This window comes from Pinus tabuliformis, chromosome 7 (genome assembly GCF_031772625.1).
Source record: "Pinus tabuliformis cultivar Carrire ecotype Pingquan chromosome 7, CPIR1, whole genome shotgun sequence".
NCBI classification, from domain to species: domain Eukaryota; kingdom Viridiplantae; phylum Streptophyta; class Pinopsida; order Pinales; family Pinaceae; genus Pinus; species Pinus tabuliformis.
The window spans coordinates 1,951,483,554-1,952,636,986 of NC_142293.1; positions in this window are offsets into that span (position 1 = coordinate 1,951,483,554).

Sequence of the window (1,153,433 nt, forward strand, 5' to 3'; positions counted from 1 at the left end):
CCTCCGTGACCCATCCTCAGTCACTCTTCTGGTGTGGCGACCTTGGCATGGAGCCCCACCAACCGGTCCTTCGCTTCCCAGAGGTCTGTGAAACACTGATCTGCAATCTGCTAGATCTGCTCCACTCTCTCGGTCGAGGTCTTGTTATCAGGGGCAAATCCATATCCTAAGGGATGCATTGCCTTCATTTGTGCGATATTTCCTTCAATGTCTATAGTTATGAGGAAGGCCTCATCAATCTAAGGTTGGACGTGCACTTTAAGGACCGCCTCTTTCTGCCCTTGCGACATCCGCCTGTTCCTTCAACGCCTTTTCCTGCTGGAGCTTCGCAAGATACTGGGTCAAGACAACTGTCTACACTATTCCACGCACACTATCATGCTACACCTAAAGCTCATGTGCCTCCATTTCTAGGTGTTGTATGTTGGGGTCCTCCTGTAAAGAAGTGAGGACCGCAATGGATTCCTCCAACATAGTGGTGCAGTTTTGTAATACCTTTCTTATTTCTTCCAGCCCTTTTTTAATAGCACCAGTGCACTGTTCCCTAAATTCCTGGGGTGTAGAGGACTGCGCCTTTAATCATAGTTCAACAATCTGAAGGTTGAGGTCTAGTTGTACCCTCATTTCTTTCCTCATTTGCCTTGCGGAATCCAATCACCAATCGGTGGATGTGTTCTGCTATTGGTAAATCAGCCAGGATGACCAATTCCAAGATGTTTCTACAAGCATTGTCTACCACCTGCTCTATTCCTTGAGTTTATGTAACTAGTTCATCATGCTACTGGCTGAGCTATTCCATATGGATATTTTGTTCGCTCAATACTTGTAGCACACAACCTTCTTTGGCATGGAGCTCGGTTGTGATCCCATCCTATAACTGGTACAGGGTTTCGTGCGGAAGGGCAGCGAAGTTTAAGCCTAGTCCCTTAATCCTGCCCACCATAGATCAGTCAACCTCGTTCTCTACTGCAAATGCACCCTCGGTGAACACAAAAGTGTTGGTCATTTGGCTGCACAGCATTTGTTCCACCTCTCATGTACCTGTTGCGACATATGGGGTCATCATACTTATTTGTGGGGTTTGCACCTATAGTCCCTGTAGCTGCATGCTTAGCACCCACAACACAGTTTTCTGCTCCGTCATCACCTCTTGGAGCGTGTCCTTAGTGACATCGTGAACTGTTTCGCCAATGTCAAAAATATCACCTTCTGTAAGTGTGATTGGGTCGATGGATGTCTTCAATGTCTTCACCTTCTTTCTGGGGACCGATTTCTCTAGGACACATGGCCATTTCAACTATTGCAAGGTGGTTTCTGGGTTAGCGCACTCTTTGGCTAGGTTTATGTCCTCAGCCCCTTGCCCTGTGGACATGTCATGGCCCTCCTTGGCCTCTTCTGTTGGAACTGTTGTTGTTTCTACTATTTGTGCTACTGCGACTCCATCAACTGGCTTCTGTTGTGCAGCTACCTTTGCTACTTCCTTTTCTTGGTGCCTCTTTTTGGCTAGTTGCGCGATGCGTAGCTTGGTGTCCTTCTTCCTTTGCTGAGTTGCGGCCCTTTCCATTCCTGCCAAGTTCAGGGCACGCCACTCTAGAGGCCATGTTTCCAACACCATGAAGATGGCGTCCTCAGTAGCAATGAATGCGAGCTTTTTCCATGCCTTTTTTGGATCCTTCCATGCCCGGACATAAATGTTGTGCATGCCTTCTTTGAACTATGGAAAGCTCTACAAAGTGGTGTACACTATGGGAGATAAGCATGGTCTTCTATTGATCCACATCTAGATGCTCACCTCCATAAGCACCCAAAAAAAGTTGGTGGCACAAATCCTCTTTTCATCCTTGGTGGCCCAGAGCGAAGCATACTTCGCGGCCTCAGGTATGTCTTAGTTGATATCCAGGAACTGGCTATCTTCCGGTAGTTCACCTGCTATCAACAAGATGGATAAGAGAAACCACGTGTAATGGAAGGTCTTACCCTACTCTTGGGCCTCCTTGCAGTTTGTCAAAAATTCCTCACAGAGGAACTTTGCCCAATTGAGTTGGACCCCCTCCACGAACTATTCAGCCAACACAACCACAGGCACTGGTACTTCATCGGCGCGACACTTCCACATTAATTTACCAGCTAGGAGCTAGGTGGCTACATGCACACCTTTTTCCTCGATACACTCAATTGCATAGCCTCGCTTCTTCTTTTTCAGCTTGTATTTAGTTTTCATGGCTTCTGTGAGAGCCAAATCACTGCTTTTCCCCGCCATCATCGCGGGGTCCTTTCCCTTACAAGGAAGTCAACAAATCTAGTGAATAAGCTTCACTGTGATGGGAATATTCTCCTCCAACCATAGATACCCATCATGCACTAGGCGCAGTAGCTACCTGATGACGAAAATGGGGATGGGTGCACGGTGAAAGTGGGGTATCCATCGTAGATGAATTAACTTGGCCTTCTCCACACTATGCAACCATATTCACCGCTCCAACGTGGTTACTTGTCCCTTCGAATTTTGCTTCATCAAGCTCTCCATCTCTAGGTGTAGGAACTTCTCGCTATCCACGAGGTCCCAATCTTTGAATTTCAAGGTAGGCACTCATCCTAGCAGTGGACCTTCAAAAGTAATTCCATTGGGAAGGAGCGGGGTCTGGAGCACACTCTTCGTGGCCTCCAGGTCTTTGGGCACCCTAACTTTCCCTTTCCATGGAGGGACATACGTGGGTAACTCCATTACAGAAGGCATTGGTGGGAAATCATCCTCCACGTCATCTTGTACATCTATTTAATCAATTAGAGTCTATAAAACCTCCTCCTCTTCATGCATTTCAATGGTGATGGCCTTGCCTTTTTCTTCCATTGATATCTTGTTGAACCATAGGTTTGTTGGGGACACGCGGACTGGTCCCATAGTTTGTTTATCTTTCTTCAGCCATGGCGTTCGTGGTGATTTTGGAACTTCTGGCGCAACTACTGCATCTCCAGGCTCCTCAGCAGTATCTTCGGAAAATTTCACACCTGGCATGGTGGTAGTCGTCATGTTTGCATGGGATAGGTTCTGTCACGTACTCAAAGGTGGTAAGATTGCTCAGCGCTCAATACTCTGTAACTGCTCAAATAAAAAACAACCAAGTGTTGTCTCGTGGTTAGTCCTTGGAGTTTTATAGCATCTTTGGAATTTGAATTTGACCGTTCCCCCCACTTCTGTGTCATTAAGGCATTCTTGGCGGCAGAACATCCCAAATATAGCCCTTAATTCGTGTCTTAATTTCCCACCGCCCACTCCCTTTTACCTTAAATTGGACATCTCGTCATGAACAGTGACGTCAACAATTACTTCCCAATTAACCGGCGTGGCAGCGCAGCCCCTCGTGTGCAGGCATGAACCTTGTACTAGGCTAATTCTGCGGGCACCTCCCTCATTGCGCAGTTCCCAAATAGACTCATTTAGAGTCTCGCGCTCTCTTTCAACTGTCTGGAGCACTGAGATAGTTCTACCTATGGCTAGTCAGGTGGTTGCACCATCTGTGCAAGAATCTAATTCGCCTTCCAGTCTAGTTCGTGGACACTCCTCAATTTCCCTCATGACGGCTGGCGTAGCACATTCTACCCCATGTGGTGCTCTCCCCTTGTTACTGTGTTTGGTAAGGTGCAGTCTCAACCATGGTAACAGAGTCATGAATTCTCGGCGACAATTGTCTAACACAATGGTATGATCATCTGTATATTGCCTTAACATCCTTGGTTTATGAACGAGACATGCTTGCATGACTCCTTTCTCTAGTATTTTGATCTCAGCATCCATCATCATTCTTTTCTTCCACAATCATACCTGATATTCTTTGAGTTCACAAAGTCTAAGGTTCCCTCGATGAATGGCCTCCTGAATCCTTATATGGTTATCCTCCCGTAGCTGTGTGATTTCTTCGTCCTGGTCATCACATGCTATCATCACTGCAACGGATATTACATGTAGATCCCTTTTGGTGTTCCCTTCAGAAAACTTGGGTTCTACTCTGTTTCGCGCTTTTGGAATCACTTCCCTGCTCAGTTTTTTGCATATGGTCCTATAGGCCCAACGAACCGCTAGCATGCGTAGGTCCCAGTCAGATCGTCTTGCCTGGTAAAACTTATTCATTTCTCTACGCACCCTATGGAATGCTTCATCGTGGAGAATTGGTAACACACATTTCCTTTCTTACTGTTGTGGTTTATTCTGATGCTCTAAGCTAGGGTTGGTGTTCTCTTGTGCAGACTGTACAGCATATGTCTATACCCATCAGGAAAGGTGGGCACGCATGTTATAGACATTTTTGTGCCTTACAGCATTGAGCATGAAATTTCCATAATCTAAGGGATCCAAAGAACCTAAACATGTTGTTCCTACCCCTAGAGGAACAAGGCTAACAAACCACAGCAATTCACAGAAGTTCTCCACCAGAAACTGCTCAAAAACAAGTCAATTCAGGATCATTTCAGTGGCTACACTAGCCGTTTGCGCTGAATTTCAAAGCCAACACTGGCTACCTGCGTTGAATGTCATTGGGAACACTGGCTACCTGCGCTGAACGAGAATGGACATGTGGCAAGCTCATTTCTTAAGGTGTCAAAACCCAGGAAGCTTCCAAAATGGCACTTGCCTCAGGGAATTCGACTGGTGATGAGTAAGAGGTTCCAAATCTCCAAGTGGAAGCAAGAACCTCCAAGTGGACTCAAGAATTGACAGAGGGAGAGGACACTAGTCAGATCTCAAGCTGACTCATCCTCTCTCCAAACATCTATATATGGATCTCTCCTACATGAGATCTGGAGGCTGGAATTTTGTTATTGCAAAGAATTGCTGTTGGTTTGAGATTGGAATCATTGGGTGCTTAATGCTTTGAAGGGGGTGAAGATAAGAATTCCATTTGCTGGGAAGGAGATGCTGGATTGGAGCCCTCTAGGTTGTATCTCTTCCTGAACCTTGTTATTCATCAATAAAGCTATCTTGGTTTCTCCTATATGCTGATGTATTTTTGATGTATGATTGCATTAGTATGTTTAGTTTATTTCTAATCCTGAACTAGTTATGAATATGAATCCATGTCTTGTATAGTGTTCTCTTCTTGTGATCTTGCAGAAACCTCTTGAAGCTGGGCGAGCGAGAAAGCAAGTAGCTGGGAACTCTCCAAGAGAAGAGAAGCTGGATCGAGGGACAAACGAAAGACACCAGTTATTTCATCTATCTCTCTCTTCATTCTTAATTCATAAAGGAAGAATACTAGAATAGTTGTCTCTGTTTGTTGCTAAGGCACTATCACACCTTAGGTGGATAGGATCGTCCTTCATAGGCATCTTTCCCCACAACAAATTGGAAACTCCACTGGGGAGACTTCTTTAGTCATTTTATTTGTGTTTCTATCATTGTTTATTTCATAGACTTGATAGCAACAATCGAACTGCATCTGCTTTTCCCGGATGCAAAGTAGACAGTTGCTGCTTTGATCCAATCACTGGACTTGTCTATTATCTGAACAATGGAATCACAAATGATTTGATGATCCTTTGTGATAGACCTTAGTACCCCCTCAAAGCATCCCTTTGATTGCACCTTGCTTGTTGCTTTTATTTGGCCTGAAACAATTGATTAAATAGCAATCTGTGACCCAGAACCTGTGAGAAACGAGAATTTCTCCTTCAGCGCAGACCCAGTGAAGGGATTCTGCATTTCAACGCAGGTCCCATGAAGGCTACCTGCGCTGAATGTCAAAACCCCTGTGTTGAGGTTGCGTTGAACCAGTTTGCCCTTGTGCAGCTGGGGTTCTTTGCTCTGTTTTGCCTTATTTTGATCTCTGATTTTTGCAGCCTGTAACCAGCATAGGTACTAGTCTGATAACTCCTTTTCTCTGCTTAGATTCCGCCTCCTTTTGTACAAAAAGACTGTGAGTGTTTTTATGTGTTTGTGGCGTCATTTACAGTTTTCCTTTGCATGAGTGAAATAGTCATCCTGTAGCCCTTGATTCAGATCTGTTGATTGTGATCTTAGAAGAGAGTTCATTGGCTGTTTGCAGATTGATTATACATTTACTCTTGCTTATTGGTTTGAGTTTGTCTCTTTTAAGTGTCGAAACAAGTCTTCATTTCGAAAATCGTTAAGTGTTGTAATCTCTTCTACCCTCTCTGATTTCGAAAAAGTAAACTTGTTTGTGTGTATCATTTAAAAGTGAATTCAAAGTTGTACAAAAAGCTTTCTTTGTAGGCATCAATACTAAGAAAGCAGAAAACAAACACCTGCATTGTGCATTTGCATTTTGATAGTTTGCATGTTTGATTTAGGAAAAGTGCATTAGAGTGTGTTGATTGCTCTTTGAGAAAAGATGGTGTCTTTCTTTTCCCTTAGTAGCTAGGATTTTCAATGTTGAAAAGATATAAAGCTTGCTTATCATCTTTAGACTGCATTTAGGAATTGTATCATACATCGCGTGGTGAACCTTGAAAGGCAAACTTCTAAAAAGATCAACCTAAAATAAATTGAATGAACTTAATAACGCTTTGCAACATAACGCACAACATAGAGGTCTAGACTAGAGACGTGTTCCGGCGTCGTTAAGCCTGGTGACTGTCGATCTCGTGGATGGTGGGTGATTCCTCCTGAGGGACGATAGCGCCAGTACAGATTGTGCTCCCACGTACCGTCACGTATATATTGGGAGACCCCTATAGGCATAAAACCTTTATCCTTAGGAAGCCGTGTCGGCCACCCTACTGATCGCAATGCACTGAACACAGCATTCAGGAAGATCGACCGCCCGTACCCTAAAAAGTATTCTGCAGTTTTGCGAAAAGTTTGGCACACCCTCTGCCTAGAACTCCAGAGCAGTTCCTTTTGGCCTTTTTCAGACTCTATAATAGAAAAAGTCCATCTGAGCATTTGTCACTTCGGGCTCGTTAAAACATCGAAGGAGACTAGAGTCATCTTTAGCTTTTCCTCGACTCTTTAAAAGTGAAAAAGCAAGTTGTGTCTAAAAGCGTCTAAAAAATTCATTTAATTCAGAAACACACTTTCCCCTTTTGTATTTTGGTTGATCGAGTAATCCGAAATCGTGGAAGAAAGTCAATTGAAACTCCGTCATTCGCGGAGGCTTACGAGTCAACCGTCTTTGTCTCCGGAATCGAAAATAGTACGGACAAAGCGAACTCGTTTAACCGGTTCGAAATCTCCTATCAAAGTTAGAACAAGTGTTCCAATAACATCTAAGATTCCGGTTACTCCAAACATTTCTGGAAACCCTGCCTCTATAGAGGAAGTTCAACAGCCACAGAGGGACAGTAACACTGATCCTTGTTTGGGAGAAAATACTTGCGTTACTGAACCAGTTCCATCTGTAACCGGTTCGAAGAGTCTTGCTCCTCAAACAACTGTCGCTGTCGATTCAACCCCTTCTTCGGCACCAGAAATATTTTATGGACCTGACGGTCTTCCTCTTCCACCTGGTTTGATTGCGATAGAGGAAATTGTAGAGGATCCGCAAGCAAGTACTCCAACCCATTTTGGAGTCGGGGTCACTCTATTTCCTTCATCAGAAGTTAGTCCACCACAAGTGGAAGTTCCTGTAGAATCGCTAGGCAATCTATTGGATAGACTCAAAATGTCTGAACAACCGTCAACATCTAGGACTATGTCGAATGACACAGCGATAGCAGAAGCCCCTGCCGTCACTCCGACAATGTTTTCCGGCATACCATCTGTCCCGACTAGCTCGCAACCGCTAGAAGGAGTCCACCAAGGGACTATTTCGACAGTGTGGTCTGTTCCAGTTTGTTCATCCGGAATAATATCTGGCAACTCTTATGTTGAGACTCGCCAGATTGATCCATTTGGAGGTCAATTTGGGCAATCGAGTCCCCAAGGACAAACAATCCCCTTGAGTTCCAGATTGCTACCGTATGGGGGGCAGTATGCCCTTTCATTACCCCCTCCGGGAGGGTATCCATACGGGGGTTCACAACAGTATTCGGGTTATACTGGAATTACATCAAGTGGTTGGGTACCTATGCTACCTCAACAACCAAGGGTTGTGTATTCTATGCAACAGTGTGTACCTATGTCGAACATCCCGACCACACCGACTATTGTAACAGTGTCACAAGTTCAAGTGATTCCTGTTGTATGTTAGCCTCAGATTTCTCAGGTTGTAATGCAACAATCCCTTGACCCTGGGACACAACCACAATCGCCAACTGGTGGGGCGACACAGGTCCAAATGGGTACAATTACCCCACACCTTGGTCCAACAGTTAGTATAGCACAACAGAACATGGCCTCACAACCATGGCTGGTGCAATACCAACAACCACAATTCCAGCAAGTGTACCAAGGTTCTGAGCAGCAGATCTTTGCGAACAGTGGACAACCGTATATTCAAAACGGTCAAAACCAACCGCTTTACAGTGGTCAAGTCCACCAACCGTATCAGTCATACCAACATCAATTACATTATGCTGGTATGCGAAGGCCCACTGCTCAGGCAATTCCATCGTACCCTGGGTATGCCTCACCTAACCTGAATCAACAGTTACCATTTGTGGCAACTTTAGAGTTACCCGATTTACACCGGTTAACCAACGATACGATTGCTTACACCCCTTGGTGGCCAGCGATTCCTCACAAACTTCCATCTGACATTCCTAAATTCAATGGAAATCCAGGTGAAGACCCATCGAATCACGGGATGACTTTTCATCTATGGTGTTCATCAAACACCTTAAATGATGATTCGATAAGGCTTCGCCTTTTCCAGAGGACGTTAACGGGTCCAGCGGCAAAATGGTATATTGAATTACCTAGAGCCTCGTTCGACAATTTCAGCGCCCTAGCCACGACTTTCTTAACACATTTTCAATTACCGATAAGGTATGAAACGGGAACGGAAATATTAACCAACTTCAAGCAGACAACTGCCACTCATATATCTGATCATATACATGAGTGGCGTCGTCGCCATAGGATGGTGAAAACATACGTTCCCGATCAGCTGTTAGCTGAATGGTTTATAAAGTCGTTACTTCCTGCTATAACAGAAGATGTGGCAAAGGGGGGAGTCGTAACAGAGGAGCAATTTATTGCTCGTGCACAATATCTAGACTTAGTTTATACTCAGTCTGGCATGCTCTATGACAAAATACCTGATGCCCCTAGGCCGGAATTCTCAATTCCTCCTCCTCCTAAATCAAATAGTGACTCTCATGCCGGCGATGGTGTGATTGGCACGGCAAACGCGAAATCGACAAAGGCTTCGTCTAAGAAAGCCCGTAAGAATTCAGATCAAAATGCAAAAGATGAAATTCTTGCTTCGGAAGTAAATGCCGTATCAGTAGATAAGAGCAAAGAAACCAAACAACCAGGAAGCAAGAAGAAGCAAAACAAAGAGAAGAAGAAGAAACAGGGTGAGTCATCCCCTGGAAAAACTTCTTCAAACCCTCCTGGGAAAGGGAAACAAAAAAGTCCGTGCATGATATGTGATGAGGATCATTGGACAGGCAATTGTCCATACAGAGCTGAGCTTAAAAGATTCTTTAAGAGTTCGCAAACCTCAGTAGTGTTAACTGATCCGTTCCCAAATCCAGGTCAAAATCTGGTTGATAGTGGAAATGCTTCCCCATCGCAAGTGCTTATGTTGTCGGTCTCAAAACAGCAGAATGATGCTTTGATTTCGACAAGGAACAAAGATTACGGGAATCCGCAACTGTCGAATGACAAAGGTAAAGATCAACCAAGTAGTTCGACAACAACTTCAACAGAAGTTGTACCGCCCATCATTCCTGAATTAACAATAAAACCGCCAAAGGGAGTAGTACACAAGTCGACTTTTAATCCTCGCGCCGGAGCGGCGCAGCATTATAACATAGTGGAAGATTTGGCCCAATCGCCATCCACTATGTCGACTCTTGAAGTACTACAAAATTGCCCATCCCGAAGGCAGGCTTTGTTATCGGCTATTGGTGGGGTTGATCCTAAGGATTCCAATCTTGTATCCTTCGATCACAAAGGGTACAATCCTCAGTTACCGGCTCAACTAGCTTTCCTTATTCAAGTGAAAGCCCTCAACAAAACTGTTCACAAAACAATTATTGATGAGGGGGCATCTACATGTATTATGTCGATGAGTTGCTGGAAAAATTTAGGATCTTCGACCTTGTCGCGATCTTCGACGACATTGAAAGCATTCCACGGAAGGACATATACCCCGTGCGGTATCCTTAATAACTTGAAAGTATAACTGGGAGGAAAAATAGTAGAAATAGATGTTGAAGTCATCGATGGGAACCTTGACTACAACATCCTACTAGGAAGACCGTGGATCTATGCCATGGCAGCTGTTGTGTCGACTTATTTTAGGAAGATCGCATTCCCTTTTCAAGGAGGGATTATGATCGTCGACCAATAAGACTTCCTCCCTAATGGTTCACAAGTTACAGGAAGCATTCCCATGATCCATGGAAGCAACCACTCGCTTCAAGACATCGGAGTAGGCCTACTGAAAGACCCCTAATTTATGGGAACTTTCGCACTTCCACCTCCATTCTATATAGGAGAAGTAGCATTGGTAATAGCCTGCAACATGATATCTTCCACGAAGATCTCAGAAGACGATATCAACATGGATCATGCAATGGTTTTGCCCCCAAGCCCTATAGAAATATTGTAGCAATCAATGTTTCGGGCATGGGAGGCGAACCCAAATCAACGCTCATCAAGCGTTTGGGTAGATAGGTCTAGAGAATATGGTACCCCGTTAGATCCTTGGTCAAAAGTACATGGGACTGACGAAGGAATCCTACAATCAATGTTGATTGAGGGGGCACCATGGAATGATTGCCACCATCGTTCCCTTCTTCCGGAATATGAAGAAGATACTCAGCATGACCTTTACCACCCTTTAGTTTTTGAATTCCTATAAAATACTGTAAATACGGTGGATTCCGAGCGAAACTTATCCAATATTGAAGAGACTATAGCCATAAATATCTCGACTAAGACAAATGTTGTAGAGAATATTTATGTCGGCAAAGGATGTTCTCCTTCAGAACTGGAAATATATAACGCTCTTTTTCGCAAGTTCAGAGATGTCTTTGCTTGGTCATATGATGAAATGCCAGGCATTGACTTGAGTATCGTTGAACATGAAATTAAGATGTATCCTGATGTCAAACCAGTAAGACAACGGTTTCGGCAGGTGCACCCCAAGAAAGCCACTGCCATTAAAGCAGAAGTTGAAAAGCTCCTCCATGCTGGTTTCATCTACCCAGTTCCTCTAACCGATTGGGTATCAAATATTGTCCCTGTTATGAAGAAACAAGGGACAATCAGAGTGTGTGTCGATTATAGGGATGTAAACCAAGCTTGTCCGAAGGACAACTACCCTACACCCTTCATCGACCAGATAATTGATGAATGCGCCGGATGTGAAATCTTTTCATTTATGGATGGATTTTCTGGGTATAATCAAATAAATATCCGCCCACAGGACCAGTCAAAGACTGCATTCATCTGTCCGTGGGGCACATTCGCTTATTGAAAATTACCCTTTGGTTTAAAGAACACAGGGGTGACGTTTCAGAGGGCAATGAATTATGTCTTCCATGACATCAAGAACATCATTCAACCTTATCTAGACGACCTTCCGGCTCATTCGTGAAAGCGGACTGATTATCCGCAGCATTTAAGAGCGATATTTCTACGTTGCCGACACTACAAGATAAGACTCAATCCGCACAAATGTGTGTTTTGCGTCGGTTCTGGTCGTTTACTTGGCTTTGTAGTCTCTAAGGATGGGATTCGGCTCGACCCTTGCAAGGTTCAGGCAATCATTAATTTGCCTCCACCTTCAAATTTGCTTCAGATTCAGAAACTCCAAGGAAAAGCAAACTTTTTGAGGAGGTTCATTCCAAATTACGCAGAAATTGCTAAAGGTTATACTCGTCTTTTGAAAAAGGATGTACCTTTCTTCTGGGATCAGGTGGCACAAGCTTCCTTTGATGCTCTGAAAGATTCTCTAGTAAAAGCATCATTAATGTATGCCCCGGACTATCAAAGAGATTTTAACCTGTATCTGGCTGCAGCGGATATGACCATTGCGATGGTTTTAGTTCAAGAAGTCGATGGAATTGAACATCCTATATATTATTTAAGTAAAAACTTGAATGATACAGAAAGCAAATATTCTTATGTTGAAAAGCTAGCACTCGCTGCTGTTCAAGCGATACAAAGATTTCGACATTATGTCCTCTTTCGGAAAAATACCATTCTATCAGATTGCAACCCCATGACTTATATATTGTCGCGACAGTTGCTGGGGGGCAAATATTCAAAATGGATAACGATACTTCAAGAGTTTGATCTGGAATTTGTAAAATCCAAATCAAAGAAAGCTTTAGTTTTCGCAGAATTATTGTGCGATCTCCCATCGTCGTCCAACGATGAAACATCAGAAGAGTCAATCGTGGACGAAAGTTTGTTTTTGATATCTGCAAGCAATGAGTGGTATGGGGATATAATAATTTATCTCCAAACCCAAAAATTCAGGCCTGACACCTCTCACTTAGAACAGAAACGTATACGATACCAAGCGAAAGACTACATGATCGTCGGTGATACGCTTTACCGTCGTGGTATTGATACAGTTCTGAGGAGGTGCCTCACCCATGAAGAGGCCGAAAAAGCCCTGAATGAGTGTCATTCAGGCGCGTGTGGGGGGCATCAATATGGATATGCTACAGCACAGAAAATCTTACGAGCAGGATACTTCTGGCCAACCATGTTCAAAGATTGCATAACTGCAGTCAAAAGTTGCCATGCTTGTCAAATTTTTGATAGCAAAACCAGAAGACCACCCGCACCTTTACAGCCAATAGTTGTTGTTGGGCCTTTCGCCAAATGGGGCATCGATTTCATGACATGTAACCCCACCTCGACCGGGGGGCATGGGTATATTATAGTCGTTGTTGACTATTTTACCAAATGGGCCGAGGCGATGCCTACATTAGATAACACTGGTGAAACAGCTGCCCTTTTCTTTTTCAATCATGTAGTCGCTAGGTTCGGCGTACCACAGGCTATAGTTACAGATCATGGATCACATTTTTGCAATCACATGATGGTTGAATTAGCTGCCAAGCTAGGGCTATCTCACGACAGCTCTACCTCGTATTATCCGCAAGCCAACGGACAAGTTGAAGCAATCAACAAGGTCCTGAAGCGTATGTTGCAAAGGATGATCAGGGTTAACAAAAGAAGGTGGCACCTAATCCTATACTCAGCATTGTGGGCTTACCGAACATCGGTAAAGAACGCGACCGGGTTCACACCTTTCCAACTGGTGTATGGCCTGGAAGCAGTCTTGCCAATCCAGTGTGAAATCTCGTCTCTTAAACTCGCAATTGATCTCCTCCCCGGAACTTCGCAAGAAGAGGCTCGTTTCTTGGAATTAATCCAAATGGATGAAACCTGTCGTGACGCCACTTTGGCTAACGAAGCCCATAAGAAACCAGTCAAGGCGTAGTTTGACAAAAATGTCAAACCCCGTGTCTTCTCAGAAGGTGACTTGGTCTTGCTTTATGACCAAGAATCCGATAAATTGGGAGCAGGTAAATTTAATTCTTTACGGATGGGCCCCTATATTGTTAAACGAGTGTTAGCAAAAGGAGCCTACAAGTTAATGGATTATGACGGAATTCCACTGGCGCAACCCCGTAATGGGTTGTACCTCAAGCGTTACTATGCTTAAATAGTAACCTGTATGCTTTTGTTGTGTTTTTTTTTCGCTAAAGTATTTGTTTGGTCGAGTAATCCACCTTTTTACATTTATTGCAGATGTCAAACCTTCTGGAGACATGTGTTGGATATGCCGATGGAGCGAGTCGTAGTTCACGGAACCTATCCTCCGCAGCCTGGGCCATTTTTGATCCAAGCGGCAAGTTAGTAAGTTTCAGAGGTGTATCTATTGGGAAATCAACAAATAACATCGCTGAGTATAGCGCGTTGATAGAACTACTCTCTGATGCCATCACCCATGGTATACACCGACTAATCGCCAGGCTAGACTCACAACTCGTAATACTACAACTCAATGGTATATATTCCGTTCGCAATCCAGCTATTTATCGCATGTTCCTAAGGGTTAATATTTTGGAAAGACAATTTGATTCAATTCAATACCAGCATATTTCCAAAAACTTAAACACATTAACCGACTCATTAGCAAACTATGTGTTAGATAGACATTTGCGACATTTATAAAAAGAGACACATCATCAATGTTGTACATATGGATCATATAACTCAACCAAAATAAACCCGAAAATCAAAATATATATATATATATATATAAGCAGTTTATTGTTTATACATAATGTTCTGTAACCAAGACAAAAATCGGTCATATGACCCAAAAACTCAAAAATGCTAGGGGGCACCCTGGCCTAGTGATGCTCATGATAGCACGTCACGGCTTGTGCAATCATGCGCAAGAGACGAGTCCATTGTCTAGGCACACCAATAGTATGTCGCTACAACTGTAAAGGTAACTCATCAATCCTCACATCGGGAATGCCGAGAGTAAGGCTCTCAACCTACTCCTGCACATCTGTAAGGGTCTCGGCCACATCAAGGTCGCGGAGGATAACCCTCCCAGCAGTCTCCCCTGCTGGGGCAGCGACTGGCGCTCTCGAGCGAACTGCTGGACGAACAAGACCAACATCTGCATGCACACATGAGTTTGATTAAAGTCTTGATAGAATAAAGCGCAAGGACATTATAAAAAAGAACAGTAAACAGTAATATGGTCAAAGATTTTACCAATAGCGCCCCATTGTTCACCATCCGGCAGTACCAAGTCCGGATCACCTCGGAAATCCTTACCAACATATGGATACTCAGAATAGACCATTTCCTAACATTTGAACCAACTGAAGAAGGTATCAGTGAAAGAAATCTGAGATTGACCAACATGCCTAGACATGTGGTCAACCCATCTCTGCATGCGTGGCTCGGTAGGACAAGGCAAGTTGAGTGCGATGTACTGATGTTGCATCAGTGGTATTTTCTCCAAGGCAAAGGCAGTCAGAATAGAACCAAATCCAAAGTTCTTCAGCTTCCCATCCTTTACCTTGTTCAACTGACTTTTCATCTGAAGAAGTACTGCATCACACCAGTTGAATATTTTCAGTTGGAGACACTCCAAGGCATGCTGCACATAAGATCTGTTGGCAACATGAAGAGATGCGCTACTGGCCATCCTACCAATAGTATACAGAATGGACCTGAGAGACCTGTTAGTAATCTCACGGATAACAACCTTGCCGTCTCTGCTCGGCTGGGATCCCTCCCTGCAATACTGGCGGACCTAATCTCTCACGGAGTCATTCCCTCGGACCGAACCTGACAAAGAAATGGGGGCACCCCGCCTCGACAAACCAGTCAAGAAGTAAATGTCAACCATGGTCAAAGGGATGGATTTGCTCCTGATGTGAAATAATTGGTTAATAGGATCCCAAGAATCAAGCATATACTGCAGTAAAGAGATCTGTGCTCTCATACTAGAGATACGGAAGAACTTCAGCAGGCCACAGTTCCGCGGCGCGTTCACCGTGACAGGGTCATGGAGGGCAATCATGTCCTCTTCTTCATGTTCTCGTTCTCGCCATGTAAGGGTCATTTTGCTCAAAAGTCCCTGCAAAACAAACAAGAGAAAGAGTAAGATCCTGGATTTGATGAGAAACTGGCAAAATTTCATCAAAAATTGTGCAACAAAACTGTTTTTCTATGCTCAACGCAATTGGCTAGTGTCCCACCTGCGTTGAAGGTCAAACTGCCTTCATGCAGCTTGACATTCAACGCAGGTTTCGAATGGACTGCCTGCGCTGATGGCGGAGCGCCCTAAAAAAACCCCAGGGGCTCATGGGAACAGGAAAACAGGCACAGAATGGAAAAAAGAAATGATGAAAAGAAAGAGCTAGAGTTTAGCTCCTACCTGGTCCAGACGGCACCAAAACTCGTCCGCAGAATCTCTCGGAATCAGCTGGTGAAAATCAAGGGGAAGAGGCACCTCCAAAGCTCCAACAAACCAAGTTCAAATGAAATGGTAAAATGAGAGGTAAAAACACCTTTTAATTGCTTTTTACGTAGTTCAAAGCGAAATATTAGGGTTCTAATCTCATTTTCATGCAAATGTTATTCATTTCTAACTAGTTTGATGCAGCAATTGAGGATACAGTACTATCTTTGAAAAGGGCAAAGCTAGTTATGGTAAAAGTAAAAAATTTGACCATATAATTTCGAGCAGTTTTAGCACAAATTTCATGCTCGTTAAAAAATAAATGCAAGATCCGAGCAGTTTTAGCACGTAGTTCATGCTCGTTAAAAAATAAAACGTAAGATCGAGCAAATGTTTCCACTCGCGTATAAGCTCGTTAAAAAATGAACTATCCCGGTAAATAACCACTGTGAATGTAATATCATCAGCCATTAAAGCCTTGGTCGTGTTTGCATCGTCACCTCCACTTTTCATTTGGCTGATCGTTCACCTCCATATGTTTGTTTACCCATTTTGAGGAACAGCTGCGAAGAGTGATTACACCTAGCCATCCTTGTGACACTGCCGTGATTGGAAAATTCCAACCTGTACCTGGAATCAGCTGCTAACCCTGTCTATCACTCGTTCCTCAAAATACGAGTCTTCTTTAAGCTCTTTTCAACTGACTCGTAAAATATGAAAAGATTGTCGAGTCCTTGGCCTTCCAGCTCGTTAAAGGGACAGGAAGAGCTATCCCTCCTCTAGATTTTAATATTTTTGGACCTGAGGGATTATTGCACAAAACGATCGAGCGCTTGTTTTATTCGGCTCGTTAAAGCTATCAAAAACTCATCCCTTCTGTATTGTTTTATACTTTTTCGGACTCAAGGGATTAGATGACGAAAAAGGAATTTTGGAGTTAACTTTATGTACCTTTTCAGACTCTCTAAAAATGAAAAGGACCGAGTTATCCTTGTCGTTAGACTCGTTAAAATCATTAAATAGCGACAAACTTGTCTTTAGATGAGAACGAGTTTCACTATCGCTAGGCTCGTTAAAACATAGCGATGGGCTTGCCCGGAGGGCAGGTTATAGAACAAGCATATGTTATCCTCCTCAAGCTTGACAAAAATAAAGAGGTACTGGTCAGCAATGACTCGGGAAAAATTGGGAGAAACTAAAGAAAAATTTGATGGTAGCAAGTCGCTCTTGAACATGACACTTTTCCTCCGTACCACAATCGGGTTGGGTTGTTTCATTCACCGGTCACATCCATGGTCTCGCCATACTATCCATATTTGGGGTAATGCTACCGATCCATCGTATCAGTGTCGCCATATGTTCAAGAGAAGTCGTTCAGAAAAGTCAACCGTGTCCCATCCACTGCCATACATTATCCTTCATCCTTTCATGACTGCCACCCTGAATCGTATGTCACAGATCGTTTTCACCTCCATTAAAATCATTAGCTCCGTTCTGTGTCACTGATGTGGGATTCATTAAGGCCCTCCTTTGACGGATCGCTTCTTGTCGACATCAGCTCATTATCCAAGAAGTTGATCTAGGAACAACCCCTTCAGTACTTTGAAGCTTGCATGCCTCAATGGCAAGTTTCTCACTTCCGGCGACAGGTATACATCAATGACCTTCGACGGAAAGATTTTGCGTGGCGTTCGACGCCAAGTCCTTTATTCACACCACGTGAATTGTACTGCAATACCTTGAGGGTCATTATCATTATCGGTGATTCCTCTCGCGCTTGTTAACAGTTTACATCATTGACCGGTAATCAAGCGATGTCTTTCCATGTTCGACTTCAGAACATTTCTCACATGGATCGACTTGTACTTAGAGTGAATATCAAACGAGTTTGAAGACCCCGGATCTAGTTTCATCCATCCGGGCTGCGATATATATTCAGGAAAGATAAAGACATTGACATGTACATCATTACAACAGATAATCATCCTACTCAAAGGATGATAATTTCATCAAAATTATCAGTCTACCATCAGACGATTGTTTGTTCTATGTACAGAAAAATGAATTTATAAAGCTGAGCATGGGAATGCCCGCCTCAGCTAGATCATGAAAGTAGTATGAAAAATAATGTATTGTATTGTATCTTATTACAGGTCTCCTCCCAGCATTGGATGAACTTCGGATCCCCCTGATAAAGCATTTCACCCGATAAACAGCCTCATACTTTAGGGGGAAACTTTTATAGAAATTTTTGTGCCTTACAACATTGAGCATGAAATGTCCATAATCTAAGGGATCTAAAGTCCCTAAACATGTTGTTCCTACCCCTAGAGGAACAAGGCTAACAAACCACAGCAATTCACAGAAGTTCTCCACCAGAAACTGCTCAAAAACAAGTCAATTCAGGATCATTTCAGTGGCTACACTAGCTGTTTGCGCTGAATGTCAAAGCCAACACTGGCTACCTGCGTTGAATGTCAAAGGGAACACTGGCTACCTGCGCTGAACAAGAATGGACATGTGGCAAGCTCATTTCTCAAGGTGTCAAAACCCAGGAAGCTTCCAAAATGACACTTGCCTCAGGGAATTCGACTGGTGATGAGTAAGAGGTTCCAAATCTCCAAGTGGAAGCAAGAACCTCCAAGTGGACTCAAGAACTGACAGAGGGAGAGGACACTAGTCAGATCTCAAGCTGACTCATCCTCTCTCCAAACATCTATATATGGATCTCTCCTCCATGAGATCTGGAGGCTGGAATTTTGTTATTGCAAAGAATTGTTGTTGGTTTGAGATTGGAATCATTGGGTGCTTAATGCTTTGAAGGGGGTGAAGATAGGAATTCCATTTGCTGGGAAGGAGATGCTGGATTAGAGCCCTCTAGGTTGTATCTCTTCCTGAACCTTGTTATTCATCAATAAAGCTATCTTGGTTTCTCCTATATGCTGATGTATTTTTGATGTATGATTGCATTAGTATGTTTAGTTTATTTCTAATCCTGAACTAGTTATGAATATGAATCCATGTCTTGTATAGTGTTCTCTTCTTGTGATCTTGCAGAAACCTCTTGAAGCTGGGCGAGCGAGAAAGCAAGTAGCTGGGAACTCTCCAAGAGAAGAGAAGCTGGATCGAGGGACAAACGGAAGACACCGGTTAGTCCATCTATCTCTCTCTTCATTCTTAATTCATAAAGGAAGAATACTAGAATAGCTGTCTCTGTTTGTTGCTAAGGCACTGTCACACCTTAGGTGGATAGGATCGTCCTGCATAGGCATTTTTCCCCACAACAATGCAAGTCATTCTGCCCCATGTGATTAGCTCTCATTCAAAGCTGGGGTTCTCCAAAACATAGGGTCATCATCCTTCTACATCTGTGCCAGTATTCAAAATTTCCTTGATGCGTATCCCACCATCGTGCGGGTGTTGCATGCAGTGCCCAATTCATCACATCAAGCTGCTGCTGCTCTGGTACTACACTTTTGAACTTTCTCAAAAATTCATCCACCTTTGACAATCCATCATATGTCGGCAACTCCCTTGCCTCTGTTGTTACGCAACATAATGACTTGATCATCATGTGGCAGTTCAGTGTTGTTACTTCATGTAGCTAATTCTACCATCGCTCTATCTATTCGTTAGAATCCGAAGTGCAGGAGCTTTCTCGCTCCCACGAAATCCTTCCATCTATCATTGGATTCACCCAATCCTCTCCTTATGTAGTTATCTTGTAGATACAGTCGAGATCTTCATCACTATCGTCATTGCACACCAATTCATTGTATCACGCTCCTTCGGCTATATCCAGTGGTACTACTACACATAGTGACTTTTTCTCAAAGATCATTTTGCGCTTCTTCAGGTTTATGACTCCATTCATATCGGTAGCCTAGTCTATTCCTAGTAGTGTGGGATAGGGATTATAGTTATCGACAATCTCTATCACTTCAAAATCCACCTGCACACTCGTGCCTTCAATATCGACTGTCACCCCTTGCAGTCTTCCCATGGGAAAAATATTCTATTGGTTTGCCATTCGTAACTAAATAGGGGACCACCATAACGTGGGTCTGCCAATGCATTCCAATGTTTGCTTTGGTAGTACATTCACTTTGGAACCTAGTGTTATAGACATATTTGGGCACTTCAACCCCAATCTCATATGTCGATAAACTAGGGCTCTTTAACCCCTAAAAGAGTTGTTTCATACCCTAAAAGAACATGGTCATCTGATTACATCATTCCCCAAAAGTTCCACCTGAAAAAAAAAATCCAGAACTTGCCTAAATTGAACCATAGTGACTACTACACTGGCCAAGTGTGATGCATACTGAGTGATACACTGCTCAAGTGCAATGCATGCTGTTTGGGCTTCTATAGGGTGCGATGAGCGAGGATGGACAAATGTCCGAGATAGTTTGCTAAGTGGATGCTCATAGAATATTCTAGAAAGTTCCACTTTGACTCTCGTCTCTCTGACTTCGCCCAAGGATGAGTAAGAGATATAAACTTCAGTTAACTCCCCTCTTGTGGAACCAAATGTAACAAGTGGAATGACACTAATCAAACCCCGGAGATGACTCACACCCTTGCACACATTTATAAATGGATCCCTCATCTAAGAGATCCAGATGCCGGAATATTGTGAACTGCGAGTAAGTGCTAATAGTTTGAGGAAAGAGCATTGTATTGTTGGTGTGATCTTGCTATTTCATGAGGTGAAGAGGGCTTGATGCTGGATCAGACAACTGGGTTATAATTCTCCCTTCTATGTAATAAAGTTCTTCGAGTTTTCTTCCATATAACTGTGAAATTGTGAATGTTATTATTTTTGAATGCCATTTTATGTTCATTATATTTATGATTCTGTAATGATTATGATATAATAGATCAAGATGCTTTGACGGTTCTTTGTTACTGTGTTTCTATAGGTACTCTCCAAGTGGGATAAGTATGGAGAGGAGTTGCAAGTTCTGTCAAGGGGGAGAGAGATCAAGCAAGGAGTTAAGTGGAAGATCAAGGTTGGTTCCTTTGTCTTTCTCTTATCTATTATACATAGAAGAAATCATGAATTTCTTTAAACTGTTGTTTTCTAGGATAGCTGCAAAACCTAGAGGGCTATTCGATCGAAAAGACACTAGTTTTCCCAGAAACAAATTGGTGACTCCACTGGGGACCGAATAGATGTTTTTTTTTGTTATTGTTTGTTTTATAAACTATAGAAGGAGCCTGAAGTTAGCCAGGTAGCATTCGAACTACTCTCGCTTTGCAATTGCATAGTAGATGAATACTACTTGAGTCAATCTCCAGTTTAGTTTATGAATTAAAAATTTAACTTACAAGCATTCTAGATGCCCTTTTGGTAGCTCAGTAGCCTCTTAAGACATTCCTCTGTAATTTTCTCTTTACTTTCCATCATAGCTCAGCTTAACTCATTGAAATTAGTTGCAAATTTGAGCCAAAACCCATTTCAGTTGCGCTCCCTGGCCCATCACATTGTCTGTCACTGTGAACTAGTATGAATCACACCTCCCAAGTCTGTAAAGTGTGATGCATCCCCATTTCTATGAAATCTAGGTGTGATGACTGATTGAACCTATTTCCATTCTTGAAATTTGGGGGTTTTGTCCTTGTTTTTCAGTTCTATTTAGTTGATTTGTTGCTTATGAACAGTGACTCCTTACTGAAGCCTCCTTGCATCACATAGATCAGCATCCATTGATTAGGATTCATAAAAAAAATTAATGTATTTTTCCATCATTTACAATCCTTTGTAGAAAAGTTGCTTAAATCGATTTGTCGTTTTGGTACAAAAGTGTTGTAACTATCATTTTGTGTCAAAAAGAGAAGTGTCGTTGAGTCTTCTTTCCCTGGATAGTCGATTGAACATTTTGTCATGTACTTGATTTGATTTGTTGATATTTGAAGCGTCGAAAGCATTTCCTATTCGAAATTGAAAAGTGTCGTTTAGTCTTCCTTTCTCTTTTGAAGAAGAAATTGTCGAAAATCTCGCTTTGAAAGAAATATTTCAGATCTTTGTTGCATTTATTTGACATTTTTCACATTAAAGAGAACGAAAACAAATACATGCATTTGCATTTGCATTTAGTTTGTGTGCGAAAAATGATTTAGGAAAATGCACTAGTGTGTGCTCTTTGTTTGAAATAAATTGTAATCTTCTTTCCCTAGTAGCTAGGATTTTCATTGCTAAAAATAAACAACGATTGTTTATCATTGTAGATTGCATTTTTAGGAATTTCAAATCAACATCACACGGTGAACCATTGAAAGGCAAAATTTAAACAAGATCAACTCTAAAATTAATTTCAATGAACTTAACAATGCTTTGGAACTTAACACAACATATCTAGAGGTCTAGGCTAGAGACGTGTTTTGTCATCGTAAAAACTAGTAACTATCGTTTTCATTGAAGCTTGGGTGATTCCTCCTCTTTGATACGACAAGTGCTAGCACAGACTTGTGCTCATCGTACAGCCGAGTATATATTGGGAGACCACAATAGGCTTATATCCTTTATCCATAGGAAGCCAAGTCTGCCGCCCTATCGATCGCAATGCACTGAACACACCATTCGGGAAGATTAACTGTTGTACATAAGTCCTTGGTAATTTTTATTTAATTTATCACCAAGGTGTATTTTGCAGTTTTGCGATTGGTTTGGTAATCCCTCTGTCTAGATTTCCAGAGTAGTCATTTTCGTTCCTTTTCGAATCTTTAAAAGAAAAGGTCCATCTGAGCACTTGTCACTTAAGGCTCATTAAAAATTGAAGGGGACTCAAGTCATATTTAGCTCTTTCTCAACTCTTAAAAAATCAAAAAGCAAAGTTGTGTCAAAGTGTCATTAAAATTTATTAATTCAGAATAACATTATCTTCCCCTTAATTTTGAGTTGATCAAGTAATCTGTAATCATGGAAGAAAGTCAATCAAAACCCCGTCGTTCGCGAAGACTAGTGAGTCAACCATATTTGACTTCGGAAATGAAGCCATTCCAGGAAAAACGATCTCATTTAACTAAGTCCAATTCGCCTGGTTTATTTGAAACTTTTAATTCAACATTGTCAGAGACTACAGTTACTCCGATCATTTCTGGTACATCTGCCTTTAGAGAAGAAGTTCTGCAGTTACAAGAGGACATTAGAACTGATCCTAGTGTGACAATAAACACTTCTATACCTGAAACAACTCCACCTAGAGTTGATCCAGAGACTGAAGTTCATTTACCTGAACATCTAGAAGTTGAGTTCTAGAATTCAGAAGGTGTCACCCCTCTAGTATTCGTCACTTCAGAAGCTATACCTTCTTTGGCTCTAGAAATATTTTACAGACCTGATGGTCTACCTCTTCCACCAGGACTGATTGCTATAAAGGAGATAGTAGAGGATCTTCCATCTAGTACCTCGTTACATTTTGGAAATGTGATTCATTTGTATCGTTCTACTCCTGAATTTGGTCCTTTTAATCATCCTTCATCGCAAGTTCCTGCCGAATCGCTAGGAAATCTTTTGGATAGACTAAACATGTTTGAACAGCCATCAACGTCTAGGACTGTGTCCTCTGATACAGCTACAGTAGAACTTCTTACTGCCATTCCTACAATTTTTTCTGGTATACCATCTGTCCCGGCTAGTTATCAATCACTAGCTGGAGTCCACTCAGGGGCTATTTCAATGACATGGTCTGTTCCTATTTGTTCATACAAAGTCCCATCTGGTATTTCTTATGTTGAAACTCAGCAAATTGATCCTACATGCCAATATCAATTTGGGCAGACCAGTCTTCAAAGACCGATATATCCTTTGAACACTGAACTTCTGCCATATGGAGGGCACTATGCTTTTTCATTGTTCCCTCCCGGGGAACAACCATATGAGAGTTTATAATAAAATTCAGGTCAAACCAGAATTACATCTAGTGGTTGGGTACCAATACTGCCATAGCAACCAAGGGTTGTATATTCAATGCAACTGATCCAACCTGTGTCGAATATTTCCACTACACCTGCTATTGTGACTGTGTCGCAAGTACAAGCACTGCCTATTGTGTCTCAACCTCAAGTCTCTCAGGTTGCAATACAACAGCCTCTTGTCTCTACGGCTCAATCACAACCTCAAGTTAGTAATTTCTTCCCTGGAATGAATTAGACTCATACGAGTATTATCACTCCACATCTTGGTCAATCTTCTAGTATTGGGCAATATAAAATGGTCCAACAACCATGGTTGGTGTAATACCAACAACCGCAATTCCAGCAAACCCAACCTCAATCTGGGCTTGGCCAATATCAAACCTACCAAGGACCTGAGCAACAAGGCTTTGTAGGTAATGGACAACCGCATTTTCAAAATGGTTATCAACAACCATACTGTATTGGTTATGTCCAACAACCTTATCAAACTTACCAACATCAGATACATTATGCTGGTATGGAAATACCTACTGCTCAGGTGATTCCATATTATCCTGGGTATGCTTCACCTAACCTTAATTAGCAGCTGCCTTTCATAGAAACTCTAGAATTACCAAATTTGAACCGGCTGACGAATGATCCAATTGAATACGCCCCTTGGTGGCTAGTGATTCCTCATAAACTTCCCTCTGATATTCCAAAATTCAATGGAAATCTAGGTGAAGATCCATCGAATCACGTAATGACTTTTCATTTATGGTGCTCATCTAATACCCTAAATGATGATTCAATTAGGCTTCACCTTTCTCATAGAATGCTCACTGGTCCGGTAGTGAAATGGTATATTGAATTTCCTAGAGCTTTGTTCGATAACTTTAGTGCCCTTGCCACCACTTTTCTAACCCACTTTCAGTTACCCATAAGGTACGAAATAGGAACAGAACTTCTTACGAATTTTAAACAGACCATGGCTACTCACATATCCAATCATATTCATGAGTGGTGATGTCATCTTCGAATGGTAAAAACGTATGTTCCTGATCAGCTTTTAGCTGAGTGGTTTATTATGTCCTTATTTCCATCTAATACTGAGGAAGTGGCAAAAGGAGGAGTTCTCACTGAAGAGCAAGTCATTTCTCATGCCCAATATTTAGACTTGATCTATACTTAGTCCAACACACTCTACGACAAAATTCCTGATGCTCCTAGACCAAAATTTTCCATTCCACCCCCTCCTAAATCAAACAGGGACTCTCATGTCGGTGATGGTGTGATTGGTGCCTCAAGCATGAAAACCATAAAGTCTTCATCTAGTAAAGCCCTTGCAGTTTCTAGTCAAAAAGAAAATGACAAACCTCTTGCCTCAGAGATTAATGCCATGTCATCTGACAAGGGAAAAAATCCAAAGCAACCAGGGGGCAAGAAGAAAGGGAAAACTAATAAGAAGAAATAGGAAGATTCAACTCCTGAAAAATATTCTGAGAATGCTACTGGACAAAAGAAACCTCGTGATCTATGTTACATATGCAATGAGGAGCATTGGACAAAAGACTGGCCACATCGAGTTGAGGTTACGAAATTTTTAAAAACTTCAAATACCTCAACGGTGTTGATTGATCCATTTCCGAACCTAGAAACTAATCTGGTTGCTATTGATAATGCTTCCACATCCCAAATGCTTATGCTATCCATCTCAAAACAACAAAATGATGCTTTGATATCGACAAGGAATAAAGACTATGGGAATCCATCGTCGTCAAACTACAGATAAACCTAGTAGTTTGAAAAAAACTTCGCCAGAAGTTGTTCCACCCATTATTCCTAAATTAACAATAAAGAAACCAAAGGGAGTTGTACATAAATCGACATTTAATCCTCGTGCTCGAGCTGCACAGAATTATAATATAGTGGAGGATCTGTCTCAATCGCCATCCGCTATGTCAACATTGAGGTGCTGCAGAATTGCCCCTCCCAAAAGCAAGCTTTGTTATCAGTAATAGGTGGGATTGATATAGCGGATTCCAATCTTGTGGCCTTTAATCATTATACACCTCAGTTACCGACCCAACTCACTTTCCTTATACAGGTGAAATCCCTCAATAAAATTGTTCATCGAACAATCGTTGATGAGGGGGCATCTACCTGTATTATGTCAATGAGTTGCTGGAAAAATTTAGGTTCACCACCTTGTCACGATCATCAATGACATTAAAAGAATTTGATGGAAGAACATACACACCACATGGGATTTTAAGTCACTTGCAAGTTGAACTGGGGGGCAAGACAGTAGAGATTGAAGTCGAGGTCATTGATGGAAACCTTGATTACAATATTTTACTGGGAAGGCCCTGGATTTATGCTATGGTTGTCGTTGTGTCTACATACTTTAGAAAGATTACATTTCCCTTCCAAGGTGGAATTACAATCATCGACCAACTGGCCTTTTTTCCCAATAGTTCACAAGCTACTAGAAGCATTCCATTGATCCATGGAAGTCATCAATCACTTCTAAATGTCAGAGTAGGTCTCCTAAAAGACCCTTTCTTAATGGGTAGTTTTGCCCTCCCGCCTCCACCTGGACTTGTGGAAGTGGCCACAGTGGAAACCTATCATATGATATCTTCTACATCCCTCGAAATTAGAAATAACTCTGAAAATTTTGATGGTGTGGATCACGATGAGGTGTTTCCACCAAGACCCATAGAATCTTTGTAGCAATCAATTTTATGGGCCTAGGCGGAAAACCTGAATCAGCACTCAACAAGTGTTTGGATAGATAGGTCTTTAGATTATCGTACCTCTTCTGATCCTTGGTCTTGTACACATTCTACAGACGAAGGAATCATCCATTCAATGATGATAGAAGAGACAACGTGGGAAGATTACCACCATCATTCCCACCTTCAAGATAACAATGAAGATTATTCAAGCGACCTTAATCATCCTTCAGTTTTTGATTTTTTATCAAATACTGTAAATGCAGTAGATTCTGAGCGAAATCTGTCCAATAATTAAGAAACTATCACCATTAATATCTCAACCAAACCTAATGTTGTAGAGAGTATTCACATTGGCAAATCTTGTTCTCCATCAGAACTGGAAATTTACTGGGCTCTCTTTCACGAATTTACAGATGTCTTTGCATGGTCATATGAGGAAATGCTAGGCATTGACTCGAGAATTGTTGAACATGAAATCAAGATGTATCCAGATGTCAAACCAGTACAACAACGGCTTCGACCTAAACATCTGAAGAAAGCCACTACCATTAAAGTAGAAGTTGAAAAACCTTTGCATGCTGGTTTCATTTACCCTATTCCTCTCACTGATTGGGTATTGAATATTGTTCCTGTAATGAAAAAACAAAGAACAATTAGAGTGTGCGTCGATTATAGGTATGTGAATCAAGCATGTCCAAAGGACAACTATTCTACACCCTTCATCGACCAGATAATTGATGAATGTTTCGGGTACAAAATCTTTTCATTCATGGATGGATTTTCCAGATAAAATCAAATCAATATCCACCCACAGGACTAGTCGAAGACTGCATTTATATGTTCGTGGGGCGCATTTGTGTATCGTAAATTACCTTTAGATTTGAAGAACGCAGGGGAAACTTTTCAAAGGGCAATGAATTATGCCTTCCATGACATCAAACACATTGTTCAACTGTATCTCAATGATCTTCCAGCTCATTCGCGAAAGTATACTGATCATCCACAGCATTTGGGAGCCATATTTCTATGTTGCTGACACTACAAAATATGAATCAATCAGCACAAGTGTGTGTTTTGTGTTGGTTCTGGTCAGCTACTTGGTTTCGTAGTTTCTAAGGATGGAATTCGACTCAACCCGTTTAAGGTTCAGGGAATCCTTGACATGCCTCCACCTTCAAATTTACTTCAGATTTAGAGACTCCAAGGCAAAGCTAGCTTTCTGAGGAGGTTCATTCCACATTATGCTGAAATCGCCAAAGGTTATATGCATCTTTTGAAAAAAGGAGTACCCTTCCACTGGTATCCGATTATGCAAGCTTCCTTTGATGCTGTTAGCTACCTATACCAATAGGTTTCATATTTCATGATTGGCTATGAAAAGGACCAAATATGCTCTGCTTTGATGATTCAAAGATCACATATTTCCGAGAGAATCCAATCTGTGCTTATAGCTTGGTGTGGACTCAAATTTTGATGGATGGTCCAACAGTCTAATCTGGACCATGTCATGTTTTAAATTTTCAGTTGTAGAATAGAGAAAGGAGTCTGTCCAAACTGTTTAATCTTGGCAGACAAGTAGTTTAGGTAGAGAGAAAAAAGGCTGCCAACAACTTAATCTAGGACCTTGGAAGAAATAAGGATAGAAGTAGATAGAAAAACAAAAGAAAATCCAAAGAAAAGAAAAGGAAAGTAAGGGTCTGCGAGTCCAAGTGCACCCTCCAAGAAGAAATAAAAAATGCTAGGCAAATAGATGGGTAGGCAGTTGGGTTGCAGAAGGGCCATTTCTTATCAGTTGTATGTGTGCTAACTTTGTTTACCAAAGCAAAATCAATGAATTGAGAAGGTGTCATTCTTCATCAAGTTGCAGCAAGAAGGAAGCATGTCTAACCTCCCTTCCTCCCCTCTCCGTTTCATTACTAATACTCCCTCATCAGCTGAGATTCATGGAAGAGATTATGGTTTCATGGTGGTTCTTAATCTTTTTAGAAGCCACATTTCTTGTCTAAACTCTTTTCATTTTGATCTACTCCCTAAACTAAGTAAGTTTCAAATAAACTTAGCGATTTCCCCCTCATTCACTCTTTCATCCATATTAACTCTAACTCTACTATGTAAATCCCCTAAGTTACCCTTCCCCTACTAGTATTAACACCATGGTGTATAAACCCCAAATTTTGTATAAATATCCCTCCCCTTGGCATTATAGCCATATGTCCTCTAAAAAGGAATCAAAATGACATCTGGTCACTTTGATGAACCTAAACCTTACCCCTCTCCCTTCTTTGAAGTCATTCCACTCATCAAACCATCATTTGCAAGGAAAAACGCTATAAAAACCCCTTCCTACCTCTAAACCCCTTTGAAATTATGAAAAAACCAAAAAAACCCACTTTTGCCGCTTAACCAAAGTTGGCGCATATATTTGATTTTTCGAAATATATTGAAAAACATTGAAAAATACCATATTTAAACCTTTCCCGCTGAGCACGTGTCCCAAAAGAAATATTTGATTATTCCTCCGCCCGTCCGTATCCACCGATCACATCGCCCTCCCGTCCACCGTCGGATCGGACCCGTGGGATCCGATGGCCCTCATTGATATCGGAGCGGCCCCCATGACAGACGATTAGCGCCTGAGAAAATGACGAAGGGATACGTCATTGCGCGGCCACGCGTCACCCTCTCGGGTCTCTCGGAGTAGCCTCTGACAAAACCAGGGCCGTATCCTAACCGCTCCGAGAAACCGTAACCTCTATGGCACTTAACCGTAACCGCTATGGCACTTACCGCCCGGTTCGCTGGTCCCACGTCAGACCCATGTCATCGCCACCCTGCCATCGCATCAGTACTCTTGTCCGCCCCTGTGCCAACATGTCTGCCACCGCATCATCCCCATGGACCAATAGTAGCTCGCCACCTCACCCGATGACGTCATGCGGACGTCATCCGAGCTTGACCCCACCCTATGACGTCATGCTAACGTCATCCGAGAAAAGGCGCCAAATTGCCAAAAGGGTCCATATTTTGGCCAAAAATCACGTTTTGCATACCTTTTGCTCATTCGCTATTGTTTCCGCTGCATGGTCTTTTACGTCCAAAACTGCGCCACCCCGCTGGAATCTACCTGAAGACCTCCAGAGCACCAATTCCGCCCACATTTACGACCACTGCTCGCTGTTTTCCAGGTATTTCTCATCATTTATCCTCCATACGCCTAAATTGTCTGCAAATTACTCAGAAGGCTCAAAGGACACTAAAACTCATCATTTCACCGCCAAATTCCCTCTGCAAAGCCTCTATTTCCAACTGCAAGCTCGAAGACCACCAGCTGAGCCTTGATTTCCCGAGTTCTTATCAAAAACTGTAAACTTCTCACGCAATCGTGAGACAGTTGGTCAATCCATTGAAAACCTGCCACAAAAGACAAAGTGAGACCAGACATTGGTCTTATTCATAATTCAAACAGTATTTCAATTGCTGTGTGCCCACTTCACCCTCTGGTCCCTGAAATTCACACTTTCATTGCAAGTAATCACTGCTGTGTTGTTCTCCCTACTTCAACCAGTTCACCTACAAGACAGAAGCTTAATAGACCATGGAAACTCCAATTGCACTGAACATCAAGCCTCTCAATGCCCCTCACAGGGAGTTAAAATGGAAAGCTCTGGGAGATATGGATTATCAAATGTTAGACTAGTTTCCATTAGGCTCAAAATATAATATTCAGATGCTAAATGAGTTGAAAGCCTAGCACCTTAGTGGAGCTGATATCCTAGGGATTTGGGATTCAAACTTGCCCATCTATAACCTTCCCCAGGTAAATCCTATGCCTGAATTTATCCACATATGCCAGGAGTGCTATGATCCATGCCAAAGAGCTGTCCTCGGCCCTACAGGCTCAATTCTGTTCCATATCACCCCAGAGAGCATAAATGAGATGCTGCATTTCCACACTGCAAAACCATTGACCCCCCTCTACATGCAGAACTTGATAAACAAGGGAAATAAGTTGTCAAATGACCGGATCATCAAAATCAACCAGCTGTTTGTACAATCAGGCTCTGAAACCATCAGAACTCCTCCTATTGGATATGCTTACTTAAATAAATTGGGCAGAATGCTAGTGGATTTGATCAGCTATGTCCTACGGTTCAAGGGAATGGAGGATGTGGATGAAATTATAATGGCAATGCTGTCTATATTCTCTCTTGGAAAGCCTCCAGCTGTACATTATGACTATGCCACATATATTGCAGATAGGATCCATGACCAGCTGATGAACCTGCAAAGGGAAAGACTGTTCAGATATACTTCCTACATTTATCATCTATTCTTGTTTAATCAACCAGGCAGCTTCCTCATTCCCCTGAAACAAGTTAATACCCAGGGGAATCCAAGGTCAGTTGTGTTTTGGACCTCTGTTTTTCATTGCACCTCTGTGTCACCATACACATACTGTGAGTTCATAGACTTATTCATACATCCAGCTATGACATTATTGTATGGTGTTCCTCCTCCAAGGCTAACTGATGACATGAGGAGAATTCTCCATCTAAACAAAACCTACAGCATTGGTAACTGGTACTTTTACCAAGACCACACAGTCATCATAATATATGGATGTGAGTTGAAGCCTTTTAGGCTGCCAAGGTATGTCCCCATGAGGCTTTTTGCCCTCGAATACTTCAGGCAATTTGGGAATGCCGACTACCTCCACTTCCAAAGTAAGAACAAGAAGGTACAGTTGAAGGTAAGGAGCCAGCTGGGCCCCTTCCTATATAACAAAAAAGAGGAGGGATGGAAAGAGGCAAACAGTATCCTAGAGGCCCTCAAACTGCAAACTAGCTTTGAGTGGATACCCTATGACCCCAATCATTTTGTTTCCCTCAGGAGGATAAGATACAAATTGGGTACCTATTCACATGTGAGGAAGCCTGATATTGAGCAGTATGCCAATGCATTGAGCTGGGAAGAGGGTACCCTAGAAGAAGAAATCACTAGTGAAGTGCTGCTAGAAAGAGAGGCCAGAAATATTCAAAAGGAAACTGACTTAGAAACTTGTGGACAGGTCCCCCTCTCATACAAAAGACAACTTGGAGCAGCTGCCTCATCCTCAACAACACATCAGCAATCTGCCATAAATACTCCACAGACAGCCAACAAAGGCAAAGAAAAGCAGGTGGAACAGCCACCTCCTATGACAGAAGAGCAAATGGAAACCCTAGTGTAGTAACAAGAAGAGATGCAGCAGCAGGGAGAAGGGTAGCAGTAAGAAGAACAACAACAACAGGAAGAACTAAGGCAGGAACAGCCTGTCCAGCAAGAGCAAACAGTGGAAGCCCCTAAATCCACTGAAAAAACTGTGCCTCCAAGGCAAGAAACTTCAGCTGAGGCATCAATCCTCCAAACTCCACAAAAGGAGGATACAAGCAGGAAAAGGGACAGAGAGACTCCCCTTACAACATCAGCATCTCATGGGGAGAAAAGACAGAGAATCAATCCCTTCTCAGAGGAAGAAATGCCAATAGGACAGTCTTTTGGTATGGTCCCACCCAGCAGGGAAGCATCAGCAAGTTCCTTTCAACAGGAACAGGATAGAGCAATGGGAGGTGAAGTGAGTTCCTCAAATCAGCAAAGAGAAGGTGGACCCAGCATTAAACAGCAGTTCATCGACATTAAGAGGAGGAATGAGCCCATCAAGATACAGCTGTATAACCATCTGTTAAACATGGCTCCCACCAATCAACAAAGACTCATGTCTGCATATGATGTGCAGGAAGGCAAAATGATCATGAGTCATTTTATGCCAACAGCAGTGCAGCCCCAATCTGCCTCTGACTACTTGAGGACTAATCTGGAAGTCCTTGCCAAGGATATCCACCCTATGGATAAGATAGAACTGCATAAGCAAACGGGTGAGATGGTCTATGCTTCCTTGGTAGACCAAACATTGGATAACTACAGGCTACAAAATAGCCTTAACAATACAGCCTCTTAGCTAGAGTTGGAGAGAGCATCATCCCAGGCAAAGGAAAACAGAATAAGGTCCTTAGAGGACATCATCATAGAGATGGGGCATGATCCCAAAGATATCAAGGGCATACAAGAGATATTAAAATTGAGGGATGCAGACATGGCAGCCTTGAGGAGAAAGATCAAACTCCCAGCCACAATTCACCCTCAAACAGATGATGTTGCCCAGCAAAGACATGATCAACAGGCCACAACCTTGTTGATATCTATGTATAAGCAGCTAATCCAAACTCAGGAAAAGCTGGGAGAATCGGAGGCTGCAAAAACAGCACTACAGGTAGCCTTAAAACAAAGAGAAGAAGGGCAGACCTCTCAGCCTCCTCCTCAAATCATAAACCTTGAGGAAGCTGCCCCAACTACTGTTCCTCGCCCCCAACAGACTGATCAAGCTGCACCACCTACTTCAGCACCTCCACCAACAGAGCAGGCCCCTAGCTTGGACATGCAAAAGCTAAAAAATGAGATTCAAGCCCTGGAAGCTCAAATGGCAGAGCTGAATGAGACCAGGGATAAATTGGCCAAGGTGAATGACAGATATGATAAATCCAAGCAAGCGGTGGCAGAGAAGGGCAGGGAGGTGAAAGCCCTCAAAGACAGGATTAAAGAGCTAGAAAATGAGCTCAAATTAGATAAAGTTATAGCTGGGCTTAAGGAAATGCTATGGGCCAACATTGGCCAGTCTATTACTGACCAATGGCAGTATATAGAGACAATCCATGAGCAGCTAGAGCTCATCCCAAAAGCACATGCTGAAATTCACAAATCAAGGGCTGCTCTAGGCAACATGCCTGAAGTTGCCACCAGGATGATCAATGTGCTGAATAATAGAACAAGTACTCAACTGGAAAACATGGGAATTCCCAATAGAACTGAGACCATTCAGTTGATCAAAAGGGTTCTCACATTGAGAAATTTGGTGCAGACATTGGAGAGAAGAACCCATGACATGCAGACTGAGGTGAAAAGGTTCATGGATAAATTCCTGGTGCTCCAAAACAGAGGACTCCCTAGATTACTGAACAGCGCAGGGAGACTGCTCATTCATGAGCAGTATGCCAAAAGAGTGAATGCATTTTCCACAAACGAAATCAATGAGAGGCCCAGCAACTCAGAAGAAACAGGGCCAGCTATAGGACAAACTATCTACAACAAGGTAGAAAGTCTATTTTTTATAATGAATGAGATCAATCACCTGTTTGAGGTGGCTCCCAATTTTTACAAGTATACAGAGGCAGAGGAGACTATGGATGCAATTCTCAGGCATCAACTCCCTACACAAGACTGGTGGACAAATACAATACAGAAAATTTTATAGACAGTGAGTCATTCACCAAATTTTGTTTTTAAAATATGAATTGTTATGTAAAGCACAGTTTAACAAAATCAGCATGCATTAAAGATTAGAGCTGAGCCAACTCAGCAGAAATTTCGGCCAATGAAGCAAAAGTAGGAAACCACAGGTGGCAGAGCCGAGAAAATACAGCGCAACAAACTTAAAGGCACATTTTCCAGCATTAAAGCAAAGCGGTTCAACCGACTCACTGACCTCCAAGGGTCAAAATATCCTCTGACAGACTTAAAGAGCAGTTATGCTGCATTCAAAGCTGTAATAACTTCTTTTCTACTTTTCTGTACGAAGTAATGAAGATATTTTCTCTCTCATATGACTCAATGCCTGAGATATTTTGTATAAGCATTCATATAAAGTCCCCTTCGCATGAGTTTGCAAGGGTTGTCGTTGATTTCTCCTGAAGAAGTTCTTATGCTGTAATCCTTTCAGAAGTTTAATAAAGAAAGTGATGGAATTTCTCGGATTTCTGAAGTGTTGAATGCGTTCTGGTGTCTGTTGAAAACTGTTGGATTCCTGTGTATTACACAATACAATAAGTCTCTGTAACTCTCTTTGTTATGTATTTTTGATTTGTTAAAATCCATATATGTTTCTAATTTCTGAATATTTAGCAACAAGGAAAAAGAATAACTTTCAGGATTTATTCAAGAAATACCCTGAGTTCAATCTCTGTTGTCAATGAATGTTTTCTTCAGCTGTAATCTTGATAAGTGTAATTCTTAATTGCTGCACTTTCAGACTACATCTTTCACAGTGACCTTTGTCTCAGGAATTCAATTTTGCTCCTGTGCAATGTGTTTCACTTTCACCTCACCAGTTTAATAGAGAATTCTTAATTGCTTTCTGTTGGCTGACATGCCTCACCATTCAAGTTAAATTTGTTTGTCTGAGATACACAATCGGCCCTGCAGTTTGAACACCACCAATCCTGCATTTCAAAGCATTTCACAACTCCAGACTCCATTGCCCAATGATATATTACTCTCTAAACACTACATCTTAAGCCCTGAAACAAATCCTTCAACCAAAACTTAAACCAAAACCTGAGCATAATACCTAGCCTAAAACACCATCATAATAGAGACAAACCATAAAGAGAGAGCCCTCTCTGATTACAGTTTGGCTAGAAGCTGTGATCCAAAGATTGGTTAGTGGTTACCCCGGCCGTATTCGCTTGGGAGTCATAGGGAACAACCTAGGTGCTAACATAATTGGCGACTCTGCTGGGGACTTCTTAGGATTTTCCAATTTCTATACATCCCTCAAAGCTTGAAATCAAGCCTGAAACAAGTCAGGAGGCCTTCAAAACTGTTTCTGTGTAACATTGACAGTTTTAGGGAAGAGCTCTTTCAGAGAATCTTCATCTCAGCTTTGAAGTATATATAGCCATTCCAAAATCTTTATCCAGTCCTTACAGATATAAAAATTTCCTACAAAATCCTAAAAAACAGTTAGAAGCTGGCTCCCAAGAAAAATCCACGGCATACTAGGGAAAATCCTGACCCTAATCCACCCATCATTGTTGATAATCCAAATACCATCCCTATAAACATCAGGAGGCAGCAAAGGCAGGAGCAGCCTGCTGATTTAACCTCGAACTTAGATCATCCCAGCCTCATCCCTACTCCATGCAAGGTCCTTTTCCGGTCTACACCTAGTTCCCCTAGTTCACCATCCACATCTCAAAGTCCTCCTCTCACATCTTCATCCACTGCACATATCCCCTTGACCAACACTCTAGGTTCACCCCTACTTGTTACCCCTGTGGTACCCACTGTTCCTATTATCCCAACTTCCCCTGTTAATCCTCTAAATCCTGTAAATATGGCTAACAGATATGCACCCTTGCAGATACCAGCTAATGCTGCAGCTCTACCCCAAGATTACCAAACCAAAATCTCATATTTTGACTCCAATGGCCCTCTGACAGCTGTCCAGCATGCTAAGAGGATGCAAGACCATTTTGAGACCTATGAAATAGATGATGACAGTGTCAGAATGAGGATGTTTGTTCAAAGCCTAACTGGGGATGTAAGAACTTGGTTTAGATCCCTGAACGCAAATTCTATTACAACTCTTGATGAACTGTATCAAGCCTTTACTAGTAGATGGGAGAAGAAGAAAGATCCTCTGCACATACTTGGGGAATATGACACCATCAAGAGAGGTCCCCAAGAGACTGTTTTGGAGTATTGTGCAAGATTTAACAATGTATATAACGCGATTCCACAAAATCTAAGACCTCCTCCTGATCTAGCCTTGTACAAATTCCCTGATGGTTTTGACCCTGACATGGCCTATCAGTTGAAGGAAAGAGATCCTCAATCCCTTGCAGAGGCCCAAAGGGTTGCTGTCACAGTGGAAGCCAACCTTATTGCCAAAAGGAACAGGGCAAGGTTGGAAAAGAGGACTGCTTTCAAAGAGGAACCCTCTGCCTTTGATCAAAAGCTAGATGCAATTCTCAATGGAATGAAAAGATTGGGTGATAGAGTGGAATTGGTTGAAAGAAAGTCATCATGGGAAGCACCACAAAATAACCCTCCTAGGAATCCAAATTTTAGGAGAACTCAAAACCCAAATGTCGGCAAGACTAGTGCTGACCAAGACATAAGACCCCCTTTCCAAGAAAATTATGCAGAAACTTCCACATCAATAGAGCCCAATGAAGACCCTGAGATTAATTTAATGGGTCTAGATGGTGAAAGTCAGGTTTTCTTAACACAAGAAGATCATGAGGATGATGAAACCAAACTGTTCCAAACTAAATCAGGTGAATCCTTTGACTTTAAGCAAGGCTATGACACTGCTGTTTATGAGGTCCATAAACAATACAAGCTAAGGAGCAGAACTGTGAATGTAAACCAGCCTGAAAAGATAAAGGACAATCAGCAGCCTGAAAGAGTCATAGTCACAGAGCCTAATGACAAAACAAATTCACCTGCAGAAGAAGTGATTATTGAAGAGATCACTGAACCACTGTCCTTAAAACAGCAGCCTATGGTCACTCCCCCTTCTCATCCTTATTCAACTATTTCTCCTCAAGAGATGAGTAAAAAGGATAAGTCCAAAAGTCAAGATAAAAATCAAGAAGAAGATTTAATGAACAAGGAAAGGACTGCCACCTATAACCCCAAGACCCAATCTGAAAAATCTTTTGATCTAGAAACTGAAATTGGCAAACTAAAAATAGCAATCCCGCTTTCAGAACTAGCCAAGCATGACATCTACAAACTACAAATTGAGAAGTCCTTGCAACTCACTAGCAACAAAGATGATGTCAATGTGCTGGATGACAACCCAGAACTCCTGTTTGGCCCAGAAGTGGATGGAAAAACGGTAGTAACAGGGGTATTACCTTTCTATGTCAGTTTACATATTCATGATAAAATATTACATAATGCAATGTTTGACTCAGGTGCCTCTCACAATCTCATGCCAAAAGCAGTCATGGAAAGATTGAATCTAGACATAACAAGACCATACAAGGACCTGTTTTCCTTTGACTCCAGCCAAGTCAAGTGTCTAGGTCTCATAAAAGATTTATGTGTATCTCTGGTCCAATACCCAAACAAGACAATCCTAATGGATGTGGTAGTTGCTGATATCCCACCTAAGTATGGGATGCTGTTATCAAGATCTTGGGGAGCTAAACTCCAAGGTTCCCTGCAATTAGACATGTCATATGCCACCATCTCTATTTTTGGGCAACCAAAAAGACTATACAAAGAAACACTCATGAAGTACATGGTCAGCAGTGAAGAAAAGCCTAAAAACTTTCCCATATATGCGGTCCACTCAGACATAGACTCATACATCCTCTTCAATAACACCACAACTCCCTTAAAAGGTAAGGTTGACACCAAGACACTCATACAAGAGGAAGACCCAAATGAAAGAATTATCACCTATGAGACAACAGTCAATCAAACACTAGATGTTGCTACTACCCTAGTTGTCAAGAAGATCCAATCAAATGATGAGAATGTCCTAGAAGACAAGCTAGAGGAAAAACCACAACTGCTACTCACATTCCCAGCCCATGAACAGATCATTAAATCTCCCCCACAACAAAATACTCTATGGTTCCTTGAATTTGATGGCTCAGTCAACAAATTAGGGGCAAGAGCTGGAGTTTGGGTACACAATAAAGAAAATAGTCATGCAGAAGGCAGAGCCTATAGACTGAATTTCAGATGTACTAACAACATGGCAGAATATGAAGCCCTTTTACTAGGCCTCAAGTTAGTAAAGTTCTTACAAGCTGCCAGGGTTTCAATCATGGGTGATTCAGATTTAGTTATCCAACAAGTGAAGGGAAATTTTGTCACCAATGACAAAAGACTAAGGACTTATAGGTCTGCTGTTGCTGAGGTACTAAACTTTTTCTCTGAATACCAAATCACTAAAATTCCTAGAACCCACAATCTACATGCTCATAGTTTAGCCACCTTTGCAAGTACCTGCAAACTGCCTTTTGAGCCCCATCATTGTTTTACAGCTGAGGTAAAACATAGACCCTCCATTCCAAACAATGTTAATGATTGGCAAGTATTTGAGGATGACAAGCAAATAAACCATTTTTTAACTCTGCAGCAAGAATTTGCAGGACTAAATATTGACACTGATACAGCAAGTCAATCACAAATACTTGAGACAGCAAGTCAATCACAAATACTGGATGGAGCAAGTCCACCACAAATACAGTTTCAACAGATTGGTCACCCAATATCACCCAGAACAGCAAAACAAATACTAAATCCAACTATTTTCAACATAGACAACATTCAACAAATTCAATCAAGCAATTGTGAGGAAGTGTCCAACGCTGAAACTGAAATCATAGAGCTGAAAGACAATTTTCTACCAACAGGCCTAACTCCCCTAGAAGACATCTTTGACTCAAATGATATTCCCAGAAAACCAAAAATGCAGCCCTTAAACGCAGCCATAGAAGAATGCAACATAGGTACAATTGACAAACCCAAAATAATTAAATTGTCTACTTCTTTACCTCCTGACCAAAAGCCTAAATACATTGACCTCTTTAAAGAGTTCCAGGATGTCTTTGCATGGAGTTATGAGGACCTAAAATCCTATGACACCTCTGTTATCCAGCATACAATCCCTCTCAAACCTGATCAAAAGCCCTTTAAACAAAAATTGAGGAGAATCAATCCTATGCTTCTCCCAGCAATGGAACAAGAGGTACAGAAAATGTTCAAGGCTGGCATCATAGCACCAATCAGATTCTCTGAATGGATCTCCAACTTAGTCCCTACAAGAAAGAAGACTGGGGAAATCAGGCTGTGTGTGGACCTAAGAAATCTGAACCAAGTATCCCTCAAAGACAACTATCCCTTACCCAAGATGGATCACATTCTCCAAAGAGTGGTAGGGGCCTCAAGGATCTCATTACTGGATGGATTTTCAGGCTTCAATCAAATCTTGGTGCACCCTGATGACCAAGACAAAACTGCATTTACAACCCCATGGGGAACTTTCAAATATGTAAAGATGCCTTTTGGATTGAAAAATGCAGCGGCAACTTTTCAAAGAGCCATGGATATTGCCTTTGCCAAGGAGATTCATGACTCTTTAGTCATTTACCTAGATGACCTTACACCTTTCTCAAAATCAGACCAAGAACATATAAAACATTTGAGACAGATCTTCCTAAAATGCAGAAAATATGGAATTTCCTTGAATCCCAAGAAATCCCTGTTTGGTTTAGAGGAAGGTAAGCTATTGGGCCACATCATTTCTAAAGATGGCATTAGAATTGACCCAGATAGGATACAGGCTATCCTACAAATGCCCCACCCAAGAAATGTCAAAGAGTTGCAAGGATTCTTGGGAAAAATCAATTTCTTGAGAAGGTTTATCCCAAACTTAGCAGAACTAATCAGATTATTAAATAACACGCTAAAGAAAGATTCAAAAGTCAAATGGACTGTTGAAGCCAATCAAGCCTTTGAAGGTATAAAATTGGCCCTTACCCAAACCCCAGTGTTGACCAATCCTCAGTTTGACAGAGAATTTATCATTTTCTCTTTTGCCTCCCAGCATACTATTGCTGCTGTTTTATTGCAAAAAGATGACCAAGGAAATGAGAAGCCAATTGCTTTCTTTAGCAAAGCTCTTAGAGATGCACCTTTAAAGTATCAAATCATGGAAAAGCAAGCTTATGCTTTAGTCAATGCCATTAAAGACTTTAGGATTTATATCCTTTATTCCCATGTTATAGCATACGTGCCAAGTCCTATTGTCAAAGACATTCTCACCCAAGAAAATTTAGAGGGCAGAAGAGGAAAGTGGATTGCCAAAATCTTGGAATTTGACATTGAGATAAAACCTACAAAACTAATAAAAGGGCAAGGTTTGGCCAAATTAATGACAGAAGCAAATTTCCAAGCCTTAGACATTAACCAGCTGGACAGTGAACAGGAGCTGGCGACTCCAAAGATCAATGTAGCCTTTGAACAATCCCCTTGGTACTCTGATATATGTTATGTATTGCAAAACCTATGTGCTCCTCCAGGATTGTCCAGAACTAAATGTAGGTTTTTAAAAATGAAAGCTTCTAAATTTTTTTTTATGGATGGAAATTTATTATGGAAAAACCATGAAGGAATATTGCTAAACTGCCTAATTGAGAATGAAACTGACAAAATCATAAAGGAATTTCATGCAGGTGACTGTGGTGGACACTTATACTGGAAGTCCACTGTGGATAAAATACTAAGGGCTGGGTACTACTGGCCCACCATGTTCTCAGATGTCAAGAAATTCACCACCTCATGTCACAAATGTCAAGTGTTTGAGGGAAAGAGACAGTTGCTGCCACTTCCCTTAAGGCCTATTGCAACAGAGAGACCTTTTCAACAATGGGGCTTGGATTTCATTGGGGAAATTCATCCCTCATCTTCAGGCCAACATAGATGGATATTAATAGCCACAGACTACTTCACCAAGTGGATTGAAGTTGTTCTATGCAGACAAGCAAATGATTCTACTATCATTCAGTTCTTGGAGAACAACATATTGGCTAGATTTGGCTGTCTTGACAAAATAATAACAAACAATGCTGCTGCTTTCAGATCCAAGAAAATGGTGAACTTCTGCCATAAATTTCACATCATCTTGGGCCATTCTACTGCATACTATCCCCAAGGTAATGGCCTTGCTGAGTCATCGAATAAAAGTCTGGTAAATATCATAAAAAAAGTACTAGAAGAGAACAAAAAGAATTGGCATAAGAAGCTTGTGAATGCCCTGTGGGCAGATAGACTAACAACCAAAAGATCAATTGGGACCAGCCCATATGAGTTGGTTTATGGATTAGAAGCCAAGTTTCCTTCATCACTAGGGGTGCCTGTAATGAAACTTCTTCAAGAAAGCCAAGCAGAACCAAATGATATGCAAAGAAGGATCAATCAAATAATCTGTTTACAGCAAACCGGGGACCAAGTTTTCAGCAGAGTCCAAGTTTTACAAGAGAAATTAAAGAAGGCCTTTGGCAGAAGGACCAAGGCAGAAGACTTCAACATTAGTGACAAAGTCCTCAAGTGGGATTCAAGAAGAGAGGATAAGGGAAAACATGGAAAATTTGATTCCCTTTGGAGAGGACCATTTGTTGTCCAAGCAGTGCAAGGAAACAATACCTATTTCCTTAAAAGTCTAACTGAAACTAACTTGGATGAAGGTCCTGTGAATGGTAGGATGCTGAAGCACTATTTTGACTACCACCCATAAGTAGAGCATGAGCTTCCATTGTACATACCCAAATGTATATATTACTTTTTGGTAACATGTAAATATGAAATTTCTCAAAGTTTTCTTAAAACTGCCAGCAAAGGGTAAATAGAATCAGAGGTCTACCAAGAAGAGAAGCACACAATTTTGGCATTTCAAAGCAACAAACTTCAAGATTGGCAAGAGCAGTCAAGGAGCAAGGCAATCTGACCTGCTGTTCTTGGTCTTTCAAATGAAACACCATCCCCATGTGGAGCCATTGTTAGCTACCTATACCAATAGGTTTCATATTTCATGATTGGCTATGAAAAGGACCAAATATGCTCTACTTTGATGATTCAAAGATCACATATTTCCGAGAGAATCCAATCTGTGCTTATAGCTTGGTGTGGACTCAAATTTTGATGGATGGTCCAACAGTCTAATCTGGACCATGTCATGTTTTAAATTTTCAGTTGTAGAATAGAGAAAGGAGTCTGTCCAAACTGTTTAATCTTGGCAGACAAGTAGTTTAGGTAGAGAGAAAAAAGGCTCCCAACAACTTAATCTAGGACCTTGGAAGAAATAAGGGTAGAAGTAGATAGAAAAACAAAAGAAAAGCCAAAGAAAAGAAAAGGCAAGTAAGGGTCTGCGAGTCCAAGTGCACCCTCCAAGAAGAAATAAAAAATGCTAGGCAAATAGATGGGTAGTCAGTTGGGTTGCAGAAGGGCCATTTCTTATCAGTTGTATGTGTGCTAACTTTGTTTACCAAATCAAAATCAATGAATTGAGAAGGTTTCATTCTTCATCAAGTTGCAGCAAGCAGGAAGCATGTCTAACCTCCCTTCCTCCCCTCTCCGTTTCATTACTAACAGTCCCTCATCAGCTGAGATTCATGGAAGAGATTATGGTTTCATGGTGGTTCTTAATCTTTTTAGAAGCCACATTTCTTGTCTAAACTCTTTTCATTTTGATCTACTCCCTAAACTAAGTAAGTTTCAAATAAACTTAGTGATTCCCCCTCATTCACTCTTTCATCCATATTAACTCTAACTCTACTATGCAAATCCCCTAAGTTACCCTTCCCCTACTAGTATTAACACCATGGTGTATAAACCCCAAATTTTGTATAAATATCCCTCCCCTTGGCATTATAGCCATATGTCCTCTAAAAAGGAATCAAAATGACATCTGGTCACTTTGATGAACCTAAACCTTACCCCTCTCCCTTCTTTGAAGTCATTCCACTCATCAAACCATCATTTGCAAGGAAAAACCCTATAAAAACCCCTTCCTACCCCTAAACCCCTTTGAAATTATGAAAAAACAAAAAAAACCCACTTTTGCCGCTTAACCAAAGTTGGCGCATATATTTGATTTTTCGAAATATATTGAAAAACATTGAAAAATACCATATTTAAACCTTTCCCGCTGAGCACGTGTCCCAAAAGAAATATTTGTTTATTCCTCCGCTCGTCCGTATCCACCGATCACATCACCCTCCGGTCCACCGTCGGATCGGACCCGTGGGATCTGACGGCCCTCATTGATATCGGAGCGGCCCCCATGACAGACGATTAGCGCCCAAGAAAATGACGAAGGGATACGTCATTGCGCGGCCACGCGTCACCCTCTCGGGTCTCTCGAAGCAGCCTCTGACAAAAAGAGGGCCGTATCCTAACCGCTCCGAGAAACCGTAACCTCTATGGCACTTAACCGTAACCGCTATGGCACTTACCGCCCGGTTCGCTGGTCCCACGTCAGACCCACGCCATCGCCACCCTGCCATCGCATCAGTACTCTTGTCTGCCCCTGTGCCAACGTGTCTGCCACCGCATCATCCCCATGGACCAATAGTAGCTCGCCACCTCACCCGATGACGTCATGCGGACGTCATCCGAGCTTGACCCCACCCTATGACATCATGCTGACGTCATCCGAGAAAAGGCGCCAAATTGCCAAAAGGGTCCATATTTTGGCCAAAAATCACGTTTTGCATACCTTTTGCTCATTCGCTATTGTTTCCGCTGCATGGTCTTTTACGTCCAAAACTGCGCCACCCCACTGGAATCGACCTGAAGACCTCCAGAGCACCAATTCTGCCCACATTTACGACCACTGCTCGCTGTTTGCCAGGTATTTCTCATCATTTATCCTCCATACGCCTAAATTGTCTGCAAATTACTCGAAGGCTCAAAGGACACTAAAACTCATCATTTCACTGGCAAATTCCCTCTGCAAAGCCTCTATTTCCAACTGCAAGCTCGAAAACCACCAGCTGAGCCTTGATTTCCCGAGTTCTTATCAAAAACTGTAAACTGCTCGCACAATCGTGAGACAGTTGGTCAATCCATTGAAAACCTGCCACAAAAGACAAAGTGAGACCAGACATTGGTCTTATTCATAATTCAAACAGTATTTCAATTGCTGTGTGCCCACTTCACCCTTTGGTCCCTAAAATTCACACTTTCATTGCAAGTAATCACCGCTGTGTTGTTCTGCCTACTTCAACCAGTTCACCTACAAGACAGAAGCTTAATAGACCATGGAAACTCCAATTGCACTGAACATCAAGCCTCTCAATGCCCCTCGCAGGGAGTTAGAATGAAAATCTCTGGGAGATATGGATTATCAAATGTTAGACTGGTTTCCATTAGGCTCAAAATATAATATTCAGATGCTAAATGAGTTGAAAGCCCAGCACCTTAGTGGAGCTGATATCCTAGGGATTTGGGATTCAAACTTGCCCATCTACAACCTTCCCCAGGTAAATCCTATGCCTGAATTGATCCACAGATGGCAGGAGTGCTATGATCCATGCCAAAGAGTTGTCCTCAGCCCTACAGGCTCAATTCTGTTCCATATCACCCCAGAGAGCATAAATGAGATGCTGCATTTCCACACTGCAAAACCATTGACCCCCCTCTACATGCAGAACTTGATAAACAAGGGAAATAAGTTGTCAAATGACCAGATCATCAAAATCAACCAGTTGTTTGTACAATCAGGCTCTGAAACCATCAGAACTCCTCCTATTGGATATGCTTACTTAAATGCATTGGGCAGAATGCTAGTGGATTTGATCAGCTATGTCCTAGGGTTCAAGGGAATGGAGGATGTGGATGAAATTATAATGGAAATGCTGTCTATATTCTCTCCTGGAAAGCCTCCAGCTGTACATTATGACTATGCCACATATATTGCAGATAGGATCCATGACCAGCTGATGAACCTGCAAAGGGAAAGACTGTTCAGATATACTTCCTACATTTATCCTCTATTCTTGTTTAATCAACCAGGCAGCTTCCTCATTCCCCTGAAACAAGTTAATACCCAGGGGAATCCAAGGTCAGTTGTGTTTTGGACCTCTGTTTTTCATTGCACCTCTGTGTCACCATACACATACTGTGAGTTCATAGACTTATTCATACATCCAGCTATGACATTATTGTATGGTGTTCCTCCTCCAAGGCTAACTGATGACATGAGGAGAATTATCCATCTAAACAAAACCTACAGCATTGGTAACTGGTACTTTTACCAAGACCACACAGTCATCAGAATATATGGATGTGAGTTGAAGCCTTTTAGGCTGCCAAGGTATGTCCCCATGAGGCTTTTTGCCCTCGAATACTTCAGGCAATTTGGGAATGCCGACTACCTCCACTTCCAAAGTAAGAACAAGAAGGCACAGTTGAATGTAAGGAGCCAGCTGGGCCCCTTCCTATATAACAAAAAAGAGGAGGGATGGAAAGAGGCAAACAGTATCCTAGAGGCCCTCAAACTGCAAACTAGCTTTGAGTGGATACCCTATGACCCCAATCATTTTGTTTCCCTCAGGAGGATAAGATACAAATTGGGTACCTATTCACATGTGAGGCAGCCTGAGATTGAGCAGTATGCCAATGCATTGAGCTGGGAAGAGGGTACCCTAGAAGAGGAAATCACTAGTGAAGAGCTGCTAGAAAGAGAGGCCAGAAATATTCAAAAGGAAACTGACTTAGAAACTTGTGGACAGGTCCCCCTCTCATACAAAAGACAACTTGGAGCAGCTGCCTCATCCTCAACAACACATCAGCAATCTGCCATAAATACTCCACAGACAGCCAACAAAGGCAAAGAAAAGCAGGTGGAACAGCCACCTCCTATGACAGAAGAGCAAATGGAAACCCTAGTGCAGCAACAAGAAGAGATGCAGTAGCAGGGAGAAGGGCAGCAACAAGAAGAACAGCAACAACAGGAAGAACTAAGGTAGGAACAGCCTGTCCAGCAAGAGCAAACAGTGGAAGCCCCTAAATCCACTGAACAAACTGTGCCTCCAAGGCAAGAAACTTCAGCTGAGGCATCAATCCTCCAAACTCCACAAAAGGAGGATACAAGCAGGAAAAGGGACAGAGAGACTCCCCTTACAACATCAACATCTCATGGGGAGAAAAGACAGAGAATCAATCCCTTCTTAGAGGAAGAAATGCCAATAGGACAGTCTTTTGGTATGGTCCCACCCAGCAGGGAAGCATCAGCAAGTTCCTTTCAATAGGAATAGGATAGAGCAATGGGAGGTGAAGTGAGTTCCTCAAATCAGCAAAGAGAAGGTGGACCCAGCATTAAACAGCAGTTCATCGACATTAAGAGGAGGAATGAGCCCATCAAGATACAGCTGTATAACCATCTGTTAAACATGGCTCCCACCAATCAACAAAGACTCATGTCTGCATATGATGTGCAGGAAGGCAAAATGATCATGAGTCATTTTATGCCAACAGCAGTGCAGCCCCAATCTGCCTCTAACTACTTGAGGACTAATCTGGAAGTCCTTGCCAAGGATATCCACCCTATGGATAAGATAGAACTGCATAAGCAAACGGGTGAGATGGTCTATGCTTCCTTGGCAGACCAAACATTGGATAACTACAGGCTACAAAATAGCCTTAACAATACAGCCTCTCAGCTAGAGTTGGAGAGAGCATCATCCCAGGCAAAGGACAACAGAATAAGGTCCTTAGAGGACATCATCATAGAGATGGGGCATGATCCCAAAGATATCAAGGGCATACAAGAGATATTAAAATTGAGGGATGCAGACATGGCAGCCTTGAGGAGAAAGATCAAACTCCCAGCCACAATTCACCCTCAAACAGATGATGTTTCCCAGCAAAGACATGATCAACAGGCCACAACCTTGTTGATATCTCTGTATAAGCAGCTAATCCAAACTCAGGAAAAGCTGGGAGAATCGAAGGCTGCAAAAACAGCACTACAGGCAGCCTTAAAACAAAGAGAAGAAGGGCAGACCTCTTAGCCTCCTCCTCAAATCATAAACCTTGAGGAAGCTGCCCCAACAACTGTTCCTCTCCCCCAACAGACTGATCAAGCTGCACCACCTACTTCAGCACCTCCACCAACAGAGCAGGCCCCTAGCTTGGACATGCAAAAGCTAAAAAATGAGATTCAAGCCCTGGAAGCTCAAATGGCAGAGCTGAATGAGACCAGGGATAAATTGGCCAAGGTGAATGACAGATATGATAAATCCAAGCAAGCGGTGGCAGAGAAGTGCAGGGAGGTGAAAGCCCTCAAAGACAGGATAAAAGAGCTAGAAAATGAGCTCAAATTAGATAAAGTTATAGCTGGGCTTAAGGCAATGCTATGGACCAACATTGGCCAGTCTATTACTGACCAATGGCAGTATATAGAGACAATCCATGAGCAGCTAGAGCTCATCCCAAAAGCACAAGCTGAAATTCACAAATCAAGGGCTGCTCTAGGCAACATGCCTGAAGTTGCCACCAGGATGATCAATGTGCTGAATAATAGAACAAGTACTCAACTGGCAAACATGGGAATTCCCAATAGAACTGAGACCATTCAGTTGATCAAAAGGGTTCTCACATTGAGAAATTTGGTGCAGACATTGGAGAGAAGAACCCAGGACATGCAGACCGAGGTGAAAAGGTTCATGGATAAATTCCTGGTGCTGCAAAACAGAGGACTCCCTAGCTTACTGAACAACGCAGGGAGACTGCTCATTCATGAGCAGTATGCCAAAAGAGTGAATGCATTTGCCACAAATGAAATCAATGAGAGGCCCAGCAACTCAGAAGAAACAGGGCCAGCTACAGGACAGACTATCTACAACAAGGTAGAAAGTCTATTTTTTATAATGAATGAGATCAATCACCTGTTTGAGGTGGCTCCCAATTTTTACAAGCATATAGAGGCAGAGGAGACTATGGATGCAATTCTCAGGCATCAACTCCCTACACAAGACTGGTGGACAAATACAATACAGAAAATTTTATAGACAGTGAGTCATTCACCAAATTTTGTTTTTAAAATATGAATTGTTATGTAAAGCACAGTTTAACAAAATCAGCATGCATTAAAGATTAGAGCTGAGCCAACTCAGCAGAAATTTCGGCCAACGCAGCAAAAGTAGCAAACCACAGGTGGCAGAGCCAAGAAAATACAGCGCAGCAAACTTAAAGGCACATTTTCCAGCATTAAAGCAAAGCGGTTCAACCGACTCACTAACCTCCAAGGGTCAAAATATCCGCTGACAGGCTTAAAGAGCAGTTATGCTGCATTCAAAGCTGTAATAACTTCTTTTCTACTTTTCTGTACGAAGTAATGAAGATATTTTCTCTCTCAGATGACTCAATGCCTGAGATATTTTGTATAAGCATTCCTTTAAAGTCCCCTTCGCATGAGTTTGCAAGGGTTGTTGTTGATTTCTCCTGAAGAAGTTCTTATGCTGTAATCCTTTCATAAGTTTAATAAAGAAAGTGATGGAATTTCTCAGATTTCTGAAGTGTTGAATGCGTTCTGGTGTATGTTGAAAACTGTTGGATTCCTGTGTATTACACAATACAATAAGTCTTTGTAACTCTCTTTGTTATGTATTTTTGATTTGTTAAAATCCATATATGTTTCTAATTTCTGAATATTTAGCAACAAGGAAAAAGAATAACTTTCAGGATTTATTCAAGAAATACCCTGAGTTCAATCTCTGTTGTCAATGAATGTTTTCTTTAGCTGTAATCTTGATAAGTGTAATTCTTAATTGCTGCACTTTCAGACTACATCTTTCACAGTGACCTTTGTCTCAGGAATTCAAGTTTGCTCCTGTGCAACGTGTTTCACTTTCACCTCACCAGTTTAATAGAGAATTCTTAATTGCTTTCTGTTGGCTGACATGCCTCACCATTCAAGTTAAATTTGTTTGTCTGAGATACACAATCGGCCCTGCAGTTTGAACACCACCAATCCTGCATTTCAAAGCATTTCACAACTCCAGACTCCATTGCCCAATGATATATTACTCTCTAAACACTACATCTTAAGCCCTGAAAGAAATCCTTCAACCAAAACATAAACCAAAACCTGAGCATAATACCTAGCCTAAAACACCATCATAACAGAGACAAACCATAAAGAGAGAGCCCTCTCTGATTACAGTTTGGCTAGAAACTGTGATCCAAAGATTGGTTAGTGGTTACCCCGGCCGTATTCCCTTGGGAGTCATAGGGAACAACCTGGGTGCTAACAGATGCTTTAAAAGATTCCTTGATAAAAGCATCATTAATGTAGCTCCTGACTATCAAAAATACTTTAACTTGTATCTCGCCGCTGTAGATATGACCATCGCCATAGTTTTAGTGCAAGAAGATAGTGGAATTCAACATCCAATATATTATTTAAGTCACAATCTTAATGATACATAAATCAAGTACTATTATGTTGAAAAGTTGGCTTTAGCAACCATTCAAGCAGTACAGAGATTTCAACACTACGTTCTCTTTCACAAAACTACCATTGTGTCAGATTGCAACCTTATGACCTACATTTTGTCACGTCAATTGCTGGGGGGAAAATATTCCAAATGGATAGCCATTTTGCAAGATTTTGATCTAGAATTCACCAAATCCAAATCAAATAAATCTATCGTCTTTGCAGAGTTACTTTGTGACCTTCCCTCGTCATCCAACGATTTAACATTGAAAGCATCAATCGTGGATGACACTCTGTTTCTGATATCGTCAAGCGATCCTTGGTATGGGGATATACTGGTCTATCTCCAAACCCAAACTTTTAGGCCTAACACCTCTCACTCTGAATAGCGACGTACTCAATACCAAGCTAAATACTACCTGATCATTGGTGATAAACTTTACCGTTGTGGTGTTGATATAGTTCTATGAAGGTGCCTAACACATGAGGAGGCCGAAAAATTTTCGAATGATTTTCATTTAGGTGCCTTTGGGGGGAATCTATCTGGTTACGCTACTCCACAAAATATCTTACAAGCAGGTTACTTTTGGCCGACCATATTCAGAGATTGCATAACTACAGTCAGAAGTTGCCATGCTTGTCAGATTTTTGATCGCAAAACCAGATTACCACTTGCACCACTGCATCCAATAGTTGTTGTTGTGCCATTCGCTAAATGGGGCATTGATTTCATGACATGTGACCCAACCTCGGTCCGGGGGCATGTGTATATTATAGTTGCTATCGACTATTTTACAAAATGGGCCGAGGCGATGCCTACATTAAACAACAATGGCAAAATGGCTGCTCTTTTATTTTTTAATCTTGTAGTTTCTAGATTTGGTATTCCACAGGCTATAGTCATAGATCATGGGTCACATTTTCGCAATCACATGATGATTTAATTGACTGCCAAATTAGGATTTTCCCACGAGATTTCTACTCCATATTATCCACAGGCTAACGGACAAGTTGAGGCAATCAACAAAGTCCTTAAGCGCATATTGCAGAGAATGATTAGAGTCCACAAATGGAATTGGCATTTAATCTTGTACTTAGATCTATGGGCATATAGGACTTCAGTGAGAAATACGACCAGATTTACACCTTTTCAGTTGGTGTATGGTCTGGAAGCTGTCTTACCAATTCAGTGTGAAATCTCGTCCCTCAAGCTTGCAAGTGATCTGCTTCTCAAAACTTCTGAAGAAGAGGCTCATTTCTTAGAACTAATCCACCTGGACGAAACCCATCATGATGATGCGTTGGCTAACGAAGCACATAAGAAACACACCAAGGCGTAATTTGACAAAAATGTCAAGCCTCATGTCTTCTTAGAAGGTGACCTAGTCTTGCTTTACGATTAGGACTCCGACAAATTAGGAGCGGGTAAATTTGAACCATTATGGATGGGCCCCTACATTGTTAAATGGGAATTGACAAAAGGATCCTACGAGATGGTCAATTATGATGGGATCCCACTGTCACAGCCTCGAAACAGGTTGTATCTTAAATGTTTCTATGCTTGATTAAGTGTGGTAAACTCATTGTGCATATGCTTTTATTGCATTTTTTGTGTTTTCTTTTAGAGTTGTCATTTTGGTTAGGTAATCCACTTTGCATTTTTTGAAGATGTCAAACTTTTTGGAAACATTTGTTGGGTATGCCGATGGAGCTAGTCGTAGTACGCAGAACCTATCTTTTGCAGCCTCGACCATTTTCGCTCCAAGAGGAGAGTTAGTGAGTTTCATGGGGATATGTATTGGCTGATCGACGAGCAACATCGCTAAGTATAGCGTGTTGATTTAACTTCTATCTGATGCCATTTCACAGGGCATATGTCGACTCATTTTCAGGCTAGATCCACAACTCGTCATTCTACATCTTACTAGCATTTATTCTGTTCAGAACCCAGCTATTTATCGCATGTTCTTAAGAGTCAGGATTTTGGAAAGACATTTTGATTCTATTTAATATCAACACATTTCTAGAAACTTAAACACATTGACTGATTCATTAGCAAACTATGTGTTATATAGACATTTGAAACATTTGTAAAGAAAGCATTTTACATCAACATTTGCATCAGGATTGCATAACTTAGCCAAAATAAAACTCTGAAAAATAAAAAATATATAGTTGTTTATAGTTTTTACAAAATGTTTTGTGTCCAAGACAAATTCGGTCATCTAACCAAGAAACTCAAAATGAATACAGAAAATCATCTTAGACTAATGATGTTGGTGATAACATGTCACCACCTGTGCGATCATGCGCAAGAGCCTGGTCCATCGACTCAACACACCAGTAGTATGGCGCTGTAACCTCAAAGGTAACTCATCAGTGTTGAAATCCTGGGTACCGAGAGTGAGGCCCTTGATCTAATCCTGCAACACTGCCAGGGTCTCCGATATTTCCAGATCCCGAAGGACGGCCCTCCCTATAGCCTCTCTTACTGGAGTGTCATCTACCACCCGTTGGTGTGCCACTGGTTGCACTGGTCCAATATCTGCACACACATATGAGTTTTATTAGTCTTGATAACATTAAAAACACAAAAAAAATTGTAAAACTGATAAATAAAGATGTGGTCAAATCATTTTACCTATAGCACTCCACTGTTCGCCAGCTGGTAATGCCAAATCTGGGTCGCCTTAGAAATCCATCTTGACATATGGATACTCCACAAATACCATATCCTGATGGTCAAACCACTCGAAAAAGGCATCAGAGAAGGAAATCTGTGACTGACCGGCATGTCTGGCCATAATATCAACCCATCTCTGCATCCGTGGTTCCCTCGGTGTTGGCAATCCCAGTGAAATGTTCTGAGGCTACATCAATGGAATCCTCTCTAAAGAAAAAGCAGTCAATGTGGAACCATATCCAAAATTCTTGGTTCTTCCATTATTTACTTTGGAGAGTTGCTCTTTTATGACAGGAAGTACCACCTCACACCAATTGAACACCTTCAGTACCAAGCATTCCAGGGCATGCTGCATGTAAGATCTATTTGCCAAATGTAAAGTTGCGCTGCTAGCCAATCTAGAAAAGGTAAATAAAATGGTCCTCAAGGGTCGATTAGTGACATCCCGGATATTTATCTTACCATCTCTACTAGGCTGAGATCCATCTCTACAGAACTGGTGAATATAGTCTTTCACATATTCACCTCCACAGGCGAATCCTGATAGTGAAAGAGGGGTCCCACACCTTGAGAAACCCATCAGAAAGTAAATGTCCTCGACTGTCAATGGAATAGATTTACCTCTGATCTAGAATACCTAGTCAATCGGATCCCAAGCATCGAGAAACTACTACAACAAAATGATCTATTGCCTCATGCTAGATATGCGGAAGAACTTCAGCAAGCCACAGTTTTGTAATGCAGCAACTGTGCCCTGGTCATGTAAAGCAATCATGTCCTCCTCTTCATGTTCTCATTCATGCCATGTACGACCATCTTAATCCAAAAAATATCTGAAATCAAGACAAAAGATGAGTTACGATCCAAATTTGAGCAAAAACATGCAAAAACTTAATGAAAAATCACTGTGTAAAGTTGCCTTTCTGCACCCATCACACCCTGCCTTTGAGCAAGGTGGGATGCATATTGACTGGACTGTTGGCAACTCAGAATGAATCGCACCTTTCGATACAGGCTAGGTGTGATGATTGGGGAATGAGATCTTTGAACCCCAGGGGCCCAGAAAAGTGGAAAAACTAGCTCAGAATCAAGAAAAGATGGAATGAAAATGAAGAGCTTAGGGTTAGCTCCTACCTGGTCCTGATGGTGCAGAGAATAGTCCACCAGATCTCCTGAAATCAACTGGTGAAATTTGAGGGGGAAAACCACTCCAGAGCTCCAAAATCCCAAATTTGAAATGAAATGATGAAAATGAAAGGTGAAACTACTTTTTGTATTTACTATTCACGTACTTCAAGTAAAATGTTAGTTTTAGTTCATTTTTCCTACATATATGTGTATTTCTAATCAATTTGATGGAGTGATTGAGCAGGTTAAACGACCGTCGAAAGAAACTCATGTGCTAAACAGTGAATTGAACATCTTTTACCACTTATTCAAGCATATCTTTCCATTTTAAGCTTGTAAAAAAATGAAACTCAAAACCGAGCATAGTTCCCCCCGCGGTTAAAGATCGTTAAAAAATGAACCCACCTCAAGTAAATACCCTTTGTAATTTCTGTTCTATCAGCCTTTTGAGCCTTGGTTGTGTACCTCCCATCACCTCCATTCTTTTGGCTGATCATACACTTCCACTTGGTTGTTTACCATTTTGAGGAACAAATGCGACGAGTGGTCTTGTTAGCCAACCTCTTCCCAGAAGTCACCCTTTTTGAGAAGTTCCAATATTACTCGAAACCAGTTTCTACCCTAAACACCACTCGTTCCTCAAAATCGAGTCTCCGTTAAACCCTTTTTAGACTCATTAAATATGAAAATATTGTCGAGCAATTGGCCTCTCCAGCTTGTTAAAGTGATTGGAAGTGCCATCCCTCCTGTATATTTTAATCTTTTTTCGACTTTAGGGATTGTCTCACAAAAAAGTTCAAGTTCTTGTATTCTTCGGCTCAATAAAGTGATCAAAAAGTCATCCCTTTTGTCTTATTTTAATCTTTTTCGGACCTAAGGGATCATTCTACGAAAAATAACCTTTGGAGTTTCCTTTTCGTCCCTTTTCAAAATCTCTAAACATGAAATGGAATGTGTTATCCTTGTCTTTAAACTCGTTAAAACAATAGCGACAAACTTGTCTGCCCAGAAAAGAATGAGTTTCACTGTCGCTAGTCTTGCTAAAACATAGCGACAAGTTTTCCCGAAGGGATAATTATAAAACAAGCATATGTTATCCTCCTCAAGCTTGAAAAATATAAAGAGGTACTGGTCAGTAATGACTGGGGAAAAAGGGAAGAAAAATTGAAAACTTTATGGCAGCAGGTCGCTCTTGAACATGACACTTTCACTCCATCACCATGATTGAGTCTGGTTGCGTTATTCCGTTCATCGATCACTTCACCATTGGTCTTTCACACCATCCATTTTTGGGGCTAATGCTACCAATCCATCTTAGTGTCATCGATATGTTCAAGAGAAGTCATTCAGTTGAGAATTCACCATCCAGTTAATGCCTCACCCATTGCAATACCTTCAACCTCCATTTTTCATGACCACTATTCCTAAACCTTATGTTGTCAGATCATTTTCACCTCCACAAAATCATTTGCCTTGTTTCATGTCGTAGATGTGGGCTACATCAAGGCCCTCCTATGATGAGTCACTTCTTGTCGATATCAGCTCATTATCCAAGAAGTTGACTTAGAAACAACCCTTTTAGTGCTTTGAAGCTTGCATGCCTCAATGGCAAGTTTCTCACTTTCGGCGACATGTTGACATCAATGGCAGTCAGCTGAAAGATTATGCATGGTGTTCGACATTGGATCATATATTCACACTACATGAATTGTACTGTAGTACCTTGAGGGTCATCATCACTATCGTTGATTCCTATCGCGTCTGTTAACAACTCACATTATTGGTTGGTAATCAGGCGATTTCGATCCATGTTCGACTTGAGAACATCTTTTCACATGGATCGACTTGTACATTGGGCGAAGATTGAATGAGTTTGAAGACCCCAGATCTAGTTTCATCCATATGGGATGCGATATATTCAGGGATATAAGAACATCAAACTTACAAAGATGTTGCACAGATGGTCATCCAAACCAAGGATGATGACTCCACATATGAAGAATCACTAGTCTGCATCTGCCAATGACTATCTGATCTATGTACATGAAATGAATTTATAAAGCTAAGCATGGGAATGCCTGCCTCAGCTAGATCATGAAAATTAGATTATAATGATGTATTGTATTATATCTCATATAGTTCATATTCCAGTTTTGAAACCTCGGATCCGCATGATAAAGCATTTCACCCGACATCTACGACTTCATGCTTTAAGGTGTAGGTTTTAACCCCATATAGAAATTACCTGCATACGAATTCTAAAACACATAAAATAAACAATGCGAGAGTATAACACATAAAACACATATACACAGAGATTTTCCCCTGGATCCCAAAACTAGGACTACTAGATTGATTTTTCATTATGCTCCTTTCAATGTTACAATACATATTTATACATGCCGAAGTATCCAATACCATGGACCAAAAACCATCGCGTCCAAAACCATGGACCGAAAACCATCGTTTCCAAAAACATGTGCTAAAATCATGCACAAAACCATAGGTGGGTCCGCCAAACCTAACATAGGGTCCAAAACCAAAATTTTCCGGGGCGCTGACCCGGACCCCATAAAGTGGGGTTACGGGTACACCTCAAACCCCCTCTTAACTACGTGGAAAGAATATAACACAACCCAACATTCTCCCACTTGTTGTTTTCTTTCCACAGGGGGCGACAAGAGAGCTTAGTCATTTTTCCAACCCTGAAATCCCCATTGTCTCTCTACACCAAGAGAACTTCTTAGAGCTCACAGATTTTTTCAATGCACTTGAATTATTCTTCAAAGTGTCCACCTTTACCAGCAACACCTTTTTGTCTTCTATCATATCCCTCACAAAGTGATACTGAACATCAATTTTCTTTGTCTTTGAATGATATGCAGGGTTGTTTGCCAAGAAAATTGCACTTTCGCTATCACAGTATATCCTTATAGCTTCCTGTACTAACCCCATACTTGAACACAATCTCTGCAACCAAACCACTTCCTTGCTTGCATGAGTGGCTGCCATGTATTCTGCCTCTGTAGTTGATAGTGCCACTGCAGATTGTTCCTTACTCATCCAACAGACTGCACCTCCAAATAGGTTAAACACATACCCACCTGTAGATCTTCTCTGATCCAGATCTCCAGCTCAGTCTACATCAACAAAGCCATGAATATCAAACACTCTATCCATTCCTGGTCTTCCTTAGTAGAACAAACCATAATTACTAGTGCCATGAAAATACCTGAAAACCCGCTTCACTGCTGTCCAATGCTCCTTTCCTGGTTTTGACATAAACTTGCTCAATACTCCCAGCACATGTGCAATGTCTAGTCTAGTACAGACCAATTCTTACATCAGGCTACCAAATGCACTTGCATATGGAACACAGGACATGTCCTCTTCCACTTCTTGTGTCTTAGGACACTGTTCAGCAGATAACCTCACACCTACAGGAATAGGAACCTTCACTGGTTTACTATCATGCATATTAAACCTCTGCAGTATTATCTCAACATACTTCCTCTAGTTTAACCAGAGCTTCCTCTTTTCCCAACCTCTTTTAATTTCCATGCCCAAAATATAGTTTGCAGCACCAAGATCTTTCATGTCGAATTTGGAGGACAATTGGGTCTTCAAATCATGAATAATTTCGTTGTCATTTCCAACTTGCAACATATCATCCACATACAAGCCCAGATAAATAACACGGTTACCATTTAATTTAAAATAAACACAATGATTTACTTTTCTTGTGGTGAAGCCAAGTCCCTGTATAAATGTATCAAATTTCTGATACCACATCCTTGGTGACTGTTTTAATCCATATAGAGACTTCTTTAACCTGCATACCAATTCTTTCTTAGCCTTCACCACAAATCCTTCAGGTTGCTGCATGTATATTTCCTCTTCCAAATCCCCATGAAGAAATGTTATCTTCACATCCATCTGTTCTACCTCAAAATCGAAAGCAGCAACAATATATAAAAGTAATCTAATAGAAGCTACCTTTGCAACAGGAGAAAAACTATCACCAAAATCAATTCTCAGCACCTGGGAATAACCTTTTGCTACCAATCGAGCTCTGTATTTCTCCATCTTTCCTTCTGCATTTGTCTTCTTCTTGAACACCCATTTGTTGCCTATGGGTTTCCTTCCAGCCGGCAACTCCACCAGATCCCAAACCTCATTTTTGTGCAAAGATGCCATTTCATCAACCATGGCCTCTTTACAGAGTTTTCCATCCTCTGAATCCACTACTTCCTTCACAGTTTGGGATCATCGTTAGTAACAAACAAAGAAAAATTTGAACAGAAAGTGGATGGACTATACCTTTTTGGCTACCTTCTTTCTCAAATTGATCTTCTCATAGCCAGAGTTTGTGGCTCTTCATCTTTTGATTCCTCCTCTGCTGTAGAGTCTGATTCTTCCTCCTTTAGCTCAAACTCTATATTCTTAGGTTCCTTTGGTTGGACTTCATGTTTAATAACATCTTTCACCTCTCTGAACACCACATCTCGACTGTACACAACCTTTCTTGTTACTAGGTTCCAAAGATTATAACCGTTTAAACCATCCTTATACCCAAATAAAGATGCACTTTTCAGATTTACTATCCAACTTGGTTCGTTTCTCCTTTGGAACATGTACATATGCATCACATCCAAATACCCTTAGATGTGAAAGAGAGGGTTTCTTACTAGTCCATACCTCTTGTGGAGTCTTATCCTCCAACGTTGATGAAGGTGACCTGTTGACCAGGTAACATGCAGTATCCACCGCCTCTGCCCAGAATTCCTGTCCTAACCTGGCACCACTGAGCATGCTTCTTGCCCTTTCCATCAATGTATTGTTCATTCTTTCTACAACTCCATTTTGCTGAGGTGTATATGGAGTAGTCTTCTGCCGTGATATACCACACTTCTTATAGAATTCTTCAAATTCCTTGCTGCAAAACTCTCCACCATTATCTGTCCTCAGCACCTTTATCTTCTTCTCTGTCTAATTTTGCACTAGAGCCTTAAATTCTTTAAACTTGTCAAAGAATTCAGATTTCTTCTTAAGGAAATATATGCATGTATTCCTTGAGAAGTCATCAATAAATGATACATTGTGCACAAACTTACCTAGTGATGGAACCTTAATGGGTCCAAACACATCACTGTGCACAAGCTCTAATATCTATTTCACCCTCTTACCACCAAAGGGGAAACTCACCTGATTCTGCTTCCCAGATACATAATTTTCACAAAAATCAAAATCTAGAGAGCTATTACTCATACCTCCTACCATACCTTTACCATGAAGTATTCGAAGGCACTTCTCTCCAATATGTCCAAGCCTTTGATGCCACAACATGGTCTTCTCTCCAAAGACCACTAGATTTTCTGCTCCACTTTTAGGAACCATAGAACTATTGCACCCGTCAATAATAGTGCTACCTTGCAGCTTGTACAGAGTTCTAATCAGAACTCCCCGCATCAATACCAGTGCTCCCTGAACCATTTTGCAGGTATCCTTCTCGAACACTGTTTTTACACCTGCATCATCCAACTTTCTTACAAAAATCAGATTTATGGCTAATGTAGGAATATGTAGAACACATGGAAGAATTCTAACCCTTCCAGCTTGCAACTTCAACTTTACTTTTTTGCGACCAATGATTCTAGCCTTCCTATCATCCCCCAAGAATAAATCACCACCATCATATTTCTCATACTCGCATAACCACTCTCTATGGGGAGTGAAGTGAAAGGATGCACCCGAGTCAATCAGCCATGCCTCATGATCTACATGTCTACATGAAGAAGCCAAGTACACATCCCCACCTTCATCTGAGGTGGTTTTTGCCTTTGCAAAAGGAGCCTCATCAAATCCCTTTCCTTTGTTAGGAGCTTTAGATTTACAGTCCCTTTTAAAGTGGCCTTTCTTTCCTCATTTCTAGCACACCACCTTTGCAGGTTTTCCTGGAGATTTAGATCTCCCACTCGATGACTTATTTTTGTTTTTGTTTTGGGACCGTCCTCATACAGACAAGGCATCACCATTCTGGCTCTCCATATTTTTTCGTCTCATCTCCTCCGTCAGCAAGGTTGAGACTATTTCATCAAACTGCAAGGTAGTTGCATTACTACCTATTGCAATAACCAGACTATCCCACGAATCTAGTAGAGAACACAACAAACTGATGCACTTATGTTCATCTGAAATTTTAATATCAAAAAATGCTAGCTGACTTACCACAGTATTAAATGTGTTCAGATGCTCTTTCACCGAGTCTCCATCTTTCATCCTCAGGTTATACAACTTTTTTCGTAGGAACAATTTATTCACTAGAGAATTAGATTGGTACAAAGTCCCTAACTTGTCGCACAAAGCCTTCGCCGTAGCTTCCCCGAATACATTCAACAATACTGAATCTGAGACACACAATCGTATTGTGCTCTTTGCCTTCCGATCCAACTTTCTCCATTCTTCATCGGACACTCCCATTGGTTTAGTACCTGGATCTACCATGATCCACTGATCTTTATCCACCAACAGATCCTCCATCTTGAGTTTCCGCAGCTCAAAACTCTGACCATTAAATTTCTCGATCTCTATCTTTCCATTGCTCGCCATCTTCTTTCACCACCAGAATCGATCTCGTAGATCTCCCACTGAATAGGGTCTACCACAGGCCTGAGTGAAACCCCTCAGCAACAAAGCCGTCCCCTTGTAGACAAATCTGCTCTAATACCAAATGTAGGTTTTAACCCCGTATAGAAATTACCCGCATACAAATTATAAAACACATAAAATAGACAATGCAAGAGCATAACACATAAAACACATATACATAGAGATTTTCCCTTGGATCCCAAAACTAGGACTACCAAATTCATTTTTCATTATGTTCGTTTCAATGTTAGAATACATATTTATACATGCCGAATCTTCCAATACCATGGACCGAAAACCTTCGCATCCAAAACCATGGAATGAAAACCATCGTGTCCAAAAACATGTGTGAAAATCATGCACAAAACCATAGGTGGGTCTGCCCAACCTAACATAGTGTCCAAAACCAAAATTTTCCAGGGCATTGCCCCGGACCCCATAAAGTGGGGTTACAGGTACACCTCAAACCCCCTGTTAACTACGTGGAAAGAATATAACACAACCCAACATAGGGGGCAACTATTATAGACATAGTTGGGCACTTCAACCCCAATCTTATATGTCAATAAACTAGGGCTCTTTAACCCATAAAAGAGTAGTTTCATACCCTAAAAGAACATGGTCATCTGATTACATCATTCCCCAAAAGTCCCACCTGAAAAACCGTCTAGAAATGGCCTAAACTGAACCATACATACTACTACACTGGCCAGGTGTGATGCATACTGAGTGATACACTATTCAAGTGCGATGTATACTATTTGGGCCTTCTATTTGGTGTGATGAGTGAGGATAGACAAATGTTTGGGACAATTTGTTAAGTGGATGCTCATAGAATCTTCTACAAACTTCCCCTCTGACACTTGCCTCTCTAAATTCACCCAAGGATGAGTAAGAGATCTAAAATTCAGTTATGTCCCCTCTTGTGGAACCAAATGTAACAAGTGGAATGACACTAATGAAACCCCAGAGATGTCTCACACCCTTGCACACATATATAAATGGATCCCTCATCTAAGAGATCCAGAGGCCAGAATATTGTGAATTGCAAGTAAGTGTTGATAGCTTGGGGAAAGAGCATTGTATTGTTGGCGTGATCTTGCTATTTCATGAGGTGAAGAGGGCTTGATGCTGGGAGGATGATGCTGGATTAGACAACTGGGTTGTAATTCTCCCTTCTATTTAATAAACTTCTTCGAGTTTTCTTCCATATAACTGTGCAATTGTGAATGTTATTATTTTTGAATGCCATTGTATGTTCATTATATTTCTGATTTCCTATTGATTATGATATAATATATCAAGATGCTTTGATGGTTCTTTGTTACTGTGTTTCTATAGGTACTCTCCGAGCGGGATAAGTACGAAGAGGAGTTGCAAGTTTTTTCAAGGGGGAGAGAGATCAAGAAAGGAGTTAAGTGGAAGATCCAGATTGATTCCTTTGTCTTTGTCTCATCTATTATACATAGAAAAATCACGAATTGCTTTAAACTATTGTCTTCTAGGATAGCTTCCAAACCTAGAGGGCTAGTCGATCGAAAAGACACTGGTTTTCCCAGAAACACCCAGGTCTAGTATTACCTAATCGATTTCGTACTCGCTTATTTGCACAATCAACCTCATCTCCCTTCCTGTACACAATGCATTCTTTCCCAGTTTTCCTACCATACGTGGTTCTCCTGACCCCTCGCACCTACTAATAAGTTCCTGTAACCCTTTGACTGCCTTGTTGTTGTGCAGTAGTTTCATGCATGTCTCTGAAAAGGTAGTGAGCATTGAAGGATCCATCTCTGGTTCTAGTTGATCCTTACTACCTGAAGTGTAGGCCTCTGTGTAGCTCTTCTTAGTTTCCATGAATTTCTCCTTCGCGCATTCTAAATCAAATTTAGGCTCCTTTGTAGGAGCCTTATAAACCCATACACTTTCTTCTAGCTGCTTCCCTTTATCATCTCCCATTGTCACACTGCACCTAAGCATCATGTTTACATTTGGGTCTTCGTTGCATGGTTCAGACCTCATCATCTGTAAATTCTGGGTCAGAGGGGGCTGGAGTACCCCCTTTTCATGCATCTTCACTATCAGTGAAGGACAATCTTCCACCACATGATCAAACTGATTACAGTACCAACATGATATCCTAGTTGGGTTCATACAATAGCAAGCATAATGCCCTGGCCCTCTGCAATTGTAACAGATTATTTTTCCATGACCCTTCCTGGTCCCATTCCACCTCGGCCCTAACCGTGCCGTTGAAACCCAGTTCACGCCATCCCTGCATTTGGTTCGAGGGCTCGCATTTCGGCCTACACCCTGTAGGCAAGAGTCCGATCCATCATTAGTTCATATCTTTGGCAAGTGCATTCGTCATGGGCTACCGACTTGCAAAAGTTCAAAACAACTGTTGGGACATCTATGTATACTTCTGCAATAGATGACAATTATTTGTTGTATGTTTTCTTTCTATCTGGCAGATTGTGCACCATAATACAAATGCCACACTCCGCCTCGCCTGTGCCCCCTGTCTTAATGGCATTGGCCCCCTCCTACCAAGTATTTCACGAACACTAGACAATGATATTTTTCATGGCCCTCACCTTTGCATTTTATGCACCATACCTCCTCACGTGCCTCTAACCAAGGTGCCCTATCCTATTACAAACTCTACATTGGTAGACATAGATTTTGTAGCTACAAGTGGATCTACTGGACTCCCAATCCAGGCTCTTGTATATGGGTCTCATGCAACCTCATTTCCATCTCCAACGCTTCAGCCTGGGTGGAAATTTTTTTCTGTGACAACGCCATCCTTAAGTGTGGTGTAAGTGAGGCCACAAACAATGTGTGATGTTGTGCATCCATTAACATCATATTGGCTTCACGGATCATACTTTTCATCCTTTGGTCTAGATCCAAGGGAGTCTCGCCTGGGAGCATCGTAATCTCTTTAAACCTGATGATTGATTGAGTTTCTAACTTTGGCCTACTAAATTTCCTGTTCAACACAGTATAGATCTCTGTAATTCCTACGTTCAGGTGTTCATTAGAATGCTTGACATACCATGTTAATGTGCAATCCTGTAGCGCACTCACCAGCGTAGCCTTTTTAATATTATCATCCACGACTCCTTGTGCTTCCCATACTGCTCTTACCACGAACTAAAATTGGTCTGGATCTTCATTCCCTACTCCTCTGAACACCGACAGTTCGATCGCAGTCGCCATAATGAACTCCAGACGTGGTGGAGGTGGAGTGGGTGGAGATGGAGGTGAGGGGGGTGAAGCAAGTGGTGGTATGGGTGGAGGTGGTAAACGTGGAATTCGCTGCCTTATCAAACTAATCGCACTTCTTGGAGAAACCTTCATAAGTTATTCCTCAATCTCCCTACTATAGGATAAAATGCACGGTGTATGGAGAATGAAGATACCCTCAAAGGTCTTCTCAAGACCTTTGGTAGACCATAAGATTATCTACCACTATCACAAAGTTACATGCATGTTCATAAACATTAACTAGTTATCAAAGAAAAATAGGAGGATTACCTCAAGCCTCTGTGTAGATTCGCTGGAGAGCACAATGCAACTAGGTGGAAGTCCTCCAAACCGGCTCCAGATCAAGTCCTGCACATAGAAGAGACAAGCGTAATCATAGCATACAACTCTAATAACTAATACATGAATATATAAAAGAACATCTAGTTACATATAACTAATCTACTCATGCTACAAGGTATTGGACAAACAAATAAATGAATGATATTACCAACACCATGGAGTAGAAAGGACAACTGCAGTCCTATATTAATATTGGAAGAGTGATTACAACCATCTATCGTATCTTCCTTCCCTTACCCCTCTAGCTTCTCTCTCTCTCTCTCTCCCTTCTTACCAACTTCTTAAGATTTGAGACAATGCTCAACAATCAAGTATTCTATCCTTTCAAATTCTCTGACCTCCATCACCATAGCCCTAGCTTTGCTTATGTAGCAATTGAGTTAGGGTTGCCAAGTTCGTCCTTGAGTTCCCTAAGGTAAAAGCAATGAAGTTGCCATGATTTCCAACTCTTTCCCATTTGCCTCCTTCATTAGGATTAGAAATCCTCCAAATAGGTCGAATTTGGATGTTTCCTTGCTTTTCTTGGGTTTTTTTAGGAACAAATATCTAGATATTTATGAGTCAATTCATTCCTTTGACCCTTAGAACTTCACTAGGATCCATTAACGTTGTTCCCGAACTAGCAACTTGAGTTAGTTGGGTCACTAACACACCCTTAGGCTTGCAGAGAATCTTTATAAAGTAGGTTGTCAATCCATATCCAACGTTAGTGTGGAAACAAGGCATGCGATCTTGGTCTTTGCTTCAGCTATCATGTCTTTCCCATCTGAGTTGATGAGGAGGTCAATTTTTTGTTTAGCAGATGCCCCCTAAAGTATGAGATTAGAGGCTGCGACGATGACCAAAATACTTTAATTTACTGTAATTTCCCTTCAAAAAAGAGAAAGAGGATCGGAGCTTCGGATGGTATGGGAAAATGTTGTGGCCAGCAACAACCCCCCTTCTTATTTAGTTTTCTCACTAATACTAAATAAGTGGGGACCCTTATCCATAAAATTCAAAAAAATAAATTAGGACTTGTATTTCCTTTTTGAATGAATCTTACTATCATAAACTTAGGAGAATACCCGAAAATCTAAGAAGACTTAAGTTTTATGATAAGTTCGAACAAAACCTTTTTCTCAATAAAAAGCATCGCATCATTTCACAAAAAGGTAATAGATGATTTCCTACAAACGGAATCCTAAGATTGTGAAATCGCGATGCGAAATCATGTGCTGAAGACATTCATCACATCGTTGTTTTAATGTGCTTCAAGTATCACTTAAAGTGAAATACCTCTAACCACCGATATGTAATGGCGTGTCTCGCAAATCGCATTTCGCAGAAAACATATGGTAAATGATCAACATACGTAATGGATCAGCAATATTGTGAAGCAAATTGCAAAATTGCCTTATCACAGATCTGTAGGGCTCATCATTTGAGAAAGCTCTTCCACAAATCGATGCCCAATTATGCGCATTAATATTAATTTAATGAGTTAGTTGGCAATCATTAATGAAATATGGTTTTGATCTGATCGAAGAGCCATTTCACGTACGGTGATATATTTTATATGATTTCTACATTTAAAGCTTTCTCGTCACCTTTTTCTTTTCATTACTCTTGCCTCATTTTCAAATTGCAGGAGAGAAAGTAGAGAGATATACATAACAATGTTCAAAATATTATGGGAAAGAAATGAAAGGCTCCAAGTTCTGAAGACAAAGAAATGATGCCCTTATACATGGACACCACTTATAATAGAGATGTTGACGTTACTACTTGGGAAGGTATGCACAGTCTACTCGAGGAAGAAAATCACAAAGTAATGGATGTCACAGCTACTACAGACTCACGCAGGTCATCTGAGGCGACAATTACAGAACTAGCATTTTTGTTCTTGCACCGGATAGTGGCAAGGCCCAATATTCTTCCATACACGGACATGGTCAAATGGGTACTAGATAGTGATGAGATAACAGACCAATAGTTTAAGACTCAGAGCTAAGAACTCATGGAATAATTCTTTCCACAAAATTTAAGGTTTACATCCTCTAACAAAAAGTGTGCAAAAGGCAAAAAATAGCTCTAGGGAAGCCCAGATCAAGAAACAGAGGTAGTTTCCAATGCGCGATTAGCACCAGGCAAAACCTCTTGAAAAGGAAGGCCTCAAATCACTTAGTCGCTTGTAAGCCCAGAAAATTGTAAGAAAAGGTGCTAAAAGTGAAAGTCAAAACCTGAGCTTTAAAAGCCAGTGGTATTTATCAAGGATATCTTAAAGTGGCATGTAAATTTCTACCAAATGTGCATCATCTACAGAAAAGCTGGAGACAAAAGGCTCAAGAAAGAGCAGAGTCCATCAAAAGGTTAACCAAGTTAAATTGGGATTCTTACTGGCAGTACTTGGTTAAAACACACAGTCAATGCATGACTCTCAAGTGTCTCACTAATTCTGCCGAGAAGATGGTGCCAACACTTGTCGATTTCCTTTTCGTAGCACAGTTAAAGTCGAAGGTTAGCCAGCCAAATCTCCTCAAGCTGATGCTGGATGCTTGCGACTACAAAGATTAGATACATATATAGTTAATTGCTAGTTTTACTTCTAGATTCAGTTTTAGTTTTAGTTTTGCTTTATTTTTGCCTCAAGTGAGGATGGTCATTTAAACCGCCTCCTATATTTTTGTAATAAACTATTTTGAGATTTAGCTAGTAGTATTTAAACCCTTCTCATGCATTTAGGGAAGGGTCCTGAAATGTATCAAAAACTTGTCCTCAGAACATGCACTTCTGCACCCTCCAAGGAGGTTTGGATGAATGAATGGAACAAGATTTATTGATATCTGTGTTTAATATTTGCTACTAAAATTGCACTTTTGTACTCTTAGTATATGTTTAATTAAGAAGAGATAAATCATTATTGCTGGAGGTCATGAGTAGAACTTGTTATAAATGGTACTTTTATCTCTTAACAATTTTTGCTTATGTGTTAAAGTGATATTCATGTTCAGTTATTTATGTATGAATGCTTGAATGCTTGAGTTATCATTTGGCACTTCTGTATGGTGATAGCCATTTATTTATGCTTAATATATGAGTGACTTATTATGCGATATGTTTTCATAATTGTTCGGCTAAATTCTTAGACGAAACAATTCATCTTTATTGAATTCTTTTCTTATAGCAATTCAATGGTCTTTATTACCAACTGCTGTAGGAGCTATTTTAGATCGCATAATTTAACAATTAAATCCCAGGCTAGTTTTAGAATTAGATATTTCTATTAATTAGAATACAATTGCATGTTGTTAAATTAGATTTAGAAAAAATGCATTTTACTTAGAATTTATTTTGAAGGAAATATCATTTCTCAACACACACACACATAGATTGGGAAACTGGTCCCATATCCCCAGTCGGACCCACTATACCAAATGGAAAAGGAGCTGCTAGCCAAGGTCCGGACCAGGTGGGTATCCCCCTTGTTGTAGACCTGATTTTCGGGGCTTCAACATATTTGGCACTAGAAGGAGGGCCCCGAACTATCAATGGCAACTAAATCTAAATCTAAATACCATTCTGAGAGTAAATCGCCCTCACCATTTTCCCCAACTTCTCAATCGCATTTACGATCTTCAAATCTTGAGCGAGAAGTCGATTAAACAACACCCACTGCCACAAACCTGAATATTTCAGTGAAATCTACTATTGAACCTGCTGAAGTTGAATCTTTGATCCATAAACATCAACAATTTTCTATATCTCCCCAAAAATCTGAAAAATCTCAAGGTAGTGTGACTTCGCAATATAACCCTTCTCATCCCCTTACCAAATTGCAGAGTGAAAAGTTTAGTATTGAACCAACTAAATTACCTCTACGTACAAGGAAGAGGCCAAGGAAATCACCTAAAGGGTCTGATAGAGAGACTCTTTCGTCATCGTCATCCATCTCAACCTGTCCACCGTGAAGTCAACCATCAACTCCTCCACTTCAAATTATTGTCCACCAGATCACTGGAACTTCAACATCTCCTTCTCAATCATTTGGAATTGTAATATCCCCATCTTCCCAACCGCAAGGATCATCTTCTTCACTTTCCTCTGTTAGTAGTTCAACGATGGCCCAAACTCCATGCAATAACCCAGGGGTAGTCTTAATGTTGTGCCCTTGAGTCAATTACCGACCCATCATGAAAAATGGCTACCTATGTTTAATCCTGAAGCAGGCATGCTAGTAGAAGAACACATAAACAACTTTATGATATCCATAAATCTCAATGGTGTTACTAATGAAGACACTGTCATTCATCTCTTTCCTTACACTTTGCAAGGAGCAGTAGGATCATGGTATTTCTCATTACCATCCGGATCTATCACTAGTTGGGATATTTTCCAACAACAATTCTTGACTAAGTTCAGTGATGATAGGTCTACTGAAACACTATTCAATGAACTCTCTAACATTAGGGCTGAATCAAGGGAACCTGTCAAAGATTTTAACTCGCATTTTAATAAACTTTTGAACAAAATTCCTACCACCTCCAAGCCTAGGAAAGAAGTTCGAATTGAATGGTACATATCTGCTCTACCATCAAACATAGCAATCTTTGTTGATAGAGCTAACAAAACAACTTTAGCTGACAATATGAAGGAAGCAATAGTGGTAGAGAAACGTATCATAAACTTAGAAAATAAAAACGTTGTTGATGAACGTAAATCTAAGAAGGTTACTTTTAAATAAGATCCAAAGAAAAAACAATCGAAAGACCCATTCGATTTAGAGGGATTGCAGAAAGTTTTGAAAACCATGTCTAACAAAATGGTTGACATTAAGAAACAAGTAGCAGAGACTTCTTCTAAAAAAACTTACAAGCCTTATAGAAGAAATGCTTCAATTGATTCAAATCCTCCCAATGCTATCACAAATGCTAAATTAGAAGAAGAAAAAGAGGAAATTTCCAACAAGGAGCCTACTGATGAAGAAGAAGTTGTAGAAATACAGGGAATATGGGATTTCATTCTTCCAGATGAAGAGGATCAAGAAGCATCACTAGTTAGTACTAGAAGTAGAAATTAGCTCGATCCTCCTCAACCTACTCCTGAGCCAAAGAGCACAAGCTCAATGTCTAAGGATAAAGTAGCAAGAAAGAAAATGTCACCTAAAGCGACTCAAACAAGCCCAGTCCAAATAGATTCACCACTACATCTAAAAAATTGATTGTTTCTGATGAGATGGAGTATAATATAGTAGAAGACATGAAGAATACTAGGGCTAACATTACCTTTTATGAATTGAGCAAGTTAAAACATCAACAAAAGCTACTTTTGCAATAGTTACACGCAATACCAGTTGCACCTTGGCCTGCCGCTATAATCTCGCAAGCTTCTCACAAGATGGGAAGACCTCCAAATACTGTGACTAGTAAAGTTGACCCAAATGATATCGCTCTAATTGGAGGAAGGTCAAGATCTCATACTCCTCCATTTCTTCTTACTTATGAAGTTTTCAACAAAAAATTGCATAATTGTTTAGTTGATTCAGGAGCTTCATCCAATATCTTACCTAAATCAATATGTGCAAAGCTAAACGTTCAACCTCAAAAATCTGCAGAACGCATAGTTCAGCTGGACCGATCACAAGTTAAAGTGATCGGTGAACTAAATCAGGTTACCATAAGGTTGTCCTCTAATCCAAAGGTATGTCAAGTTATTGATATTTTAGTTGCAGACATTGCAGAATTTTATGGCTTAATTCTTAGCAAGGATTGGTCTAAAAAGCTTCATGGATATTTTGCAACCGATTGGTCGCATATGTGGCTCCCTTACAATGGTAAACCAAATCAAATAAAGGTTGAGCGAGAAAGGCATCAAAAAAACATAGTAACAGAATTGGAAGGAGAAAATGACCCTGTAACATACAACAACAATATAATTGGCAACTATTCTGTTGACTCTTTCTTAGGAAATTTTAATGCTCAGACTTCGCCTTATTTAGAACATTTTGTTTTATCTCAAGTAGGGAATTTTTCTCAAACAGATAGTTCTAAATGTGTCAATTTCATAGATAATCCTGTAAATAAATCTTTATTTTGGAAGCTATTTTTGACGGTTCTAAGTCTAACGATGGAGAAAGAGCAGGATGCATATTAGTTAGTCCAGAGGGAAACAAAACTATGCAAAATTGTAGAGTCGAGTTTGATTGCACCAATAATACTGCAAAATACGAGGCTTTAATTGAAGAATTATACAAAGAAATCGGACTAGATAAGTATCTACAAGTTTTTGGAGATTCGGAAATTGTAATTAGATAGGTACGAAATACTATGCATTGTCTATCAGGTCATTTAAAGCATTATCAATCTTTAGTACAAGATCTGACTGAACATTTTATAGCATTCAATATTTCATCAATTCCCAGACTCCAAAATGCTAGTGTTGACCTCTTGGAAAACGTACCTTCCAAGCTCATTCCCTCAGAGGACTATAGCCCGAATAGATTCTCAATTGAATTGATTTTTAGACCCTCGATTCCTGATAACATTACCAATTGGAGAATTTTCAACGATGATCCTAATATTGTAATCTTCCTCACATCAGAGGGATGTTACAATAAGCAGATTGTAGATGAAGACCAACATGACAAATAGTTACAACAAGATAGCACTAATAATGCTATGCCAAATAAATAGTCAAATTGGAAGACTTATATGATTTGAAAGACCGATTCAAAAGTCTACCAATTCAAAACTTCAAACTTCAACTCTGAACTACGAATTAGTAAATCTAGGAACTGATACCAACCCACAGAATATCAATCTAGGTCTTGTCCTAGTCCCTGAAGAAAGATTAGCCTACGTTCATCTCTTGAAACAATACAAAGGTGTCTTTTCTTAGAACTATGATGAACTTAAGACTTACGACACTTCTATCATTCAACATACTATCCCAATGATAGACGATGAAAAACCTGTCCAACAAAATTTGAGAAAAATCCACCGTAATTTGGAAAATCAGATTAAGTATGAGCTCAATAAATTATTGAAATCCAAAATCATTTTTCCCATTCGACATTCTAAATGGGTTTCCAATATGGTTCTTGTTAGAAAGAAAAACAGAGACATTAGAATTTTCATTGACTTTCGAAATCTTAACAAATCCTGCCAAAAAGATAATTTTCCTTTGCCTTCCATGGAGTGAATATTACATGCAGTTGCAGGATCAGAAGTAATGTCCTTTTTGGATGGCTTCTCCAGCTACAACCAAGTTTTGGTCCACCGTGATGATCAATTAAAGACCACGTTCAGAACCAAATGGGGTACCTATGCATATCAAAAGATGCCTTTTTGTCTGATTAACGTTGGCGCCACATTTCAAAGGGCCATGGACATCACATTTAAGGGATTAGTAAGAAAATCAGTAGTAATCTACTTAGATGATATAACTGTATATTCCAAGAAATGAGGTAATCATCTCAGAGATTTGAAACAGATCTTCCAACATTGCCAAAGGTATGGAATTTCACTTAATCCAAAAAAGTCCTTTTTTGCATTAAGTGAAGGAAAAATTCTTGGATTTATAGTGTCAAAATGTCGAATCCATATTGATCACGACAGAATCAAGGAGATTTCCGAAATACCCTTGCCTCACAACAAGAAAGCTATGCAATCCTTCCCTGGCCAGATTAATTTTGTAAAGGGATTCGTTCTAGACTTTTCAAGGATCGTATCTCCCTTACAAGTAATGATTAAAAAGAATTCAATCTTTAAATGGGGCCAAGAAGAATATGAATCATTCAATTTGATTAAACAAGCGATTGTAAACACCCCATCTTTAGCCACTCCAAATTTCTCCAATCCTTTCATTTTGTATACATTTGTCTGTGATAGATCATACGCTGCGATACTCACTCAAGCAAATCAAGATAAGGCAGAAGCCCCAATTGCTTTTTTCAGTTCAAATCTACAAGGGGCCGAATTAAATTATTTTTATGTCGAGAAGAAAGCTTACACTATTTTCAAAGCAATCAAACATTTTAGACCCTTCTTACTTAAAACCCATACAAAAATCATTGTTCCATTTTCAGCGGTAAGAAATCTTTTAGTATAGAAAGATGTGGGTGAAAAGAGAGAAAATTGGGTTACTTATTTACAAGAATACGACGTTGAAATTAAACCAGAAAATATTTTAAAAGGTCAAGGCTTTTGTAAAATGTTGGCTAGAGCATCACTTATCTCCGAAATATCGTCTTCAGAAGTACAAATGTATGAGGTAAGCCTAAATGATATTGAATCATTATACGTTGATATAATATTTTATCTAAAGAACAGATATGCTCCTTCAAACCTAGATTATACAAAGAAAAGAGCTTCAAGGTTGAAGGCTAAGCAATATCAACTCGTAAACGATGTACTTTTTAGGATGAATTATGATTCTGTTCTCCTTCGATGTCTCGAGAAATATGAAGCTGAAAAGGTGTTGCAGGAATTCCATGATGGACCAATAGGTGGACATTATGCTGGAGATACTACAACACATAAAATCTTGCATGCAGGATACTATTGGCCTACACTATTCAAATATGCGCATAGCTATGTAAGGAAATGTCAAGTTTGTCAAACTGCTGCTGGGAGACAAAAGAAACCATCATTTCCTTTGCAACCAGTCAATATCGATCAACCTTTTGATCAATGGGGATTGGACATAATAGGTGATATCATTCCTCACTCTTCTAAACAACATAGGTATATCCTTACAGCTACAGATTATTTTACTAAATGGGTAGAAGTAGTTCCTGTCAAGACAGCCAATGCCGAACACATCATTGATTTCATATATCAGTACATAATCACTAGGTTTGGGTTACCCTATGCTTTAATGTTTGATAATGCATCATATTTTTCTGGCAATGCTATGATTGAATTTGCACTCAAAAGAGTTTTTAAGCTTAAATACACTGCCAACTATTACCCATAGGGGAATGGGTTAGCTGAATCAACAAATAAAAACTTAATTAGAATCATTAAGCGAACCATTGATCAAACTCATAAGAATTGGCACAAATCCTTGAAATATGCTCTATGGGCAGACCGAATGACGCAGAAAGCCTCCACTAGCACTTCTCCCTTTAATTTGGTTTATGGGAAAGAAGTGGTCCTTCCAACTCACCTAGCGATTCCCTCATTGGCCTTAGTTCAATTTGTTGACGAAACACCGACTTCTTCCTTACAACTAAGGCAACTGCAAATCCTTAAGCTAGAAGAGCAATGAGAATAGGCTAAAATAACTCATGCACAACACCAAGCATTAGTCAAAGCTTCTTTTGATTCAAACATGATATCTAGAAAGGAATTTTCAGATTGGAGACCTAGTTTTAAAATGGGATAAAGCTCACGAGGAAAAGGGCAAACATACGAATTCCAATGAATGTGGCTTGGCCCTTTCCAAATCGCAAAAATCATAGGTCCATCTACTTTTATCTTATAGGATTTAATAGGAAAAAGATAATCTTTACCTATTAACGGTCAAATCCTAAAAAAATACTTTCCATAGGAGATCATTCTTCTATTTTTGTAAAATTATCTTTTCCTTTATTTTGATAATAAAACCAGTTGTAAATGGTTACATTTGGAATTCACGAAAAAGACTAGAATTTCTTTTAAATCTTGTTTTTTCGCTTGTATAAATAGGAGTGATTTAGAAAATTGGACATTATTATTGAGAGATATAGTCAAAGGCTATAAGCTTGAAAATGATACTAGTTTCAACCTTGCAATTTTTGATAAAAAACGACCTTTAGTGGGAATTTGTTTTATATCAGTCAAATGAAAAGTATCAATAACAAAACAAAGAGTCTTTGAAGAAAAGCTCTTTCCAAAAGCTCTAACATTGTTGTCGAGAGCTATTCTTAAGGAAACAATGACTTCCTCCCCACCTAGGGAATTATGAGCTTCAAGGAATAATGCAGCGATACACTTTAACTTAAAGAATAAGAGGTCTCATCATGAGCGGACTTATCATGATCATAGATATTATAGCTTGCTGACTTTGCCAAAATTGCATATCCCAACAGGGCAATGACTCGAAATTATTGCAATCAAAAGACAAGGGGTCTCATCACGAGCCATCTTGGTTAGCAAAGTTATAAATCAAGTGAGTGGCACTATCATAATTTGGCTACCAAACCAAGGCATTGTTCTTTAAGGATTAAAATAAAATAAAAGTAATAAGTGTGGATATGGATTTCCCTTTGAAAATCGTATATTTCTCCAAGTAGGATACAGGATCATTGTTGGGTAACAGGTAACCCTGTCGAGGCTATAAATTCCTGCTGGCAGCAGAGGCTCTACCTATGACAAATGAGCATATTTAAAATTGATTTACAGAGAAGACTTTGTTTTTATCTTTATAAACCAAGTAGTGGCTGATGTAAATACAATGACTAGCTCTAGGAAGTAAATAACCAGAGTTAACATGGAAGAAACAAACTATCCTTAACAGCTGAAAGCATGATGTACTTTATCTTTCTATAATAAGTTTGATTCTCTAAAAAATATTCTATTTTGGAAGTCTAGAAAATTCAAAAGAAAAGCAGGGATAACTAGTTCTCCCAAGTGAATCGCCAGTTGTTGTGGCCAGCAACAACCCCCCTTCTTATTTAGTTTTCTCACTAATACTAAATAAGTGGGGACCCTTATCCATAAAATTCAAAAAAATAAATTAGGACTTGTATTTCCTTTCTGAATGAATCTTACTATCATAAACTTAGGAGAATACCCGAAAATCTAAGAAGACTTAAGTTTTATGATAAGTTCGAACAAAACCGTTTTCTCAATAAAAAGCATCTCATCGCATCACAAAAAAGTACTAGATTCTTTCCTACAAACCAAATCCTAAGATTTGGAAAACGCGATGCGAAATCATGCACTGAAGGCATTCATCGCATCGTAGTTTTAATGTGCTTCAAGTATCACTTAAAGCAAAATACTTCTAACCGCCGATATGTGATGGTGCAATTCACAAAAAACATATGGTAAATGATCGCCACACATAACAGATCAACGATATTGCGAAGCAAATCATAAAATCGCCTTATCGCAAATCTACAAGGCTTGTCGTTTGAAAAAGCTTTTCCGCAAACCGATGCCCAGTTATGCACGTTAATGTTAATTTAATGTGTTAGTTGGCAATCATTAAAGAAATATGGTTTTGATCTGATTGAAGAGCCATTTCACGTAAGATGATATATTTTATATTATTTCGGCATTTAAATCTTTCTCGTCACCTTCTTCTTATCATTACTTTTGCCTGATTTTCAAATTGCACAAGAAAAAGGCATAGAGGTATACATTGCAGTGTTCAGAATATTATGGGAAAGAAAGGAAAGGCTCCATGTTCTGAAGACAAAGAAACGACGCCCTTATAGACAGACACCACCTATAATAGAGATGTCGGCATTACTACTTGGGAAGGCATACACAGTCTACTCGAGGAGGAAAATCCCAAAGTAATGGAGGTCACAGCTACTGCGGACTCACGCGAGTCATCTAAGGCGTCAATTACAGAATTAGCATGTTCGTTCTTACACTGGATAGTGGCAAGGCCAAAGATTCTTCCATACACAGACATGGTCAAATGGGTACTGGATAGTGATGAGATAACAGACCGATAGTTTAAGACTCAGAGCTAAGAACTCATGGAATCATTCTTTCCACAAAATTTAAGGTTTACATCCTCTAACAAAAAGCTCACAAAAAGCGAAAAATAGAACCAAGGAAGCCTAGATCAAGAAACGGAGGCAGTTTCTGATGTGCGATTAGTGCCAGGAAAAACCTCTTGAAAAGGAAATCCTCAAATCACTCAATCGCCTGTAAGCCCGGAAAATTGTAAGAAAAGGTGCTAAAGGCGAAAGGCAAAACCCGAGATCTAAAAGCCAGTGGTATTTATCAGGGATATCTTCAAGTGGCATGTAAATTTCTACCAAATGCGTAGTATCTACACACAACATGGAGACAAAAGGCTCAAGAAAGAACAGAGTCCATCAAAAGTTTAACCAAGTTAAATTGGGATTCTTACTGGCAGTACTTGGTTAAACCACATAGTCAGTGCAAGACTCTCAAGTGTCTCACTAATTCTGCCAAGAAGAAAGATTAGCATACGTTCATCTCTTGAAAAAATACAAAAGTTTCTTTGCCTGGAAATATGATGAACTTACGACTTATGACACTTCTATCATTCAGCATACTGTCCCAATGATAGACGATGAAAAACCTGTCCAGCAAAAGCTAAGAAAAATCAACCCTAATTTGGAAAATTAGATTAATTCTGAGCTCAATAAATTCTTGAAAGCCAAAATCATTTTTCCCATTTGACATTCTAAATGGGTTTCCAATATGGTTCCTGTTAGAAAGAAAAATAGAGACATTAGAATTTGCATTGACTTTGGAAATATTAACAAAGCCTGCCAAAAATATAATTTTCCTTTGCCTCCCATGGAGCAAATATTACAAGTAGTTGTAGGATCAGAATTAATGTCCTTTTTGGATGGTTTCTCTGGCTACGACAAGTTTTGGCCCACCCTGATGATCAATTAAAGACCAAGTTCAGAACCAAATGGGGTACTTATGCATAGAAAAAGATGCCTTTTGGTCTGATTAACGTTGGCACCACATTTCAAAGGGCCATGGACATCACATTTAAGGGATTAGTAAACAAATCAATAGTAATCTACTTAGATGATATAACTATATATTCCAAGAAATGAGGTAATCATCTCAGAGATTTGAAACAGATCTTCCAACATTGCCAAAGGTATGGAATTTCACTTAATCCAAAAAAGTCCTTTTTTGCATTAAGTGAAGGAAAACTTCTTGGATTTATTGTGTCAAAATCTGGAATCCATATTGATCCCGACAGAATCAAGGAGATTTTTGAAATACCCTTGCCTCACAACAAGAAAGCTATGCAATCCTTCCTTGGCTAGATTAATTTTGTAAAGGGATTCGTTCCAGACTTTTAAAGGATCGTATCTCCCTTACAAGCAATGATTAAAAAGAATTCAATCTTTAAATGGGGCTAAGAAGAATATGAAGCATTCAATCTTATTAAACAAGTGGTTGTAAATGCCCCATCTTTAGTCACTCCAAATTTCTTCAATCCTTTCATTTTGTATACATTTACCTCTGATAGATCATACATTGTGATACTCACTCAAGCAAATCAGGATAAGGCAGAAGCCCCAATTGCCTTTTTCAGTTCAAATCTATAAGGGTCTGAATTAAATTATTCTGACATTGAGAAGCAAGCTTACACCGTTTTAAAAGCAATCAAACATTTCAGACCCTTCCTAATTAAAACCCATACAAAAATCATTGTGCCATTTTCAGCGGTAAGAAATCTTTTAGTATAGAAAGATGTGGGTGAAAAGAGAGCAAATTGGGTTACTACTTTACAAGAATACAACATTGAATTAATCCAACAAATATTGTAAAAGGTTAAGGCTTTTGTAAAATGCTGGTTGGAGCATCGCTTATTTCCGAAATATCGTCTTCAGAAGTACAAATGTATGAGGTAAGCCTAAACGATATTGAATCATTATATGCTGATATCATATTTTATCTAAAGAATGGATATGCTCCTTCAAACCTAGATTATACAAAGAAAAGAGCTTTAAGGTTGAAGGTTAAGCAATATCAACTCATAAACGATGTACTTTTTAGGATGAATTATGATTCTATTCTCCTTCGATGTCTCGAGAAATCTGAAGCTAAAAAGGTGTTGCAGGAACTCCATGATGGACCAGCAGGTGGACATTATGTTGGAGATACTACAGCACATAAAATCTTGCACGCAGGATACTATTGGCCTACACTATTCAATGATGCACATAGCTATGTAAGGAAATGTCAAGTTTGTCAAACTACTGCTGGGAGACAAAAGAAACCATCATTGCCTTTGCAACCAATCAATATCAATCAACCTTTTGATCAATGGGGATTGGACATAATAGGTGAGATCGTTCCTCACTCTTCTAAACAGCATAGGTATATCCTTATAGCTACAGATTATTTTACTAAATGGGTAGAAGCAGTTCCTCTTAAGACAGCCAGTGCCGAACGCATAATTGATTTCATAGATTAGTTCATAACCACCAGGTTTGGGATACCCTCCGCTTTAATGTTTGATAATGCCTCATATTTTTCTGGCAATGATATGATTGAATTTGCACTCAAAAGAGGTTTTAAGCTTAAATACTCTACCAACTATTACCCACAGGGGAATGGGTTAGTTGAATCAATAAATAAAAGCTCAATTAGAATCATTAAATGAACCATTGATCAAACTCATAAGAATTGGCACAAATCCTTAACATATGCTCTATGGGCAGACCGAATAACGCAGAAAGCCTCCATTGGAACTTTTCCCTTTAATTTTGTTTATGGGAAAGAAGTGGTCCTTCCAACTCATCTAGTGATTCTCTCGTTAGAATTAGTTCAATTTATTGACGAGACACCAACTTCTTCCTTACAAATAAGGTAGGTGCAAATCCTTAAGCTAGAAGAGCAACGAGAACAGGCTAAAATAACTCATGCGCATCACCAAGCATTAGTCAAAGCTTCTTTTGATTCAAACACGATATCCAAAAAGGACTTTTAGATTGGAGACCTAGTTTTAAAATGGGATAAAGCTCACAAGGAAAAGGGCAAACATATGAAATTTCAACGAATGTGGCTTGGCCCTTTCCAAATCGCAGAAATCATAGGTCCATCTACTTTTATGTTACAGGATTTAACAGGAAAAAGAGAATCATTACCCGTTAATGGTAAAATCCTCAAAAAATACTTTCGATAGGAGATCATTCTTCTATTTTTGTAAAATTAGCTTTTCCTTTATTTTGATAATAAAACCAGTTGTAAATGATTACATTGGGAATTAATGAACAAGACTAGAATTTCTTTTAAATCTTGTTTTTTCACTTGTATAAATAGGAGTGATTTAGAAAATTGGACATTATTATTGAAAGATGTAGTCAAAGGCTATAAGCTTGAAAATGATACTAGTTTCAACCTTGTAAATTTTGATAAAAAACAACCTTTAGTGGGAATTTGTTTTATATCAGTCAAATGAAAAGTATCAATAACAAAATGAAGATTCTCTATAAAAAATCTCTTTCCAAAAACTCTAACATTGTCGTCCAGAGCTATTCTTAAGGAAACAATGACTTCCTCCCCACCTAGGGAATTATGAGCTTCAAGGAATAATCCAACGATACACTTTAACTTAAAGAATAAGAGGTCTCATCACGAGCCGACTTATCATGATCATAGATATTATAGCTTGCTGACTTTGCCAAAACTACATATCACAACAGGGCAATGACTTGAGATTATTGCAATCAAAAGACAAGGGGTCTCATCACGAGCCATCTTGTTCAGCAAAGTTATAAATCAAGCGAGTGGCACTATCATAATATGGATACCAAACCAAGGCATTATTCTTTAAGGATTAAAAGAAAATAAAAGCAATAAGTGTGGATATGAATTTCCTTTTGAAAATCGTATATTTCTCCAAGTAGGATACAGGATCATTGGTGGGTAACAGGTAACCCTGTCGACGCTATAAACTCCCGCTAGCAGCAGAGGCTCTACCTACGACCAATGAGCATATTTAAAACTGATTTACAGAGAAGACTTTGTTTTTATCTTTATAAACCAAGTAGTAGCTGATGTAAATACAATGACTAGCTCTAGGAAGTAAATAACCAAGCTTAACATAGAAGAAACAAACTATCCTTAACAGCTGAAAGCATGATGTACTTTATCTTTCTATAATAAAGTTTGATTCTCTAAAAAACCTTCTATTTTGGAAGTTTGGAAAATTCAAAAGAAAAGCAGAGATAACTGGTTCGTCCAAGTGAAATGCCAATTGTTGTGGCCAGCAACAACCCCCCTTCTTATTTAGTTTTCTCACTAATACTAAATAAGTGGGGACCCTTATCCTTAAAATTAAAAAAAATAAATTAAGACTTGTATTTCCTTTTTGAATGAATCTTACTATCATAAACGTACGAGAATACCCGAAAATCTAAGAAGACTTAAGTTTTATGATAAGTTTGAACAAAACCATTTTCTCAATAAAAAGCGTAGCATTGCATCACAAAAAGATAATAGATGCTTTCCTACAAACCGAATCCTAAGATTGCGAAATCGTGATGCGAAATCATGCACTGAAGACATTCATCGCATCACAGTTTTAATGTGCTTCAAGTATAACTTATAGTGAAATACCTCTAACCATTGATATGCGATGGTGCATCTCGCAAATCACATTTCACAGAAAACATATGGTAAATGATCACCACATGTAATGAATCAGTGATATTGCGAAGCAAATCGCAAATCTGCAGGGCTCGTCGTTTGAAAAATATTTTCCAGAAACCGATGCCCAGTTATGTGTGTTAATGTTAATTTAATGAGTTAGTTGGAAATAATTAATGAAATATGGTTTTGATTTGATCAAAGAGCCATTTCACGTAAGGTGATATATTCTATATGATTTCGGCATTTAAAGCTTTCCCGTCACCTTTTTATTATCATTACTCTTGCCTCATTTGCAAATTGCAGGAGTGAAAAGCAGAGAGGTATACATAGCAGTGTTCAAAATATTATTGGAAAGAAAGGAAAGGCTCCAAGTTCTGATGACAAAGAAATGACGTCGTTATACACTGACACCACCTATAACAGAGATGTCAGCGTTACTACTTGGGAAGGCATGCACAGTCTACTCGAGGAAGAAAATCCCAGAGTAATGGAGGTCACAGCTACTGTAGACTCATGTGGTTCTTCTAAGGTGTCAATTATAGAAGAAGCATGTTCATTCTTACTCCGGATAGCAGCAAGGCCCAAGATTCTTCTAAGCCCGGATCAAGAAACGAAGGCAGTTTCCGATGCACGATTAGCGCCACGAAAATCCTCTTGAAAAGGAAAGCCTCAAATCACTCAATCGCCTGTAAGCTCGGACAATTGTAAGAGAAATTGCTAAAGGCGAAAGGCAAAACCCGAGCTCTAAAAACCAATGGTATTTATCAGGGATATCTTCAAGTGGCATGTAAATTTCTACCAAATGTGCAACATATATAGACAAGTTGGAGACAAAAGGCTCAAGAAAGAGCAGAGTCTATCAAAAGGTTAACCAAGTTAAATTGGGATTCTTATTGGCAATACTTCGTTAAACCACACAGTCAGTGCATGACTCTCAAGTGTCTCAATAATTCTGTCGAGAAGATGGTGCCAGCACTTGTCGATTCTGTTTTCGCAGGACAGTTAAAGTCAGAGGTCGGCTAGACAACTCTCCTCAAGCCGATGTTGGATGCCTGCGACTAGAAAGATCAGATACATAGATAGTTAGTTGCTAGTTTTACTTCTAGATTCAGTTTTAGTTTTAGTTTTGCTTTATTTTTTCCTGAAGTGAGGATAGTCATTTAAACCGCCTCCTAATAAACTATTTTTAGATTTAGCTAGTAGTATTTAAACCCTTCTCATGCATTTAGAGAAGGGTCCTGAAATTTATCAAAAACTTGTCCTCAGAACATGCACATCTACACCCTCCGAGGAGGTTTTGATGAATGAATGGAACAAGATTTATTGATATCTATGTTTAATGTATACTACTGAAATTGCACTTTTGTACTCTTATTAGATGTTGAATTAAGAAGAGATAAATCATTATTGCTAGAGCTCATGAGTAGAACTCATTATAACTACTTTTATCTCTTATTAGTTTCTACTTATGTGTTAAAGTGATATTCATGTTCAGTTATTTATGTACGAATGATTGAATGCTTGAGTTATCATTTGGCACTTCTGTACGGTGATAGCCATTATTTATGCTTAATATATGAGTGACTTATTATGCGATATGTTTTGATAACTGTTCGGCTAACTTCTTATACGAAACAGTTCATCTTTATTGAATTATTTTCTTATAGCAATTGAATGATCTTTATTACAAATTGCTGTAGAAACTATTTTAGATCGCATAATTGAAATATTAAATCCCGGGTTAGTTTTACAATTAGATATTTCTATTCATTATAATACAATTGCATGTTGTTAAATTAGATTTAGAATAAAAGCATTTTACTTAGAAGTTATTTTGAAGGAAATATCAATTCTCAACACACACACACATAGATTGGGAAACTGGTCCCATATCCCCAGTCGGACCCACTATACCAAATGGAAAAGGAGCTGGTAACCAAGGTCCGAACCGGGTGGGTATCCCCCTTGTTATAGACCCGATTTTTGGGGCTTTAACAGAAACCTGATACAACACATATATATAAAACTACTAAAATCATGTCGTGAGTCGGGCATTCCCCTGCTCAGTAGCTATGTCAAAGTGCCTTTCTCATATAAGAGATATGATGATGTTGGCCGCCGATAAGCACAATGGGGATTCGGTGTCATAATAGGATCATTCTGATGAGCTGTCTCCAAGAAACAATATACACAACTTGGGAGAGGAAACAAGGCTAATTGATGCAAGCCTCCACCCAAAGTCTTGATCTCCACTTCACCAAACATCATAGATCGATACATGTGAATATATGCGTTGATGTCGAACATGTAAAAAATCATCTGATTACCAGTCAATAATGGAGACTGTTAATAGATGTGAGGAAGGCCACCAATAATGGTGATGGTCTCCAACATGCACAGTACAAACTAACGAGTGTGAAAGATGTTTTGTCATCGAACACCCGTATAATCGCTTAACCCAGAGCCAATAATGAGAACCCCTGATCAGACACAAGGCATCCTGCCACGAATGTCTACAAGTACCAAGGCACTGAATGTGTTTTTGGGTTGTCTTCCTAGATAGATTGTTGAAGTCAATAGGAAGATACCTGTTGAAAGGTAGGAAATAATGTGTCCTACATCAATCGACACAAAACAAAACAAGAATGATTTTGTTTTTTGAGGAATCTTTGAGCATTAGGTCTAAAAAATAGAGGGCATGATGAAAGGATATGCTTGACGGGTTGATGGAGGAAACAAAAGGTTAAGCCTTGAACAATAGAAGGCATGAAAATGGTTTTAACCATGCAGCACTAGACTCGCGAACAACAAAGAGTGTTAGGATACAGAGACGTAAGAACATCAAGGTATTTAGGCTAAACTCATAGGATGGTAGGATTCATATTGAGAGGCCATCAAAAGGAAGGTTTATTTGAGGGAATGCCATGTTCAAGGGAACGACTGCTGCCAAACCATGCTTTCTAATACTGAATGCAGTTGTATTGTCTACTTTCCCCATCTGATTATTTTAGTGAGTCCAGACAGGTAAACTCATTGACCTTTTCATGTTTTAATAGTCTAAGAAGGACCGCAAAAAGAATGACTCTATACCCTATTTGATTAGTTTAATGAGTCCAAACAGGCAAACTTGTCGATATTTTCATGTTTTGAGAATCTGAAAAGGATCATAAAAAGAGCGACTCTATATCTTTTCTGTGTGGTTTAATGAGTCCAGACTAGATAACTCGGTGGTCTTTTCATATTTAGAGAGTCTGAAAAGATCGTAAAGAGCAACTCCATGGTGGTCCTTTTGTCATAGTTTTTAACAGGGTGCGACAAAAGGTTAATAGTATACCTAGATTGGTTACTTTTTTGTCACTTAATCTATTGAATTCGGATAAAGAGAAACCTATGTGCAATAGATGTCTACCTCAAATTGTTACGAGTACGAGGAGACGGACTAAACTCGTTTTTCATCATGAATTTTTAATGAGTCACGTGACGACAAATTCAATACCTTCATCAAATTTTAACGAGTCAAATGAAGAAATCTCAAGATAACTTTTTTAGTTTAGTGAGTGAGGAAAAATAGGTAAAAAAATTGCTCATTCCTCCTTCGTAGATTTAACGAGCCTGAAAGAGGGGAAAAAATCGGGGATTTTTCAATTTAAGAGTGAGAAATGGTCCCAAAGAAGCAAGTGCTTTGGTTGTTGCCGTATATTTTTAACAAGCTCGGGAACAAAAACTCAAGATTTTTCAGTTTAGCGAGCGAGAAAAGTACCTAAAAGAATGCTCAGGTCATCTTTATAAATGCTTAATGAGCCTAAAGACAAAACTCAGGATTTTTTTAGTTTTAGGAGCAAGAAAAAAGCACCTAAAAGGAATACTCTAATGGTCTTTTTCAATTTAATGATCTAGAAAAAGAGAAAAAAAGAGTTGCTCAGACCATCGTCATATATGTTTAATGAGCCCATTGATGAAAAACTCAGATATTTTTCCGTTGTTTGGAGCGAGAAAATATCCCATTAAAGAAAGTGCTCTTATCTTCTTTGTATTAGTTTAACGAGCCCAAAGAAGGAGACTAAAGGTTTTTCGAATTAACGAGCAAGAAAAATACCATTAAAAGAATGCTCGCTCTTCTTCATGGTAGTTTAACAAGCCCGAAGAAGGAGACTCGAGGATTTTTTGGATTAACGAGCAAGAAAAATACCCTAAAAGGTATGCTCGGTTTTGCTTGATCTCATGCTTGACAATAGAAGGGTCTATGCCATGCATTTCCTCATAAGACCAAGGAAAAACATCGGAGACATCCTTAAAAGGGTAGGTGAAGCTCGAAATTTCCTCAGGATCGCGATTGGTTCTAGTTTGGATATTTTCCACGATGCCTGTCTTGATAGAAATATTAATTCAATGAAATGTTATTTGAATGTCTATTGAGAATATTTGCAATGTTTTCGAATTATTGCTCATGTTTCCTTCCGCATCCAAAGTTTGGACAGTTGTATAGGGTGAGGAAATGATTTCATGTGTGTCAGGTGACAGGATTTGAAGAGGCATCATGTCTGAATCAGATATCAAAACACGATGATGCGAGTCCTCCCAAGGTTACTCTTCTAAACATGTGATCTCTCTGATAGCTTCGTCCATAGGCAGGACTTGATTGAGTGGATCAAAAGAAGGAGCGGTTATGGGAGGGGCAGTGGTATCATTGGCCGAAGCTAAAGTTACTGGAGGTTTGGATATAGATTGAATGGTTTGGTAGGCCAATTTAGCTGGTGACAATAGCATTTGTTCTCTGTATGTGTCAATGTCTGAAGGAGTTGGTAAGATCTATGGATCGGTCTGTTCATGAGGAATAGATGAAAGCATATTGACCATTTATGAAACCTTCGGTGGCTGAAGAGGGAAACAACCCATGAGGGAAGAAGTCTTCAGAATAATGGTACGGATATTGACGTAAGAGTCAAGTACACCACCCACTAAGGGTACAGAGCTGCTAGGTAATGGAGAGTAATCTAGGGTGCAAAAGGACAGCTGGTCCACTGTGACTATCTTTCCATCTAAGGGAAAGAGGATGATATGGAAAGTTGAAGACACAATGGCATTCATGGCATAAGTCCAAGTGTGACCCAAAAGCATATTATAGTTGAGTTTATGATCCACGACTTCAATAACTACCATTACTATTTTCCCACTCAAGGTGATGGGATAGCTAGCTAGGTAACCTTTTGGGATGAAAGTGTGGCAGTGGAAAGCTTTAAGGGAATTCGATAGTAGGGATAGGGCTGGAGACCCCAGGGTGAGCCAACATGAAGCCAACACGATGTAGGTAGAAGAACCTTCATCGATGACAGTTTTGTGTATACCTTTACCTTTCTAAAACAATTGCACTTTAAATTCAAGCTAGTGGGAAAGGGGAGGTTTACACTTTTCCATGTCGAAAACTGCAAGCATGGAATCCTGTGAGTCGATACCACCAATAGCCGAAAGCAAAGATTTCCTTTGTGCTGGACATGTTTTTAATACTTTGATCACTAACATAGCCGACTGCACTTGCGCCAAGTCTTCTACAATTCTGTAGCTTTGGGTGGCACGTGCAGATGTATTGTGCATTGTGCATCGAAGTGCCCCTTTGGGGGGACGAATTACAAGGTCAGAAACTGGCCTTTCGATATGCAAATCGTTGGGTGGAAATGGGTTTTGACTTGAGGAAGGTTCCTCTACATGAGCGATAGGAGCTCCATAACATTTGGCTCTAGTTTGTAGATATACCATTTCAAAGGTGTAAACAGTAGAAGATCCTTCACCAGCTAAAGAATGTTGTGAACCACCGTTGCCCCCTTGCGGGGGTTGGGGTTGGTTTGCAATAAGGTTTTGTTGCTACTGTGTAGGGAAAGGATTATTTAAGATAGCGGTGGTCCTACTAGTATCCTTTTGAGCAATGTATTATGTGCATTCCTGAAGACGCGGACAATGATAGGTCATGTGGTCTTCAGCACAGATTTTGCAAGGAAATATGGCGGGTTTATCCTTTCCATCATCAGGAGGTGTAGCGGCCTTCTATTTTTGGTTTTGCTACTTTTTTGACTACTCTTTAGAAGGAGCAGTCTTTTTCTTATTCTTCTTTTTCTTACCACTGGGATTTTGTGTAGACTACACAGTGTTTATCGTAGTGGTAGGAAGAGCAGTCGATTTCGTAGTAGTGGAAGCATTGGAGTTGTGAGGGGCATTGGGGATTATGTCATAAAGAGTGCCAGGTTGTGAATATATCATATCTAAGTGTTGGGCATGATGTATGGATTGGTCTTCTATGACCGCACCACCTAAGGAGACATCCTTAGCGATTTGGGGAAGTAGGGACTTGCAAAACCAGTCCGCTAAGAGATAGTCTGGGAGGGGAGCTTTAACTAACATCTGCGTACGTCTCCATTCATGTATATGATCAGAGATGTGGGTGGTGGTATCATGATGTAATGAGGTGAGGAGTTCCATCCCAATCTCATAGCAGATGGGTAGCTGGAAGTGCTTTAAGAATTCTATCGCTAGGGCATCAAAGGTATTTATTGACATGCGTGGTAACTCAATGTACCACTTAGCTACGTTTCCAATGAGGGTGTAGGGAAAAAGACATAAAGGAACACTATCATCCACCATGGAGTTAGAAACACTCCAAAGATGGTAGGTGGTGATATGAGTGCCTGGATCCTCCCCTTGTTTCCCATCAAACTTGGGGATGTCTGTTGGTATTTTATGCAGGATTGGTGGCCATTGTAAGTTATGATAGATGGGGTCATTTGTAAGTTTGTACAAGTCGAGTATATCCAACGTTGTCAAGAAAGGAAGAGAGTGTGGTGCCCCCTACTTGGACCAAGGAGATGATAATTGACTTGAGGAGGCTTGCGCTCCTCCCATCATTTGACTCCAAAATATTATACATGGGCTGGGTGGTATAGTAGTTTCCTTGAGGCATGGCATTGTAGTGTGGATTTCCATGGGGATTTTGATACTCGGGTATAGAATTATCCCCAGGATAAGTGGTGCCACCTTGACTCATCTGAACTTGTGAGTAGGGTGCCCCCATGGATTTTGTGGGACCTCCTTGAGGATTCCCACCCGTCACAGAACTAACCATTTGTCCTTGATTGACATAAGGAATTCTCATGTCAATTAGCGACTGACCATGCATGCCTGAGAACAGATGGGGAACTATTATGTTCCCTACTGGCATGTGCATATTGGGAATGCCCCTAGATATTTGAATCTAAGGAATTGAACTGTACAATGGCAACTGACCATATTGTTGGTGGATGGGAATCACGCCTATATTTCTATATTGAGCATTATAGGGAGTGCTATATGTAGCACTTGTCAAAGGTATGCAGTTTGAAACTAAAGGGGTGGAACCTGGCATCGGCTGGGTTCCACTAGTAGAGGGTGTCATGTGAGTGGTTGTACTTGGGACAAATGGGATAGCGAGGTTCGCCATTACCGGTGTTGTGGTGACTATTGATTGGGGAAGTGGTGGAGGACCAAAAGTGTCCCTAAAGTGCCATGACCCATTAGTCATCGACGGGATAGATGGAAATGTTCCAACTATCGAAGCAGGAAGTACAGGTACCATGGGAGAAAAGACTGGTTCCAACTGATTCATGAGTAGAGGGTTAAAGTGAGGAAGAAATCCTTCGGTGAAGAAATCCTCCCGCAAACTTGAATCATCGGTTGTCCAAATAGATTCTGTGTGAGATCTAGGATACTAATTCCTAGAAGTTGGGGAATCTGGTTCACTGGAACTCAGCGGATCTTCCACAATGAGTGGAGGAAGTCCTAGCAATCATCTAGATTGACGACGAGGGCTAGATGTAGCCATGGGGACTGTTAATTTTTATCAATAAATTTTATCGTGATATTTGTTAAAGTCTCAAATGATAACACTCAGGTACCTAAAAAAGTATAAAAAATACTCTAAGTTGATCAATCAGTAAACAGAGGGAAATGACCATGTTTAATAAGCACCAATCCTGAAGATAAAACCTAGTATCAAGAGAATAACAGAGAGGGTTGGCCAAATGTACAGTTACGATTACTCTTGAGCTTTTCCCAAACCTCAGATTGAGGGACCAAGTACTCTCGTGAAGATGAGCATCATCCCTAAAATTGAAGACAAAGTAGGTCCATATATGTTAGGTACCAAGGGAGCCTGCCCCAGTCACCTTGTGTAAGTCCCTAAAATCTTGGCCACTAAAGATACCTTAAATCATAGAAACTACACGGGGGGACATAGTCGGAGACAGTACGCTGTATGGGCAGGATACCTGAGTCCTTGACTCAGCTCCGAAATCCCCGAAGGGACCCCCGATACATAGAATAAAGAAAGGAGTTGCAAGAGAACGCGGGCTACCTTCACATACAGTGTGATGTTGTCTCGCAGCTTTGCTTTTACTAGAGTGGTCTTAGTAGTATGCGTGCAATAGGAATTTTTTCTCTTTTAATGACACTTGTCTGGGTTTTTGTTGGCATTATGGCAAAGGATTGGAGCTATGGCACAAGTGTTGTCCTTGATGGAAACTCTCTTTGGTGATAGGATCTCAATACAGGCTTTCAGAATGAAGAAAAAGACATATACGCAGGTTCACCTAGACGAAGTCGCGTATACATGTGGGTTAGACGTTACAAAGGCGCGTATGCGTATACATGCACTTTCACGCAAGGAAAAGCGCGTAGATGTTGGAGAATTTACTTTTGGTGCGTGGTAGTTAGTCCTTTCAACCTATGGTTTTGGACCATGGTATCTCGTCAGAAGTGTTGATCCCAAGTATTGGGTCCATGTTATTGTTTTATTATGGTTTTGGACCGTGGTATTGTGAAAGGCCTAAGACTATAAAAGGGGAAGGAGATCATTTGGCAAAGAATCATCTGAATTAATTGAACATCTAATACGTGCTAGATCTGAAATATTGGTGATTGGGGTTCTGGTGAAGATCTGGATCTGAATGAAGGAGGAACCTTAGCACAAAGAGAAAGATAAGTTTTATTGATGGGTCATAATCTTAAGGCTTGAATGATAGTATCTTTGTATGATTTTGATCTGTTATATGTGGCGCATGCTTGATCTATAAATCTGATACTCTGGGCTAATCAGTGTCTGAATTTTTGAAAGAGTGAATTATCCTTTATAGATCTATATGCAAGTTCAGTGAAGCGAAGGCGCGTATACATGTTGTTTTGGTAAGGGAAAGAGGCGTATACGTAGGTTGGCTTTGACACAGAAGCGTATACACGCAGGTTTCTGAATAGTGAAGTATGTTGGCATTATGATGCATATGTTGTACTTGATGGCAACACTCTCATAGAAGATCATCTCACTTATATACATTCAGATGAATCTACAGAAGAGATATCAGATGTGACATATTACAGGATAGCTCAAAGGAATCAAATGGCAAGCTCTTTGTAAGCAGAGGTTCAAATATTGTTGAAATTATGAAGGACGCAGGTACACCTTACAGAAAGTGCGTCCCCGCAGGTAATCCATGCAGAACCCGCGTCCAGGGACGCCGGCCAGCCGTTTAGGGGGTGCGTCCGCCCAGTGCACACATTTCAAGGCAGAGAAAAGCACGTGGGGGTTTCTTGCGTGGTATCTAGCCGACGGTTTTGTGTTTCTATGGTGTCGGCTCGTGGTATTGTTCCATGTTTTGGGGAGAAGCTTGCCTATATAAAGCAAAGGAGTTCATTTGGATTAAGCATCATCTTTGTTGAATATCTTTTGGTGAGATCTAGTCCAGATCTATGAAGGCGTATCTTCTAATGGACTATGATCGCTATGGCGCACGATCAGATCTGTAGATCTGACTGTTTGGGTTAGTCTTGAAGTCTTTATATATTTCATATCTAAAGAGACGCAGGTGCAGTAAGGGTTCAGGTGCGTCCGGGACGCAGGAGCGAACCGGTTCAGGTGCGTCCGGGACGCAGGAGCGAACCGGTTCAGGTGCGCCGGACGCAGGCGCAGAAGGGTTCAGGTGCGCCGAGACGCAGGCAGTTCAAAAGACTCAGAGCGAGGGACGCAAGCTAGCAGTTGAGCAGAGTGCGTCCGGGACGCGGGCTAGCAGTTGAACAGGGTGCGTCCAGGGACTCAGGCCAGCAGTTGAGCAGGGTGAGTCCGGGACTCAGGCTAGCAGTTGAGCAGGGTGAGTCCGGACTCAGGCTAGCAGTTGAGCAGGGTGCTTCCTTCTCTTAAAATCTTTGTTTATCATTGTTGCATCCTGGGTTTGGTCCTATTATTATTGATCTAGTTACTACAGTTGATTGGGTGTTTCAGAAGGTTGTTTGAGCTTCAATGTTGTTGTTGGGTCCAGTATGAAAATTGGATGAAATGTGGCCTTTCAAGATTATGAGTTGTGCCTCAATGTATCCAGTATGAAAATTGATGAAACGTGGTACTTAGAGGGAGAAGATTGTAGGCCGGCGCCTACGTACTAGTATCTAAGCTAGTACAAGAGCTAAAAGAAATCTTTGGAGCATTGTAGCAGGTAGTAGCCTGCGTACTAGTAAATGGATCGGCTAGTACAAGAGCAAAGGGGGTTGTAGCTCCCGTACTGGTATAAGGCTGCACCAGTACAAATATTGTAAAAGAATTTTCTTATTAAGAAGAAGATTGAGATGACTTGCAGCAGGTGGTTTTCTCCCGCATTGGGTTTCCACCTTATATCATTGTGTTCATATGTGTGCCTTATGTGTGATGATCTACTTTATGTTACTGCATCTGTTAACTGATAATATGGTTGATAATGTCCTAATGCACTCATTGAAGATCGATTAACTTAATCTTAAGAAGTTGTGGAAGTAGCATATATGAATCTGATTATGGAATTGAAAAAGTTTTATTAATGTGATAATACTGATTCACCCCCCCCCCTCTCAGTATTATTTCCAACAATTGGTATCAGAGCAGGTCCTTCAGAAAAGCTTGATCGCTTGAAGGAGATCCGTGGAACAATGGGAAAGAAGCTTAAGAAGAAAGCTCATAAGAAAAAGAAGTCATCTCAGAAGAACTATGATAGTGGAAGAATCGATTGGGGATTAGGCATAAGAAGCTCTTCAGATTCAGAATCAGATTCAGAATCAGTATCAGGTATGAATGTGTTATCCTCTGATGTTCCAGCTATATTTCCTTGTGAAAGAGATGAAAGTGATAGCGAAACTATTGAATTTGCTCTTATGGGTGAACAAGAAAGATATCAAATAGAGGCAGAATTTAAAAAGCTGACAGACAAAATTAGAGATCAACAAGATCTATTGAACAAAAGGGAATGTGATTTCAAAGAAGAAGCTACCAAACTAAGGGCCCAACTAGAAGAAGGAAACAAGGTAAGAAAGCTACTCAAGGACAAGGAAGACCAATGTCAAAAATTGCAGCATGAAGTAACATCATTAAGAAAAGAAGTCAACGAAAGAAGCACAACCATCAAGAAACTCAAAGATAGATCCAGCTACTATGAAAATCTTGAAGCTACAATCCTCTCACTAAAAGGAGATCTTGAAGAATCAAAGAAGCAGAATACAGATCTACTCCAAGCTATTGCAAAACAAGAAAACGAAGTCACCAGCTTAAAATCTCAACTAGAATGTGCCTTCCGAGTTCGTCAAATGCAGCAGGATCTATATGAAGAACAAGAAAAAGAGATTCTCAAACTAAGGGAACAAATGAAAGCTGAAGAAGTTTTGAAAAAGAAATCTCTTGAAAAGGAAGAACAGCTTCAGGTTGAGGTAGATATCTTGAAAGGAAAACTAGAGGAAAAGGATAAGCTTTTACGATTTCAAGATAGCTCTAAAGTACTGGATGATATTCTTAGTAGTCAAAGGTCCCCTACTATAAAGACTGGTCTTGGTTTCCATGAATCTGTTGAAGGTGAATCTAGTTCACAAGGTGAGGCAAGAAATTCTAAAGAGAAATCTAAAGTGATCAATGAAGGAATGAAAGATCAATCTCATCATCAACCAAGGAAAGAGATTCCTGAAAGAAAATTCTTTACCTCTTCTATGAATAATGTTGAATGTTATGTATGTCATAACCTTGGACATGTTGCAGCTAGATGTAGAAGAAGAAGGGCTCAAGATCATTATGCAGAAAGATCATCACATTCAAGGTATTTTTATGGATATTGCTTTGCTTGCAATACGTTTGGTCACAAAGCTGCTGATTGTTACAGGAGGAATATGAAACATGTGAGATGTTATGCATGTAACAAGCCTGGACATATAGCTAAGGAATGTAGGAACAAAGTGTGGGCACAATATCAAAAGGAGAAAATGTCATCATCATGCTTGAAGATATGGAGGAAAAAGGAAGTACAGTCAGAAAAGGAGGGCACAGCACAAGTTACAGACATACCAGAATCAGAGGGAGCTGAAAGTACAAGACGCAGTGTAGTAACAGGAGACCTACGTGGGGACGCAGGGCAGATTAAGCTCAAATGCATCCAGGATGCAGTTCAGTAACTGGAGATCTGCGTGGGGACGCAGAGCGACTGAGGATCAGGTGCGTCCCTGCAGCAAAAGGACGCGGCGCGATAGTGTTTTTGGGTGCGTCCCTGCAGCAACAGGACGCAGCGCAGCAGAAGATGAAGTGCGTACCTGTCTCAAAGCATTTATTGGCTGATTCTTCTTGATATGCATGATCAGATTTAACAGATGGCACTGGTTCAGGGGGAGCATATGTCCTGAATGCATTGTTGGCATTATGGTCCTTGGTGACAATGCTTATGATTCATCTTGCTATGGTTATGAGTTGATCACATGATCAGATTTATGGTTGATTCTCTAATGATGCTTGCATGGAGTCTTCATTTTCCTTGGCACATACATAGATGAGGTTGGCTGATTTCATGGATGATTATTCAAAGTCGCATTGTTGAAGACATGACGATGATGAGTCACTCATATGCAGCTGTTGACATGTGCATGATGCATGATTTCTTTCTTGGCACAAATGGATGAGGATTGTTGGCTAGATACAGGGATGATTATTCATACATATGTTGATTGATGTTGATACTCTCATTTGATGACTCTTGATTCATGTAGATCTGGATGGTTGTGAGTTGATGTTGACAGATACTATGGAGCAGATTATACAGTGTTGTTGATGATGTTTGTCATTTGAAAGGTCATAGCAAAACTCATGTTGTAATGGTCTATTGTAGTCATCTCTTCAGGTCATGTAATGGCCTTTGTCCCCCCCACTATGCATGGGATGAAGATGTAATGTATTTGGTTTTCATATTTCTGATGTATTCCCACTTGGTTGGATGGATGATCCTTATTGTGATGGGTGATGGATGTATGTATTGAGTCTTTTGGTGATAGGAAGGTCATTTATGATATATAGAGTCATGTTCTTCTTGTAGAACATCTTTTTGCAGACCTTGCTTATAGTCAGGGGGAGTTTGAGCATGAACAAGCACTATACAGCAGAGCAGACATCTCAGCTTGTTCTCAGAAAGACCATTATCAGATTGGAGCACCATGACATATACAAAGGGGGAGCTCATTCAGAGACTTCAGCAGATCTGGCTCATAGTCAAAGGGAGCATGTTCTTAGGGGGAGCATACCCCTTTGCCCTTGATGTCAAAGGGGGAGAGTGATTCGGTGTTGTTGCCATCAAGTCCAAAGGGGGAGATTGTTGGCATTATGATGCATATGTTGTACTTGATGGCAACACTCTCATAGAAGATCATCTCACTTATATACATTCAGATGAATCTACAGAAGAGATATCAGATGTGACATATTACAGGATAGCTCAAAGGAATCAAATGGCAAGCTCTTTGTAAGCAGAGGTTCAAATATTGTTGAAATTATGAAGGACGCAGGTACACCTTACAGAAAGTGCGTCCCCGCAGGTAATCCATGCAGAACCCGCGTCCAGGGACGCCGGCCAGCCGTTTAGGGGGTGCGTCCGCCCAGTGCACACATTTCAAGGCAGAGAAAAGCACGTGGGGGTTTCTTGCGTGGTATCTAGCTGACGGTTTTGTGTTTCTATGGTGTCGGCTCGTGGTATTGTTCCATGTTTTGGGGAGAAGCTTGCCTATATAAAGCAAAGGAGTTCATTTGGATTAAGCATCATCTTTGTTGAATATCTTTTGGTGAGATCTAGTCCAGATCTATGAAGGCGTATCTTCTAATGGACTATGATCGCTATGGCGCACGATCAGATCTGTAGATCTGACTATTTGGGTTAGTCTTGAAGTCTTTATATATTTCATATCTAAAGAGACGCAGGTGCAGTAAGGGTTCAGGTGCGTCCGGGACGCAGGAGCGAACCGGTTCAAGTGCGTCCGGGACGCAGGAGCGAACCGGTTCAGGTGCGCCGGACGCAGGCGCAGAAGGGTTCAGGTGCGCCGAGACGCAGGCAGTTCAAAAGACTCAGAGCGAGGGACGCAAGCTAGCAGTTGAGCAGAGTGCGTCCGGGACGCGGGCTAGCAGTTGAACAGGGTGCGTCCAGGGACTCAGGCCAGCAGTTGAGCAGGGTGAGTCCGGGACTCAGGCTAGCAGTTGAGCAGGGTGAGTCCGGACTCAGGCTAGCAGTTGAGCAGGGTGCTTCCTTCTCTTAAAATCTTTGTTTATCATTGTTGCATCCTGGGTTTGGTCCTATTATTATTGATCTAGTTACTACAGTTGATTGGGTGTTTCAGAAGGTTGTTTGAGCTTCAATGTTGTTGTTGGGTCCAGTATGAAAATTGGATGAAATGTGGCCTTTCAAGATTATGAGTTGTGCCTCAATGTATCCAGTATGAAAATTGATGAAACGTGGTACTTAGAGGGAGAAGATTGTAGGCCGGCGCCTACGTACTAGTATCTAAGCTAGTACAAGAGCTAAAAGAAATCTTTGGAGCATTGTAGCAGGTAGTAGCCTGCGTACTAGTAAATGGATCGGCTAGTACAAGAGCAAAGGGGGTTGTAGCTCCCGTACTGGTATAAGGCTGCACCAGTACAAATATTGTAAAAGAATTTTCTTATTAAGAAGAAGATTGAGATGACTTGCAGCAGGTGGTTTTCTCCCGCATTGGGTTTCCACCTTATATCATTGTGTTCATATGTGTGCCTTATGTGTGATGATCTACTTTATGTTACTGCATCTGTTAACTGATAATATGGTTGATAATGTCCTAATGCACTCATTGAAGATCGATTAACTTAATCTTAAGAAGTTGTGGAAGTAGCATATATGAATCTGATTATGGAATTGAAAAAGTTTTATTAATGTGATAATACTGATTCACCCCCCCCCCCCTCTCAGTATTATTTCCAACAAAGTAGCGTACATCTCTTAATTTATGTTCTAGCTGCTTCTGTTTATTGCTGCAGTGGTCAGGGTTCAGAATTGGTGTATGGTTATAGTTACTATGTTTTGGGTACAGCTATCAGAGAAGTGTTTATTTTGATTTAGTTTTGAGTGGTGAATAGGTGATTGGTTGATGCAGAAATTCTTGATATTTTATTGATGTGGATCCAGTCTGAAAATTTATGAAACGTGGTCCCTGGAAGAAAGAGAAGGTTGTAGCCTTCTGTAGGCCAGCACCTACACACTAGTATCTTGGCTAGTGCAAGAGCTAAGGGGGTTGTAGCTCCCTTCCAGGAGAAGCTGGAAAACGATAGAGGGTTGTAGCTCTCTGCAGTGTTGCAGCCTGCGTACTAGTAAAGGATTGCACCAGTACATTGTAAAAATAATTTTCTAATTAAAAGAAGATAGAGACGAATTGTAGCAGGTGGGTTTCACCCACATTGGGTTTCCACCTTATATCTTGTGTTCTTGTGTGTGATTCTCTTTTGTTCTGTTTCTGGTTACTGGTTATTTTATTCTGATACACAGATTAACAATCAACATCTGATAGATAAAGTAAATTATAAGTTTGCATTGTATACGTGGGTTTCCTTCTACATAGTTGTGTATGTACGCGGTTTTAATTAACTGAAGTAGCGTATATAATCTGGATTTGAAAGGGAATATTTGACTTGATAATACTAATTCACCCCCCCTCTCAGTATTATTTCCAACAATTGGTATCAGAGCAGGTCCTTCGGAAGAAGCCTGATCGCTTGAAGGAAGATCCATCATCATGAGCAACTACGAGAGAGAAGCATCTATCAGGCCACTGATTTTTTATGGGACAAACTTCGTATATTGGAAGGTAAGAGTTATTGTCTATCTTCAATCTCTTGGTACAGAAGTCTGGGATATCATAGATACAGGTTACACTTTTCCATCAGCAACTCCTACAGATCCTGCTGAGAAGAAGAAATATGAAACAAATGGAAAGGCTGTCAATACCCTATTAGGATGTCTATCTCAATCAGAATTTGTCAAGGTTATGCAGTATAAATATGCAAAGGAAATATGGGACAAGATTGTTCTGAGCTATGAAGGATATGAACAGGTAAAACGAGCAAAACTTCAAACTCTCAGAATTCAATATGAAAATCTTTGAATGCACAATGATGAAAGTGTGGCTAACTATTTCCTACGTGTAGATGAGATTGTTAATTGTATGGAAAATTTGGGTGAAGAAATAAAAGAGGTTGTTGTGGTTGAAAAGGTCCTAAGATCTTTGTCCCATAGGTTTGAATCTAAAGTTTCTGCAATAGAAGAAAAAGAGAATCTATGAAACCTTACCATGTCTCAGCTACACGGAATTCTGACTGCTTATGAAATGAGGAAAGGAGGACCATCAGATAGGAGAGAAGCTGCCTTCAAGGCTTCAGGCAAAGGAGATTACTATGAGTCAGGACACATGTCAAGAGGAGGAATCAAATTTTGTCAAGAACCTTCAACGGGGTGCTGGAAGATTCAGAGGTAAGTTACCTTTCAAATGCTTTGCTTGTGGAAGAGTCAGTCACTATGCTGCCAAATGTCATCATAAGGATAAGATTGACAAGGGGAAGGAACCTGTTAGATGGAACAAGAAACAAAATGCAAATAAGAAAATCTTTTACACTCATGAATATAGTGATGGACTTTCAAATAGTGATGAAGATGAATGAGGTAATAATTATGAACTTTTAATGGCTTTTGGAGATGATTATTACATGAATGCTATAGATGAAGAAGGTATTTATGAAGAGATTTCTAAACTCAAAGTTTGTTTAGAAGAGAAAAATGTGATTATTGATTCTCTGCAATGTCAACTAGCTAAAAGGGAAAAACATCATGAAAAATTGGAATGTGAAATTGTGGGACTTAGAAGAGAGATTGAGAAAACTAAAGCTCTTAATCTTAGATTTGTTAAAGGTTTTGAAATTCTAGATGAGATTATCAATGTGCAACATTCCCCACTAATCAAGACAGGTCTGGGATACAATGAAGAAGCATCTCAAGCACAGAAACCATCCACATCAAAATGTTATCTTGATGCAACAAGGAGGAATGAACGAAAGCCCAATGGAGATCACCAGGTAAAATAGGGACAATTTACATCCAGAATAAACAAAGACTACCAGGTAAATCAGGGGCAATCCATCTTAAGTATGAACACAAGCTAAAACCAGCCATAGGTAAAATCTTCTCAATTTGCCTCAAGAATGGATGACAATAGAAACTACAATCATTTGGGTGGTATATTTGATAATCACAGGAGTTTCTTCAATGGCCAATGTTTCTCTTTCCATGACTTTGGCCACAAAGCAACTCAATGTGTTGCCTATAAGACAATCATGACTAGAGAAGCTCAAAAACAAAGTAGTATGACTGGAATCACGAAAAGGACCTATAACAACTTTTCCACCCTTGAAAATGAAATTGAATGTTCTATTTGTAATAACTTCAGTCATGAAGATTCTAAATGTAGGAGTAGGTTTCAGAAGACAACTCAGAAGGAACAAACCTCAAGTGCCAGAACATGGAGAATGAGGGAACTGCAACCAGAAAGATGTGGTATAGCTTTATATGCAGAAGGACAGGAAAATCAATGGTACATCGATAGTGGATGTTTGAAGCATATGACAGGTGATAAAGAAAAACTTCAATCATATAGTCCTTTAGAAAAAGGAAATAAAGTTTCTTTTGGAAATGATACCCCTGCAGTCATAAAAGGAAAAGGCACTGTTCAGTTGAGAGAAAAAGTCAAAGCTGGAAATTTTTTGTATGTTGATGGCTTGAAGCATAAGCTACTGAGTGTCAGTTAGATGTGTGATCAAGCAACTGAGGTAATATTTCGATCAAATGGATGTAGTGTTCGTGATCTTGATACAGGAAAAACAGTGATCAAAGGCATAAGAACTCCAAATAATTTATACATATTTGAAGAAGGACAACAAAAATGTTATTTGAGCAAAAATGATGAACACTAGTTATGGCACCGGAGGTTGGGGCATCTAAGCCTTTCACAGATAAGGAAAGCATGCAAGTACCAGGCAATTCGTGGTCTTCTAGACATCAGAATTATAGACAATACAATATGCAAATCATGTCAGTTTGGTAAGCAAACCAGAACTAACTTCCCTGAGAAGGAAGGATCAGCTAGCAGGCCTCTTGAACTAGTCCATACAGATGTATGTGGTCCATCTAGGAAAAGGTCACCTTGAGGAGAAGAATACTTTATATTATTCATTGACGACTTCTCCAGAATGGTTTGGACAGGACTTATGAAGCACAAAGACGAAGCCTTCGAAAAATTCAAATCTTTGAAAGCCTTGGTTGAAAATGAATCAGATCACAAAATTAAATGCCTCAAGTCTGATAGAGGTGGGGAGTTTACCTCGAATGAATTTTTCGATTTTTGTGAAGAACATGGAATAAGAAGGGAATTATCTACAACTAGGACTCCTCAGCAAAATGGAGTAGTAGAAAGGATGAACAGAATAGTTCAACAAATGGCTCGTGCTATGCTCGATGAGTTTGGAACTCCCGCAAGCTTCTGGGGTGAAGCTGCATTTGCTGCGGTTGTTATTCTCAAAAAAACAAATGTCCAGGTGAACAACACTCAAACTCCTCATGAGCTCTTGTATGGTGAGACTCCTTCAGTAAAACATTTCAAAATATTTGGAAGAAAATGCTATATTAAGAATAATGATGAACATCTTGGCAAGTTTGAATCTAGAGCAGATGAAGGCATTCTCCTTGGTTATTCTCCTCACAGCAAAGCATGTAAGTGTTACAATAAAAGACTTGGAAGAATTGTTGACAGCATTGATGTAGTGGTTGATGAAGAAGGAAACATTCCTAGGAAAGTAAACTATGAAAATATCGAAGAGGATGAAGACCATCCTTCAAATCAAACTGATGATGAAGAAGAACCTCAAGAGGCACCAGAGGAACAGATAAGGATAGAAGAGAAGACTCCATCCAAATACGTTCAGAAGAATCATCCAGAATCTCAAATTTGGGGCAGAAAGAGGTAGGTATACAAACAAGAAGAGCAATTGCAGAAGCCTCAAGCTATTTTGAATTTCTCTCCTCCACTAAACCACAAAATGTAAAAGAGGCATGCAAATATGAATGCTGGGTCAAGGCAATGGATGAAGAACTTAAGCAGATCGAAAAGAAAAACACTTGGGAGTTGGTCCCTAAACCAAAGGATAAGAATGTCATAGGAACAAAATGGATCTTCAAGAACAAGTTGAATGAAAATGGGGAAGTGATTAGAAACAAGGCCAAACTTGTCTGTAAAGGGTATGCTCAACAAGAAGGAATAGACTTTGAAGAAAAGTTTTCTCCCATTGCTAGACTTGAGGCCATCAGAATGTTCCTTGCTCTCTCTAGCTTTCAAAAGTTCAAAGTATTTCAAATGGACGTGAAATCAACCATTTTGAATGGAGACTTAGAAGAAGAAGTGTACATTGAGAAACCAGATGGTTTCATTCTTGGGAATGGTCCAAATATTGTATGCAGATTAAAAAAGGCTCTCTATGGTCTTAAACAAGCTCCAAGGGCTTGGTACTATTGTTTGGACAAATATCTTCATCAACAAGGTTTTTCAAAAGGATCAGCAGATAGCAATCTTTATATAAAAATTGAAAATGACAAATTGCTAATAATTGTTGTGTGTGTAGATGATATTATCTTTGGCAGCAATGAAGAAGCTATGAGTCAAAGCTTTGCCTTGGTGATGCAGAAAGAATTCGAAATGTATTTGCTTGGAGAACTGACATATTTCTTGGATTGCAAATCCAACAAAATGAATGTGGTACCTTTTTGTCTCAAACCAAGTATCTCAAGCAGATCTTGAAGAAATATGGCATGGAAGATGCAAAACCAGTATGTACCCCCATGGCTACAGGATGCAGCCTCAGTGCAAATGATGAATCTGCAGCAGTGCATCAACCAATCTATAGATCCATGATTGGAAGTCTACTTTATTTAATAGGTACCCGTCCAGACATCATGCATGTAGTAGGAATAGTTGGAAGATTTCAAGCAAATCCTAAGGAAACTCATCTTCAGGCAGTCAAGAGAATCTTGAAGTACCTTCAAGGAACTCAAAACTATGGCTTATGGTATTCTAGAGATACAGATCTCACACTTCATGCTTATACAGATGCAGATTGGGCCGGAAGCGTTGATGACAGGAAGAGCACAAGTGGTGGTGCATTCTTTATGGGTTCTAGATTAGTATCTTGGTTCAGCAAGAAACAGAGTTCGATAGCTTTATCTACAGCTGAAGCGGAATATGTGGCTGCTGCATCTTGCTGCACTCAACTCCTTTAGATGATGCAGACCTTGCAGGATTTTCAAATCACTTGTACACCACCTATCTCCATCTTATGTGATAATACAAGTGCAATCAACATTTCAAAGAACCTGGTCATGCATTCAAAGACCAAGCACATACCGATCAAGCACCACTTTCTCCGGGAACAAGTGTTGAACAAAAGGTCAAATTGGAATATGTTCCTTGTAAGGAACAAGTTGCTGATATTCTCACCAAACCACTACCTAGGGAAACTTTTGAATACCTCAGACAGAAGTTGGGAGTAGTTGATGCATCATTTTGCTATTAAAACTTGTCTGTTTCAGAGAAAAATGGGTGTACACGAGTTGCCTGAGGAGGATCCACGTACATACGCTGGTTTGGGCAGAGACAGTTGCGTATATTTAGGCTTGATGGATATCAGTAGGGACAGGCGCTGGTTGAAGATATTCTGATATGGGTCTGATAGAGACCATCCGACACAGGTTCAGGGGGAGCAGATAAACTTCTAATGATGCATTGTTGGCATTATATTAGAAGCTTTTGGCTCTAGTACACAACTGTTGTTGGTTTCAGGTGGAACAAAGGCAGAGGGAGAACAGAAGGAAATCTTGGTTGCTGATCTGAATGGTGATTGATAGATGCTACTGCTATAAGTTATTGGTGACTTTCATAAGTCTTGCTCTAGATAATTCGTCTCTATGTCATGTATCTCTTTTATGGGGTCAAGGTCATGTAACGGCCTATTTTGGTTTCCCCACTATGCCTGGGATGAATATGTAATGTACTTGGTTGACATATGTAAATTTCTGATGTATCCCCACTTGGTTGGGTGGATGATCTCCACTTGGTTCGGTGATGGATGTATGCATTGAGTCTTTTGGTGATAGGAAGGTATTTTATGATGTATAAGTCATGGTTCTTCTTGAAGAACATCTTTTTGCAGATCTTACCTATAGTCAGGGGGATCATGGTTAGCACAGCAGGGAAAAAAATTCAGCATGTACTCAAGGGGATCAAAACCCTTTGCCCTTGATGACAAAGAGGGAGAATGACTTTGAGGATCTTGGGGTTGCCATCAAGTCCAAAGGGGGAGATTGTTGGCATTATGGCACAGGATTGGAGCTATGGCACAGGTGTTGTCCTTGATGGAAACTCTCTTTGGTGACAGGATCTCAGTACAGGCTTTCAGAATGAAGAAAAAGACATATACGTAGGTTCACCTAGACGAAGTCGTGTATACACGTGGGTTAGACGTTACAAAGGCGCGTATGCGTATACACGCACTTTCACGCAAGGAAAAGCGCGTATATGTTGGAGAATTTAGTTTTGGTGCGTGGTAGTTAGTCCTTGGTATTTGAACCTATGGTTTTGGACCATGGTATCTCGTCAGAAGTGTTGATCCCAAGTATTGGGTCCATGGTATTGTTTTATTATGGTTTTGGTCTGTGGTATTGTGAAAGGCCTAAGACTATAAAAGGGGAAGGAGATCATTTGGCAAAGAATCATATGAATTAATTGAACATCTAATAAGTGCTAGATCTAAAATATTGGTGATTGGGTTATGGTGCAGATCTGGATCTGAATGAAGGAGGAACGTTAGCGCAAAGAGAAAGATAAATTCTATTGATGGTTCATAATCTTAAGGCTTGAATGATCGTATCTTTGTATGATTTTGATCTGTTATATGTGGCGCATGCTTGATCTATAAATCTGATACTTTGGGCTAATCAGTGTCTGAATTTTTGAAAGAGTGAATTATCCTTTATAGCTCTATACGCAAGTTTACTGAAGCGAAGGCACGTATACACGCTATTTTGGTAAGGGAAAGAGGCATATATGCAGGTTGGCTTTGACACAGAAGCGTATACATGAAGTTTTCTGAACAGTGAAGTAGTGTACATCTCTTAATTTATGTTCTAGCTGCTTTTGTTTATTTTTGTAGTGGTCAGGGTTCAGAATTAGTGTATGGTTACAGTTACTATGTTCTGGGTACATTTTTCAGAGAAGTGTTTATTTTGATTCAGTTTTGAGTGGTGAATAGGTGATTGGTTGATGCATAAATTCTTGATATTTGATTGATGTGGATCCAATCTGAAAATTTATGAAACGTGGTCCCTGGAAGAAAGAGAAGGTTGTAGCCATCTGTAGGCTAGAACCTACGTACTAGTATCTTGGCTAGTGCAAGAGCTAAGGGGGTTGTAGCTCCCTTCCAGAAGAAGCTGGAAAACGAGAGAGGGTTGTAGCTCTCTGCAGGTTTCAGCCTACGTACTGGTAAAGGATTGCACCAGTACATTTTAAAAAGAAGTTTCTAATTAAAAGAAGATAGAGACGAATTGCAGCGGGTGGTTTTCACCCACATTAGGTTTCCACCTTATATCTTGTGCTCTTGTGTGTGATTGTCTTTTGTTTTGTTTCTGGTTACTGGTTATTTGATTATGATACACAGATTAACAATCAACATCTGATAGGTAAAGTAAATTATAAGTTTGCATTGTATACGCGGGTTTCCTTCTACATACTTGCGTATATACGTGGTATTAATTAACTGAAGTAGCGTATATAATCTGGATTTGAAAGGGAATATTTGACTTGATAATACTGATTCACCCCGCCCCCCCCTCTCAGTATTATTTCCAACGGTTTTCAATCTTGGCAGTTTACTCACTCTGCCTATCCCAAGATCCTAGCCTGAACTAATGTTTGTTTGTTCAATAAAGAGTTACTGATTGATTTTAGGTAAATTTTATGTGAAATTTTTTATTGTCTTTGGTAGGAGAGTGGACATAAGAAATGTGATGAGACTCTGATTCAATAAATCATGCACAAGACAATGCTTTAAAAAAATTTCAATTCGATGAAAACAAGTTGTATTCTACAGGTGAGAGTCTTTCACATATCCATATTCTTTCCATGCATCTTAGTCATTAAAAAAATGCATAACCAACGGAAATCTTTCCAATGTTTTCTTAACAACTACTTGAAACAAAAAATAAAGAAGCTTTTAACCAAGTAAACAGAAGAATGAATGAAAAATGTGGATCTTTCATTCATAAAAAATGCTTCTAAGAAAGAAAAACAAAACCTTTTTGTTATAGACATTTTTTGGCCCTACAACCCCAAGCATGAAATGTCCATAAACCAAGGGCTCCTAAGTCCCTAAAAGTGTTGTCCTAACCCCTAAAGGAACAAGGTCAACAAATTACAGCTTCTCCCAGAAGTTCTCCATGAAAAACTGCTCATAATTGGTCAAAACAGGATCATTTCAACTGCTCCACTGGCTAAGTGCGTTGCATCTCACCTAAATACATTGTGTGGGTGCGTTGCATTTCAAAAATCCCTTCTGTGGGGTGCGATGGGCGAGAAATGACAAATGGCAGTGTCATTCGGCGAGGTGGAGAGGCAATGGAAGCTTCCAGAATCTTCTCCTGTGACACTTGCCTCACTGAATTCGACCAAGGATGAGTAAGAGACCATCAATCTCCAAGTGGAAGCAAGAACTATCAGAAGGAAGACACTAATCAAATCTTGAGCTGATTCATCTCCATTACAAACATCTATATATGGATCCCTCATCCCAGAGATCCAAAGGCTAGAATTTTGCATATTGTAAGGAATTGCTGTTGGTTTCTTGAGACAAACATCAGATTGTTGGGTGATCTAAGCTTTGTTTGAGGTGAAGAGGGGCTTCTTTGCTGGGAGGTTGATGCTAGGTTAGAACAACTGGTTGTAACTCCTCTTGGCTCTTTTCTTGTTTATCAATAAAAGCTATTCAAGTTTTCCTCCATGCTTTTGTGTCATTGATGCTTGCTACATTTGTATGGTCAATTTACATCTGATCCTAGATTGTTTATGATTATAGATCCATGTCTTTGTATAGTGCTATGCTTCTGTGATCTTACAGGTACTTTGTGAAGCTGCGCGTGCAAGGGAGCAGGTAGCTGAAGACTATCAAAGAAGAGAGGGATCAAATCAGGAGATTAGCGCAAGACAGAGGTTGGTCTTTCTGTTCCTCTCTATCTATAATTCATAAAGGAAAAACGAAAGTAGCTTTTCTCTGTTTGATTCTAAGGCAGTTGTCACACCTTAGTGGGATAGAGCAGTTCTATATAAACACTTTTCCCTGTAACACTTTTTCCTAAAAATAAAAATAAAAATTGGACACCTATTTTGCTAGCAAAATGCAATAACAGATCTTCTTTCAGTCCATAAGAAGGCTTCCTATCCCTTTTGGCTTACAGACATAGCTAGAAATCAAGGTTTTGGGAGACTAACGCTCTATAGTAGTGGCCACAGAGAGTTAATAGGTCCACTAATGCTCCCTGCGAGCAGACATAGTGCTTTATAAAGCTCTGTGTAGTCTGCTAACTTGCATTAGTGTGGGAAATCAGTAAAAGATAGGGCTTTCTAGATCAGATTCAGAGATTAATACATATAGGCAAGATGCAGCAAGGATTTTGGTGGATCAACAAGGGAATGCAGAAGTATAGGGAGCTCTTAGAAGGAGGAGAGAACTGAGATCTGTCCCGATAAGCCAGGAACTAGATGTATAGTCCCCAGTGGAGTCGTTAATTCTGCTATAGGATAAAATGCACGGTGTATGGAGAATGAAGATACCCTCAAAGGTCTTCCCGGAACCTTCGACAGACTGTAATATTATCTGCAACCGTCACAAAGTTACATGTATGTTAATAAACATTAACTAACTATCAAAGAAAAATAGGAGGATTACCTCAAGCCTCCGTGTAGATTTTCTAGAGAGCACAATCTAGCTAGGTGGAAGTCCTCCGAGCCGGCTCTAGATCAAGTCTTGCACATAGAAGAGACAAGCATAATCACAACATACAACTCTGATAACTAATACATGAATATATAGAAGAACATCTAGTTACATATAACTAATCTACTCATGCTACAAGGTATTGGACAAACAAATGAATGAATGATAGTACCAACACCACGAAGTAGACAGTACAACTATAGTTCTATATTAATGTTGGAAGAGTGATTACAACCATCTATTGTATCAGCCTTCCCTTACACCTACAGCTTCTTTCTCTCTCCCTTCTTACCAACTTATTAATATTTGAGACAATGCTCAACAATCAAGTATGCTATCCTTTCAAATGTTGTGACCTCCATCACCATAGCCCTAGCTTTGCTTATGTAGCAATTGAGTTAGGGTTGCCAAGTTCCTCCCTGAGTTCCCTAGGGTAAACGAAATGAAGTTGCCATGCTTTTTAGCTCTTTCCCATTTTCCTCCTTCATTAGGACTAGAAATCCTCCAAATAGGTTGAATTTGGATGTTTCCTTACTTTTCTTGAGTGTTTTTAGGAACAAATATCTAGATATTTATGAGTCAATTTGTTCCTTTCACCCTTAGAACTTCACTAGGATCCACTAACGTTGTTCCTGAACTAGCAACTTGAGTTAGTTGGGTCACTAACACACCCTTAGGCTTGCAAAGAAGCTTTATAAAGTAGGTTGTCAGTGCATTACTAGCGTTAGTGTGGAAAGAAGGCATGTGATCTTGGTCTTTGCTTCAACTATCATGTCTTTCCCCTCTAAGTTGATTAGGACGTCAATTTATTGTATAACACTCCCATGATGGTGAAATTAAGGGACTATTTTCTAATTCTTCACTACTTCTGCTTCTGTAGATCCTTCCGCTCTGCATAGTCCCAACCATTAATTTATTCGCATAACCTTCTTTTCACACAATAACATCTTAATCCAAGTGTTTAAAGATTTAACGTACTTACCTCGTGGACCGTTGAGAAAACGTCGTTCTACCTCCCTGTAGCTGATGGTCGTGTCTACCATGAACTCAGTGATAAATCCTCCTATTATCTAGTCAAGCTAGTGGTCCACAGCTCACGTTATCATCTTATGATGTTTCTAGTCTATGCACTAGTTTTGGAGTCCACACTATTGGTTTGTCGAGCCTACACCTTCCTTGACTGTCTGTTAATTTTTCGATCCAAGCATACAACTCAGATGGAAAATATGCAAAGAAAATTTCATGTATTTCAGTGTACAAGTAGCGATCCAACCACTGTTCCTTAGATACTCGCGGCTTTCTGTTTTCCTGTGCCATGAACTCGTGAATCTTCTTGTCCAACCACTCTTCAATTTCTTTCTTTGTAGGGTTCTAGTGGCTTGAAATTAGACATCCTTTATGCAGATCCCGGTCTTGGCAATGGAACCATTTGTTGGCTTAGTGGGGCCTGACCCAGGTTTAGAGGTGATTTAGCCAAGCAAATCCTGGTACTACTAGCCCTTTTGGCAACGGTTCGTGGAGCGTGGACTAAGGTCTAACCTAAAGTAGTATGGGAGGGTACTAGAACCAAATTTCCGCACCCTAGGGATGTCTGATTGGCTTCTAACCTATTGCTACACGCATTTGTGATCCCTTTATGACCTGTGGTGCATATTCCATGCAGCCCTAGTCGCAGCGTATCCCGTATAATACCCAAGATCCTTGTTAATTAACTGATTACTTAACTTGTGTGTGTAAGATCTATGGTTATTATAGCATATGCGTCAATCATAACAGTGCGCGTAATACATAAACGTATACAATCATAAAGAAGATAATGCACAACAAATACACAGGAATATGAATCAACTTCTCATTTATTAATCTTCAATCTTGCTTACAAACTTGACACCACCCTACAAACTTAGCTGCAGAGCCTCTTCCTACTATTACAACCCAATACACTTAGAAATCTACTCTAAGATCGAACCATTCCTTCTCTATTCATCTATTCCTCACTTCTTTTCCTATCTTTACAACTTAGAGCCTCGCTCTATCTATACAATCCCATGGTCTGTGGACCATGGGTAGGCCGATTTTACACTATTTTACATTACAATTCTTAGGGCAGACAACCCTATGACTCGACTGTACACTTCGCGCCCGCAATTTGTGGAGTTTTACAACATTTCTGACCAAAACTTGGGCTTTGATCCCCAAAACCTATTGTGGGGGGATTCCATGCCCAACAGTTCTATTTCTAGAATCTTGCATTCACTGTTTGCATGCATGATCATTCATTCCTACTTACACTCAGTATTTCCATGCATTAGCATTCACATTTGCTTTCAGTTTCCTGTTGGCGGGTCTGGGAAACCCTGGCCTAAACTCTCCTTCACCAAGACAACATTGTGCAATCCTAAGAGGGAGGGCCCTACCTTCCTCCCAGAAAATTCACATTCTACTTAGTGACAATTCTCTAGTCTTCTATTCCAGAATTTTGAAAGGTAGTGATTGCTGGCCCAAAAATTTGTGCAATGTAGTCACTGGGCTTGCAACCACCGCCAGCTAAAATTGCGCATTGTGCAATCCCAGTAGCAAGCAAGCCAGTCTATATTGTTCATTTGGAAATTAGAGCTGTCAACCAGCCTCCTAGTAGACTTGAGTGCCTTTTACGCAGTTCTGACAACCAGTCTCTCGACCTCCCAGAAAAATTTGCATAATCCTTGCCAATCCATCCCCAGGTATGTTGCATATCACTCCTCATGTTTTTTATGGTTTTAGTTGACATATTTATTTCCATGCATCTCGCCATGTCTCCAAATCTAGTAGGTGTTCATACACCTCTCAATAGTTCAGGACCAATGGCCTCCAAGTGAGTAGGATCAAATGGCACTGACAGAAGTGCAACTGGAGTAGAAATTGAGCAAATGTCTACAATTTTATCAATCTATGAAGACACCAAGCTTATTGTAGACAAAGACATCAAGCTAAAATGGAAATATGTCAATGACACATTTGCAGGCATATTTGGGGAAGACCTCAAAGACCAACAAGTATATGTGAACATTCATAAGTCTGGCTTGTGCTGGATTGCATGCAGGTACCCCGTGTTCCCATGCATGGACATGATACATTGGATTATCTCGCACACTGATCTTGAGATGATGAAATTGAGTAGCGTCAATAGGATGAAGATTTCTACCTTCAGGGCAAGAGATTATGATCAAATGTACCATATGTCGAAGCGAGTGATCAAAATGGAGACACCCTTCAGCATACCTAGCAGCAATGCTAACTCCAAGAATATCTTCAAGAACGGGGTAAAAGAGCCGGCCAAATTCAGGATGACACCCAACTATATTTACAAGACGAAGATACTACGGAAGGCGTATCAATACTTGGTCATCTTTTCATGTCACCTGTATGGCCAAGAAATCATGAAGACCTTTCTGTAGAGTTGGGTTATTGTGTTGGGCCAACTAGCTAGTGAAGGCAAAGAATGCAACTAGTTTGACATGTTGGCTGACCAACTGAAGGAATAGGTAGCAAGAGCTCAACAGCCACCCAAAGGTTAGCAAGTAGAAATCTACATGTCCGCTTACATCTTGGATGCAATCTGTGCCTATCAGGAGTTCCTGGGCTTGAAGTGGGCATGGACATTGAGAGAGACCTCTCTGAAAACTTATTGTAAAATGTTGTCTGAATGCAACTTCAGAGGAGTCATCAGACAGTTTTCCGATCATTTTGTCACCCCATTGTACAAGGTGATATTTGAGCAAGATCCACCTTGCATGTTGAAGGCAAAAATGGAGGCACTGATCAACATAGCAAATTTGTATGCGTCGCTATCTGACACCTTCATACAGATGTATAGTGCAGAGAAGCCTCTGCATGTTCCATGGAAGTTTGCCTTGGAAAAGTTCGTCATGCAAGAGGTATCATACCACATCTCAGTAGGATTGTTAGATAGGTTGCACCGGAAGAAGAAGGAACCTTGGCCTGCTCTTCCATTGTGGATCAGGTTATACGAGATATGAAATTTCAAGCATACAAATATCGAAGTAGAGGAGATCAAGAAATATCCATTCGATGCCTGAAGCTACAATCCATATGACCTGCATTATTTTGTAAAAGATCACTGCACGAGAGTACAGTTTCAGTGGATCCACAGGGTGTGTCATTGGGTGGAGGACCCATGGTGATATTGTTACAGCTCCTCCAGGCCCAATGAACTAGTCAGCATCGCTGTGGAATGGTTAGAGAAGCAACGTGAAGAAGCATCCAGGAAATCACTAACAACACAGCAACAGAGGTAAACATACCAGTGCAAGACAAAGGAAAGAGGAAGATTGTCAACAACGTGGAGGCAGAGAAAAGCTACAAGTTCCAAGTAGGCCCACTTGTGCAGAAACAAGCTTTGGAAATAGAGGCAAAGAGGCAAAAACGTGACAAGAGGAATGTGCAAAGGTAGAGAGAAAAACATAGAATGGAGGAAATAGAGAAGGAGTTGCATGAGTTGAAGGAGCAACTCCGAAAGGAACAGGAGATTCACAGACAGGAGAAGGAAGTGTAGCAGGAACCAATATAGTATGGGGAAAAACATGTATAGACAGATGAAACTGTGCTCGTACAGGTAGTCGACTCATCCAAATAGCTGGAACCAAGCAAGCAAGGTGAGCAGTAGTAGGAGCATGACTTTTCTCAAGAGGTTGAACAAGCACTTGAGCAGATGGATACGGACATGGAGCAGTAGGAGTTAGAGTAAGACATCGACCTCCTTTCTTACCAGGTCGATTTAAGAGCTTCACTAGATCCAAAAGCAGAGAAAATCCCAAGCGACCAAGGAGACATTAAGATCCTTGGAGATCATCTGGAAGGAGAGATGCACAACATATCATTTGATGAGTCACAGCATAGAGTTGTGCAATCTCATAGAGTATCTACTCCGGATGGTCACACATCTCCTGTGAAATTTGAGGAATGAGTGATCATGTCTGACGTGTGCAAGCATCTAGTAGCATTGGTTGATGCTACTAGAGCATATGCCAAAGCAAATAGCTTGACTGTTTGCTTCTTGATAACTAAGTATGAGCGATTGGCTAAGGAGTTATAGAAAACCAAGTAGGGAGGAGAATTGGTTACAACATCTACCCGAGTAGAGTTGAAGAAGGAAATACTAGATGAGGTATTGTCCCTTGAGACATTCATGTGGACTTTGTATTCTAAGTTTCATACCATGCATAAGGCATTTTTCCATCTCAACGGTTGGCAACAACGATGTTATAGGAGAGCACGTATATTGTCAAACGTGCATACTATTATTGAATACATGCAAACATGGACAATGAGATACAACGGAGCCTCGTTGCACTTGCCTAAGATGATGAAGTCCAGAGCAGTCGAGCTAAAGGCACACATCCGAAGTCAGATCTAATACTATGAATATCTCTCGTAGCTCATCACTAGTTTTCTAGCTTCCATGCACATGTATTGAGGAGTATGGATGTTGTTGTGTGCGCACACATGATCCCATCTATTGGGAAACTCACTGAGGCAAAGACAAAGGCTCATGTTCGACTCGATATTGACTTGTACTTTGGCGAGTTGATGAGCATAGCCACTAACGCAGTCTTGGTGATTGGTGTAGACACCATACATTAGTATGTTGCTGGTCTAGCTGCACTCAAGACAATGATGCACATTTTATCAGATCAGTTGGACAAACGAGATCGAGTAGTGTACCCAGATGCTATGGAGGAAAGATTTTGTTTCCAAAAATATGTCATCTTAGAGTACACAGAAACCATTGCGGACTACCAAGTTTGGCATCAGTTTGCTACTGTTGACCACCATGAGGATGTCAAAGAGCTAGTCTTCCCACAATTTTCTGACTCATAGTGATGTCTTGCATGGTTTTCACAAGCCTATTTTGTCTTACTTGGGTACATGTGTAGATTGTATGTAATGCCTTGTCAAGTGTCAAAAGTTGGATGTAACAGTCATAGAGTAAATGAAGCGTCATGAGGGTAGTTGAACTGTCACAAAGGGGAATGTCAAGGGCCACCCCACCCTTTGCTAAAAATGGTCCCTCATAACTCATTGTAAATGATTTTGGTCAGCCAAGCTTCCAATAAGAGTATCTTAGAGAAAGATTAGATAGTATTGTATTGAGCCTTGGCTTCTCCACTGTGCAAAGGTAATATATCCCTTTGGAGGAGCAGGCGACAATGACTATAATGTTTCGACGTCGGAACTAGTGGTTGGTCATGGTTGTAATGTATGAATGCAACTTACACTTCTTAATATAACAAAGCCAACATGTTTCATGCATATGTCGTATTGTATTTCAGCTATCTTGTTTACTCTAAATGATATATGTATATGTTTTCTTACACATGCATGTGTAGCTATTTTTTGTATATGTACGTATGAATCTTACTCAAATGTGTTGTTGTTTTAACCATAACTTTGGATTGCTAGCTCACTTTCCTTCCAATTTGTGATGCATCTTAGCTTGTGTGTTCCCTTCTTAAGTTCATACTTTCACAGGTTTCCAAAGGGTGAACTCACCTCACCCTCCATGTGTTAGAACCATTCATGGACCTTCCTTGACTTTTTGCATATTTCACACCCTTGCTACCAACAGGTACATCTTACTTGCCTCTGTGCAAAACCATGGTCAAGGAAATACCATATGACCCACTGTTGGGACTCCTACACCAAACGGTCTAAGGTCTAGTTGGGACTTCTTACCAGGGAGATCCCCTGACATGTTGGTGAATCTAGCACCATCAACGCATCTGCAAATGTTTTGTAGGTTTTAACCCCGTATAGAAATTACCTGCATACGAATTCTAATACCTGAAAATAAACAAAGGCAAGAGCATAACACATAAAACAAATATATACAAATATTTTCCTGTGGATCCCAAAAGCAGGACTACCAGATTGATTTTTCATTATGTTCCTTTCAATGTTATAATACATATATATACATGCTGAATCATCCATAAACCCCAATCCATTAACCCTGGATTAGAACATAACGGTAGTTCCAATGACAAGATATATATAATACCATGGACCAAAAACCATCATGCCCAAAATGTATACCCCATGACGTACCCCCTGCATACCCCTGCATACCCTCTGACAGGGGGCTACCACCCCACCTGTGACCCCCTCGCTAGTCGTGGAAAGAATATAACACAACCCGACATGTTTTGAACTGATTATTTGAATGCTTCATATACCATGTCAATGCTCAATTTCGGAATGTCATAATGAGCTGCACTTTCTTTATATTTTCATTGTTGATCTACTTCACGGTCCATACAACTTCACAAAAATACCAAAATTATTTTGGATCCTCCGATTGAATTCATTTGAAAATAGGTAGCTTAATATCATCAACCATATTTCTTCATGGAGGGGAGGGGGATGGGGGTTAGGGGGAGTAGGGAGATAAGGGGGAGGGTGAGAGCCAAAAATACCCTAGCTATTACTAGACTCTAGCTTCTATGAACTCTCAAGATGAGAAGGTGAATACTGCAAAGTTACTCGAGGTTTATCAGGGTGGCTATATTCTCTTTCACTTCCAAATTCACTCAAAATAGGACTATACTCAATATCTACAAAGTTCTTTGTGTCTTTTCCATGAGCTCTCTTTCTGGTATCCATTCTATATCTCTTTCCACTTCATGTTACTACAATCTCTGGCTCATATTTATTCTCTTTTCTTCCAAACATAAGTAAACTATCAATTTGAATACATGCATAAAACTCCCTTTTCACACAGAAGCATCTTAATCCAAAGTTTCAAAGACTTTAAATACTTACCTCGCAGTCCCCTGAAGAATTGTTGTTCCACTTCGTTGTAGGACATAGTTGAGTCAACTGTTAACTCAGTAATAAATCCTCCAAATATGCTATCAATCCAAAAATTGACAGCCCTTGAAATCCTATTGTCAGTGCTCATGAGTCGTTGTATTAGTTCAGAACTCCACACCATAGGTTCTCCACCTTTAGAACAATTCTTTTATCGGTGAACCTAGATATCCATTCATAAAAATAAATAGGAAATGATGTGAAGAAAATATCATATTTATCTATAAAGTTATGCTTTTGTAACCAAGCTTCGGACGTCAGAAGAGGTCTTCTATTCTCTTGGTTTGCAAATTCTCTCTTTTTCAATTCTAGCTAATCTTGAATTTCCTTCTTCGATGGGTGCCACATCCACATATCCCTCAAACATATCCAATCTCTCCAATGGAACCATTTGATGGTTATGGTTTGGGCTCACACATGTTCGATCTATACTGCACACCAACAAAACCCTAAATTGCTATCCCTTTCATCAACAACCTACAAGCAGATCACTGTGTCACCCGAAGTGACTATGGGAGGATGCAGAACTAGGTTTCTGCGGCCTTGAAGGATGTGGAGATGTGGTAATATTATGTTTTCTTATTCCTAACATTCAGAAATTACTTCATCACATTCATTCAACCACTTAAAAATATCATATAAAGCCATAAATAATCACTGTCATGAAATAAAGTGCAATTGTAATAAACTACTATGCTACAACATATAATAAGAAAATATACACATGAAGACACCAGATTACCATGGTTCACCCCAATGTGGGGCTACTTCCACAAGAATTGTTGCTTATATAATGATTATTTGTACAAAAGAAAGTTCTTGATTTGTGCACTAAGCTATAGGTTGTCTGTGCACTCAGCTACAAACTCAAGTCTCTTCGCACTCAACTGCGGAGCCTCGCCTCTTCTTCCAACTACATATCACAAGAATTCAAGCATAACACAAATATGGATCACAACTGATGATCTTTTTCTTATTATTTGACCCTATATATATACCATTACATCAAGCATTACATCATTAGGATACCATGGTCCGAATACCATGGAGTCCCTAAAACAAGCAACTATGGTCCGAAAACCCATTGATATTTTACATTATTACAAAAAGAATGGGCTTCACCCTTTCCCGAAGCCCTTATACCGCATAGTATATTAAAACATTCTCCGTTGGACAGTTCACTTCACACTCCACTCCACAAAACGCGGAGTCTTTGCCAAAAAATAGGCCAAGTTAGGCTACGCCCAACATAGGTGCATCCATCTTGATCTATAATAAAGTACGAGGGATGGCTCAAGAAATGGCATGTATGTGTGATGAGTATATCATAATGAGGTTGAACTTCAAGGCTTGAAAGTGAAGTGGTTCCCAGGTCAGAGTAAGTGGTCATGGCTCTGATAGTGAAGATGGATCTACAATCATGAAGCGAGCCATGAGTGGGAGACCTCTATCGATTGATGCAAATGTTTATCTATGTCAACGAAAAATGGTGTTAAAAATGGTCGAGATAAGGGACCCTATGGTGCATGTTATAGAAACTATGTCAGGATATACAAAACTTAGGAGGAAGTCTTTCATGCTCAATGGAGAATGATACATGCTCTGTTATTTGTCTTTTTGGCCGAAGAGAATCGAGTGTGATGTACTTGCAATAAACACAACCAATACCCCAAGTGAAAGAATCTATTTAAAAATATATATATAACCTATGACTGATAGAATTCTATGAATTAAAGAGCTATAGGAGTACTTGCCATGAAATTCTGAGTGTGTTGTTAGGTTCCTATACCAATAGGTTTCATTTTTCATGATTAATAGCGGAAGTGCCAAATATGTTCATCTTTGATGCTACAAAGGTTCCATATTTTGTATACAGATAGACATAATTAAAAAATGTGAAGAGGGTATGCCCTAAAAGAATTATCAAAGGGCAAAAAGAGTAAATTGGTCAGAAAGAAAAATAAAAATGAACCCCAAAGAAAGACCAGGAAAGTGGTGTTGGGTGTGGAGCCTGATTATCTTCTATAGTACTGGCATTTTGGACCCCAGTTCAAAATGGGGCGGCAACGCCGCCCGAAAAATGATCGCTGCCGTGGGGGGTCCAGGGGGGGGCGGCAGCGACTTATCAAAAGTATAGTAATTTCTAGTCAATCTGGGTCGTTCATTAGGCGGATGATCTGACGGTAGAACTTATGTTTAGTTTAGGGTTTTTTTTGCCCTAGAAGGCAACCCCTCTCTTTATATGAGGGCATTGTATTTGAGGCTATGATATATATGTGTATTCGGTGAGCGAGAAACATAGAGGTGAGACTGTGAGAGAAAACAGAGGATATTACAGCGGTTTTGCTGTAGGTTGTATCTCTTCATTTTGCTGGATAATAGAAAGGAAGGACTGGCTGTTCGGGGTGGACGTAGCCCAAACTGGGTGAACCACGTATATCTGTGTCTCTCTTGTTTTGTGTGTTTTCTGTGTTTATATTTCTGCAATATTTTATGTGTTCCATTGCTCCGTAATATATAATTTTCTAACAACTGGTATCAGAGCCGAAGGTCTATTTGGCTGATAAACTCACAGGAAAGAAGGGTTCCTGGTTCGAGTGGGAGCAATGGCGGAAGATGGTAAGTTTAGGGTCGAGAAATTTAACGGCCAAAACCTCTCGCTGTGGAAGATGCAGATGGAAGATTATCTGTATCAGAAAGATCTATACCTACCATTGGGCGGAAAAACAAAGATGCCGACGGGTATGAAAGACGAAGAATGGAACCTTCTCGATAGAAAGGCACTCGGAACAATACGGTTGTGTCTTGCTGCGTCAGTAGCCTTCAACATTTCGAAGGAAACCACGACAGGGGGTTTGATGCAGACATTGTCGAAACTATATGAAAAACCCTTGGCCGCAAACAAGGTATTTCTTATGAAACGGTTATTTAATATGAATATGTCGGAAGGTGGATCTGTTGCAAACCATTTAAATGATTTTAATACAGTTACAAGCCAGTTAAGTTCTGTAGGCATAAACTTTGATGGTGAAGTTAGAGCTCTGTTATTCTTGTGCTCATTACCAGAAAGTTGGAATGGTTTGGTAATGGTCATTAGTAACTCCATTTCTGGATCTAGTACTTTAAAGTTTGATGATGTTGTCGATGCTATCCTTAGCGAGGAAATGCGACGGAAAAGCTCCGGTGAGACATCGGGAAATACTTTGAGTGCAGAGTCTAGAGGAAGAAAAATGGAAAGAGGAAAGAGCTCAGGATATCGCAGTAAATCAAGGAAAGGCAGATCCAAGTACAGATCCGGAATAGTGTGCTGGAAATGTGGAAAAAAAGGACACCTAAAGAAAGACTGTATATCTCGGAAGGGAAAAGAAGGAGATGCACAGCAAGAAAACAATCATGAAGCAAATGTGACAGGTGAGGTGTTACAAGATGCTTTGATTCTTTCTTTCGAAAATATTACTGATTCCTGGGTGGTAGATTCAGGGGCCTCATTCCATGCCACACCTGAAAAGAAATACTTTTATGACTATGTTCAAGGAGATTTTGGACAAGTTCGTCTGGGTGATGACAAACCCTGTAAAATTGTTGGAATGGGTAAGGTTCTTGTAAAACAGCAGAATGGAAACCAATGGCTACTAAAGGAGGTAAGGCATGTTCCAGATCTAAAGAAAAATCTGATTTCAACAGGGCAATTAGGCAGTGAAGGTTGTGTGACAACTTCCACAGATAAAGCTTGGAAGGTCACAAAAGGAGCCCTGGTAATAGCAAAAGGTGAAAAGGTTGGTACATTGTATTTATGCAATGGTATTTCTAACTCTGTTAATGCTTTGACTTCCAAAGGAGCAGATGCAGCATTATGGCATCATAGGCTCGGACACATGAGTGAAAAAGGGATGAAGATTCTTCACTCAAGGAATTTGTTGCCAGGTTTGAAGAATGTTGATTTGGACTTCTGTGAGAACTGCATTTATGGAAAACAGAAGAGAGTCAGATTTCTCAGAGTTGGGAAAGAAAAGAAGAACGAAAAATTAGAGCTTGTGCATACAGACATATGGGGACCTGCTAAGGTATCATCTCTTGGTCGCTCTCGTTATTATGTTACTTTTATTGATGATGCAACTAGAAAAACTTGGATTTATTGTATTAAGAATAAATATGATGTATTTGATACTTTCAAGAAATGGAAAGCTTTGGTTGAGATTGAGACAGGAAAGAAATTGAAGTGTCTTAGATCAGACAATGGAGGTGAATATTGCAGCAAAGAGTTTGATAGGTACTGTTCAGAGCATGGAATTCACAGAGAGAAGACAGTTCCAAGAACACCACAAGAAAATGGTGTGTCAGAAAGGATGAACAGAACAATCATGGAGCGTGCAAGGTGCATGAGATTGCATGCAGGATTGCCTTTACGGTTTTGGGCAGATGCTGTAGATACTGTTGTTTATCTAATAAACAGAGGGTCTTCAAGTTCCTTGGATGGTGGTGTTCCAGAGGAAGCATGGACAGGAAAAAAGGTGAACTACTCTATTTTAAAGCCTTTTGGTTGTGAGGCATTTGTCCATATTGATAAAGAAAATAGAACAAAGCTTGAGGCAAAGTCAAAGAAATGTACCTTTATTGGATATGGTGTTAATGATTTTGGTTATCGCTTATATGATTATGAAAATCACAAAATCATTAGGAGCAGAGATGTAATATTCAATGAAAAGGTCTTGTATAAGAATCAATTGCAGGAAAAGAAACAGGAAAAGGAAAACAAGGAATACGCAGTCCTTGATGAAATCAATGAAAAAGTAAAGGTGCCTGAAAATAATAATAATCAACAACCACAACATCAGCAACCATCACAACAACAACAGGCACCCCAAACACCTGAAAGTGGTGTTAGAAGATCTACCAGGACAAGTAGACCTCCTGAACGATACTCTCCTTCATTATATTATTTATTGTTGACAGATTCTGGTGAACCTAAATGTTATGAAGAAGCAATGCAGGTTGAAAGCAAGAAGAAGTGGGAGGTAGCCATGGAAGAAGAGATGGACTCCTTAATGCATAACCAGACTTGGGATTTAGTCAGGTTGCCTGCAGGAAAAACTACATTGAAGAATAAATGGGTTTACAGGCTGAAGGAAGAAGATGGAGGAAAGCAAAGGTACAAAGCTAGACTTGTGGTGAAGGGGTTTGCATAGAAGAAAGGTATTGATTTTGATGAAATATTTTCTCCTGTTGTTAAAATGACTTCAATCAGAACTATTTTAAGTCTTGTAGCAGCTGAAGATTTGCATCTTGAGCAGTTAGATGTAAAGACAACCTTTCTCCATGGGGATTTGGAGGAAGAGATATATATGCAGCAGCCACAAGGATATGAGGTGAAAGGGAAGGAGAAACTTTTGTGCAGGTTCAAGAAGAGCTTGTATGGTTTAAAACAGGCTCCAAGGCAGTGGTATCTAAAATTTGACAAGTTTATGTCTGAACAAGGTTATACTAGATGTCACTCTGATCATTGTGTTTATCTGAAAAAGCAAAATGATGGCAGCTATATTATATTGTTATTGTATGTAGATGACATGCTTGTTGCAGGATCTAACATGCAGGAAATAAATGTGCTCAAAAGAAAATTGGCAAATTCATTTGCAATGAAGGATTTGGGTGCTGCAAAACAAATCCTTGGTATGAGAATAACTAGAGACAGGAAAAATAGAAAATTAACATTGTCTCAGAATGAGTACATACAAAAGGTGTTGAAAAGATTTAACATGCAAAATGCAAAACCAGTTAGTACACCTTTTGCTAGCCATTTCAAACTTAGCAAAGAAATGTGCCCAAAGACCCAAGAAGACATGGGTTATATGTCTAAAGTTCCATATGCATCAGCAGTTGGAAGTTTAATGTATGCAATGGTCTGCACAAGGCCTAATATTGCACATGCAGTGGGAGTTGTAAGCAGGTACATGAACAATCCAGGAAAGGAACATTGGATGGCAGTGAAATGGATTCTCAGATATTTGAGAGGTACCACAAATCAGGCATTATGCTTTGGTGGTTCAAACATATCCCTACAAGGATATGTTGATGCAGATATGGCAGGTGACAGAGATAATAGGAGGAGCACTACAGGATATGTATTTACTGTTGAAGGAACAGCTGTCAGTTTGGTTTCAAAAATCCAAAGTGTTGTTGCACTTTCAACAACAGAAGCAGAGTATGTTGCTGCTACAGACGCTAGTAAAGGAATGATTTGGTTACAAAGGTTTATGGGAATTGGGTAAGGAGCATGATATGGGAACGTTATACAGTGATAGTCAAAGTGCCATTCATCTTGCAAAGAACTCAACATTTCATTCCAGGACAAAACACATACAGCTCAAGTACCATTTCATACGATCAATGTTGGAAGATGGACAGTTGAAGCTGGAAAAGATACACACTAGCCAGAACCCTGCAGATATGCTAACAAAAGTTGTAACCAGGGATAAACTGAGAATATGCTCAGTTTCAGTTGGTCTTCAAGGATGACGATGAAGATGAGAAACAGCCAGGTCCAAAGAGGAGTCATTGTCCAGCAAATGGAGCAGCGGTGGAGTTGCTACAATCAGTCTCCAAGTGGGAGATTGTTGGGTGTGGAGCCTGATTATCTTCTATAGTACCGGCATTTTGGACCCCAGTTCAAAATGGGGCGGCAACGCCGCCCGAAAAATGATCGCTTCCGTGGGGGGTCCAGGGGGGGGGCGGCAGCGACTTATCAAAAGTATAGTAATTTCTAGTCAATCTGGGCCGTTCATTAGGCGGATGATCTGACGGTAGAACTTATGTTTAGTTTAGGGTTTTTTTTGCCCTAGAAGGCAACCCCTCTCTTTATATGAGGGCATTGTATTTGAGGCTGTGATATATATGTGTATTCGGTGAGCGAGAAACATAGAGGTGAGACTGTGAGAGAAAACAGAGGATATTACAGCGGTTTTGCTGTAGGTTGTATCTCTTCATTTTGCTGGAGAATAGAAAGGAAGGACTGGCTGTTCGGGGTGGACGTAGCCCAAACTGGGTGAACCACGTATATCTATGTCTCTCTTGTTTTGTGCGTTTTCTGTGTTTATATTTCTGCAATATTTTATGTGTTCCATTGCTCCGTAATATATAATTTTCTAACAAGTGGTCAGTCAAAATGCCACCACTATATTATTTGCAAGTCCACAATGTGCAAGTATTGTTGTTATCACACTTGACAGGGGGCCCAATAGTTCAATCTGGACCATGCCATGTTTAAATTGCTATTGTAGAATATAGAAAGAGTGTCTATCCAAACAGTTCAAGCTTGGTAGATGAGTAGCTAGGTAGAGAAAGTAAGGAGCCCAACTACTTAATATGGGCCCTTGGAAGAGATAAGGGTAGATTTAGATAGGAAGGCAGTCAAAAGAAAAGAGGATAATCAGGGTTTGCAAGTCTAAGTGCACCCAGTCAAAAGGAAGAAAAAATGTTAGGTGTATTAGGCTGCGTAGGTAGTTTGAGGTTGCGGAAGCGAGGTTTTTGTCACTTATGGTATTGTCAAGGAGAGCTCATCTCATCAATGGCAGAAATTTCAAAGTAGTTGGCTGATTACACAACCATGGAAGCATGTCTAATTCCCCTTCACTCCCCCTAAAAAGTCTCTTACTAACAACCCCCCTAAAGGACCTTGGGATCCACCCAACAAGTCCTGCTTTCACTGCATCTTTGTAAAATATTAAATCAAGTTTTAAGCTTTTCTCAGGGAAAAGAAGCCACATTTCTTATGTAAAAATCCTTCACTCCTCTTACCATTCACTTCCTTTATTTAAGTTTCATTCTATAAACTTAGCATCGTCCCCTACACTTTCACTCCACAAAGCCATATTAAATTCTAATTTTATTATTTAGCTCCCTAAGCTATGTTCCCACCCCTAGTTCTACAAAAACTATGTAAAACCCCCAAAAAAATATTAAATAGTCTACCCCTTGGCACCATAGCCATAAAAACAAAGTTAAGGAAATGCTAGGTCCATTTGGGGCCTTAGCATTAGCCTTCCGCGTCCTAACCCTGGAGTTAATTTAACCACTCGTTAAATTAATAACCAATGCCCACCCCTTTACCCATAAATCTGACTTTTTTACCCTCCACGCTTGTTATTTAAGGTTTTTAATTAAACATTAAATTATACTCCACCGGCGCATAACCTCATCAACCTTCATTAACCAAAGTTTTCAACCCCCCCCCACGGCGTGCATTTAAATATTATACCCGGCGGGTCCCACGCCTAACCGTCCGTTGCTCCACTTGCCCCGCCCGCCGTCCAATGATCCATGTCGTAGATGTAATGGTGGGCAGTCGATTTCAAATCCCGATCCGCCGAAGGTTAGCGTCTAGGGGATTGGCAGTTTCCCTGCCGTACCCCTGCCACGTGGCATCCTCCCGGCGTGTTCAGAGGCCCCCTCCCCGATACCACTTAGGCCCAAAGGTGGTGTGGGAGGAAACCAGAAACCACCCTCCTCTAATGACGTCGCCACTAATGTCACCACCGTGTCAGCTCGCCGCTGCCCCGTGTCACTGCCACCTCACCAACTCGTGACCCCGCCCTGCCAGTGTGTCCTCTACCACGACACCACATGAGTCAGCTGCCACGTCATCACGCCAGACCCACTACCCGCCAAATGACGTCATGCTGACGTCATGTCATAAAGCACCAAAGCGCCAAAAAGCCCCAAATTTCATAAAAATGCTCGAATTGACCGTTTTCATTCATTTTCATTGGTTAAGTTTGGAGAGCTACGCATGCTGTTTTATGTCATTTTACCACCAAATTTCAAATTCAAGCAATCACGCGGCTGCTGCTTGCAATTTCAACTCAATTTTTCATCATTGTACCAGCTCAACCACCCTCGGCGACAAAAAAACCAGGTATTTGCCCGAATTTCACCTCTTAACCCCTGTTTTCGTCGTTTTCTCCATTTCATTTGCTTGAAGCTCTGCAAACTCCCAAACTAAAGGCACTCATACACCTAAATGCTGCCTAAAATTCACTGATTAACCCCCTGTTCGAAGAAAATATTGTGAACCCGGGCCCACTTGCAATTTCACCATTAAAAATTGTTTTTAAAGTTCATGTTACCAGCAGAATTTTTATACTGTCGTGCATTGTCACCTTTTGCCTAGATTCCTCTGCAAAATTCCTCTTATTTGGCTCAAAAAGGACTTTCTCATTCCCTCTACAATTTGCCTCGCAAGCTTATCAACCCAGTGAATTCATCAAAGAGAAGAAAAGCCTGTTTGAACCCAGCAAAATTTGCTTCTTTGTCATAAGGTATAGACAGTGAAGACTACTGCCTCATTTCAACTCATTTTACAGCTCCTTTGCAAATCCTCACAAGCAAGTTTTATCAGTCTGTTGTTGCTGTAATCTTCATTCCAAATATAAGCACAAAAAGACTTCAAGATGGCCACTCCAGCAACGCTAAACATTACTCCTATCAATCCACCCAACAAAGAGCTTGAAGCAATGCCTCTAGCTGATAAGGATTACCTCATTCAGGATTTGGTTGGGGATAGGAATCACTTGCAGACCTTCTTCCAGTTGAGAAACGGTTATTTAAACAACTGTGACATCTATGACATATGGGAGTCTAATTTGCCTTTTTACTTCCTTCCTTTTGTTAATATTTTTCCTAAGATAATCCATCTATGTGCTGAGAACTATGATCCAACCCAAAGAGCTATCAAGTCTCCATCTGGGAGCATACTCTTCCATATCACTCCTGATTCTGTTAACCAAATACTAAATTTCAAGCAGACTCAGCTTCTAGTCCCTTTTTCTATGAAATACTTGTTGGATGAAGGCTCCAAGCTCTCCAGCTCTGAGATTGAAAGAATTGCCAAGACATTCATGAGGGCAGACCGTCAGCCTACAGAAACACCTCCATTCCTATATGTCAACTTCAATGAGGTGGAAAAACTGCTTGTAGATATAATTTCCTCTGTGCTAGGTTTTAAATCAAGTGAGCACATTGATGAAACAATGTTGGTCTTATTGTGTGCATACTACCCAGGACAGCTCCCTGCTGTCAAGTACAACAATGCCAAGTTCATTGCTAATAAAATGCATGACCAACTAGTGAAGCTGGATAGGGAGGGAATCTTCAAATATTCATCCTATATCTATCATTTATTCATGTATTACCAATTTGAATGTTTCCAATGTCCCATCAAGAAGTTGGATTCAAAGGGTGAAAGAAGGTCTGCTATTTTTTGGTCATCAGTCTTCCATCAAGTCCAAGACTCTCCCTACTCTTACTGTGAGTTCGTTGACCAATTTGTTTACCCAGTCTCCTGTCTCTTGAAAAGAAATCCTCCTCCTAGATTATCTTATGACATGCAAAAGATATTGCAATTGTCCAAGAATTACAAAGTAGGTGATTGGTATCTCTACCAAAATCACACTATCATTAGAATCTATGGCTGTGAGCTCTATCCTTACAGGCTCCCAAGATATGTACCAATGAGATTGTTTGCCTTGGATTACTACAGGAAACTCATCAATTCAGATCTCACTCATTTTCATAGTGCTAAGAAGAAAGCTCGCTTGAAATTTAAAGACCATCTAGGCCCCTTTATTATGAACAATAAAGAAGGTTGGCATGATGCTGACCAAATATTGAAGGAGAAACTCAAGTTGAAAAGAAGTTTCTGGTGGGTCCCTTATGACCCGGATGGATTTATCAATTCCAGAAGAGTTAAATATAGAATGACAGCATAGGAACATTGCAAAATTCCACACATTGAACAATTAGCTAATCAAGATGAGTGGGTGCAAGGAAAATTAGTTGAAGAACTCACTGAAGAAGAAATAATGGAGCAAAATGTCAAAGATTTAGAAAAAACTCTTGACTTGGATTCTTTTCAGCAGGTAACATTCAAATTTCCACACCAAGTTGGAGAGGGCTCATCCACTACTGCAGCTTCACAAGCTACCCAAGAAGCATCTACATCAGCAACAGGTACAACAAAAGGAAAGGAGGTGATGGATGCAGAGCAAGAAATGGTTACAAAACAACCTACCACCTCAAAGGAGCAAACTCAAGAATAGGATCCTCCACAACAAACAGAGGCACTACAAGTGCCAGCTTTACAAACTCCTGCTAATGAAGAAAGAAGTAAGAAGCAAGACCGAGAAGACTCAACACCTGCTAGTGGGTCTACCTAGCAGCTCGAAGCCAAGAGGAAAAAAGTTGAACCTCCAGTTGAGGAGGAAATTAGTGAAGAGGTCCTAGAAAGTCCAAGGCAAGCAGGGAGAGTCAACCTCCCAGCCACCTCAAACAGTTCCAACTGATGTCCCTGTTCCTCCTGCACAAGCAGCAACAATCCCTCCAATCATCCCAACAACTACAGCAACAGCAACTACAACAACACCTAAATCTAGCATGAGCATGGAAGAAATGATGAAGGCTATCAAAAAGCTAGATGTTTAGGCAACAGAAGTAAAAGAGGCCAAAGAAAAGTTGGCCAAGCTGGAGGCAAGCTATGAAAAATAAAAAATGATAGTAGCTGAGAAGAAAAGAGAGATAAAAGCTTTGGACATCAAGGTAAAGGCCTTAGAGAAAGAGCTGACTTTAGATAAAACTCTAGCTGAAATAAAGAAGATTTTGTGGGCAAAAATCAATCAGTCAATCACTAACCAATGGTGGTCAATTCGGGCTATATATGAACAGATTTAGTTAATAGGCCTGGCCCAGTTTGAAAATCAAATAGCTAGAGCAACATCGGGAGGTATGCTTGAACAGGCCAATAAGATGATCAATTTTTTGAACAAACATACCAAAGAGGAGCTTGCAGCAATGCAAATCATGAGTAGAATAGATACCATATTGACAGCAAAGAAGGTGTTGACCTTAAGAAATTTTGTGCAAACTCTGGAAAGGAAATGTCATGAAATGCAAGTAGATATAGACAATTTCAAGATGAATCTTGCAGCATTGCAAAGCAGGGGATTGCCCTGCTTTTTGACCAGCACTAGAAGACTACTGACCTGAGAACAATATGCCACCAGGGTGAACAATTATGTTACAAATCAGATTACTGCATCTTCAAGTTCCCCAGCAGAAACAAGGCCTCCCTCTGGACAGACTCTCTATGACAAATTAGAGAACTTATTTTACATTGAGCATGAAATCAATCATCTGTTTGAGGTCCCACCCAATTTTTATAAATACACAGAAGCTGATGAGACACTCATAAAATACAAAGACATCAGCTACCTCCTGAGGATTGGTGGCAGCAAATGTTGGAAATTTTGCCCAGGTAATTTTGGTCTTTTTCCTCTTCTTTTCAGTGTAGGATTTTGGTCAACCACAGATCAGCTACAGGTCGACAGAGTTGAGTACGCAGGCACCAGATAGAGCATGAAGACAATAGGCAGAGCAGGTCAAAGCAGTGACTCAGCAAATCACTGAGACAGCAGGCCCAAAAAATGCAAATTAAAAGCACAGCCTAAGCTGACTCAGTTGATCCCAAAAGTCTAAATTTTCTGACAAAATGGACAGCTAGCAAGCTAATACTTACTGCAACATTTAATTCTTCATTTACTTCCTTGGAAGAGTTGGTGATGTAATTTATTGCATGAAGACTCATCATCTAGATATTTTGTATCTCATTTTTGTATATATACCTCCCCATAGAACGTATTTGGGGTTGGTGATTTTCCCTCTAAGACACTGCGCTGTAAATTTTCAGACTTTCTAATACAAATGGCTGGTGAAGTTCATGGTCTCTGCACTGTCTGGATGTGAAAGTAATGAACTGTGTTCTGCTATAGAATTCCTGTGTTGTTTAATGGAATAATAAGTTTTCCTAAACCGTGTTTTGTCTTTTCTGTGTTTAGAAGTTTCATATATGTTTCATGATCTTAGCAATAGAGAAGAAGAATAACTCAGGACTTGTTTGAATACACCGTGTGCTCAATCTCTGTGTCTAACTTTTTTTTCTTCAAAATTGGTCATAAATAGGAATTCTTAATTGCTCATGTTTGCACTAATATTCTCATTATGAATTCTGTTTAGGAATTCTTAATTGCTCCTAGAAAATATTCTCACACTTTCCCTCTATCAGCATAGTGAAAGATCCTTGACTGCCTTTCATTCCCTGATTTCATGCCATCATTTCCTACATTTGAAAAATTGTTCCATAGATGCCTGTCTGGCTCTGTAGCATTACCTTTTCCCCAAGAAATACTTTCAGCAGTACACCATCATTGACTCCATTGCCCAATAGTTTAGACTGTTCTGAGACTGCATCCCAGTTCTGCCTGAAATCATCATCCAACCAAATTTAAAACAAAACCTTATACATCATAACTAGCCTAAAATTACTCCAAAACAAAGCTAAAATATAAAGAGAGAGCCCTCTATGGTTGCAGGTAGGCTAGGACATGCAGCTAAAATATTGGTTAGTGGTTACCTCGGCCGTATTCCCTTAGGAGCAGGGAACAACCTGAGTGATAACATCATTGGCGACTCCACTGGGGAATATGAATGAATTTTTGCAATCGTTGTCTATTCCTTAAAGCTACAGATCAAGCCTGAATGTCAACCAGGAAGCCTTTGAAACAGTTCTTGCTTTACATTTACAGGAGTAAGTAAAAGCTGCTTCAGTCAATCTTCATTCTAGTTTTAAGTTGCAAACAACTGTTCCTAAAATTTGATCAATTTCTTTCTAATTCTAAATCATTCCTAGAAAATACCAAAAACAAATTTCGAATCTGGCACCAAAGAAGAAAACTCGTTATACCAGGTCAAATCCTGACCCAGACCCCCCAGCTGTTTTTGAAAATCCCAACTTAATCCCAAAGATCCTTAGGAAGCAAGAGGAACAAGAAGATTATGCTGATTCAAGCCCTGAAAAAGTTCAAAAAAACTATATTCCAACCCCTACCAAAGTTTCATTCCGTCCTCACATTACTCCTACTTCTCCTAGTTCATCATCCACTTCCCAAAGTGCCCTTTCCACACCTCTATCCACAACACATATTTCTACTACCATCCCCACTGTTCCAGCTGTTCCATTGCTTCTTGTTGTCCCATTTATCCCTGTAAATATGGCAAATCGTTATGCCCCTTTACAGCTACCTACAAATCCAGGGGCTATGCCTCAGGATTATCAAAGTAAGATCACATATTTTGATGGTACTGGCTCTTACACGGCCCAGCAACACACCAAGAAAATGCAGGACTATTTTGAGAATTATGAAATAGATGATGATGATGTGAGAATGAAAATTTTTGTCCAAAGTTTAACAGGTGATGTAAGGATTTGGTTTAGAGCTCTTCCTGCAAATTCCATAGCTAATCTGGATGCTCTTTACCAAACATTTCTCAACAGATGGGAGAAAAAGAAAGATCCACTGCACATTTTATCAGAGTATGACACTATAAAAAGAGGCCCATAAGAAACTGTTCTAGACTATTGCACTAGATTCAACAATGTTTATAATGCTATACCTCAAAATCTAAGACCTCCACCTGATTTAGCTTTGATCAAATTCCCTGATGGATTTGATTCTGACATGGCATATCAATTGAGGGAAAGAGCCCCTCAAACCTTAGCAGACATGCAGAATATAGCTGTCAGTGTAGAGGCAAACCTCATTGCTAAACGAAACCGAGCAAGAGCTGAAAGAAAAAAAACTTTTAAAGAAGAGCCTTCATCATTTGAACCAAAATTGGATGCAATCATCAAAGATATGGACAGACTTGGAGATAGAGTGGAAACCATTGAAAGAAAATCATCATGGGAAGGGAAACAAAGTAACACTGCAAGAAACCCAAACTTTAGAAAAAATCAAAATCCAAATGTCGGAAGGGTTGGCCCTGACCAGAACATCAGACCTCCGTTTCAAGAGAATTATGCCGAGGCCTCAACATCTAGTGAACCAACAGAGGACCCTCACATCAACTTCATGGGCTTGAACAGTGAGAAACAAATCTTTTTAACTCAAGAAGACCAAGAGGCCCATAATTTCAATCAATTTCAAACCAAATCAGGAGAGTCATTTGATTTTAGGTAAGGCTATGATGCAGCAGTCTATGAGGTTCATAAACAGTACAAATTAAGAAATAGAACCATAGATGTGCCTAAACCTACCAAGCTAAAGGATACCAAGCAGCCAAAGAAAGTAAAAGATAAAGCTATCCTCACAAAACCCTCTGATAAAATAGACCCAGCACTAAAAGAAGTTACTGTGGAAGATATATCAGATGTAAAACCCACTAAAAATCAGACATTCACATGCCCTTCCACAAAAGGAAATTCAAATAGTATTCCTGAAAATATTTCCAAAACAGAGGTACCTCAAAACAACATTCAAAATCAAGAGAAGAGCACTGAAGATTTAGCTGAAAAGAAAAAACCTGCTAGTCACAACACAAAGACTCAATTAGAGAAACCCTTTAACTTAGAAACAGAAATTGGCAAGCTGAAAATAACTGTTCCTCTTTCTGAATTGGCCAAACATGAGATATACAGACAGAAAATCAATAGGTCACTGCAAATACCAGAGAACAGGGATGCAGTCAATGTTCTTGATGATCAACCAGAACTAATTTTTGGTCCTGAAGTCAACAGTAAAATAGTAGATGGAGGAGTTCCTCCATTCTATGTGATTTTAAACATTCACGACAAAGTGATGCATAATGCTATGTTTGATTCAGGTGCTTCCCATAACCTAATGCCAAAATCGGTGATGGAAAGACTGGACCTGGACATCACAAGACCCTACAAAGACTTATTCTCATTTGATTCCAGCCAAGTCAGGTGTCTAGGCCTAATCAAAGACCTTTGTGTATCCTTAGTCCAATATCCAGCTAAGACAATCTTGATGGATGTGGTGGTAGCTGACATTCCACCTAAGTATGGTATGCTTTTATCAAGATCTTGGGGGGCCAAACTCCAAGGATATTTGCAACTAGACATGTCCTATGCCACTATTTCAGTATTTAGGCAACCAAAGAGATTATACCGTGAAACATTAATGAAATATGTGGTTAGCAGTCAAGAAAAGCCCCAAAACTTCCCCATTTATTCTATCCATTCTGATTTGGATTCGCTCATTTTATATAACATTGATATGTGTTCCAAAATTGATGTCAAACTCCTGGAAGAAACACAAGGCATAGATGAACAATTTGGTGCCCAAGATCAAAGAATCCCTCATATGAATGATACAACGAATGAAGATAACATAGCACATGACTTACAGGAACCTAATCTACCCATTATCCAAGCTTCTAAAACTCTCAAGGCCAATCATGACCAAGAAATCTCATGGTACTTAGAATTCGATGGATTAGTAAAACAATTAGGAGCAGGGGCAGGGGTTTGGATACACAATATGCAAAATGACCATGCTGAAGGTCATGCATATAGGTTAAATTTCAGATGCACAAACAATATGGCTGAATATGAAGCCCTTTTACTAGGACTCAAGCTGATCAGAGGACTAGGTGCAACAAGAGTTTCAATTCTAGGTGATTCAGATTTGATTATACAGCAAATGAAGGGAAATTTTGTTACAAATGATCATAGGTTGAGAGCTTACAGAGGAGCAGCCATTGAAATACTTAACACTTTCTTAGAATCTCAACTCACCAAAATCTCAAGAAAGCACAATTTACATGCACATAGCTTGGCAAACTTTTCCAGCACATGCAAGCTACCATTTGAGCCTAACCAAAATCAAACATAGGCCTGCTATCCCAGATAATGTCAAAAATTGGCAAGTATTTGAAAATGACACACAAATAAATAATTTCCTGACTTTGAAAGAGGAATTCTCTAGCATGAACATTGATACTAGCACTGTGGATGACCAACAACAGTTAGACAAAATTCAGCAAAACATATCAGCTGAAATAGAAAATATGCTATTGCAACCAACAACTTTTGATGACAAAAATGTACAAGAACTGAACCAAGCACATATTGATGAATTTGCTGAGGTAGAAGCTGAAGTAATTGATCTAAAAGACAATTTTCTGCCCACTGGCTTGACTCCTTTAGAGGACATATTTGATTCAAATGACATTTCAAGGAAGCCAAAAATGCAACCACTGAATGCTGAAATTGAGGACTGTAACATTGGAACTACAAAAAATCCCAAAATGGTAAAACTTTCAAAAGCATTGCCCGCTGATCAGAAGTTGAAATACATCGAGTTGTTTAAGGAATTCCAAGATGTCTTTGCCTAGAGTTATGAAGACCTCAAGTCCTATGATACCTCAGTCATCCAACATACTATACCTTTGAAAGAGAATCAAAAGCCTTTTAAACAGAAGCTAAGAAGGGTGAACCCTGTCCTGCTTCCCCTGATTGAAAAAGAAGTTAAACGAATGTATGAAGCAAGAATCATTGCTCCAATTAGGTTCTCAGAGTGGATTTCAAATCTAGTGCCTACTAGGAAGAAAACAGGAGAGATAAGACTGTGTGTTGATTTGAGAAATTTGAACAAAGTCTCTCTCAAAGATCATTAACCTTTACCAAAAATGGATAATATCCTACAAAGGGTAGTGGGAGCCTCTAGGATCTCATTGTTAGATGGATTTTCAGGATTCAATCAGATCTTAGTGCACCCGGATGATCAAGACAAAACTATCTTTACAACACCTTAGGGAACCTTTAAATATGTCAAAATGCCTTTTGGGCTCAAAAATGCATGGGCCACTTTTCAAAGAGCAATGGACATAGCTTTCGCCAAAGAGATCCATGATTTCTTAGTTATATACCTCGATGACCTCACTGCCTTTTCAAAATCAGACCAAGAACATTTAGAACATCTAAGGCGAGTGCTCCTAATTTGCAGAAAGTATGGCATATTGTTGAACCCAAAGAAATCAATGTTTTTCCTAGAAGAAGGCAAGCTCCTAGGTCAAATCATTTCAAAATATGGCATTAGGATTGACCCGGATAGAATTCAAGCCATTCTCCAAGTGCCTCATCTAAGAAACATCAAAGAACTACAAGCTTTTCTAGGGAAGATTAATTTCCTAAGAAGATTGATTCCTAACTTGGCTGAGCTTATAAGACTGTTAAACAATATGCTGAAGAAATATTCTAAAGTTAAATGGATCATGGAAGCCAAACAAGCCTTTGAGGACATTAAAACAGCCCTAACAAAAATGCCTGTCCTCACTAGCCCCAAGTTTGATAGATATTTCATCATTTTTTCATTTGCTTCTGAGCATACAATTGCTGCTGTATTACTGCAAAAAGATGACCAAGGGTGTGAGAAGCTCATTTCCTTTTTCAGCAAAGCCCTTAGAGATGCTCCTTTAAATATCAAAGCATGGAAAAGCAAGCTTATGCCCTTGTAAAGGCCATCAAGGATTTCAGAGTTTACATTTTGTACTCACATGTCATAGCCTATGTTCCAAATGCAGTAGTCAAGGACATTTTAACTCAAGAAGGAATTGAAGGCAAAAGGGGCAAATGGATAGTCAACATCTTAGAATATGACATTGAGATCAAGCCTACAAAACTGATAAAAGGACATGGACTAGCCAAACTAATTACTGAAACCAATTTCCAAGCCCTTGATATCAATGAACTGGACAACGAAGAGGAGATGGCGACTCCACAGATCAATCAAGCCTTTTTACAATCACCCTGGTATGGTGACATATGTTTTGTATCGTTAAACCTGCAAGCTCCTCCAGGGTTGTCCAAGACTAAAAAGAGATTCTTGAAAATGAAGGCATCAAAGTTTTGTATTTTAGACAGTGCCCTGTTTTGGAAAAATCATGAAGGTATTTGCTTAATTGTCTAACATTGAATGAAACTGACAAAGTTATGAAGGAATTTGATGTAGGGGACTGTGGTGAACACTTGTATTGGAAATCAAGAGCTGATAAAATCCTAAGGGCTGGATTCTATTGGCCCTCCCTATTTGTCGATGTGAAGAAATTTGTTGTTTCATGCCATAAATGCCAGATCTTTGAAGGCAAGACAAAGCTGCTACCTTTACCCCTCAAACCTATCTCAACTGAAAAATCATTTCAACAAAGGGGTTTAGACTTCATTGGTGAAATCCACCCTTCATCTTTTGGCCAACACAGGTGGATTTTGACTGCCACGGACTATTTTACCAAATGGATAGAAGCCATCCCTTGTAGGCAAGCCAATGACTCAATCATCATGCAATTTTTAGAAACCAATGTCTTGTCAAGGTTTGGCTATCTGGAAAAAATTATTACAGACAACGCTGCCGCATTCAAATCCAAAAGAATGATCAACTTTTGTCACAAATACCATATTACTTTAGGCCATTCTACAGCTTATTACCCTCAAGGTAATGGTCTAGCTGAGTCATCCAACAAAAGCCTCATCAACATCATCAAAAAGGTCTTGGAGGAGAATAAAAAAAATTGGCATAAAAAACTTGTGAATGCACTATGGGCAGACAGATTGACCACTAAAAGATCCATTGGTACAAGTCCATATGAATTGGTTTAGGGAATGGAGGCAAGGTTCCCTTCATCTTTGGGAATCCCTGTGATCAAGTTGTTGCAAGAACTACAAGCAAAACCTAATGATATTCAAAGAAGGATCAATCAAACTATTCACTTGCATCAGACAAGAGAAGAAGTATATCAAAGAACCCTGATTCTACAAGACAAACTCAAAAAGATTTTTGACAAAAGAACAAAGGCTGAAGATTTCTTCATAGGAAACAATGTGATGAGATGGGATTCTAGAAGAGAGGATAAATGGAAACATGGCAAGTTTGATTTCCTATGGAAGGGACCTTATGTTATTCATATTGTACAAGGTAATAACACCTATTTTCTGAAGAGTTTGGATGGCACAAATACTGAAGAAGGCCCAGTCAATGGGTGAATTCTCAAACACTAGTTTGATTCCCTTTGATCAAAACAACACAACTATATATTGTACATGAATATCTTTATTTCTATCAGTTTTTATTTTCAGCAGTTAGATAAGGAACCAAGTGCAGCAAATTTTGAAGAGAAATAAGGAGATTACACCACTTTTGGTGTATATTTAGAATTTACCAGAAGAATATAAAAAGAAGACTTGGGAACTACATAAATGATGATAAGCACTCAGAGGAGCCAGTAAGAAGCAGAGCTGTAATTTCAGACAGAACAACTCAAAAAGCTACTGCATACAGGTTATAAAGATTCAGATCAATGGTCTCCAAGACAAAGAATTTTCAGACTACAGCAAGAATTGAAAAATAAGGCATTCTGACCTACTATTCTTGGCTTTTAACCAGCAAAAGCCAACCCCAAGTGGAGCCACTATTAGGTTCCTATACCAATAGGTTTAATTTTTCATGATTGATAGTGGAAGTGCCAAATATGTTCATCTTTGATGCTGCAAAGGTTCCATATTTTCTATATAGATAGACAGAATTAAAAAATGTGAAGAGGGTATGCCCTAAAAGAATTATCAAAGTGCAAAAAGAGTAGATTGGTCAGAAAGAAAAATAAAAATGAACCCCAAAGAAAGACCAGGAAGTGGCCAATCAAAATGCCAATACTATCTTATTTGCAAGTCCACAATGTGCAAGTATTGTTGTTATCACACTTGACGGGGGGCCCAACAGTTCAATCTGGACCATGCCATGTTTAAATTGTTGTTGTAGAATAGAGAAAGAGTGTCCGTCCAAACAGTTCAAGCTTGGTAGATGAGTAGCTAGGTAGAGAAAGTAAGGATCCCAACTGCTTAATCTGGGCCTTTCGAAGAGATAAGGGTAGATTTAGATAGGAGGGCAGTCAAAAGAAAAGAGGATAATCAGGGTTTGCAAGTCTAAGTGCACCCACTCAAAAGGAAGAAAACATGTTAGGTGTATTAGGCTGGGTAGGTAGTTTGAGGTTGCAAGAGTGAGGTTTTTGTCACTTATGGTACTGTCAAGGAGAGCTCATCTCATCAATGACAGAAATGTCAAAGTAGTTGGCTGATTACACAACTATGGAAACATGTCTAATTCCCATTCACTCCCCCTAAAAAGTCTCTTACTAACATCCCCCTAAAGGACCTTGGGATCCGCCAAACAAGTCCTGCTTTCACTGCAACTTTATAAAATACTAAATCAAATTTTAAGCTTTTCTCAAGGAAAAGAAGCCACATTTCTTGTGTAAAAATCCTTCACTCCTCTTACCATTCACTTCCTTTATCTAAGTTTCATTCTATAAACTTAGCATCGTCCCCTACACTTTCACTCCACAAAGCGATATTAACTTCTAATTTTATTATTTAGCTCCCTAAGCTATGTTCCCACCCCTAGTTCTACAAAAACTATGTAAAAACCCCAAAAAATATTAAATAGTCTACCCCTTGGCACCATAGCCATAAAAACAAAGTTAAGGAAATGCTAGGTCCATTTGGGGCCTGAGCATTAGCCTTCCGCGTCCTAACCCTGGAGTTAATTTAACCCCTCATTAAATTAATAACCACTGCCCACCCCTTTACCCATAAATCTGACTTTTTTACCCTCTGCACTTATTATTTAAGGTTTTGTTTAAATGTTTTAATTAAACATTAAACTATACTCTGATGACGCATAAACTCATCAACCTTCATTAACCAAAGTTTTCAACCCCCCCGCGTGCATTTAAATATTATACCCGGCGTGTCCCACGCATAACCGTCCATTGCTCCACTTGCCCCGCCCGCCATCCGATGTTCCATGTCGTAGATCTAACGGTGGGCGGTCGATTTCAAATCCTGATCCGCCGGAGGTTAGCGTCCGGGGGATTGGCGGTTTCACTGCCGTACCCCCACCACGCGTCATCCTCTTGGCGTGTTTGGAGGCCCCCTCCCCGATACTTCTTAGGCCCAAAGGTGGTGCGGGAGGAAACCAGAGACCACCCTCTTCTAATGACGTCGCCACTAACGTCACCACCGCATCAACCCGCCACTGCCCCGTGTCATTGCCACCTCAATAGCTCGCAACCCCGCCCCACCAGCGTGTCCTCTGTCACGTCACCGCATGAGTCAGCTACCACATCATCGCACCGTACCTACTACCCACCAAATGACGTCATGCTGACATCATCTCGAAAAGCGCCAAAGCGCCAAAAAACCCCAAATTTCATAAAAATTCCTGAATTGACCATTTTCATTAATTTTCATTGGTCAAGTTTGGAGAGCTACGCATGCTTTTTTATGTCATTTACCAACAAAGTTCAAAATTCAAGCAATGACGCCACTGCTGCCTGCAATTTCAACTCCATTGTTCGTCATTGTACCAACTCAAGCACCCTCGGCGACATAAAAACCATGTATTTGCCCGAATTTCACCTGTTAACCCCTGTTTTCGCCGTTTTCTCCATTTCAGTTGCTTGAAACTCTGCAAATTCCCAAACTAAAGGCACTCATACACCTAAATGATGCCTAAAATTCACTAATTAACCCCCTGTTCGAAGAAAATCCTGTGAACCTGGGCCCAATTGCAATTTCACCATTAAAAATCATTTTTAAAGTTTTTGTTGCCGACAGAATTTTCATATTGTCGTGCATTGTCCCCTTTTTCCTAGATTCCTCTGCAAAATTCCTCCTATTTGGCTCAAAAAGGACTTTCTCATTCCCTCTGCAATTTGCACTGCAAGCTTATCAACCCAGTGAATTCATCAAAGAGAAGAAAAGCCTGTTTGAACCCAAAAAAATTTGCTTCTTTGTCATAAGCTATAGACAGTGAAGACTACTGCCTCATTTCAACTCATTTTACATCTCCTTTGCAAATCCTCACAAGCAAGTTTTATCAGTCTGTTGTTGTTGTAATCTTCACTCCAAATATAAGCACAAAAAGACTTCAAGATGGCCACTCGAGCAGCGTTAAACATTACTCCTATCAATCCACCCAACAAAGAGCTTGAAGCAATACCTCTAGCTGATAAGGGTTACCTCATTCAGGATTTGGTTGGGGATAGGAATCACTTGCAAACCTTCTGCCAGTTGAGAAATAGTTATTTAAATAACTGTGACATGTATGGCATATGGGAGTCTAATTTTCCTTTTTACTTCCTTCATTTTGTTAATATTTTTCCTGAGATAATCCATCTATGTGCTGAGAACTATGATCCAACCCAAAGAGCTATCAAGTCTCCATCTGGGAGCATACTGTACCATATCACTCCTGATTCTGTTATCACAAAATAATGCCCCTGATAGGCTGCTGATCAGGAAGACTTTGAGTAACTATTTCAAACCAAACTTTTGGCTGAGGCTTAGCCTCCTCAGCCTGAGAGGGCTCTCTCAAAGGGTTAAAGATTTTGATTAAAGAATAAGATAGATGGCTAACTCTATGGTTTGTGATTGTATATGTTTATAGGTTGAAAGATGAAGGTTGGCTACCATTGGGCTATGGAGTCAAAGTATGTTCAGTACCACAGCAAGATCAGCTTAACATGAAGTCAGGGCATAGAGAGTTTTTATACATCAACAAAACAAAGATACAATGCAAGGAAACACAGTTTATAAATACATGAAGGAAGTTAGAGCATCATTGATGAGTTCTAAGTAACATGTATTCATACCACTGCAAGTAAGTGAAAGAGGAAAGCCATGAGACAATAGGACATTAAAAACCCTCTCTGAATCCTGAGTAGTGAAGCCAACACATTCTACCTAGCATGGAAGTCAAGGCATTATAGAGTTCAAGTGCAGAAATGCAAATATAAAACAGTGAAACACAGTTAGTTTATCTATGAAGGAAGTCAGAGCATCATTGATGAATTCTGAGTATCATAAGTAAACCTCACTGCAATTTAAGTATTGGAAGATGCCATCAAAACAAGAACATACAAGAACTCTTCATGAATCTTGAGTTGTCTAAGTAGAAATTCTGCATTAGGTTAAAAATATACATAGTCTGCACATAGAGCAGTAGTTGAGCCAAAAAGTCTCCAACCCTTTGCTAATTCTACCTATTGCTCTATATAAAGCATTTACAATTAGGATTCCATCATCCCTCATCAAGAGAATTCGAATTTGCCATCAGTGACACCTAATGACACTCAAAACTAACTATTAAATGCAAATGACACCTAACTAGCAGTCCTAGAGACCTAATACAACTAGGAGTGTAACTCCTTATTATGATTACAACAAACTTATCTAAAAATTTAAAGCATTCTTTGACACCTAACACTCCATGAGGTCGAATTTGATGAAGCCTCCCACGTGGTCACCCAACTGCTGATGAGAAACCCTAGAAATTAGGGAACATGTTTCCCTGTTTTTAGGGTTAGATCCTTGAAAATTGCAGAGCCTTTATCTCTTCATCCATGACACATTTTATGAAACGGAAGGATTTTTTTGTAGCCCATGTTGTCCAGAACAAAAACCTCTCCTGGTTTTTGAAAATATTTCTCCAGCTGTCCAGAAACTCTTCTTGAACAACACGTGGCAAACAGGGAAAAATCCGTTTTCTGAAATTAGGGTCTCAATGAAAGCTTCTTATCTCCCAACTGAAAACACATACGAATAAAGTGAGATAGGTTATTGTATCTGGACATGTTATGAAGAGAAACCTCCTTCAGAATGCCAAGATAGCCTTTCATGTGACCAGAAACGGATTTCGAAAAACACTACTAAAACTAGTAGACAAAGCTTGACTTTCTGCAGTTTCGTAGCGCAAGTTTAACCATAATTTCCTCCCACCTCAGAACGAATTTGAAGAAACTGAAAGCGGTTTTTGTAGTGCAGCATGTTAGGAAGAAAAGCCTCTTTCATTTTGCAAAATTAAGTTCTCAGCTTCTCAGGCAAGCTTTTAGAAATTGACTAGTAAAAGCAGAAAACAGAGTTTCTTCAGCTGAAATAGGCTGCTACAGGGGTTTCGCAGCGCGCTGCGAAATCACCTAAAAGATGTTGCGCTGCAAAACTGCTAAAAAGGATTTATGTGTTTTACCCTCAAACAAATGTAAGACATTTGGCATTGAAATTTTGTCAGTGATAACAGTGGCTCCACTTGGGATAGTATGCCCTTGTGGTACACTAAGAACCTGCAGTTCCAGTGCCTTGTAAAATTTATTTGACAAACATCTTCTTTCAGCTTCTTGAGCCTTCACCTCGGGCTTAAGGTTGATGATGACTATGGGAAAAATAAATCTACCACTACTGAAAAAAATGCTCAGTCAACCTTGAGCTTATTTGCACTTTCCTACCTACCTACCCTATCAGCTGCATTCTCCAATTGTAGCTCAAGGAACATGAAACTTCCAATGAAGCCAATCATCAATCTGATCTGAAACTTGGATCTCCTTACTGTGCTTGAAGCATAAATATACCAGATACTGAAATAACCAAGGAAGCATGAGGTGCAACTGTTCTTCAAGATGAACATATAATTGGAAGCCTGAATAGTAAATCTTTTCCATGTAGTCAGCTATAGGGTCAAAAAACACATGGTTAGTTTGATAATCATCATAACATTCTATCTCTTTAGACAACTGATTCTCAACCACACAAGACCCCTTTGATGTGCTATCCAATTTTCTATTTGACAAGCTATCCAACTGCTTTTCTGAATCATTCCAAAAAACAATGGAATTTTCCTCATTATTATCATCATTCTTTGGTGTAAGCTGCTGCAAGAAATTACAAAAATGAACAATCTTTTCCTCTGCCTGAGGGTCATAAAAAATTTCTTCCAACATTTCTTCTTGTTGTTTGTAATCATGTTCATTTTGATAATGATCCGAAGACTGACAAGTCTGCTGCATATCTACATCAATATCAGAGGATTGAACATGGTTTTCATAAGTAAACCCCTGCTGATCTTCATGTTGCATTTCATGAGATGTTGTACTTTCTTCTTGGTGCTGAAATGCATTGTTATGAAGAGCCTCTAAAATTTCTTCATTCATAAACTCATCATCATCATAACAATCCTCCAAGTACTGAATGAGATTTAAAGAATGTCTACAGCAATCTTTGAGCAACAATAATGAAGGATGACATTCTTTATATGTGTCATAGAACACATCATGGAAATCAGCAAGAGAAGATAATGAACCATTTTCCAAACTTTTATACCAAGACCATGTTTTTCCTTCTAAAGTGGCCATAAACATCCTCATGAGACAATCCTCAGGAAAGTGAACCTTAAGACTGCGTACATGCATATGAAACCTAACCAAATGAAGAGCAGCATTGTCTTTCTTTTCATCTTTGTATATTGGAAGATCCTCTAACCAATCAACCTTTGGCATAGGATTTGGAAAACCAGGGATATGAGACCGATTCATAGGAGCATACCTGGCATTCATTCTTGCAGTGGAACTCATCTTGTAACTTCATCAAGCTACTAGTCTTCTAGCAGTGGAGTCACCTTCTAATTTGTTATTTGATGTGTCGAGTCGCCAAGGTAGTTTTGCAGCCTCAAAAAGATGTCTGAGCTCCTGCTACCTTCAGAAGTTTAGCTTCATGATTTCGGGAATGAATAGACTTCAGGCTCCCGGCAGACGCACCAAAATGTTATCACAAAATCATGCCCCTGATAGGCTGCTGATCAGGAAGACTTTGAGTAACTATTTCAAACCAAACTTTTGGCTGAGGCTTAGCCTCCTCAGCCTGAGAGGGCTCTCTCAAAGGGTTAAAGATTTTGATTAAAGAATAAGATAGATGGCTAACTCTATGGTTTGTGATTGTATATGTTTATAGGTTGAAAGATGAAGGTTGGCTACCATTGGGCTATGGAGTCAAAGTATGTTCAGTACCACAGCAAGATCAGCTTAACATGAAGTCAGGGCATAGAGAGTTTTTATACATCAACAAAACAAAGATACAATGCAAGGAAACACAGTTTATAAATACATGAAGGAAGTTAGAGCATCATTGATGAGTTCTAAGTAACATGTATTCATACCACTGCAAGTAAGTGAAAGAGGAAAGCCATGAGACAATAGGACATTAAAAACCCTCTTTGAATCCTGAGTAGTGAAGCCAAAACATTCTACCTAGCATGGAAGTCAAGGCATTATAGAGTTCAAGTGCAGAAATGCAAATATAAAACAGTGAAACACAGTTAGTTTATCTATGAAGGAAGTCAGAGCATCATTGATGAATTCTGAGTATCATAAGTAAACCTCACTGCAATTTAAGTATTGGAAGATGCCATCAAAACAAGAACATACAAGAACTCTTCATGAATCTTGAGTTGTCTAAGTAGAAATTCTGCATTAGGTTAAAAATATACATAGTCTGCACATAGAGCAGTAGTTGAGCCAAAAAGTCTCCAACCCTTTGCTAATTCTACCTATTGCTCTATATAAAGCATTTACAATTAGGATTCCATCATCCCTCATCAAGAGAATTCGAATTTGCCATCAGTGACACCTAATGACACTCAAAACTAACTATTAAATGCAAATGACACCTAACTAGCAGTCCTAGAGACCTAATACAACTAGGAGTGTAACTCCTTATTATGATTACAACAAACTTATCTAAACATTTAAAGCATTCTTTGACACCTAACACTCCAGGAGGTCGAATTTGATGAAGCCTCCCACGTGGTCACCCAACTGCTGATGAGAAACCCTAGAAATTAGGGAACATGTTTCCCTGTTTTTAGGGTTAGATCCTTGAAAATTGCAGAGCCTTTATCTCTTCATCCATGACACATTTTATGAAACGGAAGGAGGTTTTTGTAGCCCATGTTGTCCAGAACAAAAACCTCTCCTGGTGTTTGAAAATATTTCTCCAGCTGTCCAGAAACTCTTCTTGAACAACACGTGGCAAACAGGGAAAAATCCGTTTTCTGAAATTAGGGTCTCAATGAAAGCTTCTTATCTCCCAACTGAAAACACATACGAATAAAGTGAGATAGGTTATTGTATCTGGACATGTTATGAATAGAAACCTCCTTCAGAATGCCAAGATAGCCTTTCATGTGACCAGAAACGGATTTCGAAAAACACTACTAAAACCAGTAGACAAAGCTTGACTTTCTGCAGTTTCGTAGCGCAAGTTTAACCATAATTTCCTCCCACCTCAGAACGAATTTGAAGAAACTGAAAGCGGTTTTTGTAGTGCAGCATGTTAGGAAGAAAAGCCTCTTTCATTTTGCAAAATTAAGTTCTCAGCTTCTCAGGAAAGCTTTTAGAAATTGACTAGTAAAAGCAGAAAACAGAGTTTCTTCAGCTGAAATAGGCTGCTACAGGGGTTTCGCAGCGCGCTGCGAAATCACCTAAAAGATGTTGTGCTGCAAAACTGCTAAAAAGGATTTATGTGTTTTACCCTCAAACAAATGTAAGACATTTGGCATTGAAATTTTGTCAGTGATAACAGTGGCTCCACTTGGGATAGTATGCCCTTGTGGTACACTAAGAACCTGCAGTTCCAGTGCCTTGTAAAATTTATTTGACAAACATCTTCTTTCAGCTTCTTGAGCCTTCACCTCGGGCTTAAGGTTGATGATGACTATGGGAAAAAGAAATCTACCACTACTGAAAAAAATGCTCAGTCAACCTTGAGCTTATTTGCACTTTCCTACCTACCTACCCTATCAGCTGCATTCTCCAATTGTAGCTCAAGGAACATGAAACTTCCAATGAAGCCAATCATCAATCTGATCTGAAACTTGGATCTCCTTACTGTGCTTGAAGCATAAATATACCAGATACTGAAATAACCAAGGAAGCATGAGGTGCAACTGTTCTTCAAGATGAACATATAATTGGAAGCCTGAATAGTAAATCTTTTCCATGTAGTCAGCTATAGGGTCAAAAAACACATGGTTAGTTTGATAATCATCATAACATTCTATCTCTTTAGACAACTGATTCTCAACCACACAAGACCCCTTTGATGTGCTATCCAATTTTCTATTTGACAAGCTATCCAACTGCTTTTCTGAATCATTCCAAAAAACAATGGAATTTTCCTCATTATTATCATCATTCTTTGGTGTAAGCTGCTGCAAGAAATTACAAAAATGAACAATCTTTTCCTCTGCCTGAGGGTCATAAAAAATTTCTTCCAACATTTCTTCTTGTTGTTTGTAATCATGTTCATTTTGATAATGATCCGAAGACTGACAAGTCTGCTGCATATCTACATCAATATCAGAGGATTGAACATGGTTTTCATAAGTAAACCCCTGCTGATCTTCATGTTGCATTTCATGAGATGTTTTACTTTCTTCTTGGTGCTGAAATGCATTGTTATGAAGAGCCTCTAAAATTTCTTCATTCATAAACTCATCATCATCATAACAATCCTCCAAGTACTGAATGAGATTTAAAGAATGTCTACAGCAATCTTTGAGCAACAATAATGAAGGATGACATTCTTTATATGTGTCATAGAACACATCATGGAAATCAGCAAGAGAAGATAATGAACCATTTTCCAAACTTTTATACCAAGACCATGTTTTTCCTTCTAAAGTGGCCATAAAAATCCTCATGAGACAATCCTCAGGAAAGTGAACCTTAAGACTGCGTACATGCATATGAAACCTAACCAAATGAAGAGCAGCATTGTCTTTCTTTTCATCTTTGTATATTGGAAGATCCTCTAACCAATCAACCTTTGGCATAGGATTTGGAAAACCAGGGATATGAGACCGATTCATAGGAGCATACCTGGCATTCATTCTTGCAGTGGAACTCATCTTGTAACTTCATCAAGCTACTAGTCTTCTAGCAGTGGAGTCACCTTCTAATTTGTTATTTGATGTGTCGAGTCGCCAAGGTAGTTTTGCAGCCTCAAAAAGATGTCTGAGCTCCTGCTACCTTCAGAAGTTTAGCTTCATGATTTCGGGAATGAATAGACTTCAGGCTCCCGGCAGACGCACCAAAATGTTATCACAAAATCATGCCCCTGATAGGCTGCTGATCAGGAAGACTTTGAGTAACTATTTCAAACCAAACTTTTGGCTGAGGCTTAGCCTCCTCAGCCTGAGAGGGCTCTCTCAAAGGGTTAAAGATTTTGATTAAAGAATAAGATAGATGGCTAACTCTATGGTTTGTGATTGTATATGTTTATAGGTTGAAAGATGAAGGTTGGCTACCATTGGGCTATGGAGTCAAAGTATGTTCAGTACCACAGCAAGATCAGCTTAACATGAAGTCAGGGCATAGAGAGTTTTTATACATCAACAAAACAAAGATACAATGCAAGGAAACACAGTTTATAAATACATGAAGGAAGTTAGAGCATCATTGATGAGTTCTAAGTAACATGTATTCATACCACTGCAAGTAAGTGAAAGAGGAAAGCCATGAGACAATAGGACATTAAAAACCCTCTCTGAATCCTGAGTAGTGAAGCCAAAACATTCTACCTAGCATGGAAGTCAAGGCATTATAGAGTTCAAGTGCAGAAATGCAAATATAAAACAGTGAAACACAGTTAGTTTATCTATGAAGGAAGTCAGAGCATCATTGATGAATTCTGAGTATCATAAGTAAACCTCACTGCAATTTAAGTATTGGAAGATGCCATCAAAACAAGAACATACAAGAACTCTTCATGAATCTTGAGTTGTCTAAGTAGAAATTCTGCATTAGGTTAAAAATATACATAGTCTGCACATAGAGCAGTAGTTGAGCCAAAAAGTCTCCAACCCTTTGCTAATTCTACCTATTGCTCTATATAAAGCATTTACAATTAGGATTCCATCATCCCTCATCAAGAGAATTCGAATTTGCCATCAGTGACACCTAATGACACTCAAAACTAACTATTAAATGCAAATGACACCTAACTAGCAGTCCTAGAGACCTAATACAACTAGGAGTGTAACTCCTTATTATGATTACAACAAACTTATCTAAACATTTAAAGCATTCTTTGACACCTAACACTCCATGAGGTCGAATTTGATGAAGCCTCCCACGTGGTCACCCAACTGCTGATGAGAAACCCTAGAAATTAGGGAACATGTTTCCCTGTTTTTAGGGTTAGATCCTTGAAAATTGCAGAGCCTTTATCTCTTCATCCATGACACATTTTATGAAACGGAAGGAGGTTTTTGTAGCCCATGTTGTCCAGAACAAAAACCTCTCCTGGTTTTTGAAAATATTTCTCCAGCTGTCCAGAAACTCTTCTTGAACAACACGTGGCAAACAGGGAAAAATCCGTTTTCTGAAATTAGGGTCTCAATGAAAGCTTCTTATCTCCCAACTGAAAATACATACGAATAAAGTGAGATAGGTTATTGTATATGGACATGTTATGAAGAGAAACCTCATTCAGAATGCCAAGATAGCCTTTCATGTGACCAGAAACGGATTTCGAAAAACACTACTAAAACCAGTAGACAAAGCTTGACTTTCTGTAGTTTCGTAGCGCAAGTTTAACCATAATTTCCTCCCACCTCAGAACGAATTTGAAGAAACTGAAAGAGGTTTTTGTAGTGCAGCATGTTAGGAAGAAAAGCCTCTTTCATTTTGCAAAATTAAGTTCTCAGATTCTCAGGCAAGCTTTTAGAAATTGACTAGTAAAAGCAGAAAACAGAGTTTCTTCAGCTGAAACAGGCTGCTACAGGGGTTTCGCAGCGCGCTGCGAAATCACCTAAAAGATGTTGCGCTGCGAAACTGCTAAAAAGGATTTATGTGTTTTACCCTCAAACAAATGTAAGACATTTGGCATTGAAATTTTGTCAGTGATAACAGTGGCTCCACTTGGGATAGTATGCCCTTGTGGTACACTAAGAACCTGCAGTTCCAGTGCCTTGTAAAATTTATTTGACAAACATCTTCTTTCAGCTTCTTGAGCCTTCACCTCGGGCTTAAGGTTGATGATGACTATGGGAAAAAGAAATCTACCACTACTGAAAAAAATGCTCAGTCAACCTTGAGCTTATTTGCACTTTCCTACCTACCTACCCTATCAGCTGCATTCTCCAATTGTAGCTCAAGGAACATGAAACTTCCAATGAAGCCAATCATCAATCTGATCTGAAACTTGGATCTCCTTACTGTGCTTGAAGCATAAATATACCAGATACTGAAATAACCAAGGAAGCATGAGGTGCAACTGTTCTTCAAGATGAACATATAATTGGAAGCCTGAATAGTAAATCTTTTCCATGTAGTCAGCTATAGGGTCAAAAAACACATGGTTAGTTTGATAATCATCATAACATTCTATCTCTTTAGACAACTGATTCTCAACCACACAAGACCCCTTTGATGTGCTATCCAATTTTCTATTTGACAAGCTATCCAACTGCTTTTCTGAATCATTCCAAAAAACAATGGAATTTTCCTCATTATTATCATCATTCTTTGGTGTAAGCTGCTGCAAGAAATTACAAAAATGAACAATCTTTTCCTCTGCCTGAGGGTCATAAAAAATTTCTTCCAAAATTTCTTCTTGGTGTTTGTAATCATGTTCATTTTGATAATGATCCGAAGACTGACAAGTCTGCTGCATATCTACATCAATATCAGAGGATTGAACATGGTTTTCATAAGTAAACCCCTGCTGATCTTCATGTTGCATTTCATGAGATGTTTTACTTTCTTCTTGGTGCTGAAATGCATTGTTATGAAGAGCCTCTAAAATTTCTTCATTCATAAACTCATCATCATCATAACAATCCTCCAAGTACTGAATGAGATTTAAAGAATGTCTACAGCAATCTTTGAGCAACAATAATGAAGGATGACATTCTTTATATGTGTCATAGAACACATCATGGAAATCAGCAAGAGAAGATAATGAACCATTTTCCAAACTTTTATACCAAGACCATGCTTTTCCTTCTAAAGTGGCCATAAACATCCTCATGAGACAATCCTCAGGAAAGTGAACCTTAAGACTGCGTACATGCATATGAAACCTAACCAAATGAAGAGCAGCATTGTCTTTCTTTTCATCTTTGAATATTGGAAGATCCTCTAACCAATCAACCTTTGGCATAGGATTTGGAAAACCAGGGATATGAGACCGATTCATAGGAGCATACCTGGCATTCATTCTTGCAGTGGAACTCATCTTGTAACTTCATCAAGCTACTAGTCTTCTAGCAGTGGAGTCACCTTCTAATTTGTTATTTGATGTGTGGAGTCGCCAAGGTAGTTTTGCAGCCTCAAAAAGATGTCTGAGCTCCTGCTACCTTCAGAAGTTTAGCTTCATGATTTCGGGAATGAATAGACTTCAGGCTCCCGGCAGACGCACCAAAATGTTATCACAAAATCATGCCCCTGATAGGTTGCTGATCAGGAAGACTTTGAGTAACTATTTCAAACCAAACTTTTGGCTGAGGCTTAGCCTCCTCAGCCTGAGAGGGCTCTCTCAAAGGGTTAAAGATTTTGATTAAAGAATAAGATAGATGGCTAACTCTATGGTTTGTGATTGTATATGTTTATAGGTTGAAAGATGAAGGTTGGCTACCATTGGGCTATGGAGTCAAAGTATGTTCAGTACCACAGCAAGATCAGCTTAACATGAAGTCAGGGCATAGAGAGTTTTTATACATCAACAAAACAAAGATACAATGCAAGGAAACACAGTTTATAAATACATGAAGGAAGTTAGAGCATCATTGATGAGTTCTAAGTAACATGTATTCATACCACTGCAAGTAAGTGAAAGAGGAAAGCCATGAGACAATAGGACATTAAAAACCCTCTCTGAATCCTGAGTAGTGAAGCCAAAACATTCTACCTAGCATGGAAGTCAAGGCATTATAGAGTTCAAGTGCAGAAATGCAAATATAAAACAGTGAAACACAGTTAGTTTATCTATGAAGGAAGTCAGAGCATCATTGATGAATTCTGAGTATCATAAGTAAACCTCACTGCAATTTAAGTATTGGAAGATGCCATCAAAACAAGAACATACAAGAACTCTTCATGAATCTTGAGTTGTCTAAGTAGAAATTCTGCATTAGGTTAAAAATATACATAGTCTGCACATAGAGCAGTAGTTGAGCCAAAAAGTCTCCAACCCTTTTCTAATTCGACCTATTGCTCTATATAAAGCATTTACAATTAGGATTCCATCATCCCTCATCAAGAGAATTCGAATTTGCCATCAGTGACACCTAATGACACTCAAAACTAACTATTAAATGCAAATGACACCTAACTAGCAGTCCTAGAGACCTAATACAACTAGGAGTGTAACTCCTTATTATGATTACAACAAACTTATCTAAACATTTAAAGAATTCTTTGACACCTAACACTCCATGAGGTCGAATTTGATGAAGCCTCCCACGTGGTCACCCAACTGCTGATGAGAAACCCTAGAAATTAGGGAACATGTTTCCCTGTTTTTAGGGTTAGATCCTTGAAAATTGCAGAGCCTTTATCTCTTTATCCATGACACATTTTACGAAACTGAAGGAGGTTTTTGTAGCCCATGTTGTCCAGAACAAAAACCTCTCCTGGTTTTTGAAATTATTTCTCCAGCTGTCCAGAAACTGTCCTTGAACAACACGTGGCAAACAGGGAAAAATCCGTTTTCTGAAATTAGGGTCTCAATGAAAGCTTCTTATCTCCCAACTGAAAGCACATACGAATAAAGTGAGATAGGTTATTGTAGCTGGACATGTTATGAAGCGAAACCTCCTTCAGAATGCCAAGATAGCCTTTCATGTGACCAGAAACTGATTTCGAAAAACACTACTAAAACCAGTAGACAAAGCTTGACTTTCTGCAGTTTCGTAGCGCAAGTTTAACCATAATTTCCTCCCACCTCAGAACGAATTTGAAGAAAATGAAAGAGGTTTTTGTATTGCAGCATGTTAGGAAGAAAAGCCTCTTTCAGTTTGCAAAATTAAGTTCTCAGCTTCTCAGGCAAGCTTTTAGAAATTGACTAGTAAAAGCAGAAAACAGAGTTTCTTCAGCTGAAACAGGCTGCTACAGGGGTTTCGCAGCGCGCTGCGAAATCACCTAAAAGATGTTGCGCTGCGAAACTGCTAAAAAGGATTTATGTGTTTTACCCTCAAACAAATGTAAGACATTTGGCATTGAAATTTTTTCAGTGATAACAATGGCTCCACTTGGGATAGTATGCCCTTGTGGTACACTAAGAACCTGCAGTTCCAGTGCCTTGTAAAATTTATTTGACAAACATCTTCTTTCAGCTTCTTGAGCCTTCACCTCGGGCTTAGGGTTGATGATGACTATGGGAAAAAGAAATCTACCACTACTGAAAAAAATGCTCAGTCAACCTTGAGCTTATTTGCACTTTCCTACCTACCTACCCTATCAGTTGCATTCTCCAATTGTAGCTCAAGGAACATGAAACTTCCAATGAAGCCAATCATCAATCTGATCTGAAACTTGGATCTCCTTACTATGCTTGAAGCATAAATATACCAGATACTGAAATAACCAAGGAAGCATGAGGTGCAACTGTTCTTCAAGATGAACATATAATTGGAAGCCTGAATAGTAAATCTTTTCCATGTAGTCAGCTATAGGGTCAAAAAACACATGGTTAGTTTGATAATCATCATAACATTCTATCTCTTTAGACAACTGATTCTCAACCACACAAGACCCCTTTGATGTGCTATCCAATTTTCTATTTGACAAGCTATCCAACTGCTTTTCTGAATCATTCCAAAAAACAATGGAATTTTCCTCATTATTATCATCATTCTTTGGTGTAAGCTGCTGCAAGAAATTACAAAAATGAACAATCTTTTCCTCTGCCTGAGGGTCATAAAAAATTTCTTCCAACATTTCTTCTTGGTGTTTGTAATCATGTTCATTTTGATAATGATCCGAAGACTGACAAGTCTGCTGCATATCTACATCAATATCAGAGGATTGAACATGGTTTTCATAAGTAAACCCCTGCTGATCTTCATGTTGCATTTCATGAGATGTTGTACTTTCTTCTTGGTGCTGAAATGCATTGTTATGAAGAGCCTCTAAAATTTCTTCATTCATAAACTCATCATCATCATAACAATCCTCCAAGTACTGAATGAGATTTAAAGAATGTCTACAGCAATCTTTGAGCAACAATAATGAAGGATGACATTCCTTATATGTGTCATAGAACACATCATGGAAATCAGCAAGAGAAGATAATGAACCATTTTCCAAACTTTTATACCAAGACCATGCTTTTCCTTCTAAAGTGGCCATAAACATCCTCATGAGACAATCCTCAGGAAAGTGAACCTTAAGACTGCGTACATGCATATGAAACCTAACCAAATGAAGATCAGCATTGTCTTTCTTTTCATCTTTGAATATTGGAAGATCCTCTAACCAATCAACCTTTGGCATAGGATTTGGAAAACCAGGGATATGAGACCGATTCATAGGAGCATACCTGGCATTCATTCTTGCAGTGGAACTCATCTTGTAACTTCATCAAGCTACTAGTCTTCTAGCAGTGGAGTCACCTTCTAATTTGTTATTTGATGTGTGGAGTCACCAAGGTAGTTTTGCAGCCTCAAAAAGATGTCTGAGCTCCTGCTACCTTCAGAAGTTTAGCTTCATGATTTCGGGAATGAATAGACTTCAGGCTCCCGGCAGACGCACCAAAATGTTATCACAAAATCATGCCCCTGATAGGCTGCTGATCAGGAAGACTTTGAGTAACTATTTCAAACCAAACTTTTGGCTGAGGCTTAGCCTCCTCAGCCTGAGAGGGCTCTCTCAAAGGGTTAAAGATTTTGATTAAAGAATAAGATAGATGGCTAACTCTATGGTTTGTGATTGTATATGTTTATAGGTTGAAAGATGAAGGTTGGCTACCATTGGGCTATGGAGTCAAAGTATGTTCAGTACCACAGCAAGATCAGCTTAACATGAAGTCAGGGCATAGAGAGTTTTTATACATCAACAAAACAAAGATACAATGCAAGGAAACACAGTTTATAAATACATGAAGGAAGTTAGAGCATCATTGATGAGTTCTAAGTAACATGTATTCATACCACTGCAAGTAAGTGAAAGAGGAAAGCCATGAGACAATAGGACATTAAAAACCCTCTCTGAATCCTGAGTAGTGAAGCCAAAACATTCTACCTAGCATGGAAGTCAAGGCATTATAGAGTTCAAGTGCAGAAATGCAAATATAAAACAGTGAAACACAGTTAGTTTATCTATGAAGGAAGTCAGAGCATCATTGATGAATTCTGAGTATCATAAGTAAACCTCACTGCAATTTAAGTATTGGAAGATTCCATCAAAACAAGAACATACAAGAACTCTTCATGAATCTTGAGTTGTCTAAGTAGAAATTCTGCATTAGGTTAAAAATATACATAGTCTGCACATAGAGCAGTAGTTGAGCCAAAAAGTATCCAACCCTTTGCTAATTCGACCTATTTCTCTATATAAAGCATTTACAATTAGGATTCCATCATCCCTCATCAAGAGAATTCGAATTTTCCATCAGTGACACCTAATGACACTCAAAACTAACTATTAAATGCAAATGACACCTAACTAGCAGTCCTAGAGACCTAATACAACTAGGAGTGTAACTCCTTATTATGATTACAACAAACTTATCTAAACATTTAAAGCATTCTTTGACACCTAACACTCCATGAGGTCGAATTTGATGAAGCCTCCCACGTGGTCACCCAACTGCTGATGAGAAACCCTAGAAATTAGGGAACATGTTTCCCTGTTTTTAGGGTTAGATCCTTGAAAATTGCAGAGCCTTTATCTCTTCAGCCATGACACATTTTACGAAACTGAAGGATTTTTTTGTAGCCCATGTTGTCCAGAACAAAAACCTCTCCTGGTTTTTGAAAATATTTCTCCAGCTGTCCAGAAACTGTCCTTGAACAACACGTGGCAAACAGGGAAAAATCCGTTTTCTGAAATTAGGGTCTCAATGAAAGCTTCTTATCTCCCAACTGAAAACACATAAGAATGAAGTGAGATAGGTTATTGTAGCTGGACATGTTATGAAGAGAAACCTCCTTCAGAATGCCAAGATAGCCTTTCATGTGACCAGAAAATGATTTTGAAAAACACTACTAAAACCAGTAGACAAAGCTTGACTTTCTGCAGTTTCGTAGCGCAAGTTTAACCATACATTCCTCCCACCTCAGAAGGAATTTGAAGAAACTGAAAGAGGTTTTTGTAGTGCAGTATGTTAGGAAGAAAAGCCTCTTTCAGTTTGCAAAATTAAGTTCTCAGCTTCTTAGGCAAGCTTTTAGAAATTGACTAGTAAAAGCAGAAAACAGAGTTTCTTCAGCTGAAACAGGCTGCTACAGGGGTTTCGCAGCGCGCTGCGAAATCACCTAAAAGATGTTGCGCTGTGAAACTGCTAAAAAGGATTTATGTGTTTTACCATCAAACAAATGTAAGACATTTGGCATTGAAATTTTGTCAGTGATAACAGATTCCATTAACCAAATGCTAAATTTCAAGCAGACTCAGCTTCTAGTCCCTTTTTCTATGAAATACCTGTTGGATGAAGGCTCCAAGCTCTCCAGCTCTGAGATTGCAAGAATTGCCAAGACATTCATGAGGGAAGACTGCCAGCCTACAGAAACACCTCCATTCCTATATGTCAACTTCAATGAGGTGGGAAAACTGCTTGTAGATATAATTTCCTCTGTGCTATGTTTTAAATCAAGTGAGCACATTGATGAAACAGTGCTGGTCTTATTGTCTACATATAGCCCAGGACAGCCCACTGCTGTCAAGTACAACTATGCCAAGTTCATTGCTAATAAAATGCATGACAAACTAGTGAAGTTGGATAGGGAGGGAATCTTCAAATATTCATCCTATATCTATCATTTGTTCATTTGTTACCAGTTTGAATGTTTCCAATGTCCCATCAAGAAGTTGGATTCTGTTAGATACCTATACCAATAGCTTTCATATTTCATGATTGTTAAAGAAAGTCCCAAATATGCTCTGCTTTGGTGATGCAAAGATCCCATATTTCCAAAATAATGCAATATGTGTACATAGCTTGATGTTGACTGAATTTTGGATGGATGGTCCAACAACCTAATCTGGATCATGCCATGTTTCAATTTCTTGTCATTAGAATAGAGCAAGAAGCCTGTCCAAACTGTTTAATCTTGGCAGGCCAGTAGTTAGGTAGAGAATGAAAGTTCCCAACTATTTAATCTGGGGCCTTGGAAGCAATAAGGCTAGCTTTACATAGAAAATCAAAAGAAAAAGAAAAGGCACATAAGGGTTTTCAAGTCTAAGTGCACCCTCTTTGGAGTAACAAAAAATGCTAAGCAATAGAGTGGGTAGGTAGATGGGGTTGCAGAAGCATGATTTCCTTTATGTCCTTGTCCCAACCAAAGGAAAAACATGGTGCCGGTGCAGGTCTCTTATTCAGCAGTCTTTGCAACAACTCAATGAAGCATGTCTAACTTCCAGATTATCCCCCATCACATTCATTGCTAACATCCCAATACTACCTATGTTCATGAAGGAAGTCAAACTCTTTTGTTGATTCTTGTTTCTTTAAAAGCCACATTTCTTGTGTAAAATTCTTTTCATGTTGATCTACTTCCTAAACTAAGTTGATTCCATACAAAACTTAGTGTTTTTCCCCCTTCATCCACCTCTTCCACTCATATTAACTCCTAACTTCCTATTTATTTAAGTCCCTATACTCCCTTTCCCCTATTATTAGGATAATCCTATAAAACAAATCCCAAATATGTACATATTCCCTCCCCCTTGGCATTATAGCCATATTCCTGAATATTGGAAGATCATGCAGGAATAAAGTCTGCTGGCATGTGGTTGTATGAAGTCAGGGATTAAATTGACCTCTGGTCAGTTTGATAACCTAAGCTATACCCCTTTTTCCCTTTACAACCCTGTGAAATCATTTACCCACTCTACTTGCAGAAAGCCCTGTAAAAACCCACTTTTACCCATTATCCTAAGTTTGCTGTAATGCGCATTTCAACACATAAAACACCAAATAAACCCATTTTTCCGTTTTATCCAAAGTTTATTTGTAGATGCGCTCTTTTACAAAAAAGCATTGAAAAACCCATAATATCCGCCAAAGTCTAAAGGTTCCGTCTGGGCGCACATTTCCACAAAAACAATAAAATATGCCCTGCCCGCTGCCGTATTGTCCTGCCATCTTATTCACCCGTCGACTCCGACGGCCCATATCCATATCGGGTCGGCCCCGACGACTGAACATTACCTCCCGAGAAATTGTCAGAGGGTGACGTCAGGCCTCCGCCACGCGTTGCCCCCAAATCTTATCGGGCCACCCTCTGACAATACCGCGACCGTATGCAGAGTGGTCCGAGAAAACCACTTACCGCTTACTGTTTACCTCTTATCCCGTCACATCCTTGTCACTGCCACCGCGCGCCCATGTCATGCCATTTAGCGCTGCATCAACGCCCGGCCCGCCACTGCTCCAACCTGTCCGCCACCTCACCAGTCCCCGTGGACCACTCACAGGCCGCCACGTCACCCTTCCGTACCCGACCCCACCTGATGACATCATGCTGACGTCATCCAGAAAAAGCGCCAATAACCCAAAAAGTCCATATTTTCGCCAAAAATCATAGTTTTTGTCACTTTTGGAAAAAGAACTATTGCTCCGTTCTGCATGCATATTACGACCATTCTGCCGCCAACCTACAAATTTCGACTTGGAGACCGTGGGCACCTGCAAATTCACCTGCATTAGTCACCATTGCCAAAGCTTTAACAGGTACTTATCCAAGTTTCCCCTCCGCACCTGGTTTTGTGCATAATTCACCAGAACTAGCTTAGAAAGAGTGAAAAACAGTTTGTTTACCAGCAAATCCCCGGCGACCAGCATCCATTTTCAGTTGTAAGGTCGAAATTCACCTGCAAAGTCCGCACTTAGCCAAGTTGTCATAAAACTTACAATCAGTCCGCGCATTCGTGGACTTGAAACCTGAGCTGCACTAATTCACTGGGAAAACAGTGGTACTAGTCCCAGCACTTGCTCATTTATCTCTCTTTGGGCCATTTTGACTGTTCTCGCCACAATTTACCCAGTTCTTTCCTTGCAAATTACCTCACTTTTGCAAAATACCCCTCTGTGTGGCTTTGTCCAGTAGAGCAAATCCTTATACAACTCAGAGTACTATTTAACAATGGAAACACCAGTAGCATTAAATGTCCCACCTCTGAATGCCCCACACAAAGAGTTAGAGTGGAAAGCCTTGGGTGATACAGATTATCAGATGACAAAGACATTCTCAATGAATTCCAAATTTAACATTCATATGCTAAATGAGTTAAAGGCTCAACACCTCAGTGGAGCTGATATTTTAGGGATTTGGGACTCCAATTTGCCCATCTTTAACCTTCCTCAAGTCAATGTCCTTCCAGACTTGATCCACAGATGCTTTGAAAACTATGATCCATGTCAAAGAGTTGTTCTTAGTTCCAGAGGTTCAGTCTTGTTCCATATCACCCCTGAGGCCATAAATGAGATGCTACACCTTCACACTGCAAAGCCGCTAACTCCTCTCTCTATGATGGACTTATTAAAGAAGGGGGGCAAGCTGTCCAGTGCCCAGGTCATCAAGATTAATCAGTTATTTATTCAGCCAAGCTCTGAAGCTGTGAGAGCGCCTCCTATTCGAAATCCATATCTCAATGACTTGGGCAAAATGCTTGTGGACTTGATCAGTTATGTCCTAGGGTACAGGGGAGTTGAGGATGTTGATGACACTATTATGGCCATGCTGTCCATATTTTCCCCTGGAAAGCCTCCTGCTGTCCACTATGATTATGCTACATACATTGCCAATAAGATTCATGAGCAACTGATGAATCTAGAAAGGGAGAAGGTGTTCAGATACACCTCATACATCTATAATTTGTTCTTATTTTATCAACCTGACAGTTTCCCTATTCCTCTCAAGGAACTTGTTGCCCAGGGAAACCCAAGGTCTGTAGTATTTTGGACTTCAGTTTTTCATCACACCTCCTGTTCACCATACACATACTGTGAATTCATAGACCTTTTCATCCATCCAGCTATGACCTTGTTATATGGTGTCCCTCCGCCAAGATTGACCGATGAGATGCAAAGAATACTCCAGCTCTCAAAGGCCTACAGCATTGGTGATTGGTACTTCTACCAACACCATACAGTAATCATAATATATGGCTATGAGTTGGACCCTTATAGGCTGCCAAGATATGTCCCTATGAGACTCTTTGCCTTGGAGTATTTCAGGCAATTTGGAAATGCAGACCAGGTCCATTTCCATAGTAAAAACAAGAAGGTGCAACTAAAGGTCAGGAACCAGCTAGGCCCATTTATTTACAACAAAATGGAGGAGGGATGGAAGGAAGCAGATATGATCCTAGAGAGCCTCCAATTAGAAACCAGTTTCCGTTGGGTACCTTATGACCCTAATCATTTCATTTCTCTCAGGAGGGTAAAACATAAACTGGGTGGCTATGCTCACATCAGATTGCCTCATATTGAAAAATATGCCAATTTACTAAGTTGGAAAGAGGGCACTGTAGAAGAGGCAATTACTAGAGAGAAAATGCTACAAAGAGAGGCAAAGAACATTGAGAAAGAGGATGACTTGGAAACTTGTGGGCAGGTTTCCTCTTCCTTTCAAAGGCAACTTGGAGCAGCTGCCTCATCTTCTACAGCCCAGCAGCAAGTAGCTAGAACTGTTCATCAGGTGTCAAGCAAGGGTAAAGAAAAGCATATGGAGCAGGAACAACCACCTCCTACAAAAGAACAGCAAAAAGAAGAACAGCCAGTGCAGCAAGAACAAACAGTTGAGGCCCCAATGTCCACTGGGCAACAGACTCAAGAAACTGTGCCTCCTAGGCAGGAAACGATAGTGGAGGCCTCGATGCTCCAAACTCCTCAGAATGAAGACAGAAACCGAAAGAAGGATAGAGAGCAGCAGACTCCCTTCACCACATCCACAACTCAAGGGGAGAAAAGGCAAAGGATAAATCCCTTTTCTGAAGAAGAGATGCCCATCGGACAATCATTGGGCATGGGCCCACCAAGCATGGAAGCATCTGCCAGTTCCTTTCAGCAGGAACAAGAAAGAATAATCGGAGGAGAGATCAGCTCCTCAAGTCAGCAAAGGAGAGCCGAAACAGGCATCAAGCAACAATTCATTGACATTAAAAGGAGAAATGAGCCACTCAGGCTCCAGATCTATAATCAACTGCTTAAAATGGCCCCTACAAATCAGCAGAGGCTTATGTCAGCTTATGACATAAATGAGGGAAAAATGGCCATGAGCCATTTCATGCCAACCATGCTGCAGCCACAGTCAACTGCAGACTATATAAGGACCAACCTTGAGGTCCTTGCAAAAGACATCCACCTTATGGATCAATAGAACTTCACAAGCAAACGGGTGAGATGGTGTATTCTACACTTGCAGATAATACCTTCTTGGCACATAGGTTGGAAAATAGCCTGAATAATACAACCACCCAACTTGAGTTGGAGAAGGCTGTTATAGACATGTTTGTGCCTTACAGCATTGAGCATGAAAAGTCCATAATCTAAGGGATCCAAAGTCCCTAAACATGTTTTTCCTACCCCTAGAGGAACAAGGCTAACAAACCACAACAATTCACAGAAGTTCTCCACCAGAAACTGCTCAAAAACAAGTCAATTCAAGATCAATTCAGTGGCTCCACTAGCTGTTTGCGCTAAATGTCAAAGCCAACACTGGCTACCTACGCTGAATGTCAAAGGCAACACTGGCTACCTGCGCTGAGCAAGAGTTGACATGTGGCAAGTTCATTCCACGAGGTGTCAAAGCCCAGGAAGCTTCCAAAATCTTCCTCAATGACACTTGCCTCAGGGAATTCGACTGGTGATGAGTAAGAGGTTCCAAATCTCCAAGTGGAAGCAAGAACCTCCAAGTGGAATCAAGAACTGACAGAGGGAGAGGACACTAGTCAGATCTCAAGCTAACTCATCCTCTCTCCAAACATCTATATATGGATCTCTCCTCCATGAGATCTAGAGGCTGGAATTTTGTTATTGCAAAGAATTGCTGTTGGTTTGAGATTGGAATCATTGGGTGCTTAATGCTTTGAAGGGGGTGAAGATAGGAATTCCATTTGCCAGGAAGGGGATGCTGGATTGGAGCCCTCTGGGTTGTATCTCTTCTTGAACCTTGTTATTCATCAATACAACTATCTTGGTTTCTCCTATATACTGATGTATTTTTGATGTATGATTGCATTAGTATGTTTAGTTTATTTCTAATCCTGAACTAGTTGTGAATATGAATCCATGTGTTGTGTAGTGTTCTCTTCTTGTGATCTTGCAGAAACCTCTTGAATCTGGGCGAGCGAGAAGGCAAGTAGCTAGGAACTCTCCAAGAGAAGAGAAACCGGATCGAGGGACAAACGGAAGACACCGGTTAGTCCATCCATCTCTCTTCATTCTTAATTCATAAAGGAAGAATACTAGAATAACTGTCTCTGTTTGTTGCTAAGGCACTGTCACACCTTAGGTGGATAGGATCGTCCTGCATAGGCATTTTTCCCCACAACAAATTGGTGACTCCGCTGGGGAGATTTTTTTAGTCATTTTATTTGTGTTTTCATCATTGTTTGTTTCATAGACTCGACAGCAACAATCGAACTGCATCTGCTATTCCCAGATGCAAAGTAAACAGTTTCTGCTTTGATCCAATCACTGGACTTGTCTATGATCTGAACAATGGAATCACAAATGATTTGGTGATCCTTTGTGATAGATCTTAGTACTCCCTCAAAGCATCCCCTTGATTGTACCTTTCTTGTTGCTTTTATTTGGCTTGAAATAGTAGATTAAATAGCAATCTGTGACCCAGAACCCAATGAGAAACTCTCGTTTCTCCTTCAGCGCGACAGCTGTGAAGAGGTTCTGCATTTCAACGCAGGTCCCGTGAAGGCTACCTGCGCTGAATGTCAAAACCCCTGTGTTGAGGTTGCGCTGAACCAGTTTGGCCTTGTGCAGCTGGGGTTCTCTGCTCTATTTTGCCTTATTTTGATCTCTGATTTTTGCAGCCTGTAACCAGCATAGGTACCAGTCTGATAACTCCTTTTCTCTGCTTAGATTCCGCCTCCTTTTGTACAAAAAGACTGTGAGTGTTTTTATGTGTTTGTGGCATCATTTACAGTTTTCCTTTGCATAAGTGAAATAGTCATCCTGTAGCCCTTGATTCAGATCTGTTGATTGTGATCTTAGGAGAGAGTTCATTGGCTTTTTACAGTTGATTATACATTTACTCTTGCTTATTGGTTTGAGTTTGTCTCTTTTAAGTGTTGAAACAAGTATTCATTTCGAAAATCGTAAAGTGTTGTAATCTCTTCTACCCTCTCTGATTTCGAAAAAGTAAACTTGTTTGTATTTGTCATTTAAAGGAAAATTCAAAGTTGTACAAAAAGCTTTCTTTGTAGGCATCAATACTAAGAAAGCGGAAAACAAACACCTGCATTGTGTATTTGCATGTCTGATTTAGGAAAAGTGCATTAGAGTGTGCTGATTGCTCTTTGAGAAAAGATGGTGTCTTTCTTTTCCCTTAGTAGCTAGGATTTTCAAAGTTGAAAAGATATAAAGCTTGCTTATCATCTTTAGACTGCATTTAGGAATTGTATCATACATCTCGTGGTCAACCTTGAAAGGAAAACTTCTAAAAAGATCAACCTAAAATAAATTGAATGAACTTAACAATGCTTTGCAACATAACGCACAACATAGAGGTCTAGGCTAGAGACGTGTTCCGGCGTCGTAAAGCTTGGTGACTATCGATCTCGTTGATGGTGGGTGATTCCTCCTGAGGGACGATAGCGCCAGTATGGATTTTGCTCCCACATACCGTCGCGTATATATTGGGAGACCCCTATAGGCATAAAAACCTTTATCCTTAGGAAGCCGTGTCGGCCGCCCTACTGATCGCAATGCACTGAACACATCATTCAGGAAGATCGACCGCCCGTACCCTAAAAAGTATTCTGCGGTTTTGCGAAAAGTTTGGCACACCCTCTGCCTAGAACTCCATAGCAGTTTCTTTTGGCCTTTTTCAGACTCTATAACAGAAAAATTCCATCCGAGCATTTGTCACTTCGGGCTCGTTAAAACATCGAAGGAGACTAGAGTCATCTTTAGCTTTTTCTCGACTCTTTAAAATTGAAAAAGCAAGTTGTGTCTAAAAGCGTCTAAAAATTCATTTAATTCGGAAACACACTTTCCCCTTTTGTATTTTGGTTGATCGAGTAATCCGCAATCATGGAAGAAAGTCAATTGAAACCCCGTCGTTCGCGGAGGCTTACGAGTCAACCGTCTTTGTCTTCGGAATCGAAAACAGTATGGACAAAGTGAACTCGTTTAACCGGTTCGAAATCTCCTATCAAAGTTAGAACAAGTGTTCCAACGACATCTGAGATTCCGGTTACTCCAAACATTTCTGGAAACCCTGCCTCTATAGAAGAAGTTCAACAGCCACAGAGGGACAGTAACGCTGATCCTAGTCTGGGAGCAAATACTTGCGTTACTAAACCAGTTCCATCTGTGATCGGTTCGGAGAGTCTTTCTCCTCAAACAACTGTCGCTGTCGATTCAACCCCTTCTTCGGCACCAGAAATATTTTATGGACCTGCGGTCTTCCCCTTCCACCTGGTTTGATTGCGATAGAGGAAATTGTAGAGGATCCGCAAGCAAGTACTCCAACACATTTTGGAGTCGGGGTCACTCTATTTCCTTCATCAGAAGTTAGTCTACCACAAGTGGAAGTTCCTATAGAATCGCTAGGTAATCTCTTGGATAGACTCAAAATTTCTAAACAACCGTCAACATCTAGGACTGTGTCGAACGACACGGTGACTGCAGAACCCCCTGCCGTCACTCCGACAATGTTTGTCGGCATACCATCTGTCCCGACTAGCTCACAACCGCTAGAAGGAGTCCACCCAGGGACTATTTCGACAGTGTGGTCTGTTCCAGTTTGTTCCTCCGGAATAATATCCGGTAACTCTTATGTTGAGACTCGCCAGATTGATCCATTTGGAGGTCAATTTGGGCAATCCAGTCCCCAAGGACAAAAAATCCCCTTGAGTTTCGGATTGCTACCGTATGGGGGGCAGTATGCCCTTTCATTACCCCCTCCGGGAGGGTATCCATACGGGAGTTCACAATAGTATTCAGGTTATACTGGAGTTACGTCAAGTGGTTGGGTACCTATGCTACCTCAACAACCAAGGGTTGTATATTCTATGCAACAATGTGTACCTATGTCAAACATCCCGACCACACCGGCTATTGTGACAGTGTCGCAAGTTCAAACGTTGCCTGTTGTATGCCAACCTCAGATTTCTCAGGTTGTAATGCAACAGCCCCTTGACCCTGTGACTCAACCAAAATCGCCTACTGGTGGGGCGACACAGGTCCAAACGGGTACAATTACCCCACATTTTGGTCCAACGGTTAGTATAGCGCAACAGAACATGGCTTCACAACCGTGGCTGGTGCAATATCAACAACCACAATTCCAACAAGTGTACGAAGGTTCTGAGCAACAGATCTTTGCGAACAGTGGACAACCGTATATTCAGAACGGTCAAAACCAACCGCTTTATAGTGGTCAAGTCCACCAACCACATCAGTCATACCAACATCAGTTGCATTATGCTGGTATGCAAAGGCCAACTGCTCAGGAATTCCATCGTACCCTGGGTATGCTTCACCTAACCTGAATCAACAGTTACCATTCGTGGAAACTTTAGAGTTACCTGATTTACACCGGTTAACTAACGATCCAATTGCTTACGCCCCTTGGTGGCTAGCGATTCCTCACAAACTTCCTTCGGACATTCCTAAATTTAATGGAAATCCAGGTGAAGACCCATCGAATCACGTGATGACTTTCCATCTGTGGTTTTCATCAAACACCCTAAACGATGATTCGATAAGGCTTCGCCTTTTCCAGAGGACGTTAACGGGTCCAGCGGCAAAATGGTATATCGAATTACCTAGAGCCTCGTTCAACAATTTCAGCTCCCTAGCCACGACTTTCTTAACCCATTTTCAATTACCGATAAGGTATGAAACGGGAACGGAAATCTTAACCAACTTCAAACAGACAACGACCACTCATATATCCGATCATATACATGAGTGGCGTCGTCGTCGTAGGATGGTGAAAACGTACGTTCCCGATCAGCTGTTGGCTGAATGGTTTATAAAGTCGTTACTTCCTGCTATAACAGAAGATGTAGCCAAGGGGGGAGTCGTAACGGAGGAGCAAGTTATTGCTCGTGCACAATATCTAGACTTAGTCTATACTCAGTCTGGCACGCTTTACGACAAAATACTTGACGCCCCTAGACCGGAATTCTCAATTCCTCCTCCTCCTAAATCAAACAGTGACTCTCATGCCGGCGATGGTGTGATTGGCACGACAAACACGAAATCGACAAAGGCTTCGTCTAAGAAAGCCCGTAAGACTTCAGATCAAAATGCAACAGAAGAAATTCTTGCTTCAGAAGTAAATGTCGTATCAGCAGATAAGGGCAAAGAAACCAAACAACCAGGGAGCAAGAAGAAGCAAAACAAAGGGAAGAAGAAGAAACAGGGTGAGTCATCTCCTGAAAAAACTTCTTCAAACCGTCCTGGAAATAGGAAACCCCCTACCACAGGGTGTCAGATATGTGACGAGCGTCATTGGACAGCCGATTGTCCATACAAAGCTGAGCATAAAAGGTTCTTCAAAAGTTCGCAAACCTCAGCTGTGTTAACTAATCCGTTTCCCAATCCAGGTCAAAATCTGGTTGATAGTAGAAATGCTTCCCCGTCGCAAGTGCTCATGCTGTCGGTTTCAAAACAACAGAATGATGCTTTGATTTCGACAAGGAACAAAGATTACGGGAATCTGCAGCTGTCGAACGACAAAGGTAAAGATCAACCAAGTAGTTCGACAACAACTTCAACAGAAGTTGTACCGCCCATCATTCCTGAATTGACAATAAAACTGCCAAAGGGAGTAGTACACAAGTCGACGTTTAATCCTCGCGCCAAAGCGGCACAGCATTATAACATAGTGGAAGATTTGGCCCAATTGCCATCCGCTATGTCGACTCTTGAAGTACTACAAAATTTCCCATCCCAAAGGCAGGCTTTGTTATCGGCTATTGGTGGGGTTGACCCTAAGGATTCCAATCTTCTATCATTCGACCACAAAGGATACGATCCTCAGTTACCAGCTCAACTAGCTTTCCTTATTCAAGTGAAAGCCCTCAACAAAACTGTTCACCGAACAATTATTGATGATGGGGCATCTACATGTATTATGTCGATGAGTTGCTGGAAAACTTTAGGATCTCCAACCTTGTCGCGATCTTTGACGACATTAAAAGCATTCGACGAAAGGACATATACCCCGTGCGGTATCCTAAATAACTTGAAGGTTGAACTGGGGGGAAAAACAGTGGAAATAGATGTTGAAGTCATCGAAAGGAATCTTGACTACAACATCCTACTAGGAAGACCGTGGATCTATGCCATGGCAGCTGTTGTGTTGACTTATTTTAGGAAGATCGCATTCCCTTTTCAAGGAGGGATTACGATCGTCGACCAACAAGACTTCCTCCCTAATGGTTCACAAGTTACAGGAAGCATTCCCATGATCCATGGAAGCAACCATTCGCTTCAAGATATCGGAGTAGGCCTACTGAAAGACCCCACATTAATGGGAACTTTCACACTTCCACCTCCAATCTATATAGGAGAAGTAGCATCGGTAGGAGCCTGCAACATGATATCTTCCACGAAGATCTCAGAAGATGATATAAACATGGATCATGAAATGGTTTTACCCCCAAGCCCTATAGAAATATTGTAGCAATCAATGTTTCGGGCATGGAAGGTGAACCCAAATAAACGCTCATCAAGCGTTTGGGTAGATAGGTCTAGAGAATATGGTACCCCATTAGATCCTTGGTCCAAAGTACATGGGACTGACGAAGGAATCCTACAATCAATTTTGATTGAGGGGACACCATGGAGTGATTGCCACCATCGTTCCCTTCTTCCAGAATACGAAGAAGATACTCAACATGACCTTTATCACCCTTCAGTTTTTGAATTCCTATCAAACACTGTAAACACGGTGGATTCTGAGTGAAACTTATCCAATATTGAAGAGACTATAGCCATAAATATCTCGACTAAAACAAATGTTGTAGAGAATATTTATGTCGGCAAAGGTTTTTCTCCTTCAGAACTGGAAATATATAACGCTCTTTTTCGCGAATTCAGAGATGTCTTTGCTTGGTCATATGATGAAATGCCAGGCATTGACTCGAGTATCGTTGAACACGAAATTAAGATGTATCCTGATGTCAAACCAGTAAGACAACGGCTTCGGCAGGTGCACCCCAAGAAAGCCGTTGCCATTAAAGCAGAAGTTGAAAAGCTCCTCCATGCTGGTTTCATCTACCCGGTTCCTCTAACCGATTGGGTATCGAATATTGTCCCTGTTATGAAGAAACAAGGGACAATTAGAGTGTGTGTCTATTATAGAGATGTAAACCAAGCTTGTCCGAAGGACAACTACCCTACACCCTTCATCAACCATATAATTGATGAATGCGCCGGATGTGAAATCTTTTCACTCATGGATGGATTTTCCGGGTATAATCAAATAAATATCCGCCCACAGGACCAGTCAAAGACTGCATTCATCTGTCCATGGGGCACATTCGCTTATCGAAAATTACCCTTTTCTTTAAAGAACGCAGGGGCGACGTTTTATAGGGAAATGAATTATGCCTTCCATGACATCAAGAACATCGTTCAACCATATCTCGACGAGCTTCCGACTCATTCTCGAAAGCGGATTGATCATCCGCAGCATTTAAGAGCGATATTTCTACGTTGCCGACACTACAAGATAAGACTCAATCCACACAAATGTGTGTTTTGCGTCGGTTCTGGTCGTTTACTTGGCTTTGTAGTCTCTAAGGATGGGATTCGTCTCGACCCTTGCAAGGTTCAGGCAATCATTAATTTGCCTCCACCTTCAAATTTGCTTCAGATTCAGAAACTCCAATGGAAAGCAAACTTTCTGAGGAGGTTCATTCCAAATTACGCAGAACTTGCTAAAGGTTATACTCGTCTTTTGAAAAAGGATGTACCTTTTGTCTGGGATCAGGTGGCGCAAGCTTCCTTTGATGCTCTAAAAGATTCTCTAGTAAAAGCATCATTAATGTATGCCCCGGACTATCAAAGAGATTTTAACCTGTATCTGGCTGCAGCAGATACGACCATTGCGATAATTTTAGTTCAAGAAGTCGATGGAACTGAACATCCAATATATTATTTAAGTAAAAACTTGAATGATACAGAAAACAAATATTCTTATGTTGAAAAGCTAGCACTCGCTGCTGTTCAAGCGATACAAAGATTTCGACATTATGTCCTCTTTCGGAAAACTACCATTCTATCAGATTGCAACACCATGACTTATATATTGTCGCGACAGTTACTGGGGGGCAAGTATTCAAAATGGATAGCGATCCTTCAAGAGTTTGATCTGGAATTTGTAAAATCCAAATCAAAGAAAGCTTTATTTTTTGCAGAATTATTGTGCGATCTCCCATTGTCATCCAACGATGAAACATCAGAAGAATCAATCGTGGACGAAAGTTTGTTTCTAATATCTGCAAGCAATGAGTGGTATGGAGATATAATAATTTATCTCCAAACCCAAAAATTCAGGCCTGACACCTCTCACTCAGAACAGAAACGTATACGATACCAAGCGAAAGACTACATGATCGTCAGTGATACGCTTTACCATCGTGGTATAGATACAGTTCTGAGGAGGTGCCTCACCCATGAAGAGGCCGAAAAAGCCCTGAATGAGTGTCATTCAAGCGCGTGTGGGGGGCATCAATCTGGATATGCTACAGCATAGAAAATCTTACGAGCAGGATACTTCTGGCCAAGAATGTTTAAAGATTGCATAACCGCAGTTAGAAGTTGCCATGCTTGTCAAATTTTTGATAGCAAAACTAGAATACCACCCACACCTTTACAGCCAATAGTTTCTGTTGGGCCTTTCGCCAAATGGGGCATCGATTTCATGACATGTAACCCCACCTCGACCGGGGGGCATGGGTATATTATAGTCGCCGTTGACTATTTTACCAAATGGGCCGAGGCGATGCCTACATTAGATAACACTGGTGAAACAACTGCCCTTTTCTTTTTCAATCATGTAGTCGCCAGGTTCGGCGTACCATAGGCTATAGTTAGAGATCATGGGTAGCATTTTCGCAATCACATGATGGTTGAATTAGCTGCCAAGCTAGGGCTATCTCACGACAGCTCTACCCCGTATTATCCGCAAGCCAACGAACAAGTTGAAGCAATCAACAAGGTCCTGAAGCGTATGTTGCAAAGGATGATCGGGGTTCACAAAAGAAGGTGGCACCTAATCCTGTACTCAGCCTTGTGGTCTTACTGAACATTGGTAAGGAATGCGACCAGGTTCACACCTTTCCAACTGGTGTATGGCCTGGAAGCAGTCTTGCCAATCTAGTGTGAAATTTCGTCTCTTAAACTCGCAATTGATCTCCTCCCCAGAACTTCGGAAGAAGAGGCCCATTTCTTGGAATTAATCCAATTGGATGAAACCCGTCGTGACACCGATTTGGCTAACAAAGCCCATAAGAAACGAGTCAAGGCGCAGTTCGACAAAAATGTCAAACCCCGTGTCTTCTCAGAAGGTGACTTGGTCTTGCTTTATGACCAAGAATCCGATAAATTGGGAGCAGGTAAATTAAATTCTTTATGGATGGGCCCCTATATTGTTAAATGAGTGTTAGCAAAAGGAGCCTACGAGTTAATGGATTATGACGAAATTCCACTGGCGCAACCCCGTAATGGGTTGTACCTCAAGCGTTACTATGCTTAAATAGTAACCTGTATGCTTTTGTTGTATTTTTTTTTCGCTAAAGTGTTTGTTTTGGTCGAGTAATCCACCTTTTTACATTTATTGCAGATGTCAAACCTTCTGGAGACATGTGTTGGATATGCCGACGGAGTGAGTCGTAGTTCGCGGAACCTGTCCTTCGCAGCCTGGGCCATTTTTGATCCAAGCGACGAGTTAGTAAGTTTCAGAGGAGTATGTATCGGGCAATCAGCGAATAACATCGCTGAGTATAGCACGTTGATAGAACTACTCTCTGATGCCATTACCCATGGTATACGCTGACTAGTCGTCAGGCTAGACTCACAACTTGTAATACTACAACTCAATGGTATATATTCTGTTCGCAACCCAGCTATTTATCGCATGTTCCTAAGGGTTAAGATTTTGGAAAGACAGTTTGATTTAATTCAATACCAACATATTTCCAGAAACTTAAACACATTAACTGACTCATTAGCAAACTATGTGTTAGATAGACATTTGCGACATTTATAAAAAGAGACACATCATCAATGTTGTACATATGGATCATATAACTCAACCAGAATAAACCCCGAAAATCAAAATATATATAAGTTGTTTATCGTTCGTACATAATGTTCTGTAACCAAGACAAAAATCGGTCGCATGACCCAAAAACTCAAAATGCTAGTGTTGGAGAGGTAAATCCCCTCTACGGATAGAGGCGATCCCTACTAGCCTAGCAGGGGTCTAGCAACAATCACACAATGCTGCTCTGATTACAATTAAACAAGAGGTAAAGAGCACCTACTTGGATTCCTGCGCTGTCGTTTGACGAAGAGATGTTGCCTTCGCTCCTTCGCTTCAGCTGGTCACAATCCTCCGCGATCTCCGCGAATAGATACCTGCACACACGAAGAGGAAACAAACGCAAGCGTGAAATCTAGTAAAAGCAACCATACATCAGTCAGAAAAGATGTAATTCACATTTAACCATTGCATAGACAAATGAGAATGGAACAATAATAACAGTCATCTATTATTAATCAGAATAGAGAAGAGTACAACCAAATGTTCTGACGTCGGTAACCTTCTCAGGAGGGGCCAGTCAGCATGTATCTCAAGCATTCACCTTTGAGGATGATTCTCCCAAGACAAACAACTCTCTCTCTCACCCAAATAGCACAAAACAACCTTCCCTAAGCAATCAATCACTTCCACACCTAGCACACCAAACCTATAGCAGCAATCTGAGCACTACAAGCTCTGTACAATCCAAGCTATTCCAAGCTATGTCTAACTAGCTGCTCATGGTAGTTTATATAGGAGAAGGAGTCTCCTAAAAAGGTGGAAGGATGAGCTTATCTTCAAGGGAAGTTGTTGGAAAGGGTCGAACAGACATGCCATAGAAGGGAGTCGACATTCACAAAGCTAACAACCAAGCCTGGAGTGATCTGGAAGGCTGGTTGTTTGAACAAATTCGCCCAAACTGGATCAGCGCGGATTATAAGGAGACTGCCGCGCTGTCGGCGCATCTCAATAACTGGGACAGTCATGTCAGCGCGGAAGCACACGGCAAAGGCGCGCTGTGGACCATCGCGGAAAAGTGATGTTCTTCCGCGCTGGCAGCGCACAGAATACACTACAGGGCGCTTGTCATCGCGGTTATTTTAGGAACAGACGCGCTGATGAACAAAACTTTGGAAAAATGGGTTTTTAACCAGTTCAGGGAGCAAGCACTTAGTGATTGTGAATTTTGGGCACAGCAGGGTGACTGACAGGAAGGCAGTGACAAATTACTGTGTAACAGATGCCCCCTAAAGCATGAAGACCGAGAGAGTGGGAGGGGTGAAATGCTTTACAACACACGCCGAACTGGAATGCCACCAGGAAGGACTGAAAATCTTTGACAATCAAGTACATGCAGTCTAGGCATGGGCGCAGCCATCCAAAAGACATGCGAGAAGGGTCTGTGGAATGGACGCAGCCACCCAGCTAAGGAGACCAAAAGAGTGATAAGGTATGGTCGCAGCCATCCATGAAGACTCAGGTATGGGCGCAGCCATCCATCAATGAGTCATGTAATGATCATCCACAAATCGCAGCCTGGACCATAACAGACAAGGATCCAGGGTCTTGCGCTCCATCTCGACCCGAACAAAGTACAAGTCCAAGCATGTGAATACAGGAGTTGAAGTCGAACATGCGTGAACATCGTCTGATTACCAGTCAATGATGGAAACTGTTAAGAGACGCGAGAGGTACCACCAATAATGACAATGGTCCTCAAGGTACTATAGGTACAATCCGTGGCGTGTGAATCAATGAACTGGAGTCGAACACCCACGGAATCATTCGATCGAAGGCCAATGATGCAAGCCTTGCGTCGAACACGAAGAACCTGCCATTGAGGCATGCAGGCTCCAAGGCACCTGAAAGGAGTCTCTAAGTCACTCTCCCGGATAATGAGTTGGAGTCGACGAGAAAGGACCTTGATCGAAGGTGGGCCATGATGTTTCCCACATCATCGACACGAGACAGAGGTACAATAATTTGTGTGACATAGCGAACGAGGTTGCATTGTGGCAGAGGACAACTTCCCTTGAACATATAACGGCACTGTAACAAGTTTGGCAGTACTTGACATCAAATGAGCAGAGGATAAGGTGATGATGGCAAATGAGCAAATGAGAGGCCAAATAGGATATCCCAAACCCATGGAGGCTAGTGAAAACAAAATGAGATGACCCCACCCAGACACGAAACAACGGAGTGCCATGTTCAAGAGCGACGTACTGCCGACACGACTGTAATCATAGTTCCATTTTCCCCACCATTTCTGGCAGGTACCCCGATTATTTTTGGATGACAAGCTTGACGGGGATAGCATATGCTTGATGTGTGTCATTTCGACAATACCCGATGTCATTGGGTGTTTAACGAGCCTGACAAAGGAAAAACACGGCCTCTTTTCTTGTTTCGAGAGTCTGAAAAGAATGCGGAAAAGGAGACTCTAGGGGGGTCCTTTTTCGTACAGTTGTGTCTCTCGAGCCCGAAAAAGTATAAAACTATGCTCGAAAGAACCGCTCGGCCATTACGACCAAGGAGTACTTTTCGTGAATAGTGCCTTCGACCCGAAAAAGTAAAAAGCGGTCGAAAACACGTCGTTTTAGAGCCAATATCGAGCGCGAAACGACAAACACCCGGCAATCTTTTTAGTTCAACGGTCGAAAAAGAGCTTAAAATGACCGCCTTTCCTTCCTTTTAACGAGCTGAAAGGAGGCTCGGCTATCTTCTCTTGTTTACCATCGGAAAAGAGCTTAGAGACAACATATTTGGGGATCATATGAACGGAGGACCGTCATGACCAAGTTGCTTTACCTGAACCTGCACAAGAGCACTACCCGCATAAATCCATTCGATATGTGTAAAAAACATATTAAAACATGCATTTAACAAATTCAGGGCTAAAGTTATGGTTAAAAATGGCAAAAACCCAAAAATATGGCAATTTATGAGTTTTTACTATAAATAGGAGGGAGTAATAAGTCATTTTTACCATTTTACTATTTTGGAACGTGAAGGACGTGGAGGAGCCAGAAAGTTGACGGAGCGATTTCCAGCCCGTACAGACACCATTTTCCGAACCGCTTCTTCCAGGTAGGTTCTCGTTCCCTTGCCCTGCATTTTGGTTGTTTTTAGTAGGATTTTAACGGTTAGATTTGCCCAATTGGGTGATTTTTTTATGCATGGGCGCGCGCTCGGTCAGCGCGGATATCCCCCACGGGTCCGCGCTGACCGAATTAGAACAAAACGTGGCCAACTTCGGGTCAGCGCGGAAAACCCGTGTTCTTCCGCGCTGACCTCGAAATTTAACGAAGGGCTGCCATGGCCAGCGCGGCTGTTTTTAAAACAGCCGCGCTGGCGCGGAAAAATTATTTAGTTTCAAAATGAACGTGAATTTTCCAATGTTAGCGCTTCTAATTGGTTTCTTTGGCTTGTGCAGGACACCATGGCTTTCCACTGGCAGGAAAGAGTGCACGATGTGGAAGATATAGCTGCTTGGGGGGATGTGAATTGCTGCAATGCCATGCGGGCTTGCGGTTTTATGAAATTCTTCCTCACGCCGCGCCTAAGAGCTCAACATGACCTCCTTGAGCTAGTGATCAGAGCATGGAACCCGGTGGACGGGAAATTCACCATCCGCGGTCATGATATTGAGTTTGACCATATGGACATCTTCTTTTTGACCGGGCTGTCACGCCGAGGTGCGAGGCCCATCTTGGAGGGGCAGCGACCTAGCGGCGGCACTTTAGATGATCTGATGGCTCGGGTATGCCCGGAGGCTGAGAAAACGCGAAGTGGGAAGTGTTCGATCCCCACGGTGGGAAACATAGTGCTTCGCACCATTCTGTTCATGGTGACCCGGGCAGCGGGTAGTATGGCCAACCATGAGGCTTCAAAGACTCATCTCCTGCTAGCTCTCGATTGCCTCGAGCCTACAGTGTTTGATTGGTGCACGGCAGTGACCAATAACATGAAGAGGCAACTGAGCAACTGCCGTCGCGGGGAGACGAAGCAGTTTGGCTACGGGTCGATCCTGATCCCGCTCATCCTAGAGCGAGTGCCTGCTATGCGGTTACAGGTGATGGCTGTGGATGCTCCCAGGGATCCTCGAGAGACGAGGGCCTCGCGATGGGCTCGTATCATGCCACGCGGGGGTGGCGGCCGGCCACATAGTTGGGGAGCATTTTTCCGAGACTGGCTGGATCAGCAGGAGATCTTCGTGGAGGACTGGCCATATGCGGGCATGGATTTCCGCAATGACCCTGATCTGGTTCTGCCCCCAGGTGAACAGTGGGATGATGCAGGTATAACACTCTGACTTTTGAATTTTTTAATGTTTTTGGATTTTTTATGTACATGTCTTAACAAATGTCATGGTATGCAGATGTGGGGCCTACTAGACCGATTGGGCTGGCTGCCACGGCACGGAGAGATGGACAGGGAGCTGGGGCCTTGGCCTTAGCCCCTCCAGGGGTTGACATGTCAGAGACTGTGGCTCGCAACCTTGAGGGGTTGCTGGAGGGAGTGCCCGACTACCAGGGGGTCGAGGAGGTCCCCATAGAGCATCAGATCCATACAGTGGGGGTGCAACCCAGGGTGCACCGCCTTCTGAGGCGGGTGGCACGAGCCGCTGTATATTACAGAGAGCATCATCCGGCTCCTTAGTTGTCTAGGTTTTACTTCCACTGTTATTTTGAGACATATGACTCAGATGTATTGAGATTTTTGGACATGCACATCTATTTTTGAGCGCCTTAGTGCGCCACACGATATATATATATATATACATACCGGTTTTTTTTGGATGGGTCATTGTTACATGTGATGATGTGTTATTTATGTTATGCGTTTATTCAGTACAATTGTGATCTTATGTATGAATTTGCACAACACATGACCCATGGATATATATATATATATATATATATATATATATATATATATATATATTTTAATGCAAGCTTAAAAGCACACACATGCAAACTATGCTTGAAATGATTTATTTACATATGCTTATGGTCTTACTATGCTATCTATGCTTTCCTGTATAATGTTTATCTGTTACGCAAATGTCTATCTAATACATGATTTGCCAATGCATCAGTCAACGTATTTAATTGTCTCGGAATGTGTTGATAAGTAATGTAATCAAAATTCCGTTCCAACAATCTTACACGTAGGTACAACCTTAATATGCGCTGGTCTCTGACGGAATATCGTCCGTTGAGTTGATGGACAACCAGCTGGGAGTCTAGGTTCACCACTAGTTCTCGGATGCCAAGATCAACTGCTTCGGTAAGTAATTCGATTACAACGCTGTACTCGGCAACGTTGTTAGTGGTACGACCTACGCAGACACCCTGAAGGTCTAGCAACTCTCCGTGAGGATCATAGATCACCCACGCTGCCGAAGACAAATTACAAGTGCTACGGCAAGCACCATCAGCGAAACCAACATAAGGTGCACTGGACATCTGCGTAGGAAAGAGAAAGCATAATAAGGGGCAAGGCACGCCTTTATACCAAAGCAAAATGAAACTCATGCACGAAAAACTCAAAACACACGTATATACAAAGTGAATGTGAGAAGCTATGAATAGTATTTCTTCAGATACAGCCCATTACGGGGCTTGTCAAGAGGATTTCCTTCATAGTCAATCAACTCATATGCGCCCTTTTGTAAAACTCTTTTCACGATGTAGGGACCTAACCACATGGATTCGAGTTTTCCTGCTCCCAGCTTATCCTTAGCTTGATCGTAGAGTAGTACTAAGTCTCCCTCAACAAAGGAACGAGGATGAATATTCTGATCGAAGTGAGCTTTGACTCTCTTCTTCTGTGCTTCGATAGCCAGAGAAGCCAAACGACGAGTCTCGTATAACCGTTCTAGGTAAAGAAGTCGTTCCTCCACCGGAGTGGTGTTGGGAAGCAACTCGACAGCTAATTTTAATGAAGGAATCTCGCATTCGACGGGAAGGGTAGCCTCCAGTCCATAGACCAGTTGAAACGGGGTGAACCCGGTGGCATCCTTCACAGAAGTCCGGTAGGCCCACAAGGCTGGGAAAAGCATAAGATGCCAGTTTGACTTGTGTGTATTGACGGTGCGTTGAAGCATGGTGATCAAAACTTTGTTCACGGCTTCGACTTGACCGTTCGATTGAGGATAGTATGGTGACGAACTATCTTGGCGCAAGCCTAGCTGGGTCGTTAATTCTGTCATCATATGATTTCGGAAATGCTTTCCGTGATCTGTAACAATAGCCTGAGGGACTCCGAAATGAGTGATGATATGGTTGAATAAAAACTGCGCCGCTGTGTGACCGTCTTCGTTTAATGTAGGCATCGCTTCGGCCCACTTGGTGAAATAATCCACAGCAACGATAATGTACCCATGGCCCTCGGCCGAACGAGGGTTACAGGACGTATAATCGATGCCCCATTTTGCAAATGGACCTACGGTTATGACAGGGTGCAGTGGTGCAACAGGTGCACGCATCTTCCGGTGGTAAACCTGGCACTCGTGACATGCACGTACAGCAAGGATGCAATCCTTGAAGATAGAGGGCCAGAAATAACCAGCGCGGAGGATCTTCTGAGTGGTAGCGTATCCGGACATATGGCCGCCACAAGCGCCGGAGTGGCAGTCATTCAAGACTCGCTCAGCCTCCTCGAGGGTTAAGCATCGGCGAAGAATAGAATCGACGCCGAGGCGGTACAGGGTATCGCCCAAAATGCGGTATGGTTGAGCTTGGTGACGAATTCGCCGTTGAGCATCTTTCGATGTGTTGGGACGAAACAAAGATGTTTGTAAATATACGATAATGTCCCCGTACCACGGGTCGAGAGTGCTGATGAGGAATAGCGTTTCATCTGGAATATGCTCCTCTAAACGAGATGGTGCAGACTGAGATGGTAAGGAGCAGAGCAGTTCAGCAAAGACCAGTGATTTCTTAGACTTGGCTACAGTGAATTCCAAGTCGAACTCTTGGAGGATTATGATACACTTCGAGTATTTGCCCCCGAGCAACTGACGTGACAAAATATAGGTCATGGGGTTGCAATCAGAGATCACGGTCGTTGTGCGCAACAGGATGTAATGACGGAAACGTTGGACGGCACAGACAGCTGCCAATGCCAACTTCTCGACATATGCATAGCGAGTTTCCGTATCCAGAAGGTTGCGGCTAAGATAATATACAACATGCTCGGTGCCATCATCGTCGTCTTGCACTAAAACCATGCCGATGGTGGTATCGGCGGCGGCCAAATAAAGGGTGTAGTCACGGTGGTAATTAGGAGGTCTTAGGAGCGGAGCTGAGACCAGAAGGTCTTTAAGACGCTCAAAAGATTGTTGAGCGATGGCGTCCCAATGAAAGGGCGTGTCTCGCTTTAATAATCGTGTGAAACCCTTAGCCACCTCGGCATAATTTGGGATGAATCGTCTGAGAAAATTGGCTTTCCCCTGCAAACTCTGTAACTGCTGTAGAGAGGCAGGGGGAGGAAGATTCAAAATGGCCTCGACCTTAAGGGGATCCAGACGGATGCCCTCCCGGGAGACAATAAACCCGAGCAGTCGGCCAGATTCTACGCAGAAGACACACTTATGCGGATTGAGTCGAATACGGTAGTGTCGACAGCGGAGAAAAATTTCGCGTAAATGAGATGGATGGTCTTGCCGTTTAGCTGAATGAGCTGGTAGGTCATCCAGGTAAGGCTGTACGATGTGTCGGATATCATGAAAAGCATACGACATCGCACGCTGGAAAGTGGCGCCGGCATTTTTAAGACCGAAAGGTAGCTTCTTGTAAGCGAAGGTGCCCCAAGGACAAATGAAAGCAGTCTTGTGCTGGTCTGCGGGGGCTATGTTGATCTGGTTGTAACCAGAGAAGCCGTCCATAAACGAATAAATTTCGCTTCCTCCGCAATCATCGATAAGCTGATCAATAAAAGGCGTAGGAAAGTTATCTTTTGGACAGGCGCGATTGATATCGCGATAGTCAACACAAACCCGAATAGTGCCCTGTTTTTTATTCACAGGGACTATATTAGATACCCACTCTGTGAGAGGAATGGCATAAATGAAACCAACTCGAAGAAGTTTTTCAACTTCGGCCTTGATGGCTGCAGCCTTTCGAGGGTGCACTAGGCGTAAACGCTGACAGACAGGCTTAGCGCCGGGATAGGTAGGAATTTCGTGCTCCACGATACTGGGGTCAATGCCGGGCATTTCCTCGTAAGACCATGCGAAAACATCACGGAATTCATGAAATAAATCGGTATAAAGTTGAATTTCCTCAGGAGTGCATGTGACTCCAATGTAAATATTCTCGACGACCCCTGTTTTGACAGAGATGTCGATAGCCAAAGTCTGCGTAATGTTACCCATGTTTCCTTCCGAAGACACTTGATATAGCTGAACAGGCGTTTGGAGAGGGATAGATGGGACACATGAAGCAAACCGCTCGAGACATGTGGCCATTTCCGAATGAGGAGGGAGAAACGAAGAGCGATGGTGGTGATCTGACCAAGGGAGCTCCTCGGGAGACATAGTCTCAATGATAGCCTCGTCGGAGGGAAATGATTCCTTCAGGGGATCCGAAGTGGCCTCTTCTCCCAACCAAGGGAAGCGGTCATATGAATCGGGAATGCTGCTTGGAAAAGCAGGTTCAGGAGGTGAAGCCGATGCAGCGACTATCTCGATGTAGTTGAGCTCGGCAGGGCTCAACGGCATCATCTCGCCCCAAGAGTCTTCCTGATTCAAGGGAGGGAGAACCCATGGATCAGAACGTACTGTGATCATGTTAATGGAGGCAAGATTTGGAGGCGGGAGGGGAAAGACTCCCATCAAGGAGGGATCTTTAAATAATCCGGCACCCACACTCACTGGCGATTTGGAGGTATGCTCTACGAATGGTACATTCCCTTCAGAAGAGGAAGCAAAAAAGGACAGCTGGTCCACTGTGACGATTTTCCCTTGATGGGGGAAGCGAACGACACGGAATAAGGAGGAAGCCACGGCTTGCATGGCATAAGTCCAGCTTCGTCCAAGGAGGAGGTTGTAAGTGAGATTAGCGTCAACGACTTCAACCTCGACTTCTACCGTTTTCCCTTCTAAAGAGATAGGTAAACGTGGGAGGATACCATATGGACGAGATTCTCTTCCATCGAAAGCCTCTAGGGTGGTAGGAGACTGGCTCAGAGCAGGCGAACCAATAGCCTTCCAACAAGCAACCGACATGATGCAGGTTGAGGCTCCTTCGTCAATGACCGTACGATGGATCGTTTTGCCATTGATGAGAACTTGTATAAGGAAAGCCACCTGGTGAGGCAATCTCTGCGTGAAACCTTCGAGATCAAAAGAGATTAAATCCGAATCTGCCGGGTCTATGCCACCAATCGCTGATAGCAGGGACTTCCTCTGGGAGGGGCAGCTCTGGAGGACTTCTAATGCGGACATAGCAGACGGAGCCTGAGCTAAGTCCTCGACAATGCTATAATGCTGGGCAGCACGAGCATTGGGGTTATAAGATGACTTCCTGAGTACACCTTTGGGAGGGGGTCGGGGGATCGTCTCGGTGCTGGGCCGTTCAATGTGAAGGGGAACAGAACTGGACGGAGGAGCGCTGGAGGGGACCTCCGGCTCTTTCCCGGCTGAAGATGGATAATCTTTCGCTCGAGTCGTGACATGTACGGGGATGGTTCCAGCCATGAACACTTGAGAACCGAACGAGGAAGAGGATTGAGAGGGATCTGCCACCTGATGCGTCTGCTGGGATGGGAAAGGCTCTTTAAGCACGGCAGGGGACCCTGGAGCACCTTTCAAAAGCCGACTAACCTCGGACCGCCTGGGGCAATCCTTGGTGTAGTGATCCTCCTCGCAAATGAGACAAGGATACTTAGGCTTCCGTTTGGCTCCTTCCTCAGAGGGAGGTTTAGGAGGGTTCTGCTTAGGCTGTCCAGATTTTTCTTTGGCCTTTCCTTTCTTTTTTCCTTTTGAGGATTTGTCTGCCGCGGTGGACTGAACGGCATTTACCTCGGAGGTATTCCCAGGAATAGATTGGCTCTGAGAAGCATTCTCGTTAGAGGCGTTTTGTTTCTGCTTCCCAGGGTTTGCGGTCGATTTCTTACTTGATGAATTCACGGAGCCAATAACCCCATCAACAGAAGGCTTTGGTGGAGCTTTGGTTTGTCCGGGCCTCGGGGCATCTGGCAAATACTCATACAAGGTACCTGACTGAGAATACACTAAGTCAAGGTATTGAGCTCGCGCGATTGCTTGCTCCTCAGTTACACACGCCCCCATTGCGATATCTTTGGCAATTTTAGGGACAAAGGACGTGGTAAACCAGTCGGTCAGGAGTTGATCGGGAATCCAAAATTTAATCAAACGACGACGCCTTCTCCATTCATGTATATGATCGGAGATGTGCGTCGCCGTATCCTGTTTTAGAGACGTGAGCAGATGGGTCCCAGTCTCGTACCGAATGGGTAACTGAAAATGAGTTAAAAAGGCCATAGCCAACGAGTTAAAGTCTGAAAACATGCCGCGATTGAGTTCGATGTACCATTTTGCAGCTGAACCAGTGAGAGTCCTCTGGAAGAGGCGAAGTCGGATAGAATCATCAAGCCATGAGTTAGATGAGCACCAAAGGTGATAAGTCATTACATGGGCCTGAGGATCCTCTCCGGCTTTGCCGTCGAACTTTGGACAGTCACCTGGTATCTTGGTCGGAACCGGTGGCCAATATGGATTATGCAAAATAGGATCATTTGTTAACTTGGACACATCGGGTAGTTCCAACGTTGCCAAAAATGGTAGCTGCGGGTTGAAGGACATCTGTGGCTGCGGATTCGAGGCGATATTAGGGTTCCACCCAGATTGGGGTTGCCCCCACGAACTTTGTCCGGACGGGCCCGACCCGAAAGGACCCGGCGCGTAAGAATTTTGTCCTGATGGACCTGGTCCAAAAGGACCTGGCGCAAAGGGAGTTTGTCCGTAGGAGTTTTGTCCGTATGGATTCTGGCCATATGCGAACGGCTGTCCCTGTGTCTGCCCTCCAGCTCCCCATGGATTAGCAGCTTGCCCGACAGGTTGACCATATTGATAATTTTGATAAGGAGTGACCTATGGTTGCTGATAATTTTGATAAGGAGCATACTGATTTTGCCCCTGGGGTTGCTGGTAGCCATATGACTGTTGGGTGCCATACGGAGCCTGGTAGGCAGGCTGCGTTTGGTACGAGGGTTGATAACCTGTTTGAATTTGTGGCCCAGAGTAGTGTCCTTGAACTGGCTGGGGTTGAACCATATGTCCCGAAGGTTGACTTGGTCGGATTCGAGATGGACCTGGTTGGCCAGCAGGGTAGCCGTGCTGGGCGCCAGGTTGTCCATGTGCCACCAAGGGTTGTCTTTGAGGAATGGGTGGTCGATTTGGCTGGATAGCTGGTTGACGCCGAGGTTGGCCAGCTTGTCCAGGTTGATGATGAGGGTGGACAACGGGTTGATTTGGCTGTATAGACGGTTGGCCCGTTTGTCCCCCAGCGTGACCAGATTGGGAAGAGGGCTGGGCTTGCTGTATGGCAAGCTACCCTCCTTGGTGTATGGGCTGGGCAGAGGGTTGGCCTTGCTGTATAGCAGGTTGCCCCCCTTGCCCAGAAGGATTCGTGATTTGAGGGGTAGGTTGGCCCTGTTGAACATAGGGTTGTCCACCCTGCCCAGGGAATTGACCAGACTGGGCGGCGGGTTGGCCCTGTTGTACATAGGGTTGTCCACCCTACCCAAGAGGATACCCTTGCTGGACCACTGGTTGATTTGGAGGATTGTAAACTGAGCCAGTTTGTCCGGAGGGGTACCCTTGCTGGAAACCGAGTTGGCCTTGTTGAAAAGAAGGTTGCTCCGGTTGTCCAGTAGGTTGATTTTGATATGGATATGGCGGACCTCCAATGCCCATGGGTTGTTCCTGGTAAGGTTGACCTTGTGGGCCCCCAGATTGTCCTGGGTCAGGCGGGCCATAAAGTGGTTGCCCCTGGGGGGTTTGCACGTAGAATGGCTGGCCTTGATTGGGTGGTCCTATGGGCTGTCTGGGAGGATCCTGGTTCCCTTTGAACATATGAGTAGCGTGATCGTACATAACATTCAAGGGTTCCTCGTTTTCTTCGAAAGGGCGATGAGGGAGACCTGAGATGCTCTCAAGGAACTCACCATTTTCATCATAGTAGAAGAAGGGACCTTCGTAATCCGGGTCCGTTATAGGTTCCCCAAAAGCATCATACGGTCCTGATCCTGGAATTCCACCAACAAAGGAACCAGCTTGAGGGTTTTCAGACGAGGAAACCGGTACAGCACTGACGACCGGAGTCGAATGTGCTACACAGACAGTAGGTTGAGTGGGAACTGAGGTGACGGGCGTGTTAAGCCCTGTCGTAAGGGGTGTAAAAAGGGGCTGCGAAACAAAAGGTCCGGTGGAGGCAACGAGACTAGGATCCCATATAGTTGTAGAAGTCGTTCTAGCGGCATACCTATCCCTCACTGATTGATATCGTGAAGGGAGGGGAGAGGAAGCCGGGATCGGGGTCTCGATGTCTGTGACCACGGGTGTCTCACCGGTACTGGAAGCTGTCTCATCCATTGGAGACGACATACCGAGAGGGGTACGAGGGGTACGGGGGGTATGATCGGGCTGCCAGATGGGATTCCAATCCTCTATGTAATCTTCGTCACCCGGGGCACGTACGTTGATAGGCTGGATACTTGGGACAATGGGAAGAGTACCGCTTACAACTGGTACCTCTGGAGCGACAGAGGATGGAGAACCTTGATCACTTAGACCGGGAGTTGATGGGTTAGCCAGGATGACCAGACCCCTTGGAAAACCTAAAAGAAACTAACGATAAAACCCTACTCAAAACTATCGCACACAAGATCTAAAATAGGTGATGTTATCGTGGCCAAATTAATTTTAAGACACAAGAACCAAACTTGACCTTTTCATGTTTCAGGAGTCGAGAAAAGGACGAAAAGATGACTCCAGTCTCCTTCGAATGTTTAATGAGCACGAAGTGACAAGACACTCACAGGCACCTTTTCATTTAGGGAGTCCAAAAAGGATCAAAAGTGACTGCTCTGGAACTCTAGGTAGAGGGTGTGCCAAACTTTTCGCAAAACCACAGAATACTTTTTAGGGTACGGGTGGTCAATCTTCGTGAATGCTGTGTTCACTGCATTGCGAATCGTAGGGCGGCCGACTCGGCTTCCTATGGATAAAGGATAAAAGCCTAGTGGGGTCTTCCTATATACGCGACGGTACGTGGGAGCGCAGTCCGTGTTAGACCACTATCGAGTCACAGAAGGAGGAATCACCCAACCTAATGTGAAACAACAGTGACTATGTTTAAAGACGCCGGAACACGTCTCTAACCTAGACCTCTAGATATTTGCGTTTAGTTCCAATGCGTTTTTAGATTCATTTGGTTCATTTTAGAGTTGATCTTGAGATTAAGTTTCGATTTCAAGCTCTATCGTATGTTCGCTCACAATTACTTAGATGCAGTCTATATCCCAAAGAATTTCGTTTTGTTCGATGAATTCTAGCTACAAGAGGGCAAGAAATTTTTTGATCAAACAAGACAAGTACAAGCAAACAAGCAGCTTAATGCAACTAAAGCGAGGAAAGGAAACTTTTCTTTTGAAAATGCAAATTAACGAAATGTTCTTTTCCTTTTCAATTTTTTAAAGCAAAGCTACTAGTTTGATTTCTTTTCGATGACATAAAGCACCTAAAGGAATTTGGAGGAACCGGAACACCAAGTAAACTACTTAATGAAAGCACACAAAGTTCCCGAAATACTCAACCAAAGTTTCCAAATCAAAGGAAAACAAAGTACTGCACGAGCTATGTGATCTAAGCTCTGCAAGACAAGCAAGGATTGCAAGCAAGGAGGAAGCGAAAAGAAACCACTCGGAAACACAATCCAAAACACTCCAACAATCACTGAACAAATGCGAAAACAAGTCTGAAACCATCTGGTCAAACAAGCAAACACGAATCCTACGGTAGGCTTGACACACACACGGCCTCTAGATGTCCTAGGGCTAGAGTGCGAAATCAATAGAGAAAAGCGAACACCCGACGGACGAGAGTCACGACCAGTCAATTAGAGACTCAACACAATCCAGCAATTGCAAAAGTAATGATGGAAACACGAACCAAGCAGCGAAAGCAAAAAGGGAAGGTATTTGCAAACTTAAGAACCGAGCAAAAACGAAACCCTATGAAACCAAGCTCCGCAATCAAGCAGTTCAGAGTTCAGACAGTGAAAAACAAGTCACCAGACAGGTGGAGAGAAGAAGGGAAAGTCTCAGCAAGAGGTTCAGGAGGCCAATTTGGTCAAAAATGAATTTTACAGGCTCAGCGCGGGTAGCCTTCAGCAACTCGGCGCTGACAGGGGGAGGCCTGTAGCAACTTTGCGACGTCAGTGCGGAAGAACAGGGATAAAGCGCGCTGTCTCAGAAAAATGAGGTCAGCGCGGAAATAAAACACACAGACGCGATGACAAAAACCACAAAGAAGCGGGGGCGCGATGCCAGCGCGGAAGGACACGAATAAAGCGCGCTGCCCTTGAAAACGAGGTCAGCGCGACTGTTAGACGTACAGGCGCGATGAAGAGAAAACCAAAGAACAGGGTCGCGATGTCAGCGCGACTGTTCGGGATTAAAACGCGCTGAGGGAAAAAAACAAGGAAGGCCAAAATAAAAACTTCCCAAACGAAAGGCAAGAGCCTTTTAACAATAAAGATGCTTCCCAGAAACACCCAGAAAGTTCATAAGCAAAAGAGACAATTCCAAAAACTCGAAAAGAGATCAATCAAAGCCAAACACAAAAGTGGACTCAAGAGACAAAAAGGCTGATCCCCAGTGGAGTCGCCAAATTGTTGGAGAGGTAAATCCCCTCTACGGATAGAGGCGATCCCTACTAGCCCAGCAGGGGTCTAGCAACAATCACACAATGCTGCTACGCATGTTCCTGATTACAATTAAACAAGAGGTAAAGAGCACCTACTTGGATTCCTGCACTGTCGTTTGACGAAGAGATGTTGCCTTCGCTCCTTCGCTTCAGCTGGTCACAATCCTCCGTGATCTCCGCGAATAGATACCTGCACACACGAAGAGGAAACAAACGCAAGCGTGAAATCTAGTAAAAGAAACCATACATCAGTCAGAAAAGATGTAATTCACATTTAACCATTGCATAGACAAATGAGAATGGAACAATAACAACAGTCATCTATTATTAATCAGAATAGAGAAGAGTACAACCAAATGTTCTGACGTCGGTAACCTTCTCAGGAGGGGCCAGTCAGCATGTATCTCAAGCATTCACCTTTGAGGATGATTCTCCCAAGACAAACAACTCTCTCGCTCACCCAAATAGCACAAAACAACCTTCCCTAAGCAATCAATCACTTCCACACCTAGCACACCAAACCTATAGCAGCAATCTGAGCACTACAAGCTCTGTACAATCCAAGCTATTCCAAGCTATGTCTAACTAGCTGCTCATGGTAGTTTATATAGGAGAAGGAGTCTCCTAAAAAGGTGGAAGGATGAGCTTATCTTCAAGGGAAGTTGTTGGAAAGGGTCGAACAAACATGCCATAGAAGGGAGTCGACATTCACAAAGCTAACAACCAAGCCTGGAGTGATCTGGAAGGCTGGTTGTTTGAACGAATTCGCCCAAACTGGATCAGCGCGGATTATAAGGAGATTGCCGTGCTGTCGGCGCATCTCAATAACTGGGACAGTCATGTCAGCGCGGAAGCACACGGCAAAGGCGCGCTGTGGACCATCGCGGAAAATTGATGTCCTTCCGCGCTGGCAGTGCACAGAATACACTACAGGGCGCTTGTCATCGCGGTTATTTTAGGAACAGACGTGCTGATGAACAAAACTTTGGAAAAATGGGTTTTTAACCAGTTCAGGGAGCAAGCACTTAGTGATTTTGAATTTTTGGCACAGCAGGGTGACTGACAGGAAGGCAGTGACAAATTACTGTGTAACAGCTAGGGGGCACCCTAGCCTAGTGATGCTCATGATAGCACGTCACGTCCTGTGCAATCATGCGCAAGAGACGAGTCCATCGTCTAGGCACACCAGTAGCATGCCGCTGCAACTGCAAAGGTAACTCGTCAATCCTCACATCGGGAATGCCGAGAGTAAGGCTCTCAACCTGCTCCTGCACAGCTGTAAGGGTCTCGGCTACATCAAGGTCATGAAGAATAACCCTCCCAGCAGTCTCCCCTGCTGGGGCAGCAACTGGCGCTCTTGGGCGAACTGCTGGACGAACAGGACCAACATCTGCATGCACACATGAGTTCGATTAAAGTCTTGATAGAATAAAGCACAATGACATTATAAATAAAAATAGTAAACAGTGATATGGTCGAAGATTTTACCAATAGCGCCCCACTCTTTGCCATCCGGCAATACCAAGTCCGGATCACCTCGGAAACCCATACCAACATATGGATACTCGAAATAGACCATCTCCTGATGCTTGAACCACCTGAAGAAGGTATCAGTGAAAGAAATCTGAGATTGACCAGGATGCCTAGACATGTGATCAACCCATCTCTGCATGTGTGGCTCGGTAGGAGAAGGCAAGTCGAGTGCGATATACTGAGGTTGCATGAGTGGTATTTTCTCCAAGGCAAAGGCAGTCAGAATAGAACCAAATCCAAAGTTCTTCAGCTTCCCGTCCTTTACCTTGTTCAACTGACTTTTCATCTGAATAAGTACTGCATCACACCAGTTGAATATTTTCGGTTGGAGGCACTCCAAGGCGTGCTGCACATAGGATCTGTTGGCAACATGAAGAGATGAGCTACCGGCCATCCTACCAATAGTATACAGAATGGACCTGAGAGATCTGTCAGCAATCTCACGGATAACAACCTTGCCGTCCCTGCTCGACAAAGATCCTTCCCTGCAATACTGGCGGACATAATCTCTCACGGAGTCATTCCCTCGGGTCGAACCTGACAAAGAAATGGGAGCACCCCGCCTCGACAAGCCAATCAAGAAGTAAATGTCTACTATGGTCAGGGGGATAGATTTGCCCCTAATATGAAATACTTGGTTGATAGGATCCCAAGCATCAAGCATATACTGCAGTAAGGAAATCTGTGCTCTCATACTAGAGATACAGAAGAACTTCAGCAGGCCACAGTTCCGCAGCGCGTTCACCGTGACAGGGTCATGGAGGGCAATCATGTCCTCTTCTTCATGTTCTCGTTCTCGCCATGTAAGGGTCATTTTGCTCAAAAGTCCCTGCAAAACAAACAAGAGAAAGAGTAAGATCCTGGATTTGATGAGAAACTGGCAAAATTTTCATAAAAAACTGTGCAACAGAACTGTTTTTCTATGCCCAACGCAACTGGCTAGTGTTCCACCTGCGTTGAAGGTCAAACTGCCTTCATGCAGCTTGACATTCAACGCAGGTTTCGAGTGAACTACCTGCGCTGATGGCAGAGCGCCCTAACAAAACCCCAGGGGCTCAGGGGAACAAGAAAACAGGCACAGAATGGGAAAAGAAAACCATGAAAAGAAAGAGCTAGGGTTTAGCTCCTACCTGGTCTAGACGGCACCGAAAATCGTCCGCAGAATCTCCCGGAATCAGCTGATGAAAATCAAAGGGGAAGAGGCACCTCCAAAGCTCCAACAAACCAAGTTCAAATGAAATGGTAAAATGAGAGGTAAAAACACTTTTTAATTGCTTTTTACGTAGTTCAAAGCGAATATTAGGGTTTTAATCTCATTTTCAATCAAATTTTATTCATTTCTAACTATTTTGATGCAGCAATTGAGGATACAGTACTATCTTTGAAACGGGTAAAGCTAGTTATGGTAAAAAATTAAAAATTTGACCATATAATATCGAGCAGTTTTAGCACACAGTTCATGCTCGTAAAAAAATAAACGCAAGATCCGAGCAATTTTAACGCGGACTTCATGCTCGTTAAAAAATAAACATAAGCAATGAGCAAGTGTTTCCACCAGCGTTTAAGCTCATTTTAAAATAAAAAATGAACCTACCTGGTAAATAACCACGGTGAATGTAACCTTATCAGCGATTAAAGCCTTGGTCATGTTTGCACCATCACCTCCACTTTTCCGTTGGCCGATTGTTCACCTCCATATGTTTGTTTACCCATTTTGAGGAACAGCTGCGAAGAGTGATTTCACTAGCCATCCTTGTGACACTGTCGTGATTGGAAAATTCCAACCTGTACCTGGAATCAGCTGCTAACCCGTTTCATCACTCGTTCCTCAAAAGGCGAGTCTTCTTTAAGCTCTTTTCATCTGACTCGTAAAATATGAAAAGATTGCCGAGTCCTTGGCCTTCCAGCTCGTTAAAGGGACAGGAAGTGCTATCCCTCCTCTAGATTTTAATCTTTTTGGACCTGAGGGATTATTGCACAAAAATATTGAGCGCTTGTTTTATTCGGCTCGTTAAAACTATCGAAAACTCATCCCTTCTGTATTGTTTTATACTTCTTCAGACCTAAGGGATTAGATGACGAAAAAGGACTTTTGGAGTTAACTTTATGTACCTTTTCAGACTCTCTAAAAATGAAAAGGACCGAGTTATCCTTGTCGTTAGACTCGTTAAAATCATTAAATAGCGACAAACTTGTCTTTAGACGAGAACGAGTTTCACTATCGCTAGGCTCGTTAAAACATAGCGATGGGCTTGCCCAAAGGGCAGGTTATAGAACAAGCATATGTTATCCTCCTCAAGCTTGACAAAAATAAAGAGGTACTGGTCAGCAATGACTAGGGAAAAATTGGGAGAAACTCAAGAAAACTTTGATGGTAGCAAGTCGCTCTTGAACATGACACTTTTCCTTCGTACCACAATCGGGTTGGGTTGTTTCATTCACATGTCACATCACCATGGTCTCGCCATACCATCCATATTTGGGGTAATGCTACCGATCCATCGCATCAGTGTCGCCATATGTTCAAGAGAAGTCGTTCAGAAAAGTCAACTGTGTCCCATCCACTGCCATACATTATCCTTCATCCTTTCATGACCGCCACCCTGAATCATATGTCACAGATCGTTTTCACCTCCATCAAAATCATTAGCTCCGTTCCGTGTCACTGATGTGGGATTCATTGAGGCCCTCCTTTGACGGATCGCTTCTTGTCGACATCAGCTCATTATCCAAGAAGTTGATCTAGGAACAACCCCTTCAGTACTTTGAAGCTTGCATGCCTCAATGGCAAGTTTCTCACTTCCGGTGACAGGTATACATCAATGACCTTCGACCGAAAGATTTTGCGTGGTGTTCGACACCAAGTCCTTTATTCACACCACGTGAATTGTACTGCAGTACCTTGAGGGTCATTATCATTATCGGTGATTCCTCTTGCGCTTGTTAACGGTTTACATCATTGACTTCAGAACATTTCTCACATGGATTGACTTGTACTTAGAGTGAATATCAAACGAGTTTGAAGACCCCGGATCTAGTTTCATCCATCCGGGATGCAATATATATTCAGGAAAGATAAAGACATTGACATGTACATCATTGCAGCAGATAATCATCCTACTCAAAGGATGATAATTTCATCAAAATTATCAGTCTACCATCAGACGATTGTCTGTTCTATGTACAGAAAAAAGAATTTATAAAGCTGAGCATGGGAATGCTCACCTCAGCTAGATCATGAAAGCAGTATGAAAAATAATGTATTGTATTGTATCTTATTACAGGTCTCCTCCTAGCATTGGATGAACTTCGGATCCCCCTGGTAAAGAATTTCACCCAATAAACGGCCTCATACTTTAGGGGGCAACTGTTATAGACATTTTTGTGCCTTACAACATTGAGCATGAAATGTCCATAATCTAAGGGATCCAAAGTCCCTAAACATGTTGTTCCTACCCCTAGAGGAACAAGGCTAACAAACCACAGCAATTAACAGAAGTTCTCCACTAGAAACTGCTCAAAAACAAGTCAATTCAGGATCAATTCAGTGGCTCCACTAGCTGTTTGCGCTGAATGTCAAAGCCAACACTGGCTACCTGTGCTGAATGTCAAAGGAAACACTAGCTACCTGCGCTGAGCGAGAGTTGACATGTGACAAGTTCATTCCACGAGGTGTCAAACCCCAGGAAGCTTCCAAAATCTTCCTCAATGACACTTGCGCTTCAGGGAATTCGACTGGTGATGAGTAAGAGGTTCCAAATCTCCAAGTGGAAGCAAGAACCTCCAAGTGGAATCAAGAACTGACAGAGGGAGAGGACACTAGTCAGATCTCAAGCTGACTCATCCTCTCTCCAAACATCTATATATGTATCTCTCCTCCATGAGATCTAGAGGCTGGAATTTTGTTATTGCAAAGAATTGCTGTTGGTTTGAGATTTGAATCATTGGGTGCTTAATGCTTTGAAGGGGGTGAAGATAGGAATTCCATTTGCTGGGAAGGGGATGCTGGATTGGAGCCCTCTGGGTTGTATCTCTTCCTGAACCTTGTTATTCATCAATAAATCTATCTTGGTTTCTCCTATATACTGATGTGTTTTTGATGTATGATTGCATTAGTATGTTTAGTTTATTTCTAATCCTGAACTAGTTGTGAATATGAATCCATGTCTTGTGTAGTGTTCTCTTCTTGTGATCTTGCAGAAACATCTTGAAGCTGGGCGAGTGAGAAGGAAAGTAGCTGGGAACTCTCCAAGAGAAGAGAAACCGGATCGAGGGACAAATGGAAGACACCGGTTAGTCCATCCATCTCTCTTCATTCTTAATTCATAAAGGAAGAATACTAGAATAGCTATCTCTGTTTGTTGCTAAGGCACTGTCACACCTTAGGTGGATAGGATCGTCCTGCATAGGCATTTTTCCCCACAACAAAGGCATCCTCTCAGGCCAAAGACAACAGAATAACGTCTTTGGAGGATATAATCATAGAGCTTGGGCATGACCCAAAGGACCCTAAATCTATAAAGGAGCTATTAAAGATAAGATATTCAGACATTGCAGCTCTAAGAAAGATGATAAAGATCCCAGCAACTCTTCACCCTCAAACAGAGGAGGTTGCCCAGCAAAGAAAGGACCAGGATGTATCAACATTGCTGGTAACACTGCATAAACAACTTTTCTAGACAGAGGAAAAATTGGTAGAAACAGAGGTTGCATTGCAGGCAGCCCTACAGCAGAAAGAAGGAGGCCAAACATTTCAGCCCCCTACACAAGTAATCAACCTGGAGGAACCCCCTCAAATTGTCACTCCACCTACAGTGCAGACAGTTGAGATAGCTCCATCAACATCAGCACCGACACCAACATCAGAGCAGGCTCCAAGCCTTGACATGCAGAAGCTGATCAATGAGATTCAAGCCCAGGAAGCCCAAATGGCAGAGCTAAATGAAGCCAAGGAGAATCTAGCTAAGTTGAATGAAAAATATGACAAGTCTAAGCAAAATGTAGCTGAAAAAGGAAGAGAAATAAAGGCTCTCAAGGAGAAGATAAAGGAGTTGGAGAAAGAGCTCACCCTTGACAAGGTTGTAGCTGAAATTAGGACAGTTTTATGGGCCAACATTGGCTAATCAATAACAGATCAATGGCAGTATATAGAGACTATTCATGAGCAAATGGAGCTCATAGGCAAAGCACACAGGGAAGTCCAAAGAGCAAGAGCATCTCTAGGCAATATGCCTGAGATAGCCAATAGAATGATCAACATTCTCAATAACCGCACAGGTCCTCAGCTGGAAGCAATAGGGATCCCCAATAGAACTGAAACCATCCTGCTAATAAAGAGGGTCCTCACATTAAGAAGCCTGGTACAAACATTGGATAGAAGAAGCTAGGACATGCAAATAGAAGTAAACAAATTCATGGATAAGTTTGCAGCATTACAAAGTAGAGGCCTTCTTGGCTTACTGAACAGCGCAGGGAGGCTACTATCACATGAGAATTATGCCAAAAGGGTGAATACTTTTGCTACCAATCAGATCACTGCAGGATCAAGTACCCCAGAGGAAACAGGTCCAGCATCTGGGCAAAGTCTCTATGACAGAGTAGAGAACTTATTTTTTATTATGAATGAGATCAAACATTTGTTTGAAGTGCCCCCAAACTTCTACAAATATACAAAGGCAGATGAAACCTTAGATGCAATTCTGAGACATCAACTACCTACACAGGAATGGTGGACCAAAATGATACAGTTGTTACTGTAAACTGAAGGCTTTCACCAAGTTTTTGCATTAAAAATAAGTCATCATGTTCAGAAAAATTTGATGCATTCAGTATGTCTGGAGAAGGATGGACTGAGCCAGCTCAGCAAACCAATTCGGCCACTAAAGCAACACTGACAGCTACAGATGACAGGGCAGAGAAAGCTACAGCATGAAAAAGCCATAAAGACACATCATTCAACATTAATGCAGAACGCTCAACCGACTCAGTGGCCTCCAAAGGTCAAAAAGACTTCTGACAGAATTAAAGAGTATTCATTTTGTATTTAGAGCAGAAATAACTTCCTTATCTGCTATTCTGTAAAGTTGGTGAGCGTATTTATTTATCAAGTGACTCAGCGGTTCAGATATTTTGGTATAACCGATTGTATATATTCCCCCTCGCAGAAGCTTGCAGGGGGTTGTTGATTTTCTATTCAGGAGATACTATGCTGTAAATGTTCAAAGTTTTAATACAACAAAGCTGATGGAATTTCCAAAGTTATGTGTTGTCTGATGCGTTTTGGTGTGCTCGCTGAATGCTACAGGATTCCTGCGTATTTCATGGAACAATAAGTTTCTTTAACCTGTTCGTTATGTTTGTTATTTCCTTCATAATCCATTCATGTTTTGTGTTTCACAGTTTAATGGTAAAGAAAAAGAATAGTTCAAGATTTATTCATAGAATACCCTGAACTCAATCTATGCTATTATGTATGTTTTCCTCAGTTATAGTTATAAGAGTGTAATTATTAATTGCTGCACTTCCAAACTATACCTTTCACAGTGATTATTGTTCAGGAATTCAAACCTGCTCCTGGTCAATACATCTCTTTCTCACATCGCCAACTTAGTGGAAATTCCTTAATTGCCTTCCACTGGTTAAACATACTTCATCACTATAATTTCAAGTTTGTCTCATGAAATATTTAAATGGCCCTGCAGTTTCAACAATCCCACTCAACACTTCAAACAACCTGTAACCACAGACTCCATTTCCCAATGGTCTAAAACTGTCTGAAGATATCTCCGTAAGTACTAAAAGACATCATTCAACCAAAATTCTCAAACCAAACCCTCACCTCATATCTAGCCTAAAATTCTTAACAACAAAGTTAAATAGTCAAAGAGAGAGCCCTCTCTAATCACAGGTTGTCTAGAACATGTGAGCCAAAGCTTGGTTAGTGGTTAACCCGGCCGTATTCCCTCAGGAGTCAAAGGGAACAACCTGGGTGTTAACAGATTCAAAGGGTGAAAGAAGGTCTGCTATTTTTTGGTCATCAGTCTTCCATCAAGTCTAAGACTCTCCCTACTCTTACTGTGAGTTCGTTGACCAATTTGTTTACCCAGTCTCCTATCTCTTGAAAAGAAATCCTCCTCCTAGATTATCTTATGACATGCAAAAGATATTGCAACTGTTCAAGAATTACAAAATAGGTGATTGGCATCTCTACCAAAATCACACTGTCATTAGAATCTATGGCTGTGAGCTGTGTCCTTACAGGCTCCCAAGATATGTACCAATGAGACTGTTTGCCTTGGAATACTACAGGCAAGTCATCAATTCAGATCTCACTCATTTTCATAGTGCTAAGAAGAAAGCTCGCCTGAAATTTAAAGACCATCTAGGCCCCTTTATTATGAACACGAAAGAAGGTTGGCAGGATGCTGACCAAATATTGAAGGAGAAACTCACATTGAAAAGAAGTTTCTGGTGGGTCCCTTATGACCCGGATGGCTTTATCAGTGCCAGAAGAGTTAAATATAGGCTGACAACATATGAACATTGCAAAATTCCACACATTGAACAATTCGCTAATCAAGATGAGTGGGTGCAAGGCACATTAGTTGAAGAACTCACTCAAGAAGAAATAATGGAGCAAAATGTCAAAGATTTAGAAAAAACTCTTGACATGGATTCTTTTCAGCAGGTAACATTCAAATTTCCACACCAACTTGGAGAGGGCTCATCCACTGCTGCAGCTTCACAAGCTGCTCAGGAAGCATCTACATCAGCAACAGGTACAACAAAAGGAAAGGAGGTGATATATGCAGAGCAAGAAATGGTTACAGAACAACCTACCACCTCAAAGGAGCAAACTCAAGAACAGGCTCCTCCACAACAAACAGAGGCACTGCAAGTGCCAGCTTTACAAACTCTTGTTAATGAAGAAAGAGGTAAGAAGCAAGACCGAGAGGACTCCACACCTGCTAGAGGGTCTACCCAGTAGCCCAAAGCCAAGAGGAAAAAATTTGATCGTCCAGTTGAGGAGGAAATTAGTGAAGAGGTCCTAGAAATTCCAAGGCAAGCAGGGAGAGTCAACCTCCCAACCACCTCAAACAGTTCCAACTAATGTCCATGTTCCTCCTACACAAGCAGTAGCAATCCCTTCAGTCATCCCAACAACTACAGCTGCAGCAACTACAACAACACCTGAATCTAGCATGAGCATGGAAGAAATGATGAAGGCTATCAAAGAGCTAGAAGTTCAGGCAACAAAAGTAAAAGAGGCCAAAGAAAAGTTGGCCAAGCTGGAGGCAAGCTATGACAAATCGAAAATGATAGTAGCTGAGAAGCAAAGAGAGATAAAAGCTTTGGATAGCATGGTAAAGGCCTTAGAGAAAGAGTTGGCTTTAGATAAAACTCTAGTTGAAATAAAGAAGATTTTGTTGGCCAAAATCAATCATTCAATCACTGACCAATGGCAGTCAATTCAGGCTATATATGAACAGATTGAGTTAATAGGCCTGGCCCAGTTTGAAAATCAAAGAGCTAGAGCAACATTGGGAGGTATGCTTGAACAGGCCAATAAGATGATCAATTTTTTGAACAAACATACCAAAGAGTAGCTTGCAGCGATGCAAATCATGAGTAGAACAGATACCATATTGACAACAAAGAAGGTGTTGACCTTAAGAAATTTTGTGCAAACCCTGGAAAGGGAATGTCATGAAATGCAAGTAGATATAGACAATTTCAAGCTGAATCTTGTAACATTGCAAAGCAGGGGATTGCCCAGCTTGTTGACCAGTGTTGGAAGACTGCTGACCCGAGAAAAATATGCCACCAGGGTGAACAATTATGTTATAAATTAGATTACTGCATCTTCAAGTTCCCCAGCAGAAACAGGGCCTCCCTCTGGACAAACTCTCTATGACAAATTAGAGAACTTATTTTACATTGAGCATGAAATCAATCATCTGTTTGAGGTCCCACCCAATTTTTATAAATACACAGAAGTTGATGAGACACTCATAAAAATACAAAGACATCATCTACCTCCTGAGGATTGGTGGCAGGCAATGCTGGAAATTTTTCCTAGGTAATTTCGGTCTTTTTCCTCTTCTTTTCAGTGTAGGATTTTGGTCAACCACAGAGCATCTACAGGTCAGCAGAGTTGAGTACGCAGGCACCGAACAGAGCATGAAGAAAATAGGCAGAGAAAGTCAAAGCAGTGACTCAACAAATCATTGAGACAACAGGTCCAAAAAAATGCAAATTAAAAGCACAGCCTCAGCCAACTCAGTTGATCCCAAAAGCCTAAATTTTCTGACAAAATGGACAGCTAGCAAGCTAATACTTAGTGCAGCATTTAATTCTTTATTTACTTCCTTGGAAGAGTTGGTGATGTAATTTATTGCATGAAGACTCATCATCTAGCTATTTTGTATCTCATTTTTGTATATATACCTCCTGATAGAACGTATTTGGGGTTGGTGATTTTCCCTCTAAGACATTGCGCTGTAAATTTTCAGACTTTCTAATACAAATGGCTGGTGAAGTTCATGGTCTCTGCACTATTTGGATGTGAAAGTAATGAACTGCGTTCTGCTATAGAATTCCTGTGTCGTTTAATGGAACAATAAGTTTTCCTAAACCGTGTTTTGTCTTTTCTATGTTTACAAGTTTCATATATGTTTCATGATCTTAGCAATAGAGAAGAAGAATAACTCGGCACTTGTTTGAATACACCGTGTGCTCAATCTCTGTGTCTAACTTTGTTTTCTTCAAAATGGGTCATAAATATGAATTCTTAATTGTTCATGTTTGCACTAATTTTCTCATTATGAATTCTGTTTAGGAATTCTTAATTGCTCCTAGATAATATTCTCACATTTTACCTCTATCAGCATAGTGAAAGATCCTTGACTGCCTTTTCATTCCCTGATTTCATGCCATCATTTCCAGATTTGAAAAATTGTTCCATAGCTGCCTGTCTGGCTCTGTAGCATTACCTTTTCCCCAAGAAATACTTTCGGCAGTACACCATCATTGACTCCATTGCCCAATAGTTTAGACTGTTCTGAGACTGCATCCCAATTCTGCCTGAAATCATCATCCAACCAAATTTAAAACAAAACCATGTGCATCATAACTAGGATAAAATTAATCCAAAACAAAGCTAAAATATAAAGGGAGAGCCCTCTCTGGTTGCAGGTAGGCTAGGACCTACGGCTAAAAAATTGGTTAGTGGTTACCTCGGCTGTATTCCCTTAGGAGCCAGGGAACAACCTGAGTGATAACATGTGTGATGGGCCCAAAAATGCATTTTGGCATGTACTAGCATAAAGAGTTCCATGACGAAGATGGTGTGGTACTGATCCTTTTGTCTCTTCCAGTTTTTTCAATGGATTTTCTAGGCTTCTATAATAGACTCCAAAAAATTGCTAAAAGGGTGATAGATATGGCTAAGGGGGCCAAATATCAGTTCATTTCCACTGCTGAGCTGTAGGGGTCAGAGCGAGGTTTTGGAGCCTTTCTTGCCATTGTAGTAAGCTAGAGCACATGGGATGCACATAGGGAGAGCTAGTTAAGGATTGATACCCTACTCTTTCCCACTTTGGTACTCCTAGGGTAGATAGGTGGTACAAGGCTCCCCTGTATGAACTTTTAAGTTTGACCTTTCTTGGCTATGCAGGTGACTCCTTTGGAGTCGCACGGTTGCCACGCAAAACTAAGGGTTTTGGGCAGTGAATTTTCTAAAACGGATCCTTAGACATGTGTTCTCTACATCTCAGGTGAGATATGGTGAGATGAAACCCTTTAAGGGTCACCACGGCTTGGCCAGTTGAGTGCACTATGGTCGCGTGTCTTTGTGAAACATCGATGTGCAGACCATGCATTTGTGTGGAAAACAGACACATGATCCTTGGCACCTTGGACACCACTGCTTAGGGGTGTGACAGTCACACATCCACACATTTTTTATGGAAACAGGCATGTGGCATCGCATTCTACATGCTCATAGGTGTGTGACTATGAGAACAAAGGGGTTTTATATATATATTTTTTTAATAGTCTAGGGAGCTATAAATTAGATACATGGTATCTTTTAACGGAGGATGATTTGGAGGGAAAGAGATTGGGAGTGCCTCTATGGGGATGTGGCGAGAGATCTAGCTACTAGCCAGTTGTGTAGGTTTTAACCCCATATAAAAATTACTTGCATACGAATTCTAAAACACAGAAAATAAACAATGCGAGAGCATAACACATAAAACACATATACACAGAGATTTTCCCCTGGATCCCAAATCCAAGACTACCAACTTGATTTTTCATTATATTCCTTTCAATGTTACAATACATATTTATACATGCTGAAGCATCCAATACCATGCACTAGAAAACCATTGTCTCCAAAACCATGGACCAAAAACCATGTGCTAAAACCGTGTATAAAACCATAGGTAGGTCCACCCAACCTAATATATGGTCCAATTTTTTTTTTCTCAAGGCGTTGCCCTAGACCCTGTAGAGGGGGGTTACCTACCCCCTTCAAACCCCGTGGATAGGGGGGATGCCACCCCCCTGTGACCCCCCCCCGCTGTGCAATCGGCACAGCGAAGGGGGGGCTCCGCCCCCCCCCCCCCCCCCCCCCTCTAACCCCCCAGTTAACTACGTAGTCTAGTCGTGGGAAGAATATAACACAACCCAACATTCTCCCACTTGTTGTTTTCTTTCCACATGGGGCCACAGGAGACCTTAGTCATTTATCTAGCCCTGCAACACCCATTGTTTCGCTACACCAAGAGAGCTTATCAAAGCTCACAAATTTTGTTAATGCATCTCCAATATTCATCAAAGTGTCAACCTTTATGAGAAACACCTTTTTGTCTTCTATCATATCCCTCACAAAGTGATACTGAACATAGATGTGCTTTGTTTTTGAATGGCAAGCAGAATTCTTTGCCAAGAAAATTACACTTTGGTTGTCACAGTCTATACTTATAGCTCCCTTTACTAACCCCATACTTGAACACAATCTCTGCAACCAAACTACTTCCTTGATTGCATGAGTGGCTGCCATGTATTGTGCCTCTGTAGTTGATAGTGCCACTACAGATTGTTTCGTACTGATCCAACTGACTGCACCTCCAAATAGGTTAAACACATACCCACTTGTAGATCTTCTCTGATCCAAATCTCCAGCCCACTCCACATCAACAAAGCCAGAGATATCCAAAAATTTGTCCAATCCTAGTCTTCCTTGGTAGCACAAACCATAATGACTAGTGCCACACAAATACCTGAAAACCCACTTCATTGTTGTGTAGTGCTCCTTCCCTGGTTTTGACGTAAACCTGCTCCACTGCATGTGCAATGTTAGGTCTAGTATAGACCATTTCATACATCAGACTACCGACTGCACTTGCATATGGAACACGGGACATGTCCTCTTCCTCTTCTTGTGTCTTGGGACACTGTTCGGCAGATAACTTTACACCTACAGGAACCTTCATTGATTTACTATCATGCATATTGAAATTATACAATATTATCTTGACATACTTCCTCTGGTTTAACCAAAGCTTCCTTTTTTCCCAATCTCTTTTAATTTCTATGCCCAAAATATAGTTTGCAGCACCAAGATCTTTCATGTCGAATTTGGAGGACAATTGGGTCTTCAAATCCTGGATAATTTCTTTTTCATTTCGAACCAGCAACATATCATCCACATACAAGACCAAATAAATAACACGGTCACCAATTAATTTAAAATACACAAAGTGATCTGCTTTTCTTTTGGTGAAGCCATGTCCCCGTATAAATGTGTTACACAAAATATTTTCACCATGACTATTTGCAGTCAGTGTGGGTCTATCATCATTCATACTATCCTCCTAAGCAAGTCTCAAACCTCAGCTCTTCATGTCAAGCTTTGAAAATGAGAGAAAGACCTTAAAAATCAATAAAGCTCTGGTTTCGCACTTTCTCTCACTGTTTCCTGCGGTCCCGCACCCCTTGTTCATGTTACCTGCGGACTTGCCCGCTCTGTCTCTAAAGGAGTGGGTGCGGACCCTTGTGAAATTCAAAAAGGTGCAAGTTTATTCTTAAAACTCACTTTGTGTTAATTCTAGATGATTCTAGAAGGAATCTTGACGTGGATGGTTCGCTCCTAGGTGGTTCATGCATCCCAAAAGTGAAGGAGCTAATCCCTTGATGAGAGGAGCTTATCCCTTTGAAGGAGGGCTTTATCCCTTTGTAGGAGGACCTAGTAACTTCCCTCCATTGAACTATAAATTAAGGCATTGGGCTGGTTGCTAGAGAGTTTAGAAGCTGAACATTTTTTAGGGTAAATGCTGTTGGAATTGAGACTTCCTAGTTAAGCTTGAGAGGAGAGATCACATACCTTTTGGCTTCATTAGGAAGAGAGTGAAACTTGTCAATGTAGAGGAGACTTCTTGCTGGACCCTGGGAGGAGCTTGTACAACATCAAGGCATAAGGTTGTAAATTTCTTCTTTTATTTAAGTTAATACAATCAGATTCATTTTTCTCAACAAATTGTCTTATGTGATTTTTTTAATGAATTCCTTGATCATCATGATAAGTATGCTTTATTATATTGGCTTTTCAGGTGCTATTTAATTCGTGTGCTTGTTTGTGTTTGTAGATTCTCTACAAGGGAGCTCATTTGGATCAACGGAGTGAGGCTTCCACAAACTTGCATTGGACCCAAGGTAGGCCTAAAACACTTGTTTGCCATTATCGATAAATCACATATTTAGAGAAAGATAGAATTTGTTTGGTTTTCTTGTCGCTAGATATCATTAGATACTAGGGAGGTTGGTCTTGTCCGTGAGAACGACTTATCCGACCGACAAAATGGCGACTCTGCTGGGGACTTGATTTTTTGATTTGCTTTTACTTTGACTTGAGAAACTATGTTTTTTTTTCTTTTTTTGGCTTGATGTGTGTGGGATTGGGTAGGTTTAGTAGATCTTGAATTATCTTTTGTTTTTCATACTTTTGGGAGAGGATCGCACCCTCTGCTTGTAACACAGTGCAGGCTTATCCGCACTTTTGCTTTACACACAGAGCGGTCCCACACCTATGTGAACTGCAGGCCTGCGGACCCTGTAAAATTTTTGAAAAACTTAAGGTTTTCTCTTTCAGTCAGCTTAGGATTTGTTTAGGTGTTTTTAGCCTCTACCCAGATCTGCACGTGACTTTTCAGGAACATTTCTTAGGTTAATTCCATTGGCATTAGGGTTTTAGGTGAACTTCCTAGAAGTTTTGGTTGCCAGGCTTGATTTTAATTTTGGTCTTGTAGTAGCTCAGAGCTTAGAAGCCTTAGAAGCCGCAGATCGCCTTGGTTTTTACTGGCCTTCTTATGAGTCTGACCATTTCCAAAATCTTCCTTTGTTGAGGAAACCATCTTGTGTTTCTCTTTGTGAAACTTCGAAAGGACTTGTGTTAAAAGTTTTGGATTTAATTTTTAGAAAAGAAAACAAAAATTGGTTGTTTTTTGACTGATTTGTGATTCTGGACAAATTAGTCCTTAGTTTGCTTATAGCTAAGTAAAACATCCTTGAAAAGAAATCTTGTAAGCTTTTACTTCAAATAGTTTTAGAATTTATAGATCTCAAGATTAGATTTTTCCATAATTTTGAGTGTTTTATAAAAATAAAAATCTCTTTTGGAAAAAGTTTGTTTTTGTAGTATTTGAGTGTTTAAAAGAAAAGGGAAATTTTCGTGAGCATAACCAGTTGTCTCGTTTTGAGTGTATTGGAAAAGATAAAAAGCTCTTCTTTTGATTTGTTTGTTAAGGAAAGATTTGTTTTTACAAGCATTTGCATTCTCAACTCTTTCCTAGCTAGAAATTCATTGAAGGAAAAAGATTGCTTATCATCGTAAGTGCATTTTTTAGTGATTTCGAGTTGAGTCTTTACACCATAAGTTTCATCTCCGCACCTTTTGACTTAAGAAAAAACCAATAAAATAACACTTAAAGTAAAATCTATCTAGTAATCTTTTTATTTCTAGGGCTCTATATCACCAACATAGCTTAGGCTAGTATCTTGGAGTAGGGAGTAATTAACTCTCCAAGATAGTAAAACAAACAAGTAGCTGTATCTTGCGGTAGGAGATAAATTCCAATTGTTACATCTATGCTCTGGGAAAGCTCCTCTTAAAGGAGAAGCATGAGATCATATCTGAACCAGTGTGGGAATCAATCCTTCCTTATTGGGAATGATAGAAGATATTCACATATTAAAAACGGTAAACCTCTGATTAACCATTGTCTAGGAGCCTAGGGTCACTTGTTGGTAAACCTTGGATTATGTCAAGGAGCCTTCAAGGGGATTGAGCTTGTTACTCCCTTGCGTGCATATTGGATTGTAGACTGTTCCCCCAGGTATATTTGTTTCTATTGGTAACCATAGTGACCATATTCTATAGGATTCTTTCCTAAGGTGATGGTGGAGGCAAGATCCCACTGAACCTGGAGCAGACATCGGCTAGACTCACTTGGATTTTCTGGGAGGTTCTCTTCACTCGATACAGTTTAGTGGACAAACTTGTGCCAGTCTATTCATTAAGCAGGTTGCCGGGGTAACTATTACAACTGCCAGTTCTGTATTGAATTCTGCGACGTTGGATTTCATCACCAACTAGTGTTTTCGGTATGGAAAGTTACTATTTGTGTGTGGTTTGATCTCCTAGATTCTTTAGGCATATGATTCAAAATTGTTTGGTTATTTAGAGGCTTTAGGTGGTTTTCATTGATATTTTTCTTTGTTTTCATGTGAAGTAGTTAAAATATTTAATCGTGGCTGAATTACCGAGGAAGTCCCGTAGACTTTGGGGCCAACCTCCTGAGTTTTCACCGAGCCAGCCTGAAGGGTTATGAGCCCTTGTAACTCCTAGAGACAGTAGAGTTGGGTCACCTGAAGAAGGAGAGTCTTCATTGGTTGTACATCCTAATTATCAAGCCCTAGTAATAGATTATAATCCGCAATCTATTTCATTTTCCGAAATTACTGGTAGTTTTTCATCTACTAGTGATTTAGGTGAGGAACCTTATATATCTGAACTTGAAACTGAATTTACTGCTACTCCAACATCAGGATTTGCCTCTCCAACTTCTAGTGGTCCTAGTTCACCCAGGGTAGAAAGAGTAATTACCCAAAATCTTCCTTTTGGACTTATAGCTATTGAAGAACTTGCTACTCCGGAAGAAGGTATCCCTATCCCTCAAAATCAACCAGCTATAGAACTTAGGGAGCATGAATCAATATTTTACGAGCAACGCTTGGTATTTTTCATTGACCAATTTTTTGGAAAACCTGGGACTAAGTTTTTCACCACCTCGCATTCCTTTTCACCCAACACCTAGGGGTTATTATCCTCCGTTAAATATGTAAAGGAAGTCGTCCATGTTTTCTCAATCTCCAGAAACCTTTTTATACGGCGATCCTTCTGTTCCTTCTGGGTATCAGTCACTTACTGGTAATTTTTCGGGAGCATCTCCTCAACCTATTGAACAAGGGTTATTATCTGGTAATAATGGAACTAAGCCGTTGAGTGTAGAAGATATTCTTATGATGTCAGGTACTATTCCTAATCTGCAACTTCAAGGTGGCCAGTTACTGCCTAGGGGGCAACCTCAAAGTCCTCAATTATCGCCTGGGGGGCAACCTCAAGGTACCCAATTTCCGCCTGGGGTGCAACTTCAAGGACAGTACATACCTATGGGACAGTAAGTTCCTCAAGGTCAACCCCAAACTCAATATGTACCTCAAGGTCAACCCCAGTATCAATATGTACCTCAAGGTCAACCCCAGTATCAGTACGTGCCTCAAGGTTATCAACCTCAAGGTCAGTACCCAACCTAAGGTTTCCAAACACCTTTTGGTCAATCATTTGTCCAAGGAGCTGGAAATGTACCTTTGAATTATCAACCCTACCCTCAAACCGGTTATGGTCCTCAATATTCTCAACTTGCTATGGGTCTGTACCCCGGAATGAACTTAGTGTGGGATCCATCTCAATCTCAACAGATCTTTCAACCGAATGTGCAGTTGTCATCTCAATCTGGACAACCCTTGGTTTCTGGTTCACCCCAGCAGCCTGTCCAGTCTACTATTCAAACTTCTGGACCTTCTGTAGTTTCTCAGCCTGGGCCTAGTACGCCTCGTAATCCGCCTCAAACGACTGCTGCAACTGCTGCAACATCTGTTCAATCTACCCCACCTACTTCTGGAGTATCAACGACTCTGGTTTCTACTGTTCATGTATCAACTCCTAAGACATCTTTACCTCAGTCTGGATCAACAATTCAGACTTCGGTTCAAATGCCTGTAGGAAAACCTGGTCCAAGTACGGTTGTCACAAGCCAACCTCAATTTACTTATCAACCGTACCAGGGATAGTACCAATTCGGTCCTACTGTGCAGCAACCAGTCTATCAGTATCAACCGTAGCCAGGATATACATATCAAAAACCTCAACAACCCCAGTATGGTCTAGTTGATCCTGGTTTTCCGGGAGGATATAATATCCCAAATGCGATTCCAATTCCTATTTATCCTGGATATCCTCCTCTTGGGGCTAGTCTCATGACCCAGGGTTTCAGAGACCCTAATCGTCAGTTACCATTCATTGCAACTTTGGACTTGCCTGACTTCTCGCGCCTTACGGACAATCCAATTAACTATCTTCCGTTTTGGCCGCCAATGCCGAATAAGTTGCCTAGTGATATTCCTATGTTCGATGGCAAATCAGGAGAGGACCCAACAGACCATGTGATGACTTATCACCTCTGGTGTGCGTCTAATTCCATTTCAGATGATACAATCCATTTAAGGATTTTCCAACACACTCTAATTGGTCTTGTGGCCAGGTGGTACATTGAGTTACCGTGAGCTACTTTTTATAACTTTAGTCAGCTAGCTACTTCGTTTTTAACTCATTTTTAGTTGCTAGTCAGATATGACAATGGCACGGAATTATTAACTTCATTAAAGCAGTCAACATCCACTTACATTTTAGATCATATTCATGAATGGAGACGTCGATGACGTTTAGTGAAGGTTTTTATTCTGGATCATATCTTAGCTGAATGCTTTGTCAAATCTTTATTACCAAAGATCACTGAGGATGTAGCTAAGGCAGGAGTCATTACTGAAGAGCAAGTAATTACTCAAGCTCAATATCTTGACTTAGTTTATACGCAGTTCGGTACGTTACACGAGAAAATCCCAGACCTTCCTAGACAAAATCAAATAACTGCAGCTCCTTCAGGGTCTCATGCCGCTGATGGTATGATTGGTATGGTTAATACCAAAAGTAAGAAGAAATCTTCCAAGAATTATTCTCCTATCATAACTTTACGAGCTTCCCCGACAGGAGATTCTTTCACAGAAATTTCTGCCGATATTCATGTTGTAGATTCATCTACAGCCAAATCAAAATCCGGCGGTAAGAAGAAAGGGAAGAAGAAAAATAAAAAAAATAAAAATTCAAAAGAGAAACTAGAAAAAATGGAATCAACTGATGAGAAATGCAAACCTCGTTATCCTTGTCTCATTTGTGACGAAGATAATTTTACAAGGGACTGCCCTCATTGTGCAGAGGTTGCGAAAATCGTCAAAGGTTCCCAAACGCCTACTGTTTTGAAGGATCCTTTTCCTAGTAAAGACAATAAGATGATAGGTTCTTCCTCAAATGCCTCTGAAGAACCCATAATGATGATGTCCCATGTTAGGATTGCGACTCTATCGCAAGATTATGGAAGTAAAAGTCCTGTTGATGGTAAGGAAGTAGAATCTTCTCATTTGAACCCATCAACTTCAACTCCAGGTTCCGATCCACTACAGATTGAGAAACCTAAGCCAAACTTAGTAATCAAACAGCTCGCCAAGGGTATACTTCAAAAGTCAGCTTTCAATCCACATGCGAGAGTGGCTCAGAACTATAACATTGTTGAAGATTTGGCTATTTCACCTTCAGCAATGTCGGCTTTGGAAGTGCTGCAATCATGTCCAGCATAGCGTAACTTGCTATTGTCGGCTACAGGAGCTATTGAAGTTCAGGACTCTAGCCTTATAATTTTTGATCTAGAAAATAGTACACCTCGCTTACCTCATCAAATGGCTTTCCAGATTCTAGTGTTAATAAAAAACATACCTTGTTATAGGACTGTGATTGATGAGGGAGCCTCAACGTGTATTATGTCGATCCAGTGCTGGATATCCCTTGGTTCTCCCACGCTTAATCAATCCCCGACGATTCTAAAGGCCTTTGATGGCCATGGGTTCCATCCTTTCATGTGGAAAGAGTCAATTTTGCGGACAAAACCGACCTCCCTAGAAAACAAGGCTTTTCTAGTGACAAACAAAACAATCAAGCACTATCTTTCCCTAAATATGCATTTAAAATAAAAGCAACCAGGTGTTTAAGGCTTACCTCTAGTCCAACAATGTTTGTAGCAGCCAAGCCTCTTCGATCCAGATGAGCTCCTCCTTCTCCTTGAAGCCTGCCTTCACTAACAAGCAAACGATTACATAGCACCTGAATAACTCATATAATAAAACATATTCATCATAGAGACCAAGGAGTTTATGAAACAAATTATATATAACAACTTGTTGAGAAAAATGAACTTAATTGTATTAATTGGAAACAAAAGAAACCTTACAACCAGTGCCTTGGTGTTGTGCAGGTCCCTCCCAGGGTCCAGCAAGAGTTCTCCTCTACTTTGATCAGCTCACCCACTTCCAAATGAAGCTAAGAAAGGATTGGAATCTCTCCTCCCAAGCTCTATAAGGGAGTCCTAATTTCAGCAGCATCTACCCTTAGGAATGTTCAACTTTCAACCTCCCCTCCCTCTGGCCCAATGCCTATATTTATAATGCTTTGGAGGAAGTTAAACAGGTCCACCATCAATGGGATAAGCCCCTCTTTCAAAGGGATAGCTCCCCTCTTCATGGGATAAGTTCCTCTTTCATTGGGATGCATGAACCATCTAGAGGCGCTCAATCCACATCAAACCATCTTCTAGAACGCTCTAGAATCGACCGCAAGTAAGTTTTTTGAAGTAAAACTTGCGCCTTTTGAATTTTACAGGGGTACGCACCCACCCCTTTACAGACAGAGCGTACAAGTACGTAGGTATTATGTTCTTGAGGTGCGTACACGCAGGTAAGAGTAAGAGAAAGTGCGGAACCAGAGTTATATTGATTTTTAAAGGCTTTCTCTCTTTTTTGGAGTTTGACATGAGGAGCAGAGGTATAAGACTTGCCAACGAGGACAGTATGGTTATTGATGGAGCCATACTGACTGCAAATAGTCATGGTGACAAGTTTTAGTGTAACAGATTGCCCCATAAAGTGCGAAGTCTGTAGTAGATTAGGGTTTTATATCATCTAGGAAGGGTGAAGCACTTTATCATTTCGAGGATTATCTTGTGGAGAGCCCAGTCGGAACCTGCAAATATTCAACACAAAATACATATATGAGATCATATAATCGCTGAGGTAGGCATTCCCATACTCAGATCAAAAAACTTAACTAACAAACTAACTACTGCTCTGATATAGGAATGATTTCGCAGTACATCATAATCATAGACACTTGTAGACACAGTATGGACGTAGCCATCTGTTTATAATTAGTCTACTATATAATGAATACAAAATTCCTCGCAGCCTGGATGGCAAAAACTAGATCCAGGGTCTTCATTTCTGCTTCCCGAAATAGTACGATTCTATCCATGCGAATAAATGAGTTGATGTCGAACATGGTAGAAACCACTTGATTACCAGTCAATGATGTAAACTGTTAACAACTTTGAGAGAAACCACCAGTGATCTCAATGGCTCTCAAAGTACCCAGTACAATCCGTGAGATGTGAATGAATGTGTTGATGTCGAACATATCATGGAATCCTTTGATCGAAAGTTAATGATGTAAACTGTCGTCGAAGGCGAGAAACCTGCCATTGAGGCATGCAGATCTCAAGGTACTGATGATTTCTAGATCATCTTTCTAGATAATGCGCTGATGTCGATAGAAAGCGATCTGTCGTAGGCAAGCCCACAACACGAAATCATAAATCAAGTTGAAGAAATGTAGCTGTAAGGACTAACTCAGGGATGGTCAAGATGGATGACAGGTATTTTGCAGATGAATGGTTTATTTGCAGTGACCTCTTGAACACATAACGACACAACAGATGGATTGGTGACAATTGACCCAAAGTTAATACCCAGAAACCGGCTGAAGACTTTAAATGTGGTTTGATCAACTGTTAGGCAAAGGATTTCCCAACCCAGGTGAATGAAAAGTGTCGTGTTCAAGAGTGGTGATAAGGTTTTTCTGAGACAGAGGATAACAAATAGGCTCATTTTTCTCTCTTTTCCCCCACCATTTCTGGCAAGTACCTGTTTATTTTTTACAAGCTTGAGGAGGATAACATTTGCTTGATTATAAGCTCATCCTTCGAATGAGTCCAACTTAGTTTAGATTCGAACCCTAAGAAGGAGTGGTCCGTTCCTGTTTGTAATCGAACAGGTCCTTTACTGTGAAATTTTAACGAGTCCAGTATAGGAGAAACTCGGCGTTTTTCAATTTTAGAGAGTCTGAAAAACTTAAGAAGACTCCAGGGTTGACCTTTTTCGTAAATTTGTGTCTCCCAAGCCCGAAAATGTATAAAATAATACTTGAGAGAACCGCTTGATCTTTACGACCAAGGAGTACTTTCATGATTAGTGTCTCTGACTTGAAAAGTAAAAAGCGATCAAGGACACGTCGTTTTATTTCCAATATCGAATTTGAAACGAAAAAAATCCGGCAATCTTTTCATGTTTTTACGGTCAGAAAAGGGCTGTAAGAGGACCGTCTTTTAATTCCGTTTTAACGAGTGTAAAAGAAACGCTCGACAATCTTTTCATGTTTTAGGAGTCAGAAAAAGGGCTTAAAGATGACTCTGATGTTTTTGTTTGTAAAGAATGACAATTTTCCCTGAAAATCCTTTATCCTGCACAAAAACCAACACATTACTCATACCTGTTGAAGATAGATAAAAATACTTTGAAAAATACCTTTTCATGGTGAAAAATAAACAAATTTACCATTTATTTACCCAAAAAACCTATAAAAAGGGCTTTTACCAATTCATTTTTACCATTTTACTGTTGAGGAGAGAAAAAGGGCTTTTGGAAAGAAACTTCCTGTGGACATTGCGGAGAATCCGACCGTCGAAATCGAACGTCGTCTCTTCCAGGTAATCTACAACATCCTCCTCTTCAATTTCATCCATTTAGAATTCTTTTTTAGGCCCCATATTTCATTTTTGGGAGGTTTTGGTGTTTCAAAGACCGCCTCTCGGCGTACGCAGGCACCACACTAGGGACCCGTTTACCCTGACATTTTCTCAGTTGGAAAAATGTCAGGGGTACGCACCTTGCCTTCAAAGACCCTGCGTACCCACGCTCTGTTCCTAAAGGTGGGGTGCGTACTCTGCGCAACAAGTTTTTAAACCCTAAATTCTCCAAAATGGACCAAATTTTTTTGATTTTATGGAATCTAATGGATGTTTTATGGTGTGTAGATTGCTCACCATGCTCGATTGGCGTGAGAGAGAGCACGAAGATGTTGATTTAGCCGTCATTAATCATCAACCATCAATTGATGCTTTGAAGGCATGCGGCCTTTATAAATACTGGGCCATACCTTGCATGAGGGCCCAAGTGAGCTTTCTAGAGTGGCTGGTAGAAAGATGGAACGTTCAGGACCAGTGTTTTTATATTGGAGGGCACCAACTTGAGATGGAGCCAATAGATATCTACTTTCTCACTGGTTTTCCCAAGAGAGGTGAACACTTGACTCTGTTCGGGACTAGGGCAAGTCGCCAGTCTATCGCTAGTCTCCGACTAGAGTGGTGTAACACTCAGACTCAGGAGAAGGGGATAGAGATCAAAACTATATCCTGTCCTGAACTTATGGTGATTGCCTTTACAGTTACTAGACTTTGCAGGGCTGCCGCTTTACACATTGCCACTGGATCCCAGATGCGGATGGCTATTGATTGCTATCGAGGTACCATTTTCAACTGGTGTGATGCTGTGTTGGCCAATGTAAAGGGCCAACTGACCAGAGCCAAAAACGGATAGCTAAAGACCTTTGGTTATGGGGCTTTAGTTGTGAGTTTCGGCTTAGAGAGGGTTTCGATGCTGATCCCACAGCAGCTCACTGTTGAGGCTGGGTTTCCCTGAGAGCCCAAATTGATGCGATGGGTTGTGGTTATGGCCCGTCATCCTGATGAGGGGACGGAGGTTGTCCGATTTACTCTGGAGTACTTTCGCTGGTTAGAAGACCATGTCTTTTCTATACAGGATTTTCCTTATGCCGGAGTTGATTTTCGTGGAGATCCGGACATGGTTCTTCCACCGGGAGAACAATGGGATGATACAGGTAACTTCATTTTCCACAAGTTTTTTAAACTATCTATTTTTTTTTTGTTTGTTTTATATCGTCTCAAAACTGATAGTAATAATTTTCAAAATGCAGATGTAGGCCCACGTCATCTAGCCAATCTCCGGCCTTACGAGAGGAGACTACCAGTTGCAGTGGCACCGGCCCCACAGGACGAGGCCACAAAGACTTTGGCTGAGTTGGAAAGTGACCTAGAGCATCTTACAGTAGATATACCAGAGACTACCATAGATGATATTCCAATCAGGCTTCAGTGCTATGTAGTCGGGGTCCCAGGACCTTTTAGGAGGTTCTTGTGTAGGGTGGCCCGTGCAGTGGTGTCATATAGAGATCATCACCAGTGATTAGATGGTCGTTTACTAGACACATGTGACATTTTGGTTTTTTGTACTTATCATTTTTGCCGATCATAAGGTGTTTTTCAACCTATGATCGAAGACGATGTATTTTTTGACACACTCCTATATATATATATATATATATATATATATATCATTATTACCGGCTTATCTTGTAAATCATGTTATGGAATGGTTTTAAATTTACATGTATGGTTATTGCAAATGTCTATTTAACATTCGAGAAGCAATTGCATCTGCTAATGTATTTAAAGACCTTGGAATATGCTGATATTCAATGTAATCAAACTCACGTTCCAAGAGACGCACTCTCAAAAATAACCTTAATAACACTGGATTTCTAATGGCATACACTCTATTAAGTTGTAATACAACGAGTTCAGAATCTAACCTCACTATCAAACTCTGAATCCCAAATGAAATAGATTCAGATAATAACTCAATCACTGCACTATATTCGGCAATGTTGTTTGTTGTTTGACCAAGGCTCACCCCATGCATAGATACTAACTCGTCAGAGGGCGAATAGATAACCCAAGCTGTGGAAGAGATATTTTGTGTACTACGACAAGCACCATCAGCAAATCCAATGTATGTTTGGAGAGGCATCGACATCTGCAATATCAAGAGTAAAACCAAGATAAGCCAAAATAATGATGAAAAACACACTCTCTAAGCTAAGCACACTGTCTAAACTAACAAACACACCAGCTAGAAAGAAAAACTAACCTAACTAAAAATTCTCCATACCCATCTTTTAAGCATAATACCTCTTCAAGTAAAGACCATTTCTGGGTTTACCTAAAGAGTCCCCGTCAAAATCTACCAACTCATAGGCCCCTTTTGCTAGCTTTCGCTTGACAATATAGGGTCCATGCCACATAGGAATGAATTTTCCAGCACCTAATTTATCATTAGCTTGATCATACAATAACACTAGGTCTCCTTCCGAAAAATTTCGAGGGGTCACATTTCGATCATACTGAGCTTTCATACGTTTTGCATGAGTCTCGATCGCCAATGCAGCATCACATCGATTCTCATATAATTGAGCTAAGTATAATAAACGCTTTTCCTCTTCGGAAGTAGCTGGAAGTAACTCGATGGCCATTTGCAGTGACGAGATTTCGCATTCAATGGGTAGCACAGCTTCCAAACCATAAACTAGTTGGAAAGGAGTGAACCCTGTTGATGTTTTCACTGAGGTTCGGTACGCCCAAAGCGCTGAAAATAACATGTTGTGCCAATTCGACTGATGAATACCAATGATTCGTCGGATCATGATAACTAAAACTTTGTTGATGGACTCAACTAGACCATTCGCTTGTGGATAATAAGGAGTTGAACTATCGTGACACAAACCAAGCTGGCCTGTAAGTTCTGTCATCATGACGTTTCGAAAATGGCGCCCATGGTCAGTGATTATCGCTTGTGGGACACCAAACCTAGCAATTATGTGATTGAACATGAAAATTGCAGCTGTCTTGCCGTCTGCCTCGAATGTAGGCATCGCCTCGGCCCACTTAGTAAAATAATCTACCGCAAGGATGATATACGCATGCCCCCCGACCGAGTGAGGGTTACATGTAATAAAATCGATACCCCATTTGGCAAAAGGACCAACGACAATTATAGGGTGGAGAGGAGTAGGGGGAGCACGCATCTTTCAATCAAACACTTGACAGTTGTGGCATTTTCGGACCGCAATAATACAATCTTTAAACAAAGACGGCTAGAAATAGCCAGCACGCAATATCTTTTGGGTTGTGGCATACCCAGACATATGACCACCACACGCTCCAGAGTGACAGTCATTCAAAACCCTTTTAGCTTCCTCATGCGTTAAGCAACGTCGAAAAACCAAGTCCGCCCCACGGCGATAAAGAGTATCTCCAATAATTTTGTATTGTATCGAATTTTCCGACGTTCCGTCTTTGAAACGTCGGGCCGAAAGGATTGGGTCTGGAGATAGATGATGATATCCCCATACCACGGATCTAAAGTGCTGATTAGAAACAAAGATTTGTCCGCAATGGGCTCCTCTGCCACAGTTTCCGTGTCAGCACGCGGGAAGTCACACATTAACTCTGCAAAAACTAAAGATTTCTTAGACTTGGATTTCTCAAACTCCAAGTCGAACTCTTGCAGGATAACAATCCATTTAGAGTACTTGCCCCCTAGCAATTGTTTGGTCAAAATGTAGATCATAGGGTTGCAATTGGAAATGACTGTAGTTTTACGGAGTAAAATGTAGTGACGAAAACGTTGGACAGCTTGAACGGATGCCAATGCCAATTTCTCCACATGTGAGTATTTTAGCTCAGTTGGGTTTAACGTCTGACTAAGGTAATATATCACATGTTACGTTCTGAATTCATCTTCTTGAACTAAGACCATTCCAATGGTGGAATGGGAGGTGGCGAGATACAAAAAGTAATCCTGGTTGTAGTTGGGAGGATGCAACAACGGTGCATGGGTCAACGCGTGTTTGAGTGCATCAAAAGATTTCTGAGCTATCTCATCCCAAGAGAATTGAGCGTTCTGTTTCAACAACTGTGTAAAACCCTTTGTAACCTCAGCGTAGTTAGGAATGAATCGTCGTAAGAAGTTTGCTTTCCCCTGCAAACTTTGGAGTTGGCGAAGACTCGAAGGAGGAGGCAATTTGATGATAGCTTCAACCTTCGAGGGATCAACGCGAATGCCGGCTTTTGAAACCACAAACCCCAGCAACCGATATGTTTCTATACAGAAGACACATTTGTGTGGGTTCAACCATATTCAATAATGCCTACACCTCATAAATATTGCTCGTAAATGGACAAGGTGATCAGCTCGATGTAATGAATGAGTAGGCAAGTCATCGAGATAGGGTTGCACAATGTGCTTGATGTCATGAAACGCATAAGACACCGCCCTCTAAAAAGTTGCTCCGGCATTCTTGAGCCCAAAAGGTAATTTGAAATAAGAAAATGTCCCCCATGGACAAATGAAAGCCGTTTTTGGTTGATCGGAAGGTAGAATATTGATTTGATTGTAACCGGAAAAACCGTCCATAAAGGAAAATATTTCGCTGCCGGCACAATCATCAATGATTTGATCGATATAGGGTGTTGGGTAGTTGTCCTTTGGAAAAGCTTGATTAATGTCCCTATAATCAATGCATATTCTTATTGTTCCCTGCTTTTTGTTAACTGGAACAATATTCGATACCCAATCCGTTAACGGGATCGAATAAATGAAACCTGCTTTCAAACGTTTTTCAACTTCTGCTTTAATTGTAGCCGCTTTTCGTGGGTGAATCTGACGCAAACGTTGCCGGATGGGTTTAGCGTCCGGGTAAGTCTTGATCTCATGAAAAACAATCGCAGGATCAATTCTTGGCATTTCCTCATAGGACCAGGCAAACACGTCGCAGAATTCTTGAAATAGGGCCTTGTATGTCTGAATTTCGTCATCTGTACACGAGGCACCTATATGAATGTTCTCAACAATTCCAGGCTTAACCGAAATGTCAATGGGAATAGTTCGAGAGATATTTCCCAAATTCAACTCTGAATCAGGATGTTTCATTGGATTCTGAGCTTCCTTGACATAATTAGCTGTAAAGATTGATGAGAAATCATTTTCAAAACGATCATCCTTAGGTAAAAACGAAGATCTGTGATGGAGACCTTCCCATGGTAAATCATCTACACATAGGACTTCACGAAGGTGCTTGTCAGATGAAACAACTTCAGGAAACGCTATTAACTCCGAGGTTGATGTGAAAAGTGATTCCTCACGGACCACATTCATTAAGTCGATTTTGGTTGAACATGGGCCGGTAAAAGACTGCACGGCTTCATAGGCAATTTCATATGGACTCAAAGGCATAGCATCACCAAATGAGTCTATCTCAGATTCAGAAGGAACGATCCAAGGATCATCATAAACAATGGTGTCTGATGTAATCATATGAATGGATGCAAACAAAGACAATGCATTGATTGGAGGAAAAGGAAAAGTTCCCAGTAAACCGGCATCTTTAACTAATCCTACTCCAACATCCTTATATGGGATAGTCATTTTACCGACATGCTGAATACTCTTTGAAGAGGCTGGGTCGGATGAAAAGTAAGCCAATTGGTCTCTTTTTATGATCTTTCCATTATATGGGAACTTTATGACTCGGAAGACCGATGAAACGACCGCTGTCATAGCATAAGACCAACTTCGACCCAAGAGAAGGTTGTAGTCTAGAGGGGCATCAACCACCTCCACATCTAGACTAACGGTTTTTCCTTCAACCCCTATAGGCAAATCCTGTAGAATGCCAAAAGGATGAAACCCACGGCCATCAAAGGCCTTAAGAATTGTCGGGGATTGATTTAGTGAAGGAGAACCAAGCGATCTCCAACACTGTATTGACATAATACACATTGAAGCTCCCTCATCAATTACAGTCCGATGAATAGGCTTGTTTTTTACTATCACTGGGATCTGGAAAGCCATTTGATGAGGCAAACGCGGTGTACTATTTTCTAGATCAAAGATTATTAGGTTCGGGCCCTGAACATCAACAGCTCCTATAGCCGACAAAAGTAATTTACGTTGTGCTGGGCATGATTGCAGCACTTCCAAAGCCGACATTGCTGAGGGTGAAACAGCTAAGTCCTCAACAATGTTATAATTCTGGGCCGCTCTCGCATGTGGATTGAAAGCAGACTTTCGAAGTATACCCTTGGCGGGCGGTTTGATTACTAAGTCTGGATTAGGCTTCTCGATCTGTAGTGGATCAGAATCGGGAGCTGAGGTTGATGGATTAGAATGAGAAGATTCTGCTTCTTTGCCATCAACAGGACTTTTACTACCATAATCTTGCGATCGAGTCACAATCCTTACATGGGACATCATCAAAATGGGTTCTTCACTGGCACTCGAGGAAGAACCTATCATTTTGCTATCTTTTGGAAACGAATCCTTCAAGATAGCAGGAGTTTGGGAACCTTTGACGATTTTCGCAACCTCTGCTCGATGAGGGCAGTCTCTTGTAAAATGTTCCTCTTCACAAATGAGACATGGATAATGAGGTTTGCGCTTTTCATCATTGGATTCCGCCTTTTCAGTTTTCTCCTTTGGAGTTTTGTCTGCTTTATTCTTCTTCTTCCCTTTCTTTTTCCCACCGGATTTTGATTTAGCTGTAGATGACTCTACAGCGTGAATATCGGCGGAAATCTCAGCAGAAGAATCTCCTGTTGGGGAATCAGGCAAGGTTATGATAGGAGAAGAATTCTTGGAAGACTTATTCTTACTTTTAGTGTTAACCGTACCAATCATACCATCAGCGACATGAGATCCCGAAGGAACTGCAGTGATTTGATTTGACTTGGGAAGATCAGGGATCTTTTCGTGTAACGTACCTGACTAAGTATAAACTAAGTCAAGGTACTGTGCTTGAGCAATCACTTGCTCCTCAGTAACTACTCCGACCTTAGCTACGTCTTCAGTAATATTCGGTAATAATGATTTAACAAACCATTCAGCTAAGATCTAGTCCGGGATAAAAACTTTCACTAATCGCCTTCGACGTCTCCATTCATGAATGTGATCGGAAATATAAGTGGACGTCGATTGCTTTAATGAAGTTAGTAACTCTGTGCCATTATCATATCTGACCGGCAACTGAAAATGAGTTAAAAACGAGGTAGATAACTGGCTAAAATTATAAAAAGAGGCCCGTGGTAACTCAATATACCAGTTGGCCGCAAGACCAATGAGAGTGCGTTGGAAAAGATGTAAGCGGATCGAATCATTCGAGATGGAATTAGAGGCACACCAGAGGTGGTAAGTCATCACATGATTCGACGGGTCCTCTCCAGACTTACCTTCGAACTTGGGAATGTCACTGGGCAACTTATTTGGCATTGGCGGCCAAAACGGAAGATAATTAATTGGATCGTTCGTTAGGCGCGACAAGTCTGGTAAGTCCAAAGTTGCGATAAACGGTAGCTGTCGATTAGGATCCCTAAAACTCTGAGTCATTATACGAACCCCAGGAGGAGGATATCCAGGATAACTAGGAATGGGAATCGCGTTCGGGATATTGTATCCTCCTGGAAAACTAGGATTAACCGGACTGTACTGGGGTTGTTGTGGTTGTTGATAAGTGTACCCAGGATATGGTTGATACTGGTAAACTGGCTGCTGGACAGTAGGACCGAATTGGTATTGTCCCTGGTACGGTTGATAAGTGAATTTTGGTTGACTTGTGACAACCGTACTTAAACCAAGTTGTCCTAGAGGCATCTGAACCGTAGTTTGAATCGTGGATCCAGACGATGGTAAAGATGTCCGAGGAGTAGATATAGGAACAGTAGAAATTGGAGCTATCGATACTCCAGAAGTAAGTGGGGTAGATTGCACAGATGTTGTGGCAGTTGCAGCAGTTGTTTGAGATGGAGTACGAGGCGAAATAGGCCAAGACTAAGAAACTACCGAAGGTATAGAAGTTTGAATATTAGACTGGACTGGTTGCTCGGGTGAACCAGAAACTAAGGGTTGTCCAGTTTGAGATGACAACTGTACATTTGGCTGCAACACCTGTTGAATTTGCGATGGATCCCACACTATGTTCATTCCGGGGTATTGACCCATAACAGGTTGAGGATATTGAGATCCATAACCGGATTGAGGGTAGGATTGATAATTGAAAGGTACATTTCCCGTAGCTTGAACATAAGATTGACCTTGGGGTGGTTGGAAACCTTGATTCGAGTACTGACCTTAGGGTAGATACCCTTGAGGAAGGTATTGATACTGGGGTTGACCTTGAGGTATAAATTGATACTGGGGTTGACCTTGGGGTACATATTGAGTCTGGGGTTGACCTTGAGGAATGTATTGTACCGTAGGCACGTACTGTCCTTGAGGTTGCCCCCTAGATGCAAATTGTGTACCTTGAGGTTGCCCCCCAGGCGTTAATTGAGGCTGCCCCCCAGGCGATAACTGGCCACCTTGAGGTTGAGAATTGGGAATAGAACCTGACATCATAAGAATGCCATCTACGCTCAACGGCTTTGCACCATTGCTTCCAGTGACTAACCCTTGTTCAATGGGTTGAGGAGATGCTCCCGAAAAAGTACCAGAAAGAGACTGATACCCAGAGGGAACAGAAGGACCGCCGTACAAAAAAGATTCAGGCGATTGAGTAAACATGGATGACTGACCTGACATATTTATGGGAGTATAACAACCCCTAGGTGGATAAGGAGCACGAGGTGGTGAAAAACTTAACCCTGAGTTGTCCAAATAGTTAGTTAAAGAAAGATACCAAGTAGTACTTCTAGGTGGACTGTAAAAAATTGATTCACACTCCCTTAGATCAATAGTAGGTTGATTTTCAGGGATAGGGATGCCTATTTCTTCTTCCGGAGCAAGTTCTTCAATAGCTATCAAACCAGGAGGAAGATTTTCGGTGATTACTCTTTCTACCCTAGGTGAATCAGGAGCACTAGAAGTTGGAGAGACTAACCCCCGATGTTGGAGTAACAGGTTCAGATATCTCAGGTTCTTCACCTATATCACTAGTAGATGAAAAGCTATCAGCAAGTTCGGAAACCGAAATAGATTCAGGATTATAACTTGTTTCTAGAGTTTGGTAATCAGGATGAACAACCAACGAAGACTCTCCTTCTTCAGGTGAACCTACTTTACTGCCACTAGGAGTTACGAGGACTTTCAAACCTTCGTAATGGCCCGGGACGTCTTCAAGAGGTTGGCCTCGAAGTCTACGGGACTTCCTCAACAAATCGGCCATGGTTACAACCTCAGGAGACTGGCCCCGAAGTCTATGGGACTGTCTCGGTAATTCAGCCACAGTTAAAACTTTTAACTACTGCACACGCAAACAAAGTAAAATCTCAAAGAAAACCGCCTAAAGTCTCTAAAGAACCAAACAAATTCGAATCACACGCCTAAAGAATCTAGGGCGTCAAACCACACACAAACAGTAACTTTCCGGATCGAAAACACTAGTTGGTGATGAAATCCAACATCGCAGAATTCAGTACAGAAATGGCGGGTGGAACAGTTACCCCGACAACCTGCTTAATGAATAGACTGGACCAAGTTCCTCCACTTTAACCATCTCGAGTGAAGTGAACCCCCCAGAAAATCCAAGTGAGTCTAGCTGACGTCTGCTCCAGGTACAGTGGGATCTTCCCTCCACCGTCACCTTAGGAAGAATCCTAAAGATAATAGTCACTAAGGTCACCAACAGCAACAAATATACCTGGGGGAATAGTCTACGATCCGATACATACGCAAGGGCAGAGTAACAAGCTCAATCCCCTTGCCGTCTCCTTGACAATAATCCAAGGTTTACTGACAAGTGACCCCAGGCTCCTCGACAATGGTTAATCTGAGGTTTACCGTTTGTAGTATGTGCATATCTGGCGTCTTTCCCAATGAAGGAGGATTGATCCCCTCACTGGTTCGGACACGATCTCGTGCTTCTCCTTTAAGAGGAGCTTTCCCATAGCATAAATGTAACAATTGGATTTATCCTACCGCAAGATAAGCTACTTGTTTGTTTTTACTACCTTGGAGAGTTAATTACTCTCCTACTCCAAGACACTAGCCTGATCTATGTTGGTGTATCAGAGCCCTAGTAAATAAAAAGTTACTAAGTTAATTTTACTTTAAGCGTTAATTTTTTATGGCTTTTCTTTAGGACAAAAGGTAGCGGAGATGAAACTTATGATGTGTAGACTTGACTCAAATCCACTAAAAAGATGCACCTAGGATGAAAAAACAATCTTTCCTTTTCAATGAATTCCCTAGCTAAGAGAGTTGGAGAATGAAAAATTTATAAAAACAACTTTCTTAGCAATGAAAATCAAAGAAAAAATCTCTTTATCTTTTCCAAAGCACACAACACAAGACCACTAATTATTTCACGAAAACTTCCATTCTCTTTTCAAAGACTTCAAACGCTACTAAACAAACTTTCTTCAAAAGAGATTTTGTATTTTTTCTATTTTAACAAAGCATGTAAAACTACTTAACAAAAATCAATTTTAAGATCTATGAAAATCTAAGAGAAATTTACCTAAAAGAAAATCTAAGAGAAATTTACCTAAAAGCAAATCTAATGAGGTAAAAGCCTACAAAATATAATTCCAGGATGTTTTACTCGGTTACAATTCAACCAAGGACTAATTCATGCAGAATCATAAATCAGTCAAAAACAAAAATAAAAAGCTCTTGTTCTTTTTCTTAAGAATGAAATTCACAGCTTAACAAACAAGCCTTCTCGAAATTTCGCAAAGAGACAACACAACGGTAGGTTTCTCACAAAGGTGGATTTTATGAATGGTCTGACTCCTAAGAAGACTGAAAAGACTAGGGATATCCAAGGTTTTTACAACTTCTAAAGCCAGAGTCACTACAACACCAATACAAAAATCAAACCTAGGGCTAGAATTTCTATGAACTTCACTAAAACCCTTGATGCTAATGAAACAAGCCTAGATGAAAACTTCTGACAGGTAACCAGTGGATCTGGGCAGCAATAAATAAACTATAAACAAGATCTAATAGGTAAAAAAGGAAAAAATGGAATTTTCTAAACTTTTCACAGGGTACGCAGGCAGCCTGTTTGCACAGGTGCGGCCATGCTCTGTGCGCAAAGCAGAAGTGCGTACAGGTACGCACTGTGCTTAACTCGGAGGGTGTGTACTGCTCTCAAAAACAAGAAAAATAAAAACTAACTCAATCTTAAGCTATTCCACCCAAATTCACAGTCAATCCGTCAAAAACCAGAAAGAAATCAACGTTTCTCAAATCAAAGTATCAATCAAAAGAGAAATCAATCAAATCCATGGATTCCCTAGCGGAGTCGCCATTTTGTCATGCGGAAAGAGTCAATTTTGCAGACAAAACCGACCTCCCTAGAAAACAAGGCTTTTCTAGTGACAAACAAAACAATCAAGCACTATCTTTCCCTAAATATGCATTTAAAATAAAAGCAACCAGGTGTTTAAGGCTTACCTCTAGTCCAACGTTGTTTGTAGCAGCCAAGCCTCTTTGATCCAGATGAGCTCCTCCTTCTCCTTGAAGCCTGCATTCACTAACAAGCAAACGATTACATAGCACCTAAATAACTCATATAATAAAACATATTCATCATAAAGACCAAGGAGTTTATGAAACAAATTATATATAACAACTTGTTGAGAAAAATGAACTTAATTGTATTAATTGGAAACAAAAGAAACCTTACAACCAGTGCCTTGGTGTTGTGCAGGTCCCTCTCAGGGTCCAACAAGAGTTCTCCTCTACTTTGATCAGCTCACCCACTTCCAAATGAAGCTAAGAAAGGATTGGAATCTCTCCTCTCAAGCTCTATAAGGGAGTCCTAATTTCAGCAGCATCTACCCTTAGGAATGTTCAGCTTTCAACCTCCCCTCCCTCTAGCCCAATGCCTGTATTTATAATTCTTTGGAGGAAGTTAAACAGGTCCACCATAAATGGGATAAGCCCCTATTTCAAAGGGATAGCTCCCCTCTTCATGGTATAAGTTCTTCTTTCATTAGGATGCATGAACCATCTAGAGGCGCTCAATCCACGTCAAACCATCTTCTAGAACACTCTAGAATCGACCGCAAGTAAGTTTCTTGAAGTAAAACTTGCGCCTTTTGACTTTTACAGGGGTACGCACCCACCCCATTACAGACAGAGCATACAAGTACGCAGGCATTATGTTCTTGAGGTGCGTACACGCAGGTAAGAGTAAGAGAAAGTGTGGAACCAGAGTTATATTGATTTTTAAAGGCTTTCTCTCTTTTTTGGAGTTTGACATGAGGAGCAGAGGTATAAGACTTGCCAAGGAGGACAGTATGGTTATTGATGGAGCCATACTGACTGCAAATAGTCATGGTGACAAATTTTAGTGTAACACATCCTTTTGGCATTCTATAGGATTTTCCTATAGGTATTGAAGGCAAAACTGTTAATCTAGATGTGGAGGTGGTTGATGACCCTCTAGATTACAACCTTCTCTTGGGTCGTAGTTGGTCTTACACTATGACAGTTGTTGTTTCCTCGGTCTTTCAGCTTATAAAGTTCCCTCATAATGGAAAGATCGTAACTATAGACCAGCTGACTTACTTTTCATCCGACCCAGCCTCTTCTGAAAGTATTCACCATGTCAGCAAAACAACTATCCCGTATAAGGATGTTGGAGTAGGACTAGTTAAATATTCTGGTTTACTGGGAACTTTTCCTTTTCCTCCTATAAACGCATCGTCTTCTACTGCAACCATTCATATGATTTCGTCACACACTATTGTTTATGATGATCCTTGGATCGTACCTTCTGAATCTCAGATAGATTCATTTGGTGATGTTATGCCTTTGAGTCCATATGAAATTGTGTATCAGGCTATGCAATCGTTTTCCGACCCTTCTTCAACCGAAATTGACTTAATGAATGTGGTCTATGAGGAATCACTTTCAACATCAAACTCAGATTCAATAACGTTTTCCGAACTTGTTCACACTGATGAGAAAATTCGTGAAATCCTATGTGTCGATGATTTACCATGGGAAGATCTTCATCATAGATCTTTGCTTTTACCTGAGATTGATCGCTTTGAAAATGATTTCTCATCTATTTTTACGACTAAATATGTCAAGGAACCTCAGAATCCAATGAAAAATCCTGATTCTGAGTTAAATTTGGGAAACATTTCTCGAACTATTCCTATTGACATTTCGGTTAAGCCTAGAATTGTTGAAAACATTCATATAGGTGCCTCTTGTACGAAAAATGAAATTCAAACATAGAAGGCCCTATTTCAAGAATTCTGTGACGTGTTTGCCTGGTCATATGAGGAAATGCCAGGAATTGACCCAACAATTGTTGTTCATGAAATCAAAACTTACCCGGATGCTAAACCCGTCCGACAATATTTGCGTCAGATCCACCTGCGAAAAGCTGCAGCCATTAAAGCAGAAGTTGAAAAATTACTCAAAGCAGTTTTCATTTATCCGATTCGTTAACGGATTGGGTATCAAATATTGTTCCTGTTAACAAAAAGCAAGGGACAATAAGAATATGTATAGATTATAGGGATATTAATCGAGCCTGTCCAAAAGACAATTACCCAACTCCCTATATCGATCAAACCATTGATGATTGTGTTGGCAGTGAAATATTCTCCTTCATCGATGGTTTTTTCAGATACAATCAAATAAACATTCTACCTATTGATCAACCAAAAATGGCTTTCATTTTTCCATGGGGAACATTTGCTTATTGCAAATTACCTTTTGGGCTCAAGAACGTTAGGGAAACTTTTCAAAGAGCCATGTCTTACGCGTTTCATGGCATCAAGCACATTGTGCAACCCTATCTCAATGATTTACCTACTCATTCATTACATCGAGTTGATCATCTCATCCATTTACGAGCAATCTTTATGAGGTGTAGGCATTATCGAATTAGGTTGAATCCACACAAGTGTGTTTTCTGTATAGAAACGGGACGGTTACTGGGGTTTGTTGTTTCGAAAGCCAGCATTCGCATCGATCCCTCGAAGGTTGAAGCTATTGTCAAATTGCCTCCTCCTTCGAGTCTTTGCCAACTCCAAAGTTTGCAAGGGAAAGCAAACTTTTTACGTCGATTCATTCCTAACTACGCCGAGATCACAAAGGGTTTTACCTGGTTGTTGAAACAGAATACTCCATTCTTTTGGGATGAGATAGTTAACAAATACTTTGATGCACTAAAACACACGTTGACCCATGCATCGTTACTGCATCCTCCCAACTACAACTAGGACTACTTCTTATATCTCGTCGCCTCGCATTCCACCATTGGAATGGTGTTAGTTCAGGAAGATGAATTCGGTACTGAACATGTGATATATTACCTTAGTCGAACTTTAAATCCAACTGAGCTAAAATATTCACATGTGGAGAAATTGGCATTGACAGCTATTCAAGATGTGCAACGTTTTTGTCATTAGATTTTACTACGCAAAACTACCGTAATTTCCCATTGCAACCCTATGATCTATATTTTGACCAAACAATTGCTAGGGGGAAAGTACTCCAAATTGATTGTGATCCTGCAGGAGTTCGACTTGGAATTTGAAAAGTCTAAGTCGAAGAAATCTTTAGTTTTTGCGGAGTTGAGGTGTGACTTCCCATGTGCTGACACGAAAACTGTGGCAGAGGATCCCATTGCAGACGAATCCTTGTTTCTAATCAGCACTTTAGATCCATGGTATGGGTATATCATAGTTTATCTCCAAACCCAATCCTTTTGGCCAGAAATTTCAAGATCAGAGCGTCAAAAAATACGATTCCAGTCCCAACAATTCAAAATTATTGGAGATACACTTTATCGTCATGGGGGGGACTCTGTTTTCCGACGTTGTTTAACTCATGAGGAAGTTGAAAGGGTTCTAAATGACTGTCACTCTGGAGCATGTGGCGGTCATATGTCTGGTTTTGCCACAGCCCAAAAGATATTGCGCGCTGGCTATTTCTGGCCATCTTTGTTTAAAGATTGTATTAACGTGGTCTGAAAATGCCACAACTGCCAAATTTTTGATCGAAAGATGCGCGCCCCACCTGTTCCTCTCCACCCTATAGTTGTTGTCAGTCCTTTTGTGAAATGGGGTATCGATTTTATCACATGTAACCCTCACTCGGCCGGGGGGCATGCGTATATCATCCTTGCAGTAGATTATTTTACCAAGTGGGCCGAGGCGATGCCTACATTTGAGGCAGACGGCAAAGCTGCTACAGTTTTCATGTTCAATCATATAATTGCTAGGTTTGGTGTTCCACAAGCGATTATCACAGATCATGGGTGTCATTTTTGAAACATTATGATGACTGAACTTACAGACCAACTTGGCTTGCGTCAAGATAGTTCAACTCCATATTATCCACAGGCTAATGGTCTGGTTGAAGCCATCAACAAATTTCTAGTCATCATGATCCAATGAATCATTGGGATTCATAGGTCGAATTGGCATAACATGCTATTTTCAGCGCTTTGGGCATATCGAACCTCAGTAAAAACATCAACCGGTTTCACTCCTTTTCAACTAGTTTACGGTCTGGAAGCTGTGTTACCCATTGAATGCGACATCCCGTCATTGCAAATGGCCATCGAATTACTTCCAGCCACTTCCGAAGAGGAAAAACATTTGTTATACTTGGCTCAGCTAGATGATAATCAATGTGATGCTACATTAGCGATCGAAACTCATGCCAAACGTATTAAAGCTCAGTATGATCGAAATGTTACCCCTCGAAATTTTTTGGAAGGAGACCTAGTCTTATTGTACGATCAAGCGAATGATAAATTAGGCACTGGAAAATTCATACCCATGTGGCATGGTCCTTATGTTGTTAAGCAAAAGCTAGCAAAAAGGGCCTATGAATTAGTAGACTTTGACGGGGTCTCTTTAGGTAAACCTAGAAATGGTCTTTACCTGAAGAGGTATTATGCTTAAATCTGGGTGTGGAGATTTTTAGTTAGGTTTAGTTTTCTTTCTAGCTGGTATGTTTTAGATTGAAAAGTGTGCTTAGCTTAGAGAGTGTGTTTTGTCATTATTCCTGCTTATCTTGATTTTTCTCTTGATATTGCAGATGTTGATGCCTTTCCAAACATACATTGGTTTTGCTGATGGTGCTTGTCGTAATACACGGAACATTTATTCTGCAGCTTGGGTTATTTATTCGCCCTCTAATGAGTTGGTATCTATGCATGGGGTAAGCCTCGGTCAAACAACAAACAACATTGCCAAGTATAGTGTAGTGATTGAGTTATTATATGAATCTATTTCATTTGGGATTAGGAGTTTGATAGTGAGGTTAGATTCTGAACTCGTTGTATTACAGCTTAATAGAGTATGTGCCATTAGAAATCCAGTGTTATTGAGATTATTTTTGAGAGTTCATCTCTTGGAACATGAATTTGGCTATATTTAATATCAGCATATTCCAAGATATTTAAATACATTAACAGTTGCGATTGCTTCTTGAATGTTAAGTAGACATTTGCAATAATCATACAAGTAAATTTAAAAACATTCCATAACATGTTTTACAAGATAAGCCGGTAATAGTGATACAGTATAGCATAGAAGTGTGTCAAATATACATTATCTTCGATCATAGGTTGAAAAACATCTTATGATCAGCAAAATGATAGTACAAAAAGCAAAAATTTTCATATGTGTCTACAATAGGCGATCATCCTATCACTAGTGATGATCACGATAAGAAACCATTGTACGGGCCACCTTACAAAGGAACCTCCTGAAAGGTCCTGGGACCCCAATCACATAGCGTTGTAGCCTAAGAGGAATTTCATCTACGCTGGGCTCCAAAATGTCTATTGTCAAACGCTCTAGATGGCTCTCCAATTTGGCCAAGGTCTCTGTGGATTCGTCCTGTGGGGCTAGTGCTGCTGCAGCTAGTTGTTTCCTCTCATAGGGCCGGAGAGTGGTTGGTCGCCGTGGACCTACATCTGCATTTAAAGCTTTTAATATCAATTTTGGGACGAGATAAAAAAAAAAAAAATAAAAATAAATAAATAAATAAATATTAAATTAGAAAATGTTGAAAATGATTTTACATGAGTCATCCCATTGCTCTCCTGGTGGAAGAGCCATTTCTAGGTCACCACGATAATCTACCACAGCGTAAGGAAAGTCCTGAATAGCAAATGTTTGGTTCTCCAACCAATGAAAATACTCAGGAGTGAATCGAACGACTTTTTTCCCCTCCTCAGGATGACGTGCCATAACTGCAACCCAACGCATCATTTTGGGCTCTCGAGGAAGTCCAGCTCCAACAGTGAGATGCTGTGGCACCAACATTGGGACCCTCTCCAGACCAAAGCTCACAACTAAAGCACCATATCCAAAGGTCTTCAGTTGTCCGTTCTTTTCTCTAGTCAGTTGGCCTTTTATATTAGCCAACACAACATCGCACCAGTTGAAGATGGTGCCTCGAAAGCAGTCTACTGCCATTCGCATTTGGGATCCAGTGGCTATATGTAGTGCTGCACTTCTGCAGAGCCTGGTAATAGTAAACGCAATCACTTTCAGTTCAGGAAGGGATATGGTTTTGATATCTATCCCTTTGTCTCTAGTCTGGTCGTTGCAAAACTCTAGCCGGAGGCTATCGACAGACTGGCCACCTGGCCTAGTCCCGAATAGAGTCAAGTGTTCACCTCTCTTAGGCAAACCAGTCAAAAAATAAATGTCTTCTGGCTCCATTTCGAGCTGGTGACCACCAATAAAGAAGCACTGGTCCTGTATGTTCCACCTGTCTACCAGCCACTGCAAAAAGTCCACCTAGGCCTTCATGCCTGGTATGGCCCAGCATTTGTACAAGCCACATGTTATAGACATTTTTGTGCCTTATAGCATTGAGCATGAAATGTCCATAATCCAAGGGATCCAAAGTCCCTAAATAAGTTGTTCCTGCCCCTAAAGGAACAAGGTCAACCAAAGACAGCTTCTCCCAGAAGTTCTCCACCAAAAAACACTCAGAAACAGTCAATTCAGGATCAATTCAGAGGCTCCACTAGCTGTCTGCGCTGAAATGCAGAGGTTACACTGGCTAGGTGCACTGCAACACAGGTGGAAGCACTACTAGGGTGCGCTGAGTGGGAAGTGACAAATGGCAAGCTCATTCAACGAGGTGGAAAGACCCTGGAAGCTTCCAGAATCTTCCTCAATGACACTTGCCTCAATGAATTCGACTAGTGATGAGTAAGAGGTTCTCAACCTCCAAGTGGAAGCAAGAACTGACAGAGAGAAGCCACAAGTCAAAACATAAGCTGACTCATCCTCTCTGCTTACATCTATATATGGATCTCTCACCCAGAGGTTCAGGAGGCTGGAATTTTGTACTTTGCAGAGAATTGTTGTTGGTTTGAGATTGAGATTAGTACATTGGGTGATTTATGCTTTGTTGGAGGAGAGGAATGGATTCCTTTGCTGGGAGGTAGATGCTGGATCGGAACTCACTTGGTTGTATCTCCTCTTGGACTTTATTATCATATCAATAAACTATTTGAGTTTCTCCTACATGTTGTGTATCAATGATGTTTTGTTATATTTGCATGTTTGGCTTAATCTGATCTTGAGCTTTTTATGAATGTATATCTGTATCTTTGTGTAGTTTCTCTCTCTTGTGATCTTGCAGGAATTCGGTGAAGCTGGGCAGGTGAAGGAGCAAGAAGTTGGGGGCTACTGAAGAGAGGAGTGATTTGGATCGACAAACTAGCGGAAGACACAGGTTAGTTAGATCCTCCTTCCTCATTTACATTTCATAAAGAAGAAATACTCAATTAGTTTTCCTTGTTTGTTGCTAAGGCACTATCACACCTTAGAGTGGGATAGGGGCATTCCGAATTAGATACTTTTCCCAACAACAAATTGGCGACTCCGTTGGGGACAGTATCTTGTTAGTTTATTTGTGTTTCTATTGATATTCATTTCATAAACTCAAGAGTGTCGAATCGAACTGCATTTGCTATTTACAAATGCAAAGTAGAGATCAGCTACTCTAGTCCACTCACTGGGCCTGTTTATGATCTGAAGAGTTGATCCACAAGTGCTCTAACAGCCCTTTGTGATAGATCTTAGTCCTCCTATAAATAATCCTCCTAATTGTACCTAATTGATAGCTTTTATCCGGCCAAAAACTGTAGATCAAACTGCAAATCGTAACCCAGAACCCAGAAACAACTCTCATTTCTGCTTCAGTGCAGACTCTGTGAAGAGGTTCTGCATTTCAATGCAGGTCCCGTGAAGGCTACCTGCGCTGAATGTCAAATCCTCTATGTTGGGAGTGCGTTGATCAGTATTTGCCCTGTGCAGCTGTGGTTCCCTGCTTCCTTTTGCTCAGTTTTATCTCTGTTTTTTGCAGCCTGTTATCAGTCAGTGTACCTATCTGAAACCCCTTTTCTTTGCCTCAATTCCACCTTAGTTGTATAAAGAAACTGTATTTGTTCTTTGTGTATTTGTTACATCATTTGCAGTTTCCCATTACAAAAGTAAACTAGTCATACTGTCGCCCTTAGATCTAGACCTGTCGTAAGTGTCGTTTCGATCTTAGGAGTGAGTTTGTTTGCTGTTCACAGTTGATTGAGCTTTTACTTTTGTTGTTTGGTTTGAATTTATGCATTTCTAGTGTCGAAACAAGTAAATCATAAAGTGTCGTAATCGTCTTTTTGATTTTGAAAAAGGAACTTGTTTATGTTTTCACATGAAATCGAATTCAAATTTGTACAACAACTTTCTTTTTAGGCATCAATATTAAGAAAGCGAAAACAAATACATGCATTTGTGCATTTGCATATTGATAGTTTGTATGTTGATTTAGGGAAAAAATGCATTACAGTGTGCTCTATGCTCTTTGAGAAAAGTTTGTGTCTTCCTTTTCCCCTTGTAGCTAGGATTTTCATTGTTGAAAAGATATAAAAGCTTACTTATCATCTTTAGACTGCATTTAGGAATTGTATCATACATCTCGTGGTGATCCAAAAAGGCAAACTTCTAAGAAAGATCAACCTAAAATAAATTGAATGAACTTAACAACGCTTTGTAACTTAATGCACAACATAGAGGTCTAGGCCAGAGACGTGTTCCGGCGTCGTAAAACCTAGTGACTGTCAATCTCGCTGATGGTTGGGTGATTCCTCCTGAGGGACGATAGTGCCAGTACAGATTGTGCTCCCACGTACCGTCGAGTATATATTGGGAGACCCCTATAGGCATAAAACCTTTATCCTTAGGAAGTCGTGTCGGCCGCCCTACTGATCGCAATGCACTGAACACAGCATTCGGGAAGATTGACCGCCCGTACCTTAAAAAGTATTCTGCGGTTTTGCGAAAAGTTTGGCACACCCTCTACCTAGAACTCCAGAGCAGTTCCTTTTGGCCTTTTTCAGAATTTATAACAGAAAAAGTCCATCCGAGCATTTGTCACTTCGGGCTCGTTAAAACATCGAAGGAGACTAGAGTCATCTTTAGCTTTTTCTCGACTCTTTAAAATTGAAAAAGCAAGTTGTGTCTAAAGCATCTAAAAATTCATTTAATTTGGAAACATACTTTCCCCTTTTTGTATTTTGGTTGATCGAGTAATCCGCAATCGTGGAAGAAAGTCAATTGAAACCCCGTCAATCGTCTTTGTCTCTGGAATCGAAAACAGTACGAACAAAGCGAACTCGTTTAACCAGTTCGAAATCTCCTATCAAAGTTAGAACAAGTGTTCCAACAACATCTGAGATTCCGGTTACTCCAAACATTTCTGGAAACCCTACCTCTACAGAAGAAGTTCAACAGCCACAGGGGGACAGTGATACTGATCCTAGTTTGAGATCAAACACATGTGTTACTGAACCAGTTCCATCTGTAACCGGTTCAGAGAGTCTTGTTCCTCAAACATCTGTCGCTGTTGATTCAACCCCTTCTTCGGCACCAGAAATATTTTATGGACCTGACGGTCTTCCCCTTCCACCTGGTTTGATTGCGATAGAGGAAATTGTAGAAGATCCACAAGCAAGTACTCCAACACATTTTGGAGTCGGGGTCACTCTATTTCCCTCAACATCAGAAGTTAGTCTACCACCAGTGGAAGTTCCTGTAGAATCGCTAGGTAATCTTTTGGATAGACCCAAAATGTCTGAACAACCATCAACATCTAGGACTATGTCGAATGACACAGCGACAACAGAACTCCCTGCCGTCACTCCGACAATGTTTGCCGGCATACCATCTGTCCCGACTAGCTCACAACCGCTAGAAGGAGTCCACCCAGGGACTATTTTGAGAGTGTGGTCCGTTCCTGTTTGTTCCTCTGGAATAATATCCGGCAACTCTTATGTTGAGACTCGCCAAATTGATCCATTTGGAGGTCAATTTGGGCAATCCAGTCCCCAAGGGCAGACAATCCCCTTGAATTCCGGATTGCCACCGTAATGGGGGCAATATGCCCTTTCATTACCCCCTCCGGGAGGATATCCATACGGGAGTTCTCAACAGTATTTAGGTTATACTGGAGTTACGACAAGTGGTTGGGTACCTATACTACCCCAACAACTAAGAGTTGTGTATTCCATGCAACAATGCGTACCTATGTCGAACATCCCGACAACACCAGCTATTGTAACGGTGTCACAAGTTCAAACGATGCCTGTTGTATGTCAACCTCAGATTTCTCAGGTTGTAATGCAACAGCCCCTTGACCCTGTGACTCAACCACAATCGCCAACTGGTGAGGCGACACAGGTCCAAACGGGTACAATTACCCCACATCTTGGTCCGACGGTTAGTATAGCACAACAGGGCATGGCTTCACAACCATGGCTGGTGCAATACCAACAACCACAATTCCAAAAAGTGTACCAAGGTTCTGAGCAGCAAATCTTTGCAAACGATGGACAACCGTACATTCAAAACGGTCAAAATCAACCACTTTACAGTGGTCAAGTCCACCAACCGTATCAGTCATACCAGCATCAACTACATTATGCTGGTATGCAAAGGCCAACTGCTCAGGCAATTCCATCGTACCCTGGGTATGCTTCACCTAACCTGAATCAACAGTTACCATTCGTGGCAACTTTAGAGTTACCCGATTTACACCGGTTAACAAACGATCCAATTGCTTACGCCCCTTGGTGGCCAGCGACTCCTCACAAACTTCCTTCAGACATTCCTAAATTTAATGGAAATCCAGGTGACGACCCATCGAATCACGTGATGACATTTCATCTGTGGTGTTCATCAAACACCCTAAACGATGATTCGATAAGGCTTCGCCTTTTTCAGAGGACGTTAATGGGTCTAGCGGCAAAATGGTATATTGAATTGCCTTGAGCTTCGTTCGACAATTTCAGAACCCTCACAAACTTCCTTTAGACATTCCTAAATTTAATGGAAATCCAGGTGACGACCCATCGAATCACGTGATTACATTTCATCTGTGGTGTTCATTAAACACCCTAAACGATGATTCGATAAGGCTTCGCCTTTTTCAGAGGATGTTAATGGGTCCAGCGGCAAAATGGTATATTGAATTGCCTTGAGATTCGTTCGACAATTTCAGAACCTTAGCCACGACTTTCTTAACCCATTTTCAATTGCCGATAAGGTATGAAACGGGAGCGGAAATCTTAACCAACTTCAAACAGATAACAGCCACTCACATATCTGATCATATACATGAGTGGCAACGTCGTCGTAGGATGGTAAAAACGTACGTTCCTGATCAGCTATTAGCTGAATGGTTTATCAAGTCGTTACTTCCTGCCATAACGGAAGATGTGGCGAAGGGAGGAGTCATAACGGAAGAGCAAGTTATCGCTCGTGCGCAATATCTAGACTTGGTCTATACTCAGTTTGGCACGCTCTACGACAAAATACCTGACGCCCCTAGACCGGAATTCTCAATTCCTACTCCTCCTAAATCAAAAAATGACTCTCATGCCAGCGATGGTGTGATTGGTACGACACACAAAATCGACAAAGGCTGCCTCCAAGAAAGCCCATAAGGTTTCAGATCAAAATGCAAAAGATGAAATTCTTGCTTCGGAAGTAAATGTCGTATCAGCAGATAAGGGCAAAGAAACCAAACAACCAGGAAGCAATAAGAAACAAAGGAAAGGGAAGAAGAAGAAACAGGATGAATCATCTCCTGAAAAAGCTTCTTCAAACCCTCCTGGAAATAAGAAACCAAAAAGTCCATGTTTTATATGCGACGAGGATCATTGGACAGCCGATTATCCATACAGAGCTGAGCTTAAGAAATTCTTTAAAAGTTCGAAAACCTCAGTTGTGTTGACTGATCCGTTTCCAAATCCAGGCACGAATCTGGTTGATAGTGGAAATTCTTCCCCGTCGCAAGTGCTAATGTTGTCGATTTCCAAGCAACAGAATGATGCTTTGATTTCGAAAAGGAACAAAGATTACAGGAATCCGCAGCTGTCGAACGACAAAGGTAAAGATCAACCAAGTAGTTCGACAACAACTTCGACAGAAGTTGTACCACCCATCATTCCTGAATTAACAATAAAACCGCCAAAGGGAGTAGTACACAAGTCGACATTTAATCCTCGCGCCAGAGCGGCGCAACATTATAACATAGTGGAAGATTTGGCCCAATCGCCATCCGCTATGTCGACTCTTGAAGTACTACAAAATTGCCCATCCCAAAGGCAGGCTTTGTTATCAGCCATTGGTGGGGTTGATCCTAAGGATTCCAATCTTGTATCCTTCGACCACAAAGGATACGATCCTCAGTTACCAGCTCAACTAGCTTTCCTTATTCAAGTGAAAGCCCTCAACAAAACTGTTCATCGAACAATTATTGATGAGGGGGCATCTACATGTATTATGTCAATGAGTTGCTGGAAAACTTTAGGATCTCCAACCTTGTCGCGATCTTCGACGACATTAAAAGCATTCGACGGAAGGACATATACCCCATATGGTATCCTAAATAACTTGAAGGTTGAACTAGGGGGAAAAACAGTAGAAATAGATGTTGAAGTCATCGATGGGAATCTTGATTACAACATCCTACTAGGAAGACTGTGGATCTATGCCATGGCAGCTGTCGTGTCGACCTATTTTAGAAAGATTGCATTCCCCTTTTAAGGGGTGATTACGATCGTCGACCAACAAAACTTCCTCCCTAATGGTTCACAAGTTACAGGAAGCATTCCCATGATCCATGGAAGCCCCCATTCGCTTCAGAATATCGGAGTAGGCCTACTGAAAGATCCTATATTAATGGGAACTTTCGCTCTTCCACCTCCAATTAATTATGCGGAAGTAGCATCGATAGGTACATGCAATATGATATCTTCCACGAAGATCTCAGAAGTCGATATCAACATGGATCATGCAATGGTTTTGCCCCCAAGCCCAATAGAAGTATTGTAGCAATCAATGTTTCTAGCATGGGAGGCAAACCCCAATCGACGCTCATCAAGCGTTTGGGTGGATAGGTCTAGAGAATATGGTACCCCTTTAGATCCTTGGTCGAGAGTGCATGGAACCGACGAAGGAATTCTACAATCAATGTTGATTGAGGGGGCACCATGGAGTGATTGCCACCATCGTTCCCTTCTTCCAGATTATGAAGAAGATACTCAAGATGACCTTTACCACCCTTCAGTCTTTGAATTCCTATCAAATACTGTAAATACGGTGGATTCCGAGCGAAACTTATCCAATATTGAAGAGACTATAGCCATAAATATCTCGACTAAAACAAATGTTGTAGAGAATACTTATGTCGGCAAAGGTTGTTCTCCTTCAGAACTGGAAATATATAACGCTCTTTTTTGCGAGTTCAGAGATGTCTTTGCTTGGTCATATGATGAGATGCCAGGCATTGACTCGAGTATTGTTGAACACGAAATTAAGATGTATCCAGATGTCAAATCGGTATGACAACGACTCAGGCAGGTGCACCCCAAGAAAGTCGCTACCATTAAGGCAGAAGTTGAAAAACTTCTCCATGTTGGTTTCATCTACCCGGTTCCTATAACCAATTGGGTATCGAATATTGTCCCTGTTATGAAGAAACAAGGGACAATTAGAGTGTGTGTCGATTATAGGGATGTAAACCAAGCTTGTCCAAAAGACAACTACCCTACACCCTTCATCGACCAGATAATTGATGAATGCGCCGGATGTGAAATCTTTCCATTCATGGATGGATTTTCCGGGTATAATCAAATAAATATCCGCCCACAAGACCAGTCAAAGACTGCATTCATTTGTCCGTGGGGCACATTCGCATATCGAAAATTACCCTTTGGTTTAAAGAACGTAGGGGCGACGTTTCATAGGGCAACGAATTATGCCTTCCATGACATCAAGAACATCGTTCAACCATATCTCGACGACCTTCCAGCTCATTCGCGAAAGCGGATTGATCATCCGCAGCATTTAAGAGTGATATTTCTACGTTGCCGACACTAAATGATAAGACTCAATCCGCACAAATGTGTATTTTGTGTTAGTTCTGGTCGTTTACTTGGCTTTGTAGTCTCAAAGGATGGGATTCGTCTCGACCCTTGCAAGGTCCAGGAAATCATCAATTTTCCTCCACCTTCAAATTTTCTTCAGATTCAGAAACTCCAAGGGAAAGCAAACTTTCTCAGGAGATTGATTCCAAATTACGCTGAACTTGCTAAAGGTTATACTCGTCTTTTGAAAAAGGAGGTACCCTTTGTCTGGGATCAGGTTGCGCAAGCTTCCTTTGATGCTTTAAAGGATTCCTTAATAAAAGCATCATTTATGTACGCACCTGATTATCAAAGAGACTTTAACTTGTATCTGGCTGCAGCAGATACGACCATCGCAATGGTTTTAGTTCAAGAAGTCGATGGAATTGAACACCCTATATATTATTTAAGTAAAAACTTAAATGATACAGAAAGTAAATATTCTTATGTTGAAACACTAGCGCTTGCAGCTGTTCAAGCGATGCAAAGGTTTCGACACTATGTCCTCTTTCGGAAAACTACCATTTTGTCTGATTGCAACCCCATGACTTATATATTGTCGCGACAGTTGCTGGGGGGGAAATATTCAAAGTGGATAGCAATCCTTCAAGAGTTTGATCTGGAATTTGTAAAATCCAAATCAAAGAAAGCTCTAGTTTTCGCAGAATTATTGTGCGATCTCCCATCGTCGTCCAACGATGAAACATCCGAAGAATCAATCGTGGATGAGAATTTGTTTCTGATATCTACAAGCAATGAGTGGTATGGAGATATAATAATTTATCTCTAGACCAAAAAATTCAGGCCAAATACCTCTCACTCAGAACAGAAATGTATATGATACCAAGAAAAAGACTACATGATTGTCGGTGATACGCTTTACCGTCGTGGTATCGATACAGTTCTAAGAAGGTGCCTCACCCATGAGGAGGCCGAAAAATCCCTGAATGAGTTCATTCGGGCGCGTGTGGAGGGCATCAATCTGGATATGCAACAACACAAAAAATCTTACGAGCAGGATACTTCTGGCCAACCATGTTCAAAGATTGCATAACCGCAGTCAGAAGTTGCCATGCTTGTCAAATTTTTGATAGCAAAACCAGAAAACCACCCGCACCTTTACAGCCAATAGTTGCTGTTGGGCCTTTCGCCAAATGGGGCATCAATTTCATGACATGTAACCCCACCTCAACCGGGGGGCATGGGTATATTATAGTCGTCGTTGACTATTTTACCAAATGGGCCGAGGCGATGCCTACATTAGATAACACTGGTGAAACAGTTGCCCTTTTCTTTTTCAATCATGTAGTCGCCAGGTTCGGCGTACCACAGGCCATAGTTACAGATCATGGATCACATTTTCACAATCACATGATGGTTGAATTAGCTACCAAGCTAGGGCTATCTCACGATAGCTCTACCCCGTATTATTCGCAAGCCAACAGACAGGTTGAAGCGATCAACAAGGTCCTGAAGCGTATGTTGCAAAGGATGACTGGGGTTCACAAAAGAAGGTGGCACCTAATCCTATACTCAGCCTTGTGGGCTTACCGAACGTCGGTAAGGAATGCGTCCGGGTTCACACCTTTCCAATTGGTGTATGGCCTAGAAGCAGACTTACCAGTCCAGTGTGAAATCTCGTCTCTTAAACTCGCAATTGATCTCCTCCCCGGAACTTCAGAAGAAGATGCCCATTTCTTGGAATTAATCCAATTGGATGAAACCCGTCGTGATGCCGCTTTGGCTAATGAAGCCATTAAGAAACGAGTCAAGGCGCAGTTCGACAAAAATGTCAAACCCCGTGTCCGATAAATTGGGAGCAGGTAAATTTAATTCTTTATGGATGGGACCCTACATTGTTAAACGAGTGTTAGAAAAAGGAGCCTACGAGTTAATGGATTATGACGGAATTCCACTGGCGCAACCTCGTAATGGGTTGTACCTCAAGCGTTACTATGCTTAAATAGTAACATGTATGCTTTTGTTGTATTTTGTTTTCGCTGAAGTGTTTGTTTTGGTCGAGTAATCCACCTTTTTACATTTATTGAAGATGTCAAACCTTTTGGAGACATGTGTTGGATATGCCGACGGAGCGACTCGTAGTTCGCAGAACCTGTCCTCCGCAGCCTGGGCCATTTTTGATCCAAGCGGCGAGTTAGTAAGTTTCAGAGGTGTATGTATCGGTCGATCAACGAATAACATCACTGAGTATAGCGCGTTGATAGAACTGCTCTCTGATGCCATCACCAATGGTATACGCCGACTAATCGCCAGGCTAGGCTCACAACTCGTAATACTACAACTCAATGGTATATATTCCGTCCGCAACCCAGCTATTTATTGCATGTTCCTAAGGGTTAAGATTTTGGAAAGACAATTTGATTTAATTCAATACCAACATATTTCCATAAACTTAAACACATTAACCAACTCATTAGCAAACTATGTGTTAGATAGACATTTGTGACATTTATAAAAAGAAACGCATCATTAATGTTGTACATATGGATCATATAACTCAACCAGAATAAAACCCCGAAAATCAATATATATATATATATATATATATATATATATATATATATATATAAGCTGTTTATGGTTTACATATAATGTTCTGTAACCAAGACAAAGTCGGTCACATGACCCAAAAACTCAAAAATGCTAGGGGGCACCCTAGTCTAGTGATGCTCATGATAGCACGTCACGGCCTGTGCGATCATGCGTAAGAGATGAGTCCATCGTCTAGGCACACCAGTAGTATGTTGCTGCAACTGTAGAGGTAACTCGTTGATCCTCACATCTGGAATGCCGAGAGTAAGGCTCTCAACCTGCTCCCGCATGGCTGTAAGGGTCTCGGCCACATCAAGGTCATGAAGAATAACCCTCCCGTCAGTCTCCCTTGCTGGGGCAGCGGCTGGCACTCTCGGGCGAATTGCTGGACGAACAGGACCAACATCTGCATGCACACATGAGTTTGATTAAAGTCTTGATAGAATAAAGCACAAGGACATTATAAATAAAAACAGTAAACAGTGATATGGTCGAAGATTTTACCAATAGCGCCCCACTGCTCGCCATCCGGCAGTACCAAATCCGGATCACCCCGGAAGTCCATGCCAACATATGGATACTCGGAATAGACCATCTCCTTACGCTCAAACCACCTGAAGAAGGTATCAGAGAAAGAAATCTGAGATTGACCGGCATGCCTAGACATGTGATCAACCCATCTCTGCATGCGTGGTTCAGTAGGAGAAGGCAAGTCGAGTGCAATGTATTGTGGCTGCATCAGTGGTATCTTCTCCAAAGCGAAGGCAGTCAAAATAGAACCAAACCCAAAGTTCTTCAACTTCCCGTCCTTTACCTTGGTCAACTGACTTTTCATCTGAAGAAGTACTGCATCACACCAGTTGAATATTTTTGGTTGGAGGCACTCCAAGGCATGCTGCACATAGGATCTGTTGGCTACGTGAAGAGACGCACTACCGGCCATCCTACCAATAGTATACAGAATGGACCTGAGGGACCTGTCAGCAACCTCATGGATAACGATCTTGCCGTCTTTACTCGGCTGAGATCCTTCCCTGCAATACTGGTGGACATAATCTCTCACAGAGTCGCTCCCTCGGGCCGAACCTGACAAAGAAATGGGGGCACCCCGCCTTGACAAGCCAGTCAAGAAGTAAATGTCTACTGCAGTCAAGGGGATATATTTGCCCATAATCTAGAATACTTGGTTGATAGGATCCCAACCGTCGAGCAAATACTGTAATAGGGAGATCTGTTGTCTCATGCTAGAGATACGGAAGAACTTCAGCAGGCCACAGTTCCGCAGCGCGTTCACCGTGACAGGATCGTGTAGGGAAATCATGTCCTCTTCTTCATGTTCTCGTTCTCACCATGTAAGGGTCATTTTGCTCCAATATCTCTAAAGAACAAACATGAGAGGAGTTAGATCCTGGATTTGATGAGAAACTGGCAAAATTTTCATCAAAAACTGTGCAACAAAACTCTTTTTCTGCGCCCAGCGCACCTGCCCAGTGTTCCACCTGCGTTGAAGGTCAAACTGCCTTCATACAGCTTGACATTCAGCGTAGGTTTCGAGTGAACTGGGTGCGCTGATGGCAGAGCGACCCCATCAAACCCCAGGGGCTCAAGAAAACAAGAAATCAAGCACAAAATTCAGAAAGGAAACCATGAAATGAAAGAGCTCAAGTTTAGCTCCTACCTAGTCTAGACGGCGCCGAGAATCGTCCACAGAATCTCCCGGAATCAGCTGATGAAAATCAAGGGGGAAGAGGCACCTCCAAAGCTCCAACAAACCAAGTTCAAATGAAATGGTAAAATGAGAGTACTATCTTTGAAAAGGGCAAAGCTAGTTGTGGTAAAAAATCAAAATTAGACCATGTTATCGAGCAGTTTTAGCGCATAGTTTATGCTCGTTAAACAATAAACATAAGATTGAGCAAATTTTTCAATCCGCGTTTAAGCTCGTTAAAAAATGAATTACCCGGTAAATAACCACTGCGAATGTAAATTTATCAGCCACTAAAGCCTTGGTCGTGTTTGCACTGTCACCTCCACTTTTCATTTGGCCGATTATTCACCTCCATAATGATTGTTTACCCATTTTGAGGAACAACTGCGAAGAGTGATTTCACTAGCCATCCTTGTGACATTGCGGTGATTGGAAAATTCCAACCCTTACCTGGAATCAGTTGCTAACCCGTTTTATCACTCGTTCCTCAAAAGACGAGTCTTCTTTAAGCTCTTTTCATCTGACTCGTAAAATATGAAAAGATTGCCGAGTTTTAGCCTTCCAGCTCGTTAAAGCGACCGGAAGTGCTATCCCTCCTCTAGATTTTAATCTTTTTGGACCTGAGGGATTATTGCACAAAAAGATCGAGCGCTTGCTTTGTTCGGCTCGTTAAAACTATCGAAAATTCATCCCTTCTGTATTGTTTTATACTTTTTCGGACTTAAGGTATTAGATGATGAAAAAGGACCTTTGGAGTTATCTTTACGTACCTTTTTAGACTCTCTAAAAATGAAAAGGGACCGAGTTATCATTGTCGTTAAACTCGTTAAAAAATATTAATAGTGACAAACTTGTCTTTAGACGAGAACGAGTTTCACTATCGCTAGGCTCGTTAAAACATAGCGATGGGTTTGCCCGAAGGGAAAATTATAGAACAAGCATATGTTATCCTCCTCAAGCTTGACAAAAATAAAGAGGTACTGGTCAGAAATGACTGGGGAAAAATTGCGAAGAAACTCAAAGAACTTTTATTGGTAGCAAGTCGCTCTTGAACATGACACTTCCACTCCGTGCCTGAGTCGGGTTGGGTTGTTTCATTCACCGGTCACATCACCATGGTCTCGCCAATACCATCCATCTTTGGGGTAAATGCTACCAATCCATCACACAAGTGTCGCCGATATGTTCAAGAGAAGTCATCCAGAGAAGTCAACCGTGTCCCATCCACTACCATACATTATCCTTCATCCTTTCATGACCGCCGCCCTGAACCATATATCATCAGATCATTTTCACCTCCATCAAAATCATTTGCTCCGTTCCGTGTCACTGATGTGGGATACATTAAGGCCCTCCTTTGACGGATCGCTTCTTGTCGACATCAGCTCATTATCCAAGAAGTTGATCTAGGAACACCCCCCTCAGTACTTTGAAGCTTGCATGCCTCAATGGCAAGTTTCTCACTTCCGGCGATAGGTATACATCAATGACCTTCGACCAAAAGATTTTGCGTGGTGTTCGACGCCAAGTCCTTTATTCACACCACGTGAATTGTACTGCAGTACCTTGAGGGTCATTATCATTATCGGTGATTCCTCTTGCGCTTGTTAACAGTTTACATCATTGACTGGTAATCAAGCGATGTCTTTCCATGTTCGACTTCAGAACTTTTCTCACATGGATCGACTTGTACTTAGAGTGAAGATCGAACGAGATTGAAGACCCCGGATCTAGTTTCATCCATCCAAGCTACGATATATATTCAGGAAAAAATAAAAACATTGACATGTACAACATTGCAACAGATAATCATCCTACCAAAAGGATGATGATTTCATCAAAATCATCAGTCTACCATCAGACGATTGTCTTTTCTATGTACAGAAAAATGAATTTATAAAGTTGATCATGGGAATGCCCGCCTCAGCCAGATCATGAAAGCAGTATGAAAAATAATGTATTGTATTGTATCTTATTACAGGTCTCCTCCCAGCATTTGAAGAACTTCGGATCCTCCTAATAAAGCATTTCACCCGATAAACGACCTCATACTTTAGGGGGCAACTGTTATAGAAATTTTTGTGCCTTACAGCATTGCGCATGAAATGTCCATAATCCAAGGGATCCAAAGTCCCTAAATAAGTTGTTCCTGCCCCTAAAGGAACAAGGTCAACCAAAGACAACTTCTCCCAGAAGTTCTCCACCAAAAAACACTCAGAAATAGTCAATTCAGGATCAATTCAGAGGCTCCACTAGCTGTCTGCACTGAAATGCAGAGGTTACACTGGCTAGGTGCACTGCAACGCAGGTGGAAGCACTACTAGGGTGTGCTGAGCGGGAGGTGACAAATGGCAAGCTCATTCAACGAGGTGGAAAGACCCTGGAAGCTTCTAGAATCTTCCTCAATGACACTTGCCTCAATGAATTCGACTAGTGATGAGTAAGAGGTTCTCAACCTCCAAGTGGAAGCAAGAACTGACAGAGAGAAGCCACAAGTCAAAACATAAGCTGACTCATCCTCTCTACTTACATCTATATATGGATCTCTCACCCAGAGGTTCAGGAGGCTAGAATTTTGTACTTTGCAGAGAATTGTTGTTGGTTTGACATTGAGATTAGTACATTGGGTGATTTATGCTTTGTTGGAGGAGAGGAAGGGATTCCTTTGCTGGGAGGTAGATGCTGGATCTGAACTCACTTGGTTGTATCTCCTCTTGGACTTTATTATCATATCAATAAACTATTTGAGTTTCTCCTACATGCTATGTATCAATGATGTTTTGTTATATTTGCATGTTTAGCTTAATCTGATCTTGAGATTTTTATGAATGTATATCTGTATCTTTGTGTAGTTTCTCTCTCTTGTGATCTTGCAGGAATTCGGTGAAGCTGGGCCGGTGAAGGAGCAAGAAGCTGGGGGCTACTGAAGAGAGGAGTGATTTGGATTGACAAACTAGTGGAAGACACAGGTTAGTTAGATCCTCCTTCCTCATTTACATTTCATAAAGAAGAAATACTCAATTAGTTTTCCCTGTTTGTTGCTAAGGGACTATCACACCTTAGAGTGGGATAGGGGCATTCTGAATTGGATACCTTTCCCAACAACACCACATGCCTTCAGTGCATGAATCAAAGGTTGATGATTTATCACGATGAGATCTACATCCTTGTGCTCCCGTTCTCGCCAATCAAGCATGATGTATACCCTACATTGAATAAAAAGGTGAATGAGAATATCTAAAAGCAAAAATTTTGGGTGAAATTTGAGAAATTTAGGTTTAAAAACCTTTGCTGCGGGGACGGCACCCTCTCTGTTAGAGACAGTGCGTGGGGCCACACTTTGGCTTCACGGCAGGTGTGGACCCCTGACTTTTTTCCTTTTACGAAAAAGTCGGGGTCTGCAGGTTACCTGTGGTATGCCTGCGGACCCCCGTGCACGGGTTTCTAACCTAAAAATTCCTTAAAAAATGAAATCAAAGCCTTAAAACAAATTTGAAATAGATGAAATGAAAGAGTAGGATGATGTAGATTACCTGGAGGAGACGGTGTTCGATTCCAACGGACAGATTTTCTGCAATCTTCATGGGAAGTTTCTGACCAAAAGCTCTCTTTTCTCACTCTGAAGTCAAACGGTAAAAATGAATTTACGAAAGCCCTTTTAACAAGCTTTTTTGAATAAATGAGTTTTTAATTTGTTTATTTTTCACTTTAAAGAGGTAACTTTTGCAACATTTTTATCCATTTTAAACATTTATGAGCAATGTTTGAGTTTTTGTGTAGGATAAAGGATTTTTTAGGCAAAATTGGTCATTTTCGACGAAAAACATTAGAGTCACCTTTAAGCTCTTTTCTGACTCCTAAAACATGAAAAGGTCGCTGAGTTTTTCTTTTTGAACTCGTTAAAACGGAACTAAAAAGACGGTCCACTTACGGCTCTTTTTTGACCATAAAAACATGAAAAGATTGTCGGATTTTTGTCATTTCAAATTCGATATTGGTTATAAAACGATGCGTCATTGATCACTTTTTTTACTTTTTTGGATCAGAGGCACTAATTATGAAAAGTACTCCTTGGTCTTAATGATCAAGCGGTTCTCTCAAGTATTATTTTATACTTTTTCACGCTTGGGAGACACAAATTTATGGAAAAGGACAACCATGGAGTCTTCTTAAGTTTTTCAGACTCTCTAAAATTGAAAAATGCCGAGTTTCTCCTATACTGGACTCGTTAAAATTTAACAGTAGAGGACCTATTCAATTAAAAATAGGAACGGACCACTCCTTCTTAGGGTTTGTTACACTAAAAAATGTTACCTTGACTACTTACAGTTAGTATGGCTCAAATCAACAGTCATGCTACCCTCTTAGGCAAGTCTCATGCCTCTGTTATCCATCTCAAACTCAAAGAAGAGAGAAAGTCTTGTAAAAACTATGTTTATCTCTGGGGTCGCAGGTTCTCTCTAGCCTTACCTGCGGGGACGCTGACCATGTTCACAAAATCCGCGTCCATGGACGCTCTGTATGTTAAGGGACAGGTGCGTCCCTCTGTAAAAGGCAAAATGCGCGAGTTTTATCTTGAAAAAGTTACTTGTGGTTACTTCTAGAACATTCTAGAGGTCGGTTTGATGAAATGGATGCGCCTCCAGTTGGTTCATGTATCTCTATTAAGGGGGAACTTATCCCATCAATAAGGGAGCTATCCCACCCATAGAGGGGGATGATCCCATTGATAGTGGACCTGAATAACCTCTTTACAGCACTATAAATAAAGGCATTGAGCCAGAAGGAGAAGAGGTTGGAGCTATACATTTTCTTTGGGTAAATGCTGCAGGATTTAGGTCTTCCATTAGAGCCTTTGTGAGGAGAGATTGTCTTCACTTGATTCTACTTGGGAGAGGGTGAGCTTTGTCAAAGTAGAGGAAAACCCTTGATGGACCCTGGGAGGAACTTGCACAACACCAAGGCCAGGTTGTAAGAGTTTCTTTGTTTCGTTATTAATACAAACTGGTTTATTTTTCTCAATAGCTTGTGTTAATGAGTTATTTCATGTGTTCCTTGGTCTGCATGTTGAATATATGTTTTATTATATGAAATGCAAGTGCTTGGTAATTGTTTGATTGTTTGTGGTTGCAGGAATTGACTTGAAGGAGGAGCTCATCCGGATCGTCAAGAACGGACTTCAACAACAGCGTTTTGGAATAAGGTAAGCCTAAACACTTGTAGTTTTCATGTTGTAAAAGGTGTATTTAGAGAAAGATCACTCCATTTTGTCTTGTTTGTCATTAGAATGTCTTAGACTTCTAGGAAGGTCAGTCGTGTCCGCACCCTTGACAGATTCCGTGTGACAAATTGGCGACTCCGCTGGGGAATCCATTAATGAGAGAGTCTTTTCCTTTATATGAACTTTGCTTTGAGAAAATCATTTTTATTTTCTGGTTTTTGACTGTGAGAATTAGTATTTGGGTGGCTTAGCTTTAGATTTAGTTAGATTTGGTTTTTCTTCATTTTTCCAGAAGGACGCACCCTCTTAGTACTGCACAGTGCGTCTTTGGACGCGCTGTTGCCGTCTGCACAGAGCGGGGCCGCACCTGTGACAACGGGTTGCCTGCGTCTTCCTGTAAAACTTAAGAAAATTCCATTTTTGCTTTAATTTGCTTTTAGATTTTGTTTTTCCTTAGTGTTTTCTGCCCAGATCCTTTAGTACCCTGTCAAGAATTTTCACCTAAACTTGTTTTGTGAGCTTTGAGTGTTTTAGTGGTTTTCAACGAAGTTTAGACCTAGGGTTTGATTTTTGGAAAGGCTTTGTAGTGACTTTGATAGTAGAAAGTTGTCCAGCCTTAGATCTCTCTGGTTAGTCAACCTTCTTAGAAGTCGGGCCTGTCGTAAAGTCTCCTTTTGTGAGCAACTTGCCATTTGAGTTGTTTTGGGTCAAATTTCGAATTACTTGTTTATAAAGTATTGATTTCCATTTTACAAAAAGAACAAAAAGATTAGAGTTTTGTTTTGGCTAGTTTTTTATTCTGCAATAAGCTAGTCCTTGATTTGATTGTGATCAAGTAAAACACCTTAGAAATAATCATTGTTAGTTTTGGCCTCGTTAAGATTGCTTAGAGTAAATTTGCCTTTAGTTTGCTTATGAGTGCATTTTCATAGATTTTAAGAGTTGTTAAGATTGATTTTTGGTTATATTAGATTTACTTGCTTTATTAAAAGAAAAATACAAAAACATCTTCTTAAAAAGTCTTGTTTCAAGTAGCTTTTTGTTTTCAAAAGAAGAAAAGAGTTTTTTCGTGCATGTAAAGAGAAGTTATGTTTTTATGCTTGGAAAAGAAAAACGAATTGTTTCTTTGATTGTCTTCAATTAAGAAGTTGCTTTTATAAAGATTGCATTCTCTCAACTTTTTAGTTAAGCAATTCATCGAAAAAGTAAAGTAGTGGATAAATCATTCTAGGTGCATTTTGTAGTGGTTTCGAGTCGAGTCAACACACCACTGGTTTCACTTCCATCACCTTTTGACTTAAGAAACAACCTTAAAAGTAACGCTTAAATTAAAATCAATCTAGTAATCTTTATTTTTCTAGGGCTCTGAAGCACCAACATAGCTTAGGCTAGGGTCTTGGAGTAGGTGAGTACTTAACTCTCCAAGACTACAAAACCAAACAGATAGTCTATCTTGAGTAGAACAAATCCAATTGTTTCAGTTACATTCTGGGAAAGCTCCTCTTAAAGGAGAAGCACGAGCTCGTGTCCGAACCAGTGAGGGGATCATTCCTCCCTCGTTGGGAACGACGCCAGGCAGTACGTATTACAAACGGTAAACCTCGGATTAACCATTGTCGAGGAGCCAGGGGTCACTTATCGGTAAACCTTGGATTGTTGTCAAGGAGCCGGTAAGGGGATTGGAGCTTGCTACTCTGCCCTTGCGTGCTGTCGGAGTTTAGACTGTTCCCCCAGGTGTAATTGTTGTGATTGGTAACCTTAGTGGCCATAATATCTAGGATTCTACCCAAGGTGACGGTGGAGGGAAGGTCCCACTGTACCTGGAGCAGACGTCGGTTATACTCACTTGGATTTTCTGGGGGGTTCGCTTCACTTCGAGACGGTTAAAGTGGAGGAACTTGGTCCAGTCTATTCATTAAGCAGGTTGCCGGGGTAACTGTTCCACCCACCATTTCTGTACTGAATCCTGCGAGGTTGGGCCTAATCACCAACTAGCGCTTTTGGTCCGGAAGACTACTGTTTGTGTGTGGTTTGACGCTCTAGATTATTTAGGCGTGTGCTTCAAATTTGATTGGTTCTTTAGAAGACTTTAGGTGGTTTGATTTGAAATTTTTTACTTTGTTTTCGTGTGTTGTAGTTAAAATCTTTAATTGTGGCGGAATTACCGAGAAGGTCCCGTCGAATTGCGGGCCAGTCTCCTGAAGTTGTTTCTGTGGCCGAATTGTTGAGAAGATCCCGTAGACTTAGGGGATCCCCTCCTCGAGACGACCCAGGTAATTTAGAAGGGTTAAAGGTCCTTGTAACTCCTCCTAGTGGCAGTAGAGTAGGATCACCTGAAGAAGGAGAATCTTCCTTGGTAGTCCATCCAGATTACCAAAGTTTAGAAACAGGTTACAATCCCGAAGCTGTTACAGTTTCCGAGCTTGCTGGTAGTTTTTCATCTGCCAGTGAAACAGGCGAAGAACCTGAAATTTCAGAACCTGTTACTCCAACTCCTAGTGTTCCTGATTCACCAAGAATAGAAAGAATTATCACCGAAAATCTTCCTGTTGGATTAATTGCTATAGAAGAACTTGTTCCAGAGGAAGAAATAGGCGTTTCTGATTCTGAAGATCTAATTACCCTTGATCTAAGGGAGCGTGAATCCATCTTTTACAGTCCTCCTAGAAGTGAATCTTGGTACCTTGCATTAACCAATTTTTTAGACAACTCAGTAGGTTTTTCTACACCTCGTACTCCGGTTCCACCTAGAGGAATTCATTCTCCTGTAAATATGTCTGGTCAGTCATCTGTGTTTTCACAAAGTCCTGAATCATTTTTACATGGCGGTCCTTCTGTTCCTACTGGGTATCAATCACTTTCTGGTACCTTTGCGGGAGCATCTCCTCAACCTGTTGATCATGGGTTATTAGTTGGAAACAGTGGTAATGTACCATTGAGTATAGGTGAAGTTTATATGATGTCAGGTTCAACTCCCATTAACCAACCTCAAGGTGGCCAATTACCGCCTGGGGGGCAACCTTCGTTAATGCCTGGGGGGCAACCTCAAGGTACTTCATTTGTGACTGGGGGGCAACCTCAAGGGTATCAACCCCAAGGGTATCAACCCCAGCCTCAATATGTACCCCAAAGTCAACCTCAGTATCAATATCAACCTCAAGGATGGCAACCTCAAGGATGGCAACCCCAAGGGTATCAACCCCAAGGGTATCAACCTCAAGGATACCAACCTCAAGGTCAAGGTCAACCCCAGTATTCGTATTTACCTCAAGGTTATCAACCTACGGGTCAATACCCTGGTCAAGGTTATCAACCACCTCAAGGGCAATCATATGGGACTGCACCTTACAGTTATCAACCCTATCCTCAATACGGCTATGGATCTCAGTATCCTCAACCTGTTACGAGTCAATACCCTGGAATGTTAACATGGGATCCGTCACAGGGTCAACAGATGTCGCAACCAAGTATACAGTCGGTACCTCAAGCAGGACAACCTGCAGTTCCTGGTCCACCCCAGCAACCGCAACCTGTCCAGTCAAGTGTTCAGACCCCTGTAACTTCTGTAGTTACTCAGCCGCCAATTGCACCTAGTACTCCACCTCACACGGCTGCAGCAACTACCGCTTCATCTACCATGCTTACTTCTGGAGTATCGGCAGCTCCGGTTTCTACTGTCCCTGTAACCACTCCTCAGACATCTGTACCGTTGTCTGGACCCACGGTTCAAACCACAGTCCAGATGCCTGCAGGCCAACCTGGTACAAGTACGGTTGTTACTACTCAACCTCAATTTGTTCAACCTCCGTACCAGGGACAGTATCAACCTGGGCAAGCTGCCCAACAACCGGTTTACCAGTATCAACCGTATCCTGGGTACACTTATCAACAACCTCAGCAACCCCAGTACGGTCCGGTTAATCCTGGTTTTCCAGGAGGATATAATATCCCAAATGCGACTCCTGTTCCTAGTTATCCTGGATATCCTCCTCCTGGGGCTGGTATTGTGACTCAGAGTTTTAGAGATCCTAACCGGCAGTTACCGTTTATTGCGACTTTAGATTTACCCGACTTGACGCGCCTAACGAACGATCCAATTCAATATCTTCCGTTCTGGCCGCCAATGCCAAATAAGTTGCCCAGCGATATACCCAAGTTCGAAGGTAAGTCTGGAGAGGATCCGTCTAATCACGTGATGACTTACCACCTCTGGTGTGCATCAAATTCCATCTCAGATGATTCCATCCGCTTACGTCTTTTCCAGCGTACACTCATTGGTCTCGCAGCCAAGTGGTACATTGAGTTACCACGGGCCTCTTTTTACAACTTTAGCCAGTTAGCTACCTCGTTCTTAACTCATTTTCAGTTACCAGTCAGATACGATAATGGTACAGAATTATTAACTTCGCTAAAACAATCGACATCCACGTACATTTCTGATCACATTCATGAGTGGAGACGTCGAAGGAGATTAGTGAAAGTTTTTATCCCGGACCAAATCTTAGCTGAATGGTTTGTCAAATCATTATTACCAAGAATTACTGAAGATGTAGCTAAGGCCGGAGTAGTTACTGAGGAGCAAGTCATTGCTCAGGCACAATACCTTGACTTAGTTTACACTCAGTCGGGTACGTTACACGAGAAAATTCCGGATCTTCCAAAGTCAAACCAAATCGCTGCTGCTCCTTCGGGATCTCATGCCGCTGATGGTATGATTGGTATCGTGACTACGAAGAGTAAGAAGAAGTCTTCCAAGGCCTCCAATACTCCAATTATCACTTTGCCTGATTCTCCGACAGGAGAGTCTTCTCCTCCTGAACTTACCGCCGACATTCACGCTGTAGAGTCATCTACGGCCAAATCCAAAAACGGTGGAAAGAAGAAAGGAAAGAAGAAGGCTAAAGCAGACAAGGCTCCAAAGGAGAAAACGGAAAAGTCGGAAACCAATGACGAAAAGCGCAAACCTCGATATCCTTGTCTTATTTGTGAAGAAGATCATTTTACGAGAGACTGCCCTCATCGGGCCGAGGTAGTGAAAATAGTCAAAGGTTCTCCCACTCCTGCTGTGTTAAAAAATCCATTTCCAGAGCAGGAGAATAAGATGATAGGTTCTTCTTCGAATGCCAGTGAAGAACCCATTTTGATGATGTCTCATGTCAGGATTGCGACTCGATCGCAAGATTATGGTAGTAAGGCTCCTGTTGATGGTAAGGAAGCAGAATCTTCTCACTCTAACCCATCAACCTCAGCTCCTGGTTCCGATCCACTACAGATCGAAAAACCTAACCCAGACTTAGTGATTAAGCCGCCCGCCAAGGGTGTACTTCGAAGGTCTGCTTTCAATCCACATGCGAGAGCAGCCCAGAATTACAACATTGTTGAAGACTTAGCTGTTTCACCTTCAGCAATGTCGGCACTCGAAGTGCTGCAATCATGTCCAGCGCAACGAAAATTGCTTTTGTCGGCTATTGGAGCTGTCGATGTTCAGGACCCGAACCTAATGATCTTTGATCTAGAAAGTAGTACACCGCGTCTCCCCCATCAAATGGCTTTCCAAATTCCAGTGATAGTCAAAAACAGGCCTATTCATCGGACTGTGATTGATGAGGGAGCTTCTACGTGTATTATGTCGATTCAATGTTGGAGATCGCTTGGTTCTCCTTCGTTGAACCAATCCCCCACCATCCTTAAGGCCTTTGATGGCCGTGGGTTCCGTCCGTTTGGTATTCTACAAGAATTGCCTATAGGGGTCGAAGGTAAAACCGTTAGTCTGGATGTGGAAGTGGTTGATGCCCCTCTAGACTACAACCTTCTTTTGGGTCGAAGTTGGTCATATGCTATGACAGCGGTCGTTTCATCGGTCTTCAGAGTCATTAAGTTTCCACATAACGGTAAGATCGTGACTATTGATCAGCTGACATACTTTTCATCCGACCCAACCTCTTTAGAAACTATCCAGCATGTTGGTAAAACGACAATCCCTTATAGGGACATTGGTGTAGGTTTAGTTAAGGATTCCGGTTTACTGGGAACTTTTCCTCTCCCTCCACTCAATGCAGACCCTTCGTTTGCAACAATTCATATGATCACGTCAGAAAACATTATTTATGATGATCCTTGGTATGTTCCCTCTGACTCTGAGCTAGACTCACTCGGTGATGTTATGCCGTTGAGTCCGTATGAGATTGCTTATGAAGCTCTTATGTCTTTTACCGACTTTCATTCAACCGACCAAATGAATGTGGTCAGTGAAGAGTCACTTTTCACCTCACCCTTAGAACGGATAACGTTTCCCGAAGAAGTGTCATCTGACGAACAACTTCGCGAAATCCTAAGTGTAGATGATCTACCATGGGAAGATCTCCATCACAGATCTTCGTTTTTACCTAAGGATGATGCATTTGAAAATGATTTTTCATCTATCTTTACCGCTGAATATGTCAAAGACGCTCAGGATCCAACGAAACATTCTGATTCAGAGCTGAATTTAGGGAATATTTCTCGTACTATTCCCATTGATATTTCAGTGAAGCCCGGAATCGAGGAGAACATTCATATAGGTGCCGCATGTACTGAAGAAGAAATCCAAACTTACAAGGCCCTATTCCAAGAATTCCGCGACGTGTTTGCCTGGTCTTACGAGGAAATGCCGGGAATTGATCCTGCCATTGTTGTTCATGAAATCAAAACCTACCCGGATGCTAAACCCATTCGGCAACGGTTGCGTCAGATTCACCCTCGAAAAGCGGCTGCGATTAAAGCAGAAGTCGAAAAGCTGTTGAAAGCAGGTTTCATTTATCCGATCCCGTTAACGGATTGGGTATCGAATATTGTTCCCGTCAATAAAAAACAAGGAACAATAAGAATCTGTATCGACTATAGGGATATCAATCGAGCTTGTCCAAAAGACAACTATCCTACGCCTTATATCGATCAAATTATTGATGATTGTGCCGGAAGTGAGATGTTTTCCTTCATGGATGGTTTCTCAGGCTATAATCAAATCAATATTCTACCTGCCGATCAACCAAAAACGGCATTCATTTGTCCATGGGGGACATTTGCTTATTGCAAATTACCTTTTGGACTTAAGAATGCCGGGGCCACTTTTCAACGGGCGATGTCTTATGCATTTCATGACATCAAGCACATTGTGCAACCCTATCTCGATGATTTGCCTGCTCATTCTTTACAACGAGCTGATCACCTTGTCCACCTACGAGCAATCTTTATGAGGTGTAGGCATTATCGAATTCGGTTGAATCCCCACAAGTGTGTTTTCTGTATAGAAACAGGTCGATTGCTGGGATTTGTTGTTTCAAAAGCCGGCATTCGCGTCGATCCCTCGAAAGTCGAGGCTATCATCAAATTGCCTCCTCCTTCGAGTTTGCGCCAACTCCAAAGTTTGCAAGGGAAAGCGAACTTTTTACGCCGATTCATCCCAAACTACGCCGAGGTCACTAAAGGTTTTACACGGTTGTTGAAACAGAACGCACAATTCTTTTGGGACGAGATTGCCCAACAATCTTTTGATGCACTGAAACACGCGTTGACCCATGCACCGTTATTGCATCCTCCCAACTACAACCAGGACTACTTCTTATACCTCGCAGCTTCGCATTCCACCATTGGAATGGTGTTAGTTCAAGAAGATGAATTCAAAGCAGAGCATGTGATATATTATCTTAGTAGAACCTTAAATCCCACTGAGTTAAAATATTCGCATGTGGAGAAATTGGCCCTGGCAGCCGTTCAAGCTGTCCAGCGTTTTCGTCACTACATTCTTCTCCGCAAGACTACAGTTATTTCGGATTGCAACCCTATGATTTATATTTTGACAAAACAACTGCTAGGGGGCAAGTACTCTAAATGGATTGTTATCCTGCAAGAGTTCGACTTGGAGTTCGAGAAGTCCAAGTCTAAGAAATCTTTAGTTTTTGCGGAATTGATGTGTGATTTCCCGAGTGCTGACACAGAGACTGTGGCAGAGGAGTCCATTGCGGACGAATCTTTGTTTCTTATTAGCACTTTAGATCCGTGGTATGGGGATATAATCATCTATCTCCAAACCCAAACCTTTCGGCCTGAAGCTTCCAAGGAAGACCGTCGAAAAATTCGGTTTCGATCCCAGCAATACAGAATTATTGGAGATACACTTTATCGCCGGGGGCAGACTTAGTTTTTCGACGTTGTTTAACTCACGAAGAGGCTGAGAGAGTTTTGAATGATTGTCACTCTGGAGCATGTGGCGGTCATATGTCTGGGTATGCCACAGCTCAGAAGGTGTTGCGCGCTGGCTATTTCTGGCCGTCTATGTTTAAAGATTGTATCCTTGCTGTCAGAACATGCCACAACTGTCAAGTGTTTGATCGAAAGATGCGCGCTCCACCTGCTCCTCTCCACCCTATAATTGCCGCTGGTCCATTCGCCAAATGGGGCATTGACTTTATTACTTGTAACCCTCACTCGGCCGGGGGGCATGCGTATATCATCCTCGCGGTTGATTATTTTACAAAATGGGCCGAGGCGATGCCTACATTCGACGCAAGCGGCAAGACAGCTGCAGTTTTCGTATTCAATCATATCATAACTAGGTTTGGTGTCCCACAAGCAATCATTACTGACCATGGGAGCCATTTTCGAAACGTCATGATGACTGAGCTTACAAGCCAGCTTGGTTTGCGCCACGATAGCTCTACTCCTTATTATCCGCAAGCCAACGGTTTGGTTGAGTCAATCAACAAAGTTCTAGTCATCATGATTCGACGGATCATTGGTATCCATCGAACGAATTGGCATAACATGTTATTTTCGGCGCTATGGGCATATCGAACTTCAGTGAAAAATTCAACAGGTTTCACCCCTTTCCAGCTAGTTTATGGCTTAGAAGCTGTGTTACCTATTGAATGCGAAATCCCATCACTTCAAATGGCTGTCGAATTACTTCCAGCTACTTCCGAAGAGGAGAAACGGTTATTATACTTGGCTAAATTAGATGAGACTCGACGTGACGCTACTTTAGCTATCGAGACTCACGCGAAACGAATGAAAGCTCAGTACGATAAAAATGTAACCCCTCGAAGTTTTTCGGAAGGAGACCTAGTACTATTATATGATCAAGCTAACGATAAGCTAGGTGCCGGAAAATTCGTTCCCATGTGGCATGGGCCCTACATTGTAAAGCGAAAGCTAGCAAAAGGGGCTTATGAGTTAGTTGATTTTGATGGGGACTCTTTGGGTAAACCCAGAAATGGACTTTACCTAAAGAGGTATTATGCTTAAAATGATGGGTATGGAGAAATTTTTAGATAGGTTAGATTTTCTTTCTAGCTAGCAAGTGTGTTAGTTTAGTCAGTGTGCTTAGCTTAGCAAGTGTGGTTTTTCGTCATTATTCTGGCTTATCTTGGTTTTACTCTTGATATTGTAGATGTCGACGCCTCTCCAAACATACATTGGATTTGCTGATGGTGCTTGTCGTAGTACACGGAATATCTCTTCCGCAGCTTGGGTTATCTATTCGCCCTCTGACGAGTTAGTTTCTATGCATGGGGTAAGCCTCGGTCAAACAACGAATAACATTGCAGAATACAGTGCAGTGGTTGAATTATTATCCGAATCTATTTCATTTGGAATTCGACGTTTGATAGTGAGGTTAGATTCTGAACTTGTTGTATTACAGCTTAATAGAGTTTATGCCATTAGAAATCCTGTGTTATTAAGGTTGTTTTTGAGAGTGCGTCTCTTGGAACGTGAATTTGATTACATTGAATATCAACATATTCCAAGGTCTTTGAATACATTAGCAGATGCAATTGCTTCTCGAATGTTGGACAGACATTTACGATAATCATGCAAGTAAATTTAAAAACATTTCATCACATATGTTAAACAAGATAAGCCGGTAATAGTGATATATATAGATAGAAGTGTGTCAAAAAATATATACATCGTCTTCGATCATAGGTTTAAAACACCTTATGATCGGCAAAATGATAGTACAAAAAGTCAAAAATGTCACATGTGACTACAAAAGTGACTAGTCAATCACTGGTGGTGCTCTCTGTACGACACCACTGCGCGGGCTACCTTACGCAAAAATCTCCTAAACGGTCCAGGGACCGCGACTACGAAGCGCTGAAGCCTGATAGGAATGTCGTCCATAGTAGTCTCAGGTATATCTGCCGTGAGACGCTCTAGATCATGCTCCAACTCAGCTAGTACTTCTGCTGTCGCATCCTGTGGGGCCGGTACCGGTGCAGCTGGATGTAGTCTATCATAAGGCCGGAGGTTGGCTGGACGCTGTGGACCAACATCTGCATTTTGAAAGATTTACTATTAGTTTTGAGACGATATATATAAAAAATACAAAAAATACATAACTAGAAAACTTGTGAAAATAAAAGTACCTCTGTCGTCCCATTGTTCTCCCTGTGGAAGAACCATGTCCGGATCACCTCTGAAATCCATTCCGGCATACGGAAAGTCCTGTATCACAAAAAGCTGGCCCTCTAACCAGTCAAAATAACTATCTGAGAATCGAACTACTGTCGCGCCCTCGTCAGGATGCCGGGCCATCACCGCAACCCATCGTATCAGCTTTGGCTGCTGGGGACCCAAGATATCAACAGTGAGTTGCTGAGGGATCAGCATTGGAATTCTCTCCAAGGCAAAGCTCACGACTATAGGCCCATATCCAAAAGTCTTTAGTCGTCCGTTCTTTGCCTTGGTCAGTTGGCTCTTCATATGAGCCGACACAGCTTCACACCAGTTGAAAATGGTGCCTTGGTAACAGTCAATTGCCATCCGCATTTGGGATCCGGAAGCAATGTGTAAAGCGGCCGCGCCGCAAATTCTGGTAACCGTGAACGCTATGACTTTGAGTTCCGGCAGAGTGATGTGTTTTATCTCTATGCCTTTTGAATGGTGAGCCCCAGGTGTGCACCAATTCTCGCGGAGACTATCAAGGGATTGGCCACCCGGCCTAGTCCCCGCAAGACTGAGTTGCTCACCTCTGTTTGGCAAGCCAGTGAGAAAGTATACATCCGAGGGCTCTATCTCGAGCTGGTGCCCTCCTATGTAAAAGCATTGTTCTTGTACGTTCCATCGCTCAACCAGCCATTCCAAGAATCTTACCTGGCCCCTCATGCCCGGTATGGTCCAATATTTGTATAATCCGCATGCTCTTAGGGCATCCAGGGAAGGTTGATGATTTATTGCAGCTTCATCTTCCTCTACATGCTCTCTTTCTCTCCAGTCTAACATGATTAATGCCCTGCATATCAAAAATAGCAATTAGAAATTAATTTGGGAATTTTTGGTGGTTTTTTGAGAGAGTTGGGGTTTTGAAATGCGCGTTTCTCGGAGGACGCACCCCGGCTTTGTAGCACAGGGCGCCCGGACGCAGCTGGCCTGAAGGCGGACTGCGTCTTCCGACCGTTTTCCCGTATGAGAAAAAGTCGGGGGACGCAGGTCACCCGAAGGGCACCTGCGTCCGCCGAGAGGCGCATTCCAAAACCAAAACCCCCCCAAAAAATGAAACTAAAACCTAAAAATTGATTCTAAACGGATAGAAATGCAGAGTAGGATGTGTAAAATACCTGGATGAGACGGCGTTCGATTCCAACGGTCAGATTTTCCGCAGCGACCACGGGAAGTTTCTTGTCAAAAGCTCCTTTTTCAACCTCAACAGTGAAACGGTAAAAATGACATGGTAAAAGGTCTTTTTATAGGTTTTTTGGATGAATTAGTTCATTTTTTACCATGAAAAGATGTTTTTGAATGTATTTTTGCCTATTTTAAACAGGTATGAGTAATGTGTCGCTTTTGTGCAGGACAAAGGGATTTCGAGGGAAATTGTAATTTTTCACAAACAAAATTTCAGAGTCATCTTTTAAGCCCTTTTCTGACTCCTAAAACATGAAAAGATCGCCGAGTGTTTCTTTTTCACTCGTTAAAACGGAATTAAAAGACGGTCCCCTTTTAGCTCTTTTCTGACCGCAAAATCAGGAAAAGATTGCCGGGTTTTTGTCGTTTCGAACTCGATAAGGAAATAAAACGACGTGTCCTTGATCGCTTTTTACTTTTCAGGTTAACGACACTATTATGAAAGTACTCCTTGGTCGCAAGATCAAGCGGTTCCCCCAGGTATTATTTTATACTTTTTCGGGCTTGAGGGACACAAATATACGAAAAAGTTCAACGTGGAGTCTCCTTTAGTTTTTTCAGACTCTCTAAAATTGAAAAACGCCGAGTTTTCCTATACTGGGCTCGTTAAACTTTTACAGTAGAGGACCTGTTCAATTACAAACAGGAACGAACCACTCCTTCCTAGGGTTCGAATTTAAACTAGGTTGGACTCGTCCGAAGGATGAGCTTATAATCAAGCATATGTTATCCTCCTCAAGCTTGTTAAAAATAAAGAGGTACTTGCCAGAAATGGTGGGGAAAAAAGAGAAGAATGAACCTATTTGTCACCTTTTGTCTCAGAAGAAACTTTATTACCGCTCTTGAACACGACACTTTTCATTCACCTGGGTTGGGAAATCTTTTACCTCACAGTTGACCAAATCACTTTGAAAGTCTTTAACCGGGTTCCAGGGGTTAACTTTGAGTTATTCGTCACCAAGCCATCTGTTGTGTCGTTATGTGTTCAAGAGGTCTGCAAGCAAAACTTTCATCTGCAAAATACTTGTCATCCATTTGACCATCCCTGAGTCAGTCCTTACAGCAACATTTCTTCAACTTGAACAATGATTTCGTGTTGCGGGCTTGCCTGCAACGGGTCGCTTTCTATCGACATCGACACATTATCTAGAAAGATGACTTAGGAATCGACAGTACCTTGAAGTCTGCATGCATCAATGGCAGGTTTCTCGCCTTTGACGTCAGTTTACATCATTGACTTTCGATCAAAGGATTCCGTGAAGTGTTCGACATCAAAACATCTATTCACATTTCACGGGTTGTGCTTGGTACTTTGAGAACCATTGACATTACTGGTGGTTTCTCTCACGCTTGTTAACAGTTTACATCATTGACTGGTAATCAAGTGGTTTCTACCATGTTCGACATCGAATCATTTAATCACATGGCTAGAATCGTACCAATTCGGGAAGTAGAAGTGAAGACCCTGGATCTAGTTTCTACCATCCAGGCTGCGAGGAGTTTTGTATTCATTATCTATGTAGACTAATCATAAACAGATGGCTGCGTCCATACTGTGTCTACAAAAGTCTATAAAAATGATGTACTGCAAGATCATTCCTGTATCAGAATAGTTAGTCCATTAGTTAAAGTTTTGAATCTGAGTATGGGAATGCCTACCTCAGTGATGATATAATCTTATCCATGTATTTTGTGTTGAAAATTGCAGGTTCCAACCAGGCCATCCACAAGGCAATCCTTGAAATGATAAAGCGCTTCACCCTTCCTAGAATTACAAAACCCTATTCTATTCCAGGCTTCGCACTTTAGGGGGCAATCTGTTACACTAAAAAATGTCACCTTGACTACTTACAGTTAGTATGGCTCAAATCAACAGTCATGCTACCCTCTTAGGCAAGTCTCATGCCTCTGTTATCCATCTCAAACTCAAAGAAGAGAGAAAGTCTTGTAAAAACTATGTTTATCTCTGGGGTCGCAGGTTCTCTCTAGCCTTACCTGCGGGGACGCTGACCATGTTCACAAAATCTGCGTCCATGGACGCTCTGTATGTTAAGGGACAGGTGCGTCCCTCTGTAAAAGGCAAAATGCGCGAGTTTTATCTTGAAAAAGTTACTTGTGGTTACTTCTAGAACATTCTAGAGGTCGGTTTGATGAAATGGATGCGCCTCCAGTTGGTTCATGTATCTCTATTAAGGGGGAACTTATCCCATCAATAAGGGAGCTATCCCACCCATAGAGGGGGATGATCCCATTGATAGTGGACCTGAATAACCTCTTTACAGCACTATAAATAAAGGCATTGAGCCAGAAGGAAAAGAGGTTGGAGCTATACATTTTCTTTGGGTAAATGCTGCAGGATTTAGGTCTTCCATTAGAGCCTTTGTGAGGAGAGATTGTCTTCACTTGATTCTACTTGGGAGAGGGTGAGCTTTGTCAAAGTAGAGGAAAACCCTTGATGGACCCTGGGAGGAACTTGCACAACACCAAGGCCAGGTTGTAAGAGTTTCTTTGTTTCGTTATTAATACAAACTGGTTTATTTTTCTCAATAGCTTGTGTTAATGAGTTATTTCATGTGTTCCTTGGTCTGCATGTTGAATATATGTTTTATTATATGAAATGCAAGTGCTTGGTAATTGTTTGATTGTTTGTGGTTGCAGGAATTGACTTGAAGGAGGAGCTCATCCGGATCGTCAAGAACGGACTTCAACAACAGCGTTTTGGAATAAGGTAAGCCTAAACACTTGTAGTTTTCATGTTGTAAAAGGTGTATTTAGAGAAAGATCACTCCATTTTGTCTTGTTTGTCATTAGAATGTCTTAGACTTCTAGGAAGGTCAGTCGTGTCCGCACCCTTGACAGATTCCATGTGACAGGGTTCAAATTTAAACTAAGTTGGACTTATCCGAAGGATGAGCTTATAATCAAGCAAATGTTATCCTCCTCAAGCTTGTCAAAAATAAAGAGGTACTTGCCAGAAATGGTGGGGGAAAAAGAGAGAAAAATGAGCCTGTTTGTCATAATTTGTAACCACTCTTGAACACGACACTTTTATTCACCTGGGTTGGGAAATCCTTTGCCTAATAGTTGATCAAACCATATTGAAAGTCTTCAGCCAGTTTCTGGGTATTAACTTTGGGTCAATTGTCACCAAACCATCTGCTGTGTCATTATGTGTTCAAGAGGTTAGTGCAAATAAAGCATTCATCTGCAAAATATCTGTCATCCATCTTGACCATCCCTGAGTCAGTACTTGCAACTAAATTTCTTCAAACTTGATCTATGATTTCGTGTTGTGGGCTTGCCTACGACGGATCGCTTTCTATCGACTTCAGCTCATTCTCTAGAAATACCATCTAGAAAGCGTCAGTACCTTGGGATCTGCATGCCTCAATGGCAGGTTTCTCACCTTCGACGATAGGTTGCATCATTGACCTTCGAACAAAGGATTCAGTGACATGTTCGACATCAACACATCTATTCACATCTCATGGATTGTACTAAGTATTTTGAGAGCCATTGACATTACTGGTGGTTTCTCTCACACTTGTTAATAGTTTACATCATTGGCTGCTAATCAAGTGGTTTCTACCATGTTCGACTTCGACACATTCATTCACATGGTTAGAATCGTACTATTTCAGGAAGTAGAAATCAAGACCCTAGATCTAGTTTCCACCATCCAGGCTATGAGGAATTTTGTATTCATTATACAGTGGACTATTCATAAACAGATGGTTGCATCCATACTGTGTCTACATGTGTCTATACTTGTGATGTATTACAATATCATTCCTATATCAGAGGAGTGGTTAGTTTTCTAGTTAGTTTTGATCTGAGTATGGGAATGCCTACCTCAATGATGATATGATCTCATATATATATTTTGCATTGAATGTTTTTACAGGTTCCAATCGGGCTCTCCACAAGATGATCCTCGAAATGATAAAGTACTTCACTCTTCTTAGATGATAAATGAAATCTTAATCTACTATAGACTTCACACTTTAGGGGGCAATCTGTTACACAAAATATTGTCACCATGACTATTTGCAGTGAGTATGGGTCTATCAGCATTCATATTATCCTCCTAAGCAAGTCTCAAACCTTAGCTCTTCATGTCAAGCTTTGAAAATGAGAGAAATACCTTAAAAAATCAATAAAGCTCTAGTTCCACACTTTCTCTCACTGTTGCCTGCAATCCTGCACCCCTTGTTCATGTTACATGCGGACCTGCCCACTCTGTCTCTAAAGGAGTGGGTGCAGACCCATGTGAAAGTCAAAAAGGCGCAAGTTTATTCTTAAAAACTCACTTTGGGTTAATTCTAGATGATTCTAGAAGGAATATTGACGTGGATGGTTCGCTCCTAGGTGGTTCATGCATCCCAAAAGTGAAGGAGCTAATCCCTTGATGAGAGGAGCTTATCCCTTTGAAGGAGGGCTTTATCCCTTTGAAGGAGGAGCTAGTAACTTCCCTCCATTGCACTATAAATTAAGGCATTGGGCTGGTTGCTAGAGATCAGGTTAGAAGCTGAACATTTTTTAGGGTAAATGCTGTTGGAATTGAGACTTCCTAGTTAAGCTTGAGAGGAGAGATCACATACCTTTTGGCTTCATTGGGAAGAGAGTGAAACTTGTCAAGGTAGAGGAGACTTCTTGCTAGACACTGGGAGGAGCTTGTATAGCATCAAGGCATAAGGTTGTAAAGTTCTTCTTTCATTTAAGTTAATACAATCAGATTCATTTTTCTCAACAAATTGTCTTATGTGATTTGTTTCATGAATTCCTTGATCATCATGATAAGTATGCTCTATTATATTGGCTTTTCAGGTGTTATTTAATTTGTGTGCTTGCTTGTGTTTGCAAATTCTCTACAAGGGAGCTCATTTGGATCAATAGAGCGAGGCTTCCACAAACTTGCATTGGACCCAAGGGAGGCCTAAAACACTTGTTTGCCTTTATTGATAAATTGCATATTTATAGAAAGATAGAATTTGTTTGGTTTGCTTGTCGCTAGATATCATTAGATACTAGGAAGGTCGGTCTTGTCCGCAAGAATGACTTATCTGGCCGACAAAATGTATCAAATTTCTGATACCGCATCCTTGGTGACTATTTTAACCCATACAAAGACTTCTTTAACTTGCATACCAGTTCTTTCTTACCCTTCACCGCAAATCCTTCAGGTTGCTTCATGTATATCTCCTCTTCCAGATCCCTATGAAGAAATGATGTCTTCACATCCATCTGTTCTACCTCAAAATCAAAAACAACAGCAACAAATAAAAGTAATCTAATAGAAGCTACCTTGGCAATAGGAGAAAATATATCACCAAAATCAATTCCCGACACCTGGGAATAACCTTTTGCTACCAACCGAGCTTTATATTTCTCCACCTTTCCTTCTACATTTGTCTTCTTCTTGAACACCCATTTGCTGCCAATGGGTTTCCTTCTAGCCAACAACTCCACTAGATCCCATGCTTCATTTTTGTGCAAAGATGTCATTTCATCAACCATGGCCTCTTTCTAGAGTTTTCCATTCTCTGAATCTACTACTTCCTTCATAGTTCTGGGATCATCGTTAGTAACAGATAAAGAAAAATTTGAACAGAAAACATATGGACTATACCTTTCTCACTGCCTTCTGTCTCGAACTAATCTTCTCACACCCAGATCTTTTGGTTCTTCATCCTTTGATTCCTCCTCTGTTGTAGAGTCTGATTCTTCCTCCTTAAGCTCAAACTCTATCTTCTCAGGTTCCTTTGGTTCAACTTCATGTTTGATAACCTCTTTTACCTCTCTGAACACCACGTCTCGGCTATAAACAAGCTTCCTTGTTACTGGGTTCCAAAGCTTATAACCCTTTAAACCATCCTTATACCCAATAAAGATGCACTTTTCAGATTTACTATCTAAGTTGGTTCTGTTAGTGCTTGAAATTTCACCTCAGGCTGAGAAAGGTAAACCTCAAGGCAACATCAAACCATTTAGCCTCGTAGCTAGCCCTACGGGGCAGGAGAAGGCTCTCTCCGGTCTATCTCGGTAAAATATTCAATAGATGAGATGACCAATAAGGTAACACTGATATTAGGCTAGTAAACTGATCAAAAGGGTTGATTTGGGGTTTTTTGGGTTTTTGGTGGCAAATTGAGGAGAGGGCAATTTTGGGTGCGGGGATTGGACACAGTTTCTGCAAGGGGTTCTTTGGGGCGAGGTAGGAGACAGTATTGATGCCTTTGATTGAGTTGGATGGTCAAGAATGAAAGATGAAGAGCTAAAGAGAGCAAACAATAACTTTGAATTCTCTTTAGACAGAAGAAAACATTGAAATTAAACAAACTTAAAAGCAGAGCATGGCAAGCATGAATTCTTACTTTAACACTTCATTTGTTTAATGTGCAGAAATAAAAGAAAGGAAATGAGTCACATAACAAGCTTACAAGTACATTGAGAAACACACCATCAACACATGAGTCCACAAGAATCCGAAAGAGGACTGTGAAACCCTTGTCTTCCTTAGCCAAAAATTGCAGAGATACAGTGAATAATACAATGATAGCTTCTCCCTCAAGAGTCCAACCATGAAAATGAGCAAGAAAGTACATAATATAGATGATCTAACCTCTTTCCCTGCCTCCATGGGTTGAGATCACTATCCTAGGAGCTGTTTCAACTACTTCTAAACTAAGCACTACAAACTAGGCAGTCAAAACAACTTGCCTCTATAAGCTAGGAAACCAATTCATTCATTTAACATTTACCCTTTTCATGAATGAATCTTCTAGAAGTGTTACATAAGAGTAAAAGTGTCTTAAAAGTACAATAATTACATCAAAGAGAATCGTAATTCACCCCAAAAAGTCAAACTGGGTCAAACTGCGTTTTTCTGAGCTGTACAGTGCATTTGGAGAAATTTGCCTGACGGGTCGCACGCCTCTTCCTGACGGGTTGCGCACCGTTGGGACCACTTTTGAGGCACTTCCTGGTGTCCAAATTGGGAAAGAGTAGGCTTGTTGGAAATTTATGTGAGTCTACCTTCCAACCCAACTGGAATTTTGGAATTTGGAGTTCATTTTCCCTGTCAAAAATGAAATCTCCCAAGACTGCTTTCTGCAATTCAAAAAAGTGGCAGAAAGTCATTTTTTACTAGTTTTTTGACTTTCTGGAGGCCCAAAACTTCACCAAATTTCAAGTCCATCCATGAGCATGTGTAACTTTGCATGCAAAATCTGGAAATGATGAGTTTTTGTCAAATGGAGTTGCCATGATGAAGGGTCGCGTGGGGGGTGAGACCCGTTAATGGGACAAAACCTGTAAATTGCACAAAAAATTCACAATTGACAAAATTTTCTCCAAATTTCTTGAAATTTGGGCTGGGAGTCCCCAATCAAGTACCATGCTCATTCAAAGAGGCTTTGGCCAAAATTTGGAGTGGATCAGGCGTTTTCCTTCGTTTTTGTGCTTTGGCCAACCGTCCTTGGAGCACCTTCGTTCTGGCCGGTATTTTTGACATTTCTTTAAAACCATGACACCTGTGCAAAACATGAAGGAGGTTTTTCTTCCTTGGAACGTTGTGGACAAAAACCTCTCTCAGTTTTCCAAAATTCATCTTTTAGTGCTCTGGAACATCATTTGAGTGCAACTTGTCCCGATGTGTGAAACAAGGAATTTTGTCGAAATGGAGCGAAATGAAGGGGATAGGGGGCTTCTAAATTCTTGAGCAAATTTAGGGGAGTAGGGAGGGATGTTAGGAAGTAGGGGAAAGTGGAATCTTAGAGATTGAGTGAGGGGAAGGGGTCCAAAAGGGCAAAACACAGGCCAAACCTAGAAAATTGCCAAGTTGTAGCTAGAAACTAGGGTTTGTGCAAAAATGAGGAATTTGGGGGATCTAAGGGATGGGAAGCATTTGATAGGGTATTTTAAGGATAGGGGAAGGTGTATGAACATATGGATACAAGTTTTGCCGATGACTTGACCGTCCAAGAGAAATTGCCTTCAAAACCCTAGGAGAGGGAAATGACCTTGCCTAGGCACAACTGAAGCATGAACAAGGTGTACAATGACTCATTAGACACTGAGATGATAATGACAACCCTATGAATGATGATAGACTCATATGAATAACGACATGGACCGACATTTTGGCAACTTTAGAAGGAGTTAAAGCAAACCCTAGACCTAATGCCTAGTGACCAAATTTTGCTTGAAAACTCTTTGAAATGACAAAATTTGAGCTTGACACTCTGAAATCGCTTTGTAAGAGAATATTTGATCACTGGAGGAAGGCTGGAAAGACTGACCCTAACATTGGCTCCAATGGGGATGGTAGCTCCTTGGAGGTTCCAAGAACCTCAGACCTCTGGGAGAGCAGACCAGTGCTTGCAACCATTGGGCGATGGAGTCATTATTTCGGCAAACGACACAAGACTTTGACTCATTTATTGAATGAAAACTTGACTGAAAACTGACTGAAGCTTAACTGAAGCTTAACTCAAAGCGACTCGATTATGAAACCTACATGACTGAAAACTGACTCACAAACGACTCATGACTGACTTAACTAAAACAAGAACTTACAAAGCTTATTGAATGGCAGCAGTCCATCAAGATTTGAAATCATGATGAAAACCACCTTGTTTCTTACAAGACAATATACATCAAACTATATCAAAATGCCAATGCAACCAATCAAGAAGATGGCTTCTTGACTGATTCTCCTGATCAAATCTTCTGGTCAACAATGAATACTGGTAACTGGGCATCCAAAAACATAGTTGACCATGAGCTCCTTCATCACTGATCACAACAATAATCACTTTCACTGCTGGCTGTAACAAATCTGCCATTGGATCCTGGAAAACATGAAGATTTGACATTGCCACCTCCTGCTGAAATACCAAGGTGTCTTTTGCTTCAAATTCGGATCTGCCTTCATCATGTGCTTCGGTAAAAGTATGCTCATGGGCTTCAAAAAACTCTGAACAAGTGGATGGGCAGATCTCTTCTTGGAAAGGCATTTCAGCACATGAAACATATGAAGAATCTGAAAGGTATTCCTGTATGCTTTGATCTTCTGTAGTCTGACAATATGGTAAGTCATCTTCATATGATATCACAGCCGGATTATCATCTTTGTGAAGGAAAACATTATCCGTTTGCTGATCTACAAGACAATCATCTTCTTCAACAGAGGAAGAAGTTTCCCCAACACTTTCCTGACTATGTGTGCATTGCAAATCTGTTGTAGCTTGGGCTGTAACAAGACCTTTCAAAAGCTGATCTATCTCCTCTTCAGAAAAAGGAGACAATTCCTTTTGTTCTCTTCTGCTTAAACAGTAATTATCTTCATACGATAGGGCACTCAAACTATCATTTATTACTGAGCTATTGAAAGGAGATTCATCACTTACTTGCACAAAGATCTCACCTTGTTGTTCATGAACATCTGAATCCAAAACTCTGTCTATGATCTCAACAGCAGAGCTCTCTTTGATGGGTTGCATACTGTTGTCTTTTGTGGGCAGATCTTCTCTTTCATCAAGTACAACCATATTATCTTCAACTTGCCGATCTTGATTCTGCTGCAAAATTTCCTGATCATCTTGATGGGTATCCACTAGGTTCTCTTCATGTTGCCGAAATGGATTCTCATACAGAGCCTCCATGATCTCAACATCCATAAAATTATCATCTTCATAATATTTCTCAAGGCTTTCAATAAAACCATAAGCATGCTTGCAACAGTCATGAACCAAATTTAATGATGGATAAGATTCCTTATATCGTTCAATGAACATAGCATGAAAATCCTTTAAACAGTAAATACAAGCAAGCGGCAAACTTTCATACCATGATTGGGCTTTACCTTCCAGAGTGGCCAAGAATATCTTCATCAAGCAATCTTCAGGAAAATCAACCTTCAACTTGCGAATATGCATATGAAATCTAACTAGATGTAAAGCAGCATCCTTCTTACCATCATCATTAAATATAGGCAAATTCCTTGACCAATCTACCTTTGTAATTTTATTTGGAAAACTCGGGATGTGATCTCGACTCAAGGGAGCATATCTTCTTGCGATCCGATCCATCTTGAAAAGCTCAAAGCTATTGATCTCTCTGCAGTGAAGTCACCATGAAGCATGGATCTCTGGAGTTTTCAGTGAAGGAGTCGCCAGTGAATGATTTCAGCCTTGTCAGTGTCTCATCGTTGTCCACTATCAACAATCAGATCTGAACTTGATACATGTACTGGGGTGAAATGCCATCGAAGTGTTGTTTTCACAAGCTCACGGAGATTGACTGAAGCAGCGTTTATCTACTTCCGCTAATGCAAAGCAAAAGCGTTTCGAAGGCTACCTGGCATAACTTCAGGCTCCGTCTAAGACTTATGAAACCAACACATCAATCAACAAACAATTTGTTCTTCCCAGTATGGTCTCTAGTATGTTAGCGCTTGAAATTTCACCTCAGGCTGAGAAAGGTAAACCTCAAGGCAACATCAAACCATTTAGCCTCATAGCTAGCCCTACAGGGCAGGAGAAGGCTCTCTCCAGTCTATCTCGATAAAATCTTCAATATATGAGATGACCAATAAGGTAACACTGATATTAGGCTAGCAAACTGATCAAAAGGGTTGATTTGGGGTTTTTTGGGTTTTTGGTGGCAAATTGAGGAGAGGGCAATTTTGGGTGTGGGGATTGGACACAGTTTCTGCATGGGGTTCTTTGGGGCAAGGTAGGAGACAGTATTGATGCCTTTGATTGAGGTGGATGGTTAGGAATGAAAGATGAAGAGCTAAAGAGAGCAAACAATAACTTTTAATTCTCTTTAGACAAAAGAAAACATTGAAATTAAACAAACTTAAAAGCAGAGCATGGCAAGAATGAATTCTTACTTTCACACTTCATTTGTTTAATGTGCAGAAATAAAAGAAAGGAAATGAGTCACATAAAAAGCTTACAAGTACATTGAGAAATACACCATCAACACATGAATCCACAAGAATCCCAAAGAGGACTGCAAAACCCTGGTCTTCCTTAGCCAAAAATTGCAGAGATACAGTGAATAATACAATGATAGCTTCTCCCTCAAGAGTCCAACCATGAAAATGAGCAAGAAAGTACATAATATAGATGATCTAACCTCTTTCCCTGCCTCCATGGGTCGAGCTCACTATCCTAGGAGCTGTTTCAACTACTTCTAAACTAAGCACTACAAACTAGGCAGTCAAAACAACTTGCCTCTATAAGCTAGGAAACCAATTCATTCATTTAATATTTACACTTTTCATGAATGAATCTTCTAGAACTGTTACATAAGAGTAAAAGTTTCTTAAAAGTACAATAATTACATCAAAGAGAATCATAATTCACCCCAAAAAGTCAAACTGGATCAAACTGCGTTTTTCTGAGTTGTACAGTGCATTTGGAGAAATTTGCCTCACGGGTCGCGCGCCTCTGCCTGACGGGTCGCGCACCTCTGCCTGACGGGTCGCGCGCATTTGGGACCACGTTTTGGGCACTTCCAGATGTCCAAATTGGGCATGAGTAGGCTTGCTGGAAATTTCTGTGAGTCTACTTTCCAACCCAACTGGAATTTTGGAATTTGGAGTTCATTTGCCCTGTCAAAAATCAAATCTCCCAAGACTGCTTTCTGCAATTCAAAAAAGTGGCAGAAAGTCATTTTTTACTAGTTTTTTGACTTTCTGGAGGCCCAAAACTTCACCAAATCTCAAGTCCATCCATGAGCATGTGTAACTTTGCATGAAAAATCTGGAAATGCTGAGTTTTTGTCAAATGGAGTTGCCATGATGAAGGGTCGCGCGGGGGGTGAGACCTGTTAATGGGACAAAACCTGTAAATTGCACAAAAAATTCACAATTGACAAAATTTTCTCCAAATTTCTTGAAATTTGGGCTGGGAGTCCCCAATCAAGTACCATGCTCAGTCAAATAGTCTTTGGCCAAAATTTGGAGTGGATCAGGCGTTTTCCTTCGTTTTTGTGCTTTGGCCAACCGTCCTTGGAGCACCTTCGTTCTCGCCGGTATTTTTGACATTTCTTTACAACCATGACACCTGTGCAAAAAGTGAAGGAGGTTTTTCTTCCTTGGCATGTTGTGGACAAAAACCTCTCTCCGTTTTCCAAAATGAATCTTTTATTGCTCTGGAACATCATTTGAGTGCAACTTGTCCCGATGTGTGAAACAAGGAATTTTGTCAAAATGGAGCGAAATGAAGGGGATAGGGAGCTTATAAATTCTTGAGGAAATTTAGGGGAGTAGGGAGGGATGTTAGGAAGCAGGGGAAAGTGGAATCTCATAGATTGAGTGAGGGGAAGGGGTCCAAAAGGGAAAAACACAGGCCAAACCTAGAAAATTGCCAGGTTGTAGCTAGAAACTAGGGTTTGTGCAAAAATGAGGAATTTGGGGGATCTAAGGGATGGGAAGCATTTGATAGGGTATTTTAAGGATAGGGGAAGGTGTATGAACATCTGGATACAAGTTTTGCCGATGACTTGACCGTCCAAGAGAAATTTCCTTCAAAACCCTAGGAGAGGGAAATGACCTTGCCTAGGCACAACTGAAGCATGAACAAGGTGTACAATGACTCATTAGACACTGAGATGATAATTACAACCCTATGAATGATGATAGACGCATCTGAATAATGACATGGACCGACATTTTGACAACTTTAGAAGGAGTTAAAGCAAACCCTAGACCTAATGCCTAGTGACCAAATTTTGCTTGAAAACTCTTTGAAATGACAAAATTTGACCTTGACACTCTGAAATCACTTTGTAAGAGCATATTTGATCACTGGAGGAAGGCTGGAAAGACTGACCCTAATAGGTTCATTTCTCCTTTGGAACATGTACATATGCATCACATCCAAATACCCTCAGATGTGAAAGAGAGGGTTTCTTACTAGTCCATACCTCTTGTGGACTCTTATCCTCCAACATTGGTGAAGGTGATCTATTGAATAGGTAACATGCTGTCTCCACCACCTCTGCCCAGAATTCTTGTCCTAACCCAGCACCACTGAGCATGCTTCTTTCCCTTTCCATCAACGTCTTGTTCATTCCTTTTACAACTCCATTTTACTGAGGTGTGTATGGAGTAGTCTTCTACCATGCTATACCACACTTCTTACTGAATTCTTTGAATTCCTTACTGCAAAACTCTCCATTTTTATCTGTCCTCAACACCCTTATCTTCTTGTCTATCTAGTTTCCACCAGAGCCTTAAATTCTTCAAACCTGTCAAAGAGTTCAGATTTCTTCTTAAAGAAATATATCCATGTATTCCTTGAGAATTCATCTATACATGATACATAGTACACAGACTTACCTAGTGATGGAACCTTCAGAGGTCCAAACACATCATTGTGCACAAGCTCTAATATATGTTTCACCCTATTACCACCAGAGGGGAAACTCACCCAAATTTTTCTTCCCATAAACACAATTTTCATAGAAACCAAAATCCAAAGAGCTATTACTCATACCTTCTACCGTACCTTTACCATGAATTATTCCAAGGCCCTTCTCTCCTATATGTCCAAGCCTTTTGTTACACAGTAATTTGTCACTGTCTCCCTGTCAGTCTTCCTACTGTGTCATGAGTCCAATTCATCCATGCTCATGCTCTCTAATATTGCCAAATGACCCACTTTGCCAAAGTTTTTTCTATCATCGTGACTGTTGTCAAAATAAACGCGCTGATGGGTGCTCCATAACAGACGGAATGCGCTGCCAGCGCGGAAGTACACGTGTTTCCCGCGCTGGTCGAATTTCATCAGACAGCACATATGTTATTCATATCTGATCGTGTTGACATGACCTTCTTTGTTATTCAGCTGCGATGTCAGCGCTCTAGTGCAGTTATGGACACACGCTGATCCAGTTTGGGCGAATTTGTTCTAACAGCCGGCCTTCCAGATGACTCCATACCTGGTTGTTGGCCTTGTAAGTGTTGCCCTCCTTTCTCTGGCATGTCTGTTTTGTCATTTGAGCCACCTTCCTTGGAGATAAGCTCATCCTCCCACCATTCATGGAGACTCCTTCTCCTATTTAAGCCTCTACCATTGCCATGAGCAGCTAGTTTTGGAATTGATAGTGCTTGGAGTGTTGCTGCTAGTGTGTGATCTTGATAGGTAGTTGGTGTGACAAGTGTGGGATTGCTAGAGAGCTTAAGGAAGGTTGTGAAGTGTTTCTTTCTTGTGTAAACTTGTGTGAGAGAGAGTTTTTGTCTTGGGAGATCTACCTCCAAGGGTGAATTCTTAAGAGACTTGCTGGCTGGACCCTCTTGAGAAGGATTTGACGTCAGAACTTTGGTTGTATTCTTCTCTGTTATTTATTAATAATAGATGACTATCATTATGGTTCCACTCTCATTGTTTTATGTTTGATGTTGAGTTATATCTTTTCTGACTGATATATAATTGCATCTATGAGATTTTATGCTTGTTTTCGTGTTGTTATTTGCATGTGTAGGTGTCCAATCACGGAGATCGTGGGGATCGTGACCAGCCAAGGCAAAGGAACGAGGGCGACATCTCTTCGACGAACACTAGCGTTGGAATCGAAGTAGGTTCTCACCATCTACTTTTTATTTGCAATTAGGAACTTGCGTGATAGCATTGTGTGATTGTTGCTAGACCCGGTCTGGGCTAGTAGGGATCATCTCTGTCCGCAAAGAGGATTTACCTTCACACCAATTTGGCCACTCCGCTAGGGAGTTTCTTTACCTTGTTGTTTGATTTGTAAACTTTGGACGGAGCCTGAAGCACGGCCAGATAGCCTTCGAAATGCTATTGCTCTACATTAGCGAAGTAGATCAAAGCCACTTCAGTCCATCTCCGGTTTGGTTTACAAACTGAACAGCTTGGAGCTGGCTTCTGTCTTTGTGTTCACCTTTTGTCCTTGAGTTTTGATTTTTGCTCTCTTTTCAAAGATTGGGGATTAGTTCTCTATTTTTGGATTTCCTGGTTCAGTCTGGGAGGTGCCTTGATTGTTTAAAGAGTGATTGCCTTGGTTTGGGAGCTTTTGGCTTGATTGTGCCTGTTTTTTAGCTTCAGCACGGTTTATAATAAAACAGTCGCGCTGCCATCGCATAGTTGTTTCTCTGACTTCGTGATCATTGCGTTTATACATTGAACAGTCGTGACAGTTCTGAAAATCGAACCAGCGCATTTAATCCGTGTACTTCCGTGCTGATAGCGCCTTGTTGCTACGCGTGGTTTCTGATCAGCGCTTTGTTGTTGTGTATCACCCACGCTGATACCTGTAGAATTGAAATTCTTCAATTCTGCCTCCTGAGCCTATTGGTTTTGCTATCCCCTGCTTTTTTCACTTGGTTTATGACTTGATTTCCATTGTCTGAAGATTGAAGCACTTTCTTGAGAAGTCTTGTTGAGCAGATCTTGCTTTTTGTGTCTTGTGACCTAGTTTATCATTCCAATTTCGTTGGATCGACTTTGCTTGGTTACTCGCTCACAGAGGTTCGTTTACTGCTTGCTTTTAGTTTTGCGAAACCTTCCTCTTTGCTTGCTTTTGCTTGGTTGTTTAGGTGATTGTTATTGAACCAGTCTTTGCATTGTTTCGATTACTTCTCACTACCCGGACACGGATCACAGTTGTTTGGGGTCAACTGGTTCTTTTCACATTTATTTGTTATTATCTCTCAAAATTTGTTTAGTGCACTTTGACATTGAAAAGAAAAGAATAATCTCTTTTGCGTTGCATTAGTTAATTGAAATTAGAAGCTTTTCAATGATTAAGTGATTTAAAACAAAGAAAAGTTTCGTTTATTTGTCATTAGCTACATTGGGGTGGTTCTTGATTGTTTGTGGTCATTTTGTTTGATTGAAAAATTCTCAACTCTCTCATAGTTAGTGTTCATAGAATGAAATGATATTCTTTGGCATATAGCTTGCATTTAGGGAATTGTGAGAGATTACATACAGTAGGACCTGGAAATTGAAACTTAATCGAAGATCAACCATAAAATGAACTGAATGAACTTAAAAACACATTGGAACATAATGCTCACTGATTAGAGGTCTAGGCTAGAGACGTGCTCCGGTGTCGTTAAACGTAGTCACTGTTGTTTCACACTACGGTTGGGTGATTCCTCCTTTTGTGACTCGATAGTGGTCTAGCACGGACTTGATCTCCCACGTACCATCACGTATATAGGGGAGACCCCACTAGGCTATCATCCTTTATCCACAAGAAGCCGTGTCTACCGCCTTACAAGCCGTAACGCACCGAACACAACATTCGGGAAGATTGACTGCCGTACGGGAAGCCGTTGGTTTTCATTTGACTGCCAAGGTGTATATGCAGTTTTACGGATTTGTTTGGTAAACCCTTTGCCTAGTCTCTCCAGAGTAGTCACTTTTGATCCTTTTCAGACTCCTTAAAAGAAAAGGCTCACTTGAGCAGTTTGTCACTTCGGGCTCACAAAACATTCGAAGGCGACTAGAGTCACCTTTTTTTCCTTTTCTCGACTCTTAAAACATGAAAAGGTCAAGTTGTGTCCTTGCGTCTTAAAATTTATTTGGCTGCGATAAACATTACCTGGTTAGATCTTGTGTGCGTTAGTTTGAGTAGGGTCCTTTATCATTAGACTCCCTTAGGTCTTGTCTGAAGTTTGTCATCCTAGCTGAACCGTCGACTCCCGTTCCAAGTGATCAAGGGTCTCCGTCCTCCACTGCTCCTGAGGTACCGGTTGTAAGTGATACTCTTCCTATTATCCTGACTATCCAACCGATCAACTCTCACGCTCCGGACGATGAAGGTTACGAAATTCATTGGAACCCCATCTGGGAGCCTGAAGAGGACGATATTCCTTTTACCCCCCCTAGTGTTTCGTCTCCAATGTCTACCTCTCACATGGATGAGACATCTCCTAGAGTGAGTGAGACACCTGTCTTATCGAATATCGACACTCCTATCCCAGCTACTTCTCCGCTCCCCCCACGCTACCAGTCGTTGAGGGATAGGGTAAGTGCTAGGATCCCTGCTTCGACTATGTGGGACCCCCATATCACTCCCACCATGAGATCTTTTGTTTCACATGTCCACACTACACTTGTCACTTCAGTTCCAACGAATCCAACTGTTTGTGTAGCACATTCAACTCCGGTTGTTAGTGCCGTTACAACGTCTTCAGCCTTGAACACTAGTGCTGGCCACCCTCATGGTCAAGTGAGTAACGGCCAGCCGGCACACTCACCTAAAGTTGTCCACCCTGCACAAGGTGCTCCACCCTCTTCTGGTCCCGTCCCAGGAGGGGGGCCATATGATGCCTATGGGCAAGCTGTTCAGGATCCGAATGCGCAGGGTCCATTCTTCTATTACGATTCTACTGGTCAATACCTTCAGCTTTCTCAACCCTTGCCTACTCAACCGTTTGTTGAGGTTTCGGTACCATTATCGATTGCTTAGAACGCCACCACTTTCCATGGGGACAAAGCAATGTCTGCACAGCTTCAGGGACCGCCTAACCAAGGCCAGCCATCTTATGTGCAAACCCCCCAAGGGCAGCAATATTATGGCTAGTCTTACCCAGGACAACCTCGGGGCCTACAAGGACAACCCTATCAGGGACAACCTTCGACTGCTGGCGGTCCATATTTTACCTATCTGACTCAACCTTCTGGCTATCCGGGGCAACCTGGTACCCAGAAAGGTTACCCGTCTGGACAACCAGGACAACCTTACATCCAACAAGGCCAACCCGGTATCCAGCAGGGTTGTCCCTCTGGACAAGTTGGACAAACTTATATTCCACAAGGTCAACCGATAGTCCAACAGGGGTATCCTTCTGGGCAAGGGGGGCAGCCTTACATACAGCAGGGCCAACCCACTGCTCAACCTAGTCATCCCTCTGGGCAAGCGGTTCAGCTTTCTGCACAGCAAGGCCAACCCACTACCCAGCTTAGTCATCCTTCTGGACAGGCTAGCCAACCTCAAGGTCAACCGGTCGTCCAGCCCGCTCAACCATCTATTCTGCAAGGAAAACCCTTGGTTGCTCAAGGACAACCTGGTACCTAGCAAGCACATCCTTCTGGGCAAACAGGTCCGTCCCAAACCCAACCAGGCCAACCTTCCGGCGAGATGGTCCAAGCTCAACCTGTTCAAGGACATCTTTGTGGGCCCCAGACTCAAATTGGTTATCAAATGAAAGGTGGGCCACGACCTCAACCTTCTTACCAAGCGCAGCCTTCTTATCAGGCTCAGTATGGAGCTCAGCAGACGTATGGCTACCAGCAACCTCAGGGGCAAACTCAATTTACCCCTTATCAAAATTATCAACAAATGCAGGTCACTCCTTACCAGAATTATTAGCAACAGTACGTTGCACGTGTAGGTCAAGTTGCTAATCCATGGGGTGCTAGGGGGAAGACCCAGGGTCAACTGTCTGCTTATGGACAGAATCCATATGGACAGAATCCTTATGGACAGAACCCCTATGGGCAAAATCCCTATGGGCAGAACCCTTATGGTCCGGGCCCATCCAGACAAAGTCCATGGGGGCAACCACCACCTGGTTGGAACCCTGGTACTACCTCTCTTCCATAGCCACAAATGTCCTTTAATCCTCAGTTTCCTTTCTTAGCGACGTTGGAACTTCCATATGTGTCCAAGTTGATGAATGATCCCATTCGTCATAATCCATATTGGCCACCAGTTCCAACTAAAATACCCCGTGATTGCCCAAAATTCGATGGCAAAGCTGGTGAAGATCCTCAAGCCCATGTCATGACCTATCACCTTTGGTGCTCATCCAACTCATGGCTTGATGACTCCATCCGGCTCCGACTCTTCCAAAGGACTCCCACCGGCTCGGCCGCTAAGTGGTATATTGAGTTGAATCGCGGAACATTTCAATATCTCAACTCGCTAGCTATGGCATTCCTAACTCATTTTCAGTAACCCATTTGGTATGAGACAGAGACACATCTCCTTACGTCTCTCAAACAGGACATGACCACGCATATATACGATCATATACATGAATGGATACGGCATCGTCGCTTGATCGAATTTTGGATTCCTGATCAGCTCCTAACCGATTGGTTTACGACTTCCTTTGTCCCTGCAATCACGCGAGACGTTGCTATGGGAGCTTGTGTAACTGAAGAGAAAGCTATCACATGTGCTCAGTACCTTGACTTGGTATATTCTCAGTCAGGTACTTTATATGATTATTTTCTAGACACCCCGAGACCCGGAACATCCAAATCTCTGCCCAAACCATCTGTTGACGGAGTTATTGGCTCTGTAAACGCATCTTCAAAGAAGTCATCCACGAACCCTGGGAAGCAAAAACATAATGATTCTAATGGAAACACTTCTCAGGGTCAATCTAGTTCTTGAAGTACCTCCGAGGTAAACGCCGTTCAGTCCACCACGACAGATAAGTCCTCGAAAGGGAAAAAGAAAGGGAAAGCCAAGAATAAATCTAAACAGCCCAAACAGGACTCCCCTAAACCTCCACCTGAGGAAGGAGCCAAACGTAAACCTAAGTATCCTTGTCTCATCTGTGATGAGGATCACTACACTAAAGACTGCCCTAGGCGGTCCGAAGTTAGTCGATTATTGAAAGGTGCTCCTGGGACTCCTACTGTGCTTAAAGAACCTTTCCCTTCATAGCAAACTCAAATGGTGGCAGATCCATCGCAACCCTCTTCTTCATTCAGCTCTCAAGTCTTCATGGCTGGGACGATTCCCATCCATGTCACTACTCGAGCAAAAGAATATCCATCTCATGCCAGGAAAGAGTCGGAGGTCCCCTCCAGCACTCCTCTGTCCAGTTCTGGTCCTCTCCACATCGAAAGACCTAGCACTGAGACGATGATCCGACCCCCTCCAAAAGGTGTACTCCGGAAGTCTTCTTACAACCCGAATGCTCGTGCTGCTCTACACTACAACATTGTTGTGACTTAGCCCAGGCTCTTTCTGCTATGTCCGCTCTAGAAGTCCTCTAGAACTGCCCCTCCCAGAGGAAGTCCTTGCTATCGGCCATCGGTGGCATAGACCCGGCTGACTCGGATCTGATTTCTTTTGATCTCGAGGGCTATACGCCAAGACTGCCTCACCAAATCGCTTTCCTTATACAGGTCATCATCAATGGTAAAATGATTCATTGTACAGTCATTGATGAAGGTGCCTCAACTTGCATCATGTCTGTTGCTTTCTGGAAAGATATTGGTTCTCCAACATTGAGCCAGTCTCCTACGACGTTAGAAGCCTTTGATGGAAGAGAGTCCCGTCCTTACAGTATCCTCCAACGCCTGTCCATCTCCTTGGAAGGGAAGATGGTAGAAGTGGAGGTTGAAGTTGTCGATGCTAATCTTACCTACAACCTCCTCCTCGGACGTAGCTAGACATACGCCATGCAAGCCTTGACCTCCTCCCTTTTCCATGTCATTCGTTTCCCTCATCAGGGAAAGATTGTCACAGTGGACCATCTCTCCTTCTTCGCCTCTTCTTCTGAAGGTAATGTGCCTTTCGTGGAGCATACCTCCAAATCCTTCGAGAGTGTGGGAGCTGGGCTCTTTAAAGATCCCGCCCTAATGGGTGTCTTTCCACTCCCACCTTCGAATCTCGCCCCTATTAACATGATTTCCATGCGTTCTGATCTGTGGGTCCTTCCTCCCGCTAATCAGATTCAATCCTGGGGTGATATGATGTTTTTGAGCCCTGCCGAGCTCAACTACGTCGAAATCGTTGCTGCATCGGCTCCCCCTCCCGAACCTGCTCTTCCGAGCGGTGTTCCCGATTCATATGTTCATTTCCCTTGGCTTGGAGATGATGCTACTTCGGATCCATTAAAGGAAATATTTCCTTCTGATGAAGCCATCATAGAGACCATGTCTCTTGAGGAGCCCCCTTGGTCCGATCATCACCATCGTTCCTCGTTTCTCCTTGCCCATCAAGAAATGATCGCATGTCTCGAACGGTTTGCTTCGTGTATCCCATTCCAGCCTCTTCAAACACCTATTCAAATTTACCAAGTGTCTTCTGAGGGCAATATGGGAAACATTACGCAGACCCAACCCATCGACATCTCTATCAAACCAGGGATTGTCGAGCACATTCATATTGGAGTCACTTGCACTCCAGAGGAAGTTCAACTTTACACTGATCTATTTCGCGAATCTCGTGATGTCTTCGCTTGGTCCTATGAAGAGATGCCCGGCATCGACCCTAACGTAGTGGTCCACGAGATACCTACATATCCAGGTGCTAAGCCTGTTCGTCAACGCCTACGCCCTGTGCACCCCCGAAAGGTCGTATCCATTAAAGCAGAAGTCGAAAAGCTTCTCAAGGCTAGTTTCATTTACCCCATTCCACTCACAGATTGGGTTTCTAATATAGTCCCTGTGAACAAAAAGCAAGGTACTATTCGAGTCTGTGTTGATTATCGTGACATTAACCAGGCCTGTCCTAAGGATAACTTCCCCACACCTTTCATCGATCAGCTTATTGGTGAGTGTGCAGGAAGCCAAATCTACTCGTTTATGGACGGTTTTTCTGGATATAACCAGATCAATATTGCGCCCGCTGATCAACATAAGACCGCTTTTATCTATCCTTGGAGCACTTTTTCCTATAAGAAGCTCCCTTTCGGTCTAAAGAATGTCGGCGCTACCTTCCAACGTACAATGTCCTATGCCTTTCATGACATTCGTCACATTGTACAGCCGTATCTGGATGATCTTCCAACTCATTCAGCCAAGCGTCAAGACCATCCCTCCCATCTTCACAAAATTTTTCTCCACTGTCGACACTACCGTATCAAGCTTAATCCTCATAAATGTGTCTTATGCATTTAATCAGGTTGACTGCTTGAGCTTATCGTCTCCTGAGAGGACATCCGTCTGGACCCCCTCAAAGTCGAGGCTATTTTGACCCTTCCTCCCCCCGCTTCTTTGCAGCAGTTGCAGAGTTTGCAGGGTAAAGCGAATTTCTTAAGACGATTCATTTCGAACTATGCCGAGGTGGCTAAGGGTTTCACATGGTTGTTGAAGCGAGACACACCCTTCCATTGGGATGCTATCACTCAGGAGTCTTTCGAGCGACTCAAGGGCCTCCTTATATCTGCTCCATTATTGCGACCTCCGAACTACCACCGTGATTATACTCTGTATCTAGCCGACGCCGATACTACTATCGGCATGGTTCTCATGCAAGACGATGATGATGGCAATGAGCATGTCATATATTATCTCAGCCGCAACCTCCTGGATACGGAAACTCACTGCGCTTACGTCGAGAAGTTGGCATTAGCCACCATTTATGCCATCCAACGCTTCCAGCATTATATCTTGTTGCGCACCACGACCGTGATTTCTGACTGCAACCCGATGACGTACATTTTGTCACGTCAGTTGTTCGGGGGAAAATACTCAAAGTGGATCGTAATCCTCCAAGAGTTTGACTTGGAATTTATTGTTGCCAAGTCTAAGAAGTCTCTGGTCTTTGCTGAATTACTCTATTCTTTGCCATCTCCTTCTACACCCTCTCTTTCAGAGGATCATATCCCGGACGAAACTCTTTTTTTGATCAACACCCTCGATCACTGGTACGGGGATATTATCGTTTATTTAAAAACGTCCTCTTTCCGCCCCACTGTATCCAAGGATGCTTGGCGGCAGATCCGCCATCAGTCTCAACCCTATCGTATCATAGGGGACACCCTGTACGGTCTCGGCGTGGACTCCGTTCTCCACCGATGTCTTACCCTTGAGGAAGCTGAGAGAGCCTTGAATGACTGCCACTCTGGCGCCTGTGGTGGTCACATGTTCGGATATGCCACAGCTCAAAAAATTCTTCGCGCTGGTTATTTCTGGCCCTCCATTTTTAAGAATTTCATTCTTGTTGTCCGCTCATGTCATGCATGCTAGATATACCAGTGGAAGATGCGTGCGCCACCGGCCCCACTGCACCCTGTAGTGACCGTAGGCCCTTTTGCAAAATGGGGCATTGATTATACAACCTGTAAGCTCGCTCGACTGGGGGGCATGGGTTTATTATCGTTTCCGTCGATTACTTTACAAAATGGGCCGAGGCGATGCCCACATTAACTGAAGACGGTCACACAGTGGCACAGTTTTTGTTCAATCATGTTATTACACGGTTCGGAGTTCCACAGGCCATCATCACGGATCACTGAAAGCATTTCCGTAATCACATGATGATTGAACTGACAACCCAACTAGGCTTACGGCATGATAGTTCGACCCCGTACTATCCTCAGTCTAACGGTCAGGTTGAAGCCGTTAACAAGATTTTGGTTACGATGCTTCAACGTACTGTTGACATGCATAAGTCTAATTGGCATCTGATGTTGTTTCCCGCCTTGTTGGCCTACCGAACCTCTGTGAAGGATGCCACCGGTTTCACTCCATTTCAACTAGTTTACGGACTGGAGGCTACCCTTCCTATAGAATGTGAAATTCCTTCATTGAAAATAGCCGCCGAGTTGCTTCCCGACACTACTCCGGTAGAGGAACGACTTCTTTATCTAGAATGGTTAGACGAGACCCGTCGCTTAGCCTCTCTAGCCATCGAAGCTCAAAATAAGAGAGTCAAAACTCATTTTGACCATACCATTCATCCTCGTTCCTTTGTTGAGGGAGATCTAGTCCTCCTATACGACCAAGCAAATGACAAGCTGGGGGCAGGAGAACTCGAGCCCATGTGGCTAGGCCCTTATATTGTAAAGAGAGTGTTGCAAAAAGGGGCATACAAGCTAGTTGACTACGAAGGTAATCCTCTTGATAAGCCCCGCAATGGGTTGTACTTGAAAATGTACCATGCATGATTCATGCACTTCAATTTATACATGCGTGTGTCTTAGCAAGTGTGTGTGTGTGTATGTTTTCATGTTTTTTGGCTTGGTGTGAAAAGCGTTATTGCTCCTTATTGTGTTTTTGCTTCTTGTGCAGATGTCGAGTGCACCTTATATTGGTTTCGCTGATGGTGCCTGCCGCAGCACTCGCAATTTGTCCTCTACGGCGTGGGTGATCTACGATCCTCACGGTGAGTTGATAGATCTTCAAGGTGTGTGTTTAGGTTGTACTACAAACAATGTCGCTGAATACAATGTTGTTATTGAATTATTAGCTGAGGCGATTAATCTCAATATTCGTACATTGGTTGTTAACCTAGACTCTCAACTTGTCATCCATCAGCTCAATGGGCGATATTCGATCAGAGACCATCACATTTTAAGGTTGTACTTACGTGTTAAATTGTTAGAAAGGAATTTTGACTTTATCACATATCAACATATTCCATGACGATTAAACACATTATCTGATGCATTGGCTGATCATGTATTAGATAGACATTTGCGTAATTTATAATCAAAACATCATACAAGCAAGCACATAAAAGCACAATAATAAACCATAGGAATATGTATATATATATCGTATGGCGCACCAAGGCGCTCAAAAAATAAGTGTATATGTCTAGATAAGGCCTGCGTTCTCGATACATCTGAGACACATGTCTCTCAAAAAAACCATCAGTAGGAATAAAGACCTAGATGTCTACTGGGGTGGGTTATGCTCTCTATAATCTGCAGCCGCTCGTGCCACCCACCTCAAAAGGCGGTGCATCCTAGGTTTTAACCCCACTATATGGATCTGAGATGCTATGGGGACCTCCTCTATCCCCTGGTAATCTGGAATCCCTGACAGTAAGCCCTCGAGGTTCCGTATCACGGTCTCCATCGTATCGACTCCCAGAGGAGCCAAGGCCAGAGCTCCAATGCCCTGTGCATCCCTCTGCGCCTCTGGGGCCAAACCAAGGGGTCTCGTCGGTCCTACATCTGCATACCATAACATTCATCGTTAAGACATGTACATGAAAAATAAAAAAAATTACAAAAAAAAATAAAATCAAAAAGAGATCAAGTGGCTTACCACCATCGTGCCACTGCTCTCCAGCAGGCAGCGGCATGTCTGGGTCTCCACGGAAGTCTATGCCAGCATATGGCCAGTCCTCCACAAAAATAGTCTGCCGATCCAGCCACTCTCGGAAGTATACTCCCCATGCCACCGGTCGACCGCCACCTCCTCGTGGCATGACATGGCCCCATCGTATGGCCCTCGTCTCTCGGGGGCCTCTAGGTGGATCCACGACCATGTCCTATAGCTGTAATGCCAGTACCCGCTCCAGCATGAGCGGGACTAAAATTGACCCATAGCCAAACTGCTTTGACTCACCACATCGGCAGTTGGTCAGCTGTCTCTTCATACTGGTTGTTACTGCTGCTGCCCAGTTGAATATAGTGGGATTTAAACATTCGAGAGCCAATCGAAGATGGGCCTTCGAGGCCTCGTGATTGGCCAAGGAGCCCACTGCTCGAGTCACCATGAAGAGTATGGTTCGAAGGACGATGTCCTCCACCGTAGGAATAGCTACTTTCCCACTCCGCGTCTTGCGTGCCTGTGGGCACACCTGGGCCATCAGCATATCCAGAGTATCACCACCAGGTCGCTGCCCCTCCATGATGGGCATCTCACCTCGATGTGATAACCTGGTCAAAAAATATATATCTGTATAGTCAAACTCAATATCTCGGCCTTGGATCACAAATTTCCCATCAGTGGAATTCCAGGCTCTGATCAAGAATTCAAGAAGGTCATGCTGTGCTCGCTGGCGCGGAGTTAGGAAGAATTTGAGCAACCCGCACGCCCGCATTGCATTACGGCACCCAACATCGGCAAATGCTACTATTTCCTCATTATCATGAGCTCACTCCTACCAAACGAACGCCGTTTTACCCTGCATGATCACAAAAATTCATTAGGGCCCTGTCCATAAAGTTTCATACGTTAAATTTGTTAAAAAACTTGTTGCGCGGCGTCAGCGCGACTGTTTTTAAAACAGTCGCGCTAATAATGGTGCCCTTTGATATTTTTCTTGGGTCAGCGCGGAAGTACATCACTCTTCCCCGCTAATCCGGGGGTGGTCTGTGTAAATCTTTTTCGATCAGCCCGGACCCGATAAGGAAATCCGCGCTGACCGAGGGCGAATTGAGTTTCAAAAAATCTGCCCAGACCAGCACTTCCCACTGTTAAAATGCGGCTAAAATACTTCAAAATGGAGCATAGAGGAGGGTGAACCTACCTGGAACAGACTGCAGGATGGTTGATGTGCGTACGGACTAGAATTCGGCTCGTCAACCTCACAGCTCCAAGACGTCCTCCAAAGCTCCAAATGGTAACAATGGTAAAAAACTTTTTTTTACCCCTCTATTTATGGTAAAATTTCATAATTAAGTATTATTTTTCATAAATGTGGGTTTTTTGTGATGATTTTTACCATGTGCTTGGTGCCAATATAGTTCTGCTATGTTTTTATGCGTGTGGTCCATATTATCTCGAACAGGTTTACGCGTGCGGTGTTTCTTGTGCAGATTCTCATGCCGGTGGAATTACGACGGTTCTATACACACTTGGTCCCGGAACGTCGTCTTTAAGCTCTTTGTCGACGTGAAATAAGAAAAGATAGCCGAGTCCCCCTCTCAGCTCGTTAAAAGGAATGAGAGGCGGTCGCCTTTAAAGCTCTTTTTTCGACCATTTAAACTAAAAAGATTGTCGGGTTTTTGTCATTTTGAACTCGTTATTGGCTCCAAAACGACGTACTTCTGACAACTTTTCTACTTTTTCGGGTCGAAGTCACTACTTACGAAAAGTACTCCTCGATCATACTGGTTGGGCGGTTCTTTCGAGCATTGTTTTATACTTTTTCGGGCTCAAGAGACACAACTTTATGAAAAAGGACCCCCCTAGAGTTTTCTTTTCTGTTGTCTTTTCAGACTCTCTAAACAGGAAAAGACGCCGAGTTCTTCCTTTGTCAGACTCGTTAAAACTCAATGACATCGGATTCTGTCAAAATGATGCCTTCCAAGCATATGCTATCCCCGTCAAGCTTGTCATCAAAAAATAATCGAGGTACTCGCTAGAAATGGTGGGGAAAATGGATCCATAATTATTTTCGTGTCGGCAGTATGTCGCTCTTGAACATAGCACTTGACCGAATTCGTGTCTGGGTGGGAGTCTCTCATCTTGTTTTACACTAGCCTCTGTGGGTTTGGGTTATCCTATTTGACTTTTCATCTACTCATTGCCTTGTCACCATGACCTCTGCTCATTTGATGTCAGATACTGCCAAGTCCACTGTCGTGCCGCCGATATGTTCAAGGGAAGTTGATCTCTGCAACAGTACAACCCCCCTCTGATACCTCACATAATTTTGATTCACCACAACATCCTTCCTCTGTCTTGTGTCACTGATGTGGGAAACACTATGGCCCACCTTTGATCAAGGTCACTTCCTGTCGACTTCAGCTCATTATCCAGGAAGCTGATCTAGAGACTCCCTTCCGGTGCCTTGGAGCCTGCATGCCTCAATGGCAAGTTCTTTGTGTTCGATGAGATGTTTTCATCAATGGCCTCCGATCGAATGATTCTGTGGGTGTTCGACGCCAGCTCACCCATTCGCACGTCGAAGATTGTACCTATAGTACCTTGAGGGCCATTGTCATTATTGGTGGTACCTCTCGCGTCTGTTAACAGTTTTCATCATTGACTGGTAATCAGACGATGTTCTTGCATGTTCGACTTCAACTCATGTATTCGCATGCCTGAACTTGTACTTTGTTCGGGTCGAGATGGAGCACAAGACCCTGGATTTTGTCTATTGCAATCCAGGTTACGATTTTGTGGATTCTTATGATCATTACATGACTCATTGATGGATGGCTGCGCCCATACCTGAGTCTTCATGGATGGCTGCGACCATACCTTTATTATCATCATGGTCTCTTTAGCTGGGTGGCTGCATCCATACCACGGACCTCCTTCGTATGTCTTTTGGATGGCTGCGCCCATGCCTGGAATACATGTCATTGATTATCAGAGATATCAGTTGTACATACGTGCAGGTTCTTCTTGGTGGTGTTCCAGTTCAGCCAGTTTCATAAAGCATTTCACCCCTCCCACTCTCTCGGGCTTCATGCTTTAGGGGGCATCTGTTACACAGTAATTTTTCACTGTCTCCCTGTCAGTCTTCCTACTATGTCATGAGTCCAATTCATCCATGCTCATGCTCACTAATATTGCCAAATGACCCACTTTGCCAAAGTTTTTGCTATCATCGCGACTGTTGTCAAAATAAACGCACTGATGGGCGCTCCATAACAGACAGAATGCCCCGCCAGCGCGGAAGTACACGTGTTTCCCGCGCTGGTCGAATTTCATCAGACAGCGCGTCTGTTATTCATATCTAATCGCGCTGACATGACCTTCCTTGTTATTCAGCTGCGATGTCAGCGCTCCAGTGCAATTATGGACACGCGTTGATCCAGTTTGGGCGAATTTGTTCTAACAACTGGCCTTCCAGATGACTCCAAACCTGGTTGTTGGCCTTGTAAGTGTTGCCCTCCTTTCTCTGGCATGTCTGTTTCGTCATTTGAGCCACCTTCCTTGGAGATAAGCTCATCCTCCAACCATTCATGGAGACTCCTTCTCCTATTTAAGCCTCTACCATTGCCATGAGCAGCTAGTTTTGGAATTGATAGTGCTTGGAGTGTTGCTGCTAGTGTGTGATCTTGATAGGTAGTTGGTGTGACAAGTGTGGGATTGCTAGAGAGCTTAAGGAAGGTTGTGAAGTGTTTCTTTCTTGTGTAAACTTTTGTGAGAGAGAGTTTTTGTCTTGGGAGATCTACCTCCAAGGGTGAATGCTTAAGAGACTTGCTGGCTGGACCCTCTTGAGAAGGATGTGACGTCAGAATTTTGGTTGTATTCTTCTCTGTTATTTATTAATAATAGATGAATATCATTATGGTTCCACTCTCATTGTTTTATGTTTGATGTTGAGTTATATCTTTTCTGACTGATATATAGTTGCATCTACTAGATTTTATGCTTGTTTTCATGTTGTTCTTTGCGTGTGCAGGTGTCCAATCACGGAGATCGTGGGGATCGTGACCGACCAAGGAAAAGGAACAAGGGCGACATCTCTTCGATGAACACTAGCGTTGGAATCCAAGTAGGTTCTCACCATCTACTTTTTATTTGCAATTAGCAACTTGCGTGATAGCATTGTGTGATTGTTGCTAAACCCGGTCTGGGCTAGTAGGGATCGTCTCTGTCCGCAGAGAGGATTTACCTTCACAACACCTTTGATGCTACAACATGGTCTTCTCTCTAGAGACCACTAGATATTTTTCTCCACTTTGAGGAACCACAGAACTATTGCACCCATCAACAACAGTGCTACCTTGTAGCTTGTACAGAATTCCAATCCGAACTCCTCGCATCAATACCAGTTCTCCTCGAACCATCTTACAGGTATCCTTCTCGAACACTATTTTTACACCTGCATCATCCAGCTTGCTTACAGAAATCAGATTTCTGGCCAATGCAAGAATATGTAGAACACCCGGAAGTGTTCTAACCCTTCCACCTTGCAACTTCAACTTTACTTTTCCTTGAACAACGATTCTAGCCTTCCTATCATCCCCTAAGAAGACATGACCACCATCGTATTTCTCATACTTGCAGAACCACTCTCTTTGGGGAGTGAAGTGAAATGATGCACCTAAGTCAATTAACCATGCCTCCTGATCTACATGTGTACTTGAAGAAACTAAATACACATCCCCACCTTCATCAGAGGTGGTTTTCACCTCTGCAGAAGGAGCATCATCAGATCCCTTTCCTTTTTTAGGAGCTTTAGATTTACAGTCCATTTTGTAGTACCCTTCCTTTCTGCATTTCTATCACACCACCTTTATAGGTCTTCCTGGAGATTTAGATATCCATATAGATTTATATCTCCCACTTGATGACTTATATTTGTTTCTGTTCTAGGACCATCCTCGTACAGACAAGGCATCACCATCCTAGGTCTCCATATTTTTCCATCTCATCTCCTCCATTAGCAAGGATGAGTCTATTTCATCAAACTGCAAGGCAGTTGCATTGCTACCTATTGCAATAACCATACTATCCCACGAATCTGGTAGAGAAAACAACAAACTAATGCACTTATCTTCATCTGAAATTTTAATATCAATAGATAATAAATAACTTACCATAGTTGTTACACAGTAATTTGTCACTGCCTTCCTGTCAGTCACCCTGCTGTGTCAAAGAAGTCACAATCACTGAATGTTGTGCCCTGAACTGGCTAAAAAACCCATTTTTCCAAAGTTTTGTGCATCAGCGCGTCTGTTCCTAAAATAACCGCGATGACCAGCGCCCCACAGTGTATTTCTTGCGCTGCCATCGCGGAAGAACATCACTTTTCCGCGATGACGCACAGCGCGGCTTTCACGTGTCCTTCCGCGCTGACATGGCTTGTTCAGTTGCTGTCATGTGCTGACAGCGCGGCAGTCTCCATATAATCCGCGCTGATCCAGTTTGGGCGAATTTGTTCAAACAACCAGCCTTCCAGATCTTTCCAGGCTTGGTTGTTAGCTTTGTGAATGTCGACTCCCTTCTATGGCATGTCTGTTCGACTCTTTGCAACTACTCCCCTTGAAGATAAGCTCATCCTTCCACCTTTCTAGGAGACTCCTTCTCCTATATAAACCTCCACCATTACCATGAGCAGCTAGTTAGAGGATAGCTAGATTTAGCTTGGATTATACAAGAGCTTGTAGTGCTCAGATTGCTGCTATAGGTGTGGTGTGTTAGGAGTGGAAGTGATTGATTGCTTTGGGAAGTTTGTTTGTGACATTTGTGTGAGAGAGAGAGACTAGTTTGTCTTGGGAGAACCATCTTCAAAGGTGAATGCTTGAGACACATGCTGACTGATCCCTCCTGAGAAGTTTATCGACGTCAGAACATTTGGTTGTACTCTTCTCTATTCAAATTAATAATAGATGACTGCCATTATTGTTCCATTCTCGTTTGTTATATGCAATGGATAAATGTGAATTATGTCTTTTCTGACTGGCATATAGTTACTTTTACTAGATTTTATGCTTGCGTTTGTTTTCCTTTCGTGTGTGCAGGTGTCCGTTCGCGGGGATCGCGGAGGACTATGACCAGCTGAAGCGAAGGAGCAAAGGAAACATCTCCTCGACAAACGACAGCGCAGGAATCCAAGTAGGTGCTCTTTACTTCTTGTCTAATTGTAACTAGGAACATGCGTGACGGCATTGTGTGATTGTTGCTAGACCCCTGTTGGGCTAGTAGGGATCGCCTCTATCCGTAGAGGGGATTTACCTTCTCAACAATTTGGCGACTCCGCTGGGGACCAGCCTTTTTGTCTCTTGAGTCCACTTTTGTGTTTGGCTTTGATTGATCTCTTTTTGGGTTTTTGGGATTGTCTTTATTGCTTATGAACTTTCTGGGTGTTTCTGGAAAGCGTCTTTATTATTAAAAAAGCTCCTGCCTTTGGTTTGGGAAGTTTTTATTTTGGCTTTCCTTGTTTTTTACTCCCAGCGCGTTTTATTTCGGAACAGTCGCGCTGACATCGCGACTCTGTTCTTTGGTTTTCTCTTCATCGCGCCTGTACGTCTAACAGCCGCGCTGACCTCGTTTTCAAGGGCAGCGCGCTTTATTCGTGTTCTTCCGCGCTGACATCGCGCCCCCTCTTCTTTGCGATTTTGGTCATCGCGTCTGTGTGCCTAATATCCGCGCTGACCTCGTTTGTCCTAGGGCAGCGCGCTTTTTCCCTGACTTTCCGCGCTGACGTCGCAAAGTTGCTGAAGGCCTCCCCCTGTCAGCGCCAAGTTGCTGAAGGCTACCCGCGCTGAGCCTGAAAAACTCATTCTTGTCCAAATTGACCTCCTGAACCTCTTGCTGTGACTTTCCCTTCTTCTCCCCGCTTGTCTGATGACTTGTTTTTCACTCTCTGAACTTTGAACTGTTTGATTACGAAGCTCAACTCCGTAGGGTTTCGTTTTGCTTGGTTTTAAGTTTGCGAACAACTTCCCTTCTAGCTGCTTGGTTCACATGTTCGTCCTGACTTTTGCAATTGCTGGATTGTGTTTGAGTCTCTAATTGACTGGTTGCAACTCTGGTCCATCGGATGTTTGCTTTTCTCTATTTGATTTCACGCTTCGAACCCTAGGACATCTAGCGGCCGTGTGTGTGTCAAGCCTGCCGTAAGGATCCCTGTTTGCTTGATTGACCAGCTCGTTCTAGACTCGCCCTTCACAATTTTTCAGTGATTGTTAGAGTGTATTGGTTTGTGCTTCCAAGTGATCTTTTGCACTTCCTCCTTGCTTGCAATCCTTGCTTGTTTTGCAGAGCTTAGATCACATAGCTCGTGCATTGCCTAGTTTCCCTTTGATTTCGAAGCTTTGGTTGAGTTTTAGGGAACTTCGTGTGCTCTCATTAAGTAGTTTACTTGGTGTTCAAGTTCCTCCAAATTCCTTTAGATGTGTTATGTCAATAAAAAGAAATGAATTAGTAGCTTGTTCGAAAAGGAAAAGAACATTTCATTGATTTCCGTTTTTCAAAAGAAAAGTTTCCTTTCCTCGCTTTAGTTGCATTTAGCTACTTGTTTGTTTGTTTTCGTTTTGCTTCAAAATTCTTTACCCTCTCGTAGCTAGAATTCATTGAACGAAAACGAAATTCTTTTGCATATAGATTGCATCTAAGTAATTGTGAGCGAACATACGATAGAGCTTGAAATCGAAACTTAATCTCAAGATCAACTATAAAATGAACCAAATGAATCTAAAAACGCATTGGAACTAAACGCAAATATTTAGAAGTCTAGGTTAGAGACGTGTTCCGGCGTCTTAAAACATAGTCACTGTTGTTTCACATTAGGTTGGGTGATTCCTCCTTCTGTGACTCGATAGTGGTCTAATACGGACTGCGCTCCCACGTACCGTCGCGTATATAGGGAGACCCCACTAGGCTTTTATCCTTTATCCATAGGAAGCCGAGTCTGCCGCCTTACGATTCGCAATGCAGTGAACACAGCATTCACGAAGATTGACCACCCGTACCCTAAAAAGTATTCTGTGGTTTTGCGAAAAGTTTGGCACACCCTTTACCTAGAAGTTCCAGAGCAGTCACTTTTGATCCTTTTCGGACTCCCTAAACGAAAAGGTGCCTGTGAGCGTCTTGTCACTTCGTGCTCATTAAACATTCGAAGGAGACTGGAGTCATCTTTGTCCTTTTCTCGACTCCTGAAATATGAAAAGGTCAAGTTTGGTTCCTGTGTTTTAAAAGTTTATTCGGCCACGATAACATCACCTGATTAGATCTCGTGTGCGTTAGCTTGAGTAGGTTTCGTTTTCGTTTGCTATGGCAACTTTTCCGGGATTCACTAACCCAGGTTCCCCATCTAATGGGAATCCAGGACAATTCCCTCCTCTTGGGAATGTTGGTGCTCCGTATATGGCGACGTTGTCCCTACCAGGGTTAACTGTCGGGTTGCCTGTGTGGTTGTTTTCAACCTCTTTGGTCCCTACCGTATCGGCTGTTAGTCCATCAGTCCCTCCACCTGAACAACATCATGTTGATCCTAAGGTGGATCTCTCCCCTTCGACACCTACTTCTACGTCGTCCTCTTGTACTTCGCCTGGTGAAATTCTCGATGAAAGTAACCAGGTGGCTAAGAAGAAGAAGAAGAAGACCAAGAAGAAGAAGTCCCCTAAGGGAGAGCCTACACACACAGTTCCCCTCCTAAGTCCAGCTATTCACTCCAGTACACCTGAAGTCGGGTCACCTTCTGCTCCTCCGCGGAAGGTTAAGTTTCCTTGTCGATTATGCAAGGAGGACCATCTCCTTCGTGATTGCCCTGGCATTCCCAGGGTATTAGAAGTTTGGTCTCACGATTTGGCCCGCCCTCCATCGTCCACTGATGATCATGGCGATGCTACCTCATCAGCTAGGAATGGTAAGGAGAAAGGGAAGTTTCGAATCCCCTGTCGACTTTGTGAAGGCAAACATCCCCTTCACCTTTGTCCACTCATGGATAAAGCCTCTGCTATGTTGGAAAGTCTTGCTGCTCCTCCGAATCCACTTCCCGCTGGTTATCAGCGTCTTTCTACAGCTGTAGATCGCGCCCTTGTTGACAAAGAGATTGTTTCAGATTCCTCTTTTGTCCAAGCCCCTCTTCCCGAACCTGGCTGTTCCCAGTCTGTTCCAGACCCGCCGTTGGTCGGAAAGAGTGTTGATTCGAGTTCACCTCCTCTCAAGCACTCTGTTTCGGAAGAGCAAAATTCTCATGTTCTTCTCGTCTCCTCAGATTCTCCTGAGCTTGATAAAGGTTCTCCTGAAACCTCTCCGGAGAATTTAGATTCGGTTCTTTCCGAGCAGGGGGGCAACCATATGGTTCCCCCACCAAGTAGTTCCGTCATCTCCTTTGATTGGAGTCGTTTGACTGCCCCTCCCCTTCCGTCCCATGTGCCTTTCTGGGTCACCGCCTATGCTTGCAATAAGGCGCTGCCTGGCACTGTGTTAGACGAAGGAGCATCGGTTAGTCTCATGCCCGTTACTACTTGGCGAGCTTTGGGTTCCCCATCGCTTGTACCTGTCGCACCGCATCTCACCGCGTTTGACGGAGGAACGAGTCAGCCACTAGGGATCCTTCCAAAGTTTCCTATTACTTTGGGGGGCAAGACTGTCTATATAGACGTCTCGGTTACCCAAGGTTCTTTAGACTTCAGTCTTCTCCTTGGTCGTGATTATGTGTATGCCATGGGAGCCCTTGTTTCTTCACTTTTCCGTGTGGTTTGTTTTCCACATGATGGAAGAATCGTGACGTTCGATCAATTATCGTTCGTTCGTCCACAAGCCCCTCCGGCGCACTCATCCTTCCCTCCTGGCTTTCATCCACAAGTTGCATCTGCCTCGCCGCAAATCAACTATGTGGCCACCTACCCCGTGCCCGTACCCAGTGACGACACCATCGTACATAGTGTCCTGGGGGCATTAGGTCCTGATTTCCAAGATGTTGGACTCCCCTCCGGAGCCACTTTCTTGGGGGCCTCCACTTCCCGTTCATTATGATGAAGTCCGTTTGGAGCATAGTTCCTTGTCTTGTGTCAAGCTCGCTAAAAAATGAAACACGGCGGCCCGAGGATAGTTTTGATCTTGTGGCGACCTCGTTAAAAAACGAAACAAGGTGGTCGGAGCATAGTTCACTTTCCTATGTCAAGCTCCCTAAAAAATGAAATTAGGTCTGGTTGGAGCATAGTTCCTTTCCGGTGTCAAGCTCCTTAAAAAATGAAACCAGGTCTGGTGGAGCATAGTTCTTTTCCTGTGTCAAGCTCCTTAAAAAATGAAACTAGATCTGGTTGGAGCATAGTTCCTTTCCGGTGTCAAGCTCCTTAAAAAATGAAACTCGGTTTGGCCGAGGATAGTTTTGATCTTGTGGCGACCTCGTTAAAAAATGCAACAAGGGTTATGAGGATAGTTCTTTTACTGTGTCAACCTCATTAAAAAAAAATGAAACAACTCCCTTTTCAGATCGAGTCTTTGATTAAGATCTCGTAAAATCCCAGTCGAGTCTTTCCAAGATCTCGAAAGTGAACCTTCATTCCATCCACTTTGTCGAATGCAATGAAGCTTGGGGGGCATGTACCTTACCTCGATTTGCATTATTATGCTGGGGGCATGCGAACTTATAACAAGCATAGTTTTTCGTTTCAAGCTTGTGTAAACATGAAACCGAATCCAAGCAAAGTTCTCCATGGTTCAAGCTTGTGTAAAAATGAACCCATACCCGATTTACATCTCGTGATTGCCATTTTTATCCGCTGAATTCTGCTAGATGAGCCTTGGTTGTTTCATTCCATCGCCACCATCTCTTTGGCCGATTATATGCTCTCACTTGGTTGTTTATCCTTTCCTGAGGAACCGCAGCGATGAGTGGTTTTATTAGCCAGCCTCTTGACCACTACATGTTTTGAGCAGTTCCACCATTGCCGGAACCAATTACTACCCTTTATACCACTCGTTCCTCTAGGATGAGTCACCTTTAAGCTCTTTTCTGACTCATAAAATATGAAAAGATTGTCGAGTATTTTTCCCTTTTTGACTCGTTAAAGAGAATAAAAATGGAGGTCTGCTTTCAGCTCTTTTCTGACCGTTTAAAGATGAAAAGATTGCCGAGTCCCCCTCTCGACTCGTTAACGGAACGAGAGGCGGTCACTTTTAAAGCTCTTTTTTCGACCGTTTAAACTAAAAAGATTGCCGGGTGTTTGTCGTTTCGCACTCGTTATTGGCTCCAAAACGACGTACTTCTGACCGCTTTTTTACTTTTTCGGGTCAAAGTTACTATTCACGAAAAGTACTCCTCGATCGTAATGGTCGGGCGGTTCTTTCGAGCATAGGTTTACACTTTTTCGGGCTCGAGAGACACAACTGTACGAAAAAGGACCCCCCTGGAGTCTCCTTTTCCGCATTCTTTTCAGACTCTCTAAATAAGAAAAGACGCCGAGTTTTCCCTTTGTCAGGCTCGTTAAACACTTAATGACATCGGACATCGTCGAAATGACACTCTTCAAGCATATGTTATCCCCGTCAAGCTTGTCACCCAAAAATAATCGGGGTACCTGCCTGCAAAGGTGGGGAAAATGGAACTTTGATTGCAGTCGTCTCGGCAGTACGTCGCTCTTGAACATGGCACTCCGCTGTTTCGTGTCTGGGTGGGGTCATCTCACCTCGTTTTCACTAGCCTCCATGGGTTTGGGATATCCTATTTGACCTCTCATCTGTTCATTGCTATCATCATCTTATCCGCTGCTCATTTAATGTCAAGTACTGCCAAATCCGTTATAGTGCCGTTATGTGTTCAAGAGAAGTTGTCCTCTGCCACAAAGCAACCTCGTTCGCTATCTCATCACAAATTATTATACCTCTGTCTCGTGTCGCTGATGTGGGAATTATTATGGCCCACCTTCGATCAAAGCCACTTCTCGTCGACATCAACTCATTATCCGAGAACGTGACTTAGAGACTCTTTCCAGGTGCCTTGGAGCCTGCATGCCTCAATGGCAGGTTCTTCGTGTTCGACGCAAGGTTTGCATCATTGGCCTGCGATCGGATGATTCCGTGGGTGTTCGACACCAGCTCATTGATTCACACGCTACGGATTGTACCTATAGTACCTTGAGGGCCATTGTCATTATTGGTGGTACCTCTCGCGTCTGTTAACGGTTCTCATCATTGACCGGTAATCAGGCGATGTTCGTACATGTTCGACTTCAACCCCTGTATTCACATGTGTGGACTTGTACTCTGTTCGGGTCGAGATGGAGCGCAAGACCCTGGATCCTTGCTCACTGTGGTCCAGGTTGCGATTTTGTGGATAATCATAACTCATCAGTGGATGGCTGCGCCCATACCTGAGTCTTCATGGATGGCTGCGCCCATACCTTGTCATTATTATGGTCTTTTTATCTGGGTGGCTGCGTCCACACTATAGACCAGTTTTGCATGTCTTTTGGATGGCTGCGCCCATGCCGAGACTGCGTGTACATGATTGTCAGAGATTTTTCGGTACTTCCTGGTGGTGTTTCAGTTCGGCGTGTGTTGTAAAGCATTTCACCCCTCCCACTCTCTCGGTCTTCATGCTTTAGGGGGCATCTGTTACACAGTAATTTGTCACTGCCTTCCTGTCAGTCACCCTGCTGTGTCAAAGAAGTCACAATCACTGAATGTTGTGCCCTGAACTGGCTAAAAAACCCATTTTTCCAAAGTTTTGTGCATCAGCGCGTCTGTTCCTAAAATAACCGCGATGACCAGCGCCCCACAGTGTATTTCTTGCGCTGCCATCGCGGAAGAACATCACTTTTCCGCGATGACGCACAGCGCGGCTTTCACGTGTCCTTCCGCGCTGACATGGCTTGTTCAGTTGCTGTCATGTGCTGACAGCGCGGCAGTCTCCATATAATCCGCGCTGATCCAGTTTGGGCGAATTTGTTCAAACAACCAGCCTTCCAGATCTTTCCAGGCTTGGTTGTTAGCTTTGTGAATGTCGACTCCCTTCTATGGCATGTCTGTTCGACTCTTTGCAACTACTCCCCTTGAAGATAAGCTCATCCTTCCACCTTTCTAGGAGACTCCTTCTCCTATATAAACCTCCACCATTACCATGAGCAGCTAGTTAGAGGATAGCTAGATTTAGCTTGGATTATACAAGAGCTTGTAGTGCTCAGATTGCTGCTATAGGTGTGGTGTGTTAGGAGTGGAAGTGATTGATTGCTTTGGGAAGTTTGTTTGTGACATTTGTGTGAGAGAGAGAGACTAGTTTGTCTTGGGAGAACCATCTTCAAAGGTGAATGCTTGAGACACATGCTGACTGATCCCTCCTGAGAAGTTTATCGACGTCAGAACATTTGGTTGTACTCTTCTCTATTCAAATTAATAATAGATGACTGCCATTATTGTTCCATTCTCGTTTGTTATATGCAATGGATAAATGTGAATTATGTCTTTTCTGACTGGCATATAGTTACTTTTACTAGATTTTATGCTTGCGTTTGTTTTCCTTTCGTGTGTGCAGGTGTCCGTTCGCGGGGATCGCGGAGGACTATGACCAGCTGAAGCGAAGGAGCAAAGGAAACATCTCCTCGACAAACGACAGCGCAGGAATCCAAGTAGGTGCTCTTTACTTCTTGTCTAATTGTAACTAGGAACATGCGTGACGGCATTGTGTGATTGTTGCTAGACCCCTGTTGGGCTAGTAGGGATCGCCTCTATCCGTAGAGGGGATTTACCTTCTCAACAATTTATTAAATGCATTCAGATTCCCTGTCACCGAGTCTCCATCTTTCATCCTCAGGTTATAAAACTTTTTCCGTAGGAATAGTTTATTCACCAGAGACTTAGATTGGTACAAAATCCCTAACCCTTCCCACAAAGCCTTAGTCGTAGCTTCCCCTAATACATTCAACAATACTAAATCTGAGATGCACAATCGTATTGTGCTATTTGCCTTCCGATCCAACTTCTTCCATTCTTCATCAGACACTCCCATTAGTTTAGTACCCAGATCTACCGCGACCCACTAATATTTATCCACCAATAGATCCTCCATCTTGAGTTTCCACAACTCAAAACTCTTACCATTAAATTTCTCGATCTCTCTCTTTCCACTGCTCACAATCCTCTTTCACCACCATAATCGATCGCATAGATATCCCACTGAACAGTGTCTACCACAGGCCCGAGTGAAACCCCTTAGCAATAAAGGCATCCCCTTGAAGCCAAAACAACTCTGATATCAAATGTAGGTTTTAACCCTGTACAGAAATTACCTACATACGAATTCTAAAACACAGAGAATAAACAATGTGAGAGCATAACACATAAAACATAGATATTTTCCCCTGGATCCCAAATCCGGGACTACCAACTTGATTTTTCATTATATTCCTTTCAATGTTATAATACATATTTATACATGCCAAAGCATTGAATACCATGGACTGAAAAACCATCACGTCCAAAACCATGGACCGAAAACCATGTGCGAAAACCATGCACAAAACCATAGGTAGGACTACCCAACCTAATATAGGGTCCAATTTTTTTTTTCCCCTGGGCACTGCCCTTGACCCCGTATAGGGGGTTTATCCACCCTCCTCAAACCCCCTGTGACGCCCCCACTTCGCAATCAGCACAACGAAGGGGGGGGCTCCGCCCCCCCTCTAACCCCCTAATTAACTGCATTAGCTAGTCGTGGAAAGAATATAACACAACCCAACATGTTGTTGGCATAATGGGGGCTTCTGAAGTTTCTTTAAAAACTCCTTTTGAGGTCATAGGATAGGTTCCTGTGCTTTTTATTCGATTCTGGGATGTGGATCAATAGGTTATGGTTATCTGTTTGACAGATATAATGATATTAGTCTGTACTGATATTTATTTTTTTATGTTTTTTCTGCCTCATGTGGAGGACTTTCCCTATCCACTACTAGTCGAGCACGTGGATATACATTGGTGGGCAGAGGTTGAGAGTGACACTCACTGTGGGTGTAACCCATATGAGGAGCATTGCATTAGGATTTAGGTTGTGTTGGATCTTTGTTGAGTGAGCAGTGCTGGTGATGATTGTGAGGTTGGTGGGATCAACATCCCCCAATAGAGCATCAGGGCCACATATAACCAACAGCTATATGTGGGGCACTTTTTTAATTGGTCTCGGTTTTTGCATTAGGGGATGTTGTCTCAGTTGACACAGGTGCAACGTGGTACATTCTGGAGTTTTTGTTATGTGAGTTACTTTGTAGGATTATGTATGAGAGGGTGGTTATGTTGCATCTGATCTTACCTCCTAATGCAAAGATTGGTCCACGGGAGCCTTAGATAGACCCGATGGTCTTTTTGTTTTTGGATGAGATTATGTATGCACTAGGGCAAGAACCCATTATGAGGATGCTCCCCTAATTTTTTTTACTTATTTATCCTAGTCATGAGCGAGGGGACTGTGTGGATATTTTTGTACTCATACATATGTTTTTATGTATATACAAGATTTTTTTTGGCGCCTCTCATGATTTGTCACATGCGTCTATACTTTTTGATGTATTTCTTCATTTTGTTTGAGATGTATCTTATGTTGATGTTTTATGTATCTTGATGGTTATATATATGCGATGCATTCTAGTATAGGATTTGATTAGAGATGCGATTAGATTTGTGATTTTGATCCCTTGGTATATCAAGGTAAATGTGATATGATCAAAATTTTGAGCTAACCTTTATGTGTGCTGATACTTCCAAAAATAGCGTGTATCATAGACTTGAAAGGTCTTATTTAACTGTGATACAACTAGTTTGGAATCAAGGAATACATGTAGGTGATGCATACCTAAGTGATGGGCATCGACCAAGAGGCCTATGATGGCATCGTATTATGCTTAATCATTGGTAGCTAACCCAATATAAATTCCATTAGAGAGATGAGGTGTTCAGTTAGGAGAGTATATGACCGAGGCTGCAGTAGCGAGGTTTTTCAATCATTGAGATGCATCATCAACAAACCCATGATGATAAGCTGGGTGAGGATCCATCTGCTGACACATGATGAGGGAATGATATTTAGAGGGAATTCATTATGAGGTGATCATAATAAAAAATAAGTCATGGTGCATACATGTCTATTCTAGCATTTTTATGGGTGAAATTTTTTGAGGTACAGAGCATTGACAAGATTTTTTAGGAAAGTCCCATCAGGCTCTGACAATATGTATGCCAGCTTGAGGAGGCATTGTTTAATGATGTATGGGCCCTTCCACAAGGTTTGAAACTTCCCGGGTGGGAAACATTGTAGCGGAGGACTAACTCCCCCTTGGTAAATGTCTGAGGGGTGTTGTTGTGACTGTATGAGGCTTTGAACCTCTTTTTGTGTGCTTCTTTATTATGGAGGCATTGTTGTGCCAAAAATGTGTGTGACACAAGGAGGTATTGGTACAATTCCACATATTGGTGAGGAACTGACCGAGTAGATCATATCGAAGGTGGTACTACTCATAGTATGGGATGTTGATGCCTCATCAACGTAACAAGATGGAATATACTATGGTGGTATCCATCTATAGGGTTTTTTATTAGAATTATGTGGATTCATGGCATGGGATGGACTTAGTGCCGCTCTTTCTGTGTGAAAACATGGAATATACTGACAATTTCTTGTGTGGTGGAATTGAGAGAAGATGCAACAATAACATCATGTGATTTTCTCTTGGTTGGAGAGATGCTTGTGTGGAATTTGAACCACTAAGCGAAATATATCATTGAACTTACTCAGTTATCAGCATTCATTCACCAAATGGCTGGGTTTGTCACATAGTGTTCATGTGATGGGAATTTTTCTTTGCTAGGTGGCTTTAGATTTGCTTTTCTCTGATCTGGATTGACTGTGGTGATGGAAAATGAAATGATGGGGGCCATACCTTGTTGCTAGATTTTGTTTCTCCTCAAACAAACATAAGAAGTCTAGGGGTCCATCTTCCCTAGTGGGGGTGTTGTAGCATTTTTTTGGGTTTTGGTAAGTTAGCATTAATTAGTAAACAAATAAAAATCATTCCAAAAAATGTTAAGTTAAGATATGGACAAAAAGAATGTTTGTTATAGACATATTTGGGCACTTCAACCCCAATCACATATGTCCATAAAAAAAGGGATTCTAAGTCCATAAAAGTGTTGTTTCATACCCCAAAGGAGCAAGGTCAGCTGATTATATCACCTCCCAGAAGTTTTCCATGAAAATATACTTAGAACTGGTCAAAGCAGGACCATACAGACTGACCAGTGCTAAAGGTGTGATGCATCTCACCTGTCACATGCAAAAATTACGATGCATACTAGAAAGCCCTTTCATAGGGTGTGATGAGTGAGAGTAGACAAATGGCACAAGCAGTTTGCTAGGTGGAAACCCAAGGAATCTTCTAGAAACTGCTCATTTGACACTGGCCTCTCCGAGTTCGCCTAGGGATGAGTAAGAGATCTAAAATCTCCATGTGGAACCAAGAACTATCAGAGAGATGCCACTAATCAAAATCCCAGAAGCTGACTCACACCCTTGCAAATATTTATAAATGGATCCCTCATCTAAGAGATCAAGGGGTTGGAATTTGGTAATTTGCAAAGAGGTGATGCTGGTTTCTCTTTGAAGACATTGTTGGGTGATCTTGCTTTGTGTGAGGTGAAGAGGGCTTTCAAGCTAGGAGGATGGCGGTGGGTCAGGCTAAGTGGTTGTAATCCTCTCTTCTATGACTTTTACTAATAAAGATATTTGAGTTTTCCTCCATATTCTTGTGTATCTCTGCATATTATGTTTGTTATATGCATTTGTATGGCCAATATATATCTAATATTATATTGTTTACAGTGAAAGATCTCTATGCTTTGATGGTATTATGCTATTGTGAATCTACAAGTGCTCTTTGAATCTGGACAAGTAAGGAAGCAGTGGCGAGATTCTATCAAAGGGGAAAGGAAACAAGTAAGGAGCCAAGTGGAAGACTGAGGTTGGTACTCTCTACTTATTTCCCATCTCTCTCTCATAAAGCAAAAACAAGTGACTTTAATCTGTTTTTTCTAAGATAGCTACCCATCTTAGTGGGACTAGAAACTTTGCATAGACACTAGATTTCCTGATAACAAAATGGCAACTCCACTAGGGAGTGATTAGTTTTATTGCTTGTCTCTATTTGTTTGATTCATAAACCACAAATGGAGCCTGAAGTCAAGCCAGCTAGCCTTCGAACTGCATTTGCTATGCAAGTGCAAAGTAGATCAATGCTACTTCAGTCAATCTCCGGGTTTGTTTATGAAATGAACAATTGACTTACAAACATCCTAAGTGCCCTAGAGGTACCTTGAGTAACCTCATTAGATCAGCCCTTTACTTTGTAGTTACTGACTATCATTTTCTCGGCCTAAATCCCTGGACTAAACTGCAAACTGTGACCAAAAACCAAGTTAAAGTGTTGTTCCCTGACCATCGCACCCACTCCTTTAGGAAATATGGATGCATCACACCTCCCATGTGTAGTAGGTGGGATGCATCCCTGTTTCCCTATGTTGCAAGTGCGATGATCAGACAAGACTTGATCTGCCTCTAGATTTTGGTTTTTTCTTCACTGTCTTCAGTTTTATTCATGAGTTTTGTTGTTTGTGATCAGTAGACCACTATTGAAACCCCCTTATTTGCATCATCCAACCTCTATTGTACAAAGAATTGTGAATGTTTTTATGTATTGTGCGCCATTTACAGTTCTCTTTTACAAAGAAGTGGCTTAATCAAACTATTGTCTCTTGATTTGGAAGTGTCACAAGTGTCGTTTTCAGCCAAGGAAAAGAACAATTCTCTTGTTGATAGTCGATTACACTGTTACTCTTGTATTTGATCTGAATTAGTAGTATTTCAAGTGTCAAAAGCAGTTTTCAATTCAAAATTGCAAAGTGTCGTCTTGCCTTCTTGTTGATTTTTTGCAAAGAAAATCATTAGTATTGTCGCCTTGAAAGAAGAAATAATTCAGATTTGTATTTAGCATTCTTTTTGTCATTCACACATTAAGAAATCAGAAAAAAAAATACATGCATGTGCATTTCAATTTAGACTGCTTGTTGATTTTGATTTAGGAAAGTGCATCTAGTGTGTGCTCTCTGCTCTATGTCGAAAGGATTTCATTTCTCTTTCCTTAGTAGCTAGGATTTTCATTGCAAAAAGAAGATTAAACAATTGTTTATCATCTTAGATTGCATTTTAGGAATTGTATATCTACATCATGTGGTGAACTTGAAAGGAAAATTTCTTAAGAAAGATCAACTGTAAAATAAAATTAATGAACATAAAAATGCTTTGGAACCTAATGCACAACATCTAGAAGTCTAAGCTAGAGACGTATTCCAGCGTCGTAAAGCCTGGTAACTGTTGCTTTCATCATAGGTTGGGTGATTCATCCTCTTTGAGATGATAAGTTCTAGTATGGACTTGTGCTCCCACGTACCGTCGAGTATATATTGGGAGACCACAATAGGCTATATCCTTTATCCTTAGGAAACCATGTCTGTCGCCCTATTCATCGTAATGCATTGAACACAGCATTCGGGAAGATTGACTGCCATACCATAAAACGTATTCTGTAGTTTTGCGATTGGCTTGGTAATCCCTCTCTGTAGATTTCAATAGCAGTCTCTTTCATTCCTTTTCACACTTCTTAAAGGAAAAGGTCCATCTGAGCACTTGTCACTTCAGGCTCATTAAAAATCGAAGGCGAATAGAGTCATCTTTAGCTTTTTCTCGACTCTTAAAAAGTGAAAAAGCAAGTTGTGTCAAAGTGTCTAAAATTTATTTTAATCGGAATAACATCATTGTTCCCTCGTTGGTCTTAGGTTGAGAAAATGGTGTCCACCAACCAGGGATTTCCCCTTGGGGGATGTCCTAGTCCTTTCTCCTCTTGGGGAGATGTTGGTGCACCTCATATGGCCACATTGTCCCTTCCAAGACTAACAATTGGCCTGCTGGTATGGCTTTTCTTGACCTCTGTCGTTCAAAGCACCGTAATTCCTGAACAATCAAATCAGCAACTAAATGATACCAGAGTTCCCCCCAAACCTTCTACTTCGTTTGTCTCTCCCTCTCCTTCTTCCTCTTTTCTTGGTAAAGATAGTAAAACTAAAAACCAAGTAACTGAGAAGAAGAAGAAGGGGAAGGAGAAGAAGAAGAGGGAGCCAACGGCAAAAAGGGGAAACCGTGCATCGTCTAGAGAAAATCCACACACTGCACTGTCCAAACCTAAATCTCCATGTGTCATCTGCAAAGGAGACCACTATCACTGAGATTGTCCTTGCATCCTATGGATCCTAAGGGACTGGTCTCCCCACCTGCACAATCCGATGTCGTCAACCTCTGATGATCATGTTGAAAGTACACGGTCAACTTGTGAAAGCGAAGTCACTGGAAAAAAGGGAAAATCTAAATTTCCCTGCAGACTGTGTGAATGCGACTGTGCTCTCCACCGTTGTCCCTTCCTGGACAAAGCTAAAAGAGTCTTGGATAATCGTCCTGTATCACCACAGTGACTCCCTCCTAGGTACAAGAAACTCTTGCTAAATCCATTGCTAGTTGAAAATCCAACTGACCCACCTTTGGAGTTGGTCAAAGCACCAAATTCAACAGGTCGAGACGGTAGTCGACCCCATCTTGACTTCAGAAGATTTACCTTCAGATGATACAGTCACTGAAGAGAATGAGAATGACACCGTTCAAATTCTTTTCGTAAACATAGACTCTGATGAACATGGGGGCAATCTGCCCATTCCTTTATTGTAGGAAGGAAATTCATCGAAGTTGTATCAGGCCGTTTATTCGGTCCCACCTCCAAGCAACCTAGTCGTTTCCTTTGATTGGAATCTACTAGGCAGATCCTGTTTACCATCTAATGTACCATTTCGAATCATAGTGCAAACTTACAAAATGGTCATGGTTGGTACCATCATAGAGGAAGGAGCTTCTGTGAGTATCCTTTCCTCAACTTCTTGGAAAGCGCTTGGTTCGTCATCGCTTTTGCCTAAGATTCGATATCTGACAAGCTTAAATAAAGGAACCAGTTGGCCATTAGGGATCCTTCGAAATTTGCCTATAAATTTGAGAAGGAAAACCGTTTATCTACACATAATGGTAGTCCAAGGACCTTTAGATTACAATCTACTCCTTGGGCGCGACTACATTTATAGCATGGGAGCCATCATCTCCTCATTCTTTCGAGTAATGTGTTTTCCGCATGAAGGCAGAGTGGTCCAGCTCGTAGACCAGCTTTCATTCCCTGGTTCTCACATAGCTAATAGTCAAATGCCATCCCTAACAGGTCTTTTTGCACAAGGAATGTCTCGTCAATCTCTAGTCCGTCCACCTGATGAGCATGAGTGATTCGTTGGTCAAGACTGAAACCCAAGGGGAATGCACCCTGGCTTGCTTCAGTAGGAAAACTTCAGGTATAAGGTATGTTTCCACAGAGGATATATGACTAGTCTGACACACCCGTCCGTTTAGGAAAATGGGATTAGACCGGAATAAGATACCTCTATTGGAAGGTATGCCTTTCCCGATAGAACAAATGTTTTGTCTACAAATTGAAGGGTAACTTGGAAAGATAGGCCTTTCCTAATACAAAAAAAATGTTTTGTCTGCAAATTGAAGGATAACCTACAAAGGTAGCCCTCTCCTGATAAAACAAGTGTTTTTTCTGCAAATTGAGGGGTAACCTAGGGAAACTCTACTTCTCTATAACTGGGGACATGCAAATTTTTTGAGTGAAAGTGAAAAGTGACCATTTATTTTCTTAGTTTGTAGGTTCTTAACCCTTTAAACTCATAGGATTGGTCATTCCTAGCTTACATAATGAAAGGAGTCGGAGCATAATTTTGAATGGTGCAAGCTCCCTAAAAAATGAACCTATTGATGAGACATCCTTATTATACGACTGGAACAAGCAGTTTTACCCGAATTTCAAGCTCGTTAAAAATTGAACCTAGCAATGAGCATATGTTCAACCAGAGTTTAATTTCATTAAAAAATGAACCCATCTCCGGTAAATAACCATTGTGAATGCATTGTCATCAACTTTTGAGCCTTGGTCGTGTTCTTACCATCACCTCCACTCTGTTGTTGCCGATCATCCGCCTCCATTTGATTGTTTACCCCTTTTGAGGAACAACTACGATGAGTGATCCTATTAGCCACCTTTTTACACTGCCATGATTGGAAAGTTCCAAACCTTACCTGGAACCAGCTGCTATCTAAAAACATCACTCGTTCCTCAAAAAACGAGTCTCCTGTAAGCTCTTTTCATCTGACTCGTAAAATATGAAAAGATTGCCGAGCGATTGGCCTCTCCAACTCATTCAAGTGATTGGAAGTGCTATCCCTCCTCTAGATTTTAATCTTTTTGGACCTGAGGGATTATTACACAAAAAGATCGAGCATTTGTCTTGTTCGGCTTGTTAAAACTATCTAAAAGACATCCCTTTCGCATTGTTCAATACTTTTTCAGACTTAAGGGATTATGTTACAAAAAAGGAATATTGAAGTCTTCTTTCCATCCTTTTCAGACTCTCTAAAATTGAAAAGGACAGCGTTATCCTTGTCGTTAAACTCATTAAAACAATAGCGACAAACTTGTCCATTCAGACAAGAGCGAGTTTCACTGTCGCTATGCTTGTTAGAGCATAGCGACGGGTTTTCCCGAAGGGAAAATTATAGAACAAGCATATGTTATCCTCCTCAAGCTTGAAAAAAATAAAGAGGTACTGGTGTTAAGGGAAAAATTCCCCTAGGGTCTTTGGGTTGAAACCCTAGCATATCAAAGGTTGTATATACAGAGAAACACACATTCCATACAACCATAATGCTAATATAAGAAAACTATATGATAAGGGGCATACCTGGGGGTCCTACATTTTGGAAGAGCCTTCCAGGTTCCAAACCCTCTTAATGTTCCTTTTGCTCCTTCAACCTGCAAAACAATCAATTCAAGAAAGTACAACAGTATATGGACTAAACATCATAAGAAATCATCTTCATAATATAGTGAAAGATAGTTAGTTATGAAATTAAGCAACCTTTCATATATGAATCATAACATGGATATCATAAACATGAAGAAGATTTATATCGGGAACACGGAGAAGTGTTTCTTTTATTATAGACAAATAAATTATAGAAAGGAATAATTTCACCCGATTCGTCCTTTCGTAGGATCCAAGCGAAACTGTCCTCCAGATTCGTCCAGTCTCAAGCCTTTAGCAAACTCCTTCCATGACTTACTCCATGATATCACAAGTAGTAGATAGACATCATCACACAAGGAAACAAGGGTTTCCGGTAAATGGGGGAAGTGCAGGAGGGACTAGGATCTTCAGACATGGTCAGGGAAATCTCAGCATAATAGCCTTCCCCTCTCTTCTCTCCTCCTTTACGCCTTCCCATTGAAGCCATTTTATACTTCTCCCAAGGTAGTTTTTAGTTGGGAATTCGTTGGAAACAGTTGGGCCATGGGCACTAATAGGTGATCAGCAGGTAAAACCCGTGATCTCCGCCCGAAATTAAGGAGATTTAATTTTTTTAAGTGTTTTAAGACATATATGCGGGTTGGGTTTACACAGACCCACGTATATATGTGTTTAGCTCAGGGCAATGTCACGTATAGGGAATAAATAATCCAGATTTAAGCAGGAATGCAATAGATTACAGAGATAACCATAAATACAGAGATGAGATAACCATAAAAATAGAGATGCAGCGGAAATAATACTTCATTTCATTAATCGAGAATACTGAAATATGCTTACAAATAGAAATAACCCAGCTAGGGCGATGGTAGCTTATCTCTGAGAAGAGATGTGTCGGCTACACGCCTCTGAACTATTTCGAACTGTATTACAATGAGGCTCGAGGGCCTATTTATTGTTGAGAAACAATGGAAAACCCTTCACATTCCAAAACCTAACCCTAGAAGATGAAACGCCAAATTGTTGGCCCCGTTTTTGGGTAAGTTGGTACATCAACTTCCTGGGGTCGTAACTTTGGCATATGATCTCTGTTTTACGCGCATGATAGCCCGTTCGAAAGATCTCTATGAGGACTACAACATAAAACACATTTTTTTATCCAAAATATCGCGAAGCAAGATTTCCCAAAAAACTTCGTTTAGGGCCTCAAAACGGCTCCGGAAGTTTAGGGCCGGAAAAACTGTTAAAAATAGTAAACTGCGCTATAATTAAGGAAACTGAAAATGTTGAGAGGAGAAATGGTGGGGGTCCAGGTGGACTTGGTAGGTGGCCACCAATATCCACCTGGATCATTCCTCCCCCCTTAGGAAGCAATGGTCCCCATTGCGTTGAGTTCCTCCCTAAGATGAGGAAGCTTCTGCTGAGCTGGGTCTCTGGTGAGCTATTCTGCAATATCTTATGTGTCCATAAATGGTGGGGAGCATGGTCGGAGACGGTCCACATTGAACACTCGGTGCAAGTGAAGGAATGGCGGAATGCTGTGCTTCAAAGCATTGCTTCCAGTAGCCTTGTTACTGGTGTAAGGACCATGTCGAAGTGGTCTGAGTTTCTGATGGGTTCTGGTAAGGCGGTCCCTCTGCAAATGTAACCAAACTTTCTCGCCCACCTGAAACTTGTGTGGTACCCCTCTGGGTAAGGAGAAGTTGTTCCTGTGTTCTGTCACGACTGTATCCCCCTGTTGTTGCTGTTGTGTGGAGGAACCCTTCGCGGGGGTTATGGATGTAGCAACGATCTTCCCCTTACTTTGGGAGCGAACCAGACAAAAAATAAATTTCCTAGTCTGTGAGATGAGCTTGTTGCCTTTCTTAGCAGTGATCAAAGAGGTGGCGGTAGGTGGGGCTACCTCCGGTATCCTGTATAATTAATTATCCAAAGAAATGATGATGGCGCGAGGCCTTGACTCATACACAGCATGTCGACTCCACAAGTATGGCTGGCCTAATAGTACATCACAAACATCCAGAGGTGTAACATCACACAATACCTCGTCTGTGAAGGGCTTGATGCTGTAGGGAAGGCGGCACTACTGGCGAACTTTGAGATCTCGTCCTTCGTGAAGCCAACCGATACTATACGGTTGTGGGTGTGGTGTAGTTGGTAGGCCCAACCGCTTCACGACCTCTACTGAAATGAGGTTCTTTTGGCTGCCACTGTCGACAATGAATTGCAGCGGTGAACCCTTCACCCACATCTGTGAGTGGAAAAGACGTTCCCCCTCCTCTGGATCTTTGGGTTCATTTTTCTGGATCTTGGCAGTAGCAACAGTGGCGCTGGGATCCGCATCAATGATCTGCTTCCCTTTGTCATTCCCCTTGTCGGGTTCTGACTCAGAGTCGGAACATGCATCTAATTCGGAAGCCTTCAACTCGGCCACCAACGACTGCTTGGTCCGACACTCACTTGTGTTATGAGTGGGACTCTTGTGGAACTCACAGCACTTTCCTGTGTCCTTCTTCGGCTTCATGGTGTTGTTCTTTTCTTGCCGCTTAGAGGGGTTTTCTTGGGTCACCCCACCTTGGCTTTATCCTTTGGGCTTCGGATTTGTAGATCCAAAGTCTCGCTTCTTCTGTTTGAACTTTTGCTCGATTTTGACAGCGTATCGGTATGCTGTGCCGAGTGAGGAGATATTCAAGAACTCCATCTCTTCCTGGATGTATCTGTGTAGGCAACCGCGGTATTTGAGTACCAGATGCAGCTCAGAATCTTTGATACCCAACTGTGTGCGAAGGGTATGAAAAATATTTGTGAACTCTGGTACATCTTGGTCTCGTCCCTGCCGCAGTGTTACACTAAAAAATGTCACCATGGCTATTTACAGTTAGTATGGCTCCATCAACAGTCATGCTATCCTCCTGGGTAAGTCTCATGCCTCTGCTCTCCATGTCAAACTTCAAGAAAGAGAGAAAGTCTTTGTAAATGTGTTTATCTCTGGGTACGTAGATTCTCTCGGCCTTACCTGCGAGTACGCACCTAATGTTCACAAAAGCTGCGTACTTGTACGCTCTGTATGTAAAGGGGCAGGTGCATACCCCTGTAAAGGTCAAAATGCGCAAGTTTCATCTTTAAAAAGTTACTTGTGGTCATTTCTAGAGCATTCTAGAAGGTTGTTCGACGTGTATTGAGCGCCTCCAGATGGTTCATGTACCCCTACCAAAGAGGAACTTATCCCATCAATAAGGGAGCTATCCCATCCAAAGAGGGGATTATCCCATTGATGGTGGACCTGATTAACTTCCTCTTGAGCACTATAAATACAGGCATTGGGCCAGAAGGAGGGGAGGTTGAAAGCTAAACATTTCTAAGGGTAGATGCTGCTGGAATTAGGACTCCCATTTAGAAGCTTGTGAGGAGAGATTACCGTCTTTGCTTGTTCTATTTGGAAGTGGGTGAGCTTTGTCAAAGTAAAGGAGAACTCTTGATGGACCCTGGGAGGGACTTGCACAACACCAAGGCTCAGGTTGTAATTGTTCCTTTTGTTTCCTATTAATGCAAATGAGTCCATTCTTCTCAATAACTTGTTATTATGAGTTGTTTCATGTACTCCTTGGTCTATGTGTTAAATATGTTTTATTTTATGAGATTATCAAGTGCTATTTAATCGTTTGATTGTTAGTGAATGCAGGTTTCAAAGTGAAGGAGGAGCTCATCCGGATCAGTGAGGCTGGACTGCTACAACAGCGTTGGACTACATGTAGGATCTAAACACTTGATTTCTTATATAGTAAATGCATATTTAGAGAAGGATTGCTCTTATTTGTCTTGTTTTTCACTAAAGAGTCTTAGGCTCCTAGGGAGGTTGGTTGTGTCCGCACTATCGACTCTTTTCTCCTGACAAAATGGCGACTCCACTGGGGAATCAATGAATGTGTTTGAGTTCTTTTTGATTTGATATTTTGGTCTGAGAAAAATTGCTTGTTTTCTGATTTTTGGCTGTCTAACTGTGTATTTGGGTGGGTTAGCTTAGAGTCAAATTAGATTTTTATTTTTCTTAGCTTTGCCAGAAGTACGCAGCCTCTGAGTTAGGCATAGTGCGTACTTGTACGCACTGCGTCTTTGTGCACAGGGCGTACCCGCGCCTGTGTCAACAGATCACCTGCGTACCCCTGTCAAATTTGAGAAAATTTCATTTTTCCTCTTTCTACTCTTTAGATTTTGTTTTTAATTTGTTTTTACTGCCCAGATCCACTGGTTACCTGCCATAAATCTTCACCTAAGCTTGCTTCATTGGCATTCCTGCTTTAGGCTTTCATCAATTGGATGTTTTGAGTCTCTTTTTGAGAAATTCTTGATTTGATTTCCTTTGGTCATTACTTAGAGGTTTGTCTCAGTCTTTTCACAATTTTGCATCTTTTTGCTTTTGTTTTTGCAAAAAAAATTCCCCCTCATTCGCCGGGAGGGGGCTAAATTGTGTATGAGTGTTAATCGCCTTTGAGTGTTTTTATTTTTTGATCTTTGGAACTCTCACCCAATTTTCTCGACTTGCACTTGATTGGTTCTTAGATTACATTAGAATCATCTTGTGTTTGAGAATTCTCTTGCATAGATCACATTTGCATAATTAGAATTCTCATTTTCAGAATATGAATGAAAAATGTGCACAGATTAAATTTGCATACTTTTCAAGTGAATTGTGCTTAGATTACAATTGCATAGTTTACATTCTGAAAAATCAATCGTAGATTTGGATCAGCTTTATTTGATTTGAATTTACACAAAAATAAAAAAAAATAAATAAATGGTTTGGAATTGATTTGCATTAGTTTTTCTTGATAAAATTAGTGCATTAGAGAATTTGTCATATTTTCTCTTAGTGATCAATTTTTTGCATTGTTGGAAGTGAATGGAAACTCTCTCCTTACTTTAATTAGGATTCATCGAATTGAAAAGATCACATTATCATATTCGATTTCATTCAGTTGAGTCGGGTCATAACACCATTGGTTTCATATCCATTTACCCATTTGAGTAATAACAACCTTAATAACACAACTCTTAATTAAAATTCATCTAGTAATTTTTACATTTCTAGGGCTCTGATACACCAATATAGCTTAGGCTAGTGTCTTGGAGTAGGAGAGTAATTAACTCTCCAAGACAGCAAAACCAAAAAAGTAGCTCATCTTGTGGTAGGATAAATCCAACTGTTTCATTTGTACTCTGGGAAAGCTCCTCTTAAAGGAGAAGCACGAGCTCATGTCCGAACTAGTGAGGGGATCAATCCTCCCTCGTTGGGAACGACGCCAGACACGCACGTATTACAAACGGTAAACCTCGGATTAACCATTGTCGAGGAGCCAAGGGTCACTTGTCGGTACACCTTGGATTATTGTCAAGGAGCCGGTAAGGGGATTGAGCTTGATACTCTGCCCTTGCGTGCTGTCGGAGTGTAGACTGTTCCCCCAAGTGCATTTTTTGCTGTTGGTAACCTTAGTGACCATTATCTTTAGGATCCTACCCAAGGTGACGGTGGAGGGAAGATCCCACTGTACCTGGAGCAGACGTCGACTAGACTCACTTGGATTTTCTGGGGGGTTCACTTCACTCGAGATGGTTAAAGTGGAGGAACTTGGTCCAGTCTATTCATTAAGGAGGTTGCCGGGGTAACTGTTCCACCCGCCACTTCTGTACTGAATTCTGCGATGTTGGATTTCATCCCCAACTAGTGTTTTCGGTCCGGAAGGTTACTGTTTGTGTATGGTTTGACTCCTAGATTTGATAGCGCGTGTTAATTTGTTTGTTTTTACTTTTAGAGACCATAGGTGTGAATTGTGAATTTTAATTGTTAGGTGTGAATTGTGAATTGTTAATTTTAGTTTTAAATTGTTAATAAAATTCACTGAAGTTGAATATAATGGCAAATGTTCCGGAATTTACCAACCTAGGAACCCCTCCTAACGAGAATCCTAGTACTTTTCCTTACTTTGGAAATGTTGGTCCTCCTTATATGGCTACTTTGTCATTACCTGGATTTACAATAGGATTACCGATATGGTTATTTTCAACTTCATTGGCCCAAAGTACTCCAATTGTTCCACCTCAACCGGATGCTTCACCTCAACAGAGTTCACCATCTCATCATCACCAACATTCTGTTGACCCTTTACCTTCTTCGCCTAATTTTTCTTCCTCCATTTCTTCATCTTTGCCTGGTAAAAGCCTTGATGCTAGTAACCAGGAGGCTAAGAAGAAGAAGAAAGGGAAGAAGAAGAAGAAGAAGAAGCAAGATAAGAAAAAAGTCAACCAACCAACCACGACTGTAAGTGTTAGTTGTGTTGAGGAAAACTACGACATGCATCGTAAACCCAAATACCCTTGCAGGCTTTGTAAGGGTGACCACTTCCTTGTCAATTGTCTTGGTATCCCAAAGGTCTTGGAAGTATGGTCAGAAAAATCTCATCAACTTTCCGTTGATCCATCAACCAGTGATAGTCAGGTTCCTGGGAAAAAGGGTAAAGTTAGGTTTCCTTGTAAGTTATGCAAAGGGAGTCATCAAACTCACATTTGCCCTCACATGGATGAAGCCTCAACATTGTTGGAAAAAATTACTGTTCCACAGCAAGAATTTCCAACTGGTTACCGTAAAATTTCTCCCAACCTACCGTCAACTGATGGATTGATTGATCTAAATTCAAGTACAGTCAATCACACCCTTCAATTGGAGAGTGAAACTCATGTCACTCAGGTTGATGATCAATTAGTTGATCAAGTGGTCGATTCAATTTCACATTCGGTCGATCCCACTTTCCCTTTGGAGAGTGAACTTCATACCGCTCAGGTTCTTCTTGTTACATCAGATTCTTCTATGCCGGGGGGAATTTCACCTGCTTCTACAAAACCCCCTCCAAGTACTGAGGTCTTTTCCTTTGATTGGAATAGACTGACAGAACCTCGTCTTCCTTCCTCCATCCCTTTCCAAATCATTGTCAAGGCTGGTGGTAGGGACATACATCGTACTCAGGTAGATGAAGGTGCTTCTGTTAGTATTTTATCCTCAACTATTTGGAAAGCTTTGGGTTCCCCTCAGCTTGCGCCTATTACGCAGAATCTGAAAGCTTTTAACAAAACCATTAGTGAACCTTTAGGGATCCTTCCTAAGTTTTCTATTACCTTGGAAGGTAAAACTTTCTGTATTGATCTTATGGTAGTTCGAGGTCCCTTGGATTTCAATTTACTCCTTGGGCGAGACTATGTTTATGCAATGAAAGTTGTCGTATCGACACTCTTTTGCGTGATGTCTTTCCCTCACAATGGCAGTATTGTGACTGTAGACCAGCTTTCGTTCCCTAGTCTTATCTCAACTACCAATAATATGACAGCCCTAAATGTTCCTGATTCTCAAGTGGTATCTACCCTGCCACGGGTTAATTATGTGGAAACTGGTCCCATGTTTTCAGTTACCGATGTAAGTGAGCCTCTCACTAATTGCTCATCTTCTTTTGATTTAGATCCGGTAATTGACATGGAAAACTCTATGGGATTACTTGAACAAGATGTTCTTATCCCTTTTGAGTCCCTCGACATGTGTTCCTTCCAGAGAAGTATTCTTCCTTCTGATGAAGACCTCTTGGAAGCCATGATCAAGGTGTGTCCATTGACATGTCTTTCTTCCAGTTGGAAGCCATGATCAGTGTGTTCGAGGAAAGTTCCTTTTACTATGTCGACCTCGTTAAAAAATGAATCAGTGAGTACGAGGACAGTTCCTTTTACTGTGTCAACCTCGTTAAAAAATGAAACTGGATGTAATGAGGATAGTTTTTTCTTGTATCAACCTCGTTAAAAAATGAAACAGGCTAGCATGATGATAGTTCTTTTACTGAGTCAACCTCATTAAAAAATGAATCAGGTAGATTTTAGGATATGTAGGTAGATTGTAGAAAGTAGGATTTTGAGGATAGTTCCTGTTACTGAGTCAACCTCGTTAAAAAATGAATCAGGTATGAGGATAGTTCTTTTCTTGTGTCAACCTCCTTAAAAAATGAAACAACTCCCTTTTCAAGTTAAATATTGAAAGTAAACCTTCATTCATTCCATCCACCTCGTTGAATGCAATGAAGCCTGGGGGGCATGTACCTCACTTTGCATCATTATACTGGGGGCATGCGAACTTCTTGAGCATAGTTCCTTGTCTTGTGTCAAGCTCGTTAAAAAATGAAACAAGGGTAGGTTAAGTAGGTAGATTGTAGAGAGTAGTTATGAGCATAGTTCCTTGTCTTGTGTCAAGCTCATTAAAAAATGAATCAAGGATTTTATGAGCATAGTTCCTTGTCTTGTGCCAAGCTCGTTAAAAAATGAATCAAGGATTTTAGAGCATAGTTCCTTGTCTTGTGTCAAGCTCGTTAAAAAATGAATCAAGGTTTTTTAGAGTATAGTTTCTTGTTTAGGTAGATTGTAGAGAGTTTTCATGAGCATAGTTCCTTATCTTGTGTCAAGCTCGTTTAAAAAATGAAACAAGGGTTTTGAGGATAGTTCTTTTCTTGTGTCAACCTCACTAAAAAATGAAACAACTCCCACAAGTCTTTCCAAGATCTTGAAAGTAAAGCTTCATTCCATCCACCTCATTGAATGCAAAGAAGCTTGGGGGGCATGTACCTTGATTTGCGTCATTATGATGGGGGCATGTGAACTATAACAAGCATAGTTTTTCATTTCAAGCTTGCGTAAACATGAAACTGAATCCGAGCATAGTTCTTTTCCTGTGTCAAGCTCGTTAAAAACTGAAACAAATCCTCCTCTATTTGAGTCGAGAGATTGAATAGATCTCATAAATGTTAAGTATTTAGGTTAGTTATTTCAGTTTTTGCATAATTTTCTTACAGTTTTTAGGTCGAGTCTTTCAAATGATCTCGTAACTCAACCTTCATTTCATCAAACTGGTTGAATGAAATGAAGCTGAGGGGCATGCGCTCTAGCAATTATGCTTAGGGGGCATCAAGCACAGTTTTCTCTCTGTTTCAAGCTTGTGTAAAAATGAAACTACTTTGAAGCATAGTTTTTCTCTGTTTCAAGCTTTTGTAAAAATGAAACCTATCCCGAGTCAATTTCAGTTATTTTCAAGAGTCGTTAAACTCATGAAAATCCCGAGATTATTTTGCTATCTTTCATTCTCGTAAAACAAATGAAAATGCCGAGTTCTTTCTGTCTTTTCCTGCTCGTAAATTAAATTGAAAGTCGGCCATATGAGTACACTTTTATCTCTTTTTCGAACTCATTAAAATTTACGAGAAAGTGAAAACCATGAGTACATTTTTATCATTTTTTCAAACTCGTTAAAACTTACGAAAAAGTGAAGCCTCAGAGTCATCTTTTAAGCCCTTTTCTGACTCCTAAAACATGAAAAGATTGTCGAGCGTTTCTTTTACACTCGTTAAAACGGAATTAAAATACGGTCCTCTTACAGCCCTTTTCTGACCGTAAAAACACGAAAAGATTGCCGGATTTTTGTCGTTTCAAATTCGATACTGGAAATAAAACGACATGCCTCTGATCACTTTTTACTTTTCAGGTCAAAGGCATTAATCATGAAAGTACTCCTTGGTCGTAAGATCAAGCGGTTCTCTCAGGTATTATTTTATATTTTTTCGGGCTTGGGAGACACAAACTTACGAAAAAGTTCACCTTGGAGTCTCCTTTAGTTTTTTCAGACTCTCTAAAATTGAAAAACGTCGAGTTTCTCCTATACTGGACTCGTTAAAATTTCACAGCAAAGGACCTGTTCGATTACAAATAGGAATGGACCACTCCTTCTTAGGGTCCGAATCTAGACTAAGTTGGACTCATCCGAAGGATGAGCTTATAATCAAGCATATGTTATCCTCCTCAAGCTTGTAAAAAATAAAGAGGTACTTGCGAGAAATGGTGGGGGAAAAGAGAGAAGAATGAACCTGTTTGTTATCCTTTTTTACAGAAGAACCTTATCACCGCTCTTGAACACGACACTTTTCATTCACCTGGGTTGGGAAATCCTTTGCCTTAAAGCTAATAAAACCACTTTGAAAGTTTTCAACCGTTTCTGGGTATTAACTTTGGGTCAATCGTCACCAAGCCATCTGTCATGTCGTTATGTGTTCAAGAGGTCTCTGCAAATAAACCATTCATATGCAAAATACTTGTCATCCATTTGACCATCCTTGAGTCAGTCTTTACAGCAACATTTCTTCAACTTGAACAATGATTTCGTGTTGTGGGCTTGCCTACAACGAGTCGCTTTCTATCGACATCAACACATTATCTAGAAAGATGACTTAGAAATCGTCAGTACCTTGAAGTCTGCATGCATCAATGGCAGGTTTCTCGCCTGTGACGACAATTTACATCATTGACTTTCGATCAAAGGGTTCCGTGACGTGTTCGACATCAACTCATTCATTCACATTTCATGGATTGTACTGGGTACTTTGAGAACCATTGACATCACTGGTGGTTTCTCTCACACTTGTTAACGGTTTACATCATTGACCGGTAATCAAGTGGTTTCTACCATGCTCGACATCAACTCATTTATTCGCATGGATAGAATCGTACCAATTCGGGAAGTAGAAATGAAGACCCTGGATCTAGTTTCCACCATCCAGGCTGCGAGGAGTTTTGTATTCATTATACAATAGACTAATCATAAACAGATGGCTGCGCCCATACTGTGTCTACAAAAGTCTATGATTATGATGTACTGCAAGATCATTCCTGTATCAGAGTAGTTAGTCTGTTAGTTAAAGTTTTGATCTGAGTATGGGAATTCCTACCTCAGCGATGATATAATCTTATATATGTATTTTGTGTTGAAAATTGCAGGTTCTGACCAGGCTCTCCACGAGATAATCCTTGAAATGATAAAGTGCTTCACCTTTCCTAGATAATACAAAACCCTAATCTACTACAGGCTTCGCACTTTAGGGGGCAATCTGTTACACTAAAAAGTGTCACCATGGCTATTTATAGTTAGTATGGCTCCATCAACAGTCATGCTATCCTCCTGGGCAAGTCTCATGCCTCTGCTCTCCATGTCAAACTTCAAGAAAGAGAGAAAGTCTTTGTAAATGTGTTTATCTCTGGGTACGCAGATTCTCTCGGCCTTACCTACGGGTACGCACCTAATGTTCACAAAAGCTACGTACTTGTACGCTCTGTATGTAAAGGGGCAGGTGCGTACCCCTGTAAAGGTCAAAATGTGCAAGTTTCATCTTTAAAAAGTTACTTGTGGTCATTTCTAGAGCATTCTAGAAGGTTTTTAAACGTGTATTGAGCGCCTCCAGATGGTTCATGTACCCCTACCAAAGAGGAACTTATCCCATCAATAAGGGAGCTATCCCATCCAAAGAGGGGATTATCCCATTGATGGTGGACCTGATTAACTTCCTCTTGAGCACTATAAATACAGGCATTGGGCCAGAAGGAGGGGAGGCTGAAAGCTAAACATTTCTAAGGGTAGATGTTGTTGGAATTAGGACTCCCATTTAGAAGCTTGTGAGGAGAGATTACCATATTTGCTTGTTCTATTTGGAAGTGGGTGAGCTTTGTCAAATTAAAGGAGAACTCTTGATGGACCCTGGGAGGGACTTGCACAACACCAAGGCTCAGGTTGTAATTGTTCCTTTTGTTTCCTATTAATGCAAATGAGTCCATTCTTCTCAATAACTTGTTATTATGAGTTGTTTCATGTACTCGTTGGTCTATGTGTTAAATATGTTTTATTTTATGAGATTATCAAGTGCTATTTAATCGTTTGATTTTTAGTGAATGCAGGTTTCGAAGTGAAGGAGGAGCTCATCCGGATCAGCGAGGCTGGACTTCTACAACAGCGTTGGACTACAGGTAGGATCTAAACACTTGATTTCTTATATAGTAAATGCATATTTAGAGAAGGATTGCTCTTATTTGTCTTGTTTGTCACTAGAGAGTCTTAGGCTCCTAGGGAGGTTGGTTGTGTCTGCACTATCGACTCTTTCCGCCTGACACGCAGTGTGGTCCATTTGATGTATTTGTCCTCATAGCTTTTGACAGGGTAGTACTGCTCCTTGATGGCATCCCGGAAGTCATTCCAAGTGGGTGCGGCTGAAAACAGTGAGCCTGTACTTTCATCCTTCTGCTCGCAGTATGTTTCCCACCAGTCCTTGACGTGGGGGGCTGCTTTGAGAAGAGCGAAAACAATCTTTTCCTGACTTGAAAATTCATGAACAGAAAAATAGCCATCTGACAGATTTAACCATTTATCTACGGCATCTGCGTCTATTTGACCCTAGAAGATGGGTATTTCGAAATTAACTTGTACCTTAAATGGTGTGGCGTTTCCAGAGTAGCTGTTGGAAGCCGATGCGTCACCTCTGGGTAGCCGCTGAAGGATCTGCGCAAAGCTATCCATCATCGCGTTCCTTTGCCGCTCGAGGGCTTCTTCGAGCAAGATTCTGATAGGTTCTCCTGCCCCCTCATCTTTCTTCTCATCTGCCATGGGAGGTCGTCGATATTTGCGAGGCTGGTCTTGCAAAGGTTCGACCAATTCAAGCCCTAACTCCTTATATCCCGACCTTGTTGGGGACATGCAAAGAAAAACAGAGAAAAAGCAGACCGCTCTGATACCACTAATCCGGATTTAAGCAGGAACGCAACAGATTACAGAGATAACCATAAATACAGAGATGCGATAACCATAAAAACAGAGATGCAGTGGAAATAATACTTCATTTCATTAATGGAGAATACTGAAATATGCTTACAAATAGAAATAACCCAGTTATGGCGATGGTAGCTTATCTCTGAGAAGAGATGTGTCAGCTACACGCCTCTGAACTATTTCGAACTGTATTACAATGAGGCTCGAGGGCCTATTTATTGTTGAGAAACAATGGAAAACCCTTCACATTCCAAAACCTAACCCTAGAAGATGAAACGCCAAATTGTGGGCCCCGTTTTTGGGTAAGTTGGTACATCAACTTCCCGGGGTCGTAACTTTGGCATACGATCTCCGTTTTATGCGCATGATAGCCTGTTGGAAAGATCTCTATGAGGACTACAACAAAAAAGACAACTTTTTTACTAAAATTTTGCGGAGCAAGATTTCCCAAAAAACATCGTTTAGGGCCTCAAAACGGCTCCGGAAGTTTAGGACCCGAAAAACTGCTAAAAATAGTAAACTGCGCTATAATTAAGGAAACTGAAAATGTTCAGAGGAACAATGGTGGGGGTCCAGGTGGACTTGGCAGGTGGCCACCAATATCCACCTGGATCAATAAAACACTGTTTTTTAAATTTTGGACCAGGTTTGGAAGGAGGGGTTGCCCTGGGCCATGAGTGCAGCATCACAAACCTCAAGAGTGAGATTTTGAGCTATAATAGATGCCCCCTAATATATGAGGTCAGAAGGGGAAAATGATGGCCAAAATGTATTAAGCAAGTACATGGAAAGGAAATCTGCTAAAAACTGAGAAGGACTTCACTAGAGTTCAGCCTACCAAGCCATAAAAGGAGATTAGAATGAAACACTGTCTGAGGCGGGCATACCCATGCTCAGAAAAAGTAAATCATGTCCGCATATCAAGTACAAGCGAATCCACTAGGTATACAAGTATAAAGAACTGGAAAATACATAATGGATCATCTGATCTTGATCAAACAAGTACATGTCTGAATATCACATATAAGAATGCCAATGATGTTGAAGGATGAACCGGATCACTGATATCAAAGACTGATCACAAAAGGTACCAACAGAACATGATGGAATAGGATGGTACTACACTGTAAACTTAGGTGCCAGCATATAAAATGTCGCCATGAATGACTGCAACATATAAGGTGGAGTGGTATCAACTAGCAGCAACAGGAGCAACTGTCAAGTGAACCAATGAATGCTAATGCAACCTGAGGTCTTCATCGACCACCGTGGTACATTTCTACATCATGGGAATAAATGATCTAAAGTCGACCATGTGAGAAATCATTTGATTACCAGTCATTGATGTATACCATTAACAAACACGAGACTACTCACCGATAATGATAATGAGTGTCAAGGTACCCAGTACAATCTAACAAGTGTGAATAGATGATCTGGAGTCGAACACCTGTAAGAATCTATCAATCAGGAGACAATGATGGTTTCCCACTGTCGATAGCGAAGGATCTGCCACTAATGACTGCAAACCCCAAGGTACTGCCAAATGGACTCTAGATCTTTGCCCCAGAGCAATGAGTCGAAGTCAATAGGGAAAGATCCGCTAGAAGGAAGGCATTAAGGCATCCTTCATCAATCTAGCGCGAGTGTAACCCGTAGGCCAATAATGTGGAAGGAATCAGACAAAAAAGATGTAGTAACCTGACCAAAGTACATTTCTGGCATACACAAGATGTGGCTAGCGCACGACAGAAACCCTTTGAACCAACCAATAATGAAAGCTGACACAGAGGCGAGGTATCCACCAATAGGGTCAAATGGAAACCAAGGTACTGCATGAATCCCAATGTGTGATAATGTAAGCTGATGTCGAACACAAGGGAAACCCCTCAATCAAAGACCCATGATATTGGTCAATGCTGAGCACAAGGTGACCTATCAATAATGAAAATAGGGCTAGGGTGCAGCTCTAGGCTTGTCCTTAGATCAAGATGTCGTCGTCGATAAGGACAAGACCCGCCAGTAAGAAGTCAATGGGGACCTTCTCAAACCGGCACGAGTAAAGGACCAATATAGTTGATGTGATGATAGACATGATACTGACAGCTAGGGATGGCCAACTGAAAAATGAGTCAAGAAACACCGCAGAGAGGCTGACTGAGGCTAACTTCCCTTGAACAAAAGCACGACTCAATGTGACTATGTGGCAGCATATGATGACTCTATATAAGCTCGTTGTACAGGAGGCACGAACAAACCCTCCATATGATTAGAAGAGATAACCAATTGGGGGAGAACTGACTCAATAACAAGGTTAAGGCGTACCTAAGTCAAACTAAATCCCGCCCAAATGGATGAGACTTTGCTTTGAGTGATTTGTTTAAGGGCGACACGACTGACTCTAGCTGCCAACAATAAGTGGAAATATTGTCCCGTTCCCGCTCTCTTTTGAAATGTATAATTTTTTTTTGTCTATTTCTTTTAAGCTAGGAAAAGAAAAAAAGAATGCTATAATATAGTGGAAAGAACGAGTGTTGGTGAAATATATGATATAGTTCCTGGGATTGGAACGTTCCTATGCTCAATGCAGGGAGGTGAAAACTGGTCAACGACACTCAAAGGTGTGTTCCTTCCACGGGTCAAGGTATGTCAAGTTGCAGAAGTTAGAGGTATGTAAGTTTGATTTTGCAGTCATCATGGTCAAAATTTGGCTTAAACACAAGTCCAAGTGAAGCCGGCTAAAGGCCAAAAGGTGAAAATGGTCAAAATGCAATGTGTTAGTACAACTCAACACAAAGAAGCCTCTAAGGTATAAGGCCAGAATGAAGCGAAGAAGCAAAGAGAAATGAGTCTTCATCACATAAGTCATGGCAGGACTACAGAAGACTACCGAGCCTACCCAAATTAGAGCAACATAGGCAACAAATGTCAGTGAGGTACTAACTATTATGCCCATGTAAAGGATGGCTTCTACCATCGTGTAATGATTTAAAGAATCGAAGAGTGAAGATGTCTTACGAATCATAACACGATGGGATCGACCCTATGGAAAATGTATCGACAAATGGAGGCTAGTATGCATAATGCAACGGAAAAATGGCTTCCCTAACCTATATGCCAGTGAGAAAACGATACCTGCCATGACAGGTCATCAGTCATGGAACTGTCTCGAAATCATCAAAAAAACGTCCAAAATGTCCTGAAAATCAAACCATTCTCGACATTCCAAGCTCCCAAGTTAAAAGTTACATGAGGCCAAACAAAATAAAATTTTGAAAAAATTTTGCATTTTCAAAACCTATAAAAGAGTTTTTGGACTCACCATTTTCACCATTTGAGTTTGAGAGCGGAGAAGTGGAGCAAAAGAAGCAAGTTTTTCATATGCCAAATTCAACCGTTCAGATTCTTCCAAAATCCCCAAGTAACTCTTATACTTGACTTGCAATCAATTGTGACTAGTTTTAGATTTTTTAATTTATGTTTTACCATTGAATTCTTTGTCAAAAATTTCATCGCGTATACGCAGGCCCTACACGCGACTATGTGCAAAGGGACCCGTGTATACATCGTGAACATTTTAAACAAAAAAAACTAACGGTTGAAAATCATTTTCTCTTTAGGATGCCAGCCACTTGGCGAGAAAGAGAGCATACCACAGTGGATGATGAGGTCATTAACGATCCTGATGCTTTGGATGTCCCATGGGGATGTGGTTTGCTAAAATTCTTCAAATTTCCAAATATGAAAGCAAACACACGTCTGCTTGAGATGCTCATTGATTACTGGAGTATCGATGTTGATGCATTTATGATTGACCAGATGTCACTCAGGATGGAAGTGGATGACATTTACTTCATCACAAGCCTTTCCCGAAGGGGAGAGGTAGTACATTCCAGGGGCAGGACACGAGGTAGTCTCTCGATCGAGGACTACGTACATATCTATTGCCTGAGATCCAAAAAAGGTTGGAAGTCAGATTTCCATCACACATGTGGAGAGTCTATCGTTGAGGATAATCCTGTTCACCATAGCTAGAGTGAACGGATCAGATTTTCAGCACCAGGCATCATGGCTAACCATGAGCTTGGCGGTGGACTATCTCACCACCGTGTTTGACTGATGTACTCCTCTTCTGGCCAGCTTGAAAAGCCAACTCACTTCCATCAAGAAAGGATAGACCAAAATTTTTGGATATGGTACTATTTTGTGTTCTTTCTTTTTTGAGAGGGTCCCTGCACTCCGTGGTAGGGTAGCGGTTTCCATCAGCACCCCACGAGATCCACGCATGGGCAGGTGGGCTAACCTGATGAAATGTCTAGGGGGTGGGGATGTCCCACAGACTGCATTTGATGATGGCTTCTTTTCCTGGTGGGATCAACAGATCATCACCATAGATGACTACCCTTATGCAGGTTGGATTTTCGAGGAGATCCCAATCTAGTATTACCACCAACCGCAGCATGGGGCGACATTGGTAAGTATTTTTTGATTTTATGATATTTTGGATTTTTCAAATATAATAATGAATTTTGAAAAATGCTTTTGATAGGATTCAAATGATTAATATGATGATCATGTTCCAAATATTGGGTTGGTACAACTAGATGATCTCCCACGGCACAGATGTCACGACCGAGGAGCCGAAGAGGCAGCTGCAGACACATAGCGACTACTTCACATAGTCTAGCGGCACTTGGTGAGACTCACTCACGGAGTACCGATGGCGGCGGTAGAGGATCTTCCTGAGGATATGCAGCGTCATGTGGTTGGAATGCCACGTGACTGGGTCCACACTTTTAGGCGTGTGGCCAATGCAATAGCTACCTACTTAGCCGCTCATCCTGAGCCGGGGCATTAGATGCACTAGACATGATTATGGGCATTTGAGTTCCAATTTCGTATATTTTTTGGACAGACTTATGTACACTCGAGATGTTTTATATATATATATATATACAGTTCGACTTTTTGATGCTTGATTTTATTATGATGAATGATTAATGTGCCAGTCTAATGCTTGATTAGCGATAGAATCAGCTAACCAATTATGAGATGTTGGAATGTGAAAATAATTAATATAAGTAAATGATCTTTGCAACAACCTCACCCTTAAATATTGGTGATATAAACATGGATCCCTTATCTGATAAATGTTATTCAATTGCGACACTATCAGTTGTGAATCAAGATAAACTAGCAACGAGTCAATTCCATGAGAAATTGCCTTGAATAGTAAATTAATGACGACAGTATACTCAGCCATATTATTTGAAGTGGGACCAATGCATACTCCCCTTGATACCATCAGCTGACCAGTTGGATGGTAGAGTACCCAAGCTGTGGAAGCAAGGTTCCGAGTGTGCCGACTAGCACCATCGGCAAATCCAAAATAAACCAAGTCATCCATCAACACCTGCCACAACAGACCAAAAAGTGTTGATATCAAAAAACTCTCGATGAGATATGTACAAATATACATAATGTACGAAGAAGCCATTGCCTAGTTAATACTTAAGCAAATTACTTCTTGAGGTAGAGCCCATTTCGGGACTCCGCCAACTTGTTTCCCTCAAAATCGATTAACTCATACAAGCCTTTTTCTAAAACTCATTTAATAATGAAGGGACCATACCACATAGGCTTAAACTTTCCTACCCCCAAGGTGTCCTTATCTTGGTCATAGACCAGGACAAGATCACCTTCATAAAAGACTCGAGGATGGACAACTTTATCATACTGCATCTTAACCCTTTTCTTATGAGCCTCATTCATCGTGGCGACATCTCAACACTGCTCATCGAGATGTTCTAGGTGAAGGAGGCACTCTTCGAGACTCTAAGTCTCTGGAAGGAGCTCAAAAGCTAACTTAAGAGATGGAATTTCACATTCGATAGGAAAGATAGATTCCATCCCATAAACTAACTAAAAAGGTGTAAAACCAGTAGCAATCTTCATGGAGGTTCGGTATGCCCAAAGAGCCGGATACAACATAAGATGCCAATTGGACCGATTTTTGTCGATTGTCCGTTGTAGGGTCATCTTAAGAGTTTTATTGCTGCCTCGACCTATCCATTGGCTTGAGGATAATAAGGAGACAAATTCTCCTGTCGGAAACCCAATTTAAGAGCCAATTCAGACATAAGTTGATTCTAGAAATGACTGCAATGGTCAGTGACAATCTCTCTCAGGATACCGAACCTTGAGATAATCTGATTAAAAAGGAACAATGATGCCGTTTCACTATCATTTTTATAAGTGGGCATGGCCTCAGCCCACTTCGTAAAGTACTCTACAGCCATGATAATGTACTTGTGACTTGCCATTAAAGGCGGATTACAAGTTGTAAAATCGATAACCCACTTAGTAAAAGGGCTGACAGTGACAACGAGAAAAAGAGGAGCTGGATGTGCTTGGATCTTTCAAGTATAGATTTGACAGGGGTGATAGCGTTTGACCACTTCAACATAGTCTTTGAAGAGCAAAGGCCAAAAATAGCTAGCAGATAAGATACACTGGGCTATAGCAAGCCCTGATAGATGACCACCACAAGCTCCACTGTGGCAGTCATTGAGCATGGACTCTAATTCCTCTAAGGTTAAACAGTGCTGAAGGACTGAATCAACCCCTCGATGATATAATGTATCACCTATGATAACATATTTCTTGGCTAGGTGACATAATTTCCAACGTTCATCCTTAGAGAAAGTAGAGGGAAACTTCGAAGTCTAGAGATAGACAATGATATCTCCATACCAAGGGTCGAGTGAAGAGATGAGGAATAAATGTTCGTCGGGAAAAATTTCCTCATAAATAGTATCCTCTCCACAAGGCAGCTCAGAAATTAGCTCGGCGAAAACCATGGATTTTTTAGACTTGGCGGACAAGAACTCAAGATCAAATTCTTGTAAAATAACTATCCACCGATTATATTTGCCCCCAATCACTTGCCTACTGAGGAAAAATTGAAATGGATTGACTGCCACTAAGACAAAAGTTTTGCGTAGCAAGATATAATGATGGAGCTGCTGGAAAACATCGATAGCTGCCAAAGCCAACTTCTCAATCGGTGAATAACGAAGTTCAGGACCTATTAAGCCTCAGCTCAAATAATAAATCACATGCTCCATAAGAGCATCGTCCTCCTGAACTAGAACCATACCAATGGTTGATTCTGCTACAGCGAGATATGAAAGGAAGTCCCTACCATAATCTAGTGGACTCAAAAGCGGGGCGAAGACTAATGCCTTTTTCAAGGCATCGAATGACCGCTGTGCAAAGTTGTCCCATACAAATGGAACTCCTTTGTGTAGCAAACACATAAATCCTTTAGTGATCTCGGCATAGTTTGCTATAAACCATCTTATGAAATTATCCATCCCTTGAAGACTTTGAAGTTGTCGAATTGAGGATGGGGGAGGAAACTGAATTATTGCCTCAACCTTGAAGGGATCAACCCGAACCCCTTAGTTTGACATGATGAACCCTAATAACCGACCAGACATAACCACGAAAATGAACTTCTTGGGATTCAACCAGATTTTATAAAAACGAAATCACTCAAAAACCAATCGAAGATGACTAGGGTGATCAGTTCTCTTTTGAGAACGAGCAGCGAGATTGTCCAAGTATGCTTTGATGATATGTTTAATGTTGTGGAAAGCATATGACATGGCCCGCTGGAAAGTAGCTCCAGCATTTTTAAGACCAAAAGGCATCTCTCTATATGAAAAGGTACCCCAGGGACATATAAAATTACATGAGGCCAAACAAAATAAAATTTTGAAAAAATTTTGCATTTTCAAAACCTATAAAAGAGTTTTTGGACTCACCATTTTCACCATTTGAGTTTGAGAGTGGAGAAGTGGAGCAAAAGAAGCAAGTTTTTCATATGCCAAATTCAACCGTTCAGATTCTTCCAAAATCCCCAAGTAACTCTTATACTTGACTTGCAATCAATTGTGACTAGTTTTAGATTTTTTAATTTATGTTTTACCATTGAATTCTTTGTCAAAAATTTCATCGCGTATACGCAGGCCCTACACGCGACTATGTGCAAAGGGACCCGCGTATACATCGTGAACATTTTAAACAAAAAAAACTAACGGTTGAAAATCATTTTCTCTTTAGGATGCCAGCCACTTGGCGAGAAAGAGAGCATACCACAGTGGATGATGAGGTCATTAACGATCCTGATGCTTTGGATGTCCCATGGGGATGTGGTTTGCTAAAATTCTTCAAATTGCCAAATATGAAAGCAAACACACGTCTGCTTGAGATGCTCATTGATTACTGGAGTATCGATGTTGATGCATTTATGATTGACCAGATGTCACTCAGGATGGAAGTGGATGACATTTACTTCATCACAAGCTTTTCCCGAAGGGGAGAGGTAGTACATTCCAGGGGCAGGACACGAGGTAGTCTCTCGATCGAGGACTACGTACATATCTATTGCCTGAGATCCAAAAAAGGTTGGAAGTCAGATTTCCATCACACATGTGGAGAGTCTATCGTTGAGGATAATCCTGTTCACCATAGCTAGAGTGAACGGATCAGCTTTTCAGCACCAGGCATCATGGCTAACCATGAGCTTGGCGGTGGACTATCTCACCACCGTGTTTGACTGATGTACTCCTCTTCTGGCCAGCTTGAAAAGCCAACTCACTTCCATCAAGAAAGGATAGACCAAAATTTTTGGATATGGGACTATTTTGTGTTCTTTCTTTTTTGAGAGGGTCCCTGCACTCCGTGGTAGGGTAGTGGTTTCCATCAGCACCCCACGAGATCCACGCATGGGCAGGTGGGCTAACCTGATGAAATGTCTAGGGGGTGGGGATGTCCCACAGACTGCATTTGATGATGGCTTCTTTTCCTGGTGGGATCAACAGATCATCACCATAGATGACTACCCTTATGCAGGTTGGATTTTCGAGGAGATCCCAATCTAGTATTACCACCGACCGCAGCATGGGGCGACATTGGTAAGTATTTTTTGATTTTATGATATTTTGGATTTTTCAAATATAATAATGAATTTTGAAAAATGCTTTTGATAGGATTCAAATGATTAATATGATGATCATGTTCCAAATATTGGGTTGGTACAACTAGATGATCTCCCATGGCACAGATGTCACGACCGAGGAGCCGAAGAGGCAGCTGCAGACACATAGCGACTACTTCACATAGTCTAGCGGCACTTGGTGAGACTCACTCACGGAGTACCGATGTCGGCGGTAGAGGATCTTCCTGAGGATATGCAGCGTCATGTGGTTGGAATGCCACGTGACTGGGTCCACACTTTTAGGCGTGTGGCCAATGCAATAGCTACCTACTTAGCCGCTCATCCTGAGCCAGGGCATTAGATGCACTAGACATGATTATGGGCATTTGAGTTCCAATTTCGTATATTTTTTGGACAGACTTATGTACACTCGAGATGTTTTATGATATATATATATATATATATATATATATATATATATATATATATATATATATATATATATACAGTTCGACTTTTTGATGCTTGATTTTATTATGATGAATGATTAATGTGCCAGTCTAATGCTTGATTAGCGATAGAATCAGCTAACCAATTATGAGATCTTGGAATGTGAAAATAATTAATATAAGTAAATGATCTTTGCAACAACCTCACCCTTAAATATTGGTGATATAAACATGGATCCCTTATCTGATAAATGTTATTCAATTGCGACACTATCAGTTGTGAATCAAGATAAACTAGCAACGAGTCAATTCCATGAGAAATTGCCTTGAATAGTAAATTAATGACGGCAGTATACTCAGCCATATTATTTGAAGTGGGACCAATGCATACTCCCCTTGATACCATCAGCTGACCAGTTGGATGGTAGAGTACCCAAGCTGTGGAAGCAAGGTTCCGAGTGTGCCGACTAGCACCATCGGCAAATCCAAAATAAACCAAGTCATCCATCAACACCTGCCACAGCAGACCAAAAAGTGTTGATATCAAAAAACTCTCGATGAGATATGTACAAATATACATAATGTACGAAGAAGCCATTGCCTAGTTAATACTTAAGCAAATTACTTCTTGAGGTAGAGCCCATTTCGGGACTCCGCCAACTTGTTTCCCTCAAAATCGATTAACTCATACAAGCCTTTTTCTAAAACTCATTTAATAATGAAGGGACCATACCACATAGGCTTAAACTTTCCTGCCCCCAAGGTGTCCTTATCTTGGTCATAGACCAAGACAAGATCACCTTCATAAAAGACTCGAGGACGGACAACTTTATCATACTGCATCTTAACCCTTTTCTTATGAGCCTCATTCATCGTGGCGACATCTCAACACTGCTCATCGAGATGTTCTAGGTGAAGGAGGCACTCTTCGAGACTCTAAGTCTCTGGAAGGAGCTCAAAAGCTAACTTAAGAGATGGAATTTCACATTCGATAGGAAAGATAGATTCCATCCCATAAACTAACTAAAAAGGTGTAAAACCAGTAGCAGTCTTCATGGAGGTTCGGTATGCCCAAAGAGCCGGATACAACATAAGATGCCAATTGGACCGATTTTTGTCGATTGTCCGTTGTAGGGTCATCTTAAGAGTTTTATTGCTGCCTCGACCTATCCATTGGCTTGAGGATAATAAGGAGACAAATGCTCCTGTCGGAAACCCAATTTAAGAGCCAATTCAGACATAAGTTGATTCTAGAAATGACTGCAATGGTCAGTGACAATCTCTCTCAGGATACCGAACCTTGAGATAATCTGATTAAAAAGGAACAATGATGCCGTTTCACTATCATTTTTATAAGTGGGCATGGCCTCAGCCCACTTCGTAAAGTACTCTACAGCCATGATAATGTACTTGTGACTTGCCATTAAAGGCGGATTACAAGTTGTAAAATCGATAACCCACTTAGTAAAAGGGCTGACAGTGACAACGAGAAAAAGAGGAGCTGGATGTGCTTGGATCTTTCAAGTATAGATTTGACAGGGGTGATAGCGTTTGACCACTTCAACATAGTCTTTGAAGAGCAAAGGCCAAAAATAGCTAGCAGATAAGATACACTGGGCTATAGCAAGCCCTGATAGATGACCACCACAAGCTCCACTGTGGCAGTCATTGAGCATGGACTCTGATTCCTCTAAGGTTAAACAGTGTTGAAGGACTGAATCAACCCCTCGATGATATAATGTATCACCTATGATAACATATTTCTTGGCTAGGTGACATAATTTCCAACGTTCATCCTTAGAGAAAGTAGAGGGAAACTTCGAAGTCTAGAGATAGACAATGATATCTCCATACCAAGGGTCGAGTGAAGAGATGAGGAATAAATGTTCGTCGGGAAAAATTTCCTCATAAATAGTATCCTCTCCACAAGGCAGCTCAGAAATTAGCTCGGCGAAAACCATGGATTTTTTAGACTTGGCGAACAAGAACTCAAGATCAAATTCTTGTAAAATAACTATCCACCGATTATATTTGCCCCCAATCACTTGCCTACTGAGGAAAAATTGAAATGGATTGACTGCCACTAAGACAAAAGTTTTGCGTAGCAAGATATAATGATGGAGCTGCTGGAAAACATCGATAGCTGCCAAAGCCAACTTCTCAACCGGTGAATAACGAAGTTCATGACCTATTAAGCCTCAGCTCAAATAATAAATCACATGCTCCATAAGAGCATCGTCCTCCTGAACTAGAACCATACCAATGGTTGATTCTGCTACAGCGAGATATGAAAGGAAGTCCCTACCATAATCTAGTGGACTCAAAAGCGGGGCGAAGACTAATGCCTTTTTCAAGGCATCGAATGACCGCTGTGCAAAGTTGTCCCATACAAATGGAACTCCTTTGTGTAGCAAACACATAAATCCTTTAGTGATCTCGGCATAGTTTGCTATAAACCATCTTATGAAATTATCCATCCCTTGAAGACTTTGAAGTTGTCGAATTGAGGATGGGGGAGGAAACTGAATTATTGCCTCAACCCTGAAGGGATCAACCCGAACCCCTTAGTTTGACATGATGAACCCTAATAACCGACCAGACATAACCACGAAAATGAACTTCTTGGGATTCAACCAGATTTTATAAAAACGAAATCACTCAAAAACCAATCGAAGATGACTAGGGTGATCAGTTCTCTTTTGAGAACGAGCAGCGAGATTGTCCAAGTATGCTTTGATGATATGTTTAATGTTGTGGAAAGCATATGACATGGCCCGCTGGAAAGTAGCTCCAGCATTTTTAAGACCAAAAGGCATCTCTCTATATGAAAAGGTACCCCAGGGACATATAAAAGTTGTCTTATGTTGATCTTCCAGACGAATAGAGATCTGGTTATAACCGGAAAAACCATCCATGAAGGAAAAGATCTCATTACCCACACACTCGTCAATAATTTGGTCAATGAATGGTGTGGGGTAATTATCTTTTGGACATGCCTTATTTAGATCTCTAAAGTCGATGCATACTTGGATTGTTCCTTTCTTTTTATCCACAGGGACTGGATTAGAAACCCAATCGATAAGAGGAATAGGATATATGAAACCTGTCTTGAGCAGTTTCTCTACTTCAGCTTTAATGGTTGCTGCTTTCCTAGGATTAACCAGCCGAAGCCTTTGACGAACCGGTTTGGCTTTTTCATACGTCTTGATCTCATGTTGAACTATAGATGGATCAATGTTCAGCATCTCTTCATAAGACCAGGCGGATACATCTCAAAATTCCTTGAAAAGGTCGGTGTAAACTTGAATTTATTTAGGGGAACATTCGATTCCGATGAAAATATTCTCGATCACATTAAGGTTCGTAAAGATGTTTATAGGTATCGTTTTTGAAATCACCGACATGTTACCTTCGGCACGAAAGTGTGCTGGAGCCAAAGGATTTGATACCGTACAAACATCACTAGTAAAGAGCTCGGAGAACCTAGACTCTACTTCCTGCAATGGAGGAAGAAAATGTGAACGATGGTGTAAGTCTTCCCAAGGTCAATCTATACCCATCATTGCTTCTAGGATTGCTTCTTCAGAAGGTAAAAATGTATCTAAGCAGTCCAAGGTGGAGGTAGAATCAAGGGTCCAGGCCGGGGCCACATCACAATCTAACTCCTCTTCAGAAAAAGGAGTAGAGTGGTCGTCTACAGAGTTAATGATAGACTAATATCTAAGCTCAGCTGCAGGCATAGGGAATGCCATTCCATTAACTTTTCCTTCAGCTAATGTGGTTGTAGGTGAAGGCAAGGTCCAAGGGTGTGAAAACTAATGAGTTCGAAAGAACTATTTTCGAGGAGACTCCTTAGATGATGAAATGACATTGATTCTAGCGATAGGAAAGGGAAAATCAAAGGTACCCATCAATGACGAATACATCACAACTCCTAGATTCTTAGTAGGCGGACAAGGGTTATCCACTAAAGGAACAGTAGAGTCAAAGATTTATTGAGGGTGGACTGGACAATAATCCAATAGATCAACCTTAACGATTTTCCCTTCATGAGGAAAGCAAATGACATGAAACATAGTCGGAACAAAGACGTCCATTTCGTATACCCAATTCCTTCCTAAGAGGAGATTGTAGTCCAGGTTAGCATCAATGACTTCTATTTCAATATTAACGACCTTCCCCTTAACACATATGGGAAAGGCCGGGATAATCCCATGTGGCTTACGAGAATGCCCATCAAATGCAGTCAGGACGGTAGGTGAAGGAACAACCGAAGGTGATCCAATATCCTTCCAAAATGACATCGACATGACACACATGGAAGCTCCTTCATCAATAATGGTATGAAAAATGTTAATTTTCTGGTAGTAGACTTTATTTGAAAAGCTATATGATGAGGGAGTCGCTTTTTGACTTTTAACATATCAAAAGTGAGCACTAAAGAGTTAGTTGGATCAACTGCCCCAATCACGGAAAGTAAACCACTTCGTTGATCCGGACACCACTGGAGAACCTGTAAAGCAGACATGGCACATGGACTCTGAGTGAGATCCTCAACAATGGAGTAATTATTGGTGGCCCTAGCATTAGGATTAATAGTCATTCATTTAGCGGAACCTTTCGGTATCTGTGGTATAGTCTCGACAGGGGGTCGCTCAATATGAAGGTCGGTATTTTCAGGAGTAGTTTTGTCCTTGGAAGTTTCGGTTTCACCGTAATCAAATGACTGAGTGGCCACATGGACATTGGAACCCATCATGAAAACATTTGATGACTTTTCCCCTTCCTGGTTGCCCCTTGCGGAGGTACCAGGGTTTGAACTCGCGCCAGCAAGAAGTTTCTACCCTTGGGGAAAAGGGTTGGTTAACACAACTTGAGAACTAGAAGTCCCTTGTTGCCCTAACAAGCGCTGAGCATCTTTAATCTTGGGGTAGAGATGAGTTAAATGGTATCCACCGCATAACTTGCATGGAAACTTGACTTTATTTTTAGACTCATTTCTACCATCACCAGCATTATTGCAAGGATTATTTGCATCAGCCTTCCCATCTTGACTCTTTTTCTTACCTTGTCCTTTCTTCTTCCCATTGGAATTTTGATTTCCTTTGGGGTTGGTAGATTGGATGACATTGACTGAAGAGGGTTGGGAAGACAAAGGGTTAGATGATGTGACTTGGTTGTTAGGAGCAGTTTGCAAAGACAACTGCTACAATTGGCTCAATAATTTCACCGCATTTGTGTCTACCGATCCAACAATATCATCTGCATGAGGACTTGGCTTCGACTTGGCTATATCAACCTTAGACCTAGGAGCATCTGGCAAGATTTTTTGTAGGATCCCAGACTGAGAGTAAATCAATTCTAATTGTCGGGCCCTAAAAATAGCTTGCTCCTCAGAATAGACTCTGTAAATGTAGACATCCTTAGAGATTTTAGGTTGCAAAGATTTCAAAAACCATTCGAGATAGTATTCCAGAAGGATTTTGACTTTAATGAGACTCTTTCTCTGTCTCCATTCTTGAATATGGTAAAAAATGTGAGTTTTTGTGTCCTGACAGAAATTGGCCAAAAGTTCAGTTCTGACATCATAACGAACGAGCAACTGGAAATGATTTAAGAAAATATTAGCTAAGTCAGTGAAAGATGTAAAGCTGCCCCTTAGCAACTCTATATACCACTTGGCTGGATTACCAGTCAAGGTGTGTTGAAAAAGTCTCAACCTAGTCGAGTCATCAATAAGGGAGTTTGATGAGCACCACAAATGTAATGTGGTTACATGGTCACCTGGGTCTTCACCGCCCTTCCCTTCGAATTTTGGAATGTCTGAAGGTAGTTTGGTTGGGACCGGAGGCCAGGCGAGGTTGTACTTGATTGGATCATTTGTTAATTTCATGAGATCTGGCAAGTTCAAAGTTGCCAGAAAAGGAAGCCTAGGAGGACCTTGGGGGTTCCACCCTGACTGAGTGGAGCTCCCAAAGTTCTGAAAAGATTGGCCTAGATTTTGAAAGGCACCAGGCTGCCCAAAGTATCCAGTAGAACCAGCTGAACCAAAAGGCAAGCCTTGTGATCCAGCAAAACTCAGAGTTTGACCAACTCCGTCCGCAAAACCTCCATAACCAGCGAAGCTTCCTCCTAAAGGATTATAAGGAGTGGATAACCCCTGATAAGGATTCCAAGTAGTATCTAAGGGAGGAATACTTCGAAATGAGCTAACTTTGGAGTACGGCCCATTACCTTGTTGGCCGAAAAATAGGTTCCCAGTTCCCATGCCACTAACTATAGGGTTAGTCCAACCTTGGAAAGGATTTCCACTTTGTCATGTAGAAAAAAAAGGCATAGATCCTACTGTCAGGTTGGAATGTGGTATATGACCACTTCCGAAAGGAAAACCCTGGAATGAAGCCAATCCACCCATCATGGATGTGGAGGCACTAGACAAAACTGATGGAATACCCTGTGAATGGGTGCCAAATGGGAAGAATCCAGTACTAAAAGCATTGGCTTGGGAATTTCCACTCATAAAAGGAATGGAGGTAGACCCAAAAAAATATGTGCTAGAAAAATACCTAAATAAAGATGCAGACGGGATGGAAATAGTTCCTCCCCCTTGTACTGATGTTGGAGTCTGCATAGTTGTATCACTTGTAGTGGACGCCATGCTTCCAGTAGTGGTCATCGATGGTAAGTGCGTAGTGTGACCTGGACTTGATGGTCTATGCATCGGAGTCCCAATGTATCATAATAATTCTGGATAACTAGAAGGTAGAGGAGAATTCAGAGCCGCTAACGACTCTGTGAGTTCTTCTACTTCTATGTTATTTTTCGTTTGAAAGAAAACTTGAGACAGAACTGGAGTGTTCCTCTCTTATTCTATAGAAGTACCAGGCCTATTATGAACACTAATGCCCCTGAGAGGAGGATCAATCCCCGAAACCCACATGTAGTATTACCTATGTGCCTTCTAGGAGAAGGCTCTAAACTTGGTGGTGAAAGACCACGAAGTCTTCGAGACCGTCTAGGTGATCGGTCAACCACTTTGATTTTTTTATTAAGATCTAGCTAAAGACTCAAAAAATTGAAAGCTAGGCTGACTAGGAGCACAGAGCACACACTTAAAAAAGGTCCCCAAAAGATATCAGCCAGTCAAACAAATTTCGAGTATTTCCACTCCAGGTGATGAGGACCGGACACCAAAATACAAGAAAGTGAAGTAAGGGGCATTCCGAAGATAGTCTGGGATAATGACGGCCCAGTCCTATCAGCGAAGGTAACAGAGGAGGTTATGCTGATCTCCTAACAACAGCTTGTGCCGGTGCAAGCCGCCAAGCTTCACAAGGGTGCCCTCCGGTAGTACCGTTGAGAGTGATACAACGTCGACCTTAGGTGCCACAGGATTCCCCTCCGCAGCCACCTGTGTAGATCCCTAGGAGTAACAACTAAGGTTACCAACTTGTATCAGAAGCCAGGCGGAACAGTCTTGAGGTTAGATCTGACAAGTAGGAGAGGGGATATCTCTCTTCCCTGTCTTCAAAAACCCTCGTGCTTAACTCCCAGATTCGGAGCTTTCCTGGTCTCCCTAATGCTATTGGATTTTCAGTCACTATTCAGACTCCTATGTTTGACAGTTTAAATGGCCTTGGAGAGTTATCTCTCCACTCGCCTAATCCAAGGCCCTAAAATATCCTAGAACTTGTTCGTGTGTCTAACTTGACAATTATAAAAAGTTCTAGTATATTTTAATTAGAGCTTGTTTTTAAATGGGCTGTTCTTTAAGTCACGGGGTAAGCGGAAGTGAAACTAGTGGTGTTTTGATGCAAAAGAAATTAATAAAAACCAAACTACATGAAAATGCACTTGTTTTCGTTTTTCGATGAAAATAAATTTCTACAGGGTTCAGAGGAACTTCAAAAAAAAAAAAAAACAACAAATCTTTCTTTTCTTTTCTTTTACTCAGGCTTCACACTCACAGAAGTTAACAAAACTATAGATGCCTAAAAATATGTGCAACTCTATCCTAATGCAATGGGTACATGCTTGATGCAAGACTTAAGACTACTCTAAATAGAGAAATGAAAGTTACTTGTTTATCAATTTTAAATTTGCCACTTAAAATGTTTAGATGGAATATGAGTTGCTATCATTCATTTCATCTAAACACTAAAAACAAGCTTCAAGACAAACAAATGTGCACTTTCATTCACTAAAAGGAAACTAAATCAAAATGAAGTTCAAGAAATCAAAACCAAGTTTTTCAAAAAGTTTTCTCCAAAAGCAAAACAAAAATGTCTTTTCAAAAGTGCTCTCAACAAAACTGAAACTTTATGATTGAAAAATCGGCACCAAAGACTTTGCAAGCTGAAAACACAAAATGGATGAAAACTCAAAAACAAAGATGTGTTTCGAGATGATTTTAACAATCAAAAGCAGCAATGAGAGGTTTGGCAACAAGGACCAAAAGATCAAAAAGACAATTTTCAAGAAAGTGTCAATGAACAACTTTCGAAAATAAGAAAAGTAGATGGTCACAAAAATGTAGTTTTAACAATCAAACACAAAAGGTCACCAAAACAAGATTTGACACAAAGACTAAGATCGGCCTTTCTGATCTGACAAAACAGAGCAGCCAAGACTCCTAACAAGAAATCTTGTGTGCTTAACAAAATGATGACGTTTGCAATAAAACCAACAAGACCAACACTTTCCAAAATCAGAGAGAATTTGAAATCAGATGCTTGTTGTAAAACTAAAAACTGACACAGAAAAGTAACTATTCAAGACTGAATCAAACTAGCAGAGAGACCTTCAGAAACAAAAAGATTTGAATATATTGAAAATTGCAAGATACACGCGACTGTATTGATGTACAGTTGCGTGTATACGTGACTGTGCTTAAGGAAACCTACGTATACGTGGGTAAACTTAAGGAAACATGTGTATATATGCTTTTGTAAACAAGAAAAATAGCATGTATAAAATATTTCAAGAAAAAACAAAAAAGAGTCTGAAGAAACTGACCAAACTTACAACTCAAGTTCCTACAGGAACAGACTACACAACAACAGTAAGCAAACAGACAGTTGAGCCCTGATTGGCTTGACTACACCCAAACTACGAACAACAATATTTTTGTTCCCAGTGGAGTCGCCAATTTTGTTAAGGGACAAATTCACCTAGGGTCTTTGGGTTGAAACCATGGCAGATCAGAGGTTGTCTATATAGAGAAACACACATTCCATACAGCCATAATGCTAATATAAGAAAACTATATGACAAGGGGCGTACCTGGGGGTCCTACGTTTGGGAAGAGCCTTCCAGGGTCCAAACCCTCTTAGAGTTCCTTTTGCTCCTTCAACCTGCAAAACAATCAATTCAAGAAAGTACAATAGTATATGGACTAAGCATCATAAAGAAATAATCTTCATAATATAGTGAAAGATAGTTATGCAATTAAACAACCTTTCATATATGAATCATAACATGGATATCATAAACATGATAAGATTTATATCAGGAACAAGGACAAGTGTTTCTTTTATTATAGACAAATAAAGTACAGAAAGGAATAATTTCACCTGATTCATCCTTTCGTAGGCTCCAAGCGGAACCGTCCTCTGGATTCATCTAGTCTCAAGCCTTTAACAAACTCCTTCCATGACTTACTCCATGATATCACAAGTAGTATATAGACATCATCACACAAGGAAACAAGGGTTTCTTGTAAATGGGGGAAGCGCAGGAGGCACTAGGATTTTCAGACCTAGTCAAGGAAATCTTAGCATAATAACATTTCTCTCTCTTCTTCCCCCTTTAGGCCTTCCCATTGAAGCCTTTTTATACTTCTCCCAAGGTAGTTTTTTAGTTGGGAATTCGTTGGGAACAATTGGGCCATGGGCACTAATAGGTGATCAGCAGGTAAAACCTGCGATCTCCACCCGAAATTAAGGAGATTTAATTTTTTTAAGTGTTTTAATACATATACGTGGGTTGGGTATACACGCGTTTAGCTAAGGGCAATGTCGTGTATAGGGAATAAAACACTGTTTTTTAAATTTTGGACCAGGTCTGGAAGGATGGGTTTCATTGGGCCATGAGTGCAGCATCACAAACCTCAAGAGTGAGATTTGGAGCTACAACAACTAGTTAGAAATGACTGGGGAAAATTGGGAAGAAATCTTGAAGAAACTTTATTGGTAGCAGGTTGCTCTTGAACATGACACTTTCACTCCATCACCATGATTGAATTGGGTTGGGTTATTTCGTTCACCAGTCATATCACCATTGGTCCACCGTACCATCCACTTTTGGTGTTAACGCTACCAATCCATTTTAGTGTCACCGATATGTTCAAGAGAAGTCGCTCAGGGAATTCACCCACCCTGCTTGTGTCTCATCCGCTACAATACCTTCACGCTTCATTCTTTCATGGCCGCCACCCTGAACCTTGTATCATCAGATCGTTTTCATCTCTACAAAATCATTTTCTCCGTTCTGTGTCGTAGATGTGGGATCCATCAATGTGCTCATATGAAGGGTCACTTCTTGTCGACATCAGCTCATTATCAAAGAAGCTGACCTAGGGACAACCCTTCCAGTACTTTGAAGCTTGCATGCCTCAATGGCAAGTTTCTCACTTCCGGTGATAGGTTTACACTAATGGCCTTTGACCGAAAGATTTTGCGTGGTGTTCGACATCAACTCATGTATTCACACCACGTGAATTGTACTGCAGTACCTTGAGGGTCATCATCATTATCGGTGATTCATCTCATGTCTGTTAACATGTTACATCATTGGCTGGTAATCAGGCGATGTCTTTCCATGTTCAACATCAGGACACCTATTCACATGGATCGACTTGTACTTCGGGCAAAGATTGAACTAGTTTTGAAGACCCCGGTGTTGGGTCGTGAATATGACCACTTTTTAACACTTATTTCATCCCTTTTTACTCTTCTTTATCATGTCATTCATTATAATTTATTATATAAATCCATTTTATAATGATTTATGCTCTTATGGAAAAATATTATTTATTCTCCTTTATTTTTAATAAATTGATGATTATGCATGATTTTATCAATGATAGTTTTAATAAATTGGTTGTAACATTATTCACCATTTTTAGCCTCCAATAAAATTTCGAGATTGAAGATTTGATCATTAAATATTCCAACTCAGAAATTCGCTGGAATAAGAAGTGACAGTTTTGCGGTTGAGATTCTGGGCAAATAAAGAAGAATATGGAAAATATGGAAATTTAGCTTGTATTGAGATAAACGAAGGGTTCTTTGAGCACGATTTTCTCAGATTTGCTGTGTGGCCATTTTCCAAATCTCAACTGCAAAGCCAAATTCGCCTAGCTCTTGTTGAAAGATAGATGGAAATATATTTTCTTTTTGATCAATTGGTTAGAAACAATCTAATTTTTTAATATTGATCATGTTGTAATTATCTCTGTTGTAACTGCTCTCTGATCTCTCTCTATTTAAATGGAAACAGAGATCAGAGATGAGGAGGATGGCTGAGAGAATGCAGAATTGGGAATGATGGATTCAAAATTATGATTTGAGAATTAGAGATTCAGATTAAGGATTCATGATTCATGATAGGATAGGAGGAAAAATGGATTGTTGCATGTTGTAATTCTCAAGGCTTTTGCTATTGTAATGCCAACCAAGTTTAATGATTAATATATGATTTGGGAGTTGTTGTTCATTCTTCTCATCTGAAGTAGCCCAGCAGCATCCACTGGAGGCTAAGGGCCTAGCCTCTGGTGGATCACGCTGCTGCTGTATTATATCTTTACAATTTCTGCTATGTGATGGTTTTATTTAATTCTTATTTCTTTGAATCGTATTGCCTTACAGTTTCATGTTTTTACAGTGAGTTGTTATAGTATTTTATGAAATTGTTTTATTGCACAAGTTGTGTTTGAATCGTGTGGCTGTTATTTTCCATCATAACAGAGATTATTATCCTTTTCAACTTACATTGTTATGTTGTTCATTTCAAATATAAAGCCTTGCTATTCATTTCAGACTTTGATGTTCATTTTAGATTGTTGTTAATTTATCTTTGTTGTTGTTCATTTCCATTAATTTAGTGTTGTTGTTCATTTCCGATAAATTATCTTTGTTGTTCAAATGGACTTTGTTGTTATCTCTTTCATGCAAGGATTATTTTTTGCCTTTTAAATGTTATTGCAGTAAGCATGCTTATTCCATTTCTGTTAGCAGCATTTTTGATTTATCATTTTCAGTTTATTGCTTTAGTATGGATTGTAAGATCAAAAAATGTAAAGGACATTGGCTATCGCTACCTAAGTTCTCAAATTGTAGATCTTGTTTGTGTTTGATTTCATTTGTATTAGTTAAACAAGGAATGAGTTATTGCTACTACATCCTTGTTACACTAAAAAATGTCACCATGACTACTTACAGTTAGTATGGCTCAAATAAACAGTCATGCTACCCTCTTAGGCAAGCCTTATGCCTCTGCTATCCATCTCAAACTCAAAGAAGAGAGAAAGTCTTGTAAAAAATGTGTTTATCTCTGGGGTCGCAGGTTCTCTCAAGCCTTACCTGCGGGGACGCTCACAATGTTCACAAAGTCTGCGTCTTTGGACGCTCTGTATGTCAAAGGACAGGTGCGTCCTTCTGTAAAAGGCAAAATGCGCAAGTTTCATCTTAAAAAAGTTACTTGTGGTTACTTCTAGAACTTTCTAGAGGTCGGTTTGATGAAATGGATGCGCCTCCAGTTGGTTCATGTATCCCTATTAAGGAGGAACTTATCCCATCAATAAGGGAGCTATCCCACCCAAAGAGGGGATTATCCCATTGATGGTGGACCTGAATAACCTCTTTACAGCACTATAAATAAAGACCTTGGGCCAGAAGGAGGGGAGGCTGGAGCTATACATTTTCTTTGGGTAAATGCTGCAGGAATTAGGACTTCCATTTAGAACCTTGTGAGGAGAGATTGTCTTTGCTTGATTCTACTTGGAAGTGGGTGAGCTTTGTCAAAGTAGAGGAAAACCCTTGATGGACCCTGGGAGGAACTTGCACAACACCAAGGCCAGGTTGTAAGAGTTTCTTTGTTTCGTTATTAATACAAACTGGTTTATTTTTCTCAATAGCTTGTGTTAATGAGTTATTTCATGTGTTCCTTGGTCTGCATGTTGAATATATGTTTTATTATATGAAATGCAAGTGCTTGGTAATTGTTTGATTGTTTGTGGTTGCAGGAATTGATGTGAAGGAGGAGCTCATCCGGATCGGCAAGGACGGACTACAACAACAGCGTTTTGGAATAAGGTAAGCCTAAACACTTGTAGTTTTCATGTTTTAAAAGGTATATTTAGAGAAAGATCACTCCATTTTGTCTTGTTTGTCGCTAGAGAGTTTAGACTCCTAGGGAGGTCAGTTGTGCCCGCACAAACGACTTTTTCCGCCACGACAAATTGGCGACTCCACTGGGGAATCCATTAATGAGAGAGTCTTTTCCTTTGTGTGAACTTTGCTCTGAGAAAATCATTTTTATTTTCTGGTTTTTGACTGTGAGAATTAGTATTTGTGTGGCTTAGCTTTAGATTTAGTTAGATTTGGTTTTTCTTAACTTTTCCCGAAGGACGCACCCTCTGAGTACTGCACAGTGCGTCTTTGGACGCGCTGTTGCCGTTTGCACAGAGCGGGCCCGCGCCTGTGATAACGGGTTGCCTGCGTCTTCCTGTAAAAGTTAGGAAAATTCCATTTTTTGCTTTAATTGCTTTTAGATTTTGATTTTTCTTAGTATTTTCTGCCCAGATCCTTTAGTACCCTGTCGAAAATTTTCACCTGAACTTGTTTTGTGAGCTTTGAGTGTTTTAGTGGATTTCAACGAAGTTTAGGCCTAGGGTTTGATTTTTGGATAGGTTCTGTAGTGACTTTGACGGTAGAAAGTTGTCCAGCCTTAGATCTCTCTGGTTTGTCAGCCTTCTTAGAAGTCGGGCCTGTCGTAAAGTCTCCTTGTGTGAGCAGCTTTCCATTTAAGTTGTTTTGGGTCAAATTTCGAATTACTTGTTTATAAAGTGTTGATTTCCATTTTACAAAAGAACAAAAAGATTAGAGTTTTGTTTTGGCTAGTTTTTGGTTCTGCAATAAGCTAGTCCTTGATTTGATTGTGATCAAGTAAAACACCTTAGAATAATCATTGTTGGTTTTGGCCTCGTTAAGATTGCTTAGCGTAAATTTACCTTTTAGTTTGCTTGTGAGTGAATTTTCGTAGATTTTAATAGTTGTTAAGATTGATTTTTGTTACCTTAGATTTATTTGCTTTATTAAAAGAAAAATACAAAAACATCTTCTTTAAAAGTCTTGTTTCAAGTAGCTTTTTGTTTTTGAAAGAGAAAAAGAGTTTTTTCGTGCATGTAAAGAGCGGTCATGTTTTTATGCTTGGAAAAGACAAACGAATTGTTTCTTTGATTGTCTTCAATTAAGAAGTTGCTTTTATAAAAATTGCATTCTCTCAACTTTTTAGTTAAGCAATTCATCGAAAAAGTAAAGTAGTGGGTAAATAATCCTAGGTGCATTTTGTAGTGGTTTCGAGTCGAGTCAACACACCACTGGTTTCACTTCCATCACCTTTTGACTTAAGAAACAACCTTAAAAGTAACGCTTAAATTAAAATCAATCTAGTAATTTTTATTTTTCTAGGGCTCTGAAACACCAACATAGCTTAGGCTAGGGTCTTGGAGTAGGTGAGTACTTAACTCTCCAAGACTACAAAACCAAACAGATAGTTTATCTTGAGTAGAATAAATCCAATTGTTTCAGTTGCACTCTGGGAAAGCTCCTCTTAAAGGAGAAGCACGAGCTCGTGTCCGAACCAGTGAGGATCATTCCTCCCTCGTTGGGAACGACGCTAGACAGTACGTATTACAAACGGTAAACCTCGGATTAACCATTGTTGAGGAGCCAGGGGTCACTTATCGGTAAACCTTGGATTATTGTCAAGGAGCCGGTAAGGGGATTGAGCTTGTTACTCTGCCCTTGCGTGCTGTCGGAGTTTAGACTGTTCCCCCAGGTGTAATTGTTGTGATTGGTAACTTTAGTGACCATAATCTTTAGGGTTCTACCGAGGTGACGGTGGAGGGAAGGTCCCACTGTACCTGGAGCAGACGTCGGTTATACTCACTTGGATTTTCCGGGGGGTTCACTTCACTTCGAGACGGTTAAAGTGGAGGAAATTGTGCCGGTCTATTCATTAAGCAGGTTGCCGGGGTAACTGTTCCACCCGCCATTTCTGTACTGAATCCTGCGAGGTTGGGCCTAATCACCAACTAGCGCTTTTGGTCTGGAAGACTACTATTTGTGTTTGGTTTGACGCTCTAGATTATTTAGGCGTGTGCTTCACATTTGTTTGCTTCTTTAGAAGACTTTAGGTGGTTTGATTTGAAACTTTTACTTTGTTTTCGTGTGTTGTAGTTAAAAATCTTTAATTGTGGCGGAATTACCGAGACAGTCCCGTAGACTTCGGGGCAAGTCTCCTGAGATTGTTACCGGAATAGATTTGTTAAGAAAACTTCGTAAATCCCGGGGTGAATCTCCTGAAGACATTCCGGGTCAGTACGAAGGGTTAAAGGTCCTTGTAACTCCTCCTAGTGACAGTAGAGTAGGTTCACCTGAAGAAGGAGAATCTTCCTTGGTAGTCCATCCAGATTACCAAAGTTTAGAAACAGGTTACAATCCTGAAACTGTTACAGTTTCCGAGCTTGCTGGTAGTTTTTCATCTGCCAGTGAAACAGGCGAAGAACCTGAAATTTCCGAACCTGTTACTCCAACTTCTAGTGTCCCTGATTCACCGAGAATAGAAAGAATTATCACCGAAAATCTTCCTTCTGGTTTGATTGCTATAGAAGAACTTGCTCCAGAAGAAGATATAGGTGTCTCTCACCTTGAAGGTCAACTTACTATTGATCTAAGGGAGCGTGAATCCATCTTTTACAGTCCTCCTAGAAGTACTTCTTGGTACCTTGCATTAACCAATTTTTTAGACAACTCAGTAGGTTTTTCTACACCTCGTACTCCTTTTCCACCTGGAGGTATTTATACTCCTGTAAATATGTCTGGTCAGTCGTCCGTGTTTACTCAAAGTCCTGAATTTTTTTTACACGGCAGTCCTTCTGTTCCCACTGGGTATCAGTCACTTTCTGGTACCTTTGCGGGGGCATCTCCTCAACCCATTGATCATGGGTTATTTGCTGGAAATAGTGGTAATATACCATTGGGTGTAGGAGACATTTACATGATGTCAGGTTCAGTTCCCGTTTCCCAACCTCAAGGTGGCCAATTACCGCCTGGGGGGCAACCGCAGTTAACGCCTGGGGGGAAACCTCAAGGTACACAAATCGTGTCTGGGGGGCAACCTCAAAGTTAGTATGTACCTATGGTGCAATACGTGCCTCAAGGTCAACCTCAGCCTCAATATGTACCCCAAGGTCAACCTCAGTATCAATATCAACCTCAAGGATGGCAACCCCAAGGATGGCAACCTCAAGGGTATCAACCCCAAGGTTATCAACCTCAAGGGTACCAACCTCAAGGTCAAGGTCAACCCCAGTATCAGTATTTACCTCAAGGTTATCAACCTCAAGGTCAATACTCAAGTCAAGGTTATCAACCGCCTCAAGGTCAGTCATATGTTCCAAGTATAGGAACTGCACCTTACAATTATCAATCCTACCCTCAATCTGGTTATGGATCTCAGTATCCTCAACCTGTTACGGGTCAATACCCTGGAATGTTAGTGTGGGATCCATCACAGGGTCAACAGGTGTTGCAGCCAAGTGTACAGATGGTTCCTCAAGCTGGACAACCCGTAGTTTCTGGTCCAACCCAGCAACCGCAACTTGTCCAGCCAAATGTTCAAACTTCTGTAACCTCGGTAATTACTCAGCCGTCAATTGCACCTAGTACTCCATCCCAAACGGCTGCTGCAACTACCGCTACATCTACCATACTTACTTCTGGCGTATCGACGGCTCCAGTTTCTACTGTCCCTGTTACCACACCTCAGACATCTTTACCGTTGTCTGGATCTACGATTCAAACCACGGTCCAGATGCCTGTAGGTCAGCCTGGTATAAGTACGGTTGTCACTACTCAACCTCAATTTGTTCAACCTCCGTACCAGGGACAGTACCAACATGGGCAAGCTGTCCAACAACCGGTTTACCAGTATCAACCGTATCCTGGGTACACTTATCAACAACCTCAACAACCCCAGTACGGTCCGGTTAATCCTGGTTTTCCAGGAGGATATAATATCCCAAATGCGACTCCTGTTCCTAGTTATCCTGGATATCCTCCTCCTGGGGCTGGTATTGTGACCCAGAGTTTTAGAGATCCTAACCGGCAATTACCGTTTATCGCAACTTTGGATTTACCCGACTTGACGCGCCTAACTAATGATCCAATTCAATATCTTCAGTTCTGGCCGCCAATGCCAAATAAGTTGCCCAGCGATATACCCAAGTTCGAAGGTAAGTCTGGAGAGGATCCGTCCAATCATGTGATGACTTACCACCTCTGGTGTGCTTCGAATTCTATCTCAGATGATTCCATCCGCTTACGTCTTTTTCAGCGTACACTCATTGGTCTCGCGGCCAAGTGGTACATTGAGTTGCCACAGGCCTCTTTTTACAACTTTAGCCAGTTAGCTACCTCGTTCTTAACTCACTTTTAGTTGCCGGTCAGATACGATAACGGCACGGAGTTATTAACTTCGCTAAAACAATCGACGTCCACGTACATTTCTGATCACATCCATCAGTGGAGACGTCGTAGGAGGTTAGTGAAAGTTTTTATTCCGGACCAAATCTTAGCTGAATGGTTTGTCAAATCATTATTACCGAAGATTACTGAAGATGTAGCCAAGGCCGGAGTAGTTACTGAGGAGCAAGTCATTGCTCAAGCGCAATACCTTGACTTAGTTTACACTCAGTCGGGTACGTTACACGAGAAGATTCCGGATCTTCCAAAGTCGAATCAAATCGCTGCTACTCCTTCGGGATCTCATGCCGCTGATGGTATGATTGGTATAGTGACTATGAAGAGCAAGAAGAAGTCTTCCAAGGCTTCAAGTACTCCAATTATCACTTTGCCTGATTCTCCGACAGGAGAGTCTTCTCCTCCTGAACTTACCGCCGACATTCACGCTGTAGAGTCATCTACGGTCAAATCAAAAAACGGTGGAAAGAAGAAAGGAAAGAAGAAGGCTAAAGCAGACAAGGCTCCAAAGGAGAAAACTGAAAAGTCGGAAACCAATGACGAAAAACGCAAACCTCGATATCCTTGTCTTATTTGTGAAGAGGATCATTTTACGAGAGATTGCCCTCATCGGGCCGAGGTTGTGAAAATAGTCAAAGGTTCTCCCACTCCTGCTGTGTTAAAGAATCCATTTCCGGAGCAGGAGAATAAGATGATAGGTTCTTCTTCGAATGCCAGTGAAGAACCCATTTTGATGATGTCTCATGTGAGGATTGCGACTCGATCGCAAGATTATGGTAGTAAGGCTCCTGTTGATGGTAAGGAAGCAGAATCTTCTCACTCTAACCCATCAACCTCAGCTCCTGGTTCCGATCCACTACAGATCGAAAAACCTAACCCAGACTTAGTGATTAAGCTGCCCGCCAAGGGTGTACTTCGAAGGTCTGCTTTCAATCCACATGCGAGAGCAGCCCAGAATTACAACATTGTTGAGGACTTAGCTGTTTCACCTTCAGCAATGTCGGCGCTCGAAGTGCTGCAATCATGCCCAGCACAACGGAAATTGCTTTTGTCGGCTATCGGAGCTGTCGATGTTCAGGACCCGAACCTAATGATCTTTGATCTAGAAAATAGTACGCCACGTCTCCCCCATCAAATGGCTTTCCAAATTCCAGTGATAGTCAAAAACAGGCCTATTCATCGGACTGTGATTGATGAGGGAGCCTCAACGTGTATTATGTCTATTCAATGTTGGAGATCCCTTGGTTCCCCTCCGCGGAACCAATCCCCCACCATCCTTAAGGCCTTTGATGGCCGTGGGTTCCGTCCGTTTGGTATTTTACAAGAATTGCCTATAGGGGTAGAAGGTAAAACCGTTAGTCTGGATGTGGAAGTGGTTGATGCCCCTCTAGACTACAACCTTCTTTTGGGTCGAAGTTGGTCATATGCTATGACAGCGGTCGTTTCATCGGTCTTCAGAGTAATTAAGTTTCCATATAACGGTAAGATCGTAACTATTGATCAGCTGACATACTTTTCATCCGACCCAGCCTCTTCAGAGAGTATCCAGCATGTCGGTAAGACGACAATCCCTTATAGGGACGTTGGTGTAGGTTTAGTTAAAGATTCCGGTTTACTGGGAACTTTTCCTCTCCCTCCACTTAACGCAGACCCTTCATTTGCAACAATTCATATGATTACATCAGAAAACATTATTTATGACGATCCTTGGATTGTCCCATCTGACTCTGAGATAGACTCATTCGGTGATGTTATGCCTTTGAGTCCGTATGAAATTGCTTATGAAGCTGTCGTGTCTTTTACCGACTCGCATTCAACCGAAATCGACCAAATGAATGTGGTCAGTGAAGAATCATTTTTCACTTCAACCTTAGAACGGATAGCGTTTCCCGAAGTCGTGTCATCTGACGAACAGCTTCGCGAAATCCTAAGTGTAGATGATCTACCATGGGAGGATCTCCATCACAGATCTTCGTTTTTACCTAAGGATGATGCATTTGAAAATGATTTTTCATCTATCTTTACCGCTGAATATGTCAAAGATGCTCAGGATCCAACGAAACATTCTGATTCAGAGTTGAATTTAGGGAATATTTCTCGTACTATTCCCATTGATATTTCAGTGAAGCCCGGAATCGAGGAAAACATTCATATAGGTGTCGCTTGTACAGAAGATGAAATCCAAACTTACAAGGCCCTATTCCAAGAATTCCGCGACGTGTTTGCCTGGTCTTACAAGGAAATGCCGGGAATTGATCCTGCCATTGTTGTTCATGAAATAAAGACCTACCCGGATGCTAAACCCGTCCGGCAACGGTTGCGTCAGATTCACCCTCGAAAAGCGGCTGCGATTAAAGCAGAAGTCGAAAAGCTGTTGAAAGCAGGTTTCATTTATCCGATCCCGTTAACGGATTGGGTATCGAATATTGTTCCGGTTAACAAGAAACAAGGAACAATAAGAATCTGTATCGACTATAGGGATATAAATCGAGCTTGTCCAAAAGACAACTATCCTACGCCTTATATCGATCAAATTATTGATGATTGTGCCGGAAGTGAACTGTTTTCCTTTATGGATGGCTTTTCAGGCTATAATCAAATCAAAATTCTACCTGCCGATCAACCAAAAATGGCATTCATTTGTCCATGGGGGACATTTGCTTATTGCAAATTACCTTTTGGGCTTAAGAATGCCGGGGCCACTTTTCAACGGGCGATGTCTTATGCATTTCATGACATCAAGCACATTGTGCAACCCTATCTCGATGATTTGCCTGCTCATTCTTTACATCGAGCTGATCACCTTGTCCACTTACGAGCAATCTTCATGAGGTGTAGGCATTATCGAATACGGTTGAATCCCCACAAGTGTGTTTTCTGTATAGAAACAGGTCGATTGCTGGGATTTGTTGTTTCAAAAACTGGTATTCGCGTCGATCCCTCGAAGGTCGAAGCTATCATCAAATTGCCTCCTCCTTCGAGTTTGCGCCAACTCCAAAGTTTGCAAGGGAAAGCGAACTTTTTACGCCGATTCATCCCGAACTACGCCGAGGTCACTAAAGGTTTTACACGGTTGTTGAAACAGAACGCACAATTCTTTTGGGACGAGATTGCCCAACAATCTTTTGATGCACTTAAACACGCGTTGACCCATGCACCGTTGTTGCATCCTCCCAACTACAACCAGGACTACTTCTTATACCTCGCAGCTTCGCATTCCACCATCGGAATGGTGTTAGTTCAAGAAGATGAGTTCGGAGCGGAACATGTGATATATTATCTTAGTAGGACCTTAAATCCCACTGAGTTAAAATATTCGCATGTGGAGAAATTGGCCCTGGCAGCCGTTCAAGCTGTCCAGCGTTTCCGTCACTACATTCTTCTCCGCAAAACTACAGTTATTTCGGATTGCAACCCTATGATTTATATTTTGACAAAACAACTGCTAGGGGGCAAGTACTCTAAATGGATTGTCATCCTGCAAGAGTTCGACTTGGAGTTCGAGAAGTCCAAGTCTAAGAAATCCTTAGTTTTTGCGGAATTGATGTGTGATTTCCCGAGTGCTGACACAGAGACTGTGGCAGAGGAGTCTATTGCAGACGAATCTTTGTTTCTTATTAGCACTTTAGATCTGTGGTATGGGGATATAATCATCTATCTCCAAACCCAAACCTTTCAGCCTGAAGCTTCCAAGGAAGAACGTCGAAGAATTCGGTTTCAATCCCAGCAATACAAAATTATTGGAGATACACTTTATCGCCGGGGGGCAGACTTAGTTTTTCGACGTTGTTTAACTCACGAAGAGGCTGAGAGAGTTTTGAATGATTGTCACTCTGGAGCATGTGGCGGTCATATGTCTGGGTATGCCATAGCTCAGAAGGTGTTGCGCGCTGGCTATTTCTGGCCGTCTATGTTTAAAGATTGTATCATTGCCGTCAGGAAATGCCACAACTATCAAGTGTTTGATCGCAAGATGCGCGCTCCACCTGCTCCTCTCCACCCTATAATTGGCGCTGGTCCATTCGCCAAATGGGGTATTGACTTTATTACTTGTAACCCTCACTCGGCCGGGGGGCATGCGTATATCATCCTCGCGGTTGATTATTTTACTAAATGGGCCGAGGCAATGCCTACATTCGACGCAAGCGGCAAGACAGCTGCAGTTTTCGTATTCAATCATATCATAACTAGGTTTGGTGTCCCACAAGCAATCATTACTGACCATGGGAGCCATTTTCGAAACGTCATGATGACTGAGCTAACAAGCCAGCTTGGTTTGCGCCACGATAGCTCTACTCCTTATTATCCGCAAGCCAACGGTTTGGTTAAGTCAATCAACAAAGTTCTAATCATCATGATTCGACAGATCATTGGTATCCATCGAACGAATTGGCACAACATGTTATTTTCGGCGCTATGGGCATATCGAACTTCAGTGAAAAATTCAACAGGGTTCACTCCTTTCCAGCTAGTTTATGGCTTGGAAGCTGTGTTACCCATTGAATGCGAAATCCCATCACTTCAAATGGCTGTCGAATTACTTCCAGCTACTTCCGAAGAGGAGAAATGGTTATTATACTTGGCTAAATTAGATGAGACTCGACGTGACGCTACATTAGCTATCGAGACTCACGCGAAACGAATGAAAGCTGAGTATGACAAAAATGTAACCCCTCGAAGTTTTTCGGAAGGAGACCTAGTATTATTATATGATCAAGCTAACGATAAGCTAGGTGCCGGAAAATTCGTTCCCATGTGGCATGGGCCCTACATTGTAAAGCGAAAGCTAGAAAAAGGGGCTTATGAGCTAGTTGACTTTGATGGGGACTCTTTGGGTAAACCCAGAAATGGACTTTACCTAAAGAGGTATTATGCTTAAATGATGGGTATGGAGAAATTTTTAGATAGGTTAGATCTTCTTTTTAGCTAGCGAGTGTGTTAGTTTAGTCAGTGTTCTTAGCTTAGAGAGTGTGGTTTTTCGTCGTTATTCTGGCTTATCTTGGTTTTACTCTTGATATTGCAGATGTCGACGCCTCTCCAAACATACATTGGATTTGCTGATGGTGCTTGTCGTAGTACACAGAATATCTCTTCCGCAGCTTGGGTTATCTATTCGCCCTCTGACGAGTTAGTTTCTATGCATGGGGTAAGCCTCGGTCAAACAACGAACAACATTGCAGAATACAGTGCAGTGATTGAATTATTATCCGAATCTATTTCATTTGGAATTCGACGTTTGATAGTGAGGTTAGATTCTGAACTTGTTGTATTACAGCTTAATAGAGTTTATGCCATTAGAAATCCTGTGTTATTAAGGTTGTTTTTGAGAGTGCGTCTCTTGGAACGTGAATTTGAATACATTGAATATCAACATATTCCAAGGTCTTTGAATACATTAGCAGATGCAATTGCTTCTCGAATGTTGGACAGACATTTACAATAATCATGCAAGTAAATTTAAAAACATTTCATCACATATGTTAAACAGGATAAGCCGGTAATAGTGATATATATAGATAGAAGTGTGTCAAAAAAAGATATACATCGTCTTCGACCATAGGTTGAAAACACCTTATGATCGGCAAAATGATAGTACAAAAAGTCAAAATGTCACATGTGACTACAAGAGTGACTAGTCAATCACTGGTGGTGCTCTCTGTATGACACCACTGCGCGGGCTACCTTACGCAAAAATCTCCTAAACGGTCCAGGGACTGCGACTACGAAGTGCTGAAGCCGGGTAGGAATGTCGTCCATAGTAGTCTCAGGTATATCTGCCGTGAGACGCTCTAGATCATGCTCCAATTCAGCTAGTACTTCTGCAGCCGCGTCCTGTGGGACCGGTACCGGTGCAGCTGGATGTAGTCTATCAAAAGGCCGGAGGTTGGCTGGACGCTGTGGACCAACATCTGCATTTTGAAAATTTTACTGTTAGTTTTGAGACGATATATAAAAAAATAAAAAAATACATAATTTGAAAATTTGTGAAAAATAAAGTACCTCTGTCATCCCATTGTTCTCCATGTGGAAGAACCATGTCCGGATCATGTCGAAAGTCTACTCCGGCATACGGAAAGTCCTGTATCGAAAAAACCTGGTCCTCTAACCAGTGAAAGTAACTATCTGGGAATCGAACCACTGTCGCGCCCTCGTCAGGATGCCGGGCCATCACCGTAACCCATCGTATCAGCTTTGGCTCCCGAGGACCCAAGATATCAACAGTGAGTTGCTGAGGGATCAGCATTGGAACTCTCTCCAAGGCAAAGCTCACGACTAGAGGCCCATATCCAAAAGTCTTTAGTCGTCCGTTCTTTGCCTTGGTCAGTTGGCTCTTCATATGAGCCGACACAGCTTCACACCAGTTGAAAATGGTGCCTTGGTAACAGTCAATTGCCATCCGCATTTGGGATCCGGAAGCAATGTGTAAAGTGGCCGTGCCACAAATTCTGGTAACCGTGAACGCTATGACTTTGAGTTCACGCAGAGTGATGTGTTTTATCTCTATGCCTTTCGAATGGTGAGCCCCAGGTGTGCACCAGTCGTCGCGGAGACTATCAAGGGATTGGCCACCCGGCCTAGTCCCCGCAAGACTGAGTTGCTCGCCTCTGTTCGGCAAGCCAGTGAGAAAGTATACATCCGAGGGCTCTATCTCGAGCTGGTGCCCTCCTATGAAAAAGCATTGTTCTTGAACGTTCCATCGCTCAACCAGCCATTCCAAGAATCTTACCTGGCCCCTCATGCCCGGTATGGTCCAATATTTGTATAATCCGCATGCTCTTAGGGCATCCAGGGAAGGTTGATGATTTATTGCAGCTTCATCATCCTCTACATGCTCTCTTTCTCTCCAATCTAACATGGTTAATGCCCTGCACATCAGAAACAGTCATTAGAAATTGATTTGGGAATTTTTAGATGGTTTTTTGAGGGGGTTGGGGTTTTGAAATGCGTGTTTCACGGAAGACGCACCCCGACTTTACAGCACAGGGCGCCCGGACGCGGCTGCCCTGAAGGCGGGCTGCGTCTTCCGACCGTTTTCCTGTGTAGGAAAAAGTCGGGGGACGCGGGTCACCCGAAGGGCACCCGCGTCCGCCGAGAGGCGCATTCCAAAACCAAAACCCCCCCAAAAAATCAAACTAAAACCTAAAAATTAATTCTAAACGGATAGAAATGCAGAGTAGGATGTGTAAAATACCTGGATAAGACGGCGTTCAGTTCCGACGGTCAGATTTTCCGCAGCAACCACGGGAAGTTTCTTGTCAAAAGCTCCTTTTTCAACCTCAACAGTCAAACGGTAAAAATGACATGGTAAAAAGTCTTTTTATAGGTTTTTTGGATGAATTAGTTCATTTTTTACCATGAAAAGATGTTTTTCGATGTATTTTTGCCTATTTTAAACAAGTATGAGTAATGTGTTGCTTTTGTGCAGGACAAAGGGATTTCAAGGGAAATTGTCATTTTTCACAAACAAAAATATCAGAGTCATCTTTTAAGCCCTTTTCTGACTCCTAAAACATGAAAAGATCGCCGAGCGTTTCTTTTACACTCGTTAAAACGGAATTAAAAGACGGTCCCCTTTTAGCTCTTTTCTGACCGCAGAATCAGGAAAAGATTGCCGGGTTTTTGTCGTTTCAAACTCGATAAGGAAATAAAACGACGTGTCCTTGATCGCTTTTTACTTTTCAGGTCAACGACACTATTATGAAAGTACTCCTTGGTCGCAAGATCAAGCGGTTCCCCCAAGTATTATTTTATACTTTTTCGGGCTTGAGGGACACAAATGTACGAAAAAGTTCAACGTGGAGTCTCCTTTAGTTTTTTCAGACTCTCTAAAATTGAAAAACGCCGAGTTTCTCCTATACTGGGCTCGTTAAACTTTTACAGTAGAGGACCTGTTCAATTACAAACATGAACGAACCACTCCTTCCTAGGGTTCGAATTTAAACTAGGTTGGACTCGTCCGAAGGATGAGCTTACAATCAAGCATATGTTATCCTCCTCAAGCTTGTTAAAAATAAAGAGGTACTTGCCAAAAATGGTGGGGGAAAAGAGAGAAGAATGAACCTATTTGTCACCTTTTGTCTCAAAAGAAACTTTATTACCACTCTTGAACACGACACTTTTCATTCACCTGGGTTGGAAAATCTTTTACCTCACAGTTGACCAAACCACTTTGAAAGTCTTTAGCCGGGTTTCGGGATTCACTTTGAGTTATTCGTCACCAAGCCATCTGTCGTGTCATTATGTGTTCAAGAGGTCTGCGAGCAAAAATTTCATCTGCAAAATACTTGTCATCCATTTGACCATCCCTGAGTCAGTCCTCACAGCAACATTTCTTCAACTTGAACAATGATTTCGTGTTGTGGGCTTGCCTGCAACGGGTCGCTTTCTATCGACATCGACACATTATCTAGAAAGATGACTTAGGAATCGACAGTACCTTGAAGTCTGCATGCATCAATGGCAGGTTTCTCGCCTTTGACGTCAGTTTACATCATTGACTTTCGATCAAAGGATTCCGTGAAGTGTTCGACATCAAAACATCTATTCACATTTCACGGGTTGTGCTTGGTACTTTGAGAACCATTGACATTACTGGTGGTCTCTCTCACGCTTGTTAACAGTTTACATCATCGACTGGTAATCAAGTGGTTTCTACCATGTTCGACATCAAATCATTTAATCACATGGCTAGAATCGTACCAATTCGGGAGGTAGAAGTGAAGACCCTGGATCTAGTTTCTACCATCCAGGCTGCGAGGAGTTTTGTATTCATTATCTATGTAGACTAATCATAAACAGATGGCTGCGTCCATACTGTGTCTACAAAAGTCTATAAAAATGATGTATTGCAAGATCATTCCTGTATCAGAGTAGTTAGTCCATTAGTTAAAGTTTTGAATCTGAGTATGGGAATGCCTACCTCAGTGATGATATAATCTTATACATGTATTTTGTGTTGAAAATTGCAGGTTCCAACCAGGTAATCCACAAGACAATCCTTGAAATGATAAAGTGCTTCACCCTTCCTAGAATTACAAACCCTAATCTATTCCAGGCTTCGCACTTTAGGGGGCAATCTGTTACACTAAAAAATGTCACCATGACTACTTACAGTTAGTATGGCTCAAATCAACAGTCATGCTACCCTCTTAGGCAAGCCTTATGCCTCTGCTATCCATCTCAAACTCAAAGAAGAGAGAAAGTCTTGTAAAAAATGTGTTTATCTCTAGGGTCGCAGGTTCTCTCAAGCCTTACCTGCGGGGACGCTCATAATGTTCACAAAGTCTGCGTCTTTGGACGCTCTGTATGTCAAAGGACAGGTGCGTCCTTCTGTAAAAGGCAAAATGCGCAAGTTTCATCTTAAAAAAGTTACTTGTGGTTACTTCTAGAACTTTCTAGAGGTCGGTTTGATGAAATGGATGCGCCTCCAGTTGGTTCATGTATCCCTATTAAGGAGGAACTTATCCCATCAATAAGGGAGCTATCCCACCCAAAGAGGGGGATTATCCCATTGATGGTGGACCTGAATAACCTCTTTACAGCACTATAAATAAAGACCTTGGGCCAAAAGGAGGGGAGGCTGGAGCTATACATTTTCTTTGGGTAAATGCTGCAGGAATTAGGACTTCCATTTAGAACCTTGTGAGGAGAGATTGTCTTTGCTTGATTCTACCTGGAAGTGGGTGAGCTTTGTCAAAGTAGAGGAAAACCCTTGATGGACCCTGGGAGGAACTTGCACAACACCAAGGCCAGGTTGTAAGAGTTTCTTTGTTTCGTTATTAATACAAACTGGTTTATTTTTCTCAATAGCTTGTGTTAATGAGTTATTTCATGTGTTCCTTGGTCTGCATGTTGAATATATGTTTTATTATATGAAATGCAAGTGCTTGGTAATTGTTTGATTGTTTGTGGTTGCAGGAATTGATGTGAAGGAGGAGCTCATCCGGATCGGCAAGGACGGACTACAACAACAGCGTTTTGGAATAAGGTAAGCCTAAACACTTGTAGTTTTCATGTTTTAAAAGGTATATTTAGAGAAAGATCACTCCATTTTGTCTTGTTTGTCGCTAGAGAGTTTAGACTCCTAGGGAGGTCATTTGTGCCCGCACAAACGACTTTTTCCGCCACGACAATCCTTGACTGATAAATTGTTGTAGTTTTCTGAGTGAATGATTTAAGTTTCAAAGTGTTAAGTTTCTTTTAATTGTAAGTAGATTTTATTTCAAGCTGTTAGCTACCGATATCAATAGGTTTCATATTTCATGATTGGCAAAGAAAGTTCCAAATATGCTCTGCTTTGGTGACACAAAGATCCCATATTTCCAAAAAGAGACAAGGTGTGTATATAGCTTTATGGTGACTAAGTTTTGATGGATGGTCCAAAAGCCTAATCTGGATCAGGCCATGTTTCAATTTTGCTGTCATAGAATAGAGAAAGAAGTCTGTCCAAACTGTTTAATCTTGGTAGACCAGTAGCTTAGGTAGAGAAGTAAGGTTCCCAACTGCTTAATCTGGGACCTTGGAAGCAATAAGGGTAGTTCTAGATAGAAAATCAAAAGGAAAAAGCCAAAGAAAAGAAAAGGCACATAAGGGTCTGCAAGTCTAAGTGCACCCTCCATGAAGAAACAAAAAATGCTAGGCAAATAGATGGTGAGGCAGATGGGGTTATAGAAATGTCATTCCTTTCAATTCAGTGTGTGCTGACCTATTCACAAAGGAATATCAATGGATTGAGAAGGTCTTCTTCTCCATCATGTTGCAGCAAAATAAAGAAGCATGACTAACTTCCTTTTCCCCTTTTTTCACCTTCATTACTAACATCCCTTCATCAGTTGTGTTCATGAAAGAATTTGAGGTTTTATGCTGGTTCTTATTCCTTTGAAAGCCACATTTCTTGTCTAAAAATCTTTTTATTTTGATCTACTCCCTAAGCTAAAGCTATCTTCACATAAACTTAGTGAGCTCACTCCTCATTCACCTTTTTCATCCATATTAACCCCTAACTTCTATTATCTAAATCCCCTATGTTACCCTTTCCCTACTATTATAACACCATGGTGTATAAACCCCAAGCATTGTATAAATATCCCTCCCCTGGCATTATAGCCATATATTCACTGTTAGGGATTAAATTGACATCTGGTCAGTTTGAGAACCCTAAGCCTTACCCCTCTTTTCCCTTCGGAAGTCATTTAACCCATTCAACCCTTCATTTGCTAAAAAACCTTGTAAAAAAACCCCGTTTTCACCCTTAACCCGCTCAATTTTCAAAATGCACATAAAAACCCACTTTTTCCGATTTATCCAAAGTCTGGGCGCTGTGCGTGATTCTATAAAAAACATGGAAAAAACAATACAAATCCGCCAAAAAGTCTAAAGTCCCCGCCGGGCGCAATTTTCAAAGAAAATATTATTTTAATCCCCGCCGTATCCGTATCGACCTGGCAGCTTAACGATTCGTCGACTGTCGGATCGGGCCCTTTTCATCCGACGGCCCACATGAATATCGGAGTGGCTCCGACGCCCGAAGAATAGCTTCCAATATTTGTCAGAGGGTGACGTCAGTCCTCTGCCACGCGTCACCCCCACAGCGTATCGGAGCCCCCTCTCACAATTCAGCCTCCGTATAATAAGCGGTGCGATATGATACTGCTTACTATTTCCGGTTTCTGCCAACCCGCCCTGCCAACGTCACTACCACGTCACTGTTGCATCATCGCCGTGTCAGTACCCCCGCTAGCCACTTGCTCCACCTGTCCGCCACTTCATTGTCCCCGTGGACCACTCTTAAGCTGCCACATCACTTGATGACGTCATGCTGACGTCATCCGACCTTGACCCCACCTGATGACCTCATGCTGACGTCATCCAAAAAAGGTGCCAATGTTCCGAAAAATCCATATTTTGGCCAAAAAGCCGTGTTTTTTGCACTTTTCGCAAAAACAACTATAGTTTCCTTTGCATGAAATTTACGTCCAAACTGTTGCCAACCTACTGAATTCGACCTGGACACCATTGGTGCGCCAAATCCACCTGCATTTTCACCATTGCCAAGCAAATTTACCAGGTATTTATCGAATTCACCTCCCTTGTGCTCGGTTGTATCCAAAATCGTCTGAAACAAAGCTTAAAAGAGTGAAAAACACATAATTTACCAGCAAATCCCCTGTACCTAGTCTCCATTTGCAACTCTAAGGTCGAAATTCACCTGCTAAGCCTTGTTTACCCAAGTTTTCATAGACCCTGTATTCTGTTCGCGCAATTGTGAACGGGAAATCCAAACTGCACCAATTTGCCGTGAAAAAGAGTTTAAGGCCAAGCATTTGTCTCATCAAAGCTTTGAGCAGTATTTCAATTGCTGCAACTGACCATTCCATCCTCTGTTCTTCTGTAATTCACCTTTCTTTTTCAAAGAATAATCTTTCGTATTGCTCTGCACAGTAACACCAGATTATACAGCAGAATCATAAACTAAATATGGATACTCCAGTAGCACCTGTAGCCTTGAATGTTGCCCCTTTAAATGCTCCTCAGAGACAACTAGATTGGCAGCCATTGGAAGACTTGGATTATCAGATAGCAGAAGAAATGCTAATGCACAGCAAGTACCACATTCACTTGCTGAATGAGTTGAAGATTAAACATGAGGCTGGAACAGATGTATTGGGCATTTGGGATTCTTTCCTCCCTCTATTCAAACTCCCTCAGGTCAACCAGTTTCTTGACCTAATCCACCTATGTGCTGAATCCTACGACGCCACTCAGAGGGCTGTGATTGAACCTTCAGGCTCAGTTGTTTTCTATGTCACCCCTGAAGCCATCAGAGAGATGCTCCATTTCAAAACTGAGAAGAAATTAGTCCCTTGATCACTGGCTGATCTGATAAAGCAAGGAGCCAAATTGATAGATGCTCATATCACCAAACTAAATCAGTTGTACATAGGGTCTGACACCGTGAAGTACCCTCCCATCTCTCATGTTTACCTCAACCAATTGGGCAGGGACCTTGTAGATATGATCAGTCCCATTCTGGGCTATAATTCTATTGAGTTTGTTGATGAGACTGTGCTGGTGATGATGCTCATGTTTGCCCCTGGCAAGTCTCCAATCTGCTATGACTATGCCACCTACATATCTGACAAAATACATGAGCAATTAATGAACTTGGCAAGAGAAAGGGTGTTCAGATACACCTCTTACATCTACCACTTGATTTTGTATTATCAACATGAGAAGTTCCACTTTGCTATGAAGAGAGTGGATGCATAAGCAAATCCAAGGTCAGTGGTGTATTGGTCCTCTGCTTTCCACTGCAGATCTGTTTCTCCATACACTTATTGTGAATTTATAGACCTCTTCATCCACCCAGCCATGTCTCTGCTCATGAGCTCACCTCCTCCAAGACTAACTGATGAGATGCAGAGAATTCTTCAGCTGTCCAAGGCATACAACATCGGGGATTGGTACTATTACCAACACCACACAGTCGTCAGAATATATGGATGTGAGCTGCCCCCATACAGATTTCCCAGATATGTGCCTATGAGATTATTTGCCCTTGAATATTTCAGGCAGTTTGGGAATGCTGATGTGCTACATTTTTCAGGCAAAGGCAAGAAAGCACAGCTCAAGGTGAGAAACCAATTAGGCCACTTCATCTACAACAAAAGGGAGGAAGGTTGGCAAGAAGCCGACAGCATGTTAGGATCCCTTGGCCTACAGACCAGTTTCCTTTGGAAACCTTATGACCCCAATCACTTCATAACTTTAAGGAGGGTCAAATCTAGGCTGTCAAGTTATGACCATGTAAGGTTGCCTCACATAGAAAAGTATGCAAATCAAATTAAATGGAGGAGAGGAACCTTAGAGGAGGCTGCTACACAAGAAGAATTAAATCAAAGAGCAGTTAGAAACATCCAAAAGATGGCTGACTTGGAGCTTTGTGCACAGGTGTTTTCTCTTCCAGGCACTCAAGTGGGAGCAGCTGCATCTTCCTCCACAGCAAATCAGCAAACAACGAAAGCTACTGAGCAAACCTCTACCAAAGGTAAAGAAAAGGAAATGGAACCAGAACAGCCACCCCATGAAGAGGTGCACCATGAAGAGATGCAGCATGAGCAAGCACAACAGCAGGAAATGCAGCAACAAGATGAGCAGCAAGAAAAGGAGAAATAAGGGCAGCAAGAAAATATATCACAGGCCCCAATTTCCACTGAGCAGCAGCCCCAACAAATTGTGCCTCCTAGGCAAGAGACAACAGTGGAGGCCTCAGTCCTCCAAACCCCACAAAAAGAAGATATAATAAGGACGAGGGACAGAGAGACTCCCCTCACAACGTCGACAACTCATGGGGAGAAAATACATAGAATGAATCCCTTCTCAGAGGAAGAAATGCCTATAGGACAATATTTGGGCATGGGCCCACCTAGCAGGGAGGCATCTGGGAGTTCCTTCCAATAGGAACAAGAGAGGATAGTGGGAGGAGAAGTCAGCTCCTCAAGCTAGCAGAGAGAAGGTGAACTGAGCATCAAACAGTAGTTCATTGACATAAAGAGGAGGAACGAGCCAATAAAAATACAGCTATATAATCATTTGTTGAAAATGGCTCCCACTACCCAGCAAAGACTGATGTCTGCATATGATGTTAATGAAGGAAAAATGATCATGAGTCACTTCATGCCAACTGCATTGCAACCACAGTCCCCTTCAGACTACTTGAGGACCAATCTTGAGGTCCTTGCCAAGGACATCCACCCAATGGACAAAATCGAATTGCATAAACAAACGGGTGAGATGGTGTATGCCTCCTTGGCAGATAAGACATTGGATAATTATAGGCTAGAAAATAGCCTAAATAATACAGCTGCCCAACTTGAGTTGGAGAGAGCATCCTCTCAAGCAAAGGACAATAGGATCAGGGCCTTAGAAGATATAATCATAGAGATTGGGCATGACCCCAAGGACATCAAGGGCATACAAGAAATATTGAAATTGAGGGATGCAGACATGGCAGCTTTGAGGAAAAAGATCAAAATCCCAGCAACTATTCACCCTCAAACGGAAGAAGTTGCCCAGCTGAGACATGATCAAGATGCGACAGCTTTGCTGGTGTCTTTATACAAACAGCTGATCCAGACTCAAGAGAAGTTGGGAGAATCAGAGGCTGCACAGGCAGCATTACAAGCATCATTACAGCAAAAGGAAGGAGGTCAAACATCTCAGCCTCCTCCGGAAGTAATCAACCTTGAGGAAGCTCCTCCAGCTACTGCTCCCCTCACTCAACAAACAGAACAGGCAGCACCTTCTACCTCAGCACCACCACCAACAACAGAACAGGCCCCAAGCCTGGACATGCAAAAGCTAAGAAATGCGATTCAGGCCCTAGAAGCCCAAATGACAGAATTAAATGAGGCCAGGGAGAATTTAGCCAAGGTAAATCAAAGATATGATAAATCCAAGCAGACTGTGGCAGAAAAGGGCAGGGAAATAAAAGCCCTCAAAGACAGGATAAATGAGCTAGAAAAGGAGCTCAAACTGGATAAAGTGGTGGCTGAGCTCAAGACAGTGCTATGGGCCAATATTGGCCAATCCATCATTGATCAATGGTAGTATATTGAGACAATTCATGAAAATTTGGAGCTCATTGCAAAAGCACAAAGGGAAATTCAGAGATCAAGGGCCTCCCTAGGTAATATGCCTGAAGTTGCCAACAGGATGATCAATGTGCTTAATAATAGAACAAGTGCTCAGTTAGCAACTATGGAAATCTCCAACAGGACTGAGACTATTTTGTTGATAAAGAGGGTCCTAACACTAAGAAGCCTGGTGCAGACACTAGAAAGAAGGACCCAGGACATGCAGACGAAGGTCAATAGATTCATGGACAAATATGTTTCATTGCAAAACAGAGGTCTCCCTGGCTTACTGAACAGCGCAGAAGGCTACTTACACATGAGTAGTATGCCAAGAGGGTCAACACATTCGCCACAAATCAGATCACTGAAAGGCCCAGCACCTCAGAGGAAACAGGGCCAGCTACAAGAAAAAGTCTCTACAACAGGGTAGAAAACTTATTTTTTATCATGAATGAGATCAAGCATCTGTTTGGAGTGCCTCCAAACTTCTACAAATATACAGAGGCAGATGAGAGTTTGGATGAAATTCTGAGACATCAGTTGCCCATACAGGAATGGTGGACTAAGGCAATACAAATGATATTATAAACCAGAGCCTGTAAATCAAATTTCCATTTAATTCATGGGTGATCATGCACAACAAAATCTGATAACACCAGCAGGCATGAAAAGGAAAAAGCTGGGCCAAATCAGCAAAACTAATTGTCCAATAAAGCAAGATTGACGGCTACAGGTGACAGGGCCAAAAAACTACAGCACGACAGCCATAAAGGCACATTTTTCAGAGTTAAAGCAGAACGTTCAAACCGACTCAGTGGCCTCCAAAGGTCAAAATATCTTCTGACATACATAAAGAGCACTTATTTTGTATTCAATGATGTAATAACTTTCTTATTTACTATCTTGAAAAGTGGGTGAACGCATTCATTTCCAGGATGACTCAAGGCTCCAGATATTTTGTATGACCACCAATTGTATATATTCCCCCCTCGCATAATCTTGCAGGGGTTGTTGTTGATCTCTCTTCAAGAGTTTCTGATGCTGTAAATTTTCCAGACTATTAATACAAAAGCTGATGGAATTTCTAAAGCTCTGGGTTATCTGAGTCATTGTGGTGTTTTGCTGAATGTTACAGGATTCCTGCATGTTTCATGAATAAATAAGTTTTCTTCAAACTCTTAGTCATGTATTTTGTCATCTTTTCATAGCTCATTCATGTTCTGCGTTTCACAGTTAATGGCAAAGAAAAGGAATAGTTCTAGGATTTAATCACAGATTACTCTAAACTCAATCTATGCTATTACAAATGTTTTCTTCAGTTACAGTTATAAAGGTGTAATTCTTAATTGCTGCACTTTTCAAACTATATACTTTCACAGTGATTGTTGCTTCAGGAATTCAAGTTTGCTCCTGTGCAACATATCTCTTTCTCACACCCAGCTTAGTGAAAATTTCTTAATTGCCTTTCACTGGTTGAAAACACCTCATAATCACAATTTCAGATTTGTTCCATGAGATATTTAAATGGCCCTGTAATTTCAATAACTCAGCTCAGTATTCAGTCAACCTATAGCCACAGACTCCATTGCCCAATGGACTAATACTGCCTGGGAACTTACACCTTAGATACAAAAGACATCCCTCAACCAAAACATAAAACAAAACCCTGAACATAATAGCTAGCCTAAAATACTATCAAAACAGAGATAAATCATAAAGAGAGAGCCCTCTCTAATTACAGTTTGGCTAGAAACTGTAATCCAAAGATTGGTTAGTGGTTACCCCGGCCGTATTCCCTTGGGAGTCAAAGGGAACAACCTGGGTGTTAACATAATTGGCGACTCCACTGGGGACAAAGCATATTATTTTTCAACTGTGGTCTGTCCATAGACTGTGGTTCTAAAAAGCTTGAGCAGTCCCTTAAAATAGTCCTAAAATATCCTAAAAATATCAAAAAACAAGTTCAGAAGCTGGCTCCTAAAAGGGAACCTAGACACACTAGGTCAAACCCTGACCCCAATCCACCAGCTATTTTTGAAAATCCTAATACCATCCCCAAGATCATTAGGAAGCAGCAGGAACAGGAGACCCTTGCTGACTCAAGCCCTGTGACAGCTCATCCAAACCCTGTTCCAACTCCAATCAAGGTTTTATTTTGGTCTACCCTTGGTTCCCCCAGTTCACCATCCACATCTCAAATCCCTCATTTTACACCTCCATCCACTGCACATATTCCCCTGACCAACACTCTAGTCTCCACCTTTCCCACCACCCCTGTTGTACCAGTCATTCATGCTATCCCGGTTATCCCTGTCAACCCAATAAATCCTGCAAATATGGCTAACATATATGCTCCCCTGCAGTTACCTGCCAATGCTCCAGCTCTACCTCAGGACTATCAATCCAAGATCTCATATTTTGACTCCACTGGCCCTTTCACAGCAATAAAACAATTCTCATGGATGTTGTGGTTGCTGAAGATCATGGGGAGCTAAACTCCAAGGTTCCCTACAACTAGACATGTCATATGCAACCATCTCTGTCTTTGGGCAACCAAAAATACTATACAGAGAAACACTTATGAAATACATGGTCAGCAGTGAAGAAAAACCTCAAAATTTTCCCATATATGTTGTTCATTCTGATATAGACTCATATATTATTTTCAATGACAATACAGGTCTTACAAATAATGATGTTGAAACCAAAACACTTGAGCAAGACCAGGATATTAATGAATAAGCTGCTGCTCTAGAAATCAAGCTAATTCAATCAAGTGATCAGACTATCCTAGAAGACAAACCAGGTGAAAAACCAGAACTTCAACTTATGATTCCAAATCACAGACAAGTTATTAAATCTCCCCTAGAAAAAGAGAACCTATGGTTTCTAGAATTTGATGGGTCATTCAACAAGTCAGGGGCAGGAGCAGGGGTTTGGATACATAATAAACAAAATAGCCATGCAGAGGGCCGAGCCTATAGGTTAAACTTCAGATACACCAACAATATGGCAGAATATGAAGCTCTCTTGCTAGGCCTTAAGCTAGTAAAATCCTTACAAGCCATAAAAGTTTCAATTATGGGAGATTCATACTTGATTATCCAACAGGTAAAGGGAAATTTTGTTACTAATGATAAAAGACTGAGATCTTATAGATCTGCTGCTGCTGAACTACTGCAGTCCTTCACTGAATTTCAAATTACCAAGATTCCCAGGACCCATAACCTGCATGCTCATAGCTTGGCCACATTTGCAAGCACCTGCAAGTTAACTTTTGAGCCCCATCATTGCTTTACAGCTGAGGTAAAACACAGAACTTCTGTCCCAAACAATGTCAAAGACTGGCAAGTATTTGAAGATGATGCACAAATAAATAATTTATTGACCTTGCAACAAGAATTTGCAGGACTAAACATTGACACTGAGGAAGCAAGTCAATCACAAATACTTGAAAGAGCAAGTCAATCACAAAAACTTGAAAGAGCAAGTCAATCACAAATACTTGAAGGAGCAAGTCAATCACAAATACAGAGTAAACTGAAAAACAAGCCAATATCACCTAAGACAGCTCACCAAATCCTACATCCAACAATTTTTAACAAAGACAATATACAAAAAATTCAACAAATCAGTAGTGAAGAAGTGGCTGATGCTGAGGCTGAAGTAATACAATTGAAAGACAATTTTCTTCCAACAGGCCTAACTCCACTAGAGGATATCTTTGACGCAAATGATGTCCCAAGAAAACCAAAAATGCAGCCCCTTAACTCTGCCATTGAAGAATGCAACATCGGAACCATTGAAAAGCCCAAGATAATAAAATTATCTGCTTCCCTACCCCCTGATCAAAAGCCCAAATACATTGACCTTTTCAAAGAGTTTCAAGATGTCTTTGCATGGAGTTATGAGGACTTAAAATCCTATGACACCTCTGTTATCCAACACATAATCCCTCTCAAGCCAAATCAAAAGCCATTCAAGCAAAAATTGAGAAGGATAAACCCCATGCTTCTCCCTGCAATTGAGAAAGAGGTACAAAAAATGTTTAAAGCTGGTATCATAGCGCCAATCAGGTTTTCTGATTGGATTTCTAATTTAGTACCTGCAAGAAAGAAAACTGGTGAGATTAGACTTTGTGTTGATCTTAGAAACCTAAACCAAGTATCCCTCAAAGACAACTATCCCTTACCTAAGATGGATCACATTCTCCAAAGAGTGGTAGGAGCATCAAGGATCTCATTACTGGATGGATTCTCAGGTTTTAATCAAATCCTAGTGCACCCTGATGATGAAAACAAAACTGCATTCACAACCCCATGGGGAACTTTCAATATGTAAAAATGCCTTTTGGATTGAAAAATGCAGGGGCAACATTTCAAAGAGCAATGGACATTGATTTTGCCAAGGAGATTCATGACTTTCTTGTCATTTACTTAGATGACCTTACACCTTTCTCAAAATCAGACCAAGAACACTTGAAGCACTTAAGGCAGATTTTCTTAACATGTAGGAAATATGGAATTTCCTTGAATCCCAAGAAATCTCTATTTGGTTTGGAAGAAGGTAAGCTGTTAGGGCATATAATTTCAAAGGATGGCATAAGAATTGACCCGGATAGAATACAAGCTATCTCACAAATGCCCCACCCAAGAAACATCAAAGAATTGCAAGCCTTCTTGGGTAAGATCAACTTCTTGAGAAGGTTTATCCCAAACCTAGCAGAATTGATCAGATTACTAAATAACATGCTAAAGAAGGACTCAAAAGTGAAATGGACAGTTGAAGCAAATCAAGCCTTTGAAGGCATAAAATTGGCCCTTACCCAAACTCCAGTCTTAACAAATCCTCAATTTGACAGGGAATTTATCATTTTCTCTTTTGCCTCCCAGCATACTATTGTTGCAGTTTTATTACAGAAAGATAACCAAGGAAATGAGAAACCCATTGCTTTCTTTAGTAGAGCTCTTAGAGATGCACCTCTGAAATATCAAATCATGGAGAAACAAGCTTATGCTTTGGTCAAGGCCATTAAAGACTTTAGGATCTACATCCTTTATTCCCATGTTATAGCTTATGTGCCAAGTCCCATTGTAAAAGACATTCTCACTCAAGAAAACCTAGAGGGTAGAAGAGGAAAATGGATTGCCATCATCTTGGAATTTGATATTGAGATAAAACCTACAAAACTAATAAAAGGGCAAGGTTTGGCCAAACTAATGACCGAAGCAAACTTCCAAGCCTTAGACATAAACCAGCTGGACAATGAACCGGAGCTGGCGACTCCAAAGATCAATGTAGCCTTTGAACAATCCCCTTGGTATTCTGATATATGTTATGTACTACAAAACCTGTGTGCTCCCCCAGGATTGTCCAGAACTAAATGTAGGTTCCTAAAAATGAAAGCTTCAAGATTTTGTGTCATGGATGGCAATTTGCTTTGGAGAATCCATGAAGGTATATTGTTAAACTGCTTAATTGAGAAAGAGACTAACAAAATACTGGAAGAATTTCATGCAGGTGACTGTGGTGGACACTTGTATTGGAAGTCCACTGTGGATAAGATACTAAGGGCTGGTTACTATTGGCCCACTGTTTTCTCTGATGTCAAGAAATTCACTGCCTCTTGTCATAAATGTCAAGTGTTTGAGGGAAAGAGAAAGTTACTGCCACTTCCTTTGAGGCTTATTGCAACAGAGAGACCTTTTCAACAATGGGGCTTGGATTTCATTGGGGAAATTCACCCTTCATATTCAGGCCAACATAGATGGATTCTAACAGGTACAGACTACTTTACTAAATGGATTGAAGTTGTTCCATGCAGACAAGCGAATGATTCCACTATCATTCAGTTCCTTGAGACCAATATTCTTTCTAGATTTGGTTGTCCTGATAAAATAATAACAGACAATGCTGCTGCCTTCAGATCTAAGAAGATGGTGAATTTCTGTCACAAATTTCACATTACCTTGGGCCATTCTACTGCATATTATCCCCAAGGAAATGGCCTTGTTGAATCATCAAACAAAAGCCTTGTGAACATCATAAAGAAGGTATTGGAAGAAAATAAGAAGAATTGGCATAAGAAGCTTGTGAATGCCTTATGGGCAGATAGACTAACAACCAAAAGATCAATTGGGATCAGCCCATATGAGTTAGTTTATGGATTAGAAGCCAAATTTCCTTCATCACTGGGAATCCCTGTCATGAAATTACTTCAAGAGAGTCAAGCTGAGCCAAATGATATGCAAAGAAGGGTAAATCAAATAATATGTTTGCAGCAAACTAGAGACCAAGTTTACAGGAGAGTTCAAGTTTTACAAGAAAAGTTAAAAAAAAGCCTTTGACAGAAGGACCAAGGCAGAAGATTTTAATGTTGGAGACAAAGTCCTCAAGTGGGATTCAAGAAGAGAAGATAAGGGAAAACATGGAAAATTTGATTCCCTTTGGAGAGGACCATTTGCTGTTCAAGCAGTACAAGGAAACAATACTTATTTCCTTAAAAGTCTTAAAGAAACTGATTTGGATGAAGGTCCTGTGAATGGAAGGATGTTGAAACACTATTTTGACTACTACCCATAGGTGCAGCCTGAGTTTCCTTGTACATATTCAGGTGTATATATTACTTTCTGTTAAAATGTAAAAATACAGTTTCTCAAGTTTTATTAGTTATCAGCAAAGGGCAAATGAGTTCAGAGATCTACCAAGATGGGAAGAGTACAATTTGGCATGTCAAAGCAGCATACTTCAAGTTTTAAAAGCAGTCAAGGGCCCAAGGAATTCTGACCTGCTGTTCTTGGCCTTTCAAATGGAAAAGCCATCCCCATGTGGAGCCACTGTTAGCTACCTATATCAATAGGTTTCATATTTCATGATTGGCAAAGAAAGTTCCAAATATGCTCTGCTTTGGTGACACAAAGATCCCATATTTCCAAAAAGAGACAAGGTGTGTATATAGCTTTATGGTGACTAAGTTTTGATGGATGGTCCAAAAGCCTAATCTGGATCAGGCCATGTTTCAATTTTGCTGTCATAGAATAGAGAAAGAAGTCTGTCCAAACTGTTTAATCTTGGCAGACCAGTAGCTTAGGTAGAGAAGTAAGGTTCCCAACTACTTAATCTGGGACCTTGGAAGCAATAAGGGTAGTTCTAGATAGAAAATCAAAAGGAAAAAGCCAAAGAAAAGAAAAGGCACATAAGGGTCTGCAAGTCTAAGTGCACCCTCCATGAAGAAACAAAAAATGCTAGGCAAATAGATGGGTAGGCAGATGGGGTTGCAGAAATGTCATTCCTTTCAATTCAGTGTGTGTTGACCTATTCACAAAGGAATATCAATGGATTGAGAAAGTCTTCTTCTCCATCATGTTGCAACAAAATAAAGAAGCATGACTAACTTCCTTTTCCCATTTTTTCACCTTCATTACTAACATCCCTTCATCAGTTGTGTTCATGAAAGAATTTGAGGTTTTATGCTGGTTCCTATTCCTTTGAAAGCCACATTTCTTGTCTAAAAATCTTTTTATTTTGATCTACTCCCTAAGCTAAAGCTATCTTCACATAAACTTAGTGAGCTCACTCCTCATTCACCTTTTTCATCCATATTAACCTCTAACTTCTATTATCTAAATCCCCTATGTTACCCTTTCCCTACTATTATAACACCATGGTGTATAAACCCCAAGCATTGTATAAATATCCCTCCCCTGGAATTATAGCCATATATTCACTGTTAGGGATTAAATTGACATATGGTCAGTTTGAGAACCCTAAGCCTTACCCCTCTTTTCCCTTCAGAAGTCATTTAACCCATTCAACCCTTCATTTGCTAAAAAACCTTGTAAAACACCCCGTTTTCACCCTTAACCCGCTCAATTTGCAAAATGCACATAAAAACCCACTTTTTCCGATTTATCCAAAGTCTGGGCGCTGTGCGCGATTCTATAAAAAACATGGAAAAAATAATACAAATCCGCCAAAAAGTCTAAAGTCCCCGCCGGGCTCAATTTTCAAAGAAAATATTATTTTAATCCCCGCCGTATCCGTATCGACCTGGCAGCTTAGGCTTATATTCTTTATGTAGCATTCAGAATGAATGACTTTATCAAATTACGCTTATACTTTCGTATGTTATATCCGTCGACCGTCAGATCGGGCCCTTTTCATCCGACGGCCCACATGAATATCGGAGCGGCTCCGACGTCTGAAGAATAGCTTCTGATATTTGTCAGAGGGTGACGCCAGGCCTCTGCCACGCGTCACCCCCACAGCGTATCAGAGCCCCCTCTGAAAATTCAGCGTCCGTATAATAAGCGGTGCGATATGATACCGCTTACTGTTTCCGGTTTCTGCGAACCCGCCCTGCCAACGTCACTACCACGTCACTGTTGCATCATCGTCGTGTCAGCACCCCCGTAGCCACTTGCTCCACCTGTCCGCCACTTCATCGTCCCCGTGGACCACTCTTAAGCTGCCATGTCACCTGATGACATCATGCTGACGTCATCCGACCTTGACCCCACCTGATGACATCATGCTGACGTCATCCAAAAAAGGCGCCAATGTTCCGAAAAATCCATATTTTGGCCAAAAAGCCATGTTTTTTGCACTTTTCGCAAAAACAACTGTAGTTTCCTCTGCATGAAATTTACGTCCAAACTGTTGCCAACCTGCTGAATTCGACCTGGACACCATTGGTGCGTCAAATCCACCTGCATTTTCACCATTGCCAAGCAAATTTACCAAGTATTTATCGAATTCACCTCCCCTGTGCTCGGTTGTATCCAAAATTGTCTGAAACAAAGCTTAAAAGAGTGAAAAACACATAATTTACCAGCAAATCCCCTGTACCTAGTCTCCATTTGCAACTGTAAGGTCGAAATTCACCTGCTAAGCCTTGTTTACCCAAGTTTTCATAGACCCTGTATTCTGTTCGCGCAATTGTGAACGGGAAATCCAAACTGCACCAATTTTCCGTGAAAAAGAGTTTAAGGCCAAGCATTTGTCTCATCAAAGCTTTGAGCAGTATTTCAATTGCTGCAACTGACCATTCCATCCTCTGTTCTTCTGTAATTCACCTTTCTTTTTCAAATAATAATCTTTCGTATTGCTCTACACAGTAACACCAGATTATACAGCAGAATCATAAACTAAATATGGATACCCCAGTAGAACCTGTAGGCTTGAATGTTGCCCCTTTAAATGCTCCTCAGAGACAACTAGATTGGCAGCCATTGGCAGACCTGGATTATCAGATAGCAGAAGAAATGCTAATGCACAGCAAGTACCACATTCACTTGCTGAATGAGTTGAAGATTAAACATGAGGCTGGAACAGATGTATTGGGCATTTGGGATTCTTTCCTCCCTCTATTCAAACTCCCTCAGGTCAACCAGTTTCCTGACCTAATCCACCTATGTGCTGAATCCTACGACGCCACTCAGAGGGCTGTGATTGACCCTTCAGGCTCAGTTGTTTTCTATGTCACCCCTGAAGCCATCAGAGAGATGCTCCATTTCAAAACTGAGAAGAAATTAGTCCCTTTATCACTGGCTGATCTGATAAAGCAAGGAGCCAAATTGACAGATGCCCAGATCACCAAACTAAATCAGTTGTACATAGGGTCTGACACCGTGAAGTACCCTCCCATCTCTCATGTTTACCTCAACCAATTGGGCAGGGACCTTGTAGATATGATCAGTCCCATTCTGGGCTATAATTCTATTGAGTTTGTTGATGAGACTGTGCTGGTGATGATGCTCATGTTTGCCCCTGGCAAGTCTCCAATCTGCTATGACTATGCCACCTACATATCTGACAAAATACATGAGCAATTAATGAACTTGGCAAGAGAAAGGGTGTTCAGATACACCTCTTACATCTACCACTTGATTTTGTATTATCAACATGAGAAGTTCCACTTTGCTATGAAGAGAGTGGATGCACAAGGAAATCCAAGGTCAGTGATGTATTGGTCCTCTGCTTTCCACTGCAGATCTATTTCTCCATACACTTATTGTGAATTTATAGACCTCTTTATCCACCCAGCCATGTCTCTGCTCATGAGCTCACCTCCTCCAAGACTAACTGATGAGATGCAGATAATTCTTCAGTTGTCCAAGGCATACATCATCGGGGATTGGTACTATTACCAACACCACACAATCATCAGAATATATGGATGTGAGCTGCCCCCATACAGATTGCCCAGATATGTGCCTATGAGATTATTTGCCCTTGAATATTTCAGGCAGTTTGGGAATGCTGATGTGCTACATTTTTCAGGCAAAGGCAAGAAAGCACAACTCAAGGTGAGAAACCAATTAGGCCACTTCATCTACAACAAAAGGGAGGAAGGTTGGCAAGAAGCCGACAACATGTTAGGATCCCTTGGCCTACAGACCAGTTTCCTTTGGAAACCTTATGACCCCAATCACTTCATAACTTCAAGGAGGGTCAAATATAGGCTGTCAAGTTATGACCATGTAAGCTTACCTCACATAGAAAAGTATGCAAATCAAATTAAATGGAGGAGAGGAACCTTAGAGGAGGCTGCTACACAAGAAGAATTAAATCAAAGAGCAGTTAGAAATATCCAAAAGATGGCTGACTTGGAGCTTTGTGCACGGGTGTTTTCTCTTCCAGGCACTCAAGTGGGAGCAGCTGCATCTTCCTCCACAACAAATCAACAAACAGCCAAAGCTACTGAGCAAACCTCTACCAAAGGCAAAGAAAAGGAAATGGAACCAGAGCAACCACCCCATGAAGAGGTGCACCATGAAGAGATGCAGCATGAGCAAGCACAACAGCAGGAAATGCAACAACAAGATGAGCAGCAAGAAAAGGAGAAATCAGGGCAGCAAGAAAATATATCATAGGCCCCAATTTCCACTGAGCAGCAGCCCCAACAAATTCTGCCTCCTAGGCAAGAGACAACAGTGGAGGCCTCAGTCCTCCAAACCCCACAAAAAGAAGATATAAGCAGGAAGAGGGACAGAGAGACTCCCCTCACAACGTCGACAACTCATGGGGAGAAAATACATAGAATGAATCCCTTCTCAAAGGAAGAAATGCCTATAGGACAATCCTTGGGCATGGGCCAACCTAGCAGGGAGGCATCTGGGAGTTCCTTCCAGCAGGAACAAGAGAGGATAGTGGGAGGAGAAGTCAGCTCCTCAAGCCAGCAGAGAGAAGGTGAACTGAGCATCAAACAGCAGTTCATTGACATAAAGAGGAGGAATGAGCCAATAAAAATACAGCTATATAAGCATTTGTTGAAAATGGCTCTCACTAACCAGCAAAGATTGATGTCTGCATATGATGTTAATGAAGGCAAAATGATCATGAGTCACCTCATGCCAACTGCATTGCAACCACAATCCCCTTCAGACTACTTGAGGACCAATCTTGAGGTCCTTGCCAAGGACATCCACCCAATGGACAAAATCGAATTGCATAAACAAACAGGTGAGATGGTGTATGCCTCCTTGGCAGATAAGACATTGGATAATTATAGGCTAGAAAATAGCCTAAATAATACAGCTGCCCAACTTGAGTTGGAGAGAGCATCCTCTCAAGCAAAGGACAACAGGATCAGGGCCTTAGAAGATATAATCATAGAGATTGGGCATGACCCCAAGGACATCAAGGGCATACAAGAAATATTGAAATTGAGGGATGTAGACATGGTAGCTTTGAGGAAAAAGATCAAAATCCCAACAACTATTCACCCTCAAACGAAAGAAGTTGCCCAACTGAGACATGATCAAGATGCGACAGCTTTGCTGGTGTCTTTATACAAACAGCTGATCCAGACTCAAGAGAAGTTGGGAGAATCAGAGGTTGCACAGGCATCATTACAAGCATCATTACAGCAAAAGGAAGGAGGTCAAACATCTCAGCCTCCTCCAGAAGTAATCAACCTTGAGGAAGCTCCTCCATCTACTGCTCCCCTCACTCAACAAACAGAACAGGCAGCACCTTCTACCTCAGCACCACCACCAACAACAGAACAGGCCCCAAACCTGGACATGCAAAAGCTGAGAAATGAGATTCACGCCCTGGAAGCCCAAATGACATAATTAAATGAGGCCAGGGAGAATTTAGCTAAGGTAAATGAAAGATATGATAAATCCAAGCAGACTGTGGCAGAAAAGGGTAGGGAAATAAAAGCCCTCAAAGACAGGATAAAGGAGCTAGAAAAGGAGCTCAAACTGGATAAAGTGGTGGTTGAGCTCAAGATAGTGCTATGGGCCAATATTGGCCAATTCATCACTGATCAATGGCAGTATATTGAGACAATTCATGAACAGTTGGAGCTCATTGCAAAAGCACAGAGGGAAATTCAAAGATCAAGGGTCTCTCTAGGAAATATGCCTGAAGTTGCCAACAGGATGATCAATGTGCTTAATAATAGAACAAGTGCTCAGTTAGCAACTATGGGAATCTCCAACAGGACTGAGACTATTTTGTTGATAAAGAGGGTCCTAACACTAAGAAGCCTGGTGCAGACACTAGAAAGAAAGACCCAGGAAATGCATACGGAGGTCAATAGATTCATGGACAAATATGTGGCATTGCAAAACAGAGGTCTCCCTAGCTTACTGAATAGCGCAGGAAGGCTACTTACACATGAGCAGTATGCCAAGAGGGTCAACACATTCACCACAAATCAGATCACTGAAAGGCCCAGCACCTTAGAGGAAACAGGGCCAGCTACAGGACAAAGTATCTACAACAGGGTAGAAAACTTATTTTTTATCATGAATGAGATCAAGCATCTGTTTGAAGTGCCTCCAAACTTCTACAAATATACAGAGGTAGATGAGACTTTCGATGAAATTCTGAGACATCAGTTGCCCACACAGGAATGGTGGACTAAGGCAATACAAATGATATTATAAACCAGAGCCTGTAAATCAAATTTCCATTTAATTCATGGGTGATCATGCACAACAAAATCTGATAACACCAGCATGCATGAAAAGGAAAAAGCTGGGCCAACTCAGCAGAACTAATCAGCCAATAAAGCAAGATTGACAGCTACAGGTGACAGGGCCAAAAAACTACAACACGACAGCCATAAAGGCACATTTTTCAGAGTTAAAGCAGAACGTTGAGACCGACTCAGTGGCCTCCAAAGGTCAAAATATCTTCTGACATACATAAAGAGCACTTATTTTGTATTCAATGATGTAATAACTTTCTTATCTACTATCTTGAAAAGTGGGTGAACGCATTCATTTCCAGGATGACTCAAGGCTCCAGATATTTTGTATGACCAATTGTATATATTCCCCCCTCACATAATCTTGCAGGGGTTGTTGTTGATCTCTCTTCAAGAGTTTCTGATGCTGTAAATTTTCCAGGCTATTAATACAAAAGCTGATGGAATTTCCAAAGCTCTGTGTTATCTAAGTCATTGTGGTGTTTTGCTGAATGTTACAGGATTCCTGCGTGTTTCATGAATCAATAAGTTTTCTTAAAACTCTTAGTTTTGTATTTTGTCATCTTTTCATAGCTCATTCATGTTCTGCGTTTCACAGTTAATGGCAAAGAAAAATAATAGTTCTAGGATTTAATCACAGATTACTCTAGACTCAATCTATGCTATTACAAATGTTTTCTTCAGTTACAGTTGTAAAGGTGTAATTCTTAATTGCTGCACTTTTCAAACTATATACTTTCACAGTGATTGTTGTTTCAGGAATTCAAGTTTGCTCCTGTGCAACATATCTCTTTCTCACACCCAGCTTAGTGAAAATTTCGTAATTGCCTTTCACTGGTTGAAAACACCTCATAATCACAATTTCAGATTTGTTCCATGAGATATTTAAATGGCCCTGTAATTTCAGTAACTCAGCTCAGTATTCAGTCAACCTGTAGCCACAGACTCCATTTCCCAATGGACTAATACTGCCTGGGAACTTACACCTTAGATACAAAAGACATCCCTCAACCAAAACATAAAACAAAAACTTGAACATAATAGCTAGCCTAAAATACTATGAAAACAGAGATAAATCATAAAGAGAGAGCCCTCTCTGATTACAGTTTGGCTAGAAAATGTAATCCAAAGATTGGTTAGTGGTTACCCCGGCCGTATTCCTTTGGGAGTCAAAGGGAACAACCTGGGAGTTAACACAAGCATTCATTTACTTTTGGATTTTAAGCACTATGCTACAAAACATTTCTCTTGAGTGAATAGCTGCCTCAGACTGAGTACACTCTTGAAATAAAAAGTCATCACTGGGTTGACAATTAATGTGAAGGTAATTAGGAGTTAAAAAGACACCTTTTATCGCTCAAAACCTGGATCTAGTTTCATCCATCCGGGCTGTGATATATTCAAGAAAATAAAGAAATCAAATGTACATCATTGCTGCACAGATAATCATCCAAACTAAGGGATGATGGCTCTACCAGAATCATCAGTCTGCACACAGACAATTTTCTGTCCTATGTAGATGAAAATGAATTTATCAAGCTGAGCATGCAAATGACCACCTCAGCCAGATCATGAAAATATTATGAAGATAATCTATTGTATTGTATCTTATTACAGGTCACCTTACAGTGCGAAAAACCTCGGCTCCTCACTATAAAGCATTTCACCCGACATCAAAGGATTTAGGACCTCATGCTTTATGGGGCAACTGTTATAGACATATTTGGGCACTTCAACCCCGATCACATATGTCCATAAACCATGGGATTCTAAGTCCCTAAAAGTGTTGTTTCATACCCTAAAGGAGCAAGGTCAGCTGATTACATCACCTCCCATAAGTTTTCCATGAAAATCTACTCAGAACTGGTCAAAGCAGGACCATACAGGCTACCTAGTGCTAAAGGTGCGATGCATCTCACCTGCCACATGCAAAACGTGTGATGCATAATGGAAATCCCTTTCATAGGGTGCGATGAGCGAGAGCATACAAATGGCACAAGTAGTTTGCTAGGTGAAAACCCAGAGAATCTTCTAGAAACTGCTCATTTGACACTTGCCTCTCTAAGTTTTCCCAGGGATGAGTAAGAGATCTATAATCTCCATGTGGAACTAGGAACTATCAAAGAGATGACACTAATCAAATTCCCAGAAGCTGACTCACCCCCATGCAAATATCTATAAATGGATCCCTCATCCAAGAGATCAAGGGGTTGGAATTTGGTAATTTTCAAAGAGGTGTTGTTGGTTTCTCTTTGAAGACATTGTTGGGTGATCTTGATTTGTGTGAGGTGAAGAGGGCTTTCAAGCTGGGAGGATGGCACTGGGTCAGACCAAGTGGTTGTAATCCTCTCTTCTATGACTTTTACTAATAAAGCTATTTGATTTTTCCTCCATATTCTTGTGTATCTCTGAATATTATGTTTGTTATATGCATTTGTATGGCCAATATATATCTGATCCTATATTGTTTACAGTGAAAGATCTCTATGATTTGATGGTACTATGCTGCTGTGAATCTACAGGTGCTCTTTGAAGCTGGACAAGTAAGCAAGCAGTGGTGAGATCCTGTCAAAGGGGAAAGGAAACAAGCAAGGAGCCAAGTGGAACACTGAGGTTGGTACTCTCTGCTTCTTTCCCATCTCTCTCTCATAAAGGAAAAACAATTGACTTTAATTTGTTTGATTCTAATATAGCTACCCGTCTTAGTGCGACTAGTAGGTATGCATAGATACTAGATTTCCTGATAACAATGTTGAATAAAAAATGTTAGTGATATTTTGATGAATAAGTCCATATCAAATAAAATGCTAGAATAGATGTCCTAAAAAGGAAAGAAAAAAATAAAAAATGTTAGATTAGAGAGAAAATAAAAAAATAATAAATTCTGAAAGTGTTGCAAATCAAAATGTGACTACTCTTAGTCAAATTTTATCTTTGTAAATAAAATTTGTGTGTAGATTGTTTAAATGCAACACTAGTTTATAGAATCCAATTCTATAGTTTAATCATGATTGGATTCAATTTAAATTGTTTGTCAATAGGTAGAAAATAAGATTGGATCAATACTTTAATCTGAGCAAATGGAAGCAATAAGGGATAGAAGTAGATTAGTCATTAAAAGGAAAATGTTGAGTTGCTAGTCTAAGTTCACTCGGGTAACTAAGATTGAAAAATGGTTAGGAGTTAAGAGTAGGTAGAAAAATGAAATACAATTGAAGCATGAAAGGATTTTTATCCTAAGATATAACATTGGAAATATGTGCATATTGTGATGGCCTTTATTAACCATAAATTCTAAGTATCAATGTTATTTTGTAAATATCCAAACTTCATCCATTTATTCACAAATACCCCATACATGTCACATTTGATAGAACTCTTAGCCCCACCATCACTTCCACCTTGTGTTGTTAAAACTCATTCATTTTATTTTCCATTCCACACACTTTCCCGAGATCTGACGGCCTACATCATTTTTTGGCCCTCATTGGCCGTCTAAACTTTATCGGGGGGGTGAACTGGGTAGTTTTGGAAACTGCCCTCCAAAACTACGTTTCCTCCATCCTAGTATTTCGGAACTTAAAATACCAAAACGACTTACTGCCCTAACTTTCTCCCAAACGTGGTTTTCATTCAACCATTCACCATCTCTCCTATGTCATCATCAATGTCTTCTCCTAGTCACTTCCTCTGTCTAATTAGCTGCTGCCTATCTGCTATTCATTTAATTTGCCACTCCCCCAAATTATTTTCCATAAAGCCATTTTAATAGTCCTATTGGATAATTAATAAGGATTTAGCTATTCATCAAACAACCTTCATTTTATTCATTATAAGCCCTGTTCCTTCAAAAAACCGTTACACAGTACATTTTTGAAACTCAATTCACCACTGGAGATTTCATGCTTGTAGCCTAAATGAAAGATTTATCATTCAATCAAATTTTCAATTCTGTCCAGAACCAAGCCGACATCCAAGTCTACGTAATCCATTTTTAGTTATACTATTTTTTCTATTATTACTATGTTTATGACCAATTCTTCCTATTTCTGTCTAGTTCAACCTGCAATTCACCTAACAAAATTCCTTCTAAGGGAAAGGAAATTGTAGAAATCCCAAATCCCCTCATTCATATACAAGTTGACTTCCATCATACTCCCCTGGTCGACAGAGACTGTAAAATCATTGAGCCTTCCTCTCAATTTGACTTATATGAAATCTACTGCTGGATGGAGGACCAGCTAGTTGATTAGACAGATGAAATAGGACTTTGGGACTCCCACCTTCCGCACTACATTTTCGCATAGATAAACAGATCACTTGAATTTGTTAGGAAATGCCATGAGTCCTATGATCCCAGTCAAAGAGCTATCATTTCAACTATAGGAGAAATCCTCTGTTTCATCAATGCTCAGTCTATTGAACAGATGTTGCAGGCCCCAACTATTGCACCAACCCATCCTTTTTCTCATGAAATCCTAATAGAAGCCTATCAAAAGCTAGATTTCACTAAAAGGTCTCAAACTCTTGAAATTTTCCTTGCTGTAGATATCCCTCCACCTAAAAGAAACCCTCCCTATGATTCATCCATGTTCCTAGATAGAACCAAGAAAATTACCACTATTCTTTCTTATTTGCTTGGTTACAATTTTGATCAATATGTTAATGAAGCCATACTAGGTTTCTTGTCTATCTCTTCTGCTGATTCCAAACCTACTGTTCTCTATAACTTTAGCAAATTTCTAGCTGAAGCCATCCATAAAAGATTTTTCCAATTTAATATTGAACAAGTATTCAAGTATGCTTTAGTACTTGTATATATTTTTTTATATTTTTAAGGAGACAAGTTTCCATTTCCCTTGCAGAAGTTAGATGATGAAGGAAATCAACAATCAGTGGTATTTTGGACTTCTATGGGAATGAAGGAGAAGGAAGAATTCACATATAAACAGTTCATAGAATTGTTTGTTCATCCAACTATTAATCTTAACAGCAACACTCCAGTACCAAGAATCAATGATGAAATTGTGAAAGTATTATAGTTGGTTGATCAAGCGACCATAGGAGATTGGTATCTTTACCAAAACTATACATAAATCAGAGACTATGGTTGTGAGCTTCCACCCTAAAAACTGCCTAAGTACCTCCCTATCAGAATCTTTGCATTGGAATATATTATGCAGAGGTTAAATGCACATGAAGTACATTTTGTAGTTGTAAAGAAAAATCACAATTCAAGCTAAAGGCTCAAGTTGGTCATTTCATCTACAAAATTAGAGCAGCAGGAGAACAAGTTGACCGGTTATTAAAGCAAATGAAGTTTTCTCTCAGATTAAATTGGTTTTATGACCCAATGGGAGTAATTTCAAAAATCAGGGTTGAGATAAATTTATTGCATACCACCACACAGCCAGGCCTGAAATAGAGCAGTACAAAAATTAGTTAGAATGGAAGGAGAACATCCTTTAAGAAGCTGAAGAACAGGCAGTCTCTACTTCAAATGTAAAAACTTCTACATGCACAAGAAAATACAATTAAGCGAGGAAGGGAAGAAGTTTCATCCCATGCAACTAAAGCATCAAGCCAGGGCTTTACAATTGTACATAAGAAGAAGAGACCTAGGATCTCTATGAAGGTTAGTGCAACAAATGAGCCACAAAAAACAACATTTGATGGACTTGGAGAGAATTTGTTTTTACACAGTCTGGTATACAGTCTACATAGTCCCCCACTCATTCCACTACTTCTCAGGAAGAACATGTGATTCAGACCAGTGGAACCAATTAGAAGGACAAAGAAGATGATATCTTTCATATCTTCAGCGAAATTAAGAAGAAGAATGAGGAATTGAAGTTGAACACTTATACTCAATTCTGGAAACACTCTTCAAATTATCAAGCTAGGCTTCTTTCATTCTTTGACTCTGAGAAGGGTAAGATGCAGATGACTTTCCTACAAGCTCATTCCACATCCCAGGACTCCTGCACATTATCAGAAGCAATCCTCCTTTGCGTTTAATGTAAAATATGTACATCCAATTGACCAAATTTAGATACACAAACATATTGCCCAAATGATTTCTTCCACTTTAACTCACACTGCCATGAGTTTTTCAAAGTTACAGGTCACCATGGCCAATACACAGTCATAACTCAAGTTGGAAAAAGTTTCCTCACCGGCAAAAGACACCACGATCAAATATTTGGAAGATCTGGTGCTCAAAATGGGATATGATCCCTCAAATATAAATCCTGCAGAAGAACTTGTCAGGAAGAAAAATGATGAGCTCTCAGCATTAAGGAAGCAACTCAAACTACCAGCTTATTAGGACCCAATGACCAAGGATATTGAAGAAGCCAAGACTTAGAAATCTAACATGATGAAGCTCATCATGGAACGAAATATGCAAATAAAACAGATGGAAGAGAAAATGGAAAATTGGTCAAAGAGAAAGAGGAAATTGTGAAAAGGGCTCAAATTCTAATCGATGTAGTTCCTCTTTTAGTAGTCTCCATAACCAGAGTTTCTACTTCATGCACTACACCAACTACATGTACAACAGAAGGAGCTGAACAACTTGCAGAAGCTGTTCAGAACCTGTCTGTTCAGACAATTGAAATTAAGAAGTTGCAGGATGAATTAAAGGAATTAAAACATGTTAAGGTAATTGCAGACAGTTCACATGTAGCCAAGTTGTAGAGGAAAAAAAGTCAAATTGAAGTTTTGCAGAAAGAAATCAAAGAATCTTACCTTGGAAACAAACTAGGTTTGGAAAAGGAGATTTTATGGGAAGATATTACTGAATCAGTCAAGTATATCTGGCCCTATATCAAGATAATCTTTGATAAAAAAGACTTGCTAGAGAAAGATTAGGAAGCTATTGAAACTATCTCCAAGGAAATTGAGAACATTCTAGAAGTTGCCACTAAGGTAATCAAGTTTTTGAATTCCAAAGATAGCTATGAGCTTGAAGAATTAGGTATAAATGATTGGACATCAACCATACTTGAAGTGCAGAAAATCATTACAAATAAAAACCTCATTCTTCAATTGGAGGAAAAATGCCACAACGTTAATGTCATAGTTCAAATATTTTTTAGTAGGTTAGAACCCTTGACCAGCAAGGCTTTTCCCTCTATGCTTGTGACAAACGAAAAATTAATGCCCATTGAAGATTATGTTCGAAATCTTATAGAGGTAGGTACCAATGTAGCTTTAGTTTCAAACATAAGAGGTGTAGCAACACCAAGGGTTGTGCTAAATGCACTTAGAGATGCCTTTTTCATTCTAAATGAAATCAAACATATATTTCTAGTAAAACCTACTTTTACTAAGTATACAGAAATGGATGAAGTTTACCGAAGAGTAACTAAGCTATCTATCCCAAATAAGAAATGTTGGTAACAGTTAACTGATTTACTTGACTAAAAATAGGATCAACCAGTATTCAGTGTTTCTAGGAACAGGTCATCAATAATTCAACAGTTTTCAGTGTTTCCAAGAACAGGTCATCAACAGTTCAGCAGTTTTCAGCTTTTCCAGGAACAATCATCAACAACTCAACACCAAAATAGTGATAGATTGACTATCAGTTTATATTCTTGATTCTGTATTGATCTATTTTTTTTAATTTCTTTAAGATGTTCTATTAGCTCTAAGATTGTATAAATAAATCCCTTCCATGAGTTATTAAGGGTTGCACCCTTGAAAGAAACATTAGTAAACATTAAATGTACTCTTCTTTTTCTGAATCATTAATATGAAAGAAAAGGATTCTGAGTTTTGATCCGTACAGTTTTGTGTCCCCTATAAGTCTTATAGTTTTTATTTAATGTTTTCTTTCTTCATATTCTTAAGTTTTACAAAGATAAACATGTAGGAATAATTGTGTTTCAATTTACTCCTATAAGCTTCTGAAGTGATCACCTTTAAAGAGAATGAATTATATAAACTATTTGTTTAATTAATCCCTCTAAATCATAAAATCATCAACATCTTTTGTAATATTAGGAATATTCTGTTAAAATTCCTGAACATTGTTTGAAGGTTTTCTTACTTACAATTATTTAATTTTCTATTTGAAAATTGTAATAGTCATATCATCTTTCAGTTTCTTCTCATCACTAAACAAGCTATATCACTGTGTGGATTTTAATGGAAACCCTCTATTTAAATGTTAATACTATTCAAAAGGTTAGGTATGATTGTTTTAAAAATGTTTCATACATTGGTTCTCCAAAATTAAAACACAAACCCCCAAAAAAAATATCTTAGATGCCCTGGCATGATAGCTAACCATTATCATCTCAAAGCTACAATATCAATCTGGTGCCGTTGTCGGGGACTCGAATTTCATTAAGTTTTCTTGGGTAAATGATATAATTCTTATTTCTTTAAGGTGACTAAGGTCTAGATAGGTCAAAATCCTTCACCTGGCGACTCCACTGTACCAAATTGGCACCTTTTAAGCACACTAGATCCCATTCTAAATCTGACAGAGTTAGTCCTCTGTCAGATCCAGAAAGACTCATGAGAAAGGCCAATTCTAGAAAAATACATCAAGCATCTTCTTCTACTTCAGCCTTGTAGTCTGAAGATATATTACAATTTGATCCCTATAGTAACATTCCATTTAATCTAGAGTATACTCACTTATCACCAAGGGTTGTTGAACTCTTCGATTAGGGAGTTGATTTCAAATCAGCTTTCCTTATTCATTCACTTGAATCTCATCCAGAACCCCCACTTCCATCGGGATCACCTAAATCTAAGTCTGACCTGGGTGTTCATTTCCCTGAATACAAAAATACTGACTTTATACCCCCCACAACTTATTCATTTCATTCCACCTCTGAACAACCTGAATCTTCTACTTCTAAACAACCTGAAGGCACCTTTTCTATATATTCAAATCCACTTTTGAAACTGAAGAGGATATTCATTCTCAGGTCCACAATTCGGTTATTAAGACTTCTTTAAAGTCATTCAGGACATCTCCACCTTCTTTATCTCCTCCTTCTTCATCCCCACATAATAATTCACCCTTCCTATCACCATCTTCCTCTTCTCATTCGTCATCTTCATGAGCACCTCATACATCATATTCTACTATGGAATTCCAACCCATTGTACATGCAAGAAATGTATCTTTATTTTTACCTCCAGTCCTTGATGTTTTCCCTAATGTATATTTAAAGCACATTCCTAGATATAATGAAGAAATTGGTCCCTTAGCTGAGGAACATCTTCAAGCATTTCTAGAATTTGGAGATAACATGAACATAGAACAAGAAAATGTTTACATGAGGTTGTTTGTTTAGTCCCTTAAGGGAAATTTGAGGACTTGGTTTAGGAATTTACGTGCAAATTCCATTAGAAACTGCGAAGAGCTAACAAATATATTCAAAAATAAATGGCGGGTGAAAACAGATGCTCTTTACTTTATGACTGAGTTTGAAGAACTTAAATGAAACTTTGGTGAACCTGTCTCTGATTTTATCAAAACGTTCAACAAGATTTATCATAAGATGCCCCCCGATTGCAAACCCCCTATAGCAGTAGCCAAGTATAGGTTTTCAAAAGCTTTTCAAGATGATTTTTGTAATAGATCTAATCTAAAAATATATGATAAATATAAAGATACCTAAGAAATAACAAGATCTAAATATTGAAATACTTCACTTTATTAATCAAACCCTTAAGGTAGGGTAACACCATACATTCACTCCTTAAGGAAGGAGAACACTCCACAAGCCATATGAATGTTCATACAATATTCCTTTACATCTCTCAATGGGAAGTCTCTAGCCTCTATATAGGCCTCATACATACAATACCATGGGTCATTACCATGGTTCCCTCAATACCATCTATCTAATACAATGGGCTTATTACATTATTGCTAACTACTTGTGGTCCCTTACATGATATAGGTTAACCACTTTATTTATTATTATGGCCCATCCCATTATTACATTATTCCCTTGGGTACCTTTCTCTGTGCCCCATACTATCCCCCCTAAGTATACTACATAGAGAGGCCTAGGACCTCAGTATGATTCAGATTTTTATTGTAAAACTCTAAGCTATTTATGAGTTGCTAAACTTGTGAAAGTTATATTGATGTAATTTGTTGTTTTGATAATAAGAATGAGTTCTATTTTGAGCTAGCACTGAGTTAAATCAAAGGGCTGAAGCTCTTGGGTTAGGGCCCAACCCTAGTAGCCAAGGCTCCTCTTTATTGTACATGTATGTTTAGTGTAGATTCATAGCTTCATTGTTAATATGCTCTTTAGATGCATTTCCATTACAAGTAGTGTAGATTAGATTAGTTATTTATTAGTTTACTTCCATTTTTGCCATACTTCAAGTAGTCGATTAGAAAGGGGAAAAAGGATCACCACAAGGTTGTGATCAGGTGTCTTTGCCTCACTTCCTCCCTCTTGGATCATGACTGGAGGAAGGGACCCTTAAGCACCCCCGGAAACACAGATTTCTTGTTCTTTTATGAGCTTTGGAGTTTGTTGTCTTTAAATTAGTATTTGGTTAGTTTTGCAATGTATATTTCCATTGTCATCTTTTTCATATCCATTTCTGTAGTAGATATCAACAAGGCTTTCATTCCTTTCAGCAACTTTCCTCATGCATAGTGTAGGCAGTTAATTCATGAATTCTGCTTTTCTAGTTTATGAAAATGTATATTGTTGCATAGATTTTTGGAAGACATGCATGTTTTATGTAGAGCAGGTACCTTAGGAGGAAACTAATACTTCATAGCTAGTAGCCACCTTTCACTACATCCACCTTAGCCATCCATTGTTTTCACCCTCACCTTCACTAGTTTTCCATCATTTTTCATAGAAATGCTTCGAAGCACATTGAGCGAATCTAGCCATCTACTACCTTGGATATTGACTCCGGAGTGATCCTATACCCTCTCCCACTCCAATCCACCCATAACACACCTTTCCTAAGCCTCCCATAACCTCCAACACCTCACATTTCCCTCTCAGCTGTATCTTGTAGGTTTCCTGTAATTCCTACACGATCATCCTATAGGTTTCTAGTACATCCTGTAGGTTTTCCTAAAACGACCAGTTTTCAGGCTGAAGTGATGGAAAACCTATAGGAAGTCAGCAAAAGCCTCCCAAGGGTCCTCCACACCACCCAACCATCTCATAGCCCTTCCAGCCATCCTCAAACATTCTTAATTCGCCTGCCACATCCGCAGAAGCAATTAGTTTGCATACTTGATTTTGCATAAAAAGAAAAAAAATGCAAAAACAGATTTAGTTCAGTCTCTTTACTTGCACATTAGTGTTGTTTAATGCTCCTTACTTCTACAACTTAGATAGTAGCATTTTTTTGATGTTGATCTAGTATTTCTGCCTAGCATAACTTCTTAAATGGTTAATTAGGGAATGGTGTGATTTAGCATTGCATGTCGACCTTCTCCATTATTGCAGTAGAGTAACTCTCTCTTAGAGTAGATTCACCTTTCTTACATCAAAGAATCAAGCTTCTTATGACTCCATATAAGTTTGGCTTGGAAGCCCAGTGGTCTCTCACCAGTTGAAAAGTGACAACATGTAGAACCATCACTTTTACTTGTGCATACAACACTGTCAACTCAAAGTTTGTACGAACCCCGAGTTGATAAGTAAAGTTGGTAGCCTAGGAGTTGCAGCATCCTTGCTGCAATACTGGGGCTCATTAGTTTTTGGCACCATTGCCAGGGAGGTGTCTGAATAGAATGTGATTACTGCTTTCTTTTCTTCTATTTCTTATCTTCAATATTCTTCCATTAGTTTATTTATGCAAAAGTAATCTATTTGTTTCCTTTCTTCCATTTTGCATTTTATGTTTTCCTTTCCATTTCGCAAGAAGGATTTCAATTCAGTGAGTAGTTTTTTCATTGTGTCAGTAATTCTCATTCAATCAACAATTTCAATTCTGCAATATTTCCAAGTTTACAAAATATAAAACAAAACCAAAAACATTTCCTTTCATGCCTCGTAGGAAAAGGGATAACATAGGGAAATCTTTGCCAAATATCCCCACTGCATCAAATAGCAAACCTTCCCTCTTCTTTGGTGGTTGTGAACTAGAAGAACCCTTAGGTGAGCAACCTGACATATTTGAAAAACCTACAGGGGAAGAAGAAGAAGAAGAACCCATTCCTACTAAACCAGTGGCTGAAAATAGAAATGACAGAGGGAATAGAGAGAGATTTGAGGATGCCTTCCCCATCAGGGAAACCAATGGGGACACTAAGAAGAAAAATATAAGCCCCTCTGCCCTACCTCATTTCCATGGCCTGACCACAGAGGACCCCGATACTTTCCTATTTGACTTTGTTGTTATATTCCAAATCTAAGACTATACTAATGATGAGAAAAAGTTAAAACTATTCCCATCTACCCTCAAGGATGCAACATTGCACTAGTTCATGGGTTTACCTGGAGATAGCATCACAACTTGGGCTCAAATGCAGCAGGCCTTTAACAACAAATATTGGGACTACTGTTGGTCAAAGGATACTTAGGAAGAAATTTAAGGATGACCATAGGCAATGACGAATCCCTAGAGGATTATGAAGAAAGATTCCAACTTAGTTACAAAAGGGCCAGGTGCACACTTGACCCTGAGTCACTAAAGTTGGTCCTACTTAGGGGAGTGAGGGAAGGTCTTTTGGATACACTACATTTATTAGCAGGAGGAGATATCTACCAATTACCCTATGAATATATCAAGGATGTCTTTAGAAACCATTCTAGGGTAGCTAGGAAAAAGGGTAGGGATAGTCAACCTATGATCAATACATCGTCTTCCAACTCATCCATCAAGGGTGAAATTGTAAACATGCTGGAAGATTTCCAAAGTGAGATTCTACAAACCCTTGCCTTGAAAATGGACACCATGTACATTAAGAGGAAGCAGGAGGAAGCAAAGATAGCCTTGGCCAATTTTTGTCCTAGATGCATCAGGAGGCATCCTAGGAATGAATGTCCATTGAACTATATTGAAATTTGATCGTTCTGTGAAGAAAACCACTCCACAAACAAGTTCCCTTATTTTCCTGGACTGAAATTTGTATATCAAGGAGCTGAAGGGGTCACTGAGTAGCTTTGCTACATTAACCAAAGGAGACCTCATGGGCCTATACCATAGCAGCATGGCATGCAAGGGTTGTCCCATGCATATTACAACCCCAACCAAACCACAGACATACCTTCTTGGGGACCACCTACTCACCGTTCTTGGTCTATAGCCCCTCCTTGGTCCTTTGCATCTTAATATCACTCCCAGCTAGCCAGTGTTATAGACATTTTTGGGCACTACAACCCCAAGCATAAATGTCCATAAACCAAGGGCTCCTAAGTCCCTAAAAGTGTTGTTCCAACCCCTAAATGAACAAGGTCAACTGATTACAGCTTCTCCCAGAAGTTCCCCATGAAAAACTACTCAGAACTGGTCAAAACTAGATCATTTCACCTGCTCCATAGGCAAAGTGCATTGCATCTCACCTAAGTACACATAGTGGGTGCATTGCATTTCAAAAAGCCCTTATATGGGGTGCAATGGGTGAGAAGAAACAAATGGCAGTGTTAATCCATGAGGTGGAGAAGCATGGAATATTCCATAAACTTCTCCTGTGACACTTGCCTCTCTAAATTCGACCAGGGATGAGTAAGAGATCATCAATCTCCAAGTGGAAGAAAGAACTATCAGAGGGAAGAAACTAATCAAATCACAAGCTGACTCATCTCCCTTACAGACATCTATATATGGATCCCTCATCCCAGAGATCCAAAGGCTGGAATTTTGCATCTTGTAAGGAATTGCTGTTGGTTTCTTGAGGTAACATAATAGTGTTGGGTGATCTAAGCTTTTCATGTGGTGAAGAGGGGCTTACTTGCTGAGAGGATGATGTTGGGTCAGAACAACTGGTTGTAACTCTCTTGTCTCTTTCTTGATTATCAATAAAGTTATTCAAGTTTTCCTCCATACTCTTGTGTGATTTATGTTTTATGCATTTTTATGGTCAATCTACATCTGATCCTAGATTGTTTATGATAATAGATCTATGTTCTCATATAGTATTATGTTGCTTTGATTCTAAAGGTACTCTGTGAAGCTGGGTATACAAGAAAGAAAGTAGCAAAGGACTATCAGAAGAGAGAGGAATCAAGCAAGGAACCAAGCGGAAGACAGAGGTTGGTCTCCTTTATTCTTCTCTCATCTATCTTTCATAAAGGAAAACGAAAGTAGTTTTACTTTGTTTGTTTCTAAGGTAGCTACCAGCCTTAGTGGGATTAGCAGTTCTGCATAGACACTTTTCCCTGTAACAAAATGGCGACTCCACTGTGGAGCGACTAGGTTGTTTTTTTATCTACATTTGTTCACTTTATAAACTTACAGACGGAGCCTGAAGCCGAACCAGGTAGCCTTCGAACTGCATTTGCTATGAAAATGTAAAGTAGATAAATGTCGCTTCAGTCAATCTCCGGGTTTTTTTATAAATTAAACAATTGATTTACAAGCTTTCTAATTGCCCTCATGGTGGCTCTAGTAACCTCCTTAGATCTACCCCTGTGATTGATTTACTGATTACCACTTGCTCGGCCAAAATCCATGAACTGAACTGCAAACTCTGACCCAGAACCCAATCAAAGTCTTGTCCCTGGGATGTTTAATTTGAGGCCAAATGGAGCACGCGGCAGGCATTTAAGACTTGATTTATGGGCAACACAGTGGCTGGTTCTTGTCACACAAGAACCAGCCACTGACCCAACAGGTGAAACAATTAAAGTGACCAACAGTCTTCTTTCGCTGTGACGATAAGGGCCTGTAGATCTTCTTCTTCCTCATCTATGTCGACTGTGACAATTTTTCCTTTATCAGCCATTGATGGCTTACTGCGTAGTAGGTTCCTCGGGTACATGTGTATGGGGGCCATTTCTTATTTATCTTTGTTGGGCCTCGACGTTCGTGGTCATTTGAGGATTTCTGCCACAACCCAGGCACCTTTTGGAACACCCTCTACTATGGGGGTCTCCACAGCCTTGCCGAAAGTTACCTATTCAATTCCCAAACCATACTTAGTGGTTGTCATCATATCTAGGTTGTAGTCTATCACTCACGAATTCAGGGACTCAACTATCGCTCAACTCTCACTACTTAATACTCTGCTCAAGCGCTCAATTCCAAAATTACCAAGTGTTGTTTGCTCACCAGCCCTCTGTGTTTTATAGTGTCGTATCAATTTGAAATCAACCATTCCCCCCAATTTTGGGTCATTAATGCTTTCTTGGTGGCAGATTTTTCCAAATCTTGCCCATAAATCATGTCTTAAATGCCTGCCACGTGCTCCATTTGACCTCAAATTAAACATTCCATCATGAATAGTGACACCAACAATCACTTTCTAGCCAATCCGCATGGCAGTGAAATCGTTCATGCGTGGTCACAGACCCTATGACGTTCTGTTATTGTGCACGTTCCCAATATCACGCAACTTCCGGAGAGAGTAGCTTATAGTCCCATGCTTCCTTTCAACTACCTATAGCGCTAAGACTATTCTTCCTACAGCTAGTCAAGTGGTCGCACCACCCATGTGGGGCTCCATCCTTTCCTTCATCATGGTTCACAGAGACGCCACACCTTCTATTGTTGTGATTGGCATCACGTACTTTACTACTCGCAATGTGATACCCTGGTCACTACGTTTGGCAATATGCGGTCCAAGACAAGGCAACAACCTAACGAGTTCACGACGATAGTTCTCTCAGTTGTCAGTATGATCATATGCACCTTGCCTTACCATCCTCAATTTTATGATCATGCACCTTGCCTTACCATCTTCCAGCTTCTTGACCTCCGCGTCCATCAAAGTTCTTTTTTCCCTTAGCCATACCCGGTCTTTTTCAAGTTTGCAAAGTATAAGGTTTCCTTGTCGGTTTTCTTCCTCAAATCTTATGTGTTCTGGTTGTGTGATCCCTTTGTTCCAAGATTCACAGACTATCATATCTATGGGTGCTACTATGAAAGAACTAGGCTTCGCATGCTCCATAGGGATTATAGCCCCTGCTTCATACTTCAGCTTCGGAAGTTCTCGAGTGGGTAGGGTTTTGCACATGGTCCTATAAGCCCATAGAACTACTGGTACACGCAAGTCCTAATTAGTGTGTCTCACATGGTGGACTGTGTTCATCACTTCAAACAAATTTTCGAAGGCTTCCCCGCATATAATCTTCGGTGTGCTTGGTCTTATCACACTTCGTCATTCGCACCCTCATCTTGCTCCCTCCTGCTTGTTGTTCCTATTTCCTATCATGAGGATGGTGTGAATTCATGCACGTTGCATACCATACGCTTGTACCCATCTAGAGAGGTGGGCACGCATGTTGTTTCTTCCATCATATCTGGCTTCCATCCACAGCAGAGGCTTTCCAAACTATTAACCATCATTCTTTTGTAGTCATGCTAGTTCTCAAAACTTCTTTGATGCGTACCCCACCATCTTGTGGGCATAGCACACAGTGCCCATTTCAAAGTGTCAAAACGCTATTCTTCTGGCACCTCTCTTTCCAATTTGTTCAGGAAATCATCCACCGCTGTCAACCCATCATACATGGGCAGATCCCTTACCTCTGTTGTCACGCAGCACAATGATATTACCATCATGTTGCAATTAAGCATGGTTACCTCGTGTAACTGCTTCTGGCATTGTTCTATTTCCTCATCTGAATCCGATGTGTAGGAGCTTTCACGCTCCCACAAAATCTTGCCATCCGCAGTTGGATTCACCCAATCCTATTCCCAAGTGGTTATCTTGTAGATACATTCTAGATCATCATCGCTCTCGTCATCGTGCACTGGCTCCGTGTAGCGTGATCCTTTCTCAGGGTCTAAAGGTAACACTACACGGAGTGCCTTTTTCTCAAAATTCATCTTGCACTTCTTTAGATTTATCATTCGTTCATATCAGTGACCCAATCTATTCCCAGTAGTGCGGGATAGCGATTGTTGTCATCAACAACATCTATCACTTCAAAATATGTAAGCGCACTCACACCTTCGATATCTAACGTTATTCCATATAATCTTCCCATTGGTAGTATCTTCTACTGGTTGGCCATTCATAATTGAATAGGAGACCATTGCAACACAGGCTTGCCCATGTGCTCCCATGTCTTCTTTGGTAGAACATTTGCATCCGATCCTAGATCCAAAATCACTTGATCCATTTCATCTTCCCAGATTTGCATAGTCAATCTCATCTCGCTTATTGTTCACGTTGTGTGCTTCCCGAGCTTCTGGACTACGTGCGGTTCCCCTAATCTGACACATCTATTGATGAGCTCTTGCAGTCCGTTCACAACCTTTCTGTTGTGTAGCAACTTCATGCATGTCTCTAGGAAGGTAGTAACCATTGATGGGTCCATCTCTAGTTCTAGTTTGTCTTTACTACCTAAAGTGCAGCTCTTCTTAGCTTCCATGAATGTCTCCTTCTCACACTGTAAATCTAATTCTCGTTCCTTCGTTGGTGCCTTGTGAACCTAGGCACTTTCTTCTGGATGCTTACCCTTGTCATCTCCCATCATGATACCGCTTCAGAGCATGATGTTTACATTCAGGTCCTCCTCGCGCAGCTCAAACCTCATCACTTGTAGATTCTAAGTCGAGGGAGGCTGGAGTACTCCTTTATCACACAACCTTGCTATCAGTGTGGGGCAGTCCTCCATCTCATGATCAAACTGGGTACAATATAAACATGAGGCTCTCATCGGATTTGTACAATCGTGGGCATAATTCCCTGTCCCTCTGCAATTGTAACAAATTAGCTATCTGCAACCCCTTCTTGGTCCCATGCCACCTCGACCTCGTCCGGGCCCCTAAAATCCAGTGTGTGCCACTCCTGCATTTTGATCGAGGGCTCACATTTCGGTTGAACTCTATAGGCAAGAGTCTGATCCATCATTAGTTCATAACTTTTACAGGTGCATTCATCATGGCACACTAATCTGTAGAAATTATAGAACAACTGTTGGGATGTCTACGTATACTTTTGTAATAGGTGACAGTCATCTGTAGTGTGCTTCCCTCCTATCTGACAAATCGTGCACCATAATGTAGGCGTCACGCTTGGTCCTGCTTGTGCCTCTAGTATCAGTGGCATCGACCCTCCTCCCACTAGGTAGTTTGAGAAGATTGGACAATGGTCCTTGTCATGCCCCTGGCCTTTTCATTTTATGCACCATACCTCCTCATGTGCTTCTAGGCGAGTTCTCCTATCCTGTTTCAAACTCTGCATTTCTAGACACAAAATTTTCAGTTGCGTGTGGATTTTTTGGCCTCCCCGGCTAGGATCTTGTATCGGGGTCTCGTGCAATCTCATTGCAATTTCGAAAGCTTCGGCGTAGGTGGATAACTTCTGCTATGATAGCGCGGCCCTTAGATGTGGTGTTAGGGATGCTACAAACCATGTGCAGTGCTGTCCATTCATCAAGGTCATGTTGGCTTCATGAATCATACTCTTCAGTCTCTGATACAGCTCCCAGGGTATCTCACCTGGAAGCATCACGATTTCCTTAAATCTGATAAACGACTATGTCTCCAATTTTGGCTTGCTAAATTCCCTATTCAGCGCAGCCTGGATATTTGTGATCTTCACATTTGGATGGTCATTAGAATGCTTAATGTTACATGTCATTGCACGATCCTACAATGCACTTACCAACATTTCCTTCTTTATATTGTCATCCATGACTCCCTGTGCTTCCCACACAACTTTTACTACGAACCAAAATTAGTCTGGATCTTCGTTCCCTACTCCTTTGAACACTGGAAATTTTATCGCGCTCACCATATTGAACTATGGTGGTGGTGGAGGTGGTGTGGGTGGTGATGGGGATGAAGATGGTGAAACCGGTGGTGGTGTAGGTGGAGGTTGTATGCGTAGAATTCGCTGCCTTATCATATTGATCGCACTTCTTGGTGAAACTTTCGCAAGCTCTTCCTCACTTTCTCGCCGAGGCAAAATTAAGGGGTTATTTTCTATCTCTGCACTACCTCTTTTTCTATAGATCCTCCCACTTCGCATAGCCACAAACATCAATTTATTTGCATAACCCTCTTTTCACACAGTATCATTTTAATCCAAGTATTCAAAGATTTAATGTACTTACCTCATGGTCCTTTGAGGAAGCGTCGCTCCGCCTCGCTATAGATGACTGACGTGTCTACCACAAACTCGGTGATAAACCCTCCTATATTTTGATCGCGCCAATGGTCCACAATGCATGTGATCTTATCTTCTGATACTTCTAGTCTGCGCACCAATTTTGGAGTCCACACAATCGGTTTGTCGATCCTACACCTTCCCTCACTATCTGCTAGCTTCGCGATCAACTCATATAACTCAGAGGGGAAGGATGGAAAGAAAATTTCATGGATTTCCATATTATAAGTAGTGCTCTAACCACTATTCCTTTGATACTCATAGGTTCCTATTTTCCTGTGCCACAAACTCGTGAATCTTTCTGTCTAGCCACCCTTCAATTTATTTCTTTGTTAGATTCCAATGACATGACATCAGACATCCCTTATGCAGATCTCAGTACACGCAACAGAACCATTTGTTGGCTTGTTTGGGCCTGACCCAGGTTCAGAGTTGATTTAGCCAAACAAATCCCAGTACTATTGGCCCTTTTGGCAATAGTCCATGGAGCATGGACTGAGGTTTCACCCGAAGTAGTATGGGAGGGTGCTAGAACCAGGTTTCTGCACCCTAGAGATGTCTGATGGTTTTAAGTGGTCCGTGGTTCAACCCTATGCACATGTCGCTACGCGAACTTAGCCATAGCTCACGGCCTAAGATGTTTCCCTCGCATAACCCTATTTGGGGGCCAAACACTACTATTACCCAATGTCATACCAGTATTCCATAGTTAGTTGATTAACTTAGCTACATGTGTAAAGCATACTTAGCAATATAATTTATCCATACAAGTGCGCGTAGTAAATAAATAGTATAATTGCAATTCATATCAATAGGCAATAACCCAAGAATAGATACATGGATTTAAGATAAAACTTCTCTTTATTATTATCTTCCTTCAGTTACAGACTCGACTCTGCCCTGCACACTCAGCTGCAGGGGTTTGTACACTCATCTATAGGGGTCCGCACACTCAGTTGTGGACAACTAGGTCTCTGCGCACTCAACTGCAGAGCCTTCTCCTATCCTACGACCCAAGACATGCTTTACACTTGCTCTGTGCTTCTACTTTTCTATCTCATGCTTCCTTATATGTCTTTACCACTTAGAGCCTCGCTCTATTTATACAATCCTATGGTCTGCGGACCATGGGTAGGCTGACATTATATTACCAGATTAGGGCAGACAACCCTATGACTCTAACATACTTCTGTGCCCATAATTCACAGAGCTTTACAACCATATTAAACCAAAACTTGGGATTTGAGCCCCAAAACATGCCGCAGGGAGATTCCATGCCCAACAATGTGGTATAGGAGCATCTTGTTTTAACACCTTCTCAATTTTAACAACTATGCATCCTTTCTTTACCATATTTCCATGCACTTTATGCCCAATCTCTGTATTGAATATGCAACCCTCACCCACCTTCACTCCATGTTGTAGAAGATCTACCTTGTCTCCAATAGAGAATGTAGAATAAACATTTTAACCTATAAACAAATGTAAATAAGATTAATATTTACTCAAAAAAACATTTATTATACTATCAATAATATTTAACACATGCTTCAATATTTTAATTTACCTATGTTATGCCTCAAATCCATGATCTTCCATGGATGTATTTCCCCTTCATTAACATCCTCCTAAATCAAATGTGGTTGTGTGGCATCAATTATCAAAATTGTAACATAACCTACATTAACCCTTTCTCCGACCTAATAAGTTCCAGACTTTGTAGATTCAACCCTTCCTATCCTAATGACTTGATCATCGATAAGGAGATCAACATAGTCCCCTTTTTCCAAAATTATATTTTCCACTATAGCTTGTACCAATTTAATAACAAAAATTAAATCTTAATTTGTAATTAAAAGGTTTAACCATGTCAAGTGTGATTTTATATTTTCGCAAAAAAACACAACTTTCAAAAAAGTAATATAGATGCAATAATTTGAATAGTATGGTAGTCATATTGTATGTAAGGAAACATTGTTCCCCCCATCTAGTGCCCACTACCAAAAAGTACTTTAAATACAAATTACACAAAAAATATATATGAACACTAGGAAATTAGAGATGTAAATATTATCATAGAATGACAAATACCAACTCATGTCAAACCACCAAGTTCCTATTTAACTTCAGAAATGAGACCTGTAGTCTTGATTCATGTGTATGAATAATGATCATAGGAAATTTGTAGAAGTTGAAGAACCAAAACATGGTCCTTTGGAAAATCTAAGAAATTCCAAGATTGATTACATAAGACGTCTAAAAGCCCCATGAGAAGGAGAAATTATATTTATATTTCACTTAATGAGGATTTTTTATGTTTGAAATAGATAATCGAAAGCCAAACTATAGGTTTTCTTCCAAATAAAAGTTTTGGTACTGTAAATACTAGATAATTATAATTTTTATTCTAAAAGAAAATAAATTTCATTGAAAGAAAAATATAGTATACCTCAATAATACATTTATTCGTATACTGAAAAAATATACAAAGATCACATTACTATCCATGGATCAAATAACTATGAATGGATTATTGTGTTTGTGCCAAAAGGAAATCTATATCATTATATTTCCTTCCAGCTCAAGCACAAATTTAGTGCCAAAAACAACATATATTTATATACACTTCTTTTGCACTATAATTTATCATCATAAATTGTTCCAAATTCAATAAAAGGGCACATAAAAATCTACAACTCCAACCATTGTGATTATTGAGACAATGTCATCCATAGAGCATTGGTTGTAGAAGTGTAATGGTGTTTAGAAGAAGGCTAGTAATCACTAGGTATCCTTCTTCCGTAATCACAAATGCACTTACAAGAACAATATCAGAGCACTAACCTTGGTGAGGGTGAAATCATTAGAGTTTTCCTTTGGGTGCAAGAAAAAAGAAATATAGTGCATTCTATAATTCCTTCTAACACAAATACAAGCACATTTCCAACAATAATGCAGAATTGTGAAAAAATTCTAATGCATGCAATATTTACTTCTATCACAAACAAAAACAAATTTCAACAATAACGTTGCAAGATTAAGGAAATTTAACATATTCTAACCTTCCTTCTAGCATAACGAAAAACATATTATAATAAGACCATTGCATTATGAAGGAAAGATAATGTCTTCTAGCTTTCCTTCTATCACATGTAGAAGCCCATTTTGAACAACAACATTTCACCTCAAATGAAAGCTAACAATCAATATCATTACCTCTACCACAAGCATAAGCATATTGCTAGAAGAGACATTATACTGTCAAATAAACCTAGCACATGCTAGATTTCCTTCTAGCACAAACACAAGTGCATTTCCAACAACAATATTCTAAGGTGAATGAAATCCACCACATGATAAATTTCCTTCTAACATAAATAGAAGCATATTAATCACAAAAACATTTCAAAGTAAAAGAAATCTTACACATGCTAGAGTTTCTTCTAGCACAAACACAATCACATTGCCAAAAACAACATTGGAAGGTGGAAGATATCTAGCCCATGCTTGATTTACTTCTATCACAAACACAAGCACATTGCCAACAATAAAATTGTAGGGAAAATGAAATGCAACACATGATTGATTTCCTTCTAGCACAAACACAAATATATTTCCAACAATATTGCATTGAAAAGGAAATCTAATGGAGGTTATATTTAATTCTAGCACAAATACAAGCACATTTCCAACAACAATATTGCATTGCAAAATAAATCTATTGCATACTAGATTATATTCTAATGCAAACACAAGCACGTTGCTAACACCAATATTGCATGTCAAAATAAATTTAGTGCATGATATACTTCCTTCCACCATACACAAACATATTGTCAACATAAATATTGTAGGGTAAAATAAATGTATCTCATGCTCGATTTTATTCTATCACGAACATAATGATATTTCCAATAACAATATTGCAATGTGAATTAGATCTAACATGTTTTTATACTTATATCTCAAACAAAAACATGTCACCAATAACAACATTCCAAGGTGAGTGAAATCTATCACATGTTATGCCTCCTTCTCTCACAAACACAATCACATAACAATATTCTAGGGTGAAAGAAACATACCTCATATTATATTTACTTCTATCACAAACAAGCATATTGTCAAAAACACCATTGCAATACAAAGTAAATCAGTGTGTGGTAGATTTCCTTCTAGCACAAACACAAACACATAACATTGTAGGGTTAAAGAATCTAGTGCATGCTTTATTTTGTTATACCATGAACACAAACATAGTACCAACAACATTCTAGGGAAAAAGAAATCTAGCATGTGCTAGATTTCCTTTCAGCAAAATCACAAGCACATTGCCAATAAATCATTGTAAGATGAAGGAAATATGACACATACTAGATTTCCTTCTAGCACAAACAATTGAATTTCCAACAACAACATTGCAATGCGAAAGAAATCTAGTGCACACTAGATTTCCATCTAACACATATACAATCACATTTTTAATAAACTCATAGAAGGGTGAAAGAAATCTAATGTATGGTAGATTTCTTTCTATCACAAACACAGACACATTACAACATTTCTAGAACTCTAGTACATGGTATATTTACTTCTAGCACAAACAAAAGCATATTGCCAACCATCACATTGTAGTGAAAAAGAAATCTAGTGCACGGTGCATTTATTTTGATCCAAAATAGAAGCATGTTTCCAATAAAAACATTGCAAGGTGAATAAAATCTAACACATGCTAGATTTAAACATAGCACAAACACAAGTACACAACAACATTGTAGGGTGAAATAAATATAGCATCTTAGATTTTGTTTCAGCATAAACAAAATCATATTGTCAACACCAACATTGCATGGAAAAGGAAATTTAGAACAACGTCTATCACAAACACAATCACATTTCTAATAACAACATCTGAAGGTAAAATAAATTTAGCACATCTTATATTTACATGTAGCATAAATACAAGCACACTACCAACAACAACATTTCATGCCAAAAGAAATCTAGTGCATGCTATATTTCCTTCAAACAAAAATGCATGCACATTGCTAAGGTCAAGGAAATCTAACATGTATTAGTGTTATAAAGGAAAATGACCTTCTCATCAGCTCAGAGGATAAAGACATGATGACTAAAAGAATGACCAAGTTCACAGGCCTAGTTGTCAAGATAACGCTGCCTAAACACTGGCAACCTTCTTTATAAAGCTTCCTAGCAAGGCTAAGGGTGTGTTAGTGCCCAAAGTAACTCTGTTTGTTACCTCGCAAAGAGCGTTATTGAACCCTAATGAGTTTTTATGTGCCAAGGGAACGCGTTGACTGAGAAAATATCCCTAGATTCTCTCCTATGTCAGCTCATAAAAGCAGGGAAACATCAAAACTTGACCTATTTCGGGGAATTACTAATTCCTAATGGAGTATGCAAATGGGAAAGAGCACAAAGGCATGGAAAAATCACTGCTTTTTTCTAATGGAAATCATGAAGTTCTTGGAAACCCCAATCTCGAATGCTATATATGAAAGGCTAGGGCCATTCTAAAAGAGGCTAAACCATTTGAAAGGATGCCTATTTGACTATTGAGTAGAGTCTTAGACTAAGGCATCAGAAGAGGTTAAGAAGGGAGAGAGAGTGAGGAGCTGGAGGGGTAAGGGAAGGCTGATGCAATTGATGGTTGTAATCACTCTTTCTACATCAATATAGAACTACAGTTATGTTGTCCACTCTAAGATATTGATAGTATGACTTTTTGTATTTTTATTCAATATCATTAGCATGAGTGTCTTAGTTATATGCAACTAGATATCTTTATATGTTCATGCATTGTTTATCAATGTTTTATGCTATGATGTTATGCTTGTCTTTGCTATGTACAGGTTTTGATCTGGAGTTGGATCAGGCGTCTTTCACCTAGCTGCATTGTGCTCTCCCGCAACGCCACACTGAGACTTGAGGTAATAATATATTCTTATATTCATATTTGTTTGTTGAACATAGATATGGATGTATCTTTGTGACATCTGCAGCTTATCTGACTGTATTCCAATGATCCCGGGAAGATCCTTGAGGGTTTTCTGCATCACCAAACAACCGTGCATTAATCCCTATAGCAAAATTTTCAACTCCACTGGGGACTACACTTAATTCCATGTTTTTCCCAGAAAGTTCCTAGATCTCTCTTTCTTCTAGGCATTCCTGTACTTCTTCATTCACTTTCCAACCACTGAGGACCATACAACACCATCCTCTCAATGCTCAGCCCTAGATCAGATCCCCAAAGCCCATTTTATGAGTATTTTTCCTCACTAACACAAGTTACTAGTGAAAATGGTGCTTTATAAAGCACTGTTCCAACACAAACAATGTGTTAGTGCTGAAACTAACTCTATGTAGCCTCTAGTACAGAGCGTTAGTCAACCATTTCTTGATAAACAACTTACCCTCTGACCTCATGGGTTGGGAAATCTACTTGTAGACTGATCAGGGATCTGCAGCTACACTTGTTTGACTGATCTATGTTCTGAACAATTTTTTTTAGAAAATATCTTTACTTCTTAAATTCTTTGTTTTCATTAAAGAAAAAATACAAAAATTTTATTGTTTTCTGCTTAGCTAGTTAGATCCACATTATTTGGTTTCAATAGTTGTTAGTGAGCATTGAAGTTCTATTGGTTATGCTACTATTTTACCGAATAGGATGCATGGTATAAATATTGATGTATGAATGACTCTCCCTTTGTAGAAGCAACTTATTCATCGAAAGTGAAAATTTACAAGCATTGTTTTTGCATGATTTCGTCAGAGTCCCATATAATTTCATACGTCAACACCCCTACCGAAGACTCTAATGAAGTACATTTAAAACATACCTAATAAAATCAATCAACAACTCTTTTTAAAGTAAACACACATTAGTTTAGGCTAGGATCTTGGGATAGGTAGTGTGAGTTAACTACCCAAGATCATACACCAAAACTAGTGTCATTAAAGAGAGAAATCCTTCTGCACTAATACTATCTAGGACCACTCTAGTAAAATCAGAGCTAAATATGAGACAACATTAGACTGTAAGTGAAGGTAGCCCACCTTTTCTTACAAATCCTTTGGGTATTCTGTATATCAGGGATCCCTTCGGGGATATCGGCACTGAGTCGGGGACTCAGGTATCCTACCCACACATCGTACTGTTTACGACTATGTCCCCCCCGGTAGTGTCTATGATTTGAGGTATCCTTAGTGGCCATACTTTTAGGGACAAACAAAAGCAGACTAGGGCAGGCTTCCCTGGTACCTAACACAGACAAACCTACTTTGTCTTCAGTTTTTCAGAGGGTGCTCATCTTCACGAGAGTACTTGGCCCCTTAATATGAGGTTTGGGTGAAGCTCAAGAGTAAATGTAACTGTACATTTGGCCATCTCTCTCTGTTATTCATTGTGATACTAGGTTTCATCTCTAGTGATCGGTGCTTATTAGACATGGTCATTTCCCTCTGCTTGTTTATTGATTTCCTTAGTGTATTTTTTATTTTTTAAGTGCGAGAATGTTAACACCGAAACTTTAATAAAAATCACTGTAAAATTTACTGATAAAAATTATCGGCCACCGTGGCTACATCCAACCCTCGTCATCAATCTAGATGGTTGTTAGGACTTACCCCACTCACTGTGGAGGATTTGCTGGGATCCAGTGAACCAAATTCCCCGTCTTTGGGAAATCAGCCCCCGAGATCTAACACATAACGATTTCTGGACATCCCACGATTCAAGCTTACCAGAGGATTTCTTTACTAAAGGATTTATTCCTCCATACAATCCTCCGATCACGAATCCGTTGGGACCACACTTGGTTACCATCGTATTTTTACCTCCTTTGTCTTCGGTTGGAACATTTCCACCCATCCCATCAATGACTAATGAGTCATGGGCTTTTTTGGACACTTTTGGTCCACCACCACCTCCCTAGTCAATATTCAGTACCACACCTCTGATGGTGAACCTCGCTATCCCATCTATCCCAAGTTCAAACCTTATCATGACACCAACCACGAGTGAAACCTAGTACATTCTGCGTTCTACCCCTTTTGTGTCAATGCCTGGACCTTCGAAAAGTGCTACATATTGCGCTCCTTATAGCATTCAATATAGCACTGTTAGCATGGGTCCCTTCAACCAACAATATGCTTGGAATCCATTGTATAGTTCTAACCTCGAGATTCAGGTATCTGGGGGCATAGTTCCCAATATGCATATACTGACCGGGAGCATAATAGTTCCCCCTCCATTTTTTAGTTTGCATGGTTAGTCATTGATTGACATGAACCCTCCTTATCTCAGTCAAGAACCTATGGTTACTTATGTGGTCAGCGAGAACACTCAACAAGGTCCCAAGCCATCCGAGCCCTACTCACAACCTCAAATGAGTCAAAGGGGAACTCCTTATACTGGGGGCACTTCTATCCCCCAGAATAACAACCCCTATGGAAACCCACAGTACAATAATGTACCCCAAGGCACTTACTATACAACGCAACCTATGTATAATATTGGAAACAACACGATGAGAGAACCGCAAGGATCCTCAAGTCATATGTCACTGCCTTGGTGCGATTCGGGGGCATCAAACACTTTTCCTTTCTTGGAATGCTTGATATCCCTGACTTGTACAAACTCGTAAATGACCTCATCTACCACAACTTACTTTGGCCACCAATCCCACATAAAATACCGACAGACATCTTGAAGTTCGAAGAGAAACAAGGGGAGGATCTAGGTACACACATCACCACCTATCATATATGGTGTGTTTCTAACTCCATGGTGGATGATAGTATCCAGCTACGTCTCTTTCCCCACACCCTTACTAGCAATGCAGCCAAGTGGTACATCGATTTACCACGTGTGTTACTTAATACCTTCGGTGCTTTAGCGATGGAATTCTTAAATCACTTCCAATTACCCATCCACTATGAAACTAGGATGGAACTCCTCACTTCATTATGTCAGGATACCGCCACCCACATCTCTGATCATATACATGAATGGAGACATAGGTGGAGGTTAGTCAAATCTCCCCTCCTAGACCATCTATTAGCGGATTAGTTCTGCAAGTCTCTACTCCCCCAAATCACTAAAGATTTTGACTTAGGTGGTGTTGTCATAGAAGACCAATCCAGTCATTGTGCCCAACACTTAGATCTGATATATTTATGTCTGGAATTTTATATGATGTCATTCGTAATGCCCCTCATAACTCCAATGCTCCCATTACTCAGCAAACCAGAGCGCATGCTGAGGGGATTATCGGTGCAACCTCTGGGGCTGTTGTAAAAGAACTCATTAGTCACATTTCCTAGATGTTAGTTGACCCCTCTACCAAATTGACTGATCTTCCTACCACCGCAATAAACTCTATGCAGTCTACACAAAAACCCGGTGGTAAGAACAAGAAGAATAAGAAAAAGATTGCTCCTTCTGAAGAGCAGTCAACAAAGCTATACAACCCGAAGCAGAAGGCTATTGTGCCCTTTAACGATGGAAAGGATAAACCTATCAGATTCCCTTGCAAAATTTGTGCTGAAGACCACATGACCTATCATTGTCCATTTCTTCAGGAATGCACAGATTTCATTGCTAGAAAGGACACTGGTGTTATGCTCCTATACCAATAGGTGTCATATATCATGATAGACTTGATGAGCTATGTAATATGTTCATACCTTTCCTTGTTGCAAAGGTTTTCCATATTTTCAAAAAAATCAAAAAATTTAAAAAATGTAAAGAGGGTATACCCTAAAAGAAAAATCAAAGGGTAAAAAGAATAAATATGGTCAAAAAAATGAAAGAAAATGAACCCCACCAAAAAGAAAGACCAAAGGAAAGTGTGCAAGTATGAATGTCACTACTCTTTTTACTTGTAAAATAAACAATTGTGTGCAGCTTGTTAACTTATGCCACAAATTGATGAATAGTCAAACAACTTAAGCTTGGCTAGTTCATATTTCAATTTCATGTTTTAGATATAGAGAATAATATCTGACCAAACTGTTTAATCTTGGCAGATTAGTAGATAGGTAGAATGAATAAAAGGAGCTCAACAGTTTAATCTGAGCCCTTGGATGTAATAAGGCTAGACTTAGATAGATATCTACATGTAAAAGAAAAGAAAATTTTGATAAGGGTTTGCCAGTCTAAGTGCACCCTAATAAAGGAGTGAAAATGCTAGGCTAAAGTAGGTAGGGTAAGTAGATGATGGTTGCAGAACAAGTGTGTGGTGAATGGTTAAGTTTAATGCTTAAATCTTTTTCTTTCATCACAATTCCAAGGCATACAGCAAATTGAAAACATCTCAAACACAACAAAGCAAAGTCAAATAATTAACTCTCCCTCTCATTTTCCCTAAATTTTCACTAATTTCCCTTAAGTGCTAAGGTATTCTTTAAATTAGAGGGGCTCAGAGCATTTCTCTGACTTCTAGAGGCACTGGACCCTTGGCCCAATAGTTTATAAAGCCTAAGTACTTAAAATCATTTATAAATCATTCATTCACCTTCACAAGTCTTTTCCTATGTAAAATCCTATTTTACTTAGGAAAATTACAAAATTTCTCACAAAAACCCTTTTTTCGCTTTAATCCTAAGTTTAATTACACAAATCAAATGTTTTTATACTCGGTGCTTTTTCGTTTCATTACCATATTAACTTTTAACATGTTATTATTTAAATCCCTTGTAAAAACTTAACCCTCTCTCGTATTATTTAAAACTATATTAATCCTTAAAACATTATATATCCCACCCATGGTTAAATATAACCATAATTTGTTGTAAAAAGGATTAATGAGTTAATCAGTAACTCATTAAGAAACCTAATCCCCCGCTGCATTAAACGGGATTAATTAACCCTCATGGTTAATTAATAACCTCCTCGTCCAATCGCGCTGCTCCTGATATGATTAAATTAACCCTTAACTATATCGGGCCCAGCCTTTGTTAAACCCCATCATATCGCATCTTCTGTCAACCATCTGATCGGGTCCTCAAGATCTGTCAACCATTATGAATATCGCGTGAACCTTTATGACTGCACGTTAGCGCATGATCACAAAGCAGTTTTTTCACAGTGCCTCCACCACGCGTCGAGTGCTCTATGGAATCGCTGGCTTGAGGTCTATTACCGCCCTTCCCCAAAAGCAGTGCGATATGAAACCACTTACCGCCTTCCCACATATGAAAAAACATCATGTTGTTTGTCATATGTCGCTGACATCACCTGTCCAAAATCCAAAACCCCGCCAACCCTTGACTTTGTAAATAAAACAAACAAGTCATTTTCAGTGCTTTACACTGTAAACCTGTGCGCCCATGCAAAATAACATCGAAGTCAACTAGTTCAAGTTTCCAGTCGCCAACTTGCTCCAAAAACCTTATAGCCGATGCCGACCAAAACCCTCCAGCTGCACCAGCACCCGCATTCCATTGCTCATCCCCAAAAAAAGAGGTATGTATCAAATTCTCGACCAAAACCCTGCAAATACTTGTTTTCCACTATAAATTGACGAAAAAGGCCAAAATTCATAATAATTCAGTTATTATTTACATCATTTAGGTCCCTATGACCTCTGTGTTGCCTATTTCATAAAGAAAACCACAATTTTCTTTTGAATCCACTAAAACCAGACATGGAAACCCCATTGGCTTTGAATGTTGCACCCCTAAATGCCCCTCATTGAGATTTAGATTATCTGCCTTTGGCAGATAGGGATTTCCAAATAAAATACCTTACCACTGATAAAAATCACCTCAATGTCTTTTGCCAAAGTAAAGATGACTACTTGAATGGCTCTAATATCCTAGGACTGTGGGAATCCAATCTTCCCATGTACTTTCTACCCTTAGTCTATGTTTTCCATGATATAATTCGTCAATGCCATGCCAAGTATGACCCTAACCGCCGAGCAGTTATGTCTCCAAGCCAAATAGTCCTTTTCCCAATAACTGCCGAATCAATCAACGAACTATTGCAATTTTACTCCAGTCAAACTCTCACTCCCCTTTCCATTGCAGATTAACTTGAGAAATCAACTAAATTGTCCCAAATCGAACTTGATCACCTCTGTCAGACTTTCATACTACAGAAACATCAGCCTAAGGGCCCACCTATTTATATGCAAACTTTATTCACGGATATGGGAATACTCATAGTTGATATGATATCTTTAGTAATGGGTTTCAACACCAGTGAGTTCATTGATGAGTTAAACCTAGTATTGTTGTCAATATTTACTCCTAGGCAACCCTTTGCTGTCAAGCATGACTATGCCTCCTATATTGCTGATAGAATTCCTGACCAGTTCATGAGACTGGAAAATGAAAGGATTTTCAAGTATACCACCTTTATATATCATCTCATGCTTTATTATCAGTCAGATAATTTCCCATTCCCTATCATGAAACTTGATACCAAAGGCAATCCAAGGTCTGTAATTTTCTGGTCTTCCATCCTCCATGATTCCTTTGATACCCCTTACTCCTATAATGAGCTCATTGATCAATTTGTTCATCCAGTAACCACCTTATTGACAGGGATTTCCCCTCCCATGATTAGTGGTGACATTAAAAGGATCCTTCAACTTTCCAATCAGTACAGGGTGGGTAACTGGTATCTATACCAGAACTTTACAGAAATCGGGATGTATGGGTGTGAACTTGCCCCTTTAAAGTTACCAAAGTCTGTCCCAATGTGACTGTTTGCATTGGAATACTATAGGAAAATGTGTAACTCAAATTTGATCCATTTTACTAAAGCCAAAAAGAAAGCACAACTCAGGATCAAATATCAATTAGGCGCCTTCATCTGCAACACTAGAGAAGCAGGTAAAGAAGCAGAGAGAATTCTAGAAGATTACCTTAAATTACAAAAAAGTTTTGGTTGGGCTCCATATGACCCTCATGGCTTTATCTGTGATAGAAGAATGAATAATAGGTTGTTACCATATTTGCACCATAGAATCCCAGAGATTGAAAAAATTTCCAACATGGATGAATGTAGAGAAGGAACCTTAGTAGCAACTGATAGTGAGCAGGTCAACATAGAAAATGTAATGAGAGATCTTGAAAAGACTCTTGAAGTAGATTCTTTTGGATAAAAACATTTTGATACTTCTCAGAAGTCAGCATCAGGGATAAGTGCCTCAGCAGCTGGAACCTCTGAAAGGCACTCACAGTAGACTAATACACCAGTTACAGGTACTTCCAAAGGTAAAGAAACAGAGACAAGCACTCAGGCTACAGAACAGTCCATAATGTCTAAATAGCCTGAAACTTCCAAAACGCAAGCCCACATACACACTCCTCCAACCGAAGTCAATGTGGGAGAACCACCAATCTTGCAGACTCCTCTGAATGAGGAAAAGAGCAAAAAAAGAGACAGGGAAGTAGCTACCCCTACCAGTGGACCCTCAGAACAGCCCGGTGCTAAGAGGCACAGGCTAAATCCTTTTTCAGAAGAATAATTTTATGACAAGACTATTGATAGTCAAAGAATAGAAGGTGTTGATAGTCATCAAACTTTCCCAGTAGGTAGGACACCTTCCAGCTCACAAAGAAATGTAATGGAGAGACAACAAAGTGTAGAAGTATCATCTTTCAGCCCCCCACGAAAAGAAAATCTAGATATTAAAAGGAAGTTTAAAGAAATCAAAGCCAGAAATGAGCCATTGAGGATCTAGGTCTACAATCAGTATTTGAAAATGGCTCCCACTAATCAGAACAGATTGATGTCAGCCTATGACATCAAAGAATGTAAAATGATAATGATCTTTTTCAAAGCCAAGGTGCAACAGCCTCAATCAACTGCAGATTACCTCAAAACTGATTTTGAGGTCATGGAAAAGGAAATTCATCCCCTGGACCATATTGAATTACACAAACAGACAAGGGAGATGGTCTACTCTACGTTGACTAGTAAGGCAATGATGGCCCAAAGATTAGAAAATTATTTGAATAATACCATTGCCAATTATAACTGGAGAAAGCCTCCTCACAGGCTAAAGATAACAGAATAAAATATTTAGAAGAATTGATCATTAGGTTGGGTCATGATCCAAAATATGTGAGGGTTGTAGAAGCCTTAATTAAAAAGAAAGATGAAGACATATATGGCCTAATAAATTAGCTAAAGTTGCCTCCTTCATGGCATCCACAGACTACTGAGGTCATACAACAAAGGTCTGAAGAAGAGCTGATGGATTTATTCCTAAAACATAATGAACAGTTGAAGGATGCTTAACAAGAACTAGAAAAATCATTGAAGGACAGGCAGGGAGAGTTGACCTCTCAGCCTGCCAATGTGATTCTAGTAGTTTCCACTGCAGTACCTTCAACTCTTGGAACATCTCTGGCACCAAACATTCCAGTGGTCACAACAGAAACAATAACAACAATAGCAATAGCAGGAACAACACAAGCAGGGATTTCAGGTCTTAGCACTGAAGAATTGATAAAATAAATGGAGGAGTTGAAGCTCCAAGTTTTAGAGTTACAAAAGGTAAAATAATAATTTGTTACCTTAGAACAAAAATATGATCTTTCAAAGATAAATTTTGCAGAAAAGGTGAGGGAGAACAAAGGGTTAGAACAAAAGGTAAAATCATTAGAAAAATACCTCACATTTGATAGACCTTTAGCAGATATTAGGAAGATTCTTTAGATCAACATCACTTATTCAATAAATGATGTTTGGCCATCTATACAAATAATTTTTGAGTAGATGGATTTGGTAAAGCTAGCTCTTGAAGAAGTCTAGAGAACAAAGGAAGAATTAGGAAGGATTCCTGAGGAGGCTACTAGACTAATTAATTTTTTGAATACCAAGAATAAGTACCAGCTTAAAGAACTAGGCATTGGAGATAGAACAAGGATTACTCTGGAAATCAAAAAGGTATTAACTAAAAGGTCTCTGATGCAGAATTTGGAAAGGATATGTCTAAACATGCAGGAGGAAATTGATGACTTTATGAAGAAATTTCGCATATTGCAGAGTAAAGGACTTCCCAATCCTTTAGTAATCAATGACAAGCTGATGACACAGATAGACTATGTTGACAAGTTGGCTAAATATGTAGACAACTAGGCCAACTCATCTTCCAGTGCAGCTAAAGCAATACCTACAGGCAGAATTCTTTTTGACAATCTTGAGAACCTCTTTTATGTGGAGCACGAAATAAAACACCTGTTTCAAGTTCAGCCTGATTTTTTCAGATATACCGAGGTTGATGAGATCCTTAGAAAACTTCAAAGGACTAGAATACCATAGGAAAAATGGTGGGCAGACATGATAGAAATTTTGTGATTTACCTTTGGTAAAAGGATAAATTTCCATTTTTTACCATAATCAATGATGGTAACAGAAGGTAAACAAGGATCAAACAGGTCAAAGAGTATCAGAGCAGGTAAAGAGTATCAGTAAGAAGATCAAAAGTAGGGTAGCCAGCATAGAATTACAAAGAAGACAACAGCATGCCTAATCATAGGGCCTGCCTCCAGCACATTCACAAGAATAGGGACAACAAGCCATCAGTTTGCCTTTTTCTTCTATCTACGAGACCAATTGTCTCTATTTTTCATGTAACTTATAGTTAGTCATCCTAGAATATATCTCACCTTGTTATGAGATATTTTTTTGTAAGTTTTTGTATAAATACTCCCTCATTCAGAGTATTGGGGGTGGATTCTTAGACGTTGCTGTAAAACTGATTACTTTGGAATAAAGTGTTTTTGGACAACTTTTGCATGGATGGCTAGATGAAGAATTCATACAAAGACTTTTCACAGGATTCATGTGTCAAACACCAAACAAATAAGTATCTTATATCTCATGTGTTATTGTTTTCTTCTTTATTATATCAATTGTGTTTCATATCTGAATATTAAAACAAAAAAGAATAATTCAGAAAGTGCTTAAGTGCAATCTGTCTTCAATCGTTTTTATTCCAAATGTTTTCCTCTAAACTAGCATAAACAGTGAATTCTTAATTGCTCATGTTTCCTAGTTTACTCATTTTGATCATTTAGTAAAAAATCCTTAATTTCTTTTTTGGTGATCATCCAAGTTCCCTCCTCTTAAAACATGTTGAAGGATTCTTAATTTCCCTTCATCCATTTTAAGACCATTCCATATTTTCAAGTCTCTATTTGCTCCCTATTTAGCTATCTTGCCCTGTGAAGCCATCCTTTATTGAAAAACCAAATCCAGTTGAGCCATCTTCTTTTGACTCCATTAGCCCAATGGCCTAAAATATTCAGTACTACCGCTCTGCTACTGAATTTCACCACCAAACGCAATCAAAAACCCCAAGCTTCATAACTAGCCTAATATCTTTCAAAACAAAGCTAAACCTTAAAGAGAGAGCCCTCTCTAGATACAGATTGGCTAGATTTTGTACCTAAAAGTTGGTTTGTGGTTACCCCAAACCCCTTTCCCTCTTCTTACAACTTCTGGGAAAATCTGAGTGATAACATAGTGGCGACTCCACTAGGGATGAAAATTTTATTTGTTTGTGATTATTGTTTGCTTTATAAACTATATACGGAGCCTGAAGTTAGCCAGGTAGCCTTTGAACTACTCTTGCTTTGCAAGTGCATATTAGATGAATGCTACTTCAGTCTTTCTCCAGTCTAGTTTATGGACTAAACATCTGGTTTCCAAACATTCAATCAGTTCCTCATGTTAAATAAATCTTTAAGAAAATCTAAATCCCATATCCAGAGCCTCTTAAAGAAACCATAGAATTTGTTTTGTTAATACCAATTAAGAAAAACCTAAAAAACAACCTAAAAATATGGCTTCAGAAAGGACTCGTTACACCAGAGCTAATCCTGATCCCAATCCACCACAAATGTTTGAAAATCCTAATCTGATCCCCAGAATTCTTAGGAGACAGGAAAGCCAAGAAAGTTCTGCTAGTTCTAGGCCCACCTTCAGATCCACATCCTGTCCTGTTAGGTCGATCTATCTTGAAGACGAACCCTTTAATGAACATTTTGAAACCTCTTTGTTTAGGACATCCTCTGATTCTGAATTAATAGACCTAATCCTAGAGCCATTGTTCATTGAAGAATTATAGCTTGAAATTGTCAATTCGTTTATTGATAGACATTTGAAGAACTCCATACAATTTGATCTTACCTCTGAAGGAACACCCAATATCTCTGTAATCACTACTGCCTCTGCAAGTTCATCACCATTTCCTCATACACCTCAACCTCAAACCACCCCTTCTACCCCTCCATCTACCACTCAGACACCTATCATTATCCCAACTCCAGCTATTGTTTCATCACTACCTGTTGCAATGGAAAATAGATATACTCCCTTGGTATTACCAGCCAATCTAAGTGCCATGCCCCAAGACTATCAAAGTAAAATAACTCCATTTGATGGTTCTGGTACCTACATAGCCCAACAACATACCAAATGGATGACTGATTACTTTGAAATATATGAAATAGATGCCGAAATGAGAATATTTGTTTAGAGTCTAACTGGAGAAGTCAGAACTTGGTTTAGATCCCTACCTACAAATAGTATAAACAACCTAGAAACCCTCTAAAGACAATTCTTAAACAGATGGGAGAAGAAGAAATATCCTGTTCAAATCTTATCAAAGTATGAAAACCTAAAGAGAGGAACACAAGAAACTGTGCTAGATTACTGCACTAGGTTCAACAATGTCTATAATGCCATTCCTCAAAACTTCAGACCTCCTCCCGATTTAGCTTTAATCAAATTCCCTTATGGATTTGATTCTGACATGGCCTACCAGCTTAGAAAAAGAGCTCCTCTCACTTCAGAAGACATGCAAAGCATAACTATCATTGTTGAAGCCAACCTGATATCTAAAAGAGCCAAGGTTAGAAGTGAAAGGAGAATACCATTGAAAGAAGAGTCCTCAGCCTTTGAACATAAATTAGATGAAATAATTAAAGGGATGGATAGGTTAAGGGATAGGGTAGAAACAATTGAAAGGAAGCCCCTTGCGATGTTCAGCCAACCAATATGGGGAGAAATCCCAATTTCAAAAAGAATCAAAATTAGAACCCTGGGAAGACTGGTCCTGACCAAAACATTAGGCCCCCATTTCAAAAAAAATATTCTAAAGCCTCAAACTCTGATGAACCAGTAGAAGAAACTCAAATAAATTTAATGGGACTCAATAATGAACAATTTTTCTTAACCTAGGAGGATCAAGAGGCTCGTATTCTCAAGCAACTTCAAACTCAGTCAAGTGAATCATTTGACTTTAGGGAGGGATATGACACAACCATCTATGAAGTGCACAAGTAATATAACCTGAGAAGTAGAAGATTTGATGTTCCTGAAGCCAACCAATAGAAAACTCCAAAACAACGCGTCAAAGGTAAGACAATCACTACACCTGTACATATTCTTTCTAGGTCATACCCTAATCCTGCTAATCCAATAATTGAATATGTATCCGATAATCAACCTAATAATAGACAACCCTCCACACCTCCTCCTCCCAAAGGAAATGTGGAAGGACCTCCAGAAGTTGATTTAGAAGTGAATTCAACTCATAACCCCACTCCTGAGAAGGAGAAAAACACAGAAAACACAAAAAACAAAGAGAATCCCACTGTTCGGGATGCAAAAGCTCAGAAAGAAAAACCTTTCAATCTGGAGACTGAAGTAGGCAAACTAAATATTGTTGTTCCATTATCCGAGTTAGCTAAACATGATTTCTACCGAAGTCAAATTAACAGATCACTTAAAATCACTGGAAATGAAGACTCGGTCAATGTTTTTGATGACCAACCAGAATTGATCTTTGGACCTGAAGTAAATGGAAAACCCTTAGATGGAGGAATCCCTCCTTTGTATGTAAGCTTAAATATACATGACAAAATTCTTCAGAATGCCATGTTTGATTCTGGGGCATCCCACAACCTAATGCCCAAGTCTGTAATGGAAAAATTAGACCTAGATATCACCATGCCATACAAATACCTCTTTTCTTTTGACTCTAGTCAGGTGTGATGTTTAGGATTAATAAAATATTTGCGTGTTTCATTGGTTTAGTACCCTACAAAGACAATCTTAATGGATATAGTGGTAGTAGATATTCCACCAAAATATGGTATGTTATTATCCAAATCCTGGGGTGCAAAGCTTCAAGGATCTCTTCAATTGGACATGTCCTATGCTACTATCTCAGTTTTCGGCCAACCTAAGAAACTATATAGAGAAACTTTGATGAAATATAGTAAGTATTCAGGAGAAACCCCAAAATTTCCCCATCTACTGAGTACACTCTGATATGGACTCATTCGTTCTTTACAATGCTGAAACTAATCCTTCCAATGACTTAGAAGTTTTAGCAGTAGAACCAAAAGAAATTAAAAAAGAAAAATCAAGTGTTCACATCCAGGACATCTCAGAAAATAATGAAATATCAGATACCCAAGGAAAACCAGATGAAATTGAAAAACTAGATCTCATAGTTAAACAAATTCCTGACACTCCTGATACCAACTATGAACACAAAATTCTTTGGCATTTGGAATTTGATGGCTTTGTCAATAAATTAGGAGCAGGATCTGGAGTTTGGGTACACAATCTAGAAAATGACCATGTTGAAGGCCATGCCTACAGGTTAAATTTTAAGTGCACCAATAATATGGCAGAGTATGAAGCTCTCTTGCTGGGTCTTAAACTTGCTAAAATATTAGGAGCAATTAGAGTATCTATCATAGGAGATTCTAATTTAATCATTTAATAGATCAAAGGGAAATATCTCACTAAGGATCCTAGATTAGGATACTACAGAGGAACAGTTATAGAGATTCTTAATACTTTTTTAGAAACTTAGCTTGCCAAAATCCCTAGAAAATACAATTTGCAAGCCCACAACCTAGCAATGTTTGCTAGCACCTGCAAACTACCTTTCGAACCTAATCATCAGTTTACAACTAAGATTAAACACAGACTATACATACCTGATAATGTAAAGAACTGGCAAGTGTTTGATAGTGATGAGCAGATAAATAACTTTTTAACTTTAGATGAAGAGTTTTCTAACAGTCACATAGATGTAGATACAGTTGTTGAATTTAATCAGATAGATGAAGTAGAAACAAGAATTTCAGAAGAAAGTTCAATTCAAATGCTTCATCCCACAAATTTCACTAAAAAAGAAGTGCAAGACCTTAAGCAAATGGATCTTAATGAGATTGTTGAAGGAGAATCAAAAGTCATTGATTTGAAAGACAATCATCTACCAAAAGGATTAACTCCTCTAGAAGACCTCTTTGATTCTAATGACATTCCAAAGAAACCAAAGATGGAACCACTAAAAGTAGACATTGAAGAATACAACTTAGGGATGAAAGAAAATTCAAAAATGATAAAACTATCCACGTCTTTGCCTCCTCACCAAAAGTTAAAATATGTCAAACTGATGAGAGAATTCCAAGATGTCGTTGCCTGGAGTTATGAGGATTTGAAATCATATGATACCTCCATAATTCAACATACAATACCTTTGAAAGAAAACCAGAAACCATTCAAACAAAAAATTAGAAGAATCAACCTTGTGCTATTACCATTGATTGAAAAAGAAATTAAACATATGTATGAGGCAGGGATAATTTTCCCTATTAGATTTTCAGAGTGGGTATCCGATTTAGTGTCTACTAGGAAGAAAACTGGGGGAATTAGATTGTGTGTTGATTTAAGAAATGTAAATAAGGTTTCTCTGAAGGATAATTACCCTTTACCTAAGATGGAACATATTTTACAAAGGGTATTAGGTTCTTCTAGAATTTCACTTTTAGATGGGTTTTCAGGGTATAACCAGATTCTGGTTCATCCTGATGACCAGGAGAAAACTACTTTTACAACACCATGGGGCACTTTTATGTACATAAAAATGCCATTTGGACTCAAAAATGCAGGAGAAACTTTCCAAAGAGTAATGGACATTGCATTTTCTAAAGAGATTCATGATTTTCTTGTTATATATCTGGATGACTTCATTGTTTTTTCTAAATCAGATCAGTATCATTTGAACCATCTCAGAAAAGTATTTCTAAAATGCAAAAAATATGGTATCTCTGTAAATCCAAAGAAGTACTTGTTTGGCTTGGAGGAAGGTAAACTCTTGGATCACATCATTTCCAAAGATGGCATTCGAATTGATCCTACCAGAATAGAAGCTATTCTGTAGATACCTCATCCAAGAAATATCAAAGAAATTCAAGCTTTCCTAGGAAAGATAATTTTTTTGAGAAGATTCATATCTAACTTAGCTGAACTCATTAGATTACTTAATGATATGTTAAAAAAGGATTCAAGTATCAAATGGACAGTAGAAGCCAATCAATCATTTGAAGAAATCAAAATGGCTTTAACTAGAACACTAGTCCTAACCAGTCCTCAATTTGATAGAGACTTCATAATCTTTTCATTTGCATCAGAACAAACTATAGCAGCTGTTTTATTACAAAAAGATGATCAAGGATGTGAGAAACCCATAGCTTTTTTTATTAAAGCACTCAGAGATGCATCATTAAAATACAAAATCATGGAGAAACAATATTTTTCATTGGTAAAATCCATTAATGACTTTAGAGTCTACATATTATACTCTCATGTGATAGCCTATGTACCAAATGTAGTTCTCAAGGACATCCTGACTCAGGATGGAATTGAGGGCAAAAGAGGTAAATCGATTGCTACCATCTTAGAATATTATATTGAAATAAAACCTACAAAACTGATAAAAGGATAGTGATTGGAAAAACTCATGATAGAAACCAATTGTCGGGCCCTGGATATAAATGAACTAGATAATGAACAGGAGATGGTGACTCCACAAATCAGCCAGGCCTTTTTAGACTCAGCTTGGTATGCTGATGTTATTTATGTATTACTAAACCTGCAAGCTCCTCCAGGGTTATCCAGAACCAAGAAAAGGTTTTTAAAAATGAAAGCTTCAAAGTTTTGTATTTTAGATAATGCTCTCTTTTGGAAAAATCATGAAAGAATTTTATTGAATTGTTTGCTAAAGAATGAAGCTCATAAGGCTCTTCAAGAATTTCATGCAGGAGACTGTGGTGGATACCTTTACTGGAAATCAACTGTAGACAAGATCCTAAGGGTTGGATACTATTGGCGAACCTTGTTCGCTGATGTAAAGAAATTTGTCACATCTTGCCATAAATGTCAAATTTTTTAGGGCAAGAGAAATTTGTTACCTTTACCCCTAAAACCAATTTCCACTAAAAAACCCTTCCAACAATGGGGCCTTGACTTCATTGGAGAAAGCCATCCACCCTCTTCAGGCCAACACAAATGGATCCTCACTACAACAGACTATTTTACCAAATGGATAGAGGCCATCCCCTCTAGACAAGCCAATGACACAGTGATCATAGGATTCCTAGAAACCAATATATTGTCCAGATTTGGTTGTCCTGATAAAATCATAACTAATAATGCTGCAACTTTCAAATCAAAGAAGATGATCAATTTCTGTAACAAGTACCACATTACCTTAGGCCATTCCACAGCCTATTACCCTCAAGGGAATGGATTGGACGAATCTTCTAACAAAAGGCTCATTAATATCATTAAAAAATTGTTGGAGGAGAACAAGAAGACTTGGCACAAGAAACTAATAAATGCACTCTGGGAAGACAGACTTACAACCAAAAAATCCATCGGCACCAGTCCTTATGAGTTAGTATATGGCATGGAAGCTATATTTTCTTCATCATTAGGAGTTCCAGATATGAAATTACTCCAAGAAACTCAGGTGGAACCTAATGATATTCAAAGAAGGTGTTAGAGCCTAGATTTGCCTCAGGCTGAAAAGGCAAGGTTCTAGGTCCACATCAAACCATGCTCAACCTCGTAGCTAGCCCTACGAGGACAGGAGAGGGCTCTCTCCAGGTCAATCTCAGCAAAAGACAATCAAATGGGGCTTGAGATGACTGATTTAGCAACTAATTTTAGGCTAGGTATTAAGTGCAAAGTTTTGATTTGAGTTTTTGGGGGTTTTGTTGGGAAAAGGGAAAGGCAAATTTGGGTCTGGGGATGAGGCCAAATTTTTGCGGAGTTATGGTTGGGGAAAGGTAGGCAGTAGTTTGATGCTTTAGACTAAATTAATGGAAGGATCATATGGGTGAGGAGATAAGGAGGGAAAGAGGGTCTCAAGGGTCCTCCTCAAACATATGAAGACATGTAGAATTAAACAAAATTTCAAGGCAGAGCATAACAGTCCAATGAATTCTACCTTAATCACTCATTTGTTTAATTGCAGAAGAAAAGAGAAGGGAAAATGATACACATAAACATCAGTGAACTTACAAGTACATAGAGAAAAACACCATCAAAACACAGAGCCACATGGATCCCAGCAAGTGCCGCAAAACCCTGGTCTTTCCTTTGCCAAAATTGCAGAAATGAAATGTACAATAGAGTGCCAAGCAATCCCAAGTATCCAACCCTAAAAATGACTGAGAAATTACATGATATAGACAAGCCTAACTCATTCCCTAGCCTCTATGGGTCGAGCTCATCATTCTAGGAGCTATTTGAACCAATTCAAAAAAAGGAACTAAAATCTAGGAAATCAAACAAATTGACCCTATATGAAAGGAAACTGATTCATTCATTTATTTTTCACTTTTTAGTGAATGAATCCTCTAGAACAAGTAAAAATGTGCCAATATTACATCATGGTTATCAAATTACATCATGAAAGGTCAAGAGTAACATAAAAAAGCAAAACTGGTCAAAACTGGGTGAATTTATGAGTTGAACAGTGAAAAATAGGCAAAAATCCTCTATGCGTCGCGCCTGATTCTCTATGCATCGCGCCATTTTGGAGCTAAATTTTAGGCACTTCCCGAAGCGAAAATTGAGCCCAAGGTAGCTTGTTGGAAATCCCTACCTGTCTACTTTCCAACCCAAGTGGAATTTCTGAATTTGGATGTCATTTACCCCTGCAAAACTACAATCTCCCAAGACTTCTTCTTGTGTGTCAAAATAAAGGCAGTGAGGTCATTTGTTGAGTGTTTTTGGCCTCTTGAGGGCTCAAACCCTACCCAAATTTCTTGGTCGTGCACAAGAAACCATAATTTATCATGAAAAATATAAAAATACAAAGTTGTTTGGATTTGGAACCCTCTAGCAAAAGCGAGCGCCACGTGGTGCGGCACATAGGGAGGCAAAACCTATTTTTTAGTGCAAAAAATTTCAAAATGCCAAAACTTGCTCCAAATTTCTTGAAATTTGGGCTGGACCTCCTCTATCAAGTGTCATACTGGGCTAAAGAGGTTTCGGCTAATATCTGAAGATGATCTTGCTCCTTTTGCCTCTTTTGCTTCGTTATTTCCTTCTTTAATTTTGCCTTTAAATTCCTTATTCGTGCCTTGCAAACCTTGTTCCATGCCATGTAGTGGAAAGCCATGTGTCTCAACAATGCTTTGTCCCTATCGGCCTTGTCCAGCAGTCTCTCTAAGTGGGTATTGACTCTTTCGAGCCAAGACTCCTGATCATCATTAATCTCTTGCTCCAATGAAGTGAATTCAATCCTCCTCCTTTGGGCAGCTTGACGATTCTCCCTGATGTTTTGTAATTCCATAATCACCTCCTGATTTTCAATCTGCTTGTTCCTCTGCTCCAAATACTATATATTCCAGTGGGCTCTATCCAAGTTGGTGGACAAGGCATCAATGTCCGCCTATTGCTCCTTGATGATTTGTCTAAGGTTTTCACTTTGTGAGCCCATGTCAGTATCATCATCCTCAATGAGGATGAAATCAGTCTCTTGATCACCTGAAGGCCCGTCATCCTTCATTGGCCTCTTGCCTTTGTCTTGTACCTGTGGTGCTGATGTCGGAAGTGAGGCCCCTTCCACACCGGGTGGAGATAACACTCGCTTAGCTGCCGCAAACAACTGCATGGTATCCTTCTGATAAGTAATGAAAATTGGTATAGTAGCAGTGTGTGGATCATGGCCTTCATGCTGATGAGAAGGTCCACCTGTCTCATTCCCAGCCTCTAAAGGCCCTTGTGAAGCTCTGAAGAAGTCACGAGAGATGAAATCATCACAAGTGATGCCCTGTAATCCAAGCTGATGAACCACCACAATCTTAATGAGAGCAAAATGATAAACACTGTTAAGTTGCTACTGAGGGGTTTTGTTTTGCACCAGGGTGGTAATCCTCTCTATGTTCTGGCATATGAAATAAGGAATGTTCCTCATCCATACCCGGGTGAAATGCATGAGCAACCTTATGTGATAGGCATATAAACGAGAGAACCGTCCCTCACAGCTGAAATACTTCATGATTAATTTCATTAGTGGAGCATATTCATCTTTAAGATATCGGAATGGAAACACTCTCTTGAGCTTCCCAAAGAAACCGGGTTTAATATATGGCTCATAATGTTGCTGGTCAATCTTCTTACTCTTGTTCCATGGTTCTTCAATGTTTGGTATGCCAGTTTCCAATGAAATGGTTTCTGGTGTTAGTGTGAAAGTGACACCAGCTAAGGTAGCCTGATCACCATGTAAATACAGTATAAAAAAGCGATCCAACTCATGATGAAATTGAACATTAGCAACCTTCTGAAAAAACTTATAACATGACTGATGCTGAAAACAAGAGATGGCAAGAGATCGGGCCTGTAATTTAGTGACGGTGATTGGTTCTTCTCTGATATGTCTGCCACCTCTATGAGGTCTCCGGGGTGCATGTTCCTCCACGAGTGAGTCACTTTGGGTCACCATTCCATAATCAGATGAATGACCGGATATCATAACTGCTGCTATTCAAACTACCTTGGAGAAATATATGCTGGTGTAAGAAAATGTATTGGACTGCTCTTTTAGTGATGTGTTTAATTTATGCCACCAAGGGGAAAGCAAATGAAACAAGGGACTGTTAGGAAGGGGAAAAGAATAGTAAGGGATTAGGGACTATTGGGACAAATTTTGTTAGGGAAATGTAGGAGGGTTTGAGGGGCTTTATGTATAGGGTTAGGAGAGTTTTTGTAGGGTTAGGGTTTGGGGTTTGGGATTTGAGAATTTGGGACAGAGAATTTGGGATAAGGGTTTGATGATTTTAGGGAGTAGGGAGACTTAGGAATGATGGAACTAAGGGAGAAATGGGATGGGGGAATGAATTTGGTGACGAATAATAAATTTGAAACCCTAACTGCAAGTTTTTGGGTTTAGTTATTTGTTTAGGGTTTCACCACATCAATCATCACAACACATCACAATATAAACCTCAAAATTGGATGAATAAATAGAAACATACTTGAAACCAAGATAATGTAGGCGGTTTTGGAAATTGGAGGCGATTTTGGAACGTTCCAGGCCAGTCAGCTATATGCTCCGCGCAGCTCGCCCAATGCACCACGCCTTCCTAGTGTGCCTCGCCTGTGTAAAATAACACTGCGCGTTTTCTCCCAGTGCGCCGCGCCACCTGCTCTATGCGTCGTGCCGGCTTGAACACAGACTAGGTTTTTCACAATGATAAAATCACCCTCTCACCACTTTGAGTCGGCTTTCAATTGACCTTTGGATGCAAATGGATGTTTCAAAACAATGAGAATATCTTATAGTGATGGATTTAATTTTTGTTTCTCACAAACCCACTTTGTAATGTTTTGACTTGGCACTTTTTTCACAGTTAATACAACTCTGTCTTTTTGTTTTCTCCTTGATTATTGGCTTGAATGATGAATCTTTTCTCTATTTTTTCAGGGATAGTGGCATGTCTTGACAAAGGAAGACCAGGGCTGTGCCTGGAGAATTCAACAACTGAAAAACTTTTGAAAATTATATGGAAATTTATTGCAAAACGAAATGATGAATTTTCTTCGGTTGCTGCGCTGCGAGAAGCGGCGGAGGCATATCTGGCTGGTCTGTCTGAGGACACTAACCTGCATGCAATCCAGGCCAGGCGATTCTCCATCATGCCCAAGGTCATTATCGGAACCAAGGAGGATGCGTGGCATCTGTTTGACAAAATGCCACTTCGAGACTTTTTCCCAAACAGAGCCCTGGGCTCTGTTTCAGATCAAACGGAATGCGCTGATAGTTGCGTGTATTCAAGTATTCCTGGCTTTCAGGGTCACAGCAGCCCGCAGAGTACAGAAGTCTCAGAACCATTCCAGGTTCTGATTGTACTTTTTTCCGGCAAGACATTGCTGCAATGGGTGAGATCTTCAGATCTGGTGCAGCACCTCAAGCTACTCCTGGAAAATAAGGCGGGGATTCCTACAGGGTTTCAGCGTCTCATCTATGAAGGCAAACAACTGGAGGATTCCTGTCCCCTGTCCTGTTATAACATTCAGAGAAATGCATCCATCACTCTTTCCCTTCGACTAAGAGGGGGAGCTGTTGGACAGTCTTCCTCTGCTGCAGCATTTTCTTATAAGGATGTCGTCCATGCTCAGAAGCCCAAGAATAAAATCCCACCAGCTCAAGTTCCTAAGCCTTTCTTAGTAGACAAGCTGGAGGAAGTCCCATCCATTGAAATAAATGATCCTTCGCTGGAAATAAATCACCAGGTGTATGCAGAAACAGGCATCATAGGCAGGTTCAATGGTCTCTGGCCTCGCACAGCAGATCTGTATCAGTGGATTCACTCAAATTGGACCAAGAATTGCAGGGTCATTCTTTGTTCAAAAGGATTTTTCATCACCCTGTTTGGTGAGAGCGAGGACTACCAAAGAGTCCTAACAGAAGGCCCTTGGTTTTGGAATTCTGCGGGTTTATTCCTAACTCCATGGTTCCCAGATTTCGATCCATCCACAGCAGTCATTACCAAACTGCCAATCTGGGTCAGACTTCACAACCTTCCAGCGCACCTATGGCACTATGCTGTCTTTGAAGGAATCGGTAATTCTTTAGGACGTTTCCTCAACGCAGACTACTCAAGAGTGGAAAAAGGAATTTACACCTACGCCAGAATCTGCGCAGAGATAGACATAAGCAAAGGACTCCCCGATCAAATCATTCTTAAAATAGGAGACTTCCATTGGACCCAATCCCTGGATTTCGAGAATACAGCCTTTCGCTGCCGAAATTGTCATCTCACAGGGCACCTTCAAAATTCGTGTCCTTCCATGCCCCCCCAAAAAAAGAAGGCCAACTCCAAGCCAAAGTCCAAAAAATGGATACCTCATGATCCTCCCCCATTGGATGTCTCTTCCAGCTCTGATGAAGAGGATGAGGAGCCAGATGAGGAAATCTTGGCCGAAAAGCCAGCACAGGTCTCAACTTCAGTTTGTCATAAGGAAGTCTCAGTCCCTCCTATTTCTCAGAAGCGTTCTCATGAGACTTCTCCTTCGGATTCAGACAAGGAGCTTTCTCCCTCAGCCCAACGCAGTCTACAGATCATCCCAAACCAGCAAAGTCCAGGTGGCTGGGTCAAAGTAGGCAAAAAGAAAGGGAAAAAAGGACGACCAAATGATTCCACCCTAGTTGTGTAGAATCTTTGGTTTTGGCCGGTTCTCCCTCTTTTTCTAGTTTCTGTTAGCCTAGCTGTACTCTTTTCTCTGCCTCTCCTGGGAGCCGAGGTGGATTTTTTATCCTTTCCGGCTGCCCTTTCAGCCTAAGTGTTTCTCTGCCGCCCTGCGTGGTGGGCCGTCTTTTCCTTTAGTCTACTGTGGCTAGGCCTGCTGTTTAGCGGCCCGTTTTCTGCAGCTGCAGAAGTCTTGTACTATATTTTCTTTATAATACAAATTCTAACTTACAAAAAAAAAAAGAAATGATGAATTTTCTTCAAAACAAAGTTTTGAAGAAAATTCATAGTCGAGCATATGATGATGAAAATATTGGAAATGGAAACTTATTAAGAACCTCCCTCATGGGTCTAATGGCATTATTGGACATTGTTGAAGACCAAATCAACTAACCCTAGACCTAGTGACTGAAATGACTCTTGCTGATCAAGAGACTAAAACAGGACTGTAAGTGACTTTAAAACTTGATTTTGATGAACAGACCTGAGCTAGCATGGATAAGGCATGAGGGGTAATGAATGACAAGACCCTTCCATCAGATTATGGAATGCCCCTAGAAGAATGCAACTGAGTGAATCGAGCGAGACACCTAAAAATGAGATGCAATAATAGAAATGATCTCTGACGGAGGGATGACCAGACCAACTCTAACATTGGCTCCAATGGGGATGGTAGCTCCTAGGAGGTGCCAAGAACGGAAAATATATGGAAGAGCTAGACAATGCCTTCGTCCATTGGGTTATGGAGTCCATTATTTTGAGAAATCCACACAAGAATTTTGACTCAATTTATTTGTCGAAACTTGACTCAAGCTGACTCAATTTTGAACTTAAAATGACTCAAAGACTGACTTGACAAACTCAAACCAAAGATGAAATCATCCTTAGGAATTATAGCCTTCACTTCGGGCCCCAGACTAAAGAAAAGATCACATCACACTCTTGCAATGAAACTAAAATAAAATGGTATGTACTGTGACAATGTAAACAACAGAAATAACTCAGAAATGATACCGCTTGACTAGCCGACCATTGACCAGCCCTCCTGGACAATCTTCCCCGTTCATCTCCTTCAGAAGAAAGGCATTCTGACCTCGATATGCCGCAATCTTAAAGGGACCTTTCCAGAGATTTTCAATCTCCCCGTGCTTGCCCTTTTCCTCATTCCTTCCATCCCACTTCAGAACCACATCATCCAATTGAAATTTGTCCGCCTTTGCTTTTCTGTCATAAATTTTCTTAATTCTCTCCTGCAACTTGAACGTGTTTTGAAAAAATTCTTCTCATGTCTGCTGCAAATGGATCATTTGATTTAGTCTTCTCTGCATTGGATCATCTTCATTACCATCCTCCTAAAGAAGCTTGACTGTCGGAGCTGCGAGAGAGATAGGAAACACTATATCAACTCCATAAACTAGCTCGAAGTGGGACATACCAATGGATTTCTTCTGACTCACTCGATCTGACCAAAGTGCAAGGACCAAATTCTTATGCCATCTATTCTTATTTATTTCCAGCAATTTTTTAATGATGTTAACCAAAGATTTGTTAGAAAACTCCGCCAATCCATTTCCTTGTGGATGATAAGCGGTTGAGTGCCCCAAAGTAATGTGATATTTATTACAAAACTCAACCATCCTTTTTGATTTGAAAGTTTCTGCATTATCAGTGATTAAATTATTCGGGCAACCAAAGTGAGACAAAATATTATTCTCAAGGAATGAAATTATTACCACATCCATAGCTTGTCTGGTGGGAATTTCTTCGATCCACTTCGTGAAATAATCTGTCGCCGTGAAGATCCATCTATGCTGACATGAAGAAGCAGGATGAATTTCACCAATGAAATCCAACCCCCACTGCTGAAAAGGGGCATTCACCTCAATGGGCTTAAGCGGCAAAGGCTGTAATTTCTGCCTTCCTTCAAAAATATGACAGTTATGACAACTCTTGACAGCCTTATATACATCAGCAAACAATGTTGGCCAATAGTATTCGGATCTCAGAATTTTATTTGTCGTTGTTTTCCAAAAAAGGTGTCCGCCACAACTCCTTTATGGAAATCCTCCATGACTTGCTTTGCTTCTTCTTCCACCAAACAATTCAATAAAACACCACCGGGATATTTCCAATAAAGTGTAGAATTCAAAATACAAAACTTAGAAGCCTTTAACTTGAGAGTTCTACCTTTGTTTCTAGCCATACCAGGTGGTTGGGACAAATTTTGAAGCACATATATGATATCTAAATACCACAGAGAAAGAACAAAGATTTCAGATACCTGAATTGACGGACCTTCCTCATTCTCATCGGACATAACAGCAATTAGGTTTATGTCTAAGACATGCAAATTCGATTCAACCATTAACTTTTCCAATCCCTGTCCTTTAACAAGCTTTGTGGGCTTTATCTCCACATCATACTCTAGCAAAGCTGCAATCCACTTGCCTTGTCTTCCTTCTGGATCTGTTTGTACCAAAATATCTTTGACAACAGTGTTAGGAACATAAGCCAAAATATGGGAATGCAGAATATATACTCGAAAATATTTCAATGCTTTCACAAGTGCAAGGGCTTTCTTTCCAATGATGTTGTACTTCAAGGCTGCATCTCTTATAGTTCGGCTGAGAAAAGCAATTGGTCATTCGTGCTCCTCTTTTTTTTGCATTAATACAGTTGCCATAGTATGCTCCGAAGCAAATGAAAACAGTATAAAATCCTGAGTGTAATCCGGGTGGATTAGAACCGAAGCTGAAGAAAGAGCCAATTTAACTAGATTGAAATATTTTACAGCCTCTTCAGTCCACTTCACTTGACTTTCCTTATTAAGCATGTTTGTAATCTCTCTTAGGTGTTCAGCAAGATTAGGCACAAAGAAGCGTAAAAATTCATCTTACCATTAAAATATTGAATCTCCTTCTTGTTCCGGGGAAGGTAAATTTGCTGAATCACTTCTACATGTGTTGGATCAATACGAATGCCATATTTTGAGATAATGTGTCCAAATAGTTTGCCCTTATCCATGGAAAACAAGCTCTTCTTCGGATTCCGCAACGCACCATATTTTCTGCACTTTTGAAAGACAATTTTCAAATGATACATGTGTTCTTCATCTGAATTAGAAAACACCATCAAATCATCAAGGTACACAACCAAGAAGACATCCTTCTCATTTGCGAAAGCCATATCCATTGCCCGCTGAAATGTGACACCCGCGTTCTTCAAACCGAAAGGCATTTTAACGTAATGAAAAGTTCCCCACAGAGTGGTGAATGGTGTTTTGTCTCAGTCATATTCATGGACCAAAATTTGGTTATATCCAGAATAACCATCAAATAGTGACATACGAGATGCTCCAACTACTCGCTGAAGTATGCGATCCATTTTTGGCAATGAATAATTATCCTTCAATGAAACTTTAATGAGATTCCTAAAATCAATGCACAAACGAATCTCACCTGTCTTCTTTCGTACGGGCACCAAATGAGAGATCCAATTAGAAAATCTGATGGGAACGATGATTCCTAATTTGTACAACCTGTTTACATCCTTCTCAATTGATGGCAGCAATTTTGGATTAAGCCTTCTTCACTTCTGTCTGAAAGGTTTCTGATTAGGCTTAATAGGAATTGTATGCTGAATTACACTGGTATCATATGTCTTCAAGTCGGAATAGTCCCAAGCAAACACATCAGCAAATGATGACAAAAAACTGATATATTTGGCCTTTACCTTTTGTGGCAATGCTTTGGACAGCTTTACCATCTTCGGATGTTCATCTATTCCAATATTCACCTCTTCGACTCCCTTCTCTGTTGGCTGCAATGTTGGTTTGTGGGCTACATCATCATGATCAAAGAGTTCCTTTAAAGGTATCAAGCCTTTAGGAATAATATTATCCTTGAGCTGCAACACTTCCATTTGATTGATCTGCTCATCATCTTTTTTTTCATCATATTCTACATCAATTGAGGTATCTTTAAACTTACCTTTGTTTTGCAGAAAATCATCAGTCTCCTCGTCATCTTAGAAAACTTGCCAATATCTTTGATTATCCGAGACATTCGAATGATGTTTCACATGGATTTCGAATTTATTACTTGTGTTCATCGGAATCTTCAAATTACTCACTGCCTTAGCAAGTGCATCTGCAATACTATTTTGAATACAAGGCACACACGTCAAGGTATAATCTGAAAATAGCTTCAGGATATCTAGAATAGCATTCCGGTATGCCTACATCTAAGGATGCTTTGCTTGATATTCGCCTTTGACTTGCTTAATCACCAATTCGGAGTCGCCATATACGGCGATCCTCTTAGCATTCAACTTTCTTAGAATTTTTAGGCCAACAAGCAAAGCTTTGTACTCAACCTATTGTTTGAACAATCAAAAGAAAACTTGTAAGAACATACCCACACATTACTAGGCACTTTGTTCGGAGTAGAAAAAGGACTACGTACCCAAATACCAATTCCAACACCATCATTTCCCATTGCTCCATCAAAATCCATGGTCCACAAACCTTCTTCGTTTTCTTCTAAGTGCTGAAACTCTATTTGCTATATTTTTTTTTCTTGTTGTCCATTATCTCTATCTAATTGCTGAACAATATTTTTCGGTTCTTGTCTTTCTTTCTTCAAAACTTCTCTGAAATTCACTTCTATTTCTGAAATATCATCTGCTACAACTAACTAACTATAAATATCATTGAAACTATCTGAATACAAAACAAAAGACTCTAAATATGTATGTACATAATTAATCGGATGATTAATTGGTTTCTTGTTGCTTGTAATCATGTAATTCATTTTTTGTTCCTGATAAAGTTTTCTCCTTTGGCCAAACACAGGAATCGTTGCATAGGAGAAATCAAGTTGCATTGTTCCTTTAATCTTTGCTCCCCAAGATTTGGAAAGAAGCATGCCAAATCTAGGAGGTATATCTGCCACCACCACATCCATCAAAACGTTTTTAGCTGGAATTTGATCCAAACTGACCACCAAGTCTTTAATGAGCCCAATACATCTCACCCTGCTAGAATCAAATGAATATAGATCATGGTATTTCCTAGTGATTTCCAAACCCAAATTCTCCATGATAGCCTTCGACATAATATTGTGGGATGTGCCAGAATCAAACATAGCATTATGCAACACAAATGCATACACTCTCAAACTGATATAAAAAGGAGGCACATCACTGTCTGAAGATTCACCATTTAATGCTGGTCCAAAAATCAGTTCAGGTTGATCATCTTTCACACTCACCATATCAGACATCGGGTCAAACTTCAAATTTTTAGAGACTTGACCTCTATAACTGTTGTTCCTCATTAGTTTAGTCAAAGGAATGGATACCTTCAATTTAGAAATTTCATTTTCTAAACTTTAAGCAGAAGACTTTTCTACCTCTTTGGCTAGAACATCTTTCCTTTCAGCTTTATCTTTTGATACAATTGGTTGATTTACTCTTTCATTTGCTGGTGGAGACTTGTTAGGAGTAGGATCAGCAATTTCTTTTCCTTTATTTGGTACAACAGGTGGCTCATTCTTAGATGCTGGAACTTACTTTCTCTTTTGGATTGGATTGATGGGGACATTTCTGTTTCTAAGTGAGTACTAACATTGCTGGGTGGACAAAGATTTCATATAACCTCTCTGATACTCATCCATCTTCTCTTCAAGATCTGTGTCATTTGCCAAGATAAAATCTACATCCTTCTGTACAGCTGAATTTTCTACATACTCATCATCTTCAGTGATAAAGGTGGGCATATCATCAGGAGTAAAGAAGTGATTTTATTCCCCTATTACATTGTCTTCATCATTAGATTCGGTTTCAACAAAATTCTGCTAAAGAGGTGTCTTTACTTGCTGCTGTTGTGATGCCGGTTCTTGTGCTCGCTGTTCACACTGTTTGATCCTGAATTGAGGCTGCTACTGGCTACAGGAATTAGGATTCTGAATCTGTGGTTTAGGCTTATCAGGTGTTAACCTTTCAGTGATCTTTTCTATCTTGTGGAGCACTTGGTCTGAAGTAGAATCTTCTTCCTTTATTGAGACTCTCTTCTCGGCTTTCAATCTAGCTCTCTTGTCATTCAAATTTTCAATCTATCTCTCTTGTCATTCAAATTTGCCTCAACACTAGCAACAATTTTTTGCATTTCTTCTAAGGTAGTTGGATCTCTCTCTCTTAATTGATAACCCATGTCCGGATCAAAACCACCTGGGAACTTAAGCAAAGCTGACTTTCTAGATGGCCTTAAATCATCAGGAATTGCATTATAAAACACATTGAATCAAATACAGTAGTCTTGCATGGACTCACCAACATTCCGCTTGATCTTGGTATATTCAGAAGTGATTTGAAGAGGATCTTTCTTTACTTCCAGCGATCCATGAACTGTCTTTGAAGCTCTTCTAATGTGGTTATACTTCTAGCTGCCAAAGCTCTGAACCATTTTCTTACCTCACCTCCGAAAGTCTACATGAATAATCTCATGGTCATGTTTTCTACATCAATCTCATGAAGCTCGAAGAAATCCGTCATTTTGTCCACATGTTGCTAAGCCGTGGTACCATGAGGAGTGCCATCAAGCAAAGGAGTTTTACTCTGATAATCTACGGGCATGTCATCCAAAACTTGAGGCAATGCGAGAGGTGAAAAACGAGCAGCCATTTCTCTTGGTGGATTTGCAATCGGTCTTGGTGAAGTTGGGGGAGTGGGTGCAGCTGATGTGTGAGGTGTATGAGGAGGCGTATGCGGAGGTGAAACGATCTTTGGTATTTTAGGAGTAGAAGGAGTAGACGAAGGCGATACGACTGCAGATTTTTGGTCAGAAATAATAGGCTGCGGGGGAAGAGTGGGAATGAAAGGAGGTTCAGTTGGAATTTTTGAACTAGACGCAATTGCGGATGACCCAAGGGTTGCAAACATAGTCTCTAAGAAATAAACAATATTAGAAGCCATAATTGAAGTCTGGAGCTGGTTCAAAATGTAATCATCAATGGATTTATTAACCCTTTCAATTTCAATATTTCGAACAAAATCAGGATTCAAGACAGTGGAAGCGACAGCGCTTTTAGATTTGGTTTCAAACAAAGAAAACTCAAACTGCTCATCAAATTCTTGATCCTCAAGATACTCAAAATCAACAGGACATGACTGAGCTTTGAACACAAGAATGATAGAACTTCCTTGGTGAATGATTCTTAGATCAGGATCTGGATTTGCTCTGGTATGTCTTCTGGAAGCCAGTGTGTTATTATTTCAAGAAATCAAAGGGACATAAACAACTTTTTCAGCCTATCAAATTCTAAACTTATCATCCAAAAGCTTAGAATTCTCAGATGTATTGGGGTGATTTTCAAGTCAAGTGTCACGATTACAAGCTAGACCGGAGATTGACTGAAGCAACATTTATCTACTTGCGCTAATGCAAAGAAAAAGTGTTTCGAAGGCTACCTGGCATAACTTCAGGCTCTATCTGTAACTTATAAGCCAAATGACATCAACAAAAAAACTATTTTCTTCCCCTGTATGGTCACCACTATGTTAGAGCCTATATTTGCCTCAGGCTAAAAAGGCAAGTTTCTAGGTCCACATAAAACCACGCTCAGCCTTACAGCTAGCCCAACGAGGACAGTAGAGGGATTTCTCTGGGTCAATCTCAGCAAAAGATAATCAGATGGGGCTTGAGATGACTAATTTAGCAACTAATTTAAGGCTAGGTATTAAGTGAAAAGTTTTTATTTGAGTTTTTGGGGGTTTTTGTTGGGAAAAGGGAAAGGCAAATTTGGGTCTGGGGATGAGGCCAAATTTTTGTAGAGTTTGGGTTGGGGAAAGGCAGGTAGTAGTTTTGATTCTTTAGATTGAATGAATTAATGCATCAGACTGGTGAGGAGCTAATAAGGGCAAGAGGATCCCAAGATTCCTCCTCAAATAGATGAAAACATGTAGAATTAAACAAAATTTCAAGGCAGAGCATAGCAGTGCAGTGAATTCTACCTTAATCGCTCATTTGTTTAATTGCAGAAGAAAATAGAAGGGAAAATGATACACATAAACATCAGTGAACTTACAAATACATAGAGAAAAACACCATCAAAACACAGAGCCACATGGATCCCAACAAGTGCTACAAAACCCTGGTCTTTCCTTTGCCAAAATTGCAGAAATGAAATGTACAATAGAGTGCCAGGCAATCCCAAGTATCCAACCCTGAAAATGACTGAGAAATTACATTCTATAGACAATCCTAACTCATTCCCTAGCCTCTATGGGTCGAGCTCATCATTATAGGAGCTGTTTGAACCAATTCTAAACAAGGAACTTAAATCTAGGAAATCAAACAACTTCCCCTATATGAAAGGAAATTGATTCATTCATTTAATTTTCACTTTTTAGTGAATGAATCCTTTAGAACAAGTAAAAATGTGCCAATATTACATCATGGTTATAAAATTACATCATGAAAGGTCAAGAGTAACATCAAAAAGCAAAACTAGTCAAAGCTAGGCGAATTTCTGAGCTGAACAGTGAAAAATAGGCAAAAATCCTCTATGCGTCGCACTTGATTCTCTATGCATCGCGCCACTTTTGAGCTGAATTTGAGGCACTTCCTGAAGTCCAAATTGATCCCAATATAGCTTGTTGGAAATCCATGCCTATCTACTTTCCAACCCAGGTGGAATTTTTGAATTTGGATGTCATTTTCCCCTCCAAAAATTCAACCTCCCAAGACGGCTTCCTGTGTATCAAAATAAGGGCAATGAGGTTATGTTTTGAGTGTTTTTGGCCTCTTGAGGGCTCAAAACCTGCCCAAATTTCCTTTCCATGCACAAGAAACCACAATTTATCATGAAAAAACTAGAAATTCAAAGTTTTTTGGATTTGGAGCCCTCTAGCAAAAGCGAGTGCCACATGGAGCGACGCATAGGGAGGCAAAACCTGTTTTTTAGTGCAAAAATTTCAAAATGCCAAAAATTGCTCCAAATTTCTTGAAATTTGAGCTAGACCTCCTCTATCAAGTGTCATGTTGGGGTAAAGAGGCTTTGGCTAATATCTGAAGACGATCATGCTCCTTTTTCCTCTTTTTCTTCGTTATTACCTTCTTTAATTTTGCCTTTAAATTCCTTATTCATGCCTTGCAAACCTTGTTCCGTGCCATGTAGTGGAAAGCCATGTGTCTCAACAATTCTTTGTCCCTATCAACCTTGTACAACAGTCTCTCTAAGTGGGTGTTGACTCTTTCGAGCCAAGACTCCCAATCATCATTAATCTCTTGCTCCAATGAAGTGAATTCAATCCTCCTCCTTTGGGCAGCTTGACGATTCTCCCTGATGTTTTGTAATTCCATAATCACCTGTTGATCTTCAAGCTGCTTGTTCCTCTGCTCCAAATACTGTATAGTCCACTGGGCTCTATCCAAGTTGGTGGACAAGGCATTAATGTCCGCCTGCTGCTCCTTGATTTTCTGTCTAAGGTTTTCACTTTGTGGGCCCATGTCAGTATCATCATCCTCAATGAGGATGAAATCAGTATCTCGCTCACCTGAAGGCCCCTCATCCTGCATTGGCCTCTTGCCTTTGTCCTGTACCTATGGTGCTAATGTCGGAAGCGAGGCCCCTTTCACACCGGGTGGAGATAACACTCGCTTAGCTGCCGCAAACAACTGGTTGGTACCCTTCTGATAAGTAATGAAAGCCGGTATAGTAGTAGCGTGTGGATCATGGCCTTCATGCTGATGAGAAGGTCCACCTGTCTCATGCCCAAACTTTGAAGGCCCCTGTGAAGCTCTAAAGAAGTCACGAGAGATGAAATCTTCCCAAGTGATTCCCTGTAATCCAAGGTGATGAACCACCACAATCTTAATGAGAGAAAAATGATAAACACTGTTAAGTTGCTACTGAGGGGTTTTGTGCTGCACCAGGGTGGTCATCCTCTCTATGTTCCGGCATATGAAATAAGGAATGTTCCTCATCTGTACCTGGGGGAAATGCATGAGAAACCTTATGTGATAAGCATATAAATGAGAGAACCGTCCCTCACAACTGAAATACTTCATGATTAATTTCATTAGTGGAGCATATTCATCTTTAAGATATCGGAATGGAAACACTCTCTTGAGCTGCCTCAAGAAACTAGGTTTAATATATGGCTCATAATGTTGCTGGTCAATCTTATTCCTCTTGTTCCATGGCTCTCCAATGTTTGGTATGCCGGCTGCCAATGAAATGGTTTTTGGTGTTGGTGTGAAAGTGACACCAGCTAAGGTAGCCTGATCACCATGTAAATGCAGTACAAACAAGCGAGCCAACTCATGATGAAATTAAACATTAGAAACCTTCTGACAAAACTCATAACATGACTGATGCTGAAAACAAGAGATGGCAAGAGGGTAGGCCTGTAATTTAGTGAGGGTGATTGGTTCTTCTCTGATATGTCTGCCACCTCTATGAGGTCTCCAGGGTGCATGTTCCTCCACGGGTGAGTCACTTTGGGTCTCAATTCCATAATCAGATGAATGATCGGATGACATAACTGCTGCTATTCAAACTGCCTTGGAGAAATAGATGCTGGTGTAAGAAACTATATTGGACTTCTCTTTTAGTGATGTGCTTAATTTCTGCCACCAAGGGGAAAACAAATGAAACAAGGGACTGTTTGGAAGGGGAAAAAATAGTAAGGGATTAGGGAATTTTAGGACAAATTTTGTTAGGGAAATGTAGGAGGGTTTGAGGGGTTTTATGTATACGGTTAGGAGAGTTTTTGTAGGGTTAGGGTTTGGGGTTTGGGATTTGAGAATTTGGGACAGAGAACTTGGGATAGGGGTTTGATGATTTTAGGGAGTAGGGAAACTTAGGAATGATGAAAATAAGGGAGAAATGGAATGGGGGAATGAATTTGGTGACAAATAATAAATTTGAAACCCTAACAACAAGTTTTTGGGTTTATCTATTTGTTTAGGGTTTCACCACATCAATCATCACAATAAATCATAATATATACCTCAAAATTGGATGAATAAATAGCAACCTACTTGAAACCAAGATAATGTAGGCGGTTTTGGAAATTGGAGGCGATTTTTGAATGTTTCGGGCCAGTCAGCTGTATGCGCCGTGCAGCTCGCCCAATGCGCCGCGCCTTCCCAGTGCGTCGCGCCCGTATAAAATAACACTGCGCGTTTTCTCCCAGTGCGCCGTGCCTCCCCAGTGCGTCGCGTCACCTGCTCTATGCGCCGTGCCAGCTTGAACACAGACTTGGTTTTTCACAATGACAAAATCGCCCTCTCACCACTTTGAGTCGACTTTCAATTGGCCTTTGGATGCAAATGGATGTTTCAAAACAATGAGAATATCTTATAGTGATGGATTTAATTTTTGTTTCTCACAAACCCACTTTGTAATGTTTTGACTTGGCACTTTTTTCACAGTTAATACAACTCTGTCTTTTTGTTTTCTCCTTGATTATTGGCTTGAATGATGAAACTTTTGTCTATTTTTGCAGGGATAGTGGCATGTCTTGACAAAGGAAGACTAGGGCTGTGCCTGGAGAATTCAACAACTGAAAAACTTTTGAAAATTATATGGAAATTTATTACAAAACAAAATGACGAATTTTCTTCAAAACAGAGTTTTGAAGAAAATTCATAGTCGAGCATATGATGATGAAAATATTGGAAATGGAAACTTATTAAGAACCTCCCTCATGGGTCTAATGGCATTATTGGACATTGTTGAAGACCAAATCAACTAACCCTAGACCTAGTGACTGAAATGACTCTTGCTGATCAAGAGACTAAAACAGGACTGTAAGTGACTTTAAAACTTGATTTTGATGAACAGACCTGAGCCAACATGGATAAGGCATGAGGGGTAATGAATGACAAGACCCTTCCATCAGATTATGGAATGCCCCTAGCAGAATGCAACTGAGTGAATCGAGCGAGACACCTAAAAGTGAAATGCAATAAGAGAAATGATCTCTGACAGAGGGATGACCAAACCGACTCTAATAGAAGGATAAACCAGACCATCAATTTGCAATAAACCAGAGAGGAGGTGTACCAAAGATCCCAAGTGTTACAGGAGAAGCTCAAGAAGATATTTGACAAAAAGACCAAGGTAGATGATTTCTACCTTGGAGATAAAGTGTTAAGATGGGATTCCAGAAGAGAGGATAAGGGGAAACATGGGAAGTTTGACTTCCTATGGAAGGGACCTTATATTATCTATGCACTACAAGGAAACAATACATATTCCCTGAAAAACCTAGATGGCACAAAAATAGAAGAAGCACCAGTTAATGGTCGAATGTTGAAACATTACTTTCACCCTACTTATTAATGTTATCTTGATTGTTAACATGTACATACTATATCCTTTGTACTGTCACAGTTTTGATTGGATAGTAACGTGTTGGAGTTGAAGCTTGAAGAGAAGGCCCTAAGCTTCAAGAGTATCACTTTCATAGATATAATAAAGCAACAAGCAGAAGAAGATTTCATAGTGCAATCAAAATCATTCAGAGGCCATCTGACCTGCTATTCTTGACTTTCCACCAGGAAAAACCATCCCCAAGTGGAGCCAGTGTTACGCTCCTATACCAATAGGTGTCATATATCATGATTGACTTAATGAGCTATGTAATATGTTCATACCTTTCCTTGTTGCAAAGGTTTTCCATATTTAAAAAAAATAAAAAAAATAAAAAAGTGTAAAGAGGGTATACCCTAAAAGAAAAATCAAAGGGTAAAAAGAATAAATATGGTAAAAAAATGAAATAAAATGAACCCCAGCAAAAAGAAATACCAAAGGAAAGTGTGCAAGTCTGAATGCCACTACTCTTTCTACTTGTGTAAAATAAACGATTGTGTGGAGCTTGTTAACTTATGCCACAATTGATGAATAGTCAAACAGCCTAAGCTTGGCTAGTTCATATTTCAATTTCATGTTTTAGATATAGAGAATAAGATCTGACCAAACTATTTAATCTTGGCAGATAAGTAGATAGATAGTGTGAATAAAAGGAGCTCAACAGTTTAATCTAAGCCCTTGGATGTAATAAGGCTAGACTTAGATAGATATATACATGTAAAAGAAAAGAAAAGCTTGATAAGGGTTTGCCAGTCTAAGTGCACCCTAATAAAGGAGTGAAAATGCTAGGCTAAAGTAGGTAGGGTAAGTAGATGATGGTTGTAGAACAAGTGTGTGATGAATGGTTAAGTTTAATGCTTAAATCTTTTGCTTTCATCACAAGTCCAAGGCATACAACGCATTGAAAACATCTCAAGCAACGCAAAGTCAAATAATTAACTCCCCTTCTAAGGGGCTCAGAGCATTTATCTAAATTTTGGAGGGAAGAGACCCTCGACCCAATATTTTACAATGCCTAAGTACTTAAAATCATTTATAAATCATTCATTCACCTTCACAAGTCTTTTCCTAAGTAAAATCATATTTTACTTAGGAAAATTACAAAATTTCTGACAAAAACCCTTTTTCACTTTAAGCCTAAGTTTAATTACATACATCAAATGTTTTTATACTTGACGCTTTATAAATCCCTTGTAAAAACTTAACCCTCTCCCGTATTATTTAAAACTATATTAATCCCCAAAACGTTATATATCCCGCCCTTAGTTAACTATAACCATAATTTCTTTTAAAAAGGATTAATGAGTTAATCAGTAACTCATTAAGAACGTTAATCCCCTACTGCATTAAATGGGATTAATTAACCCTCATGGTTAATTAATAACCTCCTCGTCCAATCCCGTTGCTCTCGATATGATTAAATTAACCCTTAAGTATATCGGGTCCACCTTTGTTAAACCCCATCATATCACATCTTCCGTCCACTGTCTAATCAGGTCCTCAAGATTTGACGACCATTATGAATATCACGCGACCCTTTGTGACCGTGCGTTAGCACACAATCACAAAGTGATTTTTGCATAGTGCCTCTTCCATGCATCGAGTGCTCTATGGAATCACTGGCTTGAGGTCTATTACCGCCCTTCCCCAAAGGAGGTGTGATATGAAATTGCTTACCGCCTTCCCACATACGACAAAACATCATGTCGTTTGTCATTCGCCGCTGACATCACCTTTCCAAGATCCAAAACCCCACCAACCCTTGACTTTGTAAATAAAACAAGCAAGTCATTTTTAGTGCTTTACACTGTAAACCTGTGTGCCCTGTTATCACTCCAAGAAACTCACCTAGGTTGTAAATCAGTGATGCTCAAGAACATTAAAAATTCAACAATTATGGTTGGATAAGATGATGGATAAATGAAGATATGCTGCACATTTAAGCCAGATAACCACTCCTACTATGGTTATCCCCAAACTTGGGTGAAGACCCCCAAACTACAAGGCTTTGAACTACCAACTACTCACAGTTTAAGGTAAAAGTGATGATGGAGAAGAATAATTACACCAGCAGATACACAGGATCCTGTGATGGCCAGCTGCAACCGGTTAGAAGATCTGTAGAGCTATTGTTTAATACACAAATAGGATGACAGCTCCCTGTTGTTAAACAACAACAATCTGCAAGCAATTTTAATGAACCACTAAATTATAATATAGAGGTGGGATGACAACCCCTCTGATATTAAAATCCATAGCACATCAAACAAATCCAAGCAGGCACAACCTGTAACAAGAAAGAGAAGTGGAAAGTGAGCATATGACAGCAAAAGAAGCTTGTATTAGTGAAGATCAAGACGAGAAGCTACAAGTCTCATAGTATTTACAGTCTCCAGAAGTTTAAGGCAACAACAAAGTTTTCATTCATCAAACACTCATCCAACTCACTACATCTGTTTTTTCAGTATATATGGTGTCTCAATACACAATCTCTCTGTTAGCTATACAACTCTGGTTGTGTTATAAATGGATTTGACCCCTCTGTTGCTCTGCAGTCCTCCTTTGAGCAGGTGGCATGAAATACCAAAGGAACCATAACCATTGAATGCTCTGTATTGATAAATAGTGTCATGCTTCCTTCTCAGCCATACTGCTGATTAACTACAACAGCTGAACATTAAAAATCGCTGCATTATGAATGTGCTGCTTTAAAACAGTGAAACGCTGCCCAAACTATTCATTCCCGCCCATCATTGCTTCAACTTTGACTTTTAAGAGGTGCATGCATGGTTCATCCAACTATCGAGTCTGCCTTTAGGGTTGCAATTCATATTATAACAGGCCCATCCTTTATATTTTTTATATTTCCTTATACACAGAAAATGCACCCAAAACCATTGAAAATGGCTTAAGCATGGATTTGAAATTTTATAAGCAATGATTCATAAAATATCAGGTCCGACCCATCGGGTCCGAACTCCATTGCAATCGGCACCTGCCCAAGGCCTCCTTTGTAATTTATTTATACAAAGAAAATACACAAAAAACATTAAAAACGCGAAGGGTGCGGACCCGATAATCTATCAGAAGGAATTAACACCGCCGTCGGGTACGGCCCATTGGCAATTGCTCATATATATGCAAAATGCCATGCTCCATTGGAAACGTCGATGCGATATCGGCGATCACTCATCAGCGAAATATAAAAGCCCCTTTTATAAGTCCTCCATTGCAACTTGCCAATGCAATATCAGTGATCGTTCATCGGTGGTGTCTTGTGCCCCAATCTCTGCGGACCTGATAATCTATCAGAAACAACTTATAATGCCATCGGGTCTGGCTTATCGGGTCGGAAGCATATCATATGTGAAGGCTCTGTCCCTTTGGCAACCCCGATAGCGAAATACCGACGTGATCTCGGCCGTTGATCCAGATACGCGATCGATGGTCCTCACAAAATCACTGATCACCATCTCCATTGCCTCTTTTTTTTTAAAGTGCCTATATGATACACTGATGCGATATGGGTGATCGCTCATCGGCAAGGTCTCCTTTGTTGCTACCACTGCCTCCCCCCGACTTACGATATGCCGACGCGATCTGGACCATTGATCGGCCAGATCCAATGGCTAAGATTAAAGTGGATCCTTAAGCCTGTAACTTTTATTTTTATATGGTTTTTGGGGTATTTCTGCCTCCCGATAGTGTATTTCTGCCTCCCAAAGGGCTTTCCTCTTGTAAATTTTTTGATCGGTGGAAGACTTTTAGCCAAAATTTTAGGATTTCGATAGCATCAATGGTTCCTTTGGCATGATTATAAGTGTGTTTGCAGCCTTTCAGAGTATTTGAATCCATTTTTGATGCTTTTTCACAGCAAAGCTAACATGCCCATGCAAAAGAACGTCGAAGTCAATCAGTTCAAGTTTCCAATCGCCAACCTACTCCAAAAACCTTGCAGCCGACGCCGACCAGAACCCTCCAGCCGCACTAGCACCTGCATTTCATTGCTCATCCCCCAAAAAATAGGTATTTATTAAATTCCCGACCAAAACCCTACAAATACATGTTTTCCACTATAAATTGATGAAAAAGGCCAAAATTCATAATAATTCAGTTATTATTTTCATCATTTAAGTCCCCTCTGACCTCTTTGTTGCCTATTTCACAAAGAAAACCACAGTTTCCTTCTGAATCCATAATAACTAGACATGGAAACCCTGTTGGCTTTGAATGTTGCACCCCTAAATGCCCCTCATCGAGATTTAGACTATCTGCCTTTGGCAAATAGGGATTTCCAAATAAAAGACCTTACCATTAATAAAAATCACCTCAAAGTCTTTTGCTAAAGTAGAGATGACTACCTGAATGGCTCTGATATCCTAGGACTGTGGGAATCCAATCTTCCCATGTACTTTCTACCCTCAATCCATGTTTTCCCTGATATAATTCATCAATTCCATGCCAATTATGACCCTAACCGCTGAGCAGTTATGTCTCCAAGCCAAATAGTCATTTTCCCAATAACTGTTTAATCAATCAACAAAATTTTGCAATTTCACTCTAGTCAAGCTCTCACTCCCCTTTCCATTGGAGATTTACTTGAGAAATCAACTAAATTTCCCCAAACCGAACTTGATTGCCTCTGTCAAACTTTCATACTACAGAAACTTCGGCGTAAGGGCCCACCTCCTTATATGCAAACTTTCTTCACACATATGGGAAGACTCATAGTTGATATAATATCTTTAGTAATGGGTTTCAACACCAATGAGTTCGTTGATGAGTTAACCCTAGTATTGTTGTCAACATTTAGTCCTAGACAACCCCCTACTATCAAGTATGACTATGCCTCCTATATTGCTGATAAAATTCATGACCAGTTCATGAGACTGGAGAATGAAAGGGTTTTCAAGTATACCACCTTTATATATCATCTCATGGTTTATTATGAGTCAGATAATTTCCCATTCACTGTCATGAAACTTGATACCAAAGGCAATCCAAGATCTGTAATTTTCTGGTCTTCTGTCTTCCATGATTCCTTTGATTCCCCTTACTCCTATAATGAGTTCATTGATCAATTTGCTCATCCAGCAACCATCTTATTGACAAGGATTTCCCCTCCCAGGATCAATGGTGACTTTATAAGGATCCTTCAACTTTCCAAGCAGTATAGGGTGGGTGACTGGTATCTATACTAGAACTTTACAGAAATCAGGATGTATGGGTGTGAACTTGCCCCTTTCAAGTTACCAAAGTATGTCCCAATGAGACTGTTTGCATTGGAATACTATAGGCAGATGTGTAACTCAGATTTGATCCATTTTACTAAAGCCAAAAAGAAAGCACAACTCAGGATCAAACATCAATTAGGCCCCTTCATCTGCAACACCAGAGAAGCAGGGAAAGAAGCAGAGAGAATTCTAGAAGATTACCTTAAATTACAAAAAAGTTTTGGTTGGGCTCCATATGACCCTCATGGCTTTATCTGTGATAGAAGAATGAAGAATAGGTTGTCACCATATTTGCACCATAGAATCCCAGAGATTGAAAAATTTGCCAACATGGATGAATGGAGAGAAGGAACCTTAGTAGCAATTGATAGTGAGCAGGTCAACATAGAAAATGTAATGAGAGATCTTGAAAAGACTCTTGACTTAGATTCTTTTGGACATGTACGTTTTGATACTTCTGAGAAGTCAGCATCAGGGATAAGTTCCTCAGCAGCTGGAACCTCTAAAAGGCACTCAAAGCAAACTAATACACCAGTTACAAGTACTTCCATAGGTAAAGAAACATAGACAAGCATTGAGGCTACAGAATAGTCGATAATGTCTAAACAGCCTAAAACTTCCAAAGAGCAGGCCCACATACACACTCCTCCAACCGAAGTCAACGTGGGAGAACCACCAATCTTGTAGACTCCTTTGAATGAGGAAAAGAGAAAAAAGAGAGACAGGGAAGTAGCTACCCCTGCCAGTGGACCCTCAAAATAGTCCGGTGCTAAGAGGCACAGGCTGAATCCTCTTTCAGAAGAAGAATTTTATGAAGAGACTACTGATAGTCAAATAAGAGAAGGTGTTGATAGTCATCAAACTTTCCTAGTAGGTGGGACACCTTCTAGCTCACAAAGACATGAATTGGAGAGACAACAAATTGTAGAAGTATCATCTTTCAGGCCCCCAGAAAAAGATAATCCAGATATTAAAAAGAAGTTTAAATAAATCAAAGCCAAAAATGAGCCATTGAGGATCCAGGTCTACAATCAATATTTGAAAATTCCTCCCACTTATCAAAACAGATTGATGTCAGCCTATGACATCAAAGAAGGTAAAATGATAATGAGCTTTTTCAAACGCAAGGTGCAACGACCTCAATCAGCTACAGATTACCTCAAAACTGATTTTGAGGACATGGCTAAGGACATTCACCCCCTGGACCAGATTGAATTACACAAGAAGATAGGGGAGATGGTCTACTCTACGTTGACTAGTAAGGCCATGATGGCCCAAAGACTAGAAAATTCTTTGAGTAATACAACTGCCTAATTACAACTGTAGAAAGCCTCTTCATAGGCTAAAGATAATAGAATTAAATCTTTAGAAGAATTGATCATTGCGTTGGGTCATGATCCACAAAATGTGAAGGATGCAAAATCCTTAATTAAAAAGAAAGATGAAGACATAGCTTCCCTACGAAAGCAGCTAAAGTTGCCTCCTTCATGGCATCCACAGACTACTGAGGTCATACAACAAAGGTCTGAAGAAGAGCTGATGGATTTAGTCCTAAAACTTAATGAACAGCTGAAGTAGACTGAACAAGAACTAGAAAAATCATTGAAGGACAAGCAGGGAGAGTCGACCTCTCAGCCTCCCAATGTGATTCCAGTAGTTTCCACTGCAGTCCCTTCAACCGTTGGAATAGCTCTGGCACCAAACGTTCCAGTGGTCATAGTAGAAACAATAACAAGGATATCAATATCAGGAACAACACAAGTAGGGATTTCAGGTCTTATCACAGAAGAATTCATAAAATCAATGGAGGAGCTGAAGCTCCAAGTTTTAGAGTTACAAAAGGTAAAAGAACAATTTGTTACCTTAGAACAAAAATATGATCTTTCAAAGATAAATTTTGCAGGAAAGGTGAGGGAGAACAAAGGTTTAGAACAAAAGGTAAAATGATTAGAAAAATACCTCACATTTGATAGACCTTTAGAAGATATTAGGAAGATTCTTTGGACCAACATCACTCAGCCAATAAATGATGTTTGGCCATCTATACAAATAATTTTTGAGCAGTTGGATTTGGTAAAGCTAGCTCTTGAACAAGTCCATAGAACAAAGGAAGAATTAGGAAGGATGCTTGAGGAGGCTACCAGACTAATTAATTTTTTGAATACCAAGAATAAGTACCAGCTTGAAGAACTAGGCATTAGAGACAGAACAAGGACTATTCTGGAAATCAAAAAGGTATTAAATGAAAGGTCTCTAATGCAGAATTTGGAAAGGAGATGCCTAAACATGGAGGATGAAATTGATGATTTTATGAAGAAATTTGGCATATTGCAGAGTTAGGACTTCCTAGTCCTTTAGTAATCAATGACAAGCTGATGACACAGATAGACTATGTTGACAAGTTGGCTAAATATGCAAACAACCAGGCCAGCTCATCTTCCAGTGCAGCTAAAGCAATACATACGGGCATAGTTCTTTTTGACAATCTTGAGAACCTATTTTATGTGGATCATGAAATAAAACACCTGTTTCAAGTTCATCCTAATTTTTTTAGATACACCGAGGCTGATGAGATCCTTAGAAAACTTCAAAGGAATAGAATACCATAGGAAAAATGGTGGGAAGACATGATAGAAATTTTGTGATTTATCTTTAGTAAAATGGTAAATTTCAATTTTTTACCATAACCAATGATGGTAACAGAAGGTAAACAATGATCAAACAAGTCAAAGAGTATCAAAGCAAGTAATGAGTATCAGTAAGAAGATCAAAAGAAAGGCAGCCAGCACAGAATTACAAAGAAGACAACAACATGCCCAATCATAGGGCCTGCCTCCAGCACATTCACAAGAATAGGGACAACAAGCCATCAATTTTCCTTTTTCTTCTATATACGAGACCATCTGTCTCTATTTTTCATGCAACTTATAGTTAGTCATCCTAGAATATATGTGTTATTGGGAAAACTAGTGTCTATTCAGAGTTTCTAGTCCCACTAAGACGGGTAGCTATCTTAGAAACAAACAAACTAAAGTCACTTGTGTTTTCCTTTACTGGAGATAGATGAAAAAGAAGCACAGAGTACGAACCTCAGTCTTTCGCTTGGCTCCTTGCTTGTTTCCTTTCCCCTTTGAAAGAATCTCGCCACTCCTTCCTTGTCCCACTTCAAAGAGCACCTGTAGATTCAAAGCAGCATAATACCATCAAATCATAGAGATCTATCACCATAAAAAATATAGGATCAGATATATATTGACCATACAAATGCATATATCAACACAAAATTCAGAGATACACAAGAATATGGAGGAAAACTCAAATAGCTTTATTGATAGACGTAGTAGAAGAGAGGATTACAACCACTTTGTCTAACCCAATGCCATCCTCAAAGCATGAAAGCCCTCTTCACCTCATACAAAGCAAGATCACCCAACAATGTCTTCAAAGAGAAACCAACAACACTTCCTTGCAAATTACAAAATTCCAGCCTCTGGATCTCTAGGATGAGGGATCCATATATAGATGTATGCAGGGGGGTAAGTTAGCTTCTGGGATTTTGATTTGTGTCATCTCTTTGATAGTTCTTGGTTCCACTTGGAGATTTCATGATCTCTTACTCATCCTTGGGCGAATTCAGAGAGGCAAGTGTTAAATGAGCAGTTTCTAGAAGATTCTTAGGGTCTCCATATAGCAAACTACATGTGCCATTTGTCTGATCCCACTTATCACACCCTACAGAAGGTCTTTCCAGTATGCATCACACTTTTTGCGTGTGGCAAGTGAGATGCATCACACCCTTAGCACTGGGCAGTCTGTATGGTCCTGCATTGACCAGTTCTGAGTAGTTTTTCATGGAGAACTTCTGGTAGATGATTTAATCAGCTTACCTTGCTACTTTACGGTATGAAACAACATTCTTAGGGACTTAGAAGCCCTTGGTTTATGAACATATGTGATTGGGGTTGCAGTGCCCAAATATGTCTATAGCAGTTGCTCCCTAAAGCATGAGGTCGTAAATCTTTTTGATGTCGGGTGAAATGCTTTATCATGAGGATCTGAGGTTTTTCGAACTGGAAGGTGACCTATAATAAGATACAATACAATACATTATCTTCATAATATTTTCATGATCTAGCTGAGGCGGGCATTCCCATGCTTAGCTTTATAAATTCATTTTCATGTACATAGGACAGACAACCGTTTGTGTAGCAGACCGATGATTCTGGTAGAGCAATCATCCTTTGGTTTGGATGATTATCTGTGCAGCAATGATGTACATTTGATGTCTTTATTTTCCTGAATATATCACAGCCCAGATGGATGAAACTAGATCTAGGGTCTTCAAAACTCGTTCAATCTTCACCCGAAGTACAAGTCAGTCCATGTGAAAAGATGTTCTGATGTCGAACATGAAAAGACATTGCCTGATTACCAGCCAATGATGTAAGTTGTTAACAGGCAGGAGAGGAATCACTGATGATGATGATGACCCTCAAGGTACTGGAGTATAATTCACGTGGTGTGAATACATGAGTCAATTTCGAACACCACGCAAAATCTTTCGGTTTAAGGCCATTAATGTAAACCTATCGCTGGAAGGGAGAAACTTGCCATTGAGGCATGCAAGCTTCAAAGTACTAAAAGGGTTGTTCCTACGTCAACTTCTTGGATAATGAGATGATGTTGACAAGAAGTGGCCCGTCGTAGGATGGTATTAATGAATCCCACATCTACGACACGAAACTGAGAAAATGATTTTGTGGAGGTGAAAACGATCTGATGATACAAGATTTAGGGTGGCGGTCATGAAAGAATGAAGCATGAAGGTACTAAAACGGATGAGACACAAGCTGGGTAGGTGAATTCTCTGAGCGACTTCTCTTGAACATATCAGCGACACTGAAATGGATTGGTAGCGTTAACCCCAAAAGTGGATAGTACGGTGGACCAATGGCGATATGACTGGTGAACGGAATAACCCAACCCGACTCAATCATGGTGATGGAGTGAAAGCGTCATGTTCAAGAGCAACCTGCTACCAATAAAGTTTCTTCAAGTTTTCTTCCCAATTTTCCCCAGTCATTTCTGACCAGTACCTCTTTATTTTTTTCAAGCTTGAGGAGGATAACATATGCTTGTTCTATAATTTTCCCTTCAGGCAAACCCGTCTCTATGTTTTAACAAGCCTAGCGACAATAAGACTCGCTCTTGTCTGAATGGACAAGTTTGTCGGTATTGTTTTAATGAGTTTAACGACAAGGATAGCTCGGTGTTATAGACATTTTTGTGCCTTACAGCTATGAGCATGAAATGTCCATAATCCAAGGGATCCAAAGTCCCTAAACATGTTGTTCCTACCCCTAGAGGAACAAGGCTAACAAACCACAGCAATTCACAGAAGTTCTCCACCAGAAACTGCTAAAAAACAAGTCAATTTAGAATCAATTCAGAGGCTCCACTAGCTGTCTGCGCTGAAATGCAGAGATTACACTGGCTAGGTGCACTGCAACACAGGTAGAAGCACTACCAGGGTGCGCTGAGCGGGAAATGACAAATGGCAAGGTCCTTTGTGCAAGGTGTAAAGACTGTGGAAGCTTCTAGAATCTTCCTCCATGACACTTGCCTTGATGAGTTCGACTAAGTGATGAGTAAGAGGCTCTTAGTCTCCAAGTGGAAGCAAGAACTGATAGAGGGAGAGGACACTAGTCAGATCTCAAGCTGACTCATCCTCTCTCCAAACATCTATATATGGATCTCTCCTCCATGAGATCCGGGAGGCTGGAATTTTGTTATTGCAAAGAATTGTTGTTGGTTTGAGATTGGAATCATTGGGTGCTTAATGCTTTGAAGGGAGGTGAAGAAAGGATTTCATTCGCTGGGAGGTAGATGCTGGATTGGAACTCTCTTGGTTGTATCTCCTCCTAAACCTTATTATTCATCAATAAAGCTATCTTGGTTTCTCCTATATACTGATGTATCTTTGATGTATGATTGCATTAGTATGTTTAGTTTATTTCTAATCCTGAACTAGTTATGAATATGAATCTATGTCTTTGTGTAGTGTTCTCTTCTTGTGATCTTGCAGGAACCTGTTGAAGCTGGGCGAGCAAGAAGGCAAGTAGCTGGGAACTCTCAAAGAGAAGAGAAACCAGATCGAGGGGCAAACGGAAGACACCGGTTAGTCCATCCATCTCTCTTCATTCTTAATTCATAAAGGAAGAATACTAGAATAGCTGTGTCTGTTTGTTGCTAAGGCAATGTCACACCTTAGGTCGATAGGATCGTCCTGCATAGGCATTTTTCCCCACAAAAAATTGGCGACTTCGCTGGGGAGATCTGTTTAATCATTTTATTTGTGTCTCTATCATTGTTTGTTTAATAGACTCAAGAGCAGCAATCGAACTGCATCTGCTATTTTCAGATGCAAAGTAGACAGCTGCTACTTTGATCCAATCACTGGATTTATCTATGATCTGAACAATGGACTCACAAATGATTTGATGATCCTTTGTGATAGATCTTAGCCCTCCTTCAAATCATCCCTCTGATTGTACCTAATTGATAGCTTTGATCTGGCCAAAAACTGTTGATTTAACTACAAACCGTAACCCAGAACCCAGAAATAACTCTCGTTTCTGCTTCAACGCAGACTCTGTGAAGAGGTTCTGCATTTCAACGCAGATCCCGTGAAGGCTACTTGCGCTGAATGTCAAAACCTCTGTGTTGGGAGTGTGCTGATCAGTCTTTGTCTTGTGCAGTTGTGGTTCTCTGTTTCTTTTAGCTCAGTTTTATCTCTGTTTTTTGCAGCCTGTTATCAGTCAGTGTACCTATCTGAAACCCCTTTTCTCTGCTTTAATTCTGCCTCCTTTTGTACAAAAAGGCTGTGAGTGTTTTTATGTGTTTGTGGCGTCATTTACAATTTTCCTTTGCAAGAGTGAAATAGTTGACCTGTAGCCCTTGATTCAGATCTGTTGATTTCGATCTTAGGAGAGAGTTCATTGGCTGATTGACAGTTGATTATATGTTTACTTTTGCTTTTGGTTTGAGTTTGTCTCTTTTAAGTGTCGAAACAAGTGTTCATTTCGAAAGTCGCAAAGTGTTGTATTCTCTTCTACCGTTTCTGATTTCGAAAAAGTAAACTTGTTTGTATTTGTCATTTAAAAGCAAATTCAAAGTTGTAAAAAAAGCTTTCTTTTTAGGCATCAATATGAAGAGAGCGGAAAACAAACACCTGCATTGTGCATTTGCATCTTGATAGTTTGCATGCTTGATTTAGGAAAAGTGCATTTAGAGTGTGCTGATTGCTCTTTGAGAAAAGATGGTGTCTTTCTTTTCCCTTTGTAGCTAGGATTTTCATTGTTGAAAAAGAGATAAAATTTGCTTATCATCTTTTAGATTGCATTTAGGAGATGTATCTACATCTCGTGGTGAACCTCAAAAGGCAAACTTCTAAGAAATATCAACCTAAAATAAATTGAATGAACTTAACAACGCTTTGTAACTTAACGCACAACATAGAGGTCTAGGCTAGAGACGTGTTCCGGCGTCGTAAAGCCTGGTGACTGTCGATCTCGCTGATGGTGGGTGATTCCTCCTGAGGGATGATAGCGCCAGTATGGATTGTGCTCCCACGTACCGTTGAGTATATATTGGGAGACCCATATAGGCATAAAACCTTTATCCTTAGGAAGCCGTGTCGGCCGCCCTACTGATCGCAATGCACTGAACAGAGCATTCAGGAAGATTGACCGCCCGTACCTTAAAAAGTATTCTGCGGTTTTGCGAAAAGTTTGGCACACCCTCTACCTAGAACTCCAGAGCAGTTCCTTTTGGCCTTTTTCAGACTCTATAACGGAAAAATTCCATCCAAGCATTTGTCACTTCGGGCTCGTTAAAACATTGAAGGAGACTAGAGTCATCTTTAGCTTTTTCTCGACTCTTTAAAATTGAAAAAGCAAGTTGTGTCTAAAGCGTCGTTAAAATTTATTTTAAATGGAACAATCACCCCTTTTTCCTGCGTTGATATTTAGGTTGAGAAAATGGAGCACACCAACCAAGGAATTCCCCTTGGTGGAAATCCTAGTCCCTTCTCCTCTTGGGGAGATGTTGGTGCGCCCCATATGGCCACATTGTCGCTTCTAGGACTGACAATTGGCTTGCCGGTCTGGCTTTTCTCAACCAATGTCGTTCAGAACACCACTATTCCTGAACAGTCGAATCAACAATTAGACCAGACTAGAGTTACCCACTAGCCTTCTACTTCATCTAATTCTTCCTCTCCTCCTTCCTCTTCGCTTGATGGAACTGGTAAAAAAAAAAAACCAAGTTCCTAAGGAGAAGAAGGAAAAGAAGAAGAAAGAGAAGAAGAAGAAGGATCCAAAAGCAACTGGGGGCAAACAAGTGTCGTCTGACAAAAATCCACACACAGCACTGACTAGGCCTAAATCGCCATGTGTCATATGCAAGGGAGACCACTTCCACAGAGATTGTCCCTGCATCCCTCGGATACTAAGGGACTGGTCTCCCCGTTTGCACAATTCGGTGGCGTCAACCTCTGATAGCCATGTTGACAGCACACCGTCAACTAGTGAAAATGAAGCCACATGACAGAGAGGGAGAGCTAGATTTCCCTGCAAACTGTGTGAAGGCGACCATGCCATCCACCGTTGTCCCTTCTTAGACGAGGCTAAAAGAGTTTTGGAAGATCGCCCGATTTTACCAGCGCGACTTCCTCCTGGATATCAAAAGCTCCTGCCAAGTCCTTCACTAGTTGAGAACCCGGCTGGCCCGCTCAGGTGGTCAGCCGAAGCACCTATCATTGAGGATGAACCGTTTGAATCCATACCTGACGAAAGTCAAATGGTCGAGGCGGCAGTTGACCCGGTCTTGCCTTCAGAGGTTCTATCTTCGAATGATACCATCACAGAAGAGAATAAAGACAACACCGTCCAAATTCTCTTCATCAACACAGACTCCGAAAAACACGGGGGCACTCCCCCCATTCCTTTATCGCAGGAAGGAAGTTCGTCAGAGCGATACCTGGCCATTTACTCGGTCCCACCACCAAGCAACCTAGTTGTCTCCTTCGACTGGAACCAACTAGGCAGACCCCGTTTGCCAGCAAGCATACCATTCAGAATTATCGTCCAAATATACAGAATGGTCATGGCTGGCACCATCATTGATGAAGGGGCATCTGTGAGTATCCTTTCCTCCACTGCTTGGAAAGCGCTTGGTTCACCAGCGCTTTTGCCTGAAATGAGAAATCTGACAGGCTTTGATAAAGGAACCAGTCGACCTTTAGGGATCCTCCCCAATGTGCCTATAACATTGAGAGGGAAGACCGTTCAAATGAATGTGATGGTCGTTCAAGGACCCTTGGATTATAACCTACTCCTTGGACGAGACTATATATATTGCATGGGAGCCATTGTCTCCTCACTCTTTAGAGTAATGTGTTTTTCGCACGAAGGAAGAGTGGTCAAGCTCGTAGACCAGCTTTCATTTCCCGAGTCACGCATCGCAAATAGTCATATACCATCCCTAAATGGTCTCTTCGCGCAAGAAATGTCTCAACCCACGGTCCGTCCTCCCGATGAGCGCGAGTAATTCGGAGGGATATGACTGGAACCCAGGGGGCATGCGTCCTGGTCTGCTTCGGCAGGAAAACTTTTGGTATAAGGTAGGTTTCCGCGGGAGAATATGACTAGTCCGTACCCCGTCCGTGGTTGGAAGTGTGGTTTTTTTGGAATAAAATTCTTTTGTCAAAGTTATGTGTTTGGTGCTCGTTGTCACTCACCTTTGTCTATCTCGGTGGACATCGCCGAAGAAGTGTTTTGTTTGAAAGATTAACAAGACAATCTTGGGGTAACCTGAAAGAGGTAGGCCTCTCTCGGTAAAACAATTGTTTTGGCAGAAGTGAAGTAGAGGTAACCTTGAAACTCTGTTTTATGCCTGGGGGCATGCAAACCTTTTGGAGTGCAAGCAAAGAGTGGTTATTTACCTTTTTTTTGGGTTAGTCGTTTCCTAACTTGCATAAAGAAAGGATGCGGGGCATAGCTTTGGTAAGGCACAAGCTCCATAAAAAATGGAATCTTACATGAGACATTCTTATCATATGACTGGATAATCGAGCAGTTTTAGCACATAGTTCATGCTCGTTAAAAACTAAACATAAGTTCGAGCAGTTTTAGAACATAGTTCATGCTCGTTAAAAAATAAACATAAGATCGAGCAAATGTTTCCACCCGCATTTAAGCTCATTAAAAAATGAACTATTCCGGTAAATAACCACCGTGAATGTAGTATCATCAGCCATTAAAGCCTTGGTCGTGTTTGCACCGTCACCTCCACTTTTCCATTGGCCGATCGTTCACCCTCATATGATTGTTTACCCATTTTCAGGAACAGCTGCAAAGAGTGATTTCACTAGCCATCCTTGTGACACTGCCGTGATTGGAAAATTCCAACCCGTACCTGGAATCAGCTGCTAACCCGTTTTATCACTCGTTCCTCAAAAGACGAGTCTTCTTTAAGCTCTTTTCATCTGACTCGTAAAATATGAAAAGATTGCCGAGTTTCGGCCTTCCAGCTCGTTAAAGCGATCGGAAGTGCTATCCCTCCTCTAGATTTTAATCTTTTTGGACCTGAGGGATTATTGCACAAAAAGATCGAGCGCTTGTTTTGTTCAGCTCGTTAAAGATATCGAAAATTCATCCCTTCTGTATTGTTTTATACTTTTACGGACTTGAGGGATTAGATGACGAAAAAGGACTTTTGGAGTTAACTTTATGTACCTTTTCAGACTCTCTAAAAATGAAAAGGATCGAGTTATCTTTGTCGTTAGACTCGTTAAAAGCATTAAATAGCAACAAACTTGTCTTTAGATGAGAACGAGTTTCACTATCGCTAGGCTCGTTAAAACATAGCGATGGGTTTGCCCGAAGGGCAAATTATAGAATAAGCATATGTTATCCTCCTCAAGCTTGACAAAAATAAAGAGGTACTGGTCAGCAATGACTGGGGAAAAATTGGGAGAAACTCAAGAAAACTTTGATGGTAGCAAGTCGCTCTTGAACATGACACTTTTCCGCCGTACCACAATCGGGTTGGGTTGTTTCGTTCACCAGTCACATCACCATGGTCTCGCCATACCATCCATATTTTGGGTAATGCTACCGATCCATCACATAAGTGTCGCCATATGTTCAAGAGAAGTCATTCAGAGAAGTCACATGTGTCCCATCCACTACCATACATTATACTCTTTCATGACCGCCACCCTGAATCATATGTCATCAGATCGTTTTCACCTCCATCAAAATCATTAGCTCCGTTCCATGTCATTGATGTGGGATTCATTAAGGCCCTCCTTTGACGGATCACTTCTTGTCGACATCAGCTCATTATCCAAGAAGTTGATCTAGGAACACCCCCTTCAGTACTTTGAAGCTTGCATGCCTCAATGGCAAGTTTCTCACTTCCGGTGACAGGTACACATCAATGACCTTCAACCAAAAGATTTTGTGTGGTGTTCGACGCCAAGTCCTCTATTCACACCACGTGAATTGTACTGCAGTACCTTGAGGGTCATCTTCATTATCGGTGATTCCTCTCACGCTTGTTAACAATTTACATCATTGACTGGTAATCAAGCAATGTCTTTCCATGTTCGACTTCAGAGCAATTCTCACATGGATCAACTTGTACTTAGAGTGAAGATCGGACGAGATTGAAGACCCCGGATCTAGTTTCATCCATCTGGGCTGCGATATATATTCAGAAAATAAAGACATAGAAATGTACAGCTTTACAGCACAGATAATCATCCTTCCAAAAGGATGATGGCTCAATCAGAATCATCAGTCTATCATTAGACGATTTTCTGTTATATGTACATGAAAATGAATTTATAAAGCTGAGCATGGGAATGCCCACCTCAGCTAGATCGTGAAAAAAGTATGAAAATAATGTGTTGTATTGTATTGTATTACAGGTCTCCTCCCAGCATTGAAAGAACTTTGGATCCTCCTAATAAATAATTTCACCCGATAAACGGCCTCATACTTTAGGGGGCAACTGTTATAGACATTTTTGTGCCTTACAGCTATAAGCATGAAATGTCCATAATCCAAGGGATCCAAAGTCCCTAAACATGTTGTTCCTACCCCTAGAGGAACAAGGCTAACAAACCACAGCAATTGATAGAAGTTCTCCACCAGAAACAGCTCAAAAACAAGTCAATTCAGAATCAATTCAGAGGCTCCACTAGCTGTCTACGCTGAAATGCAGAGATTACACTGGCTAGGTGCACTGCAACGCAAGTAGAAGCACTACCAGGGTGCGCTGAGCGGGAAATGACAAATGGAAAGGTCCTTTGTGCGAGGTGTAAAGACTGTGGAAGCTTCCAGAATCTTCCTCCATGACACTTGCCTTGATGAGTTTGACTAAGTGATGAGTAAGAGGCTCTTACTCTCCAAGTGGAAGCAAGAATTGACAGAGGGAGAGGACACTAGTCAGATCTCAAGCTGACTCATCCTCTCTCCAAACATCTATATATGGATCTCTCCTCCATGAGATCCGGGAGGCTGGAATTTTGTTATTGCAAAGAATTGCTGTTGGTTTGAGATTGGAATCATTGGGTGCTTAATGCTTTGAAGGGAGGTGAAGAAAGGATTTCATTCGCTGGGAGGTAGATGCTGGATTGGAACTCTCTTTGTTGTATCTCCTCCTGAACCTTGTTATTCATCAATAAAGCTATCTTGGTTTCTCCTATATACTGATGTATCTTTGATGTATGATTGCATTAGTATGTTTAGTTTATTTCTAATCCTGAACTAGTTATGAATATGAATCTATGTCTTTGTGTAGTGTTCTCTTCTTGTGATCTTGCAGGAACCTGTTGAAGCTGGGCAAGCAAGAAGGCTAGTAGCTGGGAACTCTCAAAGAGAAGAGAAACCGGATCGAGGGACAAACGGAAGACACCGGTTAGTCCATCCATCTCTCTTCATTCTTAATTCATAAAGGAAGAATACTAGAATACCTGTGTCTGTTTGTTGCTAAGGCACTATCACACCTTAGGTGGATAGGATTGTCCTGCATAGGCATTTTTCCCCACAACACTCGGTTCTTTTCAATTTTAGAGAGGCTGAAAAGAGATGGAAAGGAAACTCCAATATTCCTTTTTCGTAATATAATACCTTAAGTCCAAAAAAGTATAAAACAATGCGAAATGGATGACTTTTCAATAGTTTTAATGAGCCCAACAAGACAAACGCTCAATCTTTTTGTGTAATAATCCCTCAGGACCAAAAAGATTAAAATCTAGAGGGGGGATGGCACTTCCAATCACTTTAACGAGATAGAGAGGCCAATCACTCAGCAATATTTTCATATTTTACAAGTCAGATGAAAAAAACTTAAAGGAGACTCGTTTTTTGAGGAACGAGTGATGTTTTCAAATAGCATCTAGTTCCAGGTAACGTTTGGAACTTTTCAATCATGGCAATGTAAAGAAGGTGGCTAATAGGATCACTCATCACAGTTGTTCCTCAAAAGGGGTAAACAATCAAATGGAGGCATATGATTGGCTAAAAAAGAGTGGAGGTGATGGTAAGAACATGACCAATGCTCAAAAGCTGATAATAATGCGATCGAAATGGTTATTTACCAAATGTGGGTTCATTTTTTAATGAGCTTAAACTTTGGTGGAACATATGCTCATTGCTAGGTTTATTTTTTAACGAGCTTGAACTTCGTGTAAAACTGCTCGTGCCAGTCGTATAATAAGGATGTCTCATCGATAGGTTCATTTTTTAGCGAGCTTACCCCATTCGAAATTTTGCTCCGACTCCTTTTATTATGCAAGCTAGGAATGACCAATCCTACGAGTTTAAAGGGTTAAGAACCTACAAACTAAGAAAATAAATGATCACTTTTCACTTTCATGCAAAAAGGTTTGCATGCTCCCAAGTATAGCGAAGTAGAGTTTCTAGGTTACCCTTCAATTTGCAAACAAAACATTTGTTCTGTCAGGAAAGGCATACCTTCTGATGGAGGTATCTTATTCCAGTCTAATCTCATTTTCCTAAAGGGACGTGTGTGTCAAACTAGTCATATATTCTCCGCGGAAACCCACCCTATACCTAAAGTTTTCCTGCCGAAGCAGACCAGGGTGCATGCCCCCTAGGTTTCAGTCACAACCACCAAATCACTCGCGCTCATTAGGTGGACAGACTGGAGATTGATGAGACATTCCTTGTGCAAAAAGACCTATTAGGGATGGAATTTGACTATTAGCTATGTGTGAACCGAGGAATGAAAGGTGGTCTACGAGCTGGACCACTCTGCCTTCATGTGGAAAACACATCACTCGAAAGAGTGAGGAAACAATAGCTCCCATGCTATAAATGTAGTCGTGGCCAAGGAGTAGATTGTAATCTAAAGGTCCTTGGACTACCATTACATTTAGATAAACAACTTTCCTTCTCAAAGTTATAGGCAAATTTGGTAGGATCCCTAACGGTCGACTGGTTCCTTTGTTGAAGCCTGTCAGATTGCACATCTCAGGCAAAAGCGATGGCTAACCAAGCGCTTTCCAAGCAGTTGAGGAAAGGATACTCACAGAAGCCCCTTCATCTATGATGGTACCAACCATGACCATTTTGTAAGTTTTCACTATGATTCGGAATGGTACTAGATGGTAGATGGGGTTTTCCCAGTAGATTCCAATCGAAGGGGACGACTAGGTTGCTTGGAGGTGGCACCGAATAAATAGTGAGATACATCTTTGACGAACTTCCTTCCTGTGGTAAAGGAATAAGCAGATTTCCCCCATGTTTATCGGAGTTTGTGTTTACAAAAAGAATTTGAACGGTGTCATTCTCATTCTCTTTAGTGACTGTATCCTCTGAAGGTAAATCCTCTGAAGACAAGATGGGGCCGACTGCCATCTCGACCTGTTGACTTTGGTCCGATGTGGACTCAGAGGGTTTGTCTTCAACGATAGGTGCTTTGACCGACAACAAAGGTTTGTCAGTCAGATTTCCAACTAGCAATGGACTCGGGAAGAGTTTCTTGTATCCAAGAGGAAGTCGCTGCAGGGATGCAGGATGGTTATCCAAGACTCTTTTATCTTTGTCCAAGAAGGAGCAATGGTGGAGGGCATGATCGCGTTCACATAGTCTGCAAGGAAATTTATATCTTCCCTTTTGTCTGGTGACTCCGCTTTCACTAGTTGATGATGTACTCTTAACATGATCATCAGAGGTTGACGAAACCAGATTGTGCAAGTGGGGAGACTAGTCCCTTAAGATCCATGGGATGCAAGGACAATCTCGATGATAGTGGTCCCATTTGCAGATGACATATGGAGATTTAGGTTTGGCTGGTGAAATGTGTGGATTTTTTCTAAACAATGTACGGTTGCCCCTTTTTTCTATTGGCTCCTTCTTATTCTTCTCCTTCCCTTTCTTCCTCTTCTCAGTTACTTGATTTTTACTTTTACTATCTTCACCAAGCGAAGAGGAAGAAGTAGATGGAGAAACAAACGAAGTAGAAGGTTGGGGGGTAGCTCTAGTATCATCTAGTTGCTTATTTGATTGCTCAGGAATCACGGTGCTTTGAAAGACTGGTGAGCTCCAGTATTGCAGCAACAATGCTGCAACTCCCGGAACTCCCTTCTTTAATTTTATCAACCTGGTAGTTTGTAACAAACTTGGAAGCGACGATGGTGTATGCACAAGTACTAGCTCTTGCCGTAGCTGTCACTTGGTCAGCTAACACAAGTCTGCTAGGGGCTTAAGCCAACTTCTATGAGCTTTGAGAAGAAGATTTTTAACTGATGGACGAAAGCTAACTCAAAGAAGGCTGATCTACTCGCATAAAGAAACTTGAAAGCTGAAAGGAAACATAAACTCTAGAAAACCCAAATTTTACCAGCTATCCCTACCAATGCAAGAAAGAGGATGAAAGCTACTGAAAGAAATGCCATTGACTTCTAGGAAGGTAAATACATGTATCTAAGCTACTTCTATAGTAACATCTGAAAAAAACATCTTTTTGTATTTTTGAATAAGTTGCCAGAATTATCATGCATGCGATTTGACTGTTTTGACTGTGCAGAGGTAGATTGGCGAGAGGAAATTCTTGGATGAGGTCAAGAAGGTTCAAAGAGGGACTAAGGGGTCCCTAACACCCTTCCAAAGAGTTTCACAGACTTTGGATATCAAAAAACCTCATTCATGAGCTTCTACAGGAAGTCTGCAGGGGTTCTACACGATGTCCGTGATTTTCTACAGGATGTTCTGTAACTTTCTACAGGATGTTCAGAAATGGGATTTTGGAGGATGGATGGATGGAGAAAGATGAAGGAGTGGGTAGGTAGAGAAGTGGTACAGGTGCTCTATAAGTTGTTTTTCCAACTGAACCAACGAAAAATTGAAAAAAATCAAAGACCTAGTTACGTTGACCTAATCTGATCTAGCTGTCAGTAAAGAGAATGAACAGAAGTTGAATTGCAATGAAACCATGTATACTAACTCATAAAACTAAGCAACCAAAATTATAAACTTTTAACCAACTTCTACACATGAAAATCAAACACTAGTGATTGCATGGCAAAGCAAAATCAGTATTTTTATGGGCAGCAAGGTCACCTTGATCCCAGCTCCTGATCCCACTGAGGGAGAGGTGAAATCAAAGGTGCTTGATGGCCTCTTTATGAAGCTTGTCCCTATTAATAACCTTTCAACTCAATCTGAAAATCAAAAGTATTTATAATCATTAAAATCAATCTAAATAACAAAGAAATATTTGAATCTAAATAGCAGATTTTATTCTAAGAATGCAGTAAAAACACATAAAGATAAACAAAGGAGGTATTGGGCACTTGAGATGGGCCCAACCCCAAGAGATACAGCCTCCTAAGAGAGATTTAGAGCTGGTGCAAAGCTGGATTCATCTTTATTGATCAAAAGAATAGTTACATTCCAAAAACTGTCCACAAGGAAAAGCTTGAAAATGCGCTGAAATGCAAAGCTAACATACTGCCTAAAATCGAACTACAAACTAGCTAACTTCTGCCTACAAAGTGACTAACTGAAATGAGGCCCTAAGCCCTCTTATTTATACAAATTGAGGACCCCAACAGCCCTCCTAAACTTTAGGAACTCGACTGCCAAAACTTGTAGTTAGCAGCAGTTTTACTAGCACTTTCTCGGCTTCCCTTGTGATAATCAATTTGGTGGCCCTTGAACTCCGAGATAATGGTGGATAATTTGAGGTAAGGTCCCATAAATGAAGGGGACACCTTCCTACAAATCCTTTCCCTTGTTCTTCCATGAATTTGGCTACCAAGTGCTCATTAAAACCTTTGATTTTGTATCAAAATTGACTAAAAATCTGCACAAAGCACCCATTAGACTTGTTGGCATAATGACTAATCCAATTCACTCTATTAGCATAAATATAATAAAAAGCATGCAATAAAATAATGAGAATGGTGGATTAAGTCAAATTAGGAGGTTTAATGAGCCCATATAATTATCCATTTTTGGGGCTCATCATCACCCCCTACTGAAAGTGTTGCTCATCCTCTGAGAAACTAATCTATCTCCTCATCTTTGATGGCCCTGGTGGCCTCCCTGTCATGCCAAGATTCTGAAGTGATGTCCTCTTATCGGTCATGAAACCATGCTTTTCTCTCTGCTTCTTCCCACTGCCTGTGCTCCTTTTCCTAGAGAATTCTTAGCTTCCTGTAGAACTGTCTCAGCATCCTGTAGAGAGGTCTTTGTGTCCAACATTTTCATTCTTTCTCTCCAGGTGGATGTCTTCGGGCTTCCCCATTCATAGGTGATGGATACCTTTGAAGGAGGCTCCTCCTTTTATTTAGCTTTTGTGTCCTTAATGACAATTTGCTCCTTTGACTGTGGTTTGGATCTGCCCCCTTTTATCCATGTGCTCCTTTTTCACTTTAAAGTACATGGAGGTTTGCCTATTTCTCTTCCCTTTTGGTCTTGGAGGTGTGCTAATGGTGGCAAGCATGGTTGTTGCCACCCTAGCCAAAATCTCAGGCGATTTTCCCTTTTTGTTCCTCTCTTTCTAGACTTCCTGTAGAAAGTCATGTGCTAATTTTTTTCTGGCTTCCTGTAGAAACGGTTTTCACTGTTTTGGTCTGCTTGGCTTGATGTGGCTCTTCCTCTTCTTCTTTTTTGTGTGGTTGCCTTGGGTGTGCCCTCACTTGCTTGGAATTTTTCAGTCCTCTCTGCCCTGATTTGCAATCATTTCTCCCTTGGTGTTTGTGCCTTTATTCCACCCACAGTTTTGGCCTCAGCAGCTTGGCCTTTCCCTCATTCCTTTTCTTGTTCCTTCTGTGGTGGTTTGTCCTGGGTTTCCTTACCCATGGCTTTCTCTTCTGCCTCAATGTGTTCCCTGTCTTCACTGCTGGATGAAGTGTAAGTTCACATGAAAACCATGGATAATGTTGAGTTATGAATCCCCTTGGCATGGTGAGAGTGCTCCCTTTTTCTTATGCTTTTTTCAGAAATAGAAATGTTGTTTATAGTTTCCCCCTGGACTCAAGCAAGAATTCCTTGGCTGTTTGATATCAATGAACAACAATTCCCTGGTTTTGAGACTTTTTTTGCCCAAATACTCGCCTGTCAGAAGGGAATTAGGCTCCCATAGACAGAGTGTAGAGCTTAATTTTCATCCCCAGCATGCATACAACCACATAAAATTCACATTCTTCATGCACATGTTAGTCCTCACAGTGCTTTAACTTTTCTACAAGAGAAATTCGTTAATAGTGTTGTTGGGAAAAGTATCCAATACGGGATGACCCTATCCCACTCTAAGGGTGATAGTACCTCAGCAACAATCAAAGCAAAGCTATTCGAGATTACTTCTTTATGAGATGTAAGAGAGGGAAGAAATAGATCCACTAACCGTTGTCTTCCGCTAATGATTGATCCAATCTTCTCTCTTTGCTGCTTGCTCCCAGCTCCTTGCTCTTTCACTGGCCCAGCTACACCAAGATCCTGCAAAATCACAAAAGAGGGAAACTACAAGAAGCATACATTCATAATTGATTCAAGGATTAGAATAAATCAAATATACAAGTATGAATACGCCATTGAGACACATGCATATAGAAGAACTTCAAATGCTTTATTAATGGAAGAAGTAAAGTTCAGGAAGTGATACAACCATAAAAGGCCCAATCCAGCATCACCTCCCAACAGAAAGAAATCTCCTCTTCACCTCCTTCAAGCAAATCACCCAATAGTTCTATACTCAAACCAACAACACTTCCTTACATTCACAAGATTCCAGCCTCCCTAGACCTCATGAGAGAGCTCTATATATAGGAGATTTGGAGAAAGGATGAGTCAGCTTGAGCTTGGCATGGACCTGACTAGTGTCCTCTCCCACTTCAATTATTCTTCAGTTCTTGAGTCCACTTGGAGGTTCTTGCTTCCACTTGGAGATCTAGACCCTCTTACTCATCACTAGGCAAATTCCCTGATCCAAGTGTCATTTTGGAAGCTTCCTGGGCATTGACACCTTGAGGAATGACTGTGCCACTTGGCCAAACTCACCCAGCGCAGGTAGCCTTCTTTACAGTTGACATTCAGCGCAGATGCTCAGTGGAGCAGTTGACATGATCCAAAATTAGCTTGTTTTTGAGTGTTTTCAGGTGGAGAACTGATATTCAGTGCTGTGGTTTGCTGACCTTGTTCCTCTAGGGGTAGGAACAACATGTTTAGGGACTTTGGATCCCTTAGATTATTGACATTTCATGCTTCATGCTGTAAGGCACAAAAATGTCTATAACAGTTGCCCCCTAAAGTATGAGGTCGTTTATCTGGTGAAATGCTTTATCAAGAGGATCCGAAGTTCATTCAATCGCTGAGAGGTGACCTGTAATAAAATACAATACAATACATTATTTTTCATTCTGCTTTCATGATCTAGCTGAGGCGGGCATTCCCATGCTCAGCTTTATAAATTCATTTTGGTACATAGAACAGACGATCGTCTGATGGTAGACTGATAATTCTCTGCTGAAATTATCATCCTTTGAGTAGGATGATCATCTGCTGCAATGATGTACATGTCAAATGTCTTTATGTTTCCTGAATATATATCGCAGCCCGGATGGATGAAACTAGATCCGGGGTCTTCAAACTCGTTCGATCTTCACTCTAAGTACAAGTCGATCCATGTGAGAATTGCGCTGAAGTCGAACATGGAAAGACATCGCTTGATTACCGGTCAATAATGTAAACCGTTAACAAGCGCGAGAGGAATCACCGATAATGATAATGACCCTCAAGGTACTGCAATACAATTCACGTGGTGTGAATAAAGGACTTGGCGTCGAACACCACGCAAAATCTTCTGGTCGAAGGTCATTGATGTATACCTGTCGCCGGAAGTGAGAAACTTGCCATTGAGGCATGCAAGCTTCAAAGTACTGAGGGGGGTGTTCCTAGATCAACCTCTTGGATAATGAGATGAAGTCGACAAGAAGAGATCCGTCAAAGGAGGGCCTTAATGAATCCCACATCATTGACACGGAACGGAGCTAATGATTTTAGTGGAGGTGAAAACAATCTGTGAAATATGATTCAGGGTGGCGATCATGGGTGGATGAAGGATAATGTATGGTAGTGGATGGGACACGGTTGACTCTTTCTGAACAACATCTCTTGAACATATAACGACACTGATGTGATGGATCGGTAGCATTACCCCAAATGTGGATGGTTTGGCGAAGACCATGGTGATGAGACCGGTGAATGAAACAACCCAACCCGATGTGATACGGAGGAAAAGTGTCATGTTCAAGAGCGACTTGCTACCATTAAGCTTTGAGGTTCTCCCAATTTTTCCCCAGTCATTTCTGACCAGTACCTCTTTATTTTTGTCAAGCTTGAGGAGGATAACATATGCTTGTTCTATAACCTGCCCTTCGGGCAAGCCCATCACTATGTTTTAACGAGCCTAGCGATAGGGAAACTCGTTCTCGTCTAAAGACAAGTTTGTCACTATTTAATCATTTTAACAAGTCTAACGACAAGGAAAACTCGGTCCTTTTCATTTTTAGAGAGTCTGAAAAGGTACAGAAAGTTAACTCCAAAATTCCTTTTTCATCATCTAATCCCTTAAGTCTGAAAAAGTATAAAACAATACAGAAGGGATGAGTTTTCGATAACTTTAACGAGCCGAATAAAACAAGCGCTCGACCTTTTTGTGTAATAATCCCTCAGGTCCAAAAAGATTAAAATCTAGAGGAGGGATAGCTCTTCCGGTCACTTTAACGAGCTAGAAGGCCAAAACTTGGCAAACTTTTCATATTTTACGAGTCAGGAGAAAAGAGCTCAAAGAAGACTCGTCTTTTGAGGAACGAGTGATAAACAGGGATAGCAGCAGATTCCAGGTACAGGTTGGAATTTTCCAATCACGATAGTGTCACAAGGATGGCTAAGTGAAATCACTCTTCGCAGCTGTTCCTCAAAATGGGTAAGCAATCATATGGAGGTGAACGATTGGCCAAATGGAATGGAGGTGGTGGGTGAAAACACGACCAAGGCTTTTTATGGCTAATAAATTTACAATCACAATGGTTATTTACCGAAATAGGTTCATTTTTTAATGAGCTTAAACTCTGGAGGAAACTCTTGCTCAATCTTATGTTTATTTTTTAACGAGCATGAACTATGTGCTAAAACTGCTCGGATCTCGCTTTTCTATTTTTTAACGAGCATAAATTCCGTGGTAAAACTGCTCGATTATACCAGTCATAAGATAAGAATGTCTCCTGCAAGATTCCATTTTTTATAGAGCTCGCACCTCACATAAGCTATGCTCCCTCTCATCCTTTCTTTATGCAAGTTTGGAAATGGCTAATCTAAAAAACAGATAAATAACCGCTCTTAGCTTGCACTCCAAAAGGTTTGCATGCCCCCAGGTATAAAATACAATTTCAAGGCTGCCCCTCCTCTCCCCCACTTCTGCTTTTCTTTGGGTGTTCACAGCTACTTGTCGTCTTGCTAGTCTAATGTTAACGATACTTGTCTTCTCATTATTTTTAACGGGTCTTACGCGGTACTTGTCTTCCCGTCGGCCCAACTTTTGACAGCTCTTTGCAAGATCGCAAGAGAACAGCTACTTGCGACAAGAGAGCAGCTACTTGCGACAAGAGAAGAACACTACTCAAAGACAAAACATTGGTGTTATTGAGGGAGGCTTGCCTCTTTCTGGTTACCCAAAGATTGTTTTGTTAACACCATCAAACGAAAACATTTCCTCGGCAATGTCTACCGAAGTAGACAATGGTGAATGACCTTTGTCAAACAAGTAACCTTGACAAAAGAATCTTGTTCTAGAACAACCCCTCTTCCATCCACGGATGGGGTACGGACTATTCATATTCTCTCGCGGAAATTCTACCTTATACCCAAGGTTTCCTCTGCCCGAAGCAGACCAGGATGCATGCCCCCTGGGTTCCAGTCCCATCTTTCCGAATCACTCGCACTCATCGGGAAGGAGGACTGGGGGTGGAGACATTTCTTGGGTGAATAGACCATTGAGGGTTGGTATGTGACTATTTGCGATGCGTGATCCCGGAAATGAAAGTTGGTCTACGAGCTTGACCATTCTTCCTTCGTGTGGAAAACACATTACTCTAAAGAGTGAGGAGACTATAGCTCCCATGCAATATATATAGTCTCGTCCAAGGAGTAGGTTATAATCCAAGGGTCCTTGAACAACCATCACGTTCATTTGAACGGTCTTCCCTTTCAATGTAACAGGCACATTGAGGGGGATCCCTAATGGTCGATTGGTTCCTTTATCAAAACCTGAGAGATTTCTTATCTCAGGCAAAAGTGCCGGGGAACCCAGTGCTTTCCAAGCAACAGAGGAAAGGATACTCACAGATGCCCCTTCATCAATGATAGTTCCAGCCATTACCATTCTATAGATTTGGACTATGATTCTGAATGGTATACTGGCTGGTAACCGAGGTCTGCCTAGTTGGTTCCAATCAAAGGATACAACCAGGTTGGTTGGTGGTGGGACCGAATACACGGCCGGATATGACCCTGACGATGTTCCTTCCTGCGATAAAGGAATGGGCGCATTGCCCTGATACTCATCAGAATCTGTGTTGATGAAAAGAATATGGATGGTGTCATCCTTATTCTCTTCAGTGAGGGTGTTATTTGAAGATGAATCTTCAGTGACGGTGTCATTTGAGGATGAAACCTCTGAAGGAAGAACCGGGTCAACTGCCATATCGACCTTTAGACTTTCATCTGGTCTGGATTCAGTAGGTTCATTTTCAATGACTGACGCTTCAGCTGACCACTTGAGCGGGCCAACTGTATTTTCAACCAACGAAGGACTTGGCACGAGTTTTTTGTATCCAGGAGGAAGTCTCAACGGTGAAACCGGGCGATCTTCCAAAACTCTCTTCGCTTCGTCTAAGAAGGGACAACGGTGGATGGCGTGATTGCCTTTACACAGTCTGCAGGGGGATCTTACTCCCCCTCTTTGTCTTGAACCTTCACTTTCGCTGGTTGATGGTAAGCATTCAACATGGCTATTAGAGGTTGATGCTCCCGACTTGTGCAACCGAGGGGACCAGTCCCTTAGTATTCGGGGAATACAGGGACAATCTCTATGAAAGTGGTCTCCTCTACATATGACACATGGCAATTTAGGCCCGGTCTGTGCTGTGTGTGGATTTTTGTCAGATGTCTTTTGCTTGCCCCCAGTCGCCTTAGGCTCCTTCTTCTTCTTCTCGCTCTCCTTCTTCTCCTTCTTCTTCATGGGAGCTTGGCTTTTGTCGGCTCTACCTTGCGAAGATGAAGGATTGGAGGAAGTGTTATAGGAAGTTGAAGGCTGGTGAGCAGCTCTAGACTGATCTAACTGTTGACTCGACTGTTCAGGAACTATGGTGTTCTGAACTACATTGGTTGAGAACAGCCAAATAGGCAGGCCAATTGTCAGTCCTGGAAGCGACAATGTGGCCATGTGGGGCGCACCAACTTCTCCCCAAGAGGAGAAAGGACTAGGATTTCCATCATGTGGAATTCCTTGGTTGGGGCGTTCCATGTTCTCAACCTACAGATCAACGCAGTAATAGGAGGTGATTATGTTCCGTTTAAAATAAATTTTATAACGACGCTTTAGACACAACTTGCTTTTTCACTTTTTAAGAGTCGAGAAAAAGATAAAGATGACTCTAGTCTCCTTCGATGTTTTAACGAGCCCGAAGCGACAAATGCTCGGATGGACTTTTTCAGTTATAGAGTTTGAAAAAGGCCAAAAGAAACTGCTCTGGAGTTCTAGGCAGAGGGTGTGCCAAACTTTTCAGAAAACCACAGAATACGTTTTACGGTACGAGTGGTCGATCTTCGTGAATGCTGTGTTCACTGCATTGCGATCAGTAGGGCGGCCGACACGGTTTCCTATGGATAAAGGCTTTGTTCCTATAGGGGTCTCCCAATATATACACGACGGTACGTGGGAGCAAAAGTCCGTATTGATACTTATCGCTTCACCGTGGAGGAATCACCCAACCACTCAACGCTAAGATATCACGTTTAACGACGCCGGAACACATCTCTAGCTTAGACCTCTATGTGTTTGCGTTATGTTTCAAAGCGTTGTTATGTAAATTCAATTTATTTTAAGGTTGATCTTGTTTAGCAGTTTGCCTTTATGGATCACCACGAGATGTATAGTAACACTCCTAAATGCAGTCTAAGATGATAAGAAAGCTTTTCAATCTTTCAACTTTGAAAATCTTAACTACTGAGGGAAAAGAAAGACAACATCTTTTCACACAGATCATAGAGCACACACTAATGCACTTTTCCCTAAATCAACATGAAAACTGTCAAAATGTACATGCACAATGCAGGTATTTCTTTTCTCTTTCTTAATGTTGGCGCAATACAAAAAGAAAGCTGTTGTATAACTTTGAATTCAATTTCAAGTGAAAGCAAACAAGCTTGTCCAAAATCAAAAGACACCTTAAGATTTACTTGTTTCGACACTAGAAATATATAAATTCAAACCATATGACGAAAGCAAAAGCTCAATCAGCTATGAACAGCAAATAAACTAACTCTTAAGATCAAAACGACACTTATCACAGGTCTAGATCTAAGAGGCCACAACAAGACTAGTTCACTTTTCGTTATGGGAAACTGTAAATGATACAAGAAATACACAAAGAACAAACACAGTTTCTTTATACAACCGAGGCGGAATAGTGGCAAGGAAAGTTGGTTTCAGATAGGTACATTGACTGGTAACAGGCTGCAAAAACAAGAGTGAAAAAAAGGCAATAAACAGGAGGGAACCCCAGTAGCACTAGGCAAAACTGGTTCAGCGCAGGTAGTACACTGGCAGTTTGACCTTCAGCGCAGGTAGCCCCTTCGGGAACTGCGCTGAAATGCAGAATGCCTTCACAACACCTGCACTGAAGAGACAAACTTTTGTTTTTCTCAGTTTCCGGGTCACAGATTGCTCAAAAATTCACAGTTTTTGGCCAAATCAGAAGCTATCAGTCAAGTACACACTAAGGGATGAAAAGGAGGATGAAAAGCTATCACTAAGAGCTATTTAGAGTCCTCGTGGATCAGCTCTTCAAATCATAAACCTGCCCAGAAACTGAGCTAGAGTAGGTGCCCTCTACTTTGCATTTGGAAGATCCAAATGCAGTTCGATTCGGTACTCCCTGTGTTTATGAAATGAATAGCAAAAACACAAACAACCAACAAGATACGATCCCCAGCGGAGTTGCCAATTTGTTGTTGGGAAAAGTATCCAATACGGAATGACCCTATCCCACTCTAAGGGTGATAGTACCTCAGCAACAATCAAAGCAAAGCTATTCGAGATTACTTCTTTATGAGATGTAAGAGAGGGAAGAAAGAGATCCACTAACCGTTGTCTTCCGCTAATGATTGATCCAATCTTCTCTCTTTGTTGCTTGCTCCCAGCTCCTTGCTCTTTCACTGGCCCAGCTACACCAAGATCCTGCAAAATGACAAGAGAGGGAAACTACAAGAAGCATACATTCATAGTTGATTCAAGGATTAGAATAAATCAAATATACAAGTATGAATACGCCATTGAGACACATGCATATAGAAGAACTTCAAATGCTTTATTAATGGAAGAAGTAAAGTTCAGGAAGTGATACAACCATAAAAGGCCCAATACAGCATCACCTCCCAGCAGAAAGAAATCTCCTCTTCACCTCCTTCAAGCAAATCACCCAATAGTTCTATACTCAAACCAACAGCACTTCCTTACATTCACAAGATTCCAGCCTCCCTAGACCTCATGAGAGAGCTCTATATATAGGAGATTTGGAGAAAGGATGAGTCAGCTTGAGCTTGGCATGGAGCTGACTAGTGTCCTCTCCCACTTCAGTTATTCTTCATTTCTTGAGTCCACTTGGAGGTTCTTGCTTCCACTTGGAGATCTAGACCCTCTTACTCATCACTAGGCGAATTCCCTGATCCAAGTGTCATTTTGGAAGCTTCCTGGGCATTGACACCTTGAGGAATGACTGTGCCACTTGGCCAAACTCGCCCAACACAGGTAGCCTTCTTTACAGTTGACATTCAGCGCAGGTACAGAGTGGAGCAGTTGACATTCAGCGCAGATGCTCAGTGGATCAGTTGACATGATCCAGAATTAGCTTGTTTTTGAGTGTTTTCAGGTGGAGAACTGATATTCAGTGCTGTGGTTTGCTGACCTTGTTCCTCTAGGGGTAGTGTTATAGACATTTTTGTGCCTTACAGAATGGAGCATGAAATGTCAATAATCTAAGGGATCCAAAGTCCCTAAACATGTTGTTCTTACCCTTAGACGAACAAGGTCAGCAAACCACAGCACTGCAAATCAGTTCTCCACTGAAAAACACTCAAAAATAGGTCAATTTTGGATCAAAGCAGCTGCTCCACTAGGCACTTGCGTTGAAAGTCAAAAGCTCTGTGGTGTACCTGCGCTGTATAGCAAGTGCAACAAAGGCTACCTGCGCTGGGCGTACTTTGACATGTGGAGGAATATTTTCTCAATGTGCCAGTGCCCAGGAAGCTTCCAAAATGACACTTGGATCAGAAGATTCGCCTAATGATGAGTTAAGAGCTTCTAAAACTCCAAGTGGAAGGTAGAAACTCCGAGTGAAGGACTGAAGAACAACTGGAGTTGAAGAGGACAACAAGTCACACATCAAGCTGACTTATCTTCACTCCAAAACTCTATATAAGGATCTCGTCCCATGGGATCTAGAGGGCGGAATTCAGTGCAAAGAATTGCTGTTGGTTTATAGTTGAGAGTATTGGGTGATTGCTTGAGGGAGGTGAAGAAGAGATTTCTCTCTGTCGGGAAGGTGATGCTGGATTGGACCTCTCATGGTTGTATCACCGCCTGAACCTTACTTCCATATATTAATAAAGCATTTGAGGTTCTTCTATTCGCATGTGTTTCAATGGTGTATTGTCTTACTTGCGTCTTTGATTTATGCTAATCCTTGAATCGATTATGAATGCATGCTTCTTGTAGTTTCCTTTTCTTGTCTTATTTGCAGGATCTCGTGTAGCTGGGCCCGTGAAAAGACTTGGAGCTCGGAGCAAGCGGCAAACAAAGGAGATTGGATCGACCATTTGTGCAAGACATCGGTAAGTGGATCTCTTCCTTTTATCTCTTGCATGTCATAAAGAAGTAACTTTAGATAGCTTTGCTTTCAGCTGTTGCTAAGGAACTGTCACCCTTAGAGTGGGTTAGGGTCATTCCGAGTTGGATACTTTCCCCCACAACAGACTGGCGACTCCGCTGGGGATCGTGTCTTGTTGGTAGCTTGTGTTTCTTGCTATTCATTTCTTAAACAAAGGGAGTACCGAATCGAACTGCATTCGAGTCCTTCGAATGCAAAGTAGAGGGCAGCTACTCTAGCCCAGTGCTGGGCATGTTTATGATTTGAAGAGCTGATCCAAAAGGACTCTTTTTAGCTCTTTGTGATAGTGTTCATCTTCCTTTAATCATCCTCTAGTGTATACTTGACTGACAGCCTCTGATTTGGCCAAAAACCATTGATTTTTGAGCAAACTGTGACCCGGAATCTGAGAGAGACGAGAGTTGTCTCTTCAGTGCAGCTGCAGCAAAGGCTACCTGCACTGCAACGCAGGTCCCGAAGGGGCTACCTGCGCTGCATCTTAGATTGACAGTGCAGCACCTGCGCTGATCCAGTTTTTCCTTGTGCAACTAGGATTCCCCACTGTCTCTTGCCCAGTTTTCAGTATTGTTTTTGCAGCCTGATGTCAACCTGTATACCCAGCTGAAACTACCTTTCTTTGCCTTCATTCCGCCTCAGTTGTATGAAGAAACCGTGATTGTTCTTATTGTATTTCTTGCTTTCATTCACAGTTTCCCATAGCGAAAGTGAACTAGTCTTGCTATGACCTCTTGGATCTGGACCTATGAGAAAGTGTCGTTGTGATTCTAAGAGCTAGTTTATTGCTATTCATAGCTGCTTGAGCATTTGCTTTCGTTATATGGTTCGAATTTCAGTATTTCTTGTGTTGAAATGAGTGAATCTTAAGTTGTTCTTTTGATTATTGGACAAAGACTTGTTTGCTTTCGCTTGAAATTGAATTCGAAATTATACAACAACTTTCTTTTTGTAATACATCAACATTAAGGAAGAAGAAAAGAAATACTTGCATTGTGCATGTGCATTTTGACAGCTTGCATGTCGATTTAGGAAAAGTGCATCAGTGTGTGCTCTATGATCTGTTTGAAAAGATGATGTCTTTCTTTTCCTTCAGTAGTTAAGGTTTTCATAAGTTGAAAGAATTGAAAAAGCTTGCTTATCATTCTTAGACTGCATTTACGAGTTGTATCATACATCACGTGGTGATCCATAAAGGCAAACTGCTAAGCAAGATCAACCTAAAAAGAACTGAATTTATCTAACAATGCTTTGAAACATAACGAAACACAGTAGAGTCTAGGTAGAGACGTGAACCGGCGTCGTTAAACATAGTGACTGTCGATCTCTACGAAGGTGGGTGATTCCTCCTGAGGGACGATAGCACTAATACGGACTAGTGCCCCCGCGTACCGTCGCGTATATTGGGGGACCCCTATAGGAACAAAGCCTTTATCCATAGGAAGCCGTGTCGTCCGCCCTACTGATCGCGATGCAGTGAACACAGCATTCACGAAGATCGACCACTCGTACCGTAAAACGTATTCTGTGGTTTCGCGAAAGGTTTGGCACACCCTTTGCCTAGAACTCCAGAGTAGTTTCTTTTGGCCTTTTTCAAACTCTATAACTAAAAAAGTCCATCCGAGCATTTGTCACTTCGGGCTCGTTAATACATCGAAGGAGACTAGAGTCATCTTTAGCTTTTTCTCGACTCTTAAAAAGTGAAAAAGCAAGTTGTGTCTTAAAAGCGTCTAAAATTAATTCAATTCGAAAACACATTTTACCCTGTGCATGGTTGGTTGATCAAGTAATCCACAACCGTGGAAGAAAGTCAATCGATGAACCATCGTTCACGGAGGCGTACGAGTCAACCGTCTTTGTCTCCGGAATCGAAAACAACCCGGGCAAAGCGATCTCGTTCAACTGGTTCCAAATCTCCTGTCAAAGTTAGAACAAGTGTTCCGACGACATCTGAGGTTCCGGTTACTCCAAACATTTCTGGAAACCCTGCCCCTATTGAAGAAGTTCAACAGCCCCAAAAGGACAATAACACTGATCCTAGTCTGAGAGCAAATACTTGTGTTACTGAATCAGTTCCATCAGTGAACGGTTCAGAGAGTCTTGCTCCTCAAACAACTGTCGCTGTCGAAACAACCCCTTCTTCGGCACCGGAAATATTCTACGGACCTGACGGTCTTCCTCTTCCACCCGGTCTGATTGCAATAGAAGAAATTGTAGAAGAGCCGCAAGCAACTACTCCAACACATTTTGGAGCAGGGATCACTCTACTTCCTACTGCATCAGAAGCTAGCCTATCACCCAGAGAAGTTCCTGAAGAATCACTAGGCAATCTATTGGATAGACTCAAAATGTCTGAACAACCGTCAACATCTAGGACTGTGCCAAATGACACAGCGACAGCAGAACTACTTGCAATCATTCTGACAATGTTCGCCGGCATACCATCTGTCCCTAACTCTCAACAGCTGGAGGGGGTCCCTTCGGGGGCCATGACGACAGTATGGTCTGTTCCCGTTTGTTCTCCTGGGATAATACCCAGTAACTCCTATGTTGGAACTCAACAGATTGATCCTTTCGGAAATCAGTTTGGGCAATCCGGTCCTCGAGGTGTAATAAATCCTCTCGGATCCGGACCACCACCGTATGGGGGGCAATATGCTTTTTCATTACCCCTCCGGGAGGTTACCCATACGGGAGCTCACAACCATACTCAGGTTATACTGGAATAACTACAAGTGGTTGGATACCTATGCTACCCCAGCAACCAAGAGTTGTGTATTCTATGCAACAACAGATGCCTGTGACGAACATCTCGACGACACCAGCAATTGTGACTGTGTCGCAAGTTCAAACGATACCTGTTGCATGTCAACCTCAGTTTTCTCAGGTTGTAATGCAACAACCCTTTGACCCTGCAACCCAACCACAATCGCCGACTGGCGGGGCGACACAAGCACAAACGGGTACCCTTACCCCTCATCTTGGCCCAGTGGTGAGCATCGCACAACAACCAATGGTATCACAACCATGGTTGGTGCAGTATCAACAACCGCAGTTCAAGCAAGTGTACCAAGGTACCGAGCAGCAAATTTTTGCGAACAATGGAAAACCGTACCTACAATACGGTCAAAACCAACCACTCTATGGTGGAGTAGTCCATCAACCGTATCAATCATATCAGCATCAATTACATTATGCTGGTATGCAAAGACCAACTGCTCAGGCGATTCCATCGTATCCTGGGTACGCTTCACCTAACCTGAGTCAACAGCTGCCATTCGTGGCAACTTTGGAGTTACCTGATTTACATCGGTTGACAAACGATCCGATTGCCTACGCCCCTTGGTGGCCGGCGATTCCTCACAAACTTCCCTCCGACATTCCTAAATTCAATGGAAATCCAGGTGAAGACCCGTCGAATCACGTCATGACCTTTCATCTATGGTGTTCATCGAACACTCTGAACGATGATTCGATAAGACTTCGCCTCTTCCAGAGGACATTGACAGGTCTAGCAGCCAAATGGTATATAGAATTTCCAAGAGCCTCTTTCGACAATTTCAGTTCCTTAGCCACGACTTTCTTAACCCATTTTCAACTACCAATCAGGTATGAAACAGGAACCGAGATACTAACCAACTTCAAACAGACGACAGCTACTCACATATCAGATCATATACATGAGTGGCGTCGTCGTCGTAGGATGGTGAAAACATACGTTCCTGATCAGCTATTAGCCGAATGGTTTATAAAGTCATTACTTCCGGCTATAACGGAAGATGTGGCCAAGGGGGGAGTCATAACAGAGGAGCAAGTCATCGCTCGTGCTCAATATTTAGACTTGGTATATACTCAGTCTGGCACGCTCTATGACAAAATACCTGATGCCCCCAGACCTGAATTTTCAATTCCTCCCCCTCCTAAATCGAATATTGACTCTCATGCCGGAGATGGCGTGATTGGCACTGCAAGCGCGAAGTCGAAAAAGGCTTCACCTTAGAAAGCCCGTAAGACTTCAGATCGAAATGCCCATGAAGAGATTCTTGCTTCGGAAGTAAATGCCATATCAGCAGATAAAGGCAAAGAAACCAATCAACCAGGAAGCAAGAAGAAGCAAAACAAAGGGAAGAAGAAGCAACAGGATGATCCGTCACCTGAAAAAACTTCTTCGAACTCTCCTGAGAAAGGGAAAAAGAAATGGTCCTGTATGATATGTGACAAAGATCACAAGACAACAGATTGTCCATACAAAGCTGAGCTCAAGAGATTCTTTAAAAGTCCAAAGAACCCAGCTGTGTTGACTGATCCATTTCCCAATCCAGGTCAAAATATGGTTGATAGTGGAAATGCTTCCCCGTCGCAAGTGCTGATGTTGTCGATCTCTAAGCAGCAAAATGATGCTTTGATTTCGACAAGGAACAAAGATTATGGGAATCCGCAACTGTCAAACGAAAAAGGTAAAGATCAACCTAGTAGTTCGACAACGACTTCGACGGAAGTTGTCCCACCCATAATGCCAGAATTAACGATAAAACCACCTAAGGGTGTAGTACACAAGTCGACGTTTAATCCTCATGCCAGAGCGGTGCAGCATTATAACATATTAGAAGATTTGGCTCAATCGCCATCCGCTATGTCGACTCTAGAAGTACTACAAAATTGTCCATCCCAAAGGCAGGCATTGTTATCGGCAATAGGGGGGGTTGATCCTAAGGATTCCAATCTTGTGTCCTTTGATCACAAAGGGTATGACCCTCAGTTACCAGCTCAACTAGCTTTCCTTATTCAAGTGAAGGCCCTCAACAAAACTGTTCACAGAACAATTATTGACGAGGGGGCATCGACATGTATTATGTCGATGAGCTGCTGGAAAATGCTAGGGTCACCAACCTTGTCGAGATCTTCGACAACACTAAAGGCTTTCAACGGCAGGACATATACCCCTTACGGTATCCTAAGTAACTTGAAAGTTGAACTAGGTGGAAAAATAGTAGAGATTGATGTTGAAGTCATAGATGGAAATCTAGATTACAACATCCTACTGGGAAGACCATGGATTTATGCCATGGCAGCTGTCGTGTCGACTTATTTTAGGAAGATCGCTTTCCCGTTTGAAGGAGGGATTACGGTCGTCGACCAACAGAACTTCCTCCTTAATGGTTCACAAGTTACGGGAAGCATTCCCATGATCCATGAGAGCGACCATTCAATTCAAGATATAGGAGTAGGCCTGTTGAAAGACCCCACGATGATGGGGACTTTCTCGCTACCAAATCATATGTACATAGGAAATGTACCATTGGTGGCTACCTACAACATGATATCTTCCACGAAGGTCGCAAAAGACAAAGTCGTCATGGATCGGGCAATGGTGTTGCACCCGAGCCCAATCGAAATATTGTAGCAATCAATGTTTCAGGCATGGGAGGCGAGCCCAAATCAATGCTCGTCAAGCGTTTGGGTAGATAGGTCAGGAGAATGTGGTACCCCTTTGGATCCTTGGTCACGAGTGCATGCAAGTGATGAAGGAATCCTGCAATCAATGTGGATTGAGGGAGCGCCATGGGATGATAACCACCATCATTCCCTTCCTAAGGAAGATACTCAAGGCGACCTGTATCACCCTTCAGTATTTGAGTTCCTAACGAATACTGTAAATACGGTGGACTCCGAGAGAAACCTATCCAATATAGAAGAAACTATAGCCATAAATATCTCGACCAAAACAAACATTGTAGAGAATATTTATGTCGGCAAAGGTTGTTCCCCTTCAGAACAAGAAATATATAAAGCTCTTTTCCGCGAATTTAGAGATGTCTTTGCTTGGTCATATGATGAAATGGTAGGCATTGACTCGAGTATCGTTGAACATGAAATTAAGATGTATCCTGATGTCAAACTAGTAAGACAACGGCTTCGGCAGGTACACCCCAAGAAAGCCGCTGCCATTAAGGCAGAAGTTGAAAAACTCCTCCATGCTGGTTTCATCTACCCGGTTCCTCTAACCGATTGGGTATCGAATATTGTCCCTGTTATGAAAAAACAAGCAACAATACGAGTGTGCGTCGATTATAGGGATGTAAATCAAGCTTGTCCAAAGGACAACTACCTTACACCCTTCATCGACCAGATAATTGATGAATGCGCCGGATGTGAAATCTTTTCGTTTATGGACGGATTTTTGGGGTATAATCAAATTAATATCCGCCCACAGGACCAGTCAAAGACTGCATTTATTTGTCCGTGGGGCACATTCGCTTATCGAAAATTACCCTTTGGTTTAAAGAACGCGGGGGCGACGTTTCAGAGAGCAATGAATTATGCTTTCCATGACATCAAGAACATCATTCAACCTTATCTCGACGATCTTCCGGCTCATTTGCAAAAGCAGACTGATCATCCGCATCATTTAAGAGCGATATTTCTACGTTGCCGACACTACAAGATAAGACTCGATCCGCACAAATATGTGTTTTGCGTCGGTTCTGGTCGTTTACTTGGCTTTATAGTCTCCAAGGATGAGATTCGTCTCGACCCTTGCAAGGTGCAGGCAATCATTAATATGCCTCCACCTTCGAACTTGCTTCAGATTCAGAAACTCCAAGGGAAAGAAAACTTTCTAAGGAGGTTCATTCCGAATTACGCAGAACTTGCTAAAGGATATACCCGTCTCTTGAAAAAGGATGTACCTTTCGTCTGGGACCAGGTCGCGCAAGCTTCCTTTGATGCTCTGAAAGAAGCGCTAGTAAAAGCATCATTAATGTACGCCCCAGACTATCAAAGAGACTTTAACCTGTATCTGGCTGCAGCAGATACGACCATTGCAATGGTTTTAGTTCAAGAAGTCGACGGAATTGAACACCCTATATATTATTTAAGTAAAAACTTAAATGATACGGAAAGGAAATATTCTCATGTTGAAAAGCTAGCACTTGCTGCTGTTCAAGCGATACAAAGATTTCGGCATTATGTCCTCTTCAGGAAGACCACCGTATTGTCAGATTGCAACCCCATGACTTATATACTGTCGCGACAGTTGCTTGGGGGAAAATATTCAAAGTGGATAGCTATCCTTCAAGAGTTTGATCTGGAATTTGTGAAATCCAAATCAAAGAAAGCTCTAGTTTTCGCAGAATTATTATGCGATCTCTCATCATCGTACAACGATGAAACGTCCAAAGAATCTATCGTGGACGAAAGTTTGTTTCTGATATCAGCAAGTGATGAGTGGTACGGAGATATAATAGTTTATCTCCAAACCCAAAAGTTTCAGCCAGACACCTCTCACTCAGAACAAAAACGCATTCGATACCAAGCAAAATACTACATGATCGTCGGTGATACGCTTTACCGTCGTGGTGTTGATACGGTCCTGAGAAGGTGTCTCACCCATGAGGAGGCCGAAAAAGCCCTGAATGAATGTCATTCAGGCACTTGTGGGGGGCATCAATCTGGATATGCTACAGCACAAAGAATCTTACGAGCAGGATACTTCTGGCCAACCATGTTCAAAGATTGCATAACCGCAGTTAGAAGTTGCCATGCATGTCAGATTTTTGATAGCAAGACCAGAAGACCCCCCGCTCCTTTACAGCCAATAATAGCTGTGGGGCCTTTCGCCAAGTGGGGCATCGATTTCATGCAATGTAACCCCACCTCGACCGGGGGGCATGGGTATATTATAGTCGGAGTTGACTATTTTACCAAATGGGCCGAGGCGATGCCTACATTGGATAACACTGGCGAAACAGCAGCCCTATTCTTTTTTAATCATGTAGTCGCCAGATTCGGCGTGCCACAGGCCATAGTAACAGATCATGGATCACATTTTCGCAATCACATGATGGTTGAATTAACTGCCAAACTAGGATTGTCTCACGACAGCTCTACTCCGTACTATCCGCAAGCTAACGGACAAGTTGAAGCGATCAACAAAGTCCTGAAGCGCATGCTGCAAAGGATGGTGGGGGTTCACAAAAGAAGATGGAATTTGATCCTATACTCGGCTTTGTGGGCCTACCGAACATCGGTAAGGAATGCCACTGGGTTCACACCGTTTCAACTGGTGTATGGCCTGGAGGCGATCCTACCAATCCAGTGTGAAATTTCGTCCCTTAAACTCGCAATTGATCTCCTCCCCGGAACCTCAGAAGAAGAAGCTCGTTTCTTGGAGTTAATCCAGTTGGATGAAACCCGTCGTGATGCCGCCTTGGCCAACAAAGCCCATAAGAAACGATTCAAAGCGTAGTTCGACAAAAATGTCAAACCCCGTGTCTTCTCGGAAGGTGATTTGGTCTTGCTTTATGACCAAGAATCCGATAAATTGGGAGCTGGGAAATTCAAGTCCTTATGGATGGGCCCTTATATTGTTAAAAGTGTGTTAGCAAAAGGTGCCTACGAGTTGGTAGATTATGACGGAATTCCACTGGCGCAACCCCGCAATGGGTTGTACCTTAAGCATTACTATGCCTAATAGTAACCTGTATGCTTTTGTTACATTTTTGTTTTCGCTAAAGCGTTTGTTCCAGTTTAAGTAATCCGCTTTTTTACACTTATTGCAGATGTCAAATCCATTGGAACCGTGGGTTGGATATGCTGACGGAGCGAGTCGTAGTACGAGGAACCTGTCCTCAGCAGCATGGGCCATTTTTGACCCAAGCGGCGAGTTAATGAGTTTTAGGGGGGTATGTATTAGTCAATCAACAAATAATATCGCTGAGTATAGCGCGTTGATAGAGCTCCTCTCTGATGCCATCACCCATGGCATACGCCGGCTAGTCGTCAGGCTAGACTCATAGCTCGTGGTACTACAGCTCAATGGTACCTACTCTGTCCGAAATCCAGCTATTTATCGCAAGTTCCTAAGAGTTAAAATCTTGGAAAGACAGTTTGATTTTATCCAATATCAGCACATTTCCAGAAACTTAAACACATTAACCGACTCATTAGCAAACTATGTGTTAGATAGACATTTGCAAAATTGATAAAAAGAGAAGCATCATCGATGTTTCATACATGGATCACATAAAAACTGGAATAAACCCCGAAAATCAAAAATATATATAACTGTTTACGGTTTACATATAATGTTCTGTAACCAAGACAAAATCGGTCATACGACCCCAAAACTCAAAAATGGCTGGGGGGCACCCTAGCCTAGTGGTGCTCATGATAATATGCCACGGCCTGTGCGATCATGCGCAGAAGACGAGACCATCGTCTGGGAACACCAGCAGTATGTCGCTGCAATCGCAGAGGCAACTCGTCAATCCGTACATCCAGAATCCCAAAGGTAAGACCCACGACCTGTTCCTGCACAGCTGCAAGAGTCTCGGCCAAGTCAAGGTCACGAGAATAGCTCTCCCTGGAGCCTCCCCTACTGGGGCAGCGGCCGGAACTCTCGGACGAACTGCTGGACGGACGAGGCCCACATCTGCATGCACACATGAGTTTGATTAGAGTCTTGATAGAGTAAAGCACAAGGACATTATAAATAAAGAACAGTAAACAGTGATAAGGTCGAAATATTTACCAAGATCACCCCACTGCTCGCCATCCGGCAGTACCAAATCCGGATCACCTCGGAAATCCATGCCAATATATGGATACTCGGAAAAAGCCATATCCTGCCGCTCGAACCACCTAAAGAAGGCATCAGTAAAAGTAATCTGAGATTGACCTGCATGTCTAGCCATGTGGTCGACCCACCTCTGCATGCGTGGCTCAGTAGGAGATGGCAAGTCGAGAACAATGTACTGAGGTTGCATCAGGGGTATCTTCTCCAGAGCTAAGGCAGTCAAAACTGAACCAAAACCAAAATTCTTCAGTCTCCTGTCCTTTACTTTGGTCAACTGGTTTTTCATCTGAACCAATACTGCATCACACCAGTTAAAAACTTTCGGCTGAAGACACTCCAGGGCGTGCTTCACATATGACCTGTTGGCAACATGAGGAGATGCACTGCCGGCCATCCTACAAATCGTGTATAGAATAGACCTGAGGGACCTGTCAGTGACATCACGGATAGAAACCTTGCCGTCTCTGCTCGGCTGGGATCCCTCCCTACAATACTGACGGATATAATCTTTCACGGAATCGCTCCCTCGGGCCGAACCAGACAAGGAAATGGGGGCACCCCGCCTTGACAACCCAGTCAAGAAGTAAATGTCCACTATGGTCAAAGGGATGGACCTGCCCCTAATCTGGAACACTTGGTTAACAGGATCCCAAGCATCAAGCAGGTACTGCAGTAAACGTATCTGTGCCCTCATGCTAGATATACGGAAGAATTTTAGCAAGCCACAGTTCCGCAACGCGCTCACGGTAACAGGATCATGGAGGGCAATCATGTCCTCCTCTTCATGCTCTCGTTCTCGCCACGTGAGAGTCATTCTGCTCCAATAAACTCTGCAAAACAAACAAGAGGAGGAGTAAGATCCCTGACTCAGTGAAGAAAATGGAAAAATTCTCATGAAAAATATGCAACCAAAAAGTTTTCTGCGCCCAACGCAGGTGGGGAAGGGTCTCACCTGCGTTGGGGGACAAACTGCCTTTGGAAATGAGAACCCCCAACGCAGGTTTCGATATAGGGCACCTGCGCTGATGGAAGAGCGCCCTAGAGAAACCCCAAGGGCTCATGGGGGCAGGAAAACAAGCATAAAACTGAGAAATAAGACCATGAAAAGATAGAGCTAGGGTTTAGCTCCTACCTGGTGGAAACGGCGCTGAAAATCGTCCACAGAATCTCCCGAAATCAGCTAGTGAAAAATCGAGAGGAAGAGGCACCTCCAAAGCTCCAACAAACCAAATGCACATGAAATGGTAAAATGAGAGGTAAAAACATCTTTTAAATTGCTTTTTACATAGTTCAAAGTGAAATATTAGTATTTTTACTTCACGCTATCCGTTTCTAACAAGTTTGTTGCAGCAATTGATGAAAACAGTACTATCTCTGCGAAAGAAAAACTAGTCATGGTAAAATATGAATTTGACCTTATCAAACGAGCAGTTTTGGCAAAGTTCATGCTCGTTAAAAAATAAACGCAAGATCCGAGCAGTTTTAACGCGGACTTCATGCTCGTTAAAAAATAAACATAAGCATGTGAGCAAGCTTTCCCCACAGTTCAAGCTCATGCAGAAAAAATGAACCGGTAAATAACCATTTGAGACCGTAAATTCATCAGCCATAAATGCCTTGGTCGTGTTTGTGCACCGTCACCTCCACTTTTCATTTGGCCGATCATTCACATCCACTTGATTGTTTACCTATTTTGAGGAACAACTGCGAAGAGTGATCCCACCTAGCCATCCTTGTAATACTGCCGTGATTGGAAAATTCCAACCTGTACCTGGAATCTGCTGCTATCCCTGTTTATCATTCGTTCCTCAAAATACGAGTCTTCTTTGAGCTCTTTTCACTGACACGTAAAAAATGAAAAGTTTGCCGAGTTTTGGCCTTCCAGCTCGTTAAAAGGACCGGAAGAGCTATCCCTCCTCTAGATTTTAATCTTTTTGGACCTGAGGGATTATTACACAAAAAGGTCGAGCGCTTGTTTTATTCGGCTCGTTAAAGTTATCGAAAACTCATCCCTTCTGTATTGTTTTATACTTTTTCAGACTTAAGGGATTAGATGACGAAAAAGGACCCCTGGAGTCTACTTTATGTACACTTTTCAGACTCTCTAAAAATGAAAAGGACCGAGTTGTCTTTGTCGCTGGGCTCGTTAAAAATATTATATAGCGACAAACTTGTCTTTAGACGAGAACGAGTTTCCCTATCGCTAGGCTCGTTAAAACATAGCGATGGGCTTGCCCGAAGGGTAGGTTATAGAAAAAGCATATGTTATCCTCCTCAAGCTTGACAAAAATAAAGAGGTACTGGTCAGAAATGACTGGGGAAAAATTGGGAGAACCTCAAAGCTTAATGGTAGCAAGTCGCTCTTGAACATGACACTTTTGCCTCCGTAAATATCGGGTTGGGTTATTATTATTCACCGGTCCCTTCACCATGGTCTCGCCATACCATCCATACATGGGGTAATGCTACCGATCCATCACATCAGTGTCGTTATATGTTCAAGAGATGTCATTCAGAAAGTGTCAACCGGGTCCCGTCCACTACCATACATCATCTTTCATCCTTCCATGACCGCCACCCTGAATCATATTTCACAGATCGTTTTCACCATCATCACTAGCTCCGTTCCGTGTCACTGATGTGGGATTCATTAAGGCCCTCCTTTGACGGATCACTTCTTGTCGACATCAGCTCATTATCCAAGAAGTTGGTCTAGGAACACCCCCTCAGTACTTTGAAGCTTGCATGCCTCAATGGCAAGTTTCTCACTCCTGGCGATAGGTATACATTAATGACCTTCGACCAGGGGACTTTGCGTTGTGTTCGACGTCAGATCCTATATTCACACCACGTGAATTGTGCTGCAGTACCTTGAGGGTCATCATCATTATCGGTGATTCCTCTCGCGCTTGTTAACAGTTTACATTATTGACTGGTAATCAAGCGATGTCTTTCCATGTTCGACTTCAAGAAATTCTCACATGGATCGACTTGTACTAGAGTGAAGATCGGACAAGTTTGAAGACCCCGGATCTAGTTTCATCCATCCGGGCTGCGATATATATTCAGGAGATAAAAACATAGACATGTGCAGCAGATGATCATCCTACTAAAAGGATGATAATTAAAAGCAGAGAATTATCAGTCTATTATCAGACGATCGTCTGTTTATGTACAACAAATGTATTTATAAAGCTGAGCATGGGAAATACCCGCATCAGCTAGATCATGAAAAGAAAGTATGAAATGATAATGTATTGTATTGTATTTTGTTACAGGTCACCTCCCGACGATTGAATGAACTTCGGATCCTCCTAATAAAGCATTTCACCCGATAAACGACCTCATACTTTAGGGGGCAACTGTTATAGACATTTTTGTGCCTTACAGCATGGAGCATGAAATGTCAATAATCTAAGGGATCCAAAGTCCCTAAACATGTTGTTCTTACCCTTAGAGGAACAAGGTCAGCAAACCACAGCACTGCAAATCAGTTCTCCACTGAAAAACACTCAAAAACAGGTCAATTTTGGATCAAAGCAGCTGCTCCACTAGGCATCTGCGCTGAAAGTCAAAAGCTCTGTGGTGTACCTGCGCTGCATAGCAAGTGCAACAAAGGCTACCTGCGCTGGGCGTACTTTGACATGTGGAGGAATCTTTTCTCAATGTGCCAGTGCCCAGGAAGCTTCCAAAATGACACTTGGATCAGAAGATTCGCCTAATGATGAGTTAAGAGCTTCTAAAACTCCAAGTGGAAGGTAGAAACTCCGAGTGAAGGACTGAAGAACAACTGGAGTTGAAGAGGACAACAAGTCACACATCAAGCTGACTTATCTTCACTCCAAAACTCTATATAAGGATCTCATCCCATGGGATCTAGAGGGCAGAATTCGGTGCAAAGAATTGCTGTTGGTTTACAGTTGAGAGTATTGGGTGATTGCTTGAGGGAGGTGAAGAAGAGATTTCTCTCCGTCGGGAAGGTGATGCTGGATTGGACCTCTCATGGTTGTATCACCGCCTGAACCTTACTTCCATATATTAAGAAAGCATTTGAGGTTCTTCTATTCGCATGTGTTTCAATGGTGTATTGTCTTACTTGCGTCTTTGATTTATGCTAATCCTTGAATCGATTATGAATGCATGCTTCTTGTAGTTTCCTTTTCTTGTCTTATTTGCAGGATCTCGTGTAGCTGGACCTGTGAAAAGACTTGGAGCTGGGAGCAAGCGGCAAACAAAGGAGATTGGATCGACCATTTGCGCAAGACATCGGTAAGTGGATCTCTTCCTTTTATCTCTTGCATGTCATAAAGAAGTAACTTTAGATAGCTTTGCTTTCAGCTGTTGCTAAGGAACTGTCACCCTTAGAGTGGGTTAGGGTCATTCCGAGTTGGATACTTTCCCCCACAACAGGTAGGAACAACATGTTTAGGGACTTTGGATCCCTTATATTATTGAAATTTCATGCTTCATGCTGTAAGGCACAAAAATGTCTATAACAAATAGGAACCGTGGAGAAGAATGTGATGCAAAACCAACTGAAAAATTTTGTGTATCACACAGGAAAACTACCATTCTTGACCCACAGGCAGATTTGCTTCTAATTCTCCTACTCCAGATAATTTTAATTCACCACCTTTCGAAATATATCATGCAGGGAAGAGTGTTTTTCGAGCGTACCTCTTTCAAGACTCCCAATTTGTCGAAGAAAAATCCAGGCTTTTCTGCTCTTGAAGGCTATGCTATACTTTCCTGTAGAATGTCTTCCCGTAGAACGCTGGCCGGCTTCTGTAGGATGTCTCTACACCTCTGAACAATCTTGGTATGTGGGAGAATTTTCGAACAGGCTAAAAAACTTGGCGAAGGACGTCGGATTAACAGAATTCAGAGGCAGAGGACGCATACTTCAGCCGAAGAGGTTTGCAAGTGTAAATGAACAACGGTTAACGTGAGTCTTCAGCGAGCATTTTGAATTATGGCGCACTTCGTGGCAAGGGGATGAGGTGGAAAAATGTGTGTCGTCTTTATTCGAACTGCAGTGATGTTATGAACTGCATGTTCTCTTATATTTGTTAATCATTTGATGTCCTGTGCGCTGGAGTTCAACACGTCTACCACTACCTGTGTTTTTTAAATTTCACGTGAATGACTATACACATATGCTGCGTGATTTTTTCCTGCGCGCTAGAGAAGGAAATGTCGGGTTAACCTTGCTGGATTCGTGGCTTAATCACACCATTCCATTCGTTCATGCAATTTTTAAGTTAGATTTATGCAATAGAGGAACGAGTTTTAGTCACATACCTTGAAGTCAAATGGTTGTTGTGAGGCGCTGTGGCCTTTCATTTGCTGCATGCACTGGTTTTTGTGGTTGCATGATGGCTTGGTGGCTGATTCATGGCTATTTTTTCTGGTGCAGGTATCCACTGGCCGGATCCATGCTGTAGGAGCTGGCTTCATGTTCATATTTGCACCGTCAAGCTGCTGATGTCGAATTTTTAGAGGACCGAAACTTGTTTTCGCCATTGCTCCCGAACGATAGATCGGATCAATTTGAAACTTGTTGGGCATGTTCCTATCATTATTATGCACCTCCCATAGCAAAATTGTGATCAATGGATGCACAGATTTCTAGAAAAACAGAAAATGGATGAAGATTACAGAGAGCAATTTCTCGGAAACTGTGCATCGGAATCGGCTGAAACTGCTTGGGTAGGCTACTATCACCCATGTGCATCTCCCCATGAAACAGGTTTTGAAACGAATGCATGGATATGGAGAAAATGCAAAAATGGTTGAAGGTGATGGAGGCTGATTTCTTGGAAACCGTGCACCGGAATTGGATGAAATTGCTCGGGCATGTTGCCATCATCCCTATACAACTCCTCCTGTAACCATTTTGCAAATGGATGCACGGTTTTCAAGCTAGGGAAAAAACAAATTCTTTTCTATGTATTTTTTTCTTCAAAGCATTCTGCAAGTTTTTGCATAGAAAGAAAAACTGGGCTTGGGTTGTGATGCAGACATGGAGATGATGGAGGAGGAATTTGAGGATTGTAGGAGGACTTCTGAACCCTTGAGGAAGCTATCATGTTTGCCAAAATACCTTTTTCAAATCCATTTCTAGCTTCCTGTAGAAATCCTCTAATTTCTACAGGAACTTCTTGTAGAACACACAGTTTTGAGGTAAGAAGCACAATGAGATGGAAAAAATGATGGAGAAGGGTGAGGGATGGAAACATGGATGCTTGCAGGCCTCATGGACATATTCCTAGCCTTCTAGTCCTCTTCGGAGATCGATTTCGGCTTGTTTGTAGGCTTCCTGTAGAAGACACAGAACTTCCTATAGAAAATATAGAACTTCCTGTAGAAGTCACAGAACTTCCTCTGTCTTTGTTTTGAGAGATCCTCTTGACTTGCAATGTCCTTGCTGCAACCTGAAATTATTCAATGGAAATTAGATTTATTCTTCTTTTTCTCTTTTTTTTGAAAACAACTAGGGCGCCTCATGGAGGTTTTCACCCTAATTGCCTGTCGTGGGTGCCTCCAAGGGATGTTTTCACCCAAAGATCTTATTCTCTTTTCTCTTTTTTCCCAACCCATTAACCGCCTCATGGAGGTTTTCAATCAATGAGCCAATCTGAGGTGCCTCCGAGGAGGTTTTCACCTTAGATATTCATTTCTCTCTTATTTTCGTTTTTTCTTTTTTTTTCTTTTTTTTCTACCCTACCCTACTTGAGAAACAAAATTCTTTTCAAGTATAAGAATACTTCCAATGGAGCCATGTGCACATCGAGATTAGAGACAAAATGATGGGGCATCTTGAAATGCATGCTTTGACAGCTATCCGGATTTCAGAGACCAAATGATTTGACTTTAAAGGGATCAAACATAGCTAAGGAAGAGAGTACCGCTGCAACTTAGTGACAATCTGAAACCATATCTCAATATAGCTCTGATATCCTTGGTCCTTTTGCTGATCTAGATCATGTTTCATGTCACCTTATACCATGACTTTCTCATCTTCCTCTTTTTGCTAATATTTATCTTGAATACATGGAAGATTTGATGGTAACCATGAGGGAGATTTCTTGATCTCTGCTTCTGATCTCTTCTCTTCATCAAGGGAAGCCCATGGTTCTTTGATCCTTTCTTTTGAATCTTCTTTTGCCTTTGGTCCTTCAATGTTGTCAATATAATCTCTGTTTTGCAACACTCTTCCTGAGCTATGGTGAAGATCATCGAGCTCAAGAGGAGTCATTTGGACATGTTGTGCCTCAACATTGTAATTGGATTGAGCTACTCCATTGTATGGTTTTGGGAATGGTGGTACGTGTAGCTGAGTGGGGATGTATATTTGAGATGGATGTGGATGGGGTTGTGGCTGGGCAGACGGTGGAGGCAAAGGAGCGGGATGAGAGTTGTACTGGGGCCTCCACCCCTAATGAGGTGCATTCCACTGAGGTTGTGGCTGAGCATATGAGTGAAACGAATGAGAAACTGGAAGGGCATAATATGGATCTGTGAAGGAACAAGGAGGAGGTGTGAACGAGGAAGGATGAGCAGGGGGACCCCAAGAAGGCATGAAAGTGGCTTGATAGGGGTCATAATAGGTCTCAGATGTCCCTTGCAATTCCTACTGGTAAGATCTAGGTCCATGTGGCCTCCTTTGGTTCATATAATAGAGTGGTTTAGTGGCTCCTTTGGCCCTCTGATATGCAACTTTAATTCCGGGCAAGGAAGGGCACTGATTCGTAGGATGGTATTCTTCACAGATGAAAAACGCTTCTAGGGAGTGCATTGGACATTCATTCCTAGGATGCTTTCTAGCGCACCTAGAACAAAAGATATCCAAAGCCCTCTTGGATTCCTCTTGCCTCCTTTGGATATGCAAGGTATCCAGTTGCATGGCAAGAAACTGCCTCATCTTGCTCTTGAAATCTTCCATCTGATTTGAAAATTCGTTTTTGGATAAGGTACTGCTCCCAACATTTCTACTCGTAGCCATTTGCTCCAGAGGAATATTTTCTTCTTCTTCTTCCCTTGAGGTTCTTCAAATATGTCTTTTTGTCCACCTAGGGGTTCTTTAATCATAGCCATTGAAGAAGAGAGAAGGTTGGCTGTGTGTAGCAGTGGGGGTGTTGTGCAATCATTTTTCTGAATTATCTCTGCTCCTACAAGGCACGAAAGGAAATATTTTTGGTTGATTTTTGATTTTTTTTCTGCTTGTACCTACAAAACTAAAATAGATTGAACTAAAACTAACTATCTTGCTAAAATGAAAAAGCGGAATTGCAATGAAAGCAAGAAAGGACTAATCTATTTTTCTCAAATGAAATTGTAGGAATGAAATGCTAGTCTATGCTTGCAGAATTGAAATTGCGGAATTGAAATGCTAATCTATGAAAGCAGGAAATATCTACTCTACTTTTGCGGAAATGAAATGAAATAAACTACTTAGCAAAAGGTTGTAGTAGAAAATAGAAGAAAAGCAGCAATTGCTAATACTCTGACGCTTCCCCGGCAATGGCGCCAAAAAGAGTGGTGAGCTCCAGTATTGCAGCAATAATGCTGCAACTCCGAGAACTCCCTTCTTTAATTTTATCAACCTGGTAGTTCGTAACAAACTTGGAAGTGACGGTGTTGTATGCACAAGTACTAGCTCTTGCCGCAGTTGTCACTTGGTCAGCTGACACAAGTCCGCTAGGGGCTTAAGCCAACTTCTATGAGCTCTGAGAAGAAGCTTTTTAACTGATGGATGAAAGCTAACTCAAAGAAGGCTGATCTACTTGCAGAGAGAAACTAGAAAGCTGAAAGGAAACGTAAACCCTAGCAAACCCTAATTTTAATAGCTATCCCTACAGATGCAAGAAAGAGGATGAAAGCTACTGAAAAAAATGCCATTGAATTCTAAGAAGGTAAATACATGTATCTAAGCTACTTCTACAGTAACATCTAAAAAAAACATATTTTTGTATTTTTGAATAATTTGACAGAATTATCATGCATGCGATTTGACTGTTTTGACTGTGCAGATGTGGATTGGCGATAGGAAATGATTGGATGAGGTAGGAAAGGTTCAGAGAGGGCCTAAGGGGTCCCTAACACCCTTCTAGAGAGTTTCACAGAGTTTGGCTATCAAGAAACCTCATTCGTGAGCTTCTACAGGAAGTCTGCAGGGGTTCTACAAGATGTCTGTGATTTTCTACGGGATGTTCTGTAACTTTCTATAGGATGTTCAGAAATGGGATTTTGGAGGATGGATGGATGGAGAAAGATGAAGGAGTGGGTAGGTAGAGAAGTGGTACAGGTTCTCTGCAAGTTGTTTTTCCAACTAAACCAACAAAAACATGAAAAAAAATCAAAGACCTAGTTACGTTGACCTAATCTTATCTAGCTGTCAGTAAAGAGAATGAACAGAAGTTTAACTGCAATGAAACCATGTATACTAACTCATGCAACTGAGCAAACAAAAGTCTGAACTCATAACCAACTTCTACACATGAAAATCAAACACTAGTGATTGCATGGCAAAGAAAAATCAGTGTTTTTGTGGGCAACAAGGTCACCTTGATCCCAGCTCCTGATCCCACTAAGGGAGAAGTGAAATCAAAGGTTCTTGATGGCCTTTTTCTGAAGCTTGTCCCTGTTAATAACCTATCAACTCAATTTGAACATCAAAATTATTTCTAATCATCAAAAAGAATCTAAATAACAAAGCAATATTTAAATCTAAATAGCATATTTTATTCTAAGAATGCAGCAAAAACACATAAAGATAAACAAAGGAGGTACTAGGCACTTGATATGGGCCCAACCCCAAGCGATAAAACCTCCTAAGAGAGATTTAGAGCTGGTGCAAAGCAGGATTCATCTTTATTGATCAAAAGAGTAGTTACATTCCAAAAACTGTCCACAAGGAAAAGCTTGAAAATGTGTTGAAATGCAAAGCTAACCTACTGCCTAAAATCGAACTACAAACTAGCTAACTTCTGCCTACAAAGTGACTAACTAAAATGAGGCCCTTAGCCCTCTTATTTATACAAATTGAGGACCCCAACAGCCCTCCTAAACTTTAGGAACTCGGCTGCCAAAACTTGTAGTTAACAACACTTTTACTAGCGCTTGCTCGGCTGCCCTTGTGATAATCGATTTGGTGGCCCTTGAACTCCGAGCTGATGGTGGAGAAGTTGAGGTAAGGGCCCATAATTGAAGGGGAAACCTTCCTACAAATCCTCTCCCTCTTTCTTCCACGAATTTGGCTGCCAAGTGCTCATTAAAACCTTTAATTTTGTCTCAAAATTGACTAAAAATCTGCACAAAGCACCCATTAGACTTGTTGGCATGATGACTAACCCAATTCACTCTATTAGCATAAATATAATCAAAAACATGCAATAAAATAATGAGAATGGTGGATTAAGTCAAATTAGGATGTTGAATGAGCCCATATAATTATCCATTTTTGGGGCTCATCAACGACAGAGGTCGAGAAAATCCATATTGGCAGGCCAATTGTCAATCCTAGAAGGGACAATGTGGCCATATGAGGCACACCAACATCTCCCTAAGAGGAGAAAGAACTAGGATCTCCCCCAAGGGGAAATCCTTGACTGGTGGACTCCATTTTCTCAACCTAAGATCAAAGAGGGAACATTGATGTTACTCCGATTAAAATAAATTTTAGACACTTTGACACAACTTGATTTTTCAATTTTTAAGAGTTGAGAAAAAGTTAAAGATGACTCTAGTCACCTTCGATTTTTAATGAGCCTGAAGTGACAAGTGCTCAGATGGACCTTTTCCTTTAAGGAGTCTGAAAAGGAACGAAATAGACTACTCTAAAAATCTAGATAGACGGATTACCAAACCAATCGCAAAACTGGAAAATACTTTTTACAGTACGGCAGTCAATCTTCCTGAATGTTGTGTTCAGTGCATTGCGATCGATAGGGCGGTAGCCACAGCTTCCTAAGGATAAAGGATATAGCCTATTGTGGTCTCCCAATATATACTCGATGGTACGTGGGAGCACAAGTCTGTACTAAAACTTGTCGTCTCAAAGAGGAGGAATCACCCGACCTACAATGAAAGAGACAGTTACAGGCTTTATGATGCCAGAATATGTCTCTAGCCTAGACTTCTAGATGTTTTGCGTTAGGTTCCAAAGCATTTTTATGTTCATTGAATTTATTTTACAATTGATCATTCTTAAGAATTTTTCCATTAAGGTTCACCGCGTGATGTAGATATACAACCCCTAAATATGCAATCTAAGATGATAAACAATCGTTTACTCTTCTTTTTGCAATGAAAATCCTAGCTACTAAGGAAAGAGAAGCGAAATCCTTTCAACATAGAGCAGAGAGCACAAACTAGATGCACTGTCCTAAATCAAAATCAACAAGCAATGTAAATGAAAATGCACATGCATGCATTTGTTTTTTTATTTCATAATGTGTGAATCAAAAAAATAATGCTAAATACAAATCTAAATTATCTCTTCTTTCAAAGCGATAGTACTAACGATTTTCTTTTCAAAAAATGAAAGGACGACAAGATGAAACTTTGCGGTTTTGAATTGAAAACTACTTTCAACACTTGAAATATTATTAATTCAGATCAAATACAAGAGTAACAGTGTAATTGACTATAAAAAAGAGGAGGATTCTTTTCTTTGACTGAAAACAACACTTGCGACACTTTCAAATCAAAAGATGACAGTTCGATTAAGCTTCTATTTTGTAAAGGAGAAATGTAAATGGCGAAAAATACACAAAACATTCACAATTCTTTGTACAATAGAGGTTGAATAATGCAAAGGAAGGGGGTTTCAATAGTGGTCTACTGATCACAGACAACAAAACTCCTGAATAAAGCTGAAGACAGTGAAGAAAAAACCAAAATCTGGAGGTAGAAGTAGTCTTACCTGATCGTCGCACCTGTAACACAGGGAAATAGTGACACATCCACCTACTGCACATGGGAGGTGCGATGCATCCAGTTTGCCAAAAGGAGATCGTGCGATGGTCTAGGGATGAGACTTTAACTTGGTTTTTGGTCACAGTTTGCAGCGTAGTTAAGGGATTTAGGTCGAGCTGATGATAGTAAGTAAATACAAAGTATAGGGGCTGATCTAATGAGGTTACTTGAGCTACCTCTAGGGCACTTAGGATGTTTGCAAGTCATTTGTTCAGTTCATAAACAAACCTAGAGATTGACTGAATCATCGTTGATCTACTTTTCACTTGCATAGAAAATGCAATTCGAAGGCTAGCTGGCTTAACTTCAGGCTCTGTTTGTAGTTTATGAAGAAAAAAAATAGAGATAAGCAATCAAAATATTTGATCCCCAATGCAGTCACCATTTTGTTATCGGGAAAACTAGTGTCTATTCAAAGCTGCTAGTCCCACTAAGACAGGTAGCTATCTTAGAAACAAACAAACTAAAGTCACTTGTGTTTTCCTTTACGGGAGATAGATGAGAAAGAAGAAGAGAGTACCAACCTGAGTATTTCGCTTGGCTCCTTTCTTGTTTCCTTTCCCCTTTGAAAGAATCTCGCCACTCCTTCCTTACTTGTCCCACTTCAAAGAGCACCTGTAGAGTCAAATCAGCATAATACCATCAAAGCATAGAGATCTATCACCATAAACAATATAGAATTAGATATATATTGACCATACAAATGCATATATCAACACAAAATTCAGAGATACACAAGAATATGAAGGAAAATGCAAATAGCTTTATTGATAGAAGTAGTAGAAGAGAGGATTACAACCACTTGGTTTGACCCAGTTCCATCCTCCCAACATGAAAGCCCTCTTCATCTCATACAAAGCAAGATCACCCAACAATGTCTTCAAAGAGAAACCAACAACACTTCCTTGAAAATTACAAAAATTTTGCCTTTGGATCTCTGGGATGAGGGATCCATATATAGATGTTTGCATGGGGGTGAGTTAGCATCTGGGATTTTGACTAGTGTCATCTCTCTGATAGTTCTTGGTTCCACTTGGAGATTTCATGATCTCTTACTCATCCTTGGGTGAATTCAGAGAGGCAAGTGTCAAATGAGCAGCTTCTAGAAGATTCTCAGGGTCTCCACCTAGCAAACTGCTTGTGCCATTTGTCTTCTCTCACTCATCGCACCCTACGGAAGGGATTTCCAGTATGCATCACACTTTTTTCATGTGGCAGGTGAGATGCATCGCACCCTTAGCAATGGGCAGTCTGTATGGTCTTTCTTTGACCAGTTCTGAGTAGTTTTTCATGGAGAACTTCTGGGAGATGATGTAAGCAACTGACCTTGCTCCTTTAGGGTATGAAACAACATTTTTAGGGACTTAGAAGCCCTTGGTTTATGGACATATGTGATTGGGGTTGCAGTGGCCAAATATGTCTATAACAATATGTCACTTTGTTATGAGATATTTTTTGTAAGTTTTTGTATAAATACTCCCTCATTTGGAGTATTGGGGGTGGATTCTTAGACATTTTCGTAAAACTGATTACTTTGGAATAAAGTGTTGTTGGACAAATTTTGCATGGCTGGCTGGATGAAGAATTAATACAAAGGACTTTTCATAGGATTCATGTGTCAAACACCGAACAAATAAGTATCATATATCTCATGTGTTATTGTTTTCTTGTTTATTATATCAATTTTGTTTCGTATCTAAATATTAAAACGAAAAAGAATAATTCAGAAAGTGCTTAAGTGAAATTTGTCTTCAATCATTTTTATTCTAAATGTTTTCCTCTAAACTAGCATAAGCAGTGAATTTTTAATTGCTCTTGTTTCCTAATTTACTCATTTTGATCATTTAGGAAAAATCCTTAATTGCTTTTTTGGTGATCATCCAGGTTCCCTCCTCTTAAAACATGTTGAAGTATTATTAATTACCCTTCATCCCTTTTAATTCCATTCCATCTTTTCCAGTCACTATTTTCTCCCTGTTTAGCTATCTTGCCCTGTGAAGCCATCCTTTGTTGAAAAACCAAATCCAGTTGAGCCATTTTCTTTTGACTCCATTAGCCCAATGGCCTAAAATATTCCATCCTACCCATTTGCTAATTGTTTTCACCAAAAAACACAATCAAAAACCCCAAGCTTTCATAACTAGCCTAATATCTTTCAAAACAAAGCTAAACCTTAAAGAGAGAGCCCTCTCTAGATACAGATTGGCTAGATTTTGTACCTAAAAGTTGGTTTGTGGTTACCTCGGACCCCTTTCCCTCTTCATACAACTTCTGGGAAAATCTAAGTGAAAACAGCTAGCAAGACCCACGTTGTCCTGAATAATCCTTTCCCTGCTCATTAGCAGCAACACCTTATTTCAAAAAAACCCCAACCCCCACAAGGGGGAAATGGTTGTTCACAACATCCTTTAGCTGGTGAAGGACCATCTACCATTTACACCTTTCAAATGGTAGATCTACAAACCAGAACCAAATCTTATGGAGCTTTAGTTGCTCATGCAGAGGAATCCTCCTCAAGTCAAAACCCACCTCTGCCTAACGATATTCACATCAAAAGGCCAGTTGTTGATCTTTTGATTCACCCCCATATAGAGGCACTTCATCACACAATGCACAATACATCTGCACGTGCCACCCAAAACTACAATATTGGAGAATATTTGGGACATGCACTATCGACTATGTTGGTGCTCGAAGTATTAGAAACCTATCCAGTACAAAGGAAAGCTTTGCTTTCGGCTATTGGTGGTATCAACCCCCAGGATTCCATGCTTGCAATTTTAGACATGGAAAAATGTAAACCTCCCCTTTCACACCAGCTTGCATTTCAGGTGCAAATATTTTTGAAAGCAAAAGGAATACATAGAACTATCATTAAAGAAGGTGATTCAACCTACATAATGTCAGCTTCATCTTGGTTCGCTTTGGGTTCTCCAACCCAATCCCTTCCGTCGAATTCCCTTAAATCTTTCAACGACCACACTTTCATCTCAAAAGGTTACCTAGCTAGCTACCCCATCACCTTGAATGGGAAAATGGTAATTATGGACATCGAAGTCATAGATAGAAATCTCAAATATAAACTCTTGTTGGGTCCCAGTTGGACTTACGCCATGACTTCCATTATGTCTATTGTCTTTTGCATCATCCTATTTCCATTGGATGGAAAGATAGTCATAGTGGACTAGCTTTCCTTCTGCACCCTTGATTATTCCTCATTACCCACCAGCTCTGTACCCTCAGTGCGTGGTGTACCTAACACTTATGTTAGTTTCGGTACGAGTCTATTGAAGGGCTCTTCCTTGATGATTTGTCTCCCTCTTTTGCCACCAGCAGTTCCACAAACGATTAATGTGGTTTCATCCATTCCTCACGAACTGGCCGATCCTTAGATCTTACCGGCCCCTTCAGACATCGACACTTACGGATAACAAATGTTGATGTCACCAGATAAATTGGCCTACTAGGCCATTCAATATGAATCTGAATCTCGGTCACTATGGTCATGGCCAACGGTACCACCACCCCTCCCATAACTGATCCTTCTTTTGATCTCCTTAATCAATTCCTACCTATGGACAAAGCTATTAGAGAGATCATTTGTTTAGAAGAGTGACCATGGGAGGACTCGTACCATCTTGTTTCAATATCTGATTTGGACGTGATACCTCTTCAAATCCTTTCATCTGATTCGCCTCAAGTCATTTCCTCACCTTATATGACTATCCAAACTTTGGACCCATAAGGAAACATGGACAATATTTCAAAGACATTGCTCATCGATATTTCTTTCACGACAGACATCGTAGAAAACATCCAGGTTGGAGTAGATTGCAATCCTAAGAAAATTGCAAGCTTCACCTGCCTTTTTAAGGAATTCTGCGATGTATTTTCTTGGTCTTATGAAGAAATGCCTAGCATAGATGCTTCTATCATCGAGCATGAGATCAAGATATACGACAATGCTAAACCTGTTTGCCAAAGGCTTCGACTAGTCCACACCCAGAAAATGGTAGCCATCAAGACTGAGGTAGAAAATTTGTTACGTGCTGGTTTCATCTATCCCATTCCCTTAACGGAATGGGTTTCCAATCTAGTTCTTGTTGATAAGAAACAAGGAACCATCCTCGTATGTGCAACTATCGAGACTTGAATGATGCATGTCCAAAGTATAATTATACAACACCATTCATAGACCAAATCATCGACGACTAAGCAAGTTATGAATCATTCTCATTCATGGACGGTTTCTCAGGTTACAACCAGATTGATATAAAATGAATAGACCAGCACAAAACTGCCTTCATTTGCCCATGGGGAATCCTTGCCTATCAAAAAATCCCATTCTATTTAAAGAATGTTGGAGCAAAATTTCAAACGCCCACGGACTATGCATTTCATGATATCAGACATATCATTCAATCTTACTCGGATGACCTTCCATCCCATTCCAAGAAGCAAGCACAACACATAGATCATTTAAGAGCTATCTTTCTTAGGTGTCGGTTTTATAACATACGTTTGAATCCGCATAAATGTGTTTTCTTTGTCAAGTCCAGATGCTTACTTGGATTCATTGTCTCCAAGTATGGGATTAGGGTTTTCTACATCACCAAGAACCCTAATCCTATACTTGGGAATATTTTGATGTAAAAGACTGTATTCGATATATATATATATATATATATATATATATATATATCTACAAATATTTTGGTATTTTTATGATGTAAATTTTTTTAAGTGTTTTTGTATCCTTTTAACTATGTAAACATTTACTTTCATACATGTATCTATAGAGAATGAGACAAATGCCAATCTAATACATAGTTTTCCAATGAATCAACAACTATATTAAATTCTCTAGGAATGTGTTCATATATGATAAACTCAAATTGGCGTTCCAAGAGTCATACCCTTAAATAATGATGTAACAAGATTGGATTACGAACGTTATAATGATTTTTCAATTGCATAACAACAATCTGAGAGTCTGACATGACCACCAGATTGGAGATGTCCCTTGATGATGCTTTAGTGAGAAGTGAAATTACGGACATATACATAGCAATATTGTTGGTGGCAGTACTAAGAAAGAATCCCCCAGAACAAAACAGTTATGACTCAGGTGTGTAAACGACCCATTCAGCTGATGCAATGTGTCATGTGATGATTGGCACCATCCGCGTATCTTACATATGCTAAGGGTAATGAAGGAATCTGGATTACGAGATATATGTATGAGACAAATACTTCAATAAATACCAAAAAATCCAATCACATCAAAAGGAAGAAAAACTTATAAATACATAAAATTACAAAACACATGCCTAATGCAGTACTAGGCATAATACTTTTTCAGATAGAGCCCATTTTGGGGCTCAGCGAGCTGGATGCCTTCCTGTTAGTGTCGGTATCTTCATCCCTCTGTCAGTGATCAAACACTCTTGTTGCATTGCATGTTAGGTGTCTCACCCGATCACCTGCATTCCATTAGGGTCATGGATCATCTGACGGTAGTGGCTTATTATACATTTTCCCTCATGTGCTGGCATATTTTCATTCATTCAGAACTGTTGCAGTCATTTTTTATCTTTAAATCTGTAAAAGTAATTTTTATGGTTTTAGGTCTCTTTAGGTCTAGGGTTTTCATCAATAAGGTCTCAAAATTCTTAGTGATGGTCAACAGGAACATGGGAGGTTGAATAAAGTTCCAGCAACAATAATTTTCATTATCACTCACTCAGTGATAGATTTTTCCTCAAAACCCTGCTTTGAGGAAAAACAGAGTATTTTATGTTTTTATGTATAAATCTGATGTAATTTCAATTTTTTCATATGTAAGAAACTTAAATGGCAAACCTGGTCACCTTACCAAGCTTCAACAACTCCATCCCCTATAAGGCAAACAAAAAAATCAAATCATTCAGTTCATCAAAGGCAAAAATGAAGTAAACTACCGAAAAACAGAGTTGAAAAAGTAAGTCACAATGAAAACATTATAAAAGTGGATTTTATGAGTGAAAAGTCAAAATATCTTGTATATAACTCATTGGTCATGTTCAAAGAGCTCATTTGCATTCAAAGGAGAAATATTGAGCAAGATAAGGTCATGTTGGAGAAAGGGATCAAGTTTGAAGCAAAACTATGCAAGTTTAAGGGCGTGGCGCATTGGGTTGTGGGCGCGGCGCATAGAGCAAGCGCGGCACATTGGGCCACCCTCCACAGTGTAAAAAATACACTGGCACGATGCATATAGAAGGCGTGGCACATTGGTTTTGTGGCACGGCGCACTGGAAGCCCATTTCACCATAAACTCCTTCAAATTTCCAAATTTTCTCAATCCTATGGTGTGCAAGTAAGTCAAGATTTCTTCCATTGCTAGTGAAAGAGTTTTTATTAAAATTTATGGTGGTTTAGTGTGATAAAACTCAAACCCTACCTCTTTGCTTTTTTGCTCTAAAACAATTTCCTAGGGTTTGCATTTGTGTTTTTGCTACGAAGTCCAATCCATCACTCCCTCACTCTTTGACTCCTCCATTCATTTTTCACTTTCATCCACTCATTCACTAATTCCCATATTCCTAAAATTCCCTAATTCGCATATCCCTAACTCCCACTATCCCAAACCCTAGTTACAAATTCCTAAACCCTAGTTACAAATTCCTAAACCCTAAGCCTACCATACTATTCCCTAAACCCCCTATTTCCCAAAAAACTTGTCAATATCATTCCCAAAACCCCTCATACCCTTTCCGTCCATAGTCGCTCATACATTCTCATCCTTGGTAGCAGAAAACTAAAAATACCATAAGTCTCTTCATACTCATCAATAAAACTCACACATTAGCAAACATGGAGTCTGATCCCTCCTATGACGGAGATGAGGAGACACACAATGAATCTCCTAGAGAAATGCATGCACCAAGAATACCTCACAAGGGTGGCAAACATATATGAGAGGAACCTACTTCACTTGCCGAGCTGCAGGCCTGTCCTCTTGTTGTCACATGTTTTCAACACCAATCCTGTTATTAGTTCTGTGAGATGGTAGAGAGAGTCCATTACCATCATGAGTTGGCCAGGTTGTTTGTCCTCCATCTTCAAAATGGCCAAGTCACTCTAGCAGGTGTAACATTCACCTTGACACCGGAGTCTATTTCTCTAGCAACTGGCATTCCCAATATCGGTGAGCAGTGGAATAAGAGGCAGCAGATTGATTGGGAACATTATGAGCCTTACATCAAGGCTGGCTATTTGAGACATCTCACCAGATTTTTTCCTTTCCGGTATCTAAAAGATTCATATGCTCCCTTGATGAAACTCATAATTAAGTATATAAGCTGTGAGGGCCGGTTTTCTCACCTGTATGCCTACCATGTCAGATTTTTGTTGCACTTCACTATGGTGAGAATGATGAGCCTCCCCTATTTTATTTTCTGGAACATTGAGAAGATGACCACCATAGTGCACAAGAAGACTCCTCAACAGCAGTATAACAACATATATCATTTTGCACTAATCAAGATTGTGGTCATGCATCAACTTGGTTCACAGTACATCTCTTGGGAAGATTTCATTTCACATGAGGTCTTCAAAACTCCTCAAGTACCTCCAACAGCTTTTCATGAGTCAAGTGAACCTTCACATCAACAGGAGCTTCATGAGACACAAATTGCTAGTGTGCCAGTATATGTCACCTACCAAAAGGGCACTAAAAGGTTGTTTGCAGCAACAAAGCGAGTATTATCTCCACCCAGGGTGGAAGGGGTCTCGCTTCCTCCATCAACAGAGTAGGTACAGGACAAGGGAAAATAGCCATTACAAGGTGAGGGGCCTTCAGGAGGGCAGGAGACAGATTTTATTCTTATTCAGGATGATGACACCGGTTTGGGCTCACAAAGCTCAAAGCTTAGAGAGATCATCCATAAGCAACAAGCTGACATTCATCATTTGTATCTCAACCTAAAAAGAGCCAAGTGGATAGTCAAATATCTGGAGTAGAGAAAAAAACAACTAGAGGATCAGCAAACCATAATGGAGCTAAGAAACATACGAGAAAACCAACAAGCTGCCAAAAGGAGAAGAGTCAAGTTCACAACACTTGAGCAAGAAATCAATGTTGATCGTGAGTCTTAGTTGGAGAGGACAAATATCCACTTGGAGAGGATGTTGGAGAAGGCCATCAATGAGAAAAATATGTTGAGAAACATCACACATCACTATTTGTCAAGAAATATGGTGTGCCAAGCAAGAATTAGGAACTTGAAGGCCAAGTTGAAGAAGACATCAAGGAGGAAAAAAGCACAAGATAAACTTCAGATCTTGGCTGAGGCTTCCTTGGCCCAACATAGAACTTAATGGAGGACACTCCGCCCAAATTTCAGAAAAATTGGGGTACTTTTTGTAATTTTCTAAATTTTTCCTTAAAAAACAGAGTTTTCTGCCCAATGCATCGCGCCACCTGGCGCTCGTTTTTTATGGAGGCATCATTTTGAGGAAAACTCAACATATTTGGATTTTTCATGAAAAAAATGCATCCTCACAAATGACCAAGAAATTTTGACAGGTTTTTGGCTTCCAAAAAGGTCAAAAACACCTCAAAAATTACCTTTCTGCCCCTTTTTTGACACACAAGAAGTAGTCTTGGGAAAACTCAGTTTTGGAGGGGAAAATGGCGGCCAAATTCAAAAATTATACATGTGATGGAAAGTAGACAGGGAGAACTTTCCAAAAATCCCACTTGGAGAAAATTTGGACATCGGGAATGCCTCCAAAATCAGTTTCAAAAAGGCACTATGCATAGGGAAAATCACCGCGGCACATTGGAGGAATTTTGCTCAGTTTGACCAAAAATACTCTGTTTTTCGCCTAGTTTCTTGACAGTTTGACTTTTCTTCTTCTAAATTCAAACTCATGATATAATTTAATATGAATTGATGGATTTTGATGTAATTATGCTACATTTTCAATCTTAGAGGTAGATTCATCCATCAAAGGGTAGTTTGCAACTAAATGAATCAATTTCCTAGTTTTTAGAGGCAAGTTGTTCCACTGCCTACTTTTTAGTTCTCAATTTATATTTTGTTGGAACAGATCCTAATCTTATGAGCTCGACCCCTAGAGGCTAGGATGATTTTTTGTTTTCCTATATCTTGTAATTTTTCAATAATTAGCAAGGTTGGACTTTTGGGAAAGCTTGGAGCTTCATTGTCTACTCATTTCAGCAGTTTGGCTAAGGAATAGACCACTGGTTTGCAGCACTTTATGGGATTCATGTGGCATCTTGCTTTGGTATTGTGTTTTTCTATGTAATTATAAGTCTACATGTGTTTTATGTATGCCATATATCTCTTTATTTCATATTAAGTAAAACAAACAAGGACAAAGGTAGAATACATTGAAAATGCAGTGCTCTACCTAGGGTTTGCTTAGTTATCTATGTTTTCAGCTGTTTGAAAAGGATCCCTGAGTTTTTCACGCCCTTTTCAACTTCTCACCTATCTAAAAGCTCTCCATATCACTCAAATTGAAGTAACAAATCACTTGCCTACCTTTCCCCATAGAGATCTCTGCAAAACTGAGCCTCATTCCCCAGGCCCAAATCTGCCTTTCACATTTGAGCCAACAAAGCATCATCAAATTCAATCAAAGACCTCTGTATACATACCTAGCCTAAAATCAATCATCTCAAGATTTCATAGGCCATCTTTTCTAATATTGACAAGGAGAGAGCCCTCTCCCGACCTGGTAGGGCTAGCTACCAAGTTAAGCGTGGTTTTATGTTACCCTAGATCCTACCTTTCTCAGCCTGAGGTAGATTTAGGCCCTAACACTTCCCAGTCCTGAAGTTCATATGTCCCTTTTGAGAGTGATTTCTTGATGACATATGGACTGAGCCATAAGGGTTGAATTGATCCTACCCCCAAGAGGTCATGTTTTTTTATCATAGAGTAAAACAAGATCTCCCTCTTGGTAAGAACAGGGCTTGACCTTTTTGTCATATTGGGCTTTGACCCTGTGCTTGTGGGCTTCGAGTGCCAATTTGGTATCTTGATGGGTTTTATCCAGTTTATTTAGGTATAGCAGGCACTCTTTTTTCGCAATAGTGTCGAGCAAGAGTTCGACGACGATTTGTAAGGAAGGAATATGACACTCGATTGGTAAAACTGCTTCCAGGCCATAAGCTAGTTGAAAAGGTATGAGGCCTATAGCAGTTTTCACTGAAGTTCATTATGCCCATAGTGGAGGATATAACATTTGATGCCAGTGGGTTTTATGATTCCCTACTAACCTATGGATCATCGTTTTTAAGATTCCATTGACAGCCTCTACTTGGCCATTAGGTTGGGGGTAGTAAGAGGATGGGGGTAGGAGGATGATAGATCTTGGCAAAAACCAAGCAGTGATGTTAGGTTAGACATCACATGATTCTAAAAATGAGACCCATGGTCTGTAAAAATCACGTGGGGCACACTGAAGTGAGAGATGACCTGATTAAACAGAAATAGTGTCGCGGTTTCTCCGTCAGCTTGGAAGGTGAGAAGGGCTTTGACCCATTTCATGAAATAGTCCACAGCTACGATAATATAGTTGTGTCTAGTAGAGGAAATGGGGTTGCAAGTTACGAAGTCTATCTCCAATTTGGCAAAGGGGCTGACGGAGATAACCAGGTGCAGTAGGGCCAAAGGATCACACATTTTATTTGTAAACACTCGACAAGGATGGCACTGCTAGATAGACTGGATAAAATCTTTGAATAAGGTTGGCGAGTAGTATCCTGCACGCAAAATTTCCTAAGAAGTAGATATCCCATAAAGATGACCACCACATGCCCTAGCATGGCCGTCATTTAAAAATGTTCCACCTCCTCATGAGTGAGGTAACTTCGAAGAACTGTATCAGCACCATGGTGATATAACATATTGTTAAGCACTAAATAGTGTCACGCTTGGGGGCGGATGTGATGATGGTCACCTTACAATAGCTCAGGATGGAAATGTTGTTCTTGGAGGTAGAAAATAATGTCACCATTCCAAGGGTCAGTAGTGTCGATAAGATAGACAACATGATTCGGAAGAGGATCGCGGGCTATCTCGTTAGGATCGACAACGGGAAGATCTGACAAAAGTTCGGCAAAGACTAAGGAATTTTTCGCCTTGGCAATAGTGAAAACCAAATAAAATTTTTGGAGGATCACAATCCATATGGAATATTTCCCTCCAATGACTTGGGGAGTCAACATGTGTCTCATGGGATTCTCCAAGGTGATAACAGTAGTTTGTTGCAGCAGTATGTAATGTCGGAAGCGGTTGACAACAAAGACAATTGGCAAGCACATCTTTTCCACATGTAAATATCTGATTTATGGCCCAGCTAGGCCTTTCAATAGATAATATATCACATTCTCGCTCCGATGATGATGAGTTTGAACCAAGACCATTCCTAGAGAGGATGGCGAGGTTGCCAAATATAGAATAAAGTTACACCCATAGTTGGGAGCATTAAGGAGTGGGGCTGATATAAGCACCTCTTTCAAGGTATCAAATGATCATTGAGCTTGATCATCCCACAGATACGACACTCCCTTCTTAAGTATGTGCATAAAGCTTTTCGTCAACTTAGCATAGTTTATGATGAAACATTGTAAGAAGTTTGGTTTCCCTTGCAAATGTTGGAGCTGCAGAATGGATTGTGGTTCAGTAAATTAAGTAATTTCCTTTACCTTATTGAGATCAACCCTAATCATGTACTTGGAGATAATGAATCCAAGTAAGCATCCAGACTTGACGAAGAAAACACATTTATGCGGATTCAGACGTATGTTATAGAATCAACACCTAAGAAAGATAACTCTTAAATAATCTAGGTGCTGCACTTGCTTCTTGGAATGGGCTGGAAGGTCATCCAAGTAAGCTTGAACGATATGTGTGATATTGTGAAATGTGTAGTCCATGGCCCTTTGAAACGTTGCTCCAACATTATTTAAACTGAATGGGAGTTTTCGATATGCAAAGATTCCCCATGGGCAAACGAAGGCAGTTTTGTGCTAGTCTTTGGGTTTTATATCAATCTGGTTGTAACCTGAGAAACCGTGCATGAATGAGAATGATTCTCGATAGTCGACACATACTCGGATGGTTCCTTGTTTCTTATCGACGAGAAACAATTTGGAAACCCTCTTTGTTAAGGGAATGGGATAGACAAAACCAACACATAACAACTTTTCCTCCTTTGTCTTGATGGTTACCATTTTGTGGGGGTGGACTGGCCGAAGCCTTAGGTGGACAGGTTAGCATTGTCATATACCTTAATCTCATGCTAGACGATAGAAGGATCTATGTTAAGCATTTCCTTGTAAGACCAAGTGAATACATTGCAGAATTCCTTAAAAGGGCAAGTGAAGCTTGCAATTTCCTCAGGATTGCAATCTGCTCCAACCTAGATATTTCCTATGATGCCCATCGTGACAAAAATATCGATGAGAAATGTCTTTAAAATATTGCCCATGTTTCTTTTCAAGCCCAAAGTTTGGATAGTCGTATAAGGTGAGAAATGATTCAGGTGTGTCAGATGATAGGATTTGAAGAGGCATCATGTCCGAATCAGATATCGTGACACGATGGTGTGAGTCCTCCCAAGCTCACTTTTCCAAACAGATGATCTCTCTAACAGCTTCGTCCGTAGGTAGGACTTGATTGAGGAGATTGAAAGAAGGAGTAGTTATGAGAGGGGTGGTGGTACTGTTGGCCATGACCAAAGTGACCAGAGATTCGAATGCAGATTGAATGGCATGGAAGGCCAATTCAATTGGTGACAACGACATTTTTCCCCATAAGTGTCAATGTCTGAACGGGCTAGTAGGATCTAAGGATCAGTTGGTTCGTGAGGAATCAATGAAACCATATTGATCGTCTGTGGAATCTTTGGTGGAAGAAGAGGGAAACAATCCATCAGGGAAGAGCCCTTCAATAGACCTGTATCGATATTGATGAAAGAGTCAGGTACACCACCCACTAAGGGTATAAAACCACTGGGTAACAGGGAATAATCAGGGGTGCAAAAGGAAAGCTAATCCTTTGTGATTATCTTTCCATCCAATGGAAATTGGATGATATGAAAGACAATAGACACAATGGCACTCATGGCGTAAGTCCAACTGTGACCCAACAATAGATTATAGTCGAGCTTTCTATCTACAACTTTGATGTCCACTGTTACCATTTTCCCATTCAAGGTGATGGGGTAGCTAGCTAGGTAACCTTTTGGGATGAAAGTGTGGTCGTCGAAAGCTTTAAGGGAATTTGACGGTGGGGATTGGATTGGAGAACCCAAAGAGAGCCAACATGAAGTCGACATTACGTAGGTTGAAGCACCTTTGTCAATGACAGTTCTATGTATTCCTTTTCCTTTCAAAAATATTTGCACTTGAAATGAAAGCTGGTGTTAAAGGGGAGGTTTACATTTTCCCATGTCAAAAATTGCAAGCATGGAATCGTGGGGGTTGATACCACCAATAACCTAAAGCAAAGCTTTCCTTTGTGTTGGATAGGTTTGTAATACTTTGAGCACCGACATAGCCAATGACGCTTGCACCAAATATTCTACAATACTGTAGTTTTGGGTAGCACGTGCAAATGTATTGTGCGTTGTGTGGCGAAGTACCCCTTTTTGGTGGTGAATCACAAGATCAACAACCAGCCTTTTGATATGAAGATCGTTAGGCAACGGTGGGTTTTTACTTGAGGAGGGTTCCTCTACATGAGCAATTGGAGCTCCATAAGATTTGGCTATGGTTTGTAGATCTACCATTTCAAAGGTGTAAATGGTAGATGGTCCTTCAATAGATGAAGGATGTTGCGAACCACCATTGCCCCCTTGCAGGGGTTGGGGTTGGTTTGCAATAAGGTGCTTCTGCTACTGAGTGGGGAAAGGATTATTCAAGACAATAGGGGTCCTGCCTGTGTCCTTTTCAGCAATGAAATCTGTGCATTCCTGAAGACACGAAAAGTGATAGGGCATGTGGTCTTCGGCATAGATTTTGCAAAGGAATCTGGTGGGTTTATCCTTTCCATCATCAAAGGGTGCAACAACCTTCTTCTTTGGGTTGTACTGCTTTATTGAATGCTCTGCAGAAGGAGCAATATTTTTCTTATTATTCTTGTTCTTACCACTGGGTTTTTGTGTAGACTGCACAGAGTTTATCCCGATGGTAGGAGGAGTAGTTGATTTGGTAGAGGGGTCAACTAAAATATAGGAAATGTGACCACCGAGTTGTTTTACAGCAGCCCTGGAGATTGCGTCGATAATCCCATCGGCGTGCGCTCTGGGTTGCTGAGTAGCAGGAGAATTGGAATTACGAGGGGCATTGGGAATGACATCGTATAAGTGTTGGGCACGAAGAATGGAATTGTCTTATGTGACTACACCACCTAAGGTGACATCTTTAGCGATTTTTGGGAGTAGAGACTTGGACAACCAATCCGCTAATAGATAGTTTGGGAGGAGAGATTTCACTAACCTCTGCCTACATCTCCATTCATGTATATAATCAGAGACGTGGGTGGCGGTATCCTGACGTAATGAAGTGAGTAGTTCCATCCCAATTTCATAGCGGATGGGTAACTGGAAGTGCTTTAAGAATTCCAACACTAAAGCAAAAAGGGTATTTGACTCACACGCGTGGTAACTCGATGTACCACATGGCTGCATTGCCAGTAAGGGTGCAGGAAAAGAGACGTAGCCAGATACTATCATCCACCATGGAGTTAGAAACACACCATAGATGATAGGTGGTGATGTGTGTACCTGGATCCTCCCCTTGTTTCCCTTCAAACTTCGGGATGTTTGTCGATATTTTATGTGGGATTGGCAGCAAAAGTAAGTTGTGATAGATGGGGTCATTTGCAAATTTGAACAAGTTGGGGATATCAAGCATTGCCAAGAAAGGAAAGTGTTTGATGCCCTTGAATTAGACCAACACAATGAATCGTTCTTACCTTGAGGCCCCTAGTCTGTTCCAGGCAATAGAATCAAGTCAGGGTCACCATTAAAGTCCATGTGCTCGTAGGCATAGTAGTCAATCATCAAAATCTGGCCACTAAGCCATTTGAAGAAATATTCTTCAAAAAAATTTCGGATAGGTCCTCCTCTTATGCGAGGATCAGTGATGCCCATCACCCCTATCTAGGCTCCCTCGAATTGAGGGGACCTAAGCTCATTTGTGGGCACATAACAGGTACCCTCTCAAGTATGAATGAGACAATGAGAGTATCATACCCAAAAATCTATTGGGCTTGAGTCTTGCATGCGATCAATTCTACCTTTAACTGAAAAAGCACTGCCTTGCACCAGTTGAATATCTACGGCTAGAAACAGTCAACTGCAAGCAACAATTGGGCCTTTGTTGCAATGTGGAGACTCTTTAGCCCCACCAAATGCATAATCATCCATAAAATGGGCCTCATAGATCTGGATCTAATCCTCTCTATAGGGACTTTGTTGCTAATGAGTCTGCTCTCAGGGATGCAGTAAGCTTGAACCAACTCTAGGGTGGATCAAGAATCAGGCTTACTCCCGGTCAGTTTTTCTCGTGCTCCTCTGCACGACAAACTAATTAAGAAATATATATCATCTTGGTCAATGGCCAACTCATGATCCCCAATCCTAAACACATGTTCGTGTTCATCCCAGCGCTGGATAATCCAGTTCAAAAGCTCCTCTTGACCATTCATCAAGTCCAACAGAGCATACTTCATCAACCCACAATGGCGCAATGCAAGTATGAAAGTAGGATCATTTTGCATCAGCAATTCTTGTTGAGCATGGGACCATTCTCTCCATAGACTAGTCATAATGGATCAAAAACTGCACAAATCAAGCCAAAATTTGGTACAAATGGGGCACAAATGCTTATTAAATCACTTCCTGGGGTTTTCGAGTGCACCCTCATGCACTAACGCCCCCCTCATGACATACAGGGAGGATTAACGCCCTCCATTAGGTCGTAAAGGGCGTTTAACACTCCCTACAGGCCTTGTAGGGGCCATTAGGTGCAATTAGTGAACTATGGCTCCCTAGCTCTACAAAAAATCACCCAAAAAGCTGATGCAAAAGGTTGAATAATGTAATATGAATGTTTTGGCATCTACCTGGGACTGACGGCATGTCGAATGGTTGCCCAGATCTCCCACAATCGTCCATGGAAAATATGCTCCTCTTTAGCTCAAAAACACTTTTAGAGCTCTCAAATGATGCAAATGGTGAAAGTGGAGGCTCAAGAACTCCCTTATAGTCACTTTGGGGACATGACTTATCTTAATTGAAGTCACTACAATAGAATTAGTCCATTTCCAATGATAATTATCATGCACCATGAACCCATATTGACATAATTGCTTATGTTTTGATGAAAGAATTTTCAGGATTGAATGACAGAAATTACCATATGCGATTCTCTATGAGCGCTTTCTTTTATGGGATATTTTCTCACTCTAAAACTAAAAAATACCTGAGTTTTTCATCGTCGGGCTCATTAAACACTTACGATGACGATGCAAGCAACTCTTTTTCCCTTTTTTCTAGCTCACTAAACTGAAAACGATCGATTGAGCATTCTTTTTTGGGACTATTTTCTCGCTCATAAAATTGAAACAACCCCGAGTTCCTTCCTCGCACTCATTAAAATGAAGAAGCTTTGAGCATTCTTTTTAGGAACTTTTCTCACTTGTTAAATAGAAAAAAACCCTGAATTTTCATCATTGGGCTCGTTTACGATGAAGATATGCGCGCTTTCTTTTTTGGGACTATTTCTTTCTCTTAAATCAAAAAATACCTGAGTTTTTCGCTTATTTGAGCTTGTTAAATCTATGAAGAAGGAATGATCAGTTCTTTTACCTCTTTTTCCTCGCTCACTAAACTGAAAAAGATACCTTGATTTTTCTTCATTTGACTCGTTAAAATTCGATGAAGGTATTGAGTTTGTCATCGTGTGACTCCTTAAAATTTCATGATAAGTATCGAATTTACTCTATCTCCTTGTACTTGTAACAAAATGAGTCAAACATCTATTAAGCATAGGTTTTTCTTTATCAGGACTCAGTATATTAACTTATGGAAAAGGAACCGTTCTGGGTATAGTATTAAACTTTTCTCGCAATGATTTAAACAACTATGACAAAGGGACCACCTTGGAGTCGTTCTGTATCATATTTTTAGACTCTCAAAATATGAAAATACCATGGAGTTGTCTCGTCTAGAATCATTAAGTTAAACGGATGAGGAATAGAGTCGCTCTTTTTACGATCCTTTTTAAACTCTTAAAACATTAAAAGATCAACGAGTTTGCTTGTCTGGGCTCATTAAACTAATCAGATAGGGCATAGAGTCTCTCTTTTTATGGTCCTTTTCAAACTCTTAAAAGATGAAAAGATTAATGAGTTTACCCACCTGGACTCACTAAACTAATCAGATGGGCAAAGTGGACAGTACAATTACGTTATGTTCCATATTTTGAAAGAGTTTTTGGGCAGCAGTCGCTCCCCTGAACATGACACTCCCTTAGATAAACCTTCCTTGTGACAACCTCTCAATATGAGCCTTACCATCCTATGAGTTTAGCCTATATACCCCGATGTTCTTGCATCTTTGTATCCTAACACTCTTTGGTGTTCATGACTTTAGTGTTGCATGGTTAAAACCATTGTCGTGCCTTCTATTGTTCAAGGGAAAACCTTTATCTTTTGTTTCCTCCATCAAACCATCAAGCATATCCTACCGTCATGCCCTCTGTCGCTTTGACCTAATGCTCAAAATATTCCTCAAAAACAATCATTCTTGTCCCCTTTCGTGTCGACTGATGTAGGACACCTTATTGCCTACCTCTCAACAGACCTCTTCCTATCAACTTCAACACTCTATCTAGGAAGAGGACCCAGAAACACTTTGGTGCCTTAGTACTTGTAGACATCAGTGGCAGGTCACGTTGTGTTTGATCAGGGGTTTTCATTATTAGCTCCTGCTTAAATGATTCTACGATTGTTTGTCGAAAGAAACATTTTTTGCACACTTTAGATTGTATTGTGCATCTTGGAGACCATCACCATTATCAATGGCCATCCTCAGTTCTATTAACGGTCTCCATTATTGACTAGTAATCACATGATTTCGTGCATGTTCGACATCAACGCCTATATTCACATGTATCAATCTATGGTATTCGGTGAAGTGGAAATCAAGACCTTCAGTAGAGGTTTGAATCACTAAGCCTTGTTTCCTCTCCCAGGTTGGAGTTATTGTTTTCCAGGGACACCTTATCAGCATGATCCTATTATGACATAGGTTCTGCATTATGCTTATTGATGACCAACATTGTCATATCTCTTTTCTTAGAAAATCACTCTGAAATAGCTAATAAGCGTGGGAATGCCTGAATCAAGACATGATTTTAGTTTTTATATATGTGTGTTGTATTAGGTTTCCCATACCACCCGAAGCTCTGATCCTCTCTCTCTTTTTTCCAAAGAAAAGGATAGTTAAATATAAATTATTTCAGCCATCGTCGCAGCGTTTGATCTCACACTTTACGGGGCATCTGTTATAGAAGAAAATGACCTCCTCATCAGCTCAGAGGATAAATTCATGATGACTGAAGGACTGACCAAGTTCACAGGCCCAATTGTCAAGCTAATGCTATCTAGATACTATCAACCTTCTTTATAAAGCTTCTCAACAAGCCTAAGGGTGCATTAGTGCCTAAAGTAACTCTACTTGTTACCTCGAGAATAGTGTTAGTGACCCTACATCAGTTTCTATGGGGTCAAAGGAGCGAATTTACTGAGCAAATATCCCTATATTCTCTCCTATGTTGGCTCATAAAAGTATGGAAACATCAGAACTCGGCCTATTTGGGGGAATTACTAATTCATAATGGATTATGCAAACAAGAAAGAGCACAAAGGCATGGAAACGTCACATCTTTTGCCAAATGGAACTCATGAAGGACTTGGCAACCCTAACCTAACATGCTATTTATGCAAGGCTAGGGCCATTGTGAAAGAGGTTGAACCATTTGAAAGGATTGCATATTTGATTGTCGAGTAGAGTCTCAGACTAAGGCATCAGAAGAATTTAAGAAGGGGGAGAGAGAGAGGAGATGGAGGGGTAAGGGAAGGTTGATGCAACTGATGGTTGTAATCACTCTTTCTACATCAATATAGAACTGTAGTTGTGTTGTCCACTCCATGATGTTGGTAGTATAACTTGTTTATATGTTTATTCAATATCTTTTAGCATGAGTGGCTTAGTTATATGCAACTAGATATATTTTATATGTTCATGCATTGGTTTATCAAGGTTTTATGTTGTGATATTATGCTTGTCTTTACTATGTGCAGGTTTTGATCTGGAACCAGCTTAGGGGTCTTCCACCTAGCTGCATTGCACTCTCCTATGACACCACACTAAGAATCGAGGTAATAATTCCTTCTCGCTCTGATATTCATTTTTTAAACCTAGTTATGAATGTACCTTTGTGATAGTTGTAGCTAATCTGACTGTCTGCCAAGGATCCCGGGAATATCCATGATGGTTTTCTACATCACCAAACATTCGTGCATTAACCAAATTCGATCCCTTCAAACATTGACACTTACAGAGAACAAATTCCGTTGTCACCAGCTGAATTGGCCTACGAGGCCATTCAATCTACATCCAAATCTCTAGTCACTTTGGTCATGGCCAGCGACACCAACGCTCCTCCCATAATTGCTCCTTCTTTTGATCTCCTCAATCAAGTCCTACCTGTAGACGAAGCTATTAGAGATATCATGAGCTTAAAAGAGAGACCTTAGGAGGACTTGCACCATCATGTTTCAATATCTGATTTGGACATGATGCCTCTTCAAATATTGTCATCTAACACACCTGAAATCGTTTTCTCACCTTATACGACTATCCAAACTTTGGACTCGAAAGGAAACATGGGAAATATTTCGAAGACATTTCTCATCGATATTTCTGTCATGATAGGCATCATAGAAAACATCCAAGTTGGAGCAGATTGCAATCTTGAGGAAATTTCAAGCTTCACCTGCCTTTTTAAGGATTTCCATGATGTATTCGCTTGGTCTTACAAGGAAATTCTCGGCATAGATCCTTCTATCATCGAGCATGAGATCAATATATATGATAATGCTAAATCTATCTACCAAAGGCTTCAACTAGTCCACCCCCACAAAACGGAAGACATCAAGATTTAGGTGGAAAAGTTGTTACGTGTTGGTTCGTCTATCTCGTTCCCTTAAGGGAATGGGTTTCCAATATGGTTCTTGTCGATAAGAAACAAGGAACCATCTACGTATGTGTCAACTATCGTACGCCGCATGTCCGAAGGATAATTATCCGACAGCGTTCATCGACCAAATCATCGACGATTGTGCTGGTTGTGAATCATTCTCATTCATGGACGGTTTCTCAGGTTACAACTAGATGTTATAAAACCAAAAGACCAACACAAAACTGCCTTTGTTTGCCCATGGGGAATCTTTTCCTATCAAAAACTCCTATTTGGTTTAAATAATGTTGGAGCAACATTTCAAAGGGCCATGGACTACATATTTCACAATATAGGACATATCATTCAAGCTTACCTGGATGACCTTTCAACCTATTTAAAGAAGCAGTCACAACACCTAGATCGTTTAAGAGCTATCTTTCTTAGGTGTCGGTTTTATAACGTACATTTGAATCCACATAAATTTGTTTTCTTAGTCGAGTCTGGACAGTTACTTGGATTCATTGTCTCTAAGTATGGGATTAGGGTTGATCTCGATAAGGTAAATGCAATTACTCAATTTCCTGAACCACAATCCATTCTGCAGTTCCAACATTTGCAAGGTAGAGAAAACTTCTTATGATGGTTCATCGTAAACTATTTTGAGTTGATGAAAGGCTTTATGTGCCTACTTAAGAAGGGAGTGTTGTATATGTGGGATGATCAAGCTCAATGATCATTTGATGCCTTGAAAAAGGCACTTATATCAGAACCACTCCTTAGCGCTCCCAACTATTGGTGCGACTTTCTTTTGTACCTGGAAGCCTCGCCATCCTCTCTAGGAATGATCTTTGTTCAAAATCACGATGACCAGAGTGAGAATGTGATACATTATTTGTCTAAAGGCTTGGCTGGGCCCCAAATCAGATATTCACATGTGGAAAAGATGTGCTTGTCCATTTTCTTTACTATCAACCACTTCCGACATTACATACTACAATCACAGACTACTGTCATCACCTTGGAGAATCCCATGAGACACATTTTGTCTCGTCAAGTCATTGGAGTGAAATATTCCAAATAAATCATGATCCTCCAACAATTTGATTTGGTTTTCACTGTTGCCAAGGTGAAAATTTCGTTAGTATTCGCTGAAATTTTATTGGATCTTCCAATTGTCAATCCTAATGAGATAGCTCACAATCCTCTTCCGAATGAAGTTGTCTATCTTATAGACACTACTGACCCTTGGTACCATGACATTATTGTCTTAGAATTCAGAAAAGACCAAATTGGGACAAAAATATTGCATAGCAAAAGAAATATAACACAACTTCTTGCCGAAAAATAAACACATTTCTAATAACCTTGCCAAGGTGAAGGAAATATAACATGTGCTAGATTTCCTTCTATCATAAACAACCTAATTGGCAACAAAATATTGTAAAACAAAATAAATCTAGCATATTTTCTAGCCCAAATAAAAGCACATTTCAATAACAACATTGCAAGGTGAAATAAATTTAACACATGTTAGCTTTACATGTATCACAAATACAAGAATACTACCAACAACAATATATGCTTGATATTATTATATTTAAATACACCAAATGTTGCAAAGGAAACACCATAAGGCATAAATTGAAGAAGAAACGTGACATGTAAATGATCATTGAAGAGAAGATTTAGTAAACAATATTTCTTGCAAAAGGTATAAGATGAAGGTAAATGATATATATTATGTGAAATTTATAGAATGTGTAATGTTTCTAACATACATTGCCTCTTGAAAATAAAAATTTAGATCTTGAACAACATGATAGTTATATTTCCACATTTAAATTTGCATAAAAACTTATTGAAGACATCGGAGAGTCGAAGAAGCAATAACCAACCTGCAAAAGCAATGAAATTAGAGTGAATGAAATTGAACATACCTTTTTCATGGGAATTTCAACACTTCTAGTTGAAAATGCAAGGGAAACGATGGCATATCAAACACCATTAAAGATTTATGCATAATTGAAGATGCATATTTCTTGATTGCCAGTCCATTCATATTTTTCGCATTTTGTCACGTTCATGTATGTGGATTATATGTTTTAGAGTAGATTTTATTTTTAGTAATAATTGTAAAGTTGGTCGAAGGCGGTATAGTGGTATGTTTGGATTTGGCACTAGTAGAAATGTTTTTTCTATATTGTGTAATGTAATTATTGATGCCTCTATTTCATTGCAATAACTATATAGTTGTGATATCTGCGAGTCCATACATCCTATTTTAGAAGATAGATAATGTTAGAAGCAAGTAGTTAAAAATATAATAACAATGTAATATTTTCAACTATGTATTAATAATGAGTAAATTTGACTATTGTTAATAGATAGAAAAGGTATAGGATAAAATTAGATTGAGATTAATAATTATGGGAAACCTTTTGGAGATGTTAACATATGTATTGGAGCAGGTTGTTTGGAGGAGACATTGAATGGAGAATTTCCTTTGCATGTTTTCTGCAAGATTTTTTTTTTTTTTTGTCTTTCATTTTTATGTAATGATTGAAATTGAATGCGGGGCAACATTGGAGATCTTGTAGAGAACCAACTCTTGAAATTTTTATGAATGTGAGACCTTCACATTCATTTTTTCCAATGTTTATTGTTTCTTTTTGCAATGTCATACCTTGAGATTTATGTATAGTTAATGTCTAAGCCATGTTTAGTGGAATTTGAATGCATCCATTTCTTTTTATTGTTGGAATATGCAAGTGAGTTGGATTTCTTTCATCTCAAGGAGGCTCGTTGTATTTGTAAAATGATACGACAAAAAATGTTGGAAGTTGTGGAGGTGCAGGTGATTCTTTATAAAATATGGATATAATTTTTCCAAGGGAACCATTAACAAGTCCCGCTAAAACCCAATTCATAGCAAGACAATTCACCCAAGTTTCTCATCTCTTGAGGAAAGGCTAGAATATGTGTTGTTTTCTTCTGTGATGGATCTTTTGACATGAGTGTTCAAATATTTTATCATTTTCTTATTATGGAAAAATGTTTGAGCACTGGTTGGAAATAGATGCATGGAATCATGGAAAGAATGTATTTCATCTTTTGACAAGAAGGAGTTTGTTCGTAAGATGAGGATGTTATAGCTGTCAATTGTTATATTTGCATTGGTAATGTTTTGGAGGATGTTTATGAAAATAACCTGAGTGATGTTGTCTCCTTGCTGATGAAATATTGTGTGTAATGTGATGATTGTGTTGAATGTGTTCCACAATGCACTATCATGACTTGTGCCATCATATAGTGGTATGTCCTTCACAGGCAATAACTAGATGACATAACCAACTAATATAATGGAACAACCACCAAATGCAGTGTTTCTTTGTATTGGAAATGCCTCTCGAAGATGTTTGTCAATCTAGATGAGAAGCTTTGGCCCAATGAAGCTCATTTCATCGATTAGTATGTACTGGATATGCTTAAGTTCTTCTTGGAATTTTGTAAGAGAATTTCCTTCTAAGGGAATAATATCCTTTACGGGGAGGTGGAGGGTGGTATGGATTATGGGCCTCTTCAATGTCAGGATCTACAAGAATAATGAATCTTGTTGTAGTTCCGAAATTTTTTCCATTGAATTTGCTAAGACGAGAACAATTGATTGAAATGATGGGTTTATTTCTTACAACACACAAAGATGAAATTTCTTTTGATACAACATCAAAATTTCCTCCCCAAAAGACTGCATCCATGTTATATTCAAATATGTCTTGAAGGTGTATTGTTTTTTAGTAACTTGAAAGCCGTATTTTCTACGTATAGTGCATAGATTGGAAGTGTTGGTAAAAATACCAAGAACATCAACAATGAAATTAACAGATGAAGATATTATTACAAATGTAAAAAAGTATGGCCTTGAAATGAGATTGAAATTAATAGAAAAAACATCATTCTTTCTTTTAAAAGAAAAAAACATTACAAACTCAAGAATTGGAATAGGGAGATTCTGAGTGATTATGTCACGTAATTTTGAATAGAATACATATAGAAAGAGTGAAATTACCAACAAAGAGAAAACTGATTAGTCAAACATTCTCCTTTATATGGTTTTCAAGGTTAGATAAAAGTTGACATGGAATCTGTAATAAAACGTTGGTTCATGTTGTCTCTCAATCTTGATGGATACAAAGTATGAAGAATGAAATATTAAGAGAATGCTACATACTAGAAATAGAATAAGAATCAGTTGTGTTTGAAAATTCCCCTCTTCCCTCAAATGCATACTTCTTCACACACATTCCTTCTGCAAGTTCTTTAATTTGTTGTACTATGTAATCTCCACAAACATTTATCTGGGGTAACAACCCCTTAACCAACTCTCCTTTCATCAATGCACGCAAACTACGATGCTCAATCACGACATCAAAACATTATTTAATAATAGCATTGAAAGGTTTCTCTTTCAAAGGTTGACGCACCAAAAAAGATGGTTGTGGAGTAGGAGGATTGTTATGTCCCTATAATACTAGTGATTCCCCCATTACTATTTTCATTGTATCCCTTATTATTAGAAAGGAGGTTTCATAACATTAGGTATTGTGCCCTTATATTATTATTGTTAGGTCGACTTGGGTTATATTGTGACCCCTTAGACACCTATATATAGAAAGGAGCTTTTGTCATGTATTATCAAAGAACTGTTCATTCGTGTAATGTAAAGGAGGTTTCCCCCTTGAAGAGGCTGATTTCTAAGTCGTTGATATATCTTTTCTATATTTTTGTTAGATGGTTTCATAACATTTGGTATCAGAGCTTCAATTCTAGGGTTTCGCTGCTCCAAATAGGTCATCGTGGAATTTTCCCTATAACTTTTTTTCTGTGAAATTTCAAAAGCTAAAACACAAAACCCATTTGATCTGAAATCTCTCTTAACCTCGGGTCTAATGTCAGAGCCTTTTGCACTAAATTTTTAGAGATATCATCCAAGGAAGTTAGGCTTTTGTAGGATCCTAAATTATATCTCAAATAGGTTACCTAGGGAAAATCGTCATACCTTTTTTTCTCAAAATCAGATTGAAATTTTGTAAGAAGCTATAGAATGAGGAAGACTTGTAGCTTTCTGTGTATTGGTTTCAAGTACTAAGGTCAAAACAGTGACACGTGTAACTTCGTAGAAGCTCACTCTATTGAACAAGTCTATAATAAGGTCATTGTGGGAGATTTCACATAACTCTTCATTGGAGAATCCAATATTGATCAGACTTGTGGGGTTATAAAGAGGACTCATAGGGTTACCACAGTAAGAAATTTTAGAACTTGGAGATCTGAAATTACAGAGATATAGTAGATTCAATGTTGGGCAGTGGATCCCCCCATAGCAGGTCTTGGGGCTTAAAGCCTAAGTTTTGGTAAATGCAATGTAAAGATGCCACAAAATGTGAGGACGGAATGCGAGAGTCTAGGGTTATCCACCCTAAAATAATGTAATTTAATATAGAATGTGTTGGCCTACCCATGGTCCACAAACCATGGGATTGTATAAACAGAGCGAGGGTCTAAGTGTAAAAGGCAGTCTTGGTCTTAAGTCATATATTTTTTTGGATGAGGAATTCGCTCTAAGTCTGTAAGTCCGAGTCTTGGGTTTTAGTAGTAGGGAGAGGCTCTGCAGCTGTGTGTGCAGAGGCCTAGTAGAGTTTACAGCTATGTACGTGGATCCCTGTAGCTGAGTGCGCACAACGGAGTTGGGATTATTATTTGGATAGAGAATTAATAAAAGATAAGTTGATTCTGAAATACTGCGTGTTTATACTCCTGTTATGTTTACGCATCTCTTTACGGTTTTTTATTGCGTGCACTTGCTATGAAAAATGAATGATTAATAAGAATATTGGGTATATGCAATTAAGTTAAGATCAATAATAATAACATAGTAAGGGTAAAGAATCTAGGCAACACCTCTTCACACTCTTTATAGAGCTGCGCAAAATTAATTGCACAAGCTCCGAAGGACATATGGATGCACGAAGCAGCAGAAGTGCATATGATCGGTCCATGAACTTCCAAAACTTCATCAAGACATCCCTAGGATGCGAAAACCTAGTTCCAACACCCTCCCATACTACCTTGGGTGAGACCTCAGTCCGCACACTGTGGACTATTGCCAAAAGGGCTGGTAGTATTGAGATTTTCTTGGCTAAACTCACTACTGAACCTGGGTCAGGACCCACGTAGCCAACAAATGGTTCCGTTGCCAGGACCGGGATCTGCCTAAGTGATGTCTGATGTCATGCCACTAGAACCCAACAAAGAAGGAAATTGAAGAGTGGTTGGACAAGAAACTTCACAGGTTCGTGACACAGGAAAACAGAACTCTGTAGATATCCGAGAAAAGGTGGCTAGATCGTTACGTGTATACGAAAATCCACGAGATATTCTTCACATCCTTTCCTTCCAAACTATACGAGTGGATCGCAAGGTTAGTTGATAGCTAGGGAAGGAGTAGGCTCAACCAACCGATAGTGTGGACTCCGGAGTTAGTGCATAGACTAGAGGCATCAGAAGATAAGATCACACGAACTGTGGAACATTGGCTCGACCGGATGATAGGGGGACTTATCATTGAGTTCACGGTAGACACAACCGTGAGCCATAGTGAAGCAGAACGACATTTTCTCAAGGGATCGCGAGGTAAGTACATTAAGTCATTGAATACTTAGATTAAGATGTTTTTATGTGAAAAGCGGGTTATGTGAATAAATTAATGTGTGGAACGACGTGGAGTGGAAATATCTACAAAGGTATCTAGGGATTAGGAAACAGTCCCTTAATTTCACCTTCGCGAGAGAGTGAGGAAGAGCTCGCTCGGGTTTCTCCGAGAAGTGTGGTCAGTTTGATAAGGTAGCACATTCCACAGTTATCACCTCCACTTATGCCATCACCCACTTCACCTACTTCACCTCCATCTTCACCCACCCCACCTCCACCAAACCCGCAGTTCAACATGGTGAGCGCAATCAAGCTACCCATATTCAAAGGAGTAGGGAATGAGGATCTAGACCAGTTCTGGTTCATGGTAAGAGTAGTGTGGGAAGCACAAGGGGTCACAGATGACAACATTAAGAAGGCCACATTGGTGACTGCACTGCAGGATCGCACGCTAACATGGTATATCAAGCACTCTAATGATCACCCAAATGCAAGAATAGTGGAGATCCAGAATGCGCTGAACAGAGAATTTAGCCAGCCGAAATCAGAGACACAGTCAATCATCGGATTTAAATAAATCATGATGCTTCCAGGTGATACCCCCTGGGATCTAGATCAGAGGCTGAACAGTACGATCCTCAAGGCTAATATTACGCTAATGGATGCACAACACTGTTCATGGTTTGTGGCGTCTTTAACACCACACCTGAGGATGGCGCTGTCACAGTAGAAGCTTTCAACCCAGGCTGAATTGTTGGAAATGGCAATGAGGTTGCATGAAACACTAATACAAACTCTAGGATTAGGAGTCCAACAAATCCATGTACAACTATAGAATCTATGCTTGGAGATGCAAAGTTTGAATCAGGATAGGGCACCATGACCAGAGGCGTGCGAAGAAGTGTGGTGCATAAAATGCAAAGGCCAGGGCCATGACAAAAACCATTGTCTAGTATTCGCGAACTACTTGGAAGGAGGGGGACCAATTCCATTGAGACCAGAGGCACAGGCAGGGCCCAATGCGGCACCTGCGCTATGGTGTTCAATCTGTCAGATAGGAGTAAAGCACACAATGGATAACTGTCACTTGTTGCAAAAGTATACATAAACTCCCCAACAACTATTTTGTATTTTTTGTAGATCGGTGGGCCACGATGAGTTTACTTGTCACAACTACAAGTTAATGATGGAGTGAACCCCAACATATAGAATGTAGACAAAAACAAGATGCCTCGACCTAGCCGTGGGGATGATGCGCGCTGGATTTCACGGCCAAGGTCGAGGACGAGGAGGAATGGCACTAGGAAGGGGTCGTGGACAGTTAATTTGTTACAATTGGGGAGGACCAGGGCACTATGCCCACGATTGTACCAACCTGACGAGAGTATCTTGTTCATAATTTGCTCAGTCTGATCATGAAGTAGTAGATTGTCCTACGTTGATCGCATAGATGCGCCAGAAAGGAGTACTTCATCCTACTTTGACTCAAAATATTCAAATGATGAGGTCTGAACCACGCAAAGAAGACCCAAATTTGAATATGGTGCTTAGAAGCGGTGCGACAACAGGGGAGGATAAGGGGAAGTATCTCGAGGAAGATACATGTGTTCGCAAGTCCCCTACAAAGGAACTTGAGTTTTACTTAGAACGCGCAAAGGAGACATTCATGGAAGCTAAGAAGAGCTTTGCAGAGGCCTCCACTTCAGGTAGTAAGGATCAACCATAGACACGGACGGATCCTTCTATGCTAACTAACCTTTTGGAGACATGCATGAAACTACTACACGACAATAAGGCAGTTAAAGGACTACAGGAGTTGATAACTAGATGTGCAGGGTCAAGGGAACCGCGTGTAATCTGGAAACTGGGAAGGCATGCATTGCGCACTAGGAAGGAAATGAGATTAACGAAGCAAATTGGTGAATATGAAATGGATTAGGTAATCCTAGGATTGGGTTCGAACCTGAATGTGTTACCAAAGCAGACATGGGAATGCATGGGCAGGCCCACGTCGCAGTGGTCCCCTAATTAATTATGAATGGTGAACCAACAGAAGATTTGTCCCATGGGGAGGTTTCATGGGGTAACAATTGATATTGAAGGCGCGAGCACGCAGACAGACTTTAAAGTGATAGAAATTGTTGATGGCAGCAATCCTTATCCCACGTTGCTAGGAATAGACTGGGCCACTGATATGAATAGAGTCATCAACCTGAAGAAGCGGAAGACGATATTCGAGAAAAAGTCCCTACGTGTAGTAGTTCCACTAGATCTAGCCGTAGGATCATGCTACACTAAACTTGTGCGCGACGATGAACTATATTGCATTTACCAGATAACGGCACAAGACCAGGATTGGGTGAACCCGACTGCAGATTGACGAATCTTGTGGGAATGCGACAGTTCCTATACTTCGGATTCAGATGAAGAAGTAGAACACTGGCAAAACCGGTTGCATGATGTGACAACGCTGAATTGCAAAATGATGATTATATCACTGCGGTGCATGATGACAAAAGAAAGGGAACTTCCAATATATGATGGGGTGACAGCGGTGGATGAATTCTTAGACAAATTTGAAAGTGAAATACCGAAACAGTAGCAGTACAATGCGTTGGAATGGGCTTTGCACGTGACACCTGCACGATGGTGGAGTACACATGAAAAGACTATTGGAAATTGGCGCGAATGTAGAAAATGGATGCACTTACAGTTTGGAAGACCCCAACGTCGAATGAGAGCTAGGTAGCTATAAAGAAGCAGTGCTTAAATCATGCATCGATCCTTAGCTCAAGGAAGAATTCATGGTCTCCGCCATGATCGAGGGAAAGTTGGCCTAGATGCAGGGTACATATGCGCTAAGGCAAGAAGGTGCCCTTGACAATGATGCATCAGAGATTCACGCATAACTGATAGAGCAGACAGTGGAAGAATGTGTTGTAGATGTAAGCGAAGTGTAGAAGTTGCTAGATGGACTCCATGCAAAGATCACCACACTAGTAGAGTGATTTAGGATGAGTCACAATGATTGTGTTGGGGGCCTGTTGGGTAGCGGACCACCCATAGCAAGTTTTCAGGCTTAAAGCCTGAGTTTTTGTCAATGTAATGTAAACACCCCGCAAAATGTGGGCATAGAGCACAAGAATCTAGGGTTGTCCGCTCTAGAATAATGTAATTTAATATAGAATGTGTCAGCCTGTTGGATACCTATAGTAATAGGTTTCATATTTCATGATTGGCAAGAGAAAAGCCAAATATGCTCTGCTTTGGTATCCCAAAGATCCCATATTTCCTAGAAAGCAAGAGCTGGGTAAGTGTTTCAAGTATTGAGGACCTTATTTCAATTTTTGTGGATGATTCAACAGTTTAATCTGGATCATGCCATGTTTCAATTTTGAGTTGTAGAATAGAGAAAGAGGTCTGTCCAAACAGCTTAATCTTGGCAGACAAGTAGTTCAGGTAGAGAAGCAAGGGTTCCCAAAAGTTTAATCTGGGACCTTGGAGGACATCAGGGTAGAAGTAGATAGAGAAAAAGAGGAAAAAGCCAAAGAAAAGAAAAGGCAATTGAGGGTTGCAAGTTCAAGTGCCCCTCCAAGAAGAAACAAAAAAAAATGCTAGGCAAAATAGTTGGGTAGGCAGTTGTGGTTGCAGAAAGAATATGATCACCATTACACAAGTATCAATAGGTCTCTTGCCAAGGGAATTGATCTATCAGCAAACAAAGTGGTGAATTCCATGAAATTACAGCAAAGAGCATCACTAACTTCTTCCCTTTCCCTCTCTACTCCATCACTAACACTCCCTTTCTAAATCCCCCTCCTTCATTCATATTAACTCCTAATTCTACTATATAACATCCCTTATCTTACCCCTACCCCTAATAGTATTAACACTAAGGTGTATAAAACCCCAAATCTTATGTATATTCCCTCCCCTAGGCATAATAGCCGTGTATTTTTCAAAAAAAAAAAAAAAAAAAAGGGGACCAAATGGCATCTGGCCACTTTGGTGAACCTATTCCACCCATTTCCCTTTTGCTGCAAGACAATTTGCCTTCAAATCACCTCTGCATTGCTAAAACCCACTTTCCAAACCCATTTTGCCTATAAAACCTTTGCAAAGGTCAAATGCCCGCCTCTGGCACGTTTCCCAATCCTACCGCATTGTGGTTTAATCAAAACATTTGAAAAAACCCACATAAAACCCACAAATTTTGATTTTTCCGCCCATAATATCAAAGGCGCATGTTACCCCTCCGCCAGCCGTCGGATCAAGCCCACCAGATCCGACGGCCTACAGCAATATCGGAGCGCCTCCCGTGACCGCACGTTAACTTCCGGGGAAGTGACGTTGCGCCTTGTCACGCCTCCTCCACGCGTCGGGCGTTAAACCATCTCGGAGCCCGCTCTGACATCCTCCGCGCCGTACCTTAACCGCCCCGGGAGACTGCGACGGTTAAGGCCTTAACCCTGACCGTTGCACGTTAACTGCCACCTACCCGCCGCTAATTCACCGCCACGTCGTTGCCTGCCCGTACCCGCTTATGTTATTGGCCCACCTCACTGCTGACTGGGCTCCCACCTCGCCTCACCTTTGACCAGTCGCCCACTGCCACGTCGCCCAATGACGTCATGCTGACGTCAGCAGAAAAAAGCGCCAAATGGTAAAATGACCCATATTTACCAAATTTTCCCGTGTTTTTACCATTTTCACTGTGTTTTTACTGAGCGCTCTGCTTGACCGTTTGAGCTCGAATTTTCGCCAACCAGTCGATTAGCCCGGGCGACCTCCTCAGAAAGCACCTGTGCACCTGTGTCTCAACCTCTGCTCGTCGAATTACAGGTATTTAGACCATTTCGCCCTCCATACGACCTTCATTAAGCTCAAAATTGCTCACAGGGATAATAGAACCACAAAGACTAGATTTACACCGTTCATTCCCCTTCATTCATCCAGCATTGTCACTGTGAGGGCCAAGAAACACTGGCAGAGCCCTATAAAACCTGCAATTCCCATTAAACCTCTGTAATTCTGCGTTTTCCCGGCAGAATCGCTAATAGACATATTTCACCCTGTTAGAGAGTTCAGTCACACCACAGAGAAGTTCTATCACTAGACTCCAGTAGTATTTCAATTGCTACTGAGAGAATTCCCCTTGAATACTCAAAACCTCAACTGTATCCATAGAAGACTGCCTCCAGACTGTGTTTTCACCATTCCACTTGTCTATTTGCAATTTTGGTACCCTGAACAGCTATGGAGACCCCTATTGCACTAAACATTAAGCCCATCAATGCACCTCACCAAGAACTAGCATGGAAAGCCCTGGGAGACATGGACTACCAAATGCTGGATTGGTTTCCCATGGGAACCAAGTATAATGTGTTAATGCTGAATGAACTAAGAGCCCAGCACCTCAGTGGAGCAGATATCTTGGGGATTTGGGAGTCAAATTTGCCCATATACAACCTTCCCCAAGTCAATCCAATGCCAGAGCTCATTTACAGCTGCCAGGAATGCTATGACCCCAGCCAAAGGGCAGTCATAAGCCCCACAGGCCTAGTCCTGTTCCAGATCACCCCAGAGAGCATAAACCAGATGCTGCACTTCAATACAGCCAAGAAATTGACCCCTCTGTCCATGCAGAATCTGATTAACACAGGGATCAAGCTGTCCAGTGACCAGATTATCAAAATCAACCAACTGTTTGTCATATCAGGCTCTGAAACAGTCAGAACCCCTCCTATTGGGTACCATTGTCTGAATGAGTTGGGCAGAATGCTGGTGGACCTAATTAGCTATGTCCTAGGGTTCAGGGGGCTGGAAGATGTAGATGAAAGTATAATGGCAATGCTGTCCATGTTTGCCCCTGGTAAGCCTCCAGCTGTGCAGTATGATTATGCAACTTACATAGCAGAGAAAATCCATGATCAGTTCATGAATTTGAAAAGGGAGAGACTGTTTAGGTACTCCTCATATATCTATCATTTATTTCTTTTCTATCAGCCAGCTACCTTCTCAGTTCCTTTGAGGCCACTCAATGCCCAAGGAAGCCCAAGATCAGTTGTTTTCTGGACCTCTGTGTTTCATTTTACCTCAGTATCACCCTATACATACTGTGAGTTCATTGATCTATTTGTTCATCCGGCCCTAACAGTTCTGCAAGGTACTCCTCCTCCTAGATTAACCGATGAAATGAGGAGGATTCTACATCTGAACAAATCCTACAATATTGGCAACTGGTACTTTTACCAGAACCACACAGTCATTAGGATATATGGCTGTGAATTGAACCCATTTAGATTGCCAAGGTATGTCCCCATGAGGCTTTTTGCCCTGGAGTATTTCAGGCAGTTTGGGAACTCAGATTACCTTCACTTTCAGAGTAGAAACAAGAAGTCACAATTGAAGGTAAGAAGTCAGCTAGGTTCCTTCCTGTATAACAAGAAAGAGGAAGGATGGAAAGAGGCACACAGCATGCTGGAAGGCCTCAGATTGCAGACCAGTTTTGAGTGGATTCCTTATGACCCCAATCATAGTATTTCCCTCAGGAGAATTAGATACAGACTGGGCAACTATGCACATAAAAGACAACCGGAAATAGAAAAGTATGCCAATGCACTAGATTGGGAAGAGGGTACACTAATAGAACAACTCACTGAGGTAGAATTGCTTGAGAAAGAAGCCAGGAATGTACAAAAGGAAACTGACTTGGAAACTTGTGCACAGGTGCCCCACTCCTACAGAAAGCAAAGTGGAACAGCTGCTGGATCTTCAGCAGCACAGCAGCAAACCACTGAGAAGACATCCCAGGCAGCAAGCAAAGACAAAGGTAAACAGGTGGAACAGCCACCTGTATTGACAGAGGAACAAGTGGACACCTTGCTACAGCAGCAAGAAGAAATGGAACAGCAGGAACTGGGGCAGCAACAAGAAAAGGCACAGTCCAGTGAACAGCCCTTGCAGCAGGAAAAGGGGACAGATCAACCTGGCAATACTGAGCAGCAGCCTCAAACAAATGTGCCTCCCAGGACAGACACCAATATAGACACATCAGTCCTCCAAACACCACAAAAGGAGGATGTGACAAGGAAAAGAGAGAGAGAGACCCCCCACACCTCATCTTTCATCAGGGGTGAGAAGAGACAGAGACTGAATGACTCCCAAGAGGAGGACATAGCAGTAAGGCAAGCCATGGGCATGGGCCCACCCAGTGGAGAACTTTCGGCCAGCTCATCCCAGCGAGGACATGACATGACAATGGGAGGAGAGGTCAGCTCCTCCAGTGAAACAAGAAAAGGACAGTCAAGTATAAAACAGCAATTCATTGACATAAAAAGGAGGAGTGATCCAATAAAAGTGCAGCTGTACGATCACTTGTTGAACCTAGCTCCTAACAACCAGCAGAGACTCATGTCTGCTTTCGATGTGAGCGAAGGCAAAATGATAATGAGCCACTTCATGCCTACAACTTTGCAGCCTCAGTCCACCTCAGACTATCTAAGAACCAACATGGAGGTTCTTGCCAAAGACATACACCCCATGGACAAGATTGAACTACATAAGCAGACTGGTGAAATGGTGTACGCCTCCCTGGCAGATGAGACATTGGAGAATTATAAATTAAAGAGCAGCCTGGACAACACAGCTTCTCAGCTGGAGTTAGAAAGAGCTTCATCACAAGCCAAGGACAATAGGATCAAGTCCTTGGAAGAGGTAATTATAGAAATAGGGCATGATCCTAAAGATGTCAAAGGCATCCAAGAGCTCCTAAAGATAAGGGATGCAGACATGGCAGCCCTAAGAAAGAAAATCAAACTCCCGGCCACCATCCACCCACAGACAGATGAAGTTGCCCAGCAAAGGCAAGAGAAAGATGCTACAGATCTGCTGGTGTCCTTATACAAAGAGCTGGTCAGGACTCAGGACCAGCTAGGACAAACTGAAGCTGCAAAGGCAGCACTACAGGAAACACTGAAGCAAAGAGAAGAGGGCCAACCCTCCCAGCCTCCTCCTGTCATAATAAATATTGAGGAAATCCCTCCAAAGACTACTCCTCCTCCTCAGCAAACAGAAACTACAGCACCATCCACAGCAGCAACAACTACAACATCAGAACAGGCTGCTAGCTTAGACATGCAAAAGCTGCAAGCTGAGATCCAAGCCATGGAATCTCAAATCAAAGAGCTGGATGAGCTTAAGAAAACCTTGACTAAGGTAAATGAAAGGTTTGACAAGAGCAAACAGAATGAGGCAGCCAAGGACAGAGAGGTAAAAGCTCTTAAGAGAAGAATTGCTGAACTAGAGAAGGAGCTTGCACTAGAAAAGGTGACAGCTGAAATGAAAGCAGTGTTATGGAGCAACATTGGAAGGTCCATTGCCAAACAGTGGCAATATATTGAGACCATGGATGAGCAAATGGTGCTCATCACTAAAGCAAACAAAGAAATACAGAGAGCCAGGGCGAGCCTTGGACACATGCCAGAAGCTGCTACAAGGATAATCAACACTCTGAACTATAAGACTAGCTCTCAATTAGCTGTCATGGGAATCACTAACAGGACAGAAGCAATTGCTGTAGCAAAGAGAGTCGTTACATTGAGGAACTTGGTTGGAACACTGGAGAGGAGGACACAGGATATGCAAACTGAAATCAACAGATTCCTGGAGAAATTCGTGGCACTACAGAACAGAGGCCTCCCCAGCATTTTAAGCAGTGTAGGAAGACTGCTCACCCTAGAGAATTACAACAAGAGAATTGATGCCCAGGCAGTAGCAGAGATTGCACAACCGCCCAGCACTTCAGCAGAACCAGGGCCAGCCACCGGCCAGAGTATGTATGACAGAGTGGAGAACCTGTTTTTCCTCATGAATGAAGTTGACCATCTGTTTGATACACCACCTAACTTCTTCAAATTTACAGAAGCAGATGAAACTCTGGGTGCAATCTTAGCACACCAGCTGCCCACACAGGATGCCTGGAGAAATTTGACACAAACAGTTCTGTCAGGCCAGAATCAGTAACGCTATTTCTACAGGCAAATAAGCATACATGCGCAGGCACAGTTTTGAGGAAAGATAGATACAGGGAAGAAGCAGAGGCTGAGCCAACTCAGCTGGACCATTGACTCACCACAAGCAACAGTCACAGTCACAGGTGACAAGTCCAAAGCACAGCGTACAAAGCATTAAAGACAGATGTTCCAGCATTTACTCAGAATATTTCGACCGACTTAGCTGTCTCCAAAGGCTAAAATATCTTCTGGCAGAACATTAAAATGCCTGTACTCTGTAATCAATGCTGCATTAAATTGTGGCCATAATATCTTAAGTAGTTGGTAAGAAAGTAAAATCTGAGATAACTCATGACTCAGATATTTTGTAAATGACCGCAAGTATATATTCACCCTTCACAGCAGTGAAAAGGGTTGTTGTTATTTTCTTTGAAAAAGCTCTAGCTCATTGTAATATTTTCAGAGAATTAATACAAAGGAAGAATGGAATTTCCAAGGCTTGGTGTTCTTTGATGTATTGTGGTGAAAGATGAATGTTACAGGATTCCAGGGTGTTGCATAAAACAGCAAGTATTCTCAAATCCCTTTGTTATGTGTTTTTGAGTCTTTTGTTCTCTTTTGTTGTTCAAATGTTTTTACACTTGATAGCAAGGTGAAAGGATAGTCCCAGGATTTAACAATGTTTACCCTGGACTCAAACTGAGCTATTATACATGTTTTCCTCAGATACAGTGACAGAATTGTAATTCTTAATTGCTGCATTTCAAAACTGTGTCTTTACTGTGACAGTCATTCTCAGGGATTGAATTTTCCCCCTAAGACCTCTGTTTTCTCCTCTCAAAGCTGTCTGTTGGGAACATATAGATAACAAGTGAAAATTCTTAAATGCTTTCACTGTTTGTATTACCTGTTTCCAGTAATTTAATCAAAAAACCTGTTCTATTAAGCACTCAAATGGCCCTGTAAGTTCCATCTTTCATCTCAAAGTTTCAAACACATATAGCCACAGACTCCATTGCCCAATGGTACTCAATCTCTCAGAAAACTACTTCACTAGAACCTAAAAGGAGTTTCATCAACCAAAACATAAACAAAAAATCAGTACATAATAGCTAGCCTAAAACCCTATTACGAACAGTTACAAATCATAAAGAGAGAGCCCTCTCTGATCACAGTTTGGCTAGGAACAGTGATCCAAAGATTGGTTAGTGGTTACCCCGGCCGTATTCCCTTGGGAGTCATAGGGAACAACCTGGGTGTTAACATAAATGGCGACTCCACTGGGGACTTAAGATTTCTTCAATTACTATCTATTTCCAAAAGCTACCATCAAGCCTGAAACTAGCCAAGAGGCCTCAGGACTATTTCTGTAAACACAGGGACAGCTTTAGGGAAGAGCTAACTAGGGAAACTTCATCCTAGCTTTGAGAAATATATAGTCATTCCAGAATTCTTACCTAGTCCTTGTACATGCAAAACTTTCTGTATAAAGTTCTAAAGAATACTTAGAAGCTGGCTCCCAAAAGAAACCCAAGGCACACTAGGGCAAACCCTAACCCTAATCAACCCATCATCGTCGATAACCCAAATATCATACCAAAGAACATAAGGAGGCAGCAAAAGCAGGAGAAGCTCGCTGATTCAGATATAAGTTTAGACCAACCTATCCTCATTCCAACTCCTTGTAAAGTCCTTTTCCGTTCTACACCTAATTCCCCTAGCTCATCATCAACACCTCACAGCCCTTCTCCCCCATCTTCACCATCTGCACACACTCCCTCAACCAGTTCCCCACTTATTACCCATCCTCTTAACCCGGTTACACCTGTAATCCCTGTTGTCCCATTTGTTCCTATTAACCCTATAAATCCCATAAACATGGCTAACAGATATGCACCGCTGCAGATACCAGCCAATGCTCCAGCTCTACCCCAAGACTACCAAACTAGACTCTCATTTTTTGACTCCCATGGCCCTTTGACAGCCATCCAGCATGCTAAAAAGATGCAAGACCACTTTGAGACCTATGAAATAGATGATGACAGTGTTAGGATGAGAATTTTTGTTCAAAGCTTAACTGGGGATGTCAGAACTTGGTTTAGATCCTTAAATGCAAATTCCATTGCAACCCCTGAAGTTCTATACCAGGAATTCACCAACAGATGGGAGAAAAAGAGAGATCCGCACCATATACTTGGTGAATATAACACTATTAAAAGAGGTCCCCAAGAAACGGTGTTGGAGTATTGTGCTAGGTTTAACAACATATACAATGCTATTCCCCAGAACTTAAGGCCCCCTCCTGATTTGGCCCTTTATAACTTCCCTGATGGTTTTGATTCTGATATGGCCTATCAGTTGAGAGAAAGAGACCCTCCAACCCTTGCAGAAGCCCAAAGAGTTGCAGTCACTGTAGAGGCCAACCTAATTGCCAAAAGAAACAGGGCAAAGCTGGAAAAGAAGGTTGGTTTCAAAGAAGAACCCTCAGGTTTTGATCAAAAGTTGGATGCAATACTAAACAGCATGAAGAGACTAGGTGAAAGAGTGGAATCAGTTGAAAGAAAGTCATCATGGGAGGCACCACAAAACAATCCTCCTAGAAACCCAAATTTTAGGAGAACACAGAACCCCAATATAGGGAAGACAGGCGCTGACCAAGATATCAGACCCCCTTTTCAAGAAAATTATGCAGAAACTTCTTCAGCTAATCAGCTCAATGAAGATCCTGACATCAACTTAATAGGTCTGGATGGTAAAAGCCATGTTTTCTTAACACAAGAAGACCATGAGGAGGATGAAAACAAAACATTCCAAACACAATCAGGAGAGTCTTTTGACTTTAAACAAGGGTATGATACTGCTGTCTATGAAGTCCATAAACAATACAAACTAAGAAGTCGGACTGTAAATGCAAATCAGCCTGAGAAGGTAAAGGAGAAACAGCAATCTAAAGAAACCTTAGTCACTGAACCTAATGACAAAACAAACTTACCTACAAAAGAAGTAGTGGTTGAGGAGGTCACTGAAATACTGTCCACACCACAACAACCCTTGGCAACCTCATCCTCCCACCCAAATCCGAACATTACCCCTCAAGACATCAACATGAGGGGCAGGTTCCAAAATCAAGATGAAATCCAACAAGAAGATTCAATCAACAGAGAAAGGACTGCTATCCGTGACTTTAAAATTCAGGTGGATAAACCCTTTGACCTAGGAACAGAAATTGGCAAGTTAAAGATAGCAATTCCCCTTTCAGAGCTAGCCAAGCATGACATATATAAGCAACAGATCAAAAAATCCCTTCAGCTCACCAACAACAAAGATGATGTAAATGTGCTAGATGACACTCCAGAATTACTGTTTGGCCCAGAGGTAGATGGAAAAACAGTAGTCACAGGAGTTTTGTCTTTTTATGTCAGCTTGCATGTTCATGATAAAATACTGCATAATGCAATGTTTGACTCAGGTGCATCTCACAACCTTATGCCAAAAGCAGTCATGGAAAGATTAAACTTGGATATAACAAGACCATACAAAGACCTGTTTTCTTTTGATTCTAGTCAAGTCAAATGCTTGGGCCTAATTAAGGATTTATGTGTGTCCCTGGTTCAATTCCCCAACAAAACCATTTTAATGGATGTTGTTGTTGCTGATATCCCACCCAAATATGGAATGCTCCTATCAAGATCATGGGTAGCCAAGCTCCAAGGCTCCCTGCAATTAGACATGTCATATGCAACCATCTCTGTCTTTGGACAACCCAAGAGACTTTATAGGGAAACACTCATGAAATATATGGTCAGCAGTGAAGAAAAGCCTCAAAATTTTCCAATATATGCTGTCCACTCGGACATAGACTCCTTCATCCTTTTCAATGACAGCACAAATTCCTTAAGCAATGACATTAAGACCGAAACACCCATACAAGAACAAAACATCGGTCAAACAAGTGGCACCTGCCAAAATTTAATCAGCTCAACAATACCCATTCACCCTCCTTTAGTTGTCAAAAATTGTCAAACAAATGATGAAATTATCCTAGGAGACAAATGGGAAAAGAAACCTCAACTCATGCTCACATGGCCATCCCATGAAAGGAATTTAAGATCCCCTGACCAGCAAGATAGTCTGTGGGTCCTAGAGTTTGATGGCTCAGTTAACAAGTTAGGGGCAGGAGCTGGAGTATGGATACATAACAAAGAGAAAGCCTGTGCACAAGGCCGGGCTTATAGATTGAACTTTAAATGCACTAACAATATGGCAGAATATGAAGCTCTGCTACTAGGCCTTAAGATTGCAAAATCATTACAAGCACATAGCCTCTCAATCATGGGGGACTCTGATCTAGTAATTCAACAAGTAAAAGGGGATTTTGTCACTAATGACAAAAGATTAAGGTCCTATAGGTCTGTTGTAATTGAAATACTAGAAACTTTCTCCGAGTTTGTTCTCACAAAGATTCCAAGGGGCCGCAATCTCCATGCTCACAGCTTGGCAACATTTGCCAGCACCTTCAAATTCCCACTACAACCCAACAATTGTTTCACAGCAGAGGTCAAATATAGGCCTTCTATTCCAAACAATGTCAAAGAGTGGCAAGTATTTGAGAATGACAGGCAAATAAACAACTTTTTAACCTTGCAACAAGAGTTTACAGGATTAAATATTGACCTTGAGACAGCAAGTCAATCTCAAATAGTTGATGGAGCAAGTCAATCACAATTACAGTTTCAACAGTCTGCCCACCCAATGTCACCTAGGACAGCAAAACAACTACTCAGTCCAACCATTTTCAACAAAGAAAACATTCAGCAAATTCACCAAATTGACTGTGAAGAGCTGAGCAACGCTGAAGATGAAATCATACAACTCAAAGACAATCTTCTTCCAGCAGGCCTTACCCCACTAGAGGACATTTTTGACTCAAATGATGTCCCCAGGAAACCAAAGATGCAGCCATTAGATGCAACAATTGAAGAATGTAACATTGGTACCACTGACAAGCCTAAAATAATAAAGCTGTCTGCTGCTTTGCCCCCTGATCAAAAACCCAAATATGTTGATCTCTTTAAAGAATTCCAAGATGTCTTTGCCTGAGGTTATGAAGACTTGAAGTCTTATGATACCTCTGTTATCCAGCACACCATTCCGCTCAAGCCTGATCAAAAACCATTCAAACAGAAATTGAGAAGAATCAATCCTGTGCTTCTTCCTTCCATTGAAAAGGAATTACAAAAAATGTTCAAAGCTGGGATCATAGCACCAATCAGGTTTTCTGAGTGGATTTCAAATTTGGTCCCTACAAGAAAGAAAACTGGTGAGATTAGACTTTGTGTAGACTTAAGGAATTTGAACCTAGTGTCACTCAAAGACAATTATCCCTTACCCAAAATGGACCACATCCTTCAAAGAGTAGTAGGAGCCTCAAGAATATCATTGTTGGATGGCTTCTCAGGTTTCAATCAAATCCTGGTACACCCTGATGATCAAGACAAGACTGCATTTACTACCCCATGGGGTACTTTCAAGTATGTGAAGATGCCCTTTGGATTGAAAAATGCAGGGGCAACATTTCAGAGAGCAATGGACATTGCTTTTGCAAAGGAAATTCATGATTTCTTGGTCATTTACTTAGATGATCTTACACCCTTTTCAAAATCTGACCAAGAACACTTGAAACATCTGAGACAAATCTTCATAACATGCAGGAAATATGGTATTTCCTTAAACCCCAAGAAGTCTTTATTTGGCTTAGAAGAAGGGAAACTTCTAGGACACATCATTTCGAAAGATGGCATAAGAATTGATCCAGATAGGATACAAGCTATCCTACAAATGCCTCACCCAAGGAATGTCAAAGAGCTGCAAGGATTCTTGGGAAAAATCAACTTTTTGAGAAGGTTTATCCCAAATTTAGCAGAGTTAATCAGATTATTAAACAATATGCTAAAGAAAGATTCAAAGGTCAAATGGACTGTTGAAGCAAAACAAGCGTTTGAAAGTATAAAATTGGCCCTGACTCAAACCCCAGTGTTGACTAACCCTCAGTTTGACAGAGACTTCATCATTTTCTCCTTTGCCTCCCAACACACTATTGCTGCTGTTTTATTACAGAAAGATGACCAAGGGAATGAAAAGCCCATTGCTTTTTTCAGCAGAGCTCTTAGGGATGCCCCCCTAAAGTACCAAATAATGGAGAAGCAAGCCTATGCCTTGATCAAAGCCATCAAAGACTTTAGGATTTACATCCTTTACTCCCATGTTGTAGCTTATGTACCAAGTCCTATTGTCAAAAACATTCTCACACAAGAAAACTTAGAGGGAAGGAGAGGAAAATGGATTGCAAACATACTTGAATTTGACATTGAAATAAAGCCTACAAAGCTGATAAAAGGGCAAGGTTTGGCCAAGTTAATGACAGAAGCAAATTTCCAAGCTTTAGATATCAACCAAATGGACAGTGAAACAGAGCTGGCGACTCCAAAGATCAATGTAGCCTTTGAACAATCTCCCTGGTACTCTGATATCTGTTATGTGTTACAAAACCTGTGTGCTCCCCCAGGACTGTCCAGAACTAAGTCTAGGTTCCTGAAAATGAAAACATCTAAATTTTGTGTGATAGATGAGAATCTACTCTGGAAAAACCATGAAGGTATTTTGCTGCACTGTCTTCTTGAGAGTGAAACTGACAATATTATGCAAGAATTCCATGCTGGAGACTGTGGTGGACATTTGTACTGGAAGTCCACTATGGACAAGATATTAAGGGCTGGTTATTACTGGCCCACTATGTTCTCAGATATGAAGAAATTCACAACATCATGCCACAAGTGCCAACTGTTTGAAGGCAAAAGACAATTGCTGCCACTCCCTTTGAGGCCCATTGCAACAGAGAGACCTTTTCAACAATGGGGCTTGGATTTCATTGGGGAAATTCACCCCTCATCTTCAGGACAGCACAGATGGATTCTAACAGCAACAGACTACTTCACCAAGTGGATTGAAGCTGCCCCATGCAGACAAGCAAATGATTCAGTAATCATTCAATTTTTGGAGAACAATATACTGGCTAGATTTGGCTGCCCAGACAAGATAATAACAGACAATGCTGCTGCCTTCAGATCCAAGAAGATGGTAAACTTTTGCCATAAATTTCACATTACTTTGGGCCATTCTACAGCTTACTATCCTCAAGGAAATGGTCTCGCTGAATCATCAAACAAAAGCCTGATAAACATCATAAAGAAAGTGCTGGAAGAGAACAAAAAGAACTGGCATAAGAAACTAGTAAATGCTTTATGGGCAGACAGATTAACCACCAAAAGATCAATTGGGACCAGCCCATATGAGTTAGTCTATGGATTAGAGGCCAGATTTCCTTCATCACTAGGAGTGCCAGTTATGAAACTTCTACAAGAAAGCCAAGCAGAGCCAAATGACATGCAAAGAAGGATTAACCAGATAATTTGTCTACAGCAGACCAGAGAACAAGTTTTCAGCAGAGTGCAGATACTACAAGAGAAACTGAAAAAGGCCTTTGACAGAAGAACTAAAGCTGAAGATTTCAATGTGGGGGACAAAGTTTTAAAGTGGGATGCAAGAAGAGAAGAGAAAGGAAAACATGGGAAGTTTGATTCTTTATGGAAAGGACCATTTGTTGTCCAAGCAGTACAAGGTAATAACACCTACTTCCTAAAAAGCTTGACTATAACTGAGCTGGATGAAGGTCCTGTAAATGGCAGGATGCTCAAGCACTATTTTGACTGTTCACTATGATAGAAATTCAGAGGTTCATTGTATATATGCAATTGTACATATTCTCTTGTGATTTAAATTGTATAAAGAGGTTTTCCCAAATGTTGCACCTAGCAGCACAGGCAGATAGAATCAGAGGTTCTCCAAGAAAGAAGCACACTATCTTGACAGATTATATGCAGCAGATTTTAAAGACAAAGATGGGCAGTCATGCAACAAGGCAATCTGACCTGCTGTTCTTGGTCTTTCAAAAGAAAAACCATCCCCATGTGGAGCCACTGTTGGATACCTATAGTAATAGGTTTCATATTTCATGATTGGCAAGAGAAAAGCCAAATATGCTCTGCTTTGGTATCCCAAAGATCCCATATTTCCTAGAAAGCAAGAGCTGGGTAAGTGTTTCAAGTATTGAGGACCTTATTTCAATTTTTGTGGATGATTCAACAGTTTAATCTGGATCATGCCATGTTTCAATTTTGAGTTGTAGAATAGAGAAAGAGGTCTGTCCAAACAGCTTAATCTTGGCAGACAAGTAGTTCAGGTAGAGAAGCAAGGGTTCCCAAAAGTTTAATCTGGGACCTTGGAGGACATCAGGGTAGAAGTAGATAGAGAAAAAGAGGAAAAAGCCAAAGAAAAGAAAAGGCAATTGAGGGTTGCAAGTTCAAGTGCCCCTCCAAGAAGAAACAAAAAAAATGCTAGGCAAAATAGTTGGGTAGGCAGTTGTGGTTGCAGAAAGAATATGATCACCATTACACAAGTATCAATAGGTCTCTTGCCAAGGCAATTGATCTATCAGCAAACAAAGTGGTGAATTCCATGAAATTACAGCAAAGAGCATCACTAACTTCTTCCCTTTCCCTCTCTACTCCATCACTAACACTCCCTTTCTAAATCCCCCTCCTTCATTCATATTAACTCCTAATTCTACTATATAACATCCCTTATCTTACCCCTACCCCTAATAGTATTAACACTAAGGTGTATAAAACCCCAAATCTTATGTATATTCCCTCCCCTAGGCATAATAGCCGTGTATTTTTCAAAAAAAAAAAAAAAAAAAAGGGGACCAAATGGCATCTGGCCACTTTGGTGAACCTATTCCACCCATTTCCCTTTTGCTGCAAGACAATTTGCCTTCAAATCACCTCTGCATTGCTAAAACCCACTTTCCAAACCCATTTTGCCTATAAAACCTTTGCAAAGGTCAAATGCCCGCCTCTGGCACGTTTCCCAATCCTACCGCATTGTGGTTTAATCAAAACATTTGAAAAAACCCACATAAAACCCACAAATTTTGATTTTTCCGCCCATAATATCAAAGGCGCATGTTACCCCTCCGCCAGCCGTCGGATCAAGCCCACCAGATCCGACGGCCTACAGCAATATCGGAGCGCCTCCCGTGACCGCACGTTAACTTCCGGGGAAGTGACGTTGCGCCTTGTCACGCCTCCTCCACGCGTCGGGCGTTAAACCATCTCGGAGCCCGCTCTGACATCCTCCGCGCCGTACCTTAACCGCCCCGGGAGACTGCGACGGTTAAGGCCTTAACCCTGACCGTTGCACGTTAACCGCCACCTACCCGCCGCTAATTCACCGCCACGTCGTTGCCTGCCCATACCCGCTTATGTTATTGGCCCACCTCACTGCTGACTGGGCTCCCACCTCGCCTCACCTTTGACCAGTCGCCCACTGCCACGTCGCCCGATGACGTCAGCAGAAAAAAGCGCCAAATGGTAAAATGACCCATATTTACCAAATTTTCCCGTGTTTTTACCATTTTCACTGTGTTTTTACTGAGCGCTCTGCTTGACCGTTTGAGCTCGAATTTTCGCCAACCAGTCGATTAGCCCGGGCGACCTCCTCAGAAAGCACCTGTGCACCTGTGTCTCAACCTCTGCTCGTCGAATTACAGGTATTTAGACCATTTCGCCCTCCATACGACCTTCATTAAGCTCAAAATTGCTCACAGGGATAATAGAACCACAAAGACTAGATTTACACCGTTCATTCCCCTTCATTCATCCAGCATTGTCACTGTGAGGGCCAAGAAACACTGGCAGAGCCCTAAAAAACCTGCAATTCCCATTAAACCTCTGTAATTCTGCGTTTTCCCGGCAGAATCGCTAATAGACATATTTCACCCTGTTAGAGAGTTCAGTCACACCACAGAGAAGTTCTATCACTAGACTCCAGTAGTATTTCAATTGCTACTGAGAGAATTCCCCTTGAATACTCAAAACCTCAACTGTATCCATAGAAGACTGCCTCCAGACTGTGTTTTCACCATTCCACTTGTCTATTTGCAATTTTGGTACCCTGAACAGCTATGGAGACCCCTATTGCACTAAACATTAAGCCCATCAATGCACCTCACCAAGAACTAGCATGGAAAGCCCTGGGAGACATGGACTACCAAATGCTGGATTGGTTTCCCATGGGAACCAAGTATAATGTGTTAATGCTGAATGAACTAAGAGCCCAACACCTCAGTGGAGCAGATATCTTGGGGATTTGGGAGTCAAATTTGCCCATATACAACCTTCCCCAAGTCAATCCAATGCCAGAGCTCATTTACAGCTGCCAGGAATGCTATGACCCCAGCCAAAGGGCAGTCATAAGCCCCACAGGCCTAGTCCTGTTCCAGATCACCCCAGAGAGCATAAACCAGATGCTGCACTTCAATACAGCCAAGAAATTGACCCCTCTGTCCATGCAGAATCTGATTAACACAGGGATCAAGCTGTCCAGTGACCAGATTATCAAAATCAACCAACTGTTTGTCATATCAGGCTCTGAAACAGTCAGAACCCCTCCTATTGGGTACCATTGTCTGAATGAGTTGGGCAGAATGCTGGTGGACCTAATTAGCTATGTCCTAGGGTTCAGGGGGCTGGAAGATGTAGATGAAAGTATAATGGCAATGCTGTCCATGTTTGCCCCTGGTAAGCCTCCAGCTGTGCAGTATGATTATGCAACTTACATAGCAGAGAAAATCCATGATCAGTTCATGAATTTGAAAAGGGAGAGACTGTTTAGGTACTCCTCATATATCTATCATTTATTTCTTTTCTATCAGCCAGCTACCTTCTCAGTTCCTTTGAGGCCACTCAATGCCCAAGGAAGCCCAAGATCAGTTGTTTTCTGGACCTCTGTGTTTCATTTTACCTCAGTATCACCCTATACATACTGTGAGTTCATTGATCTATTTGTTCATCCGGCCCTAACAGTTCTGCAAGGTACTCCTCCTCCTAGATTAACCGATGAAATGAGGAGGATTCTACATCTGAACAAATCCTACAATATTGGCAACTGGTACTTTTACCAGAACCACACAGTCATTAGGATATATGGCTGTGAATTGAACCCATTTAGATTGCCAAGGTATGTCCCCATGAGGCTTTTTGCCCTGGAGTATTTCAGGCAGTTTGGGAACTCAGATTACCTTCACTTTCAGAGTAGAAACAAGAAGTCACAATTGAAGGTAAGAAGTCAGCTAGGTTCCTTCCTGTATAACAAGAAAGAGGAAGGATGGAAAGAGGCACACAGCATGCTGGAAGGCCTCAGATTGCAGACCAGTTTTGAGTGGATTCCTTATGACCCCAATCATAGTATTTCCCTCAGGAGAATTAGATACAGACTGGGCAACTATGCACATAAAAGACAACCGGAAATAGAAAAGTATGCCAATGCACTAGATTGGGAAGAGGGTACACTAATAGAACAACTCACTGAGGTAGAATTGCTTGAGAAAGAAGCCAGGAATGTACAAAAGGAAACTGACTTGGAAACTTGTGCACAGGTGCCCCACTCCTACAGAAAGCAAAGTGGAACAGCTGCTGGATCTTCAGCAGCACAACAGCAAACCACTGAGAAGACATCCCAGGCAGCAAGCAAAGACAAAGGTAAACAGGTGGAACAGCCACCTGTATTGACAGAGGAACAAGTGGACACCTTGCTACAGCAGCAAGAAGAAATGGAACAGCAGGAACTGGGGCAGCAACAAGAAAAGGCACAGTCCAGTGAACAGCCCTTGCAGCAGGAAAAGGGGACAGATCAACCTGGCAATACTGAGCAGCAGCCTCAAACAAATGTGCCTCCCAGGACAGACACCAATATAGACACATCAGTCCTCCAAACACCACAAAAGGAGGATGTGACAAGGAAAAGAGAGAGAGAGACCCCCCACACCTCATCTTTCATCAGGGGTGAGAAGAGACAGAGACTGAATGACTCCCAAGAGGAGGACATAGCAGTAAGGCAAGCCATGGGCATGGGCCCACCCAGTGGAGAACTTTCGGCCAGCTCATCCCAGCGAGGACATGACATGACAATGGGAGGAGAGGTCAGCTCCTCCAGTGAAACAAGAAAAGGACAGTCAAGTATAAAACAGCAATTCATTGACATAAAAAGGAGGGGTGATCCAATAAAAGTGCAGCTGTACGATCACTTGTTGAACCTAGCTCCTAGCAACCAGCAGAGACTCATGTCTGCTTTCGATGTGAGCGAAGGCAAAATGATAATGAGCCACTTCATGCCTACAACTTTGCAGCCTCAGTCCACCTCAGACTATCTAAGAACCAACATGGAGGTTCTTGCCAAAGACATACACCCCATGGACAAGATTGAACTACATAAGCAGACTGGTGAAATGGTGTACGCCTCCCTGGCAGATGAGACATTGGAGAATTATAAATTAAAGAGCAGCCTGGACAACACAGCTTCTCAGCTGGAGTTAGAAAGAGCTTCATCACAAGCCAAGGACAATAGGATCAAGTCCTTGGAAGAGGTAATTATAGAAATAGGGCATGATCCTAAAGATGTCAAAGGCATCCAAGAGCTCCTAAAGATAAGGGATGCAGACATGGCAGCCCTAAGAAAGAAAATCAAACTCCCGGCCACCATCCACCCACAGACAGATGAAGTTGCCCAGCAAAGGCAAGAGAAAGATGCTACAGATCTGCTGGTGTCCTTATACAAAGAGCTGGTCAGGACTCAGGACCAGCTAGGACAAACTGAAGCTGCAAAGGCAGCACTACAGGAAACACTGAAGCAAAGAGAAGAGGGCCAACCCTCCCAGCCTCCTCCTGTCATAATAAATCTTGAGGAAATCCCTCCAAAGACTACTCCTCCTCCTCAGCAAACAGAAACTACAGCACCATCCACAGCAGCAACAACTACAACATCAGAACAGGCTGCTAGCTTAGACATGCAAAAGCTGCAAGCTGAGATCCAAGCCATGGAATCTCAAATCAAAGAGCTGGATGAGCTTAAGAAAACCTTGACTAAGGTAAATGAAAGGTTTGACAAGAGCAAACAGAATGAGGCAGCCAAGGACAGAGAGGTAAAAGCTCTTAAGAGAAGAATTGCTGAACTAGAGAAGGAGCTTGCACTAGAAAAGGTGACAGCTGAAATGAAAGCAGTGCTATGGAGCAACATTGGAAGGTCCATTGCCAAACAGTGGCAATATATTGAGACCATGGATGAGCAAATGGTGCTCATCACTAAAGCAAACAAAGAAATACAGAGAGCCAGGGCGAGCCTTGGACACATGCCAGAAGCTGCTACAAGGATAATCAACACTCTGAACTATAAGACTAGCTCTCAATTAGCTGTCATGGGAATCACTAACAGGACAGAAGCAATTGTTGTAGCAAAGAGAGTCGTTACATTGAGGAACTTGGTTGGAACACTGGAGAGGAGGACACAGGATATGCAAACTGAAATCAACAGATTCCTGGAGAAATTCGTGGCACTACAGAACAGAGGCCTCCCCAGCATTTTAAGCAGTGTAGGAAGACTGCTCACCCTAGAGAATTACAACAAGAGAATTGATGCCCAGGCAGTAGCAGAGATTGCACAACCGCCCAGCACTTCAGCAGAACCAGGGCCAGCCACCGGGCAGAGTATGTATGACAGAGTGGAGAACCTGTTTTTCCTCATGAATGAAGTTGACCATCTGTTTGATACACCACCTAACTTCTTCAAATTTACAGAAGCAGATGAAACTCTGGGTGCAATCTTAGCACACCAGCTGCCCACACAGGATGCCTGGAGAAATTTGACACAAACAGTTCTGTCAGGCCAGAATCAGTAACGCTATTTCTACAGGCAAATAAGCATACATGCGCAGGCACAGTTTTGAGGAAAGATAGATACAGGGAAGAAGCAGAGGCTGAGCCAACTCAGCTGGACCATTGACTCACCACAAGCAACAGTCACAGTCACAGGTGACAAGTCCAAAGCACAGCGTACAAAGCATTAAAGACAGATGTTCCAGCATTTACTCAGAATATTTCGACCGACTTAGCTGTCTCCAAAGGCTAAAATATCTTCTGACAGAACATTAAAATGCCTGTACTCTGTAATCAATGCTGCATTAAATTGTGGCCATAATATCTTAAGTAGTTGGTAAGAAAGTAAAATCTGAGATAACTCATGACTCAGATATTTTGTAAATGACCGCAAGTATATATTCACCCTTCACAGCAGTGAAAAGGGTTGTTGTTATTTTCTTTGAAAAAGCTCTAGCTCATTGTAATATTTTCAGAGAATTAATACAAAGGAAGAATGGAATTTCCAAGGCTTGGTGTTCTTTGATGTATTGTGGTGAAAGATGAATGTTACAGGATTCCAGGGTGTTGCATAAAACAGCAAGTATTCTCAAATCTCTTTGTTATGTGTTTTTGAGTCTTTTGTTCTCTTTTGTTGTTCAAATGTTTTTACACTTGATAGCAAGGTGAAAGGATAGTCCCAGGATTTAACAATGTTTACCCTGGACTCAAACTGAGCTATTATACATGTTTTCCTCAGATACAGTGACAGAATTGTAATTCTTAATTGCTGCATTTCAAAACTGTGTCTTTACTGTGACAGTCATTCTCAGGGATTGAATTTTCCCCCTAAGACCTCTGTTTTCTCCTCTCAAAGCTGTCTGTTGGGAACATATAGATAACAAGTGAAAATTCTTAAATGCTTTCACTGTTTGTATTACCTGTTTCCAGTAATTTAATCAAAAAACCTGTTCTATTAAGCACTCAAATGGCCCTGTAAGTTCCATCTTTCATCTCAAAGTTTCAAACACATATAGCCACAGACTCCATTGCCCAATGGTACTCAATCTCTCAGAAAACTACTTCACTAGAACCTAAAAGGAGTTTCATCAACCAAAACATAAACAAAAAATCAGTACATAATAGCTAGCCTAAAACCCTATTACGAACAGTTACAAATCATAAAGAGAGAGCCCTCTCTGATCACAGTTTGGCTAGGAACAGTGATCCAAAGATTGGTTAGTGGTTACCCCGGCCGTATTCCCTTGGGAGTCATAGGGAACAACCTGGGTGTTAACACAGCCTTCCCATGGTCCATGGAACATGGGATTGTATAAATAGAGCAAGGCTCTAAGTATAAAAGGCATTCATGTTCTTAAGTCGTATATTTTTTTGGATGAGGAATTCGCTCTGAGTCTATATGTCCAAGTCTAGGGTTGTAGTAGTACAGAGAGGCTCTACAGCTGTGTGCACAGAGGCCTAGTAGAGTCCACAGTTGTGTGTGCGGACCCCTGTAGCTGAGTGTGCAGGGTGGAGTTGGGATTGTACTTGAACAGAGAATTAGTAAAAGATAAGTTGATTATGAAATACCATGTGTTTATACTCCTGTTATGTTTATGCATCTCTTTACGATTTTATGATTGCACGCACTTGCTATGAAAATTGAATGATTAATAAGAATATTGGGTATATGCAATTAAGTTAATATCTATAATAATAACACAGTAAGGATAAAGGATCTAGACATCACTTCTTCACGCTCTTTATAAAGCTACGCAAAAGCAGTCGCACAAGCTATGAAGGACAGATGGTTATGCAGAGTAGTACAAGCATGTAGGATCGATCCATGAACTTCCTAGGCTTCATCAAGACATCCCTATGGTGCAAAAACCTAGTTCCAACACCCTCCCATACTACCTCAGGTGAGACCTCAGTCCATGCACCACGGACTATTGTTAAAAGGTCCGGTAGTACCGGGATTTGCTTGGCTAAACTCACTGTTGAACCTGGGTCAGGCCCGATGTAGCCAACATTTAATATCGAGCTCCTACAAAGTGAAAAAAGGTGTGTAGTTTTTTTAAATTTTTTCATAAGTTTGGTTTGAAAAATTAGTTTGAAGGAATTTAAAGGGAATAGTGAAGCATTATTATCATTAATTGATGCCCCGAAAGGAGAAAATGGAAACACCTAGTAAGAAACCTGAAAGCTCTAGCATGACTCGTGATGAAGAGGAAGAAATGCAATATGATATATCAAAATTACGAGACCAAGTCCAAAAAAATTCACTCTCACAAAAAGTAACAAAAGCTAAGATGGATGGTTTAAATAAACAAGTAGAAGCTAAGATGTATGGCGTGGAAGCTAAGATGGATGGTTTAAATAAAGACATAGAAGCTAATATGAATGACATGGAAGCTAAGATGGATGGCATGGAAGCTAAGATGGATGATTTAAAGAAAAGCGTGGAAGCTAAGATGGAAGATTCGAAGATAGATTTGACAAAGTTTCTACAAGAAATGCTTACCAATGGTGAAAGGGTAGTAAAGGAAACTCATGATGAGAACAAAATAAATAATAATCATGATTTCACAGACTCTAAATTTGGATCGAAGACCCACCATGTTCCAAAGATCGATATGAGGAAGTTTGATGGCAAGGATCTCGTAACATGGATACTACAAATGGAGCAATTTTTTGATCTCCAAAATGTGCGAAACACACAAAAGGTACGCATTACAACTTTATATTTGGAACCAAATCAGTTTGTATGGTATCGATGGCTTGGATCTCATAAACAAATTGTCACTTGGGCTATTTTTATGGATGAAATGATAACGCATTATGAGGATACAAAAAGCAACACTTTTTTAGCCAATTGATAAATCTCAAACAAAAGGGTTCAATGATGGAGCACATTGAGGACTTCCAAAAATTAAATACAAGGGTAAAAGATATTCCAGAGGAGCATAGGATTGATGTGTTGATAGGGATTTTAAAGGATAACATCCAACATGAGGTTCGCCTATGGGAACTTGATTCATTGGAGAAGGCATTTAGGTTGCCAGGAAAAATGGAAAGAAAAATTATGGCAACAAGCAAGCCTACCACTCACAATCATAAAGATGGAAGTGTTGTTGCCCCTAGCCATACACAACCTACAAGGTTGACACCACAACAATTGGAAGAAAAAAGAGCAAAAGGGCTCTGTTATAGTTGTGATAGAAAATACACTAAAGGTCATAAGTGCTCTAAGAAGAAATTATTTTACATAGATTGTCAAGAGGAGGAAGAAAATGAACAATAAATGTCAAAATAAGAGGATATACCCCAAGAACAAACCCTAGAGAAAGAAGAAATGAATCTGACCATATATCGTAATACATTGGCTGGAATTACCACTCCTCAAACTATCAAGATAGAAGGGCATATCAAGAAGAAAAAGGTAATAGTGTTGATTGATTCGGGATGTACCCATAATTTTATTCATTGTAAAATAGCTAATGAATTGAATTTCTTCCTATATCCAGCACCAGAGTGTCAAGTGATGGTTGCAAGTGGAGGAACCATAAATTGCTCAAGAAAGTGCCATAATATCAAGCTATCCATGGGAGAATATGTATTGAAGAGACCAATGCTTTCCATTCCAATAGGTGGTGTTGATGTTGTACTAGGAGTCTAATGGTTATAAGACTTGGGTATAATAGCTTTTACTTTTCAAGAACATTTCATGAAATTTTATTTAGAAGGAAAGAAATTTGAATTAAGGGGTATCGTAGGGAAACCGGGAAAGATAATCAGCTCTAACGGAATGAAAAATATTCAAAAGAAAGAACAAAGAGGCATAATTGGACAATTATGTTCACTAGAGGTTCCCACATTGGAATCATCTATTTCTCCAGATCTCCAAAAAGTCTTCGACAATCATTCCAAGGTATTTGAGACTCCCAAAGGCCTCCCACCTATTCGTGATCATGATCATGCTATTCATTTGATTCCAAGAAGTGTTCCTCCAGACATCAGGCCTTACATATATCCCTATGTCCAAAAGAGTGAAATTGAACATATGGTTGCAGAAATCCTAGAGGCTGGTATAATTCAACCTAGTCAAAGTTCTTTCTCTGCTCCAGTAGTATTGGTTCACAAGAAGAATGGATCATGGCACATGTTTCCAGATTATAGGGAGCTCAACAAGCTCACTATTAAATATAAATTTTTCATTCCTGTCATTGATGAATTATTGGATGAATTACATGGATCAATTTACTTCACCAAGTTGGATCTTCGTTCAAGATATCATCAAATCAAAACGAAGATAGAATACATTCCAAAAACAACATTTATAACTCATGAGGGTCATTATGAGCTTTTGGTCATGCCTTTTAGCCTTACCAATGCACCTTCTACATTTCAAGGTTTGATGAATTCCATTTTCAAACCCACCCTTAGAAAATTTGTGTTAGTATTTTTTTATGATATACTAATCTACAATAAGTCTTCAAACGATCAAGTTCAACATGTTGACAGGGTGCTCAAACTATTGGAGGAGAAACAATTATATGGAAAATCTCCAAATGTTTTCTTGGAGTACAAGAGGTGGAATATCTGGGTCATATTGTATATCATGAAGGTGTTAAGGTAGACCCTAGAAAAATTAAAACCATTAAGGAATGGAAAATCCCCATATCCAAAAAGCATTTGCGATGATTTCTTGTGTTGACAAGGTATTATCACAAGTTTGTTAAGAATCATGGGAGAATAGCAACACCTCTAACAACATTATTGAAGAAATATGCATTTTCATGGACTCCAGAAGCAAGAAGGCCTTTGAACATCTTAAATAGGCAATGTGCCAAGCACCGGTCTTAGCTACACCAAACTTCACAAAAACTCTTTATTGTGGAATGTGATGCCTCAGGAAATGGAATTAGTGTTGTTTTAATGCAAGAAGAAAGACCCATTTCTTTCAAAAGTCGTCCAATAAAAAAAAAGTATTTACAAAAAGCTATTTATAAGGAAATGTTGGCAATACTACATGCACTTAAGAAATGGTGACCCTACCTAATGGGAAGACACTTCAAGGTAAAAACAGATCATGATAGTCTTAAATACTTTTTAGAACAATGATTATATTCAAAAGAGCAGAAAAAATGGGTTACCAAGAGGGTTATGACTTTGAAATCATCTACAAAAAAGGGAAGCAAAATGTTGTGGCAGATGCACTCTCAACAAAGGATGAGGATGTGGAAGAATTTATTTGCGCCATTTCTATTATCCAACCAAATTGGATAAATGAAGCAAGGGATGAATGGAAGAATGATGAAGAAGTGTGGGCACTCATTCAAAAGTTACAACAAGATACCAATACATCTGATATATTTAGCTGAAAAAATGATTCGTTATGGTACAAATATCGGTTATACCTATGTTAGAATTCCCAATTCAAACAAAATATTCTTAGGGAATTTCACACCTCTCCCTTAGGACGGCACTAAGGATTTCTAAAAACTTACCATAGGGTTAAGAAGGATTTTTTTTTGATGGCCTTAAATCGGATATTCAAAAGTTTGTGGTGGAATAATTGGTTTGCAAACAAAATAAAGTTGAAACAATTAAGAACCCAGGTCTATTACAACCTTTATCCATTCCAAGCAAACTTTGGGAGGAGGTTTCAATGGATTTTATGACAGGTTTACCCAAGTCCAAAGGAAAGAGTGTTATCATGGTGGTAGTTGATAGACCTACCAAGTATGCACACTTTTGTGCATTATCTCATCCATTTAAAGTGAGTACAATTTCTATTAAATTTATGGAAATGATTCAAAAGCTACATGGAAACCCAAAGATTATCACAAGCGACAAAGATCCCATTTCCACTGAAAATTTTTGGACATAATTATTTTCTTGTCTTGGTACTCAGTTATCTCCATGGAAAATTTTATGGGCGAATTTTCTCCCTTGGGCTAAATTAAGGGGTTTGATATTTTTATTGGGCAAATATTTTGTATCATAGTACATTGTTACAAGTTGCCTCAAATTTATTTTATAAAAAAATTAGGTATGGAGGTTAGCCCACCTTATTTTAAAGGAGAGGGTAAAAAAAGTAAATTTAGCCCTTGAAATTAGGAGTTACAATCTTCCATTCACCCTCATTTTCAAGAAAATGTATTTATGATAGTTATAAATAAAAATATAAATACATTGGAAGTATGGTAAATAAATAAAATCTCTTTTTATACTTACTCCAATGGTATGGTAAATAAATAAAAATACAATAAACTAGAGGTATGGTAAATAAATAAAACCTCTTTTTATATTTAGTCCATAACCCTATTTCTATTAAAGAAGGCTCACAAACGAGGTTTCATTTAAGTGAATCCTATGGGCCAAATACCATATTTATAAAAGAGGTATGGTAAATTAATAAAAATATAAATAAACGAGAGATATGGTAAATAAATAAAACCTCTTTCTATATTTAATCCATAACCCTCTTTCTATTTAAGAAGGCTCAAAAAAGAAGTTTTATTTAATTGAATCCTATGGGCCAAATACCATATTTATAAAAGAGCTATAGTAAAGTAATAAAAATATAAATAAACGAGAGCTATGGTAAGAAAATAAAACATTTTTTATATTTACTCCATAAGCCACCTTATATTTACAAACACTCAAAAAATGTGTTATATTTAGGTGAAGCCTATGGGCCAAATTATTATTAATACCATGCAAAAAAACATTATTAACCCTAATATTAGTATTAATTAAAATAAAGATGGCATATGGTATTGACCCATGGTATTCACATGGAATGCAACCTATTTAAAGGGGGGAATTAAACTGGCATAGATCCATCTTTACTCTGGATCAAATATCGTGATATGCAAACTAACATAGAGTGAACAAATATTTGATCTCTCTCAGGGCTTCATAGATCAAGAGTAAAAATGGATCTTGTAATTTAATGTCACTTAAACATTTTAACTTGGTTAAAATAAAAAAATAAAATAAAAATCTATTATTAATTTTATTAATTTTTATAAATTACTAATAGTAGTTTTTCAACTCTAGGTTTATTATAACCCATGGTATTGACCCGTGGTAATACCATGGTATTCATGTGAGCATAGAATATTTAAAGGGAAATTCTATCAGCTTAGATCCATCTTAATTCTGGGTCTACCAAGTGCTGGTAGGGATAAATAGATTTCATCCCTCTAAGAGTGGTAGATGTGGAGTTAAGATGGATATAGGTTGGTTTTTATGATAATGAAGATATTAAATAGACTTAGGAAATTATATTGTAAAAAAAATCTTAACGTGAATGTTAAAGCTACATTTAGTGACTTCACAAAATTTAGTAAAAAATACTGATATCTCCATTAATATTGGTTTTTTCTGATTTGAGAAAAAAAAATTCAAAACAATGAAATCTTAACTCTTTCCGCATCACCCTCGCAGAAGAGAGATAGTCGTTGCCTATATTTCCCACCATTTTTCAAACATTCTCAATATGATATCTTCATGAAAAAGTTAAGGTACTAATCTTGGATTAGTTGTTTGAAAAATATGTTGGTTTGCACAACCTTTCATCTTCTATGCTATTCTTAGTTTGTCATAATGATCTGTAGGGGTTGGGTCACTGCACCATATTGTCCTAAAAGGCGGAGATTGTGAACGAAAAAGGAAATTAAACCACATGTTACAACTTAAAAATGGTATGAAGGTAGTGAATTATGCTAATAAGAAATTTAGATTGGGAGAGACGTAATTAAATTTTATTATTTAAATGAAGATTTCCAATTAAAATAATAATAAATCTACATTTATATATTTATATATTGATTGGAAGGCTTCTGACAACAGTCACTTCTTTCCATTAGATCCCCTTCAGGCCTTTGGGATACCTACTACTTCATAATATTATATAGTTGGGGCTTGCTACTTGTTGGTGAGTTGGGGTAAACAAACTTGATGTGTTTTTTTTAATCTCGCAGTTGGAGTCTATGGAATAAGAAAGAAATTTGATAGCTTGGAAAAAGTGGTAGCTTGACAAAAGCGGTAGAGAAAACATTAATCTCTTCTACGATGAAAAACATGGCCACTAAAACTTGCAACATTGTTTGTAGGAAGTGAAAATTATGTTTCTTTTTTCCAAACATGTATGTTATTATATTACAGTTTAATGAATATCTTTTATTATTATCATATATGGTTTCATACTTTAACAAAACATTTGCCAAGACTTCACAATGTTTTTATTATTCAGTGAAAGATTTTCCAAGATCCTACAAGATTTTATAATTCAGTGAAAGATTTGCCATGACTTTAAAAGATAATATAATTTGGTGAGAGATTCGCCAAAATAGATATATATATATATATATATATTAGTGATAAAATCACCTCCCATTTTTCCTATGTATCATGGGGATTCACCCATTTATTATACATATAAATTTAGGGTGGTTCTTAAGACTTTCCCTGGTTATCTCACAGCTCATCTTATCATCCTCAATCTGATAGGAAAACTGAGATATTAAACAAATGTTTGGAAGGATATCTTCATTTCTTTGTATCTGATAAACAAATAATGGGTCAAATGTTTTCCTATGGCTGAATGGTGGTGTAACACTTCCTTCATACTACAGCAAAAATGACTCCTTTTATGGCACTTTATGGATATCATCCACCATCCATCACATCATATTTAAGAGAAAATTCTAAGTTTCAAGCAGTGGAAGATGAGATCGAGTATCAACAATAAGTTCTCCAACTCTTAAAGGATAACCTCACCTTGGCGCAAAATATAATGAAATAGCAAGCAGACCAACATCGCAAAGAAATAAATTTTGATGTAGGTGATTGGGTATTCCTATGGCTACAACCATATAAAAAAATGTCCCTCAAGTAAGCTAAGAACGATAATAAATTATCACCAAAGTATTATGGTCCGTACAAGGTGTTGCAAAAGTTAAGTACTATGGCATACAAATTGGAGCTTCCTGCAGCTTCTTGAGTGCACCCAGTTTTCCATGTTTCATGCTTAAAGAAGGTTATAGGTGACAAGTTACTAGTTCAAAGAATATTGCCAGAACTTTATGAGGAAGGAAAAATCATATTGGAACATGAAGCAGTAAAAGAAAAAAGAACTTGACAGCTACAAAATAGATCAATTTTAGAGTATCTCATCAAGTGGAAGAACTTACTTGCTGGAGATTCCACATGGGAGGATGAAAATTTTATAAAGAAGCATCGAGAACTACTCAAGCGTTGAGGACAACACCTTTTTGAAGGATATGGGCAGTTAGTTCCTATAATAATAGTGATTCCCCCATTACTATTGTCATTGTATCCCTTATTGTTATTTTTGTGCCCCTATTGTTCCCATATTGTTATTATTGTGCCCCATAGAAGCCCACTATTGTTATTTTTGTGTCCTTATATTATTATTGTTATGTCGGCTTGGGTTATATTGTGACCCCTTAGAATCCTATATATAGAAATGAGGTTTTGTCAATTATCATCCAAGAATTGTTCATTTGTGTAATGTAAAGGAGGTTTCCCCCTCGAAGAGACTAATTTCTAAGTCGTTGATCTATCTTTTCTATCTTTTTGTGAGCTGGTTTCATAACAAGGATCATTGTGTGCTTGTATGAGAGTAGCACACAAGTGATTAATAAATCCATCCTCATCAAGGGTAAATTTTTTCTACCACTTATTACCAACATTATCAGATGGAGTAGAAGAGACTCTAGAATTGGGTACATAACTACCTACTTGTGTTACGGTGATGTAAATCCCAAGCTTTGTTGCCGCTTGCATGACCTAGATATGACTAGCTTGAATTTTTTGAACAAGAGGATTAAGCAAGTTTCTTTATTGATGTGGGCTCAAACCAATTTGATCATATATATGAATGGTTAACTCTTTCCTCATATAACATATTATATATTAAAATTACTGAATATATAATTAGTTTTTTTATATAAGTAGAATAGTTTTAGGACACACCAATAAAAATATTATAATAATCTTATAATAGTAAAAAATTGGCTTCCTCCTTTGAATTATCACTCTTCCCATGGAATTATCGCTTGAATCAATTTCAGTCTCAAATAGTTACTATAAATCAATTTCAATCACTTCATCTGCTGCCCTATCTCTTCCATGGCGCATCCCTTCATCAACATAGATAAACCATGCACTATAAATTACATTGTCACCCCACCACGACATGCTGGCAAGGTCGACCGTCCACATGTTTCCCTCAAACGGAGACCTTCCTCTATCCACTAAATCAACATAGGTAGAGGACCAAAATGCCTTGTTGCAAAATTGTATAAAAGCCACAAAGTTTGTATGGAATTTGATAAATGATTACGGCTTCACCTTCTGAAGAATTGCCACTATAGTACCAAGAAACAGGGTGGAGATGAGAGTAGTTCACTACTTGGGAATTGAGGACTACATTGGGATATTACTCGAACCATGTTTATTTCTTCAGAGTAGAGGGTTACATAAGGATGTCCCTAGAATTGATAGAAAGAGAACATAGATAGAGGATTGAAAGCATTGATAATTTTCCTAAAACAAGTTTTGAATCCATGTGAGGTTAACTTGAGTTCATGCCCAAGTTAATTCATGAGCAGAGGATGGATCATTGCTACAAATGGACAATGCCCATCATCCCCAAATTTTATTTAATCTGGGGTTAACTATTACTATTTCCCTAATGTAATGTATATGTCTACAGTAAATACTATTTTAACTACTCGTTGGCTCGCACAATGCCCCGGCGTTTTAAGGCAGTAATGAATTATGATAAGTTGAAAGGATCAATCCTTCCTCTCTCACAGCAGAGCTGTCGGTCAAATTGTTAAACGAAATTGATTTATATAACTAGGTTATTTTGTTGCTCCCTCCACACAATCAATGAGAGCATGTCTTAAAGTTTGTGGATTCATAAAGGAATAAACCTAGTGTTGTGCTCCTCGTTAATGGTGGTGTTGATCCAATGCTACCCTGTGTTTTTTGGTATGTGCTTAAATCTAGCGATGTTTCTATTTACTAGCACCTGCGGGTTTTGGTGTAACTACAATCTTGTCTCCAACAAGTGGTATCAGAGCCAACGTCTCGAGTTCGAAACACACCTAGCTCGTGTTGAGGGGGGAGATTGTTGTTCTCGCCATTAATGGCGGTGTTGATCCAATGCTCCCATGTGTTTTGTGGCATGTGCTTAAATCTAGCAATGTGTTTGTTTGCTAACACCTGCAGGTTTTGGGTTTTGGTGTAATGGCAATCATGTCTCCAACACCTAGCTTGGGTTGTTCAAATGGGTGTTACTTGTTGCTCGTACTGCTCCTTATGTTGGTCGGATAATTTGGAAATATTTGGATGGATAGAATGGTGCGAAGAATAATGAATAATTTCACTAGACTGGATGGATAGAACCCCAAACTAAGCTGAGTAAAGTGCCCAACATGGGTAAGGAGGAAACACGATCAACCAGGGGAGGATCAATAATAATTTTGAGTATCAATACCTATAGAGAGACTAGGAATTTGATCGGTCAACTATAGGAGTAGAGAATCCATTGAAGTATCAATTCTAGCTTTCAGGGTAGTAACCACATCCTCCCATGTACAAAGAGTGTCCTGATGGTTTTCCCACCAATGGGTTGGTGAGGCTTTAAAGGCACAACAATTCTTTGACCTTGTACAACCTATTTTTCCATGTTAACAATGAAATTTTTGACCTCATAAATTACATCATACGTCGGGGGGTTGTGGATTTTCATTCCGATCCATCTGACTGATCGAAATAAGGCACAATATCTTGTAGATATGGCATATGATACTGATACTCAACTAATACGATACTAAAACCCAACTGGGTCACCTAATTGAATTCAATACTGACCGAGCTTGAGCATTATCAACACCTCACGATACTCAAAACCCATAAAAAAACATCATTAAAAAATCGTTGAGACTTAGTCTGAATTGGATTCAGTAATTGGGAATCCAAAATTACAGATCATCACAGGAAACACCTTTTAAATGTGATAATAATTAATTGGTATACTACAAATTCATAGTTAAACATGTTACCATATATATTTGTGATAGGTGTTTGAAATTATTCTTTGAGGATTTGGGCATATTTGATCACAACTGTGATTTTTGTCAAGGGTACAAGAATATGCAGGGAAATTGACATGAGAGTGAAGAGGCATGGAAGAAATTGTTTAAAAAAAAATGTAAGGAGGTAATCAAAATTTCATTCAAAAGTAGGAAAAAATGTAATACAAAATTGAAAGTACAGAGTACCTGTATTTTGCATGACCTCTAAAACTTTCAAAGGAGAAGAATCTGAAGAAAAAAACATGTTCTGCCTATCTTGTGGAATTTGAAAATTTATCAAAATCTTGTGCAAATTAGACAAAATCGGGCCCTATGAATTCGAGAAAGTGGTATAAATGAAAAATCTAAAATTTATAAATATTATGTGTATTTTCTATTTTAAAAAAAATTGTGTTTGGAATGGATTTTGTCCTTAAAAGATTCGTGTGCATGTAGTGAAAAAACTAAAATTTAAAGAAACTATGTGTACTTTATATTTATTTATTTATTTTAAATAAAGAATTATTTCACATGAGCAATTTATTAGTTAAACAAAGTCTTTCAGTGGAAATTACATGAGAGAATTTTTTGGTGACTCCTTTTGAACCAACAAGTGTGGTTCATCATCGGGTCGCGATGACGAACCACACTTGTTGGTTTGAAACGCCTCACCAAAAAATTCTCTCATGTGATTTCTACCAAAAGACTTTGTTTAATTCATTATAGATCACAGTAGCTTGAATACATAAATTTATTAGTCATTAAAAAAACTAAAAGTAGAGATTTTGATAGATTATTAGCTTAAAAAAATTAAAAGTAAATATTTTGGGTTTATATTTAATCCCTTTCTCTTGATCTTTATGTTCTCATTTTTCTAAATGTGGAGACAATATTGAACATATTGTGTCATTTTATGATCTAATGACCTATTGAATTGGTCTTGCTTCTTAAGGCATTCACTTGAAACAAGGCATTAGCAAGTTTATGAGCCTAAAAAATAAAGTACTAGAAGATTATCTTCCAAAGCAACACCAACGTCCATACCATGTTTCTTTTCAAACACCTGGCAACCCTTTGCCAACATGTCACAATTATAAAATGGCCTATCAACTTCCACGGTAGCCTACTTAGTCAATTGGCTATTATATCCACTATCGACCTCCTGGGAAATATCACATTAGTTTAAAACTTTCTTACTTAGTATTCACATAACGCGACAATGGGTCATTGATTAACAAAGTTACCTTCCCATCATCTACCTTATCGATCTATTAGATCACTAAGCCCCTATCCCCCCACGCCACTTAATTCTCTACACATAATAATTGTCTCGATACTCGAAACTTAACATATAGACGAGCTTGTAGCTTCAAGCCCCAAGTCTTGATACCTGATATCTCAAAAGACCAACGGTTAAGCTATCAAGTCATTGGGTCCTCGGGAAGAGGCTAAAGAGTGTCATTGATACTAATTAGTTGATATCGTAAGATCTAAAAGCCCAACATCCATGTTGTCGCTATCTAGTTGGCACCTAGCCATCACCTTGGTGTCATGTCAACCCTCCATTACCATGTCAACATGACACATCAATTGCCACATTGGTATGCCATGTCAACTAGACCCCATTGGTGCCACATCATAATGAAACATTAGCATGTCAAATCAACTACCACAAAATTGACATGTGGTATCCCTGGATCCACATCAACTCACCACATCATTGCTCCATCAATATCGAGGTTTCTTGTTGGTGACTAGTGTCCTACATACCGATGTCTAGTACCTAACATTGTGACATTTTGATAGGTCAATGTGCTAACAACTAATACATTGCATTAGTGTTGATTGAACTTGAGGTGTCCTTAATATTTTTAGTCGGACATCTGACCTTTCAATGGACTCTAGTCCCCAATCATCAAGTGATAGTCCTTGAACCCTCTATCTCCATGAACTAATGGATAATGTAGCATCTACTAATATCACAAACATATTTGTCATGGAATCTAGGTTTGTTACAGGCCCATTTTGCCACATCACTCTTGACATTCAGATCAATACAATTAGGGTTCATCAAACCCTAATTCAGTTGTTGCATGCCCTAGACAAGTCATCACATTGAATGCTTCCATCCATGAAAATTTCCTAGCCTAAAACATTGTTGAAATGCCTCCTTGGGACACCAATGTAGCCTTGCTCAGGGGTAATTGCACTACATAGGAGGTAGGCCCATATAGGACTCCACTTCAGTGCACTTAGGCCCACTTACAGCTGCGCTGGGTAAGAATGAGTGAAATTTTCATAGGGTTTTGGGAATATTCCTTGATTCTATATCATTATAGAAGGATCCCAGCACTTATCACATCTTATGAGCTCGAATTTGGATAGACTATGGATTAATGAACCTCCTATCCTCTGATTTGTTGCTCCATGGAGACTAACTCCAATTTTGGAAGGCCATTCAATGCCCAATTTATGACATAACCACCTCCATTTCCCTATAAATTGACCACTCATAATAGTGATCAAGGGGCTAGAATCTAAAGATTATATAGAAATACTATTGGTTTCAGATCTGAGTGCATGTCAAGTAATGTTATGCTGCTAGATTGGTGTGGTTTTGGTGTGACGAGGGTTGGGCTGAAGCTGGATGAGTGACACGGGATCGAACCGCATTGGGTGAAACTCTTCCTTTTACATTAACAAAGTTGTTTATTCCTTTTCTCATATTATTGTTCATATCTATGATGATTATGTGCTTCAATGTTCTTGATTCCATTGGTTTATGGTAGATAGATCATGTATGCTTTAATCATTGTCGTTTCTGTTTCTGTTAATACAAGTACCAATTGAGCAGATTTAGTTCAAGTGGGAGTGATGACAGGAATCTAGAGGAGATCAAGGAAGTGAAAGACTACAATTATGTTCCTTCATCTCATCTATCTATTATAGGAAAAGGTTAAACCACTTTCTTTCTGTTGTTCTATGTGTAGCTACCCACTAAGGGAAAATGTGTTTATCTGTAGATACAAATTCCATATAACAAATTAGCGACCATACTAGGGATCGAACATCGTTCTTGGTAGTTTATCCTTATCATATTGCATCCTAGTAGACTTTAATTGAATTCATTGATCTCTTTTCATTCATTTTGAAGCTTTTTTGGTTGAAATTTGCACTAGAATGCCTATTCTAGGAATGTGTTGGTACTAGTGCACCCTTGGTCAGGGGACAGTGCACTGCAGTGCACCCTTGGCTTAGAGATAGTGCTCTGCAGTGCACTGTCTCCCACTCAGACCTACACTGGTCCCTCTCAAGCTAAAAAACCCATATTTTTCTTGATTTTTCCAAAGTTGCTTCTGATGTTGTTTATTGAAAGATCAAAGTATTTTATGCCTCTGAAATCAATTTGCATTTCCTCTTCTAGCCCTACTTGACCTTGATTGTTTAGTGTTTCTTAAGATTTTTCTTTATCATTATCAATTCATTGTCAAAGTTAGCTTACATTGATTAGTCTTTACTTTTCTAAAAAATAATTTTCGTAAAGTCTTCATTTGTTTGAAAAAGAAACTGGCGTAAAGTCTTTGTTTCTTGTGAAAAGCATTGATTAATCTTTTGTGCATCTAGTTCCTTTTTGTTCATCTAAACACTAAAGGGATCGAAAAGAAAAACTTTCATTGTGCATATTGATGTTTTTGAATTCTTGATAGGAATAGCTAGGGAAATTGCATTAGGTGTGCTCTTTGCTCTTTGTCAAAGATCTGACTGCTCTATCCCTTACTAGCTGATGAAAATGAGATTAACTCAGACAAATTACTGAAAAACACATATAAAAATCAGAGACACAATATTGGCAGAAAAAGGTTGAAGCTTCATGCTTCTCTCTCATTACTCTACATCCAAATAATTGAAATAGTGTTACAAATAAATAGATGAGAGATATTGGTCTCAAGATAGTGCGTGCTATCTTGGACATCTTTGGTTGAGATAATTTCCCCTTTGGTTGAGATAATTTCTCACCAGACATACCAATATAGGAGTTGCCTAAACTAACTCCTATCTTAGAGGAACAACCCAAGAGTTAGGCACAAATTCCTAACTTGGAATATTTAATTAATTAATTAATTTTTGGATTTATTATTGTTTTATGAGAGAGTCTAACATTCCCCCCCTCAATGATAAATCCAAAAACGAGAACCATCTTCCAAGTTCTCATGTTGATCCTCAAAAACATTGCCTGAAAAAACTGCCAAAACTGGATGCTGGAAAAAACTCAAATCTGAAGAGAACATGAATCAGCTGCATGCTTGATTCATCTCTGAAGGATGCTTGACAACTCCATCATGTGCCAAGCCAACTGTCCTTTGCTTGAAAACAGCATCCGGTGTCCACTGACACAATTTGATGATGATTGCCCACTGGCTGAAGATGTCGAAAAACAACTCAATGTTGCTTTTGCGATGATAAAAGCTGCTCACTGCTGCTTTGGCTGACGATCGCCCACTGGCGAATTTGCTGATGCTCATTGCTGATGACAAATGCCCACTGGCTGATGAAGATGCCCACTGGCTGATGAAGATGCCCACTGGCTGCTTCGCTAATGTTGTCGAGACTTTCAGTCTGACAACCACTTGTCAATTTCATTGACATTTCCCCCCCTTTGTCAGCTGAAATGAGAGACAATCTGCTCCAAAATATATTTGAACTCCCCCCCTTCAGGTGTAGGAGAGTTTCACTGTTGTTCTCCCTCATTCAACTGCATGAGAGTACCATCATCTGTTCACTGCTGGCTGCACTATGTAAGATTGTAGTCGGTTGTAGAACTGAGACAACCGTTTGACTGTGGATGACCATTCCCAAGGATCAATCCAGTCATAATGTATCTTCAATCTGCCTGATTTTTGGTGGTTGCGACATTTTTCAGAGGAATGATTGCGCTTGCCACAATGGCAACAAGGATGGAGATCAAAACATTGATCTTCCATATGCCCAGTTCTTTGACAATGAGAACACTTTGGTTGAACTTGAACTTCAGGTTGCATGCAATTTCGTTTGTCTACAACGTTCTCAGAACCTGCTGAGGTGAGTGGTTCAAGAAATCCTGCACTCACAAACTTAATTGGCTTGGAATAATCTGGGATTTGTAAGTTGGTGTCATCAGGGACATATCCTAAGCCTCGTCGATTCTTGTTATTTTGAATCTCTTCCCAGGGCTTGATGATGGGTTTGGAAGAAATTTGATTTTGATCATGAACAACTTCGACACTTGAAGTTGTTGGGATGAATGACTTATCATTTGGATCATTCAAAGACTTTTCTTGCAATTCATGCCTTTGAAGTTGGGACTCAAGCTGAAGAAACTCAATGGTTTCATGTGTTTGCTGTAGATGCCGTGAAATATCAGCAAGAGTTTCTTTGCTGACGTGCACCATGTCTTCATCACTGGAGATGATCAAACTGTGAAGAATGTTTAACAACTGAATATGCTGCGCCATCTGAACTTGCTCACTTGAAGTCAGGCTCTCTTGTTGTAGATGTCGTGCTTTGAACTGTTTCACTTTACTTGAATGACAGGCTCGATTGCTATGGAACTTGAATGGCACACTCGCTTGATGACGAACTCAACTTGTTAGAGTTGAACTTGTTTTGGTTGCTGTGATAGTTCTTTCAAGGAGTTAAAAATCATGGACAGGGTGTTGAACACTGTCGAAAATGCACCCAAAAAACTTACAATGACTCACATAAAACAAGGAATTCACTTGTCTTAATTTGACTAAGTTGAAGAGAATGAACGTGCTTGACTTATGATCAAATCAAGACGTGGGTGTCGGTTTCAACCGAGAATGCACCCATACAATGCAATGCAATTGGAATTTGATTCACAAGTTCTTAAATTTGTTTGCAAAAATGTTGATGTAGACTTTGCTTTGAAATGATTTAACTTGATTAAGTGAAGTTGCTTGTTGTTGTAGAATGTTGATGTTGACAATCTATGATTATGAGTTGTATTTGCACAGATGCAAGTGTCGAGTTCAATTGTCCTTCCTTGACGCTATTCTTTTACAAGTGTTGTGCTTGCTTGCATTGAACTTTATGTGTGTGGTAAATGTGATCATTTATGTGTCACAACTAGACACAAATCATAAGCAACAACATGAAGCGATAAAAACACTCGCCATCACAAATAAACATGGTGTACCTAAGATCCCCTTATTCAATTTCGGGCAGATCTAGGACACAATCACCACAAAAAATATGATATCTTTATTAATCACTGAGTACATCTGAAGCAATGATAATGCCAAGCTGACAACCCTTTGAAACAACTCGCCTTCAAAATCTGAATAGATTATGACATGATCCCTCTCAAAGTAAAATATTACTTTGGATTACAAAAAAGAATTTCTCTCAAAAAAAGCCACTCATCTTCTTTCTTATGTCACTCCTTATATCTCCCAAAAGCACTCCAAAAAATTTACACTTTAAATGGCATACCTCATTACAAAAATTAAAAAAAAATATTTTCCACTCCTTATCTCTCCAAAACACACCTTAACTAACTTATGCCTACTCAAACATAATAAAATCTCCACTTCACATTACACCACTCATTCTCTCACATTCCACTTATCACTTTATCTCTCCAAAAAAAATTCACCTTTGTTAAAAATTACCTTATTTCTCCCCCAAAAGAAAATCACCTATTACCCCCCACTCACTTATCACTCCCAAAAAGGATATATTACATACCTTATCCATTTATTAACTTTATGATCACATTAAAAAACCCTACAAAATAATTTAATAAAACTTTACAATCGGTAACGTGAATATTTCACTTACGTGATTTCTAAAATGTAAGTAATATGAAATTAATGATTTCGTTGATCTTTGAGTGGAGAGAAGGCTTTGTTGGCTCTTTGTCCCGCAACCAAATCTATCGTTTGTAGAGAGGTTGTACGCAAATGTTCCAGCGTGGGTGGTTCAACACAGATCCTCCTGAGGTGGTTTTCTATCAACACATCGCCTCAATGATCCTTCCACGCAAGCTTCTCCCTCAACGTTGGTCCACGCACGCAGGTGGCTTCTTCCACAAATTTTCACGATGTTGAGCCTCCACACTGGTGATCTCTACGATGATGGCTCTTCCACGGTGGTTATACGATCGCTCTTCCACAAGCAGCTGTTTTGGAAATGCCTAATTTCCCAAGCGTAAAACCTTTAAAAAGATTACTCCATTTGGACGTGTTGCTGCCCCAGGCCGATGTTCATAAGGCACAAAATGTATTGCAGAAAATGAGATTAACTCAGACAAATTACTGAAAAACACATATAAAAATCAGAGACACAATATTGGCAGAAAAAGGCTGAAGCTTCATGCTTCTCTCTCATTACTCTACATCCAAATAATTGAAATAGTGTTACAAATAAATAGATGAGAGATATTGGTCTCAAGATAGTGCGTGCTATCTTGGACATCTTTGGTTGAGATAATTTTTCACCAGACACACCAATATAGGAGTTGCCTAAACTAACTCCTATCTTAGAGGAACAACCCAAGAGTTAGGCACAAATTCCTAACTTGGAATATTTAATTAATTAATTTATTTTTGGATTTATTATTGTTTTATGAGAGAGTCTAACACTAGCTACGATTTTCATTATTAATTGAATGGAAGAATGTTTCTCATGTTAGTTGCATTCTAGGAATTGCAAACATCACGTAGTGAATCTTTAAATGAAAATTCTTAAGAAGATCAACTTAAAAATTATCTCAATTAACCTAATGGAGCATTGTAACTTAATGCATAACATTTAGAGGTCTAGGCTAGAGACGTGTGTTGATGTCATTAAACATAGCAGTTGTCGCTAATGGTCTGCGATACATTCCGAGTGTGATACCTCATTCCACGTACATAATTATATCGTAGCTCGTCTGCGTACTTTTGAGTTTATAGGGCGGTGCTATAGTACAAAAAGTATAAAGGAATGCTCTCACTGTGCAGTTTCGCATTAGACAGCATTAACACAGATCGGGTCTCCATGTACTTTCGAGTATATTTGGGAGGACTACATTAGGTTTCTATCCATCCTTAGGTAACCGAGTCAGTTTCCTTGTACACTGTGATACACCAAAAACAACATTCGGGGAGATTTCCTGCACATATGTTAAGTCCTTTGTTTACTAAGGTAATATATCGTAGTATACCATTACTTGGTAATCCTTTTTCCTAGATTATCCTTCTTTTGTTTTGTTATGTTATTTTGATAAAAATATAATTAATTAACCATAGATAACATCCTCCACATCACTCCTTAGTTGATCTTAGGTTGGGACATATGCAACAACTCTGGAGTCCACCGATCAAGGAATTCCTTTTGATGGGTATCCTAGTCCTTTTCTTCCTTTCGAAAATATTAGTTCTCCTTCTATGGCTATATTGTCCCTTTCAGGACTCACCATCAGCTTGCTAGTATGGTTGTTCTCAACCTCCTTGGCCCCAGAACTGAATATTCCTACCAATGGAAAAAATCAACCTCCAGTTGATCTTAAAGTTGACCCTTTACCTTCTTTGTCAGTTACTTCTTCCTCTCGTTCTTCCTCTTCGCCTGGTGAAAGTATTGACACTAGTAACCAGGTGGATAAGAAGAAGAAGAAAGGGAAGAAAAAGAAGAAGAAGAAAATTCAGCAGGGGGAAACCAAGAAACCATTTTTTTAAAGCAACTTCTAATGATAAACTGTCCAATAAGCCTCAAAAACTTCGAAATCCTTGCAAAATTTGTATGAGACACCATCTTCTTCAAAATTGTTTTGGTATTCCTCAAGTCTTAGAAGAATGGTCGTGTCATTCAAATCATCCTATGTCCTCAACTTCTCGAGATCATGCTAGTGACACACCATCAACTAGTGTTAGTAAAGTTCATGGAAATAAGGGTAAAGTTAAGTTTCCCTGTAGGTTATGTGAAGGGAATCACCGCATTCATTTTTGTCCCTATCTCGATGAAGCCAAAAAAAGTGTTGGATAACTGTCCTACTTCTCCACAATGACTTCCATCTAGTTACAAGAGACTCTCCCTTAATATTTCACTAGTTGATGAAGTGACTGACCCAAATCAACCGTTGGTCAAACCCACTCTCTTTGAATGTGAATCCCATGAGTCTATATGTCAGGCGGAAAGAGTCGATTGTGCGGACACAACCAACCTCCCTAGGAGCCTAAGACTCTCTAGTGACAAACAAGACAAACAAGAGCAATCCTTCTCTAAACATGCATTTACTATATAAGAAATCAAGTGTTTAGATCCTACCTGTAGTCCAACGCTGTTGTAGCAGTCCAGCTCCGCTGATCCGGATGAGCTCCTCCTTCACTTTGAAACCTGCATCCACTAACAATCAAACGATTAAATAGCACTTGATAATCTCATAGAATAAAACATATTTAACACATAGACCAAGGAGTACATGAAACAACTCATAAATAACAAGTTATTGAGAAGAATGGACTCCTTTGCATTAATAGGAAACAAAAGGAACAATTACAACCTGAGCCTTGGTGTTGTGCATGTCCCTCCCAGGGTCCATCAAGAGTTCTCCTTTACTTTGACAAAGCTCACCCACTTCCAAATAGAACAAGCAAAGATGGCAATCTCTCCTCACAAGCTTCTAAATGGGAGTCCTAATTCCTGCAACATCTACCCTTAGAAATGTTTAGCTTCCAACCTCCCCTCCTTCTGGCCCAATGCCTGTATTTATAGTGATCTAGAGGAAGTTATTCAGGTCCACCATCAATGGGATAGCTCCCTTATTGATGGGATAAGTTCCTCTTTGGTAGGGGTACATGAACCATCTGGAGGCGCTCAATACACGTCGAACAACCTTCTAGAATGCTCTAGAAATGACCACAAGTAACTTTTTAAAGATGAAACTTGCGCATTTTGACCTTTACAGGGGGACACACCTGTCCCTTTACATACAGAGCGTACAAGGACGCAGCTTTTGTGAACATTAGGTGCGTACCCGCAGGTAAGGTTGGGAGAACTTGCGTACCCAGAGATAAATACATTTATAAAGACTTTCTCTCTTTTTGGAGTTTGACATGGAGAGCAGAGGCATAAGACTTGCCTAAGAGGATAGCATGACTGTTGATAGAGCCATACTAACTGTAAATAGCCATGGTGACATTTTTTAGTGTAACAGATTGCCCCCTAAAGTGCGAAGCCTGAAACAGATTAGGGTTTTGTATTATCTAGGAAGGGTGAAGCACTTTATCATTTCAAGGATTATCTCGTGGAGAGCCTCGTCAAAACCTGCAATTTTAAACACAAAATACATGTATAAGATTATATCATCACTGAGGTAGGCATTCCCATACTCAGATCAAAACTTTAACTAACAGACTAACTACTCTGATACAGGAATGATCTTGCAATACATCATAATCATAGACTTTTGTAGACACAATATGGACGCAGCCATCTGTTTATGATTAGTCTACTTAGACAATGAATACAAAACTCCTCGTAGCCTGGATGATGGAAACTAGATCCAGGGTCTTCATTTCCGCTTCTCGAATTGGTACAATTCTAGCCATGCGAATAAATGAGTTGATGTCGAACATGGTAGAAACCACTTGATTACCAGTCGATGATGTAAACTGTTAACAAGTGTGAGAGAAACCACCAGTAATGTCAATGGTTCTCAAAGTACCCAGTACAATCTATGAGATGTGAATGAATGAGTTGATGTCGAACATTTCACGGAATCCTTTGATCGAAAGTCAATGATGTAAACTGACGTCAAAGGCGAGAAACCTGCCATTGATGCATGCAGACTTCAAGGTACTGACGATTTCTAAGTCATCTCTCTAGATAATGTGCTGATGTCGATAGAAAGTGACCCGTTGTAGGCAAGCCCACAACACGAAATCATTTGTTCAAGTTGAAGAAATGTTGCTGTGAAGACTGACTCAGGGATGGTCAAATGGATGACAGGTATTTTGCAGATGAAAGTTTTGTTTGCAGACCTCTTGAACACATAACGACACGACAGATGGTTTGGTGATAAACGACTCAAAGTTAATCCCCGGAACCCGGCTGAAGACTTTCAAAGTGGTTTGATCAACTGTGAGGTAAAATATTTCCCAACCCAGGTGAATGAAAAGTGTCGTGTTCAAGAGTGGTAATAAAGTTTCTTCTGAGACAAAAGATAACAAACAGGCTCATTCTTCTCTCTTTTCCCCCACCATTTCTGGCAAGTACCTCTTTATTTTTAACAAGCTTGAGGAGGATAACATATTCTTGATTATAAGCTCATCCTTCGGATGAGTCCAACCTAGTTTTGATTCGAACCCTAGGAAGGAGTGGTTCGTTCCTGTTTGTAGTTGAACAGGTCCTTTACTGTGAAATTTTAACGAGTCCAGTATAGGAGAAACTCGGCGTTTTTCAATTTTAGAGAGTCTGAAAAACTTAAGAAGACTCCAAGTTGAACTTTTTCGTAGATTTGTGTCCCTCAAGCCCGAAAAAGTATAAAATAATACCTGGGGGAACCGCTTGATCTTGCGACCAAGGAGTACTTTCATAATTAGTGCCACTGACCTGAAAAGTAAAAAGCGATCAAGGACACATCGTTTTATTTCCAGTATCGAGTTTGAAACGACAAAAACCCGGAAATCTTTTCTTGATTTTACGGTCAGAAAAGAGCTATAAGGGGACCATCTTTTAATTCTGTTTTAACGAGTGTAAAAGAAACGCTCGGCAATCTTTTCATATTTTAGGAGTCAGAAAACGGCTTAAAAGATGACTCTGATATTTTGGTTCGTGAAAAATGACAATTTTCCCTCTAAATCCCTTTGTCCTGCACAAAAACGACACATTACTCATACCTGTTTAAGATAGGCAAAAATGCATTGAAAAATATCCTTCCATGGTGAAAAATGAACAAACCTAGCATTCATTCATCCAAAAAACCTATAAAAAGACTTTTTACCATGTCATTTTTACCATTTTACTGTTGAGGTTGAAAAAAGGGCTTTTGGCAAGAAACTTCCCGTGGTCGCTGTAGAGAATCCGACCGTCAGAATCGAACGCCGTCTCTTCCAGGTATTTCACAACATCCTCCTCTTCAATTTCATCCGATTAAAAGTTTGTTTTAGGTTTTAGTTTTGATTTTTGGGGGGTTTTGGGTTTTAAAATCCGCTCTGCGGGGTACGCAGGTGCCCTAAGGGTGACCTGCGTCCCCCGACTTTTTCCCACACAGGAAAAAGGTCGAGGTACGCAGCCCACCTTCAGGCCAGCTGCGTCCCGACACTCTGTGTCCTAAACGCGGGGTGCGTCCCGCGCGAAAGGCGGAATTTGAAACCCCAAACTCCACAAACAACCATTTGAATTTTCCCAAATCAATTAAAATCTTCATTTCTTGGTGTGTAGGGCACACACCATGTTGGATTGGAGAGAAAGAGGGCACGAGGATGTTGATTTAGCCGCAATTAATCATCAACCTTCCATTGATGCCCTAAAAGCATGCGGACTATATAAATACTGGGCCATACCTGGCATGAGGGCTCAGGTGAGATTCTTGGAGTGGCTGGTTGAGAGATGGAACATTCATGAGAAACGCTTTTACATCAGAGGGCACCAGCTCGAGATAGAGCCCTCTGACATGTACTTTCTCACTGGCTTGCCAAATATGGGTGAGCAACTCAATCTAGCCGGGACTAGGTCGGGTGGCCAATCCCTTGCTAGTCTCCGGGCAGATTGGTGCATACCCAATCAACACCATGCGAAAGGCATAGAAATCAAACACATCTCTCTGCGTGAACTAAAGGTTATAGCTTTCACGGTTAGTAGAATTTGCGGCGCATCCGCTTTACATATTTCCACCGGGTGCCAAATGCGGATGGCGATTGACTGTTTCCAAGGCACCATTTTCAACTGGTGTGACGCTGTGTCGGCCAATATGAAGGGCCAACTGACTAGGGCAAAGAACGGACAAATGAAGACCTTTGGATATGGGCCTCTAGTTGTGAGCTTTGCCTTAGAGAGAGTTCCGATGTTGATCCCTCAGCAACTCACTGTTGATATCTTGGGTCCTCGGGAGCCAAAGCTGATACGATGGGTTACGGTGATGGCCCGGCATCCTGACGAGGGCACGGCGGTTGTTCGATTCCCTGATAGTTATTTTCACTGGTTAGAGGACCAGGTTTTTTCGATCCAGGACTTTCCGTATGCCGGAGTAGATTTTCGAGGTGATCCGGACATGGTTCTTCCACATGGAGAACAATGGGACGACAGAGGTACTTTATTTTTCACAAGTTTTCAAATTTTATATATATTTTTTTTGTTTTTTATATATATATCGTCTTAAAACTGACAGTAAAAATTTTCAAAATGCAGATGTTGGTCCACAGCGCCCAGCCAACCTCCGGCCTTTTGAGAGGAGACATCCAGTTGCACCGATACCGGCTCCACAGGACGCGGCTGTAGAGTCACTAGCTGAGTTGGAGCAGGATCTAGAGCGCCTGATGGTGGATATACCTGAGACTACCATAGATGATATTCCTATCAGACTTCAGCGCTATGTAGTCGCAGTCCCTGGGCCATTTAGGAGATTCTTGTGTAAGGTAGCCCATGCAGTGGTGTCGTGTAGGGAGCACCACCAGTGATTGGCTAGTCACTTTTGTAGACACATGTCACATTTTTGACTTTTTGTACTTATCATTTTGCCGATCATAAGGTGTTTTTCAACCTATGATCGAAGACGATGTATATTTTTTGACACACTCCTATCTATATATATATCATTATTACCGGCTTATCTTGTTTAACAAATGTGATGAAATGTTTTTAAATTTACTTGCATGATTATCGTAAATGTCTGTCCAACATTCGAGAAGCAATTGCATCTGCTAATGTATTTAAAGACCTTGGAATATGCTGATATTCAATGTAATCAAATTCACGTTCCAAGAGACGCACTCTCAAAAACAACCTTAATAACACAGGATTTCTAATGGCATATACTCTATTAAGCTGTAATACAACAAGTTCAGAATCTAACCTCACTATCAAACGTCGAATTCCAAATGAAATAGATTCGGATAATAATTCAACCACTTCACTGTATTCTGCAATGTTTTTCGTTGTTTGACCGAGGCTTACCCCATGCATAGAAACTAACTCGTCAGAGGGCAAATAGATAACCCAAGCTATGGAAGAGATATTTTGTGTACTACGACAAGCACCATCAGCAAATCCGATGTATGTTTGGAGAGGCGTCGACATCTGCAATATCAAGAGTAAAACCAAGATAAGCCAGAATAACGACGAAAAAAACACTCTCTAAGCTAAGCACACTGACTAAACTAACAAACATACTAGCTGGAAAGAAAACCTAACCTAACTAAAAATTCTCCATACCCACCATTTAAGCATAATACCTCTTTAGGTAAAGTCCATTTCTGGGTTTACCCAAAGAGTCCCCATCAAAATCTACCAGCTCATAAGCCCCTTTTGCTAGCTTTCGCCTTACAATGTAGGGTCCATGCCACATAGGAACGAATTTTCCAGCACCTAGCTTATCGTTAGCTTGATCATATAATAGCACTAGGTCTCCCTTCGAAAAACTTCGAGGGGTCACATTTCTATCATACTGAGCTTTCATTCGGTTCGCATGACTCTCGATTGCCAATGCAGCGTCACGTCGAGTCTCATCTAATTTAGCTAAGTATAATAAACGCTTCTCCTCTTCGGAAGTAGCTGGAAGTAATTCGACAGCCATTTGAAGTGATGGGATTTCGCATTCAATGGGTAACACAGCTTCCAAGCCATAAACTAGCTGGAAAGGAGTGAACCCTGTTGAGGTTTTCACTGAGGTTCGGTATGCCCATAGCGCTGAAAATAACATGTTATGCCAATTCGACCGATGAATACCTATGGTTCGTCAGATCATGATAACCAGAACTTTGTTGATAGACTCAACCAAACCGTTGGCTTGCAGATAATAAGGAGTAGAGCTATCGTGGTGCAAACCAAGCTGGCTTGTAAGCTCAGTCATCATGATGTTTCGAAAATGGCTCCCATGGTCAGTGATGATTGCTTGTGGGACACCAAACCTAGTTATAATATGATTGAATACGAAAACTGCAGCTGTTTTGCCGCTTGCGTCGAATGTAGGCATCGCCTCGGCCCATTTAGTAAAATAATCAACCGCGAGGATGATATACGCATGCCCCCCGGCCGAGTGAGGGTTACAAGTAATAAAATCGATACCCCATTTGGCGAATGGACCAACGACGATTATAGGGTGGAGAGGAGCAGGTGGTGCGCGCATCTTGCGATCAAACACTTGACAGTTGTGGCACTTCCGGACTGCAATGATACAATCTTTAAACATAGATGGCCAGAAATAGCCAGCGCACAACACCTTCTGAGCTGTGGCATACCCAGACATATGACTGCCACATCCTCCAGAGTGACAATCATTCAAAACCCTCTCAGCCTCTTCGTGAGTTAAACAACGTCGAAAAACTAAGTCTGCCCCCCGGCGATAAAGTGTATCTCCAATAATTTTGTATTGCTGGGATTGAAACCGAATTTTTCGACGTTCCGACTTTGAAGCTTCAGGCCGAAAGGTTTGGGTTTGAAGATAGATGATTATATCCCCGTACCACGGATCTAAGGTACTGATAAGAAACAAAGATTCGTCCGCAATGGACTCCTCTGCCACAGTTTCTGTGTCAGCACGCAGGAAATCACACATCAATTCCGCAAAAACTGAGGATTTCTTAGACTTGGACTTCTCAAACTCTAAGTCGAACTCTTGCAGGATAACGATCCATTTAGAGTACTTGCCCCCTAGCAGTTGTTTTGTCAAGATATAAATCATAGGGTTGCAATCCGAAATGAATGTAGTTTTACGGAGAAGAATGTAGTGACGAAAACGCTGGACAGCTTGAACGGCTGCCAGGGCCAATTTCTCCACATGCGAATATTTTAGCTCAGTGGGGTTTAATGTCCTACTAAGATAATATATCACATGTTCCGATCCGAATTCATCTTCTTGAACTAACACCATTCCAATGGTGGAATGCGAAGCTGCGAGGTATAAGAAGTAGTCCTGGTTGTAGTTGGGAGGATGCAACAACGGTGCATGGGTCAACGCGTGTTTAAGTGCATCAAAAGATTGTTGGGCAATCTCATCCCAAAAGAATTGAGCGTTCTGTTTCAAAAACCGTGTAAAACCTTTAGTGACCTCAGCGTAGTTTGGAATGAATCGGCGTAAAAAGTTCGCTTTCCCTTGCAAACTTTGGAGTTGGCGCAAACTCGAAGGAGGAGGCAATTTGATGATAGCTTCAACCTTCGAGGGATCGACGCGAATGCCGGCTTTTGAAACAACAAATCCCAGCAATCGACCCGTCTCTATACAGAAAACACACTTGTTGGGATTCAACCGAATTCGATAATGCCTACACCTCATAAAGATTGCTCGTAAGTGGACAAGGTGATCAGCTCGATGTAAAGAATGAGCAGGCAAATCATCGAGGTACGGTTGCACAATGTGCTTGATGTCATGAAATGCATAAGACATCGCCCGTTGAAAAGTGGCCCCGGCATTCTTAAGTCCAAAAGGTAATTTGCAATAAGCAAATGTCCCCCATGGACAAATGAATGTCGTTTTTGGTTGGTCGGCAGGTAGAATATTGATTTGATTATAGCCCGAAAAACCATCCATGAAGGAAAACATTTCACTTCCGGCACAATCATCAATAATTTGATCGATATAAGGCATAGGATAGTTGTCTTTTGGACAAGCTCGATTTATATCCCTATAGTCGATACAGATTCTTATTGTTCCTTGTTTCTTGTTGACCGGAACAATATTCGATACCCAATTCGTTAACGGTATTGGATAAAGGAAACCTGCTTTCAATAGCTTCTCGACTTCTGCTTTAATTGCAGCCGCTTTCCGAGGGTGAATCTGACGTAACCATTGCCGGACGGGTTTACCATCCGGGTAGGTCTTTATTTCATGAACAACAATGGCAGGGTCGATTCCCGGCATTTCCTCGTAAGACCAGGCAAACACATCGTGGAATTCTTGGAATAGGGCCTTGTAAGTTCGAATTTCATCTTCTATACATGAGGCACCTATATGAATGTTCTCCTCAATTCCGGGCTTCACTGAAATATCAATGGGAATAGTACGAGAAATATTCCCTAAATTCAACTCTGAATCAGACTGTTTCGTTGGATTCTGAGCATCTTTGACATATTCAGCGGTAAAGATAGATGAAAAATCATTTTCAAAAGCATCATCCTTAGGTAAAAATGAAGATCTGTGATGGAGATCTTCCCATGGTAGATCGTCTACACTTAGGATTTCGCGAAGTTGTTCGTCAGATGACACGACTTCAGGAAACGCTATCCGTTCTAAGGTTGAGGTGAAAAGTGATTCTTCACTGACCACATTCATTTGGTCGAGCTCGGTTGAACGCGATTCGGTAAAAGACATGACAGCTTCATAAGCAATTTCATATGGACTCAAAGGCATAGCATCACCGAATGAGTCTATCTCAGATTCAGATGGGACGATCCAAGGATCATCATAAATAATGTTTTCTGATGTAATCATATGAATTGATGCAAATGAAGGGTCTGTGTTGATTGGAGGGAAAGGAAAAGTTCCCAGTAAACCGGAATCTTTAACTAAACCTACGCCAACGTCCCTATAGGGGATTGTCGTCTTACCGACATGCTGGATACTCTCTGAAGAGGCTGGGTCGGATGAAAAGTATGTCAGCTGATCAATGGTCATGATCTTACCGTTATATGGAAACTTTATTACTCTGAAGACCGATGAAACGACTGTTGTCATAGCATATGACCAACTTCGACCCAGAAGAAGGTTGTAGTCTAGAGGGGCATCAACCACCTCCACATCCAGACTAACGGTTTTGCCTTCTACCCCTATAGGTAATTCCTGTAGAATACCAAACGGACGGAACCCACGGCCATCAAAGGCATTAAGGATGGTCAGGGATTGGTTCAACGAAGGAGAACCAAGTGATCTCCAACATTGAATCGACATAATACACGTAGAAGCTGCCTCATCAATCACAGTCCAATGAATAGGCCTGTTTTTGACTATCACTGGAATTTGGAAAGCCATTTGATGGGGTAGACGCGGTGTACTATTTTCTAGATCGAAGATTATCAGGTTCGGGTCCTGAACATCAATAGCTCCGATAGCCGACAAAAGTAATTTTCGTTGTGCTGGGCATGATTGCAGCACTTCTAAAGCCGACATTGATGAGGGTGAAACAGCTAAGTCCTCAACAATGTTGTAATTTTGGGCCGCTCTCGCATGTGGATTGAAAGCAGACCTTCGAAGTACACCCTTGGCGGGCAGTTTGATTACTAAGTCGGGGTTAGGTTTTTCGATCTGTAGTGGATCGGAACCAGGAGCTGAGGTTGATGGGATAGAATGAGAAGATTCTGCTTCCTTACCATCAACAGGATTCTTACTACCATAATCTTGCGATCGAGTCGCAATCCTCACGTGAGACATCATCAAAATGGGTTCTTCACTGGCAGTCGAGGAAGAACCTATCATCTTACTCTCCTGCTTTGGAAATGGATCTTTTAACACAGCAGGAGTGGGAGAACCTTTGACTATTTTCACAACCTCGACCCGATGAGGGCAATCTCTTGTAAAATAATCCTCTTCACAAATAAGACAAGGATATCAAGGTTTGCGCTTTTCGTCATTGGTTTCCGACTTTTCTGTTTTCTCCTTCGGAGCCTTGTCTGCTTTAGCCTTCTTCTTTCCTTTCTTCTTTCCACCATTTTTTGATTTGGCCGTAGATGACTCTATAGCGTGAATATCGGCGGAAAGTTCAGGAGAAGACTCTCCTGTCGGAGAATCAGGCAAAGTGATTATAGGAGTAGTTGAAGCCTTCGAAGACTTCTTCTTGCTCTTTGTATTCACAATACCAATCATACCATCAGCAGCATGAGATCCCGAAGGAGCAGCAACGATTTGATTTGACTTTGGAAGATCTGGAATCTTCTCGTGTAATGTACCCGACTGAGTATAAACTAAGTCAAGGTATTGCGCTTGAGCAATGACTTGCTCCTCAGTAACTACCCCGACCTTAGCTACATCTTCAGTAATCTTCGGTAATAATGATTTAACAAACCATTCAGCTAAGATTTGGTCCAGGATAAAAACTTTCACTAACCTTCTTCGACGTCTCCACTCATGAATGTGATCAGAAATATACGTGGACGTCGATTGTTTTAGTGAAGTTAATAACTCCGTGTCGTTATCGTATCTGACCGGCGACTGAAAGTGAGTTAAGAACGAGGTAGCTAACTGGCTGAAATTGTAAAAAGAGGCCCGTGGTAACTCAATGTACCACTTGGCCGCGAGACCAATGAGCGTACGCTGGAAAAGACGTAAGTGGACCGAATCATCCGAGATAGAATTTGAAGCACACCAGAGGTGGTAAGTCATCACATGATTGGACGGATCCTCTCCAGACTTACCTTCGAACTTGGGTATATCACTGGGCAACTTATTTGGCATTGGCGGCCAGAACGGAAGATATTGAATTGGATCGTTCGTTAGGTGCGTCAAGTCTGGTAAATCCAAAGTTGCGATAAACGGTAACTGCCGGTTAGGATCTCTAAAACTCTGGGTCACAAGACCAGTCCCAGGAGGAGGATATCCAGGATAACTAGGAACAGGAGTCGCATTAGGGATATTATATCCTCCTGGAAAACCAGGATTAACCAGACCATACTGGGGTTGTTGAGGTTGTTGATAAGTGTACCCAGGATACGGTTGATACTGGTAAACCGGTTGTTGGACAGCTTGCCCATGTTGGTACTGTCTCTGGTACGACTGTTGAACAAATTGAGGTTGAGTAGTGATAACCGTACTTATACCAGGCTGACCTGTAGGCATCTGGACCATGGTTTGAATTGTAGATCCAGACAACGGTGAAGATGTCTGAGGAGTGGTTACAGAGACAGTAGAAACCGGAGCCGTCGATACTCCAGAAGTAAGTGTGGTAGATGTAGCGGTAGTTGCAGCAGTCGTTTGATATGGAGTACTAGGTGCAATTGGCGGCTGAGTAACTACCGAAGTTACAGAAGTTTGAACATTTGACTGGACAGGCTGCGGTTGCTAGGGTGGACCAGAAACTACGGGTTGTCCAGTTTGAGGTACCAACTGTATACTTGGCTGCAACACCTGTTGACCCTGTGATGGATCCCACACTAACATTCCGGGGTATTGACCCGTAACAGGTTGAGGATAATGAGATCCATAACCGGATTGAGGATAGGATTGATAATTGTAAGGTACAGTTCCCATACCTTGAACATATGACTGACCTTGAGGTGGTTGATAACCTTGACCCGAGTATTGACCTTGAGGTTGATAACCTTGGGGTTGATACCCTTGAGGTTGCCATCCTTGAGGTGAATATTGATACTGAGGTTGACCCTGGGGTACATATTGAGGCTGGGGTTGACCTTGAGGCATGTATTGCACCATAGGTACATACTGACCTTGAGGTTGCCCCCCAAGCGGTAATTGGGGCTGCCCCCCAGGCGGTAATTGGCCACCTTGAGGTTGGGAAACGGGAACTGAGCCTGACATCATGTAAATGTCTCCTACACCCAATGGTATATTACCACTGTTTCCAACTAATAACCCATGATCAATGGGTTGAGGAGATGCCCCTGCAAAGGTACCAAAAAGTGATTGATACCCAGTGGGAACAGAAGGACCGCCGTGTAAGAAAGATTCAAGAGTTTGAGTAAACACGGACGACTGACCAGACATATTTACAGGAGTATAAATACCTCCAGGTGGAAAGGGAGTACGAGGTGTAGAAAAACCTACCCCTGAGTTGTCTAAATAATTGGTTAACGAAAGGTACCAAGTAGTACTTCTAGGAGGACTATAAAAGATAGATTCACGCTCCCTGAGATCAATAGTAAGTTGATCTTCAAGGTTAGAGACGCCTATTTCTTCCTCTGGAGCAAGTTCTTCGATAGCAATCAGACCAGTAGGAACATTTTCGGTGATAACTCGTTCTACTCTTGGTGAATCTGGAACACTAGAAGTCGGAGTAACAGGTTCAGATATTTCAGGTTCTTCGCCTGTATCACTAGCAGATGAAAAACTACCAACAAGCTCAGAAACTGTAACAGCTTCGAGATTATAACCTGTCTCTAGGCCTTGGTAATCTGAATGGACTACCAAGGAAGATTCTCCTTCTTCAGGTGAACCTACTCTACTGCCCCTAGGAGGAGTTACAAGGACCTTCAAACCCTCTAGATTACTGGGGTCGCCTCGAGGAGGTTCACCCCTAAGTCTACGGGATCTTCTCAACAATTTGACCACAGAAACAACTTCAGGAGACTGGCCCTGAAGTCTACGGGACTGTCTCGGTAATTCCGCCACAGCTAAAAACTTTTAACTACTACACACGAAAACAAAGTAAAATCTCAAATCAAACCACCTAAAGTCTCTAAAGAACCAAACAAATTTGAATCACACGCCTAAAGAATCTAGGGCATCAAACCAAGCACAAACAGTAGCCTTCCAGACCGAAAACGCTAGTTGGTGATGAAACCCAACATCGTCGGATTCAGTACAGAAGTGGCGGGTGGAACAGTTACCCCGAAAACCTGCTTAATGAATAGACCGACACAAGTTCCTCCACTTTAACCGTCTCGAGTGAAGTAAACCCCCCGGAAAATCCAAGTGAGTCTAGCCGACGTCTGCTCCAGGTATAGTGGGATCTTCCCTCCACCGTCATCTCGGTAGAATCCTAAAGATAATGGTCACTAAGGTTACCAACCGCAACAAATGCACCTGGGGGAATAGTCTACACTCCGACAGCACGCAACGGCAGAGTATCAAGCTCAATCCCCTTGCCGGTTCCTTGACAATAATCCGAGGTTTACCGACAAGTGACCCCTGGCTCCTTGACAATGGTTAATCTGAGGTTTACCGTTTGTAATACGTGCGTGTCTGGCATCATTCCCAACGAGGGGGGATTGATCCCCTCACTAGTTCGGACACGAGCTCGTGCTTCTCCTTTAAGAGGAGCTTTCCCAGAGTACAAATGAGACAATTGGATTTATTCTATCACAAGATAAGCTACTTGTTTGGTTTTGTTGTCTTGGAGAGTTAATTACTCTCCTACTCCAAGACACTAGCCTGATCTAAATTGGTGTTTCAGAGCCCTAGTAAATAAAAGTTACTACGTCGATTTTACTTTAAGCGTTAATTTTATGGTTTTTCTTAAAGACAAAAGGCAGCGGAAGTGAAACCAATGGTGTGTAGACTCAACTCAAACCACTACAAAGATGCACCTAAGATGATTTACGCTACTTTTCTCTTTCAATGAAATTCCTAACTAAGAGAGTTGAGAAATGCAAATTTTATAGAAAACAACTTTCTTAGTAAAGACAATCAAAGAAACAATTCTCTTTATCTTTTCAAGCATACAAACATGACCACTCCTTACGTGCACGAAAAACTCTTTTTCTTTCAAAACTCTTCAAAGCTACTTGAAACAAAACTTTTCAAAGGAGATGTTTTTGTATTTTCTCTTATTTAATAAAGCATATAAATCTATTTTAACGAAAATCAATCTCAAAAGCTATAAAATCTATGAAAACTTGACTCACAAGCAAATTAAAAAGAAATTTATTCTAAGCAAACCTAACGAGGCAAAAGCCTACAAAGATGATTCTAGGTTGTTTTACTTGACCAAAATCAAGTCAAGAACCAGCTAATGCAGAATCAAAAGTCTAGTCAAAACAAAACTCAAATCTTTTTGTTCTTTTTGTAAAATGGAATTCAATACTCAATCAACAAGTACTTCGAAATTTGCCAAAGAGACCACTCAAAGGTAAGTTGCTCTCACAGGTAGACTTTATGACAGGTCTGACTTCTAAGAAGGCTGACAAAACCAGAGAGATCTAAGGCTTGACAACTTCTACCGCCAAAGTCACTACAAGACCTACTCAAAAATCAAACCCTAGGGCTTAAACTTCTATGAAATCCACTAAAACACTCAATGCTATCGAAAAAAGTTCAGGTGAAGATCTTTGACAAGAGACTAATGGATCTGGGCAATAAAAACTAAGAAAAAGCAAAATCTAAGAGAAAAAATACAAAAAATGGAATTTTCTTAAATTTTAGCAGGGGACGCAGGCAACCAGTTAAGACAGGTGCGGGCCCGCTCTGTGCACACAGCAACAGTGCGTACAGGGACGCACTGTGCAATACTCAGAGGGTGCGTCCTACTGAAAAAACCAAGAAAAACTAAATTGAATCTAACCCTAAGCTAACCCACCCAAAAACAAAGTCACAGAGCCAAAAACCAGAAAATAAATGACTTTTCTCAGAGCAAAGTTGCATACAAAGGAAAAGACTTTCACATCAATGGAGTCCCCAGCGGAGTCGCCAATTTGTCAGGCGGAAAGAGTCGATTGTGCGGACACAACCAACCTCCCTAGGAGCCTAAGACTCTCTAGTGACAAACAAGACAAACAAGAGCAATCCTTCTCTAAACATGCATTTACTATATAAGAAATCAAGTGTTTAGATCCTACCTGTAGTCCAACGTTGTTGTAGCAGTCCAGCTCCGCTGATCCGGATGAGCTCCTCCTTCACTTTGAAACCTGCATCCACTAACAATCAAACGATTAAATAGCACTTGATAATCTCATAGAATAAAACATATTTAACACATAGACCAAGGAGTACATGAAACAACTCATAAATAACAAGTTATTGAGAAGAATGGACTCATTTGCATTAATAGGAAACAAAAGGAACAATTACAACCTGAGCCTTGGTGTTGTACAAGTCCCTCCCAGGGTCCATCAAGAGTTCTCCTTTACTTTGACAAAGCTCACCCACTTCTAAATAGAACAAGCAAAGATGGCAATCTCTCCTCACAAGCTTCTAAATGGGAGTCCTAATTCCTGCAGCATCTACCCTTAGAAATGTTTAGCTTCCAACCTCCCCTCCTTCTGGCCCAATGCCTGTATTTATACTGATCTAGAGGAAGTTATTCAGGTCCACCATCAACGGGATAATCCCCTCTTTGGATGGGATAGCTCCCTTATTGATGGGATAAGTTCCTCTTTGGTAGGGGTACATGAACCATCTGGAGGCGCTCAATACACGTCGAACAACCTTCTAGAATGCTCTAGAAATGACCACAAGTAACTTTTTAAAGATGAAACTTGCGCATTTTGACATTTACGGGGGACGCACCTGCCCATTTACATACAGAGCGTGCAAGGACACAGCTTTTGTGAACATTTGGTGCATACCCGCAGGTAAGGTTGAGAGAACCTACGTACCCAGAGATAAATACATTTATAAAGACTTTCTCTCTTTTTGGAGTTTGACATGGAGAGCAGAGGCATAAGACTTGCCGAAGAGGATAGCATGACTGTTGATAGAGCCATACTAACTGTAAATAGCCATGGTGACATTTTTTAGTGTAACACTATACCAGACCAATCACAAGTAGAGGAAATAGTTCACCCGATTTCACGTTCAGTTAATCGTACCTTTTCCATAGAGAGTGAGTATGATAGAATTCAGGTTCTTTTCATTTCTTCAGATTCCAATGAGCTTGGAGGCAACCCTCCTGTTCCATCAAGACAGGAGGAAAATCCTCCCGTTCTTGTAACTAAAGGGGGTAATTCTTGTTAGGATATTCTGATACATAGGAAATAGTTAAGTATAACTTGGTCTAGTGTAGAGTTAGGTAAAGTGTGTTTCTTTACTATGTACTTTTGTAACTTAGAATCTGACGGTCACGATATGTGGTGATCCGACCATTCATTCTCTCCTCGGTATTACTGACACTTGATCCGTGGCTTAACAACCGATTATTCTGTGATCTCTATTTAAAGAGCATGGAGGGTCATTTGTAGGGTAACCATTCATGGGATAAGCTTATGTAAATTTTCATTCTTTTATTAATAAATTTCCTGAAGTGGCCGTGTTGGCTCAAGCTGTGGACTGTTTCCCTCTTTGAGGGTTTTAACCATGTCAACAATACTAGTGCATTGATCTGGATCTGCTTGTGTGCAGTGTCCTTTTATGTTCTCTCTGAGGAAATTTCCCTGTAAATTCCTAGATGGTATCAAAGCTATTTGAGGGCCGCATCCATTGGTGATCCAAATCTGAAGCCGGTAGAACTGCATCCAACTGTCGTTTCCTAGATCTATTGTTATTGACTACTTTTGAGCTGAGAGGACTACTCTATTGTGTTAGGAGCATCTGTTCTAGTGAGGAACCCCTTTCATTTGACACGAAAAGGTTTCTGGTAGCCCTAGCTACGTCATTTTAAAGATCTAGAGGTATACAATGTTTATTTACAGTTTTTAGTTATTTTCTCTCTGTTTATTTCGATTTATTTAGCTCTTTGTTTTTTTTATTACCAGATCTATACCTTTCATTTATGTGTAGGCTCTTTGCCCCACAACTCTATGCAATCTAGGAAAATCAGAAACAGAAAGGAAGGATTTTTCTCATGTGTACGCTCTTTTCCACCGCGCCTTAGTGTGATCTCGGAAAATTAGAAACATTGAGGAAAATATTTAGTTTCCAGCTAAAGATAACTTCAATCCGTAAGGTTTTTTTTTTTTGTATGGCCATGTTGGGTTTTGTGTTTTTTGTTTTGTAGGAAAAAAATAGCTTTCTCAAGTAAAAAACAAAAAAAAACAAAAAACCCCCGCTTGCTCTTTTCCAAAAATTACTAACCTTTTAATCTAGCTCACTTGGTCCAAATCTACCTTATGAGAATAGAGGTCTTGAGTTCAAGTATTTCTTTTTCTAGATGTAATTAGATTAATTTTGGAAAGGGGGTAGATTTTTTTTAAAATATAACATTATCATTCATTTCCACACATTCCCACACTTCGTAGGCATCTTCAGCAACTTTTCTTCAAAAATCCATAACTTCATTTGCAAGCCGTTTTCAGAGCCGTTTTTTTTAATCAGCCTTATTTTTTGAGATATTTCCATTGGAACACGTAGTTTTAGCATCTATAGCTTCAGTTTCTATTAAAATGGAAATTCCATGCCAAGTTATTCTTGACAGCACCAACTACTTCCAATGGTGGTCCTACATTGTGGATTTACTTAGAAGTAAAGGTCTTTACATAATAGCCTTAGGCCAAGAAACAACACATAAAGATGAAGATAAGGCAGCCAAATGGAAAAATAGGCAAGATCAAGCACTTGGATTGATAGGGATGTTTATTTCTCCAGACCTTAGATTCCATATCGCAGAACTTGATACTCGTAATGAAGAAATGAAACAGATCACTAAAGTTTTTGGAATTAAAAATGAACTTAGAGCCTATTAGCTCTGCTATGCATCACTAATTTTCTAATATCGGGAAGGGATCTAGTCTATTGGGTTGTGTCCAAAAGAGGGCTTACATTGGTTATTTTCCCTTCTCCTCCTACCCCGCTTACTCTCCACCTCCTCCGTTTCCCTATTTGCCTCCTAAACCTAACAAGGTAAGCCCCTTTGACCTTAGCCCCAAGCACAAAACCCCATAAAACCCCACCATATGTCTTCAAGCATTCAAAACTCGTCACACCCCATCCCCACCGTTGATCAACCCCGCCAATCTAACTACTCATGTCACACTCGATAAAGGTGACCCGCTCGACCATTGTCCACCATCAAATTCACCTCGGCCAAGATCTGACGATCTTCGCTTTCATCGCGCCATCAACTTGATCGAGTGATAGCACACAATGAGAGCATTTTTCTCTCTCATATGCTACTACATGTCGATCATCGAATGGAATCGCTCGACCCCGGGAATTTACCACTTAGCACCCGAAAGCGGTGCGATTAAAATCTTTACCGCCCGGCCAAACCGTCCTCACCTGTTAAATGCCCGTACAACTCCATTTCCTGATGATTGTCCAATATGTCCACTGAAGATCTAATGGCCCTAAGACATCCCGCTCCCACCTCAGCTGATAGCCTCCACCGAGCCATCTCCGCCATCCATTTTCCCGATCCGATGGTCATCCTTCTCTCTCATCCCAACTGTCTATTTGCCCATGCATCCCATGTCCTTCAACATTCTATTTCCCAAAGAAGGAGATGACCAGCTCTGCCAGTATCAATCACAGTCAGACACCCAACAACCATGTTTAACAGAAAGCATGGCCACAGGGGAAAGGACACAACATGACTCTGTAACTGAGTTTATCAATCATGGATAACACAGCACCTGAACAGATTGGATTCACCCACTAAAGCAAGCCATCTCATTTAGAGACTCCATTAGGTGGTTAAATGCAATTGGTGGTCAACTATGACCCCTCCATAACTAAATGTCCAAGTGCCATAGTATTGTAAACTTATAAAGGTATAGGAGAAAGATGTAATCAAGGTTGGCATTTGATGTAAGGTTCAACTTCTAGAGACTGTAGAAATTTTGTCACTTGCAGCATCTCATCTTCATTTTCAGGAAATACAAGCTTCTTTTGTTGTTAACTGCTCACTGTCCATCTTCCCTCTGTTCTAAGCTTGTACCTAATATGTTGTGTTCTTGATCTCTTGATGTTTAGCACTAGATAACTGTCATCTTATCTTCGTGTTAGAATCTTTTATGCATCATTGAATAGGTAGCCCAGGTTTCTTTCTATCTAATGCAAGAGAGCTGCCATCCCGTCTTTGCATTAATAGATTAGATTTGCAGGTTTCTATACTAGCTGCAGCCGGCCATCACATGGTCTTGTGTATTTTCTATTATGGTTAGCATTCTCCATTTTCACCTAATATCTAAAACTGTGAGCATTGGTAGTCTAAATCCTTGTAGTCTAAGCGTCATCATGCATGTCTAGAGTGAAACAAAGTAGAAGTGGTTATCTGGCTTGAACCAAACCATCATTCCTTCCATTAAACCTACAACAATAGTTGAATTTATATGTTACCATGCATCTCCAAGCTACACCCTAGGAGAGTTTCTTGGAATCCTAACATAATTGGTGCCATTTCCGGGGAGAGGAGATTGAAGCTTGAATTCCCTGGGAGAATGACACAGCTCTAGCTTTGATGATAGACAAAGTCTGGACACATTTTTGGTTGTAATCATCTATCTGGCAACTCTACTGGAGGCTGAACCTCTTGGTGACTCCACATCACAGTTCTGGCTCAATTTGTGATACACACTTGGAGAAATCCTTAGAAATCACCAGCTGACCCAGTTCCTGACCCTGAGAATATTGTCAAGCAAAGAATGGAATCATGAAAAGGAGCATTAGGATCAGGTAAGCCTACACAATCTTACATATCTCTACAAGAAATACTTGTAACTGAGCATGTACATGATGAAAATATAGAGCCTAGCACTATCAGTGAAGAAATACTCTCAGAGATACATAAAGATCCTTGTTCAATAAATTCCCTTTTGGATCTCAATCCAAAGAAAACCTCCCCTACAATCCATCAGTTCCCTTCAGCCCTGTCATTCATTTCTCAGCCTTCTATCATTCAGAATTCCAGTACTCTTCCATCTACTTCAGTCATGGCAAGCCCACAAGCACCTACCAAGATGGAAAGAATCATAGCTACTAGGTATGGACCCCTGGTCTTTCCTATTCCTTTGAATGCCATGCTTGCAAGAGAATATCAAAAATACATGCCTAAGTTCACTGGTACAGAGGGAGTAACAGCTGAAAAACACCTTGAATCCTTGTATAGCTATGTTGATAACCTAGATATCAGTGAAGATGATGTGTGGATGAGAGTATTTGTCCAAAGTCTTGATGAAGAGGCTAGAAAGTGGTTCAGAGAACTAACCCCTAGGTATATAGTAGAAATTGAAGCATTAGATGATGTGCTTTTAAAGCATTGGGGAGATAAGAAAGATTTGTTATACTACCATACTGAGTTTGGCAACCTGAAAAGGGAAAATAGGGAGTCATTGTCTGACTTTAATAAAAGATTCAATCACATGTATAGCAAGATACCAGCTGAAGTCAAGCCTACACCCACCTCTTCCAAACCCACATATGCCAATGCCTTTGATTCTGATTTCTGCCTGCTATTAAGAGAAAGAAGATGTGATTATCTAGTTGAAATGCAAGATGCAGCCTTGGAGGTGGAATTCAATATCATGGATGTAGAGAAACTCAAAGGACATGCTGATAGAAGGAGGTAGAGAGGTGAGGCTTCCTCTTCTTATTCATATTCAAAACCCAAAATAGACAAAATTACAAAATGATTGAGTTGTTGGCTGCTGAAATATCCAAATTGAAGGTTGAGCAGAGTTTCGTGAAAGCAAGGCTTCCTAATACATTTGCTCCTAGAAATCCAAATCCATTTAGAAGAGCAAATGAACAATTGCAGATCATGCAGAGGGGCAAAGAGGCCAGTGAAGAACAAAGAGTTAAAACTCCTTTCCAGAACGTAGTCATGGAGGAGGAGCAGTTTGATGAAGAGGATGTGATTCACTATATGGAAGACAAGGGCAGTGATTCCTTTTTTACCTTAGCTACCTATGAGGAGTCATTACTCAAGGACCAAACAAGTTAAGAGTGGGACAGAGAAGCTGTTCTACAGACTGAAAACCAGCAAAGATATAACTTGAGGTCAAGAACGAGTATTTTCAAAGAGGATCCTGCCCAAAGAGTTGTTGTCTCCACAGAGCAGTAGATCAGCAAGCAGAAGCGACCGATAGCTGAACCCACCATGCTGAAAACACTGGCTCAAGAGGTAAGAGGCCCTGACAAGTCCCTTTCCCCTTTAAGTTTTGAATTAGAAGTCCAGAAGCTAAAAATATATTTACCTCTGATAGAACTTGCAAAGAGTGAGGTCTTTAGAAAGCCTATCCTTGATGCCCTTGAGCTAAAAGCCTCACAAGCATCCAATGACTATGTGAATTTGCAAGATTATAAACCTGCAGCTGTGCTTAGCCCAATGACTGAACCTGATGATGACAATTCCCCATCATTTTATGTCTCCTTGACCATTCATGACAAAGTCCTCCACAACTATCTCCTGGACACAGGTGCCAGTCATAATCTGATGCCCAACACTGTCATGGAAGAGTCAGACCTTGATATTAACCGACCTTATCATGACTTGTTCTCTTTTGATTTGAGGAAGGTGAAATGTCTGGGGTTAATCAAATACTTAGCCATCACCCTAACGCAGCTGACCATGAAAAGCATGATGATGGATATTGTGGTAGCAGATGTCCCCCCAAGTTTGGTATGCTACTTTCTAGATGGTGGATTAAGAGGTTGGGTGGGACCTTGCAAAATGACTTGTCTTATGCCACTATCCCAGTTTTTGGAGGAGAAAGCATAAGACTATACAGAGAAGCCCAGTTGGCCTATATCATCAGTGATGAGAAGAATCCCACTAATCATCCCATTTACACTGTCAACACTGATTTTGGAGCATGTATTCTCCAAATTGAAGAATCCCAAAGGGCCTCGTTGCAGCTCAAGAAACCGGTATGCCAGGACACAGAAGAGGAAGGGACATAGGCTTGGGAGATGTTCTTTGATGAAGCCTGTTCAAAGGAAACTGCAGGAGCAGGAGTGGTGTTGGTGTCTCCAAAACAAGAAAGCACACATCTGTCTTTTAAATTGACTTTTTAGGTCACCAACAATATAGCAGAGTATGAGGCTATGATATTGGGCTTGAACATTGCCAAAGACATGGGAATCAGAGACATAAAGGTGTTTGGAGATGCTGATCTCATCGTTCAGCAAGTGAATAAAACATTCCAAGAAAGGCATCCAAGGTTGAAAGAATACAGAGATGAGGTATGGACACTCAAAGACTCTTTTGATAGCTTTTGTATCTCATATATTCCTAGAGTGAAAAATCACCTTGTTGATTCCCTTGATGTGTCTGCTAGCATGTTCATCCCTCACTTGCCCCCTAGATTTGCTTACGAAGTCCAAATAAAATATAGACCATCCTTGCCTGATAATGTCTAGCACTGGAAAGTATTTAAGGATGATGATGAAGTAAATAGGTTTCTCCAAGTCATTGATGAATTCTCTGAAATGCAAATTGATCAAGAGAATGAAAACTTAGAAGAATGTCCCCAGCCCTGGCTAAGGAACAAAATTGGCCGAGACAACATTCTATAGTTTCCTAGCAATCATATACCTAAAGGGCTAGTCCCTCTAGAGAAGCTATTTGATCATAATGATGTGCCTCATAAGGCTGCCCAAAAAAAAGACCAGTCTGCAGTCCATAGGCATAACATAGGGAGTCTAGATCATCCAAAGTATATAAAGATGTCCACCCATTTGTTTGTTGCCCAAAGTTCTGAATACTGCACCTTGATGAAGAAATTTGCTGACGTCTTTGCCTAGGAATATAGTGACCTTAAAACTTATGACAAAAATGTCATCCAGCATAAGATTCCCTTGGAGAAAGACACCATTCCTTTCAAACAGAAGCTCAGACCCATCAATCCTTTGCCCCTCCCTTTGATTGAAAAAGAAATCAAGAAGTTGTTGGCTGCCAAGATCATAGTTCCTATGAGGTATTCAAAGTGGGTAGCAAACTTGGTAGTGGTGAGGAAGAAAAGTGGAAAGATCAGGAAGAAAAGTGGAGAGATCAGGTTGTGTGTTGATTTTAAGAACCTGAACAAACACTCTAAGAAAGACAACTATCCCCTACCAAAGATGGAACATTTTCTACAGAAAGTCTCAGGAGCTAAAGTTATGTCTTTCCTAGATGGATTTTTAGGGTATAACCAAGTTGTTGTACATCCTGATGACCAAGAAAAGACTATGTTTAGCACTCCTTGGGGCACTTTTATGTACTCTAAGATGCCCTTTGGACTTATGAATGCTAGGGCTACCTTTCAGAGAGCCATGGATATAGCATTTGTAGGAGAGGAGGATAAGTTTTTCCTTGTCTACCTGGATGATATAATAGTATACTCTAGCAGCGATCAAGATCATTTGTAGCATTTGCAGAGAGTGTTCTTGAAATGCAGAAGGTTTGGAATATCAGTGAATCCTAAGAAGTCACAATTTGCTTTAGAGGAGGGCAACCTTCTAGTACACATTGTTTCCGCTGCAGGTGTCAAGATTGACCCAGAAAGAGTGAAATAATACAGACCTTGTCTATTCCAAGATCAAAAAAGGGCATTCAATCCTTTCTGGGAAAAATAAATTTTGTAAGAATGTTTATTAATAATTTTTTAGAATTAGTAAAACACATCACCTCTATGCTGAAGAAGGGATCAGAGATCAAATGGACTGATGCAGCAAGAAAATCTTTTGAAGCCATCAAAAGAGCTATTATGGAAGCTCCCACTGTAATCATCCCAGATTATAGCAAGGAATTCCATATTTTCTCCTTTGCTTCCGGTGACACCCTTGCAGCAGTCTTATTACATAAAGATGATGAGGATTCAGAGCATCCAGTGGCATTTTTCAGCAAAACCTTAAGGGATGATGAACTAAGGTATGATATTATCTAAAAACAGGCTTACGCTTTTATCAAATCTTTAAAAGCTTTCTGAATCTACATTCTGCACTCCAAGGTAATTGCATATGTGCCCTCTACTTTAGTAAAGGATGTCCTAATACAACCAGATATTGATGGAACAAGGGCTAAATGGATTGCAAAGCTTATTGAATTCAACATAGAATTGAAGCCCACCAAGCTTATTAAGGGTCAGGGCCTTGCCAAGCTAATGCCTGAAGAAAATTGCATGATGTTGGACATGAATTTGATAAGCAAAAACTAAGATGACAGACAGATAGGGGGAGAAACAATTGAACCAAGGAAGAACCAGTCGTTGGCAGAAAATATAGCTTATTTTGAATGGTATTCTACAATAGCTCAATTTTTGTTGAAGCTAGAAGTTCCTCTAGGTCTTAGCTCAAGCCATGCCAGGACTATTAAGCTCAGAGCAGCCAAGTTCTGTATTCATGAAAAATTGCTTTATTGGAGGGACCCATCTGGAATCCTTTTAAAATTTCTAGACAAAGAACAATCTATGGAAGTCACACATCAATTTCGTTCTAGCATCTGTGGAGGACATCACTATTGGAAAACCACAACCCAAAAAATCCTCAGAGCTAGGTACTATTGGCCCACTCTATTTTCTAATGTCTTTTCATTTGTGAGATCCTGTGACAAGTGCCAGAGGTTTGAAGGAAAACAGCATTTGAAATCCTTACCCTTGAAGCCAATACATGCTAGTGGCCCTTTCCAGCAATGGGGCTTGGATTTCATAGGGGAAATTAATCCACATTCCAGTGGCCAACACAGGTGGATCTTAGTAGCCACTGATTACTTCACTAAATGGATTGAGGCCATCCCTACTAGGAAAGCTGATCACCATGTTGTCATGAAGTTCTTGACAGAAAATATCTTCACCAGGTTTGGCTATCCACACAAATTGGTTACAGACAATGCAGCAGCCTTCAGGGAAAAAGAGTTGATGGACATGTGTAACTCAATGGGCATTAAGCTAGTGCATTCCACCTCATATTACCATCAAGGTAATGGTCTAGCAAAATCATCCAATAAGATCTTGATAAGGATAATCAGAAAGATGCTGGAAGACAACAAGAGGAACTGGGATTCCAAACTGAAGTTTGCATTATGGGCTGACAGAGTGAGTACCATGAAATCCATAGGGAATTCTCTGTTCAAACTGGTATATGGCACTGATGCTGTAATACCAATTCAGTTGACCCTCCCTATGGCCAAATTCTTGCAGGAAGAGTAGAATGAGGAAAGTGACATGGGAAAGAGGATTAGTGACCTAGATGAAGTACATCAAATCATAGATCAATTGATCAAAAGGTCTGCAGGACATCAAAAGAGAATCAAGGAATCCTTTGACAGAAATGCAAAGATGGATAATTTTCAAATTGGAGACTTGGTCCTTAAATGGGATGCACTGAAGGAAAAGAAAGGCAATCATGGGAAGTTTGATGCTCTGTGGAGTGGAACTTTTGTCATTTCTTAGGTCCAGGGGAACAACACTTTCATGCTGCAAAGTATGGAACGAGAAATAGTTTTTGATGGCCTAGTCAATGGGCGGTTTTTGAAAGTTTATGTTAATTAAAGCCTTTAGGCCTCAACATTGTAAATATGTTCCTTTTACAAGTTTTAGTGTAGGCTTAATTAGACTCCATGCCCAATGGAATACTAGGAAATATTGCTAATCTTGTTTTGTATGAAAGGTAGTGGTCTATAGTTCTTGAAACCTCATAGGGAGGATTTATCGCCAGAAGGAGCCAGTGTTAGCTCTGCTATGCATCGATAATTTTCTAATACCAGGAAGGGATTTTGTCTATTGGGTTGTGTCCAAAAGAGGGCTTACATTGGTTATTTTCCCTTCTCCCCCTACCCCACTTACTCTCCATCACCTATGTTTCCCTATTTGCCTCCTAAACCCGACAAAGTAACCCCCTTTGACCATAGCCCCAAACGCAAAACCCCACAATATGTCTTCGCGCATTCAAACTCGTCATGCCGTATCCCCACCATTGATCACCCCCACCGATCCAATGGCTCCCATCACACCAGATAAAGGTGACCCACTCGACCATTGTCCACTGTAAGATTCACTTCTACCAAGATCTAACGGTCTTCGCTTTCATCACGCTGTCAACTTGATCGAGTGATAGCGCTTGATGAGAGAACTTTTTCTCTTTCATCACTACTATGTGTCAATCATCGAATGGAATCGCTCAACCCTGGGCATTTATCGCTTAGCACCTGAAAGCGGTGCGATGAAAACCTTTACCGCCCGTCCAAACCGCCCTTTCCCGTTAAACGCACGTATAACTCCATTTCTTGATGACTGTCTAGTCTGTCCACTGAAGATCTAATGTCGCTAACACATCCCGCTCCCACCTCAGCCAATAGCCTCTGCCAAGCCATCTCTGCCATTTTTTTTCCTGATCCGATGGTCATCCTGCTCTCTCATCCCAACTGTCCGTTTTCCCATGCATCCCACATCCTTGACCATTCTGTTGCCCAAGAAGGAGATGACTAGCTCTACCAGTATCAGTCACAGTCAGACCCCCAACAACCATAGTTAACAAAAAGCATGGCCATGAGGGAAAGGACACAACACAACTCTGTAACTTAATTTATCGGTCATGGATTCCATTGGTACAAGCACTCCAACTGCCTAGAGGACAACACAACACCTAAATAGATCAGAGTCACCCACTAAACCAAGCCACCTCATTCAGAGACTCCATCAGGTGGTTAAATGCAGTTAGTGGTCAATTATGACCCCTCCATAAATGTCCAAGTGCCATAGTATTATAAACTTATAAATGTCTAGGAGAAAGATGTAATCAAGGTTGGAATTTGATGTAAGGTTCAACTTCTAGAGACTGTAGACATTTTGTCACTTGCAGCGTCTCATCTTCATTTTCAGCAAATACAAGCTTCTTTTGTTGTTAACTGCTCACTGTCCATCTTCCCTCTGTTCTAAGCTTGTACCTGATATGTTGTGTTCTTGATCTCTTGATGTTTAGCACTAGATAACTGTCATCTTATCTCTGTGTTAGAATCTTGTATGCATCATTGAATAGGTAGCCCAAGTTTCTTTCTATCTAATGCAAGAGAGCTATCATCCTGTCTTTGCATTAATAGATTAGATTTGTAGGTTTCTATACTAGTTGCAGTCGGCCATAACATGGTCTTGTGTATCTGTTGGTGTGGTTAGCATTCTCCATTTTCACCTAATATCTAAAACTGTGAGCATTGGTGGTCTAAAGCCTTGTAGTCTGAGGGTGTTCATGCATGTATGAAGTGAAACAAAGTAGAAGTGGTTATCTGGCTTGAACCAAACCATCATTCCTTCCATTAAACCTGCAACAATAGTCGAAATTATATGTTACCAAGCATCTCCGAGCTACAACCTAGGAGAGTTTCTTGGAATCCGAATAGAGCCCATCAACTCGAAAATGAGTTGCTTACATTGGACCCCCAATAATTTTTCTTCCATTGAAGATTTTTTGTCCAAGTTCAAGACCCTTAGATTTCTCTTGGAAGGTGTTAAGGTTAAGAAAGAAGATGATAACCTCATCTATTCCATTCGTACTAAGTTGGGACCAGCTTACTCTGTGTTTGTTTCCACCTTCCATTCTACAAGAGAAGCCTTCATTTCTCAAGGACAAGACTACAAGTCACTTTCCTTTGATGCCTTTTGTGATTCTTTAATAAGAGAACAAGAAAAACTGTTACATCTTGGTCTTCTTAATCATGGAAACTCTTCTAAGAAAGCCTTAGCCGCCCAACAACAACCAAATTCAAAGAATCTTAAGACGTCATATCCTAAAAAGCATGGTCCTAAACCAAAAAAGGGTCCTAAGCCATTTCATTCTCAAAATGAAAAATCATTTCAACAAAATGATATGGCAAATAAAAACAAAGGGAGGAATACTGATATACATTGCCACTTTTGCAATCAAGATGGCCACTTAGAATCCAAATGCTTTAAGAAGATGGAAGCCTTGGAAGCATCAATGAAGAAGCATAACATCCATTTGGAGAACTCAACAACTTCAACTTCATATTTAGTAATAACACTTTCTTCATGTGGTTGTCAAGCATCTCGGTCTCGATATGCACTAAATCTATCTTCTTCTTCTCATTCTCATGAGTGGCTCATTGATTCTGGAGCTTCTTATAACATGGCCAAAAAAAAAGCCATGTTTTCTTCTTTAAATGATTGTAACACCAAAAATATATATGTTGGTGATGATAGATCTCTTAGTGTTGTAGGGACTGGAGCTGTTCATATAGACAATGGTCAATTCGATGATGTAATATGTGTTCCAACCTTATCCTGCAACCTTCTATCTGTATATCAGATAACCCATTAAGGTGAAGGTAAAATTGTTGAATTTTCACCTCATGATGTTGTAATTAAGGACCTAAGAGATCCTAGATATATTTTAGCTACTGGCATTTCTGATGATTCTACAAGGTTGTATAAGTTTAAAAACTTTGGGTCATCAAATCTTCCCTTGGTATTTGTTGCTCATAATGATGAAGTGAGAAAACTTTGGCATGAGTGATTTGGTCACTTAAACTATCACTCCCTTCAGAATCTATGTAAAGAAAACATGGTGACAGGTCTTCCAATGGTATCTTGCAGAGATGGTGTTTGTTCCGGATGTGTACTCAGAAAACATCATTAGGATAGTTTTGAAAAACATGCCTCTTGGCACGCCTCAGCCCCCTTACAGCTTGTGAATAGTGCTTTATGTGGTCCACTTCTAGTTGTTTCATTCTCTAGCTACAAGTATTTCTTAACTTTCATTGATGATTTCTCCAGACGCACTTGGGTATACTTCTTAAAACTCAAGAGTGAAGTATTTAACATGTTCTTAGCCTTTAAGGCCTTTGTTGAAAAATAATTTGGACATCAAATTCTTAAGATAAGATTTGATAATGGTAGAGAATATGTTAACAACAAATTCATCAATTTTTGCACTGAAAATGGAATTCAAATGCAACATATTGTTCCATATACTCCACAACAAAATGGTGCAGCTGAAAGGAAGAATCGCACCTTAAAGGAAATGGCTAATTGTATGCTTCAATCTAAAGGACTTAGTCTTAATTTTTGGGCAGAAGAAATTAACTGTGAAAATTACATAATAAATCACACTCCTACTAAGGTTTTAAAGAATATCACTCCAGAAGAAACATGGAGCTCAATTAAACAAGATGTAAGTCACTTTCGTGTTTTTGGAAGTGAAGCATGGGCCCATATTCTAGATGAGAAACATAAAGTTTTAGAACCTAAGAATGAAAAATGTATTTTTGTTGGATATTCTGAAGATATCAAAGGATACAAACTTATTCCACTTAAGTCAAAAAATGTTATCATTAGAAGAGATGTAAATTTTGCTGAAAATATATCAGCCTACAAGCCTAATTCGGTGGATGTGCCACCTCTCTCTATCCTTCTACTTCTGAAAAAAAAAATTCTTCATATGATGAAAGCGAGGATGAAAATACTCCCCCACCTTCTCAGGATCCTCCTTCAGCTCCTCAGCTTCCAAAATGGGTCCGTGCTACTCGGGATGCAGTAGGTTCTCTTGCCGGTGATCCTACAGATCAGTGACATACACTTTCTCAGTTCGATAGAGCCTCTTCTTTACTAGCTCAAACTTAAACTAATTATGATCCTGACACCTTCGCAGAAGCTTCAGGCCATCCAGACTAGGGTGCACCTATGAATGAAGAATATCATTCATTATTGGCAAATGATACATGGGATCTTGTTCCCCTTCCAAAGGGACAAAAACTTGTTAGATGCAAATGGGTTTATAGAACCAAGTTTGGACCAGATGGAAAAGTTGATAAACATAAAGCTCATCTTATTGCTAAGGTTTTTTCACAAGCTGAAGGCATTGACTATATTGAAACCTTCTCCCTTGTTGCCAAAATGAACTCTATCTGCCTTGTTCTTTCCCTTGCCCCCTCTTTCAAATGGGAAATCCATCAGATGGATGTTAAATATTCCTTCTTGCATGGGGAGTTGCAGGAAGAAATCTATGTGGAACAACCTACTGGCTTTATACAAACAAACTCCAGCCTTGTATGTCAGCTTAAGAAATCCCTTTATGGTCTCAAGCAAGTCCCTCTGGCTTGGTATGCCAAAATGGATAGCTTTCTTTTAGAAACTAGATTTTCTAGGTTTCATTCTAATAATACTTTCTACACCAAGAAAGTGGGCAAGTCTCTTATCATTCTTGTTCTTTACATTGATGATCTTGTTAGTGTCAGTATCTTCATCCCTCCATCAAAGATCAAATCCTCTTTTTCCATTGCATATTAGGTGTCCCACTCAGTCAGCTGCATTCCATTAGGCGCATGGATCATCTGACAGTAGTGGCTTTCCTATAGTTTCCCTCATGTTATCTGCATGCTGGCTTATGTTTGTTCATTACAAAGCATATATAGTCATCTTTTGTCTTAAAGATTGCAAAGGTTTTTGTTTTAGGGTTTCATTGTCATTTAGGTCTAGGGTTTCACTAGGGTTTCATCAAAGAGTGTTTCAAAGTGTCCAATAACATCCAGCAGGCACATGAGGAGGTTCCAGCATCAATAAATTTCATCATCAAGTATACAGAGATGTGTCTTTCCTTAAAACATTGTTTTGAGGAAAAACAGAGTATTTTTGCTTTTATGGTACAAATTTATGTAATTTTATTTTCTTAATATGTAAATCACTCCACCTATAACCCTGGTCTCTTTTGCTAGCCCCAGTAGCTCCAACCACCTGCAAAACAAACAAAGCACAGGTCATTTAGTACATCACAAGTTCTAATAAAGTGAAAAAGCTCAAAACAGAGTCAAAGGCAAAGTCATTTTTAAAACATTGTAAAAATGGGTTTTATGAGCCAAAAATTTAAAAGCTCCTTGTTTATAAGTCATTCCTTCAATTTGAAAAGTTCATTTTCACTCCAAGACAAAGTGGAAGCAAGGCAAAGTCGTGGTGGTGAGAAAGTGAGAAAAATTGGTAAAAACCGCTCCAAGACAGAGGCACGACGCAATGGGTAGGTGGCGCAACACACATATCGTGGCGTGGTGCATAGAACCACAACCTCTAGTGCAAATTAACGCGGGCATGGTGCACTCATTGGTCATGGCACATATAGCCGGCAAGCCTGAAAACTTCAAAAACTTGCTCCAAATCGCCCAAAACGTGTGGCTCATCACTTGTCCAAGTAGGTTGACCCTCTGTCACTGCTTTTCATCCAAATTTGGTGGTTTTTTTATGGTGTTTGTTGTATGGTGAGTGTTTAAAAGAAACCAATCCCTATCTCTTGAAATTTCTCAAAGGAAATTGTTGCTTAAGGTTAGTATTGATTATTTTACTACTAATTCCATCCTTCTATTCCCTCAATCACTCCCTTATTCCGTTTTTCCCTTGATTTCCCCATTCCCTAAATTCACACCCCTTATATTCACTAATTCCACATCCCAAATCCCCTTTCCCAAAGTCCAAAATACTCTCTAATTCCCAAACCCTAGCCCTATATCAAAAACTCCTAAATCATTCCCTAATTCCCTATTTCCCTAATTAAACCCTAACCCAACAGTCTCTGAATCCCTCACTATTTTCTCCCTCCACAGTCCCTCATATCACTATTTCCCTTGGTGGAAAAAGTCAAAACACATCACAGCTCACCTATTTCTCATCAAGATAGCTCCAAAATAGTCCATCCACTAGCAGACATCGCATCTGATCCCTCATATGATTATGAAGAGGAGACCCACAATGATTCACCTACAGAGGTACATGCACCTAGGAGGCCTCATAGAGGTGGAAAACATATTCGAGAGGAACCAACCACCCTTGTTGAGTTACAAGCCTGCCCTCTTGCCATCTCTTGTTTTCAGCACCAATCCTACTATGAATTTTGTGAGAAGGTTGCTAACATTCAGTTTCATCATGATTTGGCTCGTTTGTTTGTATTGCATTTACATGATGGTCAAGCCACTCTAGATGGTGTCACTTTCACGTTAACACCATAATCTATTTCACTAGCAATCGGTATTCCTAACATTGGAGAGCAATGGAACAAGAGGCAGCAAATTGACCGACAACATTATGAACCATACATCAAGCCCGATTATTTGAGACAATTCAGGAGATTTTTTCCTTTTCAGTACCTCAAAGATGCATATGCTCCTTTAATGAAACTGATCATGAAGTATTTCAGCTGTGAGGGCGCTTCTCACGTTTATATGCTTATCATATTAGGCTGCTGATTCATTTTACCAGGGTAAAGATGATGAACATCCCTTACTTCATGTACCAAAATATCAAGAATATGACCACTCTAGTGTAGCACAAGACTCCTCAGTAGCAGTTCAAAAGTGTTTACCATTTTGCTCTCATTAAAATTGTGGTCATTCATCAGCTTGGCTTACAGGGCATCACTTGGGAGAACTTCATCTCTCGTGAATTTTTCAGAGCTCCTCAGGGACCTTCAAAGGCTTTTCATGAGACAGGTGGACCCTCTTATCAGCATGAGGGTCATGAGACATAGACCGCTAGCATGCCGATGTTTATCACTTATCAGACGGCACTAGACAGTTGTTTGCAGCAGCTAAGTGAGTCTTATCTCAACCCGAGGTGGAATGGGCCTCACTTTCATCATCAACACAATAGGTTTAGGACAAATACAAGAGGCCACTATAGGAGGACGGACCATCAAATGAGTGTGAAACTGATTTCATTCTCATTGAGGGTGATGATACCGATATGGGCCCATAGAGCAAAAATCTTAAATAAATCATTCAAGAGCAGCAGGCGGACATTGATGCCTTGTCCATCAACTTGGATATATCCCAATGGACAATAAAGTACCTCAAGCAAAGGAATAAGCAGCTTGAATACCAGCAAGTGATTATGGAGTTGCAAAACATTTGGGAGAATCGCCAAGATGCCCAAAGGAGGAGGGTGGAGTTCACTTCACTTGAGCAGGAATTTAATGCCGGTCGGGAGTCATGGCTTGAAAGAGCCAATATCCACTTTGAGAGGAAGCTAGAAAGGGCCATCAATGAGAAGAATATGCTTAGAAACCTATCATATCATTACTTGTTGAGGAACATGGTGTGCCAAGCTAGAATCAGGAGCTTAAAGGCAAAGGTGAAGAGAGCATCAAGGAGGAAAAAAGAGCATGAAGGACTTTAGATATTGGCTGAGGATTCCTTGGACCAACACAATTTTTGATGGAGAAGACTCAGCCCAAATTTCAAAAAATTTGGGACACTTTTTGCATTTTTGAAATTTTTGGCACAAAAAACAGAATTTTCTGCCCTATGCGCCGCGCCACGTAGCGCTCGCTTTTGCTAGGAGCCTCCAAATGAAAAAAACTCAGCATTTTTGGATTTGGCATGGAAAAATATGTTTTCATACCAATGGCCAAGAAATTTGGACAGGTTTTGAGCCCTCAAAAAGGTAAAAAACACTCAAAAAATGACCTCACTGCCCCTATTTTGACACACAGGAAGCAGTGTTGGAAGAACTGACTTTTGGAGAGGAAAATGGAGGCCAAATTGAAAAATGCCACTTTTGTTGGAAAGAGAGAGGTATACCTTTCCAAAAAGCACACTTGGAGCTAATTTGGACACTGGGAAGACCTCCAAAAGTGGGTCCAAATAGGTGCTACGCATAGAGAATCAGGCACGGCGCATAGAGGAAAAATTTCCAGTTTGACCAAGTATTGCTCATTTTTCAGCCTAGCTTTGGCCAATTTGACTTTTTCACTTTCTTAATGGAAAATTTGTGATGTATTTAATGTACATTGAAGGATAATGATGTAAATATGTCAAATTTTCACTTGTAGAGGTAGATTCATCAGTTTAAAAGTTGTTTGAAACTGAATGAATTAGTTCCCTTGTTTCTAGAGGCATGTTGTTCTGTTGCCTAATTTCTAGTTCTTAGTTTAGAATTGGTTGAAACAGCCCCTAAACATGTGAGCTAGACCCCTAGAGGCAAGGATGATCTATGGTTGTCTATATTATGTTGTTTTTCAGTCATTAGCATGGTTGGACTCTTGAGAAAGTAAGGAGCTTCATTGTAAATTCATATCAGCATTTTGGCTAAGGAATTGAGACTAGGATTTGCAGCACTCTTTGGGATCCATGTGGCAATTTGTCTTGGTATAGTGCTTTCTTTTTTAATTGTGAATTTTCTTATGTGTTATGTATGCCATTCTCTATCTTGTTTCTTCTTAACTAAACAAACAAGAGTGTAAGTAGAATCCATTGAAATTGCAGTGCTCTACTTGAGGTTTGCTTTAGTTTCTTGATGCTTTCAACTATTTCGAGAGGATCCATGAATTTCCTTGCCCTCTTCAACTCCTCACCTATCTAATCCCTCCACTTCATTCAATTTTAAGTGACAAATTTTTTTTCCTACCTTGCCCCATTAGGATCTCTGCAAGACTGGGCCTCAATCCCCACACCCAAAATCTACCTTTCCATCTAAGCCAACAAGAAAAAATCATTTCATTCAATCAAACTCTCTTGCACATATACCTAGCCTAAGATTAGAATTTATATTAGTCATCTCAAGCCCTCATTGATCATAATTTGCTGGGATTGACCCAGAGAGAGCCCTCTCCTGACCTGGTAGGGCTAGCTACCAAGTTAAGTGTGGTTTGATGTTGGCCCTAGATCCTACCTTCCTCAGCCTAAGGTAAATCTAGGATCTAACATAGTGGTGACCATACTGGGGAAGAGATTTTTTGTATGTAAGTGTTCTTCGTTTTATAAACTACAGACAGAGCCTGAAGATTAGCCAGGTAGCCTTCGAAATGCTTTCTCTTTGCATTAGTGCAAGTAGATAAATGCTACTTCAATCAATCTTCAGTCTAGTCTTATAAATAGAATATCTAACTTGCAGATCACCCCAGTACATCTGATAATTCTAATCTTTTGGATGATAAGTTTAGGATTTGATAGGCTGAACAAGTTGTTAATGTCCATTTGATTTCTTGGAAATAATAGCACACTGGTTTCCAGAAGACATACCAGAGCAAATCTAGATCCTAATTCCCCTCCAGTGTACAAAAATCCTAATCTTATTCCGAGAATATTTCGCCAAGAAAGTTCTGTGATTCCCATTTTCAAAGCTCAATCATGTCCTGTTGGCTTTGAGTATCTCGATGATCTTGAGTTTGATGAGTAGTTCGAGTTGTCTTTGTTTGAAACCAAATCTGAAAGCGTTGTTGCTTCAATTGCCTTAAATCCTAAGTTTATTAGAAATCTTGAAACTGAAAGGGACAATAAATCCATTGAATATTATATCTTGAATCAGCTCCAGACTTCAATTGTGGCTTCTAATATCATTGATTTCTTAGAGACTGCTTCTACAACCCTTGGGTCATCTGCAATTGCATCTAGATCAAGAATTCCCACCGAACCTCCTTTCATTCCTACCATTCCTGTGCAGCCTACTGTCTCTGATAAAAAATCTGCAGTAGTGTCCCCTCCATCCACTCCTACTCCTCAAACATCCAAGATTGTTTCGCCTCCACATACACCTCCTCATACCGCCCATACATCAGTTGCACCCACTCCCCCAACATCTCCAAGACCGATTTCAAATCCACCAAGAGCAATGGCTGCTCATTTTGCACCTCTTGTACTACCTCAATTTGGATGATATGCTCGCCGATTATCAAAGCAAAATCCCTTTGTTTGATGGAACTCCTCATAGTGTTACATCTCAGTAACATGTGCACAGAGTGACAGATTTCTTCGATCTTCATGAGATCGATGCAGAAAATGTGACAATGAGAATGTTTGTACAAACAGTTGGTGGTGAAGTAAGCAAATGGTTCAGGGCTTTGCTGGCTACAAGCATTACTACATTTCCCAATCTACAGAGACAATTCTTAGACTGCTGGGAAGTGAAGAAAAATCCTCTTCAGATCCTTTCCGAATATGAGCACATCAAGTGGAATGTTGGTGAGTCTGTTCAAGATTACTGTATTAGATTCAATTCAGTTTACAATGCAATTCCTGATCATATAAAGCCACCCATGGGGCTAGCCTTGATTAAGTTTTCAGACAGTTTTGATACTGATATGGCTTATCAATTAAGAGAGAGAGGTCCGGCTACTTTGGAAGACATGCAAAAGATTGCAGTCAGCGTTGAAGCAAATCTGCTTGCGAAGAGAGCTAGAGAAAAGGCTGAAAAGAAAGTCATAATAAAAGAAGATTCTTCCTCGTTAGATCGAGTGCTTTGAAAGGTGGAGCAGATGCTTGATAGGATGAAAATTGAAACGTCTGAACCACAAGTCAAAAATCCTAACTTCCGTGGCCAGCAACAACCCCAATATAGGATCAAACTAAGAGAGCAGCAAGCCCAAGATCAATCAGCGTAGCAGCAAGTGCAGACACCACTATAGTAGAATTTTGTGCATGGTCCGGAATCAGATGAAGAGGAGAATGTGATTGGAGAAGAAAATCATTTCTTTACGCCTGATGATATGCCAATTTTCATCACTGAATATGAGGAGTACTTCGAGAATTTAGCTGAACAAAGGGATGAAAATTTCATTTTGGAAAATGATACAGTTCTTGAGGAAGAGTTCGATGAATACCAAAGAGGATACATGAATGCTTTGTCAGCTCAGCAGCAACAATATTCACTCCGAAATAGAGATGTTCCCGTGAATCCAATTCAAAAAAGGAAGGAGGCAGCAACGTCAAAGAATGATCCTCCTAATGTGCAGAGAAAGGGAAAAGAGATAGCTGATACTAACACCACCAAAATGACATTAGCAAGTGAAAGACCCAATCAGCCAAATGTGTCAAAGGAGAAAACAGAGAAGAAGGATGTTACAGCGAAAGAGGTAGAAAACGTTTCAGTTTTTAACTTAGAAAATGAAATTGCTAAGTTGAAAATATCCATTCCTTTGACTGAGTTGATGAAGAATAGCAATTATAAAGGTCAAGTGTCTAAAATTTTGAATTTAGATCCATCATCCGACATGGTAAATGTGGAGGATGATAGTCTCGAGTTGATTTTTGGGCCAGCATTGGAAGGTCAGTCCCAAGATAGTGATGTCGCTCCTTTCTATATCAATCTCAAGGTGCATGGCTTTGTGTTACATAATGCTATGTTTGATTCCGGAGGCTCTCATAATCTCATGCCTAAGGCCATCATTGAGAAATTGGTATTGCATATCACTAGAAAATATCATGACCTTTACTCTTTCGATTCCAGTAGAGTAAGGTGCATTGGTCTTATCAAGGATTTGGTGGTCAGTTTGGATAAGATTCCAACTAAAAATGTTTTGATGGACGTGGTGGTGGCGGATATACCTCCTAGATTTGGCATGCTTCTTTCCAGATCTTGGGGAGAAAAGATTAAAGGGACAATGTAGCTTGATTTCTCCTATGATACCATTCCCGTGTTCGGTCATATGAGGAAACTATACCGGGAACAAAAGATGAAGTACATGATCCCTAGCAAGGAGAAACTGGTAAATCATCCAATCAACTATGTACATACTGATCTAGAATAATTTGTTTTGTATTCAGATAGATTTAATGATGTAAATAGACAAATAGTTGAAGTAGAAGACATTCCCGAGATCACTGAAAATTTCAGAGAAGTCTTAAAACAAGAAAGACAAAGACTTTATGGTATCGTTAAGAAATCAGCCATTTGACAGCAACAACATATTGATGGATAGCAAGGAAAAGAAGAAGAATTTTAGCATTTGGAAGAGGATGAAACAGGCCTGTAGAGCATGGAATTTGATGGAACGGTATGAAGGGAAGGTGTTGGAATTGGTATTTAGATATGTAACCCTATTTTTGCCCCAAACAAAGTGCCAAGCAATGTAAGGGTTTGCTCTTATAAACTAGCTTTTGACTGTTCAAACAATGAGGCTGAATATGCGGCTTTAATTACCAGTTTGAAAATTCTTAGAAAATTGAATGCTAAAAGGATTTCAGTGTATGGCGACTCCAAGTTAGTTATCAAGCATATGAAAGGGGAATACCAAGCTAAGAATCCTCCAATGTGGGCCTACCAAAATGCGGTATTGGATATCTTGAAATTATTTTCTGATTATGTTAGGTTCCTATACTAATAGGTTTCATTTTTCATGATTGACTTTGGAAGTGCCAAATATGTTCATCCTTGTATGCTGCAATGGTTCCATATTTTGTATAAAAAAAGAAGAAAATTAAAAAATGTAAAGAGGGTATGGCCTAAAAGAAAAATCAAAGGGCAAGAAAAATCAATTGGTCAAAAAAAATAATAGAAATGAACCCCAAAGAAAGACCAGGAAAGTGGCCAGTCAAAATGCCACTGCTAGCTTGTTTGCAAGTTCACAATGTGCAGATATTATTGTTCATCACACTTGATGGATGGCCCAACAGTTCAATCTGGACCATGCCATGTTTAAATTTCTTGTTCTAGACTAGAGAATGAATATCTGTCCAAACAACTCAAGCTTGGCAGATGAGTAGCTAGGTAGAGAAATTAAGGAGCCCAACTACTTAATCTGGGCCCTTGGAAGAGATAAGGGTAGTTTTAGATAGGAGGGCAGTCAAAAGAAAATAGAAACTTCAGGGTTTGCTAGTCCAAATGCACCCAATCAAAAGGAAGAAAATATGTTAGGTGTATTAGGCTGGGTAGGTGGTTTGAGGTTGCAGAAACAATGTTGTGATCCTTTGTCTTGTCAAGAAGACTCATCTCATCAATAACATTGGTACCATGGCAGTTGTTTGGTTGTAGAACAGTTGAATCATGACTAATTCCCCTTCATTCCCCATAAATATTTGACTAACATCCCCTCAGGGAGCTTGGGATCTGCCCAAGGGTCCTTTTTCACTTCATTTTTTGAGAATTACTAAGTTAAACTCTGAGTTTACTTAGTGGAAAGAAGCCACATTTCTTGTGTAAAAAGCATCTTCCACACTCCTTTCATTTTCTTATGCCTAAGTCTTTACTTTATAAACTTAGCATTTACTCATCCACTCTCACCTCATAAGATCATATTAACACCTAACTTTATTATTTATCTCCTTAAGTCATTTTCCCACCCCTATTTCTACAAAAAACTATATCAAAATCCCAAAAAATACTAAATACCCCTACCCCTTGGCATTATAGCCATATCATATAGTTTTGGGAAATATTAAGCCCATTTGGGACTTATATTAACCCTTCCATGTCCAAACCACACTTGGGAGTAATTTAACATTTGGTCAAATTACTAACCGCACCTGAACCCTCCATCTAAACCTTACCATATTACCCCCTGCGCATATATTTTTATTTTTTGGATTTCATTTAATATTTGATTAAATGAATAACCATTACCCCAGTGCCCTACATACAAACCCATTAACCTAAAGTTTCCCCCGCCATATTTTATATAATATTAAAACATGTGGGCGGGTCCCCGCGCCTTATCACGCCACCATGTAGGCATCCCGTCAAGCGTTGATTTGTGCCCGGCAGATCGGAAGGGCCTCGCTAATATCGAAGCAACCTCGCTGTACGAGGGTTAGCTCCCGATAGACAGTGGTTTTGCCGCCGTACGTGGGGACGCATGGCCCGTTTTAATTGCATCGGGTCCGCACTGACACATACCACCCCCGTACCAAAGGCGGTCCAATACCAAACCGCTTACCGCCTGTCCCCTGACATCAGCTCCCCGTCACCTACAACGTCACGTCCACATCGGCCCACCGCTGCCCTGTACCACTGCCACCTCATCCGCCACGTCACCACCCTGCCAACGTGTCATCTACCACGTCATCATACACGTCGACTGCCACATCATCGTCCTGTACCCGCTATGCGCCAAATTACGTCATGCTGACATCATCCCCAAAAAGCGACCAAAAGCGCCAAAATGTCCAAACTTTCATAAAAAGTCGTGAAAACGACTATTTCGTTTGTTTTCTATTGTGCACCTATGGAGCCTTTTGCATGAAATTTTATGTCCAAGTCGCCTAATAACCCGCACAGTGCATCACCTGGTGAATCTGCCTCCATAGTCCGATCTTGTAGCTCGAAGTTGTACCTGCTAATAGTTCTCCATGCCATATAAATAGGTATTTACCATCTGTTCACCTACAAATCCCGTTTTTCGCAATTTATCCATTAAAAGTTGTTAAACACCTGCAAATTCAAACCAAAGAGGCCCTTCAGCTCCTGAAATTCCACCTGATAATTCACTTATTCACCCCTTGTTCAAGTGCAACCTGACATATTTGCCCTCCTCTGCAAAATTGTTGTTAAAACTTGAAATCCAGCTCCAATTAGCATGCAAAACCACTGAGACTATCTGCAAAAGACCTTTTATCTCCATCCCCTTCAAGCGTAGTTATTGCAGAGCCTTGCACGCTCTATTCCCGTTGAGCTCTACTCAGCAGGGCTACCTTCGCGTGGAATCCAAAACTGCAAATTCCCTGTCAAAAATCCATTTGTCAGAAGCTCTGTTTTCTTGTTGAAATATACACCAAATCCAACCATAATCCAAGTAAAACCATGGAGGCCCCAGTAGCTTTAAATATTTCACCACTAAATGCACCTCATAGACAATTAGAATGGATACCTCTAGCAGACAGAGACTATCAAATTGCTGACATGGAGGGAGTCAAGCCTCACCTTCAGGCTTTCTGTGAGATAAGGGATAAATTCAGAAACAAAGATGACCTATTGGGAATATGGGAATCCAATATGCCTATATATTACCTACCCTCAGTCAATGTTTTCCCTGACCTCATCCATCAATGTTGTTCCAATTATGAGCCCTCTCAAAGGGCAGTGATGTACCCTGCTGGAAATGTCCTCTTTTACATTACTCCTCAGTCTATAAATGAGATGTTGCAATTCAAACCAACTTAGCCTTTGGTTCCCCTTTCCATGAAAAATCTGTTGGATCAAGCCTCAAAATTGCCCTCTGCAGAAGTTGACCGAATTGCCAAGTTGTTTATGCCACTAGACTGTTACTCTAGATTCACAATCCCCTATCTCCATGTTGCATTCACTGAGGACGGAAAAATGCTCATAGATATGATCTCCTACATCCTTGGATTCAGAAAAAGTGAAATTGTAGATAAGACTGTCTCTGCCTTGCTGTCTATCTTTACTCTAGGATAGCCTCCTGCTGTCAAGTATGACTATGCTACCGTCATAGCCGACAACATTCATGAGAAGTTTATGAACTTAGAGAGGGAAAGGGTATTCAAATACACCTCATATATCTATCATTTGCTGCTATATTATCAGTCTGAAAGTTTCCCGGTCTTCCTGAAGAAATTGGATGCTAGGGGGGAGCGAAGGTCTATCATTTTTTGGTCATCAGTTTTCCACCATGTTAATTACTCCCCATACACATATTGTGAGTTCATTGACCTTTTTGTCTATCCAGCTACTTTCCTTTTATCAGCAGATCCTCCTCCTAGGCTCACTACTGAAATGCAAAGAATCTTGCACCTCTCAAAAGGATACAACATTGGTGACTGGTATTACTACCAAGACCACACTGTAATAAGGATCTATGGCTGTGAATTGGCTCCATGCAGACTACCAAAATACGTCCCCATGAGACTCTTTGCCTTGGAATATGTTGAGGGCCCCAAAATCGGGTCAACAACAAGGGGGATACCCACCCGGTCTGGAACCTGGTTGGCGGCTCCTTGCCCGTTTGGTGTAGCAGGTCCGACTGGGGATAATGGGACCAGCTTTCCAATCTAAAGGGTGTGTGTGTGTGTAGAGTTTGATTATGTTGATTTTGGAAGTACTTTAGAGCTAACTCAAATCTAACTTATAAACTAAATCTATGTTATTATAATCTAGTGAAAACAACAGATCTAATCTACGCTAACCCGAGATATAACTCTTCTATCATGCGATCTAAAAAGATTTCGAACAATAACTGGTAATAAAGATCATTCAGCTATTATAAGAATATAAATCAATTAAGATGAACCATTCTGCGTAAAAAGATAGGAAAAATAGTTGTGAACAGCATATCGCATAATAAGTCATTCATATGTCAAGCACAAACAAATTATTCCACCGTACAGAAGTGCCAAATGGTAACCCGAATATCCATACATTAACATATAAACAACTAAAACTGCATATCACTTTAAGAACATAAGCATAAATTTGCCCAGAGATAAAAGTACCATTAATGACTGATTTTCACTCACAAACTTCAAGCAATAACGATTCATCTCTACTTACTTCTAACATCTACCAAGAGTAAAGAAGTGCAACATCAGTAGCAGACATTAAAATGCAAGCATAAATAAATCTCGATCCTTCCATAAATCAAAACCTCCTCTAAGGGTGCAGAAGTGCATGTTTCGAGGACAAGTTTTTTGACAAATTTCTGGACCCTTCTCCAATGCAATGAGAAGGGTTAAAATACTACTTCCTAATTCTAATAATAGTATCATTACAAAATTTTTAGGATACGGTTTTCAAATGACCGTCCTTTTTCTAATTTAGTTAAAAGGAAAAAACAAAATTCTAAATGAAATCACTTGTGAACTTGGTCTTTGAAGTTGCAAGTGTCCAGCATAGGCTTGAGAAGAGTCGGCTGGCTGATTTCTGTGCTGAGCTGGGCTGCGAAAACGACATCTATGAGAGCTGGTGCTACCTTCTCGGCTGCGTTCGTAATGCACTTCACCGTCATCCATTGGCTGTGCGGTTTAACCAAGTACGTCCAGTAACCTTCCCAATTCAGCCTAGCCAATGCTTGGATTGCTTTCCCTTTTGCCTGCGCTTTCTGCCTCCATTCTGTCTCCAGTTGCAACTTGTTTGGTAGGTACCCCGGGGTGGTCTTTGTAATTAAATTGGCCCTGTGTAAATTTTCATTTACACAGTCGATAAGAATGCTTGCCTGTGTCGCTGCTGTCTTTGCTACTTGCTCCGCCTTTGTGATTTGTTCGTCCCATTTATTAAAGAGTAGCTCCTTATGATTTTCATTAATCCTGGGTGCCCCTGCTCTTTTCCCTTCCTCATCATCTTGCCAAGTCAGATATTCTGTCACCCTCTTGTCGTTCTGATCATAGTCGCTCCGCAATTCCACCACCTGACTCGTGATTTTGTCGCTTAGCTCACAAAAGTGCCTCCACTGTGATATTTTACGTCCCAACTCTTCCTGTTGCTACAGTAGTTGCTCGTTCAAGCCGATGGATTCTGAAATAAACTCTGCCAGCTTAGGCTCATCTTTATGCATTTCTTGCACCGTCTGCAGTTGTTTTTATTTTTCTTCAAGACTTTTTTGATAGCCTATCTGCATCTGTTGAAAGTCTTCCTGTAGCTTTTCGAGCTGTCTGGAAGCTTCAGTGTTCGCGTTGGCTTGTTGCAACTGTTGTTGTAGCAGTTGTATATGATTTTCTTGTTCCTTTAAAAGTTGCTGAACTTCAGAGGCCTTATCAATAGTTGCAGAAGCATATGCTCCTGCAATCTGAGACAGCTTCGTGAGATTTTGGGTTGGATTATTATTTGGGTCTTTCCACAAGACGTCCAAATGTTCAGCATTTTGAGACAGTGTATTCTCAAGCTTTCTCTTCTTTCTCTGTATCCTTATAACTGCTTTGTGTTAGGGACTGTAGAATACATCAAGTGGGGGAATTTCTTCTACGTTAAGTAGAAGTTCTGAGGTTGGACCGATTGGAAGGTGTTCAGCTTCTATGGAGCTACTGACCATGGTCGAAACGACTTCTTGCACCACCTATGTATTATTCATAGGTGTTTTCGGGACTTTCCCTTCAAGATTGATCAATTAATTGAAGGTTTCCCACTCTTTATCTAGCTCTATCATGACAAGTGGTGGTTCGATGACAGGAGGGGGGACATCTCTTGGTGGTGAGGCGATAACTTGATGCTGAGACATTGTACTCGACTCAGCTGTGTCTTTGGTTGTTTCTTCGTTTTTTCCTTGTTCGTGACCAGACTCTTTAGGATGCTAAGATACTTCTTGTGCGGCGTTGGACTTAGATCTGGAAGTGCTGGAATTTTCACTGAGGCTGATGCTCGGAGTCGGTTCTCTAGTAGGTATTCGCAGCCTCTCTAGTGGAATACTAGCCAGCCTTCTTTCTCTGTATAATGTGAATTTCTGGAGGTCACCTGAAGACAACCTCGACTGAGCTTCCCGCAAAATTTCTTTGAGCGAGCTCTTACTCTGAAAGAGATCATCAAACAGATCTTTCTTTCCAGAGAACACTCTTATCTTGACGTTCGTTGTAAATTCTTGGGCCACATTATTTGGGTCGAATGGCCTCGCTGGGAACTTAAATAATTGAAGACACGTCACATTCTCCACCTCGCCAAAAGCGTGTCCTACATCGAACAAAGAGAAGGCCCCATAAGTGACGGGAAATTGAGGCCAAATGGCCTTCTTCTTGTCCTTTAGGTCCTTGGTCAAGCCGCCTTCAGAACAGGTTTGATAAGCGATTTCCCGGGCCAAAAGTTTATCAGGGATATATACGGGTAGGACATGCGGAGGTACAGTGCTTCCAAAAACTCTAATGTAAGTAAACCATTCTTCCCCAAACCATCTTGCGATGGGGATGATGTCAATTTGGGCCTTGGGGGAGCACCTTGGGGGGTCCTTATCGTATATCATTCTATATAGGGGCAAAATAACCCCATGGCAAATCTGGTAAAAATGAGGGGCAAACTGGGAATCCCATAAGATCTTATGATAAACATGGATGGGAAATGTGTCTTGGGTAGTCCATTTCCAACCCATAGCAGGAAAATTAGATACAAGACAAACAAAATCCATAATATAGGCAGACAGATAAAAAGGAGGATAGACCCTTTGAGAGAAGGATCTCTTAGACCGGTAATTGAGAACAGCCGTGTATAGAGTATCTGAAAGGATTTTGGCCCAATCTAGGATGTCGGTGCTAGTGTTATAGACAATTTTGTGCCTTGCAGCAGCAAGCATGAATTGTCAATAATCCAAGGGATCCAAAGTTCCCTAAACATGATGTTCCTACCCCTAGAGGAACAAGGTCAGCAAACCAACAGCTCTTAGATCAGTTCTCCACCTGAAAACACTCAAAAACAAGCAATCCTGAAATCAAAGCAGGTGCTCCACTAGGTTTCTGCGCTGAAACTCAGTTGCTCCATGGTGTACCTGCGTTGCAAAGCAAGTGGAACAAAGGCCACCTGCGCTGAGCGGGATGGGACAAGTGGCACAATGAGTCATTGCTTTGGAATCTTCCAAAAATGACACTTGGATCAGGGATTTCGCCTTGTGATGAGTCAGAGGCTCTGTTTCCCCAAGTGGAAGCAAAGTTCTCCAAGTGGACTCAAGAACTGAAGATCAACTAAAGATTAACTGAAGAGAGAGAGGACACAAGGTAGCTACACATCAGTTGCAAGCTGACTCATCCTTTCTCAATTCATCTATATATTGAGCTCTCTCCTATGAGCTCAGGGGGCTGGAATTTTGTGCAAAGTAATGATATGCTGTTGGTTTCACTATTGAGCTATTGGGTGATTGTTTGAGAGAGGTGAAGAAGAGCAATTCTTTCTGCTGGGAGGTGTTGCTGGGTTGGAGCCTTCAATGGTTGTAATACTCTCAGAACCTTTTCTTCTACATTAATAAAAGCTATTGAGGTTCTTCTATGTGCTCTTGTTTCAATAATATATTGTGATGATTGCATGTTTGGTTTACACTAATCCATGAACCAGTTATGATTGCATGCCTCTTGTAGTTTCCTTCTTTGTTATTTTGCAGGATCTCATTGTAGCTGGGCAAGCAAAAGATCAAGGAGCTAGGAGCAAGCGGCCAAAGAGAAGAGTTTGGATTCGACATTAAGCGCAAGGCAACGGTTAGTGCATTTCTCCATTCTCTTTTGCTTTCATAAAGAAGTAAACCTTTAGTAGTTTGTTTTACAGTTGTTGCTAAGGAACTGTCACCCTTAGAGTGGGATAGGGTCATCCGAGTCAGATACTTTCCCTACAACAGCTAGTGGCAGCATCAATTAATGGCAGCCATTCAGATGAAAACTTGTTGATATCGGGCATACCAAATAACCTACAGAGCATGGTTGCAGCAAAACAATATGGAGAGGTAAGGGAACCAGTGTTGTACATACCATTTTTATCCTTTTTTAACAGCTCATCTCTTCTAGACCATTCTTTAGTGGTGTCTGATAGATCTGGATTCTCTTCCGCGAACTTCTTAACAAATTGTGCATTATAGGTCGCTTGCGGTTCAGGAAGATGATACATAAGCTTCAGATCTTGGGCAGCAAACGATCCCACGAGCCCATGTCCATGAACTTTGAATTTTCTGCCCTTCAATTCTGCATCATCCAATATCCACTTGATCATATCTGTGTATGGTAGAATTTTGGGTCTTGCCGCTATTCTGTGAAGGAATGAACATGATAGGTCCTCCAAGGATGCCTTAGAAGAGCGTGGTGCGCCCGCGACAGCAGTCACCTTCATTATTCTAGGCTTTTCTTCCTCTAGCAGCCTGTACATGACTTCCCATGTTGATATCCCTGCGTCTTTGTTGCAGGCTGTGTCTGTGTATGCGGCGCCATCTCCTTGGTGTTCTCCCTCACTTCAGAGCTTTGAGCTCTATTTTTCTTTCCCATTTCTCTTTGCGTTTCTGTCTGAGACGTCTTAGCGTTTTGTTCCTGCAGATTACGAGTGAAATGGAAATGACTGATCCAAAAAGGTGATGGGAGAGTTTTAAATGCAAGAGATAAAACAAATATGCCACCTTACGTGAAGTAAATCTCTACCAAGGCATGCGTCTTTAATCCATTTAATAACTGACAACTAATTCATTTACTATCATTAAAAGCACATGATTTCAGGTCAGATTATAGTAAGTGGCTTTTCTTTGAATGGCGCGCCCGAAGGATTCGTACTAAGGTGATTTATGATTTTCTGACGTACCCTCGCATGTCGTGCAATCGCAAATCGCACCGTCACAAATCGCGTGATCACAAATCGCATGGATGTGGCATCGCAGCGATCATAATATCGCAGATCACGGGAATTTGATGTTCACCAAATCTTGCCTGGCTCATTTCTGCAATATGCGATCTAGCGATCGGCGTTATCGCAGATCGGCGAATCTTTAAGTTTTTTCTTTATGAGAATTACCAATTTGGGATGCGATGTCATTATTAACACAAGGATGTTGCGCATAAAAAGGGAAATGAAGGTGTTTCCTATCCTTTTGCAACGCGACCTTAAAGGTTTTCTCTTTTATCATAGACTTAGGCTTTTTAAAACATCCAAGAGGCTTTTTCTAAGCGTATGATTGTGACTTCAAAAAGAAACTCTTGCTTTTCCTAAAAAATTAACTAAGGGTCCCCATTCATTCAGTATCATGGCTGATACTTAATTGAATAAGGGGGGGTGTTGCTGGCCACAACAATTGGCGATTCACCTGGGAGAACCAGTTATCTCTGCTTTTATATTGACGCTTTGAAACTCCTGAAAAAATTTTCTTAAAGAAAAACTTGAACTTTATTATAAAAAGATAAAGCAAATGATACTTCAAACTGTCAATGATGTTTCGTTTCAACCTCTTTCTATTTCAATTACTTGCATCTTCAGATTGTGCTTTGCATTTAAATCAGTCATTACTTGGTCTTGTAAAACATAAAATAAAGTCTTCTCTATGTATCAGCTCTTTTTAAATATGCTCCTTTGTCGCAGGTAGAGCCTCTGCTGCCAGCAGGCGTCCATAACCTCGACAGGGTTACCTATTACCCAGCAATGATCCTTTATCCTGCTTAAGGTTATTTACAAATTTTTAAGAGAAAAATCATTTTTTGACACTTTTTCCTTTTTATTCTCTAAAGAACAATGTCTTGGTTTGGTGGCCAAATTATGACACAGTCATTCACTTGATTTATACTTTTGCTGAACAAGCTGGCTCGTGATGAGACCCCTTGCCTTTTGATTGCAACAATCTTGAGTCATTGCCCTGTTTTGGTAGACAGTTTTGGCAAAGTCAGCAAGTTATAATATTTGTGATCATGATAAGCCGGCTCGTGATGAGACCTCTCATTCTTTGAGATATAGTGTCTTTTTTAGATTATTCCTCTGAATGCTGTGTTTTCCTTTAGCAGGGAGAAAGTCAAATTTTCTTTCCTTAAGAAAGTTTTGGACGACAATGATAGGGCTGTTTTTGGTAATGGCTGCTTTCACAGAGAATTTTTATTTTAATATTGATACCTTTCATTGTGCTGACCTAAAACAAATCCTTCACTGAGATAGCTTTCTTTAAATTTTTCGGCAGTTGAAACTATCATCATATCTGGGTTAAAGTTCTATTGATAATAAAGATCAAATTCCCAAAAGATTTGTTGTTTATAGAAGCAGAAGTTCAAAATCTTTAACAGAGACAAGGTGTCTTTAGTAAATGTCAAATTCCGTTTAACCAAAACAAACATTATTATGAGAGGAAAACATTTCCTAGGGTCATATAAAGAATATGAATAACTTTGCCTATCGATTTATTAAAAGCAAACCTAATAACCTAGCTAAATTACTCCTACTCCTATTCTAACTATATACAGGAAATAACTATGTGAAATGATATTTCCAATGGAACCATCTATTCATTATTATTCCTAGCCGTATGAATCTTCCAAGCATGAGTAAAAAGAACCAAACTTTCCTTGGATCATAAATATTGGCTGTGGAATAAGAACATACAACCTCAATTGGAATTCTATCTGATTTTCCTTTCTCATGAGAGCTTTTTTCCAACTGGATACCTATTGGATCATAAAAATTAGGATGAATTTCTGTTATGAATTGATGATCTCTCAATAGGAAGGATAACAAGTCAAATTGTGAAAGAAAAAAAATTAGTTTCAATGGCTTGTAACCTGTTGTTTGTTAACGCTGAGTTTTTAGCGATTTCGTTTGAAATGAAAGTTCTCATATATAAATCGCTAAAACATAATCTATCAAAAGTTTGAAAATTTAAAAATAAATCCGATTTTGTACAAAATGAGTGCAAGTGAGAAAGAAATGGTTGGGTATTTATACGAATCGTGTTACAGCACAACTGGGATTTACTTGTAACATCTTGCTCCTCACAAGAACTGGCCTGTTTTTGTGAATCAGGAACTAAGTTATGATTGCGAACAGGGATGGAGCTTTCCTCATGATATGAATCATAGATCAGGGTATTGTCTTGGATAGTAAAATTATTCAAATGAGCTTTTTCTTTGAGATGAGGGTCGGCTGATATGAATTATGATTTAAGATGTTCATTATTATCTGACCCTAGTTGAGTTACTTGAGATAACTCAACAACATCATCTTTGTCAAAGTAACTATCGCAAAAGACTCTACAGATTTTCCTAGGTTCCTCTTTTTCATTATATATTTTCAGACAAGGGAGGTCAGGAAGCTCTTGTTTGGCATTGATCAAAGGTTGTGCTAAAGTGGTCTCTTTATCTTGAAAACCTAATGATGAGTCGTTTGAATAACCCTCTGTGTTTTTTGAGATATGCTTGATATTAAGAGGGGAAAAATTGTCATCACTAAAAACATCGGGATAAAGAGAAAAATGTGAATCTGGAATAATGCATTTAAAAACATCATGAAAAAAATTTTGTTCATTAGATTCATCATAAACATCAGGCTTTAGATCATACCTTTGTGCGCTGATACTTTCTGAAAGAGAAACAGTTGGTTGATCTAACCTTGGCATCAACATTCGTTGATTTGAAATGATATTATCTGACTTTATGTCAGAGTCATCTTCTGGTTCCAAGGTAGTTTCCCTTTCATCATTTTCGTCTTTATTTTCTGGTATTAGAGCATGCATGAATCCTAGGCTTTGCAGATTTTCTTCATTATGGATGATTTGTGTATTTGACTTGAAATGCTCATCTATATTAGAAGAAAACGAAACAAAGGTCGAGCTAATTTATGCCCGGTCAGATATAGGACGTAGGAAATACTCATCATAATCTGAAGATTCTTCATCTATGAGCTCATCCTCGAGATCACACTGTAGACATTTAAGATGAAATCACATATTGAAATCCCTTACGGGTTCATCTTGTTTCCGTAGATAATCAATTTCATCATATACCTGGTCGTAGTCATAACAATCAAATTCCAAGATGAAAGTCCTAACGAATTGGTCCCAGCTGTGGATTGATGCAACTGGGAGGGTTCTGCACCATTTTCTAGCTTCCGCTGTGAGTGTAAGAGTAAAAATCCTGCACAAAATGCCTTCATCAATTCTCTGAATATCAGAACTCGAAACTTTTTGAATGAATTGAAGGGCATGATTAAATGCAGAAGAATTATTCTTACCATTGAATTTTACCTGAGACAAGAGCCTTACCACATCTGGTGGAGTGTTGGAAGAGGTAGGAACATGGATGCAACTCCAAATAGGAATTCTATGAGCAGCCATCCTGTTTCAAGATTTATAATTTGGAAAACATTCCAACAGACACTATGCTCAGGCCCTCCTTCTAGCGCCAAATATGTTGAGGGCCCCGAAATCGGGTCAACAACAAGGGGGATACCCACCCGGTCCGGAACCTGGTTGGTGGCTCCTTGCCCATTTGGTGTAGCGGGTCCGACTAGGGATAATGGGACCAGCTTCCCAATCTAAAGGGTGTGTGTGCGTAGAGTTTGATTATGTTGATTCTGGAAGTACTTTAGAGCTAACTCAAATCTAACTTATAAACTAAATCTATGTTATTATAATCTAGTGAAAACAACATATCTAATCTACGCTAACCCAGGATATAACTCTTCTATCATGTGATCTAAAAAGATTTCGAACAATAACTGGTAATAAAGATCATTCAGCTATTATAAGAATATAAATCAATTAAGATGAACCATTCTGTGTAAAAAGTTAGGCAAAACAGTCGTGAACAACATATTGCATAATAAGTCATTCATATGTCAAGCACAAACAAATGATTCCACCGTACAGAAGTGCCAAATGGTAACCCGAATATCCATACATTAACATATAAACAACTAAAACTGCATATCACTTTAAGAACATAAGCAGAAATTCGCCAAGAGATAAAAGTACCATTAATGACTGATTTTCACTCACAAACTTCAATCAATAACGATTCATCTCTACTTACTTCTAACATCTACCAAGAGTACAGAAGTGCAACATCAGTAGCAGACATTAAAATGCAAGCATAAATAAACCTCAATCCTTCCATTCATCAAAACCTCCTCTGAGGGTGCAGAAGTGCATGTTTCGAGGACAAGTTTTTTGACAAATTTCTGTACCCTTCTCCAATGCAATGAGAAGGGTTAAAATACTACTTCCTAATTCTAATAATAGTATCATTACAAAATTTTTAGGATACGGTTTTCAAATGACCTTCCTTTTTCTAATTTAGTTAAAAGGAAAAAGCAAAATTCTAAATGAAATCACTTGTGAACTTGGTCTTTGAAGTTTCAAGTGTCCAGCATAGGCTTGAGGAGAGTCGGCTGGCTGATTTCTGCGCTGAGCTGGGCTGCGAAAACGACATCTATGAGAGCTGGTGCTACCTTCTCGGCTGCATTCGTAATGCACTTCACCGTCATCCATTGGTTGTGCGGTTTAACCAAGTACGTCCAGTAACCTTCCCAATTCAGCCTAGCCAATGCTTGGATTGCTTTCCCTTTTGCCTGCACTTTCTGCCTCCATTCTGTCTCCAGTTGCAACTTGTTTGGTAGGTACCCCGGGGTGGTCTCTGTAATTAAATTGGCCCTGTGTAAATTTTCATTTACACAGTCGATAAGAATGCTTGCCTATGTCGCCGTTGTCTCTGCTGCTTGCTCCGCCTGCGTGATTTGTTCATCCCATTTATTAAAGAGCAGCTCCTTATGATTTTCATTAATCCTGGGTGCCCCTGCTCTTTTCCCTTCCTCATCATCTTTCCAAGTCAGATATTCTATCACCCTCTTGTCGTTCTGATCATAGTCGCTCCGCAATTCCACCACCTGACTGGTGATTTTGTCTCTCAGCTCACAAAAGTGCCTCCACTGTGATATTTTACGTCCCAACTCTTCCTATTGCTATAGTAGTTGCTCGTTCAAACCGATGGATTCTGAAATAAACTCTGCCAGCTTAGGCTCATCTTTATGCATTTCTTGCACCGTCTGCAGTTTTTTTTCTTTTTCTTCAAGACTTTTTTGATAGCCTATCTGCATCTGTTGAAAGTCTTCCTGTAGCTTTTCAAGCTGTCTGGAAGCTTCAGTGTTCACATTGGCTTGTTGAAACTATTGTTGTAGCAGTTGTATATGATTTTCTTGTTCCTTTAAAAGTTGCTGAACTTCAGAGGCCTTGTCAATAGTTGCAGAAGCATATGCTCCTGCAATCTGAGACAACTTCGTGAGATTTTCGGTCGGATTATTATTTTGGTCTTTCCACAAGATGTCCAAATGTTCAGCATTTTGAGACAGTGTATTCTCAAGCTTTCTCTTCTTTCTCTGTCTCCTTACAACTGCTTTGTGTTGGGGACTGTAGAATACATCCAGTGGGGGAATTTCTTCTACGTTAAGTAGAAGTTCTGAGGTTGGAGCGATAGGAAGGTGTTCAGCTTCTGTGGCGCTACTGACCATGGTCGAAACGACTTCTTGCACCACCTGTGTATTATTCACAGGTATTTTCGGGACTTGCCCTTCAAGATTGATCAATTCATTGAAGGTTTCCCACTCTTTATCTAGCTCTGTCGTGACAAGTGGTGCTTCGATGACAGGAGGGGGGACATCTCTTGGTGGTGAGGCGATAACTTGCTGCTGAGACATTGTACTCGACTGAGCTGTGTCTTTGGTTGTTTCTTCATTTTTTCCTTGTTCGTGACCAGACTCTTCAGGATGCTCAGATACTTCTTGTGCGGCGTTGGACTTAGATCTGGAAGTGTTGGAGTTTTCACTGAGGCTGATGCTCGGAGTCGGTTCTCTAGTAGGTATTCGCAGCCTCTCTAGTGGAATACTAGCCAGCCTTCTTTCTCTGTATAATGTGAATTTCTGGAGGTCACTTGAAGACAACCTCGACTGAGCTTCCCGCAAAATTTCTTTGAGCGAGCTCTTACTTTGAAAGAGATCATGAAACAGATCTTTCTTTCCAGAGAACACTCTTATCTTGACGTTCGTTGTGAATTCTTGGGCCACATTATTTGGGTCGAATGGCCTCGCTGGGAACTTAAATAATTGAAGACACGTCACATTCTCCACCTCGCCAAAAGCGTGTCCTACATCGAACAAAGAGAAGGCCCCACAAGTGATGAGAAATTGAGGCCAAATGGCCTTCTTCTTGTCCTTTAGGTCCTTGGTCAAGCCACCTTCAGAACAGGTTTGATAAGCGATTTCCCGGGCCAAAAGTTTATCAGGGATATATAGGGGTAGGACATGTGGACGTACAGTGCTTCCAAAAACTCTAATGTAAGTAAACCATTCTTCCCCAAACCATCTTACGATGGGGATGATGTCAATTTGGGCCTTGGGGGAGCACCTTGGGGGGTCTTTATCGTATATCATTCTATATAGGGGCAAAATAATCCCATGGCAAATCTGGTAAAAATGAGGGGCAAACTGGGAATCCCATAAGATCTTATGATAAACATGGATGGGCAATGGGTCTTGGGTAGTCCATTTCCAACCCATAGCAGGAAAATTAGATACAAGACAAACATAATCCATAATATAGGCAGACAGATAAAAAGGAGGATAGACGCTTTGAGAGAAGGATCTCTTAGACCGGTAATTGAGAACAGCCATGTATCGAGTATCTGAAAGGATTTTGGCCCAATCTAGGATGTCGGCGCTAGTGGCAGCATCAATTAATGGTAGCCATTCAGATGAAAACTTGTTGATATCGGGCATACCAAATAACCTACAGAGCATGGCTGCAGCAAAACAATATGGAGAGGTAAGGGAACCAGTGCTGTACATACCGTTTTTTATCCTTTTTTAATGGCTCGTCTCTTCTAGACCATTCTTTAGTGGTGTCTGATAGATCTAGATTCTCTTCCGCGAACTTCTTAACAAATTGTGCATTATAGGTCGCTTGCGGTTCAGGAAGATGATACATAAGCTTCAGATCTTGGGCAGCAAACGATCCCACGAGCCCATGTCCATGAACTTTGAATTGTCTGCCCTTCAATTCTGCATCATCCAATATCCACTTGATCATATCTGTGTATGGTAGAATTTTGGGTCTTGCCACTATTCTGCGAAGGAACGAACATGCTAGGTCCTCCAAGGACGCCTCAGAAGAGCGTGGTGCACCCGCGACAGCAGTCACCTTCATTGTTCTAGGCTTTTCTTCCTCTAGCAGCTTGTACATGGCTTCCCATGTTGATATCCCTGCGTCTTTGTTGCAGGCTGTTTCTATGTATAGGGGCGCCATCTCCTTGGTCTTCTCCCTCACTTTGGAGCTTTGAGCTCTATTTTTCTTTCCCATTTCTCTTTGCGTTTCTGTCTGAGACGTCTTAGCGTTTTGCTCCTGCAGATTACGAGTGAAATGGAAATGACTGATCCAGAAAGGTGATGGGAGAGTGTTAAATGCAAGAGATAAAACAAATATACCACCTTACATGAAGTAAATCTCTACCAAGGCACGCATCTTTAATCCATTTAATAACTGACAACTAATTCATTTACTATCATTAAAAGTGCATGATTTCGGGTCAGATTATAGTAAGTGTCTTTTCTTTGAATGGTGCGCCAGAAGGATTCGTACTAAGGTGATTTATGATTTGCTGATGTACCCTCGCATGTCGTGCAATTGCAAATCGCACAGTCGCAAATCGCATGATCGCAAATCACATGGATGTGGCATCGCAGCGATCATAATATCGCAGATCGCAGGAATTTGATGTTCACCAAACCTTGCCTGGCTCATTTCTGCGATATGCGATCTAGCGATCGGTGTTATCGCAGATCGGTGAATCTTTAAGTTTTTTCCTTATGAGCGTTACCAATTCGCGATGTGATGTCATTATTAACACGAGGATGTTGCGCATAAAAAGGGAAATGAAGGTGTTTCCTATCCTTTTGCAACGCGACCTTAAAGGTTTTCTCTTTTATCATAGACTTAGGCTTTTTAAAACATCCAAGAGGCTTTTTCTAAGCGTATGATTTTGACTTCAAAAAGAAACTCTTGCTTTTCCTAAAAAATTAACTAAGGGTCCCCATTCATTCAGTATCATGGCTGATACTTAATTGAATAAGGGGGGGTGTTGTTGGCCACAACAGAGTGCTACCAGCAGTTCAACAATGCAAACTTAAAGCACTTCTATGGTACTAGGAAAAAGGCACAACTTAAAATAAGACATCAATTGGGCCCCTTTATCTTTAATAAAAGGGAAGAATCATGGAAGGATGCTGATGAGATTTTGAGAGAAAAACTCAAGCTCAAACTGAGTTTCCATTGGTCACCATATGACCCTGAACACTTCATAAGCTTTAGAAGGGTAAAAAACAAGCTCACAGGTTATCCCCATCACAGAATCCCTGAAATTGAACAATATTCCAACCAACAAGAATGGGTAGAGGGCACACTCGTCGAAGAGCTTACTGAAGAAGAGATAACAGAAAAAGCAATAAAGAATCTTGAAAAATCAGTTGACTTGGAATCTTTTGGACAGGATTTTTTCACAGCTCTGCAGCACCTTGGAGAAGGCACCTCATCTGCCACGACTTCCCAAAAACCTGCCCAAGAAGGGGCTCCACTAGTAGGAAAATCTAAAGGAAAGGAGGTGCAGCATTCAGAAGAGCAAGTGCACAATTTGGAACAGCAAGAAACAATGGCAGATTGGCCTGCTTCTACAGATAAACAAAGTCAAGGGCAAGACCCTTCTACTCAAGAAAAGGAAGCTGAAATTCCAATGTTACAAACTCCTGCCAATGAAGAGAGAGCAAAGAATAGGGATAGACAAGAAGAGAAACCTCTAGGGACATCTACCGATCAGCAAGGAGAAAAGAGACAGAGATTAAATCCTTTTTTAGAAGAAGAAATACCAGAGGGGCCAACAGAACAACAAGTTCCCCCAAGCATGGAGACATCAGCTAGCTCATTTCAGCAGGAGCAAGAGAGACAACAAGGTGTGGAGGTTACATCCACCAGGCAATAGAGCAGACAGGGCTCTGATATTAAGAAGGCATTCACAAATATAAAAGCTAGAAACGAGCCAGTGAGGTACCAGCTCTATAACCCACTGCTAAGGATGGCTCCCACTAATCAGAAAAGGCTAATGGCAGCCTATGACATCCAATAAGGGAAAATGACTTTCAGTCATTTCATACCTACAACGCAGCAACCACAATCAGCCGCTGACTATATTCGAACCAATCTGGAAGTTCTCGCCAGGGATATCCATCCGATGGACCAGATTGAATTGCACAAGCAGACTGGTGAAATGGTGTATTCCACCTTGGCAGATAAAACATTGTTGGCCCATAGATTGCAAAACTCTTTGCACAATACTGCTGCCCAGCTAGAATTGGAGAAAGCTTCATCACAGGCCAAGGACAATAAAATCAAGTCCTTGGAGGAGATCATTATAGAGCTGGGACATGATGCCACTGATCCCAAGGGCATGCAAGCTTTGATAAAAAAGAAAGCGAAGGACATAACAGCCCTCAAAAGACAACTCAAGCTGCGAGCTACACTACATCCTCAAACCATAGAGATAGCACAACAAAAAGAAGAGCAGGATGCGGTAACTTTGCTTATGAGCTTACATAAAAGGTTGATAGAAACAGAGAGTGCCTTGGAGGCATCATTACAAGGAAGACACGGGGAGTTGGCCTCTTAGCCAATTCAAACAACTCACATTCTTACAGCTGCTCCTCCTACGGCCACCACAATAGTCCCTCCCACTGCTCTAGCATCAGAAGCAGGTACCTCAAGTTCAGCACCAGTTTCGGCAACTACTACAACACCTGTAGAGCAAGAGACCAGCCTAAGTATAGACAATATGATGAAAGAAATAAAGGCCCTGGAAGTGCAAATGGTAGAATTGAGAGAAGCCAAAGAAAAGCTGGCTAAAATTGAGAAAAACTATGACAAGTAAAAGTAGGATGTAGCTGAGAAGACAAGGGAAGTGAAAGCCCTGGGAAAGAAGATAAAGGAGCTAGAGAAAGAGCTTACACTTGATAGGGCCCTAGCCGAGGTGAAGAAAATTTTGTGGGCCAAGATTGGCCAATCCATTACTGACTAGTGGAAATCGTTTGAGACCATACATGAGCAAATGGACTTGATCGGCTTAACTCAATTTGAAAATCAAAAGGGTAGAGCATCATTAGGAAATATGCCTGAGCAAGCCAATAGGATGATTTAATTTCTTAATACTCACACTAAAGAGCAACTGGCAGCAATAGGTATCACAGGTGAATGAATTCAAAATAAAGTTTGCAGCATTACAGAGCAGGGGGCTACCAAGTTTAGTAACTAGCATTGGCAGACTGCTATCACATGAGCATTATGCTAACACAGTGAAGAACTATGCCTCCAATCAAATCACAATGTCTTCAAGCACATCAGAAGAAACAAGGCGTCCATCTGGACAGAGTCTCTATGACAAACTAGAAAACCTGTTTTACATTGAGCATGAGATAAACCATCTCTTTGAAGTCCAGCCAAAATTTTATAGATACACTGAAGCTGATGGAACACTGATAAAGATACAAAGACATCAGCTGCCTACATAGGATTGGTGGAAAGGAATGATGGAGACATTGCTCAGGTGATTTTATTTATTAATTCCTTTTTTGATCAGCTACAGGTCAGCACATACAGATGGCACGGTTCACCTGTCAAAGGGAAGAAAAAGCAGCGCAAGGCAGAAGTGGAATGGTCACTACAACTCATTAAATGCAAAGGAAACCGAGCACTGATAATAAAGGACAAGACAGCGACAAATAACATAGCAGCATCAGGACAAGAAACGAAGAATGAATGCGCAGCAAGCAACCGACTCACACAGCCCAGAAAAGTCAAAATAGCTCTGACTAATTGGACAGCTAGAACATTCATATTTATTACAACATTTATTCCCTCATTTACTACTTCTTAAGAGTTGGTAAATAAAGTTATGAGTTCAAAGACTTATCTTCATGATATTTTGTATCTCCCTTTTGTATAAATACCTCCCCATAATATGTATTTGGGGTTGTTGATTTTCTCTCTAAGCTACGCTGTAATTTCTGAGACTTCTTAATACAAATGGTTGTTGAAGTTCATGGTTTCTGAGTTGTCTGAATGTGCAAACGATGTTCTGGGACCTGCTACTGAATTCCTGAGTCATTTGATGGAACAATAAGTTGACCTCCTACTGAATTCCTGAGTCATTTGATGGAACAATAAGTTATTCTAAACTTTGTTTTATGTTTTCTGTGTTTACAAATTTCACATGTGTTTCATAATCTTGATAACGGGGAGAAAGAATAGCCCAGGATTTGTTTCATTACACCCTACACTCAATTTATGTTATTACTTATGTTTTCCTCAGAATTAGTCATAGATATGAATTCTTAACTGCTCATGTTTGTACTAATTCCTTCACTTTGACTACTGTTTAGGAATTCTTAACTGCTCCTGGACAATACTCATACACTTTCCCTTTGCTAGTTTAATGAAAGATTCTTGATTTCCTTTCATTTCCTAACTTCATTTCATCATTTCAGATTTGAAAATTGTTCGTAGACTACCTACCTTGCTCAATAGCATTACCACTTACCCCGAGAAGAATTTTCAGTTGTACACCATCCTTGACTCCATGGCCCAATGGAACAGACTGTCTTACACTTTCTCCTCAGCTCTGCTTGTAATCACCATCCAACAACTTAAAATAAAAACCTGTGCATCATAACTAGCCTAAAATATACCAAAACAAAGCTAAATTACAAAGACAGAGCCCTCTCTGGTTTCAGGTGTTAGAGTCGGTCAGGTCATACCTCCATCAGAGATAAAAAATCTTTTTTGCATTTCATGTTTAGGTGTCCCATCACTTTCGATCAGTTGCATTTCGTTAGGAGCATGCCATAAATCTGACAGAAGGGCTTGTGTCACTCATTCCCCTCATGCTTGGCACTGCTGGTTCAGGTCTGTTCATAAAAATCAAGTTTGAAGAGTCATTTGCAGTCATGTTTCAATTTCTAGGTCATAACAATTATTTTAGTGATTAGGTCTAGGGTTAGTCAACTTGGTCTTTGACAAAGTCTAATAAAGCCAGTAGGCTAGAGGGAGGTCCTTGATAAGTTGTTATTTCAAATATTTTTATTGTCATATGGATGGATTATGACTTCTCTTCAAAACTCTGTTTTGAAAATAAGTCGACATTTCGCTTTTGTAATAATTTTTCAAAAATTTCAGTTCTTGAATTTTCCAGGCACAGCCCTGGTCTCCTTTGCCAGATCATATGTCAGATATCCATACAAAAAATTGTCAAAGAAATTCATTATTTCAACCGAAATTAAGGAGGAAACAAAAAGGTCAAAATTCTATTAATTTTGAAAAAATGACAATTGCAAAACATTACAAATTGGGTTATTGAAGAGGCAAAAAACAAACTGGTGTATGTATAAAGTTTTTCCAATGAAGATTCAAGGCATTTTGCATGCCAAGGCTGGAGAAAATCGTTTCAAATCGAGATTGTGTGTTTTGGAGAAGATTGGCTCACAGTTCACCTGTGTGGTGCATATAACAGGCAGCGCGGCGTATATAGTGCGCGCAGCGCACATAGGACTTCCGCCTAGTGTTAAGTTGAACGAGCGCGGCGCATATAGTGCGCACGGCACACTGGGTAATGAGCACGGCACTTATAGATTCAAGCCTGAAACTTGGTTGGGAAACTCATCAAATCGCCCAAACCTTGCATCAATTTGCCAGGTAGGCTCTCATCCAATGTTGTTGCTCTATATTTGGTGATGAATGTGATTGGTTTATGGATGGTAGCCATTGAAACAAGAATTTGAAACCTCCCTTTGAAAGTAAGGAAATTTGCTGTGGGTTTTTGAAACACTGTTTTGTCACCAAGGATTTTTCCCTTCCCCCATTTCCCTTTTGTTTCCTCATTCCTAAAAATCCCCTCATCAATCCTACACTACATTCAAATCCTCAAACCCCTAAACCCTTACCCTTATAAAAGCTCCTCAACCCTATTCAATATCCCAAACCCTAAAATCCTATTCTCCTATATAGAATTCCCCTCCTCTCCCTAATTAAATTTTATTTCAATATTCCCTAATCCCCTAATATTTTCCCATTCCTAATATTCCCTCGTTACATTTGTTTTCCCCTTGGTTACAACATTGTTTATATCAAAAAGAGTAGTCCAAGTTCAGTTGTATACAACAAATTCATACATCAGCAGTCATTCAAAGCAGTTTGTATATCAGCAGTGATGTCGTCTGGTCATTCATCTTAATATGAGGCAGAAACCCAAAGTGATTCTCCCTTGAAAGAACAGGAACCCCGGAGGCCTCGTAAAAGTGGAAAACATGTTAGGGAAGAACCAATCACCCTTATAGAATTGCATGCCTGTCCTCTTCCTATGAAGTGTTTTGAGCATCAATCATGCTATGAGTTTTGTCAAAAGGTAGCGGAGGTCCAATTTCATCATGAGTTGGCTCATCTTTTGTCTTGCACTTGCACGAAGATCAAGCTATCTTGGCTGGTGTCACCTTTACACTTACACTATAATCTATCTCATTGGCAACAGGTATACCAAATATTGGTGAACTATGGAACAAGAAACAACAGATTGACCGGAAGGATTATGAGCCATACATCAAAACCAATTTCTTGAGGCAGCTCAAGAGAGTGTTCGCGTTCCGATACCTGAAAGATGAATATGTTCCACTCATGATATTGATTATGAAATATTTCAATTGTGAGGGACGGTTCTCTCATCTTTATGCTTATCACATCAGGTTGCTCATGCATTTCACCAGGGTGCAGATGATGAACATTTCGTATTTTATCTGTCGGAACATAGAGAGGATGACCACCTTTATATAACATAGAACCCCTCAGAAGCAACTTAACAGTGTCTATCATTTTGCTCTTATAAAGATTTTGGTGGTTCATCAGCTTGGATTGCAGGGCATCATTTGGGATGATTTCATCTCTCGTGATTTCTTCAGAGCTTCACGAAGAGTATCAGAGGTGAAACACGAAGGTGAACCTTCTTAGTAGTATGAGTGTCATGAGACCATGCTAGTATTCATTACATATCAGAAAGCCTATACAAAAGGCACCAGACCTTTATTGCAGCAGCAAAGTGAGTGTTATCTCCACCTGGCGTGGAAGGGACCTCGCTTCCGACATTAGCACCATAGGTACAGGACAAGGGCAAGAAGCCAAAGCATAAGGAGGGGCCTTCAGGTGAGCCATCAGGTTTCGTTCTCGTTCATGATGATGAGACAGATACAGATTCAGAGAATGCCAAATATAGAAGGGTCATCGAGGAGCAAGAAATAGACATTCAAGCCTTGGAAATCCAATTGGAGATGGCCAAATGGAACACTAGGTATCTGGAGCAGAGAAATAAGCAGCTTGAAGACCAGCATGCGATCATGGCGTTGCAGAACATCCGTGAGAATCGCCAAGCTGCCCGACATAGGAGGATTGAGTTCACTTCTCTAGAGCAACAGATCAATGAGGATCGAGAGTCTAATCTTGAGAGAGTCAACATTCACTTGGAGAAGTGGCTGAACAAGCCCAATAGAGAAAATGCATTACTGAGACACATGGCTTTCCACTACAGGGCACGGAACAAAGTTTGCAAGGCTCGGATAAGGAATCTAAAGGTGAATTTGAAGAAGGCAATCAAGAAGCAAAAGAAGCAAAGGGAGCTCCATCGTCTTCAGATTTTTGCCGAGGCCTCTTTGGCCCAGCATCACACTTGATAAGGAAGCTCCAGCCCAAATTTCAAGAAATTTGGGGTATTTTTGGTGATTTTGGAAATTTTTGTGTTAAAAAACAGGCTTTTTCCCTATATGCGCCACACACCTTGCGCGACGCATAGGATTGGGAGCTCCAAATTACAAATGGCTTGCAGTTTTGGATTTTTCATGAGAAATCATGAATTTTGGTACTTGGACAATAAACTTGGGCAAGTTCTGGGTCCCCAAACGGTCAAAAAACATGCAAAAAATGACCTCACTGCCCCTATTTTGACACACAGGAAGCAGTCTTGGGAAAATGCACTTTTGGAGGGGGAAATGGAAACCAAATTGGAAAATTCTACTTGGGTTGGAAAGTAAACAGGTAGGGCTTTCCAACAAGCCAAGCTAAGCTCAATTTTGACTTCAGAAAGTTCCTCAAAATCAGCAGAAAAGTGGCGTAGTGCATATAGAAATCAGCGCGACGCATATAGATTTTTTGCCCAATTTTTCATCTTTTAGCTCAGAAATTCGGCCAGTTTGACTATTTTTGATTTGTGATGTAATTTTTGACTTCTCTTGATGTATTTTATTGAAAATGACGTAATTTTGACACTTAGTTACTTTTTCTAGAAGATTCATTCACCAAAGAGTGAAAATTTAATGAATGAATAAGTTTCCTACCTTATAGAGGCAAGTTGTTTTGACTGCCAGATTGTAGTGCTTTGTTTAGAATTGGTTGAGACAGCTCCTAGAATGATGAGCTAGACCCCTAGAGGCAAGGGAATAGGTTGGGTTGCCTATATTATGTAATTTCTAAGTCATTTTCAGGGTTGGACTCTTGGGAAAAGCTTGACACTCTATTGTACATTCACTTCTGCATTTTTGGCAAAGGAAAGACCAAGGTTCTGCAGCACTGTTTGGGATCCATGTGGCTTTATGTGTTGATGGTGTGCTTCTTTTAGTATTTGTAAGTTGGTATGTGTATCATCTTCTACAATTGAACAAATGAAGTGTTAAGGTAGAATCCATAGTTTGTTATGCTCTGCCTTTGAATTTGTTTGATTTTTCATGTTTTCATCTGTTTAAGGAGAATCCTTGAAAGCTTCTTACTCTCCTTAGCTTCTCACCGGTCAGATCTAGCCATTCATTCTCTTTAAAAGCATCAAGACAATCTCCTACCTTGCCCCAAGTAGACCTCTGCAAAAACTGTGTCTCATCCCCGCACCCAAAATTGCCTTTCCCTTTGATTCAACAAAAACCTCAAAAAACAACTTCAAAATCATTGTACTTCATACCTAGCCTAAGATCAATTGCCAATTTAGTCATATCGACCCTCATCGATTACCTTTTGCTGATATTGACCTGGAGAGAGCCCTCTCCTGTCCTTGTAGGGCTAGCTACGAGGCTGAGCGTGGTTTGATGTGGACCTAGAACCTTGTCTTTTTAGCCTGAGACAAATCTAGGCTCTAACATAGTGGTGACCATACTGGGGAAGAAAATGGTTTGCTTGTTGATGTCATTTGTTTTATAAGCTATAGTCGGAGCCTGAAGTTATGCTAGGTAGCCTTCGAAATGCTTTTGCTTTGCATTAGAGGATGTAGATAAACGCTGCTTCAGTCAATCTCCGGTCTAGCTTGTAAATGCGACATCTAACTTGTTAATTTCCCTAGTACATGTATTAAGTTCAGATCTGATTATTGATGGTGGACAACGATCAGACATAGCAAGGCTGAAATCATTCACCTGGCGACTTCATTCATTGAAAAATCCAGAGATCGATGCTTCATGGTGACTCCATTGCAGGAATATTAGTAGCTTTGAGCTTTTCAAGATGGATTGGGTTGTAAGAAGATATGCTCCCATGAGCCGAGATCACATTCCAGGTTTTCCAAATAAAATGCCCAAGGTAGATTGGTCAAAGAATTTGCCTATGTTCAGAAATGTGGATGGTAATGACGTTTCTCTTCATCTGGTGAAATTTCACATTCATGTGCATAAATTAAATATCGACTTTCCTGAAGACTGTTTGATGAAGATGTTTATGGCTACTCTGGAAAATGAAGCCCGATCTTGGTATGAAATTTTTCCATCTGCTTCTATTTACTGTTTAAAGGATTTTCATACCATGTTCTTTGAAAATTGTAAATAATCTTATCCATCCTTGATTTTAGTTCAGAACTGTTGTAGCCGTGTTCATAGTTTTATTGAAAATCTTGAGAATTTTTATGGGGATAATGAATTGATGGACGGAGAAATCATGGAGGCTCTGTACGAGAATCCATTTCAGCAACATGAAGATAACCTAGAGGATTCCCATCAAGATGCTCAGGAAACTTTGCAGCTGGATCAAGATCTTGGTACAATGGAAAATAATGAAAGTGAAGGTTTTGCTTCAAATCTTTCCATAGAAGAAGACGATATGCAGGAAAGTCAAGTTTCGATTTCAGAAGGTGATAAAGTCCAGACAACTATTTCAGATCTAGATTCAGATAGTGACGATCAAGAATACCTTGTGCTGAATCCAATGAAGGAGAGCTCTGCCATTGAGATCGTTCTCAGTTCATTAGAACACAACCTTCATGAGGAGGTAATCCAGTCAGTTCATGAAAAACAGAATGAGATCTTTGTTCGAGTAAGTGATAAGTATTCTTTCAATAATTCAATGATAAATGATAATTTGATTTCCATGTCATATGAAGACAATTACTGTTTGAGCAAAAGAAAACAAAAAGCATTATCTCCTTTGTCTGAAGATGAGATAGATCAACTCTTGAAAGGTCATGTTACAGCCCAAGCTAAAGCAGATTTGCAGTGCACACATGGTCAAGAAAGTGTTGGTGAAACTTCTTCCTCTTTTCAAAATGATGACAGTCTTGTAATTAGTTTTAGAGATCAGCAAACAGATAATATTTTCTTTCACAAAGGTGATAAGGCTGTCATGTTTGATAATCTTGAAGATTGTTTTTTGTTTACGAATAACCTAGACTATGAAGTTGAGGAACATGAGCTTGAGAGAGACAATATGCTAGGATTTCCCATGGTCAAGGAACCTACAGCTAACACTCAGATGGTAGAAGCACATACCTCTCTGTGCATTCCTATCCCTCGGAAATCAATTGTTCTTTCAAATCAAAATGGAGGGAGTACTTGTATTTTTGTAGCTGGATCTCAAGATAAGCCAGTGCTTCAAGATTTTCAAGATCCCTTCGGCATTCTTCTGCAAGCATTAGAAAAGATAAATATTTCCTGGTTCATTATCATAAGCTTTGGTTTCAGTGGTTATTTTGAGTTGCCTACAGGTTCATTGTTCCGCCTGCTCGAGAAAAGTGAGAGCAGAAATTTGGTATGTAGCCATCTGCTGGATTGGTCACATTGGAAAGCTCATTACACATGATTGTACATTTTTCATTAGTATGCAGGTGGTTGTCATCATGATTTGAAATATTGATGGACTGCTGCCCTTCAATAAGCTTTGTAAGTTCTTGTTTTAGTTAAGTCAGTCATGAGTCATTTGTGAGTCAGTTTTCAGTCATGTTGGTTTCATAATTGTGTTGTCTTGAGTCAGGTTTCAGTCAATAAATGAGTCAAATTCTTGTGCCGTTTGCCGAAATAATGGACTCCATAGCCCAATGGATGAAGGCACTGTCTATCTCTCCCAAAGATCTGTTGTTCTTGGCACCTCCGAGGAGCTACCATCCCCATTGGAGCCAACGTTAGAGTCGGTCTGGTCATCCGTCTGTCAGAGATCAAAACTCTTTTTTGCATTTCATGTTTAGGTGTACCATCACTTTTGATTAGTTTCATTTCGTTAGGAGCATGCCATAAATCTGACGAAAGGTCTTTTGTCACTCATTCACCTCATGCTTGGCAATGTTGGCTCAGGTCTGTTCATAAAAATCAAGTCTTGAAAAGTCATTTGCAGTCCTGTTTCAATTTCTAGGTCATAACAATTATTTTAGTCATTATGTCTAGGGTTAGTCAATTTGGTCTTTTACAAAGTCTAATAAAGCTAGCAGGCCAGAGGGAGGTCCTTGATAAGTTGTTATTTCAAAGATTTTTATCATCATATGGATGGATTATGACTTCTCTTCAAAACTCTGTTTTGAAAATAAGTCGACATTTCGTTTTTGTAATAACTTTTCAAAAATTTTAGTTCTTGAATTTTCTAGGCGCAACCCTCGTCTCCTTTTCCAGATCATATGTCAGCTATCCCTACAAAAAATTGTCAAAGAAATTCATTATTTCAACCGAAATTAAGGAGGAAACAAAAAGGTCAAAATTCTATTAATTTTGAAAAAGTGTCAATTGCAAAACATTACAAATTGGGTTATTGAAGAGGCAAAAATCAAATTGGTGCCTATATAAAGTTTTTCCAATGAATATTCAAGCCATTTTGCATGCCAAGGCTGGAGAAAATCGTTTCAAATCGAGTTTGTGTGTTTTGGAGAAGATTGGCTCACAGTTCACCTACGCGGTGCATATAACTGGCAGCGTGGCGCATATAGTGCGTGCGGCGCACATAGGACTTCTGCCCAGTGTTAAGATGAACTAGCGCGGTGCATATAGTGTGTGCGGCGCACTGGTTAATGAGCACAGCGCTTATAGGTTCAAGCCCGAAACTTGCTTGGAAACACATCAAATCGCCCAAACCTTGCATCAATTTGCCAGGTAGGCTCTCATCCAATGTTGTTGCTCTATATTTGGTGATGAATGTGATTGGTTTATGGATGGTAGCCGTTGAAACAAGAATTTGAAACCTCCCTTTGAAAGTAAGGAAATTTGTTGTGGGTTTTCAAAACATTGTTTTGTCACCAAGGATTTTTCCCCTTCCCCCATTTCCCTTTTGTTTCCTCATTCCCAAAAATCCCCTCATCAATCCTACACTAAATTCAAATCCTCAAACCCCTAAACCCTTACCCTTATAAAAGCTCCTCAACCCTATTCAATATCCCAAACCCTAAAATCCTATTCTCATATATAGAATTCCCCTCCTCTCCCTAATTAAATTTTATTTCAATATTCCCTAATCCCCTAATATTTTCCCATTCCTAATATTCCTTGGTTACATTTGTTTTCCCCTTGGTTACGACATTGTTTATATCAAAAAGAGTAGTCCAAGTTCAATTGTATACAGCAGATTCATACATCAGCAGTCATTCAAAGCATTTTGTATATCAGCAGTGATGTCGTCTGGTCATTCATCTGAATATGAGGCAGAAACCCAAAGTGATTCTCCCTTGAAAGAACAGGAACCCCGGAGGCCTCGTAAAAGTGGCAAACATGTTAGGGAAGAACCAATCACCCTTATAGAATTGCATGCTTGTCCTCTTGTTATGAAGTGTTTTGAGCATCAGTCATGCTATGATTTTTGTCAAAAGGTGGTTGAGGTCTAATTTCATCATGAGTTGGCTCGTCTTTTTGTATTGCACTTGCATGGAGATAAAGCTATCTTGGCTGGTGCACCTTCACACTTACACTAGAATCTGTCTCATTAGCAACAGGTATACCGAATATTGGTGAACTATGGCATAAGAAACAACAGATTGACCAGCAGCATTATGAGCCATACATCAAAACCAATTTCTTGAGGCAGCTCAAGAGAGTGTTCCCGTTCCGATACCTGAAAGATGAATATGCTCCACTCATGAGATTGATTATGAAATATTTCAGTTGTGAGGGACGGTTCTCTCGTCTTTATGATTATCACATCAGGTTGCTCATGCATTTCACCAGGGTGTGGATGATCAAAATTTTGTATTTTATCTTCCAGAACATAGAGAGGATGACCACCTTTATATAGCATAGAACCCCTCAGAAGCAACTTAACATTGTCTATCATTTTGCTCTTATAAAGATTTTGGTGGTTCATCAGCTTGGATTGCAGGGCATCACTTGGGATGATTTCATCTCTCATGATTGCTGCAGAGCTTGATGAAGAGTATCAGAGGTGAAACACGAAGGTGAACCTTCTTAGTAGTATGAGCGTCATGAGACCATGCCAGTATTCATTACATATCAGAAAGGCTATACGAAAGGCACCAGACCTTTATTTGCAGCAGGAAAGCGAGTGTTATATCCACCTGGTGTGGAAGAGGCCTCGCTTCCGACATCAGCACCATAGGTACAGGACAAGGGAAAGAAGCCCAAGCATAAGGAGGGGCCTTCAGCCATCAGGTTTCGTTCTCGTTCATGATGATGAGACAGATACAGATTCAGAGAATGCCAAATATAGAAGGGTCATCGAGGAGCAAGAAACAGACATTCAAGCCTTGGAAATCCAGTTGGAGATGGCCAAATGGAACATCAGGTATCTGGAGTAGAGGAATAAGTAGCTTGAAGACCAGCATGCGATCATGGAGCTGCAGCACATCTGTGAGAATCGCCAAGCTGCCCAACATAGGAGGATTGAGTTCACTTCTATAGAGCGACAGATCAATGAGGATCGAGAGTATAATCTCGAGAGAGACAACATTCACTTGGAGAAGTGGCTGAAAAAGGCCAATAGAGACAATGCATTGCTGAGACACATGGTTGTCCACTACAGGGCACTGAACAAAGTTTGCAAGGCTCGAATAAGGAATCTAAAGGTGAATTTGAAGAAGGCAATCAAGAAGCAAAAGAAGCAAAGGGAGCTCGATCGTCTTCAGATTTGTTGGAAATAATACTGAGAGGGGGGGTGAATCAGTATTATCATATAAATAAAACTTTTTCAATGCTCAGAAACATATACGCTACTTCAGTTAAGTGAAACAACGTGTACATGCTACTGTGTCTAAAGAAACCAGTGTATAACCATAAATCTTATAATTCAGTTAGTTTATCTTCAGTTAAATGCATCAGGACATTATTCATCATATTAAGAGTAAACAGATGCAGTATAGCAGAACAGATCATCACACAAAAGTCACACACATGAACACCATGATATAAGGTGGAAACCTAATGTGAGTGAAAACCACCTGCTGCAAGTCATCTCTATCTTTCTTTAATAAGAACTTCAGTTTACAATCTTTTGTACTGGTGCAGCCTTATACTAGTACGTAGGCTACAACCTGCAGAAGGCTTTAACCTTCTCTCGTTCTCCAAACTTCCTTGGAAGGGAGCTCCAACCCCCTTTGCTCTTGTACTAGCTAAGATACTAGTACGTAGGTGCTGGCCTACAATCTTCTTTCCTTCAGGTACCACTTTTCATCAATTTTCAGACTGGATACCCCTGAAGCACAACATTACAATCTGAAGACCATGATTCATTCACAAATCATTGAAGCATAAAACAACCAATACTAGCATCATCAATCTTTGAATCACTGAACCACTGAAACCCTGTCAAACCCAGTCACCAGAACACAGAGAAGACTACAGAACTCTGCAATAATAGTCAGATCCAGATCTACCTTCAAGCGATCAAGCTTCTCTGAAGGACCTGCTCTGATACCAATTGTTGGAAATAATACTGAGAGGGGGGGTGAATCAGTATTATAAGATCAATAAAACTTTTTCAATGCTCAGAAACATATACGCTACTTCAGTTAAGTGAAACAGCATGTACACGCTACTGTGTCTAAAGAAACCAGCGTATAACCATAAATCTTATAATTCAGTTAGTTTATCTTCATTTAAATGCATCAAGACATTATTCATCATATTAAGAGTAAACAGATGTAGTATAGCAGAACAAATCATCACACAAAAGTCACACACATGAACACCATGATATAAGGTGGAAACCCAATGTGGGTGAAAACCACCTGCTGCAAGTCGTCTCTATCTTTCTTTAATAAGAACTTTAGTTTACAATCTTTTGTACTGGTGCAGCCTTATACCAGTACGCAGGCTACAACCTGCAGAAGGCTTCAACCTTCTCTCGTTCTCCAAACTTCCTTGGAAGGGAGCTCCAACCCCCTTTGCTCTTGTACTAGCTAAGATACTAGTACGTAGGTGCTGGCCTACAATCTTCTTTCCTTCAGGTACCACTTTTCATCAATTTTCAGACTGGATACCCCTGAAGCACAACATTACAATCTGAAGACCATGATTCATTCACAAATCATTGAAGCATAAAACAACCAATACTAGCATCACCAATCTTTGAATCACTGCACCACTGAAACCCTGTCAAACCCAGTCACCAGAACACAGAGCAGACTACAGAACTCTGCAATAACAGTCAGATCCAGCTGCAACCCAAAAATCAAACTCCAAAAGATATACGCTACTACAATGAAGGCAACCCGCGTATACACGTGGTTTTACCGAAGACAACCTGCGTACAGATCTAAAAATAATTTTTCATAACTTGCAGCTGTACCAGATTTCAGTTATACCCAGAACATAACATTGCATCAATATGCAGATCTAGAAATAAGCATAATCAACCATATAAAGATAGTTCATTTCAAACCATTTGATCCCGATCTCTCCTTAGATCTTGTTCTCCATCAACCTATGAGATCTCTCCTTGGCTCAGATCAAGCAATACATCATCAACCAATAACCTGCATACTGGATCTAATACTTCATCAGATATTCAAGACTTTTTCAGATACGTTTGCCTAATGATCTTCTTCTCCTTATATAGCCTTAGGCCTTGTTCAATACCAAGAGCCAAAACCATAGAAATCCAATACCATCAGCTTCAAAACTAGGGATCAACACGTCTGTCGAGACACCAAGGTCCAAAACCATCGGCACAACTTCCAAGGAATAACGGCCCTGGACCAAAGATAAGTTTTCCACATACACGCGCTTTTACTGAAGCCAACCAGCGTGTACACGCGACTTGGTATATAGCGAACCTGCGTATACGCGACTTGGTATATAGTGAACCTGCTTGTATACGCGACTTGGTATATAATGAACCAGCGTGTAAAGATTTTTCTTCATACTTGTAGACTGGTCATCAATTCCTTGCTGCTATCCTTCTACACTATGATTTGTTATCAGTGTGATTTGCCATCAAGGAAAATACTTGTCTCATAATGCCAACAATCTCCCCCTTTGGACTTGATGGCAACAACACCAAATCAAATCACTCTCCCCCTTTGTCATCAAGGGCAAAGGGTTGTGCTCCCCCTGATTACATGCTGATATCTTTGCTTGGTTGTGCTGAAACATGCTCCCCCTGACTGTAGGCAAGATCTGCAAAAGATGTTCTTCAAAAGAACCAAGACTTATACACCATAAGGGACCTTCCTATCACCAAGAGACTCAATCCATACTCCCAACCAAGAGGGGATACAACAGAAACAACCAATTATATTACATCATTCATCCCAGGCATAGTGGGGAAACCAACATAGGCCGTTACATGACCTTGACACCATAAAAAATACATGACATAGAGACAACAGATCTAGACCAAGACTTATGAAGGTCACAAGCAGCATCTGATAAACATCTTTTTAGATCAGCAACCAAGATTTCCTTCTGAGCTCCTTCTCCTGAAACCAACAACAGTTGTGTACTAGAACCAAAAGCATCTAAATGCCAACAATGCTTTATGAGACTTTAAGCTGCTCCCCTTGAATCTGTGCCTGCTGCATTCTGGCATACCCATCTCAGACCTTCTCCAACCAGAGTCTACCCTTGCTGTTCAGAACTCCATATACGCGACTTCTCCTGCATAAAATAGCGTATGCACTCGGATATGCTTTCTGCAACATGCGTACACCATACAAGCGACTTTCCCAGCATAGATCGACGTATATACACGGATATCCCTTACGTAACTTGCGTATACCAACTTTTCTGTAGAACAGACAAGCTTCAACAGCAGGACGAAGCATCAACTACTCCCAGCTTTTGTCTGAGATATTCAAAAGTTCCCCTTGGTAGTGGTTTTGTGAGAATGTCAGCAACTTGTTCCTTAGAAGGAACATACTCCAACTTGACCTTCTGCTCAAGCACTTGTTCCCGAAGAAAATGGTACTTGATTGGTATGTGCTTGGTCTTTGAGTGCATGACTGGATTCTTTGAAATGTTGATTTCACTTGTATTATCACATAAGATAGAGATTGGTGGAGTGAAAGTGATTTGAAAATCCTGCAAGTTCTGCATCATCCAAAGAAGTTGTGTGCAACAAGATGCCGCAGCCACATATTCTGCTTCAGCTGTAGATAAGGCAATCGAACTCTGTTTCTTGCTGAACCAAGATACTAATCTGGAACCCATGAAGAAAGCACCACCACTTGTGCTTTTCCTATCATCCACACTTCCGGCCCAATCTGCATCTGTGTAAGCATGAAGAGTGAGATCTGTATCTCTAGGATACCATAAGCCATAGTTTTGGGTCCCTTGAAGATACTTGAAGATTCTTTTGACTGCCTGAAGATGAGTTTCCTTTGGGTTGGCTTGAAATCTTCCAACAATTCCTACTGCATGCATAATATCTGGTCAGGTACCTGTCAAATAAAGCAAACTCCCAATCATGGATCTATAAGTGGGTTGGTGAACTGCTGCTGATTCGTCATTTGCACTGAGGCTGCATCCTATAACCATGGGGGTACAAAATGGCTTTGAATCTTCCATGCCATACTTCTTCAAGATCTGCTTGAGGTACTTGGTTTGAGACAAGAAAATACCTCCTTCATTTTGTTGGATTTGCAATCCAAGAAAGCATGTCAATTCTCCAAGTAATGACATTTCAAATTCTTTCTACATAACCAAGGCAAAGTTCTGACTCATAGCCTCTTCATTGCTACCAAAGATAATATCATCTACATACACAACAAGTATTAGCAATCTGTTATTTTCAACTTTCATATAGAGATTTCTTTCTGCTGATCCTTTTGAAAAACCTTGTTTGTGAAGATATTTGTCCAAGCGATAGTACCAAGCCCTTGGAGCTTGTTTGAGACCATAGAGAGCCTTTTTCAATATGCATACAAGGTTTGGATCATTCCCAAGAATGAAACCATCTGGCTGCTCAATATATACTTCTTCTTCTAAGTCTCCATTCAGAAAGGCTGATTTCACGTCCATTTGGAATACCTTGAAGTTTTGAAAGCTTGAGAGAGCAAGGAACATTCGGATGGCCTCAAGTCTTGCAACAGGAGCAAAGGTCTCTTCAAAATCTATTCCTTCGTGCTGCGCATACCCTTTACAAACAAGTCTGGCCTTGTTTCTGATTACTTCTCCATTTTCATTCAATTTATTTTTGAAGACCCATTTAGTCCCTATGACATTTTTATCCTTTGGTCTAGGAACCAATTCCCAAGTATTGTTCTTTTCGATCTGCTCAAGTTCTTCATCCATTGCTTTGACCCAACATTCATCTTTGCATGCCTCTTTCACATTTTGTGGTTCAGTGGAAGAGAGAAATGCCAAATAGCTTGAAGTTTCTGCAATTCTTCTTCTTGTTTGTATTCCTGCTTCTTTCTGCCCCACAATCTGAGATTCTGGATGATTCTTTTGAACATATCTGGATGGAGTCTTCTCTTCTATTCTTGTCTGCTCCTCTGGTTCTTCTTGAGGTTCTTCTTCTTCATCATTCTGCCTTTGAGGGTAGCCTTCATCTTCTCCAATGTCTTCATGATGAACTTGCCTAGGAATATATCCCTTCTCATCAACCACTACATCAATGCTGTCAACAATTCTGCCAAGTCTTTTGTTGTAGCACTTGTATGCTTTGCTATGTGGAGAATAACCAAGAAGAATGCCTTCATCTGCTCTTGGTTCAAGTTTTCCAAGTTGCTCATCAGTATTCTTAATATAACATTTGCTCCCAAAGATTTTGAAATGCTTCACCGAAGGAGTCTCACCACTCCAGAGCTCATGAGGTGTTTGAGTGTTGTTTACTCGGACATTTGTTTTGTTAAGAATAATAACCGCAGCATGTGCAGCCTCACCCCAGAAAGTTGCGGGAGTACCTGATTCATCAAGCATAGCACGAGCCATTTGTTGGATTGTTCTGTTCATTCTTTCCACAACCCCATTTTGCTGAGTTCTAGCTATAGAGAATTCTCTTCTTATCCCATGTTCTTCACAGAAATCGAAAAATTCGTTTGAGGTAAACTCCCCACCTCTGTCAGATCTGAGGCACTTAATTTTGTTTCCTGATTCATTTTCAACCAAAGCTTTGAAGGATTTGAATTTTTCGAATGCTTCATCTTTGTGTTTCATAAGCCCTAACCAGAAAAACCTGGAGAAATCATCAATGAATAATATCAAATATTCTTCTCCTCGAGGTGTCCTTTTCCTAAATAGACCACATACATCTGTATGGACTAGCTCAAGAGGTATGCTGGCTGATCCTTCCTTCTCTGGAAAGTTAGTTCTGGTTTGCTTTCCAAATTGACAAGATTTGCATATAGTGTTGTCTGGAATTTTGATATCTGGAAGACCACGAACTGCCTGATATTTGCATGCTTTCCTTATTTGTGAAAAGCTTAGATGCCCCAACCTCTGATGCCATAGCCAGTGTTCATCATCCTTGCTCAAATAGCATTGTTGTGGTCCTTCTTCAAATATGTATAGATTATTTGGAGTCCTCCTTCCTTTGATCACTGTTTTACCTGTATCAAGGTCACGAACACAACATCCATTTGATCTAAATATTACTTCTGTTCCTTGATCGCACATCTGACTGACACTCAGAAGATTATGCTTCAATCCATCAACATACAAAACATTTCCAGCTTTGACCTTCTCTTTCAATGGAGCAACACCTTTTCCTTTTATGGCTGCAGAGATATCGTTTCCAAAAGAAACTTTCTTCCCCTTTTCTAATGCGGTATATGACTCAAGCTTTTCTTTGTCCCCTGTCATATTCTTCGAACATCCGCTGTCAATGTACCATAGACTTTCTTGACCTTCTGGATAAAAGGCTATCCCACATCTTTCTGGTTGTGGTTCCTTTATTCTCCATGTTCTGACATTTGAAGTTTGTTCCTTCTGAGTTGTCTTCCGGAACCTGCTCCTGCATTCAGAGTCTTCATGACCAAAGTTATTACAAATAGAGAATTCAACTTCATTTTCAAGAACCGAAAAGTTGTTGTAAGTCCTTTTCATGGTTCCAGTCATTCTCCCTTGCTTTTGAGCTTCTCTAGTCATGATTGTCTTGTAGGCAACACATTGAGCTGCTTTGTGACCGAAGTTATGGCAAGAAAAGCATTGGCCATTAAAGAAACTTCTGCGATAATCAGATCTATCATCCAACCGATTGTAGCTTCTATTCACATTCATTCTTGGAGCAAATTGGGAAGATTTTACCTGAGGCTGATTGTAGCTATTGTTTGTCCTTAAGGCAGTTTGTCCCCGAATTTCTTGATGGTCTTTATTTGTTCTTGATGTAAACTGTCCCTGATTCACCTGATGACTTTTACTTGGCCTTTGCTCACTTCTCCTTGCTGCATCAAGATAGCTTTTAGAGGTAGAGGCTTGAGATGTTTCTCCATTATATCCAAGACCTGTCTTGATCAGAGGAGATCGCTGCACATTGATAATCTCATCCAAGGTTTCAGATCCTTTAACGAATTTAAGATTAATCGCTTTTTTTTTCTCAATCTCCTTTCTAAGACAAACAATCTCACATTCCAATTTTTCAAGATGTTTTTCCTTTTCAGCTAGTTGACATTGTAGAGAATCAATAATAGCACTCTTCTCATCTAAGCAAACTTTGAGATCTTTCATTTCTTCACAAAAGCCTTCTACATCTATAGCATCCATATAGTCATCATCTTCAAAAGCCATTAACAATTTATATCTATTACCTTGTTCATCTTCATCACTATTTGAAAGACCATCACTATCTTCATGAGTGTAATAGCTTTTCTTCTTTTCATTTTGTTTCTTGTTCCATTTAACAGGTTCCTTTCCCTTGTCATTCTTATTTTTGTGAGGACATCTAGCAGCATAATGACCTACTCTTCCACAAGTAAAGCATTTAAAAGGTAACTTACCTCTGAACCTTCCAGAACCCCTTTGAAGATTTCTGACAAAATTTGATTCCTCTTCTTCATCTTCTGGCACGTGACTTGCTTCATAATACTCTTCTTTGCCTCAATCCTTGAAGGCAGCTTCTCTTCTATCTGATGGACCTCCCTTTCTCATTTCATAAGCGGTTAGAATCCCGTGATGCTGAGACATAGTAAGAATTTGCAGATTTTCCTTTTCTTCTATGGCAGAAACTTTAGATTCAAACTTGGGGGACAAAGATCTTAGAACCTTTTCAACCACAATAGCCTCTTTTATTTCTTCACCCAAGTTTTTCATGCAATTAACAATCTCATCTACCCTAAGGAAATAGTTGGCCACACTTTCATCATTATACATTCTGAGAGTCTCATACTTAATCCTGAGAGTTTGAAGTTTAGCACGCTTTACCTGTTCATCTCCTTCATAGCTCGTGACAATTTTGTCCCATATTTCTTTTGCAGATTTATAGTGCATTACCTTCATGAATTTTGATTGAGATATACATCCCAATAGAGTATTGACTGCTTTCGCATTTGTTTCATATTTCTTTTTCTCGACTGCATCTGTAGGAGTAGTTGAAGGAAAAGTGTAGCCTGTCTCTACGATGTCCCAAACTTCTGTACCAAGAGATTGAAGATAGGCAGTAACTCTTACCTTCCAATAATTGAAGTTTGTCCCATCAAAAACCGGTGGCCTGATTGATGCTTCTCTCTCGTAGTTGCTCATGATGAACGATCTACCTTCAAGCGATCAAGCTTCTCTGAAGGACCTGCTCTGATACCAATTGTTGGAAATAATACTGAGAGGGGGGGTGAATCAGTATTATAAGATCAATAAAACTTTTTCAATGCTAAGAAACATATACGCTACTTCAGTTAAGTGAAACAGCGTGTACACGCTACTGTGTCTAAAGAAACCAGCGTATAACCATAAATCTTATAATTCAGTTAGTTTATCTTCAGTTAAATGGATCAAGACATTATTCATCATATTAAGAGTAAACAGATGTAGTATAGCAGAACAGATCATCACACAAAAGTCACACACATGAACACCATGATATAAGGTGGAAACCCAATGTGGGTGAAAACCACCTGCTGCAAGTCGTCTCTATCTTTCTTTAATAAGAACTTTAGTTTACAATCTTTTGTACTGGTGCAGCCTTATACCAGTACGCAGGCTACAACCTGCAGAAGGCTTCAACCTTCTCTCGTTCTCCAAACTTCCTTGGAAGGGAGCTCCAACCCCCTTTGCTCTTGTACTAGCTAAGATACTAGTATGTAGGTGCTGGCCTACAATCTTCTTTCCTTCAGGTACCACTTTTCATCAATTTTCAGACTGGATACCCCTGAAGCACAACATTACAATCTGAAGACCATGATTCATTCACAAATCATTGAAGCATAAAACAACCAATACTAGCATCACCAATCTTTGAATCACTGCACCACTGAAACCCTGTCAAACCCAGTCACCAGAACACAGAGCAGACTACAGAACTCTGCAATAACAGTCAGATCCAGCTGCAACCCAAAAATCAAACTCCAAAAGATATACGCTACTACAATGAAGGCAACCCGCGTATACACGCGGTTTTACCGAAGACAACCTGCGTACAGATCTAAAAATAATTTTTCATAACTTGCAGCTGTACCAGATTTCAGTTATACCCAGAACATAACATTGCGTCAGTATGCAGATCTAGAAATACGCATAATCAACCATATAAAGATAGTTCATTTCAAACCATTTGATCCCGATCTCTCCTTAGATCTTGTTCTCCATCAACCTATGAGATCTCTCCTTGGCTCAGATCAAGCAATACATCATCAACCAATAACCTGCATACTGGATCTAATACTTCATCAGATATTCAAGACTTTTTCAGATACATTTGCCTAATGATCTTCTTCTCCTTATATAGCCTTAGGCCTTGTTCAATACCAAGAGCCAAAACCATAGAAATCCAATACCATCAGCTTCAAAACTAGGGATCAACACGTCCGTCGAGACACCAAGGTCCAAAACCATAGGCACAACTTCCAAGGAATAACGGCCGTGGACCAAAGATAAGTTTTCCACATACACGCGCTTTTACTGAAGCCAACCAGCGTGTACACGCGACTTGGTATATAGCGAACCTGCGTATACGCGACTTGGTATATAGTGAACCTGCTTGTATACACGACTTGGTATATAGTGAACCAGCGTGTAAAGATTTTTCTTCATACTTGTAGACTGATCATCAATTCCTTGCTGCTATCCTTCTGCACTATGATTTGTTATCAGTGTGATTTGCCATCAAGGACAATACTTGTCTCATAATGCCAACAATATTTTGGCCGAGGCCTCTTTGGCCCAGCATCACACTTGATAAGGAAGCTCCAGCCCAAATTTCAAGAAATTTGGGGCATTTTTGGTGATTTTGGAAATTTTTGTGTTAAAAAACAGGTTTTTTCCGTATATGCGCCGCGCACCTTGCGCGACGCATAGGATTGGGAGCTCCAAATTATAAATGGCTTGTAGTTTTGGATTTGTCACGAGAAATCATGAATTTTGGTACTTGGAAAAGAAACTTGGGCAAGTTCTGGGTCCCCAAACGGTCAAAAAACATGCAAAAAATGATCTCACTACCCCTATTTTGACACACAGGAAGCAGTCTTGGAAGAATGCACTTTTGGAGGGGAAAATGGACACCAAATTGCAAAATTCCACTTGGGTTGGAAAGTAAATAGGCAGGGATTTCCAAAAAGCCAAGCTAAGCTCAATTTGGACATCAGAAACTGCCTCAAAATAAGCAGAAAAGTGGCATGGTGCATATAGAAATCAGCGCGACGCATATAGATTTTTTGCCCAATTTTTCATCTTTCAGCACAGAAATTCGGCCAGTTTGACTAGTTTTGATTTGTGATGTAATTTTTTCCTTCTCTTGATGGAATTGATTGAACATGATGTAACTTTGACACTTAGTTGCTTGTTCTAGAAGATTCATTCACCAAAGAGTGAAATTTAATGAATGAATCAGTTTCCTACCTTATAGAGGCAAGTTGTTTTGATTTCCTAGATTGTAGTGCTTTATTTAGAATTGGTTGAAATAACTCCTAGAATGATGAGCTAGACCCCTAGAGGCAAGGGAATAATTTGTCTTGCCTATATTATGTAATTTCTAAGTCATTTTCAGGGTTGGACTCTTGGGAAAAGCTTGACACTCTATTGTACATTCACTTCTGCATTTTTGGCAAAGGAAAGACCAGGGTTTTGCAGCACTATTTGGGATCCATGTGGCTTTATGTGTTGATGGTGTGCCTCTTTCAGTATTTGTAAGTTGTTATGTGTATCATCTTCCTTCTCTCATCTTTTGCAATTGAAAAAATGAAGTGTTAAGGTAGAATCCATAGTTTGTTATGCTTTGCCTTTGAATTTGTTTGATTTTTCATGTTTTCATATGTTTAAGGAGAATCATTGAAATCTTCTTGCTCCCCTTAGCTTCTCACCAGTCAAATCTAGCCATTCATTCTCTTTAAAATCATCAAGACAATCACCTACCTTGCCCCAAGTAGACCTCTGCAAAAACTATGTCTCATCCCCGCACCCAAAATTGCCTTTCCCTTTGATTCAACAAAAACCTCAAAAATCAACTTCAAAATCCTTGTACTTCATACCTAGCCTAAGATCAATTGCCAATTTAGTCATCTCGAGCCTCATCGATTACCTTTTGCCGAGATTGACCTCGAGAGATCCCTCTCCTGTCCTCGTAAGGCTAGCTACGAGGTTGAGCGTGGTTTGATGTGGACCTAGAACCTTGTCTTTTCAGCCTGAGACAAATCTAGGCTCTAACAGCAGGTGGGCTAGGACGTGCAGCTAAAAGATTGGTTAGTGGTTACCTCGTCCATATTCCCTTTAGGAGGTAGGGAACAACCTGAGTGATAACATCATTAGCGACTCCACTGGGGACTGAATGTTTATTTGTGTTTATAACTGCTGTCTTTTTTCTAAAGCTATAGATGGAGTCTGAAGTTAGCTAGGTAGCCTTTGAAACTATCTTTGCTCTGCATTGATAGGAGTAGATAAAATTTGCTTCAGTCAATCTCTAGTATAGCTCTAGGCTTTAGACAGCTGTTCAAAAGATTTGATTTGTCTCCCTGTTTCAACATATTCAAAGGAAAAGCTTAAAGCCTCCTATGTTTCAAAAGAACTTCATGTAAAATTTTGTCAAAAAACTGTAATCTTAAAACATTCCCAGAAAATACCAAAAACAGATTTAGAAGCTGGCTCCAAAGAAGAAAACTTGGTACACCAGGTCAAACCCTGACCCAGATCCTCCAGCTGTTTTTGAAAATCCCAATTTAATTGCTAAGACCCTTAGGAAACAGAAGCTCAAGAAAGTTCTACCGATTTAGACCTTGAAACAGTTTAGTAGAACTATATCCCAACTCCTGCTAAACCCTCAATCCGTATTCATATTATTGCTGCTTCTCCCAGTTCTTCATCCACCTCCCAAAGCACCTTCTCCACACCTCCATCAACTGCACCTAGTTATACCATTGTCCCTGTTGTTCCAGCTATCCCATTTCTTCTAGTTGCCCCATTTGTCCCTGTAAATATGGCAAATCGTTATGATCCTCTACAGTTACCTGCAAATCTTGGGGCTATGCCTCAAGATTATCAAAATAAGATCACTTATTTGATGGTACTGGTACATATAAAACCCAGCAACACACCAAGAAAATGCAAGATTATTTTGAGAATTATGAAATAGATGATGATGATGTGAGAATGAAGATTTTTGTCCAAAGTTTAACTGGTGATGTGGGGATTGGTTTAGAGCACTTCCTACAAATTCCATAGCTAATCCAGAAGCTCTTTATCAATCCTTTCTAAATAGATAGGAAAAAAAGAAAGACCCTTTACACATTTTAACAGAATATGACAACTTGAAAAGAGGCCCACAAGCAGCTATCCAAGACTATTGTGCTAGGTTCAACAATGTTTATAATGCTATTCCTAAAAACCTTAGACCTCCACTTGATTTAGCTTTGATCAAATTCGCTGATGGATTTGATTCTAACATGGCATACCAATTGAGGGAAAGAGCCCCTCCAAGCTTAGCAGACATGCAGAATATAGCTGTTAGTGTGGAGGCAAACCTAATTACTAAAAAAAATAGGGCAAGAGCTGAAAGAAGAACAACTTTCAAAGAGGAACCTTTAGCATTTGAACAAAAGCTTGATGCAATCATCAAAGGTATGGACAGACTTGGAGATAGAGTAGAGACCATTGAAAGGAAATCATCTTGGGAAGGTCAACCAAGTAAAACTGCAAGAAACCCAAACTTTAGAAAAAATCAAAATCCAAATGTTGGAAGAGTTGTCCCTGACCAAAATATCAAACCTTCGTTCCAAGAGAACTATGCAGAAGCCTCAACATCTAGTGAACCAACAGAAGACCCTCACATCAACTTAATGGGTTTGGACAGTGAACAACAAGTCCTTCTAACATAAGAAGATCAAGAGTCTGATAATTTCAGCCAATTTCAAACCAAGTCTGGAGAGTCATTTGATTTTAGGGAAGGCTATGATGCAGCAGTCTATGAGGTTCATAAACAGTACAAACTAAGAAGCAGAACCATAGATGTGCCTGAACCTACCAAACTGAAGGACATAAAGTAGCCAAAGAAAGCAAAAAATAAAGTTGTCCTAACAGAACCTTCTGATAAAATAGACTCAGACCCAAAGGAAGTCACTGTGGAAGACATATCAGATGTACACCCCTCTAAAAATCAGCCACTCACATTCTCTCCCTCAAAAGCAAAATCCAAACTGTTCTCCTAAAAATAATTTCAAATCAACTATGTCTCAAAACAGCACTCAAGATCAAGAGAAGATCATTGAAAATCCAGCCGAAAAGGAAAATTTTGTTGTCCATAATACAAGAGTTCAACTAAAAAAACCCTTTAACTTAGAAACAAAAATTGGTAAGCTAAACATAGCTATTCCTCTCTCTGAATTGGCCAAACATGAAATATACAGACAACAAATCAATAGGTCACTACAAATTCTAGAGAATAGGTATGAAATGAATGTTTTAGATGACCAACTAGAGTTAATCTTCAGTCCTGAAGTCAACGACAAAAAATTAGACGGAAGGGTCCCTCCATTCTATGTGAGCTTAAGCATTCATGACAAGGTGCTCCATAATGCTATGTTTAATTCGGGAGCTTCCCACAACCTAATGCCAAAATCTGTGATGGAAAGACTGGACCTAGACATCACAAGACCCTACAAAGATTTTTTCTCATTTGATTCTAGCCAGGTTAGGTGTCTTGGCCTAATCAAAGACCTTTGTGTATCCTTAGTCCAATATCCAGCTAAGACAATCTTGATGGATGTGGTGCTAGCTGACATTCCACCCAAGTATGGCATGCTTTTATCCAGATCTTGGGGTGCAAAACTCCAAGGATCTTTGCAACTAGACATGTCCTATGCCACTATTTCAGTCTTTGGACAACCAAAGAGATTATACCGTGAAACACTAATGAAATATGTGGTGAGTAGTCAAGAAAAACCCCAAAACTTCCCCATCTACGCTATGCATTCCGATATGGATTCATTCATTTTGTATAATGCTGGAATGTGTCCCAAAACTGATGCCAAACTCCTAATAACAGCACAACCAGAAAGCATGAATGAACAATCTGTTGCTCAAAATCAAAAAATTGTTGATGTGACTAATGCAATAAAGAAAAATGACATACTACATGAATTGCAAGAGCCCAATCTTCCCACTAAACAAACTTCCAAAACTCTTAAGGCTAGTCATAACCAAGAGATCTTATGGTACTTGGAGTTTGATGGCTCAGTAAACAAGTTAGGAGCAGGGGCAGGGGTTTGGATACACAACATGCAAAATGACCATGTTGAAGGTCATGCATATAGGTTAAATTTTAGATGCACAAACAATCAGGCTGAGTATGAAGCCCTTTTGTTAGGACTCAAACTGATCAGAGGTCTAGGGGCAACCAAGGTCTCAATTTTAGGGGATTCAGATATGATCATACAACAGATGAAGGAAAATTTTTTCACAAATGATCTTAGGTTGAGAGCTTACAGAGGGGTAGCCATTTAAATACTTAACACTTTCTCAGAATCTCAACTCACCAAAATTCTAAGAAAGCACAATTTACATGCACACAGCTTGGCAACCTTTGCTAGCACTTGCAAGCTTCCTTTTGAGCCCAATCACCACTTCACTGCTGAAATCAAACATAGACCTGTTGTCCCAGATAATGTTTAAAATTGGCAAGTCTTTGAGAATGATACACAAATAAATAACTTCCTGACTTTGAAAGAGGAATTCTCTAGCATAAACATTGATACAAGCACCAGGGATGAGCAACAACATATAGACAAAATTGAACAAAATATATCAGCTGAAACAGCAAATCTGATTTTACACCCAACTACTTTTGATGACAAAAATGTACAAGAGCTGAAGTAAACAGATTTTGATGAAACAACCATGGAAAATTTTAGGGGCTAATGTTCGCCCAGTGGGCTAATTTTCCATGATTTTTCCACAAAAAAGATTCGCCAATTTCCAATTTTATAAAAGACGATTCGCCCAAATTTTATAATATAAAATTATTTTACCTTAAAAATCGCCAACATTATAGAGAGACTATATATAAAATAATTATAAATTTGATTAATTTTACAAATATATCAATAAACATTTATAATTTGCATATTAGGGATTAGTGAGATTCGCCAATGTTTTAAACTTCAAGAAAATTTTCCTTGGAAACAACTGAGGTAGAAGCTGAAGTAATTGAACTAAAAGACAATTTTCTCCCCATAGGCTTAACTCCTTTGGAGGATTTATTCGATTCAAATGATATTTCAAGGAAGCCAAAAATGCAACCACTCAATGCAGAAATTGAGGACAGCAACACTGGAACCATAGAAAATCCCAAAATGGTAAAACTCTCCAAAGCATTGCCAGCTGATAAAAAACTGAAATATATTGACTTGTTTAAGGAGTTCCAAGATGTGTTTTCTTGGAGTTATGAGGACCTCAAATCTTATGATACTTCAGTTATCCAACATACTGTACCCTTGAAAGAGAATCAAAAACCTTTCAAACAAAAGCATAGAAGATTGAATCATGTCCTCCTTCCTCTGCTTGAAAAAGAAGTTAAATGAATGTATGAAGCTCGAATCATTGCGCCTATCAGGTTCTCAGAATAGATTTCAAATCTAGTGCCTACTTGGAAGAAAACCGGAGAGATAAGACTGTGCGTTGACCTAAGAAATTTGAATAAAGTCTCTCTCAAAGGTCATTACCCTTTACCAAAAATGGATCATATCCTACAACAAGTAGTAGGAGCCTCTAGGATCTCATTATTAGATGGATTCTCAGGATTCAATCAAATCTTTGTCCATCCGGATGATCAAGACAAAACTGCTTTTACAACACCTTGGGGAACCTTTAAATATGTCAAAATGCCTTTCGGACTCAAGAATGCAGGGGCCACTTTTCAAAGAGCAATGGATATAGCCTTTGCCAAAGAGATCCATGATTTCTTAGTCATATACCTTGATGATCTCACTGCTTTTTCAAAATCAGACCAAGAACATTTAGAACATCTCAGACAAATGTTCATAATTTGCAGAAAATATGGCATATCATTGAACCCAAAGAAATCACTGTTTGGTCTAGAAGAAGGAAAACTCCTAGGTCACATAATTTCAAAAGATGGCATTAGCATCGACCCGGATAGAATTCAAGTTATCCTTCAAGTGCCTCATCCAAGAAACATCAAAGAATTGCAAGATTTTCTAGGAAATATCAATTTCCTAAGAAGGTTCATCCCCAATTTGGCTGAGCTAATTAGATTGTTAAATAATATGCTAAAGAAAGATTCTAAAGTCAAGTGGACCATGGAATCTAAACAAGCCTTTGAGGACATCAAAAGAGCTTTGACAAATACAGCAGTCCTCACAAGTCCCAGGTTTGATAGAGATTTCATTATTTTTTACTTTGCGTTTGAACATACTATTGCTGCTATCATATTGCAAAAAGATGACCAAGGATGCGAGAAACCCATTGCTTTCTTTAGCAAAGCCTTAGAGATGCTCCCTTAAAATATCAGATCATGGAAAAGCAAGCTTATGCCCTTGTAAAAGCTATCAAGGATTTCAGAGTTTATATCTTGTACTCACATGTGATAGCCTATGTTCCAAATGCTAAGGTGAAGGATATTTTAACTCAAGAAGGAATTGAATGTAAGAGGGGCAAATGGATAGCCAATATTTTAGAATATGACATTGAAATCAAGCATAACAAAACTGATAAAAGGACAAGGATTAGCCAAACTGACAACTGAAACCAATTTTCAAGCCCTTGACATCAATGAACTGGACAACGAACAGGAGATGGCGACTGCACAGATCAATCAAACCTTTTTACAATCACCTTGGTATGCTGACATATGTTTTGTATTGTTAAACCTGCAAGCTCCTTCAGGGTTGTCCAGGACTAAAAAGAGATTCTTGAAAATGAAGGCATCAAAGTTTTGTATCATAGACAATGTTTTGTTTTGGAAAAATCATGAAGGTATTTTGCTTAATTGTCTAACATTGGATGAAATTGACAAAGTACTCAAGGAATTTCATTCAGGAGACTGTGGAGGACACTTATACTGGAAATCAACAGTTGATAAAATCCTAAGGGCTGGATTCTATTGGCCCTCCCTCTTTGGTGATGTGAAAAAATTTGTAATGTCTTGCCATAAATGCCAAATCTTTGAAGGCAAGAGAAAGCTGTTACCTTTACCCCTCAAACCTATTTCAACTGAAAGACCATTTCAACAATGGGGTTTAGACTTCATTGGTGAAATCCACCCTTCCTCCTCTGGCCAACATAGGTGGATTTTGACTGCCATAGACTATTTCAACAAATGGATAGAAGCCATCCCTTGTAGGCAAGCCAATGACTCAATCATCATGCAATTCCTAGAAACCAACATCTTGGCCAGATTTGGTTGTCCAGAAAAATTTATTACAGATAATGCTGCTTCTTTCAAATCCAAAATAATGATCAACTTTTGCCACAAATACCACAGTACCTTGGGCCACTCCACATCCTATTATCCTCAAGGTAATGGCCTAGCTGAGTCATCCAACAAAAGCCTCCAACATTATCAAAAAGGTATTGGAGGAGAACAAAAAGAATTGGCATAAGAAGCTTGTGAATGCACTATGGGTAGACAGATTGACCACCAAAATATCTATTGGTACAAGTCCATATGAATTTGTTTAAGGAATGGAGGCAATATTCCCTTCATCTTTGGGAATCCCTGTGATCATGTTGCTGCAAGAAATACAAGCAGAGCCTAATGATATTCAAAGAAGGATCAATCAAACTATTCACTTGCAGCAAACAAGAGAAGAAGTATATCAGAGAACCCAAGTTTTACAAGAAAAGTTGAAAAAAATATTTGACAAAAGAACAAAAGCTGAGGATTTTTTCATAGGAAACAAAGTGCTGAGATGGGATTCTAGGAGGGAAGATAAAGGGAAACATGGAAAATTTGATTTTCTTTGGAAAGGACCATATGTTATTCATGTTGTACAAGGTAACAACACTTATTTTTTGAAGAGTTTGGATGGCACAGATACTGAGGAAGGCCCAGTCAATGGGAGAATGCTCAAGCACTATTTTGATTCCCTTTGATCAGCATAACACAACTGTATATTGTACATAAATATTTGTATTTCCAGCAGTTTTCATTTACAGCAATTTGATAAGGAACAAAATGCAGCAGACTTTGAGGAAAAAGTTAGGGAAGTACATTACTCCTGGGGTATATTTTGAAATTACAACAAAGGAGCCAAGAGGAGACTTGGGAACTACATAAATGATGAGAAATACTCAGACAAACCAGCAAAGACGGAGTTGTAATTTGGCACAGATCAGCTCATAAGGACTGCATACAGGCTACCAAGGTTTAGATCATTGGTTCCCAGGAAAAGGAAATTTTGAAATTACAACAGCAAGAGTTGAAAAATAAGGCAATCTAACCTGCTGTTCTTGGCCTTTCACAAGGAAAGGCCATCCCCAAGTGGAGCCACTGTTAGGTTCCTATACCAATAGGTTTCATATTTCATGATTGACTTTGGAAGTGCCAAATATGTTCATCCTTGTATGCTGCAATGGTTCCATATTTTGCATAACAAAAGAAGAAAATTAAAAATGTAAAGAGGGTATGCCCTAAAAGAAAAATCAAAGGGCAAGAAAAATCAACTGGTCAGAAAAAATAATAGAAATGAACCCCAAAAAAAAGACCAGGAAAGTGGCTAGTCAAAATGCCACTGCTAGCTTGTTTGCAAGTTCATAATGTGCAGATATTATTGTTCATCACACTTGATGGATGGCCCAACAGTTCAATTTGGACCATGCTTAAATTGCTTGTTCTAGACTAGAGAATGAATATCTGTCCAAACAGCTCAAGCTTGGGAGATGAGTAGATAGGTAGAGAAATTAAGGAGCCCAACTGCTTAATCTGGGCCCTTGGAAGAGATAAGGGTAGATTTAGATAGGAGGGCAGTCAAAAGAAAAGAGGAACTTCAGGGTTTGCTAGTCCAAATGCACCCAATCAAAAGGAAGAAAATATGTTAGGTGTATTAGGCTGGGTAGGTGGTTTGAGGTTGCAGAAACAAGGTTGTGATCCTTTGTCTTGCCAAGAAGACTCATCTCATCAATAACATTGGTACCATGGCAGTTGTTTGGTTGTAGAACAATGGAAGCATGACTAATTCCCCTTCATTCCCCATAAATATTTGACTAAAATCCCCTCAAGGAGCTTGGGATCTGCCCAAGGGTCCTATTTCACTTCATTTTTTGAGAATTACTAAGTTAAACTCTGAGTTTACTTAGTGGAAGGAAGCCACATTTCTTGTGTAAAAAACATCTTCCACACTCCTTTAATTTTCTTATGCATAAGTCTTTACTTTATAAACTTAGCATTTACTCATCCACTCTCACCTCATAAGATCATATTAACACCTAACTTTATTATTTATCTCCTTAAGTCATTTTCCCACCCCTATTTCTACAAAAAACTATATCAAAATCCCAAAAAACACTAAATACCCCTACCCCTTGGCATTATAGCCATATCATATAGTTTTGGGAAATATTAAGCCCATTTGGGACTTATATTAACCCTTCCGTGTCTGAACCACACTTGGGAGTAATTTAACATTTGGTCAAATTACTAACCGCACTTGAACCCTCCATCTAAACCTTACCATATTACCCCCTACGCATATATTTTTATCTTTTGGATTTCATTTAATATTTGATTAAATGAATAACCATAACCCCAGTGCCCTACATACAAACCCATTATCCTAAAGTTTCCCCCGCCATATTTTATATAATGTTAAAACATGCGGGCAGGTCCCCGCGCCTTGTCACGCCACCATGTAGGCATCCCGTCAAACGTTGATTTGTGCCCGGCAGATCGGATGACCCTCGCCAATATCGGAGTGACCCCGCTGTATGAGGGTTAGCTCCCGATAGACGGTGGTTTTTCCGCCGTACGCGGGGACGTGTGGCCCATTTTAATTGCATCAGGCCTGCGTTGACACATACCACCCCCATACCAAAGGCGGTCCGATACCAAACCGCTTACCACCTGTAGCCTGACGTCAGCTCCCCGTCACCTACCACGTCACGTCCGCATCGGCCCATCGCTGCGCTGTACCACTGCCACCTCATTCCGTCGATATCACCACCCTGCCAACGTGTCATCTGCCACGTCATCATACACGTTGACTGCCACGTCACCATCCCGTACCCGCTACACGCCAAATTACGTCATGCTGACGTCATCCCCAAAAAGCAACCAAAAGTGCCAAATGTCAAAAATTTGATAAATAGTCGTGAAAACGACTATTTCATTTGTTTTCTATTGTGCGCCCGTGGAGCCTTTTGCATGAAATTTTACATCCAAGTCACCTAATAACCTACACAGTGCGTCACCCGGTGAATCTGCCTCCACAGTCCGATCTTGCAGCTCGAAGTTGTACCTGCTAACAGTTCTCCGCGCCATATAAACATGTATTTACCATCTGTTCACCTACAAACCCTGTTTTCTGCAATTTATCCATTAAAATTTGTTAAACACCTACAAATTCAAACCAAAAAGGCCCTTCATATCTTGAAATTCCACCTGATAATTCACTTATTCACGCCTTGTTCAAGTGCAACCCGACATATTTGCCCTCCTCTACAAAATTATCTTTAAAACTCGAAATCCAGCTCCAATTAGCGCGCAAAAACACTGAGACTATCTGCAAAAGCCCTTTTATATCCATCCCCTTCAAGCATACTTATTACAGAGCCCTGCACACTCTATTCCCATTGAGCTCTACTCAGCAGGGCTACCTTCGCGCGGAATCGAAAACTGCAAATTCCCTGTCAAAAATCCATTTGTCAGAAGCTATGTTTTCTTGTTGAAATATACACCAAATCCAACCATAATCCAAGTAAAATCATGGAGGCCCCAATAGCTTTAAATATTGCACCATTAAATGCACCTCATAGACAATTAGAATGGATATCTCTGGCAGACAGAGACTATCAAATTGCTGACATGGAGGGAGTCAAGCCTCACCTTCAGGCTTTCTGTGAGATAAGGGTAAATTCAGAAACAAAGATGACCTATTGGGAATATGGGAATCCAATATGCCTATATATTACCTACCCTCAGTCAATGTTTTCCCTTACCTCATCCATCAATTTTATTCCAATTATGAGCCCTCTCAAAGGGCAGTGATGGACCCTACTGGAAATGTCCTCTTTTACATTACTCCTCAGTCTATAAATGAGATGTTGCAATTCAAACCAACTCAGCCTTTGGTCCCCCTTTCCATGAAAAATCTGCTGGATCAAGCCTCAAAATTTCCCTCTATAGAAGTTGACCGAATTGCCAAGTTGTTTATGCCACCAGACTGTTACTCCAGATTCACAGTCCCCTATCTCCATGTTGCATTCACTGAGGAGGGAAAAATGCTCATAGATATGATCTCCTACATCCTTGGATTCAGAACAAGTGAAATTGTAGATAAGACTGTCTATGCCTTACTGTCTATCTTTACTCCAGGACAGCCTCCTGCTGTCAAGTATGACTATGCTACCTTCATATCCAACAAGATTCATGAGTAGCTTATGAAATTAGAGAGGGAAAGGGTATTCAAATACACCTCATATATCTATCATTTGTTGCTATGTTATCAGTTTGAAATTTTCCCGGTCTTCCTGAAGAAATTGGATGCTAGGGGGGAGCGAAGGTCTGTCATTTTTTGGTCATCAGTATTCCACCATGTTAATTACTCCCCATACACATATTGTGAGTTCATTGACCGTTTTATCTATCCAGCTACTTTCCTTTTATCAGCAGATCCTCCTCCTAGGCTCACTGCTGAAATGCAAAGAGTCCTGCACCTCTCAAAAGGATACATCATTGCTGACTGGTATTACTACCAAGACCACACTATAATAAGGATCTATGGCTGTGAATTGGCTCCATGCAGACTACCAAAATACGTCCCCATGAGACTCTTTGCCTTGGAGTACTACTGGAAGTTCAACAGTGCAGACTTAAAGCACTTCTATGGTACTAGGAAAAAGGCACAGCTTAAAATAAGACATCAATTGGGCCCCTTTATCTTTAATAAACTGGAAGAAGCATGGAAGGATGTTGATGAGATTTTGAGAGAAAAACTCAAGCTCAAACTGAGTTTCCATTGGTCACCATATGATCGTGAGCACTTCATAAGCTTTAGAAGGGTAAAAAACAAGCTCACAAGGTATCCCCATCACAGAATCCCTGAAATTGAACAATATGCCAACCAACAAGAATGGGTATAGGGCACACTTGCGGAAGAGCTCAATGAAGAAGAGATAATAGAAAAAGCAATAAAGAATCTTGAAAAATCAGTTGACTTGGAATTTTTTGGACATGTGTTTTTCACAGCTCTGCAGCACCTTGGAGAAGGCACCTCATCTACCACGGCTTCCCAACAACCTGCCCAAGAAGGGGCTCCACTAGCAGGAACATCTAAAGGAAAAGAGGTGCAACATTCAGAAGAGCAAGTGCACAATTTGGAACAGCAAGAAACAATGGCAGACCGGCCTGCTTCTACAAATGAACAAAGTCAAGGGCAAGACCCTTCTACTCAAGCAAAGGCAGCTGAAATTCCAGTGTTACAAACTCCTACCAATGAAGAGAGAGCAAAGAAAAGGGATAGACAAGAAGAGACACCTCCAGGGACATCTACCGATCAGCAAGGAGAAAAGAGACAGAGATTAAATCCTTTTTCAGAAGAAGAAATACCAGAGGGGCCAACAGAACAACAAGTTCCCCCAAGCATGGAGACATCAGCTAGCTCCTTTTAGCAGGAGCAAGAGAGACAACAAGGTGTGGAGGTTACATCCACTAGGCAACAGAGCAGACTGGGCTCTGATATTAAGAAGGCATTCATAGATATAAAAGCTAGAAACGAACCAGTGAGGTACCAGCTCTATAACCAACTTCTAAGGATGGCTCCCACTAATCAGCAAAGGCTAATGGAAGCCTATGACATCCAAGAAGGGAAAATGACTCTCAGTCATTTCAGACCTACAATGCAGAAACCACAATTAGTCGCTGACTATATTAGAACCAATCTGGAAGTTCTCGCTAGGGATATCCATCCGATGGACCAGATTGAATTACACAAGCAGACTGGCGAAATGGTGTATTCCACCTTGGCAGATAAAACATTGTTGACCCATAGATTTCAAAACTCTTTGCACAATACTACTGGCCAGCTAGAATTGGAGAAAGCTTCATCACAGGCCAAGGACAATAGAATCAAGTCCTTGGAGGAGATCATTATAGAGCTGGGACATGATCCCACTGATCCCAAGGGCGTGCAAGCTTTGATAAAAAAGAAAGAGGAAGACATAGCAGCCCTCAAAAGACAACTCAAGCTGCCAACTACACTACATCCTCAAACCATAGAGATAGCACAACAAAAATAAGAGCAGGATGTGGTGACTTTGTTTATGAGCTTACATAAAAGGTTGATATAAATAGAGAGTGCCTTGGAGGCATCATTACAAGGAAGACACAGGGAGTTGGCCTCTCAGCCAATTCAAACAACTCATATTCTTACAGCTGCTCCTCCTATGGCCACCACAACAGTCCCTCCCACTGCTCCAGCATTAGAAGCAGGTACCTCAAGTTCAGCACTAGTTTCAGCAACTACTACAGCACATGCAGAGCAAGAGACCAGCCTAAGTATGGACAATATGATGAAAGGAATAAAGGCCCTAGAAGTGCAAATGGTAGAATTGAGAGAGGCCAAAGAAAAGCTGGCTAAAATTGAGGAAAAATATGACAAGTCAAAGCAGGATGTAGCTGAGAAGACAAGGGAAGTGAAAGCCCTGGAAAAGAAGATAAAGGAGCTAGAGAAAGAGCTTACACTTGATAGGACCCTAGCTGAGGTGAAGAAAATTTTGTGGGCCAAGATTGGCCAATCCATTACTGACCAGTGGCAATCGATTGAGACCATACATGAGAAAATGGACTTGATCGGCTTAGCTCAATTTGAAAATCAAAAGGCTAGAGCATCATTAGGAAATATGCCTGAGCAAGCCAACAGGATGATTCAATTTCTTAATAATCATACTAAAGAGCAACTGGCAGCAATAAGTATCAGGAACAGGACTGATACCATCTTACTAGTAAAAAGGGTGCTGACCCTAAGGAATTTTGTGTAGACTCTAGAAAGAAAATGCCAAGAAATGCAGGCAGAGGTGAATGAATTGAGAATAAAGTTTGCAGCATTACAGAGCAGGGGGCTACCAAGTTAGTAACTGGTGCTGGAAGACTGCTATCACATGAGCATTATGCCAACAGGGTGAACAACTATGCCTCCAATCAAATCACAATGTCTTCAAGCACATCAGAAGAAACATGGCCTCCATCTGGACAGAGTCTCTATGACAAACTAGAAAAATTGTTTTACATTGAGCATGAGATAAACCATCTCTTTGAAGTCCAGCCAAAATTTTATAGATACACTGAAGCTGATGAAACACTGATAAAGATACAAAGACATCAGCTGCCTACAGAGGATTGGTGGAAAGGAATGATGGAGACATTTCTCAGGTGATTTTATTTATTAATTCCTTTTTTGATAAGCTACAGGTCAGCACATACAGATGGCATGGTTCACCTGTCAAAGGGAAGAAAAAGCAGTGCAAGGCAGAAGTGGAATGGTCACTATAGCTCATTAAATGCAAAGGAAACCGAGCACTGATAATAAAGGAAAAGACAACGAAAAATAACGTAGCAGCATTAGGATAGGAAACACAGAATGAATGCGCAGCAAGCAACCGACTCACACAGCCCAGAAAAGTCAAAATATCTCTGACTAATTGGATAGCTAGCACATTCATATTTATTACAGCATTTATTCCCTCATTTACTACCTCTTAAGAGTTGGTAAAGAAAGTTATGAGTTCAAAGACTTATCTTCATGATATTTTGTATCTTCCTTTTGTATAAATACCTCCCCATAATATGTATTTGGGGTTGGTGATTTTCTCTCTAAGCTACGCTGTAATTTCTGAGACTTCTTAATACAAATGGCTGTTGAAGTTCATGGTTTCTGAGCTGTCTGAATGCGCAAATGATGTTTTGGGACCTGCTACTAAATTCCTGAGTCATTTGATGGAACAATAAGTTATTCTAAACTTCATTTTATGTTTTATGTGTTTACAAATTTCACATGTGTTTCATAATCTTGATAACAGGGAGAAAGAATAGCCCATGATTTGTTTAATTACACCCTGTGCTCAATTTCTGTTATTACTTATGTTTTCCTCAGAATTAGTCATAGATATGAATTCTTAACTGCTCATGTTTGTACTAATTCCTTCACTTTGAATAATGTTTAAGAATTCTTAACTGCTCCTGGACAATACTCATACACTTTCCCTCTGCCACTTTAATGAAAGATTCTTGATTGCCTTTCATTCCCTGACTTCATTTCATCATTTTAGATTTGAAAATTGTTCCTAGACTGCCTACCTTGCTCTGTAGCATTACCACTTACCCCAAGAAGCATTTTCAATTGTACACCATCCTTGACTCCATGGCCCAATGGAACAAACTGTCTTACACTTTCTCCTCATCTCTGCTTGGAATCACCATCCAACAACTTAAAACAAAAACCTGTGCATCATAACTAGCCTAAAATACACCAAAACAAAGCTAAATTACAAAGAGACAGCCCTCTCTGGTTGCAGGTAGGCTAGGACATACAGCTAAAAGATTGGTTAGTTGTTACCTCAGTCGTATTCCCTTCAGGAGGCAGGGAATAACCTGAGAGATAACATATTATACTATAACCTGTGTGCCCCGTGCTCAGAATGTCATTGCAGATTCACTTGCAACAACAGCAAGTAATTTGAAAATTCCAATGAATTCAAACAACAAGTTTTAGATTCACGTGAAGCATCGGTCAGCTATCCCTAACAATCAAAGGTATTGGAAAGTGTTTCAAGATGATGATGATATCAATGAATTTCTGCAAAAATAAAGGTAAATTTGAGGACAGTTCTATTGATGTGGAGTATGATGATGGTGATGCAGATATGGAAGTCAATCAGATGGAAGTTTTGTAGCTCAAAGACAGCATCATTCCTAAAGTTCTAATCTGTTTAGAGGAGCTCTTCGATCAGGACGATGTGGCTAGAAAACTGAGCTTGCCACCAACCAAAAAAGGAGTTGAGGATGTGAACATTGGATCAGTTGAAAATCCCAAGATGGTAAAATTATCAAAGGCATTGCCTCCACAGGTAAAATAAAATTATATCAGTTTGTTATCCTCTTTTACTGATGTATTTTCTTGGGATTATTAAGATTTGAAGGCATATGACACAAGCATAATTCAGCATGTCATCCCGATCAATCCAAATCAAAAGCCTTTTCGTCAGAAGCTAAGAAGAATAAATCCGAAGTTGCTACCATCAATCGAGAAGGAGGTGAATAGGTTGTCTAAAGCTGGTATCATAGTCCCCATAAGATTTTCAGATTGGATTTCAAACGTGGTGTCTGTTCGCAAGAAAACAAGTGAGATTCGGTTATGCATTGATTTTAGAAATCTGAACAAATTTTCCTTGAAGGACAACTATCCATTGCCCAAGATGGATCACATACTTCAGAGAGTAGTTGGAGCATCACAGATGTCACTACTCGATAGTTATTCGGGTTATAACCAAATTCTGGTCGATGAGGATGATCATGACAAAACAGCGTTCACCACTCCATGGGGAACTTTTCATTATGCAAAGATGCCATTTGGATTGAAAAATGTTGGTGCAACCTTTCAGCGGGCGATGGATATAGCATTTGCTAATGGAAAATATGTCTTTCTAGTTGTTTATCTTGATGACTTAATAGTTTTATCTAATACAGATGAAGATCACCTCTATCATTTGAAGATTATTTTTCAGTGGTATAGGAAGTATGGCATCTCGCTCAATCCAAAGAAAAGTTTGTTTGCCATGGATGAAGGCAAGCTTATCAAGCATATTATCTCAAAGGATGGCATCCGCATTGATCCAACTTCGGTGGAGGCCATTCAAAAGATTGATTTCCCACGAAGTAAGAAAGAAATCCAATCCTTTAATGGTAAGATAAATTTCTTACTTCGCTTTGTGCCCAATCTTGCAGAACATTCAAGAGAAATCACAAATATGCTAAAAAAGGATAGTGAAGTAAGGTGGACCGAGGAAGTAGTTAAGTCTTTTAATATGGTAAAATTAGCTATTTCTTCAACTCCGGTTTTGATCAGCCTGGACTCTACTCAGGATTTTATTTTGTTTTCATTTGCGTCGGATCATACTATGGCAACGGTCTTGATGCAAAAAAGAGACCAACTTTAGAAACCAATTGCATTCTTCAACAGAACCATAAGGGATGCGACATTGAAGTATAATATTATTGAAAAATAGGCCCTTGCATTGGTAAAGGCATTGAAATATTTTCGGGTTTATATTTTGCATTCTCACATCCTTGCTTATGTCCCTAATGCTACTATTAAGGATGTCTTAGTGCAAACAGATCCGGAGGGGAGAAGAGGCAAATGGATTGCTGCCTTGCTGGAATATGACGTGGAAATCAAACCGACAAAGCTCATTAAATGAAAGGGGTTGGCTAAACTAATGGCTGAGTCAAATCTGCACGCCTTGGACATTAATCTAATTGCTACTATGTCTGAGGAAGATGAAGGAAATATGCCCGCTTAGGTATCAGAAATTTTCCTTCTTTCTCCTTGGTATTCGAACATTGTTTATGTACTCCAAAATCTATCATCACCACTTGGAATGGCTAAGAACAAAAGTAGGACACTGAAATTGAAGGCTGCGAAGTTTTGTATCATGAATGGTGCACTTTATTGGAAAGATCCTGGTGGTGTCCTGCTGAATTGTTTAGTAGAAGAAGAGGCAAAACAAGTTATGGAAGATTTTCACAAGGGAGATTGCAAGGCCATCTTTTCTAGAAAACTACAGCCAATAAAATCTTGAGAGCGGGGTATTATTGGCCAAGTATTTTTGCTGATGTGTACAAAATAGTGGCCAACTACCATGAATGTCAAATTTTTCAAGGTAAGAGGAAGTTGTAGCCTTTACCACTCAAGCCCATTGAAGTAAGTGCTCCATTTCAGCAGTGGGGTTTGGATTTTATTAGTGAGATCCATCCTTCTTCTTCAGCGCAGCATAAGTGGATCCTCATAGCGACAGATTATTTCACCAAATGGATTGAGGCGATTCCTACAAGGCAGGCCACCGATTCGGTAATTATCTCATTTCTTGAAAACAACATTTTGTCTCGTTTTGGCTATCCCAATAAGCTGATCACTGACAATGCAACAACCTTTAAATCGAAAAGAATGATTAACTTTTGTCATAAGTACCAAATCACTTTGGGGCATTCGACTACCTATTACCCACAAGGCAATGGATTGGCGGAATCCTCAAATAAATCTCTTGTCAACATTATCAAAAAGCTGTTGGAAACTAAGAAGAAGAGTTGGCACAAAAAGTTGGTCAATGCACTTTGGGCAGACAGGGTAAGTCAGAAGAAATCTATAGGCATGTCTCCTTTTGAGCTTGTGTACGGTGTGGACACAGTCTTCCTGACCTCTCTGGCTATCCCGGTGGTCAAACTATTGCAAGACGTTGGCAGCGAAGATGATAGTTTGCAGCGAAGGATCAATCAAATGATACATTTGCAGCAAACTAGAGAGGAGGTATTTCAGAACACTTCCAAGCTGCAGGAAAGAATTAAGAGGATATATGACCGAAAAGCAAAGGCGGACAGGTTTCAAATCAGAGACATAGTGCTGAAATGGGATGCACGGAATGAAGAGAAAGGTAAACATGGAAAATTTGAAAATCTTTGGAAAGGACCGTACAAGATTGCTACATATCGGGGCCAGAATGGCTTCCTTTTGCAAGAGATGAATGGCAAAGACTATCCTGGTGGGTTGGTCAATGGCTGGCTCCTCAAACGGTATTATGTGTGAATTATTTTCTGTTGTCCTATTCACCATTGTACATACTGGTGTGTTTAAATTCCATTGCAAGTGTGAACTATTTTCATTCTTCAGTTTGGGGCCCGAGGTGAAGGCTATAAAACTGAGGTTTCATTTCAGTTTTGGTTTGGTTTGATAGAGTTAGGTCTTTCAATCAATTGCAGTCTTGAAAATGAGTCAATATGAGTCACGTTCAGTCCTGAAATTGAGTCTTTAAGTCAAGAGTCCAGTTTTGGTTTGTCGAAGTTATTGACTCCATAGCCCAATGGACGAAGGCACTGCCTACTTTCCCAGAGATCTGTAGTTCTTGGCACCTCCAAGGAGCTGTCATCCCCATTGGAGCCAATGTTAGTGTCGATATCTTCATCCCTCCATCAGAGATCAAATCCCCTTGTTGCATTGCATATTAGGTGTCCCGCTCAGTCAGCTGCATTCCATTAGGCACATGGATCATTTGACAGTAGTGACTTCCCTACAGTTTCCCTCATGTTATCTACCTATTGGCTTATGTTTGTTCATTACAAAGCATATACAGTCATCTTTTGTCTTAAAGATTGCAAAGGTTTTTGTTTTAGGGTTTCATTGTCATTTAGGTCTAGGGTTTCACTAGGGTTTCATCAAAGAGTGTTTCAAAGTGTCCAATAACAATCAACAGACACATGAGGAGGTTCCAACATCAATAAATTTCATCATCAAGTAGCTAGAGATGTGTCTTTACACAAAACTCTGTTTTGAGGAAAAATAGAGTATTTTTGCTTTTATGGTACAAATTTATGTAATTTTATTTTCTTCATATGTAAATCACTCCACTTGTAACCCTAGTCTCTTTCCCTAGCCCCAGTAGCTCCAACCACCTACAAAACAAACAAAGCACAGGTCATTCAGTCCATCACAAGTTATAATAAAGTGAAAAAGCTCAAAACAGAGTCAAAGACAAAGTCATTTTTAAAACATTGTAAAAATTGGTTTTATGAGCGAAAAATTTAAAAGATCCTTGTTTATAGGTCATTCCTTCAATTTGAAAAGTTCATTTGCACTCCAAGACAAAGTGGAAGCAAGGCAAAGTCGTGGTGGTGAGCAAGTGAGAAAAATTGGTGAAAGCACTCCAAGACATAGGTGCGACGCACTGGGCAGGTGGTGCAGCGCATAGAACCACAACCTCCAGTGCAAATTAACACGGGCATGGTGCATTGGGTTTGATGCATGGCGCATATAGCCGGAAAGCCCAAAAACTTCAAAAACTTGCTCCAAATCGCCCGAAACTCGTGGATCATCACTTGTTCAAGTAGGTTGACCCTTTGTCACTGCTTTTCATCCAAATTCGGTGGTTATTTTATCGTGTTTGTTGTATGGTGAGTGTTTAAAAGAAACCAAACCCTATCTCTTGAAATTTCTCAAAGGAAATTACTTCTTAGCGTTAGTATTGACTGTTTTGCTATGAATTCCACCCTTCTATTCCCTCAATCACTCCCTTATTCCATTTTTCCCTTGATTTCCCCATTCCCTAAATTCACACCCCTTATATTCACTAATTCCATATCCCAAATCCCCATTCCCAAATTCCCAAATTCTCTCTAATTCCCAAACCGTAGCCCTATATCAAAAACTCCTAAATCATTCCATAATTCCCTATTTCCCTAATTAAACCCTACCCTTACAGTGCCTAAATCCCTCACTATTTTCTCCCTCCACAGTCCCTCATATCACTGTTTCCCTTGGTGGCAAAAGTCAAAACACATCACAACTCACCTATTTCTCATCAAGACAACTCCAAAACAATCCATCCACTAGCAGACATGGCATCTGATCCCACATATGATTATGAAGAGGAGATCCACAGTGATTCACCTACAGAGGTACATGCACCTAGGAGGCCTCATAGAGGTGGCAAACATATTAAAGAGGAACCAACCACCCTTGTTGAGTTACAGGCCTGCCCTCTTGCCATCTCTTATTTTCAGCACCAGTCCTACTATGAATTTTGTGAGAAGGTTGCTAACATTCAGTTTTATCATGATTTGGATCGTTTGTTTGTATTGCATTTACATGATGGTCAAGCCACTCTAGCTGGTGTCACTTTCACATTAACACCAGAATCTATTTCACTAGAAACCGGTATTCCTAACATTGGAGAGCAATGGAACAAGAGGAAACAAATTGACCGGAAACATTATGAACCATACATCAAGCCTGGTTATTTGAGACAGCTTAGGAGAGTTTTTCCTTTTCAGTACCTCAAAGATGCATATGCTCCTTTAATGAAACTGATGATGAAGTATTTCATCTGTGAGGGCCACTTCTCCTGTTTATATGCTTATCATATTAGGTTGTTGATGCATGTTACCAGGGTAAGGATGATGAACATCCCTTACTTCATGTGATGAATATCGAGAAGATGACCACTCTAGTGCAGCACAAGACTCCTCAGCAGCAGCTCAACAATATTTACCATTTTGCTCTCATTAAAATTGTGGTCATTCATTAGCTTGGCTTACAGGGCATCACTTGGGAGGACTTCATCTCTCGTGAGTTTTTCAGGGCTCCTCAGGGACCTTCAGAGACTTTGCATGAGACAGGTGGACCTTCTTATCAGCATGAGGATCATGATACATAGACCACTAGCATGCTGGTGTTTATCACCTATCAGAAGGGCACTAGACGGTTGTTTGCAGTAGCTAAGCGAGTGTTATCTCCACCCGGGGTGGAAGGGGCCTCGCTTCCGTCATCAACACAACAGGTTCAAGATAAAGGAAAGTGGCCACTACAGGAGGAAGGATCATCAGGTGAGCATGAGACTGATTTCATTCTCATTGAGGGTGATGATACTGTTATGGGCCCGTAAAGCACAAATCTCAAAGAAATCATTCAAGAGCAGCAGGCAGACATTGATGCCTTGTTCATCAACTTGGATAGAGCCCAATGGAAAATATAGTACCTGGAGCAAAGGAATAAGCAGCTTGAAGACCAGCAAGTGATTATGGTGTTGCAAAACATTCGGGAGAATCGCCAAGCTGGCCAAAGGAGGAGGGTGGAGTTCACTTCACTTGAGAAGGAGGTTAATGCCGATCGGGAGTCATGGCTTGAAAGAGCCAATATCAACTTGGAGAGGAACCTAGAAAAGGCCATCAATGAGAAGAATATGCTTAGAAACCTGTCATATCATTACTTGTCGAGGAACATGGTGTGCCAAGCTAGAATCAGGAGCTTAAAGGCAAAGTTGAAGAGAGCATCAAGGAGGCAAAAAGTGCATGAAGGACTTTGGATATTGGTTGAGGCTTCCTTGGCCCAACACAATGTTTGATGGAGAAGACTCAGCCCAAATTTCAAAAAAATTGGGACACTTTTTGCATTTTTGAAGTTTTTGGCACAAAAAATAGAATTTTCTGCCCTATGCGTCGCGCCACGTGGCGCTCGCTTTTTCTAGGAGCCTCCAAATGACAAAAACTCAGCATTTTTGGATTTGGCATGGAAAAATATGTTTTCCTAACAATGGCCAAGGAATTTGGACAGGTTTTGAGCCCTCAAAAAGGTCAAAAGCACTCAAAAAATGACCTCACTGCCCTTATTTTGACACATAGGTAGCAGTGTTGGGAGAACTGACTTTTGGAGGGGCAAATGGAGGCCAAATTGAAAAATTCCACTTGTATTGGAAAGTAGACAGGTAGAAATTTCCAAAACGCACACCTGGAGCTAATTTGGACACCGGTAAGGCCTCCAAATGTGGGTCCAAACATGCACTATGCATAGAGAATCAGGCGCAGTGCATAGAGGAAAAATTGCCAATTTGACCAAGTATTGCTCTATTTTTCACCCAGCTTTGGCCAGTTTGTTTTTTTCTACATTCTTAATGGAAAATTTGTGATGTAATTTAATGTACATTGATGGATCATGATGTAAATATGTAAAATTTTCACTTTTAGACGTAGATTCATCAGTTTAAAAGTTGTTTGAAACTGAATGAATCAGTTCCCTTGTTTCTAGAGGCGTGTTGTTCTATTGCCTAATTTCTAGTTCTTAGTTTAGAATTGGTTGAAACAACTCCTAAACATGTGAGATCGACCCCTAGAGGCAAGAATTATCTATGGTTTTCTATATTATGTTGTTTTTTAGTCATTAGCATGGTTGGACTCTTGAGAAAGTAAGGAGCTTCATTGTACATTCATATCAACATTTTGGCTAAGGAATTGAGACTAGGATTTGCAGCACTCTTTGGGATCCATGTGGAAATTTGTCTTGGTACAGTTCTTTCTTTTGTAATTGTGAATTTTCTTATGTGTTATGTATGTCATTCTCTATATTATTTCTTCTTAACTAAACAAACAAGAGTGTAAGTAGAATACATTGAAATTGCAGTGCTCTACTTGAGGTTTGCTTTAGTTTCTTGCTGTTTTCAGTTGTTTGGAGAGGATCCATGACTTTCCTTGCCCTATTCAACTCCTCACCTATCTAATCCCTCCACCTCATTCAATTTGAAGTGTTAAAAACATTTTCCTACCTTGCCCCATTGGGATCTTTGCAAGACTGAGCCTTAATCCCCACACCCAAAATCTACCTTTCCATCTAAGCCAACAAAAAAACATCATTTCATTCAATCAAACTCTCTTGCACATATACGTAGCCTAAGATCAATATTTCTATCAGTCATCTTAAGCCCTCATTGATGATAATTTTCTGAGATTGACACGGAAAGAGCCCTCTCCCGACCTGGTAGGGCTAGCTACCAGGTTAAGCGTGGTTTGATGTTGGCCCTGGATCCTACCTTTCTCAGCCTAAGATAAATCTAGGCTCTAACAAATCCTATCCTTAATTGTAGTGATCCCAACCTTATAAACCATGTGAAGTCTAGCCTTTTAAAGAAGTTTGAGATGATAGACTTAGGACACTTGCTTTATTTTCTTGGTCTTCAAGTCTTGCAATCCAAGGAAGGTATTTCCCTTTCCTAGTCCAAGCATGCATGTGATATTCTATGCCATTTTCACATGGAAGACTATAAGCCAGCCCCTTCTCCCTTTCAGTCTGGAGCCAAAATTTTAGTCACTTGTACTTCCCTTGAGGTTGATGCTACCTTATATTGTCAACTTGTAGGAAAACTTTTGTATCTGACCCATACTCATCTTGACCTTTCCTTTGTTGTTGGCCTTATTGCTTGATTTATGAAAAACCCACATGAAAGTCATTGGAAAGCAGCTAAAATAATACTTCGTTATGTTCGAGGTATAGTTCAGTTTGGGATTCATTACAATGGAGAAGCATCTCCCCTATTGGTTGGTTCACTGACTCTGATTGGGCTGGTGACCCTGATGATCGGAAGTCTACTACAGGTTATGTGTTCACTCTTGGTTGAGGACCTATTACATGGGCTTCCAAGAAACAAAGTGCCATTTATATTTCTTCAGTAGAAGCAGACTATCGTGGTATCGTAGAAGCTAGTAAGGAAGCAATGCGGATTCGTCATATCCTGTCAGAGTTTGGCTTTTAGTAGCAGCATCTGACTACACTTTGGTGTGATAATCAAAGTGCCTTTCAACTATGCAAAGATCTAGCTCAACATCAGTGCAGCAACCACATTGAACTGCACATGCACTTCATCAGAAATCTCATTCACTACCATGTTTTTGAAGTGCAATATTGTTCAACAGATGATCAAGTTGCAGACATATTTACAAAGGCTCTCACAGACGTGAAGTTTACTAAACTTTGATTTATGGATGGAGTTCAGGAAGTTGTCACTAAAGGGGGATAGGCTCTAATGCCTCCTTCCTTCTCCTATTGTGTCATATTTGTACATCCTTCAATCCTATCCCAAGTTTCTCTTAAGGGGTGATGTTAGGATATTCCAACACATAGGAAATAGTTAAGTATAACTCGGTCTAGTGTAGAGTTAGGTAAAGTGTGTTTCTTTACTATGTACTTTTGTAACTTACAATCTAACGGTCACGATATGTAGTGATCTGATGGTTCATTCTCTCCTCGATATTACTGACATTTGATCTATGGCTTAACACCCAATTAGTCCATGATCTCTTTTTGAAGAGTATGGAGGGTCATTTGTATGCTAACCCTTCATGGGAGAAGCTTATGTAAATTTTCATTCTTTTATTAATAAATTGTCTGAAGTGGCCATGTTGGCTCAGGCCGTATACTGTTTCCCTCTTTGAGGGTTTTAACCATGTTAACAATACTGGTGTATTGATCTATGATATGTTTATTAGCAGTGTCTTTTGGTGTTTTGTCCTAGGAACTTACCCTGTAAATTCCTACAATTCTCTCGTTTTAACAGTACCCTCTCCAAGTAGTTTGGTCACTTCCTTTGATTGGAATCGACTGACAGGATGTCGTCTTCCTTCTTATGTGCCTTTCCAAATCATAGTACAAGTTTATAATATGATTGTATCTGGCATTATTATAGATGAAGGTGCATCTGTGAGTATCCTTTCCTCCACTGGTTAGCAAGCGCTTGGTTCACTACCACTTGTGCCTGTTACAGAGAAGTTGTTGGCTTTTAACAGAGGAACCAGTCAATTGTTAGGGATCCTTTCTTAGTTTCCTATTACTTTGGGAGGAAAAATTGTTTATCTCAATGTGATTGTAGTCCTAAGCCATTTACATTACAATTTACTTCTTGGGCACGACTATTTTTATGACATGGGAGCTATTGTTTCAACACTATTTCGAGTGATGTGTTTCCCGCATGAAGGCAGAATTGTCGCCATTGACCAGATTTCATTTCTTGACCCAAATATGGCTTCTAATCAACCATCTTCCCTAAATGGTCCTTTTGTACGAATGGTATCTTCCCTGCCATGGGTCAATTATGTGGCAACCCGTTCCATGCCTGCATCAATTGACAATCAATTCCATGATGTTGTGCATTATGTACTAGGAGCATTCGAACCAGATCTCTCTAATGGATGCCTTGCTACGAATTCCTTCCAGACCATTATTCTCCCAGCTAATGAGAATGTATTGGAAGTCATGAATTCTTATGGGTCGTGATCAAGGAATCATGAGCATTGTTCCTTGTCCTGTGTCAAGCTCATTAAAAAATGAAACAAGGAATATGAGGATAGTTCCTGGTCTTGTGTCATCCTCATTAAAAAATGAATAAAAGGGCATGAGCATAGTTACTTGTCTTGTGTCAATCTCGTTAAAAAATGAAACAAGTAATCTAAGCATAGTTCCTTGTCTTGTGTTAAGCTCGTTAAAAGAATGAAACAGGGAATATGAGGATAGTTATTTTACTGTGTCAACCTCATTAAAACATGAAATAGGTCCATGAGCATAGTTCCTTGTCTTGTGTCAATCTTGTTAAAAAATGAAACAAGGAATATGAGGATGGTTGCTGGTCTTGTGTCAACCTCATTAAAAAATGAAACAAGTCCCAAAGCATAGCTCCTTATCTTGTGTCAAGCTCATTAAAAAATGAAACAAGGAATCAAAGCATAGTTCCTTGTCTTGTGTCAAGCTCGTTAAAATATGAAACAAGGAATATGAGCAGAGTTCCTCGTATTGTGTAAAGCTCATTAAAAAATGAAACAAGGTCCCCTTAATCAAAGTTCCAACTTGATTCTTTGATTAGATCTCATAAAATCCCAGTCGAGTCTTTCACTTGATCCCATAAATGAACCTTCATTCCATCCACTTGATAACAACGAGTAGTCTACTTAGATGAATTTAATGAAGCTTGGGGGAAATGCACCTAGAATTGAGTCATCATGCTGGGGGCATGTAAACCAATCTCAATCATAGTTTTTCATTTCAATCTTTTGTAAAAATGAAACTGAATCCAAGCATAGTTTTCCGTTTCAAGCTTGTGTAAACATGAAATTGAATCCAATCATAGTTACTTATGGTTCAGGCTTGCGTAAAAATGAACCCATCTCCATTTTAACCCTCATGATTGCCATTCTATCGACCTATTCCGTTAGATGAGACTTGGTTTTTCTCCTTCCATTGTCACTATCTTCTTGGACAAATATACACTTTCACTTGGTTGTTTCACCCTTTTTGAGGAACAGTTGCAATGAGTGGTCTTATTAGCCAGCCTATTCACATAAATCAACATGTTTGAGAAGTTCCAACATCACAGTAACCAGTTGCTATCCTAGACACCACTCATTCCTCTAAGTGGAGTCATCTTTAAGCTCTTTTCAGACTCTCAAAATATGAAAATATTTCTAGGCCCTTGTCCTTTTGAGCTCGTAAATGGATTGGAAATGACATCTACTCAGTATAAGTTTAACCCTTTTTCTAACTGAGATAGATTACCTACAAAACAGGAATATGTTGATCGAACATGGTCAATAGGTTCTCTCTTGTATTATTTTACGTTTTTTTTCAGACTTGAGAGACAAATTTATGAAAAATAACTTGTGGAGTTTTCTTTTTGTCCCTTTTCAAACTCTCTAAACATGAAAAGGACCAAGTTCTCACTATCAATAAACTCGTTAAAATATCAAAGAGCAACAAATTTGTCCATCATGACAAGACCGAGTTTCACCTTTGCTAGACTTGTTAAAACATCACATAGCGATGGATTCACCTGAAGGGTGGAATTATACTACAAGAATATGTTATCCTCCTCAAGCTTGTTAAAAAATTAAGAGGTACTGGTCAACAATGACTAGGGAAAATGGGAAAATGAGTAAATCACTTAATGGTAGCAAGTCACTCTTGAACATCACACTTTCATTTCATCTCTGTGAGTATTTGGGTTGGATTATCGGCTTGATGGTTATCATGCATATGGTCTATCACACTATCCATCACTTTGGTTTTGGGTCAATGCTATCAATTCATTCAGTTTCGCCGACATGTTCAAGAGAAGTCACTCAATAAACTTCGTCCTTTGCAATACTCATAAACCTTCATTTTCATGACCATTGTTCCTAAACCTTGTGTCGTCAGTCAAATTCTATCTTCAAAATCATTACGCTTGTTTTGTGTTGTTGATGGGGGATACATTAAGGCCCTCCTGCGATGAGTCACTTCTTGTCGACATCAGCACATTATCCAGGAAGTTGACTTAGAAACACCCTTCTAGTACCATGAGGCTTTCATACATCATGGCAAGTTTCTCGCTTCCAGCGACAGGTTAACATCGGAGGCCTTCGACCAAAAGACTTTGTGTAGTGTTCGATATCAAAACATCTATTCACACCATGCATAATGTATTATAGTACCTTGAGAATCATTATCATTATCGGTGATCTATCTTTCTTTTATTAAATCATTGGCTGGTAATCAGAAAATGTCTTTCCATGTTCAACTTCAGATCACATTTTCACATGGTTAGACTCATACTTAAGTGAACGATTGGATGAGATAGAAGGCCCTGGACCTAGTTTCATCAATTCGGGCTGTGATTTCAGGAAAGTGCTAGATCATTTGTATGATGGCTTTACACAGATGGTCATCCTATCAAGGGTCCATATCTGTAGACGAATATTTGATTTATGTACATGTAATGAAAATTTTATATGCTGAGTATGGGTGTGCCCTCCCTCAACAATTCATGAGAAATTCAAAGGTATCATGATATTATGTATTGTAATTGATGTAGGTCACTGTCTGCTTTAGATCCTCCTCAACACATCATAAAGCATATCACTAGACATTATCATTTTCGACTTCATGCTTTAGGGGGTAACTAATACATCTCTATTTGGGCACATCACTCCCGACATTCAGATTAGTACAATTAAGGCTCATACAACCCTAATTCAGTTGTTACATGCCCTAGACAAGTCATCACATTGAATTCTTCCATCCATGAAAGTTTCCTAGCCTAAAATGTTGTTGAAATGCCTCGTTAGGACACTAGCACAACCTTGGTTAGGGGTAACTACACTGCATAGTAGGTAGGCCCATGCAGGCCTACACTTCAGTGCACTTAGGCCCACTTACACCTGTCCTGGGTGAGAATGGGGTTCTGGGAATATTCCTTGATTCTAGATCATTCTAGAAGGATCCTAGCTCTTATCCCATCTTATGAGCTCTAATTTGGATAGGCTATGGATCAATTAACCTACAATCCTTGCATCCATTGCTCCATGGAAGCTAACTCCAATTTTGGAAGGCCATTAAATGCCCAATTTATGACATAACCACCTCCATTTCCCTATAAATTTACCACTCATCATAGTGATCGAGGGGCTAGAATATGAAGATTGTAGAGAAATATTGTTGGTTTGAGATTTGAGTTCATGTCAAATAATGTTATGCTGCTGGATTGGTGTGATTTTAGTGTGACAAGGGTTGGACTGAAGTTGGATGAGTGACACGAGATCAAACCGCATTGGGTGAAAATCTTCCTTCTATATTAATAAAGTTGTTTATTCCTTTTCTCATATTCTTGTTCATATCTATGATGATTGTGTGTTTCAATGTTGTCAATTCCATTAGTTTATGGTAGATATATCATGTATGATTTGATCACTATCGTTTCTGTTTCTATTGATACAGGTACCAATTGAGCGGATTTAGTTCAAGTGGGAGCGACGGGAGCAATCCAAAGGAGATCAAGGAAGTGAAAGACTAAAAGTAAGTTCGTTCATCTCATCTATCTATTATAGGAAAAGGTTAAATCACTTTATTTTTGTTGTTATAAGTGTAGCTACCCACTTACGGAAGATGTGTTTGGCCGTAGATACAAATTCCATATAACAAGGTTAGTTGGGGATACTTGGGAAATAAGGTGATGCGGAGCACTACTTTCCATCATTATAAACCATAGCTATATAGATATTGTATGTGTGCCAATGTCAGGTTTTTCCCAACAAGGATGGTTTTTGTTTGGGCCTTGGACATCATTTAAGGAGAAACACCATTACCATCCTAGGGCTGACGAGTGGTTTTTAAGGGTTAGTAATAATATAGGCTATGCACATGGTACAAAACCACCACCCAGTGCCTCTAAGGTGAATAGTTGGCCTAGCAGTGCTCATGGACGCCATCTAAGTGATGGTTCTTAGGTTCTTGAACATTGTTCAAGGATCAAAACTAGTCCTTGAGGGCCCAAAAGAGGTGTAACATAATTTTCATGGTCCATGTATAAGTTCCCAAACCATTTCAATACAACCCATACAAAGAAAATATCTTCCCCATGTACGTTGTATGGACATTGTTTAATATTTTCCTTTAGTGCCTAATTCCTATTGACTGCTACTAAATATTTTGGAATATCCAACATGAAAAGGTGTTCGAAATTTTTCATGTTATATGTTGATGCCTATTTCTACACTTTTTAACTTTTAACCTCTATTCTTAATATTTCTAGAAGACCTTTCTTCATTTTACATGAGCATAATGTAAAATTTAAAGTGAGTTTAGGTATTGCAACTAAAAATTTAGATAAGTCCATTACTTTAACTTTGTTATTAAAATGTAACTTTGTTATTAAAATGTTCCAATAACATATTAAATATCAAATATCCATATATTTGAAGATTTAACTATGGAAATGAACTAGATAAATGGAAAATATCAACTATATAATGTATAAATTGTGATCATGGAAGAGATTATTTTAGAATTTAAGTTAAATCATTTCCGCATATCTACTAAACACTGTAGTAGACCTTTTGTTAAAACAAGGTCATATATTGATAGATGGTTATATGGTTTTGGAAGAGATTTGAGATGGTGAATCAAATTCTTGTATTAAGTTCTTTTGGCTTAGTTCATTTAATGCCTTTTTTTCTTTGTGCTATACTTTTTATTTATAAGAATTATGGGTAGTTTATGATATAATTAATCATGCACAAATTATATTACATATATCTTATTATCCTCTCACAATATCATATATTTATACAACAAACTAGGCTTAAAATAGATTGACTGTCTTGGTTAGTCAAATTACATAGTTGAGATAATATCTCAACCACACCTAACCAAACACCTTGCACAAGGATTACAATAACCATTACATTATATGAGGAGTAATATCACATATTAAGAAAAATACAAGTAGAAGTTAAAATATCAAATGCCATACCTTAATGAGTACTTGTCCTAATCTTCTTTATAGTTTAGCTTTCACCAACATCTTTATTTACTTTGAAGTTTTGTGGATTGAGCTTCATCACAACCATCCATACTAAGATATACATCTGCTTAAAGGGGCAATTTATTTAGAGTGTTAAATCAATTTTATATTTGTAACTACTGAACTACTAGCCTGTTGGGACAAGGTCCCCTAGGGTCAATTTTGGGGAAAAAGCCCAAGTTTTGGGGCAAAAATCCCAAGTTTTGTTGTAAAGAATGTAAAGTATCCACAAGTTATGGTCATGGAACACGTAGATAATTAAGTGTCATAAAGGGTTTTACCCTTCGTCTTGTATAGACCTACCCATGGTATGCAAACCGTGGGATTGTATAAAAAGGAGAAGTCTTAGAGAGTCTAAGGAAGGAAGGAAGTAATGAAGATGAATGTAATGGGTGATTAGAGGAAAGGAAAAAGAGTCTTAGAGTATAAGAGAGGCTATGCAGCTATGTGCGTAGAGGCCTATAGTAGAGTCCACAACTGAGTGCACGAACCCCTGCAATTGATTGCGCATGGAAGTCTTGAGTCTGTAAGAAGAACTGAAGTATCAATAAAGAGATTATTCTAAAAATATCCGTGTTTTGTACATTTATTTCTGTTACGAATGAATGTGATTTTTTTATGATGAATAATGGGTTTATGAATTAATATTGTATTGATGTGTGATTTTACATGATTTGTATTGTCATATGAATGCAAGTAATAATAACTGTTTACGCGAAGAATATCTTGTTACATGTTAAAGATATCGAACACTTAAGCTGATCTTGGTAAATAAGGAAGTAGGAGCAATCACAGAGGCGCGTAAGTGGTTGATTCACTTATTTAAGGTCCATGAAAGATAGTCATAGACCTTCGCGAAGATCTAGTGGTTTATTCAGAGAAGTATATCTATAAGCCCTAAAGGGCTTATCGATATACGCAAAGGTAGAGTTAGGGCATAAAATGACATTACACTAATCTCTGGGTGAAAAAACTTGGTTCCATTATCCCCCCATATTTCTTCGGGTGAGACTTCAATCTGTGCTCCACGGATTAGTGCTGAAAGGGCTAGTAGTGTAGGGATTTGTTTGGAAAACTTAACTCTGAACCTAGGTCAGGATCCACTAAGCCAACAAATGATTCTGTTGTCAGGACCATGATCTGCATAAATATATGTGTGATGTCGCATCACTGGAATCCAACAAAGAACAAAATTGAGGAGTGGTTGGATATACAGATCCACGAATTCTCGGTGCAATAAAACAAAAATCCTCGATTGACGAAAGAATAGTGGTTGGACAGATATATGTACATAGAGATACATGAAAGTTTCTTTTGTTCTTTCCCGATCTATCTGTACGAGTGGATTGCTAAATTAGCAGACAGCCAGGGAAGGTCGATGCTTAACGGTCCAATAGTGTGGATGATCTGAGAATCACCCTATGGGTGACCTCAATTAAGATTTATTAAACAAAAAGGTATTACAGACTCATGTGCTGGTGTATGTTCTATGTTATTGAAACAAAAAATTGATCAGATTGCCAATACACAGAAAATAAATGGAAATACAACAGAGAAATACAGTAAGCAACACAAAGACACAAACACTTTTTAATAAGGAGTTCACCCTATTCTCCAGGGCTATGTCTCCGGTCCAGCTTTAGTGGTGGCCTTTTTTTATTATGTCTTTGAGCAGAGTAATTAAAATACAGGGAGTCAATATGAGTTCTCCTGAAGCGGATTTTGCTTGGCAGGGTGGTTCTTGGATTCCTCAAGCCACTCAGAGTACACAGACTCTTGTTCTTCCTACCAGCACTATGACCCTCGGTCTACAGTGGAAAGAGCCAAATGTGATGCTAAATCCAGATAGATTCCTCTATGGGAAGGCTTGAATCTTCAAGCTCTCTGGTGCTCGATGCTGCCTGTGGTCAACTCGGCCCTCTGTCTCCTGTGCTTGGCTTTACTGCTCCATGTGCCCAGTCCTCCTCTCAGGGTTTACTGTCACTACCTCTCTTGGTCACTTTGACTCTTTGATCTGAGTCTCTCTTCCTGATCCCTATTCACTGTCTCTGTTCATGGCTTTATCCACTCGACCTCCACGCCTACTCGTTTCCTCTCTTGCCTGCGTCGATTCTCTTGTCGCCTACGTGCTTCGAATTCCCTGTTCAGCATCAACATGAATGCTCAAGAAGTAGCCATGTGTCCTCATTGGAATGTGTTAGCCTACTCGATGATTCATTGCTTTCTCCACCGTGGTGGTCAATGGATTCCAAATCCTCTAAAATCGCGGCTTAATCCCCTGTTGATTCTGTTGTGTCTATCGGGCACAATCTCACCCGTCCAATCTAGGCTCCTCTAGATCCAACGTCATTCGCACGTCGAGCGCAGTTGACTTGCTCGACTGATCATGCGCAATCGCGGTGGGTTTTCTCTGACCTCCGCTGCCATGCGTCGATCGTTGAGTGTGCTCACTCCGCTTTTTCCAAAACCTCTTACCGTTTAAGGGCACACTAGGTAAAAACAACTGGTTTCCAGGTCGTGTGTCCCACCTTCATACGATGGTGCCATTTCGATTCTCCACCCATGGTCCTCTGGCTCCCAACGTGACCGAGTGCTTAAGCTCTACTATTTCAGCCCTGTTTTCCTAGCAACGTGCATTGAAAACCAGCGCCTTTTCCCATTCTGGGGCTCCTATGGGCTATTTTGACCTCCTGCACAGTCTCCATGGGCCTCGGTTAGCGTGCTTTGACCGAGGTCCTCGTCGTTCCATGCCGACCGCCATGGCCACTGGTTCAGGGTGATTTCGATTGCTGTTTTAGATTCTTCACGGATTTTTTTCATCCCGATTCAGTCATGGTTCTATGACAGTCATTTATGGATCTGATTCAGATCACGGCCTCCAAACTAAAAAGCTTTTGGACCACCAAAAGTTGTTTTTCTTCAAGCATCGACTAAGTGAGGAAACTGGTGTCTCACTCGTCCAATATCAATCCACTTCACCCTGCTCGGCTTTGAACCTTTAAGCCCAATTCTAAGGTATTCCAACTGTCCACTACGCGTCATCCTTACCTTCCTGTCCAGCACTATATATTCCTACAACTCATTAAGATATTCAGGTAGTAGGTCATCAACAGAAGGAAATTGACTCTGCTCTTCAGGGTCCTCAATCATTGAAGGTTCAAACAATATCAAGCAATCTACATTCACGACAGAGTAGATATGCATGTAAGCTGGCAGACCAACGCGAAAAGCATTTTCACCAATCTTCTCAAGTATTCTGAAGGGTCCATACCTGATAGGTTTTAGCTTCTTACCTTCACCTCGCATCCTATCCTTACTGATATACAGCCAGACTTGGTCTCCAACTTGAAAACTATGCTCCATCCGATGCTTATCATACCTAGCCTTGTACTTGGCCTGACTCTTTTCTAGCTATTCCTGTACTACCTAGTGGATCTCCTGGATATGTTCAACGAACCTAGTTGCTTTGTCCACATAATTGTGTCCATCAACCATGGTATCTTTACCAAAGACAAAATCCAAGGGAGACCTTGGTATGAAACCAAAACAGGTCTCAAAAGGAGATCTCTGGGTAGAAGAGTGTTTGGCTCTATTGTAAGAATGCTACACATAACACAAGTGTTCATCCCAAAGCTTAGGATGTTTGCTGCAATATCCTCTCAGTAACTAGATCAGTGTCCTATTAACTACTTCTGTCTAGCCATCTGTTTGTGGATGAAAAGTTGTGCTTTTCTTTAATTTGGTTTCCATTAGTTCCCACAGACTAGACCAAAACTTCCCCACAAATCGGGTGTCTCGATTAGATATAATAGAAGTGGGTAATCGAAAATGAACCCATACATGTTCAAAGAATAATTTTGCAGTTTGTTCAACTGTGATCTGTTTACTACAGGGTATCAAGATACACATTTTGTTGAATCTATCCACAACAACGTATAGATAGTCATGACCTTTCCTAGATTTAGGTAGTCCTCCAACAAAATCCATGGAAATGCTCTCCCAAGGGTGAGAAGGAACTAGCAATGGAGTGTACAAGCCTAGTTTTCTGTTGCTGGGCTTGCTTTTAGCACACATAGCACACCCATTTACATATCTAGAAACTGTCTCACTCATTCTTGGTCAATAATAGAACCTTTGTAGCTGTGAAACTATTTTACTTACCCTAAAGTGACCTGATATTAGAGAAGTGTGTGCTTCCCTAATTATCTTTTCTCTCTCAATTTGGGGAATGCAGAGTTTCCCACAATCATATAAGATTCGGTCCTTCACATGATAGTCCAATTCTTCTACTCTTTTGCCTTGACTCAAAGTTGCATATACATATTTAAACTCCATATCATGAGCATACTGTTCTATGTAGCTTTCATGTAGCACAGAATTATGCTTAAGTATGGTAGATGCATTTATAATGGGTCTAGATAACATGTCTGCAACCTTGTTATGTATGCCCTTTTTATATCTAATGACTAAATGAAACTGTTGTAGAAAACCCATCCATCTGTAATGTCTTGATTGTTGCAACTTAGTTTTGGAGTGTAGATATTGAAGTGGCTGATGATAAATATGTATTACTGTTTCTTTGCCCATTAAGTAATGTTTCCACTTTTTCACACTCTAAACTAATGCATACAATTCCTTATCATATGTAGAACAATTAACTACTGCAGGATTAAAAGTCTTAGAATGATAACATATGGCTTTACCATGCTGTGTCAACACTGCTCCCATGGCATAGTCACTGGCATCTGTTTGGATCTCAAATGGTCTTTGTAGATCTGGCAGTGCTAGTACAGGTGCTGTACTAATTTTTTCTTTCAAGGTGTTGAAGGCTTTCTGTTGTTTTCCTCCCCACTGAAACACCTTGTTCAATCCTGTCAAAGCATGTAACGGAGCTGCAATTGAGGAGAAGTTTGAAATGAACTTCCTCCAATACTGTGCTGCTCCTAAGAAGCTTCTCACTTCTGTAGAAGACTTGGGTTTAGGCTAGTTTACAATGACTGTCACTTTAGAGGGATCTATTTTCAATTCACCTCCCCCTACTATATGACCCAAATAATTTAGAGAGGTTTTTCCAAATTCACATTTGGAGAGTTTAACATGAAGTTTTTCTCTTTTCAAAACATCTAATGTATGTTTAACATGCTTTAAATGTTCTTCCCACGTTTTACTAAAAATCAGAATGTCATCTAGATACACAATAACAAAATCATCAAGAAAAGGTCTAAGTACATCATAAATTAATCTCATGAAAGTAGCAGGGGCATTAGTCAAGCCAAAAGGCATAACCAGCCATTCATACAATCCCTGCTTTGTTTTGAAAGCAGTTTTCCATGCATCTTGCTCTGCAACTTTAACCTGATGGTATCCATTGTGCAAATCCATCTTGATGAAATAAACAACTTCCTTCAATTGATCTAAAATATCATCTATGTGAGGAAGGGGATAATGATTTTTGATCGTTATTTTATTCAGTGCTCGATAATCAGTGCACATTCTCCACGAGCCATCTTTCTTTCTCACCAAAACGATTGGTGACCCACATGGTGATGTGCTAGGCCTGATGAACCCTTTCTCGAGCAACTCCTGCACCTGCTTCTTGATTTCAACATTCTCTAAAGTAGATAACCTGTACATCCCAATGTTAGGCAAAGGAACATCTTGCTGCAAAATAATATCATGTTCTATTCCCTTTTTGGGTGGAAAACCTTGAGTTTGAAACAATCTTTTCTATATCAGCTTGCTGATCAGAATTACAACCCTCAAATACATTGGTTTTATCAGTTTTCTTTTCCTTTACAACCATTAGCAAGAACTATTTGCATGAATTTATCATTATTTTCATCTGTCCTGAGTTTATGAGAGTATAATTATTCTTGAGCTTATGAGCTCTTACAAAGTATTCGATTCCATATTTAACAAGTAGATACTTGCTCTCAGCTCTATAGAAAATAGCCTTTCTCTCATACAAGTAAGGACTTCCTAAAACAATTCCACATATATCCAAAGTAATCACATCTAACTCAACCTCATCTACAAATGTCAACCCAAAAGAAAACTTGAGTTTTCACTGTCTAGTCACTTGTAGTTGTGATTTATCATTCAACCATCCTAATGGGTATGGTTTCTTATGAGGTGTAGTTGCTAATCCCAATTTCTTTACAATTGCTTTAGAAATCAAATTTACTTGTGAGCCACTATCAAACAAAGTATCAATATTTTGATAGTTGGAAACAACTCAAATATGGAAAAGCTGACGCCTTTTTCTCTCATGTTCTTCATCAATAACAGAATGAGCAGAATTACTAGTAGATGCTTCAGAATTCTTACCTTTCATACCTATGGCTGCAATGATTGTTTCATCTCTCGAGTCTGACCCCAAATCTTTCTGAATAGTTGCAACAACTTTCTTCTTCTTTCCCTCAGACTTCTTAGGTCTCAGCTCTGGATGCAGAATCCAATAGTGCTCATCATCATGCCCCTCATTTTTACAGTGAGTGCATGAGGCTTTGCATTTTTGTGTAGTGTTAGCCTTCCTTTCTTTCCACTTCTGCTTTCTTTTCTCCTTGCTTTTGCTTAAAATGGGTTGGGATGGTCCCCCAACTTCTGGATTTCCATTCTTTCCTCTAGCTTCTAGATGAGTAGCTTGTACAGATACCTCATCTATACTAGTGGGATTAAACATGAGGATGGTATGCCTCATGTAGCTTTGTAGACCCCCAATATACTTCAAAAGCGTTTCTGGTGAGTCTAATGAAATACCCAACATCAATGCTCTCTTTATGATCTCTTGAGTATACCCTTGTACACTTTTCACTTTCAGCTGCCGAAGAGTTTTCCAACTCATCATGGCTTGTTGCATGTAGGCCAATGGATAGAACTTCTTTCTGATGGCAGAAACAAAGTCACTCCAGACAGAGATAGTCTTACCATGCTTCTTCATATCATCTTGGGTTCTACCTTCCCACCAAACCAAGGTAGTGCCTCTTAGGCAAAGGCTTGCCAGCTGAATCTTGCTCTTGTTTGAGTCTATATTTCATACTCTATAATACACATCAATTTGTCTTATCCAATTTTCCAACTTTTCAACGTTTAACTCTCCATCATATATAGGCAAATCAAATTTAACATCTAACTTAATTAAAGATGCTTTCTTATTATACATAGGGCTACTAGGAGGTGTAGGGAAGCTTTCTTCTTTCCCCTTTCCTTTGGAGTGGTCATGGGAATGAGATTCATGTTCTTCTTTATCTTGCTTAGAGCCTGATGAATCTTCACTCTTATGCTTTCTAAATTCCCTATACATTTCTTCTACCATGGACTTTATAACTAGGAAACCTTCTATGAATTGAGAGTCTGGCCCGATAGAACCTTCTTCTGACATTGTCTTTCGAGAATAAACTCTCCCAATTTGCATGATTAGTTTCCACCAACTCTCCTTCTCCTAATTTGAGCTTTGATCTAGTGATCATTCACAACTAAACCAACACAAGCTTGTCTAGCCTTACAGCCTAGTGCCCTGATACCACTTGATCTGAGAATCACCCTATGGGTGACCTCAGTTAAGATTTATTAAACAAAAAGGTATTGCAGACTCATGTGCTGGTGTGTGTTCTATGTTATTGAAACAATGGGTTGATCAGATTGCCAATACACAAAAAATAAATGGAAAGACAGCAGAGAAATACAGTAAGCAACACAAAGAAACAAACACTTTTTAATAAGCAGTTCACCCTATTCTCCAGGGCTACGTCTCTGGTCCAGCATCAGTGGTGGCCTTGCTTTATTATGTCTTTGAGTAGAGTAATTACAATATAGGGACTCAATATGAGTTCTCCTGAAGTAGATTTTACTTGGTAGGGTGGTTCTTGGATTCTCCAAGCCACTCGGAGTACACAGACTCTTGTTCTTCCTACCAACTCTGTGACCCTCAGTCTACAGTGGAAAGAGCCAACTATGATGCTCACTCTGGATAGATTCATCTATGGGGAGGATTAAATCTTCAAGCTCTCTGGTGCTCGATGCTACCTGTGGTCAGCACGGCCCTCTATCTCCTCTGCTTGGCTTTACTGCTCTCTATGCTCAATCCTCCTCTCAGGGTTTACTATCAATGTCTCTCTTGGTCGCTTCGACTCTTTGATTTGAATCTCTCTTCCTGATCCCTGTTCGCTATCTCTGTTCATGGCTTTAGCCACTCGACCTCCATGCCTTCTCATTTCCTCTCCCGCCTACGTCGATTCACCTGTCGCCTGCATGCTTGGAATTCCCTGTTTGGCGTCAGCATGAACGCTCGAGAAGTAGCCACATGTACTCACTAGAATGCGCTAGCCCGCTTGTCGTTTCATTGCTTTCTCCACCATGGTGGTCAAAAGATTCCAAATCCTCTTAAATCGCGGCTTAATCCCCTGTCGATTCCACTTTGTCTATCAGGCGCAATCTCAGCCGTCCGATCTAGGCTCCTCTAGATCCAACATCATTCGCACATCGAGCGCGGTTGACTTTATCGACCGATAACGTGCAATTGCAGCGGGTTTTCTCTCACCTCCGCTGCTATGCATCGATCGCTGAGTGTGCTCGCTCCGCTTTTTCCAAAACCTCTTACCATTCAAGGGCACCTCGGGTAAAACCGCTGGTTTCCAAGTCATGGGCCCCACCTTTGTACGATGGGACCTTTTCGGTTCTCCACCCATGGTCCTCTGGCTCCGAACGTGACCGAGTGCTTAAGCTCCACCATTTCAGCCCTGTTTGCCCAGTGAATGTGCATCAAAAACTAGCTCCTTTTCCCATTCTGGGGCTCCCAGGGGCTATTTTGATCTCCTGCGTAGTCTCCATTGGCCTCGGTCAACGTGCTTTGACCGAGGTCCTCATCGTTCCATGCCAGCTGCCATGCCCACTAGTTAAAGGTGTTTTCATTTGCTGTTTTAGATTCTTCACATATTTGTTCATCCCGATTCAGTCATGGTTCTATGACAGTCGTTTATGGATCCGATTTGGATCAGTGGACCCTAGAGTTAGTGTAGAGATTGGAAGCCTCTGAAGATAAGATCTTGTGCACTTTTGATCACTGGCTTGATCGTGTCATCGGAGGGTTTGGGACAGAGTTTGCAGTTGATACCTCAGTCAGCTACAGTGAAGCAGAGAAACACTTTTTCAAGGGACCGTGAGGTAAGTATTTAAGATCTTTGAATACTTGGATTAAAATGCTCTTGTGTGAAAACAGGGTTATGAAATTATCTTGATGTTTGGAGCTACGTGAAGTGGAAAGTTATTCAGGGATAGAAGGACAATAGTTGTTGAATATATCCCGCTAATTGAACCTCCTCTAAGTGACAATGAAGGAGAAACACAGGCTTCACTGCAGAGCACTGTCTAGTTAATAAGGCAAGGGTTCCCACAAATACCCCATCTTCCCTTTCCACCTCCATCTTCACCTCCATAGCATACACCTTCACCCACACTGCCACCACCTTTGCCACCGATCAGTATGGTGAATACAGTGAAGTTTCCTGTTTTCAAGGGCTTGGGGAATGAGGACCCAAACAAGTTTTGGCTTATTGAGAAGGTCGTATGGACAACCCAAAATATTACAGATGATCATATGAAGAAAGAAATGTTAGTTACTACTTTATAGGATCGCGCACTAATGTGGTACATTAAGTAATGCACCGATAACCCAGCAACTACATTGGCAGACATATAGATTGCGCTGAATAAGGAATTCGGTAGGCCCATGTCTGTAGTGCAATCAATTTTTGGATTTAAGGAAATCATGATGAAGCCAGGCGAGACACCTTTGGAGCTAGATCAGAGATTGGAATGCAAGATCCATCAAGCTAACATGAATCTTACGGATGGTCAACACCGCGAATGGTTTGTGGCTTTGCTCCTGCTCCATTTAAGGGTTGCTTTATCAAAACAAAAGATCGGGACCGAGGTAGAATCCCTGGAGATTGCGATGAGACCACATGAGAAACAAATTCAAGATGTTGCTTTGGGAGTTTAGTAGATTCATGCGGGATTGCAAAATATTTTCCTAGAGTTCCAAAGTCTGAAGAGAGATAGAGTGGCTTAGCTAGAGATGTGCGAAGAAGTTTGGTGTCTGGGATGTAAAAGTTAGGGGCATCATAAAGACAACTTCGCTGTCTTCGTGAGTTACATCGCAGGAGGAGGGTCGATGCCTCTAGGGTTGGAAGCTCAAGAAGGGACAAGTACAGGGCTCGCGCTATGGTGTGCTATCTATCAGGTAGCTGGAAAACATGTGACAGACAACTGTCACTTGCTGCAAAAATTTGCATAGACATAGAAACAACTCTTATGTAGCTTCTGCAAATTAGTGGGTCACAATGACGGAAACTACCATAGCTATGAGTTAATTATGGAGAGAACTCTCACGTATCAGATGCAAAAAAAAACTTAGCCTTTGATCAAGGTGATGGAGGAGTGAGAGGAAGATATCAGGGACACGAATGAGGCCGAGGCGGAGGAGGGCCTATGAGAGGCTAGGGACAAGTTATTTGCTAAAATTGTGGATGGCCAGGACACTACGCATGAAAATGTATGAACCCGATGCGCTTGTCATTCTGATACTGTAATCAATTTGACCATGCGACAAAATACTACCTTGTATTAATAGCTAAGATGTGGGAAAGGGGGACGCAACCTAAGTAGCCTACCTAGAACCTACAGATGATGAGGACTAAAACTTGCGAAGAGGATCCTAATGTGAATATTGTGTTCTATAGTGGAATGATGACTGGTGAAGATAAGGCAAAGTAGCTTGAAGAAAGTGAATGGTTCTGCAAAGATCTAGAGAAAGAAGTGGGGTTTGATTTTGAGCACGTAAAAGAAACCTTCATGGAAGAGAAGAACTTCTTCGTTGAGGTTCTACCTTAGGAAGTTAGGATAACCAGTTTGAAGAAATGGACCCATCCATGCTTACTACCTTTTTGGAGACCTGCATGAATTTTTTTCCCAATAGAAAGGTTGTGAAAGGATTACAGGAGTTGATCAATAAATGTGTTGGTAAAGAAAATGCTCCTTAGGGACCATGCGTGGTCTGGAAAATCGATAGGCATAAGGCAAGAACACGATGTGAGATGAGGCTCACCTCTCAAATAGGTGAATATGAAATGAACCAAGTTATTTTGGATCTTAGGTCAGATGCGAATGTTTCACCTAAACAAGCATGGGAGAGAATGGGGAGGCATGCACTGCAATGGTCTCTGATTCAATGAGGATGGAGAATCAACAAAAGATTATCCCCATGGGAAGACTACAGGGAGTAATAATAGATATCGAAGGTGCGAGCATGTTGGATTATTTTGAAGTGATAGAGATTGTTGATGACAACAATCCCTACCCCGCACTCCTTGGGATAAACTAGGCTATTGACATGAATGGGGTGATCAATTTGAAGAAGTGGAAAATGTCGTTTGAGAGGAAATCGCTCCATGTAGTAGTACCTTTGGACCCTATAGAAGGACCATGTTATACTAAACCGGTACACGATTATGAAAGTGGTGATGATTTGGACCAGATTTACAAAATAACAGTGTGAGACCAATATTGGGTGAATCCGACAGCAGATGGATGCATTGCATGGGACCGCAAAAATCCCTGCACATTGGATTCAGATGAAGAGTTGGAACACTAGCACAATAGGTTGCATGAAGTATCTACGTTGCGCTGTAACATGATGACTAAATCGCTATGCTGTGTATCATCGAATTAAGGATTTTTCCTTATTATGATGGTCTAACTGATGTAGACAAATTTTTGGATCCATTTCAAAGGGAAGTACCTGAGAAGCATCACTTCCAAGAACTCGATTTGGTTCTATGTGTTATGCTCACAAGATGGTGGGGTACGCATAAAGAAAACTTTGATGGATGGTAAAAATACAAAAGAAGGATGAGGGTTCAGTTTGGTGGCCCAAAAGTGTGATTAATAGAGAAACATGATGGGAGGAGTGACCTGCATGATCACTTAGAAAAATAGACTGATGCTTATGGAGCAGAGCCGCAACCGGAGTGGGTGCATTTTTCCTATCATACATTAGATGTAATACCAATGAATTTGTACCTGGAAGCAGAGCTCTGCCACAATATGGGTGTATGGGATATTTTGAGATAGGGATTCCTAATGACATTTATATTTGAGGATGGATTTGAGTGCATCGACGAAGTGTTGCAGGAGGTCAAGGTAGCAATCTTTAGAATACTGCAGGATCCTTTGGATTTGATTCAACCAAATTGGACCACACAGTTGTGCCATATGCTGGAGTGCTACATTGTGACTACTAAAGAAGAAGAGGATACAAGGAACATTAATATCATAAAGGTAGAAGGTCACCGTGAAGTTGAGGGGCCGCAAATAGAGAATCCAGATATCACCCCGCCACTAAAAACTAGACAAGTGAACATTGGAATAGAGGTGGAGCTAAAGTTTTAGAAGATAGGGAACTACTAGGATGATGCTATGGTGGATAAGGTCACTGAGTTGCTCCGCGAGTACCAGGATTTGTTAGCTACGAAGTTTTTAGACTGGAAGGGTATAGTAGGCGATTTAGGAGTGATGAAAATAATGTTGAAACCAGACGTGAAGCTTGTGAAGTAGAGGCCATATTGCCTTAATCCTACGTACAAGGAAAAGGTCAACTTGGAGTTGAACAAGATGTTGGCAGCGAGTATTATTGAACCAGTGGAGGAGTCTGATTGGGTAAGTCCTATGGTAGTTCAGGAAAAGAAGTAGAAGGATGAGATAAGGATTTGTATAGATCTCAACAAGATAAATGATTCTTGTGTTCATGATCCTTTACAAATTCGTTCACAGATGAAGTGCTGGATAATGTTGGAAGGCAAGAGGCCTATTCATTCACTGATGGGTTCTTTGGATACCATCAGATAAAGATCGCGCCGGAAGACAGGAGTAAGATTACCTTCGAGTCTAAGTGGGGATGCTTTCAGTATACAATTATGCCTTTTGCACTTAAGAATGTGCTGGTAATCTTTTTGCACGTAGTCATTCCAGCATTGAAAGAGTTCATTCACAAGTTTTTTGAGGTATACCTTGACGATTGGATGGTGTTTTGGTTGGTAAAGTGCCATGTAGCTAGTTTGTGCTTGATGTTGGATACATGCCGAAGGTATTATATCACACTAAACTTGAAGAAATATTTATTTTGTGTCCCTTTTGGAATCTTGTTGGGTCATGTAGTGTGCAGACAAGGCTTAATGGTGGACCTTGCTAAGATCATGGTCATAATTAACTTGGGGTGCCAAGGAGTGTTAAAAAGCTACACACAACACTGGCGCATACTGGTTATTATTGAAAGTTCATCAAGAGTTACGCTTAGATTACAACACTGATGGAAAAATTGTTGAAGAAGGATGCTACATTCTATTGGAATGAAGAATATCAGTGGAACCTAGATTTGTTAAAGGAGAAAATGGTCACTGCGCTAATCCTAGTCTTCTCGGATTAGAAGAAGGAATTTCATGTGCATGTGGATGCATCATGTATTTCACTAGGAGGAGTACTCACATAGGCCGATGAAGGAGAATTGGATCACGCGATAGTTTTTGCAAGTAGAAAATTATCGAAGGATGAAAAGAATTATTCGATGATAGAGCATGAAGGGTTGGCTATAGTGTACACGCTCCAAAAGCTCAAGCATTACTTTCTAGGAAGACACTTTAAGATGTATACAGACCATTTTTCATTAATGTACCTAGTCAACGAGCTTGTGTTGGGCAGAAAATATGTAGATGGTTGTTGTTGTTTCAGGAGTATGACTTTGAAGTAATTGTGAAGATAGGGAGATTGAACGTAGGGTCAGATCATCTGTCGCACATTGAAACTGGAGAGGATCATACCAACTTAGAGGAGAGGCTACTTGACACACAGCTCTTTGTGGTGTGCATTGTAGACAATCATTTTGCTGAAATCATCCACTTCCTGACAATAGCAAAGACTCCAGAAGGACACGTGAGTCAATAAAAGAAGGAATTGGTGGTGTGTTACCGGGAATAGTTTCTATGCAGAACTGTTAATCCCACTAAGGCTGGTAGCTACCTTAGAAACAAACAAAGTAAAACTACTTTCATTTTCCTTTATGAAAGATATATGAGAGAAGAATAAAGGAGACCAACCTCTGTCTTGCGCCTGGTTCCTTGCTCGATTCCTCTCTCTTCTGATAGTCCTTTGCTACTTGATTTCTTGTATACCCAGCTTCACAGAGTACCTATAGAATCAAAGCAGCATAACACTATACGAGAACATAGATCTACTATCATAAACAATCTAGGATCAGATGTAAATTGACCATACAAATGCATAAAACATAAATCATACAAGGGTATGGAGGAAAACTTGAATAGCTTTATTGGTAATCAAGAAAGAGCCAAGAGAATTGCAACCAATTGTTCTTACCCACCATCATCCTCTCAGCAAGTAAGCCCTTCTCCACCTCATGAAAAGCTTAGATCACCCAACACTATGATGTTGCCTCAAGAAACCAACAACAATTCCTTACAAGATGCAAAATTCCAGCCTCTGGATCTTTGGGATGAGGGATCCATATATAGATGTCTAAAAGGGAGATGAGTTACCGTGTGATTTGATTAGTGTCTTCCCTCTGATAGTTCTTGATTCCACTTGGAGATTGATGATCTCTTACTCATCCCTAGTCGAATTCAGATAGGCAAGTGTCACAGGAGAAGTTTGTGGAAGATTCCATGCTTCTCCACCTTGCGTATTGACCTTGCCATTTGTCCCTTCTCGCCCATCGCACCCCATAGAAGGGATTTTTGAAATGCAATGAAACTACTGTGTGTATTTAGGTGGGATGCAATGCACTTTGCTTATGGAGCAGGTGAAATGGTCCAGTTTTGACCAATTCTGAGTAGTTTTTCATGGAGAACTTCTGGGAGATGCTGTAATCAGTTGACCTTGTTCTTTTAGGGGTTGGAACAACACCTTTAGGGACTTAGGAGCCCTTGGTTTATGGACATTTTATGCTTGGGGTTGTAGTGCCCAAAAATGTCTATAACAGTTGCCCCCTAAAGCATGAGGTAGTTAATCTTTTGATGTCGGGTGAAATGCTTTATCATAAGGATCCGAAGTTATTTCAAGCTGGAAGGAGACCTGTAATAAGATACAATACAATACATTATCTTCATAATTTTTTCATGATCTAGCTGAGGCGGGCATTCCCATGCTCAGCTTTATAAATTCATTTTTCATGTACATGAGACAGACAATCGTCTGAGTGTAGACTGATGATTCTGGTAGAGCCATCATCCCTTAGATTGGATCATTATCTGTGCAACAATGATGTACATTTGATGTCTTTATTTTCCTGAATATATATCGCAGCTTGGATGGATGAAACTAGATCCGGGTCTTCGATCTCGTTTGAACTTCACTCAAAGTACAAGTCGATCCATGTGAGAGATGTTCTGGAGTCAAACATGGAAAGACATCACCTGATTACTAGCCAATGATGTAAGCTGTTAACAGGCACGATAGGAATCACCGATAATGATAATGATCCTCAAGGTACTGCAGTACACTTCACGTGGTGTGAATAAGGGACTTGGCGTCGAACACCACACAAAATCTTTCGGTCTAAGGCCATTGATGTAAACTTGTCATCGGAAGTGAGAAACTTGCCATTGAGGCATGCAAGCTTCAAAGTACTGAAAGGGTTGTTCCTAGATCAACTTCTTACATAATGAGCTGATGTCGACAAGAAGCGATCCGTCATAGGAGGGCCTTAATGAATCCCACATCAATGACATGGAATGGAGCAAATGATTTTAATGGAGGTGAAAACAATCTGGTGATATACGGTTCAAGGTGGCGGTCATGAAAGAATGGAGCAAAAATTTATTATAGTGGGTGAGACACAAGTGAATTCTCTGAATGACTTCTCTTGAACATATCGATGACACTGACATGATGGATTGGTAGCATTAACCCCAAATGTGGATGGTGTGATGGAACCATGGTGATATGACCAGTGAATGGAACAACCCAACCCGACTAGGATGCGGAGTGAAAGTGTCATGTTCAAGAGCGACTTGCTACCAACAAAGTTTCTTCAAGTTTTCTTCCCAATTTTTCCCCAGTCATTGCTAACTAGTACCTATTTATTTTTGTCAAGCTTGAGGAGGATAACATATGCTTGTTCTATAATTTTCCCTTCAGGCAAACCCATCGCTATGTTTTAACGAGCCTAGCGATAGTGAAACTCGTTCTTGTCTGTTACGGACAAGTTTGTCGCTATTAGGTTTTAACAAGTTTAACGACAAAGATAACTCGGTCCTTTTCAATTTTAGAGAGTCTCAAAAGGAACGTAAAGGAGACTCCAATAAATCCTTTTTCGTCATCTAATCCCTTAAGTCTGAAAAATTATAAAACAATACAGAAGGGATGAATTTTCGGTACTTTTAACGAGCCGAACAAGGCAAGCGCTCGATCTTTTTGTGTAATAATACCTCAGGTCCAAAAAGATTAAAATCTAAAGGAGGGTCACTTTAACGAGCTGGAGAGGCTAATGGCTCGGCAATATTTTCATATTTTATGAGTCAGTTGAAGAGAGCTTAAAGGAGACTCGTCTTTGAGGAACGAGTGATAAATTCGGGTAGCAACTGATTCCAGGTAAGGTTTGGAATTTTCCAATCACGGTAGTGTCACAAGGATGGCTAACAAGATCACTCTTCGTAGCTATTCCTCAAAAGGGGTAAAAAATCAAGTGGAGGTGAATGATCGGCCAATACAGAGTGGAGGTGATGATGAGAACACGACCACGGCTTTAAAGGCTGAAGTACTACATTCACGATGGTTATTTACCAGAAATTAGTTCATTGTTTAATGAGCTTAAACGCGGGGGGAAACACTTGCTCATTGCTTATGTTTATTTTTGAACGAGCTTGAATTCCACAATAAAACTGCTCGATCCAGTCGTATAATAAGGATGTCTCATCTAAGATACCATTTTTGTGGAGCTTGCACCTTACAAAGCTTTTCTCCGGATCCTTTCTTTATGCAAGTTAGGAAATCACTAATCCTACGAGTTTAAAGGGTTATAGGACCTACAAATTTAAAAAATAAATAGTCGCTCTTCGCTTGCATGCCAAAAGGTTTGCATGCCCCCAGGTATAGAGAAAAATTTCCATGTTACCAAGGAAGTTTCATCCGCGTAGCGGATAAAATTCTTTCTCGGCGATGCCTATCGAAATAGGCAAAGAGGAGTGGTGTCACCCGACATAAACTTAACGAAGGTATCTTATTCCAGCCTGTTCCCATTTTCATGTAAGGATGGGTTCGCCAAATTAGTCATATATCCCTCGCGGAAATCAACCCTATACCCAAGGTTCTCCTGCAGAAGCAGACCAGGATGCATGCCCCCTGGGTTTCAGTCATGTCCCCCGAATCACTCGCGCTCATCAAGTGGACGGACTGGGGATTGATGAGACATTCCTTGCCTGAAAAGACCATTCAGGGATGGTATATGAATATTTTCTATGCGTGAACCAGGGAATGAAAGTTGGTCTATGAGCTTGACCACTCTTCATTTGTGCGGAAAACACATTACTCTAAAGAGTGAGGAGACAATGGCTCCCATGCAACAAATATAGTCTCGTCCAAGGAGTATATTATAATCCATGGGTCCTTGGACTACCATTACGTTCATGTGAACGATTTTCCCTCTCAATCTAATGGGCACATTGGGAAGGATCCCTAACGGTCAACTAGTTCCTTTGTCAAAGCCTGTTAGATTTCTCATTTCAGGAAAAAGCGATGGCTAACCAAGTGCTTTCCAAGCAGTTGAGGAAAGGATACTCACAGAAGCCCCTTCATCTATTATGGTACAGACCATAACCATTCTATATACTTGAGTTATGATTCGGAATGGTATACTAGCCGATAAATGGGGTCTGCCTAGTATATTCCAGTCAAAGGAAACAACCAGGTTGCTTGGAGGTGGGACTGAATAGACGGTCGCGTATGACTCTGATGAAATTCCTTCCTGCGGTAAAGGAATGGGTAAACTGCCCCCATGTTCATCGGAGTCTGTGTTTACGAAGAGAATTTGGACGGCGTCATCTTTTTTCTCTTCGGTGACTATATCATCTGAATACAGAACCTCTGAAGGCAAGACCAGGTCAACTGCCGCCTCGACCTTTTGAATTTCGTCTGGTATGGATTCAGATGGTTTATCTTCAATGATAGACGCTTCAGCCGACCACAAGGGTGTGTCAGCTAGATTTTCAACTAGTGACGGACTCGGCAAGAGTTTTTTATATCCAGGAGGGAGCCATAACAGTGAAACTAGACGGTCATCCAAAACTCTTCTAGCCTCATCTAAGAAGGGACAACGGTGGACGGCGTGATCGCCTTCACACAATTTACAAGGAAATTTGCATTTTCCTTTTTTTCCACGGGCTTCACTTTCACTAGTTGACGGTGTATTTTCAACATGATCATCAGAGGTTGACGACACCGGGTTGTGCAAACGCGGAGACCAGTCCCTTAGGATCTGAGGGATGCAAGGACAATCTCTATGATAGTGGTCTCCTTTGCAAATGACACATGACGATTTAGGCCTCGTTGGTGCAGTGTGTGGATTTTCGCTAGATGATGCTTGGTTTTCCCTTTTCGCCTTTGGCTCCTTCTTCTTCTTCTCAGGAACTTGATTTTTGGCTTTACCAGCTTCATCAAGCGAAGAGGAAGGAGGAGAGGAAGAATTTGACGAAGTAGAGGGTTGGGAGGTAACTCCGGTATCGTTTAGTTGCTGACTTTCTTGTTCAGGAATCATGGTGTTCTGAATGACGGAGGTTGAGAAGAGCCATACGGGCAAACCAATTGTCAATCCTGGAAGTGACAATGTGGCCATGTGGGGTGCACCAACATCTCCTCAAGGGGAGAAGGGACTAGGATTTCCTCCAAGAGGAATTCCTTGGTTTGTGGACTCCATTTTCTTCAACCCAAGACCAACGTAGGAAAGGTGATAATTATTCCGTTTAAAATAAATTTTAGACGCTTTGACACAACTTGTTTTTTCAATTTTAAAGATTCAAGAAAAAACAAAAGATGGCTCTAGTCGCCTTCGATTTTTAATGAGACTGAAGTGACAAGTGCTCAGATGGACCTCTTCCATTAAGGATTCTAAAAAGGAACGAAAGGGACTACTCTGGAAATCTAGATAGAGGGATTACCAAACCAATCGCAAAACTGCAGAATAATTTTTACGGTACGGCAGTCAATCTTCTCGAATGCTGTGTTCAGTGCATTGCGATCGATACGACGGAAGACACGGCTTCCTATGGATAAAGGATTAAGCCTATTGTGGTCTCCCAAAATATACTCGACGGTACGTGGGAGCACAAGTTCGTACTGGCACTTATCATCTCAAAATGGAGGAATCACCCAACCAACAGTGAAAACAACGATTACCAGGTTTTACAACGCTGAAATACGTCTCTAGCCTAGACTTCTAGATCTTGTGCATTAGGTTCCAAAGCGTTGTTAGATTCATTAAATTTATTTTATAGTTGATCTTGTTTGAGAAATTTGCCTTTCAGGTTCACCGCGTGATGTAGATGTACAATTCCTAAAATGCAATCTAAGATGATAAACAGTCGTTTAATCTTCTTTTCTGCAAATGAAAATCCTAGCTACTAAGGAAAGAGAAATGGCGTGCTTTCAGCAAAGAGCATAGAGCACACACTATATGCACTGTCCTAAATCAAACCAAAAAACAGTCTAAATGCAAATGCACATGCATCTATTTGTTTTCAGCCTTCTTAATGTGTAAATGATAAAAAGAAAGCTATTGCGCAAATCTGAATTATTTTTCAAAGTGACAATTACTAACAAGTTTCTTTTCAAAACAAAATGACGACAATGACAAAATTTTGTGATTTGGAATTGAAAACTTGCTTTCGACACTAGAAAAAATACTAATTCAGATCAAATACAATAGTAACAGGGGAATCGACTATCAAGAGCAATCAAACTCTCTTCTATGACTGAAAACGACACTTGCGACAGTTTCAATTCAAGAAACGACAGTACAATTACATTACTTCTTTGTAAAGGAGAACTGAAAATGACTCAAAAAATAAATAAAAACATTTACAGTTCTTTGCACAATGGAGGTGAAATAACAGCAAGGAAAGGGGTTTCAAACAGAGGTGTACTGATTACAGGCAGCAAAACTCTTGAATAGATCTGAAAAGAGTGAACATAGAAACCAAAATTTAGGAACAAGGCCTTGTCTGATCAGCGCACCTGTAACATAGTGAAGCTGAAATGCAACGTGTTAACTCTCAGGTTGTTCCCTTTGACTCCTAAGGGAATACGGCTGAGGTAACCACAAACCAATCTTTGGATCACAGGTTCTAGCCCACCTGCAATCAGAGAGGGCTCTCTATTTAGAATTTAGCTTTGTTTTTTTAATGTTTTAGGCTAGTTATGATGCACTGAATTTTGTTTAAAGTTTGGTTGAATGATATCTTCTAACAGCTAAAATGAAATGTTCAGGGGTTTTAGTCCATTGGGCATTGGAGTCTGTGATTATGTGTTGTTTGAGGTATTGAGTGAGAATGATGATACTGCAGGGCCATATGGGTACTCATGAAACAATCTTCAAATTGTGGGATATGGATTGTTTCCAACCAGTGAGAGGCAACTAAGAATCTTTCACTATGCTGGTGATATGGAGAAATGAAATATTACTCAGGAGCACATCAGAATTCCTGAACAGTATTTACCATGAAAGATTCAGTGTAAATGTGAGCAATTAAGAATTCCACATTCATAACTAATTCTGAAGAAGACATACATAAGAGCAGAGATTGAGTTTAGGGTGTTCAATGAACAAATCCTGAACTATTCTTTTTCTCTAATGCCAAGCTTATGAAACATATAGCATAAGTGGATTATGAAAGAGAGGAAAACACAGTAACACGGTTCAGAAAACTTATCGAGACACGAAATAACGCAGGAATCCTGCAGCAGCAAGCAAGATCATCACGACCCTTCAAACAACTCAGAACTTTTGAAATTCCATCAGCTTCTTGTATTAAAAGTCTGAAATTACAGTATAGCTCTTCAGAAGAGAAATCAACAACCCCAACAAGTTTATGCGTGGGGATATATATACAACTGTTTTTACAAAATATCTTAACGATGAGTTATTTGCTCAATAACTTTCTTTACCAACTCTCAAAAATAGCAGATGCAACAGTTATTGCTACTTTAAATGAGTAATGAATGATTGTTCATTTCTGTCAGAAATCCTTTGACTTTTTGGAGGCAACCGGGTCGGTCGAGTGCTTTGCATTGATTTTGAGGAATCTACCCTTTACTGCTTTGTCATGGTGCGACTGCCTCAGCCCCGTCATCTGCATCTGTAGGTCGTGCTTTGGTTGCCAAATTTGATTGTTGAGTTGGCCTTTTCCACTCCTTTCCCAGTCAGAGCAAAAATATTAATATTATGAAAATGCTGACTTGTGATTGATACACAAAAACATGGTGAATAAACCTGTTTCTTCACAGCAACGTTTGTATCATGCCCATCCACCATTCCTGTGTAGGCAATTGGTGTCTCAGGATTTTGCCTAAGGTCTCATCTGCCTCAGTGTATTTGTAATAGTTCGGAGGCACTTCAAAAAGATGTCTAATCTCATTCATAATAAAGAATAAATTCTCCAGTTTGTCATATAGACTCTGCCCAGATGGAGGCCCTGTTTCCTCTGGGGCACTTGTTGATGCAATGATCTGGTTTTTGGCATATGTATTGACTCTTTTGGCATAGTTTTCATCAGATAGTAACCTTCCTGCACTGGTTACTAAACTAGGAAGAGCTCTGTTATGCAATGCTGTGATTTTTTCAATAAATTTGTTCACATCTGCCTGCATTTCTTGACACCTTCTGTCCAATGTCTGCACATGATTTCTCAAGGTAAGCACTCTCTTTACTAGTAAAATGGTATCAGTTATGTTGGTGATACCCATTGCTGCCAGCTGGGGGCCAGTGCGATTTTTAAGAACATTGATCATCCTGTTGGCTATTTCAGGCATGTTGCCTAGAGATGCCCTTGCTCTTTGATTTTCTAATTGGGCTCTGCCTATGAGATCCATATGCTCATGTATAGTTTCAATATATTGCCACTGGTCTGTAATAGATTGATCAATGTTGGCCCATAGGATTTTCTTGATTTCAACCACAACCTTATCAAGAGAAAGCTCTTTTTCCAGTTCCTTTATTCTTTTCTCAAGAGCCCTCACCTCTCTTGTTTTTTCAGCTATGCTCTGCTTTGATTTATCATACTTTTCTTCAATGGCAGCCAATTTATCCTCGGTCTCTTTTAGTTTAGCCATCTGTGCTTCTAAAGCTTCAAGCTCCTTCATCATATTATGCATGCTGAGGCTGAGTCCCTGTTCTGATGTTGTTGTTGGTGCTGATACTCCTGTAGCTGGTGCTGAACCTGAAGGGCCTGCCTCTGATGTTTGTTCGGTGGGAGGACCTGCTGCAGATGTCTGTGCTAGCTGCATTGGTACTTCAGCTTGTCTTGTTCTCAATGCTACCTCCAATGCACTCTCTGTTTCCATCAACCTCTTGTATAAACTTAGGAGTAAAGCAACCACATCCTGATCCTTCTTTTGCTCTGCCACCTCTCCAGTCTGAGGGTGAAGGGTAGCTGGCAGCTTGATATGCTTTCTCATAGCTGCTATGTCTTCATCTCTTTTCTTCAATAGTGCCTGTACACCCCTAGGGTCCTTTGGATCATGTCCCAGCTCTATAATGATCTCTTCCAAGGACTTGATTCTGTTGTCCTTGGCTTGAGATGATGCCTTTTCTAATTCAATATGAGCAGTAGTATTGTGTAAGGAATTTTGTAATTGGTGTGCTAGTAAGGTTTTATCAGCTAATGTGGAATAGAGGATATCCCCTGTTTTCCGGTGTAGCTCGATTTGGTCCATGGGGTGGATGTCTTTGGCGAAAATCTCCAAATTAGTTCTGATATAATCAGCAACTGTTTGAGGTTGCTGCATAGTAGGCCTGAAATGACTAAGAGTCATTTTTTGTTCTTGAATATCATAAGCAAACATTAGCCTCTGCTGATTAGTTAGTGCCATTTTCAAGAGTTGATTATAGATTTGGTATTTGAGAGGCTCATTTCTTTTCTTGATATCTATGAACTGCTGCTTGATGCTAGAGTCTGCCTTGGATCGCTGCCTTCAAGAACTCACCTCTGCCTCATGTGGCATGTCTTGTCCTGGCTGTAGGGAGCTGGTTGATGTTTCAATGCTAGGAGGAAACGTCGTATCGATTGGTCTCTCTAGCAATTCCTCCTCTGAAAAGGGATTTAGCCTCTGTCTTTTCTCGCCTTGCTGGTCTATTGAAGTAGTAGGAGGAGTGTCCCCTTGCCTATCCCTTTTCCTTGTTCTTTCCTCATTAGTTGGTGTTTGTAAAACTGAAGATTCAACTGTTACCTCCTGCCTTGGAGGGATTTGCTCTTGTGTTTGCTGCTCTGTGGAGGCAGGTGCCTTAGCTGTGCCTTCTTGCTGTTCTACTTGTTGTTCCACATTAGGAGGTGATTCCTCTTGTTGTACTGTTTTGCCTTTAGCCATGTTTGCTGTTTGATCAGTTGTTTTGGCAGACTGCTGGGGAACAGTGGACGAAGAGGCAACTTCTCCAAGATGTTGAGGGGCTGGAGAACAAACCTGTCCAAAATATTCCAAGTCAACTGCTTTTTCTAATGTCTTAAAGGCTTTTTCTGCTAATTCTTCTTCAGAATAATCCTCCACTAATGTGCCTTCTCTCCACTCTAATTGGTTAGCATATTTTTCAATTTCTGGAATGCTAACGTGGTCATAGGTAGCAAGCCTATACTTGATTCTTCTGAGGCTTATGAATTGGTTAGGGTCATAGGGTGCCCAATAGAAGCTTGTCTTGAGGAGGAGGCCTTTTAGAATTTTGTCTGCCTCTTACCAAGCTTCTTCCCTCTTGTTAAAGATAAATGGACCCAATTGATGCTTAATTTTCAGCTGTGCTTTCTTGTTTCTGCTATGAAAGTGGATCATATCTGCATTTCCGAACTGCCGGAAGTATTCTAATGAAAAAAGTCTCATGGGAACATACTTTGGTAGTTTGTATGGGGCTAGCTCACAGCCATATATTCTGATCTCTGTGTGGTCTTGGTAGAAGTACCAATCTCCAATGCTATGGTTCTTAGAAAGCTGGAGGATTTTCTACATATCATCAGTGAGTCTAGGAGGAGGGGAACTCTGCAGCAGGGACAAGGCTGGGTGAATGAAGAGGTCAATAAACTCACTGTAGGTGTATGGTGAGTAATGAATATGATGACAGACTGATGTCCAGAACATTACAGATCTTTTGTTTCCCTTTGCATCTAACTTTTTGAGGAAGAAAGGAAAGCTATCAGGCTGATTGTATAATAGCAGATGATATATATAGGAGGTGTACTTGAATACCCTATCTCTCTCCAAGTTCATGAACTGTTCATGAATCTTATTGGCTATAAATGTAGCATAGTCATACTGAGCAGCAGGGGGCTGTCCTGGGGTGAACATGGATAGAATTACCAAAGTTGTCTCATCCACAAACTCACTGGTTTTAAACCCTAAGATGGAGGATATCGTGTCTACTAGCAGTCTCCCTATGTCATTGAACCAGACATGTAGATAAGGGGGAGGTTGTCGGGGCTGGAATTCTGGGAGCATAAACAATTGGCCAATTCTTGTAATTTGTGAGTTGGAGAGCTTGGCACCTTGCTCTAGTAAAAATTGCATAGTAAGAGGAGCCAGTGGCTTTGTAGGTTGAAACTGTAGCATTTGGTTGATTGCTTCAGGAGTGATATGAAATAAGACAGATCCTGAAGGACTCAAAACAACCCTTTGATTGGGGTCATAATTTGTGCAGCATTGGTGAATCAAATCAGGGAACTCATTGACCTAAGGGAGGTAATAGATTGGCAAATGGGATTTCCAGATTCCCAAGAGGTCAATACCATCTCTGTGCTTTTTCTTAAATTCACAAACAGCTTCTATGTGGTATTTGTTGCACAGCTCTATAGTTTCTCTCATCTGATAATCTCTGTCAGCAAGGGCCAACCATTCCAGGTCCTTATGTGGGGCATTCAAAGGTGCAATATTTAATGCCACAGGGGTATCCATTGTTTACTGTTATTTGGAATTATATTTGAACTTGACTTTCTGGAAAAAGCAACACAGGGCAGTGAATTTCAAATGAGCAGGGCAATTTGCAGAGAGAAACAGGTAAATTGGGGTGAAACAGAGTTGAAATGCTCTTTGGGAGAGATTTAAAGAGCAAATGCTGGGACTGAGAATTGCTTTTTCAGTGGATTTGTCTGGCAATGGCTTAGAGTCGCAAATGCGCAATAAGCTGTGAAATTGTGATAATTTTGCACAATGGGGGTCCTCTGCAGGTGAATTTAGGGATTACAGTGGGGGACTGAAGCTCTAGCTACTCAAGATTTCCAGCAATTCGTATGTTTTCCCTCTTTTCTTGTTTGATTAAGTGAATTCTGCAAGGATCAAGGTATGCAGAGGGATTTTGATAAGTACCTGGGAACAGTATGACGACGGTGTTGAAGGTCGGGTGAACACACGGCGCCAGCAGCGAGGGAGCAAGCTTTGGAGTTGGCGGACGGGCAACGTAAACATACATGCAGGAGTACAGTGCGTATTTGGTGAAAGAAATGGGAAAAAACGGCTTTTGCGCAATAATATAGAAAATTTGGTATTTGGTGCCTTTTTAATGGATGACGTCATTGGTATGGTCGGGTACGGAGGGTTGACGTGGCGGCTGGTGATTGGGAGTGACGTGGAGGAGCGATGTGGCGGACAGGCCGGAGGAATGGCGGAAGGTGGGGTGAAGTAAATGCTGATGCAGAGATGACGTGGGGCGGGAGCGGGACAACAGTAATGAAAAGTGGTTAGCGGTATTATCGGACCGCTTGGTGTATGGGCCCGGTAATGGTCAGAGGTCGCCCGCTCCAGTAACAAACGGGCACACGTCCCCGACCCTACGTCACCCTCTGACAGATTTCGGGCGGTAAAGGACGGACGGAGGGGGTAGTCTGAAATCATTGTGGGCCGTCGGATGGGAGGGCCCGGATTCGACGGATGACGGGCTGCAAACATGTGGACGTGATACGGCGGGACCCGGCGGGAATTTTTTTATGTTTTTTGTTTTTGGTGGGGCGCGCCGAAATACAGACTTTGGGAAAGCGGATAAAAGTGGGTTTTTTCCAAAATTTATACAATGAGCGGGGATAATGCAATATTGTGGTTTATAGGGTAGGTAAGGGTTATTAAACTAACCAAGTGTTAATTTAATCCCCAACTATAAAATGAACCAAATACAAAAAACCTTTGATTCTATAACCTTTGTCGAACTTTGCATATATGGCTATAATGCCCAAAGGGGGGGGGGGTATTTACATATTTTTTGGGCTTTTTTCACAATAGTGCTATAGCAGTAGGGGGAAAAGGGGCACTTAGGGAGTTAGATAATAAGGTTAGAAGTCAGTGTGAATTGGGGAATGTTAAAGAGGAACCAAAGAGCTAAGTTTAGTGAGTAAACTTAGATTTAGAAGTTGATGAGGAATGATTTTACACAAGAAATGTGGCTTCTTTTTGGAGAAGAGGGTGAAAACTTGTCATGAATTTTTCCAAGGAGAAATACAAGGAAGACTATTTAGGGAGGTCCTAAAGTCCTCAAGGGGATGTTAGAAAGGGAGTCTTTGTGGGAAAACAGGGGGAGTTAGACATGCTCCTATATTTTGTCATCCAAATGCTGCATAGATACCTCTGCAAATGCTAATATGTGCCTTCCTGATCAAGGCCAGATCTGAATAGGATCAGGCTTCTGCAACTTCTGGCTACCTACCCAACTTAGTACCTAGCATTTTTTGTTACTTCAGGGAGGGTGCACTTAAACTTGCAAACCCTCATATGCTCTTTTCTTTTTGCTGACCTCCTATCTAAATCTACCCTTATATCTTCCAAGGGCCCAGATTAAGCTTATGGGCTCCTTCCTTTCTCTATCCAGCTAGTCATCTGTCAAGCTTGAACTGTTTGAACAGGTACTCATTCCCTAGTCTAAAACAGGCAATTTAAAACATTACATGGCCCAGTTTGAACTGTTGAGCCATCCATCAAGATAGACGTGGCATTTGGATTGGCCACCTTCTTGGTCTTTCTTTGGGGTTCATTTGAATTATTTTTTCTGACCAATTCATTTTCTTGCCCTTTGATTATTCTTTTAAGGCAATACCCTCTTTACATGTTTTAACCCTTTGCTTTATTCACAAAAAATGGAACCTTTGTATCATCAAAGATGAACATTTTTGGCATTTCCACTGTCAATCATGAAAAATGAAACCTATTGGTATAGGAGGCTAACAGTGGCTCCACTTGGGGATGACTTTTCCAGATGAAAAGTCAAGATCAGCAGGTCATATTGCCTTCTTTTTCACTCTTTTTGCAGTCTGAAACTTTCCATTTGTTAAAGACTATCCATCTAAATCTATGAAACTTGCATGAAATACTCATTAAGCTAATCTGCTGTGAAATCTCAGCACTGTTCTTACCTTGCTTCTCTGAGTGTTTCTCATCTCCTAGATGGTTTCCAAGTACCTTGTCTTACTTTCCCATGACAAGGTGAGTAATATACATCAGAAAGAATGCAGCACCTCAGTCTCTCTCAAAATATACTTTATTTATACCTTCATCTATCCGTTGTAAATAATCATACTGAAATTACAAATTTATGTACAATATACAATTGAGTCGTGCTTGATCAGAGGGGGTCAAAGTAATGCTTGAGCATCCTCCCATTGACTGGGCCTTCCTCAGTGTTTGAGACATCCAAACTCTTTACAAAATAGGTGTTATTACCTTGTACAGCATAAATTACATAAGGTCCCTTCCACAAGAAGTCAAATTTCCCATGTTTTCCTTTGTCCTCCCTCCTGGAATCCCATCTCAGCACTTTGTCTCCTATAACGAAGTCTTCAGCTTTGGTTCTTTTGTCAAATATTCTTTTGAGTTTTTCTTGCAGTACTTGGGTTCTTTTATAGACTTCTTCTCTTGTTTGTTGTAGGTGAATTGTCTGATTAATCCTTCTTTGAACGTCATTGGGCTCAGCTTGTATTTCTTGAAGCAATTTGATTACAGGAACACCTAAAGATGAAGGAAACCTTACTTCCATTCCATAAACTAGTGCATATGGACTTGTACCAATGGATCTCTTGGTGGTCAATCTATCTGCCCACAGTGCATTCACCAACTTCTTATGCCAATTCTTTTTGTTTTCCTCCAAAACTTTTTTGATGATATTGATGAGGCTTTTATTGGAAGACTCAGCTAGGACATTGCCTTGAGGATAATAAGCTGTGGAATGACCTAAGGTCATATGATATTTGTGGCAAAAGTTGATCATTTTTTTGGATTTGAAAGCAGCAGCATTGTCTGTAATAATTTTATCTGGACAGCCAAACCTGGACAAGATGTTGGTTTCTAGAAATTGTATGATAATGGAGTCATTGGCCTGCCTACAAGGTATAGCTTCTATCCATTTGGTGAAATAGTCTGTAGCAGTCAGAATCCACCTATGTTGGCCAGAGGATGGAGGGTGAATTTCACCAATAAAGTCTAAACCCCATTGCTGGAATGATCTCTCAGTTGAAATAGGTTTGAGTGGTAAAGGCAACAGCTTTCTCTTGCCTTCAAAAATTTAACATTTGTGACAAGACATTACAAATTTCTTTACATCAGTAAACAAGGAAGGCCAATAAAATCCAGCCCTTAGGATTTTATCTGCTGTGGATTTCCAGTATAAATGTCCTCCACAGTCACCTGCATGAAATTCCTTGAGGACATTGTCAGTTTCATCCAATGTTAGGCAATTAAGTAAGATTCCTTCATGATTTCTCCAAAACAAAACATTATCTATAATACAAAATTTTGATGCTTTCATTTTCAAGAACATTTTCTTAGTTCTGGACAACCCTAGAGGAGCTTGCAGGTTTAACAATACAAAACATATATCAGTATACTAGGGGGATTGCATAAAGGCTTGGTTGATCTGTGGAGTTGCCATCTCGTGTTCATTGTCCAGTTCATTAATGTCAAGGGCTTGGAAATTGGTTTCAGCCATCAGCTTGGCTAGACCTTGTCCTTTTATCAGTTTGGTAGGCTTGATTTCCATGTCATACTCTAAGATTTTGGCAATCCATTTGCCCCTCCTACCTTTAATTCCTTCTTGGGTCAAAATGTCCTTCACTACTGCATTTGGGACATAGGAAATGACATGAGAGTATATGATATAGATTCTAAATTCTTTGATTGCTTTTACCAATGCATAGGATTGTTTTTCCATAATATGATATTTCAAGGGGGCATCTCTAAGGGCTCTGCTAAAGAATGCAATAGGTTTTTCACAGCCTTGGTCATCTTTTTGTAACAGAACAACATCAATTGTATGCTCAGATGCAAAAGAAAAAATGATGAACTCTCTATCAAACCTAGGGCTTGTTAGGACTAGTATGTTTGTCAATGCTCTTTTGATATCCTCAAAGGCTTGTCTAGTTTCCATGGTCCATTTGATCTTGGAATCTTTTTTTATCATATTGTTTAACAGTCTTGTGAGCTCAGCCAAATTAGGAATGAACCTTCTCAAGAAGTTGTCTTTCCTAGAAAGCTTTGTAGTTCTTTGATGTTTCTCAGATGAGGTACTTGTAGGATAGCTTGAATTCTGTCTAGATCGATCCTAATACCATATTTTTAGATTATATGCCCTAGGAGTTTACCTTCCTCCAGACCAAACAGTGATTTCTTTGGGTTTAAAGATATGCCATATCTTCTACAAATTGTGAAAACCTGCCTCAAGTGTTCTAAGTGTTCTTGGTCTGATTTTGAAAAGGTAGTAAGATCATCCAGGTAGACCACCAGAAAATCATGGATTTCCTTGGCAAAGGCTATATCCATATCTCTTTGGAAGGTGGGCCCTGTATTCTTAAGCCCAAAAGGCATTTTGACGTATTTGAAAGTTCCCCACGGTGTTGTGAAGGCAGTTTTGTCTTGATCATCCGGGTGTACCAAAATCTGATTGAATCCAGAGAATCCATCTAATAATGAGATCCTAGAGGCTCCCACTACCCTTTGTAGGATATGATCCATTTTTGGTAAGGGGTAATGGTCTTTGAGAGACACTTTATTCAAATTTCTTAGGTCAACACACAGTCTGATCTCTCCTGTCTTTTTCCTAGTAGGCACTAGGTTTGAAATCCATTCCAAGAACCTGATTGGAGCAATGATTCCTGCTTCATACATACGTTTCACTTCCTTTTCAATGAGGGGAAGGAGTACCGGGTTCACTCTTCTAAGTTTTTTTTTGAAAGGCTTTTGGTTTTCTTTTAAAGGTATGGTGTGATGGATGACTATGTATCATAGGATTTGAGGTCCTCATAGCTCCAGGCAAAGACATCTTGGAACTCTTTAAACAACTCAATGTATTTCAATTTCTGATCAGGTGGTAATGCTTTAGATAATTTTATCATTTTGAGATTTTTTGTAGTTCCAATGTTACAATCTTCAATTTCGGCATTCAGTGGTTTCATCTTTGGTTTTCTTGAGATATCATTTGAATCAAAGAGATCCTCCAACGGGGTTAAACCTGTGGGCAGAAAATTATCCTTTAACTCAATTACCTCTACTTCTATTTCGGCTAATTCATCTCCATCTATCTGTCTCAACCTTTGTATAGTTTCAATGTTAAAGGTGGTAGGATGCAAAACTAGATTAGCTATTTCAGCTAATATATTCTGTGTACTTGTGTGTGCCTGTCGTTGATCATCTCCAATGGTTGAGTCAATGTTAATGCCAGAGAATTCCTCTTTTAGAGTGAGGAAGTTATTTATCTGTGTGTCACTCTCAAAGACTTGCCAATTCTTGATGTTGTCAGGAACTGCAAGTCTATGTTTGATTTCAGCAGTAAAAACATGATTGGGTTTGAAAGGCAGCTTGCAAGTGCTGGCAAAGGTTGCCAAGCTATGAGCATGTAGATTGAGTTCTCTAGAAATTTTAGTCAACTGTGATTGTGAGAAGGTATCAAGTACCTGTATAGCTGCTCCCTTATATGCTCTCAACCTTAGATCATTTGTGGTAAAGTTTCCTTTCATTTGTTGTATGATCAAATCTGAATCTCCTAAGATTGAAACTTTGGTTGCATCCAAATTTTTTATGAGTTTCAGTCCTAACAGAAGGGCCTCATACTCAGCCATATTGTTTGTGCATCGAAATTTTAACCTGTATTCATGACCCTCAGCCTGGTCATTGTGCATATTGTGGATCCAGACTCCTGCCCCAGCTCCTAACTTGTTTACAGAACCATCAAATTCTAAGTACCATAAGGTTTCATGATCAAGATTTGGATTGAGGTCTTTAGAAAATTGTATCATGGGCAGATTGTTTTCTTGCAAGTTGCTTGATACATCATGCTCCTTCTTTATATCAGTTATGCCTAAAGTGTTTTGGTGTTGGGGGGCAAATTGTTCATTTAATTCCTCTGTCTCTGCTGCCATTAATAGTTCAGAACAAGCTTTGTTGCAGATGTCAGCATTATAGAGAATAAATGAATCCATGTCAGAGTGTATTGAATAGATTGGGAAGTTTTGGGGCTTCTCTTGACTGCTTACCACATATTTCATCAATGTTTCATGGTATAATCTCTTTGGCTGCCCAAAGACTGAAATGGTAGCATAGGACATGTCTAATTGCAAAGATCCTTGGAGTTTGGCCCCCCAGGATCTGGACAAGAGCATACCATACTTGGGAGGTATGTCAGCTACCACTACATCCATCAAGATTGTTTTGGTTGGGTATTGGACCAGGGAGACACATAAGTCTTTAATCAATCCTAAGCATCTGACTTGGCTTGAATCAAATGAGAATAGATCTTTATAAGGTCTTGTGATGTCTAAGTTGAGTTTTTCCATTACAGATTTGGGCATTAAGTTGTGTGAGGCCCCGGAATCAAACATTGCATTGTGTAGAATCTTATCATGAATATTTAAACTGACATAGAAGGGTGGAACCCCTCCATTTTCTGTTTTTCCATTAACCTCAAGGCCAAACAATAACTCTGGTTGATCATCTAGGACATTCATAGCATCTTTATTGTATGATATTTGGAGTGACCTGTTAATCTGTTGTCTGTATACTTGATGTTTGGCCAATTCAAAAAGAGGGATTGATATCTTCAGCTTACTTATTTCTATTTCCAAGTTAAAAGGCTTTTCCAATTGAATTTTGGAATTAAGTGCAACAGGTTTTTCTTTTTCAGCTGGGTTGTCAGTGGTCTGTTGTTCATGGTTGGTATGGTTTTGAGTGAAATTGGTACCATGTGTGTTTCCCGGGGTGGTGTCTGCCTTTGCCTTTGCAGGATGGAGCGGGGCTGGTTGGTGTTCAGAGGGCTGTTGTTCTGAGATGTCGTCCACAGTGACTTTTGTGGTATGTGGGTTTGAGTTGCCAGCTGATTCCGGAAGAGTAGTCTTGTCATTGGTCTTTTTTGGCTACTTATTGTCCCTTGGTTTAGGAGGTTCAGGTACATCTATAGTTCTAGTCCTTAGTTTATACTGTTTGTGTACCTCATAAACTGCTGCATCGTAACCTTCTCTGAAATCAAATGATTCTCCTGACTTATTGTGGAATTGATTGTTATTATAAATGTCTTGATCTTATTGTGTTAAAAATACCTGATGTTCACTGTCCAAACACATTAGGTTGATGTGAGGTACCTCAGTTGGTTCATTAGATGTTGAAGCCTCAGCATAATTTTCTTGGAAAGGAGGTCTAATGTGCTGGTCAGGGTCAGTCCTTCCAACATTAGGATTTTGATTCTTTCTCAAATCTGGGTTTCTAACATTGCTTGGTTGACCTTCCCACGATGATTTTCTTTCTATGGTTTCTACCCTGTCCCCAAGTCTGTCCATACCTTTGATGATTACATCTAGCTTTTGCTCAAATGATGAGGGTTCTTCCTTAAAAGTGGTTCTTCTTTCAGTTCTTACCCGATTTCTTTTAGAAATCAGATTTGCCTCAACACTTACAGCTATGTTTTGCATGTCTGCTAGGGTTGCAAGGGCTCTTTCCCTTAGTTGATATGCCATATCAGCATCAAAACCATCCGGAAATTTGATTAAGGCTAAAGCAGGTGGAGGTCTAAGATTTTGAGGTATGGCATTATAGACAGTGTTGAATCCGGTGCAATAGTCTAGGACAGTTTCTTGTGGGCCTCTCCTTATGGTGTCATATTTAGATAAAATGTGTAGAGGATCCTTTTTCTTTTCCCATCTGTTCAGGAAGGACTGATAAAGAACACCCGAATCAGCTATGGAATTTGCAGCAAGTGCCCTGAACCAAGTTCTTACTTCACCTATTAAACTTTGGACAAAAATTTTCATCCTTACATCATCATCGTCTATTTCATAGTTTTCAAAGTAGTCTTGCATTTTCTTGGTATTTTGTTGTGGAGCGATAAAAAGGTGTCTTTTTAACTCCTAATTACCTTCACATTAATTATCAACCCAGGGACGACTTTTTATTTCAAGAGTGTACTCAGTCTGAGGCGGCTATTTACTCAAGAGTAATGTTTTGTAGTGTAGTGCTCAAAATCAAAAAGTAAATGAAAGCTGGAAATAAAATCTACTTACAACAAAGCACTTTAAGACTTAAATCATGCATTCGGAAAAATAAGCAATGTATCAGTCAAGGGTCCAGTAGCAATAACTCATCCCTTTGGAAACTGATGTAACCAAAAGTAATCAAGGAACAGATCATCAATCTGGGGACAAGACAGCAAATGCCAATGCCCACTACAGTTTCAGATTGTTCTTCACAACAAAGCAAAGATAATGCGAATAATAGGAAATGGAATGGCAGATAAGAAATGAAACAACAATTAAGAAATGGGATAGCAAGAAACTGAAATGTTCTTAAACTAAATCATTCACTCAAACAACCATCAATCGAGGATACAGTAGCAATAACTCATTCCTCTGGATATTGATGCAATTGAAATCAAACTGGAACAAGGCAATCAATCTGGGAACGAGGAAGCAATAACCAATGTTCTCTACAGTTGACAGTCCTGCTTTAAAGAAATCAAAAGTGGGCTAAGACTCTACCAGACTGAAAATTGCTTATTCAAAGAAACACACACACACAGCCATCTTTTTTACTTTTAAGCAAATTCTAATGTTTAGGGTACATACCTAAGGTCCTACGTTCGAGAAGACCGTTAGGGTGCAAACCCTTCTTGGAGTTCCCTTCTTCTTTCTTTGACCTGCAAGACAAACAAATCAAAGAACACAACAGTACATGTATAGAAGTTTATATATAAATCATCTTTATGCTATAAAGTTAGTTATAAAAAATCTTTAAGTAACCACTTTCATAAGAATTCAACACAAGAATCTCATAAGCATAAAGAAAGATTATTCGGGAACAAAGACGTGTTTCTTTATATATAAAGGCAAATAAAGTACATATATCGGAAAGATATCACCTGAACACCTTCAGCAGGCTCCAAGCAAGCTTCCTCCCGGATTCGTTCCAGCCTCCAGCCTCCAACAAGAGCTCCTTCCAAGTCTTACTCAATGATGATGTCAAGGATGAATGATCACCAATACACATGGAAACAAGGGTTTCCTATGCAAAATGGGGGAAGTGCAGAATGCACCAAGGACTTCAGACCTGGTCTAAGGGAAAAATCTCAGCATAATAATCTTGCTCTCCTTTCTCTCTCCCCTTGGCCTTCCCTTTGATGTCTTTTTATACCCTCTCCAAAGTAGTTTTTTAGTTAGGAGTTGGTTGGGAACAGTTGGGCCACGGGCACTAACAGGTGATCCAGCAGGTAAACCCGCGATCACCGCCTGAAAAAGAGGAAATTATATTTTTTTAAGTGTTTTAATAGATACACGCGGTTTGGGTATGACAGACCCGCGTGTACACGCGTTTAACACAGGGCAAAGTCGCGTATAGGGAATAAAACACTGTTTTTTAAATTTTTGGACCAGGTATGGAAGGAGGGGTTGCCCTAGGCCATAAGTGCAGCATCACAAACCATAAGAGTGAGATTTGGAGCTATAACAGATGCCCCCTAATGTATGAGGTCAGAAGGGGAACATGATGGCCGAAATATATTAAGTAAGTACAAGGAAAGGAACTCTGCCGAAAAACCGAGGAGGACTTCACCAGAATTCAGCCTGCCAAGCCACCGAAAGGAGATCAGAAAGAAACACTGTCTGAGGCGGGCATACCCATGCTCAGGAAATGTAAAGCATGTCCGCATATCAAGTACGAGCGGATCCACTAAGTATACAAGTATAAATGACTGTAAAATACATAATGGATCATCTGATCATAATGAGTAAGTACATGTCTGAATATCACATATCAAACTGTCAATGATGCTGAAAGATGCAACGGATCACTGAAATCAAAGACTGATCCCATAAGGTACCAACTGAACATGATGGAATAGGATGGTACTACACTGCAAACTCAGGTGCCAGCATATAGAATGTCGCCATGACTGACTGCAACATATAAGGTGGAGTGGTATCAACTAGCAGCAACAGGAGCAACTGTCAAGTGAACCAATGAATGTTGATACAACCTGAGGTCTTCACCGACCGCCGTGGTACATTTCTACACCATGGGAATAAATGATCTGAAGTCGACCATGTGAGAAATCGTTTGATTACCGGTCATTGATGTATACCGTTAACAAACGCGAGACTACTCACCGATAATGATAATGAGCGTCAAGGTACCCAGTACAATCTAACAAGTGTGAATAGATGAGCTGAAGTCGAACACCTGTAAGAATCTATCAATCAGGAGACAATGATGATTTCCCACTGTCGATAGCGAGGAATCTGCCACTAATGACTGCAAACCCCAAGGTACTGCCAAATGGACTCTAGATCTTTGCCCTAGAGCAATGAGTCGGAGTCGATAGGGAAAGATCCGCTAGAAGGAAGGCATTAAGGCATCCTCCATCAATCTAGCGCGAGTGTAACCCGTAGGCCAATAATGTGGAAGGAATCGGACGAAAAAGATGTAGTAACCCAACCGAAGTACGTTTCCGGCGTACTCAAGATGTGGCTAGCGCACGGCAGAAACCCTCTGAACCAACCAATAATGAAAGCTGACACAGAGGCGAGATATCCACCAATAGGGTCAAATGGAAACCAAGGTACTGCACGAATCCCAATGTGTGATAATGTATGCTGATGTCGAACACAAGGGAAACCACTCAGTCAAAGACCCATGATACTGATCGATGCTGAGCACAAGGTGACCTATCAATAATGAAAATAGGGCCAGGGTGCGGTCTCTAGGTCTGCCCTCAGAGCAATGTGTCGTCGTCGATAAGGACAAGACCCGCCAACAAGAAGTCAATGGGGACCTTCTCAAACCGGCACGAGTGAAGGACCAATATAACTGATGTGATGATAGACATGACACTGACAACCAGGGATGGCCGACTGAAAAAATGAGTCAAGAGACACCGCAGAAAGGCCGACTCAGGCTAACTTCCCTTGAACAAAAGCACGACTCAATGTGACTATGTGGCAGCATATAATGAATCTGTATAAGTTCGTCATGCAGGAGGCACGAACGAACCCTCCATATGATTGGAAGAGATAACCAATCGGGGGAGAACTGACTCGATAACAAGGTTATGGCTTACCTAAGTCAAACTAAATCCCACCCATGCGGAGGAGACTTTGTTTTGAGTGCTTTGTTCAAGGGCGAAACGACTGACTCTAGCTGCCAACAATAAATGGAAATAATGTCCCTGTTCCCGCTCTTTTTGGAATATTTAATTTTTTTGTCTTTTTCTGATAAGCCGGAAAAAGAATAAAAGAATGCTATGGTACAATGGAAAGAACGAGTGTCGGTGAAACAGATGATCTAGTTCCTGGGAAAGGAACGTTCCTATGCTCAATGCAGGGAGGTGAAAAACTGGTCAGTGACACTCAAAGGTATGTCCTTTCCATAGGTCTGGGTATGTCAAGCTGCAGAGGTCAAGGGTATGCAAGGTTGATTTTTGCAGACGTCATGGTCAAAAGTGGGCTTAACACGAGTCCAGGTGAAGCCGGTTGTAGGCCAAAAGGTGCAAATGGTCAACATGCAATGCAGAAGTACAACTCAACACACATAGGAGCCTCTAGGGTATAAGGCCAGAACGAAACGAAGAAGCAAAGAAGAATGAGTCTTCAACGCATAAGTCATGGCGGGACTACAGAGGACTCCCGAGCCTACTCAAAACGAAGCAGCATGGGCAACAAATGTCAGTGAGGTGCTAACTAGGATGCCCATGTAAAAGGATGGCTCTACCATCATGTCATGATTTAAAGAATCGGCGAGTGAAAATGGCTTGCGAACCATAACATGATGGGGTCGACCCTACGGCAGATGTATCGGTCAAATGGAGGCTAGTATGCATAATGCGACGGAAAAATGGTGTCCCTAACCTATATGCCAGTGAGAACACGATACCTGCCATGACGGGTCAGCAGTCATGGAACCGTCTCGAACCGTCGAAAAATGTCCAAAATGTCCTGAAAAACAACTCAATCTCGACATTCCAAGCTCCCAAGTTAAAAGTGACATGAAACCAAACAAAACAAAATTTTGAAAAAATTTTGCATTTTCAAAACTTATAAAAAGAAATTTTGGACTTACCATTTTCACCGTTTGACTTGGAGAGCAAATTGTGGAGCAAAAGGAGCAAACTTTCCCCGTGACTTATTCAACCGTTCAAACTTGCCGAAAACTTCCAGGTAAGCACTAAACTTGTCTTGCAATCAATTGTGATAGTTTTTAGGAAGTTTAATTAGTGTTTCACCGTTAGATTTTTGCAAAAAATCGTTCTGCGGCGTACACGCGGGTTGGATGTATATAAATCGCGTATACGACGGCCCTACACGCGACTGTGTATAGGGTAAACCGCGTGTGCGCAACGAAAATTTTTTATACATAAAACTAATGGATGAAAATGATTTTTTCTTCCAGGATGACTCTCACATGGCGTGAAAGAGAGCACTCAGCTGTAGATAATGAAGTCATGGACAATGATGAGGCATTAGATGCCTTACGGGGATGCGGATTGTTAAAATTCTTCAAGTTGCCGAACATGAAAGCAAATGTGCGTCTGCTCGAGAGACTTATTGATTATTGGGATGTCGAGGAAGAAGCTTTTATGATTGATCAGATGCCACTCAGGATAGAAGTGGAAGATATATATTTCATCACGGGCCTTTCCCGAAGGGGAGAGGTAGTACACTCCCGGGGCAGGACCCGGAATAGTCTCAGTGTAGACGACTATGTACAACTTTACTGCCCAGGTCATCGGAAGGTCGGGAGTCAGATCTCGATCCCACACGTGGCGAGTTTGTCACTGCGGATAATCTTGTTCACCATAGCTCGAGTGAACGGATCATCTTCGCTACATCAGGCATCACGGGTAAACATGAGCGTAGCAGTGGACTGTCTCACCACGGTGTTTGACTGGTGTACTCCTCTACTTGCCAACATGAAGGAGCAGCTTGCTTCTATCAGGAGGGGACAGACCAAGAACTTTGGGTACGGAACCATTTTATGTACTTTTTTCTTCGAGAAGGTTCCTGCACTCCGCCCCAGGGTAGCAGTTCCCATCAGTAGTCCACGTGATCCACGTATGGGCTGGTGGGCTGACTTGATGAAACGTCTGGGGGGTGGGGAAGTGCCTAGGAATGCATTCGACGACGACTTTTTTGCTTGGTGGGAGCAACAGATCATCGCCATAGACGACTACCCCTATGCTGGACTGGATTTCCGAGGAGATCCTGACCTAGTGTTGCCACCAGATGCAGCATGGGGCGAGATCGGTAAGAGATTTTTTTTTTTTTTTTTTTTATGATTTTAGGATTTTTAGGATTTTTCAAGTATAATGATGAACTTTGAAAAATATATATATATATATATTTTTTTGATGAGATTCAAATGACTGATATGATGATCATGTTCCAGACATTGGGCCCGTGCGACCAGATGGATTCCCACGGCATGGACGGCGTGGCCGAGGAGCCGAAGAGGAGGCTGCGAATGCGGAAAGGACCCTCAACAACGTCCAGCGACACTTGGCGAGATTGAGCTACCAAGTACCGATGGCTGAGATAGAGGACCTTCCTCCAGATATGCAGCGTCATGTGGTTGGGATGCCACGTGACTGGGTTCGCGTTTTTCGGTGCGTGGCCAATGCTATAGTTAGTTATTTAGCTGCTCATCCAGAGCCGAGGCATTAGATATGCCTGACATGATTATGGGCATTTGAGTCCCAATTTTGTATATTTTGGACACACATATGTACACTCGAGACTCTTTGCGATATATATATATATATATACAGTTTGACTTTTTGATACATGATTTTATGATGATGAGTGATTGATATGCCAGTCTAATGCTTGATTAGCGATAGAATCAGCTAACCAATTTTGAGATCTTGGAATGTGCAAATAATTAATGTAAGTAAATGATCTTTGCAACAACCTCACCCTTAAATATTGGCGATATAATGATGGATCTCTAACCCGATAAATGTTATTTAACTGAGACACTATCAATTGAGAATCAAGCTACACTACCAACGAGTCGATCCCATAAGAGATTGCCTCGGATAGTAAATTGATAACAGCTGTATACTCGGCCATATTGTTTGAAGCAGGACCGATACACACGCCTCTCGATGTCATCAACTGACCAGTTGGGTAATAAAGTACCCAAGCTGCGGAAGCAAGATTCCGAGTGTGCCGACTAGCACCATCGGCGAATCCAAAATAAACCAAATCATCCATCAACACCTGCCAAAGCAGACCAAAAAGTGCTGATATCAGAAAACGCTCGATAAGATATGTACAAATATACATAAAATACAAAGAAGCCATTGCCTGGTAAAACTAAGCAAAATACTTCTTTAAATAGAACCCATTTCGGGGCTCCGCCAGCTTGTTTCCTTCGAAATCAATTAACTCATACGATCCTTTTTCTAAGACTCGTTTGATAATGAAAGGACCGTACCACATAGGCTTGAATTTGCCTGCCCCCAAGGCGTCCTTATCTTGGTCATAGACCAAGACAAGGTCACCTTCAGAAAAGACACGAGGTCGGACAGACTTATCATACTGAGTTTTGACCCTTTTCTTATGGGCCTCATTCGTCGTGGCGGCATCTCGACGCTGCTCATCGAGATGTTCCAGGTGAACTAGGCGCTCCTCGAGACTCGAAGTCTCAGGAAGAAGCTCAACAGCCAATTTTAGAGATGGAATTTCACATTCGACCGGAAAGATAGATTCCATCCCGTAAACTAACTGAAAAGGAGTAAAACCAGTAGCCGTTTTAATGGAGGTTCGGTATGCCCAAAGAGCCGGATACAACATAATGTGCCAATTGGACCGATTTTTATCGATTGTCCATTGGAGTATCGTCTTAAGAGTTTTATTGACCGCCTCGACCTGTCCATGAAGGAAAAAATTTCATTACCCGCACACTCGTCGATAATCTGGTCAATGAATGGCGTGGGGTAATTGTCTTTTGGACAAGCCTTGTTCAAGTCCCTAAAATCGATGCATACACGGATTGTTCCTTGCTTTTTGTCCACAGGGACTGGATTCGAAACCCAATCCGTAAGAGGAACAGGGTATATAAAACCCGCCCTTAGCAGCTTCTCAACCTCAGCTTTGATAGCCGCTGCTTTCCTAGGGTTAACCGGCCGAAGCCTTTGACGAATCGGTTTTGCGTTTTCATACGTCTTGATCTCATGTTGGACTATAGAAGGATCAATGCTGGGCATTTCCTCATAAGACCAAGCAAATACATCACGGTATTCCTTGAATAGGTCGGTGTAAATTTGAATTTCTTCAGGGGAACACTCACTTCCGATGAAGATATTCTCGATGATGTTAGGATCCTTAGAGATGTTTATAGGTATCGTTTTTGAGATTACCGACATATTACCTTCGGCACGCACGTGTGTTGGAGCCAAAGGGTTCGACACCGTACAAACATCACTACCAACGAGCTCGGAGAATCTAGATTCTACTTCCTGCAATGGAGGAAGAAAATATGAGCGATGGTGTAAGTCTTCCCAAGGTCGATCTATACCCATCATAATTTCGAGGATTGCTTCTTCAGAAGGTAGAACCGAATCTAAGCAGTCCAAGGCAGAGTTAGAATCAAAGCTCCAAGCGGGGGCCACATGACCATCTAACTCCTCTTCGGAAAAAGGAGTAGAATGGTTATCTGCAGAGTCTACGATAGCCTGATATCTAAGCTCAGCTGCAGATATAGGAAACGCCATTCCATTAACTTTCCCTTCAACTAATGTGGTCGTAGGTGAAGGCAAGGTCCAAGGGTCGGAAAAATGATGAGTTCGGAAGAACTCCTCTCGAGAAGATTCCTTGGATGATGAAATAGCATTGATTCTTGCGAAAGGAGAGGGAAGATCAAACGTACCCATCAATGAGGAATACATCCCTACTCCTAAATTCTCAGTCGGCAGGCGAGGATTATCCACCAAAGGAACAGTAGAGTCGGAGGTTGCTTGAGGATCGATTGGAGCATAGTCCAATTGATCAACCTTAACGATTTTCCCCTCATGAGGAAAGCAAATGACACGAAACAGAGTCGAAACAACGACTTCCATCTCGTACACCCAGTTCCTTCCTAATAGGAGATTATAGTCTAGGTTAGCATCTACGACTTCAACTTCGATATTAACGACCTTCCCTCCAACACATATAGGAAAGGCTGGGATAATCCCATGCGGCTTGTGAGAATGGCCATCAAATGCAGTTAAGACGGTTGGTGAAGGAACAGCCGAAGGTGAACCAATAGCCTTCCAACATGACATGGACATGACGCATGTGGAAGCTCCTTCATCTATAACGGTGCGAAAAATATTGATTTTCCGGTATGTTGACTTTACCTGAAAAGCCATATGATGAGGGAGTCTCTTCTTGACATTTGACATGTCAAAAGAGAGCACTAGAGAGTTAGCTGGATCGACTGCTCCAATGGCGGAGAGTAAAGCACTTCTCTGAGATGGACACGACTGGAGAACTTCCAAAGCGGACATAGCACATGGGCTTTGAGCCAAATCCTCCACAATGGAGTAATTTTGGGCAGCTCTAGCATTGGGGTTAATTGTCGCGCGTTTGGCGGAACCTTTCGGTATCCTAGGTATAGTCTCAATAGGAGGTCGCTCAATATGAAGGTCATTACTTCCGGGAACCGTTTTATCCTTAGATGTTTCGGCTTCACCATAATCACGTGACCGAGTAGTCACGTTAACGTTTGAACCCATCATAAAAACATTTGATGCTTTTTCCCCGTCCTGGTTGCCCCCCGAGGAGGTCCCAGGATTCGAATTTGCGCCAGCAAGAAGTTGCTGCCCTTGGGGAAACGGGTTAGTCAACACAGCTTGCGAACTAGAAGTCCCTTGCTGTCCTAACAAGCGCTGAGCGTCTTCGATTCTAGGGCAAAGATGAGTTAGATGGTCCCCACTGCATAACTTGCAAGGAAACTTAACTTTCTTTCTCGACTCACCCTTACCACCACCAGCGTTGTTGCCGGATTTATTTGCATCGGGCTTCCCATCCGAGTTCTTCTTTTTACCACGTCCTTTCTTTTTCCCATTGGAATTTTGATTTCCTTTGGGGTTATCGGATTGGACGGCGTTAATGGAAGAATTTTGGGAAGCGGGAGGATTAGACATTGTGACTTGGTTGTTAGGAGCAGTTTGTAATGACAACTGCTGCAATTGATTCAACAAGTTCACTGTAGTCGAGTCTACTGACCCCACGATACCATCCGCGTGCGGACCTGGCTTTGGCTTAGCTAAATCAACCTTAGATCCAGGAGCATCTGGCAAGTACTTTTGGAGGATCCCAGACTGAGAGTAAATCAGTTCTAACTGCTGGGCCCTGAAAATGGCTTGCTCCTCAGAATAAACCCCAGACATGGAGACATCCTTGGAGATCTCAGGTTGCAAAGACTTCAAAAACCACTCTAGACGGTACTCCGGAGGGATTTCGGCTTTAATGAGCCTTTTTCTCCGTCTCCATTCCTGTATGTGATCAGAAATGTGGGTTGCCTTATCCTGACGAAAGGTAGCCAGAAGTTCAGTTCCGGCATCATAGCGGACAGGCAACTGGAACTGATTCAAGAAGATATTGGCTAAGTCAGCGAACGATGTAAAGCTGCCCCCTGGCAACTCTATGTACCATTTAGCCGCATTACCAGTCAGGGTGCGCTGAAAGAGTCTCAACCTAACCGAATCTTCGATGAGGGAGTTAGATGAGCACCACAAATGGAATGTGGTTACATGATCGCCCGGATCTTCACCACTCTTCCCTTCGAATTTTGGGATGTCCGAAGGGAGTTTGGTTGGGACTGGAGGCCAGGCCGGATTGTATCTGATAGGGTCGTTCGTTAGCTTAGTGAGATCTGGCAAGTTTAACGTTGCCAGAAATGGAAGCCTAGGAGGACCTAGGGGATTCCACCCAGACTGGGCAGAACTCCCAAAGTTCTGAAAAGATTGTCCTGGGATTTGAAAGGCACCAGGCTGCCCCAAGTGACCAGTAGAACCAGCTGAACCAAAAGGCAAGCCTTGTGGTCCAGCAAAATTCGGAGTTTGACCAACTCCTGCCGTATAAGCTCCATAGCTTGCAAAGTTTCCTCCTAAAGAATTGTAAGGAGTCGATAACCCCTGATATGGGTTCCAAGCCGAAGCGAGGGGAGGAATACTTTGAAACATGCTAACCGTGGAATACGGCCTACTTCCTTGTTGGCCGATGAATGGATTGGCAGTTCCTGCGTTACTAACCCCAGGGTTATTCCAACCTTGGAAAGGATTGCTGCTTTGTCCTATTGAAGAAAAAGGCATGGATCCTACCGTTGGGTTGGAATGTGGGATATGACCACTTCCAAAAGGAAAACCCTGAAATGAAGCCGATCCGCCCATCATGGACGTAGCGGCACTGAACGGAACTGACGGAATACCCTGTGATTGGGTGCCAAAAAGGAAGGAACCAGTACTAAAAGCATTGGTTTGGGCATTTCCACTCGTGGACGGAATAGAGGTAGACCCAACCAAAGATGTGCTAGCAAACGATCCGAACAAGGAAGCGGAGGGGATGGAAATGGTTCCTCCCCCTTGCACCGATGTTGGGGTTTGCTTAGTCGCAGCACTCGTGGAAGCCATGCTTCCAGTAGTGATTATAAATGGTAAGCGCGTAGCGTAACCTAGACTCGCTGGTCTATATAATGGAGGCCCAACGTATTGCAATACGTCTGGATAACTAGATGGTAGTGGAGAATTTGGAATCACTAATGATTCTGAAAGTTCTTCTACCTCTACGTTATTCTCCGCTTGAAAGCGAACTTGAGAAAAGACTGGAGTGTCCCTCTCTTGTTCAAAAGTACCAGGCCTTGCTTGGCCGCTAATATCCCCGAGAGGAGGATCAATCCCCGATGCGTCAACCGGCATGGGACGGACCCCACCGGTAGTATTCCCTATGCGCCTTCTAGGAGAAGGCTCTAAACTAGGTGGCGAGAGACCACGAAGTCTTCGAGACCGTCTTGGAGACCGGTCAGCCACTTTGAATTTTTTGTTAAGATCTAACTAAAGACTCAAAAAATTAAAAGCTAAGCCGACTAGGAGCACAGAGCACACAGTATAAAGTTCCTAAAGATACAGCCAGTCAAACAACTTTCAAGTATTTCCGCTCCGGGTGATTGAGACCGGACACCAAAATACGAGAAAGTGAATCAAAGGGCCTTCCGAGGATAGTCTGGGATGATGAGGGCCCAGTCCTATCAGCGAAGGTATCAGAGGAAGTTACGCTGACCTCCTAACAACAGCCTATGCCGGTGCAAGCCCCCAAGCTTCGCAAGGGTGCCCTCCGGAAGTACTGTCGAGAGTGATACAACGTCGACCTCAGGTGCCACGGGATTCCCCTCCGCAGCCACCTATGCAGATCCCTAGGAGAGGCAACTATGGGTACCAACTCGTCGCAGAAGCCAGGCGGAACAGTCGTGAGGTAAGTTCGGACAAGTAGGAGAGGGGGTATCTCTCTTCCCTGTCTTCACAGACCCTCATGCTTAACTCCCAGATCCGGAGCTTTCCTGGTCTTCCTAACGCTATTGGATTTACTCTCTTTAATCAGACTCTTATGTTTGATGTTTTGCGTGGCCTTGGAGAGTTAACTCTCCACTCGCCTAATCCAAGGCCCTAAAATCCTAAACTTGTTGGTGTAATAACTAAAACAAAAAGTTCTAGTGGATTTTAATTAAGCGCTTGATTTTATTAGGCTGTTCTTTAAGTCAAAGGTAATGGAGGTGAAACTTGTGGTGTTTTATGGACGCAAAAGAAATTAATAAAACTTAGCTACATGCATATGCACTTTTGTTTTCGATGAATAGCAATTTCTATGAGGTTCAGAAGGCACTTGTAATATAAACAAAATTTTTTCCTTTTTCTTTTCAGACTCCACACTCACAAAAACTAATAAAACTAAATATGCCTAAAAAGAGATGCAAATCTTACCCTAATGCAAGAACTAAATGTGGATGCACGATTCAAAGACTACTCTAAAAACAAAGAAGGAAAGTTGCTGCTTTACCAAATTTTGTCTTGCCACTGAAATGCTTAGATAGAAGATGATTTGTTACTAATCATTTCGTCCAAACAATAAAAACAAGTTTTAAGATAAAAACAAAGCACTTTCACTTCGCAAAAAAGGAAATCAAATGAGAAGCAAGTTTAAGAAAGCGAAACTCAAAAACTTTCAAAAGATTTTCTTTCAATCAAACCAAAAAGTCTTTTTCAAAGGAAAACTCTCAAAAATACTGACACTAATGATTGATAAACAAGCCACCAAACACTTTTGTGAATTGACACCTTTCAAATGATGAAAACTCAACAAAAATAAAATGTGTTCGAAAACGCTTTTGACAATCAAAAGCAGCAATGAAAGTCCAAGATATCAAAAGACAAGTTTCAAGAAACTGGTAACAAACAAATTTCCCGAAACAAAGGAGTAAAAGGTCATAAAAATGATTTCGTTAAGCAAACACAAATGTCATGAAAACAAAATGGACACAAAGATTTGAAGACAATCTTCCCACTCTGCCGAAACAGAGCAATCAAGATTCTTAAACAGAAATCTTGTGTGTCAAAAATCAATGACGCTTGCAATCAACGAAAAACAAGACTAGCACTCCTTATAACTAGAGAGAGTTCGAAACAAGATGCCCCCTGTTAAACAGAGAACTGTCACTGGAAATTGACTGTTTTAAACTGACCCAAACTACCAGACAAACATTCAGCAAAAGAAAAATTATAAATCTTGAAAATTATGTGATATACGCGCCTGCAATTATTTGCAGAATGCGTGTATACGCGACTGTAACTAAGGAAACCTGCGTATACGCGGGTTTACTTAGTGAAAATTGCGTATATACGCTTCTGTAATCCAGAAAAAGTGCGTATCTGAAGTCTTTCAAGAAAAATAAAAAAACACAAACTGAAAAACTGGAAAAGCTTGGAGTTCAAGAAAATATTAGACAGTCAGAACCAACAAACAGAGGGACTGAGCCTTGATTGGCTTGAGGACTACCCAAACTAGGAACAACAAGAGTGTTGTCCCCAGCGGAGTCGCCAATTCTGGTTGAAGGGAAAGTACCCCTAGGGTCCTTTGGGCTAAGACTCTACCAGACTGAAAATTGCTTATTCAAAGAAACACACACACACAGCCATCTTTTTTACTTTTAAGCAAATTCTAATGTTTAGGGTACATACCTAAGGTCCTACGTTCGAGAAGACCGTTAGGGTGCAAACCCTTCTTGGAGTTCCCTTCTTCTTTCTTTGACCTGCAAGACAAACAAATCAAAGAACACAACAGTACATGTATAGAAGTTTATATATAAATCATCTTTATGCTATAAAGTTAGTTATAAAAAATCTTTAAGTAACCACTTTCATAAGAATTCAACACAAGAATCTCATAAGCATAAAGAAAGATTATTCGGGAACAAAGACGTGTTTCTTTATATATAAAGGCAAATAAAGTACATATATCGGAAAGATATCACCTGAACACCTTCAGCAGGCTCCAAGCAAGCTTCCTCCCGGATTCGTTCCAGCCTCCAGCCTCCAACAAGAGCTCCTTCCAAGTCTTACTCAATGATGATGTCAAGGATGAATGATCACCAATACACATGGAAACAAGGGTTTCCTATGCAAAATGGGGGAAGTGCAGAATGCACCAAGGACTTCAGACCTGGTCTAAGGGAAAAATCTCAGCATAATAATCTTGCTCTCCTTTCTCTCTCCCCTTGGCCTTCCCTTTGATGTCTTTTTATACCCTCTCCAAAGTAGTTTTTTAGTTAGGAGTTGGTTGGGAACAGTTGGGCCACGGGCACTAACAGGTGATCCAGCAGGTAAACCCGCGATCACCGCCCGAAAAAGAGGAAATTATATTTTTTTAAGTGTTTTAATAGATACACGCGGTTTGGGTATGACAGACCCGCGTGTACACGCGTTTAACACAGGGCAAAGTCGCGTATAGGGAATAAAACACTGTTTTTTAAATTTTTGGACCAGGTCTGGAAGGAGGGGTTGCCCTAGGCCATAAGTGCAGCATCACAAACCATAAGAGTGAGATTTGGAGCTATAACAAAAAGGAAATCGAAATTGAACTAAAGCTGTCATTGAAAGTAAACTAGGAAAACTCTTTAAAAGCAAACTCTTGCAATTAATCAACCAAACTGAACAGCGAAGTAAATGGACAGCAAACTTATAATTAAAGGAATTAAACAAAGAATCATATTTAATAAACCTGAACAACAAACTCTGATTAGTGGAATCGAATAACCAACAATCTGAAATGAAAAGAGAAGCTTTACATTTGAAATGAACAGCATAACAATATAAGTTGAAAAGGATAATAATCTTTGTTATGATGGAAAAGAATAGCCACGCGATTCAATCTCAACTTGTGCAATAAAACAATTCCATAAAATATTCTAACAGCACACTATAAAAACATGAAACTGTAAAATAATGTAATTCAAAAGAATAGGAAATAAATCAAACCATCACACAGCAGCAATTGTAAAGATATGATACATAGCAGCAGCAGCGTACTCCACCAGAGGCTGGGCCCTTAGCCGCCAGCGGACGCTGCTGGGTTACTTCAGAAGGAAAAGAATGAACAGCAACTCCCAAATCATGTATTAATCAGCAAATTGTGGAATCATTACAATAGCAAATGCTTGAGAATTACAGCATGCAACAATCCCTATCCTATCATGAATAATCCACCATCATTCTTCATCATTTTTCCATCATTTTTCATCCCCAAAAATCATCCCCAAATCATTCCCATCTCTGATCTTTGTTTTCATTTAAATAGAGAGAGATCAGAGAGAAGTTACAATAAAGATAAGTACATCATAATTTCTATTACAAAATTAGATTGTTTCCAACCAATTGATCAATAAGAAGATATATTTCTATCCAGCTTTCAACAAGATCAAGACGAATTTGGCTTTGCAGCTGAGATTTGGAGGACGGCCGCAACAAAAAATTTGAGAAAATCGTACTCAAAGAACCCTGCGTTTCTCTCAGTACAAGCCGAATTTGGGCAAACCGTTCTTTATTAAGTTAATTGGGTCCGTTCTGGACAAAACCCATGTTCCGGAGTTTCCAGATTCTGCTTCATTTGCTCAGAATCTCAACTGCAAAACTTTCACTTCTTATTCCAACGAATTTCTGAGTTGGCACTTTTAATGATCAAATCTTCAATCTGGAAATTATCTTGGAGGTTAAAAATGGTAAATAATGTTATAACCAATTTATTAAACTTTCATTGATAAAATCATGCATAATCATAAATTTATTAGAAATAAAGGAGAATAAATAATATTCATTCATAAGAGCATAAACCATTATAAAATGGATTTAAATAATAAATTATAATAAATGACGTGATGAAGAATGGTAGAAATGGGTGGAATAAGCATTCACAAGTGATAATAATAATGGAATATTAACGGCCCAACAGCTGTAAAGCAGTGTATGTACTGGTTCCATCAAAATAAGTGATCTTACTTTGGTAGTCCTGAGGCATAGCCCTAGGATTACCAGGTAGCTGAAGGGGAGTATAACGATTAGCCATATTTGCAGGAATAAATGGGACAACAGGTAGAAAGGGAACAACTGGAACAACAGGGACAACAATACCAGTTTGTGTATTGGGTGGGGGTGTGAATAATATATTTTGGGAAGTGGATGAGGAAGTGGGGGAAGAATGGGTTATGTGAGGATGAACCAATGGTTTGACAGGTGTTGGGATATAACTTTGTTGAATTGCCTCAGGGCTGGATTCAGCAGATTCTTCTGGTTCTTTTTGGTCCCTGAGAGTCTTGGGAATCAAATTAGGATTATCGAAAATAGGTGGAGGATTTGGGTCAGGATTTAACCTGGTATGCCTAGTTCTCTTTTTAGGATCCAGCTTCTGAACTTATTTTCGGTATTTTTGAGAATATTTTTAGAATGGTCAAGGGACTGCTTAAATTTTGGAACCACTATCTAAAGGAGACAGTAGTTGCAACACTCGTTTTGGTCCCTAGTTGAGTCGCCAGTTATGTTAACTCTCAGGTTTTTCCCTTTGACTCCTAAGGGAATACGGCCGAGGTAACCACAAACCAATCTTTGGATCACAGGTTCTAGCCCACCTGCAATTAGAGAGGGCTCTCTCTTTAGAATTTAGCTTTGTTTTTTTAATGTTTTATGCTAGTTATGATGCACTGAATTTTGTTTAAAGTTTGGTTGAATGATATCTTCTAACAGCTAAAATGCAATGTTCAGGGGTTTTAGTCCATTGGGCATTGGAGTCTGTGATTATGTGTTGTTTGAGGTATTGAGTGAGAATGATGATACTGCAGGGCCATATGGGTACTCATGAAACAATCTTCAAATTGTGGGATATGGACTGTTTCTAGCCAGTGAGAGGCAACTAAGAATCTTTCACTATGCTGGTGATATAGAGAAATGAAATATTACTCAGGAGCACATCAAAATTCCTTAACAGTATTTACCATGAAAGATTCAGTGTAAATGTGAGCAATTAAGAATTCCACATTCATAACTAATTCTGAAGAAGACATACATAACAGCAGAGATTTAGTTTAGGGTGTTCAATGAAAAAATCTTGAACTATTATTTTTCTCTAATGCTAAGCTTACGAAACATACAACATAAGTGGATTATGAAAGAGAGGAAAACATAGTAACACGGTTCAGAAAACTTATTGAGACACGAAATAATGCAGGAATCCTGCAGCAACAAGCAAGCTCATCACGACACTTCAAACAACTCAGAACTTTTGAAATTCCATCAGCTTCTTGTATTAAAAGTCTGAAATTATAGTATATCTCTTCAGAAGAGAAAACAACAACCCCAACAAGTTTATGCGTGGGGATATATATACAATTGTTTTTACAAAATATCTTAACGATGAGTTATTTGCTCAATAACTTTCTTTACCAACTCTCAAAAATAGCAGATGCAACATTTATTGCTACTTTAAATGAGTAATGAATGATTGTTCATTTCTGTCAGAAATCCTTTGACTTTTTGGAGGCAACCAGGTCGGTCGAGTGCTTTGCATTGATTTCGAGGAATCCGCCCTTTACTGCTTTGTCATGGTGCGGCTGCCTCAGCCCCGTCATCTGCATCTGTAGGTCGTGCTTTGGTTGCCAAATTTGATTGCTGAGTTGGCCTTTTCCACTCCTTTCCCAGTCAGAGAAAAAATATTAATATTCTGAAAATGCTGACTTGTGATCGATACAAAAAAACATGGTGAATAAACCTGTTTCTTCACAACAACATTTGTATCATGCCCATCCACTATTCCTGTGTAGGCAATTGGTGTCTCAGGATTTTTCCTAAGGTCTCATCTGCCTCAGTGTATTTGTAATAGTTCGGAGGCACTTCAAAAAGATGTCTAATCTCATTCATAATAAAGAATAAATTCTCCAGTTTGTCATATAGACTCTGCCCAGATGGAGGCCCTGTTTCCTCTGGGGAACTTGCTGATGCAGTGATCTGGTTTTTGTCATATGTATTGACTCTTTTGGCATAGTTTTCATGAGATAGTAACCTTCCTGCACTGGTTACTAAACTGGGAAGACCTCTGTTATGCAATGCTGTGATTTTTTCAATAAATTTGTTCACATCTGCCTACATTTCTTGACACCTTCTATCCAATGTCTGCACATGATTTCTCAAGGTAAGCACTCTCTTTACTAGTAAAATGGTATCAGTTCTGCTAGTGATACCCATTGCTGCCAGCTGGGGGCCAGTGCGATTGTTAAGAACATTGATCATCCTGTTGGCTATTTGAAGCAAGTTGCCTAGAGATGCCCTTGCTCTTTGATTTTCTAACTGGGCCCTGCCTATGAGATCCATATGCTCATGGATAGTTTCAATATATTTCCACTGGTCTATAATAGATTGACCAATGTTGGCCCATAGGATTTTCTTGATTTCAACCACAACCTTATCAAGAGAAAGCTCTTTTTCCAGTTCCTTTATTCTTTTCTCAAGAGCCCTCACCTCTCTTGTTTTTTCAGCTATGCTCTGCTTTGATTTATCATACTTTTCTTCAATGGCATCCAATTTATCCTTGGTCTCTTTTAGTTCAGCCATCTGTGCTTCTAAAGCTTCAAGCTCCTTCATCATATTCTGCATGTTGAGGCTGGGTCCCTTGTTGTGGGGAAAAATGCCTATGCAGGACGATCCTATCCACCTAAGGTGTGACAGCGCCTTAGCAACAAACGAATACAGCTATCATGATTTCTTCCTTTATGAAATGTGAAAGAGGGGAGATTGGCAGACTTACCGTTGTCTTCCGGTTGTCCCTCGATCTAGATCCTCTTCTCTTTGTGTGTCCACAGCTACTTGTCTCCTCGCTTGCTCAAGAGAACAGCTACTTGAATACCACGAGATCACAAGAGAATAGCTACCTATGACAAGAGAACAGCTACTTGCGACAAGAGAAGAACACAATACAAAGGCAAATATACATATTCATAAATGATTCAGGATTATAAGTAAATCAAATATACTAATGCAATCATACAAAATACACCAGCATATAGGAAAGAATCAAGATAGCTTTATTGATAAGTAACAGGGTTCAGGAAGAGATACAACCCATAGGGCTCCAATCCAGCATCTCCTTCCCAGCAGAATGGAATTCCTTCTTCAGCTCCCTTCAAAGCATTACACACCCAATGTTTCCAGCCACAAACCAACAGCAATTCTTTGCAATTACCAAATTCCAGCCTTCTGATCTCATGGAGGAGAGATCCATATATAGATGTTTGGAGAGAGGATGAGTCAGCTTGAGATCTGACTAGTGTCCTCTTCCTCTCTCAGTTCGTGAGTCCACTTGGAGGTTCTTGGTTCCACTTGGAGATTCGGAACCTCTTACTCATCACCAGTCGAATTCCCTGATGCAAGTGTCATTTTGGAAGCTTCCTGGGTATTGACACCTTGAGGAATGACTCTTCCACATGTCCAAACTCGCTCAGCGCAGGTAGCTAGTGTTGGAGTTGACATTCAACGCAGGTAGCCAGTGTAGCAGTTGACATTCAGCGCAGATGCTGAGTGGAGCAGTTGACATGATCCATAATTGGCTTGTTTTTGAGTGTTTTCAAGTGGAGAACTTCTGTGAATTGTTGTGGTTAGTTTGCCTTGTTCCTCTAGGGGTAGGAACAACATGTTTACGGACTTTGGATCCCTTAGTTTATGGACATTTCATGCTCAATGTTTTAAGGCACAAAAATGTCTATAACAGTTGCCCCCTAAAGTATGAGGCCGTTTATCGGGTGAAATGCTTTATCCAGGAGGGTCCAAAGTTCATCCATCTGCTGGGAGGAGACCTGTAATAAAATACAATACAATAAATTATGATTCATACTTCTTTCATGATCTAGCGGAGGCGGGCATTCCCATGCTCAGCTTTATAAATTCATTTTTGTACATAGAACAAACGATCGTCTGATGGTAGACTGATAATTTTGGTGAAATTATCATCCTTTGAGTAGGATGATCATCTGCTGCAATGATGTACATGTCAAATGTCTTTATTTTTCCTGAATATATATCGCAGTCCGGATGGATGAAACTAGATCCGGGGTCTTCAAACTCGTTCGATCTTCACTCTAAGTACAAGTCGATCCATGTGAGAATTGTGCTGAAGTCGAACATGGAAAGACATCGCTTGATTACCGGTCAATGATGTAAACCGTTAACAAGCGCGAGAGGAATCACCGATAATGATAATGACCCTCAAGGTACTGCAGTACAATTCACGTGGTGTGAATAAAGGACTTGGCGTCGAACACCACGCAAAATCTTCTGGTCGAAGGTCATTGATGTATACCTTTCGCCGGAAGTGAGAAACTTGCCATTGAGGCATGCAAGCTTCAAAGTACTGAAGGGGTTGTTCCTAGATCAACTTCTTGGATAACGAGCTGATGTCGACAAGAAGCGATCCGTCAAAGGAGGGCCTTAATGAATCCCACATCAGTGACACGAAACGGAGCTAATGACTTTAATGGAGGTGAAAACGATCTGTGACATATGATTCAGGGTGGCGGTCATGAATGGATGAAGGATAATGTATGGCAGTGGATGGGACCCGGTTGACTCTTTCTGAACGACTTCTCTTGAGCATATGGCGACACTGATGCGATGGATCGGTAGCATTACCCCAAATATGGATGGTATGGCGAGACCATGGTGATGTGACCGGTGAATGAAACAACCCAACCCGAATGTGGTACGAGGAAAAGTGTCATGTTCAAGAGCGACCTGCTACCATCAAAGTTTTCTTGATTTTTCCCAATTTTTCCCTAGTCATTACGGACCAGTACCTCTTTATTTTTGTCAAGCTTGAGGAGGATAACATATGCTTGTTCTATAACCTGCCCTTCGGGCAAGCCCATCGCTATGTTTTAACGAGCCTAGCGATAGTGAAACTCGTTCTCGTCTAAAGACAAGTTTGTCGCTATTTAACAATTTTAACGAGTCTAACAACAAGGATAACTCGGTCCTTTTCATTTTTAGAGAGTCTGAAAAGGTACATAAAGTTAACTCCAAAATTCCTTTTTCATCATCTAATCCCTTAAGTCCGAAAAAGTACAAAACAATACAGAAGGGATGAGTTTTCGATAATTTTAGCGAGCCGAATAAAACAAGCGCTCGACCTTTTTGTGCAATAATCCCTCAGCTCCAAAAAGATTAAAATCTAGAGGAGGGATAGCTCTTCCTGTCGTTTAACGAGCTGGAAGGCCAAAACTCGGCAATCTTTTCATATTTTACGAGTCAATTGAAAAGAGCTTAAAGAAGACTCGTCTTTTGAGGAACGAGTGATAAACAGGGATAGCAACTGATTCCAAGTACAGGTTGGAATTTTCCAATCATGGCAGTGTCACAAGGATGGCTAGGTGAAATCACTCTTCGCAACTGTTCCTCAAAATGGGTAAACAATCATATGGAGGTGAACGATCGGCCAAATGAAAAGTGGAGGTGGCAGGTGCACACATGACCAAGGCTTTAACGGCTGATAAATTGCATTCACAGTGGTTATTTACCAGGATAGGTTCATTTTTTAGTTAAAAATGAGCTTAAACACTGGAGGAAACTCTGCTCACTGCTTATATTTATTTTTTAACGAGCATGAAGACCACGTTAAAACTGCTCAGATCTTGCGTTTATTTTTTAACGAGCATGAACTTTATGCTAAAACTGCTCGATTATATAGTCAAAATTTTGATTTTTACCATAACTAGCTTTTCTGTTTTCAAGGATAGTACTGCATTCTTAATTGCTGCATCAAACTTAGTTAGAAACGAATAACATTTGCATGAAAATGAGATTATAACCCTAATATTTCGCTTTGAACTTCATAAAAAGCCATTAAAAGGTGTTTTTACCTCTCATTTTACCATTTCATTTGAACTTGGTTTGTTGGAGCTCTGGAGGTGCCTCTTCCCCCTTGATTTTCACCAGCTGATTCCGGGAGATTCTGCCGACGATTTTCAGCGCCGTCTGGACCAGGTAGGAGCTAAACCCTAGCTTTTCTTTTCATGGTTTCGTTTTTCAATTTTGTGCCTGTTTTCCTGTCCCCATGAGCCCCTGGGTTTTGCTAGGGCACTCTGGCATCAGCGCAGGCAGTCCATTCGAAACCTGCGCTGAATGTCAAGCTGCCTTAAGGCAGTTTGACCTTCAACGCAGGTAGGACACTTGCCAACTGCGTTGATCTCAGAAAAGCAGTTCTATGCACAGTTTTTGATGAAATTTTGCCAGTTTCTCATCAAATTTAGGAACTTACTCTTTCTCTTGTTTGTTTTGCAGGGATCTTTGAGCAAAATGTCCCTTACATGGTGAGAACGAGAACATGAAGAGGAGGACATGATTGCCCTCCATGACCCTGTCATGGTGAACGCGCTGCGGAACTGTGGCCTGCTGAAGTTTCTCCATATCTCTAGCATGAGAGCACAGATCTCTTTACTGTAGTATATGCTTGATGCTTGGGATCCCATCAACCAGGTATTCCAGATTAGGGGAAAATCCATCCCCTTGACCATAGAGGACATTTACTTCTTCAGTGGGTTGTCAAGGCGGGGTACCCCCATTTCTTTGTCAGGTTCGGCCCGGGGGAATGACTCCGTGAGAGATTATGTCCGCCAGTATTGCAGGGAAGGTTCCCAGCCGAGCAGAGACAGCAAGGTTGTTATCCGTGAGATCACTGACAGGTCTCTCAGGTCCATTCTGTATACCATTGGTAGGATGGCCGGTAGCGCATCTCTACATGTTGCCAACAGATCATATGTGCAGCACGCCTTGGAGTGTCTCCAACCGAAAGTATTCAACTGGTGTGATGCAGTACTTGCTCAAATGAAAATTCAATTGACCAAGGTAAAGGACGGGAAGCTGAAGAACTTTGGGTATGGTTCTATTCTGACTACCTTTGCCTTGGAGAAAATACCACTGATGCAGCCTCAGTATATCGCACTCGACTTGCCTTCTCCTACCGAGCCACGCATGCAGAGATGGGTTGATCACATGTCTAGGCATGCCGGTCAATCTCAGATTACTTTCACTGATACCTTCTTTAGGTGGTTCGAGCGCCAGGAGATGGTCTATTCTGAGTACCCATATGTTGGCATGGATTTCCGAGGTGATCCGGATTTGGTGGATTTCCGAGGTGATCCGGATTTGGTGCTACCGGATGGCGAACAGTGGGGTGCTATTGGTAAAATATTTGACCATATTACTGTTTACTGTTCTTATTTATAATGTCCTTGTGCTTTATTCTATCAAGACTTTAATCAAACTCATGTGTGCATGCAGATGTTGGTCCTGTTCGTCCAGCAGCTCACCCGAAAGCGCCAGTTGCTGCCCCAGCAGGGGAGACTGCTGGGAGGGTTATTCTCCACGATCTTGATGTGGCAGAGACTCTTACAGCTGTGCAGGAGCAGGTTGAGAGTCTTACTCTCGGCATTCCCGATGTGAGGATTGACGAGTTACCTTTACAGTTGCAGCGACATACTACTGGTGTGCCTAGACGATGGACTCGTCTCTTGCGCATGATTGCACAGGTCGTGACGTGCTATCATGAGCACCACTAGGCTAGGGTTCCCCCTAGCATTTTTGAGTTTTTGGGTCATATGACCGATTTTGTCTAGGTTACAGAACATTATGTATGAACGATAAACAACTTATATATATTTTGATTTTCGAGTTTTATTCTGGTTGAGTTATATGATCCATATGTACAATCATTGATGATGCCTCTTTTTATAAATGTCGCAAATGTCCATCTAACACGTAATTTGCTAATGAGTCGGTTAATGTGTTTAAGTTTCTGGAAATATGCTGGTATTGAATTGAATCAAATTGTCTTTCCAAAATCTTAACCCTTAGGAACATGCGATAAATAGCTGGATTGCGAACGGAATATATACCATTGAGCTGTAGTATTACAAGCTGTGAGTCTAGCCTGACAATTAGTCGGCGTATGCCACGGGTGATGGCGTCAGAGAGTAGTTCTATCAACGCGCTATACTCAGCAATGTTATTCGTTGATTGCCCAATACACACACCTCTGAAACTTACTAACTCGCCGCTTGGATCAAAAATGGCCCAGGCTGCGGGGGATACGTTCCGCGAACTACGACTCGCTCCGTCGGCATATCCAACACATGTCTCCAGAAGGTTTGACATCTGCAACAAATGAAAAAGGTGGATCACTCGACCAGAACAAATACTTTAGCGAAAACAAAATACAACAAAAGCATGCAAGTTACTATTTAAGCATAGTAACGCTTGAGGTACAACCCGTTGCGGGGCTGCGCCAGTGGAATTTCGTCATAATCCATTAACTCGTAGGCTCCTTTTGCTAACACCCTTTTAACAATATAGGGGCCTATCCATAAGGAATTGAATTTACCTGCTCCCAATTTATCGGATTCTTGGTCATAAAGCAAGACCAAATCACCTTCTGAGAAGACACGGGGTTTGACATTTTTGTCGAACTACGCCTTGACTCGTTTCTTATGGGCTTCGTTAGCCAAAGCAGCGTCATGACGGGTTTCATCCAGTTGGATTAATTCCAAGAAACGAGCCTCTTCTTCCGAAGTTCCGGGGAGGAGATCAATTGCGAGTTTAAGCGACGAAATTTCACACTGGATTGGCAAGACTGCTTCCAGGCCATACACCAGTTGGAAAGGTGTGAACCCGGTTGCGTTCTTTACCGACGTTCGGTGAGCCCACAAGGCTGAGTATAGGATTAGGTGCAACCTTCTCTTATGAACCCCGATCATCCTTTGCAACATACGCTTCAGGACCTTGTTGATTGCTTCAACTTGTCCGTTGGCTTGCGGATAATACGGGGTAGAGCTGTCGTGAGATAGCCCTAGCTTGGCAGCTAATTCGACCATCATGTGATTGCGAAAATGCGATCCATGATCTGTAACTATAGCCTGTGGAACGCCGAACCTGGCGACTACATGATTGAAAAAGAAAAGGGCAGTTGTTTCACCAGTGTTATCCAATGTAGGCATCGCCTCGGCCCATTTGGTAAAATAGTCAACAGCAACTATAATATACCCATGCCCCCCGGTCGAGGTGGGGTTACATTGCATGAAATCGATGCCCCATTTGGCAAAAGGCCCAACAACAACTATTGGCTGTAAAGGTGTGGGCGGTTTTCTGGTTTTGCTATCAAAAATTTGACAAGCACGGCAGCTTCTGACTGCGATTATGCAATCTTTGAACATGGTTGGCCAAAAGTATCCTGCTCGTAAGATTTTTTGTGTTGTTGCATATCCAGATTGATGCCACCCACACGCACTTGAATGACACTCATTCAAGGCTTTTTCGGCCTCCTCATGGGTAAGGCACCTCCTCAGAACTGTATCGATACCACAACGGTAAAGTGTATCACCGACGATCATGTAGTCTTTTGCTTGGTATCGTATATGTTTTTGTTCAGAGTGAGAGGTGTTAGGCCTGAATTTTTGGGTTTGGAGATAAATTATGATATCTCCATACCACTCATTGCTTGTAGATATCAGAAACAAACTTTTGTCCACGATTGACTCTTCTGATGTTTCATCGTTGGACGACGATGGGAGATCGCACAATAATTCTGCGAAAACTAGAGCTTTCTTTGATTTGGATTTTACAAATTCCAGATCAAACTCTTGAAGGATTGCTATCCATTTTGAATATTTGCCCCCCAGCAACTGTCGCGACAGTATATAAGTCATGGGGTTGCAATCTGACAAAATGGTAGTTTTCCGAAAGAGGACATAATGTCGAAATCTTTGAATCGCTTGAACAGCTGCAAGCGCTAGTTTTTCAATATAAGAATATTTACTTTCTGTATCATTTAAGTTTTTACTTAAATAATATATAGGATGTTCAATTTCATCGACTTCTTGAACTAAAACCATCGCAATGGTCGTATCTGCTGCAGCCAGATATAGGTTAAAATCTCTTTGATAGTCTGGGGCATACATTAATGATGCTTTTACTAGAGAATCTTTCAAAGCATCAAAGGAAGCTTGCGCCACCTGGTCCCAGACGAAAGGTACATCCTTTTTCAAAAGATGAGTATAACCTTTAGTAAGTTCTGCGTAATTTGGAATGAACCTCCTCAGAAAGTTTGCTTTCCCTTGGAGTTTCTGAATCTGAAGCAAATTTGAAGGTGGAGGCAAATTAATGATTGCCTGAACCTTGCAAGGGTCGAGACGAATCCCATCCTTAGAGACTACAAAGCCAAGTAAACGACCAGAACCGATGCAGAACACGCATTTGTGCGGATTGAGTCTTATCTTGTAGTGTCGGCAACGTAGAAATATCGCTCTTAAATGCTGCGGATGATCAGTCCGCTTTCGCGAATGAGCCGGAAGGTCGTCGAGATAAGGTTGAATGATGTTCTTGATGTCATGGAAGGCATAATTCATTGCCCTCTGAAACGTCACCCCTGCGTTCTTTAAACCAAAGGGTAATTTTCGATAAGCGAATGTGCCCCACGGACAAATAAATGCAGTCTTTGACTGGTCCTGTGGGCGGATATTTATTTGATTATACCTGAAAAAACCATCCATAAATGAAAATATTTCACATCCGGCGCATTCATCAATTATCTGGTCGATGAAGGGTGTAGGGTAGTTGTCCTTTGGACAAGCTTGGTTTACATCCCTATAATCAACACACACTCTGATTGTCCCTTTTTTCTTCATAACAGGGACAATATTCGATACCCAATCGGTTAGAGGAAGCGGGTAGATGAAACCAGCATGGAGGAGCTTTTCAACTTCTGCTTTAATGGCAGCAGCTTTCCTGGGGTGCACCTGCCGAAGCCATTGTCTTACTGGTTTGACATCAGGATACATTTTAATTTCATGTTCAACAATACTCGAGTCTATGCCTGGCATTTCATCATATGACCAAGCAAAGACATCTCTGAATTCGCGAAAAAGAGCGTTATATATTTCCAGTTCTGAAGGGGAACAACCTTTGCCGACATAAATATTTTCTACAACATTTGTTTTAGTCGAGATATTTATGGCTATAGTTTCTTCAATATTAGATAAGTTTCGCTCGGAATCCACCGTATTTACAGTATTTGATAGGAATTCAAAAACTGAAGGGTGATAAAGGTCATGTTGAGTATCTTCTTCATATTCTGGAAGAAGGGAACAATGGTGGTGATCATTCCATGGTGCCCCCTCAATCAACATTGATTGTAGAATTTCTTCGTCAGTCCCATGTACTTTCGACCAAGGATCTAATGGGGTACCATATTCTTTAGACCTATCTACCCAAACGCTTGACGAGCGTTGATTTGGGTTCGCCTCCCATGCCCGAAACATTGATTGCTACAATATTTCTATAGGGCTTGGGGGCAAAACCATTGCATTATCCATGTCGATATCGTCTTTTGCGACCTTCTTGGAAGATATCATGTTGCAGGTTGCTATTAACGCTATATTTCCTATGTATATAGGAGCTGGAAGCGTGAAAGTTCCCATCATTGTGGGGTCTTTCAGTAGACCTACTCCGATATCTTGAAGCGAATGGTTACTCTCATGGATCATGGGAATGCTTCCTGTAACTTGTGAACCATTAGGGAGGAAGTTTTGTTGGTTGACGACCGTAATCCCTCCTTCAAATGGGAATGCGATCTTCCTAAAATAAGTCGACACAACAGCTGCCATGGCATAGATCCATGGTCTACCCAGTAGGATGTTGTAGTCAAGATTCCCATCGATGACCTCAACATCAATTTCTATTGTTTTTCCTCCCAGTTCAACCTTCAAGTTATTAAGGATACCGTATGGGGTATAAGTCCTTCCGTCGAAGGCTTTTAATGTCGTCGAAGATCGCGACAAGGTTGGAGATCCTAAAGTTTTCCAGCAACTCATCGACATAATACATGTAGATGCTCCCTCATCAATAATTGTTCTGTGAACAGTTTTGTTGAGGGCTTTCACTTGAATAAGGAAAGCTAGTTGAGCTGGTAACTGAGGATCGTATCCTTTGTGATCAAAGGATATAAGATTGGAATCCTTAGGATCAACCCCACCAATAGCCGATAACAAAGCCTGCCTTTGGGATGGGCAATTTTGTAATACTTCAAGAGTCGACATAGCGGATGGCGATTGGGCCAAATCTTCCACTATGTTATAATGCTGCGCCACTCTGGCGCGAGGATTAAATGTCGACTTGTGTACTACTCCTTTGGCGGTTTTATTGTTAATTTAGGAATGATGGGCAGTACAACTTCTGTCGAAGTTGTTGTTGAACTACTTGGTTGATCTTTACCTTTGTCGTTCAATAGCCGCGGATTCCCATAATCTTTGTTCCTTGTCGAAATCAAAGCATCATTCTGCTGTTTTGAAACCGACAACATAAGCACTTGCGACGGGGAAGCATTTCCACTATCAACCAGATTTTGACCTGGGTTGGGAAATGGATCAGTTAACACAACTGAGGTTTGGGAACTTTTAAAGAACCTCTTCAACTCAGTTTTGAATGGACAATTCCTTGTATAATGATCCTCCTCATCACATATTTGACATGGATAATTTGGTTTCCCTTCCTCAGGAGGGTTTGAAGAAGTTTTTCCCGGAGATGACTCACCCTGTTTCTTCTTCTTCCCTTTGTTTCGCTTCTTCTTGCTTCCTGGTTGATTGGTTTCTTTGCCTTTATCTACTGATACGGCATTTACTTCCGAAGCAAGAATTTATTCTTTTACATTTTGTTCCGAATTCTTACGGGCTTTCTTAGATGAAGCCTTCTTCAATTTCGTGTTTGCCGTGCCAATCATGCCATCACCGGCATGAGAGTCACTATTGGATTTAGGAGGAGGAGGAATTGAAAATTCCGGTCTAGGGGCGTCGGGTATTTTGTCATAGAACGTGCCAGACTGAGTATAAACTAAGTCTAGATATTGTGCACAAGCAATAACTTGCTCCTCTGTTACGACTCCCCCTTTTGCCACATCTTCCGTTATAGAAAGAAGTAACGACTTTATAAACCATTCAGCTAACAGCTGATCGGGAATGTATGTTTTCACCATCCTACGATGACGACGCCACTCATGTATATGATCAGATATATGAGTGGTAGTTGTCTGCTTGAAGTTGGTTAATATTTCTGTTCCCGTTTCATACCTTATCGGTAATTGAAAATGGGTTAAGAAAGTCGTGGCTAGGGAACTAAAATTGTCGAACGAGGCTCTAGGTAATTCAATATACCATTTTGCCGCTGGACCCATTAACGTCCTCTGGAAAAGGCGAAGCCTTATCGAATCATCATTTAGGGTGTTTGATGAACACCACAGATGAAAATTCATCACGTGATTCGATGGGTCTTCACCTGGATTTCCATTGAATTTAGGAATGTCAGATGGAAGTTTGTGAGGAATCGCTGGCCACCAAGGGGCATAAGCAATCAGATCGTTGGTTAACCGGTGTAAATCGGGTAACTCTAAAGTTGCCACGAATGGTAACTGTTGATTCAGGTTAGGCGAAGCATAACCAGGGTATGACGGAATCGCTTGAGCAGTGGGCCTTTGCATACCAGCATAATGCAATTGATGTTGGTACGACTGATACGGTTGGTGGACTTGACCACTGTAAAGCGGTTGGTTTTGACCGCTTTGAATATACGGTTGTCCACTGTTCGCAAAGATCTGCTGCTCAGAACCTTGGTACACTTGCTGGAATTGTGGTTGTTGGTATTGCACCAGCCATGGTTGTGAAGCCATGTTCTGTTGTGCTATGCTAACCGTTGGACCAAGGTGTGGAGTAATTGTACCCGTTTGGACCTGTGTCGCCCCACCAGTTGGCAATTGTGGTTGTGACCCATGGTCAAGGGGCTGTTGCATTACAACCTGAGAAATCTGAGGTTGACATGCAACAGGCATCGCTTGAACTTGTGACACTGTTACAATAGCCGGTGTGGTTGGGATGTTCGTCATAGGTACACACTATTGCATAGAATATACAACCCTTGGTTGTTGAGGTATCATAGGTACCCAACCACTTGATGTAATTCCAATATAACCTGAATACTGTTGTGAACTCCCGTATGGATACCCTCCTGGAGGGGGTAATGAAAGGGCATACTGCCCCCCATACGGTAGCAATCCGGAACTCAAGGGGATTGATTGTCCTTGGGGACTGGATTGCCCAAATTGACCTCCAAATGGATCAATTTGGTGAGTCTCAACATAAGAGTTGCTGGATATTATTCCGGATGAACAAACTGGAATAGACCACACTGTCGAAATAGTCCCTTGGTGGACTCCTTCTAGCGGTTGTGAGCTAGTCGGGACAGATGGTATGCCGGCAAACATTGTCGGAGTGACGGCAGGGGCTTCTGCTGTCACTGTGTCATTTGACACAGTCCTAAATGTTGACGGTTGTTCAGACATTTTAAGTCTATCCAATAGATTGCCTAGCGATTCTACAGGAACCTCCACTTGTGGTGGATTAACTTCTGATGAAGGAAATAGAGTGACCCCGACTCCAAAATGGGTTGGAGTACTTGCTTGCAGATCCTCTACAATTTCCTCTATCGTAATCAAACCAGGTGGAAGACGAAGACCGTCAGGTCCGTAAAATATTTCTGGTGCCGAAGAAGGGGTTGTTTCGACAGCGATAGTTGTTTGAGGAACAAAACTCTCTGGACCGGTTACAGATGGAACTGGTTCAGTAACGCAATTATTTTCCCCCAGACTAGGATCAGTATTACTGTCCCCCTGTGGCTGTTGAACTTCTTCTATAGAGGCAGGGTTTCCAGAAATGTTTGGAGTAACCGGAATCTCAGATGTAGTCGGAACACTTGTTCTAACTTTGATAGGAGATTTTGAACCGGTTAAATGAGTTTGCTTTGTCCGTACTGTTTTCGATTCCGGAGACAAAGACGGTTGACTCGTAAGCCTCCGCGAACGACGGGGTTTCAATTGACTTTCTTCCACGATTGCGGATTACTCGATCAACCAAAATACAAAAAGGGGAAAATGGTGTTTCCAAATTTAATGAATTTTATTAGACGCTTTAGACACAACTTGCTTTTTCACTTTTAAAGAGTCGAGAAAAAGCTAAAGATGACTCTAGTCTCCTTCGATGTTTTAGCAAGCCCGAAGTGACAAATGCTCGGATGGACTTTTTCTGTTATAGAGTCTGAAAAAGGCCAAAAAAAACTGCTTTGGAGATCTAGGCAGAGGGTGTGCCAAACTTTTCGCAAAACCACAGAATACTTTTTACGGTACGGTTGGTCGATCTTCGTGAATGCTGTGTTCACTGCATTGCGATCAGTAGGGCGGCCGACACGGCTTCCTAAGGATAAAAGATATATGCCTATAGGGGTCTCCCAATATATACGTGACGGTACGTGGGAGCACAATCCGTACTAGCGCTACCGTCTCTCAGGAGGAATCACCCACCTTCTTCGAGATCAACAGTCACTAGGCTTAACGACGCCGGAACACGTCTCTAGCCTAGACCTCTATGTTGTGCGTTATGTTACAAAGCGTTGTTAGGTTCATTCAGTTTATTTTAGGTTGATCTTTTTAAAGTTTGTCTTTCAAGGTTCACCACGAGATGTATGATACAACTTCCTAAATGCAGTCTAAGATGATAAGTAAGCTTTATTATCTTTCAACTTTGAAAATCCTAGCTACTAAGGGAAAAGAATAACACTATCTTTTCTCAAAGAGCAATCAGCACACTCTAATGCACTTTCCCTAAATCCAACATGCAAACTATCAAATGCAAAATGCACAATGCAGGTGTTTGTTTTCCACTTTCTTAGTATAAATGTCTACAAAGAAAGCTTTTTGCACAACTTTGAATTTGCTTTTAAGATGATCAATACAAACAAGTTCATTTTCTTTGAAATCAACAAGGGTAGAAGAGATTACAATCACTTTGCGATTTTCGAAATAAAGACTTGTTTTGACACTTTGAAAGAGACAAATTCAAACCAATAAACAAAAGTAAATCTATAATCAACCTGAAAACAGCCAATGAACTCTCCTCTAAGATCACTATCAATCAGATCTGAATCAAAGGCTACAGGATGACTACTTTACTCATGCAAAGGAAGACTGTAAATGACGCCACAAACACATAAAAATATTCACAATCTTTTTGTACAAAAATGAGGCGGAATCTAAGCAAAGAAAAGGGTTTATCAGACTGGTACCTATGCTGGTTAAAGGCTGCAAAAAACAGAGATCAAAACAGGGAAATAGAGGACAAAGAACCCCAGCTGCACAAGGCCACACTGGTTCAGTCCAGGTCTAACACTGTCAGTTTGACATTCAGCGCAGGTAGCCACTTTGGGACCTGCGTTGAAATGCAGACTGCCTTCACAGTTCCTGCACTGAAGGAGAAACTCTCGTTTCCCTTGGGTTCTGGGTCACAAAATGCTCAAAAATCAACTATTTCAGGCCAAATCAGAAACACAAGCAAGGTATAAATAGAGGGATACTTTGATAGGGTACTAAAGACTATCACAAGGATCATCAAATCATTTGTGGATCTAGTTTAGATCATAGACAAGTCCAACAATAGGATCAAGGCAGCAACTTTCTACTTTGCATCTGGGAAAGATGCAGTTCAATAGTTGTTGTCAAGTCTATGAAGTAAACAAATGACGGAAACACAAATGAAATGAATAAACAAGTTCTTCCCTAGCGGAGTCACCAATTTGTTGTGGGGAAAAATGCCTATGCAGGACGATCCTATCCACCTAAGGTGTGACAGCGCCTTAGCAACAAACGAATACAGCTATCATGATTTCTTCCTTTATGAAATGTGAAAGAGGGGAGATTGGAAGACTTACCGTTGTCTTACGGTTGTCCCTCGATCTAGATCCTCTTCTCTTTGTGTGTCCACTGCTACTTGTCTCCTCGCTTGCTCAAGAGAATAGCTACTTGAATACCACGAGATCACAAGAGAACAGCTACCTGTGACAAGAGAACAGCTACTTGCGACAAGAGAAGAACACAATACAAAGGCAAATATACATATTCATAAATGATTCAAGATTAGAAGTAAATCAAATATACTAATGCAATCATACAAAATACACCAGCATATAGGAAAGAATCAAGATAGCTTTATTGATAAGTAACAGGGTTCAGGAAGAGATACAACCCATAGGGCTCCAATCCAACATCTCCTTCCCAGCAGAATGGAATTCCTTCTTCAGCTCCCTTCAAAGCATTACACACCCAATGTTTCCAGCCACAAACCAACAACAATTCTTTGCAATTACCAAATTCCAGCCTTCAGATCTCATGGAGGAGAGATCCATATGTAGATGTTTGGAGAGAGGATGAGTCAGCTTGATATCTGACTAGTGTCTTCTCCCTCTCTCAGTTCTTGATTCCACTTGGAGGTTCTTGCTTCCACTTGGAGATTTGGAACCTCTTACTCATCACCAGTCGAATTCCTTGATGCAAGTGTCATTTTGGAAGCTTCCTGGGCATTGACACCTTGAGGAATGACTCTGCCACATGTCCAAACTCGCTCAGCGCAGGTAGCTAGTGTTGGAGTTGACATTCAACGCAGGTAGCCAGCGTAGCAGTTGACATTCAGCGCAGATGCTCAGTGGAGCAGTTGACATGATCCAGAATTGGCTTGTTTTTGAGTGTTTTCAGGTGGAGAACTTCTGTGAATTGTTGTGGTTAGTTTGCCTTGTTCCTCTAGGGGTAGGAACAACATGTTTAGGGACTTTGGATCCCTCAGTTTATGGACATTTAATGCTCAATGTTGTAAGGCACAAAAATGTCTATAACATCCCTGTTCTGATGATGTTGTTGGTGCTGATACTCCTGTAGTTGGTGCTGAGCCTGAAGGGCCTGCCTCTGATGTTTGTTCGGTGGGAGGACCTGCTGCAGATGTCTGTGCTGGCTGCATTGGTACTTCAGCTTGTCTTTTTTTCAATGCTACCTCCAATGCACTCTCTGTTTCCATCAACCTCTTGTATAAACTCAGGAGTAAAGCAACCACATCTTGATCCTTCTTTTGCTCTGCCACCTCTCCAGTCTGAGGGTGAAGGGTAGCTGGCAGCTTGATATGCTTTCTCATAGCTGTTATGTCTTCATCTCTTTTCTTCAATAGTGCCTATACACCCCTAGGGTCCTTTGGATCATGTCCCAGCTCTATAATGATCTCTTCCAAGGACTTGATTCTATTGTCCTTGACTTGAAATGATGCCTTTTCTAATTCAAGCTGAGCAGTAGTATTGTGTAAGGAATTTTGTAAATGGTGTGCCAGTAAGGTTTTGTCAGCTAATGTGGAATAGAGCATCTCCCCTGTTTGTCGGTGTAGCTCGATTTGGTCCATGGGGTGGATGTCTTTGGCGAAAATCTCCAAATTAGTTCTGATATAATCAGCAGCTGTTTAAGGTTGCTGCATAGTAGGCCTGAAATGACTAAGAGTCATTTTTTGTTCTTGAATATCATAAGCAGACATTAGCCTCTGCTGATTAGTTGGTGCCATTTTCAAGAGTTGATTGTAGATTTGGTATTTGAGAGGCTCATTTCTTTTCTTGATATCTATGAACTGCTGCTTGATGCTAGAGTCCGCCCTGGATCACTGCCTTGAAGAACTCACCTCTGCCCCATGTGGCATGTCTTGTCCTTGCTGCAGGGAGTTGGCCGATGTTTCAATGCTAGGAGGAACGTAGTATCAGTTGGTCTCTCTGGAAATTCCTCCTCTGAAAAGGGATTTAGCCTCTGTCTTTTCTCGCCTTGCTAGTCTGTTGAAGTAGTAGGAGGAGTGTCCCCTTGTCTATCCCTTTTCCTTGTTCTTTCCTCATTAGCTGGTGTTTGTAAAACTGAAGATTCAACTGTTACCTCCTGCCTTGGAGAGATTTTCTTTTGTGTTTGCTGCTCTGTGGAGGCAGGTGCCTTAGCTGTGCCTTCTTGATGTTCTACTTGTTGTTCCACATTAGGAGGTGATTCCTCTTGTTGTATTGTTTTTCCTTTAGCCATGTTTGTTGTTTGACCAGTTGTTTTGGCAGACTGCTGGGGAACAGTGGACGAAGAGGCAGCTTCTCCAAGATGCCGAGGGGCTGGAGAACAAACCTGTCCTAAATATTCCAAGTCAACTGCTTTTTCTAATGTCTTAAAGGCTTTTTCTGCTAATTCTTCTTCAGAATAATCCTCCACTAATGTTCCTTCTCTCCACTCTAATTGGTTAGCATATTTTTCAATTTCTGGAATGCTAACATGGTCATAGTTAGCAAGCCTATACTTGATTCTTCTGAGGCTTATGAAGTGGTTAGGGTCATAGGGTGCCCAATAGAAGCTTATCTTGAGGAGGAGGTCTTTTAGAATTTTGTCTGCCTCTTCCCAAGCTTCTTCCCTCTTGTTGAAGATAAATGGACCCAATTGATGCTTAATTTTCAGCTGTGCTTTCTTGTTTCTGCTATGAAAGTGGATCATATCTGCATTGTCGAACTGCCGGAAGTATTCTAATGAAAAAAGTCTCATGGGAACATACTTTGGTAGTCTATATGGGGCTAGCTCACAGCCATATATTCTGATCACTGTGTGGTCTTGGTAGAAGTACCAATCTCCAATGCTATAGTTCTTAGAAAGCTGGAGGATTTTCTGCATATCATCAGTGAGTCTAGGAGGAGGGGAACTCTGCAGTAGGGACAAGGCTGGGTGAATGAAGAGGTCAATAAACTCACAGTAGGTGTATGGTGAGTAATGAATATGATGACAAACTGATGTCCAGAAAATTACAGATCTTCTGTTTCCCTTTGCATCTAACTTTTTGAGGAAGACAGGAAAGCTATCAGGCTGATTGTATAATAGAAGATGATATATATAGGAAGTGTATTTGAATACCCTCTCTCTCTCCAAGTTCATGAACTGTTCATGAATCTTATTGGCTATAAATGTAGCATAGTCATACTGAGCAGCAGGGGGCTGTCCTGGGGTGAACATGGATAGCATTACCAAAGTTGTCTCATCCACAAACTCACTGGTTTTAAACCCTAAGATGGAGGATATCATGTCTACTAGTAGTCTCCCTATGTCATTTAACCAGACATGTAGATAAGGGGGAGGCTGTCGGGGCTGGAATTCTGGGAGCATAAACAATTGGCCAATTCTTGTAATTTGTGAGTTGGAGAGCTTGGCACCTTGCTCTAGAAAAAACTACATAGTAAGAGGAGCCAGTGGCTTTGTAGGTTGAAACTGTAGCATTTGGTTGATTGCTTCAGGAGTGATATGAAATAAGACAGATCCTGAAGGACTCAAAACAACCCTTTGATTGGGGTCATAATTTGCGCAGCATTGGTGAATCAAATCAGGGAACTCATTGACCTGAGGGAGGTAATAGATTGGCAAATGGGATTTCCAGATTCCCAAGAGGTCAGTACCATCTCTGTGCTTTTTCTTAAATTCAGAAACAGCTTCTATGTGGTACTTGTTGCACAGCTCTACAGTTTCTCTCATCTGATAATCTCTGTCAGCAAGGGCCAACCATTCCAGGTCCTTATGTGGGGCATTCAAAGGTGCAATATTTAATGCCAGAGGGGTCTCCATTGTTTACTGTTATTTGGAATTATATTTGAACTTGACTTTCGGGAAAAAGCAACACAGGGCAGTGAATTTCAAATGAGCAGGGAAATTTGCAAAGAGAAACAGGTAAATTGGGGTGAAACAGAGTTGAAATGCTCTTTGGGAGAGATTTAAAGAGCAAATGTTGGGACTGAAGCTCTAGCTACTCAGGATTTCTAGCAATTCGTATGTTTTCCCTCTTTTCTTGTTTGATTTAGTGAATTCTGCAAGGATCAAGGTATGCAGAGGGATTTTGATAAGTACCTGGTAACAGTATGACGATGGTGTTGAAGATCGGGTGAACACACGGCGCCAACAGCGAGGGAGCAAGCTTTGGAGTTGGCGGACGGGCAACATAAACATACATGCAGGAGAACAGTGCGTATTTGGTGAAAGAAATGGGAAAAAATGGCTTTTGCGCAATAATATAGAAAATTTGGTATTTGGCGCCTTTTTAATGGATGGCGTCAGCATCACGTCATTGGTTCAGTCGGGTATGGAGGGGTGACGTGGCGGCTGGTGATTGGGAGTGACGTGGACGAGCGATGTGGCGGACAGGTCGGAGGAATGGCGGAAGATGGGGTGAAGTAAATGCTGATGCAGAGATGACGTGGGGCGGGAGCGGGACAGCGGTAATGAAAAGTGGTTAGTGGTATTATCGGACCGCTTGGTGTACGGGCCCGGTAATGGTCAAAGGTCACCCGCTCCAGTAACAGACGGGCATGCGTCCCCGGCCCTACGTCACCCTCTGACAGATTTTGGTCGGTAAAGGACGGATGGAGGGGGTAGTCCGAAATCATTGTGGGCTGTCAGATGGGAGGGCCCGGATCCGACGGATGACGGGCTGCAAACATGTGGACGTGATACGGCGGGACCCGGCGGGAATTTTTTAATGTTTTTTGTTTTTGGTGGGGCACGCCGAAATACAGACTTTGGGAAAGCGGATAAAAGTGGGTTTTTTCCAAAATTTATACAATGAGCGGGGATAATGCAATATTGTGGTTTATAGGGTAGGTAAGGGTTATTAAACTAACCAAGTGTTAATTTAATCCCCAACTATAAAATGAACCAAATACAAGAAACCTTTGATTCTGTAACCTTTGCCGAACTTTGCATATATGGCTATAATGCCCAAAGGGGGGGGGTATTTACATATTTTTTGGGCTTTTTTCACAATAGTGCTATAGCAGTAGGGGGAAAAGGGGCACTTAGGGAGTTAGATAATAAGGTTATAAGTCAGTGTGAATTGGGGAATGTGAAAGAGGAACCAAAGAGCTAAGTTTAGTGAGTAAACATAGATTTAGAAGTTGATGAGGAATGATTTTACACAAGAAATGTGGCTTCTTTTTGGAGAAGAGGGTGAAAACTTGTCATGAATTTTTTCCAAGGAGAAATACAAGGAAGACTATTTAGGGAGGTCCTAAAGTCCTCAAGGGGATGTTAGAAAGGGAGTCTTTGGGGGAAAACAAGGGGAGTTAGACATGCTCCTATATTTTGTCATCCAAATGCTACATAGATACCTCTGCAAATGTTAATATGTGCCTTCCTGATCAAGGCCAGAACTGAATAGGATCAGGCTTCTGCAACTTCTGGCTACCTACCCAACTTAGTACCTAGCATTTTTTGTTACTTCAGGGAGGGTGCAATTAAACTTACAAACCCTCATATGCTCTTTTCTTTTTGCTGCCCTCCTATCTAAATCTACCCTTATATCTTCCAAGGGCCCAGATTAAGCTGGCGGGCTCCTTCCTTTCTCTATCCAGCTAGTCATCTGTCAAGCTTGAACTGTTTGAACAGGTACTCATTCCCTTGTCTAAAACAGGAAATTTAAAACATTACATGGCCCAGTTTGAACTGTTGAGCCATCCATCAAGATAGTCGTGGCATTTGGATTGGCCACTTTCTTGGTCTTTCTTTGGGGTTCATTTGAATTATTTTTTCTAACCAATTCAATTTCTTGCCCTTTGATTATTCTTTTAAGGCATACCCTCTTTACATGTTTTAACCCTTTGCTTTATTCACAAAAAATGGAACCTTTGTATCATCAAAGATGAACATTTTTGGAATTTCCACTGTCAATCATGAAAAGTGAAACCTATTGGTATAAGAGGCTAACACAACGCACCTACTACACTCGGGAAGTTCGCTGAATTTGAGATTCACAGAACAGATAGTGCGCTGGACCAGAGACGAGACTTTGATTGGGTTTCGGGTCACAGTTTTCAGTTTAGTTCAGGGATTTTGGCCGAGAAAGTGGTAATTAGTAAATCAATCACAGGGGTAGATCTAAGGAGGTTACTAGAGCCACCACAAGGGCAATTAGAGAGTTTGTAAATCAATTGTTTAATTCATAAACAAAACCCGGAGATTGACTGAAGCAGTGTTGATCTACTTTGCACTTGCATAGCAAATGCAGTTCGAAGGCTAGCTGGCTTGACTTCAGGCTCCGTCTGTAAGTTTATAAAATAAACAAATATAGATGAATAAATAATCTACTCGCTCCCCAGCGGAGTCACCATTTTGTTACCGGGAATAGTGTCTATGCAGAACTGCTAATCCCATTAATGCTGGTAGCTACCTTAGAAACACAAAAAGTAAAACTACTTTCGTTTTCCTTCATGAAAGATAGATGAGAGAAGAATAAAGGAGACCAACCTTTGTCTTGCGCTTTGTTCCTTTCTTGATTCCTCTCTCTTCTGATAGTCCTTTGCTACTTTCTTTCTTGTATACCCAGCTTCACAGAGTACCTATAGAATCAAAGCAGCATAACACTATACAAGAACATAGATCTACTATCATAAACAATCTAGGACCAGATGTAAATTGACCATACAAATGCATAAAACATAAATCATACAAGAGTATGGTGGAAAACTTGAATAGCTTTATCGATACTCAAGAAAGAGCCAAGAGAATTACAACCAATTATTCTTACCCAGGATCATCCTCTCAGCAAGTATAAGCCCTTCTTCACCTCATGAAAAGCTTAGATCACCCAACACTATGATGTTGCCTCAAGAAACCAACAGCAATTCCTTACAAGATGCAAAATTCTAGCCTCTGGATCTCTGGGATGAGGGATCCATATATAGATGTCTGCAAGGGAGATGAGTCAGCTTGTGATTTGATTAGTGTCTTCCCTCTGATAGTTATTGATTCCACTTGGAGATTGATGATCTCTTACTCATCCCTGGTCGAATTCAGATAGGCAAGTGTGACAGGAGAAGTTTCTGGAAGATTACATGCTTCTCCACCTTGCGGATTGACCCTGCCATTTGTTCCTTCTCGCCCATCGCACCTGTTAGATACCTATAACAATAGGTTTCATATTTCATGATTGGCAAATGAAAGTTCCAAATATGCTCTGCTTTGGTGATGCAAAGATCCCATATTTCCATGAGAAGACAATGTGTGTACATAAGCGTGATGTTGACTCAATTTTGGATGGATGGTCCAACAGCCTAATCTGGATCATGCCATGTTTCAATTTTCTGTTGTAGAATAGAGAAAGAAGTCTATCCAAACTGTTTAATCTTGGCAGACCAGTAGTTAGGTAGAGAATTAAGGTTCCCAACTGCTTAATCTGGGACCTTGGAAGCAATAAGTGTAGTTCTAGATAGAAAATCAAAAGAAAAGAAAAGGCACATGAGGGTCTGCAAGTCTAAGTGCACCCTCCATGAAGAAACAAAAAATGCTAGGCAAGTAGATGGGTAGGTAGATGGGGTTGCAGAAATGTCATTCCTTTCAACTGAATTTTGCTGGTCTAACATAAAGGAAGCATCAATGGATGTGAGAAGCTCCTCTTCCCTATCATTTGCAGCAACACAATGGAGCATTTCTAACTTCCTAATCTCCCCCCTCACATTCATTGCTAACATCCCATTGCCAGCCATGTTCATGAAAGAATTCAAGGTCTTATGGTGGTTCTTGTTTCTTTAAAAGCCACATTTCTTGTCTAAAATTCTTTTCATTTTGATCTACTTCCTAAACTAAGTTGATTTCACATAAAACTTAGTGTTTCACCCTCTCACCCCCTTCCTCCACTCATACTAACTTCTAAAAATCTTATTCTCTAAATCCCCTATGTTCCCCTTTTTCCCTACTATTATAAACACTATGGTGTATAAATCCCAAGCAATGTATAAATATTCCTTTCCCCTTGGCATTATAGCCATATGTCCAAAGTCAGGGATTAAATTGACCTCTGGTCTGTTTAAGAACCTAAGCCCTACCCCTCTTTTCCCTTCAGAAACCATTAAAACCATTTACCCACTTCATTTGCAAAAGAACCTTGTAAAAAACCCCATTTCCACCCCTAACCCGCTTTATTTGCAAAAATACATCAAAAAAACCCACTTTTCGGATTTATCCAAAGTTTCGCGCCAATACACATTTGTATAAAAAATTACATTGAAAACCCATATTATCCGTCGAGCTGCTAAGTCCCCGCCGGGCACGTATTCCAAAGAAAATATTATTTTAATCCCCGCCCGCTGCCGTATCGTCCTGGCGCCTTAGCGATCCGTCTACCGTCAGATCTGGCTCTTTTCATCCGACGACCCACATGCATATCGGGTCGGGCCCGACGTCCGTAAGATAGCACCCGAGAAACTGTCAGAGGGTGACGTCAGGCCTCTGCCACGCGTCACCCCCACGATTTCTCGGGTCGCCCTCTGACAAAACAACATCCGTATCGAGGGCGGTCCAAGAAAATCCACTTACCATTTCTGGTTTTGTGTGAACCCTCCATACCAACGTCATTACCACGTTAGTCCCACGTCATTGCTACATCACCGCCGCGCCAGCGCCCCTGTCCGCCACTGCTCCAACCTGTCCGCCACCTCACCATCCCCGTGGACCACTCACAGGCCACCACGTCACTCGATGACGTCATGCTGACGTCACCCGACCTTGACCCCACCTGATGACGTCATGCTGACGTCATCCAAAATAAGCGCCAAAATCCCAAAAGTCCATATTTTTGTCGGAAAATGCGGTTTTTCTCACTTTTTGCAAAAACAAGAACTATTCTACTCTGCATGCAAATTACGTTCATTCGTTGCCAACCTGCAGAAATCGAGCTAGAGACCGCCGGCGCTTCCATCCCACCTGCACTTGTAGCCATTTCCGACAGTTTACCAGGTATTTATCCAAAGCATTCCTCTGCGCCTGGTTTTATCCTTCATTGTCCAAAGATAGCTTAAAAGAGTAAAAAACACAGTATCTACCAGTAAATCCCGGTGGCTAGCCTCCTTTTTCAACTGTTGAGTCGAAATTCACCTACAGAGCCTTGTTTGTCCGAGTTTTCACCAAACCTGCAGTCTGTCCGCGCATTCGTGGAATTAGACCCCGAAACTATAATAATTCACCGTGGAGACACTTGAATCAGTCCTGATATTAGTTCTGGAAGTCCTCTGTGCAGTATTTCAATTGCTGCTATTACAATTTTCCCTCCGTTCCTTTGCAATCCACCTCTCTGCTTTAAAGATACCCCTCTATGTTGCTCTATTCACTCAAACCACTTCACATACAAATCAGATGCCTTATTAGCCATGGAAACACCAATAGCATTGAATATTCAACCTCTGAATGCCCCACAAAGAGAATTAGAATGGAAAGCTCTAGGTGACAAGGATTATCAAATGATAGACTCATTTTCAATGAACTCCAAATTTAACATCCATCTGCTAAATGAGTTAAAGGCCCAACACCCCAGTGGAGCTGATATATTAGGGATTTGGGACTCCAACTTTCCCATTTTTAACCTTCCTCAAGTCAATTCCCTACCAGACTTGATCCATAGATGTTGTGAATGCTATGATCCATGTCAGAGAGTTGTTCTCAGTCCCACAGGCTCAATCTTGTTTCATATTACCCCTGAGGCCATAAATGAGATGTTGCACTTTCATTCTGCAAGACCATTGACTCCTCTCTCCATGCTAGATTTATTAAAGAAGGGGGGCGACCTGTCCAGTGCCCAGATCATCAAAATCAATCAGTTATTTGTACAACCGAGCTCTGAAACTATGAGGATGCCTCCTATTGGAAATCCATACCTCAATGAATTGGGCAAAATGCTTGTAGACTTGATCAGCTATGTCTTGGGATACAAGGGAACTGAGGATGTTGATGACACCATTATGGCTATGTTTTCCATCTTTTCTCCTGGAAAGCCCCCTGCTGTGCACTATGATTATGCTACATACATTGCAAACAAGATTCATGAGCAACTATTGAATCTAGAAAGGCAAAAGGTGTTTAGATACACCAGATATATATATCATCTGTTCTTATTTTATCAACCTGACAGTTTCCCTATTCCTCTCAAGAAACTTGATGCCCAGGGAAATCCAAGGTCAGTTGTGTTTTGGACCTCAGTTTTTCATCACACCTCTTGCTCACCATACACATACTCTGAATTCATAGACCTTTTCATTCATCTAGCTTTGACCTTGTTATATGGTGTTCCTCCTCCAAGATTAACAGATGAAATGCAAAGAATTCTCCATCTCTCTAAGTCCTACAGCATTGGTGATTGGTACTTTTACCAACACCACAGTAATCAGAATATATGGTTGTGAGTTGGACCCTTATAGGCTACCAAGATATGTCCCTATGAGACTATTTTCCTTGGAGTATTTCAGGTAGTTTGAAAATGCAGATCACATCCATTTCCATAGTAAAAACAAGAAAGTGCAACTAAAAGTCAGGAACCAGCTAGGCCCTTTCCTTTACAACATAAGGGAGGAGGGGTGGAAGGAAGCAGATGGCATGCTAGAGGCCCTCCGATTTGAAACTAGTTTCAAATGGATACCTTACGACCCTAATCATTTCATTTCTCTCAGGAGGGTAAACCATAAACTGGGTGGGTATCCTCATGTCAGATTGCCTCATATTGAGAAATATGCCAATCAACTAAGTTGGAAAGAGGGCACCCTAGAAGAGCCAATCACTAGAGAGCAAATGCTACAAAGAGAGGCAAAAAATATTGAGAAAGAGGCTGACTTGGTAACTTGTGGGCAGGTTTCCTCTTCATATCAAAGGCAACTAGGAGCAGCTGCCTCATCTTCCACAGCACATCAGAAAGCAGCCAGAACTACTCATCAAACATCCAGCAAAGGCAAAGAGAAACAGATGGAGCCAGAATAGCTAGCTTCTACAGAACAGCAGCAGGAAGTACAACAGCAAGAGGTACAACAGAAAAAATAGCAAGAACAAGAGCAACCAGGGCAGCAAGAACAAACATTAGAGGCCCCAATATCCATAGGGTAGCAAGCATAGGACACTCTGCCTCCTAGGCAGGAGACTACAGTGGAGGCCTCGGTCCTCCAAACTCCACAAAATGAGGACAGAAATTGGAAGAGGGACAGAGAGACTCCCCTCACCACCTCCAAAACTCATGGGGAGAAAGGCACAGAATGAATCCCCTCTCTGAGGAGGAAATGCCTATTGGGAAATCTTTGGGCATGGGCCCACCAAGTATGGAGGCATCTGCAAGTTCCTTTCAGTAGGAACAGGAAAGGATAGTTGGAGGAGAAGTCAGCTCCTCAAGCCACCAAAGGGGAGCTGAAGCAGGCATCAAACAACAATTTATAGATATCAAAAAGAGGAATGAGCCACTCAAGATACAACTCTACAACCACTTGTCAAAGATGGCTCCTACAAACCAACAGAGGTTAATGTCTTCCTATGATGTACATGAGGGAAAAATGATCATGAGCCACTTTATGCCAACCATGTTGCAGCCACAGTCAGCTGCAGACTACTTAAGGACCAATCTTGAGGTCCTTGCAAAATACATCCACCCAATGGATCAAATTGAATTGCAGAAGCAAATGGGTGAGATGGTATATGCCACCCTTGCAGACAAAACATTGGTGAATCTTAGGCTGGAAAATAGCCTAAATAATACAGCTTCCCAACTTGAGTTGGAAAAAGCTTCCTCCCAGGCAAAGGATAACCGAATCAAAGCGCTGGAGGACATCATTATAGAACTTGGGCATGATCCCAAGGAAATCAAGGTTGTTCAAGCACTATTGAAACTAAGGGATGCAGACATGGCAGCATTGAGGAAAATTATTAAGATCCCAACAACTATTCACGCACAAACAGAAGAGGTTGCTCAGCTGAGACATGACCAAGATGCAGCAGCTATGCTGGTATCGTTATACAAACAGCTGATCCAGACACAGGAGAAATTGGGAGAGTCAGAGGCTGCGCTGCAGGCAGCATTACAACAGAAGGAAGGAGGCCAAACTTCTCAGCCCCCTCCAGAGATAATCAATCTTGAGGAACCCCTTCAAACTAATGCTCCTCCTACAAAACAGACAGCTCAGACAGCGCCATCTACATCAGCACCAGCACCAACAACAGACTAGGCTCCAAGTCTTGACATGCAGAAGCTGAAGAACGAAATTCATGCCCTAGAAGCCCAAATGGCAGAGTTAAATGAAGCCAGGGAGAATTTGGCTAAGCTCAATGAAAGATATGACAAGTCAAAGCAAAATGTGGCAGAAAAAGGGAGGAAAATAAAGGCCCTTAAAGAGAAGATAAAGGAGCTGGAGAAGGAGCTCACCCTTGACAAAGTGGTGGCTCAGCTCAAGACAGTTTTATGGGCCAACATTGGCCAATCAATCACAGATCAGTGGCAATACATTGAGACCATTCATGAGCAAATAGAACTCATAGGAAAAGCACACAGAGAAATCCAGAGAGCAAGGGCATCTCTAGGAAACATGCCTGAGGTTGCCAATAGAATGATTAATGTGCTCAATAACCGTACAGGTCCTCAGCTGGCAGCAATGGGAATTACCAGCAGAACTGAAACCATTTTGTTGATAAAGAGGGTCCTTACATTAAGAAGCCTGGTACAAACACTGGAAAGGAGAAGCCAGGACATGCAGAGAGAAGTAAACAGGTTCATGGACAAGTTTGCAGCACTACAAAGCAAAGGTCTTCCTGGCTTACTGAACGGCGCAGGTAGGCTACTTTCACATGAGAACTATGCAAAGAGGGTCAACACATTTGCTACAAATCAGATCACTGAAAGACCTAGTACTTCAGAGGAAACAAGGCCAGCATCTGGGCAAAATCTCTATGATAGAATAGATAATTTATTTTTTATAATGAACGAGATCAAACATTTGTTTGAAGTGCCTCCAAACTTCTACAAATATACAGAGGTAGATGAGACCTTGGATGCAATTTTGATACATCAACTGCCCACACAGGAATGGTGGACCAAAATGATACATATGATACTGTGAACAAGATTCTCTCATCAAGTTTTTTCATCAAAAAACATAAGTTATCATATACAGGAAAATTTGATGCACACAGTATGATTATAGAATAGTGGACTGAGCCAACTCAACAGAAAGATTCGGCCACCAAAGTAATACTAACAGCTGCAAATGACAGGGCCGAGAAAGCCACAGGATGACAGAGCATAAAGACACATCACCCAGCATTAAAACAGAACGTTCAACCGACTCAGTGGCCTCCAAAGGTCAAAAAGTCTTCTGACAGAATTAAAGAGCATTTATTTTGTATTCATAGCAGTAATAACTTCTTTATCTGCTATTTTGTAAAGTTGGTGAACGTATTTATTTCTGAGATGACTCAACGGTTCAGATATTTTGCATGACCGATTGTATATATTCCCCCTCGCATAATCTTGCAGGGGGTTGTTGATTTTCTCTTCTAGAGATCCTATGCTGTAAATTTTCAGAGTATTAATACAAAGCTGATGGAATTTCTAAAGTTCTGCGTTGTATGAGGCATTGTGGTGTGTTTGTTGAATGCTACAGGATTCCTGCGTATTTCATGGCTCAATAAGTTTCCTGTAAACTCTTCGTTATGTGTTTTATTTACTTCTTCATATCCCAATCATATGCTATGTTTCACAGTTAATGGCAAAGAAAAATAATAGTTATAGGATTTATTCATAGAATACCCTGAACTCAATCTACGCTGTTATAAGTGTTTTCTTCAGTTATAGTTATAAAGGTGTAATTCTTAATTGCTGCATCTTCAAACTATATCTTTCACAGTGGTTGTTGCTCAGGAATTCAAGTCTGCTCCTGTGCAATATAGCCCTTTCTCACACCCACAGCTTAGTGGAAAATTCTTAATTTCTTTTCACTGGTTAAACACACTTCATCATCACTATTTCAAGTTTGTTCCATGAGGTATTTAAATGGCCCTGCAGTTTCAGCAACTCAACTCAATATTTCAAACAACCTGTAGCCACAGACTCCATAGCCCAATGGATTAGAACTGTCTAAAGATTTCCACCCTAGGTACAGAGAGACATCCCTCAACCAAAGCATCAAACCAAACCCTAAATTCATAACTAGCCTAAAATCCTTACAAAACAGAGACAAACCTTAAAGAGAGAGCCCTCTCTGATTACAGTTGGGCTAGAAACTGTAATCCAAAGATTGGTTAGTGGTTACCCCGGCCGTATTCCCTTGGGAGTCAAAGGGAACAACCTGGGTGTTAACAGCACCCAATAGAAGGGCTTTTTGAAATGCAATGCACCTACTATGTGTATTTAGGTGGGATGCAACACACTTTGCCTATGGAGCAGGTGAAATGGTCTAGTTTTGACCAGTTCTGAGTAGTTTTTCATTGAGAACTTTTGGGAGATGCTGTAATCAGTTGACCTTGTTCTTTTAGGGGTTGGAATAACACCTTTAGGGACTTAGGAGCCCTTGGTTTATGGACATTTTATTCTTGGGGTTGCAGTTCCCAAAAATGTCTACAACATGGTGCATGCGACATATTTTTCTGTTATTGCAGGTCACTTGTATAAGATGGGCTCGGACGAGATATTGCGACGCTATGTGCCTGATTTTGAATGAAATAGTATCCTAGCTGAAGCTCATGGAGGAGCTATGGGAGGAAATTATGCAAGAAAATCAATAGTGTAGAAGATTTTACACGTTGGGTTGTGGTGGCCAACATTGCATAGGGACTCCAAAGCATATTGTAGGGTGTGTGATGCATGTCAAAGAATGGGTAGGCCATCATGGAGGGATGAACTGCCTTTGAATCCGTATGTATCATTGCAACCATTTGAGAAATGGGCAATTGATTTCGTACAACCAATTCAATCTCCAGGAAAGAGAATGGGTGCATGGTATATCATCATTGTGACTAAGTATTTGGCTAGGTGGACAGAGGCACAACCCGTGAAAGATTGTACAGGGGAAACAACAACAAAGTTCCTATTTGAATATGTGTTGACCAAGTTTGGTTTCCCGAAGCTTTTGATGAGTGATCATAGTATGCACTTCCTTAATGAAATGGTCAGTGTGTTGATGAGAGAGTTACAAGTTGATCATCAAAAAAGCACGCCATATCATCCTTAGGTAAATGGGACGGTGGAAGCATTTAATAAGATATTGGAGAATGCACTGACAAAGGTTTGCAATGTGCAGAGGAATTATTGGGACGTGCACATACTAGTGGTGCTATCGGCTTATAAAACTACTTGTAAGAAGTTGGCTAGACAGACACCTTTCAAGTTGATCTATGGCGTAGAAGCTCTGATGCCGATGGAATATATTGTACCTAGTCTATGCATAGCGGCATTCACAGGTATGGTAGACTGTGGAGCCTTAGTAGAGTGGCTCGCCCAGCTGACAGAGTTGTAAAAAGATATTTTCTTGGTTATTCGATCAACAACTTCAGAAGGAGTCTGAAAAGGCATGGCACGATCGACACATGAAATTGCGCACCTTCAAGGTAAATGATTTAGTTCCACTATATGACAGCCAATATGACAAGTTTCTAGGGAAATTTCAGATGCATTAGCTGGGCCCATATGTTATCAAAGAGATTACCGATGGTGGAGCAATTCAGATTGTGAAATTGAATCGAGATCCATTTCTGGAAAAGGTAAATGGAAGTCGATTGAAGCCATACACTGGGGATCTAGCCAGATGACTATACGATGGTACCACAGTATTAGCACTCTAGGCAACTGCAAGGACTTGCGAGATTGTAAAATACACTACCCGGGTTGTAGAGCTGCAACAAGAGGTCTGCGTAGAATGGAAGGGTGTCCCAGTATCAGTAGAAGTGCGAAGGGAGTTGCGCTATAGGAGGAGAGACCACGCAGCGTAGCTAGAAAGTGATTGTTACTATCACTGTTCATGATTTGACAATGAGAAAATGGTTAAGAGGAGTGGGGCGGCAACATTTAAGCTTGAATTTATGAGGGAGATATTTAGAAATATGTCACCAATCTAGAATTTATGAATGGATTTTTGGGGGAACAGTTGAATTTGAATTCGAATTTTCCTATAAATTATAGGTGGACGTCCAGTGAGAAACACTTTACATTCTGAGAATTTCTTAGTTGTGTTGTCTGTTGCATGATCTCTTTGGGGATTTTCTTGCAAACCCCGTGTCTGATCAGTATCTCGAGTCCAATCAGAACCTCATTAATATCTTTGTGTATGCACCAGGTCAAACCTCTAGTACTAGGGGTGCTATTTCCTCTAAGTGAGCTACCCTTGAGGTCATGAGCTACTTTGAAGAATATTGATCTAAACTTCACCGCGCTCTCTAGTGAAGTCCTTCACACATTGCAAGAAGGTTTAATTTTAAAGATTTAGGCCCGAGAGCAGTGCGCGTTGAGAATGATCAACGAGTATAAGGTCAAAAACGAATATATGTTCCTTGTGAAGACATGAGCACTAGAAGCATGTAAGAAGGTTCAGGAGCAGAACGAGTGAACTGCAGTCGTGGTGGTCGAGGAATGAAGAACAGTCCATGAGCTACATGTTGTACAAGAAAATGACCTCCTCATCAACTCGGAGGACAAAGACATGATGACTGAAGGACTAACCAATTTCATAGGCCCAGTTGTCCAACTAACGCTGTCTAGACACTAGAAACCTACTTTATAAAGCTTCTCTGCAAGATTAGGGGTGCATTAGTGCCTAGGGTAACTGTAGTTTCTACCTCAAGAATAGCATTAGTAAACCTACATCAAGTTCTATGGGTCAAAGGAGCGAATTGACTAAGAAAATATCGTTATATTCTCTCCTATGTCATCTCATAAAAGAAGGGAAACATACAAACTGGACCTGTTAAGGGGAATTACTAATTCCTCATGGAGTATGAAAATGGGAGAGAGCACTAAAGCAAGAAACATCACTGCTTTTACCTAATGGAACTCATGGAGGACTTGGAAACCCTAAACCTAGATGCTTTATATGCAAGGCTTGGGCAATTGTGAAAGAGGCCAAAACATTTGAAAGGATTGCCTACTTGACTCTCAAGCAGAGTCTTAGACAAAGGCATCAGAAGAGGTTAAGAAGGGAGAGAAAGAGAGGGTATGGAGGGGTAAGGGAAGGTTGATGCAACTGATGGTTGTAATCACTCTTTCTACATTAATATAGAACTGCAATTGTGTTGTCCACTCTATGATGTTGGTAGTATAAACTTGTTTCTATGTTGATCTAATATCTTCTAGCATGAGTGGCTTAGTTATATGAAACTAGATATCTTTTATATGTTCATGCATTTGTCTATCAAGGTTTTATGTTGTGATATTACGCTTGTCTTTGCTTTGTGTAGGTTTTGATCTAGAGCTAGCTCAGGGGTCTTATGTCTAACTACATTGCAGTCTCCAGCAACACCACACTAAGACACGAGGTAATAATTCCTTCTCGCTTTGATATTTGTTTGTTAAACATAGATATTCATGTATCTTTATGATAGCTGCAGCTAAGCTGACTATCTGTCGAGGATCTTGGGAAGATCCTTGAGGGTTTTCTACATCACCAAACACCCATGAATTAATCCCTATAACAGAATCGGTGACTCCACTGGGAACTACACTTGGTTCCTAGTTTTACCCAGAAAGTTCCTAGATCTCTCTTTCTTTCAGGTCTTCCTGTACTTCTTCATTCCCTTTCTGACCGCTCAGGACGAATACAACACCCTTCTTTCAGTGTTCAGCCCTAGATCTAATCCTGACATCCTATTCTGTGAGTGTTTTTCCTCACTAATGCAGGTTACTGGTGAAAACAGTGCTTTATAAAGCATTGTGCCCTCACATACAGAGTGTTACTACTGAAACTAACTCTCTTTGGCTTCTAGTATAGAGCGTAAGTCATCCATTTCTTGATAAACAACTTACTCTATGAACTCATGGGTTGGAAAATACGCTTATAGATTGATCAAGGATCTACAGCTGCACTTGTTTGACTGATCTATGTCCTAAACAATTTTTTTTAAAGAAAATAACTTTTCTTCTTAAAAGTTTTTGTTTTCATTGAAAGAGAATACAATTTTTTTTACTGTTTTCTACTTAGCTGGTTAAATTTTTGCATTATTTGGTTTCAATAGTTGTTAGCGAGCACTGAAGTTCTATCGATTATGCCAGTGTTGTACTGAACATGATGCATAGAATGAATATTGATATATGAATGACTCTCCCTTTTTAGAAGAAACTTATTCATCGAAATTGAAAATTTACAAGCATTTTTTTTGCATGAATTGAGTCAAAGTCCCTTATAATTTCAGACGTCAACACCCCTATCAAAGACTCTAACGAAGTAAATTTAAAATTTACCTAATAAAATCAATCAACAACTCTTTTTAGAGTAAATACACTTTAGTTTAGGCTAGAATCTTGGGATAGGCAGTGTGAGTTAACTACCCAAGATCGTACACTGAAATTAGTGTCATTAAAAGAGAGAAATCCTTCTGCATTCATACTATCTGAGACGACTCCAGTAAAAGCAGAGCTAAATACAAGACAACATCTGACTATAAGTGAAGGTAGCCTGCCTTTGCTTACATCTTCTTTAGGTATTCTGTGTATCAAAAATCCCTTCGGGGATATCGGAGTTGAGTCGGGGACTCAGGTATCCTACCCACACAACGTATTGTCTGTGACTATGTCCCCCCCGGTAGTGTCTGTGATCTGAGGTATCTTTAGTGGCCATACTTTTCAGGACTAACACAAGGTGATTGGGACGGGCTGCATTAGTACCTAACACAGATGGACCTACACTGTCTTCAGTTTTTGGGAGGGTGCTCATCTTCATGAGAGTACTTGGCCCCTCAATCTGAGATTCGGGTGAAGCTCTAGAGTAATCATAACTTTACATTTGGCCATCTCTCTCTGTTATTCATTATGATACTGGGTTTCATCTCCAGTGATCAGTGCTTATCAGACAGGGTCATTTCCCTCTACTTGTTGATTGATTTACTTAGTGTATTTTTTATTTTTAAGGTGCCAGAGTGTTATCATTAAGACTTTAATCAACATCATTGTAACATTTACTGATAAAAAATATTGGCCACCGTGGCTACATCCAGACCTCGTCATTAATCTAGATGGTTGTTAGGACTTCCCCCACTCACTGTGGAGGATGCGTCGATCTCCAGTGAACCGAATTCCCCATCTTTGGGAAATCAGTCTCCGATATCTTACACAGAATTAGTTTGGACATCCCATGATTCAAGCTTACTCGAGGATTTCTTTAGTAAAGAATTTCTTCCTTGATACAATCCTATAATCACGAATCTGTTGGGCCAGTCTTGGTTCCCGTTGCATCTTTACCTCCTTTGTCTTCAATTGGAACACTTCCACCCATCCTATCGACAACTAACGGGATATGGGATTTTTTGGACACTTTTGGTCCCCCACCACTTCCCGAGTCGAAAATCAATACCACACCTTTGATGGCAATCCCTACTATCCCATTTTTCCTAGGTTCAAACCCTATGGTGACACCCTCCACGAGGGGAACCCATTCAATTTTGGGTTCCACCCATTTTGTGTCAAACCCTATACCTTTGACAAGTGCTACATATAGTGCTCCTTATAATGCTCAATATAACATAGTTAGCATGGGTCCCTTCAACCGACAATATGGTTTACATCCATTGTATAGTTCTAACCTCTAGGTTCAGGTATCTGGGGGCACTCCCAATATGCATATACCGGTCGGGAGCGTAACATTTCCCCCTCCATTTTCAGGCATGCATGGTCATTCATTGATTGACATGAACCCTCCTTATGTTAGTCAAGGACTTATGGTTAGTTCTATGGTGAGCGGGAACCCTTAAGGAGGTCCCAATCAATCCATGGGGGAACCCTACTCACAACCTCAAATGAGTCAAGGGGGCATTAATTATCTTGGGGGCACTTCTATCCCCCAACCTAACAATCTCTATGGAAATCCACAATAAAATACCATACCCCAAGGCACCTACTATACCACGCAACATGTGTATAATATTGGGAACAACACAATGGGAGGACTGCAAGGATCCTCAAGTCATATGTCATCACCTTGGTCCGATTTGGGGTCATCAAACACTTTTCCTTTCTTGGCAGCGTTGGATATCCCTGACTCGTACAAACTTACAAATGACCCCATCTATCATAACTTACTTTGGTTTTCAATCACGCATAAAATACTGATATACATCCCGAAGTTCGAAGGGAAACAAGGGGAGGATCCAGGTACACACATCACCACCTATCATCTATCATGTGTTTCTAACTCCATAGTGGATAATAATATCTGGTTACATGTCTTTCCCCCACCCTTCTTGGCAATGCATCCAAGTGGTACATTGAGTTACCATACGTGTCAGTCAATACCTTTAGCACTCTAGCGATGGAATTATTAAAGAACTTTTAGCTACCCATCTACTATGAAACTCAAACGTAACTCCTCACTTCATTATGTTAGGACACCGCCACCCACATCTCTGGTCATATACATGAATGGAGACATAGGTGGAGGTTATTCAAAGCTCCCCTCCCAGACTATCTCTTAGAGGATTGGTTCTACAAGTATCTACTCCCTGAAATTTCTAAGGATGTCATCTTAGGTGGTGTGGTCATAGAAGACCAATCCATTCGTCCTACACAACACTTGGATCTGATATATTCACAGTCTAGAACTCTATAGGACGTAATTCCCAATGCCCCACGCAACTCTAATGCTCCTGCTACTCAGCAACCCGAACCGCACGCCGATGGGATTATCGGCGCAACCTCTGGGGCTATTGTAAAACAACTCAGCGGTAACATTGCCCAGATGTTACTGGACCCCTCTATGAAATCGACTTCTCTTCCTACCACCGTGATCAAATCTATGCAGTCTACACAAAAACCCTATGGTAAGAACAAGAAGAATAAGAAAAGGACCGCTCCTTTTGAAGAGCAGTGAAAAAAGCAAATAAACCCAAAGTAGAAGGTTATTGCATCCTTTGACAATGGAAAGGATGAACCCACTAGATTCCCTTGAAAAATATGTGTCGAAGACTATTTTACCTATCGTTGTCTGCGTCTTCAGGAATGCACAAAGTTCATTGTTAAAAAGGACACTGGCAGGACCCCTGCTATCCTGAATAATCCTTTCCCCACTCAGCAGCAATAACACCTTATTGCAAACCAACCCCAACCCACATGAGGGGGAAACGGTGGTTCCCAACATCCTTCGGGTCAAAACCCACTACCACCTAACGATCTTCATATCAAAATGCTGGTTTTTAAACTTATGATACTTCGACACACAATGCACAATACATTTGCACGTGCTTCCCAAAACTACAAAATTGTAGAAGAGTTGACGCAAGTGCCATAGGTTATGTCAGCGTTCAAAGTATTAGAAACATGTCTAGCACAAAGGAAAGCTCTGCTTTCAGCCATTGGAGGTATCCACCCATAGGATTCCATGCTTGCAATTTTTGACATGGAAAACTGTAGACATCCTCTTTCACACCAGCTTGCATTTCAGGTGCAAATCGTTTTGAAAGGTGAAGGTATACATAGAACTGTCATTGATGAAGGTGCTACTACCTACGTAATGTTAGCTTCATGTTGGCTCGCTTTGGGTTCTCCAACCCTATCCCTACTGCCAAATTCCCTTAAATATTTCAATGGCCACACTTCCATCCCAAAAAGTTACCTAGCGTGCTACCCCATCACCTTGTATGGGAAAATGTTAACAATGGATGTCAAAGTCGTAGATAGAAAGCTCGACTATAATCTCTTGTTGGGTCTTAGTTGGACTTATGCCATGACTGCCATTATGTCTACGATAGTTCACATCATCCTATTTTTATTGGATGGATAGGTAGTCACAGTGGACCAACTGTCCTTTTGCACCCATGATTATTCCCCTTTACCAAGCGGCTTTGTACCCTTAGTGGGTGGTGTACCTGACTCTTACGTCAGTATCAATACCGGTCTACTGAAGGGCTCTTCCTTGATGGGTTGTTTCCCTCTTCTACCACTAGTGGTTCCATAGATGGTCAATATGGTTTCATCCATTCCTCACGAACAAACCAATCCTTGGATCCTATCGGCCCCTTTAGACATTGACACTTACGAAGAACAAATGTCATTGTCACCAGCTGAATTGGCCTACCAAGCCATTCAATCTGCATCTGAGTCTCCGGCCACTTTGGTCACGGCCAATGGTACCACTACCCTTCCCATAACTACTACTTATATCGATCCCCTCAATCAAATCCTACCTACGGGGGAAGCTCTTAGAGAGATCATGAGTTTAGAAGAGCGACCTTGGCAGGACTCGCACCCTCCTGTTTCTATATTTGATTTGGACATGAAACCTCTTCAAATCCTGTCATTTGATGCACTTGAAATTGTTTCCTCACCTCATATGACTGTCCAAACTTTGGACTCGGAGGGAAACATGGGAAATATTGCAAAGACATTGCTCATCGGTATTTTAGTCAAGACACGCATCGTGAAAAACATACAAATTAGAGCCAATTGCAATTTTGAGGAAATTGCGAGCTTCACCTACGCTTTTAAGGACTTCTGCAATGTTTTCCCTTGGTCTTATGAGGAAATGCATGGCATAGACCCTTCTATTGTCAAGCATGAGATCAAGAAGTGTCAAGCATTCTTTTTATGGTATTTTTCTTGCTTGTTAATTCAAAAAAACCTCGAGTCTCCTTCTTCGGGCTCGTTAAACTACCACGAAGAAGATCAAAAATTATTTTTATGACATTTTTCTTGCTTGTTAATACAGAAAAACCTCAAATCTCCTTCTTCGGGCTCTTTAAACTAGCATGAAGAAGATCGAACATTCTTTTTATGGTATTTTTCTTGCTCGTTAATCCTAAAAACCTTAAGTCTACTTCTTTGGGTTCATTAAACTACTACAAAGAAGAAATGAGCACTTTTATTTTATGGGATGTTTTCTTGCTCTAAAACTGAAAAATCCCCGAGTTTTTCATCATTGGGCTTCTTAAACACTTACAACGATGGTTCGAGAAACTCCTTTTCCCTCTTTTTCTAGCTCACTACACTAAAAAAGATTGATTGAGCATTCTTTTTTGGTACTTTTTTTCTCGCTAATAAAACTAACAAAACCCCCAATTCCTTCTTCAGACTCATTAAACACTTATGAAGAAGCTTCGAGAATTCGTTTTAGGAAATTTTATTGCTCATTAAACTAAAAAAACCCTGAGTTTTCGTCATTGAAATCGTTAAACATTTACGACAACGATATGAGCGCTTTATTTTTTGGGACTATTTCTTGCTCTTAAATCGAAAAATCCCTGACTTTTTCCCTTCTTCGGGAACGTTAAATCTACGAAGAAGGAATGAGCAGTTCTTTTACCTCTTTTTCCTTGCTCACTAAACTGAAAAATATACCCTGAGTTTTCTTCATTTGAGTCGTTAAAATTCGATGAATGTATTGAGTTTGTCATCACGTGAATCATTAAAGTTTCATGAGGAAAATCAAGTTTACTCCATCTCCTCGTACTCATAACAAAATTAGGCCAACATCTACTGAGAATAGGTTTCTCTTTATCCGGACTTAGTAGATTAACTAACAGAAAAGGAACTATTACGGGTATACTATTAAACTTTTGTTGCACATAGTTAAAAACTATGACAATAGGACCACCCTGGAGTCGTTCTTTACGATCTTTTTAGACTCACTAAATATGAAAATACCACCGAGTTGTCTCATCTGGACTCATTCAATTCATAGATGAGGTATAGAGTCGATCTTTTTATGATCCTTTTCAAAATCTTAAAACATGAATAAATTGATGAGTTTGCCTATTTGGACTCATTACACTAATCAGATAGGGCACAAAGGCACTCTTTTTGTGGTCCTTTTCATACTCTTAAAACATGAAAATATTGATGAGTTTACCTGCTTGGACTCACTAAACTAATCAGATGGGGAAAGTGGACAACACAATTGCATTATGTTGCATATTTTGAAAGATTTTTTTGGCACTAGTCATTCCCTTGAACATGGCACTCCCTCAGATAAACCTTCCTTGTGATGACCTATCAATATGAATCTTACCATCCTATGAGTTTATCCTATATACCCCGATGTTCTTGCATCTTTATATCCGAACACTCTTTGGTGTTCATGAGTCTAGTGCTGCATTGTTAAAACTTTTTTCATGCCTTCTATTATTCAAGGGAAAACCTTTTTTCTTCTATTTCCTCCATCAACCCATCAAGCATATCCTACCATCATGCCCTTTGTCACTTTGACCCAATGTTCAAAAGATTTGTCAAAAAACAATCATCCTTGTCCCATTTCATGTCAACTGATGTAGGACACCTTATTGCCTAGCTTTCAACAGGTCTCCTCCTATCGACTTCAACACTCTATCTAGGAAGAAGACCCAAAAACAATTCAGTGCCTTGGTACTTGCAGACATCAGTGGGGGGTCACCTTGTGTTTCATTGGGGGTTCTCATTATTGGCTCTTGGTTAAAGGATTCTACAAATGTTCGATGACAAAAACATTTTTCACACTCGCTAGATTGTACTATGCATCTTGGAGACCCTCACCATTATTGGTGGCCTTCCTCGCGTCTATTAGCGGTCTCCATTATTGACTGGTAATCAGACGATTTCGTGCATGTTTGACATGAACGCATATATTCACATGTATTGATCTACGTTTTTTAGTGAAGTGGAAATCAAGACCTTGGGTAGAGGCTTGCATCACTCAGTGTTGTTTCCTCTTCCAAGCTGCGGTTATTTTTTTTGGAGACAGCTCATTAGAATGATCCTATTATGACACTGGTTTCGCATTATGCTTATCGGCGGCCAGCATCGTCATATCTCTTTTATCAGAAAATCACTATGACATAGCTACGAACCGTGGGAATTCCTGACTCAAGACATGTTTTTAGTTGTTTTATATATATGTGTTGTATGAGGTTTCTCGTGCTACACGAAGATCCGATCCTCTCTTTCTCTTTTCCAAAGAAAAGGACAGTTAAATATAAAGTAATTTGCCCATCTTTGCAGTCTTTGATCTCACACTTTAGGGGGCATCTGTTATACATGAAAATGACCTCCTCATAAATTTGGAGGACAAATACATGATCACTGAATGACTGACCAAGTTCACAGGCCTAGTTTTCAAGCAAACACTGTCTAGACACTAGAAACCTGCTTTATAAAGCTTCTTTGCAAGCTTATGGGTGCATTAGTGCCAAGAGTAACTCTAATGCTACCTTTGGAACAACGTTAGTAAACCTAAATCAAGTTTTATGGGTCAAAGGAGTGAATTGACTCAGAAAATATCCCTATATTCTCTTCTATGTCAACTCATAAAAGCAGGGAAACATCTAAACTTGATTTGTTTGGTGGAATTACTAATTCCTAATGGAGTATGCAAATGGGAAAGAGCACTAAAGCAAGAAACATCACTTCTTTTTCCTAATGGAACTCATGGAGGACTTGGCAACCCTAAACCTAGACACTATATATGCAAGCCTTGGGCCATTGTGGAATGGGTCAAAAATTTTGAACGGATTGCCTATTTTACTGTCAAGCAGAGTCTTAGACTAAGGCATTAGAAGAGGTTAATAAGGGAGAGAGGGAGAGGAGATGGAGGGGTAAGGGAAGGCTGATGCAACTGATGGTTGTAATCACTCTTTCTACATTAATATAGAACTACAGTTCTGTTGTCCACTCCATGATGTTGGTAGTATAAACTTGTTTATATGTTGATCTAATACCTTCTAGCATGAGTGGCTTAGTTAGATGCAACTAGATATCTTTTATATGTTCATGCATTTGCCTATCAAGGTTTTATGTTGTGACATTACGCTTGTATTTTCTTTGTGTAGGTTTTGATCTGGGACCAGCTCAGGGGTCTTCGCCTAGCTGCATTGCACTCTCTAGCAACACCACACCAAGACTCGAGGTAATAATTCCTTCTCGCTTTGATATTCATTTGTTAAAAATAGATATGCATGTATCTTTATGACAATTGCAACTAATCTGACTGTCCGTTGAGGATCTTAGGAAGATCCTTGAGGGTTTTCTACATCACCAAACACCCGTGCATTAATCCCTATAACACTACATATACTAGAAGAGGTGTCATTGTAGGCCAAGATTAGGAAATTGGCTGCAGGTGTGCAAGATACAAAAACGGAAGTGGCCAAGGTTCAGTTTGAACTAAACATGTAGATAACAAGCTTGAGTTGAATTCACAACCTTCAACTCCACCAGAGGTCTAAGAATAGCTCTAAGCTGTTGTGAAGGATGGAGTTGCAGCAGTAGTTATCGTGGTTGCAGATTGCACCGCGCTCTTTGAGCAGTCCAGGGAGGTAGTCATGGTTCTCTAGGAAGACCCTAACCTGCAGAGGTTGAAAACAAAAGCCAGTGAGTTACAGCAGTAGTAAGATGTAACAATATTGATGGCATGTACTGTCACTATATCACAGTGATTGGCTAAACTTCATGAGGCAAAATAGTTGCTCGAACAGGTGGAGGCGGCTGAAAGAAAAGAGGCGGTCCTCAAGGCCCGATTGAGACCTTGGCTGGATGAGGCCTATGTTACCTCTGCCACCATTGAGAAGAAATTGACCGGCCTACAGAGAATGCAATAGAATATCAAGGAAGACAAAGCAGGATTGGTAACAAAGCAGCTGGTGGAGCAGATCAAACAGGAAGCCATGCAGAGTGAGGCTGAGGTAGCAGTGGAACAAGTTGAGATGGGAGGTCTCTGCAGTAAGATCTGCGCACCAGCCGAGTGACGGGAGGGCTAGTCATGATATTTGTGTTGGGGGGCCATTGGGATAGGGTCCCCTAGGGTCAATTTTGTGGAAAAAGCCCAAGTGTTGGGGAAAAAAGCCAAAGTTTTATTGTAAAGAATGTAAAGTCTCCACAAGTTATGGTCATGAAGTGCATAGATAGTTAAGTTTCATAAAGGATTTTACCCTTCTTTTATGTAAGATATGTCATCTTATATATACCTACCCATGGTCCGCGCACCACGGAATTGTATAAAAAGGAGAAGTCTTAGAGAGTCTAAGGAAGGAAGGAAATAATGAAGATGAATGTAATGGGTGATTAGAAGAAAGAGCGAAGAGTCTTAAAGTAGAAGAGAGGCTCTGTAGATGTTTGCACGGATGCCTAGAGTAGAGTCCGCAGTTGAGTGAACAACCCCTACAGTTGAGTGCTTAGGGAAGTGTTGAGTGTGTAAGAAGAAGTGAAGTATTAATAAAGAGATTATCCTAAAAATATCTGTGTTTTGTCCATTTACTTCTGTTATGATGAATGCAATTATGTTATGATGAATAATGGGTTAATGAATTAATACTATATTGATGCACAATTTTACATGATTTGTATTGTCATATGAACACAAGTAATAATAATTGTTTATGAGAATAATATCTTGTTTCATGTTAAATATATCGAACACATAAGTTGATCTGGGTAAATACAGAGGTAGGAGAAATCACAAAGCCGCGTAAGTGGTTGATTCACTTGTTTAGGGTCCACAAAAGACATTCATAGACCTTTGTGAAGATCTAGAGGTTATTTCAGAGAAGTATATCGATAATCCCTAAACGGCTTATCGATCTACGTGAAGGCAGGGTTAGGGAATAAAACGAAATTACACTAATATCTAGGTGCAGAAAATTGGTTCCAACATCCCCCCATACTACTTCGAGTGCGAGTTCAGTCTGCGCTACGCGGATTGATGCTGAAAGGGCTAGTAGTGTAGGGATTTGTTTGGCAAGCTTAACTCTGAACTTGGGTGAGGACCCACTAAGCCAACATAGCCATTCTATTGATGTACTTACATATACTAAAATACATGAACATTAGTCATACTCACCAATTATCTAAGAAAGTAGTCTAGAGACTGAATGTATCATGAGTCAATATTACAACATGACCTTCATCTTATTTTGAATATTAATTATTTTTTATTTATCCCATTTAGTAATATCTAATTTTCACTTAAAAAATCCATCCATTTACCAAAAAAATGTTTTATATAAACAAGCTCACATGCTCATAGAGGTTATTACCATGTATGTGAATACATTTAGGAATCCATCCATATTTCCAATTTCATGTGTGATTTTTTAATATAAAATCCATGTAGTAGAAATAAACTATTTTTCCTTCTATTTATATATGTCCCTCTATTTATGACCTCATAAATTGCCTTTTTGAGCTGATGTTAACTAAGATGAGAGGGGAAAGACAATTGCAACCAATATTAACATGAAAACATCTATCTCTCTTATTCTTTCCAAGTGTCTTATCAACCTTGGCTCATGGGAATTGAAGGATTAGAGTTGCTTCAAATGGTATTGGTGTGACATGGATCTTGACATTTTTTAGAATACATAGGCTGTTAAAGCCACTAGTTGCACCAAACTCTTGAAATTTAACCTCCACATCAAGGAAAGCTTCCATGATGCCATTTAGTTTTTCATCCTTGAGCTTCTATAGGGAATCATCATATGCTCTAAATAAGTTTGTGTGGTTCAATGTTGGCTCAGTCTACTAACAACAAAATTTGGAATATAAATTATTGTCTTCCCAAGGCATAATTATTCTTTTTACAAGAGAATTAATTTCAATGACTACAATGTGATGGTCGATCAAAAAATCTAGTGGTGACCTTTTACAGATCCAAGGCTCAACATTTCAAGAATTCACAATTGCATACAAATTTCTATACTTGTGGAAGCAAAAACAACCACTCGTGAAATCACACAAAAATGATGATTAAGTTGAAAAGTCCTCAAATGTTCTAATTTTGAATTACTTGAAATGGTCACTAAGTTTAATATACACCACTATGTACACACAAATACTCAGTCCAAAAATTACTCACACGCCTACATTAATATAATCTACATCTACAATAGATTAATCTTGCATTTTCCTTATATTCTTGGGACTTGACATGATGAAGTTACAGCCAGACCAACTTTGATTCCATAATAGAGTTATTCACACACAAACTATGTTTTGTATATATTATTATCACCTTACAATATCATCTATTTATACAACAAACTAGATTTAAAATAGAGGCCCTGGAGATTGAGAAGAGGCCGAACAATCTTAATAGGGATGATGGATGGAAGATTAGCAGTTGCTGGGTCCCAACCTTGTCCTCCTAGCCTCCTCTTCCCCTTTCGTTAAGTCGTAGGGTTTCTGTCTTTCCTCTCCTTAAGTTTTGTTTTTAGCGGTTGGTCCCTCCTTCCCGGGTTTTCTCCCCGTTATTCCTTGCTTCCTATAGTATTCTTCGTTTTAGTCCTATTATTATAGGGGGTATGAGTTATGAATAGGTTATTAATTAATTTTGGGCTAATTATTGTATTAACCTTATCCCGTTTATGATTCTATTTGGTATATTAAAGATAGATTAGATTTGTGTTTCCGCATTTATATTTAATTCGACTATACCTTTAGAATGGAAATTCCCTTTAACTTATTTCTTATAGATTTAATTAATGAAAATCCCTTTTTAAACCTTATAAGTTTTTATTATATTTAGCTAATGACATAGTTAATTTTAATAATTTTACAACATATTATTGAATAAATATTGTTTATTTAAATAAATTATTCATTTAGCTATAAAAGGAGATCTAATTTTACCAATGGACCATTAAGTTTATATAAGTAATTATTAATAATAAATATATGATAGTATTGAGTTAGTTTGTGTTAGTTATGTTTATAGTTATACATTTAATATTAACATGTATTAATATATTTACCTTATGTAACTAATTTCTAAGAATAATAAAAATTTAACAAGAATGATATTTATTTGCTTTAATAATATTGGTTTGATAAATTAGGATGTAAATATAAGTTATTTAATAAATATATATAACTTATTGTTTAATTTCGAATGGGCCATTATAATTAAATAATAAATGAAAATAAAATAATATATTTTACCATTGGACCATTAGATTGAAACAATTATTGAATAAATATACAGTTACCTAATGAAACTAAATTCTAAGAATAATAGTAATTTAAAAATAATTGTTTATATTTAAATATTGTTGGAATAATAATAAATATAGATTATCTTTATTTATTTATTGACCATTATATTTAATAATAAATATGGATTATATAAATATTATATGAATTCTTTTAATAAATTATATATTTTTGGTTTTAGGCATACATATACATTTATTAACAAATGAATGCTTTTAATATATGATTTACCTGATTTAGCTATTTTTCTAAGAATAGTAAGAGAATATTAGTAGTTTGACTTTGATCATTAGGTCTAAATTAGTCGTTGGCAATATAGCCGTTGGAGTCTCTGCACGCTCTATTTAATCAAGCTTAGCCGGATTGGTTCTTCAACTTGTCCTGACGATGAACCACACTGGTTGGTTCGAAACACGTCGACAAAAGATTGGTTATGTGATTTTGCCGAAGAGTTTCTGAACAATGTTATGGATCACAGAAGTCTAAATTCCTTATTAGTTGTCTTATCGAGTCAATCTAGTTAATTTAGATAATATGTGAACCACACTTAGATAATATGTGAACCACACCTAAAACTTGGAGCTAATTAACAACCTCCTAACTATGCATCTCATTTACAAATTGAAATAATAAATGTATTCTTTCAGGAAGAATATCACATATTGAACACAAAGAAAGTAAAAATAAATGTATGCTAAAACTTTATTTTTATTTTCAAACCATTCCCTTAATTTTGAAATAATTTCCTTTATGTCTATAATAATTTTAGATAATTAAAATCATAGGATAATGCTCTCATACCTTTCAAACCTTTTTGGGATTACACTTTCATTATTAGAATATTGAAGTTTCTTTGCACAATTGACAAATATAAAAATATTTTTATATTTTTTAATTATCCTTTTATTATAAAAACTATGATGACCATTCTTAGGATGCGCCAGTTTATGTTAGACTAAACAATGCGCAGTGGAAATACAAATAAACAAACATACACAGCACAGACAAAATCACAAAACCATAATACACAGATTTAACGTGGTTCACCCAACCAATCTAGGCTATGTCCACCAGAACAGAGGCATCGATAATCTTATTATTCAAAAGAGATTTCAACAACTCTAATTCATCACACATACTCTCAGCTCTCCCTATTTTCTCTACACACACTCACAATCCTCTACAGGATTACATTTCTATATAGCTGGAGCATAAAACTGAATCATAAATTCCCTCACAACAAATATAGGATGCATTAACTCCCCTCAAAAAATACTGGAGCTAATATAGAAACTAATCCTATTGTTGTCACATACATGAGATTTTTCCCAAATTTAATAAAACAGAAAATCTCAACAATCTCCACCTTGACAACAATTAGCCTGATACCCTATTCATTTATTATTTTTATCTTTTCTGCAAGCCAAGAGAAGCCAGACACCAACGTAGCTTCTCTAACAAAACTGGTTTCGTGAACATGTCTGCACAGTTTTCCTTCGTATGCACCTTTTTAAGAGAAACACCCGTTTCAGTCATAACCTGTCTTATAAAATGGTACTTGATAGGTATATGCTTTGATTTACTATGATAGGCCAGATTCTTAGCCAAGTGAATTGAACTTTGACTATCAAAAAATAACTTGATGTTGTCCTGTAACCTACCAAACTCACCTATCAAACCTTTCAACCAAACCGCTTCTTTGCAAGCATGCGAAGCAGCTATGTACTCTGCTTCAGTAGTGGATAAAGCAACAATATTTTGTAGCTTTGACATCCAGCTAATAGCTCCACCTGCAAGAGTAAATACATATCCTGAAGTTGACCTTCCCTTATCCAAATCACCTGCAAAATCGGAATCAACATATCCGTAAACAAATTCACTACTTCTGTTATAAGTGATACAATAATCACTTGTGCCTCTCAAATATCGAAGCACCCATTTCACTGCTGACCAGTGTTCTTTTCCTGGATTTTCCATATACCTTCTGACAACCCCAACTGCATGTGAAATATCTGGTCGAGTACAAACCGTCGCATACATTAAACAACCTACTACATTGGCATATGGAATTCGAGACATATATTCCTTTTCTTCATTTGTACTAGGACATAAACTTGAAGAAAGCTTAAAATGGGAAGCTAAAGCGACTGAAACAGGCTTCACATTGTTCATACCAAACCTCAAGAGTATTTTCTCAATATACTTCTGTTGTGATAGCCACAGCTTACCATTGCTCATGTCTCTGAAAATTTCCATGCCCAAAATTTGTCTTGCTACTCCTAGATCTTTCATATCAAATGTCCTAGCGATCTGATCCTTTAACCTGTTGATCTCTGTTATGATTTTTCTTGCTAAAAGCATATCGTCAACATACAACACTAAGATAATGAACACGCCATTACTTAATTTCTTAAAGTAAACACAATTATCATATTCACTTCTTATATAATTTTGACTCAACATGAAAGAATCAAACTTCTTGTACCATTGTCGAGGTGACTACTTCAGACCATACAATGATTTCTTGAGCCTGCAGACAAATTTCTTGTTGCGATCTTGAACAAACCCTTCTGGTTGTTCCATGTAAATTTCCTCATCTAAATCTCCATGTAAAAATGCAGTTTTAACATCTAGTTGCTGTAATTCTAAATCAAGTAAGGCAACTAATACTAATACAATTCGAATTGGAACAATTTTTACAACTGGTGAAAATATCTCATGAAAATCAATGCCTGCTTTCTGAGAGAAACCTTTCGCGACCAACCTTGCTTTGTACCTGTCCTTTAAACCATCAACACTCCTTTTCAATTTGTACACCCATTTACATCCCACAGTTTTTCTGTCTTTAGGAAGTTCTACCAGATCCCATGTGTCATTCTTGTCTAATGCCATCATCTCGTCCTTCATAGCTTCTTTCCACTTTTCACTTTTAGAACCTTCTATAGCTTCCTGATAGTACAAAGGTTCATCATCATTAGTGGTTAAAGCAACTGAAGTAACATAATCATCATACCTTCTAGGAGGACGTTTAATTCTCGTGGACCTCCTTAAAGATGTTTCTAGTACTTCCACATTGTGCTGATTATTATCTGTAGGAACTTCTTCATGATCAACATATGAATCATGTTCATGTTCTACATCTGAAACTTGTTCATGACCTGCATCTGGAACTTGTTTATGACTTACATATGAACCATGTTCATCTTGATCATCATCAATATTTGGACTGGTTTCAAATTGAATGTGTTGAAGCTTAGATACATTATCCTGTTTCACTTTATCATCTACATCTGAATTTTCAAGTGAGGATTCATTAAATTTAACATCTCTGTTAATGATGATTTTGTGAGTAGTAGGATCCCATAATCTGTATCCCTTAGTCCCATCAACATTTCCAACAAAGATATATCGTTTTTATTTAGGATCTAATTTAGAATGCTGATGTTTTGGAACTAGAGCATATGCATCACAACCAAAAACTTTCAGTTTAGAATAATCACAAGGATGGCCTTTCCATACCTCTTGAGGAATTTTGCATCCTATTGCAGTTGATGGTGATCGATTTATCAAATAGCAAGCTGTAGCAACCACTTCTGTCCACAATTCCTTCTGCAAATTGGCATTACTCGGCATACTTCTTGCTCTCTCTAAAAGAGTCCTTTTCATGTGTTCAGCAACTTCATTTTGCTGAGGAGTATATATAGTGGTTTTATGTCTTTCGATCCCAGCTTCCTTGCAATAATTATCAAATTCCTTTGAAGCAAACTCACCACCATTGTTAGTTCGTAAACATTTAATAGTTCTTCCAGTGATGTTCTCAACTAATTCTCTAAACTGTTTGAAAACTGTAAACACATCAGACTTCTTCTTTAACATGTAGACCCACACTTTTCTAGAGAAATCATCAATAAAAGATACAAAATATGACGAACCTCCATATGAGGTTGTAGGAGATGGACCCCAAACATCAGAATGGATATAATCAAGGATCCCTTTACTAGTATGTTTTCCTGTTTGAAGCTTCTTCTTGCTTTGTTTCCCAAACAAACAATGTTTGCAGAAGTCTAACTTAACAAACTTTAGACTAGGAAGTAACTTGCGATCATATAAAATCTTTAATGCTCTTTTGCTCATATGGCCCAACCTTTGATTCCATAAATGAATAGAATTACTGTCATTTTTAGACACTATAGAAACATAATCTGACTCTGTTCTTCCTTCTAACTGAAAAAGATTTCCAACCTTCTTTGCTTTCATTACTAGTAAAATTCCTTTATAAATTTTCATTACTCCACCTTGAATAAAGGTTTTATATCCATTTGTGTCCAGTACTCCTAATGAAATGAGGTTTTTCCTTAATTCAGGTACATGTCTTACATCAGTTAAAATTTTATTTGTCCCATCAAACATTCTAAGCTGAACAGTTCCAATTCCCACAATGTTGCATATGACATCATTTCCCATGTAAAGTACTCCATCATTGATTGGTTTATAAGTTTTAAACCATTCCCTATGAATACACATGTGATTTGATGCACCAGAATCTAACAACCAATGTTGATCATGACTAGACAAATCAACTGATAACACTTCATCACTCATACTTGTCTTGGATAACGAACCTGTATTTGTCGTGTTTGCTTCTTGCTTCACTGTTGAAGAGTCTTCTTTGGATGCTTGCTGTCTCTTCCAACAGTTCCTCTTCAAATGTCCCGATTTACCACAAAACCAGCACTTTACCTTACTCTTCTTCCCTTTCGATTTTGAACGCGAATCGTTGTGCTTACTGGAGCGTCTTTCTCTAGAACGACCTCTAGCCATCATTGCTTTTGATGTAGAGGTTTCTGAATTTGACCTCTTCTTTGTGTCTTCAGACAACAAAGCTCCAACAACATCATCAATTCAAGGGTTTCTGATATACTTAGACTTATAGAAGTAAAAAAATGATCCCATGACTCGGGCAACGAGCACAATAAAGTTATAACTTTATCTTCTGATTCAAATTTTACTTCTATACTTTCTAATTACACCATGAGAGTATTAAAGACATTCAAATGATCAGTAATAGTTGTACCTTCCTTCATGTGCAGACTGTACAATTGTTGCTTCAGAAGAATCCTATTGGTCAAGGATTTTGTCATGTATAGCTTCTCAAGCTTTGTCCACAAACCAGCAGCAGTTTTCTCTGACATGATGTTAAACAAAAAATCATCCGCCAAACACAGTCGAATACTGCTCAGAGCTCTTCCATCCAATTCATTCCATTCATCATCTGTCATGGGGTAAGGCTGTTTGGATCTTCGCAACAGCGCCTTCGCCACGCCTTGTTGCACAAGCAGATCATGCATCTTCACTTTCTAGATTTCGAAGTTATTTTTGCCATTGAACTTCTCGATCTCAAAACGAGCACTTTGAGTTTTTTCCATGTTGTATCAAAAAACTCTCCAATTCCAAATTAAAAAATGCCTCTGTCATACCGTGTAATCACAATTTTAAAAGAGAAACAAAAAATTGCAGGTTTACCAAAGCAAAAAAACGGTCGGGAGCTCCTTGAAAGCGAAAAACCGCGCCTAAAACACAATCAACTGCCTGGCGCTCCTTTGACAGCAGATGATCCGCACCAGAAGAAAATCCATGTAAGTGACAAAATATTGGTGCGCTTAAACCAGTCGATTCCGTGCCAATCGGGCTACTGAAGCTTTGGCGCGAGTATTAAACTCGGATCCATGCCAATTGGCACGTCTGTTCCAAAATAAACCGTGCCAACCCATTCACGATCAGAAATTGGCGCGACTGTCTCTGCTGAAACCGCGCCAACCGTCGGAACTCCACCTTCAACAGCTCTGTCACACGCACCAGCTCCACAACTAGAGTCCTGTAGGTTATGGGCCCTCCACGCTTCCGCTGCGCTGCTCTGATACCACTTGTTAGACTAAACAATGCGCAGCGGAAATAAAATAAACAAACATACATAGCACAAACAAAATCACAAAACGATAATACACAAATTTAACGTGGTTCACCCAATCAATCTGGGCTACGTCCACCAGAACAGAGGCATCAGCAATCTTATTATTCAAAGGAGATTACAACAACTCTAATTCATCACACATACTCTCAGCTCTCCCTATTTTCTCTACACACACTCACAATCCTCTACGGGATTACATTTCTATATAGCTAGAGCATAAAACTGAATCATAAATTCCCTCACAACAAATATAGGATGCATTAACTCCTCCTCAAAAAATACTGGAGCTAATATAGCAACTAATCCTATTGTTGTCACATACATGAGATTTTTCCCAAATTTGATAAAACAAAAAATCTCAACAGTTTAAAATCAAGTTTTTAAGCGTGTTATTTAAGTCAGTGTAGGTTTATTATGTTTCATCTAATGATGTACTTGTTTTAGTGCTTTCTTATGTTTTATAATATTTACATTACTCAGTGAAATAATGAATAAAATATAATCATATTTCCTCATAATAAGCATACTATGAGGACGCTATAAGCGTGAAAATTGAATGGAAAAATTTGAAAATGAAATCATCAAAAATTTAAATTAGAGAAAACCGAATCTATATATATATGCGCGCATTTCGAGCACAATAATATAAAACTATGAAAGGTTTAGTGATGAATAAGAAAAATGATATGGAGTTTTATTATGAATGTTTTAATGAGAAAGAATAGGATTGTTGCTCATGCTTATACCCAAAATGGGGTGAAGAAAACACATTATGAAGATCAAGTTATTTAACAACGAAAAAAATTGCAGATCAATTCATTAGCTCATTTCAAATGTGTTATCTGTGTGTTTTATATAAACATTTATGTGAGAAAAAAATTATAAATATAGATAAGTCTTACGTTGAAAACAAAAAAATTATAAATATTAGAAAACAATTTAGATAAGTGGAAAACAAAAAAATTATAAATATTAAAAGACAATATATATTTATGTGAGAAAGAAATTATAAATATAGATAAGTCTGAAAGAAATTATAAATATAGATAAGTCTTTGAAAACAAAAAAATTTATAAATATTAGAAAACAATATAGATAAGTCTTACCTTGAAAACAATTTTTTTTTTATAAATATTAGAAAACAATATAGATAAGTCTTACTTTGAAAACAATATCTTATAGTTGGAGTTTGAATGATCGCCAATTTTAGCTTTCTTTCTCATATAATCGAAAAAATATATATAAAATGGAGTGGATGTTGCTTTATAAAAACACTAAAGAAGACCTAGGAGATTAATTTCATTATCTTTATACTCTTTTATTTTAGCAATTTAATTTTAAAATCACTCAACAATATTTATTTTTTGGGTCATTATTCATTCTAATTGATTATGTAATTTGTTTTCAATTAATTTCTTTTGCTTAAATTAAATGATCTAAATTTTTGGAAGATTTTATTTATTATTTGTTTGGGGGGCGATTTTGGGTTTTATATAATTTTTAAATTATAAATATATTTTTGATGACTATTATGATAATAACCAATATTAATTTATTTTAACTTTAAATGTATAAAATTTTAAGAAAGATCAAATAGTTTGATTTACTAATTTTTTATGATAAAAAAAATTTATTTCAAAAAAAATTAATCATTTGAACAATTTATAGAGGTTGAAAGATAAAATGTGTAGTAATAGGCATCAACATATAACATGAAAAATTTGAAACAGTTTTTTTTGTTAGATATTCCAAAATATATAGGAGTCAATAGGAATTAGGCACTAAAGGAAAATATTAAACATTGTGATGAGCACGTGGTAACCAGATAGTGACAATGTGGATGTTGGGATTTTGAATGTTAAGATATCAACTAATTAGTATCAATGACACTCTTTAGCTTCTTCCCAAGGGGCTAGTGACTTGATAGACCGACCATTGGCCTTTCGAGATATCGGGTAGCGAGACATTAGGGCTTGAAGCTACAAGCTCGTATGTATGTTAGGCATAGAGTATCGAGACAACTAGAATGTATAGAGCATTTATTGTTCTAGGGGGATAGGGGCTCAATGATTCGGTAGATGCATAAGGTAGATGATGGAAATGTAACTTTGTTAATTGATTAACCATTTTTAGGTTATGTGAAGACTGAGTAAGAAAGTTTTAAACTAATGTGAATTTCTAAGGAGGTCGATAGCAGATATAATAGCCAATTGAATACGTAGACTATCATGGAAGTTGATAGGCCATTTTATAATGGTGACATGTGGGCAAAGGGTTTCCATGTGTTTGACAAGAAGCATAGTATGGATGTTAGTGTTTCTTTGGGAGATAATCTTCTAGTACTATATTTTTTTGGCTTATAAACTTGCTGATGCATTTCTTCAAGTGAACACCTTAAGAAACAAGACCAATTGAATAGGTGATTAGATCATAAAATGACACAATATGTTAAATATTATATTCACATTTAAAAAAATGAGAACATAAGGATCAACACAAAGGGATTAAACATAAACAAAAAATAATTACTTTTTTTCTTAAGCTAATAAATTCTCAAAATATCTACTTTTAATTTTGTTAATAACTAGTAAATTGCTTATTTGACGGATAGGCGCTCTGCAACTCGATTTAGGGTTTCAGCAAATACCTGCTACGGCAGGCCCTCCTGACAGCGATCGTCTTATGCAGAACACAGAAGATTCTTAGGTTCAAATCCGTGGGTTTTGACTGAAGGAAAACATGAACCCCCCTCAGGGGGAGGGAGGGGCGCCTCGCCCAACAAATGACAACCAGGAGAGCCGGATCGAGGACTCAGACAGCGAAAACAGGCACAATGACAGAAACGCTGAAAGCAGCCAGCAGGCAAATACAGAACAAGCACAGAAAGACAAGCCTAAAGTCAGTTCTTCCACATGCAAGCCAGTCGCCACGCATAGGCCAAAAGTGGAGCTATCCGGCCATCGCATCAATGCCAGAATACAGTATATGAGAGATCACGCTCTGATTGGCAAGTTCATTGGAATATGGCCAAATGAGAAAGCGTTAAGAAGCTGGATTAATGTTAAATGGCATCCAAAAGGACACATAACTTTGCATCTAGGGCCTAAGGGGTTTTTTACTGCAGTCTTCAACTGCCTGGAAGACAGAAACATAGTTTTAGACGGAGGGCCTTACTTCTTTAACTCTGCGGGATTGTTTCTCAAAGGATGGATCGAACGTTTCAATCCAGATAAGGAAGACTTAAGCTGCGCGCCTGTGTGGATCAGGCTGTATTCTCTGCCATTGGAATACTGGGAAGAGGAATCCCTCAAGGCAATTGGTAATGTTCTGGGCGAGTTCGTCAAGGTAGCAGAGGAAACAAAGTTGTACAGATACACCTCATATGCCCGGATCTGTGTTTACATGGACCTCAAACAAGCTCTGCCTGACACGGTAAGTCTTTTTCATGAAGATGTTGAATGGATACAGTTGATTGATTATGAGCATGTACCCTTTAGGTGCAGGAAATGTCATGATTTAGGACACCTCTATAGAGACTGTCCACTGAATAGTAAGCCCTCCTCTCAGATGGATTCAGAAAATCTGATGCCAGATGGTTTCACTAAAGTGCTGAATCACAGAAGGGGAAATAAAAAAACAACAGCCACCACAAAGATTACTCCGGTTGACCCATCAAAACCCTCGACAAGCAATAGCTTTGCAGCCTTAGCCAATGAAGACATGCAAGATCCAGATAACACACCCTCCAATGAAAAAGAAACCAGTCAGGAAAAGATTAAAGGATCTCAATCGAAGACAGGGGAAAAGGTAGCAGAAAAATTTGATAATCATATTAAAAATGCTTCAAAAACCTGGAGCTTCCTTGGAATGGACATAGATGATACAAAACCCAATGTAGAAGCCGAGAAGGAAAGTGATGGAAACTTTCAAGAACCTCAGATCATGGAGGAGGACACGGAATCTATAGATATTGGCGAGCTGGATATTCTAGGCCTAAAACAAGCCTGTAAAATGGGAAACTTCGACAAAATACCTGATAGACAAGTGGATAATCTAGTGGAAGTCCTCAATAGAGCCCAAAAACAATACTCGCTAGGGGTTCAAATTGGCAGCCAATGGGATGGGAAATTCATCACCAAAGACAGTAAAAAGAGGGGAAGGAAAACCACTCTGGAAAGAACCATCAAGATAGGAGAATTGTTGGTAGAATCAGGCTGATATGCCAAGTTAACCAAGTACTTCAATGCCAACCCCAAACCCTCTCAATGAAGTTGATCTCATGGAATATTAGGGGGCTCAACAGCCCAAGAAAAGGAAGATTACTAAAAAACATGCTCATGCAGGAAAAACCTACCATTCTCTTTCTGCAAGAAACAAAATGTAACTCGACAGTCTTGGAAAAAATAGCAGCAAAGGCCTGGCCGGGAGGGTTAGTAACAGTTGTTGATGCTCAGGGTGCATCAGGAGGACTTGCAGTGCTCTGGGATGCGCGAGTGATTCAACTGGACAACATACATGCAAATAAAAATTTCATTCAAGCTATATTTCACATAATTGGCACCAATATCTACGACCATATGACAAATGTGTATTTCCCTCAGGAAACCCTGCACAAAGTTGAAATTCTGGACACCTTGACGCAGCTGAACACAGAGAGGATGCACCCGTTATGGATATCCGGAGGTGACTTTAATATGATAGCAACAATGGAGGAAAAAAAGGGAGGCAGATGCAGAATCAATAGAGATGGATCCATATTAAAAGACTTCATTCATAACAACTGGCTGATTGATCTCCCTTCAAATAATGGCCTATTCACTTGGAACAACAAGAGGGCAGAACCAATGCAAATAGCCTCTCGTCTTGATAGATTTCTGATATCAGATAATGCAACTCACTTAGGAGGAGAATTCATTGCCTCTATCCTTCCTGTCTCAGGCTCTGATCATTGGCCAATAGCCCTCCATTGGAATCGACCCGGCAACAGTATTAGGCGCCCCTTCCGGTTTGAGGCTTTTTGGTTATCTCATCCTGAATTTAATGAATTCGTCAGAGCATCTTGGCTAAAGTTCAATCCTACGGATGGCACCAAAATGTCTATATTCCAACGGAAGCTGAAATATCTCAAAGGGGAAATTAAACGTTGGAACCACTCCACTTTTGGCAATATATTTAAAGCTCTGGAAATGCTCAATCAGGAAATGAAAATCATTCAGAAAAGGATCATCACAGAAGGGCGCTCTGAAGAGCTAGCCAAGAAGGAGCATTACATAGAAAATCAAATCCTTGAAAGGGCTTTACAGGAGGAAACTCTTTGGAGGCAAAAATCAAGAGTTAAGTGGCTGAAGGATGGTGAAAAGAATACGAAATTCTTTCACAAAACTATGGTGCAAAGAAGAATGAACAATCATATTTCCCATATCAAAAATGAACAAGGGAGTAAAATTGAAACCCATGAAGGCATTGAAAAGGAGTTCCTCAAATATTTGAAACAGGTGCATCAAGAACCTAACATAGATCGAACAGAGGCCATTGATAAAGTCATCAGACATATTCCCAAATTAATCACTGAAGATCGTAATCTTCTCCTTCTCAAGCCCACAAGCCTTCAGGAGGTTGAGATTGCTATGCATCAGCTAAAAGCAGGGAAAGCGCTGGGACCGGATGGATTCACCTCCAACTTTTTCTGCCATTTCTGGGATTTAATCAAATGGGAAGTCTGGCAAGTTGTGGAAGAATCACGTACTTTGAGATGGATGTACCCAGGTCTAAATGCAACATTCATTGCATTAATCCCCAAAGTAGAGGAATCCAATACTCCGGACAAATATAGACCGATTGCTCTATGTAACATCATATACAAAATTGTCTCCAAGGTTATAGCTTCCAGATTGAAGCCTTTGCTTCCCCTTATCATCTCTCCAGAACAATCTGGATATGTAGAAGGACGGCAGATCACGGATGGAATTATTTTAACTCATGAAATAATCCACTCCCTCAAGCATTCAAAAAAACCAGGTATGTTACTCAAAATTGACTTATCTAAGGCTTTTGATAGTCTAAGTTGGACTTATATTCAAAAAATCCTTAATGCCTTTGGTTTTGCCCCTTCCTGGGTTAGATGGGTCAGTAATCTTTTATCCTCCTCGTTCTTCTCTATTCTCATCAATGGCATCCCGTCACCCACATTCCGTCCCTCTAGGGGTATCAGACAGGGAGACCCGCTCTCGCCTTTTCTGTTTGTCATCTTAGCTGAAGGACTAGGACACAGCATCAAATCGGCTCTCCTCTCTCAAAGCCTCAAAGGTCTTTCTTTTCACCATGCTCCCTCCTATTCTCACCAGCAATTCATGGATGACAATATGCTTTTTGGTCATCCTTCTGTTCAAGAAGCTCGTACCTTCAATTCCATTCTTTCAAATTTCTCTGATGCTTCCGGAGCCCTCATTAACAAAGTCAAGTCTCAGATTTTCTTCTTTAATACCCCTCCTCCCACCCAAAGAGCCATTGCCCGCATTCTAGGCTTTACCATTGCATCCCTTCCTTCTAAGTATCTGGGAGCTCCCTTAATTGCCTCTGCTCTCAAGCATTCCTCATGGAAAGACCTTTTAGAAAAGCTTGAAGCTAGACTGTTCCTATGGACCCACAGAGTTCTTAACATGGCCAGCAGGTTGGTGCTCATTAAAGTTGTTCTTCATTCCATGCCTCTTTACCTTTTTTCTATTCTAGCTGCACCTAAGTGGGTTCTTAAAGAAATAAAGCAGCTTCAGCGCAACTTCTTATGGGGTAATTCAGGTCCAAATCGAAAGTGGGCTCTGGTCAAATGGGAGAATGTCTGTCTCCCAAAGAAAGCTGGAGGTATTGGGCTAAGAGACCCAGAACACAGCAATATGGTAATGGGCGCCAAAATTTGGTGGAGATGGCTCTCAAATCCCAGCACTCCTTGGGCCTCCCTATGGACAGCGAAATATGCGAGCAATACACCCATAGAGGATAGAATCAGAATGTCAGAAGTAAGTAGAGGTTCAGTCATCTGGAACTCAGCCATTCAACACCGAAATCTAATACAAAAGCATAGCTTCTGGGATGTGAAGAATGGCAACACAGCACGGTTTTGGGAAGACTCATGGCAGCAGCTTCCAAAACTCAGAGACACTCTCTCCAACCTTCCAGATCAAGATATAAATCAGTTCGATAAGGTGAGTCAATTTTGGGACTCACCCTCCACACAAGAATACAGAAAATGGAAAACAGCTAATCAAATTATACCGCATAGCACGGAGCAAATTCAACTCTCTCTTTCCTCAGAACTTCAAAAACGACAAATCCTCTCCTTGGAAGGAATGGATATTCTCAGATAGGGATACGAGGAGAATGGCATTTTCACCACCAGGGAAGCATACAAAGTAATTATCAAAGACAAGATAATCAGAGATAATTTATGGGATAAGATCTGGAACTCATCTATCTGGCTGAAGGTGCCTACTTTTCTGTGGCTTTTGTATCATAACAAGATTCTCACATGGGACAACCTCAGAAAAAGGAATTTCTCTAGGCCCTCCATGTGTCCTAACTACAAACAGGCAGAGGAATCAGCATTACATCTTATGCAAACCTGTCCGCTAGGAAGGAAATTGTGGGAAAAGGTTACATTCCGCTGTCAAAAAGAAGGCAGAGTGCATGGGGACATTAAAGGCACTCTTCACACTTGGAGCCAAGAGCCATATCAAAGCAAACCCTTAAACACACTGTGGCAGCTTATTCCTGGTTTACTAATGTGGAATATCTGGAAAGAGAGAAACAGAAGAATCTTCAAAAATCAATCACTGTCTATTGAGCAGATATGGACTAGATTACACAAAAATATTAAAGAAACCCTGTCTATCAAAGCTTGGTCCCAAGAAGATTTCCCATCAATCCCGCAGGAACAGACTATCTGGGACAACTGGAAGATTCACTTAGATCATCCGCTCTCTTCTATTAACAATTCCACAAGGTATCACAATCCTCCAGCAAGATGGACTCCGCCGCCAATAAACATGTTTCAACTTAACTTTGACGGAGCTTCGAGGGGTAATCCTGGGAAAGCAGGATTTGGCGGAGCCTCCAGAAATCATCAGGGCACTCCCCTTCTAACAGTTTTTGGCTCAAAAGGCTAGAACACCAATAATGCAGCGGAATTGGAAGGATTATGGAGAGGGCTTAATCTTGCTCAAGACAGAGGTTTTTTTCCTCTGATTGTTGAAGGGGACTCACAAATTATCATAGATATGGCCTCAAAGCTTATGCAAGGATCCCCCATTCATAAAGTCAGCAGCAGCTGGAGAATGGCTCCAAGACTTGAGCTTCTAAACCAATGGCTTTCTCATCACCAAGCAATCTCCTTCAAACACATCAGACGGGAAGGGAACAAGTTGGCGGACTTTCTTGCTAATTTAGGAGTGGACACCGAAATGGATTTCTTCGAAGGCCCTCTCTCCAGCATAGCCTCAGAGAACCAACTCTCCGACTTTCATACCATTGTAAAAAATGACATGTATCAGAAGGAAGATACACCCCCGGATGCGGGTGCAATTACTGCATGTTAAATACAATGCATGCAAACGCGGCAGCTGTCCACACACTTGGACGGATCCGGCAGTCCACACAATTCGTTATCAGCTGATATGAAAGGAGCAGAATGTGGAATTAAGGCTCTGGTCACAGCATTTATTGTTCATTCGGTTCGAGATCTTCAGACAAGTGATTTAAACATGGCGTGCTCTCTGGTGTTTGCAGCGGACATTTGCAATCCGGTTTTCCTCTGCTCGTTATGCTTTCCGCACCCCTGCGCTGCTCAGGGTGTATGGAAGCCCCTCTGGTTTCTTAACCTGGTTTATTCCGCCTGTGTCTGGTCTATTAACTTGGTTTATTCCGCCTGTGTCTGGTCTATTAACTGGGTTTATTCTGCCTGTGCCTGGTTTCTTAACCTGGTTTATTCCGCCTGTGTCTGGTCTAGTAACTTGGTTTATTACGCATGTGTCTGGTCTATTAACTTGGTTTATTCTGCCTGTGTCTGGTCGCCTTCCCTCCAGTTTCGGTCATCCTATTTACCCAAGCCGCCTGCGCACCCTGCAATGGCTCGACGTCGCGGCGTCCCCCGGCGTGGAAGCAATTCTGGTACTCGTGGAGTTTCTCGGCGTCGCGGTGGCTCTGCCCCTCAAAGCATCACTCCTTTAGCCTCTCCGCCCTCTGATCATTCTCGGCCCTCTCTGAATAGCTCCTTTCAAACTACCCGGTTCAGGTTCAGAAGTAGGCTCAATAAGCCTTTAATCTCAGCCACTATCACTGTAATTTTCTCGGAGGAGGAAGATGAGCTTATGAGCTTGGATGACACCTCCAAGGCTCAGTATCAGTCTCATGATACAAATGATTTTTTAGGGTGACATGGCTGGAGTAGTCCTCAATGACAATTCCAAGCAGAATGAGGATGGCCTTTAGGAAGCCCCTCAACCCCAGTCAGCTTCACCACAAGAGCAAATTCTTGCTTGTGAACCAGCGCGCTTTTCTGGAAGTGTTCTGAATCTTGTTATTCCCCTAGAAGGCAGTATGATGGGAGATGAAGACAATGAAATGGTGACCTGGATTGGCTCCCCCAACCAAGAAAACGTGGACGCGACAAGCTCTCCTCCGCAGGATTAAAGACTTCTGGCTTGAATGCCATGACAACAGTCCCTCTTCTGATTTTTGGTACTCAAGTTATGTTTCCATGTTCCTTTCTGTGCATGTCTCCGGCTTCTTTTGATATCAGCATGAATTGTTACAGTCTTCAGGTCAAAAGTCTGGTTTTGGATCTTTTTGTAATAGCAGCTTTAAAGGATGGTATTATTGTAAGTGATCAGCTACCTTTGAAGCATAGATCAACTATAGGACAGTCTAGTTTTTTGTCTCTCAAGCTCACTTCAATTATTGCTTCTAAAACTCTCAATTATGTAGAAGGAATGAAGTTTGCTATCTGCATAAGTCTCTTTGGTGATGGGCAGGCTACGGCCCCCTCAGAGGTTTAATCCTCTTTGTAAATATTTTTATCTTTTTTAATAGAATATTCTTTATCCAGAAAAAAAAAACTAGTAAATTTCTTATTTGAAGTAATTCCTTATTTGAAATAAATAAATAAATAGAAATTACACATAATTTCTTTAAATTTTAGATTTTTCACTAGATCTTTTACTTCCAAATCCATTCCAATACTATTTTTTTCTTAAATAGGAAGTACACATACATTTTCTAAATTTTATATTTTTCATTTACATCACTTTTACAAATTTATAGGGTGGGATTTTGTCTAATTTACACGAGATTTTGACAAATCTTCAAATTCACAAGACAAGTGGCACACACTTTTGCTGCAGATTCTTCTCCTTTGGAAGTTCCAGAGTTCATGCCCTTTGGAATTTTCAGAGCTCATGCCCTTTGGAAGTTTCAAAGTACATGCAAAATATAGGTACACTTTGCCTCTGATTTTGTATTCTGTTTTTTCCTACTTCTGAATGCAATTTTGATTACCTCCATGTCTTTTTCTTGAACAGTTTCTTCCATGTCCATTTAATATCCTCTTTTCTCCGCACTCTCATGTCATTTTCCCTAGATATTATTGGACCCTTGACAAAAATCATAGGTCTAATCAAATCTGCCAAAATCCTTAAAGAATAATTTCAACCACCTATCACAAATATATGGTAGCATGTTTAACTATGAATTTTCTTTAACAATATACCAATTAATTATTATCAGATTTGAAAGGTGTTTGTAATTGTGTATTCCCAACTACTGAATCCAATTTAGGTTAAATCTCAACAATTTTTTTATGAAGTTTTTGAATGGGTTTTGAGTATTATTAAGTGTTGATAATTCTCAAGTCTTGATAAGTATTGATTTCGAGTAGGTGACTCAGTTGGGTATTAGTATCATATGGAATCTCTAGAAGACATTGTGCCTTAGTCCGATCAGTCAACTGGATCATAACCAAAATCCACAACTCTTGACATATGATGGAATTTATTATATCAAAAATTTCATTTTTAGCATGGAAAAAGAGGTCAAGAAAGATCAGAGAATTGTTGGACTATAGATTTCCTTAAAAGCCTCCCTGGCCAAGTGGTAGGAAACCTAGTGGGATGCTCTTTGTATGTGGGAGGATGAGGTTACTACCATGAAATCTAGATTTTATACTTCAGTGGATTCTTTACTCCTATAGGTGACCAATAAAATGTATGGTTTCTCCATAGATATTGATATTGAGCATCAATGACAAAGGAAAACGAAACTTCAGGACAAGAGATGAGGGCGGTAATTACAACTAGCTCCTGATGACTAGACCTAGACATATTAATTCATTCGTTTTGATGGACTTATTGAATGAGGTGACTTGATTGAGTATTTTGATTTTGAACTGACTCTTAAGTTCATTGATAAGTTCTCCAATTGCAGATCATGTTGTGATATTCAACAACCCCCCATTTATTAATAGTAGTACTTAATAATACATTAATAAATAGGGACCCTTTAAAAAATCCTTCCAAAAATAAACTTAGCATTTAGGTATTTTTCTTATTTAATTTTGAAATAAAGCGAGATATCAATCGAACCCGTTTTTTTCAAAATAACTACTAAATGCTTACCTTCTCACATATCACATGATTAAGCATCATCAAAAACCTTGCTAACCCATCAAATGTAGTGAAAAACTATTAAAAGAGGAATCCACACTTTATACATCGAAACTATCATATTTTTGATATAAACTAGGTCCTAAAGATTTTCTCGTCAAAACTAACTCTCGCATCGCATATCTCTATTTATAAAGGCCCCGCCTTAAAAGGTTACCTCAAAACAAGCGAAATGTGAAACTACGGTGGCCTCGTAACATTTACCGCATCGCATTTTGAGCATTCAAAAGAACACCACAAACTTACCATCAGTTGATATTGCAAATGCAATTAAGATCTGGACCCACTCATTGGATACATTATGAACAAATATTTAGGTCTGCCGCTTATTAAAGAGGTCTTTACATAGAAAAGATTGAAAAAACGGATAAGTAGCTATGTTTTTAGGCAATAAACGAGCGGCTCACATCTCGTATCTCGCAGAAACGTAAGTGAGGGTAAGAAAAGCGAAAAGGCATAATGCGATATTGTGATCTGTGATATTGCTTCACAAATTGCAAAATCGACATTACCACAATTGGAAGGCTCTCCGCCCTAGAAACTTTCTTCCTGACTTACAATGCAGACATTTATGAGCATTAAAGATAAGATATAACGAAGCATTAGTGGGCATTCAGTAAGAGTTAATTGCATTTATGTATGAAGATCCATTTAACGTGATATGATATCCTCTCACTTGCGTTCAAATAAAGGTCCTTTCTTATCACCTTTTCAAATCTATTTGCATTATTCTGTTTCATGTTCATTGTTATTTTTGTATATCCGATAGTTGTTGTTCTTCACTTTTAGGGAAAATCCGCAGAGAAAATCTTTGGGAGCGATGGTGAAGAAAGGCAAGGCAGTCATGTCTGAGAAATAAAAAATGACTTCTCTATTTATGGATACTGCATGCAGTAGAGAGGGAGGAACCTCTCCATGGGAATCCTTGTATAATATACTGGAAGAATATAAACCAAGGATTCTGGAAGTGAAGGTCACAGTTGATAGTCGTGATTCCTTAGATGCCTCCATGTTTGAGACAACATGCTCATTTTTGCAGCGCATAGCTGTGCATGCAAATAATCCCTTATACAAACATGGTTAAATGGGTTATTGATGAAGACGACATCTTAGATAGAGAATTCGGGACAAGAAGCCAAGAGGTTATGGGATCTTTCATGCCAGACAACCTGTGGCTTATGTACCACCTACCAGAGCTACAAGTCATCTACAACAAACAGTTTGTCGAGACGTTTTCCAAAGAGAATGAGGACCCAATGGATTGCGCACAGACCTGGTCATATAATGAGGGCAAGATCAAAAAGGACAAAAAAGGTAGGTAGTCTACTAGTTCTATCTCTTCCCCTCATAGTTTTGTAGCAACCATGCTATGCAGACTATTTGGAAAACCTGATAGCACTAAATTTTCCTTAGAATGGCTGCCATTGATAGATGTAGCCATAAACACAACCATAATGAATTGGGCACAAATTTTGTGTGATAATTAATAAAGAACAATAATGGAATATAAAAGGAAAAGAAGTGTCGCTTCAAGGGTTTACCCTCCATTTTTTATGAGTGCCTATGTAATGGATGCAATTTGTTTTGGGTCAAATTTTCCTGTGATGGGATGGAAGTGCATTGTCCAAGATCCACTTCCCATTCACATATTGCATAAAGAAATGTGGGAATCTCAGTTTCAAGCACATTTTTACAAAATTTGTCATGGAGTCATGCTCCCTATCCAAGGACAACTTTACATCTGAGATGCCCCCATGTTTTCCAAGGAAGCCGAGGTAGATATCCTCCCAGTGGCCAGATGGTTTGGGGAGGAAACATTCACATATATCAGGGTATTTGGCAACATTTCCTCCCTCCATGTCCTCCCATACTATGTTCTAGAAAAATTGATGGCTAGAGAGGTAGCCTATCAATCAGATAGTGAGGGTGGGATGAGAAAAACATTAAAGGATTCAAAGAAGGCCATTTGGCCTACATTCCCTTTACAGTGTGGAGAATTTGCATTACATGACCTGGGGCATTCATTCAGAGAAGTACAGATCATATTATCTCTGCAATTACCTAAATTCCCAAGAAGGAAATATGATCCATTTGGCATTGTAAAAGACTTTACCACCATGGTAAAACTGAAAATATTCAGTCATGAGGAAGATGCATTTGATGACGTATTTTTACAAAGGAACATGTTCACAGAGGTGAAGCATATGGAACAATTACTTTTTGATCATGAAGATATTGAAGCCTTTCATGAGTACAGAGAAAGGAGGCTATTGAAGGTCCCATTGGACCAATTATTGATTGTACCAATAAGGGATTCAACTCCCAGTGTATGTCTAGAAGGGGATTCCAAAGGAAATTCTAAAACTAATTCTAGAGGAGAATCCCAAGAGAAGTATACCAGGGAGTTAGAGCAGTTAGAGCAACAATCACAAAATGGGAAAAGTAGAAGCAAGGAGTTAGAAAAAGATACAACCCAATCTACAGAAAAGACAGTTGAGCAAACTTCAGTTAGCAAACAAGTTGAAATATATTCCACCTCCACCCAACCAATAAAAACCCTGGTGATTGATTTAGAGGAAGAATGGGAGAACTTTAATGAAAAGATCCATAAATAGGAACAAACACCAAAGTTTCAAACTCCACATAAGAAAACGACTCAAGAAATTACAGTAGAGGAGACTGTAAATACTGAAGAGGTAGAGCACATTCTTGTCACTCCCACCTCTAAAATTGTTTCGAGAATTGAGAAGATTCCTCCTTTAGATGTATTCTACAGTCCTACCCACAAAGCCATTATTAAAAGACAAAGGAAGAAAACGAAGTTGGATGCTATAGCTGCTACTACTCCTGATAATGAACCGATGGATATCATCTAGAAAAACTCACCCATTGACCCATCCACCAACCTTACTAGACTGTGACAGTTTGCAGGGGCCTACACTACAACGACCATCGATAAAGCCACATAGGTGAAAATGTTACTTAAGGAAAAAGAAAATAAAATTATGTCACTTGAACAACAATTATAGCAAGGAAAAATTCAACTAGAAAGCAAAAACATGGTTAGCTAAGCTTCAACAAGAGTTTGAGCGGATACAAATAAGACATCAACCTAGCTTAGCAGAAAAGGAAGCACAGTTACAAGAAATAATTGATCTGCATAAGGATGATCCAAACATTGATCAGTTTACTACTTAAGCGCTTGGCCTTAACTCCCAGTTGATGCACCAAAAGGAATTATTATGCCAGAAGATTTCACAATGGAATTCTTATTATGAAACAAGTGACAAATTGGCGAGTCAAGTCGTTGAAATGATACTTGAATATGATGAAATGATCTGAAAATCACTCGTGAGTGACCTCATTTAATTAATTAATGAATGAAGGTATTACAGGTTCATGTGTTGGTGTGTGTCTATGTTATCTTAGGCAACAGATCGATCAGATTCCAAAATACACAGACAATGGATAATGGAAAATAGTAAGAGAAACACAGTAAGAAAATGCAAGAACACAACAAATTAACAAGGATTTCACCCAATCCTCCTGGGCTACGTCTCAAGTCCAGCTTTCAGTGGTGGCCTTCTTTATTGTGTCTTTAAAAATAGAGTTTCTACAATGAGAAGCTCAATTGAGTCTCCTAAAATAGATAATGCTTAGTAGGGTGGTTTTTGGATTCCCCAAGCCACTAGAGTACACAGACTCTTCCTTACCAAGTCTCATCCTCAACTGGTCTTGATGGGGTGAGTCCAATTTGGTACTCAGTTCCCAATAGATATCCTCTCAGGGATTTCTTAAACCTCTCAAGCCTTCTGTCTACTCGATGGTACCTTAGGTCAGCTCGGCTCTTTGTTCTCTACTTCTGTCTCTTCTGTCTTGCTTTCTTCTTCATTGTTCTCTTTCTCACTCTTTATCTCTCTTGTCTTTGTTTGTTCATTCATGGCTTAAAACTAATACATCCTCTGACTATTCGCTTCCTCTTCTACCTCGTCGAATCACCTGTTGTCGTTCGCTTGGAGTTCCCTGCCTCTACGTCATCGCCATTATGTAACGTCTCACAGGGAAGTGGCCACTTTTCCTCTCATGAACTGTGCCAACTCTTCCTCAAACAGTTCAGTATTTCAGTTACGCTGTGTAATGATTCATCCACCAACTCAGTGGTCAAATCAGACTTCAGACTTTCAGATGTCGTAGCTTAATTCTCCCTCTAGATCTAGTTTCTCATTAGGCGCAATCTTCGTTGTTAGATCTAGAGCCCCAAGATCCTACAGTGTTCACTCTTATCGCGCAGTTGACTTGCTCGAAAGTTAGCCTGTGATGAGAGGTGGTTTTCTCTCTCATCCACCGGAAATGCATCGTTCACTGTATGGCATCGCTGGGTCTCCTGATAATTCTGTTTACTGCCCAAAATGCCTCCTATATTCTGCTAGGTTTTGAGCGCAAGACCCGCCTTTCGCTTTTAGCACTTTTCCCACGGTTTTCATTTTCCCTTGTGATTAAGTGCTTTGGTCCTTTTCATTTCGAGGGTTTTTTCCCAGTGATGTGTGATTAGTGCTAATTGCGCATCAGAAACGTCCTCTGTTTTTTGATCAGGACTTCCTAACTGTTAGTTTGCATCCTGTGCAGTCTCCATGGGCCTCAGTTAGTGCGCTTTGACCAAGGTCCTCATCGTTCATTGCTGGCTACAAATTGCCACTGTCTAGAGGTCCTTCCTGATAGCTCTTTTTTCATAAATTTGTGAAGTTTGTCCTGACTTGATACAGTCATAGAACTTTGATAACTTTCATGGATCCAATTTGGATCATGACAGTCCCATTGAAAAAGCTTTTGGACCACCAAAAGTTGGTTTTCAAGGATTGACTAAGTGAGGGTACAATTGTCTCACTTTTCCAATCTCTATCAACTTTGCACTACTTGGCTTTGAACACTTGAGCCCAACTCTGAGGTACTCAACATCTCCCCTGTGCGTCGTCCTTACCTTTCTGTCCAGAACTGTGTCTTCTTGCAATTCATTAAGATATTCAGGTAATAGGTCATCAATAGAAGGAAATTGACTCTGCTCTTCGGGATCCTCAATTAGTGAAGGTTCAAATAATCTCAAGCAATCTGCATTCATGACTGAGTAGATGTGCATGTAAGCTGGTAGATGAAGGTGAAAAGAATTCTCACCAATTTTCTCAAGTATCTTGAAAGGTCCATACCTGATAAGCTTTAGCTTTTTACCTTCACCTTGTATCCTATCCTTACTGATATACAGCCAGACTTGGTCACCAACTTGGAAACTATGCTCCATTCGATGCTTGTCATGCCTTGCCTTGTATTTGGCTTGCCTCTTTTCTAGCTATTCCTGTACTGCCTAGTGGATCTCTTGGATCTGTTCAATGAACCTAGTTGCCTTGTCCACATCACTGTGTTCCTCAACTGTGGTGTCTTTACCAAAGACAAAATCTAAAGGAGACCTTGGTGTGAAACCAAAATAGGTCTCAAAAGGAGATCTTTGTGTAGAAGAATGTTTTGCTTTGTTGTAAGCATGTTGCACGTAACATAAATGTTCATCCCAAAGCTTAGGTGCTTGCGGCAATATCTCCTGAGCAACTAGATCACTGTCCTGTTGACTACTTCTGTCTGGCCATTAGTTTGTGGATGAAAATATGTGCTTTTATTCAATTTGGTGTCCATCAGTTCCCATAGACTTGAAAAAAACTTCCCCACAAATTGGGTGTCTCGATCAGATACAATGGAAGTGGGTAATCCAAAATGAACCCATACATGTTGAAAGAACAGTTTTGTAGTTTCCTCAGTTGTAATCTATTTATTACAAGGTATCAAAGTACACATTTTGCTAAACCTATCCACAACAACATACAGATAATCATGATGTTTCCTAGATTTAGGCAGTCCTCCAACAAAGTCCATGGAAACACTTTCCCAAGGATGAGAAGGAACTGGTAATGGAGTGTACTAACATAGTTTTCTGTTGCTGAGCTTGCTTTTAGCACACATAGTACATGCTCTTACATATCTAGAAATTGTCTCATTCATTTTTGGCCAATAACAAATCTTTGCAGTTGTGCAACTATTTTACTTACCCCAAAGTGACCTGCTATTAGAGAAGTGTGTGCTTCTCAAATTATCTTTACTCTTTCAGTTTGTGGAATGCATAGCTTTCCACAATGATATAGGAGTTGGTCCTTTACATGATAATCCAATTCTTCTACTCATTTGCCTTGACTTAAAGTTGCATATACATGTTTGAAATCTATATCTTGAGCATATTGTTCAATGTAGCTCTCATGTAACACATAATTATGCTTAAGTATAGTAGATGCATTTATAATGGGTGTAGATAACATATCTGCAACTTTATTGTGTATGCCTGTTACAGGGAAAAGTGTCTATGCAGAACTACTAATCCCACTAAGGCTGGTAGCTACCTTAGAAACAAACAAAGTAAAACTACTTTCGTTTTCCTTTATGAAAGATAGATGGGAGAAGAATAAAGGAGACCAACCTCTTTCTTGCGCTTGGTTCCTTGCTCGATTCCCCTCTCTTCTGATAGTCCTTTTCTACTCGCTTTCTTGTATACCCAGCTTCACAAAGTACATGTAGAATCAAAGCAGCATAATGCTATACGAGAACATGGATCTATTATCATAAACAATCTAGGATCAGATGTAAGTTGACCATACAAATGCATAAAGCATAAATGACACAAGAGTATGGAGGAAAACTTGAATAGCTTTATTGATAATCAAGAAAGAGCCAAGAGAGTTACAACCAGTTGTTCTGACCCAGCATCATCCTCTCAGCAAGTAAGCCCTTCTTCACCTCATGAAAAGCTTAGATCACCCAACATTATGATGTTACCTCAAGAAACCAACAACAATTCCTTACAAGATGCAAAATTCCAACCCCCAACCTCCTGGATCTCTGGGATGAGAGATCTATATATAGATATTTACAGAGGTGTGAGTCAGCTTTGGGTTTTTGATTAGTGTCTTCTCTCTGATAGTTTTTTATTCCACTTGGAGATCTCATTGATCTCTTACTCATCCTTGGGCGATTCTAAGAGGCAAGTGTCACAGGAGAAGTTTCTGGAAGATTCCATGATCATCCACCTCACAAACTATCTTCGCCACTTGTCTTTTCTCGTCCATCGCACCCCATAGAAGGGATTTTTGAATTGCAATGCACTTACCGTGTGTACAAGGTGAGATGCATTGCACCCTGGCCATGGAGCAAGTGAAATGATCCAATTTTGACCAGTTCTGAGTAGTTTTTCATGGAGAACCTCTGGGAGATGATGTAATCAGTTGACCTTGTTCTTTTAGGGGTTGGAACAACACTTTTAGGGACTTAGGAGCCCTTAGTTTATGGACATTTATGCTTGGGGGTGCAGTGCCCAAAAATTTCTATAACAGTTGCCCCCTAAAGCATGAGGTCGTAATCTTTTTTGATGTCGGGTGAAATGCTTTATCATGAGGATCTGAAGTTCTCTCAAGCTGGAAGGAGACCTGTAATAAGATACAATACAATACATTATCTTCATAATATTTTCATGATCTAGCTGAGGCGGGCATTCCCATGCTCAGCTTTATAAATTCATTTTCATATACATAGGAAAAACATTTGTCTGAGTGTAGACTGATGATTCTGGTAGAGCCATCATCCCTTAGATTGGATGATTATCTGCAGTAATGATGTAAATTTGATGTATTTATTTTCCTGAATATATATCACAGCCCGGATGGATGAAACTAGATCTGGGGTCTTCAATCTCATTCGATCTTCACTCAATGTACAAGTCGATCCATGTGAGAGATGTTCTGGAGTCGAACATGGAAAGACATCGCTTGATTATCAGCCAATGATGTAAGTTGTTAACAGGCGCGAGAGGAATCACCGATAATGATAATGATCCACAAGGTACTGCAGTACAATTCACGTGGTGTAAATAAGGGACTTGGCATCGAACAACACGTAAAATCTTTCGGTCGAAGGCCATTAATGTAAACCTATCGCCGGAAGTGAGAAACTTGCCATTGAGGCATGCAAGCTTCAAAGTATTGAAATGGGTGTTCCTAGATCGACTTCTTGGATAATGAGTTGATGTCGACAAGAAGTGATCCGTCATATGAGGGCCTTAATGAATCCCACATGAATGACACGGAATAGAGCAAATCATTTTAATGGAGGTGAAAACGATATGGTGATATAAGGTTCAGGGTGGCAGTCATGAAAGAATGGAGCGTAAATGTATTGCAGCGGGTGAGACACAGGTGAATTCTCTGAGTGACTTCTCTTGATCATATCGGTGACACTGACATGATGGATTGGTAGCATTAACCCAAATGTGGATGGTGTGATGTGACCATGGTGACGTGACCGGTGAATGAAACAACCCAACCCGACCTGGATGCGGAGTGAAAGTGTCATGTTCAAGAGCAACTTGCTACCAACAAAGTTTCTTCTAGTTTTCTTCCCAATTTTTTCCCAGTCATTGCTGACCAGTACCTATTTATTTTTGTCAAGCTTGAGGAGGATAACATATGCTTGTTCTATAATTTTCCCTTCGGGCAAACCCATCACTATGTTTTAACGAGCCTTGCGATAGTGAAACTCGTTCTTGTTTGTTATGGACAAGTTTGTCGCTATTAGGTTTTAACGAATTTAACGACAAAAATAACTCGGTCCTTTTCAATTTTAGAGAGTCTGAAAAGGGACGTAAAGGAAACTCCAAAAATCCTTTTTCGTCATCTAATCCCTTAGGTCTGAAAAAGTATAAAACAATACAGAATGGATGAATTTTCGGTACTTTTAACGAGCCGAACAAAAAAAGCGCTCGATCTTTTTGTGTAATAATCCTTCAGGTCCAAAAAGATTAAAATCTATAGGAGGGATGCAGTTCCAGTCACTTTAACAAGCTGGAGAGGCCAATGGCTCGGTAATATTTTCATATTTTACGAGTCAGCTGAAAAGATCTTAAAGGAGACTCGTTTTTTGAGGAACGAGTGATAAATTTGGGTAGCAGCTAATTCCAGGTAAGGTTTGGAATTTTCCAATCACGGCAGTGTCACAAGGATGGCTAACAAGATCACTCTTCGCAGTTGTTCCTCAAAGGGGTAAACAATCAAGTGGAGGTGAATTATCAGCCAATACAGAGTGGAGGTGATGATGAGAACACGACCAAGGCTTCAAAGGCTGAAGTAATACATTCACGATGGTTATTTCCCGGATATTGGTTCATTTTTTATTTTAAAATGAGCTTAAACACTGGGGGAAACACTTGCTCATTGCTTATGTTTATTTTTTAATGAGCATGAAGTCCGCATTAAAACTACTTGAGGTAGGTTTATTTTTTAACGAGCTTGAATCATGTGGTAACATTGCTCGTGGCTAGGTTTATTTTTTAATGAGCTTGAACTTTGTGGAAACATTGCTCGTGGCGGGTTTATTTTTTAATGAGCTTGAACCCTGCGATAACACTGCTTGTGATAAGTTTGCATGCCCCCAGCATAATAATGCAAATCGAGGTGCATGCCCCCCAAGCTTCATTTCATTCATCTCGATGGTTGGAATGAAGGTTTACCTTCGAGATCTTCGGAAGACTCGACTTTGATTTTATGAGATCATAATCAAAGACTCGATTTGGAAAGGGAGTCGTTTCATTTTTTAATGAGGTTGACACAGTAAAAGAACTATCCTCATAATCCACCGTATTTACAGTATTTGATAGAAAATAAAAAACTGAAGGATGATTAAGGTTATTGGAATAATCTTCGTTGTAATCTGGGAGATGGGAACGATGGTGGTGATCTTCCCATGTTTCCTCTCCTAACATCATTGATTGAATGATTCCTTTGTCTGTAGAATGTACATGCGACCAAGGATTTGAAGAGGTACCATATTCCTTAGACCTATCTATCCAAACACTCGATGAACATTGATTTGGGTTTGCCCCCCAGGCCAAGAAAATTGATTGCTACAATATTTCTATTAGGGCTATGATCCATGCTGACAAAATGTTTAGGAATCTTCTGAATCCATTAGATATAGAAGATTTCATATTGCAGGTTTCCACTATGGCCACTAACGCCAGATTACTCGTAGGCGGTAGGGAAAAACTTCCCATTAAGACAGGGTCTTTTAGGAGACCTACTCCAATATTTTGAAGCGAATGATTGCTTCCATGGATCATTGGAATGCTTCTCGTAACTTGTGAACTGTTGGGGAGAAATGTTTGTTGGTCAACGATTGTAATTCCTCCTTTAAAGGGAAATGCAATCTTCCTGAAGTAGGTCGAAACAACTGCGGCCATGGCATATATCCAGGGCCTTCCCAGTAGGATGTTGTAATCGAGGTTTTCGTCGATTATTTCAACATCAATTTCTACTGTTTTGCCCCCTAGTTCAACTTGCAAGTTACTTAAAATCTCGTATGGAGTGTATGATCGTCCATCAAATGCTTTTAACATTGTTGATGATCGTGACAAGGGGGGTGAGCCTAAATTTTTCCAGCAACTCATCGACATAATACATGTAGATGCCCCCTAATCAATAATTGTTCGATGAACAGTTTTGTTGAGGGATTTCACTTGAATAAGGAAAGCTAGTTGAGCTGGTAACTGAGGGTCATATCATTTGTGATTAAAGGATACAAGATTGGAATCCGTTGGGTCAATCCTACCTATTACTGAAAATAGATCCTGCTTTTGGGAGAGGCAATTTTGTAGTACCTCAAGTGTCGACATAGCGGACGGCGATTTGGCCAGGTCCTCTACTATATTATAATTCTGTGCTACTTTTGCACGAAGATTAAATGTCGATTTGTGTACTACTCCCTTTGGCGATTTTATCATTGGTTCAGGAATGATGGGTGGGACAACTTCGGTCAAAGTTTTTGTCGAACTACTAGGTTGTTCATTAGCCTTGTTATTCGACAGCTGTGGATTCCCGTAATCTTTATTCCTTGTCAAAGCATCATTTTGTTGCTTTGAGATAGACAACATAAGAACTTGGGGATCAGGAAGCATTTTGATTAGCAACCAGTTTGGTTCCTAGGTTTGGAAACGGATCAGTCAATACTGCCGAGGTTTTTGAACTCTTAAAGAGTTTCTTAACTTCAGCTTTATGTGGACAATCTCTCGTCTGATGATCCTCATCGCATATCTGACACCCCGCAGGGGGTTTCCTTTGCCTAGAAGGGTTTGCAGAATGTTTTTTAGGAGATGACTCATCCTGCTTCTTTTTTCTCCCTTTCTTTTTCTTCTTGCCCCCTGGTTGCTTTAGTTGTTTTCCCTTGTCAGTCGACACGGCATTTACCTCTGAGGCGAGAAGTTTTTCATTCGCATTTTGATCAGAAATCTTATGAGCTTTCTTAGATGTATCCTTTGTCGATTTCATGCTTGTCGTACCTATCACGCCATCTCCGGCATGAGAGTCTTTGTTTGATTTAGGAGGGGGAGGAACGGAAAATTCCGGTCTAGGAGCATCAGGTATTTTATCGTAGAGTGTGCCAGACTGAGTATAGATCAAGTCTAGATATTGTGCACGGGCAATAACTTGCTCTTCAGTGACGACTCCTCCCTTTGCCACATCTTCTGTAATAGAAGGTAATAATGACTTAATAAACCATTCAGCTAACAATTGATCAAGAACATATGTTTTTACCATTCTGCGATGACGTCACCACTCATGAATATGATCAGATATGTGAGTGGTCGTTGTCTGTTTGAAATTAGTAAGAAGCTCTGTTCCTGTTTCGTACCTTATTGGTAACTGAAAATGGGTTAAAAAGGTTGTGGCTAGGGTTCTGAAGTTGTCAAACAAAGCTCTGGGTAACTCGATATACCATTTTGCTGCCAGACCAGTTAACGTCCTCTGGAAAAGGCGAAGCCTAATCGAATCATCGTTTAAGGTGTTTGATGAACACCACAGATGAAAGGTCATCACATGATTCGACGGGTCTTCACCCGGATTTCCATTAAATTTAGGAATATCTGACGGAAGTTTATGTAGAATCGCCGGCCACCAAGGGGCATAAGCAATTGGATCATTCGTCAGCCGGTTTAGATCTGGTAATTACAGAGTTGCTACAAAGGGCAACTCTTGATTCAGGTTAGGCGAAGCATACCCAGGATAAGATGGAATCACCTGAGCAGTGGGTCTTTGCATACCAGCATAATGTATTTGATGTTGGTAACTTTGATAAGGTTGATGGGCATAACCATTATAATATGGTTGTTGATAACCGCTTTGGAAATGCGGTTGCCCATTACTTACAAAGACTTGTTGCTCAGGTCCTTGATATGATTGCTGGAATGGCAGTTGTTGAGATTGAATCAGCCATGGTTGTTGGACCATTTGTTGTTGCCCAATACTGGATGATTGACCAAGATGAGGAGTCATAGTACTTGTTTGAGCCTGAGTCGCTCCAGATAAGGAGGCACTAACCTGAGGTTGTGATTGAGTCGTTGAGACAAGAGGCTGTTGTATTGCAACCTGAGAAACTTGGGGTTGACATACAACAGGTAGCGCTTGTACTTGTGACGCAGTCACCATAGCAGGTATAGTGGGAATATTCGACATAGGGTGGACTGGTTGCATTGAATATACAACCCTTGGTTGCTGAGGCAGTATTGGTACCCAACCGCTGGATGTAATTCCAGTTTGACCTGAACTTTGTTGTAAACTCTCATATGGTTGTTCTCCGGGAGGGAACAATGAAAAGGCATACTGCCCTCCATATGGTGGCAATCCAATACTTAAAGGGTAGATTGGCCTTTGAAGACACATTGGATCAATTTTTTGAGTTTCAACATAAGAAATACCAGATGATAATCGGGATGAAGAAATAGGAACTGACCATGTCGTCGAAACAGTCCCTGATTAGACTCTAGCTTGTTGTTGATAACTTGCCAGGACAGATGGTATACCGGCGAACATCGTTGGAGTAGCATGAGGAGGCTCTGCCGCTGCTGCGTCAGATGACACAGTCCTGGATGTTGATGGTTGTTCAGACATATCTATTCTATCCAAAATATTTCCTAGCGATTCTACAAGAACTTGCGATGAAGGGAGACTAACTTCTAAGACCAACGAGGGAATAGTGATGTTATTCCGATTAAAATAAATTTTAGATGCTTTGACACAACTTGTTTTTTCAATTTTTAAGAGTCGAGAAAAAACAAAAGATGATTCTAGTTGCCTTCGATTTTTAATGAGCCTGAAGTGACAAGTGCTCAGATGGACCTTTTCCTTTAAGGAGTCTGAAAAGGAATGAAAGAGACTACTCTAGAAATCTAGACAGAGGGATTACCAAACCAATCGCAAAACTGCAGAATACTTTTTACGGTACGACAATCAATCTTCCCGAATGCTGTGTTCAGTGCATTGCGATCAATAGGGCTGTAGACACGGCTTCCTATGGATAAAGGATAAAGCCTATTGTGGTCTCCCAAAATATACTCGACAGTACGTTGGAGCACAAGTCCGTACTGGCACTTGTCGTCTCAAAGTGGAGGAATCACCCAAACAACAGTGAAAACAACAGTTACCAGGCTTTACGACGCCGGAATACGTCTCTAGCCTAGACTTCTAGATGTTGTGTGTTAGGTTCCAAAGCATTGTTAGATTCATTAAATTTATTTTATAGTTGATCTTGCTTAAGAAATTTGCCTTTCAGGTTCACCGCGTGATGTAGATGTACAATTCCTAAAATGCAATCTAAGATGATAAACAGTCGTTTTATCTTCTTTGTGCAATGAAAATCCTAGCTACTAAGGAAAGAGAAATGGCGTTCTTTCAGCAAAGAGCATAAGCACACACTATATGCACTGTCATAAATCAAACCAATCAAACAGTCTAAATGCAAATGCACATGCATGTATTTGTTTTCAGCCTTCTTAATATGTGAATGATGAAAAGAAAGCTAATGCGCAAATCTGAATTATTTTTCAAAGCGACAATTACTAACAAGTTCCTTTTCAAAATCAAAATGAAGACAATGACAACACTTTGCGATTTGGAAATGAAAACTTGCTTTCGGCACTAGAAAAACTACTAATTCAGATCAAATACAATAGTAACAGGGTAATCGACTATCAAGAACAATCAGATTCTCTTCTATGACTGAAAACGACACTTGCGACACTTTCAAATCAAGAAAGGACAGTACAATTACGTTACTTCTTTGTAAAGGAGAACTAAAAATGATTCAAAAAATGCATAAAAACGTTTACAGTTCTTTGCACAATGGAGGCGGAATAACAACAAGGAAAGGGGTTTCAAACAGAGGTGTACTGACTACAGGCAGAAAAAGTCTTGAATAGATCTGAAAAGAGTGAACACAGAAACCAAAATTTAGGAACAATGCCTAGTCTGATCAGCGCACCTGTAACATAGTGAAACTGAAATGCAACGCACCTACTACACTCAGGAAGTGCGCTGAATTTGAGATTCACAGAACATACAATGCGTTGGACCAGGGACGAGACTTTGATTGGGTTCCGAGTCATAGTTTGCAGTTCAATTCAAGGATTTTGGCCGAGCAAGCGGTAATCAGTAAATCAATCACAGGGGTAGATCTAAGGAGGTTACTAGAGCCACCACGAGGGCAATTAGAAAGCTTGTAAATCAGTTGTTTAATTCATAAACAAAACCCAGAGATTAACTGAAGCGGCATTTATCTACTTTGCATTTGCATAGCAAATTCAGTTCGAAGGCTACCTAGCTCAACTTCAGGCTTCGTCTGTAAGTTTATAAAGTAAACAAATGTAGATAAACAAACAACCTAGTCGCTCCCCAGTGGAGTCACCATTTTGTTACAGGGAAAAGTGTCTATGCAGAACTGCTAATCCCACTAAGGTTGGTAGCTACCTTAGAAACAAACAAAGTAAAACTACTTTCATTTTCCTTTATGAAAGATAGATGAGAGAAGAATAAAGGAGACCAACCTCTATCTTGAGCTTGGTTCCTTGCTCGATTCCTCTCTCTTCTGATAGTCCTTTGCTACTTGCTTTCTCGCATACCCAGCTTCATAGAGTACCTGTAGAATCAAAGTAGCATAACACTATACAAGAACATGGATCTATCATCATAAACAATCTAGGATCAGATGTAAATTGACCATACAAATGCATGAAACATAAATGACACAAGAGTATGGAGGAAAACTTGAATAACTTTATTGATAATCAAGAAAGAGCCAAGAGAGTTACAACCAGTTTTTTTGACCCAGCATCATCCTCTCAGCACGTAAGCCCTTCTTCACCTCATGAAAAGCTTAGATCACCCAACACTACGATGTTACCTCAAGAAACCAACAACAATTCCTTACAAGATGCAAAATTCCAGCCCCCAACCTCCTGGATCTCTGAGATGAGAGATCTATATATAGATATTTGCAGAGGTGTGAGTCAGCTCTGGGTTTTTTATTAGTGTCTTCTCTCTGATAGTTCTTGATTCCACTTGGAGAGCTCATTGATCTCTTACTCATCCTTGGGCAATTCTAAGAGGCAAGTGTCACAGGAGAAGTTTCTGGAAGATTCCATGATCATCCACCTCGCAAACTGTCTCTGCCACTTGTCTGTTCTCGTCCATCGCACCTCATAGAAGGGCTTTTTGAAATGAAACGCACTTCCCGTGTGTACAAGGTGAGATGCATCGCACCCTGGCCATGGAGCAAGTGAAATGATCCAATTTTGACCAGTTCTGAGTAGTTTTTCATGAAGAACTTCTGGGAGATGATGTAATCAGTTGACCTTGTTCTTTTAGAGGTTGGAACAACACTTTTAGGGACTTAGGAACCCTTAGTTTATGGAAATTTTTGCTTAGCGGTTCAGTGCCCAAAAATGTCTATAACAATTCCCTTTTTACATCTGATGACTAAATGAAACTGTTGTAGAAATCCCATCCATCTATAGTGTTTTGATTGCTGCAACTTAGTTTGGGATTGTAGATATTGAAGTGGTTGATGATCAGTATGCATTACTGTCTCTTTTCCCATTAAGTAATGTTTCCACTTTTTCACACTCTATACTAATGCATACAATTCATTATCATACGTAGGATAGTTAACTACTACAGAATTAAATGTCTCAGAATGATAACATATGTGTTTACCGTGTTGTGTCAACATTGCTCCCATGGCATAGTCACTAGAATTTGTTTGGATCACAAATGGTCTTTGAAGATCAAGCAGTGCTAGTACATGTGTTGTACTAATCTTTTCTTTCAAAGTGTCGAAGGCTTTCTGTTGTTTGCCTCCCCACTGAAACACCTTGTTCAATCCTGTTAAAGCATGTAAGGGAGCTGCAATTGAGGAAAATTTAGAAATGAACTTTCTCCAATATTGTGCTGCTCCTAAGAAGCTTCTAACTTCTGTAGCAAATTTGGGTTTGGGCCAGTTTACAATGACTGCCACCTTAGAGGGATCTATTTTCAATTCACCACCCCCTACTATATGTCCCAAATAATTCAAAGATGCTTTGCGAAATTCGCATTTTGAGAGTTTAACATGAAGTTTTTCTCTTTTCAAAACATCTAGTGTCTGCTTAACATGCTTTAAATGTTCTTCCCATGTTTTGCTAAATATCAGAATGTCATCCAGATACACAATAACAAAATCATCAAGAAAATGTTTGAGTACATCATTCATTAATCTCATGAAAGTTGCAAGAGAATTATTTAAGCCAAAAGGCATAACCAGCTACTCATACAATCCCTGCTTTGTTTTGAAATCAGACTTCCATGCATCTTGTTCTACAACTCTGACCTGATGGTATCCACTATGCAAGTCTAACTTGGAAAAATAAACAGCTTCTTTCAGTTGATCTAAAAGATCATCTACGCGGGGAAGAGGATAACGGTTTTTTATTGTTATCTTATTCAGTGCTCAGTAATCAATGCACATTCTCCACGAGCCATCTTTCTTTCTCACCAAGAGGATTGGTGACCCACATGGTGATGTGCTAGGTCTGATGAACCCTTTCTCCAGCAACTCTTGCACCTGCTTCTTGATTTTTTTGTTCTCTAAAGCGGACAACCTGTACATTCCAATGTTAGGCAATGGAGCATCTTGCTTCAAAATAATATCATGCACTATTTCCTTTTTGGGTGGTAGACTTGTAGGCTCTTCAGACAAGATATCATACTCTGAAACGACCTTTTCTAAATCAGCTTGCTGTTTAGCATTACATCCCTCAAATACATTGGTTTTATCAAGTTTCTTTTCTTTTACACCCATCAGTGAGAATCATTTGCATGAATTTATCATTCGTTTCATATGCCCTGAGTTTATGAGAGTATAATTATTCTTGAGCTTATGAGCTCTTACAAAGTATTCGATCCCATCTTTAACAAGTAGATACTTGTTCTCAGCGCTACAAAAATTAGCTTTTCTGTCATACAAGTAAGGACTCCCTAAAACAAGTCCACATATATCCAAAGGAATTATGTCTAACTCAAGCTCATCTACAAATGCTGACCCAAAAGAAAACTTGAGTTTGCATTGTCTAGTCACTTGTAGTTGTGCTTTATCATTTAACCATCCTAATGGGTATCGTTTCTTGTGAACTGTAGTCACTAATCCCAACCTCTTTACAATTGCTTCAGAAATTAAATTTACTTGTGAGCCACTATCTAACGGAGTATCAATCTTTTGATGTTTGGAAATCACTCGAATATGGAAAAGCTCATATCATTTTCTCTCATTTTATTCATCAATAATAAATTTTGTAGAATTACTAGTAGATGCTTCAGAATTCTTACCTTTTATACCCGTGGCTGCAATGGTTGTTTCATCTCCTCAGTGTGACCCAAAATCTTTCTAAACACTTGCAATAGTCTTCTCTTTCTTGCCCTTAAACTTCTTAGGTCTCAGCTCCGAATGCAGAATCCAACAATGCTCATCATCATGCCCATCCTTGTTATAGTGAGTGCATGAAGCGTTGCTTTTCTGTGTAGTGTTAGCCTTCCTTGCTTTGCATTTCTACTTTCTTTTCTTCTTATTGTTGCTTGCAGTTGGTTGGAATGATCCCCCAACTTCTAGACTTCCATTCTTTCCTCTAGCTTCTAGATGAGTAGCTTGAACAGATACCTCATCTATACTAGTGGGATTAAACATGAGGACAATGTGCCTCATGCAGCTGTGTAGACCACCAATGTACTTCAACAGAGTCTCAGGTGAGTCTAATGAGATTCCTAGAATCAATGCTCTCTTTCTAAATTCTTGGGTGTATCCTTGTACACTTTTCCCTTTAAACTGTCGAAGAGTTTTCCAATTCATCATGGCTTGTTGCATGTAGGCCAATGGATAGAACTGGTTTTTTTATTGCAGAAATAAATTCACTCTAGACAGAGATAGTCTTACCACGTCTTTTCATGTCAGCTTGGGTCCTGCCTTCCCACCAAACCAAGGCAGTGCCTCCAAGGCGTAGGATTGCCAGCTGAATCTTGCTCTTGTCTGAATCAATACTTTTCACTCTGCAATAAACATCAATTTGTCTAATCCAATTGTACAACTTTTCTGCATTCAACTCTCCATATATAGGTAAATAAAATTTAACATCTAGTTTAATCAAATATGCCTTCTTTTTATGTTCAAGGCTATTAGGAGGTGTGAGAAATCTTTCTTATTTCCTTTTCCTTTTGAGTGGTCATGGAAGTGAGACTCATCTTCTCCTTTGTCTTGTTTGGAGCCTGATGAATCTTCATCCTTGTGTTTTCTAAAGTCCCTATACATTTCCTCTACCATCGACTTTATGGCTAGGAAACTATCTATGAATTGAGAGTCTGGCCCCATAGAACCTTCCTCTGACATTGTCTTCTAAGGATAGACTCTCCCAATTTCAGGATTAGTTTCGACCAACTCTCCTTCTCATAATTTGAGCTTTGGCCTAGTTAGCATTCAACAGCTAAATCCAACACAAGCTTGTCTAACCTTAACAGCCTAATGCTCGGATACCACTTGATCTGAAAATCACTCGTGAGTGACTTCTGTTAATTAATTAATGAATGAAGGTATTACAGACTCATGTGCTGGTGTGTGTCTATGTTATCTTAGGCAACGGATTGATCAGATTGCAAAATACACAAACACTGGATAATGGAAAACAGTAAGAGAAACATAGTAAGCAAATGAAAGAACACAACAAATTAATAAGGAGTTCACCCAATTCTCCTGGGCTACGTCTTTAGTCCATCTTTTAGTGGTGGCCTTCTTTATTGTGTCTTTAAAAACAAAGTTTCTACAGTGAGGAGTTCAATTTGAGTCTCCTGAAACAGATAATGCGTAGTAGGGTGGTTCTTGGATTCCCCAGGCAACTAGAGTACACAGACTTTTCCTTACCAAGTCTCGACCTCAACTGGTCTTGATGGGGTGAGTCCAATTTGGTACTCAGTTCCCAACAAATATCCTCTTAGGGATTGCTTGATCCTCTCAAGCCTTCTATCTGCTCGATGTTGCCTTAGGTCAAGTCAGCTCTCTGTTCTTTGCTTCTGTCTCTTCTGTGTTGCTTTCTTCTTCACTATTCTCTTTCTCGCTCTCTCTCTCTCTTGTCTTTGTTTGTTCATTCATGGATTAAAGCCAATCCATCCTTTGATTGTTCGCTCCCTCTTCCGCCCCTTCGGATCGCCTGTTGTTGTTCGCTTGGAGTTCCCTGCCTCTGCGTCATCGCCACTGTGTAACATCTCATAGGGAAGTGGCCACTTGTCCTCTCACAAATTGTGCCAGCTCTTCCTCAAATGGTCGGTATTTCGGTTACGTTGTGTAATGATTCATCCACCAACTTAGCGGTCAAATCGGTCTTCAGACTTTTATATGTCGCAGCTTAATTCTCCCTCTATGTCTGGTTCTCATCGGGCGCAATCTCCACTGTTAGATCTAGAGCCCCTAGATCCTACGGTGTTTTCTCTTATCATGCGGTTGACTTGCTCAGACATTAGCCTGCGATGAGAGGTGGTTTTCTATTTCATCCGCTAGACATGCGTCGTTTGCTGTATGGCATCGCTGGGTCTCCTGACAATTCTGCTTACCGTCCAAAATGCCTCGAATATTCCACCAGTTTTGGAGTGCGGGACTCGCCTTTCTCTTTTAGCGCTTTTCCCATGGTTTTCAGCTTCCTTTGTGACCAAGCGTTCGGGGCCTTTTCATTTTGAGGGGTTTTGCCCAGCGATGCGCGATTAGTGCTAATCACACATCAGAAACGACCTCTGTTTTCTGATCCGATCTTTCTAACTGCTAGTTTACATCCTGCGCAGTCTCCATGGGCCTCGGTCAACGCGCTTTGACCGAGGTCTTCGTCGTTCCTTGCTGGCTACAAACTGCCACTATTCAGAGGTCCTTCTTGATAGCTCTTTGTTCACAAGTTTTTGAAGTTTGTCCTGATTTGATACAGTCACAGAACTTTGATAATTTTCATGGATCCAATTCAGATCATGAAACCTTGAAAGGAGTCTCTGACTTCATCACCTGGTAGAATTCAAAATATGGGAGAAAGGCCAACTTACCTAAACTGGAGGAGTCACATAGAAATATTATTTTCAAACTGGGATTTTCGGCTTAGAGAGGCAAAAAAGGAAACAACAGACATGGCAACAGTAACAAATAGTGTTATTGAGAATATTAACAAAAATTTACATACCGCCAACCTGGTGGCAGTGTCGACTCCAGGTTTTCTTCCTAATGTAAAACAACTTGAACTATAGTGGAGGCAGGAAACAGAAGAAAAATGAGAAGCAATTAGGCAAAAAACCAGGTTAAACTAGGAAGCATATTGACGACATTTAGTGAAACCTCATAGCCACTAGATGACCCTGCGATGCCTAAACACTTCTATAGAGAAAATGGTGCCAGCACTCACTGATGTCGTGTTCACTGTGTAGTTGAAAGATAAAATTGGCCAACCGACACAACTCAAGCTCATGACAGACATTTGAAATCTAAAAGACCAAATGCAGAATAGTGAGTCACCATGTTAATTTCTATTATTGTTTTATTTTGCGTAATTTGAGGAAGGTCGTTTAAACCTCAATTATTTTTGTAATAATCTATTTTTAGTTTTATATTTTAGTATTTAAACACCTCTCATGCATTTAGAGAGGTTTCGAGAAATTTTATCAAAAACAATATTCAAAACATGCACTTACGCCCATTCGAGGAAGTTCTTGTGAAATGAATGGAACAAGATTTATTTTTATCTTATCTGGCATCTTCTACTGAAATTTCACTTTTATACTCTGTTATCACAAAACCAGTACTAGGGGCTGCAACCAAGCAAGGTTTCATGTAACTGTTTCAGACCAGACTTTAGACTAGGAATTAGCCTTCCTAATCAGAGAGGGCTCTCTCACAAGCTTTTGATAGAAAATTAATCACAACAACAGAGGGCTAACTCTTCACACACTTATGAAAATAAAGCTGGTTGGACACACACCAAATTGGTCTTCATTGGGCTATGGAGTCTCTCACATTTAATAAACAAAATCACAGTCATCTCATGGAAGTCAAGGCTCTTTGCATCATCAGATGTTCAAACACATTTTACCTAAACCAAAGCTTGCTAAACATACAGGAAGTCAGAGCATTACAAATGAATTATGAGTGATGTTCAAACACGCTTCACCAAAACCCACAGCTTGTCAAGCACACAGGAAGTCAGAGCATATAATATGAATTCTGAGGGATTGTGCTATAACAAGGCTGTAAAAAGAACATTAAGAAACTAAACCATCATCACATTTGAACAAAGTGATTCATTGAGAATCTTGAGAAGAAACAACCTGTTTTTCTATTACTGTAACAGTCTTTCCATAGACTCAAAAAAACTCTGTTTTGTATAAAAAGTCCAACCCCTTCTACATTCAAGTTTTTCCCCTATATAGGAATACCTTCTCCCTCTCTAGAATGAGCTCGAAGGCCCTATTATCTACTCCTACATGCTTTTAACTACTGCATTAATTACAAACATGCTGAACTATAATTACATACAATCCTAATCAAACTAAAATACTAATTTCATTCTCCTCGTATGCTTGATGCTTTCTTGAATGCTTTGACAGCTGTCCTCCTTCAATTAATCTGATATGGCTGAGCTACGGATGCAATGAATGCTGACTTAGGATGCTTGAAAGCGCTGATGGCTCATTAATTGATCACAAGATGTGCTCCTATTTAAACGGTCTCTGTCTCCCAGCACTTTCCGAAAATGTAGAAGTATGCTCCCAACTCTTTAATAACTTTGAACGCTGCTACCAAATACCATACCATGTCTCCAGATGAGTTTTATTCTGCCTTGATGTACAGGTGTCTCTCCTCTAACATTCCCGGTCAAACTGTTCATTTTGCATTGGAAACATCACCTACAGCAGTTTCGTAGCGCGCTACGAAACTGCTGTGTGATTAAAAAAACACAGTCTTCCTTTAAACTTCTTACAAAATTGTATATCTGCTGTTGCCATTCTTCAGCTTCACCTTTGCTATGCTGAGATTCAGAATCCCATTCCCTGTAACATGAACCTCCAACAGATAGACCAACTGCACATAAATCTTCTCGAGCTTCTGATTTGTTTTGGTCTGAAGTCTTAGAATTCCAAATACATGCTTTCCCAGAAAACTCAATTACCCATATCTTCTTGGAAATGACAATCTCCTATTGAGAGTAACAAGAATAAATTTAGAATACATAAACTCGAGAACATAAAGTGACATCGAAGAAAACTTAATGTACATAAAGCCTGATGCTTTAGCCAGATGATACAACAAGCTTTTCCAATTTTCCAATATTTCACTGGTTATCCCATTCATTTTCCAAGCCATCTCTTGAGCCCTCTTCATTTCTGTCATAATTTGAAAGTTCCTCATTTTTATCTTGTTCATCTTCCACAGCACAAGACTTTGACGGACAGCTTGCTGAAAGTCTGCTTGAAAACGTTCTTCATCATCTTCTTCAGCATGGAGCTGCCTCAGTGTCTTAGAGCTGTTTTCACCTGAAGCAAATCCTGCCTTCTCATTTGAAGGGAACCCTTGCTTTGAAACTGTGTTAGGCCTTGACTGCATCGAACTATATGAACTATGTTTATAAGTTGCAGGCATAGGTAAAGTAATTAGTGCATTTGAATGGAACATCTTTGGCACTATTTTCAGATGAGGAGTCCACAATGTGATTATTTTCATGTTTAGCAGACAGATTAGGGATGTATGCACTTGTTGCACGGCTTGTCATTTGTGAAATGCCCTTCTGTCTACTTCTGTTCCCTCGTGAATTCTGCCCCAGTGGAGGAAACCTCTCAAACTCTGTTTCCTGAATGAAATTATCTGCAATATTCCTAGGCTGACTGTGCAAATCAGAGCGCTGCAATTTCTGCCTTTCTGGATTAATCCCATTGCTTAACATTTGTTTGGGACCATAGTCTCTACCACTTTTTTTATGCTTCCCACATGTATATATCTTTTGTTCTGGTCTGCGAAACCAGCACCATCATAGCGCACCAGCTCCTTGTCGACTGCAAATGGTTGGTTATCTTCAAAGTGAACAATAAAGGGTGAAGATGAAAACGCTGCAAAATTCTCATATGAACCATATTTAAGTTCTGTATCCACCTTTAGGAGCAACCATTCCGATGACGGTGCCGCCAGACACAGATGGAATTTTGTCAAGAACGCTACACATGCAACACCGAATGCTTGAGATTAGACGGGAACACTCCACGCATTTCAATCAACTTCAGAGTCTCATGTTGTTTCTAACTGCCACGCTTCTTAGTTGGAGATATAACCGACAAGTCTACATTCAATGTTTCGGTGGGAACCTGAAAAATTCCAACAGCAGATTTCGCATTTGAAACTTTTGATGTGTCAGACCAAGTTATAGAAGGCACCTACGGAGATAAATGATCGATTATTTGTTGACTATTAGAATTTTGTTTAGAAGTTGTTGATACTGAAACTTAAAGGACCTTCACTCCTGCTGCTACTTCCAACCCGACTTGTCTAATTCCATAGCTTGACAGATGCATCATTGCTGATCTGATTCCCACAGCAAATTCAGCTTCCTTGCCTCCAAACCTTCCCACAGGTCCAGCATACATTCCTCGATCAAATATCTCATTCTGGCTGATAAAATTACTTGCAGCCTCTTGTAGATGCCCACAAACTGCTGGGGTTGGATGAAGTAACGACAAAAGAGAAAATTCACCAACTTCATCTTTCAGTTCACCTATCAAACGGGCATATAGATGCTGCACCTTTGCCTGCTTTATAAGGCTTTTCTCAGACTCCACATTAACATATTTGCAAATTGTCTCCGTCTTCTCCTTGATATTCTCTTTAACTATTTCAAATTCACGGTGATCTTTAGAGCTGTAGAGCAAATCTAGTCCAATCTGTAAATCCTCCATGCTATTATGTCCTCGAGCACGGGTTCCAGCAACTGCTTCACTTGAAACAAGGCTGTCATTCCTATAAAATAGTTTCTCTGGCATGCTTCCGATAAAAGCCGATAGTTTGGGAAGCTGAAAACAGAATTGATACGCATTTTGATCATTTTCCTGGAGAGAAGATATCAACTCAAAAGGATCAATGTTTCCATCTATTTCAAGCTTTGACCTCCTAGCTAAAACAACCTTAGAAAGGCTGCTCCAATCAAGAAAAGGAATGCTACGAATAAGCTTTGGAGAATTTTTCCAGCCTTCAGCACTGTTCAAACTTATCAGTTCTAAGGCCTTATGCACAGTGGCATCCCAGGAATGCTCATCTGGAACATTATTCTTGTTTATCATGGTCAAATGAAGCATGTTTCCAGATGTTCTCATTTCAGCAGATACCTGGTGCAATGTCAGTTCAAGCGTATCTAATCCTTTGTTGAAGGTCCACAAAAGAGAATTATCCCATGCAATAGTTGCTGCTAGAACAGAATTTCCATCAAATCTTTAATATGAGACTCCCCTCTTATATCATTATCATCCAACAGAAAAGAATAATCTATCGAAGACTGCACAAGCTCTTATTTGATTTACCAAGAAAATTGGCCACTAAACCATAGACACTGTTTTGCAACAATGCCACATATGCAGCTCTGTGTAGTGCTTCTAGAAGCTTCCCTTAAATATCTGTCATTTCCCAATTTCGCAGCGCAGCCAATGCAAGATCAGTGTTTTTCGCTACGAAATCACTAAAACAGGTGGCGCTGCGAAACTGCTAAAGGATGCATACGCTACGAAAACACTTTGTCTTTAAGCTAATCTAAGCAATTTTTTGAAACAGAATTTTTGAGTGATAACAGTGGCTCCACTTGGGATAGTGTGCCCTTGTGGTGCGCTAAGAACATGCAGCTCCAGTGCCTTATCCATTTGTGACAAACAGAAACTTTCTTGACAAGCATGACTGTAGGAAAAAGAAAACTACATCTACTGAAAAATAAATGCTCAGCCGACCTTGAGCTTATTTGCATTTACCTCTACCTACCTACCCTAACCATTTCAACTTCTTCAGCTCAATCAATGTGAAATTTCCAATGCAGCCAATCATTTGTCTTATCTGCTATTTGATTTCTTTGACTGTATCGAATTTCAGAACCAATGTGATAGTGTAAAGACCGCTGCCACTGAAATAGTCTCTGATCTTCATAGGACAACTGAAACACTGGAGAGTAAAACTCTTCCATGTAATCAGCTATAGGATCCCAGAACACATGATCAGCTTGTCCTTCCTTGAAACTTTCCAACTGTGCAAACTGATCTTCAACCACAGTGTTCAGTTCCTCAATCGTGAAAGAGAATGGAAGCAGCATAGTCTCCTTGCGCTCTGTCATAGAAAACTTTTGAGAATAATAATCATGATCAGGAAAACTGTATGCCTGAATTTGTCCTTCTAAACCTTCAATTTCTTTCTCAATGTCTTTGGCAAATTCATCAAAAAATTTCATCTTATCCTCTGACTTGCAGTCAAAAGATTTTAGATATGAGGATAAGGACAAAGAAAAAGATTCATTTGTTTCTTCTTTACTATGATTTTTATTCCATTGTTTAAAACTTTCAACTGAGGGAGAGTCTGCCACCTCCTCTGTCCTATCTGTCCATTCCTCCAAAAACATGAGCCAAAGGTCTTGAAATGACTTAATGGATTCCGCAGGCAAGCATTCAACCCACTGTTTGCATTTCCCTTGGAGTGAATCATAAAATAACCTTATGCAAACATCCTCATGTTTAACTCTAAGAAGCTCAGCAAAATGACAGAAATCTGAAATATGATCCAAGGTTAAACTCAAATCTTCTCCGTTGTATTTGGGACCATTCCTTAGAAAATATTCATCCTTGGGAAAATGGTTTGGAAAACCATGAATTCCTGAGAAATCTATGCATGCATACCTTGAACAAAGAATGTCAGCTTCTGGGTCTTTCATAACTCCAGTGGAATCACCATGAATATAAAAACCTTGAATTCTTCAACAATGGAGTCGCCAAGGTAGTTTTGCAGCCTTGAAAATCATTTGAACTCCTGCTACCTTCAGAAATTCAATCTTAAGCTCCCGGCAGACGCACCAAAATGTTATCACAAAACCAGTACTAGGGGCTGCAACCAAGCAAGGTTTCATGTAACTGTTTCAGACCAGACTTTAGACTAGGAATTAGCCTTCCTAATCAGAGAGGGCTCTCTCACAGGCTTTTGATAGAAAATTAATCACAACAACAGAGGGCTAACTCTTCACACACTTATGAAAATAAAGCTGGTTGGACACACACCAAATTGGTCTTCATTGGGCTATGGAGTCTCTCACATTTAATAAACAAAATCACAGTCATCTCATGGAAGTCAAGGCTCTTTGCATCATCAGATGTTCAAACACATTTTACCTAAACCAAAGCTTGCTAAACATACAGGAAGTCAGAGCATTACAAATGAATTCTGAGTGATGTTCAAACACGCTTCACCAAAACCCACAGCTTGTCAAGCACACAGGAAGTCAGAGCATATAATATGAATTCTGAGGGATTGTGCTATAACAAGGCTGTAAAAAGAACATTAAGAAACTAAACCATCATCACATTTGAACAAAGTGATTCATTGAGAATCTTGAGAAGAAACAACCTGTTTTTCTATTACTGTAACAGTCTTTCCATAGACTCAAAAAAACTCTGTTTTGTATAAAAAGTCCAACCCCTTCTACATTCAAGTTTTTCCCCTATATAGGAATACCTTCTCCCTCTCTAGAATGAGCTCGAAGGCCCTATTAACTACTCCTACATGCTTTTAACTACTGCATTAATTACAAACATGCTGAACTATAATTACATACAATCCTAATCAAACTAAAATACTAATTTCATTCTCCTCGTATGCTTGATGCTTTCTTGAATGCTTTGACAGCTGTCCTCCTTCAATTAATCTGATATGGCTGAGCTACGGATGCAATGAATGCTGACTTAGGATGCTTGAAAGCGCTGATGGCTCATTAATTGATCACAAGATGTGCTCCTATTTAAACGGTCTCTGTCTCCCAGCACTTTCCGAAAATGTAGAAGTATGCTCCCAACTCTTTAATAACTTTGAACGCTGCTACCAAATACCATACCATGTCTCCAGATGAGTTGTATTCTGCCTTGATGTACAGGTGTCTCTCCTCTAACATTCTCGGTCAAACTGTTCATTTTGCATTGGAAACATCACCTACAGCAGTTTCGTAGCGCGCTACGAAACTGCTGTGTGATTAAAAAAACACAGTCTTCCTTTAAACTTCTTACAAAATTGTATATCTGCTGTTGCCATTCTTCAGCTTCACCTTTGCTATGCTGAGATTCAGTATCCCATTCCCTGTAACATGAACCTCCAACAGATAGACCAACTGCACATAAATCTTCTCGAGCTTCTGATTTGTTTTGGTCTGAAGTCTTAGAATTCCAAATACATGCTTTCCCAGAAAACTCAATTACCCATATCTTCTTGGAAATGACAATCTCCTATTGAGAGTAACAAGAATAAATTTAGAATACATAAACTCGAGAACATAAAGTGACATCGAAGAAAACTTAATGTACATAAAGCCTGATGCTTTAGCCAGATGATACAACAAGCTTTTCCAATTTTCCAATATTTCACTGGTTATCCCATTCATTTTCCAAGCCATCTCTTGAGCCCTCTTCATTTCTGTCATAATTTGAAAGTTCCTCATTTTTATCTTGTTCATCTTCCACAGCACAAGACTTTGACGGACAGCTTGCTGAAAGTCTGCTTGAAAACGTTCTTCATCATCTTCTTCAGCATGGAGCTGCCTCAGTGTCTTAGAGCTGTTTTCACCTGAAGCAAATCCTGCCTTCTCATTTGAAGGGAACCCTTGCTTTGAAACTGTGTTAGGCCTTGACTGCATCGAACTATATGAACTATGTTTATAAGTTGCAGGCATAGGTAAAGTAATTAGTGCATTTGAATGGAACATCTTTGGCACTATTTTCAAATGAGGAGTCCACAATGTGATTATTTTCATGTTTAGCAGACAGATTAGGGATGTATGCACTTGTTGCACGGCTTTTCATTTGTGAAATGCCCTTCTGTCTACTTCTGTTCCTTCGTGAATTCTGCCCCAGTGGAGGAAACCTCTCAAACTCTGTTTCCTGAATGAAATTATCTGCAATATTCCTAGGCTGACTGTGCAAATCAGAGCGCTGCAATTTCTGCCTTTCTGGATTAATCCCATTGCTTAACATTTGTTTGGGACCATAGTCTCTACCACTTTTTTTATGCTTCCCACATGTATATATCTTTTGTTCTGGTCTGCGAAACCAGCACCATCATAGTGCACCAGCTCCTTGTCGACTGCAAATGGTTGGTTATCTTCAAAGTGAACAATAAAGGGTGAAGATGAAAACGCTGCAAGATTCTCATATGAACCATATTTAAGTTCTGTATCCACCTTTAGGAGCAACCATTCCGATGACGGTGCCGCCAGACACAGATGGCATTTTGTCAAGAACGCTACACATGCAACACCGAATGCTTGAGATTAGATGGGAACACTCCACGCATTTCAATCAACTTCTGAGTCTCATGTTGTTTCTAACTGCCACGCTTCTTAATTGGAGATATAACCGACAAGTCTACATTCAATGTTTCGGTGGGAACCTGAAAAATTCCAACAGCAGATTTCACATTTGAAACTTTTGATGTGTCAGACCAAGTTATAGAAGGCACCTACGGAGATAAATGATCGATTATTTGTTGACTATTAGAATTTTGTTTAGAAGTTGTTGATACTGAAACTTAAAGGACCTTCACTCCTGCTGCTACTTCCAACCCGACTTGTCTAATTCCATAGCTTGACAGATGCATCATTGCTGATCTGATTCCCACAGCAAATTCAGCTTCCTTGCCTCCAAACCTTCCCACAGGTCCAGCATACATTCCTCGATCAAATATCTCATTCTGGCTGATAAAATTACTTGCAGCCTCTTGTAGATGCCCACAAACTGCTGGGGTTGGATGAAGTAACGACAAAAGAGAAAATTCACCAACTTCATCTTTCAGTTCACCTATCAAACGGGCATATAGATGCTGCACCTTTGCCTGCTTTATAAGGCTTTTCTCAGACTCCACATTAACATATTTGCAAATTGTCTCCGTCTTCTCCTTGATATTCTCTTTAACTATTTCAAATTCACGGTGATCTTTAGAGCTGTAGAGCAAATCTAGTCCAATCTGTAAATCCTCCATGCTATTATGTCCTCGAGCACGGGTTCCAGCAACTGCTTCACTTGAAACAAGGCTGTCATTCCTATAAAATAGTTTCTCTGGCATGCTTCCGATAAAAGCCGATAGTTTGGGAAGCTGAAAACAGAATTGATACGCATTTTGATCATTTTCCTGGAGAGAAGATATCAACTCAAAAGGATCAATGTTTCCATCTATTTCAAGCTTTGACCTCCTAGCTAAAACAACCTTAGAAAGGCTGCTCCAATCAAGAAAAGGAATGCTACGAATAAGCTTTGGAGAATTTTTCCAGCCTTCAGCACTGTTCAAACTTATCAGTTCTAAGGCCTTATGCACAGTGGCATCCCAGGAATGCTCATCTGGAACATTATTCTTGTTTATCATGGTCAAATGAAGCATGTTTCCAGATGTTCTCATTTCAGCAGATACCTGGTGCAATGTCAGTTCAAGCGTATCTAATCCTTTGTTGAAGGTCCACAAAAGAGAATTATCCCATGCAATAGTTGCTGCTAGAACAGAATTTCCATCAAATCTTTAATATGAGACTCCCCTCTTATATCATTATCATCCAACAGAAAAGAATAATCTATCGAAGACTGCACAAGCTCTTATTTGATTTACCAAGAAAATTGGCCACTAAACCATAGACACTGTTTTGCAACAATGCCACATATGCAGCTCTGTGTAGTGCTTCTAGAAGCTTCCCTTAAATATCTGTCATTTCCCAATTTCGTAGCGCAGCCAATGCAAGATCAGTGTTTTTCGCTACGAAATCACTAAAACAGGTGGCGCTGCGAAACTGCTAAAGGATGCATACGCTACGAAAACACTTTGTCTTTAAGCTAATCTAAGCAATTTTTTGAAACAGAATTTTTGAGTGATAACAGTGGCTCCACTTGGGATAGTGTGCCCTTGTGGTGCGCTAAGAACATGCAGCTCCAGTGCCTTATCCATTTGTGACAAACAGAAACTTTCTTGACAAGCATGACTGTAGGAAAAAGAAAACTACATCTACTGAAAAATAAATGCTCAGCCGACCTTGAGCTTATTTGCATTTACCTCTACCTACCTACCCTAACCATTTCAACTTCTTCAGCTCAATCAATGTGAAATTTCCAATGCAGCCAATCATTTGTCTTATCTGCTATTTGATTTCTTTGACTGTATCGAATTTCAGAACCAATGTGATAGTGTAAAGACCGCTGCCACTGAAATAGTCTCTGATCTTCATAGGACAACTGAAACACTGGAGAGTAAAACTCTTCCATGTAATCAGCTATAGGATCCCAGAACACATGATCAGCTTGTCCTTCCTTGAAACTTTCCAACTGTGCAAACTGATCTTCAACCACAGTGTTCAGTTCCTCAATCGTGAAAGAGAATGGAAGCAGCATAGTCTCCTTGCGCTCTGTCATAGAAAACTTTTGAGAATAATAATCATGATCAGGAAAACTGTATGCCTGAATTTGTCCTTCTAAACCTTCAATTTCTTTCTCAATGTCTTTGGCAAATTCATCAAAAAATTTCATCTTATCCTCTGACTTGCAGTCAAAAGATTTTAGATATGAGGATAAGGACAAAGAAAAAGATTCATTTGTTTCTTCTTTACTATGATTTTTATTCCATTGTTTAAAACTTTCAACTGAGGGAGAGTCTGCCACCTCCTCTGTCCTATCTGTCCATTCCTCCAAAAACATGAGCCAAAGGTCTTGAAATGACTTAATGGATTCCGCAGGCAAGCATTCAACCCACTGTTTGCATTTCCCTTGGAGTGAATCATAAAATAACCTTATGCAAACATCCTCATGTTTAACTCTAAGAAGCTCAGCAAAATGACAGAAATCTGAAATATGATCCAAGGTTAAACTCAAATCTTCTCCGTTGTATTTGGGACCATTCCTTAGAAAATATTCATCCTTGGGAAAATGGTTTGGAAAACCGTGAATTCCTGAGAAATCTATGCATGCATACCTTGAACAAAGAATGTTAGCTTCTGGGTCTTTCATAACTCCAGTGGAATCACCATGAATATAAAAACCTTGAATTCTTCAACAATGGAGTCGCCAAGGTAGTTTTGCAGCCTTGAAAATCATTTGAACTCCTGCTACCTTCAGAAATTCAATCTTAAGCTCCCGGCAGACGCACCAAAATGTTATCACAAAACCAGTACTAGGGGCTGCAACCAAGCAAGGTTTCATGTAACTGTTTCAGACCAGACTTTAGACTAGGAATTAGCCTTCCTAATCAGAGAGGGCTCTCTCACAGGCTTTTGATAGAAAATTAATCACAACAACAGAGGGCTAACTCTTCACACACTTATGAAAATAAAGCTGGTTGGACACACACCAAATTGGTCTTCATTGGGCTATGGAGTCTCTCACATTTAATAAACAAAATCACAGTCATCTCATGGAAGTCAAGGCTCTTTGCATCATCAGATGTTCAAACACATTTTACCTAAACCAAAGCTTGCTAAACATACAGGAAGTCAGAGCATTACAAATGAATTCTGAGTGATGTTCAAACACGCTTCACCAAAACCCACAGCTTGTCAAGCACACAGGAAGTCAGAGCATATAATATGAATTCTGAGGGATTGTGCTATAACAAGGCTGTAAAAAGAACATTAAGAAACTAAACCATCATCACATTTGAACAAAGTGATTCATTGAGAATCTTGAGAAGAAACAACCTGTTTTTCTATTACTGTAACAGTCTTTCCATAGACTCAAAAAAACTCTGTTTTGTATAAAAAGTCCAACCCCTTCTACATTCAAGTTTTTCCCCTATATAGGAATACCTTCTCCCTCTCTAGAATGAGCTCGAAGGCCCTATTAACTACTCCTACATGCTTTTAACTACTGCATTAATTACAAACATGCTGAACTATAATTACATACAATCCTAATCAAACTAAAATACTAATTTCATTCTCCTCGTATGCTTGATGCTTTCTTGAATGCTTTGACAGCTGTCCTCCTTCAATTAATCTGATATGGCTGAGCTACGGATGCAATGAATGCTGACTTAGGATGCTTGAAAGCGCTGATGGCTCATTAATTGATCACAAGATGTGCTCCTATTTAAACGGTCTCTGTCTCCCAGCACTTTCCGAAAATGTAGAAGTATGCTCCCAACTCTTTAATAACTTTGAACGCTGCTACCAAATACCATACCATGTCTCCAGATGAGTTGTATTCTGCCTTGATGTACAGGTGTCTCTCCTCTAACATTCCCGGTCAAACTGTTCATTTTGCATTGGAAACATCACCTACAGCAGTTTCGTAGCGCGCTACGAAACTGCTGTGTGATTAAAAAAACACAGTCTTCCTTTAAACTTCTTACAAAATTGTATATCTGCTGTTGCCATTCTTCAGCTTCACCTTTGCTATGCTGAGATTCAGAATCCCATTCCCTGTAACATGAACCTCCAACAGATAGACCAACTGCACATAAATCTTCTCGAGCTTCTGATTTATTTTGGTCTGAAGTCTTAGAATTCCAAATACATGCTTTCCCAGAAAACTCAATTACCCATATCTTCTTGGAAATGACAATCTCCTATTGAGAGTAACAAGAATAAATTTAGAATACATAAACTCGAGAACATAAAGTGACATCGAAGAAAACTTAATGTACATAAAGCCTGATGCTTTAGCCAGATGATACAACAAGCTTTTCCAATTTTCCAATATTTCACTGGTTATCCCATTCATTTTCCAAGCCATCTCTTGAGCCCTCTTCATTTCTGTCATAATTTGAAAGTTCCTCATTTTTATCTTGTTCATCTTCCACAGCACAAGACTTTGACGGACAGCTTGCTGAAAGTCTGCTTGAAAACGTTCTTCATCATCTTCTTCAGCATGGAGCTGCCTCAGTGTCTTAGAGCTGTTTTCACCTGAAGCAAATCCTGCCTTCTCATTTGAAGGGAACCCTTGCTTTGAAACTGTGTTAGGCCTTGACTGCATCGAACTATATGAACTATGTTTATAAGTTGCAGGCATAGGTAAAGTAATTAGTGCATTTGAATGGAACATCTTTGGCACTATTTTCAGATGAGGAGTCCACAATGTGATTATTTTCATGTTTAGCAGACAGATTAGGGATGTATGCACTTGTTGCACGGCTTGTCATTTGTGAAATGCCCTTCTGTCTACTTCTGTTCCCTCGTGAATTCTGCCCCAGTGGAGGAAACCTCTCAAACTCTGTTTCCTGAATGAAATTATCTGCAATATTCCTAGGCTGACTGTGCAAATCAGAGCGCTGCAATTTCTGCCTTTCTGGATTAATCCCATTGCTTAACATTTGTTTGGGACCATAGTCTCTACCACTTTTTTTATGCTTCCCACATGTATATATCTTTTGTTCTGGTCTGCGAAACCAGCACCATCATAGCGCACCAGCTCCTTGTCGACTGCAAATGGTTGGTTATCTTCAAAGTGAACAATAAAGGGTGAAGATGAAAACGCTGCAAGATTCTCATATGAACCATATTTAAGTTCTGTATCCACCTTTAGGAGCAACCATTCCGATGACGGTGCCGCCAGACACAGATGGCATTTTGTCAAGAACGCTACACATGCAACACCGAATGCTTGAGATTAGACGGGAACACTCCACGCATTTCAATCAACTTCAGAGTCTCATGTTGTTTCTAACTGCCACGCTTCTTAGTTGGAGATATAACCGACAAGTCTACATTCAATGTTTCGGTGGGAACCTGAAAAATTCCAACAGCAGATTTCGCATTTGAAACTTTTGATGTGTCAGACCAAGTTATAGAAGGCACCTACGGAGATAAATGATCGATTATTTGTTGACTATTAGAATTTTGTTTAGAAGTTGTTGATACTGAAACTTAAAGGACCTTCAATCCTGCTGCTACTTCCAACCCGACTTGTCTAATTCCATAGCTTGACAGATGCATCATTGCTGATCTGATTCCCACAGCAAATTCAGCTTCCTTGCCTCCAAACCTTCCCACAGGTCCAGCATACATTCCTCGATCAAATATCTCATTCTGGCTGATAAAATTACTTGCAGCCTCTTGTAGATGCCCACAAACTGCTGGGGTTGGATGAAGTAACGACAAAAGAGAAAATTCACCAACTTCATCTTTCAGTTCACCTATCAAACGGGCATATAGATGCTGCACCTTTGCCTGCTTTATAAGGCTTTTCTCAGACTCCACATTAACATATTTGCAAATTGTCTCCATCTTCTCCTTGATATTCTCTTTAACTATTTCAAATTCACGGTGATCTTTAGAGCTGTAGAGCAAATCTAGTCCAATCTGTAAATCCTCCATGCTATTATGTCCTCGAGCACGGGTTCCAGCAACTGCTTCACTTGAAACAAGGCTGTCATTCCTATAAAATAGTTTCTCTGGCATGCTTCCGATAAAAGCCGATAGTTTGGGAAGCTGAAAACAGAATTGATACGCATTTTGATCATTTTCCTGGAGAGAAGATATCAACTCAAAAGGATCAATGTTTCCATCTATTTCAAGCTTTGACCTCCTAGCTAAAACAACCTTAGAAAGGCTGCTCCAATCAAGAAAAGGAATGCTACGAATAAGCTTTGGAGAATTTTTCCAGCCTTCAGCACTGTTCAAACTTATCAGTTCTAAGGCCTTATGCACAGTGGCATCCCAGGAATGCTCATCTGGAACATTATTCTTGTTTATCATGGTCAAATGAAGCATGTTTCCAGATGTTCTCATTTCAGCAGATACCTGGTGCAATGTCAGTTCAAGCGTATCTAATCCTTTGTTGAAGGTCCACAAAAGAGAATTATCCCATGCAATAGTTGCTGCTAGAACAGAATTTCCATCAAATCTTTAATATGAGACTCCCCTCTTATATCATTATCATCCAACAGAAAAGAATAATCTATCGAAGACTGCACAAGCTCTTATTTGATTTACCAAGAAAATTGGCCACTAAACCATAGACACTGTTTTGCAACAATGCCACATATGCAGCTCTGTGTAGTGCTTCTAGAAGCTTCCCTTAAATATCTGTCATTTCCCAATTTCGCAACGCAGCCAATGCAAGATCAGTGTTTTTCGCTACGAAATCACTAAAACAGGTGGCGCTGCGAAACTGCTAAAGGATGCATACGCTACGAAAACACTTTGTCTTTAAGCTAATCTAAGCAATTTTTTGAAACAGAATTTTTGAGTGATAACATACTCTTAGATGATGTTGGATTGATTGGAAGTATATCAATATTGTTGAATCACATGAGCAGGACTTATTACAAATGGTATTTTTATCTCATGATTTTGTTTTACTTATGTACTAAGCAATAATTTATCTTCAAGTTGTTTTTGTATGAAATTTTGAATCTTGGTTATCATTTACTGCACTATTGTATGGTGATGGCCTAAATTTTATGCTGAATAGATGAATGATTTCTTATGCAATATATCTTTCACAATCATTTAGGCTAACTATTTATTCAAAATGATTATTGTTAAATGATTTCATTTCTAATTTCAATTGAATGATCTTTATTACCAATTGTTTTTGGACATTATCGTAGATCACATACTTCAAATTTATTCCTGGGTATAGTCATAGCTAGATAGTGCCTACATTAAGATATACACATGTGATTATTAGTTTAGATTAGATTGCTTTTAGCTTGAACATTACCCCAGATATCACTCATCAACACTATTATAAATTAGATTGAGAAACTTGTCTCATTATCCCCAGTTGGAACCACCACACCAAACAAAAAAAGAACTGCCGACCAAAAGTGGGACCGAGTGGTTTTCTCCCATTTTATAAGCAATGATTTTTGAGGCTTCAATAAAGCCCTATCATATGAAGTTTGATGACCACTATCAAATCAATGTGGTTCAGTGCCACGGGTCTTGGTTTTTTATGTCATTATCAACCTCATCGCACACATAGAAGCAATATCTTTTTGAGATCGACCCAAAAAGAAAGAATATTTTCATTCCCTAGGATTCTTTCATCTCGTCTCCTTCTAAACAACATTTCATAAATAATATAACCAACATGAGGGATTATTCTATCTTGGCTGAGTCCATGGTCAATCGTAACACGACTAAATCTTTAACCCAAGTCAAAGAAGCAAGTCTTACCATCCAGCAAAAAGTGTATTATGGGATATTTCTATATTTCAGAGAAAATTTGAAGCACCGACAAGTCAATATCCAAGACTCGCTAACGATAAAATCTGAACTAAACCATATGTAATTATTGAGACCTAAATACGAAATAGGAAATCCAAATAATTATTCCTATAATTTATTCCATTATGTGAGTGTTTTATCCATTCCTACGTGAGAATCTCGTAGCAAATAAAATTTTAGCATTCTCTTTCTGAGGTCAACCCGAAAAGCAAGAGGAGTTTCGATTTGGAAATGTGGAAAGGTTGAAATCGTTGGACCTACCATTCCGGGGTCCCTCACTTTTTTATTACCAATCAGCGCTACAACCGACCATGTTTTGAAAGAAGTAAGAGTGTGCTGAGCCCATTTTTATCAAGTTGTCTATAATGAGACTTTTTGGAAGTTTTTTTTGGTGGGTTTTTCTAGTCAAAATCCGGTAGCAATTTATTGGAATCTCAAGTTTGATAGTTAGTTTCTGCACAAACAAAGCGTCCCAGGGGTTTTTCAGGGCGCTGAATCCAAATATGCAGTTAAAAAACCATTTTAACTGCAACAAATCAAGATTTAACCTCAATTTCTTCCACCGGATTCCGTCACCGGAATCTCAAAAAATCTCATTATAAACAACTCCTATTTTTATTGATCTTCCACTCGTTGACCGTGTTTCCTCCCTACCCAAGTTGGGCTCTTTACCCGTCCTAGGTTGGGGTTCTATCCATCTAGTCTGCAAAATTATTCATTATTCTTCCCACCATTCTATCAATCTAGATATTTCAAAATTATCCGACCAACATTAGGAGAAGAGAAGCAATCAACATCCCATTTGAAAAACCCAAGTTAGGTTCAGCCCTTTATGAATCCACGAACTTCAAAACAGGCTCAGATTGATTGTGTCGAGGGTGAAATAAATAACCTGGTTATATAGATAAATTTCATTTAACAATTTGACATACAACTCTGTTGTGGGAGAGGAAGGATTGATTTTTTCAACTTATCATGATTCATTACTGCCTTAATATCCCAGAGCATTGTGCATGCCAATGAGTAATTAAAATAGTATCTAGTGTAGACTTAAACATTACATTAGGGCAATAGTAATACTCAACCGCACATTAAAGAAATTTTGGGGATTATGGGCATTGTTCATTTGTAGCAATGATCCATCTTTTGCTCATGAATTAAGATGGTCACAATCTCAAGTTAACCTCACACGGATTCAAAACTTGTTTTAGGAAAATTATCAATGTCTTCAATCCTCTGTAAATGTTCTCTTTCTATCAATTCCAGGGACATCCTTATGTAACCTATACTATGAAGAAACAAACATGGTCCGAGTAAAATCCCAATGCAGCTACCACTTCCCAAGTAGTGAACAGTTCTCAGCTCCACCCTATTTCTTGATAGTACATTGGAAATACTTTAGAAGGTGGAGGCATAATCAGTTCTCAGATTCCATGCAAAATTGGTGGCTTTTATACAATCCTTTGACAAGGCATTCCGGTCTTCTGCCTATGTGGAGGTTTTGGATAGAGGGAAGTCTCGGTTTGAGGAAACATGTGGATGGCCAACCTCACCAGCAAGACGTGGTGGGGTGAGAGGTTCTAGTGTGATGACTGGGTCATAACGAAGGTGTAGCATGGTCTGATCTCAGAGCTTATCACTACAACATGTTTGTAGAGAAAGCAATGTGGAGGACATGGCATGAGTTGTAAAGGGTCGGTGGAGGCCACAACGCTTGTTTCTAGACAATGCATCAGTGTTCCCCCGAGTGAATGAGAAAAGTTCAGGTGGGAATAACCACTCAAATGCATGTTGCATAACCTTCGATTTTTTTTGAGTGAGCATGGCAAGTCGAATCAAACATGTTTGTAATCTCTGACATCTACGCTCCAATGTAAACTAAGTTGAGGCATTTATAACTAACGAGAATAATTATCCTTGTTAACAAATTCCTTCACTCATGCATTCTCTCTTTATCTCTCCGAATGTAAAATGAAGCCAAATAAAAATAATAAAAAATAAGCCAAATAAAAATAATAAAAAATAAGTAGATAAATTAATGAAAGTAAAAATAAATTAATAATGTTATGTTTTAAAATTATTTTTGACAATGTTTTTTTGATTAATCACATTATTAGTTTATTAATTGCTTATCTCTTTTTTTAATATCGCGGCCTCATCTAGTTTAATCCTTTTTGTCTCTAAAACATATTTTGGTAGATGTGCATAATTTGTATAGGCAAATTAGTTAATGAATGCTTGCATGCCTATCTTAGGGAAAACTGCCAGCATATTTTTTGTAATGTTGAATGTTACGATTAACAAAAAATTCATCAATCTCAAGATCATAAATTTGTGTTATTGGTCTAGTTTCCCCTCATGTAGACCAATAACACAAAGTCATATTCAAGGTAATATTTTCTTGATATAATGAGTAGACAAACTTTTACCAAACAAAAAGTGTTTAGATCATATTTTTTTTAAATTAGTCAATATAATTAAAAGAGACAAAAGACTATAACTACTTTGACTTGTGTACACTACTTAAAATATTATACAATATTCCATAGAGATTAAATCTCTACAATTTGTCTAATAATTATTGATAATTAAATTAAAATTTGAAACTCAATTCCAAAATAAACATACCCATAGACATAATTAAAACTTTAATAATATATTATTGTGTAAGCATTTAAACAATAAAAGAGGATATATATATATATATATAGATTTAGATTGAATATAAAAACAATTAATAAAAAAAAAAATTCATTAAAAAAATTCAAAATAAATAAACCAATTTAAATATAAAAAATGTGCATACTCTAGAAACCAACCGTGCAGAAGGAAAAAAAATTACAGATGACATTAATAAAAAAATAAATTAAATCACACTCATACTTACTATAACCTTAACAACATAATTTACAAAAAGTATATATAAACTCAAGCCGAGACAATAAAAAGAAACAAGAAGCCATTTTCCCTTCTAATCATTCTCACAATGGAATTTACAATGCATGGATCATATAAGTTGAGGAAGAGATACGTGAAAGAAGAGATGGGGCAGTAAAGGAAGTGATTGAAATTGATTTATAGTAACCATTTGAGACTGAAGTTGACGCAAACGATAATGACATGGGATAATTTATTTCCAATCATTCTCACAATGGAATTTACAGTGCATGGTTCATCTAAGCTGAGGAAGGGATGCGTCAAGGAAGAGATATGGCAGCCGATGAAGTGATTGAAATGGATTTATAGTAACTATTTGAGACTAAAATTAATGCAAGTGATAATACCATGGGAAGACTGATAATTCAAAGGAGGAAACCAATTTTTTACTATTATAAGATCTTCTTTATTTGTGTGGCTTGAAACTATTCTATTTATATATATATAAAAAAAAAAAACTAATTATATATTGGGTAATTTTAATATATAATATATTATATTAGGAAAGAGTTAATCATTCATATATTTCATGAATTTTTTTTAGCTCACACCAATAAAGAAAATTGCTTAATCCTTTTGTTCAAAAAATTCAAGCTAGTCATCTCCAGGTCATGCATGGGACAACAAAGCTTGGGATTTATATCACCATAACACAAGTAGGTAGTAATGTACCATATTCTAGAGTCTCTTCTACTCCATCTGATAATGATGCTAATGAGTGGCAGACAACATTTACACTTGATGAGGATGGATTTCTTCATCAATTGCGTGCTACTCTCATACAAGCACTAGATGATCCTACTACTCCACAATTATATTTGTTGGGCCTTCAACCTCTAAAAGATAAACCTTTCAATCATCTTTTCAAGAATATTTGGATGTCATGATTCAGCTTCAGAGGCTACATGCATTGATGAAATGAGAGTGGGTTAAGGGGTTGTTACGCTAGAGTAGGTTCGTGCAGATTACACAGTACAATGGATTCGAGAACTTGCAGAAGGAAATTTTGTTATGTTGTTAAAGACCTTGCAGAAGGATTAATGAACAAAAAAACAATACAATGTTGTTATGTGCTTATATCTATGCTAGAATGAAATTTGGCACATGTTAGATTTCTTTGAACTTGCAACTTTTTATTGATAATGTGTTTGTGTTTTTGTTAGAAGGAAATTTAGAATGTGCTAAATTTCTTTCAAAATCTAATGTTGTTATTAAGAATTTCGTTATTTAGGCTTGAAGAAAATCTAGCACATGTTAGATTTCCTTCATGCAATGTTATTATTGCCAGCGTGCTTGTGTTTTTGATACTAGTAAATTTAGCATGTGCTAGATTTCTTTTGGCTTACAATGTTTTTGTTGGCAACATGTTTTTGTTTTTACTAGAAGTAAATCTAAAACAAGTTAGATTTCTTCCACTATGCAATGTTTGTATTGAAAATGTGCTTTTGTTATAGAAGAAAATATAGCGCATCGTAAACTTCTTTTCCTTGAAATATTATTGTTAGCAATATTATTTTGTTTGTGCTAGAAGTAAATCTAACAAATGATGTATTTCTTTCACCATGAAATGCTATGTTCTTGTGTTTGTGCTAGAAGAAAATCTATCATATGTTATATTTCATTTATCTTGAAATGTTGTTGTTTCCAATGTACTTGTGTTTGACTACCCTAGATATCTTTTTCCTTGTAATATTCTTGCTGTAAATATGTTTATGTTTGTGCTAGAAGTAAATCCAGTATGCGCTATATTTCTTTAACTATACAATGTTGTTATATAGTTGTGTTTGTGCTAAAAAGAAATCTACCACACTTTAGATTCTTTCATCTTGTAGTGTGCTTGTATTTGTGCTGGAAGAAAAGTTATGCAACCAGCTCACAAAATAGAATAAAAGATAGAGCAATGACTTCAAAATCAGCCTCTTCGAGCGGGAAACCTCCTTTACATTATACAAATGAAAAATTCTTGGATGATACAAATGAGAAGACGCCCTTTCTATATAGAAGTCTAAGGGGTCACAATATAGTCAAAGACGACATAACAATAACAATGTAAGGGCACAACAATAACAATATTGGGCTTCTATGGGGCACAATAATAACAATAAGGGGACAACAATAACAATAAGGGGCTACAATGACAATAATAGTAAGGAAATACACTAGTATTATAGGGAGATAACATGCCCCTATCATTCAAAAAAGTTTTGTCCTCAATGCTTGAGTAGTTATGGATGTTTTTGTATAAAATTCTCATCCTCCCACATGGAATGTTTAGCGGGTAAGTTCTTCCACTTGATGAGAAACTCTGAAATTGATCGATTTCATAGTTGTGGAGTTCTTGTTTCTGTGACTGCTTCATGTTCCAATATGATTTTTCCTTCCTTGTTAAGTTCTGGAAATATTGTTTGAACTTGGAGCTTGTCACCTATAACCTTCTTTAAGCATGAAACATGGAAAACTCGGTGCACTCGAGAAGTTGTAGGAAGCTCCAATTTGTATGCCATAGTACCAATAATTTGCAACACCATCTACGGACCATAATACTTTGGTGATAATTTATTATGCTTCTTAGCTTGCTTGAGGGAAATTTGTTTATATGGTTGTAGTCATAGAAATACCCAGACACCTACATCAAAACTTCTTTCGTTGTGATGTTGATCTTCATTTTGTTTCATTCTATTTTGTGCCAACGTGAGATTATCGTTGAAGAGTTTGAGAGCCTTTTGTTGATGCTCGATGTGATCTTCCACTGCTTGAACCTTATAATTTTATTTTAAAATGATGTGATGGATGGTGGATGATATCCATAAAGTGCCATAAATGGAGTCATTTTTGCTGCAGTATCGAAGTAAGTGTTATCACCATTCATCCAGAGGAAACCATTTGACCCATTATGTCTGTTTATCATATACAAAGCAACGAAGATATCCTTCCAAAAATTTGTTAACTATCTCAGTTTTCCCATCAAATTTAGGATGATAAGATGAGCTATGAGCTAACTGAGTACCCAGACAAGAAAATAATTCTCTCCAAAAATTTCTAGTGAAAATGGGATCTTTTTCACTTACAATAATCTTTGTGTTTCCATATAGCTTTTGAATTGTTTCCATAAATGCAGTAGCAACTATAATGGCTTTAAAGGGATGAGATAATGCACAAAGGCATGCATACTTGGTAAGTCTATCAACTACCACCATGATGACACTCTTTCCTTCGGACTTGGGTAAACCTATGATAAAATACATTGAAACCTCCTCCCAACATTAACCTGGAATGGATAAAGGTTGTAATAGACCTGGGGTCTTAATTGTTTCAACTTTATTTTGTTTGAAAACCAAAAATTGTGTCACAAAATTTTGAATATCAGATTTAAGGCCATCCCAAAAAAATTCCTTCTTAACACTGTGGTAAGTTTTTAAAAATCGTGAGTGCCCTCCTAAGGGAGAGGTGAGCGATTCCATAAGAATTTTTTGTTTATGGGAATTCTTACAGAGGTATAAATGATCTTTATACCAAAATGAATCATTTTTCTACCTAAATGTATTAGATTTACTGGGGTCTTGTTGTGACTTTGGAATGAGTAACCACACTTCTTCATCATTCTTCCTTTCATCCCTTGCTTCGTTTGTCCAATCTGGTTGGATAATAGTAATGGAGATAAGTAATGCTTCCACATCCTCATCCTTTCTTGAGAGTGCATCTTCAACAACATTTTGCTTCCCTTTTTTGTCGATGATTTCAAAGTCATAACTCGAAATTTTTGTGACCCATTTTTGTTGCTCTTTTGAAGATAATCTTTGTTCTAAAAAGTATTTAAGACTATCATGATATATTTTTACCTTGAAGTGTCTTCCCATTAGGTAAGGTCACCAATTCTTAAGTGCATGTAGTATTGCGAACATTTCCTTCTCATAAATAGCTTTTTGTATTTCTTTTGATTGGATGAATTTTGAAAGCAATGGGTCTTTCTTCTTGCATTAAAACAACACCAATTCCATTTCTTGAGGCATCACATTCCACAATAAAGGGTTTTTTGAAGTCTAGCATAGATAAGACTAGTGCTTTGTAAATTACCTCTTTAAGATGTTAAAAGGCTTTCATTGCTTCTAGAGTTCAAGAAAAATCATCTTTATTTAGTAATGTTGTTAGAGGTGTTGCTTTTGTCCCATAATTCTTAACAAACCTGTGATAATACCCTGTCAACTCGACAAATCCTTGCAGATGCTTTATGGATGTGGGGATTCTCCATTCCTTAATATATTTAATTTTGCTAGGGTCTACCTTAACACCTTCATGAGATACATTATGACCCAATTATTCCACCTCTTGTACTTAGAAGAAGCATCTGGATGGTTTTCCATATAATTGTTTCCCCTCCAATAGTTTGAGCACTCTATCATCAAGACTTGATGTAGATTAGTATGTCATCGAACAATACTAAGAAAAATTTTCTAAGGAAGGGTTTGAAAATGGAATTCATCAAACCTTGAAATGTAGAAGGTGCATCGATAAGGCCAAAAGGCATGACCAATGATCCGAATTAGATCCATGAAAATTATCAAAATGCCATGACTATATCAAATCAGGACAGATTTCAAATTTATGAACAAAGAGTTATCAGGAAGACCTCTGGAAAGTGGTAGTTTGCATCCAGCAAGGAACGACGAGGACCTCGGTCAAAGTGCACTGACTGAGGCCCATGGAGACCGTGCAGGAGGAAAAACTGGCAGTTAGGAAGACTGGATTAGGAAACGGAGGCCATTTTTGATGCACGATTTTCTCGTCAAAACCCCTCGAGAAGGAAAAGCCCCGAAGTGCTGAGTCGCATGGGAAGCCAAGAAACCGTAGGGAAAGCGTTAAGATGAAAGGCGGGTCCCGCGGTCCAAAAACCAGAGGAATATCGGAGGCATCCTTGGGCGGTAAGCAGTTTTGGCAAAAAACGAGCGATTCCATTCAGCGCACTATCCGTGTCTGGTGGATGAGAGAGAAAACTACCTCTCATCGTGGGCTAATGGTCAAGCAGGTCAACTGTGCGAAATGAGCGAATATCGTAGGATTTAGGGGCTCCAGAACTGACAGCGGAGATTGCACCTGATGGAAAACTGGATTTGATGGGGGAAATTAAGTCATGGCACATAAAAGTTTGAAGTCTGATTTGACTGCTGAGTTGGCGAATGAGTCATTCCACAGTGTAACTGAACTACCGAACTATCGAGGAAGAGCTGGCGCAGTTCGTGAGAGGACAAGTGGCCATCTCCCTGTGAGACATTGGCGATGACGTAGAGGTAACTCCAAGTGAACAGTAGCAGGCGATCCGAAGGGGCGGAAGTGGAAGCGAACAGTCAAAGACAAATTGGATTAAAGCAATGAACAGATAAAGAACATAAAAGAGAAGAAGAAAAGAAGGAAGAACCAGAGAAGGGAATAGTGAAAAAGGCGAAAGAGACATTGAAACAAGAAGCAGAAAACAGAAAGCCAAGCTGACTAGCAACATAAGGCAGCATCAAGCAGACAGAAGTCTTGAGAGGTTTAAGCAATCCCCGTGGGGATCTATTGGGAATTGAGTACCACACTGGGCTCCTCCCATTGAAGACCAGAGAGGTCAAGATTGGTAAGGAAAGAGTCTATGCATTCTAGTGGCTTGGGGAATCCAAGAACCACCCTACCAAGCATTATCTATTTCAGGAGACTCAAGTTGAGCTCCTCACTGTAAATCTCTAATTTAAAGACACAATAAAGAATGTCACCACTGATAGTTGGACCAGAGACGTAGCCCTAGAGAATAGGGTGAACTCCTTATTAATTTTTTGTGTTCTTGTATTTGCTTACTGTGTTTCCCTTACTGTTTTCCATTTTCTAGTGTCTGTGTATTTTGAAATCTGATCGATCTGTTTCCTAAAATGACATAGACACACACCATCGCATGAGTCTGTAATACCTTCATTCACTAATTAATTAACTGAGATCACTCACGAGTGACTTTTAGATCAAGTGGTATCAGAGCTTTAGGCTCTAAGGTTAGACAAGGTTGTGTTGGTTTAGCTGTTGAATGCTAACTAGATCAAAGCTCAAATTAGGAGAAAGAGAGTTGGTCGAAACTAATCCTGAAATTGGGAGAGTCTATCCTCAGAAGACAATGTCAAGGGAAGGTTCTATGGGACCAGACCCTCAATTCATAGATAGTTTCCTAGCCATAAAGTCCATGGTAGAAGAAATGTATAGGGACTTTAGAAAACATAAGGATGAAGATTCATCAGGCTCTAAACAAGACAAAGGAAAAGATGAGTCTCACTTCCATGACCACTCAAAAGGAAAAGGGAAAGAGGAAAGCTTTCTCACACCTCCTAACAGCCTTGCACACAAAAATAAAGCATCTTTGATCAAACTAGATGTTAAATTTGATCTACCTATATACGATGGAGAGTTGAATTCATAAAGGCTAGACAATTGGATTAGACAAATTGATGTTTATTGCAGAGTGTAGAATATCGACTCAGACAAGAGCAATATTCAGCTGGCAAGCCTATGCCTTGGAGGCACTACCTTGGTTTACTGGGAAGGAAGGACCCGAGCTAATATGAAGAGACATGGTAAGACTATCTCTGTCTGGATTAAATTTGTTTCTACAATAAAAAAGCAGTTCTATCCATTGGCCTACATGCGGCAAGCCATGATGAGTTGGAAAACTCTTTGACAATTGAAAGGGAAAAGTGTGCAAGGGTACACTCAAGAATTTAGAAAGAGAGCATCGATTCTAGGAATCTCATTAGACTCACCTGAGACTCTGTTGAAGTACATTGGTGATCTACACAGCTACATGAGGCACACTATTCTCATGTTTAATCCCACTAGTATAGATGAGGTATCTGTACAAGCTAATCATCTACAAGCTAGAGGAAAGAATGGAAGTCCATAAGTTGGGGTATCATCCCAACCCACTGCAAGCAAGAATAAGGAGAAAAGAAAGAAGAAATGGAAAGCAAGGAAGGCTAACATTGCATAGAAAAGAAAATCTTCATGCACTCACTGTAAAAAGGATTGGCATGATGATGAGCATTGTTGGATTCTGCATCCAAAACTGAGACCTAAGAAGTTCAAGGGCAAGAAAAAGAAGACTGTTGCAAATATTCAGAAAGATTTGGGGTCAGACTCAGGAGATGAAACAATCATTGCAGCCATAGGTATAAAAGGTAAGAATTCGAAAGCATCTACTAGTGATTCTACACAATCTACTATTGATGAAGAAAATGAGAGAAAAAGACATGAGCTTTTCCATATTCGAGTTATTTCCAAACATCAAAATATTGATACTTTGTTTGATAGTGGCTCACAAGTAAATTTAATTTCTGAAGAGATTGTAAAGAAGTTGGGATTAGTAACTACACCTCACAAGAAACCATACCCATTAGGATGGTTAAATGATACAGCACAACTACAAGTCACTAGACATGCAAACTCATGTTTTCTTTTGGGTTAGCATTTTAGATGAGGTTAAGTTAGACATAATTCCTTTGGATATATGTGGAATTGTTTTAGGAAGTCCTTACTTGTATGACAGAAAAGCTATTTTCTATAGAGCTGAGAAAATGTATCTACTTGTTAAAGATGGAATCGAATACTTTGTAAGAGCTCATAAGCTCAAGAATAATTATACTCTCATAAAATCAGGGCAGAGGAAATGAATGGTAAACTCATGCAAACAATTCTTACTGATGGTTGTAAAGGAAAAGAAACCTGGTACAAACAATGTATTTGAAGGCTGTAATGCTAAACATCAAGCTCATTTCGAAAATGTTGTTTCAGATTATGATATCTTGTTTTAAGAACCTAAAGGTCTCCCACCACAGAAGGAAATAGTGCATGATATTATTTTCCAGCAAGATGCTCAATTGCCTAACATTGGAATGTACAGGTTGTCTGCTTTAGTGAATGCTAAAATCAAGAAGCAGATGTAGGAGTTGCTCAAGAAAGGGTTCATCAAACCTAGCACATCACCATGTGGGTCACCAATCGTTTTGGTGAGAAAGAAAGATGTCTCGTGGATAATGTGCATTGATTATTGAGCACTGAATAAGATAACAATAAAAAATCGTTATCCCCTTCCTTGCATAGATGATCTTTTAGATCAATTGAAAGAAGTTTTTTATTTCTCCAAGCTAGACTTGCATAGTAGATACCATTAGGTCAGAGTTGCAAAACAAGATGCATGGAAGACTACTTTCAAAACAAAGCAGGGATTGTATGAGTGGCTAGTTATGCTTTTTGGCTTAACTAATGCTCCTACCACTTTCATGAGATTAATGAATGATGTACTCAGACCTTTTCTTGATGATTTTGTTATTGTGTATCTGGATGACATTCCAATATTTAGCAAAACGTGGGAAGAACACTTAAAGCATGTTAAGCAAAAACTAGATGTTTTGAAGAGAGAAAAACTTCATGTTAAACTCTCAAAATGTGAATTTGGAAAAACATCTCTGAATTATTTGGGTCATATATTATAGGGTGGTGAATTTAAGATAGATCCCTCTAAGGTGGCAGTCATTGTAAACTGGCCAAAACCCAAATCTGCTACAGGAGTTAGAAGCTTCTTAGGAGTAGCACAATATTGGAGGTAGTTCATTCCTAACTTTTCCTTAATTGCAGCTCCCTTACATGCTTTAACGGGATTGAACAAGGTGTTTCAGTGGGGAGGAAAACAACATAAAGCCTTCGACACCTTGAAAGAAAAGATTAGTACAACACCTATACTAGCACTGCCTGATCTTCAAAGACCATTTGAGATCCAAACGGAAGCCAATGACTATGCCATGGGAGCAGTGTTGACACAACACAGTAAACCCATATGTTATCATTCTGAGACATTTAATTCTGTAGTGGTTGACTATCCTACATATGATAAAGAATTGTATGCATTAGTTAAGAGTATGAAAAAGTGGAAACATTACTTAATGGGCAAAGAGACAGTAATACACACTGATCCTCAACCACTTCAATATCTACACTCCCAAACTAAGTTGCAGCAATCAAGACACTATAGATGGATGGATTTTCTACAATAGTTTCATTTAGTCATTAGATATAAAAAGGGCATACATAATAAAGTTGCAGATATGTTATCTAGACCCTTTATAAATGCATCTACTATACTTAAGCATAATTCTGTGTTACATGAGAGCTGCATTGAACAGTATGCTCAAGATATGGACTTTAAAGATGTATATGCAACTTTAAGTCAAGGCAAGCGAGTAGAAGAATTGGATTATCATGTAAAGGACTGACTCTTATACCATTGTGGGAAGTTATGCATTCCACAAACTAAAAGAGTAAAGATAATTCGAGAAGCACACACTTCTCTAATATCAGGTCACTTTGGGGTAAGTAAAACAGTTCCATAGCTGCAAATATTTTGTTATTGGCCAAAAATGAATGAGACAATTTCTAGATATGTAAGAGGGTGTACTATGTGTGCTAAAAGCAAGCCCAACAATAGAAAACTAGGCTTGTACAGTCCATTACCAGTTCCTTCTCACCCTTGGGAAAGTGTTTCCATGGATTTTGTTGGAGGACTGCCTAAATCTAGGAAAGGTCATGATTATCTATATGTTGTTGTTGATAGGTTCAGAAAAATGTGTATTTTGATACCTTGTAATAAGAAAATTACAGCTGAACAAACTGCAAAACTATTTTTGAACATGTATGGGTTCATTTTGGATTACCCGCTTCCATTGTATCTGATCGAGACACTCGATTTGTGGGGAAGTTTTGGTCAAGTCTGTGGGAACTAATGGACACCAAACTAAAGAAAAGAACAACTTTTCATCCACAAACTAATGGCCATACAGAAGTAGTTAACAAGACAGTGATCCATTTACTCAGAGGATATTGCAAAAAATATCTTGAGCTTTGGGATGAACATTTGTGTTATGTGCAACATGCTTATAACAGAGCAAAACATTCTTCTACATAGAGATCTCCTTTTGAGACCTGTTTCACACCAAGGTCTCCTTTGGATTTTGTCTTTGGTAAAGACACCACAGTTGAGGGACACAGTGATGTGGACAGGGCAACTAGGTTCATTGAACAAATACAAGAGAACAGTACAAGAACAACTGGAAAAGAGACAAGCCAAATACAAGGCAAGGCATGAAAAGCATCGGATGGAGCATAGTTTCCAAGTTGGTGACCAAGTCTGGTTGTATATCAGCAAGGAAAAGATGCAAGGTGAAGGTAAAAATCTAAAGCCTATTAGGTATGGACCCTTCAAGATACTTGAGAAGATTGGTGAAAATGCTTTTCGCCTTGATCTACCAGCTTAGATGCACATCTACTCAGTTGTAAATGCAGATTGCTTGAGATTGTTTGAACCTTCACTAATTGAGGATCCCAAAGAGCAAAGTCAATCTCCTTCTATTGATGACCTGCTACCTAAATATCTTAATGAATTGTAGGAAGATACGGTTCTGGACAGGAAGGTGAGAACGACATGTAGAGAAGATGTTGAATACCTCAGAATTGGGCTCAAGGGTTCAAAGCTGAGTAGTGCAACGTGGATAGAGATTGGACAAGAGAGACAATTGTACCCTCACTTAGTTGACGCTTGAAAACCAACTTTTGGTGTTCCAAAATCTTTTTCAGTGGGAAGGCCGTGATTCGAATTGGATCCATGAAAATTATCAAAATGCCATGACTGTATCAAATCAGGACAGAATTCGAATTTATGAACAAAGAGCTACCATGAAGACCTATGGACAGTGGTAGTTTGCAGCCAGCAAGGAACAACAAGGACCTTAGTCAAAGTGTGCTGACCAAGGCCAATGGAGACCGCGCAGGAGGCAAAAGTGGCAGTTAGGAAGCCCAGAAAGAGAAACGAAGGCCATTTCTGATGCACGATTAGTGCTTAGTGCTTAGCGCTAATCATGCATCGCTGGGAAAAACCCCTCGAGAAGGAAAATTCCTCAAGTACTCGGTCGCATGGGAAGCTGGGAATCCGTAGGGAAAGTGCTAAAGTGAAAGTGGGTCTCGCGCTCCAAAAACCAGCGGAATATCGGAGGCATCCTTGGGCGATAAGCAGATTTGGTAGAAAACGAGCGATTCCAATCAGCGCATGACGCATGTCCAGGGGATGAGAGAGAAAATCACCTCTCATCGTGGGCTAATGGTCGAGCAAGTCAACCGCGTGAAATGAGTAAACATCGTAGGATCTAGTGGCTCCAGATCTAATGATGAAGATTGCACCCGATGGAAAACTAGATTTGACGGGGGAAAGTAAGCCGTGACACATAAAAGTTTGAAGTCCAATTTGACCACTGAGTTGGCGGATGAGTCATTCCACAGTGTAAATGAACTATCAAATTGTTGAGGAAGAGATGGCACAGTTCGTGAGAGGACAAGTGGCCACCTCCCTGTGAGACAATGGCAATGACGCAGAGGCAAGGAACTCCAAGAGAACAACAGCAGGCGATCCGAAGGGGCAGAAGTGGAAGCAAACAGTCAAATTCAAATTGGCTTAAAGTTGTGAATAGACAGAGAATAGAAAAGAGAAGAAGAAAAGAAGGAAGAACCAAACAGTGAAAAAGGCAAAAGAGACAGTGAAACAAGAAGCAGGAAACAGAAAGTTAAGCTAACCTGCAGCGTAAGGTAGCATCAAGCAGAAAGAAGTCTTGAGAGGTTCAAGCAATCCCTGTGGGGATCTTTTGGGAATTGAGTACCACATTGGGCTCCTCCCGTTGAAGACCAGAGAGGTCAAGATTGCTAAGGAAAGAGTCTGTGCACTCTAGTGGCTTGGGGAATCCAAGAACCACCCTACCAAGCATTATCTTTTTCAGGAGACTCAAGTTGAGCTCCTCACTGTAAATATCTACTTTAAAGACACAATAAAAGAATGCCACCACTAAAATCTGGGCCGGAGACGTAACCCTGGAGAATAGGGTGAACTCCTTATTAATTTGTTGTGTTCTTGTATTTTCTTACTGTGTTTCCCTTACTGTTTTCCATTTCCCAGTGTCTGTGTATTTTGCAATCTGATCGATCCAATTCCTAAAATGACATAGACACACACCAGCACATGAGTCTTTAATACCTTCATTCATTCATTAATTAACTGAGATCACTCACGAGTGATTTTTAGATCAACCAAAAATTCATAATGACCCTCATGAGTTCTAAATGTTTTTTTTAGAATGTATTTGATGAGCACTAGTATTGCAGGAAGAATGCTACAACTCCTGGGCCTACCAACTTTACTTTATCAACTTGGGGTTCATATAATCTTGGAGGTGACAGTGTTATATAGACAAGTATATGTGATGGGTCCACTCTTTGTCATTGCAAAGCTAGCAATATACCACTTATGGTTTTTCAAACTAGAATTCTATTGATTCAGAAGAAGCTTGATTACCAATGAGAAAAAAAAGGAAATTTGCACTAAAGGAAATCTTGTATACTGTAGTAAGGAAAAGAATGAAATCAAATGCTGAAAACACCATTCATCTAACTAACTGCGAAGAGGCTTTGCTTCAAAAGAATGCTAAGTTAACATATGTGCAATCCTGTTGTCCTAGGCATGCAATTTGAAACATCCAAACATTCTACTGATGTGGATGTAAATGAAAAAAATAACTCTTTTTTCCTTTTTGTCTTTTTGTGTGAAGATGTGAATTGTAACTCCTCTTGGTGGTGAGGGAGGTCAATTAGGGATGATGGTGAATTGTAAGATGGCTTGGGAGACAAGTAGGGGTCTTATCCTTTTTTCTTCAGGGCTTTTTCCACAATTCAGCCTCAAAACAAGCCACTACAGTTCAACCTACATGATGTCCTAATGCATCCTACAGGATGTCCTAATGCTCCTACAGCATCCCCTGTATTCCTACAAGATACATCCAAGAGAAAGAGGAGGGATTTGGAAGGTGATCTAAGGCTTAGGGAAGGTGAATGGTGCATGAAATGAGGCAAGGGAGTTCTTAGGAATCCTTCAGAGCTCAAAACAAATTTGTGAGATGGTTGGATTTTCTCAGCAAGCTTGAAGAAGTATTATTATGGAATGATGAATTCGGTGAGGGATTTAGTGAAAGAAAGTGATAACCATGGATGGATGAGGTTAGGATGGGGTTTCTAGTCATTAAATCTCTCTGTACTGCTGAAACTCTTGCACTGCATCAATCACTGACATTATATCCATGAATCGTGTTAAACAAGAAAGCTTTTCAATTAACTAAGGAAAAATATAATTTTACTATCTAGTTGCCTATACATGGGAAATCATGCAAAGTGATGTGAAAACTTTATGATATCTAATGCAAGGTTGAAGACATCATAAATGGAAATTAAATCCTATTCTTGAAAACTAGTAAAATGTTGGACTAAGTAACAGAAAAGCCTAAATTCCATGAGAAATCATAATTCTATCTTTTTGGGGCTGCATAAGAGTTCTTTCCTCAAACCATGGTCCCAAAAGGGATGAGTGAGGTCAGATCCACCCACTAATAGATTTTGGATATTCCTTTACCTTCCTAAGCTACTACTACAATAATGCACAAATGGAAGCAAACTAATCAAATCCATAACTACTTGCAACGAAATAATGCCAAAAACAATTCAATCATTAATCTATGAAATCAACTAAGCATACAAATACAAGAAGAGGAGCCCTTGCTCCGAGGGTTGGGCCCTAACTGAAGAGATTCATCCCTCTGATTGAACTCAGTGTTGGATCAAGGAAATGCTAATTCTCATTATGAAATCAGAAAATTACATAACAATGTCTTCTACAAGTCTTGAACTCGAAAGATGCCTAGTTATTTTACATCAAAAATTCGAATCCTAATGAGGCTCTAGGCCTTCTTATTTATACAACTGAAGTCTCCAATGATTTCCTTAAATATAGGGAGGCTTGGCTCCCAAAATAAAGATGAAATGGCTCTTTAACTTTCACTAGCTCGGCTGCCTTTTCATCTTCATGACTTGGCTGCTTGTAACTCAGAGCTAGTTTGATTTGATGGAGGAATATTTGAACGAGTGAGGAGAAGATGAGAAGGATCTATCTTCTACAATCTCTCCTCCTTGTCTCATTCGATTTTTTGCCCTTAATTAGCCAAAATTTCCATGATTTTCTCTCAAAAACCTACAATCAATGCACATTAGTTCACAAGGCATAATATATCACTTTTAATCATCTCATTAAGCAAGATATAATCAAAATATATAAGAAATTATGAGAAGAGTTGATTTAAATAAGCTAGGAGGTATATTAAGGTTCATATATTTACCTAATGATGATGCTCATCAGTCTTCAGTCTTCATTATGATTTGATGATATCATGAACGAAGGTCCAACTTGGTGAAGTAAATTGCTTCATGTAATTGATCCAATAATTCATCAATGAGAGGAATGGGAAATTTATCTTTAATATTGATCTTTTTGGGATCCCTATAATCTAGACACATGCACCATGATCCATCCTTCTTGTGCACCAATACTACAGTTTGAGCAGAGAAAGAAATTTGACAAGATTGAATTATACCATCCTCTAACATTTCTGCAACCATACGTTCAATTTCACTCTTTTGGGCATAGGGATATATGTAAGGCATGATGTTTGGAGGAAAAATTCCTAGAATCAAATGAATACCATGATCATGATCACTAATAGGTGGGAGGCCTTTTGGAGTCCCAAATACCTTGGAATGAATGTCCAAGACTTTTTGGAGATCTAGAGAAATAGATGATTTCAATGTGGGAACCTCCAGTGAACATAATTGTGCAACCACGCCATGTTGTTATTTCTTTAGAATCTTTGTCATGCCATTAGAGCTGATTATATTTCCTAGTTTCCCTATGATACCCCTTAATTCAACTTCCTTTCGTTCTAGGAAAAAATTCAAGAAAATTTATTTAAATTAAAAGCTATCATACCCAAAGATTGTATCCATTGGACTCCTAGTACAACATCAACACCACCCATTGGAATGGAAAGCATTGGACTATTCAACACATATTATCTCATGTATAGCTTGATATTATGGCACTTTCAACCATCACTTGATAGTCTGGTGCTTGATATAGGAAGAAATTCATTTTCATCGCTATCTTACAATGAATAAACTTATGGGTACTTCCGAAATCAACCAACACTATTACCTTTTTCTTCTTGATATGTCCTTCTATCTTGATAGTTTGAGTGGTTATTCTAGCCAATGCATTACAAGATATGGTTAGATTCATTTCTTCTTTCTCTAGGCTTTTTTCCTGGTGTGTGTCCTCTTCTTTTGACGTTTCTTGTTCCTTTTCTTCTTCCTCTTCACAGTCTATGTAGAATAATTTATTCTCAACACACTTATGACCTTTAGTGTATTTGATATCAAAACTATAACAAAGTTTTTTTTCTCTTGTCTCTTCCAATTGTTGTGGTTTAAGCTTGCAAGTTGTGGAAGGCTAGGAGAAAAAACACTTCCATCTTTATAGTTGTGATTGGTAGCCTTCCTTGTTTCCATAATTTGGCTTTCAATTTTTCTTGCAAGCCTAAATTCCTTCTCCATTGAATCAGGTTCCCAAAGGTGAACCTCATGTTGGATTTTATCCTTTAGTGTCCCCATGAACACATAAATCCTATGCTCCTTTGGAATATATTTTACCCTTATATTCAAATTTGTATACGTCCTCAATGTGCTCGACCATTGAACCTTTTTGTTTGAGATTTATCAATTGGCTAAAAAAGGTGTTGCTTTTTGTATCCTCATAATGTTCTATCATTTCTTCCATAAAAAATTGCCCAAGTGATAATTGTGTTACGAGAGCAAAGCTATCGATACCGTACAAATTGATTGGGTTCCAAATATAAAGTCGCAATGTTTACCTTTTTTGTGTTTTGTAGATTATGGAGATCGAAATATTGTTCCATATCTAGTATCCATGTTGCGGGATCGATGCCATCTAACTTCCTCATATTGATCTTTGGAACATGGTGGGTCTTAAATCCAAAGTTAGAGTCTATGAAATCATGACTAAAATTTATTTTGTTATCATCATGAGTTTTCTCTACTACCTTTTTGCCATTAAGAAGCATTTATTTTAGCAACTTTTCCATACTTCCTTTCAAACCTTGCATGTCTTTCTTCAAATCTTCAATGTTTACTTCTAAAGCATCCATCTTAGCTTCCACGCCATTATTTAAACCATCCATATTATCTTCCACGCCATTCTTTAAACCATCCATCTTAGGCTCCATGCCTTTGTTTAAACCATCCATCTTAGCTTTTGTTACTTCTTGTGAAAGTGAAATTTGTTGCACTTGGTCTTGTAATTTTGATATATCATGTTGCATTTCTTCCTCTTCTTCATGTGCCATGCTAGAACTTTCAGGTTTATTACTAGGTGTTTCCATTTTATTTCTTTGGGGCATAAATTAATGGTAATTATGATTCATTATGTCATTTGAATTCCTTCAACCTAATTTTTCAAACCAAACTTATGCAAAATTTTAAAAAGACTACACACCTTGCTTGGCTTTGTAGGAGCTTGATATTGAATATGTTGTATCTATGTAATTTCGGATCTACAAGTCCTGAAACTTTTTCTTGTGGCCTATGAGTCCTCGTTCCAAACCCACAAGTATGATCATGATTGGATTCTCCAATAAATAGTTATTCCAAATCTTCCAGAATGACTTGATTATAAACTAGTTCAGTAGAGCGAAATTGTATGAAGTGCCACGTGCCACTGTTTTGACGTTCGGACCTAAAATTGATACAAAAACAACTAAATTTCATTCTCTTTTTGTACCTTGTTATGAAATTTCAATCTGATGCTCAGAGATAAAGTTATGATGATTTTCCCCAAGTCACCTATCTGCGATAAAATTCAAGAGCCTGCAAAACCCTAACTTCCTTGAAATATATATATGAAAATATAGTGAGCCAAGATCAGAAATGCATACCTGAGCTTCATCTAGACTTTGGCTAAAATGGGTTTTAATTTTATCTTCTGCAAATTCGTAGACAAAAATCTATAGCGAAAATTCCACGATGCTTGTTTGAAGTAGCAAAACCCTAGAATCCAAAGCTCTAATATCAATTGTTATGTAACCGACTCACAAAATAGAAGAAAAGATACAGAAACAACTTCAAAATCATCCTCTTCTAGGGGCCATACTCTTAAAATTACACAAATGAAAAATTATTGGATGATACAAATGACAAGACCTCCTTTCTATTTATGGGAGTCTAAGGGGTATGTTCAGCATGGAATCCCCCCACAGCATGTTTTGGTGCTCAAAGCCCAAGTTTTGGTCAAATATGTTGTAAGACTCTGCGAATTGCGGGCGCGGAGCGCAAAATGTATGTTGAGTCATAGGGTTGCCCGCCCTAAGTGTTGTAATGTAATATAATGTCATGTCGGCCTACCCATGGTCCACAAACCATGGGATTGTATAAATAAAGCGAGGCTCTAAGTTGTAAAGATATCCAATTGAAGATAACGAGAGATGGATTAATGTAACGATCTAGTAGCGATAGAGAAGAAATCTAATTGTATTGGGTCGTAGTAGTAGGAAGAGGATTTGCAGCTGAGTGTGTAGAGGCCTAGTAGAGTCTGTAGCTAACTGCACGGACCCCTGTAGCTGAGTGCACAAGGCGAAGTTGAGTTTGTAACCCAAGAAGAAGAGTAATAAAGATACGTTTGACTCTAAATACTGTGTCTCTGGTTTTGTATGATTTTCTATGCATTTATAATGTGTTGTTTATCGCACGCACTTATATGAATATTGAACATTGTTAAGTATAATTGGGCTCATACATATAAGTTAAGTAATCAAATAATATCGAGTTAAGAACTTAGGTAATAACACAGATCGCACCTCGAATAGAGCTGCATGAAGGAAACATTACAGGCTGCGAGGCACTGATAGGTGCACATAATGACGTGCGCGTAGGGTCAAATCGTGAACCACTGACAAACCATCAGACATCTCTAGTGTGTGGAAACCTGGTTCTAGCACCTGCCCATACTACTTCAGGTGAGACCTCAGTCCGTGCTCTGTGGACTGTTGCCGAAAGGGCCAGTAGTACCGGGATTTGTTTGGCTAAATCACCTCTGAACCTGGGTCAAGCCCATACAATCCAACAAATGGTTTTGTTGCTAGGATCGGGATCTATATAAGGGATGTCTGATGTTGTGCCACTGGAATCCAACAAAGAAATAAATTGAATGGTGGTTGGACAAGAATATTTACGAGTTCACGGTGCAGGAAAATAGAAATCCGTGAGTATCTAAGGAATAGTGGTTGGACCGCTAATTGTATACAGAAATCCAAGAAATTTTCTTTACATCCTTTCCTTCTGAGCTGTATGAGTGGATCACAAAGCTAGCAGATAGCCAGGGAAGGTGTAGGCTCAACAAACCAATCGTGTGGACTCCGGAATTAGTGTGCAAACTAGAAGCGTCAAGAGATAAGTTCGTGCGAGCTATGGACCATTGGCTCAACTGAATTATAGGAGGATTTATCACTGAGTTTGTAGTAGATATGAGTGTCAGTTATAGTGAGGCAGAGCGACGTTTCCTCAAGGGGCCGCGAGGTAAGTATAGTAAATTTTTGAACGCTTGGATTAAGATGCTATTGTGTGAAAGTGGGTTATGCAAATAAATTAATTGTGTGAAGGGTTGGATTCATCCTCCTTTAAGGTTGCTTGACAGGTTTACAATCTTCTTTAATGTAAATGTGATGGGTTGTTATAGACATTTTTGTGCCTTACAGCTTTGAGCATGAAATGTCCATAATTCAAGGGATCCAAAGTCCCTAAAGATGTTGTTACAACTCCTAAAGGAACAAGGTCAACCAATGACAGCTTCTCCCAGAAGTTCTCCACCAAAAACCACTCAGAACTAGTCAAATCAGGATCAATTCAGAAGCTCCACTAGCTGCCTGCGTTGCAAAGCACCCAAATACACTGGCTAGGTGCGTTGCAACGCACTTGAATGCACTAACCAGGTGCGTTGAGCGGGAAATGACAAGTGGCAGAGTCATTCAACGAGGTGGAAAGACCATGGAAGCTTCCAGAATCTTCTCCAATGACACTTGCCTCACTGAATTCGACCAAGTGATGAGTAAGAGGCTCTCAATCTCCAAGTGGAAGCAAGAAATGACAGAGAGAAGCCACAAGTCAAAACATAAGCTGACTCATCCTCTCTGCTTACATCTATATATGGATCCCTCATCCCAGAGATCTGGAGGCTGGAATTTTGTACTTTGCAGAGAATTGTTGTTGGTTTGAGATTGAGATTAGTACATTGGGTGATTTATGCTTTGTTGGAGGAGAGGAAGGGATTCCTTTGTTGGGAGGTAGATGCTGGATCGGAACTCACTTGGTTGTATCTCCTCTTGGACTTTCTTATCATATCAATAAAATTATTTGAGTTTCTCCTACATGTTGTGTATCAATGATGTTTTGTTATATTTGCATGTTTAGCTTAATCTGATCCTGAGCTTTTTATGAATGTATATCTGTATCTTCGTGTAGTTTATATCTCTTGTGATCTTGCAGGAATTCGATGAAGCTGGGCCAGTAAGGGAGCAGGGAGCTGGGAGCTATTGAAGAGAGGAGCGATTGGATCAACAAACTAGCGAAAGACACAGGTTAGTTACATCCTTTCTCCTCATTTACATTTCATAAAGAAGAATACTCAAGTAGCTTTCCTTGTTTGTTGCTAAGGCACTATCACACCTTAGAGTGGGATAGGGGCGTTCTGAATAGATACTTTTCCCAACAACAAATTGGTGACTCCGCTGGGGATCGTATCTGGTTATTTTATTTGTGTTTCTATTGTTGTTCTTATCGTAAACTTAGGAGTGGCGAATCGAACTGCATTTTCCATTTACAAATGCAAAGTAGAGATCTGCTACTATAGTCCATTTACTGGGCCTATTTATGATCTGAATAGCTGATCCACAAATGCTCTAACTTCCCTTTGTGATAGCTCTTAGTCCTCCTTTAAATCATCCTTCTAATTGTACCTTATTGATAGCTTTTATCCCGCCAAAAACCATAGATCAAACTGCAAACCGTGACCCAGAACCCAGAGACAATTCTCATTTCTGCTTCAGCGCAGGCTCTGTGAAGAGAATTTGCATTTCAACGCAGGTCCCGAGAGGGTTACCTGCGCTGCAATTCAGTTTCTCTGTGCAACAGGTGCGTTGATCAGCCTTTGCCCTGTGCAGTTGTGGTTCTTTGCATCCTTGTGTTCAGTTTTATCTCTGTTTTTTTGTAGCTTGTTATCAGTGTGTGTACCTATCTGAAAACCCCTTTTCTCTGCCTTAATTCCACCTCAGTTGTATAAAAGAAACTGTATTTGTTTTTGTGTATTTGTTACATCATTTGCAGTTTCCCATTACAAAAGTAAACTAGTCATACTGTCGCCCTTAGATCTAGACCTGTCATAAGTGTCGTTTTGATCTTAGGAGTAATTTTTTTTGCTGTTGACAGTTGATTGCGCTTTTACTTTTGTCTTTCGGTTTGAATTTGTGAATTTCTAGTGTCGAAACAAGTGTTTACCTAAAAATCATAAAATTTCGTAATCGTCTTTTTTATTTCAAAAAGAAACTTGTTTGTGTTTTCACTTGAAATCGAATTCAAATTTGTACAACAGCTTTCTATTTAGGCATCAATATTAAGAAAGTGAAAACAAATACATGCATTTGTGCATTGGCATATTGATGGTTTGTATGGTTTGATTTAGGAAAAGTGCATTTACAGTGTGCTCTATGCTCTTTGAGAAAAGATTGTGTCTTTCTTTTCCCCTTGTAGCTAGGATTTTCATTGTTGAAAAGAGATAAAAGCTTGCTTATCATCTTTAGACTGCATTTAGGAATTGTATATACATCTCGTGGTGATCCAAAAAGGAAAACTTCTAAGAAATATCAACCTAAAATAAATTGAATGAACTTAACAACGCTTTGGAACTTAACGCACAACATAAAGGTCTAGGCTAGAGACATGTTCCAGCGTCGTAAAACCTGGTTACTGTCGGCCTCACTGATGGTTGGGTGATTCCTCCTGAGAGACGATAAGTGCCAGTACGGATTGTGCTCCCACGTACCATCGAGTATATATTGGGAGACCCCTATAGGCATAAAACCTTTATCCATAGGAAGCCATGTCGGCCGCCCTACTGATCGCAATGCACTAAACACAGCATTCGGGAAGATTGAACGCCCGTACCTTAAAAAGTATTTTGCGGTTTTGCGAAAGGTTTGTCACACCCTCTACCTAGAACTCCAGAGCAGTCCCTTTCGTTCCTTTTCAGACTCTTTAACGGAAAAGGTCCATCTGAGCACTTGTCACTTCAGGCTCATTAAAAATCGAAGGAGACTAGAGTCATCTTTTGCTTTTTCTCGACTCTTTAAAATTGAAAAAGCAAGTTGTGTCCAAGCGTCGTTAAAATTTATTTTAAACAGAATATTCATACCCTTTTTCCTACGTTGATCTTTAGGTTGAGAAAATGGAGCCTACCAACTAAGGAATTCCCCTTGGTGGAAATCCTAGTCCTTTCTCCTCTTGGGGAGATGTTGGTGCGCCCCATATGGCCACATTGTCACTTCCAGGACTGACAATTGGCTTGCCGGTCTGGCTCTTCTCAACCAATGTTGTTCAGAACACCACTATTCCTGAATAGTCGAATCAAAAGTTAGACCAGTCTAGAGTTACCCACCAACCTTCTACTTCCTCTAATTCTTCCTCTCTCCCTTCCTCTTCGCTTGACGGGACTGGCAAAGCTAAAAACCAAGTTCCTAAGGAGAAGAAGGAAAAGAAGAAGAAAGAGAAGAAGAAGAAGAAGGAGCCAAAGGCGACTGTGGGCAAACGAGTGTCGTCTAACGAAAATCCACACACTGCACTGACCAGGCCTAAATCACCATGTGTCATTTGCAAGGGAGACCACTTTCACAGAGATTGTCCCTGCATCCCTCGGATACTAAGGGACTGGTCTCCCCGTTTGCACAATCCGGTGGCGTCAACCTCTGATTTCCATGTTGAAAGCACACCGTCAACTAGCGAAAGTGAAGTCCCAGGACAAAAAGGGAGAGCTAGATCTCCCTGTATACTGTGCGAAGGCAACCATGCCATCCACCGTTGTCCCTTCTTAGATGAAGCTAAAAGAGTTTTGGATGATCGTCCGGTTTCACCGTTACGACTTCCTCCTGGATATAAAAAACTCTTGCTGAGTCCTTCGTTAGTTGAAAATCCAGCTGGCCCGCTCAAGTGGTCAGCTGAAGCGCCGGTCATTGAAGATGAACCAGCTGAATCCATACCCGACGAAAGTCAAAAGGTCGAGGCGGCAGTTGACCCGGTCTTGCCTTCAGAGGATTTATCTTCAAATGACACAGTCACTGAAGAGAACAAGGATGACACCATCCAAATTCTCTTCATCAACACAAACTCCAACGAACACGGGGGCAACCTACCCATTCCTTTATCAAAGGAAGGAAGTTCGTCAGAGCCGTACCCGGCCGTTTACTCGGTCCCACCTCCAAGCAACCTAGTTGTCTCCTTCGATTGGAATCAACTAGGCAGACCCCGTTTACCAGCAAACATACCATTAAGAATTATCGTCCAAATATACAGAATGGTCATGGCTGGCACCATCATTGATGAGGGGGCATCAGTGAGTATCCTTTCCTCTACTGCTTGGAAAGCGCTTGGTTCGCCATCGCTTTTGCCTGAAATGAGAAATCTGACAGGCTTCGATAAAGGAACCAGTCGACCTTTAGGGATCCTCCCTAATGTGCCCATAACATTGAAAGGGAAGACCGTTCAAATGAACGTGATGGTCGTTCAAGGGCCCTTGGATTATAACCTACTCCTTGGACGAGACTATATATATTGCATGGGAGCCATCGTCTCCTCACTCTTTAGAGTAACGTGTTTTCCGCACGAAGGAAGAGTGGTCAAGCTCGTGGACCAGCTTTCATTTCCCGGATCACGCATCACAAATAGTCATATACCATCCCTAAATGGTCTCTTCACACAAGAAATGTCTCAACCTACGGTCCGTCCTCCCGATGAGTGCGAGTAATTCGGAGGGATATGACTGGAACCCAGGGGGCATGCGTCCTAGTCTGCTTCGGCAGGAAAACTTTGGGTATAGGGTAGGTTTCTGCAGGAGAATATGACTAGTCCATACCCCATCCGTGATTGGAAGAGGGGTTGTTCTAGAATAAGATTCTTTTGTCAAAGTTATGTGTTTGGCGCTCGTTGTCACTCACCTTTGTCTATCTCGGTAGACATCGCCGAAGAAGTGTTTTGTTTGCTGCGCAAATGAGACAATCTTTGGTAACCTGAAAGAGGTAGGCCTTTCCTGGTAGAACAAATGTCTTATCTGCTAATTGAGGGGTAACCTTGAAATCGTACTTTATACCTGGGGGCATGCAAACCTTTTGGAGTGCAAGCAAGGGGTGGTTACTTATTTTTTAAATTTTTAGGTCCTCCCTTTAAACCCATAGGTCTAACCCTTTAAACTCGTAGGATTAGTCGTTTCCGAACTTGCATAACGAGAGGATGTGGGGCATAACTTTGTAAGGCGCAAGCTCCATAAAAATGGCATCTTACATGAGACATTCTTATCATATGACTGGATTAATCGAGCAGTTTTAGCACATAGTTCATGCTCGTTAAAAAATAAACATAAGATCGAGCAGTTTTAGCAAATAGTTCATGCTCGGTAAAAAATAAACATAAGATCGAGCAAGTGTTTCAACCCGCGTTTAAGCTCGTTAAAAAATGAACTATCCTCCGGTAAATAACAACCGTGAATGTAGCATTATCAACCATTAAAACCTTAGTCGTGTTTGCACCGTCACCTCCACTTTTCCATTGGCCGATCATTCACCTCCATTTGATTGTTTACCCTTTGAGGAACAGCTGCGAAGAGTGATTTCATTAGCCATCCTTGTGACACTGCCGTGATTGGAAAATTCCAACCCTTACCTAGAATCAGCTGCTACCCTTTTTATCACTCGTTCCTCAAAAGACGAGTCTTCTTTAAGCTCTTTTCATTTGACTCGTAAAATATGAAAAGATTGCCGAGTTTTGGCCTTCCAGCTCGTTAAACGACCGGAAGAGCTATCCCTCCTCTAGATTTTAATCTTTTTCCACCTGAGGGATTATTGCACAAAAAGATCGAGCGCTTGTTTTGTTCGGCTCGTTAAAACTATCGAAAATTCATCCCTTCTGTATTGTTTTATACTTTTTCGGACTTAAGGGATTAGATGACGAAAAAGGACTTCCGGAGTTAACTTTACATACCATTTCAGACTCTCTAAAAATGAAAAGGACCGAGTTATCTTTGTCGTTAGACTCGTTAAAAACATTAAATAGCGACAAACTTGTCTTTAGACGAGAACGAGTTTCACTATCGCTAGGCTCGTTAAAACATAGCGATGGGTTTTCCCGAAGGGAAAATTATAGAACAAGCATATGTTATCTTCCTCAAGCTTGACAAAAATAAAGAGGTACTGGTCATCAATGACTGGGGAAAAATTGGGAAGAAACTCAAAGAACCTTTATTGGTAGCAAGTCGCTCTTGAACATGACACTTCCACTCCATGCCTGAGTCCGGTTGGGTTGTTTCATTCACTGGTCACATCACCATGGTCTCGCCATACCATCCACCTTTGGGGTAAATGCTACGAATCCATCATGTAAGTGTCGCTGATATGTTCAAGAGAAGTCATCCAGAGAAGTCAACCGTGTCCCATCCACTACCATACATTATACTTCATTCTTTCATGACCGCCACCCTGAACCATATATCATCAGATCGTTTTCACCTCCATCAAAATCATTTGCTCCGTTCCATGTCACTGATGTGGGATACATCAAGGCCCTCCTTTGATGGATCGCTTCTTGTCGAAATCAGCTCATTATCCAAGAAGTTGATCTAGGAACACCCCCTTTAGTACTTTGAAGCTTGCATGCCTCAATGGCAAGTTTCTCACTTCCGGCGACAGGTATACATCAATGACCTTTGACCGAAAGATTTTGCGTGGTGTTCGACGCCAAGTCCTTTATTCACACCACGTGAATTTTACTGCAGTACCTTGAGGGTCATTATCATTATCGGTGATTCCTCTCGCGCTTGTTAACAGTTTACATCATTGACTGGTAATCAAGCGATGTCTTTCCATGTTCGACTTCAAAACATTTCTCACGTGGATCGACTTGTACTTAGAGTGAAGATCGAATGAGATTGAAGACCCCGGATATAGTTTCATCCATCTAGGCTGCGATATATATTAAGGAAAAATAAATACATTGACATGTACAGCACTGCAGAATAGATAATCATCCTACCAAAAGGATGATGATTTCATCAGAATCATCAGTCTACCATCAGACGATTGTTTGTCCTATGTACATAAAAATGAATTTATAAAGCTGAGCATGGGAATGCCTACCTCAGCTAGATCATGAAAACAGTATGAAAATAATGTATTGTATTGTATCTTATTACAGGTCTCCTCCCATCATTGAATGAACTTCGGATCCTCCTAATAAAGCATTTCACCCGATAAATGGCCTCATACTTTAGGCGGCATTTGTTATAGACATTTTTGTGCCTTACAGCTTTGAGCATGAAATGTCCATAACCCAAGGGATCCAAAGTCCCTAAAGATGTTGTTACAGCTCCTAAAGGAACAAGGTCAACCAATGACAGCTTCTCCCAGAAGTTCTCCACCAAAAACCACTCAGAACTAGTCAAATTAGGATCAATTCAGAAGCTCCACTAGCTGCCTGCGTTGCAAACCACCCAAATACACTGGCTAGGTGCGTTGCAACGCACTTGAATGCACTACCCAGGTGCGTTGAGCGGGAAATGACAAGTGGTAGAGTCATTCAACGAGGTGGAAAGACCATGGAAGCTTCCAGAATCTTCTCCAATGAAACTTGCCTCACTGAATTCGACCAAGTGATGAGTAAGAGGCTCTCAGTCTCCAAGTGGAAGCAAGAACTGACAGAGAGAAGCCACAAGTCAAAACATAAGCTGACTCATCGTCTCTGCTTACATCTATATATGGATCCCTCATCCCAGAGATCCAAAGGCTGGAATTTTGTACTTTGCAGAGAATTGCTGTTGGTTTGAGATTGAGATTAGTACATTGGGTGATTTATGCTTTGTTGGAGGAGAGGAAGGGATTCCTTTGCTGGGAGGTAGATGCTGGATCGGAACTCACTTGGTTGTATCTCCTCTTGGACTTTCTTATCATATCAATAAAATTATTTGAGTTTCTCCTACATGCTGTGTATCAATGATGTTTTGTTATATTTGCATGTTTAGCTTAATCTGATCCTGAGCTTCTTATGAATGTATATCTGTATCTTCGTGTAGTTTCTCTCTCTTGCGATCTTGCAGGAATTTGGTGAAGCTGGGCCGGTAAGGGAGCAGGGAACTGGGAGCTATTGAAGAGAGGAGCGATTGGATCAACAAACTAGCGAAAGACACAGGTTAGTTACATCCTTTCTCCTCATTTACATTTCATAAAGAAGAATACTCAAGTAGTTTTCCTTGTTTGTTGCTAAGGCACTATCACACCTTAGAGTGGGATAGGGGCGTTTTGAATAGATACTTTTCCCAACAACATGGGTACAGACTAAAGGGTGGACTCCCTTCATCTCTTTATAGCTCCAAGCAAAAGCATCCAAGTGATTTTTCAATAAGCTACATAGTCCTTTCTCCTGAGAGGTGGATAGGGATGAGTTTATCTTCAAAAAAATTTCTGGGATAAATTCCACATTCTTAACTCGGAGAGAGGTCAGATCAGCCACACAGAGATCAACTAAAGGATTAGCTTGGGTTTCTTCCACCAGCTCTTCTAAGGGCAACACACTGGCGGGTGGATTCTGAATCAAGTTCTCAATAAGATCATCCTTGGTTTGTGGCCCCCCCACGGTAGCCTCTACTGTACACAATGGTAAGGAATAGACTTTATCCTCATCTTGCTCCTCCAACCAGAGAGGTAAATCATGTTCTAGCATAGGCTGGGCATGAGGATAGAGGACTAGCTATTTGGACATATGCCCATTCTTGATTTTCACGTTCCCAGCTCAACAGCTGATGTAGGCATCTGCAGTAGCCAACCAAGGTCTTCGCAGGATGAGAGGACACTTAGTGAGCTTTGCCTTTGGTTTGAGAACCAGGAAATTAGTAGGGTACTCCTAGGAATCAACAGAGACCGTTACATCTTCCACAACCCCCTCAGGGGTCACGGTGGAGCGGTCTGCTAACTGTAGTACTGTTGAAGTCTTTCTCAGGAAACCTCAAAGGTTGAGTTTGAGCATAGTGTCCCTAGTCATCAAATTAATGGCGGCCCCTAGATCAATCAAGGTATGGGGGATTATGGTGCCATTAATGTGGACATCGACTATAGGACTCCCAGGGTCTAGATATTTCGGACATATTACTTGCCCCAACATCAGGTTAGACAATTGTCCTATGACGTTGATAGTTGTGGCATCTCTCTTGTGCCTACCTGGGTGTCTAAAGCACTTCTCCTTGATCATATTGTTGTATATAGGCACATCCTTTATGGCTTGGAGAAGTGGTATTTTTACACATAACTGTTTCAATTCTCCCAGAAGTTCAGTTTCTTCTGGGGTCGGTTGTGTGGTTCCAGTTAGTCTCTTAGGAAAGGGTGGAATGAATTTTGGTTCACTTTCCTATTTTTCTTCCTCATACTCCTTAGGAGGAGGTTGGCTATCTAGGAGAACCTTCCCAGATCGTAGATTAATCTCCTGAATCTCCATAGCATAGGTTGGGCATGATGTTTCCTCACTATATACCTACTGGGCCTATCTGTTGTTGGGGTTCAGGTTCAGTTGAGCAGGTATTTGGGGTTGTCTTGGAGGAGCAGGAGGTAATGGTTGTGGTTGATCAGGTTGTGGAGGCAAAAGAGTGGGAGGAGAGTTATATTGGGGCCTCCACTCCTGATGAGTTGCATTCCACTGAGGCGATGGCTAAGCATAAGAGTGAAATGAATGAGCAACCGGAGGAGCTTGGTATTGAGGAGGATATGACCAAGGAGGGGGTGTGGAATAGGAAGGATGAGTAGGGAGGCCCCAAGAAGGCATGGAAGTGGCTTGATTGGGGTTGTAATAGCTATAGGATGGCCCTTGCATTCCCTGCTGGTAAGGTCTGGGTCCATGTGGCCTCCTTTGGTTCATGAAATAGAGTGGTTCAGTGGCCCATTCAGCTCCCTGATATGCAGCGTTGATTCTGGGCAAGGAAGGGCACTGATTCGTAGGATGGTCTTCTTCACAAACTAAACACACTTCCATAGAGTGCAATGGACACTCATTCCTAGGATGCTTTCTAGTGCACCTGGGACAAAAGATGGCCAAGGCCCTCTCAGCTTCCTCTTGTTTCCTTTTGATATGTAAGGTATCCATTTGCATGGCAAGAGTCTACCTCACCTCGCTCTTGAAATCTTCCAGCTGATTTTTAAGTTTGTTTCTAAGGGATGAACTGGATGGGGATGTACTGGCTAAACATTGACTTCCCATACCTCTCTTTCTAGTTGACCTAGAATGGTTTCTAAACACAGTCTTTATGCCATCATAAGTTAGTTGGTAGATGTCTCCACTAGCCAGCAAATGGAGGGTATCTATAAGGCCTTCAGGGACTCCTCCGAGCAAAACCAACTTCAAAGATTCAAGGTCAAGTGTGCACCTAGCCCTTTTATAACTGAGTTGAAACCTCTCTTCATAGTCTTCTAAATATTCATCACTACCCATGGTCATTCAGAAGATCTCTTCCTTGGTATCCTTTGACCTACAGTAGTCCCAATATTTGCTGTTAAAGGCTTGCTGCATCTAAGCCCAAGTTGTGATACTATTTCCAAGTAACCCCATGAACCAGCGCAATGCTGCATCCTTGACGGTAGAGGGAAACACTTCAACTTCTACTCGTCTTCTACATAGTCATAGGTCCAGCAGAGAAAAACAAATTCAAACAAGAAGGTATCAGGATCTTCAGTAGTTAGTCCATGGAAGTGAGGTATGGCTGAAGGACTTATGTTTTTCATTTTAGTGTCCCCATTGGTCTCTCGGATAGAAAAGGCACCTTTTATTCTTTCCCCATTTCCTCTAACATTTCTATTTTCAGCCATGGTCTTAGGAGGAATGGTTTCTGTTATCACTCAGGTTGTTCCCTTTGACTCCCAAGGGAATACGGCCGAGGTAACCACTAACCAATCTTTGGGTCACAGGTTCTAGCCTACCTATGACCAGAGAGGGCTCTCTCTTTCTGTTTTAGCTTTGTTTGTGTAGTATTTTAGGCTAGCTATGATGCTCAAGTTTTGTTTTTTGGAATTTGTTGGATGATGATTTCAGTCAAGATATATGTGTGCTCACTAGAGTGTTCTAGGCCATTGGGCATGGAGTCAGTGGTCCTTTAGTTGTTTGATATGATGTATTGATATAGTAACGATGTTGCAGAGCTAGATAAGTGTCTAGGAAACAATGTTGAAACTGATATTAAGTGTGATGTAATCAGGCTATGAAAGGAAATTAAGAATCTTCCAATAATCTTGGTATGGAGAAACAATGAGAATATTATTTAGAAGCAATGAAGAATTTCTATATAACATTCAAACTTATAGGATTAATGAAAACATGAGCAATTAAGAATTCATGTCCATAATTAATTCTGAAGAAAACATTTACAACAGTAAAGATTGAGCACAAGGTGTAACCAAACATATCCTGCACTATTCCTTTTCTCTACTGCTAGATTAATGAGACATGTGTATGATTTAGTAAACATAAGAAGACAAAACAAAGATTGAGAAAAACTTATTATTCCACCAGACAGCACAAGAATTCTGCAACAGCACGCATGGCATCAACAAGACATCAAAGTTTCAGGAAATCACTCAGCTATTCCAGCCCTTTGCATTAGATAATCTGAAAGTATACAATACATTTTCCTCAGAGTGGAAATCACCAACCCCTCATACGTTGCTAAGGGAGGTATATATACATAATTTACATAAGAAAATATCTAGCTGAAGGGTAAATGCTGCATTAATGTCATGCCAACTCCTGGAGTGTTGTAGCTGAGGGAGTAAATGATGTAGTAACTCTTTAGTGCCTTAGCTGTCAAAATGGTCAGAAGATATTGACTTTGTGGCCTTTTGGAGTCGGTTGAGGATACGCTATCCAAAAAAGCGCGCATATCTTATTCTTTGCTTGCTGCCACTGTCTTGTGCTGAGTCATCTTTCAGCTGCCTTTAATGATGTTGGACTTTTGCTGAGCTGTAGCTGACTGGGATGGAACATCTAAAGTTAATGTGGCAAAATTTGAAGCATTGCTTGCCACCAATCCTCCTTGGGCATTTGGTGTCTTCGGATCTTCACCAAAGTCTCATCTGCTTCAGTATATCTGTAAAAATTAGGAGGAGTCTCAAAAAGGTGGTGGATTTCATTTTCATTGAAAAATATATTCTCGAGTTTATGTAGAAGACTCTGCCCTGTTGGAGGCCCTGCCTCCTCCGAAGTACTGCCAGCTGCAGTAATTTGATTTTCCACAAAGGTGGACATCCTGTTTGCATATTTCTCACGGGGGAGCAGTCTTCCCGTGTTGTTTAGTAGGCTAGGCAGTCCTTTGGCTTGCAGTGCTCCCATTTTGGCCTTGTACTCATCCACCTCAGCCTGGATTTCATAGCACTTCCTCTCCACAATTTGTACATAATTTCTGAGAGTGAGTACCTTTTTAACTGTAAGGACAGCCTCTGTTCTCTTGACAATATTGATGGCTGCCAGTTCTTCCTTTGTCTGTCTGTTCAAAAAATCTATCAATCTATTGGCTAGCTCCGGCCTGTTTCCCAGCACTATTATGGCCCTTTGAATCTCTGTCTGTGCTTGGCCAATCAAATCCATCTGCTCATGCACAGTCTTAATCGACTTCCATTGCTTGGTGATGGATTGGTCAATGCGGGCCCACAAAATTCTTTTGATTTCTGCCATAGCAGTCTCTAGCTTGAGCTCCTTCTCCAAAGTCTTTATTTTTTCTTTCAAGGCCTTTATTTCTCTGCCTTGTTCTGCCACAGTTATTTTTGATTTATCATATTTGGCATCTAGTTCTGCCAACTTTTCCTTGGCCTGATTTATCTCATTTTCCTGGAGCTCCATTTCTTTAATAGCTTTGGTCAAGTCTTCCATGCTTGTACTGGAGTCTGGAGCTGTTGTTGCTGTTGCTCCTGTTGCGGCTGTGGTTGTTACAGGGGCTACTGCTGCCCCTTCAAGTTCTTTCTCCAAATCGAGGACCTTCTGGTTGAACTGCATTATGAGGTCCAGTTGCTCATTGGCCTCCTTTTCTTTTTGTAACTCTGCTGTTTGAGGGTGCTCTATGGGCAGCAGTTTTAACCTCTTTTTCAGTGCATTGAGGTCATCTTCTTTTTTCTTGAGGAGGGCCCTTACACCCTTTAGATCTTTAGGATCATGTCCCAAGTCAATGATGATGTCCTCCAGTGATTTTATTCTGTTGTCCTTGGCTATGGAGGACATTCTCTCAAAATCCAACTGAATGTTGGTATTTTTCAGTGATTCTTTTAACTCATGGGCCATAGTTGCCCTGTCCACCAAGGTGGCATAGACCATTTCTCCAGTTTTCTTGTGGAGTTCTATTTGGTCCATGGGATGGATGTCTTTGGCCATGACCTCCATCCTAGTCCTCACAAAATCTGCAGTTGATTTTGGCCGCGACACTTTAGGCTTGAAATGATTGAGGATCATTTTCTCCTCTTGAATGTCATATACAGACATTAGCCTTTCTTTCTAGGCTGGGGTTGCCTTTAGAAATTGTTTATAGACTTCTACCCTCAGCAAGTCATTTTGTGCCTTTATTTTCTTGAAAGAAGCCTTAGTGCTTTTAGGCTTCTTGCTCTGCTGAGTGGAGGATGACACCTCCAAACCAAGCTGCACTCCCTGCTCCTGCTGAAAGGAGCTTGTACCTGTATGTTGGCTGCCTTCTCCATCTTTCCTTGAACTGTCAAGGACTTCTTCACTGATTTCTTCTATCTCTGGAGAATCTACCCTTTGTCTCTTGGCCTGGGTTTGTTGGGAGGATCCACTAGCAGGAGTGGACTCTTCTCTATCTCTTTGCATACCCCTCTCCTCATGTGCTGGGGTCTGCAAAATTGGTGCTACTGGTGGCTCAGTTTGTGGAGGAGGGGTGTGCTCTTGTTGCTGCCCTATTGAGGAGGCAGGTTGTTCTTTCATTGTTTGCTCTTCAGCACCCATTATTCCTTTATCCTTGTCTGTACATGGTGCTGCTGTGGAAGATATCTGTGTGGTTAGTGCAGCTGCTGAGGCCGAGGTACCTTCTCCTACAGGCTGCGGTCGTTTGAAGGGTACCTGCTGCACACAATCCAAGTCAAGAGTCTTTTCCAAATCCTTGACATTCTTTATCATTATCTCTTCTTCAGTTAATTTTTCAATTAAGGTGTCTTGCAGCCACTCTTGCTGATTGGCATACTTTTCAATATGTGGGTACTTGCAATGCTCATAGCCTAGCAGCCTGTACTTAACTCTCCTAGCAGTGATGAAGCCTTCAGGGTCATAGGGGACCCAACGGAAGCTTTTAGAGAGCATGTACTTATCTTTAAGGATTAGCTCAGCATCTTGCCATCCCTCTTTTTTATTCATTATGAATGGGCCCAGGTGGTGCTTGAACTTGAGATGGGCTTTCTTTTTGGAGCTGTGAAAGTGAGTGAGGTCAGAGTGAATTAGCTGCCTATAATACTCCAAGGCAAATAGCCTCATGGGCACATATTTTGGGAGCCTGTATGGACAGAGCTCACAGCCATAGATTCTGATGACTGTATGATCTTCATATAGGTACCAATCACCTATTTTGTAATTCTTGGAGAGCTGCAGGACTTTCTGCATATCAAATGATATTCTGGGAGGAGGGGACTTCATTAATAAACAAGAGACTGGGTAAACAAACTGATCAATAAATTCACAATATGAATATGGTGACTTTTGCACTTGATGGAAGACAGATGTCCAGAAGATAACAGATCTTCTTTCCCCTTTAGAATCCAGCTTTTTAATGTAGCATGGAAAGGCCTCAGACTGATAGTACATGAAAAGGTGATAGATATAAGATGAATACTTGAAGACGCCCTGTCTGTCTACTTTGCACAACTGATCATGAATCTTGTTAGCTATGAACTTGGCAAAATTATATTTGCGGGCAGGGGGTTGGCCTGGGCTGTAAGCAGCTAAAAATACCAGCATTGTTTCATCCACATGCTCACTGGTTCTGTATCCCAGCACATAAGCAATCATGTCCAACAAAAGCCTGCCTACCTCAGTAAAATAGACATCCAAGTAGGGAGGTGGCCCTGCAGGCTGGCGGTCAGGCCTCATAAATGTCTTGGTGATTTTCTGAATATCCTCACTGGACATCTTGGCACCAGTGTCCAGCAGATAATTCATGGAGAAAGGGAACAACAGCTCAGTCTGATTGAAGTTAAGCATCTGGTTAATGGACTCAGCATTAATGTGAAATAGGATGCTCCCAGATGGAGACTTAACAGCTCTGTGTTGCACATCATAATTTTCAGCACATAGGCGAATAATCTCTGGAAAAATATTGACAGAGGGGAGACAGTAGTGTGGCAGATTTGACTCCCATATCCCATATGTGTCCTTGCCATTCAGGTAGTCATCTCTTAATTCCCTGAAGGTCTGCAAATGGTCCCTATCAGTCACACAGTCTTGGATAAGGTAGTCCCTGTCAGCAAGAGGCAAGGACTCCAGGTCTTTATTTGGTGCATTTATAGGAGCAACACTGAGGGCTGTGGGTGCAGGAGCAGCCATTATGTAGTCTGAATTTGAACAAGGTGAGTGAAATGGTTTGCAAGGCTCTTCAAAACTCAAGTGACAGACTGAATATAGACAGTGATAGAGATTCTCTTCAAAGTAGAAATGAGCAGGCTATGCAGGACTGTCTCTGCCTTGCTTGGCTAAATTCACAGGGATTGTAAATTGATAGGGATGAATTGCAGAGGGTATGTAAGATTCAATTTGGTGAAATTGCAGCTGGTATACACCCGGCAAAAGGGAACAATGCCGGGCAGCTCGAGGACAAATTTACAATTTTGGTCCGTGAATTGACTGTTTCAATGTCAAATTATGGCGCTGGGGCAATGCAGGTTACTTTAGCTCAAATTTAAGTAGCAGACAGTGTTTAATTTGGAATTTGACAAGTGCTTTAATGGTGAACTTGCAGAGAAATGGCATGCATGGGCAAAACACGAGAATTATGGTGAATACCTGGATAAAATAGCTCGGAAAGCCTGCGGGCCGAACCGTGAAGGCTCAAGGTAGCTGAGTTGATGAGTTCTGGCGGTTGCAAATTCGAATTTGGAGGTTCGGAGGCGACTTGGCGGTGAAGCGGCGACAACGGCTCTGTCTTTTTCGCTCGAAAATGACATAAAATGGCCAAAACCGCGATTTTTAACGACGAATTCGGCCAAAAAGGGTCATTGGCGCTTTTCCGCCGATGACGTCAGCATGACGTCATGGCGGGCCCGGGGTATGGGGTGACGTGGATGCTGAGCTGGGGGCCAGCGTGGCCGGACACGGTGGCAGAGCTACGTGGAGGGCCACGAGGCACGAGGACGAGCGGAGGTAGTACAACGTCATGGTGACGTGTAGGTGACGTAGCAAGGGAGGTGGTAATGGGGAGGTGGTAAGCGGTCTCCCCGCACCACCTTTGGGCGAAGGCGGTATCGGCGAGGGGGGCTGCGAACAACCCCGCTGATCGCCACGTGTCTTGTGTACGAGCACCAATACCACCATCTCCCCGGACGTTAAAGGGAGACGGGTCGGGGTTTTGAAAAAGACCGCCCACCGTTGGATGAGGGGCGGCAGACGATGGACGGCTGGCGGGCGGCCGCAGTTTGTCGTGCAGCTTTGGGTGGGGACCCGCCCGACAATAAAATATTCAGTTTAATATTTGGGGCGCGGGACTTTGGGTTTAAGGGCTTCTGTGGGTTTTTTGAGTTTTTTGGGTTTTTTTTTTGAATTAATCTGTCGGGGGGGATAAAGGGTTAGGGTTAGGTTTGAGCAAAGGGAAAGGGGTTTTTGATGAAATTTTTGGAAAAGAGGGGAAATGAGGGTGTAGTGGAGGTTACTACTCTGACCACAGGTCAGAGCAATCCCAAAGCAGGGTTGACCATAGTCCCTGATGGACTAATGTCTCCCTTAGACAAATTTATTTAGCTATAGTGCTAAAAGGGGGGGATATTTATACATTGCTTGGGGTTTATACACCATGGTGTTATAATAGTAGGGGAGAGGGAAACATAGGGGATTTGATGTAAATACAGTTAGTAGTTAGTACTGGGGGGAATGAGAATGAGAAGTGGTAGTTACTAAGCTTTTCAGGAATCAAACTTAATTAGGTAGTAGATCAAAATGAAAAGAATTTTTACACAAGAAATGTGGCTTCTTTTCAAAGAAAGAAGTCATTTATGACATAAAATTTGTACAAATGAAGAGCATAAGGAGGACTGGTCAGGCAGATCTTGTAGTCCTCATGGGAGATTAGTGAGAAACTTTGAAGGGGATGAGGGAAGTTAGTGATGATTTGGCACTTTGCCACCTAGTCCACTGCTCCTGTCTTTCCTGCTGATGGCCACTTTGATTTGCTCCAAGTGATGTGCTTGGATTTTGCTTTCTGCAACCTTCAATTGCCTACCCTGCCTATTATGCCTAACATTTTTTCTTCATTTTGTATGGGTGCACTTGGTCTTGCAGACCCTGATAATTTCCTTTTCTTTTTTGCTGCCCTCCTATCTAAGTCTACCCTTATGCCTTCCAAGGGCCCAGATTAAGCAGTTGGGCTCCTTTCTTTCTCTATCACCTAGTCATCTGTCAAGCTTGAGCTATTTGAACAGGTACTTCCTTTCTAGTCTACAACATGCAACTTAAAATATGGAGAGGCCCAGCTTGAGCTGTTGGACCACCCATCAAAACAGTAGTGGCAATTTGGACTAGCCACTCTCATGGTCTTTGTTTGGGGTTCATTTCTCTTATTTTTTATTGACCAATTCCTTTTCTTGCCCTTTGATTTTTCTTTTAAGGCATACCCTCTTTACATTTTTTAAACTGTCTGTTTCTGTCACAAAAATGGAACCTTAGCAGCATGGAAGGAAGACATTTTTGGCACTTCCACTGTCAATCATGAGAGATGAGAACCTATTGGTATAGGAGGCTAACAGTTTCTTGCTCTTCTTTTGTTATATGATCTTCTTATATCTCTGGAGGTTCACCTATAGGTTCTTCTAGATCACTGTCACCAAAGAAGAGAGAAGGGTGACTGAGTGATGTGGTGGGGGTGTTAGGTAGGAATTTTCCTGAATTGTCTCTGTTCCTACGAGGCATGAAAGGAAATCTCTTTTTTTTTGGGGTGAGTTTTTGTTTCTTTTTATGCTTGTACCTACAAAAATTGAAATGGATTGAACAACAAATTGTAACTAACTAAAATACCTTCTTGAAATGAAAATTGCAAAATTGAAATGAAAGTAAGAGATGACTAATCTACTTTGCTGAAATGAAATTGCAGAATTGGAATGAAAGTAGGAAATGACTAATCTACGCTCGCTGAAATAAAATTGCAGAATTGAAATGAAAGCAGGAAATGCCTAGTCTATGCTTGCTGAAATGAAATTGCAGAACTGAAATGAAAGCAGGAAATGCCTAGTCTATGCTTACTGAAATGAAATTACAGAATGGAAATGAAACAACTACTTTACTTTTTCTGAAATAAACTACTTAGCAGAATGTTGCAGTAGAAAATAGAAGAAAAGCAATAATCACAAAATACTTTGACGCTTCCCTGGCGATGGTGCCAAAACGAGTGGTGAGCTCCAGTATTGTAGCAATAATGCTGCAACTCTTGGGGCTTCCTTCTTTACTTTTATCAACCCGGTAGTTCATAACAAACTTGGAAGCAACAGTGTTGTATGCACAAGTACTAACTCTCACTGCAGGTTGTCACTTGATCAGTTGGCGAAAGTTTGCTAGGAGCTTAAGCCAACTTCTATGAGTTTTCAAAAGAATCTTTAACTGTGATGAAAGGAAACTAACTCTTGAGGGGCTATTCTACTTGTAGAAAGAGAAGGAAAACTGAAAGGAAATGTAAACCCTAGAAAACCCTAATTTACCCACTAACCCTACTTTTGAGAAAAGAGATGGAAACTACTGAAATGGGTTCCATTGACTACTGAAAAGGTAAATTGAATTTATTTAAGCTACTTATGAAGAGAAATGAGAAGAAATCATCTTTTTGTGCTTTTGAGTATTTTTATGTGGAATTATTATGCTTGTGATTTGACTAGTTGTGATTGTGCAGAGGTTTGGTGGAAAAGGAAGATGGAGTTGGCTTTTGTAGATGGAGAGCAAGGTGTGAAGAGGTCCTAAGAAATCCCTAGTACCCTTTTGGAGACATCCATTGTGATTAGACTTCGAAAAATCACTCACATGAACTTCTACAAGAGGTTGTAGGGGATTTACAGGGGATTCTATAGGAGGATCTACAGGAGGAGGCCAAAAGTGGTTTTTGGAGGTTTGAAGGTGGAAAAATGATGGGAAAAGGGAAACGAAGGCTGGATGAAGGTGTTGAAGGGTCTAGGACTCTGTTAATGAATATTAGGAACAAAGGAGATGGTTGGATTTGTTCAAAGGTCAAGAAAGCAACTTTGTACAAAAACACAGAAATTAGGGCAGATTGGTGAAACGTGGTGAATGCGTGGAGGAACCTTGAGAGATGAACTGGTACAGGCTGTGCTATGGAGGAATGATAAGCTAGAGTGTTCTACAAGTGAGCTACGCACTTACTTCTCAAAACTGACCCAAGCAAGAACCGAAAAACAAAGTTTGTCTATTTTGACCTAAAATCTGAACTAAAAACAGAGAACTACTGAACAGAACTTTATGGACATAAAGTTATGCGAGAAAGCCATGGTAAATGAACATGAAATGGTCTAAGCATGTGAATCCAAACTAATATCAACTTCTTCAACTCGAAATGTCACACTAGCAATTGCATTGGAAGAGCAAAGATTGTGTTTTTGGTGGCAACAGTAGTGCCTTGACCCAAAATCATGGTCCCAAGGAGGGAGAAAGGAGATCAAGACCTGTTGGTAGCCTTTTTGGATCTTTCTCTATTACTACAGCAAACTACTTAAGCACATTGAAGTAATAACAACTATTCTAACCATCAAAAGCAACCTAATTCACCAAAGCAAGATTTAACCTAAACAACAGCATTTATCTTATGAATGCAAGCAAAAGCATATAAATACACAAAGGAGGTGTCAGGCAGCTTGGGTTAGGCCTTAACCTAAGAGCTGCAGCCCTCTAGAAAGGATCAATGCTGGTTCAAAGTAGGATTCATCTTCATTGATTAAAAAATAATAGTTACATCACAAAATTGTCTGCAAAAAGAGCTCGAAAATGAGCTGAGTACAAGGCTGCACAAAATGCGAAAATAGACTATGAAATGGCTAACCTACTAAGGCTTGAAGCATTCTTATTTATACCAATGGGGACTTCCAACAGTCCCCCTAAACTTAAGGAACTTGGCTGCTTGGAATTGAAGATAACAACAGCCTTACTTGAGTTGCTCGGCTGCCCCTTGGAATCATCAATGTGGGCCTTTACACTCCAAGTTGTTGGTGAAGAATTTGAGGCAAGGGTCATTTAATGAAGGGGACATCCCTCCTATAAATCCTCAGCCCTATTTCCTCGAGTTTGGAAGTCAATTTGCTCCTAAATTCCTGGTCCTTGTCCGAAATTGTCCAAAAAGTCTGCAATAAACACTCATTAGACCACATGGCAAAGTGACCATCCCCATTCACTCTATTGACATAAATATATTAAAAAACATACACAAAAATATTGAGAATGGAAAATTAAATGAAAATAATAAGCATAATGAGCCCATATAGTTACCCATTTCTGGGGCTCATCATATTCCCAAGTGTCTACAGAAACCATCACATCCGTTAATGTTCCTTCACACCTAATGACTGAGTGGTCAACAAGTTCCAACAAGGTAGTTGTTGGTTCCAAGGTTGTGATTCCAAGCATTTCGCAAGTTGTTGTTGTGAGAATGTTAATGGCTGCCCCTAAATCAACTAAAGCATTGGGAAAAGAGCGTGCATTTATCCATATTGTGACAATGGAGTTTCCCGAACCTCCATATCTTACAGGTGTCTCTTTTCCTAGTAATAAATTAGACAAAGTCTCGACAACATGGACAGTTGGGGTTATTTTTGTTTTCCTCACAAAATTCTTTATACACAATTCTTTAATAGTTTTGGCATATATTGGAATGTCTTGAACAGCCTAGAGGAGGGGTATTTTTATACAGATATTCTTGAGTTCACCCAGAAGATCGAGGTTGGGATATTCAATTGGGTGCGGTATCATCAAATCTTTATAGGAATGGTGGGGAAGTAGTTATGATCTTTTCGGGAGTTTTCTGCCTGACTGTATCTTCCCCTTGTTGATCATCAACAGTCAAAGGCTTATTTGGGTGCAGTTCTTTAGGTTGCAGATTTTTATCCTCGTTTGGAGTGATTATGTGTCCAGATCTTAACTTGAGTTCATTACACTCTCTCAAATGGGCTTCAGGGTCCAGACCCTTAATGATTTGTACTGACTGGATTGGTCTGTTGTTGCGATTTGGGTTGGGTTGGGCTGGAAGTTATGGTCGTATATTAGATTGAGGATTCTGCGGCAACGTATAAGGTGCTAGTAAAGTTGGTTGAGACAAAGGAACTCTCCCCATAGGTTGGTTCGTGGATCTTTGCCAGTTTGATTACCAGTTTTGATTTTGTGAGGTGGAAGGGGACCATTGAAATGAATAGGGATTGTTCTGCCAGAATGGTGGAGGGTAAGAGGGATTTGGCCAATTGTTGTTTGGATCTGAATGGTTGGCCCATGGTGACATAGAAGATGTTTGAGGTGGCCAAGTAGAAAAAAGTCGCTAGTTATACCATGTTGCCCCTCAATATTGCTGATAATTATATTGCGAGGGAGGAAAGAATTAAGATGGATTAGTAAGCATACCTGTCTAATGTGCTTGCCATTGATGACATTGGTTCAATAGATATGTTGGTTCCACTTCTTATTCTACTTCCTTGAAGACAACTTTTAATCCTAGGAGTGATGGGCAACTTTCTTCCCTGCATCATCTATCAAGATGGAGGATGGATACTGATATACTCCTTCAACGATTGCCCAAATATCAACTCCAAGAAACTACAAATATGCTCTCATTCTAATTTTCTAGAAAACCAAGTTAGTTCCATTGAACAAGGGTGGCCTAATAGAAGATAATCCCACATAATTTCTCATCTTGATGGATCTCTATTTAAGCGATCAAGCTTCTTCTGATGGACCCACTCTGATTCCATTTTTTGGTAAAATTTCTAAGAGTGGGGAATGAATCAGTATTTTAAACTCACACATCCAATTTTTATATTCTGAGAAATATACACTATTGTTATTAAGGAAACATGTGTATGTATGCTACTTTAGGGAAGGAAACTTGTATATATCCAATTTACTGATTTTTTTTATGTATTTCATGAGATGGTTATTCTTAATCAATGCATCTGTAAATTAATTACTTTTCACTATGCAGTAAAGAACATAAAAAACCACACCAAACACACATAGAACACCAAGATTTTTTAGTTGAAAACCCAATGTGTGAGAAAACCACCATTGTTTATGTCTCTATTGTCTTTCTTATGATATAAAAAAAGATATTACATTCATACTCATGCAACCTCTTGTAAGTAAGAAAGAACCCACCTATAGAAAGATACAATCTTCTTTCATTATCCAACGCTCACTAGAAGGAAGCTCCAACCCCTTGTTGAGTCTTGAAAATGTCATTCATTTCCATTACACTTTCACTATTATGTCCATTATATCACCTCCATTTCACTACTATGTCACCACATTCATCCCACTCTCATTATCATTGGGCCACATTTATGTTTTTCCAATCTTTATTAATTCTAAGCCTTTTAACTGAATTTGTGGTTAAAAACTAGAAAATAACGTGCATATGCTTATACCTAACAAATGGGTTGAGATTGTTGACATGTGTATGTTGAAAGGAGGCTTCTAGAAGACCCTTATGTGGCACTCTAAGGCCAAATTCGAATTTGAGTGGAAAGAATCATGGGATCATGAGGATATGTGTCACATCTCCTAATTATATTGTAACTCTAAGAAGACATGTGTCTTATCAGTTCCTATTTTGATTAGGACTCTAGAGGTGGAGGGAGAAATTCATGGACTCTCATTAATGAGATGGCTTCTCATATTTTTATATAAATAAGGGATCTCTCTCCTTCATTCGTTAGTCTTTTAGCTTGTGAGTCTTAGCTTGTTAGTTCTTAAGCTTGTTAGCTTGTGAGATGGCTTTGGAAAGCTTTGGAGAGCTTTGTTGTACTTTGTAATTTTGAAGAATTTGAATAAAGCTTTGATGTTCTCAACATGGAAGAAGATGTGAAGTAGATGTCATGGAGCATATTAGAATGTAAGGTAGAGTAGATTTCATTTTGTAATTTTGCTTTGATTTCATTACGTTGTTTGATTGCTTTCAAGTTTGATAAATTATATTTTCCATTCATGCAATTTTAATTCATGTAAGTGTGTTCAACCGGTTGATTGTATATTAGTTTTTCTTTACATGTTTTTGCATTAAATAGTGACATTAGATTTACCTCTCTACTGACTTTGTTTTTTTTAGCTTTTCAATTTCAGTTATGCTTTGATTTCAGTCTTATTCATTTGCTTTTTTAGTTAGCTTAGATATCCGATTGCTCAAGTTATTGATGATTACCTCCGAAAGCCATTACGAGACTAACTGGCGAGGGGTCAGACTATGAATTGATGTGATTTGATTTTAAGTTTACTTTTCTACAATTAGATATTAGATTGCTCAAGTTGTTGATGATTACCTCCGAAAGCCATAGCGAGACTAACTGGCGAGGGGTCAGGCTATGAATTGATGCGATTTGATTTTAAGTTTACTTTTCTGCAATTAGATATCAGATTGCTCAAGTTGTTGATGATTACCTCCGAAAGCCATAGCGAGACTAACTAGCGAGGGGTCAGACTATGAATTGATGTGATTTGATTTTAAGTTTACTTTTCTACAATTAGATATCAGATTGCTCAAGTTGTTGATGATTACCTCCGAAAGCCATAGCGAGACTAACTAGCGAGGGGTCAGACTATGAATTGATGTGATCTGATTTTAGTTTTACTTTTCTACAATTAAATATCAGATTTCTCATGTTATTGATGATCATCTCCGAAAGCCATAGCTTAGACCACCTGGCGAGGAATCAGACTATGAATGATGTGATTTGATTTTACTTTTTATTGGTTTGCAGTTTTTGATTTGTTTGAGTGCAATAGCTTAGTTTTTTTAGACAAGCAGCAGAGAGAGTGATTTCATGATCAGTACTTCATCTTTTGCTTGATTAATGTAGCTGCATACTTACACTTTTGTTTAAGTACTAGTTCCATCAATAACATGTTTTAAGATCTTTTGAAGTGCTAAGTTTTGGAAGTTACAATTAGGGACATAGACCTTGTCTTGAAATCTACATCCATACTTGACCTTTAAAAGTATTCTTAAGACCTTAGAATAGGATTTCCATTTGCATTAGATACTTTAGGAGATCAACAAGAACAAAACCCCAAAACAAAATAAAATCTATAAAACAACGAAGTAAGAAAAAGGTTAACTAAGCACATATGGTGCACCACACTTCATCAGTTTACAATACCCGGATCGATAATTTATGTAGAGAAATTTAAGACGTTAAATTAACATACCCCCCAACTGAATTTATTGCATGTCCTCATGCAATATATATTACATTAACTCTTTTGATCCTTGAGCTTTGGCTTAACTTTGCATGATATCATTTGATAACTTCATGTTTTTGCAAAGTGTTTTACTTGAATTGCAACATGGTTGGTTCTTGTGTTACAACCAATTTTTTTGTTGTTGTTGCATTCTATTTCGATCTCTGAACTTTTCATAATGATATTTTGATTATTGTTGCAAAGTATATCTTTATTGGATTTCATGATGGTTGGTTCTTGTGTGACAACCATGACTTTGTTTGTATCCAATTTATCCTTTAGGCACTTTTTCAGAAGCCATTGTATGCTTGTCTAGTCAATTTAACGTCTTAAATTGCTCTACATAAATTATCAATCCGGGTATCGTAAACTGATGAAGTGTGGTGCACCATATGTGCTTACTTAACCTTTTTCTTACTTTGTTGTTTTATAGATTTTATTTTGTTTTGGGGTTTTGTTTTTGTTGGTTTCCTAAAGTGTCTAATGCAAATGGAAATCCTATTCTAAGGTCTTAAGAATACTTTTAAAGGACAAGTATGGATAGAGATTTCAAGACAAGGCCTAAGGCCTATGTCCCTAATGGTAACTTCCAAACTTAGCACTTCAAAAGATCTCAAAACATGTTATTGATGGAATTAGTACTTGAACAAAAGTGTAAATATGCAGCTACTTCAATCAAAATGGAATACAACAACCAATCAATGAGCTAGTGACTATGAAACCCAGTTTCCTTGCTCTGTATGAAAAAGAAAGTAAAAACTGAACTTAAAGCAACTCAAAGACTGAAAGCAAAGCAACTAAATCACACTACTTTAACCCCTGTTCTGATCCTTTACCCTTCAACTCAATCTGCCTATGGGGAGTAATCATAAACAAGCTGAGTAATATGATATCTAAATTGCAGGAAATTAAATTGCATAAAAAGAAACTAAGATTTAACTAATCACACTAATGATTTCGTCATGTCATTAGTCATTAAAAATCTATGTGCATTACTAATCTACAATCAACTGATTGAACACACTTGCATGAATTAAAATTGCATGAATGAAAAATCTAATCTACCAACTTGAAAGCAATCAAATGACATAATGAAATCAAAGCAAAATTTACAAAATGAAATCTACTCTACCTTACATTCTAATATGCTCCATGACATCTACTTCACATCTCCTTCCATGTTGAGAACATCAAAGCTTTATTCAAATTCTTCAAAATTACAAAGTACAACAAAGCTCTCCAAAGCTTTCAAAGGCCATCAAGGAAGAACTACAAACTCACAAGCTAAAAATACTTAAGAACTCCAAACTCTAAGCTCAAAGCTCAAAGCTCTAAGCTCTAATCTCTACAAATGAAGGAGAGAGATCTCCTGTTTATACAAAAAGATGAGAAACCATCTCATTAATGAGAGTCCATGAATCTCTCCCTCTACCTCTAGAGTCCTAATCAAAATAGGAATTGATAAGAGACATGTCTTCTTAGAGTTACAATACAATTAGGAGATGTGACACATATCCTCATGATCCCATGATTCTTTCCACTCAAATTCGAATTTGGCCTTAGAGTGCCACATAAGAGTCTTCTAGAAGCCTCCTTTCAACCTACACATGTCAACAATCTCAACCCATTTGTTAGGTATAAGCATATGCACATTATTTTCTAATTTTTAACCACAAATTCACTTAAAAAGCTTAGAATTAATAAAGATTGGAAAAACATAAATGTGGCCCAATGATAATGAAAGTGGGATGAATGTGGTGACATAGTAGTGAAATGGAGGTGAAATGGAGGTGATATAATGGACATAATAGTGAAAGTGTAATGGAAATGAATGATATTTTCAAGACTCAACAATGCTCATAATAACAATGTAATAGTTAATATATGTTGGAAGTATGTGGGCTCCTGAGTATGGTATGGACATGACAATATATGAATATGAATATGGACCTTGTCTTGAAATCTACATCCATACTTGACCTTTAAAAGTATTCTTAAGACCTTAGAATAGGATTTCCATTTGCATTAGATACTTTATGAGATCAACAAGACAAAACCCCAAAACAAAATAAAATCTATAAAACAACGAAGTAAGAAAAAGGTTAACTAAGCACATGTGGTGCACCACACTTCATCAGTTTACTATACCCGGATTGATAATTTATGTAGAGCAATTTAAGACGTTAAATTAACATACCCCCCAATTGAAGCTATTGCATGTCCTCATGCAATATATATTACATTAACTCTTTTGATCCTTGAGCTTTGGCTTAACTTTGCATGATATCATTTGATAACTTCATGTTTTTGCAAAGTGTTTTACTTGAATTGCAACATGGTTGGTTCTTGTGTTACAACCAATTTTTTCTTTTGTTGTTGCATTCTATTTTGATCTTTGAACTTTTCATAATGATATTTTGATTATTGTTGCAAAGTATATCTTTATTGGATTGCATGATGATTGGTTCTTGTGTGAAAACCATGATTTTGTTTGTATCCAATTTATCCTTTAGACACTTTTTCAGAAGCCATTGTATGTTTGTCTAGTCAATTTAACGTCTTAAATTTCTCTACATAAATTATCAATCCGGGTATCGTAAACGGATGAAGTGTGGTGCACCATATGTGCTTACTTAACCTTTTTCTTACTTCGTTGTTTTATAGATTTTATTTTGTTTTGGGGTTTTGTTTTTGTTGGTTTCCTAAAGTGTCTAATGCAAATGGAAATCATATTCTAAGGTCTTAAGAATACTTTTAAAGGACAAGTATGGATAGAGATTTCAAGACAAGGCCTAAGGCCTATGTCCCTAATGGTAACTTCCAAAACTTAGCACTTCAAAAGATCTCAAAACATGTTATTGATGGAATTAGTACTTGAACAAAAGTGTAAATATGCAGCTACTTCAATCAAAATGGAATGCAACAACCAATCAATGAGCTAGTGACTATGAAACCCAGTATTCTTGCTCTGTATGAAAAAGAAAGTAAAAACTGAACTTAAAGCAACTCAAAGACTGAAATCAAAGCAACTAAATCACACTACTTCAACCCCTGTTCTGATCCTTTACCCTTCAACTCAATCTGCCTATGCGGAGTAATCATAAACAAGCTGAGTAATATGATATCTAAATTGCAGGAAATTAAATTGCATAAAAGGAAACTAAGATTTAACTAATCACACTACTTATCTGTCATGTCATTAGTCACTAACTATTAAGAAATAAGAATATAGCTTAAGTATTCATTCCTTAATGTAGATTCTCTAAGGAAATAGATTCATTCTCGAACCGGATGGTAAGGAACGAAGTAGAGGGTCGGTAGCTATGCGACTGGTGTCAGATCAATTGTCGAAGCCGCTTGTCCCTCCGGGGGTCAAGGAATTCCTTTTTATTACTTTCAGGTTGGTTTCCAGACTGACCTGACAGAGTTGGGCTAGGGATAAGGTTCACGGCCGTTTTCTTGGTGATCTATGCCCTGATCAGTATCATTACACTTGATTGCTTCTATTCCCTATGGTAAACCACGTATCAACCTCTAGCATTTCTACAACCATACGTTCAATTTCACTCTTTTGGGTATAGGGATATATGTAAGGCCTGATGTTTGGAGGAACACTTCCTGGAGTCAAATGAATAGCATGATCATGATAACGAATAGGTGGGAGGGCTTTAGGAGTCTAAAATACCTTGGAATGATTGTCCAATACCTTTTTTAGATCTGTAGAAATAGATGATTTCGATGTTTGAACCTCTAGTGAGCATAATTGTGCAATTATACCCCATTATGATTTCTTCAAAATATTTGTCATGCCATTAGAGTGGATTATATTTCCTAGTTTCCCTACGATACCCCTTACTTCAACTTCCTTTCCTTCCCAAAAAAAATTCAGGAAACGTTCTTGAAATTAAAATTTATCGTCGCCAAATATTATAACCATCGGACTCCTAGTACAACATAAACACCACCCATTGGAATGGAAAGAATTGTACTATTCAATACAAATTCCCCCATTGTTAGCTTTATATTATGACACTTTCTAAAGAAATTTAAAGTTCCTCCATTTACAGCCATCACTTGACGCTCTCGTGTTGGATATATGAAGCAATTCAATTCCTTGGCTATCTTACAATGAATTAAATTATGGGTACTACCTAAATCAATCATCACTATTACTTTTTTATTTTCGATATATCCTCCTCTTCTAATGTTGTTTGTTCCTTTTCTTCCTCCTCTTCACAATTTATGTAAAATAATTTCTTCTCAGCACACTTATGACCTCCAGTGAATTTGTTATCACAACTGTAACAAAGCCCTTTTTCTCCTTTTTCCTCCACTTATTGTGGTGTCATCCTTTTAGGTTTTCTAAAGTTAGGAGCAAAAGCACTTCCATCTTTATAGTTGTAAGTGATAGACTTCCTTGTTGCCATAATTTTTCCTTTAACTTTTCTTGCTCCATGAATTCCTTCTCCAATGAATTAGGTTGCCAAATGCGAACCTCATGTTGGATATTATCCTTTAAATTCCCTATTAAGACATCAATCCTATGCTCATCTAGAATACCAATTACCCTCATATTCAATTTTTGCAAGTCCTCAATATGCTTTTCCATTGAAGCCTTTGTTTGAGATTTATCAATTGGTTAAAGAAGGTGTTGCTCTTTGTATCCTCACAATGTGCTATCATTTCCTCCATAAAAATTGACCGAGTGAGAAGTGGATTAAGATAACAAATCCATCGATACCATACAAACTGATTGGGTTCTAAATATAAAGATGCAATGCGTACATTTTGTGTGTGTTGCACATCATGGAAATTGAAATATTGCTCCACCTGTAGTATCCATGTTATCGGATCCTTTCCATCAAAATTCCACATATCGATGTTAGGAATGTGGTTGGTCTTCAACCCAAAGTTAGAGAATTTAAAGTCATGATTAACATTCCTTTTATTCTCATCATGAGTTTCATGGAGTACTTTGTCACCATTAGGAAACATTTCTTGTAGAAACTTTGTCAAACTTTCCACATCCACCTTTAAACCTTCCATATTAACATTCATTCTATCCTTCAAATCTTCCATATCTTCTTTTAAACAATTCTTCAAATTTTTCATTTCATTTTTGGTTACTCTTTGCGAGAGCAAAATTTGTTGCACTTGGTCTCGTAATATTGATATATCACATTGCATTCATTCATCTTCTTCATGCGTCATAGTAGAGATTTCTGGTTTCTTATTAGGTGTGTGCATTTTTTTGCTTCAGGGCTTTTTGGAATCAAACAATGATATCTATACTTCACTATGCCCTTTGAACAACTTCAAATTTATTTTTCAAACAAAAGTTATGCAATTCTTTTTAAAAAATACACACATTTTTCTTTCTTTTTAGGAGCTCGATATTGAAATTATTGTATCTCTTTAATTTTCTCTCTCCAAGGTTTGAAATTACATCCTGCAGTAGCACTCTGACTCTTCTTTCGAACACCACAAGTTAGACCGAGATTGGATTCTTCAAGAAAGATTTATTCCAAATCTCCCACGATGACCTAATTATAGAATCATTCACTAGAGCAAACTTGTACAGAGTGACATGTGTCACTATTTTTCCCTTTGGCCCTAAAAATGCTATATGAAAAAATACAGTTCGTGCACCTTAGTAACTTTTATGAAATTCAAATCTGAAGCTTGGAGAGAAAGATATGATGATTTTCCCTAGTTCACCTATTTGAGATGGAATTCTAGAGCTTGCAAAAACCCTAACTTCCTCGGATCATATCTCCGAAAATATAGCGAAACAAGATCTAAAGTTTTTACACGAAGTTCATGAATATTCAGCTCCACTTGGTTGCAATTTTAGCTTCTGAATCTTCGTAGGAAAAACACTATAGTGAAAATGCCAAGATGAATTATTTGAAGAAGTGAAACCCTAAAATCCAAAGCTTTGATACCAAATGTTATACAACCAACTCAGAAAATAGAAGAATAGATAGATCAAAAACTTAAAAATTAGCCTCTTCAAAGGGGGAAACCTACTTTACATTACGTAAATGAACAATTCTTAGATCATAGAAATGATAAGACCTCCTTCATATATATATTAGGAGTCGCTCTGCGATGGCAATGGATAGGGTTTGTTCGCGCAGGGATCGCTATGCAGCCACATCGGCCCCCAAACCAGCCGCAGGTCCTGAAAATGATCCAGGGTATGCTTTAACAGTGAACGTGGCCGATTACGGTGGGAGAGCGATGGATATTGTTAATGGTCTCAGGGTTTCAGAGGGCCCGTCCTACGCAGCCACAGGCCCTAAAGACTTACTCTGCTGTGGATCGACCAGAAGTCTGACTGCTGGAGTATACGATGTTTCCCTCCGGCAGAGGCTTGGATCCGCTGATGGCAAGGACTCTCATGATCCGAATCACAGGAAACAGAACCCGGAGTGTTTCCCATCCTTCTGGACACAGATCTGTATTGATCCGCTTTCCTCCGCAAGCGCTCTCCTCAAGATTGGCAGATCTACCTACGATTATCAAAATCCGAAGCATAAGTCTCTTACCAGACCCTTTCCTGGTATGCCGTGGTCCCGATCCGCTGCGATAGGGTCGATTTCAAATAGCAGGGTTGAAGACAAGGTATGGGGTGGGAGTATGGACCTGGTTCCTTGGTATTTTGAGGTTCCTCTGATTCCGTTAGTGCAGATCTGGGCTTTTAACACCGCGAAGCACTGCTCTAACAGAGGGCTTGTCGACTACGACCTGCAAACAAGAGACAGCCCCAACAGGAACCCTGATCTAGGAAACGACTCTTCAGATTGGGTCGAACACTGTAGAACAGGAGTGGATATATCAGATCCGGCCAGATCCAGTACAGATATGGCTCAACAAAGGCTCCACAGCACCAATATAACCCATGCGGATGCAGATCTGATTCAGATCTTCATCAAACTGCTTGAAGGAAAACACTACTACATGCAGCTCAGGGAGACAACAAGCATCCAGGAGTTAAAAAAGGAAATACAGGGCCGCCATGGAATCCCAGAACGATTACAAAACCTCATATATTCAAGGTACAATCTGCAAGATAACAAAACCCTGCAACATTATGGCATAGCTAATGATTCAACCATTAATTTAACCCTCCGACTGCGTGGCGGAAGCTCTGGAACCAGCTCTAAAAATACAGGTTCCTTTCGGGATGCAGTAAAAGGAAAGGAAGAAAAAAGGGGAAGCAAAGCAGCACCAACAATAGAATTGCCAGGACCCTACATCATCGAGCAAAAGCCAGAATCACCAACTCTTCAGGTATCTATACCAAAGGTAATTAACCTATATATTGATTTATCAAATACTGCAGTCATATGTAGATTCAATGGATTCTGGCCAAAATCAGATGCCCTGCATCAATGGATCTACACAACATGGACATCTAACTGTGAAATTTACCTCTACCCTAAGGGGTCTTTCATAGTTAGTTTTGATACAGAACAGGAAAGAGACAGTATTATTAAACAGGGGCCATGGTTCTGAGGCATTGCTGACCTCTTAACAACCCCCTGGTTCTCGGGATTTGATGCTAATACAATGAAAGTCTCAACCATGCCTGTATGGGTGAGGCTTCACGGGCTCCCACTGCATTTTTGGCATCATAAAGTGCTAACCGCCATTGGGAATACTCTAGGGAAATTCCTAAAAATGGATGAAGACAGAGCAATCAGGGGTATCTTTACATTCGCCAGAATATGCGTAGAAGTGGATCTGAGTCAGGGGCTACCAGACCACATCACGCTAAATTTCAACAATACCCAATGGATACAACAGCTCGACTACGAGAACACAGCATTCCGGTGCAGGAACTGTCTGCAGACAGGGCATCTCCAAAATGAATGTCCATCAGCTCGAAAGGACATTAGGAAAACTAAGAAACAACAAAAAAAACCCAAAGGCTAGCAAAACACAGAGCCAATGGAAGAGGAGGACATCAAGGAGGACCCTCCAGAGAACCACATGGAACCAGAACCTCAAATGGGACAGAAACAAACTCAGGAAGCAAAAAACCTTTCTACTCATACAGGGCTGATCATTACAGATCTACATCAAGGGCTGCAAATGGAAGTTAGTGGCATAAAGAGAACCCATAGCTCGGTGGGCTCAGAATCAGATAAAGAACAACAAATGATCACCATGGGAAACCAGCTAGCTACAACTACACCCACAGCTAATTCGGGAGGATGGCGCCGGGTAGAGAAGAAGAAGGGAAGAAAATAATAGGCTTGCTGGAACATTTATTATTTTTTCTGTTATTCTATTGGATCCTGTCCTTACAGGATTATTCATCTGCTATTCAGTGTTATTTTCTTTGTTATGTTGCCTGTCATTACAGGATCAACCATCTGCATATGCCTATGGCATCTACAAAATGTAATTTTATCAATTTATGAATAAAATTACGATTTTTTCCTAGGGGATATATATTAGGAGTCTAAGGGGTCACAATATAAGGGCACAATAACAATAATAATGTAAGGGCACAACAAAAAAAATAAGGGGCATAAACAAGTCTTATAGGGACCTAAAAGGTTTCTAAAATTATAACTTAATTATCAATAATTATTCGGTGAGTGGTAGAGATTTAACATCCAAATATTCTAGAATATTCTTAGTAATAATCACTAATCAAAGGTTGAGATTTATATCAAAAATACGAAAATGTGATATGAACATTTGCCATATGAGTATGAGTTATAGTTTTTTGAGCCAATAACATTAGTAAATCATATTATTAGTCGATGATAAACTAAAAATAAATCACCATGCTTAAAAAAATTATTGCAGATTTTTTATCACATATTTATATGTTTAATTGATACATTATTTTTTTTATAAATAATAATAATTTAAAATAAAATAGTGATCCAATTATTTTTTAATTTTTTATTAAATTTTAACATTATAAAATTTACTTTACAGTAAGTGTTTTGATTTCTATGATTTTTTATTAGTCATTAAATTTATATAATTGATTTAATTAATATTTCAATAAAATACTCAATATACTTAATAATAGAAAATGGTCCAAAACAATAATTTCATCCAATTTAATTGATTTTCAATATCCAATTTTTTTATATATCATATTATTAATGGTTTGGCTATCAACAAAATAGTTTATAAAGATCAATTGAATAATACTAATTTATTATACCATAAGGAAAAAATATTTGTTAAAATAAAATAATATTAAATAAAAATATTATAATACTTCATAAAATAATTTGAACATTAAAATTTACAATTACAAAATTAATTAAATACATTATATATTAATCATAATATTAATATATTTGAAATATCGAGCGTAATAAATTTCTCGAGAAACCACAAGCGACATAATCAAAAATCTAAACACATCATATTCAATATAACTCGATCGATAAAATCGAAGGTCAACAAAATTAAGTGAACATCATAACCTGGTCAATAAAGTGTATGCTTGAGGCGTGTGCAAATTCTAAATGTATCAATTATAATTGTACAAATTCAATGCTGGAACGATATAATGAAAAATTAAGTAAACATCATAACATTGTGAATAAAGCGTATGTCTGGAATGATATAATGAAATGAAAATGGATGAATATTTATTTCATTTATAATTATAATTTATTATTTAACTATATTTATGTTGGAATGTGTTTTTTTTTCTGAATTTTTTATCATATAAACAATATTTTGAAGAATGTAAATTAAAATTACATCATTATTAAATCATAATTTTTTAAATAATTAAACAGTAAAAAATAGCTATAGTAGTCTAACGAAACTGCTTTTTTGCCTTGAAAATCTTCCGGCTATATTTTGATAAAATCCGGCACTAATTTTTCTAAATCTAAATCTAAATCATACTTGTCAAACTTCAATATTTTGGGTGTCCTAGAGGTTTTAGATGGTGTTGAATCTATTTCCACCATCAAAAACATGATTCAAAAACTACAACTGCAAATTTTTTTAAAATTCTTTTGCCCACATTCCAACTACTTTTGACAATCTAGACAAATTCCGCCTCCATAAACAACTCCTAAAAATATATATTAAAATTAAAAAAATCGTAATTAATAATATATAAAAAATTATAAATTATATCTCGTTAAATAGTTAATTTTTAAGAATAAATTATAATGTGCAAAAACCTTAAAAAAAATTCTTTGCCTTTGCTTAGGAGGCATTAGGACCACCCATAAGCTCCTCCTGGCCCCTCCAGCTTTCCTCGTTATGCGGATTATGATTGTACCTTATAAATAAAGTGATATATTTTTCTAGTTGTATTATGATTAGAAAGTTGAATTATATTAGGAAAGGACAAGCAAAAACAACAAAACGAGAAGTGGGCATCACAAGGCATGGCGATAACAATCATGATCCTTTGAACGCTCATTCTACTCCATCAAGTTAGGTCATGCGCTCGATCGTCCCAACACGAAGTGAAATTACCAAACTTTTGTCCTTGGTACAGCCAGCATTCCCCTCTCTGGTGCTTAATTTCTGTGTTCTGTGTGTTTGACCTTGATGGGATCATTTTCAGTATATTTTATTCCTATTTATATAATAGAGAGAATATTTTTGAGTCAAAAATTTTATTTTACAATTCAGTATGATGTGTATTAAAGCTGAAATTTTACTTATTGACTAAAAAATATATATACAAAACATTTAAATAATGTCTACTCATAAAAAAATTGCACGCGACAAAATTAGATCTTCTATGCTCATATTAAATCTCTATTTAAAATAAATCTATACTAATACATAATTTTAAAAAAAGATTTCACTTACTTTTAAAAGCCAAAAAATCCAATCAACACTATTAAAATAGATTTATCTTAATAATTTTAACTCATTCAAATAAAAATGACTGCGCCAGCCTATGGCTATGGATCATTTCTGACTACTGAGGGCGTAGGTTGTATTGGTTGTCCGCAGTATAGCAAACCACTTGCCATGTTATTAGTCAAAGTTGTATATATATATTTGCAGACCCCGTGGATCAAGACAATGCCAAATCCATGACATGATTGAATTAAGGGTGTATACACTTAGCCATGAGACCCAAGTTGGAAGTTTTAACTTTTAATCGCCTTCTTGCCCACTCATAATTTGGATTTGCTGTTTGAAAATTTGAGGTAAGGATGATTTGATGCCTTTGTCATTTAGTTCCTTCACTTCCATGTCCCTCTTGGAACTATATTCGGCCACCAACTTCTTCCATTTACACAAGAAATACGTTGAGTTGAATATCATTTCAACTCGGACTTTGAACAAAAGGAAAAAGAAAATAAATAGTTGTGACAATTTTATAGATAATTTTTCTATATTCTTCAACAACTAAATCTGGAAGGAAATGATTCGTTAAAGGGAGCTTTAGCTCTTTTTGTTGGATATGTATGCTTGTCAAAGGAATATGTAGGCTTATATGAATTTGAAAACAGTGAGGTTGAGTCTATGGTTATTAATTTTTTTTTTTAACCAATGTTTTTTTAGCTAAGTAGCTATTGTGATATATTTTGTCCAGGTTGATATCATGGGAAAGTCATTTTTTAAATTTTCCATGTACTTTTAATTAATCTAATTTAGAAAGATGAATTTATTAAATCTATTCTTAAAATTGTTTAAATTGTTAAATGTTAGAGGACTATATTTATATATAAATATAGATATATTTTACTTTACAAATATATATAACTTTTTCTTTTCAAAAATGGTAAATATATTAACAAATGAATTCATTAAAGCTATTTTTAAGATTGTTTAAATTATTAAATATTAGACAGATATATTTATATGTAAATATAAATATATTTATGAATATATATATAACTTTTTTTTCTCAAAAGCTATAAATATATTACAATAACTTACCACCAAAACTAATTAAATTTATCAGGAATTAATCTAATGAAAAATAATATATTAGAAAATGTCAACTATATTAAAGAAATCAAAAACCCTCTGCCATACCATATTTGCAGTGATGAAGATGCTTCCTACATTCTTTCTAAACCTTTGTACTTAATAACGTTGGCCTACATTGCAGCCACACTTTAATAAAATATACTATATTAAAAGATGTCAACCATATCAAAGAAATCAAAAACCCTCTACCATAACATATTTGCACTGATAAAGATGCTTCCTACCTTCTTTCTAAGTATTTGTACTTAATCATGTAGGCCTACATTGCAGCTATGCTTTCCTTCATCCTTCTCATGTCTTATTGTGAGGATAGAACTAGCCTCCAAGAATAAAAATGGTTTATTTTTTAATAGACTTGAAATTTTCATTGATTAAAAGAATTTTTTAAGCATGTATGGATGATCTAAATTTCATAATCTAAATTTTTTTTTCACACTGTACCATCTGATTGTTGAAATCAAAGATTCCAAAGTATTTTTCATTTCAAAACGTAGGTCAACAACGCCATTATGGTGGTATTCATGGGCGTTGAAATCATCAGTATGGCAGAAAGCGATAGATGCAAATCGTTTGGAACGTTTCTGGAACATTGCAGAACTCTTAATTTCCCCACCAGGTTCACAAGCTGAAGTGCAGACCACTGAATGCAGGAAGTTTCTATCATCATCTGAAAGAGAATACTTCATCGATGAGCGTTTTGTTTGGGGTGGAGGTTTGTATGGTGGAATCACTTTGTCTTGACGCTTCTTTCAGGACTAATTTGAAGACGAAATGATTCTCAAAATAAAGTACTTTCATTTGCAATGTATTGCTGGCGAACGAAATGGGCAATGCCTACTGACACGACATACCACTATCAAACCAAGTCGATGGGACCGATTGCAATACTTAAATCGACTGACACGAGATACCACTCTCAGTCCAAACTCTGTCGGACTCAATGCAACCCTAGGTAATCTCTATTTGTATTAATAATGAAGAAAATGATAAGGACTTTGTTAGGGTTCTCTCCGGTCTAATATCTAGGAGATGTTGCAATGTGTTGTTATATAAATATTTTGAATATTTGAAAGATAAAATATGGTTATTTTAAAATAAAAATTTATGATATTATTTTTTCAATTAGTTTTTGTCCTTGGATAGTTAAAATTAATAATAAAAATAGAAATAAGTCTTTATTAAAATAAAAATTTTAAGTTATCATTTTTGTTTACTGGTTAAGGTAAATTTGATTCGGTCAAGTTACTTGTGGCTTTTGAGCTTCTATCTTGTGAAAGTCTATGGTATTGTTCATGGTATTTATGTGGAATATAACTTATTTATAGGGGGAATTAAACTAACTTAGATCCATCTTAACTCTTGATCTACCAAGTGTCAAAAGAGATCAAATCTTTTAAGATGCTAAGAGATTTGATTCATCTAGACTGTTGGTAGATAATGGGTCTACACTCGTATTTACCGGATATATATATAATGGGTAATGGGTGATAAATGTTTAGAGGTATCAATTAAGTATCAAAACTCCAACTCATAATACATTTTATATCATTAAAATAAAATATCATAAAATTAACTAAATAATAACTTTATTTTAAATTATTGTTATTAATTATTATACAAAAAAACTAATATATGAGTTAAACATATACACATTTGAGTGATAATGTTTTTAATCGTGGAGATTCACTTCATTTTACGTTGGAAATACATTATTTATTATGCCTATAGGCATGTCTACTTTGGAGTAGGACTTCCAAAATTTTAAGTTAATAGTACAATTTAACGTCTATAGAATATTATAGGATATTCTTAATAATATTCATATATAAAAGGTTTACATTGATCTCAAATGCAATTATGCCATTTCTATCATTTTAATTTAATTTATTAATTAAAAAAATATGACATGAACATATCATATGAAATGAGTTATAGAGTTTTTGGGGCATGTGGTATTGATAATCCATGATATTGGCTCATGATATTGTAACACTATTTATAGGTTTAAAATCTCCATGATTTATTAGGGTGGATCTCTTATGGTTAAGAATCTTGTTACATGTTTTTTCAAATGTGTATATGTTTAATTCATATATAATTATTTTCATAATTAATTGAAATGAAACTATAATTTAGTTAACTTGTATTATTTATGTCAAATGTATAATGAAGTAAGTGTTTTGATGTTTATGGTGGATTGATGCTCATAGACATTTACCAATCATTTAATCTATATGGTTGCTACATTTTTAAAAATTAATTATTGGAGAAAATTAATTAAGAAGGAATATCTAATTTGGAGATAAATCTTAAGCCTTGATATGTAATTACTACTATGAATACAAACATCTACCTAAAAATCATTGATAATTAAATTAAAATTCTAGAAGGCTTATTTTGGAATAGATATAACAAAGAAATTGAATTTGGAAACATAATACTCAGAAATATACACAAAATAATATTTTTTATTGCACTATTTCATCCAATTACGATATAATTATATAGTTGGTATTAGATCCAACTAAGTCTAACGTTAGAGATAATTGACGCTTCTTGACCTCCCAAAGGACATTCTCGATATTGAAACCACTCTATGGACTAACTTACAACTATCAAAATGCATTGAACTATAATTTTGATAGTTACATATGTAAGTTGTCTGGGTACTGACTATGTTCAACACTTAATTATACAATTGACATTTATTTACATACACACTTAAATGCTCACAAAAATAACATGTAACTAATTCTCTTGAATCATCAAAGAACAGCAAGACCCATTAGCATATAACAGACTCATATAATCAAATTAGCGATATGTTCTCCTGTTGATCTAGGTGGATATTGGTGGCGATCCACCCATTCCACCTAGACCCCCCAGTCAGTCTCATATGTTTCCTTAATTATAGCTCAGTTTACTATTTTTGGTAGTTTTTTGGGTCCTGAACTTCTAGAGCCATTTTGAGGCCCTAAACGACATTTTTTTGGCAAAATTGCTACAACGATTTCTATGGAAATTGTATCAAAAGTTGTATTGCTCGAAGAGATATTTCCAACGAGGTATCATATGCATCAAACGAAGATAATATGACCAAGTTACGGCCCTGAGAAGGGTTTTCCCTTATTGTTCAATAATAAAAAGGCCCTTGAGCCTCATTGTAACTCAGTTCAAAGGCATGTAGCCACCACATCTCTTCTCAGAGATAAGCTACCATTGCCTGAGCTATCTTATTTCCATTTTGTTTGTAAGCATAGTTTGGTATTTTCCTATTAATGAAATGAAGTGTCTTTCTACTGCATATCTATGTTTATGATTATATATGTAAATTGTTGCATTTCTGTTTAAGTTCGGATCAGTGGTATTAGAGCGGTCTACTCTCTCTCTCTTTTTCTTACATGTCCCCAACAAGGTCAAGGTATAAGGAGTTAGGGCTCGATCTGGTTGAACCATTGTAGGATCAACCTTGCAAAACTAGACGACCTCCCATGGCAGAAGAAAATAAATACGAGGGGGTAGGATATCCTTTCAAAATGTTTCTCAAAAAATCCCTCGAGCGATAGAGAGATGTGATGATGGATAAATTTTCCCAGATCCTTCCATGGCTACCCATAGGTGATGCATCTCATCCAACAACCACTCTAGAGGCACCACTCCTTTTAAGGTACAAGTTAAATTCGATATTCCCATATTCGAAAGCCTTATAGATGCAAACATCATAGATAAATGGTTAAATCTATTGGAAGGATATTTTTCAGTTCATGACTTTTCCAATCGGGAAAAGATTACATTTGCATTTCTCAAAGATGCCCCACATGTCAAGGACTGGTGGGAAGCCTACTGCAAACAAAAGGATGAGAGTGAACCCTCGTTGTTTTCAACTACACCCACTTGGAATTACTTCCGAGATGCGATCAAGGAACACTATTACCCTGTCTGGAGCTATGAAGATAAATACATAAAGTGGACTGTTGTGGAGGTAAATCCTCTCTGCGAACAGAGACGATCCCTACTAGCCCAGACCAGGTCTAGCAACAATCACATAATGCTATCACGCAAGTTCCTAGTTGCAAATAAAAAGTGGATGGTGAGAACCTACTTGGATTCCAACGCTAATGTTCGTAGAAGAGACGTCGCTCTCGTTCCTTTGCCTCGGCCGGTCACGATCCCCACAATCTCCGTGATTGGACACCTGCACATGCAAAGAATAACACGAATACAAGCATAAAATCTAGTAGATGCAATTATATATCAGTCAGAAAAGATATAACTCAACGTCAAAAATAAGACAATGAGAGTGGAACCATAATGATAGTCATCTATTATTGATAAATAACAAAGAAGAATACAACCATTGTTCTAACAGCAAATCCTCCTTTGGCTGGGTAGTCAGCTACACAAGTCTTGCAAAGCTTGTTGGGATAGGGAACAAGCATCTCTCTCTTTGGGTGACAAGAATCTCCTCACTTATATTTGGCCTTATGGGTATAAAGAAGGCTCTTGTAGCTTCAAACTCTTGAACTCCTGGTATTCTCTATCACTATGCTGGAACTACTGACTAGATCTAGCTTGCTCAAGGCATAGAGGTAAGCTTTTATAGATAGAGAGGAAAGAGATAGGATCAACCACATTATTCATGGGATTAGCTTTATCACTTGGAAACTTCCATGAAAGGTGGCAAACCACTTCCCTTCTATGGAGATTCGAAGCCAAACCATCCTAGATCAACATAGATTCAATTGGTGAATGGGTTAGGGAGAACCTTCGGAAGCTTATTCGTTGAAAACTTTACTCAATTCGGTTGGCGCGAGTGCGACTCTAAGACAGAGTGCCAATGGCACGCCCTTTTTAGAGGATTTCCCTCATTGGCGCGGGCAGTGAACTGTGGACCCGCGCTAATGCAAAAAGAGCTGTTTTCATGGGTATTTTGGAGGAGATGTCTTCAGGGCATATCAAGCTCATACTTAGAGGAATATGATGCAAGTGGTTTCAGGTCATGTCACTTCTCACAAGTCCTGGAATGAGTCCTCCAGTGTGCGGGTGAGGGGTAACAAGGACGGTGACAAATTGCTGTGTAACAGATGCCCCCTAAAGCATGAGGCCCGAGAGAGAGAGGGGTGAAATTCTTTACAAGAACATGCGTGACTGAAAGCACGACCGTCGGAGAACCTGCGAAAAGAAGTACAACTGATATCTCAAGTACATGATATATGTGGTATGGGCGTAGCCATCCATAACAGAGTACATAATAATCTAGATCCAAGGCATGGATGTAGCCATCCAGAGAGGATCGATAAATAGACTCAGGCATGGTCACAGCCATCCAGTGAATGAGTCATGTAGTGATCATAATAAACCACAAATCACAGCCTGGATTCCAACAAACAAAATCCAGGGTCTTGCGATCCATCTCGACCCGAACAGAGTACAAGTTCAGGCATGCAAATACATGAGTTGAAGTCGAACATGCATGAACATCGTCTGATTACCAGTCAATGATGAAAACTATTAACAGACGCGAGAGGTACCACCAATAATGACAATGGCCCTCAAGGTACTATAGGTATGATCTACGGTGTGCGAATGAGTGAGCTGGCGTCGAACACCCGTAGAATCATTCGATCGGAGGCCAATGATGAAAACCTCTCGTCGAACACGAAGAACCTGCCATTGAGGCATGCAGGCTCCAAGGCACCGGAAGGGAGTCTCTAGATCAACTTCCTGGATAATGAGTTGAAGTCGACAGGAAGTGACCTTGATCAAAGGTGGGCCATAATGTTTCCCACATCATTGACGCGAGATAGAGGAAGAATGTTGTGGTGAACCAGAATTATGCGAGGTATCAGACGGAGGTTGTAATTCTGTAGAGGTCAACTTCTCTTGAACATATCGGTGGCACGACAGTGGACTTGGCAGTATTTGACATCAAATGAGCAGAGGTCATGGTGACAAGGCAATGAGCAGATGAGAGGTCAAATAGGATCACCCAAACCCACGGAGGCAAGTGTAAAAACAAGATGAGATGTCCCCACCCAGACACGAATGCAGACTAGTGCCATGTTCAAGAGCGACATACTGCCGACGTGACAATAATTACGGGTCCATTTTCCCCACCATTTCTGGCGAGTACCCCAGTTATTTTTAACAAGCTTGACGGGGATAGCATATGCTTGTGAGCGTCATTTCCACGGAGTCCGATGTCATTAAGTTTTGACAAGTCTGAAAAAGGAAGAACTCGGCATCTTTTCTTATTTAGAGAGTCTGAAAAGACAACAGAAAAGAAAACTCCAGGGGGGTCCTTTTTCGTAAAGTTGTATCTCCCGAGCCCGAAAAAGTATAAAACAATGCTTGAAAGAACCGCCGGACCGTTACGACCGAGGAGTACTTTTCATATATAGTGACATCGACCTGAAAAAGTAAAAAAGTGATCAACATCACGTCATTTCGTAACCATTAACGAACCTGAAATGACAAGGATCCGACGATCTTTTCGTTTTTACACAGTCGGAAAAGGGTTTAAAGACGACCGCCTCTTATTTATGTTTAATGAGTCAATATGGATAACTCAGCGATCTTTTCATTTTTAGCGAGTCAGAAAAGAGCTGAAAGATGACTCCACAGTGACTTTTTCGTGTATTTACCGAGTCTGGAAAAGTATAAAATACAACTCGTTTCACCATCGAAGTTGCAAAAAAGACCTGTCATGGCACCAAAAGCAAGCGTAAAATCCATTTTCGACCAAAAATATATTAAAATGTTCAAAAAACAACTTTTTAAACCTAAATACAAGTCAAAAAGTCTATAAATATGGTGAAAATGTAAAAAATTGAATTACTTTTACTTTTTACCTCTTGCATAGTATTAGTGGTCCATTTGCGGAGCGAACTTCGAGCAGTGATTACCGCCAAGCCGTGCAACCATTTGAGATTCCGCCAGTTCCAGGTAAGAGGCGATTCCCTTAGCTCCATTTTCATACTCTTTTTATGCATTTTGTTCCCTGATTGAGCCTCCGCAAGGAGGATTTTAAAATTTAGGGTTGCACCCCATTGGCGCGGTTATCCGGCACGGTTCTGTGCCAATGGGGTGATTTGCCTGAAGGTGCCGCGCCATTGACGCGACTGTTTTTAGAAACAGTCGTGCCAACCGCGCGACCTAATTTTTACCTTGAATTTTCTCATTATTTTTTAAATTCGTCTGGTTTGTAAGCTTACCAGTGTTCCAATAATGATTTATTCATCCTTGTGGGTGCAGGAAACAAGCAAAAATGGTGGTGGAATGGAAAGAACGAGAGCATGATGTCGTAGATGCCTTGGCCATAGAGGATGAGGGATGTATGAATGCTTTGAGAGACTGTGGTCTCAAGAAGTTCTTCCTCACATCTTATCTGCGAGCTCAACCTGAGTTATTGCAGTTCATAGTGGATGCTTGGGATGTTGATGACCAAGTATTTCGCTTACAGGACCAAACCTTAGAGCTGGATGTATCTGATGTGTACTTCATTACTGGGCTGTCACGGATAGTGGCGAGCCCTATTTTGAACAGAAGAAGACCTTCCGGAGAGAAGATAGGTGAAGTGAAGGCCCGAGTGTGTCCAGAGGCACAATTTGGGAAAAACAGTGCCAAGGTGGATATCGCCATGATCCATGACTTGGTTCTTAAGGTGATACTGTTCACCATCACGCGTGCAGCTGAGGTACAGGCGCCCCATGAGGCGAGCAAGAATCATCTGTTACTAGCGACAAAATGCCTCAGCCCCACCATTTTTGACTGGGCTACAACGGTGACTACAAATATCAAAAGGCAGCTTACAAAGTGTAAGCACGGGGGAGTGAAACAGTTTGGGTATGGCTCGATTGTTGTGTCATTCTTCTTGGAACGATTACCCCTCTTCTAGTTCCAGGGAGCTGTAGTGGCGGACCCATTGCCACGAGAGCCTAGGATGGCTCGCTGGGCAGCATTGATGCCCAGAGGAGGAGGGGGCCAGCAGATGTCTTGGCGGCCCAAGTTCTTCATATGGCTTCGCCGTCAGCTGATCGTGGTAGAGGATTGGCCATACGCGGGAACCAATTTCATGGGGGATCCAGACCTCCCACTGCCAGAGGGAGAGGAGTGGGAAGAGGAGTTAGGTACGATCTCCTCGTTTTCTTTTTTTTTATGTTTTATGTATTTTCATTTTTTTGTCAATACATGCATGTTCTGATGACAGTTGTATATATATGCAGATGTGGGCCCAGAGCAACCAGCCAGCTTGTCTCCTATAGCACGGAGGGGCCAACCTGCAGCTGATCCTCAGGCAAGGGGTGCCGTGGGGGAAGAGCTGGTGCAAAATCTCGAGGGACTCACCCAAGGGATCCCAGGTTACGCAAGATTGGCGGACGTGCCTTTTGCATACCAGAGGCGCATAGTGGGGGTGCCGACCCGCATCCATCGTCTGTTGCGACGCTTGGTGCGTGCGGTGACGTGCTATCATGAGCACCACCGCAAATAGACTTCTAGGCTTCTTTCATGCATATTTTTTTAGGGACATGTCGTCCCAGTATGTATCAGGATGAACATGTATTATTTTTGGACTATGTAATGCACGTGGTGCAAAACTTTGTGACACACACACACACACACACACACACACACACACACACATATATATATATATACATACATATGCCTATGGTTTATTATTGTGTTTTTATGTGCTTGCTTGTATAATGTTTTGATTATAAATTATGCAAATGTCTATCTAATACATGATTAGCCAATGCATCAGATAATGTGTTTAATCATTGTAGAATATGTTGATATGTGATAAAGTAAAAATTCCTTTCTAACAATTTAACACGTAAGTACAACCTTAAAATGTGACGGTCTCTGATGGAATATCGCCCATTGAGCTGATGGACGACAAGTTGAGAGTCTAGGTTAACAAGCAATGTACGAATACCGAGATTAATTGCCTTGGCTAATAATTCAATAACAACGCTATATTCAGCAACATTGTTTGTAGTACAGCCTAAACACACACCTTGAAGATCTATCAACTCACCGTGAGGATCGTAGATCACCCACACCGTAGAGGACAAATTACGAGTGCTGCGGCAGGCACCATCAGCGAAACCAATGTAAGGTGCAACCGACATCTGCACAAGAAGCAAAAAGACACAATAAGGGGCAATCACGCTTTCACACACACACACACACATGCATGTACAAATCGAAGCGCATGAATCATGCATAGTACTTTTTTAAGTACAGCCCATTGCGGGGCTTATCAAGAGGATTACCTTCGTAGTCAACTAGCTCATACGCCCCTTTTTGCAACACTCTCTTTACAATGTAAAGGCCTAGCCACATGGGCTCGAGTTTGCCTACCCCCAGCTTGTCATTTGCTTGGTCGTATAGCAAGACTAGATCTCCCTCAACAAAGGAACGAGGATGAATGGTATGGTCAAAATGAGTTTTGACTCTCTTCTTTTGAGCTTCGATGGCTAGAGAGGCTAAGCGACAGGTCTCGTCTAACCGTTCTAGATAAAGAAGCCGTTCCTCTACCGGAGTAGTGTTGGGAAGCAACTTGACGGCTATTTTCAACGAAGGAATTTCACATTCTATAGGAAGGGTAGCCTCTAGTCTGTAAACTAGTTGAAATGGAGTGAAACTGGTGGCATCCTTCACAGAGTTTCGGTAGGCCCACAAGGCGGGAAACAACATCAGATGCCAATTAGACTTATGCATGTCAACAGTATGTTGAAGCATCGTAACCAAAATCTTGTTAACGGCTTCAACCTGGCCGTTAGACTGAGGATAGTACGGGGTTGAACTATCGTGCTGTACGCCTAGTTGGGTTGTTAGCTTGGTCATCATGTGATTAAGGAAATGCTTTCCGTGATCTGTGACGATGGCCTGTGGAACTCTGAACCGCGTAATAACATGATTGAACAAAAATTGTGCCGCTGTATGACCGTCTTCAGTAAATGTGGGCATCACCTCGGCCCATTTTGTAAAGTAATCGATGGCAACGATAATAAGCCCATGCCCCCCGGTCGAGCGAGGCTTACAGGTCGTATAATCAATGCCCCATTTTGCAAAAGGGCCTACGGTCACTACAGGGTGCAGCAGGGCCGGTGGCGCACGCATCTTCCGCTGGTATATCTGGCATGCATGACATGAGCGGACAACAAGAATGCAATCCTTAAAAATGGATGGCTAGAAATAACCAGCGTGAAGGATTTTTTGAGCTGTGGCATATCCGGACATGTGACCACCACAGGCGCCAGAGTGGCAGTCATTCAGGACTCTCTCAGCTTCCTCGAGGGTAAGACATCGGCAGAGAACGGAGTCAACGCCGATACGGTACAAGGTGTCCCCTATGATACGATAGGGTTGAGACTGATGGCGATCCGCCGCCCAGCATATTTGGATACAGCGGGGTAGAAAGAGGACGTTTGTAAATAAATGATAATATCCCCATACCAGGGATCGAGGGTGCTGATCAGAAAAAGAGTTTCTTCCGGGATATGATCTTCTGAAAGAGAGGGTGCAGAAGGAGACGGCAAAGAACAGAGTAACTCAGTAAAGACCAGGGACTTCTTAGACTTGGCAGTAGTAAATTCCAAGTCAAACTCTTGGAGGATTACGATCCATTTTGAGTATTTTCCCCCCAGCAACTGACGTCACAAAATGTACGTCATCGGGTTGCAGTTAGAAATCACGGTCGTGGTGCGCAACAAGATATAATGCCGGAAGCGTTGGATGGCACAAACAGCGGCCAATGCCAACTTCTCGACGTAAGCATATCGAGTTTCCATATCCAAGAGGTTGCGGCTGAGATAATATATGTCATGTTCATTGCCATCATCATCGTCTTGCACGAGAACCATGCTGATAGTGGTATCGACGGCGGCTAGATACAAAGCATAATCACGGTGGTAGTTCGGAGCTCGCAATAATGGAGCAGAGACAAGGAGACCCTTGAGACGCTCGAAAGACTCCTGAGTGATAGCATCCCAATGAAAGGGTGTATCTCGCTTCAATAACTGTGTAAAACCCTTAGCCACCTCGGCATAGTTCGGAATGAACCGTCTTAAGAAATTTGCTTTGCCCTGCAAACTCTGCAACTGGTGCAAAGAAGCAGGGGGAGGAAGGTTCAAAATAGCTTCGACTTTGAGGGGGTCCAGACGGATGCCCTCTCGGGAGACTATAAACCCGAGTAGTCGGCCTGATTGAACGTAGAAGACACATTTATGAGGATTGAGCCTAATACGGTAGTGTCGATAGAGAAGAAAAATTTCGCGAAGATGGGAAGGATGGTCCTGACGCTTGACTGAATGAGCTGGAAGATCATACAGATACAGCTATACAATGTGACAAATGTCATGAAAGGCATAGGACATTGCACATTGGAAGGTAGCGCCGACATTCTTTAAACCGAAAGGGAGCTTCTTATAGGCAAAAGTGCCCCAAGGACAGATAAAAGCCATCTTATGTTGATCAGCGGGCGCAATATTGATCTGGTTATATCCAGAAAAACCGTCCATAAATGAGTAGATTTCGCTCCCTGCACACTCATCAATAAGCTGATCAATGAAAGGTGTGGGGAAGTTATCCTTAGGACAGGCGCGGTTAATGTCACGATAATCAACATAGACTCGAATAGTACCTTGCTTTTTTTTCACAGCGACTATATTAGAAACCCAATCCGTGAGTGGAATGGGGTAAATGAAACCAGCCTTGAGAAGCTTTTCAACTTCGGCTTTAATGGCTGTAGCCTTTCGAGGGTGCACGGGGCGTAGGTGTTGACGAACAGGCTTAGCACCTGGATACGTAGGTATCTCGTGCACCATTATACTAGGGTCGATGTCGGGCATCTATTCGTAGGACCAAGCGAAGACATCACGAAATTCGTGAAAAAGATCGATGTAGAGTTGAACTTCCTCTGGAGTACAAGTGACTCCAATATGAATGTGCTCGACAATCCCCGGTTCCATAGAGATGTCAATGGGTTGGGTCGATGTAATGTTTCCCATATTGCCTTTAGAAGACACTTGATAAATTTGAATATGTGTTTGAAGGGGTTGAAATGGGATACACGAAGCAAACCGTTCAAGACAGGCGATCATTTCCTGATGGGCAGGGAGGAACGAGGAATGGTGGTGATAATCTGACCAAGGAGGTTCTTCAAGACACATGGTCTCTATGATGGCTTCATCGGAAGGAAATATTTCCTTTAATGGATCCGAAGTAGCATCATCTCCAAGCCAAGGGAAATGAACATATGAGTCGGGAACACCGCTCGGAAGAGCAGGTTCGGGAGGGGGTACCGATGCAGCAATGATTTTGACGTAGTTGAGCTCGATAGGACTCAATGGCATCATATCGCCCCAGGATTCTATCTGATTAGCGGGAGGAAGGACCCACGGATCAGAGCGCACAGAAATCATATTAACTGGAGCGAGATTAGGAGGTGGGAGGGGAAAGACACCCATTAGGGCGGGGTCTTTAAAGAGTCCGGCTCCCACACTCTTGAAAGATTTGGAGGTATGCTCCATGAAAGGCACATTGCCTTCGGAAGAGGAGGCGAAGAAGGAGAGCTGGTCCACCATGAAAATCTTCCCCCGATGAGGGAAACGAATTACACGGAAAAGGGAGGAAGCCACGGCTTGCATGGCGTATGTCCAGCTACGTCTGAGGAGGAGGTTGTAGGTAAGATTAGCGTCGACAACTTCGACCTCCACTTCTACTGTCTTCCCTTCCAAGGAGATGGGAAATTTTTGGAGGATACCATAAGGACGGGACTCTCTTCCATCAAAGGCCTCTAATGTTGTAGGAGACTGGCTCAGTGTTGGAGAACCAATAGCTTTCCAGCAGGCGACAGACATGATGCAAGTTGAGGCACCTTCATCAATGACTGTACGATGAATCGTTTTACCATTGATGATGACCTGTATAAGAAAAGTGATTTGGTGATGCAGTCTCGGCATATAGCCCTCAAGATCAAAAGAAATCAAATCTGATTCAGCCGGGTCTATGCCACCGATGGCCGATAGCAAGGACTTCCTCTGGGAGGGGTAACTCTGGAGCACTTCTAAAGCAGACATAGCAGACGGAGCCTGAGCTAAGTCCTCAACGATGCTGTAGTGCTGGGCAGCACGATCATTAGGGTTGTAAGAAGACTTTCGGAGTACTCCTTTTGGAGGGGGTCAGATAGTTGTCTCAGTGCTAGGTCTTTCGATGTGGAGTGGACCCGAACTGGACGGAGGAGCGCTGGAGGGGACCTCCGGCTCTTTCCCAGCATGAGATGGATATTCTTTTGCTCAAGTAGTGACATGGATGGGAATCGTCCCAGCCATAAATACTTGAGAGCCAAATGAAGAAGAGGGTTGTGATGGATCTGCCACCATTTGCGTTTACTGTGAAGGGAAAGGTTCTTTAAGCGCAGCAGGAGTCCCAGGAGCACATTTCAACAATCGACTAACTTCGGACCGCCTAGGGCAGTCTTTAGTGTAGTGATCCTCATCACAGATAAGACAAGGATACATAGGTTTACGTTTGGCTCCTTCCTCGGGTGGAGGTTTAGGGGAGTCCTGTTTGGGTTGTTCAGATTTATTTTTGGCTTTCCCTTTCTTTTTCCCTTTCGAGGATTTATCCGTCGTGGTGGACTAAACGTCGTTAACCTCGGAAGTGTTTCCAGAATTAGATTGACCCTAAGGAGTGTTTCCGTTAGAAGCATTATGTTTTTGCTTCCTAGGGTTCGCGGATGATTTCTTTGAAGATGCGTTTACAGAGCCAATAACACCGTCAACAGATGGTTTTGGCAGAGCTTTGGATGTTCCGGGTCTCGGGGCGTCTGGAAAATAATCATATAAAGTACGTGACTGAGAATAAACTAAGTTGAGGTACTGAGCACGCGCGATAGCTTGCTCTTCAGTCACACAAGCTCCCATGGCAATGTCTTGTGCGATTGGAGGGACAAAGGAAGTCGTGAACCAATCGGTTAGGAGCTGATCAGGAATCCAAAATTTGATCAAGCGGCGACGCCGTCTCCATTCATGTATATGATCGGATATATGCGTGGCCATGTCCTGTTTGAGAGACGTAAGGAGATGTCTCCCTATCTCATACCGAATGGGTAACTGAAAATGATTTAGGAATGCCATAGCCAGTGAGTTGAAATCTTGAAATGTTCCGCGATTCAACTCAATATACCACTTAGCAGCCGAGCCGGTGAGAGTCCTTTGGAAGAGGCGGAGCCGGATAGAATCATCAAGCCATGAGTTGGATGAGCACCAAAGGTGATAGGTCATGACATGGGCTTGAGGGTCCTCACCAGCTTTGCCATCGAATTTCGGGCAATCACCAGGTATCTTAGTTGGAACTGGTGGCCAATATGGATTATGAAGAATGGGATCATTCGTCAACTTGGACACATCTGGGAGTTCCAACGTTGCTAAGAAAGGCAACTGAGGATTAAAGGACATTTGTGGTTGTGGAAGAGAGGTAGTACCAGGGTTCCAACCAGGTGGTGGTTGCCCCCATGGACTTTGTCCGGATGGGCCTGGCCCATAAGGGTTCTGCCCATAGGGATTTTGCCCATAGGGGTTCTGTCCATATGGATTTTGTCCATAAGGATTCTGTCCATAAGGATTCTATCCATATGGATTTTGTCCATAAGGATTCTGTCCATAAGCAGACAGTTGACCTTGGGTCTGCCCCCCAGCACCCCATGGATTAGCAACTTGACCTGCAGGTGCAACATACTGTTGCTGATAATTCTGGTAAGGAGTGACCTGCATTTGTTGATAATTTTGATAAGGGGTAAATTGAGTTTTCCCCTGGGGTTGCTGGTAGCCATGTGTTTGCCGAGCTCCGTACTGAGCCTGATAAGAAGGTTGTGCTTGGTAAGAAGGTTGGGGTTGAGGCCCACCTTGTATATGATAACCAATTTGAGTCTGGGGCCCAGAAGGATGTCCTTGAACAGGTTGAGCTTGGACCATCTGGCCAGAAGGTTGGCCTGGTTGGGTTTGGGACGGACCCGTTTGACCAGAAGGATGAGATTGCTGGGTACCAGGTTGTCCTTGAGCAACCGAGGGTTTTCCTTGCGGGACAGATGGTTGAGCGGACTGGACGGTCGGTTGACCTTGAGGTTGGCCAGCCTGTCCAGAGGGGTGACTAGGCTAGGCAGTGGGTTGGCCCTGCTGTGCAGAATGCTGGCCCCCTTGCCCAGAAGGATGACTAGGTTGGGCAGTAGGTTGGCCCTGCTGTACGTAAGGCTACCCACCTTTCCCAAAAGGGTACCCCTGTTGGACTATCGGTTGACCTTGTTGAACATAAGTTTGTCCTGCTTGTCCAGAGGGATAACCCTGCTGGATACCAGGTTGACCTTGTTGGATGTAAGGTTGTCCTGGTTGTCCAGACGGCTAACCTTGCTGGGTACCAGGTTGCCCCGGGTAACCAGAAGGTTGAGTCAGATAAGTAAAAGATGGACCACCAGCGGCCAAAGGTTGTCCCTGATAGGTTTGTCCTTGTAGGCCCCCAGGTTGTCCTGGGTGAGATTGGCCATAATATTTCTGCCCTTGGGGGGTTTGCACATAAAATGGCCGGCCTTGGTTAGGCGGTCCCTGAAGCTGTGCAGGACTTACTTGGCCCCCATGGAAAGTGGTGGCGTCCCAAGTAACAGATAATGGTACCGAAACCTCAACAATAGGTTGAGTAGGCAAAGGTTGAGAAGGCTGAAGGTATTGACCAGCAGAATTGTAATAATAGAACGGACCTTGCGCATTCGGATCCTGAACAGCTTGTCCATAGGAATCATATGGCCCCCCTCCTGGGACGGGACCAGAAGAGGGTGGTGCACTTTGTGCAGGATGGATAACTTTAGGTGTGTGTGCCGGCTGGCTGCTACTCACTTGACCATGAGGGGGACTAGCACCAGTGTTCAAAGCTGAAGACGCTGTAACGGCACTAACAACCGGAGTTGAATGTGCTACACAAACAGTTGGATTTGTCGGAACTGAAGTGACAGGTGTAGTGTGGACTTGTGAAACAAAAGACCCCGAGGTGGGAGTGATGTGGGGGTCCCACATACTCGAAGCAGGGATCCTGGCACTTACTTTATCCCTCAACGACTTGTAGCATGGGGGGAGTGGAGAAGTAGCTGGGATAGGAGTGTCGATATTCGACAAAACAGGTGTCTCGCTTACTCTAGGAGATGTCTCATCCATGTGAGAGGTAGACATTGGAGACGAAACACCATGGGGGGTAAAAGGAATATCGTCCTCATCAGGCTCTCAGATGGGGTTCCAATTGATTTCATAATCCTCATCACCCGAGGCATGAGAGTTGATCGGTTGGATACTCGGGATAACAGGAAGAGTATCACTCACAACCGGTACCTCAGGAGCAACGGAAGATGGAGACCCTTGATCACTCGGAATGGGAGTCGATGGTTCAGCCAGGATGATAAACTTCAAACAAGACCTAAGGGAATCTAATGATAAAGGACCCTACTCAAACTAACGCACACAAGATCTAACCAGGTAATGTTAATCGTGGCCAAATAAATTTTAAGATGCAAAGACACAACTTGACCTTTTCATGTTTTAAGAGTCGAGAAAAGGACAAAAAGGTGACTCTAGTCACCTTCGAATGTTTTGTGAGCCCGAAGTGACAAACTGCTCAAGTGAGCCTTTTCTTTTACGGAGTCTGAAAAAGATCAAAAGTGACTACTCTGGAGAACTAGGCAAAAGGGTTTACCAAACAAATCTGTAAAACTACATATACACCTTGGCAGTCATATGAAAACCAAGGACTTCCCATACGGCAGTCAATCTTCCTGAATGCTGTGTTCGGTGCGTTACGGCTTGTAAGGCGGAAAACATGGCTTCCTGTGGATAAAGGATGATAACCTAGTGGGGTCTCCCCTATATACACAATGGTACGTGGGAGCTCAAGTCCGTGCTAGACCACTATTGAGTCACAAAAGGAGGAATCACCCAACTGTAATGTGAAACAACAGTGACTAGGTTTAACGACGCCGGAGCACCTCTCTAGCCTAGACCTCTAATTAGTGAGCGTTATGTTCCAATGTGTTTTTAGGTTCATTCAGTTCATTTTATGGTTGATCTTTAGTTAAGTTTCAATTTCCAGGTCCTACCGTATGTAATCCTCACAATTCCCTAAATGCAAACTATATGCCAAAGAACATCATTTCGTTCGATGAATACTAACTACGAGAGAGTTGAGAATTTTTCAAACAAAATGACCACAAACAATCAAGAACCACTCTAATGCAGCTAATGACAATAAACGAAACTTTTTTTTGTTTTAAATCACTAATCAATGAAAAGCTTCTAATTTCAATTAACTAATTCAACGCAAAAGAGATTGTTCGTTTTCTTTTCAATGGCAAAGTGCACTAAACAAATTTTGAGAGATAATAACACTGAGCAAAAGAGACAAATTTCACTCAATGAGAACACAATCGAATCCCCAAAACACCAAGATAGTCCTTCAAACCAAGAAGAAAACACAAAGACCTCTATGAGCTATGTAATCTAAGCCCAAATGAAGCCAAGCGAAATCCAAGCGGAAAAGAAGCAAATCACTTGAATATCAATAAAAGGCTTTGACAACTACTGAGCAAGTGCAGAAAGTTAATCACAAAGTCGACTCGACCATCAAAGAACCCAAGACTCCTACGGAAGGCTCGATGCATAAAGCCACTAGATGCCCTAGGGCTAAAATGTGAAATCGATAGAAAGAGGCAAACACCCGAAGGATGGAGGTCTAAAACCAGTCAAACAAGGATCAAACACACTCCAGTAATTGAAAAAGACGTGGCAAGATACCAACCCAAGCTCAGAAGGCTCGAAAACAAGCGAATTGGAAAAGTTGACAGGCTTGGCGCGACTGTCAGGTTGCAACTCGTGCTTTTATGGGATTGGCGCGGGTTGTCTTTGAGCAACTTGTGCCAATTGGCATGACTATAAGGCTAAAAAGTGCGCTAAGCAAGTTTGCTAAATCAAAACGAAAACAAGCAATCTAGGGCTTGAAAACAGTATCCAGGCAGACTAGGAAGCAAGAGACAGCAAGAAAACTAACCCAGAAAGTTATCTAAGCAATCAAACAAGAGAACCAAAGAGACAATACTCCCCAGTATGGTCGCCAAATTGTTGTGGAGGTAAATCCTCTCTGCGGACAGAGACGATCCCTACTAGCCCAGACTGGGTCTAGCAACAATCACACAATGTTATCACGCAAGTTCCTAATTGCAAATAAAAAGTGGATGGTGATAACCTACTTGGATTCCAATGCTAATGTTCGTAGAAGAGACGTCGCTCTCGTTCCTTTGCCTCGGTCGGTCACGATCCCCACGATCTCCGTGATTGGACACCTGCACATGCAAAGAATAACATGAATACAAGCATAAAATCTAGTAGATGCAATTATATATCAGTCAGAAAAGATATAACTCAACGTCAAACATAAGACAATGAGAGTGGAACCATAATGATAGTCATAGATTTGGCCTTATGGGTGTAAAGAAGGCTCTTGCAGCTTCAAACTCTTCAACTCCTGGTATTCTCTATCACTATGCTGGAACTACTGACTAGAACTAGCTTGCTCAAGGCATAGAGGCAAGCTTTTATAGATATAGAGGAAAGAGATAGGATCAACAACATTATTCATGGGATTAGCTTTATCACTTGGAAACTTCCATGAAAGGTGGCAAACCACTTCCCTTCTATGGAGATTCGAAGCCAAACCATCCTAGCTCAACATAGATTCAGTTGGTGAATGGGTTAGGGAGAAACTTCAGAAGCTTATTCATTGAAAACTTTACTCAATTCGGTTGGCGCGAGTGCGACTCTGAGACAGAGTGCCAATGGTGCGCCCTTTTTAGAGGATTTCCCTCATTAGCGCGGGCAGTGAACTGTGGACCCGCGCTAGTGCAAAATGAGTTGTTTTCATGGGTATTTTGCAGGAGATGTCTTCAGGGCATATGAAGCTCATACTTAGAGGAATATGATGCAAGTGGTTTCAGGTCATGTCACTTCTCACAGGTCCCGGAATGAGTCCTCCAGTGTGTGGGTGAGAGGTAACAGGGACGGTGACAAACGGTGACAAATTGCTGTGTAACATGGACCGTGCTACGGCATGGAAGGGACCAAGATGTGTTGAAGTTGACAATTAATTTCCATACCCTTCACATGAAGCTGGGTATCAAGGATACTGAATGGAATTTGGTGCCCAAGTACCGCGACTGTCTACACAAGTACATTGAGGAAGAGATGGATTTCCTGGAAATTTCTTCGCTCGGCATGGTGTATCATTACATTGTAAAGATTGATCAGAAGTTTAAACAACGAAGCGGGACTTTGGATCTACGAATCCAAAGCAAGGAGAAGGCACCCCAAAACCATAGAACAAGGGACCAAGCCAAGGTGGGGCTACCCAAGACAACCCACTGAAGCCGCAAGCAAAGAAAAACACCACAAAGACGAAGAAGGACACGGGAAAATGGTGTGAGTTCCATAAGAGCTTCACTTACAATACAAGTGAGTGTTGAGCCAAGTAGTCACTGGTGGCCGAGATGAAGGCTTCTGAATCAGACACAGGTTCCGACTCTGAATCAGAACTCGATAAGGGGACTGAAAAAGGGAGGAAGATCATTGATGCAGAGCCCAGTGCCATTATGGCCACCACAAAGATCCAGAAAATTGAGCCTGAAGGTCCAAAGGAGGGGGAATGCCTCTTCCACTCACAAATGTGGGTGAAGGGCTCTTCACTACAATTTGTTATCGACAGCAGGAGCCAAAAGAACCTCTCTTCAGCAGAATCTGTGAAGTGGCTCAGCTTAAAGAATACAACACATCCATAGTCGTACACCATCGGGTGGCTTCACCAAGGACAAGATCTTCACTTCAGCCAATAGTCTCACCTTCTCTATAACATCAAACCCATCATGCATGAGGTATTGTGTGACATTGCTCCTCTTGCATTTTATGATGTATTTCTAGGACAACCATACTTGTGGAAGGAACATGTTGTATATGAGTCTAGACTATGCTCTGTGATTATTACTTTGGATAATAATTTGTACAGGATACTCGAGGTAGCCCGGCCCACCGCCATCTCTTTGATCACTGCAAAAAAATGCAATAAGATCATTTCACATACCAGGAAAATTTTTTTCCTTATGATTTGCCCCCCAGGCAAGAAGAAGGTTATGGCCATGTATTTGAGGCAATGCTCCTTCACACAACAATAATAAATGGACAAGGTCGTTGAGGAGTACAGGGACATTTTCACCTCACCCACAAGGGAAGCTATGCACTATCAGGTCAAGCACTCCATCGATTTGACCGTGGGTGCACCGCTTCCCAATGGATAAATATATCGATGCCCTGTTCTAGAGAATGATTAGATCAAGAGGTAGATTCATGAAATAATACAGAAAGGGCACATCAGGACAAGTTCATCGCCCTGTGGGAGCTCGATTATATTAGTACAGAAGAAGGATGGGACTTGGAGGCTCTGTATTGACTATCGGGCATTGAAAAAGATCACTGTCCAAAATAGGTATCCAATCCCACGGATTGATGACCTTTTGGACCAGTTCAATGAGGCCAAATATTTCAGCAAGATTGACTTGAAGTCAGGTTATCAACAGGTGCCTATCAAACCCCTTGATGTGTAGAATTCTCCCTTCAAATCCAAGGAGGAAATTTTCGAATGGTTGGTCATGCCATTTGGATTGATGAACACCCCTACAACCTTCATGATACTAATAGACGACATCTTTCATCCCTTCACCAATAAATTTGTGGTGGTGTATTTAGATGACACCTTGATTTTCAGCCAGATTTAGGAAGAGCATCTCCACCATATTCAATAGGTCCTTCAAACGTTTTGACAACACAATTTGTTTGCTAACTTGGAGTAATGCACATTAGGCCTAAGCTATATTCAATATCCGGGGTACATCATTGATGAGAAGGGTGTACATGTGGACCCATCCAAGATACAAGTCATTCGGGATTAGCCAGCGCCAACCACTCTAACAGTGCTCCGCAACTTTTTAAGTCATACCAATTGCTACCATAGGTTCATGTTGGGGTTCTCTCATATCACTTGGCCTTTAAATAAATTCACCAAGGGCGGAGCGAAAGAAAAGTTCTTTTAGTTGAAAACCCAACAATGAGCATTCTTCGAGTTGAAGAATCACCTATTTTTTGCACCAGTGCTCACATTACGAGACCTGCAACAACCATTTCAGATTGAGATAGATGCCTCTAACTATGCTATTGGTGTAGTTCTTATTCAGCATGGGAATCTAATGGCTAACCAGAGTGAGACACTTTCAGACAGAGTCTGAAAGTACCCCACTTATGATAAACAAATATATTCCATTATGCAGGTCTGTCATCAATGGAAGCATTACATTATGGGGAAGGAAACGGTCATCCACAAAGACCATCGACCTTTACAGTTCATATAGACACAAGAGAAGTTGTATAATGATCGCCATCAGAAATGGTCCACCTATCTCAATAGTTCTAATTGAACATTAAGTATAAGAAAAGTAGCAAAAATAATGTCATTGACTGCCTCAGCTGACCACCGGTCATGGCGCTAATCACTGTGCTTGACTCCTATGGGCACGAGACATTGGGGTGGCCGCATCTTTACAAGAGCGATCCAGAATTTGACATCATATACCAGACACTCCTAGAAGGGAAGAAAGTTCCAAATTTTCACCTTCAGGATGCATTGTTATGCCAGTTGGGAAGCATTCTCCCACTTGTTGTTTTCTTTCCACAGGGGGCCACAAGAGAGCTTAGTCATTAGTCCAGCCCGGAAACATCCATTGTTTCTATACACCAAGAGAACTTCTCAAAGCTCACAAATTTTGTCAATGCATATGTAATATTCTTCAAAATGTCCACCTTTACCAGCAACACCTTTTTGTCTCCTATCATATCCCTTACAAAGTGATACTAAACATCAATGTGCTTTCTCTTTGAATGATATGTAGGGTTCTTTGCCAAGAAAATTTCACTTTGGCTATCACAATATATCCTCATAGCTCCCTCTACTAACCCCATACTTGAACACAATATTTGCAACCAAACTACTTCCTTGCTTGCATGAGTGGATGCCATGTATTTTGCCTCTATAGTTGATAGTGCCACTACAAATTGTTTCTTACTCATCCAACTGACTGCACCTCCAAATAGGTTAAACACATACCCACTTGTAGATCTTCTTTGATCCATATCTCTAGCCCAGTTTGCATCAACAAAGCCATGAATATCCAACAGTCTGACCAATCATGTCCTTCCTTGGTAGCACAAGCCATAATCATTAGTGCCATGCAAATACCTGAAAACCTGCTTCACTTTTGTCCAGTTGTCATGCGGAAAGAGTCAATTTTGCGAACAAAACCGACCTCCCTAGAAAACAAGGTTTTTCTAGTGACAAACAAAACAATCAAGCACTATCTTTCCCTAAATATGCATTTAAAATAAAAGCAACCAGGTGTTTAAGGCTTACCTTTAGTCCAACGTTGTTTGTAGCAGCCAAGCCTCTTCGATCCAGATGAGCTCCTCTCCTTGAAGCCTGCATACAAAAACACGCAAAAGATTACATAGCACCTGAATAACTCATATAATAAAACATATTCATCATAAAGAACAAGGAGTTTATGAAACAAATTATATATAACCACTTGTTGAGAAAAATGAACTTAATTGTATTAATTGGAAACAAAAGAAACCTTACAACCAATGCCTTGGTGTTGTGCAGGTCCCTCCCAGGGTCCAGCAAGAGTTCTCCTCTACTTTGATCAGCTCACCCACTTCCAAATGAAGCTAAGAAATGAATGTGATCTCTCCTCTCAAGCTCTATAAGGGAGTCCTAATTTCAGCAACATCTACCCTTAGGAATGTTCAGCTTTCAACCTCCCTTGCCTCTGGCCCAATGCCTATATTTATAATGCTTTGGAGGAAGTTAAACAGGTCCACCATCAATGGGATAAGCCCCTCTTTCAAAGGGATAGCTCCCCTCTTCATGAGATAAGTTCCTCTTTCATTGGGATGCATGAACCATCTGGAAGCGCTCAATCCACGTCAAACCATCTTCTAGAATGCTCTAGAATCGATCGCAAGTAAGTTTTTTGAAGTAAAACTTGCGCCTTTTGACTTTTACAGGGGTACGCACCCACCCCTTTACAGAAAGAGCGTACAAGTACGCAGGTATTATGTACTTGAGGTGTGTGCCCACAGGTAAGAGTAAGAGAAAGTGCAGAACCAGAGTTATATTGATTTTTTAAAGGCTTTCTCTCTTTTTTGGAGTTTGACATGAAGAGCAGAGGTATAAGACTTGCCAAGGAGGATAGTATGGTTATTGATGGAGCCATACTAACTGCAAATAGTCACGGTGACAAATTTTAGTGTAACAGATTTCCCCCTAAAGTGCGAGGTCTGTAGTAGATTAGGGTTTTATATCATCTAGGAAGGGTGAAGCACTTTATCATTTCGAGGATTATCTTGTGGAGAGCCCAGTCGGAACCTGCAAATATTCAACACAAAATACATATATGAGATCATATCATCGCTGAGGTAGGCATTCCCATACTCAGATCAAAAACTTAACTAACAAACTAACTACTGCTCTGATATAGGAATGATTTCGCAATATATCATAATCATAGACATATGTAGACACAGTATGGATGCAGCCATCTGTTTATAATTAGTCTACTGTATAATGAATACAAAACTCCTCGCAGCCTGGATGGCGGAAACTAGATCCAGGGTCTTCATTTCTGCTTCCCGAAATAGCACGATTCTATCCATGCGAATAAATGAGTTGATGTCGAACATGGTAGAAACCACTTGATTACCAGTCAATGATGTAAACTGTTAACAAGTGTGAGAGAAAACACCAGTGATGTCAATGGCTCTCAAAGTACCCAGTACAATCCGTGAGATGTGAATGAATGTGTTGATGTCGAACATGTCACAGAATCCCTTGATTGAAGGTCATTGATGTAACCTGTTGTCAAAGGCGAGAAACCTGCCATTGAGGCATGCAGATTTTAAGGTACTGATGATTCCTAGATCATCTTTCTAGATAATGTGCTGAAGTCGATAGAAAGCGATCCGTTGCGAGCAAGCCCACAACACGAAATCATAGATCAAGTTGAAGAAATGTAGCTGTAAGGACTGACTCAGGGATGGTCAAGATGGATGACAGATATTTTGCAGATGAATGGTTTATTTGCAGTGACCTCTTCAACACATAATGACACAACAGATGGCTTGGTGACAATTGACCCAAAGTTAATACCCAGAAACCTGCTGAAGACTTTCAATGTGGTTTGAACAACTATTAGGCAAAGGATTTCCCAACCCAGGTGAATGAAAAGTGTCGTGTTCAAGAGTGGTGATAAAGTATGAAAAATAGGCTCATTTTCCTCTCTTTTCCCCCACCATTTCTGGCAAGTACCTCTTTATTTTTTACAAGCTTGAGGAGGATAACATTTGCTTGATTATAAGCTCATCTTTCGGATGAGTCCAACTTAGTTTAGATTCAAACCCTAAGAAGGAGTGGTTCGTTCCTGTTTGTAATTGAACAGGTCCTTTACTGTGAAATTTTAACGAGTCCAGTATAGGATAAACACGGTGTTTTTCAATTTTAGAGAGTCTGAAAAACTTAAGAAGACTCCAGGGTTGGCCTTTTTTGTAAATTTGTGTCTCCCAAGCCCGAAAAAGTATAAAATAATACTTGAGAGAACCGCTTGATCTTTACGACCAAGGAGTACTTTCATGATTAGTGTCTTTGATCTGAAAAGTAAAAAGCGAGCAAGGACACGTCGTTTTATTTCCAATATCGAATTTGAAACGAAAAAATCTGGCAATCTTTTCATGTTTTTATGGTCAGAAAAGGGCTGTAAGAGGACCGTCTTTTTAATTCTGTTTTAATGAGCTAAAAAGAAAATTCGGCAATCTTTTCACATTTTAGGAGTCAAAAAAGAGCTTAAAGATGACTCTGATGTTTTTGTTTGTAAAAAATGATAATTTTCCCTGAAAATCCTTTATCCTACACAAAAACAAACACATTACTCATACCTGTTGAAGATAGATAAAAATACTTTGAAAAATACCATTTCATGGTGAAAAATAAACAAATTTACCATTTATTTACCCAAAAAACCTATAAAAAGGGCTTTTACCAATTCATTTTTACCATTTTACTATTTGAGGAGAGAAAAAGGGCTTTTGGCAAGAAACTTCCTGTGGACATTACGGAGAATCCGACCATCGAAATCGAACGTCGTCTCTTCCAGGTAATCTACAACATCCTCCTCTTCAATTTCATCCATTTAGAATTCTTTTTAAGGCCCCAGATTTCATTTTTGGGAGGTTTTGTGGTTTCAAAAACCGCCTCTCGGGGTACGCAGGCACCACACTAGGGACCCGCGTACCCTGACATTTTCTCAGTTGGAAAAATGTCAGGGGTACGCATCCTGCCTTCAGGGACCCTGCGTACCTATGCTCTATTCCTAAAGGCGGGGTGCGTACCCCGCGCAACGAGTTTTTAAACCCTAAATTCTCTAAAATGGACCAAAAGTTTTTGATTTTATGGAATCTAATGGATGTTTTATGGTATGTAGATTGTTCACCATGCTTGATTGGCGCGAGAGAGAGCACGAAGATGTTGATTTGGCCGCCATTAATCATCAACCGTCAATTGATGCTTTGAAGGCATGCGACCTTTATAAATACTGGGCCATACCTGGCATGAGGGCCCAAGTGAGCTTTCTAGAGTGGCTGGTAGAAAGATGGAACGTTCAGGACCAGTGTTTTTATATTGGAGGGCACCAGCTTGAGATGGAGCCGACAGATATCTACTTTCTCATTGGTTTGCACAAGAGAGGCGAACACTTGACTCTGTTCAGGACTAGGGCAGGTGGCCAGTCTATCGCTAGTCTCTGACTAGAGTGGTGTAACACTCAGTCTCAGGAGAAGGGGATAGAGATCAAAACTATATCCCGTACTAAACTTATGGTGATTTCCTTTACAGTTACTAGACTTTGCGGGGCTGCCGCTTTACACATTGCCACTGGATCCCAGATGCGGATGGCAATTGATTGCTATCGAGGTACCATTTTCAATTGGTGTGATGCTGTGTTGGCCAATGTAAAAGGCCAATTGACTAGAGCCAAAAACGGACAGTTAAAGACCTTTGGTTATGGGGTTTTAGTTGTGAGTTTTGGCTTAGAGAGGGTTCCGATGTTAATCCCACAGCAGCTCACTGTTGAGGTTGGGCTTCCTGGAGAGCCCAAATTGATGCGATGGGTTGCGGTTATGACCCGTCATGCTGATGAGGGGACGGAGGTTGTCCGATTTACTCCGGAGTACTTTCGCTGGTTAGAAGACCAAGTCTTTTCTATACAGGATTTTCCTTATGTCGGAGTTGATTTTCGTGGAGATCCGGACATGGTTCTTCCACCAGGAGAACAATGGGATGATACAGGTAACTTCATTTTTCACAAGTTTTTTAAACTATCTATTATTTTTGTTTGTTTTATATCGTCTCAAAACTGATAGTAATAATTTTCAAAATGCAGATGTAGGCCCACGTCGTCCAGCCAATATCTGGCCTTATGAGAGGAGACTACCAGTTGCAGTGGCACCGGCCCCACAGGATGAGGCCACAGAGACTTTGGCTGAGTTAGAAAGTGACCTGGAGTGTCTTACAGCAGATATATCGGAGACTACCATAGATGATATTCCAATCAAGCTTCAGCACTATGTAGTCGGGATCCCAGGACCTTTTAGGAGGTTCTTGTGTAGGGTGGCCCATGCAGTGGTGTCATATAGAGATCATCACCAGTGATTGGATGGTCGTTTTGTAGACACATGTGACATTTTGGTTTTTTGTACTTATCATTTTTGCCGATCATAAGGTGTTTTTCAACCTATGATCGAAGACGATGTATTTTTTGACACACTCCTATATATATATATATATATATATATATATATATATATATATATATATATCATTATTACCGACTTATCTTGTAAATCATGTTATGGAATGGTTTTAAATTTACATGTATGATTATTGCAAATGTCTATTTAACATTCGAGAAGCAATTTCATCTGCTAATGTATTTAAAGACCTTGGAATATGCTGATATTCAATGTAATCAAACTCACGTTCCAAGAGACGCACTCTCAAAAATAACCTTAATAACACTGGATTTCTAATGGCATACACTCTATTAAGCTGTAATACAACGAGTTCAGAATCTAACGTCACTATCAAACTCCGAATCCCAAATGAAATAGATTCAGATAATAACTCAATCACTGCACTATATTCGGCAATTTGTTCATTGTTTGACCGAGGCTCACCCCATGCATAGATACTAACTCTTCAGAGGGCGAATAGATAACCCAAGCTGCGGAAGAGATATTCCGTGTACTACGACAAGCACCATCATCGAAACCAATGTATGTTTGGAGAGGCATCGACATTTGCAACATCAAGAGTAAAACCAAGATAAGTCAGAATAATGACGAAAACACACTCTTTAAGCTAAGCAAACTGTCTAAACTAACAAACACACCAGCTTGAAAGAAAAACTAACCTAAAAAATCTCCATACCCATTCTTTTAGGCATAATACCTCTTCAAGTAAAGACCATTTCTGGGTTTACCTAAAGAGTCCCCGTCAAAGTCTACCAACTCATAGGCCCCTTTTGCTAGCTTTCGCTTGACAATATAGGGCCCATGCCACATAGGAAAAAAATTTCCAGCACCTAATTTATCATTAGCTTGATCATACAATAACACTAGGTCTCCTTCCGAAAAATTTCGAGGGGTCACATTTCGATCATACTGAGCTTTCATACGTTTTGCGTGAGTCTCGATCGCCAATGCAGCATCACGTCGATTCTCATCTAATTGAGCTAAGTATAATAAACGCTTTTCCTCTTCGGAAGTAGCTGGAAGTAACTTGATGGCCATTTGCAGTGACGGGATTTTGCATTCAATGGGTAGCACAGCTTCCAAACCATAAACTAGTTAGAAAGGAGTGAACCCTGTTGACGTTTTCACTGAGGTTCGGTACGCCCAAAGCACTGAAAATAACATGTTGTGCCAATTCGACCGATGAATACCAATGATTCGTCGGATCATGATAACTAAAACTTTGTTGTTGGACTCAACCAGACCATTCGCTTGTGGATAATAAGGAGTTGAACTATCGTGACGCAAACCAAGATGGCCTGTAATTTCTGTCATCATAACATTTCGAAAATGGTGCCCATGGTCAGTGATTATCGCTTGTGGGACACCAAACCTAGCAATTATATGATTGAACACGAAAATTGCAGTTGTCTTGCCGTCTGCCTCGAATGTAGGCATCGCCTTGGCCCACTTAGTAAAATAATCTACCGCAAGGATGATATATGCATGCCCCCCGGCCGAGTGAGGGTTACATGTAATAAAATTGATACCCCATTTGGCAAAAGGACCAACGAAAATTATAGGGTGGAGAGGAGCAGGTGGAGCACTCATCTTTCGATCAAACACTTGACAGTTGTGGCATTTTTAGACCGTAGTAATACAATCCTTAAACAAGGACAGCCAGAAGTAGCCAGCGCGCAATATCTTTTGGGCTGTGGCATACCCAGACATATGACCGCCACACGCTCCAGAGTGGCAGTCATTTAGAACCCTTTCAGCTTCTTCGTGAGTTAAGCAATGTCAAAAAATAGAGTCCGCCCCACGGCGATAAAGAGTATCTCCAATAATTTTGTATTGTTGGGACTGGAATCGAATTTTCCGACGTTCCGACTTTGAAACTTCGGGCCGAAAGGATTGGGTTTGGAGATAGACGATAATATCCCCATACCACGGATCTAAAGTGCTGATTAGAAACAAAGATTCGTCCGCAATGGGCTCCTCTGCCACAGTTTCCGTGTCAGCACGCGGGAAGTCACACATTAACTCTGCAAAAACTAAAGATTTCTTAGACTTAGATTTCTCAAATTCCAAGTCGAACTCCTGTAGGATAACAATCCATTTAGAGTACTTGCCCCCTAGAAATTGTTTGGTCAAAATGTAGATCATAGGGTTGCAATCCGAAATGACTGTAGTTTTACGTAGTAAAATGTAGTGACGAAAACGTTGGACAGCTTGAACGGCTACCAATGCCAATTTCTCCACATGTGAGTATTTTAGCTCAGTTGGATTTAACGTTCGACTAAGGTAATATATCACATGTTCCATTCCGAATTCATCTTCTTGAACTAAGACCATTCCAATGGTGGAATGGGAGGCGGCGAGATACAAAGTAATCCTGGTTGTAGTTGGGAGGATGCAACAACGGTGCATGGGTCAACGCGTGCTTGAGTGCATCAAAAGATTTCTGAGCTATCTCATCCCAAGAGAATTGAGCGTTCTGTTTCAACAACCGTGTAAAACCCTTTGTAACCTCGGCGTAGTTAGGAATGAATCGTCGTAAAAAGTTTGCTTTCCCCTGCAAACTTTGGAGTTGGCGAAGACTCTAAGGAGGAGGCAATTTGATGATAGCTTCTAACTTTGATGCCGGCTTTCGAAACTACAAATCCTAGCAATCGTCCCGCTTCTATATAGAAGACACATTTGTGTGGGTTCAACCGAATACGATAATGCCTATACCTCATAAAGATTGCTCGTAAATGGACAAGGTGATCAGCTCGATGTAATGAATGAGCAGGCAAATCATCGAGATACGGTTGCACAATGTGTTTGATGTCATGAAACGCATAAGACATCGCCCTTTGAAAAGTTGCTCCGGCATTCTTGAGCCCAAAAGGTAATTTGCAATAAGCAAATGTCCCCCATGGACAAATGAAAGTCGTTTTCGGTTGATCGGCAGGTAGAATATTGATTTGATTGTATCTGGAAAAACCGTCCATAAAGGAAAATATTTCGCTGCCGGCACAATCATCAATGATTTGATCGATATAGGGAGTTGGGTAGTTGTCCTTTGGACAAGCTCGATTAATGTCCCTATAATCGATGCATATTCTTATTGTTCCCTGTTTTTTGTTAACCGGAACAATATTCGATACCCAATCCGTTAACGGGATCGGATAAATGAAACCTGCTTTCAACAGTTTTTCAACTTCTGCTTTAACTGCAACCGCTTTTCGTGGGTGAATCTGACGCAAACATTGCCGGACGGGTTTAGCGTCCGGGTAAGTCTTGATCTCGTGGACAACAATCGCGGGATCAATTCCTGGAATTTCCTCATAGGACCAGGCAAACACGTCGCGTAATTCTTGAAATAGGGCCTTGTATGTCTGAATTTCGTCATCTATACACGAGGCACCTATATGAATGTTCTCAACAATTCCAGGCTTAACCGAAATGTCAATGGGAATAGTTCGAGAGATATTTCCCAAATTTAGCTCTGAATCAGGATGTTTCATGGGATTCTGAGCTTCCTTGACATATTCAGCTGTAAAAATTGATGAGAAATCATTTTCAAATGATCATCCTCGGGTAAAAACGAAGATCTGTGATGGAGATATTCCCATGGTAAATCATCTACACATAGGATTTCACGAATTTTCTCATCAGAGTGAACAAGTTCAGAAACGTAGTTAAATCCGAGGTTGATGTGAAAAGTGATTCCTCACAGACCACATTCATTAAGCCTTTTTTAGTTGAACACGGGTCGGTAAAAGACTGCACAGCTTCATAGGCAATTTCATATGGACTCAAAGGCATAAAATTACCAAATGAGTCTATTTCAGATTCAGAAGGAACGATCCAAGGATCGTCATAAAAGATACTGTCTGATGTAATCATATGAATGGTTGCAAATGAAGATGATGCATTGATTGGAGGAAAAGGAAAAGTTCCCAGTAAACCGGCATCTTTAACTAATCCTACTCCAACATCCTTATATGGGATAGTCGTTTTACCGACATGCTGAATACTCTCTGAAGAGGCTGGGTCAGATGAAAAGTAAGCCAGCTGGTCTATTGTTACGATCTTTCCATTATGTGGGAACTTTATTACTCGGAAGACCGACAAAACGACCGCTGTCATAACGTAAGACCAACTTCGACCCAATAGAAGGTTGTAGTCTAGAGTTGCATCAACCACCTCCACATCTAGACTAACGGTTTTTCCTTCAACCCCTATAGGCAAATCCTATAGAATGCCAAAAGGATGAAACCCACGGCCATCAAAGGCCTTAAGAATTGTCGGGGATTGATTTAGTGAAGGAGAACCAAGCGATCTCCAACACTGTATCGACATAATACATGTTGAAGCTCCCTCATCAATTACAGTCCGATGAATAGGCCTATTTTTGACTATCACTGGGATCTGGAAAGCCATTTGATGAGGTAAACGTGGTGTACTATTTTCTAGATCAAATATTATTAGGTTCGGGTCCTGAACGTCAACAGCTCCTATAGCCGACAAGAGTAATTTGCATTGTGCTGGGCATGATTGCAGCACTTCCAAAGCCGACATTGCTGAGGGTGAAACAACTAAGTCCTCAACAATGTTATAATTCTGGGCCGCTCTCGCATGTGGATTGAAAGCAGACTTTCGAAGTATACCCTTGGCGGGCGGTTTGATTACTAAGTCTGGATTAGGCTTCTCGATCTGTAGTGGATCGGAACCGAGAGCTGAGGTTGATGGATTAGAATGAGAAGATTCTGCTTCTTTGTCATCAACAGGACTTTTACTACCATAATCTTGCGATCGAGTCGCAATCCTTACATGGGACATCATCAATATGGGTTCTTCATTGGCACTCGAGGAAGAACCTATCATCTTGCTATCTTGATTTGGAAATGGATCCTTCAAAACAGCAGGAGTTTGGGAACCTTTGACGATTTTCGCAACCTCTGCTCGATGAGGGCAGTCTCTTGTAAAGTGTTCCTCTTCACAAATAAGACATGGATAACGAGGTTTGCGCTTTTCATCATTGGATTCCGCCTTTTCGGATTTCTCTTTTGAACTCTTGTATGTTTTATTCTTCTTCTTTCGTTTCTTCTTTCCACCGGATTTTGATTTAGTCGTAGATGATTCTATAGCGTGAATATCAGCGGAAACCTTTGTAGAAGAATCTCTTGTCGGGGAATCAGACAAGGTTATGATAGGAGAAGAATTCTTGGAAGACTTCTTCTTACTTTTAGTGTTAACTGTACCAATCATACCATCAGTGGCATGAGATCTCGAAGGAGCTGCAGCGATTTGATTTGACTTGGGAAGATCGGGAATCTTTTCATGTAACGTACCTGACTGAGTATAAACTAAGTCAAGGTACTGTGCTTGAGCAATCAATTGCTCCTCAGTAACAACTCCGGCTTTCGCAACATCTTCAGTGATCCTTGGCAACAAAGATTTTACAAACCACTCAGCCAAGATTTGATCCAGAATAAATACTTTCACTAATCGCCTTCGACATCTCCATTCATGAATATGATCGGAAATATAAGTGGACGTCGATTGCTTTAATGAAATTAGTAACTCCGTGCCATTATCATATCTGACCGACAACTGAAAATGAGTTAAAAATGAGGTAGCTAACTGGCTAAAATTATAAAAAGAGGCCCATGCTAACTCAATATACCACTTGGCCGCAAGACCAATGAGAGTGCACTGGAAAAGACATAAGCGGATCGAATCATCCGAGATGGAATTAGAGGCACACCAGAGGTGGTAAGTCATCACATGGTTCGACGGGTCCTCTCCAGATTTACCTTCGAACTTGTGAATGTCACTGGGCAACTTAGTCGGCATTGGCGGCCAAAACGGAAGATAATTAATTGGATCGTTCGTTAGGCGCGACAAGTCTGGTAAGTCCAAAGTTGTGATAAACGGTAGCTGTCGATTAGGATCCCTAAAACTCTGGGTCATGAGACCAGCCCCAGGAGGAGGATATCCAGGATAACTAGGAATAGGAATCGCGTTCGGGATATTGTATCCTCCTGGAAAACCAGGATTAACCGAACCGTACTAGGGTTGTTGATAAGTGTACCCAGGATACGGTTGATACTGATAAACTGGCTGTTGGACAGCAGGACCGAATTGGTACTATCCCTGGTACGGTTGATAAGTGAATTGTGGTTGACTTGTGACAACCGTACTTAAACCAGGTTGTCCTACAGGCATCTGAACCGTAGTTTGAATCGTGGATCCAAACGGTGGTAAAGATGTCTGAGGAGTAGATACAGGAATAGTAGAAACCGGAGCTGTCGATACTCCAGAAGTAGGTGGGGTAGATTGAACAGATGTTGTGGCAGTTGTAGCAGTCGTTTGAGATGGAGTACTAGGCGCAATAGGCCCAGACTGAGAAACTACCGAAGGTACAGAAGTTTGAATATTAGACTGGACTGGTTGCTCGGGTGAAGTAGAAACTAAGGGTTGTCCAGTTTGAGATGACAACTGTACATTTGGCTGCAACACCTGTTGAATTTGCGATGGATCCCACACTATGTTTATTCCAGGGTACTGACCATAACAGGTTGAGAATATTGAGATCCCAAACCGGGTTGAGGGTAGGATTGATAATTGAAAGGTACATTTCCCATTCCTTGAACATAAGATTGACCTTGGGTGGTTGGAAACCTTGGTTCGAGTACTGACCTTGGGGTAGATACCCTTGAGGCATGTACTGATACTGGGGTTGACCTTGAGGCATAAATTGATACTGGGGTTGACCTTGGGGTACATATTGAGTCTGGGGTTGACCTTGAGGAACGTAATGTACCGTAGGCACGTACTGTCCTTGAGGTTGCCCCCCAGATGCAAATTGTGTACCTTGAGGTTGCCCCCCAGGCGTTAATTGAGGCTGCCCCCCAGGCGGTAACTGGCCACCTTGAGGTTGAGAATTGGGAATAGAACCTGACATCATAAGAATGTCTTCTACGCTCAACGGCTTTGCACCATTGCTTCTAGTGAATAACCTTTGTTCAATGGGTTGAGGAGATGCTCCCGAAAAAGTACTAGAAAGTGACTGATACCCAGAGGGAACAGAAGGACCGCCATACAAAAAAGATTCAGGCAATTGAGTAAACATGGACGACTGACCTGACATATTTACGGGAGTATGAAAACCCCTAGGTGGATAAGGAACTCGAGGTGGTGAAAAACTTAACCCTGGGTTTTCTAAGAAATTTGTTAAAGAAAGATACCAAGTAGTACTTCTAGGTGGACTGTAAAAAATTGATTCATGCTCCCTTAGATCAATAACAGGTTGCTTTTCAGGGATAGGGATGCCTATTTCTTCTTCCGGAGCAAGTTCTTCAATAGTTATCAAACCAGAAGGAAGATTTTTGGTGATTACTCTTTCTACCCTAGGTGAATCAGGAGCACTAGAGGTTGGAGAGACAAACCCTGATTTTGGAGTAATAGGTTCAGATATCTCAGGTTCTTCGCCTATATCACTAGTAGATGAAAAGCTACCAGAAATTTCAGAAACCGAAATAGCTTCAGGATTATAACCTGTTCAGGTAACCCAACTTTACTGCCACTAGGAGTTACGAGGACTTTCAAACCTTCGTAATGGCTCGGAACGTCTTCAGGAGGTTGGCCCCGAAGTCTACGGGACTTCCTCAACAAATCAGCCACGGTTACAACCTGAGGAGACTGGCCCCGAAGTCTACGGGACTGTCTTGGTAATTCAGCCACAGTTAAAACTTTTAACTACTGCACATGCAAACAAAGTAAAATCTCAAAGCAAACCGCCTAAAGTCTCTAAAGAACCAAACAAATTCGAATCACACGCCTAAAGAATCTCAAACCACACACAAACAGTAAGAGAAAACACTAGTTGGTGATGAAATCCAACATCGCAGAATTTAGTACAGAAATGGCGGTGGAACAATTACCCCAGAAACCTGCTTAATGAATAGACTGGACCAAGTTCCTCCACTTTAACTATCTCGAGTGAAGTTCCAAGTTCTAGCCGACGTCTGCTCCAGGTACAGTGTGATCACCTTAGGAATAATCCTAAAGATAATAGTCACTAAGGTATGGGGGAACAGACGATCCGATACGCACGCAAGGAGTAACAAGCTCAATCGGCTCCTTGACAATAATCCAAGGTTTACCGACAAGCCGAGGCTCCTCGACTGGTTAATCTGAGGCAAGTACGTGCATCTGGCGTCGATGAAGGAGGATTTTCAGTTGGAACGATCTCGTGCTTCTCCTTTAGGAATGTTCAGCTTTACTCTCCCTTGCTTTTTGACAATATAACCTGCTCCCCTCTTCAATAAGTTCTCCATTGCATGTGAAATATATGGTCTAGTTCATACCATCACATACACTAGGCTACCGACTGCAGAACCAGTTGCATATGGAACACGAGACATGTCGTATTCCTCTTCTTGTGTCTTGGTACACTGTTCAACAGATAAATTTACACCTACAGGAATAGGAAGCTTCACCAGTTTACTATCCTGCATATTAAGTCTCTGCAATATTGTCTTGACATACTTCCTCTAGTTTAACTAGAGCTTCCCCTTTGTCTGATCTCTTTTAATTTCCATGCCCAAAATATAGTTTGCACCACCAAGATCTTTCATTTCAAATTTGGAGGACAAATGGGTCTTCAAATCTGGGATAATTTCTTTGTCATTTCCACCAGCAACATATCATCCACATACAAGACCAGATAAATAACATGGTCACCAATTAATTTGCAACAAGCACAGTGATCTAGTTTTCTTCTGGTGAAGCAAAGCCCCTATATAAATGTATCAAATTTCTGATACCACATCCTTGGTGATTGTTTTAACCCATACAGAGACTTATTTAACTTGCACACAAGTTCTTTCTTACCCTTCAACGCAAAGCCTTCAGGTCGCTTCATGTAGATCTCCTCTTCCAGATCCCCCTGAAGAAATGTTGTCTTCACATCCATCTGTTCTACCTCAAAATCAAAAGCAACATCAATAGATAAAAGTAATCTAATAGAAGTCACCTTGGCAACAGGAGAAAAAATATCACCAAAATCAATTCCTGGAACCTATGAATAACCTTTTGCTACTAACCGAGCTTTGTATTTCTCCACCTCTCATTCTGCATTTGTCTTCTTCTTGAACACCCATATGCTGCCAATTGGTTTCCTTCCAACTAGCAACTCCACCAAATCCCAAGCCTCATTTTTGTGCAAAGATGCCATTTCATCAACCATGGCCTCTTTCCAGAGGTTTCCATCCTCTGAATCTACTGCTTCCTTCACAGTTCTGGGATCATCATCAGTAATAGATAAAGAAAAATTTCAACAGAAAGCAGATGGACTATACATTTATGGCTACCTTCTTTCTCAAATTGATCTTCTCACACCCAGAGTTTGTGGCTCTTTATCTTCTGATTCCTCCTCTACTATAAAGTCTGATTCTTCATCCTTTAGCTCAATCTCTATCTTCTCAGGTTCATTTGGTCGGAATTCATATTTAATAACATATTTTACCTCTCTGAACACCACATCTCAGTTGTACACAACCTTCCTTGTTACTAGGTTCCAAAGCTTATAACCTTTTAAACCATTCTTATACCCAATAAAGATGCATTTTTCAAATTTACTATCCAACTTGGTTCATTTATGCTTTGGAACATGTACATATGCATCACATCTAAATACTCTGAAATGTGAAGGAGAGGGTTTCTTACCAGTCCATACCTCTTGTGGAGTCCTATCCTCCAACACTGATGAAGGTGATCTATTGACCATGTAACATGCTGTCTCCACCACTTTTGCCCAGAATTCCTATCCTAACTCGACACCACTGAGCATGCTTCTTGCCCTTTCCATCAGTGTCTTGTTCATTCTTTCTGCAACGTCATTTTTCTCAGGTGTGTATGGAGTAGTATTCTACCATGCTATACCACACTTCTTAGAGAATTATTCAAATTCCTTACTACAAAACCCTCCACTGTTATCTATCCTCACCACCTTTATCTTCTTCTCTATCTGGTTTTCCACTAGAGCCTTAAATTCTTTAAACATGTCAAAGGTTTCATATTTTTTCTTAAGGAAATATATCCATGTATTCCTTGAGAAGTCATCTATAAAGGATAAATAGTACATAGATTTACCCAGTGGTGGAACCTTCACAGGTCCAAACACATCACTGTGCACAAGCTCTAATATCTGTTTCGCCCTCTTACCACCAGAGGGGAAACTCACTCGATTTTGCTTCCCATATACACAATTTTCACAAAAATCAAAATCTAGAGAGCTATTACTCATACCTTCTACCATACCTTTACCATGAAGTATTCGAAGGCCCTTCTCTCCAATATGTCCAAGCCTTTGATGCCACAACATGGTCTTCCCTCTAGAGACCACTAGATTTTTTACTCCACTTTCCGAAACAACAAAACTGTTGCACCCATCAACAATAGTGCCACCTTGCAGCTTGTACAAAGTTCTAATTCAAACTCCTTGCATCAATACCAGTGCCCCCCGAACCATCTTGTAGGTATCCTTCTCGAATAATTTTTTTACACCTGCATCATCCAGCTTGCTTATAGAAATCATATTTCTGGCTAATGGAGGAATATGCAGAACACCTGAAAGTGTTCTAACCCTTCCACCTTGCAATTTCAACTTTACTTTTCCATAACCAATGATTCTAACCTTCCTGTCATCCCCTAGGAAGACATCACCATCATCATATTTCTCATACTCGCAGAACCACTCTCTATGGGGAGCGAAGTGAAAGGATGCACCTCAATCAATCAACCATTCCTCGTGATCTACTTGTTTACTTAAACAAGCCTAGTACACATCCCCACCTTCATCTGAGGTGGTTTTCGCCTCTACAAAAGGAGCATCATCAGATCCCTTTCCTTTATCAGGAGCTTTAGATTTACAGTCCCTTTTGTAGTGCCCTTCCTTTCTGCATTTCCAGCACACCACGTTTACAGGTTTTTTTGGAGATTTATATCTCCCTCTAGATTTAGACCTCCCACTCGATGACTTATTGTTGTTCCTGTTTTGGAACCATCCTCGTACAACCAAGGAATCACCGTTATGACTCTCCATATTTTTTTTCTCATTTCCTCCGTCAGCAAGGATGAGACTATTTCATCAAACTGAAAGGCAGTTGCATTGCTACCTATTGCAATAACAAGACTATCCCACGAATCTCGTAGAGAACACAACAAACCGATGCACTTATCTTCATATGAAATTTTAATATCAATAGATGATAACTGACTTACCACAGTATTAAATTTGTTCAGATGCTCTATCACCAAGTCTCCATCTTTCGTCCTTAGGTTATATAGCTTTTTCCATAGGAACAATTTATTCACCAGAGACTTAGACTAGTACAAAGTCCCTAACTTGTCCCACTAAGCCTTCACCGTAGCTTCTATTGATACATTCAACAATCCTGAATCTAAGACACACAATCGTATTATGCTCTTTGCCTTCCAATCCAAATTCTTCCATTCTTCATCAAACACTCTCGTTGGTTTAGTACCTAGAACTACTGTGATTCACTGATCTTTATCCACCAACACATCCTCCATCTTCAGTTTCCATAACTCAAAACTCTGACCATTAAAGTTCTCGATCTCTATCTTTCCACTGCTCGCCATATTCTTTCACCACCAGAATCGATCCCGTAGATCTCCCACTGAATAGGATCTACCACAGGCCTAAGCAAAACCCCTCAGCAACAAAGGTGTCCCCTTGAAGCCAAAACAGCTCTGATACCAAATGTAGGTTTTAACCCTGTATAGAAATTACCTGCATATGATTTCTAAACCACATAAAATAAACAATGCGAGAGCATAACACATAAATCACATATACACAGAGATTTTCTCTTGGATCCAAAAACTGGGACTACCAGCTTGATTTTTCATTATGTTCCATTCAATGTTACAATACATATTTATACATGTCGAAACATCCAATACCATGGAACAAAAACCATCGCGTCCAAAACCATGCACCGAAAACCATCGCGTCCAAAACCATGTTTGAAAAATCATGCAGAAACCATAGGTAGGTTCGTCCAACCTAATATAGGGTCCAAAAACAAAATTTTCTGGGGCGCTACACCAGACCCCATAGAGTGGGCTCACTTGCACCCCTCAAACACCGTGTGACCCCCCCCCCCCCCCCCCCCCACTACGCAATTGGCACAACGAACAGGCAGCTCCGCCACCCTTCTAACCCCCTGGTTAACTACGTGGGCTAGTCGTGGAAAGAATATAACATGGGACATATGTTTTCCTTCAAGTGAACGGACCAAGATGATTTGGGAGGTATAGTACAGTTGGTTCGTTGGATATTTCAGAGTAGAGAAAACAGTGGCGGTATTGCAGAAGTATTTTTATTGGTCGAAACTTTGTCAGGATGTTGGTAAGTACATTAGATCCTGCATTGTGTAGGCCATTGCCAAACCAACCATCATGAAGCAAGGAATGTATACTCCTCTACTTACTCCTACTCAACCTTGGGAATTTGTCTCCATCGATTATATGTTGGGAATTCCTTCTACTAAGCACGACAATGATTGGGTTTTTGTGGTCGTCGACAGATTCTCTAATATGGCCATCATGGTAGCCTGCAAGAAGAGTTTCACAGCAGAGGCCACTCCTTAGCTCTTCTTTGGGCGAGTGTGGGTACACTTTGGGATCCCACAGTCCATTATCTTAGATCGGGACAACAGATTCTTGAGTGCATTTTGGTCAAGTATCTGGTCGATGATGGATATAAAACTCACTAAGTCCATGACTTTCCATCCCCAAACTAATGGTCAAACAAAGGTTGTCAACAGGATGATCGTACACATTTTGCACATGTATAACTCAAACCATCCATGCACATGGGATGAAAGTCTTCCCTATGTCCAACACACCTACAACAGAGTTATCCACAGCTCAACAAACCACAACCCCTTTCAAGTAGGGCTGGGATTTTAGTCATTATGCCTCATGGATGTCGTCATACCATTTGTAGCCACTCATGTAGATTTGGCTCACGTGCAGTCCGAAGGTAAAAGGGCTAACAACTCCATTGAGTGTATTCAACACATTCTCCAACAGGTCCATGATATACTGTATAGATTCGATGCTAAGTACAAGCAATGCCATGATCAACGTTTAGTGTCGCACAAGTTTCAGGTGGGTGACAGAGTTTGGCTTCATTTGCAAAAAGAGCACCTTGCTAGACCCCATTATAAACTTCGCCCACTTCAATATCGGCCATAAACCATCACTAAGGCCATTGGTGGAAATTCTTTCGAGCTTGGCATCACATCATTCCTTGGTCTGCACCTAGTGTTCAATGTAGATCACCTTCGATCATACTTCCCACCATTGTTGGAGACATCTCATAATGCATAACAACTCACACCAACAGAGCTCAACTTGGACTACATGGAACATGACACAACTCATCAGATCATGGACACATAGATAAATAACACTCAACAATATAGGACACAACTATATCGAGTTGTCAAAGTAGGCCAACTTCGTCACTAGGGCAAGTGGTTCACCAGGGACCAGGTTCAACAAAAAATTCCTCACCTAATGGAGGATCTACACGCAATGGGGACCATTGCTTCCTAAGGGGGCAAGAATAATCGAGGTGAATATTGGTGGCCACCGGCCTATTCCACCTAGACCCCCCAGTCAGTCTCATTTGTTTCCTTAATTGTAGCACAATTTACTATTTATGGCATTTTTTTGGGTCCTGAACTTCCGTAGTTGTTTTAAGGCCCTAAACGATGTTTTTTTCGGAAAATTTCTTTAGATATTACTATGGAAATTGCTTTAAAAATTGTAGTCCTTGGAGAGATCTTTCCAACGAGCTATCATATGCATCAAATAGAGATAATATGACCAAGTTAGAACCCCATGAAGTTGGCTACCTAACTAAGCCCAACGGGACCCATAAAATGTTGGTGTTACATCTCCTCGAGTTAGGGTTTTGGTTTTTTAGGGTTTTCCATTATTGTTCAATAATAAAAAGGCCACTGAGCCTCATTGTAACTCAGTTCAGAGGCATGTAACCTCCACATCTCTTCTCGGAGATAATCTACCATCACCCGAGCTATCTTATTTCCATTTTTTTTGTACACATATTTCAGAATTTTTCTATTATTGAAATGAAGTTTTTTTTTGTTGCATCTATGTGTTTATGATGATATTTGTAAGTTTTTTTGTTCCTGTTTAAGCTCGAATCATCTATCACCAAATTATGTCATGAACCACTAATTTACTTATATTTCTATGTTCGTTAATTGGTTCTGCACCTTTTACAAACAAAATAAAAACTACTTAATAAAGAAGTTAACAAATCTCATAGCAACAAAACTAATAATCATGAAACTATCCATTGTCATCTGAGGAGAAAAATGTTTCCTAATCCCTCCCTAGTTCATCATATATAAGTGTCTCAATGTTTCATCTTGTCTTAATATTTATCTTGGAGTTTCTCTTCTTAAAAAAGAATTTCTTAGAGTGATCCATTCCAACAAACTTCCACTCACATATTGAGTTGGCCAAACTCAATATGTCTAAAATACAAACTCCAAATAATTCTGAAATTCAAAAGCATACCATTTGTTTCCATAGAGATGATGAACAACCAAGAACTGGTCCTCTTCCTCTTCACTAAAAGGGTTATAGTTGATTTTGGGGCCAACTAGTTAAACCACCACAGCTTGCAAATTTTATGAAGAAGCAAAAAACACACTCGAGATGGGAGAGTAAAGGGATCAGTGGAATATACATCAAATTGTTCAATGTCAAATCCAGATCCCCAAATACAAAGAAGATTCAAAGCAAGGGAACGAGAAAGGAAGAAAATGGCTTGAGCCAAAAAAATTTGGTGCCCCACCACCACTATCTTGATAGGAAGTTGTAGTGTTCAACAATTATGGGATTATAATGAGTCATTTATAGATAGTTGTTAGGCACCTAGGTTCCTCATTCTCTTCATACAGATAGTTGTTATGCACCTAGGTTCCTCATTCTCTTCAAAATAACTCTCCAAAATTATTTCTCGCCTTTGCCTAATACCTCTACTGTTCACGTAGTTTTGGGAATTTCTTGTTTTCAAATCTATGAAATGTCAAACTTTGTTAATCCAATCCTTCATAGGGAGCATTCAGAGATGATACGGTGGATAGCATGAGCTCTATAATCAATATTTTGTCAGATAATCGGCTTCTGTCAACTAGAAATCCTATTGGATATTTCCCCTCCTATGATCTTCATTCAGGGCCATTTTCACATTGGCAAGAAATAAGGCACCGCTATGCCTTGGAATGAGAGAAGTCCTCAAAAAAAATATCTATACTATCAATGGTAGATAACCATTTGATTAGATTGTGTAGAATGGGCCACCTTGGGTGGTTTTGTTTCCATTCTTACATGCGCACAAAGGACTCATTCCCTACAACCATCACTGCAACTGCATGGAAAATGCGAGAGGAAAGAATGGGCGCTAGACTTACACAAAAAACATATAGGCACAGTAAAAAATCTCACAAAATAAACTAATTTAATCTCACATTCTATCCTACTCTATGTACATAATATGAATTTAGTCCAAATTTCTTCGATCTTCCTAGACCCTCCCCTGAGGGAGTCAGACCGATATAGGCTTCGATACTAGAAAAGAAATTGAATTTGGAGACATAGTACTCATAAATTCACAAAAAATAATATTATTTATTGCACTCTTGCATCTAATCACAATACAATTATATACCTGGGCTTAGATCCAATTAATTCTAACATTAGAGATAGGAGTTGAGAGGATCTCTCAACAACCACTTACAAATCTCAAACCAACTCCAAACTTAGCATGGAAGCATTATCTCCAAGCATGTGCTTATTGAAATAATTATTTATTTATTCATTGATATTTTTATTTGAATTTATAGATTTAGAATTAGAATTAATAAATTTAAGTTAATTTGTTTTTTAAATGTTGTCTCTCTCTCTGTAACACCTATTTTGGAGTAGAGCTTTTAGAATTTAAATTTAATTATTAATAATTACTAGGTGGAAGTAGTAGGCATTTTAAACTCCACAAAATATGCATGGAATATTTTTAATAGTAGTAAGAGATAGATTGTTTAGGTTTATCTCAAAAGTAGTTACACATTTTTCTCTTTTGAATATAATTAAAAAAATGTCATATCCAACGGTCAATTGCAAGGTTGAAGTATCCAATGCTAGACTTCACTTCTTTCTTAGTGACATCAAGGAGGTTGCTAAACTAAATGTGGAAGCTAATGCTCTGTAAGAGGAAGTTTTAGTTGTTCTATTTGGAAATGTAGTCTTATATGAATTTGCTTATTGAGTTTATGGGTACTAATCTCTCATTTCAACATTTGTTCTTTCTTTAACTATGTAACCACTATGATATAGGTTGTGTTGATCTATACACATTGATATCATGGTAAAACCATCCCCTTTTGAGTTTTAATGATTATAGAACTTCATGTATAAATATTTTTAGGATTGTCTAGACTAATAGATGTTGTGAAAATATATCTATATATAAATATAGATATATTTTACTTCACAAATATATCTATATATCTATATATCTATATATATATATATATATATAATTTTTTCTTTAATATATATATATATATATATATATATATATATATATTTGTAAATTTGGTGGGACTACATCTTGATCATGTCCAATATATCACTAAAAAAGAGATAAGGAATGGGAATTGAACCGTTGACTTCACATCAAAAAATTCTTTAATGAAACACCCAATCACCATTTATCTAAAACTCCATAAACTCAAAAAAAAAAAAGGTAATACATTAAAATTCACTTCTAATAAATTAAATTTAACATTAATTAATTCAATAAAAAATAATATATTAAAAAATATCATCAACGAGAAAAATGCTTTAGAAATTCTTTCCCAAATATCCTTACATAATAATGTGGGCCTAAATTTCACCCATTGCAATGAGAAATATCCTACCTAGGTTCTTTCTCGAGTATCTGTACTTAATAAGGTGGGCCTACATTGCAGACATGCTTTCCTTCTTTGCTGATGTTAATAAACTTGCTTTACCTAGGCTTCATTTTTCTCATGTGTTAGTTTGACTACACACTTGTTAATACATTGATTCGAAGTTCCGTACGTGATAATACATGGAGAAGAGTGCAGATTTCAATGAAATTTTGGAGCGTAGATTACATAGCAAGTTTTTAATGAAATTATATTTATACAGTGACTTGTGATGTATATCAACCGCTAACGAAATTATATGTATATACATGGAGTAATTTATGGCTTTTTGATGTATACCAAAAGTAATCATTTAGTTAGTGGCGTTTATGATATAAGAGTTGTTTTTGAGATTTTTTGGACTTTTTAGTGTGGGAATTTTGTAAAAAGAAATTATGGTGAAATCTCGATTTGTGTTATTTAAACTGGTTTTTTGGTGCTGAAAATCCCTTAAAGCACTTCGATTGTGTAGGGGTTACCATCAAACTTGTGATTTCCATAAATTCCTTCCAGTGTTAATTTTAGAGAAATTAGACCAGGAAAAACCCACCAAAAAAGTTTCCAAAAAATCACACTAAAGACAACATATATAATATATTCCAAAAACTATAAAACTATAAAATAAATTATTGTGAGAATTAACATTAGTAAAACTGATATCTGTGTTATTTTTAATTTATAAATTAATAATATGTAAATAGATATGAAATATATTTATCAAATTTAAATAAAAAAAACTTATAATTATTTTTTATATTATAAAGAATAAAAAATATTATTAATTATTATAAAATAGAATTTGTTTTGATTTTCCATAATCAATATATATTTTGAAAAAATATTTGCACGTGCCTCATATATAATTCCATTCTAAATATAAAATGCATTATAATATGAAATTTATATGGTATAATGCAGAAATTCAATTTATATTAAATATCATATTATATAATTTATAACGTATAGTTGATTATATAAAGGAACATAAAAAAAAGTGTTATTTTAAATATAAAATTATAAGTTGTGTGGTTATAAAAAATTTCACATGTTATTTCAAATATAAAATTATAAATTTTGTTTTTATATATACTTTTATTTGAAACAATTTTTAAAGAGTTTTTGACTTTGTAAATATTATAATTTTTCTATTTCAAATTTTTGAAATATTCAGAAATATATAATTAAATAATTGTAAACTATATATTTTTTCAATTTCCTAATAGAATTCTAATTCAAATTTTATTTTAAACTTGTAACTATAGTTTATTTACTAATAAAATTTTAAAATTTCCATCAATTAAAAAATACAAAGTAAAATACAAATTTAAAAAATTATAAATAATCTAGATTTAATTTTCGAAAATATTTTTTGAACTGTCCAATCTATTTCGGTTTTTGATAAACTGAAAGATTCCAAACTATTTTTCATTTCAAAACTGATGTCAACAAAGCCATTATGGTGGTATTCATGGGCGGTGAAATCATGGGTACCGTATCGTCAGTCTGGCAGAAAGCCATAGATGCAAAACGTTTTGAATGTTTCTGGAACATTGCATGAGTGATACAGAGTTTTGCGTATAAATTTGGATTGCCATATCCCACGGAACTGTCATCGGTGACTCTTAATTTTCTCGTGAGGTTCACAAGCTGAAGTGCAGAACATTGAACGCATGAAGTTCCTATCATCATCTTAAAAGAGAATAATTTATCGATTAGCGTATTGTTTCGGGCGGAGGATTGTTGAGGTGAACCACTTTCTCTGACGCTTCTTTCAGGACTTATTGAAGAAGGACGGCTTCCAGGCCAGTGTACTCTCATTTACAAGGTATTATTGGGGAACGAGATGGGCAATGCCGACCGACACGACATCCCACTATCAAACAAAGTCGATGGGACCGATCGCAAGACTTAAATCGACTGACACGAGATACCATTCTCAGTCCAAATTCTGTCGGATCAATGCAACACCCATAAAATTTGAATTCCTAAAATGTTGATTTTGTGGGGGCTTTAGGCAATCTCTATCTGCATTAATAACAAAGAGAAAGGTAACGAGTTTGGTTATATATATATATAAAATGTTACAGAAATATTTAGAGCTATCAATTCATGATAAATATCACCATATATATTAAAATTAACTAAGTTATATATTTATTTTAAACTGTTATTATTAATTATAAATGTGACATTATTCACACTTGTAATATCTATTTACTGCATAAAGGTTGTTTTTGTTTTTGTTTTTTCAGCTTTTTAACATTGTCTCTCATTATTAACTTATAATGGTAATTTTCATTAGTAAATAAGAAATTTCGCCAATTGTTGCAAGTTAGGTCATCCCCTCTCAACTCAAAACATTAATCATTGAATTTATGAACGTGGGCTGAAGTAATTTTATAATGGACTGATTGCTATATTTTCATGCATAGGTATGTAACACTTTTAGCTGTAACACCTTTGCCTTACATCCGCGGAGCATATGTATAAAGATTCAAGCAGAGTATGACTATACTCTTACAAGATATGATGCTCTAACAACATACCATGATATTATTTGGCGGATTGATTTTATAGTTTAGACTTAAGTATATAGAACATTCTCGAGTTTGATGATTTGTCAACCTTCCTACTGTCGATTCCTCAAATGATAGATAAGGCGGTCGTGGGTTTTTTGACCCATCTTCCTCGACCCTCCCTTGAGGGAGTCAAGTCCATATAGGCTTGGATACTAGCTAAGAAATTGAATTGGGAGACATAGTAGTCATAAATCTATAAAAATAATATTCTTTATTGTATTATTGTAGCTAATCACAATACAATTATATAGCTGGTCTTAGATCCAATTAATTTTAACATTAGAGATAGTAGTTGAGAGGAACTGTCAACAACCTCTTACAAATCTCAAACTAATTCTAAACTTAGCATGGAAGCATTAATCTCAAACTAAGTCCAAACTTAGCAGGAAAGCATTATCTCTAAGCATGTGCATATTGACATAATTATTTATTTATTCAATGATATTTTTATTGGAATTTATAGATTTAGAATTAGTAGATTTAAGTTAATTTGTTTTTTAAATATTCTCTCTCTCTAACACCTATTTTGGAGTAGAGTTTTTAGAATTTAAATGTAATTATCAATAATTACTAGCTGGAAGTAGTAGGAATTTAAACTCCACAAAATATGCATGGAATATTTTTAATAGTAGTAAGAGATAGATTGTTGAGGTTTATTTCAAAAATAGTTACACATTTTTCTCTTTTCAATTTAATTTAAAAAATGTCATATCCAAGGGTCAATTGCAAGGTTGATGTATCTAACGTTGGACTTCACCTCTTTCTTAGTGACATCAAGGAGGTTGCTAAACTAAATGTGGAAACTAATGCTCCGTGAGAGGAAGTTTTAGTTGTTCTATTTGGAAATGTAGTCTGATATGAATTTGCATATTGAGTTTATGGGTACCAATCTCTACTTCTAACATTTGTTCTTTATTTAACAGTGTAACCACTATGATATAGGTTGCATTGATCTATACACATTGATATCATGGTAAAACCATCCTCTTTTGAGTTTTAATGATTATAGAACTTTATGTATAAATATTTTTAAGATTCTCTAGACTAATAGATGTTGTGAAAATATATCTATATATAAATATAGATATATTTTACTTCACAAATATATATAATTTTTCTTTTAAAAAATAAGTATATATTTTTTGTAGACTTGGTGGGATTATATCTTTATCATGTCAAATATATCACAAAAAAAGAGTGAATTGAATTCTTGACTTCACATCAAAAAATTCTTTAACAAAACCCCAATCACCATTTATCCACCCCAATCACCATTTATCCAGAACTCCATAAACTCAAAAAAAAAAAATATTAAAATACACTTCCAATAAATATTAATTAAATTTAACATTGATTAATTCAATAATAAAAAATAATATATTTTCTCATATTTACAACGAGAAAGATGCTTCAGAGATTCTTTCTGAAGTATCCGTACATAATAATGTGCGCCTAAATTGCACCATTGCAATGAGAAATATGCTACCTAAGTTCATTCTCAAGTATCTGTACTTAATAATGTGCGCCTACATTGCAGCCATGCTTTCCTTCTTTGCCCTTCCCTTTCATTGATGATATTAATAAACTGGCTTTACCTAGGCTTCATTTTTCTCATGTGTTAGTTTGACTACACACTTGTTAATAAGTTGATTCGAAGTTCCGTACGTGATAATACAGGGAGAATAGTGCAGATTTCAATGAAATTTTGGAGCGCAAATTACATAGCAAGTTTTTAATGAAATTCTATTTATACAGTTATTTGTCATGAATATCAACTGCTAATGAAATTATATGTATATATATGGTAAGCTGTGGCTTTTTGATGTATACCAAAAGCAATATAATCTAGTGAGTTTATGATATAGGAGTTGATTTTGGTGTGAGTTTTTAGATTTTTTTAGTGTTGGAATGTCGCATAAAAATTTGAGGTGAAATTTTGATTTGTGTTATTTAAATTGGGTTTTTGGTGCTGAAAAACTGCTAGGGCACTTCCATTATGTAGGGGTTACCATCAAACTTGTGATTTCCATAAATTTTTTCATTTTAGAAAAATTAAACTAGAAAAAACTCACCAGAAAAACTTCCAAATAATTACACTAAAAACAAATGGTATGATATATACCAAAGGCTAGAAAACTATATAATAAATTATTGTGAAAATTAACCTTATTAAAAATGAGATATATATCTATATATATATAAATTTAATAATGTAAAAATATATATGAAATATATCTATCAGATTTAAATAAAAAAAAATAATTATCTTTTTATATCATAAAAATAAAAAATATTATTAATTATTATAAAATAGAATTTATTTTTATTTCGGATAATCAATTTATATTTTGAAAAAATATTTGCCCATACCTAATATATAACTCCATCCTAATCCTAAATACAAAATGCATTATAATGTGAAATTTATATGATGTAGTGCAGAAATTCAATTTATATTAAATATCATATTATATAATTTCTAAAATATAGTTGATTATACAAATTAACATAAAAAAATTTACCTGTTATTTTAAATATAAAATTATAAGTTTTGTGGTTATAAAAAATTTCACATCTTATTTTAAATATAAAACTATAAATTTTGTTTCTCTATATAATTTTATTTGAAACCATTTTGAAGAGTTTTTGACTTTGTAAATATTATAATTTTTTATTTCAATATTTTAAAATATTCAAAAAATCAAATATACTTAAATAATGGTAAAATATATATTTCTCATTTTCCTAATAGAATTTTAATTAAAATTTTATTTTAAACCTATAAGATAATAAATAAATTTTGTTTTTATATATAATTTTATATAAAAGAATTTTTAAATAAATTTTGTTTTTATATATAATTTTATATAAAAGAATTTTTAAATAAATTTTGTTTTTATATATAATTTTATATAAAAGAATTTTTAAAGAGTTTTTGAGTTGGTAAATATTATAATTTTTTATTTCAAATTTTTAAAATATAATTAAATAATTAAAATTTTATTTTAAACATATAAAACAATAAATAAATTTTGCTTATATATAATATTATTTGAAACCATTTTTAAAGAGTTTTTGACTTTGTAAATATTATAAATTTTTTATTTCAAAATTTTAAAATATCCAAAAAAAATATAATTAAATAATTGTAATATATATATATATATATATATATATATATATATATATATATATATATATATATATATTCTCAATTTCCTAATAGAATTCTGATTAAAATTTTATTTTAAACTTGGTAATTATAGTTTATTTACTAATAAAATTTTAAAATTTCCATCAATTAAAAAATAGAAATTTAAAAAATTGTATAAATAGTCTATATTTAATTCTTGAAAATATTTTTTAAACTGTCCAATCTACTTCAGTTTTTGATAAACTGAAAGATTCCAAAATATTTTTCATTTCAAAACTGATGTCAACAAAGCCATTACGGTGGTATTCATGGGCGTTGAAATCATGGGTACCGTATCGTCAGTCTGGCAGAAAGCCATAGATGCAAAACGTTTTAAAAGTTTCTGGAACATTGCATGAGTGATACAGAGTTTTGCGTATAAATTTGGATTGCCATATCCCACGGAACTGTCATGGGTGACTCTTAATTTCCTCGAGAGTTTCACAAGCTGAAGTGCAGAACATTGAACGCATGAAGTTCCTATCATCATCTTAAAAGAGAATATCGATTAGCGTATTGTTTCGGGTGGAGTATTGTTGAGGGGAACCACTTTCCCTGACTTATTTGAAGACGAAATGATTCTGACTGCGGCCAGGCCAGTGTACTCTCATTTGCTTAGGTATTGTTGGGGAACGAGATGGGCAATGCCGACCGACACGACACCCCACTATCAAACAAAGTCGATGGGACCGATTGCAAGACTTAAATCGACTGTCACGAGATACCACTCTCAGGCCAAATTCTATTCGATGGGATTGATTGCTATATTCTCATGCATGGTTATGTAACACTTTTGGGTTACACCGGAGGAGGATGTGTATAAAGATTCAAGCAGAGTGTGACTATACTCTTACAAGATATGATGCTCTAACAACATCTCATGATATTATTTGGCGGATTGATTTTATAGTTTAGACTTAAGTATATAGAACATTATAGAACATTCTCGAGTTTGATGATTTGTCAACCTTTTTACTATAGATTCCTCAAACGTTAGATAAGAAGGTCTTGGGTTTTTCGAACTGGTTAAGGGTAAATACCCTTTTTCACATCCACATTTCGAGTCAAAAATAGAAAGAGAGTGGATGGAAGCTGCGTGGCTCACATGTCATTAATAAAATCCACCTCAATATCAACGCAAATCAACTAAATTAAGCATGACAACCAAACTTCAATCACGAAAACAAATCATGGGTACGATGGTATTGAAACCATTAATAGTAAGGCGCAGAGCTTTATCGTCTCGAGAGACAAGCAAATGAATGAACTATGTAATATATATTTTTTTATTTTTATTTTTGCATTATTGTAAATGTGATATGTTAGAGATGTTACTAGTGGTATCAAAGTTCAGGTGATAAAATCTATGGCCTCTGGCAAGTATATCCAATGGAGATAAATAGATCATGTGTCATTCTTTTGTTTTCCTAAAAAAAAAAAATAGTTATTGTGCTAATTTTTATTTATTTAATTGTGTATAGCTCAGGAAACAGATGACAACAGATTATGAGGAGAACGGACAACATCCCACATAGAAATGTGACCGGACAGGGACCTGCAACAGGCCCTGAAACTAACCCCTGAGATGTAGAAATTTTGAATAATATGACACATATTTACAGATATTATCCTGATTACACACTTATAAGTGGAACAGGCTTAATACATAACCTCCTCTACGTTGATCATCAATTTTCAAAAGCAGAAACATTCACAGGCGCACATAGAAGCATCAATCAAACTCATTAACACAGTATGTATCCCGAGGAAAGCATCTCGCTAAAAACCCCACACTATCTGTATATTATATTGATTGAATCATGTAACATTACAAAGTACAATGCTTATCACAAGAAATCCAGTACTAGCTCCACCTGTTACACACAATACAACTCAGATCTAATCTCCAAATCTATTCCACTGCTTTCCTGCCTCTCCAGCTCAATAACTGCACAAGAACTGATGAGAATGGTTTACCAAACTCGTATTTCACCTGCAAATAATCACTCACACTCTGTTGGACGTGAGCACAGGCTACAATTCTTGATATTGGCCAATTCATTGGCATACTCAATCCCTCTGATTGTGCAAATCATCATGCACAACTATAGTCACAACTGATAGTAATATGATCCTCTAACACCTGTCCCTGTTGAACTGAACATGCACTAACATGCAACTGAGTTAACTGATGTATTCTATAGTTGCATTATGAGTTAATAACTTGTGAATTAATTAATAACTAATTCACCCAACTCATCTCTAGTCTATTGATCAGTTAGACTAAATACAACCAGTTTAACAAAGCTAAACTGAACACAACACCATCAACTGCACCTCCAGTCCACTAAACTCAACTCACTTGAGTTCTAACTGAAGTCCTGCATGCAAATATTAGTCATCCCATAGGTAACCACGTATTTCCCTCTGGGATCTGCATGTACCACATCCGTAGCTCATCCTGAAGTGCTCCAAGAGAATAAGATCAAGTTTATAGTCCAAATATTATTATGAGACAATAATATTTGACTTTTCTACTTTTGAAAGCCAGTCTAAAAATAGACTTTGATCACTCACACTGTGATCACTCACACTGTGGTCACCCACACTGTGATCACTCATACTATGATCATCCCTGCTGGGATCAAAAATATAACTTGCGCCATAATTTGCCTGCGGGCCCACTTAGTGAAGGCGACTCTTTTCACTAAGCTCCATCATCTTGTTGCATTCTCAACAAGCATTTCTTGTTGCACACTTTTCAACACTCCCTCTCAACAAGAAAGGCTTCCTCATAAACCCGATCATGTAGCTCTGGAATGTTCTCCATGCAACACATCTGGCGGGTCCACTTGCTCTGTCATCAAAGTCTCTGACTGCTATTGCCTTTTTCGACTGAAACTCTACATCTCTGTGCTCTTCAGTATCTGACTGCTCTAGCCTCTGTCACTTTGATCTCTGACTACATCTGTGCTGCTGCTGGTTCTATCTCCCAGCATTGCATCAGCACTGCACCTCCCAACTGACTTCCCTGTTCGGCTAGAAACACCCTTTCATGTTGAAGCTCTACCTACTGCTAAAAAGTGCTCCCTCTCTGACATCTATGCTACTGCAACATCTCCATGCATCTCGCACCATTGCACACCTCTCTGTGCCACCTAGCACTGTGCAAAACACTTGTTCCTCTCGCATTGTTGTAGCTTGCTAGCTATGCGGTGTCCTGGGATTCCCTGCACTGTCGCTCTCTCTACCGCTCCATGCACATCTGTCTCTATCCAATCAATCAGTTCCTACTACTACACATTGCGGCTCCCGTAGCAAGGTCTCATCCAAGAGGTTGGGTACCTCAAGGATCTTGCCCCTCCTCCTTGGGACAATCAATCCACATCACCCACCTCCTACCTGGAGGTATGGCTGCATGCGATCCCTCAGCCCACCTGGCTCGAAGTTTCCCCCTATTGGAGGTCTCTGCATGAGTAGATGTCTCTACTCGATCTCCACTCAGCTTCCCTTATTGTGGCTCCTCCACAACCTCCTGAAGCTGCTGCATCAATCGTGGCTCCTCCACAATCGTCTGAGAATTCTTCTGGATCTGGATGTTGAGAGGTAATGTGTGCTCCCTCTCAACCACCAAGTCTCCATCATGACAACAAAAGCATCGCACTTTTGATTTTTCAACCTTCTTCCCATCATTGGAAGAACAAGATTTGGAAAGAGAAACCTTCTCCTTCCCCTTCTTCACCTTACTCGCTAAGGCACAGTTCTCCTCATCATGCATAGATGAAGAACTGTCTCTGGTGCTCCATCTAATCCCCTCCTACATCAAATCCGACCATGGTCATTCCCAATTTGGTAGTTTCTCCCTTCCATTCACCGAGTCCTGGTAACTATGCCAACTCTTAGGAAGGTCAAGGAGTGCTAGAATCACCATCCTCATCCGACAGTCACCCCCACACTTCCCAGCTCATCCTGGCATTGGGTGGACTTCGTGAGATACTGGGGAAAACTGTCTCCATTCTCACACTTAATGTTTCTAAGTTTCATCTCTTACTTTGGAATTAAATTCGAATTCCACCAGCACAAAACTCAACCGCTTCCGATCTAGAATTCGTGAGAACAAAGTATTTCTTGTACAGAGATCGACTGTATGGGCATTCACCGGATATCTCACCTTCCAAAAGAAGGATGAATCTAGAGGCTACCTGGCCCGATTACAGACTCTGCCTAAAGAAATAAAATGTAAACACTTTCTTAATAATAGATCCGATGATCAATCCTCGCTTGATATCCTGTAAAAATCTTTTCTACAAATCAAGCAGCTCTGATACCATGTAGAAATTTTGAATAATATGACACATATTTACAGATATTATCCTGATTATACACTTATAAGTGGAACAGGCATAATACATAACCTCCTCTACGTTGATCATCAATTTTCAGAAGCAGAAACATTCACAGGCGCACATAGAAGCATCAATCAAACTCATTAACACAGTATGTATCCCGAGGAAAGCATCTCGCTAAAAACCCCACACTATCTGTATATTATATTGATTGAATCATGTAACATTACAAAGTACAATTCTTATCACAAGCAATCCAGTACTAGCTCCACCTGTTACACACAATACAACTTAGATCTGATCTCCAAATCTATTCCACTGCTTGCCTGCCTCTCCAGCTCAATACCTGCACAAGAACTGATGAGAATGGTTTACCAAACTCGTATTTCACCTGCAAATAATCACTCACACTCTGTTGGACGTGAGCACAGGCTACAATTCTTGATATTGGCCAATTCATTGGCATACTCAATCCCTCTGATTGTGCAAATCATCATGCACAACTATAGTCACAACTGATAGCAATCTGATCCTCTAACACCTATCCCTGCTGAACTGAACATGCACTGACATGCAACTGAGTTAACTGATGTATTCTATAGTTGCATTATGAGTTAATAACTTGTGAATTAATTAATAACTAATTCACCCAACTCATCTCTAGTCTATTGATCAGTTAGACTAAATACAACCAGTTTAACAAAGCTAAACTGAACACAACTCCATCAACTGCACCTCCAGTCCACTAAACTCAGCTCACTTGAGTTCTAACTAAAGTCCTGCATGAAAATATTAGTCATCCCATAGGTAACCACGTATTTCCCTCTGGGATCTGCATGTACCACATCCGTAGGTCATCCTAAAGTGCTCCAAGAGAATAAGGTCAAGTTTATTGTCCAAATATTATTATGAGACAATAATATTTGACTTTTCTATTTTTGATAGCGAGTCTAAAAATAGACTTTGATCACTCACACTGTGATCACTCACACTGTGTTCACCCACACTGTGATCACCCACACTGTGATCACTCATAATATGATCATCCCTGCTAGGATCAAAAATAGAACTTGCGCCATAATTTGCCTGCGGGCCCACTTAGTGAAGGCGACTCTTTTCACTAAGCTCCATCATCTTGTTGCATTCTCAACAAGCATTTCTTGTTACACACTTTTCAACATGAGATATGGGTACATCTAGGAGAAGAGACCCACAACACTAATATGGTGATATTAGAGAGAGTCCAGGAATTAAGGAATGAGATGGCCCGACTACGGGAAGACAATGCGAGATTAACTATGGAATAGGAAAAGATCATGAAAATCCTATCTGACAAGTAGAATCAATGCCCAATGAACCCCAGCCTTGAGCAACCATGAGTGTCAAAAGAACAAGGCTACCACACAGATTAGGACAACACAAAAGACAAGACTACCACATTGGAAAGTATTCTAGTAATACGAGAATTTGCAGATGTGTTTCCAGAGGACATACCAGGACTGCGACCCAAGAGAGACATAGACTTCACTATCAAATTGATGCCAAGGGTAGCCCCGCTATCCCGAGCTCCTTATCAGATGAGCACGCCAGAATTAATAGAATTGAAAATGCAGTTGCAGGAGCTGTTGGACAAAAACTACATCTGCCCCAGCATGTCGCCCTAGGGAGCCCTTGTGTTGTTCATTAAAAAGAAATATGGGACCCTTCGTATGTGTATGGACTATCATCAATTGAATAAATTGACAATCAAGAATAAATATCCTTTACCTCGTATTGATGAACTTTTTGATCAGGTAAAAGGGGCAACGATATTCTCAAAGATTGACTTACGATCAGGATACCACCAAATCAGAATTAAAGAGGAAGACATAGCCAAAATTCTTTTAGAACACGATATGGACACTACGAGTTTGTGGTGTTACCATTTGGGTTAACCAATGCCCCCGCAACCTTTATGTGCTTAATGAACAACATATTTCATTAATATTTAGACAAGTTTGTGTTAATTTTTATTGACAATATACTGATATATTCCCAGAACATGGAGGAACACAAGGAGCACCTCAGATTGGTATTGCAAACCCTCAGAGAACATAAATTATATGCTAAATACAACAAGTGCGACTTCTTTAAGGAACATATTCAATACTTGGGGCATATAATTACTAAAGATGGGATCGTTGTGGATCCCGAAAAGATAAGAACCATAATGGAATGGCCAGTGCCAAAGGATGTGACAGACATAAGATCCTTCATGGGACTAGCAAGTTACTATAGGCAGTTCGTGGAAGGATTTTCGAGAGTGGCTTACCCCATCACTTCCTTGCAGAAAAAGGGGAAAACTTTTAAATGGACAACAGAATGCCAAAAGAGTTTTGAACAACTCAAGCATCTGCTCACCACTGCACCTATACTAAGCATAGCTGATCTAGGTAAGGACTATGTGGTGTGCACAGATGCGAGTAAGGAAGGGGTAGGGGGAGTACTTATGCAAGAGGGAAAGGTAATCGCCTATGAGTCTAGGAAATTAAAAGAACATGAGCAGAAATATTCTGCTTATGATTTGGAGTTGACAGCTGTAATCCACGCCTTAAAGATGTGGTGCCATTATTTAATGGGTAAAAAGTTTCTATTACTAACGGACCATCACAGCTTGACTAGATATTTTAGTCAGCCTACCTTAAATGCTAGGCAGGCACGGTGGGTAGATTTCTTAAGTGGTTTTGATTTCGAGATTAAGCATCTGAAAGGGAAGGAGAACCGGGTGGCAGATGCTTTGAGTCAAAAAGTACAATGCCTCTACGAGATTTCTTGCAGTGAGGGGTGAAGTACCTTTGATGAAATGATTAAAAAGGTAGCAGAACAAGATTCAAGATATCAACAAATAGGACAACAAGCTCAGAATCCAACCAGCAAGGATATACTATGGATGCTGCTGGCTTGCTGAATTATAAAAAAGGTTGTATGTGCCCAACCAAAATAGCATTAAAAGCTTGATTCTAGATGAATTTCATAAAAGTCATTATGTTGGGCACCTGGGGTATCAGAAAATGATTACTGCACTACTATTGGCCGGGGATGAAAAAATATGTAGCAGAATATTTAACACGCTGCCTGGAATGCCAACAAGTTAAATTAGAACACCAGAACCCTACTGGGTTATTACATCCGCTACCAATCCCGGAGTGGAAATGGGAAACCATTTCTATGGACTTCATAATAGGATTACCCAAGTAAAAAAGAAACAATGATTCCATCATGGTAGTGGTGGACAAGTTAAGCAAATCAACTCATTTTATACCAGTGTAGTCTACCTACAGAGCTGTGCAGATTGCCCATATCTTTATGAAAAATATTTTTAGGCTGCATGGGTTACCAAAGACTATAATCTCTGACCGTGACGTAAAATTTACGTCAGTCTTTTGGAGAACTCTGTTTGGGGAATTGGGGACGCAACTGAACTTCAGTACTGCATATCATCCTCAGACCGATGGACAAACAGAATGGGTGAATCAGGTGGTAGAAGACATGCTAAGGGCATATGTAATGCAACAACCATCTAAGTGGGAAGATTACCTGCATTTGGTCGAGTTCACATACAACAACGACTATCATACGTCCCTGCAGATGAGCCCATTTGAAGTGTTGTATGGACGGAAATGCCGCACACCCTCAAGCTGGGGGGGACTAGAGGACAAGTTGATGCTGGGCCCCGAAATGCTTAAGGAAATGGAGGAAATGGTCAAGAAAGTACGAACAAATTTAAAGGCAACCCAAGATAGGTAAAAGAATTTTGCCAACCGAAAGATGAATTTTAAGGAATACCAAGTAGGAGATCATGTGTATGTGATAACTTGAGCTAAAAAGAGCACACTGCAATGGAGTGGGAGCACCAAACTGGCACCCCAGTTTTGCAGACCATTTTAGATCTTAGCGAGAGTTGGCCCAATGGCATACCAGCTCGCTCTGCCAAGTCATATTTGGGTCCACAAACGTCTTCCATGTGTCAGTACTAAAAAAATATGTTTATGATCCTAAGCATGTAATTAGTTGGCAGGATATACAGGTAAGAAAGTATCCTAGGTAGACCAATTAGATTTGTTGACTAAGGAAAAACTGACTTAAATTATTGTATGTTTCAGGTCGAACTGGAAGGAGAAATCTTGGTCAAGCCACTGAATATACTAGATCAGAGAGAAGTAACACTGCGGAAACGAACCATCACCTAGGTTAAAGTGCAAGGGCAGCACTTTGGGCCAGATGAGGCCACCTGGAAGGATGAAAAACTCATGGGAGAAGTTTATCCCGGACTATTTGCAGTTTGAAAACATCGAGAAGATGTTTGATTTCAGAAGGGGGAGATGTAATATCCCCAGAAAACTATAAATATTTTATTTACCGCAGTAAGAACAAACTAAATAATTGGTGTTATTATCTGTTTGAATTAAATAATATTTTTATTTATTGAAAAATGAGAAATGATTTCTAGTGGCAGCAGATCATGTAACTTCTGAGGGAAGGAAGTTAAAAGAAACAGTTGCTAGGAAAAAACCCTAACTACCTCCCCTAACTGTGCAAGGCTTCCAAAGGAAAAGGAAGTAGGGGGGAGGAAAAACTGCGCTGTAGGGACAGGCAGTGAGAGGGAAAAACTTGCTATGTCTGGTGATGATCAGATAGCAAGAGCACTGTGCACAAGCAACTTGCAGAAGACTGAAGGTCTTGTGAGCAAGCTAGGGGGAGATTTGGTCCCGAAAGACAATCTCATGGACGGGAGGTTTGACTAGCTACGAAACCAGAGGTGACCTCTTCCATTGGAGTTACTTACTTAAAAGCAACTCAGGTATGAGGTACCTTCTGGAATTTACACTGATACTTCGAACTAAATTAGAGGTTTTCTACTGTGAGTGAAAGGTTGTTAAGATGATAACTGGAAAAAGTATAGTAGTACTCAGTTGCACTTTTATTTACTGTCTACAGAAGAACTTATTTATAGTGATTACTATTTCAGAAGAATTTAGAAAATGAAACTGTCAAAGCGAGACATTCTCACTGTAAAATTAGTTTATTTTTATTGTTGAAAAGCTCAGTTCTTATAGTCTATAAATGCAGGAAGAATGACAAGTATTCTAATTGTAAAGAAAACAATTTTACAGTTCTATTAAATGCAGGAATAAGAAAATAAGACCACAATGGAAAAACACGGTTAAGCCCCACATGGGCTAAAATTTACAAATTACAGAGGAAATGTAGACTGTTATAGTAATAGTAAGAAATTACAGAATTTTGTACAAACTTTAAAACACCAAAGAAAAACGAAGGAGTTTTTGTACATAACCGTAGAAAGAACTGACAATTAAACTTCTTTGATTATATGAATCCTTAAGATTATTTACAGAAGAATTAAGTTCTGGAGAAGTCGCCAAGCCCCAGAGAGTGCGCATAGAAGGGGTCGCTCAGGCCAGGGTTCAGGGATAAAAACCCTAGGCGAACCCAGTCAAAATTCCTGAGTTTGGACTGTCAATAACAGTACCTACCTGGCCGTACTAAAACCCTACGAGGGGTTGAATCCCTTTGTCAATATTTTCATAGAGCCAACAAACAGTGAACAAATACACTAAAAGAATTGGTAACCAGAGAAACGAATTACATTATAAACATGCATGGGTAATACTCAGTAAATTATAACCTAGAATCAGGCAACAACCTGCGTAATGGCAGAAACCCCAAATGCGAGTTTTCGAAACAACTTTGTTTCTGACATTCAAAATTTACATCTTAAGAAAAAATTAACATGTTGGTCCGAGGGCCACATTACAAGCAAGGAAACCATGAATCTAACGCAAATGCTTCCCTAGAACTGAATAAACTTTACACAACAATCATACAAGGATACTGTTTGACCAATCAATGAATTATATATAAACAGAGGAAAAGCATTCGATTCATGAAGGCATCATTCCGGCTATGAACCCAGGTAACCAAAATGAAATTAGGAAAATACAATTCAGTTTTGTGAGCCAGAAAAAAAACAAATCTTTAGAGAGTCCAGTGCTGTAGGGAGTTCAAAACCCGTAGCCGGTAGCAAAGCCCTCTATTTTCAAGGAATGTACATAAGAATACCCCAACACCACAGAGGGTGTTCGCATGAAAAACTTAAAGGAAAACCCCAAAATACCCTTAATCATACTTTGACTGCAATATTAACATCCGAAAAGAAGAGCCATAAAATTCGCAGAGAGTCGAGACCTAGTCAACAGTCTAGGGTAGTATTCCTCCAGGTAGTGAGCACCAATCCGGGATGGATTCTTACCCAGAAGCCTTTGAAGACAGAAGCTTGAGAAGAGCCTCCCCACCGGGTATAACTGAGAGCCCCGAATCTGGAATCAAGCTTCCTACAAGGTAAATCAACCAAAGATGTCGATTAAAGCGCCTATCAAAATAATTTATGCATAACTGTGATATACAAAGAGATACAGCAAGGAATAGCTTGAAACACTAAGTTTACCTGCTAAGGGCTTGCTAGTAATCGGGCCATGAAGCTGAGACTACAAAGCCTTCTGCATCATGGATCTGGTTGTCAAACCGAAATGAAACTGCAAAAGGAAGAGCGACACCAGAGCAGGCTCCGAGGAAAAGTTGCCTAACAAATGAAACCACCTTCAACGCTAACCGGAGAAGAGTAAAACCCTAGGAGCAGTCCAATTGTTGGATCACGAGGCAGGCTCTACACCGTCGATGAGGATGGGAGTTCCGAGAGGTGCAGGCGAGGCAGGACAGCCTGCCCGTGCCACGTACAGGACGAAGTAGAAGGATTAATGACAGACAACATCAAACGAAGTAAGACATGTGAAGGAAGTGAGCGTGAAAATAGAAAGAGAGTGGTTGGAAGCCATGTGGATCACATGTCATTAATAAAATCCACCTCAATATCAACACAAATCAACTAAATTAAGCATGGCAACTAACCTTTAATCAGGAAAATGAAAATCATGGGTACGATGGTACTGAAACCATTAATAGTAAGGCACAGAGCTTTATCATCTCGAGATAGGAGCGAATGAATGAACTATGTAATATATATTTTTTATTTTTATTTTTTCAATTATTGTAAATGTGATATGTCAGAGATGTTACAATCACCCCCCATCAGTCACAGGTATGCACAAGGTTTCTAGTTTTGATTGTATTATATTCCATTGTGTTTTATTTACAGTAATTTTCTCATTTGGTTAATTTGATGAACTCGATTTTCAGATCTAGAGCTATGGCAATGTTAATCTAATTAATAATTTCTCAAGAGCAGGTTATGGGATACCAACACCCTAGGTATGAATAAGAAGGGTTAATTCTAGTTCACTTTTTCTGTTGCACCTAGCATTATGAAAGTTCTAATTTTGTTCTTTATTTTTCTTGAAGCGTGGGGTTTTTTGGCTCGATGGCAGGATATTACAAGGTAAACTGGACAATAGTTTTGTTTAATGTTGTTCAATTATTCGTTTAATCAAAATTACTCAACCCTTCACTAATTCCCATCATCGACCCCCCATCAGTCACATGTGTATGCAAGGTTTTCAATTTTGATTGTATTATATTCCATTGTGCTTTATTTAGAGTAATTTTATCATTTGGCTGATTTGATGAACTTGATTTTCATGTCCAGAGCTATGTCAATGTTAATCTATTTAATAATTTCTCAATAATTTCTCTAGAGTAGGGTTCTGGGGTACCAACACCCCGGGTATGAATAAGAAGGCTTAATTCTAGTTCGATTTTTCCATTGCAACTAGCATTATGAGAGTTCTAATTTTGTTCTTTATTGTTTTTGAAGGGTGGGTGTTCTTGGCTTGATGGTAGGCTATTACAAGGTAAACCTGACAATAGTTTTGTTCCATGTTGTTCAATTATTAGTTTAATCAAATTTACTCAACCTTTCACATTGACTAAATTTATTCCTATCGTGATTGTTCGTGGAGGTTAGGGTTAGGGTTCATTTCTTAAGAGATGATTTACAAGATATTTATAACTTGTAGCATCTTACTGTTTTCATTCTATTGTAGGTTCATAGCTTCATTCTCCTCATTTGGACCTCCTCTAAACAAGTACCAAGCCTTCAATATTGTTTCAGGTTTTCTCTCCTCTCACACTCTTGGTTTCCTTGTCCCAACTAAGATTGTTTATCTCTAGAGAGAGGATTAAATGTTTTTTAACTCTCTGGAGAGTGAAAACTTTGTCATTCAGTGTCTTTTCAACTTAAATTCCTTGGTTGACCATAACCAAGTTTTAAATAAAATCAGAATAAACTTTAAACATTTAAATTTTCCACCAAGCTTCCACAGAACCCACAATTTACCAAGTTACGCACTAAAAGCAAACTAAATATTTATTTTTCACTGATGGGTATTACATCTTTCCTCCTTGAGTGAAACATCATCTTGAGTGTTTTGTGGAATTTGCTTCACACATAAAATCTTTATTCTCATCTTCAAGAGTAGCCTCTCTGAGTTATCTTGCTTTTGTAGCATGATTTCTCTCCAATTGAGAATACACAAAAGCTCCACGAGGAAATCTTTGTCAAGTTCAACCTACATTTACAATTATCAAGGTTTTCATTAGTTTCAATCATTATTTAAGTAATATGTATATATATATATATATATATATATATATATATATACATATTACTTAAATAATGATTGAAACTAATGACAACCTTGATAATTGTAAATGTATATATTATTTCAAAATTTATCGTAGACATCTTCAATTGTTATTTATGTACCCAACAAGGGTCAGCAACCTGATCCCAGTAAGAGTTAGAAACATCATTATAAACTCATCATTCTAAATTCTTTCACTTATTGAACGACTAACATCAAGTTTTAAAATATAAAACTAAGATAAACCTAAAAATAAAACTAAAAAATCATTTTTTTAGAAAATCAACTTTATCTTACCTAATTATTTGATCCCTATCCATTATTTTCTATCCATATCACCAACATCATAATAGCAAGTTCCAAAACTTGCTGAAAAGACGAAAAAAACTTAATGACGCGTTGCGCAACAAAATTTAAAATTTCCATGCGTGCAAAGCTCAGGACTTCCCAATCAACAATTGCGCAACAAGATTTTAAATTTTTGAGTTTGACTATCGTTTCCGACTCCAAAATACAACAATGTATAATAGATTATCACGTGTACCTTATGACTCCCAACAAGCATCAAAATACCAAAATCCTCCATAGTTTTCCTCAAAAACATGTAACCCTGGGTAACTACAAAATGAGCCTAGCTACACAAATTGAACTTTCAGTAAATGAGACAGAGTATGTTATCAGGCACCCAAACTACCTCCTTCTCTTCTTGCTGGATGATGGTTTGGCATTGCTAGATGATGGTTTGGCCTCTTTACTGGAGGTTGCTTTAACTTCTTCAGTTGGATGTGCTAATTTAAGCAAGTCACTAGGTGGTTGTTTTGACTGTTTGACTTTCTTGAGTTGTCTCCTAGCCTTTTCCAGTTTCTTCTTCATCACCCTCAATATTCTCCTCAAAATCAAATTTCTCATGTAATAATTATTTAGATTTTTATGCAGGGGAAGATTCCATTTCATGAATTGTTTGGCTCCATCAACTACATCCAAAGCTTCTAAAATTTGAGTATCAACTTATTTGATAGTATCATTGATGGCCTTCTTGTAGTTTTCATTGTTCTCTTCTATATCGTCAGCTTGCCTTTGGCAGACTTCAATCTCTTCAAACAACCTCTGATACTCCTTCCATTCATCAAACATTGGCTTCTCTATTGTTTGAAAGGTTTCTTCCATCTACTCTTTCCCTTTAGTTGTTGACCTTGTGATAGGTCTCCTTAGTGGCATATTGGGTTCTTTTATCTCCTCCACATCAATTACATGCTTTCCTTTTTCTTGAGTTGTAGGCCTAGAAGGCCTCTTGGACAAGTCACTTTCTTTTTGTTGGGCTACCTTTTCTGTTGTGTGCCTAAGTTCTCTATTTTCCTTTTGCAAATAGGAAATATGAAGCTGGGCTTTGGCAAGATTGTCTTGCAACTTTGTGAGTTCAATATCTTTGTCCTCCATATGAACATATTGTTCCTCCTCTGTAGCTTTTTCTGTCTTATCCTCTGAGATATCAAATTGAGGAGTTGGCTCCTCAATCAATTTCTTTGCAGAAAATCTAGTCCTATGCCTAGTCCTTGGCATATGTATAAGTTGTGCTTCTTCCAATACAATATTTCTTTTTTGTTTGCTTGTTTCTTTCTTATCCCTCCTTGTTTCCTTAACTATAGGGCATTTTGAATTCAAATCCAACCGTTCCCCCCACATTCGGTTCATTAATGCCAAATTGGCAGCAAATTTTCAAGGATTTGATGCATAAATTTCATCTTAAATGTCGTCTGCCCACTCCATTTGGCCGCATTTCTACCATCAAATCATGAACAGTGACTTTAATGGTCACTTTCTAGCTGACCTGTGTGATTTATCCCTGGGTAGCACATCTCCCTTCGCACTGTCGTGAAACTTGTGACACTTTCTTGCTTCACACAATCCTTCAATCGCACAGCTCCCCAACCCGGGCAATGTAGTTTATAGTCTCATGCATCCTTTCAGCTGCCTAGAGCATTAAGACTTTCCTACCCTCATATAATCACATGGACGGACCATTAGTGTATGACTTCAATCAGCTGCCATTCACCTTTTCTAGGAAGGGCTCTCCATTCAATTTAACCAACTAAACTACTCCACTATCGGTAATCTCCTTAATGACATAGGGCCCTAAAAAGTGCATTCTAAACTTCCATGGAAATTTATCAAACTTACTGTCATACAAATAATGAGATCGTTTACCTTAAAGGTGTGCAGCTTAATGTGCTGATCATGCCATGCTTTTTCATGCTTCTTTTGGACCTATTGGTGGAATCCAGCTAGAAATCTCTCTTCCTCCAGCTCAGCCAGCTGTGCTAGCCTCTCTTCTAGGGCTCCACAATCCATCATATTGTTATAGAAATTTTTGGGCACTACAACCCCAATCATATATGTCCATAAACCAAGGGCTCCTAAGTCCCTAAAAGTGTTTTTCCAACCCCTAAAAGGACAAGGTCAATTAATTACATCATCTCCCAGAAGTTCTCCATGAAAAACTACTCAGAATTGGTCAAAGTTGGACCATCTCACCTGCTCCATGGTCAAAGTGCGTTGCATCCCACCTAAATGCACATGGGAGATGTTATGCATACTGAAAAGCCCTTCTATGGGGTGCGATGGGTGAGAGTGGATAAATGGCAAAGTCAAATTGCGAGGTGGAGGATCATGGAATCTTCCAGAAACTTCTCCTATGACACTTGCCTCTCTGCATTTGCCCAAGGATGAGTAAGAGATCATCAATCTCCAAGTGGAATCAAGAACTATCAGAGAGAAGACACTAATCAAATCTTAGAAGCTGACTCACCCCCCTTGCAAACATCTATATATGGATCCCTCATCCCAGAGATCCAGAGGCTAGAATTTGTTATCTTGTAAGGAAGTGCTGCTGGTTTCTTGGTGTAACATCATAGTGTTGGGTGATCTAAGCTTTTCATGAGGTGAAGAAGGGCTTTCTTGCTGAGAGTATGACACTAGGTCAGAACAATTGGTTGTAATCCTCTTTGCTATTCTTGATATTAATCAAGCTATTCAAGTTTTCATCCACATTCTTGTATGATTGATGATATATGCATTTGTGTGGTCAATATATATCTGGTCCTATATTGTTTATGATAGTATATCTCTGTTCTTGGATAGTGTTACGTTGCTTTGATTCCACAGGTGCTCTTTGAAGCTGGGTAGACGAGGAAGTGAGTGGCAAAGATCTATCAGAAGGGAGAGGAATCAAGCAAGGAACCAAGCACAAGACAGAGGTTGGTCTCCTTTGTTCGCCTCTTATCTACTTCTCATAAAGGAAAAAGAAAGTAGTTTTAGTTTGTTTGTTTCTAAGATAGCTACCAGTCTTAGTGGGACTAGAAGCTCTGTAGAGACACTAGATTTCCCGATAACAAAATGGTGACTCCGCTGGGGAGCGAATATATTATTTGTTTGTCCATATTTGTTTGCTTTATAAACTTACAGACGGATCCTGAAGTCAACCCAGCTAGCCTTCGAACTGCATTTGCTATGCAAGTGCAAAGTAGATCAATGTTGCTTCAGTCTATCTCCGGGTTTTATTTATGAACTGAACAATCGATTTACAAACTCTCTAATTGCCTTCGTGGTGGCTCTAGTAACCTCCATAGATCTACCCTTGTGATTTATTTACTGATTACCACTTGCTCGGCCTAAATCCCTGAACTGTGCTGCAAATTGTGATCAAGAATTAGATTAAAAGTATCGCACTGTACCATCGCACCTTCTCTTCAAGGATATCAGTATGCATCGCACTTCCTGTGTGTTGTAGGTGGGATGCATACTGGAATCCCTGTGTAACAGGTGCGCTAATCAGAGAAGGCTAATTTTGCCTTCAGACTTTGGTTTTTCTTCACTCTTTTCAGCTCTATTCAAGAGTTTTTTTGTCTTTACTCAGTATACCTCTATTGGAAACCCCCTTCCTTGCCATTATTCCACCTCCATTGTGTAAAGAATTGTAAATGTTTTTATGTATTATGAGTCATTTTCAGTTCTCTTTTACAAAGAAGTAGTGTAATTGAATTGTCGTTTCTTGGTTTGGAAGTGTCGCAAGTGTCGTTTTCAGTCATAGAAGAGAATTTGATTGTTCTTGATAGTCGATTACACTGTTACTCTTGTATTTGATTTGAATTATTAGTTTTTCAAGTGTCGAAAGAAAGTTTTCAATTCCGAATCACAAAGTGTTGTCATTGTTTTCATTTTGTCTTGAAACGAAGCTTGTTAGTAATGTCTCTTTGAAAAATAATTCAGATTTGTGCTTAGCTTTCTTTTTATCATTCACACATTAAGAAGGCTGAAAACAAATACATGCATGTGCATTTGCATTTAGACTGTTTGTTGGTTTGATTTGGGAAAATGCATATAGTGTGTGCTCTCTGCTCTATCTTGAAAGAATATCATCTCTCTTTCTTTAGTAGCTAAGGATTTTCATTGCAAAAAGAAGATTAAATGATTGTTTATCATCTTAGATTGATTAGGAATTGTATATCTACAGCATGCGATGAACTTGAAAGGAAAATTTCTTAAGCAGGATCAACTTTAAAATAAAATTAATGAATCTAAAAATGCTTTGGAACCTAACGCACAACATTTAAAAGTCTAGGCTAGAGACGTATTCCGACGTTGTAAAGCCTGGTAACTGTTGCCTTCATTACTGGTTGGGTGATTCCTCCACTTTGAGACGACAAGTGCCAGTACAAACTTGTTCTCCCATGTACCATTGAGTATATATTGGGAGACCACAATAGGCTATATCTTTTATCCATAGGAAGCTTTGTCTACCGCCCTATTAATCGCAATGGATTCAAAACAGCATTCGGGAAGATTGACTGTCGTACCATAAAAAGTATTATGTGGTTTTGTGTTTGGTTTGGTAATCCATCTGTCTAGATTTCCAGAGTAGTCTCTTTCATTCCTTTTTAGACTCCTTAAAGGAAAAGGTCCATCTGAGCACTTGTCACTTCAAGCTCATTAAAAATCAAAGGCGACTAGAGTCATCTTTTGTTTTTTCTCGACTATTAAAAATTGCAAAAACAAGTTGTGTCAAAGCATCTAAAATTTATTTTAATCGGAATAAACATCACCTTTCCTACGTTGGTCTTAGGTTGAGAAAAATGGAGTCCACCAACCAAGGATTTCCCCTTGGGGGAAATCCTAGTCCTTTCTCCTCTTGGGGAGATGTTGGTGCACCTCATATGGCCACATTGTCGCTTCCAGGATTGACAATCGGCCTGCTCGTATGGCTCTTCTCGATCTCTGTTGTTCAGAACACCGTGATTCCTGAACAATCAAGTAAGCAACTAGACGATACCAAAGATACCCCCCAACCTTCTACTTCGTCCGATTCTCCCTCTCCTCCTTCCTCTTCACTTGATGGAGTTGGTAAAGCCCAAAGTCAAGTAACTAAGAAGAAGAAGGAGAAGAAGAAGAAAGAGAAGAAGAAGAAGGAGCCAAAGACGACGGGGGGCAACCAGGCATCATCTAGTGAAAATCCACACACTGCGCTGTCAAAGCCTAAATCTCCGTGTGTCATTTGCAAAGGAGATCACTATCATTGAGATTGTCCCTGCGTCCCTCAGATCTTAAGGGACTGGTCTTCTCGTTTGCACAATCCAATTTCAACAACCTCTGATGATCATGTTGAAAGTACACCATCAACTAGTGAAAGAAAAACATCAGGATAGAAAAGGAAAAGTAAATTCCCTTGTAAACTGTGTGAAGGCGATCACGCCGTCCACTGTTGTCCCTTCCTAGACAAAGCTAAAAGTGTTTTGGACGACCGTCCGGTTTCACCGTTACGGCTCCCTCCTAGATATAAGAAACTCTTGCCAAGTCCATCACTAGTTGAAAATCCGACTGACACGCCATTGTGGTCATTCGAAGCATCTATAATTGAAGATAAACCATCTGAATCCACACCAGATGAAATTCAAAAGGTCAAGGCAGGAGTTGACCCAGTCTTGCCTTCAGAAGGTCCATCTTCAAATGATACAGTCACAAGAGAGAACAAGAATGACATCGTTCAAATTCTCTTCATAAACAAAGACTCTAATGAACAAGGGGGCAGTCTACCCGCTCCTTTACTACAGGAAGGAAGTTCGTCAGAGTCATATCCGGTCGTCTATTTGGTCCCACCTCCAAGCAACCTAGTTGTTTCCTTCGATTGGAATCTACTAGGCAGACCCCGTTTACCAGCTAGTGTACCATTTCAAATCATTGCTCAAATATATAGAATGGTCATGGTTGGTACCATCATAGATGAAGGGGCTTCTGTGAGTATCCTTTCCTCAACTGCTTGGAAAGTTCTTGGTTCACCATCGCTTTTGCCTGAGATGAGAAATCTAACAGGAATTGACAAAGGAACTAGTCGACCATTAGGGATCCTTCCCAATGTGCCGATAACATTGAGAAGGAAAACCATTCACATGAGCGTAATGGTAGTCCAAGGACCCTTAGATTATAATGTACTCCTTGGACACAACTATATTTATTGCATGGGAGCCATTGTCTCCTTGCTCTTTATAGTAATGTGTTTTCCGCATGAAGGAAGAGTGGTCAAGCTCATAGACCAACTTTCATTCCCTGGCTCACACAAAAAATAGTCAAATTCCATCCCTGAATGGTCTTGTCACACAAGGAATGTCTCATCAATCCCTAGTTCGTCCACCTGATGAGCACGAGTGATTCGGGAGGACAGGATTGAAACCCAAGGGGCATTCACCTTGGTCTGTTTCGGTAGGAAAACCTTGGGTATAGGTTAGGTTTCCACGAAGGATATATGACTAGTCTATGAGATTAGACTGGAATAATATTCCTCCGTCAAAGTTATGTGAGTGGAGGCAAGTTGTGCCAGTCACCTTTGTTTATTTTGGTAGACCTCGCCAAGGAAGTGTTTTATCTGCAGTGCGGATAGAACAATCTTTGGTAACCTGGAAATTTTTCACTATACCTGGGGGCATGCAAACCTTTTGACATGAAAGCGAAGAGCAACCATTTATTTTTTAAATTTGTAGGTCCTCTAACCCTTTAAACTCATAGGATTGGTCATTTCCTAACTTGCATAGAGAAAGGATGCGGGGCAAAGCTTTGTAAGGTGAAAGCTCCATAAAAATTGGCATCTTAGATGAGACATCTTTATTATACGACTGGATTGAGCAGTTTTTATGTGGAGTTCAAGCTCGTTAAAAATTAAACATAAGCAGTGAGCAAATGTTTCCCCCAAAGTTTAAGCTCATTCATTAAAAAATGAACCAATTTCCGGTGAATAACCATCGTGAATGAATTATCATCAGCCTTTGAAGCCTTGGTTGTGTTCTCATCATCACCTCCACTCTGTATTGGCCAATCATTCACCTCCATTTGATTGTTTACCCTTTTTTAGGAACAGGTGCGAAGAGTGATCCAGTTAGCCATCCTTGTGACACTGCCGTGATTGGAAAATTCCAAACCTTACCTGGAATTAGCTGCTACTCGAATTTATCACTCATTCCTTGAAAAATGAGTCTCCTTTAAGCTCTTTTCATCTGACTCATAAAATATGAAAAGATTTCCGAGTAATTGGCCTCTCCTGCTCGTTAAAGTGACCGGAAGTGCTATCCCTCCTTTAGATTTTAATCTTTTTGGACCTGAGGGATTATTACATAAAAAGATCAAGCACTTGTTTTGTTCGGCTCGTTAAAATTACCTAAAATTCATCCCTTTTGTATTATTTTATAATTTTTCAGACTTAATGGATTATATGACGAAAAAGGATTGTTGGAGTTTTCTTTGCATCCCTTTCAGACTCTCTAAAATTGAAAAGGACCGAGTTATCTTTTTCGTTAAACTTATTGAAACCGAATAGCGACAAACTTGTCCCTACAGAAAAGAACGAGTTTCACTATCGCTAGGCAAATTATAGAACAAGCATATGTGCTCCTCCTCAAGCTTGACAAAAATAAAGAGGTACTGGTCAGCAATGACTGGGGAAAAATTGGGAAGAAAACTTGAAGAAACTTTATTGGTAGCAAGTCACTCTTGAACATGACACTTTCACTCCACACCCTAGTTGGGTTGGGTTGTTCCGTTCACTAGTCATATCACCATTGGTCCATCACACCATCCACATTTGGGGTTAACGCTACCAATCCATCATGTCAGTGTCACTGATATGTTCAAGAGAAGTCGCTCAGAGAATTCACCTGTGTCTCATCCACTTCTATACATTCATGCTCCATTCTTTCATGACCACCACCCTGAACCTTATATCATCAGATCGTTTTCACCTCCATTAAAATCATTTGCTCTGTTCCGTGTCATAGATGTGGGATTCACTAAGGCCCTCCTATGATGGATCGCTTCTTGTCGACATCAGCTCATCATCCAAGAAGTCGATCTAGGAACAACCCTTTCAGTACTTTGAAGCTTGCATGCCTCAATGGCAAGTTTCTCACTTCCGGTGACAGGTTTACATCAATGGCCTTCGACTGAAAGATTTTGCATGGTGTTCGATGCCAAGTCCCTTATTTCACACCACGTGAATTGTATTGTAGTACCTTGAGGGTCGTCATCATTATTGGTGATTCCTCTCACGTCTGTTAATAGCTTACATCATTGGCTGGTAATCAGGCGATGTCTTTCCATGTTCGACTCCAGAACATCTCTCACATGGATCGACTTGTACTTTGAGTGAAGATTGAAAGAGATTGAAGACCCTGGATCTAGTTTCATCCATTCGGGCTGCGAAGTATATTTAGGAGAATAAAGACATCAAATGTACATCATCGCTGCATAGATAATCATTCAATCAAAGGGATGATGGCTATACCAGAATCATCAGTCTGCACTCAGGCAATTGTTTATCTTATGTACATGTAAATGAATTTATAAAGCTGAGCAAGGGAATGCCCACCTTAGCCAGATCATGAAAATATTATGAATATAATGTATTATATTGTATCTTATTACAGGTCGCCTTCCAGCTCGAAAAAACTTCGGATCCTCATGAAAAAGCATTTTACCCAACGTCAAAAGATTAACGACCTCATGCTTTAGGGGGCAACTATTATAGACATTTTTGGGCACTACAACCCCAATCATATATGTCCATAAAACAAGGGCTCCTAAGTCCCTAAAAGTTTTTTTCCAACCCCTAAAAGGACAAGGTCAATTACTTACATCATCTCCCGGAAGTTCTCCATGAAAAACTACTCAGAACTGGTCAAAGTTGGACCATCTCACCTGTTCAATGGTCAAAAGTGTGCTGCATCCCACCTAAATGCACATGGGAGGTGTGATGCATACTAAAAATCCCTTCTATGGGGTGCGATGGGAGAGAGTGGACAAATGGCAGAGTCAAATTGTGAGGTGGAGGATCATGGAATCTTCTAGAAACTTCTCCAGTGACACTTGCCTCTCTGCATTCACCCAGGGATGAGTAAGAGATCATCAATCTCCAAGTGGAATAAAGAACTATCAGAGAGAGGACACTAATCAAATCTCATAAGCTAACTCACCCCCCTTGCAAAAATCTATATATGGATCCCTCATCCCAGAGATCTAGAGGCTAGAATTTTGTATCTTGTAAGGAAGTGCTGCTGGTTTCTTGGTGTAACATCATAATGTTGGGTGATCTAAGGTTTTCATGAGGTGAAGAAGGGCTTTCTTGCTGAGAGGATAACGGTGGGTCAGAACAATTGGTTGTAATCCTCTTTCTTATTCTTGATATTAATAAAGCTATTCAAGTTTTCCTCCACATTCTTGTATGATTGATGATATATGCATTTGTGTGGTCAATATATATCTGGTCCTATATTTTTTATGATGGTAGATCTCTGTTCTTGGATAGTGTTATGTTGCTTTGATTCCATAGGTGCTCTTTGAAGCTGGGTAGGAAAGGAAGCGAGTGGAAAAGATCTATCAGAAGGGAGAGGAATCAAGCAAGGAACCAAGCGCAAGACAGAGGTTGGTCTCCTTTGTTCCCCTCTTATCTACTTCTCATAAAGGAAAACGAAAGTAGTTTTAGTTTTTTTGTTTCTAAGATAGCTATCAATCTTAGTGGGACTAGTAGCTTTGCATAGACACTAGATTTCCCGATAACACATACCCATTAGTAGCACTATTCATAGACTAGGAACAATGTATTCCATGGGCATCATTGCTTGAACACCATAGACAAGCCTAAAGGGTATCTGTCTAGTCAACTTCTTGCATGTTGTCCGTTAGGCCCACAGTATTGTGGGTATGCGTAGGTCCCAATCACTTCCCTAAGCATTACAAACCTTGGTCAACATGTTCTCCAACACTTTATTGAATGCTTCCACCATCTCGTTATCCTGTGGGTGATACGACATGCTCTCCTGGTGATATACCTGAAATTCCACCATCAACGTAGTGATCATTTCATTCAGAAAGTGCTTACCATGATCACTCATCAAAATCTTTGGACACCCAAATCGCATTAGGACATACTCAAAGAGGAAATTTACAGTAGTCACACCTCTACAATCCTTCATAGGCTGTGCCTCTGCCCATCGAGTCAAATACTTTGTCGCGGTGATAATGTACCGTGCTCCCATATTCTTCCGTTGGGGCTAAATGTGTCCCACAAAATCTATCACACATTTCTCAAAGGGCTGTAAAGTCATCTATGGATTGAGAGGCAACTCATCCCTCCGTGATGGCTTGCCCATCCTTTGACACACATCACATGCCTTGTAGTAAGCTTTTGAATCATGATGGCCGATTGGCCACCACAACCCTGCACGTAGAATCTTCTGTGCAGTCGCTCTCGTTGCATAATGACCTCCCTCGGTGCCCCCATGAGTGTCCGTGAGGATACTACTCCTTCCAAACTCCAGTACATATCATCGTAATATTTCATTAGATGCCATTTTGTATAGATGCTGGGCAATGGTAGAAAAGTATGACGTGCACACCACTAACTCCTTCTTCTGCTAGATGCTATAACCTTCCGGGATGGTTCTTGTTGTTAGGAAGTGTATGATGTCTTCAGAGTGACCATCCGCAATGCACACTATAAATAACTACATGTTAGGTGGCCCCTCCTCCAAATTAGTCGGCTCTTCCATTGTTTCGATGCGTGACAGATGGTTTGGTCTCGCGTTCAGTCATCCCGACTTCACAATAACCTCAAAATCATACTCCTAGAACAATAAAAACCATCGACACATTCACCCCCCCAACATAGGATTATTGACCAGGTATTTCAACATGAAATGATCTGTATACATCTTAAAATAGCCACCCAAAAAATAATGTCTAAACTCTTGGAGTGCATATACCATGGTTAACCCTTCGCGCTCAGTGGTGGAATAGTTCTTCTCAGCCTTGGATAACCTTCTACTTACGAACTCTAAAGGATTGTCCAATTCTTCTCTGCCAGCCTATTTCAGTAGTGCTCCCAACACTATACATGATGCATTGACATGTACATGGAACTCCTTCTTCCAATTCAGGAAGACTAAAATCGACACGGTGACCATATTTTCCTTTAATACATCCAAGATTTTTTACATTCCTCATTCTAACAGAACATGACATCCTTTTTCAACATCTTCTCCATAGGCATGGTGATCTGGGCCTATCCCTTCATAAACTTCCTGTAATACCCAATTTCTCCTAAGGTTGCACGCAGTTGTTTCACACTCCTCGACTCTTCTAATTTAAGTATCATCATGATCTTCGCAGGATCTACCATTAGTCCCTATCTAGAACCAAGTGACCTAATAGAGTCCCATAAGGAACACAAAACAGGCACTTCTTCAGGTTGAGCACGATCTGGTGCCTTCGACAGGTAACTAGCATTAGGCGCAAACTTGCAACATGGCATTTGACCAACCCAAACATAGTCTAGTCATCAAAGTACACTTCCAAAAACTTATGAATAAATTCCTTGAACACAGAAATTACTACGTGTTGAAAAATCGCTAGCGCATTCTTCAATCCGAAAGGAATTACAGTGTACTAAAAACATCCCACTCAGTCACAAAGGACTTCTTGCTTTTATCCTCTTGTGCAATTTTAATCTGATGGTACCTAGAGAACTGATCAATGAAGGAATACGCTTCCTGGCCACCTACATTATCCAACACCTCATCAGTGAGCAGAGTCAGGAAAGGATCATGTACGTAAGCATCATTCAACTTCCTAAGATCTACGCATATCCTTATTTCATCCTTCTACTTCTTTTCCTGTACCACCATTGGGCTTACCCAATCAAATTCTTCTACGGGCTCAATGATGCCTGCCACAAGCATCGTGTCTAGCTCTAAGCGGACCTACTTATACTTCAGATTGAGATGGTAAGGTCTTTTCTTAACTGGCTTCACGTCAGGCTTTAACATGATCTTCATAACGCCCAGGGCCCCTATTATCCATTTTAGCTCTGTAAACTTGGTAGGAAACAAATCTTGGTATTCATAGAGAAATTCAGTGACCTTATCCACCATCGCATCATCTCTGTAATCTCCAATATTCGCGAATTTTCGCTCTGCCTCCATACCACTATTCACCTATTTCATTTTCAATGGCATGGTTATATCAAGATTCTCAGTTTGCAGTCTCTCAACCTCGCGATGACCCTTTGTTTCAAGGATGTTAATCTTTCATAGATCCTTATCTTCTTCTTCATCAATCACATTATAACATTCCAGTGCGTGGCTTAGCTAAGTAGAAAAATCTGGTTGAATCAGATCCAAAGGATCCTACTGTATCTGAAATATTGCTGCTTTCGCTTCTTGTAGCGCTTCGTCAATACAGTCAAACCCATCTTCAAAGCTGAATTTCGTTATGAATACCTCGCACAGAATATCCCATTCACCCGTAATATGATGGAACTCTGTTTCCAAGCACAAGTTCATTGGGATGACATCTAAGGTATGACGAAACAAGTGCACCCATTCCAATTAGGGCTTCCCTCCATAAGCCTAAGCCTATTTGGCCAAGTGTGCATGTGGATCATCCTTCCCATCATATTTGTTTGCCATTCTTACCTTTGAATTCCCAAAGCATGTTCTCATCATCCTCCTACACTTGTGCCAATCATCAAAGCTACCCTTGTGCGTACCCCACTATCTCATAGGCATATAGCGTAGTGCCCAGTCCAAAGCCTGGAAGCAGTTTTTTTCTAGTACCTCCATCTCAAATGCATAAAAGATACACCTACATCATTCAGCCCATCATAAGTGGGTAGATTTATTAACTCTTTAGACACACAGCACAACAACCGAGTCATCATGTTACAGCTTAGTGTGGTTACTTCATGTAGCTGATTCTGCCAGCACTCTAATTCTTCACCAGAGTCTGAGGTGCAGGAAATCACTCGGTCCCATGTAATTCGTCCACTCGCTGTCGGATTCACCCAATCTTAGTCTCGCGCTATTAGCTTATATATATAGTCCAAATCGTCATCACTCTCATAATCACGGACTTGCTTAGTGTAGCGCGATCCTTTAGAAGGATCTAAGGGTACTAGTATGCGGAGTGATTTTTCTGCTTCTTTAGGTTGATTACCCTATTCATATCAGTAGCCCAATCAATGCCAAGAAGTGCAATGTAGGGATTGTTGTCATCCATAATTTCTGTTACTTCAAAGTCAGCTGATGTGCTCGCACTGTCAATATCTATAATCACCCCTTGCAGTCGCCCCATGGGGATGATCTTCTGCTGATTTTCCATCCTTAACTGAATCAGAGACCACTGTAGCATGGGTCTTCCCATCTGCTCCCAAGCCTGCGTTGGTAGAATGTTCGAGTCTGACCCCAGATCCAAAATAACCTAATCCATTTCATATTCTCTTATCTGCATGGTTAGTCTCATCTCTCGTCATGTCCTTTATTTATGCTTACCAATCTTTTGTACCACATGCGGTTCACCCAGAGTGCTTCCGACACATGTATTTATAAGCTCTTGTAATCCCTTCATAGCCTTTTTATTGTGCAACAACTTCATGCAGGTCTCTAGGAAGGTCATAAGCATGGAAGGGTCCAATTCCTGATTAGGCTTATCCTTGCCCCCTGAGTTAGAGGCCTCAACAAATCCCTTCTTTGCTTCCATGAATGTTTCACGTGCCTCCTCTAAACCAAACTTAACCTCCTTCATCAGAGCTTTGCAAACCCATGTTCTATCTTCGGTTTGTTTCACCTTATCATCACCTGTTGCAATTCCACTTCGGAGCACTATATTCATGTTTGGATCCTCCTTGCGAGGCTCAAACCTCATCATCTACGGGTTCTGATTTAGCTAAGGTGGTAGCACCCCTTTGTCACGTATGCTTGTTATCATCATAGGACACTCCTCCATTTCATGATCAAACAGAATGCAATATTTGCATGATGGGCATGTCGGGTTAGTGCCATTGCTAGCATAGTGTCCTGGTCCTTTGCAATTATAGCTGATTATCTGTCCCTAACCTCTGCCAGGTCCTCCTCTGCCTCAGCCTTGTCCACGCCCCTGAAAACCTATTTGTGCCATGCCTGCACTCTGGTTAGGGGGCTGCATTTCTGCCTGAACCCTATAGGTGGGTGTACTGTCCATCATCAATTCATAACTTCTATAGTTGCACTCATCATGCCCTACTGACCTACAGAAGTTGCTGAATAGTTGTTGTGGTGTTTGTACAAACTTCTGCAACAAAAGGCAGTTACTCATCATATGTTTTCCAGCTACCTGACATATGGCGCACCACAATGCAGGCCCTGATCTTGGTCTTGCTTGGGCTTCCAGTCTCATAGGCATCAATCCTTCTCTTGCAATATAGTTCACAAAGACTAGGAAATGTTCTTTGTGGTGCCCCTGACCTTTACATTTTAGGCACCATACCTCTTGGCGCACCTTCAAACTATTTTGTCCTGCTTCAAACTTTTCATTTCAAGGCAAATATTTTGCAATCACACATGGATCTACTGAACCCTTAGATTTGGATCTTGCATCGGTGTTTCATGTAGTCTCATTGAAATTTGCAAGGCCTCTGCCTCAGATGTAATCTTCTATTGTGACACTGCAACCCTTAGGTGTGGCAGGAGGAAAGCCACGAACCACTCGCGATGTTTTCCATCTGTTAAGTTCATATTATCTTCACGAATCTTACATTTCAACTTCTGATCCAATTCCCAAGGTGTCTCTCCTAGTTTCATCATGACTTTCCTTGAACCCCACAATCGATTACGCCTCATATTTAGGCCTACCGAACTCTTTATTCAATGCAGTTTGGATGTATGCCACCCCAGCGTTTGGGTTATCATTAGAGTTTTTAATGTACCAGTTTAGCGCGTGATCCTGCAAAGCACTAACCAATGTTTCCTTCTTCATGTGATCATTTGTAATGCCTTGAGCTTCCCATACAACTTTCACAATGAACCAAAACTAGTCCACATCCTCATTTCCCAAGCCTTTAAACAAAGGTAGCTTCACTCAATTTTCCATGTTGAACTACAATGGAGGTGGTGGTGGTATGGGTGAAGTCGCAGTGATGGTGGTAGGGTTGGAGGTGGTGTAGGTGGAGGTGGCAATCGTGGGAATCCCTATCTTATCAACTGAATTACACTTTAGGGAGAAGCCTGTGCTACTCCCTCTTCATCACCCAATGGAGGTGAAATCAGGGGGCTATACTCATGACCCTTTCTTCCTTTTTTCTATAAGTTTTTCCACTTCGTGTAGCTCCAAACATCAAGGTGGCTGCATAACCGGCTTTTCACATAATAACATCTTAATACAAGTATTCAAAGACTTCAAGTACTTACCTCGTGAATCTTTGAAAAAGTGTCGCTTCGCCTCATTGTAACTAACTGAGGTATCGACCACTAATTCAGTCAAAAATCCTCCTATGATGGGATTGAGCCAATATCGATAGCATGGGCGATCTTATCCTCAAAGGGTTCTAGTCTTTGTACTAGCTCTAGGTTCCAAACAATAGGACCGTCAAGTCTCCACCTTCCTTGGCTATCCGCTAGCTTCACGATCCACTTGTATAGGTCAACCATAAAGGAACAGAAAAAGATGTCATGAATTTATGTATATAGGTACCTGTTCAACCACTCTTCCTTTGTTAGTCACGGATTTATGTTCTCCTACACCGTGAATTCGTGGATCTTCCTGTCCAACTAGTCCTCAATCTCTCTCTTAGTTGGATTCCAATGATATGACATCACACATCTCTATGCAAATTCTGGTCCCGACAACAGAACCATTTTTTGGTTGCATGGGGCCTTGTTACATAGTAATTTGTCACCGTCCGAGTTACCCATTCTCCCGCACATTGGAGGACTTATTCCAGGACCTGTGAGAAGTGACATAACCTGAAAACACTTGCATTGTATCCCATTGAGTATGTACTTCACATGCCCTGAAGACACCTTCTGCAAAATACCCATAAAAATAGCCTTTTTTCCATTGGTGAGGTTCCACTATGTATCACTCGGGCCAATGGGGGAAATCCTCCAAAGAGGGCGCGCGCCAGCTGGCGCTCTGCCTCAGAGTCACACTCGCGCCAGCCCAGTTGGGTAAAGTTTTTAACAAACCAACTTACGAAGGTTCTTCCTCACCCACTCATGAACTGAATCTATATTGAGTTGGGTCTGTTTGGCTTCGAATCTCCATAGAAGGGAAGTAGTTCTCCACCTCTCATGGAAGCTTCTTAGTGATAAAGCCAATCCCATGAATCTTGTGGATGACCCTAACTCCTTCCCCTCTATCTATAAAAGCTTGTCCTTTTGCCTTTGACAAGTTAGAGTCTCCAAGTCCCAAAGTTTGAGAATTGCTAAGCTCATGCTACAAGAATCCTTCTTCATTTCCATGAGGCTAAATCTTAAGTGAGGAGATTCTCGTCCAAGTGACCAAGGAGAGAGAGGCTTGTTCCCCATTCCCAACAAGCTTTGCAAGGCATGTGCTGCTGATCACCCAGCCAAAGGAGGATTTGATATCAGAACTATGGTTGTATTCTTCTTTGTTTATCAATAATAGACGACTATCATTATGGTTCCACTCTTATTATCTTTTTTAATGATTATTGAGTTATATCATTTCTGACTGACATATAGTTGCATCTATTGGCTTTTATGCTCGTGTTTGTGTCATTATTTTCATGTGCAGGTATTCGTTCACGAGGATCGTGGGGATTGTGACTAGCCGGAGCAAAGGAACGGGAGCGACGACTCTTCTACAAGTACTAGCGTTGGAATCCAGGTAGGCCCTCATCATCGGTCTTTGATTCACAATTAGGAACATGCGTGTTAGCGTTGTTTGATTGTTGCTAGAACCCATTTGGGCTAGTAGGGATCACCTCTGTCCGTAGAGGGGATTTACCTCCACAACAATTTGGCGACTCCACTGGGGAGCTAGTCTTGCTTTTTGGTTGTTTTTTGGTTTCTCCTGCTTGGTTAGCCTTCTGGGTTGAATCCTTGTGTTGCTTCTTGCCCCTTGGTGTACCTGGGTACTGTTAACTTAGCTTTGGCTCATTTGCTTTTTATTTTTCCATATCAAACTCGGTTGGCGCTCTTTTATAGTGTTACAGTCGTGCCAGTTGGCGCTAGTTGCTCATTGAAAACCCGCGCCAATCCCGAAAGGCGCTATTTTTGGCCTGACAGTCGCGCCAGGCCTGGGAACTTTTGAAGTTTGCTTGGCTGTGAGCCCTCTGAGCTTGGTTTTTGTTCTAGGTTCCTTTCTAGACCACTTGAGTGTGTTGGAGTGTGATTTTACTGGCTTTGATCATTACCCTCTGGGTGTTTGCTTTTTTCCATCGATTTCACATTTCTAGCCCTAGGGCATCTAGTGGCTTTGTGTGTCGAGCCTTCCTTAGGTGTTTTGATCTTCTAGTGGTCCAGTCGATTCTTTGTTTACTCCCTTGCGCTTGTTTGGTGGTTCTAAATTGTTTTATTGCGTTATTTGGGTGACTTGCTTCGCTTTCACTTGAATTCCGCTTCGTCTCGCTTTGAGCCTAGATTACATGGCTCATTGGTGTCTTTGGGACTTTTCTTATTCTTTGGAGTTTTGATTTGTGATTTAGGGAACTGAATGTACTTGTATTGAATAGAATTTGTTTGTTGTCATTTCTCAAAGTTTGTTTAATGCACTTTGCCATCGACATAAAAGAAAAAAAATCTCTTTTGCTTTGTATTTGTTAATGAGAATTAGAGCTTTTCATTTTGATTAGTGATTAGTGATCTTAAAGAAAAGTTTGTTAATTTCCATTAGCTGCATTAGGGAAGTTCTTTGTTGTTTTGTGATCATTTCGTTTGGGTGAAAGCTCTCAAACCCTCTTGTAACTAGCATTCATCGAATGAAATGACATATTTTTGCATATATTTTGCATTTAGGGAATTTTGAGAGATTACATATGGTAGGACCTGAAAACTGAAACATAATCCAAGATCAACTTTAAAATGAACTGAATGAATCTAACAATGCATTGGAACATACACACACATTTAGAGGTCTAGGCTAGAGATGTGCTTCGGCGTCGTTAAACCTAGTCACTTTTGTTTCACTCAAGGTTGGGTGATTCCTCCTTCCATGACTCAATAGTGGTCTAGCACGGATTTGTGCTCCCACGTACCATTGAGTATATGGGGAGACCCCACTAGGTTATCATCCTTTATCCATAGGAAGCCGTGTCTGCCACCTTACAAGTTGTAACACACCGAACACAGAATTCAAGAAGATTGACTGCCATACAGGAAGTCCTTGGTTTTCATATGACTGCCAAGGTGTATATGCAGTTTTATGGATTTTTTTGGTAAACCTTTTTGCCTAGTTCTCCCGAGTAGTCACTTTCGTTCCTTTTCGGACTCCCTAAAAGAAAAGGTCCATCTGAGCACTTGTCACTTCAGGCTCATTAAACATTCAAAGGCGACTAGAGTCATCTTTTGTCCTTTTCTCGACTCTTTAAAAATGAAAAGGTCAAGTTATGTCCTTGCATCTTAAAATTTATTCGGCCACGATTCACATTTACCTGGTTAGATCTTGTTTGCGTTAGTTTGAGTAGGGTTCTTTCTCATTTGTGATGGCAACTTTTCCGGATTTTACCAACCCAAGCATCCGCTCTGATGGGAATCCTGGTCATTTCCCTCCTTTTGGAAATGTTGGTGCTCCTTACATGGAAACATTATCCCTTCCTTGGTTAACTGTTGGGTTGCCTGTTTGGTTGTTCTCAACCTCTCTGGTCCATACCGTCTCAACTGCTGGTCAATCAATTCCTCCACCTCAACAACATCATGTTGATTCTAAGGTGGACCTATCCCCTTCTTCGCCTATTTCTACGTCCTCATCTTCTACTTCGCCTGGTGAAAGTATGGATTCAAGTAACTAGGTGGCTCAGAAGAAGAAGAAGAAGAAGTCTTCTAAGCGAGAGGTTAAAAGTACAACTCAAGTCGAGCCACCTTCTGCTTCTCCACGGAAGGTCAAATTTCCTTGTAGATTGTGCAAGGATGACCACCTTCTTTGTGATTGTCCTGGCATTCCCAGGATCTTAGAAGTATGTTCTCACAATCCGGCTCATCCCTCATTGTCCTCTAAAGCTCATGGCGATGCCACCCTATCAACTGAAAATATTCAGAAGAAAGGGAAGATTCGAATCCCCTATAGACTATGTGAAGGCAATCATCCCCTTCACCTTTGTTCGCTCGGGGATAAAGCTTCCGCTATTTTGGAAAGTCTTACAGCTTCTTCACCCAAACTTCCTGTTGGTTATCAGAAGCTCTCTTCTGACCCCCTCCTTGTTGACAAAGAGATTGATTTAGATTCTTCTCTTGTCCAGGCTCCTCCTCCCGAACCGGGCTATGCGAAGCCTGCTCCAGACCAACCATTGGTCGGAGAGAGTGTTGACTTGGGTTCACCACCTGTTGATTACTCTGTTCCAGAGGAGCATCATGATTCTACTGCTCATGTTCTTCTCATCTCATCAGATTCTCTTGAGTCTCAGAACGACCCTCCTATCCTTGCTAATCAAGAGGGTCCTTCTTCATCTCCTGTAGCGCAGGGAGGCAATCATACGATTCCCCCACCAAGTAGTTCAGTCGTTTCCTTCTACTGGAGTCATTTGACTACATTCTGCCTTCCACCCCATGTGCCTTTCTAGATTACAGTACATGCCTATGATTAGGCAATACCTGGCACTGTCTTGGATGAGGGTGCATCTGTCAGTCTCATGCCTTTCACTACTTAGCAAGCTTTGGGCTCCCCACAGCTTGTGCCAGTCGCACAGAATCTGTTGGCATTTGACGGAGGAACCAGTCAACCGTTAGGGATCCTCCTAAAGTTTCCTGTTACTTTGGGAGGCAAAACCGTCTATATAGACGTACTGGTTACCCAAGGTGCTCCAGATTTTAGTCTTCTCCTTGGTCGTGACTATGTTTATGCCATGGTGGCCCTTGTCTCTTCACTTTTCCGTGTGGTTTTATTTCCACACGATGGAAGGATTGTGACTATAGATCAATTATCGTTCTTTAGTCCCCTGGTGCCTCCTACGCAGTTGTCATCCCCTCCTGGTTTTTATCCACCAGTTGTATCTGCCCCACCACAGATCAACTACACGGCCACTTATCCCGTGCCTGTATCCAGTGATCCCGTCGTCGTCCATAGTGTCCTGGGAGCATTGGGTTCTGACTTCCGAGATGTTGTCCTTCCACCGGGAGTGGCACTCCTGGAAGCCCCGACTTCCTATTCATTATGATGAAGTTCGGGCGGAGCATAGTTCCCTCCCTGTGTCAAGCTCCTTAACAAATGAAACTAGGTGTCCGAGGATAGTTTTGATCTTGTGGAGACCTCGTTAAAAAACGAAACAATGTGTCCCGAGGATAGTTTTGATCTTCTGTCGACCTCGTTAAAAAACAAAACAAGGTGTTCGAGCATAGTTCCTGATCTTGTGTCAAGCTCGTTAAAAAATAAAACAAGGGTTATGAGGATAGTGCTTTTACCTTGTCAACCTCATTAAAAAATGAAACAAATCCCTCTCCAAATCGAGTCTTTGATTAAGATCTCGTAAAATCCAAGTCGAGTCTTTCCAAGATCTCGAAAGTGAACCTTCGTTCCATCCACCTCGTTGAATGCAATGAAGCTTGGGGGGCATGTACCTCGATTTGCGTCATTATGATGGGGGCATGCAAACTTATAACAAGCATAGTTTTTCATTTCAAGCTTGTGTAAACATGAAACCGAATCCAAGCAGAGTTCTCCATGGTTCAAGCTTGTGTAAAAAAATGAACCTATAGCCGATTTACATCTTGCGATTATCGTTTATCCGCTAAATTCTGCTAGATGAGCCTTGGTTGTTTCATTCCATCGCCACCATCTCTTTGGCCAATCATATGCTTTCACTTGGTTACTTTTCCTTTCCTGAGGAACCACAGCGATGAGTGGTTTTATTAGCCAGCCTCTTGACCATTACATGTTTTGAGTAGTTCCACCATTGCCGGAACCAGTTGCTACCCTTTATACCACTCCTTCCTCTAGGACGAGTCACCTTTAAGCTCTTTTCTGACTCGTAAAATATGAAAAGATTGCCGAGTATTTTCCCTTTTTGACTCATTAAAGAGAATAAAAATGGAGGTCTGCTTTCAGCTCTTTTCCAACCGTTTAAAGACGAAAAGATTGTCAAGTTTTTCCTCTTGACTCGTTAAACGTAAATAAGAGGCGGTCATCTTTAAACTCTTTTCCGACCGTGTAAAAATGAAAACATTGTTGGACCCTTGTCATTTCAGGTTCGTTAACGGTTATGAAATGACGTGGTTTCGATCGCTTTTTTACTTTTTTCAGATTGAAATCACTACTCATGAAAAGTACTCCTCGATCGTAATGATCAGGCGGTTCTTTCGAGCATTGTTTTATACTTTTTCGGGCTCGAGAGACACAACTTTATGAAAAAGGACACCCCTGGAGTTTCCTTTTCTGTTGTCTCTTCAAACTCTCTAAACATGAAAAGACGCCGAGTTCTTCCTCTGTCAGACTCGTTAAAACTTGATGACATTGGATTCCATCGAAATGACGCTTTACAAGCATATGTTATCCCCGTCAAGCTTGTTGATAAAAATAACTGGGGTACTCGCCAGAAATGGTGGGGAAAAATGGAACCACACTTATTGTTGTGTCGGCAGTATGTCACTCTTGAACATGGCACTTGTCTGCATTCATGTCTGGGTGGGGACATCTCATCCTGTTTTTACACTTGCCTCCGTGGGTGTGGGTTATCCTGTTTGACCTCTAATCTTCTCATTACCTCGTCACCATGACCCTTGATCATTTGATGTCAAATACTGCCAAGTCCACTTTCGTGCCACCAATATGTTCAAGAGAAGTTGACCTCTGCAGAAAACTCAACCTCCCTCTGATACCTCACACAAAATGTCTTATCCTTCTCTGTCTCATGTTGATGATGTGGGAAACATTATGGCCCACCTTCGATTAAGGTCACTTCCTGTCGACTTCAGCTCATTATCCAGGAAGTTGATCTAGAGACTCCCTCCAGGTGCCTTGGAGCTTGCATGCCTCAATGGCAGGTTCTTCGTGTTCGACGTGAGGTTTTCATCATTGGCCTCTGTTCGAATGATTCTACGGGTGTTCAAAGCCAGCTCACTGATTCGCACGGTGTAGATTGTACCTATAGGACCTTGAGGACCATTGTCATTATTGGTGGTACCTCTCGCATCTGTTAATAGTTTTCATCATTGATAGGTAATCAGACGATGTTCTTACATGTTCGACTTTGACTCGCATATTCGCATGCTTGAACTTGTACTTTGTTCAGGTCGAGATGGAGCGCAAGACCTTGGATTTTGTTTGTTGAGATCCATGTTGTGATTTTGTGGATTATTATGATCATTACATGACTCATTCACTGGATGGCTGCGACCATGCCTGAGTCTACATATCGATCCTTATTGGATGGCTGCGCCCATACCTTGGATCTGGATTTTTTATGTACTCTGCTATGGATGGTTGCCCCCATAGCACATACATCATGTACTTGAGATATCAATTGTACTTCTTCATGCAGGTTCTCCGGCGGCAGTGTTTTCGGTTGGCCATGTTCTTGTAAAGCATTTCACCCCTCTCTCTCAGGCCTCATGCTTTAGGGGGCATCTGTTACATAGTAATTTGTCACCATCCCTGTTACCCCTTCTCTCGCACATTGGAGGACTTATTCTGGGACCTGTGAGAAGTGACATAACCTGAAAACACTTGCATTGTATCCCCTCGAGTATGTACTTCACATGCCCTAATGACACCTTCTGCAAAATACCCATAAAAATAGACCTTTTTCCATTGGCGCGGTTCCACTGTGTATCACTCGTGCCAATGGGAGAAATCCTCCAAAGAGGGCGCACCAGCTGGTGCTCTGTCTCAGAGTTGCAATCGCGCCAGCCCAGTTGGGTAAAGTTTTTAACAAACCAACTTACGAAGGTTCTTCCTCACCCACTCATGAACTGAATCTATATTGAGTTGGGTCTGTTTGGCTTCGAATCTCCATAGAAGGGAAGTAGTTCTCCACCTCTCATGGAAGCTTCTTAGTGATAAAGCCAATCCCATGAATCTTGTGGATGACCCTAACTCCTTCCCCTCTATCTATAAAAAGCTTGTCCTTTTGCCTTTGACAAGTTAGAGTCTCCAAGTCCCAAAGTCTGAGAATTGCTAAGCTCATGTTACAAGAATCCTTCTTCATTTCCATGAGGCTAAATCTTAAGTGAGGAGATTCTTGTCCAAGTGACCAAGGAGAGAGAGGCTTGTTCCCCATTCCCAACAAACTTTGCAAGGCATGTGATGCTGATCACCCAGCCTGTTACAGGGAAAAGTGTCTATTTAGAACTGCTCTATCGCACTAAGGTGTGACAGCTGCCTTAGAAACAAACAAAGAAAAACTACTTTTGTTTTTCCTTTATGAAATATAGATAGAGAGGAATAGAAAGACCAACCTCTGTCTTGTGCTAATCCTTCGATTCGATCACTCTCTTCTTTGATAGTCCCTAACTACCTGCTCCCTTGCACGCCCAGCTTCACAAAGTACCTGTAAGATCACAGAAGCATAGCACTATACAAAGACATGGATCTATAATCATAAACAATTCAGGATCAGATGTAAATTGACCATACAAATGTAACAAGCATCAATGATACAAAAGCATGGAGGAAAACTCAAATAGTTTTTATTGATAAACAAGAAAAGATCCAGGAGGAGTTACAACCAGTGGTTCTGACCCAGCATCAACCTCCCAGCAAAGAAGCCCCTCTTCACCTCAAACAAAGCTTAGATCACCCAACAATCTAATGTTTGTCTCTAGAAACCAACAACAATTCCTTACAATATGAAAAATTCTAGCCTCTGGATCTCTGGGATGAGGGATCCATATATAGATATCTGTAAGGGGGATGAGTCAGCTTGTGATTTGATTAGTGTCTTCTCTCTGACAGTTCTTGCTTCCACTTGGAGACTTGGGGCCTCTTACTCATCGTTGGTCGAATTCAGTGAGGCAAGTGTCACAGGGGAAGATTCTGGAAGCTTCCATTGCCTCTCCACCTTGCGGAATGACACTTCCATTTGTCATTTCTCATCCATCGCACCCCACAGAAGGGACTTTTGAAATGAAACGCACCCCCACAGTGTATTTAGGTGAGATGCAATGCACCTAGCCAGTGGAGCAGTTGCAATGATCCTGTTTTGACCAATTCTGAGTAGTTTCTCATGGAGAACTTCTGGGAGAAGCTGTAATCTGTTGACCTTGTTCCTTTAGGGGTTAGAACAACACTTTTAGGGACTTGGGAGCCCTTGGTTTATGGACATTTCATGCTTGGGGTTGCAGGGCACAAAAATGTCTATAACACAGCCAAAGGAGGATTTGACGTCAGAACTATGGTTGTATTCTTCTTTGTTTATCAATAATAGACGACTATCATTATGGTTCCACTCTTATTGTCTTTTGTAATGATGATTGAGTTATATCCTTTCTGACTGATATATAGTTGCATCTATTGGATTTTTTGCTCGTGTTTGTGTTGTTCTTTGCATGTGCAGGTGTCCGTTCACGAGGATCGTGGGGATTGTGACCAGCCGGACCAAAGGAATGGGAGCGATGACTCTTCTACAAGTACTAGCGTTGGAATCCAGGTAGGCCCTCATCATCGGTCTTTTATTCACAATTAGGAACCTGCGTGTTAGCGTTGTTTGATTGTTGTTAGACCCCATTTGGGCTAGTAGGGATCGCCTCTGTCCACAGAGGGGATTTACCTCCACAACAGGCGTGACTCAGGTTTAGCGTTAGTTAGGCAAACAAATACTTACACTACTGGCCCTTTTAGCATCAGCTCATGAAGCATGGACGTAAGTCTCACCTGAAGCAGTACGGGGGCATGGTGGAACCAAGTTTCCACACCTTGAGAGGGTCATGATGTCGGTTTATACCCTTTGTTCCTACTTTCGCGTAGTTCATTAAGTTCCAGGGCTTTGTTAGTCTTATCCCTTTATTCCATCATTCAGTACCTCCGCAAAGGAGTACGATTGACCTTTGCACAGCCCTAACCTACGGTCCAGGTACTTTTGCACTGCTATGATAGCGTATTATAGAGGTTCCCAAGTTATCTTAAGTGTTTTACTTATCTTACTAAACAATCACAGTTAGCACCACATAATCTGATATTCTAACTTGTGTTCATTTACCTAATATAATCACATATACTCATGCATTACATAAACACTGTAAATTAAACCCATACACAATATAACTAGATGCCTTAACAAGAAATAAATACACGAAATTTGTAGAATACTTCTCTTTATTGATATCTTCTTATTATTACAGACTCTATCCACCTTGCACACACAGCTATAGGGGTCCGCATAGTCAGCTGCAGAATTCCACCCTAGGCCTCTGCACACTCAACTACAAAGCCTCTTCTATAGGATAAAATGCACAGTGTATGGAGAATGGAGATACCCTCGAAGGTCTTCCCAGAACCTTTGGCAGACTATAAGTTTATCTATAACTATCACAAATTTACATGCATGTCCATAAACCATAACTAACTATCAAAGCAAAATAGATGGATTACCTCACGCCTCTATGTAGATTTGTTGGAGAGTGCAATGCAGCTAGGTGGAAGTCCTCTGAACTGCCTCCAGATCAAGTCCTACACATAGAAGAGACAAGCATAATCATAGCATACAACCTTGATAAATAATACATGAATACATAAAAGACATTTAGTTACACATAACTAAGCTACTCATGCTAAAAGGTATTGGACAAATAAGCAAATTAATGATAGTACCAACACCATGGAGTAGACTGATCTAGAAGTTATCCAAGATAAAGAATTAAAGGTTTTACAAACTCATGCACATGGATGTGCCTATGTCACTTATGCAATCGATCGATAAGATTGCTAGAATACATAGACACTGAGGTAATGAGAGAAAAACATAACAGTCAAACATGTAAACAAAAGAAGTTTAATAAGGAGTTCACCCAATTCTCCTGGGCTATGTCTCCTGGTCCAGCTTTTCAATGGTGGCCTCTCTATTATGTTTTCAAGCAGGTTTTTACAATCGTGAACTCAAATTGAGTCTCACTTAAACAAATGTAAGTCAGTAGGACTGGAGTACATAGACTCTCCTTACTGAACTCGACCTTTGAGGGTCACAATAGTATGACAGACCTATGTCGAGGAGTTTGCTTGAACCTCTCAAGCCTTCTGAAGTACATAGACTCTCTGACTCTCTCTGGCTTTGTCTGGCTCAATGCGGCCTTCAGGTCAGCTTGTCTTCTACTCTCTACTCTTAGCTAGCTTTGTATAACTAACTCTTATCACTGCCTTTTTGTTTGTCTTCTCAGTTTCTGCCTGCTCTTCTTCTATCAGTTCATGGATTTTAAAGCCAATCTATTCTTTTGATTGTTCGTTTCCGCTTCCTGGCCTTTTAGTTTCTTTACCTCTATCCATTCGAATTCCTCTGCTCTGCATCATTATCACTGGGTAACACCTTGCAGGTAGGTGGCCACCTCTTTTACTAATGAACTAGGTGTTAGATTCCCTGAATCATATTCGAATGGCCCTTAATTCTATTTGCTTCAAGGTCACCTGCAAATTATGAATCGTTATCCAACTCATCATCCACGTCGGACTCAAAATCCCCTTTAAGCTTGCTTTTTGACTTGTCAAATCCGGTCAGTCATCGGGACGTATCTCCGCCATTGATCTGGGCCCCCCAGAACCTATGGTCGTCCTTCATATCAGGCAGACAAGTCGCATGGTGTTTACCCGTCTGATGCGGCCGATTTTTCTCTCATAATCCGGGTGCATGTCGCTTGATGTATGGCATCGGGAAGGACTCAGTCAAAACTGCTTACCGCATCAAGGCCTTCCGATATCCTACCAGTTTAGGGAATCCCTCTCTACGGATCCAAATGCGTTACTTTTTCCAATTTTATAGCGATTTTGGGTCTAGGCACTTCAAGTCTTTCCTTCATTGAAGGGGACGCCCTACGATACGCGATTACCCCCATTTCTTGATTTGACCTCCCATTTTTCCAGTTTTGTGCCATTGCGCTTTACCATGGGCCAACAGTCTACGTGCTCAACCAAGGGTCCGCATTGCTCTGCTCTCGCTGCAACTACAATTTTTATGAGGATTCCTTCTAATAGCTTGATTTTTCTAGGACTTGAATCTTTTAGCATAACTTGAAACATCCATGAAAACTTAGAGAGTTTTTAGGATCCAATTTGGATCATAGATAGTACAACTGCAGTTCTATATTAATGTCAAAAGAGTGACTACAACCATCTGTTGCATCAGCCTTCCCTTACCCCTCTAGCTTCTCTCTCTCTCCCTTCTTACCAACTTTTTATGCTTAGATTTGAGACTATGCCCAAAAATCAAGTAAGCTATCCTTTCAAATGATCTGACCTCTATCACCTTAGCCCTAGATTTTCTTATGTAGCAATTGAGTTAGGGTTTCCAGGTTCTTCCATGATTCTCTTAAGGTAAAATAAATGATGTTCCCATGCTTTTCATCTCTTTCCCATTTTTCTCCTTCATTAGGATTTAGAAATCCCACAAATAGGTCGAGCTTGAGATGTTTCCTTGCTTTTCTGAGTATATTTAGGAGGGAATATAGAGATATTTATGAGTCAATTCACTCCTTTGACCTCTAGATCCTCATTAGGATCCACTAACGTTGTTCCTGCACCAACAACTAGAGTTAGTAGGGTCACTAACACTCTGTTAGACTTACAGAAAAGCTTTATAAAGCATGTTGTCAGTGTTTAGCCAATGTTAGTGTGGAAACAAGGCTTGTGATCATGGTCTTTGCTTCAACTATCATGTATTTCTCCTCTGAGCTGATGAGGGGGTAATTTTGTTGCATAACTGATGCCCCCTAAAGTGTGAGATTAGAGGTTGTGACGATGGTCGAAATACTTTACTTAACTGTAAATTTCCTTCTTTGACAAAAAGAAAGAGAGGATTAGAGCTTTGGGTGGTACGGGAAACCCCTTCCGATGCCTTAGAATCCAAGCAAAAGCATAAAGGTTACCCCCTCTGAATTCAAAAGACTTGCATTTTTGAATAAATAATGGCTCCGATGAGAAATGGGTCCTTTTGGTCCCCCTCCGATGCGATATTGCTATCGGGAGGGGGCAATCATATGTTCAAACAACATATATAACTCCTCTGAATTCATGTTTCCTTGGCATTTTAATAAAATGCATGCCCCGATGAGAAAAGGATATATTTGATCCCCCTCTGATGCGATATCGCTATCGGGAGGGGACAGTGGCATATATAAGTGAAATGGCTAAGTCTCAAGACATGGGGCATAATGCCGATGGGCCTGACCCGAAAACACATAAAGTGGACTGGTAAAATCATATCGGTTCCGCCACATTTCGGTGTTTCTATGTGGTAGCCCCATGTCCCTGCCGATAGCGAATTCCCGAATTAATTGCAGCCATCCATTTTTGGGCCCCAGATCAACGACCCATATTGTATGGGCGATCACCCCATGTATATGGCTCCGACCAGCGGAGCTGAAATATAATAAACTGCAGCATATAAGCCTTTCGGGTCGCTAACCCTTTTTTATTAAATCCGCCGATTGACATCGTCGATGGGTCGGACCCGATTCAAATAAAGAAAGGGCCTATAGCATATCGGGTCCGCGCAGTTCAGCGATTCTATATGTGTTGCACCCCCGGTCCGCCCCGATGTGATTTAGCGATAGCCGTTGCATCGGCCTGCGTCGGATCCAACGACCAGGATTTAAAGGCTGCTATAGTCCCTGCCAAAAGCCAATTTTTCATTAAAATTTCATGTTTTTGGCACATTTTCTGTGTTATTCGGAAATGGGCCGTTTTCAAAGGTTTTGTGTGCGGCGCCCATGCCCGCCCAGGTATAAAGAAATCATGGTTTTCTCAGGCCATTCTTAGATCGCTCCAGGCCCAAATTTCCCCAAATAGCAGGTTTTCACCTCGGCAGGCCTTGAATGACCCTTTACTCATCCAGTTCGTGACTTTAAGTGTTGCTAAAGCATTTTGAGTCGGCCAAGCACCGACAGCCACCCAAAAGCGGCAGAAGGCCTCACAGCAGATATTTGGGCTGATCAGCGGCCAGTAAGTGTTGATTTGATAGTTTGAGTGCTTTTTTGAAGCCAAGATGGCCTAGTTTTAGTGGCAAAGAGTATCAGTGTTGCGACAAAGTGTATCAGTGAAGGTGTTCAATGGAAACTTTGAACCCAAAGCACGAAATCATTAAAGAGCCTCCCAGCAAAGTCAACAAAGCATCATTCAACCATTAAGGCTCACCAACACTTCTTTTGTTGCTTTAAAGCCACCTAAAGGCATAGATGAAGCCTTTCAAGGCAGAGTTATTGCAGAGATATTGTTCCCAGTCATAGTTTTGGAGCAGCGCTGCTTCCTTAAATGCATAGTTATCACATAGAGGACAACGCGTGGCTCAAGGAACTCTTTCAATCCATCTTTGAGGTAGCTTCCCCAGTGCAGCACTTAAATAAATGTTTTAAGCATTTACTTCAAGATAAAAAAATTAAAGCACTCATTTTCCTCAGATCTGCCTAAGATCTGTTGTAATAGATATTTTGAGATGCCAATTACCCCAGCGCAGCTGTTAGATAGTTATTTTTGCCATTTACTTCTGCACAAATTAGGTTAAAGGCATTTATTTGAGGAGATCTATCCCAGATCTGATGTTTGTAAATATTTTCTATTTAAACCACCCTGTGCACTGTTTTAAGGGTTGGTTGGTCGATAACTTCCTCTCTAGACTTGCACTGTATTTTCTGAGAGTCTTTATAATAAAAGATCGTTGGAATGTTTGGGAGATGAACTGGCTGTTGTGTTTTAATGACTAAAGAGTGACTATGGAATCCTAATGCTTCTACATAGCCCAATAAGTATTTCTTATCTCTGTTTACAGTTTATATGTTTTATGCCATCATTGTTTCACTATCTAAATAGCAGAAAGAAAGAATAGTTCAGAGCTCACTTAGTTGTATTCTGTTCTCAATTTCTGTGATTTATCTATGTTTTCCTCTGAATTAGTCCTGAATATGAATACTGATTGGCTCATATTTACACTAGTTCCTTCATATATGAATGTTGTTTAGGAATCCTTGATTGCTTCTATATAAATGTTCATTCACCTTCCCTCTGTTAGCATAATGAGAGCTACTTAGTTGCCTTTCATTCACTGACCTTCATTCCATCCTTATTCCAGCTTGATATTGTTTTATGTGTAGCTATCGTGCTCTGTATTCCTCTTGTGACCAAGAAAACGCAACAGCAAGCCTAATCCATGACTCCATGCCCAATGGTTTGAACTCCTCACACTATGCATCCCAACTCTATTTGAAAGAACCCTCCATCCCACCAAAATCAAAACAAACCCAAGAAAATCATAACTAGCCTAAAATCAACCCAAAACAAAGCTAAATTATAAAGAGAGAGCCCTCTCTGATTGCAGGTAGGCTAGGACCTGCAGTCCAAAGATTGTTTTGTGGTTACCTCGGCCGTATCCTTTAAGGAGCTTTAAGGACAACCTGAGTGATAATAGGATAAATAATGAACAAAAAAATATCCTTCTAGTAGATTCAACCATTTATCTACTGAATTTTGCATTTATTTGGCCCTCAAATATGGGAATGTGAAAGTTTAATTGTACCTTAAAAGGTGTGGAGCCTCCAAAGTGGATGTTGGATGTGGATGCACCGTCGGTGGGAAACCGTTGAAGGATATCGGCAAAGTTATCCATCATCGCATTCCTTTGTTTCTCGAGGGCCTACTCGAGAAATATTTTGATAGGATCTCCTACTCCCTCATCTTTATTTTCTTCCCCCATCAAAGGCCATCGGGATTTTCAAGGTTGGTATTGCAAAGGTTCGACTAGTTCAATCCCTAACTCCTTATATCCCAACCTTGTTGGGGACATGCAAAGAAAAATAGAGAAAGAGCAGACCCCTCTAATACCACTAATCCGAATTTAAATAGGAATGCAACAAATTATAGGTATAACCATAAATACAGAGATCTAACAGAAATAACACTATCTTTCATTAATATCAAATAATGAAATATTCTTACAAACATAATGGAAATGAGACTAGCTCATGCAATGGTAGATTATCTCTGAGAAGAGATGTAGCGGCTACATGCCTCTAAACTGAATTACAATGAGGCTCAATGGCATTTTTATTATTGAACAATAAGAGAAAATCCTTAACGGCCAAAACCCTAACCCAAGGAGATGTAACACCAAGAGTTTATGGGCCCCGTTGGGGTTAGTTGGGCTACCAACTTCTCAGGGTCGTAACTTGGTCATATTATCTCCTTTTGACGTGCATGATACTTCGTTGGAAATATATCTCTGAGGACTACAACTAAAGGCATGATTTCAATGAAATCACTTGGAGGAATATTTCCAAACGAGGAGATGTCCAAGAACTCCATCTCATCCTAGATGTATCTATGTAGGCAACCTTGGTACTTGAGTACCAATTGTTTCTCAGAATCCTTGATACCCAACTTCGTGCGAAGGGTATGAAAGACATTGGTAAAATCTGGCACATCTTGGTCCCTTCCCTGTTGCAGTGTCATCCACTTTATGTATTTGTCTTCATAGGTCTCGACAGGCTAGTACTACTCCTTGATGGTGTCCTGGAATGAATTCCAAGTGGGAGAAGCTAAAAATAGTGAGTTTGTAATTTCATCCTTCTATTCAAAATAGGCTTCCTATCAGTCATTGAAGTAGGGTGTGACTTTGAGAAGAGCAAAAGTAATCTTTTCTCGGCTGGAAAAATCATGAACAAAAAAATATCCTTCTAGTAGATTCAACCATTTATCTACTACGTCTACATTTATTTGGCCCTCCAATATGGGAATGTGAAAGTTTAATTGTACCTTAAAAGGTGTGGAGCCTCCAGAGTGGCTTTTGGATGTGGATGCACCATCGGTGGGAAACCGTTGAAGGATTTGGGCAAAGTTATCCATCATCTCATTCCTTTGTTTCTCGAGGGCCTACTCAAGCAATATTTTTATAGGATCTCCTGCTCCCTCATCTTTCTTTTCTGCCACCATCGGGTTCCGTCAGGATTTTCGAGGTTGGTCTTGCAAGGGTTAAACTAGTTCAATCACTAACTCCTTATATCCCGACCTCGTTGGGGACATGCAAAGAAAAACAGATAAAGAGGAGACCCCTCTAATACCACTCATCTGAATTTAAACAGGAATGCAACAAATTATAGATATAACCATAAATATAGAGATGTAGCAGAAATAACACTCTCTTTCATTAATATCAAATAATGAAATATGCTTACAAGTAGAATGGAAATGAGACTAGCTCAGCTAATGGTAGCTTATATCTGAGAAGAGATGTGGTAGCTACATGCCCCTGAATTGAATTACAATGAGGCTCAATGGCCTTTTTATTATTGAAAAATAAGAGAAAACCCTTAACAACCAAAACCCTAACCCAAGGAGATCTAACACGAAGAGTTTATGAGCCTCGTTGGGGTTATTTTGGCTGCCAACTTCCTGGGGTCATAACTTGGTCATATTATCTCCTTTTGATGTGCATGATACCTCATTGGAAATATCTCTCCAAGGACTACAACTGAAAGCGTGGTATCAAAAGTATCACTAGGAGGAATATTTCCAAAAAACTTCGTTTAGGGCCTCAAAATGGCTCCAAAAGTTCAGGACCCAAAAAATTGTCAAAAATCATAAACTATGCTACAATTAAGGAAACTGAAAAACTAAAAGAAACAATGGTGGGGGTCCACATGGAATATGTGGGTGGCCACCAATATCCACCTGGATCACACAGACCTAAAAATTTGATGGACGAACCGCATAAGGCCCGAGATATTTCTAAGTGTATGCAAGCTAACTCTCAACTGCAACACCATTGGGGACATCAAGACACTAAGAAAAATCCCCCCCTCTCCTAGATAGGCTAGTGATAAATTGTGTGTCCTCCTCAGTGGGATTATACCACACCTTAGGACCGACATGGAAAGCCTACTCCTAGGTACCCCATCAATGAATTAAATGTGCCAATAAGAAAAAGTGTGCCCTCATGGATGTAGCCTCCTCATAGTACTTGAGGAGCCCTACATTCCTCAAGAGCGCTTCAACACTACAATAATGGGGTGAGGGTATAAATCCCTCTCCCTCTCTCTATGCTTCCATGTTCGAAACATATTATATGGGCCTGCCTGCTGTTCTTGCTCTTGCTACTGCTCCCTTTGTTGAAATCTCTACTACATGATTGACATATAAAATACGTCAGCCTCATACATAAAATTCACTTTTTTTTATTAAATTAAACATGTATTTATAAATATGGAAACATAACTTTCAATTAAAAAAAAAAAATCACCAGTGCTCAAAAAACAATCATGCATGTACGTGAGTGCTCTTTCAACTGTAATAACACCGATATCAATGCACACATAAGTATGACACACTGTTTTTGATTAAAAAATTTAACTTTTGATAGTGGTATGGCACACTTGTGGAGTAGTGCGTACATATAACCTTTTCGAACTGATACAAAATGTTCAGGTTATTGAACGCATTGAGCTATAGGAATATTTTAAAATGTTATTTTTGCAGTGTGTTTGGTAAATATAAACACGCCGAGAGTGACACATTGATGTACAATTTGTCACATCTTTCCTAGTTCTTTGTATTTACAAAACATGTCACAACAACGACAGTGTGTAATTTTCACGAATCGAAACACAGTGCATGACCTGTAAATTTACAAGGTGCACAACACCTCATGCGAGCCAAATGTATCGAACACAACACATGGTGATTTTTTTTTTTAATAGTGGAAAGTTTAGCCTAATTTATAATTCTAATCCACTAAAAAATTAAATTAGAATGAAACTTAGGCATTACCTAGACATTTGGTCGTCGAGGAGGCACTGTGGACATGTAATGGATAAAAAAAAATTTAGGACGGTTTGAAAATTTTGAAAACTCAAATAGTGAGCACAGTATGGAAGGATGGTGAGAAATAGAAGCATTGACATTAGGGTGATTGTATGTGATAGGACTGGCACCAGTCTTCAGAGCTCTCCTGCACTGTAGATTGTAAAAATGAAAATTACAGTGGGTAGGGCTTTTTTTATTTAACCCTCCTCTCGTGGGTTTCTCCAAATGCACCAGTGCATGATATATCCAAAAGAACCATATTTTTTTAATTAAAATATATGGTGGTTCTTTTCTCGAGAGACACCCAAGCCAATTATCTACAGGTACTACATTAGTGTTGTGTTTTTAATATAGCACCAGTGACTATCTTTTTAGAAATTAAAAGTCACTTAGTGGTGCTCTTTAAAATATGTCGCAGGCATTTTGTTAGGCTTACTGAACTACGCCTTTTTTGGAAAATAACACTGCATTTCTATGAAATTTAAAACTATAGCAATGCCTCTTACTGGTATGCACCGAGATGTTTTACTATATGAAGGGAACCATTGCTATCAACTACTCAAGCACCAATGTGTTATGTTATTTAACACACCATGTTTTTTTGTTTTATAAAAATAATTTTTCGATGGTGCACCATGTTATGTGTAGCATCGATTCTTGTATCTATAGTAAATCACTAGTGTGTTTGTAGATTTTAGATGCACCGAATAAAAAACATCCGTTAAAACAACTGCCTACCCACTTCCACTGGTGGCCTCCGCTGCAAAAGGAGTTTTCGACTGTTTTTATAGGGCCTTCCACAAAACCCTCTTTTAGAAGGTTTTTTCCTTGTATTTCACATTTCAGAATATTTCAGAATGGGTTCTAAATCTGCTCAACATGAGCAACCCAACAACACCATCATTACAAAATATAAAATCTAGATAAAAAACTATGCCCAAAGGGGGCTTCTTCTTCTCTGCTACTCACAAAAATATCTGCTCTCTAACATATCACAAGCGGCTAATTATTTTGCTCTCTAAAAATTGCCACCTGCAACACATAACCTATCAATTTTCTCCTCAATTATGTAACAGCCCTGAAATAAAAACATATTTTAATTATATTAATCATGTGATTTATAATCAACACGCAATTTATCTTCTAATAGACATCAAATTTCAATAAATGAGTAGAGACTACTTACCTGTAGCGATGATGTTTCTCACTTGTGATTTTAAGGTTGAACGCTAATTGAATTCTGCTAACTGCAACAAAGTTTTGGGGGCGTCTCTCCACCCAACCGTAGGCTCAGTTGCACAAAAACTTGCTACAACTGGCCACCCCTGAGCCCTCAATCAATGTACTACTGCCAGGGAATCCTTTGTCTAACAACATTATTCTCCCAAGAGAATGGATGATGGAATCATGGAATGATGGAATGCCTCTCATCTTCCTCCTCATCTATTAAATAGAGTAAACATTGGAAGGGGAACCACATGCACAAACTCCATGTGTCAACATGCAACTTTACTGCTTTCTTGTTTTATTCTTTTGTTTTACTTTTTGATAACTTTACTTATTTTTACTACTTTCTTGTTTTATTCTTATTTATATTTATTTAGAGCATGTAATTAATTTATTATTATTTATTATTTATTTACTATTACTAATTTTTTATTGTTTATTATTTATTTAATATTATATTATATTATTTATTATTAAGCGACATTACATATGTAACAACCCCGAAATTAAAACATGTAATTAATTAGATTAATCATGCGATTTATAATCAACACGCAATTTATCAACTAATTGACATCAAATTTCAATAAATGAGTAGAGACTACTTACCTGTGGTGATGATGTTTCTCACTTGTGATTTTAGGGTTGAATTCTAGTTGAATTCTGCTAACTACAACAAAGTTTTGGAGATGACTCTCCACCCAACCGTAGGCTCAGTTGCACAAAAACTTGCTACAATTGGCCATCCCCGAACCCTCAATCAACGTACTACTGCCAGGGAATCCTTTGTCTAACAACACTATTCTCCCAAGAGAATGGATGATGGAATCATGGAATGATGGAATTCCTCTCATCTTCCTCCTCATATATTAAATAGAGAAAACATTGGAAGGGGAACCACATGCACAAACTCCATGTGTCAACATGCAACTTTGTTCCTTTCTTGTTTTATTCTTATTTATATTTATTTAGAGCATGTAATTAATTTATTAATTTATTATTATTTTTTTTTCCACAGAAAAAACCATCCTTTTATTAAAAAAAAAAGGGAATACACATTAAATGTATGCAGATCACCAAGACTGTATCCACCAGCATTAAAAGCAGAGAAGTCTCAGCCGACTAAAAAGTCCGCTCGCTGATAACCAAAACGAGCTACCACAAGGAATAAACATCCTCCAAAAAACAATGCTTCGCATGAAGCAGGTTCGCGCGGATGCAACCGCCGCCCGGCCTGATATGAAGGCCGCTGGAATCCACAGTAACAACTAAAAGGATTCGGGCAAACAGAGAAAAATACTAAACGCTGCCCGGGCTTCCACCAATGGGGAAAACGGCCCAAGAAAACGCCAGGAAAAAACAGAGGGAAGAAGAACATAAGGAAATAGAAGAAAACAGGCGAAGAATTTACAAAGGCTGCAGATCTGGATTGATATATTACACAAAGCTGGGTTGTTCGATAGATCGAACCACCCCGTTTTCAACCTCCGAGACCGACCACATCCCCATCTCAAGCTCAACTCCTGCTTTGGAGAGACGATCCGCATCAAAATTCCTTTCTCTGTAGATGTGACTAAGAGAGACCTCCGTGAAGCGACTCCTAAGGCGAGAAACTTCTCTGAACAGAGAAAACAGAGTAAGATTGCTGCAACGCTGAGCCCCGTTAAACCACTTCACGACATTCATGGAGTCCCCGAAGATCTGAGCTTCTCTCACATTTCTAGAAATAAGCCAGCTGAGAAGAAGATGAAGGGCTTTTAATTCGGCAAAGTTATTTGAGCCCTGCCCCAGACCTATTGATGCTTTAACAACCTTCTCCTTCGAAAAGTGGATGATCAAGCCAGCTCCACATCGACCATTATTGTCCGAGGCCCCATCGAAGTAAGCCCACGGCATAGAATAGCTAATGAGTTCTTGACACACAGCTCTGGAAGGAGAAGGAGCCTGAGGAATAGGAATGCTTTCATAAATGGCTGCTCCTTCTGCTGCAAGTCTTCCAATAGGGAAGACCGAATCCATGAAAATAGCTTGATTTCTAGCTAGCCAGGTCCCCCATGTGATGAGTAAAGGAATGGTTCTTTCTCTATCGTTTGAGGAATCATTCCACCATCTCTGCCAGGCCTCTGAAAGCGCCTGCCCTTCCCATCTGTAAGGGACCTTTATCATGCTTAGCATTTCGGCCCAAAGGCTGGAGTTAAAAGGGCAGAGGAGAAAAAGATGCTGAGCTGTTTCAGCACTGTCTTTACACAGAGGACATCTGCCAGGACCAATCCTACCTCTTCTTTGAAGGAAATCCCAAGTAGGCACTTTCTGGAGTAGGACACACCAGAAGAACAATTTGGATTTAGCTGGTCCTTTTAACTTCCATAACGATTTAGCCCACCAATCCGGGTTCTCCCAACCTTTTTGAGACATCATCCATTTATAACCTGCTTTTGGAGAATAAACACCATTCTGTGCAAAAACCCATTTTAGCTCATCCGGAGAATCAGAAAGCCTGACTGAGGAGTTGAGAAGGTCCCTAATATACCTGCCCCATTCCTCCAACCTGTCATCAACCAAATTTAAGTCTCTTCCTTGAAGCCACCCTTGATTCCAAATAGAAGAAGCCCCAGGATCAGCTACCTGGTTTAGAGTGAAAAGACCCCTGTCTTTTAAATCTGTGACCAATCCCTGAGATAGGGTAAATCCCTCTGAACAACCTATCCAAGGATCTTGCCCCAAACGGACCTGTGTTCCATCTCCCACAAGCCATGCCAAACCTTTCTCTATGATGTTAACAGATGCAACCACTGCTTTCCAGACCACCGAGGAGTTTTTGGATGACTTTTGCGGCAGTCTAATCCAATCTAGCGTTGTCAATGGATCTATATATTTCCTTTTAATCACAACAGTCCACAAATTTTCCGTAGTGATGATCCTCCAAGCCAACTTTGCTGCAAGTGATTGAGAGAAGCAAGCTAGGTTTTTTATGCCCCATCCTCCCCACTCTTTAGGGCGAGCTATTTTGTCCCAAGCGATCCACGGGGTAACTCTCTCAGATTTAGACCCCGCCCACAGAAAACCGCTGCATAATTTCTCAATAGAGTTTAGGATTCCTTTGGGCACCCATGACAGGCTAGCCCAGTAGACTGGGATTGCCATCAGAACTGATTTAATTAAAACAAGCCTACCTGCCCGAGAGAGCCACTTGTGGCTCCAATGTTTTAGTTTCAATTCCAATTTGGTAAGGATCCACTGCCAATCTTTTATCCTATAATTATCTGGTTTCAGATAGAACCCCAGATATTTGAATGAATCCTCCAACGATTTAATTTCAAAATTCAAAACCATCGCCACTCTGCGCTCCTCCTCTCTAGTCATACCTGAGCAAGTAAGAGTAGATTTTCTCTCATTTATGCATAGGCCAGTAGCTTTCAGAAAGAGGTCCAAGATCCTCTTGAGCGTCCTACAGTCCTCGAGACTGCCATTGCTGAAGAGGATTATATCATCCACGAAGAGGAGGTGAGTGACCCAGAAATTTGCAGCAACTTCGATTCCTTTCAGAGCTCCTTGCCTTTTAGCTTCTTGGATCAAACGACTGATGCCATCTGCTGCCAGCAAAAACAAAAGGGGAGAGAGCGGACAGCCTTGGCGCAGGCCACGTTCAGGACTAAAGAAGCTGGAGGCTGCTCCATTAATCAGGACTGCTATGGATGAAGACGAAACACAGCTCATAATCCATCTAACAAATTCAAATCTGAAGCCCAGATGAGTTAACAGAAGTCTAAGGTATAGCCAGCTAATTCTGTCATAAGCCTTCGATAAATCTATTTTCACCACAACTCCTTTTTTCTTTCCAGCTTTAAGACTGTGGAGCGTTTCTTGAGCAACTCCCACAGCTTCATGGATTTGCCTGCCATCTAAAAAACCAAACTGCTCCGGAGAAACATTTTTAGAAAGGAAAGGTTTTAGCCTGACAGCAATGATTTTAGCAATAATTTTGTAAACACATGTACACAAAGAAATAGGCCTGAAATCGCCAAAGGAACCAGGAAGATCTGATTTGGGAATGAGAGTTAAAAATGTAGCATTAAAGGGTTGAAAGATAGAACCTGAACTCCTGGATTCTTCCACTACATCCACTAACTCATCTCCAATGAATTCAAAGAAATGCTGAAAGAATTCAACGGTCCAGCCATCCGGACCGGGGCTTTTATCCTTTTGCATTGATTTAAGGACGCTTTCAACCTCCGCTTTAGAAATAGGTGCCATAAGAGAGTCATTGTCTTCCTCCTCAACAAAACGTGGGAAAATCTGGGCAACCCTTATAACTTCTGCAATTGAGGCTTCGTCTGGAGCTTTAAAGAGGTGTTTGAAATAATTAACCCCCTCATTAGCCAGTTCTTCGAAGGAGAGTGCTAATTCACCATTTGCTTTCTTCATTTCCCAGATTGTGTTTGAGTTTTTCCTCCCTTTGGCATAATTCTGAAAAAACTTAGAGTTTTCATCCCCTGCCTGTAACCAGATCGCTCTGCTTTTAAGGCGCCAGCTTTGCTCCCTGATCTGAAGAATTCTCCTTCTTTCCATCTCCAGCTCCTGAATTCTCTTTCGAGACTCACCTGTACCATAGCCAAAACTATCTGGGTCTTCAAGGAGGGCAAGTTCGGAATTAACAGCTTGCATTGATTCTTCTTCCTTCTGCTTCTTTTGAGAGGCCCAGAGTTTGGAGGCAGCCTTCATCCTTGATAAGTTTTCCATAAAAAGCTGACTGCGATTCTCATTTTCATTGTCAACAGCTTTCCTCCAAGTATTGTGAAAGAGACTAGAATATGATGCATCCAAAAGCCAAGAGGAGTTAAATTTAAAAGGAATACCTGGCTTGGAAAGATCTCCCTTCACTTCCAGGAAAACCGGAAAGTGATCTGAGAGACCTCCTTCTCCAACCCAATGCCTGAACGCCTGTAATTTCTCAGCCAGCATATCACTTATCAAAAAGCGATCTAATTTCTTCCCGATCCAGTCATCTCCTATTCTGCGATTCCTCCAAGTAGGACGCAATTTTGAAGGGGCAACATCCACAAGAGGCGACGAGGCCAGTTTCTGATGGAAGAAAGCAGAGAGGGGATCAGCTCTGGCATTGGCCCCCCAAGATTCAGTAAGGCCCAGAGAAAAGTTTAAGTCTCCACCAATGATAAGATTTGGATGCGCCAAAAAAGACTTAGCGAAGAAAGAGTTCCAGAACTTCTCCCGCTCCGAAATAGGACCATAGATATTGAGAAAGAGGAAGGGAATACAGAGTTCGTTGGAGTAAAGTTCCACCGCCAGAACGTTTTCTGTCCCCCAGGAGGATATTTCACGCGCCACCTTCACATTAAACCCCAAAACCACACCTCCTGAGTGTCCATTTGCATCCATTGCATGAAAACTCCAACCCGGCAGAAGCTTATGAAGACAACCTATAATTTCATCTCCTTTCCCCAGAGTTTCTTGAAGAAAAAGAATATCAGGCTTGTTGGACCTGACCAGATCCTTCAGAGCTAGTTTTTTGGGAATACTAGCCAAACCCCTGCAGTTATAGGATAAAATGATCATCTAAAAATCTCAGGGGGTGTTTGCTTTGCTCTAAGCACCCCTGGCAGGGACATCTGCTTCCCTCCAGCAATATCAATAATTGCCTTCAACTTTGCCTTTGACATATCTGATTTCCTCCCTCTTAGCTTCCTCAAACCTGTAGACACCTCATCCGTTGCCAAACCTCCAACTACCGTAACTTTCCCTTTCCTGGTGGCTAAGGGTCTTAGATTGTAATGAGGTTCAAGGCCTCCATCTCCCGCAGGCGTAGAGACGAGAGTAGGCGCAGAAGAAACCGCCATAATAACACTATTGGATGGGCCTGGTCCCATCCCCAGGTCTGGCATATCATTTGAGAGTTGGCACAACAGACCCACCTCGCCACAACAAGACACATGCATAGCTCTTGACAAGTGAGGGGAGGAGGACTGAGGGGGTATGGGACAAGCCTGGTTCGATTTATCCAATACAGGGCTTGCTGAGAGGCCGACTGTAGAGATCTGAGGTGATACACACGCACTAGCTGTCACCTCAGGCTGCACATTTTCATTTCCCCCCATGTGCTCCGGACCTAGCTCCTGAACGCTAACCAAATCTTCGGCCTCCTTGGACTGAACCTCTTCCTTCTGAGAGATTATCTCTTTGTTCCCTTTTTCCTTTAAATTAATCCCATTTTTCCTCTGCCTTCGACGACGGCGATGGCCAAGAGGGCATTCCCGAGCCAGATGTCCGTAAACTAGACATCGATGGCATCTGAAAGGAAGATTTTCGTAGTCCAGAGTCTGGATAAACTCTAGGCCGCGATACTTCAGAAGCATAGCATCTGCCAGACCTTCCTTGGGATTTAAACTTACCAAAAGGCGGGCAGCGCTCCAGTCATGAGTGTGTAAATAAGATTTATCTGAATCAAGAAACTTACCCAGCGTATTTCCGATTGAGGAGAAGGCTGAGTCTGTCCAGAAATGAATAGGAAGACCCATTAGTTTAACCCAAACTGGAAACTCCTCTGTTTTTTCTTTTTGGGCATCAAAAAGAGGCGACCATTTCCTGAATAAGATAGGTCTCTTTCCTAGGCTCCATTGCTTTGCCAACACCCATTCTGCATGCTCCTTCTGTCCAAACCTTATACAGAACCAGCCTCTGTCAAGCATCTTAATCTCTTCAGGTTGTCCCGGAGCTTCTTTCCATTCAGCCAGAGCCCATTGCTGTATGAAGGCCACCGAGAACTTCCTTCCACGAACTCTGCCCACTAGGAGAGTTTCAGAGGCTTCCAACGCCCGGTCTATGTGGATATCGACGCCAAAAACACAGCTGGGTCTCTCCTCCTTTTTCCTGAAGATTTTGGATTTCTTCCTCTTTCCACCCACTTCCTCCATCTTGCCTTCTCCCTCTGCTACCTCCAACGAATCAGGACTCCTTTCAGGCTGGAGGTAGTTGCCTTCATTTAGCACCTCGGCCATCCTAGAAACCCCACCCTCCGATGCTGAAAGACGGCTTTGGATTTGTCCCTCTTTCCCTGAAATGTTCAAATCCTTTCCCGTCTCTTCTTTAGTTGAGGGCCGAGCAGAGCTTGGAAACATTCCTTTCCACATTATATTCCCCCCAGACCTCCGATCAATGGCAACTTCCTTTACTCCTGTTTCCGCTGCCTGTTCCAAACTTGCTGCCTTCCCTGACTGCTTCGGAAAGAAATATTGAAGGTTCTCCTCGGACTCTTCAAGTCCCCAACAGACGAGGAGGTCTTCAGGCGAGGGTTCAATTTCCAGCGATTCCTTTCCACAAAGCCACTCCCGCACTGCGCCTGGCCCGAACTCCATGCATGCCAAAAGAAAAAAACAAAAGCTAAAGACTCCTGCGACTTCGGGCCCACAGCCTGCTACTCCCCAAGCTCAGCCATGGCCACCAAGGTCCGCGCGGGAAAACTGTTCAAAAGAACCCTGATCTTCCATGGCCGCCTCCTATTATTAGTTATTATTTATTTACTATTATTATTATTTTTATTTATTATTTATTTAATATTATGTTATATTATTTATTATTTATTATTTATTATTAATTATTAAGGTACATTAGAAATTCTATCTCTAATTTATGCATACAACACTGATAAAACTCTGGAAAACTATGTGAGAAATTTTGCAATCTCTTATCACTCTCAATTCCATCTCAATGGAATTCTCTCACACTCTCGAAAGTACCAATCAAATTAACTCAAAGCCTTCCTCTATTCAACATTTTCGTAGATGGTTAACTAAGTAAATGCTATAGGTTATGGAGCACTCGACAATTCTTTTCACACTTCTGAATTTTCGTAGATCCAACTCCTTGACTTGATCAAACCACTCTCTCCACTGAAACATGGTATTTTAAAGTTTAACCAACTTCTAGCATCTCACTTACCTTTTCTGACCATATAGTGGAAATCTTTTATCAAGAACATCACCATAATACCAAAATTAGTTCAGATGCCCAAGGAATGTAGAGAAATTCTAGCTAAAAATATTAACCGCGTGCACAAGAATACTGGATCTCAATTGAAACCACATGGATAGGCCTTCTTTCGAATGGTTGGAGCCCTACAATTGCATGTGCATACTTAACTCCATGCCGTTGGGACAGAGGATGGGAGAAAAGCAATCAAATCACCTCAGATCCTTCCCAAACTTCGTCTAGAGCATGAAAAGGCTTTGGAGGACCCTTAGAAGCTAATGGAACCTCTACAACACTTCAACAAGTCATTTCCACATCACCATCATCGTCACAAGTAAAACTAACAAATGCACTAACACCTAAGACATCAACCTAATCCATAACTGTAACTCTGCCATCAATATGAAACTTTAGAACATGTGAGACAACCTCCAACACATGTATAACCAATTCAAGCATCCTATAACACTTGTAGATCCTCTCCAAACCTTGTGTATCATATCATCTAGATGAGGACCTAATACGGGACATGGAGACCTAATCAACAAAATTCCTCAACTCTAACTCTTGTAGAAACACGACAAACAAAGAGTAACACGTATAGTAGCTTCGTGAACAAGGAGGCCATCACATCTCTATTTTGCACTAGTCATGTAACACCTTTTCACAAATAATCACCATGGTAATTACAACACACCACCATCCAACTCCATGCAACAATCATGATCATAACAACATGATCATAAGGAACATGACATCCTTTGCTCACACTCTGTATGCAAGACCTGAAAATCACATCTTCATCCTCACATCTCCATGCTAGTGGACATGCCAAAACCAATGCAACTCATCAACCATGTACAAGCCACTTGTAAACAATCATACAAGTACTAACCAACTATCCTGCAACCTATTAAGGTCCTATGTCTAGGAATATTGCTCATGTTAGTCTTGTTATGTATCTAAGGTCAAATTTTTAAATATTAGTCATCATGAACTCACTACTATTGTTTAAAAAGGTCTAGATTTAGATCAAGTGTCATGTAAAGGTGTCTATTTTGCTAAGAGTCCAATGTCTAAATTCATGTGTTTTCATTACTAAACGGTAGTCATAGGAAGTCTTTGGTCATGTTAAAAAAATCATATCATGCATATCCTTGGTCATTGTAAGTTGGTCACCATTCTAAGTCTTTGTTAGTAGGCCACCTAAGTGTAGCAGCTATGTCTACATCAAACGAAATCATGAAATGATCTTGGGACATATTTGGAGGCTCTTTGGTGTCAATTTAAATGTCATTTCAAAAGGAAAACTCATGATCTCAACAGGAAATAATGGTCAAAATGATAGTCCTTCCTTTTCTAAATGCGTTTTCGGAAAAGCATTGTGCATTCATGATTTTATTTCTAAATCAAGATCAGTGCCTTAATTTCCACTCCAAGTCATTCCACAAGATAATTTGAACTTGCCTCTTCCTCCCGTATCATTCATCTCTTCATCATCTACACCATAAATCTTGGGTCTCTCATTTCATTCGCTGTGAAAGGGAGGCGGGGGTGTTGTGAGTTCACACAGTGCTCAAATTTCCACATGTTGATGGTCAAAATTCCATCACAGGTGCAAATATAGCTATATATTTATCCTTCAATGTTGAAAGAACTCTAAAATTTCATATAGAAGCCAACATAAACTATATAGCACCTATAAAAAGGATAAAATTATCGTCGCTGTTATTCTCAAATTTGTTGCATTTTCTTCCTTTGCGTTATGTTTTTATCCTAATCTACTATTATTCCACATAGTGGGTCATATCCCTCTTTTCTCATTGTCAATTCACCTTTTTGTTGTGTGAGCCCTTGGATGCAATAGGTGCTTTGGTGTTAAAACTAAAAAAAAGTTGTTTCCCTTAAAGTTTATGCTCAAAATTGTTTTAGAAATTCAAATTTCTTCAGCGTTGTGTTTATAGCTTGTGTGATATGACTGTCTCTAGTTTAATCTCTTGCCAAGAGTTATAAAATTCCAAGTTCTATAGGGTTTGCACAAGAAATTCTGCAATTCTAAGTTTTGGTGTAATTGTTGGATTATATCTTAAGTCATTGTCAGAAGATTTCAAATACCATAACACCCCCATTGTTACACAAACAAGTTTCTCATAACCCTAAAACTATTCATTGTTGTAAAAAAGAAACTATGTCAATTCCAAAAGACAAAAAGAAAAGAAGGGGGAGACATTATACATTTTGAACCATAGGATATCACAACTATCAATGTAGATACAACCATTAGAATGGATTTTAAATGAGTATGGTATATGAGATTCTGTGATAAAATTCAGGGGTACCATTTACACTTGATAAAGAAATTTGCTTGGGGTTTTGATGGTGTGCAAGAAAAGGTGGGAAGTTTAATTTTCCAGTCTCATCTCAATCAATTGTTGAGGCCATTGAGTTCCCTTTGAGTGAAGAGGAATGGTTCAAAGGTATGGATATTGATTTGGTTGATTTCAAGGACTTTCTAATCCAAAACACTGGAAAGGGTATGGTTCTGTTATTCCAAGAAGTTATTTACAATATCACTATAGTAAAATGCTGGAGCTAATTCAAATGTACTTCATACCTAAAGGGAGGTTCAATAAAGTGTATCGCTATCATATCAGGCTCTTAATGCATTTTACTATCAAGAAACCTTTAAATGTTCCTTATTATTTGATTAGGAGTCTATATAAGATGGCTAACAGAGTTCAATAAAAGGAAATTACATTGAAGCTAGTTTTTTTCATTTTTCATTAACCAAATTGCTAGTGATAAAGGAGCTTGAGAAGGAGTAGCCATGGCAAGATTTTTTGGTTTCTTGGGGATTGGTAGCACAATCTTCAAACAATCAAAAGACCAAGAAAGACTCTCATTAAATTTTGATAAATTTTGATAATAGTGGGATATTCAAGTTGAATTTTTATTTTTGTCATGAGGGGAGTTATATGACATTTCCACATCCACATTGATGTTTCTAACAATTTACATTAAGAAAAGAGTCACCATGTGTTCAGTTTTTGGAGGCGATGCGGAAGCAGACAATATTGCTGCGAAAGTGGGGAATAGGTCAAACGGAGGTACGTAATAATTTTGAATCTTAGTTGAGAGTATCAACACCATCATAGAGGTATTTGAAGCATACCTCTATGAAATTGGCTAATGCACTGCAAGTCTGGACAGTCAGCACTTTTCATTTCAAATTTCAAATTTTTGACTTCTAGAAGTGGTTTAGATCTTGTAGATAGGTGGAAAGTGATCCTATGAGATGCATTTAATGTTTATTTGTCAATATTCCAAGTTACTTATGTTTTAGACTTGGATTGGTTGTAAGGAAAATTACTCCTATTTTTCAGTATATGCACTAGATTTTTAATGTATCTAGTTATAATTTTGTTTTGGTCAATGATTTCAACCACCTAGGGTAGGAGATTGAATCCTTCATGATGTATAAAGAGATCAAAATAGTTGTAAGTGGTGGGGTTGATTGGATTAGAGAAGAACATCTTTCTTGTGGACTGTATTATTTGAAAACTTTGCCAGTGAATGAATGAAAGTTAGAAGGTAATTTGCAGGGATTCTTGTGTCAGAATCTTGGTGGTTTTTTCTCCTTTTTATCTTGTAAGTTGTCTCATGTGTTTACATTTCTTAAATGTATATCTTATTTCTTTGGAAAAACCATATGTTAATTCAAAATTCATCTTTCATGGTGCTCTGATTTACTTTTCCAAGTTATCAATGTTTTCATATTAAAGCAACAATTTAGAATTCATCTATGTTATTGATGCTCTATGTGTTGACTTTCACCTTTCTACACTCACCCTCTACAACAATTTAACCTAAATTCCACCACCAAGACTGCCTACCTTGCCCTTGTGGAGAAACCCTTCCTCTTTTGATCATCTCATTAGACAAAAATAGACTTTGATATGACTCCATGCCCAATGGATCTACATCTTTTCTCATTAATAGACCTTTGAAAACCAGGGCTCTTTTACCATCATACCTAGCCTAATATCCTATCATTTCAAGCATACAAAGTGACAGAACCCTATCCAAGGTTAGAAGTGCTAGATTCTAACCTAGAAGTGGTTTGGGGTTACCTCTAGAATTTCTCTCCTTGGCATAGGGGAATTACTGAGTGCCAACACAACCCATGCTACTAGGTTGAAATCAACGCCAACCAACCACATATTTGCAACACTACAACACTCATCAATTCCAACACTAACATAATCCTGAAGGAATATTAAAATGTGGCATAACACATGATGACCATCACAATGCAACATAACCATATTATCAACCATACTTAACCAAAATCAATGATATTAAACCATAATCAATTAAAGTTAACCAAAGTTACTTAAATTCAATCATTATCAACTTATAATTAACCAAACATACTATATCATATCTTTTATTTATGATTCAGAAAATAAATTTGTAGAAGTTTAAACATTATCGAATGTTGTAAGGAGATGTAATGCACCCTTTCATATGTTTACTGTATCAATTGCAGGAATTGAACATAACCTTTTAGAAATGTTGAAATCAAGCATAACCCTTGAGGATTATTTTTGTGGCATACCCTTGATGAATGTCACATTGTACCATCACCATTGAGGAACACAAAGGTTCAACATAAGTAAACTAATATTTCCTAACCATTAAGGAACATTACAATTCAACATAATCCTCGAGGAGCATTGTAATGTGATATAGCCCTTGATGAATTTTGTTTTATGACATAACTATTGAGAAACATCAAAATGTGGCATAACCTTTTATAAATGTTACAATTTACTAGAACATAGTAATTCAACATAAGTTAACCATGGTGAATGTCACAATGTGGCCTAACCATTCAATAATGTAATCACTCCACATAAATTGGCTACGAAGAATGTCATAATTCAACATAACTATTTTATCAAATTGTTAGTATCATAATGTGATATAATATTCGAATCATCCTCTTGATTTCACAATGTGATATATTATTCTGATCACCGATAATGTCATAATCTGACATCATGTTGAAGTAAACCTCTTTGTGTCACAATGTGATACTTTTAAATTTATCCTCATAATATTATTATTTGACATAAAAATCAACTAAACCTCTTGATATTCCATTGTGACATAATATTCAAGTAAACCATAATGTCACATGTGATGTAATATTGAAATCAACCTCTTCACCTAGCAACATTGCATAATATTGGAATCAACTAGTTCAAGCCACAATGTTATCTACTTATTATTTTCACAATGTGACATTATCATGAGGTTTACCATATTATCCCATTGTGACATAATATTGAGGTCCACATTCTACTTTTTTTTTGTATTGAAATGCCATATGAATTAACCATTCTTGTGGAAGTTTAACCAAATTCAAGAATAACCAACAATGGTTATCCATAGTTAACCATGCCATTAATGATGAAAGTCAACCATAATCAACCTATGGTAAACCAAAATCAACAATTATTACATAAATTCAACCAAAATTAAGAACGGTCAAGCATGATCAACCATAGTTAACCATACAATGGATAAACAAAGCCAAGTATAGTCAAGCAATGATAACCATTTTCAATCATAGTTAAACAAGATAAATCATGATCAATTGTTATCAACCATGGTCAATCATCGTTAAGCATAATAAAATATTGAAAATTGTAATAAAAATGATCAATACTTGTCAAATCATAATCAACCATGGTTAGTGAAAATTTATAGTGAAATAAAAGATATATTACCATTGAAATTATTACAATAATTAATAGTTACATAACTATCTATTTCTCTTTTCTTATTATATTATGTGTACCATTTTTAAATGCGCGTCATCAATTAGGAAAACATTAATATTCAAAAATGGCTAATATTTGTTGATAAATAACATTCCTACTTTCAACCTTTCATAACATCATTAATTAACACATGCCAACACTAAATTTTTAATTATAAGAAAATTAACTATTTTTACAAAATAATTGTTATCTTTCTATTTTTAATAGCAAACAATACCAAAATTATTTTTCTAATGAAAGGTACCTTTACAAAATAATACAGTGGATAAAAAATTCCTTGAAAATTCAAATATATAAACCCGAGTGAAACAACCTCCCAAAAGAAAGAAGAGCGAGCTACAACACTATAAATACACAAATGGCTTAAAACAATATACATACACGAGATAGCTTATTGTACATATATCAACGTCAAAAACAAATATGCCACCACTCTCTAAACCATAATGAATATAGAATTATAACTGAGTAATGCTTTTACGTGGCACAAAACACTGTTACATGTTAAAAAAATAAATAAAAATGCAAAGAAACATTGGCTAACATTTAAAAAAAATTAAAAATGATTAATATTTATTGCACTCAAAAGTGCCCTATAAGTTAATATAGGGAAGATGTGTAGGTGTAATGTAAGTAAGTAAGTATGTCAATATTTTTTAAATATTTGAAAAAAGATATATAAAAAAGATAAACTTAAATATTGGCCCAATATGAAGTTGATATTGTAGAAGTGTAAATGTTTGTAAACATTTAACATTTATATGTCACCTCAATTAGATAAAATAAAATTATAAAAGTAATACATTACCCAATACGATAGAGATCTGTACTATCGGTAAATGAGTATACATTTTTCAATGCTGACTCAATTAATAAATAAAAGTTAAAAGTAATTAAAATAATAAGAATTTGTTATATTATAATTTTGTTTTTATCAATAAAATTACTAATAATTTTTTACATAAAAGAAAATCATAATATACATATCACATTAAAATATATAACATAAAAATAGTAGCTATAAATTAAGATCCATTTTACCATATAAATTAAAAGAAGTGCTGCAAAATTGAGATGTGAAATGGATAAATTAATTGATTATTGAAGCACAAGGAATAGTAAGTCTACACATTTACGGATTTATTTTCAAGGATTTTATTTTTGGATTAAAAAATCACCACACAAACCCCTAAAAATCATGCATGGATATTGGAACCATATCCATAAATTATGACATAAAATATGTGATGCAATTATCCACATGGCATTACAATATGAAAGGCTTGAAGTTATGGTCCAATCAAATAATTGAAAACTAGTTTTATAATAATATTAAAAAATAAATATTTATCTATCAAAATTAAACATTATAAATTATAGTGGTCAACATTAAATTAGAGCTAATAATGATTGTGTATCCATATTTAAATTTGATTTAATGGACATAAAAACTTAATACTTAGAAGAAACATATATTATATAGTGATAAAAAAAACAACTATGAACCTTTGTATATATTTCAAGTCCACATTTTGTATATGTTTCAAGTCCACAATTTATTACACATGAGCTAATTTATGTAAACTATAACCTAAATTAAAAGGTATACAAGATAGAGTAGGATTAACAAGTTAACTCTCATCTATATATTTTAATATTATAAATGAATTTTATTTAATATTATAAGTAAATTTAAATATTATTTATTAAGCGTAAAGGCTTATTCTACAGTTCACTATGATGTGCAGAAGTTCATTCTACAATTTAATATGATGTTTAATAATATTGAAATTTTAATTGTATAAATTAAAAAAAAATAAAATAAAAATTAAAAACCAAAAATTAAATAATTAAATAATTATACAAAATATTTAAATAATATTAATCCATGAAAAAAAATTACATTTAAAAAAAATAATAAATCCCTCTCCGCTCATATCAGATGGATATTTAAATTAGATTTATGCCGATTAAAAGAAACCAAAAGATAATTTGTACCATAGAAAATGACCATTACACCATTACAGTTTCAATTATCTTCCCGTTTCAGCTGTCTACAAAAATTTTGAAAACTTAAAAGAAAAATTTAAAACTAATATAATTTTTCCTTCCCAATCAAGGGATTTAAACTTAAACAGGCTTTAGCCTTGGCAAACTCGGCTGAATGGCTGCGCGCTATCAAACGTAGCGTCGTTGCGTCTTATAGATCTATATGAAAGAGAGAGAACCACGTTGCGTCTTTGCGTCTTACAGATCTATATGAAAGAGAGAGAACCATAACCAGTAAGACTGATTATGTAAAAATGGATTATTCTTTTGATGGTATCCCAGAAGAGTTTTTGGATCCTCTTGTGAATGATTTCGCTTACGACCCCATTCGACTGCCCTTAAGTGAAGACCCTGCTCAGGTTCTTTACAACCGTAGGACACTAGAAAAGATTTGGGACAACAAACTAATCGCCCTTAACCCTTACACGCGCCAGCCCTTCAACATTCGCAATGCCATCCCCCAGACTGAGCTGAAGCAACAAATGACCCAATATGTTATTCAAAACAACAGAAATGACCTTGAGGTTATTCCCGCAGATTACACTGAAGCCTTAAGTCCAACAGATATGCAATATGTTTTGAATGGATTGGTTACAGCTAGTGAGCAGTGTTTGCTCGCGAGTGAGAGCAGCGAGGAGGCCAGCTGGAGGGTGCTGTGGCAGAAATTGAATCTGCTCCGTCTTTATTGCCAATACAAAGCAGAAAACAGAGAGACTTTTTTGTCAGTCAAGGGATATGAATACTTGTTGACTGCAATAAACCCCGCTTTATATGCCTTATGTCTTCTTTCGATTGAAGATACCCATGAGTCGTGCAAAGAAGTGGCCAAGATCATAGATGTAGTCGGCATCAAAGACAGCGATTTGCCGACAGTCCCTCTTGTGAATATATTAACTCTCTTACATATTCTGGCTGACCTTGTAGACAGGACAGACTTGAAAATCCAATGTATGGTTTTAAGAATTTACCTTCGAATGTATGACGATTGCACCGAATATGTTCTTCGACGCTGCGTCAAGACTTTTAATATTCTCAGCTTTTATGTTGCCATACATCTGTTACTTGGGCGTCGCAATGCTAGCGATATAACAAATGAAGACCTCTACAATGTAACTGCACTTCTCAAAGCTGCCTGGAACAGAGATCACTGCATTAATATGCAAGAATACGTTGATGGTGTCGTCAAGGTAGTAATTCTTTGCATTGCCCGTTTTCGTGGCCTGCATGAAGCTTCCACTCATCGTGTTCAGGCTGAGGGTCAGGCCACCTTCAGCAATAGCGACCGTGAAAATGAGATTGATGAAGAGGAGGAGAAGAATATTCATATGATAAGTAGGGCACTTGATCGAGGACTCTTCTTGATTGATTGCATAGTGATGCATGATGTCAAAACAGATCCTTTTGTGCTTGAGTGGAAAGAGGGGTTGCAGAGTTTGGATATAGTCGAAGACATTGTGAGAATGGTGGAACATATCCTTGATGGTTGCAAATTCTTCCAATCTTCGCACCTGCAATATGGTTTGAATATTACGGCATTACTTTGTAGAGAAGAAGGCAGCGTTAGTGTGATTACAAGGAACAAAGCTGTTAAAGTTTTCGGTGATTTTCTTGAAAGCGATTTCGTCAACGAGTACGATCCGCAGATTAAGTTGTTGCTTGAAGATATTGTTCGCAGTTGTTCATAAGCGGAAAGAAACTTTCATCCACGGCTCCATCGTCACCCACCTTTCTGTTGGTTTATAAAAGATTTTCTTGTCTTCTTAGAAATCTATAAGGTCATATATAATAGATGAAACGTTTCTGTTAGATAAACATCCTTCATATTAGCTGAGCATAAGAACCCCACGACGGATCACGTTAACTTATCATGTTCATGAATGAATCCACGACGGATCACGTTAACTTATTAGGTTCATGAATGAATTGTTCACTCACATGATTCCTTAGAGATCTGTGTTTTTATCTTGTCTCGAAGATGAACTACACTGGCTGGTTCGAAAAGCCTCGACCCAATACTCTCTATGTATCACAATGGCTGGTTTGAACTCTCTACGTGATTTTTTCTGAAAATTTCCGTGAATTAACAAGTTATGGATCACAAAGCGTGAATTCAACAAAATGTGTTTTGGTTAGATAAATATTTTTATTGAGTTCATAGATTTATTTTAAACCCTGGTATGAGCTGGTGTGTAAGTGTGTCAATGCCTTTCAAAATTAAAATAAAAATTATGTGTGTTAGCTATAATTAAGAAAATGAATATGCTCTAAAGTAATTAGAAGTTAAAAACATATATGAATAGGATTAAATCTTATACTTTTCAAAAATAAGAAATTTAAATAAATTATTTGAAGATCTATGTTAACTAATTTATGTGGATATCAACTTCATAAAAAATGAATATGCTGGACCAAAAGCCTTAGGGTGTTCACACATCACACATTAGCCACCTCAATCTATATCTCTCCCCTTGCTCCATCTTTGTGCTTTACTCCATCTCCCTTCTTTTTCACATCCATACTACAACTATCTTGGCTTCTTTATATCACTAAATCCATTTTCTTTGGCTTATTCTATCATCTAAACCCAAGTTACTTACCTTTAATATTGTTAGCACCTTTTTGTTAATCTCCACAACCTCTGAGTCGGTATAAACATTTGTAATGTTTTACATAATTGTTTCTTATGCACAAGCCATTGGAATTATTTTCCACATTATAGTTCATTCCATTTCCTATGTCTAAGTTGAGTCTTTGCCATTGATCTACCACATCCAACACCATAGCTACTGCAGAGCGACTTTAGCTTTTTTGCTTTAGTCAATCCATCGATTAATTTCCTCCATGTAGTAATATTTTCTCTTTGCAATGCCTTCATCTCCATAAATGTCACAAACCATGAGAACATTAGGTCTTGGCACCACTCTATTGATATCATATGTTAGGATCACAAAGCACCAAGAGAAATGTTGGTGTTTAAGTAAACCATTGCTTGATCTGACTCGCCAGAAAGACAAAACAATGTGGGGTTTTGGGCTTTTAAATAGGCTACATTTCACATCAATATAATGGGAAAGATCATGGGTGTTATATATCTAGAGTTAAAAGCACTAATAACTTGATGGAGTCAAGTTTACTTGATGACCTTAACATTATTGGAGGAATTTGGGTAGATGTTTTCGGACCTTGGTCACACCATAAGCCAAAGGAAGCAATATATATAGGGTCTTTTTCTTCACAGGAAAATGAAGACTTTGATGGCCAGTATCCTCATGAAAAGGTAGGAAAATACTATATATTTTCCCACCTTGCTAATGTGAAAAGAGAGCATCGAAACATGAGAGTCTATATGGAGAGGATGGATGCTTGTCTGGCTCAAATTGAGCATCATGTCCCATGCATTTCCATCTCATTAGCCCCTTTAGGATCTGATGCAAGAGCATTAACAATAGTATGATTTCCTTATAGACTATTTAGTGATGTTACAGATTTTTTTTTTTATAAATGGTAAAAAATACCTGGTTTCCCATTAGGTAGGTTTAAAACATTTATCATAAATTTTGATGGTAATGATGGGTTGAACTCTATATATCCCTTTCGGTTCATATAAGGTAATATAATTTAGATTACAAAAACAAAACACATTTACAATGTTAAAGGAAATAAAGGATCTTAAATTATATAAATATTAAAAACCAAAATTATAAATATATCTTGGAAGTATGGCATGGGAGCTCATAAAGTTAGGTGTTGTTTTACAATTAAGCAAGGTTCAATTCACATAAGGACTTCCCTTAGAGATATAGAGGCACATTGACATATTGGATGTGTGGTTGTTTCCTCGAGAGAGACCATATTAAATGGTTTCTTGACTTGTGCATACAAAAGTGGATCAAACCCCACCTCCATGTTCTCTTTTTATAAAATTATAAAAGATCTCAAAGGGCTTGTATCCAATGGTGGAAAGAAATGAGTTTTTCACAATTGGGCAAGGTTCAATTCCCATGAGGGCTTCCATGGAAACACTTTGAGGTAGTGGTCGAATGTGTGGTTTTACTCAAAGATACCATATTAAATGTATTTGTGATTAGTGTGCACATAAGTGGATCACAACACTCCCCCATGTCCTCTTAAAAAATTTAAAGGATATTAACTCAAGCGTTTTTAAGGGAAATTTGTTTGTATAGTTTCTTAGGTTCATGCCTTTGGAGGCATGTTGTAACTAGATCATTTGTGGTATTTATGAAATAGGTGTATCTAGTGTATTGGATCATTTGAAGTTATTGATTCTCTAGAAATTCTAGTTCCAATTATGAAAAAAACAAGATCATATAGGCCTTTTAAAATAAATATGTGATTATATGGTGAGATATGGGCATTTGTAGAAAGTTATTCCTAAAATATTTTCGTAATAGAGATAAGCTTTTATGGTTTTCAATTAGTGAAAATAAAATGTATAACTTACTTATGGGAAAAACAACATATTGAACCATTGCACATTTATTTAATGGAAAAGTGTATAGGTCTTTTAAAAGTAACATGTGATTATCTAGTGGGATATGGGCATTTTTTAGAATGTTACTTACAAAATATTTTTTATAGTAGAGGTAAATCTTATAGTTTTCAAGTAGTGAATAGAAACTATATATAACTTAAATGAAACTATTAAAATTTAGGGGAAAAGGAATATATTGAATCGTGAGACAATAAGAAAATGGAGGGGATTATAGTTTTCCATTACATCAAAGTAGTTATAGTTGTTTTAGCTCCTTAGTGTCATTTGTTTCATCCTCCTCGCACCAATACTCATATTCAGGTTGTTTGCATATGTCAGCCTATCACAAAGTAGAGTCGAGTGGTCAATTTATTAGCATATACCAATGTTCACTTTCCTTCATTGCTTGCCTTATGGAGACCTTTACTTTCATAGTTGAGTTATCAAAGTGATTAGATGAACCTGGACATATTTTTTATTCAATTTTATTTGGCTCTTTCTGTTCGAAAGATTGGCATTGTCTGCATGGTTGGTGGAAACAAGAGTGTTGGCATTGATGAAAACCATATTATCATTGATGATTGGTAGTAGACAATTTGTTGGCATTGATTTTAACAAAGTTAGCACAGATGTCCACTAGGCTAGTTGTGATGGAAAATGGACTAGCATTGATGTGCATAGTGTGTCAAGCATAAGGGAGTCCAATGGTTGCTGCAGTATTTGGTAGAGAATCATCATAGTAGTAGGCTTATTGAAGAAGCAATAATACTATGACAATGATGGTTGGGAGTCCTAGGCTTTGAAGACATTTTTACCTAAGTGTTTAGCTCATATGCTCTTAGAAATAGCATAGTTGGATTGAGATCTAAAAAATATTTTCAATGGTATGTGGAAGTCAGTAAAAGATCTCATGGATCAGAAGTTATTGACAATCAAATTTAGATCTCTAAAGTCAGTGTTTCAATGCTAAAAGTAGTTAACAAACATTTTAGTGGCATGTTAGTTTGGCAGTTTTGCCAACTATGGTGGATCTCCTTAACAGAGATTTCCAGGAAGTTAAAAGTTCAGAAGTTCGGAAACCTAGAAGCCTAGAACTTTATTAACAAGTGACAAGGGAAATTTTGGATCCAAGCTAGTGAGAACAATGCTCAAAAGGATGGAAGCCCAAAAGGTTAGAAGCTTGGAAGCCAAAAGCCCAAAACTTTATTAAGAAGTGACCTAGCATAGTATGGAGTGGGGCTAACAAGAAACATCAGACAAAACTGTCAATCAATGGAGCCCATAACATAGTTTTTCTTGAAGCCCAAATTACCTGAAAGGTTGAAGCAATGAAAGCAATTTGAATTGAGAGCTGAGCATTCTTAGTGGGGTCGACAGGCAAAGGTCTTCATTACAAGAGGCTAACAGGTGGAAATTGGGATAGCTTAGGTGTGATGTTATTGGCTCTCATTAACACGAGAGGAACCCACCATACAAATTAACTTTATTAGAGGAGCCTAGAGCTTTTCGAAGGAGGCATAAATGATAGTGCCAAGATACAAGGCTATGGTCTAGAGCATTGGTGAGAGATTATACCATTCAAGAGAACTAGGGGCACGAAAGGTTATAAAAGGAATTAAGCCCACGCATGCCAACAATGAAGTTTAGCACCTAAAGGAATAGTTGGAGGATACAACACTTGGTCCAATGGCATAAAATAGGTAAAGGTGCTAGGGAAAGGTGCCAAGGTATGTTGATAGGTGGAATGTGGGCCAACCCAGGAGAACAACCATTGACAAATCATCAGTTCAGAAAACATGTAATGGACATAGCCTGTAAGATGTACGAAATTCATTTCAAAGAACTATCAGGCTTTGGGGTAGTGGCATATGCTTAATGTTTAGAATGAGTCAATAGTTATTAGGCATTATGTGTCATATTTGGCATATATACCAATTTGACTATTCACTATAAGTTGATTTTGCATGCATGAATAACTTAGAAGTTGGTTATAATATTAGCAGCTATGAGCATGAAAATAAGTCCACATTTAGATTTGATAATTGAAGTCAAAGAAAATTGTTGAGAAGTAATTGTGCAAGGCAGCAAGGACCACAATTCACATAGCCAGGTTCGTGTCATGGGATTAATGGTGTGTTACACTGATGGGCTCTGGCGGTGTATTGTAGATGCATTTTTCATGTATCAGACACTATAGTAGGGGAGATACATGCTTATAGTACACTCACAGGAACTGTGTTTGACTGCAGAGACAACATCCCTCCTCTATTATTCCTTGCATGCTATGAAGAATTAAATGGAAAATATGGCTCAGCACTAAAGCTCTAATCTTAGTCTAGGAGATCCATGCCTTAATTACAATCTAATCCTTTTGGTAAATTAAGAATGAATGGAGAACTAACTTATTTGTGTAGATAGAATTCATGACTAGTAATCCTTGAGTGTGCAGATTGACTGAGATTTAATTCTCAATATGGAGAATCACACAAGTTCCCATTCTTATATACTTAACTCCACTGAAGTGCTCATGAAATTTAATGCAACAACAGTATGGACAACCATGCATTCAAGTACACTCTTAGGAAGTGAAATTGACAACATGGACTGCATCATTCCCTGTGCAAAAGAGGATCAAAACCTAGGATTGCAATTGAATAAGGCGGGGATTACAACATAGTTAAGAGAGTTGTGTGGAGAGATCTGAGGGTGTGAGGTTGCTATAGAGAGATGTCGAGAGTATGTCAGTGCATAAATGGAGGCTAAGTGTGCATGTGATCTTGTGAAAGGCCAAGATTTACTACAGAATAGAAAGGGTTGACCTAATATATGCTTTTGAATTGTTAAAGGTCAATATTTTATATATGCCTAATGAATGAGGGTCGGGAACATTTAGTTGGTCCATTGTGGAAAGAGAATGTTGTTTCAGATGAATAAAGAGAATGCTACAAAGGAGAACAAAGAGCTTAAATCAGGCAGAGTGGTTGCCAATTGTAGGGAGTAGAGATTTCCTTTTTGACTGTGGGTTGGAACTTACACACGGGGAGTTGGTGATTCCATCTTTGTGGGTATATGAAGAAAGTTTGGGGTTGGTGGCTCCTACAAGTTGGTGCTTGCAACAAATCCATGTAGTCGGTGCTTCATTTTGTGCTTCTATTAATATGATTAGGTGTCTACAAAAGAAGGGAGTTGACACTTCCAATTAGAGGGTGCTAGAAAAAAATTTGTTGTCACTCATTGCATTGTGGGTTTCAGTTGGTCAATATTGCCCAAGAGCAGTGAATTTTGAAGTCACCTTCCTAGACCACAGAAGATCACAAACCTAATCATACCCTCCCCATTGCATAGTGCACGGAACGATTTTTCAAACAGTATATAGAAGTCCCAAAATGGACTTCTTGATTAGAAGATATGGCATGTTGAATATCAAGAGTTTTGTTGCCTTGAAGTGAAGGAAAAGAGCTTATTAGAAGGCCCTGGGCATAACAAGTCAAGCATATTAGGCATCTTGTAGCCCCGCAGTCCCGCATGATCCCTGCAATACTCGATGGTCCATCCTTAAGGAATTGTGGGGGGGAACACAATGATAGTGTTAAAGTGTCGGGGAGGGAAGAGGCTGATTTACAATTAAAATTCACAAAAAAGCCAAAGGTTGGAAGACCCCCTTTCCCTCTCCTCTGGGGATTCACATCATACATGGCATACTACCCGCGGTCCCGCACGCCGCAGTCCTGTAGCTTCACTGTAAATCCTGCATATCTTCTTTCGGTGGGTCCGAGCAGAGTTGTTTATCTTATATCGAAGGCCAGGTTCCCTAGGCACAATGAATCCTGCATATCGGAATTGTCAAAGCCCCGCATCCTTCATTTTTGTATGGCCCCTGCAATACCTAATGGGTCATCCTTAAAGAATTGTGTGGAGGAACGGGGCAATTCGTAAATATAATGTGAAATCCTTAGGGAGGGCCGAAAAGTTTAACAAAGTAATTCCATGAAAAACAAAGGTCCATTCACTCCCTTCTCTCTTCTCCATGTGGCAGAATATGGTAAATCACACACCTTGCAGTCACACAACATTGGAAATCGGCGAAGCAGAGGGGCTTCCACTTTAAAAGCCCCACGAAATGCCAATTTTGCGATCCAGTGTTAAAGCATCGAGGGAGGCTGAAAAAGATTAACAAAGGAAATGCATGAATAAACCAAGGCTGGTCGAACCCTTTCTCTCTCCAACATGTGGTAGTATAGAAGGTGATGTGGCAAGTATGCAGGACACATGTCACTCAGATTTGGAATTTTCAAGGGTCCTACGGGGGAATTTTCAAGTGACACATGTCACCAATCATAAGGTAACATGTGGAAGTGATGACACCACCTCTCGTAGATCACCGATCAATGATTGTACATGTTAAAGTGCTCCTACACCTAATTCTCTAGGCTTGCAATTGCGATATGCAGGGAATCCTCCCAGATGCCATATTTCGTTTGACATATCTCATGAGGACTTCGTGTTCAGACTATCAGCATATTATGTAAAATTACATAAGGTCCCTCCCTCTCCCGTATTGAATTTTGATACAATTGGTGCGCCCAATCCTGCACATCGAAGATTGTAGGTATCACTGGGTGTTATCAAAGGTAGGTGCAGGATATCGTCAAGATGCAAGATTTTGTGTTAAAAGGAAAACACCCCCACAAAGGTTTTAAAGGGCTCTAACACGCTCAAGCTAAGCCCCTAGTTGTAGCCCCTCGTCATATGAGGAAAACAACGATATAAGGGGCTAAACTCAAGGGGGGCTAAGGAACATTGAAACTTGTCATTTTGTAGCATCTGCAAGAGTAAAGGACCCAATTACAACAATTACGGTGTTCGAGGAAGTTTGGAAGTTCGGAAACCCAGAAGCCTAGAAGCCTAGAACTTTATTAACAAGTGACAAGGGAAATTTTGGATCCAAGCTAGTGAGAACAATGCTCGAAAGGTTGGAAGACCAGAAGTTTAGAAGCTTGGAAGCCAAAAGCCCGAAACTTTATTAAGAAGTGACCTAGCATAGTATGGAGTGGGACTAACAAGAAACAACATCTGACGAAACTGTCAATCAATGGAGCCCATAACAGAGTTTTTCTTGAAGCCCAAATTACCTAAAAGGTTGAAAGAATGAAAGAAATTTAAATTGAGAGTTGAGCATTCTTAGTGGGGTCAACAGGAAAAGGTTTTCATTATAAGAGGCTAACAGGTGGAAATTGGGATAGCCTAGGTGTGATGTTATTGGCTCTCATTAACGCGAGAGAAACCCACCATACAAATTAACTTTATTAGAGGAGCCTAGAGCTTTTCGAAGGAGGCATAAATGATAGTGCCAAGATACAAGGCTACGGTCTAGAGCATTGGTGAGAGAATATACCATTCAAGAGAACTAGGGGCACGAAAGGTTATAAAAGGAATTAAGCCCATGCATGCCAACAATGAAGTTTAGCACCTAAAGGACTAGTTGGAGGATACAACACTTGGTCCAATGGCATAAAATAAGTAAAGGTGCTAGGGGAAAGGTGCCAAGGTATGCTAATAAGTAGAATGTGGGCCAACCCAGGAGAACAACCATTGACAGAACCATCAGTTGAGAAAAAAGGTAATGGAGATAGCCTGTAAGATGTACCATTTCAATGAACTATCGGGCTTTGGGGTGGTGGCATATGCTTAATGTTTGGAATGAGTCAATAGTTATTAGGAATTGTGTGTCATATTTGGCATATATACCAATTTGACTATTCAGTATAAGTTGATTTTGCATGCATGGATGACTCAGAAGTTGGTTATAATATTAGCACCTATGAGCATGAAAACAAGTCCACATTTATATTTGATAATTGAAGTCAAAGAAAATTGTTGAGAAGTAATTGTGCAAGGTAGCAAGGACCACAATTCACATAGCCGGGTTAGTTTCATGGGATTAATGGTGTGTTACACTGATGGGCTCTGGCGGTGTACTGTAGATGCATTTTTCATGTATCAGACGCTACAGTAAGGGAGAGACATGCTTATAGTACACTCACAGGAACTGTGTTTGACCGCAGAGAAAACATCCATCCTTTATTCTTCCTTGCATGCTATGAAGAATTAAATGGAAAATATGGCTCAACACAAAAGCTCTGATCTTAGTCTAGGAGAGCCATGCCTTAATTACAATCTAGTCCTTTTGGTAAATTAAGAACGAATGGAGAACTAACTTATTTGTGTAGATAGAATTCATTACTAGTAATCCTTGAGTGTGCAGATTGACTGAGATTTAATTCTCAATATGGAGAATCACACAAGTTCCCATTCTTATACTTAACTCCATTGAGGTGCTCATGAAAATTGATGCAACAAAATTATGGACAACCATGCATTCAAGTACACTCTTAGGAAGTGAAATTGACAACATGGACTGCATCATTCCCTATGCAAAAGAGGATCAAAACCTAGGATTGCAATTGAATAAGGCAGGGATTACGGCATAGTTAAGAGAGTTGTGTGGAGAGATCTGAGGGTGTGAGGTTGCTATAGAGAGAGGTCGAGAGTATGTCAGTGCATAAATGGAGGCCAATTGTGCATGTGATCTTGTGAAAGGCCAAGATTTCCTATAGAATAGAAAGGGTTGACCTAATATATGTTTTTGAAGTGTTAAAGGTCAATATTTTATATATGCCTAATGAATGAGGGTCGGGAAGATTTAGTTGGTCCATTGTGGAAAGAGAATGTTGTTTTAGATGAATAAAGATAATGCTACAAAGGAGAACAAAGAGCTTAAATGAGGCAGAGTGGTTTCCAATTGTAGAGAGTAGAGATTTCCTTTTTGAGTGTGGGTTGGAACTTACATACGGGGAGTTGGTGATTCCATCTTTGTGGGTATATGAAGAAATTTTGGGGTTGGTGGCTCGTGAAAGTTGGTGCTTGCAACAAATACATGTAGTTGGTGCTTCATTTTGTGCTTCTATTAATTTGATTAGGTGTCTACAAAAGAAGGGAGTTGACACTTCCTATTAGAGGGTGCTAGAAAACAATATGTTGTCACTCATTGCATTGTGGGTTTCAGTTGGTCAAGATTGCCCAAGAGAAGTGAAGTTTGAAGTCACCTTCCTAGACCATAGAATATCACAAAGCTAAATCATAACCTCCGCATTGCATAGTGCACGGAACGAGTTTTCGAACGGTATACAGAAGTCCCAAATGGACTTCTCAATCAAAAGATATGGCATGTTGAATATCAAGAGTTTTGTTGCCTTGAAGTGAAGGAAAAGAGCTTATTAGAAGGCCCTGGGCATAACAAGTCAAGCATATTAGGCATCTTGTAGCCCCGCAGTCCCGCATGATCCTTGCCATACTCGATGGTCCATCCTTAAGGAATTGTGGGGGGGACACAATGATAGTGTTAAAGTGTCGGGGAGGGCAGAGGCTGATTTACATTAAAATTCACAAAAAAGCCAAGGGTTGGAAGACCCCCTTTCCCTCTCCTCTGTGGGGCCACATCATACATGGCAGACTACCCATGGTCCCGCATGCCACAGTCCTGTAGCTTCACTATAAATCTCGCATATCATCTATCGGTGGGTCCAAGCATAGTTGTTTATCTTATATCGGAGGTCAGGGTCCCTAGGCACAGTGAATCCCACATATCGGACTTGTCAAAGCCCCGCATCCTGCAGTCTTGTATGGCCCCCGCAATACCTAATGGGTCATCCTTAAAGAATTGTGTGGAGGAGTGCGGCGAATCGTAAATATAATGTGAAATCCTCAGGGAGGGCTGAAAATTTTAACAAAGGAATTCCATGAAAAGTAAAGCTCCATTGACTCCCTTCTTTCTCCTCCATGTGGCAGAATATGGTAAATCACACACCCTACAGTCGCGCAACATTGGAAATCGGTAGAGCAGAGGGGCTTCCACTTTAAAAGCCCCGCGAAATGCCAATTTTGCGATCCAATGTTAAAGCATCGAGGGAGGCTAAAAAATATTAACAAAGGAAATGCATGAATAAACCAAGGCTAGCCGAACCCTTTCTCTATCCAACACGTGGCAGTACAAAGGTGATGTGGTAAGTATGCAAGACACATGTCACTCAGATTTGGAATTTTCAAGGGTCCTACGGGGGAATTTTTGAGTGACACATGTCACCAATCATAAGGTAACATGTGTCAGTGATGACATCACCTCTCGTAGATCGGCGATCAATGATTGTGCATGTTAAAGCGCTCCTACACCTAATTCTCTAGGCTTGCAATTGCGATATGCGGGGAATCCTCCCAGATGCCATATTTCATTTGACATATCTCATGAGGACTTCGTGTCTGGACTATCGGCATATTATGTAAAATTACGTAAGGTCCCTCCCTCTCCCGTATTGCAATTTTGATACAATTGGTGGGCCCAATCCTGCATATCGAAGATTGCAGATATCACTAGGTGTTATCAAAGGTAAGTGCAGGATATTGTCAGGATGCAGGATTTTGTGTTAAAAGGAAAACACCCGCACAAAGGTTTTAAAGGGCTCTAACACGCTCAAGCTAAGCCCCTAGTCGCAGCCCCTGGTCATATGAGGAAAACAACGATATAAGGGGCTAAACTAAAGGGGGGCTAAGGAACTTTGAGACTTTTCATTTTGCAACGTCTGCAAGAGTAAAGGACCCAATTACAACAAGGCTCTGATAGCACGATACAAGGGCATAAAGGCATGATGGGTCAGAAATTGTGACTTTAAGGGAACGAGGTGGAGCATTCAAAACCAGGCGTGGATAGACTAAAAAAGGCTCACTATGACATAGGTTCAGTGGTTGCCGCCAAATGCAATAAAGACAAAAATGATAGAGGTTGGATAAGCATCACATGAAGCCATACCATGAGCAGACAGCTCCTGATGTAGAGACAATCACAAGATGGCCAAGGAGAGATTTCATTTATTTGCATTTGATTATTTACTTATTTATTGTACTGTAATGTGCCTCCTTTCAATGCGGCCTTTAATTCTGTAATGTTTTGGGCCACAGAGTCATCTATGACTAAGACAGCTAGTTGACCAATAGCTGAGCCTAGCCCAGAGATATTTCGTTGCAATGAATATTCATGCTCACCTCTCAACATAAATAGGGGAAAGCAAGACTTAACAAGGGTTCATAAATTATAAAGAAACACTACATGTTATTTTCAGATTGTATGGCTTTACAATATTGATTTTCCAGAATATGAAGGAAATGGTCATGATTTCCCCTCCAATTATTACAGTATTTTCTCCGTCTGTTAAAACCCATTTTGTTCACGTTTATTCTTTGAATTCATGTAATTACTATTGTTAGAAATATTTAAAGACTTCATCACAGATTCATTGGTATCAATATGTTATACATGTGCCTGTAAGCTCCTCACAAGTTCATTTTTATCAACATTATTAATGCTAGTGCCTCCATGGATTATTGAAATTATATCTTTAACCATTGCTCTTCATGAACCATAGCACACAGCCTCTCCTCTTCCCGTTATATCTACTTCTGACTCAGATAAGTATAGGAATTCTTAAAGTTGCAAGCTCTATGTGTTATGCATAGAATTCTTGATGTTGTAAGCTCCATATGATGTCTTACTCCTCCTCCTTATCCTTTGTCATTTCTCTACAAAAGTCTATTAAATTGTAAGTCCTTGGAATACTCGGCCTCCATTGTTTTATACATATTTCTAAGATTTTTTATATGGGAAGAAGTACTAAGAAATTCATGTCTTACTCATTTAGGTGAATGAACCAACCCATTATCTATACATATAGAATATAAGTGAGGTCTCCCTTTACTATGAATCCTTTTAGACACTCTAAATTTAGATGTGCCCAGGTAAGAAATCTTAGGCTATCTCAAGAGCTACAACATCTTTTGGCATCATTTTCGAGGAATGTATTGAAGGATTTTTCTCCCGTGATATGACAAATTGAGCACTATTTATGTAGGTGAGTGACGTTTTCTTTGATTGCATTCACAACACCTTGGCAACTTCACAACCCCCCATTATCAATTATCATCCTAGCTTTTAAAATAACTCACATTTGCTCAGATACATCTCAGCAGAAAGCCCCATTCATATCTCACCCATAAAAAATAGTTTTCAGGAAAGTCTGGAAATAGAAAACCCTCGTGCTAATACTACCATCAAACCACCCTTTCAAGCTTCCTTGTCTAGCTCTCAACCCGCTGTTACTCACTACTCAAGATTTGTTCCTAAGGCCCTGATATACTTAGCATTTAGTCTAGCCACCACCCACTGTGCTTTTGGGTTAAGTTCCTCACGCTTTTCTAGGTATTTTTCTAAATAAATATGCACCTCTAAATTTACCTTAGCCTCTAAGTGCAAAGCCCCAAGACTACCTAAAGCAATTGTTTAGGTTCAATGGAGAATATGACAACATGGCACAAAGTCACATTGAAACCTTCAATGCTTTTGCAAACAACATAAGCATGGAACAACTAGATGTGGTCATGAGACTTTTTGTATAATCCCTTGATGAAGGGGCCATAAAGTGGTTCAAAGGCATACCCAATGCCTCCATATCTACCTAGGAGGAACTAGAAAACTCTTTCACCCAAAAATGGGATGAAAAGATAGATAATGAGTACCTCTTGCCAGAGTTTAATGCCATAAGAAAAAAGCCGAAAGAGGATACTTCAGAGTTTATCAAAATATTCAACAAGTTGTATAATAACTTGCCTAGTGAAATAAATCCTTCCCCTACTGTTGTTGGTGTGGTTATATTGGGAGCCTTTGAGTCTGAGGTTGGTTTTACCTTAAGAGAAATGAATTCCCTCACTCTAGATCAGCTTGAGATCAATCCTCTTGAGGTGGAAGAAAATGTCACTTTGGCAGGAAATTCAGGAGGAAAGTAAGAACCTACTAAGAACAAAAGAGGTAAAGAAGAGGTATCTTCCTCTGATTGAGATAGAGAAGAACCAGACCTAAAGATGGAGGAACTAGAAAAACTCATTAGGAGTTTATCACAGAAGTTTGGAAAGCTTGAGATTGAGAACAAGAGCCTCTCCAAATAGAATGCTCGAGTCAACAATCGGGGTTACAACTCGCATTATAGAAGACTTCCATTGCAAATACTTCGAAGGGAGAGAAAGGAGCAGCTCGATCAAATCACTCATCCTTTATACTTAGAAAAAGGTTTTGATAAGAAATCGTCAAATACATAGAATATGTATGGAAAATTATATTATTCTTGCCCTAAAGAAGAGTAGGAGAATATGGTTCAGCAGGAGGTCAATCATGATGGAGAAGCAACAGATGAGAAAGATATAAATTATTATTGCAAACAGGTTGCAGAGTTCATGCTAGCATAGCCACAATGTAAATATAATCTAAGATCTTCAAATAAGAGGTCAAGAGAACCAGAGAAATAAGAGGAAACTGCTTGCCTAGTTATTCCTCTAGTACTAAACAAAGGGAAAAAAAACCTAAATCTTGACCCTTCAAAGATGAAAGTCTGCAAATAAGGAAAGCAATACTGTAGAGGCACACATTGACAAGGAGGCACCTGCTCCACTGAAAACTGCTAGTGGTAATGAAGAAGGGAAAAAGCTCAAAGGTATAGAAAAAGTCCAACCTACATTCAATCTCCAGAAGGATCTTGAAAAGGTAAAGATTCATGTCCCTCTAATTTAGCTTCTAAAGAAGCCTACTTATAAAGATCAAGTCTCTCAATTCATGCATCCCTCTACCTCAGCACCAACCCATGATAGTTTAAACCTCCAAGAGGAGAGGCCAATGGTTGTTTTTGGGCCACATGTAGAAGAACTTGATCCTTCTACTGCACCTTTCTATGTGACTTTGGTGATCCATGATCTTTTATTACACAACTGCATCTTGGACTCCAGAGCATCACACAAACTCATGCCACTAGCGGTAATGGAACAATTGGACTTGGAGATCACCATACCATACAAGGACCTGTACTCCTTCGAATCCAAGAGAGTCAAGTGCTTAGGGATGATAAAGGACCTGGTCGTGAACCTATCTCAGATCTCGGTGAAGAGTGTGGTAATGGAAATAGTGGTGGCCGATATTCCTTTTTGATTCGGAATGCTCTTATTAAGATCTTGGGGTTCCAAGGTGGGGGGCTCTATCAAGCTAGATTTGACTTATGCCATAATTCCGACTTTTGGAGGCAAACAAAGGAGGTTCTACAGAGAATATAGGTTTATGAAAACTGGTGTGCCAGCTAAAGGCTCAGAAAACTCCCCAGCTTATGGAAAAGAAAGCGACCTCTCTTGTCTATTCCTAAAAGAAGATGAGGTCATCTTAGAGAAAGCATCAGTACACCTAGCAAGGTAGTTAGACCACCAACATACAGATGAAAATCAAGTGTGTAAATTATACTTTGACGGATCATCAAATCTAGAGCTTGACGCAACCAACAATGTGGAAGAACATGAAGTAGTGCTCCTTAGGCTACAGACAACAAGGAATGTGAATGTCGAATACTCAATTGTGCTTGGAGGCTCCAAGCTAATTATTCATCAGATCAGACGATTTATGGAAGAAGGTAAGGAGCTGAGTAAATCGATTAGAAGGTTCATGGAGGAGATCAAAAGAGTTGAGCATCAATTACCAAGTTGGGAACACATATTAAAGTTTTTGTCAGAAGATTTTATGAGGTACATGCTGGTTTTAATTGTTGAATTTTCATAGAACAATGGAATGAGGTCTAGTGCCCTAATGTGGAGATGGTATCATTGGAAGGTTGGTTTCTAGAGTCAGTGGAATCTTGAATTGCCACTCCCTTTCTTCTTCTGCCTACTCATAAAAGATATGAGTGTAACTCATTCAAGTAGCCAGTTCCTTAACTAGCTACATTGGAGAGAAGAGATCACCTAGTAATTATATTTTGAGTAGGTATGGACAATTGTCATCCAAGTTTGAAGCCCGAGGAGAAAGCCCTATAACTTTGGTGATGTTTTGTCTAAAATATTTATTTTTCTTAAAATTTTATGCCATGTAAGCCAATCAGCTAGTGAACATTACAATCATTTAGTCAGTTTGCAGTCATTCAGTTAATTTTCTATTTTTTAGAAATGACTCCATTCCCAATAGAAGGAAAGCTACTAGTTTGAAGGTTCTCAACAAATTTGCCAGCAAGGCACTGTCCCCAGTTCGAGCCAGTGTTGTCACTCACTGCATTGTGGGTTTCAGTTGGTTAAAGTTGCCCAAGAGTAGTGAATTTTGAGGTCACCTTCCCAAGCCACATAAGATCTTTGAGCTGAATCAGACCCTCCCCATTGGATATTTCCTGGAATGGACTTTCCAACGGTATATAGAAGTCCCAAAATAGACTTGTGGATCAGAAGATATGGCCTATTGAAGATCAGGAGTTATGTTGCCTTGAAGTGAAGGAAAAGAGCATATTAGAGGGCTCCAGGCATAGCAAGCCAAGCATATTGGGCATCCCGCAGTCTCGAATGACCCCTGTAGTAACCGTTGGGCCATCCTTAAGGAATTGTGGGTGGGGCGGATACAACGATAGTTTTAAAGCGTCGGGGAGGGTAGAGGCTGATTTACACTAAAAATCACTAAAAACCAAGGGAAGGCTAGGGGGGGATCACCGATATAATGTGAAATCATCGGGGAAGGCTGAGAAGTTTAACAAAGGAATTCCATGGAAAACAAAGGTCAGGTTGCCCACTTCTCTCTCCTCCACGTGGCGAAATAAAGTAAATCTCACATCCCACAGTCTCGTAATATCGGCAATCGATAGAATAGAGGGGCTTCCACTTTAAAAGCCCTACGAACTACCAATTTTGCAATCTAGTGTCAAAGCGTTGGGGGAGGCTGAAAAAGATTAACAAAGGAAATGCATGAAAAAACCAAGGCCTGATAGACCCTTGCTCTCTCCTCCACATGGCAGTGTGGAAAGTGATGCAACAAGTATGGAGGACATGTGTCACTCAGATTTGGAATTTTTAGGGGTCCTATGGGGGCATTTATGGGTGACACATGTCACGACTCATAGGGTGACATGTGGTAGTGATGATGTCACCACCCCGCAAATCAATGATCAACGATTGCATAGGTTAAAGCCCTCCTACACCAAAGTCTCTAGGCTTGCGATTGCAATATGTGCGGAATCCTCCCATATGTGATATTTCAATTGACATATCTCATGAGAACATCGTATCCGAACTATTGAACTGTGATGTAAAAAGATGCAAGTTCCCTCCCTCTTCCGTATTGCAATTGCGATACAGCTGGTGGGACCAATCCCGCAGATCGACGATCGCAGGTATCACTGGGTGTTATCAAAGGAAACAAAGGGATATCTTTGGGATGTGGGATTTTTTGTTATAAATGAAAAACACCCCCGCAAAGGTTTTAAGGGGCTCTAGCACCCTCAAGCTAAGCCCCTGGTCGCAGCCCCTAGTGATATGATGAAAGTGACGGTATAAGGGGATAAAATCAAGGCGGTCTAAGGAACTTTGAAACTTTTCGTTATCCAGTGTCTGCAAGAGTAAAGGCCCTAATTAAAATAAGGATTCTAGAGCATGTGACAGGGCAGTAAAGGCGTGATGGGTCAACAGTTGTGGCTTTAAGGGAAGCAGATAGAGTATTCAAAAATAGGTATGGGCAAACTCAAAGGGCTTACTATGACACAGATCTGGTGGTCGGCGCCGAATCCAATAAACACAGAAATGATAGAGGTCAGCTAAGCATCACAGGAAGCCATACCATGAGCAGACTAGCTCCTAAAGCAGAGACGATCACATGATGGACAAGGAGAGATTTCATTTATTTGCATTTGATTGTTTACTTATTTGTTGTACTGGAATGTGCCTCCTTTCAATGAAGCTTTTAATTCTGTAATGTTTTAGCACTCAGAGCCATCTATCACTGAGACAGCTAGTCGACCCAGTAGCTGAGACTAGGCTAGAGATATTTTGTTGTAATGAATGCTCTTCCTCCCCTCTCCAGCTAAATGGGGGAAAGAAAGACTTAACAAGGGTTCAAAATTATAAAGAAACACTACATGTTATTTTCAGACTGTATGGATTTACAATACAGATTTTCTAGAATATGAAGAGAAATAGTAGTGATTCACCCTCCAAGTATTACAATATGTTCTACCTCTGTTAAAACCCATTTTGTTCACATTTCTTCTCTTAATTCATGTAATTAATGTTGTTAGAAATATTTCAAGTTTTCCTCACAGATTCACTGGTATCAATACGTTATGCGTGTGCCTGTAAGTTCCTCACAGATTCATTTGTATCGACATTGTTAATGCTAGTGCCTAAATGGATTATTGAAGTTATATCTTTAACAGTTGCTCTTCATGAATCATAGCACACGACCTCTCCTCTTCCCATTATATCTACTTCTAACTAGAATAAGTATAGGAATTCTTCAAGCTGCAAGCTCTATGTTTTATACATAGAATTCTTGATGTTGTAAGCTCCATATGGTGAGTTGCTCCTCCTCCTCATCCACTATCATTGCTCTGCAAAATTTGATTAAACAGTAAGTCCTTAGAGTACTCAGCCTCCACTGTTTTATACATATTTCTAAGATTTGTATATGGGAAGAAGTACTAATAAATTCATGTCTTACTCCTTTAGGTGAATGAACCAACCCATTATCTATACATATAGAACATAAGTGAGGTCTCCCTTTACTGGAAATCATTTGAGACACTCCAAATTTTGTTGTGCCCAGGCACTAGTATTTTAATAAATCTAAGGCTGTCTCTGGGAGCTACAACACAATCAAAGGGAGTTGGTGCTTCCTGTGAGTGGTGTATCACAAACAAAATTGATGTAATAGAGTAGGATCCCATATTACATCAAATAACAAATAAGATTTGGTGGTTTTTCTCATGGAAGGTTTTCCACATTAAACTTTTGTGTCTCATGTGTTTGTTTCTCATGATGTTTGTGCTTGTGTTGATCCATATGGTTGTTGTTATGATTTGTTAATGGTTGCTCACATAATGAATGCCAAGTTTGAATATGAAGAGATAAATTGGCATAAAAGCTAAATTAGCCTTAAGATTGATTCACCCGCTCCACTAGTGGTTGGAACTAATAGGAAGATAGGTGAATGAAGCTCAACTTCAATGTCATGGTTGGCTATAAAGAAGGCTCTAGGGCCTACACATGAACACAACATGGGCACTAAGGTGGCAATCAAATGCTACTCTAGGGTGCGTGTGAAAGGTAAGCTTTATCACTATAAAAAATGAATGGGAAAAATTGATATCAATCCTATCACTATAAGTGAGCTTCGATATCATACATCAAGTTGTGTAATTTGTGTTAGAAATTATAATCATGCTTGTCTAAAAAGATGTCAATATATCTTTACAAAAGTGTTACTAGCTCGAAAGAATAACAAACATACGTAAATAATAGTTAGAAAGATGAAATATATAGTAAGAAATGAAAGGCTAGTGTGAAAATAGATATTTGTCTCCCACTTTCCCCAGAAAAAGTGAAAAGGGTGATTAGTGTGTGCATTATTTATCTGAAAGAAAAAAAATGTGGAAAAATCATTTTTTGCCATGATTTATTATTTATATCCTAGGGATATTAGGCCACCAATCACAATTTCATCACCACCAAGTAAGAGCTCTTTTCCTCCTCTTTTATTTCTCTACCTTTTAATGGTATTTTCTAAAATTAAGCTTAGGGGAGACACTTTTGGGATCGAATGCACCCAACACTCTATCATAGGTGTTGTAGGGCATTGAAATAGATTTTAGCACTACCCTAAAGAGGTTAAGCATTGCAACTCCCTGTGTAAGCCAAGGTATAAAGTTTAAGCCCATACAAGACAATTTTAAATTGTGGGATGCAAGAATTCACCTCTAAAATTTTATTTATAGTATGTTACGCATATATACTTTTTTATTGTCTAGATTCATCATCGTGATTTTATAGTATGTTACACATATATACTTTTTTATTGTCTAGATGCATCATTGTGATTTAGTGCCACAAGAGAGAACATGAGCTTGACGATGTGGAAGCTATGCAGGATCTAGGGACACTTGATGCTTTGTGCAACTCTATCATCCTAAATTTTCTCAAGGAATGGAATATGAAGGCTCAACTCTTGTTATTGGAGAGGATCATCTAATGTCAATATCTTGTGGAGTAGCACCTCAAAATGAGAAACTTATTATTAAATATTAATATTGATATATCTACTTCATCATGGGACTTTGAGGTGAGGGGTCCCTTTTGTAGTTTCTAGAGGGTGGTTGAGTAGGGAGAGATATTTAGATGAATTCATAGACCTCCCCTTATGAATGATCCTTTTCAATATGGCCCAAGTGGTAGGTTCTACTAGTTTACACTTGGCTTCCAAAAGCCAACTTGATATTGCAATCCATTATATATTCCTAATGGTATTCAATTAGTGTGAGGGTCTAGTGGCCAACCGAAAATACCAATTGAAAAAATGTAGGAGAAGGAGCAAATGTAGATAGAATATGGTAATATCATTTATCATTCTTCTTTGCACAAGTGCCTTTTTTATGGCCCTACATTATAGCACCATGTACATAGAGGTTTGAGAAATGTATGAATAGATGGAAAAACCAATTTGTGAGGTTTGATGATGGAGTTGAGATCTGGGGTCTAATTTTTGCTAAGATTCCTAGTTAGTCCTACCCCCTATTGAGTAGTAGGAAGATCTAGGTGAGTAATTGGTGTTTTATGTGTTTATTCTTTTCATGATTTGTATGTATTTTTCAGTTTTTTAGATGTTTTTAGTGATATAATGTACTAATCATTAATTGTTTCTCAACATAAATGTCATACATAGGAGACCAAAGTGAGGGTCTCCATATGTTTTTCAAGGAGTAGCGAGAGAGCCAAAGCTTGGGATTCAACTGCGTTAAGTAAGTCATTCATCTATGACCATTTCCATGAGAGGTTGTCGTAACTAGTTAATTTCTCATGGTTTTTGAGTAGTCCACTTAGCACTCATTGCATCGGGTGATGTTCACAAGGGTGAAAACTCCACAGTTAAGCGCGCTTGAGCCAGAGGTGATCTTGGATGGGTGATCTCCCGAGAAATCTTGGTTACCGGGTGCAAGCCTCGGAAGTGATGATTGACGTTATGTGATTTATTTCACTAGATTCAATCCCACTTCTTCACCCCTGTGAGCGTCACCCGATGCAATGAGTGATAAGTGGACTATTCAAAAATCATGAGAACAATGAGTGATAAGTGGACTATTAAAAAATCATGAGAAATTAGTCAGTTACAACTACCTCTCATGGAAATGGTCATAGATGAATGACTTACATAACGCAGTTGAATTCCAAAAAATAATATCTAATATAATGCATTGCAAAAACTCAGGAAATACTTAATAAAAATATTTATCTCTCGTCAATATAGAATAAGGAAAAAAATTAGTGTCATGAAAAAGAAATAACTAACTAAACATTAAAAAATTGATTTCACCAAATAAAATAACAACCATGAACCAAGAATAATATTGATTTAAAAAAACGTGATCCTTTACTGTTCTATTTAATGACAACTTTTGAATAAAAAAAATATTGTACCTAAAATACTTTTAGTGAGAGAAAATTATATTCAGATAGTGGATATTGTACTAAATTAGTCAAGGTTGTAAATAATAATCACATTGGAAAAGAACAAGCATGAAAGGAAAGATGATTAACACAATAAATTGTGAAGAGAAAGACATGATTGTGCAATTAATGAGCCACGAATCCATGGATCGTAACCCTCAAAGAGCAGAGCTAAGCTTGAGCTTTATGACCAGAATGAAGCGAAGAAAGAATAGGTATACGTATGTACCTAGGCCAGTAGGCCTTTCTCCTCCTCGACCGGGTAAGGGTCTTTCTCATTGGAACTGCCCTTAACTAGATTACACAACCTATAGCTAGGAAAAATCTAACTTATTTCTTCTCTTCAACTTCTTTGGTCGAACGAGATGTTAAAAATTGGTTATGATCAAGTTTATAGAGGGTTCAGGGAGGTTTTTTTTTTTTTTTTTTTACAGTAGAAAGAGATTTGTAATATATTTGTCACATCGTATATTTTTCTTATATTTTCTTTTACTATAATATTGGAGTCAAAATTATTATACATGATGGCAAATTTATTTATTTAAATTATTTATATTTATATTTATATGGATTAAAAACATATACGTTCGTTAAGCCAATAATATTTTAAAATTATATATTTTTGTTGTGTATCACTCTCCTGACTTTTTATTTTTATATTATAAATTACCAGACATTAAGATATTAAAAATCCTACGTTCTTTATTCAATTATTATTAAAAAAATTTAAACATTTTGTGTTTTAACTTCATACTTTTCAACGGTTGTGAGTAATGTTTATATGCGTGGAAGTCAAAATCTGGCAACAATTTTTGGAATCGCAAGTTTGATAGCTAGTTTCTGCAAAATCAAAGCCTCTCTGGGGTTTTCCAAGGTGCTGAATGCAAATATAAAGTTAAAAAACCATTTTAACTGCAACAAATCAAGATTTAACCTCAATTTCTTCTGCCGGATTCCGTCACCGAAATCTCCAAAAAGTCGCATTATAGACAACTCCTTTTGGAGGTGGGGAAGCTTACATTAGGTTTAATAGAGGGGAAATTTGAAATAAAACCATGATGATTAACTTCCTAAGTAATGTGGCACGTACCCAAGAATTTCGGGCCCCATAACGAGATGAAAACAATTATATGACAAAATTTGCTTAGGAATTATTCAACATGGAATCAAATTTGGTTTTTGAATTCTTTTTTAACTTCTTATTATTATTATTGACAAATGCATAATAAATAATATTTATTTAATAACATTTATTTTAAATTTAATATATTATTCCTTGATCGTGGTGAGAGTCAGGCGAGGGGCATGGGTGGGATCTATGCCATAGTTTTGATATTAATGAGATGGAATGGTCGATGGCTGAAGGGTTGCCCTCACATGTACCTTCCCGTGCTAAAGGTGGCTGGATTTTTTAATGCTCTCAAGTGCCAACATTTGGAAAGGCTCGCCAGCAAGATTTATAATTTTAATGTGGGTGGCCTAGAATGGATTTTTAGAACTGATATTGGTTCCATAGGTTCTCTTATACAAGGCTTCATCACTTGGGTGGTACCACAAGATACATTCTATGCCGGGAACCTAGTCGTAGTTAGAACAGTTCATGCTCACAATCATTGTAGTTGTGGGAATCGAGGATGAAAAAACAACAATGATTTAATCTTGGAAGCAGACAAGACCTATCAGACAAATACATATCCTTAGGCATGCCAGATCATTTCGGGGTGGGAAAATGAAATGAGACAATAGACATAAAACAATAAATTGGAGTTATATGAATGGTAGGATCTCATCCTAGAACTGGGCCATACCAGAGGTTGATACACTCAGTTTCAATAGAACCTCTATCTTTTCTACATCATGAAGAACCTCTTGGCAAAAGCTTCGACAACTACCTTTGAATGATTTTCGAGGCTAGCAATAGAAATGTAGGAAATCCACAGGGAATTCCAACTCATTCAGTGTCATATTCAACAACAAAATGTTTGTCTAAATCGCATTGAGAAGTACATTGCTTGCCTCCCACAAACTGAGTTTTCGAGCTCTAGTGCTAAAGGCCTAGTGCCAATGGAATCTTCTTATGATTAACAATTCGCTTATCATAGTTTGGATATTAATTTTGTTATGGATAAATGAATAATATGCAAAAAAAAAATTATGTTATAGTCGTATAGTAAATAGGAGACTCAAAGACGCTCAAGTCTATATATCCTTGCTAAACATTCTTAGAATATTTATATTTTGGATGGCCTATAATGATATGAAATGACCAACAGACTTGGTTTCCCAATGGGCAGATTGAGGCCATCTGATCATGGATGATTTTTTTGTAATACCTTCCTGTTTTTTAAAATGGAATAGAAAAGATCTACCAAGCTTAAAAAAAAATAAAAAAATTAGTACAACATTGCTTGAGATATTATTCTCATATTCTGGTTAAAAGGCCATTTCGTAAAGCAATGGTGTAAAAGAAAGGAATTTTTCACCTTCAGGTAAGGTTAATTCCCATGAGGGCTTCCAAGTAGCCATGGGGGAACCCTAAGGTACCAGTTGAATGTCTAGTTGCACCTAGAGAGACCATATTAAATGGATTTGTGACTAGTTCACACATAAGTGGATCAAATACCCCCCGATATCCTCCTTTTAAAAAAGTGAAAGGAGCTTAGCTCAAGTGGTTTGGTGAGAAATTTATTTCTCTAACTTCCTATGTTCAAATGTCTAGAGACACATTGTAACTAGCTTGATTGTGGTACTTATGAAATAAGTGTATCTGGTATACTAGATCATTTGAAGTTATTGATTCTCCAGAAAATTTCATTCTAGTTAAGAAAAAAATAATATGTAATATCCCCGGCTAACATATTTACATAGAAGATCTATTTTTCTTAACAAAATATTATTAACATGCTCCCAATTGGTTGATGTCAAGAACCTATTAGGGTTTTGAAAATAGTTCTTGATAACCACCTTTTTCATTCTTTATTCACAGTAGATCTATGCTATGTCTTATCACTCAAATGTTTTCCTTGCTATGGAAGGAAAATTACTTATGAGACCTTCATACCTCTTTGAGATTGAAAATTGACCCTTCAACCTGCAGAGAGATTTCTCCTTAAACTACTACTCAAGATCACTTATCAATAGGTTTAAAGCTCATTGGCCATATTTCATTTGACAAAAATGGATTTGGTTGGGAAGGGATAGGAAAGAGACCATTGGGCATGGAGTCTATAACAAAAGGTAAATATGTGCTAAACACAGATTACATGAACAGTTACACACAAAGGCAAGATAACTCACAATTTATTTGATAGGTTATCATCAAGCTGTGTGGAAGACTATAGAAGATAAACATCAAAATAGACCAGTAATATTTTTGGAGTGATATTTAAGTTGAAAAATAACATAAGTATTTGGATAACATGAATCTGATCATTCACTAAGAATTCTAATCCATATAGATTTATCCAAATACTAAAGACAGATGTTCAAAATATGTGTCTAACAAGAAGTTTAAACATTGTAGAAACATACAGGAAATCATTGATACATGAATGTGTGAAAACTGGGAAACACGATTATTTATAGCAAAGTATATTCATTTCAAAAGTCAATAGCAATACACAAGGTCTTTTCCCAAAATTTCCAACCCTTTGACCTTACAAAAGATTTGTTTATGTAGGAAAATTGCAAGGCCTATATTCTCTAAAAAAATTCTAAAGTCTTCTTCTCATAAAGATAAACAAGTAACTAACTAAAGTGCTAAATTAAGACAGAGATATCATCAATTGGAATTTGTCCCTTGAAAACATCTTTTGTCCTCCTTGAAATAGTCATTTCTCTAGCTCCATGTGTTTTGCTGGTCTTTGGTTCCTACTTTTGATCCTCAAGTGAAGTAACCACTTGATGTTTTGGCCCATGGAAATCTCCAACCATCTATCTGATTTCCCAAATCATATGCATCATGATAGGGTGACTCATCGACCAAAATCGTTGGAGCTATGAAACAATATAGCAACAATATTTGTTAGTTTGCTAGAAAATAAAAACAAATAAAATCACAAGAGATGAATTAAAATATGGTTGCAATAGGCATCGAGTAGCTGAGATTGATGAATTCTATATTTTTCCTGCACCAATGATTTCACAACCTCCTTCCACCCTTTAGAGTAGCGTGAAATCACTAATTATATCCATGGGAATCTGAATCTAAAGTTGACCTGCCACATAATTTGATTTTGTGCCAAAATTCTTGGGATATACTTTTTATTGTTCATTCATTACTTGAAGATATTTACTCTCCTCTTCTTATTCCTTTGAGTTCTGATATTCAGCCCTAATGACAGGGATGCTTTGCCACCTAATCTGGAGATGATTCCTATGTCAAAAGAATGCTTTACTATTTTCTAATGATCCTATGCCAAAAAATGATATGTTACCTGTGATTTAGCTTCCACTAATCTAGAATTGTCACAGCATTCACTGCTTGGATGAAATTCTTGAACCTGCTCCATCTTTCGCATTATTACTCGGCATCGTAAGCCAATTTCGTAAGCCAACACTGAGATGTGAACAATCTTCTGGAGGAAGGTTAGACACCAATGCCAAAAGTTGCTACTTTGTCGGGAGTATTGGTTTGGCCAAAACCTTGTAATATGATGTCAGGTACACCCTTTGTAGAAGTACCATGCCCGGCATATCTAACATTAGCTTTGCCATGGAATTTTCTTGTAATCTCAATGTGATTTTGAAATGCCTATAATCGAGCTAGTGACAAAGAAGAGCTAGTGACAAAGAACTTAATGGCACACATCGATTATTACCAACAATGCTACTAAATGTTACAAGTGAATTAAGGCCAACCAAAAAATTATTCTTCACAACTACATACTCATGATCACCATTCTCTAATTTAATTAGTTTGTCAGCTAACTCACCATATCCAAAAGTTTCAGAACTATTAATACAAAGGACAAATTGTGATTCACACACACCGATTCCAAAAGCTGCATATGTTTGTTTAAACAGAAAACCTTTGCTCGGATTCCCAGCGTCACTACAATCTTGTTCCAATTCACTGCACTGTTAAACTAAGCTAATTACTCAGACGTGAGAAGTTGGCTAAAATTAGAGAGTAAGTTAACTAAATGTTAAGTTAAGTTGAGTTAATTGATAGAAAAATTTAGTGTATGGTTGTATGTGAAGTTATTTTAGGCTAGTCACTAGTTGGAAAAGGTTAAATACTTTTCACCGGATTCATTGTAATTTTCAAGTTTTTGTGTGATCAATAAAAGTTTTGCAACTTGTGTGTTTTGTGTGTGAAATTTGTATTTAATATCTTTTACCTTTTCAATAAATTGATATCATAAATAAAAAAGATCACAAGATCCATTGTGCCTGCAGAGTCAGTAAAAAAAGAGCTAAGACAAAAAGGCCAACACTTTTTTTTAATAAATTTGCATTGCCAATTTGTGGAACTGTTAAAAAGAACACAGATTACTCTCTTCGTTAGTGTAAAAGAACACATAGATATCTTTCAACTATGATTCTAAAAATATGGTTTAACTGCACAGTTTATTACGTGTGGGAGGTGCGCAAGCCCTGTGGCGTATGGAAAAAAAGGCACTTCATGAGTCCATATGGAGTCGACCCTTGTTTTGAAGTTTGAAACCATCATGAGTTAAAAGGTGATAACGTTTATTTTAAAAGTGGTTCATTATAAAGGTTATGTTTTATATAAAGAGTTTTTCCTTTTATAAAAAGATTTTTTAAATAAAAAAACAAATATCCAAGGCTTTTATTATAAAGGCCTTTATAATTTTTTTTATAAAGTTAAAAAAAAAACGGTTTCACAAAATTTTTCATATAGTGTTTTGGGACATTATATGGTGTGAGTGATTTATAATAAAAGCAATATTTATAAAGATTTTGCAAAACTTTTAAAAAGGAAAGGTGATATTATTATTTTAAAAGTATTTTTTTGAAGAAATATGGTTTTTTAAAATTTCCAACCTTAGTTTCTATCGTTTACAGGGAAAGATTATGAGGTGTGGGTCATTAATATAGTGACTACTTTGCAAACTCATGATGTTTGGGATTATGTCTAGTTTGGGTTTTTAAAACCTAAGAATGAAGCAAAAAAAGAGTTCTCACTAATGCAAAGAAGGAACAATGGAAGAAGGACAAAAAGCAGAATGTAAAAGCGTTGTAGCTTATCCAAGAAGGAGTGGATTGAGATGTGTTCCAGAAGATTGTGATCATGTATTCAACAAAGGAAGTAAGGGATACTTTGGCGACAAGTTGTAAAGGTATGGCCAAACTCAATGTTTATAACAACATCTTTCGGTAAAAATCACATAAGAGATACTCTTGTCGACGTGTTTCGAACCAGCCCGTGCGGTTCGAAATGCGTTGAAGAGAATATCTCTTATGTGATTTTTATCAAAAGATGTTTTCACAATTATTATGGATCACAGAAGTTTTAATTTAAACTCAATATTGCTAAGTTGCAGAATACTAGGAGAGATTTTGAAAGTTTACAGATGAATCGGGTCATCGATTATTTCATGAATCAGGTCATGAATGTCGTAAATCAGTTAAAAATTTATGGTGAGGAGATTAAAGATCAAACAATGGTTGAGAAGGTCCTCAGATCTTTTCCTACCAAATTTGATGTTGTGGTACCACCTATAGAAGAAGCCAAGGATTTGACATACTGGCAGTTGATGAGCTTATGGGATCACTTCTATAAAATAAGGCAAGGATAGATAGAAATAAGGATTCCACTTTAGAAACCGCTTTCAAAAGAACGATTTCTATTTTAAGAGACAGAGGTTGAGGTAGAAGTAGAACAAGAGGGAGAGGACGAGGCAGAATACATGGTAGTAAGAGAGATGACCAAGAAGAGCATGAACATGAAAGTGGAAGCAACTGCAGAATCTTCAAAAATAATCAACGAAATGACAAATAAAAGGTGTGATGTTATTATTGGAATAAATTTGTTCACTATGCTCGTGATTGTAGGAAGAGGATGGTTGATCAAGGGAACTACAGAGCTAATGTCACTATAGAGAGTACTAACTCCATGTTCCTATCTTGTCATACCATGTGTTATGGAGGTAAATCCTCTCTGCGGATAGAGACGATCCCTACTAGCCTAGACCGGGTCTAGCAACAATCACACAATGCTATCACGCAAGTTCCTAATTGCAAATAAAAAGTGGATGGTGAGAACCTACTTGGATTCCAACGCTAATGTTCGTAGAAGAGACGTCGCTCTCGTTCCTTTTCCTCGGCCGGTCACGATCCCCACGATCTCCGTAATTGGACACCTGCACATGCAAAGAAAAACACGAATACAAGCATAAAATCTAGTAGATGCAATTATATATCAGTCAGAAAAGATATAAATCAACATCAAACATAAGACAATGAGAGTGGAACCATAATGATAGTCATCTACTTTTGATAAATAACAAAGAAGAATACAACCATTGTTCTGACGTCAAATCCTCCTTTGGCTGGGTAGTCAGCTACACAAGTCTTGCAAAGCTTGTTGGGATGGGGACAAGCCTCTCTCTCTTTGGGTGACAAGAATCTCCTTACTTAGATTTGGCCTTATGGGTGCAAAGAAGGCTCTTGCAGCTTCAAACTCTTGAACTCCTGGAACTACTGACTAGAACTAGAACTAGAACTAGAACTACCTTGCTCAAGGCATAGAGGCAAGCTTTTATAGATAGAGAGGAAAGAGATAGGATAAACCACATCATTCATGGGATTGGCTTTATCACTTGGAAACTTCCATGAAAGGTGGCAAACCACTTCCCTTCTATGGAGATTCGAAGCCAAACCATCCTAGCTCAACATAGATTCAGTTGGTGAATGGGTTGAAGAGAACCTTCGGAAGCTTGTTGGTTAGAAACTTTAGTCAATTCGGTTGGCGCGAGTGCGACTCTGGGACAGAGCACCAATGGCGCGCCCTTTTTAGAGGATTTCCCTCATTGGCGCGGGCAGTGAACTGTGGACCCGCGCTAATGCAAAAAGAGTTGTTTTCATGGGAATTTTGCAGGAGATGTCTTCAGGGCATATGAATCTCATACTTAGAGGAATATGATGCAAGTGGTTTCAGGTCATGTCACTTCTCACAGGTCTCGGAATGAGTCCTCCAGTGTGTGGGTGAGGGGTAATAGGGACGGTGACAAACGGTGACAAATTGCTGTGTAACACCATGCATGAACCTTCTGATAATGTGTGGCTATTAGACAATGGTTGCAATATTCACATGACAAGAAACAAGAATTTGGTCAGAAATTTGGATCAATCTGTAAAGACAGAGGTAAAGTTGGGGATTGACAAAACAATGGACATAGATGGAAAAGGATTGGTCAGCATTTTGACTAAACAGGGGGAGACGAAGGCAATCTCAAAGGTATATTATGTCCCTTGTCTCAAACATAATTTAATAAGTGTTGATCAATTGACACAGAAAGGATACAGAGTTATCTTTTAAGGACAAGAGTGAGTTATATATGACAAGCCCCCAAGCAAGAAACTGAGAGAAAAGGTGTAGATGAAGAGAAACAAACTCTTTCCTCTTGTTATGAATTATAGTGATCAAATCATTTATTTTACAATTGCATGTTCTAATGATTATGGTTATGGCACTTTCAGTTTGGACACTTGGACTTTTCCATTTTAAGATTGTTACAGCGGAAAGAGATGGTCGAAGGATTACCTCCCATCAAAGAGCATACTAGTGCTTGTGAGTGTTTCATCTTGGGAAAGCAACACCGTGAAATTTTTCCAAAGGGAGTTGCATACAGAGCAAATCAACCTCTTGAGCTAGTGCATACAGACTTGTGTGGACATATGAGGACACAGTCGATTGGTTGAAGTTGTTACTTCCTCACTTTTATTAATGACTATAGCAAAAAGATTTGGGTTTACATCTTGAATTAGAAGTCTGAAACTTTTGCAAAGTTCAAGGAATTCCAAGCCTTAGTAGAGAACCAAATGTGATCAACAGATCAAGGTATTGAGGTCATATCATGGTGGCGAATATGAGCCAAAGGCATTCCATGAGTACTGCAAAAAAAATGGAATCATAATATAGTTTACAACAAGGTACACGCCACACCAGAATGATGTAGCAGAGAGAAAGAACAAGACAATTATGAACATGGTAAGAAGCTTGTTGAAAGGCAGAAACTTCTCTAATGAGTATTGGGAAAAAGTAGTTGCATGTGTTATTTATGTGATCAACGGAGCTCCTACAAAGAATGTGATGAATAAAGTACGAGAACAAGCATGGTTAGGTATGTCTTGCAGCGTATCTCATATCATAGTACTTGGATGTGTATCTTATGCACATGTACCTAAGGAGCGAAGAGGCAAATTGGATGATAAAAGTGAAAATTTCATTTTTACTGGTTATAGTGAGCAATCAAAATCTTACAAATTGTATAATCATGTCACCAATAAGACCATAATTAGTAGAGATGTTGTGTTTGAAGAACAAGAGTGATGGAATGAGACCGTAGACAAAATAATTGATGCACAAGTGCCACTGATGGAAGAAGAAGATGTAGTGGAAAAGGAGCAACAATAATCACAGTTGAAGACACCAAACAGAGACACACCAACAAGGATTCCAAGATTTTTGGAGTAGCATGGATCTTCAAGCAGATCAATAGATCGGGATTCTCCCAACAACCAATCAAGTGATGAATCAAGCAATGGTAAGAGAAATATGAGATGTCTGAAAGATATTTATGATGATTTGGATGTTAGTTCAAATTTTGCATTATTGTCATTCCCACCTTCTTCGTTTAAAGAAGCAATCAGGGATGAAAATTGGGTGGAAGCCATGGATGAAGAAATTGAAGCTATTGAAAAGAATGATGTATGGGATTTGGTTTATTTACCAAAGGGAAAATACCTCATTGGTGTAAAATGGGTGTACAAGGCAAAGTTGAATGAGAAAGGTGATATTGACATATTTAAAGTATGACTTGTAGCAAAAGGATTCTCACAACAACCAGGAATAGATTTTGGAGAAAAGTTTGCTCTGGTAGCTAGATTGGATACTGTAAGAGAAATTCTAGCCAGAACAATTCAGAACAAGTGGAAGGTATTATATATTGATGTGAAATCAACATTATTGAATGGAATTCTAGAAGAAGAAATTTATGTGCAGTGACCTCCAGGATATGAAGTTGAAGGTAAAGAAGATAGAGTTTACAGGTTGAATAAATCGCTCTATGGAATCAAATGAGCACCTAGAGCTTGGTATAGTAGAATTGACAGCTACATGATCAAGAATGGTTTTTGTAGAAGTAACATTGAGCCTACCTTGTGAACAAAGGTAAATGAGCATGGACATATTTTGTTTGTTTGCTTATATATTGATGACATGATTTATATAGGTGATTTTTAATTGGATGAATTTAAAGCAACCATGATGAGAGAATTTGAGATGACAGATCTCAGAATTATGAAATATTTTCTTGGCATACAAGTTGAGCAATCTGAAAAAGGAATTTTTATTTGCCAAAATAATATGCTAGAGATTTGTTGAAAATATTCAAGATGAAGAATTGCAAACTTGTCCCTACACCAGTTGCAATAGGTACAAAGTTAAGCAAGGATGATGAAGGATCAAATGTCAATCCAACTCTATTCAAAATATTGGTTGGCAGCCTCATGCATCTTACAGCTACAAGATCGAATATTATGCAAGGAGTGATTTTGATTTCTAGATTTATGGAGGCTCCAAAAGATACACATTAGAGTGTAGGAAAAAGAATTCTCATATACATAGCAGGAACTAGGGATTGTGGCATAATGTATGCAACCATAAAAAAGAAGGATTTGGTTGGATACACAGATAGTGATTTTGCAGGAAGATTGGATGATAGAAAGAGCACTTTTGGTTATGTGTTCCATCTTAGTTCAAGTGTGATTTAATGGGCATCTAAGAAGCAGCCCATTGTGACACTTTTGTCAATAGAAGAAGAATATGTAGCAACAACATCAACAACATGTCAAGCATTCTAGTTAAGAAGAGTATTTGATGGAATCAAGAAGAAATAAGATGGATCAACATCAATATATTGTGACAACACCTCAACGATTGCACTATCCAAGAATAATGTGTTTCATCAAAAGAGAAAGCATATTGATAGTAGATATCACTTTATTAGGGAACTTGTGAACAATGGATAAGTTCACTTGAAGCCTTGTAAATCTAGTGATCAATTGGCTGATATATTTACTAAGTCATTAGCAAAAGATGTGTTTGAGTTTCATAGAAGAAAATTGGGTGTTGGAAGCCTAACTAACACATCGACCAGTAGGCATGTTTGAGTTGTCATAAGTCATGTCTTAGTTTAGTGGTCGTAATTAATGGGGAGTGTTAAAATAATCTAATTACTTCTGCATGAGGAGTTGGCTAAAATTAGAGAGTTAGTTAACTAAGCATTGAGTTAAGTCGAGTTAAGTGATAAAATAATTTAGTGTGTGGTTGCATGTCAAGTTATTTTAGGTGAGTGTCTAGTTGGAAATGGTTAAATACCCTTCACCAAGTTCATTGTAATTATCAATTTTTTGTGTGATCAATAGAAGGTTCACAAATCATGTGTTTTGTGTGTGAAATTTGTGTTTACTCTCCTTTTCCTTTCCAACATGGACTCTGTAGCTAAATATTTGGACTGAGATTTCTCTATTTGTAAATTATTAACAAACACCTCCCCATGTTATCTTGGATTTCCAACAAAAATGTCGACACCCCTTTCGAATTTCATGAAACAGATGATTTATAAGGGACCCAGCATAATTCATCAAAAACGCTTCAATGGAAAAAATATCTTCTCCTCCCTTAGAAAAACAAACAACACTAGAGATTTCAAATTGATTCCAGTCAAGAAACAAAGTAATGATATTAGCCACGAATTAGAAAGTGAGAAAGGAAATATATGAACTAATTATATTGGGTAGTTGAATAACACTTCTTTGGCATTTTTTCGACATCTGCAACCCTTGCTGTCAATTAGAGGCGATGAGGCATTTGTTTTTTAGAACATGTTTCAACACTCAATAAAAATGTGAGAAATTATGATGACATCTACATGCTTATCTTATGACACTATTTTTAGCATCACTTCCAGTACACAACTAGACATACAAGAGTTTCGAGTGAACATTTGGCACATTAGGATTTGAACCTTTGATGAGTTCAACATTGTATTTTTATTTATTTGTTTGCATGGGTTTATACCACATGCATGGGAGAAACATATAAAAGATTTTTTATAACTCTCTTTTCTTACAAACCCTATCGACGTGTTGTACACAATAGCTCTTGTTAGCTCTCCTCCCTAGACATAAAGCTTTCCATTGGGCTTGTGTAATACGTTGACCTTAGTCTGAATGGTGTTACTTCATGATTCATGAACTTTGGTTTGCATGACTTTAAATAAATAAGTAATAATTTTGAGAAAGCTTCGTCAATTTAATCATCATCAAACATATCCCAATATTCTTTAAAATCTTCAATAGACATAGGGTCTACCACATACCTTCTCATTTTGATTGATAGGGCAACTGGATCAATACTTTAAGCTATGAATCCTTTGAATAGTGGAGTGGCCATGAATACTTTGATCTCTATATCTTGACAATGGAGTCACCAGGTGAATGATGCACAACCACTTTTGTGTCTTACCTCTGTTCACCATCAATGATCAGATCCGAAACTCTGTTGTTCTCTTGAGGGGATGATTTAACCTTCATTTCCTGACAACGGAGCCAACAAGTTATCACTCGTATTTTTTCTTGGTTGTGGAAGGAAACTTACCGAGGAATCCTTCATCTCGCATTAAGACTGAAAGCTATCAGATCAATATGGAGAGCTATTTCTTATTAAACTACTACTCAAGGTCACTTAGTAGTAGGTTTTAAGCTCGTTGGCTAGATTTAGTTTGACATAAATGAATTTGGTTGGGAAGGGATAGGAAAAATACCATTGTGCATGAAGTCTCTAACAAAAGGTAAATATTTGGTAAACACAGATTACATGAACAATTATACGCAAAGGCAAGATAACTAACAATTTCATTGATATGTTATATTCAAGGTGTGTAGAAGATTATAGAAAATAAACATCAAAACAAAGCAGTAATATTTCTACAACGATATTTAAGTTGAAAAGACACATAAATATTTGGATAACATTAATTTGAGCATTCACTAAGAATTCTAATCAATTTAGATTTATCCAAATACTGAAGACAAATGTTCAAATATGTGACTAATAATAATTTTAAAAATTGTAGAAACAAAAAAGAAATCACGCATACATGAATCTCTTAAAATTGGGAAAGTAAGACTATTTATAGAAAAATTTATTGATTTCAAAAATCAATAACAAGACACAAGGCCTTTTCCAAAAAATTCCAACCCGTTCGACCTTACAAAATATTTGTTTAAGTAGGCAAATTACAAGGCCTATCTTCTCCAAAAAATATCTAGTCCCTTCTTCTCATAAAGATAAACAAGTAAGTATCTAAAGTTCTAAATTTAGGACAAAGATGTCATCAATTGGAATTTGTCCCTTGAAAATAGCTTTTGTGAGGTAGGAGCATCCGAGAACATCAAAACAAAGCAGTAATATTTCTACAACGATATTTATGTTGAAAAGACACATAAATATTTGGATAACATTAATATGAGCATTCACTAAGAATTCTAATCAATTTATATTTATCCAAATACTGAAGACAAATGTTCAAAATATGTGACTAATAAGAATTTTAAAAATTGTAGAAACAAAAAATAAATCACGCATACATGAATCTCTTAAAATTGGGCAAATAAGACTATTTATAGAAAAATATATTGATTTCAAAAATCAATAACAATACACAAGGCCTTTTCCAAAAAATTCCAACCCCTTCGACCTTACAAAATATTTGTTTAAGTAGGCAAATTACAAGGCCTATCTTCTCTAAAAAATATCTAGTCCCTTCTTCTCATAAAGATAAACAAGTAAGTATCTAAAGTTCTAAATTTAGGACAAAGATGTCATCAATTGGAATTTGTCCCTTGAAAATTGCTTTTGTGAGGCAGGAGCATCCGAGCACCTTAATCGAAAGAAAAAATAGAGAAAGAAGACACATGGACAACCAGGCCAACCGTGAATAGAATTCAGTTAGTGAACAAATTTTAGTTAAATGTTCAGTTAAAACTGCCATGTATGTATAACGAGATATTAAGAATTCGTTGGGGCATCAAGAAACAGAGAGCACCTGTGTGTGTGAGGAAGATAGAGTGTAAGATGATACAATGTAGATTGCAGGAGAGTTGGTGATTAAGGCTGAGATGTCTTAAGGTTGGGGCTGTGAAGAGAACATCGGAGGCTGAGGTTGGAGTCGAAGCAATGGTGAGGACGTCACTGCTGGAGGCGGAGGGCAGAGTCACGGCAGAGGACATGGACGGGACAGGGGTTGAGGCTTCGGTGGTCATGGTAGTGGACGTTGGTGGAGGCGGCTACAACATAGCCTACGATGCAAATGGACAGGCGCACCCTGCCCCATTAAGCAAGTGCAAATTGGATTGCAAAGTAGCTCATGCACAAAATCATGTTAGAGCGTGAGGAAGAAGGGTAGTCCAGATTATCAATGGTTTCAATACTTGTTCAAAGAATAAGCAAATTGTAATGATGTTTATTTATTGTTAAATTTTATCCTCTCATGGCTTTAAGTTCATGAAATATCTGGAAGTGTCTCTAAACATATTTTTTTCTTTATTTATTGTGTGATTTATGCTTCATATCACAATGTGTCTGTGATGTTCTTGTGCCATCCGGGTTTGTTCTGGTGAGGGATTTCAGTATTCCAAATAAGGCAAGTGAGATCATGAGAAGCGTTGCAGATAGGCTTTGTGGACCCATAACCCACAGGACTTAAGAACGATTTCTTTGGTTCACCCAAAAATATTTTCGCCATAAAGTGCTATGAGAGATGGAAAAGATTTCTTGAGGAAAAGATTTTTTGCATGCGAAGAAAGAAGAGGTACAGTTTTGCTGAAGATTTGTAAGCTTGTAAATTTTTAATCTATTTTATGAAGGTGAGAAGATTATAGCAAACCTAGAGCAGGAGTGCTCAATTGGTTCGAGAGGAGATAACCATAGAGATATCGAAAGACTAAGCTCAGGAGAGAAGCTTGGTAAGACATCTGGTAGCAAGGAGGACTTGCTATTGCAGAGGTTTGGTTGCAGCTCACAGAAGACCATGAAGACAGTTCCATTGAAGAAGTGAAACAGTGGGTAGAATTGCTAAAGAAACGCATATGACTAGGAGTTCATAAATTTTCGTACCTTGGGAGTCTGATGCAGGAGCATCCAAACACCTTAATGGAAAGAAAAACTAGAGAAAGAAGACACGTGGAAAAACAGGCAAACTGTGAACAGAATTTAGTTAGTGAAAAAATTTCAATTAAATATTCAGTTAAAACTACCATGTATGTATAACGAGATATTAAGAATTCATTGGTGCATCAAGAAACGGAGAGCACCTGTGCATGTGAGGAAGATCTAGTGTAAGAGGATACAATGTAGATTGTAGTAGATTTGGTGATTGAGGCTGAGATGCCTTAAGGTTGGGGCCGTGAAGAGAACACCGGAGACTGGGGTTGGAGTCGAAGCAATGGTGAGGATGTCACGGCTGCAGGTGGAGGGCAGAGTCGCGGTAGAGGATGTGGACAAGACAAGGGCTGAGGCTTCAGTGGTCATGGTAGTGGATGCTTCGGTGGAGGCAGCTACAACATGGCCTACGATGCAAATGGAAAAGCCCACCCTGCCCCATTAGGAAAGTGCAAATTGAAATGCAAACTAGCTCTTACGCGAAATCATGTCAAAATGTGAGGAAGAAGAGTAGTTTATATTATCAATGGTTTCAATACTTGTTCAAAGAGTAGGAAAATTGTAATGACATTTATTTATTGTTAAATTTTATCCTCTCATGGTTTTAAATTCATGAAATATCTGGAAGCTGTGTCTAAAGATATTTTTTCTTTATCTGTTGTGTGATTTATGCTTCATATCAAAATGTGTCTATGATGCTCTTGCACCATCTGGGTTTGTTCTAGTGAGGGCCTTCAGTATTCCAAATAAGGGAAGTGAGATCCTGAGAAGCATTGCGGATAGGCTTTGTGGGCCCATAACCCACAGGGATCAAGAACAATTTTATTGGGGAAATGGGATTTTGATTCACCCCAAAATATCGTCCCCATCAAGTGGTATCAGAGTGGGAAAATATTTCCCGAGGAAAAGAGGTTTTTCATGCAAAGAAAGAAGAGGTACAATTTTGCTAAAGAATTGTAAGCTTGTAAATTTTTATTTTACTTTGTGAAAGTGAGAAGATTGTAGCAAACCTAGAGTAGGCGTGCTCAATTGGTTTGAGAGGAGAGAACCACAGAGATTCCGAAAGACTAGGCTTAGGAGAGAATCTTGGTAAGCCATCTAGTAGCAGGGAGGACTTGCTATTGCAGAGGTTTGGTTGCAGCTCATAGAAGACCATGAAGGTAGTTCCATTGAAGAAGTGAAACAGTGGGTAGAATTGCTAAGGAAACGCATATGACCAGGAGGTCATAAATTTTTGTACCTCGGGAGTCTGATGCAAGAGCATCCAAGCACGTTAATGGAAAGAAAAACTAGAGAAAGAAGACACGTGGACAACCAGGCCAACCATGAACGGAATTCAATTAGTGAACAGATTTCAGTTAAATATTCAGTTAAAAATACCATGTATGTATAACGAGATACTAAGAATTCGTTGGCGCATCAAGAAACGGAGAGCACCTATGCGTGTGAGGAAGATAGAGTGTAAGAGGATACAATGTATATTGCAAGAGAGTTGGTGATTAAGGCTGAGATGCCCTAAGGTTGGGGCCGTGAAGAGAACACCAGAGGCTGAGGTTGGAGTCGAAGCAATGGTGAGGACGTCATTGTTGGAGGCGGAGGGCAGAGTCGTGGCAGAGGACGTGGATGGGACTAAGGCCTAGGCTTCGGTGGAGGTGACTATAGCATATCCTACAATGCAAATGGACAGGCCCACCCTGCCCCACTAGGCAAGTGGAAATTGATTGCAAACTAGCTCATGCATGAAATCATGTTAGAGCATGAGGAAGAAGGGTAGCCCAGATTATCAATGGTTTGAATACTTTTTCAAAGAATAGGAAAATTGTAATGACGTTTATTGATTGTTAAATTTTATCATCTCGTGGCTTTAAATTCATGAATTATCTGGAAGTTGTGTCTAAAGATATTTTTTCTTTATCTGCTATATGATTTATGCTTCATATCACAATGTGTCTGTGATGTTCTTGCGCCATTCAAGTTTGTTCTGGTGAGGGCCTTCAGTATTCCAAATAAGGCAAGTGAGATCATGAGAAGCGTTGCAGATAGGCTTTGTTGGCCCATAACCCACAAGCCTCAAGAATGACTTTATTGGGGAAATGGGATTTTGGTTCACCCCAAAATCTCGTCCCCATCATTTTTTCCTTTTCGAAATAGCCATTTCTCCAGCTCCATTTGTTTTTTTGGTGTTTGGTTCCTGCTTTTGATCCTCAATTGAAGCAACCACTTGATGGATTGGCCCAAGGAAATCTCCAAACATCTATCTAAATTCCCAAATCATAGGCATCATGATCTACTAACTCGCCGACCTAAATGGCTAAAGCTAGGAAACAATATAGCAGCATTATCTATTAATTTGCTAGAAAATTGAAACAAATAAAATCACAAGAGATGAATTAAAATCTGATTTCAATAGGTTTCAAGTAGCTGAAGTTGATGAAGTCTATCTTTTTCCTGCACCAATTATTTCGTAGCCTCCTTTCACCCTTTAGAGTTTCCAAAAATTTCTAATTATATCCCTGGGAATCTGAATTTGAAGTTGACCTACCACACAATCAGATTTTGTGCCAAAATTATGGGGATGTGTTATTGAATGCTGATTCATTGTTTGAAAATATTTACTAGCCTCTTCTTTGTCCTTCCAGTGCTAATCTTGAACCATAAAGATAGGGATGCTCTGCCACCTCATCTGGAGATGATTCCTATTCCAAAATAATGTTTTGCTATTTACAACGATCCTTTGATAAAAAATGACCTGTAACGTGTGATTTGGTTGCCACTAAATATGGAATTGTCACAGTATTCACTGCTCGGATGGAATTGTTGGGTGTGAGGTTGAACATTCTCCATGTTTTGCATTATTACTCGACACAGTAAACCAATTTCGTTAGCCAGCACTAACACGTGAACAATCTACTGGAGAAAGATTAGAAACTAATGACATAAGCTTCCCCTTTGTTAGGTGTATTGGTTTGGCCAAAACCATGTAATATGATGCCAACTACACCCTTTCGAGAATTACCATGCGAGGCATATTAACATTAGCTTTTCCACGTAATTTCTAGTAATCTCAACGTGATTTTGAAATGCCTGTAATCAAGCCAGTGTCGAAGAACTTGATGGCACACATTGATTAACACCAACAATGATACTAAATGTTACTAGTGAACCAAGGCCATCTAGAAACATGTTCTTCACAACTACATATTCATGATCATCGTTATCTAATTTAATTAGTTTTTCAATTAACTCACTAGATCCAAAAATTTTAGAACTATTAATACAAAGGAAAAATTGTGAATCCAACATGCTCATTCTAGAATTTGCTTGTGTTTCTTTAGACAAAAAAACATTTTCTCAGATTCCCATTGTCATTGGAATCTTGTTCCAATTCACTGGATTACGTAGCTAAAGATTTGGACTGAGATTTCCTTGATTGGAAATTAGTAACAGACACCTCCCCAAGATATCCAGGAGTTGTAACAAAAATGTCGACACCCCTACAATTGATGTATAGGGGAGTCTCCATCATTCATCAAAAACCATTCAATGGAAAAAATATCTTCTCCCCCCTTAGAGAAACAAACAACGCATATATTTCAAACCAATTGCACTCAATGAAAGAAAGCAATGATATTAGCCATGAAATGGAAAACGAGAAATGAAACATATGAAATAAATAGATGGGATATCTTAATGGGACCCCTCTGCCATTTGAGGCATTTTTTTGTTTAGAACTTCTTTCAAAAATCAATCAAAACCTGAGAAATTACAATGACATCTGCACGCTTACCTTATGACGCTATTTTTGGCATTGTTGCAGGTACACAACTAAACACATGAGAGTTTGGAGTGAACACTTAACACATTAGTATTTGAACCTTTGACGAATTCAATGCTACATTTTTTTTATTTGTTTTCATGGGTTTATACCACATGCACGAGAAAGAAAAACAAAACTTTTATAACTGCCTTTGCTTACAATCCATATCGAAACATTATGCACAATGGATCTTGTGGGCTCTCCTCCCTTCACATAAAGCTTGGTGTTGTCTTGTATGATACGCTGATATTCACTCAACTAGTGTTGCATTTGATTTGTGAACTTAGGTGGATATTGGGCCTCAGGCCTTAACAACCTTTTTAACAGTATTTATAAAACCCTACGCAAAGATCCTTAAAGATCCGAGATTAAAAACCCTATCCAAAGATTTTTAATGTAGGAATTTACAAGGTAAGTTCCTCAGACAGAACACCAAAGGACACCGCTCACAAACAGATCACAAATCAATACACCAGTATTTTGACATGGTTAAAACCCTCAAAGAGGGAAACAGTCCACGGCTTGAGCCAACGCGGCCACTTCAGGCAATTTATTCATAAAAGAATGAAATTTTACATAAGCTTCTCTCATGAATAGTTACCCTACAAATGACCCTCCATGCTCTTTAAATAGAGATCATGGACCAATCGGGTGTTAAGCCACAGATCAAGTGTCAGTAATACCAAGGAGAGAATGAACCATCGGATCACTACATATCGTGACCGTCAGATTATAAGTTACAAAATGTACATAGTAAAGAAACACACTTTACCTAACTCTATATTAGACCAAGTTAAACTTAACTATTTCCTATGTGTCGAAATATCCTAACATCCCCCCTTAAGAACAACTTGGGATAGGATTAAAAGATTTACAAATATGACACAATAGGAGAAGGAAGGAGGCATAGAGCCTATCCCCCCTTAGTGACAACTTCCTGAACTCCAAACATAAATCGAAGTTTAGTAAACTTCGCCTCTGTGAGAGCCTTTGTAAAGATGTCTGCAACTTGATCATCTGTTGAACAATATTGCACTTCAAGAACATGGTCGTGAATGAGCTTTCTGATGAAGTGTATGTGTAGTTCAATGTGTTTGTTGCGTTGATGTTGGACTGGATCTTTGCATAGTTGAATGGCACTTTGATTATCACAACAAAGTGTAGTCAGATTTTGTTGCTGAAAGCCAAACTCTGACAGGATCTGACGAAGCCACAAGGCTTCCTTACTAGCTTCTACGGCACCACGATACTCTGCTTTTTCTGAAGAAAGAGAAATGGCACCTTGTTTCTTGCAAGCCCATGTAATAGGTCCTGAACCAAGAGTGAACACATAACCTGCAGTAGACTTCCGATCATCAGGGTCACCAACCCAATCGGAATCAGTGAAACCAACCAATAGAGGAGCTGCTTCAGCACTGTAATGAATCCCAAACTAAACTGTACCTCGAACATAATGAAGTATTCTTTTAGCTGCTTTCCAATGACTTTCATGTGGGTTTTGCATAAACCGAGCAACAAGGCCAACAGCAAAGGAAAGGTCAGGACAAGTATGGGTTAGATACAAAAGTTTTCCTACAAGTTGACGGTATAAGGTAGCATCAACTTCAAGAGAAGTACAAGTGACTGAAAGTTTGACTCCAAAATGAAAGGGAGAAGGGGCTGGCTTACAGTCTTCCATGTGAAAATGGTGTAGAATATCACAGGCATACTTGGACTAGGAAAGGGAAATAACTTCCTTGGATTGCAAGACCTGAAGACCAAGAAAATACTGTAAGTGTCCTAAGTCTGTCATTTCAAACTTCCTTTTAAGGCTAGACTTCACATGGCTTATAAGGTTGGGATCACTACCAGTCAGGATAAGATCATCAACATAAAGAACAAGAATGATAAGAGACTTGCCCACTTTCTTGGTGTAGACAGTATTGTCAGAATGACACCTAGAAAAGCCATTTTCTAAAAGAAAGTTATCCATTTTGGCATACCAAGCTCGAGGATCTTGCTTGAGACCATAAAGGGATTTGTTAAGCCAACATACAAGGCTAGAGTCCGTTTGTATAAAGCCAATAGGTTGTTCCATATAGATTTCTTCATGCAAGTCCCCATGCAAGAAGGCAGATTTAACATCCATCTGATGGACTTCCCATTTGAAAGAGGTAGCAAGGGAAAGAACAAGGCAGATAGAGTTCATTTTAGCAACAGGGGAGAAGGTTTCAGTGTAGTCAATGCCTTCAACTTGTGAAAAACCCTTAGCAACAAGACGAGCTTTATGTTTATCAACTTTCCCAGATGGTCCATACTTGGTTCTGTAAACCCCTTTGCATCTAACAAGTTTTCGTCCCTTTGGTAGAGGAATAAGATCCCATGTATCATTTGCCAATAATGAATGATATTCTTCATTCATATCTGCTTCCCAATCTAGATGGCCTGAAGCTTCTACAAAGGTGTCAGGATCATAATTCACTAAAGCTTGAGCCAGTAAAGAAGAGGCTCTATCAAACTGAGAACATGTACGTCGTTGATCTGTAGGATCATCGGCAAGATCACCTGCTGCATCCCGAGTAGCACAGACCCATTTTGGAAGCTGAGGGGCTGAAGGAGGATCTTGAGAAGGTGGGGGAGGATTGTCATCCTCGCTTTCATCATCTGAAGAGGAAATATTTTGAAAAGTAGAAGAGATAGGGAGAGGTGGCACATCTGCCGAACTAGGCTCGTAGGCCGATATATTTTCAGCAAACTTTATATCTGTTCTAATGATAAAATTTTTGGACTTAAGTGGAATAAGTCTATATCCTTTGACATCTTCAGAATATCCAACAAAAATACATTTTTCACTCTTAGGTTCTAAAGCTTTATGTTTATCATCTGGAATATGGGCCCATGCTTCACTTCCAAAAACACGAAAGTGACTTACATCTGGTTTAATTGGGCTCCATTCTTCTTCTGGAGTGATATTCTTTAAAACCTTAGTAGGAGTGGGATTTATTATGTAATTTGCACAGTTAATTGCTTCTACCCAAAAATTAAGACCAAGTCCTTTAGATTGAAGCATACAATTCTCCATTTCCTTTAAGGTGTGATTCTTCCTTTCAGCTACACCATTTTGTTGTGGAGTATATGGAACAATATGTTGCATTTGAATTCCATTCTTAGTGCAAAAGTTGATGAATTTTTTGTTAACATATTCTCCGCCATTATCAGATCTTAGCTTAAGAATTTGATGTCCAGATTGTTTTTCAACAAAGGCTTTAAAGGCCAAGAACAGGTTAAATACTTCACTCTTGAGTTTTAAGAAGTATACCCAAGTGCGTTTGGAGAAATCATCAATGAAAGTTAAGAAATACTTGTAGCCAGAGAATGAAACAACTGGAAGTGGACCACATAAATCACTATGCAGAAGCTGTAAAGGGGCTGAGGCGTGTCAAGAAGTACGTTTTTCAAAACTATCCCGATGATGTTTTTCGAGTACACATCCGGAACAAACACCATCTCTGCAAGATACCATTGGAAGATTTGTCACCATATTTTCTTTACATAGATTCTGAAGGGAGCGATAGTTTAAGTGACCAAATCGCTCATGCCAAAGTTTTCTCACTTCATCGTTATGAGCAAAAAATACTAAGGGAAGATTTGATGACCCAAAGTTGTGAAACTTATACAACCTTGTAGAATCATTAGCAATGCCAGTAGCTAAAATCTGTCTAGGATCTCTTAGGTCCTTAGTTACAACATCGTGAGGTGAAAATTCAACGATTTTACCTTCACCTGAATGATTTATCTGATATACAGATAGAAGGTTGCAGGATAAGGTTGGAACACATAATACATCATTAAATTGACCATTGTCTATATGAACAGTTCTAGTCCCTACAACACTGAGAGATCTGTCATCACCAACATATATATTTTTGGTGTTACAATCATTTAAAGAAGAAAACATGGCTTTGTTTTTGGCCATGTGATAAGAAGCTCCGGAATCAATGAGCCACTCATGAGAATGAGAAGAAGAAGATACATTTAGTGGATAGCTAGACCAAGATGCTTAACAACCACATGCAGAAAGTGCTATTCCTGAAGATGAAGTTGAAGTTGAAGAGTGCTCCAAATGGATGTTATGCTTCTTTATTGCTGCTTCCAAGGCTTCCATCTTCTTAAAGCATTTGGATTCTAAGTGGCCATCTCGATTACAAAAGTTGCAATGTCTATCAGTCTTCTTCCCTTTGTTTTTATTTGTCTTATCATTTTTTTGAAATGATTTTTCATTTTGAGGTTGAAATTGCTTAGGACCCTTGTTTGGTTTAGGACCATTCCTTTTAGGATACAACTTCTTAGGATTCTTTGAATTTGGTTGCTGCTGGGCGGCTAACGCTTTCTTAGAAGAGCTTCCAAGATTAAGAAGACCAAGGTGTAAGAGTTTTTCTTGTTCTCTTATTAAAGAATCACAAAAGGAATCAAAGGAAGGGGACTTGTAGGCTTGTCCTTGAGAAATGAAGGCTTCTCTTGTAGAATGGAAGGTGGAAACAAACACAAAATAGGCTGGTCCCGACTTAGTAAGAATGGAATAGATAAGGTTACTATCTTCTTTCTTAACCTTAACACCTTCCAAGAGAAGTCTAAGGGTCTTGAACTTGGACAAAAAATATTCAATGCAAGAAAAGTTATTGGGGTCCAATGTAAGCAACTCATTTTCAAGTTGATGGGATTTAAGTTCATTTTTAATTCCAAAAACTTTAGTGATCTGTTTCATTGCTTCCTCAGGAGTATCAAGTTCTGCAATATGGAATCTAAGATCTGGAGAAATAGACATCCCTATCAACCCTCGTGCTTGATCTTGCCTATTTTCCCATTTAGCTACCTTATCTTCATCTTTCGATTTGGTTTCTTGGCTTAAGGCTATTCTATAGAGACCTTTACTTCTAAGTAAATCCACAATGTAGGACCACCATTGGAAGTAGTTGGTGCTGTCAAGAATAACTTGGCTTGGAATTTCCATTTTAACAAAACTGAAGCTATAGATGCTGAAACTAAGTGTTCCAATGGAAAGATCTCAAAATATTAGGCTGGTTAAAAAAAAACGGCTTCCGGATGAAGAAGTTATGGCTTTTTGAAGAAAATTTGATTAAGATGCCGATGAAGTGCGGAAATGAATGATAATGTTATAAAAAAAATCAACCCCCTTTCCAAACTTAATCTAATTAGCTCAAAAAAAAGAAGACTTGAACTCAAGACCTCTACTCTCATAAAGTAGCTTTGGACCAAGTGAGCTAAACTAAAAGTTTAGTAATTTTTCGAAAAGAGGAAGGGGGGGGGGGGGGGTTTAGTTGCTGAAGCTTTGGGAGGCGTGCTTATTTTGAGAAGGCTCTTTTCCCTACAAATCAAAAAACACAAAACCCTACACGGACATACAAAAAAAAAACGAACCTTATGGCTTGAAGTTAGCTTTAGCCGGAAACTAAATATTTTCCTCGATGTTTCTGATTTTCCAAGATCACACTAAGGCGCAGCGGAAAAGAGCATACGCATGAGAAAAATCCTTCCTTTCTATTTCTGATTTGCCCAGATCGCACAGAGTTGCAGGGAAAAGAGCATACATAGAAATGAAAGGTATAGATCCGGTAATTAAAAAAATCTAAATAAACCGAAATAAATAGAGAGAAAATAACTGTAAACTGCAAATAAACACTGTATACCTCCAGATCTTAAAAATGACGTAGCTAGGGATACCGAAAACCTTTTTGCGTGAAACGAAAGGGGTTCCTCACTGGAACATATGCACCTAACACAATAGAGTAGTCCTCTCGGCCCAAAAGTAGTCAGAAACAGTAGATCTAGGAAACGACAATCGGATGCAGTTCTACCGACTTCAGATTTGGATCACCAACGGACGCGGCCCTCAAATAGCTCTGATACCATGTAGGAATTTATAGGGTAAGTTCCTCAGACAAAACACCAAAGGACACTGCTCACAAACAGATCACAGATTAATACGCCAGTATTTTGACATGGTTAAAACCCTCAAAGAGGGAAATAGTCCACGGCCTGAGCCAACGCAGCCACTTCAGGCAATTTATTAATAAAAGAATGAAATTTTACATAAGCTTCTCTCATGAACAATTACCCTACAATGACCCTCCATTCTCTTTAAATAGAGATCATGGACCAATCGGGTGCTAAGCCATAGATCAAGTGTCGGTAATACCGAGGAGAGAATGAACCGTCGGATCACTACATATCGTGACCGTCAGATTATAAGTTACAAAATGTGCATAGTAAAGAAACACACTTTACCTAACTCTATACTAGACCAAGTTATACTTAACTATTTCCTATGTGTCGGAATATCCTAACACTTAAAGACCATTTTTTATTTTCCAAAACTTATATATTTTTACCCTAAATTCCATTTTTTTGTCCTTCACCACATTGGCACCAACAACCAACAACCAAGTGCTATGAAATGAGCACAATCACAAGCCATTTTTTGTTATAAATGACAATCACTGCTATTTAGCCTATTAGCAATTTCATTTAAAATCTTTGAACTAGCGCTCGCAAAATATTTGTTGGTGGTCCTTAGTTTTTTGTGAAAATTTTCAAACAAGTGCGCTCATTAATTACCCTTCAAAATAAATTGTTATAACACTCTCAAAGGAGGAAAAAGATAGGGGTATCATTATCCATTTTGATAGTCATTCAAACGGAGAAAGCATCGGATAACATGTAATTCAGTTCAAAGTTTTGTAATGATATGTATTTACAAATCGAGAATGTGAGCACCATCAACCTGAGTTGCAAGTGTCCATGCATATGAAGTGGGAATATTCGAAGCAGAGCTGACAGTGTGAATCTCTCCTTGAATCATCAACCTGAGTTGCAATTGTCCATGGACATGAAGTGGGAATATTCGAAGCAGAGTTGATAGTGTGAATCTCTCCTTGAATTCTTGAAAAGATTGCATGGCTAGATTTATTGTGTTAATTTCATGATTTATGTGCATAAAAGGTTAAGTTAATCTTATTATTCTCTTAAAAAGGTTTGTCTATTTTTTATGCATAAAATATGGGTTAATTATGATAATTTTTTGAAAAGACAACATGAGAACCTTGCACATAAAAATTAGAGAAAATATGTCATTTTTTGGAAAATATTGTAAGAGAATAATGTGCATAAAAGATAAGTAGCCATATTTTCCTTGAAAAGAATATGTGATTGTTTTACAAGTTTCATGAAAAGAGCATGTTCTTATACACACCTAGATAATAGTTATTTTCCTAATATTTCTTTTCAAAAATCACATGTATTTATAAATAATAACTATTACGTTAGCTTTCTTTTTTAAAAGAACATATATTTACATGTATGAATGATAGCTATTGTGTTAGCTTTCTTTTGTAAAAGAATGTGTAGTTGTGTGCATGAATAATAGCTATTGTGCTTTTGTTATTTTAGTAAAGAATATATAGTTGCATGCATGAATAATAGCTATTGTGTTCGCTTTCTTTTCGAAAATAATATGTATTTGTATGCATAAAGATAGAAACTATTGTGTTAAGTTTTATTTAGACAAATATGAGTGGTTGTTTTGGAAAGGAATGTGTCTATGCAAAAAATTGATAGTCAGTGTGTTGTTTTTGGAAATTTCCATTTTCTTGTGGAAAGAGATAGTAACAAACATGGAGGTTCTTTTTAATATTTTTGTGTTCTTGTGGGAAAAACTAGAACATAACTATTTCCCTTTCTCAAGATACATGTGAATTTTGGTAAACTTTATGTATTTTACTTTATGCATATGAGATTTGGATAGATAGACATGTTTCCTAACCATACACATGCAGAGAGAAATAGATATGTTTTGGTAGTGATGCGTTTTTAGTTAATGTATATGTAGTGTCAATAAAAGAGGCAGGTATCAATCATTTTTATGCATTTTATTTATGGACATGAAAAGATGTTGGATCATAACTAGTAAGTGCTAGTATTTGGATGTCAGAGTTCGCTGATGGTAGTAATTCTAGGAAGGATTGTGACTTATGCGAGGGATATATTATATTTAACCTTATGGAGAGAAATGAACTAATGGTCCATGTAAATTGAGGGAATGCCAACTACATGATAATCCTCTTCAGGAAGAACATGCCACAAAGACACGGTGTTCAAGGAATTTTGGGGTAAATGATATCATGGTTGATGTAATATCTTCTAGTTAGTTATGTTGAACTTAATATCCTATTTTTCGTAATATTTTTCAGAGTGGTCAAGGGATGGAATCCCTTACAACCATTGAATGAGTTGAGAACAACCTCATGAAAAATTTAATCAAATTAAACATTTGATGGTTTTTCTCTTCGAGGTTTCCAAAGTATATCGATGTCCATTAATGTATTTTCATATTATGTCATTTTAATGATGTTGTTTCCTTGCATGACGTTGACACTTACATCATCAAATATGTGATTAACTAAACTAATTAAATGAATGATGATAATGATGTAAGGTTACAAAAAAGAGCTTTCTGTTATATCCAACAACAATGGTTGTTATGTTATGTAACTTACTATTCCATTCCTAAAGTTACTATTTGTAATGATGATGATTTTTTCTAATGGTCAGTTAAGGAATATGGAATGAATGGTTGTGAATATTACATGCCAGTAAATTCCATAAAAGAATTCTAACTATATGTATTTTTACATGAGGTTTACTAGGGGATGTTACATAATATGACAAATGTATTCAAAGTTTTTTCTTATGGATCCATCACATATATCTTTTAGGTTGGTGACGCATTTCGAACCACCTAATGTGGTTCATTTTTAGGACAATTAGATGAAAAGGATTTGATCCAAAAAGAAGAATAAAAAGGGGGGAGAATTCCTACAAGCTCAAAGATTAGGTCAAAGGTCAAATAAACTAATCATTAAGAAATAAATAAATCAATAAATAAATAATTATGGTCAAAGCTCAAAGAAAATAGCCATTAAGAAATAAATAAAATAAAAAATAAATGATTAAGTCTATGGTCATAGAACATAACCATTAAGAAATAAATAAAATAAAATAAAATAAATATTATTATTATTATTATTATTATTATTATTACTATTAAATAAAGAAAAATAAAAACAAAATAATAATAATAACCAATGAATTTATATTATGGATATTTAATAATAACCTTAAAAAATATTATTATGCCAAAAGGTGGTCTACAACACAGTATATGAGGGAGATGTTGTCACATAATGTAACGTTACATAAGAAAAATATTAAAAACTATGAAGGAGATGGTGTCACATAACATAATTTTACATTAAAAAAAATATTAAAACAAATATATGTGTTGGCTAATATATATTGTATATGCTGAAGATATGTGTAAGGTTGCAATATATGTGGCAGCTAATATATATTGTATATGTTGAAGATATGTGTAACATTACTTAAAAAAATAAAAAAAAATAAAAATAAAATTAAAAAAAATGTGTCAGCTAATATTGACAAACTCAATTTGGAAAACGATATATATACAATTTAAAAAGAGATCGATTAGCTTATTCATTGAATAACAAAGAAAATTAGGTCAAGGAAATGGAGGATTCAATTGGTCATATCTTGTAACTTTATATTTCGGGGAGTTCAGGTTCAAGTTTTCGGTTGTGTGATTTCTGTAGTAATAAGAAGAAGAAGAAGAAGAAGGTAAATTTATATTTCATTGCATTCAGGGTTTTGGTTGTAAGAAGGTAAACTCAATGTAATGGAAGGTGCTCAATAAAATTAGTTGCTCAATAAAATTAGTAGGAGTTAGGGGAAATATTAAGTAGAATGTAATATTTAGGGTGGGGTCTACGTGAAATGTTAGGTAAAATTTAATAATACTACATTTTAATTAGTATTTCTCCTCACCCCTAGCCACTATTTATTAGGTGGGGGTGGTTATAAATATTGGGCAACATATAATATTGTAATATTATATTTTATGTAATCAGTGTATTTGTAACACTTAATATAGATGTGTTTCATCTATAACTTTAATTAATAAGTGGATAAAAACTTAATATTTACGATAAGACAAGATTTTTAATCATGAATATTTACCATGGATATTATTAACTTCTAATTAGTTTTTTTTACAATGCCATGGGCCAATACCCACAAGAGAAAGATAGAGAGGGAGAAGAGGGACGAAAATTATAATACTATGGGCTACTACCATGGTTTATCAATACCATGGGCCATCTAGACTTTTGATTATTGTCATGGATCTAAGCTTCTAATTGTTACAATACCATGGGCCAATACCATGGCTTATCAATACAACATGCCCAAAAACAATACCTTATTTCAAAATAAAAATATTTTTCAAATATTTTATTTTAATTCAATTTTGTAATTTTTTTAATTAAATCTAAGAGATAAAAGGCTATAATTACTTGAGAGGTATATCTAAACCCCCCATCATCATGACTACTAACAATATTTTCATAGAGATTAAACAGAGGTTTTAATAAATTAAAAAATGAGAATACTTTTATATATACATATGTGAAATTTATATAATATAATAATATTATAAAGAACTAGGACAGATGCATCTTAAAGGATCCAAGCTAAGTGAGAAAGAAAAGTGATTAACAATGATAGTGGAAAGATAATGGGCGATTCTTTTAATATTTTTATTATTGTATTTTCTTTAACATGATTGATCCAAAATATAGGTTTAATATTTTACAGCCAATTATATTTTTGTATTAATTTAAATACTTTCTTAAATACAATACAATGGGATCATATTTAGGAAAGACAGTGAGATGGAAGGGGGAATAGAGTGTGGGAGAGAGACATGGAGGTGAGAGACACAGTGAGAGAGAGAAAGGAAGAGAGAGAGGACGGGGTGAGAGGGAGGGAGAGAGATGGATTTGGAGGGGGAAAGAGATGGTGTGACAAGGGAGAGATGAAGATAGAATGAGGGAGAGAGGAGAAGAGGGAAGGGAGAGAAAAGGAGACGATAGACATAGGGTAAGAAGGGAAGAGAGAGATAGGGAGACATATATATGGACGGGGAAGAGAGGGGGAGAGAGAGAAGGAGAGAGGGAGGGAGATAATGACAGAGTTTGAGCGTGTCGAGAGAGAATGTGTATGATGGGGGAAGAGACAAAGGGGGGTGGGAGAGACAGGAAGGAAAAAGAGAGAGGACTTGAGAGAGAGACAGGAGAGAGAGAGAGGGGGAGAGAGAGATGGATTTGGAAGGGGAAGAAAGACATAGAGGGAGAAAGGTGTAGAGGGAGTGGCAAGGTAGAGATGGAGAGTCAGTGTGAGAGAGAGAAAGAAGAGAGAGAGAGAGAGGGAAGAGATAGAGAGGGAGAGATAGATAGTTATAATGATAGATATGGGGAGAGAGAGAGAGGAGAGAGAGAGAGAGTGAGAGAGAGTGAGAGAGTGACATATGTTTAAGGGGTTGAGATAGAGAGACAAATAAGGAGAGATGGAGGGAGGTTTAAATATAGATAGCAAGGAGAGAGATCGAAGAAGAGAAAGATAGTTAAATTTAGGGAGGGGGAGAGAGGAAAGAAGAGAAATATATAGAAAGTTAGGGAGAGGCAGATAGAGTGAGACGGGGGAGAGAGGGAGGGGAAGAGAGAGAAGGAGAGGAGGAGGGAGATAGACATAGAATGGAAGGTGGAGAGAGAGGGAAGAAGAAAGATTCCACAGAGACAAATACAGACATAGAAGTTACATCTAGAAAGTCATGAATATTTTAGATTTTCACTAAAATAGATGCATTGATTTCAATGTAGTTGTTTATTTCTAATACTATTTGGTCACATACACTATGTTCATTGATTTCAATGTAGATGTTGATTTATAATTCTATTTAATACCTTACATTAGATGCATTGATTCCAGTGTCGATATTGATTTCTACTCCTATTTAATTTCTTTCACATGATGCATTGGTTTTAGTGTAGATATTGATTTTTAATCCTATTTGATCACTTGCAGTAGATGCATTGATTTCAGTGTAGATGTCGATTTCTAATCATATTTAATACCTTACACTAGATGCATTGATTTTAGCATAGATGTTGATTTTTACTCATATTTGATTTCTTGCATTAGATGCATTTGTTTTAGTGTAGATATTAATTTATAATCCTATTTGATTGCTTGCACTAGATGCATTGATTTCAATTTAGGTGTTTATTTTTAATCTTATTTGATTGTTTGCACTATATGCATTGATTTTACTGTAGATGTTGATTTCTGATTTGATGCAACAAGATGTATGATGTTCATTAATGTCAAAGTAATTAGATTGGTAGTGTGCATTGATTTTAGTGTAAGCAAATCTCTACCTCCTTCATCTATATCTCTGTCTCCCATTGTCTATCCTTCTCTATCTATCTATCTCAGTCCCTAAACATACACACTCTCTCTCCATATATATCTATCTCTCCCTCCCTCCCTCTCTTACCCCTCCCTCTCTCTCCCTTCCTCTTCTCTCTCTCTCTAACATTTCTCTCTCCATATCCATATCTCTTCCTCCCTTCCTATCTTTACCTCTCTCTTCTTACCTCTCCCCTCCATCTATATCTCTATCTCCCATTGTCTCTCCTTTTCACTCCCAAAACATACACACTCTCTCTCAGTGTAAGGACATAAAAATTATTCTACCGTAAATACAATACTTGAATTTTCATCCTAAATAGAATTTTTGCTTACTTGAATTTATAATTGGGTACATTCTTATTATTCCCATTTTCCATCATTCAACATTGTTAATTACTTTGCATTCAAACACCGTAATAGAAAATAACTACCATTGAAAATTATTTTGGGTTTAACACTCCATAATTCACAATGATTGACTTTGCAGAAAACTACTATTAATATTAGAGAGCAACAAAGAAGAGGCATGTTATTTACTACAATATTAGAGAGCAACAGAGATAAGGTATGTTGTTTACTACAATAGCTCGAGCGAGTTAAATATTTGAATGGTCTATGATTCCAACTACTCTTTTCATATGATCAATATGAGAAAATGGAAAAAAATAGTTTCAAGTTGGTTGCAATGAAGAATGTTTGTAATTGACTATATTCTCCGTATTCACATTTTCTATCTATCAAAATTGTTACATTGACACTTTGCACTCAAAAATTATATTTCATCATTTTTCATCATTCAAGTTAGTAACATTCTCTCTCATCTCAACAAACTGAGGTAACTAAGAAAATTTTAAATTAAATTGACCAAATTAATCTTAGACATATTTAGCATATTTAAAATTATCAAAATAATTAGATGTTCAACAAATTTTGTATGACTGCACACGACTGAAACCAACCTAGATCCATCTTAACACTGGATCTATCAAGCACTGAGAGGGATCAAATCTCTCGAGGTGCAAACCTTTCCTCAAGTTTTTCACTCAAAAAATAGGTTTGCACCTCGAGAGATTTGATCCCTCTCGGCGCTTGATAGATCCAGTGTTAAGATGGATCTAGGCTGGTTTTTATTTAACCATAAATATTTATTTATTTGTATTAACATAATTTTATTATAGTAATTTAATTAATATTATTATCTTATATTATTAATTCTTAATATCTATTTCTTAATATTTATAATCTAAATCTATATTCCAAGGCCTTAGGATATTGTGTATTTATTGAATGTTATTATTATTTAAATTGTTACATATTAGATCCTTAATGTTATTAAACTTATAGTTTATTTGATTCAGATATATTTATTTATTATTAACATTTTATAATAATTTAATTACCTTAGTTATTTATTATAATTTATTATTTTATTTATTTTGATAATTTTTCTCACTTTTAACTTAATTGTTTATTTTATTTATTTCATAATGGTTATTTTCTTTGACCTTTTACCTAATCTTGGAGCTTCTAGGAATTCTCTCACCTTTTATTGGTCTTTTCGGATTAGATTTTCTTTATCTAATCATCCTAAAGATGAACCAAATTAACTAATTTGAAACATGTTAACAATATAAAGGATTTATGTGGGATTTGAAAGGTCCATCTCTAAATAACTCTACTAACAAAAACCTCCATTCAAATATCACAAATATATTTTTAAAATAATAGGTGATTATCGGGTGAAATATAGATATTTGTAGAAATTGATTCATAAAATATTTTTCATAGTAGAGATAAATCTTGAAAAATATCTTATGATTTTCTAAGTAGTAAAAATAAAATCTATATAAATTAAATGAAATATTAAAACTTATGGGAAAAGGAATATATTTAACCATTACACTTTCTTTAACGGAAATATGTGTAGGTCCTTTAAAAGTAATGTTTGATTATCTAATGGGATATGGGTATATTGTAGATGATTATTCATAAAATATTTTTCATAATAGAGTTATATTAAGTGGTGAAAATAAAATTTATATAATTTGAATGAAACTATTAAAAATTATGGTACAAAGGAATATATTGAATCATTAAACAATAAGCAAATAAGAGGAAATTAGAGTTTTCCATTACATCAAAGTAGTTATAGTTCCTTAATGTTCTTTGTTCCAAGCTCTTCTCATTAATACTCACATTTAGGTTGTTTTCATATGTCGGCCTATTACAAAGTAGATTCGAGTGCTCAATTTAACAATATATACTTATGTTCACTTTCCTTCCTCCCTTGCATCAAGAAGACCTTTGCTTTCATAGTCTTGTTAAAAAATTCATTAAAAGAACTTTGACATCATTTTGATTGGGTTTTATTTGGCTCTTTCATCCTTATATTGAGTTTTGATTACTTTTTGACATTTTCAACCATTATCCATGCTCTTGAGCAACCCTAAACATTTCAACACTATGTGTATGAGTGTTAATGCATTCATTTTTTCTTGCTAGGAATCTAAGGAATCGAAGCTCCTTTTTCCAGTGTCTTAGGGGCATTGAAGGCTTAAAACTTGACTTTTTCTAAAGTTTCCAAGAAGAAATTGCTACATTTCAACATTCTTTAATGTTACTTCTCTAGTAGATACAAGGGGTAACATTTTGAACTATAATAGATGATATTGACACCGAGATGAGCTTGATGAAGTATAATGCACAACTAACATAGGGATGGGCAACACAAGATATCAAATGAAACTCTATATGATCAACTTGCGGTAAGACACACGAACGTGAAATTGATAGCTTTGACTAAAATAATCTATGCAGAACATAATGATGATACATAGTGTACCATCATAACCCATGTGAGTAGAAGGGTAACCAATTAGGTGATATATTGAGTCAATAAAGAAGTTACTTAACTCTTATTGATGGTTTGCTTTAGAAGTCGGCTTAAGACTAGTTGTATGTGGATGACTTAAACAAGTGCCACATTCAAGGGTGACTAATGAGTGCCTTTATGAAATGAAGATGAAAAATAATTCCCCCCTTTCCTTTCTTGTATGGATGATCCCCTTCATATTTTTATGAGCATAAAGGAGATGGTAAGCAAGTTCAATAGTGTATTTTTCATTCAATTGTAACAAGCATGAAAAAGAGTTAAAAGCATACTTAGATTGTGTCTTATCTATGATATTTTTTAATGAATTCAAAAAGGATATAAAAAGATACTCATGGCTTAATGAACATTATAATGGAGAAGAGATTTCTCATTGGTTTTAATTTAACTAACATCTACGAAAGGATTAAAATAAATAGACATATTTATAGGTTGAATGAGCTTAATGAGATTGAAAAGAACATCAAAAATAGGTTCAGGATTTTCATTATTTAACAAGCATAAAGATTTTTCGAAAAGGAAACTCGTTCGAAAGAGATGAGTTGCATGATGGTATGTAGCTAGTTCCAAGGATCACAAAACCAAGGTAAACAATGGATTAGTTAAATGATAGGGAAAGTTTTTGGCAAGGGTAATCCACTTATCACGTCAATCTCTCTACAAAGTAGAAATGGGTACTAAGACGGAGGAAATATTGATGTGAAGCTAAAATTTCAAGCATGATAACAAAGAAGGTAACCAAGTTGAAGGAAAATGATAACATAGAAGTGAGTGACAAGACATTATAACCATAAGAATATGTGACAAAAAAAAATCATGAAAAATAATGAAGAACCCCCTCTATGGGTAAATGTTGCCAGAAATAATAGGAAGAGAGGGGAATGAGGCTCAAATTCATTATCATGGTTGGCTCTAAAAACTGTTCTAGGGCCTACAAATGAAATCAACATGCAAACTAAGATGGTAATTAGATGCTACTCTAGGGTGCCCATGAAGGGTAAGCTTTATCATAAAATTTGTTACATGAAAAGAGGTTGGGTGAATGTGACAATATAATGGGGTTAGACTTAAGACACAACAATACAATAAAGATAATGTAAAAAATGAATGGGAAGATTTTATATAGATCATATCCCTATAATATGAGTTTCGATATCATACCTCAATTTGTGTGATTTGTATCACAAATCATAACCATGCTTGTCTAAATAGATGTCAATATATCTTTATAAAAGTGTTAATAACTTAAAAGAATAATAAAAAATAATAATAACAACCCAAAATGAAATATCTAGTAATGAAATGCAAGGTGAACATGGGTATTTGTGAGCCACTTTCCCTTAAAAAAAGGGTGAAAAGAGTGATTGTTGTGTCCATTGTTTATGAAGAGGAAAAAATATTGTGGAAGAGCCATTTCTTATTATAATTTATTATTTAGATCCTAAAAGTATTAGCCAACGAATCACAACTCTATCACCACCAAATAAGAACTCTTGTCCTCTTTTATTTTGCTGCTTTTGAAGGAGAGGCACTTTTGTGGGTCAAATGCACCCCACACTCTATCATAAATGTTGTAGGGCATTGAAATAGTGTTTAACAATGGGCTAATGAGAGATAAAGAATTGCAACTCTCTATGTAAGTTAACTTAAAGCATTTAAGTCCCCAAAAGACATATCTAAACTATGGGGGCTTAAACTATATATATATATATATATATATATATATATATATAGATATAGATATATATATATATATATATATATATATATATATATATATATATATATATATATTTGTCATCATGATTTAGTGGCAACAAAGAGAACATGAGACTAATGATGTGAAAGTTATGCAAGACGTGGAAACATTTGATGCTTTGTGCAACTCTAAGCTCAAAAATTTTCTCAAGAAACAAAATATGAAAGGTAACCCTTGTATTGGAGAGGATCGTCTTAATATAAAAACTTACTATTACAAAATATGCAAGGTATCCCTTAGTACTGGAGAAATATAAAAACTTAAACTTAGTATTGGGTTGATTTAATGATTAAGTTCTTCCAGAAAATCACATGATCAATTATTGGTCAATGTGTTTCAAACCTTAATCTAGGTTCATCATTAGGACCAGGTTGAGGAGCAAGATCAACAGATTCCTAAAATATATCTCAGAGATGCAATGGTCAATATCCAATGTTCAAAAGAATAATTAATGATAAATAGTATTTACGAGATAAAAATTGATTTAGTCAATAGTTGACTTTTGGAAATTAACTAATTATTATTATTATTAATTTTTTTCTAATAAATATATATAATAATATCAGAATATTAATAATAATATCACTATTTTCTTAAATGTGATATAAAGAATTTCTATAAATAAACTATATTAGTTTTAAATTGAATTTAAAATTAATATTAAGAAATTAGGACATTATTTGATGCAACCCTAAGGCTGCACAACCAATATAACTTATCGGGACTTAACTTTCCCTTATTAATGGCCCTTTAAAGTTCTATGCCACATATATGCATCGAAAGCGTTTTACAGGCATCCAGCCTTAAAACCTCCAAATGGATAAAAAATGATCCATCCAATCACCCCTTACCATTGATTTATCATAATATCGCAATCACAGACCATCGCAGTCCATATATATTGGAACATATGAATACGCAGAAACACAATGAAACCACATGAAAACATTGATTTTTACCTTTTCCCATCAGCACGCTTATCATACACCGAAGTCAACTCGCCCAGTGTTTGCGACCATTGATCTGGAGCGATGAGATCTGACGGTCCAGATCAAATCACCTTATTGGCGATCAATAGTCCTATTGGTTTGTAATATCGACATTATTCCTTGGTAGAGGTTTGATGCAATTATCAATAATCACTATTGGTGATCACAATACACCACTTAACACTTTACCTTTCTGAAGAACCAATGCGATATGTTGGAAATTGCATATCGTCGGGGTTTGAGTACAGGCCTATGCACTGCGTCGAACCAATTTAGCAATGTGATATATATAGAATTACCCGGACCCGATAAGTCCCAAAAGTGGCATCTATATTATTTCAAATCTAATTTTTTGATCTTGCTAAGTGTTTTGCTCTATTTTCTCTTTGTAAAGGTTTTCAGCAATGTGACAAGGCAATACAAAGGGCTGATGCGATTTGGAGTTCCACAGATCTGATGTCATTCGAACCCTCTGTCTAAAGGATTTGAGATCTGCATTCTCAATCTAACTGCACTTTATGCCCGATACATAGTGTATTTGGGTTTTTCTGCCTGCAACACCAGAACAATGGAATGCGTTCACCAATTTATCTCTTAACACAATAATTCCATTAAAACATATGAAAAATCTGCAGGTCGACATCAAGAGCATTCGAATATAGATAGAAAAGCAAGCATTCAAGGCCTTTGTGGCCGGTTATATAACTACACTCACAACACTGTTATTCACAATAAACAAATGACAGAGCTTCCCCCTTCAGCCTTATCACACAGGTAAAGTCCTCTGTCTCAAATGAAATGCATTCAATCACACAGTTCTATCACTCCAATCAATTCTCTGTAAATATAAATACAAAACTATATTTTGGGATCTCTACCCTCTCTGGCCCGATTAATCTAAATTGCACCCTTTTTCCTCCTACGCTGCCCATAGGCTTACAAATGCCTCAGCTCTTCTCTCCCTCTTTGTTTTGCTCTCACATCTCCCCTTCAAAAAACAAAGGAAACACTTATATGCTAAGATAACCATCTCCTCCACAATTGGAGGAATAAATTACACATTTAGAATCCAAATCCTATCCTAAGCTAACAAACTAGACTACTTGGCTTGATCTCCACGCAGGGAGGATCACTTGCCATTTATTCCCAATTCTGTTTAGAATTAGGCCACTCTTAACTACTTACATTTATTTGAAATTAATACAAATTTAACAACAAAGTCTTCCTCCAAACTTGCATTAGCCACAACATGTGACCACTCCATCACATTGTTGGCTAGGTCTAGATGCTCCTGCATCATTATTACAAATATATATATATATATATATATATATATATATATATATATATATATAATTTTAATCAAATAAAATAAATTAAAAATAAAATAAAACAATTAATGCCAAAGATCAAAACACAATAATCAACAGAGACAGAGGCAGGGCACAAGGTTAAGAAGAAAGAGAAGGAACCCACGAACTACTTAATTGTTTTGTTTTATTTTTAATTTATTTTATTTGATTAAAAAAACAATATATATATATAGATATATATATATATATCTATATATATATATATATATATATATATATATATATATATATATATATATATATATATATATATATATATATATATATATATATATATAGTGAGACTAACCATAATGGAAGGAGGAGAGATGGAGCGCGCTAGGGTAGGTCTCGGCTAGGGTTACTTCAGGATTGTCTGCAGCTTTCCGTCGCGGCTTGGGTTCCATCAGGCTTATCTGCAGCAACACCGTCGCGGTCATCGCTCAGAGCCTTACTAGCATCGATCCCACCGTTGGATTCTCCACCCGTCACTTTCGGTTATCGTTCAGGAGACAGTTATGGCCGACAACATGGACCTAGAGGCGGTGGACTTCTCGGAGGAACCTTTTCTGGACAGGGTTATATTCGGTAACCCTAGCTTCACTACTAGCTCTCTGACAGCACCTTCTCCTACAGCGACTGCTCTGGATCTGCAACAGCAACCGCCCTTAGTCCCGCTACCTAGCCACTGCGCTGCTCATCCTATTTCTGGTACCGACCCTATCGATTCTCCAAATTTCGAGGTACCCTCGCTCTCACCGGGCTCTCTTCATTTTCTGTCTTCACACACTCCCCCCTCGCCCTCATTCAACCCGCTCTCCTCCACATCCTTTGTGGTGCCATCATCTATCCTGTCGAATCCCTCTGCTGTATCTCCATCAACTTCGGGAGCTCGACCTTCCGGCTGCTTTGAAACTCCTGCCGTTAAGGTTAAGCCCTCAAAACCCTCCCCTCTGGAGGGTATCCCAAATCCCCTGGTAGACCACCCGTCGGCCCCTCGCACCAGCAAGAAAAAATCCAAGTGCATCAAGGCTACGACTAAGGACATCACTATCAGGTTCGATGAATCTACGGCTCTGAGTGACCTCATGGACATGGCTAACACTGTTCTGGTAGGGCATGTCCGGGGTAGGGCATACTCGGCTAAGCGGCTCACACAATGGGTGAAGGAAATATGGGGTGGTCTTCTATTCGACCTTCCTGAAGTTCATGTCCTCCCCAGAGGTTGGTTCTCTCTTCACTTCACAAAGGAAAGTCACACGAATATGGTTCTGGCCAGATACTGGCATATCGAGATGGCCCCGGTCCTTCTCAAAAGATGGACCCCCCTCTTTGATCCTGAACACGAACAGATCGGAGCTGGACCGATATGGGTGCGCCTGCCGGGACTTCCGCTGCAGTTTTGGGCCGAAGAAGTCTTCATAAGGATCGGGAATGCACTGGGTACCTACCTGGACCATGATCGAACATTTGTCGAATCAAGGAGCTGAACCCTAGCGCGAATATTGGTCCATTTAGACACTCGTGATGGACTTGAAGAACAGATCACCTTACAGTGGGGAAGATGTATCAGGGTTCAGATCCTTGATTATGAAGGAGTCCCATTCCGTTGCAGGCGATGTCACAAAGTTGGGCACCTCTTCAAAGATTGTCCACTCATCAAAAAAGCAGAGGAATCACCATGGATTACACCGGAACCATCCAGAACGGCATCTCCTACTCCAGCTCGTCCTACCTCCTCGGGACTGTCCCCACCGTCAACCTCACCTGCGGTCGATCCTGGATTTCGGCAACCCTCACCGCCAAGAACCAGGGCTCGCTCGGCAGCTGAAGCTGGTATGGTCTCGGGTACTCCTTCCCTCCCTACTCTCTCTTCTTTTGATGTTATGAATGTATGTGGCTCCTCCATACAGACATCCATGGTTCAATGTGATATAACACCCCCCCCTCTCTATTGTACCTCAGGTCCTTCAATTGCCCCTTCCTCCCCCTTGGTTATATCTCCCCAATCTCCCGCAGAACCCTCCCCTCCTCATTCATATTTCCTTCGCTCCAGATCTCATGCAAAAGATCCGCCCATCAAACCCTCAGGCCTAGGCATTGCGGTGCTAGAGGTTGGATCCTTGCCTACTAGGGGTAGAAAATCTCATTTATCCAAGGCTATTAAGAAAGCTGGGGCCGAGGTTGTAACAGGTCGTCAATCCACCATCGACGGGGTCCTTAGAGCAAGACACACCCCGAGAGGTGTTCCACCATGAAGTGTCTATCCTTCAATTGTATAGGATTGGCTAGTTCCTCCAAGAAACTAGCCATGAAAAGACTTATTGAGACCAATCCCATCGATATTATCATGCTCCAAGAGACTCTCTGTTCTGCAGATCAGATCACTCGGGCCTTGCAAGCCATGACTCCTGGCTGGACCTACTCTGCCCTCGATGCTGTAGGCCGTTCTGGTGGATTTTCCATTGGCGTTAATCCTCGCACCATTAAAGTGGAATCGACTTGGGGGGGAGCTGGATATCTGGGGCTTGACATATTCTCTGCTGATCTGGGCATGAACCTCCGCTTAGTCAATGTTTATGTCCCCTGCACTCAGAGAGAATCATTCTGGAAAAAACTCCTCCATCTTACCATTTTGAGCGAAGACCGGGTTATTATTGGAGGAGACCTAAATTTCTCTTTAGGCTTCAGAGAGTCATGGGGATCAGCGGCACAAATTGACTCCATTACAGATTACATGACTAGTCTACTTGATCAGACAAACTTTGTGGATATCCCCATGCAGAAAATACTTCCCACATGGAGAAACAGGAGGGTGGGGGAAGCTGCTCTAGCTTGTAGACTTGACATATTTCTAATGAAGGATGTGCTCCTTCAAAGACTACAACATTACAAGCAATGGGTTGGTTCGGGAGGATGGTCGGATCACTCTCCTATATACCTGGAAATTCGGGGGCCCTTCAAGAAGCCTAAAGCCCCTTTCAAATTTAACCATACATGGCTGAAGGACCCATCATATATCAAGATGATAATAGATTACTGGATCTCCCACCCAATCAATGGATCAGAAACCATTGCCAAAGGATTCTGTAGAAATCTCTCAGAAATTAAACACCTATCCATTGTCTGGGCAAAAGAGAAACAGGCTCGAGACATCTCCCAACTTATTCATATTGAAGCAGAACTATGTTTGCTCACAGACGAAAGGGGGTTGGGTTTCATCTCAGCAACAGACAAGATTCGGCTAATTGAACTGGAGAATCAAAAAGCCAAAATCCTCAAAGAGAGAGAGGAATCCATAAGACTAAGGAGCAGGGCATTATGGATTCAAGCTGGGGATGATAATACGAAGTTCTTCCATAGCTTTGCCAAGGGCAGGAAAGTGGCCAATACTATATGGAAGCTCCCCACACCAGAAGGAGAAATGGCAGACTCTTTCAACAAGCTCGCTCATCTGGGCATCACTCATTTCAGAGACCTCTACAAGTGTCCCCGTGAAGTTAATCTACCTGATATTATCAATGTGGAAAATCACTTCCCGAGATTTGTTGAGGAAGATGATGTGGAGGCACTAAATGATCCAGTTTCGACAAGGGAGCTTGAAGGAGTTTTGAAATGGTTCAAAAAAGATAAGAGCCCAGGACCAGATGGCTGGACCATTGAATTTTATTTAACCTTTTATGATGTTCTGGGACAGGATCTCTTGAGAGTGGTGGAGGAGAGAAGATCTACTGGATCCATCTATCATGCCATCAATTCTACCTTCATAGCTCTTATACCTAAAACTGATGCCCCTGAATCTTTTGATGACTACAGGCCAATCTCTTTGTGCAATTGCTTATACAAAATCATTTCTAAGACCATTGCCAATCGGCTCAGACCTATCCTCTCCAGGTCCATTGCCCCTCAACAATTTGCTTTCCTTGAATCCAGACAGATTCATGAGGCCATTGGCCTAGCACAAGAAGCTATTCATTCTATTTGGTCCAAGCACCTAAAAGGTACCCTCCTCAAGATAGACCTCTCTAAAGCCTTTGACAGAGTCAGCTGGCTCTATATCAAAATGATACTGATCATCTGTGCTTTCCTCACTTCTTCATCTCATGGATCATGGCCTGTATCTCCTCCCCTTCATTCAGTATTCTCATTAATGGCTCAGCCTCACCCTTTTTTCACTCCGAAAGGGGTCTGAGACAGGGTTTCCCCCCCTCTCCTCTACTCTTCCTGCTGGTCATGGAAGGCCTAAGTCGACTCATTGACTCTGCAAAGCGGTCGGGTGATATTAGAGGTCTTCGTATTTCCGATTATTGCTTCGTCACACATCTTCTCTTCATGGACAATGTTCTGATCCTACTTGATGGCAGCGTTCGAGACTCTCGGAACTTTTTCGAAGATCTTACTTCTATTCTCTGCAGCTACTGGAATGATCCCTAATCAATCTAAATCCTCTATCACTTGCTCCGACACTTCGGTCCAGGAAACACAGCTGGCTCTACAGGTTTTCCCCTATAATGTTCTTCCTCTGGATAGAGGACTCAAATACTTGGGATTCAGACTAAAGCCTACCTGTCAAAGAATTGCTGATTGGGTGTGGTTGGTCGCAAAATTGGAAAAAAGACTCACTAGCTGGAGCTTCAGATACTTATCAAGGGCAGGCAGATTGGTCCTCATTAAGTCCGTCCTTGAGGCAAACCCGGTTTTCTGGATGGCTCTTGCATGGATTCCGAGGAATATTCTAGGTCGACTGAAGCAACTGTGCAACCGATACCTCTGGAATGGAAATCATGATAAAATAATTTTTGCTTGGATAAGCTGGAAGAAGATTACCTTGCCCAAAAAATGGGGTGGCTGGGGCCTCAAAGACCTACCCGACTTCGCTATGGCACTCGCTGCAAAGATGGGTTGGTCGCTACTAACCAGTCAAAACCTATGGGCACAAGTATCCTATCACAAATACATCTGGCCTCAGACAATTTTGGATTGGGCTAGGTTACCAACCTGGACAACGAAGGGATGTTCATCGATCTGGAAGGCTCTAATACACTCCCTTCCTCTCATCCGCGATAATCTAGTTTGGAGAATAAATGATGGATCGCTGGGCAGAATTGGGCTGGATCCTTGGATTGGTTGTGGGGGCAAACACATCCTCAGCAGAGATCTCATTACATTCCTACATGAACGAGACATCCGGAGCTTTGCACACATTGCTGATCATCAGCGTTCAGACATTTTTACACAAGCATGGAAAACGGCCCAGCAACTTGATCTACCTCCCCAATGGCATCAGGAATGGCGTGATTTCGTTCTGGCACTAATTGAATCCCATATTCGCATAAAACAAGGACCGGACGAACTGGTATGGTGTATGGCAGACAATGGTGTTTATGCTCCCAAGATCGGGTACAGCGCTCTCATTTTGAACAGAAAACCTGAACGTACCCCGTCGTCTTGGCGTGATATCTGGAAGCTGAATGCACCCCCTTGCACCAGACTATTTTTTTGGTGTGTCCTCAAAGATATTATCCCTACGGGTGAACATCTGACTCACAGATCTATATATGGTCCATCATGGTGCTCCTTTTGCAAAGCGGCATCAGAGACTACTGTCCACCTTTTCCTACATTGTCCAGCCATATGCGCTCTATGGAATAATATCTCCTCTCACATTGGATTTACTGGGAACTGGAGTGGGGAAGATGTTATTGGTTCGTGGACAAACTGGAATCGCTGCCACCCGGGCTCCAAACTGCTAAACCTCCCCCTCGTCGTTACCTGGCATATATGGTTGGCTCGGAATCGACATATCTTTGAAGATCGGGTTGTGTGTTGGCATAGAACAGAAGCTAACATTATAGCTGCATACCAAGAACTTCCCGATCCCCCTCCCACTCGAACCAGGACGATTCAGCCTCCCCCCATTATCGATAAAGATACCCCTTGGGCCTTCTTCGATGGGGCCGCAAATCAAACTGGCTGTGGGGGCGGATTTGTCCTGCATATAAATGATCAACATAGATTTTTAGTGAAAATGGGATTCGGCAGAGAAACAAATAATTATGCAGAAATCTTGGCCATTCGCAACCTAATGCATTTCTGTTTGGAACATCAACTCACAAATCTCAATATTTTCGGGGACTCAATGACTGTTGTAAATTGGATCAATAATGTCACTATATGTCATACTCACACACTCAACAATATATTATATGATGCACATACTCTCAAGGCAGCTTTTAATCATTTCTCCTGTCTCCATATATACAGAGAACATAACAGCGAGGCTGACAAATTATCTAAGGAGGCCACGATACTACCCAGAGGTGAATGGCTAATAGGGGAGCTGTAGGGGTCTGAAGAATACAGATATTACCACAGGCCGTATATAGATCAGAGAGAACAGCGGGGCAATAGTCCCGGTATCCGGCAATAATATAGTATTTTGTCTTTGTTGATAACTGTTCATATGGATATCATATTTTTGCAAACAGATCCTGCGTGATCTTAAATAGGCACCTAGACAGATATATATGTGACTTTATCATCCATTTTTGGTTATACTCTTGACAGATCACCCTGCGTGGTGGATTTTGTATGAACAATACAGCATATGCAACCAGCATCTACAATATGTAATTTTCCTAATATAATGAAAATTACGGATTTTTCCAGTGGAAATATATATATATATATATATATATATATATATAATACTCATTAATTCATATTAGATTTATGTAAATGATGATATTATTATTATATATATATATATATATATATATATATATATATATATATATATATATATATATATATATATATATATCTATATATATATATATATATATATATATATATATATTACTATTACTATTATTATTACCTAATATATTAAATAATAATTTGTAATAATTTCCTAATTTATGAAGATTAATTTTAAATTCAATTTAAAACTAATATAGTTTATTTATAGAAATTCTTTATATCACTCTGTGGGTTTTAATATATTAAATTAATTTATATAGAAAATTAATATAATTTGGTTCAGTCAATCTTTTATCAAAAATTTTAGTTCTATTTCCTTCTTATTCTATAGGTTATGAACCTTGTTATTAAAATTAAAAAAAAATTAATAAAATTTCTATTAAATAAATAAAAATAATTTTATTAAAAATTGAAAAATAATTTTAAAAATAAAATTAAAATTATAATAAATTTAGATTCAGCCGACCTGTGCTGCTCCTTAAAAATGTTACCCTCATGAGTATTTATCCTTTCCATTCTGCTCTTCTTTTATCATCATTCTCATACCCTGATGATGGATCCCATTTGGGATTCGAAACGTTGGTGTAAAAATATTCTTACTGTGGACTCTCCGGTCAATAATTCAAAAGTTAGAAGATATAAACCATAGAAGTCTTAAATCCAAAATTATTATTAATATTAAGCTTTTATTATATATTTTTATTAAATAATAATAATAATAATAGTAATAATAATAATAATAATTAATTAATTTCCAAAAGTGAACAATTGGCTAAATCAATTTTTATCCCTTAAATACTTCTTATCGTTAATTATGTTTTTGAACGGATACTGATCGTTGCATCTCTCAGATATATTTTAGGAATCTGTTGATCTTGCTCCTCAGCCTGGTCTCGGTGATGAACCTAGATTGAGGTTCGAAACGCGTCGACCAATAATTATTCATGTGATTTTCCGGAAGATCTTAATCATTAAATCATGAATCACAGAAGCATCCAATCTGATATTGGGGTCGATGTCGAGGATATATACTTCATTATGAAACTTTGAAGAAAGGACTTCATGTGATTTTCCGGAAGATCTTAATCATTAAATCATGAATCACAGAAGCATCCAATCTAATATTGGGATTGATTTCGAGGATATCTACTTCATTATGAAACTTTGAAGTGAGGACTTTGGGATCTCTAGATGTGGTGAATGTATAATCATATATTATTAGACTTTTTTGTTTGTAGGACAAGGGATCTATATTATTAGACTTTTTTTTTGTGGGACAATGGACATATATTATTATACTTTTTTATTTGGGGGACAAGGGACCTATTTCCACGTAGCGATTTCACTGCAGAGACTCCACAAAGGCATATATACAAAGGCATATATACTCTACCCCTTTAGTTTTGAACTAGTGACCTCTTGGGAAGAAACACATACTCTTAACTATTAAATCTAATCAAAATAATATGACAATTGCCTACTCATCCAATCAGTCAAAATAATCACTCATAGGCTTGTACTTCAACTCCACTACCCAACCTCATGAATAGGTTGCTCCATCTATTAAAACATACATGTTCCATAGGTAATAAAATAAGTGTATTTTGGTTGTATATCACACCTTTGAATTTTTGTTTTTATATAATCACATAGTATTAAAATATTGATAAACCCTCATCTAAGAGATCAAAGAAATCATCCCCAAGTTTGACTACATTCAGGTCAGACATGTTACAGGGGAGGGGAATAAAGGGGCTGACATCCTGACCAACTAGGGATGCAATCATCAACATGAAATGTTAGAAAAACAATGGCAAGTCCAACCCTAGGATGAAAACTTCAAACCCCTGGGAGAAATACTGGGTCAGGACCTTAGACAAGGCCGAGATAGTAGATCCATAATGTTGGGTAGTAGACAGCCCGCGTAACAGTTTTGGTGATCAAAGCCTGCAATTTAGGGAAACGTATGGTAAGGACTTCGAGAAGTGCATGAAGTGCGAATTGTAAATGAGTCAATTCAAAGGGTTTTCCGCCCAGAAATAATGTAAAATAATAGGAGTCAACCTACCCATGGTCCGCGGACCATGGGAATATATAAATAGGGCAAGGCTCTATGGATAGAAGTTAGTTTTTGGTATATACTTTTGGATATGGAATGTAATGGGTTTTTGAAGAAGGAAGTCTTGAAGTGCCTGTAAGTCTGAGTCAAGGGTGTTGGTGGGTAGATAGAGGATCTGCAGTTGTGTGTGCAGAGGCCGAGTAAAGTCCGCTGGATGTATTGGCGAAAGAGTTGAATAAAGATAAGTTGAATCTGAAATATTGTGGATCTGGTTAATTTATGGTTGATATATTTGTTTTATCTATGTGCTTATTCTTATGTTATGAGTTTATGCAAATCTATAACTTTTCTAGGTGTGTGAACTGGTTATCTCTATTAAATGTTTGCTTGAAGACCGCAAAAAGTAGATCTGATCTATAACAGCTCATTAATAATAAGTATTAAGGAATTGCCTCGCTTTGGATCTACGCGGAAGCAGAGTAGCGCGAGGCCGTAGAATGGCGCGCGACTCCTCCAAACCACATCACGACATCCCAAGGGTGCGGAAACCTGGTTCTAGATTCCTCCCTTGCTACCTCAGGTGAGACATCAGTCTGCGCTCTGCAGGCTATTGCCAAAAGGCCCGGTAGTTGCAGGATTCATTTGGCTAAATAACTCTTCCAAACATGGGTCAAGCCCCTATAAGCAAATAAATGGTTCCGTTGCTGAGACCGGGATCTGCCTAAGGGATGTCTAATGTCAGAACATTGGAATCCTACAAAGAAAGAGCTTGATGATTGGTTGGATCAGAAGCTTCATGAGTTCGTGCTTTAGGAAAATAAAAACCCCCAGATATCAGAGGAAGGGTGGTTGGATCATTACATATACACAGATATCCATGAGATCTTCTTCACGACATTCCCGATAGAGTTGTGCGAGTGGATCACGAGGTTAGCTGACAACATGGGAAGGTGTAAATGAGATCAACCTATTGTGTGGACTCCAGAATTGGTGTGTAGGCTAGAAGCATTTAAAGATAAAATCGCACGCGTAGTAGATCACTGGTTGGATCGAGTAATAGGAGGGTTTATTACTAAGTTCACAATAGACACAACTATGAGTTATAGTGAAGCAAAAATGCACTTTCTCCAAGGACCGCGGGGTAAGTACATAAAATCGTTGAATACTTGGATTAAGATGTTGTTGTGTGAGAAATAGATTATGCACATTTATTGATGTCTAGCGTAACGCAAAGTGGAAGAGGCTACTGAGGAACCAAAGGATTAGAGAACAGTCTGTTAATTTCTATTTCATGGGAAAGCGAGGAGGAGCTTGCGAGGTTCTCTCCGAAATGTGCAGTCCAATTGATTAAGCAACGGTTTCCACTGGTACCACCTCCATCTACATTGTCACCTACTTCACCGACGTCAAATCCATCTTCACCAACTCCACCTCTGCCACCACCGAAGGTTGGGATGGTGAGCGCAGTCAAGTTTCCGGTATTTAACGGTGCAGGAAATGAAGAATCAAGTCATTTCTTGTTTGTGGTAAGGGTTGTATGGGAAGCCCAAGACATAATGGATGATAACATAAAAAGGGCTACACTGGTTAGTGCACTGCAGGACCGTGCGTGGAGGTGGTATATAAAGTACTCAAGCGATCATCTGAATGCAGGAATAATGACGATCTAGGATTCCTTGAACAAAGAATTTGGTCGGCCAAAATTAGAGACACAGTTGGTCATTAGGTTCAAAGAGATCTCGATGTTACCGGGTGAAACCCCGTGGGATCTGGATCAGAGATTAAAGAGCACAATCCTCAAGGCTAACATGACATTGTTGGATGTGCAGCACCGCGTGTGGTTTGTGACGTCCTTGACACCACATCTAAGGACGGCTCTGTCATAGCAAAAGATCTCAATCCAGGCTGAAGCATTAGAGACAATGATGAGGTTGCACGAAACTCCGATACAGGATCCAGGGTTGGGAGTTTAGAAAATCCACGCGCAAATACAAAACATGTGTTTAGAAATGCAGAAGTTAAAACAAGAACATGCATCCCGCTTAGGAGCCTGGGAGGAAGTGTGGTGTATAAAGTGTAGAAGCCAGGGTCATGATAAAGATCATTGTCTAGTCTTTGCGAACTATGTGGCAATGGACAGACCAACATCGTTGCGACCAGAGGCACAGGCAAGGCCAAGCACGACACCCTCGCTCTGGTGCGCAATTTTGTCAGGTGGGAGGAAAGCACAACATTAACAACTATCATCTACTGCAAAAATTTAGCCAGACCCCCCAGCAGCTATTTTGCAACTTTTGCATATTGGTGGGCCACTAAGAATGAGACTTTCATAGTTATCAATTATTGATGGACCAGTCACCTGCCTACATAATGCAGACTAAAGCACGAGGTCGGGATCCACCTACGGTGATAGTTCACGATGGGTTCTAGGGACGTGGACGAGGACGGGGAGGAATGGACTCAGGAAGGGGTCACGAGCATCTCATCTATTACAAGTGCATAGGACTAGGACATTACACGTGGGACTATACCAACCCGACTAGAATATCGTGCCCTTACTATGAGCAATTCAATCATGAACTGATAGGTTGCCCCACACTGATAGCGCAGATTCATGAGAAAAGGGTAGCACAACCTATAGCGACACAAAACGTCTAGATGATGAGGTCTAAACCATGGAAAGAAGATCACAATGTAAACATGGTGCTCAGAAGTGGCATGATCGGAAGAGAGGATAAGGGGAAACCAACCAAGGAAGATGCAGGGGTTCGCAAGGGAACATGTCTGGAAGCTAGGGAGAGCTTTATGGAGGTCTTTACCCCAGGTATTAGCAATCAACCTGAGCGGGAAAGGGATCCCTCGATGTTGAATACCTTTTTAGAGACATGCATGAAATTTCTTTGTGACAATAGGGCGGTCAAGGGATTGCAAGAATTGATAAATAGGTGTGCAGGGTCGAGTGAACCTCGCGTGGTCCAAAAATTGGGAAAACATGCATCACCGACTAGGCAAGAAATGCGGTTAACGATGAAGATTGGTGACTATGAGATGGATCAGATCATTCTGGACTTGGGCTTATATGCAAATGTACTACCTAAACAAACATGGGAGCACATGGGCAAGCCCACACTGCTATGGTCTCCTATTCAATTACGGATGGCAAATCAGTAGAAGGTCCTACCCATGGAAACACTGCGAGGAATTACGATAGATATAGAAGGCACGAACACCCGAACGGACTTTGAGGTAATTGAAATCATGGATGAAAGTATCCCTTACCCTATGCTATTAGGAATAGAATGGGCCATCGATATGAATGGAGTTATCAATTTAAAGAAGCGGAAAATGATCTTTGAGAAGAAGTCGCTCCACGTAGTCATTCTATTAAACCCAGCTAAAGGACCACATTACACTGAACCCATGCGCGACGAAGGAAGTGATGATGAATTAGATTGTGTCTACAAAATTACTGCACAACATCAAGAGTGGGACAATCCGATGGCAGAAGGGAGAATATTGTGGGGGCATGCAGAGTCCTGCACCGAAGATTCAGATGAAGAGGATGAGCGGTGGCATAACCGGTTGAATGGAGTAACCACGTTAAACTATAATATGGTGACTAAATCGTTGTATTATGTTAGAGCTCAGGATCGTGAACTACCGATATATGATGGGCTAATAGTAGTAGATGAATTCTTGATCAAGTTTGAAAGCACAGTACCAGATCACTAATGGTTTGATGCATTGAAATGGGCATTGCGCACGATGCCTACGCGTTGGTGGGGTACACATGAAGGAACCTTCGAAAATTGTCGCGGTTGTAGGCGCATGATGCATATAAGATTTGGGAGGCTGGAACTATGTATAACGAAGAAATACGATGGACATGATGACCCACGCATGCACCTGACTAGATGGGTCCAAGACTATGGAGAAGAGCTTCAATCAGAGTGGGTACACTTATTTTACCATACCCTGGATGTCATTCCAAGGAACTGGTATATCGAAATAGAGCTCCGACATGGCACAGGTGAATGGGATATCTTGTATGAAGGGTTTCTGTCCGCATTCTATTTGAAGATCAATGGATGGATACTGTGGATGACGCATTGTAGGTGGTGAAGGCTGCTATTTTCAAGATAGCATTGGAACCAAAAGAAATCGTGCAACCAGATTGGTTGCGACAGTTGAGCCAGGCCTTGGAATGTTACAATGTGTAGGTAGAAGATGATGAGGATGACCGTAGAAACATCAATATTTTGGAAACAGAGGGGAGTCGTGAAGTGCGTGGATCAACAATCGAGTATCTAGACATCACCGCGCCGCTAAAAACGAAATAAGTAAACATCGAAACAGAGGAAGAGCCGAAGTATGCAATGCTGGGGGACTATTGGGATGATGCCACGGTGGAAAAGGTAGTCAATTTGCTTCGAGAATATCAAGATTTATTCCCAACAAAAATCACGGAGTTAAAAGGGATCCTTGGTGACCTGGGAATGATGAAGATAACCCTAAAGCTGGATGCAAAGCTATTTAATCAGTGGACTTACCGATTGAATCCAAAATACAAAGCGAAGGTCCGCAAAGAGTTGGACAAGATGCTTGCAGCAGGAATAATTGAACCAGTAGAGGAGTCTGACTGGGTAAGTCCTATGGTTGTGCAAGAGAGGAAATAGAAGGGTGAAATTCACATCTGCGTGGATCTCATAAAGCTTAATGATGCGTGTGTCAACGATCCATTTCTGATGCCATTTACAGAGGAGGTATCGGAAAATGTGGGAGGACAGGAAGCCTACTCCTTCACAGACAGTTTCTCGGGGTACCACCAGATCAAGATTGCACCAAAGGATAGGAGTGAAAAAACTTTCACCACCTAATGGGGCTGTTTTCAATATATGATGATGCCCTTTGGACTAAAGAATGTTCCGATGATATTCTCTCACGTTGCGGTAGCTGCATTCAAGGAATTTATACATAAGTTCTTAGAGGTATATCTTGATGATTGGACCGTATTCAGGCTGGTTAAGAAACATACCGCGAGCTTATGGTTAATGTTGGATACTTGCCAACGGCACCAAATTGTGCTAAGCCTGAAGAAGTGTAATTTCATTGTCCCCTTCAGGAACTTGCTCAGCCATGTGGTTTGTAAGCAAGGTCTGATGGTGGATCTGGCAAAGATCAATGTCATACTCAATTTGTAAGTGCTGCGAAGTGTCAAACAAGTGCATGCCACAATGCGACACACTGGTTATTATTAGAAGTTCATAAAAAGTTAGGTGCAGATCACGGCACCAATGGAACAGTTGCTGAAGAAGGAAGCTAAATATTGTTGGAATGAGGAATGCAACAAAAGTCTGGAAACACTTAAGGAAAAGATGGCATCAGCCCCTATATTGGTCTTTCTGAAATGGGACTTCGAATTTCATGACGCGTCGTGTATTGCATTGGGCACGGTACTCACTCAAGAAGGAGCAGAGGGTATTGATCATTCGATTGCATTCGCAAGTCGACGGTTGTCAAGGGCTGAGAAGAACTACTCCACTACTGAGCAAGAAGGATTGGCGATGGTATTTGCGCTCCAGAAATACCACCACTATCTACTCAGAGGACACTTTAAGATGTATACTGAACACTCTGTGCTAGTGAATAAGCTTGTGTTGGGGGGGAGGTGCATTTGTAGGTGGCTGCTATTATTTCAAGAATATGACTTCGAAGTCGTCGTAAAGCCAGGACGTTTAAACATAGGCCCAGACCACCTGTCTTGAATTGATAACAACGAAGAGCCCACAAACTTAGAGGAAGGACTATCGGATGCATCGGCGGCTCGCGTAGAATAGGTACAAAAGATAGCGACAGAGTTTGTTGCAAGCACAAGTGACGCGCATAAATTGTTGACCGACCTCCGCGCGAATATTACCGCACAACTGAGTGACTCGAGACAAGTCACGATGATTGTGTTGGGGGATTTTTCAGTAGCAGAGGGCCCGTGTAACAATTTGGGGCTCAAAGCCTACAATTTTGGGAAAGGTATGTTAAGGACTCCGCAAAGTGCACAGAGTGCAAAGTGTAATGAGTCAAGTCAAAGGGCTATCTGCCCAAAATAATGTAAAATAATAGGAAGAGAGTCGGCTCGCCCATGGTCCATGGACCATGGAAATGTATAAATAGAGCAAGGCTCTACAATTAGGAGTTAGTTTTTGGTATGTACTTTGGATCTGGAATGTAATGGGTTTTTGAAGAAAGAAGTCTTGAAGCATCTGTAAGTTCGAATCAAGGGTGTTGGTGGGTAGATAGAGGTTCTACAGCTGTGTTGAAGAATGGCATGTGACTCCTCTAGACCACATCACGACATCCCAAGGGCGCGGAAACCTAGCTCCAACACCCTCCCCTGCTACCTCGAGTGAGACCTCAGTCCGTGCTCCGCAAGCTGTTGTCGAAAGGGCCGGTAGCTGTGAGATTTGTTTGGCTAAATAACTCTCCTGATCGGGATGTGGGCTGGTTGTTGGGACAAACTGGTTGTAGGAATGACTGGTACCCTAGCAATTAGTACCGCTTCCCCCCACATGCTCAAGGCAGGGGGTGCAGTGACCCTTGGCATGAATGCATGTTGCGGAGGTGGGAAAGGGGGTGGTACAGGAGGTATGGCAAGGCATATAGGCAGGCGAGTGAAACAAATGTGCAATGTTAGAGGGTTAGCTTGTGAAGGTAGGTGGTATTGCAGTGTTGTGGGAGGACGTCAGAGCTAGAGAAGCCAAGCTCAATGACGAATGCCTGCGAACTCCAAGTATGTAATTCGGCTCTGCTCCACCATTGTAATTATGTTATGGTTGGGGTTTTGCTAGGGGTAGAGGAGGGTAATTAGCAAGAGAGCCTGGCAGATAGAAAATTGATGATGGAAATGGGGAAGTAAATTGCTATTAATTACCTCGTTTTGCATCCATACCCTCTGCCAGACAGGTAATGTCTATGACTAGTTTGGGGGCAATTGCATGTTGTTGGGTTGGGAAGCACCGCACTACTTAAACATTTCCTGGGGGGAGGTTGACGTGGAAAGAATGTGCATGAGGGGTAGTCGATGGTAGAAGGGGGCAGGGGGAAGAAACTAGGAGGATTGGGGTGCAACCATTCCCACTACATGCAAAGCAAGTGCTGGGTTAACTAGAATTCCTACTGCAATGATGGAAAGGCCAGAAAATCTGAGTGGAAACCAAGTCAGGTGGAACTGAGGGGTAGAGCCATTAATGCTTGGGTAGCGAGTGAAAGGAACTTGAACTAGAGTGAGGAAACTGTAAGAAGCAAGAGGGGTCTTTGAGAATAGCTTAGGAAAGGGCTGGTTGACCTTCATTCAAATGCTAGTAATGGGGAGTGGAAAAATGGTGTGACAGGGGGTTTGGTCTATGGACTTCCCCATTGCAAGCTGTAGTCTCAAGACCACCCGAGCTCGGATACTATGAGATTAGGTGGAGAGGAGAAGGAGGGGATGGCACATAATGATGGAAAAAACACTTAGAACAGAGCCACCAAGGGGTGGCCCATAATTGCAATGTTGTGTCTCAATTTAACTAACTATGGTTGTTACCAGTGTTCTAGAAAGTAGGTCATGGCTCGTGCTACGAGGGGACTTGGTCATGGTAGGAGAGGCCTGACACTAAGGAAAGACAAAGAGCCAATCGCTTGGGAACCATGGAGGGGCAGGAAGTCGATAAAACACCTCATTACTGAAGTGGCGGAGGCCTACCGAGAGGGGATGGATGTTGGAATTCAGAATTGCTAGAAGAGTGGGAGGAGGAAGTAAAAAAAGGTAGCAAGACAGAGGAGGAAATGGATAATTGGAGGACCTTAGTCCCGGATCCGGGTAACACCCAAGGAAGAATCACACAGTTTAAGCAACACCTGTACCTTTACTGGTTAATGAAGAGTTTATTAGGCAAGGGAATGGAACAAATTTCTGTGGGAATGACAGCTACACTCCAGGGAATGATGAGCTATAAGCAGGATTTGCAAAAAATCCTCTTTCAACTGCATAAACAAGATATTGGGTTGGATAGAATTGATCACCATATCCCTTGCATACTGGAGCTGAATGACATGCCTAGGGAATCTGCCAAGGACCTGACACCTATTGAATCTGCCTCAAAGGAAAAGAATTATTAGACTCTTACCCATGCATAATTTTGTTTTATACAGATAGCATTTAATTTATGTGTTGCAAATATTAGTTTATATAGTTATATAGTGTATGGACATGAAAGAGAGACATATCTAGCTTGGCTAGAGAGATTAATAATGTACTGCTTTTGGATGGCTTACAATGTGGACCTGTGGCCAATAAACTTGATTTCCCTTCTGGGCAAATTGAGGCCACCTCGTCAATTTGTGTGGTATAAACCTACCTATGTTTAATATAAAATGGAATAATCCTCCCAAAATTAACAAAAAAAATAAATTAATAAACACAAGTGTTATAGGAAAATTTAGGCACATCAAGCCCAGCTTCCAGATCAATGATATTAGGGTCCATCAACCCGTAATCCAGTTTTTTTCATTCCCTATTGAAGTTAACCTACATCATGCTTGCCTCCCAAGATTTTCATGACACCATTCATCCAAAAAATGTCCCTAAGGAGATCATTGCAGGTGGTCTTCTATCTAGCTGCAATGAATGGTAGACACTGTTGGAAATATTGAGAGGGGGGTGAATCAGTATTTATTTTTCTCACTATTGTTTTACTAGTTAAAACATATATGTTCAGAAACAAAAAATGAACAGCAGGAATAAATGCTTTTATTAATATAACTGTGCAGTAAAAATAAATACAACAAATAGATTGTCACAATTTGTTGCCAAGCTCCAACTTGGACTTTGGTGAGGTTCCAACCTCCTGAGCACCAACTCTATTTTGCCAAGACACCAATCTTGGACTTAGGAGCACCAACTCCCAAGGACTTCAATCCTGTTCAATTCTGAGGCACCAACCTCTTTGGTATACACTGGTGTGCTGCTGTGCTCTTTTCAGCTTCCACTGCTTCTGATGCCCCCTTTTTCTTCTGCTGCTTCCACTATCTCATGCTCATGTTATCTCGTCCTCGAACAACAACAACTACTCTCACTATTTTCTGCTGCTTTTTTTTTTCATATACTCCATGCCTCTATCCCTTCATTTCTTCTTTCTCATTGGCTCTTTGACTTCCTTTCTTCACAGGCTCTTCAACTTCCTTACTCTGTAGGCTCTTCGGTTTCCTCTGTCTATTCATGCTCACAGGACACGTTGAATCAATGGCGAGAACCGAGTCATACGCAGAGGACACATATTCAGAAAACTGTAACAACACTCTTGTTTTCTCATGATAGCAGGCATACAAAGGGACCGCTTCATTTAACGGACAACCACGTCCTAATCGCAATCACTATCATCATGAATCAGCCTCCTGAACTATCGGAACAGTTATCATAAGCCTTTCGGCCTAAAACACCCCGCGCAAGCCAAATATTTAATTACACAGAGAATATGATAAAAACAGTCCAAAAGACTAAGGGGCGGACTTCAAGCAATATTACACCCTCATCTAAATTGTATCGGGTCCGCAGCTTAAATCGCAATCGGCGCTCGCAACATATCGGCAGTCACCAATGGCCGATGGCCGATGGACGCGATAAGACATTAAGCCAAATCACAATATAGCATTGGGTCCGCTCTTACAATTGCAATCGGCAGATTTGCACATAACATAGCCAATTCCTCGATACCCGGACGCGATATTATTTTAAATTGTTTTAATAACTCCGTCAGGTCCATACCTCTATCGCAATCGGCGCTTGCCCTTGGCTATCGTCCGATGCGATATCGCTATCGGTGATCGCAAGTCGCACAGGGTCACTTAACACTGTAATTACCTTCGCTCCGAAATCCCGATGCGATATTGTGTGCCGGACCCGATAGGACTTAACACTCCTGATAATTGTTAATACATGCATATGTGGGTTTTCATTGCCCGAACAATGCCTGATAGTATTAATAAAGGCATATATGGCTCCTCTTGCACTGGCACTCCTCCGATATGGCTCCTCTTGCTCTGATATATGTGGCTCCTCCGATTTGGTTCCTCTGGCTCCTTTTGATCCTCTCGGCTCCGATATGCTCTGTCTCCTCCTCTTGAATATTGCCATATTGACATCAATGACAATCTGTGTCCAACAATCTCCCCCTTTGTTATTGATGGCAATATTCTTCTGCCTTCTCCCCCTTTGACATCAATGGCAAAGGCATGCATACGAACTCCCCCTGTCAAGCTACTCCCCCTGTCCTGCTGCATCTTTATGAATAAACTTGAGTGATGATAAAGAAATAACCCCCATCTTTTGTCGCAGATGTTCGAATGCTTCCCAAGGAAGAGGTTTTGTGAAAATATCAGCTATCTGCTCCTTAGTACTGATATATTCCAGAGCGATGTTTTGTTCAGCTACTTGCTCATGGAGGAAATGATACTTGATTGGTATGTGTTTGGTTCTTGAGTGCATCACTGGATTTTTGCTGAGACTGATAGCACTAGTGTTGTCACAATAAAGTATAATTATTTGATCTGTACATATGTCGACATCTTTTAGCGCTTCCTTCATCCATAGTATCTGAGTACAACAGTCTGCTGCAGCAATATACTCGGCTTCGGTTGTGGATAATGATATGGATGACTGTTTTTTGCTGAGCCAGGATACTAAACAGTCTCCTAGGAAGAATGCATTTCCACTAGTACTTTTCTGATCATCTATATTTCCAGCCCAATCAGCATCGGTGTATGCAGTTACAGTCAGTGTTGAGTTCCTTGGGTACCAAAGACCGAAATCAGAACTTCCCTTCAGATATCTGAGGATTCTTTTTACAACTAATAAATGGGATTGTTTGGGAATCGATTGAAATCTTCCCACCATTCCTACTGCTTGCATTATGTCTGGTCGTGTAGCTGTTAAGTATAGAAGGGCTCCAATCATTGACCTGTAATGAGTTGCGTCTACTAGAGGGGAGTCATCATCTTTGCTCAGTTTGCAGTTTGTAGTCATGGGAGTGCTCATGGGTGCACAGTCCTCCATTCCATATTTTTTGAGCATGTCTTTTAGATATTTGGCTTGAGATATACACAATCCTGCTCTGGTTTGAGATACTTGAAGTCCAAGGGAGTGGGACAATTCTCCTATCATTAACATCTCAAATTCTTTTGCCATGCTTTGAGAAAATTCATGGCTCATTTCATCATTATTACTAGCAAAAATCAGATCATCGACATAAACAAGAGCAGCAAAAAAATTACCTTGATATGTCTTTATGTATAGATTGCTTCCAGCCACTCCGTTTTTGAAGCCTTGTTGTTGGAGATAGTTATCCAGTCTTGCATACCAAGCTCTAGGAGCTTGTTTCAACCCATACAAAGCCTTTTTCAACTTACAGACTAGGTCCTTTCCTGCTGTCAGATCAAAACCTTCTGGCTGTTCCATGTAGACTTCCTCCTTGAGTTCCCCATTTAGAAATGTTGATTTCACGTCCATTTGATAGAATTTGAATCCTTTCGAGCAAGCAAATGCTAAGAACATCCTGATATCTTCTATACGGGCCACTGGTGCAAATGTCTCTTCAAAAGTCAACTCCTTCAATTTGTGAATAGCCTTTGCAGACAAGTCTTGCCTTGTTTCTGATAACATGTCCTTCCTCATTCATTTTATTTTTGAACACCAATTTGGTTCCTATTATGTTTTTGTCCTTTGGACGAGATACCAGCTCCCATGTCTTGTTCTTCTCAATTTGGGACATTTCTTCTTCCATTGCTTTTACCCAATGACGATCCTTGCTTCTGTGAATGTTTCTGGTTCTATCATAGATAGGAGGGCAACGACTTTTCTCTTGGGTGAGGTTGTTGTCCTTCTTCTGTTCTGCACACCTTCATCTCTATCGCCAATGATCTGTTCTTCTGGATGGTATCTTTTTACATACTTCATCTTTGAAGGGGTATGAGGTGGTTCTCTTTCCTCTTCTTCTTCTTCATCATCTATCTCTTCTTCTTTAGGTTCTTCTTCTTCAATGAGAAAGTCATCTTCCTGTTCTTCAATTTCATTTTCTGGAAGATCTTCATCAACCTTTACATCGATGCTTTCCACTATTTTCTTCAGTCGAAAATTGTAGCACTTGTAAGCCTTGCTCCGTGGAGAGTATCCAAGAAATATCCCCTCATCAACCCAAGAATCAAATTTTCCAGGTGAACCATCATTTATTTTTATGAAGCACTTGCTTCCAAATATTTTGAAATAATTCACCGAAGCGGGTCTCCCTTTCCATAGCTCATAAGGAGTTTTGTCACAATTTGGTCTTAATTGAGTCCGATTCAATGTATAGACAGTTGTCCCTACTGCTTCCCTCCAGAATTTAGGTTGTAGGTCTGCTGCTAACAGTATGGTTCTTGCCATTTCTTGGATAGTTCGGTTTCGTCTTTCAACTACCCCATTTTGCTGAGGTGTTCTGGCAACTGAGTATTCCCTTTTAATTCCATGAATATTGCAGAACTCTCTGAACTCGTTTGATGTGAATTCTCCTCCTCTGTCTGTTCTCAGACACTTAATTTTTGAATCTTTTTCATTTTCTACAACGGCTTTTAGATTCTTAAAACACTCAAAAGTTTCAGATTTATATTTTATGAAATATATCCACATCATTCTAGTATAATCATCAACAAATAATACAAAGTACCTTTCTCCTTGGAGTGCTTGATTTCTAGTTGGCCCACACACATCAGCATGTATGATCTCCAAGGGCTTTGATGTATAGTGTTCCTTTGTCTTGTGGTTGGTTCTGGTCTGTTTTCCATGTTGACATGGACCACACACTGCTTGCTTTGGTTTGGACAACCTTGGGATGTCTTGTACAGCTTTGATCTTGCTGATATTGACCAGATTTTCGAAGCTGGTATGTCCAAGTCTCTTGTGCCACAACCAACTCTCATCTGCCTGACTCAAGTAGCATTTGTTTTCCTGAATCTTGTTCAGAACGTAAATATTGTCTGGTGTTCTCACTCCTTTTGCCACAAGTTTCCCTGAGGCAGAGTTCCTTATTTCACAGTCTTTGGTGCTGAAAACAACCTTATGTCCTTGATCACAAATTTGGCTGACACTCAGAAGGTTGTGTTTGAGTCCGTCAACCAGCAGAGCATCTTGAGATTTTCCTTTTCCATTGATCAGAGTAACTGTTCCTCTTCCTGCAATTTTGCCAGTTCCGCTTCCAAAGGACACATTCCCTTCCTTTTTGCTCAGTGAGATAAATGTCCTTCTGTCTCCTGTCATGTGTCTGGAGCACCCACTATCCACAAACCACTGGTTTCCATTATTTTGCGCAAATAGAGCTAGACCGCATTTTTCCATTACAGAGATCTTGCTACTCGTCTTTCTTCCTTTGAGTGGCAGTTTTGTTCATAGTGTCCATTATTGTAGCAAAAAGAGCAAGTTAGATCAAATTTAGTCAAGGGATCGAATGAATTGAAGGTTTTGATTTGTCCCTGTCTTTTGGGAACATATGAGTTGATTACTCGGTCCTTTTGCGTTGTCTTTTCACTTCTGCGAGCCATACAGTGTCTAGATTGGTGACCGAATTTTTTACAATGAAAATAGTGTCCAAGAAATATGGTTTTGAAGCAACCACGGTTTAATTCGCTTTCCTTTCTGAGAATTAATCCTCCCTCATCCTTTGGATTTTTGATGGGCCCTTGGTGGAGTACAGGTTTGTATTTGTTGTAGTGTCCATGATTCGACTCCACATTCTTCTTTGGAGTAACTCTTTCTTTATTCTTGGAATCTGGGATGCACTTTTGATAAGATACTTCTTCATCTTTTGGGTTGCAGGAAAGTGCATCGGCATAGCTTTTCACACTATTCTTAGTGCTCGAGGATTCTCCCTTGAAACCTATTCCAGACTTATCATGTTGAGGTTTTTGATTTTTCAGAATAGTATCAAGTATTTGAGAGCTTTTACAACCATTTTTAATTTTCTCCAACTCCTTTCTCAGAGATACTACTTCGGCCTCACGTTCTTCACAAGTCTCTTCTTTTTCCTTAAGCTTTGTTTCCAAGAGATCTTCCTCCTTCTTGTTTCCTCGTTTTCCACTTTGAGAGAGATAATTTTGTTCCGTAGTTTCTCGTTCTCTTCAATGGCACTTATTAATAGTTCATCCACATTTCCTCCTGGCCCCGAGTCATCATCATCTGTGAGTGCCATGAATAATGCTTCTTGGCTTTCATCATGACCGCTTTCCTCATCTGACTTCTTTTTGATGACCATAAACTCATCCTCATCAGACTCACCTTGCTTGGAGAGAAGGTTTTTCTTATTGAACCCTTTCTTTTTGTATGTCATTCTTTTAGAATTTCTTTCATCATCACTGTCATGTTTATGAGGACATTTTGCTGCATAATGACCTATTTTACCACATTTAAAACAGATAAGAGGATACTTGCCTTTAAGCTTAGATCCTCTCTTCAGCTTTCGTACATATTGAGCCAATTCGGATTCCACATCTGACTCATCACTACAGTCATTCCTTTCTTTCCCTTTCTTTGACTTTGAGGCCTTGAATGCTGCATCTTTGGAGCTAGGTCCACCTTTCCTCATTTCATAGGCAGTGAGAATTCCATAGAGTTCATCCATTTTGAGGCTGTCAAGATCCTTTGATTCTTCTATAGCACTTATTTTGGAATCAAATATGTCTGGAAGAGACCTTAATACCTTTTGTACAATAGTACTTTCTTCAACTTTTTCGTCCAATCCTTTCAGGGAATTTAGCACTTCAGCTACTCGGAGGAGGTATGCTGCAATGTCTTCTTCCTCTTCCATCTTCAAACTTTCAAATTGTCTTCTGTGAGTTTGAAGCTTTGCCTTTTTGACTTTTGAGTCTCCATCGTACAAGCCGACTAGCTTCTCCCACATTTCTCTGGCAGAGTTACAATGCATGATTTTTGTAAGGAATCATTGATTCCACTAGTGATAGAGTTCATGGCTTTTGCATTTGCAATGTAGGCTTTCCTCTCGTCTTGGTCTGTTGGAAGAGTGGAAGTCGCTCGGTATTCAGTTTGACAAAAATGCCAGACTTCAGGTCCAAGGGACATTAAATAGTAAGTCATTCTTTTCTTCCAAAACCCAAAGTTAGTGCCATCGAACAGAGGAGGTTTTCCTGATGCTTCATGATTTCTCATCATGGTTGCTGATCCTTCTTCAAGTTGTTAGGCTAGAATGAAGAACCTTGCTCTGATACCAATTGTTGGAAATATTGAGAGGGGGGTGAATCAGTATTTCTTTTTCTCACTATTGTTTTACTAGTTAAAACATATATGTTCAGAAACACAAAATGAACAACAGGAATAAATTCTTTTATTAATATAACTGTGCAGTAAAAATAAATACAACAAATAGATTGTCACAATTTGTTGCCAAGCTCCAACTTGGACTTTGGTGAGGTTCCAACCTCCTGAGCACCGACTTTATTTTGCCAAGACACCAATCTTGGACTTAGTAGCACCAACTCCCAAGGACTTCAATCTTGTTCAATTTTGAGGCACCAACCTCTTTGGTATACACTGGTGTGTTGCTGTGCTCTTTTCAGCTTCCACTGCTTCTGCTGCCCCCTTTTTCTTCTGCTGCTTCCACTATCTCATGCTCAGGTTATCCCGTCCCCGAACAACAACAACTACTCTCACTATTTTCTGCTGCTTTTTTTTTCATATACTCCATGCCTCTGTCCCTTCATTTCTTCTTTCTCATTGGCTCTTTGACTTCCTTTCTTCACAGGCTCTTCAGCTTCCTTACTCCGTAGGCTCTTCGGTTTCCTCTGTCTATTCATGCTCACAGGACACGTTGAATCAATGGCGAGAACCGAGTCATACGCAGAGGACACATATTCAGAAAACTGTAACAACACTCCTGTTTTCTCATGATAGCAGGCATACACAGGGACCGCTTCATTTAACGGACAACCACGTCCCAATCGCAATCACTATCGTCATGAATCAGCCTCCTGAACTATCGGAACAGTTATCATAAGCCTTTCGGCCTAAAACACCCCGCGCAAGCCAAATATTTAATTACATAGAGAATATGATAAAAACAGTCCAAAAGACTAAGGGGCAGACTTCAAGAAATATTACACCCTCATCTAAATTGTATCGGGTCCGCAGCTTAAATCGCAATCGGCGCTCGCAACATATCGGCAGTCACCAATGGCCGATGGCCGATGGACGCGATAAGACATTAAGCCAAATCACAATATAGCATCGGGTCCGCTCTTACAATCGCAATCGGCAGATTTGCACATAACATAGCCAATTCCCCGATACCCGGACGCGATATTATTTTAAATTGTTTTAATAACTCCGTCGGGTCCATACCTCTATCGCAATCGGCGCTTGCCCTTGGCTGTCGTCCGATGCGATATCGCTATCGGCGATCGCAAGTCGCACAGGGTCACTTAACACTGTAATTACCTTCGCTCCGAAATCCCGATGCGATATTGTGTGCCGGACCCGATAGGACTTAACACTCCCGATAATTGTTAATACATGCATATGTGGGTTTTCATTGCCCGAACAACGCCCGATAGTATTAATAAAGGCATATATGGCTCCTCTTGCGCTGGCACTCCTCCAATATGGCTCCTCTTGCTCTGATATATGTGGCTCCTCTGATTTGGTTCCTCTGGCTCCTTTTGATCCTCTCGGCTCCGATATGCTCTGTCTCCTCCTCTTGAATATTGCCATATTGACATCAATGACAATCTGTGTCCAACAGACACTACACTGTCTGGGTGCTATGCATAACACTTGACCTTTGTATCACTTGCGATGAGTGAGATCCATCAAATTTTCAAATGAATCCATTGGATTCCTCATCCAATGGATGCTTCTAGAGGTTTCTAGAAGGATTGGGCTCGCTTTTAGATGAGGAAAGAGATGAATGAACCTTGATCCATTATCCCTTCCTCCATGGAACCACTTCCTAAATATGGCAAAGCATTCATGAGGGCCATTAATGGCTTAAACTCCTCCATTCAGCTATAAAATGACCAGGCATTCAAGGCTGGTCTAAGGTTGGAACTTCATAAGCTAAGGAAATGTTGCTTGGATGAGATTAGTAGAGAGAGTAATGTTATCATGTCAAATTGTTAATTCCATGAGGAGAGAAGGGTTTGAAGCCGAGAGGATGATGCTGAATCGAACATGCATCTACATGGATTATAATCTTTCCTTCTATGAATAAAGAGTTCTATGCTTTTTCCATTCATGTGTTTGTGTGATGTATGTTGTACTTTCAATTCTATAATATGTTCAGTTAACAGATCGATATGTATGCTTTGATGGTTTTCTATCTCAGCTTGCGTGTAGGTACCTTTCAAGTGAGTTAAGTACGGAAGGGAGTGGTGAAAGCGATCAAAGGGAAGAGGGATCGAGCAAGAGATACAGGTTGGTACTTTTTCTCCTCTTTCTTTTATCTGTTAGCTATAGGAAAAGCAATGGAATTACTTTAATTCTTGTTCTAGACTTGCTACTAGGTCTAGGGGTTAGTCATTCGAAAAGACACTAAATTTTCCCGTAACAAAATGGAAACTCCACTAGGGAGCAATCCTATCCCTTATAGTAGCTAGTCAATCTCTTAGAACACTTTGACATACTTTACCCTCTGTTTTTTCATCGAATTCAAGTCCAATTCACTGAATTTTGAGTCAATTTTGAGCATAAAATTTTCATTCTGTAATCATCATAGCTCTGTAACTAACAGGGTGCTATGCATTGCACCCTCTACATAGAGACAGTGCTATGCATCGCAATGTCCCTCACTCTCACCTGTGATGATTCCTTTAGGATTAGTTTTCCCATCTAGGAGTTGAAGCCTTTAGTCAATTTTCAGTTGTTAGAATTGCTTGTTGAATTTAGATGAGGTCTTGTCTCTTAAAATAGTCTTTGTTTCCTTGTTTCAACCCATTTTAGACTGGATTGTTAAATGTTTGTTTAGGTATTTGTTTTATCATTTGCAGTCCATTGTCGAAAGTAGTTTCAATCGATTGTTTTGTCAAATATGAAGTGTTGTAAAATCTTCCTTCATTAAATAATCGATTGGTCTACTTGTGCATCTGATTCATATTAAGCGTCGAAAATATTCGTTTCCTTAAAGTTAAAAGTGTCATTTAGACTTCCTTTATCTTTAAGTGAAATTGTCATAAATCAACATTTTTGTGAAAAAAAAATTTTGAATCATTGTGCATTTGTTCCTTTTAGTGCATAATTCACATTAAGGAGAACTGAAAAGAAAAAGAAATACATATAATTGCATTTTAGGAGATTGAATGTGTATGCTTAAAAGGAATGGTTAGGGAAATGCATTAGTGAGTGCTCTTTGTTGTTTGATCCAAAAATTACTTGTTTTCTCTTTCCCTTGTAGCTAGGATTTTCATTGTCAAAATGGAAAGAGTGCTTCTCATTTTAATTGCATTCTTAGGAATTTTGGAGAGCATCATGTGGTGAAACCCAGAGGAAAATTTTAAGCAAGATCAACCTAAAATTAACATCAATTAACGTAATAATGCATTGGAATTTAATGCAAACAACTAGAGGTGTCTAGGCAGACGTGTTCCGACATCTTAAAAGCTAGTGGCTATCGTTTTCATTGAGGTTGGTGATTCCTCCTCTCTCAACCGATAAGTACTAGTGCGGACTTGTGTTGCCTATATCGTCGTGTATTTAGTGGGAGACACCAATAGGTTTAAATCCTTTATCCCTAGGAAGCTGAGTCTGATGCCTTACCGATCATAATGCACCGAACACAACATTCGGGAACACTGATTGTTGTACGATAAATCCTTGGTAATTTCTCTTTAATTTATCACCAAGGTGTATATTGCAGTTTTTTTATTAGTTTGGTAAACCCTCTTGCTTAGTATCTCCAAAGCAGTCACTTTTGCTGCTTTTCGACTCCTTAAAAGAAAAGGTTCATCTGAGCGCTTGTTCTTTCAAGCTCATTAAACAACGAAAGCGACTAGAGTCATCTTTTGCTTTTTCTCGGCTCTTAAAAATGAAAAAGAAAAGTTAGGTTCTAGTGTCATAAAAATTAATTGACCATGAATAACATCCTCCACACTTGTGTTTTAGTTGATCTTAGGTTGAAACATATGGCAACAAATCAGGAGTTCACCATTTAAGGAATTCCTTTTGATGGTAATCCTAGTCCTTTTCCTCCGTTTGGAAATATTGGTGCTCCATATATGGCTACATTGTCCCTTCCAGGATTTACCATTGGCTTGCCAGTATGGTTTTTTTCAACCTCTTTGGTTAAAAATGTCGTGATTTATCCAAAATCGAGTACACCTCCAACTGGACAAAATCAACCTCCAGTTGACCCTTTCCCTTCTTCCTCGGTGGTTTCTTCCTCCCCTTCTTCCTTTTTGGCTGGTGAAAGTATTTTTACTAGTAACTAGGTGGCTAAGGATAAGAAGAAAGGGAAACATAAGAAGAAGAATCAAATTCAGCAGAGGTGAAACCAATCAACCATTGCTTTGAATGCAAAATCTGATGAAAAATCACCCATCAAGCCTCACAAAGTTCGATATCCATGAAAGCTTTGTGTGGGAGACCATCTTCTTCGAAGTTGTCCTGATATTCCTCAGATCTTAGAAGAATGGTTTTCTTGTTCACATCATCCCATTTCATCAACCTCAAGAGATCATGTTGGTGACATACCATCAACTAGTGATATTAAAGTTCATGGAAAGAAGGAAAAAGTTAAGTTTCCATGTAGGTTATGTGAAGGGAATCATCCCATTCACCTTTGTCATTATCTGGATGAAGCGAAAAGAGTGTTGGATAACTGTCCTGCTTCACCACAGCGTCTTCCATCTGGTTATAGGAAACTCTCCCTAAATCCTTCACTAGTTGATGAATTGACTGACCAAAATCAATCGTCGGTCTAACCCACTCTCTCTAAAAGTGAATCTAATGAGTCTTTACCTGACCCAAATCAATAGGTTGAGGTATCAGTTGACTCAATTTCACCTTCAGTAAATCGTACCCTTCCTGAAGAGAGTGAAAATGATACCACTCAGGTTCTTTTCGTTTCTTCAGATTCTAATGAGCTTGGGGGTAGACCTCCTCTTCCATCAAGATAGGAGGAAAATCCTCCAGTTCTAGTAACTCAAGGGGTTAATACTCCCATTTCTACAGTACCCCCTCCAAGCAGTCTAGTCACCTCCTTTGATTGGAATCCACTGGCAGGATTCCGCCTTCCTTCCTATGTGCCTTTCCAAATCATAGTACAGGTTTGTAATATGATTGTATCTAGCACTATTATAGACGAAGGTGCATCATTCGGTATCCTTTCCTCAACTGCTTAGCAAGTGCTTGGTTTGCCACCACCTGTGCCTGTTACATAGAATCTGTTGGGTTTATCAGAGGAACGAGTCAACCATTAGGGATCCTTCCTCAGTTACCTATTACTTTTGGAGGAAAAACCATTTATCTGAACGTGATGGTAGTCCCAAGACCTTTAGATTATAATTTACTTCTTGGCCGCAACTGTGTTTATGGGATGGGAGCTATTGTTTTAACACTCTTTCGAGTGATTTGTTTCGCGCATGAAGGCAGAATCATCACCGTTGACCAGCCTTCATTTCCCGGTCGAAATATGGCTCCTAGTCAACCATCTTCCCTAATTGGTCCATTTATACCAATGGTATCATCCCTGCCATGGGTTAATTATGTGGCAACCTGTTCCATACCTACATCGACTGACGATCAATTCAGTGATGTTGTACATCATGTACTGGGGTCATTGCAACCAGATCTCTCCTTCATGACCTCGTATGGGTCATGAAGAAATAGGTCTAAGGATAGTTCGTTGTCTTGTGTCAACCTCGTTAAAAAATGAAACAAGGAATCCGAGGAGAGTTATTTCACTGTGTCAAGCTCATTAAAAAATGAAACAGGCATATGAGGATAGTTCATGGGCTTGTGTCAACCTCAATAAAAAATGAAACCAAGGAATCTGAGGATAGTTCATTGTCTTGTGTCAACCTAGTTAAAAAATGAAACAAGGTTCACCAAGGATAGTTCGTTGTCTTGCGTCAACCTCATTAAAAAATGAAACAGGCCCGAGGATAGTTCATTGTCTTGTGTCAACCTCGCTAAAAAAGGAAACAAGGGTTTGAGGATAGTTCGTTGTCTTGTGTCAACCTCGTTAAAAAATGAAACAAGGATCTCTGAGGATAGTTCGTTGTCTTGTGTCAACCTCGTTAAAAAACAAAACAAGGAATCTGAGGATAGTTCCTTGTCCTGGGTCAACCTCGTTAAAAAATGAACCCAAGAATATGAGGATAGCTCTTTTACAGTGTCAACCTCGTTAAAAAATGAAACAGGCCTATGAGCATAGTTCCATGTCTTGTGTCAAGCTCATTAAAAAATGAAACAAAGAGTTCGAGGATAGTTCGTTGTCTTGTGTCAACCTCATTAAAAAATGAAACTAAGGGTCTGAGCAAAGTTCCTTGTCTTGTGTCAAGCTCATCAAAAAGTGAAACAAGGTCCCCTGGAGCAAAGTTCCAAGTTGAGTCTTTGATTATATCTCGTAAAATCCCAGTCGAGTCTTTCACTTGATCTCATAAAGAACCTCCATTCCATTAGGGGCATGCACCTAATGGTAAAGTTAAGTTTCCCTATAGGTTATGTGAATGGAATCACCCCATTCACCTTTGTCTATCTAGATGAAGCCAAAAATGTGTTGGATAACTGTCCTGCTTCACTGCAGCAACTTCCATCTAGTTACGAGAGACTCTCCCTTTCATCATGCTGGGGGTATGTAAACTGAATCCAAGCATAGTTTTTCGTTTTAACTTTACCTAATGGTAAAGTTAAGTTTCCCTGTAGGTTATGTGAAGGGAATCACCCCATTCACCCTTGTCTATCTGGACGAAGCCAAAAAGGTGTTGGATAACCGTCTTGATTCACCACAGCGACTTCCATCTAGTTATGGGAGACTCTCCCTTTCATCATGTTGGGGGCATGTAAACTGAATCCAAGCATAGTTTTACATTTTAAGCTTGTGTAAAAATGAAACTGAATCCAAGCATAGTTTTTCATTTCAAGCTTGTGTAAAAGTGAAACTGAATCCGAGCACAGTTCCCTATGGTTCAAGCTTGTCTAAAAATGAACCCATTTACAGGGTAACCCTCATTATTTCCATTCTATCAGCCTTTTTCATCAGATGAGCCTTGGTTGTTTTCATTCCATCACCACCATCCCTTTCGCCAATCATACACTTTCACTTGGTTGTTTTACCCTTTTTGAGGGACAGTTGCAATGAGTGGTCTTATTAGCCAACCTCTTCACATAAATCAACATGTTTGGAGAAGTTCCAACATCACCAGAACCAGCTGCTACCCTAGACACCACTCATTCCTTAAAGTGGAGTCCTCTTTAAGCTCTTTTCAGACTCTCTAAACATGAAAATATTGCTAAGCACTTGTCATTTCTAGCTCGTTAACAGATTAGAATTGATATCTACTCAGTATAGTTTTACCCCTTCTTTGGGCTGAGTTAGATTAACTACAAAAAAGGTACTCGTTGATCAAAAATTATCAATAGGTTCTCTCTTGTATTGTTTTATGCTTTTTCGAGCTTGAGAGACAAATGTACGAAAAAGAAATTTTGGAGTTTTCTTTTAGTCCCTTTTCAGACTCTCTAAATATGAAAAGGAACGAGTTGTATTTGTCATTTAACTCGTTAAAAGCATTAAATAGCGACAAACTTGTCCACCTAGACAAGATTGATTTCACCTTTGCTAGACTCGTTGTAGTATCAAATAGTGATGGATTATCCTGAAGGGTGGAATTATACAACAAGCATATGTTATCGTCCTAAAGATTGATTAAAAATAAAGAGGTACCGGTCAAAAATGACTAGGGAAAATGGGAAAAAGCTAGGAACACTTTATGGTAGAAAGTCGCTCTTGAACATTACACTTTCACCTCATCGTCGTGACTATGCGGGTTGGGTCATTTAGCCTTATGGTTATCATACCATTCGTCTATCATACCATCCATCACTTTGTTTTGGGTCAATGCTACCAATTCACTTCAGTGTCGCCGATATGTTCAAGAGAAGTCATCAGTTCAAAACTTCTTCATCCTTTACAATACATTAAAACTTCATTTTCATGTCTGCCATTCCTGAATCTTGTGTTGTTAGTCAATGTTTCAGCTCCAAAATCATTTACCTCGTTTCATGTCGTTGATGTGGGATACATCAAGGCCCTCCTGTGACGAGTCGCTTCTTTTCGACATCAGCACATCATCCAAGAACATGAATTAGAAACACCCCTTCAGTACCTTGAGGCCTGCATACATCAATGGCAGGTTTCTCCCTTCCAATGATAGGTTGACATCAATGGCCTTCGACTGAAAGACTTCATATGGTGTTCGACATCAAATCATTTATTCACACCTTGCAAAATGTACTGCAGTACCTTGAGGGTCATTATCATTATCGGTGATTCCTCTCGCATCTGTTAATGACTTACATCATTGGTTGGTAATTAGATGATGTCTCTCCATGTTTGACTTCAGATCATCTATTCACATGGTTAGACTTGTACTTGAGTGAAAGATTGGACAAGATTGAAGACCCCAAATCTAGTTTCATCCATCCAGGCTGCGATATATTTTTCAGGAGTACTATATCAAATGTACAATGACCTTACATTCATGGTAATCCATTCATGGGTCTACATCTGTAGACGACTATATTTGTACATGTAATGAAAGTTTATAAAGATGAGCATGGGTATGCCTTCCCTCAGCTAAATTATGAGAAAAAATCAAAGTATCATGATATTTGTATTGTAACTGATGCAGGTCACCTTCCGGTTCGAAACCTTCTCTCCAAGTGGTAAAGCATCTCACTCGACATGGTTATTTTCGACTTCATGCTTTAGGGGGCAACTGTTATAGGAAAATTTTGGCACATCAACCCCATCTTCCAAATCAATGATATTAGGGTCCATCAACCCCTGATTCAGTTCTTTTCATTGCCTAATGAGGTTGACCTACATCATGCTTGCCTCCCAAGAGTTTCATGACACCATTCATCCAAAAAATGTCCCTAAGGAGATCATCGCAGGTGGCCTTCTATCTAGCTACAATGAATGGCAGTACTACACTCTCTAGGTGCTATGCATAGCACCTGGCCTTTGTATCACCTGCGATGAGCAAGATCCATCGAATTTTTTAAATGAATCCATTGGATTCCTCATCCAACAGATGTTTCTAGAGGTTTCTAGAAGGATTGGGCTCACTTTTGGATGAGAGATGAATGAACCTTGATCCATTATCCCTTCCTCCATGGAACCACTTCCCAAATATGGCAAAGCATTCAGGAGGGCCATGAATGGCTTAACCTCCTCCATTCAGCTATAAAATGACCAGGCATTCAAGGCTGGTCTATGGTTGGAACTTCATAAGCTAAGGAAATGCTTCTTGGATGATATTAGTAGAGAGAGTAATGTTATCATGTCAAATTTTTGTTTCCATGACGAGAGAAGGGTTTGAAGCTGGGAGGATGATGCTGAATCGAACATGCATCTACATGGGTTGTAATCTTTCCTTCTATGAATAAAAAGTTCTATGCTTTTTTCATTCATGTGTTCATGTGATGTATATTGTACTTTTGATTTTATAATATGTTTAGTTAACAGATCAATATGTATGCTTTGATGGTTTTCTGTCTCGGATTGTGTGCAGGTACCTTTCAAGCAAGTTAAGTACAGAAGGGAGTGGCGAAAGCGGTCAAAGGGAAGAGGGATCGAGCGAGAGATACATGTTGGTACTTTTGCTCCTCTTTCTTTTATCTATTAGCTATAGGAAAAGCAAAATTACTTTAACTGTTGTTCTAGACTTGCTACTAGGTCTAGGGGTTAGTTGTTCGAAAAGACACTAAATTTGCCCATAACACCAAGTTACTTATTCCATTATTAAACTTTTCAAAATTTTGTGTTTTAACTTCACACTTTTCAATGGTTGTGAGTAATTTCCGTGGGTGGAGAAGCTTACATGAGGTTTAATAAAGGGGAAATTTGAAATAAAAGCATGTGGTAAACTTCCTAAGTAACGTGACATGTACCCAAGAATTTCGGGCCCTTTGCCTAGAAATGAAGACAATTGCCAATGACCTCTCGAAATGGTTTATAACGTGAGTATGGGGCTTGACAAAATTATTTTATTTCTCGGAATTAATTAAATAGCGAATAAAAAGCTGGCCTTTGACCCTTTTTTCCTAATTTTTTATTATTTTTTTAAAAGATAAATACATAATAAATAATATTTATTCATCTATTTATTTAATAATATTTAATAAAAATTATTATCATAATATTTTTTTATATTTTAATTTTGATTAATTTCTTTTTTTTTTAATTAATTAATTTATTTTATATATACAAATTCTATTTATAATTTTGATCTCATTAATAATGAATTTGGGTAATAAAACAATGGAGTAGTTTACGAAGGTTGAGCAATTGTCGACACCGCTAAAATGGCTGGAATCCATGCAAAAAAAATTCAAAAATTCTTGTAGAGGTAGTGTTTGAATAAATCTTGTAGAGGTAGTGTTTGAATCATGTTTTTGATGGTGGAAATGGATTCAACATTATCAAAAAATTGATTCAACACTATCAAAAACTTGGGCACCTAAAATCTTGAAATTTAACAGTTGTAACTTGGATGGGGGGAAATGGATTCAATACTATCAAAAACTTCAAAGGCACCTAAAATCTTGAAATTTGACAGCTATAACTTGGATTTACAAAAATAATTTACAATTATCTGATAGAAAAAAAAAAGTAATAATAATAATAATAATAATAATAATTAAGATATTATTTTTAGTGGAAATTTGTTGAAGAAATAGAAAACTAAATCAATAAACACTAAATAAACCAAAATTGACTTAGTCAAATAAAAGTTCTTCATTGAAGAAAAATTAAGGTTTTAGGTTGAACTGAAAGAAAAACGAGCCAAAATTGAGCCATGTAGAGAAATGCTACAATGACACAGGTAAAGAAATATGCTACAATGACACACATTAGAGTGGATAGGAAGGTATCCATGAGAGAGTCACCTTCTATCCATCCACACCTTTCATTGCTGAACTGGAACTCTGGAACCTCACAAACAATAAAGGTAGCTACGGAATCCTGGACTAGCTGCGGAAATAGGTCGATTCAGTAGCTAATTATATCTTTAATTAAAAAAATAGGGTATATAGTTGAATATGAACAATAAAACATACTACTGCATATCTTCATCAAAACCTTGTAGATATGACTTTATTAAGTGGTAAATATATATGAAAAAGAGAGGATTATTGGGCAAAAAGGATGTCACGGTAGGGAAATGTTCAGACTCTACATTCCCCCAGACTGGAGATGTTGTATGTCCTCATACACTTCTTCCTTGTCTTATGCTTGTGTCTCTTGTTTGTTATCTCCCATTTTCACTATTTTCTTCTATCTGGCAGAGATTGGAATTCTAGGCTTCCTCATTAGGATTTTTTACTTTAAACTGATTATCTCTCTTTGCATAATTTTGTTCTCCTTCTTCAGCTTCTTCTTTTTATTATACCACAGGCTTAGATGTAGGATTATGCTATCAATCTTGGTGATATGTATCTCACTTTGTGTCTGCAGTACTTGATTTTCATTTTTAAGATATTGATTCAGTGTTTCTAGTTCAAATATCTCCCTGCTTCAAGATGTTTGAGGCCGATTGTTCATTTACCTAGTTGCTTCCTTATCCAGAGATCTGTATTGTCTCCTTTGCTATTGTTTCCTTCCTTTCCAATGATTCTATGTACTCATATATTTCCTACTATGCAGGGTCAATACTTGGACTATGTATCGGGCTTCCTAGAGGTGAGCTGTAAGGCTGTGGTGATGATCTTCGTGACCCTTTTGGAGAATCCCCAAGGCTTCCAACTGGCTCATCCTCTATTGCCTCAATCTCCATCAGAGTGCTTTCTATTGGCTCCTCTTTAGTAGGCTCATTTTCATCTAGGTCGATGTATTTTGTAGTTTTTTGGATTGTTTGTTGAGTCATGCTCAACCTTGTGCTCCTTCTCAACCCCGGGGTTTGCATTTTTTGAACTTTCCTCCTCTTATTCTCAGATTTTACTTTTAGAGAATAGGTTTCAATTTGTGAGAGTTGTTCTTTTCCTAGGCTAGCTTTCTTTCTTCTACGGTTTCCCCTCTTCATTCTCTACAGCTTCTTTACTATGGGAAACCCTTCTTCTGTTACCTCTATCTGAGTTTCAGGTGCCTATTCCTTTGTCATTTCTATGGTTCTTTTTCTCCCCTTGAGGATCCTGCTGCTACTTGGTTTTTCTGGGGATTTTTCCTCGAAATGATTCCTTATCAAGAAACTTTCCCAGTCATCCCCTGTACCTTAGAGGTGAAATTCGACCAATATTTTCACCAGACCATGATGGTACTTGGTGTTTTCTATGCATTGAACTTTCTTTTGAACATTTGTAGCCATTTTCTTGAGGCTATTCAATAGAAAATATGGGAGCTTCATCTGATGATCCTCCAGGAATTGCATCATCATTCTAACATGATAAAAGTACATTTGTCCAAACCTACCCTCACAAGTGATAAACTTCTGAAGCACAAGCAATAAGTTCGTCCACTTATTTTTAAGAGTAGAGCTTGGAATACCTTTTTTGTAGAACATTGTGTCCATGCTTGGATTCTTAAGGAAAACCCTCCAATATTCACTATCAATCCCTCTGTTTTTAAACCATTTTTCTCCATGCCTTGGCAAATTTGTGGCCTCAACAATCATGGACTCCGTTATTGTGAGCTTGATGTCCCCAATTTCGTCCTCCATTCCGTTGAAGGAACATGCAAATGTCTTGGTTACCTCTTTGTGGAAACTGTTAAATTTCTCAATGAACTACAACCATTGTATTCTTTGTAGCAACTCCCTAGTTTGTGTGTACCCCTCCATAAATTGCTTCCCTGGTGGCTCAGTCTGAATAATTACCCCCATGCTGAAGGATGCTTTGCTTCGAAGATTGGCTACCTTGATAGGAAAATGGGACTAGTCGGGCTTGCTAGCTAGCGGAAAGATGGTGTTACAGTAGATCTGCTATAGGTTGTATCTCTTCAGTTTGCTGGATAATATAAAAGGAAGGACTGGTTGTTTCTCCGTGGACGTAGCCCAAACTGGGTGAACCACGTATATCTCTGTCTCTCTTGTTTTATGTGTTTTCTGTGTTTATATTTCTGCAATATTTTATGTGTTCCATTGCTCCATAATATATAATTTTCTAACAACTGGTATCAAAGCCGAAGGTCTATTTGGCTGATAAACTCGTAGGAGAGAAGGGTTCCTGGTTCAAGTGGGAGCAATGGCAGAAGAAGGTAGGTTTTGGGTCGAAAAATTCAACAGCAAAAACTACTAGCTATGGAAGAAGCAGATGGAAGATTATCTGTATCAGAGAGATCTGTACCTACCATTGAGCGGAAAGACAAAGAAGTCGACGAGTATGACAGACACAGAATGGGATATTCTGGACAGAAAGGCACTTGGAACAATACGACTGTGCTTAACGGCATCGGTAGCGTTTAATATTTCAAAGGAAATGACAACATAGGGTTTAATGTCAGCATTGGCCAAACTGTATGAAAAATCCTCGGCCTTCTTAACACTCAGGTTGTCCCTAAAGCTCCTTAAAGGGATACGGCTGAGGTAACCACAAACCAATCTTTGGACTGCAGGTCCTAGCCTGCCAGCAGTCAGATAGGTCTCTCTCTTTATGATTTAGCTTTGTTGATGATGATTTTAGGCTATTTATTGAGTACAAGGGTTTTTTTTTTAGTTTTGTTGGGAAGGATGATGCCTTCAAGTAAAGAGGCAGGGATAGCATGAAAGTTTTAGAACCATTAGGTGTGCAGTCAAGGAGTAGGACTGCTTGTGCATTTTCTTGGTCACAAGAGAGAAATATGGAGCAAGCTAGTTGCACATGAAACAATTATTCAAGCTTAAAAGGATGGAATGAGGGCTAAGGAATGAGAGGCAGTTAAGAATCTCTCATTCAGCTTAATAGAGGGAAGGTGAATGAGCTCTATCTAGGAGCAGTGAAGAATCCCTAGATAATTGTCAGACATGGGTGAATTAGGGAAAATATGAGCCAAAGGGAAATCATATTCATTACCAATTCAGTTCAGAACAAAACATAAAGAAACAACAGAAATTGAGCATAGAGTGCGGTTAAACAAGTTCTAAGCTAATCTTTCTTTCTGCTATTTAGATGGTGATACATGTATGATATGAGCATAAGTCAATAAAAATAGAGGTAAGAGGCACTTATTGAATCATGTTGCGGCACAAGAATTCCACATTTAATCCTTCAAAACATTAATACATAGCACACAGTCCATTCTCCAAGCTTTTAGCAGTCTTTGATTAAGTAAAACATATCAGATATACAGTGCAAGTCTGTCTTGGAGGTATACAACCAACCAACCCTCTAAACAGTGAATTAGGGTTGTTTTATAAGTAAAATACCTACAAAATCAGATCTCAGACAGATCTGTTGTAATAAGTGTTTTTAACCTAACATATGTCTGAAATAAATGCAAGAAAATATCTCCGAGATGCGCTGGGGGAAGCTGTATCAAAAAGAGTTAATGTGTTGTCTTTATGGCTTTGTGCTGATCACTTAGCCATAACTGTGCTTTGGGCTTTGATCCATGCTCTTGAGTGGTTCTGAGGTGCATTAACTGTGATGGGAGAGCCTCGATATAGCTCCACCGTTTTCTTTGACCTTGTTGGAGGCCATTCAACGTTCACCTGCATTGGGAAATAAATATTTCCATTAAAAACTTTTGACTGATACTCTTTGCCGCTTCCTTGATATGCTTTGGCAATGAATGTGGGCATTTATCACTTATGATACTCTTTAAACTGTTGCATCAACCTTTCATGGCTGCCGTTCGACCCTCTGCTTGCTTTAAAACTGCCTTTGCCCCTTTCTAAATCCTGCACGAAGAAATTCTTGTCATTTTGCGACTTTCGGGCCTGCTGGTGGCCGAGCCACGAAAGGGCTTTCCATTTTGGCCTATTTCCCTTAGTGATGCGCAATTAGCGCTACGCTAATCGCGCATCAAAAATTGCCTCATATTTTCATTCCGGGCTCTCTTTGTTGCGATTTGCGCCTTTCGTGCTTTTTGACGATGACGTTAGCATGATGTCAGCAGTGGGTCCCAGTACGGCAGTGACGTGGCAAGGTGACGTCAGCAGTACGGCCGGGTGATGTGGCGGTAGAGTGGAGGTGATGACATGGTAGTACAGTGGTAGTGACGTGGCAGGGACATGGTGGCAGGAGGTCGACGCAGGATGATGATGTCATGGGGGAGACGTGGCAGTGACGTCACATAGGGGAAGCAGTTTGTGGTTTCATGTCGCACCGCTTTTGTGCAGAAGCGGTTTCGGAGGAGGGGGCTCCGCCACAGCCGAGAGGGTGACGCATGGTGGGAGTACGACAGGAAAACCGCCCATCTCCCGGACGCCAACCCTTGGCATGTCGGGGCACAAAAATACCCACCCACCATAGATCTTAGGCGCGCTAGATCTAACGGCCGTAGGCACGATAAAAACGGCGGAAGAATAGATACGGGGTCCGCGGCGCTTTTATTTAATTGTTTTAATCTTGCAGGGGGAAAGCTTTAGGAAAGTGGGTTTTGGGTTATATACAAGCGGGGTGAAATATATTTACATGCGTGACCTTAGGACAAGGGTGGGAAATGAGTATTGTAGGGTTACGACTTAGGGGAGAAGATTATTAGTGTGACCAGTTGTCAGACTAACTCCAGGTTTAGGACACGGAAGGGTTAGTAGGAGCCCCAGATGGACTACTATTTCCCAGACTTGATAAATATGGCTATAATGCCGAGGGGAGGGGAATATGTAATATTTTTGGGATTTTATATAGTTTTTGTACAATAGGGGATGGGGAAATAGTTAGGGAGCTAGATAATAGAGTTAGGAGTTAATATGAAAATGACAAGAAAGCACTAAGGTAAGGGATATTAGGCTATTTTTTAGAGGGGAAAACGATTCAAAGAGTGAACCAATAATACTCCTAAGAAAAGTGGACCTCTATTTAGGCAAATATAGTGGAAGATGATGAATTCAAGAGTTGTCAAGTAGATCTTGACCTCTTTGGGGAGGTTAGTGAATGATTTGGGAAATAAGAAGAAGGGGAAGTTAGAGATGCCTCGCTTGAGCTCCTCCAAAGGAGAATTGTCTTGCCCTGTGATCTGAACATATATAACACTTGAAAAGATGAAATGGATCACACAGCTTGTTTCTGCAACCACAAAACTACTTACCCAGCCTACTTACCTAGAATTTTTTCTCCTTTTTTGGTTCGGGTGCACTTGAACTTGCAAACCCTAATTATCCTTTTTTCATTTGACTGCCCTCCTATCTAAATCAATCCTTATTTCTACCGGGGCTCAGATTAAGCTGATGAGCACCCAAGATTCTCTACCTATCTACAAATCTTCCAAGATTAAGCTGTTTGGACAGATATTCATTCTCTATATTCTAAAACCGGAAATTGAAACCTAGGGAGGTCAAGATTGAGCTGTTTGGCCTTCCCTTAACTGGAAAAACTCTTCAAAAAGTGGAATAACTCACTAAAATTGGGATACAACAGTGGCATTTATACCGGCACACTTTCATGGCCTCTTCTTTGGTCTATTTTGCAAATATGGAACATTGCAGCATGCAAAGTATGACAGATTTGGCATGTAAAAATGTCAATCATGAAAGATGAACACCTGTTGCAACAGGAGGCTAACAGGCCTCAAATAAGGTATGTCTTATGAAGAGTTTATTTAATATGAAGATGTCAGAAGGTGGATCTATTGCAGATCATTTAAATGATTTTAATATAGCTACAAGTCAGTTAAGTTCTGTAGGGGTAAATTTTGATGATGAAGTTAGGGCTCTGTTATTTCTATGCTAATTGCTAGAAAGTTGGAATGGTTTAGTTATGACCATTAGTAACTCTGTCTCTGGATCTAGTACTTTAAAGTTTGATGATGTTGTTGGTGCAATCCTTAGCGAGGAAATGTCACAACAAAGCTCCGGTGAGACATCAGGTAATGCTTTGACTACAGAGACTAGGGGAAGAAAAATGGAAAGAGGAAAGATCCCAGGATATCGTAGTAAGTCAAGAAATGGTAGATCCAAGTCTAGATCGGGGATAGTGTGCTAGAAATGTGGGAAGAAACGACACCTGAAGAAAGACTGCCAGTCTCGGAAGGGAAAAGAGGAGATACGCAACAAGAAACTAATCATGAAGCGAATGTAACAGGTGATGTGTTGCAAGATGCTTTTATTCTTTCATTAGAAAATATTATTGATGCGTCGGTGATAGATTCAGGGACCTCATTCCATGACACACCTGATAAGAAACATTTTTATGATTATGTTCAAGGATATTTTGGACAAGTTCGATTGGGTGATGATAAACCCTATAAAATCATTGGAATGGGTACGGTTTTCATAAAACAACAAAATGGAAATTAGTGGCTATTCAAGAAGGTAAGGCATGTTCCAGATCTGAAGAAAAATCTGATTTCAACGAGGCAATTGGGAGGTGAAGGTTGTGTAACTACTTTCATAGATAAAACCTGGAAGGTCACTAAAGGATCCCTGGTAATTGCGAAAGGAGAAAAGGTTGGTACATTGTATTTATGCAATGGTATTTCTAATTATGTTAATGCCTTAACCTCTACAGGAGAAGATACGGCATTGTGGCATCACAGGCTTAGGCACATGACTGAGATGGGGACGCAAATTCTTCACTCAAGAAATTTGTTACCAGGTTTGAAGCATGTTGATTTAAAATTCTATGAGAATTGTGTTTATGGAAAACAGAAGAGAGTCAAATTCCTTAAAGTTGGGAAAGAAAAGAAAAGTGAAAAATTAGAGCTTGTGCATACAGATGTATGGGGACCTGCTCAGGTATCATCTCTTGGTGGCTCTCGTTATTATGTTACTTTTATTGATGATGAAACCAGAAAAACATGGATTTATTGTATTTGAAATAAATCTGATGTATTTGATACTTTCAAGAAATGGAAAGCTTTGGTTGAAAATGAGATAGGGCAAAAGGTTGAAGTGTCTTAGATCAGATAATGGAGGTGAATATTGCAGCAAAGAGTTTTATAGGTACTATTCAGAGAATGGAATTTGCAGAGAGAAGACAGTTCTAGGAACACCACAAAAAAATGGTGTGTCAGAAAGGATGAACAGGACAATCATGGAGCGTGCAAGGTGCATGAGATTGCATGCAGAATTGCCTTTACAATTTTGAGAAGATGCTGTAGATATTGTTGTTTATCTAATAAACAGAGGGCCTTCAAGTTCCTTGGATGGTGGTATTCAAGAGGAGGAATGGACAGGTAAAAAGGTAAACTACTCATTTTTAAAGACTTTTGGTTGTGAATCCTTTGTCTACATTAACAAAGAAAATAGAACAAAGCTTGAGGCAAAATCAAAGAAATGTACCTTTATTGGATATGGTGTTAATGATTTTGGTTATAGCTTATATGATTATGAAAATCACAAAATAATTAGAAGCAGAGATGTAATATTCAATGAAAAGGTCTTGTATAAGAATCAGTTGCAGGAAAAGAAACAAGAAAAAGAAAACAAAGAATATACATGCTTGACGATATCATAGGAAAAGTGATGGTGCCTGGAAATCATAATGATCAATAGCCAGAACAACAACCACAACAGCAACAAGCACTTCAAACACCTGAAAGTGGTGTTAGAAGATCTACCAGGATAAGTAGACCCCCTGAACGATACTCTCCTTCATTATATTATGTACTGCTGACTGATTCTGGTGAACCAGAATGTTATGAAGAAGCAGTGTAGGTAGAAACCAGGAAGAAGTGGGAGCAAACCATGAAAGAAGATATGGAATCCTTAACACATAACCAGACTTGGGACTTAGTTAGGCTGCCTACAGGTAAAATAGCATTGCAGAATAAATGGGTTTACAGGCTGAAGGAAGAAGATGGAGGAAAATAGAGGTACAAAGCTAGACTTGTGGTGAAGGGGTTTGCACAGAAGAAAGGTATTGATTTTGATGAAATATTATCTCTTGTTGTTAAAATGACTTCAATCATAAATATTTTAAGCCTAGTAGCAGTTGAAGATTTGCATCTTGAGCAGTTAGATGTAAAGATAGCCTTTCTCCATAGGGATTTGGAGGAAGAGATATATATGGAGCAGCCACAAGGATATGAGGTAAAAGGGAAGGAGAAACTAGTGTGCAGGTTGAAGAAGAGCTTGTATGGCTTAAAACAGGCTCCAAGGCAATGGTATCTAAAATTTGATAGGTTTATGTCTGAACAAGGTTATACTAGATGTCACTTGTATCATTGTGTTTATCTCGAAAGGAAAAATGATGGCTATATTATATTGTTATTGTATGTAGATGATATGCTTGTTGCAGGTTCTAACATGCAGGAGATAAATGTGCTCAAAAGGAAATTGGAAAACTCATTTGCAATGAAGGATTTGGGTGCTCCAAAACAAATCCTTGGTATGAGAATAACTAGAGACGGGAAGAATCGCAAATTAATATTGTCTCAAAGTGAGTACATAGAAAAGGTGTTGAAAAGGTTTAATATGCAGAATGCAAAACTAGTTAGTATATCTTTCGCTAGCCATTTCAAATTAAGTAAGGAGGCGTGTCCCAAGACTCAGGAAGAAATGGCTTATATGTCTAAAGTTCCATATGCATCAGCAGTTGGAAGCTTAATGTATGCAATGGTCTACACAAGGCCTGATATTGCACATGCAGTGGGAGTTCTAAGCAGGTACATGAACAATTCAGGAAAAGAACATTGGATGGTAGTGAAGTGGATTCTTAGGTATTTGAGAGGTACCACAAATAAAGCATTATTCTTTGGTGGTTCAAACATTGCTCTATAGGGATATGTTGATGCAGATATGGCAGGTGATAGAGATAACAGGAGGAGCACTACAGGATATGTGTTTACTGTAGGTGGAAGAGCTGTCAGTTGGGTTTCAAAAATCCAAAGTGTTGTTTCACTTTCAACAATAGAAGCATAGTATGTTGCTGCTACAGAGGCTAGTAAAGAAATGATTTGGTTACAAAGGTTTCTGGATGAATTGGGTAAGAAGCAGGAGTTGGGCAGGTTATACAGTGATAGACAGAGTGTCATACATCTTGCAAAGAACTCTGCATTTCATTCCAATACTAAACATATATAGCTCAAGTACCATTTCATATGGTCAGCATTGGAAGATGGACAGTTGAAGCTGGAAAAGATATACACTAGCCAAAATCCTGCAGATATGCTAACAAAAGTTGTAACCAAGGAGAAACTGAGAATCTACTCAGTTTCAATTGGCCTTCAAGTATGATGAAGAAGGCGAGAAATAGCCAGGTCCAAAGTGGAGTTATTGTCTAGCAAATGAAGTAGTGGTGGAGTTGTTATAATCAGTCTCCAAGTGGGAGATTGTTGGTTGTGAAGCCTGATTATCTTCTGTATTCAAAGGTTTCAGCCAGATGTATACCCTAGGAAGACTGTACACCCCTCCACGCGGGGGGAACTTGTCCCCCCCACGGGGGCACTAATCCCCCCTGGCTGGGGTGTCTGGGGACCAGTGGTCCCTCGGCGGGGGTTCGGGGGCAGCGCCCCCGAAGCTAAGAAAAAATAGATGTAAAATTGCCTTGTAAAAGTCTAGTAATTTCTAGTCAATCTGTGCCATTCATTAGGCGGATGATCTGATGGTAGAAGTTATGTTTAATTTAGGTTTTTTTGCCCTAGAAGGCAACCCCGCACTCTATATGAGGGAATTGTATTGCGTCTATGTATATCTATATTCTGAGTGAGGAAGAGAGAGGAGATTGAGAGCAAAGAGGGTGTTACAGCAGATCTTTTGTAGGTTGTATCTTTTCATTTTGTTGGATAATATAAAAGGAAGGACTGGTTATTTCTCTGTGGACATAGCCCAAACTGGGTGAGCCACGTATATCTGTGTCTCTCTTGTTTTATGTGTTTTCTATGTTTATATTTCTGCAATATTTTATGTGTCCATTGCTTCATAATATATAATTTTCTAACACCTTGGTGGCTCAGTATGAATAATTACCCCCATGCTAAAGGATGCTTTGCCTCGAAGATTGGCTACCTTGATAGGAAAATGGGACTGGTTGGGTTTTCTAGCTGGCGGAAAGATGGTATGATTGTGAAAGAATGAAGTAGTGTAGGAATAGGGAAGAATGGATGGGTTATCAAGAGGATTATGGAAATGGATTTGACTATTAGGCGCATCCAAACTTATGATTTGATAATTAATTTGGAATATTTGGCACAAGGTCATGACATGACCTTTTAGAGTGGTGGCATATGATATTTCGTTAGACAACGATTACCCTTAAGCTATAATGATTGCACTTTACTATTATATTTCCTTACTCATACATGCCATATATCTTTCCCTATTGTTAAATTAAAGCAACACGTACCTTTAATTTTCTACTTCTAACCTCATTTTCTATCCTTTGATCTTCTGTAGGTGCATCGTTGTCAACTTTCCTTTAATCCAGATCATCAAGAATTCATGTAGACTTCAAAATTATTAGGCTGCAGAAATTTGTTTGGCTACGAAAACTTGTCCAAGTTAAAAAAAGTTGGGCAAGCTGTGGAAAGTTGTTGTTTCTACAGCTCAAGAGAAAGAAAACTTTAGTAGATGAGCTTTATTATATTTTTTTCTTTTGAAAAGAAAATTTGAAGTGCTAATAAATTGGTTTTCACTTTAAATTTTCTGCATAAACACCCCAACAACATCTTAGTTTTCATGTTTATACATTTTATTTTTTTTTAATATTATTATATGTATATATCTATATATATATATATATATATATATATATATATATATATATATATATATATATATATACATATACATATATATATATATATATATATATATAGATATATAGATATGCATATATATACATATAATTTATTTATTATATTTTTTATATATATTTTCCTTCTTTTTTTTTAAGAAACAAACTGAATGAAAACTTCTAAGGTGGAAAAGAAGAAGAATTCTTCTTTACCATCTTTAGTTCTGAATTATCCTAAAATATTTTGACAAATTCCTCTATTGTTAATGGTTTTTGGTAAAGCTTGAGTCAATGTCCATTTACTAATAGAGGAGTTCTTTCTTCATGTTGTGGGGAAAAATGCCTATGCAGGACGATCCTATCCACCTAAGGCGTGATAGTGCCTTAGCAACAAACGAATGCAGCTACTTCGGTTTCTTTCCTTTATGAAAATGAAAGAGAGGAGATTGGTAGACTTACTGTTATCTTTCGGTTGTCCCTCGATCTAAATCCTCTCCCCTTTGTGTGTCCACAGCTACTTGCCTCCTCGCTTTTGCTCCCACAAGATCACAAGAGAACAGCTACCTGTGACAAGAGAACAGCTACATGCAACAAGAGAAGGACACAATACAAAGGGAAATATACATATTCATAAATGATTCAGGATTAGAAATAAATCAAATACACTAATGCAAATCATACAATAAACACCAGCATATAGGAAAGAACCAAGAAGCTTTATTGATTGATAAACAGGGTTCAGGAAGAGATACAACCCATAGGGTTCCAACCCAGCATCTCCTTCCCAGCAGCAAGGAATTCCTTCTTCAGCCCCTTTCAAAAGAATAAACACCCAATGATCCAGCCACAATCCAACAACAATTCTTTGCAATACAATCCAGCCTCCTTAGACCTCATGAGAGAGCTCTATATATAGGAGTTTTGGAGAAAGGATGAGTCAGCTGGAGGCTGGCATGAAGCTGACTAGTGTCCTCTCCCACTTCAGTTCTTGAGTCCACTTGGAGATTCTTACTTCCACTTGGAGATTTGGAACCTCTTACTCATCACCAGTCGAATTCCCTGATCCAAGTGTCATTTTGGAAGCTTCCTGGGCATTGACACCTTGAGGAATGAGTCTGCCACTTGTCCAAGTACGCTCAGCGCAGGTGGCCTTCTTTGCAGTTGACATTCAGCGCAGGTACAGAGTGGAGCACTTGACATTCAGCGCAGATGCTCAGTGGAGCAGTTGACATGATCCAGAAATTGCTTGTTTTTGAGTGTTTTCAGGTGGAGAACTTTTATAAACTGCTGTGGTTTGCTGGCCTTGTTCCTCTAGGGGTAGGAACAACATGTTTAGGGACTTTGGGATCCCTTAATTATTGACATTTCATGCTCAGTGATGCAAGGCACAAAAATGTCTATAACAGTTGCCCCCTAAAGTATGAGGCCGTTTATCGGGTGAAATGCTTTATCCAGGGGAGTCCGAAGTTCATCCATTTGCTGGGAGGAGACCTGTAATAAGATACAATACAATACATTATGATTCATTCTGCTTTCATGATCTAGCTGAGGTGGGCATTCCCATGCTCAGCGTTATAAATACATTTTGGTACATAGAACAGACGATTGTCTGATGATAGACTGATAGTTCTGGCGAAACTATCATCCTTTGAGAAGGATGATCATCTGCTGCAATGATGTACATAACAAATGTCTTTATTTTCCTGAATATATTATCGCAGCCCGGATGGATGAAACTAGATCCGGGGTCTCCAAACTCGTTCGATCTTCACTCTAAGTACAAGTCGATCCATGTGAGAATTGCGCTGAAGTCGAACATGGAAAGACATCGCTTGATTACCGGTCAATGATGTAAACCGTTAACAAGCGTGAGAGGAATCACCGATAATGATAATGACCCTCAAGGTACTGCAGTACAATTCACGTGGTGTGAATAAAGGACTTGGTGTCGAACACCACGCAAAATCTTCTGGTCGAAGGTCATTGGTGTATACCTGTCGCCGGAAGTGAGAAACTTGCCATTGAGGCATGCAAGCTTCAAAGTACTGAAGGGGTTGTTCCTAGATCAACTTCTTGGATAATGAGCTGATGTCGACAAGAAGCGATCCGTCAAAGGAGGGCCTTAATGAATCCCACATCAGTGACACGGAACGGAGCTAATGATTTTAGTGGAGGTGAAAACAATCTGTGATATATGATTCAGGGTGGCGGTCATGAATGGATGAAGGATAATGTATGGCAGTGGATGGGACCTGGTTGACTCTTTCTGAACGACTTCTCTTGAACATATGGCGACACTGATGCGATGGATCGGTAGCATTACCCCAAATATGGATGGTGTGGCAAAGACCATGGTGATGTGACCGGTGAATGAAACAACCCAACCCGATGTGATACAGAGGAAAAGTGTCATGTTCAAGAGCAACCTGCTACCATCAAAGACTTCTTGATTTTTTCCCAATTTTTCCCCAGTCATTTCTGACTAGTACCTCTTTATTTTTGTCAAGCTTGAGGAGGATAACATATGCTTGTTCTATAACCTGCCCTTCGGGCAAGCCCATCGCTATGTTTTAACGAGCCTAGCGATAGGGAAACTCGTTCTCGTCTAAAGACAAGTTTGTCGCTATTTAATAATTTTAACGAGTCTAACGACAAGGAAAACTCGGCCCTTTTCATTTTTAGAGAGTCTGAAAAGGTACATAAAGTCAACTCCAAAATTCCTTTTTCGTCATCTAATCCCTTAAGTCCGAAAAAGTATAAAACAATACAGAAGGGATGATTTTTCGGTACTTTTAACGAGCCGAACAAAACAAGCGCTCGATCTTTTTGTGAAATAATCCCTCAGGTCCAGAAAGATTAAAATCTAGAGGAGGGATAGCTCTTCCTGTCCTTTAACGAGCTGGAAGGCCAAAACTCGGCAATCTTTTCATATTTTACGAGTCAATTGAAAAGAGCTTAAAGAAGACTCGTCTTTTGAGGAACGAGTGATGAACAAGGATAGCAACTGATTCCAGGTACAGGTTGGAATTTTCCAATCATGGCAGTGTCACAAGGATGGCTAGGTGAAATCACTCTTCGCAGCTGTTCCTCAAAAAGGGTAAACAATCATATGGAGGTAAATGATCGGCCAAATGAACGGTGGAGGTGAAGGCTGCGAAAACACGACCAAGGTTTTTTATGGTTGATCAGGTTACATTCTTAATGGTTATTTACCGGGAAGTTCATTTTTTAACGAGCTTAAACTTGCTCAAAGCTTATGTTTATTTTTTAACGAGCATGAACTATGCTGTTAAAACTGCTCGAAAGCTTATGTTTATTTTTTAACGAGCATGAACTATGCTGCTAAAACTGCTCAAAAGCTTATGTTTATTTTTTAACGAGCATGAACTATGCTACTAAAACTGCTCGAAATATATGGTCAAATTTTGATTTTTTTTACCATTACTAGCTTTTCTCTTTTCAAGGATAGTACTGCATTTTCAATTGCTGCATCAAACTTAGTTAGAAATACATAATCATGAGATGAAAACCCTAATATTTTGCTTTGAACTATGTAAAAAGCCATTAAAAAGTGTTTTTACCTCTCATTTTACCATTTCGTTTGCATTTGGTTTGTTGGAGCTCTGGAGGTGCCTTTTCCCCCTTGATTTTCACCAGCTGATTTCGGGAGATTCTGTGGACGATTCTCGGCGCCGTCTGGACCAGGTAGGAGCTAAACCCTAGCTCTTTCTTTTCATGGTTTCCTTTTCCTATTCTGTGCCTGTTTTCCAGCTTTTCTGAGCCTCAGGGGTTTTGCCAGGGTGCCCTAACTTCAGCGCAGGTTGCCCATTCGAAACCTGCGTTGAATGTCAAGCTGCCTTAAGGCAGCCTGACCTTCAACGCAGGTAGGACACTGCCTGCCTGCATTGATCTCAAAAAACTGAGTTTCCAGCACATTTTTTGATGAAATTTCGCCAGTTTCTCATCAAATTCAGGATCTTACTCATTCTCTTGTTTGTTTTGCAGGAACCTTTGAGAAAATGTCCCTTACATGGCGAGAACGAGAACATGAAGAAGAAGATATGATTGCTCTCCATGACTCAGTCACGGTGAACGCGCTGCGGAACTGTGGCCTGTTGAAGTTTTTCCGTATCTCTAGCATGAGAGCACAGATTACTTTGCTGTAGTACATGCTTGATGCTTGGGATCCCATCAACCAAGTATTCCAGATTAGGGGAAAAACCATCCCCTTGACCATAGTAGACATTTACTTCTTGACTGGGTTGTCAAGGCGGGGTGCCCCCATTTCTTTGTCAGGTTCGGCCCGGGGGAATGACTCCGTGAGAGACTATGTTTGCCAGTACTGTAGGGAAGGTTCCCAGCCGAGCAGAGATGGCAAGGTCATTATCCGTGAGATCACTGATAGGTCTCTCAGGTCCATTCTGTATACTATCGGCAGGATGGCCGGTATCGCATCTCTACATGTTGCCAACAGGTCTCATGTGCAGCACGCCTTGGAGTGTCTCCAACCGAAAGTGTTCAACTGGTGTGATGCAGTACTTGTTCAGATGAAAAGTCAATTGACCAAGGTAAAGGAAGGGAAGCTGAAGAACTTTGGATTTGGTTCTATTCTGACTGCCTTCGCCTTGGAGAAAATCCCACTAATGCAGCCTCAGTATATCGTACTTGACTTGCCTTCTCCGACCGAGCCACGCATGCAGAGGTGGGTTGATCACATGTCTAGGCATGCCGGTCAACCTCAGATTACTTTCACTGATGCCTTCTTCAGGTGGTTCGAGCGCCAGGAGATGGTCTTTTCCGAGTATCCATATGTGGGTATGGATTTCCGAGGTGAACCGGATTTGGTGCTACCGGACGGCGAACAGTGGGGCGCTATTGGTAAAATCTTTGACCATATCACTGTTTACTGTTTTTATTCATAATGTTGCTGTGCTTTATTCTATCAAGACTTTTAATCAAACTCTTGGGTGTGTGCAGATGTTGGTCCTGTTCATCCAGCAGTTCGTCCGAGACCACCAGTTGTTGCCCCTGCAGTGGAGCCTGCTAGGAAAGTTATTCTTCGCGACCTTGACGACACTGAGACCCTTACAGCTGTGCAGGAGCAGGTTGAGAGCCTTACTCTTGGTATTCCGGATGTACGGATCGATGAGTTACCTTTACAGCTGCAGCGACATACTACTGGTGTGCCTAGACGATGGACTCGTCTCTTGCGCATGATTGCACAGGCCGTGACGTGCTATCATGAGCACCACTAGGCTAGGGTGCCCCCTAGCACTTTTGAGTTTTTGGGTCATATGACCAATTTTGTCTTGGTTACAGAACATTATGTATAAACGATAAACAACTTTTATATATTTTGATTTTCGAGGTTTATTCTGGTTGATTTATGTGATCCACTTGCACAACACTAATGCATTTCCTTTTATAAATGTCGCAAATGTCTATCTAATACATAGTTTGCTAATGAATCGGTTAATGTGTTTAAGTTCCTGGAAATATGCTGGTATTGAATTGAATCAAACTACCTTTCCAAAATCTTAACCCTTAGAAACATTCGATAAATAGCTGGATTGTGGACCGAATATATACCATTGAGTTGTAGTATCACAAGTTGTGAGTCTAGCCTGACGATTAGTTGGTGTATACCATGGGCGATGGTATCAGAGAGGAGTTCTATCAACGCGCTATACTCAGCGATGTTATTCGTTGATTGCCCAATACACACACCTCTGAAACTCACTAACTCACCGCTTGGATCAAAAATGGCCCAGGCTGCGGAGGATAGATTCCGCGAACTACGACTGGCTCCGTCGGCATATCCCACATATGTCTCAGAAAAGTTCGACATCTGCAACAAATGAAAAAGGTGGATTACTCGACCGAAACAAACACTTTAGCGAAAACAAAATACAACAAAAGCACTCAGGTTACTACTTAGGCATAGTAACGCTTGAGGTACAACCCGTTGCGGGGTTGCGCCAGTGGTATTCTGTCATAATCCATTAACTCGTAGGCTCCTTTTGCTAACACTCGTTTAACAATATAGGGACCCATCCATAAAGAATTAAATTTTCCTGCTCCCAATTTGTCGGATTCTTGGTCGTAAAGCAAGACCAAGTCACCTTCAGAGAAGACACGGGGTTTGACATTTTTGTCGAACTACGCCTTGACTCGTTTCTTATGGGCTTCGTTAGCCAGAGCGGCATCACGACGGGTTTCATCGAACTGGATTAATTCCAAGAAACGGGCCTCTTCTTCTGAAGTTCCGGGGAGGAGGTCAATTGCGAGTTTAAGAGACGAAATTTCACACTGGATTGGTAAGACTGCCTCCAGGCCATACACTAGCTGAAACGGTGTGAACCCAGTGGCATTTTTTACCGATGTTCGGTAAGCCCACAAGGCTGAGTACAGGATTAGGTGCCACCTTCTTTTGTGAACTCCGATCATCCTTTGCAACATACGCTTCAGGACCTTGTTGATTGCTTCAACTTGTCCGTTGGCTTGCGGATAATACGGGGTAGAGCTGTCGTGAGATAGCCCTAGCTTGGCAGCTAATTCAACCATCATGTGATTGCGAAAATGCGATCCATGATCTGTGACTATAACCTGCGGTATGCCGAACCTGGTGACTACATGATTGAAAAAGAAAAGGGCAGCTGTTTCACCAGTGTTATCCAATGTAGGCATCGCCTCGGCCCATTTGGTAAAATAGTCAACGGCGACTATAATATACCCATGCCCCCCGGTCGAGGTGGGGTTACATTGCATGAAGTCGATGCCCCATTTGGCGAAAGGCCCAACAACAACTATTGGCTGTAAAGGTGCGGGTGGTCTTCTGGTTTTGCTATCAAAAATCTGACATGCATGGCAACTTCTGACTGCGATTATGCAATCTTTGAACATGGTTGGCCAGAAGTATCCTGCTCGTAAGATTTTTTGTGCTGTTGCATATCCAGATTGATGTCCCCCACACGCGCCTGAATGACAATCATTCAGGGCTTTTTCGGCCTCCTCATGGGTAAGGCACCTCCTCAGAACTGTATCGATACCCCGACGGTAAAGCGTATCACCGACGATCATGTAGTCTTTAGATTGGTATCGTATACGTTTCTGTTCAGAGTGAGAGGTGTTAGGCCTGAACTTTTGGGTTTGGATATAAACTATGATATCTCCATACCACTCATCGCTTGTAGATATCAGAAACAAATTTTCATCCACGATTGACTCTTCCGATGTTTCATCGTTGGACGACGATGGGAGATCGCACAATAATTCCGCGAAAACTAGACCTTTCTTTGATTTGGATTTTACAAATTCTAGATCAAACTCTTGAAGGATTGCTATCCATTTTGAATATTTGCCCCCCAGCAACTGTCGTGACAGTATATACGTCATGGGGTTGCAATCTGATAAAATGGTAGTTTTTCGAAAGAGGACATAATGTCGAAACCTTTGAATCGCTTGAACAGCTGCAAGCGCTAGTTTTTCAACATAGGAATATTTACTCTCTGTATCGTTTAAGTTTTTACTTAAATAATATATAGGATGTTCAATTCCATCGACTTCTTGTACTAAAACCATCGCAATGGTCGTATCCGCTGCAGCTAGATACAGGTTAAAATCTCTTTGATAGTTCGGGGCATACATTAATGATGCTTTTACTAGAGAATCTTTCAGAGCATCGAAGGAAGCTTGCGCGACCTGATCCCAGACAAAAGGTACATCCTTTTTCAAAAGACGAGTATAACCTTTAGCAAGTTCTGTGTAATTTGGAATGAACCTCCTCAGAAAGTTTGCTTTCCCTTGGAGTTTCTGAATTTGAAGCACATTTGAAGGTGGAGGCAAATTAATGATTGCCTGAACCTTGCAAGGGTCGAGACGAATCCCATCCTTAGAGACTACAAAGCCAAGTAAACGACCAGAACCGATGCAAAACACACATTTGTGCGGATTGAGTCTTATCTTGTAGTGTCGGCAACGTAGAAATATTGCTCTTAAATGCTGCAGATGATCAGTCTGCTTTCGTGAATGAGCCGGAAGGTCGTCGAGATATGGTTGAACTATGTTTTTGATGTCATGGAAGGCATAATTCATTGCCCTCTGAAACGTCGCCCCTGCGTTCTTTAAACCAAAGGGTAATTTTCGATAAGCGAATGTACCCCACGGACAAATAAATGCAGTCTTTGACTGGTCCTGTGGGCGGATATTTATTTGATTATACCCGGAAAATCCATCCATAAATGAAAATATTTCACATCCGGCGCATTCATCAATTATCTGGTCGATGAAGGGTGTAGGGTAGTTGTCCTTTGGACAAGCTTGGTTTACATCCCTATAGTCGACACACACTCTTATCGTCCCTTGTTTCTTCATAACAGGGACGATATTCGATACCCAATCGGTTAGAGGAACCGGGTAGATGAAACCAGCATGGAGAAGTTTCTCAACTTCTGCCTTAATGGCATCGGCTTTCTTCGGGTGTACCTGTCGAAGCCGTTGTCTTACTGGTTTGACATCAGGATACATTTTAATTTCATGTTCAACAATACTCGAGTCAATGCCTGGCATTTCTTCATATGACCAAGCAAAGACATCTCTGAACTCGCGAAAAAGAGCATTATATATTTCCAGTTCTGAAGGGGAACAACTTTTGCCGACATAAATATTCTCTACAACATCAGGTTTAGTCGAGATATTTATGGCTATAGTCTCTTCGATATTGGATAAGTTTCGCTCAGAATCCACCGTATTTACAGTATTTGTTAGGAATTCAAAAACTGAAGGGTGGTAAAGGTCGTGTTGAGTATCTTCTTCACACTCCGGAAGAAGGGAATGATAGTGGTGATCATTCCATGGTGTCCCCTCAATCAACATTGATTGTAAGATTCCCTCGTCAGTCCCATGAACTTTCGACCAAGGATCTAATGGGGTACCATATTCTCCAGACCTATCTACCCAAACGCTTGATGAGCGTTGATTTGGGTTCGCCTCCCATGCCCGAAACATTGATTGCTACAATATTTCTATAGGGCTTGGTGGCAAAACCATTGCATGATCCATGATGACTTTGTCTTCTGCGACCTTCAAGGAAGATATCATGTTGCATGTTGCTACAAACGGAATATTTGCTACGTAGATAGGAGGTGGTAGCGCGAAAGCTCCCATCATTGTGGGGTCTTTCAATAGTCCTACTCCGATATCTTGAATTGAATGGTCGCTCCCATGGATCATGGGAATGCTTCCTGTAACTTGTGAACCATTAGGGAGGAAGTTCTGTTGGTCGACGACCGTAATCCCTCCTTCAAACGGGAATGCGATCTTCCTAAAATAAGTCGACACTACAGCCGCCATGGCATATATCCATGGTCTTCCCAGTAGGATGTTATAGTCAAGGTTGCCATCAATGACTTCAACATCAATTTCCACTGTTTTTCCTCCTAGTTCAACCTTCAAGTTATTTAGGATGCTGTACGGGGTGTACGTCCTTCCGTCGAATGCTTTTAGTGTCATTGAAGATCGCGACAAGGCTGGAGATCCGAGAGTTTTCCAGCAACTCATCGACATGATACATGTCGACGCCCCCTCATCAATAATTGTTCTGTGAATAGTTTTGTTGAGTGCTTTCACTTGAATAAGGAAAGCTAGTTGAGCTGGTAACTGAGGATCATATCCTTTTTGATCAAAGGATACAAGATCGGAATCCTTAGGATCCACTCCACCAATAGCTGATAACAATGCCTGCCTTTGGGATGGGCAATTTTGCAGTACCTCAAGAGTCGACATAGCGGATGGCGATTGGGCCAAATCTTCCACTATGTTATAATGCTGCGCCGCCCTGGCGCGAGGATTAAATGTCGACTTGTGTACTACTCCGTTTGGCGGTTTTATTGTTAACTCATGCATGATGGGGGGTACAACTTCTGCCGAAGTTGTTGTCGAACCACTAGGTTGATCTTTACCTTTGTCGTTCGACACCTGTGGATTCCCATAATCTTTGCTCCTTGTCAAAATCAAAGCATCATTTTGTTTCTTGGAGATCGATAACATTAGCACTTGCGACGGGGAAGCATTTCTGCTATCAACCATATTTTGACCTGGATTAGGAAATGGATCAGTCAACACAGCTGAGGTGTGTGAACTTTTGAAAAACTTCTTAAGTTCAGCTTTATATGGACAATTCTTTGTCCCATGATCCTCCTCATCGCATATCAGACAAGGAAATTTCCTATTCCCAAGAGGGTTTGAAGAAGTTTTTTGAGGGGATGACTCACCCTGTTTCTTCTTCTTCCCTTTGTTTTGCTTATTCTTGCTTCCTGGTTGATTGGAATTTTTGCCTTTATCCGCAGATATGGCATTTATTTCCGAAGCAAGAATTTCTTGATTTGCCTTTTGATTCGAAGTCTTACGGGCTTTCTTATTCGAATCCCTTGTCGACTTTGCGTTTGCAGTGCCAATCACACCGTCGCCGGCGTGAGAGTCACTATTTGATCCAGGAGGAGGAGGAATTGAAAATTCCGGTCTGGGGGCGTCAGGTATCTTGTCATAGAGCGTGCCAGACTGAGTATATACTAAGTCTAAATACTGGGCACGAGCAATAACCTGCTCCTCTGTTACGACCCCTCCCTTGGCCACATCTTCTGTTATAGCAGGAAGAAGCGACTTTATAAACCACTCAGCTAATAGCTAATCTGGAACATACGTCTTTACCATTCTGCGACGACGACGCCACTCATGTATATGATCGGATATATGTGTGGCTGTTGTCTGCTTGAAATTGGTTAAGATCTCTGTTCCAGTTTCGTACCTTATTGGTAACTGAAAGTGGGTTAAGAAAGTCGTGGCTAGGGAACTGAAATTGTCGAAAGAGGCTCTAGGTAATTCGATATACCATTTAGCCGCCAGACCTGTCAATGTCCTCTGAAAAAGGCGAAGCCTTATCGAATCATCATTCAAGGTGTTCGACGAACACCACAGATGAAAAGTCATCACATGATTCGACGGGTCTTCGCCAGGATTTCCATTGAATTTAGGAATGTCCGATGGAAGCTTGTGAGGAATCGCTGGCCACCAACGGGCATAAGCAATTGGATCGTTCGTCAATCGATGTAAATCTAGTAATTCTAAAGTTGCCACGAATGGTAACTGTTGATTCAGGTTCGGCGAGGCGTACCCAGGGTACGATGGAATCGCCTGAGCAGTAGGCCTTTGCATACCAGCATAATGCAATTGATGTTGGTATGACTGATACGGCTGGTGGACTTGACCACTATAAAGCGGTTGATTTAACCTGATTTGAATATAGGGTTGTCCACTATTCGCAAAGATCTGTTGCTCAGATCCTTGGTACACCTGCTGGAATTGTGGTTGTTGGTATTGCACCATCCACGGCTGTGCAGCCATGTTCTGCTGTGCTATACTAACCGACGGACCAAGATGCGGGGTAATTGTACCCGTTTGGACCTGTGTCATCCCGGCAGTTGGCGATTGTGGTTGTGTCACAGGGTCAAGGGGCTGTTGCATTACAACCTGAGGTTGACATACAACAGGTATCGTTTGAACTTGGGACACGGTTACAATAGCTGGCGTCGTCGGGATGCTGGACATAGGTACACATTGTTGCATAGAATACACAACTCTTGGCTGTTGGGGTAACATAGGCACCCAACCACTTGTTGAAACTCCAGTCAAACCTGAATACTGTTGAGAACTGCCGTATGGGTATCCTCCCGGAGGGGGTAATGAAAGGGCATATTGCCCCCCATACGGTAGCAATCCAGAGCTCAAAGGTATGGTTTGCCCTTGAGGACTGGATGGCCCAAATTGACCTCCATAGGGATCAATTTGTCTAGTTTCAACATAAGAATTACCGGATATTATTCCGGAAGAACAAACTGGAACAAACCACACTGTCGAAATAGTCCCTAGGTGGACTCCTTCTAGCTGTTGAGAGCTAGTTGGGACAGATGGTACGCTGGCAAACATCGTCGGAGTGGCGGGAGGGAGTTCTGCCGTCACTGTGTCGTTCGACACAGTCCTAGATGTCGACGGTTGCTCAGACATTTTAAGTCTATCCAATAAACTGCCTAGCGATTCTACGGGAACTTCCACTGGTGATGGACAAACTTCTGATGTAGAAGGAAAAAGAGTGACACCTACTCCAAAATGAGTTGGAGTACTTGCTTGCGGGTCCTCTACAATTTCCTCTATTGCAATCAAACCAGGTGGAAGAGGAAGACCGTCAGGTCCGTAAAAGATTTCTGGTGCCGAAGAAGGGGTTGTTTCGACAACGACAGTTGTTTGAGGAACAATACTCTCTGGACCGGTTACAGATGGAACTGGTTCAGTAATGCAAGTACTTGTTCTCAGACCAGGATCAGTGTTACTATCCCTCTGTGGTTGTTGAACTTCTTCAATAGAGGCAGGGTTTCCAGAAATACTTGGAGTAACCAGGATCTCAGATGTTGTTGGAACAGTTGTTCTAACTTTGATGGGAGATTTTGATCCGGTTAAGCGAGTTCGCTTTGTCCGTACTACTTTCGATTCCGGAGACAAAGACGGTTGACTCGCAAGCCTCTGCGAACGACAGGGTTTCAATTGACTTTCTTCCACGGTTGCGGATTACTCGATCAACTAAAATACAAAAGGGGAATTATGTTTCCGAATTGAATGAATTTTATTAGACGCTTTTAGACACAACTTGCTTTTTCAGTTTTAAAGAGTCGAGAAAAAGCTAAAGATGACTGTAGTCTCCTTCGATATTTTAACGAGCCCGAAGTGACAAATGCTCAGTTGGACTTTTTCTGTTATAGACTCTGAAAAAGGCCAAAAGAAACTACTCTGGAGATCTAGGCAGAGGGTGTGCCAAACCTTTTGCAAAACCACAGAATACGTTTTACGATACGGGTGGTCGATATTCGTGAATGCTGTGTTCACTGCATTGCGATCAGTAGGGCGGCTGACACAGCTTCCTAAGGATAAAGGATATATGCCTATAGGGGTCTCCCAATATATACGCGACGGTACGTGGGAGCACAAGTCCGTATTAGTGCAATCGTCCCTCAGGAGGAATCACCCACCTTCTTAGAGATCGACAGTCACTACGTTTAACGACGCCGGAACACGTCTCTACCTAGACCTCTACTGTGAGCGTTATGTTGCAAAGCGTTGTTAGGTTCATTCAATATATTTTAAGTTGATCTTTTTAAAGTTTATCTTTCAGGATCACCACGAGATGTATTGGTACAAATTCCTAAATGCAGTCTAAGATGATAAGCAAGCTTTATAATCTTTCAACTTTGAAAATCCTAGCTACTAAGGGAAAAGAGAGCGACTATCTTTTCTCAAAGAGCAATCAACACACTCTAATGCACTCTTCCTAAATCCAACATGCAAACTTATCAAAATGCAAATGCACAATGCAGGTGTTTGTTTTCACTTTCTTAGTATAAATGCCTACAAAGAAAGCCTTTTGCACAACTTCGAATTTGCTTTTAAATGACTGAAAATAAACAAGTTTACTTTTTCCCAAATCAGCAAGGGTAGAAGAGATTACAATCACTTTGCGATTTTTCGAAAGAAATACTTGTTTCGACACTTAAAAATGACAAATTCAAACCAATAAGCAAAAGCAAACGATAGATCAAACTGCAAACAGCCAATGAACTCTCTTCTAAGATCACAATCAATCACTCAATCAGATTTGAATCAAGGCTACAGGATGACTATTTCTCTCATGCAAAGGAAAACTGTAAATGACGCCACAAACACATAAAAACACTTACAGTCTTTTTGTACAAAAATGAGGCTGAATGCAAGCAAAGAAAAGGGATTACAGATGTGGTACCTATGCTGGTTAAAGGCAGAAAAAACAGAGATCAAAACAGGCAAAAGACAGCAAGGAACCCCAGCTGCACAAGGCCACACTGGTTCAGCGCAGGTACAACACTGTCAATTTGACATTCAGCGCAGGTAGCCTTCACGGGACCTGCATTGAAATGCAGACTTCCTTCACAGTGCCTGCGCTGAAAGGAGAAACTCTCGTCTCTCTTGGTTTCCGGGTCATAAAATGCTCAAAAATCAACTGTTTCAGGCCAAATCAGAAACACAAGCAAGGTATAAACAGAGGGATACTTTGAAAGGGTACTAAAGACTATCACAAAGGATCATCAAGTCATTTATGAGTCCATTGTTAAGATCATAGACAAAAACCCAGTAAAGGATCAAAGCAGCAACATTCTACTTTGCAAAGCAGTTCGATTGTTGCCGTTGAGTCTATGAAGTAAACAATGATGCAAGCTCAAACAAAATGACTAAAAACAAAATTCTTCCCCAGTGGAGTCGCTAATTTGTTGTGGGGAAAAATGCCTATGCAGGACGATCCTATCCACCTAAGGCGTGATAATGCCTTAGCAACAAACGAATGCAGCTACTTCGGTTTCTTTCCTTTATGAAAATGAAAGAGAGGAGATTGGTAGACTTACCGTTATCTTTCGATTGTCCCTCGATCTAAATCCTCTCCCCTTTGTGTGTCCACAGCTACTTGCCTCCTCGCTTTTGCTCCCACGAGATCACAAGAGAACAGCTACCTATGACAAGAGAACAGCTACATGCAACAAGAGAAGGACACAATACAAAGGCAAATATACATATTCATAAATGATTCAGGATTAGAAATAAATCAAATACACTAATGCAAATCATACAATAAACACCAGCATATAGGAAAGAACCAAGAAGCTTTATTGATTGATAAACAGGGTTCAGGAAGAGATACAACCCATAGGGTTCCAACCCAGCATCTCCTTCCCAGCAGCAAGGAATTCCTTCTTCAGCCCCTTTCAAAAGCATAAACACCCAATGATCCAGCCACAATCCAACAACAATTCTTTGCAATACAATCCAGCCTCCTTAGACCTCATGAGAGAGCTCTATATATAGGAGTTTTGGAGAAAGGATGAGTCAGCTGGAGGCTGGCATGAAGCTGACTAGTGTCCTCTCCCACTTCAGTTCTTGAGTCCACTTGGAGATTCTTACTTCCACTTGGAGATTTGGAACCTCTTACTCATCACCAGTCGAATTCCCTGATCCAAGTGTCATTTTGGAAGTTTCCTGGGCATTGACACCTTGAGGAATGAGTCTGCCACTTGTCCAAGTACGCTCAGCGCAGGTGGCCTTCTTTGCAGTTGACATTCAGCGCAGGTACAGAGTGGAGCACTTGACATTCAGCGCAGATGCTCAGTGGAGCAGTTGACATGATCCAGAAATTGCTTGTTTTTGAGTGTTTTCAGGTGGAGAACTTTTATAAACTGTTGTGGTTTGCTGGCCTTGTTCCTCTAGGGGTAGGAACAACATGTTTAGGGACTTTGGGATCCCTTAATTATTGACATTTCATGCTCAGTGATGCAAGGCACAAAAATGTCTATAACACTTCATCAATAGTCATGATTCTAACTGCACCATTATCAAAGATATTCTCAACCTCATAAGGTCCAAGCCAACAGGTTTGGAATTTCCCTTGAAAATTTTTGAATTTTGAATCAAAGAGAAATGCCCAATCTCCCAGATGAAACTTAGTTTCTTTAATGTACTTATCATTCCATGTTTACCTTTGTTGTTGTAGTAAGTTGGTCCTCTAAAAAGCTTCTTCTCTAATATCACCGAGCTCATTTAATTGTGTCATCCTTTGCTTCTAGGCTTCTGACAAGTCAAGATCTAACTGGACTATTGTCTTATAGGTCTGAATCTAGAACTCTATTGGAAGTAAGACTTGCTTCCCATAAAAAATTTCATAGGGAGTATGTCCTGTAGTATTCCTCCATGTAATCCTATAGGCTCATAAGGCTTTGGAAGTTTTTCCACCTAGTCTTTCCTGTGTAGATGTGCAATCATTGTAAGGATAGCTTCAATCACTTTATTTGTGGACTCAACTTATCCATTGGCTTGTGGATGATATGGAGTTGACTTCTGATGTTTTATCTTGTATTGGTCCACAAGCTTCTACACTAGTCTGGATGTGAACTGTGTCCCTTGAGCTATTACAATTTCTCTTGGCACAGTAAAACAAGTAAAAATATCCTCATAAAGAAATGAAACTACAGTATTTTCAGTAGCAAAAGGAAGTGCTTTAGCTTCTACCCATTTAGTGACATATTTAGTACATACAAAAATATACTTCTTTTGCTTTGAAGGTGGGCTGATTGGTCCAACAAAATCCAATGCGCATTTTTCAAATGGTTCGATAAGTACCTATGGCTGCAATGGCATCTCATTTGAAGGAGTCGGTTTTCCCATTCTCTGACAACTATCACATCTCTTAAGACATTCTTTGGTGTACTTAAAAATGGAAGGCCAATAATATCCTAGAAGCATGATTTTGTAAGTAGTTCTCTTGTCAGAAAAATGTTCTCCACATGGCTCATCGTGACAAGATTTTAGTATCTCTGGTATTTCGTCCTCCCAATCACATCTTCTGATCATGAGGTTAGGTCCTATCTTATACAATTTTTCATTTATCCATGAGTAGGATGTGCTATTGTGGACTATTCTTCTTTTTTCTCTAGGAGTTAAATGAAATGGAATTTTTCATGTGGCCAAATAGTTAGCAATATCTGCATGCCAAGGTGATTTAGTAGATACTTCAAAAAGATATTCATCAGGAAATTTATCTTCTATGGGTTGATCGTTGTTTTCATTTTATATTCTAGATAGAAATTCGACAATTGTGTTTTGTTTTCCTGGCCTATCTAGAATGGTTATGTTAAATTCTTGTAAAAGTAAGAGCCATCTGGTTATTCTTCAATTAGTGACTGGTTTATTCATTAAGTATCTAATGGAAGAATGGTCTGTGTGGAAAAAGGTTTCATAACCAGTTATATAATGTATGAATTTATTAATGGCATGAATCACAACTAAGAAATCCTTCTCGGTTACAATATAATTTAATTCTACAGGGGTTAAATTTTTACTGGTATAATAAATGGCATAAGGAGTGAGGTATTTTTGTCCCAAAATAGCTCCTAAGGCTAAATCTGAAGCATCTGTTGAGATATGGAAAGGCAATTTCTAGTTAGGTCCTTTTAAGATGGGTGCTTTAGATATTTTTTTCAATGTTTCAAAGGAAACTTGACATTCGGAATCCAAAATAAATTCACAGTCTTTTGTAAGTAATTTAAATAGTGGGGATGCAATCTTTGTGAAGTTTTCTATAAATCTTCTATAATATCCAGTAAAACCAAGAAAAATTCTGACATCCTTTTGACAACATGGCACTGATAACTTGGAAATGAATTTCACCTTAGATGAGTCTACCTTAATTCCATCTCCAGAAATATGGTGACCTAAAACAATTCCTTCATTAAACATCATGAAACAATTTTCATGGCTTAATGAGAGGTTTGTTTCTTGACATCTTATTAAAACTTTCTCTAGGTTCCCTAGTGCTTCATTGAAAGAATCCCCATAGACTGTGAAACCATCCATGTATGCCTCCACACAATCATGGATAAGGTCAGAGAAAATACCAAGGACTGCCCTTTGGAATGTTGTAGGAGCATTACATAACCCAAAGGGAAGTACTCGCTAAGCATAAGTTCCCCATGGACAAGTTAATTTGGTTTTATCCTGATCTTCAGGGGTCACTTGAATCTAGTTGTATCCATTGAACCTGTCCAGGAAGGAAAAATATCTTTTTCCTATTAAAGTGTCTAAGACCTGGTCTATGAAAGGTAGTGGAAAGTGGTCTTTTTATGTTGTTTATTCAATTCCCTGTAATCGATGCATACTCTCCATTTTCCATTTTTTTTATGGATGATTACCAGGGGTGAAACCCACTGACTATGAGATATTGGATAAATGAAATTTACATTTAATAATTTCTGCAATTCTTCCTTAACAATTTCTTTTATATTTGGGTTCATTATTTGCTAAGGTTGTCTAATTGGTCTTGCATTTTTTTCAATGTAGATATTATGTATGCAATTTTTAGGATAAATCCCTCTCATGGCAGTATATTCCCATGCAAAAGTAGAAGAATGTTTCTATAAAATTTCTATCAATTGTTTCTTTTGAATGTCTTACAAGTTTTCATTGATATTTAAGGTTTTTCCTGGAAAGATTTCTATTGAGGAATTCAAAAATTTTTCCATGGACAACAATGATACTTGTTTAGAGGAGAGATATTCATTTTGACTACACTCATAATGTGAGGAAGATTCATTATTCTCTAATAGATTTAAAATTTTGTCTTCCCCTTTTACTTGTTTAGTGACAAAAATAGGTTGTATGTCTTCTCCATCTTCTATCCATTCTTTAGTTTCTGTATCTATTGTTGTTCTTGCAAGGGGGTATAATGTATATTTATTTGTAGAATTTCCATCTGAGATAAACATATCACCTCACCTAGGGCTGATGAAAGCATCTGTTGTAGCCAACCAAGGTCTTCCTAGAATTAAGAGATGTCCTCCTATATTGTTCTTGGGTGTTAAGACCATGAAATCAACAGGATATTCCAAAGAATCTAAGGATACACAAACATCCTCTAACACACCATCTAGTTTAATAATAGATCTATCTACTAGATGCAACAAAGTTTGTGTGTATTGAAGATTAGGAAGCCTAAGTGTGTCCATAACTTGTTTGCTCATTATGTTTATGGCTACCCCTAGGTTAATCAATGTGTTTTGTATTTCAGTTCCATTGGTGTGAATTTTTACAATGGGGCTTCTTGGGTCTGGATATTTTTGGATTGTCGTCTTCCCCATCATAATGTTTGCAATTTTTCCGACTAACTGAATTCTTTTTATATCTTTTCTTTTTCTTCCTGATCATTGTGTACTTAATTCCTCAATTGTTTTTGAAAAAATTGGTATTTATTTTATGGCTTGCAATAAAGGAATCTTAATACAGGCATTTCTCAATTCATCCATCATATTATAATCAGGAAAGATAATTTGTTTCTCTACTCCATCGACTTTTAATATTTCTGGGATAATTGATATTGAAGGTTGTTCTATGGTAGGAGCATTTATTGGAATTTCTTTTGTTTGTCTAGTTTCTTTTTGTGGAAGAGAGGTCTCTCCTTCTTCTGACTGATTCTTAAGTTTTTGAAGATATGATTTTGTTTTCCAAATGACAACAGGATATTTTTTTGGTAATACCCTTCCATACCTTAATTGGACATTGTTCAGGTCTAGTGGGGTTATTACATAAGTTTGAGGACTCTGACCCTCCATGTTGTATACTGGTTGTTGTGGTACTTTATTATTCAGATTTGGAAGTGGTTGAGCGGATAGTTGATTTGATTTTTGTGGAAAAGATATGGAAAGCTATGGGTTTTGACCCTGTGCTAGGACTTGTGGAAATTGATTGGTCTGAGGAATTTGATTGGACATGGTTAAGAATTGTGGTGGAATATAGGATGGCGAGTATTGTTGATATTGAGCATAGGCTCCATAAGGATTTTTCCATCCTTGATTCCAAGGTTTTGATTGTGGTAGAGCCCAAAGCTGCCAAGCTGGACTCTAATTACTTTGTGAAGATTGGGCAAATTGTTGTGGTCTAAATCCTTGTGGTTGATTTGATTGTGGGTTTTACCATGGTCTTTTAGCTAAAATGTAGAGAGGGTATATTGGTTCTGAGATTCATTCGTCATTGAATATAGCTTTGAGACCTAGTAAGGATGGAAATTCCTTTGTATCATGATTATCTACACATAGAACACAGGTTTCTATGAATTTTGAGTCTAAGGGACATTCTCTCAAAGAATGTTTCTTTCGACATTTGGGACAAAAGATAGATAATTCAACATTTTCAGAATTTTGCTTGTTTTGTATTTTAAGGGTGTCTATTTGTTCACTTAATCTCCCTAAAATATTTGTCTTAAAGGTATCAAGCAGATTCGCTATTTCTTCCCTACTAATTGTTCCAACAGCAAACTTGTTTATACTTGATAAGAGAGGGTCTCTAGGACTTTTTCCAACTCTTGCTTTTCCCCTTGAGATATGTACACACAAATCACAAATGTCTGCAAATGGGAGTTGGGAGATATCTCCTTTTCCTGTCAGGTTAAGTAGATCAATCCATTCATCTTTAACGGCTCTAAATAAAAGAGCTTTTAAGATTTCTTCATCCAAATTATCCATTTTTTCTCTTTTAACATTATAAACAAATCTTTCCACCAAGTCTTCAAGATTCTCATCTTCTTTCTGTGTAATTTTGAAGACTTCATCTTTAAGGTTACTAGGCATACAATAGTCTTTGTACTTGCCCAAAAAGGCCTCCTTCATCTGTGCCCATGTTGTTATGGAATTCACTCCTAGACTCATGAACCATTTTAATGTTGAGTCTTTTAGTGTGGTAGGAAATAATTTCAACTTTTGAGCATCATGCAAATAGTCATATGGTCTGAAAAATACTTCAAATTTGAAGAGAAATGTCTCCGGATCTTCGTTTCTTTTCCCATGGAAATTAGGAAGAATCAAGGGTGATATATTTTTCATTGTGAGGGTTGTATCTTCATCAAGACTAGGGAATCCCAAAAGATCTTTGATCCCCCTGCCTCTACCCCCTCTTCTACCTCTACGCCTTCCTCTTCATCTACCTCCAATCTTATCCTCTTCACCATGGAAATTATGTACTTCTCCTTCTTCTTTAGCCATGATAGATTCTTCGAAACTAAGGTAGTGTTCTTCTAATATTTTTGGTTCCTATATCAATGGTTGTTAATAATAAGTTTCCAATCCCTCTTCTTCTCTAGGAATTTATAATTCTTCTCCCATGATTTGTTCACCAATGGGGGATAGAAAGATTACTCCTACGGTTGGGGATGTAGAATTTTCTTCAATTACAGCTTCAATAGAGGAAGTATGTGAATTTTTGGATTGAATTTTTTATCTTGAGACTTCAAGAAGTATTTTTCAACCCCTAAATGGAATTTGGGTTTAAGTAGGTGGTGTTGAATCTCGAAATCATGGTGGAGTGAGTGGGTTTGTGGGAATTAAACTCCTTCCTCGTCCTACAAAGTTCCTATCCCTATGCATGTCATGTTTTTAAAATAATGATGGTTTTGTTTGTTGTTTTTTCATGGCTTCTAATTATACTTCCCCGCCAACACCGCCAAAATGTTTGGTCAATTCAATGTCCTTGAATTAGCAATCATAAATTGTCAACCAGGGTGCGTAGACTGATGAAGTATAAGTGCACAATATGTGCTTAGAAGTTGTTTTAGTAGGTCATTATGTATTTTTCAAAGTCTAGTCCTAGGATGGAGGTGATGTTTGTTAATTATATTAATGTTGTAATTGTTGATTAAGTTTCCTATGAATTAATCACTATTCAATCAGTTGGTGGATGATTTGAGGGTAATTTTACTTATGTTAGGTTGTTAGGATTTGATTTTAAATCTCTTTTCTGCAGCTCCTAATCCTCTAAGTGTAAAATAGAATCTTACTCTAGCAGCTATCAAGGAATATTGTTGAACTCAATTGTTTTAGGAGAAGTCAATTTATGCTCAAACAATGTAATCCAAGCAACATTTATGAATTAAAGACACTTAGATTATGCTGGATAATAAGCGAAAGAAATAACTGTTCTGCACCAGGTATAAAGCAAAGTAAACAACAACCTAATCTAGGTATAAAGCAAAGTAGAATTCTTATGCAGATAACAATTTGAAATCATTATACAACATGATCACACAAAATAGAGAAATTGAATAACTGAAGGAAATCAAATTATATTTGATAAAAACCTAACACTCATTATAGGGGCCCTCAACATAGAAGTTCAGAGCTTCAAATCAGTACAATTCTTGCACACAAAAACCAAATTCATTCACACGAAAGTCACAAATTGTTTAGAAAATATTTCATTCAGCGCGCACTCAAATAATAGTGTGACCATTAACTTTATAGCATGTCTCTTGCAAAACTGTATGACAATCCTAAGCCTAATATCTCATAACCCTATCTAAACTTATATCATGAAACCATCATTTTTCAATTTCAAAAGAAAAACGATAAGGTTTTAGCAGACCTAAGCTTTGCGCTATGTTAATCTGGCGGTTGACTCTGAGTCTGACCGCGATCTCCTGTGCCTCCTTTAGAAAACTATTTGGAGTGGATAGGAAGGTATCCATGAGGGAGTCACCTTCCATCCATCTGCACCTTTCGTTGCTGAACTAGAACTCTGGAACCTCGCAAACAGTGAAGGCAACTACGAAATCCTGGACTAGCTGCGAAAATAGGCCGATTCAATAGCTAATTACAACTTTAATTAAAACAATATGGTATACAGCTAAATATGAACAAGAAAACATACTAATGCATACCTTCATCAAAACCTTGTGGATATGGATTTATTAAGTGGTAAATATATATGAAAAAGAGAGGATTATTGGACAAAAAGGATGTCACGATAGGGCAATCTTTGGACTCTACATGGACAAATAATGGAAGACTCAGCTTCAGAAACATATAGTACCATCGGAATGATAGCAAAAAATCATGCAAAAACGCATATTCGAACACCCAATTTGGATAATTGAGCTTTCTGCACCCTCTTGTAGCCTTTGTACTACTGAAGGAGAGGTTCTGACCTATGCTGCGAGGTTGGGTTACTGCTGCATACAATGTTCTGAATTGTCATCCAATTTCCTCTTTCCTACGCATACCATCCAATATATATACTTGGTGGCTAACCCCTCAATTCTGGGTAGTTCCCAAGAGATGACAAGTATTATATGGTGGGTTTGTTTTAGGCAAAGATTCTCGGGCCCCTGAATAGTACGTGGTAACAACCCTATCAAACATAGAAAAATAGTCCACGGACTATTTTCACATTAAACCTAAAACGATGGAATAATCCATTGGTGCAGTTAGCCTCATCGCAAATCACAATCGACGTTTTCCATTGGCATATAGAACTAAGCCTTTACAATAGGAGGCCTGCGATAACAATGGACCCGATGGGTTTTTTAAACATAATTCATAATATCAGGTTGGAAGCCTCATCACAAATCGCAATCAATGTGAAGCGGGGTTAGTACTCCATATGACTGCTCCCCTTTTGCAAACTGTGATTGCGATATATTGCATTGCAACCTAACTTTGCTGGGGCCGATTCTATAATGTCATTTCCTCTGTGATTGCAATATGCAATTATCGCATCGTAACTTTTCTTTCTTGGGGCTGATTTGAAACTGTTGATTTTCCTCGATCTGCAATTGTGATATCGCAATCACAACCCAATAGTGTTAGGGGAATATTCCTCAACCTGCAGACCTCTGCCTTTTGCGTTCAGCGATATGTGGGACCAATGTTAACTTGCCACTTGGCACTTCCCCATTCACTGAGAGTTTTTCCACATCACTTCTTCCTACCACCTGTCCAAGTCAAACTTGATCTTTGACTTGCTCTAACTTCTTCATATGAACTTTGATTTGAGTTTAGTTCATATTGATGGAACTAGGGTGACGAGTACTTCGATCTGATGCTACGTTTATAGAGTTTTTACCACTTTTAGTTTTGACCCTCCTTACCATGCCACTAGTACTTTTTAGAGATGCACCTAGATCATGGAGAGTTAGTGAGTGAGAGAGAAGAGAGAGAGAGAGAGAGAGAGAGAGAGAGAGAGAAAGAGAAGATGAAGAGACAGAAGGACAAGAAGAGGGAGGGAGAGAGAGATAGATAGATATGGAGAGAGAGTGTGTATGTTTTGGGTGTTAGTGTAGGTTTTAACCCCATACAGAAATTACCTACATACGAATTCTAAAACACAAAAAATAAATAATGTGAGAGAATAACACATAAAACACCTATACATAGAGATTTTCCCCTGCATCCCAAAACCAGGACTACCATATTGATTTTTCATTATATTCCTTTCAATGTTACAATACATATTTATACATGCCGAAGCATCCAATACCATGGACCGAAAACCATCGCGTCCAAAACCATGTGTAAAAAGCATGCACAAAACAATAGGTATGTCCGCCCAACCTAATATAGGGTCCAAAAAAATTTGCTGGGGGCTCTACCCCGAACCTTGTAGAGGGGAACTACCTGCCCCCCTCAAGCCCCCTGTGACCCCCTCGCTGTGCAATCGGCGCAACGAAGGGGGGGTCCACCCCCCCTCTAAACCCCCGGTTAACTACATGGTCTAGTCGTGGAAATAATATAACACAACCCAACATTCTTCCACTTGTTGTTTTCTTTCCACAGGAGGCCACAGGAGAGCTTAGTCATTTATCCAGCCCTGCAATGCCCATTGTTTTTCTACACCAAGAGAAATTCTTAGAGCTCACAAATTTTGTCAATGCATATGTAATATTCTTCAAAGTGTCCACCTTTACCAGCAACACCATTTTGTCTTCTATCATATCCCTCACAAAGTGATACTGAACATCAATGTGTTTTGTCTTTGAATGATAAGCAAGGTTCTTTGCCAAGAGAATAGCACTTTGGCTATCATAGTCTATCCTTATAGCTCCCTGTACTAACCCCATACTTGAACACAATATCTGCAACCAAACTAGTTGCTTGCTTGCATGAGTGGCTGCCATGTATTTTGCCTCTATAGTTGATAGTGCCACTACATATTGTTTCTTATTAATCCAACTGCCTACACCTCCAAATAGGTTAAACACATACCCACTTGTCGATCTTCTCTGTTCCAGATCTCTAGCCCAGTCTACATCAACAAAGCCACGAATATCCAACACTCTGTCCAATCCTGGTCTTTCTTGGTAGCACAAACCATAATCACTAGCACCATGAAAATACCTGAAAACCCGCTTCATTGTTGTCCAATGCTCCTTTCCTAGTTTTGACATAAACCTACTCAATACTCCCACTGCATGTGCAATGTCTGGTCTAGTACATACCATTGCATACATCAGGCTACCAACTGTGTTACATATTGAATACGGGACATGTCCTCTTCCTCTTCTTGTGTCTTGGGACACTGTTCAACAGATACATTCACACCTACACGAATAGGAACCTTCACCGGTTTACTATCCTGCATACTAAAAATTTGTTATATTGTCTCGACATACTTCCTCTGGTTTAACCAGAGCTTCCTCTTTGCCCAATCTCTTTTAATCTCCATGCCCAAAGTATAGTTTGCAGCACCAAGATCTTTCATGTTGAATTTGGAGGACAATTGGGTCTTCAAATCCTGGATAATTTCTTTTTCATTTCCAACCAGCAATATATCATTTACATACAAGACTAGATAAATAAAATGGTCACCAATTGATTTAAAATATGCATAGTGATCTGCTTTGCTTATGGTGAAGCCAAGTCCCCATATAAATGTATCAAATTTCTGATACCACATCCTTGGTGATTGCTTTAACCCATACAGAGACTTCTTTAACTTGCATACCAGTTCTTTCTTACCCTTCACTACAAAACCTTCAGGTTTCTTCATGTAGATCTCCTCTTCTAGATCCCCATGAAGAAATATTGTCTTCACATCCATCTGTTCTACCTCAAAATCAAAAGCAATAACAACAAATAGAAGTAATATAATAGAAGCTACCTTGGCAACAGGAGAAAAAATATCACCAAAATCAATTCCCCGCACCTGGGAATAACCTTTTGCTACCAACTAAGTTTTGTATTTCTCCACATTTCCTTCTACATTTGTCTTCTTCTTGAACACCCATTTTTTGCCAATGGGTTTCCTTCTAGTTGGCAACTCCACCAGATCCCAATCCCCATTTTTGTGCAAAGATGCCATTTCATCAACCATGGCCTCTTTCCAGAGTTTTATGTCCTCTGAGTCTACCACTTCATTCACAGTTTTGGGATCATCATCAGTAATAGATAAAGCAAAATTTGAACAGAAAGTAGATGGACTATACCTTTCTGGCTGCCTACTTTCTTGAACTGATCTTATCACACCCAAAGTTTGTGGCTCTTCATCTTTTGATTCCTCCTATATTGTAGAGTCTGGTCCTTCCTTCTTTAGCTCAAACTCTATCTTCTCGGGTCCCTTTGATGGGACTTCATGTTTAATAACATCTTTCACCTCTCTGAACACCACATCTCGGTTGTACACAACCTTTCTTGTTACTAGGTTCCAAAGCTTATAACCCTTTAAACAATCCTTATACCCAATAAAGATGCACTTCGCATATTTACTATCCAACTTGGTTCTTTTCTCCTTTGGAACATGTACATATGCATCACATCCAAATATTCTCAGATGTGAAAGAGAGGGTTTCTTACTAGTCCATACCTCTTATGGAGTCTTATCCTCCAATGTTGATGAAGGTTATCTGTTGACTAGGTAACATGTTGTCTCCACTGCCTCTGCCCAGAATTCTTTTCCTAACCCGACACCATTGAGCATGTTTCTTGCCGTTTCCATCAACATCTTGTTCATTCTTTTTGCAACTCCATTTTGCTCAGGTGTATATGGAGTAGTATTTTGTCGTTCTATACCAAACTTCTTACTAAATTCTTCAAATTCCTTGCTGCAAAACTCTCCAGTGTTATACCTTTATCTTCTTCTCTGTCTAGTTTTCCACTGGAGCCTTAAATTCTTTAAACCTATCAAAGACTTCAGATTTATTCTTAAGGAAATATATCCATGTATTCCTTGAGAAGTCATCTATAAATGATACATAGTACACAGACTTACCCAGTGATGGAACCTTCACAAGTCCAAACACATCACTGTGCACAAGCTCTAATATCTACTTCGCCCTCTTACCACAAGAGGAGAGACTTACCCGATTCTACTTCCCATATACACAATTTTCATAGAAATCAAAATTTAGAGAGCTGTTACTCATACCTTCTACCATACCTTTACCATGAAGTATTTGAATGCCCTTCTCTCCAATATGTCCAAGCCTTTGATGCCACAACATGGTCTTCTCTCCAGAGACCACTAGAATTTCTGCTCCACTTTCAGGAACCGCAAAACTGTTGCACCCATCAACAACAGTGCTACCTTGCAGCTTGTACATAGTTCCAATCCAAACACCCCACACTCCTCAAACCATCTTGCAGGTACCCTCATCGAACACTACTTTTACACCTGCATCATCCAGCTTGCTTATAGAAATAAGATTTCTGGCCAATGCAGGAATATGCAGAACACCCAGAAGTGTTCTAACCCATCCACCTTGCAACTTCAATTTTACTTTTCCACGACCAACGATTCTAGCCTTCCTGTCATCCCCCAAGAAGACATAACCACCATCATATTTCTCATACTCGCAGAACCACTCTCTATGGGGAGTGAAATGAGAGGATGCACCTGATTCAATCAACCATGCCTCATGATCTACATGTGTACTTGAAGAAGCCAAGTACACATCCCCACCTTCATCTGAGGTGGTTTTCACCTCTGCAGAAGGAGCATCATCAGATCCCTTTCCTTTTTTAGGATCTTTAGATTTATAGTCCCTTTTGTAGTGCCCTTCCTTTCCGCATTTCCAGCACACCACCTTTATAGATTTTCCTGGAGATTTAGATCACCCTCTAGATTGAGATCTCCCACTCGATGACTTATTTTTGTTTCTGTTCTGTGACCGTACTTGTATAGACAAGGCATCACCATTCTGGCTCTCCATATTTTTTCGTCTAATCTCCTCCATCAATAAGGATGAGACTATTTGATCAAACTGCAAGGCAGTTGCATTGCTACCTATTACAATAACCATACTATCCCATGAATCTGGTAGAGAACACAACAAACTGATGCACTTATCTTCATCTAAAATTTTAATATCAATAGATAATAACTGACTTACCATAGTATTAAATGCGTTCAGATGTTATGTCACTGAGTCTCCATCTGTCATCCTCAGGTTATACAACTTTTTTCATACGAACAGTTTATTCACCAAAGACTTAGATTGGTACAAAGTCCCTAACTTGTCCCATAAAGCCTTAGCAGTAGCTTCCCCTGATACATTCAACAATACTGAATCTGAGACACATAATCATATTGTGCTCTTTTCCTTCCGGTCCAACTTCTTCCATTCTTCATCAATCACTCACGTTGGTTTAGTACCCAGACCTACCACGATCCATTGATCTTTATCCACCAATAGATCTTCCATATTGAGTTTCCACAACTCAAAACTCTGACCATTAAATTTCTCGATCTCTATCTTTCCATCGCTCACCATCTTCTTTCACCTCCAATATCGATCGCGCAGATCTCCCATTGAACAGGGTCTACCACAGGCCCAAACGAAACCCCTCAGTAACAAAGGCATCCCTTGAAGCCAAAATAGCTCCGATACCAAATGTAGGCTTTAATCCCGTACATAAATTACTTGCATACGAATTCTAAAACACAGAAAATAAGCAATGCGAGAGAATAACACATAAAACACATATACACAGAGATTTTCCTCAAGATCCCAAAATCAGAACTACTAGATTGATTTTCATTATGTTCCTTTCAATGTTACAATACATATTTATACATGTCAAATCATCCAATACCATGGAACGAAAACCATCGCGTCCAAAACCATGGACCGAAAACCATCATGTCCAAAACCATGTGCGAAAACCATGCACAAAACCATAGGTACATCCACCCAAACTGATAGAGGGCTACCCACCCCCCTCAAACCCCCTGGACAGGGGGGGCTGCCACCCCCCCTGTAACCCCCCCCCCCCTCGCCTTGTTGTGCAATCGACACAATGAAGGGGGGGTTCTGCCCCCCCTCTAACTCCTCAGTTAACTATGTGGGCTAGTCATGGAAAGAATATAACACAACCCAATAGTGAGAAGGAGAGACAAGGGGAGATAAAGATATAGATGAGGTGGGGGAGAGGATAGAAGAGAGAGGCAAATAGAGGGAGGGAGGAAGAGACATAGATGGGAGATAGAGATATAGATGGAGGGGTTAGAGAGAGAGAGAGAGAGAGTGACATGTGTTTAGGGGGCTAAGATAGAGAGACAAATAAGGAGAGATGGAGGGAGGTATAGATATAGAGGGCAGGGGGAGGGAGGGAAGAAGAGAAAGATAGAGAAAGGGAGGGAGAGGCAAATAGATAGAGACAGGGGAGATAGGGAGGGGAAGAGAGAGAAGAGAGGGGGAGGGATATAGATACATAATGGAAGGTGGAGAGCGAGGGAAGAAGAAAGAGACACACATAAACAAATGTAGATCTAGAAGTTAGATCTAAAAATTCATGAATATTTTGCAGTTTCACTAAAATAGATGTATTGATTTCAATGTAGTTGTTGATTTATAATCCTATTTGATCACATGGACTATATGCATTGATTTTAGTGTAGATGTCGATTTATAATCCTATTTAATACCTTACACTAGATGCATTTATTTCAGTGTCGATGTTGATTTCTACTCTTATTTGATTGCTTTCACAGGATGCATTGGTCCTAGTGTAGATATTGATTTCTAATCCTATTTGATCACTTTCACTACATGCATTGATTTCAATGTCGATTTCGATTTCGAATCCTATTTAATACCTTACACTAGACGCATTGATTTTAATGTAGATGTTGATTTCTACTCATATTTGATTGCTTGCATTAGATGCATTGGTTTCAATGTAGATATTTATTTCTAATCCTATTTGATTGCTTGCACTAGATGCATTGATTTTGGTATAGATGGTGATTTATAATCCTATTGGATTGAGATGCATTGATTTTAGTGTACATGTTGATTTTTTATTTGATGCAACTAGATTTATGATGTACATTAATTTCAAAGTAATTAGATTAATAGCACACATTGATTTCAGTGTAAGCACATTTTAACTCCTCCATCTATATCTTTATCTCCCATTGCTTTTCTTCTCTATCTCTCTATTTCAGCCCATAAACATACACTCTCTCTCTCTCCATATATATCTATCTCTCTCTCCCTCCCTCCCTTTCCCATCCCTCTCTCTCCTTCTTCCCCTTCTCTCTATCTCTAACATTTCTTTCTCTATATCTATATCTCTTCCTCCCTTCCTGTGTTTGCCTCTCTCTTCTTCCCTCTCCCACCATCCATATCTCTATCTCTCATTATCTCTCCTTCTCACCCCCAAAACATACACACACTCTCTCAATGTAAGCACATAAAAATTATTCATCATGTGCATTGACTTATGAGTTACAATAATTCAACCATAAATACGATACTTTAATTTTCATCCTAAAAAAAATATTTGCTTACCCAAAATGTTTTCTTATTGAAACTATTAACTATTTATAAATTTTGGCTACATTATTATTATTCTCATTTTCCATCATTCAAAATTGTTAATTACTTTGCATTCAAACGTGGTAAAAGAAAATAACTACCATTGAATATTATTTAGGATTTAACACTCCATAAGTGACTTTGGATAAAACTACTATTAATATTGGAGTAGAAAATAACTACCATTGAAAATTATATGGGATTTAACACTCCGTAAGTCACAATTATTAACTTTGGAGAAAACTACTATTAATATTAGAGAGCAACAAAGACAAGGTATGTTGTTTACTACAGTAGCTTGAGTTAGGAAATGGAAAAACTAATAGGTGTGACAATAGGAAAAGTATAAGAAAATAGTTTCATATTGATCACAATGAAGATTGTTTGGAATTGACTATATTCTTATTATTCACATTTTCTATCAAACAAAATTGTTACAATGAAACTTTGCACTCAAAATTTTTATTTCATAATTTTTAATCATTCAAGTTACTAACATTCTCTCTTATCTCACGAAACTGAGGTAAGTAAGCAAATTTTAAATTAAATTGGCCAAATTAATCTTAGACATATTTAGCACATTTAAAATTATGAAAATAATTAGATGTTCATATATCTAGTTGCATCAAATTATTTTTTTGCTTGAGCAAGAGTCGTACCTTCTACATCATTAAATCAAACATAATTTACAATATATACACACTCCACCACACTATGTGGTCTAAGGCAAAATATGAAGATGTCCTACAAAATCAAAGCCCTCGAGCCTCAAAAGGTTCCCTCCAAACATTTTAGAGTACATACAAAAATAGGCCACGGGAGTCTCAGGGCAAATGAACCCTCCCCACAAATACCAATGCCAACAAACACCTAACCTACCTTTTAATCGATGTCGTTCATTTTTCTTCTTAAATCTGATGATGGAGATACACGATGTATAACCCTCCGACCCCACCAAACCACTCGATCCATCCAGATCATTGATCATTCTCACTGAATCAGACGGATGAGCTGCAAATCACACAACTGAAATCATCGGACTTTAGTGTGCGATGAGGGTGGTTTTCAGACAGGGCCCTCATCCATGTGTCAAGATTTGTATGGCATCACTACCAAAAAAATCAAAACCACATTTGGCTTGAAAGTAGTGCGAGTGCTCCAAAACCATTCGTGAAGTGGTTTTTTCTCCTGGTACTCGAAAAAAAGAGGAAAGTTGCCGCCAAAACGGGGCCCTCATTTATTACTCTTCACTTTTCTCCTAACTGAGAAAACCCTGCTCCAGACACCGAGGAATTTCAGGATTGTAATAACCAAAGCTAAAGAGGCTGACCCTAGCCAACCATCCATCGCTGACCTCTCAGCCCAAAAAAGGGAACCCTGTAGAAATTTGTTCATTACGTATTGGCTTCCTTAGTTTTGTGTTGATACACTTCTTTATCCTCTTCCACCTAGTTATGGAAAAGTTCTTTTAGGTTTCTCTGCGACATTGCCAGCCAACCCATCGAAATTCTGCTGTCCTTATAGTTGACACCTTGGTTGGCAAGAATGTCTGCCAATTTGTTGGCCTTTTTGCGCACATGGATGAATCTAAGTGTGCGAAGTTCCTGAAGATGTTCCTATATTTTATGAAGAACTCTTATTAGCCTCCAGTGTTTTGTAACTTTTTTTGGTCTTGTTCCATGACTAATTCTCTTGGCCGCATTGATGACTAACTCTGAATTAGCTTCTATTATCACATTATGGCAGTCGTCCTGTTTCAGGAATTCTAAGCATTGTTCCAATGCCATTAATTCCGCCATGTTGTTGGTGGCTTTTCCTAAATGACAATGGAAGAGGGAGATGATGCTTCCGGTTTCGTCCCGAAGAACTCCTCCGAAGCCAGCCATTCCTGGGTTGCCTTTTGAAGCTCCATCGATGTTATACTTCAAAAAACCTACTGGGGGGGGGGATTCCAGAAATCTTTAACCATTTCCCTCATGATTATTTTCCTTTCTAGACCTTGTGGAACAAGCCCCTACATGTCTAACTGCCTGAGAATTCTCAATTCAGCCTCTGAGGGAGGATTTTTGGGGAGATCCCTTACTGTGGTGCCAACTGTTTCTTTAAGTTGTTTCAAGATCTGCTCAAATAGGCGAAGCGAGGAATTCTTTTCTTCTTTGAAAATTCTTTTGTTTCTTTCTTTCCGCATATTCCATTTGATGAAACTTGGTAAAAGAGCCCAGGCAGAGTTAAGAACTTCATAATCCAAAAAATTATTCCTCCAATTATTTAAGGTGTTAGTAATACTTTCTTTGTCTCTGTCTAACTGATTGAAGATGGTGGCAAAAATATCTCATAACCTTGAGGTGAAAATTCAACTATTGAGAAGATGTTCCAATGTCTCCTCTTGGGCTTCACAGAGCTGGCATCTGGAAGGTCCCAGCATACCTCTCTTTCTAATATTGTCCCATGTTAAGATTTTCCTGTGGTGAACCAGCCACATAAAGAGTTTGATCTTCATCCAGCCTTTGTGCCTCCATAGCTTCTACCAGGTTCTAACCGGAGCTGGGGATTCCAGCCCAAGGAGAATACCTTTTGCTTCCTTAATATTAAAACTTCCCTCTTTATTGTTACCCCATCTTAGTTGATCTTGTCCTTCCATGACTAAAATCATCCTCTGATCCAACATCCTCTTTAGGGTCTCCGCTCTACTGTTAAGGGTTCTATCCTCTCTACCATCTATCTTTCTCCATGTTCTCCATTTTCTTGTATTGTGAGCTTGCTCCCAAAAGTCCTTAACCTTTACTAAACCTTGGTTGTCTGTCTCATGCTTGAGGCCCAAAAATTCCTCTTTCAATAGTGTTGGTTCTTGTTTCCATTTATCCTCCCAGAAGAGTGCCAGATCTCCATCTCTGATTTCCCAGAAGCTATTTTTTTGAACCACCTCTCTGTTCTCCCAGGCCTTGTTCCATATGGGAGAGCCCTTCATGTTTCCAGACATTCTTATTAGCTCAGAAGGATGCCAGGAGCTGGCATATTTTTCCTTCCAGATATTTGCCCATTGAGCCTTAGGATCCTTAACCCACCACCACCAAAGTTTGGCCCCAAGAACCTTACTGAGAATCTCTAGATCATCCAATCCTAGTCCTCCTTGATTCTTGGGTTTACAGATCTTCTCCCATGAGACTAAAGCCCATTTTCTCCTAGTTTCCTCCTTGCCCCAAAGAAAATCTCTTTGGATATTTCTAAATTTCTGTAAGACTCCTTTTGGAGCTGGGAGAGCTGATAGCATAAAGACTGGGATAGCTTGGAGCACTGCCTTTGTAAGAACCAATCTGCCAGCCAAATTTAAAGATCTGATTGTCCAATTCCTGACCTTATCTTGCATCTTGATAGTTAACGGTTCCCAAATGCTCTTGTGCAAAGGTTTAGCCATAAGAGGGACTCCCAAATACCTAGAGGGGAGGGATTCTCTTTGAAAGCCAAGAATTCTGGAGACATTTCTCTGAATGGCTATATGGGTGTTAAAGAAGAAAATTTTTGATTTGGAAAGATTGACTTCCATACCTGTTGCCTTAGCAAAGTCATTCAAAATTTGTTTGTAAGCAAGCGCTTCCTTGACTGTGGGAATTCCCTGTAACATGGTATCATCAACAAATTGTTGATGAGTCAGAGCTTGACCATTCTCCGATAGTTGGAGTCCTTGAATTTTTCCCGTTACTTTAGCATGCTTGATGGTCCGCCCTAGCCCTTCCATCATAAGGATGAAGAGAAAAGGAGAGAGTGGATCACCCTGTCTGAGTCCTCTAGACGGAAGAAAAATTTCAGAGGGAGAACCATTAACTAAAATTGAAAAGCTGGAGGAGGTCACCAGGGCCATGACCCATCTGACCCAATTATGATCAAAACCAAATGCAATAAGTACTCTTTTGATATATGTCCAGTTCACTTTATCATATGCTTTGGCTATGTCCAATTGCATTATCATACCTGCTTTCCTTTTACTGGTTAATGAGTGAACCACCTCGTGAGCTTGAATGATGTTATCTAGTATTTGTCTGCCCTCCACATAACCAGATTGTTCCCCCGAAACTAGCGTAGGCAACAAAGGTTTGAGTCTGTTGGCCACTACCTTGGAAATTATCTTGTAAACCACATTGCATAAAGCGATGGGCCTATACCTCTCTGGCGTTTGAGCATTATCTTGTTTTGGAATTAGGGCGATGAAGGAGGTATTGAGAGCCTTGAAAATAGTTTTGTTTAGCTTGGAATCTTCCACAACCCTTAGAATATCATTTTTGACAATATTCTAGCAAACTTTGAAGAAGTCCACATTGAATCCATCTGGACCTGGAGCTTTTCCATTCTACATTTCCTTGAAAGCTTCACTGACCTCCTTATTGGTTACATGTCTATTGAGATTACAATTATCCTCTTTGGAAACCAACTTAGGGATGTGCTTAGTGATGTCCTTGATGAACGGTTCCCTTACTAAAATGTTTTCCTGGGCAATACCTCAGAAGTGCCTGACTAACACTGCTTCTATCTCCTCGTGGGACTAAAGTATCTGCCCATCCTCATCCTTGATCGCAAAGATCCTGTTGTGAGTCCTATTTTCCATGGTGGATTTATGGAAAAATTTAGTGTTGCGCTCTACTTCTTTTAGCCATTGAACTCTAGATTTTTGTTTACAAAAAATTTCCTCTTGTTTACACAACTTTTCCCATTCTTGATGATGTTTCTCTACTTGCTCATTTTTGTGCTTATCAAAGCCCTCCTTTATCAAAGCTTGATTGAGCTCCAACATTTTATTTTCTACCGATTTCTTACCTACAAAGATATTTCCATATTCATTCTTATTCCAAGCTTTTAGCTTCACCTTGATGTGCTTTAATCTTTTGTGTAGCAGGAACATTGTTGATCCTTGAGTCTACAAATCTTCCACCCACCATTTTTCAATGTTGCTGATGAATTCTGGGTGTGAAAGCCAAATATTTTCAAATCTGAAAGGTCGATTTCTAGGGGTACCTATGCCCTTGATCTCCATTTGAACCAGCCAGTGATATGAACCTCCAAAAGGGAGAATTCCTGCTATTATTTCCTTGTCTATAAGCATGAGATCCTCAGAGATCATGAATCTATCTAACTTGGAGGCTACCTGGGAATCCCCTCCTCTTTTATTATTCCAAGTGCAGAGGCCATTGTTTGTCTCAATATCAACAAGCTTCATGTTCTCTGAAAAGGTTTGGAAGGCTGAGGAATCTTTGTTTAGAGCTCTTGTGCCCCATTTTTTCTCCAAGAGAGATCTGATCATATTGAAGTCCCCTCCTATGACCCAAGGTAAACCTGCATGCCTGAACCTGAGATCCACCAAGGAGTCTATAAACCTGATTTTTTCATCTAACCTTTGAGGGCCATAAACATTCGTGACTAGATAAGTATTTTTATCCCCTACAGGCTGAATGACCACTGATAAATAGTTCCTTGATGCCTCCGCATCAATTATTCCAATTTTTTGGGGATTCCAGAGAGTGAGGATACCCCTTGTTGTATTTTCAGCTTTAACTTCTAGAAACTCAAATCTGCTGAGCCATTTACTATGTATTTGCCTTAACTTTTGAATGGAGCATTTCGTTTCTTGGACAAAAATTATATCCGGAGCTGCCTGTTTCATTCTGTTATTCAGCATTCTCTGTTTTCTTTTGCTACCTAGACCTCTAATATTCCAAGTTGTGAACTTCATAATTAAAGATTGGTAAAGGAGTAACTGGTTAGATCTTTCATCTTACCTGAGTCTATCATAAGCTTTCCACATTCCATCAGTAGCTCGTTCTACTTTTTCCTGCCTCTTTTTTTTCTTGGATTTCTTGGTGCTAACCCTGGAGTTGTTTTTACTGCTTTCACCCCTTCATTACTTTGTCTTTCAATGTTGTTTACTTCCTCCCAGCCCTTTTCCTGAGTTTTCCATAAGAATAACTGTTGTATTCGATTGAACTCTTCTTGTGGTAGTGATTCTACCCCACCAATAGTTCCCTTATTCAAGAACCCTTCTAGATCCAGGTTTTCTCTTTCAAGAATCTCCTGAAGCTCATTGTCCTCTGTTTCCATCTCACTTTGGGTCATTTCCTGATCCATTTCCAGTTCTAAATCACTCAACATGATCCCTTTCTATTTTTTGTGTTCCTATGTTTGATCATTACCTTCTTCCTTCTCCTTCTTCTCAAAACCTTCATTCATTATTTGATCTTCTACTGCTATTTCTTCATCCTCTTCAAGTACTTGGAACTAATTTTGACTAGATTTTTGTCCTTCAGCCTGGTGTTGCTTTGGCCCTTTTCTTCCGCTTTTTACTTTATGAGCTACTTTGTGAAAGTTGTCTATGTCTTTCAATGTGTTAGTTTTGTTTTTGTTTTCTACTTTACTAAGAGGGCAGTCTCTTAGAAGGTGCCCATGCTCATGGCATCTGTGAAATCTAAAAGGGATATGCTCGTAGTCTACTGTCTGTACCCAATATACATCAAAAACCTCCAAGATGATCTCATCCGGAAGAGCCCCAGATAGATCTATTTCCACACAGATCCTTGCAAAGGAGGTATATTTTACCCTCCTTGTGGCTTTAGAAACTTTGACAAACCATCCTAATTTATTGCCTATGGCAACTAGCGATTATGCTTGCCAATAATCCAGAGGTAGAGAATAGAGTCTTACCTAAACTGGGACTGAAGTAAAAGTTTCCCTCTCCAGAACCAAATTCATCATCCAAGATCTCATGTAGAGCGTTGCTGCTGCATAGAAGTATGGGCCGCCTTCAAACATTCTGTCTTTATCTTCAATGTTGGTGAACACCACAGTGAAGAAACCCTTAGACCCCAGATGAAGATCAATGCTTCCTTTGGGCTTCATGTGGTATCTGATCCATGTTTGTAATGATTTTTCATTGGGCCATAACCCCATGAATTTGCATATGATTTCATAAGTCCGCATGTGGTCCCTGTGCGCCTGCAGCGCTGGATCATTTAAAACTACTCTAGGAGTGATTTCAGCCTTGGGTTTACATGGTCCCTTCTGATTTTTTTCTTTTGTTCCCTGTTTTTTATCGTTTTCCTCCTTTTCTTTTGTGCCATAATTCTCCTTTGATTTGGTGCCTTTTGTTCCTCCTCCCTGTTACTTCGTCCTTCCTCAGCCTTACCTCTGCCTTTATCTAGAGGTATCTTTCCCTTGCCAGCCACCGCCTCCTTGTAGGAGGGAGTGGAGCTCCCTCCTCTGCGTCCCTCCATGGGGAAAATTCCTCAGTAACCTGAAACCCTAGTCACCGCCGTTTCGCCTCCGCTCCGACCCCTTATGTTGAGTTCAAGTTGCATCAAATTAGAAATCAACATCTACACTAAAATCAATGTATCTAATGAAAATAATCAAATATGATTAGAAATATGCATCTATATTGAAATCAATGCATCTAGTGCAAGCAATCAAATAGGATTAGAAATCAATATCTACACTGAAACCAATGCATCTAAAGCAAGCAATCAAATATGAGTATAAATCAACATCTACTTTGAAATCAATGCATCACTTTAGAGAAAGCTACTAATAATATTGGAGAGAAACATAGACAAGGTATGTTGTTTACCACAGTAGCTCGAGTTAGAAAATGGAAAAACTAATAGGTGTGAGAATAGGAATAGTAGAATAATATAGTTTCAGATGGATCACAATGAAGATTATTTAGAATTAACTATATTATTATTATTCACATTTTCTATCAATCAAAATTGTTACATTGACACTCTGCACTCAAATTTTTTATTTCATCATTTTTCATCATGCAAGTTACTAAGAGTCTCTCTCATCTCGACAAACTAAGCTAAGTAAGAAAATTTTAAATTAAATTGACCAAATTAATCTTAAACATATTTAACATAATTAAAATGATCAAAATAATTAGATGTTCAACAAATTTTATATCACTGCATACGACTGAAACCAACCTAGATCCATCTTAACACAAGATCTATCAAGCACTGAGAGGGATCAAATCTATTGAGGTGCAAACATTTCATCAAATTTTGCACTCAAAAAATAGATTTTCACCTCGAGAAATTTATCGAGCGCCAAGAGGGATCAAATATCAAGAGGTGCAAACCTTTCCTCAAAATTCACTCAAAAAATAGATTTGCACCTCGAGAGATTTAAAGTGTCGATAGAGATCAAATCTCTCGAGGTGCAAACCTTTCCTCAAATTTTACACTCAAAAAATAAATTTGCGCCTTAAAAAACTTAATCTCTAAACACTTAATAAATCCGATATTAAAATAAAACTTAACACTAATTATTTATTTACATTAATTTTTTTTATTATAATATTAATTTACTTTAATAATTGATAATAATCTTTATCATAATCATAAATTTTAATTTAATTTAAGATAAATATATATATACTGCTCGTATCCTATCACTAATATCACTATTATATATCCCTGTGACGCTTAAAATCACATCACCAATATAACCCCCACACACACACACATATATATATATATATATATATCCCTACGACACTGAAATATGACATAACAACTTTAAGATAACAATCTTAAACCGAATCTTAAAACATCCAATCACACTTTTAAAGGATCCACGGGATATTTTGAGAGTATCTTCACGAGCCATATCTTAAAACACTTATATATGATTTGAGGAGGTTTTCTAATTTCCGGATTTTCGAAATAGTAAATATCGTGAAAATGAACGTAGACTTTTGAGGAGAGAAGCAACATAGGTAAGGGTAAGGGTGGAGATGGAAGCTTTTGTTGACAAAATCACTTTGAAGGAAATTACTGAAAATTTTAATACTGTTGTTCTTTGTAATTATACTTTGTAGTGATTATATTTATTAGTTTTACATAAAATATGTTTATTTACCATATAATTTATTTAGTAAATCTAAAAGAAAAACTATTTGTAAATAATTGAATTGATTTCAATCCTTTGTGTTATCAGTCGATGATGATATATTTGATTGCTACCTGGTTTATTGTTCTAATTCCATCTGTCTGGCCTCACCTCCATTGAGACTTGTTCGGAGATCCGACAGTGGTGGTTGGTTAGGGTTTTATCACATAACTGCTTCCTCACACCCAACGTTTTGTGGATTCATTGTTACCTTTGGTCCGCAACTTCTTGCTGCTCTGCAATGGCGAATTAAGTCACTGAGGGTTACAGTGAGGTAGTCCCTCCTCCTAAGGCTTGCACTAGTTATGATGGCAGGACTGGAGAAGGAAAGTGGTCGTTGACATTGTCTATCAGTAGTTCTTTTAGTTTTTGTGTGGAGGACATGGTTGTTGTCGATGTTGACAAGCTACTATCTCTGTTCAGGATGGGTCGAAGGTATTTCAGAGCGAGGACAACGGTTTTGCTCTAGGGTGTAGAAGGTAAACCTTGAAGACCTATAGACTCATGAGTTTGACATTTTCTTGAGCTTAGAATGATTTGTTTAAGGGTTTCAGTAAATGAGTAGGTGGGTGTTTGGAGAGTACATCCTTCAGTTTCAGGTATCATTCTGCTAAAACTTTTGGATGTGTTTCCATAGTTTCTTAACTCTATTACATGGCTATGAAATGGCTTTTATGTCTGACTATGGTTTATAACAGTGATTCCTTTTCCCTATTCAGCTTGCGTAAGTCTGGGACCTTCCCTTTAATAATCAAACTCTTATGGTTTTGCTGGTCATTTCCAAGTTGGCATTCTCGTCCTCATCAGTTTAGTTAAAGGGGGTTTTGATGTTTCATTGAATCGAGCTCAGAGAGCTGCCTATATTTCTTGTAATCCTTAATTAATTAGCTGTTTAAGCGAGTCGATAGACTTTGTGTGTGGTTTAAACAATATGGGAAATACTTTTCGAGTCCCTGAACATATTTTGTTTTTGCTATTATTTTAGGTATGTCGTTTCCTATTTCGCAACGGCTTAGTTACCATTGATCTAATTTTCATAGTGTTATGGTTTATTGAATATTGTTCAGTGTTTATGGAAATAATTATTTTGAAAGGGTTTGTAGAATAAGGGTTTATACCAGGTTTATTTGTAAACTAATAGATATTGTATGGTGACGGATGAGGTGGTACCTCTGTTTTCCGAATAGTTCTTCATTGCATTTCCTAGTTGCATGTTGTAGTTAAATGATGAAGCAGTCACATATGTGTATGGTCTCAGCACGCACAATGTAATTATTCCTTGGGTGTATTCCATGAAGGTTTTTTCACAGCTCGTTCTGAATACCTTATAAGCATAAGCTTATTTGTTGTATATTGTTTTAAATCTTTTATACACGGAAATTACCTGCAATATTCTTTACATAATTTTATCAGAGAGTGTTTATTATTACTTGTCTTGAGAAAGAAATTAAATACACTCTATCTATTGTTTCTAATGTATCTTTTCTAAAGAATTTCCTTACTTATCTGTACTGCATACACAAAGTTTCTTTATACTGAAGACAGTAAGATGTTCCTACCTAATCAATTAAGTTATTAATCTATAGCATAGTACCGATTCTTAAATTAAGCATTTCATGGTACTTATCTATTATAATAATAGCAACAACTAGCCAATAATCCTCTTTGGAAAGTCTCTCCTCCCTACCATGAGTTCTGGGCATTACATCCAGACTCTCCCTCAAGCACTTTCTGTTGGTGTCACAGTTAATGATTTCCAGTTATAGTCAAGTACCTTGGGTTCCTGGACTACAATCTTGCCCCCAAGTCCTGTACTCTTTTTTGACTATCTTTCTTGAGAATTCTCCCACTGGTTCCTCCAACTCAAGGATCTCTCCTGGATTCTTTTTCTCCCCTCTAAATCTCCCCTCAGGGAAGATTGGGTAACTGTCTTTGTAACTATTTCTTTTAATTCTTGTAAATAGTTTCTATTTTTTGTTAAGGTATCATTCCAAATATTTAGGTAACCATAATTTATTTTTCTTGGCCTTTCAACCTCAATCACTTATTGTTACACAACATAATGTAATAAAACTTAAAGTAACAGATAATAAAATTAATTGATTAAGCTTAGTAATTTCATGCACCTTGGGGTGTTACATATCCCCCCGCATATGAGGAACACTGTCCTTGGTTTTCATTTCTCTTTTAGAAAACAACATCAAATAGGCTTTTCGCATAAATTATTCTTCTTCCCAGGTGGCTTCATCTTGACCAAAGTGCTTCCACTGCTATTATATGGAATTTGTATCTACGAATAAACACATTTTCCCTAAGTGTCTAGAAACACTTAGAACAATAGAAATTTAGAACAATAGAAATAAAGTAGTTTAACCTTTTCCTATAGTCGATAGATGAGATGAAGGAACTTACTTGTAGTCTTTCGCTTCCTTGATCTCCTCTTAATTTCTTCCATTGCTCCCACTTGAGCTGAATCCACTCAATTGGTACTTGTGTCAATAGAAACAAAAACAACAACGATCAAAGCATACATGATCTATCTACTATAAACCAATGGAATTGAAGATATTGAAACACCTAATCATCATAGATATGAACAAGAATATGAGAAAAGGAATAAACAACTTTATTAATGTAGAAGGAATAGTTTCACCCAATGCAGTTTGATCCCGTGTCACTCATCCAGCTTCATTCCAACCCTCGTCACACCAAAAGTACATGAATACAACAACATAACATCACTTGACATGAACTCAAATCTCAAACCAACAATATTTCCTTACAATCTTCAGATTCCAGCCCCCTGATCACTATGATGAGTGCTCAATTTATAGGGAAATGGAGGTGGTTCTGTCATAAATTGGGTATTGAATGGCCTTCCAAAATTGGAGTTAATTTCCATGGAGAAAGGGATCAAAGGATAGGAGGTTAATTGATCCATAGCCTATCCAAATTCGAGTTCATAGGATGAGATAAGAGATGGGATCCTTCTAGAATAATCTAGAATCAAGGAATATTCCGAGAACGCTATGCAAATTTCACTCATTCTCAGCTAGCACAGGTGTAAGTGGGCTTAAGTGCACTAAAGTGCAGTCCTGAATGGGCCTACATGCATTGCAATGCAATTACCCCTAACCAAGGCTTCAGGCTGGGAAACTTTCATTGATGGAAGCATTCAATGTGATGACTTGTCTAGAGAATGTAACAACTGAATTAGGGTTTTATGAGCCCTAATTGTATTGATCTAAATGTCGAGAGTGATGTGCCCAAATAGACCTGTAACGGTTTCCCCCTAAAGCATGAAATCGAAAATGATAATGTTGAGTAATATGATTTATGATGTGATGGGGAGGATCTAAAGCAGACGATGACCTGCATCGATTACAATACATAATATCATGATATCTTTGAACTTTTCATGAATTGTTGAGAGAAGGCATATCCATACTCAACATATAAACTTTTCATTACATGTACATAAATAGATAGTCATCTTCAGATATAGACCCTTGATAGGATGACCATCTATGTAAAGCCATCGTACAGGTGATTTAGTACTTTCTTGAAATCGCAGCCCAGATGGATGAAACTAGATCTGGGGTCTTCTATCTCATCCAATTGTTTGCTCAAGTATGAGTCTAACCATGTGAATATGTGATCTAAAGTCGAATATGGGAATACACTGTCTGATTACCAACCAATGATGTAAGTTGTTAACAGACGTGAGAGAGATCACCGATAATGATAATGATTCTTGAGGTACTATAGTACATTCTGCATGGTGTGAATAGATGTTTTGATGTCGAATGCCATACAAAGTCTTTTGGTCGAAGGCCAGTGATGTCAACCTATCACCGGAAGCAAGAAACTTTCCATTAATGTATGCAAGCCCCAAGGTACTGGAAGGGTGTTTCTAAGTCAACTTCTTGGATAATGTGTTGATGTTGACAAGAAGTGAATCATCACAGGAGGGCCTTGATGTATCCCCCATCAAAAAAACAAAATGAGTGTAATGATTTTGAAGATAGAATTTGATTGACGATACAGGTCCTAAAAATTAAGGTTTATGAGTATTGCAAAGGATGAAGTTTACTGAGAGACTTCTCTTGAACATGTCGGCAACACTGAATGAATTGGCAACATTGATCCAAAACCAAAGTGATGGATGGTGTGATAAACCATAGGTATTATAACCATCAAGAAGATAACCCAACCCAAATATTCATAGAGATGGAGTGAAAGTTTCATGTTCAAGAGCAACTTGATACCATAAAGTGATTTATCCCTTTTCCCATTTTCCTCAGTCATTGTTGACCAAAACCTCTCTATTTTTTAAGAAGATTGAGGAGGGTAACATATACTTGTTGTATAATTCCACCCTTCGGGTGAATCCATCATTATGTGATGTTTTAACGAGTCTAGTTAAGGTGAAACTCGGTCTTGTCTTGATGGACAAGTTTGTCACTATCTGATGTTTTAATGAGTTTAACAACAATGAGAACTCGGTACTTTTCATGTTTAGAGAGTTTGAAAAGGCAAAAAAAGAAAACTCTACAAGTTCTTTTTCATAAATTTGTCTCTTAAGTCCAAAAAAGTGAAAAATAATACAAGAGAGAACCTATTGACCATGTTCGATCAACGTATTCCTTTTCTGTAAGTAATCTATCTCAGTTTAGAAAAGGGTTAAAATTATACTATGTAGATGTCATTTCCAATCCATTTACGAGCTGAAAAGGACAAGTGCTCGACAAGATTTTCATATTTTGAGAGTCTGAAAAGAGCATAAAGAGGACTCCACTTAGAGGAATGAGTGGTGTCTAGGATAGCAACTGGTTCCGGTGATGTTGGAACTTCTCCAAACATGTTGATTTATGTGAAGAGGTTGGCTAATAAAACCACTCATTGCAACTATTCCTCAAAAAGGGTAAAACAACCAAGTGAAAACGTGTGATCTGCCAAGTAGATAGTGACGGTGGAAGGAGAAAAACCAAGGCTCATCTAATGGAAGAGGCTGATAGAATGGGAATCACGAGGGCTAAAAGGGAGATGGGTTCATTTTTACACAAGCTTGAAACGAAAAATTGTGCTTGCATTCATTTTCATTTTTACACAAGCTTGAAACAAGAAAAAACTATGCTTGAGATTGGTTTACATGCCCCTAGCATGATGACAACCCTAGACTTTCGCACTCCGCGCCCGCATTTTGCAGGGTCTTTACATTACATTTGACCAAAACTCGGGCTTCAAGCCCCAGAAACATGTTATGGGGGGGATCCGGCCCAAAAGGCCCCCAACACAATCATCGTGACTCGTCCCGAGTCACTCGGCTGGTGTGATGGTCTTCGCATGGAGTCCATCCAGCAACTTCTGCACTTCTCTTACGTCCATAACACATTCTTTCGTTGTCCACTGTACCAGTTGTGTGTGTATCTCCAATGTGTCATTGTTAGGTGAAATTCCCTGCCTTAATGCATATATGCCCTGCATTTGTGCCAACTTTCCCTCGATCTTGGTGGTGACCATGAATGCTTCCTCAAGCCAAGGCTAGATGTGTGATTTTTGCACTACTTATTTCTGATGCGTGGCGTCCACCTATTGCTTGAGAGCCTGGACCTCCCTCATCTTAGCTAGTCACTGAGTAAGGGCGACCGTTTGCGCAATCCCCTGGACATTGTCATAGGCCTACTACAATTCCTGCACTTCTGTCTCTAAATGTTGTAGCGTTGGGTCTCCGTGCAATGAAGTGAGCATGAAGAGTGACTGATCTAACAAGCCTGTAAAATCCTGTATGGCGTGCTCTACAGCTTCCAACCCTGACTGAATGGCGCAGTGGCGCTGCTCTCTGACTTTCGGGGATGTATAGGGTTGCGCCTTTAGCCGCAGTTCCGCAACATGTAGGTTGAGGTCCAGCTAGATACTCGTTGCTTCCTCCTTTGCCTCACAGACTCCATTGGCCAATTTGTAGATCCGCACACCTACTGGTAAGTCTGTTGCAATATCTAGCTCGGGGAGCGTTGGAGGCTTAGTTGCTCGATGTTGATTTGTTGTTCACAAAGCATATATACTGCACATCCTTCCCTAGCGTGGAGCTCTGTCGTTGCTCCGTCCTATAGCTATTATAATATCTCTCGTGGGGGGGTAGCCAAGTTTAGGCCAAGTCCCTTAATCTGGCCTACCATGGCTCTGTCCTTCTGTTGTGGTCACCAACAACCCCCCCTCTTTGTTTGATATTAGCTATAACATCAAGCAAAGGGGGGACCCTGAACAAAAAATCCAAAAAAATATTTTGTTAAAATTTTTGTATTTCTCTCCCTAAGGCTTAAATCGCATCGCAAGGAAAGACTGAAGCATCCCCCAAGCGCGAAAAGCAAAACTGCGAAAGAGCGATGCGAATTTCATCGCGTCGCATGCATTCCAAGCACTCTTAAAAAGGAGATCTTCAAGAAACGCCGATCGCCGATATGCGACATCGCACGTCGCAAACGTCGCACTAAGAAGCATAAACCATGGAATGAAATCAGCGATCTGAGATCTGCGATGTCAGTGATCTGCGATCTGCGATGTCAGCGATCTGCGATCTGCGATATGAAAAGACTCATCGCAAGAATTCTCCGACATACACGATAGACCCAAGATTGAGCACGCACCTTAAATGAAATTAATGACCGCATGCTTGAGTATCCAGAAATGATTGCATCGCATTTTTCGAAGAGTCAAGTCATGATGAATGTCAGGATTATGCATTCATTAGAATTTAATGCTTTCATGTCAATCTTTTCATTTTTTCCTTCTTCTTTGCGTAGACCGCAAGACACGCAACTGATATAAATCTATATGCAGGAAACATCTAAGGAAAAGGGGAAAGCGCCAATCAGATAACAGAGAGAAGATGCCTCCGCAAATGGATGCCGCATGTAGCAGGACCGCAGATTCCAAACTATCAGCCAACCGGCACTGATAAAATTAGACTGTCCAAGACGAAGAGTCAAAGGCGCACAAAAGCAGCGTGTTTGCAAAAGATCCTGAAGCTCAGACTTGGTAAAGCAGAGAAAGAAGCACAAGAGAAGGAGGACGCTCCAGAAAATCCTGGAACAAAGAACGGAAGAAATTCTTGACACAGGGAGTTGTCCATACAGCACGGCTCCTAACTCACTCAGTCATTCGCACGACCAGAAACCAAAATAGCAACAGCAAAATCAGTTCGAGAAGAATCTGGGTTGTGCTAAGTATATACGCAGCGAATACACCCAGCTAGAGAAAGATTTTCGAAAATATCTTCTGGTCTGTCAGAAGGAGTTTCCAGCTCTTGTTATTTCCACTTTTATCTCCCGAGCGAAAGAAGAAGGCGGCCAGCCGACTCTTCCCAGACAAACGTTGCACTGTTTACAGCACTAAGGAGAATATACAGAAACGGTCAGAAATTAGATTTAAGTTTTAGAAATAAATTTGCTTTTAGTAAAGGGCGGTGATTTGAAACCATTTCCCTAAATTCGTGTAAATAAGATTAATTAGTTAGTAGTATTTAACCCTTCTCATGGCATTTAGAGAAGGGTCCGGAAATCTATCAAAAAACTTGTCCTCAGAACATGCACTTTTGCACCCTCGGAGGAGGTTTTTGATGAATGGATGGATCGAGATTTATTTATGTTTGCATTTTAATGTCTGTTACTAATGTTGCACTTCTGTACTCTTAGCAGATATTAGAACAAGTAGAAATAAATCATTATTGCTTGAAGTTTATTAGTGAAGTCATTCATAAATGGTACTTTTATCTCTTGACTAAATTCTGCTAGTATTCCTAAAGTGATATGCAGCTGAGTTCTTTATATGTTACTGTATGAATGTGTGTATTACCATTTGGCACTTCTGTACGGTGGAGTCATTTATTTATGCTTGACATATGAATAACTAATTATGCGATATGTTGTTCACAACTGTTCTACCTAACTTCTTATGCAGAGTGGTTTATCTTTATTGATTTATATTCTGATAATAGCTGAATGATCTTTATTACCAGCTGTTGTTTGAAATCTTTCTAGATCGCATAACAAAAGAAAACACCCCAGGTTAGCGTAGATTAGATTTATTGTTTTTCTTCATTAGATTACATTAGTATAGAGTTAGTTTAGCAGTTAGAATTAAGACTAGCTTAGAAAAACCTTTAAATCAATACCATCAAACTCTACACACACACACACACACCCTTCACATTGGGAAACTGGTCCCATTACCCCCAGTCGGACCTGCTACTCCAAATGGGCAAGGAGCCGCCAACCAGGTTCCAGACCGGGTGGGTATCCCCCTTGTTGTCGACCCGATTTCGGGGCCCTCAACATTTCTGGCGCTAGAAGGAGGGCCTGAGCTATGAATGGCACATAATTCAAAATCCAAATACCATTCTGAGAGCAAATCACCCTCACCAACTTCCCCGACTTCTCCGGTACGATTAAACTCGGAACTAGAGGTCGCTCGGGCATCCACCGTTGCTACACACCCTAATACATCAGACCAACTTATCATTGATCCCCTTGAAATTCAAACTTTGATCCATAAACTCCAGGGATTCTCTATTTTTACTCAGAGGTCTGATAAATCTAAAGGCAGCGTGACTTCGCAGTACAATCCTGCTCATCCCCTGACCAGATTGAAGAGTGAAAGGTTTGGCATCCAGCCAACTGAAATTCCTCTCCCCACTAGGAAAAGAGCAAGGAAAGCACTTCCAGAGTCTAACAGAGAGACTCTTTCGTCCACTTCGTCCATTTCAACTCCCTCTCCGCGAAGTCAACCACCCACATCTTCACCTCAAATCACCCATCCATCTTACACAACCCTTCCTCCGCAATCATCGAAGATCATAATATCTCCATCTTCTCAACATCAGAGATCACCTTCTGCATTTTTGTTAACTAGCAACCCAGCGATGGCCCAGTCTCCATGGAACAATCCTGGGGCAGTTTTAATGCCTCCACCCCTAAGTCCAATACCCGCCCATCCTGAGAAATGGCTACTGAAGTTCAATCCAGAAACAGGAATGCTAGCTGAAGAACATATCAATAATTTCATGCTTTCTGTTAATCTCAACGGAGTTACCAACGAAGATGCCGTGGTCCGACTTTTTCCCTATACAATGCAAGGGACAGCCGGGTCATGGTATTTTTCGCTGCCCTCCGGATCTATCACGAGCTGGGACATTTTTCAAAATCAATTTCTTACCAAATTCGGTGATGATAGATCGACAGCGACACTGATCAACGATTTATCCAATCTCAAAGCTGAGGCTAGGGAACCCATTAAAGATTTTAACTTACGGTTCAACAAGATCCTCAACAAAATCCCCGCTGCTTCCCAACCCAGCGAGGAAGTGAGATGTGAATGGTACATCACAGCCTTACCTTCCAACTTGGCCATCTTCGTAGATAGGGCAAGCAAGACAACCTTAGTTGAAAATTTGACTGAGGCGTTAGCAGTTGAAAAACGCGTAGTAGCCCTAGAAAAGAGATCTACAATCGAAGAACGTAAATCTAAGAAAATCTCTTTCAAAGAAGACACCAAGAAGAAGCAAACGAAAGATCCTTTCGATATGGAAGTATTACAAAAGGTGTTAAAGGCCATGTCTAATGAGATGATTGACATAAGAAAGCAAGTAGCAGAATTGTCCCCAAGAAAGCCTTTTAGGAATTTTAAAAGAAATCCTCCCATGGAGACGAAGCCACCCAATGTGGTCTCAAACGTTGAATCTGAAGAAGAAGAAGAAGAGAGCACCATCGAAACACAGACCGATGATGAAGAAGTGGTGGAACTACAAGGAATGTGGGATTTCATCCTCCCACAAGAAGAAGATCAAGAAGCATTTCCGGTTAGCACGCGAAGCAAAAATCAACTTGATCCTCCCCAAACTACCCCCAAACAGAAGGGCGCAATCCCTACAGCAAAAGAAAAGGTCGCAACAAAGAAAACAACTGCTAAAGCGACCCAATTTAGCCCAGTCCAATCAGATCAAACGCCTCCATCAAGAACACTGATAGTGTCGGATGAAATGGAGTATAACATCATCGATGACATGAAAAAGACTAGGGCTAATATCACTCTGTACGAGTTGAGAAAATTGAAACACCAACAGAAAATCATGATGAAAGAGCTACATGCCGTGCCTACTACACCTTTACCTACAGCTGTAGCTTCCCACCATATAGGAAGACCTCCGGTCAACACGATCAATAAAATCGATCCGAATGACATCGCTTTGATTGGAGGAAGATCTAGATCTCATACTCCTCCTTTCCTCCTCACTTATGAAATCTTTAATAGAAACGTGCACAACTGCTTGGTTGATTCTGGTGCCTCAACCAATATTTTACCCAGGTCAATATGTGCCAAACTGAATGTTCAACCGCAAAAATCCGCAGTGCGCATAGTTCAACTTGATCGATCGCAAGTCGAAGTGATAGGTGAACTTAACCAAGTGACCATAAGACTGTCGTCTAACCCCAAGGTATGCCAGGTTATCGACATTCTAGTGGCTGATATCCCTGAATTTTATGGTTTGATTCTTAGCAGGGACTGGTCGGAGAAACTCCACGGATAATTTTCAACCGACTGGTCGCACATGTGGTTACCCTCCAACGGGAAACCAAATCAAATAAAGGTTGAACGAGAGTTGCACCAAAAATACATAGTGACGGATTTGGAAGGAGAGAATGAAGCCATAGCATACAACAGCAGCATCATAGGCAACTACTCGGTAGATTCTTTCCTCGGAAATTTCAATGCTCACATATCACCTTATTTGGAAAATTCAGTTTTGTCCCAAGTAGAAAACTTTTCCCAGACTGATGATTCAAAATGTGTTAGTTTTTTAGATAACCCTGTAAATACATCTTTATTTTGGAAATTATATTTTGATGGCTCTAAGTCCAACGAGGGAGCAGGAGCAGGATGCGTTCTAATTAGCCCAGACGGAAATAAGACTATGCTTACATGCAGACTCGAGTTCGATTGCACGAACAACACAGCGGAATACGAGGCCTTGGTGCAAGGCCTGTACAAAGCAATCGGATTGAACGTCAAGTATCTTCAAGTCTTTGGAGATTCCGAGATCGTCGTCAAACAGGTATGTAACACCATACACTGCCTGTCAAGTCATTTGAAGCACTATCAATCTTTAGTACAAGATCTCACTGCACATTTCATAGCATTCAATATTTCGTCAGTCCCGAGACTCCAAAATGCAAGCGCAGACCTGTTAGCTAACGTAGCCTCCAAACTCATTCCCTCCGAAGACTTTAGTCCAGATAGATTCTCGATAGAGTTAATTTTAAACCGTCCATTCCTGACAACATCACCAACTGGAGGGTATTCAACGACGACCCAGACATCGTAAGTTTCCTCACCTCTGAAGGATCCTACTCAAACCAGATAATTGACGAAGACTGTCATGATCACCAAATACAACAAAATAGCACTGATAATGCTATACCCAAATCGGTGGTCAAACTAGAAGACTTATATGACTTAAAAAGTCGGTTCAAAAGGTTAGCTAATGCCAAGCTCTACAGTTCAACTCTGAACTATGAATCAGTGAACCTAGGAACCGATGAGAAGCCGCAAAACGTTAATCTAGGCCAAGGTCTAGCCCCCGAAGAGAAATCAGCATATATCCGTCTTCTACGACAGTACAAAAACGTTTTTGCCTGGAATTACGACAAGTTGAAAACTTACAACACTTCTATCATTCATCACACTATCCCTATGATTGACAACGAGAAACCTGTCCAACAGAAGCTCAGAAAAATCCACCCCAACTTGGAAAATCAGATAAAAACGGAGCTGAATAAGTTGTTGAGAGCTAGAATAATCTTCCTGGTCAGACATTCCAAATGGGTATCCAATATGGTACCTGTTAGGAAGAAAAACGGAGATATTAGAATCTGCATCGACTTCCGGAATCTCAACAAAGCCTGTCAGAAAGACAATTTTCCCCTCCCACCGATGGAGCAAATATTACAGGCAGTAGCAGGCTCAGAGTTAATGTCTTTCCTGGACGGATTTTCAGGATATAATCAAGTGCTAGTACACCCGGATGATCAGTTAAAAACCACCTTCCGAACCAAATGGGGTACCTATGCATATCGGAAGATGCCATTCGGTCTGATCAACGCCGGCGCTACTTTCCAGAGAGCCATGGATATTGCATTTAAAGGTTTAGTCAATAAATCGGTAGTGATTTACCTGGATGATATAACTGTGTACTCCAAGAACAGAAATGACCATCTCAAAGATTTGAAGCAAATCTTTCAAAGATGTTTAAGGTATGGGATCTCGCTTAACCCGAAGAAATCTTTTTTCGCGTTGAGTGAAGGGAAATTGCTAGGATTCATAGTGTCCAAATCGGGCATCCACATTGAACCTGACAGAATCAAGGAAATTTCCGAGATACCCATGCCCCATAACAAAAAGACCATGCAATCTTTCCTAGGACAGATCAATTTTGTGAAAAGGTTTGTCCCAGATTTTTCACGTATTATTTCTCCTTTACAAAAAATGATAAAAAAGAATTCAAACTTTAAATGGGGTCTAGACGAGCACGAAGCGTTTAACTTAATCAAACAAGCCATCATCAACACTCCATCTTTAGCAACCCCAAATTTTTCAGAACCTTTTGTCTTATACACGTTTGCCTCAGAGAATTCTTATGCTGCAATTTTGACTCAAGCGAATCAAGAAAAGGTAGAAGCTCCAATCGCATTTTTTAGCTCAAACTTACAAGGTGCTGAGCTCAATTATTCGGACGTAGAGAAACAAGCATACGCCATTTTCAAAGCGATCAAATATTTCAGACCTTTCTTGCTAAAGGCCCATAGCAAGGTCATAGTACCGTTTCCAGCGGTAAGAAACCTCCTGATACAGAAGGATGTGGACGAAAAGAGAGCGAATTGGATCACCGCCTGTTGTGGGGAAAAATGCCTATGCAAGACGATCCTATCCACCTAAGGTGTGATAGTACCTTAGCAACAAACGAATATAGCTACTTCGGTTTCTTCCTTTATGAAATATGAAAGAGAGGAGATTGGTAGACTTACCGTTATCTGCCGGTTGTCCCTCGATCTAAATCCTCTCCTCTTTGGGTGTCCATAGCTACTCGCCTCCTCGCTTGCTCAAGAGAACAGCTACTTGATTCCCACGAGATCACAAGAGAACAGCTACCTGTGACAAGAGAACAGTTATTTGCGACAAGAGAAGGACACAACACAAAGGCAAATATACATATTCATAAATGATTCAGGATTAGAAGTAAATCAAATACACTAATGCAAATCATACAATAAACACCAGCATATAGGAAAGAACCAAGAAGCTTTATTGATTGATAAACAAGGTTCAGGAAGAGATACAACCCATAGGGCTCCAACCCAGCATCTCCTTCCCAGCAAAATGGAATTCCTTCTTCAGCCCCTTTCAAAGCATAAACACCCAATGATCTAACCACAAACCAACAGCAATTCTTTGCAATCACAACATTCCAGCCTCCCCTGACCTCATGGAGAGAGATCTATATATAGGAGTTTTGGGAAGAGGATGAGTCAGCTTGAGAAGTGACAAGTGTCCTCTCCCTCTCTCAGTTCTTGAGTCCACTTGGAGGTCCTTGCTTCCACTTGGAGATTTGGAACCTCTTACTCATCACCAGTCGAATTCCCTGACCCAAGTGTCATTTTGGAAGCTTCCTGGGCATTGACACCTTGAGAAATGAGCCTGCCACTTGTCCAGTTACGCTCAGCGCAGGTAGCCTTCTTTGCAGTTGACATTCAACGCAGGTAGACAGTGGAGCAGTTGACATTCAGCGCAGATGCTCAGTGGAGCAGTTGACATGATCCAGAAATGGCCTGTTTTTGAGTGTTTTCAGGTGGAGAACTTCAGTGAACTGCTGTGGTTTGCTGGCCTTGTTCCTCTAGGGGTAGGAACAACATGTTTAGGGACTTTGGATCCCTTGATTATTGACATTTCATGCTCAGTTGATGCAAGGCACAAAAATGTCTATAACAGTTTCCCCCTAAAGTATGAGGCCGTTTATCGGGTGAAATGCTTTATCCAGGGGAGTCCGAAGTTCATCCATTTGCTGGGAGGAGACCTCTAATAAGATACAATACAATACATTATGATTCATTCTACTTTCATGATCTAGCTGAGGTGGGCATTCCCATGCTCAGCTTTATAAATACATTTTGGTACATAGAACAGACAATCGTCTGATGGTAGACTGATAATTCTGGCGAAACTATCATCCTTTGAGTAGGATGATCATCTGCTGCAATGATGCACATGTCAAATGTATTTATTTTCCTGAATATATATCGCAGCCCGGACGAATGAAACTAGATCCGGGGTCTTCAAACTTGTTCGATCTTCACTCTAAGTACAAGTCGATCCATGTGAGAATTGCGCTGAAGTCGAACATGGAAAGACATCGCTTGATCACCGGTCAATGATGTAAACCGTTAACAAGCGCGAGAGGAATCACCGATAATGATAATGACCCTCAAGGTACTGCAGTACAATTCACGTGGTGTGAATAAAGGACTTGGCGTCGAACACCACGCAAAATCTTCTGGTCGAAGGTCATTCATGTATACCTGTCGCCAGAAGTGAGAAACTTGCCATTGAGGCATGCAAGCTTCAAAGTACTGAAGGGGTTGTTCCTAGATCAAGTTCTTGGATAATGAGCTGATGTCGACAAGAAGCGATCCGTCAAAGGAGGGCCTTAATGAATCCCACATCAGTGACACGGAACGGAGCTAATGATTTTAGTGGAGGTGAAAACAATATGTGACATATGATTCAGGGTGGCGGTCATGAATGGATGAAGGATAATGTATGGCAGTGGATGGGACCTGGTTGACTCTTTCTGAACGACTTCTCTTGAACATATGGCGACACTGATGCAATGGATTGGTAGCATTACCCCAAGTATGGATGGTATGGCGAGACCATGGTGATGTGACCGGTGAATGAAACAACCCAACCCGATGTGGTACAGAGGAAAAGTGTCATGTTCAAGAGCGACCTGCTACCATCAAAGACTTCTTGAGTTTTTCCCAATTTTTCCCCAGTCATTGCTGACCAGTACCTCTTTATTTTTTTCAAGCTTGAGGAGGATAACATATGCTTGTTCTATAACCTACCCTTCGGGCAAGCCCATCGCTATGTTTTAACGAGCCTAGCGATAGTGAAACTCGTTCTCGTCTAAAGACAAGTTTGTCGCTATTTAATGATTTTAACGAGTCTAACGACAAGGAAAACTCGGCCCTTTTCATTTTTAGAGAGTCTGAAAAGGTACATAAAGTTAACTCCAAAATTCCTTTTTCGTCATCTAATCCCTTAAGTCCGAAAAAGTATAAAACAATATAGAAGGGATGAGTTTTCGGTATTTTTAACGAGCCGAACAAAACAAGCGCTCGATCTTTTTGTGCAATAATCCCTCAGGTCCAAAAAGATTAAAATCTAGAGGAGGGATAGCTCTTTCGGTCGTTTAACGAGCTGGAAGGCCAAAACTCGGCTATCTTTTCATATTTTACGAGTCAGTTGAAAAGAGCTTAAAGAAGACTCGTCTTTTGAGGAACGAGTGATGAACAGGGATAGCAGCTGATTCCAGGTACAGGTTGGAATTTTCCAATCACGGCAGTGTCACAAGGATGGCTAGGTGAAATCACTCTTCGCAGTTGTTCCTCAAAATGGGTAAACAATCATATGGAGGTAAACGATCGGCCAAATGAACGGTGGAGGTGACGGTGCACAAACACGACCAAGGCTTTTATGGTTGATCAGGTTACATACTTCAATGGTTATTTACCGGGATGGGTTTATTTTTTAACGAGCTTGAATGCGCCGCTAAAACTGCTCAAGCTTATGTTTATTTTTTAACGAGCATGAACTATGCTGCTAAAACTGCTCGGATCTCGCTTTTCTATTTTTTAACGAGCATAAATTCCGCGGTAAAACTGCTCGATTATACCAGTCATATGATAAGAGTGTCTCATGGGAGATTGCTATTTTTTATGGAGCTTCATCTCCCTACGCTTTGCTCCACATCCTTTCTTTATGCAAGTTCGGAAACGGCTAACCCAAAAAACAGATAAATAACCGCTCTTTGCTTGCACTCCAAAAGGTTTGCATGCCCCCAGGTATAAAATACAATTTCAAGGTTTCCCCTCCTCCTTCTCACCTCTGCTTTTCTTTGGGTGTTCACAGCTACTTGTCGTCTTGCTAGTTCAGTTTCAACGGGTCTATACGAGGTCACAAGAGAGCAGCTACTTGTCTTCTCGTTAGTCCGACTTTCAATAGATTTTTTGCAAGATCGCAAGAGAACAGCTACTTGCGACAAGAGAGCAGCTACTTGCGACAAGAGAAGAACACTACTCAAAGACAAAACATTTGTGTTACTGAGGGAGGCCTACCTCTTTCAGGTTACCTAAAGATTGTCTCGTTAGACAAAACACTTCCTTGGCCTACCTTTTTCAGGTTACCTAAAGATTGTCTCGTTAAACAAAACACTTCCTCGGCAATGCCTACCGAAATAGACAAAGGTGGGCGACGGGTCCCGTCCTCCCACATAACTTTGACAAAAGAATCCTATTCTAGAACAACCCTCTTTCCTCTACGGACGGGGTACGGACTAGTCATATTCTCTCGCGGAAACCTACCTTATACCCAAAGTTCTCTGCCGAAGCAGACCAGGACGCATGCCCCCTGGGTTCCAGTCATATCCTCCCAGATTACTCGCGCTCATCAGGAGGACGGACCGTGGGTTGAGACACTTCTTGCGTGAATAGACCATTTAGGGATGGTATATGACTATTTGTGATGTGTGATCCGGGAAACGAAAGTTGGTCCACGAGCTTGACCATTCTTCCTTCATGCGGAAAACACATTACTCTAAAGAGTGAGGAGACTATTGCCCCCATGCAATATATATAGTCTCGTCTGAGGAGTAGGTTATAATCCAAGGGTCCTTGAACGACCATCACGTTCATTTGAACGGTCTTCCCTTTCAATGTTATTGGCACATTGGGGAGGATCCCTAAAGGGCGACTGGTTCCCTTATCAAAGCCTGATAGATTTCTCATCTCAGGCAAAAGCGCAGGCGAACCAAGCGCTTTCCAAGCAATAGAGGAAAGGATACTCATAGATGCCCCTTCATCAATAACTGTACCAGCCATTACCATTCTATATATTTGGACAATAATTCTGAATGGTATGCTAGCTGGCAAGCGGGGTCTGCCTAGTTGGTTCCAGTCAAAGGACACAACCAGGTTGCTTGGTGGTGGGACCGAGTAAACGGCCAGATAGCGCTCTGATGAACTTCCTTCCTGCGATAAAGGAATGGTGGCATTGCCCCCTTGATCATCAGAGTCAGTGCTGATGAAGAGAATTTGGACGGTGTCATCTTTATTCTCCTCTGTGATGGTTTCATTTGAAGATAGAGCCTCTGAAGGCAAAACCGGGTCAACTGCCATTTCAACCTTTAGACTTTCGTCAGGTATGGATTTAGACGGTTCATCTTCAATGACAGGTGCTTCGGCTGACCACCTGGGCGGGTCAACCGGATTCTCAACTAGCGAGGGACTTGGCAAGAGTTTTTGATATCCAGGAGGAAGATTCGCTCATAATATCGGGCGATCTTCCAGAACTCTTTTCGCCTCGTCTAAGAAGGGACAACGGTGGATGGCGTGATCGCCTTCACATAGTCTGCAGGGAAATCTAGCTTTCCCGCTCTGTCCTAGAGCTTCACTCCCACTAGTTGACGGTGAACAATCAACTTGGCTATCAGAGGTCGATGCTACCGAATTGTGCAAACGGGGGGACCAGTCTCTTAGTATTCGAGGGATACATGGACAATCTCTATGGAAGTGGTCTCCCCTGCATATGACGCATGGCGATTTAGGCCTTACGAGTGCTGTGTGTGGATTTTTGTTAGATGACGATTGTTTGCCCCCAGTCGCCTTAGGCTCCTTCTGCTTCTTTTCTTTCTTCTTCTTCTCCTTCTTCTCCTTAGGAACCCGGTTCTTTGACCGACCAGTTCCGTCAAGCGAAGAGGAAGGAGGAGAGGAAGATGAAGTAGAAGGCTGGTGGGCAACTCTTGTCTGATCTAACTGTTGACTCGACTGTTCAGGAATGGTGGCATTCTGAACGACACTGGTTGAAAAGAGCCATATAGGTAGGCCAATTGTCAGTCCTGGAAGCGACAATGTGGCCATGTGGGGCGCACCAACATCTCCCCAAGAGGAGAAGGGACTAGGATTTCCACCAAGGGGAACTCCTTGGTTGGTGTGCTCCATCTTTTCAACCCAAAGATCAACGCGGGAATAAGGGTGATTGTTCTGTTTAAAATAAATTGTTAATGACGCTTTAGACACAACTTGCTTTTTCAGTTTTAAAGAGTCGAGAAAAAGCTAAAGATGACTCTAGTCTCCTTCGATGTTTTAACGAGCCCGAAGTGACAAATGCTCGGTTGGACTTTTTCTGTTATAGAGTCTGAAAAAGGCCAAAAGAAACTGCTCTGGAGATCTAGGCAGAGGGTGTGCCAAACTTTTCGCAAAACCACAGAATACGTTTTACGGTACGGGTGGTCGATCTTCGTGAATGTTGTGTTCACTGCATTGCGATTAGTAGGGCAGCCGACACGGCTTCCTAAGGATAAAGGATATATGCCTATAGGGGTCTCCCAATATATACGCGACGGTACGTGGGAGCACAAGTCCGTATTAGTGCTATCGTCCCTCAGGAGGAATCACCCACCTTCTTAGAGATCGATAGTCACTACGTTTAACGACGCCGGAACACGTCTCTACCTAGACCTCTATGTTGTGCGTTATGTTGCAAAGTGTTGTTAGGTTCATTCAATATATTTTAAGTTGATCTTTTTAAAGTTTGTCTTTCAGGATCACCACGAGATGTATTGGTACAAATTCCTAAATGCAGTCTAAGATGATAAGCAAGCTTTATAATCTTTCAACTTTGAAAATCCTAGCTACTAAGGGAAAAGAGAGCGACTATCTTTTCTCAAAGAGCAATTAGCACACTCTAATGCACTCTTCCTAAATCCAACATGCAAACTTATCAAAATGAAAATTCACAATGCAGGTGTTTGTTTTCACTTTCTTAGTATAAATGCCTACAAAGAAAGCTTTTTGTACAACTTCGAATTTGCTTTTAAATGACTGAAAATAAACAAGTTTACTTTTTCCCAAATCAGCAAGGGTAGAAGAGATTACAATCACTTTTCGATTTTTCGAAAGAAATACTTGTTTCGACACTTAAAAGTGACAAATTCAAACCAATAAGCAAAAGAAAATGATAATCAAACTGCAAACAGCCAATGAACTCTCTCCTAAGATCACAATCAATCAATCAATCAGATCTGAATCAAGGCTACAGGATGACTATTTCGCTCATGCAAAGGAAAACTGTAAATGACGCCACAAACACATAAAAACACTTACAGTCTTTTTGTACAAAAATGAGGCGGAATTCAAGCAAAGAAAAGGGGTTATCAGAAGTGGTACCTATGCTGGTTAAAGGCTGCAAAAACAGAGATCAAAACAGGGCAAAAGACAGCAAGGAACCCCAGCTGCACAAGGCCACACTGGTTCAGCGCAGGTGTAACACTGTCAGTTTGACATTCAGTGCAGGTAGCCTTCACGGGACCTACGTTGAAATGCAGACTGCCTTCACAGTGTCTGCGCTGAAAGGAGAAACTCTCGTTTCTCTTGGTTTCCGGGTCATAAAATGCTCAAAAATCAACTGTTTCAGGCCAAATCAGAAACACAAGCAAGGTATAAACAGAGGGATGCTTTGAGAGGGTACTAAAGACTATCACAAAGGATCATCAAGTCATTTGTGAGTCCATTGTTGAGATCATAGACAAAAACCCAGTGAAGGATCAAAGCAGCAACATTCTACTTTGCAAAGCAGTTCGATTGTTGCCGTTGAGTCTATGAAGTAAACAATGATGTAAACACAAACAAAATGACTAAAACAAATGTCCCCAGCGGAGTCGCCAATTTGTTGTGGGGAAAAATGCCTATGCAAGACGATCCTATCCACCTAAGGTGTGATAGTACCTTAGCAACAAACGAATACAACTACTTCGGTTTCTTCCTTTATGAAATATGAAAGAGAGGAGATTGGTAGACTTATCGTTATCTTTTGGTTGTCCCTCGATCTAAATCCTCTCCTCTTTGGGTGTCCACAGCTACTCGCCTCCTCGCTTGCTCAAGAGAACAGCTACTTGATTCCCACGAGATCACAAGAGAACAGCTACCTGTGACAAGAGAACAGCTACTTGCGACAAGAGAAGGACACAACACAAAGGCAAATATACATATTCATAAATGATTCAGGATTAGAAGTAAATCAAATACACTAATGCAAATCATACAATAAACACCAGCATATAGGAAAGAACCAAGAAGCTTTATTGATTGATAAACAAGGTTCAGGAAGAGATACAACCCATAAGGCTCCAACCCAGCATCTCCTTCCCAGCA